Below are 1,153,433 nucleotides of genomic sequence, written 5' to 3' on the forward strand. Positions count from 1 at the left end.
TACTAAAACAAGACATTCCCCAGCACACACTTCTCCCCATGGGGAAAGGATGAAAGAACAAAGCACATGGCAGATATCAGTCATGTTGTTTAATGCTCTTCTGCAAGGTGCTCATGAAGAGCGCGGTATCAGAATAGATATAGAATAGAACTCAAGCAGGAAGCCATGTATGGTCCTCAAACTGGGGCTCCTCCCTTATGACCTCTCCTCATTTGACTGACCTCTCCCCAGCTTCTGGTCCTTCCCCGACCTTGCTAATGGACTCCCTCATCCTCAAGAGCCCGTCCTTGACCTGACCTGCCTTTCTGAGTTCCACCCCTTGTCATCTTTACCTCCAAGACCATTGTCTAGGGCTGTTGCCTCAAGGTCCTCTCCTTTGACTTGATCCTGGACCTTATCCTGTCTAGTTTCTGCCCTACTCACCCACTGAAGCTCTGTCACCGTGGTCTATAATGAAGTTTCCTAGTCAAGTTTCAAGGTCTTTGCTCCAACCGCACCATGCTTGGTCACTCTGTTGCTCTCATACTGTCAAACACTCCCTCCTCCTTGAAATGTCACTTTTCCTTGGCTTTTGGTACCGTCTTCTCTTGGTTGTCCTCCTTGTTCTGATGGTGCACTCAGCGTCGTCTTCTTACTCTTCCACTCTCTGTGGGTCCCCCAGTGCTCCAGCCTCATCCCTTCTCCTTAGGAGATCTCATTGGCTCGCACATCTTCAACTACCAGCTTTGTGCGATGACTCACAGAGCTATTCCATTCTGGCGCTCAGATACCATGGTGATAAGTGGGGTATAAGGATCCGGATAAAGCATCTCGCCTATGGAACCACATAACCTTGGTGCCTTTTCCGTTGCACTGCCCCTTCCCTGTTTTCTCCTGCAGTGCCATACGCTGCCTTGTTGCATCTTACCTTACAACTAGATCGTTAAGTTCCGAGGTGGGGAGTAGGTCTTCCTGTACGTCTGTACTGCACAGAGCTGGGTCACCAATCCCAACTGAGGCCTCTGAGTGCCACCAGTGTGCAGACTTCACTGACGTTCTCTGCGGGGGCGCAGAATTACTCGACAGGAGCACACGGAAGGCAACAATATCCGCCTCTTTCAGGAAGGAAGCTGCCTAGAACAACTCCCCAGCCCCTGCCAGACTCCACACCATGTGGGGTTGGAGAGAAGGGGTTTCCAGAAGCTTGAAGAAAGGCAGAGCATTGGTTCACCCCCGTCTTGCTGCTGCTTAGGAGCTTTCCCACCAATTTTACTACTCAGCCTCGCTCGCTCTTCCTCACCAGAGGCAGGAGGCTTCCAGTTTGTATCTTTCACTGCTCCACAAACTGATCAGCTTCCTTCTCCTTGTAACCTGGGGAGGTGGCGGGGGACATCATGGGCCAGATAAGCCCTCAGCTACCTGCCCACCATACTCCCCACGTGTGTAACCAAGAGCAGATTTGCCCTACCCACCTTAAAGGGAAAAGAATTCCCTCCAAGTCAGGATAATATTCAATAGCAGACTCCTTCAATTGCTTTACCTGATTTAAAGCCTAGACTGGGGAGCAAAGACATAAGATATCAACCGTCACTTTAAAAATTAGATCCTAACTGCCTCATAGCTCATGGAATGGTTTCCCCTCTTTACTTTGCAAATGCTTTGATAAATGGTTACTTGAAAGACCACAAGTTGTTTTCAAAAGTTGTTTACAATTAGAGGGATTGCATAAATGCTCATTTGTTAGCATGCTTCAGAAGCATGGCAGCCTGGTAATTCATCATTCCCAAACTGCAGCTAAGCAGCACACTGAGAGAATACCACGCTGTATCTGCCACCATGTTTCTAATAAATTCTCCACATGCTGCAATACTCACTCTGTACAGCCAGGGTTAACTTGGGTTTCCGTAGGCGGACACTTAGAAGTGTTCTCGAAGGGAGCAGTTTGTAAATATGTAAATGGCTCTGCAACTGCAACTTGTGTTTATTATTTATAATTCCAGGAGTGCCTAGAGGCCCCCGCCAAGATCAGGTCCCACCTTGCTAAGCACTGACAAACAGAGACACTGCCCCTGCCCTGCAGAGCTTGCAGTCTAAATAGACAAAACAGGCACAGGGGGAAACTGAGGCACAGAAAGGTGATGTGACTGACTTGGAAAAAGAATCCAGGTCTCCTGACTCCTAGCTCAGGGCCCTAGCCAGTAGACCATGGTGCCGCTTTATCTATTATAGGATGCATAGTAAGGCACTCACCCAATTACATATGTGCTACATTTTTAAAATTGTGCACAGAGTCATGCATGCATATGTTTATGCACACCTAATTTAAATGAGCAAGACATGATCTGCCCATTCAAGGTGCTTGGCCAGTTAGGCACATAAGTGGGTGCGTACGTACACAAACCCCTCATATTTGCACACATTGGATATGTGAGTTTGTAAGTAAGACTTCTGTGCACCAAACTAAAAACCTGTCTATGCTCTCACACAACGGAATACAGCCAGCATCTTCTCTAGAATTCAGTCTAGTTTGTTTCATTAAAGGAGAAACAGATTGTGTCTTTATTTACTTTTTTGGTAATTACTGATACTTTGACCCCAGTCACATTCAAGTAGTTTACAATAGGGAGAAAGGATGTGGTCCAAAAGTAATTACAGAGTGCACAAAAACGTCGTGTCCTTGTGGGGAGTGGGGAGAGAAGACGGTATAGGGTTATTTTTTTCATTTTTCCTATAAATGTAGACAAAACCAAACCAGGAAACTGGTTGCTGGGGGAGGGAGGAATCTGACTGTTCTACAAATCGTAGGTTGGGGGATGGCTGCCCTGTGATATCATGGCAATGCTGAGAATGCCCAGGCCTTTTCCATACTCTAAAGGAGATCATGCAGCATCACGTATCAGAGCTCAGACTGAATTCCAGCAAGACCACAATTATGCTGCCTAAGACAGAAAATGTGAGCAGTATACCAGCCTGTTAAGAGCTTCTGGTCTACGATAAGCATTGGCATCAGAATGCTAGTGTAATTCAGAAACTAGGCACTTGGGCACGGCTAATTCCCCCTGCTGAAAACTCCACAATCATCTATCAGCAAATAAGGACCATATAACTTCAAGCCTGTTCCTGTTCCAGCTGAAAAATCAAGAGGACATTACCTATGAACTCTGCCAGATGTTCCAGAGAGATTGCAGATTTCTTCATGGCATGGCGGTTGGGGGAAAGCTTGTTCAGCCAAAGAATCGAAACTTAGATACTTTTAAAGCACAGTACAGGTGAGAGTGAAAGAAAAAGCAAGCTCGAGTACACAAGTGAAGAGATTGTTGTTCCAGGCAATATGGTGTCAGGCGCTGCTCTGAATCCCCCAAATTAGCGGAGGATGGCTCTCCCGCAGAAGGAACATTTTATAAATCAGCAGAACCAGACAAGTGGAAGGTGAGTTTACAGTGACAGCATTTGGCTAAACACCTGATTAACTGCTACTGTAGTTTCTACTGCAGCACTGACAGGAAAATACTATCCTCATGTTAAATTGTGGCATGGAAGAGGTTGGGCTGAGAACTCAGTCTGGTTATTCAATAGCGGTTTGCTAGCCAGCTGTAAACACAGAGTATATATCTTTGCAGCTGCCCAGTTCTGAATGACTAAACATGTAACGAGGCCATAAATACTCTCATAAAAAGGTTTTGTTCTTTTTTTTTTGCTATAACAGTCTACAATTAGCAGCACTTGGTGAAGCCACCTTCTCCCGGAGCACAGCAATTCAAAAAATATCTAAACAGCTCAGCTTTAAAGCAGCAGCTAACATATTAGCTGGTGCCGCAAGCTACAGGCTTCTAAGAGCTGGGTACCCCCGTTACAATTCTTGTTAGCTATATTGCAGTAGCATCTGTGGGCCGCGATCAGGGATCAGGGCCCTATTATGCTGTAGGCTGTACAAACAAGGGAACAAAGTGACCATTACAATGAGAAGTGTTGACGCTTTTTTACAGGGTGACACAGAAGCACTCATTAATTAACCCCTTAATTCCTAAAATCCAGCTCCGTATAAGGCCTTTTTTTCTTTTTTGTAATGTGGGTAAAAGAATTCTGGAATGAAGGGGTAAATAAAACCAGTGTCTGTATTCAGAGACTACGCTCCCCCTGCCCCTCAATCCATTTTTGTGGAATTCTTTAAGAGGGCAGGGGAACCCACAGAAAATGTTTAAAACCGTAGGTGCTGCACTACTTCGGGTGCAGGGCTCCCTTCCCTACAGAGCCGTAAAGCACAAATGTGGGGAGGGGTAATTGGCTCAGGTGTCCTAGTGCCCCCCCACCCAAGCCTGAGAGATTGGAGCAAGTAGACCTCCCCTGACCATCCAGAACACTGAAAGACTCTGCACAGTTGTTTCCAGGTTTTCAAGTGTTGAAAGGAGTTCTGAAGAGGGCCTATATTTGCTCCTTTCTCTCTGATCCCCAGCCAGTGACAGTATTGACATGTTGGGGAGGGTTCCAAGCTTCGTCAATGCATGTCCTTCCCTTCCCCTACAGATATACACGGCCACTGTGCAGTGGCCAGGGGAAAGGTTAACCCCAGAGACCAGGCAGCCCACAAATGCTCTAGGAGGTTCTGTGGGACATCACATTTTTGGTTGGCTTAGCCTCCGAAATGCTAAAGGGCGGGGAGGCCTTTCCTAAGGAAGGGAATGTTCTCCTCTTGCTGCACTGGTAATTACACCTTTCACTCTTTAACCTTAATAAGAATCTACCAAAATCCCCAGACATCAAGGGAAGACCTCAGAGAAGCTTGAACTATTTTGGCTACGCCCAAGCATAGTTCAGTGCAAGAACAGAAGCGAGGCGTCCCCTCAAGTCATGCACTTGCAAAGTGTAGCATGTCTTTTCCTATTGCTCCTTCTATGCCCTACAAGATCTGTCCCCAAATTCAAACCCCAGATATGCAGGCGCTTAGTGTACTAGGCACGCAAATTACAATCACTGGCTGTCACGCCTGTAGATCAGATTCTGCAGGATGCAGTCACATACAGTTACGCCTGCAAGACCAGAATCAGGCTCCAGCATGTCTTTCTGTTGGCCTTCAATGCCCACATTGGGCCAGATCCTGAGCTGATGTAAATCAGCATCGTACCACTGAGGCAATGGAACTGCGCCAGTTGACAACAGCTGTGGATCCGGCCCATTGTGTTTAACATGACTAATGAGGCACCTTACCCTGTGCTGCAGCACCAGCTGGTGGCTAGCAAGGGCTGTTAACGGCACAGAATCCATCGGCACAGGACAGCTGAATTCATTCCCTTTTTGTTCCAACAGAAAACGCTTTGTAGTTAATCCGAGCCCGTGCCAATCTTCCTATTTACATTGATTTACCTAGTTACAGACGAAGAAAAGAAAATCACTCGTATTTAACACACTCACACAGTTTACATCACTGCCACTCTCCCGGGTGGAATCGGAGTGTGGGGACTTAATTATACTCTTAAATAAACTCCACTAAGTCAAGAAAAGACAGTTAAAAATAGAAAAACATTTAGTTCAATTTATTTAGCAGCATCTTTATTGCAACAAAAAGGATTTGTAATAAAACGCGGCAAAACTAATGTTTCCACTTTACATGATTAAAAGCCATGTAACTAGAAATGGAGGGAAACCCATAAACCTACTGGCGTGAGACATGCAATTTTGTTAATACAAGTCAACGCTTAAACAGCAGGCACTTCATGTTCTAAAATTAAACACCTGAACTTCTACTGTGCAGAACATCAAAGTAAAAACCACAAAAAGACCTGTCCTTTCATAAGGGCAGCCCAAAGCACCCCGGAGGATACAGTACTTGTATTGACAGGGGTCTGGTAACTCAAGTAAATAGGCAATTCAAGGCAGTGTCCTAATCTGTCTGATTTCCCCCCACCTTGTTATTGCCCTCTCAATATTCAGTGTAATGCTAGCAGCAAAACATATTGCTCTCCACAGGGAACACACAGATCAGCAAGAAACACAATCAATTATTTTACTTTGACAGGTTAAGTCTCAGGACCCTATTTTGTCAGTAAATGTCACAGCTGGATTCTTTGATAGATGCAACACAACACTCATACACAGCTCTAAAGAGTTAAACCTTCAACGTGTCAAGCCCATCCGGAAAGTCTTTGCTAACACTAATCCCAAATACCCCTATTAGCAGGGAATACGTTTTCCATTTTACTATAATTAAGGTACTTTATTTTCAAAGCTTCACATCCTGATCAGAATTAATTGTTTCATTAATTAATATTGGGTAGTAAACTGAGTTTATAAAAATGAAGTAATTCTAGGTAATGAGTAAGATATATATTAATACAAATGATATACTTGGAAATGTGGAAAAAAATGCAGATCACTTGCCCCAATCTAAAATGTTCCCTGCCTTCCCCCTATTCTTTATTAAAAGGAAGATTTCCTGGCTTAAGTAATGGAAAGCACTTCAAAACATTATACCATAGAATCTGTCCCCACTGAGGCAAACCAAACACAATTCCAAACAATGAAAACAGACAAAAGATATGTACACTGGCATACCTATTCAACACCACTAGTCCCTCAGTTTTCGAAACCCAGCCTTTAATAAATGCTCTATCATTTTTCAGCAAACGTTAAACGTGGAATTTTAGTGGTCACAGGATTGGGTGGTAAGATGCAAAGATACCTGCTACCGTAGAAAAGAGATTTACACTCAACACTTCAGGCCCAATCTTGCTATCATATACCACAAGGTGTAGTGGTTATTGCTGAGAGTAACCCCGCTGAACTCAAGAGATATGTCTAAACAGGGATAAAAAACAAAAACTGTGGGCTCATTTGGCTCAGGCTCACAGTTCTAAAAATCTCTGTAGACGTTTGGGCTCAGGCTGGAGATCAAACGCTAGGACGCTCGACATCTACACAGCAATTTTTCAGCCACGGAGCCCAAGCCCCATGAGCCCGAGTCAGCTGACCTGGGCCAGCCGGGCGGGTTTTTTTATCCCTGTGTAGACATCCTCAGCTAGGGATTTATTTTGTGGGGCAAGGTGGTGATCTCTCCTCCATGGAATATTCTGTTCTTGGACTTTCTACCTAGGGAGCTCACTAGCCCTGCTTAAAATTTAAAGTAGCATTACCACTTGGCCATTTTTAAAGTAAGTCCACAAACAAAAACAATTTAAAATAAATCCAAATGTAAAACATCATGGGCAATTCTTCTTGGGTGAAAGTGCCCTCTCCCTAATCCAGAGATTTCTGGACTTGGATTTAGGCAATTCCAAGGATCCAAAATGCTGCAGCAACACTACCATCATACACAGTACTCCGGACAGATACTGTAGCATAGGAAGACTGGCTTACAGCTGGCAACAGATGCAGAATTGCTGATCTTAGATGTGGCTTGTCCCACCAAGACCAATCAGGATATAATATCCTTATCTAGTGAGCAGCATCTCCAGTTTTCAGAGTTACTGATGGACTCACATTTGGTATTTCACAAGGCAGTGCTCATTCCCTATGGACTTGATTGTGCCCCTTTGAAATCAACAGGAGTTTGGTCATTAACTTCAATGGGAGCTGGATCAGACCCCCTATGGGATATGCCTTTCATTACTGTTACATGTGGCAAGCATCCTTCGTACAGAACTACGAAATACTGATAGTAAATCCTTCCAGCATTTTCATAAGGAAAGAAAACATGGAGTTTTAAAGTGCCTGATAGCTAGCTGTAAAGGAAATTATTTTTGTAGAAAAGAAAACCATAATTTATGTTGCAAAATAAATAGAGTACATACTTGCTACTTTAATAGTTTTCTGATATATAAGATATATTTAAAATAAAGAGAGAATGCATTATTAAAAAGTTACATGTAAGCAATTTTATCATGTTCAGTGCTAAACCAAAATCTAGACTTGATTACCAGAATCCCATTTAATTCCTTCTTTGCTGTAAGCACTGTTCCATAGAGGCCATTTTGTACAAAAGAATCAATTTTTACTTCAGAATCATATACATTTATATTCAAGAGATAATCTCTGGAGGAAGAACAAAAATACACTCCCAAACACCAGTTAATTTAACATTGAACAAAATATAAACAACCTTGGAAAACGTGATACCATCCGTGTGTTATTTTATACATATAGGTATCTATGGACAGATACAGGGTATGGCTACACAGCAACAAAAGAACCTGCGGTGCAAGTCTGAGTCCAAAGCCTGAATGTCCGCACTGCTATTTTTAGCCTGCAGTGCAAGCCTGAGTCAGTTCACCTGGGCTGTTAGACTTGCTGCCCTGTGTTTTCTTTTGCTGTGCAGACATACCCATAGATATATGTATATATACTACAGCATAAATACATAAAGAACCAGGTGGGATACCATAGTAACAAATTTATAGTTTTTATACTACCTGGCGCATTGTTGTTCTTCAAGCTTATCAATGTACCAGCTTGTCTGTAAATACTAACTACAGCACATGTCATAGGATGGCTGAAAATGACGGCTTTTTCTGAATGGAATTCACTTCAGTTACAATAATTAGCTATTGTTGGTACAGCGAAGACAGTGTAGATATTGGGTTCCTTACATTCCCCCAGTGCCCCAAAATAAAAACCCATAAACCTATTTCCATATGCTGATGGTGTAAATTACAGGACTTAAAATACCATCAGTTCAATTCAAAATAATTGAGAGAGATCTGGAAAAAAACGGTATATGCTTATAGGAAGTGTGTTTGCTTTGACTACCTTTAGCATAAGGCAGTGGACCTGATTCTGCTGACTCTTACACAGCTCTGATATCCAGGTGATCCCAGTGGAGTTATTCCCAGTTAATACCAGTGTCAGGGCCTATTGCTTTAAATGTTAGGGTTCTAGGGTCTGCTGATCATTCATTCACCTAAAAAAGTTATTAAAGCACACTGCGACAATATTTGGGTATCTCAAGTAAGAACACAAGCCACAGGGCATCCAATTTTCAAAAGACGAAAAGAGAATCTTGCTCTGCTTCTCTCTCCGGAGCATCAAAATAGAAGGGGAAAAAGTTCTTGGCTTTTTAAAAGAAAGCACCTAAAAATTATGGGAAGTTAACACAGAAACCACAGGCAGAGGTGTCTGGTTTAAAACTAATAATTTGACTATGGAGTTCTAGTTTAAACAACATTTTGAAATTTAAAAGTGTTTTCAAACACTTCACGTTTTTCAGCCACGTCCAAAACCTCACTAGCAAAGAAAATCGTGCTTTAATGTGATTTTATACTGCAGGGTGCTAGCTTCCAGCAGCATTACCTTACGCAACATGGACAAGGGTTTCTCTCGGCGGACAGCATATGACCAGGCTACACTGCAGTGCTAGAGATGACTCAAGGAGTGATGGCGTCTATCTATATATACGGGAGCAGGGTGACTAGGACAATATACTTTCTCAGCACTGATGTGAGAATAATGCTAGAATAATGACAACAAAAAAATTTAATAAAACACAATTTGCATTGCTTCAATGTAGTGTTGATAGGCCCCCATCTTACCAACTCCCCAGTGGACACTTGTACTTGGGTGTTGGAATTTTAAAATCTTAGTGGGGGAATATTTATACACCGACCTGCTGAGATAGGAAAGTATTCTGAAAACAGCCCCAAAATGCACATTGGGTGAAAGTCCATGAGAATAGGCTGTATTGTTAAAATATGAGAAATATATAAAGTTTCAGCTGTTTGGCTTAAAACTAGTTTGCTTCTCAGCATACCCAAAGCTAACTTTTCTGTCCATGTTACTGTAAAATACATTTTTCACCTCCCTGTGTGAAATCAGGTACAAGCTGTTTATCACACTACAAAAGAAAAAAGCAGAAGATTTGTACTACACAGAGATGAGCTCACTGAAAAAACTGGCCTGATCTTAGTTAAAACCAAATTATAAACTTCTTCAGGGGGCAGCTAAAAGTTTTTCTTTTTAAAAATAATTATCCCCAACATCTGGTTATATGTCTAATATGCAACTAATTCCTAATGAGCCGGACATCCCTTGCACAAAACATAAACTATTACACATTACATTTTAAAATGGTATCAAAGTTGTAACCATCCAGCCAGATTTTTGCCATGACGTGAGTGAATCATCCAATATTACCTTGTTGTAAGAAACTGAGAAACACACTGTAAAAAAAAAAAAATACACCAATTAGACTCGCACAGCTCAATGTTTTCAGATGGTGAAGATATGGTGTTGTGGAAATGTGTTACCGAATTTTCAGCTTCTTCCCCAAAGAATTTGCATGGTACTGCTGCGTGCCACAGACATTTGATTTTATTTCCATTTTAAAATTATTAGGCCATTGTACTGTAGTTTCCTTGTATGGCACCTAGTTTACTTAAAAAAAAAAAAAGTCTGCGTGTGGGTGTGTGCGCGCGTGCATATGTGGCAGGCACCAAAATGCAATATTCTGTTCTATTTTCTCTACAGATCCGTTTCCTCGTTTGGTTAAACAGCCAGTGTATCAGAGTTCCACAGAGGTCACAATTACATTGCCTTCAGTGCAGCAATGTGGGAGCCAAGATTCTCTTGCAGATAGTGCAGCAGATGGAGTTCATAATGCTCTCCAGACTCAGGGACCCTTATACTGTGTCTCTCCTGAGGGTAAATCTAAAATATAAAATAAAGAGTAGTGAACACACATGCACACACAACTGGCTAACAGCAGCACTGAAACCAGCTACCTGACACAGGTCAATGATAGGCAAGTAGCTGTGTGAGAGATTAGAGAAGAATGTTTGATATAGAGCAGGGGTTCTCAGCCCTTTCCACATCCTGACCTCCATGTTACAATAGAGGGGGAGGGGGAAGGAGAGAGAGATTCAGCACCCCTCTCCCAAGCAGCAGTAAAGAAAGGGAGGGTAGATGCAACCCAGGATCTAGAGAACCCCATTTGCAGGGAAAAACCATTAGTCTCTATAGTAAAATGCTGGATCAATATATGACTTGAACATTTTTTGTTGCAGTAAAAAACAACAAATACAATTGTCCCCATCTCTCTGATGGAAGGGCGATGGGGAGAGAGGAAAAAGCTAGAAGCAGGTCGGTGTTGGGTATGTGTTTGGACTGCCTCCCCCAAGAGCAGGGCAGCAGGCTGAAAGGTCGAGCAGCATGGTTAGGGAATGCCTATGTTTTCTTCTTGGCACAGGGACTGAAACCCCAAAATCCCAGCACTCAAAGGAGAAGCTTCCCTTTTACAATATTCTTATTTATCCTTAAAACAGAACTTGGTGGGAAGAAACCTACAACTACTTCCTTCCTTTTCCAAATCCAAAGCGAGTGTAAACACAAATGAGTCCAAATGGCTAAACCAAATGTTAACATATTTTCAGCTCAAAATTAGTGTCAGGATGGGCAGTGAAGTGGAAAAAACATTCAGTTTTTAGAGCAAGCTCTTAATCCCCCAGTCTTGTCGTTAGATGTTTATGATCCACAACAGATGAAATACACTCCATGTGTTCCAGTCTGGGTTTCCTCAGCCCTAGCATAAACTCAAGCAGAGCTGAATCATTTTATATCCAGGTTCTCACAGTTTAGAAACCACTTACCTGTAAATCATATGGTTTTCCAGCCCTCACTAAAAAACTCAGCAATATACTTGTGTGTGCAAAGTGAACATTCTCATCCAAGAAACCATGCAACAGCAACAAACGGTGTGGTCTGAGAAAGGCAAGAGAAAAACATTTAGAATGCTTCCTGGAATTTTTCAGTCATTCTGCAAACTGTGCGAGTCCCTTACAAAAATATTAACCATAAAAACACACTCCTTTTGGTTTAAGCAAAACAAATGGCCCAATCCTGCAGACTGCTCTCCAGCAGGAATTCCACAGGTTCCAATGCCAGGCTTTCCTTCCCTGGGAGTTTTTTGCATATACAAATCAGGACTGGGCCTTATATTTGCATATCTACTTTAACCTCCCCAGAAACACTTGATGAGAGAGGATGCTAAAATTGGTTTATATGTGCTCAAATCGCCACTGGACACCAATTCTTTAGTAAGATTTTTGCATTCTAAACACATACAAATGGATATGTTCTTACATCTAGGATAAAGCATTTTTATCAAATATAACTTTTTGCCTAGTTCAATGCAGCTCAGACTGAAGAGCTAATTACATAATTGAAGTTATGTCTGCCATTTCTTTATGCATAAGAGATATTCTTTAATTACAGCCAGTATAAAATGGATTACTTGGAAGGGCCGTAATTAGGCAAATGTTCATTCAAGTTTATTTAGTGGTGGTTTAATACTGGCATTTATGGTTTCAGCATTTAATTACCAAGAACTAGGAGATAAAAATGTGGGTGTAGGTTTGAAGGTCACTGGTCGGGGGCGGGGAGAGGGGGAACTTAACTTACTCTGAAGGAAACTTCTCCGCCTGCACGGCCACTGATCCTAGATAATATCCCTGCTCGTTGTGATCAGGGTGTCCCATGTAACGCTCTGTGTAGCCGGTGTCATAGAATACCCACAGTGTGACTGGGGCTCCGGCAACGGCAACCTGGAAGTTCCAACAAGATCAGCAGCATAAAACAGGGATACAGGCAGCACATCTTACTGACAACGTCCAACCGTGATCTCCCAAAGGAGACACTTAACTCCCACGGATATTCATTGTGAACTCCAAAAAGAAACCAATGCAATGATAAAGCCTGCTCTGAACTGCATTGACAATAAGGTAACCAATCAAAAATAAAAAGCAATGACAATTAGCCAACACAAAGCAACAAAGCACCTTTTCAAACTTAAGTGACCTGCAAATGGGCGGCAGGGGGTGGGGTGGGGTAGGGGCGGTGGGTGAATGTCTCTCATCCTCCCTCTCACACACACAGGGCCAGGGACTCCGCTTGTATAACTCGCCATGACCCTACAACCATTTACACCAGCTAAGGCTCTGGCACCAAAAGCCTCTCTTTGGGTATGTCTACACCGGAAACTTCGAAGTGCTGTCGCGGGAGCGCTCCCATGGCTGCACTTTGAAGTGCGAGTGTGGTCACGCGCGAGTGCTGGGAGAGAGCTCTCCCAGCGCTCCTGGTGCTCCACCTCCACGAGGGAATTAGCTCCCAGCCCTCGGAGACTGTCTACACTAGCGCTTTAAAGTGCTCTGACTTGCTGCGCTCAGGGGGGTGATTTTTCACACCTCTGAGCCAGCAAGTTAGAGCGCTATAAAATGTAAGTGTAGACATACCCTTTGGCTTGGTCTACACGTACAAGTTTTATCACCATAGCTATGTCGGTTGGGGGGACGGAGGGACTGATCTTCTACTGACATTTTCATTGGGTTTATACCAGCTCCCCAAACCAGCATAAGAGGTACCAGGATAAGCACTTTTATACCTATATAACTGCATCCGCATTAGCTATACTGGAATGACCATACCAGCAAAACCCTCCCAGAGTAGAAAAGGACTTGCATTAGAAATTTAAACCCTGTTCATCCTTGAAGGCCCTTTGGATGAACAAGGGACTATACTGAAGAAGTGAAACCCGAGCGAGAGGGGAAGCAGTTATTATTGAGACCAGTGAAAGGTCTGGTTTTTCTCTGCAATACCTCTGTCCACCAAATGCCTGACAGATACCTGGAAGAAAAAGCTCTCCAGGATTTGACAACCCCAGGCTCTTCAGTTAAGGGCTGAGATAGCTACCACGCCACATGTCAGGATGCTCCAGGGAAGACCTCCAACAAAACCAGGAAAGAGACTTGACATTGCAAATATTTTTTGAAGGTAAAATAAATACTTTAAAGGTCTTTCAGGCCTGCTTTACACATTGCAATGAAGCAAAAAGAGCCACAAAGAACAAAATGCATGCTGTTAGTTTGAGATGACAATCAATAATTATAATTGTATTTTGCACTTCTTTAGCACCTTTCGTCTAAGAACCCTCTAATGCCTTGACTAGACACAGAAGCATCACTTTAACAATACCAGTATAAAGTGTATAACATCCCTAGGGCTTGGCTACACTTACATTTTATAGCGCTCTAACTTGCTGGCTCTGGGGTGTGAAAAAATCACCCCCGAGTGCAGCAAGTCAGAGCACTTTAAAGCGCTAGTGTAGACAGGCTCCGAGGGCTGGGAGCTAATTCCCTCGTGGAGGTGGAGCACCAGGAGCGCTGGGAGAGCTCTCTCCCAGCGCTCGCGTGCGACCACACTCGCACTTCAAAGCGCAGCCGTGGGAGCGCTCCTGCGACAGCACTTTGAAGTTTCCAGTGTAGCCATGCCCCCAGTGTGGGTACAGTTATCCCAGTACAAAGGTACTTTACACTAGCATAGCTAATCCTGTATTGGAAGGGGAATAACTGGCTATACCAGTATAACTGAGTCCACACTAGGAGATGCATTGGTATAACTATATCTGTTTAAAAAAAAAAAATCAAATCACACTGCAACCAACAGTTATACAGAGACAAAATCTATAAACAAACAAAGCCTAACTGCTTTGCAAACGCTAACTGACAATCACAATATGCTGTTGTATAGGAACATACCATCCTCGTATTACAGACAGTAAAACAAAATGACTTATTCAAGGTCACACACAGTCATATCCGTTTACTGTAATATGTCCTGAAACTCAGATTAAAAATATATGGTACCTTGAATTTGAAAGCAATAATTTTATAACGTAGTGAATATTGTCTATATTCAAAAAAATATTTAAGTACAAAAGCTTGAATTCAAATATTTTCAGCCCCATACCAGGTAGAAATGTACTCTGGAAATGGAAATTTACTTTGTGGTAACTTTGTTATATCCTATGCCCCTCCACTGTTTGTATCTTGGGATGCAATAAAAACCAGACTATTTTGCACATGCATAGCACTCACTGTTTACAGTTCAAAAATCTTTGTATCTACAAACACACGTGGGACATGGAGATATACTTTGATTAAGAAACATCCTTCCTGTGCCACAGAAATAAGCCCACGATACATTAACGTACCCTGAAGAGGTCTGACCTCTGCATTAATGCCATCAGAGACAGGTATCCTCCATAGGACCAGCCATGAATGCCAACTCGGTCTAAATCAATGAAGTCATACTGGGATGCTAAATACTGCAGCCCTTCCACTTGGTCATCAATTTCTATTTGACCCTGTTGGATAAAGATTTTTTTTTTTGTTAGTTCTTGACAAAAGTAAGATTCTCAGAGTTTCCAAAAAACAATCACCTTTGAATATTATGATTAATGATTTCTACTGCAGTACTACCTAGGAGCCCCATCCCAGGATTGGGCCCCCACTGGGCAAGGTGCTGCACAAACACAGAACCAAAGGATTGCTCCTTCCCCAGAGGGCATGTAAGGACACATTCCCTCCACCCCGCTCAGCTTCCTCAGGGGAAATGTTCACAGGTGTGGTGTTCTGGTCTGTGGTGTTCTTGTTTGTGGAAAGGGGACTTCCTTAACCTCAGAGACAAATTCCTCTACAATATCTAGGGCCAGATTCTGGCTCTGTGCATCAAACTGGCACAACTGCCCCCCTCAAAACACATGCACATCATCCCTGCAGAGCAACACAAAGATGGCACTTCCTTCCCCTCCATAGCTGGCTGAGCAGGTTTCCTCTACAAACAGGACCCTAGGAATCGCCATGCCCCTAGTGCAGCGATCCATTGTCTGTCTGAAGGTATCCCACCTTTGCATGGTCAGCAGGAGCGCGTTCAGAAATTCCACAATGGAAAGTTAGGGACTAACTCGCTCATGTCAGAGGTTGGCTTACAGCCAGTTAGATCCCTTATATATTTTATATCCTCTCTCACGATCCGTTTTCCTGCCCAGTTGCATACCAGCTGGATGTGTCCACCCCCCTCACAAGCCCAGGGAGTGGAAGGCTCTACAGTTTTGTGTAAGAAGCACACGAACCACTGCCAGAGTACTACGGCAAGCTAGCACATTAGCCTTCTTCTGTAGGATGACACACCAAGACTCGCTCCCCCCGGCTCCCCATCTGAAAGCCAAGGAGCAGGCTGCATTGCTCAGAACCACATTGGGACACTGGCATACATCCCACCACTTACCATTTTGTATTTAAAGGCCCCTTCAAACTTAAGCCCTCGGTGGCAGGATCCCCTGTTGTCAATTACAACAACTACGTAACCCAGCGAGGCCAGCGTGTTCAAGCGAAAATACTTGATTCCTTTAAACCGATTGTTCACCAGCTGCACCTGGAAATATTAACAGAGCAACATCAGATAGACCACTGGAAATAAGTGAAAGGGGCTACAAGCTATAGAACTGACTGCTCATCTCTTAATGAGATTCAGGATTGTTTGGTAATGTCCCCAGTGTCTCAGCTCAAGTTACGCACACACTGAATTCACCCCCTCATTGTGGGTGCTGCGACAAAGCCAGGAGCCCTGTCTTCGCACCTCTCTTTATGCACGTGTGCAGTGATACCGAGTTCTCCTCTGTAGGGATAAGGGCCAACCGGTTCTCCTCCCTTAGCCTGCCCAACGTCTTCCCCTTGAGACTCACAGATCAGGTTCAGTGCTGCTCAGCAGCCTTCCGAAATTCTACTCATCCCCCTCATCCAAGGAGAGTTTTTCCCTGCTCCCAGGTATATGAAATATTGGGTTTTCCAGGGCCCAGGTAAATCGGTTTGTGCCTGGGATGGTAAATCCTCATGGTGATTTGCAAGGCTGCAGTCCCACATTAGATTTATCCCTCCGACCGTACTACCTTGAAGACGGTGTGCATTTCTCCCCCACCAGTAAAATGAAGTTACAGAAAATGCTTTAAGTCCGTTTCATAGTCACTCAGGGTCAACCCCGGCCCCCCAGTCCCAGCTCAGGAACAGCAAGTACAAGAAACAAAAATTAGCAGGTATTTCTACCAGCCTCTATTACACTGCGCTCACCTGCGGCCCTCCATATATGAAGAGCACTGTGGGGTATTTCTTCCCAGGTTGTAGGTGGTGAGGTTTGTACATCATGCCATACAGTGTAAAGCCTGAGGAACTCTCAAAGGAGAAGATTTCCGGGGGAACATAGTCGGGAAGAGGACCTGCAGGCAGGCAAGAAGAAATGGGCCCATTTTAACAAGGACCTGATGGACAGAGGGAGCTCACAACCCTGCCCACACTACAGATGATGCCAGCGTGAGGCAGGATTGTTGTCATGTGTCTTATGGCCAGAAGGGACCATTGTGATCATCTAGTCTGACCTCCTGTATAGCACTGGCCATAGGATTTCCCTGGATTAATTCTTTTTTGAACTATAGCACATCTTTTAGAGAAACATCTAATCTTGATTTAAAAACTGTTATGAAGACTTCACTACAACCCTTAAGTAAATCATTCCGGTGGTTAATTACCCTCAATGTTAAAGATCTGTCCCCTATTTTTAGTCTAAATTTGTCTAGTTTCAATTCCCTGCCATTTGATCATGCTACACCTTTGTCCGCTAGATTGAAGAGTCCACTATAAGAGTTTTGTTCGTCATGTACATACATGTTTCTGGCATAGTTCTAATGCAATTTCTTCCAGGTCCCCCATGTCCCAAGAACTGTGTTAAAAAGTCACTGAGAGGAAGCTGGCACTACAGGAAGGAGGGGAAGGGGTTTAATTTTGTCTACAGCACACTTAACACTGGAATGTCTGCAACACGTAGGTCCAGTGCAGGTCCAAACCCTCACAGAGTTCAGGGATGTTTGGATCTGTGGGTTTTCATTAGGCCCATTACTAGCTAGTAAGGTTCTCATTCACAGAAAATGTTCTGAGTCAGGGATCCTGTGCTAGATGCATTCTAGGAAGGTTTCAACCCCAGCAGGGCCGGGGTGAACTCTTCAACTCTTTTTGGATGTCTACACTGCACTCTCAGAATGTGCTCGCCACTTGAGCTGACTTACTTGAGCTAGGTCTAAACAAGCTAGCTCGGGTCCCAGAACGGAGAAGCTGCAGCTGGACAAGACTCCCTTAACTGAGCTGATAATCTTCAAGCAAGAAACAAACTTAGCATAATTTTTCTGCAGGGGAGAGTGGGGCACTATTGGAATCACCTGCTTCTAAAATACATTTAAGATGATTATGAAACAGAGAAAACTTCCTGTGTTACGCAAAAAAAAAAAAAAAAAGTATGCATTCAGTCCATGTTCTCTATGAACAATTAGTTTTAACTCAGATCCCTAGGTGTTGTTCTGCCCTAGCCAGTTTCTTACAGTTACCTTGGCTAAGGCACTGTGGGTGAGGAGCGTCGGAGGCATGATCTGTGCGTCTGAGTCGGAACTGAGACTCCCCCTCCTGCACGCAGGCAGCTGGTAGAGAAGGAGCAGCTCAATGAAAGAAATCATCTTCTGACCAAAGTACAGCACATCGAGCCAAATTCAGCTGTCACATCAGCGTACGCTAAGAATCACTCCATTAGTCTCTCAGCATGGGCTCCGGATGGACAGCAGCGAAACAGCAGATTTTAACTCATCGCCTAAACGCCACTTGGCCATGCAGGTTGTTAACCAGCCCAGAAACTAATTATGCACATCATTATCTGCAACAAGCTCCAAAATAAAGAGCAGACTTTGGTCATCCACAAGGTACAAAACTTGCGGGGACGCCCCCTTCAAATCTAAGAGTTTTCTGAGTACACGTCCTATTAGCCCTGTACCCTTCAAATGGTTTGGAACAGCACTTACAAAACAACAAGTGTTTTGTTGATAAGGCCCAGCAATATATTCAAACTTATAACAGACTTGAATACTACGGCCAGCTACCCCCTCCAGACGCCAGCACAAAACCAAAGGCCGATCCAGCAATCCTTGCTCGTCATACATTCCCACAGGAGTAAGAGCACCATGATTTAGCCCATGAAGAGGAACACAGAGTACTGATGCTACAATAAACATGTAGCTAGGAGTCTTGTGATTGGGAATCTTTGAGGCAGAACTGTAAAGGAGAGCCGAAGCGATTACCTGCCGAATCTAGAATCGTGGCCCAGAATTCCTTCTTTCTGTGAGCAACATCATCTTCAGAACCAGTCAGCCTGTACAGTGACACACAGTGCGGGTTCTTCTGGTTACTGAATTTACTGATGAACATGTCACAGTCCTACACAGAGATGACAATATTTTCTTGAACAACACAGTGAAGAAACACGAGCCCAAAGCTCCTTTACTTGTGCACTTAGAGCTCTCTGAAGAAGCTCGGATCAAATAAAAATTAGGAGTCCCAGCTCTTGTGAGAGGGGAAATAGCCTTAGAAGCTGCAGTTTTACTCAGTTACAGGCAGCATAGTAGCCACTAGGATGTTAATATTCCAAATTTTCTGCCAGACACTGAAAAATGCACCTGCAAAATTAGCGGTGGCATTAGTCTATGTCTGCAAGTTGGCACTGATTCTTGCCATTCACCAGGTTGCACACCCAGAGGTCTGGTTTCTGCAGTTGCTAATATATGCCCCCATCCCTTCACTCACGGGTTTTATAACAGATTTAAAAAAAGCTGAAGCCAACTTCCATATATCTGAACACAGCTAGCGCAAGGTGTGACAAAAACCACCAAGCACAGCCCTTCCCTAGAAGAGGGTCCCTCGGAATACAGATACCTGACTAATGGAGCAGGCGTGAGAGTAGCTACGGTCCGTCAGTCGCTTCACCTCCCCAGGATTCTTGTAGCTAACGACATACAGGTGATGCTCTAAAGGGGAATCCTTTGTGCCTTCAAAATACACCAGTTTTTTTGCTTCATCCACGTGGATCTGCCAAAAAAAACAAACAAACCCCAAACACAACCTCAGTCTGTACCAGTCAAATCACTGAGCTATCCCCACAATGATGCCCAGGACTCTCCGTCCCCATTTCCCAAGGTGATTACAGTCCATTTAGAGCCCAGCAATGGACAGAGCTAGTTCAAATTAGCCCTTCCAATACACACAACTTTCCATTTGTCAACACTAAATTTCATTTGCTACCTTGCTACCTGGTTTCCCAGGTCTGTCAGGTCCCTCTGACCTTCCTTATTTTCTCTGGTCTTGATTATCCTAAATAATTCTGTGTCACCTGTAAATTTCTCCAATTCACTGTTCACTCCCTTTCCCATATTATTAATAAATATATTTCACAAACAGAAGCCCCAGCATGAAACCATGGGGGCACCTGTCTTTAAACCTTTTGCCATGGTACAAATTGACCATTTTTTCCTACTTTTTGACTATGTAACAGGAAACAGTTTCTGATCCATAACAGTTCATCTCTCACCCTATGACTACTTTGCTTCCTTAATAATCTCTTGGAAGGGCCTTTATCAAAGACCTTTTGAAGGTCCAAACAACTGTCAACTGGTTCTCTCTGATCTACTCTTTTATTGACACTCAAAGAATTCTAGTAATTCAGAGAATTGTTTTCTTTTACAGAAGCCAAGCTGGTTAGACCACTGATCATACTAATCCAGGTGTCCTGTAACTATTTTTAGTAATTATTGCAACCAATTTCCCTGGTGCTCAAGTAAAGCTGATTGACCTATAAAACCATGATCACCCCATGTATCTTTTTCAAAAACAGGCAAGACAATTGATAACCCCCCCACATCCTAGAGTACAGCTGCTGATTTTAATGAGCGGTTGTATATTTTTTCTTAGTGGCCCAGCCACCAATTGCAGCAAAAACTGTCTCCAAACTGAAATAGTTGTGTTACCAAGATTGCTGTCCCTTACATAAACTACAAGTATTTCAGCTCTACTCAACTCATTTCAATGTACTCACGCTTATGGTTTATTTTTTTTAGATAACAGAGAAACATGGTCAGACCTGAGTAGCCACAGACATCGCTCACTCAAACTCTTTAACATTTAAAAAAAGAAGCAATTAGAAAGTAGGGGGTATTTTATCCTAGCAGGAGGAATTCCATGCAAAGTCTCAAAAGTGGACCTGGAGACACAAATATTGGGCCTCCATAAAAAGGAGAAAGAAGAGGCCAAAGCTGAAAAGAGAGCAGTGCTGCCCAGGTGTGTGTTAATCCCTTTGAAAAAAAGAGTCCTCAGATACAGGACAGCAGCTGGATGCTGGGGCTTCAGCCCTTCCATCCTACTTCTCATGGGATGCTTGGAAATGTTCCTTCCATCTACCTGCGATGCTACTTCTCTCCCCCCTCCACCTCCCTACAGGTCCATACTTCATTATGAGCCTCTTTACTAGACAGTGGCAAACTCCTGAGAAACAAAGAGCACAAAGCAAAAGAAATCATCAGCTAGAGATGCCTCTCTGTGCTGCTCATCTCCATTATCGAAACCAGAGACTCAGGGCTGGAATGGTGAGTTAAATAATGAGCTCAGAGGACAAGCTGCACCTTTGCTAACATTAAAAGCAAAGCAGCACTGGCTACTTTTGCTCACCAGCTGAGCCAATCAACCACCCCCACTTTTGTGCTTAAAGCTGCAGCTTGACTGGAGACCCAGTTCCTCTATTAATTCGCTAGGGTACTATTCTCCCCAGGCAGGCTGTCCGCATCCACAGCCTTCCATTGGGCTTTAGTGGCTAAAGAGTGCCTAGTCCTGAAAGGCGAACAGATGTGAAGCACAGCCCTCACGCTGGCTCTTTGTACAGGGGTGAGTTTAACCCAGAAATGAATAGAAGCTTGGGCAGGTTTCTCCGTGTTGCCCCAAACCTGACCTCAAGAGACACCCCATGTGTGAGAGAAGGTAACTCAGTTTCCAGGTCCCCTACAATCTCTTGCACCTCTGCTGCATCATATATGTTTGCAGTTATGTGGATTTCCATGTTAATTTTCTGATGTGAGAGGTCTGAGTACGGGCGTGAAATTAAGGAGTTTGCAAATAGCACTTTTTATTCAGCAAACAGAAAGGTCACAGCCTGGGCCTGGACAGCTGAAAGACCTCAAGCCATTCCAGGCAGCTTTTCCTTTTCTCAGCCTCTCAGCAATCCTGCTCTTCACAGAAAAGACAATACGGGCGCATCTCTCCTCTCACAAAGAGTGGGCTGCATGGCCAAGACACCAGAGCAGAGCTACATGAGGAGTGTCCAGCCTGCACCTTCTCCCCTGCCTCCAGAACCAAGTGTGTGACCTTCAACACATGAGAGGTCATTCCCCTAAGAAGGGAGTCCCCAGATTGTTCCCAGAGCTGTTTCCCGTTTAGTGAGATGCTCTGGCAGGCACAACACCAAGATCAAATTTACAGGTTTTAAGGCCAGAAGGGATCATCATGATCATATAGCCTTGCATAACACCAGATAAACTGAGGTGTCCTCCATACAGCTCTACCATTCTATCTAGATCCTCACCTTGCTGTTCCTTAGACATGACTGGTGCCCTCTGTAGTCAGAAGAGGGTAGCTGTATAGTCTGGCAAGATAACCAGGAGGCCCATGATGAACTCTAGGACCTAACTAATTTTGTTTGTTATCTAATCCAGAGTTTAACCCAGGCTATTTTACAGATACAGATCTTCATTCAAGAAAAGTAAAATAAAGGGACATACGTTGGAACCATGTCTACCAAGTACTTCCCATTCTCCACTGGTAATTGCTAATTCCTCTTTGATGGGACATTTGAAGTCACCTATAAACAAAACATGTACAATTAGAGATTTTATACTTTTCATCACAACAAAGCCTCTCAAATAGAACTTCACCTTTCAGGCTTTGCTTGCTTTAACCGAGTCACAAACTGGGCTTGGGAAAGAATCACTCCCCTGCCACTCTCGAGCGCAGCGTTACACAGCTGGCCCGAGTGTTCCAGGAAGAGATCACTAACATACTGGGGAAAATGTCAAGAATTCTCAATTCAACAGGTTCTCCCTATCTCGTTCTGCATCCTTCAGTGTTTCCTTTTCCCATCACACTTGCACAGAAAGGCAGGTTTCGAACTGAAATATGTGAAACCTGATCTATAGAATTGGTAAAGGTAAGGTGTTAAAAATGAGGGATTTTTCTGGAAAAAATAGCACCATGTTTATCAGGTTGGCTCACTTTCATTCAAAAGGAAGTTCTATTTTGTGTGAAGCTGCAAAGTTGAAGGATTTTGCAAAAATCAAATCGAAGAGTAAAACTCTGAAATGTCAAGATTTTCCAATTTCCCCAAGAACATTACACACAGCTTTATGTTAAATGGAATCTTGCCTTCCTCAGAAACATGAGCAATTTGCCACTTTCAGAGGTAGGAAGTCAGGCTAGACAGACCAACACCACTAGAACAGTTACTAGGTGTTTAACCACTATAGGAATAATGAGTTTTATTTCAAAAGGGGATTTTGCCTTCTGGAAAAATCAACTGCCTGACACTGGGATGCTATAACTAGTAAAATGAGATGCATATTTCTTTAGTATGCAGGGCTTAGCATGCTGTCCTCACATAGCAAATAGATCAATAGTATTGTAACTGCCTCCAGGCACAGGTTGCAATATAGGAGTTTAACTGAAAGAATAGTCAGTGTAGCAAGATGTGCAAGGGTTCTGTACATAACTGTACCATACACCTGCCTGGGCCAAAGTTTGACCTAACCATGCAATTAACTTTATTTTATTTGAACTGAGTGTTCCTGTGTTTCCATTTGCAGCAGCTGCCAGTATTCTTCTTCTGTTAATTTCTCTGCCATAAAAACTTAAGAACGGCCACACTGGGTCAGACCAATGGCCCATCTAGCCCAGGATCCTGTCTACTGACAGTAGCCAATGCCAGGTGCCTCAGAGGGAATGAGCAAAACAGACAATTATTGAGTGATCCATCTCCTGTCGTCCAGTCCCAGCTTCTGGCAGTCAGGGGCTCAGGAACACCCAAAGTATTTTGGCTAATAGCCATTTGTGGACCTATCCTCCATGAACTTATCTAATTCTTTTTTCAACCCAGTTACACATTAGGCCTTCACGACATCCCCTGGCAATGAGTACTACAGGTTGACTGGGCGTTGCGTGAAGAAATACTTCCTTTTGTTTATTTTATACCTGCAGCCTGTTAATTTCATTGTGTGACCACTGGTTCTTGTGTTATCGAATGGGATAAACAACACTTCCCTAATCACTTTCTCCATACCACTCATGATTTTATAGACCTCTATCATATCCCCTCTTAGTCTTCTCTTTTCCAAGCTGAACAGTCTGAGTCTTGTTAATCTCTCCTCACATGTTCCATACCCCTAATCGTTTGTTGCCCTTCACTGAACTTTTTCCAACTCTAATATAGCTTTTTTGAGATGGGGTGACCAGAACTGCACACCAGTATTCCAGGTGTGGGTGTACCATGGATTTATATAGGGACATTATGGTATTTTCTATCTTATTATCTATCCCTTTCCTAATAGTTCACAACATTCTGTTAGCATCTGTCCAAGCAGCAGCCTCCCCGATGCCTGCTATAACGGACACAGCACCATGAATAGTCTTTGTTAGAGCCAGCACGCTGGGTATAGCGGTGTGTTCTTTATTCCCTTCCCCACCCTAAAAACAGGCCAATTTTTGGCCCCAATCAGATATTCAATATTTCTAGGCATGAAACCCAAGGCACATCTTTCTACAGTGTGGTGTGTTCTTTACTTTAAATCTTTATATTGAAATCTGTGCCTAGAGGCAGAAAGGAGAGTGTTGTTATTTTTACACATTACATGCCAACAGTCCGTGCACAGCCCTGTGCACCAAAGAGCTTTACTACGTGGAGACCACAGATTTCACACACTTTATTTCTCCCTTTGGACATGACCCACATTACTACTAGACTGGTTAATCTGCAAGACCAGGACAGTATGTCAATAAACCAATCTTTTATCTTGACCAAAAAAGAAGCCAACAGAGCATATTTCTCAGTTCGGGCTGGGATGTGGGCACTTAATTTCCATTTGTGCTTCTGAAAAATCTCCCCCCTTGTTAATGAAAAAGAACCATGATTAAAACTGAAGCCCGTTACATACAGAATTATCTGTGCCATCCTTCCTCCTGCTACAAGCATACGTGCAAAGCTGAGCCAGTGAGTAGACCCAGTGATGTCAAGGAGACTAGTGCTATATAAAAGCTAGGGATTATGATGATGTAAATGCTCCAAAACTCTGCTGGATGGGGGCCAGTCTACACTAGGGAGGGAGGAAGAGATCTGTCCTGCCCTCTGGAAGTGGCTGCAGTTACTTCACCAATATTCAGTGACAACTGCCCAGTTAAAGAGAGAGAGTGGTATTGTTTACTTGGAGCAGGGAGACCTCCACATGATCGCTTGTATCTGCTCTCCTTCAAAACTGAGATGATTTTGTACAGGTGCCGGAACCCCGTTTGACATTCAGAGGCGAAAATAAACTCTATCTCGTCTTGGCGGGTTTGAGAGAAAACATGGAAGATATCATGGATCTGCAGAAACAAAGCAGTTTGTTCATGGCTATTGATAGGACTTGGACCACAATGGAGTCCCTGTGCAACTATTACTTCTCACTGATCCAGCACAGACAGGTGCAGAAGATGTATGTTATACCGTAGCACAGGGATTCACCCAACTTCATTCTATGGACCTATTATATAGGACAGCCCCAATTGGCAAACCTTACAGAGGTAAGAGGGTGAGGAACAGTGAATAATTTTAATAAATGAGGGAATTTTCAACGTGATTAATAGACACTGAGGGACATAACTGTTTTAGGTAAAAGATGGTTTTAGATAATTGTGATTAGGATAATCATGTGGGCTCTTTGGTTCCGTGCTTAGTTCTAGAAGATATACTGTGCTCCAGTAGCAACAGTCTGTTGAAATCTGCTGTCAGTGAAAGATCTAAGAGGAGCCTGAATCTAATATAATGCAAAGCGGAGAGACAGTGTAGTCTGATAGATTGGGTGATGGATGGGTTCTAGTCCAAACTTTGCCACTGTCCTGCCACATGACTTTGGACATCATTTGCCCTCTCTGCTTCCCTAACCTTTTCCTGGTTGGTCTATATTGCAAGCTCTTCAAGGCAGGGACTGTCTTACACTGTGTCTGTAAAGCACCTACCACAATGGAGACCTTTACCCTGATTGCATCCTTTAGGCACTACGGTAATGCAAATAATATCAATGCCATGAACTGTGTGACAAATAGTGCCCATAACCGCATACTGTTGGAAGAGTAAAAAATAAAATTCTTACATTTATCCAGATATCTGTTGTTTCTTCATAAATAGTAAGTGGTGTAACAGAGTCTGGCACAGCGTCTATTAGCTTCTGTCTTTCCATAGCATCATCTTCTACTGCGATAAATAATGCAGGGGAGATCAACACTATCTGTAGCCGTGTTTGGGAGCGATCCAGCAAGATGGACCAGGCACTATTGCAGAAAAAAATATGAATAATTATGAGTGCATTTCTTTTAAGTATTAGACAGCAGAATTTTATTTGACTCTTAATAACACCAAGCATTTTGGTGGCATCAAGAATGGTCAATTTCAGGTCCAGTTAGAAGATCCCTTTAACTTTGGCCAGGTAAAACAAATTTTCACTCTAGCATTTCAAAGAATCACGTCAGCTCTGAAGTAGGGGTAGAAAAACCAGTTTTGCCTGATTTCAGCCCCACTCAAACCCTGTGGTTTCAAAAGCTCAACTATCTCTAATGTTACCAGATTTGGATTCTGCAGAATGTGGAAAGAGGAGCAAAGAAAAGAAAAATCTAAAGGGAAGGAAGAAGCAGAAGTTTGTAAACTGAAATTTAAAAGCCACTTGTGAAGATATTTCTAGTCTTCTTGGATGCTTAAAAAAATTATTCTGAAGCTTAAATGGCTCGACAGTGTCCTCTCCAGTGGATCCAATCAGCCTGTTATCCACGTAGCCTTGTTAACATTTCTGTAGGAAGCCAAGCAAACACAGGAAGCGGGCTCCTGTATTTCTTCCATGAAAAAAAAATGTTAAAAGGAGAATGTCAGCTTTTGATCCAAGAGGTGGGATAAGTACAATTCTTGTGAGTTAGAAACACTGCACCACCTTGTCTTTAGGGTTAAAAGTTTCATGTAAATGTAATTAGCACTTACAGTGGGGTTTCTGACCAATGAGTTTGGTCAGCAACCATGGCCCAGTGGTTCAGGTACTACCCTAGGACTTGGGAGCCCTGGGTTCAATCGTCTCCACATCCACAGACTGCCTCTGTGACCCTGGGCAAGTCTCACAGTCTCTCTAGCACTCAATTCCCCATCTGTAAATGGGGGTATCATCACTGCCCTGCCTCCCAGAGGGATTGGGAGCTGTGTTCCCTCTAAGCCACACGACCACCCAAGAGTCAATCAAGTGCCGCGCACATCTAGCGACGTGTGCTTAAGTGCCCCTCCCCACCGCTGCTCTGCAGCCACATTGCTCCTGCCCTCTGCCTTGAAGCCCCTGGCCAGCTGCTCCCAGAACCCTCTGGCTTGCTGTGCCGTGCAGAGCAGAGGTGGGCTGCTGATGTCAGGGTGTTCCCCTCCTACCAACCAGGTACCCCACCTCCACAGAGCAGGGGTGGGAGGACAAGGCTCAGGAGCAGAATGGAGTTTCTAGCAGCTGCTGCGGTCTGAACGAGCCTTCTGGTGAGTGCTGCTGTGCTTAAAGAGATAGCGCATGGTCTCTCATAGACTTCCCCAGCAGCCAGCATACACACAGTCTCTGTCTCTCTCTCTCACAGACAGTCTCTTTCACACTCACTTCCCAACACATACTAGTGTTATTGCTGATACTTTTTGGTACTTCCTGCAAAGCACATATATTCTCTGTAATTTTATTCTTTCAAAGTGCTGTTATTTTAGTTTTTATACTGGTCTGTGCATTTCATAATTTTATTTCTCTCTTATGCTTAAATTTAATTCTTTAAGTAGTGAGTTCTCAGATGCCTAATCTGTCCTGGCTGGAGTTATCACACCTATGGTAACTTATTAAAAATACATATTATATCTAGGTTTTTTGCTTCTATTGGAGGCACACATCCACACGTGATCTCGATATTGGTGCATGTAACAAAATTCATTCTGCACATGGATGGAAAAAAACAAAACAAAACAGAGGGGACACTGATTGGGAGGATAAATACATTGAAAAGACTGTGAGATGCTCAGCTACTATGGTGACTGGATCAGATAAATACCAGAGACTGATTTGACTCTCTTTGATTTTGAAGAAGTGCCCCCATCCCCTTCACTCAAACCAGGGTGGAGCGATGCATAAACAAGAGCAGGCTTATGCCAGAAAGAAAGACAGAGCCCAAAACAGCCCATTTCTAACTGTATCACCCCAACCCCTGTAAGCAGAGACAGGTTTAACATACGCACTATTTTCCTTCTGGAGTCCACCCAGCTCTTGCAATATACTCTATTCCTTCAAACAGGATCTCGAATGGCTGCACTAGTTCTTTATCCATGACAGCTGCAATCTGTTGAAGACAACAGCAATTCAGTGACACTGGAATAACCTCACCACACACACACACACACCAGGTATCTGACACTAGAAAGGGCCTATCCTGTTTGAAACACTGATCCACAGATTAAAATTTGACAATTGCGCATCAAAGAAGTCTGTTTGCTTTGACATGAGATACTAATTAAATAAAAAGTCATAAATGTCAAATTAATGTAGGAGATAAATGAACCTTAAAACTTACTCTTCCTTCAGCATCAACTGTTATTTCTGACATTTTGAAAGTGACCTTTGGATTTGCTGTACCTATAAAACAGACAGGTGTTAGCAGTCACACACAAACGGTGCAACAGACAATGTGTTTGCCTCCAGGAGGACACACCCAGGTTTCCGATAATTCTGAAATTCAGTTCATATAGAAATGAAAAAAGCGAAGACGCTGATTACCCTAAATGTGCTGTCTGTGGAGGGCATGGAATTCAGGTCAAAGAAGAAGTAACAGACACATCTGAGATTTAGGGAGAGGAGGAGGCATCGAGTGAAACTGCATAACCTGCTAGAAGAGCAGCAGCTCTCCAGAACAGATATTGATCTCTTTAGACTTGCAGCACGATCTTCACACGCATTTGTAAGTTATCTCTCCACACGCCTACATGTCAGTTCTGCCTACCCACTTCCAAATATCTCAGTACGCCAGTGTCCAACAATATTTGTTTCCCACCCTCCTGCTGCAATACAGTGTCTATAAAAACCCAAGCCTGGCTGCTGGAGACACTTACTCTTGCCATTCCAGGGGCAGTGACAGGACCACTAGCAGTAATATTGGGTCAGGAGCACACACAGTCTGTGGCCCAGGCTCTAAGCAGAAAGACAGCACCAAATGCTCCTAACCCCCATGCCACATCACTAGTGTACTGCCAGCAGCTAAATACAAAACCCTCAGTAAACATGTGATCACTCTGCAGAGTTCAGACTGAGATGTTGCAAAGAGAAACAAGGCCACACTGTCAGATAAACATGACAGCAGCTCCAAAAGAGGGAAGACACAGTGTGTGGCCAACTCACGAGAGACCTAGGTTCAGCAGTGAACTTAGGACCAACACCACATTGTAGCCAGAAAGCTGGCACGGCCGCAAGTGAGTAGTCTGACCTCCATGGAGGCTGTTGCCCCAGCCATATTCAGTCCACAAGCACAGCACTCAATTAAAGGAGCCACACAGGCAGCACCATTCATAGAACCTTGTCTTTGGAGGCTAGGCTGGGCATTGCCATAAAACAAGAGGAATACAATGAGAGCATCCCAGGCGATGAGACAGGGGAAAGAGGAGAGAAGACAGCAATGGTCTCACCTGTTTTGGGATATCTAAAGGAATCCGTCCTCCTGGTCTCCAGCATGGGGGATGTGACATGAATAATTTCCACCTCTGACTCATCGTTTTCTTCATAAAGAATCCTAAGAATTTTGCCTCCAGTGACAGCTAAAAAGGAACAAATACATATATTATTACAGCTGTGCTGAATGTGAAATGTATCGCACACAGCAATACTGGGAGGAGTGGTAGATATGCTGGAGGGGAGGGATAGGATACAGAAGGACCTAGACAAATTGGAGGATTGGGCCAAAAGAAATCTGATGAGGTTCAATAAGGATAAGTGCAGGGTCCTGCACTTAGGATGGAAGAATCCAATGCACCGCTACAGACTAGGGACCGAATGGCTAGGCAGCAGTTCTGCGGAAAAGGACCTAGGGGTGACAGTGGACGAGAAGCTGGATATGAGTCAGCAGTGTGCCCTTGTTGCCAAGAAGGCCAATGGCATTTTGGGATGTATAAGTAGGGGCATAGCGAGCAGATCGAGGGACGTGATCGTTCCCCTCTATTCGACATTGGTGAGGCCTCATCTGGAGTACTGTGTCCAGTTTTGGGCCCCACACTACAAGAAGGATGTGGATAAATTGGAGAGAGTCCAGCGAAGGGCAACAAAAATGATTAGGGGTCTAGAACACATGACTTATGAGGAGAGGCTGAGGGAGCTGGGATTGTTTAGCCTGCAGAAGAGAAGAATGAGGGGGGATTTGATAGCTGCTTTCAACTACCTGAAAGGGGGTTCCAAAGAGGATGGCTCTAGACTGTTCTCAATGGTAGCAGATGACAGAACGAGGAGTAATGGTCTCAAGTTGCAGTGGGGGAGGTTTAGATTGGATATTAGGAAAAACTTTTTCACTAAGAAGGTGGTGAAACACTGGAATGCGTTACCTAGGGAGGTGGTAGAATCTCCTTCCTTAGAGGTTTTTAAGGTCAGGCTTGACAAAGCCCTGGCTGGGATGATTTAACTGGGAATTGGTCCTGCTTTGAGCAGGGGGTTGGACTAGATGACCTTCAGGGGTCCCTTCCAACCCTGATATTCTATGATTCTATGTTCCTTTGGGTACTAGTGGGGAAGTTATATCGTATACCACATGATCCAACTATCCAGTAAACTGTATTCGACCTTTCACTACACCAAACAATCATGAATCTCTTACAAATGCTGTTATCACATGGGTTAGTAAAAAGCTCTTCTTTCCAGGCTACATCTCCAGAGCATGAGCTGACCTCTCATGAAAAACAGAGAGAGATTAGCCCTTCTGCTATATATTGTACGTACTCCCCTCCCTTTGTTCTTTTCTCCAATATTACTATAGGGACACTTGCCTAAAAGCAAATCTTCAACCTTAAGAGCTCATTTCCTTCTCTCCCCCTCTGAAATCATGGTTTTGTCTGGGGCATCATGCATTAAGCAGCAAACTGTTGCGAAGTTACAAACAGAGGGTCATACCGCAAAGCGGGCTGAGAAGCAGGAAGTGAAATTAGGCAGAGGCGTTGAAGTCATTTCCACCCAATTTCTAGAGAAAGTCTGTGACACTGGCAGACCATGTGCCAGCCCAGGCCTGACTGAGCACTGACAAACGTATAGCCAGAAACCAGTCTTGCCTATCTGCGTGTTCGCATTATCAAAATAAATATTAGATGTTAAGTTGATAAGAATATGCTTAGTGTTTTATAAAATGCTTGTGGGATGCCGCATGTATTGTTCTCACCCAATTACACCCCATGTTATAAGGTAACAGCAAACATTTGCATTGTATATACACCTGCAAGGAGGTAACCCATCAAATAGAAAGAAGCCTCAAGTAATGTAAATGAAGGACTATAGCGGGAAGGTGCTAATTCCAGTGCATTTCAAAGCAAGTGGCCACTGTGTGTGATGATCGGAGATGAACAACTAAATACATTCCTCATCCTCCGATCATGAAAGAAAGAGCCCATGTGGGTCACAAAACTGTCAACTTGTTTTCTGTGAGAAGAAACTATGAATATGGACCCAAGAAAAAATCCATCATCTCCCGTTGGGATTCTATGAGAGCAGAATAACTGAATGAGAAGATGGCGATCTCCAGAGTTATTCTGGGCAGCCCCGAGAGATTTTTGGGAAACTGGCAAATTATGCCATCTCTGTTACCATTGGGAATTCACTGCAATTCACCTGTATATATATTTTACCTCCTTTAACCTTTCAATAACTCATTTATTTTTCCTAGCTAATAAATCTTTAGTTAGCTTACTATAGAATTAGCTACAAGCGTTGTCTTTGATGTGATATCTAGCATGCAAATCAACCTGGGTGAGTGACTGGTCTCTTGGGACTGGGTTTAACCAAAATATTTTCTGATTTTTGGTGTAAGTGACCATTTATCATATAGTTCAGCTTGCCTGCATGGCAAGCTAGACTGGAGTGTCTAAGGGGACTGTCTCTGACTCCATTGTAATACTATTATTGTACTTTGGGACATCACATTTGGTACTAGGCTGGTGAAATCTAATTATAGAACATACTACCAGTTTGGGGAGCCTGCCCTGAAGTAGGCACTCCTGGTCGTGAGCCACTCCAAAGTGACGTTTCATGCCTGTCAGACAGATTACATTTAGCACACTTACTTGGCTCAGCATTCGGACACCACCAGTAGCCAGTGTATCTATCAAATTCCTCCTGAAGCACAAAAGTAGCTACCCCAGCAGATCTGGGATCCTCTTCTAGGTTGGCCAATTCTGAACAGGCAACATGAGAAAGAGTTAGCCAAGATCCGAGCTCTTCTGCTGCCACAGCACCTAAAAACACTCTCAAGTTGTGTTTTCCCAACCGTTGGCCAAACTCACCCTCAGGATAAATTGACTGGAAGAGGAAAACAAGCCTTCCCGCTTTCTCAACTTCCAACCAGTTTCTCAACTTTGAATGAACTAGTACTAATGAAGAAAATATTCTCTTTGCACCTGCTAGCTTAACTAAAAGCTAAAGTAACTACGGCAAAACCTTTTCTGTTAAAAAACAGTACCAGCATTCATTCCATTGTAAAGACTGAAAATAATATAGATCCTTAATGCAGTGCATGACATTGTGACTTACTTATAAAGCTTGAGTTGACCTCAAAAGTTAAAGATGTTTTCCTCCTGCTTCCATATATCATCGAAAAAGCAGCACCGTTAAACTATTTAAAATTTGAGGAGGGCTTATTAATGCAGCATTATTTATTTATATGGATTTTAGGAAATTAAGGCCTCAACACAGGTTGTCAGTTTCATGTTTAATGGGTTTAAATTTAAAAAGAAGAATGTATTTAACTCTTAAACATAATTAATTTTTAATTGATTTTTATCCACCCTGGAAGTGGGTATTTCCCTGTTCCTTCATCCAAGTCACACACTGGTATATCTGTAAAATACAAGGAGGACTCGTGGCACCTTAGAGACTAACAAATTTATTTGAGCATAAGTTTTCATGAGCTACAGCTCACTTCATCGGATGCACGATGAAGTGAGCTGTAGCTCACGAAAACTTATGCTCAGATAAATTTGTTAGTCTCTAAGGTGCCACAAGTACTCATTTTCTTTTTGCGAATACAGACTAACATGGCTGCTACTCTGAAACCTGTAAAATACGGTTAGGGTGGAAGCAAAGGAAGAGAAATTATTATCTGAACATGAGGCAGAAGCCAGTGTGCAAGTCAGAAGCACTTTAGATCACTTCCAAGAGCTTTGCAGCACGTCTAGTCACTGGTGGGAATTCTCCTCCAGTTCTGCCCAGCTCATAGCGCCTCCATTCTGAAGGAAGCAGTCACGGGGAAAAGGGAAAACCTTGGGTTCAACGAGAAAAGCTTCTTTGATGCATTCAAAGAATGAGCCACCTTGCCAGACTTCATGAACATGGAAGTGAATTGCTCCACAACGCCAGCAGAAGAAACACAGAGAACATACAGATGGCCAAATTCAGCCCTGGAATAACAGGGCCAACTCCCATGAATTTCAATAGAAGCCATTAATGCCAGTGCCAAATTTAGTCTAGAGAATACACACACACAGCTGAAGAGATTAAAGATCTGGATTGTAAACTGAACATGCATTACCGTTATGGACAAAGGTTAGCCTCCTTTCTTCTCTGGTTAGTATATTAGAAATCCAGATGTCATTGCTATGGATAAATGCAATCCAGTTTGGATCAGCTGGGCACAGTTTTGGATCCATCCGTATGTTTGGACAACTGGTCTCCACTAAACTGGGCTTTAAGGGCTGTTGCTGTTTAAAAGAAGAAAAGATGAATTAGACAGCAATATAAAACACATCGACAACAGGAGCTAAACTGTTACTCTGTTCATCTCCAAAAAGATGGATGGTTTCCATTAAGTACAGATACAAGTGTTACTGGAAGGTACAGTAGCCAACTTCTACTTGCATTCAAATGCTGGGGCTTAGCGCGAGAAGAATCCAACCTTTTTTGACCAAGAAAAACATAAAATACCCACATGCTGCCGGTAGGGAAGCTTCTGCTGCCACTGTGCCTACTGCGTGGTTCCACAGATGCCACGCTAACGGCCTTAAGACAGACACCTTTCATCAGCACTAGCAGAAAGTCAGCTTGTTTACAAAGGCTCACTGCACTTTAAAAAATTGCATCCTGATGGATGACCTGGCTGAAGCACGTAATAGCCTCATTTGCTAAACCCACTGAGAATGCAGCAGCATCCATCAGATGATATGATTAGACTGACATCAAGCATTTGTTACATTAAAAAGAAATTACTCTGGCTTGGAAGTCGGAGTCCAGCTTCAGCACTTAGGCGGCAGTGACCCCAGCTGCTCTTTCACAAAGTTCTCTATTCAATTCTTCAGCCCAATCTAATGAGTAGAAACCTTGTAACAAGTAATTTCACGGAACGACTTTTACAGTCTCCAGATTTATGATTTAGTGTTACTATGCACATTCCTTTCTCCTCTTCGCCCATCTGCTCAACATTACTAGCCGTCGACTTCACGTGATTCCCCCCCACCCCCATCTCTAGAATGCATTTCAGTGACCCTCAGCATATTTGTACATCCGGAGCTGGCTGCTTGATCTACAAATCTCAACGCCTGGACTCTTCTGCAAACAAATTCCTGACACAGTACATTAACATAAGGATTAGCAATGTACTTGAACTCACAGTAAATCCGTGAGGGCCGCCGTCTTTTACGTGGTAAATTCCACTGCCAGCCTGAAACAGAAAGGTGCCGCTTTCTCTGTGATAATCATAAGAGGCAATTCCAACTGTCCCAATGCGCTTTCTCTCTCGCAGCAATTCTTCTTCGCGGGAGTACATCCCGTAGTCTAGGGAAGCCTGAATAGGGAGAGAGAGGAGAACTCATCTGGCTTGCTCTACTTTTTACTTGTTCTTCTCATGTACAGAAAGCATCTTCTCTGGCACCAAAGAGCCAAAGATGGCTGGCTGCTTGAGTCATATTCTAGCATCTCTGGCAAACAAAGAAACGTGTTAATCTAATGAGAATCCCACTGGCTGCAAGCAGCCTGCTCATTCTTGAGTCTCCGTCCTCGTACCAGTAACTTTGGGCCAGGTTCAGATCTCACATCATTGTAAAGCCGGTTGTAATTCCGCTACTAATTTAAATGGTGTTAGTCCCAATTTACACCGGGGAGAACAAGAGCAGAATAAGGCCCTGTCTGAGCAGAAGTCCTGCTGATATGAGGTAGAGGTAAGAGTCTGATCAATAGTGCCCCTTTGGGTGGAAAAGAGGGTAGGAGCAGATAGTGCCCCTTTGGCTTTTTAGCAGTCTGGGAAGTCTCCCCGCAACAGTCTTTGGGGATCTTATTTGAACCAGGGCAACAAACGTTTGTGATGTCCCTCGTAGACACAGCCATTTTCTTTGTAGGATCTGCGCTACCCTTTCCCAGTATCGGTGCATGGGCAGACATAGGCCAATTCTGTCTCAGGAGTTTTACATACACCCTTTTGAGCCAATGAACAGGAAAAGAGAGAAGAATGTTCCTTCCTGCTGGTTTCAGATCTGATTTCTCAAAGGAAGGATGGAAGCCAAAAGTGACCTCTGGCTGGCCTACACACAAGTTGCACTGGTTTGACTTAGGGCTTGTCTACATGAGAAAGTTGCACTTATATAACTTGAATTGTTCTAAACACAGTCAAACTGGTGCAGAAAGGCTGTCTGGACACTCTCAGTTCAGTATAAGAATAGCTCATTTTGTTTTTTTTTAAACCTGCTTCTAATCAATTTAAGCCGGGGTGGCCAACGTGAGCCTGAGAAGGAGCCACAATTTACCAATGTACATTGCCAAAGAGCTACAGTAACACGTCAGCAGCCCCCTCATCAGCTCCACTCCACCCCACTCCCGATCAGCTGTTTGGTGGTGTGCAGCAGGCTCTGGGGAGGGGAAGGAGCAAGGCTTGGCAGGCTCAGGGGAGGGGGCGGGAAAGGGTGGAGTGGGGGGCAGGGCCTGTGGCAGAGCCAGGGGTCGAGCAGGGAGCACCCTCCGCCCCCGGCAAACTGGAAAGTTGGCATCTGTAGCTCCAGCCCCGGAGTCGGTGCCTAGACAAGGAGCCGCATATTAACTTCTGAAGAGCCGCATGTGGCTCCGGAGCCCCAGGTTGGTGCCCCTGATTTAAGCAAAACCAAAATAAGCTGCTCTTACACCAAAATAAGAGCATCCATAGAGCTTGTTAACTTTCTTGTGGAGATTTAGTTAAATTGTTGCAAGCTTCAATGTGGACACACAAACTGGTTACACTGGTTTTGCTTGCCCTTACTTGCTGCAAGCTAAACCAGTATAAACCAGATTTCAATGAATTTAAAGCGTATCCATACAAGATTGCGCCAATTTAAATAAATCAGTTTAAAACTCACCCCCCTTTCGTTAAAATTAGGCAACTGTGTGCACAGACCAGGCGCTAGAATGAGCAAGCGTCTGGAAATGCCTAGGGAGCTCTAGGTTTACAAGGGAGATGCTGCCTTAGGAGAAAGAAGCAACCTGGGCCAGAATGGTGCTCAGAAAGCTGCACAGTTTGTCCATTTTTGCTTCCAGACCCAAAAACCTAGTGAGAGTCGATTTTTGTTTTCAGCAAATCACTAGTGAGTGCTTTACTGCTATACAGACAAGGTCCACACACCAGGCATGTCTGGCTGGCAGCTTGATGGTTACGAGGCAAACAGAACGTGTTGTAAAAGAATTAAAAATGTCAGCGGTGACTAGAGAGGAAAAGTAGTAACACAGAGTTTAACTAACTCGAGCCAAGATCCACAGTGATCAGCTGGGAGGGATGAGAGCACCACGAGCATTTTTAGTAGGACCTACAGCCTCATGAGGGGACAGACTGGTAACATCCAGGATGCTCACGTCATAGCTAATGCAACAGGGGCAAGTCCTGCCACCCTTCCACACCAGAGGACTGCTGCAGGTTTGCTGAGGGGAAGGACAAGGACACAGGGAGACCACATAAGGGGCACGTACCACCTGTGCACTACTGAGTGTAGCTCGGAACTCCAACATGAGGGCCAGAAGCAGCTGGGGGATTAAGTATATGGATCAATAACCCCCTCCACTGCATGGTATTCACTGTGGACTCCCATAGTCTTGCCATTGACACAGCAGCCATACAGTAGACTGGTAGAGGAGGATTTTGGGGAAGGCAAAAGCTGTAACACCTTTAAACCAACTGTATCAGAAGTCACCTGGACTCATTAGAAGTGAGGCTTCTACAATAAGTCCCTTGCTCTTCCTTCAGAAAAATTACTACAACAGATCTGCTGGAAGCTACATGCAGCAATTACAACCCCGGCAGGGGGAGCAGAAACCACCCAGAAAAGGATTTTTTTTTTTTTAAAATGATTTATGCATGTTGTAGCCTTTTGTAAAAGTTGACAAGATAAGATCTTTTTAAAATTTAACAGTAAAGCGCTTAGCTAAGCACGAGGGAAAGTAAAAACGTTTAAGACCTTAAGACATTCACTGCACAGCCTGTTGGTGGCTCACAACTGCAATAACTCCAGCTTGCCTGAGCAGCATGAATGCCTGCCATGAGGGAAAGAAGGTGTCATCATGTTCACGTACCTGAAAGAGATCCAAAAGGGGTTTCCAGGAAAGCATTAGGACTTCAGCTTTGTTTATGGTTTTGGGAATTTCCGAATAGAAAAGCGTGTTCTCCCTGTTCTCGCCAGACATGGCTATAAAGAAAAATAGTATTCATTCCCAGTTATTGAAATATGACAAATGCTCTCCCAGGAGTTGATAAAGACAAACCAAAAGACACAACAGCAGACTGAGCAATTGCCTTCCTAAGGGGGAACCACTGAACGTCTGCACATTGCAGCCTCATTCACAGCATGGGATGGTGGGGAAGGGGGACGCTGCAAGCAGAAAAGGAGGAGGTGCCTGTAGGTGAAATTTTGGAACAAGGCACCATACCAAGCACACAGGCATGCTGCCCCCTAGCACACTGACATTCCCTGGAAAGTCTATATCAGGACCTGTTACTGAGGGACAATTCAAAATCAAGCTCCAGAAGCAGGGCTTCTTAATTATTAAAAGCTCTTTGCCGGATTACAGAGTCACGCCCCTTGCCTGAAATGGTACGTCTACACTGCAGCTGGGACAGCAAGCCTAGGCATACCCAGGCTAGCTTTGCTTAAGCTTGCTCATTAAAAATTGGAGCGTCGCGGCGGTTGCACAGGTGGTGGCATGGGCTAACTGCCTGAGTGCATACCTAGGGTCTGGAGCAGGACTGGACTCCGGTGGCTAGCCGGTGACACTGTGGCTACACTGCTATTTTTAGCAAGTTAGCTTGGGCATGCCTATGTGTGGTGCAATCCCTGCTCCTGATTGCAACATAGCCATACCTCAAATGAGAGGGTTTCCAGCTACCTTTTGATGGGGTTTCTCCCTCACCCTCAAAAAGTACACTTGTTAGACAAAACAAATCCACACATTTTTAATCTTCAGCATGGGGGTTGGACTAGATGACCTCCTGAGGTCTCTTCCAACCCTAATATTCTATGTTTTATAACCTTTGGGGCCAACTCCTACTCAAGTTAATGGGAGTTTTGCCACTGACCTGATTAGCAGCAGGATTAGACCTAGTTACGAATCACTTTCAACATAACAGTCACTCTTCTGCCTAAACATTCTTTACCTCCTTTTGTTAAAAGGAGCCCATAAGATTTCTCCAAAATGAAAGAACAATTTCTCTTTATTTTTCATTGTTTACTTTGTCTCTAGTCAGTTTCGCCTTCCCCTGTTTCAGACAGACGCTTTCCCATTATTTGCGTGGGTTTTTCACGCAGCAACAACAGAGAAAGGTATACCTTTTAAATATATAAAAGATTGCGATAGTAAAACTACAAGGAGCAGCAGGGTAGGTGCAGTTCCTGATTTCCTGTTTGGATATGTAAAGTTAAGTAAAGACTTGGAAAACCGCTATCATGGTAATAGGGAGTAGGCACCCACACACACAATTTCTTTGCTTGATAAAGTTGCCATCCCTCTCCCTTCCCTTCTGCTTGTTAAGGACTGATAAGCGTTGCAGCTGCATAAGGAATGTGGGTGTCTAAAGAAAACACTTCTTTACTCAAAGGGTAATCTCCCCCTTCCTTCCTTTCCCAGCTACATAGATGAGCTTGGGGTCATGGCTCCTTCCTCCCCTCCCTGCGAACTGCTGAGTAAGGGAATTTTTGGCTACAACTACTGCAAAGAAATGCATCTTCAAGGTAAAAATGGCTGTATAATATGCTTAAACAGTAAACAGGGGCGGCAATAATCATATTCAGTATATAGCTATTAATATTCATTGTATGGGCGTTCATATTACTCAATAAGGGCTTTGGGGGTGTTGCAACAAATGTAGGTATTTATATACTAACTTAGATAAAAAAAAGTGTGCCGTAACTAATCCAGTGCTTGCTCGACAACTGGGTCGAGGGGAACAAGTACAGCAATAAAGAAGCCCATTTACTCAATCCGCCTCTGGGTCCTCCTGCTCAATCTCTAAAAATTACTTTAAAAGTACTGCTATAAATGGATGAAGTGTCAAATTAACCATGTCCATGAAACTGCCTCACCAGGGTGCTGTGAAGGCCAGTTAAAATGTTACTAACTCCCATTTTATGAGAGGGGAAACTGAGGGGGACAGATCATCAGTTTCAGGTTTTGGATCAGCTTGTGGGCAGACTGTGCCCCCATGTGGCACTCCATGGATTTCATTGAGGTTCCACACCTTCATTCTGAATTGCTAATCAGACTCTAAGGGTACATTTACACAGGGATAAGAGACACACAGCACAGCTGTGGGTGGCTCAAGACAGCTGACTTGGGCTCGCAGGGCTAAAAATTGCTGTTTGGACTTTTGGCATTGGGTTAGAGCCCAAATGTTTACACAGCAGGTTTTCATCCCTGGAGCCTGAGCACCATGAGCTTGAGTCAGCTGACCCAGGCCAGCCGCAGGGTTTTCTCCGCGTGTAGACTTTCCCAAGAAGCAAGCACTGAAGTCAGAATTCAGCTCTGGCTCTGTTTTCTGAACAGGGCTTCACCACTCCCTGTAGACTGGATTTTTCATGTTTACTACTGTGGCTTTTGGACAGAAACCACAAAACCTGCTAAGCCCCGCCCCCATCATCTGCAGTACCTTTCACACTACAAAAATTACATGGAAGTACTAAAATTGGCACAGCATTGACTTAGAACCCCAGATTTACCCAGTTTAAGTGAACCACAATTAGTAAAAATGAGTGAGAAGTGAGGAGAAGAGGCCAACAATTTTAATACATCCATTCACGAGAGAAGCCAAAGATAACTACAGGAAAAACAAAGCATTTCATTTGTGTAAATATATATGTCCCCATTTCTACATATCCTCCCAGCTATCTGCAGTGACCCTGGAAAACATGCTCCATCTGGAACAGCGGCATTGAGGTGTCTGAAAATTATGCTTACAATTTCTCTTTTTAGGAGGCTAACATGCAGATATGCTCTTTTCCCCCTCCATCAGGGTGCAAGCAAATAGGAAAAACAGATCAAATTCTACCAATGTTTGGGGGGGGAGAAATCAAACTTATTTTCAATAGACTCAAGTCCATAACAATGAGAGACATAAGCCCAAAAAGACCTCCACGGGCGGCCACTCCATCTCCCCAGCTAGTGCAGGGCTGTTCCCGAAAGAACACTTTCTAATTCTTTCTCCAGTTCTAAGAGTCCCAAGAGATGACGTTTCCACCACCCTCCCCTCTTTCCTTTGGAAGATTTTTTTTCACAAATGTTAAGGCCTGAAAGGACCAGGACGATCAGTTAGTCTGACCAGCAATTGTAGCATCAAGCCCATAACGAGCCCTTCTGGTTTTGCTGTCCAATACATCTTATTCACAGGAAGAACACGAAAACCACCACTGAGGTTGTCTGGGTTTGAATCAAGACATGGGTCACGCAAGCAACTTACCCAGATAGTAGACCCTATCTGAATGGAGTCCTTCAGGGTCATTTTTCTTCACAAACGTGAAATCATGAGGAGCCTTGGCCACCATGTAGCCATGGTATTTCCTAGTGTCTGTGAGCAGTTTTTTAAGCTGACTCCAGGAATATCTTTCTACATAGAAGGGTTCCAGTGTTGGCTGCTCCTCTGCCTCAGCATGCTCCTCGCTTTCAGACGTTCCAAAGATTTCAAGACCCAGCTGTTCAGTTTCCATGGCTGCTGCCATGTTGCATGTTTCTGGAAGAACGGGACAAAGGGGACACTTCAGACAGCTGCCTTTTAGCATGCTAGCAAATATACTCCAAAAAAGAAATAGCCCAGCAAAAACAATACAAGCAAACTGCTATTTCAATACAAGTTTTAAACAGAGATTTTTATTTTGGAAAATACCTTGTCATCATTCAGGCCCAAACCTTTAAGCATGAGATGTGGGGATGGCATTAAGAACTTTGCAGATCAATGTATATTTTATATAAAGTTTTCTACTTTTGTTAAATAGGTGCTTACTCTCATTTTACGAAGGAGGTACAAAAACAATTCCTTGGTTCTTCTTTGTTAAATCTTGCAGGATTACTTTTCTCTGTCATTATCCTGCATAGGTTACCTACCTTTATAGTATAAGCCTATATTACAACCAACAATGACTAAGGTTGTGCAGCAGTCAGGGGGAAAAGTTTCCAGATACTGTATATGGAGCCTTCCAACCGTGCACAGTTGACCAATGCAACCACATGACCTTATTAACATTGTCCTCCTCCTTGCAGTCACTTGATAAGTCTTCTTTCAAGTTAGATCGTAAGGGCAGAGATCAAGTCTACTCTTGTGTAGCGCAACCTGATGCTAACTGGGGCCTTTGTGCACTGCAATGCTGCTACTGCTAAATAACAATGATGCAAATATTACCATAACTGTTGACACTCAGGTTCAACATTCCCTCTACACAAGACAGTGCCGTGCCATTAAGTTCCAGTTGAGCAATGTGAACATCCAGCATGAAGCCCAAGTCTTGTTTTGTGTTTTTCTAGAGATCCATTTCAGAAATTAACAAATTGAGCTAATGTTCAGTTTGCCAGGATGGAGAGCCATCAGCATGGAAACTGAATTGCTTGTTCGCTCCTAGAGGAGGTCCCTTCAGTGCAGAGGAAAGGGGGAGGGGGGCACCATAGGAACGATGGTGTTGCCATTAAGCGTTACGTACCTCTTCTAGGGACAGAGAGGGCTCCAGCGTACAGGAGTGTCAGTCCAGCACTTTACACAGACACTGAAACAAAAATAAATAAAATACTTTCTTTTATAAAAAGAGTGCCATGTTGCTACAAATCCCAGTTATACCACAGAGCTACACAAGTCCAAGCTCCCATGCAACTATAATACACACACACACACACGTGTGTGCCTGACATACACAACAACATACAACAGGCGAGCTGAATAACAACTGGAGACCAGCCAAAGTTGCTGGGTGTGACCTGAACCCCAGCCCATTTTAATACAAACAGCTAAAATTCAGGGGCCTGGGGAGGGCGTGTTTGGAAAAAGTTCCAGTTTGGCCCCATCTTTGCAAAACAATCATATTATCGAGAGCTTATCATCCATAGATCTCAAAGCGCTTTACAAAGGAGGTTAGCATCATTATCCCCATTTTACAGATGGGGAAATTGAGGCACAGGGAGAGGAAACGACTTGCTGGGACTAAAACCCAAGTTTCCTAATTCTCAGTTTCCAGCCACTAGGCCTCTCCAAATAAATCTCTGCCCTATTTTTCCTTTGTCCAGGCCATTTACAAAGCATAAAACGGACAGCAGAAATAAAATGCCTCCTCCATCACAATCAAAGCACATTTGGAGAGTGTCCAAAATTTTACCCAGGTTAAAGCAATGCTTTGCTCATAACCTAAAAGAACTTAAGACATGCGTGGGCAAACTTTTGGCCCGAGGGCCACATCGGGGTTCTGAAACTGTATGGAGGGCTGGGTAGGGAAGGCTGTACCTCCCCAGACAGCCTGGCCCTTGCCCCCTATCTGCCCCCTCCCACTTTCCACCCCGACTGCCCCCCTCAGAACTCCCAACCCATCCACCCCCCCCCGTCCCCTGATTGCCCCCTCCCGCCCCTAACCGCTCCCCAGGGATGCCATCCCCTATCCAACTCCCCCTGCTCCCCGTCCCCTGACAGCCCCACCCCATCCAACCGCCCCCTGCTCCCTGTCCCCTGACTGCTGCCCGGAACCCCCTGCCCCTTATCCAACCCCCCCGCTCCCCGCCCCCTTACCATGCCTCTCAGAGCGGCAGGAGCTTGCAGCCACAGCAGGAGAGGCGGGCCGGAGCACTGGTGGCGCAGCGAGCTGAGGGGGGACAGCAGGGGAGGGGCCGGGGGCTAGCTTTCCTGACCGGGAGCTCAAGGGCCGGGTAGGACCATCCCACGGGCCGTAGTTTGCCTACCTCTGACTTCAGAGGTCAGACCTCACACTTGCATCAGAAGCCTCTTGTATATTTTGCAGAGTCCAGCAAAATTATTCCTGGTTATTTCTACCCACCTACCTGGGTAGGTTTCCAAAATTCTGGTTTTCAACATACACATAAAAAGCAGCAGCAGCTTTTAACAGGCAGATAAGCATGAAAAATGTCTACCCACATAAAAAGCTGAAGTCAACGGGATTTTACATAGGTGCAGGGGTCTGCCCACTCACAGCTGAATTTGAATTACAAATGTCATCAGCCCCTTTCACTCAGTTGACACTCGTGGACGCCCCTCCCCACCCTCTTCACTCCCCTCCCAAATATATTTAGGACATCAAAATAACACTCTCTTAAGCCCGCTTAATGGCATAACTGCAGCCTACACAGAGGATGGAGAGGTAGTGAGGGATTAGATGCCCACATCTGTGTCTCCGCATTAACCACCACAGAACAATATCTTATGAATAACATCCTTTGGAGTGGCTTAGCTGTGCAAGTGTCAGGCAGGTCAGGTTTTAGAGCTTGCTGAACACCCATACATCTGCCCACACAGTCAATTAGGAAGACATATTTTCTTGTTACAGCTACGACTTCTATGCCATTCAAACGAATTAGAAGTCAAGAAAGGATGCTGCAATAGGAGAGGAAGCTGGAGTATGACCAGCCAAAAACAAACAGCTTTCAGGCTGTAAGAGTCAGGGGTCTGAGGCATGGCTGGCCCTGAAAGCTGCCTGGCAAAGGGTGGCAAAAGGGATCACTTCCTCTTTTGGAAAGGGAGGCAGTGTTGCTTAGAAGACAGAGCACTGGGCTGGGAGGCAGAAGATATGGGTTCTATTCCTGACTTGATGCTGACCTGTTTGACTTGCCAAAGTCCACCTCTTTCCCCTCCTTGTGCCTCAGTTTCCCCACCTGTAAAATTTAATCAGACTGACCTCCTTTGTACAGCACTTTGAGACATATGGATGAGAAGGGCTGTATAAGAACTTGTTATTAATATTTCTTTGCTGATTCTTAATTAATGCCCTCTCCACCCTGATCTCTCAGTATATTAAGTGGAGGGTAGAGAAAGGCTATAGTAACTGCTTTGGGGGTTGTGAAGAATATGAGATACCTAAATGGAAGGCCTGAGATCCCCCCCCCCACCATACTTTAAATATCCCTAGTGTTAACCGGAGTGTGAGTGGGGTGAGGAAAGAAACCACTCAGGCCTGACTGGTCTCTCTGGAGGGTACTGACCCAGCTAGGAGGCTCTGTCCAAGCCCTGTTGCATTTTATTCTCATACTTTGAGCTGGGTATTCCCAACAGCCTTCCCCACCTGGCAGTGCTGTCTGCATAGCAGCTCCCTGTTCAAACATACCCTGCCAGAACGCCCCTACTGTCATGACCCATCTGGGGAAGGGTCCTGCATGTGAGTGGTAAGTCAGGGGAGAGAAGAAGTGGGTGCAGGCATGTGGGGCACAAAGAGAGAGAGAGAGAAGCGAAACATCCTCCGGGTGGGGCACAGGTGCGCATGGGCAGGGAGACCATTCCTGCAGATAAGTCACTTGGCACTATAAAGAGTATGAGAGTCCAGAAGATAAGGCCCTCACGGGAAGAGCCCTTTAGAGGGAAAGTGGGGAGGAGAAGTTATTACAAAAGACTTTACGTAGGCAGAGAGTGAGGGAGAGCATGGGGGCTAGTGTGGGACCAGCAGCGGGGAGCAGGTGGGCACGTGTGTGTGGGGGGGGTGTATGGAGCCCTGCAAGGTCGGGGGGGACAAAGTGTGGGGGTTGTGGGATCTGGCAGGTGGGAAGGCACAGCAGGGATGCGTGCACACATGTAGCAGGGGGAGGAAGCACAGGGGGAGTCCAGAGGTGGTGGCAAGGAAGCCCAGCCATGGGTGTGTAGCCCCGCTGGAGAAGGAACACAGGAGCTCTGTGTGCGTGTAGATTTGCAAGGTTGTATATGTGGGGAGCACAAGGATTGTGTGTAGCCCTGAGGGGGGATGGGACAGAGGGGGGTTGTGGGAGGGGGAGCATTCTCAAGGTAAAGAGACGCATGTGTTGTGGAAAAGGGGAGCGCTGTGTGTGTGTGTCGCCCTGCAGAGGGGGATATGGGGGGCAGTGCTGTGTGTATGTGTAGCCCTGCAGAGAGGGATCCGGGGGGGGGGGGGGGAGCGCTGTGTGCGTGTGTCGCCCTGCAGAGGGGGCTATGGGGGGGAGCGCTGTGTGTGTGTGTCGCCCTGCAGAGGGGGATATGGGGGGGCAGCGCTGTGTGTATGTGTAGCCCTGCAGAGAGGGATCCGGGGGGGGGGGGGGGAGCGCTGTGTGCGTGTGTCGCCCTGCAGAGGGGGCTATGGGGGGGCAGCACTGTATGTGTGTGTAGCCCTGCAGAGGGGGATACGGGGGGGGGGGAGCGCTGTGTCTGTGTGTGTCGCCCTGCAGAGGGGGATATGGGGGGAGAGCGCTGTGTGCGTGTGTAGCCCTGCAGAGGGGGATACGGGGGGGGGGGAGCGCTGTGTCTGTGTGTGTCGCCCTGCAGAGGGGGCTATGGGGGGGGGGAGCGCTGTGTGTGTGTGTGTCGCCCTGCAGAGGGGGATATGGGGGGGGAGCGCTGTGTGTGTGTGTCACCCTGCAGAGGGGGATATGGGGGGGGAGCGCTGTGTGTGTGTGTGTCACCCTGCAGAGGGGGATATGGGGGGGGAGCGCTGTGTGTGTGTGTCGCCCTGCAGGGGGGGATACGTGGGGGGGCAGTGCTGTGTGTGTGTGTCGCCCTGCAGGGGGGGATATGGGGGGCAGTGCTGTGTGTGTGTGTCACCCTGCAGAGGGGGATATGGGGGGAGCGCTGTGTGTGTGTGTGTGTCGCCCTGCAGGGGGGGTTATGGGGGGGGGCAGTGCTGTGTGCGTGTGTAGCCCTGCAGAGGGGGATATGGGGGGCAGTGCTGTGTGTGTGTGTCGCCCTGCAGAGGGGGATACGGGGGGGGGGCAGCGCTGTGTGTGTGTGTCACCCTGCAGAGGGGGATATGGGGGGGGCAGCGCTGTGTGTGTGTGTCGCCCTGCAGGGGGGGATACGGGGGGGGGCAGCGCTGTGTGTGTGTGTGTCGCCCTGCAGAGGGGGATACGGGGGGGGGGGGGGCAGCGCTGTGTGTGTGTGTCACCCTGCAGAGGGGGATATGGGGGGGCAGCGCTGTGTGTGTGTGTCGCCCTGCAGGGGGGGATATGGGGGGCAGTGCTGTGTGTGTGTGTCGCCCTGCAGGGGGGGATATGGGGGGGCAGCGCTGTGTGTGTGTGTCGCCCTGCAGGGGGGGATATGGGGGGGCAGCGCTGTGTGTGTGTGTCACCCTGCAGAGGGGGATATGGGGGGGCAGCGCTGTGTGTGTGTGTCGCCCTGCAGAGGGGGATACGGGGGGGGGCAGTGCTGTGTGTGTGTGTCGCCCTGCAGAGGGGGATATGGGGGCAGCGCTGTGTGTGTGTCACCCTGCAGAGGGGGATATGGGGGGCAGTGCTGTGTGTGTGTGTCGCCCTGCAGGGGGGGATATGGGGGGGCAGCGCTGTGTGTGTGTGTCGCCCTGCAGGGGGGGATATGGGGGGGCAACGCTGTGTGTGTGTGTCGCCCTGCAGAGGGGGATATGGGGGGGGAGCGCTGTGTGTGTGTGTCGCCCTGCAGAGGGGGATACGGGGGGGGGGGGCAGCGCTGTGTGTGTGTGTCGCCCTGCAGAGGGGGATACGGGGGGGGGCAGCGCTGTGTGTGTGTGTCGCCCTGCAGGGGGGGATACGGGGGGGGGCAGCGCTGTGTGTGTGTGTCGCCCTGCAGAGGGGGATACGGGGGGGGGGGGGGCAGCGCTGTGTGTGTGTGTCGCCCTGCAGAGGGGGATACGGGGGGGGGCAGCGCTGTGTGTGTGTGTCGCCCTGCAGGGGGGGATATGGGGGGGGGCAGTGCTGTGTGTGTGTGTCGCCCTGCAGAGGGGGATATGGGGGCAGCGCTGTGTGTGTGTGTCACCCTGCAGAGGGGGATACGTGGGGGGGCAGTGCTGTGTGTGTGTGTCGCCCTGCAGGGGGGGATACGTGGGGGGGCAGTGCTGTGTGTGTGTGTCGCCCTGCAGGGGGGGATATGGGGGGGCAGTGCTGTGTGTGTGTGTCGCCCTGCAGGGGGGGATACGGGGGGGGGAGCGCTGTGTGTGTGTGTCGCCCTGCAGGGGGGGATATGGGGGGGCAGCGCTGTGTGTGTGTGTCGCCCTGCAGGGGGGGATATGGGGGGGCAGCGCTGTGTGTGTGTGTGTAGCCCTGCAGAGGGGGATATGGGGGGCAGTGCTGTGTGTGTCACCCTGCAGAGAGGGATATGGGGGGGGCAGCGCTGTGTGTGTGTGTCGCCCTGCAGAGGGGGATATGGGGGGCAGTGCTGTGTGTGTGTGTCGCCCTGCAGGGGGGGTTATGGGGGGGGCAGCGCTGTGTGTGTCTGTGTAGCCCTGCAGGGGGGGATATGGGGGGGGCAGTGCTGTGTGTGTGTGTCGCCCTGCAGAGGGGGATATGGGGGGCAGTGCTGTGTGTGTGTGTCACCCTGCAGAGGGGGATACGTGGGGGGGCAGTGCTGTGTGTGTGTGTCACCCTGCAGAGGGGGATATGGGGGGGGAGCGCTGTGTGTGTGTGTGTGTCACCCTGCAGAGGGGGATATGGGGGGGGGAGCGCTGTGTGTGTGTGTGTGTGTCGCCCTGCAGGGGGGGATATGGGGGGGGAGCGCTGTGTGTGTGTGTCACCCTGCAGAGGGGGATATGGGGGGGGAGCGCTGTGTGTGTGTGTCACCCTGCAGAGGGGGAGATGGGGGGGAGCGCTGTGTGTGTGTGTCGCCCTGCAGAGGGGGATACGTGGGGGGGCAGTGCTGTGTGTGTGTGTCGCCCTGCAGAGGGGGATACGTGGGGGGGCAGCGCTGTGTGTGTGTGTCACCCTGCAGAGGGGGATACGTGGGGGGGCAGTGCTGTGTGTGTGTGTCGCCCTGCAGGGGGGGATACGTGGGGGGGCAGTGCTGTGTGTGTGTGTCGCCCTGCAGGGGGGGATACGGGGGGGGCAGCGCTGTGTGTGTGTGTCGCCCTGCAGGGGGGGATACGGGGGGGGGCAGCGCTGTGTGTGTGTGTCGCCCTGCAGGGGGGGATACGGGGGGGGCAGCGCTGTCTGTGTGTGTCGCCCTGCAGGGGGGGATACGTGGGGGGGCAGCGCTGTGTGTGTGTGTCACCCTGCAGAGGGGGATATGGGGGGCAGTGCTGTGTGTGTGTGTCGCCCTGCAGGGGGGGATACGGGGGGGGGCAGCGCTGTGTGTGTGTGTCGCCCTGCAGGGGGGGATACGGGGGGGGGCAGCGCTGTGTGTGTGTGTCGCCCTGCAGGGGGGGATACGGGGGGGGGCAGCGCTGTGTGTGTGTGTCGCCCTGCAGGGGGGGATACGGGGGGGGGGCAGCGCTGTGTGTGTGTGTCGCCCTGCAGGGGGGGATACGGGGGGGGCAGCGCTGTCTGTGTGTGTCGCCCTGCAGGGGGGGATACGTGGGGGGGCAGCGCTGTGTGTGTGTGTCACCCTGCAGAGGGGGATATGGGGGGCAGTGCTGTGTGTGTGTGTCGCCCTGCAGGGGGGGATACGGGGGGGGGCAGCGCTGTGTGTGTGTGTCGCCCTGCAGGGGGGGATACGGGGGGGGGCAGCGCTGTGTGTGTGTGTCGCCCTGCAGGGGGGGATACGGGGGGGGGCAGCGCTGTGTGTGTGTGTCGCCCTGCAGGGGGGGATACGTGGGGGGGCAGTGCTGTGTGTGTGTGTCGCCCTGCAGGGGGGGATACGTGGGGGGGCAGTGCTGTGTGTGTGTGTCGCCCTGCAGAGGGGGATACGTGGGGGGGCAGCGCTGTGTGTCTGTGTCGCCCTGCAGGGGGGGATACGGGGGGGGGCAGCGCTGTGTGTGTGTGTCGCCCTGCTGGGGGGGATACGGGGGGGGGCAGCGCTGTGTGTGTGTGTCACCCTGCAGAGGGGGATATGGGGGCAGTGCTGTGTGTGTGTGTCGCCCTGCAGAGGGGGATATGGGGGCAGTGCTGTGTGTGTGTGTCGCCCTGCAGAGGGGGATATGGGGGGGCAGTGCTGTGTGTGTGTGTCGCCCTGCAGAGGGGGATACGTGGGGGGGCAGTGCTGTGTGTGTGTGTCGCCCTGCAGGGGGGGATATGGGGGGCAGCGCTGTGTGTGTGTGTCACCCTGCAGAGGGGGATATGGGGGGGTAGCGCTGTGTGTGTGTGTCGCCCTGCAGAGGGGGATATGGGGGGGCAGCGCTGTGTGTGTGTGTCGCCCTGCAGAGGGGGATACGGGGGGGGGCAGTGCTGTGTGTGTGTGTCGCCCTGCAGAGGGGGATATGGGGGCAGCGCTGTGTGTGTGTCACCCTGCAGAGGGGGATATGGGGGGCAGTGCTGTGTGTGTGTGTCGCCCTGCAGGGGGGGATATGGGGGGGCAGCGCTGTGTGTGTGTGTCGCCCTGCAGAGGGGGATACGGGGGGGGGCAGCGCTGTGTGTGTGTGTCGCCCTGCAGGGGGGGATACGTGGGGGGGCAGTGCTGTGTGTGTGTGTCGCCCTGCAGGGGGGGATACGGGGGGGGGCAGCGCTGTGTGTGTGTGTCACCCTGCAGGGGGGGATACGGGGGGGGGCAGCGCTGTGTGTGTGTGTCGCCCTGCAGAGGGGGATACGGGGGGGGGCAGCGCTGTGTGTGTGTGTCGCCCTGCAGGGGGGGATACGTGGGGGGGCAGTGCTGTGTGTGTGTGTCGCCCTGCAGAGGGGGATATGGGGGCAGCGCTGTGTGTGTGTGTCACCCTGCAGAGGGGGATACGTGGGGGGGCAGTGCTGTGTGTGTGTGTCGCCCTGCAGGGGGGGATACGTGGGGGGGCAGTGCTGTGTGTGTGTGTCGCCCTGCAGGGGGGGATACGGGGGGGGCAGCGCTGTGTGTGTGTGTCGCCCTGCAGGGGGGGATACGGGGGGGGGCAGCGCTGTGTGTGTGTGTCGCCCTGCAGGGGGGGATACGGGGGGGGGCAGCGCTGTGTGTCTGTGTCGCCCTGCAGGGGGGGATACGGGGGGGGGCAGCGCTGTGTGTGTGTGTCGCCCTGCAGGGGGGAATACGGGGGGGGCAGCGCTGTGTGTGTGTGTCACCCTGCAGAGGGGGATATGGGGGCAGTGCTGTGTGTGTGTGTCGCCCTGCAGAGGGGGATATGGGGGGGCAGTGCTGTGTGTGTGTGTCGCCCTGCAGAGGGGGATACGTGGGGGGGCAGTGCTGTGTGTGTGTGTCGCCCTGCAGGGGGGGATATGGGTGGCAGCGCTGTGTGTGTGTGTCACCCTGCAGAGGGGGATATGGGGGGGTAGCGCTGTGTGTGTGTGTCACCCTGCAGGGGGGGATACGGGGGGGGGCAGCGCTGTGTGTGTGTGTCGCCCTGCAGAGGGGGATACGGGGGGGGGCAGCGCTGTGTGTGTGTGTCGCCCTGCAGGGGGGGATACGTGGGGGGGCAGTGCTGTGTGTGTGTGTCGCCCTGCAGAGGGGGATATGGGGGCAGCGCTGTGTGTGTGTGTCACCCTGCAGAGGGGGATACGTGGGGGGGCAGTGCTGTGTGTGTGTGTCGCCCTGCAGGGGGGGATACGTGGGGGGGCAGTGCTGTGTGTGTGTGTCGCCCTGCAGGGGGGGATACGGGGGGGGCAGCGCTGTGTGTGTGTGTCGCCCTGCAGGGGGGGATACGGGGGGGGGCAGCGCTGTGTGTGTGTGTCGCCCTGCAGGGGGGGATACGGGGGGGGGCAGCGCTGTGTGTCTGTGTCGCCCTGCAGGGGGGGATACGGGGGGGGGCAGCGCTGTGTGTGTGTGTCGCCCTGCAGGGGGGAATACGGGGGGGGCAGCGCTGTGTGTGTGTGTCACCCTGCAGAGGGGGATATGGGGGCAGTGCTGTGTGTGTGTGTCGCCCTGCAGAGGGGGATATGGGGGGGCAGTGCTGTGTGTGTGTGTCGCCCTGCAGAGGGGGATACGTGGGGGGGCAGTGCTGTGTGTGTGTGTCGCCCTGCAGGGGGGGATATGGGTGGCAGCGCTGTGTGTGTGTGTCACCCTGCAGAGGGGGATATGGGGGGGTAGCGCTGTGTGTGTGTGTCGCCCTGCAGAGGGGGATATGGGGGCAGCGCTGTGTGTGTGTGTCGCCCTGCAGGGGGGGATACGGGGGGGGGCAGCGCTGTGTGTGTGTGTCACCCTGCAGAGGGGGATATGGGGGGGGCAGTGCTGTGTGTGTGTGTCGCCCTGCAGAGGGGGATATGGGGGCAGTGCTGTGTGTGTGTGTCGCCCTGCAGAGGGGGATATGGGGGGGCAGTGCTGTGTGTGTGTGTCGCCCTGCAGAGGGGGATACGTGGGGGGGCAGTGCTGTGTGTGTGTGTCGCCCTGCAGGGGGGGATATGGGGGGCAGCGCTGTGTGTGTGTGTCACCCTGCAGAGGGGGATATGGGGGGGTAGCGCTGTGTGTGTGTGTCGCCCTGCAGAGGGGGATATGGGGGCAGCGCTGTGTGTGTGTGTCGCCCTGCAGAGGGGGATATGGGGGCAGCGCTGTGTGTGTGTGTCGCCCTGCAGAGGGGGATATGGGGGGGCAGTGCTGTGTGTGTGTGTCGCCCTGCAGGGGGGGATACGGGGGGGGCAGCGCTGTGTGTGTGTGTCGCCCTGCAGGGGGGGATACGGGGGGGGGCAGCGCTGTGTGTGTGTGTCGCCCTGCAGGGGGGGATACGGGGGGGGGCAGCGCTGTGTGTGTGTGTCGCCCTGCAGGGGGGAATACGGGGGGGGCAGCGCTGTGTGTGTGTGTCACCCTGCAGAGGGGGATATGGGGGCAGTGCTGTGTGTGTGTGTCGCCCTGCAGAGGGGGATATGGGGGGGCAGTGCTGTGTGTGTGTGTCGCCCTGCAGAGGGGGATACGTGGGGGGGCAGTGCTGTGTGTGTGTGTCGCCCTGCAGGGGGGGATATGGGTGGCAGCGCTGTGTGTGTGTGTCACCCTGCAGAGGGGGATATGGGGGGGTAGCGCTGTGTGTGTGTGTCGCCCTGCAGAGGGGGATATGGGGGCAGCGCTGTGTGTGTGTGTCGCCCTGCAGGGGGGGATACGGGGGGGGGCAGCGCTGTGTGTGTGTGTCACCCTGCAGAGGGGGATATGGGGGGGGCAGTGCTGTGTGTGTGTGTCGCCCTGCAGAGGGGGATATGGGGGCAGTGCTGTGTGTGTGTGTCGCCCTGCAGAGGGGGATATGGGGGGGCAGTGCTGTGTGTGTGTGTCGCCCTGCAGAGGGGGATACGTGGGGGGGCAGTGCTGTGTGTGTGTGTCGCCCTGCAGGGGGGGATATGGGGGGCAGCGCTGTGTGTGTGTGTCACCCTGCAGAGGGGGATATGGGGGGGTAGCGCTGTGTGTGTGTGTCGCCCTGCAGAGGGGGATATGGGGGCAGCGCTGTGTGTGTGTGTCGCCCTGCAGAGGGGGATATGGGGGCAGCGCTGTGTGTGTGTGTCGCCCTGCAGAGGGGGATATGGGGGGGCAGTGCTGTGTGTGTGTGTCGCCCTGCAGGGGGGGATACGGGGGGGGCAGCGCTGTGTGTGTGTGTCGCCCTGCAGGGGGGGATACGGGGGGGGGCAGCGCTGTGTGTGTGTGTCGCCCTGCAGGGGGGGATACGGGGGGGGGCAGCGCTGTGTGTCTGTGTCGCCCTGCAGGGGGGGATACGGGGGGGGGCAGCGCTGTGTGTGTGTGTCGCCCTGCAGGGGGGAATACGGGGGGGGCAGCGCTGTGTGTGTGTGTCACCCTGCAGAGGGGGATATGGGGGCAGTGCTGTGTGTGTGTGTCGCCCTGCAGAGGGGGATATGGGGGGGCAGTGCTGTGTGTGTGTGTCGCCCTGCAGAGGGGGATACGTGGGGGGGCAGTGCTGTGTGTGTGTGTCGCCCTGCAGGGGGGGATATGGGTGGCAGCGCTGTGTGTGTGTGTCACCCTGCAGAGGGGGATATGGGGGGGTAGCGCTGTGTGTGTGTGTCGCCCTGCAGAGGGGGATATGGGGGCAGCGCTGTGTGTGTGTGTCGCCCTGCAGGGGGGGATACGGGGGGGGGCAGCGCTGTGTGTGTGTGTCACCCTGCAGAGGGGGATATGGGGGGGGCAGTGCTGTGTGTGTGTGTCGCCCTGCAGAGGGGGATATGGGGGCAGTGCTGTGTGTGTGTGTCGCCCTGCAGAGGGGGATATGGGGGGGCAGTGCTGTGTGTGTGTGTCGCCCTGCAGAGGGGGATACGTGGGGGGGCAGTGCTGTGTGTGTGTGTCGCCCTGCAGGGGGGGATATGGGGGGCAGCGCTGTGTGTGTGTGTCACCCTGCAGAGGGGGATATGGGGGGGTAGCGCTGTGTGTGTGTGTCGCCCTGCAGAGGGGGATATGGGGGCAGCGCTGTGTGTGTGTGTCGCCCTGCAGAGGGGGATATGGGGGCAGCGCTGTGTGTGTGTGTCGCCCTGCAGAGGGGGATATGGGGGGGCAGTGCTGTGTGTGTGTGTGTCGCCCTGCAGGGGGGGATACGTGGGGGGGCAGTGCTGTGTGTGTGTGTCGCCCTGCAGAGGGGGATATGGGGGCAGCGCTGTGTGTGTGTGTCGCCCTGCAGAGGGGGATATGGGGGCAGCGCTGTGTGTGTGTGTCACCCTGCAGAGGGGGATACGTGGGGGGGTAGCGCTGTGTGTGTGTGTCGCCCTGCAGGGGGGGATATGGGGGGCAGCGCTGTGTGTGTGTGTCACCCTGCAGAGGGGGATATGGGGGGGTAGCGCTGTGTGTGTGTGTCGCCCTGCAGAGGGGGATATGGGGGCAGCGCTGTGTGTGTGTGTCGCCCTGCAGGGGGGGATATGGGGGGGCAGCGCTGTGTGTGTGTGTCGCCCTGCAGGGGGGGATATGGGGGGGGGCAGTGCTGTGTGTGTGTGTGTCGCCCTGCAGGGGGGGATACGTGGGGGGGCAGTGCTGTGTGTGTGTGTGTCGCCCTGCAGAGGGGGATATGGGGGCAGCGCTGTGTGTGTGTGTCGCCCTGCAGGGGGGGATACGGGGGGGGGGAGCGCTGTGTGTGTGTGTGTAGCCCTGCAGAGGGGGATATGGGGGGCAGTGCTGTGTTTGTCACCCTGCAGAGAGGGATATGGGGGGGGCAGCGCTGTGTGTGTGTGTCGCCCTGCAGAGGGGGATATGGGGGGCAGTGCTGTGTGTGTGTGTCGCCCTGCAGGGGGGGATACGGGGGGGGGGCAGCGCTGTGTGTCTGTGTCGCCCTGCAGGGGGGGATACGGGGGGGGGCAGCGCTGTGTGTGTGTGTCGCCCTGCTGGGGGGGATACGGGGGGGGGCAGCGCTGTGTGTGTGTGTCACCCTGCAGAGGGGGATATGGGGGCAGTGCTGTGTGTGTGTGTCGCCCTGCAGAGGGGGATATGGGGGCAGTGCTGTGTGTGTGTGTCGCCCTGCAGAGGGGGATATGGGGGGGCAGTGCTGTGTGTGTGTGTCGCCCTGCAGAGGGGGATACGTGGGGGGGCAGTGCTGTGTGTGTGTGTCGCCCTGCAGGGGGGGATATGGGGGGCAGCGCTGTGTGTGTGTGTCACCCTGCAGAGGGGGATATGGGGGGGTAGCGCTGTGTGTGTGTGTCGCCCTGCAGAGGGGGATATGGGGGGGCAGCGCTGTGTGTGTGTGTCGCCCTGCAGAGGGGGATACGGGGGGGGGCAGTGCTGTGTGTGTGTGTCGCCCTGCAGAGGGGGATATGGGGGCAGCGCTGTGTGTGTGTCACCCTGCAGAGGGGGATATGGGGGGCAGTGCTGTGTGTGTGTGTCGCCCTGCAGGGGGGGATATGGGGGGGCAGCGCTGTGTGTGTGTGTCGCCCTGCAGAGGGGGATACGGGGGGGGGCAGCGCTGTGTGTGTGTGTCGCCCTGCAGGGGGGGATACGTGGGGGGGCAGTGCTGTGTGTGTGTGTCGCCCTGCAGGGGGGGATACGGGGGGGGGCAGCGCTGTGTGTGTGTGTCACCCTGCAGGGGGGGATACGGGGGGGGGCAGCGCTGTGTGCGTGTGTCGCCCTGCAGGGGGGGATATGGGGGGCAGTGCTGTGTGCGTGTGTCGCCCTGCAGAGGGGGATATGGGGGGGGGAGCGCTGTGTGTGTGTGTCACCCTGCAGAGGGGGATACGGGGGGGGGCAGCGCTGTGTGTGTGTGTGTGTCGCCGTGCAGAGGGGGATATGGGGGGCAGTGCTGTGTGTGTGTGTCGCCCTGCAGGGGGGGATACGGGGGGGGGCAGCGCTGTGTGTGTGTGTCGCCCTGCAGAGGGGGATATGGGGGCAGCGCTGTGTGTGTGTCACCCTGCAGAGGGGGATATGGGGGGCAGTGCTGTGTGTGTGTGTCGCCCTGCAGGGGGGGATACGGGGGGGGGGCAGTGCTGTGTGTGTGTGTCGCCCTGCAGAGGGGGATATGGGGGGCAGCGCTGTGTGTGTGTGTCGCCCTGCAGAGGGGGATATGGGGGGGCAGCGCTGTGTGTGTGTGTCGCCCTGCAGGGGGGGATATGGGGGGGCAGTGCTGTGTGTGTGTGTCGCCCTGCAGGGGGGGATACGGGGGGGGGCAGCGCTGTGTGCGTGTGTCGCCCTGCAGGGGGGGATATGGGGGGCAGTGCTGTGTGCGTGTGTCGCCCTGCAGAGGGGGATATGGGGGGGGGAGCGCTGTGTGTGTGTGTCGCCCTGCAGAGGGGGATATGGGGGGGGGAGCGCTGTGTGCGTGTGTCGCCCTGCAGAGGGGGATATGGGGGGGGAGCGCTGTGTGTGTGTGTCGCCCTGCAGAGGGGGATATGGGGGGGCAGCGCTGTGTGTGTGTGTCGCCCTGCAGGGGGGGATATGGGGGGGGAGCGCTGTGTGTGTGTCGCCCTGCAGGGGGGGATATGGGGGGGCAGCGCTGTGTGTGTGTGTCGCCCTGCAGGGGGGGATATGGGGGGGCAGCGCTGTGTGCGTGTGTCGCCCTGCAGAGGGGGATATGGGGGGGGAGCGCTGTGTGTGTGTGTCGCCCTGCAGAGGGGGATATGGGGGGGCAGCGCTGTGTGTGTGTGTCGCCCTGCAGGGGGGGATATGGGGGGGCAGTGCTGTGTGTGTGTGTCGCCCTGCAGAGGGGGATATGGGGGGCAGCGCTGTGTGCGTGTGTCGCCCTGCAGAGGGGGATATGGTGGGGGAGCACTGTGTGTGTGTGTGTGTGTGTGTGTCGCCCTGCAGGGGGGGATATGGGGGGGGAGCGCTGTGTGTGTGTGTCGCCCTGCAGGGGGGGATATGGGGGGGCAGCGCTGTGTGTGTGTGTCGCCCTGCAGGGGGGGATATGGGGGGGCAGCGCTGTGTGTGTGTGTCGCCCTGCAGGGGGGGATATGGGGGGGCAGCGCTGTGTGTGTGTGTCGCCCTGCAGGGGGGGATATGGGGGGGCAGCGCTGTGTGTGTGTGTCGCCCTGCAGGGGGGGATATGGGGGGGCAGCGCTGTGTGCGTGTGTCGCCCTGCAGGGGGGGATATGGGGGGGCAGCGCTGTGTGCGTGTGTCGCCCTGCAGAGGGGGATACAGGGGGGGGCAGCGCTGTGTGTGTGTGTGTGTCGCCCTGCAGGGGGGGATATGGGGGGGCAGTGCTGTGTGTGTGTGTCGCCCTGCAGGGGGGGGTATGGGGGCAGCGCTGTGTGTGTGTGTCGCCCTGCAGGGGGGATATGGTGGGGGAGCACTGTGTGTGTGTGTGTGTGCGTGTGTCGCCCTGCAGGGGGGGATATGGGGGGCAGCGCTGTGTGTGTGTGTCACCCTGCAGGGGGGGATATGGGGGGGGAGCGCTGTGTGTGTGTGTCGCCCTGCAGGGGGGGATATGGGGGGCAGCGCTGTGTGTGTGTGTCACCCTGCAGGGGGGGATATGGGGGGCAGCGCTGTGTGTGTGTGTCACCCTGCAGAGGGGGATATGGGGGGTAGCGCTGTGTGTGTGTGTCGCCCTGCAGGGGGGGATATGGGGGGCAGCGCTGTGTGTGTGTGTCGCCCTGCAGGGGGGGATATGGGGGGCAGCGCTGTGTGTGTGTGTCACCCTGCAGAGGGGGATATGGGGGCAGCGCTGTGTGTGTGTGTGTGTCGCCCTGCAGGGGGGGATATGGGGGCAGCGCTTTGTGTGTGTGTCACCCTGCAGAGGGGGATATGGGGGCAGCGCTGTGTGTGTGTGTCACCCTGCAGGGGGGGATATGGGGGGGGAGCGCTGTGTGTGTGTGTCGCCCTGCAGGGGGGGATATGGGGGGGCAGCGCTGTGTGTGTGTGTCGCCCTGCAGGGGGGGATATGGGGGGGCAGCGCTGTGTGCGTGTGTCGCCCTGCAGAGGGGGATATGGGGGGGGAGCGCTGTGTGTGTGTGTCGCCCTGCAGAGGGGGATATGGGGGGGGCAGCGCTGTGTGTGTGTGTCGCCCTGCAGGGGGGGATATGGGGGGCAGTGCTGTGTGTGTGTGTCGCCCTGCAGAGGGGGATATGGGGGGCAGCGCTGTGTGCGTGTGTCGCCCTGCAGAGGGGGATATGGTGGGGGAGCACTGTGTGTGTGTGTGTGTGTGTGTGTCGCCCTGCAGGGGGGGATATGGGGGGGGAGCGCTGTGTGTGTGTGTCGCCCTGCAGGGGGGGATATGGGGGGGCAGCGCTGTGTGTGTGTGTCGCCCTGCAGGGGGGGATATGGGGGGGCAGCGCTGTGTGTGTGTGTCACCCTGCAGGGGGGGATATGGGGGGGCAGCGCTGTGTGCGTGTGTCGCCCTGCAGGGGGGGATATGGGGGGGCAGCGCTGTGTGCGTGTGTCGCCCTGCAGAGGGGGATACAGGGGGGGGGCAGCGCTGTGTGTGTGTGTGTGTCGCCCTGCAGGGGGGGATATGGGGGGGCAGTGCTGTGTGTGTGTGTCGCCCTGCAGGGGGGGGTATGGGGGCAGCGCTGTGTGTGTGTGTCGCCCTGCAGGGGGGGATATGGTGGGGGAGCACTGTGTGTGTGTGTCGCCCTGCAGGGGGGGATATGGGGGGGGAGCACTGTGTGTGTGTGTGTGTGCGTGTGTCGCCCTGCAGGGGGGGATATGGGGGGCAGCGCTGTGTGTGTGTGTCACCCTGCAGGGGGGGATATGGGGGGGGAGCGCTGTGTGTGTGTGTCGCCCTGCAGGGGGGGATATGGGGGCAGCGCTGTGTGTGTGTGTCGCCCTGCAGGGGGGGATATGGGGGGGGAGCACTGTGTGTGTGTGTGTGTGTGTGTGTCGCCCTGCAGGGGGGGATATGGGGGGAGCCCCGGACTCGCGGGGGTGGGGGGGGGAGTTGCAGTCCCCGAGGGGGGGGGTTACGGGGATAGCCCCGAGGCCTTGCGGGAGGGGCAGCTGCAGCGCCGCGGGGGGGAGGGGGGTCCCGGCCCTGTCGCCACGGTGACAGGCCCGTTACTCACAGCGCGGCGGCGGCGGCGGCGGCGGGCTGGCGGCTCCCGGCCGGCTGGCTCTGCCCGCGGGCCCGGCCGCCGCGGAGGGCCCGGATTAGGGCGGGCCGGGGCGGCGATCGCAGCCGGCGCTTCCGTTTCCTCGCGTCCCTTCGCTGCGGAGCCGCAGCCCGGCCCGCCGAGAGCCGCCCCAGCGCGGCCGAGCCGGGACACTGCCCCCGGCCGGGAGGGAGGAGGCGCTGCCGGCAGCGGGCCCGCCCCCCGGCGCCCGCGGCACCTCCCCAGCCCTGCCCGGCCGCCGCCCGCCGCGGGCGCAGGGCCCAGCCCCAGGAGCGGGCCCCGCGCGGGCCTCCCGCCGAGTGCGGGCTCCGGCCGCCGGGGCTGGGGCCACCCCGAGCCCGCCCCGGGCGCGAGCAGCCAGGGCTGTTCCCCTCCCCCTGGCAGGAGGGGGAGCGGGTAAGGGGAGCGGGGGGGGCCCCCTTGTAGGGATAATCCAGGTGGGCCGTTTCCAGCCGTTGACAGGAACGTCTGAGGAACGGGGAGGGGGGGAAAATAAACGGGGGGAAAGAGTTTTACCTTGTGTCATGACCCAGCCGCTCCCCGGCCCTAGTCAAGCCGAAGTTAGTTGTATCCAGTTTGCAAATGAATTCCAATTCAGCACTCGCTCCTCGGAGTCTGGTTTTGAAGTTTTTTTGGTGAAGAATTGCCACGTTTAGGTCTGTCATCGCGTGACCGGAGAGATTGAAGTGTTCTCCGGCTGGTTTATGAATGTTATCATTCTTGACGTCTGATTTGTGTCCATTGATTCTTTTACGTAGCGACTGTCCAGTTTGGCCAATGTGCATGGCAGAGGGGCATTGCTGGCCCACGATGGCATGTATCCCATGGGTGGATGTGCAGGTGAACGAGCCTCTGAAAGTGTGGCTGGTGTGATTCGGCCCTGTGATGGTGTCCCCTGAAACCTCTCCAGCGCATCATCAAGGATCTGCAACCTATCCTGAAGGACGACCCAACACTCTCACAGATCGTGGGAGACAGGCCAGTCCTTGCCTACAGACAGCCCCGCAACCTGCAGCGAATACTCACCAGCAACCACACACCACAGAACCACTAACCCAGGAACTTATCCTTGCAACAAAGCCCACTGCCAACTGTGTCCACATATCTATTCAGGGGACACCATCATAGGACCTAATAACATCAGCCACGCTATCAGAGGCTCATTCACCTGCACATCCACCAATGTGATATATGCCATCATGTGCCAGCCATGCCCCTCTGCCATGTACATTGGTCAAACTGGACAGTCTCTACGTAAAAGAATCAATGGACACAAATCAGACGTCAAGAATTATAACATTCAAAAACCAGTCGGAGAACACTTCAATCTCTCTGGTCACTCAATTACAGACCTAAAAGTTGCAATTCTTCACCAAAAAAACTTCAAGAACAAACTCCAAGGAGAGACTGCTGAATTGGAATTAATTTGCAAACTGGATACAATTAACTTAGGCTTGAATAGGGACTGGGAGTGGATGGGTCATGACACAAAGTAAAACTATTTCCCCATGTTTATTCCCCCCTCCCTGGCACTGTTCCTCAGACATTCTTGTCAACTGTTGGAAATGGCCCACCTTGATTATCACTACAAAAGGTTCCCCCCTCCCCTCTCCTGCTGGTAATAGCTCACCTTACCTGATCACTCTTGTTACAGTGTGTATGGTAACACCCATTGTTTCATGTTCTCTGTGGATATAAATCTCCCCACTGTATTTTCCACGGCATGCATCCGATGAAGTGAGCTGTAGCTCACGAAAGCTTATTCTCAAATAAATTGGTTAGTCTCTAAGGTGCCACAAGTACTCCTTTTCTTTTTGCGAATACAGACTAACACGGCTGCTACTCTGAAACTTGAGAAAGGGACAGATAATGAGACAAATATCATATTGCCGCTGTAATTCCATGGTACACCCACATCTTGAATACTGCATGCAGATGGGGTTGCCCCATTTCAAAAAAAGATACATTGGAATTGGAAAAGGGCAACAACGATTATGGGTATGATTAATCTCTCCTCATATGGAAGCCGTTCCAGGCTGCGACTTTTCAGCTTGGAAAAGAGACGACTTAACCTCTGAGGATAGGACAAGAAGCAATAGGCTTAAATTGCAGCAAGGGTGGTTCAGGTTGGACACTAGGAAAAACTTCCTGTCAGAGTGGTTAAGCACTGGAATAAATTGCCTAGGGAGGTTGTGGAATCTCTCCATCATGGGGAATTTTTTAAGAGCAGGTTGGACAAACACCTGTTAGGGATGATCTAGATAATACTTAGATTTGCCTTGAGTGCAGGGGACTGGACTAGGTGACCTCTCGAGGTCCCTTCCAGTTCTATGATTCTATGACTAAGGGGGGATATGATAGAGGTCTATAAAATCATGACTGGTGAGGAGAAAGTAAATAAGGAAGTGTTATTTACACCTTCTCATAACACAAGAACTAGGGGTAACCAAATGCAATTAATAGGCAGCAGGTTTAAAACAAAGAAAAGGAAGTATTTTTTCACACCACGTACCATCAACCTGTGGAGCTCATTGCCAGGGGATGTTGTGAAGGCCAAAACTATAACAGTGTTCAAAAAAAGAACTCGATAAGTTCATGGAGGATAGGTCCATCAATGGCTATTAGCCAGGATGGGCAGGGATGGTGTCCTGTCCCTAGCCTCTGTTTGCCCGAAGTTAGGAATGGGTGACAGGGGATGAATCACTTGATGATGTCCAGTTCTGTTCATTTCCTCTGAAGCACCTGGCATTGACCACTGTTGGAAGACAGGATATTGGGTTAGATGGACCTTTGGTCTGACCCAGTATGGCGGTTCTTATGGAGTCAATTCAAAAATATCTGGCGGTCTGGCTTTGGCCTGTAGCCCACCTACTGACTACCCCTGCCTTACGGTATCTTTGGGGACCAATGGGTTGCTATAGGATTGTGTAGTAGCCCCTGTAGGAAGGTTACTGCCACTACCACTCCAGCAACTACAAACAGGGGCATTAGTTAGGGAAGGGGCGTAGTACGCTGGAGCTTGTAAACAACTTGGGAACAGCACAGCCCCCGGGGTAGTTAGTCAAACTAGGTTTTCCAGAAACTTCACCAAAGGAAGAGCTTTTGGTATAAAAAGATGAGCTTGAGCTGACACAGGGTGTTCATTTTCATCCAGCCAACAGCAGGATTGTCCCACGGGGTTCCCCAGATCTTGCAGACGGTTGAAAAGTCTTTGGCTTAATAGGGCCCCATAAGACTGATAGGTGACCGCTGGTAAGCTTTTAGCAGGCATATAGGAACAATTATTGTCTTTAAAATAAATGTACTTTGCTGAGAAAGAGCTTGTAGGCAACCATAAAAAGAGCACGTCCAGATGCTGGTCTGTCAGCAGACTGGCTTGCTGGGGGATACTCAGTGTAAGACAGGGAGCTGAGCAGACTTCAACCCCCCATTCAGAAGGGAGTGAGGCAAAGGTCCTGGTTCAGAGACAGGTGACAGCTGGAGACCGGATGAGGCATTCCTGGAGCAGCCCACAGGGAGGAGACGGAGGTGCAGTTACCCTGAAACTGTGACACTCACCATCTACTTTGCTCCACAGCTTTCAGAATTTTGTGGGGCCTTTTCCCCACCCCCTCCTCCTAATTGATGGGGAATTTCACTGCTTAATCAACAATGGCTTTAAGAATCTGCTTAGTTTCCATCCCTCCCAGCTGTCCCATGCAAACCAACTATTTTTAGTCCTAATAAACTTGTACCTTAGGAGTTAAATGGTGCATATTTGGGAGCTGTAAAAAAAAAAAAAAAAGTCCATTCCTAATCATATGATTTGATGCCAAATAAGACTACAAATCTCAACCCATCCTGAACTGTGGAGCTGCTACCAATATCCTTCTATTTAATGAATTAATGAGATCAGATATGCTAAATTCCTAAGCCAAGGTCAAAAGAAAACATTACATGTGGTACACCTCAACTCAAGAGCCTTGGTCCCATCTGCTGTTGATTTTTGCACCCTTTGCATTGTCAGTAAACAACAGAAACGTAACATTTGACCTTACTACAATATAGCTATTTTTCTTTGAACAGGATTAAACAAAGAGAGAAAGAATTAAAGTAAACCCAAATTGTGCTATTATTCCATGACTTCCATGCACTCTCCCGTCTCGGAGCACTGGGAGAGGCTGATCATGTCACACATAAAGGATGTCAACACAATGTTGTATATGCTGGCAGTGTTTAGAGCAAGTCACACAGGGCACTTGCCTCACTGTGTTTAATTTTAAACTGAGGTGTGTTTGTGTGTTTCCTTTCATGCTGGTGTTTCTTTGAATAGCTGATGGGATTGTAAAGCAGACTGGGGAACCTAGAAGTCTAATCTAACTGTCACCAGCCACCAAATAGTTTGCTTTCAGGACATCCCAGAATTAAAATGTTCTGCAGTCCATTAGGTCCCTGTCTTGCACATGGATCTGTGCAGGTGCACCGCACATACCTGCAAGGATTCACATCATGTCAACTGGGCTCTATACAGGCACAGGTATACACCTGTGCGGATCTCACTGCAAGATTGGAGCCTTCATTTGTATGATGAATAGATCTGGAAATGGCCCAAGAGAAATTCAACTGACAGAGAAATTATTCTCATAAAAAAAAAAAAAAAAAAAAAAGTTAACTTCAGGGTTAAAAACACGTCTGTTTTCAGACACACGGAGATTGTCCGTTGGGTGGAAACCAGAATCACTATTCACCATGACAGCTCTGTAGAAATAGTAACAAATGTATGCATTGTGAGCCCAGTCCAAAGCCTCTTGAGCCTTTCCATTGACTTCAATGGGTACTTGTGACATACCAGGGTGCAACTGAGACCAGTGAGGGGCAGTATCACCCCTGCCCTACAACACCTTGCTGAAGTAGCTCCCACCTGGGCCACTCACAAACAGCCTTCCAGCATGCAAGCCCCATGTTGAGTGTCTGTGTGTAACAACAGCCTGACAACCACACTTGAGTTACACTCTGGCTCTCATCAGCCTTGGTTATACTGGAAGGTGAACCCAATACACTCCCAGTCCTGGATTCCCCCCCAGAAATGTATGCCTTGTATGCCCAGCCCTCCGCTGAACAGTCCAAATATATGACATCTGTTACTCCTTTAAGGGAATAATATACACCAGCTTACCACCCTAATGGAGTTACTCAGACACTTTAATTTAAAACACACCAGATTAGATAAAACAAGTTTATTAACGACAAAGGTTTTGAGTACAAGTAATGAGGCATAAAAGTCAGAAATGGTTACAATAAAGATAAAAATGCTTTCCAGCACCTACCTTAACAAAACTACATTAGATTCAAAGCAGCATCTCACCACATGCTTACAACAGCATTACTGACCGAACGTTCAGGTCAGGACCCCTCCCCCAGAGTCCAACAGCTGATTCTTTGGTCTTCTCAGGTGTGGAGAGTGATATGGGCAGGGGGAGTGTCAAGGTTCCTCCCCCACTCTGAACTCTAGGGTACAGATGTGGGGACCTGCATGAAAAACCTCCTAAGCTTATCTTTACCAGCTTAGGTCAAAACTTCCCCAAGGTACAAAATATTCCACCTTTTGTCCTTGGACTGGCCGCTACCACCACCAAACTAATACTGGTTACTGGGGAAGAGCTGTTTGGACGCGTCCTTCCCCCCAAAATACTTCCCAAAACCTTGCACCCCACTTCCTGGACAAGGTTTGGTAAAAAGCCTCACCAATTTGCCTAGGTGACTACAGACTCAGACCCTTGGATCTTAAGAACAATGAACAATCCTCCCAACACTTGCACCCCCCCTTTCCTGGGAAATGTTGGATAAAAAGCCTCACCAATTTGCATAGGTGACCACAGACCCAAACCCTTGGATCTGAGAACAATGAAAAAGCATTCAGTTTTTTACAAGAAGACTTTTAATAAAAATAGAAGTAAATAGAAATAAAGAAATCCCCCCTGTAAAATCAGGATGGTAGATATCTTACAGGGTAATTAGATTCAAAAACATAGAGAACCCCTCTAGGCAAAACCTTAAGTTACAAAAAAGATACACAGACAGAAATAGTTATTCTATTCAGCACAATTCTTTTCTCAGCCATTTAAAGAAATCATAATCTAACACATACCTAGCTAGATTACTTACTAAAAGTTCTAAGACTCCATTCCTGGTCTATCCCCGGTAAAGACCAGCATATAGACAGACACAGACCCTTTGTTTCTCTCCCTCCTCCCAGCTTTTGAAAGTATCTTGTCTCCTCATTGGTCATTTTGGTCAGGTGCCAGCGAGGTTACCTTTAGCTTCTTAACCCTTTACAGGTGAGAGGAGCTTTCCCCTGGCCAGGAGGGATTTCAAAGGGGTTTACCCTTCCCTTTATATTTATGACAGGGAGAGAGAGAGGGGTCTTGGGCTGTTTGCCCCTCCTTTTTATAGTTTCAGTCCCAGTCTGAAAAGCATTTCCAGCTGAGAAGCAAGAGACAGGGAGTCTGGTGAAGGAAGGAGACCTCATGCTGTTTCTTCACTAAGATGCAGATTTCTTAGTCTCTGGGATCAAGGAAATCTGAGGGTCCTTGTTGTCCTGACAATCTTTTCAATGATTTATCATTGGGAAGCAACTGTCAGCATTCAGGGATGCTAGCCTCAGCTGTCTTCAAGCCAGTGGACAGCCTGTGTCCCAGGGGGAAACACTGATCATCTCAGCTAACAGTGGGTGGCCTTCTCCAGCTAGGAAGGACAAAGATCCAACCCACAGCACTGTCTGAAACTCAGGAGGACATGGTGTTTGTGCCCTCAAGACACTGCTGAGCCTCAGAGGATTCAGACTCCTCAGTCAGGATCTGCATAATTTTATCCACAAAGTGGCACTAACGTACTTCACCGGGAGGAAAATTAACTCCACAGCTATGTGGCTGCCACCAGGTTTAACCAGGCTATCAACTCCCTGGAGTGGCTCCTCTAAGGGCTGCTGCAGGGAAGATGGAGAAGTCTCTCTCCACCTCCAGCATAGCGACAGCTTCAGAAAGGCCAAATGTGGCAACTCGGTCTCAAGTGACAGCACTCAAACTGCATTCCTCCCCCTTCATCCACCACTCTACATCCCTAGACAGAGGTGACCTATCCAGGTGAAACAAGGGGAGAGGTCAGGCAGGAACCATTGTACTGATGGGCAAGGACATAAATATCACAATGAAGAGAATGGCCTTTAACGGAGCAGCATGTTGGTCCAAGATGAGTAGGGAACTCTCTACCACCCTGTTCCAGGCACGGTCATGGAATCATAGAAATGGAAGGGACCTCGAGAGGTCATCTAGTTCAGTCCCCTGCACTCATGGCAGGACTAATTATCTAGACCATTCCTGACAGGTGTGCGTCTAACCTGCTCTTAAAAATCTCCAACGATGGAGATTCCACAACCTCCCTAGGCAATTTATTCCAGTGCTTAACCACCCCGACAGGAAGTTTTTCCTAATGTCCAACCTAAACCGCTCTTGCTGCGATTTAAGTCTATTGCTTCTTGTCCTATCCTCAGAGGTTAAGAAAAACAATTTTTCTTCCTCCTCCTTGTAACAACCTTTTACATACTTGAAAACTGTTATGTCCCCTCTCAGTCTTCTCTTTTCCAGACTAAAGAAACCCAATTTTTTCAGTCTTTTCCCACATAGGTCATGTTTTCTGGACCTTTAATCATTTTTATTGCTCTTCTCTGGACTCTTTCTAATTTGTCCACATTCTTCCTGAAATGTGGCGCCCAGAATTGGACACAATACTCCAGCTGAAACCTAATCAGAGCAGAGTAGAGCAGAAGAATTACTTCCTTGTCTTGCTTACAACACTCCTGCTAATACAAAAAAAGCAAACAACATTCTGGAATGTAACAGTGTTACACAGTTGACTGATATTTAACTTGTGGCTCACTATGACCCCCAGATCCCGCTCTGCAGTACTCCTACCTAGGCAGTCATTTCCCATTTTGTGTGTGTGCGCGCGCAACTGATTGTTCCTTCCTAAATGAAGTACTTTGCATTTGTCCTTATTGAATTTCCTCCTATTTACATCAGACCATTTCTCCAGTTTGTCCAGATCATTTTGAATTTTAATCCTAACCTCCAAAGCACTTGCAACCTCTCCCAGCTTGGTATCATCCGCAAACTTTATAAGTATACTCTGTGCCATTAGTCTAAATCGTTAATGAAGCTATTGAACAGACCCAGAACTGATCTCTGCGGGACCCCACTCCCTTTATGCCCTTCCAGCCTGACTGTGAACCACTGATAACTGCTCTCAGGGAATGGTTTTCCAACCAGTTATGCACTCACCTTATAGTAGCTCCATCTAGGTTGCATTTCCCTAGTTTGCTTCTGAGCAGGTCATGCAAGACAGTACCAAAAGCTTTACTGTCAAAAGCTGTCACCAAAGCCAGAAAGGGGAACCAAAAATCACGTGGTATAGTCCCATGGTGGCCACATAGTGCCGAGCGGGGCCAGAATGGCGCTCTGCACAGACACCCAGCACCACTGGCCTCAGCCACTTCAGAACCAGAGCAGCCAGAAACCTCATCAATCCAATTAGCCTCCTCCCGGGGCACCAGTGCCATCAATGCAACAGATGTGGTGCACCGCTTGTCCCTGCTTCACTAAACACCGGCGCAGTCCATAGCTCCCACGCATCGGTGCTGCAATCCCTAGCCTGGCTGCACCAAGCCCTACTGCACTGCCTAGCCCCGCTGCACCATGCACCGGTGCTACCCATGACCCCGCTGCACCATGCACCGGTGCTACCCAGGGCCCGGCTGCACCACGCACGGCCTAGCCTAGCTGCACCACGCACCGGTGCTACCCAGGGCCCCGCTGCACCACGCACCGGTGCTACCCAGGGCCCCGCTGCACCACGCACGGCCTAGCCTAGCTGCACCATGCACCGGTGCTACCCAGGGCCCCGCTGCACCACGCACGGCCTAGCCTAGCTGCACCATGCACCGGTGCTACCCAGGGCCCCGCTGCACCACGCACCGGTGCTACCCAGGGCCCCGCTGCACCACGCACGGCCTAGCCTAGCTGCACCATGCACCGGTGCTACCCAGGGCCCCGCTGCACCACGCACGGCCTAGCCTAGCTGCACCATGCACCGGTGCTACCCAGGGCCCCGCTGCACCACGCACGGCCTAGCCTAGCTGCACCATGCACCGGTGCTCCCCAGGGTCCAGCCGCAGCCTACACAGCCCAGGACGTACCAAGCCCCCGCCCGGGCCCAGCCCCACGGGGCACCCCACTGCCGGAGGCGGGCGGGAGGAGACAGCGGCAGGGCGCGTGCGCAGGGGCCCGGGCGCTCGCTCGCTCCGCCCCACGTCGGGGGCAACCAAACCCCCCCCCCCACCCGGCCTCGCCAGGCGCCGCGCGGAGCCCTCGGAGCCCGGCCTGCCCCGGCCGCCGCGATGCAGCGCCAGAGCCAGAGCCTGACCCCGCACGTGCACTGGGCGCAGCGGCACCGCGAGCTCTACCTACGGGTGGAGCTGAGCGACGTGCAGGTACCGCCCGGCCCCATATCCCGCGCGCCGGGCACGCAGCCCGGGGAGCCGCCCCCCGTCCCGGTCCCGTCCGTGCCCGGGGCGCGGCCGCTCCCGCGCTGTGCGGGGCCCCTGCTGCGTGCAGCGTGCGTACAGCCCAGGGCGGCCCCCCACAGCACCCCTGTCCCATGCACCGTGTACGGCCCAGGGAGACCCCCCCCCTGCTGTACAGCGCCCCCCTCCCGTGCACGGGGCATGCATTCCAGGGAGACCCCCCCACCCCCCTCTACAGCACCCCTGTCCCATGCGCCGTGTACGGCCCAGGGAGACCCCCCCCCTGCTGTACAGCGCCCCCCTCCCGTGCACGGGGCATGCATTCCAGGGAGACCCCCCCACCCCCCTCTACAGCACCCCTGTCCCATGCGCCGTGTACGGCCCAGGGAGACCCCCCCTGCTGTACAGCGCCCCCCTCCCGTGCACGGGGCATGCATTCCAGGGAGACCCCCCCACCCCCCTCTACAGCACCCCTGTCCCATGCACCGTGTAGGGCCCAGGGAGACACCCCCTCCCTGCTGTACAGCGCCCCCCTCCCGTGCACGGGGCATGCATTCCAGGGAGACCCCCCCCACCCCCCTCTACAGCACCCCTGTCCCATGCACCGTGTAGGGCCCAGGGAGACACCCCCTCCCTGCTGTACAGCGCCCCCCTCCCGTGCACGGGGCATGCATTCCAGGGAGACCCCCCCCACCCCCCTCTACAGCACCCCTGTCCCATGCACCGTGTACGGCCCAGGGAGACCCCCCCCCGCTGTACAGCGCCCCCCTCCCGTGCACGGGGCATGCATTCCAGGGAGACCCCCCCACCCCCCTCTACAGCACCCCTGTCCCATGCACCGTGTACGGCCCAGGGAGACCCCCCCTCCCTGCTGTACAGCGCCCCCCTCCCGTGCACGGGGCATGCATTCCAGGGAGACCCCCCCACCCCCCTCTACAGCACCCCTGTCCCATGCACCGTGTACGGCCCAGGGAGACCCCCCCTCCCTGCTGTACAGCGCCCCCCTCCCGTGCACGGGGCATGCATTCCAGGGAGACCCCCCCACCCCCCTCTACAGCACCCCTGTCCCATGCACCGTGTACGGCCCAGGGAGACCCCCCCCTCCCTGCTGTACAGCGCCCCCCTCCCGTGCACGGGGCATGCATTCCAGGGAGACCCCCCTCTACAGCACCCATGCACCGTGTACGGCCCAGGGAGACCCCCCCCCCCCGTACAGGCCCCCGCACCGTCCTCTGCATGGTGTATACAGCGCAGGGAGACTCCCTCCTAACTACCCTTCCCCCATCTCATGCCAGGTGCATTAGAAAAAGTCTGGAGAACCACAGGTGTAACTGGTAACCTGGGTACTTTGCTGCTTGAAGTGCCCCCAGACTCTTCTGGGTCAGTTTCTGAATCCCTCTCAGTTGCCAGGATCCTGGCCTTAAAACAGTTTGTTTGAAAGGGGTACACGCCTGCCGCCTAAAACATCCTCTCTTTCCTCAGAGCCCCGAGATCACCATTATGGACGACGTGCTTCATTTCAAAGGTAGGTGACTACATTTCTTTTAAAGTGAATAGCATCCCTGATCCCTCTGCACAGGGGTGGACTCCTAGCAACATGCAGCTGTGCAGCCTAGGATTGCCAAGGGATTGCTGGCCACAACTTCTCTACTTTCTTTTCTTGGTCGTAATGATTTTGGCCCTGATCCTGGACCCCTACACTCACCCGTGGGAGCTTGAACATCAGAGCCTGTAACACAATACAGCTGGAGCTGGTGGTTTTGGGTTTCAGGTAAATGTTCTAGGTCTAGCTGTAGTAGTTGATAGCAGCACCATATTTAATTAAAAAAACCCAAACAAACCATGTACCACATTTAAATGTCAGCTGATTATCCACGTCTCTTTCCCTAAACTTCACATTGAAAGCAGTACTACTGTCACAAAGACCTTGTGTGCAAATACGAGCAGGTTTTGGACCAGGAACTAAAATTAAATTTGAAAGGTAAATAGATTCCTTTGTAAAAGTTTTTGTTTTGTTTTGACTGAACAGTTCACCCTTAAGGGACCGAGTTCGCTGTTTTGCTTGTCAGGTTAGTGCAAGGAATATACTGTTGCTTTTTTGCATTAGGAATCTACTGTGTATCTTTCATACTGCATCCTTGAGCCTGTATACCACTCTTGTGGCCCAGAAGCATATGGTAAAGACATAATGTGTTGGCTTAGATTGTATCGTTTTATGTGGACAGGATTATTTTACAATGGCACCCTTTAAAATGGCATATTTTTTGCCGAGCCTGCTGGCTTTCAGAGGATTTTATGGGGAAGGACCTGGCTTTGTAGGAAACTGATGAATCCTGGGGCGTATTTGCACTCTGTCATCACTGATGTTTTAGGGATTTCACCATTGCATCTTAAATTGGGCAGCTGATCCTTTGCTGCGATAGATCCCGTTGGGAGGAACTTGCTCCTCCTGGAGTCTCATCCATTCCTGCCTCACATGAAGGTCCTTTTCCAGCACTATTCTCTGTTATAGTGGATGTCGACCCCCCTATAAGGCACCCAACGCATTTTTAAATGTCACTTCGTTAAAAGCGAATTAAATTCTAAAAAGCTGTGACGCTGTCTTTGCATGTCCATTATTACATAGTTTGATCATGCAGCACCGTGGGGTAGGGGAGGGCACTTTAAACGAACACTGAATAGTTAAAGTACATTTTGCACATGGTGTGCGGTGGTGGTGGGGAATCAGGATCTTTACACTGATTGTTGCTCCTTTTCTTTTAGCCCAGGGTCATGGTGCCAAGGGGGACAATGTATATGAATTTCAGCTTGCATTTCTAGAACCAGTCAAGCCCCAAGTATGTATTTTTTTCTTCTATGTTTTACAAAAGAAAAGTATTACTGTTAAGTGGTTAAAAAAAAAAAAAACTCCAAAGGGAAATGGCTATGCTTTAAATTTCCTGGGATGCGATTTAGGGTTGTTGCTTTGCTTCGTGATGCTATAACACAGAGGTGGGCAAACTACGGGCCACATCCAGGCCTGCGGGACCGCCCTGCCCGGCCCTTGAGCTCCCAGCTGGGGAGGCTAGCCCCCGGCCCCTCCCCCACTGTCCCCTCTCCCCCGCAGCCATGCCACCGCGTGGGCAGCATGGCTGGCTGTCCTGCCACTCTGAGCAGCATGGTAAAGGGACAGGGAGCAGGGGGGTTGGATGAGGGACAGGGGGTTCCGGGGGGCAGTTAGGGAACAGGAAGCAGGGGGTGGTTGGATGGGGTGGTCAGGGGATGGGGAGCAGGGGGGGTTGGATGAGGAGGTGGGGTCCCAGGAGGGGGCGGTCAGGGGATAATGAGCAGGGGGGGTTGGATGGGTTGGGGGTTCAGAGGCGGGCAGAAAGTGGGAAGGGGCAGATAGGGGGCAGGGAGCCAGGCTGTTTGGGGAAGCACAGCCTTTCCTACTCAGCCCTCCATAGAGTTTCGCAACCCCGATGTGGCTCTTGGGCCAAAAAGTTTGCCCAGCCCTGCTATAACAGATGATTTTACTAATGTTTAAAGTTCTAAGTGCAGTACGCATTCAATGCCCTGTCTTTGAGACTGATTCCGCAACCTTTCTCACACAGATCTCATACTGCTCTCATAAATATGGGTTTACATGAACATGGCTTTAAATTAATTACAGAAGCGAGTGGTGGGTAGCTTAAAAATTTACTGGAGCAGTAAAATAGCAGAGAATCTAGCAATTTTTCTGAATGAAAACATCCCATCCGCTGTTAAGTTAGCTTATGGGAAGTGCAGCCTCTCTGAAATAAAACAACACCACCTCTTATGTATTCTGTGACCTTGCTAAAAATCTTGACGTGTGCTCTCATTGCTTGTACGAATTACAAAGAATCCCAGCATGAACGTGTTGCAACGCTCTCACTGTGAAGCGCTGTCTTAGTTCCTGTCTTATAACTGGAGAGAGCCTACCTGGGAAGATTGACTCTTCCTGGCACTCCCAAGATCTGCCTGTCCTTTTAGTCACAGGGGGTCCTGCAAAACTGATCTTCACTCCCAGTGGGGAGCAGCTGCAGCAAGACTTGTCCTGTAATTGTCCTGGTTCTTTTTATTTGTCCACCAGGAATAGCGGCAGTAAATCTGGGAAATTCTGCCGAATCCTTCCTTCCTTGCGGTAGATAGACCTTCCCTTCCCATCTTGCCGAGCAAAGAAAGGAGAGGAGTCACTTCATTTGAAATGCAGAATTTAACTCCTCTCTGGAGGGGTAAATTGCTGAATTTCAAGGGAATTGCCAACCCATCAATATCGAAACAAAGCTTTGCAGTAAAAGCAGCAAAAGTTCTTTGCCTTAGACTCCATTATAATCAGAGTTCCAGGCCTTGTCTACCCAAAGATGTGCAAGAAAACAACAAGAGGTGAGAATTAAAATTGATCTAGTTAGTTATTGTGGTGCATGGGTGCTCTTAGTGCAGAATAAAAAACAAGTGTTCATATATTTAACTAAAGTCAGCTGGCTCCGTAGACTGTAGTCACTTCTATTCCGAAATAAGTGTCCACTCACAGAACTGCAGTGAAATAATGACATTGGCTATAGCAAATTGATTAAGTTAAGTTGGCACAGGCCTATGTGTGGACCAGCCATTAGTCTAACCCCAAATCACTCTGAGCACGTCCTGCTGTATTTGTGTACCTGCACATCCTCCATGCCAATGCAGAACAGCGTTGTTAAGAGACTTGACATGTGTTTTTAAATATCTGATAAAGACCAAACAATGGGCTGGCAGGCAGTTCGGATAATCTGAGGCCAGGACTGGAGAGCGAGCTATGGCTCCCAACAAGTGGCATCTTGAGTGTCATATTACTAGACAGCATGGAAAGCTAACAAGTGATGGCCATATTGTCGCAGATGAGCCCACAGAGGTGCTGGAGCCCCCTTGGCCAACACAGCTGTGCCAGCCAAAGTCCATAGCGTAGATTCAGTTACAGCTACAAAACTATGCTTTGATTGGTATAGTAGGAGCACTTTGCTCATATAATATACCTGTACCGGTGAAGCGCTCCCAGTCTGGACGCAGCTATTTCTGGCAAAGTTATGGTAGCGTAAAACCACCCCCCATGAGTGAAACAAGCCATGCCATAAAAGGCTAGTTTTGCACATATCATTGCATCTACACCAGGGACTTTTGCCTGCACCCCTGTGTTGGTCAGGGAACTCACCTCTTCACACCCTTGGCCTGCATAGCCATGCTGGCAACAGTCCCTAGCGTAGGCCTGGTCTCAGGCAAGCAGGTCCCAGGCCACTTGTGGTGCTATAGATCAAAACCAATCTCTTCATCAATCCCTTGGAAGCCATTAGGCACCCAGGGCAGGTCGCAGCACTAATAGAACATGTTAATTAAAAGGCTATTGGGTTTTGCACCAGCTTCGGTTTCTGGATGGATCAGAGATGCAGCCCCATGCAGAGTGCACTGACAAAGGACTGGAGAATGGTAGCAGGGGGTGAATGGCGTAGGGGAAACAGCTGCACTGCGCTGGTGCCACGTAGGGTGGAGAAAAGCTGTTGCTCTCCGGTCAGCTAGTAGGTGGGAATCGAGCCACCCCAAGATTGCAAACTTAAACAACAAAATGCAGAAACACCCTTGTTCAGAGGCGGACCTTACCTTGGCCATAGCTTCTAGTTGCCTTCTCCAGTCTTCTAACATCCGTCATATCAGACTGAGCTCAGCCCGTTGGCCCTCATTGGAGCTAGGTATGGAGTAAGGTGATCCTCTGTATTGGCTGGCTTGGAGGGGAGAGAGCAGGGTATTATCAGCATTTTGAAGGACTGAGCACCCTCAGCCAGGGGGAACAAATACCACCATCCTTTTAGATGACTTAGCAAGAGTAACAGAGTCCCCCAGGACAACCCCCTCGAAAGCTGTGGTGATCTGCACCACCTTGCAATCAGCGGTAACAGACCATCCCGCATTAGCTGATGGAGCCAATGGTACCGCCTTGGACAGATGGGACCTTCATCCCTTCCTTCCCCAATCACTTCATCAGTTTTTTCAATAAACTTAATCAAGGGTGGGGCCGGCATGTGGCTAGATTGTTGAATAGATTAAGAGCCCCATGTTGTGCAGCTCAGCTGTTTTACATCTTCCCTATAAATACCTGTAGGTCCAGTCAGTCTAGTTCTCCAACCACAGCATCAGCTTATTGACATGATACCCCACTGCCACAGGATTAAATCTGGGATGTTTGCTGGTGGCTTCATACGGGTGGCTCATATTTTCAGAGATGGCCGCTAGCCATCTTGCAAATAAACAAAAGTGTTTCACTGTCCATTAATTATCCATTGTCTCCACCACATCAAAGGAGAGCCACACAGCTCTGCTGCCAGTGGGAAGTAATCAGAGCTCCCTCCCCACACTGTGATGTATGTAAATATAATTAAAGTAGGTATAGGAGTGCATGGAGGGAGACCACACCCCACTCACTACAGTAGAATAGACCTGGAATGAAGGACCATTCACTGAAGATGCACCTGATCATGTGTCTCAGTGTGGTTGAGTTAGAAACAATTTAACTTGGCTGCTTGAAGAAATAAAGCTTTGAGTAAAACTCCAGCTTCTCCGTAAGACCCCCAAAACATGAAAACGTTAGTTCCAGAAATGAGATTTTTAACGTAGAAGTTGTAAGTTGTTGTTGCTTTATTTCAGCCCCATTTTTAACCCAAACTCCACACATGCACTCCTCAATATGTCAGGGCTTTGGAGCTGTGCTCCAGCTCCAGGCAAAAACCTGCAGCTCCACTGCTCCAGAGCTGCTTCGCGCTCCAAAGCCCTGCAATATGTACTGTCCCTCGCTACCATACAGTGGGTTATTTTAGTCTTGAGTGCATTTTAATCTCATATATTGAGAAGTTCAATTGGCAGAAGCCTGGGCCTTTAACAGTTGCAAAGTTCTGGACAAAGGGAATGTACCTAATAGCTGGAATAGGACACAAAGAATCACTTTTGTAAAGATATTTAGGCAATCAAGGATGCAGTAGTTGCCTTGTGTGGTTTTCAAAAATACTGAGGGTGAAAATTCCACAAGGCACCTATCTGGTCCTCTGTGTCAGGTTTCTGTACCACTAACTTGCTGTTTAAACTCAGGCAACTCACTGTTCTCTTTGAGCTTGAATTCACTAGCCTTTTGTACCTGATTCCTAATTAACTTGAGATGCTTACACATTTGAAAAGGCTAGTGTAATTCACCCACCACACATGTTGGATGCAGGTCGATCAGGTGTTTATAGCCTGGCTCAAGTGTGTGTGTGGGGAGGAGAGTGGTGACACTAGCCTTTATGAATGTGTAAGTACCGCAAGGGGCCAAAGTCTAGTGTAGTTGTACCCTAGGTCTGCTACCTCATTTGTAAAATGGAGAGATCTACTCCGGAAGGCTTTGCGTTTGTGAAATATTTAGCACCCTTTCTTACTCAAAGGATTGTAATCAAAGTGCTAAGTGTGGATTCAAACTGCACCAAAGATTTGACAGGTAGGTGGGGTAGTGTAGAAATCCAGATGTGTGATTTTGCCCCCTTTCTAATTAAAGGTGCAAATATTCGTTCTATGGCCACTGCAGGGGGCAGGTGTTATAGTTAGGAGATGGAGTTACTGTGCTGTATGAACTATCCCCAGTAGAAACACGGAGAAGTGACTTTCCCACCATTGGCCTGGTTCTTTGGCAGCTTCTGAGTGCCTGATCCATGACCTTCATGTGCAAACATGTGGTCACCAGTCTGGATTCTTCTCTGTCAAAGAAGCTGATAAAATAAGAAAAGAGCAAAAGAACTGAGAAACTTTCACTTTGACTTGCAGCTACACAAGCAGCCTCTCGGCACTTCCATATCTCTAGGTTATTTTAGGAACTTTTAAAATTGGGGCAGTTGCCCCTTGGGAAAGAGAGACCCCTTTCTTTCAGTTGTTACCACTGTACATTTTGCTAGTAAGAACTCACCGCAGCCAGTGCTAGCAGTATCTTTACGCTTGGCCTGAAATGTACTTATTAAGGAGGATTGGGTGGTCCAGGGGCTGACTAACAGGCCCCAGCACTTTTTGCATTTAGGTCACTGGTTCAACTCCAGCCTAAAATTGATAGTTAGCCTCTAATGCAGTGAGATTGCGATCGACTGGTCGACCGTGGAGTATCTGGCTGTGAATCCTCAGGCACTGAGATTGTCAGAGGCTCCATGATCGACCAGTCGATTGCGATCGGGTTGCCAACCCTCCTGCAGCCGAACTGGGAGGTTGACCACGAACAGTCGGGTGGCGCAGTGGGGCTGAAGCAGGCGCCCTGCCTGCCCTAGCCCCGTTCTGCTCCTGGGAGTGGCCGTCATGTCTGGCAGTGGCTCCGGGGGGAGGGGGCGGTTCCCGTTCCCAGCCAATGGGAGCTGCGGGGGCAGTGCCTACGGACAGGGCAGAATGTGGAGCCATTTGCCTCTCTTCTCCGCCCCCCCCCCCCCGGGGGAGCCACTGCCAGACGCGGCGGCTGCATCTGGGAGCGGTGTGGGGCGAGGGCAGGCAGGGAGCCTGCCTTAGCCCCACTGCCCGGCAGCTGTCTGAGGTAAGCAGTGCCTGGCCAGAGCCCACACACCAAATTCCTCCTGCACCCCAACCCCTTCCCCCAGCCCTGAGCGCCCCCCTCCCCGCACCCAAACTCCCTCCAGAGCCTGCACCCCACACCCTCTCCTGCACCCTGAGCCCCCCCCTACACCCCGTATGCTTCCTGCACCCCAACCCCCTCCCACAGCCTGCACCCTGAAGAGTATACTTGTGTTCATTTTAAACAAAATGTGATTTAGACGGTACGTAGGCAGAAAGAAGCCTTCTGTGGCTCACCACCCTAGGAACATTCTAGAAAAGGCCAAGGGGACAGGGGTGAGCTCAACGTGTGGAGTGGAGAAGTATAAGCATGTGATGAACAAATCCATATATGGAAAGGTTAAAAATGATTGGCCAGAGGTTTGTGTTACGTAACTGCCATGTACTATAAAATAGCAACGGGAGGGGCTCCTTGCTGGAGGGACTCTGGCTGATCTTTGTACCGGGGCTCTCCCTTTGTTTGATTATTATTGGGAACCACAAAATCCCAACAACCCTGCAGCCCAGCGCCCTGCCCCAGCCCACTCCCAGAGCCTGCACCCGAACCCGCGGCCTGAGCCACCTCCCGGACCCAGCACTCCTGACCCCCAGCCCTGAGCCCCCTCCTGCACCCAAACTCCCTCCCGGAACCCGCACCTTGAACCCCCTCCTGTACCCCTGCCCCAGGCTCAGTCCGGAGCCCCTCCCACACTCCAAATCCCTCTGCCCCCCCCCACAGCCCGCCCCCCCCCACAACTCAACCCCCTGTCCCAGTCTGATGAAAGTGAGTGAGAGTGGGGGAGAGCGAGCAATGGAGGGAGGGGGGATGGTGTGAGTGGGGCTGGGGCATGGGGCGGGGCAAGGGTTTTGGGGTTTGTGTGATTACTGTTATTTCTACATTTCCTTTGAGGTAGATAGATCTTGGGTTGCGCTTAAATTCAAAAAGTGATCTTGTGCTTAAAAAGCTTGGAGACCACTGCTCTAAGGGCTGCTTAGTGGCCTGTGTGAAATGAGCTGAGGGTCTTGTGAAACCAGTCCACTGACAGCTAGACCATCCCAAAAACTATCACCATTGCAGCTGGCACCCTTGATAGGCAGTTACCGCAGAGGCACCAGACGCTGAATGTGGCTGTAGGTACTGAACTGCCTTCTCCCCCTTCCGGTAGATCCATACTGCAGTTGGGGCATGACTGCAGCTCACGCAGACGTCCCCGAGCTAGCTTTAACCTCAGCCCAGAGCCGTGAAGCTGCAGCAGCCTGGGCTTCCGTGGGGGCTAGCCGCTCGAGCGATTACCCAGCGTTCCAGGTGGGCTTGTACAGCATGCGTTTCTGTGGCTTACTGCTACCCTACCCGAGCTAGCTAGAGTAAAAGTCGCTCAGGTTTGTCTGTGCAAGATGCACTTGCAGCCCCCCGACTGGCAGGTAGGCAAATCCTCAGACACAACCCTTCTGCTCTCCAGAGCTGTCAACGCAGAACCTTTCACCAGCCCTGATTGAATCAAAAACATTCTAGTCATGAGGACCCCAGTTCTAATGAGGCATGTTCCTGTGTCTACCCCCCATTGTGTGTTTCGCAGCTGGAGTACAAAGTGACTCAGAGGCAGCTGAACATCAGCGTGCAGAAAAAAGAAAGCAACTGGTGGAAAAGACTCACCAAACAGGAGAGGCGCCCAATGTTCCTAGCCCCTGATTTTGATCGCTGGCTAGATGAGTCGGATGCTGAAATGGAACTCAAAGCAAAGGTCAGTACTCCATGTGCTTTCGGAGCAGTTTAAATAAGCAGCTAAGAGTGCATGTCCTAAGAAATACCTAGATTCTTGCCATTGAGTTAACAGATTTATAGTTGGGAGTTTCTGACTAGTGTGCTGGTTGCAAGATCCAAATTAAACAATAATAAATGGATTCAGTATAAAAACCTGAAACTAAAAGGGGGAGGCCCTATTAGGTGAGGTGTTTGGTTTAAAATGAGCATTATCCATAAATTATTATACACAGAGGCCCCAGTCTGGATCGGGGTGCCATTGTGCTAGACCAGTGGTTCTCAAACTTTTGTACTAGTGACCCCTTTCACATAGCAAGCCTCTGAGTGCGACCCCCCCCTTATACATTAAAAGCACTTCTTAATATATTTAACACCATTATAAATGCTGGATGCAAAGCAGGGTTTGGGGTGCAGGCTGACAGCTCGCAACGCCCCATATAATAACCTTGTGATCCCCTGAGGGGTCCCGACCCCCAGTTTCAGAACCCCTGTGCTAGACACTATATAAAAATCCAGACTCCAGCGAGAAACTGCTGAATTGGAATTCATTTGCAAATTGGATACCATTAATTTAGGCTTAAATAGAGACTGGGAGTGGCTAAGTCATTATGCAAGGTAGCCTATTTCCCCTTGTTTTTTCCTCCCCCCCCTCCCCCCAGATGTTCTGGATTAACTTGGATTTAAACTTGGAGAGTGGTCAGTTTGGATGAGCTATTACAGGAGAGTGAGTTTGTGTGTGTATGGGGGTGGGGGGGGTGTGAGAAAACCTGGATTTGTGCTGGAAATGGCCCACCTTGATTATCATGCACATTGTAGGGATGAGCTATTACCAGCAGGATAGTGAGTTTGTGTGTGTGGTTTTTGGAGGGGGGTGAGGGGGTAAGAGAACCTGGATTTGTGCAGGAAATGGCCCAACTTGATTATCATGCACATTGTGTAAAGATTTGTCACTTTGGATGGGCTATCACCAGCAGGAGAGTGAATTTGTGGGGTGGAGGGTGAGAAAACCTGGATTTGTGCTGGAAATGGCCCAACCTGATGATCACTTTAGATAAGCTATTACCAGCAGGACAGTGGGGTGGGAGGAGGTATTGTTTCATATTCTCTGTGTGTATATAAAGTCTGCTGCAGTTTCCACGGTATGCATCCGATGAAGTGAGCTGTAGCTCACGAAAGCTCATGCTCAAATAAATTGGTTAGTCTCTAAGGTGCCACAAGTACTCCTTTTCTTTTATATAAACATATATGGATGGTCCTTGCCCTGAAGAGCTCGCAGTCTAAATAAGCTGAAATCCATGGGATATCTGATGTTGGCAGAGGGCTCAAGCTATCTTGCCTACCTGCAAACCAAGGTCTCCAGAAGTTGAGGTGCCTAGCCATGAGAGACAGCATGTCCTCTCTTCTCCTTAAACGAGACCGTCTCAAGCACATGCTCATCTTTTACTTATATTGCTTTTAGAGTTGGCCCCCAATCAGAATGCTCCCAAATGGATCTGGCTCTGAACTTGACAGGTTATATCCCCTAGATAGTGTTTGCTGTTTCCTTCAGTTAAAGACCAAGAGAGACTCCCTTTCTAAAACACTCCAGCCTTGCTTGTGTGAAAAGCAGAAGTCCCGAGGTTGTTTCTAAAATGAGGATTTCTAGGTAGAGTGTCCAGAAAGCAGCCTCCTGAGCCACCAGGCTGGCCCTGTCTTTACATTCAGCTACGTGGTAATTCAAATGCTCTCTACTGCATTCAGAATAGTTAGCAAAGAAATAATAATGCCTCTTGGAAAGGACACAAACATCCATACAAAAGTGTGAGTGGGGTCAGTTCTACAACACACTCTGCCCCATGGTCAGAAGGACAAGTCTGTTTCTTACATCCTAATGACCACGTAAGTTATACAGGATATTGAAAGGGCTGTTTTGATTTATACAGCAATCCAGAGTGACTTTACTTCTTCCCAGGAGTTAACAATTGGGGTGTGTGTTAAATGGTCTGAAGAGAGCCAGAGGATGACTTCACACTCTCATAAGAAAAGGAACAGTTTTGAGTGGTGGTAATGATCAAGAATTAACATGGAAAACGGCAGTTTTCACACCACAAAACGTATTCATTAGATGAAAATGTGTAACGGAGGTTACATAGCTGGCTAGACAACCATTAGCTATTGCAGTAACACTCTTTCCTGACAATGAAGAATTTGCACAGTTTTGCCTAGGTGAAAAATTTAACACATTAGACTCGTAAGTGGATATTAGCTGACTCTAAAACCCCACTAGCTTTGCAGCAGAACAGTTAACTAAATATTAGCTGCTAATTACTATATAGAAATACGACACTAAAACCATTTACAACTTTATCCCTAATTTTTAGGAAGAAGAAGAAAGGATTAACAAAATCAGAATTGAATCCAGAGTCCCTAAAGACTGTAAGTAACTGTATCTTTAAATTAGTAAGGTTGATTTGGTGGATAAGATAGTGGCAATGGCTTGCTTATGCACACACAGGCAAAATATTACCTCTGTAAGCATGCACTTAAGTACTTCCGATGTGGTCATGGTAGTGTTGATAGACTTGTTGTCTCTCTGTAAAACTAGTATACAGCACTTTATTATGTATATAACTACTTACAAGCTGAGTAAAACCGCACTACTGGTTCCTAGAGGATTTGATCATTTTTGTCATCAATCGTGCCAGCAGGTGATGTGAAAGCCCAGCCCAAGCTGAGATAGGTGCAGCAGTCCTGTTACTCCAGTGCTGCGTTTCCCTTGAGTCCACACGGCAAATCTTTGGTAGTCCTGTGTTATCCAGAATAGCGTGAAACCTTGTTTTCTTTTGTAACCCATCTTCAGATTTGAAAGGCTAACTCACTAACCCACCTCGCCGCTGAGAGCCAGTTGCAAAATATAGGAATGCTGTTGCATTTTGCTAACATGATTGTTTAACGTTGATTATAGCTTTCAGACAGCTGAAGAGAGGATATTTGTTCATGTATAATCTTGTGCAGTTTTTGGGGTTCTCCTGGATTTTTGTGAATATGACAGTTCGCCTGTTTATCTTAGGAAAAGGCAAGTAATAAGCACTATTTTATCCTATTTTATTTTATTCCTCCTTTCACCCTTTGCAGTAATTTCTAAACAATGACATCTAAATTAAGCCACATGAAACTGTAAATACTTCATTGAAATACACAACAAAACCCTCCCAAAAATTGTCATAACATTAAGGACAGGACCTGTAAATAATCGCAGAGCCTGTGATTTATGGGCATCAGTAATATTTGCTGTAATCTATACATGCTAAATTTTAATTTTAAAAAAGAAACTGTGTTGTGGGGTGGGGGGGAATGAAAAATCTCACTTGAGACTTTTATTGGACCGCCTTCTGTTGGTGCGAGACAAGCTCTGTGTGGCTTGAAAGCTTGTCTCTGTCATCAGCAGAAGGTGGTCCAGTAAAATATATGATCTCACCCACCTTGTCTCTCTCCTATCCTGGAACGGACATGGCTACAACGACACTGCCTCGCACTCGAGACAGACGTTTCTTCCATTTAGAGAGCCAGTATTAATAAAAATGGATTGGCTCAAATGTTGTTTTTCTAAAAGATCCAATTGTCCATTCTGTTAATCCAGAGCACAGCCCTCTTTCTTTTCCATATTGTTTACTGAAATAGCTCTAATTGTACTTGCATTGGGGGTTAGACTAGATGACCCTTGCGTCCCTTCTAACCCTATGATTCTGTGATTCTTTCAGCATAGGACTTTTACTTTGATCGGGTAACGTTTTTAAGATTTTTACTCTGACTGCACACTAGCCTGCATATAGGCTTCACGCACAAGGTTGAACACTAAATTTTTCCAACACAAATATAGTTCTAAAATATTTGAATGAGTTAGCATATGTTGGGGGCTGTGTAGTTAAGCTGGCTTCTCCTGGCAGGCAAATTCAGATGCCTTAAAGCGGTCTTTTGTTTGATAGATTCCTTCTACGATACATTTCACACCATTGCTGACATGATGTACTTCTGTCAGATGCTCGCATTTATAGAGATCCTGAATTCACTAGTAGGAATCGTCAGGTCACCATTTATACCTTCTTTTCTCCAGGTAATATTTTAAGATTCCTCGCACCCCAGGTTATTACAGTTTATATTGTGATAGTCTTAGCCATTACTGCTTTTAAAAAAAAAAGCAGGGGGCGGGGAAGGGGAGGAGGAAATGGCATCACTGTGGAGATACCCCAGGGATATATATTGCCCCGTAGGTAGGAATCCATGCTTCCTAGCCTGGGTTGGTAGGCTACCTTCTTGGGTTGTCTGATGAGACAAGGAGTTGGGGCAAAGACCAGAACAACGGGGGGAGGGGGGACCTCATGCACTTGGACCAGCTCAACTTCCCACAGCAGACACACTGTGCTGCAAAAGGCGTGGCCACCTTCTCTCTCTGCTCCTGGGTTGGCCCCTAATACAGCTGGTCAGTATGTACAAGGACTGCAGGCTTAGGAAGCACTTCCCCAGCTCCGCTCCAGAGACACATGCCCTGGTCTTCCAGCACCACTAATGTGCCCGGGCCCTGAGCTGCGTGTGCCATGGGCTCTTAAGGAGTCTGTGTATTTCTAGTGGTAGGGGCTCACTGTTGCCCTCTGACTGTGCCACAGTGGTATCTGTTGAGTATCCTCCTGTGTGTATGTTGGTGTTTTGTTAAACAGGTACTTGGAAGAAATTTTGTCTTGTTTATTGTCCTCGGAAACGTGGAGGAAATGCAAAGCAAAGCGGTGGTGTTCTTTGTATTTTACTGCTGGAGTATTACTGAGTTATTCAGGTTTGTAGGATTTTCCTTTGACGTGCATGGAACGCCAGGGTTCTACTGAAAAACAGCCTTTTGCTTTAAAATAATTTTGATTTTGCCATTAAGAAACACCCGGTGGCATTCGCATTATAGCCCCTGCTGATAAAGCATTCCTTGGGACTCAGATTTGTCACAGCATAAGTGTCTTGCTAGTTTCCTGTATCTGGCGGAGTCTGGGACTGATTCCAATGTGAGAAACGAGAGCGCATGTTGCTCCATGTCTGGGAAAACTTGCTGCTATGTTCCTCTACCCATTTCCTAACCCTTGGCAAGGAAATCTGATTTTCATGTCACTTTCCACAGGAAATTCAGGCCTTTAGCTAAAGAATGTGATGGATTCTGGGAATTTCTGGTGTTTGTCAGACAAACTACATTGTATTCTATTCATTTTTTTGGGATCTAAATTGAAATATTTGTTGAAGAAAGCAGGCAGTTAAACCTATCCAGGTTGCCAGGATAATAGGTCTAGTACAGTAAACTGCCAGAGGAAAAACATACCTGCCGCAGCTCCCTATGAAACAGTCCCTTTTCAATATTCTTAATCATTATTTACAATTAAGACAATAACTAAAGGGATTGATCGTGTTTATCATGAATATTTGACATTGATGACATCATACAGTGATTATGCACAATATTGTAACTTAAGTGGAAAGCTAAACTTCTAAGTAATGTCTGTCTTTCAAACTGAATTTTACTCTAGGTATCCATTCTACATGCTTTCCTGCATTGATATAGAATGGAAATTACTAACTTGGATCCGATACACCATCTGGATTCCTCTCTATCCTTTAGGCACCTTGGCAGAAGGTATGCTTCAAAAACACAGCCTTGTAGATCATGCTGCTCTGTATAGAGATGAGAGAGTAATTTATATTTTGGTTTGATGGTGGGATTGAAAAAACCTGAAAAAAGGTAGTTTATTTTGAACCAAAATTAATTTTTTTTTGACAAAACCAAAATAATTTCATTCTGATCAAACACAAAGTTTCAAAACAAAACTGCTAGTTTTGAAGCAACCTTTTGATGGTTAGTTTCAAAATAAAACGCTGAATAGGTTTGGTTTGACTTCTACGTCCCCCGTCCCCCTCCCATTTGTTATTTCACCCAAACCATTTGCTGAATTTGACCTGAATTTTAATAGTTTGGGTTGCCTCACAATTGCATTTTTGGCAAATTTGTTAGTCAACCGAAAATGTTCACCCAGCCTCTCTCGTTGAGCCTAATGCACTGTACTGTGCCTTGGTCACGTCTGAAGGGTAAAAGCTAAGGGTAACACCAGCCCCCATTCCCACTGTTTGCAGAACAAAAGGGGTCGCGATAATTGGCGGCCTTGCTGGGAGTGTCAGAGAGACCTACGGTTGGATTGGTGCAGAAACTGAACTTACCTCAGACCTGTAGAGGTGCAGACATGAGGCACGTCTGCACCAGGGAAGCTTGCACTATCATTGGCTTTGCTTTACTTCGCCCTTTGGATACGTAGAGGACTTCCGCCTCCAGCTCTGCCACTTCCTTCATCCATCCTACTATCACCCATAACACCTCAAGAAGAAATGTTCGGATTGCCAGGCTGGCAGTCTAGCGCTCCTGTCCGCCAAGAGGTGCATCGTGGAGTTACACTGGTGTGAGCCACAGCTCCTCCCAGCTGATACAAATGAACGCATTGCTAGAAGCTTAGGGAAAAGTTACATGGCCATAGCTGCTCAAAAACTAGTTACAAAGTGATAGGAGCGGCTGGAGCAAGAGTCGATGCTAGTGGTCTGCGCTTGAAATAATCCTTCTAGGCTAAGGGCGAAGAGAGGAGAATGGTCCCCGGTCAGGGTTTCTCCCTTCGCAAAAGAGAGAGTCTACTTAAAGTGAGGTAGGAAGCACGGATCTCCTAATAAACAGGAAGAGCAGGAGAACGAGACGTGAGGCATGGGCACAAGCAAATCACCCCACACACAGTTGAACAGGAAAACGGATGCACAATTTGTGTACTTTTTTTGGCCGGTTTGGGTTGTTGCTCTTCTTCGTAGTGACATTTGGGAGAAGCTGTTTTTCACTTTGTGCGTGTGTGAATACGCTGTATGGTCCCTATCCTCTCCTCCTGCAGCAGGGAAGGAGAGCTGTGTCTGTGTACTTTGTCACTCGGGGAGTCTGGCTCCTTCTCCCCTGGACTGGGAGGGCGTAATGGTCTCACACGGGCCTAAATCTTAAATTGCACAGAGGACCCATGAGCAATCTTGACTCCAAGACCCTGGATCTTGGGACACTCACAGGGTGCCACTCTTCCTGGAGCTCCTCCACCCACTGGCTCTGTGACTGTGCTACCAGTGGTTGCAGCACCAGGGGGTAAAAGCCATAGAGTGGAAGTAGTCTCCAGGCTGCAGCTCCTACTCCCACAGAGCCCGAAGTGTAATGTTCTCGTGAGAGGAGCATGGCCAGCTATAGAGGCAGGTGGGAAGCATGAAACATGGGCTGTGTCCCTTCCTGTGTTTTTAGGGCCAATTTGAAAACAATTGCTTTGGGGAGACAGCAAGGCTCGAATTCTCTTGCTACACATCGTCTTATGTGGAGATGAATGGTGTGTGTTTGTTTAACTTCTGTTTCACTGCAATAGAAATTTGTGCCAACTTAAGTTTCTAAAGAAACAGTGAGAAACAGCAGAGTGCACTGAACCTAGCTAGCAAGGCTAATATCTTGTTGCTGTGGGTGGATTCATAGTATTGCCCACCAATGCCAACAAACAGACAGACAGACAAACCTAGGAAAATATCATGACTTAGGTGCAGCTGTGTTTAAAAATACCACTTAAAACTAGTTTATGCTGAAGTCTTTCTAGATTACAAGAGTTTGTCAGAAAGTATCAAAATATTTTACCATTAAAAGAGAACAACTTTGAGAAGCTTCGTTTTTTGACCAGCTCTAGAGTTTACCTTGTCCTTTGTATTTTGCCTATAATCTTCTTGGCCTTCTGCTTTCAGCTGTGTGTCTGATTCAGGCCATTCCATTCTTCAGTGAAACAGGGAAGTTTAGCTTCACACTGCCATATCCGATGAGCATCACAATCAAATTTTCATTCTTTCTTCAAATCTACCTTATCATGTTATTTTTAGGTAAGTTTTTGTTGTTGTTTCATTGTATTTCTCTCCTGTTGAAATACCAAAAGTCATTTATGTACAAAAAAGGAGTAACAGATTGCAGCTTTAAATTAGCATATCTGATTGGTCATTGTTATACCAGTTTGAGCTTAACCTGTCTTCATAGTTGTAGTGAATAGCACAGGTTAACCCAGAAAGGAGACCTCAATAACAGATCACCTTGAAGCACATGCAGATACACCAGAGGCCAAAATATTACAATTATTATATCAGTATCATTGGGTAAAAGTGTGGACTTCTACAGGATTTTGCTGGATTCTTTGTGTACTTCAAAACTATACAGATGTCGACCAAAATACACTGATACTAGTGGAATATGAAGAAGCAGTTCCCTGAAGAGCTTCATAGGAGGGTTGTTTTTTTTTAAACAGTAGTTTAACTGATCAGCTACAATTGTTTGTTCTCTATCATTAGTGGACCAATGATAAAAGCGTACTGTCGGCAGGTTGAGCCTACATCTCTGGGGATCCAAAAGTCTCATTGAAGTCAGAGGAATACAGAATCCAGCCCATGATTTTTAAATGAAAATTTTGAACTCCAAACTTCATTCCATCTGATGAAAAAAGACTTAAATGACACCAACCCTGTTTCTGTGGTTTAGTCTGATGTGGGCTGCTTAGGTTTGTGACACTTTTTCTCGCAAGCTATCACAAGATTCTACAATTATTTCCCCCTCCCTCTATCTTCAATACCGCTACCCCTAAAGGGTGACAACCAGAACTCCTAAGAACCCCTACAATAACAAACAGTGTGGGTTGTTGCAGTCTCAACCCTACCCCAGCAAGGACTCATTTGTTGTTAGCTTTTATGTACATACGTGAGAAGAAAATCCAAAATCATTTTTAACTCAGTGCAGTCATTCGGCATAAGGAATCTGCAGATTTTCAGCTCTGCCTCAACCATTATTTCTCTTTTCAGGTTTGTTTATAAACTTGCGTCACCTCTACAAGCAAAGGAGGCAGCACCTTGGATCAAAAAAGAGAAAGATGAAGTAAAGCAGGGACTACAATGCTTCCCTGACTTAAATCAACGACAGGAGCCTCGGAGTCTTACAATTTTATCTATTATTATAATGGAAAGGATTTTCTACAGCTAAATGCTCATGTTAGATTTCATAGTGAGTCTTCAGATAGCATTCCCATACACTGTATTGAGTTCCTCTTCAGTCATACATGCATGGCACTTAATGTTGAACAATGGCAATAGTTAAACATGTTTCCTATCAATTACCATATTATAAAAGGTTTCAGAGTAGCAGCCGTGTTAGTCTGTATTCGCAAAAAGGAGGACTTGTAGCACCTTAGAGACGAACCAATTTATTTGAGCATAAGCTTTCGTGAGCTACAGCTCACACTGAATGCATCCAATGAAGTGAGCTGTAGCTTACAAAAGCTTATGGTCAAATAAATTTGTTAGTCTCTTAAGGTGCCACAAGTCCTCCTTTTCTTTTTGCGTATTATAAAAAGAAATCCTATTCTTCGCAGAAACATGAGCGGTTCTAACTGGGAATATAATAGTTATTCTTACTTGGATATTTGCTCTCTTTCAGATATTGAATGCAGATAGGGCTTGTGATGCTGGGGTATAATATTTCAGACCATCCACTCCATGCTATGTGAAACTGACTAGGAATGGCCTGAGGAACAGAGACCAAGAGCAGCATGGAAAATATATTTATTAATGGTCAGTGCTAGGTCTGCTTTTCTTCAGCAGGCTTTTGCTGATACATTTAAACCTGGGAGCAACTAGTGTCAGCATTGGACACCACCGGCTTGTTCTTAACGTATGTACAATAGGAAGGCTTAATCTCTCTCCCGCATGGAATAGAAACACGTAGTGGTGTCCCACAGCCTCTGTCTGGCTACGTATGTCCTAGCCAGTCATTAGAGGGAGCTACCCTCTCCTTCAAATTTCCCTCACCAGTTGACATAGCTGCTACTTCCCATGGCCTTGTGGTCACTAACTCTGCCCTTTCAGACGGTGAGAATTTAAATGTCTAAACTCAGACACTAGAAAACCAGGCTGTGTAGGGTTGAGCTTCCATTCCCTGCCATTCTTCCCCCCAGTAGCACACAAAAATTAGAATTACACCAGGAAATGCAGAGGTAAAGCAGGCCTCCCTTGAGGTGATCCCATAACGTTCCTTCTGCTACTATAGGGAGGCCAGCTCCTTGTCCTCTCTGTTTTGGGAATGGTGGTGTAAGTGCTTGGTTCAAACCCTGTTGAGAAGGCAGCAAGCACCTGTTTTCCTATTCCTTCCATATTCCCTGAATGCAGAGGACTGCAGCTAAGGAGTCTGCAAGCCAGGCTGGCAATTTGCTTTTGGGGTGCAGTGTTGGGGGCCTAATAAGTGAGGGACCGTTTTGGTATTGGGTGCCGGTGTCAGCAAATGGGAGGCAACTGATATGTTTCAGGTTTATGACTTAGGTGAATTTTAAACAATTAAAATTACTTTTACAACAAAGAAACCCCCATTGGTTAAAAAGGAGCCGTTCCGAATAAAGGGTACCATGATTAAAATGACCCCTGTGCTCCCAACCTGATCTGCCAGGTCTTAGCCCCCTCTGACCTTTTGCATCTTCTCTGAAATTAACTAAAGTGTGATTTAAATAAACTTTATTGTAACCTTGACTACAGAGCAGCTAGCTGCACTGTTGACCCAGCTGAGTCTAATAGTCTTTCCCCCAGCACCCACTGTAACCCTTGTGCAAGTTAATTCCAGAGCAATCACTAAACTTTAAGATCAATTTATTGCCATCCCGCTGATTGTATGGTTTTGTTTTACGAAAGCATAACACCAGGAAAACAACAACAAAAACACCCACTATACAGGAAAGTAGGTACTTTTCGTTCTCCATCCCTAACGCATCAAACATGTTGCGGTATTTTCAATGTGAAATATCTTTTCCCCCCAAAGATTGTTATTGTGAGGTTAACACTGGAACGTTTAGGTGGGGTTTTTGCAGAGAAGTGGTCCCAACCGCCACTGAAGGCATTCTGCAAAAAGGCACCATCCTAAGGAACTTTCACCACTATTGAAGGGCAGGTCTTCCAGCACAGCTCACTGCTGTAGCACTTAAGTGAAGTCATACCTAGGCCAACGGGTGACCATCTCCACAAGAGGTGGTAGCTGTGTTGACAGGAGATGCTCTCTCACAGACATAGCACTGTCTACACGCTAACCCCGGTCAGTATAACTGCATGTCGCTCAGGGGTGTGATTTCCCCCCCGAGTAACGTCGTAATACCAAGATAGGTCTGTAGTGTAGACCTGGCCTAAAAGTGTTAGAAGGAGCCTTTCTGCATGAAAGGCTAAAAAAGGGGCATGGCCAGCTTCCTCAGGGTAGTTACACCATAATTTGTATACCGCGTCACTTCTACGTCCACATCTATCGGACAGTGAATCAAGGGACTGAATAGCGTGGTGCCGACACAGAGTTTAACACCGCATTCATTCTTTTAATCCCTTTAAAGGGCATTTACACATTTATGAAATACATGGTGGTGAGGGTATGGGGCAGACACTGCATCCCGTATTTCGTGCGATTTTGCCGTGGATCTTCAACTACGGCATTTGGTTGCCCTTCCAAAGGCAGCTGAATGTGTATTTCCATTAATAAAGATTTACAAGCAAAGTCTTTCATTTTGCTATTTGTACAGCCTCTTATGCAAGCAAACAAGAGCAATTTGTTACCTGACCTTCATGATGGAAAGACATGATCAAGGTTTAAGCCTCCGTAATGCTGAACACGCATATCTGTTCTTTTGAAACTGGAATCAAAACCACTGAAAGCTTCCATAAAAAGTTACTCTTTATTGGTTAATATGATACCTTACAATTTTGTTTAAAAGTGAACTTTTCTCTTGCTAGAATGTAAGTTACTTTCTCAAATATGAATGTCTTGAGGCAAATGAGATACCTGAAACTTTAGTAACTTTACATTTTGAAAGGCAGGCCTTAAATCTTTAAAGTAAGGAATGCAATTAGTGATAGCACCCAAAAATTGCCAGTGATACATCTAACCACACGCAGTATGCATACACTCAGTCTTTGACTGAGCAGGTCAAGTGCATGCAATTGCATAGCTGACATTTTTGAAAGCCAGGCCCTAATAGATAACACCTGCCTCTCGCTGGAGAAAAGTTTTACACAGTGCTTTTGTGCACCAATCTAATTGTTATGGGTTATGTGTGAGGTTACTTGATGACTGGTTCTCGGGGGAGAAAAAAGGGGGGCCAGGGGGAACAGTTGTAAACCACTGGCTCCAGTCCATTGCATACGGCAGCATTTTCCTCATCTCTCCTCACACACCTTAATAATCATACTATATAACCTCCATTATTCTTGTAAGACTTTCATGAGGCATTTAAAAATACAATTTCCAGGTAAAACTCTGAATCCACTAAGAGCTATATGAATTAATCCCAGCTTTAGAAACTAGATTGTTTTAGAGCCCCTGTTTGCCTGAGAAAGTTCTTCAAACAATATTTGAGTCAGTCCTAGAAAACAAATGAAACAGGAAAATTTGGACCACTTGAGACTTAATGTTCTAAAAAGTGCATCTCATATTCTTTCAGTGCTGCTACTGGAGAAGTCTGTCTGCAATGGAGTGATGTTATGGTCATAGGCGGCATATTCAGAGGTCCCATTACTTGCTGCTTTGAGTTGCTGAGCAGCGTGTGTAAGCTGAAATGCTGCATCGGGATGAGCTGTATCAGGCAGCAGTGTACACTCCCTTTCCAGCATATCCGCCACTCCTTTTAAAAGGTCCAAAAACCCAAAAGCCAAGGCTGCCTTGCGTAAACGGTTGAGTTCCTGGAAGGGAGAAAAGCCCCATTTAAAGTTATCTTGATTCTTCTGAAAAGATATTTTATTCATTGCAAATTTGTTCACTCAGGAGAGAGATGGGGGGAAGGGGGCCTTCCAGCAAGCTTCCTAAGTGCTATCAGCATAAGAGTGAATTCTAGTGCTGGTTCGAGATTGGAGACAGCAGATATGGCACCTTAAGGTGTTAGCTTTCCCACAACACCCTCCTAGTGTGCCTCAGCAGCTCTCGCCCCCAGCTCCAGGGCCTCAGGTGGATAGCCCTCCAGCTTGCAGAAGGGTGCGCTTTGTTATCTGCTCTATTTCAGCCACGTTGTCCAGCAGAATTTATAGAACGTGATTTTCTTAGATTGTAAACTCTTAGGACAGGGACCACAGCTTTGCGTGTGTTTATAGTGCACATACCAGAACCCTGGTTGGGGTGTCTCTTGGGGTTTGTGTCACTGCTAGGCTTGAGGGAAGAATTATGGTCATAGTCTGGTTTTAGAGTGGTACAATGTAGCTAACTGTATCTGGCTTATTGGATTTCTTGCCCTCTGCATCATAGGTGGAACACACAGTGATAATTGACTTTGTTACCCACGTATAGGCTGCTCTCTATCTGTGCTCTTGTTTCCTTCTGTGATGCCCTTTGATCCCTCAGTATTAGTAATATCTGCTGCCAAAGCAGCCCTTGATTTCTGCCTGGGAGGCAGGATAAGATTGGGTCTCCTGCTGCTCTCCAGTTCATTCCAGAGTCCACCTGGCAAGGGGTGTTTGAAATGCACACCATTTCTGCCCTTCCCCATGGAGATGGGTACACCACCTCTGGGATACACGGGATCGCAAAGGGTCACTCACTCTCAGACCTAGGTCTCCCACAATTGAACCCTATATGCTGTCCTGTGAGAGGAGCTTAGATCAGGGGATTCCAGGCTATAGCTTTACCAATCTGTGCAATAGGTCAAGTACCTCCCTCCCTCACTAGGGCTGTTGAGAATTAACGTTTGCAAAGCAGTACAAGCTCTTTGGATAGAACACACAGAGAATTATTAACCTCATCAGTCAATACGCTCTATAGAGCGAACTGTATCGGTACAGTCACGTGTTACACGCAAACCCATAACATGTTACTCACTTTGTAGAATGTTTGAGTTTTTTCAGGGAGTTTTCTTGCATTTCTCAGGATCTTCTGTACATCTGTCTGGAGGGAAAAAAAATACCATAACTTTTGGGGGAGGCTGCAAGAAAGAAAGAATCCCCAATTATACTGATAAATAATCACTTGATCATTCCCCCAGGCTCAGTGATCAGTCACTGTTTATGCAGCTCATACAAGCTACCATACAAATGGTTTACACACTAAACCAGATGCCAGGCAAAGCTTTCATTCAACAAACTATGTGCCAATGTGTTTTAATTATGACACTTCAAACAGGAAGCTTTAATAGGAATTAAAGAAAAAAAATTACGCTAGATGGAAGTGACAAGTATAGAGACCCTTCTTCTACTGCCCAAGTGAGACGACCCTTTCAAAGCATTGATACTGAACTGTGCAAGAGTAGCAAGGCTAAGTACTGAGTTGCTACCTGGAGGCCGCTTGGTTTGATCCACACAGTGACATTCTGCGCATAACTGCGCTTGTTTTTGGGCTGTAAGGGGAAAGGGCTTTTATTGTCATCTTCACCATAAGGATTTTCTTTAGCATCTGAAAGAAAATAAAGCTTTTTAAGAATAAGACATGACAAGGGCATTAACACAGAAAACATCAAATGCACGAGAGACTTTAAAATCAGTTTGGTTACTACCTGAAATAGGCCCAAGCTGTGCCATTTTCCCTAGCCAAGGCAGGGGCTCAGGACCAGGTTCAAAGAGAGACATCATGAGGTTTGATTTCTTCTTACTATCAGCTTGGGAGTACAGCATTCCATGCCATTCAGGCCTAAAGAAATGAGCAGATTGCTAAGGTCAAAACCGCCCATTCCTCATCCCTAAAATTCACCTCCCACCCTCGCTACCTTGGGGCTATGGCTTTCATTATTTGCAAATTATTTACACCGTCAATGCAGAGTCACAACACTACTAAACATGCTTGTCAAGCCACCTGGGGCTCACGGCTTGGCGTGCAGTATTTCATAGATGACTGGTCCCAAAGCATCACCCCCAAAAGGGACTTTTCAAAGAGAAATGCTCCTCCATACCCAAACTGAACAATGGCCACCATGCCTTCCACTTTAAGGCTCCCATGCAGCAGTACACAGAAGTTGGGTATTTTGCCAGCAATTTGATTAGCTGAATTCTCATCCTCAGTGTCATCAGTGATCCCCGGACCCACCTCATCACCTTCTGTGCAAAAAAAAAAAAAACAAAAACAAAAACAAAAACGAGGGAGATTCACACTCACTAGCGCTGCTTTGTTTTCTGTCATGCTCAACACCTTACAACCTCTGCCCGGCAAGTCACCCAGCAACAGCCACCTCTTTGTCAACCCAAAGCAAACCACCCTACAGAGCAGTTCAACAGAGCAACCTTCCTTACACACAGCACAGGCTCCAGTTCCCCAAAGCTTCCCAGGCTGTTGGCACTTTGAAGAAGTGAGGTATTTCAATGCTGTCGTTTCTGGGCAACGTCAACCTCCTGTCTGACAAGCTTGATCCTTTGCATTAAGCCTCCAGCATAGCAGTGGCGCGAACAGCTTCCACGTGGGACGCCTGGGCACGTGGGTGGTGTGGCTAAAGAGGCACAGCCTGGCACGCTGTTCTAGTGCAGTGGTTTTCAAACTTTTTGTACTGGTGACCTCTTTCACACAGCGAGCCTCTGAGTGTGACCCTCCCCCCCTTAAAAACAGGCAGTTTAATTTAATTTGACAGGGGCGTGGGGCTCTCAGCCCCACAGAGCTGACAGCTTGCGACCCCCCTGAGGAGTCACAACCCCCAGTTTGAGAACCCCCACGTCTGGCCTGCTCTGGCCTCAGTCCAAGTGAAACCTCAACTTTGGGAAAACCAGACTAAAATACAAGGTTCCAACACAGTGCTGGTTGCAAGTGACCCCTTTTAAGGGAACCCTGAACCCCTCCCTTCATATGATTTTTTTTTGTCATGAGCAACTTACTGAGTTTTAGGAGCTGAAAAACAGCTGTTCTTTAGCCATCAGCATGAAGTTCCCACAGGGAGGAAAGGTTTGGCACAAAAGAGGGCGAATACATAGAGCCAAAACCCACTAACCGCATATTTGGTCCTTTCAAATTTTCCCAAGAGAAACCTCATATTTCCTCATTGCTCCACTTGAGGAGGCGTACCTAGGAACCACACTGAAAGGGCAACAGAAGCCCTTCTGAATGTAACCACAAGCACACAGCAAGTACAGACAAAGCAAAGCCTGAGATTTACGCAACCTTCCTCACTACTTACACCAGCCTCCAGGGCACAGATACAAATGTTAACACAGGTGAGCAGTAGCTAGTGTTCCTGAATAACAATGGATAAATCAAAGCACAAATACCAAGCTCTCAATTCCACCACCCACCCACACCCCCGCCACAAGGTGGGTGAGGTAATATCTTTTATTGGACACAAGCTTGTCTCTCTCACCAACAGAAGTTGGTTCAATAAAATATTACCTCACCTACCTTGTCTCTCTAATATCCTGGGACCGACACAGCTACAACAACACTGCATACAAGCTTTATTCTGAAGACCATTTAAAAAAACCCAATCCTTACAAGCAGATAAAAAGATGCATTAAATATTCAGCTTGATTCCTGGCCTAGAATTATTTTTATCTCTAAGTTCAAAAAGTTCTATTTATGATGTCACTAAAGAGACACTGTCCCTCTTATTAACAATGCTGTTTTATGTACAGATGCACTGTTAAGAATACTCTTTTTAGAAAAGGTAAAGAGCTTGTGTTTAAGTTTTTAATTTTAATGGGAACATCAAAAAAGTGTTCTCCAAATAGCATGACACTTGTCCTTTAAGAGAACTTTGGAATGTCTGGCTCTTATCTACCACCAGCAACCTTGAAAACCTTGTCAATTCCAAACAGTGCAATGTTCACTACTAGAAACAAAAATGGCTCACCTTTGTTGAGTGCAATGGGCAGTACCAAGTGTCTAGATAATACAGGAGGGCTAGAAATATCAGCTATATCTATAAAACCAACTATTTCTAGATCTGCAAAGAAACAAACAGTCACAAGTCAGCCCTGGAAACAGCTGAGGATTTATTCATGTTAAGTTTAACATCAAAATAGGAATACTCTTCCTTAGACTGTGAGCTTTTTGAAGCATAGATCATATATAACTACAGCACTTTGCACAACGGGGCCCCAATCTTGATCGGGGCCGCTAGGTGCCACTGTAATACAAATATTTACTATACAATAATGAGTAACTTTAAGATGAGCAGTTGAAAAGCAGCTACAAGAGACAGAACCTGGTGTGTCTAATGGAAGTTATCTATGAAATATGTTGTTATACATCATGCATTTTCTCATTGGTACCTAACACTTTACCCATAGCAGAGAAATAACGAGTCATCTTTAAGAACAAAGGGGCAAGCTATCTAACCTGATCCACGCCTTTGCACTGCTCAGGTGGCACAAATACCCCACCCCGGGATAGCCCCAGTGTGGAGAGTCCCTAGCAGATATAAAGCCAGGATAGCCGCCACCTACACCTCTATTGCCAGAGCTCCTGTGCAGAGGGCAAGGAAGGGGAGTGGCCAAAGCATGATGCTCTCTGATTATGCCCAGCTTGCACATGGTCCTTCAGAGACCATATCCACCTGTCACAAGTTAGAGGAGCCTCCGAGGCTATTCTAACTTGTGCTGAGGCCAGGAACTAGAGAACCTGACAGCCCTCTGGTCTGTTGCAAAGAATCTGTCCCAAAGGCTGATAACATTGATGTTTTCCATAGCTAAATAATATACTGCTTAATTAAACTCACAAAGACATTCAATGGTTGACTGAAGATGTTGAAAGGCGTATTTTAAAGGATGTAGAATGGAATCTCATTTATATCCAATTCCCCTATCTCAAAGGACAGGAGATCCACCAACATATATTAAATACAATTAAAAGTCCTCTTGTTTGGATAAGTTTCATGCCCCCAATGTCATTCAGTTGCACTATTTTCCAGTAGGAAGAAGAAAAGGAGTACTTGTGGCACCTTAGAGACTAACCAATTTATTAGAGCATAAGCTTTCGTGAGCTACAGCTCACTTCATCATGCATCTGCATATTGTTTAAGACATGTCACAGAGCAGGTTTGGGAAAGCAAGTTACCACACAGAGTTACCTACCAAGCACTCTACTGCCAAATTGTAAAGCATAAAATCAAAACAAAAGCACACAAGGTCAAGCGCGCTGCTGAGGATGAAAGTTTACTTTGGCATAATAAACAGGCCTGGATTAACCAATGTATACTCTGTGCACTTGCACAAGGCCCCCATCTCAGGGGCCCCTGCCCACTGGATTTAAGTGAGTGCATTGCAATCTGGCATGCGGGGGTCGCAATTCTGTCATGATGGGGGCGCAGTCGGGCAAATTTAAGTGAAGGTGGGGGGCCCTGCCATTTCCATAGTGCATAGCACTCCAACATTCTTTAAATCGGGCACTGATAACGAATAAACCTTCCTTTGGTAGGTCATATCTGCAAATATTGCAGAGCGTATTCTCTCCTTGAGGTGCATTCGCTCATTTACGCATTGTGTGCATGCACCAGTGACAGACTGGACCCCCTCTTCCCAGGTGAAAGTTTGGTCTTTGGGTGGAATGAGGAAGGTTGCACTCTGCACAATTGTTTTTTAAAGTGAATTTAGCAGTGGTGAGAGGGGCAAATTAACACTCTTGGAGAATGAAGACATAAGTAAGGGCAATGCAAGCTTCCTCCATGTTCCAATGTCTCAATATCAGCCTTTGGAGGGTAGTTCAGACTCTACAGGATTCAACCCTTGGTTTCTCTGCTGAGGCTGCCAACAAAGGTGCCAATTAGTTCCAACTGAGATGGAGCGGGGAGGGTTTGTGATGCAGGTAAGTCTAATAAGAACTGCCCTGACACCACCAGCTCATTTGCCACTGAGCACCCATGAGAGGATAATGACTTCTGCTCGCCTCCAACCTGGACTGATTTCAGATTAGTTTCCTAGAAGTGAAAGTCTCCATATCCTGAAGCAGCCAGCCTACTTCTAAGAGACACAGCCAGAACCCACAGCCCAGGGGTGCTATGGTGGCTTTAAGACACCTGTGGACCCTCCCAGTTTTGGGCTGTTCCATGGGCCAAAGCAGTCCTCACTTAGATAGGTCTGAGTGGTGCCTAGATTACATGAGGCTGTATATGGGCAACCAGACTCTCAGCAGGATTATGCACTGCTGCCCTAGTCCGAACCTGCCCCTCCTGCCCTCTACATCAGGCTTGCAAGGGAGTCCATGGAAGATAGCCCACAGCTGTCTTCCACACTTCCTGCAATGTGGGGATTCTCAGATGGCCACAGATGCGGTTTTAAAAACTCTTCTATGCCCCTCTGCCCATCTGCCAGGTATACAGGGGCCAAAATAGGGTGAGACTCTCACCCTCTGATGGCAGATGTAGCTGGCCATTGCTATGTTATTGGAGACTGTATTCCATTCTCTTCAGATCAGAGAGAAAGTGGAGGGAACAGGCACTATGCAGGGTAGGGAATGTCAACAGAAAAAGAAAAAGTTAACATGACAAGTTTAAAAAACAAACAAACGTTTGTTACCTGTATTAATTGCTTTAGGGATGGGATCTATTTCCTCATCTATAATGAAAGGTTCTGGTCTGGGAAATACTTGCACATCAGATGTTAAGTGACCACATTTGAGAACAGCATGGAACGGTGTATAAGCCAGGTCTATTAGTTTTCTAGAACATGATCATTTATTATTAGGGTAAAAGTAATACAAATCAGTTGAAAATAAGTTTTGCAAGCTTGATTAAGTGCATTATACTGAGCTCCCAAAATGGATTTTTTAAAAAACCTTGAGTTAACTCAGTAGTTCCAGCATTGTCAAATTACAAAATGCTACAATACGTTACAGACAAAGTGGGGGAGGTAATATCTTTTGTTAGGTATTAGGTATTACCTCCCCCATCTTATCTCTCTACTATCCTGGGACCAACATGGCTACAACAACACAGCATATGTGATACATTATGACATTTATGGCAAATTAATAGCAGCTCCTGAAAAGCCTATGACCTAATCAACCTTTCAAGTTGCCCAATCACTGACAAAAGAAAAATCAACAGAAGTTGCCCAATCACTGTAGGTACTGATGCTACTGTTTTTAATTAGAGAGTGAACAAAACAAATATCAGCCTTAACCAATGAAAGTCAAAGATCAATCAATAGTCATCAACATATTGGACTAAGAAAGAAAAAGAAACCTATGAATCAAAATAAAACAAATCAAATGCCTTGCTTTATGCGTCTTTGTTTTCTTTATAGATGTTAATTTCAGAGTCACGTTAGTTACAAAAATACTAACCCAAACATGGACTGTACATTCTTCAAGCAAAGGGGTCCATCGATGGTAAAAATCTGTCCCTCCCCATTATTCAAATCTACAAGTCTTTCCAGACAATCTAAAGAATCTGAGCTCTGGAGCTGCACACACACAAAAAAAGAAATTATACCCTTTTTTTAAAAAACAAAACAAAAACAGCATAAGAACAGAAGATGCAGTAGACTGTTTTTAAGGAAATATATGCACATGAGAGTAAAAGTCTGAGGCCTGATCTACACTAGAAAATTAGGTTGGTTTAACTACTTGGTCAGGGATGTGAAAAATCCACACGTAGGCAGTGTTAGGTCAACCTAGCTATTGCCTCTCAAGAGAGGTCGGTTACCTACGCTGACGGGAGAACCTCTCCCACTGGCACAGATAGTGTCTCCACTGAAGTCGTGTTTTAAGTGTAGACAAGCTCTACGTCAATAAGAAAAAGATCAGGACAACCTTATCTCGCTAATTTTTAAGGAAGCCAATGTTTCTTCCCCACAAGAGATTTACTCCTAATGTCACATTTATTATTAGCCCAGAAGGTTGTCCCCACATTGGGGTTCGTAATACATTGTTTTACCAAGTCAGACCTAGCTTCCAGCTCTTACATTAATAGATTCCAAAGCCAAAAAGGATCATCTAGTCTGACCTCCTGTATAACGCAGACTATAGGACTTCCCCAAAATAATTCCTAGAGCAGATCTTTTAGAGAAACAGCACATCTTGATTTAAAAAGTGCCCTTGATGGAAAATCCACCACAACCCTTGGTAAATTGTTCCAGTGGTTAATTACTCTATTAAAAATGTACACCTTATTTCCAGTCTGAATTTGTCTACCCTCAACTTCCAGCCATTGGATCGTGTTATACCTTTGTCTGCTAGAATTAAGAATCCATTATCAGATATTTGTTTTCCACCCTAGGTTCTTATAAACTGTGATCAAATCACCCCTTTACCTTTTCCTTGTTAAGCTAAATAAATTCACAGATTCTCAGTCTTCAAGAGCGCATGAGTGCCTTTGATAACATAATACTTTATATTTCTATAGTGCCTTTCCTCAGAGGATTACTTAGGCTATGTCTACACTACAGATGCTACAGCAGCATAGTTGTGCCGCTCTAGTGACACTGCATAGACACATGCTACATCAATGGAAGGGGTTTCCTGTCACTGGAGTTAATCCACCCCTCCGAAAGGCGGTAGCTAGGTTGATGGTAGAAGTCTTCCATTGACCTAGCAGTGATACACCGGGGCTTAGGTTAGTTTATCTACATCTCCAACGGCTGTGAACTTTGTACAATTAACTTGCATATATTGCAGGTGAATGTGACCCAATTATCACTAAAACCAAAACACATTACCACCAGATTATTAGAATAAATCTTGGGGAGAATATGTGATTCTGTAAAAACAATAATCACTCAGTGTAACAAAACCAGCAAGAATTTGTTAAAGGAGTCACCTCTTCTAGATTAGCCATGCACATGATGTATAACTTGGACGGGAAGGGGAAAGGCAGTGGAAATCGGTTGCTTTCATTTCGTTGGTTGCAAGTAGCTAAGGAGTGCCTCAGAGAGCCTCTGCCAATCCCTAAACAGCCATCAGTTACTAGAACAACCTAGTGCACACACAAACACACAAAAAAGGATACATTAGCATTTTCACCTAAACACATTTCTTCATCTGCCCCAATCCTGCAAACAATTACACCTGTGCTTAGCTTTACTTCTGTCAGTAGTCCCATTGGGACAACAGGGCTTAGTCCTGGAAATCCCTACTCACATGAGCAGTCCTGACTCGCAATGAATTAATTACATAAGGATTACTCCTGTAAGGTTTGCATGTAAATTGTATATTTAAGCAATTAACCATTACAAATACAATGCTCTACATAATAAACAGTCATCTATATTTTAAAATTTAATGAAGAAAATAATGGCTAGGATTTATTTTTATAAGCTATAATCACTGAAATGCTGCCATTTCTGGGATGGAACATGGCAGCGGTGTGGTGTTGCTGTGCACCAAGAAACAACAGTTTTGGCTAGCAAGTAAGGAATACCAACTCCAGCTGAAATTAAGCATTTATTCTTTCCATCCAGATTTAGAATCCAGGTTTGAACAGGTGAGAGAACGCACACTTTTTATTCCTCCCTCTTCCTCAACACACCTGTCACTTTCATAGCCTCATTAGTGCTTGTGTTTGCTCTGATGCTTGAAAATAACCTGCCTTACTGTAACAAGAGTTTGCGCATTTCCCATGGCCTTTCATCCCCCAGTAACCTGATGGGCTAGCACAATGGGCTATGGTGGCAATAAGAGATCACCCTACTGAAGATCTGATATATGCCTGATTTTTACATCTTTCTAACTGTTTGGTTCTGATCTCTGTTTTTTCAAGGGGTCTTTTATGGCCGTATTACAGGCAGTCCCAATCCACTGAGCTGCAAAATCAGTGAATGCAAATCGTAACCCAACCAACAATGAGGGCCAAATGTAGGCTTTTTCCCCAAGAAGGAGCACTGCATGGGAGGGGAAACCAGACCCAAAGCTGTAACAGCCCAGTGGAAGTTCTGAGTCCTTTTAGCTGAGCCCGGCAGATGCAGACACAGTGGCTCAGGGATCAAAGACAGAACACATTCAGCAGCAGTCCTTACTACTGCTTCAGAGTAGGGGACACTGCTGAGCCCAGCACCAGCAGGTGCTCTGTGTTTGGCCATGCCCCTTACCTGCTGACTGTGCTCCCTGGAGCTGGGGAATGCAGGCAGGAGCATAAACCAAGCCTTCCAGAAATGGTAGGGAACTGTTCGATTTTGTAACACGTAGGTACATCAGGAGGGAAAGGGGATCAGTGTTGAAAGGGGTCCTCAAACATTTTTTTCTCTACTACAACACTGCACCTGAGCCAGAGATGGCAGAAATTAGCCCAAATGTTGCTGCTGATTATTTTATGGAAGGCCTGAAGCATTTTGTTGCCAGAGTGGCCAACCAAATATATTCAACTGATAATCTGCAATTTATAGAATTCACCAAATACTGCAAGCTGGATTCTGAGAACAGTCAAAGGCGGCAGCCAATCATTACCTGGCAGGGAATCGCAGCACCCCATTCCTGTTGCACAACATTACAAACCCCAACCAGTGCAGATTCTAAGCATGTTTTGTCATAATCCTCCATGTTACTTAGGGCTTCCTGGAAAGAAAAATTACACATTATCCTGCCTGAGTGGACAACTGTTATCAGGGAGCACATGCAGCTTATTGAAAAACAGGAAGTAATTCATAAATACCTTCCCTTCCCACTGTACCTTTATTAGGGAAGTATTGTATTCCCAAGGATGATCTGCAAAGTTTTTAAAAAATTGGGTTTATGCCCTTTTGTAGGATGTAGAAAGCAGGCCTGAAAGAACTGAAGTTTGATATGTTTTTTTAAGTATTTTTCTGATTTCCTTTATATTAGAAATTAAAGCCTGAAAGGCCACATATTGACTGGGAAACAAGTGAAATTCTGACCTCACAAACTGCAAGTAAAAGCTGAGAAGGAAGGAATTTTGGTCCACAAAGGGTACAGACCTATTTTTAAAAAAATCCTTTGCAAGTCTACTAAGAACAGTACAGTCAAAACCTGGAACTATGTTACTCCCTCAAGTAAAACAAAATGTCTACTCTCATTGTTCTGATATTTCAACCCCCCAGAATACATGTGAAATAATAATCATTTACCTCTTTATAGCACCTTCCATCCAAATCTCTCTAAATGCTTTACAACCATTAAAGGTTCTTTTACTGACACTGAGTAGTACTTTATGCCACAAATAGACCCAGTGAAGTCAATGGGAACATAGTTGCTGCTTTAAAGGGTACTATTTGTTGGTATCACAATATGACCTTAAGTAATATAGCCTCACAACATGCCTGTGAAGTGGGTCAGTAATTTTATACCCAGTTTATAGATGTGGAAACTGAGCCACAGAGTGCTTGGCTAAGAGCCTACCATGCAGGAAGTCAGTGACAGGGGAAGTAACAGAATCCAAGCCTCTTACATCCATATCCAGTCTTTAACATCAAACTATCCTTCCTCCCTCAAAGGACAAGTTTATACGGGATCAGAAAAACACCACATAAAGTGTCTGATGCGCCAAAACACACACAGAAGTACAAGCTAGAGCAACTTGGTTAGACATTTGGCCTGGATAGAAGATTTCCACAAGGCCAAACAGCAGCAATGAGAATGTGGTAGAATTCATATGGTAAAATATGGAAAACAGCAAAGGGAATTTGTTCTCAGCAACGTATGTAACATCCCTCCACCCGGGGCTCCCTGCTTATGACCTTGTGACCCCCACTCCTGGCCCTGTTTGTCATTAGTTATCCCCTGTATTTACATGAGATCTGGGTCTGGTAGCTCCTCCCCTTAGGCTGGGGAAAGGGGCCTTCAGATGTTGGCAGAAGCAATCCCAGATTCCCAATAGGTGCCAGAAAAACCATATGTAACATAATCAAGTAACATGAAACTTGGAGACAGGTTTCAGAGTGGTAGCTGTGTTAGTCTGTATCAGCAAAAAAACCGAGGCGTACTTGTGGCACCTTAGAGACTAACACATTTATTTGGGCATAAGCTTTCTCATGTTCTCTGTGCATATATATATCTTCCTACTGTATTTTCCACTGCATGCATCCGATGAAGTGGGCTGTAGCCCACAAAAGCTTATGGCCAAATAAATTTGTTAGTCTCTAAGATGAAACTTGGATGCCTTGTCCAGTCTCTTTTAAAGCACTGAGAAGCTTCTGCAATTTTCAACTTATAACCAAATTCCACCCTCAGATAAATTGATGCAACTCCCATTAGGGTCAAAGACTTTCAACATCATATACCATTCAGCCCCAAGCTCCTTCTCAGATCTTATCTCCTTTCCATGTTCTCCCCACCTCCCTCCACTCTGCCAGTCATGCCAGGCCTGAAGCATCCTTCGTCACTTTTCCCACTCTCTTCTTGCTTCCATGTTACCCAGGCACAAAATGCCTTCTCTAAACCGGTTTACTTTATTCAAAACCCTTCCTGGAGCTCCCTTATGCTGTGTCACCTCTGAAGAGCACATCAAAATTCTCACAAAAAACAGGGAAGTCACAAAACCATCAGTGTATGGACTTGTCTCCTCAAGTATCCTGCTGATCTCATTACTGGAACCCTCATACCCAACTTTGCCTTCATTAGCCCTACCTTGTTGGGTGACATCTGAATTTACACTGTAAGCTCTTCAGGACAGGAAGTGTCTCTTGACTGGTTTTGGTAAACTACTCAGCACACTTTTGGATGTTCAGACGACATTACAGGCAACACTATCACTGACTTGTCTGATTATAAAACACAACTTTCCCCTACCTCAGTTTCCACATTTTAAAATAGGGATAACACCCACTTCATAGGGTTGTTGTGAGGCTTAATTAACAGTGCAAAAGTGATACGAGATCCTCGGATAGGAAGCCTAAGGTTTCACTGCAGTTATGAAACACACAGAATGTTTTGAAGAGTAGTGACTTGCTGATCACAGTAGTATGTTCTTTATAAGGTGTACCTGAAGCGTGTTGTAATCTCTTGTAAAGGGAACCATCAGTTCCCAAAGCGAAGAGAAGACCACCAAGGCTGTAAACTCAAGTTTGTAATTGGTGGCCATGTGCTCAAACAACATGGTCAATCCATGGACAGCCAGGTGTTTCCGTTGATACTCTTCAGAGCCTTCCACAGAAACAGGCCGGGTCATGGAGAGCGACACGTCCATCACCACCACAGTCGGCATGATGATCCTTTCTCTGCGTAACCAAGAGGAGGGATTCACTGCAAAAGGGGAAAAGCTCTACAGAGTGATTATCCCAAAGCATTGAAAAGAAACACATGCCCTGTCCAATCCTACTGAATGGCCCAAAACGAGGCCACATCACGCTGTACCACTGACAACACATTAAGACTTTTACATGCTTAAAGCTGTAAAGTGCCCCAAGACTGGGTTATGAGGGAATACAGGGGGTTAGCTGGGATAAGAGGGGTAGCTAGAGGTCAAGAACAAGGGCTTGCCTATATTTTAAAATTAATTTGGATTAAAGGTATGAATTTAAAGTGCATTGGCTATTTGTGAATAACTCCATGTGTGGACACACTTATTCTGGAACATGAGTGCCTTGCACCAGTTTATCTTGAATTCAAACTGGGCTATGTGGTCCAAGGGCTTTGTAAAAGCAGGCTGCTAAGTACTGTTGGATAGAGCTGAGAGAGGAGGAGAGGCAAAGCAGCAGCAGAAACACCACATAAGCACCCAAAGAAGGCAGCAAGGATACCCCAGAGAAATGCGGTTGTAGTGAGCTTTTGGGAAGAGCAATGGCTGGCAAGATGCTTGGAACTGTGAGCAAAGAAACCGTCTCCTGCTGTTTGAATCCTTCTGTGTTCAGGGAAACAGGACATTGTGTACATTCTTGTAAGTAAGCAGGATTGCATCAAAGACACACCTGACTACGTTAACTATTTCTCCTTCCAAAGGAAACAACCAGCTACCCCCCAAAATCAGCATGGGTCAAACAGGATTTAGCTAAACTGAACAAGATACTCCTGTTATAGAATAAGAGTGTCCACACAAGGAGTTATTCAGGAATAGTTATTCCAGACAAGATATTCCTGAATAACTCCATGCATAGACAAAGAGCAGGGGGTTGCATAGGGCTGAGGCTGAGAACAGGAATGGGATATTGGGTGGTGCTGGTGACGTAACGATTTGTGATGTCCTGGAGCTTTGTGTTTAAAGGGTCCCAGAACTGGGATAGCAAGAAAGGATCTGGACGTTTTGGAGGGAGATAAATGTGTGTGCGCAAGGAGGAAGGTGGTTAGCTAGAAAGGAAGATACAGCTTTGGGAAGGCAGGACAGGAACAGCAGGAAGGGCAGAATTTCAGGGTTCTGGGACTGAGGTGTGGGGTAGGATTCAAGGAGTCCCAGAGCTGGGATAGTAGGGATGGCTGAGGGAAAACAGGATTCAGGGGGATGGGGGAGCAGGGAGGGCTGAAAGGGACAGGTTTGGGCAGAGGTCCCAGAGTAGAGAAGTTCGGATTTGAGGGAACCCAGGGAGGGTAGATTTTGGCAGTAGCCCAGGACAAGCGGACAAGATTCAGGAATCCTGAAGCAGCAGGAGATCAGGGACTGAGACAGACAGATTCTGGAGGTGTCCCAGGTCTGGTGGGGTGGGGGAGGTTTCCCAGGAGCTGAGGGAACTGATAGACGCTGATGGGGCAAGTTTGGGAGAATTTCAGAGCTAGTGCGGGGCAGGATTTTGCGTCCCGGGGGAGCTGATAGGGGTTGGCGGCTGAAGGGGCAGGTTTGGGGGAATCTTGGAGCTGGTGGGAAGAGCAGTTTGGGGGCAGGGGAAGCCAAGGTTCAGGGTCTTGGGAGCTGGTGTGGAGGTTTGGGGGCAAGGGGCACAGGTTTGGAGGGGGTCTTGGAGTAGCCGGGGGAAACTGAAGGGCAGGTTCAGGAATCAGGACGCACTGGGGGGGGGAGGTTTTGGGGGTGCTGTGGCAAGTTTAGGGGTCTCAGGACTGGTGCGGGGCAGGGTCTAGGGTCCCAGGACTGGAGGGGGCAGCGGGTCCCAGGGGGAAGGGGTCGGGGCTGTGGGGCACCGAGGGGGCAGGGTCCGAAGTCCCCGGGCTGCAGAGGGCCGCGGGGGGCGAGGGGGCGCAGAGGGCAGGACCCGGGGCTGGGGGCGTTAGGGGGGCAGGGTCCGGGGCTGTGGGACGCGCAGAGGGCCGGGGCACTCGGGGGGCAGGCAGAGGCCCGGACTCAGGGTCCCGGGTCTGGGGGTCTCCGCCCCACCGCTGCAGTTCGCGGTTCCGCCGCCCGCTCCCCCCCCCCCCGGCCGAGCCCGGCCCGGCCCGGCCCGGCCCGCTCCGCTCACCCGGGCACGAGGCCGCCGCAGTCCCAGCCCCGCCGCCGCTTCCATCAGTCCGGCCCCAGAAACCTTCCCCCGCTGCGGAGGCCGGAACTCAGGGGCCGGGCCCAGAGCGGCCCGCTGCAGGGGCGACCCGGGCAGGGGGAGCTGGGAGGTGCTGTGTGGGGCAGCTCAGTGGGGAGGGGGGAGCTGGGGGGGCTGGGAGGTGCTGTGTGGGGCAGCTCAGTGGGGAGGGGGGGGCTGGGATGTGCTGTGTGGGGAGCTCAGTGGGGAGGGAGGTTGCTGGGGGGGGCTGGGAGGTGCTGTGTGGGGCAGCTCAGTGGGGAGGGGGGAGCTGGGGGGGCTGGGAGGTGCTGTGTGGGGCAGCTCAGTGGGGAGGGGGGAGCTGGGGGGGCTGGGAGGTGCTGTGTGGGGAGCTCAGTGGGGAGGGAGGTTGCTGGGGGGGGCTGGGAGGTGCTGTGTGGGGAGCTCAGTGGGGAGGGGGGAGCTGGGGGGGCTGGGAGGTGCTGTGTGGGGAGCTCAGTGGGGAGGGAGGTTGCTGGGGGGGGCTGGGAGGTGCTGTGTGGGGCAGCTCAGTGGGGAGGCGGGTTGCTGGGGGGGCTGGGAGGTGCTGTGGGGGGCAGCTCAGTGGGGAGGGGGGGGTTGCTGGGGGGGGAGCTGGGAGGTGCTGTGTGGGGAGCTCAGTGGGGAGAGGGGGGGTTGCTGGGGAGGAGCTGGGAGGTGCTGTGTGGGGCAGCTCAGTGGGGAGGGGGGGGTTGCTGGGGGGGGCTGGGAGGTGCTGTGGGGGGCAGCTCAGTGGGGAGGGGGGGGTTGCTGGGGGGGGAGCTGGGAGGTGCTGTGTGGGGAGCTCAGTGGGGAGAGGGGGGGTTGCTGGGGGGGGAGCTGGGAGGTGCTGTGGGGGGCAGCTCAGTGGGGAGAGGGAGGGTTGCTGGGAGGGAGCTGGGAGGTGGTGTGGGGGGCAGCTCAGTGGGGAGAGGGGGGGTTTCTGGGAGGTGGTGTGGGGGGCAGCTCAGTGGGGAGAGGGGGGTTGCTGGGGGGGAGCTGGGAGGTGCTGTGGGGGGCAGCTCAGTGGGGAGAGGGGGGGAGCTGTGGAGGGGAGCTCAGTGGGGAGAGGGGGGTTGCTGGGAGGTGCTGTGGGGGGAGCTCAGTCGGGAGAGGTGGGGAGAGCTGGGGAGAGGTGGAGGGTACTGTGGGGAGAAGTTCCATGTAAACATCTGCAAAACTTAACTGATTATCCTCCTTCAAATTCGTCCCTAAACGTCTCCTTTCTGTGATGCCTACAACAAGCTTGACAACACGTAGGCTGCTGGAGGTGCATTGTTTCAAATAGTCCTTTGAAGCTCATCACACTTTCCAGTTTTCACACTGGTTATGTCTCCCCCCAGAGATGTTACATACAATCCCACAATAATATACACACCTTTGCATTTCTAATACAATGAACTCCTAAGGTCTTTAAAATTTATTCAGTATGGTTTGGCCTTGGAAATTGCCAGAAATTGCCAAATCTGCCACACCTAGCTCCTAGGGTCTTGTGATTACGTGAAAACCCCACCTCTCTCCACTGAGCTCTCCTGCACAGCCCCTCCTAGCTCCCCCCCGCCAGCAACCCCACCTCTCCTCACTGAGCTCCCCACACAGCACCTCCCACCTCCTCCTCAGAAACCCCCCTCTCCCACTGAGCTCCCCTCCACAGCACCATCTCAGCTTTCAGTTGAAAAAGCAAGTTTCTAGCTTTCATGGTAGCAGAGAAAAGCATGAAAATGTGACCTGAATAGATCTTCATGGCTCAGAAATCAGAAGGCAAATAGAAAGCCCCCAAATGTATCTATAGGTTTTTAAAATCTCATGGTCTTTTGGAGCCTGACTTAAATTATGAACACATGAGGTTGGCCACATTACATACTTACATTATGGACTGTCTTCTACTCTGCTCCAGTTGAAGCCACGGGCAAAACTTGTCTTTTGACTTTAGTGGGGCCCGATATGTCTGCTTTTCTGTCTGGTATGGGTTGTCCTGGTGGTTGATGTAATGTGTGAATTCTTCATTATCCCTCCCCGTGCCAGTCCAGCAGAACTCTTGTCACACAGCAGAGGGAGCTAAACATACCTTCTGCTCTACAATTTAATATTGAACAACTTTGCACATCTTGGAAACATGCCCTGTTTTTTCAGAACGGCAGAGCACAAACAGAGCTCACTGAAATCAATAGGCTGTGTAGGCGCTCAGCACTTTTGCAGATCAGGCCAGGAGGTTACAGGGCGCGTGCATACATGTACAATGCATCATTTGCCAAGTCACATCATGATTTACACCCAGATAATGGAGGGTAGGATCAAACTCTTGTGGCTGGTGCATACAAAAGGCGCCTATACTGGACTGGACCTCAAAAAACCCAGTTCTAGTCTTGGCTTCACCCCCCCTGTGCCCCAGTTTACCCATCTATAAAATAGAGATATTGATACTGACTTCCTTTGTAAAATGCTTGGAGATTTACGGATGAAAAGCACTAGCTAAGAGCTGAGTATTATTATTACTGACCCACAAAGAGTCACAAATCATGGGGACTATATGCTATCTGATGGGTAAATGTAACCCACTGGTCAGTGTGTGTTATGTATCCCTCATTGTGCCAGACCCAGAAAGAGTGAGTCTGTTATAGCCCCATCATAAAACCAAGCTGGATAGCTCAAGCTATAACAATTTATGCGTTTAGTGCTGGAGATCCCAGTTCAGTTCTCAGTATCAGCCAAGATGGTGGTCATCGCATAAGCATCTCCTTTTCAGCAGCCACAGAAAACTGCATTGGGCAGTATCTCCTTCCCCAAGGCAGTCCGTGACTTTCCCCACCATCCTCTTCATATATTTCATGTTCTTGGCAATTAATATTACCTTAGCTTCCTGCTATTGTGCCATGGACAGGCAGTTGGAGAAATCTTCTAAAAGGAGCTGTGAACTAAAGAACTGGGCTCATGCATAGGCAATGAGAAGGAATGTGTTGGAAGATGACCCTACCTCTAAAAATTCATCTGGGAAGGCAGAAAGAAGTTCTCACTTCCCTAATAGCAGACTCTTACAACAGACCAGGAAAGGAAAGGGCTAGAAGCCAAACATATCCATATCTGCATCAAGAGGAGTCAATTCTCAGCTATCAGATGGTATTAACTTTTGATCACCACCAAGATGAGCAGCTTAAAAGCTGGAAGGACAGATCCGTTGACTCATTCCCAAGACCCTGGGCCAGTCAGTCCCCCACAGCTGTTTTAAGTTTTCTTCATTCCACACAACAACATGGAAATGTATAGTATGCCCATAATGCCACTTTGCAGGCCACATCACCACATAAACCCCAGTTAAAATGCCACCTGCCATATTTATGGCAACAGTTTAGAAATCCATATCTGACACTGAAGTAAGAAATCCCAACACTGGACTTAACAACCAGTAAAGACCAAGTGCCAGGAGAGATGATCATGGCAAAGCAATTCTTATTATTTCTAAAACAGCCAAAATTGTACCAAGTGCTACCTGGCCATGCAAGAAGACAGGTATCTGCCCTAAAGATCTTACAGTCTTTGGCCCAACTCATGCAAGCTGACCTGCTTTCATGGGGCCGCATTGGGGCTCCATGCACGTCCTGGGTTCTGTCCACACAGACAAGGGATGCAGAGAAGAGATTTAGCACAGAACAATGCCCCCCTTAAACAAACAGTTTAAGCCCCGCAAATCACCTTTTACTTATTTCTGTTGAGCAACACTGCTAACAGATTGCAATGCATTTAGCATTTCACCCTAATGGAGAACAATGAAATAGCTGACCAGAGTTTTCATGCTCCCTCAATCCTGGAGCCATTCTGTGCCAGTGACACCCCCACGTGAAATACATTACGCTGGCCACCCCACCCCACCCCACCCCAGGAATTGCCAGAGCAGAGGGGTGTTCCATTCATGCCTCCTTCGGTCTGTCCATGACCCCTGTACTGGAGGTGGGGCTGTAGGACCCACTACAGCAGGCAGAATTCTCAACTAGCCATTTCAGGGGCAAAGCAGATTTAATTTATAGCAAAGAAGGGGTGGAGGGTCTGGCCCATTTTCCTTTGCTAGTTATTGAACTTTAGCTTCTAGCAGTGTTTTGGCTGACAGAAATTCTGATTTGGGAAATAATTGCTAGCGATGTGCAATGCTTCATCAAAATGAAACTGTGCACAAAGCCATCTGCTAATGGCAAGTACCTCAGGGGGAGATCCACAACTGGCGTAAATTATCATAGCTTCCTTGAAGCCAATGGAACTATGACAGTTTATGGCAACCGAGGCTCTGTCCCCGAAGTCTGCCATTGGAAAGATCTATAGCATCTTACTGTCTGAGGGTTGTTGCTGTTGTTGTGTGTTTCATTGCAGAGATTATCTCCTGCTCTGAAACTGAGAACATCCCATAGTCTAACACAAAGATATTTGCTTCAGAGATAGTCCCGAACCTATAAAATACTATTTAATCTTCTTACAGGCTGCAGGTATTAAACTGGATTGTCTATTCCTCCAGCAATATGCCCTTCACACCTGACCCTGTCTCTTATTGGAATTCAGCTGGGAGAGACCTAACAAAAATGGGATAATTTTCTCTGCTTCTACCCATAACTCATCTCATTTCTGGGTGCTACATGTCAAAGAAACTTCCAGCACTAAATGCTAGCAATGAAACCCCAATTCCTCTTGAACATCATTTTTGAAGGTAAGCTATGGAGTTTCATATGATTGCCTGAAAGATCTCTATTAGATAAGACAGTCTAATCACAAGGTAAAGGAATAGGTTTGAAAATACTCTGTTTACAAAAGAATATTAAAATAGTCTTCAGTCAATGAGACTGGAAAAAACAAGGGATAGATGCTCAGAAGGTATTAAAGTCATTGAGCTATAACAATTTCCATCAGCTGATGATCTGCCCTTTACTTGCAAAAATTGTTTGGGTAGCTCATTTTGGAGAGGAAAAGTAAATTATGTTTAAATAAGGGGTTAGTTCAGGTATCTTTTTCTGTTCTCTGTTTTTCTTCTCTTTCTTTGATTTTGCTTTTTTTGTTGTGTTATGAAGAGTGACAATTTCCTTTACTTCTATACACTTTACTGAAGAATACAGCTGACTGTATCATTACATGCTTATAGTTAATATATGTACATGAACCTTTTAGACACTAGGAGTAGGATTTATAGGATCTCTCTTTCTCTCTGTAGGTACTTCTGTAGCCCCCATTACTGGAGTCTCTGAGCACCTCCCAAGTATTTAAAACAGAGATAGCAACATCTGTACCTGCCCCTTCCTTTCCCCTAGTTAGAAATCTAAATTGATTAGCTTATGGAGTTTTAAATATGTGAGTACATGTGCTTGAAGAATAACTTAGTGAATGGCTTAGAATTGTGTTCTATTTACATCCTCTCCTCATTTAATATAACAATCCTATTCTGAAAACTGTGTTCAAAATAATAGTTTACGATACAATACACCAACTCCAAACTGCAAGGTGAATGTTATTCACCCCCACATCAATGTTTCTGTACTGCCATAGCCCAGGTTCCTGTTGCTTTGGGATTTACACTTTGGCTCCCTCTGTAAGTATGTAAAATGTGCTAATTATGCCCAAACAGACAGTGTGATAACTAGTCCACTTTGCCAGTCCTAATTTGGACAGTAGGTTTGAAGAGGTGTAGCCATAGTAACAAATGAATGCTCAGCACCTTTGTTTTTACTATAGCCAGGCCTTGTCTTCTGCTCTTCTCAAACTGAAAGCAAACATAGAAATCACCTTTTGTTTGGTTTGTATCTCATGAGAGTGCAAACATTGGGAAGCTGTGGAGTGGTACTAGCTGGGAGATATTAGAGCAATTACCAGGTACATTTCCAGCAACGTGTCAAGCTTATGTAGGTAAGTAACTGGCCTGTATGAAGAGTGGATTTAACATGATGGGGTCGTCCTTAGTACTTAATCTTCTATAGTGATTTAGACTGTAAGTAAGCTCCTTGGGGCAGGGACCATGTTGACTTATACGTTTATAAAGCACTGAGCACAGTGCTACAAACTATCAGATGGACCCAAATCAAAACCCAGATCTGAAGAACCCTGAGCTTTGTGAGGTGAAGTGATGGGGGAGAGCAGAATCCAGATACAGAGATAAATGTTGTGGCTGGCTCATCTCCATAATGAGCCAAACCAAAATGCCAGATCTGTACAGCCCCAAACTTTGGGAAATGGGGGGGTTGAAATCTGGATCCAGATCTGAATTTGCCAGTTTAGGCCCATCTTGTATAATGCAAACATAATGCCAGTTAATAATGCGTTGAGTTGAGTTAGGTGACAGTAGATCCTTGCACTACATGTTTCACACCAGAACTTCTTCTTTTGTAGGATTCTACACTTTTTGTAGCATGTAGTTCCGGTCCTGTTGAGATCCCTACATCTAGGAGCAGCAAGAGACTCCTAATGATAGGTGTAAATGCAGTTTGGTGACCAGGAGAAGTCTCCATTGGCTCCAGGAACATTGATCAGATTTGTGAGCATTTGGGAAATGCATTTACCACTGAGGAGAAGGCTTCAGAGGAACTGGGTTCTTTTCCTACTGTCCATGGTATTGGCTTTTTCCATCTATCAGCTTCTCTGTGGCCCTAAAATTCGTTCAGCACCTTGGACAGCATCTCAGCCTGAGGACCAAGTGAAAGTGACCACCAGGGACCTTTCCAGCAACAAGGCCGCTGCAGTGGACAATGGGACAACAGTATCCAAGATAAGGCATTGTGTATATGTGGACCCTACACCAACTGTGCCCATCACATCATCAGTAAATGCAACCCCACCCCTAGGAAGTGTCAATCTGAGCCACCTGGATGAAGAGGGAAGTTACCCAACACCACCCTCCCATGGAGAATACCCTCAAGACCTTTTTAGCTTGGAGGAGCGCAGGAAAGGGTGGGTCATACTTCACATCTTTGGCATGATGTATGTGTTTGTGGCCTTGGCCATAGTGTGTGATGAATATTTTGTCCCCGCCTTGGATGTAATCACGGAGAAGTTGCAAATCTCCGATGATGTGGCAGGGGCCACCTTCATGGCAGCAGGCGGATCAGCACCAGAACTCTTCACCTCTCTCATAGGTGTCTTCATCTCACATAGCAACGTGGGCATTGGCACCATTGTAGGCTCAGCAGTGTTTAATATTCTTTTTGTCATTGGCACCTGTGCCCTTTTCTCGAGGGAGATACTCCACCTGACCTGGTGGCCCTTGTTTAGAGACGTCTCATTCTACATTCTAGACTTACTGATGCTCATCCTGTTTTTCTTAGACAGCTTCATTGTTTGGTGGGAAAGCATCCTTTTGTTGAGTGCCTACGCCCTCTATGTGCTCACCATGAAATGGAACGTTTACTTAGAACAATGGGTGAAGGAACTGGTGAACAAGACAAGAAGTACTGTGAAGGCGGCCACTTCTGAAGACACAAGGAAGGTTAGTGTCCTCGTTGTTTTGTTGCCTCGTTGGAAATATTTGTTCTCACTTAAAGCACAAAGAAAGGTTGAGTCTCCTTGGCAAAGGGTGCATGGGACCAATCTAATCAACCCCTTCAAAACTACAACTGTTGGTCAAGACAATTGCTTTACTTACTGATGATTGTTAAAAGGTGAGGGAACGTAATCTAAATATTAGGAAGTGAGGGGGAAATCAAGAAAAAGTCCATAATCCATTCAAAGGGGGCTCAACTGTAGAACAATTCATACTGTATCCATTAGGCGCACCTCTTTCAGAGAGATGTATGGTATTTTCCACTCAGCTGTCATTAGTGGGAACTAGATGATTCAGTCCCATTCACTGCTGGAGATATAGGGCCTACATTAGCAGTCGGGAACCACAGAAGACACACTGGCTTGAAATGAGCATCCTAGGAGCGAACAGGAGCATTTCTTTGGTTGTTTGAATCTGAACAATATAAAGACCACAATCCTTCCCTTTTGCCTGTCAGGCTAGATCAGGAGTGGGCAAACTTTTTGGCCCGAGGGCCACATCTGGATGGGGAAATTGTATGCAGGGCCATGAATATAGGGCTGGGGCAGGGGATTGGGGTGCAGGAGGGAGTGCGGAGTGTGGGAGGGAGCTCTGGGCAGGGGGTTGGGGTGCAGGAGGGGTGCGGGCTCTGGCCTGGTGCCGCTTACCTTGAGCAGCAGCATGCAGCAGGGCTAAGGCAGGCTCCCTGCCTGTCCTGGCCACATGCCACTCCCCGAAGTGGCCAGCATGTCCGGCAGTGGCTCCTCGGGGGCGGGGGCAGGGGCAGGCAGCTCCGCCGGGTGCACTGCCCTTGCCTGCAGGTACCACCCCCAAAGCTCCCATTGGCCGTGGTTCCCTGTTCCTGTCCAATGGGAGCTGCAGGGGGCGGTGCCGGCAGGTGAGGGCAGCGCACGGAGCTCTCTACCCCGCCCCCACCCAGGGGCCGAAGGGACGTGGTGCCGTCCACTTCTGGGAGTGGCGCAGGGCCAGAGCAGGCACAAAGCCTGTCTCAGCCCCAGCTATGCCGCGGGGCTGGCAATCCCACAGGCCGGATGGAAAGCCCTGATGGGCCGGATCTGGCCCATGGGCCATAGTTTGCCCTCCCCTGGGCTAGATGCTGAGCAGTCTAAGCTACTGACTCCTGTGGTATATGAAAACTATGTGTAATTGTGGTATCATCACACCTTTTTTGTGCAGAATGTGAAAAGGAGCAGAGACCAAAGAAAAGGAGGACTTGTGGCACCTTAGAGACGAACCAATTTATTTGAGCATCAGCTTTTGTGAGCTACAGCTCACTTCATCGGAAGCTTATGCTCAAATAAATTGGTTCGTCTCTAAGGTGCCACAAGTCCTCCTTTTCTTTTTGCAAATACAGACTAACACGGCCGCTACTCTGAGACCAAAGAATGATACTGAAAGGGATGAGTGGCGCTGAGAGCGCTCCACGTAAATCAGGAGACATAAGTGCAAATACTGCAGCACAACCTGATCTAATGGGAATCTGAGAAAGTTTTTCTACAGAGTTTTGCCATTTTCTTGAACTGTGGATCTCCAACCCCCTTTTGCTCCCCTAAAAGAAGCTGAAGAAAGGGAGCAAGAGTGGGCTGGAGATCCACAGTTCAAAGGTGGGGAAGTGTGGAGCCAAGGAGCTGCCAGCCCATGAATTATGCTCCCCTCTGAACATGGCAGATTTCCAATAGGAAACTCATGTGTAACATCAGCTGCGTGCATAATCAATACACACACCATGGTCAACAGCAAGAATCAAACCTGGGGTCTTCAGGACCCAAGACACAAGCCTCTGCCCTTTGAACTAAGGGAGAATTCTAGCTGTGAGACAACAGCAGACTGTATAGCTGCTGGAACCAGCCATGAGCAAGAAATGTGATCCCAGACTCCATGTGTGGAAAGCAACGCTGCACAGTGCAGGATTAACCCCCTCTGCACCTGCTCTCCCTCTCAGCAGATGGGTAAGGCATAGATGCTGGGGACAGAGGCAATGGTTACCCAGCTCCTCAGGAAGCACTGCAGAAGGGGAGGCTATCCTGGGTCTGGCACAAGATCCATACGACTGTGTTTTGTCTTGCTCACAGATCCTGGGGATCTATAGGGTTTCCAGGCCACTCCGCCTACCCCTCTATGTGGCTACGAGATCCTCCCCACTGAGGCAAGTGTGTGACTCCAGTTCTGTGAGCAAACCTCATAGGCAGAGATCTGTAGACACTTCCTTGCAAGGGCAGCGTCCGTGCAGGTTGATGAAGAACGAATGGCATTCCCACAATTTTATATTCTTGTTTCCATGCAGCAAGGCAATGGGTCAGTTGCAAGGGGTGGAGCAAAGCACTCAGATGACAGCAAGAGACCAGAGGTAGGTGGATATAATAGTCTGTGCAACACTATATGGATCTCGAGTTATTGCAACTGGAACCAGCTCTGAATTTAAATAGATACACCAGGCAGAAACCGTTATGTTGGTCAGCAAAGGAAAGGGCACAAACGCCTTTCAGAACGTGTCCTCTTCTCGGTGTAAGGAAATATGAATCAAATTCTGCCTTTGTGAACAGGAGCAGCCATGGCCATTGAGCAAATGGAAGCGGAGGCAGAAACTGGCTTGTCTCAGGATAGGCCAATGCTGTAATCTGATGCTACTCTCGGGGATACTGTGAACTTGATCAGAGGGGCAGGCTTAGTCAGAGTAACGTGGATGATTCTCAGTCTACTTCCCAGCAGACAAATGCCCACAACAGATAAACCACCATAACTGGACTAAGGCCCCAAGCCGGCCAACAGCTTAAGCATGTGCTCAACTTTAAGCATATGCTTTGCTGGATCAGGGCCTAACTTAGGACCCTCCTTGTTGGCAGTCTCTGCAGAGAGGCCATGGATAGGCTATGGAGACTGACCTCCTCTTTCTTCCCTGGAGCTGGCTGAAACACGGTAGTGAGGCAGGGATGGGAAACTTGCACTGCTGCTCCCTGTCCTGGCCCTGTTGATTGACTTGGAGACATCAGCCTCCCGGGCGTCAGCACTAAAAGACAGGAATAGTCTGACTGTGGGCAAATAGCCAGGTGGCCTGGGATTAACGGCCGTGTTGTACATTCACCCTGTTCTACAGCTCGTGCCACCCTTCCAGCGGGGAGGCAGCGCCGCGTCTCTACACAACAGCCACCTGCGCACCACGATCTGCCAGCTCATGATCCACACCCTGGACCCCCTGGCCGAAGGTGAGCTAACGCCCCACCTCCGTGTGATTCGACACTCAGTTCTGTGGCCGGGGTGCAGGCAAAGCTCATAGCGATAGACACAGGATCAGGTCCTAGGCTGGTGAAAATCAGCACAGCTCCGTCGAAATCAGTTCGGCTGTTCCAGTTTACAGCAGCTGAGAAGCTGATCCACAGCAGTGTGTGCATATAATTATTTCAGAATGGGAGTACTTTCCAAAGGTCAGTCCTCTCTCCAGTCAAGGGCCCTGTGCCTGGAGGAAATGGCACTCCATTTCTGATGTGCTGTGGGAGCTGTTATTACAGCAACAAAAACCACCCAGACTCATTAAACATACCTGGGAAGAGGCAAGCAAAGACAAATTCAGCAGATCTGGTTTTGCCGTGGCGCTGAACCGTTTCCCCAGCAGCTGAAGGATGACTGGCCACATAAAAACATGCACCTTTCCGAGCTGATGTTTAATGGCGCTGTGAATTTGTAGCCAGATGTTTTCTTTTCACCGGGCTACAAAATAAGCAATGTAGAGATTGCTGAGGGTAAATCTGACATCAGTGTGCTTTGGAAGGCAAAGCGCTCTGACCTTGGTAACACACAACTCTTAAAATTACAACCCTAACCTGAGGCCTTCGGTTCTTACTGAGGTCAACTTGCTTCCAACCGGCATACAATAGCTGGTGTTTCCCATATGATGCCAGCCGCTCCTCTTATGCTGAGGAAGTGGCACCATAGTTCCCCAGGATTCCCAGTGGCTGTAGGCATGCTTTCAAAATGCTAATTAAAGCACCAGCTAATTTTGCCTTTAATATATAATTGCAGCTATCTGGTAGGTATAACAAAGTACCATTTCTGATAGTGTTCCATGAAGTTCACACATCAAGTAAATTCTTATCTTAATACTAACACCCACTTTTGATCCAGGGTTAATTAAGTAAAGGGATGTACACAATGTAAATTGATGGCAATCAATAGGTTACAGATAAGTGAAGACAATAGCATTCACATTTCCCTTGACCCATATGAACACTCCAGTGAATTAGTACACTTAACATTCCTTTGATGCATCCGATGAAGTGAGCTGTAGCTCACGAAAGCTTATGCTCAAATAAATTGGTTCGTCTCTAAGGTGCCACAAGTCCTTCTGTTCTTATTCCTTTGATAGTCACACATAAGTTAATTGGCCTGTTGCTCTGACCTGAGCTGGTCTGTCAGAGTCACAGGCACTATAGAAAAAAAAAACGTATCTAAACAGATTAAACTAGCAATTGAAGAGAAACAGATCAACAGTGACTTCAGGGGGGTTTCCTCTTGTTACACCAAAGTTGCATTTGGCCCCATGGGCGTTACAGCCAGGCAGGAGGCGGAAGATTCAGAACAACACTGGAATCAGGGATACCCGTTCTTTTCAATAGGCTCAGTAGGCCGTGCTGACCTCCTGGCGTGGAGTGCTTGAAGCCAATTCCATAAGAGGAATATACAAGAAATTAACAAACAAACCAGGAGGGCGGGATATCAGACACTGATCTTCCCGTGGTGGTTAGGCTGCTGAAATGCACGTGCAGACACAAGTTACCTGCCATCTTGCATAGCTGATAACTTCTCCATGAGCGAGACAGCTCAGGTTCGTGGGTAATTTGCAAATGATAGTGCCACATGAGCTGCAGGGAAGAGGGAAGCTCTCTCCTGGAATGGAGAAAAGAAGCCATTCTGCAGAGGGTATGTTTATTGCTTCGCTGTAAGAAACCATAGCGTTAGCTATGGTGTGCCTCCCCGTGCCCCAACGCTGCCAGGATAAATGGGGGCAAGGCGGTGGCGGAGCGAGGCTGCTGAATAAGCCAGAGCACTGACAGAAACTTAACCTACAAATACCCTTTCTCCCCGCACCAACCTGCAGTTGACGCAGCCTCCTAGGCCAGCAACAGCCCCCGCCCTTGGAACGCAGGTCAGGAGAATTAATGTCCCACTTTCAAATCACTGAGGCTGATCTCATGCAAACTGGCCAGTGGCCAGTCAGGCCTGAAGCTAATCAGTTTATCTTGGTCGAGAGATGCCCAGCCTGCCCTCACACTCCACTCCTAGAGGGGTCCACAGACTTCGCTCAGGGAGCCAACAGGTTAGTCCCATATAGTGCTGGGGCATGGCTGCCCTGATCCACCCCTCTGCAATGCAAGTGCTTTATCTCCCACTCGCAGCTGGGAGAGCATCAGGGAGACAGGGTGGTCTAGTAGTTAGAGAGCGAGCCTGGGCATTCGCCACAGCACCCAGCTGTTTGCATCTGTGCACAGCAATGGGGGAGCTCTGCCTTGGAGCATTCCATACCCACTCTGCACATGGTTAAATGACACTACAAGGGGTAAGGCCGCAGGGAGTCTGGCTCTGAGCTCTGACTTATCCTTTCCCCCTCTGTACCAGGGGGATGAGAGCTAGAGCTGGTTGGAAAACTAAAAACACGGGGCTGCAATTTTACTCCCCCACCCCCATCCCATTTCTCACTGAAATATCATTTGGCTAAATATGCCCCCACCAACTCTGACATCCAGCTGCCTTTGTCAGGTGCTATGAGATCGTGGCCTGAGACACTAGTGTTGCCTGATTTATGGATTATGTGTTAATTATACTGATTACTTAAGAATCATAGAATATCAGGGTTGGAAGAGACCTCAGGAGGTCATCTAGTCCAACCCGCTGCTCAAAGCAGGGCCAATCCCCAACTAAATCATCCCAGTTAACACTCAGATAGGTTCTTGTCTCAAGATCAGGCCCAGTATTCTTAAAGTTACTGTTCAGCCTGGAACCCCAATGTGCACAGCTGTAACTCTCACATTTAGGAAACCCTTCTGTATCTGTGATCGTTTTATTAATACCGTGAGCAAAGTCACAAACACTGTAACCCTGCCACGTAACTAGAAATAATACAGGACAAGCATGCGAGCAGCCCTCTCCTCACACCATCCCCTGCAGAACAACCTGAAATGTTAATCAGTCACCTCCACACTCAAAACCTCTCACCTGAACTTAGTGGTGCTTTCAACCCAGGCTTGCTGGCCCATCCTGGGATCTAGGCTAGATCCCGGGTGCTGCTCTTGCTAGGGCTAGTAACCTCCCCACTTTGGCAAACCACTCACATGCTGATAGTCCTCCAATGTCTTCCCACAATGCCCCATGTGCCCAGGAGGACAGCCAGGTTCTCACAGGGAAAGAATTATAGAGCAGATCAGCTTGCTGCAAAGAGCCAGCACCACACATGGGGGAGCGCAGTACCAGTGAGCACACAGTAACTCGAGTAGGAGGCTTTGTGGGGTGGCTGCTCACAACTGGGTGGGAGTTAATTCCTTACTCCTGATGATAGGCCTGTCCCTCTTCTTATTCCCAGCAAAGTTTAAAGACAAGCTTGACGTCATGAGCGATTTGGCCACGGGCAAACTAGGCTCTCAAGTCAGACAAGGAGTGAAACCGGAAGGTGAGCTCAAGGCAAGCTGCGCCATTTGCCTGTAGCGTCCTTTTGCTTTGCACTGTACTTGCTCACCCCACCAGCACTGCAGATCTGGGACGGCCCACGAAATGTAGCCAGGCAACACAAATTCCTACTCCGCGAGCACTGATCACATGCAGCTGTCTGTGCAAAAGCAGCTGCAAACGCTCGGGATATATACTGGCACCAAGAGCTGGCAATCAAGTTAGTTCCTGCAGAGGCCTGGGAGTACGTTAGTTAAATAAGCATCCAACTGGAAATGACCAGGATGCGACGGGCTATTCAATCAGAAGGGAGGATTGCGCCATTACATTCAGCAGCTGGGTGCTGATGCGTCACTAAGACAACAGGGGGGCTGCAAAGGGGATTTGTTCTTTAAAACAAACATAAGAGCCTGAGCCTGGGAGCTGGGTCTGACTCCTCGCCTGGAATGTGGCAGGGTGACTGTGCGACTGTCTTCTGAATAGCTGCTGGCTTTATCTATTTCAGTAGCAATTCATAGGCTGCTTGAGCTAGCACTTGTAGAGGTGGTAGCTGTCCCGCGCTGCAACATGGATCTATGCTATTCGTGGGGCTGGAGCCATCTGAAAGTGGATGGGTAAAATTCGCACTGAAGTGCCCATCTTTGCAGGCATGGTGCTATACCACTGGAGTGCCCTGACCATGTAATAACATAGTTTGGACTTGCCTGTGTAGATGGGACCAAGCTGTGGTAAAGCCCTAGATAAAGATCTGGGGGTATATCCTCAGCTGGAGCAAATTTTCATAGTTCCACTGACTTCAGTAGAGCCACCACTATTTACCCCAGGTGAGGATCTGCCCCCTGGAGGATCTTTCTTGTATAGATGGGGCGAGGTGACATCCTAGCCAAGTTACCACACTGTGCTATACCCTCAGGCCAGACGTTTTCGAAGTCCCACTTCTGCGCATCTCGTTATGCAACCCCCAAATGGAACATGCCAAGGACAGCTTCTGAAAACCTGACCTCACATTTGTGCAAGGCTGTAAAAACAGGATCACTAAAATCATTATAAGGGAGTTAGGTTCAGCCTGTACAGCTCAGGCAAAACCATCCTACAATACTAGTCTAGGTATGATTCTGTTTGAACATGATCCCCTGACCCAGCAGATTTGGCTATATAGATGGGCCCAGAACATATTCGCTAAGCCACATTACAGCAGCATGTCAAGGTCCCATTCTCTCTGACTCAATGCCTGTCTTCCCACCACTGTGCAATATCCATGTTCCAGCACTGTTCTGAGCGGCTGTTTGTAGGTTTCTCTCGCTTTCAGTAACATGGGTTAATGACATTCCTGGAGGGACCAGCACAGAGGAGTTCTGGGGATTTTTTCCTTTGTTATCGGGTGTCAGCACTTTTCTCTTTGGACATGTGCCAGGTGATTAGGGATTAAAGCCTGGCAGCCAGAACAGTCGTTTCTGAGAAACCTTGAACAATGCCAGACCCTAGAGAATGCCCCTGTCATGGTGGAAAGAAGGAAGCAGAGCCCTGCATCCTGCCTGGTTGTTGAGGCTGGCTTTAATAGAATTCTCAAACTCTGCTCCGTGACACATGTCCGCTAGCAATCAGCCAATCAGCACTCCCTCCCCTCGCTATGCGTGCTTTTAGCCGCACGGGTATTACAGAAGTGATGCCCCAGCACAAAGAGGTGAGGCAAAGCTGCTATAAAAACCTTACATCCAAGGTTAGTGGGCCTGATCGTGACCTGCTTTTGCTGGCCACACTGTATAACTGGGGTGTATCTGTAGGATAATCAGAGGAAACAAACAGATTGACCTTCCAACCCTTCAGAAAGAGCTTGCTCTGCACTACTCCAGTTTATGGGGTTGGAAACGTAAATGTTTTGCACTCTCAAGCTCCCTGCTGATAAGGGGGGAGGTCATCTCTAACTGCTTGCATCGCTGGGCCCAGCTCTCTCTCTCATCCTTTCAAGCAGAGAACAAAGCAGAAGCAGAATTAGCAACCATTGTTCAAGCCACACCTGTCAGCGACTCCAACCTCAGCGCGGTGGAGGATGAACACAGTGTGGACAAACCCCATGGCGGGCAGGTACTGTGAACTGGAGCCACATGGAACAAGAGCTCAGCCCAGGCCAAAACCTCAGAGTCATGTCCGGTGAAAGAGGGCACAGCCCAGCTCAAGTAATTAGCCACTCTAAATAGAATCATAGAATCATAGAATATCAGGGTTGGAAGGGACCCCAGAAGGTCATCTAGTCCAACCCCCTGCTCGAAGCAGGACCAATTCCCAGTTAAATCATCCCAGCCAGGGCTCTGTCAAGCCTGACCTTAAAAACCTCTAAGGAAGGAGATTCTACCACCTCCCTAGGTAACGCATTCCAGTGTTTCACCACCCTCTTAGTGAAAAAGTTTTTCCTAATATCCAATCTAAACCTCCCCCACTGCAACTTGAGACCATTACTCCTCGTTCTGTCATCTGCTACCATTGAGAACAGTCTAGAGCCATCCTCTTTGGAACCCCCTTTCAGGTAGTTGAAAGCAGCTATCAAATCCCCCCTCATTCTTCTCTTCTGCAGGCTAAACAATCCCAGCTCCCTCAGCCTCTCCTCATAAGTCATGTGTTCCAGACCCCTAATCATTTTTGTTGCCCTTCGCTGGACTCTCTCCAATTTATCCACATCCTTCTTGTAGTGTGGGGCCCAAAACTGGACACAGTACTCCAGATGAGGCCTTACCAATGTCGAATAGAGGGGAACGATCACGTCCCTCGATCTGCTCGCTATGCCCCTACTTATACATCCCAAAATGCCATTGGCCTTCTTGGCAACAAGGGCACACTGCTGACTCATATCCAGCTTCTCATCCACTGTCACCCCTAGGTCCTTTTCCGCAGAACTGCTGCCTAGCCATTCGGTCCCTAGTCTGTAGCTGTGCATTGGGTTCTTCCGTCCTAAGTGCAGGACCCTGCACTTATCCTTATTGAACCTCATCAGATTTCTTTTGGCCCAATCCTCCAATTTGTCTAGGTCCTTCTGTATCCTATCCCTCCCCTCCAGCGTATCTACCACTCCTCCCAGTTTAGTATCATCCGCAAATTTGCTGAGAGTGCAATCCACACCATCCTCCAGATCATTTATGAAGATATTGAACAAAACCGGCCCCAGGACCGACCCTTGGGGCACTCCACTTGACACCGGCTGCCAACTAGACATGGAGCCATTGATCACTACCTGTTGAGCCCGACAATCTAGCCAACTTTCTACCCACCTTATAGTGCATTCATCCAGCCCATACTTCCTTAACTTGCTGACAAGAATACTGTGGGAGACCGTGTCAAAAGCTTTGCTAAAGTCAAGAAACAATACATCCACTGCTTTCCCTTCATCCACAGAACCAGTAATCTCATCATAAAAGGCAATTAGATTAGTCAGGCATGACCTTCCCTTGGTGAATCCATGCTGGCTGTTCCTGATCACTTTCCTCTCATGCAAGTGCTTCAGGATTGATTCTTTGAGGACCTGCTCCATGATTTTTCCAGGGACTGAGGTGAGGCTGACTGGCCTGTAGTTCCCAGGATCCTCCTTCTTCCCTTTTTTAAAGATTGGCACTACATTAGCCTTTTTCCAGTCATCCGGGACTTCCCCGGTTCGCCACGAGTTTTCAAAGATAATGGCCAATGGCTCTGCAATCACAGCCGCCAATTCCTTCAGCACTCTCGGATGCAACTCGTCCGGCCCCATGGACTTGTGCACGTCCAGCTTTTCTAAATAGTCCCTAACTACCTCTATCTCCACAGAGGGCTGGCCGTCTCTTCCCCATTTTGTGATGCCCAGCGCAGCAGTCTGGGAGCTGACCTTGTTAGTGAAAACAGAGGCAAAAAAAGCATTGAGTACATTAGCTTTTTCCACATCCTCTGTCACTAGGTTGCCTCCCTCATTCAGTAAGGGGCCCACACTTTCCTTGGGCTTTCTTCTTGTTGCCAACATACCTGAAGAAACCCTTCTTGTTACTCTTGACATCTCTGGCTAGCTGCAGCTCCAGGTGCGATTTGGCCCTCCTGATATCATTCCTACATGCCCGAGCAATATTTTTATACTCTTCCCTGGTCATATGTCCAACCTTCCACTTCTTGTAAGCTTCTTTTTTATGTTTAAGATCCGCTAGGATTTCACCATTAAGCCAAGCTGGTCGCCTGCCATATTTACTATTCTTTCGACACATCGGGATGGTTTGTCCCTGTAACCTCAACAGGGATTCCTTGAAATACAGCCAGCTCTCCTGGACTCCTTTCCCCTTCAAGTTAGTCCCCCAGGGGATCCTGGCCATCCGTTCCCTGAGGGAGTCGAAGTCTGCTTTTCTGAAGTCCAGGGTCCGTATCCTGCTGCTTACCTTTCTTCCCTGCGTCAGGATCCTGAACTCAACCAACTCATGGTCACTGCCTCCCAGATTCCCATCCACTTTTGCTTCCCCCACTAATTCTACCCGGTTTGTGAGCAGCAGGTCAAGAAAAGCGCCCCCCCCTAGTTGGCTCCTCTAGCACTTGCGCCAGGAAATTGTCCCCTACGCTTTCCAAAAACTTCCTGGATTGTCTATGCACCGCTGTATTGCTCTCCCAGCAGATATCAGGAAAATTAAAGTCACCCATGAGAATCAGGGCATGCGATCTAGTAGCTTCCGTGAGCTGCCGGAAGAAAGCCTCATCTACCAAATCCCCCTGGTCCGGTGGTCTATAGCAGACTCCCACCACTACATCACTCTTGTTGCACACACTTCTAAACTTAATCCAGAGACACTCAGGTTTTTCTGCAGTTTCGTACCGGAGCTCTGAGCAGTCATACTGCTCCCTTACATACAGTGCTACTCCCCCACCTTTTCTGCTCTGCCTGTCCTTCCTGAACAGTTTATAACCATCCATGACAGTACTCCAGTCATGTGAGTTATCCCACCAAGTCTCTGTTATTCCAATCACGTCATAGTTCCTTGACATCACCAGGACCTCCAGTTCTCCCTGCTTGTTTCCAAGGCTTTGTGCATTTGTATATAAGCACTTGAGATAACCTGTTGATCGCCCCTCATTCCCAGTATGAGGCAGGAGCCCTCCCCTCACAGACATTCCTGCCTGTGCTTCCTCCCGGTATCCCGCTTTCCCACTTACCTCAGGGCTTTGGTCTCCTTCCCCCGGTGAACCTAGTTTAAAGCCCTCCTCACTGCTGGCAAAGATGCTCTTCCCTCTCTTCGTAAGATGGAGCCCATCTCTGCCCAGCACTCCTCCTTCATGGAACACCATCCCATGGTCAAAGAATCCAAAGCCTTCTCTCCGACACCACCTGCGTAGCCATTCGTTGACTTCCACGATTCGACGGTCCCTACCTAGGCCTTTTCCTTCCACAGGGAGGATGGACGAGAACACCACTTGCGCCTCCAACTCCTTTATCCTTCTTCCTAGAGCCACATAGTCCGCAGTGATCCGCTCAAGGTCATTCTTGGCAGTATCATTGGTGCCCACGTGGAGAAGCAGGAAGGGGTAGTGATCCGAGGGCTTGATGAGTCTCAGCAGTCTCTCCGTCACATCGCGAATCTTAGCCCCTTCCTTGTAGTAACAAGCTAGCTTGAGTGGCAACAGAGAGAGCAAACACAAGTAACTAGTTAGATCCAGTCAGCTAAGACTGCAAAATGCTCCTTCTAGTCAAATCCAGGCTCAGAGGTCCTACAGCACCAGACTGTGGTTGCCTCACGTAGTGTACTGCTTTACTCCTCAAGCTGTCCCATTGATTTCAGTGAGACTGCTCAAGGAGTAAGTGACTCCGCAGTGGAAATGAGGCTATCACAACCTGTGTAAATTGGTTAGGGCAAAGACCGTGTCATCCTCCGTGGCAGTTCTTTTTGTTCTAATATGATTTGCCCTAACCCAGGGAAGGGACAGTGGCCCCTTTAAGGAGATGAGGATATTTTGTGGTGTTGATGACCTGGTGGTTTTAAAGCCAGGTAACATGTATTGTGTGTGTGTGTCCAGTGCCCAACACAACGGGGTCCCGATCCATGACCAGGGCCTCTGGGCACTACTGCAATACATACACTTAAGATATTCAGGAGTCTGACTGCAGCCTCTCTGGGCACCTGCACTGAGAGGGGGTCATTCACAACGTGGTCACGTAATAGTGACCTGGGGGACGGACTGTTCTGCAAATATGTACAAGCGGGATAATCAAAAACAAGATCTCTGCCCTGGGGGACAGGAACACACTGAGCCAGCCTCGGCTGTGTGTGTACGCGCACACGCACGTGTGGAGCCGTCAATGTAGATTTCTAGTTGTTTCAAAATGTGTGTGGGGGTGTGTGTGTGTTTTTGGTTTACAGCGCTCTCTGGATATAGAAGGCAGCAGCTCTGAGGAGGAGGAAGATTGTGATGATGAGAGTGAGGATGAAGATGAGGACGAAGAAAATGACGAGCCATTATCCCTCAAATGGCCAGAGACCAGGAGAAAACAAGCGATTTACCTTTTCCTCCTGCCCATTGTGTTCCCTCTCTGGCTCACAGTGCCCGATGTTAGGAACCCAGTAAGATTTTACTTTCTTTATGCCACTGCGATGGATAACTAAACTCTAGCTTTATTAGCAACAGAGCCACGGGGTTTCTGTTTTCCCCATGGATAGCTAGGGCCTCTATGTACCTACTTCCCACTGATGGTAGTGGGAGCTGGAGCCCCAGTTCTGGGACTGGGGTTGCTTTCAAAGGCAAGAAGTAACTGAAAGCAGGTATTCTTCTCTACCTTGCCCTGAATTTTACAAGGCAAAACCATCAGGCAATGGCTAATGCTGAGTAGCAGAGACTCCTCTAGGAAACCGCGGAGGCTGTGTCAGTCCCAGATTTGGTAGGACAGAAACCACCACTGCAGATGGTACTCTCAGCTAGCAGTGGCAGAAGAGAGGCTAACAACAGAACGAGCTCGGAGCCTGAGCTCCCCTCTGTCCTCGCCAGGGCATCGGTCCGTGTTGTGTGGGAGGCAGATCGGCAGGGAAGCGTGGGCTGCTTCGCACTGCCGCTGCGTTCATTATACCTGCTCAGAGCTAGAAAACGTCACTCCCCACGTCAGCACTTTTTTTTTTTTTAAGAAAGAAATAAACAAAAATTGTTTCTGTGCCTGTGTAGGACTGGCCATAGAGCTCGTTAACTGGTAGGAGACTGAATTACTCCATACTGCTGCTCTCTAGATCCATGGCATTTCATTGGCAGCAGGTAGTCATTGCACCTAGCGGCACTGGTTACATCAGATATTTCTCTACCACTGCGGTTCTCAGACTTCACTGCACCACGACCCCCTTCTGACAACAAAAATTACTACACCACCCCAGGAGCCCGCCCGAACCCCACCACCCCAGCTGCGGGGGGGGCCAAAGCCAAAACCCGTGCCCCGCCGCCCTTGGCAGGGTGCGGGCAAAGCTGAAGCCCAAGGGCTTCAACCCCAGGCAGGGAGCCTGTAACCTGAGCCCCACTGCCCAGGGCTGAAGCCCTTGGGCTTGGGCCTCAGGCAGTCGGGGTCGGGCTCGGGAACCGCTGCTCTACTACATGGCTGCAGGCCGTTAGCAATGAGGGTGAAGTCTGCCCACTGAACAGGCACATGACAGGATGCAAGAGCCTCTGCAAAAAATACTGGCAGTGGCATGAAACGCAATAAAATAGCGTGGAGTGGAAACTAAGCACGGTGAAGCTTGTTTTAAGCGACCACCTAAGGTATCAAGAAAAACTCGGCACTTAGAGGTGTGAAAAATCAAACAAAATGATACCAGAGACTATAGGGCCATGTTAAAATAAGACTATGAGGTGAAGTGATGGAGGGTGAATAGGGCTGTTGGAAAGGTCAGAACCCTAATTGTTTTCTTTTCAAACTTGCTTTGAACAGAGGTCTAGAAACTTCTTTGCCATCACATTTCTAGGAGCCATCGTCTGGATTGCAGCATTCTCCTACCTCATGGTGTGGTGGGCACATCAGGTAAGAGGTTATCTTTCTCCCTAAAAACAAAGAGTGGTTCAAAAAACAAGTCGAGGGGGGAAAATGCCCTACTGTGGCAGACACATTTGACCTGGTCTACACCCTACAAATTAAATAGACCAAGCTACATGGCTCAGGCCTGTGAAAAATTTTGCAGCCCGTATGATATAATTAGGTCAGCCTAAGAATTGTTCCACGGACCTAGCTTCCAGCTCTTGGAGAGGCGGAGGACAGTGACGGAAGAACTCTTTCCGTCGATGTAGGAACCGTCTATATTACAGGGGCAGCAGCACAGATGTTACCCTTTGTTTTCAATGACTTTACAGCTGCTGCCATCCAATTAACACGAGACATTTTGTTCTGGAAGAACCCAAGTGAGAATGTTCAATCCCGTCCTTTTTCATTTGACAAAGATTAATTTCCCCACCCCAGTTTCTAAGGGAATTTGTGCATCAGTGGAAGAAATGTTGTCAAGCTGACAATTATCTTAATAGTCTTTTTATCAATGCATGTTTCGATGGGGGGATATAAGTGTTTTATCCTTCTCTAATTAAATTTCTAATAATATAGGGTCTGATATAGCATGGTGCTCAGTGCCCTCAGGCCTCTGGCCTTAATATCAATTTGCTATTCAAGGGGAGGCGAAGGTACTCGGCCCCTTGCAGGATTGGGGCCTACAATTTGTATTTGGTGACATATTGTACGCCTATCTTATAGTTAATCAAACCACGAATCAGCAGAAATTGTGGACACCGAACCACAGTAGAGATCTCAGCAAATGGGATTGTGCATCCAACTAGGCAGACCACTCAGAGAAAGAACTGATCACGATTTGGGCCAGTTTTAAATTTGGAGAGTAAATAAGACTATGAGTAGAGTAAACTATGAGTAGACTATGAGGAGAGTAAAGCGAACGCCACACCGTCTGGAGACGGTCCAAGACAGACACGTGCTGTGCTGCAACGGAACACGCTCCCACTGGGGCTCGCCTCCGAGGCCCCACTTTGCAGTTAGAAGGGGATAAAGGAAATAGCTTTCCATTAAAGAGAGGGTTTCACATCAAAACAAGCTAGAGAATTAGGCTATCTTGAAAAGCAGAAATAGGCTGCAGCCTTTAAGGGGGTTTCAGATAAAATCACAACCCAAATACAGCACCAAGCCTTCAGGAATGAAAAGGGTTAATTCAATTCTTTGTTTTAAAACTAAGGACCATTGTTGCTGTTTATTAGGTTGGAGAAACCATTGGGATTTCGGAGGAAATTATGGGTTTAACAATCCTGGCAGCAGGGACTTCAATCCCTGACCTCATCACAAGCGTTATTGTTGCACGTAAAGGCCTGGGTGACATGGCTGTCTCCAGCTCTGTGGGCAGCAACATCTTTGATATCACTGTTGGGTAAGTACTAGCCACATGTTAAGAGTCACGTTTGTTTTGAAGTAGAAAATGCTGTATTTCTATTCCAGTCTAAATCTGACTCGTTACTTTCACGTTGGATAAAAACCAAATTAAAGAACAGCAGGACAGTTAGTTACACACATTCATTTGAACAGATTTCTTTAGTTAACTTGACCCAAAAAGAGAGACTTTATAACTAAAACCCAACGCCAGGTACTGCAGTGTGGGGATAACTCAAGGCTTTTTAAGTGGTGTAAGTTTTTAGTTTAAACGGCTGTATTGCCACTAAACATGAGTATGTGGTTTAAAATAAATAACAACAGCAGCTTCACCCAAGGATCTCAGCGTGCCTCAAAACATTTAATCTTTCAGCACCAAGGTGTTGGAGACAGTGACAGTGTCCCTACTTTAACTGAGAAGGTTTCCCCCTTCTTAACTGACATTTTAAAAAAAATTATTTCTGTTTTTTTTTATGGTTTAGGGTAATGGGACTTGCATTGATCCTGTTACAGTTTGATGGATTTTTATATGATAAGATCTAGAGATCTGCTGCACTCAGCTGACATTGCTAATTTTAAAATCAGACACACTGTGGTACTCACTGAGTAGCTGTTTTTCCAAAATTAAATAGCTCTGTCATTTAAAAAAAATGCAAAGGGGCTTTCACATTTAGTGTAGCTTACAGCATGACACAGCCCAGTGGTAGTTTTTGATTAATATGTTTTACTAGCTATGCTTTAGAGAGAAATCTGAAAACATGGTTAAAGAAGAGTTTGTTTTTCAATGATTCAGGCCAGATGCTAAGCACATAGTGCTGTCAAGTGCCTGTTTAACAATTAGGTACCTTTTGAAACATTAGAACACTGACCACGTGATGGGGCAATTCCTGATTGACCAGACTGTGGTGCACAGAACCCTTTCTGGTGGCCTGGATTGCTGCCAAGTTACCTGATCCTGCTTCCTCTTCCTGCTCTGGGGCTGCTTCTACAGGTCCCCAGGCTCTTCATCTTTGGAGTCTGCTCAGACTGGCTGGAACAGAGCTGCCATCCCTCTAGATTGCTGTGTTACAGATCTCTGATAGATAAAAGAAGAGGTGGTAAAGGAGTGGAAATTTCCTGACTCAGTAATTTTCTTTCTGCTAGCAGCATCTCACACAGTCCTGCTGCATGTGGGCAGTGTACTCCCCTCCTGTCTGCAGTTTCCGGAGGCAGTTCAAGGCCATAGAATAGCCTGTGCTAGCCACGCGCCCTTCTCGGGCCTGCCGCCAGGCTATTCATTCCCAAGCTGTGTGGAAACTGGGAGAGAATAATGAGTGAGTAATTCCAACGCCAAGCAAGTAAGACTGTACAGTAAGTCCTTGCTTATATGGTAGCTGTCCAAATAAAATGGTGACTCTTGGCTGCAGAGCCATCCAGCGTAGCAGAATTGTGGGAGATGCTGCTAGCAGAAAGGAAATTATCGGGGAAGAAAATTTCCATTCTGCAGCCCAGCCTCTCCCACAATTCTACTACTCATGGGAGTGGCTAGGAGCAGGGAGGGTTAAGAGAACAAACAGAAGGAAAAGGAAACCCCTCCCCGCTTCCCCCATTTTTCCCTTTTGGATTGCTCAGATGGCAAGGTTGTTACTGGACCACCACCTGTAGCACCCTCTTCCCTTGAGAGAGGGATTTCACTGTCAAAGTAAGGTTTCCATACAGAACCTCGTTTTCTTCACCCATTTGTTGAGTCTTTTAAGGTTGAAGATGGCACTGACATCCCCAGGGCGCTTCTGAACAAAGATGATGCTGGAGTAAAATGCTGAGAAGCGTTCTTCTGGAGGAACACCTTCTATCATTCCTATATCCAGGAGATGGGAGAACTCATTCTGGACCAGCTTGCACCTGGCAGGATTGCCAGTGATGGAAGAAGAGGGATGGGATGAAGCCTTTATTGCACAAGGGATACTCCTTCAAGCTCTCTCTCACACCCACTTGTCTGTGGTAGAGGCAACCCATTCATCTGGAAAGTGGGAAATCCTGTGTCCTGAGCTCAGGTTTGGGCAGAAGAACGTTCTCTTGTCGTCATAACGAGTCCTTAGAGGCTGCAGGAGCACCTTAAGGTTTTCTGCTCACTCCTTGGGTCCCTTGACATATCTGTTCTCTTTCCTCTGGAACCTCTATGAGGAAAATGGATGAAAGGAGCTGATAGTGGGTTTGTAGTTCCTTCCGCGAGCCTGTCCAATTATTTTCTAAAGAGGAGAAATCCTGTAAATTTAACACCGGACTTGGAGTATCTACTGTCCAGGGAGCAAAGCCATATGTGTCTCCTGGCCACTGAGCTGGATGACCTGGCTCTGGCAGAAAACCTTATAGCATCTAGCGGAGCATCGGCCATGAAAGCTGCTGCTAGGGAGATTTTTCTTAAATATAGATTTAAAGTCAGGTTGGTCTCTGACCTTAAGGGCTTTAAGGTCCTCCAGCCATGACACTGTGGCTCAAACAGAGCATGTGTCTAAGGGTGTCTCAAGAAGCATCAAAGCCCCTTCTAAGGCTTCCACCTTCCTATCCATTGGATCCTTGTGGAAGAAGTCCCCTTTGGATGGACTAACCCTATGCTCTGCTAGAGATGCTATGGCAGCATTGACCACAGGCATATCTGTGAGAGCATTCTTTGGCTCTTGCAGCTTGTAGAATCTGAGAACATGCCTCTCAATGCTTTTATCATTTTCAGCAGATTCCCACACCTCCCGGATTACCTCCTCAAAAGGCTGGGTGCAGGGAAATCCCTGCCTCAAGGGAGGATTTGTCAGTGAGGTATTTGCTCTGAGACTTGTGCTCAAGGGCCTGCTCAGGCTGGAGCTCAATTGTGGAGAGAACCTTTTTGCACCTGGTTACAAACTTCTCAGGGGGAAAAAACCTTTGTTGCATTTTGTCCAGGTCCTGCTCAGAAGTAGTCTGCTAGCTCTCCTTCGCAGCCGAGGAGGAGGTGTCTGAGTCAAAGGACAGATATCTTCTATGGCAGACCCTTTTGCAGCTAGCTTTGCACTGGGCTCTGAGCCCTCTAGAAATTTCTACCTCTGATTCCTCTCTTGTAGGCTCACACTCCCCCAGGCCAGGGGATGTGGATTCACTGCCAGAGTTTCCTGCCTCAAGCGGCGAGGAAGGGATGCTGATTGTAAGCCCTGCTTCTATCCCCAAGGCACTTTGGACCCATTCAGGATGTGGGGTGGGATGGGGTGGGGTGGGGCCAGGAGCCTTGTTGGTAAGTCTTATCCTTAAGGTCCTGAATTGCCCCAGGACTCCCCCTCCCCCAGGCTGGCTGAATGGAGTCCTTAGAAATGCTCCCTGTTCTGTTCTGTGTCTCCCGGTCACGCTTGTCTGTGGTGGAGTCGCAGCTTCCTGGGGGATACAGGTCCCAAGCTGCTTGTCGAACTCCAAGCTCTGCACCCTAGCAGTACTCGGGTGAGCCAGCTGACAATAGGCAGGGCATAATTTTTCCTCTGTAGAGCCCGTTAAAGCTGCCTCACGAGATGGAGCCCCTTGGGGGGTTAGCTGGGAGCCTGCGCGGCTGCTCTGCCATCCCTGAAAGCTGGCAGAGGGTCTTGAGCCACATGCTGCTAAATACCTGGTCCAAGAGGGAGAGAAAACAAAGCAGGCTGCTACCTGCTGCCCAAAAACAAAACCCCAAAAGGCAAAGAAAAGGTCGGGAACACAGAGGACCACCTCTGACGGCCCCTGGAGGCAGAAGAACTGGCAGCAGGCCAGAGAAGGGGGCACAGCTAGCCCAGGCTGTGCTACAGCTTTGAACGGCCTCCGGAAACTGCAGCCCGGAGAGGAATCGCCCACACGTAGCAGAAGCATGGGGGCTGCTAGGCTGCAGAAACAGGAGCCCAGCCAGCAGCAGGACAGGAAACGCCAGGTGCCAGTGGGCCCTGGAACTAGGTGTCTGGGCAACACATGCAAGGATAGAAGAGGACAAGTCAGCAGGAAAGCATATGTAGAGGAAGAGAAGCCTGAGACCAAGCACTAGAGCAGCAGTTCTCAAACTGTGGGTCACGACCCCATTGTAATGGGGTTGCCAGGATTGGCTTAGACTTGCTGGGGCCAGGGACCAAAACCCGAGGGCTTCAGCCCGGGCACTGGGACTCAGGTTACAGGCCCCCTGCCTGGGGCTGCAGACCTTGAGCTTCAGCTTTGCCCCCCCCCCCCCGCCCACAGGGGCTCAGGCTGGCTCAGGCTTCAGTCCCTCCTCCTCGGGTTGCACAGTAATTTTTATTGTCCAAAGGGGGTCATGGAGCAATGAGGTTTGAGAACCCCTGCACTAGAGAAGCACATGTTTGGGAGTAGGAGTCAGAGATGGACAGGAGAAATAGAGCAGAGATTAAATGAGTGGCAAGAGGAGACAGTGGGATCAGGCTTCATCCCCGCCCCCGCCCCCCCGGGCAGATCCCATGTATTGCATTTCAGTTTTATGTTAGCAGCCGATGTTGCTGCAGCAGGTCTGTGAAAGAGGTTATTAAGATGCAGCCCAATCTCTGGAAAAGTTTGAGCATATGCCTCCCTAGGCTCACCCAGTTTCAGTTTTTCAAGAGAGCAACAAAGATCTCTTGGCCTAATGCTCAGGATTTGGAGTCCGGAGATCCAAGTGTTGTCTCATCTATCTCAGGCTTCCTGGGGGAGTTTACTCAAGACACAAGCTCCACGCCTGTTTTCCCCCCATCTGTAAAACAGAGATAAGACTTATGTTACCTGACTTTGTGGTACAGAAAGGTTTAATTCATTAATATTATTGGTAGGGTGCTTTGAGATTCCTGGTTGAAAAGAATGAAAGCAGTGCAGAGTACTATCCCAAACTCAATTCCTAGGGTAGAAAGCAAGATAAGGCAGTTTTAGATAAAACAACATAGTGAGGATTGCACATTAAGTTTTTCTGCAGGGATCTTGATACCAATTGCTTTATAGCTATGTATAAAATTCAATTTTGCATGAACTTCTCTAAGCATTCCTTTAAACTGCTTTTCCCTTACTTACAGTTTGCCAGTTCCTTGGTTCCTTTATTCGGTCTTCAATGGACTCAGCTCAGTTGCTGTCAGTAGTAATGGTTTGTTTTGTGCAATCGTTCTCCTTTTTCTCATGCTCCTGTTTGTGATCACCTCAATTGCTCTATCTAAATGGAAAATGAACAAACTGTTGGGGCTCACCATGTTTGCTCTTTACTTCGTATTTTTGATTATCAGTGTGATGCTAGAAGATAGAATCTTAACCTGCCCAATATCTGTGTGAGGCTTGGGTGTAACTACTCTTTGGGCAGCACAAGTCGATGTGATCTCCATATACAGTATGTATAAGTGAACTTGAAAATGGGTTTAAGGTAGTTATGTTTTACTTACTTAAACCAATTGTAAACTTACTGAAAACTGTGAAAACTAAGCTTAGTGAAACTTAAATTCAAATAAAGATTTCTATTAATATATTTATTTGCATGAATATATATTTAGGCCCCAATCCTGCAAAGACCCACACAGGTGTTTAAAATGTTATGCACTGCAAGTAGTCCTATTGACGTAAGAAGATGAAAGACTGAGGCCCTGCCCACTTGTAGTTATTAAAGATCCCCGGCAATTTTTGCAGGAGTCAGAGTATTATTAGTCTTTGCAGAAACAGGGTCTAAATTATTAATGAAAGGGCCTGATCCTACACCCACTGAAGTCAATGGAGCTTTGTCAATGGGTGTGAGATTTAGCCCTGTGGAGAGAGCCAGTGCTGATCTTCTTACACCCCCCAAATAGGGCTTAAATAGGACGCAAGTGTTGAAAAGGCCTAGAGTTGGTCCCTCTAAACAGAGGGGAATTTCACCCTAAACTCTTTGGAGACAGAGCAATTAACTGATTTCTGTGCTCAGTCGGAGAAGCATTTACCGGTTACACAGCAATCCTGAAGGAGATCCACTCTTCTCCATTATAAATAGGCATCTAATCCTGCAATGTGATCCCACAACTCATGGTGAAATCCTACATAAACCAGTGGGACTCCATGTGAACCTAAGAGTCCATTGGTACAGTTTACTTTGCAGGATTCAGGGACTAGGAGAGCAAGCTGCATAGCAGTAAAAGGTAAGGAAAACAGGAAGTGAAACTGTTATCAAAAGAAGCAGCAGAAGTGATCTTATATTGCTTTTCACTCCCTGAAAGTGATTGTATTCAACTTCTGTTAGCACTAATGTGTTTTGCATAATTGTGTCACATGAGGAAATGCTAATTGTCATCCACCATTATCAATTAGCCTGTATGGTTCAAGGTTACCAATGCCTCAATTAAATGAGCAAAGTGATGAGAAAGTATAGATGCTTCTGTCATTCTTAAACCATTTAATAAAATTTAAATGAGCATAACCATCCTGAGAACTTTAGCTTTTTATTTACTTGTAAAACTTTGAACTTTTATTCTTTTGGATGAGACAAAAAGGTTTATCATTGTGAACAGTGACCTATATATTTTAAATGAATTACAAAACAAAATAAACATCCAACAAACTGATGTTCTTTTTGGTAAATAAAATTTAAATGTTACATATTTACAAATCTACAACCATTCATTTAAAAAGTGCTGTTTGCAGACTAACAAAGTACCATTTTAAAATCCAGGTGAGAATATTATAATATCTAGAAATACCCCCTCTCTGAAATTAAAATTTGTACCTTCCATTTGTTATACAAAGATTTTGCATGCAGAAATTGTTCCTTTCTTTCGTCGGGCTAGAAATTATTTCATTTGTCCGTGGAAATTTAATAAATCATTTTATCATAACTGTACCAAGAGCAAACCTAATGGCAATGGGCAGTATTTAACAGTCACTGAAAAAAACTTCCACTTCTAATAGCATCTCATTATTCCATCCCTAACAGTACTTTTCCCCTCTGCTGCTATGGTCGAACAAGAGAAAAGCATGGTATATATATTGCACTAAAATGTAAAACACTTATTTAAAGTTAATGGAAAGAAGCACTATATAGTACACACAATATTTTACAATTTTTAAAATTGAAAATATATTCCAGAAGTACTAGAAAACATATTCATCCTCGCAATACTGAAAACAATCAAAATGCTTTTTTAATAAGGGACAGTGAAGGCTGAAAATTATTTCAATATTGGATTGTATGATGCTTAAAAACTTTCCACCTTCAGGACCTGCATTCTGACCACCACATTATAACCATCTGAATGAGCAGAATTTCTCATTCATCTAAAAATGTATCATTTTGAGAAATATAAAATATCTGAGAAGTTATCTGGAAAAAGGGATAAATAATGAGGTGGCAAGGTTTGTAGATGATACAAAATTACTCAAGATAGTCAAGTCCAAAGCAGACTGAAGAGTTACAAAGGAATCACACAAAACTGGGTGACTGGGAACAAAATGGCAGATGAAATTCAATGTTGATAAATGCAAAGTAGTGCATTGGAAAACATAATTCCAACTATACATACAAAATGATGGGGTCTAAATTAGCTATTATCACTCAAGAAAGAGATCTTGGAGTCATCATGGATCATTTTCTAAAAACATCTATTCAATGTGAGAAGCAGCTGAAAAAACTAAATGTTAGGAACCATTAGGAAAGGGATAGAGAAGATAAAAATATCATAATGCCACTATATAAATCCATGATATGCCCACACTTTGAATATGGCGTGCAGTTCTGGTCATCCCAGCTCAAAAAGATATATTAGAAATGGAAAAGAAAAAACAGAAGGGAAACAAAAATGGTTAAGGGTAGGGAACAGCTTCCATAGGAGGAAAGATGAAAAACTCTGGGACTCTTCAGGTTGGGGAAAAAAGAGACGACTAAGGGGGATCTGACAGAGGGCTGTAAAATCATGAATGGGGTGGAGAAAATGAATAAGGAAGTGTTATTTACCCCTTCACATAAAACACAAGAACCCGGGGTCATCTAATGAAATTAATAGACAGCAGGTTGAAAACAAACAAAAGGAAGTACTTCTTCACACAACACATAGTCAACTTGTTGCCAGGGTACATTGTGATGGCCAAAAGTTAAAACTATAACTGGGCTAAAAAAAAGAATCGGATAAGTTCATGGAAGATGGCTAATAGGTCCATCAATGGCTAAGATGGTCAGGGAAGCAATCCCATGCACTGGATGTCCCCAAGTCTTTGACTGCCATAAACTGGGACTGAATGACAGGGGATGGATCACTTGATAATTTCCCTCTTCTATTTATTCCTTTTGAAGCATCTGGCATTGGCCACTGTTGGAAGACAACATACTTGGCTAGATGGACCATTGGTCTAACCCAGTATGGCCATTCTTATGTTATAATGTTTCTACAGCTGACTGACTTACAACAGGTTTTGCAAAAGGAGTATTTAAAAGTTAAGTGTATAATGATTTAATTTGATAAATAAAAACTACATGATATATTAATGTAAAGCAAGCACAACTAAACATCAGCAACCTTTTAGAAGTGCAGTCTTAAGAGGGCAAGGGCATGCTAAAATTGCTTGCCTGAAATAATGAGACACACACACATATTTTTATGGTACATTATGTGCTTTCAATACAATACTGAAGGGACTTTTCATACCTGCATAAGCTGGCAAACTTGTTTGGTCTTCTACAATTAAGGTGGTAGAAAGCAGTCCTAAGCAAGCTGGGCTAAAGGATTGGGCTATGTATTGAATATGTTGATATTCCGTACTAGCTCAAGTGCATAGTTGCAGTGCAATGCACTATCAAATGAGACTTGGTTTGGAGACCAGACTCAGATACTTGTGCCAGTACAGGCTAACCGCTCAATCTAAAACATGAAGCCTGCCTCATGGCTTTCCAAGTACCTCTGTAACACCAATGACCGCTCTGGAGAAACAGCTTCTTCTCCTTCATGGTTATTAGGTACTATAAAATGGTGATGATCAAGTAGTAGTAACTGGAGTTGGAAATAGGGTTTACAGAAAGTGGTATAACACTGCATTATACACAGCACAAATATGCAGGTAGTTATTTACATACATGGCAACTACTGAAGGTAACTTCTACTTGGTAAATACAATGTAGCTACAGCAGAGCATGCATACATGTTACTAGGTACTTACAATGAGTAAGTTCAAAAGTAATGATCATGTATTCTGCACGCTTGTTCTGAAGACTGAGCTGAACATGTTGGCAGTGTATTTATCATGTATTGTAACTGATGATTAATATGGTAGTGTTACAACATCAGTGAGGAATACTTTTCAGAAAATGTGGGCACTACAAAATAAAGCATCACACATTTTTAAAATAATTAAGCATGTGAAAACTGGTGGTAAATGTAATGTTGCTATCTCCCCCTAAAGAAAAAAATAGCTACATGATTAGCAGCATCTTAGAAAAGAGGTATTATTCAATGAAAGCTGATCCAAAAAGACCAAACGTGGGTCAAGATGTATTTCGCATGTAACATTAAGAGTAAACTGTAGCTCTTGACATTTTAAAACCTTCTGCTTAGGGCAGCATCCCCTTATTCTTTTGAAGGGGGATTGGTAGGTGCTTTGAAATTACCCTCTAAAGGTCTAATCATATTTCCATTCAATAATAAAATAAAATAATAATAATAATAATAATGAAGTCAAGAGAATTTTTCAATTTACTTCAGTGGAAACAGGATAGAGTCCTCACTGCCCCTCGTTAACTCTGACAAGATGGCAGATGTGAGTGTCTGGAGCGATGCAGAAAACTCCCACAAAAAGGTATATTTATCCTTTCCATCTAGGTAAATATCATGGTAGGCTTGCTCTTGGAAATGAGAAAGGTTGAGGGATATCTGCAGGCAGGCAAACCCAAACCTGTCTCCCAAAGATTGAAAGTGTCTTCTTCACCTCCAATGCTGCAGGGTGGTAGGAAAAAACTTGCACATAGAACCTTTGATATTTTATACATAAAACCCACTTTCTGGTGTGTAGCTGCTGTGAATGAGTGTGTAACATTTTCTGAAATTTCTAGAACTTCAAACCATGAGCCAGAAGTCATGACTCCAAGGTGGAGATATTTTCTTTACAGAGCCAAAGTTACTGTGTTGCCTGTGAAACATAAGATCAGCCAATCCAAATATACCTTCTGACATACAGCATATCCCAACAGATTCCATTCCCTATATATTTCATGTAGTATATTTGCCATATCCATTTTCTTATTTTAAAAAAAAAAGTGTAGCTTTGGACCAGGATGAACTAAGTGCCATGTTTAGGGCATTTACAAAGATACCTACACCTCCATATACAGGACTGTACACTATACATTTTATGTGGAACTATTTTTGTAAGCTATTTGCTATACATCTTGTAATCTATATCCATAGATATATTAAATTAGTGAATGCCAACAGCTAAAAAGCATTGGATCTCCCTAAAGTAAATTGTGGGATCCTTCAATGTATTACAGAATTTTGTGGGGGACTTCTACAGAAATTAAGATACTGTACAGAGTCACCAGAGTGTTAATAACCATACTTTTACACAAGTTTGCCATACTTTTCATCTAACTGCAGTGGTAGTATATAATTCTGTGTATGTGTGTAAGAGAAATACTGGCCCCAGAATGTTACCTAGGACAGTGATGAAATTATAGACCACTTCAAAAACAAATTATATTTTCAAAACCTAATTGGACCAGGTACTATAAATAGCAGAAAAAAATGAGCACTGTATTACTTATGCAATAAATTCATTTAAAATTCACTAGAGTAATTAAAAAGATTAAAAAAATATCAACTTACTATAAACAATTTAAAATATGTATAATACAACTTTGTACGCTCTTTGTAACATTTTGAATATTCTATGTAAACAGATTTGCAGAATTTACTTCACTCTTGCTAGTTTCAGTGCATCATTTTTGTCTGCCTCTCCCAAGTTTTCTTTAAAGGACTGTAAAATGTTGTCCCCCGTTAGAGAACTGATTTAGTTTAGAGTCCCCCTACTCCACAAAATGATTTGCCTGGAGAAGCAAGGAGAGGAAAGTAATATTTGCCCTCTTCTTTGCTCATTGTCCATTTTTGTAACTGTACATGGGCCCAATTTTTCCCAGTCTGACACAGTACATTTGTAAATATGTTTTCAAACACTGAAGACCAAGATGTTCTTTGTGACTTTACAGATGTATACAATTCATTAAAATAAATATATATATATTAAAGATATGGTTCTCCAAAAATCTTTCGGCATTCCATCACTCCAGTACTTGGTGGTCTATCACAGTTGTGAGTGCTCTTCACCTGATTAGCTGTGAGACGATCATAGGCCATTTTGTATTCTCTGTCAAAAGCATCTGCAGAAATAAAAAGAAAATCTACGTATTGTACCATACTTATATAGATGCTAAGATAGGGTTACCACCTTTCTAGTTGCTGGTAACCAGATCCCTTAGGCCCCGCCCCTGCTCCACCCCTTCCCCCAAGGCCTCGCCCTATCACTCGCTCCTCCCCGTCCCATCGCTCTTTCTTTTTCCTCCTCACCCCCTATCACTTGCTGCCTCCTCTCAAGGAGCCTGCCTGCAGGTAGGAAGCGGCACCAGCTGAGTAGGGGCTGGCAGGGGTTAATGACCCAGTGCTTCCCCATGCCCCGTGGTAACCAGACTTTTGGTTTGGGTACTATTTAGAGTTGCCAGGTCCCCTTTTTGACTGGACTTTCTGATAGAAAACCAGGCACCTGGCAACCCTAAATCACACCCAGCCATGGAAGCCAGAAACTGGACTGTCCAGATAAAACCTGGACAGGTGGCAACCCTATGCCAATAGTATAGTTGTGCCTATTTTCATGAAACAGCTGAAGAGTCCTTGTAACAGTACTTATTTTATTTATTTATTTATTTATTTTTTAAGAGACACATACTAGGAAAGCATATTATCAGCAATTTTCATGAACATTGCGCACATTCAAATATACCAAAAGAGATATTTTTTTCTTGAAAGCTGAAATAATGGTTTGTATAAACGATTAATCTACATATACCTAAATACAGTTTATAACTTACCTATATCAATGTTCTCTCTTCCTAGAGCAACAAGTGAAAGAAATAATATTTCTCTATAGAGGCTCCTAAAAATGAAAAAAAAAAAGTCATTACTTCTAATTCTGAAAGATGGTACCATTTGAAATCAATACTACAGACAATTCAAAATCAGGCCAAAACATAAGTAAACAGTACTTATTTTAACACATTGCTGAAAAAAATGCCACCTTGAAAATCATTATTTGTTGAGCCCCTATACTGTGTTTGGTGCTCCAACACGGAAAATGACAAGGTCCCTTTATCTAGGAGTTTATAGGCTAAGGGCCTGATCCAACTCCCAATGAAGTCAGTGGAGTCTGGATCAGGCCCTAACTGGAACATGCACATATAGGACAGACACAAAATATACTAGTGATAAAAGATATTAGAGAAGATAAAAAAAAATTTTGTTACAAACTTCTTTCTGAAAAGTGATTTTTTTGAGAGAATTAAAGATTTTCCATGGAAACATTTTGATTCTCTAGATATGTCGACATTTTTTTCTAAATAAAACAAAATCTCATTTCTTTTCCCCCCCTTCTCCTTTTCTCTCACTTTTTTACCTTTTCCCACTGGAAAAGTGAAGGAAAAAAGTTTAAAATGTGAAATTAAGTAACATTTTTCTCCCTTCTTGAGACTCCTACTCCTATATACTTTATGAGGACAAAAAATGGGAAGGAAGGAAGGAAATAAAAGAAAGTGAGGAAAAACCCAGCCCAAAAGGAAAATAAAAATTCTTGAATTTTGTCCAAACCCCGCCCCGCCCAAAAAAACCAACTGCCACTCCAAACAAAAACAAACTAACAAAAAAACCAAAACCCAACCAACCAACAACTTCCTGGAAAATTTGGAATGAAATAAAAAAAACCAAAGTATTTTTAAAATAAAGCTTTTGCATAATAATTTTTAAAAAACACTGACCAGATTTAGTAGGTACTCTTGGGAAAACATTGCTGAACACCTTGAAAGGTTGTAAACCTCTGAACACACTGTTCATACTGCGATACCATGCTCATTGCAAAAGCCTGCTTCAATTTGATACATGAGTATTCCTACCTCTGTCTTTTAATCTGTGGCCATTTGTTCAATCGCTCTAAGATTTGACTCATTGGTCCATAGACATCATTCATCTTAATACTTTTCACCATGCTTCTCAAGAGCTCCTGGTTAAAGGAGTCATCATCTTTTTGCAATAAATGGACCATTGGATACTTTTGGGCTGCCAAAGAACAGAAACACCATAAGAAGAAATATGCTTTTTGGACAGCAGTATGGTATGAGAAAACCAAAAACAATGGAAGGCTATAAAAATGTGGATACACGCAATACATTATCAAAAATAATAATAAAGAAAACAAGCGTCAAGTCAGAACAGCATCAGGGTAAAGAAAGAGAACAGGAATATATGAGACAAGCACAAATAAACAGCCATAAATGGGCCTACTGACCATTTGCAGGTCTTTTAGTAGCAATTAAATACTTAGTAAAAAAACAAAAATTCTAAAACAAGAAAAGAGGCTAAATGGATGGATTTATTGAAATGTTTTGTACAAACTACTGTATAAGTTTTGTGAATCACCAAGCACAATCCTACTATTCCTCACTCTCTCTCTCTCATAAAGAAAACACTGACAAGAAATGGTGGCCTACTTATACTGGAAAACAAAACTTGTTGAAGCAGTATGCTGGAAGCTAAAATCTACTTGTAAAACACCCCCCCCCCCAAATAAATATCACAAAAAAGTTAGCAATAGCAACAACAAACATAACACTCACTCTCAAACAAAAGAGTACGATTTTGACCTGCAAGACAAAAAGTGGTTTGATCAAAACATCAGTTGTGTATCTGTACAGGATAACTAAAATGAAAAAAGATCTCTTTTCAAAATATGTTCTTTAGTTGCTGAAAATCAAAGCTACTTTGGTTTTTAAATAGACAACTTACTCTGTGCATTCCACAGAATATATAGGGGCTGTCCTGGATCCTGATGCAACTTCATATTGTCCCACAGCATCTGAATGAGAACATATTTACTGTCCTCTGACATGCAGTTTCGTGGAATCTGAATTGGAAGATTAATACAGAAGCCTTTGAATACAGAGAGAGTGTATGACTGTTGTAACAGCTGACTTTCCCAGTTTAACTGATATACATCAGACCAGTAGGTCAGAGGATAACAGCTTTAACCTAAGCCACTGTAAACTGGGTTGTTCATAGCAAAACCACTATTTCCCATTATAGTCTGGATCCTGGTAATGATGAAAGCCCAGGGCTCTGCAACAAGGCCTAAAGGGTTTCTTCTCCTCCTCACCTTTCCACAAACAAACACCTACACCCCCCCATTCCATTCAGCTCCTTTTTTTCTGCCATGAAATAATAAAGGCAAAAATTTTAGTTGTGAAGTCCCTTGTAGTTAGAGTAGCACACTAAACTTCATTGAGGCTGCCACCAGCCGCGTACTACACCCAGCACAGGCAGCACTGGGTCTAAGTTCAAGAGTTAAGGAATGGAAATACACTGGGCCAATTAAAGTAAATGGAGCTATAACAATTTACACTAGCTGAGGATTGGGTCCAGTTAGTTGTAAGCACTAGCACAAGAGCTACTTCTACATACGGACTGTAGAATCAGATCAATCACTGAAAGACAAACATTCAAGTCCTCAGAATTCAATACTGCCCTATCTTTTTCCATACCTTTGAGTTTTTATTACAGTGCTCAGAAGAAAGTATTAGTCCTGGTAAGTTACTGGGCAAGTCCAGACGCCTGAAATACCACACCAGATTCCAAAACACGATAGGATGATGGTCTACAAAATCTGCCACTGTTATCACACGATCCCCTTCATTTTCAAGCAAGCTTTCAAGCTCTTTCCATACCACTAGAGGACTTAGGTAAGGAACAGTGATGGGGTCAGGACTACATAAACGCCATTCTAGTCCCAAAGACTCCTATTGTACGAAAAGCAAGAAAATAAATCATATGAAATGTAGCTCTCTTTATAAATAAAAAAAATAAAAAAATCTTGTGACTGTTAATTGTTCCCTTCCAGGAATACCAAAGTCTACACACTGAAATTAATTTTAGTTCAAATTAAAATCATGAGATCTATTACTGCTTGTGACTTGGGAAGGTGATTTCAGCTGACATTAATACTATTCTGCATGCTGAAGTCTACTGCATATTTAAAACACTGTTGCTTAAATTATAAACAAACCACTACACACCGTTGTGCCTTGCAAAGTGGTTGGGAGGCTACCAGTGGGCACAATATGGCTGAGCTTCCAGCTTCCCTTCTCATCCTCTTCCAGTGGACCATAAGTACTGACACTTCTTGCTACAGCGTGACTTGGACATTCTGACCCAGCAATATTTTGTCTTCTTCCTGAAGGGATTTGGATACTTCTGGCACAAGAGTTGTCCTGTTGTTTAGATTTGCTGAAAAACATATGGTTACAAACAAGACCAGCTTTCACATTTTTCTTTTAGTGTTCATACATACTGGGTGTTAAATAAGCAAAGATGTAAAACAAAAACCTAACTGGACCACTACTCATTGGCTCTCGACCCTCATTATGACTGAACCCCAGGCCCAAAGTAGCACCTCAAACGCCGCCCAGCCAACCACACTGTCCATGTCACAGGGAAAAGAGACACTCCTCGCAAAGAACAGAAACACCACAAGAAGAAATAGGCATGTTGTACAGCAGCATGCTATGAGAAAACCATGATGGACATGGGCCCCCTCAGGGACTACAGCCAATGTTGCAGCATTATGGATGTGACTTTCTCCTATAGGGAGGGATTGGAAAAAGTTAACACAGCAAACCTGCCAAATGTCCAACTCACACGGGGCAGTGAGGAACAGTAAGGAGGTCCTCATGTTAAACAGACTTTTCTTCTATCTTTTCACATTTTAATCACTTTGTAATGAAATTTATTTCCATTAGTTATGAACTTACACATGCCACCGAATTATTTCAGGTGAAGTATCAGTCAATAGAAAATGCACATTTACCATTTTGAATTAAAATCATCTTGAACAGGCATTACAGATGTAGCAAGACATGATGTGGGAGTAGAGATACAGGACTTTCCTGTCTGATTTGAAAAAGGTGATGGAAGCTGCATATTCTCTGTAGATGGACTGGACTTCAGAAAGTACCTATGAGGAAATGAAGTGTTAATGTGATGTAAGAAACTCTTAAAAAATTAAAATTTGAGCATATAAAACCTTGAGTGAGAAATCATATAACAAATTACCTCCCAGGTCGCCGCAGATCTCGGATTTCAATATTCAAAAAAGGCAGGAATAGGTTGCCACAGAAGGGACATGTGGTATTGAGATTTGAATCATCTGCAGTCCATCCTGCCATGATTTCTTCATCATGAACCAGACAGTCACAAGTTCGACATCGCGAACAGCTTGAGATGAGTACCTGTATATAGTACTTAAGTAAGAGGAGTTCTCTAGGGGCTTCAGAACTTCTTTGCTCTTTGTTACAAAGAAAATGCACAGACGAGAAAAGACTAAGGCCAAAATGTTCATGCTGAGGTGCCGAAAAGCTTAGTGCCTAAATCTATATCTAGGTACCTAAAAGTAACATAACTGCCGAACTTTAAGCACTCAAGATTGAACTTTTTGGCCTCAATACATCAATATTAAGCTTCAAGCCAAAGTACTTTAGTGTTCAGTCGATACTTCCATGGACCCATCAGTGTCATAGGGAGAAACAGAAGTGAATGATGGAATGAATGATATATCTCAGAGAAATTAATTACCTACAAGAATGAGTTTGTGAAGACTCAGATCTATTGTAATGTAAACAGATTAAGGCCTGAATTAATTTGCTCATGCAGTACACAAATACATTGTAGCTGAATTGGTTGGCTTCCCTTCTTACTGGTCTACCAGGATAGCTCAAACCTTACAAACACTGATGTGTCTAGAATAATAATGTGGGCTTTGTTATCAGTTTGCTCAAGGGACATTGTAAGTTGTTTAGACCTAAAATGTGGGATTTATTAACCAAACCAAAAACCCAAACACCCTAATAGTAGACAAATTATTTTAACTAAACAACAAAATAAATAACTGCTTGAATTTAAACACTCCTCTGTAAAGATGGCTAGTACATGAGAACTAAAACCTAACTGAATACAGAAAAGTAACTACAGGTAGTCTATTTTCATTGTCCAAATTAAATAAAATGCAAAAAAGTACATAAACAGCATTAGAGATAAAAATAAATCACATCTTAAATATTCTTTCAGTATCAATAAAGAGAAGTTACTTTTATCTCAAAGAACTCCAGTTACTAAAGGGACTGTTGAACACATGGATCCTACTGTAGGTGTGTGTGCCCCACCTGTGCAAACCTGGAACATTTTAGCCAGCAGTGTCTGTGGGGGCTGCACATGCTCTCTGCACATCCTTGTGCCCCGAAGTATAAATGGTGCAGCAGCCTTAATTACCACTCAGTTCCTTCACTAATAGAGAAATCCAAATAAAGGACCCGTATCAGTGAGGAAGGAGGGTGGGTGGCTTGTGAGACCTGCATAAACTAAAAGCCTCTCAAAGAACTCCAGTTACTGTAAGGGAAATAACCATCTTCTTTGAGCATTTGTCCACAAAGATTGCACGGTAAGTGACTGACTAACAGTTACCTCTCAGAGAGGTGGGTGACAGGAGTCCTATCTAAAGAACAACTTTAGGACAGCCCTGCCAAATAGATCTAGAAGCTGCCACAATGGAGCAGTGTCTGGTAAATATATGAACTAAATTCCAAGTAGTCATCCCACAGATCTGAGAAATAAGGTCTCCCCTAGACAAGCTACAGATGTCAACTGAGCCCAGTAGAGCATGCCCTAACTCAAGAGGGAGGAGGTGTGAATGAGTAGGAAATCTTAAGACACTGGGTGGCGGGTGGCAACAAACTACCCTGGGCAGCGAGAAGGAACTGAATGGTCCTTGGGGCTGCTTCGCCTTTCATACCCTCCCTATAGGAGGTGCGAGGGTGTGAAGGATGCGTGTGCAGCCCCAACAGGCACTGCTGGCTAAAAGGTTCTAGATTCACGTGCATGGGGCATACACACCCATAGCAGGTTCTGTGTGGACAAAGACCCAAGGAAGAAACTAAAATTAATCACACAGTTACCATTTATAAACAAAGTATATTTTTTAAATTGACAGAGTTGTTTAAGATGTGTTACTGTTGCTTTTAGATGCCCAAATCCCATGGCAACTAATTTCCTCCGGATCCTTTGAAAATCCCAGCCTTATTCTAAACTAAGGGATTGCAAGAATAATCAAGACATTTTTAGAGCAAGATTTCAACCTTTGTTATTGAAAGCATTTACCTATTTACTGATTTCTACTATACGGAGTCTTTAACTTGGAGTTTTAACTGAGTTTAAAGTGGCATTTCGTCTTTACTTGGAATATGTTCTTTTGTCTTTATTTGGAATATGTCTAAGAAATACATGAAGAAAAGTTGTTTCTTTTCTATCCAAATTAAGATGCTATAGCAAGACACATCATACTATACCTCCATAGCATAGTTCTGAAACATACTGGTGCTGCTTGTGCTGCAAGAAGACATCAACTCTGATTTGTCAGGCAAGGGGAACTTTGAAAGGGAACCTATTAATTGATGATAAGCAAATAAAAAAAAAGTATTTGTTACTACAGAATATAAATTTACAGTAGAATCTACATTTGTCTTTGACCAAGTGACTTTACACAGTAAAGTATATTTAGGGAGCTACAGCAGGTCAGTTATCATGCTGGAGATGCCTTGGAACAGAGTGAGTTGCTAAGACAGGGCCTGAGGCTGCTGCCAACACAGGGATAACAGTGAGCTGCCAAACATGGAAACCCAGTATATGTAGATTCTGTGAAAGGAACATGTTAATAGCTAGGAACAGGTTCTAGTGGTTCCTGCATGAATCAAAGCTAAGGAGGGATGAAAGATGCTGCTACGGAAGCAGCTAGACAGAACCACCATTGCAGATGGGAAAAGTGAAGTACAAGGTGGTTAAAATCTCTCTCACACCAAACAAACACCCTGATAATTCACTAAGGGAGAACTTGACGATTACTAATGACAACTTACGTGTGCGTACCTGCATGTGCACATACAGGAAAGTGGTAGAGTGGGAAGAGGTTTAAATTGTTTTGGTCTAACTCCAGTTTCTTTCAATTCTTACTAAGAAAGCCCAGCACGGTCGCCCCTAATAGAACGCAAATAACCCTACGAGTATGCCGTGCAGCTTTCACGTCCTGCAGCCTCAGTATGCCTGTCATCCATGCAAAGACTCTACTCAAACAGTTACGGTGCTGAACTCTTTACCTCTTAAACAAAAAATTAATTCCTGCTCTAAACCCATTTCCCTTCCATGCTCCAGTCCCCTCCTTGCCCCATATTCACACACCACCACTCCAGAAACACTCCCCACTCCAGCAGCAAAATGAAATTCTGTCCCCTAGGTCCATTCCTGTGAGACCAGCAGCAGGGCTCCGTGAAAGATATTTGAAGTTTTCCTACGGTCTGCTGTCCAGAAAGAGACAGACATTTCTCATCAGAAGGGGTTAAATGAATGGAATTTGTCTTTTGCAGGAAAAAAAATGGTGATACTAAATGACTTGTTCAACATCAGACAGTCTATGGCACAGCCCCAAAGAGAACCCAGCACTCCTGACTCCCAGTCCCATACTTTCCTCACTAAACCATGCTTCCTCTCACTCTGGTTGTAGTTAAAATGGGATTCTCTGTCATGACATTTATGTGGAAATATGTATGTTACACAAAAAAACCCATTTAATCTCCTCTAAAGATTAGAGACAATTCAGTAAAATACCTGTCTTGTTCTCTACATGGAAACACGTTACTTTTATTAAGGATTTTTATTATTACTATTAAGAACAAAAATAAAAAAGCCAGGAACAATAAAATGAGATACCAAAAAGCAAGCCTTGTAAAAGACATTTGCAGGTTATATAATCCTCTCTTAGCAGAAAAGAGCAGTTGTCTATTAGCCACTGAAGAAATTGGGGCCATACAAGATCAACTCCAGGAACAGTAAGGTGGAATATAAAGAGGTTCATGAGAATATCATCATCATCATCACCACCACTTGTACTCCCCAGTCATGGATCAGAACCCCATTGTACTAGGGGCTGTGTAAACACGGAACAAAAAGATGGTCCCTTTCCCAAGGAGCTAGTAATAAGAACACACATTGGTGGGGACATGCATGCAGTGTGGTAGTAGTTTGCATACATTTGCTTCCCCTCACAATAAAGGCTAATCTATCTACTGTGATCCCAAATTATGAACTAAAATTATGAAAAGAGGCCACAGCTTTCAACATTATAGTTTTGAGCAAGTAATTGCAAATTTAATGAAAATATAAAAAAACCTCTTACCACAGTGATAGAATTGCTTGGATGAGCCATCATGAGAAGCTGAACTTTCTAGGCTTGTCCTACTTAGACCAATTCCCTTCATTACTGAGGTGTCATTGTTCTCTTGAGGAGAAGAACTACCTTCAAAGTCATTGCAGACATCTTCATCAGTTAGAGAGGTAGATTCTGAATCCAGAACTCCAAGAGATGAAACACTTGCTCGGTCTGAATTTTGATCCTACAAAGAAACAGTGATATTGTCATTGTCTATGCTCAGAAAATTAAAGGCAAATGGAAACATTTCTGAAAGATAAAAATATTATTTTTATTTTATTATGAGAAGTTGGACGCCCAAGAATTTCTCCCTGATAGATAGTTCAGCTCAGATTTGTATTGAGAACCTGGAAATGACTAACACATAAGTCAGTCTTTATTCAGTATTTAGTAGAGCTCTATGGGCTCCTTTTTAAAAAATCCTTAGGTTAGATCCCCAACATCCACTGAGAGCCTGTCTACACTAGCATTTCCACTGTTTCTATGATTGATGCAAGTTGAACCAGTGGCAGCGTTGGTGGGAATTCAAACAAAACAATTCTAACACAGCCACAGCTTTAGATCAGCTAATTATTGAATATAAGATGACTTCCATTTTTCAAATTAACACTGGAACAATTTTTCTTCAAATTGTTTCTGTTCATTTTAAGACAGAAGTGTCTGTTAAACGGACATATACAAAAAGATATTTGCGACATAAAAATACTGCATCATTCAGACGATTTGAAAAAGCATTTTCCCAGATGCACACTATTTAAGATAGTTTATATAAAAAGTAAAGGGTCTAATAGCTGTAATACTGTTCATACATGAAATGTACATTTCGAAGTTAAGTTGCATTTATCTGAGAATTTCTCGCTTATGATGGGCAAGCTTTCATTTACTTCTCTAAAGTAAAGACCAAAGACACTTTTCCTAGTCTCAGTAACCACTATCCTGCTCCATAAAGACATATGTTAAATAAGAGCTGCACATATTCTAGTCCAGTACTGGAAAACACAGCACATCTAGTTCCCAAATATAATCAGTAAAAGATTTACACGACAAAGGAAAGATATCTGTTGGGAGCCATAACCACCAATTTTTTTTCTGTGCTTGTGCCAGCTGAGCCTAACTGAAAATGTTCAAGAATCCCCTATTTTTCTTCACATGACATTCCCCCACATATTCAAAGCAACCCCTTAAAGACACCATCCTTCTGGTAGCTGAACAAATCAGATGCCCTTCCAAATCCATCAAGATTGCTTCCTAATTGACAAGAGTTATCCAATCTGCTCCCTCTCCAGGGCACAACATACTATCTTTATTGCATTTCCAGACACTTCTGGTACAGGAAGTGAGAAACGAGTACAGCTAATACTAGATTTCCTTGAATACACACTGAATCTGTAGATCTGCTGTTGACTTTCTTGTCAAACTTTCTAGGACCTTCAATTGCTTTGAAACTATCACTGCATTTAATTGAATAATGGTCTGATCCAGTACAGTAAATCAGGTTCTAGCAAATCCCATTTCATCACTAATGGATGTTGTGCATATACTCTGCCCTGATGTATGTTAGCCAACTAAGCCTTTTCCACACACAAAGTTCACTGTTTCAGCCTCTACAGAATTATGTCCTTTCTTCATAGGAATGTATCTTTTGAAAAATCTCAAAGTAATTGTGAAAGTTTACCTTTGAGGATGCAGCATACATAGTAAACTTTGAATACCACTTGCTAGCCTTCTCAGCAACTCCTTTCCCAGCAGAAAACATGCTGCTTTTCAGAACATCAAATGTAGGTGTTAATAGCGTATCTAAGTTGAACGAAGGTGGAGACACTAGAGTTAATGCACCAGCCATGTCCTGCGACTGTTCCCTTGCTGGACTTTTTGGAGTGTACGATGGAGAGGACCAAAGCCTGTCCCTTGGCCTTTCTTCATTTTTTATGTGATAACTTTTGGATTTAGTAAGACTCACTGGCCTGGGGGAGTATGGGGGAAGGCTGGATCTTCTGCATGACTGGGTGACTGTTGGACTCTTTTTACTAACATTTTTGTCATCGTATGTTTTTTGCAAGTCAATGCTTGGTGCACGGCTTGTTAAAGGGCTACTCATGTTGTTCATGTACATCACTATTTCTTCAGCTAAGTCTCGCCTTGCAGATGGTGTTGAAACACTTTTGTCATCATCGTCTTCATCATCTTCTTTCTGTTGCTCTGTCTCAGCAACCAGCATTGAGAGGGGATCAAATCCAGTTTCCACATCTATTTTTTCAACTGGTTTTATTAGAAAGCTGCTAATACGCTGTAACTTCTTAGGCTTTTCATTAGCTGTGTCAGGTTCAGCATCCAAGTCTTCTAAATCAAAGATAACAGGAGACTCTGTTTTATCTGCAAAACTGCCATAGAAAGGTACCTCTTCATCACTAGATTCCTTCTCCATACTTTCTCTCTTAGACCCTAAAGATGACTTCCTGATGTCAAGACTATTTGGCCTGATGCTCTTCTGGAATACATTAGATAGTATTTTTGCATCAGCTCCTAATTTTTCAACAATGTCTTCAGGGCTTGCATTCTGGTTAATTCTATTTATCATGAGCCCCATCAGGGCATCTCCACTCAGATTACGGTTCCTGCTTCCCCATGCCATCTGTTTTAGGTCAGGTTCCACAGCACTTTTATGTCTCTTTCTTAAGGTTTTACTTTGAATAACTCCTGCTTCACTGGTATCCTCAAAAGTGGATGTGAACAGCAGCCCTGCTGGACTTTCTGAAAAAACAGAAATGAGTTACTTTACTTTTGTCAAACAACAAGAAATGAAAAAATGTCAAAATTAGCAAAAAAATTAGAATGTAAATCTGCTTCATCTTTCAAACTGGTAATGTATCAGCTTGTGGATACTAGGGCTGGGTTGGCTTGACTGCACAGAGAGAACAGGCACAGCCCTTAAAATGCACAGATGTCCAGAGATATTCAGGGAAATCCTGCATATCACTGGGTACACCCAATGTGATGGTCAGCTTCTTTGTGCCAATGCCTGGGCTTCCCCCATGTGGCAGTATGGCTCCTTCAGGTGTTGTGCAGCCATTGCCTCCCTTCTAACAACAATCCCTCCCCTCTAAGTTAGGGGATATTGGGGAAGAAGGGGAGGGAAGCAAAATCATGGAGTGGCTAATATGGTACTTATTAAAGAATTAAAGGAGGGTAATGTAATTAATGCAAAATCAACATGGGTTTATGGAAACTAGATCCTGTCAAACAAACTCATTATATTTTTGGATGAAGTTACCATTTTGGTTGATAAAGGAGTAGTGCTGATGTAATAGATTTAGACTTCTCTAAGGCTTTTGACTTGGTATAATACAACATTTTGATTAAAAAGCTAGAACAATATAAAATTGACAAGTACGCATTAAATGGATTAAAAACTGGCTAACTGGTAAGTCTCAAAATGTCACTGTAAACGGGGAATTGTCATTGAGCGGGTGTGTTGTCAGTGGGGCCCTACGCTAGTCAACATTTTTACCAATGACCTGGATGAAAACATAAAATCTTCACTGATAATTTTGCAGATGACAAAAAATTGGGGGAATGGTAAATAATGAAGACAGGTCACTGATTCAGAGTGATCTTGACTGCTTGGTAAACTGCGCAAGCAAACAATATGCTTTTTAATGCAGCTAAATGTAAACGTAGATACATCTGGGAACAAAGAATGTAGGCCGTACTTACTGGAAGGGGAACTCTATCCTGGCAAGTGGTGACTCTCAAAAAGATTTGGGGGGTCATGGTGGATAATCAGCTGAACATGAGCTCCCAAGGTGACCCTTTACCCAGAAGACCTAATGTGATTCAGGGGTGCATTAAGAGGGAAAGTAGAGAACTATTTTACTTCTATATTTGGCAAGGGTCTGAATGCTGCGGGAATACTGGGTCTAGTTCTGGTGCCCACAGTTCAAGAAGAATGTTGATAAATTGGAGAAGGCTCAGAGAAGAGCCATGAGAATGATTAAAGGATTAGAAAATATGTCTCATAGTGCGATTTACAGACCTCAATCTATTTAGCTTCACAAAGAGAAGGTTAAGGGCTTACAGTATCTACATGGGAAACAAATAGGCTCTTCAATCTGACAGAGAAAATGCATAACATGATCCAATGGCTCAAAGTTGAAACTTGGCTAATGCAGACTGGAAAAAAGGCATGAATTTTTAAGGGTGAGAGTAATTAACCATTGGAACGATTTACTAAGGATTGTGGTAGAGTCGCCATTATTCACAATTTTAAAATCAAGACTGGATGTTCTTCTAAAAGATCTGCTCTAGGAATTTCTGAGGGGAAGTTCTATGGCCTGTGTTTTACAGGAGGTCAGACCAGATGACTACAATGGTCCCCACTTTTGGCCTTGGAATCTATGAAGGGGAGAAAAGGGGAGCTCTCCCTCTGATTTTAGCAGGAGGAGGAAGGAAAGGAGTTATGTTCTCCAGAAGAACACACACAGCTTCCCTGGTACACTCTAACCCATGGATGTCAATACACCATAAAAGGGGTTGAAATCTGAACTGAATGAGAGATGCCCGTAAAATGATTTTTAGAAAAACAGCAGCATCTGTCAGAGAGCCTCTAAGTCACAGCATCCAAGAGTATTCTGAAAGCAGAAGCAAGAAATTTCAGACTCGTGAAATTAGGTTCCCATTTTACAGAAATGGTCATTCACTAAGAAGAGATTTGATAGCTGGGGTCAACAAATAGAACTGTTTCTGAGGGCAAAAAATCACAATATTTTTTACAGTCATTAACTAGAGCCAAAGAAAGACGTCTGAATGTTAGAGCAGATTCCTTAGTTTTGTCACTACCTTAAAATCCACAGATCTGAAAACATGACACATCACACTATTTCAACCACAGCTGACAGTGTTAGAATAATTAGATTTGACATTACCAAAGGGCATGTAAAAACAGTTGGAAGCTTCATTTAATTATACTGGTTAGACACCTCTACTCTGACCTGAAAGAATTTGATAGTTGCAGGAGGTCACATGTGAGAGACAGAAGAAAATGCCATTTGTACAGTTTTGGGTGTTTCGGAGCACATGCAAAAACACAAACAGAAAAGAAAAGAAAATTCTGGAAATCCAACCACAATATTCACAAAGTTGTCTCCTTGACACAAGCACTTACAGATGATACACCCAATCTAACTCCTACTGACATTACTGAAAAGAGTTTCATTTACTTCATCTGCCATTGGATAAGCCCCTATTTTTTTTTTATTATTATTTTTTAAAATACAAGTGGTGGAGGCTACAGAGTTGCTACCATGATTCAAGACAAGAATTCAGGTACAACCCCACCACTTTTACTTTGCAGACTAATGAAGAATACATTGTCATGACGGTAACATAGGTGATGTGCAGACGAAACAAAGACCCTCATGGTTCAAGCCCAATGCAGTATTATCAAGACCTTGGAAAGCAGTATACAATTATGTACAAGTCAGTTGCTATAATAGCAGCCAGAAACTTTGGTGGTTAAGGGGGGGAAAAAAAAGGAAACAAAAACTAAAACCAGTGCAAACAAACATAAAAAGTTGGCCCAGAGAAAAGAGAATTGTTTAAGCTCCAATACTTTTCCCCCCTTCACCATACTAAAAACTAAAACCTAGCAGAGACGCAGCTCCATGACAAATAATGCAAGTTATGCTCTCATTAAAAAAAAGAACAATTACCGTTAAATAAAGATGAAATATAACTATTAACTCACCAGTGCTGACTTCCCCAGCTGTCCTGTCAGCATTATCAATGGTACCACTGAGTCGTACTATGTTAGAAGTGGCTTTTGCTACTTGAATTGAAGTGCTACTTGAGTTTTGATAATTTAGCTTAGAAAGACAGTCACCACTCCCTTTTGCACTCTCTGTTTCAGACACTGTGTGCATAAAAGAATACATGCAAAATTTCATTAGGACTGAGGTAACTCTTAGAACAAGTTTCAAATTCCCATGATCTATAGGTTATCTATAGGCAATTTTTTTTTTACAGGATTAGTTATGTAACTGAATGACAGCATGTGGTGATACTGACCAATTATACCAAAAGTAAGCTGAGATGTCCCGTGGCAATATTAGCAAACAGTACTGTACCAAAGAATGGCTAACTGAATTGTTAAATGATACACTTCTAGAAGAGCTCACTGGAGAAAACACCATCCAAATATAATTTGTAATCTTCAAGATTCCAAAATGCAATGACATTATAATGCTACTAGGAGAAACTCTATGACTTGTGTTATGCAGGAGGTCAGACTAGATGATCAAAATGGTCCCTTCTGGCCTTAAGATCTATTAATATGAAACAAGACTTTCTAGTGACCAACTACAGTCTCTCTTTTTTTAAATATAATTTTATAAAATTTTCTAAATGAGAGTTGCTGTTGTTTTTTAAAAAGAACAAACATTTCAAACATCAGATCTCACAACAGCAATAAAATTTTAATGTCAGACTTATTGAACTCACAAGCACACATTTTAATGCAGCAGTATTACATGTTTCATCTCATCTGAAACCAGTTACATATATTAAGTAATGCTTAGTTTAAATTAACTCATATCTTTGTTTCAAGGAAAACAAATACAAAAGAGGTTCCAACCACATCCTCACTCAGCAAAAACTGGAAAACACCTATTAACTTGGGGCAGCTGATAATTCAGTGAACATTTCCACTAACAGCAGTAGTTCACAATATATTTATCTAAAATATATTTAGTTGTAAGAGCATTAGCGCCTGATTTTCAGAATTGGTGAACACCTACAACCCAAATTTAAGTCAAAGGGAGCTACAGAGGTTTAATCACCACTAAAAGGGCATGTCTACACCATAAATTAAGATGTAACTGTGGTGTAGGTAGGCATACCCACACTAACTTTAATCTAGCTAATAAGGGCGATAGTAGTGAAAATGCAGTGGCACTGGCTTCAGCAAAGGCTAGCCAGTCATGTACAAGCCCACCTGGGACCCAGGGTACTTACTCTGATTGCTAGACTGTATCAGTATTCTCATTTTTACTTATCAGGATAAACAAAATTATTCTGATATATTCATCAGCAAAAACTGAAATGTCTTGTTACTTAATTAGCTCTGAAAGTTGAGTTACCAATTCTTGGAAATTTTCCAAGTGCACACCATTTAAGTCTTGAGCAAAACTGCAAGTTTTTACTTTTATTAGTTTTTGGGTGAGGTAAAATAAAACTGATTTGTCCACAAGGGATTTTAAAATAACGTAAATTCAAAAGACTAGGAAATTAACCACTTGAAGAAGCTAAAAGATTTTGAAGTTTCTGTGCTAGTGCACATTTGCTCCACTGAACATTTCATCTCAGTTTGTTTGATAATAAAAAGGGTTGACAAAGAAACAACACTGTGTTAAACAACAATTGTCTCTCTTCCATACCCCTCCACACACACGCACACACAGTTAGAGAAACCAGGTTTTGTATGATGGAATAAATGGTGTTTGGAGAGGGTAAAATGGAATTAATCCATTCAATCCAAAGAGAGGCTTAGGAGCCAGAATACAGGCTGCTACCCTTTCATATCTTTGTGCCACTGGATCTGCCTCAATGCAGATCCAGCTACTTCCAATGTCCCTCAAGAGGTAACTAATGCCAGATCTACGCTAGAAAGTTAGGTCGACCCAGCTACATCACTCAGACAGGCCTATGAAAAATCCATACCCCTGAGAGATATAGTTAAGCCAACCTAACGCCTGGTGTAGAAACTGCTAGGTCGACAGAAGAATTCTTCCGTCAACCTAGTTACATCCTCTCAGGGCAGTGGACTAACTACAGCGATGAGAACCTCTCCCATCACTGTAGTGAGTGTCTACATTGAAGTACTATAAGCAGCGTAGCTGTACCATACAGCATTTCCACTCAACTCAAAGCATAACCAAATATGTAATGCTGCAGTACTTACAAGCACAGAATCTGTATTTGCTTTAGAACTGATTTTTCCAAAAAGACGTATCAGAATTAAATGCACAGAGCAGGCAACTGCACATCTAACCAGGAGCTCAAGTGCACATGCGAGCAACTGACCATTTTCAACAGGTGGCACTTACAAGTGTAAAACATTTTCCGCAAAGCTACTGGTGATATTATGTTTCTAAAACTAATGTAAGTGATGAACTTCAGGTGACCCATCTTAACTGTGCATTTTCAGAGCTGGCATTTCTGTTTTGTTTTTTCTGAAACTCAATCTTAACTCAGAATTTCCTGGATGTCTAATGCTTTGGCTTAAAAATACAACACTCTTAATTTTTTTCTTTTAGTAACTGATACCTTTCCTTTAACTTAATTTCAGCTTAAATGTTTCTTATTTAAAAAAATATAACAAGAGCTCTTGCTTTATTTGGACTGTCACTTCCCCAGATCCTGTGAATGATCAGCAGAAGAGAGTCCCTGACTTCACCTCTTGAGCGCTTTCTAGGAAATATAGGATGGCAATGAGGAAGCATCTTGTGATGCAGGGTTTCAGAAATCCCCTCCTTGGAATCCTTTCCGAGTCTGGAGGACATATACATATGAGGACGTATTACTTCTTTTTTGTATGTGGATAAGCAGGGGGTCTCTAGAGCTTGCAAACTGGATAGGTACTCCTGCAGAGATTATAAAGTATGCATGGACTCCTGCAAAGAATGCAAGTTCTGTTCTTTACAAGCCCTCTTGCAAGCTCTGCAAGAAATCCTGTGGACCTTATTTCTGGTTTGACATTTGCTGCTTAGGAATCATGTAGCCTTTACTTATGAGCTATCTAAACAGCACAGGGCACTGATGGAAGCATGTAGCGGACCAGTATGCATTGTCCAAACAAGTACAAGCGGACATGTGATGTACAGAACATACATTGCAAGTGCTATTAATAAAATAATAATTCACTATAAAATTAGTCAAAGGTACTCAGTAGGGACAACATATTAAACTAAGTCCAGAGCCTGTAGGCCTAGCCAAGTTATGACATTATTAAATAATTAGAAAACATGCAAGAAGTGAGATCACCTTGGTAACTTGGGCCCCCCATCTCTCTAAACCCTTTGTCCAATTTGCGTGAACACTGCCATGCAAGTTCTACCCTGGCATATAAAATGGTAGGCCAATTCCTTTAGGTTTGATGAAAGTATGCAGATGGAGAGGAACAGCAAAACTGTACTTACTACAGAAGGGACTAATAGGCTCCCCACAATGCATCCCCCTACTGGATATCAAAGCATCACCATTTATACACAATGAACTGGACATCAATATTTATAAGATACATACAAGAACTGGAATCACTCTCTCTCTTGTCCTCTTTTTGTTTGTTTATATCTTGAACAGACGTTTCCCCTTGCCTAAATTCTTCTTTAGATAACAAGTTACTGCCAAGATCTGAAAGTCCTCCTATTATAACAGGAGGATTGACAGGATAAAGAAAATTAACTCTATATTTCCATACAATGAAATACTGTGTAGAAGAACAAATGAAATATCCATAATAATATAATAATTTCTTTTACTAGGTAAATTCCACCTAAAAATATTGAACACTTTACCACATAAAAATTGCCATAGAATGTCAGGACAAGTATAGATTAATTTAATACAACACTGGTGCCACCAAATGTACATAAAAATTCAAATTATGTCAATGAAGTTCAAAATAAGCCAACCAAAAGCTAACCAAAACTTATCACAACATTCTATTTCAGTTCATTTCCTTAGAAGACTGGGTGTTAGGTTTTGTGCTCAACCAATCCAAATGTCACTCTCTTAAAAAGTTAAAGAGGTACTCCACTGTACAGTAAAAACAGTTACCTACCTTTCGTAACTGTTCTTTGAGATGTGTTGCTCATGTCCATTCCATTGTAGGTGTGTGCACGCCCACGTGAGCAGTTGTCAGAGACTTTTGCCTTAGCGGTATCCGTAGGGACGGCCGTGGCACCCCCTGGAGTGCTGTACTCATGTGTCGGTATATCAGGAGCCACCGTCCCTATACCCTCTCAGTTCCTTCTTGCCGACAACTCCAAGAGAGGGGTAGGAGGGTGGGTAATGAAATGGACATGAGCAACACATCTCTAAGATGTTATGAAAGGTAGGTAACCATTTTTTCTTCTTCAAGTGCTTGCTCATGTCGATTCCATTGTAGGTGACTCAAAAGCAGAACCCTCGGAGGTGGGCTTGGAGTTCACAGCTTTGCAGGCAACTGCACATCTAACCAGGAGCTCTGCAGACTGGAGCACTAGTCTGCCGAAGCCAGCGTCATCTCAAGCTTGCTAGGTCAGCGCATAACGTGAAGCGAACGTGTGGATGGACGACCAGGTCGTAGCCCGACAAATTTCCTGGATTGGTACTTGAGCAAGGAAGGCTGCCAAGGAAGCTTGCACCCTAGTTGAGTGAGCCAGCACGACCACTGGCAGCAGTACCTTTCCCAGCTCATAGCAGTAGCGGATGCAGGCCGTGGTCCAGAATGAGAGGCTCTGGGCTGACACCGTGCAAACTTTCATCCTGTCAGCAACAGCCACGAACAACTGCATTGACTTACAGAACAGCTTTGTTCTATCAATGTAGAAGGCCAGCACCCACCTAACGTCCAGGGTATGCAGCCTGGGCTTTCTGGCCCCCAGGGTGTTTAGAGGGTCCAGGCTGTGTAGGTAAGCGGGAAGAAGAGGGGCGATGCCGACTGAAGCTACTGTCCCTTCTTCTTCCAGAACCTTGGCAGGGCTGCCAAGGTCCTGGTGGCGGGGACAGCCGGAAGGGCTTCTGAGCAGACTGTGGCATATGTATGCCAACGAACGAAGGGTGGCCTTCGTATCCTTCACCACATACAGCGTGGCATCCATCTGCTTGGAGAAGAGACCAACCCCGTCAAAAGGGAGGTCTTGGATTGAAGTCTGCATCTCCTGTGAGAGGCCAGCCGTTTGCAGCCACGAGCTACGCCAATGCAACTACCCGAGCCACAGAGTTTGCCACATCCCAAGCCATTTGTAGGGTGCACCGGGCTGCTGCTGTGCCTTCTTCAACCAGGGTGCTGAATTCCTAGGCTAACCCTTGTGGGAGGGACTCCTGGAACTTGAGGAGGGTATCCCACAAATTAAAGTTGTAACTTTCCAGGAGAGCTTGGTGGTTTGCCACCCAGAATTGTAGGCTGGCGGTTGAATAAATCTTTCTCCCAAAGAGATCCAGCCTTTTGGCCTCTTTATTCTTAGGAGTCAAGGTGGTATGGAGTGGTTTGTCCTTTTCATTGGCCGCGGAGACGACCAATGAGCCCGAGGGCGGGTGGGTGTATAAATACTTGAACCCTTTAGCTAGCTCAGAGTCTAATATCCCACTCTTTCTGAGTTCACGGCTGAAAGTGCTTAAAAATACGGCACTTCTTCTTGACGTGCAATTCGCCCAAGCACTTGAGACAGTTGCTGTGGGGCTCACTAACAGGAATAGGCCTGCTACAGTCTGTGCAAGGTTTGAACCCGGGGGACTGGGGCAAAGTCCCACTAGTGACTATCAAGTAACTACAACTATCCTACTAGAAGAAACAATTAAAACCCTAAGGCTGAAGAGCTCTTAACAAGGCAAGAACAACTGCTAACCACTTGCAAAGAAAGGGAGAGAGGTGCTCTGACTAACCACCAGGGGTGGTAAGAAGGAACTGAGAGGGCGCAAGGATGGCAGTGCTTGATATACCGCGCCATGAGTGAGGCACTCCAGGGGGCGCCATGGCTGTCCCAATGGATACCGCTAAGGCTAAAGTCTCCGATGACTGTGCACGTGGGCGCGCGCACACCTACAATGGAATCGACATGAGCAAGCGCTGGAAGAAGAATTTTTTTAAAAAAGACGAAACATGTAAAAGTCTCCTGGTTTTGTTTTTAAATAGAAAATGCACTTTTAAAATAATGCAGAATCAACTGAGATTTTCTTTACATGAAAAGTCTTTAGTCAGCAATACCCAGTAAAATCACATGAAAGCCCATATAGTTGGCAATTCTTGACAGTCATCCTCAGGTCAGTGATGCCAAGTATAGCTCTGGCTGAATGAGTTAAAAAAACAACAAACAAGGGATAACATTTCAACACAGTTCTTCTACCCCCCCAGACAGCTTGTCTTTTACCAACAGTAGTTGGCCCAATAAAAGATATTGCCTCACCCACTGTGTCTCTCTTACTTATGGAAAGCAATGCCATATACTAAACATAATAAGACCCCATTAAAATCTAGTTTTTAAAAATAAATCTTTTAATTTCAATGTGTGCCTTCATCCATAATTCTTTCATTATAATAATCAGTCCCATAAATGTCAAGGTCATATGTCAAATGAAATGAATGTGACAGTTTCAGTAGCACAGAGACCCTGCAAATACTGGTCCGAGGTAGAGAGTGGGGCCGATGACATATTTAAAATGAGTAGTCTCATGGACCATCAGGGCTTAAATCAAATGCATCACTCCCCAGGGTTAGAAGCTCTGTGACAGACTTTTCAAAGCAATAGTCCTGGACCAGTGACTAATAAGAAAAAATTGATTCCTGGAAACATTATCCAAGTGCTATGGTTTTCTAACATAACATGTTTAGTTGCAGAGTTGTTGTCTTTTTTACTTTAGAGTTGTAGGCAGTAACTAATGATTCGTGAATTTTGAAGAGTTAAGGTAAAGAATTGTAAAATATAATTGCTTTAATGACTCTTCAACACTTAGTTAAAATAACACATTTTACATTTAATTTAATCCAAACACTCAGACTGGATGTAACAGTGTAATTCACCTCTAATACGTAATGTATAAAGTTAAAAGCAAAATAACAGTTAATAAGACACCATGTCAGATGAAATAAAGTACAAAGAAAGAATGCATTAGCATAACCTTATATATATCATATCTATCATGCACACATAAATCTATACCAGTTAGCAGCAGCGATACTTTGACTAAATGAATATTGAAGTGCATCTGTTCCACAATGCTTATGTCACTAAAACTATGCTTCCATGACTAACAGCATACAGATCTCTTTAAGAACACAGCATGGTAACATTTTACCAGTCATAAAGACATAAAAAAACAAAACCAATAGTCTGTCAATACATATTTGTTCAAGCTAATAATTTAGAAGTACATTATTGGATTGATTGGCTGTGGAGCCTCAGCCCAGCCTTGTGACTGTACAATTTTACACACTCCATCCTGCGTACATGCTTTTCAAACACAAAAGCATGCATACAATAGTTATGGGTTCTATGTGTACAAATTCTATTACTTGGTTTCTAAATTGTGCATACGCATCACTTAGCTATGCAACTGTTAGCATGTTAAAAGTATGCGTACAAACTGACATTGCCTGCCAAATATCTGACCTTAAGATCTGAAAAAAGTGAGTCACATAATAAAATATCTGCTGCATTGAGAAGTGTCCTAGTAACATGAATGAAGTAAAGATAGATGAGCATTTGGCATTTTAATTGTAAGACAGGAAACAAATTTTTTTATTTAAAAATATCTATGTTCATGTAATTTCTATCAAATAACTAATATAGAAGTAATTCAATTCTTTGACAGATTTTTTTAAAAAATACAACTTGCTTATCAATGTAAGCTAATATAAAAATGTATGAATACTCTACCGGAAAGAGCTGCTTGTGGTGTGTTGACAGATAGTTTTTTTAAAGCTTTTTTAAACTGCGCTATTCCTAACACAACATTTCTTATCTTCGTCCATAGGAAATAGCCACTTCTGTTACTTGAAGGCCAGGTGCTTTCCAAAACAGCCTATTCAATTAACAAAGTCAGATTAAATGATTGTAAGAAGTCCTTGCTTTCTATTACAGATTTTTAAGATTTTTAAAGGCAAGGATGTTCAAAAAGTAGTTCGCTGACTTAAAATCAAACTGGCAAGAAACATGCTACATTAATAAGTAAATCTTAGAATGTGAAAAAAAAACCCACAGCAATTTTTTAACTTATTTCTATAAAAAATATTCCTTGAGTAATTTTTGCTTGCTATTTAGTTATGTACAATGATAAGAATATATCAGCCTTCTTTCTGTCCTCCGCACAAAACACTTACCTTATTATAGTAACCATATGTAATGGCATTAGGGTCAACACCGGCTTTTTTCATTTCAAAAAGGACTCTCACTGCAAGCACAGGCTGGCCATATTGCCCACATAGCTGCATAAGCACCCGATAACATACCTGAAAACAGACATTTTTAGCGTTTCGTTTTATAACAGAATTTATACAAAATTCGAAACAAAAACCCCAGGATTCACTTTTTTACCTCATCAGGGGGATCTATCTTTTTGGTATGCATTTTTCGCAGCACATCATATGCAGTTCTCAGAGCCCTGACTTTTGAATGGCATACTTTCACATACGCTGGAAGGCAGATAAACCATAGGCCATAGCAGTGACGCAGCAAACACCTGGACCACATCTGAGGAATGGAGGAGTACCTCTTAGCTATCTTATGGGCTGACTTTATTTCCTGTAAAGAGGCATTTAGTTAGCATCTTTAATATACATATATACAATATATATAATACATAATATACGATTTTTTAGAAATGAATCAGTTGCTCATAAAAGACGCACTGAAATTTATGCCAGAAGCTAGATGACAGACAGGCAGGAGAAGCAGCACCACACGAGGGGCTCAGTTCTTACCGGAGATAAGCAGAGATGCTTCTTGTAGAATCAGCTCCTGTGGAATTAATAGCTGCACACAAAAAAGCTACTTACTTCTCAAAGACTTTATACTAAATTACTGAAGCCTTCTGCTTGCATAAACAAATAATTGACTCTCCCCCAGCCCTCTCTCTCTCTCTCACACACACACACTGAGAATAATTGAAAATGTGATTCAAGGTGGTTAGCTGTCCTTATATATATATATATATAATTTTATTGCATATTAGGTCTTGGAAATTACTCAGTTGTCAGCACAGGCCTCCAAGTCAACCCAGTTTTCAATAGTTTTTCTTTGTCCATTCAGACAAAAAAAATAAAAAGTTCATCATCTATACAATGATAGCTTCTCTTTCCCTCCCCCTCATTTCTACCTTCATCATTTGAGTAGTGTCATGGAAAAGTACTCATGATTCTAATCAAAAGCATCTGATTTATAATCAAATATTAACATACATTTGTGAGACTAATTCAGAATACTGACAGGTACCAAAAAGGAATTGTCCAATTCCAAATGGTGACAACATTCAAAGTAAAGAAAACAAAAACCAACCAAACAGAAGATCCTAAATCTTGTGCTTCTTTCCAAACAAGTTTCAAGCATCCATTATATTTTGTAGATGTTTGCACACTCAAAAGTTAGGTGGATGGGGTATGCCGGCAGCCATGTCATTTTGCTATGATCTTGTCAGATTTCATGAACTAAGCATAATTAGATCAGGTCTAAATTTGGAAGGAGGCCTCAAAAGACCATTTAGCTGCTTTACCTGGATCCTAGGAAACAGCATTATCAATTTGACATAAGATTTTTTTTTTTTGAATCAGTACTGAGTCAAACACCCACCATGGTCAAAGAGCACCATACCACAAATGGTGACTTCTTTCAAAGGAAATATAGACCCTAAGTTCTGTCCACTTGTGGTTATTATAAATCCTAGGATGCTTTCTTGCCAGATTACAACTCAGGTATTGTATTCTGCCTACTTACAACCCCCAGGCACTTCCACAGTTGTATACCGTATTCTTTACTTACTATCAAACTACTATGAAGTATTGCCATATACTATCAGGGTTGGAAGGGACCTCAGGAGGTCATCCAGTCCAACCTCCTGCTCAAAGCAGGACCAATCCCCAACTAAATCATCCCAGCCAGGGCTTTGTCAAGCCTGACTTTAAAAACTTCGAAAGAAGGAGATTCCACCAACTCCCTAGGTAATGCATTCCAGTGTTTCACCACCTACCTAGTGAAAAAGTTTTTCCTAATATCCAACCTAAACCTCCCCCACTGCAACTTGAGACCATTACTCCTCATTCTGTCAGCAGCTACCACTGAGAACAGCCTAGATCCATCCTCTTTGGAACCCCCTTTCAGGTAGTTGAAAGCAGCTATCAAATCCCCCCTCATTCTTCTATTCCGCAGACTAAACAATCCCAGTTCCCTCAGCCTCTCCTCACAAGCCATGTGTTCCAGTCCCCTAATCATTTTTGTTGCCCTCCGCTGGACGTTTTCCAATTTTTCCACATCCTTCTTGTAGCGTGGGGCCCAAAACTGGACACAGTACTCCAGATGAGGCCTCACCAATGTCGACTAGAGGGGAACGATCATGTACCTTGATCTGCTGGCAATGCCCCTACTTATACATCCTACTTATACAACAGCTGCTGTTCTCTACACCAGACAGTCTTATATTGTGATGTTTAATTACTAATACTCCCACAGTAAAGTGCTTTCAAGTACTCAGAGGGAAGATACTGTAAAAGTACAGAATCTTATTATCACAAAGTTTTTGTTGGTGGTGGTGGGTTTTTTTAAATTTTTCTTTTTTGGTGTCCTTTAGGTTTCAGTCACCAGGAACAAGAGGGAAGGAAACCCTGTTTTCATCCAGTTTCTCAGAAAATTCATGAAAGCCAGCCTGGAATAATTTTAAAACCTCTACATGCTAAATTAGGTGAAAGATCATAAATGGATTCCAAAGATGAAAGATTCCTAATACCACATGAGTTCTTATTAGCAGTGCTCTTGAATATTCCAGTTTGATTAATTCTCTCTTTCTTAATGATTCATGCAGATCAGGAAACATGGGGACAAACCAGTAATTCCTTTTATCTGACAAGACAACCAAGCTTTGTAGAAGAATACTATGAAGGCCAGTGAAAGCACAGATACTTTCAGCTTTTTTACACTCTGGATGCTACTACACTATGATCTAGCACTTACTGTGATTTTAAGACCAGACCATTGCAGAGGTTTGGTTCTTCAAGATGTCATAGCTTATAATATTGGTGAAAGTCCAGCAAACTGTTTTTTGTTACCAATAATTCAATTAGATCTCTGTGAAAAGAGACTATCCATCAACCAGCTACAAACTGAAAATTTTGAACACGTTATCTTCGGATCCTGTCTATATAGGTAGAAGAAAATGGACAGTATTATATAGCAAGGGTAAGAAGGAGGCTGTTCTGTCAAGGCATTTTTAGGACCAAAAAACAGGCAAAAGTCCTGGAAATAAAAAGTCAAGAGGCCTGGCACTGTTTTATACCTCAAGAAACCGCAAGTTGTAGCCGGAAGTGGGAAAAAAGCATGGATAAATATAGTAGCGTCAGAATTCTACATTTCCAAGGATAAACTATTTGTACTGCCAAATGTTAATGCTTTTAAAAGACATTTCATTACTACAAATACAGAATGTAAATATTCATCTGAAATATGATTCATCTGAAATTCTCAGCACTGTCCATTAGAGGGGAAAATAAGCTACTTAAAATACTTGTTTAAGTCAAAAAAAGAAAAGGAGGACTTGTGGCACCTTAGAGACTAACCAATTTATTAGAGCATAAGCTTTCGTGAGCTACAGCTCACTTCTTCAGATGCATATCGTGGAAACTGCAGCAGGCTTTATATATACCTTATATATATATATAAAGCCTGCTGCAGTTTCCACGATATGCATCTGAAGAAGTGAGCTGTAGCTCACGAAAGCTTATGCTCTAATAAATTGGTTAGTCTCTAAGGTGCCACAAGTCCTCCTTTTCTTTTTGCGAATACAGACTAACACGGCTGTTACTCTGAAACTTGTTTAAGTCAGGAGCACGACAGATCATAAAAATCAAGACATAGTGAACTGAATAGTGATCAAGCAAGCTCTGTAGCAGTAACGACTGCAAGTGCTCACTCATTAAGCAAAAGCTGATTACATGACCAAATACTCAAAAGAAATTTTCATTAATTAAATTAAGTACAATGTGTGCATGCCCATGTACATCCAATTTAGTGCTCATCAGTAATTTGTAAAGCAAGAAACATTAGGTGCTGTATCAATACTGTCAGACTGTAAAACCTACTAGAGAAAATCTGTTTTTAAAAACTTGTATTACGATTTGAAAAGGCCTGGACATTTCTTTTTCAGATGTTTGCGAACAAGCCCAGAGAAGCAATGTTGAGCCATCTATAGCAATAGGTGGGGAGGGAAGAAGAAATAAGGTACTTCAATAAAGCTGTGAAAATGGTCACTACCTACTATAAGGAACACAGCCCAGTCCGCCCAGGAATTTAAGGATATCACCAAATCCTTCCCCAAACAACGCCAAGAGAAACTCTACAACCTCATCTCCCACAAACTGACCGCACTCTTCCTGAGCTGGTCCTTGAGACTGCCACCCTCTCAGTGGAAATCCCTCCTGAAGGCCCACTTCTATCAGGCCTAGAAGAAATTAGCTGACATTCGTCTAGTTATCTCAGTTATTTATCTGATCACTGGACTGCACCTTTATGTGGAGGGAAGAGATTTACAGGTGGGAGAAAGGGGTGTGTAAAATCACTAGAATTGTAATAAGGGGAAGATAAGCAGGGCAGAGAGAAAAAGGGAGGGGAATTTAGTGAGTCTGAACATGCACATGTAATAAAAAAAAATGCGTACCTGTTACCACTCATCACTTTGCTTGTAATTCTTTCCCCCAACCTCCCATTTAAGTTTGTGTATTTGTAGACGGTACACTCTTTGGGAGAGGAACTGTATCTTCCTGTGTGTTTGGAACTCATTTACCCATCTGTAGGTGCTATAGCAATCTAAATAATGAATACTAATAGAATGGAGATTGCCCTAAAAGGAGAGTGTAAAAGTTTGCTTGGTCATCCGATTTGATGACACAGGTGGCACAAGACAGAAAGCAGAAAAAATGTCCACTTCTTAAATAACTATGGGAGAGGAAGGTGAGAAAGCTCCTTGCGCCCTTAAGTAGAAAAAAAGAGACTTGTTTAGAGATAACAACTCCAAGTCTAGCGGTCTCTACAGAAAATTATGAGCTACAACTGGTAATAAATAGTGGGGAAAAAAGGAAATATGGGATTCCTATACTAGTGCCATGTCTCCAGGATGGCTGAAATCCTCTTTACTTTTCAGTGTGGGACTCATCCTTTCAAGAATCGGGAGCATAGGGACACTCAGGGCTCTCAGTGGATATGGCTGGCCAATAGAATCCAAACTCACACTACAACAGAATATATGTCAGGGGTAGGCAACCTATGGCATGCGTGCCAAAGGTGGCACGCAAGCGGATTGTCAGTGGCACACACGCTGCCCGGGTCCTGGCCACCGGTCCGGGGGGCTCTGCATTTTAAATGAAGCTTCTTCATATTTTAAAAACCTTATTTACTTTACATACAACAATAGTTTAGTTATATATTATAGACTTATAGAAAGAGACCTTCTAAAAACGTTAAAATGTATTACTGGCACGCAAAACCTTAAATTAGAGTGAATAAATGAAGACTCGGCACACCACTTCTGAAAGATTGCCGACCTCAGATATATGTGCACAAACAGTTGAAGAAGAATCAATCTTGCCCAAGTTAAGTTTCTTGGTGACGAAAATTATTTTTAGTTGCATCTACAACCATGGTAACCAAGGGTATTGATGGCTAAGCGTGGAAGCAGAAGGCCCTTAAAAAATTTAAAACTTCTCTAGTAATTGAAATATTTCAAAGTACCTGTTTTGTTCTCCTGAACATTGGGGATGGGCTGTTGGGACTACTGGCTTTTGAAGACAATTTGTTATTTGGTGTAGTCAGGAACCCCTCAGGTGGGTCAAACAAATCTAGTTTCAGCACAGGAAATCCACTATAGCTATAAAAGAAAAGAATGCCATAATCTAACCTTTATAAGACAGTTTCAATCAGAAGTGAACATAAGGTCTAAGAATGTCAGTCATACTTTCCTCAGGTAAAAGGAACAAAGTTTTTTTTACTGAAAGTTCTGGATAACTTGCATAAACACACAAGCTCTCAACTTGTTGCATCCACTTACGTAACCAATTTTGAGTCTTAAGTAACAGTTTTTCTTTATTAGTATTCCAATAAATTAGCACAAGTCAAATGTATTAGTATTGACTGTACTTAGTAGAAGAAACTTATGTGCTGATTTAGTCTCTAATGAACAAAGCAGAACACAGAGATCCATAAAAATCAATATACGTACTACAAACCCATCTGAAAGATAAAATTAGATTACTAAAAGTCCATTTTAATTTAGCAATGTAACAAAGATCCCAATAGAAATAATCTAATTTGACATGTAATTACTAAATTAATAACCTCAGTTTTCACCCAAGGGCCTGATTCTGAGACATACAGTAGCCCCTGCAAAGAAATAAGCATCCTCAGCTTGTACTGAAATCAAAGGGAGCTGACAGACAGTGAGTATTTTACAAGAGGTTTTCTGTAAATTGCAGACTGTGACCCTGAATGTTCAATTTTAAAATTTAGATATCAATATTAACAGATTAAGATTAAAATACTGAATAAAGTAATTTGATGTCCACACAAATGAAAGTCATTAAAGCTTCAGTTCAGCTGGCACAGCAGGCTTTTCACATGTAAGCTTTTTTACAGAATGAAAAATTGTGGGACTGGAAAGTTGTATTCTATAGGTATCACAATACAGCTCTATAAATTAGCTGCAGAAAGGCAACAGGGCACTTTTTTGTTGTTGCTGGCAATTATTTTATGCTGCTCCCTTGAGTACCTGTACTGCAAAGGGTGCTCTTCGCCATTAGGTAGGTGAGGGATCTCAGGTGGTGTTATGAAAACTGTGTGTTCACTCTTGTAGGACTCATCCAACTCTATTAGCCGTGTTTCACCACTCTTGTCCATATCCATCTGCAGAAATTTAATTACAAGAAAAGTGTGTGTTAAAGTTATATTTGGTTACAGGAAATTAACATTAAGTCTACTGCACAGCACAGGCAAACACTATGCAATGTTGGCATCGAAGGATTGTATTTGGGAGCTAGGAACTCCTGGCAAGGTGATGATTAAGAGGCACAGTTGTTGGGGGGAGGTTAAATGAGGACTAGCTATGTAAAGTTGATGTGCCTTTTTGCTAAAGCCTTTTTCTAGTCTGAATTTATATGACAGCCCCCAAAACAGGGAAGGAATGCTGCTAAGAAAACACCTTTTGACACTTGGATGCTTTATTTGTAACTATTTTTAGCACTTCAAGACCGACCTGATGGTCAGCTTTGAGATATCTATCTCAGAACATTTATCTGTTTAGTGACAAATTTGTTTTTCATTCATATAATAAGCTCATAGCCATTTTGTTTCCTCGTGGATCCCTTTAACTGTCCAGAGGAGTTGTTTTTGTGAGGACCACCACCTTTCAGAGGTAAGCCACTCTAAACTTGTGTGCAAACAGAAGAAATTGCTTCAACTTAATTTTCCAATATGAATATTTACAACTATTCTTCTATTCCAACTTGATCGCTGACTGGACTAGTAACAGAAGCCTGATCCAAATGGTGTAATTTAGTGAGATCACACAGCTCTGCACAGCAATTTCAGTTCCTTACATAGTAATTAACTTTGGTAATTGATATAAACTAGCAAACCTTTCTGTCTGCTTAGTGTTCACATATTTAAAGAAATGCCAGATTTAAGGCATCTGACCTATCCAAAGTAACGGATGCTGCTCAAACTTTCTGCTCCCTGTTAGATAGGAAGAATTGGGCTCAGTTGTAACATTCAATTAGGCAAAACAAAAATTACTGTTTTCCTCAAGAACCAAAAGGAAGTAGAGGCTGCCTAGCAATATTACCAAAAGCTTCTCTTTCCATTCCTTGAGCCACAGAAACAAAGTGTGATTGTTTCACTGGAGAGAAGAGAAGAAGAACAAAAGAAGAGAATTTTTACCACATACCAACAGATCTTCTTAGCATTATAGTTTGAATCATTTGTGTGCATCAGCAGCAGTTGTGCTGGAAACTGTAGAATTTCAGATGGTTCTCAAAACAACCTACTCAATTACTATTTCTCACATGGGACACATTTTATTAGCCCACACCAACACTTAAATTCCATGAATGACCGTGTGGCTGTGAAACCAACTACTGTGATAAGAACGAGCAGGGGACTGGACTTGAAATTAAAGTCATGCCACATGCCTTCATCACGTATGTCAAGTATATGGCAGGCTCCCTTGGCTGTAAGACAATGTACAGTACTGGATTTTTACCCTCAGCCTTTTCTCCTTGAAAGACAGTTATTGAGCACATACCTAAACTTAGCCTCCGACTGTGTAAGCTTTCAGCTGCTTTTAATAAGCTTATTACACATAACAGATCTGTAGGAGGATATATTCTTTTCCTTTAAGCAAGCATTTCTCTATGAGCACAGCACAAGAAGGATGGTAAATCTACCCACTTCAGGGAGAGACGAAAGCTTCATGAAGTCACTATGGCCTGATTTTCAGATGCACTCAGTATCCCCAACTCCCAATAAGGTCAATGGGAGTTACAGATGCTCAGCAGCCCTTCTGAAATTCGTAGTTTGCAGTGAGGATCATAATGGCCAAGTGCGTCACGTTTATACAAAATACACCAAAGAATGTTGAAAGGAAAACTGGAAGAAATACATTGTGGATAAAAAGAAAAGGAGTACTTGTGGCACCTTAGAGACTAACCAATTTATTTGAGCATGAGCTTTCGTGAGCTACAGCTCACTTCATCAGATGTTTACCGTGGAAACTGCAGCAGACTTTATATACACACAGAAATCATGAAACAATACCTCCTCCCACCCCACTGTCCTGCTGGTAATAGCTTATCTAAAGTGATCAACAGGTGGGCCATTTCCAGCACAAATCCAGGTTTTCTCACCCTCCACCCCCCCACACAAATTCACTCTCCTGCTGGTGCTAGCCCATCCAAAGTGACAACTCTTTACATAATCAAGTCGGGCTATTTCCTGCATAGATTGCAGGAAATAGCCCGACTTGATTATGTAAAGAGTTGTCACTTTGGATGGGCTAGCACCAGCAGGAGAGTGAATTTGTGTGGGGGGGTGGAGGGTGAGAAAACCTGGATTTGTGCTGGAAATGGCCCACCTGTTGATCACTTTAGATAAGCTATTACCAGCAGGACAGTGGGGTGGGAGGAGGTATTGTTTCATGATTTCTGTGTGTATATAAAGTCTGCTGCAGTTTCCACGGTAAACATCTGATGAAGTGAGCTGTAGCTCACGAAAGCTCATGCTCAAATAAATTGGTTAGTCTCTAAGGTGCCACAAGTACTCCTTTTCTTTTTGCGAATACAGACTAACACGGCTGTTCCTCTGAAACCTGTCATTGTGGATAAAAGCACCAACAACTCATCTGAAATGAGTCTGACTGCACTTTGAGGGCATAACACCAGCAACCTATGCACATTGTGACACTTACTAAGTCTCTCAATCCTATCACTAGTGCCCTACCAAATTCAAGGTCCATTTTGGTCAATTTCATGTTCATAGAATTTTAAAAATTGTAAATTTCATGATTTCAGGTATTTAAATCTGAATTTCAGGGTCTTGTTAACTGTAGGGGTCCTGACCCAAAATGGGGCGGGAGGGGGGGTTGCAAGGTTATTATAGGTATGTCATAGTATTGGCACCCTTACTTCTGTGCTTCTGCCTTCAGAGCTAGGTCCTCAGCCAGCAGCTGCCATTCTCCAGCCACCCAGCTCTCAAGGCAGCAGCACAGAAGTAAGGGTGGCATGGTACAGTATCGCCACCTTTACTCTGTGTTGCTGGTGGGGTGCTGCCTTCAGAGCTGGGCGCCTGGCCCACAGCTGCCATTCTCTGGCCACCCAGCTCTGAAGGCAGCACAGAAGTAAGGGTGGCAATTCTGTGACCCTCCCCCTACAATAACCTTGCAACCCCCTGGAAACCCCATTTTGGGACATGACCCCCAGTTTGAGAAACACTGGTCTTCCCGATGAAATATGTACAATATAGGGTAAAATTACACAAGAGACCAGATTTCACGTGTTTTTCAGGGCTGTGAATTTGGTAGGGCTCTACCTATCACAGACACAGAAGGGAACTGCACTTTTACTGTGTTTGGATGGCAAGCTCTCTTGCAAGAAATGCCCACTGGTCAGATGAACCACACCTCTGCCACGCTCTCTTTTGTAAAAATTAATTATCCTGTTGGATCCAACATCACTTCTGGCTTTTTGTCCCTGCAACGTTTTTTTCTGCTGGTAATGTGATGCACCTCTCCAACATCAATGAACTGACATCAGGGGAAGTTTGCCTCCTTCCTAGGGCATCGAAAATGCTCAATTTTTGCAGCGGCTGTGTTCAACTCAGATACCATGGCACCTACTTCACATTCATCACAATGATCTAAAAATGTGCTCTTGCTCTCTTTTGGAAGAGTAAACGGCATGGTCTTCAAGTCCACTTTAAGCATCATAGTATCAGAAACTGCAAGGGCACATTATGTAATTCAGATTCAGAGTTATCTGTAGAAATTTCAGAATATTTGGACATGTTCTCTGATTGTTTCTGATATAACTTGCTACAGACACATCTTCTACATCATAGCCAGCAAATATAGAGTGAGCTGTACCTGGCTGAAACAAAGTGCAAATGTTTTTCTCCATTAACTCCCCTAAAAAAGGAATCTCAAGTGTAAATATGTATCTGCAGCTAATGGCACTATGCTTATATAGATTTTAAATAAATAAAAACTGCACTAAAATTCAGGAAGATTCACACTAATTATAATCGTTATATTTTAAAAGTACATTTAAAACCAAAAATTTAGTGCCGGTCAAAAGTGCCAAACTGAAGGGCCTACAGACTGAAGTCTTCTGTTTATGCACACAAGCATACCATGAGCAGCAGTAGTATAGGCTTCCCTAAGCTGCTGCATGCCTGACCTCGAGGGACCTCTCCAAGGGATGAGTAGGCAGTCTATCCTCTGCAAAGAAGCTAATGAGTCACTAGCAATGGAGACTGTACAGGTAATATGTCCCCTAGAAACTGGACTCAGACACTATTCTGATGAATTTACAATTTGGTATGGTCTTGGTCTTCCTATATATTGTGGTCAACACCATAATACCAATGAAACAACTACTGAGTCACTTCACATAGGATGTCAATTACTAGCCTGAGCTGGATTTCAACTGGAGATCACTGAAACAATTTGTCCATGCATCCTGTAAGTCAAAACACCTTCTACCATTCTAAATATACAAACACTAGGAAAATGATACCCTCTGAACCCGGGCTTTATTTGTACTAAACTGTCACTGACTACAATGCCTGTTTTTTAAAAGCTTAGCAAAAGGCATTTTTTCTATAGAAAAATACTTTGCTGAACTTGAGCTACGAAACCTACAGATTGACACTTGATTCCTGGAAGTTTAGCAACTGTAGATTCAGGTACAGAAAAAGCTGATTCCTCCAGCAACATAAAATTAAAATAACTTCATAGTTTCTCTCTTTACTGTGTAAGAGATACATACATAATATAGTTTTGAAAGGATCCTTGAAAAACACATTTAAAATTTGATAAACACAGCTTTTTTGGTACACAGAGATGCTCTTAATTATGCATTTTACTGCATGAGAGAAATTGAGAGGATTAGCTATTTAATCATCTGAACAGCAAACATATGTCTCTTTAAAAAGACGAAATAAATTAAACTTTACTTGATAATTTAAATATTTCTAAAGATTTAAAGAAACAAGTTTTTATTTTTGGTTGCAGCAATAAAGTATGTTAAACTCAGAAGTTTATATGGATTGAAGTATTTCTGAATTATTTCAGGAAAAATGAGATCTTGTGAAAAAATTTAGCAATGTCTAAGGCCTTACTTGAATTGCAAGCTAATAGTAAAAAATTGTAGCCGAGTTGTGGACAAGCCATGGAAAATTGCAGAAAAATAATAATGGACCTTATTATTTGTGGTAATAAAGTTCATTATTACTTTTCTGTGATTTTCTGCAGTTGGCTGCCTGGGGCTGAGAGTGGGGGCTTCTGCTGTTGGCTGCCTGGGACTCCCACTGTCAACCCTTCACACGGTGGGGCTCCCGCTGTCAAAACTACAGTGGAAGCCTAATATTGTGGAATTCATAATTTCCGCAATACCGCAAGTTAAGTAGCAATATCCTTTTATTATACAAAATAGATAATCAATAAAGAACTACTTCTGTGTAAGGGAAATTGAGGTGAACAAGAGACTACGCCTTGGCTTGAGATGCTCCCATGGTGGGGCTTTGGAACAGGGCCATCATACTGGCTCCAGTTGTACATACCATAAAATTGGTTATCTTAAAGATGAACAAGATGGTGGTAGGCAACCTCATCATTCAGTTGTGTTCAAAGACAACCACACAGACACCTCTGTACTGTTCCAGTCATGGACAGATGGCCAATATAAATATCTGGTTATCGGAGGGGAAGGAGGAGAATGACCCAGCTAACTGTTGATTTTCCTATAGTATAGTTCTTGCATTTTTAATTGTAGTAAGCCTTATATCATAAACCCAAAAACAATGTCAGGGGTACAGGGGCCAAGGAATACAGTGTGAAAGGACCTTACTATTGCTCTGATGTTGAAGAAATCCCTTTGTGAGGATCTATTCATCCTATTGAGAAAAATCTGGCTGGGGGAAATTACTCCATGGAGATCAGCAAATCCTAGGTGCGTAATACAGTCTTTATGTGCCTCAGTTTCCCTATCTTTAGGAGTAGCTGCCCACTTTTGTAAAGTTCATGGAGATTCTTAGACAAAAAGCACAATGCAAGGATTATTATAAAAGCATTGTATAAGACTTTTATTCTCACAACATTCTGGTGAGACAGTAAGTATTATCCCCATTTTAGAGACTGGAAACAGACATACTGTAGACAGGTTTCCCACAGAATGAAGTGGAGAAAGAACCAGGACAGGAATAAATGAGTTCCAGGCTCTCAGCCTTATACTCAAACACACTGCCATTTTCTTCTTTTCTAAAAGTAGAACCTCTTGCTTTGTCTTAAGACCTGCATAAACTATTTGCTGACTGTATAGTGGCAGCATCAACAGAAGAGTTACTCCTTCAGAGTATTGCTTGAACTCCCAGAACAAATAATAATTTTAGCTAAGACACTGATTTGTGCTCACACTGAAACCATTCAATAAAATAAAATGAAATGTAACAGAGTGAACTTGGCATTTGTATAATAAACTCATTTTGAATAAAAGCCCTATTTAACATTAAGAGACACAATTAGTCTGCACTGCAATTATATCTGAATGCTGCTCAGCAGTGTTAGCCACTAGAGTACATTCTTGTCTGTCTGCAATTTTCCTTTTTAAAAAAGTTTAACATGGGTCACATGCTTCACTAGGAAGCCAGTTCAAGATTTTTTCTGTTAAATTGTGAAGATATCTTGAATGTTTAATTAAATCAATTCATGGTCTACGAACATATACAATTATGCTTTCTTTTATTAATTTGTTTTTGGATAACTATGAAAACCGACCTAAGGCTGGAAAAGCAGATAAGGAGAATTGTGCAAAATTACAACACTTTATAAAATACCAATCAAATCTTTCTGCACAATAAGTCAGATCTGTTCTCAGATATTTTTTTTTTCCAAAGTACGGACTCTTCAGTCAGACTTTCCTTTACTTTGCCCCCTAACAAGTAACTATTCTAATAATCTTCAACATTAATTCCTGTGGAACAAACAGCAGGTGACCTACTTTACAGGAAATCCTAGACAACAGCACGCATTGCTTATACATCAATGTCCCAGAACAGAATGTTCCAGGTACCTAGCAAGACAACAAACAGATCTTATATTTCCAACAGTATTAATAGGAACTTTTTGTTACAGTAGAATACGGCCAAATAATATTAAAAATTGTGGGTTGCAATTTAATCCTTCCTAAACAGATACACACACTTCTAGCATAATGCAGAAAATAGGAGGTAGACTTTTCAGTCAAGATCAAGCCAATTTTGTGTACTCACTTTTGCACATGGAACTAACTTCATCAGTAAAAGTGCATACATAAGTGGTTTGCCTGTACCAAAGCCATAACATGGCAATTGAGTGCATGTGCATTATTTTGGGCACTATCAACCGTATGCACTAAAACAGAAATTGGGCTTAAAGTCTGGGTGGTACTTAGGCTAAACAAATTTACTTCTGCAAATGATGCACAAACAAACCTACTTTGACATGGGAAGCGCAGCATTCTGGCTGTAAAATGACCTGCCCCTATGAGCCGAATCCAGCAAAGCATTCAGACCTTGGCAAAAAGCGAACGTTAGGGCTTGTCTACATGGGGAACTCAGAAAAATCAATCTAATTAAAGGTGTGAATTTCAAGTGGATTGGTTAAACCACATTAAATATCTAGGTGGACACTCTTACTCAGACGTAAAGTGGCCTTAATTCCGTTTAGTTTAATTCACTTTGGAAATGAATTATGATTAAACTGAATTAAGGCTACTTTAATTCTGAATAAGAATGTTCACGTAGGGGCTTAATGCGGTTTAACTAATCCACTTTAAATTAATAATTTGAGTTGATTTGGATTATCTTTTTCCTGAGTGCTTCTGTGTAGACAAGTTCTTAGTTACTGCTGAAAGACACCACTCATAATCCTGGAGTACTCCCACATGCCCTTGACAGAATTATCTTTCCTCTTCTGTGTGTGTTACAGATATGGGAACTGCCTGGCAGTAAAGAAACGAGAGCAGCAGAGAGTATTCCATTAAATGCAGTATGAAGCCATGATGCTAAATTAATGTTACCCACAAAAATGTCATAAGAAAACTTGATAAAGATTTTTCAAAATATATAATAATGTATTGTGCTAGCTGAAGAATTCCATGCAAGATACCCAAGACATTTGATAGCAAGTCTGTTCGGAAATATCCACAGGTAAAAGTAGAATATTCATAAAAGAATTAGATTTAAAACAGCTACAAGAGGAAGGAGGCCTATGTTTTATGGGAAACATATATAATTGTTGTTGCCTAGGAGTGTAAAGAGTAACGATACATATAAATATTTGCTCATTATACATCAGAGGGTCTATACTAAAACAACTTTTTAAAATTAATAAATTAGAAAAGCTGCAAGTGCTGAGGTAGAATTGATTAAAAGAAATCAACCCAATGTTAGCAAAGATCAAGTGGATCTTATGTTTACTATATAGAAAGCATAAAAAGTAATTAATTGATACTATTCAGTTTCTTATGATGCTCATATTCAGTTCCAAACAATTACATAAAACATCACACATCCTATGAAAACTGAACTGCTATTTAAGGAATGTGGTATTGTCCTGGTGAACTGTAGGAAGAACTACAACTCAAATGATAAGGAATATCATATTTCCTAATATGGATCAAAATGTCTATGTACGTGGATGTACAAATCACAACCTGCATGCGTGCACTGTGCATTGCGGATGCATATTTGAATACTTGGGCTACCTAGCTATTCACTTTACCAGAATTTGCACTTCAACATCGGTAGAAAGTGACTCTAGAGTAACAGTTACACTAAGGCACCAGAAAACAGAAGTGAAACAGGAAAGAAAAAGCAGAAATAGAAATAATTTATAATGAAGCTATATCAAGCTTATTACAAGTATATAACAAACATATTACACTATCTACAGTACCTGTGGAAGTGAGCAACAGAAAAAGATAAATCAAGTACTACAAACGTACTAAAAACACACTTACTTTATTTACACAATCATCAAAAAATGCAAGGCTTGCATCCTTATCACTAACAAAGGAACATTCTTCAATGAAGCGAATAAACATTTGAGTTTTAGTCATTGATGTGTAGAATTTTTGATGCGACCGATCTCGACTTTTTAAGAACCCTTAAAACAAAGTATATGCATGTAAGAACACTTTGAAGCGAAGGAAACAGCACATATTTTGCTAACAAATAGGATAATAGTTACAGAAGTTATACAAAAAGTTATCTTTAAAAACTAGCAAATGTTATGAAACATCTCTATTATTGTGTTAACAAATACTATCAATTAGACACATTTTACCTTTTCAATACTGTTTTGCCAGTGGCATCATATCATTTTTGCCCACTACCATTAAATGGTATTTTGATTTTTTCCATTCAGCACAGTAACAAGAAAATGGTTTCTTCTTCTTCGTTATCACCCCAGTGAAAAATAGTTTTTGCATATTTTATTAGCTTATGATTAAAAATCAAGAATATGAACCTTTACCTTGTAGTTCAAAGAGGGAACTTGCATCTGTGGCGGTCTCAGAAGGTGCCTGTGTTATTGGCCTTAGGTACGACCTATAACCTTTTAATAATGAAGCCATGAAACAAAGAAATGCCTCCTGGATCTCCATATCTAACAAATGCAACTTCTTCCCCGAATTAAAATCATAGTCATTCATTGCTAATTCCATTAATGCATCTTCTCTTGGTCTTTGCTGCACTGTGAACAACAATAGTGTCAAAGCACTCTCCTAGATCAAAAAAATTCTCAGTGTTGACCAAAGCTATCATTTCCTTCTTATCTTATTTGGCGATAAGCAAACTCAATAAGATAAGCAGCCAATATTATAATTTTCTATATCTGGTTTAAATAGAATAGTGAAGTATGATAATTAATTCAGCATGACAGCACACAAATCACTAGTCTGTGGGTTTTACAAGAGGCAGAGAGACAAACACACTTACCTTTTCAGTACAGTTACTATGGCAACAAAGACAGAATTGGTATGGACACTGCTTGGTGACATGCTAATAAAAAGGGTAGTTTATGGAATCTGTTGAAATTTATACAATTAGTTGGCAAAATAAATGAGTTTTTAAGAATATGTTAATCACACATATGGAATGCATATATATTTTATAACGCCTTCTTTCCCAAAGTGCCAACAAGAGGCTTATTGACACTATATATACACACACAAAACCAATGAAATGCATATGGCAATCATCATCAGCACAGTACAGTGCACAATGAGGGCAGGGAGAAATGGGGGCACTTTGGTAAAGGAAACTAGCACAAATCCCTACTCTTATGAAAGGTGCCTTTAGGTCTTTAGTGTCCATACAAAGCCATTAGGACCCTGATTCCCAAGGCTTCTCTGCTTTTCTCTCCCCTACTCACACAGAGTGGTAACATGCTAATGGTGCCCACATAGAACAGAAATATGGTTTCATTATTGTGTTCCACTGTTCCAACACATTATGGTTGCAGCCATAGCCTCCATTAGAAACTATTAGAAACTAGAAACTATATGAATTTAGACTTTGGTGACAATTCAAGAGGGAATCCATTTTATTCTATATTATATAGACTGTGTACATATTTTAGAAATTGCTAAGAAAATCCTTTTCCAACTGTAAGGTTATATGTAGCCATTAGGAAACTATATGATCTTCATAATAGTTTAATCTTAAATAATACATACTGCCAGTTATACAGCATGCTGTTTTTAGTAAGTTCTGAACAATACAAGACATTATTAATTTCAGATATCCTCAATGGTCACGACTGTCAAAAATGGATGCATAAAATTAGGAACCTAATATTCTATTTAGGCCCCAAAGTAAGTGGCCTGATTTTCAGAAGTGCTGAGCTCCCACCCTAACTTTAGATGCCCATTTTTAAAGATTTTGGCTAAGGTATATTAACTTCTACAACATATTAAACATGCCCGCTTTGGACCGACACCATCCCCTTCCTATTCTAATCCATGCCTTAACCACTTGCTATCTCTGCCAGTGCAATTTAGTCTTGTATGACTTTCAGACACTTCTACTTTTTAAGGCCCTCATCCAAAGCCCATTAAAGTCAACTGAAAGACGCCCATTGACTTTAATGGGATTTGGATCTGGTTCTAATTGTCAGGAACTTCAAAATGCTGCTAAGATTTCCCTCTCACTTTATGGAACAGGGTCATATTACCTCCATCACATCAACTGGTTTCCTAACAGTCTACAAGTCCCATTAAAAATTGCCCTCCTGATTTTCAAAACTATGGATTTGGTCCATATTACTACTCTAACCTCATCTCCTGCTTGTGCAAGTCAGTCCTCTAAAAACGTTAGTTTTCAATGTACAAAACATAGCTATCACAGACCCCAGCAGCAAAGCTTTATGCAGTCCCACTCATGGCCTTTGGCACTGGCTGCATGGGAGGAGATTGAGGGAGGAGAGTGGCAGCAGTGTACACTGGATTTCAGCTATTCTAGTTTCACCGCCCCTACCAGCCTCACGACAGCAGCCCTGGCATAACCCTCCGACTGGAGCTGCCCCCAAGAATACAAAAAAAATGTAAATGTCACAGTAAAACTGTGCACAAGAATGGCACAATGAAGAATCAGGATAGTAAGCTGGTGTGCCCAAAACTACCTCAACTGTCAAATAAAGGCGTGAGGAAAATTGGGTGGTCTGTAATGCACCATCTGTCAAGAGTTTTATAGGCCTTGGCCTACTTTTTGCTCTTCTGTCCCCCCTCCTCATGACGCTTCACTTAAGAGATGTCCTTTCCCTAGTGCTTCATCTCTATTGATGTTCCCCCACCCTAAAAGGCAGTTACAGTAGAACCAAAAAGATACAAATACCAGAGTTATGGACTGACCCAGCAACCGGACACCATGTGAAACCAGAAATAACCGATCAGGCAGCAGCAGAGACCCAAAACACCCCCCCCCAAAAAAATTCTGTACTGTGCCTCTATTGCATCCTAAAGATAGGTACATCTGGGCTGCCTGTCCTCACCCCACCCCACCCCATCCCCATGCACAGGGCAGCCACTTACAGTAAGACACTGGAGCTGCTGGCCCAAGACAGCCGGAGCCAGCCAGCCAGCCAGAGTAGGAGCGGCACTGGGGTCTGCTGTACCACTTTTACCCCTTCCCCCCGCCAGGAAGGGGATGGGCTGTTTTTACCCCCCGCCCCCATCCTCCAGGAGGGGGACATGCTGTTTTCATGCTCTCTCACTACTCTCCCCCCCCCATAGTCTTGCAAACTCAAGCAGGCACTGAGTAGGAAGCTCAGCTGCTGCTGAAACCTGGCCTGCAATGTTAGCTGCTGGATCTGGAGCCCAAACCGTGCTTTGTTCAGAGTTACGACATTTCAGAGTTTTGGACAACGTCCATTCCTGAGGTGCCTAATTTGATTACAGTGATTATTTCTAATCTTTAATTTTATGCAAAACTTCTCCTTTTTGTAAAACATTTTGTGATATTTATCACGAAGGATGCCTTCAGTAAACTGTACTGTAACTAAAATCTACCAATCTGTTAACATTAGCTACAATGCACCACAATTAGTGAAAATCTTGTTTTATACTTCCCCCACTCACATTCTGCCAGTTGTTGATACAAGTTATTTAAAGTGTTCATCAGATTTTTGCAAGGTTTCTTTGGTAAGATCTTCCATGAAATAGTTTTCTTATCTCCAGTTCTAAAAAGGGAAGAAGAAAAGTATTACTATTCAGAGACCATCTTTTTGTTCTATGTTTGTATAGCAACTAGCTCAATAGGGTCCTGGTCCATAGTACCAATAAATAAAAATAATAAATGGAAAATATAGTTCTACACAGGGTCTTCTCCAGAAGGACGTAATCCTATATGTATAAAATAAAAATGGGTGTGCATTAGCAATTCACTATATGAAGAACGGTCTTGAGCAAGGGAGGGAAAAGTAGGGATTTAATTTACTGTATGGAGATGTGGTCATAGTCATCCAACGGGTTACCCAAACATTCTGATAATGATTCTGCAGCCAAACCCAAGAGTGATGGGAGAAATTATGCTTTAAAAGACAGAAATAGTAATGCATTTAGAGCACATGAAAACAGAGTATTAGTAACAATACCTAATGCCAACCATAGTGTGGGCAGAGATTAAATATATTTCCCCAAAAATTTTCACCGGTGCACCTCAATCTTCTTCTTATTTTACTCCTGGGTCACTGCAGTACAGACTGCCAATGATACATAGTAGGGCGTAAACATTTTACTTCAAACGATCTAGCTCAAGGACCGAGCCTAAAAACCATGGCAAAAAACCAGCTAACGAAAAAACCTCCATTGCCATGCCGCATTGGCAGCCACAACCTTTGCCGTTTAAAGAGGCAAAAAGGTTGCATACTATTTATTGTGCTCTGTATTTATCAACTTTCTATTTCATAAAGTTTAAACTTGGTTTTTCTGCACAGAACAGGAATGGTTTAAACCAGGGATCGGCAACCTTTGGCACATGGCCTGCCAGAGTAAGCCCCCTGGTTGGCCGGGCTAGTTTGTTTACCTAACGCATCAACAGGTTCGGCCGATCGCGGCTTCCACTGGCTGCGGTTTGCCGCTCCAGGCCAATTGGGGCTGCGAGAAGCAGCGCGGGCTGAAAGGTTGCCGATCCCTGGTTTAAATATTATGAAATATGGCAACTAAATATGGTATTTTCTAAACTGTGGTGACTTAGATTTGGAAGGTGGGAATGACTGGAATTATGCAATGACTGGAGTTACGCAATGACCTGGATAAATTAACACATGAGGTGAACTCCACTTTGCTGGAGAGCTGAGGTAAATGTGATCTCAGACAACATGTTGTTGAAGTAATATAAAAGTTACACAGTTTCACCATCAACAGAGGGCAGTGGCAAGTCTTTTAGACCATACTGAAGGCACAAAAATCACAAAAATCTCAACCATTTGTCCATCTGCTTTTTGCCAAACAGTTTATACATATGATATCCACAGACTTCACATGCTCAAAAAAAAAATGCATCTGAAACTAGTTATTGCCAGGAGAAGCATGAGGACAGCAATAATGAGAAGCAGAAAATAAGAACCTGAATCAACAAGCATGAAAGTAAAGAAAACTTAAAATATTAACATAAAAAGACAGCAGTGGGAAAGAAATGCTGCTTTCTATGGAACCCTTCCTTCCCCCAGAAAAAGAAAAAAGAAAAAAACCCCACAACGAAAACAGATCACCACAGTCCAGTCTCAACTGACTGCCAAAAATGCAGAGTAGAAGAGAGTTGTACAAAATCTCCGAGATCAGCATAGGTGCCTTAACACAATCTTTTTTCACAAAGATTTTTTTTTAATTGTGGCCATAAATTTGCACACAAAAATTAGACAGAATTAGACAGAGAACCATCCTATAATTATTAATGATAAACTAAAAACAAAGAAAGGTTAATGAACTCACTAGCTTCTTTAGTTAAAAATAATGAGAATGATACTGACAAGAAAAGCTATCAGTCAGAAAATATTAAAATAAACTTGAATTAGACTTTTGGTATAAAAAAAGATTATTCTTAGAATTTATGAGCTACAGATATATTTAACTGATCTTGAAGAATACTGCTTCCTTCTGATTTTTGGTGTCTTAATACTTTTAGATTATATAAAGTTTTATTAAGTGCACAATAGTTCCAAAGGTCATTTTAGAGTAACTTAGTATTAGTTTGTTTCAGCTCTGAATCATTTTATTCAAATTCTCTCCTTAGGACAATATTGCTCAAATAGAGTGTCTCATCTTTATGGGTTACCACAGAGCAGTGTACCAGGCTTAATTTTTTCAGTGCAAAAGTTCTCACTGGTGGACAATACGTGGACACTGAATTTATACACAAAAAGATACACGGACCTATTTGTTTCTGCAACATCCAAATTATCTCTCTAGCCTGTCTGCGCCCCATTTAGCCTGCAAATGTCTAAAACCAAACTCCAGACCAAAGAGTGTTCACCTCATGCCTTGTGTCCAGCCTATAATCATTATGCCTACATTATTTCAAAAATTGACTATTGTAGTTGATATCACCTCCCATAGTTAGAAATTCTCTGTGCAAGGCTTCATTCCCTCACCCCTTAAAAACAGCCCAGTCTATGTATTGTTTGACTATTCTTTTGTGGACCATGTAACCACGATGGAATGAACAGCAACATTCTCATTTGAAGAACACAGGAAGAATTAAATCAATATTATTTACCCAAGAACTGGAATGGTTGATCTGTATTCTTGCAGTTTTATCCACTTACCAAGTCTTTCCTTTGGGTAACCTGCTAAAAATACACTATGGGTATGTCTACATAGGAAAGAAAAAACAATGTCTGGCCCATGACAGCTGAGTTGGGCTCACAGGGCTTGGGATGCAGGGTTGTTTCACTGCTTGTAAACTTCTGAACTCGGGCTGGAGCCCAAGTTTTAGGACCCTCCCACCACACAGGGTCCTAGAGCCTGGGCTCCAGCCCAAAAGTCTACACAGCAATGAAACAGCCCCATGGTCCGAGCCTCTGTGAGCCGGAGTTTTTCTTTGCTGTGCAGATGTACCCTGTCTGCACTCATCCCCTTGGCTCCCAGTACTGTTCCCTAATGGTTTTAAAAGTGCACTGCTATCACTTAAATCTCTTCAGCAGCTGGCTTCTGATTATTTTTGAGATCTGCTAATAACAAATTCCAAAAGCTTTTAAAAAAACCTTAGAAATAACCAGTTCCTGAATAACTTCTGAATATATGTTAAAAAAATCCCACAACGCTACACACAATACTTAAAAATCATTAAGTGAGTTATGTTTATTTTTGGCATATCTTATGGAAACGGAAACCCTTGCGCCCTCCTCCTTGGCACTATAAATGGCTTCTACTTAGCTTTTATCAGACACACAGAAACTATAAAGATAAACAACCTTGTTCTACTGAGTGATAGTCTTATGGGTTGTGAGTAGTTACAATAGAATCTCTGATCTGTATTTGAGCTTTATTCTTCTGGTTTAGCTTTCTTTATTTTGCAGAGAATTTTCTACATTCAAAGCTTTTTCATATTAGAGACAATGCGGACTAGTCAACAGAACATGGGATTTCAAGGTAGGGACTTTTGAGTCCTAATGCCATCTCTTGCCCTGACTCACCATGTGATCTTGAGCAAGTCACTTAAACTCTCTCTCTCAGTGTGCCAGCTGAAAAACTGCACTAATATGCATTGACCTTACAGCAGGGCTGTGCAGATTAGTTTGGTAATATTTGTACTGAGCACTCAACTTGACAGCAATCTACCTGCTAAATATTAAGAGAAGAAACAAGTTGGGTGAGGTAATATCTTTTATTGGCCCAACTTCTGTTGGTGAGAGAGACAAGCTTTTGAGCAACTCAGAGCTCTTCTTCAGGTCTGGAAAAGGTACTCCAAGAGTCACAGCTAAATGGAAGGTGGAACAGATTGTTTAGCATAAGTAGTTAGCATATATTCTAAGGGACCATTCCAGCAAACTGGCCCATTAAGACCTTTGCAGTTATAGGAAAAAAGAAGGGGTTAGTGGGTTACAGATTGTTGTAATAAGCCATAAATCCAGTGTCTGTGTTCAGTCCAAAATTTTTAGGGTGGAGCAGAGTTTTGAATTTAATTACTTATGCTATATATAGACAGACAGATAGATGATGCCTGGTGATGATGGTAAAGGAGGACTCTGCCTCCTTTCTGCTGAATAGGACAGCAATATCAATGAGCTGTTGCTTCTGGCCAGAGAAGCAGATCCATCATAGAAGAAATAGTGTTAAGATGCTGCTACACAATTGAAACATAATTGGGTAAAAAACAAACTTCAAATGGAATCTCTCAGGTTTTTGCCATAGGAAATAAAACGAATATCACGAACATACAAGAACATCAGTAATAAATACTTACTGAGAAATGGTGTTGGTATCTAGGTCAATACAGCTAACATCTGGTGGGGGATCATACAGATCAAAGTATCTTGAATCAATTCCTACTATGAATGGACATGGTGCACTTAACACATCTGCCAGTGCCAAGGGGCAAAGAGGAATGTATGGGCATGGCCAGTGGAAAGGAAATATCATCTTAAAAAACAGAACAAAACACAATATTCAAATGACATTTATAGAAGGATACAATCTCGAACTGTTTTCCACATTATAAAAACATTTAACATGAAAAGTAACAGCATATGATTGAAACTGTAAACTCTAGTATTAAATAGCTGCTGTCAATTAAAAAGGCAATTTAATTTTTCTTAATTTTTAGTTTACTTAATCTGTAAAAACAGAAATCTTCTGCATACTAGCCGTTTCTCAGTAGAGACACTAACATTGGTCTGTGAGAGAAAAGACATATAAAAATATTGCTCGGGCATGTAGGAATGTTATCAGGAGGGCCAAATCGCACCTGGAGCTGCAGCTAGCCAGAGATGTCAAGAGTAACAAGAAGGGTTTCTTCAGGTATGTTGGCAACAAGAAGAAAGCCAAGGAATGTGTGGGCCCCTTACTGAATGAGGGAGGCAACCTAGTGACAGAGGATGTGGAAAAAGCTAATGTACTCAATGCTTTTTTTGCCTCTGTTTTCACCAACAAGGTCAGCTCCCAGACTGCTGCGCTGGGCATCACAAAATGGGGAAGAGATGGCCAGCCCTCTGTGGAGATAGAGGTAGTTAGGGACTATTTAGAAAAGCTGGACGTGCACAAGTCCATGGGGCCGGACGAGTTGCATCCGAGAGTGCTGAAGGAATTGGCGGCTGTGATTGCAGAGCCATTGGCCATTATCTTTGAAAACTCGTGGCGAACCGGGGAAGTCCCGGATGACTGGAAAAAGGCTAATGTAGTGCCAATCTTTAAAAAAGGGAAGAAGGAGGATCCTGGGAACTACAGGCCAGTCAGCCTCACCTCAGTCCCTGGAAAAATCATGGAGCAGGTCCTCAAAGAATCAATCCTGAAGCACTTGCATGAGAGGAAAGTGATCAGGAACAGCCAGCATGGATTCACCAAGGGAAGGTCATGCCTGACTAATCTAATCGCCTTCTATGATGAGATTACTGGTTCTGTGGATGAAGGGAAAGCAGTGGATGTATTGTTTCTTGACTTTAGCAAAGCTTTTGACACGGTCTCCCACAGTATTCTTGTCAGCAAGTTAAGGAAGTATGGGCTGGATGAATGCACTACAAGGTGGGTAGAAAGCTGGCTAGATTGTCGGGCTCAACGGGTAGTGATCAATGGCTCCATATCTAGTTGGCAGCCGGTATCAAGTGGAGTGCCCCAAGGGTCGGTCCTGGGGCCGGTTTTGTTCAATATCTTCATAAATGATCTGGAGGATGGTGTGGATTGCACTCTCAGCAAATTTGCGGATGATACTAAACTGGGAGGAGTGGTAGATACGCTGGAGGGGAGGGATAGGATACAGAAAGACCTAGACAAATTGGAGGATTGGGCCAAAAGAAATCTGATGAGGTTCAATAAGGATAAGTGCAGGGTCCTGCACTTAGGACGGAAGAACCCAATGCACAGCTACAGACTAGGGACCGAATGGCTAGGCAGCAGTTCTGCGGAAAAGGACCTAGGGGTGACAGTGGACGAGAAGCTGGATATGAGTCAGCAGTGTGCCCTTGTTGCCAAGAAGGCCAATGGCATTTTGGGATGTATAAGTAGGGGCATAGCGAGCAGATCGAGGGACGTGATCGTTCCCCTCTATTCGACATTGGTGAGGCCTCATCTGGAGTACTGTGTCCAGTTTTGGGCCCCACACTTCAAGAAGGATGTGGATAAATTGGAGAGAGTCCAGCGAAGGGCAACAAAAATGATTAGGGGCCTGGAACACATGAGTTATGAGGAGAGGCTGAGGGAGCTGGGATTGTTTAGCCTGCAGAAGAGAAGAATGAGGGGGGATTTGATAGCTGCTTTCAACTACCTGAAAGGGGGTTCCAAAGAGGATGGCTCTAGACTGTTCTCAATGGTAGCAGATGACAGAACGAGGAGTAATGGTCTCAAGTTGCAGTGGGGGAGGTTTAGATTGGATATTAGGAAAAACTTTTTCACTAAGAGGGTGGTGAAACACTGGAATGCGTTACCTAGGGAGGTGGTTGAATCTCCTTCCTTAGAGGTTTTTAAGGTCAAGCTTGACAAAGCCCTGGCTGGGATGATTTAACTGGGAATTGGTCCTGCTTTGAGCAGGGGGTTGGACTAGATGACCTTCTGGGGTCCCTTACAACCCTGATATTCTATGATTCTATGAAATAATATACATCTACAAGCCCTCTGAGGGCAAAACCAAAGAATATAGTTCTACCGGGGGCATTTAGGAAATTAAAGAGTTCCTGCATTTACTGCCTACATATGATAGTGACTGGCACAATATTGTAAATAAGCAAAAGTCAAAGATAGGCTTAAATTCTACCCTCAACTCATTTAACCTCACTTACTTCTGTGGTATCTCAGAGGGGAAATCTGGTCCCTATTTTCTAAATAACACTTAAACCCAGAAGTAGTACTATATATTTGTTTTACAGTTTATTTGAACAATATTCTTTTTCACTAAAAGATATGATTAGGAAGAGATAATGCTACTTACCGAGACTAATGCCTCTGTCACACTAGTAAGGACAGACGGTCGTAAGGAATGGATGAGAATTTTATGTTCTGTTACAGCAAATACAAGTAAAGTTACTGCATTCTCGGGCCCTAGGTTCTGAAGCAGCGTAGAAAACTTGCCACCACTGTTACAAAAAATAAAACATTGGTGAGTATCAAACAATTAGGCAGAAAAACATTATAATATACTGCACCAAAAATATGAACACATATGAATGAAGAATTCATAACTGAATTTAAGCTGGGGTGTTGTAAAACACATTGCAACCTTAGTTTTCCATTTGTTTCTATTTTTTGCATTCTTGTTAATAAGAAAAACTCAGCAATTTCATTTAGTTTCACTATGCAGTAAAAAACACCTACTTATCCTACAGTACTTGTGGTTGAGATGTTGTAGTCAGTGTGGATCTCACTGTAAGTGTACATACACTTCAAGCAGATGAGATGGGGGGAATCTTTTGAATACTCATGTCAGTCCAGGCCACACATGCATCTTGTGCTCCTACAGAACGGCATAGAAGGTGGGGCATCCACAACCCCCCTTCTCCGTTCCCTCATGATTCAAAGCTGTTGCTGCTGAGGACTCCACAAAGTGGGGATGAAGGACTGGGCAGAGGATTCGCACCCACTACATCATCTCGAAAAACCACAGTTGTTGGGCTAGTAACTGTCCTTTCTCCAAATGTGTCAGCGTGCATCCCAACCTAGGCGATTAGTAAGCAGTATCCTCATTGGCTGGTGGCAATGACGAGTTCCAGCTGAATCTAATAATGATTGAAGCACCACTATCCCAAACTTGGAATCTGTCCTACCCGCTAAGTCAAGGACATAATGTTTGACTAAGGTTAGTGGGTTACTCCGTGTTGCTGCCTTGCAGATCTCAGATACTGGCACAATCCTGAAGCAGGCTGATCCTGCGGCCTGTGCTCCGGCGGTATGCACCTAGACGTTTGGAGGAAGAGGTTTGCCAGCTGTCTGATAACAGGTGAAAATACACCATATGATCCACTTAGAGATTCTCTGTGACAAGATAACTTGACCTTTTACAAGGCTGGAAATGGTCACAAAGAGATGAGGAAACAGTCTGAAAGGCGTGGTCCTGTCAGTGTACGAGTAGAGCCTGGGGAAATGCAGTGTGTGTAGCTTCTGTTCCTTCTTGTAAGCAAACTTAACCCAGAAGAAGATAAGCAGATCAATCAATTGGTTCAGGTGGAATTTTGAAATCACTTTAGGGATGAATTTGGGATGGTGTCACAGCACCATCATGTCCCTGTGAAAGGAGGTACAGGGAGGACAGGTCATGAGGGTACAGAGTTCACTGACTCTTCTGGCTGAGGCAATAGCAACCAGAAAGACTACTTTCAGGATAAAATTGTATAAACGGAAAATTGACAGCAGTTCAAAAAGAGGCTCCATGAGCTGTAGGAAGATGAAGATGATGTTGAGATCCCCTGCAGGAGTCAGATGTCTAATTGGTGGGTAGGTACGCAGAAGGCCTTTAAGGGACTTGAATATCTTTGGGTGAGAGATGACCAAACACAACGGTGTCAGAGCGTGACCCATCAATATTATTGCAAGATAGAGAGCTAAATGTTAGGCAACATTCCTCAAGTGTAGCATGTAGTCAAGGGTCTTTGGTAACAGGGCCTCTGCTGGGTCTAGATTCTGCTGAGCTGTCCATGTGGAAAACTGTTTCTATAACTTTCTGTTTTATATGAGAATTTCTTGCACTTGTCAGTAGCTGTCTCTTTTGGCAGTGATTAACCGATGAAAGTCCAAGCAGCCAGGTGCAATGACTATGGGTCTGGCTGCAGTACCTGACATGATTCTGAGCTTTTGAGTCTGAGCAGGATGTGAAATGAATCGGGGGGGGGGGTGGCAGGGTGCAAGGCTGACCAAACATCTGCAGTAGGTGCAACAGCCAAAACTGCATTGGCCAGTAAGGAACACTGAGGATCAACATGGCCCTTGTCCCGTGTGGTCTTGGATACCAACCTGGGGGGTTAGATGATAGGAGGAAAGGCACATAACTGATGTGCCTATTTCTAGAATGTCCACTATTCACATAAGCAGACGTTGGAATGTCTTAAAATCATCTGGCTCTGGGGCTACTGCTTTGCCTGATGATAAGGTCTTTGGGAGGCAAGGCAAGATGGCATTGGTCCTCTGGTCCCATGTTGTGCAGTTCCTGGCATTCTTCCTAGCTCGGTACCAGTGATCTGACCATGGATGACACTGGGAGTGCAATCTCCTCTTCCTGGAATTGGACAGGCATCAGCTCCTGAAAACGCACAAAGGAGAATCCCAGTAAGCCCAATACAGCATGATGGCATGCCACCGGATTGGCTTGTCTGATGATGGCCAGTCTGGGTGCGGTTGTGGTGGCATCCTGTTAGGAGAACCATTTGGTCTTTCCATAATCTCAAGAGAGAGCCGGTTCCCTGCTTGCGGAAGGTAAGAATGTATATCCTGGTGACAGGGAGGAAGAATAGATTTCCTCTAAGAGTAGCATTGAGAAATATGGTGCTCTCAGTACTAGGATCCACAACAGTGCTGGTTGTTGCCTGGGTGCTGAGGTAATTTCTGACACTGGTCCAGATTCCTCAAAGGATGCATCAGCAGTACCATCAGCGACAATACTGCTAGGGTCAATGCTGATGGTTATCTCATCACCAGTGGAGTCGGTGCTGGGGTAAATTTTGTGGATTATCACTAGCCCTAGGTTCAGTGTGGGGTTTCACAAGGTTTTTCCAAGGAGGCTTTGTGTGGCCTTTCCCTATGGGAAGATACCAACCTCTGCCTACAGTCTCTGCCATGCTTTCTCTCGGTGGGAAGCTTCAGTTCCAGCAGTATTGGAATCAGTGCCAGTGGCACTGGCTTCAGTGTCAGGGTTTTTCCTGTGCTGGCTTTGAGAACTGCATATCTACCTAAGGCGGGGCGGCACTCATGGATAGAATATTCTCCAGTGCATGGTTGGATTTGTTACCTGACTCCTCAAGGTCCGAAGACACACTTATAGACTGCTCTAGCAAGCAGCACTTCAGTTGAGTGTTGCAAGACTTGAGAATCTTGGAAAAAAGTGTTGTCATACCAAGCGTCTGTCTGGTATTCTGAAACCTGTCTGGTATATGGCTCTCACCAAAGCAGAAGAGGCATCTGATATGTACATCTGTTAACAGGGTTAGTCCATCACAGAAAGGATAGGTCTTGAAGACTGAGGACTTAGAGTTCATCACGAGGTGGAAGTGGATGAACCACCCTACACAAGGGGGGGGAAGGAAGGTGGTCTAACTGCCAAGAATAAGTCCTGATGGGTCATGTTTGTTTGTTTAGTTTCCTAGAGCAAATAGATGAGAGTTCGGAAGATTTCTGAAGAGTTTAGCCAGAATGAACGACAAGTGGGTTGAATATTCACTAAGTTCTATCTCTGCCAGTGGCAGCAAGAGGTAACTGAGGGAGGGTCAAGGCTGCACTGCCTCTTATGCCCAGACATGGGCACATGATGCAGCACAGGGCAAACGTGGGCCCTGACACACAGGGCTATTCAAAAGGTTCTTATCTCATGCACATGAGGCATGTGCACACCTGCAGTGGGATTCACACTGACACATACTCAAAGGATGTAAAATTATTTCACTAAAAAGCTGAAACAATAAAAGCTGCTTTATACATAATATAGTCTTATTTAATTGAATACAAATCTAACCAATGTCTTCAGATTACAGAGTACTTTAAAATGTGTGACTAATACTTTGAATTAGTGCGTTGATATTTCCCAGACATTAAAGAAAACTTTAATACCCAGACACAATGACATTTATGAAACAGTTCTGTAATTCTCTAACAAATGCCAGAGGGTCTAGTGATTTTCCCTCAATATAATGGGAAATGCTCAGTTCCTCAGGTTTGTGCTGCAATCACATAGCGATTATGTGAATGCTATTCTACTAGAAAGAAAGTTATCACATTGCTAACTGAGCTTCATGGATTATACAACAATATACATCTTTATCTCCTCCAGTCAAAAATGAATTCCTCATGTGAATTAACATTCAATATTAACAGCATCTGTACTCTTCATACAGAAAGTATGGAGTATTTTTGTTTAAATGAATATTTAGAAAATATTATAGATGTTACATAAAATATATGAATTAGTAAATACATATAACTTTGTTGTGAAGCAGTTAGGGTTCACATACACACACACACACTCACTTGACATAAACTCACAAAAGCAAGGAAGTGAAAAAGTTAAGCTACCTAAGAGTACATACGCTCAAGTTCTCCATACACAAGCAAACACCTTTATCATTACTGCAGCTATAACACAAATCTCTCTTTGCATCCTGAACTCTACTTCATTTTGCTCCTTCTGTACACATTTTACCAGATTATTCCTCCCACACTAGTAGTTGGTGATATTTGATCAAAGCTGGAAGGGGGGGGCGGGGGGTGGAGGAGAGACCAAAATGCAGCTGCTGATGGAGAATATTTTATTTGTCAGCAACTGCGCACAAAACTTCCTTTCATTTTAGGAGAAAATCTGCCGGAAAAGTCATTATTGATGGAAAAGTATTGGATGTGTCTGACTCCCTATCAAACAGGCTTGTGTTTATATGGCTCCCTATCATTCAGGTTTGCGTACACAGCACAAACTTTCTGTTACAGCAACATGGAGAATAGTTAAATAATGATCCTAAATCCAACATTAAAAAAAACAACCACCACCAAAAACCCAAAAGCCCATAGACAATACTCAGAATCCAGCTCTCTACCAAGTTTTGTGTAGGCAAAATGTTTTTTAAGAGATTATTGGTCAAAAATGAAAAGCTAGGATTGCAATGGACACATCAGATAGGAAGATTTGAATTTTGGCCTTATTAAATATTATGAAGAGAAACCAAACAAGAACAACACAGAAAATTCAGTGTGCAAAAAAGTTACCTTCTGTGTTCTTTTCTCCACCTACTTTTTGACTAATTCAGGAACTTATGCCTGATATTAAGCCCATTTAAGAACTCTATCCTGACTATGGAGTCACTACCAAGGATTTCCATAATTTATATATATTACATATGATTTTCATAAGCTATATGGACTGTGAGGTTTCTGCAGTAGCAAGTGAGATTTTAAAAAAATAAGGCAAACTATTAAATACGAAGTACCAAAATACGTTTTTGTTATTGTTGCAAGAGTGACTTACAGTATTTCAGATAGTTATAAAATATAAAGACTTAAAATTAATACCTCTATAAGGAAAAAAAATCGTATCACTTCCAGATACATCAATTACAAAATATAGTAGACCGTTAAAATTACTTCATATTTCAAAGCTTTAAAGCTTCATGTCACTAATGGATCAAGGTACGTTTCACAATTAAAACAGAACTGTTGTGTTACTTGCCTCAGTGGTAGAGGTGATGACACTGGCTGACTAAGAATCAGGTTATCATGTGGCGATAGCTATAAAAAAAATTTCATATACACTTTTTATTTTGGACCTTAAAAATATTTAACAGAAATTGTACAACAGTCAATCAATTATAATGTGAACATTTTAAAAAAAAGTCTATATTAAACATTATGTAGCTCAGGCATATGTGAAATAATGAAGCAATAAAATGCAAAATCATCATTCATATATTTTACTTATAGATAAGTTATAGGTGACACTTTCTCTCCTCCTTCTGCACTTAAACAGAAAGATGATCCATCATATTACCTATCTTAAAAAAAGGATTAAAACTAACATTGCATAACAGCTCCATGACAGTTTATTAACCCTCCAATTAATTAATATTCTGGGATAAGTGAGGAGCCACAGCTCAGCTACAACAACATTTTTTTTTCCAAGTAACATCTTCTCTATAAGAAAAGAGAACCAGATCCTCAGCTAGTGTAAACCAGTTCAACTCCATTTATTTTACTGGAACTAAGGGCAGATTACACCAGCTGAAGATCTGGCCCAATAATGTATTAATACATTTATCCTCTTTTCAAAGACTTCAACGATGGCATCAAGAGAGACCATACATATACTCGAAATGAAGATAGGAAGATTATTTTCATTATTATATTACACTTCATATTTTGTATATAGGGTATCTTTCAGTAATCAAACTCAGGAACTACACTGCCAGAAAAGAACAATTTCTTACCTACAGTAACTGCAGATCTTCGAGATGATGTTGTCAGTGTGAATCCCACTGTAGGTGCATATGCAAACAAAATCAGAATTTGTTTTGCATTGGGGCCAGACACATGTTCTATGCCTCCTCATGTTCCCATGTAAGGGTATAAAGGGCAGAGTGGCTGCGACCTTGCCTCAGTTCCTTCACAAATCAAAGACTAACTGAGGACTCCTAAAGTGGAGAGAGGCAAGTCACAAAATCCACACTGACAACATATCAAAGAACCAGTTACTGTAGGGCAAGTAACTATTTTTCCTTTTTCGAGTATGTGTCAGTGTGGATCCCACTGTAGGTGACAAGCAAGCAATATCCCCTCTGGATGGTGGGAATGAGGAATATCAGCTGAATCAGTCAAACAACGATTGAAGTACTGCTCTCCCAAACTTGGCATCCCATGTCAAGGGCATGGTGTTTCACACAAGCCAGTGGGTTACTCCACATTGCAGCCCTGCAGATCTGAATGTTTTTGAGGCAGGCGGTAGATGCAGATTGTGTTGTGGTACTATGTATCTTGATATTCGAAGGGAGAAGCTTGCCACCCAGCTGGTAGCAGGTGGAAACGTAATGTGATATCTATTTGGAAATTCTCTGCAAAGAGAGGAGTTGGCTTTTAAATGGACCAGAAATGGCAACAAAGAGCAGAGAGACTAATGAAAAGGCTTGGTCCATTTAAGGTAATACATCAAAGATCTGGATACATCCAAGTTATGCAGTTTCTTCTCTCCCTGCATCAAGTGTGAGAAGAAGATTAGCAAGGAAGTCACCTGGTTCACGTGAAAATCCAAGACCTCTTTGGAGACAAAACTGGGGTGTGGTCTCAACACCACTGTCTCTATGGAAGGATGTATAAGACAGTCCTGCCATGAAAGTCTGGACCTCACTGACTGAGCTAAAGTGATGGCCACAAGACCACCTTGATAGTAAGGTAGTATACGAAACAATATGACAGTGGCCCAGATGGAGGCTCTGTGAGCTTCAGAAGGACAATATTAAGGTCTCATGAGAGAGCCAAGTCTCTGACTGGAAATTAAAATATGGAGGCAGCCCTTAAGGAATTTTGATAACCACTGGGTGCGAAAAGACTGAGTGAGAACGCACAAGTGCATACCATGTTGATATTGCTGTAAGGTGGGCCTTGAGAGAATTGAATGCCAGGCCTGCTTGTTTCAGGAGTAGCACAATCTTTGATATCAGTGTTTCCACTTGGATCCAGATCATTCTGAGCTGCTGTGATGGGGTGTACAAGCCCCACTCTGGTGCGGGATGGGTTAAGGAGCAGCTCTGGGCCCAGAAAGCCACACCCAACTGCCCCTGCACACAATGGAGGTTGAGCGCAAAGGGGAGCAGTTCAGCTTGGCGGACAGAGAAGGAGAGCAGTTGTGTGGTGTAGGCTCCTGCCGAGAAGCTGCTGGGGCCCCGCATGGCCGGGACCAGGCCCCACTGCCAAGCCATCACAGGCCCTTCAACCATGGCGGATAGCAATGACGAGCCCCAACTGAGAGAGGAAGACTGTCCAGATCACGACCAGAGAGGACACTTGGAGGGAACTCGGCAGTAAACCAATGGCACCAGCAGAGGAACCAAAGCCAGAGTAGGAAATAGCCCAGGGAGCAAGCATAGGGGTGCCCACCCCCTACGCCACACATTTTGAATTATTGTTTCACTGGGCCCTGGGTGGGAACTCAGTGGAGCAGGGAGGGTCCAGGTTCGCCTACCCCGGCCATTGACCCTCTGAATGAGACGGACACAGACTCGCACTGCTAGGCGGTACTGCTAGGCAGTATTGCAAAACACTCCCCCTCCCTCGATAGATGTCCAAACGGAAAATTTCTTCTACTTTAAGCATAAGTCTTCCTAGTGGAGGATTTTCTGCTTTGTATGAGGAGATCAGAATTTGATTCTGAGATATTATGTCTGGGCAGGCCAGGAGGTAAATGGGAGGTTGCGTGGACAGCTGCAGCAGGACCAACAGATAAAATTGCCTCAGCCAGCAAGGGACTATTATGATGACTGTAGCTTTGTCCCTCCTGAATCCTGGACAGTATCCTGGGGACAGGGAAATTTGTGGAAAAACAGGAGCCCTCAAGACCACTCATGAAGAAAAGGCCAGGGAGGGAACATAATATTTACCTTCGGCTCTTCTTGAGGTGGGAGAAAGGGACAAACGAGTCTGTCATATTGACTTAACAGGCTCCAAAATTGCCTTATTAATTGGTAAGACCACCTGCAATGGCCTGGTAGTAGACAAAATGTCAATGAGGCAATGGGAGGACTCCCTAACCACCTCCATCTGGATCCCCAAAACCTGAGGCAACCCTCTTCAATAGCTCTTGGTGTGTTCCATAATCAGCTGGAGGGGGTGAGATGCCTCCCAAGGAAACTGCCTTAACAGGGGAGGAAGACAATGAAGTCAGCAAAGTTTGAAGCTGTCCTTCCTCCATTAGCAGTTCAGCAGACTCTTCCTGAACCACTTCTTCCTGCTCAGTGCCAGGCCCAGTACCGGACTCACAAACAGATGGCACCTGGAGAGTACATTCCCCATGTCTCCCCTAGGGCACAAAGCAGGAATAACTTGTGTAGGACCTGGAAACTAAGGGGAATCCTCATAGCTTCCAAAAGGCCACTGGACAGGTGTTGGACCCAATGACTCCCTGGCCACATGCCCAATCTGATTCCAGCTGCAGGATCTCAAGGTAACCCTGGGTAGAAACACCTACAGGGGGAATAGTGCAGCTCCAAGGTTTGGAAACCTAGGTGCCAACCTGAGATGCCAACTTCAGAGTCAAGCTTTCCCTTTGAGGCTGCTGACGGGTGTGAAACATGAAGCACAGGAAGTTGTTGCAGTACCAACTACTGCACTGATGATACTAGTGCTGCTCAGTCACCGGTAGCAAGAGCAGAGTGTCCTGCACTGCCAGGGATACCAGTACTGATAAATTCAGCAGATTTCTTGCCGCCACAAATGCCTCAAGTATGGTTGGTCCCAAGACAGTCTTGGGTTGCTGTGGTACTGCAGATGAAGAAAGCTCCACTTCAGGCTCCAGAGTTTCTGCACTACCTGAGAAGACATATACTTGGATTTTGGGTGCACTGTACTCTTATCCATATGCTTAATGGATTTAGGTGTTGGCAATCTTCCTCTCTCAGAGTGTCTTAGGTACCAGAGAAAGAGAGTAGTGCCAGGCCTCAGGCTGCATAGGAGGCGCATTCCTAACAGAAGAAGTCAAAGTGAAAGCTATGCTCTGAAGGCGGTCTCAAGGCCACCCTCATGAGTTAAAGCTTCAGCCTGGCTTCTCTGTCTTTTTCAATCTTTGGCCTAAAGTCTTTGTAAATTTGGCAATGATCCTGTATATGAGTTTCCCCTCAAACACGTCAAGCAGTTGGAGCACAGGTCACTCAGAGGCGTCGGCCTAGAACAAAAGATGCAGGGCTTGAAGCCCAGTGACTGAGGCATCCCTCCATACCAAGAAGCAGAAATGTGAGAACCGGGGACTGAAAAAGAGAACTAATCTTACACTTACTAAGAAACTACAAAACTAGATAACTATTTACAAGAAATTTACGACAAGCACACCGAAAGCACTTGCTAAGGCAAGCCAAGGAATTATAATGACCATCACAGGTGGTAAGAAGGTCGGGGTTTGGAGGCAGCTGGGCCCTTTAAACTGGCATGTAACAGCCCAGCATACTCAAGCCACCCTTAGCGAGTGTGTGTGCACCCAGAGTGAAATGCACATGTGCAATCACTCAAAGAAGAGTTTCCGATCTCGCATGCATGAGGTACATGCCTACATCCACACTGACACATATTGAAATAAGAGCCTGTAATGCTAAACAGCTACTTAGTTAAAAGACTTAAAATACTCCTTCAGGTTTTAGATTTTCCCCCCACATTGTTAAAGAGATCTTAATTCTACCATACTTGTTAAACTAACCAATTCCAGGGAGCAAAACTTTCCCTAATAATACTTTTAGTTTATAATTGCTATGATTCAAGCATTCCCTCAGATCCACTCAGAAAAATATTTTAGATTTGAATGCATGTGATTTCACTACGGCACAGTGCTAATCACTGTGTTCTCTGTAATACCAACATACATCTGGAGTCACTCTATGAAAGTTCCTCATTAGACATCTTGTAAGAATTATCTGGCTATGGACATTAACAGTAATTTCTATTAAAGCTGATTTTGCTACTTGTGCTAAATTGGTACATGTATAACCTTTTGCCTATATCTATGGTGTTATGTAAATTCATTTAGATGTAATGTGTATGAATGGCTCACACCACACAGATTTCTTAAAAGTTTGTTCCAGGATATTTTCATAGATTTCGGCTAATTGGGAATATTGCTTCAAATGTCTTTCTAAATATGCTAAATTCTTCTATATGCATTTCTTTACAGATCTTATCTACAATATTTTATCAGGTGTGACTAATGGAAAAGAACAGGATTTAAATATACTGGATTTTTAATCAGACTTTAAATATTTATTGTAAAAATTGTCAAGTGTGGAATATACTACAGGATATTTGTTCTCCAACTCCTCTTCAGAAACATTATATCCAAATTAATAAACATGCCCTTAGACATCCTTAAGTCTCTTGGTTGAGATTTCTAAGAATGTTTAAAACACCATTTAAGGAAGTTGCCTCCATTTTTAGTAGACTTTATTCACTGAGAAATCTACCCTAAAGGCTGTGGATATCACTTCAAGTCTCAAGATTGCACCGATTCCTTTGCAATGTATTTTTCAAAAGAAGTCACTGAAGATCAAATACCATTTGAAACTTGGTCAGAACAACAAGACTTGGTTCAGTAATTTTGACTGTATGGCTATGAAATGAGTTTGTCTGTTCTTTGCTCTAAGTTTCTAACTTAACATGCCTCTATCCTGTTTGCCTCCTAAAATAATAAAATTTTCCTTTTCCAGTGGGACATAATCTAATGAGGAGGCTTAATAGCAGCTCCCTCACAAAAATCCTAAATTAGAGGTTTCCTTACCCCCACCAACTCTGCATATGATTTAACAGAGAATACATCTTTGATTGACCTCCAACCCTGATACCACTTTTAAGGCTGGACATAGTAAAGATTACCTTACGTGAGTGGACAGTAAGGCTCTGTCTGAGACTTCGGCAGCAGCTGGTGTGGATGACCCAGGAGCCGCCTGAGCAGCTCAGGCAGTTGCACCGGCCACTGCTGAGGCAGTCTCAAGCCCCCCTGGCCCCCAGCGGTGCTTACCTGGGGGAGCTTCCCGGAAGGGCAACAGGAACTCCCCTCCCTCAGCTTTTAGCTCCACATGCTGCCTCTGCTCCACTCACAGGCACCGCCCCTGCAGCTCTCACTGGCCGCGGTTCCCAGCCAATGGGAGCTGCAGAACCGGAGCTTGGGGCGAGGCGGAGGCAGAATGTGGAGCTAGGAGCTGGAGGTCACTGCTTCCCAGGAGCCAGGTAAGGAGTCTGCCATTAATTTTTGTTTACTGCCCGTGACCTGTCCATGACTTTTACTAAAAATACCTGTGACTAAAACATAGCCGTAGTCATAAGTTTCATAAATTGTGCCTCTTGAATGTGCATAATTCTTGTATACTTCAGTGGAAACCATACACATGCAGAGGACAGAATAAGGCCCTTTGAAAAAAGTAGTCGTGAAGAACATACTCCAGAGGTCTAGCCTACAGATCTCACTTTTGTTTAAGCTGAATAAAATAAAAAGACGAAAATATTTCACAAACAATGAGGGACTCACACAGCTGTCCTGGCTTTCTGCAATATATCCCTTAACTAGCACATAGCGTTTTTTTTTAAGTACAAAATCAAATATGCCTCATGAAATATAATGCCTAAGAAAATGTTTTAGTATAGTCGTAAATTAAACTGGAAACATGCAACATCAATTATTTCTAAGTGTGAAATATTTGTGAATTTGGCTGCAGATGTTTTCTTTTTTATACGAATATTTAAAGAAAACTGTACTATATTTTCACATATAAGCAGCCGTATAAAATGACTGATACTGGAGATAGTTAAGAAAGATTTTAAACTTACCTGAACTAAAATTCTTGGTCTCTGAGGGGATGGAAAAGGAACTTTGTGCATAAAATGCGAAATATGTCTGAAGAAAAAGAAAAGACTAACTTTAAACATACCGGTAATAGAAATCACAACTTGAGAACTGTTTGTGAAATGCTGTACATCACTTTGTGTGCTTTTTGCAAGCAACATGAAAAGTGGCCATATAAAAATGGCAGAATCTTGCTCAGTATATTTGCTTATTTTAATGACTAACATAAATTGTTGACATTTATTACTCTTGTTAGTACTACAGAGCCAACAGCCAACAGAGACTGAAGTAGATTCAATTTAGGTTCTTAGTATATGCTGATCATTGAGGTATTAGAACACCTTTATGCAAGAAAACTCTTGTATTAATACCTTCTTGTTAATCAACTCACCTGGTTATAAAACTCCAACCAAAGAACCACTCTCTTATACTTGTGCAAGACCACTGAAGGCAATGGGATTACACAAGCATCCCAGAGAGTGTAATTTGGCCTTCAGAACCTATATTGCTGATGTTGGTGTGCAAGATGACAGCAACCCAAGCCATCTTTCAAATTCCAGGGTTGAGTTTGCAAGCTGGCAGTTACAAAAATCTTTCCATTTGTAAAGTAAAAATATTTGATCCTGAAATCTTTCAGGTTGCCAACCTTCCAGAAATCTCCAGGAATTAAGATTAAACTTTAATTAAAGATGGCATGTGATGAAACCTCCAGGAATACGTCCAACCAAAACTGGCAACCCGAGAGACTAAAACTATGACACTGAAATCTAGCTAGTCTATTTACTTTGTTAACACCATTTGCAAATGATCCTTGCACAGTAACATTAGATAAAACCCTGAGGTTAATGAACTTCGGCTTATTTTCAAACTTTCAGACATAAACTGAACTTAAAAATCAGTAACAGAAAAAAGAAGTAGGACATTATGTCTCATTCACATTGTAGTGTCAAATGCATGACTATAAATCTATTAATTTTTTTAAACTGTAAACTGAAACTGTAAATTTTTTTAAACTTTGCAATCCTGGAAATTGTTCAAAATGGAAATAGAAAATTCTGAGGGAGCTTGTAAGAGTTTTATGTATTTCACAAATACTTGGAATTTTCAGATTCATTGATCTCTATATTGCACAAAAAACTAAAGCATATACTGTACTGAGATTTCCTCTTATTAGCAGCACTGGGAGAGCTTCATCAGTGTTATCATTCTCAGAGGCTAACACAAAGAAATGGATTTTAGCATAAAAAGGCTGCATTTAAACTGCCACAGGGCTTTCTCTCTGATCCAGCAAACAGACAGGACCTTCTGTTCAAGAGGGGCCCCGACCTTTGCAGAACAGTTGGAAATACTTTGGCTACTAGGGCCCCATAAAACTGATGGGTGACTCCTGTTAGGTTTAGTGTGTATTTAAATCTGTTTATTGTTATGTTTTCTTTGTAATGGTTTTACTTTAAGAATAAATGCATTTGCTTAGAAAGAGCTGTGTGGTAACTTGTAAGAGCTGGCAATACTGTTAATAGCTCTCTCAGAGAAAGAGAAGCTCAGATCCTGGCCTACAGGTAAACTGGCTTGCTGGGGATATCACAGTGCGGGCACAGAGCTGTGCATCCTTAAAAGCCCCAGTCAGGAAGGAGAGAGACATGGGTCTCCACCCAAGACAGAAACCCAAGTGGGTGCCCTCAAGGAACCATGGAGGAGGAATACAGGTGCAGTTACCCTAAACTGTGAGAAATATATAAAATTCTTAATGTAAATAAGATTATGTTGAAGTTTAATTGGAAAAAAGAAAGGTGCATATACAGGAACAGACTTTAAAGGTATCTAGCATTGCTCTGCTCAGCACTGCAACACCCAACTGACTGAGGGGCTCATAAGTTCTATTTTCAAAACTGACTTAAGCAGTTAGGAGCTGAAGAGACTTCTGAGTGCCTAAGTCACTTTTGAATATAGAACTTCAGAACCTAAGTCAGTTGGATGTTGCAATGCTGAGGGGAACAATGTCTAAATATCTTTAAAAAATCTGAGACACAAGGTGGACCCATTTCTCTAGGCAAGAGACAAGTTTTTGAAAGCTTGGTCCAATAAAAGATATTACCTCACCCACCTTGCTTCTCTAATACCCTAGAGCTAACATGGCTACAACTACAGTGCATTTAAAAATCTGGGCCACAGTCAGAACAAAGCAAGTATCGGCTTCGATATTTTCTGTTATGCTGTAAACTTCGCCTAGCCTAAAAGTGTCTCCTTCAGGTATGTCTACACTATAGAGCCCATGCTAGCCTATGATAGCTATGTCAACATAGCCATGCTAGCATAGCCCCTAGTGTGAACACCACCTCCCCGAAAGATATTACCTACATCAAAAGAAGCCCTCCTGCCATCGACATAGCTATGTCTACACTGGAGATTGTCAGAATAGTTATGTCAATCAGGGAAGGTTTTTTCACACCAATGACCAATGCAGCTACGGTAACATAATTTAAGTGTAGATCAAGGCTTAATCTTCATTCAGATTATAGATATTACTCTTTAGGTATAGGGAGTCATATCACACTTTAAACATAAAAGGATTATTCTCACTTGTGTTAGAATTGAGTTCAACACATTAATCACTCCAAAGGACCAAAGATATTAGAAAACTAACTCCTAAACATGCAGATGTGAATAGGCATTTTTATAATCTTTTTGACCAACTGTATCTGACAAAATCACAAAGGGTTTATAATCTTTGTTCTCCTAAACAAAATATTTAAAAATCCTGGAGCCATTTAGACAATCTTAAAAAGAAATGAATGGCTTAAGATGTACGTAGAGAGGAGATAAAATACATTTTAAAAACAAAAAAGAGGTTTTTAAAGAAAGGGTACATCAAAGAAATAAAAGTTTATCCATGGGAAAAAATGAGCATTTGATTCACCATAATAGCAGAATTGAACATTAAACACAAAATACTTTAATATATCAAAAAGCCATAACCAATTATCAAAGTAACATGGAAAATTCACAACAACTTGAATTATCAGCACGAATTCTTCTGTGAAACAACTTACTTCTCAATAGGCAGGACATGAGGACCAGAGATGGAATAACGATAAAGAAAGGTAAGAAACTTCTTGAAAGCATCAAAAAAAGGCCAGTGAGAGAGCAGACAAATGCATTTGTTAGTCTGAACTGTTTTGGAGTTATCTGACTTCCCATCTCCAGTAGTTGCTAACCCTAACTGAGATTTCTGTTTTTCTGTGAGATTCTCCTCGGGATATGGTTCATAGAATTGAATAGCAGCACCATATACCTGCAAACAATAATACATTTGATTACAGCTACGTACATCTGCCTAAATCTTTAAAGAAAGCCAACATATCCTAAAGTTGCAAGCAAATCAAGAGTATTCTATAGTGGCATAAACTGGACATATGTATCTTTTGAAATTTCTTTAAAAATATTCTTATGATCGCATATAAACCAGACCCTTTTAAATGAATTTAAAAAAAACAAATATAAAGCCATATGTGAAAAGGCAAGTTAAAACAACTGTTCTTAGGGTAGACAAGGAAATAATGATACAGAGTACAGCTGTCTCTGTAACTGCCATTTAAGCTACTTTTTGGGCTGCTCTATAAGCAACTCAAGGCAGTAGATACAACTCTTCAATAAAGCCCTCCTGAAATCCATTTATATTATGTGACACATACATGCATGGGAAGAACAGGGTTGTTCCCATACTTTTACAATGTGAAAATCCAGGCTGCATCCATGCAAATTTACTTTTCTCTCTTTTAGATTTCTGTTTTTAATGTAGTTGGAAAAGGGGGAGGAAGGGAATTTTATTTTAGGGGCTGATTCAGAACCCATTGAGGTCAACAGAAAGACCCACTGTTGTCTTTAACAGTCTTTCAGTCAAGCCCTTAAAGAACAGGATTCAAGTTTTTTAGTTATCTGTGTGAATGTCTTTTATTTTCACTCGTAACAAATGTCAAATTGTGTAACAATGTTTTACTGTTGTGATGTAGTTTTCTTGTGCTTATAATCGGTTACCTTTCTGAACATTAACTATTCAAGGTTACAAAATCAATCAATCACAAAATTTAACATTTGTTAATTTTTTTCAATACCTTTTCAGCCGAAGCTCCAGTTAGTACAAATGTAGAAAAAACCGGAAGGGGGTATTTACTACTAGATGGCCAACACTCAATAGTTGCACCCATGGGTAGACAGAAAAGAGGCACTGATTCTGGTAATGGGAATGACTCGTAGTCTTCTTCAGGATATCTGCATATTAAACCTAATAAAGCAATTATTAAAAAGGCAGTTACAGAACAAATCCTATGTTAGAAGTGTGCATGTATGACCTGATTTCACACAAACACATTAACTATATAACAGTATAAATTCACGTCAGGAGACCTAGAAGAAGTTTCAAAATGTCTGGACAACTGTATGATTGTCAGGTTAACAGCACAATTCCAAAGAACTAATATGAATCACATGGATAAGCACAATATTGGGAATTATTTGATTCTCTAGGTACTACACAGTAAACAATCTTATTAACTTTTCTTTTTTCATATCTACAGGCTTACGTACATTTTCATCTATGAATACTATACTATTTTTAATCACAGAGATCAATGAACAAATTAAATTTCAGATCCATGAAGAAAAAGAAAAGAAAACCTCTAAATGTGATGAATAAAAGTAATAAGCATTTGAATAAAAATTACTCTTCTAGTAAGATTCAACAATGTGTTTAAAAAAATATAGGGAAAAAACTTTAATGGTAATTATATATATATATAAAAAAAAAGACATTAAAAGCCAGAGAGCTCTTCAGAGGATACAAATGGGCATAGCTCCATTGACTTCAATAAAGTCATGCTGATCTACACTAGCTGATGATCTAAGTTTTTAAGATATATGAGACTAACCATTTTTATTTCTAGCTACAACTTCAAAATACATCAAGTTCTAGAGCAAAAGTTTTTCAACCTGGGGGTTCTGAACGAGTGTCAGGGAGTTGCAACTACCTGTCCTTTCCCTATTCCTAGACAGCTGGGAGCGTTTGGGAGTCACAGTATGGAAACACTTGAGAACTGGTGTTCTAGAGAAATATGAAACCCTATGATACAAGGCTATTCTTAGGAATATAATGCACTGTAAGTTATCATAGAATATTTTCCTTCAATCAAATTTAAACAGGAAAGCATTTGTGTTTTGTATATTTATTGCTAGAGCCACTAAAAAGTATGTATTTTTTTACATTAGTAAGTACATATTAGCCAGAGGCCTAACCTACACAAGTATATGTGGGGCATATTCTTACCACATCCTGGTAAAAACACAAGCTTTATATGATAAGGTATTGGTTTTTGCCACAGACTAGTAACACATGAATTACCATTTTAGATCAGACCCAAGGTCCATCTAATCCAATATTCCAGTTCTGACAGTGGCCAGAAGCAGATGAGTTTGAGGAAAGTGTAAGAACCGCACATTTAAGACCTAGTTCTGCATGGTAAAAAGCACTCCCATCTAATGCTGACTTCAGTGGGAATCAAGGATGTTTATTCCCACGCATTATCAGGCCCTCAGTGAATTAAATTTCCTCCCCAAAACAAGAAAAATAATAATGAAGATTCAAAACATGGTATAATTAAACAGATCGCAAGCCAGTTGACCTTGAGGGAACTAGGTAAGCCTCTTCTATTCCCTTCAACTTCTGCCACAGGCAGTGTGAATGTGAAAGAAACATTTCAGAATTGAGTTCATTTATTCTGATATGGTCAAAAAGTCTTGGAATATGCACTCAGGGTTACTGTAGGAGGGGTTCATGACAAAATGAAAAAATCAACTATATTTTATTAAATAAAATTACAAGACTATTACAAAACATCGGGTAAAATCTTGACCTCACTGAAGTCAATGGGAGTTTTGCCATTGATTTCCATGGGGCCAGGTTTTCAACCCAAAAGGTAATTATAGTACCTTTGCCATATTCTGCAAGAGAAATGGTAATTTGCAGTAAGATGATGAGAGCACTACGATGAATTAAAAAGAAAGACACACACAAAAAGACGACTAAATCTATATTTAATACAGATTTTTAAAAATGAAAGACATAATAGTACAAGACAGTAGTTTGGATGTTTTTGGGCTATTTTTATTAGAAAGCTCTTTGGGTCAGAGGCTTATTTTATTTTGTACAGTGCCAAAGACAATGCCTGTATTTAAATAAATAATTCTCAGACAAAACTACTGCAAGATGAAGGTATGGCTAAGTGTACATATCAGTAACTTAAGAGAGCAACAAAGCTATAGAATAATTACTCACCAGCTTTATATGATATGGTATTGGTTTTTGCCACAGACTTTTTATAACATAGGTATACTGCTGAGCCCCACTGTAGAAAAACACAAAAGTCAACACATTCTTATTGATTTACTTGACAAGGTGTAAAAAAAGAAATGAAATACAGAGAAAAGAAATAGTTTAGGAAAGGACTCCTCAAAACTCTTGTTATCTTTCATTGGTCATGTCCTAGGAACTCAGGAATTACCATATTAGATCAGACCCAAGGTCCATCTAATCCAGTATTCCATTTCTGACAGTGGCCAGCAGATGATTTAGAGGAAGGTGTAAGAACCACACAGGAGCATGTGAGATAATTTGCCCCCCATATTAGGTCTCCTCCTATCTCTTATAGGTAGAAATTGGCTTAAGATCCAAAGCATGAGGTTTAACACCACTTCCTAATTTTGTTTAGAATTAACTATAAAACTCTAGATATTCTTGTTACCCATATGCATGTCTAATCCCTTTTGCTAAACTCTTGTCTTCAATTATGCTACTTTACTCACACTTACAGTCATGCTGATTTCAATGAGAACTACTCACATGAGTCAGTATAATAGCATGATTTGACCCATAAAATAATAGATTTTTCTCTGCTAGCTTTTCCACTAATCACGCTGATGCATAGTCTTTTAATGGGCTTGCTCCACTTAACCTGTAATTTCACACTCTGTGAAACATTTTTAGTACAAGTGTCATAATATTTTACAATTTTCAAACACTCTCTCTCTTGTTGGTAGTGATTTTTTAAGTCACAATAATTATAACTTTTCACTTAAAAGAAAGTGTTTTTGTGTCCCAATTCCTAAATGGGCATGAAAAATAAGAAAAATGGGAAGGCCTTAGAAATACAAGAGCCAGGTCTGCTAATGAATGTATGCAGAACATAGAAAATTTTTCAGGGAGGAAGCATGCAAGTTAGCTCACTGGACATTTAAGTGTCAACAATCTAAAGTCGACAGAGTGACTTTGGTAGAACTAAAGGAGCAATTTTTAAATTTCTGTACTTTAATAAATTTCAGTTGATAAGGCAACATTGAGCATTAAAGGGACAATCAATTTAAAAAAAACAGAATTTATGTTTTTAAAAATCTGCTACTGTTAAAAGTAATACCAATAATTACTTTAGCACAGAGATCAGAAAAAATGTCTGATTTTTCAGGGTTTTTTTTTTTTTTTTTTTGCATATGGTAGCATTCAGTGTACAGAGTCAATATTTGTTGCTTCAGTGTGAGGTTTTTCCCCACAAACAACAGTGGAGAAGAGAAACTGAAAAAAAAACAAAAAGAAACAGGAAATCTAGTTGTAAAACCACAAAAATTGGCAATGGGCTTAGAGAAGCTACTTTTAATCTTGAAACTGACAAGATTTCAAGTTGACAGTGTCCCTTTAATACCAAGAATGCATATATTGTTGCATGTATTGTATATAATGGTGCATCTAATGCACCATTGTTACTTGACCCTACATGCTGATTATTCACAATACAAAGAAAGCCACATTATACTCAAATTTTAGCAGTCATCTTTCCTGTGGAATATTCATTGGTCCATGCTTAAGACTGTAATATTGTACCTGTAATATGGGCACTGGTACCCGGTATTTCCTCAATCAAGAAACTAAAACTCACCTCCTCTAACAGGAGTGGAAAGTCTGAAACCTTACACAGATGTGTAACCATCAGCTCTTTCAGAGTCAGTCAACTGCTTTTAAGTATTTCTTTGCTGTCATACCAACATATATCATGCAGGGCAACAGCAGGATCACAATGTGACACAAAGGTCACATTTAAAAATAAAAAGTCTTTCAGCACATGAAACCCCATCTTTATGTCTCTACCCAATCTGCATGCTCAAACATGGATTTTCATATATGCAAATTTGGAGGCATAATGTTACATTTCATTTTTGAAAATCTGATCACAGCATTCTACCTTCAGAGTAAAGAGTGGATACAGCATACAACAAAACCCAGTATGTTTGGCTCTTACACACCTGCTGGAGCTGTTTCTGCACTGTTAGCTACTATTTAAGGGCCTGAGCCTACTCCCATTGAAGTGAATGACAAAATGTCCACTGATGGGAGCAGGATCAAGCCCTGAACATCAACTTACATAAAGTCTGAGGGCTCGTCTACACGGCACAGTAAAGTGTGATAGAGGGTTGTGATTTGTAAAACGTACTAACACACTTCACTCTAATTGCCTCATGTAGACCCTGCTGGCACACTCTAAAAGCTACTTTGTTTCTGTTAATGTAGTCCTGTTTGAAATGGGACTACATGAACACAAACTAGGTATCTTTTGGAAGGCACCAGCAAGGTCTGCACAGGGCAGTTAGAGAGCAACACTATACTCTACAAATCGGATGCCTGGCGCTGCGTAGACAAGCCATTAGAAAGTTCTCACATGTGGAAAAAAAAGGAAAATTCTGGCCTGACCACAAGCCACAACATGAAACTGTAGAACAAGCGGCATAATGACATAGACTAATAAGGTTAACAGTCTGCTGACAGTTATTAATTTAAGCTTCAAATAGTTAAATCATCAACTATCATAACAGCAGTGTTACTCAGTTTCTGGATTAAAAGAGAGTCATTCTTTGAAGCAGCTGCCCCAAAAAGGATCAAACACTGCTCAGAGAAAACATACCTCTGCAACATTGAGCAATAAATGAGCTCATCTTTTATTAAAGAGACACTGTCAAAGTTGGTAGGCCCAGAATGACCTATTTTTCTTTTTTGCAAAGTCCATGAAATTGTTTTTTCTCTTTACTACTATCCAGAACATACACCACATACAAGATCCCCCCCAAATCAAAAGAAGTATAAATAATATATCAATAGCTATCTTTACACCATGCATATCACTGTGGTATCCGAGTGCCTTTACGGACAATAAACTAACAAGAAATAAGAAGAACTTAATAGTAACATATACCAAACTGTATTCAGTCTGTAAATTTAAAAAAAAAAAGTATGCAGCTGTTTAGTTGCGTAACAGACACTAATAGATAGAGAAGCAGGATGCTTTCATCCCTTTATAAGTGTTCCGCATTCGCCACTTGCATTATCCACAGACTCACAAACTTTGGCATTCTTTTATGCAAACACTGTCAATTTTTCACTCATCTCAGGAACAGAAGATTTACTGAACTCTAAAGCAAAAAAATTAAATTTTTGCCTTTTTAATTTTGCCAACCTGCAGTTTAAACACTAAAATAAACTATAACCATAATACCGGTGTGGTCACCAACATTATGCCAGACTTAAACATCAGTTAGTACCTACAGAGAACTTTTCATGTCTCACCTTCAAACAGAAAGGTGGCTGGCATCCATGACCAGAACCATGAATACATAATCTCCTTTTTTTAATTCAGCTAGTTACTTATTTTTTTCTTAAATATTGGTAAACTGGCAGAAATAAAGACTCAGTTCAGTTCTTGAGTTGATTAATGAATCCTGTCTTATTTAGGTAATTAAACAGAGCTTCTACCCAAATGGGGATCAAAACTGCTAATAAAAATTTTCCAACTTGGTTACTCCTAGCAGTAGTCTAACATGGAACAATGTGGAACAAGATTTTCTTCTGAGGATAGTGCTAGTGAAATTGCTAGAGAGGCCACCTCCACTATCTACCCATCCCTTAGTCTATAGCATAGTTTTGTAACATGGTTAAAACAGTTCTCAGAGTTAGAAATCCCATTCTACATTGAGGGTAACTATGTTAGAAATAAGAAAAGGGGTACTTGTGGCACCTTAGAGACTAACCAATTTATTTGAGCATAAGCTTTTGTGAGCTAGTGAGCTGTAGCTCACGAAAGCTTATGCTCAAATAAATTGGTTAGTCTCTAAGGTGCCACAAGTCCTCCTTTTCTTTTTGCTAATACAGACTAACACGGCTGTTACTCTGAAACCTGTCATTATGTTAGAAATCTCACTACATACCACCACGTCTGTAGAGTTGTACACGACTGTACTCTAAGGCCTGACCTAAAGCCTACAAAAATCGACATATATAATCCAGCATTTTTAGACATTCCCACATAGGGACAAAGGAAATGTTACCCCTTTTCAAAAACACCTTTTAATTACTTGCTAGAGGTAAATCAGTTCAATTATTCACCAGCGTTTCACAAGGATTCTTGGAATAAATCCTCCATAAACATTAGAGCATTGAATGTTAACTGAACAAATCCAGACATGTAATCTTACCATACTGTTATTAAGATTCTTGTCAACCTTGCAGAATGTATGTGGAGGGCTTTCTCCCTTACTCGGTATAATTATACATATATCTGTGACAGCCAAAGTGTTTTGGGTCATGTTTTCGGCGGCTCTTCGGTAAGTGATGTATACTCTTTGTGATGAGGCACTGCCACTAATGTTTGCAGGACGACCATATGGAGTAGCTTGAATGATTTCACAGCCCTGTTTTAATCTCTCTTTCCCATCATATAAAACCCTAGATTAAAAAAAAATAATCAAAGGGCAAAAGTAATTGTTTAAACACAGTGAAGATTGATCCAGAACTGTAATTTAAGACTATACATTTAAGAACAAATCCTGTCGTGCCTCTGATCAGAATATATTTTCACTGAAAAGAAAAGCTACTTCAGTTCACATTATATAAAAACATGTTCCAACAGGAAACTTCCATTCTGATGCTAGATTCCCATTTTCTTTGTGTATAATTACTTTAATGTGTATTCACATGCACTGTTTTCAATCACTAAAAGCCTCCTAAGCTGTAGCTAGAGCTCTCATACTACTGTATCTGTGCTCATAATTCAACAGATCAGTCTATTCATGACATATGGGAGGGAACCATCGCCCAGTAGCTTGCACATGGGTGTCAAGACTTCTTTGGTTCTATTTTCAACGCTATTACTGCTTTATTGTGTGATCCTGGGCACGTCACTTAGTTTGTGCCTCATTCATGTATAAAATGAAATATGATGTTTAACCTATCTAAAGAATGTGTTGTGAAGCTTAATTTTGTAAAATGCTATGAGTCCCCCCAAAAGCATAGAGGATTATTGCTGTCACTAACTAAGGGCTTGTTGACACGAGCGCCAGACTTTTACTGAACTGTAGCAGGGTCACACAGTGAGTTAGTACTGTACACAGCAAACTGGTGCACTGTAGATTCACACCTCAGCTTGCCGCACACTAACTCACCACACAGACAAGGCCTAGGATCCAACATTTACTAAGCATGATGTTTTTTTACAATATAGGCCAGATCTAAACCCCAACTGAAATCAACAGGACCCCCTCCTTTGAGGGCTTTGGATCAGGTCCTACATGTATAAATAATCAAGTTCTTAGTATTGTATGTATTTTTGTAAAGCTTGTACTGTTTGTTTGTTAATCATTAGTACTACTTAAAATTACTAGAATCAATAGCACTAATAAAAAAAATTACTCACCCCAGATCAGTAAGTGGAGGCTTGTCCCTTCCTCTCCTGTAGCAAAGGAATATCTGTGGACCCACAAGACTCCCATTATTGAGATCTCCTGATAGTCCTGAAGGAGTAACATCTATGCATTTATATCCCTGAGGCACTTCCTCCCCCAGAGATTTAATAATTACTGTGACATCAGTGATAGGTTCTTTTGGTTTAGCTATTTTATGGCAAGCATCATTGAAGTGGATTTCTTCTTCTAGTGGTTTTGAAATATCTGTCAATCCTGCTACAACAAAGTAGTCAGCAACACGAACGCCTTTGTCTTCCATCTTCCATAACAGAAAGTAAGATCTGGTAAGTAATAAATATAGATATGTTTTTGGAAATAGAAAATTCTCTAATATGTAAGAAAGGCACATTAAGCAATAAATACCAACACTATAACTATATAGTTTAAAAAAAATCAAGAAGTTTGCATCATAATATGAACTACAAGCCACAATATGGAGTATACTAAAAAGAGACACACACACCTAAAAATAACTGCTGTAACATTTTTCATTTCTAATTACCAGTCTGCAACACTTACGAATTCTCACATTTTGTCTGTATTGATTTTGGCACATACTATTTGACACAGATTTTTATCTCTCTAAGGAAAGGAGAGCTCATATGGCCTCTTTTTGTTACTTACATACTAGAGTATCAGCATCATCAGTGAAAGCAAGAATGTGCACAGTTTTGGGAATAGCTTATTAGTTAAATCCCAGAGCCAAATGTCAGTGCTCACATATTTAGCATATGCTCACATATTTCAATATATATCACACAAGTGGATTTATTTTTGTATAATCTACATCAGTTAATGTACTTTTTAAATATATATACACACGGGCAGGAAATGTCCTCCATATTCTAAACATAGGTAGGTTAAATTACGTTTTAAGTAATATCACCTTGTACCGTGAGCCCATCAGATCTTACAACGTAACCAGGATTAAGGCCAGACCCGCAAGGAATATTATGGTGTGCTAATAATTGGTACCAATTCAGTAAATGATACAGCTCCCTTGGGTCTATATTCACACAGAGTATCCAGAATACAACTAGGTTTACTGTGCAGCTGGAGAGGTGAGCCTTTGGATGACATGTAAAACCAAGAACCTGATTATCTAGCCCCTTCAACACTCAAATGGTCAGGATAGAAAAATTAAATCAAGATAACATGGAATTTTTCACAACAGTGGGGGATGCTAATCCTGCTGTTCTGGCAAGATCCCAGTTTGGGAAATTACAGTTTATCTACCTAAACTACCCCGTTATATCAATTGAATAAGGAAAACTTCACATCCAGTCCTAATTTGTTTTGCATAGTATTATTGTGCAGTGTTTAAATAGCTGTCATTTTCTACCCAAGGGTGGGTGAATTTTAGTGCAGGATGAAGTGATCCCTGCAAGATGGAAGGATAGCCTTGAAATTAAGTCAGGAGATGAGATATCTGGAGATTTAGATTCTATTCCCAGCTTTTTGCCATCGACTCCTATATGACCTTGGGCAAGTCATCTAACCTCTCTGTGTCTCAATCTGCAAAATAAAGATATTAATACGGTGTGATGGGTCATTATAGACTATTACCATAAACCTTTGGAAAACTGTCTAAAAATCATTTATCAAAGTCACACTAGAAACCACCCAATGCATGCTGAAACCTTGCTGAAGCCTGTTTCAAGAACTAGACTTCTGTCACTTTGTTCTGGGGCTGTGAGGGGAGGCATGTTCTGAAATTACTCAAGGTCCTCTTGTTTTTGAGCTATCTGTGTCAGGAATGGCACTGGAAGACTCTGTAAGGGACTGCTGTGAAGAACCTAGCAGAAGTCCATGGAACAGCACTGGTCTTCAGTTTATTTTTTGTCAGTTTTGTTTTGATTGCTTTGTGGTTGTCTTTTCTTTTGCTTTTCATTATTTTCTGCTCCAGGTTACGGGTATCAAGCCTACTGAACCTCAGGCCGTGGTGTTTATTGGGTCTTACTCACAAACCTTAGCTAGTCCTAAATTTGTTTCGCTTGGTCATCTAGCATTGGAAAGAGAGGAGAGAGAAGTGAGATGACTCTGTCCAAAGTTGAGACTGTACCTTTGATCCAGCTTTTCCAACCTGACTTCAGATAACTAGAGGAAAGAACCATAACAGCCTGAAGTTGAAAACCACCCCCACCATCCACCTGACCAGAAGAGAAATTCAAATTATTTTTTCCTTCTCCCATCATCTTTTCTGTGTTCAGGTGGAATAAATGACTTGACCTATTTATAAAGTTGCATGTAAACTGAGAATCTTGATTGTATGCAATGTTGTTGTAGCCATGTTGGAAGAGCTCTGCACAAGCTCAAAAGATACTACTTCACCCACTTTCTCTCTCTAATCTTTTGGTTGTAATTTTCATAATTTAAAATAAGCGTTGTGAAACAAAGCTGGCTGTAATTGCAATTTTTCCTGCATACTGAGTAAATGAAGTAGAAGAGTTTAAAGTCATGTATGGTTACTGAGAAACTAATGCCCACAACTGCAATAAAGAATCTTGAGATACGGCACTCATAGTAGAGTGCAATAGTTACATCTAACTAATCCTTAAAGTACCTAGACAGGTACTGACCTATATCAGAGAAGAAACATCTTTTTTTTTTTTAGTTCAACCTTCAGGACTAATTTGATAAAAATAAATCAGGTTTCCGGTATAAATAATAGAATCAGGAGAATAAGAGAGATGATATTGCTAACAAGCTATATATGAAAGTAATGACTCTATAAACTCAGTCAGAACCTGAGGCTGAAGTAATACATCTGAGGATTTACAAGTTCAACAATAATATAATATGTGCTGTATCTGACGCCCTCAATAAAACCAGCACAGGCTAGCTACAGTACTTAGAGAGATAAGGCGATTTAACACAGTGTCTCTAACCTAATTTAATGTCCAAACACTAATATTTTGCAGTTATGCAAATTCAAATAAAGTACTGTATATATTGTCACACAGCTACTAAATATATCATCCTCTATAAAACTTACCTATTGTATATTAAATGTTAACTGACATGAAAACTTTCTCCCTTTACCAAGCAGCAGCCACTCTGAACCAATGAATGAATGATCACATTTTTTAAGATACAGTGCACTGCACAAACATCTGTTTCTATCAGCTTAAAAACATACAGAAGAGCTTATGCAGTTGCCTAAAAATATCAAATCATTTTTGAGAGTGCACTGAGTAACGTATCAAGAGGAAAATGCATGCTTCATAATGGAGATCACCAAGTAATAGTGGTCAAAGACAGTCTACCAGGTAAATAATAGAAAGGATTTCTTGAAGAACCAAGAAGAGCAAGGGGCCCTGTGGGTGGAAAAAACAGTATGTGATCATGAATTAATGTAAGTAATGTGATCATGTAATTACTGCATACGCACAAAGGGGCCATATTTAAGGTTGCACAGGACTTAATTCTGGCATTTTCTACTTTCGAGTGCTTGACTTTGCAATCTTAATAGCCTTTTAACATAGGGGGTTTTTGTGTGAGTAATATTATACATAGTTTGTAATGCATTTTGAGATTTACAGTGCTAAATGATATGTATGCTATATAAGGCTATTAATAAGCTAATAAAATCTCATCACCATGTCCTAGTATATTGGTGTTGCTGGATAGACTAGAATGAAGCTACATCACACCTCACAGGCAACACATTAGACTTAGGTTACGTAGCAAAGAACATCTCCCTGAATTTATATTCCAGCATGCACAGAATTTGGGCAGGCTGCTTCCCCAGATGCAAGGCTCCTACACTGTGCAGGAGTGTGGCTATGCAGAAAGGAAAACTGTAGGATAGCTTGTGGCACCTTAGAGATTAACAAATTTATTTGAGCATAAGCTTTCGTGAGCTACAGCCGATGAAGTGAGCTGTAGCTCACGAAAGCTTATGCTCAAATAAATTTGTTAATCTCTAAGGTGCCACAAGTACTCCTTTTCTTTTTGCTAATACAGACTAACACGGCTGCTACTCTGAAACCTGTAGGATAGCTGTGTGAAGAAGGGAGAACAGGCAGTTGTCAAACAGGCAAAAGCACGAGAAGAGAAGGGGGAAGTGGCTGCCAATCAGGGCTTTGGAGCGGAGCCTGCGGAGCAGCTACGGAGCAGTGGAGCTGCAGGTTTTTGCCAGGAGCTGGAGCAGAGCCAGAGCACAGTTCCAAAGCCCTGGCTGCCATCCAGGCCACACACATTTACACATGCTCATTAAATAATACAAATGACTGTTTTTCTGCAATGTACATTATAAAGTATTTTTTAAAATTCAATAAAGAATACAAAAATAAATGTTTATTCTTTAAGATCAATCAACTTTTAAATGTAGTATAAAATTAGCATAGCTGCTGTGTTGAATAATCAGTTAAGCAGAAAAATAGAGGACACTTTCTACTATTACCATCAGTTTTATAAAAGAGGTCAATTTGTAGTTGAAAGTAATACGTAAGTTAGTGAAAGGTCTTTCATTTGGATATGCTGGGAAGTGTCACTCAAGCTATTATCAACGCAAAACAGAACTGAAGTAGCATTTCCCAAGGATTTTATGAAAATGTGGTGGTAACCATGGTCAGAGCACTGACATGAGGATCTGGGCCTGTCCTATAGAAAGGGGTTTTTTTTGTTTGTTTTTTTAAATGTACATTTAAGAAGCAGACATGTATTTATCAATGTTCTCCTACCTATGCTTGATTCTATATTTATATTGCCATTTGGCATGCCGGAGTTCTTGCCTAGAGCAGTTCTCTGAGCATTCTACTGCCATTGAAGTTCTCGGCTAGGGCATCTCCCTAGAGTGCTGTTGGTACCTGCAGGTGTCAAACCAACGAGGGAAGCTGGGCCATAGGAGGATGCTGTGACGATCACATTGTCATTGTCACTTGGGATGCAGGTTGTTCCAAGAGAATATTTTATTAATCATATTTCTTATGTTAGTGCCTAAAGGCCAACCAAGAATGAGTCCCCGTTCTGTTAGACACTGTACAGAGTAACAGAGACCCACGCCCTGAAGAGCTTACAATCTAACTAGATAAGAGAGACACAGGTTGGGGGGAAATGGCTATAACACACAAGCAGAGTAAACAATGTGTGATGGAAAATGGCATGTTAGTGCAACAATTTTGGGGGGGAAGGGAGGTTAGATAAGAGGAGAACAGCTAAATGGAAAGAAAAGTGAAGGGAGAGAGAAGGACAAGTCAGGAGAGAAGAGGATGAAGGGGGCAGGTGTGGAGGGAAGGTGAGGTGAAGAGACTCTGAGGGGAGAGGAGTGGAAGCGTTGGAGCAGACAGCCAATCAGCATAGGGCAGAGAAAGCCCAGTCAAAACTGCAGAAAGTTCTCTACGTCTAAGACCAAAAAGTGTTCTCTGCCTGCTTCTGCCCCTACTGACTGGAGTCTCTGCCTGGCTCCTCTCTACAGTTTTCCCCCACAAAGCCTCATTTTTGGGAGGGCACCACCTGGGTCCTAGTGTCTGAAAACTGGGAAGGTGTCTGCTGCAAAGTTCTGGATCCAGAGGGGTGGCCCTGGTACTGGCAGAGCTCCATTTTATCCCCTCTGCCCCTAATGCGACAGTACCTGCTTTGGCTTCTTCTGTCCATGTCAGCTGGAGTCTCTGGCTGCTTCCTCTCAACAGGTTTCCATGTCAAGGCTTATCTCCCCCTGCCACATACTATACACCAAGTAGTGTGTGAATTTATTGCCCCCATTCAGAACAAGTAGCATATTAGACTCACTGAGACTTCTGTAATTTATCTGCAACTTTTGGAAAAATAAGGCTGTGGGATGCCCCCTAAATTGGGTGGGATCCTCCCCTGCAAAAATGAGATCTTTGAGACTTGACTGCTACCACTGAACCCAGTGGCCAAATTGAAAACGGTGGATCTTTGTAAAGGTTAGGGATATTTTTCATTCATATTTTGTTTAAACAAAGTTGGGAAGGATGGTGACCCCCCACCAGACAACCATTTTTGGAGTGAGCAGAAAGGAACGCTAAAAATGTACTTCCAGAGACTGAATAAAATTAGCACAAAACTAGATTTGAACTGAAATTTAATGCTTGCTAAGGAGCTAGATTTCTGAGTTCTGCAAATTTTACGGCCTTGTGTCACCTTCAATAGCAATTTGTAGTGCTCATTTATAGTGGAAGTATTGAAATGTTGCTTTATCATATCAAACAACATACACACTATGATTGTTTCAGAGTAACAGCCGTGTTAGTCTGTATTCGCAAAAAGAAAAGGAGTACTTGTGGCACCTTAGAGACTAACCAATTTATTCAAATAAATTGGTTAGTCTCTAAGGTGCCACAAGTACTCCTTTTCTTTTTACTAAGATTGTTAAAACTACAGACAGATTCAAAAAGGCAGAGGCAAACAGCTTCCCATTTATACTACACATTTTCTATATAAATCTTTTCCATGTCAAGGCTTCTCTTAACCCTCCCCCACACACATACTGTATGCCTAGTATAGCCTGAATTTATTTCCCCAGGTCAGCACAAGTCTTGATGATTCTTATATGCTACTTCTGTAATTTAACTGCAACTTTTGGAAAATTAAAAAAATAAGTCTAAGTGATGTTACAGCTCCCCTTAAGATCTTAATTTTTCTTCATACAAAGCCTTGCAGCTACTAAATATATGATAAAACAAACAATAGGTCAAAAGTTAATTCAGTGGTTGATTATTCAAACAGATTCTTACACTTCCATAGATTTGCTGAGAAGGATTCAAATGCAGTTTTTGATGTGATGAGATTACATGAATTGTACACTTCAGTCCTCAAAAAGAGGAGAGAAAAGGGTAATACTCAGCTAATGTAGAGTAAATAGTCACTGTGCAAATATCATGGTACACACACAAACAGCTGAATCTGAACAACTGTAACAACATAGCTAACAGAGTAATGAACATTTCTATAGCAAATTTCATACCAAATTACTCCAAAGTGCTTCATAACTATGTACATACGATATCATTCTGCAAGTAGCTCCCAAGGAGGGGAGGAAACAAGGTACAGCACACCTCACTGCACAACACTTGTGGCTATGAGCACACTGAGACAAAGCTCTTATGACGAAAGCCATAGCGTCTTAACGGAACCTGTTACAGAGCTCTCTGGAGGTAACTATGGATTCCCACTCCATTCATGCAGACTCTACAGCTTGAAAATAGGCCTTAATTATAAAGATTTGGGATATTTTCCTTTTAAAAAATGTTTTAAAGTGAGAATAGAGCCCAATCAGAGGTTCAACACATATACCTAAGAGTATACCAATAGAGCTACTTTTTAAGGTAAGGAAAAACTAACAGTAACAGATGAGAGCAACAAAAGGTGATATTCCCCAGTGCTAAATACCCTGCTTTATTTTTTAAATGAATCTATTTTTGGATTAACACATAAAGACATTTTTTTTTATTTTATAGTTAAAAAGCAAACACTATTTCTCAAACAGAAAGCAGCAATATTATTACTGACCTGTTGGCAATTATGCAAAAGGAAGAGTCTTGAAAAGATGAAAACATTTTAAGACTCATTAAATTTATGTATCTTATTTTAGTGCTGAATACTGAAAACAGTCTACCATATGTACGGTGTGAAATGTTCTGAGGTTATAAACAGATGCTTAGAGGAGTATGACAGCATAACAGACATATTTTTTCAGCCTTAATGACCAGGAACTTAACTAACCTGAAAAAAGTAATTTAAAAAATCATGTATTTTCAGAAACTACCAGTAAAGAATGGCAAATGGCAAAACACTACTGCAATACCCAGCATACAGAAAAAGCTGACTCTTTAAAGACAAGTGAAATATCACTGGGATTACAATGTACTGCACACATACTAGTTTCACCATTACACTTCCAATAAAGTCAAGATATGGTTTTCTGTTTTTTAGAACTGTTTGCAGCTTCCATTCAAACAAAATGAAAAGAAAAATCATAAACAAAACAGTAAAACTAGTGGGTATCCACACAGCATGCTGGCTCTCAAACCAGTTAATTTCTTTCTTGAGAATGTATATAAAGAAAAATGTTCACCAATTAATCGATCTTCAGTAACAGACATATTTAATACTTGAAATGATTCCACTGAACTTGCAAGATCATCATTTAATCTTCCTGTCCTGATTCCCCTTCCTGCCTGCATTTTCCTTTGAGAATATTCAACAGCTTTTTATTAATTTAATTTTCCTTGGTAGGGTCCAAGTGGTATTTGTCTCTGCTAAATATGTCTGAAGTAGAAGAGGTTTTGCTTTATTTGCCTAGCTGTTGAGTGATGTTCTACCAAAGAACAGGGAATAAAAATCTCCATTGGCAAGTAGAAAACTTTCTCTAGAAAGCTTGGAAGATGACAACCTCAGTTTCTGCACAATTTATACTTTCATTTTGGAAAAAAAAACCCATACAAGCAATTTTAAGCCAAAGTTTTCAGGCATATTCACTAATACTGTGGTCTTAAAAGAAAAAAAACCCTTCAATTCGGATACCCAAAAATTGAGAAAAACACAAAAAAGTCAGTGGCTGCTTTTGGAAATTTGTCTGCAAGCTTCTAGTAGCTCTAGAGCCCTCCAAACAGGAACCAAATGCAATATTTTCTTCCTGAGCAGGTAAACAGAATACATCAGTGCCTTTACTGCTGCTCATAGCTTTGCCAGGCACTAGGAAAGTGAAATTAACAAGAACTCGTCAGTTTCACGGTGGCCATTCAGAACTATTTGTGGGCAGTAACATTGTCATGAATCATGTCACTAAGCACTGCAGCTTGGTGAAGCTATGAGGAACTGCAATTATTCAAAGCAAAGGACCCCATTTCTCCTGCAGCAAAAAAAAAAAAAAAGAGAGACACTGAGTGAGAGGTAAGAGTACTAGAGGCCCCATCCCGGTAATCCCTTATCAGCACCCACAAGATTCTGGAAAGAAAGAGTATCAGAGCCGCTCCTAACTTGTCTCTCACCCCTCCCCCCAAAAAGGTTACAGAAGTGAAGCTTCAAACTTATTAGCCAGTGTTATCCAGGGACCAGAACAGCAATGTGATAGAAATACCATCAACCTCTCCCGTCCGGCTACCTATTCGGTTTCCTACCAGTGCTCTCAAGGCCACACTGTGCGGTCTTCACTGCTATTTTCAGAGTAGCAGCCGTGTTAGTCTGTATCCGCAAAAAAAAAAAAGAAAAAAGGAGTACTTGTGGCACCTTAGAGACTAACAAATTTATTTGAGAGTAAGCTTTCGTGAGCTACAGCATGGAAAACTGCATGCATCCGATGAAGTGAGCTGTAGCTCACGAAAGCTTATGCTCAAATAAATTTGTTAGTCTCTAAGGTGCCCCAAGTCCTCCTTTGCTTTTCACTGCTATTGTTATCCATGCCTGGTGTATTCAAGCTTGCTTGAGTAGGCTAGCCCAGGCACAATTTCTGCTGTGTAGACATACCCATAATTTGATTTCACTTCTTTCACCGTCTTCTGATATCCCAAATGCTCTTTCATTCTATTCGGTGATTTTCTCCTTCCTCTGTAAAGTGTTTCTTTGCACTTATTTTAAAAAGAAAGTGCTTGTTTTGGGCTTGGGTTAATATTCTTTCGAGTGAGAGCAGAAAACTGTAGGAAGAAACTTGTGTATGTTTCAACTCAATCTTTCCATTAAGGAGTAAGGTTTGCCCTGCCTAAGGAATGAGTAAAGAATTCTGCCTCCAGACATGAAGTTTTCAGGACACTTGCAAAGAACAGCAACTACACAAAGCTTCCAGACCACTACTTCACCTGTGGGAAACAAGGCTCAGCGCACTGCCCCCAACATCCCCAAAGGAATTTTCATAAGTAACACTAACATGCAGCTAGCGTAAGCTAATGCCCACGTAGTTAGCATTATCTTTTACTTCATTTCACTCCACCTTGCCTGGCAGGGCACTGACCCCAGGGTATATCTACAAAAGCCTCCTTCGCAGGACTGAGGGAAGGACAAGCATGCAAAGCAGCCGCTCTAATATTCTGCACGGAGATGCACTTGATCCAGGTCACCTCTGCATCCAGTAGCAGAGGGCCAATAAGAGCTCAATTATGTGCATCAAGTCACCCACTCTGAGGCATGTGGGGTACTGAACAGTTAAAATGCAATTTAAACAGATGGATATTTAAAAGATAAACAAATGTGGCTTAATTATAAAACAGAGCATGGAGTACCACATGGGGCCAATGGTAATCAAGATGCATTTTAGAATGAATGTACGCACACTAAATGTAACTACAGGCAGTTTTGGTAACTGCAAATGACCAACTATATGCGTAACTGCTCATTTGTGCTGTTTCTGCAACTGCATGAGCAATCACAATAAACATGCAGGTTACAGCCAGATTCTCAGATCTCATTATGCCCCACGTCAATTAAAAATGGGAAGGGAGGTGATGTAAGTGTCCAATAAGATGAGAGAAACCATACTTTAGGGAATAATTAAGTAAAAGCTTTATCATCTGCAGACCTTAGGTGCAATGGCAGCAGCCTTAAGAAATGGGGGGTGTCAGAGTGCAAACAGCCTCCTGGAGCTTTGATATGTTGGATGGGTCAAACCCCTACCTTTCCCATTGAAGGCTCTGAAAATCAGCAGGGACAGCTTAAAATTAAAAACTTTAAGCAGCCCGCAGTGTACAGAAGCCAGGGTAATATGATCACTACAAATGAAACCAGAGAGATGTGCTGCTGTGTCCTATACATAAGAACGGCCATACCGGGTCAGACTAAAGGTCCAACTAGCCCAGTATTCGGTCTTCAGACAGTGGCCAATGCCAGGTGCTTCAGGGGGAAAGAACAGAACAGTTAATCATCAATCATCCCAGTTTCTGTCAAAACAGCGGCTAGGACACCATCCCTTCCCATCCTAGCTAACAGCCACTGATGGACCTATCCTCCATGAATTTACCTAGTTCTTTTTTGAACCCTGTTAAAGTCTTGGCCTTCACAACACCCTCTGGCAAGGAGTTCCACAGGTTGACTGTGCACTGTGTGAAGAAATACTTGCTTTTGTTTGTTTTAAACCTGCTACCTATTAATTTCATTTGGTGACTCCTAATTCTTGGGTTAAAAGAAGGAGTAAATAACACTTCCTTATTTACTTTCTCCACATCTGTCATGATTTTATACACCTATCATATTCCCCGCCTTAGTCATCTCTTTTCCAAGCTGAAAAGTTCCAGTCTTATTAATCTCTCCTCATATAAAAGCTGTTCCATACTCCTAATCATTTTTGTGGCCCTTTACTTAACCTTTTCCAATTCCTATATATCTTTTTTGAGATGGGGCGACCACACCTGCATGCAGTATTCAAGATGTGGGCATATCATGGATTTATATAGAGGCAATATGATATTTTCTCTTATTATCTATCCCTTTCTTAATGATACCCAACATTTTGTTCGCTTTTTTGACAGCTGCGGCACACTGAGTGGATGTTTTCAGAGAACTATCCACAATGACTCCACGATCTCTCTCTTTAGTAGTAACCACTAATTTAGACCCCATCATTTTATATGTATAGTTGGAATTATGTTTTCCAATGTGCATTACTTTGCATTTAACGACACTGCATTTCATCTGCCATTTTGTTGCCCAGTCACCCAGTTTTGCAAGATCCCTTTATAACTCTTTGCAGTCTGCTTTGGACTTAACTATCTTGAGTAGTTTGGTATCACCTGCAAATTTTGCCACCTCACTGTTCACCCCTTTTTCCAGATCATTTATAAATATGTTGAATAGTACTGGTCCCAGTACAGACCCTTGGGGGACACCACTATTTACCTTTCTCCATTCTGAGAACAGATCATTTATTCCTACCCTTTGTTTCCTATTTTTTAACAGTTACTGATCCATGAGAGGACCTTCCCTCTTTTTCCATGACAGCTAGTTGCAAATAGCCAAATATGTCTGCTGAAGGCCAGCTCTGAGGAAGTTATACATACAACTCTTCGCAGTCTGCTTTGAACTTAACTATCTTGAGTAGGTGGCTTTTACCTATCAGATAGGCTAACAATGAATTCACATTGCCATCCTTCACCACCCCAATGCCTTATTTTCACCCCTATGCACCAGATGGCTTGTCCCTGACTTCCTTATGTACCTAACACCCTTTCACTATGCACTGTCCACATTTGCTTTTTTCTTAAAATTTCCTACAGTTGGACTACATTGCTGCAGCTCCACAAGTGGTAGCAATAGGGAGAAGTACCAACACAGACAGAGCTCAGATGGCCACTGTTTGTTTTTAAACCACTATACTGTATAGGTCTCCTCTGAGCAGGTGTCCAGCCTACACTAAGCTCCCTCCTCCCTAATGCTGAACTGGAGGTGGAGCTGCAGGAAATTTTAAGAAATACGTTAGTATACAAAGAGCCAGTGAGTACACTGACAAGCCTGTGTGTCAAGTTGTGTGCAGCTCTGTAGGACATTTCTGCACCCCAGCAGAGTACATAACAGTCCAGGCTGTGGGAATGTGTGAAAGGTGGCCTGCATGCTTGAATGTCACATAAAATGAGTTCAGATCCAACCTCGACTTAATCCAAACCAAAGTTCAGAGGTAAAGCTGGTTAACATTTTTCAAATGAAACTTTGTTAAAAAAATTTAAAGAAGGGAAGAAAAGCACTGTACTTTTTGGTTTTCCTTTTAGTCCCTTTTTCAGGGGCAAAATGGACAAAAGAGAAAAGGAAAGTGTGAGGAAGAGGGGGGAACCCCATACCCCAAGTTTTCAAAACTAAGAACTCAATTTTTTTCAATGTTCTAATCCTGTAAAACAGATTTTGCGGGGGAGGGGGTGCAAAAAGACTGAAAATGTCTGCCATTTTCCACTCAGCTCTATCGGGAGGTGCATGTGAGGGTTGAAATACAAAGTCTGTTTTGGCCAATCTCTTATTTTCAGTTTAGCAGCTCAGTTACAGGCAAAAATTTGCATGTGTTTTTTATCTTCTGTATTTTTCAATGCACACTGCCCGGAACTTAAATTCACCCGACACCTTCGAGCCAGAAGCAGAAGTAAACATATACAACAAGGAAAATATACGCAATGTCCAGAGTCAAAGCTGTAGTGGAAAACGCACCCTCCAAACACTTAATGAATGTGAACACACTTCCTAAAATTTAACTAAGTACCCCTTCATCATTCTCCATCTTTGGCCAAGAATAGTGATCTTCTGAGTGTGTTCTTTAAAAGTGATCCAACGGTAGGAAATTGGTGAAAAATCAAAAGGAAACAGTCCTTCTGTAAGGGCTTCCTTCCCTGGCCTGAGTAAGAGCTCAGCATGCAGTCTGACTACAGGATTGCACACTAATTTAGCAGAACACTTTGTTTCTACATATAGGTTTGGTTAGCATGACTGTAGTAGGGATCTAATTACTTTTGCACTTGCAGTATTTGAAAAGTGGTTGTTGTTCCCCCCCAGCCTTAAGTTTATACAATTATACAGTAAAAGCTGCCTACTTATGTAAACTGACACAGCTCAGAATCTGATCCAGTCACACAACTGTGATTTCAGAATAATTCCATTGGAAGCAATGAGCTCATTCTGAACTTACAGAAGCATAACCAAGATCAGAATCTGACCCAACAGTCATCTTCTGCTTATTTGTATAAGTTTGTTTCAGCAAAAGGGGGTTTCCCTCTGACTTTTTTTTTTATTTACATACAAATTAATCTAATTTCATACCTTACACTTATTGCTGGGCTATTTCTAGCAGCGCTGTGACATGGGCAGTGTAGACATGCTTTATCACCAGGGGAGAGCGCTCCTTGGCAACAAAAAAAAACCCACCCATCCACTGAATGCATCCGATGAAGTGAGCTGTAGCTCACGAAAGCTTATGCTCAAATAAATTTGTTAGTCTCTAAGGTGCCACAAGTACTCCTTTTCTGTTTACAACAGCAAAGAATCAGAACAGAAAACTTGGAGGAAAAGTTGGATAAGGATAGACATAAACTTGCCCATTGTTACAGCTGTATCCTGTTCATTTTCCTCGCACACTCCATTCTCACCTCATTAGTACTAACTCCCTTTCCCCCTCTCCTTCGCCTACCCTTGGCTTCATGCTCTTTAGCTCCTCCCTTAACTCTCAACCCCATGCTGGAAAGGACACCTCCCTTCTTTCAAAAAGCAGCCTTCCTTTCATCTGAAAAAGAATCCCTTTTCTGAACCCTGCCATTGAGCTCCATCCTCCTAACCATTTCTGCACCCCATTGTATATGAATTATGTAGAGTATTACTTATGTCTGAGCAACGTGTATGCAGGCCCCGGACATTGTATTATGAGACACTTATCACTTCCATAAAATATAGCTTGTGGTGGGCTGGTATGGGAAATATTGAACCAAAAAACACCTTCTCTCCCCAAAAAGAGTAGAGAGGCAAATGTATTCTCTATGTAACAATTTGTGGTAAAATGTGTTTAAAATATTAGGGCCATTCTTCACCTCCAGGAAGAGAGCAAATTCTGGACCCAGATAGAAAAATGTTTTCACCAAGAGTCAGAAAAACAAATAATAGTTACAAGGAGTCTGGAAAGGTAAATCACCTACTAAATAATGGGACAGTGACTGGTATTATTTATTGCAAGTACATCTTGGGTTGGGGTAGAAAATGAGCTATTAAAGAGGGCAGAATCAGTTTTGGGAAGTAAGGTGTAAAACATCACATTTGAAATCATATTAGTTAGGGCAAGTACCTTGATATGTAGATGAGGGTGGGTTTCTTTTAAAGATTACCATTAGGCCTCACTCCACCCTATACCCAACCTTTTGCTTTTGTCACATGAATTATTATCAATCATGTTTATTACAATAGTGCCTCAGGACCAACCAGAAATGCCCCCCCCGACTGTATTAGTAATCTGCTTTGTTCTATTTATTACCCCTTTTACCACTTAAAATCTGCCTTTTATAGCTAATAAAATTTGTTTTGTTTATTATTAAACCCAGTTTCTGTAATTTCTAACGGGGCGGGTGGGGGGGGGGAGACAAGAAGTGTGCATAGCTCTCTCCACATTGAGGGAGAGGGTGAATTTCAGAATATATCTTTGGGTCTGTATTCCAAGGGAGGTGGACATCCGAGTGCTGGAGGAAGTCTCTTAAGCTGAGTTTTCCCAAAGCTGATCGCAGCTGGGTGTGGCCCTGCCTGAGTGTATTAGAGGAGGTTTTAAGAGCCTGGCTCAGCAAGACAGGTTAAAGGGGGCCCATGCTGGCAGAACAGGTAGACTCAGTGGTATCTCAGCACACCAGGTGGCTTCCCAAGGGGTCCAACCTGTCACATATATCTTACTCAAATCCCTCTTAAAATCTACTTCTTCCATCAGGCAGAAAACTGTGCATTAATATCACTATTGCTAATAGTAAGTGGCACCATAGGACAGAGAAAAGAAACTCATTTCAATCCACTATCCTGTATTGTCATCTTTATAGGTGTGGTGTTAATTTTAAGGGTGGGCACTTGTAGGGTACACGCATTTAAGTTAACAGGATTTGTCTGACCACACTATTTTAGAATTCTTTTTACAAAATTAGTTGTTACATTTCCTTAATATTGTTTTACTAAAAACATGCATCAGTAAACAACTACACATTGTCATTCCAAAAGTTTGTTAAAACTTGTTATAGAAATCCTAGGAAAAGCTATGTACTGTTAGAAACTCAGAGTTTATTCCATCCTGACATGAAACTACTGAAAGTATTATAGCTTCACTTAGGCACCTCTCGCACCCACAAAGCTGGACAATCTCCAGTGCAGCAATATATTTTGGGCTCAATTTGAGGGGTATGTAACAAGAGAAAAAGATCAGAGAAAGGCAATGCCCATTTACTTAAAGAGAAGCACCTACTTCAACTGAATGTCAAAAGGAGCACTCATGCTAATCCCTCCTGTTGAAAGGCTGTGGAGCATTTACATCCACCCAATAGGGAAATGAGCTGGAGTTGCAGAAACCAAAAAAACTCTTTCCATAATGAATGGATGAGGAATCCTAAAGATCACATCAGGGTCAACAGCAACCACACTTATGGCAAAAGGCAGCTATCATTAATAAAGTGAAAGTTGTTTTTTAAAGGCAAGCCCTAACAGCACTCCTGAAAAAGGACAGGTGGGATATATCTGAATTTAAGGGCAAGCCTACACTGCAAAATTAAGTCGACTTAAGTTACACCAACGTACAGCCACCACAGTAATTAAATTGCTTTTGCATGTCCAACTTTGCTTCTGGCGTTGGCAGTGCGCACCCTCACCAGGAGCACCTGAACAGATTTAACTGTCAGTATGGTTCATTGTGGAATGGCTTCTGAAAGGCAGCAAACACTTGATGTAAGCAACACAGTGTCTACACTCACACTGTGTCGACCTAATTACACTGACCTAAGCATTACATCTCTCTCAGCAGTGGTGTTATTAAGTCGGTGTAGTGGGAAGTTACGTTGGTTGGAACTACATTTTACTGTAGACGCTTAGAGACTTAGGTTGACATAATCTGCCTAATGTTGACCTAACTCTGTAGTGCAGACCAGGCCAAAATTCAGAGGTATTTGACACATTTACTAGACACCTGGGCCCAGATTTTCAGGAATGTTCAGCTCACATTTAATTATCTAAATGAACCAGCTGTTTTTGAGAGAGAATATAATTTAGGATTTTGTTTGTAAATGAATTAAGGAGCAAGCAAGTTGCAATCAGGTTCCCTGAAAGGTGTGTCCTTAAGATAGCGCAGACAAGGCTTTAGACTCTGGAGATCTTTGACAGGGTGGCACAGAGAAGTTTGCACTGCTGGTGCTGCAGCTGCTCTATGGATAACTAAAACTGTAGACTCCAATACTGTGATAAATTACAATCAATGCCTTAAGTGCACACTTTGAAAAGTGCTGAGAGAAGTAAAGCATATGAAAATATTGTGTTCTATTAAGAAATCTCAACGCATTTTTCAAACATTAATAAAACTTCACAACACCCCTGTAAAGCAGATATTATCCCCAATATTACATATAGGGAAAAAATGAAAGGAGCTGAAGTGCTGTTGTCTAAAGCCACCCAGAAAGACTATGGCAGAGTTGGGAGGGAAGGGGGGAAAATAATACCTATGGCTTAGTCCTTTGCTTTATACCAAAGCATCATCCTTTTCTATGCCAGCATAACCTAATCTTTCTTCAGAAATGTTACCTCTCCCTATTGGCTTATAAATCAGCATTGAGGTAAACAGACTGTGGTTTTAGTAGACTTTTTGACAGAAATTGTGACATTTTCCATGTTGAGATACCAAGTCTTCTCATCATAATCAGTTATTTTTAAAACTGGCAATCCTAATTATTTTAAGGAATAGAAAGTATTTTATTTGAGCACCACCACTTATTCAAAATCCTGGTTTCTTAGAAAAACCAAGTGGATCATAACAAGTCATGCAACTTTTAAAGACTGAAATAATTTGCAAAAATAGGGTATCTGGACAATTCTTCTGAAATTTTCCTTTCTTGAAGAAATTTATCAATTTTCCTACCCTCCCAAAATACATCAGAACAGATATCTAAAAATCCATGTTCACAGGGCAGTAGAAGTTATTCTACTTAAATGCCCTCCTATGTCAAACAGGAAGATATTAGGAAACTACTATTTTGCTACTGGGAGCTAATCCATTGTATCTGAACACATATTACATCATATTTTTCTTTTTTATTAGACCTGACTTAAGTTGTGCAATCTGTTTTAACCTCCAACTTTTCAAAAGCATGCTGCCACTGTGCTTATAAATATGTTCACAGCAGAGTGAATAAGTGGGCATCTAACAAAACAGAAGATTTTCTGTACGTATTAGTTTCACTAGTTAGCAGAAGTCCTTTCAGAATCTTTCTACTTTGTGAAGCATACCAATGTAACTTTCTCCGTGGATTACATTGGCTTCTGTAGCTACTGTTTTATGAAGTATTACAACTTGTTCTGACTTGCAAAAGAAGTTCCAATTCTCAACAAATATATGTAAAGGGAATGGAAGAGGAGAGATTTTCTACATTTTCAGTATAATATTTGTTATAACGTCAGATTTCAATTTTAGAAACCTATTAATCCAATTACAATTATTCAAATTAACCACATAACATTCAGACTAGAAAATGTGCATATAGATGAATCAGTCAGATAAACTATCTCACCCTGCAGCACAAATGCATGCTATGGTAAAGAAATTGTTTAATGTATTTAATTGTGGTAGCTCATGTCAAAATGGTGGTGGCCACAGTTTGCAGTGGAAAAGTGATGTAGGACGAAAGCATTTAGAACTTTCCCTGGTGTACCTTTAATATATTCACCACAGTAACAACAAGAATGAACTGGGGCCCCTATCCTCTCCAGAAAAAGAAAGAATGGTAGGCGAGACATGTGTGTTTGCTGCCTAGTAATTATTTTAGAACAGAAAAATTGTCCCCCAGTGCCCAATGCTATCACTAGGTCAGCTACACCAGTGGGAGCCCTAGTGTAGACAAGGCTCTGTCAATTGTGACAAGAATAAAAGTGTCAAAAGCTAAGTCTACTCAGATATAGAATTTATATCTATTACCTTCACACAGACAGAAATTGCCCCAGAGATGTTTATATAATCACAAATTGAAGAGCAAGTAGTCTGCAAGAATGTTGAAGTGTGGTTGATACTACAAAAGTAACCCAAGAACTCCAGCATATGAATCTTCTTAATATAGAAGTATTTACCAACAAATAATTGTTACTTTTGAATTAATACTGAACAAGAAAACCACAAATTGTTCTGGTCCTATAGTAAGCCAGAAAACCTTGTCCACACTAGTTTCCAGTAAGTGGATACTGTCGTAACCTGATTAGACTCCTTTAGATAAAATTTGCTCCAAAGGGAGTGGAAGCTCCTCAGCACCTTTGCAGAAGATTCCTCACATCAGTGGGCTCTTAAATTTCACACTACACTATTAAATTAATGATTAAAAGATGTGCATAGTAAAAACTCTAATAATCGGAAACCATGCAAAGGCTGTAGGTTGGATTATCCTATTTTGCCCTTCGTATCTCTTTGCAGACTATGTGATTCTTTGCATGAACTGGACACAAAAGCTTTAAGGCTCTGTTTCCTATAAATAAATAGGAAGTCAATGCCAGGAATCATAAACAGCCCAATGAAACCTGAATGTGTTTAGAGGGACTAAGCAAGGAAACAGTTCAGTTTTCACATTTATTTTACAATAAGACTATACTGAATGCATCCGATGAAGTGAGCTGTAGCTCACAAAAGCTTATGCTCAAATAAATTTGTTAGTCTCTAAGGTGCCACAAGTACTCCTTTTCTTTTTACTCCCTATTAGTTGACTGATTTTCAGCTGCATGACTCTGAACACATATAGGTTAAAAGATTGTTGCAAGGCTGGACTGCACATCCAATACACAAACCAAAGTTCACTCATGTACTTCCCAACCCCTTTCTTGGCTAGACTGATTCAAATAGTTTCCCTAAACCAGAGTACCTAATAGCAATGATTAAACACAGAAATATTTAATAGTTCAAAAAGTGAAAGATTGTACATTTTATTTTTGACAGAAAACTCTGGCTGAGCAACAGTTCAAGAAGAAATTGTAAAATGAAGTAAAAAGCTGTCCAAAACATTACTCTTCTAGTCAGTTTAATGTAAACATTAAACGTCAGAACTAACTGCCAAGTCTACATCTCCTAATTTCCTTTTTAAACAGACACATATTGGGGTGCTGAGACCCAGTGCATACTTTAAACAGAATTTGAGATTAGCCCTGGCTCAAAGCCATCAAAATAACTAACAATCCATTAAACATTTTTAGCATGTGGCCCACTGAGTCTATAGTAAATTCTGACTTACCACAGTACAAAAAATCTCAGGGCTCTAGAGACTTTTTTTTACTATGACATTGGATGTGTTGCACTAATCCAGCAAAACTGCTATGTAACCAAGGGGGAATCATTGGGGGGAGGGGGGAATATTATATATCTATGTTTGTAATCCCCATTAGCTATCTACTAAAGTGAATGGGAATTTACAGATGCAGTGAACAAAAATCTCAACCCATTTCTTCCTCTGCAGCTGCCCAACGCCAGGTCTGCTGGTCCTGCCCTGCGTTTGTAACATGGCAGGTCAGCAGAAGCTCAGACTCAACCTGCACACGCGACCTCCAGCAGCAGGGGATCACGGCCCCTGCGTCTGTCTACACAGCTGCGTTACACCAGGGCCATTTTAACGCCCGTTAGGGAAGTCACACGCCGGTCCCCATCAGACGGCGCTGCGGCCGCGCAGCCCGACACCCCCTCACCCCCCAGCTCCCCGGGGCGCAGCAGCCCGAGCCGCCCAGCCCACGTTTGCACCATCTGGCCGGGAATGGCCCGGAGACCAGGAATACCGAAGGAACGCCTTGCTGGGTGCACCAAATCGGCCGCAGCTAACGGAGCGGCACCACTTCCCTTCGGTCGGGCGCGGGATACACACAGACGCCTCCAAGCCACCCCCCCCCGTTCACGCCTGGGAACCCCCCGGACCGCAGCGGCGGCGGGATCTAGGGCACCCCCCGTCGATAGCCCTAACGCCAGGGAGGGGGCCGGACATACTCGCGTATCGCCGCCTGCCCTAGGGCTGCAGCCCAGTCATGCCGCCCAGGGTGGCCCCCTCCCCGTCGCCACGCCGGCTCCCTCGGGGGCTGCTGCCCGCCCCACCGACACGGCCCCCGCTGCCCCGGCCCTGGGATAGCGCCCCACGGTGGCGGAGACGACCCCCCCCCCCGACGGTGACAGCTCCGCACGTTACCCCCGCCGGCGCGGCGCGGCTCACCTCAGGCCGGCGCTGCGCTCCCTCCTCCTCCCCCCGCCCTGCGCGACGGAGAGAGCGAGCGCGTCGCGAGCCAGTCCCGGCGCCCTTAGCTCATCCTAACGGGAGCCCGAGCCGCCGTCTCGCCCGCCCGCCCGCGCGCGTGGGTGTCTCAGGCGGGATCCCCCTTCCCCTCAGCACCGCCTCCTGCCGCCGCCATCTTGCCTGGCTGGAGGGAGGGGGGCGGCCTCCTTGAGGGGAGCCAGACCGGAGCTCACGCGGGGCCCGCCGGCTGTCGCTGGAGGGCTGCCCTCGGCTCCCCTCCCCGCCGCACGGGGCGAGAGCCAGGTTCAAAGGAGGGAAGCAGCGCCCCAAACCTTCCCTCGCCCCGCGAGGAGTGGCCCCTTCCCCCCCCCCACTTCCAGGGCAAGCTGTGCCCCCTGCCGCTCCCCACGGCCTGGGGCCCCCCATCCACATAAGGACACATCTTCTAGCGCAGGGGTAGGCAGACCGCAGGGGCTCAGAGAACCAACTTAAGGATCAACAGTACCCAGAAGAGCTACAGTCCTGTGAATTCACACTAAATGAAACACTAGTACTATAGACTCAGATTTAAACACCATGACAGGGGAACTATTTAGTTTGTATATCCATGTATATTACACTTACAATAATACTTGGCCAGTCAACTGTATCAACTACAATTGGTTAGTAACACAATAAAACATCCTGAGTGCTAATAATTAAGTCAGGCTGTTTTAATATCATATTTTGCAAAGAACAGGAGACCATAAAGCCAAAGTTCTCAAACTAGGGGGTCATGAGGTTATTATGGGGGGGGGGTCACAAGCGGTCAGCCTCCATCCCTAACCCTGTTTTGCCTCCAGCATTTATAATGGTGTTAAATATATAAAAAAGTGTTTTTAATTTATAAGGAGGGGTCACACTCAGAGGCTTGCTATATGAAAGGGGTCACCAGTACAAAAGTTTGAGAATCACTGCCTTAAAGAGCTACTTGCAGCTCAGGTACCTCAAAGTCTGAGTATCAGTGGCCTAGCTGATGCAGTGAGAGCCCCTGCCCTGTTACCAGGCCACTTCAGAGAAGTTTGGGGCTCATCAGTTGTAAAGTCAAGTCTATAGCTATATATAGTTCTCTATATACTGCCCTGCTCCTTGAAGAGTCTACGCCCACTTTGTCTGTGCTCTGTGGAAAATACTGGCTAGTTTTTACACATTTCTGGGTTTAAGAGTGCATGGGGCAGGGACCAGGAGAAGGTGATAAGAATCAATCTTAAATTCGCCTGAGACTTACTTCACCTTTAAAAGCATCCCACCCTTTCCTCATCATTCCACTATCTGCATCATTAGATTAGTAGAACCTTCCTACAGCTGAACACATCAACAATAAAAGCAGAGGCTTCTGGTACCACAGACCAGATATTAATGGCTCAGGGACAAGTAACCTCCCCTCTGTCCCAGCTCACTTACAAGAGAGGTCAGGACAATTATACCCTGAAATTTCACCCCAGAAAGACACTTTATGTACAGATTTCAGAGTAGCAGCCGTGTTAGTCTGTATTCGCAAAAAGAAAAGGAGTACTTGTGGCACCTTAGAGACTAACAAATTTATTTGAGCATAAGCTTTCGTGAGCTAGAGCTCGCTTCGTCGGATGCATTCAGTGGATGCATCCGATGAAGTGAGCTGTAGCTCACGAAAGCTTATGCTCAAATAAATTTGTTAGTCTCTAAGGTGCCACAAGTACTCCCTTTCTTTTTATGTAGACAACTAGAATTCTACTAGTGCTGTAGAGTCAAATGGGTTTGAGGAAGCTTTCACATAGTAGTCATGAATGCTATAGTAAGACAAGATGCTTTTCCCATTGCCCTACCTCTATTTATAGTCCTTGAATATAGAAGGTAGAGAAAGTTTCTTCATAGAAGCATACCTCACTCAACTTCAACACAAATTTCCCAATTCCTGCCCACGGTATCAGGGACCCCAACAGAACTAGTAGTAGTTCTTCTGGTTAGTCCCCAATGGAATTGCAAATGCTTTCTCAACAAAATTGCAGCAAGGCCTGGGGCAGAAAAACAAAACAAAACAGTCTCTCCCGTGTGGGAACAGAGGTCTTCAGGATCAAGTGATTCGGATAGATAGCTACACAGCTGACTATACTACTGAAGTTTTACATATGTTCTCTCCAACACAAAGATCTAAGCCTCTGAACAACACAAATGTTGTATATGAGTCTTCATTGTCCAACCAGTTTCTTTCACCAAGCCCCTTCCAAGTCAACAGACTTGCAACTATACTTTAAGAAAAATACATGACAACATTTAAAATATGACTTATTGATCATTTCCCTGAATCCTATTTCTAAGGCCCCACATAGACAGCTGCTTCTTTCTTGTAAGAGATCTAATAAGATCGTCTCTAGCCCCAGAAGTGTTTATTGTGGCTTCTGAACTGTAGCACCTTTGAGACTAACAAATTTATTTGAGCATGAGCTTTCGTGAGCTACAGCTCACTTCATTGGATGGATACCGTGGAAAATACAGTGGGGAGATTTATATACATAGAGCATGAAACAATGGGTGTTACCATACACACTGTAATGAGAGTGATCACTTAAGGTGAGCTATTACCAGCAGGAGAGCGGGGGGAGCTGTAGCTCACAAAAGCTTATGCTCAAATAAATTTGTTAGTCGCTAAGGTGCCACAAGTCCTCCTTTTCTTTTTGTGAATACAGACTAACACGGCTGCTACTCTGAAACCTACTATATGGTGAAACCAATCCGCACCTAATCAGGTGTCAGCTTTCTTCAATACACATGAACAAGCAGCCAGAGAACCAGTCTTTGCAGTCTTAACAGCCCACATAGATTGTTATATCAAAAGTATAAAAGAATAGACACTGACATTGTTCAATTCTAAAGAGTGTAATAAATCCTTGTTTTGAGCAAGGAATACAAAACACCAGCTACCTGCACAGCCTCACCATAAAGACCTTTTAGGGCCTCTTCTAGACACAATGATCCAGGCCTATGGAGTCAATGGAAGTTAGGAGCCTACATACCTCTGAGGATCTGGGCCAATGGGACAAACTAAGACATCTATATCTAAAGCCCCTTGTAGTTTGCTGCAAACTGGATGAACGTTCTGCAGCAAGGTCCTCAGACTCTGTAGTGCTCTGGTGAAAATTCTTCAAAATTCTGTAGTGGATTAAGATATATTTTAATAATAGAAATGTTTATTTAATTAAATATGGACATGAATAACACAATGTATGCAGTTACCTATGTTACTTATTTTGATAATACATTGACTATTTTATGCTATCTGTACACGCTGAGTTTTCAATGTAGTGTCATCTTCAGGTTTCAGTTAACACCTGATTGGGATTAATGGAGCAGTTCACACCTCTCAGAGCTATTTTTTCAGGCTTTCTGCATTCATGCAGACCATCTCTGCATTGATTCACATCTGGATCACCTCTTTGAGGTTGTCTGCACAACCACTAGTAGAAATTTATATTTGTAATGAAAGCTGAGATTCTGAAGACAATTCTTTAGCAAGGGGAAGATTCTATGGGTAATTTTGTTGTCCCTAGTCTCTGTCTGCCAGAAGCTGGGAATGGGCAACAGAGGATGGATCACTTGATGATTATCTGCTCTGTTCATTCCCTCTGGGGCACATGGCATTGGCCACTGTCAGAAGACAAGATATTGGGCTAGATTGGTCTGACCCAGTATGTCCATTCTTATGTTCTTATACATCTTGGAGCCCCCGCTAAGTGGAGCAGGACCCCATTGTGCAAGGCAGCATACAAATACAGTGTACACTGATCACTCCACTCAGCTCCAACCTGCTCTCTGACTTTGACCCACCTGCCACACCCAAATAAATTGGTTAGTCTCTAAGGTGCCACTAGTACTCCTTTTCTTTTTGCGAATACAGACTAACACGGCTGCTACTCTGAAACTCACTTCTTAGTCAGTCAGTCAGGGTACCCTCAGATCTGCCCAAGCTCTTTGCTACAACAATTTAGTCTTTTACTCATATAGTCCTAGGTACTCAGAATATTCTCCCTCCCTCTGAGCCATCAAGTCATCTCTCCCACCTTAAAACTAGCCTTAAAAACTTTTCTGTTTGGCTTGTCATTGACTTTCTCTACAAAGCCTTGTGTAATGCCACATGTGAAGACAATGAGTATAATACTGTATTTGTAACAATGATAATCAGAACCAGTGAGCAGAGTTACTGTACTGGCAGAGACATATTTACTGTGTACATGGCTCTTGTAGGCTCATTACACAGAAGTGATTTGTTAGTCAGTTGTGCAAAGCCCTTCCCTTCAGCAGAACATTAGAGAACTCTAGGGAAAACTCCTGGAATTTCCTTTAGCCAGATCTTGCCCCCACATGAAATCTGATGCAAAGTTCATTGAGTCATTAGGTCCCTTACCACTTATTCCAGTGAGTTTTGGACTATGTTCTTACTGTGCATAGTAAGTAAATTGGGCAGTCAACAATCGCCACATACTGTAAGTGGGCTGGCAACATGAGTGCCTAAAGTGGTAATATTTAGTCCTGCCATGAATGCAGGGGACTTCACTAGATGACCTCTTGAGGTCTCTTCCAGTCCTACAATTGTATGATTCTGCAGCCTCTGCATTTCAGATTCTGAAATATTGGGTGGTGCCTCATCAGTCATATTTAGAGTTCTCAACAGGGTAGCCAGGGAATTTCTATGAGCCAGCAGCCACAGAACCATTTCTTGTCCATGCTACAAACCAAAATTTCTAACTTGTGGTTTTAAAGTCATTTTCAGAGCATGGACTTTATTTTAAGTGAATTTTACACATGGGTGAACTGCAGCGAGACAGAGGCTAAGTGGCAGATGGTCAGTGGAAGAGCCAAGAATACAACCGAGAATTCACGAGTGCCAGTATCCTGCTTTAAAAATCTTTATCCCAGTGTTGTGAGGCTTAACTACTTAATCTTTGTGATGGGTTTAAAAGGTGCTAAGAATGCACATTATTATTATTACTACTATTACTTCCTTATAGAAATTGTTTTTTTAACTCGCATGGCTACTTCAGTTTTTTTAACCAGGAACTTCGGGGCCTTATTCTGGTTACACTCACACCGGTTTTACTCCTGTGGAATTCAACTGGTTCTGGTATATATACTCCTGATATACATGGATGTGAAAGGAGAATCAGGTTCCAATATGTTGAAACAAACAAACAAACAAACAAAACCTGACAGAACTTCTTTTTAAAAGGTGTGATATATCCATAACCTTGGAAAAAATAACTATAAAGATAATGATAATGGATAATTATAAAACTTGTAACTGACAAAACAACATTCTGCATTTCAGATGATAAATTACCGTACTCTTGCCAGTAATCCACTTGCAATACAATAATGTATCTCCATCTTGAGGGTTATGCAATGAAATGAAGGTTTTGGCAAACTATATTCATACTGAAAGTTGGGCAGCAATTTCATGAAGAATTTTTAAAAAATAAGCCTGTTTGAAAATTTGGCATTGAACCCCTTTGACTTTCCCTGCTTGGAATGATTAAACTTTAGCAGGGGGTACAAAATAAAGTATTTAAACGTTATGATGTGGCAGTAGACTGGTGCAATCACCCTTCCCTTGGTTGCTCCCAATGCAGTCTTTCTGAAAGGCTTTTAAACTGCAGGGACACTCACTACCTATAAATGATAAAAGAGGCTATAGTATAGACTATTGTGCATGCAAAAAAAAAAAAAAAAAAAGATTTCGAACACTTCTCCAGATCTGGAAAGTGCTACGGCAGCTAAAAATGTGAAGAAATTAAGCAAACACAGGGTCTGATCCAAAAGCCACTGCAGTCAATGGAAAGTCTCCCACTGATTTCAATAGGCTTTGGATCATAGCCATGCGGTTAAGACCATTTATGACATGAACCAGTTGATTCACAAAAGCAAAAATTTCTGCCTTCAGTGACACTTCTCTTGCCCCTGATTGCTGTGCAATTTGCATAAAGGTAAAGGTGCAGAATATTGCCCCAGATGAGCAAGGGTGACACTCACCCTACTGCATAGGGATGTTGTGTGCTAAAATAATGAGAACCAGCAGCTGAACCAACACTCTGGTCATCCAATTAGTCCCACCCCCATGCATCCCAAGAGGGCCTGACTGAGGGAAGGAGTGGCTAATTACTAGATCAGCCTGAGCTAGGGGGACGTAAGGAGATAATTAGCCCATTAACTAGATGAGTAGAAAAGGAACACAGGAAGGATGAACACAGGAGAGTAGGGAGCGAATAGTTAGTTAGGAGAGATCTTTGAATGGAGGGATTTCTTCCCCTCTGGTACAAGGGGATGATAATTATATGTCACTGTAAATAGCCTTGTTGCATTGGACTGTAAAAGGGCGGTGGCTGATATAACACAAATAAGGTACACAGCAATCATAACAAAGTGGAGGTGTCGGAGCCATTTGTGCAGGAAGACAGGAGTGGAGGACTATGCCCTGTCACTAGAGAATACAAGGCCTGCTCCACCATTTAGTTTGTCAGGGTTTGGCCCTCCAGTCACTGAACTCCGTGGTTGTGTTTGCTTGAGTAAAATGAGCAGATGTGTCCCCTTGTGAAAAGATTGCCTCAGCAAGGCTTTCTGTGGCGTACTGATGCAGGACTTCAGCCAGTAAAGGAGGCCACAGACTCAGACATGCAGAAGGACTGGGAAACACAAACAACAAGAAAAATTTCTCTAAAGTGACCTAAATTTCTCTGTCTTTTCTATAAACACAAGTCTGATAAAAACTCACTCTTGTTTCATTGTACAGTGAGGGTTTATTTCCTCAGACCTTTAGAGCAAGAGTCAGGAAATTATTCTCCACTGTTAAAACTATTTGCAAGCTACTCCAGCTTTACAGCATTCTCCATGCAAATGTCAGGGGGTCCAAACATACTGGCAGGATGTCTACACTAACGGAGAGAAACAGGGGCCAGTTTTGCTATTGTGCTTGGCTTTGTGACTATGACTAGGACATTGGGCTAATGTGACACTGAGCAAACTGGATGCCATACATCTCCACTTCTTCTTGCTGTTGGCTTATTGTTGCTAAGCACCGGTGTGGCGCCTCCTGCTGGCTGCCCTGGGAATTAGCTTGCTTCCAGCTTAGAGCGCTCTCTGCTGGCCAGCGGCTCATCTGCCTCAGGCCCCCATGTCCCTCCCAGACCCCCGTGCTCCTTACCCTGGAGTTCTGCCCCAACACGACTCCCACTCTTTGGCTCTCTTGTCTCAGGGGAACCCCCAACCCTCTAAGCCCACCTCATCTCAATGGCTACTGCCAGTCATTCTATCCCCTGTTCACCAGGGCAGACTGCAGTGTAATGATCACTCATCATTGGCAAGGGGGGGGGGGGGGTTGGACCTGCTGCCTTTCCTTGCAGCCCAGTACCTCTCCAGGCCTTCCTGTCAGGCCACAGCCTGGGAGGTCACCAGGCCTAAGCTCCTCAGCTCAGCTCAGCTCAGCTCAGCTCGCCCCTGCCCCTGCTCTGTCTACAGTACCCTTTGCTCCTTCAGGCAGCTAGGTCCATCTCTCTCCAAAGCTAGAGAGAGACTGACCCAGCTCCTGGCTCACAGCCCTTTTATAGGGCCCAGCCGGGCCCTGATTGGCTTCCTCCCAGCCTTTTCTTATTGGCTCTCAGCCCCAGGTCTCTCCAAGGGCTGGCTTTTAATCCTTTCTGAGTTGGAGCGGGGTGACCACCCAGCTACACTTATAAATACCTTCACCTGGACCATACTAATGGCATACCCCCTTCAGTGTCAAGTGACAGGGGAAGACCTTCCACTAGAATAAAGCAGCCTGCATCCACACCATCTCTGCTGTGCTCCTGTCAACTCACACAAGAAAGGCCAAGTCAGTATTGAGGTGGAAAACCATTCAGGACTGTGTGCTCTGGGAAGGCATGTAGGTGATTAATCAGGTGGCATTCTTTCCTCTGAGTCAGTAGAGAACCTCCTTTCCAGAATGGTGCTAGGAGATATTGTGCTGGAGATACCATCCTTTAGAGGAGATATAAAACAAGGGTTATGAGCACCTTTGCTCACTAAAGATCTCATGCTTTTACTTCTTGGAAGAATGAGTCCTCACTCCAGAATCATGGCCAGATCCCAGTTCACGTAATTACAGTCTATATCTAAACTTTCCATGCAATTTCCATTGGTTAAGATAGTCATTTTCCATCCTAAACTTTTGTGCAGTGTTAGATTGAAATACTTTCCTCATGGATTGTATTTTCTAAATGGACAACCTATCTAATTCTCAATTACTGAGGGACAATCTCCACTCATTGTTATATTTTGCTTTCCACAACCAAATCTCTGTACAACTTTTCATGAGTGATATATCCGAGTATTCAGATTCTAATATCTAAACTGTATTGTTAAATCTATTCACCTAAATTTGGGTTATTGCTGATTATGTACTCTGTGTATCATATGACTTAAAAACTAACTTTATATTTGTGGATAATCCAAGCACTATACCCAGATGTACAGACATCTTTTCCCAACCTATGTCTTATATAATTTTTTTAACATTAGCTTTAATAAAATTTTTAAATAGCATCTGCATTCCAGAGAATACTCTATATCACAGTGGGTTAACTGAACTATATGTCACTTACCTACTTCTTAAAGATTTTATAAGGCTTAATTAATTAGTGTTTGTAGAACATGTTGAAATCCCCAGAAGAAAGCCGCTATAGAAATATCATTATTAATTTACAATCTCCTGTTTATGAATAATAGGCTAATATCTTGGCAGACATGGGGAAAAGCGAGATGTAAAACTAGTTTTAAGATTGCTCAGCTAAAAACATTCTGAGAACCAGGTTTCCATTTACTACTACCGCTATGTGGTATGTTATGATAGTAACCTCCTGTTGTTCTGCTTTGATCGATGAACTTAAAGAACATATTTTCTTTAATCCATAAAACAGTCTCCACCACATGTATGGCATGTTAAAATAATACAGGACTCAAAATCAACTAATTAAATCAACTCCAAGACATGCCACATCATGACCTGTCTCTAATTTATTAATTATTCAGAGTATAAAGCACCTCATTTCTGTATATCTGGGGGGGGGGCTATAACCTGACAATTATAAACTCAGGACACCTAAAAATCAGACTGAGAGCTGTTACCATACAACCAGAGATCTTTTGCTGCGTTTTGATGTGAGACCCAATAAGAAGCCTTTTATTTTCTTCCAAACAAGCTTGAACAGGACACCTCATTGGAAACACAAAGAGCACTCCATCCAAATTACATCACTGAGCATAACAATTATTTTGTATGGCGAGAAAACACTGGGTGCCTCTTCTGACTAATTGTCATGGATGATTTCCAAGAAAATGCCTCTTCAGAATAAAATGCAACCCACTTATCCAACCAAAATAACACCATAACTTCCCCGCCAGCTCATCCCCACAAAAACCCAACCAAAGTATCCTCAAAATCCAGTCCCTGCTAACTGTAGGAGGGCAGTGCTTAATTTGTGCCAGGGCTGAGCCCTGGCACCTCCAGCAGTTCATAGCTATAACACCGCTGGGCTTACTGCATCAGTTATGAATGTAAAAAAAAAATGGCACCTAATTGCTTGATCCCTGGCACCCCTTGCATTACAAATTAAGCACTGGGAGAAGGAGATGTGTACACTTTTTAATTTTGGGACGCACTCAGATACCACAGTTATGAACACCATATAATAGCACAGACAGACAGAGGTGTTATGGATTGATTAGTGAATGCTTGTACACTTCCTCAAACATGTAAAATTGGCTGATATAACCGCTGAGTATTATTATGCCCCCTGATTCAGGAAAGCACTTGGGCATGTGTGCAAGTGTTCTGAATCAGGATGCTTTTGTGAATCAGGACCACGTAGCATTCTGGGATACCTTGCACGTTGAAGGAGCTATATCAACTATACTTCTATCTGGTGAAGATTAATGGAAAAATGTGGCTTGTGTGTGAAACACATCCATCTGTTTGTGGCACAAAATTGCCCTGAAATCTGGCAAATTCCTTGAATCACAGTCTGACTTGCAGTACAAAAAAATATTAACTATAAATAATAATAGTGGGAGAAATGTTCTTGGCAAGTCAGCTTGTTTCATGCTGCTGATAGTTCCTGTTACTGATATGTATTTTTCTTACTGAGAAAACAATGGAAAACAGCTGCTAAAACACTAACAATGGGGCCAGGGAATAGCAGCTTTTCCAAAATTTGAAGCAGGCAGAGTAAAACCCATTTAAAATAGAATTAATTATTAAACCTACATCTTTTTTGGTAAAATGAAGCCCTCTCAGACCATCTAGTTTGTCTCTCAGTCAGTGCAAGACTATCCCCTATTGTACATTTACTAGTGGTTTGTCCAGTCTAAGTATTAATATCTAGTTTAAAATATCAGTTACGTACAGATATTCATTATCATTACCATTCATACTAACATTACCTTGCACTTATAGCATGCCTTGAATCCTCAAGACTCCCATGTGTGCAAAATGGATATTGTTATCTCCATTTTACAAATGGATAAGGCTGTGTGACAGGGTGTTAACAACTTTGCAAAAAGTCAAGAACTAAGTCAGTGAAAGAACAAACCCCAGAAGAACAGAACAGGAGCTAGGAGTCCACTGCTCTAACCATTAGACATTCTCCCAATCTAAATAAACTAGATTTCAGTGACTCCTACAGGACTGTTTTTGTGCAAAACAAGGTTCTACCATGCACGGTGCTGAGCACTCTGGTCTTGATCCGGTAAAACACTTGAGTCAATGAGACTACTCACAAGCTTAAAGTTAAGGAAGTGCTTAAGGGCTTTGCTGGTTTTGGGGCTAGAGTGCTTAGCACCTTGCAGGATTGAGCCCCATGTGAGTTAGCTGTACCATTCATTCACTAAAGCAAGCATCACTAACCACAGCAGAGGAAGAGGGCTACTTGCATGCATTATAGTGTAGCATGCGTCATTCCTTATAACCAGGGCTTTGGAGCAGAGAGCGGAGCAGCTCCGGAGCAGTGGAGCTGCGGGTTTTTGCCTGGAGCCAGAGCACAGCTCCAAAGCCCTGCTTATAACCAATAAAAATTAAAATGTACATGACTATCTAGTTATTAATAAATGTCCCTATTAAGCCAAATCTTGGAGCTCAGCAACTCTACTGTAATTAAACTCCTGAAAGTCTCTCTGTTTCATTTAGGCACAACTTGGACTCTAGTTTTTTTGTGACACATCTGGCCTTGTGCTGAGTACAAAGTTGAATCTCCCCTTCTCACACTATTGTGTGAAAGCTGGCCCAGTATTGCTGCTGCACTGAACATTCTCCAGACGAAGGGTGACATAACTATCAGCTCCCCTCTTTAATGTCTCCCAAATCTACTCTTTCCTCCTTGTGCCCAGTGCCTCTGTTGAACCCTTGACATTGTGCTAGTCACTTCCTTCCTTGATGTCCATAACCTTCTCACTGGCCACATCACCTCTCATCCAACCCAGTATGTCTATAAGGCATCTACTAAAGTCTTCCTCTCTCAATAATCTGATAGTGTCACTTGCCCCTTTAAACTCTTCCATATGCTCCCTTTTGTAGATTTCAGAGTTTAAGGCCAGATGGGACCATTAGATCATCTAGTCTGACATCCTATATATCACCGGCCATTCATTTTCTCCCAGACACCCCTATACTGAGCCCAAACACTTTAGTTAGACTAAATCATTTTAGTTCTCAGGAGACTAGGCTATTGTGTGCCTCAGACAGAGAACAGGAGAGACCAAGGTGCCACCAATGCCTAAAACCTCTGCAATGACCAGGAATTGATTAAGTGGGATATGCCCAGATGATCCCAGCAGGCGATCCATGCCCCATGCAGCAGAGGAAGGTGAAAAACCTCCAAGGTCCCTGCCAATCTGACCGGGGGAAAAAATCCTTCCCGATCACAAATCTGGACATCAGTTTGACTCTGAGCATGTGATCAAGACACAACAGCTGGACATCTAGAAAAATGATTCTCTCTACCATCTGCAAGCATTGCTCTATGTCATCTGGTTTCTCATCGCCAGCTGTGGCCAATCCCTACTACTTCAGGGAAAGGCAGAAAAAAACACTGAATTCAGCTGGACAATTGTGTATTAGGGGACAAAATCCTTCCTGACCCATGTAGGTGACCAGTTGAAGCCCTGAAACATGACATTTGATTATAGTTCCTGTGTTAATGCAGAGCTGCAAGTGGGATGGACATGTTGATGCAATGCAGGCACTCCTTTACTCCCCATGGACAGAGAACATTCACATCACATTCAAGCTCCGATTCCTCACCAGAATTTTGCCTCACCTACTGTACAGCTCTTCCTAAGCCTTCTGCTTTTCCCACCTTTTATGGTGCTTTCCATTATGTCTGAAACAGTCTCCTTGTCCACATACAGCAAGTGTCCTCACTTCCCTGCAAATCCTTCCTCTTCAAACAGTCCCCCATCTCTTCTCCTCTTCATCACTAATCTCCACAACCTCCCTCTTCTCAATGCTTGTCTCGTGTCTTGTCTTGTACAAGCTTATCTTGTCTCTTCAGGGCAATGAATGTGGGTTATCTATAGGTCTGAGCCAACATGCTCTTAGGCCCAGATCCTCAGACATTTAAGCACGTACTCCCAGGCTTCCTACCATGAACAGTCCCATTCGCTTCAAGGTAGTAAGCACTACTGGTATAAATTTGCAGGATTAGGTCCCATGTTTGTAAAGCGCCATGTAGCTTTAATAATTTCATCAATAGATGTCTACAGTGACAGTCAATGCAAGAACTCTTCTTCAAGGCTGCAGTCCAATGCCCCAGCTGCTAGGAAGGTTGCAAAAGTAAAACGAATTGTGCCCTTTCTCCTGATAACATCACGTGTAACACTATAAACACCTATGGAGCAACAGTTGCCTGAAATCTCTCATTTCCCATGGGCAGTGTATAATCATGTCTACCACACAGTCATGCCAGATATAAGATGTTATTTTTGGTCTCGAACATCAACCTCTGTCTACAGAGCCAGAGGAACCACTCCAAAACTATCTTTGAACTTAACTTTTAAAATCTCAAAGCAAAAAACCCAGCAGCAGAAAGTTTATGGCAGATACTTCCAAGAGGGAAAAGAAAAGTGTCTGTGAAGAGGTTGTCCTGATTATCAGCAACCTGATTATCAGCATGCTAGGAACATGCCTTGGTTTAAATAAATCGGTTTAAAATCAGTCTAGGTAAACTGACACAACATGCAAAATAGATGCACTTGGTTAATCTTTGCTTATATCAATATAAATTAAACTTGTATTTTATGAATACAAGCTAGCTAAATCAACATAAGCAAGGATTAAACCAGATTAAGTGCATCTACATTAGGGGCTAGTGCTGGTATAACTAAATTGATTTTTCAATTGATTTAGTTAAATGGATGCTCTTTTCTAGTATAGACGAGGCTGCAGAAGAACACATTGGGCTGGGATATATTGCTCTTTATTTCAGTGTGCGAGAAGCAATATATAAAGAATTAACACATTAAGACCAAACTAACACATTTGATGGCCATAAACATGCAGGCAAGCAGGCTGAAGTTGATAATGGGTTGCACAGCAGGAAATTTATGCAAGCAAATACTAGTTCACATCTTTTAACTACAGGCTTGCAATTAACACCATTTAAACAGACTAGCCATGCCATTTACCAATTTCAGAGTAACAGCCGTGTTAGTCTGTATTCGCAAAAAGAAAAGGAGTACTTGTGGCACCTTAGAGACTAACCAGTTTATTTGAGCATAAGCTTTCGTGAGCTACAAGTGAGCCGTAGCTCACAAAAGCTTATGCTCAAATAAACTGGTTAGTCTCTAAGGTGCCACAAGTACTCCTTTTCTTTTTGCATTTACCAATTGTTTAGTATCATGAAGTTGCATTACACTGACTCTGCTCTGGCAATTGTCCGAATGAAATGGGCTTGTTACTTACTTATCAAGTCTTCAGTTAAAAGGATTCCATTGTAGGTGCAGTAAGCAACAGTAAGTCTGTAATATTTAAACCCATCTTTACTGAATAAAGTAGTAACATAACGTTTGACTTATTTCCTGTACTGTCATTTGCTTGTCATTGATTTCAAATCCAGTGACTAATGAACTTCCTCAAAGTGTCCAGGGAGATTCTAGTAAGAACAATACTTTGGTTGATTATTCAAAACCAGATATACAGTAAATCACTCAATGTGTCAGTGTCGTATAGACTGTGTTGAATCTCCATAGTTATGCTCAACATAACAACTACAAAGGAGAAACATTTTTACAGTGGTTGATAAGCATACAGGAAGTAAGCAACATCTGCTACAATTTCAGGAAGTTTTGCCTTTAGCAACTGCTGAAACCCTTCAGATCCTGCATTCCTGATACCCCTTGCTTGGACTTTAATTCTAGCAGTTATTGAACAGCATATGTGCAAAACTGTAACTTAAAAATAATATGCAAAGTCTTTTCTAAACGGTCACTGCCATGTAAGTTGTTAGCTGTTTTTAATGTTGTATTTTTTCTCTCCATTGTCTATGATACCCATTTGAAGGTTGGGGAAGGGGAAAAAGGGGAGGTGTGGGGAGATTTTTTCTGCAGATTTTGTCATTTTCCATTTTGCAAACACTGATGTTTTCTAAATTCAGTGTTTTCCCTTGCTGCTGAAATTAACGTGCCTGTATTTTTTTCAGACCAATAATAAATGCTCTGTTTACAGAATAACAACTGTAACTCTGCTTAGAAAACCACATCCTTATGTGCTTTCCTGAATCAGGGCCTACCGAGACCTATCTACTTGCAACCTAATATCCCTGCTAAGGTAAACCCTTCCAGCTACAACTATGTAGCACTCACAGCTAAGGAAAAGGTAGTTAAATATGTACAAATGTCAATCAATTCATAGTGAGCAGGACAGAGCTAGACCCTCCCCTGCACAACACAGACACACCAGGAATGCATACATCATCTATTTTTCACGTACAGCTGGATTGAGCTTTTCAGTGCAAACACTGTTTCTCTCTAACAGATCAGGGAACAAATGTAGAACATACACATTTTAAAAATAAACATATGGGCCAAATTCTCTGATGGTGTTAATGGACAAAACTCTCTGGCAGTCAGTGGAGCAGCTAAACTAGTGGAAAATTTGATCCTATATTTTGTTTGCATGTGTAACTATTAATCAACAGCAACTGTCACATACTTATTACAGGACTGGGATTCATGTACTGTAAACACTTACTTTTTCATAGACTTCCTTTGAGATCGTAACTTTCCCAAGGAAATTGCAACAGTTATGTTGAAATTGTATTTATCCATATATGGTAGACACTTTGGACCTGACAGAAGTGAAATGGAAATGCATGTCAAAACTCAGAGAGCTAGATTCTGCTGCTACACCAGTGAGGTCAAAGGAGATTTGCACATGTATAAATGAGAGCAGAATTTGGCCATGAAAGTCCATAGCATTATATTTTGGAGTCTTGCGGAGTTCTTTGTGTGTTGTGTTCTTAACCTATCGGTGGATGCCATTTTGTTTGAAAATAAATTAAATAGAAAGATGTCTTCAAATATTTTCAGAAAACCAGGAACTTAGTTTGGAAAACAGACATAGCAATGCTACCTACTAACACTCAAACTGAATTCTATCAAGTGCCATTGCTAGTGAGATCATAAAGGCTGAGACACACTGATCAAAGCAAGAAACTTAATGCCTGCCACTCCATCCTTAAATACCAAGCACCCTCTTATGTCTAGAACCAGGAGTTTATGTGGGACAGGGACATTCTAAGGAAATACAACGTAGTAGATACTTTGGCAGTGTATATTGCCTGCTTTAGCTGTACCCACGCTGAACTATTACGTTTTAAATAATGTATATGGGAAAATGCACTAACTTTAAATGGCTTTAAACCCTGGAGACTGGTGAATAATAAATAAAAACATTTATTCTTTCATCAGTGACTCACATCTTGCTCATACTGGTCTGGTGTGGAGCATGCCGGACACGAAGCTGAACTATATTAAGTTGGAAGTGTTGTATTATTTGCCAAAGCATAACATTCTTTATTACTTCTTTGCTTTCACAGCAAATTGACTTTTTCAGATTTATTCGTAATAGAATAAACAAACATGTGTCTCAAGGGGCATGGCACCAGGAAGGCTGGTCTGGATTAATCTGAGTATTGTATCTAACCATCTTGGAAACAGGCCAAACTCTGAAATGAGCTTTCATTAGAATGGCCATCATGGAACAACAAACCCATCACTTGCTTTTCTCTGTTCTAATAATTTGGTGTCTGGGGAAACAAACTTGCACCTGCCTCAGGTGTGTGCTTTCACTGTTCAGACTCCCAAACATAGGCACATTCTGTTTGCCTGCTTCTCTTATGCTTTGTGGACATTAGAAACCAGCTACTGAGCTGCTGTAAAGTGGCGTAACTCCATGATCAAGCTATACCAATTTACAGCAGCTCAGGATCTAGTCCTAGATGCACACAAAACCTTCACCAAATCTTAGCAGTACCAGAGCCTACCATCCTCTATTTGGAATGCATTCACTGCTTCATCTTCTGATAATCCATCGCCTATTGCAGCCTAGGACTCTTCTGCATTCCTGGATCCTCTAGAGCTGGGACCATCTAAATAAACTAGGTGTGACCTTTCTTTCAGTCTGTCAAAACCATGGGGCCCGGTCCTGCATGGTGCTGAGCAGATACTAATGACCAGTCATGCAGGTAGATTAATAGTGCAGTTTAGGACAAATCAGAATTCTAGATCTAACAATGTTTTATGGAATACACGTTACACGAACATCTTGCACAGCTTGCTATGACACAGCTGATTAATGAGAAAACTCTTGTCCCACTGGGTTTGCCCAAGCACATGAAACCCATTTTTAGCATCCCAAAGGTGTTCACGCTGACAGACCTGACAGCACAGTCTGCCTGACTGTAACTCTCTAGAGTAGCAGGAAGGATGAAATGGGTCATGAAACCAGTCCCCTAGAGGGAGAATCTTGAGTAGAACGTCAACAGATCTTTTTCGTCTCCCTCACTTCAACTGTTTGTGTTTTTACCAATGAGGCATCCACAGTGTTCCAGTTTGCTTCTAAAGATTCAGGACCAGATGGCTCCCACACATAATGTACTGAATCATGGCAGGGCCTGAAGTATTTGTTATGTATGACAGCAAACATATGCGCTGGACTATTTTTGATTCCTGAATTCCTTTTCAGGGTGAGCTGTGCATCACGTATGGACAGCACCAGAACTACCATCTATGAATCAGAAACGTACAGTTGAAAGATCAGGCCTTCTTTTTCCCTCGCAATGTGTTGGGGAAACACTCATCAGGCACTAAACACAGAGGACAAGAAAGACACCCAATAATGAAACATACGGTGTGGGAGAGATGCAAGGCATTTCCTCGGTGGCAAAGTATCTGGGAGCAGAGAATGCTGATGGCCCAAGGATACAAGGCTATTGTCAGAATCCAGCCCCATTCCCCTTATAGATAATGCCATAAGCTGTTGTAGACACCCTCCCTGGTGCCTATTTGTACAGTTAATAGCTATGAGGATATTTCTGGCCATGAAGCTTCCTAAACATAGTAATGAGAAGGTACTAAACTCACCATCTGACAATGCACCTGTCTCCTGCATTTTCTGGAATATGGGCCTGATTCCCTACTCCCTTATCAGGAGTCACTCCGTTACATTCAAATGAGTTACACTGTATAAAACTGGTTTAAATGAGAGGTGAATCTGGCCCATAATGTAGTCTTAGTTCCAACAAAGTTTTCTTGGTGGAGGAATGCAACATTGTAGCGCTTCCGCAGAGTGTGATTTGTGCTTCAGTGAGAGAAATGCTAAAGAAGCAACTTTGCAATCATCCCTCATTGAGAGTTGCACATACTCACCTTGGGTAGATAGCAGAACCGTGAAAGAGACGGGAATGCTATTAAAATGCTCTCATACATCTACAAGTATGAATCCACTAAGGAAGTCTGGAATCCCAAGCTGGTACTCGAGGCAAATAAGAGGGGCTCATGGACAAGAGAAGCCACTGTTTGCTATTCTGCAGCCTGTCTCTCTTACCAGATATTTGACAGCCACACTGTACTGGAACTGACAGAACACTTTCTGAGTGGGTACAGTGACAGCCTTAGCAGATAGGCGTGACTACTGGCATGCCAGAGCCCCGGTCTGTGCATTGTGTTCAAGTGCGAGGGGCTGGAGTCTTGTCCAGGAATGTCAAAACTGCACTATTCAAAGAACTTCTGCAATTAAGAATGTGTCATCACTGCCTCCAGGTCAGCACAGGACTCACTTTAAAACGCCTATAAATAGCTTCCCAAGACAGAGTATGGCAAATGTTTGGCTCTGATGAATCTAAGTTTTGCATTCTCTAGGAAAGGAGGCAGATTCTTTAAAGAAACCTCCATCCTTGCTTAGGTCTTTGTGGAAAGCTCTTGTGGATATTCACCAGAATCATTCCCAAGCCGAATTTCTTGCTTGCAAGGTGCAGAAAGCAGATCTGTGTCTTTCTTCACCACTGAAAGTCCAGGTTTAATTTCTGCTAAAGAGAAAAATGAAGCCCAAACTTAGTGAAACCTCTCTGCATCTTAAAGCATTTGAAGAGGGTAGGACATCTAGTGGATTTATAAGGAATATCTTCAAGGAGGATTATTATCAGCACTTTGTCATTGTCCTGGCATAATAAACCATGAATATGTTTGTAGAGGAAGCATAGTAAAATTAGGATCTCAGCTTACTAAATTAATCTAGATACAGCTTCCCATTTACCTTAAGAGGCAGCTATTATTATTACTAGACTATATTCAAATACTATTACTTTTATTTCAGTGTCTTTAAAAAAAGGACTATGGGGAACTGGATGTTTCTAAGGACTGGAATCATGATAGAGAGCTCTTCACTAGATCAAAACCAATGTTGTCTGGCAGCAATGGACAGTGGTCCCAGCTGATGACTGTTCAATGATCTAAATGTGATGAGTTTGATAGTCTCAGTCCCGTTTTTGGCAGGGAGGCGCTTATGTGGCAAGGAATAGCACCATGCTGGGCACTAATTGCCAACCTTGTTGGCTGTCTCTGCAGCAAGAGCAGGGATGGAGTTTAAACTGCTTTCTCAATCCCCTAGAGCCAGTCCCTTCAGATCAAAATCAAGGTGTTTTGGTGGGCAGGATAGAGACACTTGTGCTGGTGCTGCCCTTGCTGCACTTGTCCTGTGGATTGTATTTATATCCAGATAATCTACCTAGATGTCAGTGAAGTGAAATGGGTGTAACTGAGAGCAGAATTTGGCCATATATAGAAAATAACAAGTGGTACGAAAAGGTGTGGAGCTGAAGCACAAACTTCTGAAATTACTTCTTGACCAATATGCAACCACGGAGCAGCCAGCACTGTCTTGCAAAACGTGTCTGTGGAGGCAATAGGCCAGGCAAGTGTGTTTGTGGAATCCAGAATGGAGACAGGGAATTGATGATTTCACATGATGACAGACTTACCTCATCAAGCACTGAGTCATATTGTCAGTTGCATTAAATTCCTGTTCCCCACAGAATGGAGAAAGCTTCTTTTCTTTCCCATTTACTTCAACACTGATCTACTTTAATACTGGTCCCAGAGAACTGCTTACTTTTTCTAGACCTGCTCCCTTCTCTTTCTCCAGCTACGTACAGATACACAGATACGAACAGAGTAGCAAAACTAGGGCTAGTTTTGAAAACGTGTCTAGGGTAATTTCAGATCTGGGTCCCATGTTATTCGAACTCCGCAGTGTAGGGAGAGGTAGGTTGATTTACAGGAAATGTCCTGGACAGGGCCCACCTCTTGTTATATGAGCTGTAGAACTAGAAAGTATAGAGTTTACAGGTGTAATTCAGTTAGCTAAGCTATCGACTGCTGTGCATTTCTATTACGTTCACCAGTGCCAGGGAGAGTGGAACTCCTTGTACACCATAGTCCCTTTAATCTGGTCAGGTCTGTTTGAAAAGAAGTTTGTTGTTTAAGCAGACAGATCTTATACTCAGGAGTTCTTTTTCTGAGTGACATCATATGAGACTGAAACTGGTGAGGCCTAAAATGACTCTTCTATAATTTAGAGGCTTGATTGGAAAGCTGAGTGAATTATCTCTGCATCATTGTAATGACTCATTGCTTGTCAGAAAATTGGAAAGTATTGATTGGATTTCCCCCCTAGGAAATATTTCTCCTCGGAATGAGTAGTGTAGGTTGTGTTGCTTTGCTTTTGTCCCTCTTGCCTGTTAACAGGGAAAGCCGGTTGTCCCTTTGGTTGGGAAAGTGGGAATTTGGGTCATCAGCCATTCAAGGACAATTTTGAATTATTGTCACTTGCTGATCCAAATCATTCTCTGAACTGCTCATTGTTTGATGGGATTTGCAACACATAGACTGGAAATCTAGGGCCAAGGTCAGGCATCTGCCAGAAAACCTGCAACCAGCAATGGTAGTGCTGGACAGTTGCCAATCTTCATTTTGTTTCCTTCAAATGCCTTATAGCGACCAATCTGCAGGGTGAAATCATAGCACCATTGAAGTAAATGGCAAAACTACCATTTAATTTAGTGGGACCAGGATTTCACCCTAGAAGTTAGGGGTAGATGCCTACGTGTTTTTGACCATATACCCTTAACCGATCAATGGTGCCTTGTCGATCTGTGCTCCTTGCAGCTCTCATTTACAAGTCACGGACATGCATGGCACGGCATAGCTGTAACACAGATACCTACATGCATACATTAATGGTGCTGTTGCAGCATATTTCTGGGCTTGTTTTGGTAGCTAGTCTATTAATTTCCAGAACATGGCCGTAAATGCACAGTTATGACTGTGACCTGGTCTCCTTTTCTCCTGCATATAAAACATTCAGGAGCTATGTGAATCTCATACTTTGTCTGTGCTCTAGCTTTTGGGAATGTGCTGTGTCACTCTGCTCACTACAGAAACGTGTGCAGCTAAATGAAGAATGGAGAAACTATGATGTGGTGATAGTTTGGTTTGTGTTTTTTTCATTTGATTGAATTTAGTGATCACGCAAATGAGAAACTAATGGCATTGACAGGATACAAGCAGCATAGAGACCAGTAATGCCAACGCACCTCATCCCTGAATTGCTAAATCCTCTGCTATTCCAGTGCTGAGCACGTATACATTAATAGTGTTAATACACTTCATTAATGACATGAAGTATCCCATATAATCCAAACTTGGCTGCCCTCACAGCTACGCCAACACTCCTCATTCTTGGTTTGCAGCATTTCCTGCTACCCCAATCCTGTCCCCAGACAGTTCTGTCAGTGCACCTTAGTCCTGATCTGCAGCACTCTCTGATATTTTAATTTTGCCTATTTACTCCAAGAAGAGAATGATTACAAATTATTTTAATTAGTTTAAATTGTCTTAGCTAAAGATAACTCCTACTACCACTTACGCATGTGGCAATCTGCTGTCACATTCACCTTAAAAGACGTGATTGGTAAAAGCCCTCGATTATAATTTACACTAGGTCATAACCTTACAGATATATAAAGAACATTATGGTCATTTCAGTTGGATACAGTATCGTTTCTTACTTCCTGTTCTAAACTCTTATGTTGTATTACCTAGCTCCACCCCAGAAATAACTGCAATTAGGTGCAGGATGAAATGACTCTTGTATATATGGAAAAAGTGTCATTACAAGTTTTTCTGAAATATCAACTGATAAATATAATCTATAAAAGCACACAAAAACAACTAGTTTTTTTGTGTTGCTGTTTGGTTTTTTTGTTTTTGTTTTTTTTACAGCTGTGGAACAAAAAGTCATTTGATTTGTGCTATTTTTTTCCCACAACACCATAAAAAAACTTTTGTCTTTTAAAGGGTGAAACTAAGCTTGCCAAATTTCAAGTTCACACCTTACGTACTTTTGCAACCCCCCAATGTCTATAGTATCCAAGGACTTCACACTCTGTAATGTGTTTATCCTCACAACACCCCTTTTAGGTAGGGCAGCACTATTATCCCCATTGCACAGATGAGGAACTAAGCCCTGGTCTATGCTACAGAGTTAGGTCGACGCAAGGCAGCTTAGTCAAGCTAACTCTGTAAGCATCTACACTAAAATGTAGCTACCACCAATGTAATTTGCCCACTACACTGAGGGCAAGTCTACACTACCGGGTTAAGTCGACCTAAGTTACGCAACTCCAGCTATGTGATTAATGTAGCTGGAGTCGACGTAGCTGAAGTTGACTTATTGCGGTGTCTACACTGCGCTGGGTTAACAGGAGAAACTCTCCCGTCGACTTACTTCATGCTTCTCGTTCCGGTGGAGTACCGGAGTTGATGGGAGAGTGATCTGCGTCAATATAGTGGGTCTTCATTAGACCCGCTAAATTGACCCCCGGTGGATCGATCGCCGCAGTGTCAATCCCCAATAAGTGTAGACATACTCTGACTTAATAACGCCACCTCCACGAGAGGTGTAGCACTTAGGTTGCTATAGTTAGGTCGATAGTGTCAGTGTAGGTTACTTACATTGACTGTTTGCTGCCTTACAGAAGCCATCCCACAATGCCCCACGCCGACTGTTAAATTGGTGCAAGTGTTCCTGGTGAGGACACTCACTGCCAAGACAAGGAGCATAGTGTGGACATGCCAAAGCGATTTAATTACTGCAGTGGCTGTACATCGAAGTAACTTCGATTGATATAATTTTGTAGTGTCAACATATCCTGAGAAATAGGCGCCAACTCAGTGGGTTCTCTGGGGCTCAAGCACTCACAGAAAAAAAATAGGGGATGCTCAGCACCCACTAGCCACAGTGATTCGGGCCCTGGGGCTGGCTGCTGATCAGCTGTTTAGCAGGCCGGAGGCGCTTGGGAGAGGGGAGGCAGAGAGCAGGGAGCGGCAGGCGGGGGGGGGGGGGGGGCAGAGCGGGGGTGGGAAGCGGCGGAGTGAGGGCAGAGTCTCAGGGGAGGGGGCAGAGTGGGGGTGGGAAGAGGTAGAGTGTGGGCAGGGCCTCAGGGCAGAGCAGGGATGGAGCACCCACCAGGAAAAATACAAGTCAGCTCTTGTGCCCTGAGACACAGAATGTAATCTATCCTGCAGTAGAAGACCTGAGGTTGGCACAGGACGGCTGATTCAGGCTCGCAGGGCTATAACATTGCAGTGCAGACATTTGGGCTCAGACTGGGCTCTATGACCCCAGGACAGGAGGCAGATGGGTCTTAGAGCCCAGGCATCTACAATGCAGTTTTCAGACTAGCAGCCTGAATCAGCTGACCTGATCTCTGAGCTATGGGTTTTTATCACAATGGGGACACATCAGGAGAAACTAAGTGACTTACCTAGGGTCACAGAGCCAGGCTGTGGTAGACGAAGAAATGAAACCCAGATCTCCCGAGTGCCAATCTAGCCCCCTAACCGCTAGACCATCCTTCTTCTTTAATAGCTGAACTGCTACGATGTAATTTGTTATTTTATTGTAAATCAATGTCTCTACTCAATCTTTTATTTTCAGTGCTATAGAAAGGTGCACACTGGTGTTAATTTAACAGCATAATGTATTTTTAAACAACAAAAATGAATATGTTAAAGGGTTTCTTCTTATCCCAATGAACAGTGCTTGACATTCATAACTCTCCTTAATGCTACTGGGCTACACGGAGTATGAGAATATTCCGCTTAATTATGTGGATGAGTAACGTATCAGTTCCACTGCTGAAAACAATCCTGTGGCAGAAGAAGAAATTTTAAAGTCTCCAGTTCAATTATATGGCCATGAATATCATTTTGACTTCTCACATCTTGATCTCAATCCTGTGCCATGGAAGTCAATGGCAAAGCTCTCATTGACTTCCATTGAAATGAATTCGACCCCTATAAAATACGCATGTCAGGGACTGTACCCAAGCATGATTGCTTTATGTTAGACTGCCTTTAAACAACACTCATTTTCCCAACAATATTTTTTTGCTCACCTGTGTCTTTTCTGATCCCTTGCTAAGAGGGACATTGCGGTACCGGATTTTTATTCTGGGCTTCATGCAGGACAAAGGGATTGCCATGTTTTTCCACGTTCAAGGCTGTTTCTCCTTTGGCCCAAGCTAATGCTTGAATATCTTTCTCTTCTGCTCCCTCCTCCTAAATGAGTCTTTCAAACCCTCCCTGAATTTATTGGGACAGTCTTCCTCTGCCAAGCAGAACTTTATGGCCTACTCCTTCCCCCAATAGTTAATTTCTTCAGGAGAAGGATACCTCCTAAAGATATAAAGATCTTTAAGACTAGAGACAGGATGATCCAAAACCTACCCACTCTTTGAACGGAAGTGATGTGAAGTGGAACACGCTGTTCTTTCATTATGCTCCTGAATAGATCTAGATTTCTCTCTTTCTACAGACGCAGCATGTTTCCAGAGATTTCCCCACCCGAGACTCGGTCCTACCCACTTCCCTCTCCAAGCCCCAGCACCACGAGCACCCTACATACTGGCCTGTTTCAGTCTGAAATGTTAGCTTACCTTCCCTGTCCTTGTTGATGTGACAGTTCTGCCAAGTCACTGACTTCTCACAGGAGACTCCCACATCTGGAGCCCATTTTCTTCAGTTGACTGTTGCACAGAGTGCCATGCTTGGTAATACCTAAAGTACAAAACCCACCATGTAAAACTCCTGTGCTATGTTGTTCACACCTTGTGGGTGATGAGTTACTTGTAGGCAAAGCATCCAGAGGGTGCTTTGGAGTCATAAGACCAAAGAAAGCTATGTGAAGGCTGCACATTGTTAATTCAAGTACTTCCCTGCTAATAGCTGTATTGAAGAGATTCGACTTAGCCGAGGCAAAGGGACTCAAGCCCCAACTCAGCTTTGATTTGCTTGTACCTTGGATGGCTTCAGCCCACATTGTGCTGTTGCTGAGGGGTGTGGGAGCCTGGCTGAGTCTCCCAGCTGAGCTAGCTCTAGGCTGCTCTTTGTAAAGAAACGGCTGCATGGCTTCACACGTTGTCGCCTTCTGAATATTAACCCACCCCTAATGAGACATTAATAATAATTAATAATGGCAATAGAAGAACTATATATCAACTACTGGGATGCAAACAATAACTCCCCCATGCACTTAGGCTGGGTAAGGTTCCAAAGTGATAAACAATTTATTTTTATTGAAAATAATGATTCTGTTACTAGAAACTCACGGGAAAGGCTGTGTGAGATGGAGAGGAAACCTTCCCTCTCTGTGCAGCTCGGGGGGAGGGCGAAAAGGAACAGGTTCCACCGAGATTTGAACTCGGATCGCTGGATTCAGAGTCCAGAGTGCTAACCATTACACCATGGAACCGCCTGGGCACTAAGGCGCCCCCGCGGCCTCTCATCCTTGCGGCGGGCGGGCGGGCGGGCTCCGACCAACCACCAGCGACCCGCGGCTAGGTGCCCCGACCCAGCTCCCCAGCCCGGCCTGCTGAGGCCTGCGGGGTGCTGCCTGTCCGGCGCCGCGGAGCCGAAAGGAGCAGCCCGGTGTGTGCCCCCGGCCCAGGGGCTCAGGGCAGGAGCGAGCGAAAGGGGGCGGAGCGAGCCAGTCCCGGCCCCTCGCTGGTGCGGTCCCAGGGGAGCGGGGGGCAGGCGGGCTCCCTATGGCCAGGGCTACGGGGGGGGGGGGGCACGTCTGTGGGGCACGGAGGGGAGTGGCGGGAGCCTCAGGGCCCCAGCCTATTGCAAGGCCCCGGGGCCGGGGTAGCGCTCGGAGAGACGGGCACTGAGGCGCGCAGCGATACGGCGCTGTAGGGGCCGGGTCGAAATCACGGCATGGGCGGGGGCGGGAGCGTCCGCCCGCAAAGCCCCGCCCCAGCGCGGGAGGTGGCGGCGGAGGCGGAGGCGGAGGCGGAGGCGGAGGGAGACCGGCCCCGCCCCGCCCCGCCCCGCCCGTGGGCAGAGTCAGCGTGGTGACCCCGGAAGGGCTGCCCCCCGGCCCTGCTCCCTGGGCGCGGCAGCCGTGCGGGTGACCCCGGAAGTAGTTCTCCGGTGGGGGGCGGGGCGGGGCGCCGGGAGCGGAAGTGCCGCAGCGGCCGTAAGGAGGGGCCCCGGGTTCGGCTGCTGACTCCTGCGGCGGCGGCGGCTCCGGCTCCTCTCTGGCTCCGCGCACCATGGGCACCCGCGACGACGAGTACGACTATCTCTTCAAAGGTAGGCGGGCCGGCCGCCAGCCCCGCCCCGGCCCCGCGGGGGGGGCTCTGCCCTCGGGGAGGGGTCACCTCTCCGGGGGGGAGGGGAGTGGAATCGCCTCCCAGGCCCTGCAACCCTCAGCGCCGTCCGCAGCAGGGACAGCTCGTCCCGGAGCCCCTGCCCCGCGATAGAGGGGCCCCTACGGAGCATCTCTTGGGGCACGTCCCCCATTCTGGGCCAGCCTCTCCTCCCCCAAGTGCGGGGGGGGGGAGGGGGGAGAGCAGAGGGAGGAGCAGCCCCCCCTCCCTTTCTGGGCCAGCCCTGTGAACGTGCAAGATGCTCCCTGGGATGCTCCAGTCCCTGGGCCAGGGCCCTGAATTGAAAGGCCCACGGGGAAATCGGACTCCTCTCCAATATCTTCTGACCTAGCCTTACCCGCGTCGTGGACTGGGACAAGGTGTCTCTTGGTGGGACTGGCTGGTGTGCCCCCGCCTCTGACGTTGGCTGAGAGGATGCCCTGAAGTGTATTCCGGAGGTTGCTTCACTATAAAAACTAGTTCGTAAGCCACTTCCGTCATCCTCCCAGGGCAACCTCCTTGTCTTTGATTTCTCTCTGGGGGGTTGAGTAAACCCCAAGATTGGTTTTCTTTTGTGGGACTGAGGAAATGGTTTGCAGAGATGCTTATTCTTGGTTTGATAGGGTAACCAGTAATTTAACATTTATATTTCAGTTTCTAATAATAATCAAACTATAAGATGGAGACCTGCCATTTAAAGCTGTCTGTTTTGGAGGGAGCCTTATTATTGCTCAAAGAAGGCCGAGTGATGATCACCAAAGAGAAAACTCCAGAAACCCTTTCAGATTTTCTGCCCTTGTAGAGTGTTGGTTTAAAATACGGAGGTGTGAGTATTGATATACTAGCCTTGGAGTGGTTGGCTGTAGCTTTCGACAAGCCTACTCTAAAATGACCAACTAAATCTTGGGGCAGTTTTAATGTGAAACAGCCATCGTGGGCTGTGATCTTTGTGCAGTGCTGCTGCTCTGCTCCTGAACTAAGAGAGCAGTCAATAATGTGCTGAATAAAATAACTAGTGGTTATGCAGAGGGAGAGTAGAAGTCACTTCCTATTACAGTTTACAAGTTAAACGCTATTCAGGTAGAACTGTGCTTTTTCAAGGGTTGACATCGGCTCATAAGCACAATTTTATGCAGTAGTAAATATTGCATTACTTGCCTCATACTGTGTTGGAGTTCTGCTCCAGGGATTACTGTAACCATTATCTCACTCCCACTGATCTCACTTCCTGTCTTGTCACTTCATAAAGCTCCCGGAAGATTAAGGCAGAAATTCCTTGTTTTCCAAGGCCTAAGCAGATTTTTCTCATTTTGGTTCAACTGAGTTTTGTTAAAGATGCATCAGAATGTACAAAATGGTCTATTTACCATTTATCTTTCTGCCGAATGAAACAGCAGTTGGAAATCTTCACAAGTAAGACATGCTGCAAAAGCACAGTGAAATGGTGACATTGAGTATTTACTAACTTTAAATCAAACACTTAAATTGCCTATTTTGAAAATATTTCAGATGTAACCACATGCTGTAATGCTATAGTGGAAATCTGCATGTACTGAACACTGGATTGAAAATATTAGTTTGTACCTTGTAATAGCAAAGGAGCTCTGAAATGTTCCTGTCATAGTACTTAAGGATGAACCTCAAAAGAGAGAATGTAAAGGTTTTCTCTCCCTATATTTAATTGTGCAATAACTTAAGTAAACTTTTCTGTATGTTCTTCCATTTGGAAAGCAGCTTTTTACCGTACTTTTCCCTAAATACAACCATATGTCAGGGTAAATGTATATTACAATTAAAACCAAGTCAGGGAATCTGGTTACAACAGCAATTGTTACCTGGCAAGTTACAATCCATTTCCCTTTTTGCACTGTAGAAAAGCCATCCTGGTGGTCATTAATTAAAGTACATCCAATGCTCTTGTCTTGGTTACACTACTGTTTACACTGAATTATTAAACCACCATCTTAAATCACAAACACTCCAAAAATTGTATAAATTGGAGATATTAAAGGATAAGTCTTTTGTATGGAAAAATGCAAAATTAGTTTAAATTTATATAAACTGATTACTTCTCTAATCCAAATGTTACACATTTATCTCCAGAAGAAGGAAATGCAAGAAAAAAAAAGTGAGCATAAGGGAGGTCTTATGGATGAGGAGATTGAACTCAATCTTCAGCCTACCTTAAAGTGGGTGATATCTTCTATTCCTGCTCTCTATCTCCTCCCACCCCCACCCAGTGGATTAAACACTCCTCCTCCCCTGTTTGTATAGGACCTACAATGTTTGTTCTGCAGAATCGGAGGCTGACACCTTATCACCAAATCTGTGTTGATAATGCTGGTGCTTAGGGTATGGGCCAACTTACACTACAGTGACAATTAGTCAGAGGAGCTGTTGCAATTTAGCTGTCTCCTGACTCTGTTGTTCAAGGCTTTAGCATGGTTCAGTGGGACTTACAAAAATTGGGTTGTCATTTCTGGCTGTCCCACTCCAGTGTGTTGCCCTTCAGGTTCCTATCTTTGGACTGCCTGAAAGACACCAATGGCCAGAGTACTCGGAGGCTGCACTGCAGAAAGCAGATTACTTAAGTTTTTTTTACTCTTATTTTGCGGGGGGCAGGGAGGGAATCATTGTAACAACCACTGCCCTCTTATGACCCTATTTAGGATTAGATCTGAATTTATCAATATAAAATGTATACCCATGTTGTAGAACCAGCCTGTTATCTAAGCAGCAGATCACTCCTTAGAGTAGACAGGAAAGGTAGACATAGTGTTGCCCACTGTGAATTTATGTATTGGATATGTTTCAGAGTAACAGCCGTGTTAGTCTGTATTCGCAAAAAGAAAAGGAGTACTTGTGGCACCTTAGAGACTAACCAATTTATTTGAGCATGAGCTTTCGTGAGCTACAGCTCATGCTCAAATAAATTGGTTAGTCTCTAAGGTGCCACAAGTACTCCTTGTATTGGATATGTTATAGGAATCTTAAGATGACTTTGCTGTACATTGTCAGTTACACCTTCTGGGAAACTCTTCCATGCTCATCCTGATCTTTCAGTTCTGTAAAAGAATCTTTTGTAGGTACTATTCCAACCAAAATGATGGTTCTATATTTATGGAAATAAAAGTTGTCCAACTGGCTGGATGTTTCGTTGAGCTATAGCTCAGTGAGCCAGCAAACTCACTTCCCCATTTCTGAATTTGGGCCTGACTGCACTGACAATCAGCTGACTATTAGATATGCTTGACAGGAGGAGTTGTTGCATCTTGCTTATTTTTCTCCAGCTTGATTACTAAATCAAAGAAGCTCTGCTAAAGCTGCACAAACCTGTTGGTCTGGGTTTCAGACCTTGCATTACTGTCTCATACTTGCTCTGTTTATGGAAAAACCGGTCACTTGAAAGCCACTGCTATTTGGAATGGTAGTAAACCCTATTTGGGCCTCTTTCTCCATTACAAGTGAAGGCATTTTCTTGTGATGTAGCAAGTCTCATTGCTGATGAATGTAGAGAACAAGATTTGTATTTATTCATTTGTATTATAGTAGTACCTAGAGGCTCCAGCTGAGTTGTGTATTACAAATACACAGAACAGACTGTCCCTTACCCCAAAATGCTTATGGTGTTAGTATAAGATGAGACAATAGGTGGATAATCTTGTGCCCTCCCCCTTTGTTTAACAGTGAGGGGATAACCATAATGTGTTATCACTGCTTAACAACTGCCTAGCCATTGTAGAGAGTTTTTGATCATCACAGCATAAGTGGGTTTTAAGGAGAGAGATGAAGCAGAGTGTAGTAACTTTGCAGACTCTTGTAGAGTTCCTCACATGTATAAGGGATATAAAGACATAATAAAATATAGGAAAGGTTTGTTATTAGCTACGGCTCTCTGTGGTGGGAACAAAAGCATAAATATTAAATCCAAGTGTTTTCAGAAGTAACCCTTCAATACCTGTAAATGTGTCCTAAACTTTATGATGATGCGCTTAGCTGTTGTATTCCACCCCATAGGTGGCTGTATTTCATTAATGGGTGAAATGACACTTTCAAAGGGCTTTTTGGATCCTTTTAGTAAGGGGCTATACAGAAATGAATCTTTATCAGTGATACATTAGACAATGCAAATTTGTAGTTATGGGTTCATCATTAATGTTTAAACTGGAGTCGGAGAATATAATTTCACTAGCTAGTTGAAACACTCTAGAAAATAGTTGCTTTTAAGCTTTAAGGCAAAGGTTAAACATGGGAACAAAAGCTGTACAGCTTTTGTCATTGGCTTTTCATCTTAATAGTTTGGTTTTCATGCAGCCTACAGTGCTGAATTTATATTCATGTTTTAGACTTGTACAGCACTCAATCTAGAGAATATAATACAAAAAATCAAACTACTAAAGGAATTTCATTTTGTTTACCAAAATTCTGGAAATGCCATGGCAGTAGCAATAGTAAAACTACTAACATTTAGCCAAATTGTTGGTGTTGTAAAGTGTTGTACAAGTGCTTAGTATCATGCTAACACTAATTGCATGAGCTAAACATAAATCGGATAAGGACTCCCTTTTAGGAGGATGGCCAACTATTAGAAATTGGAATCTCTTTGATTTTTTTGATTTTCTAGATCGTGGACATACAACCAAAGCTAGCATCACATGTTTAAAGGACCGTGTCAAGGGTTTTAAGCCTGGTTTGATTTCTTTAATTGCCACTCACAAGAAAGCAGTCTCCTAAACTGTAAATAGATTTAGGCTATCAACAGTTCAGTTGCTATTACAGTTGACTCTAGTATGATTTAACAAAAGTATAATATTTTCACCATTGCACAGTGGTTAACTATAAATATATCCAAAGATCTGTTCGCTTGGATGCTGTTTTCACAGAGATTTGGTCATGCTGAGGATGAAAACAGCCATATTTTTTACCTTCATTCACCAATAACAAGAAAATAACCTGGCAGGGGAGAGTGAACTCACAAATGAGAAATAATGTTTTGCAATCAGATAAGCTGATTAAAAAGGAAGTGTCCCAATTGAAAACTGGGAAAACACTTGCCAAGGCGCCTTTTAAAAATACTGTATTCAGTTTCAGTTTGCTAGCAAAGAGTAATGAGCTGTACTGTTCGGTAAGAAAGTGGCTCTTGGGAAGCTGGGTTATGGAAGCACTCTGGGCCTCATTCTGCTGCTGTGAGGGCTGTGTCTGATACAGATGCCTAGCCTTAATGCTCTATACAAGCCTGAGTCTTTGTCTTGTAGCCTTTTTTTTTTAAACCTTTTCTCCCGTCTGCTCTCTCTACCTTGATACTTCTCAGATCCCTATTGCCATATGCAGATATAGACTGCTCCAAAGTAGGGGACTTACTGTCTTACATCCTAGATCAGTGACTGCTAATGCCTATTGTGTGGCAAATTTAGGCCTTGAAACAAATGCCATAAAACCCATTGGAAACCCCAGAGTTGCATACATAATTACATTCCAGCCCTGATGGTTAGAGACCTTTGAATTACACTTTGGTCATCATAGTTTCTCTCTCTCACTTCAGTTTTAACCAGAATTTTAGTAGCTGTTCTAACTTTTGGAGCTAGAAACACACTGCACAATCTGAAAGCAGGGGATTAAGCTTCTGAATGATTTAAAATCTTAATTTTTAAGAATTCACGAGAATATTGGATGGTATCAAAATGCCAAAATTGAAGTGGGTATGTGGGGAGGGAAGAAGAGGCTAAGTGTTACCAAACTTAGTTTTCAATATCTGTGTGTTAGCTATGAACAGCTTCTTAATAGTTTTTAAAAGAAGAATAATCTTGCCTTGGCTTTGCCTCTGTCAGGCTTAGAGCTGAGTCTTATCTGCTGGTGTTGTGTGAAGTTCCCCTGCCATGTACAAGAGGAGCTACAATGGCCCAATTAAGTGGAGAAAATACAGAGGTGGGGGAAGAGAATCTGAGGGCTGGTCTACGCTGGCAACATTCAAGTGCTGCCGTGGCAGTGCTTTAATGCGGCTTGTATAGTCGTGGCAGAGAGCTCTCCCAGTGCTCTAAAAAACCCACCTCCATGAGGGGCGCAGCTACCCGGGCTGAAATTTGCTGCGCTCAGGGTGGTGTTTTTTCACACCCCTGAGCTTCAAGAAAGTTGCAGCGCTGTAAAGTGCCAGTGTGGACAAGCCCTTGATATTTTCTTCACTTCATTGGATCACTGTAGCTCCTTTTGAAATTGGCATGGTAAATGTTCTCTGTTAGCAACAGCGTGGGACTCAGGCTAGTTGAGAGAGAACCCTGGCAAGTTTTGTGGAATGACTGAAGTTTTTCATGTTTAATACTCAGGAAAAATAGCAAATATTGGTGATGGTGGGAGTAGGGATAGCTAAGCTAGCTGATATCCATGCTACAGAGTCATACTGCACAACCTGCTGGGGATAGGGAACTTGGGGAAAGCAGAAATTTACCTAAACAAGAAAACTCTTCAATCCCTAGCATAACAACTGGATACTAGGTATTGATGATTATACGAGATATAACTTGGTTAAAAGGGGTTTGAAGGGTTCCCCCTCCCAATAACTTCTACAAGTATGCAATTTCTGTGATTGTAAAGCTATTTAAAAATTTGGCCTAACCTTGCCAAAATAGATTAATAAATTCCAAGGCCAGAAGGGACCATTGTGATCATTTAGTCTGACCTCCTGTGTAACAAAGGCCATAGAACGTCCCCAAAATAATTCCTAGAGCAAATCCTCTAGGCAAAAAATAATCTAATCTGGATTTTAGAATGGTCAGTGATGGAAACTCCACCATGACCCTTAGTAAAGTGTTCCACTGGTTCATTACTTTTACCATTAAAAATTTACACCTTATTTCCAATCTGAATTTGTCTAGCTTCAACTTCCAGTCACTGGATCCTGTTATACCTTTCTCTGCTAGATTAAGTATGTGTTACCCATGTTGGTACTTAGACAAATCAAGTCACCTCCTTAACCTTGTTAAGATAAATATATTGAGCTCTGATTCTCAACATGCCTTAGTTTCTAATCTTTTAATCATTCTCATGGCTATTCTCTGACACCTCTCCAGTTTATAACATCCTTCTCAAATTGTGGGGACTGGAACTGGATGCAGTATTCCAGCAGCAGTCGCACCAGTGCCAAATGCAGAGGTGAAGACCTCTCTACAGGTACTTGAGATTCCCATGCTTATGCATCTAAAGATTGCATTAGTCCTGTTGGTTAGTGAGCTTTGCCAACAAAACGAAAACCCTATGGTAAATTGTCAGGTGACACGGATACACTTAATACTCCAGAGGGAATTCTGTGCAGCAAAAAAAAAAAAAATTCTGCACACATTTTAAAATTCTGCAAATTTTATTTGTCAAACAAATGAGGCTTCAGCATGGCAGTGGGGAGCACAGGCCACTGGCTGCACAGGGGTGGGAGATCAACCTGCATTCCCTCTCCCCCAGGGCATGGACTTGGCAGTGAGGTTGCACCTGACCCAGAGACAGCGCAATGACTGGACCTGCCTCAGAAACACCCCGGGGCCCTCCCCCTCCCTGTCAAGCACACTGGGTGTGGGCAGGCAGGCTCAGCCTGGCAGGATCTGGGTGTGGGAGGGCTTAGTGGGGGAAGGGGGAGAATCCAGGTGTGGGGTGAGGAGGTTCTGTGTGGGACAATCTGGGTGTGGGCAGCTCAGTGGGGATCTGGATGCACAGGGGCTTGTTGGGAGGTGCAGGTGGTTAGAGCTCAGCGAGGGTGAGGGGTCTGGGTGTTGGGGGAGTGTGGCTTGGTGGGGGTCTGGGTGCAGCTGGTTGGGGCTCAGTGGGGTGGGACTCTGGGTGCAGGGGGCTCGTTAGGGTGGTCCAGGTGCATAGAAATGGGGCTTGTCAGGGTGGGGGTTTGAGTGTGGGGGGCTCAATGGGGAGTGGTCTGGGTGCAGAGGTGGGGGTCTGAATGCAGTGGGGTGGGGCTTGCTGGAGGATCTGGGTGGACAGACCCCCCATATAGTGACCCCCCCCCTGCAGTTAAGGAGCAATGGGGCAAGAAGTGTGTGTGTGTGTGTGGGGGGGGCTAGCCCTGTGTAGCTCTCGGGAGAGCCAGGTGTGGGTGTATGTGCGGGTGGCTCCATGGGTGCATGGAGTGAGATTCGGCTGGGGGTCTGGATGCATTGGGGGGAGGGGTCTGACCTGGCACCGGTGAGGGCATCTCCAGCTTCCCCATAGTGATTTACCTCTCAGCTGGCTGCTCTGGGAACCTGCAACCACTCGCCCACGCTGCTGTGGAGGGGCATGTGACCACTCTTGTGGCTTCCCTTTGCTTCTTGCTCAGCAAGACATTTTTCTGCAGGGAAGCAAAGAAATCTGCAAATTCTGCACGTGCGCAGTGGAGCAGAAATCCCCCAGGAGTAAATTAAATAGACTTGTCCCTTGCACCTGGGTTGTCACAGTCCTGCATCTCCTATGTTAGCAAAATCAGCTATGGGAGGACAACTGAAATTTGACAATATTGAACTGTCATTCTTGAATAAAAGCCAGATTCTGTCTGTATCAAATGTGGATGTGTCAAGCCTAATAAACTATCAGCTATCTAAACAAATGGTTAACCGAGACTTTGTGCTGTGTACAACTTCTGCAGCATGGCTAGCTTCTTGCAGAGTCAGCTGGCAGAGGAAGCCAGAAAGAGGTTTTAATGAAGTACTCCCTCTAAGGCCATTCTTGATGCTAATGTGTGTGTTGCTTTTTGTGGCAAGGGGGGGGAGTTCAGAAGGTGCGTCACTAATGCAATGGCCTTTATAATAAAGGAAAATTCCTCTTAGTGTTTTTTTTTAATTAATTTTTTTAAATCGGGCACAGAAGACACTGTCCACTGTGTCTGAAACTGGGAAGGCTGCTGCATTAAGCTGCAGCAGTTCTCTGCAGACTTAGAACTCAGTCTGGGCTTGGTTTTTAATACTTGAGCTGTGTTTAATTACACCATTCCACTCTTCTTAGACCTTGGCCGAGTGTGACTATTTCAGAAGGCATCCTCAACATACCTGTGCTGGAATACTAAATGCTAAATCTGAGGTGCTATGAGCAAATATTGCAGACTTTTAAAAACAAATGTTGGCCAGCAAAATCATTTGCCATGCAGTTGTGGGCTCTCCTTTGCTGTTGCTGGTGTTGACTCACTCCCAGGGTATCTGCCTTCCTCTCTAGGCCCGCCCTTGTCCTGTTTATGTTCCCTGTTATCAGTGCAGTGTTTTATCACTGTCAGGGCATAAGATCATCCTACTGGGCCACTGTTGCTGTGAATTGAAGGAGTGGCATGGCTAGGGTTTGAATGTGTCCCCTCCACTCTGTTGTGAGCCCTTAGGTTATACCCAAGCCTACCTATATCCCTGTTATACCCAAGCCTATATCACCGTCTCCAGGAATTGGATTTTGGACCTTCTGTCAGTCTCCTTCTGCAAATGTAACCATAGCTGGTGTGAAGTTGTGCTGTAGCCCTAAGGGGCCGGGTTCCTGTGTCTGGATGAGCTGGATTTAATCAGCAGGCAAAATGGTGGTGGCTCTAATATCTTTCTGCTCTACTCATTCTGGAGCTGGGCAAAGGCCAAAACTACCCTGGTGTGATGGACGGCTCTAAATTACACTGGCTAAAGCAGCACCCTAAAGCAAATGCTGCCAGCAGAGGGTTGCTGAATGTGTTGGGCTGTGGCTTTGCTTGTATCCTACCAGACCCAAGAAGGTGACAAAGGTGACTGTTGGGTTTTTTGCATCCCAGAGATTCCCCTGATGTTAGGAGTCCCTGACTTTCCCCTTGGGGAAGCTTGTGGTCCCCTGCCAAAAGACACAAAGGAGATCTAGTTGAGGGCCAGGCTCTGACCCACAGGACTCTTGTTACAGAAACACAACTGATAAACTCCAGCTGACCTTACTCCAAGGATCACCTTGATGTGAAATTCAAGTTGTTGGCCCTTGTGAGGTGCTCAGATATGGCTCATTACCATAATAAGTAGCTAGGTAACTATGGAGTATTTTACTACTCTGGGAGATTAAGATTTGAATTAAATAATGGTAAAAAGAGCCTCTTCAAATGGTGGTGGTTTTGATATCTCCACTTGCTTGGAAGTGTGGAGGATATTTGAGCAGTTAAATTAAGACAGCTGGCTTGGCTTTGCTGCCTTCTTTTTCCCACATCTCACCATGAAAAGTAAATGTTTCTGTGAATAAAGCTAATTATAAAAATTGCTCAGTATACGTGCAGGTGGTGTGCAGTTCTGACGACTCTTGTCTTGTCTTCAGTTGTACTTATCGGAGACTCCGGTGTGGGCAAGAGTAACCTCCTTTCTCGCTTCACGCGCAATGAGTTTAACTTGGAAAGCAAAAGCACGATTGGAGTGGAATTCGCAACCAGGAGCATTCAAGTCGATGGCAAGACAATAAAGGCTCAGATATGGGACACAGCAGGACAGGAACGGTACCGAGCTATAACCTCAGCGTAAGTGATAAGCAGAGTGTGTATTTTTACGAGAACTAGTGTTTGGTTCCACTTTTCTCCTGAATCGGAGAGAACTCTGAATCCTTTGTGCCATAATGAATGCTGGAAAACATCTCCCTGTAAAGTGGTGAAGCCTGAGAATGGTAAAGGCATGGTATTGTGTGTGTGCAAACTCACTGAACTCTAATGTCCTTGACATCTGTGTGGTATGATTGGTTTCAGCAGATCGAGGGACGTGATCGTTCCCCTCTATTCGACATTGGTGAGGCCTCATCTGGAGTACTGTGTCCAGTTTTGGGCCCCACACTACAAGAAGGATGTGGATAAATTGGAGAGAGTCCAGCAAAGGGCAACAAAAATGATTAGGGGACTGGAACACATGAGTTATGAGGAGAGGCTGAGGGAGCTGGGATTGTTTAGCCTGCAGAAGAGAAGAATGAGGGGGGATTTGATAGCTGCTTTCAACTACCTGAAAGGGGGTTCCAAAGAGGATGGCTCTAGACTGTTCTCAATGGTAGCAGATGACAGAACGAGGAGTAATGGTCTCAAGTTGCAGTGGGGGAGGTTTAGATTGGATATTAGGAAAAACTTTTTCACTAAGAGGGTGGTGAAACACTGGAATGCGTTACCTCGGGAGGTGGTAGAATCTCCTTCCTTAGAGGTTTTTAAGGTCAGGCTTGACAAAGCCCTGGCTGGGATGATTTAACTGGGAATTGGTCCTGCTTTGAGTAGGGGGTTAGACTAGATGACCTTCTGGGGTCCCTTCCAACCCTGATATTCTATGATTCTATGATTAAAAATGGTCTTCAGTGTTTTATATTTGATTAATTTGGCCCCCTTCAGAAGCACAGTGTATGGGACTGTTTAGGGCCTGTTAGACCTCAAACAATTTTAATATTGGTGGGAGGAAATGGGACATTTGGGATCTTATAAAGTACATCAGATGTCCCTAATATATGGATGGAATTCTGGAGTAACAGTCTTAAACCAAACCAAACCCCAGGTTCTTTAGTCAGTTCCTGACCAAGTCATCATACTTGTCTGCTTCTCTGTCCAGCTGCAAGTGGCAATATTACTTGCCCACTGTGTAGGGCTGGATTAACTCTCCTGTGGTGCCGGGGCTACTAGATTTTTGTGGGGCACCTGGGGCTTTGGAGTAGGGGAGTGGGCTCAGGCAGGGGATTAGGGCGTGGGGTGCAGGCTCTGGTCAGGTGGCGCTTACCTTGGGTGGCTCCTGGTTGGTGGTGCAGCAGGGCTAAGGCAGAATCTCTGCCTCCCCTGGCTCAGTGCTCTTCTGCTCCCTGAGGTGGCTGGCGTGTCCAGCCCCTAGGCAGAGGGGCCAGGCTGCTCTGCAAGGTGCATGCTGCCTGTGCCTGCAGGCCGCCCCTGCAGCTCCCCTTGGCTGGGGTACCCAGCCAAGGGGAGCTGCAGAGCCAGTGCTGGGAGCAGGGGCAGTGTGCAGATTCCCTGAACGCCCCTCGCCTAGGGGCTGCAAGGGCACATCCATGAGCTGGCGCTTGCAACTCCAGGCCCAGGGGGCGCTGAGGCTCAGGGGACAGATTAAAAGAAGCAGTGGGCTGCATAGGGCCTGCGGGGCTCCCCCCCTCAGCTGCAGCCCCTAAAGCCCCTGCATTAATCCAGCCCTGCCACTGTGTAAAGAGCTTGGAGATGCAGCTAACTACAAACTATTTATAACCCCTTTTAAATTTTTTGCTCTGAGGTTTTATCATAAAAGCAGAAACCCTTATGCTTTAGTGGACACTACTAGTCCCCATGCAGCGGCCTTAGCTAATTGGAATAACTGTCTGGCTTAAAGCACAAGGTAAATGAGAACAAAATGAAACTGTCTGCTTATTTTAAGAATGGATTGTCAGACAGCACAGCAAGTCGGATTTGATTCACCTTCTGTTACGACACAGAGGAACACTTTGTTTGAATCATGTTGTTCGTTGCTGATTCAAGAATACATGTCTGCTCCCAGGTACTACCGTGGGGCTGTTGGGGCTTTGTTGGTTTATGACATTGCCAAGCACCTTACCTATGAAAACGTGGAGCGATGGTTGAAAGAATTGAGAGACCACGCTGACAGTAACATCGTCATTATGTTGGTGGGTAATAAGAGTGATTTGCGTCACCTTCGCGCAGTCCCTACAGATGAGGCCAGAGCTTTTGCAGGTTAGTGGATTAAATATAGTTTGTTGATGGTAAACCCTCTCTGGGGATTTGAGTTCTTTGCAGCCAAATACAGACAGGCTTTTAAAGAACAAAGGATTGAGTTGTTACTTGCCCTCTCAGCCCACTGTTAACACACCTCCCCGTAGACATCAGTGCTTTTCTTTCAGCAAGCGGCCTAATGGCACTAATATCGATGCTATTCCTTGGATCAGCCGGAGGCATTTGTGCAGTGACAATATCCATTTAAACCCAGATGCAGCATCTTATGTGTTCCTGAGTTCCAACACTCAGGGATGCTAAGACCCTAAGTCTCTTGTGTAGTAGCACTGCTGATCCCTCCAACCAGCCTTTATTTTGGCAGCAGCACGTGACCAGCTGGGGGAGGCTAGCCCCCAGCCCCACCCCTTCTGCCCAAGGCCCTGCCCCTTCCGCACCTTCCCCCTCGGAGTCTGGGGGGGGGGGGGCGGCCCACTGTGGCTGCTGGCCCCACCCCAGGCTAGCATCCCTAGCCCTGAAGCACCAGGAGGGCAGGTGGTCCTGCCCCAGCACCAGAAGGGTAGGTGCTGCTGAGCAGGAAGCAGGATGGGGGAGGGGCCGCACCTGGCTGTTTGGGGGACGCACAGCCTCCCCCAGCCTGATACCCAGTGCCCATGTTTCATTTGATTTACAACTGTAGACAGCAGTGAAGAAGGCAAATATAAAGACATGGACTGTTCAACTTGTTTTTGAACACACCCAGCAGGTACCAAACTCAACTGGTAAGGCCTTTTTAATCAAATGAGAGCTTTGTCTCTCAGACTCGTTGACTTTAAGGCCAGAAGGGACCATTGTAATCAGCTCAGTCCTGTGCAATTAAATTCTGGGGTCACCTGCCTGGGTCAGTCATTGCCATCTTCATAAACAACAAGTTTCAGGCCAAGTTTCTTTTGTAGTGGAACATGGCTTTGGGTTCCCTGCATTAATAATTTATGCAGGTGCTTGCACACAGCTGGTGGCCAAGTGAGGATGTTTGCCTGGAAGTAGAGGACACTCAAACTGCATTTTGGACTCAAAATCCCTGAGGATCATTCCCCTCTGACATAGTCTTATTCCATTAAGTCAGTTTCAAAGGGGCAGCTTTGAGATGCTTCCAGGCGGGTTTCCCCCTTTCATGTAACACTTAACATCCAAACATGAGGTTGAGAGAATGGAAGAAGCAACATGGAAGTCAATCTTAAAACAACTAAAACCGACTCCTTGTCCCTCCCCTCGCTCTGAGTGATCACTCATTGCCTGAGGAGACTCGCATCTTAGTGCTCTGGTGATGTTGAAGTGAGGTGCCATAATGTCTGGCGGGGGGGGGGGGAAGGGGTTGTTAAAGTTTGGGTACCAAGCTCTCCTTTACATGACACTGGAACAACACCCTAATCTTACCCCTTCAGAAGCAGCACTGCCTTGTTCAAGAAGTCACCTCATAGTGTTGCTGTGGCGGGGCAGAGAAATGGGACTAGATGAGGAGTAATCCTGGAAGCTCCCTCACTGTGTGGACGTGCTATAAAGCAGTGTGTGTCAACCTTTCCAGACTACTCTACCCCTTTCAAGAGTCTGATTTGTCATATACCCCCAACTTTCACCTCACTTCAACTTACAAAAATCAGACATAAAAAGACAAAAGTGTCATAATTCACAGTTACTGAAAAGTGCTGACTTTATTTTTTACCATATAATTATAATAGTCAATTGGAATATAAATATTGTACTTACATTTCAGTGTGTAGTATAGAGCAATAGGAACAAATCATTGTCTCTGAAATGTTAGTTTGTACTGACTTCGCTAGTGCTTTTTATGTAGCGTGTTGTAAAGCTAGGCAAATACCTCCATGAGTTGATGTGCCCCTTGGAAGACCTCTGAGTACCCTTAGCGGTGCACACACCCCTGCTTGAGAGCCACTGCTATAAAGTCTCACTAGCACATATTGCGGTGATAAGCCTCTGGGGTAGACTGGTGCCTAAAACATGCAGCATGTGAGTGTGTTGTTACTGGCACTGGGCATTTATGGCAGGTGGCCATCCTAGCCTCCCCTCATGGTATGGGGAGGCCTTGCAGGCATGGTTCCCTCAACTAACTCTCTTCTGGAGTTCAGAAATAAACCACCCTCATCCAGAGTCTTTAAACAATAATCCCCCTACTTTTAGGGTCTAATTTATTTAGTTTAATTGGCCTACCCCTAAAGAGAGCTTCCCTTTAGGTGCAGGGATCCCCCAGCCTCCTCCTTGGCACAGGAGCCCAAAGCCCAACAAGGAGGGCTGTGCTTATTAATTCAGGACAGCTGTGGCCTCTAACCAGCTCCTCCCCAGCTGGCCCTTCTTACCTGAGTGCTTTTCTCCCTGGGTTTGGAGAGCTTCCTGGGCAGTAACCTTCTTCTGGTGGTGTCTCCCTGCTTTCAGAGAAGAGGCAGAATATATACAGCCCTCTTTCCCAGAGCTGGTCCTGGTTGGTTGGAAGAGCAGAGCCTTGCCCCTCCCTCTTTACAAGGCTCCGGGCCCTGGACCCTTAAAGGAACAGTAGCACACATTTCCCCAAACACAAAGTATTCTCCCTGTGACCACTTCCTCTCTCCCCATAGCTGCCTCTGCCCTTTTCTTAATCCCTTGAGTACCTCAGAACCCCCCAAACCTCTCAGCAGGGTCATGCTACAGAACAAGGCTTGACTGACCCCCTAGACGCTATTGCCCTTAAGGGGACAGACTACCCCTGTTACAGCACTGTTCTCCTTACACCCTTTAGAAGAGAGAACATTTGTTTTCATAACTACACTTATATTGATACACAAGGTTTTCAACACGAACGCCAATAAATCTGGTCTTTGGCACAGGAGGGCTGCTTGATGGGAATCACTTGTGCGATGCCTGCACTGTAATTTACGATCTCTCTCTCTGCCCACACAGAAAAGAACGGCTTATCATTTATTGAGACATCTGCTTTAGACTCTACGAATGTGGAAGCTGCTTTCCAGACTATTCTGACAGGTGAGCCTCATAGTGCTTTGTGCGGTCTGTGTGTGCTGTTCAGGGGAGGAACTGCAGATTGCGTGCATCTTTGCCATTTGAACATGCAATTTTTCCTAGATTTAGAGACCGCAGGCCAGATTCTTTAGCCTGCTGATTACAGCACTAGCCTAGGACTTGGGAGACCCAGGTTTAATTTGCTGCTCTGTCACAGACATCCTGTGTGATCTTAGGCAAGTCACTTAACCCCTCTATGCCACAGCTCCCCATCTGTAAAAATTGGAGAGAGCAGCACTACCCTACCTCACCTGAGGGTTGTGAGGATAAAGATTGTGAGGCACTCGGATGTTATGGTGCTGGGGCCATGCAGGTACATTAGATGTTCTCCACTCTGCACAAGCAGTACATAGTGGCTGGAAACTGGCCACATCCATGTGAGGGTAATTCCCAGCAGGCATGGCACAGCACCAGCATGGCCAGCTTGACTCCCACTTCCTGCAGCATGCTGAGTTCTGACAGCTCTCCCTAGTTGATTGCCCCTTGCGGGCTATAGTCAGCCAGTGCAGATTAGAACAGCCCAGAGGGCCTCTAAACTGCTATAACCGACACAAGACCAGGTCTGGAGTAGAACCAACCACAGCATCAGGGAGCTGCAACCAGCCCCTCTGTGGTGCCCCTGTAACTATACTCAGCAATGAGTCTAGCCCATACACCTTTGCATCTGTCCTGTGCCTGCCCGGCTGACCTGTCCTGGTAGGAGTGCTGTCCTGCTTCTAAAATATACCTGTCTCTCTCTTGTTCAGCATCCACCCACCCTCCATCCTTGTGGTAGGAGGCACTAGGCTATGTTCAAATGTGGCGTTATCTGGAAAATGCCCATGTATAGGCCAGAGAATTTAATACTTTGTGTCTTTAAAATGCGCTGAAGAGGACCATACTGCCAGCAGCTATATTAGAATGTGAAAATATTAGAGGAGAGAATTTGCACACAATCATTCAATATTCATGAATTACCTTGGAGATCACTTTGAGGCAGGACAATTACTTATTGCAATTGATCTTGTCTGAGCTTACATCTGTTGTACATACAATGAAGCAGTCCTTGCTGATTACTAGGTAGTTTGCATGTTTTTTCAAGAACAGACAGGTATTGGTTAACAAACAAGGGAAGTACCCAAAGTGTCAGGATTTTTTAAAGAATGCTACACATTTGAGACAGATTCTCTTCTTCATGAATTTCCTGTTTAATAGAACTTAATTATTACTGCAATTGAAATTACATTTTTAATGTTTCTTGGAGGCTCTTGAAATGCTTTTTTAAACCCCAGATCCCTCAGCATCCCTGTACATAAGTGTACCCATTTTACAGACAGGTGAACAGAGGCCCAAGGAGGTTAATTGACTTGCCCAGGTCCATGTAGAGCTGGGGGCAGAGCTGGGAGTAGCATGCAGTCCTGATTCCCAGTTTCTCCTCTAACCACCATTTGTGGCTCTTTTTTTAAAAAAACAAAACAAAACAAAAAAAACTTCCAATCAGTCATTGGTGGTTGCTAAGAATACTAAAATTAAGGCTGAAAGAATAAATTCCATAAAACTGGAAAACACAAGGAACATTATCAGCCTGTATATCTATTGATGCTATCTCTGGATGTGGGGCAGGGGAGTGGTTGACATGTAATAGGTAGACAGCATTAGACAGGTGCTAGCAAGCTTGTTGTATTCCTGTCTTCTCCATCCACTTCCATTTCAGGCAGTCCGCAAGGTTCAGTCTGAGACATACCCATTTTGCACAAGTGTCTTGGTGGAGGGCAGTTAGAAAGACTGCTTCTCTCGAGTCCCAGCAACCAAATACCCTCACCATCTCCCAGAGTCATGTACGTTGATCACATGGTGAAATGTACATGAATGTCAGAATGTGCACAGTGTGTGTTTATGGATGTGTTCTACACTTCAAACTGAATAGCTTCTCTTCAGCTACACTGCCCGCCCCATCTTGACTGTTGGGAGAGGTAAGGACCCTTGGCACAGGTGTTAGTATTTAGCTTTAGTTCAGCTCTGGCAGTGTAAAGGAAACGGAAATCTGGAAATCCAGCAGATAGAATGTGCTGTATAGGTTGGTTTCTTCCAAAGCTGTCAAATTATGTATAACTCATCAGCAAATTGCCCCTAGTTTATTGCTGCACCATACTGTTCCATAATGGCATTTGCTGAGGCTGAAAGTTTGTTTGCACCAGGCTGCAGTCTGATCTACATACAGCTGGGCGACAGTCAGACTAATGCCATAGGGAAGCAATTTACCTCTTGGGGAATAGCTAGATGAATGAAGGCTGTTTTCAAAGCAGCCTGTACTACCTTGTCTTACATGCCCTTATCAGCATCTTTTATTCCAGAAGTTGTTTTTGATTATAATTAGTGGAAGTTCTATTTCCGTGCTTAATTTTCCTTTATGAGGTGCATTTTGTAATTGGAGAATAAGTGAATCAAATCCGGCCCTCACTGGCTTCGGGAAGGTTTGGTTGCTGCTCAACAAATGTAGATGTTCCCTGCGTGTTGGTGACAGTGTATTAGATAAAAAATTGTTGGGCATGCAGATGGTGTTCATGTTCGGGGGAGTTGGATCATGTTTAAGGAAACGCTTCTCCTGATTAGAGAGCATGTGGCTTGTTCTAGTTGAGCTCCTGGGTCAGGGAGATAAAATGAAGTAAATATATTAGCAGCAGGTTGCCTCCAGCCACACTTCAACTGGCATGTGAAGGATGAATGTTCTCCCAGTAAACTTCTTGAAAACACTTGTCATAGCTGGCTCTTTCTACCCAAAACCTACTAATGATTATGGGGGGTTACTTCAAGTGTGTGCAATTCAAATTGGTTGGTGCTACCCAACCCCTGCTTGTTCTGCACAGTTTACTCTTGGTAAAGGGTTATGGCCCTGACACCTGTACGAATAGGGTCGTCTGAGGGTGAAGCACTTCTTATTCTTCTTCTACAAAGCAAATCCGATCAGAGCCATAATAAACTGAAAACCTGACAGGCTAATAACCGATGTGACACACAGAAGGAGAGACTCTGAATGCTCCGTCACGTCCCCCAGTGTTAGCAGTGTTGGAACTGCGCTGCAAACTGGCTGCGACTGCTGTTTCCACATCTAGTCGCTTATGCAACCTTGCACAGAGCCGGTCTGACATGGTGTTTGAAAGCACTGGCAGCTAGCCTGCAGTAGGGCTCCCAACAGTGCTAACTGCACTCCAGCTGAGCTGGTGTGTGTTCTAGCTAGAGCCATTTCTCTGGAATGCGTAAGACCAGCGAGGCCAACTTCAGGGTTCTCCAGCACCCGATAAGAACAGTGCAATTCACTACACTTTTTTTATTAAAAGCAGCTTTAAATGTTCGTGGGTATGGGAAGGATGATTCCCCTGCTGTTATGGCAGCTTACACGTGCCCGTACTCCACCCCGATTGTAGGTGGAGGGGGGCAGAATGCCCTTCCTCAGTCTTGTTGCTCATGATGGGGTGTAGATGGAGTAGCAGCTCATACCTAGTGAGCGCCCAGCTTGGTGCAGGGTTCAGCTGCTCAGGAGGACAGGTTTTGGACTGTTACCAAATCAGGCAGTGTCTGTCCTTCTGCAGCCAAAGCAGATGATCCAAATGGCATTGTAAACAAGGCAACATTTAGACCTCGAGGGCCTGATTCCCATGGGCACTGCTGCACACTGCTCTGGCAATGCACGGGGGCCTTACAGTGAGTATTTGTTGTAACTACAGCCACTGTAAAATCTTCTGCATGGCCAGAGCAGTGTACAGGGGCCTGAGTGTAAGTGGGAATCTGGTCTCAAGTGTGTGCCATGCTGTCTCCTCCTTCCCCCTCACCAGCCTCTGTCTTGCTACTCTGCCCTTCCTTCTCACCTAGTGATTTGTAATGCTACTTCTGTGGGGGGGTTCCTGCCAATGACAAACAATCTGGGGATTTTCCTGTTAAAGAGCTTGGTGCTTCTAAGAATGAGGGCAACACAGCCGTGGCCTAAGCAGGCCCTGTGCAAGGTTCCTCCTAGAGCAATGTCACTTGCCCAGCCCTGTTGTGGTAAAAGGCCTCTTCTGAGCAGAGATTGCTGATTACAATGAGCACTTCATAGGGACTGGGATTTTGTTGCTGAATGGATTGTAAAGTATTAATCTCTCTACATATCTTCACTAGCGTGCAATCCTTAGGGACTTGCCAGTTGTATAGCATAGGCCTTCATATGGTGATGATCTTCGTGCAGTCCTCAGAGCCTCTGCTGCTGATGCCACAAGATAATACCGTGCGGAGGGCAGGCTGTAGCTATCACATGTCGGACCAGGGTAAATTTGAGCACCCAAAGGAGGAATCAACAGTGCATCAGTCTGTGAACTGCCATCCAATTCTTGGGTAGTGGTGGTGAGAGAGCTTGAAGCCTATAGGATACGGGGACATGAAAACAGAAGGCTCTCTTTTGTAAACTGCAAATCTTTGCTCGCAGCTGTGGAACAGGATGGGTGTGATGTCTAATGTTTCAGGGCTGTTGGTACTAATGCACTGGAGTGTGCGCTCAGGAATGCTTCTTCATGAAAGTACTGTTTTCAAGATTGGTGGCTGCAGAGGTTATCCACTGCTGAAGTGCTGCTGGTGAGTTATAACTATAAAGGCAACAGCATTCACTTGTTTTTAAATAGTAATAGGCCAGATTCTGCCCTTAGACATGCACAGGAAACTCTGACATCAGTAGGAGCAGTGCAATGGTAAAAGTTGGCCGGAAGATCTTGGTGCCTGAGGAGCTCTGATTCCACCCCACCCCACTCAGCAGTACTTCAGGGTGAAATGCCCTGTTGCATGATGAGCTGCATGTGCTATCTAAAGAAGAATTTGTGTTCCATGGGCAGTGATATGGTGTGTGTGGGTTTTTGGCTTGTAGAGCAGACTTTGTACAATGCATAAACTCAGTGTGGGCCTTTAGAATTGCTATCTCCGCAATCCTGGGGACTTAAGTGCTGGAGACCCGTTGGAGAAACGTGTATTTCATTGAAGTTCACCCCATCTCCAACCTGAATTTGCTCCTATGCACAAGAGACCATTAATGCTATTTCAGGCTGCTTTGGAAAGACATGACTGAAAACTTTAGTAATTCTGAAACCAGAAACCCTCTTCCTTTCGGTGTGGCAACTGTTGGGTTTGCTTATATCAGCAATTCACTTGTGTAGCCAACTGTGTCAAACTGAGATGATCCTAACAGGTTCTTCCTCTTGTATTTAATGAGATGTGGGATGTCAGTTCTGAATACCTAACTTGCTGCTCTTCTCTGAACGAATGTGCCACTGGCAGATATTGGTATTTTCTTTGTATTATCAACAAGCCGTGTGCACTGGGCACGTGTGATTTTGTCCGTTTGCCCTGCTAGTCAGCATTCAGATGGCTGTATGCACTTGTGCTGTCTGTCCTGCAGGAGAACTTCAGGTCTGACTTGCCTCTTCGGTCCTTTGGTGACTGCATTTGCTGGGGTTTAACTTTGTTCACAACTTGTTCAAAAAAGCCCTTTCCTTGCACCTTTATCCCAGCCCCACTTTCTGGAAGCTCTTTTTCCAGCACACTTCCTATTAGCTACAGAAGCGGACACAGAGCTCTGTGTATTCAGCCCTTAGCAGCAAATGTTAGACTTATCTGTGCACGTTTGCTCAATTTGCTTGTGTTGAAATGTCCGGCTGTTCACTTTTAAGTAGTTTGTTGCTCACATTCTTAACAAATGCTACTCTCTAGTGGAAGAAATATTTCTTGGTTTGGGGGTTAAATAAGGTGCCAGTCAGGCAATTGTTATCGTACCAATAACTAACTGAGACCCTCCAAAAGAACTCGGATCACAGCTTTCTGTGCAGCGAGGGATATTTGCTGAGCTATGCTTTTTCCTCATTCTGCCCCAGAAGAAAGAGTAAAGTGCAAATGTCTCATACTCCAGCTGTCTGAACTCATATGGAACTCTTACAGCAGCATGGAGTACTGTGTAGTGTGGGGCAGCAAATGGCTAAGTGGAGAAGTTCAATTATTCCCCCTCCTCACCCCCCACCAGAACAGTTCCCCTAGCTGTAGCAGAGTGTGAGACAGTACCAACTGGCATACTTCACTCTAGGGTAGCTTTGGACTAAGCTCAAAAAACTTTTCCGCTTACCTAAGAAAAGCTTGAAAGAGGTCTGTAGTTTTGAATGAGAATTTGCATGAGATTCTCTCATTTACTCCTCCATTTTGAGGCAAGTTTCCTTGCTAAAGCCAGCTGTCTGCCCATGGTTACACTCTACTTTCTTTCTTTCTCTTTGAGCATTTGAGATGCACTCATGATAGCTGCAAAAATGCTTAATGCCCATGGTCTGCTTTGCACTCATTACAGGCCATATTGAGGTGAGGTGAGGCGTCAAATCCAAGTGTGTGCTGCACCTTCGAGGCACTAGGAGTGGCACAAGAAGTTGAGCCGAGCTTTCCATTTCAAGCTTTATTTTTTCAGTCTGGAGTCCAAATTTTGCCATAGATTTAAAGTCAGATCTTTGCTGTTCAGACATGGAGTACTTTCTGTAACTCTCCCCAGGTTGAGTGTCATGGATCTAAACAGAAACAAGGCCTGTCCCATAGTCTAGACACCTCTACAGAATTTTTTTAAAATCTAAGAATGCGTCTCCACCAGCAAATACATCAGACATAAGATAGGCCTGAGGGTCTTTTGGAGCAGAGGAGCAACTGCCCCTCTGAGCCCTCTCCAAAAGGTGGGAACATAGCTGCCAACCAGCTCCATTCATCCATGTTAGCATCTACAGATGTATTCACAGCCTTACGCTCATCAGGAGCAAAAGCTGTCTACAGCTCTTAAAAACTAGCATGGGCGTTTTAGTCTCCCATACCCTAAATCTCTTGCTAGCAAGTTCTGGCTACAGAATAGCTCTCTTCAAGGGAAGGAACAATAAAAGCAAAGGTGTAGAGAACTAGAAATAGTCTTGTAAAAAGCAAATGATCTGCCTTGGTCACAAGATACTGGAAATGTGATGGTACAGATTAACTGATCGTGAAAATATCTGTATGATGTTACCCACACAGCTGTACTTCTCATTTTGTTATGAGGTATTGGCAAACTTTGCTGGTTTATATATAAAGTCCAGAAGATGCTAAACTTGAGTAACTTATTGGTGTTGCTGTGATTGAAAATATGTATATAGTAACTGGTTTCTGTTCTTGTTTTCCAGAGATCTATCGTATTGTTTCTCAAAAGCAAATGTCAGACAGACGTGAAAATGATATGTCTCCAAGCAACAATGTGGTTCCCATCCATGTCCCACCAACCACTGAAAACAAACCAAAGATGCAGTGCTGTCAGAATATATAATTGTTTCTTCTTTCCTAAAAGGCTGTGTATATTCCCCAGGTCCAAGATTTAAATATATTTGTAATTCTTGTGGTTAAGTCTTTGTGTTCAATTACTTCCTCTTATTATTCCTTCTGATCTTTTTCATGTCTTAACACTTTGATTTTAGTGTTAAAATCATTATTGCTTCCATATGGCTGCAGCATTTTCATAACTCTGACTCACCAGTCTTGGTTTAATAAATTGTTTGAAATTCTAATAGATTACTTTCCAACTTGATGACCACTAGTTGGGTTACTAGAATGTCATTTTGTAATCAAGCTCAGAAATGTTAATTCTAACCTTCCCAAAACATTACTGTCAATGTTAATGAACATCTCTGGGCTATTTAAACTAGATCATCTTTCCTAACTCCAGCTGTTATATCTAGCATCCAAAAATTGCTTATGAATCACCCATTGCTCTTAAATGCAATTTTACAGTAAAGCTAAATGTTTTGGTTACATCTTGAGGTGGTCAAGGTATGTGGATTTTTATTACTAAATATTAGGGCAAAAACGATTCTTGTTTTGCATCTAAGCTGGAGACTTCACTATGTGCAATGGTGCTCTTGAGTTCTAATTGTGCAAATGAGGTCATCATGGTAGGAGGCTGAAATGGGAGATACTAGTGGGAGCTCATTCAAGGTGCCTCTTGTGAAATAAGACAAAGCAACATGAGCTAAGTAACGGATTCACTTTTCTCTCTTAATATTGGGACTTGCATCACTTTGTGTTGCCCAGGAACTGGACTCCATGGTGCTGGCAGTATCAGAGGATGAGAAAGTTCTTCCTTTCCACAATGAGTAGAAACTTGAGGGATATTGTATCATGTATCCATAGTTTATTTATATTTGCAAATGCTTAATGCTGGGGTCACCAACTTCCATGATGTCTAAAGAATTTATAAAGGACCCCTGCAACAGTGGCTCCACTCCATTGGAAGCATTGGTTAGTATAATCTGGAATAGTTTCCTTATTGAAAGTGTGTGTGGCTAATAGACTGATTTCAGTACAAGTCAGTCAGCAGTTGACATAAACTGTTGAGGGATGATAAGGTTGTGAATTGTGCCTTCTGTCACTACACTTTCGAAAGTACTGCAGAATACTCTCTCATCTCCAAACTGTCCACTAAATGGCTTGAGTGATTGGCACTTAAACTCCTACAGTATTTAAAAAGCTATGAAAAACTGTTGGAGCAGGGTGGGTGGGAGGAGAGACATTCCTCAGACACTGATACAATCAACCTAGAACATCGGTGTGTGGGCATGCACAAATTGCTGCATTGATTAGCCAACCTTTCGGTCTTGCGGTGCTCATGATGTGTAAGGCACACGGAAGGCATTGCTGTAGTCAGTCTTTTTTTAATCCATTTCTCCTATTTGTGTATCTGTTCTGAAGATGCTATTGGATCTGTTTGTAAATTACTTTGTATTTTATGCACGTTCTGTAACTTTTTTTTTTAAAGATTGATTTAAAATAGTCATTCATGATAATAAAGAATTACAGGGGACAATTCCATATAGCGTCATGGGCACTTTTTTGGGAACTGGAGTTCATCTTGGCAAAACGAGGGGTCTTTCAGGGTACATGTTATGTATGCAATTACAGATGTGCATGGTCATGGAAGAATTTCCAAAGGTACAACTGAAGTACACCTAAAGCAACTGAAAACGGAAGGGACAATGCTGCTCAATTAGTCTCTCACCTGCACACGTTGAAGTGTTTTGAATCCAGGCCTGCAGTTGTCTGTTTTAGTGACACACACATTCACCATATACATTTGTTTGTGCCCTCAACTGCACTCTGTGCCTTGTCCAATGGTTCCATCATTTTCACTTGTAAACAGCTTCTGCAAGCTTTCTTTCAAATAATGGTCATGTAGCCAAGAAAACTAGCAGGAGTATTGGAGATCAAATGCAACGCCCTGCCAGCTCTTTCTTCAATTCTTTCAGTTCCTTCCAGCCAAAGTTAATCTTGGTGCACTAGAAGTGGGTAAGGTGTTACCTTCGCCAGTGTTAGGGACAGTGAGCGCTGTTCTAAGCAGCCTCATGCCTGGTCAGTACAGAGGGGAGACTTGTAAGGAAAACAGTGTGGAAGGCAGTACTCCTGGTGATCCAACAGGTGGCATTCATCCTTCTGAGTCACCACTGAGCTAGTGCCTGGTAGGGTTTCTGATAAGAAATTACAGGGAAGCCCCTGCCAATGGTTGTGACCACTAGAGTAGTCTCCTAGTATTTCGTACAAGACTTGGTAAAGGACATAGACAATGACCTTCTCACATGGCTGTAGCACGAACTGCAAACACTGGAAGCCTTTTCACTTTCCCCCTCAAACTTTTGTTGTTATGACTGTCCAGCTCAATAATTCACCTCCCAGGAAACAGATGGCCATGCTAAGGCTTAACATACCTTATGTAAAACATACCATTTCCTTGCTGATGCCAGGGAAAAAGTGAAACCCACCAAAGTGCAGAAATTCTCACTGAAGTCTCCCCACTTGGCCCCTTTTTAGCATGGAGGGTGACTCCAAAATTGCCTCCTGCGCTGTGCTGCATTATTGGTGCAAAAAAGGGTAGGATAACCGTAACAATCCAGGCACAGAATCTCACACAAGAATCCCTTGCAGGAAAAAAACAACCACCTAGGTTCTGTACATCTCATGGATTGCTGCAAGATGGAATGATAAATTCCATGAAATACTCAAGAAAAATACTAAATTATACATATTTCAAATATAACAAAGGCAACTGTGCTTGTTTGTATACTAGAGGCAAGTTCTTACCCATTGCAAGCTTTTGCAGGGTAGTGCCCATCTCTGCAATATGTTTTGTCCAAATATGTAGCACCATGTTAAGCTCTGATCGCACCCACCTGTAAGCAGGGTTGGTCTTGTTCATTATGCAGCTGGGTAAACCCCCAAGGAATAAAGAAGTCCCTTTAAGCGTTCATGAGCGTTCATGGTTCCTTCTGAGCTGGTGCTGAACAAATGACCCAGCAGGGTCCTTACTGCTCTTCCATTACAGATTAAGCTCTCAGCAGTGTACGTGACACTGAATCTTCTCACACGGGTGACCTTTCATTATAATATATAGCACTGGGGCACCTGCATAAGCTTGGGGGGGGGGGGCCTCTAAAGTTTTCATTAAATTATAAAATAGGGTTGATCTAGCAGAAGCCTTTACTTACACACTTTTTTTGAAAGCCCAAATCTTAGCAATTATAAACCCATATTGCAAGCACCAGTAGTTTCCATCTTGTATTTGTGGTAAAGGGTGCAGAATTATTGTCTATAGCATCTTATTACAATTACTTACATCTAGCTGTTTAAACCTGATGAATTTCCAGCGTTGAATAGCGTAGGGAGTGGGGTTTGGCAAATAAGAGGCGTATGTGTGGCTTTGGTTAACAAGATTTTTTTTTTGGACATTTGAATTGCAAGTATTGAAAGTCTCAGTTTAGCAGTTCACTATACTGCCATGGAGAGAGCTTAATTCTGTAGCTGCTTCTGCTGCACAATTTAGCTTGTAATTTACTGATTAGCATTAATACATATGATAGACTAGGCCCTGCCACTGCAGTGTACACCACATGGATGGACTACAGTGAACCAGCTGAAGTCTATGGAGCTCCCTGTGAGTACAGCTGTGTACAATAATTAAGGCTACATTTGTGTCACGGAATCCGGGATTTCCAGGGACCATGACATTTTCTGCTTCCGCCCCTGGGGCCGTGGGTCTGGAGCTGGCAGCCAGCAACGGGTGACAGCCTCCTCAGGGGTCCCTCAGGCTTCCAGCAACAGAGGACAGCCTGGCATGTGCAGGGGAGAGAGGAGGAGCCCCACAGGTCCCAGTCCCAGCCACCATGGTAGCAGGCAAAACCATGGAGCTGCAGCAGCAAAAGTCACAGACAGGTCACGGCTTCCGTGAGTTTTTGTTTATTGCCTGTCACCTGTCCATGACAAAATCTTAGCCTTGACAGTCATGTCTGTTGCAGGATCGCAGCCTCAGCTTACTGCAGGAAAAGCGTAAAGGGACCTGACAGTTGCACCTTGTTTGAAATAGCTCTTACAGCTCTATGTGAGCTGGGTCAGCCTTTGACAGCACCATTATGATGCTCCAGTCTGCTCACGCATGTTCAACTTATGGGCAAGTAAGAGTTGCCAGAGCAATTGATGAAAAGGTACTTACCTGGTACTTAGTTTGCTTTCAAGCTAGGGTGTGACTAGCCCCTGGCTTAGGAATTATTCTCTGATTTACTTCATTTTGGATTTGAGATTCACTCATTCTCAGAACTGTTGAAATCAACTTTTCTATCTTACTTGCCTGACATTGGCTTGAATGTTCTCGGAGTTGTTTGGGTAGGCAAATGTAGGCCCTTCGGTAACCAGTCCTGTGGTACAGAGAAAGTTCATGCCTCCAACATGTTCAGGCTGGAAATGAGTACGTTTGAGAAGGGCACATTGAGAGAAACTCCATTTATTTTGTACAAGGTATAGTACCTTAGCACAGTGAACAAATCTATTACAAATCTGTCTTGCTTTAAAAAAGTATTGCCATTTCAATGTCTATTTTCTAAAGTAATGCTAATGTACAAGAATGTATTTTTACCCCTTCTGTTAAACTCTGTGCACCTCCTTTCATTTGGTTTGGAAATCCAGCTTTGAAAAAGTCAAGCATATCGCTGCTCTCCGAAGTCCCATCTCATACTGTACAGAAACACAACACATACATTGTTTAGGCTTGCCGCTTACACTGCTTGTGCTAGATGTATGGTAAGTCTCTAACAAGAGCCTAACTGCCTTTTTATTGAGATTTCTGAGGTAAGTCTTTCTATATGCTAAGTAAAATATATCCCTACCTGGCCCTACAAAATAATGTCTAATTACATCTTGAATAAGGCTTTTCTGCAAAATTACTATTGCTGATCACTCATCTGCCCCCATGCACCCATGCAGCATTTATGTAAATATCTATGTATTCCTTGCAACATGAAGATCAGCTTCTTTTTAACCCTGTGGGGAAAGAGCTCTCTGGAGTTAGTTCAGCCGTCTGAACTGCAGAAGTTGCCAGCTGCATAACGGGTTTCAGAAAGTGTGCCCACCGATGCCCACGAAAGATTCCAGCTTTCCAAAGATTCCTGGCTGTGTTGCCAGGGCTTCTCCCCACCCCTTGACAAGAGTATTTAGTGCGTTACTGGATTGACAGTAGTGAAGCCCAAAGAAATACAGCACAGGCTCGGTCAGCATCAATGCAGGCTTCTTTGCACTGCCCTGGCACTAGGCCTCGATCCCAGCGCTGAGCAGGTCGTTCAGTCTCCTCAGCACGTTCAGCTCCTGGCGAGTGCCATCAAGGGTTCAGACTGCAATGGGCTTCTCCATATGACACTAAACTCCTGTCTACCAGGAACTATGCTGGCCCCCGGACCAGTTCATTTCACGTAGGTTTGTCATCCACTCACAGTGACTCCCAGCTGGAGCCAGATTCAAACCGGTGATCTAGAGGTGAAAAGGCTCTGAATTTTACTACGAGGCCCTTAGGCCGCTATTTCCTGCATTAGTATTTTTTACTAATCAATTCATGCTTTAACAAACTGATCACAGTTGCTTTTCTTTCTCTTATAGTTCCATCAGAACAGCAAAAATGCAACAGACTTTTTTATATTTAAGATGCAATCAATTTGCTACTCCCGCATTTGCCTAATGAAATTACATACTTAGCATCATACTACTTCATGCTCAAGAGCTACAAGAAACTGCTTAATAGCAAGTATTGTATTTTCTATGTCAAGAAGGACTACAAAAAATAATCCGGGAGGCTTATTCCAAAGCAAACCTTATTCCAAGGCAAACCTCATGGTAATTATTCCACAAACAGCTGTTTAAGAAGGAAATCTGGTCACAGCTCAGTTTAATGACATTTCAGGTAGACTCAGCGATGGATAAAGTTGTATGACATGGTAATGCCGATGAAATTAAAGGGTTTATTATAAATGGCATGCAATTAATTTAGCTATAATGCAATGGCTTGTAAAGATGGTCTAGAAACCCCATGATGGCTTAGAAAGCATTGGTTTGGGTGCAGAACAGAAACAGGGCTAGATTTTTGACACATTGGCAGTGGAACGGCTTCTCAGCTGCGGTGAATCTGCATAGCGCCATCGAAGTCACTGAAGCTATGTGCCAATTTAGAGCAGTTGACAGTCTGGGCCACTGTATCGAATAAAGTAGCAGCTGTATAAGGCCAAATAAAATACCACCAACAATCAAAGGCTTCCATAGGTTGTTAAAAATGTATCCCTAAGCATCTGACTGCCAGATGCTGGGCCTGGACGACAGGGGATGGATCACTCGATGATTGCCCTGTTCTGTTCATTCCCTCTGGGGCACCTGGCATTGGCCACTGTCGGAAGACAGGATACTGGGCTAGATGGACCACTGGTCTGGCCTGGCCCGGCCCAGCATGGCTATTGTTATATATGTTGGGCATGAGACACACTGTTCAGATGAGCTCTATGGTTAAAGATCACTGGAGACTTATGAAGATTTACATTGCTTAGAATGAGCATGAGGCATTGAGAATAACCACAGACGGTGTATACATAATAGTCCTCTACTAAAATCTCTTGGCAGCCACTAGAAACAGGAAATTACAAAACTAATTTACCACGAATAAAATTGACATGTACACAGAATGGATATGACGACAGCATGACCCAAGGATTACAAATTCAGTCTTTCCTGTTTTTTGTGTGTGTATCCTTTTCCACGATGCGTATGTAAAATATATTCCAGCATCTTTTTAGACATCTTGTTTCTAACAGTAAAGGTCTCTTTATGTGGATGGTAGAAATGTACATCTGTAGCTGTAAGTACTTACAATTGGGGGGCGGGTGGGTTGCTTTTAGTTTACAGTTAATAGAACACAGTCTGTAGAGTCTTTGACTGGACTTCCTTGAGTAATTGTTCCAGTCAGATGGAGATGATGGTTCTTTATTTTTCTGTGATCAGTATAAAAACATCTTTTTCAATATCATGCAGCAGTAGTTGGCCCGAACGAATGTTCTGTTAGGTTAGGTTCCTTGTATAATACTATTTCAAGTCACGGCAGCATATTGCAAAACCAAAAAGGATTGTCTTCGTTTCTTTCATTTAGTCAAAGAGAATGTTCGCAGCACATTGCGACAGCGAAGCGTATCCCTTTAAGACTGCTTGTCCCAAGATGCCCCATGGGTAGGGCTGTGTCTTACAGGGAGAAGGTCATAATGACTAGGAATGTGGCTGTTCCTAGGCAGGTCATATGGATTCTGGTTGTAATTAACACTACGACCACGGGCTTCTTGGACCACACTGACAGTGGGCTCTGAAGATACAATGAAAAATGGGTTACAATGGCTAGCAGGCTGCTAGTGCTGATAGTCAAGAGTTTTACATGCTCACGTTAACACATGCGTACAGGCAAATCCTTTCCCAACGCTTTCTGCTACTCCGGATTTAGTTCCAAGGGCACGGCAAAGAACACTTTCAAACGATCTGCCATTTCTTTTTTAATCTTGCAATTGGGATTTGAAACTCAAAACAGTTTAAAAACAAGCAAGCACACAGAAGGATTGTGTTCCTCTTTGATCCCAAACTTGGGACCCTAGATAGGAAAATCAGCACCGTCCCTGTCCCATAAAGCACAGCTGTCTCTTGATTCTGCCAAAACCCAATGACCTCTGCTCCTAATGTAAAACTCAAGAGAGAAAAATGCTAAAACTAATTTTGCTCCTGTTGAACTACTGAGCTTCCTTGGTTATCTAGGACACTTACCAACTTCATATATATTTTTATTAGTCTTTGATGAGGTTGGCATTTCTGAGTAGGGTGAATCCCTGTGAATGGGTGATTTCATTTCCACATAACTGCTCTCCGAGTGTTTACATGTCAAGATGGGTGGATCCTTAATGGTGGCGTATGGGTTTTCGCTGCTGTTCAGAGAGCAGGTGCTTGAACTACACACAGATTCTTTCATATACTCTGCAAAACAAGAACAGAGCAGATTTCTTAGAAAGGGCAGATAGACGGGAATGGCTGCAACCCAACCTCTGCAGAGCGGGGGAAGAACTTTAACCGTTGAGGCATCTAGTACAAAAATCCAACACTTATGCTTTGGGCACATCCAGAGCATGACCTCTGTAAATCATCCCTTTATCCAAACTCATCCACAATCCATCTCCTCAACATTTAGTAGGAAAACCGTACTTGGTACCAAGGCCATTCCTGTGAACGGGTCTAACTGCCCTTCATTACACTATTTGGCAACATCATTTAATTTCAGATGGCAACTTTCCCCAGCCCTCCATAACCCTCAAGGACCTAAGTGCTAACGTCATCCTTTCTTGATATGCACTGACCCAGGGAAGCATGCACAGGTTTGCTCTGAGCCAGCTTTGAAAGTAGTCATTTCTGTCGGTGCTTGGTATTCTAGACAAGCTACAGGGTTAGCATCCTGAGCTGCAGTCAACATCAAATGTCGTATGTTTGAAAATTAATTTTTCCAGCAGCCTAGAACTGCATCAATCAAAGTGGTTAGTGGTTCTCTGTCAGATGTAATTTCAGGGGCTATCCAGCACTGGAAGGATTAGATTTCTTCTTCATGTTCCCTTCTGATGATAAAAATTCTGTAGGGGAGACCCCTGCTCTCAGAGAAATTCTTCAGGCTCTGCAGTGGGATGAAGCCCATCTTATGTCTCTTGGGTTTTTTTGATGCTGTAAACACTGATCGTTCCCTTCCCCCAATAAGAAATAAATACATCAGACTGTAACACAGGCAAAATTATAGGAGGAGAGAAAGGTTGGCATGAGATAAGGAAGCCGCCAAGAACTACCCAGTCCTGAAACTGGCCTGAGAATTTCAGCCGTGTACAAACAGTAGTGCCAGTCGTGCTATTTAAAAAGAATAAAAAAAGAAAGAATAAAGAAGTCTTAACAGTGACTTTCAATAACGTGCCATTGCTGCTGTGTGCAGTCCGGCTGCTGTGCATTTTCAGTAATTTAGAACTAGAGCGATGCAATGAAAGGCGAGGCATTTTCTTGTGCTGGTTTACAGTACAAAGGCAGATCCTGGTATCTATGAAACACGCCCGGTGCAACGGTGGGACTTGCAAAATATCTGAATTCCCAGTTGCCCCCGCTGTCTAGTATGGGAGACAAAAAGAGAAATTCAGGTTAAGAAATAAACAGACAACAAAGACATCTCTTCCCCTTTAAAAATATTTCTCTGCTGCTATTTGTTTCCACTACTATGAGACACTTTGTCATTTGATGATGACCTGTTCTGTTTGTTTCCTCTGAAGCACCTGGCATTGGCCACTGTCAGAAGACAGGATACTGGGCTAGATGGACCTTTGGTCTGACCCAGTATCGTATGTTCCCTTTAATCTGTTGTGTAACCATCTCCATATAAACTTTGGGGATGCCGTGCCAGGAGTTCGTGCGTATGCAGAGTCGAGTACAGCCCCCACCTGTGGGATAATGCTGTTGGGATAATACATGAACCAAAAAGCATCCCCTGATCCTGTGAGGTGCTGAAAGCTCTTGACTCCTACTCAAGGGGATGAGGGCACCTGGTATCTTGTAGGATCAGCTCCTCAGCTGAGGTCAGCAGGGAGCAAACTCAATCTCCTCTCTTCACGGACACAGTCTTGGTACACATCCTTGTGGGAAAGTTTGCTCACTGATTCAGTGCCTGATCCTACCTGCTGGTTGGGACACCTACCATTGCTTTTGTGTGTGTGTCTCTGCAATGTTCCAGGGCCCTGCTACACCTCCCCATCCCTTCCTGACAGCGTGGTACCATCAGGACAAGGGCCCAGATCTTCAAAGGTATTTAGGCACCTAACTGAAATCAGTGCAAGTTCGGTTTCTAAATACCTTTGAGGATCTGAGGCAATGTGTCTTCCCCTCCACCCTGGCTGCCTGCTCCTCCCATACAGCTCTTTGGACCAGAGGGATGCCCTCCCTTTGGAAAAGGCAACTCAACATACAGAGTCCCTTCCACATGGGGGTCTGGAGGAAGGGGGGGGCATTCATGCTGTCTGTACTTTCCTATTTCTATTCTGATGCTTGGCTTCGAACTCCAGAAGGAGATCTTCGATTGACAACAGAATTCTGGAACCCTCTCTATGCAGCATCTGTTTGACAAATATTTTGTCCTTCCCATTTCAACGAAGGTCTGTGACAGAGCAAAAACCACACATCAAAAATTAACGGCATCCCTATGCCAGCTAAACTGTGAATCTCACACAGGAGGAGTTGAGCAGAAGCCTATTAACTCATGCTCATGACCAGGCGACCCACAGAGCATTTCCAAACTTTGCAAGCCCCCAGGGCCTGATCCTGCAAACCCTTGCTCTTACAACCATCCCACTGGCTGTCATTAATTACTCGTGTGACTAAGCATTAGCAGGATTGATCTGTGTAGCAAGAAAGCTAACAGCAGGGCAAAAACAATTCCAGAATCCTGCATCACAAAATGCACATTCCTTCTTTTGACAACCACAGCTGATTTTTCAGTTATTTGCAACCCTTCACAGTGTCCAAGTAAACCTGCAAGAGTGCATTTTGTATGAGCACTGGATTCTGAGCAACAATGGACCTTCACCGTAACATTTGGTTCTTAAACCTCTGGTGAGAAGTCAAGCGGGATGAGACCAGCAGGGGAGTTTGGGGAGAACGAGCAGGCTAGCAGACTAGCAAGGAGAGACTTGGGGAGCTTAGCTCCACAGACCAGATCCACAAGGCGCATACACAGGGGATGAGAACACTGCAGGAACCTGGTACCAGTGCAGTGCATACAACAATCAAATTAAAGCTCTCTGACCATTACAAAACTACAGGTTTGGAAGGATATAAAACAAATCGATTCTGCTCTGTTACATCAATGGAAGTGTGGAGTGACCTCACTCACTACAAAAGTTACTCCAGATTTACACTGGTGTGAATGGGAACAGAATTTGGCCCTCTGACTTTAAGAGTCTGGTTCAGCATCCAGTGAAAACAGCAGGAAGCTTTCCAATCCCTTCAATGTGCAATGGATCAGACCCCAAAAGATCAAAACCTCCCATGCACCAGCTACTTCGAGTTTTGTCCCTTTCACACTGCATTTGAGTTAATAAAGGTCTGTCGTGCATTCCTGCCTAAAAAGCTGAGGGATGATACACAAAGAATACAGGAATCATGCAAAGAAATGGAAAGCCCTAGAATGAAAGGACCTGTGCTATAGCGTTAGGCCCAATTCTGCAGCCCTTACCAGGGCAAAACTCTCACTGACTTCAGTGGGAATTTTGTCTGAGTGAGGATTGAGGGGCCTGATCCTGTAAGATGCTGAGTGCTCTTGGCTTCAGTTGGTTTCACCTCAATGGGGGAGTGCTCAGCACTTCAGAGGGACAGTCCCTGACTAGGATTGCAGTATCAGGAACATTGTTTTTATTCCATTCTAGCAAAAGGAAGCCCCAGCTAGCGGTCAGCAAAAGACATCCTCTAGTGGCTCGTAAATATTCATAGCAAAGACTGTTCATTTGACACATTACCCTTCACAAGGAATTGATGGACAGACCTTAATAAAAATGGGCTATAAATTCTATGGAAACAGAAACTGTTTAATCAAGTAAAGTGAGAATGTAGCAAACCTACTTCCCTCGCCCTATTCATGCTGATGAATGGGTGTACACAGGAGACGAAAGGCAGGAATCAATGGGGCTCTGTAGCCTTAAGGATCAACAAGATCATCATAAAGGTCAAAGCAAGATGAAAAGATAACCAGCAGATTTCAAACTGCCCAAGAGTCCACTGGCTGGAGCTGCCCGAAGCCCCAGAACAGACCTGATCTGCACAGGTTTGGGGATTAAACTCTTGAAAAGTAGGTTCTGGCAGAACAATTTCACCTACAACTTTTAAAAACATTTATTTCTGTTCTGCCTGGAGCAAGTAAACAGCCGAACTAATCTGTGCTGTTTCTTATTTGAAAATGTGCACATTGGCTCTAACCCAGACCAAATTCCCACCTTACAGTGAACACGATTCAATCTGGCTCAGATATTTGTATCTCCCAAATGAGGGTTTACAAAGAACTGCTGTGAGAACCATAACTAAAGTGCAAGCAGGGCCTCAGAGCTGTGTAAATCAGAAGTAACTAGTGAAATCAATGGATTTATGCCATAAAGTATTGGAGAAGTGTCACTCACACCATATAGATTAATTTGGACCATTCTGTGTCCAAATGCCTTTAGCAGTGGGCATGGAGAAGCAGTATCCCAAAGGGATGATTCCTGCTGACATTAATGGGAGTTATGTGCCTAACTAAACAAAGAGACTTGACCCTTCACTCTGAACAGGATGTAATTTATAGAGCACAGCATGTATTTGGAAACATGTTGCACTTGGGAGCCATCATCAGCTAGGTATAATATGCGCTAGAGCTCAATGAGTTTTAACTCTAAGAGGATTGGAAAAGTCTGTGTTATTTTGTTAAGATGATTTGGGAGGAAAAAAACGTCTGACATGAGGTGCTAAATTTGTTACAAGACCCATTTAAAAATTTTAACTCAAATCAATTTACCAATTTTCATATAATTTGCAGAAAATTCATTCTGTGCTCAAAGAATTCGTGTTGGGTTTTTTTTTTTGGGAGGGGGTGTTACTAAGAGCTGGTAAAAATAATTTCCTATCACACACACACAAAAAAAATCAAGATTTAAAAAATAAAATCACCCAGAATCAGAACAAACTGTCAAAATTTTCAACTTTTTTGTGTGAAATGAAATTCTGAAAAAAAAATGTTCATTTCAAATTAATCCGAATGTTTCTTTTTGATACATTTGGAATGTTTAATGTTTCATGATACATCAGAACGTTTCACGCCTTTTATTGAATTTTTATATTTATAAAATAAAGTAAATGTCAAAATTAAAATAATTTAGAAATGAAAAATCAAAACTTTTCATTCCAGAAGTGTTCAGGTTTTTCCCTAAATGAAATGCTGTCAAAACTGATATGATTTCATGAAAGATTTCAGTTTTGTTAAACCAATGGAAAACCGTTTTGACAAAAACATTCTGACCAACTCTAGGTATGCTGTATTTTTTATACAAAGTGGTTGAATCCTTGATTTAAGTGCAAAACTCAACCTTAACTACGGGATCATAACCAGCACTTCTATATTTTGCATTTATGTTCAATAAATATATTAAATAGGACACAAATAGAAATCAGAGGAATGTCTGCTCTTCATATTTTAATTCCCTGATGAATTAGGGTTGCTGATGAACAGAACTTCCATCCAAAGAGATCCAGTCTCTTTTGGTTCTTGTCATGTGGAGCAGACCTGGAGAAGTGTTGCCTGCACTGCACATTTACCGCATCCACGATTAGGGAGTTAGATGGAGGGTGCGTGAACAAGAAATCAGTGTCCTCAAGGGGGAATGTAATACTTTTTTATACATTAGTGGAATAGTAGCAGGTGTTTGCACATAATCTTAGCTGGATCCAGGAGCGCCTCATTGATGGGTAACGCCACCCGGGTGCACGTTGCTGACTGTATGATATCCAACAGCTTGTGTTGTGAATCCCTGACGTCTTCAAGTGGAAGTGAGGAGTGTCAGCTACCCTCTTTCTGAGGTCCTAATACTATTGAAAATCGTTGGCCCTGGAAGGTGGTGGAGGCATAACCACTTCATCTGCAGGATGAAATAGGTGTTTGAGGTGTGGCTTCTTATCTGCCCTGGCCTCTTGTTCCTCAAACATCTCCTGGAGAGGAGAGGACTGAACAATCGTAGTCTCCCTTTGAGATGGTATCGGTGGTCTGGAGAATTTTTGTCGGTAAGCAGCCCAAGTATGGGAGGGCCCATATGGGACTTGTGGTGGGATGAAGGGTTGGTTCCACAATTCTTGATGATGGTTGCAATCTTCCCTGTGACGGTCAAAGAACGGGTTCCTGACAGGATATGTTGGGGGACCCTGGACTGAAATAGAAGAGACTGATGAAGTTCCCTCCATTCTCTTCAACATGGTCCAGTGGAGGAGCCCCCATTGAAAAGGGTGGAGAGTCCTGCGGTACCAGGGAAATGGTAGCAGTCTGGAGACCGAGGTCTCAGTACCAAAAGGTGCTACGTACCCACGAGGAACAGGGATTCCAGCTCCTCCATTATGGCGGGTCCCTTGCACGTCTAAACTCTTGTGGTGCTGAGTGGGGAATCGGTACCAAGAGGGTAGCCAAGGATGCAGTAGCTGAAGATGACAGTACTGTCAATGGCGGGCATACCAATGCAGATGCCAGTCACGTCTGGTGCCACTGCTTGCTAGGTACTAAGGGTGCCAAACGGGTAGGTGCCAGTGGTGGTACTGGACTGGGACACTTATGCTTGCCTTCTTTGTCCCTGGTAGAGGGTACTGAAGCCATATTAGAGCCATCTCTCCCTTGAGCTCTGGGGCCTTCTGGCTCTACCAGGACCAGAGGAGGAGACTGCCGGCTCAGCGGTACTGGGCCGAGAGGTCAAGGCTTTGGAGGCTGTAGATTTCGCAGGGGGTCTGGGCTTTTGGGGAGCAGGCTCCTTCAAAGGAGAGTCCATGCTCCCGTTTTTGGGAGTCTTCTCAGAAGCTCCACTGGCCTGCCCTTCTGAGGGGAAGCCTGTGCCAAGGTGAAAGGGGAGCTGGATCTGTCCGATGACAGATGTACTGGCGGGGCGTGTCTCTCGTGTCTTGACTCAGACACTGGTCGAAGTGAGTGCTCCATCATGAACAGTCTGAGCGGAGTCTCCCTGTTCTTTCTTGCCCTAGACTTGTGGTCTAGGAGGAAATTCCACTTGTGGGAGACATGGGACCCCCCACAACAATGGACACCCTTAGAGCGGCCGACGCTCACGGGTACAGCCTCCCAGCAGAAGAGGCAGCATTTTACACCAGGAAGACAAGACTCCCCAAGAAGAGAGAGGGGAGGAAAAAAAAATCTGTCCTCTCACAACTGACACTTACTAACTATATAAGCGGCAAAGAGTCCTGTGGCACCTTATAGACTAACAGATGTATTGGAGCATAAGCTTTTGTGGGTGAAAACCCACTATGTCGGCCGCATGTCTGACTAGTTACTAACTATAATGCCTACTAACCACTGACTATACTAACTAATTTTAAACAACTATAAGAAGAATACAAAATAGCTGAGGTATGCTCCAGACAGGCATGCTAGGCGTGCATCTCAGGCCAATGTGGTAGAGGAGGAACTGAGGGCAATTCACCCGTGCACCTCTGTGTCATCTCAGTGTTTGGCACAAGGAGGCATAAGCGAGCTGAACAGGCACTGCCAGTGGAAAACTCTCCTATCAAGGGCTCGAAAGGTGCATGCGCACCTGAAGGGGAGCACCCATAGGCACACAACTCAAAGAAGAGTCTCTGCTTTCATCTAAAAAATATAGCAAGTTTCTAGCCCCTGCGGTCGCAAAGAAACGTTTGTAACGGTGACCCCTAAAGGCGCAAACACCAGCCGACGAATCGCAAGAACCAAACTCCGATTATTTCTTTAAGTCTCACAAATTTCTAAGCCAATCTCATTTTGGGGCCCAACTCATGATTTTTGAGCACTTGATGTTGGCAATACAGCTTTTGAGGCCTTCACTGCTCCGATGCATCTTCCACCCGTTTCCTCACTACGGGAAGCTGGCATCAGACCAGATACTGGGGACAGGATGACTCCAGGTCGGATAGCTCAGGGCACCTGGACTCTTTGAACCTGCATTACAGACAGAGTCACTGCCTTCCTAATGGAAGGACACAGGAAAGGGACTTCTCTCTCTCACCACAGGAAGCTGCATAGGGAGCTCTGAGACTCAAGCCCTGCACTGAAGGTTACATCATGTCTGCTCTAAGTAGCCAGCACAGAGGCAGCGGCCAGGGCTTTGAGTCCAAGTCCCTTTTGTGTTGGTGGAATTTGCAACTAGTAAATGAAACAGGTTGAATGTTTTGCTGCAGAGGTGCCACTGGAACCAAGCCTGGGTCTGTCCAGCCACAATCCAGCCACGCTTTTAACTGGCAAGGGCGGGCATATGAATCTCTGTGTGTGTGCAAAGCTGGCCTGTGCAAATCAGCTAAGTGTTTTGCCAGACTGAAATGTTCAAAGCCCAGAGTGGTTGATGGTGGCTTTCAAAAGCATGAATCACTCTTGTAAATGCTGAACATTGAAAGAAATTGGCGAGCAACAAGAAATGACTAAGAATAAAACCAGTCTGGCTACTGCTGAAAAATCAGAATGAATTCTTTGCTAGACCAGACGGAGCAACAATAAGAGCAGAGGTGTGGAAAGAACACCAATGGCTAGGGGAAAGGCAGAATTCATCCAATAATAAACAGCAGACTCCCTGGGCACTTGAACCTGAAGAAAGTGTCTGATGAGACAGGCCATGACAATTTCCATCCACCCACACCCAAAATACATACCCACGCAAAACACAGTTTAAGAGGATTGCAGACTTCACTGAGTTACTTATCATTAGAAGCCGTTTTAAAGCAGACTCAGAGCAAAACAAGAAGAAAGGGGATGAGATGGGAGAACGGGAATGCAGCCGTGTTCACAATACACCTAATTGTGCTAGCTTCCTCCTTTTTATGGTTGCTTCTGTCACCCGCTCTCTGCTGCCGAGCTGTACGTGACTCTCTGAACTCATCTGCCAAGAACGAAAAAATCATTTTAAAATGCAAAGCAGGTTTTCTCCAGAAACAATTGACATGGGCAGATGCAGAACTAAGCTAGGAGACAAGCGTGGTCTCGTGGCAAGGGACAGCCTTGGGAGTCCAGACACTTCTATTCCTAGCTCTACCACTGAGCTGTGAGTGACCTTGGGTAAGCCACTTCCTCTCTCTGCCCCTCTGTTTAAACTGTAAGCTCTTCAGGGCAAGGAGGATCTCTTACTTTGTCTCTGTACTGCTGCCAGCACGACGGGGCCCTGACTGAGACTGGGGCCTCTAGGTGCTGCTGTCACACAATCAATAACAAAAAGAATGCTACGTCCCTTACTTGGAAATAAAAGGCTTAATGGCCTGATTCTCCAAGCCCTACTCATGTTAGTCATCCCATTGCTGGGAGACTTGGGTGAGTAGGGTCTGCAGGATCAGGTGTCAGCATTTTGTATCAATGTTTCTTTACGTTTCCTCTCTGTGTATGTGCAGCAGTAGGACAGCCTGGCACAATTTGTCCACACTGAGTGATCTGGATTTCCACCGCCAACAGGGCTCAGGTGAACCCTTGCCAAAGCAACCGTGACTTACACACATGGTTAGGGGGATAAAGGCCAAAGCTTTTCTCTGTGTGACTCCAATTGCCCTGGAGCGGGAACTGTCTTCTCTGAGTGACTCAGCCTGCAGGCATGCTCCCTCTCTCAGGGGCAGAAGATGGGTTCGGAGAGTTATGTACAGATCAGTAGCCTGGATACTGTGAGTAGAACGTGTCCCTGCACAGAACTGAACTCACTGGATGTTTCATATATGGCCTTCTATGAAAAGAAAACACTTGCTGGATTAAGAGCGATAGCAGTGTACTGCCTACAGTCCAGGAGTTCTTTCTCTCTTCCCCTCCCGCTTTCTCACCCCTCCCCCCCAGGGGCCCAGCACGCCAGTAACCAGACCGCATTCTCAGTAGGCGGTCGTTTAAATGCCTGTTCGCTGCAGAAAGCCTGTTACTCTGAATACCTGATGCACAGATCACATTAACCCGATACAAATTACTGATAGTGTTCTGGGGAAACCCTCATGACCAGGTAGATGTCTGTGACCCAGCTCCCTATGTGCTGTACAGTGCTGAGGCTAACCTACAAAGAGTGACTGCCCGCAAACCATAAAACCGGACACTCCTGTGCAACCCCACCTGCCTTGCTGGTGTCAATGGGCAGAATTCCACTCACACCTACTGAGCTCAGCCCACTGAGTGCAGCTGTGGCCCAGGGTGCTGTTCTTTTGACATCCCATCACAGCCCCTTTTGAAAATCCCACCAGCTGCCTATCTGCATCTGCAGGCACCTAAGTTCCTTCGAAAATCCAGCCCTGTCTCATTGCTTATTGCAGTCAGCTGCAATATATAGTGATCAAACAACTGATGAAGACCTTTACTGCCAAGAGAAGTAACGGAATTCTTAGTGGACTGGACCACTTGCAGGTGTGAATTTTGAACAGCAACAAGCAAAGTGAACTAACCATGTAAAGAAAAAGGCTAAAATTCTAAATATGTAATGAAATATGTAACTTCCATAGCCCACTGTGGCTGTGCTTCTTTATCTTCACATATGTAGTCATATCTACGTAGCTCTCTCTATATATTATGGCTAGGCTTGGAAGGATTTGATTTTTATCGGTAAATGTTGATTTCACCATACACACAAATTTTCATCAATGATCATCAAAATCTGAAGCTCGGCAAATAAGATGAATGCCGCTTGAGAGCTTATTAGAGTTTGATTTAAGGATATTTACTTTGTATATTTTGACATGTGACACTGACACTTTGTGCCTTAAGGGTTCTAAATTTTTAACTTTTTGAATATCAGTGTCTACGGTCACTGTATTGCCTAATCCCCCATAATTGTGAAAAATGAAATCAACACCAGAAAAAAAGCTTAAAAATAAACATCAATATTATCCGTTGAAATTATAAAACAATAAAAATTTGAATTCTGCCAAGCTTAATTATAGAGACAGGATAGGTGAGGTAATAACTTTTATTGGGCCATCTTCTGCTGGTGAAAGGGACAAGCTTTTGACCTTACACACAACTCTTCTTCAGCCTAATTATGAGGTGTGTGGGTGTGAATTCAGACTGTGTGTTTATATCATTATTTTCACTTTGTAAAAATAAATGGTGATTTTAATCTACTTTTGTACTGATAGTTTCTTTGATGAAACTGTGAGTAATTAATTGTACAGTAGATTTTCTTTCATTGGAAGATAAAGGGGCTTTTACTGAACAGAAATATCAGTCACGTCACTGGAAGCACTACCAGTCAATGGAACAAGGAAAAACATGGAAAACTAACATTTTTTCTCTTAATATTTTGACAGTTCTTGTATAGTGAGTTTCCTTGAAGCTGTACTAAGTACTCTCATTTAAGGCAATGGGATAAACCAATCTTTTCCTACATATTATATTAGTTATTTTTATGAGCAAAAAATATTTTCATTTTCTAGGCCTGGCTGAGGGCTAGTAATATACCTCTAAGGGCTGGTCATTGCCATATACATGTTTCATACTCATGGGCCATCTTCCCTCAATTTAATTAAAAAGGGCCAGATCCTGCAACCCTTACTCACATAGGCAGTCCCATTTGGTTTCATGTAAGGACAACTTGCACAAGTAAGCTTGCCAAGTATCTTATTGAAGGAGACTGTCAAATATTTAGTTCCCCAAATCAACACACAGGGCCAAATTCTCAGATGGTGCAAACTGAGGTGGCTCCATTGAAGTCAACACCAGCTGAGATTTTGGCCTCATAAACCTGCATATTCTAGAGCAGGGGTCGGCAAACAGGGCGCGCAAGCCAATTTTTAATGGCACGCTGCTGTCCGCTGGACCCGGGCAGACAGCAGCATGCCACTAAAAATCCTGCCTGGCCTGGCCCGCTCTTTTCCGCCCCCCGCTCTCTCCTTGCGGGGCAGGCAAGCGTCCCCCTCCCTCTGCCTCTTCCCCCAGCGTGCAGGGTTCCTGCCCCTCCTTCTCTCCCTCCCTGCGGCCGATCAGCTGACGGCCCTTGCTACGGAGCGGGAGAGGTAAAAGCGGAGTTGCAGTGTGCTCTCCGCTCCGGGGACCTTGGGGAAGGGGGTGGAATCAGGGCATATCCCCTCCAGCCCCCTGCCCTGACCCCTGCACCTCCCCCTCACACCCCCAGCCCTCTGTCTTCACCCCTGCACCCCCCCCACAACCCCAGCCCTGACTACGGCACCCCCCCCCACATACCGAGCCCCCTGCCCTGACTCCTGCACCCTCCTTACACACCCCCCACATCCCCACTCCCACCCTGAGCACCAAACGGGAGCTCCTGCACACACACCCCTCCCACATTCCCACCTGCACTCCTCGCACCAAATGGGAGCTGCCCAGGTAAGCGCTCCACCCCCAAACCTCCTGCCCCAACCCTGAGCCCCCTCCCTCATTCTAGCTCCTGGCCAGACCCTGCACCCCAACCCTCAGCCTGCTCCTTCACCCCCAGCCCTGTTCTCAGCACGCTCCCATCCTCAGCTCAGTGCAGAGAGAGGAAGAGAATGGCTAGAACCAGGGAGAAGGTAGGTACCTACTCTATGTGGACAGGGCCGGGACTCCAGACCGGCAGCGGGCTGAGTGGAGCTGGCAGCCGGGACCCTGGCTGGCAGGAGCCAGCGGACGGAACCCCAGACTGGCAGTGGGCTGAGTGGCAGCGGGCTGAGCTGCTCAGCCCCCTGCCGGTCTGGGGTCCCGGCCACCAGCCCCGCTCAGCCCACTGCCGGTCTGGGGTTCTGGCTGCCTGCCCCTTGCCAGCCAGGGTCCCGGCCGCAGGCCCTGCTCAGCCCGCTGCTGGCCTAGATGAACGGAACCCCAGGCTGGCAGCGGGCTGAGCGGGCCGGCGGTGTAAGATCAGCATTTTAATTTAATTTTAAATGAAGCTTCTTAAACATTTTGAAAACCTTGTTTACTGACGACAATAGTTTAGTTATATAATATATAGACTTATCGCGAGAGACCTTCTAAAAACATTAAAATGTATTATTGGCATGCAAAACCTTAAATTAAAGTGAATAAATGAAGACTCGGCACACCACTTCTAAAAGGTTGCCGACCCCTGTTCTAGAGGGATACTGAGTCCCCCTTGTTTCACCTTCTGGACCAACCCTACAGTCCTCACTGACCCAAAGGTTCATGGAAGTCAATGGGTGTCTTGTCCGAGGAAGGGTTTGTGGGCTCAGGGCTCATTATGTGTGGGATTCTCACCTTCAAAACCTGAATAACCCAAGTCAATTAGAAATAAAGCAGCCCCTGGGTTTCTGACATATAAAGGAAGCTGGGCTCGGGTCTGAGCGGTGTTCAGGCAAGTCCTGTGTGCTCCACCGTTCCAAGTTGCATTCAGCTCAGTGTTCGTTTAATTATTTAATGCTGTAGTAACTGATTAAAATGCCTGTTGTATACATTCTCTTTGGGTAGCTCACACTGCTTTGATAGAAGGCAGTTTGTTTTTATAATAGTTTTGTGCACACTGAAAGGTCTCCTAAAGAGCTTTACCATGCAATACGTTAAGTGACCGTAGTGACTTAGCAGGCATACACAGCAGCCATTACACGTTCAGCAATTGTTCCTCAAAGCCTTGGTAGTTATGCAGGCTTAGGGTCTTCAACTGTGCTAGGGACCTTTAACTTCTACCTAGCTAGACACATCTTGGTTTACCAACTCATCCAAATGACAACAGCAGTGCAGCACCCCCTCAAGTATTACACTAGTTATTAAGCCTATGACCTTGTGAAGACTTGCATCCATAATTTAAGGGTCATACACCTCTGGCTCAAAGTCAAGAGGGCCACTCACTGAGCCATTAAGGTATATTTTGTACCTCATCATTCTGCTGCTTTCTTTTCACAGGCAACCATTTTTCAGGTGTTCAGGATTCCTATCTCACCTCTTCTACCACAACCCTCCTGCCAAACTCCTTGCCAGGGTTACTGCAGGCATTCGATACTATACCTTTGAAGCTTTTTTCCATTATGTATGTGTTCTGACGTCTATCCATCCCACAAGCACCTGCATAAAAATGATATATAATGGAAAACAAATGAATATTTATGTAAACTGGAGTGCTCTGACTAATGCGTAGCATATACTCTTTCCCCTCTGTGCATCAAGGACCCTCGGCACGGGCTTAGCTTTAAACAGGTGCTCGAGCCCCACTTTGACTTCAACGGGACTTAAGCACATGCTTGAAGTTAAGCTCATACTTAAGAGTTTCTCTGAATAGGAACGCTTTCCTGAATCAGCACATCACATTGGACCATCCTTCAGGAGAGCAGGGAGACACCCTGCTGATAAGCTCACTAGTGAAGCAATTAGTTTAGATGTATGCAAAACACAAAACCGAAACACCGCAAACAAACCAATATAACACTAGAAGTTTCAGATTATGGACCAGTTTAGATTGCAAGACAGTTAATTTTAGGGGACGTTTCATCTGTGGATTTGAAAGTTATCTATTCACTAGCTTTGGTTCAGAGATGTTGACTTCACTTTAAAATCTGCACATGATTTAATAAACAGACAAGACGATTATCCTGAAGTGGCTGCACAGATGGCTGAAAGTGTAGCAATTTACAGCGGGCTGCCAATTTCAAAGAAATTGACTTATAAAATTCCATAGGAACATGCCACTCAAGTTACTTGTTTGGGAGGGGATCCTATTTGATTTTACCAACTGGTGTTGCTTAAAATCACCCCAGGTAACAATCAGGCTTAAGAGAACACCAACAATAGCTCCTAAATTCTTCTTAACTCCATCGTCTGGCATTTCTTACAGTCTAGCAGAGCCAATGCAAACTCGGTTACAGAAATAGCACCATATCGCTATAACTTCTAAAATTCACAATCAAGGAACCAAGCTATGTTGTTAGAGAAGCCCTGTGAATAAGACGTTCAAGGATTCTCCTAACTATTCATCCTGAAGTGTCCTTGGTCTCTGCAGGGAACAAGAACGATCTTTCACCCACCCACCCCACAGCAGCAACCTGCAGTATCCACACGGCTCCTCCTTCATGCCAGAGGTGGTGGCTGCAGCCTTGTTTTTCACTGAATAAGTCACCATTGCCCTTAGGTTACCGACAGTCCAAAGTTAAAAGCCATTGGCCCTGATTCACAACTACTCCATCCCTGAGCAGAGCACAGGAAAGGGGGCTTGAGGGGCAGGGCAAAGGTGGCTCTGCACCACCATAGTGCTCCCTGTATTCTGGAGCTTTGCTTCCCAGAGCCCGCTATGAACCACCTTCCTGTCCCAGCCTGCCTCTTTCTCGCCCTCCATCCTCTGCCAGCATATCCTCCAGGAGCTGGGAGCAGCGGGACAGGGCTGCTCTGGCAGTTCTAGGCCAGTGGGGGAGCCCTCTTACATAGGGTATTCCCTGGGGGTTATTTTTGCCCTCTTGAAGGCCCTTTTATTTTGCCAGAGTTGCAGAAAGGGGCTCCAAGTGCAATGGAGAACTGGTTCTAGTGCAGCTGAAGTGGAAAGAACCTGTGTAAAAATGGCATCTTCTCACTCAGTGCAGTGTCTCCTTGTGTGTACCAGAGTCTCATCTGCTTGCATGAATGGAGATATAAGTGGGCACACTTTCCCTGGGGTTGGTGGTGTGCCAGGAGGCCTTTCACCTCTGAAGTGGAGTATGCAACTCCACAGCATTCCCAAATGTGGGGCATTACCTTAAGGGGACATTGAGCCCTTAATAGTGTCCAGACTAACTGTAGAAAGAGTCAACATTCAGAGCATCAGCCACGAGGAGCAGAACTACCTGGCCAGCACAGTTGCAGAAGTGGGGATGGAGAACAAATGGTGGGGAGTGTATTGTGCAGGGTTGGGCAAGGAGAAGGAGCCCGATTACAATGAAATAGTAATTGGGATGGAGATAAGAAGTTCGGCCTGTATGGAATAGAGATGGTGGCAGATACCTCACTTGAGGATTAGTGAGGTAGAGTGGGTTATCCCAGTATAAAGGGAGCAGCAGCAGTCTGAGCCTACAATGAGCAATGGGTGGGGACCATAGGAAGGGACACTGCTTATGTAATGCAGTAGTATCATGTGAAGAGTCCCCGACCTACAAAAGCAGTAACAGAGCAGAGAGGAACAACCTTGCTTGGTGGCTCAGAATCCTCAGAACATGACCGAGTCCCTGCCAATGGCTTGAAAATATTGATTAAAGCCACCATATTTAGAGAAAAAACAAGCATGGAAGAAAATTGGAGCGATGCTGTAGGGCGCTATCCCAGTAGATGTTAGGGATTAATGAGCAGATAATGATGTCTGTAGAGAGGAACGGCATGATTTAGTGACTTATCAGGTCAAGATTTACCCCAAGCAACAATAATCTCACTCCTGTTCACTGAAACATGAAGACAATCTACTGTGACAGGGTCAGGCCAGATGGCTACAGGAGAGTGATAGAAGGCGGATATATTAGCCCCAGGTTAAGCAGGTCCCTTTTCCCTGGGTAAGGTAACGGGCAGTTCCAGAACAATCAGGAACTTGCTGGAACCAATTAAGGCAGACAGGCTAATTAGGACACCTGGAGCCAATTAAGAAGCTGCCAGAATCAATTAAGGCAGGCTAATCAGGGCACCTGGTTTAAAAAGGACCTCACTTCAGTCAGTGAGGGGTGAGCAAGGAGTTGAGAGTGAGAGGATGTGCTGCTGGAGGTCTGAGGAGTACAAACGCTATCTGGCATCAGGAGGAAGGTCCTGTGGTGAGGAGACAGAAGGTGTTGGGAGGATGCCATGGGGAAGTAGCCCAGGGAGTTGTAGCTGTCACACAGGTGTTATATGAAACACTGTAGACAGCTGTGATCCACAGGGCCCTGGGCTGGAACCCGGAGTAGAGCGCGGCCTGGGTTCCCCCCATACCCCCAATTGGATACAGGAGGAGTTGACCTGGACTGTGGATCCCACCAGAGGGGAAGGTCCCTGGCCTGTCCCCCGACCCACTAGGTGGACCAGCAGAGACTGTGGGGATTGTTCTCCTTCCTTTTCCCCATGCTGGCCAGTGATGAGGTTAGCTGAGTGAACGGCAGGTTTGAGCCACTAGCAAAAGTGGCCAAACTAAGGGCTGCCGTGAATCTCTGAGGCAAACAAATCCGCCAATAAGCGCAGGACCCACCAATAAGGCAGAGGAGGAACTTTGTCACACTATGTACAGTATTGTTTTATCTATGCTGGGTGCCCTCATGAGATGTATACAGAAATCTCTTCATTACACCTATGAAGATCTAAACCAACGTCCTGATGAAGATTTCTGAATAAACTATTGGTGACTGTTGTCTAGATCCACTAACACACTCCTGCAATTTGGTAGTTCAGAAACTAAGAATATAGATGATTAGCTAAGACAGTAAGAATGGCTATACTGGGTCAGACCAATGGTCCACCTAGCCCAGTATCATGTCTTCCAACAGTGGCCAGTGCCAGAGGCTTCAGACGGAATGGGCAATTTATCGAGTGATCCATCCCTTGTCATCCACTCCCAGCTTCTGGCAATTAGAGGTTTAGGGACATCCAGAGCATGAAGTTGCAATGCTGACCATTTTAGCTAACAGCCACAGATGGAATTATCCTCCACGAGTTTATCTAATTCTTTTTTGAACCCTGGTATACTTTTGGCCTTCACAACATCCCATAGCCATGAGTTCCACAGGCTGACTGAGCATTGTGTGAAGTACTTCCTTATGTTTGTTTTAATCCTGCTGCCTATTAATTTAATCAGCTGACCCCTGGTTCTTGTGTTATGTGAAGGAGTAAATAACACGTCCTTATTTACTTTCTCTTTACCAGTCATGAATGTATAGACCTCCATCACCCCCTTAGCCATCTCTTTTCCAAGCTGAACAGTCCCAGTCCTTTTAATCTCTCCTTGTATGGAAGCTATTCCAGACGCTTAATACTTTTTGTTGCCCCTCTCTGTACTTTTCCAATTCTCATATACCTTTTTTGAGATGGGGAGACCAGAACTGCACACAGTATTCAAGATGTGGGCATACCATGGACTTACATAGCAGCATTATGATATTTTCTGTCTTATTAACTATCTCTTTCCTAACGATTCCCAACATCCTGTTCGCTTTTTTGACTGCTGCTGCACAATGAGCAGATGTTTTCAGAGAACTATCCACAGTAACTCCAAAATCTTTTTTGAGTGGTAACAGCTAATTTAGACCCCACCATTTTGTATGTATAGTTGGGATTATGTTTTCCAATGTTCATTACTTTGCATTTACCAACACTGAATTTCATCTGCCACTTTCTTGTCCAGGCACCCAGTTTTGTGAAATCCCTCGGTAACTCTTCATGAGGGCCAGATTCTGATCTCAATTCCATTGGTGTAACTTTAGTGTAACTTGTACAATTGACATTGGCAATACACATAACTCCTGAGTCACTCCAACTGAGAGCTGAATTTGGCCTTTAGTTTGTGAGCTGCTTGGAGCAGGGACCTCAGCTTTTATTTGTCTGCAAACCACCACGCACACTTATGGTAATATAGGAATAATGAGATCTGCCTTATCCAATTACTTTCCAGGTTACCAGGTAGGTCAATATTTTGCTGCATAACTTTGCAAATATCCTTTATATTTAAGATTTGTCTATTTCTCATTAAAAGTAGAGATGAGGCTGAGCCAAAGCTCATGATCCAGACGCCCTGATCGTCCCAAATGTTCCCATCCAAATCCAGCCTGGGCCCATCTCTAACAGTCACCTCACCTATTGGTTTTAACTGTTTTTTTGACCAAGCTTTTCTGAATGCACAGGACTCAGTCTTGCAACCTCTTAACCATGCAAACAGTCCCTACCCAGATGAATGGACCATACCTGCACAAGTCCCACTGAACTCCCTGGGGCTACTCATGTAAGGATGACTTGCTAGAATGAGGGTTTGCAGAATTGTGCCTGTAAAGCCCAGTTTGTAAACAGAAAGAACCTTCTGGAGAGTCTCCTTGCTTACCAAGTTTTCTGTGAGTGTGTATTTGCGTATCGTTGGACAGTTAAAATGGAAAGGCCAGGAATTAACAGGCTTGGTTAGCATAATGCAGCTGAGTGAAAGGAAAGAATACAGCATGCAGCATGGGCATGAGGAAGGCTGATGTCTGCCTAGTGAAACACTAACCCTCGGACTGCAGCAGTTTAAGTTAGGTCTCTGTTACCTAATGCAATGTCAGTCATTTCCTTATCCTCCAAAATCAAAAATGTGACCTTTCAAAGAACCTCCCAGTGTAATTTACATGACTTTTCCCCTCTTTTCTAATGCCTAATAAGCTAAACACAGAAACCAAACCAGGCCGGAGAAGAGGAACAGAGAGCACACGGAGCCCAGAACAGAACATATCACATGTTCACTAAATGTTGGGTAAAAGTGACAGAAAACTATGATGACTAATGTTTTAGACACATACTGGTATGTGCCCTGTGGTAAGGCAGCTGCCAAAGACAATATAATTGCTAGTTTTATTTTGAACAGCATACCAGACGGACCAAAATAATGATCAACTCACCTTCCACTGAGCCAGGGAGCACTGGTTGACTGATCCCCATGTATATGTATACATATACATATGTGTATTCCATATATGTATGTTCCATACACATAGTATATTTCAGAAATGTTTCTTTCGTTGGAGCGATCTGGACTCAAGATTTGAAAGAGATGAACGGAAAACTAACAGGAGTAACATCAACACAATTCAACCTAATTTCCAAAACCCTATGAGCAAGATCCCCCCACACCCACTTTCTCTCTGCTACACAGGGCCGTCCCTACCTATTTTGGTGCCCTATGCAGCCCCCCCGGCCTCCACGGGAGGGGAGTGGGGGGAGGAGGGGCTGGCCCCAGGCCTCCACGGGAGGGAGCTGGGGGAAGTGGAGTGACCTCACCCCAGCCTGCTCCGCTCCCCTGGCTCCCAGGCTTGGGGGGAGGGGGGAACTTTCTTGTCAGCAAGTTAAAGAAGTATGGGCTGGATGAATGCACTATAAGGTGGGTATAAAGTTGGCTAGATTGTCGGGCTCAACGGGTAGTGATCAATGGCTCCATGTCTAGTTGGCAGCCGGTATCAAGTGGAGTGCCCCAAGGGTCAGTCCTGGGGCCGGTTTTGTTCAATATCTTCATAAATGGTCTGGAGGATGGTGTGGATTGCAGTCTCAGCAAATTTGCGGATGATACTAAACTAGGAGGAGTGGTACATACGGTGGCAGGTAGGGATAGGATACAGAGGGACCCCACAAATTGGAGGATTGGGCCAAAAGAAATCTGATGAGGTTCAACAAGGATAAGTGCAGGGTCCTGCACTTAGGACGGAAGAATCCAATGCACCGTTACAGACTAGGGACCGAATGGCTAGGCAGCAGTTCTGCGGAAAAGGTCCTAGGGGTGACAGTGGACGAGAAGCTGGATATGAGTCAACAGTGTGCCCTTGTTGCCAAGAAGGCCAATGGCATTTTGGGATGTATAAGTAGGGGCATAGCCAGCAGATCGAGGGACGTGATCGTTCCCCTCTATTCGACATTGGTGAGGCCTCATCTGGAGTACTGTGTCCAGTTTTGGGCCCCACACTACAAAAAGGATGTGGAGAAATTGGAGAGAGTCCAGTGAAGGGCAACAAAAATGATTAGGGGTCTGGAACACATGACTTATGAGGAGAGGCTGAGGGAACTGGGATTGTTTAGTCTGCAGAAGAGAAGAATGAGGGGGGATTTGATAGCTGCTTTCAACTACCTGAGAGGTGGTTCCAAAGAGGATGGTTCTAGACTATTCTCAGTGGTAGAAGAGGATAGGACAAGGAGTAATGGTCTCATGTTGCAGTGGGGGAGGTTTAGGTTGGATATTAGGAAAAACTTTTTCACTAGGAGGGTGGTGAAACACTGGAATGCGTTACCTAGGGAGGTGGTAGAATCTCCTTCCTTAGAAGTTTTTAAGGTCAGGCTTGACCAAGCTCTGGCTGGGATGATTTAATTGGGGATTGGTCCTGCTTTGAGCAGGGGGTTGGACTAGATGACCTCCTGAGGTCCCTTCCAACCCTGATATTCTATGATTCTATGGAACCGCCCCCACAGCACTCACAGGCGGTGTGTCTGGGAGCCAGGGGAGTGGAGCAGGCTGGGGCCGGGTCACTCCACTTACCATGACAGTGAGTTCAGCGTCGGGCCTGGCTGCAATCTTCAGGGGAGTGGGGCTGGGACGGGGGCCTGGGAAAGAGCCGGAGCAGGGGCTGGAGCAGTACGGTGCCCCAAATTTCCTGGTGCCCTACATGGCTGCATGCTTTGTGTATGGGTAAGAACGGCCCTGCTGCTACATCAGGCTTTCATAACCCTTTTTTGATACTGGTGTTTACAACACTCCTCAAAATTCTCCTGCAGGGCCCCAGAGCTGCTGAGAGATGTGTGCTCTATTACTTTGTTAGCTGGAAAAGGAAGAAATGTGAAAATACATAATATTCCAGTTCTGGAGACCCTGAATTTAGGGAAAGTTTGGGTCTGGGTCCAAATCCACAGTATGCTACTGGCCTCTTCTATTACAGACCACACCAAAATCCTGGACTGAAGCATTCTCCCGAAGACCCTGACATTTGAGAAAATTTTGAACCACATTTGGATCTCAAACATTATGGCTCAGGCCTATCTCAAACAACTGAAGCATATCTGTATTTGTAATGGCTGCTTAGTTGTTGCAAACGTACCCCAAACCAGGTGCTCAGACACTGCATTTGGGGACATGGCAGACAGAATCAGCCATTCTTGTTTACAGCCTGTTCCAAGACTTGATTAAATTAGCAAAATGATGTGGTGGTTTTTTTTTAATGTATTGAGTGGTTTGAGACTTTGGACGTGTTTAGTATGTGCTCTGGAGGCTAAAATCTGTACACTTTACTGATATTTTTTTCTCCATGGTGCACACATAGTAGCCTGTTATTGTAGGGTGTCACCCACTCCAGAATAACATGACCCAGAATATTCTACAGCCAGACAAACAGGCAGTACATTCAGTAAATTCCTGGAATGGGAGGCAGGGAAGAGAAAAAACAAAGACAAGCCACTCCCTGAAGCTGACAGGACTAGGTTTCATGCAGGTAATGCAGGCAAGTAATAAACCCCAAATCAAAGTCTATGGCTCAAATACTGATCTCTCTGCAGCTCATCTATGACAATAAGTTGTGTACTGGGGTTTATCTGTCTGAAGTGTGCCTGTCACCATCAAGGTTCCTCCAATCCCTGTAAACAGATACGATTACCTCTGTGCACCAGCTCTGACCAACCAGTTTAGAATCCAGGAGGGAAATGAGCCAGTTATGATAAAGTCTGATGGAGATTTGACTGAGATCCAAGTAGCCCTTCCACATATTCCTAAACAACTGAACATGTGAATACTGTGGACTCAATTAAAAACCTGGTCCCTGCCAAAGCCTGCCATTCCTTCTCTAGTGAGTTCACTTTCCAGCAGGAATCAAAGGGATGAAAAATGACTACTCAGTAAAACAAGTAAAGAATATGCTGATGCAACTGGGTGAATCTGGTCCATTCTATGCTACTTAAAGCTCTTATTGCACTTTGATTCTGCTTCTTGGATCTACAAGTCTAAAAGGCATTAGCGTGCACTAAGGAAGTTGCAAGGATGCTGGGCCAAATTCCATACAACCCCATTGACAGCACTGCACATGGATGACTCACTTGTTCCTGAGCTGCTTTCCTTCTATTGGGTCCAAAACAGCTCCCATTAAACTCAACGGACAGACTCACATTGGGAGTTGGACTGAACCCTTAGTTATAAATGTAGAGAGTTTGTTAATGCAGTGGGTTGGTAATAGTCCGTGCCCATGTGCTCAACCATTCTTACACAGTTCCATTCCCATGTTCAGCCACCAATGGATAAGCTGTCACTAGTCCTTCCCACAGTGATCTCTCACCTCGATTTTCGTCATTACTGGACCATGATTAAAGGGCATGCATCTGAAAGATGGCACCATTCCTTTGCCCATTCCTCCCTGCCCCAATTACGATCAGTCCTTTAGATGGGAAACTTGAAACATGGCTCCCAGACAGCATTTCTCTCTCTCTTTTCCACTAAGAAAAAAAGGGAATGACCCATAACCAAGCACAGACAGATGTTGTAAACTGGCAATTGTGGGCAATCAAAAGGAAAGATGTTTCCCAAAGGTGTAAAAACACGTCCAGCCTGCTGGAACAATCTTAACTGTAGAAACCACAAATATCTAAGATTTACTGCATAGGTCCCCTTAGGATGATAGGGAGAAGGAGAAAAGGTTACCTAAGGTTCTGTTTTGTCATCTACACATGCAGTTACCTTTATTAGCTATGCGCCAGAATGGCGGGGGAATACTGCACAGGAAAAGCCTTCTAGCATGTCCAAAATGAACCCCCTAGGTCCTTCCAGAGATAAAGATATACACACACACACATACATATAAGTAGTTACTATGCCTGTGCAATAACCAGTTTCAAGGTCTCAGGTCCAAGCAAGAATGTAGAACTGGAAAATTCTTTCTGAATTCGTAGGGCTTAACATCTGCATATTTCGGAGTTAGTCTCCAAAGAGGGATTCTCAGATTTAATCTTATTTTCTGGAATTTGTGTTTATAATAGTTGCAATTTCTAAGCTGATTGTAGGAGCCTTGGGAGCTGATCCTTTGGTCTGGTAGGTCGGAAAAGCACCTCCCTCAGCACTATTGTCTCAGCAAGAGAAAACAAGTGAGATGGCTGACGAAGGAGCCAGAGAAGCAACGGAGGACGATAAGAGTTTCCCATCCGTGGTGGTTGATCTACCACTGAGAATCCATGGATTTGTCTTCCCCATTTCCACCTAACCTACACGCCTACTGTTTCTGGTGCTCTGCGGGGATACAATAAAGGAGCAACCCTCTGCCACCATCTTTTGCCCAGTGTATGGTTTTGGGATCAGGATCCAGCATTCAGCCCTATCGGGAGAAGTTCCATTGAAATGCTACTCCCTGGAAGGGCTGTGAAAAATATTTGCGACTCAGAATTCGAGGTTTTCACAGTTCAATGTGAATATGAGAAGATGGGCCGACTCTGAGAGGTTTATTGCTCAAAAGCAGCAGCATTTTCAAATGAGAATCTGCTCATTTTTCATGCAAAAGTGGCTGGGTTTTGGAGCAAAAACCTCAACATTTTGAAAATGGGGCTGGGGGATCATCAATTTCCATGCTGAAACTCAGAAAAAAATGCACATTTTTATGCGTCTATGTGAAACTGAACTTTTTCTGGAAAATTCTGATTAAAACAAGACATCTGGGCTACAAAGTGGAATGGAAAGAAACTGTATCTATTTTTCCTTGAGATCTAATCCGCTCATCATTATTGAATGTCACTCTTTTTGTATCCAAAGGCACCTAGAAATGCTTCTGCTAGAAAAAAAAACCACACAGGTGTGCAAACCAAGTCTGGTACACAGGAGGTGCAAGAGGCCACAAGCAAATGAAAATAGTGTTTGCAAGTAAAGGAGTGATAAAGTGGTAGAGGAAAAACTAAGATGAAGACAACGTTTGGGCAGAATTTATATGCCTTCCCCTCAATCTCCAAACACACATCAGGATAGCAGCAGCAGCTCTATGAATTATCATGCAGATGAGCACATCAATGGCTGGTGACGCAGAAAGCTTTGCACTGAAATCCTACAGATTTGTGATTTTCCTGAAGCAGGAATTGAAAATGACACTTGGTCTATGGGCATAGGCACTGCTATCCTCAGTGCCAATGACGCACTGTCTAACCAAGGAAATAACGACAAGCGTAAGGCTCACATTCATTCCTCTGCCTAGTGTGTTGTGAGATCTCACATAATTCTGCTTACCACTAGCCTTTCTGCACACTTTATTTTCAGCAAATGCGTTCTGCCATTGACGAGCTTCATTTCAGGTGCTCAGACAGGATAGCTTTTGAGCAATATACAAAACATGGCATTTTACCTTCTTGGAGGTACCAGCTGCTCAAACCGTGTCAGAACTCATGCTGGGGAATGGAAAGGAACACTGGGCCTGATTCACTGTTACAGTTGGGTTGCTTTGTACCACACTGGTGGTGCCAAGCAGATCTAAAACTGGCCAGTGGAGGATTAACTGGGATGTAGCAGCTCCTACCCCACCCCTCCTTTCCAGCTACAGGCTTCAAAGGGAATTTTGATGAGTAAGGCTTATAGGGTTCTCAACTTATTTACTAATTTATATCAGTTAAGCAGGAAAGAGGGTCAGAAATCTTAACCTGAATGAGTTTCACTGTTCTAAGTCAATTCCAAAAAGACATCCCATGCATGGAATAGATCAATGTGGTTCAACAGACCAAACCAGAAAGCCAGATCGTCCACTCAGGTTTCTGCAAGGTGTGGTTTGTGGTAAAGAAAACTACTGTCAAGTCTAAATCTTTCACCACTAGTAATTCTTTTAGCGAAATAAGGACAATGCCAATATTATTTTATTGTTAGTACCTTTATGGATGACTGAACTGGACTTGGAATTGCTCTAAATTCTACTTAAATCATTAAATTGTTTAAAATTACTGACCTAGTTCATTCAGATAGCTGTACGGTCTCCGGTCTGCAGTTTCTCTGTCGGGGACTTTGTTACTGAGCTGTTCAAAAAGCATGACAATGGGTTAACACTGAACCAAACAACCCTACCACTCAAGACCTTGACTCAACTATACCATAAACCAAAATGGTCGGTGACTATTACTTCTGCCTCATCAACTCAGTTCTTTATATATTTATAATTTGAAAGTTTTTAGCTACGATATGGGAAAAATCACAAAGGAAGGACACTTCACCAAGTAATGTACACAAACATGCTGGAAAAAAGCATGACTTCCTAGGGTAACCATTAATTATGAATCAAATGTTTGTGCAAATGGAGAGACACACTGGCAGCTTCAAAACAAATGATGAAGATGAATATAGCAAAAAAAACCCCTACATAAGCATGCAGGCATGAGCTGTTTGGAATAAGGGGGATTTAATTATGCATCGATATATTTAGTTAACAGATATAACAGGTACAAGATTTCTCACAATTCAAGGAAAATAACATCAAGAAGAACAAGGCATGAAGCCACAGGCAGATCTGCCAACACAATCAGAAGGGAGTCCAGGGCTTCCATCCATACACCACTGCTGGAAAGTTTTATCTTAGAGACTGGCATCTGGGTCATGCCATGTGCCAAGGCTGCACTAGCAGCTGGCTTCTGTGCTAGAGCAGATAGAGAAAGTTGAAAAGGAAAACAGCCCACGTTGCCAGCAACAGAAAACAGCAGCGTCCGGTGAAGGCTGCTATTGTATTAAGCACATTACCATATGCTCCTGAGTTTGCTGCCATTTCTAGAATGTATGTCAAGATAAGCCTAAACTGAGCCAGGCTGGCATTTAGTCACAAGCCTGGTCTAGGGGGCACTGCAGAGACACAGTGGCCCGGAAGCAGCACTGGAGAGATCGGTATCTATCTGAGGCATGACCTCCCTAGTACTGTTCTAGGGTGGGCACTTTGCATCAACCACTGAGCTGGTGCACAATGCTCCCCTTGTATGTTGACCTATGCAGATGGATTTTGGCTCCATTCCCACACTGGAAGGAGCAGAAGGAAAGAGTCCTTATGCACTCTGGTGGTCGTGCCGGGCTCACTCACATTCTGGGTCTCTATGCAGAGAGGTTAGCACTACTGAATTTATGGACCTTACATTTAGAGCCAAGGTGCCTATGGACAAACAGGAAGGACCTCTGATTTGCTGTAGTCACTACAGCTGGTTGGGAATTTTCCAATGAAACGTTTGGTCAGAAAATGACAATACACTGAAAACAAAATTATTTGTAGGAAAAGGGCCATTTTGAAGAAAAATGTTTTGAAATAGAGCCATTCCATTTCAACATTTTTAAATGAAAATTTTGGGGTGTTTCAAAATTTCAATTAATTTATACCAAAAAAAAAAAAAAAAAAAAAGCAAAGCTCAAAGTCAAAACAAAACATTTCAAACAACATGATTTGAAATTTCTCTTGGATTATTGTTTGCAAACATTTTCAAGATTTTGGTAGATCTGGGGCCAGGAAAATTTTCTGAAAGCTTGAAGACTCTCTTGGGAAGGAAAAAATGTTTCCTGCCCAGCTCTAACAGTTATCTAGTTACTGCGGACACCATGTTACAAAACACAACATTTATTTCCCATGCTCCGGTGTTTGACTTTAGCCCGGTGTTTCTGGCATTCCCGATAGTTAGAATGGAAACACTATGGTAAATTTCCAACTGCATGCAGTGAATCTGATATACAAGCGTCCACTTTTATTTCAAACTCAGAACAAAAGCTACCTCAGACTAAATTCTTCTATACGATATCTATTGGTGTGTACTGAACCATATGTAGTGTGCTTAAGGCTAACAGGTTACTCAAGAAATGCATATAAAGTGTCACTTTAATTGTACAATCTGAAATTCACTATTCCTAGTGTAGAACAAAACTTCCCATGGTGCTGGGTGAGTGCTCCTAGTGCCGTAGTGAGACTGGAACTGTGCAAAGCCCATTCATGCTGTGATTCTCATGTGTTCGTACCACCAGAATTTCACTTTGTTCTGGGTTTGAATGGATCTAAACCTCCGTGTGAATTCCACCTGAAACTGCCATGTTTCACCTGGCCCCAGCACAAAGATGTCCAAAGTCACAGTTCTAATGTGAAAGCATGAATTGGATTTGCCTGAAGGGCTCAGTGAACTTTCCTAAATCATGGCTGAGTTTGGAGTTAGTAACAACACATGGAATTGGACAAGATCCTTAGGGGCTTGTTATTAGCATTGCACGCAGCTCTGTATTGATGCTCTCTTCTAGGGAGTGCAAGGTGTGCATTTGTATTTTTACTGGTGAGACTTAGTTTCGTGCAATTAAATCTGTATGATTATGGTAGAGGCTGTGGGCACGGTAGGTTTAAAAAAGGCCAGGTACATGGGAATCACAAACCCTGGAGCCATTTAAACTTAGTGCAGCTCGTGGTAGAGGACAAACCCAATGCGCACTGCCCCAGTAGGAGCTCCAGGAAGCCAGGTGCCAACAGCAAGCACCATGCTCCCCAGAGCTCAGGGGAGGCATGGCCACTCTGCTACCTTTTGGAAATCTGCTGCCAGGCACTCCCTTCTGTGTCGGGCAGCTCAGCTAGCTGTTGTAGAGGTGGGGAGCATGGCAATTAGTTCATCCCATTTAAGTGCCTAGCCTTGTAGGGTCTTTGAACTTGGGTGGGTCCAAGTCCTGCAGCCAACACTCAGGGGCACAAGCTGGGGAGGCTCCTTATGCCATGTCCCTTTCCTCCTGCACCAGGGCAGGGTTGGACACTCTTGCTCTTAGGTTTTCCTGGAGTTTAGTTTAAGGGAAGACTTGTAATAACCATGGGCCAAATCATTCAGTTCTTACTCCCCCACACTCACTTCTAATTGTTTGGAGGAGTCCCATGTGTTTTACATATTGAGTACCCATGTGGATTGGTACACACACGGGGAACCCATAGAAGTGCAGGACTGGAAGGGACCTCAATAGGTCATCTAGTCCAGTCCCCTGCACTCAGTGAAGGGCTAAGTAATAACTAGACCATCCCTGACAGGTGTTTCTCTGACCTGTTCTTAAAACCTTCAGCAACAGAGATTCCACAACCTCCCTAGGCAATCTGTTAGAGTGCTAAACTACCCTGACAGTTAGGAATTTTTTCCTAATGTCCAACCTCAACGTCCCTTGCTGCAATTTAAGCCCATTGCTTCTTGTCCTATCCTCGGAGGTTAAGGAGAACAATTTTTCATCCTCCTCCTTGTAAAAACCTTTTATGTACATGAAAACTGTTAGCATGTCCCTCCTCAGTCTTTTCTTCTCCAGACTAAACAAACCCCATTTTTTAAAATCTTTCCTCATAGGTCTTGTTTTCTAGACCTTTAATCATTTTTGTGCTCTTCTCTGGACCTTCTCCAATTTATCCACATCTTTCCTGACAGGTGGTACCCAGAACTGGACATAATACTCCACTTGAGGCCTTATCAATATGGAGTAGATTGGAAGAATTATGTCTTGTATCTTGCTTACAACACTCCTGCTAATACATCCCAGAACGATGTTTACTTCTTTTGCAATAAGTTACACTGTTGTCTCATCTTTAGCTCATGATCCACTATAACCCCAGATTCCTTTCCACAGGGCTCCTTCCTAGGCAGTCATTTCCCATTTTGTATGCGTGCACTCAATGTATAAAATACAAGAGGCGATAGCTACATGTACCTATGTAAACCGACAGTACTGTGGTTCTCCAATTGCTTTCTGAAACAGTTTAGCTGTGCAAACCAGCCTTTGTTGGCTCAAGTATCCATTTGTGTACACAATACCCCACTTTATAACTCCAGATACGGGGATTCAGTGCAACATGTCTATTTCCATGACAGGTGTGATTACACCCATTAAACACACAGACAATTTGGACTAACGCTAGAACACTCAAGTTGAAGGAAAGGAATATCAAAATGGATTTTTTCCCTAATCTCTGTGAAAGATATGCTTTAGTTCTACCAAGACTATTAATCCAGGGTAGCCCTATGACCTGTGCAAGGCACAAGGTCAGACTAGATCATCACAATGATCTCTTCTGGCCCTAAAGCCTAACACTCTATTAATCCAACGTTAGATAGAACAGACAGAGCAACAGTAGCAATGTCTGTTGCTTTATTCTATTCCTTCAAATTTTCTGTCTTGCCTAGCCAGCAAAGCTAAAATCTGTTATCAGTCCATTAGTCATCTCCCCGCCAGCCTCTCAGCCTCTCTTCTCATTCCCTCATCCCCAAAAGATAGACAGAAGCAGAGACAAAGATGATAAACCTTCTGGTTGCATGTGACATTTCTAATCACAGTCATTCTGCCTGAGAACAGTGGCTGGTGATTGGACACGCTCGCACCTGGGCTGGCTCCTCTGTGTATCTGGACTGAACTAATAGACGAGATCGGAGTCATTCGGTTTTTATTCAGCATTTCCTTTTTCTCTCTTTAAACCAAGGAAAGCATTGACAGAGATGATCATATGCCATGTGCAGGGATGGCATAGTCATAAACGCAGACAAGTAGCAATCAGTCACTGAAAAGCAGGTAGCTTTGCAACTAGGCGTGGAAGGATTAGATTTGTATTGGTAAATGTCAGTTTCACTGTACACATGAACCGATAAAAAAATATTCCCCCAGATAATAATTGAAATGGAGCTAGGCAAAGTACGAAAAATGCTGCTCGAGGACTTATTAGAGTTTGATTTAAAGATATTTGCTTTGTTTATACAAATGAGTTATTCAGAGTAGCAGCCCTGTTAGTCTGTATTCACAAAAAGAAAAGGAGTACTTGTGGCACCTTAGAGACTAACCAATTTATTTGAACATAAGCTTTCGTGATCTACAGCTCACTTCATTGGAGCACCCATATTTTGACATGGGATGTTGACAAGTTGTGATTTTTCAGTGTTGTTGTAGCCATGTTGGTCCCAGGATATAAGAGAGATAAGATGAGTGAAATAGTATCTTTTATTAGACCAACTTCTGTTGGTGAGAGAGACGAGGTTTAGAGCTACACAGAGCTCTTCTTCAGGTCTGGGGGGGGGGGGGGGAAGGAAGGCAATGTGTTTCCAGGCACAAGCAAGAGATCCCCAGCTGCTTACCCTGGATTAGCCCTAAAGGGCATATACAGCTTGCTAATTATAGAAGCTTCTATTACCTTTTGAAACTTAAAATTGTAACTCATTTGTAAAAAGAAAAGGAGTACTTGTGGCACCTTAGAGACTAACCAATTTATTTGAGCATAAGCTTTCGTGAGCTACAGCTCACTTCATCGGATGCTCCAATGAAGTGAGCTGTAGATCACGAAAGCTTATGCTCAAATAAATTGGTTAGTCTCTAAGGTGCCACAAGTACTCCTTTTCTTTTTGTGAATACAGACTAACAGGGCTGCTACTCTGAATAACTCATTTGTATATCTATGTTTATCTGCTTTAACCTTGTAAACAACTCTCCTGTTTAAGGAATCTTTATATAGCTTATTATAGGGTTGGCTACAAGTGTTGTCTTTGGTGAGAGATCTAAGGTGCAATTGAACTGAGGCAAGTGACTGGTCCTTTGGGACTGGGAGTAACTGAATATTGATGTGGTTCTTGGTGTAAAGGACCATCTATCACAAAGGCAGGCTCAGCTGGGTGGCGAGATAGACTGGAGTGATTGACGTTTAGTGGCATTCACTGATAAAAATCTAATCCTTTCAAGATGATTTAAACTCAGCCCATTGAACAAAAACTGGACATGAAGAGCTTTGGACCAGAATTGATTTAAAAAAGAAAATAAAATAGTTGTGGGCCATTTCTGAGTTTTTACAATGCAGTAATTGTGTGAAGTCTGATTACAACTGTCTTTTTGTTCTACGTTAAGTTATTTTCTGCAAAGATGGAATATTCTTTTCATCTTCCGTGGAGAGCAACTGTTTTTGGAATTTTTTCCCTCTTATAGTAAATTTTCCCGATGAATAAAAATCCTAGCATATAAACTTATATAAGGCTGAAATCTAGTTCTTATCTGGGCAAAACTTCCATTGAGATCAATGAGAGTCTAGCCTGAGTATAAACATCACTAGGACTATCTGGCCAACCATTTGCAATCTGACACGGATGGAATTTTTGAAGAAGCTTAACGTTAGCTAAGTAGCTAACTCCCTTAGGCACTGATCCTGCACCACAGATGTCAATGGCAGTTTAGCCATTGATTTTAGCAGCAGCAGGATCAAGCCCTTAGGAGCCTTTCAGAGTCCCAGCCTAAGTCTCTGTATAAGTGTCCAAGGACCAAGTGAGCACAAGCCTCCTTGGTCCATATTTGCAACTTTCATTCCTTTCTTTGGTAAATTGAAGTCAAAACTACTTTAATGAGGTTTTTTTGCAAACAAGTTAATTTTAACTTGTGGGGTGTCCCAGCGACCTCTGTTTTGCAATTTCTAATTTCATGTGAAGCTTTTGGTGAAGTGTAGAAACTGCTTTAACAGCTGCAGAAAAATCAGGAGCCTATGGGATTGATGCTGCCGCGCTTAACAGCACTAGCTGTCCTTCTTCCCATGAATGGTTCCAGTGAACTCAATGGAGTCCTCCTTCCCATGAGTGGTTCCAGTGAACTCAATGGAGTCCTCCTTCCCATGAGTGGTTCCAGTGAACTCAATGGAGTCCTCCTTCCCATGAGTGGTTCCAGTGAACTCAATGGAGTCCTCCTTCCCATGAGTGGTTCCAGTGAACTCAATGGGAGGTTTGGGTCTTCAGCACATTTAAAGATCAGGGGAGGCAACTAAAAGGACCGACATGAAGAATGCAGATATGGAATTGAATGCCCAACTTTATTCATCCACGCTGGAAAGTTTTGACCCAGCAAATGTTATGGCCCAGTTGCAGGGAAGTCAATGGAGTTAATACCAGGGATAAATCTGATCCAAAAACAGCACAACCTGAATCATTATTCTGATTTGGTAAATACCAGCTATATGCTTGGTTCCATATAAGACCCAAAAATAAAGATAGTCCCTGACTGAAGGGCCTAACAACCCAAGAGACAGGTAGAGACAATACAAAGGGTGAAATTCTGACCACACTGAAGTCAACGGAAATATTGCTATTGATTTCAGTGGCAGCAGAATTTGACCCAAGTAACCCAAATAATTTGATTAGTAACCTCACTCTTATGGAAGGAAGATGCTAACTTAGTGTAACAGCGTGTCTGACGGTCACAACCTGTACAGAGGCGTAGAGCCCTTCTGTTGCCTCACCCTGGAGTCAGGAGCTAGGACGCTGCATATGGATGCAGAATTGTTCTGCTGACTCACACTGGCAACCAGACCAGGCTCTCTCTCTCTCTCACTGAACTCAAGCTTCTAGCTTCAGGGCTACTTTTACAATCTGCAAGGCCCAAGCAACTGTCAAGTCCCAAGCTGCAAAAGGGGAAATCAGGACATAAGATGCCTCCCCCTCTGCTGCTGGAGAAGGATGGGGGTCTGGCAATATTTCTTCTCTTTCTAGTTTCACTGTCAGAAAAGAAAAAACAGGCTTGTCACTCAGACTGAAGTCTGGCATGAAAGGTGAGACCCTCCCACAAGAGAGGAGTCACTAATGGCTCCTCATTTTGCTTCTGCTTAAAGCCATCCCCACCTACATTGTTTCCCGGTCAATCTGGCCAATATCCTGACCTCCCTTACATTCAGTGAAACTGACTCTCTGTTGTTGCAGGCTACACTGAGCAGGGGGGAACACAGAACAGGAACTGGGGGAGGAGAGAAAACAGGCAAGAGGGTGGAAGACGGAGAAAATGCAGGGGGGATGAGACAGGACGCAGGTAAAGGGATGGCGGGGGGAAATGGAAAGGTTAATAAAAGGAGGGGACAGCAGGGAGCAGGAGAGGGAGGGAAAAATAAGAGACTGCTAGTGGGAGGAAAGGAGAGATGGGGAGAGAGTGACATCACTAGAGAGAAAAAGAGTTCCCAATCTGGACCAAGGTTTGTCCTCTCCTCTTACCCCTCCACCCAGGTTGTCCCCCTGCCCTCTAATATGGGAATCTTAGAACAGCTCCAGCTCAGTGCCTCAAAGGCCTGCTGCCTCTTATCGAGTACACGGATGCTTATAAATCCAACTTTCTCTGGTCTAGGCACACTCAACACCCCACGGAATTCCTGTCATTTTCTTCTCGCACTTTTTTGTGCTCTGTCCCTGGGACCGTTGTGCCCCAGCCCGCACTGTAAATGGACATGTACTCCAAGTACAAAGTGTACACATTTCACTGCAGAGAGCGCGGATGGCATCAGGCAAACGGTTTAGGAAACGAAAATCATTAAGGTGGCCGTTAGGGGATTTATACGCTCTTTTGTCTTACTTGTCTAGAAAACTGTATAGAGAAGCAGCACATTAGAGGCCAGCCTATCTAATACAATGCTGTAGCACATTCTCATGAATAAGAAAGACTGTGGGGAACCTAGAAGAAAAGCTAGGCCATATATTTTCATAAGTACACTACGAAAAATATAAAATCCATTGTTTTTCCATTTAAAACACCGTGACAACCTTTTAATTGAATGATTGACAGAGGGCAGTAAAGGAAAGGGAATGGCTTCCAGTCTGGTCTAAAACGTTCTCTGGGTTTTATGCCCTTCCAGCAGCTCAATATTTTAAGAGGTGAGGTGACAAACTGACACTCTTGGCTGGGAAACCAAGCTAGGTGCTTGCTTTGACCTTTGCAGAATTCATTGCAATTATTTCAGAAGAATTAGCTGTGAAGGCTCACGCTGGTGGAGATGAACCTCAGTTTTCACAACTATTAGCATTTGCAGTTTCAATCTGGGGAGCAAAAGCGTAAAATGTGGAGGGGGGCATCTACATGCAAAAAATAACGCATTAACAACAAAAATCAATCAATCAATCTATTGAAAAGGCAATTCCATTATTTACATATCTGCTTTAACTTTTCTCAGCGACATCTGTGGAGCCAAATTTTCTACTATATTGGAATGAGATTTTCTTTTAGTATTCAGGAGGGAGGATGCATGGAAGCATTTTGCATATCCTTTACAGTAGTATTACTCTTTTTTTCTTAATATTGCCCTGGTGGCTTTCTGGTTAGAAGAGCTACATTTGGCTCAGAATGATGGAGACCATCACTTTTTGAGCAGACAACCCCAGTTAAATCAATTACAACTTTTCCCTAAAATAATCGCTTGCTTGGTGTGGCCCCACAGGAAGAGTTATTCTCACCACTGAACAGCGTCTAAATGTCATGCCAAGGTGTCACATTCTGAACCCTTTAATCACAATGAGTAGTACCGTAGACTGCGAGTAAGTCCAACTGAAGTCCATGGGAATGCGCTGAGTAAGATACTGCACAATGTAAGGGTATTATACTCAACCTGAAAGAACCCCTACTGAGCAGCAGTAAGTACTGCTGCTGGTCCCTTAGCACAATGTCCACCAAGGGGCTAGATAACTTCTTGCAACTTTCCTTGAAGTCTGGGTATTCTGCACAGGGATTGATCAGTTAAACAACTAACAGTGAAGTAATACGGATTATTGAATTTATGGCTTGTTCATTTATTTTTGATTTATTAAAAAGTGGAGATTTAAATTTAAATAAATGCCAGGACAGCAATTCGATGGTTTTTCCATGACGTAAACTCAGATTGCTAAAACGTTGAGCTCCATTGTCCCCTTGTTGCTGAGGCTCCAATTACCATGCACAGAGATCATGCAGATACACATATGGGACAGCAGACCTTTTTTGTGTAACTTAGGCTGAAGCATTAGGATGCTTCGTTATTAGAATGTTTAAAATCAGCAGTCAAAAGGCATTACTGTGGTATATTTCCTTGAAGTGATAAGAACATTGCTACAGTGGGGTGTGATAATATCTACCTTACTGGAGCTGTTTCCATCCAGATTATTGGTAAAGAAGCGTGAAGTCACACCACATGACAGAGTACGGTAGCTTGGATTGGAAAAACAATGTACACTGCTGCTACCTTGAGATACATCTGGGAAGAAAACAAGTCATCACAAAATACTTTGGAAGCCAAAAAGATACTTTGGAAGTCGCAAATGGGTAATACACTTTAGGGAAGATCAGGTCCCAGAAACTGATAAGCATACACTAGTAGATATATCATACATTTCCAGATCAGTTAAATTATCTTGTATTGACTTAAGGATGGTGTGGAGCTCTTTACTATTAACATACAAACGATTACAAATCAGCCACAAAAGCAAAATATTTAAGCAACATGTAGTTTTATCTTTTTGAAGATGATCAATTAAAAAAAAACTATTTTCTGGTAGACAAAGTGCATTATATTTTAAAGATGAAATGCAAAACTTGGAGAATGGCAAGTCTATCACACACTTTCTTCTATAGATTAAACCATCTAACAGTCAGTTTACAAAAATAGTATTTATGAAACATTTAATTACAACCTTTTATTACAATGAGTGTATAATATTAGAAAGAAAGGTCCTGTAAATGTCTGTACCAAAGGGTTAAACATATTTTCTATAGCTGTCTTTGATCAAAAGCTTAAAGGAAGGAGTTCTATACCACTGAAATGCAAACCTCAGTAATTGTATTGGTGAGTTAAAGGCACATTTCTGTATTTCTTTTGTTAATTAAGAACACACTTATTCATTGTACAAAATATTTTACCAAGAGTAGCATGGTATTGATATTGGCAATTCTCCTGTAAACACCAATCCAGATTTTTTTTTTCAGTTTAACAATAAATTGTTGAAATGTGTCTTTGAATAGCAAAGGAAAGGATGATAGGTTAGAAAGGTTAAAAAAGAAACAGCACAAGAGGCCAAGACCTGTAAAGAGCAAACAGATTAGTTTTATACAACACATGTGCGTATTCATGTGAACATGTACTTTGCTCTGCTGACATCTTGTGGAGATCTAGTTTGCAAAGTATTCAGTTGTTAAGTAAACGTTTTCATCTGTACTGTGCACAGAACAGAAGTGCTAGGGCAGAATATGGAGTAAAGAGGCCACACATGAACCTACACCTTTGACCAGGCAGACTTGTTGCTGGATCACCCAGAGCAATTTAGTGAAGAGTTGATGGCAGCAAATATACTTTGCCTGCAATACAGAGCTGAATTCTTACATTAACTGTGATACAAACTTTCAGTTTCAGGTATTTTTGTGACCCTACTGCCAACAAAGTACATCACACCAGAGTACTGTGATTCCAGGCCTGAAGGATTAAAGTTGGTGTACTGTATTCTGGTCACCTCTTACATAGTGTTTTGTTTGCAGGTTTCTGTATTTAACCTCCTTCAGCTAGGATTTGTGCATCTGTCTTTAACCATAGCATCCCAATAACTAAACTCTTTTCCCTAAGTACTCAGCTACGACAGTGCGAGGGGCTTGATAAGTATCTAAATATGTAGACAGACAGATCCAGAGTGAATATACAGTATGGACAATGCTGCGCATTGCAGGGGACAGGGAGACTAGCTGGCCTGCCAGGACCTTACCATCCTTAGGACTAGAATTCTGTGACATTTACCATCAAATTTAACAGACATGGCCACCACTGTGCAACTGCAAACGAGAACTGCAACTAGAACATAAACGTGGTAGCCGTTATGTGCTCATCAGAAATACAGGAGTTCACACACAGCCTTGAAACTGCTTTATTGAGAGACTGAATGTTCCCCAGGATATCTGGGTTCCCCCTCTCTTCTAAAACACAGAGGATCTTTAGCTTTCACCAAGACAGCCTCTACAAAAGATCAGACGGGGCAGTACCCCTGAGAGCATAACCTCCTGGCCTGGAAGTGAATACATCCAGCTGAGTCATATTGACATGTAACCTCACTGGGACAACAGGAAGACACAAGGATCTGCTCAAGCATGTCCCCTGGTGAAATCAGGCCAAAGAATTCCAAGTGAGGCAGTGGCAGCCAGGCACAGAATCTGGTAACAAAAGAGGGAATTTGGAAGCAATGAAATAATTAAAAAACAAACCACACACCAGTGTATTGTTTTCTTCCATTGCTTGGCCATGATCCTGTGACAGGATCTGCAGCAGCAGACTCCTACACCTATGCAGAGACTCACGGGAGCACATGGACTCGGGCTATTTAATTCGTTTGAGTTCGGGCTGGAGCCCTGGCTCTAGGACCCTGCGAGGTGGGAAGAGCCCAGAGCTCGGGCTCCAGCATGGGCCCAAACCTCTACGTTGCAATTAAACGAGCCCTTTGCCTGAGCCCAAGCCCCAGGAGCCCGAGTCAGCTTGCACAGGCCAGCCACAGGCTTTTTAACTGTAGTGTAGACAGACCCTCACACACAGTAAAAATAATATGTGACCCCCTGTTATAGCTCTAGTTCTGTGATATGTGGTTTAAAATACTCTGCTGGGAGTGAGCGTATAGTTCTCATCTTTGGGCGTATGTTCTTGCTTTCAAGCTTCGGGGAGAACTTCTGCTTTCAGATCTGTGTGATGCAGCTTAGATCCAATATTTTGCTCCCCCTGCCTGAGATGGCTCTCTCTCCCATCGTTAGCCAGGCAGATCTGAGACCAGAGAGTCTATTTTACTGCCACATTCTTTGTCCACTGATGCAAAATAGTCTAAGGGTTGCCCATGGGGCCCTCTGTTTTTATAACCTCTACTACACAGGAGCATGGATTTTTGGCCTCAATCATGTTTGAAAGTCAAAGCTCTAACACCATCTTTCAGAACTAATATAATGTGTGACATTGGACAGGAATTTCATTGTTTACTGTACATCTCTGGGAGCCAGCGAGCCAAAAGGGTGCAGACACAGACTCCGGTCACAGGAGCAGCCCTAGGCCAGAAAAGGAAACTAGTGAAATAATGGTCTTGGCATCACACTTTGTGCACAGCACAGAGGATAACCATGTTGTGGAGCTGACCCACTTAGGGCTTGATTATGCAGTCCTTATTCAGCCAAATTCCCACTAAAGTAATAGAATATCAGGGTTGGAAGGGACCTTAGGAGGTCATCTAGTCCAACCCCCTGCTCAAAGCAAGACCAATCCCCAAATAAATCATCCAGTCCCTGGGCACTGAAGCTTCATACTTCCTAGACAGTGGCAGCGTGGCTAGGGCTAGGTAAGAAGCTGCTCCATACAGGTGAGGAGGACGAGAGAGTCACTGTAGGTACCTGGGAGTGGGTGGAAATGCCCTTATCCTACTGGGCCCTCAATTCAGGTACAGAATTCCAGTGTCAGCCTGAGGTATCTGTGACATGAGTGGTGGCACTGGAGAACCTCAAGGTTCGCTGTTCCCTTCCCATCATACACACCCCAACCCTCCAACCAGCCTGCCAGCCTTCCCTATCTGTGCTCCTGTCTGATGCCCTAGGCCCCCTATTTTCTTCTCTTTGCTCCACCTCCTGGCTTTCTGGGCTATAGAAGGAGTAGGCAGCAGAGGCTGCTGAGCATCCCAAACAGGTGAGGGAAGGGGTCAACGTTCAGGGAGTTACAGACAGGCAGAAGATAGCTGGGGGAGGAGTTGAGGGGCCCAGTAGTAACTGGGCAGGGAGTTGCATGGAGTCCCCATGTGTTACTTCACATCAGGCCCTACGAAAATGAAGGCCAACTCTGCAGAACTATTCCTGACACCAACAGGAGATTTGCACAAAGAGAGCGGATAGAACAGGTCAGACACCATGGTAGATCTTCCTACCAGCACGGGGAGATGGGGGGTGGGTGCGGGGGAGCACTGTTCTTGTGACCCTAGCGAAAAGGATTGGCTGACCCTGCTCAGTTACAGGTTCCTGCGCAATAACAATTCTACTGTCAAAAAATCATATAAGGAAAAATTCAAACACACCCAAATCCAGACCCAAACCTAAAAACCCCCAGCTCTAGCTTCCCCCAGACAGGATGAGGTGGACTTGGAAGAACTAAAGTAATTATGATCCAGTGTCTCTCTAGGGAAGCCTAGACAATGACACCGAGCCCCAGTATCTGCTACTTGGAACAACAAAGAGCTGGCAGGTCAACCTGTAACTGGACCACCCTGGAAGAGGGCACGACTGTACCATGTAAAAGGATTTATTTTCTATCTTTGCAGCAGGTCCTGACGGTGTCCCAGATGCTGCAGCATGTGGAAGATGTAGAGCCCATATATTTGTGCAGCACCCTGGAAGTCACCCATCCCGATGACCCTTTCCCTCTGCATGTGTAGCTACTCAAGAGCTAGGCCACCAGGTACAAGTGACAAGGTTATAATGAGTCCTGGGATGGAAAGTTACAAGTCGGGGGGGATGGAGAATGTGGTCTAAAGAGATTCAGCAGCCTGAGAGAGCAAGGCCTCCTGGGCTAGTCCTGGGCTGCCACAATCTTAACGGCTCTGTCTGTGTGGCATGGCAGAGGAGTGGTCTGTTAGGTGTTCCTTGCAGGGGTGAGAGAGGCAGTGTCCACTCCCAGCACTAGCAGATCTTTTGACTTGATGAAGAACGTCCGACTGGGAGGCCATCAGGTTTAACTGAGTTCTCCGTTTGCAGCAAATCAAAGAGGAAAGGGAACCGGTGCAATTCTCACTCCCCTGTCTGGCTGGACCAGCTCTGCCCAGCAATTCAAAACTACAGCAATATTCCTCCATTTTCCAATGTGCCTCTTGCACATACTGGGTGCCATTCATTATAAAACCAAACATATATATTAAATTGATGAAGCCTTGTAAAGAAATTAAAACCGACCTGAAAGAAAATGACCAGCCGAGAGGATCAGAATGTTCCTCTCCACTTAGGCGAGGGTTGGCTGGCTTTGACTTCATTCCTATTGACCATCAGCACTTGTCTTATCGGGGGTTCACAGCTTGGCTCTTCCAATTCTGTTGAAGTGGCAAATTGCATGCCAAACTGTGCTGGTCTCTGGCCTGATGGTCAGGGGAGCCCTCTTTGGCAACTGTCCCACACTACATTTTACACAAATAGGCAGCTCAGTCAGAGAGATGTGTCCATTGTGACTAAAATCCAACAAGAGAGGTAGGGAGAGGGGATCTGAGGACTATTGCTGGAGGATTTTATCTTGTAGCTACCAGGTGAGGAGGGTTAGGTGGACCAGATAAGAGCTCAGACTGAGCAGATGAGAAGCCAAAGTCTGAGATGCTGCATATCATCCTGTCTCATCTTTGGGGGTTACACTAGATGACCCTTGTGGTCCCTTCTAACCCCATGATTCTAGGATAGCAAAGCATGCACATGCCATCAGAACCGAAGTCTTGATGCCTTTGTAGAACCCAGCAACTGAACACATCCAAGCTGTGAGTGAGTCTGACCAGCTCAGACTTTTTTGGACACAGACAGGCCTCCTTCCATGTCCTTCATAGTCAGTTCTGTCTACAAACTGGCAGCAATTCACACCCAAAAGAATTCCTTTCACCCAGGGCATGATTTCTCCATGTAGCCATGGTGGCTAGCGCAAGTCTAACACAGCTATGAGTAGCAGGACTCCGAGGGCAATGCAGGACTGGTGAAAATACATGTGCTACATCTATCTCCCCCAGTTCCTGAAGCCTCTGGTTCATCTCAAGAGCAGGAGCTCCAGCCACGCGGCCATTTAAGGGACAAACCACAGCTAGAGGGCTAATGCTTATAGGGAGCTCCCTACAGAGGGCAGGATACAATCTCCCAGCAGAGAATTCACCACGGAACATCCTACTCTATATTAGTGAAGGAAGAATCAAGAGGGGGAAAAGGTCACTAAAGACAAGGTAAATTTCTCCAAAACCTAGCCAAGCCATCAAGAAGAGCTTCCTCCAACTACGGGAGATAAAGAAAACAAATGAACAGGGCTGCCCTGCTACTATTAAAGCTGACTTTACACCATAACAAGAGCTCGTTTTTTCTCTCCCCCATCTTCATCAGCTGGTAAGAGGATGGCAGGCAGGGGCTGCGGAGAAGGTGGTGACACCAACTGGGAGGGGGCATATCTTCCCTCCCAAAACAGAAGATGCCACTGTCAGATAAAATCCCACAATTAACACAGTCATCCCATTCCTCACTTTCATAGAATCACAGAATCATAGAGTATCAGGGTTGGAAGGGACCTCAGGAGGTCATCTAGTCCAACCCCCTGCTCAAAGCAGGACCAATCCCCAATTAAATCATCCCAGCCAGGGCTTTGTCAAGCCTGACCTTAAAAACTTCTAAGGAAGGAGATTCTACCACCTCCCTAGGTAACGCATTCCAGTGTTTCACCACCCTCCTAGTGAAAAAGTTTTTCCTAATATCCAACCTAAACCTCCCCCACTGCAACTTGAGACCATTACTCCTTGTCCTGTCCTCTTCTACCACTGAGAATAGTCTAGAACCATCCTCTCTGGAACCACCTCTCAGGTAGTTGAAAGCAGCTATCAAATCCCCCCTCATTCTTCTCTTCTGCAGACTAAACAATCCCAGTTCCCTCAGCCTCTCCTCATAAGTCATGTGTTCCAGACCCCTAATCATTTTTGTTGCCCTTCGCTGGACTCTCTCCAATTTCTCCACATCATTCTTGTAGTGTGGGGCCCAAAACTGGACACAGTACTCCAGATGAGGCCTCACCAATGTCGAATAGAGGAGAACGATCACATCCCTCAATCTGCTGGCTATGCCCCTACTTATACAACCCAAAATGTCATTGGCTTTCTTGGCAACAAGGGCACACTGCTGACTCATATCCAGCTTCTCGTCCACTGTAACCCCTAGGTCCTTTTCCGCAGAACTGCTGCCTAGCCATTCGGTCACTAGTCTGTAACGGTGCATTGGGTTCTTCCGTCCTAAGTGCAGGACCCTGCACTTATCCTTGTTGAACCTCATCAGATTTCTTTTGGCCCAATCCTCCAATTTGTCTAGGTCCCTCTGTATCCTATCCCTACCCTCCAGCATATCTACCACTCCTCCCAGTTTAGTATCATCCGCAAATTTGCTGAGAGTGCAATCCACACCATCCTCCAGATAATTTATGAAGATATTGAACAAAACCGGCCCAAGGACCGACCCTTGGGGCACTCCACTTGATACCAGCTGCCAAATAAACATGGAGCCATTGATCACTACCCATTGAGCCCGACAATCTAGCCAACTTTCAACCCACCTTATAGTGCATTCATCCAGCCCATACTTCTTTAACTTGCTGACAAGAATACTGTGGGAGACCGTGTCAAAAGCTTTGCTAAAGACAAGAAACAATACATCCACTGCTTTCCCTTCATCCACAAAACCGGTAATCTCATCATAGAAGGCGATTAGATTAGTCAGGCATGACCTTCCCTTGGTGAATCCATGCTGACTGTTCCTGATCACTTTCCTCTCGTGTAAGTGCTTCAGGATTGATTCCTTGAGGACCTGCTCCATGATTTTTCCGGGGACTGAGGTGAGGCTGACTGGCCTGTAGTTCCCAGGATCCTCCTTCTTCCCTTTTTTAAAGATGGGCACTACATTAGCCTTTTTCCAGTCATCTGGGACTTCCCCCGTTCACCACGAGTTTTCAAAGATAATGGCCAATGGCTCTGCAATCACATCCGCCAATTCCTTTAGCACTCTCGGATGCAACGCGTCCGGCCCCATAGACTTGTGCACGTCCAGCTTTTCTAAATAGTCCCTAACCACCTCTTTCTCCACAGAGGGCTGGCCACCTACTCCCCATGCTGTGATGCCCAGCGCAGCAGTCTGGGAGCTGACCTTGTTCGTGAAGACAGAGGCAAAAAAAGCATTGAGTACATTAGCTTTTTCCACATCCTCTGTCACTAGGTTGCCTCCCTCATTCAGTAAGGGGCCCACACTTTCCTTGGCTTTCTTCTTGTTGCCAACATATCTGAAGAAACCCTTCTTGTTACTCTTAACATCTCTTGCTAGCTGCAACTCCAGGTGTGATTTGGCCTTCCTGATTTCATTCCTACATGCCCGACCAATAATATTATACTCTTCCCTGGTCAGTTGTCCTATCTTCCACTTCTTGTAAGCTTCTTTTTTATGTTTAAGATCTGCAAGGATTTCACCGTTAAGCCAAGCTGGTCGCCTGCCATATTTACTATTCTTTTGACTCATCAGGATGGTTTGTCCCTGTAACCTCAATAGGGATTCCTTGAAATACAGCCAGCTCTCCTGGACTCCTTTCCCCTTCATGTTAGTCCCCCAGGGGATCCTACCCATCAGTTCCCTGAGGGAGTCAAAGTCTGCTTTCCTGAAGTCCAGGGTCAGTATTCTGCTGCTTACCTTTCTTCCCTGTGTCAGGATCCTGAACTCAACCAACTCATGGTCACTGCCTCCCAGATTCCATCCACTTTTGCTTCCCCCTCTAATTCTTCCCGGTTTGTGAGCAGCAGGTCAAGAAAAGCTCCCCCCCAGTTGGTTCCTCTAGCACTTGCACCATGAAATTGTCCCCTACATTATCCAAAAACTTCCTGGATTGTCTATGCACCGTTGTAGTGCTCTCCCAGCAGATATCAGGAAGATTAAAGTCGCCCATGGCGTGCGATCTAGTAGCTTCTGCGAGTTGCCGGTAGAAAGCCTCATCCACCTCATCCCCCTGGTCCGGTGGTCTATAGCAGACTCCCACCACTACATCACTCTTGTTGCTCACACTTCTAAACTTAATCCAGAGACACTCAGGTTTTTCTGCAGTTTCGTACCGGAGCTCTGAGCAGTCATACTGCTCCCTTACATACAGTGCTACTCCCCCACCTTTTCTGCCCGGCCTGTTCTTCCTGAACAGTTTATAACCATCCATGACAGTGCTCCAGTCATGTGAGTTATCCCACCAAGTCTCTGTTATTCCAATCACGTCATAATTCCTTGCCTTCACCAGGACATCCACTTCTCCCTGCTTGTTTCCAAGGCTTTGTGCATTTGTATATAGGCACTTGAGATAACCTGCTGATCGCCCCTCCCTCTCAGTATGAGGTAGGAGCCCTCCCCTCCCAGACATTCCTGCCTGTGCTTCCTCCCGGTATCCCGCTTTCCCACTTACCTCAGGGCTTTGGTCTCCTTTAATAACCTGGATCCTGCAGCTCCTCGCAGGGGAAACTCCTATTGACTTCAGTGGGGAATGCAGTCCACGTAAGGGCTGCCGGACTGGGCCCTATATATTAAACACTGCACACATCATGCCATGGTACCAGGCAGTATACTGTAGTTATTTTTTCATATGCTAGCTAGTTGATATCAAGCTGTGTGTTGGGCATGCCCCCCAATCCCTTAGTGAGTGTAAAAGCTCACAGCATTTGGAGGAAGAGAATAGGTACAATTATTCCTGAAGCAAAGCACTGCACATTGTACACAACGAACTCATTTTTTCCAAGAGAGAGTAATGTGAATCCCCATTTGATTATCATAAAAAGACCCTTACCAGAAAGTGAGTAATCGGTATTAGTCATCCTCATGGCTGGAGTGTAAGATACACTTGGCATGTCATGCCCCTTCTCCTTCTGTTTCCGTCGATACCACACAAATAGTGCCAGCAAAACCATAATAATTAGAAGTAGAATAATAATTCCAGTGATTGCTCCCACTGAGTGCCTCTCTGATCCGAGAGCGGGGCTAATTTTAGTATAGGGATTTAATTCTTCCATCATAAGAGCCGCTGTTAAAAATAATTCATAACACACTGTAAATTGACTAGCACAAGTCATATTTCAAGGTTTATTTTTTAAGAAAGTACTTTTTTTTTTAAAGCACACAGAATTTCACCATACCTTGATCGCACCTGATTCCTTTGAAGCCTGGACTACAGTAACATGTACCAGTGACATGGTCACATGTAGCATTATTCATGCATTCGCATAGCTGTTTGCAACCATACCCAAATGATCCAGGTGGACACTCTGTAAATTCAAATACAAGGATTGGAGAGAACCTTATTACTTTCATCAAGAAAGGGGGAAATCCAAGCTTGACATCATTGGGGCCAGGATTTCACCCACAGCGTTCAGATTAATATTTTTTAATCCAGGAGGTTTTATTTATTTATTTCTTTTATATCTTTATTATATATATATATATATTATATATTATTATTTATTATATATATCTATATTTATATCTTTATTTATTGTTCACTTGTACAACGCTGCCTGTCTTATCCACCCATTGTCTCTTGTCTTATATTTAGGATTGTAAGCTCTTTGGGTAGGGTCTGTCTTTTTGTTCTGTGTTTGTACACTGCCCAGCACACTGGGGTCCTGGTGCATGACTAGGACTCCTAGGGGCTATGGTAACACAAACAAATAACAACAACAATAGCCTGGTGTGCTAGTCAGTGGGTTTTAATTCTCCTTCTGGAATAGTCTGATAGGACTTTAAGGAAAAGAAATCGATAGGGTTCTACAGAAATGAAAAAATCTCCCTAACAGTTGCATTAAATGCCCACAGAATTTAATAGAGAATGAGGTCCATTCTACAGAATTTCAGAAGATGTTTAAAAACTCTAGACAGAGGTTATCATTCGCCATTAAATTCTGTAGAACTTTTCCAGAAGAGTTGCAAATGTGATTTTTAATGTATATTTATAAGAACCCAATAGATTTTTTACTAAAACACCACATACATTCATAATTACCTCCACTAATACCAAAAGATAAACAGAATAGTGCAGATGGAATTACAAAATTGAGCATCTGAATGGTTTGCTTTGCTCTGCTTATATGATATTAGACTTCCTGTATTTCTATCATAGACAAAATGATTGAATGTCTAACTGGGAAATTTATTCATACAATTACCATGATGGCCTATTACAATAAATCTGTAGGCAGCTTATTATGCTTCTTCAGGCAACATTCAATAACAAATTGAAAGAAAGCCCGTAAACAAGTTCTGGCAACTCCTACTACTTTATAGAGAAGGCACATTATTGAATACATATACAATTGCTATGTTTCTCTATAATAAATGTTACTGGTTTTAAGATAGGACTTCCTATATTTTACTATGAACAAGTGGCACAGCATGGTGATACCTTTCCAGTGTCAACCTTAGATAAGTAACATCTTGTAGCCAAACGTTAATATTAAGTATTCAATATTTGCCAGTATCTGTATAATGATTCGTAACACATTTAATAAGTTATACAATTGTTTCTCTCTCTCTCATTAATGCATGCAAATTCCTAGATGAGAAAAATAAAATTGTTCTAATGAGTGCAGTTTGATATCAATTCAAAGGCTAGGTTTTCAGAATGAGGCACAAAAAGGGTATTTGGATTTGTATGCTTCAATTACTGTGTCCGATCTTAGCTGGTTTCCAAGAAAGTTTACCCTTTCATAAGGATATCAAGAATGTGGAGAGTGATTGTAAATACTAAAAATAAAAACGAGTTTGGGAAGCATCAGAAACCCTTAGGTTTCAGGGCATAAGGCAAGCTCCATCTAATGGGGGAGAAGGAAGCCTTCAGTGAAGGCAGGTTACCCCATAAATGCCTACTGCATCGTCCTCTGCAGCATCTGGTACTGGCCACCGTTGGTGGCAGGATGCTGGATTGAACAGACCACTAGTCTGTTCCGGTATGGAATTTCCTATGTGGTTATGTTCCTATTGCACGCACAGTTGCAATAAGTGTGCATACAAATGGACAACTAACATGCTAATGAGTGTCTTGTACACAATCTCTAACTGAGCATATTGAGTAAACCAGTTACACAGACACACATGTTCTTGCATGCATATACAAGCAAACATATTAATGCATCGCATCAATATATACACATATATCTAAAAGGCTGAATAAAAACACATAATTAGAAGCTCGCGGAAATAATTTTCTAGGATTTTATTTGCAATTCTGGCAGAAATGTTACAATATCACCTGAAGCAGAGCTCTGTGCAAGCTCAAAAGCGTGTCTCTCTCACCAACAGAAGCTGGTCCAATAAAAGATATTACCTCACTGTAGCGGGGCGGTCACGCCACTCCGCCCTGAAGGGGTTAAAACAGCCCTGGAAAAGGGCTGCCCCCAGGAACCAACAGGGTAGGCTAATTGGGAAGGCAGCCACAGCTGGGGCCACACCCCAATCAGGCCACAGCTGGCCCTATAAGAGGGCTGAGGGCCAGGAGCTGTGGGAGTCTCACTCCAGCCCTGGAGTGGGAAGGGTGAGCTGCCTGGGAGCAAGGTACCTGAAGTGGAGCAGTACTGGGGAGCTCCAGCCTGGTAAACCCCGAGGCTGCAGGCCTTGGTGAAGGCCTATGAAAAGGTACAGGGGCTGCAGAGAGGCAGCCCAGAGATAGGCAAAGGCAGCAGGTCCTAACCCCTTGCCAATGGTGAGTGGCCATTACACTGCAGTCTGCTCCAGCGAGTGGGGGTTAGATGATGACTGGCAGTAGCCACTGAGGTAAGGTGGGTTTAGAGGGTTGGGGGGTCCCCTGGGAGGGGAGACCCAGAGTAGGGGTACTGAAGAGGGCAGAACTGCGGGGTAAGGGGCACCAGGGTCTGGGAGGGACACGGGGCCAGCAGCAGGCGAGACATTGGCCTGCAGAGTACATGCCGAAGGCTGGAAGGAGCTAATTCCCAGGTGACCAGCAGGAGGCGCCACGCCAATGAGTCGCACCCATCTTGTCTCTATAATATCAGATAGGCATACACCAGTATGCAAGCAAAGAAATCAATTGGATTAATATCATGAGGAAGTTGAGCTGGATTTCACCCTCTCTTTGGAATTCAAATAAGTGTGTGGGAATTCTCTTTTGATTTACTACATTAGACAAGCTGGTAATTATTCAAGTACAACACATGCAGTATCCACTACCCTATTCTTTGTTGTTAGAAGAAGTTGTTTGGGCCTCGGTATTAAATAAGCCAGGAAGAAATTGACAGTAATTACAATTACAATCACAAATGCCAGCATCCTTGCAAAGTAATTTAATTCCATTGTTAAACACCACTCACTACTCTAGTTAAATGCACATCCTTCCAAAAATGCCATGCACTTACTTTAGCTACTGGTAAGAAGCTATTGTCCGTCCATTTGATCTATTTTTACCATAAAAGCTAAACGTTCCTCAAGTTCACACTGATGGCATAGCAGAAATAACAGCAGCAAAAACAGAATGTAAGGCTCCATGGCTCAGTTAGTTTCCATTCTGACTCGGACGAAGGAGCAAAAATCCCCAAAGTGGGCTACTTGGACCTTGGGTCCAGGCACATGGGAGTAAGGGAGGTTACTTCTCTGCTTGCCACCTCCCCAGGTAGGAAGGGGAAGGGAGTGGACAGAGTCGTGTTGCTCCTTCCCACCCAGACCTCAATTGCTGGCCAGCATAACTGAGCAGTCAAGTTCTTGCTAGCAAGAATATACACCAGGAATAAATTACTAATCCATGGAAGCAAGGAGGAAGCAGGGGAGAACTTGTTACTCAGAGGGCTGTCCTTGAGGCACGATGCCACCTGGGGCTGCTCACACACTACCCCTTGCCCAGGCTTGTGCCTAAAATTAATCTCTAGTCTCTAGCTGCTATAATACCATATTGGTTATGGAAGTCAGAGGGTGACTAAGATTCCTGCTGCCCAAGCAGGGGCTAGTGCATTGTAGCAGTGATATCCTCAGGCGTGGGGCAGTGATAGGGTGGTGCACAGTGAACCCCCCCTTAGTGGTAGTAAAGAATTCCCCAAAACTGCAGTGCTAGCAGCTCACTAGAGGGAGATTTTTCAAAGGCATAAAAGGGACCTAGGTGCCCAGCTCCCATGGACTTTCAGTGAGAGTCAGGGGCCTAACTGCCTGTGTGCCTTTGAAAATTTCTCCCACAGTGTCTAAATCAGAAAAGACTGGTTAAAATGCTTCGATGCAAGGGTGATGGCAGGTGTTATAGAGGGCGATGGGTGCTATAGAAATCCTGAAGGAAGGAAGGCAGAGATATAAATAGAAATGTCTCTCTTTGACAGGCCTCCTCCTGTTTCTTAAAACTCTTTTGTGTGAAACGGCTGCTTGGGCAGTGAGGCCCTCCTGATGGCTACAGCTGGGATAGCGTCGAATGGTTCAGAGCCAGCTTTGCCAATCAGGTTTTGTCTGGACATCCCATCGTTCCCTGGGATGCAAAGACGGTCACTTGTAAGGTTCATAAATGGGACATTTCTGTTTTAACTGCTCTTTGCTCCCCCATGGCTAAGAAGAGCCTGCGTTCTTTGCTTTCCATAGCATGAAATGTGTGGCATGCAAAGCACGCGGCAGTCCATGTAATTCTGAAAGACAAGGGTTATCTAGGAACGATGTACACATTCCAAAGGTCAATGAGCACATGACCACTGGGTCTGCAATACCTCACATTGGCATGTACAGCTTCCTGACTGCATGTCTAACAGGCTGATTTGCATGCAAAACTGTGGATGCAGCTGTTGCATGGGGTTTTGAAAATCTGTCACATTATTTTTATTAGTGCTAACAGGATTTCCGCAGGAAATGCTCTGTGTTCTGAGGTGAGATATACAACTTGTTGGGATAACATCGAAGGGATTCAAGGAGGCAAAAATCACTGAACACAAATTTGAGCGCATGCCTGTAGCTTCTTATTAGGAAGGACTGCTCCACCCCACCCCACTCCTTTTTCATCCAGCTGTCCGTTTTACAGTGAATTCACTGTACTGTTCCACCGTCCCACAAACAGGCTGAAATGCCCCAAAGGACCAGGTGCAGTATCAGTTTAATATCTGAAAGACCTGCCTCCAGAAACTGACACTAACCTGCACTGTCATGAGGACGTATTCCATGAATTCACAGGTCTCTTCCATCTCATGACTTACGAATATTTTAATTTTAAAAAGCATTATATTTGGAAACATCAGATTATTCCATATTTTGCTACTTAGCAAGCATTTTGTCAAGAAAAAGCATGATTTGTTACTGACTGTCCAGTGCCAAGTTAGAACCCCAAGACAGATAAAGCTCCAGGAAACCTGGCACTGTTAGAACCCAAAGGCAGAGATGCTCCATGAAGCCTGTCATTCTGTATTGATTTCTATTTGGGAGACAAACCTGTGTTCCATTCCTTTAAACCTGACAAACTATAGTAGAAAACAAAGAGAAGATTAGTGATCAGCCTGAATATTTCCCAGTTTTTCAAAGACATTCAGGGAATATGTTCATTACAGCAAACCTCTTTCAAGCTGAACTGAGAGCAGTACCAAGTCTATAATTTCCACCAAGATTCTAAAGGGAAAAACACTTCAGGAGAACACCTTGGAAAATGAAGAAATATTGCTGCTTACTTTGCTCACACTGTTTGCCTGTAAATCCAGTTCTGCATGTGCATTGCCCAGTGACGTGGTCACAATCTGCTCCATTCTGACACTGACAAACATTGGCACAATTTCTTCCATAAAAGGCCGCTGGGCAACCTGTCAAAAATAAGAACAAGGAAAGAATCAGAAATACACAAACTCAGTAGCATTAAAAGTACAAAGTGTTTTAGGGTCTACATATTTTTAATAATATTTTTTGTTACTCTAAATGCAGAGAGGAACCTCCAGTCAATGTTCTTGGACAGTGTTTCCCCACATCTTTCAGAATTGTCTCTTCAGTGATTCAAAAGAAAACCTGACCATCTATATAAACTGTACTTTTAAAAAATAAAAGAAGATGGTTACAGAAAGGAACTATCAGTTATTTGCAAATGAAGGGAGATTCTTGCATGCCCTCCAAAATTCCACCTTCTCTCTTACAGGAGCCTGCTCAAGGCTTGAAACCTGGCCTTGACAGGTCAAGAAGCCTCCTGTATTTTTGTCTGGACTAGGCCCTAGTTGTCAGGGCATTTAAAGGCCTGGACCTTACTTACAGCCCGTGCAAATATGAAAACAAGTCACAAAACTATGTGGCTAGTACCCTTTCATTATGGATCTTCAATACCGATGGGCCTTTCTTGTGTGTGATGAGATAAAAAGATTTGCAGATGCTAGCATGTGTATACACACACAGTGTTGTAATGCTCAGAACTGACACAAGGTGGCAGCATGTACTCCGGTAGATTCACCGCCAGGTGAACAGGGTCTCTAAAAGCCTTACGCTGAGTACAGTAGAGCCCAGTCCAGCCAGCAGTACATCTACATTCTCCATCGTAAGGGTTGCACATTGCTCCGTTGTGGCAGTTGCATGTGTGAACGCAATCTGGTCCCCAAAAACCCGCTGGACAAGCTACAGAGAGAGAGAGTGTACAATTAATAACTTGGACTAATAGGTGATTATTACTGATGGTTGTTAAGTGATCACAACATGCTTGGTGCTGCACAAAGATACAAAGACAGCCTCCTACACACTGCAAAGCTTACTTTCCAATACAGGGATTGCGTGACAACAGCAATTAGCTCCAAACCAAGGAAAACCTGAACATTTAGGCCCACATGATGCAACCTGATTCATGCTGGTAGACCCTTAAACCTGTGGAGCACCTCAGTGAAATCAGTGGGGCTATGTATCGGTACACTGGTCCGTCAGCCAGGTCAATTTGTAGGTTCAAGGTTTTTGATCCATACGTGCAGGGGCACTAGTCTAGAACTTTGGAGCCACTGGTTCAATCCCCTGACCTGCCAGAGGCTTCATGTGTGACCATTGGCAAGTCACTTAGTTTCTCCATGCCTCTGTTTCCTATCTGTGCAATGAGGATAACAGCACTCCCCTACCTCACAGGTGTGTTCTGAGGAGAAACACATTCAAGTTGTGAGGTGCCACAGTGGTCTGAATATCGCAGATGGATAGATGATCCAGACAGCGTATTGCTCTAACTATTCTATTCAATCTTATTGCCTCACTGGCTTTATCTGTCGAGTCAATTTAGACAGAGTTTAAAATACGAAAATAACTTAAATTTTCTCTCTCATATTCTGGCATCCTGCATAACACAACACAGCTATTCATGGTTTACATTTGATTTGCAACCAAGTACTAAAACTACTGACTTAGTCTGTACTGCAGAGCAGTACCAAACTGTTGTAAAAAAGTAAAGAACGCGAAGTGTAAATTCAAATCCATAACATCTGATTGTTTCTGCTGATGAGGATTTTTTTTTTAGATAAATTAAGGTCTTCAAGTATGCTAGTGCTTTTTCAAAACTTAGCATGTTAAGCCTCTTCCTGTAACTGCAGTAAGTCACATAGTTATTAGTACCAGATAAAAAGATCCAACCGGTTAATAACCCTTAAGCATAACACCTGTATTTCTGCTGCCTTTCCAAGAAAAAAAACAAGTCCCTTTCCATTGCTTCATACTGAAGACATGAATTTATAAGGCAAGAAATAGTTCACAGGCAAGCTGAACATTCATAGCAGTGGTGAACATTTCCATGCTGCCTGATATGGGAGTATTGTGGGCGCTCAGTTTGTGAGAGAGAAATACAACAGCTGTGTTAGGGTTTGTGGAGTTAGCCATGCTGCCACGTATGTTATACAAAAATCTGTGTGTGCTAGCCAGCCCATGAAATTCCACTGGCATCAGCTTGGAAGGTAAATAAAGACCTGCCTATGTTGGTGGCCAGGATATACAGGAAAGATGACTTAAACCACAGAAAAGATCACTGAATTCACAAGGCGCAAGTTAGGGGTGGATCTGGTGCAAGGTATTCACACCAGAACCTAGCAGAAGTGCCCATCTGGCTACATTGCCTTTGTGGGAGGAGACTTGCACGCTTCTCCAGCTGCTTTGGAACTGGCTTTGGGATCCAGGAGCCACAACCGTCTCCTTTGCAGCTCCCCCTCTCAGCTGCCCCAAAAAGAAAAGGAGTACTTGTGGCACCTTAAAGACTAACCAATTTATTTGAGCATAAGCTTTCGTGAGCTACAGCTCACTTCATCGGATGCATACTGTGGAAACTGCAGAAGACATTATATACACATAGACCATGAAACAATACCTCCTCCCACCCCACTCTCCTGCTGGTAGTAGCTTATCTAAAGTGATCACTCTCCTTACAATGTGTATGATAATCAAGGTGGGCCATTTCCAGCACAAATCCAGGTTTTCTCACCCCCGGCCCCCCTTTTTCCAAAAACCACACACACAAACTCACTCTCCTGCTGGTAATAGCTTATCCAAAGTGACCACTCTCATTACTATGTGTATGAAAATCAAGGTGGGCCATTTCCAGCACAAATCCAGGTTTTCTCACCCTGCCCCCCCCCCCCAAAACACACACACACAAACTCACTCTCCTGCTGGTAACAGCCCATCCAAAGCGACCACTCTCCCCACAATGTGCACGATAATCAAGGTGGACCATTTCCAGCACAAATCCAGGTCTTCTCACCCCGCCCCATAAACTCACTCTCCTGCTGGTAACAGGCCATCCAAAGCGACCACTCTCCCCACAATGTGCATGATAATCAAGGTGGGCCATTTCCAGCATAACTCCAAGTTTAACCAGAACGTCTGGGGGGGGCGGTAGGAAAAAACAAGGGGAAATAGGCTACCTTGCATAATGACTTAGCCACTCCCAGTCTCTATTTAAGCCTAAATTAATAGTATCCAATTTCCAAATGAATTCCAATTCAGCAGTTTCTCGCTGGAGTCTGGATTTGAAGTTTTTTTGTTGTAAGATAGCGACCTTCATGTCTGTAATTGCGTGACCAGAGAGATTGAAGTGTTCTCCAACTGGTTTATGAATGTTATAATTCTTGACATCTGATTTGTGTCCATTTATTCTTTTACGTAGAGACTGTCCAGTTTGACCAATGTACATGGCAGAGGGGCATTGCTGGCACATGATGGCATATATTACATTGGTGGATGTGCAGGTGAACAAGCCTCTGATAGTGTGGCTGATGTTATTAGGCCCTGTGATGGTGTCCCCTGAATAGATATGTGGGCACAGTTGGCAATGAGCTTTGTTGCAAGGATAGGTTCCCGGGTTAGTGGTTCTGTTGTGTGGTATGTGGTTGTTGGTGAGTATTTGCTTCAGGTTGGGGGGCTGTCTGTAGGCAAGGACCAGCCTGTCTCCCTATCTCCCAAGATTTGTGAGTGTGTTGGGTCATCCTTCAGGATAGGTTGTAGATCCTTAATAATGCGTTAGAGGGGTTTTAGTTGGGGGCTGAAGGTGACGGCTAGTGGCGTTCTGTTATTTTCTTTGTTAGGCCTGTCCTGTAGTAGGTGACTTCTGGGAACTCTTCTGGCTCTATCAATCTGTTTCTTCACTTCCGCAGGTGGGTATTGTAGTTGTAAGAATGCTTGATAGAGATCTTGTAGGTGTTTGTCTCTGTCTGAGGGGTTGGAGCAAATGCGGTTGTATCGCAGAGCTTGGCTGTAGACGATGGATCGTGTGGTGTGGTCAGGGTGAAAGCTGGAGGCATGTAGGTAGGAATAGCAGTCAGTAGGTTTCCGGTATGGGGTGGTGTTTCTGTGACCATTGTTTATTAGCACTGTAGTGTCCAGGAAGTGGATCTCTTGTATGGACTGGACCAGGCTGAGGTTGATGGTGGGACGGAAATTGTTGAAATCATGGTGGAATTCCTCAAGGGCTTCTTTTCCATGGGTCCAGATGATGAAGATGTCATCAATATAGCGCAAGTAGAGTAGGGGCATTAGGGGACGAGAGCTGAGGAAGCGTTGTTCTAAGTCAGCCATAAAAATGTTGGCATACTGTGGAGCCATGCGGGTACCCATAGCAGTGCCGCTGATTGAAGGTATACATTGTCCCCAAATGTAAAATAGTTATGGGTAAGGACAAAGTCACAAAGTTCAGCCACCAGGTTAGCCGTGACATTATCGGGGATAGCTATTTCCCCTTGTTTTTTCCTCCCCCCCCCCCCCCCAGACGTTCTGGTTAAACTTGGATTTAAGCTGGAAATGGCCCACCTTGATTATCGTGCACATTGTAACGGTCACTTTGGATAAGCAGGAGAGTGGGGTGGGAGGAGGTATTGTTTCATGGTCTCTGTGCATATAATGTCTTCTGCAGTTTCCACAGTATGCATCTGATGAAGTGAGCTGTAGCTCACGAAAGCTTATGCTCAAATAAATTGGTTCGTCTCTAAGGTGCCACAAGTACTCCTTTTCTTTTTGCGAATACAGACCAACACGGCTGTTACTCTGAAACCTGTCAGCTGCCCCAAGTAACTCTCGGTGTTTGAGCGGTCTGATCCCATTTCTTTGTGGAAGAGTTCACCCATTGACTTCAATGATTGCAGCAGACAGCCCTAGAACTACACCAACTAGAATGCCAAGTTCATATTGGTAACTTTCACATTTTCTAACCCCGAAGAAACCATCAGGCCCCACTCAGCAAGCAAAAAACCCATTTTTTTCCCAAGGTTAACAGACGCTAACAGTCATTTCCCGATTACATGGTTAAATATAATGAACAATCCATGGAGTTTACAACCTTTTTTATTTTTTGAGTGACAGCAATATTCTGCCTGTGGAAGACACACAATAAAAGCAAAATTACAGCCATCTGTTTTCATCCGATTCATACTTTATCACACAAAGTTTAATATATTTTATTCTGAATGCTGTCTAATATGCTAGTTGTATCCTGAATATGAAGTAACATTTCAGAATGATAGGATATTGCTTCCCACTGTGATCTGTCTTCAATTAAGGAACATGTTCAGGAAATGACACTTTGGGATCAGCAAATGTCAATTTTCTACCTGGGCAATTTTCAGCAAGAAGCCATGCATCCCTTCAAACGCACATTGCCTTTTACAATTAAATTACATTTAATAGGAATATAACATCTTCTGAATTTCTCAACTGTGTGGGCCTGGTACCTGAAAACATTTATTGGCTAATAATTTCTCATGTAATAGGTGAAAGAAAGTGATTAAAAATGGAATTCAACTAGAAATTACAAGGGAGCATGGATCTTTCTTTACTGAGAAGAGCTTGTGACCTTGCTATGCAATCATAGGAGCTAGTAACTGTCCATGTAAATTCCAAATGCAGATGCTAATTCAAGCCAAAGCTTACAGATTAATTAAAGGAAATAAGCTATAAAGAGAATAAAGCACTGGCTGCTAGAACACTTTAGGGATTTCCCTGGAAATATCATTTTTTGTCCTTAACTTTAGAGCACTTCAAACTCAAATAAACTTAAAATAAGAGATGTAAAAACCAAAATTTTGCTTACTCTGAGAGCAGTCTTTCCCAATCCACCCCGGAAAACACTGACAAGTTCCATCAATAGGATTGCATGTGCCGTTGTTGGTACATTGACAGACCTCAGCACAGTTCTTCCCATACCTTCCACCAGCACACACTGTAGAAACACAAGGCACAAGTGTTAGGAAATAATATGACTTAATGTCTAGCGATGACTGGTTAAAAGTAATAATGATATTCACCTGTCCTAGAAAGGGTGCAAGTCAAACAGGGACAACTCTTTGAGTAAACCAACCCTAAAAGGAAGAAGCTAACCAAGTCTATTTTGGCTGGCAAAATTCTGGATATAAAACATGTTCTTGTAACACAGGCACCTCAAAACCCGTATTTCTGATTGAAAAGGTGGTTACCAGTAACACCTAAGATTACAATAACAAAGAAATTAAAGAAAGGGAATGGGTAGACCAATCAGCTGCAGGCACCGCAATACCAGAAAGAGCAACAAATTGAAGGAATTCAGAGACATAATTGAGGGATCATAAGGACTGATTTAAGGACTTAGCCAAATGACGCCTACAGAGGGAAGAAAACTCCAAAGAAGTAATGGGACTGTTAAAGTGGCACAAGGGATTATAACCAGACATACATCTGTCAAGGACAATCTCAGTATACTTGGTCCTGCTTCAGCATGGGAGGACCTCTTGAAGTCCTTTCTAGCCCTACCTTTATTTGATTCTACAATGATTGGGATTAAATTAAGGAAGGGAATAATTTATGCTAAATACCAGAAAAAAAAGGTCCTAATGGTGGGATCTCCTAGCAAAATAGTCTCAAGAAGGCTAGACTTATTCACGTTGAGATCCAGGAATGTGGACTGAATATAGCTGGAAGCTACTCTGAGGAGCTAACTGCATCTGTCTGCTCTGCATACTACTGCAAGTTTTCTGTGAATAAATCTTTGGAACACTGAAGAATAACACTGTACATCTTTCGGCAGAGCACTGGACGTTACTGACACCCCAATTATCTGTGCTCTGCCTCCCTGGCCCAAGAATGAGAATCCCATTGATGTGATACATATTATGGGGAATTGAAAACATTTCTTTTTAACCTGGCACTGATGTCTTCAGTGGAAAGGTACACAACCTGTGCATCTGAAGTCATTAATGCATAGAGTGTAAGTCTCTCCTATTGGGATGCACAGCAGCCTACAAACCAGGAGGGAGTTTGCCTATAATATACAATCCCCCTTTACAAGATCACGAGCTGTACAACTAAGCACATACATGTGAAGAAATGTCAAATTATTTTCAGGATATAAGAGATGTGACAATAACACTGCATTAAATCCTGCAAATCTCAACACGACAGTAGTGGCTACGCAATAGCCAGTTTCACCTCGCTTGGGGGTCTGATCCCATGAGGTCATGAGGAGAGAGAGAAACAGAACTTGTGCTTCTAAATCCTTTAGGCACTTCTGAAACTCTCCCCTGAGCTTCCCAACTCTCAGCAAAGTCAATGGGAGTTGGGACCCTCAGCACCTTGCGGAATCAGGCCATAGGAGAATAACAGAAAGGCATGATAAGCCAAGAAAGCCTGAATATTTACACCATGTAAGCCTGGAGAAAGACATCTGCCACAAGGAAGCACAAGTGCTACTACTGAAAATTCAGGCTTATTTCAGTCAGCATCTATCTATCTAGCTATCTACAAGCACAGCCATCACTGTAAGCGAAGTTTTACCATTATGATAAAATCATAAAAAATAACCATGTTTATCAATGGATCACAACAAAAGTCTTAGCTATGCCTGTATGTGCTTTATTAAAAGAGGTATACTACAATTTAAAACAAAGCAAACTATTCCTATAGGTTCACCTAGCGCAGTTTACTCAAGAAGATGGGAAAAAAGCTATGTCTGATTCTTCTCTGCAGTGCAGGCAAAGAAATATAAAAATGAATAGATAGGTATGTCTTTAACCTCCTACAAAATTATAGAAAATCTTTAACATTAAAATTGATGGAAAGCTTTACTCAGTATTTGTCTTATTCTCCACAATGAATGAATTGTTGGGTTCTTATTAGCTGTGCTCCTTGACAAAAACAGATGTCTTTTCAAAACAAGATAAAACACACAGTCCATCTCTGTGAAGAATGTAACAAACAGAACTGGACTTCTATCCTTGTAAATAACAATGATGTCCAAAAAGGCCCTTCTCTGAATTATTCAACTATTTTACCATTTCAACTATTCTCGCTTTCTTATATGCATTCACTGCAGATGACCTCAATCGATTCTGAATGTGAATCAGTTGCAGATTGAAATCCTGAGCTGTGATTCATTTGCTCTTATACAGTATACCATCCTCTACCCTTACCACACAGAAACCTAAGAATGGTGAAGAGGACAATAGCGTATAGTCTAGCTACAGACTTATCTCCAAGAAGGATAAAGCTGACTTTCAAATTATGTACCAAACAGAATAGTCCTCTAAATGAAAAGAGATAAAACTACACGGAACAAAGAAGAAGAAAAAAGTTAGAAAAACCAGCAAGACACAGAAAGAACTGAAAGGCTCTGTCAACCTGTGTTCTGTCCCAATATTCCATTCCATGCTCTATTCCTAGTACTTCAATTCAATATTTTTATTGCATCTTTAAGATGGAAATAGATAGCACCACTTAAATGAGAGCTGAATTTTTTTAAATTAAATAAATTCTCAAAAAGCTGACTTAAAAATGTAGTTGATTTATTCTGCAATACGGAACACTAATGCCTGAGAATAGATTTGTGATACTAATTCTGACGCTGACACAGGCAACGGGCTAGCCATCACACAGGTGAAACTTCAGGTTACAGGAGACAGAGGCTAGCGATGGGGTTGTGAGAGCATCTGCTTGTCTTTCCTCCAGCTCAGACACTAGTATGATGTGCTAGAGGATGTTAACGGAGAAAGAGTAGAAGAACTATTTTGCAAACATGGTTGCTCTTCTTAGGCTTGGAAACCTGGTTATGACCTAATATGACAACTCTCCTTTCCCGTGCTTAGCACCAAACAAACATTTATTATTAGCTTCGAGATATTTTTAAACGCAGCTCTGAAATAAGGACTACTAATGCTTCTATATGCAAGTATTGTACAGATAGAGCAACCCTGATTGTGATGTTAATTAGTCATAAAAGCTCTGAAGTGGGACTAAGAGTCCCACTGAGATGTCAGGTGTGTTCTGGCAGCCGTAATGTATCATCAATCCAATTTGCTACATGATGATGAAAAACATTTATAAAAACAGCTGCTCAGTTGCTTGCTGTTTAGAATTCTAAGCAAAAATTGTGTCAATACATGGAATTTCTGATGTTACAGAGTATACTGTGGGTATATGCTACCATGGAAAAATGCTCTGATAACTGGAAAAGGGTCAATGCAGAGTGATAATATGTGATAAATATAATTCTTCTTTTTAGAAATATAAAGTTACATGATAACTCATTAGGACAAACTGCAACACAACTGGATTTTAATTGGGACATTAATATTTTAAAGTGATTCTGCTGGATAGGTCAACATTTCAAAGTAAATCCAGAAGTACTCAACAGCTCAGCAAAAATAAAATAGAGTTTTCTTAACCAGCTATCAGAGTAACAGCCGTGTTAGTCTGTATTCGCAAAAAGAAAAGGAGTACTTGTGGCACCTTAGAGACTAATCAATTTATTTGAGCATGAGCTTTCGTGAGCTACAGCTCACTTCATCGGATGCATACTGTGGAAACGGCAGAAGACATTATATACACGGAGACCATGAAACAATACCTCCTCCCACCCCACTCTCTTGCTGGTAATAGCTTATCTAAAGTGATCATCAAGTTGGGCCATTTCCAGCACAAATCCAGGGGGGTGGAGGGTGAGAAAACCTGGATTTGTGCTGGAAATGGCCCAACTTGATGATCACTTTAGATAAGCTATTACCAGCAGGAGAGTGGGGTGGGAGGAGGTATTGTTTCATGGTCTCCGTGTATATAATGTCTTCTGCCGTTTCCACAGTATGCATCCGATGAAGTGAGCTGTAGCTCACGAAAGCTCATGCTCAAATAAATTGGTTAGTCTCTAAGGTGCCACAAGTACTCCTTTTCTTAACCAGCTAATTAGCCCAGCTCTACACTTTGAAATTTGGCTAACTTTTCACAAAAAACAGACAAATTCACTGAAGTATGTTTATTCTAATAATCAGCTGGCACGCTGGTTAGCTGAATATAGAGCATAGGGAAAAGAAAACAGTTATATTTAATCTGTGTGTAATATTTTGCATAAGTACTGTCTGTAATTTGTAACTCACTGAAAGGTAATTAAAAAGTGTTAGTTCAATTTTTTACAAGGCCTGCAACTTAACCAGAGCAGTAGCCATTAAGAGTAATCTCTTTTAAATCTATATGTAGAAAATACTCATAGAAGCAGGCAATAAACCAAGTCCAGCACAACATGGCAGTGACTTTGCAGGTGGTGTAGGATACAACTAAGAAATTGAGGCCAACGTTTTCAAACATCGGTGCCTAAATTAGGCAGCTAAATAAGAGTGACTGGATTTGTAAAGGTGCTCAGAGGTCGACTTTAATGGGAGCTGGGGTCACTCTGCACTTCTGAAAAATCAAGCCACTTTTATTTAAGTGCCTCTGGAACAAATTTCCTGCCTCCCTTACTTATGTTCAGTAATACCTGATTTCAATGCCACCATTCACGGAGCCAGGTGCTGTTCACTGCCAAGAAGGGTCGTGTGAATTATCTGGCCCTATATTTAGATTTAAGTACCCAATTTTCAGTACGTTGGTCTTTATATTAACTGATGTGTGCCTCTTATGTTTAAAAAGTGTACTAGAAAGTGTCATCATATCTTTAGGATACACTAGGATTAACAGAAGGAAAATGATATGGTTGAACAGCAGACTTATTTACAGATCGTGTCACATTTTATATGCGCTTAAATGCTGAGCTGCAGAGCTGTTTTATTTATGCATGTCAGAGTACAACATATTTACAAAAAGATGACTAAGTACCCATTTGCATTTTGCCTGTGAAGTAAAACAGTTTCTTGTGATCTAAACTGCTGAGATTGAAAAACAAAGCAGATAACTTGAAAGCAGTCTGAAAGAGTTCTTGCTGCAGAGTCACTTGCATATAAATGTAGGAAAAAGTAGGCATGAGAGTATCTTGGGATCAGTACCTTGGTTGCAGAGTGAGCCAAAGAATCCAGGCAAACAATCACAACGTCCAGTGACATGGTGACAAGGCCCGCTGCTGTGCACACATGGGGGACATGCTTGACTGCAATGATGCCCATAAAAGCCAGGTGAACAAACTAAAGCAAGAACAAGATCAAGTAGTCACTGGAGTTCAGATGTCTTCTCACAGACTTTAAGATCAGAACCTTCTCCCTTAATCCGTTTTATAAGGGCTCTTGGCCTGTCCCATAATATAAGGCAAACAGCTTCATTTAATTTCTAAAAATATCAGATAAAATATATTAGAAATTGCTTTCAGTTACAGTAACTCCTCACTTAAAGTTGTCCTGGTTAACCCTGTTTCGTTGCTGATCAATTAGGGAACTTGCTTGTTTAAAGCTGTGCAATGCTCCCTTATAACGTCGTTTGGCAGCCGCCTGCTTTGTCCACGGCTTGCAGGAAGAGCAGCCCGTTGGAGCGAGCTGGTGGGGGCTTGGAACCAGGGTGGACTGGCAGCCCCTCATCAGCTCCTGCTCCCCTAAGTTCCCTGTGCAGCAGCCACCCAGCAGGCTATCAATTGCCGCAGTTCAGCTGTCCCTCCCCCCAGTGCCGTTCCTGCCCTCTGCCTCAGAGCTGGTCTCCAGAGCCTCCTGCTTGCTGTGTGGGGGGTGGGAGCGAAGAGGGGGGCTAGTGTCAGGGTGTCCCCCTCCCCCCTGCTCCTGCACCCTGCTTACCCCATCTCCGTAGAGCAGGGGGGAAACAACAGGGCTCAGGATAGCTCAGTGGTTTGAGCATTGGCCTGCTAAACCCATGGTTGTGAGTTCAATCCCTGAGGGGGCCATTGAGGGATCTGGGCCAAAAATTGGGCATTGGTCCTGAGCAGGGGGTGGACTAGATGACCTCCTGAGGTCCCTTCCAACCCTGATATTCTATGATTTCTATGATTTGTGTGTGGTGTTGGAGCAGAGGACGGAGGGAGCTTCCTGGCAGCAGCTGCATCTTAGCTTGCTGATTACCTTAAAAAGGCACTGTACTTAAGAGTGGGGTCAGCATACTTAAAGGAGCAATGACAGGTTTCAGAGTAACAGCCGTGTTAGTCTGTATTCACAAAAAGAAAAGAAGTACTTGTGGCACCTTAGAAACTAACCAATTTATTTGAGCATAAGCTTTCGTGAGCTACAGCTCACTTCATTGGATGCATACTGTGGAAAGTGTAGAAGATCTTTTATACACACAAAGCATGAAAAAATACCTCCCCCCACCCCACTCTCCTGCTGGCAATAGCTTATCTAAAGTGATCACTCTCCTTACAATGTGCATGACAATCAAGTTGAGCCATTTCCAGCACAAATCCAGGTCCTCTCAGTCCCCCCACAAACCCACTCTTGCGCTGGCAATAGCCCATCCAAAGTGACCACTCTCCCCACAATGTGCATGACAATCAAGGTGGGCCATCCCCAGCACAAATCCAGGGCCCAACAAGAACGTCTGGGGGGAGGAGGGGAGAAGAGTCAGGAAAAAACAAGGGGAAATCCCCTTGTCTCTTCCCAACCCCTCCCCACCTCCTCAGATGCTCCCGTCAAACCCTGGATCTGTGCTGGAAACGGCCCACCCTGATCACCACACGCACTGCAAGGAGAGTGGTCACTCCAGACAAGCCACCACCAGCAGGAGAGTGGGTCTGGGGTGGGGGCGAGAAAAGCTGGACCCGTGCTGGAAATGGCCCAACCCGATCACCACATACATTGTAAGGAGAAAGAAAAGGAGTACTTCTGGCACCTTAGAGACTAACTTAGTCTCTAAGGTGCCACAAGTACTCCTTTTCTTTCTCCTTACAATATGTATGGTGATCAGGTTGGGCCATTTCCAGCACGGGTCCAGGTTTTCTCGCCCCCACCCCAGACCCACTCTCCTGCTGGTGGTGGCTTGTCTGGAGTGACCACGCTCCTTGCAGTATGTGTGGTGATTGGGGTTGGCCATTTCCAGCACAAATCCAGGGTTTGACAGGAGCGTCTGAGGAGGGGGCAGGGGGGGCAGGAAAAAACAAGGGGAAATCCCCTTGTCTTTTCCTTTGTTTTTTCCTGCCCCCCCTGCCCCCTCCTCAGACATTCTTGTTGGGCCCTGGATTTGTGCTGGAAATGGCCCACCTTGATTGTCATGCACATTGTAGGGAGAGTGGTCACTTTGGATGGGCTATTGCCAGCAGGAGAGTGGGTTTGTGGGGGGACTGAGAGGACCTGGATTTGTGCTGGAAATGGCCCACCTTGATTATCATACACATTGTAAGGAGAGTGATTACTTTAGATAAGCTATTGCCAGCAGGAGAGTGGGGTAGGGGGAGGTATTTTTTCATGCTTTGTGTGTATAAAAGATCTTCTACACTTTCCACAGTATGCATCCGATGAAGTGAGCTGTAGCTCACGAAAGCTCATGCTCAAATAAATTGGTTAGTCTCTAAGGTGCCACAAGTCCTCCTTTTCTTTTTAAAGGAGCAATGCGCATCTCTCTCTCACACACAGGGTGTGTGTGTCTGTCTGCCATGCTGTCTCCCCTCCCTCCATTTGTGCTGCCTTGTAGAGTGTGAGGCTACATTAACAACGAGTTAACCCTTGAGGGCTCAGCCAATTGCTAGTTCATCATTTAGCAGCAAGGCATTCCCTGGGAAATATCCCACGCTCTGACTCCACCACCTCAGCCAAGCTTCACAATCATCATCGCTGTGTATCAGCATTAAATGGTTTGTTTAAAACTTATACTCTGTGTGTGCGTGTGTATATATATTATATATAAAGTCTTTTGTCTGGTGAAAAAAAATTCCCTGGCACCTAACCCCTCCTATTTACATTAATTCTTATGGGGAAATTGGATTCACTTAACATCATTTCGCTTAAAGTCGCATTTTTCAGGAACATAACTACAACGTTAAGTGAGGAGTTACTGTATTTACACCCAGCCACATTAAGTGCCTGATTAGTAAATAAATTAGATGCAGAACACATGCGCAACTGGGCATCTAATTTGTGCATTCAATTGCAGTAGCAGCACCCAACAAAGGCTAACTGTGAAAGTAAAAGGGCAATTATGGTAGCTACATGCAAGATCGCCCCATTTGCATGGGGGCAATCACAAGAGACACCTATATAAATTAGTCAAGACATTACGCGCTTAACTTTTTTAAAACTTAAGTCAAACACACTGTAGGATTTGCACACAAATGAATAAAAACACAATTAGGGCTAAGTGTCTCTTCTAAACCTGCATTGTTGTTCTTAAGCACATGGGTTATGGAAAACCCTGCAACAGGCAGACACACTCAGTTTAAATTGCAGTAAGAAAAACGTAAAATTACATCGTGTTTCCCCTTTTTTACTCATGAGATTCCCCATGGGCTCAGTTTTATAGCCAAATGATGACTTCTCTGCCAGCTCCATAAATTCATTGTGGGATCAAGGTCCTTATGTTACTACAGATTCTGCAGTTGAGGCCTAGCTGATAATTCCGTTGATGAGACGCTAGCCATAAAACAATCCAAATCACTCTCCCAGATGGTTCTGCAAGGCTAACAACTGTCCAATCTTTTTGTCAGTGAAGTTATTCTGAATACACACCAAAAGCAAACCAGCTGAGTAAGAAGGTACCACTTTTGCAAAATTGCCCTTTAAGCCTTGGATTCCATCCCTAACTCTGAATTTCCTGAAGGGGAATGGGGAGGATTCTGAGAACATGCTTAGGGAGGCCAAACCCTCCTGCAGCTGCAGAGCGGTATTCTTTAGGGGCTCCCTGCACTGCACGCCGGAGCCCAGGGAATTGTAGGGTCAGCGTGGGAGAGAGCTGGATCTTCTAGCCATTCCACCACAGAAGGGGGGTTTCAGAAGCTTGTGAGCTACTGCATGAACAGCCATGGACTTCCTCTGTGGCTTGGGGAAGAATTCCTCCTCCCACAAGTACCGAGTGGACCTTGTCAGGGCACAGCCCCATTACTGGAGCTGTGCTCTGGGGACAGGATTTGCCCCTTATGGCCTCCATGCCTTCAGCTGATAAAACTAAGCTGTTTTTCAGCTCAGGAAGGCCAGAAACTATTAACTTCCTTTGCTTTTGCACTCTTAGGGCTTCAAACTTGTAATACAATTTCCTGAAGCTTTGAGTGCCATGTGCCAGTCTTGGAGAGGAGTTTTACAGCTGCACAGATATGCCGAAGCACCCGGAAAGAGGGGATTTTAATGAAAATGCTTATAGGCCATTAACTCCAGCAGTGCCAGAGGTCATCACTGTAAGGGCTTTAAATAAAAACTGGCGGCTACAAATCATTTTTAGAGATGAGTGTGTGCTGGAGGCAAGTGTTGCCTGTAAAATCAGAGGGGGCATGTGATTTGGGGTTGGACAGTGGGCGTGAAGGGGTGCTGCAGTAAACAATTAATAAAGGTGAATGCATCTCTCTTTAGACAGCAAGAAAGTGGTGTGTGGCCTCCACATACATCTGAAGAGGTACTAAGTGTCAAATGTGGGGTAGAGGGGAAGAGAAGTGGCTTTCTAGATAAGGCAAATGAAAAGATTTTATCTCCTTGGCACATTTTGGTATGCAGCAGGAGACTGCAGCTATTCCAGGTTGGTATCTAGCCTACTGTGTTTCTTTTTCTAGAGTGCAGGATCTTGAAACTAACTTCGGCATTGAGACAATGTTGCCACATTATTTTGATAGCCAATGACGAGCCACTCTTCAGTATGCAACAGGCCCAATCTGACCCCCATTTATCATTGTGCTGAACGGACTGTGATCTCTACTTCCAGAGTCTGTTACATTTGCGCACTGGACCTCACGTGACACTCGGGCACAATAATAAAAATAAGCATAAAAGGCTCCTCCCTCTCTCCCATTTCTGTTTGTGCACAGCCTGTACTCTTTCACTGAATCCCAATATAGAGCATCCTACAGTTGCCCTGGCGCAACATTTAATTCCTTTCTGCCCCAAACCTTCCTGAGTTCTGCACCCACAGAGGTTGCTCCTTTCCAGCAATAAATGTCCCCTTCCTACTGGCTACGGAATGCCAGATAAAGCATTGTAAAGTGGTGACTGCTGCTCCCTTTCTCCCCCCTGCCCCCAATTGAGACTATGTCAATGAGGCTCTTGAGAAGGACAATGGGGGACTGGCTATTAGGGCTGTGCATTCAGGTTCTGCCTACATCTAAACAACTTATTAAACAAGAATATCTTGCGCTGTGGATTCCTTTTTTATTCTCTAGACCCATTTTGGAGCCAAAATAATGCAAAATCTGGAATTCTCTCAAGAGCTCCGCCCTCCAGGAACTGAATGACCATGTTACAATCATTCTTGTGGCCTGGGCAGTCCCTAATGGGCAAATGGATACATGAGGCAGGAGCACACTGGTACGAGAGCTCTTCCCCTCATTATCAGAGGCCTTTTCTGGGCCTCTCTTTCTTCCTCTTTAGCTTTGCTTCGCTCCGGAAGTGCCTCTCCCACCGCAGAAATGGTAAGCCTTACTTCTCTGGCACATGAGTCCTCTATATCCTGGCGCACACTCGCAAGTCCCATCCTCCGGCGAACAGGATCCCTCGTTCTCACAGTGACAAGAGATGGAGCAGTTTGGTCCCCAGCGGCCCTGTGCGCATACGTTATCACAATGGATGCCTACAGAATGCAAATGCACACATTAGCTTTCCGCACCGCTCGTTCCATTCGCTGACAAACCAGATGCTTGGGTAGGCTGTTAACTTATAGGGCATTAGAGCAAGCAAAGGAGCCTGGCTAGAAAATAGCTATTCTGCTACCTGCCTGATAGGTTGAAGGTTCAAAATGCACAACGGTGAATCCTGCAAGTTGCTGAAGGCCTCCAGCACAGGGCTCAACGCCACGCAGGCTTGAGCCTTATGGGTGTATCTACACTGCAGCCCCGGAGCAAGCCGCCCAGCCCAGGTCGACGGATTCATACTTGCGGAGCTTGAGCAAGAACACTAAAAATAGCAGCGTGGACGGGGCAGCCTGGGCTCTCTGGAGAGCCCGAGTCGCAACCCAAGACACAATGTCCATCCACATTCATATTTTTAGCATGTTAGGTCGAGGTCCATAAGGGCAAGTCTGTCTGTCCAGGCTGGAGCCTCCCTCCCAGCTGCAGTGTAGACATACCTTAATCATCTTCAGTGGGATCAAGGACTAACAATTTTTAAAGATCACCAAGTGTCTGAAATAATAGGTCTTGAAATAACGAGTCAGTTGAAATCTGGTCACAAAACCATTGCTGTGAAATGGAAAACTGAAAAAGAAAAACTAATCAGAACGTCATGAAAATACTTTAGTTCTAAAATTCCCCACTGTACTTAGATTCAGTTATATCCGGTAGATTTGTCGTTTTCTGTTCTAAACCGCTGTATAGTCTCTGTGTTATTGCACCATTGCCATATTTCACCCCAGAGCCTGTGTTTTCAGCAGAGGGTTTGTATGTTAATACGTTAATGTCCTCATCCTGCAGGCAACAATATGTGGGCAGGAGTCTGTCAGCACACAATTTGACATGTAAACAAGTGGAGACTCAGAATCGCAAGTTCAACCTCAAATTACTCCCAAGGAAAATGTTTGACATTTATTCTTATAACAATCCAAGCTTCAAAGGTGCAGAAAAACCCTGCCAGGGGACTTAAAAGCTGCATTTCTCTAGTATTGTTTTCACTGGTGACATTTAAATACAAGCTTGTGCTACGTCTCTGTAGACACCTGAATCAAACTAACTAAGGACTTGACCCTGCAAACCCTTACCCACACGAGGAGCCCTTACTCATGCAAGTAGGCCCACTGAGATCAACTTGGACCCATTACTGAGATCAACAGAACTACCTGCATGATTAAATGCTCCTCAGGTGAGTAAAAGTTTGCTAGATCGGGAGCTGAGACATAAAGAGCTGCCAGCAGCAGGAAGTGGTATTAGCTTTGGCACATTGTAGATATTGATATAAAAAATACCTATTGGCTTAAAAATTCTCCTAACAGCATTACCACACCAGGTGCTTTACAACTGCTGCACCAAGATTTGATGGTGTACATGTGGCCCAGCAACTTTTTCAACATGAAGAAGTTCTTTATCATTCATGCACATGTTCCCACTGCATAATGGGATAAATGCAGACAAAGATGCTGAAAGATCCAGCCTCAGCCAGAGGCTGGATTAGTGCACTACTGAGGATAAATACAATCCAAGTAATTTCCTACACCTCTGATATCTTCATCTGGATGCTACAGGTAATGTACTGTATTTCTGAAGTTGTAATCTGTACCGTCACCAAATGTTGAGGATTATTAAATCAGCTAAAAGTAATTATAAACACACTTACTGTGCAATTTCAAGTTCCTTTTATAAACCTCTGAAGTAAATACACTGAGAAATAGCACAGAACCAAAATTTCCTGTTTCTGAAGATTAATCACATGATTGAGGAACCTTCCTTGAAAATCTTAACTAAGGCCAGCAGGGGTGGAAAGTTAAAAGTTCAGTTTAAAAAGGGATTTCTAATAATACATACTCAGAGCTTTATTTAAAGAGCCACAACCAAGGCTGTACAACTTAAAAAAAACCCCACCAAAACAAATTAAGATTCAAGAAAACCCATAATAAAAACTCCCCCTCTTAACATTTCAGTACACAAACCCAAACAAAAAGGATTCAATAGAAAGACAAGGGACTAGAAGAACAGGGGAATTTATGTGAGCTAAGTAATACAAGGGAAAGCTGCCATCATAACAAACATATCTCTGAAATAAAAGAAATCTTTTGGCTTGTTTAGGTTAGAGAGAGAGAGAGAGACAAAGAGGAGTGAGTATATAATGTAGTATAAATAACTTGGATTTATGCAGGAAATAGCCCAGCTTAATTGTCATGCACATTGTGTAAAGAGTTATCACTTTGGATGGGCTATCACCAGCAGGAGAGTGAATTTGTGTGGGGGGGTGGAGGGTGAGAAAACCTGGATTTGTGCTGGAAATCACTTTAGATAAACTATTACCAGCAGGACAGTGGGGTGGGAATAGGTATTGTTTCATATTCTCTGTGTATATATAAAGCCTGCTGCAGTTTCCACGATATGCATCTGAAGAAGTGAGCTGTAGCTCACGAAAGCTTATGCTCTAATAAATTGGTTAGTCTCTAAGGTGCCACAAGTCCTCCTTTTCTTTTTGCGAATACAGACTAACACGGCTGTTACTCTGAAACCTGTCATTAATAAAATAAAGAATACATTTTATATTTCCACACACTATACATGCTTATTATTTATACTTTTAAATGCCCTCATTTGAACTCCCAGAATTAAACCCAAGACATACATTTTAGAAGGATGGTACCTTTTCCTCCAGACTGCAGTATTAAAAATACAATTCCCCTCCTGTGGAGGGGCTATTTATAAATGGAGACAATTAAGCAGCATTATTTCTGGTCTCTTTTCCCAGAGTTTGAGAAAGAATGACATTGACTCCTCTGCTTTAAAAGTAGATGAATTAGAATGCCGTAGATATTCTTTGCAGCAGAAAAGACTCTGCGTAAGTAATGAATGATGAGGGATGTCTTCTCCTTCCTAACTGAGGCAATGAGTCATTGCGAGGCTGATTGTTCTAACAAAATGCAGAAGGGGGGGAAAACACCCTTTGTAGAAGACAAATTTCACACATTACACCTCTTATTTATTAATATTCAAATTTGAATATTAATTGAAAAGATGCTGCAATACCTTTTAACAGAACCCCCTTTGTATTATTTCCAAATTAATTCCTCTGGAAGACTTCTCTTTTTTGAGGCTCAAAAATAACACCCACCTCGCATTGCAAGGAAAAACAAGTAGTTTAATTTGCACCTGGGCATGTGCATTGTATGGAATTTTGCTGAAGCAGCACCTTAGTTTACACTTCCCTAATTTGACAATAGATTTGGGTTGAGTATATCACACCCAGCTACTTTACAATCAGAGTTACTGGAGCTTGAAGCTTCCTTAATGTAAAACTTGAATCTTAGAAATTTGCAGATGAACCTCTTTGATAAGCAATTAGTGTTCAATATGTAATTCCCAGAAATATATAAAAAATGCTGAATTTCACACATTTCAGCATAATTTCAACCTGCATCCAAAGGTTCGTGATTTATGAACAAGTGCCGCATTTCACATGTGTTATGCACAAATTAGGAAGATAACTACCATAAGAATACATTCGCAAAGCTGCAGGAGGCAGTTCTGCTCATAAACCCCATTTCCTGAACGCTGGGAAATGGCTTCCTGCACCAGGTTCTTGTTGCAATTGCTGATGTGAGAGTGATTACTCTTCCCTGGTAGCACACCAAGACCTTCTCAAACAATGATTTGGGGATAGATACTGAGTGAAATTCATGGTCACTTACATAAAGCCAGAGTATGTGAGCAAAAGACTTAGGTGCTGGGGGCCAAGGCAAGATTCTTGATCTCAGCCCTTAAACCAGCTTGCAAATTGGAGTACTGGCCACGGTCCCCTCTATGCCATTGAGGTATGGGAGTATTTAGGGTCACTGGATCTGCATAGTCAATGATCCCAATGCCTGTTGCCATGGTTACAATGAGCCAGCTCAAATGCATTTGTGGTCTTGTATGGCTACTCTCCCAGTGGCTAGCCCCAAACACATACACCACATGGCCTAAGTGGTACAGAGAGCCTTGCATAATCGTTTACACTCAATAAACAAACCCTTCTCAACAGACATGGAGCCAAGCATGTGAAATGCTGATTTTTAGTTTCTATTATTTTAAAAGGGCATCCGGAAAGAATTTATTCTTAGCATAAAAGGCAAGCATGACCGCCCTCATATGAAGCAGCCCCAGGGTGGTTATGTGCTACGCAGTCTCCCCCCAGGGTTCCGTCAGGGCACCTTAATTCTAACTGGCAAAACACCTGCTGATTTGCATTTCATCGGTGCTTGGTCCATCGTGAGCCCAGGCATGGGTGAGATGGGGAACATACTCCTTAGGCAGCTATCATAAATATAAAGGGAAGGGTAATCACCTTTAAAATCCCTCCTGGCCAGGGGAAAAATCCTTTCACCTGTAAAGGGTTAAGAAGCTAAAGTTAACCTCGCTGGCACCTGACCAAAATGACCAATGAGGAGACAAGATACTTTCAAAAGCTGGGAGGAGGGAGAAAAACAAAGGGTCTGTGTCTGTCTGTGTGATGCTTTTGCCGGGGACAGAAAAGGAATGGAGTCTTAGAACTTAGTAAGTAATCTAGCTAGGTATGTGTTAGATTATGATTTCTTTAAATGGCTGAGAAAATAGCTGTGCTGAATAGAATGAATATTCCTGTCTGTGTGTCTTTTTTGTAACTTAGGGTTTTGCCTAGAGGGATTCTCTATGTTTTGAATCTAATTACCCTGTAAGGTATCTACCATCCTGATTTTACAGAGGTGATTCTTTTTACTTTTTCTTCTATTAAAATGTTTCTTTTCAAGAACTGAATACTTTTTTCATTGTTCTAAGATCCAAGGGTTTGGGTCTGTGGTCACCTATGCAAATTGGTGAGGATTTTTACCAAACCTTCCCCAGGAAGTGGGGTGTAAGGGTTGGGAGGATTTTGGGGGGAAAGACATTTCCAAATGATGCTTTCCTAATAAAAATAAACCCAGATAAAAATGTTTGGTGGTGGCAGTGGAAGTCCAAGGGCAAAGGTTAAAATAGTTTGTACCTTGGGGAAGTTTTAACCTAAGCTGGTAAAAGTAAGCTTAGGAGGTTTTCATGCAGGTCCCCACAACTGTACCCTAGAGTTCAGAGTGGGGAAGGAACCTTGACAGCAGCGCAATGAGTCTCACTCTGCAATTGTGAGAATTTGAACACAGGTCTCAAAAAGGGAACGGTTAATGCCTTTAACCATGGCACTAATTCAGCATTAACCCTCTGGTGCCAATGCTTCCTCTGGGAAAGGAACTTTCACTGAAAAGCTGGGACTCGTGCTCATGAAAAAGAAAAACCGGTTACTCACCATCTCGTAAGTGCTGTTCTTCAATATGTGTTGCTCATCATCCATTCCAACTAGGTGTGTGTGTGCTGCGTGCACGGTTGCCGGAAAGTTTTTCTCCTAGCAGCACCTTGCAGACCTGGCACCTCCTCAGTTCCTTCTTGCCGGCTACTCTGACAGAGAGGAGGTGGGTGGGTTTGGAAAGGAGAATGAGCAACACACCTAGACAATCAACAGTCACGAGAAGGTAAGTAACTGGTTTTTCTTCTTCGAGTACTTGCTCATATGGATTCTAAATAGGTGACTCCTTACCTAGGCAGTGGAGTTGGAATTATGAAATCGCTGACTGGAGCACCACTCTGCCGAATGCTGCGATCGTCTCTGGCCTGCTGTAATGAGAGGTGAATGTATGAACCAAAGGGCCATGTTGCCACCCTGCAGATTTCTTGAATTGGGACCTGGGCTAGGAACGCCACCGAGGAGGCCTGCACCCTTGTGCAATGCGCCGCAACTGCTGGTGTCAACTATGGGGTCCTCAGGCTCAACCACATCCTCCACGTTGCAGGTGATCCTGTGTAGCAGGTCCTGATGAGCCCGGCTATCAACAGGTGGGGTGGTCCAGAGGCAGAAGATCCTGTCACTGCTTCGCCAGGTGATGAAGACGACAAAGCCAGAGGCGGCTCCGTGCCCGCCTGGCCTTCCGGCTCCCTGTTGTCGTTCCGATCGGCCCCGTGGCTCTCGGTGTCGACTGCAGTCTCGATGCCCGGCACAGGTGCAGAAGCCGGATCCTGCAGAGCACTGCAAGCCGACATGGTCTCGGAACCCCAAGGTGTAGGACGGTCCCTGGCTGGCGGGGGCGCGCATCCCTCAGAGGCCCCCGATTGCGGGCCCCTGGAGAAAGAGCCCTGGGCCTGGTGGTAGGCCCATGGGTCCAAAAGGGCCATTTTGCGGGCAGCTGCCGCGGCACTATACTAGTGTGCTGCCTGTTCAAATGGTAGCGGCTGCACCTCGAATAGCAGGAGTCAGCCTCTGAGTCCGATGACCTGGACCTGGACCTAGGTGACTATGGGGCAGCCGAGCGGTACTGCGCTGGGGAGTGGTGCCGCTCATCTGGTACCGGGGACCCCCATCTCGAGGCCGGTGTGAGGGAGCAGTGTCGCAATGGCGGTGGCGGGGAGTAGTGCCGTGGGGACTGGTGCCATGGAGAGCGGCGCCTCGGGGATGGTGAGCGCCTCATCCTGGCGGGGTTGCCTCTGGACAGTGCCGTTCGCTGCAGTGCCAGAGGCCTGTCCCTGCCAGCTGGGGACTGAGAAGCCACCATGGCAATCAGATCCCTCACAGCCTCAAAAGTGTCTGGGGTAGAGGGAAGTTCCAACTCCTCCACCTGGCACTCTTGATCAGGAGAGTCGAATGGTCCTGGACTCAACCGTCCCCCTTGTGGGGCCGAAGTTGACAGTGCTGGCTTCTGTAAAATTGGCACCGGGTGCTCCTGGGTCTGACGCACTCCAGGCCTGGCATCCGGCCCGGTTACCCTGGGCCGCTTATGCGGCACCGGGGAGTGGAAGTGGTGCCGCATGGACCCGACTGTCTTCAGTGCTGGGGAGCGTCAATGCCAAGGGTCTCAGAGAAGCACAAGGGGGGATGTCTGGCACAGGTATATGGCCAAGGAAATGAAAACATGTCTGAGAAAACACCAAAAGGAGGTGTATGGAGAGCAATGGAGGCTCTCTCACCCTTTGGAGTGGTGCTGGTTAGTGAAGGTTAAAGAGGATTCTTATGCCCATTTAAAAAACAGTTCTGGGGGTCAGAATCTCAGCTGTGTATATCTGTATCTGAAATTCAGTGGAGGTACATTGATTACACCAGCCCTTTGTATTAGAGATTGGGAGTTGAGCCATGAAAATTCCACCCACCATCAGCAAAATTCCATGACTATCAGCAAAAGGAACAAGGACGGGGGAGAAAGAACAGCAGAGGGGAACTGGTGTTCATGGCATCAAAAGAAGGGTTAATTTACATAATGCTTCCTGTGCTGGCCAGGACATCATGCTCTCTGAGCCAATGGAAGTCTTAGCCTTTGAGTGCTGCTTGTATCTGGATCCTCCTGAAGGGTTCTGGTGGGTGGAATTTATCTAGAGCTGGACAGAAGCAGAATTCTCTCTCTCACTCCAGACTGCTCATGCTCAGTGGTTGTATCTTTCGCTCTTAAAGAAGCCTGCTGTTGTTTTTTTACCTTGCCTCCAGACGAACAAGGAGGAGAGAAAAAGCGGACAGAATAAATGAGAGCCAGTGTCCTGTTTTTGCCAATCTATCGACTTGACATTAGCTTCTGCAGCAGGATCCATGGACTGCACAGAGTAATTATTTTCCAGGGATGATAAATTATAGGAGGTAGGCTTTTTCCTATGTACTTTAACTATATATCTATTGATGTACAACTGTAATTATTTCTCTGAATGAGGTCTTCAACTTTTTTTCAATAATCACAATCCAAAGACAGATGCAACGTGAATTAGCAATGACAGGCGTGATTTCCATAGACATTTTGGATCCAACACAAACATTTCACTCTCTTCCACCTGTCTCTCAGTATGATATGATGTCATAATAATCTCTCATCCTTGGCATTTAAATAGCTTTGGAAAGAACTGCTTTTCTATGAACAAACAGGCATCAAATTTGTGCAGGAAATATGGCAGAGGCCTGAAGTTTGGTGTTTCACGCCTGACTTTCTGGGTTGCCAGCCGACCTTTATTTCCAGCAGTAAAATCTTAATGCTAGTTTGTTGACACACCTTGAAACCCCAGTAATACCCACTTTAAAAGACTGGTAGATGTCCTAATGACCACAGGCTGAAAGACTGCTTTAGACATGTATTTATCTGCTGACTTTGGGCCAGATAGCGCCTTGAGCTCCAGTGGGAAATGTGCCTTCACAAGACGCAGTCCCGCCCATCTTTACCATGTGGGGCAACCGGCTTGCTGCACCATGCTTAGGAAGCAGCTGTGTGCCCCAATAGCTGGCACCCAGTTTCACATCAGGGAGCTGTCTTGGGCACTCGGGCACCCAAAAACTCAGTCTAAGTCCTCACCCCATGAAGCCCACTGAACTGGAACTCTCCTACTGACTTCAGTGGACGTTGAAACAGGCCCTTAGGCCCAGATTTTTAAAGGTATCTAGGCATTGCTCCACTCAGTGTTGCAACACCCAACTGATTTAGAAGCCTACAGCCCACCCACTTTCAAGTTGCTTTTGGAAATGAGACTTAGGCTCCTAAGTCAGCTGGATGTTGCAAGGCTGAGCGGACCAACACCCACATACATTTAAAAATCTGGGCCTCAGTCTCTAGGTGCCAGTGTTTGCTGCTAAGTGTAGAACCAGGCACCTAAGCAACGGTGCTCAGGTTTGCTCAATAGCTTGGCGTGTGAAGTTCTGCAATGACTAAGTTATGCTTTTTGCCATGCTCTTGACTTCACTGGGACAGCAAAAGGAAGTCAGAGTGCAATTAGCCCAATGTGTTTAACTTACAAGTCGATGCCATCAAGATCAGAACAGGAAAGGGTTTCACCAAAATCCGAGAACGCTAATTTTCTGATAAATAACAATAAAAGCAAATGTCTCAGATAATCTAAAATAATCTCCTTATCCTTCCCTCTTCTCCTCCCATTGTTCATTTAATACTGCTATACTCTTGTCTTATCTATACATCTGTTTTGTATTACAGATTGGATCGGCATGCTTTGCTATGTATGGAATATGTTGCTGCCTCAGTCTGCATTAGGTAAAGGAAAATTCAATAAGAACACTAGACAGAACTGTGTCCGATTAGTGCAGTACCATCCATTCAGAAGGGATTATGGTAGCACATAAACAGGATGGTGTAAAGAATTCTTGATGCTTTCCTTTTTTTCCCACATCTCTCTGTTATTCCAGTTTCTAGACTTGCCTTGGGTGGCTGACTCAGATCTAATCAGAAACACCAGAGGAAAATTCAAAAGGACAAAATTGTTAGCTACTGGAACTCCGGAGAACCAGAAAATTCTGTTTGTGAAGAGCAGCAAATAGAAATAAATAAAACGGGATCTCCCTTAAAGTTAAAGGAAAACACTAGCAATTGACAACCACTCGTGAAGTCTGCAAAGTAGAAGCAATTTTTGTTTTTTACACAGTGAAACTATTCTGCCGAGGAAACAGCCGTCACATTCTTTGTGAGTCTTCAAAGAGCAATTCTAGCCAAGAAGCCATCCTAAGCACTAAGTTGTGGAACCGACACTCATGCTGCTGAGCATTTACTCAGGTGAGTAGCCCCACTGAAGTCAATGGGGCTACTCATGTGAGTTACAGCTCATCAGTCAGAGCGATAGCTCCATAGCCTGGCACTAAATGATGAAATACAAGGTTTGCCCCAGCAGCCAGTGAAAGATTAAATTGTCGTTTCTCTCATCAATGCATGGGGGATATAAACACCCATTACTGTAAGTGTTTTTCTGAATGTATTACATTTAGAGCCTACTGCACCTCTATGGAGTACCACTCCGACCACCATTTTTGTTTATCTATAGAACAGTTCAGACATAAAGCATGGAAACCAGGGAATTTGTACAATTAAAAACTTTTAAGGTTTTCTTGTTTAGGCAACAGCTTTAACCCACAGGAAATGGGACAATCCAGGACGCTTTCTGCCTTAAGGATTGGCCAGTTTCCAGGATTATGAGATACTCTCTGGGGATCACTACGGAGGAGGGAGAGATTATGGCCACCAGGGAGAAAGGATGATGAGGGGAGGGGGGTTCTGGGGGGAGTCAATTTCAGCCCATTCCTTTCAATACCCTTCCTTTCTACCTCACCCCATGCTCTTGACATGATTCCTGGCCAGGGAGCAGCAGGAATGAAATGGGGGCAGAACCAAGCTATCCATCAGCTGGCAAGGGAAGGGCTTTTTAAAGGTAGAAATTTAAACGGTTGTCCAGTCCTTTTATTGATTAATCCCTACAATAACTCATGACCTGGGAAGATCATTGGCAGGATCTCAGGCTACTAGTAGAGCTGGGGAAATGATTTATACTGAATAACGTTGAGTAAATTTCAATCTTCTCTTTTTTTGGCGGTAGAAAACAGATATTTTATGTTTTTCAAAGTTCTTCATCAAAAACGTACATGGAAATTTTCAGCCTGCTCGTTGTTTTTCAAATTGTTTCCATTCCTTCCAAAACACAGCACTCTGACGTTCAGTATTTAAGGCCCTATACAGTTCATAACTGATTTTCACTATTATTCACGCAGATCTACTTAGAGAATAACTTACCATACACGTATTCAAGCTTGTATTTAACATGCATCTGTGTTTGTTAAGTGAAAATAGCTGCACATATCTAGTGCCAAGTTCAACTTTTTGGCCAAACCCTCGGCTGCGTTAAAGTCAGCATAGTTCCAATGAAACCAATGGAGCTACATCTACTTACACCAGATCAGACTCTGACTACATATGAAACCAAAAGGAATTAAAATAGTTCTAAATTATGTTCATACTTTCCCTATTTACGGCCCTGATCCTTCACAGCTTACCTTTGAGCACAAGTGTAGTCTCATTACAGTCAATATACACCATCTTCTTGTACTTGGATCTTGCTCCCACTGAGGTATGAAAACTGGATTGTGCCCTAACTTTGGTTCAGATTTGGTTTAACACAAACACAACTAAGTCTGCTTTAGATGAGACTCTGGGTCCCCCCAGATATCGGTCAAGGAATGCCACTTCCATAATTAATAGCGGGACATCAATGAAATCTTTGATATAACTTCATAATTCATATTTTTGAAAATCTGCCTTGTACCAGCAAGAACCATACTTAAAGGGTCCAATCAAAGGGAGAATGTTTAAGCATAGAATGACATTAAAATCTTATCAACTCACTTGAAATTAAGTCAATGAAAAATTAAAGCTAATTTCTAATAGGCCTATGTTACATTTATAGACTGAAGGGCACTTGTGGAAACTCAGAGTAACCACATACCTTTTCAGATGGAAATGATTTTTACATTTGAAAGGCACAGGCCAGAGGAGAGAGAGAATAAAATAACTCCTGAAATTTCTAGTTTTCCCATCTGTTTAAATCTAATATAAGGATACAGAATAATCACAAAAATAAATGATTAATTTAAAAATCTGGGATAAGACTGCCAAGAATGATAAAGTTTAAAATATGGCTTGTAAAATCGTATTAGACATCTAGAAATTGTATGTTTAATAGGAATTTGCTGTTGCTTCATTCTAATATTTTATGCTTAGTATCACAAATAGAGAAAGTGTGAAAGTCTGATTAAAAGAAAAAGGCTTATTTGTATCACAACATAATGCACTTTGAAGTGCTGTGTATCAACCTACTATTTATTTATTTGGTATAAGCAATCCGTCACGCCAAACCACAGCGTTCTTATCAACGATGTTCAAGGCGTGAGGACTTCCAGGAAGTGGAGTTAGTTTGCAGTCCTCAACAATGTGCGTCATGGTTTGTGGTGCCCACACCAACACAGTAGCCTGTCTCGAATGCCACTGAAATTCCTCTGCAGCACAAATTCCATGTCCAGTATGAAACTGGTTCAGATGGCTCCATTGCCTTCGCGGTTAATCAAACCCGGGTTGATGTTGAGTGAGGTCCGAGACAAGATACTTATTTGTCACTTTCTCTGCGGATCATGAAGCTCACCGCGTGTGCTTTACTGTAAATCCTTCACCCGGTAAACTTATCCACAATGGGTGCTCTGAGGGCAGACAACTATGTCATAGATTAAACAAGTTTTTAATTAATAGTCAATGTGGACATATCACGCAGTTTTGTCACAAGCTTTGATACGCTTTCCTCTCTGTGAACACTGGGCAAAGGAATATTGCAGAGAACTAGCAACCATGGTAGAGGAGTAGATTTAAGTGTTCCTGAAATAATACGTATCAAACTACGTAAAAACCTATTGTAGTTCCTTTAAAATGCACTACTTCTAGATTTTCTCCTGGTTTTAAATGCATAGGGCCAGAGTCTACTGTCAGTTATGCAAGTGTAAACCTGGAGTATCTCCACTGATGACAATAAAATTATTCCAGTTTACACCAGGGTAACTGAGGGCAAAATCTGACCCTGATATTATAAACCAAATATTGCAACAAATGGGGGACGTATCATGTTAAAATAAACATTCATTTTTATGGCATTTTATATTTTTTTTAAATGGAAAGTCTCTCTCTTTCCTCCTTCCTTGCAAAGTGTATCATCTTCTCACAAAGAGCCCAAATAGAGAGAAGCTAAAAATACCTCCGAGCTCACTGTCAAAGTGGACACTGTTTCTTTAAAATTCAAAAAGGCCTTCCCTTGAGTAAAAGGCTTATCCGTTTTACTGAATTAATGTGCCCACAGGAGGGAAGAAACATGTTTCTGTGTTTGAGTGACAGTGCAGATGTCGCTTGCAGCCTGCAAATTCTCTCCAAGGCAAAGTCTCATTCCTCAAAGCTAACTTTAGCTGTGACCAACCTACGTTTCCTGACCCCATTAGCTCACTTATACAACCACATGAGGAAATCCCTACAATTTGAGACTTCCACACCCATTGTACCATATTTCTGGATGTAATAAGAGACAATTAGGCTTTATATGGCTAGCGATTTATGAAAGTGATTGAGATTATGGATGACAGTAAATGCATATTGTGACTTTGTATTTGTTAGGTCAGAGATGCAACTTAATCTTGTGAATCACGAACAAACTGAATTGTTTAAAAGCACCAGTGAAATAATGGGATACCTTTTTCTCAACAGCCCAATCATTTCCCGGACTGTGTTTGCAGTCCTGATTAATTAAAGGTAAACGATCATGGGCTCTTGTATTAAAAAAACCTGCTGATTCTTCCCAGTGGAGTTTATAATTAGCCACACTGTTGAGTATTTTCCATCTTATGTTTACAGTACAACTCCATTTATTCTACATGTTTTGGGGACATCAAAATCATTTGAATAATCAGAGGAGTTACTGGCTAAACTAAACTATTCGCATTGGGAGAGAGTCTAGATATTATTGGCATTCTATAAAAATCAGAGAGAGAGAAAATAAGACATAACCGGGATTCAGATTAGAGCATTTCAGATTCAAGGAATTCAGATAAACAGGACTATGCTGACCTTAACTTTTAAAGGATCTGAAAATTTTCCCACTATCTATACCTTGTTATTTAATCCCACTGCAATATCAAAAAGGATAGCAAACTCTACACCATCACAGTTAACTCGAAGGGTTAGGCAGAACATTCGGAGTCAGAGCAGAGAGGAATTAGACACGTTGTGTGTGTCACCACAGACCGATGGCTTTGTTTAGCTGTGTGTGTCAATGTGGTGTGCGATTGTGAAAGGTGCTAGAATGTCGATCTTGGAGATGCTGCACAGCTTTGGCAGTGGACGGTTCCACGCACAGTCCTGCCCATGTCCCTTTGTCCTGGCACCGAGTGTTTTTCCCATCCCAGGAGAAATTTTCAAGATTTGAAAATTTTTCCCATCCCAAATCAGGATGAAGAGTTGAACTCTCAGAAGTTTTCACAAACCTCACAAATATTTTCAGTTTAGGTCCATGAAAATGTTTTGATTTGATTTCAGCCCTTTTTTTCCTGTTAGTCTAAATTTACTAATATTTCAAAAGGACAAGTCATTTTGACTTAAAAACCCCAAACTTGCCAATTCAAAAATGTTGAAATGGAACCATTTCCATTTTTTTCCAAAATTTGTTTGAGTTTCTGGTTAATAAATCGGCACTCCTGTCCAGCTTTAGAGGTGCCATCTGCAGTGGTGACAGAATAGATCTGTGTCCATGACTAATTCAGCTCTTGGCCTTTCCACTGAGACTACCAACAAAGGGGCCAATTAATGATAACTGGATGCTGGCATCTGTGATGAGGTCATTGCCCATGCAGAACTGAGCTGCAAACACCAAGCTCATTGGGCCAGATTGGGCTCATCTCCTGCATGACGGAGGGGGTAGATGCAAGAAGCTTCCCCACTCTTGTGCCTCTGTGCAAGAGTTGGGTCCAACTGTAGCCCTTGAGCTTTTCTATGTGCAAGGCCTATTCCTGGCTCACGCCACTAGCCACAACAAAGGACGGGAGGGCCAAGCAGGCAGGGCTCAGAGAGGAGCTCCCGCAGCACCTCCCTTTTACAAGGGTGGCAAAGTAGCTGTACTTCCTGGGACCTGCTGCTGACATTATGTCTACTTCATTGACAAGGTCTACCAAAGCTCATCCTGGGCTGGGCCACCAAGGCAAATGAGACCATTATGTCCAATTTCTAGTTACAAAACCAAAGAGGATCCTGGTCTGAACTTATGTCTAGAGCACAGAGCCTGAGTGCCCCGGCTTTCACCAGGTGGTCTGGGACTCTTGATTCTCTTTGCCCTGTTTGCTTGCATGCTGCTGCAAACCAGCAAATATTCCAGCATGCATTTATCCTCTAGCGTTCACTATCTCACATGACAGTGTTTACTATCTCACAAAGAACTCAGTGTGCATGACGTCCCAAATTAACCCACTACAATTAACATTAAAGCACTCCATGTTTGAGGGCTTTCATTTTAACCTGAATGTGCAAGGAAAAACCACCTTCCCAATGACTACCATGTTGGCAGGTCTAAGGCCGATGCCCACAGTCAGCTGGAGATTAGAAAGAAAATATAAAGTGATGGGTGCTGAAATACACAATCGATCTTAGAACAAGAGAGACCTTTGCGAATCTTTAAAAAGCTCTGAGTTTGCTCATTTCAGGCTCAGTCTTGCTGAGTGCTGAACCCTCTGGCTCTCCTGTCTAGCAATGAACTCAAGCATGTGCTTTACTTTAATTTCAATGAGACTACTCAAGTGCTTAAAGTTAAGCAGGTGCTTAAATGCATTGTTGACTCAGGGCCCTGGGCACTCAATTCCCTGCGGGATTGAGACCTTATTTCTTAGAACATGTACCACTTCCTCATGTGGAACAAAATTCAGCAGCATGTGCACATGTCTGGGATCTGATTCTGGCCCAGGCTGAACACATCTCACTTGGCTTCTGCCATCTGAGAGCCCTTTGCCAACTTTTCTTGTTCTTTTAATCATAGATGCCCTCCTTCCAAGACATCTCCAAAGCTACTAGTAACATGATAGTTATGTGTATCAGGCCGAGTGGTCCTTTGGGGGTTAATTTTCAGTAATAAAGACATGGAGAAATTGTCCCAACTCTCATCTGTTTACTTGGGTCCAAGATCTACCTTTGAACATATGTGTGGGACTCCTATGGACGATAACGTACATCTCTCTGAAGGTAGGATCTGGGCCAGAGTGAGCACTTACAGCTTGTTGCTGACATAGTGAATTGCTTATTTATGCACACAGCTGGTCTATGCAACTTTGTGATTCCATTGCTGATACTTCTGACTCCTTCATCCCGCTGTCTGTTACAACCACTGATTGCATCTTGTCTTAATCTAGGCTGTATACTCTGCAGGATACAGACTGCCTCTTGCATCGTACACTGCCCAGGACAACTGAGTCTCAATAGGTGCCATCATAATACAACTGTGGGTTGGGGGACTACTAATAAGTACCCTTGTATACTCAGTCCCGATGAGGCTTTCCCGCCGGCCCTGAGTTTTCTTACCCAGTCTTTCCTGTGTGCTCCTATCATCTTATCTGTCTCTGAAGGTTTATATCAGTAACATCTTGAAAACCTACTTTAAAGAACATGGGCTGTATCTTCCCCTTGATCTTTGCACAGAGGACTGGCATCAATGGGAGTCCCAAATGTAGCACGAACATACAGAGTATGCTTTTTCAGATGAAGTTTTGTGGCCATTAGGATAAGAAAGTTACATGAATTTCTCTGCTCGGTATGAGTGGGTAATAAAAATCTTCAGACATTCCTGAACTTTCCTCATCTTTTACAGGCCATGTCTAATTAGTAGCAAACTCGGAAAGTACAAATTTTATACCAAATTATTTATCCCATTGTGTTTGTAAAGCACACATCACAGAGTAGTTCACAACAACTTCAGACCATAAGATTAATCTTCTCTGATGACATTCTCACCAATGTGAATATATAATTATCTAACTGACGAGTCTCTGAAATTACATACTTTCAAACTCAAATGAGTCAAATTTATCCTTTTATTTGGTGTTAAGCCAAATGGAAAAACACTGAAAGCAGAATTGACAAAATACATGTTGGCTCTGTCTATCAGCACTTTTCATGCACCTGTCACATAACCATCTAGATGTCAATTTCAACCGGGGCTGAAATTCTAACCTAATATTTTCTTCCCTAATTGGAACGTGATCCTGAAGTTACTGAAGTCAATGGTGTTCCATGCCTGGAGAATTTGCAGGGTGCAGTTAGGCCGTAGCAGGTAACAAGTGTGTATATTATCCAGTAGTGAAAGAAAAAAACCAGGGGGGTACTGCAGATACTATCCTTACTTTTAGCAAGAGCGGTTTGCGCCTGCGTGTGGGCTACATTTGCAAGTGTGCCTGTGTTTGTGAGAACAAGGGTAGAATGTTTATGGGAAATCTTCCTTTTGGCTATATCGGCCTGAGGTATAGAATAGCAGTTGAGGACAAGAAACACTTTTTTGTGGAATGCTACATGCAAAGAGGTGTTCAAAGAAAATATCCTAGAACCAGGGCCAACTCCAGCCTTTTGGCCACCCCAAGCGCCGCCGAATTGCCACCGAAGAGGAAGAGAGGGAATGAAGAACTTGCCGCCCAATTGCTGCCGAAGACCCAGATGTGCCGGTCCAACAACACAGAGAGTGCCGCCCCTTTCTATTGGCCACCCCAGGCACCTGCTTCCTTCCCTGGTGCCTGGAGCCGGCCCTGCCTAGAACATAGTAAACTCTTCTCCTTCCTACCTCCAAAATTATACTCAATTCTGGGATTAACTGTACTTTCATAAGATCATGTCATCTCTTTTGGAATGGTGGCCAAAAAAACTTGTCGGAAGGGGTACCCTCTAATTACTCATTGAAAAGTCAGCAATAACACACAATCAGCCTGATGCATGGATGTACTGATGGCAGAGAGGCACCAGGACAGCTGAATGCCTCTATGCCACTGAGACGTAGGTATCCTGAGCGAGGAATGCAAACCCCAGAGTGTGTTAGTGAGCTTATACAACAGATCTGCTTGGGGAAGGCCAGTTTCTAAAGTATGCACATCCAGTATGCTGTTTAAAAAGAAGCCCCGTTTTTAAAGAGTGTACTGCACTTTTTATTTTTACATTATAAAAGTTGTTTTCAAATTTTAAACCCTTCACGTGGCTTTGTCTGCTTTTCTCCTGAGGAACGTGAGCTGCTGTGCTGATCATTCCACTCAGCAGGAGGGATGCAGAGGCTTATGCCATTAATTAGGACTTGGGTTGCAGGATCCTGAATGTGCTGGCTGCTTTTAGCTCAAACCACCCATTGCCGCTCCTGTTCCAAATCTTACATTTCTTAGGAAAGCAGCTGAGTTCCCCAAGCAAGCTACCATTAATGCAACTGCATTGTTAATGCATCTCCCATTGCTACTGCCACCCTAGGGCAGCAGGGATAATGATGTGACTTTGCATTCAAAGCCACGAAGATAAACTTTCATTTTTTAAAAGTAAGTCTCATAGGTTTTCCAGCTGTTGCTGCCCTGCTTCAAACGGAGCAGAGGCTGACTTTGTGTAAGCTGTGGTTTATTTTCATTGCTGTCATCTAGAACCACATCGATATTAAAGGACCCAAATTCGACAATGGGCACAGAGACTCTTTAGCACTAGAATCTCAGTTTCCTTCAGATAGTGTTTTGGGATCTCCAAGGCTGGCCAGCATTCTCTGGGATCTTATGGAAAGCCTCTCTCTGCTCCTTCTATGCAATCAGGAGAATGGACTGCAGAGCCAGCATTAACTTGCTCTCCATACCTACTGTTCTTGGCACTGTGGTTAGTGGGTAAAGTATAAATACAGAGGAGACAGCTACTGGCCATATGATTCTCATAGGAGCTACGCTGCCATAGGAGAAGCAAAAATGTAATGCACCATGTGTTTGCTATCTGCTTTCCTGGAAAGGCAGGTCTCAGGATCCACAAGGCATTGCATAATGACAGGTTTCAGAGTAACAGCCGTGTTAGTCTGTATTCGCAAAAAGAAAAGGAGTACTTGTGGCACCTTAGAGACTAACTAATTTATCTGAACATAAGCTTTCGTGAGCTACAGCTTATGCTTAAATAAATTGGTTAGTCTCTAAGGTGCCACAAGTACTCCTTTTCTTTTTTCAGGATCCACAAGGCCACAAATGTCTCCCTACAGAGAGGACAATAGAAGAGAAAACTGCACGAGAAAAACTTTGCAGGTTTCTAAAACAGCTTCCTCGTGACCAAGAATTTTTTTTACAGAAGGGTAATATCTGGCTCAAGGATTTGAAGCCTTCGTCAATGAATATGAATACAAATTTAATCAAAGCCATTTATCCTATCCCCTCATCATGAGCATTTCTGATGGGCATAAATTCTTAGAATCTCTCTCCTGTATATTTTGTTTAAAATTATACAGCCAGTTGAGCTAACTAGGTGATATAAGAATCAGAACCGTGCATATTATGCAGAATAGCTTAGTAATTTTACCTGTCCACCCAGCAAGACAGCAACAATAACCAGTGACGGCATCGCACCCATCTGCATGGCTACAGTCACAGCGTTCACTGCAATTAAGACCATATGTTCCATCCTTCCAAAAACATAAATTTAAAAGCGCCTTAGTAATCAGATTTTGGTCCTTAAATGTGCACAATCATCTATCATGCCCATTTTAATGCTAAGTTGCATTTTTTTAAATTAACATGCGACAGTCTGGGTGAAAAAAACATGATGCCTACCACTTCTAAAAAAAACCCCCCAAACTCGGAACACAAAACAATGTTCAAGAGACAACGCAGACTATATGGTCAGAGCTCGGATAGCACGTAGTACAAAAGGTAACTAGTCTACGGGAGACGGATAGCTCAGTGGTTTGAGCATTAGCCTGCTAAACCCAGGGTTTTGAGTTCAATACTTGAGGGGGCCATTTAGGGATCTGGGCCAAAATTGGGGATTGGTCTTGCTTTGACCAGGGGGTTGGACTAGATGACCTCCTGAGGTCCCTTCCAACCCTGATATTCTATGATACTTGACTACTTAGAACTCTGATCTGTTATTTAAGATTACTTTTTTCATTCCTCCATTAGAGCCTATGACAAAAATGTTCTATCCATCTATCGTATATTCTAGGAGTGCCATACACATCATCTGGGAATATTATTGAAAACAGATGCAGGTGTACTCTACTAATACTTACAGGGCAGGCCTGATCACAGTACTCTCCTTGCCATCCAGGCGAACAAAGACAAAACCCATCCACTGGATTGCAGGCTGCCCCATTGGCACAGTAACATGTCTGGTTACAGTTTAGACCCCAAGTTCCACTTGGACATGGAATGGAGCAGTCAACACCCTGCCATCCTAAAGAGACATGCAAGAGAAACAAAGTTGGGTAGGGTTTCCTCAACTGTCATTGTTAGAAAAAGAAAAACGAACACAGAGCTACAGGCGTCCATTTGCAGCATTACGCCGTTCTCTACAGCCAGCAGGTTAACAAGCACAGCTTGTAACATGTGCACTTTCCACACGGACCAAATGGCCAAGTTTCTTTGTTGCACCTAGGATCTGTAAGGTGCAAGAGGGTGGAGGTGGCAGGGAGGAAGAGCACAGAAATTGCAGCCTTCTGATTCTGGCTGGCCCTGGCATATGTTAGAGCAGCCTGGGGCTAAGGTTTGCCTTCTGTTTCTGACTCCTAAGGGCCAGGAGAGTTGGGTGGGGGAAATATAGGAGACAGCTATGCTGGCTGCAGCAGCTGTGGAGATCTGGTGGCTCTCTGGCCCCAGCACTGCTAAGGGTCTGAGGCAGGGAGAGAATCTGGAACAACCAAGGCCTTTTGCACCCTGAAGAGTGGGTATACAACATAAGCGGAAGAACTGCTACATGACACTGCTGGTTCTTTACATTCTATTTTTGTGGGAATGCTTTTTAATATAAAGCAGCTCACACACACACACACAACACACACACACACGAGCCATTGAGGCTCAGATCTTTACTGCCAGCCACGCAACAGCATTCAATATGCTGCTACTATATGTAATGGAGATTAGCAGAAATACCATGGTTTATGCACTGTAGTGAAATGGAGTTATACAGTGATTGATTAATTCCCGCTTGAAATGCCAGCTTTTATTATTGTGTGCAGCGTTGTTGTAGCCATGTTGGTCCCAGGATATTAGAGACCAGGTGGGTGAGGTAATATCTTTTAGTGGACCAACCTCTGTTGGTGAGAGAGACAAGCTTTTAAGTTTACATAGAGCTCTTCTTCGAGTCTTTATTATTCTTTGCTTCCGTGCTGGTTTAGGGCTCAAGCATGCCATATGAGGCCATACAGGCACAGCTGCCTGTCAGGGGCAGTGAGAAGATGCACAGTCCAAAGAGGGCTTGGAGAAGGCCCTGTGGGCCAGGAAGGCAGAAAGCCTCCCAGAGCTCCTCTGAACACAGGCAGTGCATAGTCACTGCTATCCCCATGGAGGAGGTGCCACCGTCTGCAGAGAGGCGTGTGTATCTGCAGGATGGCCCAGAGGCAATGCTAGCCACACCAGGTCCTGTGTTTGGGGAAGCACTAGGACTGCAGTTGTGGAGGTCTCTGGATGGAGGGAGGTTCCAGTTACCTAGTTGGAGGTCTCTGGATGGAGGGAGGTTCCAGTTACCTAGATGGGAGCCAGCCTCACTCAATCAATATTAACAGGAAGCTAACTGGGTAACAGCACAGGGCTAGCCTGGCCCAGCCTTGGCTTGGCCACACAGCGGAATAAGGGGAGGGAGGAAGGCCGTCTTTACTCCTGGGCTCAGACTGTGGGAGAGCACGAGCTACTCACCCTGAGAGAAAGTGGCGGGGAAGGGGCAGAGTGTATGAGGAGCCCTAGCTCTGCTCCCTCCCATTTGCCAGCCAGAGTGGCAGTCCAGGTGCACGCTGGGGAGGAGTTGCGACTCTGAGTCGCAATTTGTTCTCTGGTCTGCTAGAGAGGCAGTGCAGCTCCGCACCACCGCTTCATCTGGGCCGACTGTCAAATGCAATCTGGCCCGGAGTGAACCCTGCCATTTCAGACTCTTTCAGAAACACCTGGAGATAGTTAATAATTTACAAATGGAACACACTGGAGCTGCTGACTGCGCAATTCGGCTTAGTTGCAAATCAATTGCAATTTACACCCTGTTGCATTGTTATACCTTAAAAGGGACAGTGACATTTACAGCACCCAGTGCAACCAGTAGCCAGCTCTTCCCTCTGAATTACATTTACCTTCTCTGCAAAGACACAAGCCGTCCACCGGGGAACATGCTCCATCATTTTTGCAGTTACACACTGACGAGCAGTTGGCTCCGTATGTTCCGGCCCCACAAGTAATGGAGCAGTCATCTCCCTGCAAACCAAAATAAAACCAGTGTCAGGCAGAAAAATATGGATTTCAGGAAATTCTCATCTGCACATAAAGGAGGCTTTCATTTTCAGCAAGGTACACAGCATACTAAGACTTGATAGCTTAGTCTTCAGTGCTTGAACGGTCACCGCTGAGTCTAGGATTATGATGCAATTAGTGGTTTGATTGACTTGGAGGAAAGGGACAAGTTTCTGGAAGCCGTTCAACAGGAGGTATGAAAGTTCCAAAACCAAACTGCCTAGAACAGATGTTAGAGCATTAACCAAAACACCGCTTACAAAACACACAGAGTCTGCCACAAAGGCTCCAAAGAAAGGATTTTTCAGTAACCGAAGCCTAACAGAGCTCATGTATATTCATCCACCACAGATTGTGGGTGTGAAAAATTAAGTAGTAAAAGTCCATTAGACCTTCACATTGATACACTAACCTAGCTGGCGTGTGCATTTGTTCAGGGCTGGACTGTGATGTTCGACAGAGCCCTGAACAAGAGGTGCTTGTAACCTGAATTGCTGGAGAAGCAGTTATGGATGCATTGTGACTCAGACACCTCTCTGGGTTACAGCCCAGCCCGTTTCTGCCTAGCTCTGGGGTAGGGACTCTAGCAATTTGGCCTGCTCCAGTAGCAAATTACAGTGTTCCCTGAGCTGTCTCCATTGTACTGGCTGGCAAGTAGGAGGATGGAACCAAGACTCTGTCCGTATCCTCTTCACCTGCTGTAGCAAAAGGAGTAAAATAGTGAGCAGTATCCCCTTAGTCCTGTATGCCCCCAAGATCTGAGAAGCGCGCAAAAATGCACAGGGAAAGCATACCCTCTCTGCTACACCCTTGTGCAGGAATGTTGTGTAAGTCACAATCGAGCTCTTACACTGAAGCTCTTCTTAGTGAATTCAATTAGAATATGTAGTTATATTTCACAGAAAGCCACCATTCACTGCTCTGACACCCACATCTTAAAGATCAAAGGTGCAGATTTTATGCGTGTGCGCCCAGGAGAAGAACTATCACTCCTTTGATGTGACTGTGCATTTATCAGCAGATACAAATGTACAAAATGTCCATTTGCTTAAGTTCTAAAAAAGTAACACCTCACTGCGGGAAACTACGTTTTACAGCACTAAGCAGCAAATAAGACATCAAAAGGACATAGGGTCAGATTTTATAGTACTACAAATCCACAGATGGTTAAGAGAATTTCCAGCTTTCTATTGTACAGTAAGAGACTTTAAGTAAGGGACTTTCAGCCTTTCTATTGTACAGAGAACTCTTGTTTTAAGTGGATGGTAGCTAAACCATACAAATATGCTCTGTCCAGAAGCAAATCTTGTAGTCTAATTTTTTAGCAAATGTAGTGTTTGTAAAAGGTGATGGCTTTCACCTCAGTTGAGAGAGAGACAAGACCCCCAAAAACGCTTGGCTGTAAAGAGGAGCCGGTCTGACAGCCAGAGTGTCTGAAGTGCTCTCTTCACCCCACTGCCATATGTGCCTCCAGACGGATGTGGGGGAACCGGGAGTTGATCTGGATGTTAGAGAGGCATTCAGTCTCTATGCCTGGTCAGTCCTTCGCCCTTCTGCTGAGAGTGACAATGAGGTGGCCAATTAGTGCCACTTATAGACCCGTTTGTTGTGATGTGGAAACTAGAATGAGATTTCCAACTCATTTCACACAGGACATGGAACAGCCAGTGGTCACTGCTAATTTTTGATTACTACACCCTGTGCTGGATTAGAACCGGTGATCTAGAAGTAAAAACGATTTCCTTGTCAAAGGAAAGAAAAGCAGAGCTATTTGTAAAGTCTAGCGTTCAGTCACCCTGCTGTGGCAATATAGGGTCTGGATCTAAAATGCTCCAGTAAGGAGGATGAAGGTGTGGCCTAGAGATGGAGTGTCTGGACCTTTGGTTCTGCTGCGAACTCGGTGACTATGGGTATGCAGATGTAACATGCCCCTGTGCTAGCTGTACAATGGATACCAAGGGGCAGATCCTCAGGTGGTGCAAATTCCCCGGACTTCTGCAGAGTTATCACTATCTGCCCCAGCTGTAGGTCTGGTTCCAATAATATGTCCCTACTTGAGTCACAGGGGTGAGGGGTGTAAATGTTTATAAAGCACTTGGAGCTCCTCAGAAGAAAGGTGTTCTACAAATGCCCAGTATTATCATGACAATTCAGCCTTTACTCTGAATGTCGTTGGGTTTTGGGGAGCATTATGGTACGTAATTTAACTATACTGTACTTTGTGGCTTAACCACAGTTGGCCACTTTGTCCCTTCACAGTTATATTTATTGGGTGAACAACCCTGAATTAAAAAAACAAAACAGAACACCTTGTCTCCCCCACCTAGCTGGCTTAATGAGATTTCTCTCCCTGGTTATAACTAGCCAGACCTCCAGAACACTCGCTGAGTGACAACTGCCACATACACTTAACTTCTTAATTATATAATAGGAAAATGCACTTGAACTGTAGCACTGGCATTAAGATATTATTAATTATAAATGCAGAACCAGTTATTAACATTTTGAACTTGATTGGGGAGGATGACCTGTGAATTAAATACATTAAGGTACTGTTAAAGATATGTAAATTCCATGCACCCCTTCCCACCTGCCTCACTGGATAATATTGCAGTACATTTCTATCCAGTTGTTAATGAGTTATATGTTCCATTAAACTGGTATCAAATGTTGTTTATTGGATCTTCCCTCTTGCAATATGGTACTTTATATTTCTATCCTATTTAGTAAAATTAATCAACAGCTGTGCACCTTATGTTGATTATTCTTTTTTTTCTGTGAAGTTCAGAAGGTTAATGAGTGTAGTGAAAAGCCTGAATCTGGTATGTGAGATGGGAAGGAATAGCTAATTCAATCAAATATATACCCCTGAAAACATTACAGCTATATTAAAAAAATCTAGCTGTAAATAACCTGATATTTAACATCTCTCTTCCAGAGTGATCCATATGGACATCATAAACTTTCAGAAGCGCTTAATTTGTTTGCTCCAGTCTTTCAAGTTGAAGTTGGACGATAAGGTGGATAGAAAGCTGGCTAGATCGTCGGGCTCAACGGGTAGCGATCAATGGCTCCATGTCTAGTTGGCAGCCGGTATCAAGTGGAGTGCCCCAAGGGTTGGTCCTGGGGCCGGTTTTGTTCAATATCTTCATTAATGATCTGGAGGATGGTGTGGACTGCAACCTCAGCAAGTTTGCAGATGACACTAAACCGGGAGGAGTGGTAGATATGCTGGAGGGTAGGGACAGGATACGAGGGACCTAGACAAATTAGAGGATTGGGCCAAAAGAAATCTGATGAGGTTCAACAAGGACAAGTGTAGAGTCCTGCACTTAGGACGGAAGAATCCCATGCACCGCTACGGACTAGGGACCGAATGGCTAGACAGAAGTTCTGCAGAAAAGGACTTAGGCGTTACAGTGGACGAGAAGCTGGATATGAGTCAACAATGTGCCATTGTTGCCAAGAAGGCTAATGGCATTTTGGGCTGTATAAGTAGGGGCATTGCCAGCAGATCGAGGGACGTGATCGTTCCCTTCTAGTTGACATTGGTGAGGCCTCATCTGGAGTACTGTGTCCAGTTTTGGGTCCCACACTACAAGGAGGACATGGAAAAATTGGAAAGCATCCAGCAGAGGGCAACAAAAATGATAAAGGGGCTGGAACACATGACTTATGAGGAGAGGCTGAGGGAACGGGGATCGTTTAGTCTGCAGAAGAGAAGAATGAGGGAGGATTTGATAGCTGCTTTCAACTACCTGAAAGGGGGTTCCAAAGAGGATGGATCTAGACTGTTCTCAGTGGTAGCAGGTGTCAGAACGAGGAGTAATGGTCTAAAGTTGCAGTGGGGGAGATTTAGGTTGGATATTAGGAAAAAAAATTTCACTAGGAGGGTGGTGAAGCACTGGAATGCGTTACCTAGTGAGTTGGTGGAATCTCCTTCCTTTGAGGTTTTTAAGGTCAGGCTTGACAAAGCCCTGGCTGGGATGATTTAGTTGGGGATTGGTCCTGCTTTGAGCAGGGGGTTGGAGTAGATGACCTCCTGAGGTCCCTTCCAACCCTGATATTCTATAATTCTAAGGCTCAATTCATCAAAATGTATGCCCTGTATCCATCTGAATGAAACTTTATGGCTTTAAGGGTCAAATCCAACTCTCACTTACATCAATGGAAAGACTCTGACTGGCTTTAGCAGGAATTGTATCAGCCCTAATTCAGGAAACTGTAGCATTAAAGTCCATCTCCCCTCATAAAGCACTGTCTGCCTGATTCATGTCCTCTCACTTCCTACAACATCTTCTTCAGGCCCAATCCTGTGAGATACTGAGCACCTCAGTATTCAACAGGAGCTGAAGCTACTCAGCACTTCTCAGTGTGCTCAGCAATTAATAAGAGCAGGCCCTTCATTTGCTCTAATCCTTAACATGATGGGAACGTCACAGTACACCAAGCATACGCACATGGAATGTCTGGCACTGGTGATGCCGAAGAGTTGACTTGTAATCAGAATGAATAGTTGATTAATAGTACCAATAATACAACCCTTCATCTTCAAAGCACTGTAAATATTAGCTAATTGTTTCTAAAACTAAATGATAGGCTTTTACAGCACTGGGCAGAGATTTGGGCATGCAATGCTCATTATTGTTAATTCTCCCCTAAGTATTGATAGGCTAGGTCCAAGGAACCAAATTCCATCAATAATACAAGCTGCCAGTTCACATCCATCAGCATCAAATATTAATAGACTCATGAGGGCCAGAACATCCATCTTCCCAGATAGCAGTCGATAACATGTCTTGTTTCTGTTCACAAGTAAGGTGGAGATTTCCGTTCCCAAAAACAGTTATTGTAAAATGGAAAGTAGAGCTTAAAAACACACGAAGGCTTTAAGTGCTATTGTGTGAACAAATTCTGGATCCTTAAAGAAATAAGCACTGTTCCTATTCATGATTGCCTTAACAGCATGTGTAAGCTTATTTGTTTCTGTTAAAGGCATGCTCTTGCTATACTTTAAACAATGGCTCTCACATTTTAAGGGCCTGTTACAAAGCTCATCGAAGTCCACAGAAAGGCTCTCACTGACTTTAATGCTCCTAAATGCCTAAAAAGCAGCCTTCCAGAAGAAAAAATATTGGAAATTGGTATCCAGTATTCTGATGCCAGCTGTGATTCTAAAAATGAGCAACTGTGGCAGGCACAAAGCTGTGGCCATAATTGGTGGCTTTTGTATTTTGAACGTTTAAGAGATGAGAAATTAAAACTTTGAAAAGTGGATAAAATCCAGAGGAAAAGTTTACACTGCGGGACCAAACCTGGATCCATTGAAGTCAATGGGAAAACAGAAAATCAATTTTCCACGGCTTCTGCAATGCAGAAGGCTAACAGAGTTGTTATTGAATGTGACCTTAAGTTCACATTATAAAAACCTAGACAACAGGTTTGTGTAAGTGTTCTTAAGGTCCACGCAGTGCCCTCATCTCCTAGCAGAGTAAATAGGAATTGAGGACATTTACTGTCCCACATATTTGGACCAATAATAAACTGTACTCACTATATGACTAATTTGATATTCTGAAAACTGAAAGATTTACAGAATTTTTTATTGCACCATTTGAGTTATATATGCAGCTCCTATCAACTGCAACAGGGGATATCCCATGCACAGGCCCTCAGAGTTTACAATGCATGCACAAAATAGATGGAATGGTTGCAGAAGGGCATGTACAGTGCATTAGGTATGTAGAGATAAACAGATCAGGAAGACAAAATATGGGAGCTGTTTGTGGCTGGTGTCTGTGTGTCCAGATAAGCTGATTGCTATGGATTTACTTTATCAAAGTACATATTTATATGTGCATATATACATAATAGGTCACACCAACGTGCTGGTATACAGGATCTGTGCACTGGTGCAGATCACAGATACAGCTCTGTAATATTTACTTATTTAATTGTGACATTTACAATCAACCCAAAGTGGTTCTCTCCAAACATTCCCCCAAGGTAAACATATGGTATCCAGCAAAGTGAACTGGCGGAACTGACTAATTTCCCTAATGACATTCCAATGGAAATTTTAACATGCTCTTCTTAGGCACATTAACAGAAATATGGAACTTTGAACTTTTTATCTGTTTTCTCCTCCACCCCAGACTCCAGCAATTTATTCATGACCTTACAATACAACATCTTTAGTTTTCCAGACATAATGATGTCCTCTGGCAGAATTCCTTTCCCCTCTGGGCGATACTAATTACTCCCTGCAGATGTTGTTATTGGTGCTAATGATAAAATGCAGAAAAGAGGTTAGTGCAACAACCATAAGGTTCTTGTTACTAGTATAATCTAGGGTTTAAATTTGCAGATAATCATTGTTCCTGAGAAAGGACACATTTTCCTTTACTCAGTTTGTTATGTCATTTGATGTAGCTGTGCCAAATATTTAAATGCACGTACATACTGCAGTAGCCACTGGGAAACCTTTTCTAGTGACAGTTTCACTTCATCATTTCACCCTTTCCTTCTCTGAGATGGGGAGGGGATGGGAGAGGGACGGTGATGCTTGTTTAAAGAGGGAATTTAGTGCTCCTGAAAGTTACAGGGCTTGACGGTCCTGAAGACTGAAGTCCTTTATTTAGTCATAAAGCAGTTTCAATACGGCATCAGTGAAGGCTTCCCCATTCTACTCCTCTGAGGGCATCGTATCTCTTCTGGAGACATCAATGCTAGAAGCAAGGGGTTAGTTCAGTTTCTCCACAACCAATCCTGCGGCTTTCCAGCAAGACTAACACAATAATACCAACCAGTGCCACATGTGGCGGGGATGCATTTGGATGTGGGTGTGATGTGTTGCTTTTTCTTCTAAAATCTGACTTTTTTTTATCCCTTGCTGTTTAAATTACATCCTCTTACACTGATTTACCAATGGATGTAACTGAAATTGTCATTTACTTCACCTCTGAATTTGTCCTAATATATTAATGTATACAGTAAATCTGCCTTCCTGGGAATAATTCTGAAATTTAGTTTATTGTAAAAGGGTTTTAGTGAAACAGAAACAAAAGAGAAAGCCTGACTTCCTGGAAAGGGTTAGTCAGCAAAATAAAACATACTTCGAGTCCTGTTAGAAGATATATTGTGAGATCTGAGATACAGGTACATAAATCCCAAAGATCAGAACAAGGAAGTACTGGCTACATTTCTAATGGTGCAACAACCAAAGCCCCTGCTGTGCATAAATAAAGCAGAGAGAATTGAGTGTGGAAACTGACAACAAAACTATACATAATTTGTTTTTTTTCAATGTACTCTGGATTACAGTTGTATCTAGTGAATTTTTGTGAATTGGAGCCCATATGTTTTTTCTATGGGCCTATTTCTGCCACTTTACTCATGGTGAGCAGTACTTTACTCCACAAGCAGTCCCACTAAGGAAAATGGGCCAGAATCTCAAATGTGGCCAAACTGTGCTCTGAGCTACCTTTCCACTCCCCCACTGGGGCCACTTGATTTCCCAGTGTCAATTAGAGCAGGCTAAGGGCTGCTCTAGGCTACACCAGCAGTTCCCTAGAGATGTGCCAGTTTCTGGGGATTGCCATAGCACGAGCTATTCCAGTCACACTCTGTCCAGTGCTTAGCACTAACACACCTCACGCATCAAAGGTGGGAAATGTTCTGGCTCAATGGAATTGCTCGTGGCGTGAAGTAATGCTCAGTGTGATTAAAGGGTGGCAGAATCTAGCCTTGTGTGATTTTTCCCCCCTTCACATAATCAGTTACAATAAATTTTCAATACAAATAATTTATTCTGCATATGGGCCTGATTCCAGTAGTAGTTTTATTCCTATGCTCCATATCACCTAGATGTGCATGTTAAAAAAAGACATACAGAATTTAACAAAGATAATGGGCTGGATCCGCAGCTGGTCTAAATCAGCATTGCTCCATTGACATTAATGAAGCTAACCTAATTTACACCAGCTGCCTCACAAGGAAGGGTGGAGAAAGTACCTCTCGCTGCTCCATGAGCTGCTTTCCTGCCAGGCTCTGGAAGCCCCAAGGAGAGCACAATAGAAGCTCACCTAGCTCTGACCGACCTAAGGGAGTGCCTAGTAAAGGATGGCTTCCCTTCCTCACATCACTGCCCAGGGCAGCCCAGGGGAAGGCACGTAGAGGGGAAAATGAGAACAAACAACCAGCTACGGCTCCCTGATTCTCTGACCCAGCCCTGCCCTGGTTAGCCCAATCTAACTTTAAGAAACCATACCACCTGCTGAGGATAACTAGAGCACACTCCACTCGGCCATCCCACTCTGCTCCCTGGACAAGGAGGAAGATGTAGATGTAGGAGCTGGCTATGCCGACTCTACATCTGTTGTGAACGCCTCCATGCGGGGAAAATCCCCAGCTGGGAATTAGGAGTAGTTTCTGCTCCCTTTGCACTGCCTAAGTGGCACAAAGGAAGGGGCCTGTGACAAGGATCTGCCTCCAAGTATTGATTGTGGCCTCTTGCCTTTTTGGAACTAGTACATTTGGCCCCCAACTGAGAAGGCTGCTCAGCTCTGCAGTAGGGAGGTCAGCATAAGCAGAGCGCTAAACATACCATCTAGCACTCGATAGCATCCTGTGGTTTTTGCAACACTCCCTGGAGGTCCAGAAGTCAATGACTGGAGTCCATCATTTGCAGATGTCGTCTTTTTTCCTCTGTTACAGATATACTAGAGAACTGGCAGTATTCCCCGTCTTTGTTAACCACTTCAGGACACCGCTGGTGGGAGAATTCAATGGGAAGCAAACTACATCTCAGAGAGCCATTGATGCGCCAGCCCAGAAGGGACTGTGAGGGATTACAGGGCTTGAACCTGGGCCCACGGATCTGCAGGCAGAGCTCAGACCATGGTTGCTACCCAGCAGCTCACCTGAATAACTGGAGAAGTTAGCCAACAAAGTGCTAGCTCACAAAGGGACCTGCCCACAAAGCTCCCGACTGGGGGTAACTTCCAGCACCACCAGCTGGCTGGGGAGCTCTATTTAAACCAGAAAGAGGCAAAGGAAGTTGTCTGAGAAACTAGAGGAATCCCTGATTGGTTGCTGCCATGGACTCTGCCTGCTTACCAGACTCCGATGCCCTGCCTTCCTGTCCACCTTGTCCTATCCCCATCCGTTCCTGGTTCCTGCCTCACTCCAGGTCCCAGTTCCTATGTCCCACCCTTGAGCTCTGACCTTTGGTGTGGCACCTGACTAGCCCATTAGACATGACTGTCCAGGCCCCATTCACTCCAGGTCATGTACTCCAGCCCCCTGTGCTAAGTCAGGACGAAGTAAACCCAGACCATCTCTGACACATGTTTGCCTACCCTGTTCTTAAAAAACTCCAGTGATGCCATAAAAGGCACCTTCTCGCCTACACAGCAAGAACTGAACAGCCCAGCAGGTGCTGGCTTTAGGCTGAGGTACGTCACCTTTTGTGCAGCCGGCATGTAACATGACTTTCACTTCAATCATCCCACACAAAGTACAGCAACCCTGTAGTCCAAAAAGTGACAATACACTGGGCCAAACCCTTTCCTGGGTGAGTCTACTCACTGCAATGGGCTTGCACCAGGGATGAATTTGGTCCATCATATTTTTCAGCTCTACATATTTATGGTTCTACCAGACTGAACTGGGCAATTTAATATGCATATATTGCATTGTCTGCTTAACATAATTGTGGTCACTGCTACTATCCTGATCTGTGCATGTTCATTAAAAAAAAAAAAAAAAAAAAAGACCCTGGTTTCAGCTCTTATTGAATTGTCAGAATACTGAAGACACACACTATAAAATCACGGCAATACCTGCACAGTTAAGAGTGTGCACATGTTAACACAAACATGTATATACACACAGACAGTAAATATGGCTTCAACTCTAAGCCACGTTTAGCTGAAGCAAAGACCCCATTGGCAGACAAACAAGATATGTGCAGTTTTCAAAGTATGCATGCATGACCACCCTGAAAAAACAGAGACTAGTATCTGGTAGAAGTCCTATTACATGCATGACATGCAAAATTATGCTGGGATTTTGGACTTACGTGCACTTTTCTAAAAAAGGATAAAATTGAGCCCTCAGAGACCACAGTTAAATAGAAAATGAAATGAAAAACTAATCAATGATTTACATTCTATTGTAGTGGTTTTTGCAACCCTTAAATTTTCAATCTGGAATCTGAACTAGAAAGAGAATCAACCAGCAACTATGCAAAGAACTGTCCACAGCTACGCAAATAGCACCAATGAAGATATTTAAGTTTAGAAGCTTAATAGTTGGAGACAAAAACAAACAATATATTTCCCTGCAAAATTCGTATCAAATAACTCAGTCTGCAGTTAGGTACTGAGCCCCTCTGGTACTGGATGAGACTTCAGAAATGGAAATAAAATTTGACATAGCCACATTGCCAATTAAAGGTGAAACAGAAGCAATATGTCAACTGGTAGCAGAGAGAAGCATTCTGAGTTCCTATAGGAAACTAGCTCCTTTGGACCCACCTACAAAATTCTGGAGTATTGAGGTAAATAGAACAGCAGCAGAGTTTACAGAAAAAAGTAAACAAAAGAAGAAAGAGGAGGAGAATTGGGACTTGACTACAGCTGTTATCAGATTATACATGCTGCATGTAACTGAACAAGTATTAAAACAAGTATTAAAACAAGTATTAAAACAAGTATTAAAAAGTCAACAGACAACAGACATGGCTCATTAACAGAGGAAGGCAGTTCTGTTCTCATGTAAATCTGGGGCAAGTCCATGGAAGCCAATAATTGATGCTAAAGTAAACCTGGAGTAATGGAGCAGAATTTGGCCTTCCCAGTTCAGATTCAAAGTCTCCTCCACTGGAGAGAGAAAAACAAAACAAAGGAAGTTCCTAAGGGAGATCTGAAAAAAACTGCAGGGATTTCAAAGCAAGAGTCGTAATTTCTGCAAACCATGCAGAACCACTGTGAACCGCATCCACTGACCTTGCTAAATATTCCAGCACAATAGTTTACCTCTTGAAAAGCACACAACAAATGCCTGTGGGTGTAAGGGGATCCTTTATTATGTCCCCTACAGCCAGAGGCTGATGTGAACATTGTCAGGTTTACGGACACACAGACTTCCAGACAGTGCAGCTGCCAGTGATCCGGCAAAAAGGCCTAATTGGTCAGCAGAAGCTCCAAGGGGAGAATGAGGACAAGTTTAACAGGCAGCAAGCACCTGGTCTGTTGGTATAAAAAGCAGCTGGGAAGCAGCTGAATCTGAAAGCCTGGAAATGGATAGGTGGTCTCCCAATAACGACCCTACTTCGGGATCAGGTTGCCGGATGTCTTACTGTTTTACATTCTGGGGCTGAGAAAAGAAAGCCTTCCTCTCTTGCAATTGGCCAGCTTCCTGCTAAACCATTTTTTCCAGTTCTAGAGGCTGCTGCTCTGGTAGTGCCATCCCACAGGGGACCAAGTTTTCAAAAAGGTGTCTACAATTTAACAAAAATAGAACACCGTTTGGGATGAATGTAATGCTTGTGAAAGGTGCCAGGATTGACAGGTCTAAGGGATGGAGTTCTCTATTTATTCACAGAAACACTACAGCCCTGGATTGGTATTATAAGATTGGTCACATGGCCCCATCATTGACCTTGACCTTGAGGGTGAAAGGGTGGTTCAGTCTGGCAGCAAGTTTGCCAATCAGTGCCAACAGAGATGGGATTAGTGATGTGGATACCTGCCTACTGGGAGCTGGACTGAGACCAAATTCATTTCATACAGGTCATTGAACAGCCAACAGAAGATAATATTCAATCTGTACTGATTTAGCCCAGATTTGCACCAGTAGCCAAAGGATGAAAGGCTTATCTCCTGGACCATCCAGTCCCCTATGCCCACAAAAATGGCAAGGGCAGCTGTTTTGGACATGCAGATTCAGATCTTTTGTGCAAACAGACAGGTTAGCAAATTCAGAGAAAATTTTGCAGGGGTATCAAGGTGGGACCCAATGAGGACCTTCTGTTGGCCTCTGAGCATTTAGTGGGGGGACTCTCAGGGACAACAAGTCATTCACCTGGCTGAGCCCATTTTTGCACTGGAAAGCCAAGCCTTCTTAAAACATTTGCCACATTAGGCATCCTTGCCAATAACCAAATGAGAGTGGCTACTCTACCTGGACATGAACAAAGACAGTTCCTGGAAATGGTTTCAGGATGTCTGCTTCTCAAAATCAACTTGTGACAGGACGGTGGCCCTCCAACTGCTGGTCCTGGATGGTGAATGGTAAAAACCAACGAGGTGGAGATGCTGGAACTTATTAGGGTAGAAGGGTGCTGTAAAATATGGATCATGCCATAGAGGGCTCTCTTGGACACCAGTGAATGGAGGCCTTCAGGCATGCAGTCCAACTGACAGAGAAACTTTCTGTAGGACTTGGAAGTATCAATGACTAAAAACACTTTCTTTCACCGCTGTCTCACCAGAAAACTCAATCTCCCACCTCCTGGATGAGGGTCAGGCTGGTGCAAGATGCAGTTGCCTGCCTCCTCCATGGTTTAGGTTGTCATGAGCTCAACAAATTTGTGCTCTAGTCCCTCCATCGGTTCCCAGTGCAGTTGTGCAACGAGTCTTGGGCATTGATCCTAATCTTCAAAGCAATTAACAGGTCTGGTTCCAGTTACATTACAGACTGCATCTCCATCTATGAACCACCAAGACAATAACAATTATCTGGGCAGTGAAGATCACTAAATCCAGAACCAAGTGTGTGGGAGCTGGGGATAAAGCATTCTCAGTGGAGTGGACCTGGCTGTGGAACGAACTTCCAGACACGGTCAGATTAATCCAGAGTGGACAATGTTAGCATCCTACCTCTCATTCAGGTCCATAACCTGGGCATCATCTTTGAGGCGGCCTTCTCTCTAGACCCACCCATCCACAATGTGTCTAAATCTTGTACTTCTTTCAGTACGCTATCTATCTAAAACTCTCATCCAGGTCTTCGCTACCATGCACCTCAACTAGTGCAACCTCCGTCTGGCCTTGACAAAAGCACCTTGGCTCCTCTAAAATCCATTCAAAACACTGCAGCCAAAAATCATCTGCCTGGCTCATTGCTTTGATCATGTCACTCCTTTGTTTGTATCCCTCCATTGGCTCCCCCTCTTCCACCACCACAAACTGGTCTTCAGTTTTATAGCCCTTCATGGTTTACCCCCGCCCCACATATGATCCCTGTCTCTTAACTTCCTGAGTCGCTGAGGTAGTGGAGATGGGTTCACATAGGCATTCCTTCGCTGTGGCAAGATACCAAGCCATGGCTGACAACAATGACCAGAAAAAGAGGCAAAATATAGGAAAGGTCACAAAATGCCCCATTTTGTGGCCTCACTCCACCTCAGACAGTTAATCCCCCTAGGGACAGTTATATGACTACAGGGGAAGAAAACAAAAGAAGGGGCAATAAATGGCATGTTGAAAAAACATCCAGGGAGGAGGAAGAGTCCAAAGGCTGATAGAATAAAGACAGGTTGCTTCCCTATCACGCTCCAGGTTCAGACTCTGGCCCACAAAGTCCTTTTTATTTTAGGGACCTTGATGCAGGGTGTTTTTTTGCTCTTGCAACTGATTATTGATTCAGCCACACCTTGCTAGCACCTGAGCAAAAAGCCACATGTGCAGCCTCTCTGTCGGCGGTTGCCACTACTACAAGCCATTCACCTTTATTCTGAAGCAATGGATTACAAACACACATGGGCAAGCAGAAAATACAACTTGTTTGTGCCGTTATGTAATCTGTGAAATAAGACTGGGCAAACTATTTTTGTTGCCTGTAATATTGCAGTTGATTCTACAATCGCTGTGCCACAAAACTTTCCCCCTCCCCCCCACCAGCCAGTAAAATGTATATTGGTGATTGGTAACAAAAACACCATGATAGAAGAGTTGAATTTATTTTATACTTATAAATGAAAAGAGCTGTTCACAAAGGGGGGTAACCGATATGCTCGGTAAATCAAGGATAAAAGGAGAGAGGCTCTATTGAAGATTTTTTCCCCTCTTTTTTAAAAAAAAATCTTTTGATGAGGTGCCCTGTTGCTCTGAGATGAGCTTCCACTGAAGTACTTTTAGAATTGCCTCAAAGAGAAACTGATCATTTAAATGAATTAAAGACCCCAAAACAGATCCACTATCTCAACCCCAGGATAATTTTCCATATCAAGAATTCTGTGAAGTTTATAAAATACCTTTACTACTGAATCAAGGGTTTATACGACCATGAAGAATCTCATTCATTTGCCAATATTGCTTCTGAAATGGTGAAGGATGGTACATTTGTAATAAAGATGAAAGCAAAAATGAGGAAGAATGTGAATCTTCTGATACATTTATATTTATCAATCATGAGTGTTTGAGAAAGCACTGGCCCTTTAAATTCCTCCTGATCTGCATGGGATTTCTACCCTGCTTGGTAAATTCAGCTGAAGAACACTAGGTTTCTGTAACATGCTGCCTTCCTTCAAGGAAGAGGAAATTTTAAAGGGCCAGGACTGGAGAGTGCGTACCAGATGTTGTTCTGTTATGAGGGAGAAAAAGAATGAGGACGATTTGGTGTAGGTTGAGATGGTTACATCACATAATGGAACGTGACAAGACATGACCAACATTCAGGACAGAAAGACAGTCACTTTCTGTACATGCATCTACACGGTCAAGGATGTTCTTATTTGACCCTCTCTACATGCATCATTGCTAATTTAAGTTACATTCTGGAACAATGCATCTCTTCCCCCCAATTCTTTCCAGGAGGTTACTATCTTCGCTATTGTGGTCCCAAGATTCTTTGCCCCCAGGCCAAAGTGATGGGTGAATAAGGGCTGCAGATGAACGAATGGCTTTTCTCTCTTTTGTGTATTCCCTTCAAGGATCCAGGGACAGATGTTGTGTGAGCCAGAGTCCAGAGGGAACAGTCAACAGACCACTCCAGTCTCCCTTTACAATGTGGAAAAAGGCAGTTGGTGATTTTATTCATTTTGGTGTGGGCTGTGCAGGCCTATTTGTTTCTTTTACAGGAGCTGAAGACTGGCCAGAGATTTTTGTTTGCGTTAACTGATGGATTGTTAGGTTTGTTCTGTATATTGTAGTAGATTTCTATTTAATTAGATTATACAGTGTCCACCCTGTTATTTATGGTGTGTTACAGAGGATAGATTCTACTCCAAACGTGTGCAGAAATGTATACGTAAACTCAAAGGCTGAATTTGTTTCTCAGTGGTGGACCAAGTATTGCATTCAGAAACTACCACTTAACACACAACATTAAGGACTCAGACACACTTGGACCCAAAGTCCTCAAAACTCGAAGTCCTTCTCCAGACAAAATCCCCGCTGAGCTCAATAGGAGTTACATACACATAAGGACTTAAAGATCAGGATAGAATCTAAAGACACCCCTTTATTAATATTTTTAAAATCCAGTTTTGATGGAGTAATAACAAAAGATTCAAATGACTATAGATGCATAATGCAAAGTCATAACTGGGCAAGCCTAAAGGACTCAGAGGCATATTCCAAAAGAAAAATCATCTCTTATAAAGAGATTATTTTTATAGTTTCCATCCCTTTCCTTACCATATAATACAGGGATGGGTCTGAATGGGGACTACCAATATAGTCAAGAAAAAAAGAAGTGTCAGAATGAATTCTTTCATTTTGGTGATGAAGAGCTAGCTTTGCTTGCCAGCATGCAGGGTTCAATAAAAATAGACAGGTCTTCAAAAAACTGCAGCATAGATAGATGAAGCCTTTAAAGTAATATAAGTTCTGTCACCTAGATATGAAATATAGACTTGAGCACCCACCAAAGTAAAAGCTGACCAAACACTCCATCTACAAGTGTTAAAGTTTGCTGAAAGTGTCTTGGCCTGAGAAATGTTCTAATGCGATATCTCCTTACAACACCAGATAGCAAAAAAGAATATGAAGGTAAATACGTTTTTCAAAGGAAAAACAAAACACCCACAAAGGAACAAAGCCATAAAGCCAAGTAAGATCTCAGTAGCTAGTTAACCATAGTTTCTCAGAGAGCTGCAATTAGTTGCAGAATGGAGAGTGTGAACTTTTCAGCCTGATTTCAGCAGCACATATAATGACTTGAGTAACTGGAAAGCTGATAGGTATGTGCTGAGGGTTGGTTTCAAGATTTCCTTGCCAGACAGAAGGTCAGGATTCCTGTGGTCTCCTGTCATATTTAATTCATATCCTCTGGCCTTCTTTGCCTCGTTTATTGAATTACAGGAATAAAATTGAGTGAACCAAAAACAAAAGAAGAAGGGTCAGGGTAAATCCTGACTTCACTTACACCCCATTAGCACCATCGCCTTGAGTGGGCTTGTAACAGGGTAAGTGAGGGCAGAATCTGGCCTTTAGACTTTTGGAAAACAGACAAAACGCTAAAAACTTGGGAAGGGAGGACACAGCGAGTCAGTGTAACCCCTGCTGCCACCTCCATTATTACTCTCAAGTCATTTATCACGAGGAACACAGAGTGACTTTCTGTGGCAGGGGTGAGTGGGTGGAACTGCTACCATTAGAGAAGTTTCCTCCGCTTTAATCCCCAGTTTACAGTGGCACCCTGTATGTGTTGATCAGATTCTTTCTGTGTCACAAGTGTGCATTCCCAAAATACAGGTCCGGTTGCGGGAGGGCTTTTCAAATCCCTGATTGGTGGTTAAGCAGCTCAGTAATCAGGGGCTGTCCTCATGCATGTTTATTAAAAACGCCACAAACTAACTTCCCAGTGGGCTTGCTTGTCATTACAGTGCGCCACTGTCATCTTCACAGCACAGCTACGCCCCTCAGATCCCCTGCACAGGAGAGGCTCAGCAGCTGCAGGACCTACTACAGCCCTGATGTTGCTGGAGCAGCTCTGCAGCCAGCGGGGAGAAGATTCTGTTCCCCTCAACTCCCATGGACCCCCCCATCACACAACCCACTTTCTGCCTGTACACTGGGTCCAAGGTCGGAACTGAAACGTATTAATAATCATTCGTCTCCCCTAGCCAATGCCCCATTACCTCAAAACAGACAAAAACACTTCCATTTGTATTATAAAGAGGCCACCCTCTGGGCCACCTCACCACATACACACGGAATCCTTCCGCCACCGTCTGGGCCACCTCACCACATACACACGGAATCCTTCCGCCACCGTCTGGGCCACCTCACCACATACACACCACAACCGTCTGCCTGCTTCTTCTTCAGCATCAATGGCAGCTCTTCCTCCAGCCTAGTTACAATGTCCCTTCCCTCATGCTGGTGAAACAATGCTGCTCTGATTGTTTCCATTTCCCAGGTGCTGATGGTCACACGCAGTTGAACTGTTACAGGGAAAGAAAAAGTGCCAGTGTGTGGACTGTCATCAGCTCAGACAAAGTTCCTAGCTGCTGAAATTTGCCATCTGCCCTATACATTAGCAGATATGTAAAGATATAGATGTAGGCATGTCCTCGGTGGCTACATGCAATGTTTGGAACCACAGGTCATCTGCATGGCTAGAACCTATAGACTTCAGCACTACAGCACAGACTACTACCTCTTGAGCTAACAGAATAACTCTGTCACCTTCAGAAGTAATTGGCTGTTATCTTCCATGCTAGCCATGAGATAGGGATGTGACACCTTACATGGGAGTTACATATTCATCTGAAGACTCTGTTGGCAGTGGGCTAGATTCTGTTCTCACTTCCACCAATGTAAATCTGAACTCTGTTACACTAGTGCAAATCCACTGTAAGCGAGGTAAGCAATTAACTCCAGTGAGTTATTCCTGGCAAGGTCAGGACTCAGTTAAACACAATTAGGAATATGGGAAAATTGCACAGATCAGTTAGGTTTTTCAGACATCCCTTTGGGCTGGTCTACACACAGTTTTTGTACCACTTCAACTATATTGTTAAAGTGGTCTAATCCCCTAGTGAGGACACAGTTTTACTTACTGTACATTTGCAGAAACAAGCTAGACCCATACAGGCCCCTTTAATACCAGCATTAGTCACTTTTTGGAGACATCTGTGTGGAAATCTGGCAGCAGATTTTCACCCAAAATGCCATCAAGGAAAATAAAGATATAAAATGATCTGAAACTGCATCCAAGACGTTTTAGCTGGCCAATATTTTGCTTTGGCATTTGAATTTTTAGAAGTGGCCCACCTAATAAAGATTTTCACAGCTATACTGTACGTTTTTATTTTAAAACTTAAAATCTGTTTAACTTCCAAAAATTTAGCAAACTACTCACACGCATTTCAACTTATTTCTACTTAAATACATTTAGCAAAGGTGACCAGATGCTTTGTGTTTTTAATGGCTTGTTCTACGTCCCAACAAAATTTCCCAGTTTTGGCTGCATTCGCAGATGACTCATTTTGAAACCCTGCCCAGCTGCCCTGACACAGACGAGGCATGGCACAGTTAAAAAAACAGACCATCTGTACAAGAGAAGTGGGTAGAGGGAGTTCTTTGCCAGGAAAAGGTCCTGCCATTTCTTGGTCACTACACTTTCTAGCTATCCAACAAACTGAAACGTTCTGGGTCCAACCTATTTGCCTTTCCAGCTATTGTACATTAAACAGTTTCCTATCTTACATGAAACCTTTTACCTTACCCTGCTATAGCAGCTTCTGTTTAGATCCAACACTTTTGTATAATGTCTGATTTTTATCTCACATTAATTCTTTGCAATTACATGTCACAGTTGCTGCCCTCTGGGCTACATCAACCAAGCTTCACATTAGGGGAAAAAAGCACGAAACAATTCATTTATGCCAACGCCGACTAATTAGTTCTGTCCAGCTCCATACCAGTAGCACTCTTATTGTCTGTGCTGCCATGTGCCAGACACCCACATTCAGAAACACTCCATTCATACCTAGGGCTGGTGGAGTCCAAGGGCAAAATTCTACTCTGACAGCTCCCCACTGCTCCAGGAAGAGATGTGTGTACATATCTGGAGCTGAATCTGGTCTCAAGCCTGTCACTGAGATGAGATGCTTTGTGACTTGAGAGGGTTCTGGCCCCACTGTATCTACAGCACGACCTGCAGGCTGCTCCATGGAGGAGCATTAATATGTGCTCCCCACCCAGGAGATGGAATGTGCCGCAAAGTGAGCTCAGCGGGGCAGAAGTGGTTCGAGGTGGGGAGAAAAGGTGTCCGAGATTCTGCCGAATCTTCCTTGCAGCCTATATTCTATAGCATCTGAAAGAACTACTGTAACTCGATTCATCTGGCATGCATATGAATGACAAATACACTTCAGAGGCAATAAATTAGCAATTTCAAGGCTTTACTTCCCCTCATGGACTAATTGCCAGAGATTATAGTACATTATGAGAAGGCAATGATACTAATGCCTAAATATGCTTCAGTGATTATAGAGCTATCCTCAATAACCATGCTGCTTAAATGTCTGTGCAAGAAGGATCTTCATTATGAAATTAAATATTATTTTGAAGCAAGGTTATAGGAATTTACTAGGCTTCATCTTTGCAGTAATGCAGTCTGGGAGCAATATATATTGCAATATATATTTTTACTAATAGGAAGAGTAAAGGGTCCCAAAATATTTGTATGTTGTAAATCTGAATGGTATTCCTGGCAAGAAAGAGGATCTTTATTTTACAGTTGCTATTAGCATGCTGTGGGCTTGATTCCTCCCTCTTTCTTATGCTGGTTTCACAGTGGTTGATTGACTCCTGATTTATTCCTATGTTAAGGAGTGGAGAATTAGGCTCCATGGACTATATTTTTTAAAATGCCCAAGCAAGTTAGTTGCCCAACAACCACTGACTCCCCATAGGAGTTAAGCACTTACCTACCTTAGGCACTTTTGAAAATCCTACCCCACACATCTAAAAATATATACTTCATTGAGACAACTGCTAAAAAGCATACTGGGAGTCCAATCCTCAGGCTCAACTCAGAACCTGCAGTAGGGGACAAAGGAGGCTTAAACCATCACTGCACTCCCCCCTTGCTGGGGACAGCAGCTGGGGATCATCAGAATAAAGGACCATGAGACTTAATTCCTCTTTTATTTTTTGCAGGCACCCCATGTTAAATACCCAGTTATTTTTGTCTCTCTCTCACCATAAATCCTGGAGCACAGGTGCATTTCCCTGTCACACTACCACAATCTGCACCGTTCTGGCAAAAGCAGGTCAGCTGGCAGCCTTCACCATAGTATCCAGGAGGACAGGTGTCGTTGCAATAGAGTCCAGCCGAGCCAGCTTTACAGGTACATTCTCCAGAGAGTGGATGGCAGCTAATGAAGAAAGACAGGCATTACGGAGAGGTACAGATGAATAAACAATCTTCGTTGTAAATAGCAACAAAACCTGAAAGTAGAAAATTCCAAGTCAAATATCTGCCAGAGTTAGATTATAAACTACAAAAAAGCTAAAATTTGCTCAGGGCAGCTATAAAAGGCAGGAAATGTCTGGCTGAAGGTGACACGACGCCAACCTGTCACAGGCATTCAGAAATCTGCAAAGAGCAGATGATTTCACACACCGTGGCATTCGCTCTTTTCCCCCCATTCAAATCAATGGGAGTTTTGGCACAGACATCAATGGGGGCCTTACATAAACTGCAGTATTTAGGCACAGTATGGTCAGTTTAGGATGGGCAGGGGCTCGGAACAATTTGAAGGTAACAATAAACTAAAGGAGGAGGAGATCACTGTGTAGTGATCAGAGAGAAAAAGAGCTCTGAACAGAATCCCTTCCAAGCCTCCTGGCACAGAGGTGAGTGACTACAGGACAGAAAATTTCAGAAAGAGCAGCGAAACCAGACAGAGGGAAAGTAGGTGGGGAAAACTTTTCTCTTGCAGAAAAGACAATGTCTGGAATCCTCAGCTACATCAAATGGGCTCAGCACAGCCACGGTCCTGAAGCTGTGCACAGGGCTGGAATCAACGGGAGTCCTGGGACAAATTCTCCGCTGTGCAGAGGCGCGAGCCAGGGCCTCTGTGAGCGTGACACAACAGAACTCTCTAGGGTACCTGAATGCTGAATAGTGAGTGTTTCCAATAGCCATGAAGGGCCATTTCTGGCAGCAGAAAGGGGCCAAAGTATAAATAAAAATCAAGCTGTAAGGGCCAGATTGTGCCTGGTCCTTGAGCAGATCCCAAGGTGGGTAGGGGACAAGCATCCTTCTTCCCTTTGTCCCTGCACCACCTCCCCTGCTACCATGGAGCAGCCAGTGGGCACCTCCTTGTACTTCCCCACCACTTCCTCCTCTCTGTGCAGAAACTGCTTCTCCTAGCTCCCCCTGGGGCACTCGCCATGCAAAGGGGGCATGACCATCACCTTGCCTTTCCTCTACACTGACCAGTGAAGCCAACTGGATGCAGAGGGTGTTACAGGCTCCAGGGGATGAGCTTCTTCTGGGTGCTGCACTATGGGGAGAAGTGGGAGCTTCTTCTCGGGGAAGCACTATGCTCCTTCCACCTCCGCACCATTAGACTATGGTGCCTTAATGGCACCTTCTGGCCCTAGGGTAGAGAGAAGAGGAATAACTTTGCGACAAGTGAGGATTTCCTCTCCTAGTCTCGAAGGTAAAATCTATAGAGAGAGAACATCCTAGGAATCTTCTTCCTGGTTCCTACCAATCTAGGCTCTATTTATGATTTATAGTTACTTGTTGGCATGGCTGGACTGAATGGGTTTCTTCGTAGCTATACCATTAATATCCTCTGTGTTCATTTTAAAGGTAACCTCATAAAGCCTGGCTTGTGAGCCTATTTTATGCTCTCATTGGTAGAAGAGATTAGTTACATATTGTTGTGACTAAGAATCACCACATTTTGCGACTGTCATATGTTTCATCATAAATAGTGTTTTACTGACTAATTAAAACAATTCATCAGCCTAATGAACCACCAGCCATGAAATTCTTCTGACAAAGCATCCCCCTGAAATGATGGTTGCTCACACAGCACCTCTTAACATTTAGATAAAAATAATAAAAGCTCATTTTTTCTCCCTGTGCATCTATTCATCATTATCTAATGGGAGCAGAAAGCCAAACATTAAAGGAATATTTCTGAAGAGGATTTTTTTTTCGTTTCTTTGGTTTTGTTTCTACTGCACGTATTGTAGGGTTTCACCAGTGCGGCATCTGTTGTCTAAATTAAATCTTTCAAAAATAATATATGATCACAGCAGTTTGAATCAGTCTATGACAATTCAATTGAAAATACTCTACCCCGTAAGCATTTCTGCTTGAAGGCTGGCTCTTTTATCAAATAGGACAGCTTTTTTGCATGGGATGCAGGCTATTTATTAAGGGCAAAATTAATCCTAACACTCACAACAAAGCTAGCATAAACTGGCATTGTGCAGGGAGCTGCAAAAGAGTTGGGGGGATGGAATCTGCCCCCAGGCCCACTAGCAGGGGTGTGGAAGCACTGTCTCCCTTCCACAGAGCCAATTCTATTTCCAGACTAGAAGAGGGCAACGATCTTGCACATGCAAGACAGAAGCTTGTGGCCTCTAGATTCATATAATTAGCCTTTTATACCAAAGTCCCAGCATACTAGTGAAATTAGACTGTTTTTTTTCTTCAGGCCCGGCACTCGTACTGCTTAGGATTCTTCGAAAGGTATGGTCTGTATGTTCCATTAAAGAGTGCTGTTACCAGAGAATTAGGAAAATTCTCTAAATAAATCTCTGAGCTTTATGGTATCTTTTTTATATTCTGTGGAAGTAGAAACAGTAGGTCAACATCCCATAGAGATACAGTGCACTGAAACATAACATTAATCTTTGATAGCCAGGTTGTATTGATGGACAGACTTACTCATGGACTTAGATTGGCTTCTATGCCAGATGTCAGAAAACCTGAGTTCTCTTCCTGATTCTGCCACCATTATTATAAGACCTTGGTCAAGTCACTTACCCTCTCCCTGCTTCTCAATTTTTCCACCTCTAAAATGGGATAATGATGCCCTTTGAGATTTATAATTGATAGCACCATACAAGTATTGAGATATTATTACGGAGACTCTGGTACTTGTAAAAAATACCACTGCATTCTAATGTCAGTAGAGTTACATAAAAATCTAAACGAAACCCCTTGTCATGAAAACAGAGAGAGATTTAGGAATCTCCTTTTCTGTTTCTTCTTCTTTGTATCAGCATTCTGTACAAATCCAGTCAATGTGTAAACTTAACTATATATAGAATTTAGTGAATTTAATTCACCACATACAGTAGGTCAAGGTGATACAGTTTTAGATTTTAGACACTGGAAGGTACAAGTTTTAAAGTAAGGCACAGGTAATTCCACTAACAATCAGATAGATGTGCATAATTCTTCCCTCCCCATTTTGAAAATGCCCCCTTCAAGCCCATCTGTTTACATTACGCTCTGGCAGGCTGATGGATAACATGTAAAAGAAGTTTCTCCCTGCCAGCCAATAAGCTGAAATTAAGAAACACAAACAATACAGACAATCCAATGGGCTGGTAAGGTAACACAAGACCTGCAGATGAATCAGAGAAGGCAATCTCACTAACATCTGCTTTTCAATCTCTTGCAGCAAGGGGACATTCATTTGCCCTCATGCTCTTACAACACTTTGCCACGTGTGCTTCTATGTTAAACCGCGTCTTATCAAATAGGATTACTTAAAATGTACCCCCATGTTAGGAAGGAGAGATGTGGAAGAGATAGAATGAATGCAAAGGGCCAACCGTGTCCCTGGCATCAGGCCCAAGTAGCCAGGCTGGGGGCACGGGAGAAATGGAAATGGGGAGTGGTCTCCCCTCAGACACAGCATAACAGTGGAGTTGCTCTGGGGCTGCTAGTGCAGACCGCAGTTTAGAACAGTCTCCTCTGCTCCTGCACTCCCATGTAAAAGCTGTACATTATCCCCACCCTGTTATTTTGCTATAGTTAACATCAGCTCGACTCCTATTAATTATTTGCTGCAATTTTCCATTGTTGGTGCCCTCCCCCTCTCAATTTCCCTTTAAGAAATATTTTTAGGGTACATCTACACTGCAATCATGGGGTGCGACTGCAGCTCATGTAGACAAACCCCAACCAGTGTTAATCTAGCAAGCAGAGCAGTGAAGGCACAGAAGCATTGGCTTCAGCATGGGTTAGCCACATGAGTAATGACTCAGGGTTCCAGGTGGGCTCGTACATGTGAGCTGAAGCACAAGGAGTCACAGTTCCCTTCTTGCTCTGTCTTTGCTGGTGAGGACAAACGTTTGCTGCTGGCCTGTGCTAGCAGTAAATTGCTAACCCTCATCGCTGGCTCAGCTGCACTGGCCAGCTAGTTGGGAAGATGAAACCAAGATTTCGCCCATCTCCTGGGCATAAGGGAATAAGCCCTTTGTACTTTTGCACACCTGCTCTCAACGTCCAGGTAGACACTAGGCAGGAGTGGGGGTTCTTACACCTTTACATTCCTCTGCCTCCTTGGGTATACAGTTCAAGTCACAATCAAGCCCTTTATACTTAGTGCTGGGATTGGCTGAAACCCTGTACGGAAGTTCTCAGAATGCCTTGGTGCAGGAATTATTGGGCCTTTGTTATGCAGGCGGCTAGACTAGATGATCATAAATGGTCCCCCCTCAGGCTTTATAATCTCTGATTCTGTGAAAAGCTGATCTTGTATTTCAAATCATGTTCTCCCCGCCTCCCCCGCAAAAAGCTACAGTTTAAGCTAGTTGTCCAAGGACTGAACTGAAAAGGACAAAACCACTGACAGAAAAAGAAGCCGGCCTCTCCCTCCATCCTATCCAGTGGTTAATAACATTATCCCAGATCGTTAAGGTCTCAAAACAAACTAGCCACCAGCTTTTAATGGCATTTTTGGAAAGCAGATGGCTGTCAGAAACTGAGTCATTTTGGAAGCCAGCAGCCCCAGGAGAAAGAAAATCTGGGTAAGGAATGCACTGCATGGGACCAAGTAGGAAGTCTGTACAAAGAGTTGTTCAAAATATGGAATGTCTTTGGAGAAGGTCATTTCCTATCAGCTCAGACACTCCTTGGCTCAGAAATTGACAGGATTCTGCAGAGTTCATTGAAAAGTGGAAGGCTGAAATACCACACATGAATGAAAGAACATTTACAGCTCTACAGCTTGCTGATATCTCTCTGTTCCACAACAGTGGTGATAAGATGCAGGGAAAAAACAGATTATTATCAATGGAGAGACTAGACTCATTTATTAAGGAGAGCGAGATATCATCTTGAGCAGAGGCTGCTGCAAGTGAAGCTGATGGGGCAAGGATGGAAGGAAAGGCATCGGAAGCACTGGCTGGGCAGCAACCAAGAGCAGATCAGCTATAGAAAGTAACTAACTATTACAGGGGATCAAAGCTAAGAGGGGCCTTGATCGACCAACATTTAGAGTCTCTCTAAAAACATGTGCCCTAGCCCTCCTTGACACACTGTTCATCCTAGCCTGTCACCACACAATGCAGGTTCTTCCAGCCAGCCCAACCAGCCACCCCAAAAGGATCTTCTTTCTACTCCCTCAGAGTGTGCTGCTCATCTTTCTTACACTCCTAGCTGAGTCCTTCATCTTCCTCCATAGGAGGTGGGTGAACTCCCCATTCAGCGAGGCTAGCCCCCTGCCCCGCCCCTTCTGCCTGAGCCGCCCCCACCCCTGCAGCCGCGCTGGCCCAACCCCTCGGCTGCTGGCCAGATGACCGGCCCAAGCACTGTCCCGAGCACTGTGCTGCCAGCCAGTCCGTCCACAGGCCCAAGCCGCCCCTGGACGCTGGCCTGAGCCCTTAGCTCCAGGCCGCGGGCTGGAACTGAGCCCCTGCCAGCTTCAAGGGAGAGGACAAGCGAGGGCAGGGGGTTGGGGTGCAGGCACGGCCTGGATTAGGGGAGGCTTAGCCTCCCGTGGACTACGATACCCGCTGCCCACATCTTCCTCGCAAGTGAGATAGCCCTGACCACTCCAGCCGGCAACTGAGCCAACAGCAATCAAGTGGACCTGCACCTCTGCCGGCTGTTCTGTCTCATGACTACACTCAGCCTTCCTCTGAATCAGGATCCAGCCTTAACCCGTGGTGTCTAACTCTCAGCTATACACGCCTAGCACTCTTATTCATGGCAGTAGCTTCCATTATGTTATATAAAATACCTGTGAGCCTGGTCTTAGCAGGTGCAGAGTCTCCTTAGGGGCAAACTACACAGTGCAAGCAACTATTTCACTGGGGAGCGCACCTGTAATTGCTGCTCTGCTCAGAGTGATGGAGGTTTTAAGTAACCCATAGCTGCTACAGTAAAAGTGCCAAATCTCAGTGTCGCAAAGTCTTAACATTCACAATTGAGCTATTCCACATGTGCTGCTTGCATGTATAATTAAGGAGTAAGTATTTGCGTCTTAGCAGACTGCAAGATAGGTCAGTCAGCAGCAGCAGTCAGGTCACTATCAGTCTGGTTTAAAATTGAAGAATGTCCCTATCAAGGGCATGTTTGCTTGAGCATCAATTATCCCTATCTCTTTATGAAACCTACAAAACCCTGGCCTGGCTGTGAACGTTTAACAGTAAGGGATGTGAAATCAGGATCAGAGCAGGAGGGAGAGTAAAAAAATCCCTTTCATTTAACAGTCCAAGCTCCTACATTATCCTGTTCTATTGTTGCCTGGTAGAAAAGTGTCAACATACAATGGCGTTAGTCTGGCAGATGAAGAGCCCTATTCTGAGCACTTCCTGCTAGGTGTTCAGTAATTTCCACTGAAATCAATTGGGAACGACAGGCACACAGCATCTCGCATGAATTTAGTGGTCCGAACCTCGCAGGACTGGGTCTTAAACGAAGCAAAAAGGAATAAAAAATTAAGATCTGACCTTTTCAGTGAGGTTTATTCCATTTCAAGTACCCTTCCCTGATAATTATTTTCTTGAATATTTTACATATACACGTACTAAACGAAGAGCAAAAATAGGCACATACGAGAAGGGGAGAGAAGTCTATTTTGACAATGTTGACTTCATTAGAATGCTGGAGAGTGACTGGGGGATATTGATTTACGTCTATTTATACATCTGCCTCAAGTGTTTTCAACAAGGTAATTTGCCATGAGACATAAGATGAAGCAAATTAGGTTTCATTTTGCAACTCTATTTGGAGTGCGTAGACTCAACAAGAAATTCCACGTCATAAACAGAGTCTGTGAGATGGAAGTTAGTAAAATCTCTCTGTTTTTTGAACTTCTGACTTTTTTTTAAAAATACAAAATATTTTTACTGAAAATTTAAAAATGAAGAGTTCAGTATCATGGTGTTATCCATCCAATCTTTGCAAAGCTTTTATCCTTCTGATGCTCTAGGTGATGAATAAAACATGTTGTTGGCATCCTTTCATCTGCGAGAGATGGTGGGAATTGCAGCCTATGATGTAGATGGTTTGCAATGTCTATAAAATGGGTAGGCATATCCATAAAGGGCCTCATATTACAGCCTTTACTTGTGCAAGTAATCCTCGCAAGTATATGAGTAAGGGTTATAGGACTGAGACATAAGTCAGAATGTTCAGGACTTCAGTGGGACTACTCATCTTCCTAAAGTTAGGCCAGGGCTTAAGTCTTGTGCTGAACTGGGACTTAAGATTTCCTGTAGTCACTCAAATCAAAGAAATAATTCACAGGAGTTGGATTGGGCCCTAAGGAAAACTGCTGGGAGAAAGGGATGGAGTCAAATACAGATTTTTCCTCAATGCTTTCTTACTTGTATCTATTAGTCCCACTCCTAGTCGAAAGTATGACGTACATACCTGAGAGTGTTGGTAATATTACAAGGACATTTCTTGTGGCATTTTAGGCCATAAAGCCCTTCTGGACACATTCTTTCTTGGCAACGAATCCCTTTAAACCCAGGGTCGCACATACATGCTCCGTTTACGTGGTAACACTTTGCACCATTTTGACAGTCACATTTTTGAGTGCACTGAAAGCCATATGTCCCAATAGGACACTCCTCTTGACACCTGCAAAGAAATATGTGAGATCTGATGAAATCCAAATGTTAAATAGAGGCTAGTCCATTTATGACTTTTCCAAGGGAATATTGTGGCTGATATATTACGCATAAAATCATACCTCATTTATTTAAGTAATGTACTGAACAAATGAAATCATTGAGGTGATGTGTTATCTTGAGCATGTAAATTGCTGCTAACCTAAAGTGTATTTAATCTCTGTCCAGTTAAATTTCACAGTATTTACACAAGTGTTAACAAAGTGACTGCGCTATCACTTCTTCAATAATTACATTCAGAAAGCATGAACAATTTGATACACAATTAGCTACTTTCTTGAAAGAAAGTCATCTATATTTGCTTTCTTCTCATTTTCAAAGCACTACACACTTCCTTAAATGTGTACCACACACTCGGAATGCTAATCAGGGCTGAAAAATAAGCATGATCAATTAAGCATAATGTGCTACAACAAAGAATGATTTTATTTTCCTTTTATGCTGCTTTTGCACCTGTTTTATATCAAAAGTGAATCTGGCCCCTTGTCTGGTTGCATATTGTGACAAAGTTCCTCACCTGCCTTGGTGGGTCCTGCGCTTATTGGTGGATTTGCTTGCGTCAGAGGTTCATGGCAGCCCTCAGTTTGGCCACTTTCGTGGCTCAAATCTGCCGTTCACTCAGTTAGCCTCTTCGCTGGCCAGCATGGAGAAAGGAAGAAGAACAATCCCCGCAGGCTCTGCTGATCCATCTAGTGGATCAGGGAACAGGCCAGAGACCTTCCCCTCTGGTGAAACCCACTGTCCAGTTCAACTCCTCCTGTATCAAGTAGGGAGTTGGGGGAATGGAGGGATGGGGGGAATCTCCGGGTTCCAGGCCAGGGCCCTGTGGAATGCAGCTGCCTACAGTGGCTCCTGTAACAGCTGCGTGACAGTTACAACTCCCTGGGCTACTTCCCCATGGCCTCCTCCCAACACCTTCTTTATTCTCACCACAGGACATTCCTCCTGATGTCTGATAATGCTTGTACTTCTCAGTCTTCCAATAGTACGCCTTCTCACTCTCAGTCTCTTGCACTTCTTGCTCCCAGCTCCTCGCACGCACCACAAACTGAAGTGAGCTCCTTTTTAAACCCAGGTGCCCTGATTAGCCTGCCTTAGTTGATTCTAGCAGCTTCTTGATTGGCTGCAGGTGTTCTAATCAGCCTGTCTGCCTTAATTGTTTCCAGAAAGTTCCTGATTGTTCTGGAACCTTCCCTGTTACCTTACCCAGGGAAAAGGGACCTACTTAACCTGGGGCTAATATATCTGCCTTCTATCACTCTCCTGTAGCCATCTGGCCTGATCCTGTCACAATACGTACTGTCTAGCTACAGTAGTTTGAACCTAAAAACCTATTTTCATTTATCATTACAGCGATGGTTACTAGCACAAAACCTCAGACAGACAGTTTTCACCCTCAGTGTAACTTCTTTTCCAGAATTACCAACATTTGTAATACCTGATACACACAAAAACAGAACCCCATAAACAGTATATACAGATTTGTTTATCTGAGCACCCTTTCCTGTTATACTTCAAATATTTCCCTACTGGATGATTTATGAAATGTTGGGCCAATACATTCTGAACAGTCTGTTTCACAGTGCTGTGCAAAGCAATCCAAGAGATCCCATTTCCTAGTTGAAAAGGCCAATAAAAGTCCTAGAAAATGGAACTCTTTCTATGCTTGGTGAAGCTTGATGGTTTCCAAATTTTACAAGGTATTAGTACCTCAGTTTACAAGATTCATCATGAAGCACAGCTATGCTTTATTCGTTTAAAAACCCAATTCCCTTATCTCAGGGATACCAGATATTAGAAATAGCCTATCAGTATTAATTTAACCCCAGGCATTGATTAAAATGTATACTGTAAATACAGTGAAGAGAGGTGAGTGTTAAATGTCTTTTTGCAGGTCACTTCACAGCTGGTATGTGAGAGTTAATATGTAAAAGATTAAGGTACAACGCAAGCCTAGCAAATTGAAATGAACACGCTCAATACATAAGAAGAGAAATCACGGTTGCAGTTTTACTAAAAACAAATAAAGTAAGTAAAAAAGCCCAGCTAGTGATTTAATTGCAGCCTGTTTCACCACGGCTGTTGTTGCATTGTTCAAGTTCAGACTTGGGAGCCAAAGTTAGAGGAACATGTGGAAAAAATGGCAGCGAATGAGCTCTAAGAGTCACCCTGAGCTAACTATTGGCTGCTAGCTTTGCTGTCCTCAGTGCAGTCCAACTGCGGAGTAATAGCCAACATGGAATCATGGGAATAGGACTGAAACACTTAAAACAAATGAAATGCAATGAATGCATTAAGATGTCTTATGTTTCCGTTGCCACATGCAGCTCTACTAGTGAGCAGGAGTCTACTGTACTCAACAAGATGAATGCACAGTCGATGGTGCACTATATCATCCTATATTTATAGAAGATGAAGCATTACATAGAAGGGAAAAAAGCATCTGGAAATGAAATATTGACGACTTAATCCATTTACATAATTAGCCATTTTCTACTAACAATTTAACCAACTTATTTATTTGGAGATCAAGCAGCTACTGCTAATGAATTTTATAAGAAGAATACTAATAACAATTCCTCTGGAACATAAGGATAATCACAGCAGGAATTAGCTTTCTACTGAAACATCCTTCCTTAGCAACATATCAATCTAATGTGTCCATAACACCATTAACAACCAGATACATTGCTCAATTAAATTACAAAATGAGCTGCTAAGCCCTAGTTGTGTTTCTTGTTTAATTTACATTGCTTTCTGCCTATCTGGGGAGACTCTCATTATAATTTCTACTGAACTTTAATATGTTCTACAATTATTTGGGCTGGGAGAATATGGCTGTCACCTGTAGAATTAATGGAAGCAATTTCACAAAATATTAAACATAAGACAGCCTGTTTAACAGAAGAAAATATTACAAGCACCTACATTATTTTCCAATATGAGTGCTCGGAATGGTTCTGAGGAAGAATGATGCCTCTGTTTTCTTTACAAGGATTACATTTTTGTACAACAAACAACGTTATCTGAAATACACTTAAAAACTGTGGAGATCACTGTTTTCATAGCTATGAAATATTTATACAAACAAAGCAAGAGAAGAGGTTTACTTATTCTTTCATAACAAATGTAGTATTTATCCTATTAAGATTCAATCTATCGGCTCAATGGCGAGACGGAAAACCCAGCTAAACTGCTAGATTCACTTTGTTGCTGTTGTCAGCCACAGAATTTTCATACTTTTATTTCCAGCATCCAGATGTGCTTTTGCTATTATTCCATTCAAATAATTTACAATACAGACATTTACATGGGCACTTAAGTCATTTTAGTTCAGCACAAAGCTATCTGGGACTATCAATAGTGCTTGTCAATTTGCTGTAGGTAAGTAGTGTGGTCCCACTTCCCAGAAAGCAGGGAGTGAACAAAAAGTGAAAATTACACTTCTACAGGCTTTTTTGTCTTTGTTAAGTCCACAAAATATTTATCTAACTATATGTCATTATGTATCTTACAGGACTCCAAACAGTATATTGCTATTTACAAACAATTAAAAAGAGACATCGGCAGATAATCAAAATCTAGTAAAAATGATTTTACAATATCTAATATTAACAGAAATATTCTCCTGATTTTAAAAGAATGTCAAAGAAAATACTGTTTTGTTTGGAAACAATATTCCCCTGCTGCGGCTGCAATGTATATTGTAGCATTATGATAATATATGAGACCTGGAAAGCAAAATGGACTATAGCCCGAAAATGAATCTGACTTGTTTGTCCTATTGTCCCAGCTGAGTGAAATCACAGCATTAATAGGTAAAATAATTTAGGTTTGTTAAATATTGAGCCTGCTCCTGCTGCCATTAAAGTCAATGGGAGATTTACCATTAACTAGCTGTAGTTAAGAAGAGGTAAAAAGTGTACCCATCTTAAGAACAAACGTTTACAGATGAAACAATGTCCTCCCTGAAGTCAATCGCAAAACTCTTCAATGACTTCAGTGGGGACAGGATTTTACCCACCGATAAGATAATTCTTTTGGGCTTCCCAAAAACTTTGCAGGGTTCATCTAAACTGAGGAGTCTTAAATAGGGGGTGGGAATCGCCAGGCTGCTCCCAGCCACTCTTGCTGCTAGAGAAGTTGAGTGTGAAAGTCTATGCATATTGGCTTTGAAAACAGATGAATCTCCTTTCCTCTTATTCTTCTCCTATTCTCTGCTTCCCTTTGGGATACTCTCACTTCCTGTGACCCCCCTTCTTCTGTCCTCCGTGTCTATTTTGCTCCTCACAGCCCCCAGTCCAGCAAATCATGTAAGCATCTGAGCAGTTCCATCAGGCCCTACTTACTTAGAAGCTTTGATTGGATTGGGGCCCATATTCACACCTTTCTATCCCCCTTGCTTGCCCATTTTCCATTGTTACACTTCCAGTTGGCCCCTATTATTTCCTCTCTCTCTTTCCTCTGAGATCCCACCTCCTTCCAGGGGCCACATCCTTCTTATTTACACACACACACACACACACACTTCAAAGACCTTCTATTTCCTTTTTCGCCCATGAGGCCTGCAACTTTTCTCCCACTCTCCATCCCATACTACACTGCTAGCCCTCTAAAGCTCAACCTGTGCACCCTCCTCTGTCCCTCCCCGCATTGCTAGGCTCCCCCCTTTCCGTTCCCTGGCTCTATGAGCTGCTGCCAAGAGCATGGGCAAACTCGATCCCTTCTTCCTTTGCCCGCTGCTTGCTGTCTCCTCTTCCAAATCCACAAGGGACTGTTTCTGCATGCGCTCTGTGCATGTTGGGGAGCAGTTCCCTTTATTTCTCACCCCTTCATGCCAGCTCCCTGGAGTGGAGCCGGCTCCTTTGCTGCACCATCCCCCCTTGTGGCTGGGGGCCGTACTGGGAACAGAGTGAAGGAACTGGCCCAGAGGTCGGCTGCTGGCTGGGAGCTCATGACTGCTCTAGCAATGTTGAGTCTCCTACAGACCCAGGGCTTGCAACTAGCAAACCAGGGGCCCTAGAGCCATTGGCTGCACAGGCCCCAAAACCAGTCCTTCGTAGCTGAGGCTAAGTATGCAAAGAGCTTCTGATTTCAGGCACAATCACCATGATAGACACTCAGCCCTGGCGATCACTTTTCATTGGAAAGCTATCTCCATAATTAAAAGAAAGTTAAAGCTAAGATTAGCCATGACATTTAAAGGCTCCCCCAAACTAAAGGGGCACTGGCTTTGTGCCATGGAGGTCCCAACCACCAGCTTTGTAAAGGGCGCTGCTGTAATAACTGGGGATTTTCCTTAAAGCTATGTTCCCTAGAATGACTTCTACTTCCATCTGCTTTACCTAGCTGCAGCTGCCATTTGACATATTTCCCAAAGCAAATACTGGCATCGGTGATATGAAGACACGTGATTTCAACAGAAGTCTCATGGTTGTGACACAGCAGAATGGCCTTCTAAATGTAAGTGTAGCATTTAGGGCTGGTTTGCTTGTGTCCTTTGAATAGCTGACAGTTACACAAATAAAGACGAAAGGAAGTAAGACACTCCAACAAACTCTAAACTTCCTTATGCACTAGGGCAGGGGCTCTCAACCTTTCCAGACTACTGTACCTCTTTCAGACATCTGATTTGTCTTGCATACCCCCAAGTTACACCTCACTTAAAAACTGCTTGCTTACAAAATCAGACACAAAAATACAAGTGTCACAGCTCATTATTACTGAAACATTGCTGATGTTCTCACTTTTACCATAGAACTATAAAATAAATCAACTGGAATATAAATGTTGTGCTAACATTTCAGTGTATAGTCTACAGAGCAGTATAAACAAGTCATTGTCTGTATGAAATTTTAGTTTGTGACAACTTTGCTAGTGCTTTTTATGTAGCCTGTTGTAAAACCCGGCAAATACTAGATGAGTTGATGTACCTCCTGGAAGACCTCTGCGTCCCCCACATGCCCCTGTTTGAGAACCACTACACTAGGGATAAAATTCAGTGGGCTATCACTTAAAATGGACTTAAGTGATGTACAGGCCCTCTGAATATACTTCAATGAAGTCGCTTAATCCAAGACAGCCTTGTAAAACAATATAATCCTTTCTGATCATATTAAGGCTGCTCCTCTAGTTTATAAATGTTGAGGATTTATCACTTTTTGCTGGTGTCAGAGACTGCAGCAACCCAGATTGGAAAGGAGGGACATATTAAACTGCTGCATTGCTTACTCTTGAGGATATTAATTTGTATAAATATGGTTCATTTACATATCTTGTAAACATGTAATGCTTTCTATTAAATTTGTCGCTGTAAATATCTAAATTTAATTTAATCCATTAAATTTTTAAAAGAGTACAGTAAAAAAAAGAAAACTAACAGTAAACAGTGAGCACTGCCACTGAAAATAATAACAAAGGCATATTTATAAAGCCTGAACCTCTGTAGGAAGAGGCACCTAATTGCAGCAATAGAAATGTAACACACTGTTCTCCAGAGAGCAAGATTGTTTAAGATTAATATTGAAGAGCAATGGGTTTTATTACCTGTCTCCCATATATCCAGCTGTACACAGGCATTTTCCTGTCACATGATCACAATGTCCTCCGTTATGGCATGAACAATCCTGGCTGCAGTTAATTCCAAAGGTTCCGGAAGGGCATGGCTCTGCACATACAAAACCCTAGGGAGGTGCAGAAAGAGCAGGGTTTCAGTGAAGAGTTGCAACATTCTGAGCTTTTATTTGTGGCTAGTATATTTTTTTGTCTGTCTTGCTACACCTGGCTTCAGCCTGTCTTGCCTTTCAACCCCTGGCGGCTCCATGATTCCTGTTTCACCCTACTCCCTTCCCCTGGCCCCTCACCTCCCCTTCAGCAAGGCACTGAGACAGAGGTGCCTCCTCCTCTAACCCGGGGCACTATGCTGGCTGCAAACCAGCAGGGGGCGTAGACAGCTGCCAGACAGGTGGCAAAGAGGCCGCCTGGCTGCCTAGGCCCATCACTACCGCAGGTGCCCGATGGCCACGAGAAGTAACTGCAACAAAACCCCTGCTCCGTCCCTGCTGCCATGTGGGTGATGACATAGGGGCCTGCTGACAAGACTGATGCCAACGTGTGAAGTAAGGCACATCTACCTGGCAGCTCTCTGCACGGACAAACCAAGATCCACAGAGATATAACTGGATTCCCCACTGATGTTCATCTGCCTGGCTATAGAGCCATGCCCCAACTTCCTTCTCTGCAGTCTCCAGCCTTGACCTCTGCAGGGGACGATCCCTCTGAATCAACCTGCATAAGCAATGGCTACTTAAGGTGCTGTCCATAAATGATGTACCACGTATTTTGGTGATTTTCAAGATCCACCCTCCTCCTGTAATACTGAGGCCTGGTCTACACTAGCAGGGGAATTGATCTAAGATACGGAACTTCAGCCTACGTGAATAACGTAGCCGAAGTCGACGTACTTAGATCGACTTACCGTGGTGAGTCGACTGCTGCCGCTGCCCCCCTCTCCATTGACTCTGTCTACACCTCTCGCCGAGCTGAAGTACGGGAGTCGACCGGAGCGCTTGGGGATCGATTTATCGTGTCTAGTCTAGATGCACTAAATCGATCCCTGCTGGATCGATTGCTGCCCGCCAATCCGGCGGGTAGTGAAGACATACCCAGAGACAAATGCACACAATTAAGGACCCACCTCACCCCCTAATGCATTCTGTAATTTATGGACAGCCCTCAGCCTGCCACTTCAGTGTATCTCTGCACACCTACTCCCAGCCTTTAGACTGGCTGAGCATTATCCAGCACAGACAGACGAGCATCATGTACAAACCCCATCGGCCTATAAACTAAAACATGTTCATTTAAAATATGCTCCTGCAGCCCCTTTTCACTTGGAAGTTTTAAACCTAATAACAACAGTCAGTTATTCCCATCACAACTCAACAAACAACTGGCTGTTCACACTGGGTGAAACTCACCATGGGGCATCAGGCCACCAGCAAGCTCATACGCCACCTACGGCCCATTTTGGCCCTCCACATCCCAGTGCCAATCCCGTCCCCTTGGCTCCATGTCCTGGTCCCCCATCCCTCTGCTCCTCCCAGCCCCTTCTTCTCCTCCCTCCTTCTCTATGCTGCCAGGGCAGTAGCAGCAGAAGAGCTGAAAGCCGAGGACAGAGAGCCTCCCTGCTCGCAGTTCCAGGGCCCAGTACCATGACAACCTCCCGGCAGCCAGGAGGAGCAATTGCTGTGAAAGTCCTGATCCGCCCATGTAGCCCTAGGATAGCACATACTCAGCGTAGATTGCGTCTTGGGACAATCTAGCTGCCAAATGCTAATAAGTCACTACTGAGCATGTGCCAACTGAGATTTTCAGAGGCTCACAACTTCGCCAAATTTGAGTGGGTTTCCCCAGGGATGGTTAAAGGCACATCTGTCACTCCAGGGTGATGTCCCTGCCAAAGTTCAACCCCCTGCTCCACAGCCTGGAAGCACCAGAGCTCCACAACTAAAAGGTTGTAAGACTTTAACATGGGCAAAACAACAGGTTTTCCCTTAACCTCAGCCTGAGGCAGACACCTAGCATGCAAAATTTCAGCCCAAACCATTCAAGTTGGACAGAGTTATAAGCAACTGAGGCAGGGTATTACAGTGGAAAGTGCTGGGAGACCTTAAGTATTGGAGTCACTGCCTGAATACACAACATTTGACAGAAAAGCTGAGGGGATTTCCCTTGAACTTTTGTTTTTTTGGGCGGGGGGGGGGTGTCTCTGTGAAGTCTCATATCCCCAACCAAGTGCCAGGGGCTCCTAGTTGTGAACAAAGCACATATTGAATAAATCTTACACAAAAACGAAAAATGGAGCATCACAAATGAGGATATTCCTGGTTTCAGCTCCTCTTCCGGGGCCCAATGTCAAAAGCTTAGGAAGTTCTGTAACAGCAACACACCTCCAATGGAAAGACTGCCCGCTCTCTCTAACCATAAACCAGATCCCTCAGGTCTTTCTCAACCTGGTGATAGGTGGTTCCCTGGCTAGAAAACAGACATTTTGGCCTCAATTCAAGACCAGTCAGATTCCGCTGTAACAAACATGTCTCTCCAGGCTTGAGTAATAAGCAATACTATATATTTGGAAATGCAGGCATCCAGGCATCTGGATAAATGCATTTTCACTTCATGTCTCAAAAAGAACAGGATTTTTATCAACAAACAATGACAAAGTAGTACTCTGAGATCTATCCCCAAGAGCCAAACAAATCTTTAGGCATAATTTTTTGCATTAATGTGTGCTAAGAGGATATAAAACGCCCCTTTGTGGAAGATCAAATGTCAGACCAAAGTTTCTTGTGGTTTACGCATCTTATCAGCAAAGTTTATTTTTTAAGACCCCAAACTCTTGGGCTTCTGCTTTTAATACAGTTTCCCAGCATTATCACAATTTTGCAGTAGAGAAAAATTCCCACCCCTTCGTTTATTTCATTTTACAAAAACCACAACAACAAAAAGAAACCTGCACATGGCTGAGATGGAGGCGAAAGCACCCACCAACCAACACCCACATCCACTGGAGTGAAAAATGCCCAATACATTTTAGCATTAGAAGCCACTCTTCTAGTGTAATACTTCATACAATAGGCTGCATGCTGTCCTGGTGAAAAAAACATGGGGAAATAAATACTCAACATAAAACTTTGAGTTATTGTAACTCACTGTATTTCTGTCGGATTCCCCCTTCACAGGAAAGGGTTTTACAAAGCAGCTTGAGGGGTAGAAGAAACAGCCTCTAAGGGAGGCAGATCCTAGGGGAAATCAGAGACTACCTCTCTAGGCCACTTTTACCCTTTCAATTTGGTGCCTAGTCCCCCAGCTACCACAGCTCCTAAGGAAGCAAAGCTGTCATTAATAACTCCCATGGTCTGCAGCCCAGGAGAGGACAGAAAGTGCAGTGGGGGAGTAGTGGCAGGTCCCAGGAACTATAAAATTGGAGTAAATTTACAGTCGTATAAATCCAAGGAGAATTCTCTCTCTCACACGTGCAGTGTAACTCCAGTACACACACACACACACACAGAGACAGTCTGAAGTATCCTCTGCAAGTAAACATCCAGTTGTCAGAGAAAGACTATCAATAGTATAAAAGAAAATGAACACAATTTAGCAGCCCCATCTCTCCTGCCCATTTATTGCCCACCTGTGTCTGGCTGCACAAACCACGGCACGTGCCAGGAGTTAAAACTCCAGCAAGAGAAAGGAATTAGTTGCTTTTTCTCTAGGCATTGGATTTTCAGCCTTTCATGAAAACCCTGGAGAGTCCCTTTAAATTTAAAATCCCAACATTTACAAGCTGAATTCTTCTTCTTATCATTTCAGTTTCTTCCCCCAGAATACTTGATCTCTCACTTCAATTTTTAGTTATGCTCAGTTCAAACACATCAATTGTTAACTCCAGGTTTTTCTCTGGAGACTAAGCAGCCAACAACAGTTGTCAGGAAAGTCCCTCTGGGCCACTGAGTATTGCAGAGAAAATTCTAAGCTTCAAGTTGCACAGCGCAAATGGGACAGAACGAATAGCTGCACCAGCTCAGCAGTATCATTGGTGTAGCGCTCTGCTTTAGGGCCCACTTTGCACCTTAAAAGACTTCTAAAACTTTCTGGTCTTCCTTTACATTCTTGTTTTTCTTTAGTGACATTTCCACTCCGCGAGAAAAGGTCTCCTGCCCAGACAGCAGAAAAGGAGGAGTCCAGTAAGACAATTTAGATTCTCAAAAACGCTGGTATGTGAAATACAAATATTAGAGGAGCACTAGTGGCAGGAAAAAAAAAATCTCTGGATGACATACTGATGCTCATTTCTTTTTACTAATCAACTATCGGGGAACTGCAGTGTGGCAGCACCGCCTGCCAGCCTGAGGAAAACAATGGGGTTGCCTGCTTCATCTGTTAGCTACGCACCCCTCAGGGAGGAACGGTCTTTTGCTCACCCACTGAATGCCAAATGAGGGTGACTTACCCTGTATGAACACTGCTGGGTTTTTTTGGACCAGCTTCGAGTCATCACTGTGTCACCACTCACTTTGGCAATGAGTGTCTTATGAGAGAGATCCACTTGGAGTTCTTAACATAGAGAAAGGCTTATGTTGAAAAGTCTGTGAAGGGATGGTTTGCTCATGCATCTCTATCCTCCTGTGATAGCTTACAACCTGCCACCAGAATCTTGAGGAAAATATCTTATCTGGCCCTAGCACCATGATCAAAGTGTCTTTGACAAGCTAATTCAACTCTCTTGCAAACCAAAGTTTATCTTCCAGGCAACGAGGCTTTTTTAAACCTCTTTGGGGCCAAATTCCTTGTGGCGTAAGCTGGTTCAATCCCACTGAAATCAGTGAAGGTGCACTGTTTTACACCGGCAATGATTTTGCACTCAGTCTGTTGGCAGATTCCTATTACTGGGAGAGGGGGTGAAAAAAATCTCTTGAATCAAATCCATCCCTGGTTTAATTCCGCTGACTTCAATAGAGTTACACCACAGAGACATTTAGATCACTATATTTCAGTGTTTGGATCCAAACACAAGTTCTGTTCCCCTGCAAGCTTGTGATTGCTGACAATGAGGACACCGTTAAGGACCGGGCTATTTGTCATAGCATAACGGTGCACCTAGAAAAACAAGGAAGCGGCACCTGGACATCATTCTGGGCAATGGAAGATGCTTATTTGTGTATCAGAGGAAGGAACTGAGCGCCCAACTCTACATTTATCATTCCATACACAGGATATGCGGTACAATTCTCCCTCTTCCGAGCGCGCACGTGGAGGTATTTTAAAGAGCTAGAGGAATACAAAGTCCTCTCTCACTCCCGCACTTCCCAGGTGGAATTAGGTCCTCATCAAATTGTAATGTGTGATGATCTTTATAGCGTACCAGGAATTCGAAAAATCACAGGCATTGTTTTCCATTCAATTCCGGCAGGACTGCCAAGAAACTAATTGCTAATACTGGCAAAGTGCCAGGTAACGAAGCGCAGTTGAACGGTGTGCAGGCCTGGGAGATCTGACAAATCCGTAGAGAGTTAATTATCACATTATTGATAAAGTTAAGGATTTTTAAAATGTTTGGTCTTGCTTTCTTGACACAAAATGAAAGCGGAGGGTAATTTGCTCTCTCGGGGCCAACTGTTTCACGCAGGCAAAACTCCTATTAAAATCAATGGGAATTATGCCTGAGTAAGGACGGTAGCACTGACCCTATCTCCGTGGCCCCGCGATGCTGTGCCTATTCTCTGTAGTGTTGCCTTTCAGAGCCACGGCTGTTCTCCCACCTTCTCCCTCTCCTGTTATGAAAACACCACAGCGTTCGGCATTTGCTCAGCATTCTCCGTAAGGGTTGCAGGTAGCTGCACTACCCCAAGAGAAGGCGCAAGGAGGAATTGTAACTCACAGAGGCTGCTCAGCACTTGAGTGGGGGGGAGCCAAGCTTCTGCCTGCTCCTTACCCCTCTCTGCCCATTCCAGACCCAGCTGCTCAGGAAGCCGCATAGAGCATGCTGCCACTGCTCTCCCCACGTTCAGCCATGACGTGGGGAGGATCCATAGGGGGGTGGAGGAACCTTATTCCTCCTCACTCCCCAGTACAGGTGCATTGAGGCTAGTCACAGTCTCTTATGTGTTCACTGCACCGCAGCAGTGCCTTGGGGCCCCACTGCGGTAAGTGCTGTACGTGAACATACGGAAAAGACGGGCCCCCCTGCAACATGTTTACAGTCAAAGCATAGGACAAGAGACAGCAGGTGGATACCAAGAGCAGACAGAGGGAGCCCAAGGTATCGATGGTGAGTAAGTAAATGATAATGTACTTTCAAAGTAAATATAAGCAAAGATCTACAGGTGTAGCGAGTCGTAACTTGTTACATACCATCCATCCAGGCGGACAAGAGCACTCGCCGGTGATATGGTGACAGACTCCCCCATTCTGGCATGGGCAGCGCAATTCACACTGAGCTCCATGACTGCCTGGAGGGCAGTGCTCTTCACAGCTTGGCGGGGGGCAAGTGGGGTGGGGTGGGGGGAACAAAACACAAGTGATCACTTTAAAAGCAAACATTAACAAGAAACGGTCAAATCCACACCACACAGCCTCATGGGAGCTCTTAGGCAAATCATCAGTGGCTCAGTGAGTTTCAATGGGCAATGTCAATAGAAAAAATTAATTAACCAAAATTTCCAACATTTAAGTTCCTACAAGATGCTGTGTTTGTGTTCTGAGGAGCCAGTCCTGCAAGCCTAGTTCACGTGTGTACTCTTTACTCGCGCATGAAGTCCCGCCAGCCTCAGCCGAACTGCTCCCGTGAGTAAAGACAACTCATGCACATCAGGTTGCAGGATCCAGCCTTTAAAGCTTAATTACGCGATGCAGCAATAAAACAAGCATCAAACAAAATAAAACAGGATTAAAATGCTGAAAAACAGTAAGTGTTTTGTTCTTCCAAAATTATTACAAAATGTCAAATGTAATTCCCCCCCGGTGCAGAGGGCAGGCACAGGGCCACCTGAGCCCTGAAATTGTCATCCAATGCCTCCTGAGGTCAATGCAAGGACTGGATGGCTTTCATGATACTGAAGTGACCCAAATAGGCCTGTGCTAGCTCTCTGCACCTGGGTGCTTTTCACCACATTTGGCTGCTGCTTTCTCAGATTACCAGTTTTAACAGATTAGGCTCCTCACAAGCAAAAAACAGACTATTCCTCCAAATAGAGATGCTCATGCAACATATTAGTAGCTGATCCTGCAAACACTTTACTGCTGTGAGTGGACGGGATTACTCAACAGTAAGTAGAACCTTTGGTAGTAAGTGCTTATAAGATTGAGTTCATAATATTGTAAGGAAATCAGGTACATAGTAAAATATTTAAAGGGACACAATTTATTGGTACAGGTTAATACAGTCTTTATTTTCTATCTAGGCATAAGCATTCTTTCCTTCATACTGGCCCACAGGCAATGCTAGATTACCCCAATAAATAAATAAATGAATAAATTTTTTCAAGAAGAGAGCAAGACAAGGTGGGTGAGGTAATATCGGTTATTGGACCAACTTCTGTTGGTGAGAGAAACAAGCTTTCGAGCCACAAGGAGCTCTTCTTCAGGTCTGCATCAGTGTCAATGGGACTGAAGAAGAACTCTTTGCAGCTCAAAAGCTTGTCTCCCTCACCAACAGAAGTTGATCCAATAACAGGTATTACCTCACCCACTTTGTCTCTAATATCCTGGGACTGACACAGCTACAAATACCCTGCATACAAAAAAAAGGTAGGGCATTTGCCATAGATTTTCAAAAAGCCGTAAGTAGGCCTCAGTGAACAAAACACCTCTCCCCCCAGAAAATTCTCCTGTTTCCTTTAAATAATTTTGAAAAGCATAATTACTTCTGAAACTACTGCAAGAACTCTAATGAGAACTGACATTACACTGTTGGCAATTTTAAACAAGAAGCTATTGCTCAGCTGCCCTAAAATTAATATGCAGATTTGGTGAATCTAACTCGTAAACTTTCAGTGTGGGATATGGAGATTTAGCTACATGATTCTTGTCACAGTTAACGGGAGTCACAGAGCTAGAAATTTGCCCCCTAGATACTAAGCCGATAGAGTTATCTTTAATTCTTCCTCAGTTATATTGGAAGTCAGAGAAAAGGAGTCCCATTTGCTACTGCATTGGATCGCTAAACATGTATATCTGATTGCTTGTAAGTACAGTACTATGGTTTGATTCTCATATTCATACCACAGCTACAGTAATTTTACTCACAGGTAAATCTCCTGAATTTTTAATCTCTCTTTAGACTAAAATTTGATTTCCATGTGTTGACAGCTGTAATTAGCAGTGATAAACAGTGCTCCTTTGTTCGGTCTCCCATAAATCCTGTTACCTGGTTTCTAGAGAGTAAAAAGTATAATGTATCGATTGTGTATATTTTATCAAACATGCACTGCACTAAGAGGGGTCCAAGCAAAGCTATTAAGTGATGCGCAGTAAAATATGCCTGTCATTGAACTTACAATACCCCTGCGTATCCGGGAGCACAATGACATTCTCCTGTTTTATGGTCACAGGTTGCTCCATTTTGGCACTGGCATTTAAACTGGCAGCCCTTTCCGTAAGTCCCAGGGTCACAGAGCTCTTCACAGCGCCATCCTTGGTACCCATCTGCACAGACACAGGCTCCGGTGATAGGGTTGCAGAGAGCCTCATTCTGGCATTGGCAGCGGTTGCTACAATGCGGCCCCCAGTGATCACTATCACAACCTGTAAGAGACATGTTCATTTACTGAGTTGATTAGGTGAGTGCATTCATAGAGTCTCATTCCATCCTTTGATGCTTAGTCTGGCAAGCATAGAAAAAAGGCATGGTTAACATCAGGCACTTACACAAAGGTCTTAACGCTTGTTTAACTAAGGCCCTGGTCCAGCAAGGTACTTTAGCACATGAGTACCACACGGGAGTAATCCTGGGCTTAAAATTAAAAGCACACTGTTAAGTGCTTTGCAGGATTAGAACCTAAATCTTTTAATAGCCTCTCTCCCAGTATGCCTGAGAAAGCTGGAAGGAGCAAACCCAGGGTGGAATTAGAGGTATAGGCTGAAATCCTGGCTGCACTGAAGTCAAGCTACACATGCTTCGTACTGCTGTTGCAAGACTTCAAAATGTAAATGTAAAGCCACTCGTCCTACAAACCACAAGGTCTACTCTACTCTTCAAATAGCTTCCATCAGAGGTGGAGTCTCTCCCACGAAAAATAGATAATTTTTTGTCCTTTTGTTTCTGGAAAGTTGCGTATTAGTGGCTTGGAATGAGGAACTTCAGCCAGGATGAAGAGGAAGATACATTATTCAACCAGCACTGCTGATCTTCAATTTTTTTTTAAAAAGAAAACCCTGTATTGAACAAAAGCATAAAAGGCCAAAATCAACCTGGGAGAAGGCACAACTCCACTGGCTTCAAAAAGAGGTAGAGCTACCTGTTCCAGGCACAAATTTATCTCATTGACTATACACCTACATGCTGCATGGAGAGACGTGCATGGCCTAGCGACCTGAGCACAGGACAGGGCGTGAGGAACTTTGGCCTAATTCTCGCTCTGCCTTGTGCAAGTCACTTTATTGCTCTGACTCAGTTCCCTTAGGTGTACAACAGGGACGATGCTTACCAAAGTTGCAGGTAGCAGTGTAAAATGGTCTGAGAATACAAATCTCTCTGTTCACATGTATTGAATTAGAATCACAGAACTGGAAGGGACGTCGAGAGATCATCTAGTGCAGTCCCCTGCATTCAAGGCAGGACTAAGTATTATCGAGAGAGAGAGTGCGAGAGAGCGAGTGTGTGAGAGTGAGAATCTCGTGAAGCATTAAGAAAAGTATTGTATGTAAGCTGGAGGGGCAGGGAAAGTGTCTATGTTTATACAGGTTTCAGAGGAACAGCCGTGTTAGTCTGTATTCGCAAAAAGAAAAGGAGTACTTGTGGCACCTTAGAGACTAACCAATTTATTTGAGCATGAGCTTTCGTGAGCTACAGCTCACTTCACCACAGGTTTGGCCGATCACGGCTCCCACTGGCCGCAGTTCGCTGCTCCAAGCCAATGGGGGCTGTGGGAAGCGGCGCAGGCCGAGGGATGTGCTGGCTGCCCTTCCTGCAGTCCCCGTTGGCCTGGAGCGGTGAACCGCGGCCAGTGGGAGCCACGATTGGCCGAACCTGCGGACGCGGCAGGTAAACAAACCGGCCCGGCTTGCCAGGGGCTTTCCCTGAACAAGCGGCGGCCCTAGTTTGAGAACCACTGACCTAGACCAAACCTGTTCTTAAAAACTTCCGAAGACGGGGATTCCCCAATCTCCCTTGGAAACCTATTCCAGTGTTAAATTTATAGTTAAGAGAGTTTTTTCTAACACTTAATCTAAATCTCCCTTGCTGTGTATTAAGCCTGTTACTTCTTGTCCTACCTTCAGTAGACACAGAGAACAACTGATCCTTTTTATAACAGCCCTTCACATATGTGAAGATTCTCAGGTCCCCGCTCAGTCTTCTTCTCTCAAGACTAAATATGCCCAGGTGTTTTTATTCACAAGGAAGATCAGGGTGCACCAGGAAGGAGCAGCAACTCCTCTGACTGGCTGTAACATTTAAATAAATTCGGATAGTAAAACCGGCCTGTAGTGGGTGGGAAACTGGCTGGCCATTGAATGGATTTTCCAAAGGCTTTTAAACACAATGCCTCAGTGCTCACACGTTACACCACTCGGTATGCCTAGCTCAAGGTAGCCAGCCAAAATGTTTTAACTTGCTATTAAATAAAACAGCTTGGCACACAACAGATATTGAGAATGTGAATTTCACTGGGAGGTATTTAAAAGAAGACCTACAAATAAGGATTTAAAAGGCAGCAGACTCCACATGGAAAACACTGAGGAGAAAAAAAAAAAGATGGGGCCAGATTTGTTTCTCATTCAGAGTGCCCCAGGGACCAGATCCAACTCCAGCTGAAGTTGATGGAGCCTCTTCTACTTTACAGAAACTACAGGCAGGTTTGAATCACAATTTCTGAAAAAGTACACGGTTAACCTATAGTTAGTAACTCTCTGTCCCTCTCTAGTGGCTAGAACATGTACTGACATTTATGAGTCCACTACTTACCTCTGAGTTTGCAAACCTAATCCTATATCTCAAGCAATAAAGGTTCATAAGTCTAGATCCAGAGGTCTCTGGTTCCATCCCTATGGTTACATTTAGCACTGTTCACCCCAGTGGTGATGCCTCTTGTCAGAAAAGAATAATTTTCATGTATAGATCAGGGGTGGCCAACCTGAGCCTGAGAAGGAGCCAGAATTTATCAATGTACATTGCCAAAGAGCCATAGTAATACATCAGCAGCACCCCATCAGCTCCCTCTCCCACCCTCCCCGTTCCCAGCACCGCCAGCCCAGCGGCAGCCTCGTCGAGCTGCGCCTCCCCCTCCCACCCTGCACCTCCTGATCAGCTGTTTCCTGGCATGCAGGAGGCTCTAGGGCAGAGGGGGAGGAGCGAGGACACGGCAGGCTCAGGGGAGGGGGCGAGAAGGGGTGGAAGGGGCAGAGCCAGAGGTTCAGCAGTGAGCATCCCCCGGCCCATTGGAAAGTTGGCGCCTGTAGCTCCAGCCCCAGAATCGGTGCCTCTACAAAGAGCCGCATATTAACCACTGAAGAGCCGCATGTGGCTCCGGAGCCAGAGGTTGGCCACCCCTGGTCTAGATAATGCCTAGGAGTCTTTCCACTAACTTCAGTGAGAGCTGGATGAAGGCCTATAACAGAGGTAAAGCAGGTGAACACAGTACCACTGTGCTGTTGAAAAATGAGTGTTAGAGGAGTATCAGCTTATTGTATTCAGAAGTGTCGTGGGGATTTTATACAAAGCATTTTGTATTTTCATTACCTCCATCTCCTCCAGGTTCAATGTCTGAGCAATTTAACATGAAAGTTGGATCTTTCTCGCTCAGAATTGTATCCATTCCTGTTGTTTACTCCTCACTTAAAGCCATAGACCGTTGTGACAAACTGTGTCGTTGCTAGATGGATCATTGTAAAATAAAAATAAAAATTGGGGTTTGTGGGCCAGATTCTGGTTCCAGGGACATCAATATAAAAGACTTACATTGGGTCACCCCGGATTTTCACCTCTATGTCTGAAAGCAGAATCTAGCCGTGGAACTTTATTTTATATTATATAATATTTATATTGCAATAGTTTCCAGGACCCCCATTGTGCTAAGCACTATACAGACAAATGCAAAGATACAGTCTTTCCCCCAAAGAGCTTATATACTAAAGCCTAGATCCTGCAAATATTTACGTCTGAGTAGTTCCACTGTGCTTACCATGACTACCCATGTGTGTAAAATTATTCATCTGTGTAAGTGGTTTCAGGATCAGGGTCTAGCAGTTCAAGTTGGAGAATAAAACACTAGAAGCAGATGAAACCTTAACCAAAAAATAACCTTTTCCCATGGAATTTAGTGTGTGAAATCCTAATTTATGTCCCAATAGTGGCTCCAGATTCGGATATCTGTGAAACCAGTGTAAATGGCCTCACCTCCCATTGCGTGGACTCAATCCCAGGTGAGGATGATGGAGTTCAGAGCACTCAGCATCGCACGGACTTAAGCCTCTGGGCTGTAAGATCGTTGGGGCAGAGAGCTGTCATTTTTAAATCTTTCTGTCAAACATCGTGTAGGCCTGGCACAGTTTAGCCCTGGTCCTGATGGAGCCTCTAGGCCAGTGGTTCTCAACCTGCAGGCTGCTTGTGGTCCAATCAACTCACAGCTGCAGCCCATGTGACATCTCAGGGCTTTAGAGGTAGTATATATATAGCATGAATGCAGCCCACATAACACACAGAATGCTGCCTACGTGGCTTATAATGGTAAACAGGTTGAGAACCACTGCTCTAGGCTCTACTGTAATAGACAAATAATAATAGCAACAACACGAGAGTAGGAGAATAATTGAAGCTTACACAGAAGCTATACTCTAAACGCTATTTAAAATGTCAAAATGATGTAGAGACTGGAACCGCAACATCAATAAGAGAGCCAACTGGGAGCGGTGATGTCAGGGAGGGGTATGCGTGTGTGTGTGTGTGAGAGAGTGTGTGTGTGAGTGTGAGTGAGAGAGAGAGAGATGTGAAATGTATAGCACTCTCCAGGGAAAGGCTGTATTAATGAGAGCAGCCATATTGCAGGTCATGTGCCAACATTCCTTGGCAAATGTATTCACTCACTTCCTCTCTCGCAGAGATACCACCATAGACTAATTGCCAACAATAAAAGGGTAAATAGCTACGTAAAGGACGAGGTGGGGTGCATAAGTGTAATCAGAGATGTCTGCACATTATAAATCTCCAGGTGAGCAAGTCATGCCTCTGCAAAACACACGGTTCTAATATAATATAAAATATCAGGCCTAGTGAAAGTGCATGCTAATTATATCGTGCACTGGGCTCTGAGAGCTACTCTGGCATGTATTATCATATCACCAAATTCTGTTCTTCCACTGTCAGTTTAGTTTCACAATACACACCCAACAGGGACATGTTTGAGAAACCCATTCACCCGGAACAACTGTATTCTCCTCCATGCATGATTACTGAGCCACTGTGTTCAGGATGAGTAGATCTACTGAGAATTTAGCATGGCAGCACAAGTTGGACAAAGATGAAGCAAACAGAGAGGTCTAAAAATTGAGCGGATAAATAAAATGAGTTCCAAGGAAACTATGCCACTCATCAAACGACTTATGCCAATGAGAGACCGTTATTAGTGCCCTTGTGGTGCATTTCCATCACACTCTAGATACACTATTCATATGAAAAAGACACCCTATATAGCACCAGCAGCACGACCCGCACTGTGAAGGGCTGTGATTATTTGAGCTCTATCATAATCTTATATGCATGGCGGGGTCTAGTTTTTTTTATATAGTCACCATATTCATATCCTATGTGCGGACAATCAACAGAATCTTATCGACATGCTATCAGAGATAAAGCAGAGAAAAGTAACGTAGGTATCCTTATCTCAGTGTAAGAAAAAAGGGCCAAATTCGGATGTCAGTTATGCTGATGTCAATCTGGAGTTACTCCATTACTTGCAAGGAATGTACTCCAGATTAACACCAGGGTAACCAAGAGCAGATTTTAGCCAATTACCACTATTCTGGAATACTTCTAAATTCAATTGGGAATGTTTAAATAAAACACTAGCCTTGTTAAGAGGATATATAACAAATCAAACAAAACGACCTGAATCTGAGATGAGAAGGTGCCCGTAAAGCAGGATTATCATGAGTTATTTAATGCATTTTTTTGAAACCACAAAGAGTTTCTGCCCTTAATATAACTGTACACCTGCAACATTACTGTAGTTAATAGGACTACATGGGTATAATTAGTGCTGAATTTAGTTCTATATTTGTCTTTAACTCTGTGTTAGGACATGATTGCACATCTCTATATGACACTGAGTCTGGAACATATGACCCAAAGCCACTAACAAACATGAAGAGACAGCAGTAAAACCTAAAATAGCCCATTTCAGGATACCAGAAGCAAAGAGTTAAAATAATCCACTAGCTTTGCAAATCCTGTACTGGGTCAAGAGTGAAAATATGTTCTGGTCACATTCTTGTACCTAGCTGACATTTACCCATGTTATAACCACACCATTCAGTTTGGCACAATTTAGCACAGTTGGCAAGAGATGCCCAGGACTGGAATAGAATGCAGGAAAGGGGAATCCTTGGGGTCACAAAGGCAGTTCACACTACCATGCACTTGGCTCCGGCCAGTTCTATTAATTCCTCATGTTAATGAACATTAAAAGTCACATCAACATCTGTTTTAAAGGAAAGAGCCAGCAGGATATAAATCTCTTTCTGATCTGCTTGAATCTAAACCCAGAAGACTGCTTATCCTAACAGCTTCCTACACTTGCCTTACAAATCACAGCTGTCCTCAAAATAATCACAACTTCAGAAGACCCTTTCAAAGAATTTTGCACAAAAGCTCAGGGGCAGAAACATCAAAACTATGCGATGGCAAAATAATGGAGAACCAGGTCTAAATGTCAGATTTCTAGAGAATACAGATGGATAAAGATGCACTATTGAAACAATGGTTTAATTGCTTATTCCCAACACTATCAAGATAGTGATGATAAACTGCATGTTGAGAGACATTGCTTAATCCCTACAGGACAGAAAGCTATTACAACCATTAAAGAAGTTAACACATTGAGTTTCTGTAGATAAACGATATATTGGGACATTGGGATATTAAAAGCTATATTTTAATACACTGTTACAAAGATTGTCTTTGATTATCAGAAGGGTATTGGTTGGTAAATGCAACAGTTGTTGACATAATTAACTTCTGTAAGGTGTTGGACTTGATACCTAAGAACATTTTGACTAAAAAAAACCTAGAAAATAAAATAATTTTACTATTTGCTATAAAATTAACATGGCACATATTATATGGATTCAAAGCTGGCCCACTGATTGGTCTAAAAATATAACTGTAAATGGGGAATCATCATCAAGCAGGTGGGTTTCTAGTGGGGTTCTGCAGCGATCAGTTCTTGGCCCTATGCTATTTATCATTTTTATGAATGACCTGGAAGAAAACAAAAAATCATCACTGAAAGTTTGGAGATGATGCATAAATTGGAGGAGTGGTAAATAATGAAGAGGATGGTCTAGATTGTTTAGTAAAGTGGGGGCCTCTTTTCTGGAAAACAGTGACCCGCAAAAAGATTTGGGGGTTGTGGTTGTTAATCAGCTGCACATGAGCTCCCAGACATGGTGGACAAAAGCGCGAATGCAATCCTGGGATGCATAAACAGGGTAATCTCAAGTAGGACCAGAGAGATTATTTATTTTACCTCTGTATTTGGCACTGGTGCAACCACTACTGGAAAACACAGTATGCATCTGATGAAGTGAGCTGTAGCTCACGAAAGCTTATGCTCAAATAAATTGGTTTGTCTCTAAGGTGCCACAAGTCCTCCTGTTCTTTTTGATAAATTACAGAGGGTTCAGAGAGCCATGAGAATGATTAAAGGATTAGAATACAAGCCTTAAAGCTGGAGACTAAAGGAGCTCAATCTATTTCTCTTAAACAAAGAGAAGGTTAAAGGGTGACTTGATTACAGTTTATAATTATCTACATGGGAAATAAATACTTGATAATGGGCTCTTCAGACTAGCAGAGAAAGGTATAACATAATTCAATGGCTGGGAGTTGAAGCTAGACAAATTCAGACTGGAAATAAGGCATAAATATTTAATGGTGAGGGCAAATAACCACTGGAACAATTTCCAAGGGGTCATGGTGATTTCTCCATTACTGGAAATTTTGAGATCAAAATTGGATGTTTTTCTAAGAGATGTGCTCTAGGAATTATTTTGGGGAAATTCTATGGGCCATGTTACACAGGAGGTCAGACTACGTGATCACAATAGTCCCTTCTGGCCTTGGAATCTATGGACCTACGAATTATAGGCAGAACTGGTACCACTGCCTATAGTTAAGAGTCTCCATCACTTTCCACTATAAGACCCTGATTTCATTTGTTTATAACACTGCCATAATTTAACACTTCAGCCTAAAATTTCCCATGCCAGGTGTCTGCCTCAGGATGAATTTTTTTGGATAATTTCAACTGAAATGATTCTGCTGTTTCAGAGGATGAAAGCCTGGGAAAATATACTATTTTGCTCATGTTAAAAAAGTCTTACAACTTTTGCTGAGGAGCTCTAGCACCTCTGTGCTTTGGAGAAAGGGCTTGAGATTTAGCAGGGAGTTGCCCGGATGTCACTGATATGCTTTAAGTAATCCCAGTGAAAATCCACCCAAATTTGACCCAGTTTTAAACCTTTAAAAATTGTAGTTTGCTTGTGCTCAGTATACATTTGTTATAGTTTGGCAACGGGTTCTCCTAAAATACTGCCTGAACTCTGCATGCTGTAGTCAAGGACTTCAGAGACTTAAAAGGACTTTCCTTGCAATTTTCCTTCCTCCTGGCAGCCCGGGGCAACTGTGTCTCTCATCCCACTATAGTGACTGGTCCACATAGAGGATGACAACTTTCTATTAGTTCATTCGCCCAAGTGGCAGAGGTCTCTGGAGCTAAAGATTCCAATCATGTTGATGACTCATGTGGATGTCAATTTGTTTCCCACATGATGGAATATCTGTTTCTTTCAGTTTTTAAAAAAGCTATGATATTACACCCAAAAAAACTATCATAAAAGAATTAAGGTTTCAAAGCCCAGCACTCAAATGTTAGGATGTGCCAGAATTAAAGTTGATAATGGGCTCTTCAGACTAGCAGAGAAAGTTATAACATAATTCAATTCAAACCCCTGTGCAACCTTAATTCAAACCCCTTTCGTGTATGCATGATGATGCAGTCTTTAATCACATGATCACAGACAATTTTTTCCACATTCTGGCATTTCCTAACTTTTGCATGTGTTAGGATATAGATATTCAGGCCTGCCTGTAAAGGCCTATACTCTAAGAATTTAGGTGTATTCTTACCACTTAGCTAGTTATAGATGTATAAAAGAAAGAATCAAAATCACTGTCTGCCAGTGTAAGGTCCTTCTCTTACTGTGACAGTCTGAGGTCCTGTTCTTAGGCTAAGGCTTTTGGCTAAGCAACAGAAGCAGCCATAAGCTGGGAAAGGTCACATCTTCACATTCCAAACTAGGCACATTGAAAGAAGGTGCTATTGGGCTGTTAGGAATACACTCCTGTCCTGACAATGCCTATCGCCTCCAGAGAAAGGGAAGTGCCCAGAAGATGTAAAAGGAAACTTAGTTTGATAGCATCCTGTCTGGCAAGAACTCACTTATCAATAGCTGGGATGTGAAATCCTCACTTCTGTAATGTTTTGTCATTATAGTTCCCACTTTGCTATGCTCATGCTCAAATAAATTGGTTAGTCGCTATGGTGCCACAAGTACTCCTTTTCACTTTGCTATTGTTTGTCTGTATAACCTCTGTCTGGTTCTGTGATTGTTCCTGTCTGCTGGATAATTAATTTTGCTTGGTGTAAATTAATTAAGGTGGTGGGATAGAATTGGTTACATAATCATGTTACAATATGTTAGGATTGGTTAGTTAAATTTCAGGAAAATGATTGGTTAAGGTATAACTAAGCAGAACTCAAGTTTTACTAGATAGTCTGCAGTCAATCAGGAAGTGAGTGTGTGGGTGGGTGGCTGGGGAATGGGGGTGGGGAAATTGGAATCATGTTTTGCTAAAGGGGGAAATGGGAACAGGGACACAGGTAAGCCTCTGTGGTGTCAGAGCTGGGAAGGGGGACACTAAGGAAGGAAACTGGAATCATGCTTGCTGGAAGTTCACCCCAATAAACATTGAATTGCTTGCATCTTTGGACTTCGGGTATTGTTGCTCTCTGTTCACGCGAGAAGGACCAGGGAAGGAAGTGGGTGAAGGAATAAGCCCCCTAACAGAGTGCTTGACTCTGCAACCTTCATGTTCTTTTTATGTTGGTTGTTGTGTGTAATACTATATATACACACCATGCTTTGAACTTGTTGGAGCCTTTATCTTTAGTTCCAAATTTTCAGCCCTGGTGTCCAATATTACACCCAAAGAAAATGTTCATCTTAGTCTTCACATCTGCAAGACTGGGTGAGGCACACACTTCCCACATGCAAACAGGCATTTCCGAGATCATATGCCTTAGCTGGGTGTGGGAACATAGGTGGACATAAAATCAGAGGTTGATTTGAAACCTGCTAGAACTTGAACTCAATGTAATTTCCCAATGCTGGAGATCTTCCTTCATCTGCGAGAAGGGAAAAGAATGGAAGGTAATTTCACTAGCATTAGTGATTTTTCCCTGAACAGATAGATTATTCCTCACAGGACAAAATTAATCTAAACTTCATTTTTTAAATGGATGCAAGGAAGTCCTTGAATCCTTCAGGGAAAGATTGTACTGATTAGTTCACTGTCTACATCTGACAGGAACTGTATGGGTAATACAGGTCATGATTTAATCTTGGATGATGATCTCACTAGTCATTGACTCTCCAAGATGTGGAGCCTAATTCAATTGCTGTACATTTGAGACCTCCCGGATTCCTTAGCTAGTGCTCCTTGTGGAAATATTTTCTTCTCAAAGTAATCCTAGTTTAAAGAACATCCCCACTGCGTTCTGTGAAAAGGCTAAAACATTTGTACGATTGTTCTCAGACATTTTACTCCTTGCTCAAATAAAAAGAAAATCATCCTAACTCCTACTTTAATTGGAAGAGGAAAGTTAGAGTGGTTTGCAAGTGCTATAATGATCTTGCTATATTTTGGAAGCAGGAAAACGGCGGTGGGAGGGGGCAAATGAGATCTACTCCTGGCAGAGACATCAAAGAAGGTTTTTAAGAATGTTCATCAGGGGCTATTTTGGGGGAGGATTCGAAAGACCTGAAAATTTGATTGTTTTTTTTCCCAGAGAAAGCCTGTCATTTCCTTTTTAGAAATTACTGCTGGGTTAAATGAGCCTTTAAGTCTTCTGGCATTCCAGACATTACCAGAAGTTCAAAATCATGAAAAGCTTCATAAGAGAGACAACACTCTACAAAACACTGGCTGCTTTTCTTTTCATTGTAAAGTGGGTTTAAAAAAATGCTACATTCTTTAAAATGTTTCTTTAGAGTCATATTAATGGGAGGTAGGATCCGTTCTTTAATTAGAATTTTACTGCACTGGAGGAAGAACACATGGGCACCAAGCGTCTCATAAAACCAAATGAATTTGCTGTCTTTCCTCTGCTCGGTTCTTGCTGGGACAAAACTCACAGCAGTCTCTCATTTTTTCACTGGGAGTTTTGCCAGAGCAAGGACTGCAGTATTAGGCTCTGTGGAGTGAGTAAATCCCGCCACTAATAAGGTGAATCCTTTTTTCACATTGGCAGTGGGCACCTGTACCTTACAGACATATTACCATTTGCTGTGTACGGCTGCATGAAATTTGCTCTAATGTCTCTGCAGGGAAGCATTACCAGTTTTCTCTTTTGGAAGACTCTAAAAGGGACAGAAAAAATTGGATGTGCCTAAAGCACTATGAATTGGAAACACTATGTTGAGAACCGAACTGAAGAGGGGCACAGAGGAAATGAATGAACAGATCAGCTTCCTTCTAGAAGGGCATAATTCAAAGCCCACTGATGTCAATAGAAAGTCTCCAATTGACTTCAACAGGCATTTTGGATCAGATACAAAGACAGTGTCTGCAGGCAGTAAGGTAACACGGATGTTTAGGCAATACAATAGCTATGGATTGGAGCACTGCCAACAGCATGCAAGAATAGGGCTACCAACCCATAGCCTTTATAACTTGCTTTCCCCTGACCTTCAGGCACGTAACTTCCAGCACCTGAGTCTACACAAGACTAAGAGAAAAATCCCTCCCTTTGTTTCTATCTTTCTTTCCTCTTTTTCTTAAGCAAACAGCTTAACAGGAAAGGCAACTGGGGTCAGACTGCTGAATTATGGTGAGTACAGCTGTTGCCACCCTATCCCTGGGAATGAAGAAGGCTCTCCGCTCAAGGGAGGTAGAGTGACATGGCAAAGACCAGCAGAGTCAGGAGTGTCACTGCCCCAACAGGAGCTACACAGGGCCAATGTAGAGATAGAGGAAGCCCTCTGGCACTGAGCAATGGTGACCTGTTTTTACAACATCTAAGCCCCATATACTGCAGAAAAGACAGTTAGAACACCAGTTACAGAAAAAGGTAACTGTCTTTTCTTCTTCGAGTGATTGCTGATGTCCGTTCAACTTAGGTATTTGTGCTCACCACATGCACTGGTGCCAGGAGTTTTTCCCTCAGCAGTATTTGTAGGGGACCAGCTCTGGAGCCCCCTGGAGTGGCGCACATATGCCGTGGCATATAGGGCGCTGCCATCCCCCACCAGCCTCAGGTGCTTCTTGCCAGAAACTCTGACGGGGGGAAGGAGGGCGGGTCATGGAATGGACATGAGCAACACATCTCAAAGAACACCAGTTACAGAAAAAGGAAACGGTCTTTTCCTCTTCAAGTGATTGCTCATGTCCGTTCAACTTAGGTCACTCCCAAGCAGTACCCTTCAGAGGTGAGTAGAAGTTCACAGACATGTAGATTGCAATACAGCTCTGCCAAACCCAGTGTCGTCCCTGGCCCGCTGAGTGATGGTGTAGTGGGCCGTGAATGTGTGCACCGAGGACCACATCGCAGCTCGACAGATGTCCTGGATCAGAACGTGTGCCAGGAAGGCCGCCAAGGATGCCTGCACTCTAGCTGAGTGGGCTCTGACGATCGGCGGCAGAGGAACTCCCACCAACTCATAGAAGATGCGAATAAAAGAGGTGATTTAGTTAGAAATCCTCTGTGTGGACACCGGGAGGTCCTTCTCCTATCAGCTGTAGAGATGAAAAGCTGAGTCGACTTATGGAAAGATTTTGTCCAATCTAGGTAGAAAGCCAGAGCCCTTCTTACGTCCAAGGCATGAAGGCGCCTCTCTTAGAATCATAGAATCATAGAAGGTTAGGGTTGGAAGGGACCTCAGGAGGTCATCTAGTCCAACCCCCTGCTCAAAGCAGGACCAATCCCCAGTTTTTGCCCCAGACCCCTAAATGGTCCCCTCAAGGATTGAACTCACAACCCTGGGTTTAGCAGGCCAATGCTCAAACCACTGAGCTATCCCTCCCCCCTCTTAACTAGTCTCAGGGGGTGTAGGGCAGAAGACTGGAAGGAAGATGTCCTAGCACATGTGGAAAGCAGACACCACCTTGAGAAGGAAGGCCAGGTGGGGCCGGAGCTGGACTTTGTCCTTACAGAAGACAGTGTACGGTGGTTCTGAGGTCAGGGCTCACAGCTCGGAGACTCGCCGATGTCACTGCCACCGGGAAAGCTACCTTCCACGATAGGTTAGACAGGGAGCACGAGGCCACAGGCTCAAAGGGTGGCCCATGAGCCTGGACAGAACCAAGTTGAGATCCCACTGAGGGGCCAGGGACCAGACTTGAGGAAAGAGTCTCTCGAGGCCTCTAAGGAACCTGACCGTCATGTCATGGGAGAACACAGTCTGCCCCTGGATTGGTGGATGAAAGGCCGAAATGGCCGCCAGATCCACCCTGATAGAGAATTGCACCAGGCATTGGTTCCTCAAATGAAGCAGGTCAACTGTACTGAAGAATGCCAAGGGGAGATGCGCCGTTCAGCCGCCCAGCAGGAAAACCTCGTCCACTTTGCCAGGTAGGTCTGCCTAGTCAAGGGCTTTCAACTCTCAAGAAGGACCTTCTGGACCCCTTCCGAGCAGGCCTATTCATCTGGGTTCAGCCATGCTACATCCACGCCATGAGGTGAAGGGACACGAGGTTGGGGTGCAAGAGTCAGCCGTGATCCTGTGACAGCAGATCCACTCAGTTCGCTAGGGGCCACAGAGGGATCGCTGACAAGCTCGATAGCATCCCAAACCAGTGCCAGCGAGGCCACGCTGGGGCTATCATGATAATCTCTGCCTTGTCCCTCTTGATTTTCACTAGGACCTTGCTGATGAGTGGAACTGGAGGGAACGCATCCGTCAGGCTTCCTGCCCATGGCAGGAGGAAGGCATCGGAGAGGGAGCCCTTGCCCAGACCCTGTCTGGAGCAAAACCTATGGCACCTTCTGTTCTGCCTGGTGGCAAACAAATCTGCTTGGAGAGTTCCCCACCTCTGGAAGATCATGCTGGCTACCTCCAGGCGGAGCACACTTGTGGTGAGAGGAGAAGTCCCTGCTTAGGTGATCTGCTAGCATGTTCCTGGCACCCAGAAGGTGACACGCTGCTAGATGGATTCCGTGGCCGATGCAGAATCACATAGATGGAGTGACTCTTGGCCGACAGCCGAGGATTGTGCTCCCCCTTGCCTGTTGATGTAGAACATCGAGGCTGTGTTGTCCGTGAGGACTCGGACCAATCTGCCCGAAAGGTGAGGTACGAAGACCACACATGCTCTGAGTACTGCCCTGAACTCTCTGACGTTTATGTGTAGCGTCATTTCCTCTGGAGACAACATACCTTGGGTCTGGAGGATGCTGAGGTGCGCCCCCCCAGCCGAGGTCTGAGGCATCCAAAACCAGCTCGACTGAGTGAGGAGTGCTGATGAAGGGAACTCCTTACAGGACTTTCTCAGGGGTGGTCCACCATCACAGGGAGGTAAGTAGAGTTGCGGGGATGCTAACAATGTTCTCCAGGTAGTCCAAGGACTGGGAGTAGATAGTCCCCAGCCATTGCTGCCAGGGTCGCATCCGGAGCCAGGCATGGCACACCATATATGTACATGCTGCCATGTCACCTAGTAGGAGCAGGGAAACCCTGGCTGTGGTCAGGGGAAATGCGGAGACCTCTGCGATGAGGTCTGTCAGTGCCCTGAATCTCTCCAGCGGCAGGAACGCCCTGGTGCAGGTCGAGTCAAGCACTGCTCCAATGAACTCTATCCTCTGTACCGGAACTAATGTGGATTTTTTATCGTTCACTAACAGGCTGAGGCGACAGCACATGGCTAGCAGAACCACGACGTCCCCTTGGACCCAGAGTTGCCCTTGACAAGCCAGTCATCGAGGTACGGGTAGGTCTGGACACCCCGACGTCTGAGGTAAGCCGCCACCACTGACATGCACTTGGTAAATACCCACGGTGCTGTTGCTGGGCCAGATGGAAGGACTGAGATCTGATAGTGGTCAGGACCTACCATGAACCAGAGGAAGCGTCTGTGTCTCTCGAAGATAGCGATGTGGAAGTACACATCATTCAGATCGAGGGTGGTGTACCAGTCTCCTGGATCCAGGGAGGGGATGATGGAGGCCAGGAAGACCATGCAGAACTTCAGTTTTTCTAAGTAGCGGATCAAGTCCCGCAGTATGGGCCGCAGACTGTCCTTGGCCTTGGGGATTAAAAAGTGTCGGGAATAGAACCCCTTGTTCGTGTACTCCACAGGAACTACCTCTATTACACCCAGCTGTAGTAGACTCCCGACCTCCTGTACGAGAAGATTCTCGTGAGAGGGGTCCATGAAGACGGACGGGGACAGGGGGTGGGAAGGGAGTGTAGAAAGTAACTGAAGAGTGTAACCCTGCACCACCGTATAGAGGACCCATTGGTCCGATGTTATAGACCCCCACGCAGGGAGCAAGGAAGAAAGGCAGTTGGCAAACAGACGGGAGGAAGGATCCAGGGAACAGTCTGGTAGGTTGCCCTTGGGCGTATCCTCAAAATGGGTGCTTGCCCGTCTGCTTACTGCTGGTCAAGCCTGCCTGGGATGTAGACGGTGGTTGGTGGCCAGGGCGCCTTTTGTAGCCCCTGGATCTTTTGTGGGGAGGTTCCTGGTGAGGGTGGCTCCCCTGACTCTGAGGCTGCTACGGCTTAAACCGCTTGTCCAACACTGCCTGGAGAGTTGCTCTGGCTGCAGTCGAGCCCTCATCCAGGATCGCCTGGAATTCCTTCCTAGAAGCTTCAGGAAGGGCAGTCTCGAACTTGGTCATGGCCTACCACATATTAAAATCATAGGGGCCTAGGAAGGTCTGATGGTTGGCCACCCACAACTGTAGACTGGAGGACGAATAAACTTTATGCCCAAACAAGTCTAGTCTCCTTGAGTCTTTATTCTTAGGGGTAGCCCCCGGTTGACTCTGTCTCTCCTGTGGTTGACTGCCTCTACCACTAGGGAATTAGAAGCAGTGTGGGTATAAAGGTACTTGTGGCCCTTGGATGGCACGAAGTCGTTGCGCTCCATCCTCTTGGGGATTGGAGGCAAGGAGGAGGGGGTTTGTCAAAGGGCATTTGTAATTTTCACGATCCCCTCACGTAGGGGCAAAGCTACTCTGGCCGGGGCCACGGGGCAGAGAACATTAAAGAGGGAGTCTGCAGCATACATGTGCCACTCCAGGGAGCGCCAGAGCCAGTCCCCTGCGGATATTGCAGAGGGAAAAACTTCTGGCACCGGTGCATGTGGCAAGCGCACACACCTAAGTTGAATGGACATGAGCAATCACTCGAAGAAAAACTAAAAACGCCAAAGAGGCATATATTGCAGAGTCTTCTTGTACTACAAGAAATGTAAGGCCAGATGCTCAGCTGTTCTGGTCTTGTTCCTGGCACCCTAGGATTGCAGAAGCAGAAGCAGATTCTCTTCCCCTCTCTGGGATACTAGGGCCACTTAACACAAGGGCCAGTGAGACCTTCCAGCAGCTGGGGATGGCAGTAACACAGAAGCACACCAACCATGCCAGCTGTTCCGCAGCCACACTCTCCAAACACTCATGGCGTTGAGCAGGGCAGTGGTGTGTGCCCTCTGTGGGCTGCCCTATGTGAAGGGTAACCCGAACTCACCAGTTTAGACACCTCCTTTGTAGTGCAAAGCATGCAGAATGGTGGCCAAAATATGGCCCGCAGCGTGCAACCTCCTGAAGCATGACTCAATGCATGCCCAGGCCCAGCATTTGTAACTCTCCCTATTGTTTATTTTTATTATTTTTTTTTTAACAGCACATAAACAGAGCATCCGACATGCAAGTCCAGAAGGTAACTCTGATGATGCTCTCTATGGCAGTCAGGCAGTGTAGCTATAGTTACCGGTACGGTATTAAGGGTAAAACCGAATACTCTTTCTCACAAAAACAAGTGTAGGAATCAGAGTAGCAGCCGTATTAGTCTGTATTCGCCAAAAGAAAAGGAGGACTTGTGGCACCTTAGAGACTAACAAAATTTATTTGAGCATAAGCTTTTGTAGGAAGTGTTTCTTCTCACTCTCTGGTGTCCCAGTCCAAAGGGCATCTTCATCCCTTCACTTCCACTGAACAGGACAGTATGGAAATTCATACAGTCAATTATTTAATTGGCATTTTAAAACATATGGACCATCTATGAAAAAACGGCGCCAAGATAAGACAGTGATGGGTATAGGAGAAATGCCACAGCTAGTAATAAAGATTCCCCAATAAGGAGACAAAGAATCGTATCCCTTACACATAGCGCAGCACAATGCGAACTCATTGTTCATTTTAAATGTGATCAATAAGCAATTCATTTTAGTGCCACGCTATTAAAAACCAGAGTAAACATTGTGGGTTCTGATATTTGGCTTTGTTTTTGACAGTGCAGCTGTAAAATTAACAGTGCTGCTTCTTCCCATTTGCCACAGAAACTACAATCCCTGTTATAGTAGTTGTGTGCAGCTCCCTAACTAAACGAGTTTAGTTTTAAGAGTGCTGTGCCCCCAGTGATCTGTTCTGGCTGGGATCTTAGATGCTCTAAAGTGAATTATGTTCCCTAAGAACTTCAGAAGAGAATTAGAGCAGCAGCATGCCTGATGGCCTTTGAAATATGGGTATCTTTCATATCTAAAGGAGTTCAAAGATTTATAAAAGTCTAGATGCAAATATCTACACATGGCTACTTGCTGTTCTCTTTTCTAAGAGGCATATTTAAATCTTCACGTCTTTAACATTACATAAAATCTTCAAGGTGCCTTAAATCACTGCTGTCTTTCTCTGACAAACTATTAACAATAATGTCCCTTTTAGACATACAAAAAGGAAGAACACTTTTTTTTTTTTTTTAAAGTCCTGGTCAATGCTCTACATATGCCAGTGAAGACTAGGAAGTTCAATCATCAAAAATAGTCTCTTCAAAACAGCTTCTGGTATTTATCATCAGAAAACAGTGGAGAAATACCAGTGAGCATGAAAGAGACCATCCTAGTAACAGGATGAAAAAGAAAAATACAAGTACAGGCAATTAATCTTCGCTAGGTGGGAATAAAGCCTATTTTTATTTGGAATATTATACCCCCTTTTTTACTGAATTCTAGGGCCTAGGTACCTAGGTGATGGGTGTTACAGTAATACAAAAGATAGATACACAGCAAGATAGAATGATACTGTAGATGATATCTAACTGCAAGGGGTGGAATTGCTTTACCCACATAAAGCCCAAGTAATTATGGCTTTATGTGGATGCTGCATGGCAGGTTTGAAGGGGCAAAATGCCCACCACCAACCCAACAACAGGGCATAGGAACCAATTCCCTTCACAGTTGCTATGCTATTCCGAAATAACTTGCAGCCTCTCCACACCATTTGCACAGATGGTCCTAAAGCCAGTGGATCTGAACCACCACAGATCTTGTGGCCTTTGTGCAGTCCATGCCAGTGCCTATCTATGCAGGATCAGCACATTCATTATCACCTTCTATGACATACAGCCTGCCCAGCTGTTCCCCTGGTGGCACCTACCACACACATTCCCACTGCTGGGTTTAAGTGGCATGGGGTGGAACAAGGCAGGAAATCATTTTCCTGTCCCACGGAAGTTTTTGGGATTTCTAATTTTTTTTCTTCTCCCGAATCAGGACACAGTCAAAATTTTCACAAACCGATCATCCAAAACCAAACTGGATCAGGTCAATTAAACATTAAACAATTAAACATTTCATTTTGATTAGTTTGAAACACTTCATTTTGATTTGACCATGACTACTTTTTTTTAAACCTCTTTTAATAGGATAAATTAACTAAAATTTAAACCAAATGTTGTTCTCATTTAGAAAATGGAACGTTGCAACAATTTCAGAACTCTCTTTTTTTTCCAAAGAGTTTCTGAATCGGGAAATCCATCAAAACTGCCGCTTTTGGGCAAACCGTTTCCATTTCACCAAATCAGCATTTTCCAGTGAAAAAACGTTTCGGCAGAAAATTCCTGACCATCGTTAGTGCGGAGTGACTGGTTCGGGCCCTGTGCACTTGAGTGAATTTCACCCACCGTGGACTACTGCTCTGAATAGCCTTATGTGGAAAAACAACAGTAATCAATAATTAGTTTACATCTTTCTCTTCAATATTTATGCATCACAGCATGGTAACTCAGCTTATGATTATGAGCCCAGGTCCACTGACTGTAATGAAGCTGGAAATATTTACAGCAACGGAAGTTCTGGCCTGTAGCATCTTGCTGCTTTGAGCGTGTGTGTCAAGGCTAGCAGTCTAAAGCAACTAGCCTACTGTAACAGTGATTGTCTGGTCATTTATCTATTTTTTTAAATGACAGCTGCCACTGGGAAAATGAAAAAGTGAAATAATAGAAGCATGCGACTTCCTGTTAGAACACCAGCAAGGGAAATACATGTGATTGCACTATGGAGGACAGATTATTTGTACACGAGGCTGGGAAGAAAAATGACCATGACCTGAGATCAGATCATTTTCCTGGCTGTTAGACAAGAAACATCTGGGGAAATAGTGAACCCTATCTGGTAAGTTTGTCAAGAACAAAGTGATACAGAATTTTTTCTGATGTGTGTACACAAATCAGATGAGACAGAAAACTCGCATCTTTTTTTTTTTTGGAAGACATTACTAAAAGTAACTCATAGTATTAAAATTTAAGTTTATCTTTAGCATGTTTTTGTTATGACGATCTTCCTTCCTGATCATTACAGGCTGAATTTCAGCCTATGACATTCAATTTTCGAGGGATTTGTGTGTTTTGTTTTTACAAGCAATTACTAATTGCTGGATTTTCAAAATAATTTATTGAGGGGTGCTGAAACAATTTTTATGGTGGAGGTGCTGAGAGCCATTAAACCAAACTGTAAACTCTGTATATAATGGAAACCACTTCAAGCCAGGGTGTGCTGCAGCTCTACCCCCGCACCCGTAGTTCCAGCACCTGTGGAACAAAACGCTACGTAGTTAATATTAATAGAAAATACTAACAATGATATTATGCAATAGTTTAGGGCTCCAATCCTACAATCGGATCAGTGCCCATGGACCCCTGTGCACATAGATTGCAGGATCAGGGCCTTTATTTTCAAAGTATCGTACAAACATGAACTAATTCTCATAGCACCTTTATAAGCCAAATATGACTGCTATGTTACAGATGGAAACCTGAGTCAGGCAGGTTGCAGTAAGTGACTTGTCTGAGGCCATGTGGAAAGTTTGTGGCAATGCTGACAGATTCAGATTGCAGAAATAAGACCTAATGCATTTTATAAATACTGCATAATACATTCCTTAATTATTTTTCTAATTCCAAGCTTTACTGAATTCAGAAAACATAAGGTTAGTTAATGATTAATCAATATGCTGAAAGGTGTTTCGTTTAAGCATACAGCGAGAGCATCTGCAGATGGAATTCTTTTCTGTATCTCATCAATATTACTGTGCAAATTTTTTTTAAATAACCAATCTAAAATTGAAGTAGCATATGCAATATCTTTATCTACATTATCTCATTTTATGACTATAGCAGTTTCATTAGATGAGCTGGCACTTCTAATTTGCTGAATAGTTTTTAAGTTATTTAATTATCAAATAATTGACTTGTTCAGTCCTTTTCAAACAGTAACAAAGAAGATATAGCTGGCTGGGAAGACATTACAGTCCCCAGTGACATATAATTTATACAAATCCAAAAAGGAAGCTGAAACATATGACTAATAAACATAGCAACACTCACTACCATCCCCTGATGCCTATTTGAGAAATGATACCAGCTCACAAAAAAATAACCAGTCACACATGTCAAAGAAAAGGAATTCAGAGTAGGTATAAACCAACACTGATCAAAAAATGGAGAAGAAATGTTCTGGACAGCAATACAGTTGTGTGGAAAATGGGGTTTCACAGAAACTGTAGATGAAAACAAAATCCTATTTTTCATCAGAAAATATTTTCATCTAAACTTTTCATACCAGCTCTCGTTAAGATATGACAAATGCCAGTAAGTGACACTTTCTTTACAGCAGATTTTGATTCTAACTAGTGATGGCTAAAAAAGCAATCACTTCTCCATTTTATCTACTTCCCCTCCCTCAAAACTTGTGGAATATGAATGAAATGGAACCTGGATCCACAAAAAGAAAGATAAGAAAATGAGCTCTCCCTGGTCACGAAGCACTCTTGTTCCAGATGTAGGTGTGAAGCTCGCAGCTAACATTTTCACAAATATTAAACCGCATCTCAACACAATGAAGCTTGCAGAAACTTTCAAGGCCAAGTTGGACAGGTACAGCGAACGCAATGCAGAAATTGAATAAAAAGATTTCAAATCAGGTGATTCTCATCCCCAGTTTCACAATGCCAAGTTTGAAAAGAATTACAGTTAGAACACTCAGTCCCAATTCTGTTTCTTTATACTTTCATCTATCAGCATTTTCATGCACATTACACACATCAGGTTTCTCAGAACCATGTTGCTTTCCTCTTTATTTAGTCTTCATTTCTTTTGGATCTAACAAAAAAAAAAATCAACAGCAATGATTCAGTATTTGCCACTATTTCCTTCAAGTTACATTGGGCCATTACATATTGTTTTGTAACTGGGTGCCAGGCTGGGAGAATTAGACTTTTGGCAAGCCAGAGAATTCAAAAGGCAGTAAAAACTTTGCATTTAGATATTGAAGGAGCTGATAGACTCATTTTTACTTTAAAGTCTTCTTTAATTAAGATCCAGGAAGTGTAAAAGGAATTAAGTTCACACTGTAGCAAAGAAGCTTTCCTCATTCCTTACAGAGACCTTATAACTAGCAAAGCTTAAACCCTGTATTGTTCTAGAAATCACAGGTACGCAGGCTCTTCTGTTCAGCATATCTGTCATTACTGGAGTGCTAAAAGGATTTTAATATTCTCAATTGTAAAGCCAGTGTAAGTCCTGACTGAAGCTTAAGTCCTGTCCAAATGTTGCTCATATATCTCTTTCTTCCCCTCACCCCCAGTAAATATGAAATAAGAAAGAATTGAAAGTAACTTCATGAGTCCAAGATTTATCCCTTCTTCTTTGATGGTGTGCAGAAAATTAGTTTTCAGTATTGGCATTAAAGTGATGGAAATAGTTGGATCTACATGCTTAAAGATGCAAGAGGGTAACTTCATAGACAGGTTCAAAAGATGGGAGCCCATTAATAGTTTAAAAAATAATTTGTTTTTACATTTTATATTTCCTCTCATAAGCAGATCTTGAGAAAACACAGTAAACGTAGCAATTCAATCAGCATCCTTTGAACTGTATTGTGGATCTCACACTATTCTAATTCTTTAACACTAATGGGTCAATCGATCATGGCAGGTCTTTTGCTATCTAATTGGTGTATCATCGAATACAGAAGCTGAATGGAGTTGAAAACAACTCAAAAACACTTTCTTAGTAACTGCATAACAAAATCTCTTTTAAACTCAATGCAAAAGTGGATCCATTACAGGTTTTATGCCTAATGTCTTGGAAAACCCTAATGAGTCCATAGTTCATGTTGTCTATAACTTGGAAGATCTAAATTATTTTAAGGCAGTTAGTTCTGTAGTTAGCTCTATCTGGATACCTGTCAATGTTCCAAGTTGTTATTATTAACACAAGCACTATCTTGTCTCCTCTGTTCACTGTAAGAGGATGCTAGTAGGAGACGTAGAGCTATCTTTAATAGCAAACTGGAAGAATTAAACTTGAAAAGGAAACATTTAAATAAGCAGTGTGTTATTTTACGTTTGCTTGAAATGCGGGACTATATAATCAACAAAATGAAAAAAAAAAGACAATATGCTTTTTAAAAAATCTAAGCTCCACAAGGATAACACACCACTTTGTTGCCAAGAAAAAACAGACACACTTTACGCCCAAGTTAACTAACAAATTCTATTCCCTGAACTTCTGGAAAAAAAGTTTGTAGATCACTAGCCTTTAGCATTTTCTAGTTCTGACCAGAGAGTTGATAGTGAGATTGACAGCAGTTTGCCATGAATTTGTCGTCTAACCATTGTTACTGATTATTACTTGAATTGCACTAGTGTCAATGGACCTTAGTTATAGACCAGGGATCCACTGTGATAGGCACAGTACACATACAAATAATAAAAGCAAGTCCCTGCCCCAAAGAGTTTACAATCAAACCAAGGGCCTGAATATAAAGCCCTTTGAAATTAATGGGAAGAGTCCTTCCATCTTAAATGGGCTTTTGATCAGACCCTTATGGCATATGAGACCACAGAAGTCTTGTTAATTGGGTCTAAGCACTTACTAAGTGAGGTTCTCAGTTTAAGCAAATTCCACCTGATAATACTCTTTTGAGACCATCATTGAAAATAAAGAGTTGGAGTGTTACACTGTCATCCAGTTTATCCACTGATTTTTTTCTGGTAAGATCTAGCTACTGACTATAAAATATTGCTGGGTCTAGACCCTTTAGCAAGAAAGATTTGAACCTGTTGGTCCAAGTCCCTGTTGTCTAAAGCTCAATTATAGTAACTTTTCCCAAGTGGGTGTTCTTTATTATGTCCCATTCAAAACACAGTTCAGGATGTTGCTGCCGGCATCTCTGCTCATGGGTTCCGATTGCTCGAACACATTCAGCATATTTTACACTATTTACATTTGCTCCCTGTAAACTTTGTTATCGATGCCAAAGTTTTGCAGCTTATTTTGCAGGCACTCAACAGTTGGGGTCCAATATATCTGAAGGATCCTCCTTGGTATCCATATGTCCTCAATTGTTAGTGAGGTCACAACTGATACCTTGCTCAGTCTGCCCGACATATAGCCATAAGTCTTTGGAATCAGGGCTTTTAACAACTATGCTTTTCCTGATTCCTGTGCAAACTGCTCCACCTGTCTCGGCATGTAAACTAAAGATATTTGTATCTGCTACTGCTTTTGACTGTTCCTGGAAATATATTTGGATAAAATGTGATTACTATTATTGCAAAATACCTTAGAAACCATGGATGAAGAGTACCACATAAATGCATCATAATCAAATGAAAAAAGTCCCATTCAATTACATCATATGACGACAGGCAACTAAATATTGACAAATTTTATAAGTGCTTGTATACAAATGTTAGACGTCTAAATACTAAGATGGGTGAACTTGAGTCCCTCGTATTAAATGAGGATAGTGATATAATAGGCATCACAGAAACTTGACGGAATGATAATCAATGAGACATGGTAATACCAGGGTACAAAATATATTGGAAGGACAGAATAGGTCATGCTGGTGGGCATGTGGCATTATATGTGAAAGAAAGCATAGAGTCAAATACAGTAAAAATCTTCAGTGAATCAAACTGTAGCAGAGAATCTCCAAGGATAGAAATTCCAGGCTTGACTAATAAGATGATAGCAATAGGAGTATACTACCAGCCTCCTGATTGGGATAGTGACGGTGACTGTAAAATGCTCAGGGAGATTAGAGAGGCTCCAAAACCAGAAACTGTCCCCATACTGACTTGGTACACGTCACCTCAGGACATGATGCGGAGATAGAATTTCTCGGCCCCATTAATGACTGCTTCTTGGAGCAGCCAGTTGTGGATCTCACAAAGGGAGAGGCAATTCTTGATTCAGTCCTAAATGCCACACAGGATCTGGTCCAAGAGGTGAGCATGGCTGAACCACTCCGTAATAGCAACCGTAATGTAATTAGATTTAACATCCTTGTAGGGGCAAAATACCTAACCCACCACAGTAGCATTTAACTTCAAAAAGGGGAACTGCTCAAAAACGAGGAGGCTAGTTAAACAGAAATTAAAAGGAACAGTTACACAAGTGAAATGCCTGCAAGCTGCATGGAAACTTAAAAAAACAACAACACCATAATAAAGGCTCAAACTATATGTATACCCCAAATTTAAAAAAAACAGTAAGAGGACCAAAAAAAATGCCCCCATGGCTAAACAACAGAGTATAAGAAGCAGTTAGTGATAAAAAGCCACCCTCTAAAAATTCGAAGTCAAATACTACCGAAGAAAATAGAAAGGAGCATAAACTCTGGCAAGTCAAGTGTAAAAGTATAATTAGGCAGGCCAAAAAAGAATTTGAAGAGCAACTAGCAAAAGACACACAAAACTATGGTATGTAACCTATCACTTAAATCACCCTCTGTATCAGATGACTGGTAACATCGATTTTTAAAAAGAGACTCCAGATTAGGGATCTGGAACAGTTACCATATGGAGAGAGATTACTAAAACCTGGACTGTTCAGGTTAGAAAAGAGATGACTATGGGGGGATATGATAGAGGTTTATAAAATCATGAACAGTGTGGAGAAAGTGAATAGGGAAGTGTTATTTACCCCTTCACATAACACAAGAACCAGGGGTCACCCAATGAAATTAATAGTCGGCCGGCTAAGACAAATGTAAGGAAGTACTTCTTCACACAATACACAGTCAATCTGTGGCACTCTTTGCCAGGGGATACTGTGAAAACCAAAAGTATAACTGGATTAAAAAAATAATTAGATAAGTTCATGGTGGATAGGTCCATTAATGGCTATTAGCCAAGATGGTCAGGGACGCAACCCCATGCGCTGGGTGTCCCTACACCTTTGACTGCCAGAAGCTGGGACTGGATGACATGGGATGGATCACTTCATCATTGCCTTGTTCTGTTCATTCCTTCAGAAGCATCTGGCACTGGCCGCTGTCGGAAGACAGGACACTGGGCTAGATGGACCATTGGTCTGAGTTAGCATGACCATTCTTTGGTATTTCTTAATCATCATCTTCTTGTTCTCTCTTACACCGTACAACCATAATTCTGTATTAGTAATAAATAGCAACTTAAAGCATTACTTTAAGTCTGAGTGTAGTATAATACCCAATAAACAAATCCATTAATTATAATTTAAAAAACAGTGAAGTTTTCCTGTCAGCATCACCCCACAAAACACTTCCTTATTTTATTCTCTAAACGCTATTAAGCCAAATTAACTTTAAGTTGATCATAAATAAATAGGTTTGGGGCTTGAATTCCTAAATATTTTAAGCTTGGCACAACTGAGCTGATTAGATTTTTGCAGGCTTTAGCTTTCCTACAGTGTGAAGGCTGTAAGAATAATTTTTTTTATCCAGAAGAACAATTCAGATCGTCAGCTACTTACTACTTGCTAAAATAAAAAGATCCATTCCTTGGAAAAATAAGGACATTAAAAACATAAAAACAAACATGCCAGGGTTTGTAAGAATAATGTCTGTTACAGTTCCCAGTGGACTAATGAAAGCTCATTTAGTAGCGCTTGAAACGTGCACTGTGCCATTAGGAAGTTCCATAGTATCTCAATATAGAAACCAAGTAGCAAAGCTTCTCTCAATGGAACAGTTGTAAACTTGATTCTTAAATCTTACTGTGGTACAAGTTTTCAATAAAGGCTCATGGCCATTCATCTTATATAAATGGCCCAGAAACTTTGCCATTCAAAATTCAATATCTATAACAAACAAAAAATAAATGACTCAATTTATCCCAAAGATAAGCAGAGACAAGGTTTGCTTCTGTGCACACAAATTCCACTGTTCTTGCTTAAGGATTATTTCCAACGTAACTGCCTCAGATTTCATAAAGCACATTTTCTACATATGCTAATGTTATGCTGCAGGTGACCAAGACTTCTATAGCAATTAAGTAATCAGACTAGATTGATATCATTAGGAAACTATTAATACCACTAAGGATTAGTAAATACACTTCGCATTATGCTCTGCCATCCACCTACCCAGTCACATGTGCTTCCCTGAACACTCAATCTCCCTGCCTTCAGGTCTCTCCTGAGTCTAGCTCTCCTTTTCAGGACAAGTTCTTCACTCAAGGTGCCAAATCCCTCCTGTGTCCCTCTTCAACAAAATTTCCCAGCGTTAGGGAGGGGTTGCAGAAATGTGTTCGAAGCATCTGGTGGTTGTGATAGAAAGTTCACTGCATGTACATGCAGTATCCAGCATTGTTCAGTGAACCAGTGAGGGCCCATATATGGCCAAATCCTTGTGTGGCAGAAAATGTCTACTTGCAGATCAAGATGAGACAAGGAGGTAGTATTTAGATCCAGATACATACCCAGACAAGGTACCACGCGAGGTTGGGGTTTGGTGTAATGGTTTGAGGTTGGACAGTGCCAAAATCTTACAATATTTTAGCGTCAAATGGTGGAATCTTGTGAGATTCCCTGTCTCTCTAAACCGGATCCAGGAATAGACTCCTTCTGGTTCTGGATCTGACCCTGAACCAATAACCGTTGGGGCAGGTTTCAACACAGGGGTTTAAATCTAAAAGCCACCCCCCCAAAGGTCGTGGTGAGCTCAGCTTTGAGTTTCAAGCTTACGTCTCTACTTACAGCCTTAGGCCTTGATCCTACTGTCCTTCTTCAGACAAAACTCACATTGATTTTTAAATCAATGGAAGTTTTGTCCCAATAAAGACTGCAGGATCAGATCCTTAACTGCTTGCATGTAAACTATCTTGCAATTTATGCCTTGGGGTTATCTGAGTTATAGGATAATCTTCAGGAAGAGGCTCCTAACAATTAGTTTAGGAAAAGAGCATATTACTTAAAACTAATATTTTACTAAGCATAACTATGGCAAAGTGGCCAAATTCTGCTCTCAGTAACATGCAGGACAGTGGGGTGGGAGGAGGTATTGTTTCATATTCTCTGTGTATATATAAAGTCTGCTGCAGTTTCCACGGTGTGCATCCGATGAAGTGAGCTGTAGCTCACGAAAGCTCATGCTCAAATAAATTGGTTAGTCTCTAAGGTGCCACAAGTACTCCTTTTCTTTATGGAGTAAATTCAGTGTCTCCATAGACCTGAAGGGAGTTACTCTAGATTATCATCATAACCAACAACACATTTTGAACCAGTTTCCAACTTCACCTATGGCAACAAAACTTGGTACAAACAGATGAACACTTTAGGATGGGAGTCATGTGATAACTCTAACTGGAAGTCATTGGATACAAGTATCTAACTGGTTTAGAACCCTCTGAAAATCATGGCATGCATGTACTTATTAAGAGATAAATGCATGAGATTCCTTATTTTCACATTTCGTGCAGGGGATCATACCGAAACATGAAGATTAGCATTTATCCGTTGTTGTCTGTAGCAGAGTGGTCACCCACTCTGGCCCTGAAGGAGTTAAAACAGCCCGGGGAAAGGGCTGTTCCGGGGGAGCCAAAGGTTAGGCTGATGGGGAAGGGAGCCACAGCTGGGGCCACGCCTCAGTCAGGCCCACAGCTGGCCCTATAAAAGGCTGTGAGCCAGGAGTTCAGGCAGTCTCTCTCTAGCTGTGGAGAGAGATGGGCCTGGCTGCTTGGGAGCTCACCAGGGTACCTAGAGTGAAGCAGGGCTGGGGAAAGGCCAGAGGAGCTGGGGAGCTGGGAAAACCCCCAGCCTGCAGGCCTGGCTGAAGGCCTAAAGCAGGTACTGGGGTTGCAGAGGGGCAGCCCAGGGTTAGGCAAAGGCAGCAGGTCCAAAGCCTCCTTGCCAATGATTAGTGGTACAGACTGCAGTCCGCACACTGGGGCTAGATGAGGACTGACAGTAGCCGTGAAGGCAAGGTGGGGATAGAGGGTGGGGATTCCCTGGGGCGAGGAGACCCAGAGACTGCGGGGCGGACTGCAGAGGGCAAAACCCCGAGTGAAGGGGCACCGGGGTCCGGGAGGAACATGGGGGCCTGAGGCAGGGGGACACTGGCCTGCAGAGGGTGCTCCGGAGGCTGGAGAGCTAATTCCTAGGACGACCAGCGGGAGGTGCTGCACCAGCGAGTCCCGCATTGCTACACTGACCCATTGTCAAATTCAGAATTTATTCAACCACAATTCAGGAATTAGATACTTAGCCTCAAAATACTCAAGAACACGTTGTCCCCCCTCCCCCCCAAAGAATTAACGTGGTGCACCAACAACAAAAGTTTCTTGGCCTCGTGTCATATATAAGCACCCTACCATGCTTCCCAATGGCTAGAATACCTTTTGAATGCAGGTCATTGCAAAATACCTGGTATTAACAGCAGACATAAAGTGCCCAAGAGCATACTGGCTGTGCATTGGCTCAATCCTTACCAGTGGCCATGCCAAAGTAGTCCTGAACTTCGTGTTGCACTACTCTATTGAGCCTGCTTCAAAGAGGATAAGGAGGAGAAAGAAAATGTAGGCGAGAGAAAAAAAATTAGATAGAAGAATGAAAAACAAAGAAGGCAAAGAGAAAGGAAGGAAAGAAAGTCAACAAATCTGAACCCTCCCCTCCCCTCCCCCCAAGAAATAGAAACAGGGACAAGGCTGGAAGAGAGGAAGGGAAAAAACAGATAAACAAAAAGCAGATAAACTACAGAGAGAAATAAAAACAAGAGAGAGGAGAGATAAAGAGAGTTGGGAGCGAAGGGGGGATTTTTATTCCTACTGCCCTTGCAAAGAAGTTTAGCAAGGTTTCCCCCTGTTAGTGTCCCTCATAATTTGGCCTAGGAGAATAATGTACGTCACCACCACGTAATACTAAGCTAGCAACAGTGGGTAGCCCACTAGGTCTACTATGCAACGAATCAGTCTGTTTACCCTTGTTAACCGAGAAAACGTAGAACAATGATAGCAGGGGTAAGCTACAGCCTGTACCCAGCCATAGATTCTCTAGCTATTTCCTTTTCCTCACTGATGCTCAGATGACATTTGCCTCTCACCCTTCGACACGCAGGGCATGATTAAATGTAATAAACAAATGATGGTTTCTCACACAGGCAACCCCTAATGTCTGCGGTGACAATTTCAGAGGCCTCCGCTATGTTTCACCGGGCAGACAGTTGTTAAAACACTATTCTTACTTTTAAAAACTGACAAATGAGTTCAGTCATATCCATGTTGTGACAGTTATTAGGGCTTCTGGATACAAGGTCAAAGAAATAAACCAAATTTCTTTTTTGCTTAATTTGTGTCAATTGATTTCCTATTTTTAATTAATAATTCTAATTATGATGCAGCAAATTTACCCAACAGACACCACTGGTTTAATCAGAGCTTATTGATTGGAAGAGTAGAATGATCCCAATGTTCCTGACAGAATTGATTTCCTGTTGAGAAAGTGTAAAAAAGACCCACAAGCGGGACTGACTCTGTCAGCTAACCAGCCTGATGATCCCTAAGCTATGAGCTATTTCTTCACCTTACAGATAAAAACACAGGCACCAGATACTGCTTCAGTACTTCAGGAATTGAATCTGGTGCTTTATGGTTCTGATACAACGTGGGGCATTTTCATAATAATAGCAAGCCGGGGAAAAGCAAAGCTAAAAGACATTCACAGAATCATAGAAGATTAGGGTCTGAAGAGACCACAGGAGGTCCTCTTGTCCACCCCCCCGTTCAAAGCAGGACCAACCCCAACTAAATCATCCCAGCCAGGGGTTTGTCAAAAACCCCTATGGATAGAGATTCCACGACCTCCCTAGGTAACTCATTCCAGTGCTTCACCACCCTTCTAGTGAAATAGTTTTTCTTAATATCCAACCTAGACCTTCCCCACCGCAACTTGAGACCATTGCTCCTTGTTCTGTCATCTGCCACCACTGAGAACAGCCTACCTCCATCCTCTTTGGAACCCCCCCTTCAGGTAGCTGAAAGCTGCTATCAACCCCCTCGCCCCCCACGCTTCTCTTCTGCAGACATTGTCCACTGAAGAAAAGGAAAAATGTGAGAGAGATCAGGAAAAGCTTCCTAATAGTGACCTCTGCAGCCTAGTCTGAATTAAGGCCCTGATTCACCAAAGAGCCCCTGTTCAGGACAGCATTTAAGCACATGCTTAAAGTTAAGCACACATTTAAGTTGCATTGAAGTAAGTGGGATTTAAGCACATGCTAAGTGCTTTTTCTAAATCAGGGTGTAGCATTCCCCCTCCCAACCCCCATTGGTACGACCGATGTAGCTCCCCTGTGACAGCAATGGCTGGAGCACTTCCATAAGCTGTATGCATAGTCTGCGATCAGATCAGAACTCTGGGCCCACCCCAGCGAGAAGGAGGACATGCCATGTAGACCACTGCCTGCATGCAGTGGGGAGGTGCAGAGGCACATTTCACCCAGGAGTGATGGGAAATGTGGGCCAGAACATCCTTGGCTACAGCCTTTAACAAGTGCTCCTCCTTCTTCCCCCAGCTCTAAAAGTCAATGAGGAGTGGCAGCTGACCATGTCCACGCCCTTCCCCATACAAGGGAACCAGCCCTTTGGTCATCACTTGCCTGGTGTTCGGGGGCAAAGGGCTGGGCCTGTGAAAAGTTATTGTGCACAGGAGCAAATGGAAAAGGCTCAATTTGTCCATTCCTTGCATAACACTGTGGGCTAGTTCCACTCTAGTGACAGGACACTTGCCCAATTGCTCCATATTCCACTTTTCACAATACTCTACATTACAGTCCAAGCAGCGTCAGCATAACACTTGTACGACCAAGCTCAAATCACGAATATTAAAGAAAATACAAGTATGCTTACGGTGGTTAATGCATACTAAACATCCTTTACTTCTGCTTACTCCATCCATAATGTGTCAGTAATAAACATGCGATTTGTTTTAGATCAGTTTTTAGCTAAAAGTACTTGGAACAGTAAACTGATAGATAATTACAGGAACAGTTATTTATTTCCTGCCAGACCTGTAGTGAGGCCTGCCTGCCTGCCTGCCGAGTTATGTCTTTTTAAGCATAAAAAGATACGCAGTGCACAGCATACGTTTTGAATAATGAGAAAGATTTCCTATGGCAGGGTATTTGAGAAGGGGGAAATAGAATGTGATTTGTTACAAACCATATCTATTTATGTAAAATGGGATTTTAATTGGAGCTACTTATCCCACTGATATAAACTAGGCAATGAAAAATGATTGATGCACTCTGCTAATTATTGTTATCCCACCTCACAAACCACAACAAAAAATTCTTTCATGTACATAATGGCTGTTTAAATTTTGATAAGATACTGAAATGTACTTTCAATTGCAACACATTAGTGCTACTTTTGGGGCAATTCCTATATTTAGAATTAAATACATATTTAATTGAAAAAAGCAGAATATACATGGAACGTTGTATGCTTTTATTCAAACAATAAATCAATCTATTTTGCAAATATACAAGGAAGAAAAAGAAAGTTAACCAGTTACTTTTGCTATAAGGGAGCACAGGCATGATATAGCATAAACTCATTGTCTCCCAGAGTATAAATGGTGGCAATAAGCATTGTGCCACAAACGCATAAGATGACTTTGTAGTCACGACTACTACTTCTTTATTTCTATCTAACAGCAAAGGTTAAGAGTGCAAAAACATTTTCTGTTCATTATTATAGAGAATGAATAGCAATATAAATTCATAATAATTGTTATACCTAAGGGGGAAGTAAAGCAGTTCTGCTCATTTACACAGAATGGAGGCTGGCCACTAAAGCCATTCGTCACTTCTTCCCCAGCTGCAGAATGACGCCCCACTAGGATGTAAAATTACGCTTGCTCTCTGTGTCTCGTCCACATTGGATTTTCCAGAAAACTGAACAGCCAATAAAGCTTGAAGACACCATTACAGATTATGAGATCTGAAGGATGAAGAGCAGCCAAAGACAATGACCCCATCACAGCCAAGTCTCTTAAACATGGAAAAGAATTCAGAAACTAGTCCAGCCATAGCATCTACTGACATAACATTTTTCACATAAGAAATGTCTTGGTCATGTACAGCAGTCTCAAAAAAGGGTGTCAAAAAGTTGCCTGTAACAGAAAAGTGCATCAAATAAAAGACCCAGAGCAATCAAGACTCTCTTGGGTTATAATCTCATATGTGCATTAATGGTATTCCAGTCAATAGACTGTCATACCCTAGCTAAGAGTTATATTGTAAACAATCTTTCCACAGTCATACTAAGTTTCATAGCAGATACCGTCCAAGGCCAGAGTGTGGAACCATTACTCTTTATTAGGGTGATTGATCATATCATAAATTCAGCAAAATCAAATTTTACCTTCGTGTTGCCTATAAAGTCAAAAACAGACACAAATCATGTGTATGGCTGATTCGAGCAATCCAATGAGATCAAATTACAAGAAAATCATTGACCGACTACGCATATGCACAGAAGGCACAATACAGCTGGCTTTGAAATTAATTGCAAAATTCTCATTGTCGTCAATTGGACCGTGGGGAGAGTATCCTGGGTTTAGGTTTGCAGAAGTCATTCATAGATTTTCTCAGTGGTGATTAGTGGGGGTTAGCACCTCTTGAGTTTGGCTGTGTGATGTGGACTGAAAACAAAAGGGAAAAGGAAATTTTGCCAAATCTCCCATGTTTCACCTGGTTGCACGTCAAAGTGTGAAGAGATTTTCTTTCATTTCTACCTGAAACCATACACCATTCCAGACTTGCTCCAAACCCAGTCTGGACCCAAACTAGGCCTGGGCACACCAGCATACAAGTAGGACGAAAGCAGTGCACAGAGGTCTGTGCTAGCTGATAAACCTCTCAGCAAACCTGGATCAACCATTGGGAATTGGAAGAAAACCTCAGACCAGCTCATCTGGTTTCAGGGGGGTTTTTTTGTTATCAATCACTTGCAGAGTGGAATAGTAAGAAGGAAGGGTGTTATAGACCAAAGGAACACATTGCATTGCAGGCTCCATAATGGAACATAACTGTGTTGCTTCTGAGTTCCTCTTCATTATAAACACAACATTAAAGAACCATTTATATCATCCTATAAATTTTTTTAAAAATCCCTACTAACAGTACGGATAGAACTCTGAAAATTATTCACCTTCCTAATTCTACACTAACCTCCTTAATTTTACTGCTTTTAGTCATCTGAATTGGAAAAATATGTCATTCCAAAAGCATAATATATCAACAAATTGTTAAATATGGATCAAGGGCATTTTTTCTCAAAAATCCCTGATTTGATCAATTCCAGATATGTCTTTCTTGTACTCCGCTAATCACCTGGATACAGATTTAGCAACAAACTCTAATTATAGGGATGTTAAGCAATGATTCTGAAAAGCGAGAGTTACACTGAGGAGAGCTTCATGAGAAGAAGCCAGTATGCTCAATCAATTAAATTATCATAAAAAAAAAGAATCCGATGAAGAAAGGGAATTCATAAGTGAGGCTGATCATTAGTACAATTGAACAGTCACCTCGGTGTAGTCTGTGGCCACGTTCCAGATGTAGATTGATGGATGGATTTTGTTCGGCTGAGCACAGCCCATTGTGAACTGCTGATAAATCTCAGAATGTTACAAGCGAAGAGGAAAGGCAACCGCTGTAGCATCCTCCTGGCTACCCAGAGTTGGGGTTCCTTGCTGTTCCAAGGAAAGGTACTTCTCCAATGCCTCCAGCAGTAGTTGTCCAATGTTGGTTGGGACACTATGTAGCTGCCCACAATAACTGGAAGTGGAGTGGGAGGTTAGTAAGCCTGGGAAGATTTGTGATGTGTTGTATGACCTAAAGATGTTTTACATCCCCAGAACTGGTGTCTTTCCAAATGACAGATTCATGTCAGCCACAGAGAAGAGGGATGGCCACTGGGCCAAAGGGGACTCCAAAGGTGAGGAGGAGAAATCCCCAGTAGCCTCTCTGGCAATGGTAGAATGGAAAGAGCCAACAATTTGATGCCCAACCTGGTGGGGTACTGCCTCCCACCCCACTGATTGTTTGGCAGGCTTCCTGCTTCTGATAGACTTCAAAATATTAGGGAAAACATTCTAACTATAAGAAGGGTTAAGTTCTGAAACAGGCTTCCAAGGGAGGTGGTGGAATCCCCGTCGTTTTTAAGAACAGGGTAGGCAAACACTTGCCAGGGATAGTTTGAGTGTACATGGTCCTGCCTCAGTGCAAGGGGCTGGACTACATGACCTCTCAAGGTCTCTTCCAGCCCTACACTTCAATGCGGCTATGTGGGTACCTGCATTAAGAGCCTGACCCAAAGCCCACTGAAATCAATGGGAGTCTTTTCACTGATTTTAATAGGCTTTGGATCAAGCCCTAAGAGCAGTACTGAGTCCTGTCAGACAGGCGCTGTGTCTACATCTCTGCTGACCTGGGCCACAAAAGAACTGCAGTCCTGATGGTGAAATGCTCTGTCTCCCATTACCAGTTTCTGCAGCCAGCAAGTTATAGATTAATAGAGTTGAAGGTCAGAAGTGACAGTCAGATCATCGAGTCTGGTCTCTTGTATGACACAAGCCATTACATTTCAGCCAGTTACTTCTGTACTCAGCCTAACAGCTTGTGTTTGGTTACAGCATATCCTCCAGGAAGGCATCCAGTCTTGATTTGAAGACTCAAGAGAAAGAGAATCCACCACTAACCTGTGGAGTAAGCTACCAAAGGAAAGCACCCTCACTGTTAAAAACACATGCCTGATTTTTAATTTGAATTTTTCTGGCTTCAACTTCCAGCCTTTGGTTCTTGTTATGCATTCCTCTCATAGATTAAAGAGCCCACTAGTTCCTGGTATTCACTCCCCATAAAGGTACCTGTACATTGTAATCAAGTCACCTCTCAATCTTCTTTCTGATAAACTAAAAGGATTGAGCTCTCTACGTTTCTCAGTGTAAGGCATTTTCTCCAGCACTCAATTTTTGCATCTCTTCTCTGCACCCTCTCTAAATTTTCAACATTTATTTGAAAACATGGACATCAGAGCTGGATGCAGTAGTCCAGCATCACTCATACCAGCACCATACACATAGATAAAATTACCTTTCAGCTCCTACCTACTACTCCTGTTTATACAGCCAAAGATTGCATTCATCCCTTTTGCCACAGCACCACACTGGCAGCTCACGCTGTCCACTATGATTCCAGATCCTTTTCAGAGTCGTGTTTTCCAGTGATGTGATTGGAATAACAGAGACTTGGTGGGATAACTCACATGACTGGAGTACTGTCATGGATGGATATAAGCTGTTCAGGAAGGGCAGAAAAGGTGGGGGAGTTGCACTGTATGTAAGGGAGCAGTATGACTACTCAGAGCTCAAGTATGAAACTGCAGAAAAACCTGAGAGTCTCTGGATTAAATTTAGAAGTGTGAGCAACAAGGGTGATGTCATGGTGGGAGTCTGCTATAGACCACCAGACCAGGGGGATGAGGTGGACGAGGCTTTCTTCCGGCAACTCGCAGCAGTTACTACATCGCAGGCCCTGGTTCTCATGGGAGACTTCAATCACCCTGATATCTGCTGGGAGAGCACTACAGCGGTGCACAGGCAATCCAGGAAGCTTTTGGAAAATATAGGGGATAATTTCCTGGTGCAAGTGCTGGAGGAACCAACTAGGGGCAGAGTTGTTCTTGACCTGTTGCTCACAAACCGGGAAGAATTAGTAGGGGAAGCAAAAGGGGATGGGAACCTGGGAGGCAGTGACCATGAAATGGTTGAGTTCAGGATCCTAACACAAGGAAGAAAGGAGAGCAGCAGAATACAGACCCTGGACTTCAGAAAAGCAGACTTTGACTCCCTCAGGGAACTGATGGGCAAGATCCCCTGGGAGAATAACATGAGGGGGAAAGGAGTCCAGGAGAGCTGGCTGTATTTTAAAGAATCCTTATTGAGGTTACAGGGACAAACCATCCCGATGTGTAGAAAGAATAGTAAATATGGCAGGCGATCAGCTTGGCTTAACAGTGAAATCCTTGCTGCTCTTAAATACAAAAAAGAAGCTTACAAGAAGTGGAAGATTGGACAAATGACCAGGGATGAGTATAAAAATATTGCTCGGGCTTGCAGGAATGAAATCAGGAAGGCCAAATCACACCTGGAGTTGCAGCTAGCAAGAGATGTTAAGAGTAACAAGAAGGGTTTCTTCAGGTATGTTAACAACAAGAAGAAAGTGAAGGAAAGTGTGGGCCCCTTACTGAATGAGGGAGGCAACCTCGTGACAGAGGATGTGGAAAAAGCTAATGTACTCAATGCTTTTTTTGCCTCTGTCTTCACGAACAAGATCAGCTCCCAGACTACTGCACTGGGCAGCACAGCATGGAGGAGATGACCAGCCCTCTGTAGAGAAAGAAGTGGTTCAGGAGTATTTAGAAAGGCTGGACGAGCACAAGTCCATGGGGCTGGATGCGTTGCATCCGAGAGTGCTAAAGGAGTTGGCGGATGTGATTGCAGAGCCATTGGTCATTATCTTTCAAAACTCATGGCGATCGGGGGAGGTCCCAGATGACTGGAAAAAGGCTAATTTAGTGCCCATCTTTAAAAAAGGGAAGGAGGAGGATCCTGGGAACTACAGGCCAGTCAGCCTCACCTCAGTCCCTGGAAAAATCATGGAGCAGGTCCTCAAGGAATCAATTCTGAAGCACTTACAGGAGAGAAAAGTGATCAGGAACAGTCAGCATGGATTCACCAAGGGCAAGTCATGCCTGACTAATCTAATTGCCTTCTATGACGAGATAACTGGCTCTGTGGATGAAGGGAAAGTGGTGGACGTGTTGTTCCTTGACTTTGGCAAAGCTTTTGATATGGTCTCCCACAGAATTCTTGCCAGCAAGTTAAAGTAGTATGGGCTGGATGAATGGACTATAAGGTGGATAGAAAGCTGGCTAGATTGTCAGGCTCAATGGGTAGTGATCAATGGCTCCATGTCTAGTTGGCAGCCGGTATCAAGTAGAGTGTCCCAGGGGTCGGTCCTAGGGCCGGTTTTGTTCAATATCTTCATAAATGATCTGGAGGATGGTGTGGATTGCACCCTCAGCAAGTTTGCAGATGACACTAAACTGGGAGGAGTGGTAGATACTCTGGAGGGTAGGGATAGGATACAGAGGGACCTAGACAAATTGGAGGATTGGGCCAAAAGAAATCTGGTGAGGTTCAACAAGGACAAGAGCAGAGTCCTGCACTTCGGATGGAAGAATCCAATGCACCGCTACAGACTAGGGACCAAATGGCTCGGCAGCAGTTCTGCAGAAAAGGACCTAGGGGTTACAGTGGACGAGAAGCTGGATATGAGTCAACAGTGTGCCCTTGTTGCCAAGAAGGCCAATGGCATTTTGGGATGTATAAGTAGGGGCATTGCCAGCAGATCGAGGGACGTGATCGTTCCCCTCTAGTCGACATTGGTTAGGCCTCATCATAGAATATCAGGGTTGGAAGGGACCCCAGAAGGTCATCTAGTCCAACCCCCTGCTCGAAGCAGGACCAATTCCCAGTTAAATCATCCCAGCCAGGGCTTTGTCAAGCCTGACCTTAAAAACTTCTAAGGAAGGAGATTCTACCACCTCCCTAGGTAATGCATTCCAGTGTTTCACCACCCTCTTAGTGAAAAAGTTTTTCCTAATATCCAATCTAAACCTCCCCCACTGCAACTTGAGACCTTTACTCCTCGTTCTGTCATCTGCTACCATTGAGAACAGTCTAGATTCATCCTCTTTGGAACCCCCTTTCAGGTAGTTGAAAGCAGCTATCAAATCCCCCCTCATTCTTCTCTTCTGCAGGCTAAACAATCCCAGCTCCCTCAGCCTCTCCTCATAAGTCATGTGTTCCAGACCCCTAATCATTTTTGTTGCCCTCCGCTGGACTCTTTCCAATTTTTCCACATCCTTCTTGTAGTGTGGGGCCCAAAACTGGACACAGTACTCCAGATGAGGCCTCACCAATATCGAATAGAGGGGGACGATCACGTCCCTCGATCTGCTGGCTATGCCCCTACTTATACATCCCAAAATGCCATTGGCCTTCTTGGCAACAAGGGCACACTGCTGACTCATATCCAGCTTCTCGTCCACTGTCACCCCTAGGTCCTTTTCCGCAGAACTGCTGCCTAGCCATTCGGTCCCTAGTCTGTAGCGGTGCATTGGATTCTTCCATCCTAAGTGCAGGACCCTGCACTTATCCTTATCCTGCACATCTGGAGTACTGTGTCCAGTTTTGGGCCCCACACTACAAGAAGGATGTGGAAAAATTGGAAAGAGTCCAGCGGAGGGCAACAAAAATGATTAGGGGACTGGAACACATGACTTATGAGGAGAGGCTGAGGGAACTGGGGATGTTTAGTCTACAGAAGAGAAGAATGAGGGGGGATTTGATAGCTGCTTTCAACTACCTGAAAGGGGGTTCCAAAGAGGATGGCTCTAGACTGTTCTCAGTGGTAGCAGATGATAGAACAAGGAGTAATGGTCTCAAGTTGCAGGGGGGGAGATTTAGGTTGGATATTAGGAAAAACTTTTTCACTTTTTTTTTTAAACTTTTTTTTAGGGTGGTGAAACACTGGAATGCATTACCTAGGGAGGTGGTGGAATCCCCTTCCCTAGAAGTTTTTAAGGTCAGGCTTGATAAAGCCCTGGCTGGGATGATTTAGTCGGGGATCGGTCCTGCTTTGAGCAGGGAGTTGGACTAGATGACCTCCTGAGGTCCCTTCCAACCCTGATATTTATGATTCTATGATTTCCAGGATACAGCCTCCCCATTCTGTAGGTATGGCCTGTATTTCTTGTAGATGTATTAAAACACATTTCGTTTCAATGGGCTCAGCTTATCAAGTGATCCAGATCACGCTGCATGACTGCCTTGTCATCATTCCTTATCACTTTGCCAATTTTTGTGTCATCTGCACATTTTATCAGCAGTGATTTTATATTTATTTCCAGGTTGCTGATGAAAATGTTGAACAGCAGTAGATCTAATACCAATCCCCGCAGAACCCCACTAGAAACACCTCAGTACAATGATGATTGCCCACTTTTTGAATTAGCATCTGTTAAATATATTAAGAACTGGCTTTATAAATATTGTGCAGTGCTATTTTTGTTTAATTAGAATGTTGTGCCATACTAAGTCAAACACCTTACCGAAGTAAGTATATTACATCTACGTGGTTACCTTCATCTACTAAACGTGTTATCTGCTCACACAATGAAATCAGGATTGTTTGACCAGACTTATTTTCCATATAATCATGTTGACTGGAATTAATTATTTGCCTATCCTTTATCATCTGAATCCCACATCAGCCCCCTAAACGATAATTTCTGGAAGAAAATTGCACATGCCCAGGACTGTGAAAAACACATGTAAGAACAAGTCTTTTAAAATGATTTGAGACTGGGAAAAGGGACGACTAAGGGGGCATATGATTGAGGTCTATAAAATCATGATGGGTGTGGAGAAAGTAAATAAGGACGTGTTATTTACTCTGCATAACAGAAGAACTAGGGGTCACCCAATGAAATTAATAGGCAGCAGGTTTAAAACATACAAAAGGAAGTATTTCTTCACACAATGCACAGTCAACCTGTGGAACTCCTTGCCAGAGGATGTTGTGCAGGCCAAGAGTATAACAGGGTTCAAAAAAGAACTAGATAAATTCATGGAGGATGTCTATTAGCCAAGATGGGCAAGCAGGTATCCCTAGCCTCTGTTTGCCAGAAGCTTGGAATGGGGGACGGATCACTTGATGATTACCTGTTCTGGTCATTCCCGCTAGGGCACCTGGCATTGGCCACTGTTGGAAGACAGGATATTGGGCTAGATGGACCTTTGGTCTGACCCAGTATGGCCATTCTTATGAGACACATGCCCAGGAGGAAGAGAAAGGCAGAGGAGACAGACTGCAGCCATGGGAGCACCCAGAGCAGAGACCTGGGTGCTGGGCGGAAGCATCAGGTAAGTATGTGCAGGTTGGGAGAGGAGTATTTGAGTCAGCCCACAAAGTCTCACTTTAGCAAGTCTGAAGCACAAATCAAACATTAATAGTGTATTGCTCACATGAGGCCTTAAGACAGGCAGGGATTGATTTCGACCTGCGCAATAGCAACAAGGCCTATGGCTTTGCAGAACAGAAGCTGTGAGGGCCATGGATGGCTCTTTCGCGTTTTGGATGGACAGATAATTAAAAATGTAGGTCTCACTGATGTGTTCCATTATGCATGGCCTTAGTATCCCAGCTCATTTTCATTCTAGGCTTGTTTCACAAAAGAAGATGTCTAATTTAAGATGTAAATTATTTAAATTCATTTTTAATGTTTACTATTCTTGAAATGGCAACTGAAAAGTAATAGAATGTGGAACACAATTGTGCTGTTATACAGGAAAAAATACATGAACAGTTTAATTTGTTTCTGGTTTTATTTAGTTTAGAATATTATGGCAGACATTCATATACAAACCTGTGGGCCAAAATTCAGCCCATGTGTTAGCAGATGCAAACCGCATGCTGAAATGTGAAGACTATAATTGCATATGCCTTGTTTTTCCAGAATCGTATAAAAATATCATGGGCAACGTCCTATGTATATTTTACATACAATACCATGAATGAGTCTTTAAAATAATACACATTCATACACAGAGCATATAGGTATATCACATAAACAAAGCCATTGGTATAGAAAGACAGACAGATTGAGCAGTGAGAATCTATTGCCTTAGAGGTCGGACTAGTCATTGACACTGAAGCCAGAGGCCTGATTTCCAGACTCTGGATAGGCATGCTCTTGCAAATGTAATGCTTTGACTCCGTAGGGACGGAACCCCGGACTTCTGGATCCATACGTGTGAACCTCTATTACCTCAGCTAAAAGACTCTGCTCACAGGCTCTACAGACTCATAAACGTGTATGTGGTATAGCCATTAGAGGACAATAGAGAGCCCCACTATGTGGGCATGAGTCTTTTACTTCCAGATTGATTTCATGGGAACATTTCCAGACAGATATCTCTTTGATTGTGTGTGTCAATTCATGGATTCCAAGACCAGAAGGGACCACTGTGATCATCTAGCCTGACCTCCTCTATACACAGGCCACAGAACTTCCCCAAAATAATTCCTAGAGGAAACCTTTTAGAAAAAAATCCAACCTTGATTTATAAATTGCCCTCGATGGAGAATCCAGCACAACCCTTGGGAAATTGTTCCAGTGGTTAGTTACTCTCATTGTTAAAAATGTATGCCTTATTTCCAGTCTGAATTTGTCTAGCTTGTGAGAGATCCAGAATTAATCCCAGGGTTTCTGGCTGTCATGCAACCCCTATGCACTTATCATGAATGTCTGACCCCACCGAGGGCAAAAACTAGTCCATAGCCTATAAATATATCACCTAACTTTTTATTATGTAAATTCCAACTACATCACAACTTTGTTTCTGAACATGTCCAGATTTCATAAGGGAAATGTCAGTATTCCAAAGATAGTTTCATTACACTACCAACAGTGTCATCGAGGGAGATTCTGCTCTCGATTAGCCAACCATAACTGAGAGCAGAATCTGGCCCTTGCCTGCCTTTTTTTGCTGTGTAATATTGCTGGCATTGATCCTAGATCAGAGCAAAAACAAGTGTCTGATTTTAATCAGTCAATGTTACTTGGCAATGCAAGAAGTCTTTATACATTTTATATATATATATATTTGTCCTGGCAATGAAAGAATATTGAAATTTATCTCCAGGAGATAAGAGAATACCTTTTCACTCACGTGTAGCTAATGAGGGAATCACTATTTTGTGCAAGCACAGTAAATACCAAACCCTTGGTCCGGTTATTATTGCAAATTCCATTTTTACAACTTCCCATTTTTAAAACTGTCTCTTAATTGATTTTGTAAATGTATTTGCCACTGGCATTTAAATGCTCCTGCAGTGTGAATACACATACATTCATGAAAAAAATAAACCAAGGTTACAATAGTAGCAGATACAGGTCCGTTGTAAATAATATTTTAACAGAGTTTAGTCAGAAGAAAGTCCCATGCTTTCGTAAGACCACTTTCATACGGAAACAAGATCAGATTAATTACTGGTGTAAGTGGGTGCAGTTCTGTTGTTGCCGCCATTCCATTTACACCAACGGTGCAGCAGATTTGGTCCTCAGAGTGTTAATTACACACATTGTTCCATTACCATTGAGCCTCCATAACTGTTACTGCGAGCCACCCGCGCATAAGGGGAAGCAGAGTAAAAAAACAGTAATCACCAGATTCACCAGTACACGTCAGCTGTTTTACACTGCCTTGGTGATGCCAAGCAGCTGTGAACCGGGCTTAGCTGGCTGGATTTCTTTGCCACAGCAGCGCAAAGTAGCTGGAGTGAGCCTGTAAACCTATCCCTAGTTTGGGATTGTTAGTCAGTCCTTGAAAATAATAATGCAATCTTCGTAATAATATCTTCCACTCATACAGCGCCTTTCATGCCAAAGGCTTCCAAAGCATTAGATAAACTAATACACAGACAACACAAAGATCTATTTAACCGCTGGGGTAAGGCACAGCAACTGTTGGGTGGAGAGAAACACTGCAGAACAGAATAGAGCAGCAAGCAAAATCTACTTTATGCAATGGAAACTGAATGAGGAGCTGGTTTCACTAGGTCTCTGAGTAAATTTTGGAGTACTGAGTAAAGAATTAGTAAAAACTGAGTGAGGACCCTAAGGTTTGTCCCACGTAATTACCCAAGTTGAAATTTGCCCAGGATATGCAGTTAACAGCCCTAGTCTAATGAAAAGCGTCATGGGATCTTTAATGACCTCAAGGGGTCGGGACATCAATTTTATCTCTCAGCAACACCATGCTGGGAAAGAATGCCAGGCACTAAATCACCAACACCATTTCATGCAGCACCTAGCTGGCTCTTTGGAGGCTTCTCAAACAACCCTGGCTGAGCTTGCTCAGCTTGTGATGTCTTACAGGATCGCAGCTCAAGATATGGAGGGAAAAATATGGACCATAAATCACATCCATCAATTGCCTCCAACACAGGAGTGTAAAAGAGTCAGCTTTGTTAAAAACAACAAAGGACCAAATCCTGAAAGGAGCTGAGCACCAGCTGAAGGTATACAACTCCCACTGGCTTGGAGCACATTTGCAGCTGCTCAGCATCTCTCAGGATTGGTCTCCAAAGGAACACGGTCAGACAGGGCACATGCAGAGAGAACCATTTGGACCAAAACACCCTAATTCCCCCTCACACACCCAACCACCCCCAAAATTAGACACTTGATATTTTGAAACCACTCACTGTTGTAGCTGCGGTTTCCACTAGGCTCTGCCGGCGCGATGCTGTGCTCAACCAGACCTCCAGAGGTGGCCCTTCCTGACAGTGAATGGGAAAAGAAAGGGGAGCAGGGGGGAGGGAAGAGTGGACATGGGAGAGCAAAAGATGGTAAAAGAAGGGAAAGGTGCATCTGTCACTGAACTCTATCACCTTCATTTTTCACATACACTGAGAATACTTGGGGCAGACCCAAAGCCCACTGATGTCCAGAGGAGAACTGCTATTGGCTTTGAACGGGCTTCATTTCAGGTCCTCCGAGAGTAAAGCAGGATAATAATAATAGCTAAGCAGCCTTTTTATACAAACAAAGGTAGTCTAAGGGCTCTGGCGAAACCAGCCCAAGATGGAGTTACTTTGTATTCCATGTCTGCTTTGTGGTTATACAGAAAAATGGTTTGAAAAAACCCAAAAAATTTTCCCTGTGGAAATTTCAATTAAAAATGATGGGGGGAAAAACATCAAAAATTGCCATGGAAAATTTCAACTTTTTGTTTGTTTGTTTGTACAATAAGATTTTTTTTAGTTCTTGATTTAAAAGTTTTTGATAAAAAGCCAAAAATTTTGGAAGCAAGCAGAAACTTTCCACAAATTTTTTCATGTAACTGAAAATCCACTTTTCCACTGAAAACCAGCTTTGGTGGTTTTTTTTTTTTAAACAGCCCTAGTAATGTTTCTCAGAAAATATCAGTATGGACCATGAAACGGGCCAGATTCTGCACTAACTTTATACTGTACAACCTGACTGAAGTCAGCAGTATGGCAAGATGAAAAGGCCAGCATGGGATTTCACCAAGATAGTGTTTGTTTACAATCCATACCAGCCTTTAATATCAATGTGGCGTCACGTTGACACTAATGAGACTGCACATCATATCAACGGTCATACGGAAAGAGACTGCAAACAACAGAAAAACAAAATGGAGCATTTAATTAACTCACAGGCTTAAAAATAATCACAGAGGCTAGAGGCTTTTTGTTTTGGAAAAATCCAGTCCTCTGTGTTGTAGAGCTTCTAAAAACGGCAGGAGTGACGAATTCAAGTGTGCGTCCCAGGTGCGATTCACTCCAGTGCAGAGCCAGCACAAAACCAAGATAGCACTTAACTTCTACTTAAGCCCAACACTGAGGGCTTAAGTGGCACCTAAGTGGTGTGCTATTGTTATCATAATTTAATATTTATATTGTGGTTATAATAATACCTAACTGTTCTTCAATAGATATCAACATGCTTTACCAAAAAGAGGTATCATTGTCCCCATTTGACAGATGAGGAAACAGAGGCACATAGTTGAAGTGAATTACCCAGCAAGCTAGTGGCAAAACCAGAAATAGAATCCAGGTCTCCCGAGTCCCAATCAAGGGCTCTAGCTACTAGGCTGCACTGCCAGTGGCTGCCAATTGTGCTAGATGCTGTACAAACATTAGTAACTGACAGCCCCTCCCACAAAGGGCTCGCAATCTAAAACAGGCCTGGTGCAGGCTCTCTGCACAGAGGGAAATTTCACTCAAGATGAATACGTTCATACCATTTCATTTCCTTTCACTCAAACCTGATTTAATAAAGGGGAGGTATACATTTTTGTATGGATGACAAATGCTCATTGTATTTTTCTCCTGGAGAACAATCCTTTCTTCGTTCTTTTCTTTCTGAAGCATTCACTATGCAACATCTTTCCTCCTTCACTAGAGTTGGAGGGTGAGGTACAGGAGGCAAAGGCCAGAGCTGCCATTGCATGTAGAACTGCCACCAAAGGCAGCTGGAAGACTCACAGTACTAAGCATCATGCATGATGAATCTAGGTCCGACCTACTGTCCTAGCCAAGTTTCAGAGTAGCAGCCGTGTTAGTCTGTATCAGCAAAAAGAATGAGGAGGACTTGTGGCACCTTAGAGACTAACCAATTCATTTGAGCATAAGCTTTCGTGAGCTACAGCTCACTTCATCAGATGCATGCAGTGGAAAATACAGTAGGAAGATATATATACACATGGAGAACATGAAAAAATGGATGTTGCCATACCCACTATACCCACTCTCGTTACAGTGGGTATGGCAACACCCATTTTTTCATGTTCTCTGTGTAGAAACAGATCTTCCTACTGTATTTTCCACTGCATGCATCCGATGAAGTGGGTTTTAGCCCATGAAAGCTTATGCTCAAATAAATTTGTGAGTCTAAGGTGCCACAAGTACTCCTTGTTCTTTTTGTCCTAGCCAAAGAACTTAACAGCTTCCTTGCTGACAATTTTATACATTCTAGTGCTCAGAAATTTAACAATCGGTGAAACATGGAAATGAGTCAGAATGATCAGCAGCAAACACCATTAGATAACAATGCACCCACAACTCATTAAATTACTTTGAGAATGTAGGGTGTGCCACAATCTAAAGGAATGTTTAAAGAGCTCATTACCAAACTGCTTGAAGAAGAAAAAAAAATCTAACTCTGGCTGCAATGGATACTATATTTTCATGTGTCTGCAAAAGCATGCAGTAAAACTGAGTAAGGGTGCATTTAAGAGTGATTCAAATACATATTCCGACTAGATCACATCTGGACAAATGCAGGTGCTCAAAGGGGACAGAAAGGGTACAACGATCCTGTCTTACGCCAACGTGTGGGAAATGGGCAGAGTCTCGGGCACTCCTCTCTGCCAGCATCCTCTCGAGTGCAGGCTACTTCTCAGAGGTGGTGAAGGGGCAGCTAAAACCACAGAGGTGGGCACATGCTTTCCTTCGAGGGATTTCTACTGCAGGGTTACAACCCTTCATCATCAAGACCCAACCCTTTTGGAGGAAATGTGATTGTATTGGGATCCTGCTTTCACAATGAACAGAGACGATCGTTGCTATGCTGATGATAATCGACCCACCTTGCTGCAGCAGCAGACTATTATAGTTGTCACCACTGTTTTTTTTTTTATCCTGTCTGTCGGATATTATTCAATGGGGGGCCTGCTACCCGGCTTTGGAATATTGTTCTTGCTCTGACACCATTATATCACTATTGCAGGTGTTGCTAGGAATATGGATTCTGTTCTTGAGACAGATATTCCTCCCGGCATGATATAACATCTGTAGCTGGAGCATCTTTCTGTCACCTAAGAAATTGTTGCAATACTTGTACGACAGGTACTATATAAATCTATATTTTATTGTAAATATCTCCATATAGATGTCTTTATCTAATACTGAGGCAGTAATCCATGTCCTGCTCTGTTATTATCCCGAGTCCCAGATATATGACTTGTACAGGATGCTGAGGACAAAGTTCTTAGTGATTTTAGCGGTCTTAAAATTGCCTTTTTAAAATGCAAAGGCCTTCCTCAGCTCAGGCTGGTTGTCTCCATGATATTCCCATGCCCTGTATTATGAATCTTGTCTGCAGGTAAAATAAAGCTGGCTTCCTGGTCTTCCCTAACTAGCAGTGATTAAACTTCGGGGTTAAAACTTTAGTTGTTATGTCCCTTGGATTTCAAGTTCCCTTCTTGCACTTGTTAGGAACACAGGCTGTTAAATCAAAGATCAAATTGGTTTAGTCCACTTCATTCCAGCCTACTTGAATTGAGGATTATGTTACAGGCCTGATTTTCTTAAACATATGTGCACCCAAAAACACTCCCTGCCTATTTTTTAATATGCCCAGATGGCTATTTATGCATCTAATTGTCCACGATTCCATAAACATGGTAAATGCACATACAAATTAGAAACACAACAGCATATACCTTTCTGTGCAATATTCAAAAGCAGGCTCTATATGTACTACAGTACTATGTATTGTCAAGCAGCTTGATGCACACAGCAAGAAAGCTTCTAATACTTAGCTAGCTGTTGGGTTTTTTCTTTTGCAAACTGCCTGCTCAGAGGTCAAACTAAGATGAAGGCCCTGGCTCACAAACAAATGAGATTCAGCCACAAGATGTGAGTCATTGCAACAGGAGCTAACACAGCTCCTGATCCTGCTGCCCTGGCACATGCAGAACTCCCAAGTGCTCCCTTTCTATTGTCCAAGCGGCCAGGAGACAAATGTTATGACACTGTTTAAAAATCATTCTTGGGCTTGCAGTTGACGTACAGTGAGTTACCATGAGAAACCTACAAGCGTTCAGACAGATCAAGTAACACAGGCAAGATGGTCATGAAAAGACAGGCTCTTTTCAGTCTAATAAAACAGAACAGAAGCGTAAGCTTTGGCTTCTGATGCCAAGACTGGCAAACATTTCAGAGTCTCACGTTTATTTACCATGTCAACTCAGCATGCCATTTCCAGAGTTCACAATGTACACACCAAACGTATGCATAAAATAGAGCTTCCTAAAATGATGTTTGCTAGAGGAAGATACAAACACAAATAAAGATCCAGTTAGTAAACATGTATCAATAGTGCACAGCTGCCTAAACTAGGAAAAAATACTGAGTAGGTTGCTTTCCACATAATATTTTGTCTCATATGAAGTAATACAACAACCCTTTGATGTTTGAATGGATACTGTACACATTAGGGTCACATGCAATCCTTACTCAGGCAAAAATCCCTCCTGAGTTCAATGGGGAGCGCTGCCTGTCAAATGATTACAGGGTTTCAGTGTGGGGGCAGATTTTGACCCTTGCCATATGACCATGCAGCGGTGTACAGGGCACAACGGACCCTCTAACACCCCTTGTGTTCACTACGTGGAATGCTCATCACAGGGGGAGGGGGAGAGCGAGAGCAGCCTCTATGGGGGATGCTTTTCCTGTCCCATTCAGGTGGGCAAGGAGTGAGCAAAACAAAGCCTTCGTCTTTCTAATGCATTGGCCAGCAAAGCAAAGCCGAAACAGCAGGGGAAGCAACCTGAGCCAAGTATGGGGCTGGTGCAGATTACTGTTCCCACCCTGTGGCAGATTAACTCCCTCCACCACGCGAGCCTCAGGGCAGCTCACCTACAAGCTGGCTTTTCTCAGGGCCGGTAGCAGCCACCATCCCGCCCTGTGTTAGTAAGTCATTTTTTATAACAGAATAAATCAGTTTCCATAATGTTCTGAAGCTGCTGCTCTGATTATTTAAACTCTCCATAAATAATATTAAAATATTTACTGTATTCAATAAGTCGACTGGCTTATACATTCTTTTTAAATTACTTCTCCACTTGTGTTCTCTCTTTGTAATGGCCATTGTAAACACTGATAAAAAATCACATTCCACAGTGGAAAGCATTACACATTGCTTCGACTGGAGATGTGACATTTTATCATTTTTACATTTGTATTGCAAATTTCATTCTGAAAAACAATTCTCCCCCCAACGCAAAGTATTAGGTAAAGATGTTCAACACAGTTACCAACAGGCAACGTTTATGCATCAGAGATTACCTCTTTCCAGAGTTTACAATAATGAGAGCCAGATTCTGCAAAATTCGAAGGCCCTAATTCAGTAAAAAGTACCTAAGCACTCACCTAACTTGAAGCATAGAGGTAGTCTCATTGACTTCAGTTGGGCTGCCCATGAGTTTAAGTACCTTGCTAATCTGGGGCCTGAATTCCTAAAACTCCACTGACAGCCACAAGAACTGAGGGTGCTCAGCACTTTGCAAATTCAGGATTTGATCCAGCAAGGGGCTGAATATACCAATTACAATCCATCAGAGCACTTAAGAATGTGCTTTCGTCCATGAGTAATCCCATCCAAACCCAGCACCTAGCATCACCAAGCCCTCAGGCTCTCAAGCTGAGGTTTGGAGAGCATCATGTAATGTATATTGCAGAAGAGGCTCAGAACAGACATTAGTAATAATAATAATTATTATTATTTGTATTACCATGGCACATAGGAGTTCTAGACATGGATCAGAACCCCACTGCGCTAGGCGCTGTACAAATCCAGAACAAAAAGGCAGTCTGTGCCCCAAAGAGCTTACAGTCTAAGTAAAAGACGAGACGCAACCCATGGATATAGACAAACCAATGGGAGTACAAGGAAACAATGTGACAATGTTGGTCAGCATGATAGCCAGTGGTCCCAGCACACCAGCAACCTAGACACTGGCAAGTTTTTTGGAGGCCCCATGGAAAAGTAGAGTTTTAAGGAGAGTTTTGAAGGAGGATAATGCATTATTTTGGTGAATATTTGCAGGGAGCTTCTCCCAAATGTCAGGGGCAGCATGGGAGAAAGCACAAAGGTGCTTGATTGAAAATTTAACAAGTGGGTGATGGAGGCTGACATCCTGGGCCGATCAAAGGAGGGAAACTGACATCTCAGTAGAGAATCAGAGATGATAGGTAGGGTGAGAACAGGCTGGGAATGGACCAATAATTTATGAGTGATGTGATATAGAAGGGAAGCCAGTGGAAGGATGTCAATGTCCAAGTGACAGTCTAGGAAAATGCTTCTGCAAAGATCATTCGGAGCAGATATGGACAAGACAAGGTTGTATTTGTCAAGGCTAGAGACAAGGAAGTTGCAGTAATCAAGATGCGAAGTGGTGAGTGTTTTACCTGCATATATGGCTAAGAAAGGCCATACATTAGACGTTATGCAGAAAGAATCAGCAAGATTTAGAGATAGCCACAAGGTGAGGAGAACCTAGAGAGAGGTCCAGGTCAAAGATGACACCCAGGTTACGAGGCTGAACAATAGGCAGGGTGGTGGTGTTGTTTACAGCAGTCAAGATAGGAGGTAGCAGAGAACACTTGGGGGGCGGGTATGAACTCTATTTCCCCAAGTTGAGCTTGAGTTGACAGCTTGACATTCACGAGATTTTAGAGACAGGACGAAATTTTAATATGGACAGAAGGAGACAAATCTGGAGTAGATCTGTGAGCGATCAGCATAGAGATGGTAGCTGAATTTGTGTTTGTGAATTAGATTACCAAGAGAGGCGGTCTAGAGGGAAAAGAGAAGGGGACAAGGAGAGAGTCCTGCAAAACCCACACACAAAGTTGGAGAGGAGATGAGGAAGATCCTCCAAAGGACACACTAGAGGAGTGACAAGATAGGTAGGCAGAGAACCAGGACAGGACAGAGCCAAGGGAAGACACAGTTCCAAGAAGAGCATTGTCAGCTTTGTTGAAGGCAGATGACAGGTCAAGGAGGATGAGGATGGAGTAAAGGTTCTGAGCTTTGGCGAGGAAGAGCTCACAAGAAGACCTCCGTAAGAACAGCTGCAGTGGAGTTCAAGGGACAGAAGCCAGAGTGGAGATGGGGTATGGTGGAGTTGAAGGAGAGGAACTCCAGACAGAGACTGTAGACAGAGCATTCAAAGAGACAGAGAGCACCATTCAAATTCATGTCTGGGGAAAAAAGACCAAGACATATTTTGAACTTAAAAGCTCTCTCAAGCAGAAAAGACAAGAAGGGGGAACACTGCTGACACGAGCAAATAAAGTAACTTGAAGGGCACCAGCTGCCTCCATTTTAGCAAAAAGCCTCTTTTGAAAGGACTATAGAGTAGAAATAAGGGTCAGTAAAAGGAAGTGACATGAAAGCCAATAAAGCTAAACCCTGACAAAATGAGAGAGAGTCGCTTATTTCACTCTACTGTATGCGTATATGATTAGAGTCTTTATTATACTTTAACAGCCGTCAGGCAGCCTGGAATTATCATTCATTATATACAGAAAGTGTATTTTATATTACACACAAACACACACACTCATACATGTGTGGCTGTATATAAATACATATCTGTAACATGCATATGGGCATACAATACACCCAAACACACAAATATAGTTTTTAATACCCTATCAATCCATTCACATCTATGTATGTGCACTCAGATATACTTACTGCTCATGGGCCCAATCTACAGCCCACTGAAGTCAATACAAATTTTTCCATTGATTTCAGTGAGTGTTAGATCATGTCCTTACATCCTAATTCAGGAAAAGACTGAAGCACATTCTGAACTCCACCTGGTAAGGATATGATTAAGTGCTTTTCTGAATCTGGAGCTAAATGACAACATATTAAGGCAACATCAGTAGTGTTTAAGTCAACAAGGGATTTAAGTGTGTGCTTCAAGTTATGCACACGTTTAGGTGTTTTGCTGAATGGATGCCAGAGGCTGTGTACTTCGGTATTCTAAATTTCATTCTAAAATCAAAACATCGGTATTGGAAACCAGTTAGATTTTCATTTACCAATTAAAAGGAGAAGCAGACATTTAAAGTACCCTTTGGACACATTCACTACAGAATAACCGAAAGGTGAAACTGACTGACAACTGTATTTGTTCATTTAAAGACCACAGTACCCATCGCCTTTGGCCCAATCCTGAAATCAGAACCTAAGTGTATCTTTGTGTCCATGCAAATCACTATTGCAGGCTGGGGGCCTTGGTTTTCTGACTTATGTGAGGAGCCCCATGGCAAGGCTAACAGAAGATGTTTGAAATTCTTCTTCATAAAGACCCATATGAATGTTTTTATTATCTCAAATGCTAAAACTCACCAAAACTATTAATTTTTATTTGCACTACATGTCATGGTTTTTTAAAATCACATTTCTAACAAGCAATAATAATGGAACATGCATTTATAAGAGAAAAAAATTGTTAAAATTCCTCAATTTGAGAGATCGACATGTGTCTAATTTTTCATATATCCTTGAACAGCCTAAAATGACAGACTGCCCATAATCTGTTATAAAATCTCAGTGCCAGAACATGACAATAGATAGCACCGTGGACTGTCTTGGTTATCTCAAAGGGAATAATTTAATGCTAACCAATAGCAAAAGGGTGACCCAGTTTGGAGAGGCCTGGAGAGAGGCATCTTGCTGGTGATTTTAGCCATGTGTGGCTGCATGCAGGCACAGTTAAAAGACAGATTAATAGGCAGTCAGGTGTGAGGAAAAAAGCCAAGGAATCCCACCGTGTAACACAAGGCATTCATCTGATTTTGTAAAGCACTTTATGAATTAACCTAGACTGTTCTTTTTTTCCCCAATAGTAAGTTTCCTAAGGTTCACACTGTATTTTGCAGGCCTGGTTTGTATTCTAAAACAGTACAGTTCATATAAACCTTAGTGTTGTTTTTATACTAGAGAGCGAGAGGGAGAAATGAAAAGCGACCACCAAATCAATAGGCTGCATTGCACAGCACACACTGGTATGGTAATAATGCAGTATTTCTCATATGCGCTGCCACTTGTTAATTTCTTTAACTTACACTTCATTGTCCTTTGTAATACATTTACAATCATAAAGAATGACAAATAAAGAGCCTGCTCCTGATACCTTTCCAGCGATCAGTCCTTACTCATGGGACCTGTACCATTAACTCTAATGGGGATATTTGTGTAAGGGCTGCAGGATTACATATAATAAACGTGAAGATAGAGAACTGCCTTAGGAAATGTTTTCACAGAGACTCTTATGGCATCACATGGAGCTAACACAAAGAAGCCCTCCCTGGTCCTCCAATCCTCACCATGTTCTCCCTTAGGCTATGTCTACACTAGACACATGACAGCAGTACTGCTGTAGGGTAGACACTTACAATAGCAATGTCGCTGAAGTAAATCCACCACTCCAAAAGGCAGTAGCTAGGTTGATGGAAGAACTCTTGAGCGATGTAGTTAAGCCGACCTAACTTTGTAATGTAGACCAGCCTGAAGTTACACTTGCATTCAGAAAACCTGTTTCCTGTTAACCATTTACCTTACCTAATAGCTCCACTGAATCAAATTTTACAGTTGCTCACACACTTGAGGGGTGTTTTGATTCTAACTTAGATACTGTAACCAATAAAGTTGCCCAGATTGATAATGGAGCAGAAACAGAGAACAGAACCTTGGTAATACAGAGAAAAGGTTTTTGGCTCTGGCAACAGAGGTGAAAGTACTAAATCATTAACAAGTTTCTTTATTGACTCAAAAAATAGCCACTGTAAAAAACTTCAATAAAGCATCCAATATTCACGTAAGGGTCACTGCACCTTTGGTAGCGCACAGTGGGTGAAAAGGGTCTCCTAATTCTGATTTACGACTCATAAATTGTTTGAAAGAGTTTGATCCTCCCCTCCACACGTCAAAACATTTTAATGAAAGAATAAAATGAAAGAACGAACCTTGCCACAAAATCTTGACTTATGAGAATAGTTCTTACAAGTGCCATTGGTTCCTTTCTAAAACATACAGGAATACATGAGACATCAAAAAGGAAAAAGACCAATAGCTTCACTGAACATAAATAGGTTTACATCCCGTATTGTATATAGTCACAGCAGCCATCATATACATATTGACAGGTTTCAGAGGAACAGCCGTGTTAGTCTGTATTCGCAAAAAGAAAAGGAGTACTTGTGGCACCTTAGAGACTAACCAATTTATTTGAGCATGAGCTTTCGTGAGCTACAGCTCACTTCATCAGATGTTTACCGTGGAAACTGCAGCAGACTTTATATACACACAGAAATCATGGGAGGAGGTATTGTTTCATGATTTCTGTGTGTATATAAAGTCTGCTGCAGTTTCCACGGTAAACATCTGATGAAGTGAGCTGTAGCTCACGAAAGCTCATGCTCAAATAAATTGGTTAGTCTCTAAGGTGCCACAAGTACTCCTTTTCTTTTTGCATATACATATTATGTTTCTGAAATCAGAATATAAATTAACCATATACGACATTTGCAGGTGGCACTAATATCTGCCCAGAACAACAATGTCATTGTTACCAAGGGCATACATGCATGTATCTAATCTATGTATTCATATGTGAAGAAGCAGAAGGAGACTATAACAAGGAAAAAAGTGGTGTTAAGCCATGTTTTAATTATGCGGTCAGCTCAAACTTGAGGCAATTAACTTTATACCACATGGAGCAGTTGTGGTTGTGAGACAGTTTCCATTCTAACCCTGATTTTAACTACCCTCTTCTAAACTTCTGCAAGAAAGTTCCTTGGAGGTGGAATTTTTATGTGCTTAGTCACAAGCCAGGGGATAATTTTGGGGGTACTTTCAGGATAATTTAGGCAACAGAAACCAATAAATGCTTACAGTTATGCACAGATTCATGAACTAAATATTTAAGCAGCATAAAAATTCATAAACTTGGGCAAATCCAAACAGTACCATAAATAAAATCACTATTTGCATAAATTCCAATGCTAAAACAGTTAAATGACTGTTTTGTCATCATTACAATGTGTCCAAGAGTTTGATCAGTCTAATAATCATTGCTGTAGTGATTCAAGTTTGCATTACAAGAATGATAACACTTCCCCTGGCATTATTAAGAAAAAACTGCATGTATACAACACTGGTAGTTACAGCATTTCCAAACTTAGGGTCAAATTATGCCCCTGGAGAATTTGAGCATATATTTAGAGTCTCATGTTTTATTGGAATTCAGAAGACATCGATGTACATTACATCATACTTCCTTGTGTAATCATCATGTATTGTACATGATAGATTCCTGCAACACCCTTCTTTCTGACCTTGATAAATGCAACCTTGCCCCACTCACATCCACACAGAATGCTGCTGCAAAGATCATTTTACTAGCCCATCGCTCTGACCAGCTCTCCTCTCTCTTTGCATCCTTCCAAGGGCTCACTCCCCCTTCTCTATCACATCATACATAAGCTATACTTCCAAGCTCCTTCATGGCCTCTCCCCACTCTACCTATCATCTCATTCACTACGAAGAAGTCCACTCCCTCCATCATCCGATGATGTGAGCCTCCATTCCACCTTGGTGCTGTCTCTGATATTGCCTCTCACTTGGGAGGAGCTTCCAGTAAACATCGGCAAAGCTATCTTATTATCCTTCTTCAAACGGTCCTTTTCTGTGATGCTTACAAAAAACTGGGCCAAGGTTAGCCTGCTGGTGTGCTGATACCAGAACCTGTCACGCTGACCAATATTGTCTCACTGTTTGCTTGTGCTCCTCCTGTCTGTCTGCATCCATCTGTTCTCTCGTCTTATAGATTGCAAGTTCTTTGGGGAAGGGATTGTCTTTTTGTTCTGTGTTTGTACAGTGCCTAGCACAATGGGGTCCTGGTCCATGTTGAGGGCTCCCTAGTTCCACATAATAAATAATGGTACATTACTCATTCAGCTTCACGGTGACCCTTTTTATTGCCCTCTAGAAATTCAGCATGCAGCTTTTTTCCCCTTCACAATTGTATTGTACTATACTGTACTAAGCCAGATTCTCAAAAGCCTTTTTCTCTGTCCATATCTTTTAAATGTGAAAATCCAAAGTTATCTTGGGACACACACTCTACGGTGGAGAGCTTTAAATAGGAATCATTTATCTTTGCAATGCATTGACCTTAGTGGGAAAAATTACTTTAAAAAAAAAAAGAATAACTTTAAATGTAGTATCAGAGTGGTAAGGCGTTTTAAAGTTGCCCACTGTTGCAGAAATTGTTGAATGATTTCTCACAGGACATTTACAGGTTTTCTACTATGTTTCAGTGGCAGTGATGGACATTTTGTACTTCTAAATGCAGGGGTCACATCACAGCTCAGCAGCTCCAAAGCACAGGCAGTCCATTACATTTCATCACTCTTCACTGGCAGGTAAGTGATATGACAGACACCTACCTAGATATCAATTTCAAGTGTATTGTGCTCAAGGTTTGCAAGATAAAAGCATCTGTAAACTGCAATTTTATGCAGAACTCACGATCACAGCCTATCATACAGCAACTCCCATCACTGTATAATAAAGATGAATGCAACCCAGTGTTGCTCAGAAAGACCGTTAACTAAATGAAGAAAGCGGTTCAGTGACTGTGGAATTTGTACAAGTGCCAAATGTAACTTCCCCTTCCAACTCAGAGATGCAAAATTTGGGCAGCTGCCCAGGGAAGAAGAGAAAAACCAAGGCTGCATGATTATTTCTCCGTGACTATAATAAGATCATGGTTATAAATTCCAAATCCAGTTTTGATTTCAAGTCTTTTACATGTGCTGTTCCACCTGGTTTAACCCATCTTTTCTTTATTATAGGGATTTCATTGCTGTTCATCCTGTATTAACCTTATTAGGATAATCCTGGATTTAGGGGACAGATCACATTTACTCCATATTTCAGCACAATCCCATACTAAGTGGATGGGAGGGTAATGCACATATTGAGAGGACAGGAATGCAAAACAAGAGGATACATTAGTTTTTCATGGTCCACAATGTGCCACCAGTTGAAAGCTCAAACAAATTGGAGGCATTTGCATTGGGCTCCTATGGATCTATGCATTTCTGGAGGAATCACTAACTCAATGAATTCCACCAATACACTGAGTTGCATCTACGTCTCTTCTCACTGTTCTCACCTCCACTTGCAGTTTTATCACAGTAAGACTTCCACAGGCACTCAGAAATTGCACTTGCAAATCCAAATGCCAGCTTTCATGAGACTAAGATGGACACTTCTCATTCAGAACACTTAGAGGATGTATTTAATATATCTCAAATAGAAACCTTCCCATATCCTGTGTGACCCAGAGGATAGAACATAGGAGTGATCCTCTCTACGCACAGGTACATTAGGCTACTATGAAAGGACAGAGGCCTGGCCACCAGTATATTCTCTCCTCATTCTGTAGTCACAAGGAAGAGCTTGCCATTCATAGTGGATTCCTAATATGGGCATTCAAATAGTCACCCTGAGGAAGCAGCAACAAGCTTTGGAAGACCTGAATTTGGGCCATCTAGATATTGTTACAATGAAAGCATTGGAAAGAACCTACATGTGGTGGCCATACAGGGATAGCCAAATTGAAACACTCACCAACATTCAACAAATACATAATACGCCAGATGAGGCACCAGCTACTCTTGAGAGAGGCTGAGGATACTATAGCAGCATATGGATTTCAAGGGACATTTCCAGGACCTGGCTGTGATGGACTCCTACCCGAAATGGCCAGAGGTATTCATCAGTACATACCAAACAAGTACTATGCATGTATGTCCAGATCTTCTGCTGATGTAAATTGTCCTAGCTCCACTGGAACTGATTTACACCAGCTGAAGAGCTGGCTCTTACAAGAACTGGTATCCAAAAGCAGACCACCAGTGATAATGGTCCACAATTTACTTCATCAGAGTTAAGGCATTTATAATGTCAAATGGAATCACAGACCCAACAACTGCCCCCACTATCTACACTGCAATGGCACAGCTGAGCTGTTTGTTCAAATGTTAAAGGGCAACTTACAGCCCATGAAGTCAGAAAAGGGCACTCAGAAAGAAACAGCTCATCGTCTTACTTATTAACGGAAACATTAGATACAGAACAGAACAGCCCTCCAGGCACCATCGGTTTTACTTGTTGGACTAAACTTTCTCGAGTGGATCTCCTAAAACTAGAATTTTGATGAATATTTTATAATAAGCAGGTAAAAGAAGCTGGCAAGAGTCAACTTCCCATCTTATGTAAATTGATCCAGACCAAAGAGTTTGGCAGCAGCCTTCCATGAAGGCGAAAATGGGAGCTAGGTACCACTCAGTCACAGATAAAAAGTGTTATACACAATAAGAGATCACTACTTATCTTGCCGACTAGTTTTGACTCATTGTTAACTTGTGCTCCCCCTGCCTGTCTGTATCCATCTGTTATCTCTTGTCTCATCTTTAGATTGTAAGTTCCTTGGTGTAGGGACCATCTTTCTGTTCGGTGTCTGTACAGCTCTTAGCACAGGGCGGTCCTGGTCCATAACTAATATGACAGCTATACAAAGAAAGAAGATGATGATCAAAGGTGACAAAATCTGGCACAGACAAAATCGCATGTGGCAAACTACTACCTAACTCTAATCAACTAGTTACAGCGACTTCTTTATTATTACCGACAACACCATTGACTGGGTTACAACAAAAAAATGACTCCTGCAGTCTCCTGCTTGTGAAGAAGTAGGTAAAACACTAACTCAAAAGCTAACTATGGATACTACAGTTCAGTAGGGCCAGGAAACTGCATCTGAAGAATCAAGAAAAGATCATCCAGGGACTCTTTCAAAACCATGTTTCTCAATTAGAGGTGGACATTTATTTACCTACCCTAAAGATTGTTAGTTAAATAATTTATACTGTACTTCTAGTGTCATTTATTCAGAGCATGTCTGTGAAGTAATGTTTTTAACGTATGACACAGCATTTATTGATGATACTTAGTCAACGGCACCATTTAGGGTTAAAGTTATGTTTGAGGCTTACGTGCTTTGCTGCGTTGGGCCTCAGTATACTACAATGCAGGCACAAAAATACACCCAGATTCTGGGATCCACAGATTCAAGCCGGCACCTGCGGCAGATAACCTCCCCATGCTACCTACTGGGTTCTGAAGATACCTCACTGTCTCCCTTACCAATCAACCTGGGCAGACCTTTCACACATCTCCCCTCTCCTCTGGCAGTTTGACCAAGATTGAAGCAACTCTTGGTGTTGAGATCAATTGCAAGCACACAGCCAGTGCACAACCCACCAGACTGCATGATCAGCATCATGCATTCCCCCCCCCCGCCCCTTGCCGGGTAATACCGCCTTTTCTCCCTGCATCAGCAGAGAACTGATGGATGAGACCGTATGCTGTTTTCTTCCTTATTGTGACTAGGAATACATTCCTAGCTGTCTGCATTTGTGCAGCTGCACTTTTCTGTAGAATAACGTGCCCTAGGGTTTTGGACATACATTTGAACCTCAGATTGTAATTTCACCCTCTTCCAGCACCAGCCTGTTGATTCACCAACCAGGTAGCCGCTGTCGTTTGCGTCAAGAACGGCTGCTAAACAATTGCTTGATCTCAGCTGCTCAAAGCATTGCCTATTCTGTTCCAAGACTGCTTTGAAATGGGCTTTTAACATTTGTGACTTCCATCCTAACATGCTTCTATTAGTTGATCAAAAGGTTTTCTTGACCCCCTTTGAAGATTCTGTAGCTGTGACTGCCTATTGTCTTCTAATTAGAGTCACAGCTGTCCCAAGCGGGCTCTGTTTTCCAAAGAGAGTTAAGTGTCTGAACAGAGAATAACTGAGTCATACAGTGGGTTATTGATAACTTTATAGAGAGCACCATGAAGTATTGTCACCCCCTGCGAGGTCACAAATGTGAGCTGATGAGATTGTGTTTGCTTTATTGTTTCATTGCTGCAAGCACCAACAAAGAATGTAATAGCTTTTTTAAAACCCTGTGTATGCGTTAACTGATAATGTGTTCTGGTTGGAATGACTGTTCACTGTAATGTCTTAATAACAGCTTAAGAGCTTCAAAAATGCATTATATTAATATACATCATGTTAGTCTCTTCACATATTTGATTTTTCTAAACACTTTCAAAATATTGCAAAAAATGATAAAACCCCTGCATACAGCATCCCAAGGGTTCAGTTCCAAACTATGCTAAACGCTTAGAAACCAATGCCCAGGAAGTCCCCTCCCAGTTTTAGGGACTGCATAGCTAAGTTATTAAAAAGAACAGCAACTTCAAATTTACCTCCATATTAGTGACTTTCAGCAATCACAAACACAAAAGAAAATGCCCATCATAATCACAGTAAAGAATTGCAGAGATGCGGTAGCCTCTGGCTTGTTGCTTACTTGTTTAATTTTTATAATTAAAATATTGAATTTAGGGTAAAATTTTCTGAAGTGCCTAAGTGATGTTGGGAGCCTAAGTCTCATTTTCAGACGTGACTTAGGCAAATAAGCCTAACTACCATTTATTTCCAATGACATGTAGGCTCCTGAGTCAAATTTTGAAAATTTTACCCCCAGATCTTTTGTTGTTGAGACCACTACATTTGGTCCAAGTCCTCTTTCCTCCTTTACAGCTTCCTAATACTCTTCTTCCTCTCCAGCTCTAACTTCATTTGGTCTACAAAACATTAATGTCAATGAGTTACTCCAGATTAATACTTGTGTAACTGAGATCGGAGTATGGACCAATGGGAATTGCCTGTGTGTGTGTCAAGAGTCAGGATTTGGTTAGTTAGTTTCCTCCTCTGCTCTTTTCTTCCCTCTCGTTTTCACTCTCTTCTCTCCTGTGGTCCTCCCCTGTATGCATTTTACAGTCACTTTACTGGACTTAGCATTTCATGAAGAAGCCATGTACCAAAGATTTCCCTTTGTATTACTGAGATGTTGTTCAATACCAGCCTGCTTTCCTTGCCAAACTGATCTCATCAGTATAGTAATCATAATTCTTGGTAGGGAATAAACTTTTTATATTATTTATTGTATATACATATGCACACATATACGTGTACATATCTAAACACATACATATATTCACACACAAGAGCACACAATATGAATGTGATAAATGAGTTTATCATAAAACTGTCCATCTCACCTGAGATCTGCTCACTAATCCATCTTCCTGGGGACTGATTCAATCTTCCAAATCCCTACCTGACAGCCACCATTTAAAAAAAAAGGTTAACCCACCACTAAAATATTTCTGCCTTCTCCCCAAACTGTGAAATTCCCTCTCCCCTCATCCCCACTTGTCCAAAACTACACCCAATTGCCTAGGGTCCAGCATAGGAAAGATTCGGCCTCGAACACTAACAGGTTTTCTATACACGCCATGAGCTAAATGAGAGTTTTGTACTGCTGGAAAGGGGGAAATTCTCAGCTTCTTAATGGCAAAGGCCCCACACTAACTCCTAGCCTGGGAAGTCCCAAGGAAACAGACTTTAAAGTCATGATATTCTGTACACAGAAATGCAAAAGAGCATTTAGAGGGTCTGATTTGCTTTTTGAGATTTTTATATAGGGACACCCATAGCATAACTATGGCACCAGAAATATGGTGCAGGGATATGAAAAATAGTCCCACAAAAGAGTACTAAAACTCTGCAAAGCATTTGCAAACCAGTTTTTTCTGTAATATATGCAGACTTTTTTTACACACACACACACACACACACACGACGACAGTGTGGCACACAGTGTAGGTTTTATTGGCATGAATCTGGGACAGCCCACATAATCTACTCATGGCTTTGTCACTGATGAGTTATGCAGTAACCCAAAACTCATGTCAATAAAAGCGTTCTGCCACTCCACCGGAAGAACTATTCTCTGTACCTCACCTTGAAGGCATGGAACAATGACCAGAGGGTCATTTTCCACCTTCACATCATGCACCAAATTCGCACTGATGTCAATGGGAGTTTACATAAAAATCAGTGTCAGGATATGTCCCCAAGTGATAACTTTTCTTTAACCATAGGTTACATATTTGGCAAGGAGCTCTCATTACTGTTGACAAGTTTTACAGTCTAATTAATTCCCTGAGCTCTCTATTAAAATTTGACCCATAGTCTAGCCTCAGTTTAGAAGTGGCCATTTTGCTGGGGAGTGTGTGGGGAGGAGCGGGGGAAATCAACCTATTTGATAACTGTCCCTTTCACTTGTCGCTAATAAGGGGCCAAATCCTGGCATTTGAGTCAATGGGAGTTGAAGAACAGTGTAAAGGTAGAAGGATCTGACTGTGCGCTTTCTATACAATACTTGTAAGCACATCTATCCACTATGTTGCAGAGACAGGCAGAATGTGGGGAGGGACATGAATATTCAAGGCAGGACGGTACAATATATTAACGTAACTGATTATTCCTTATTAAACTGTAAATAAGGCTTGATCGTTTAATTTTGTTTTCTAGCCAACTACAGCTCCTGAACGTTCTTTCTGGGCAACTGCTGCACGCTTGCTGAAGTAAATGACAGCTTTAGATGCACAGAGATTGAAGGACAGGACCCATAATTGTCAGGACGCAAAAGAAGAATCATAGCAAAGGCCCTGATTCAACAAGGCAATTATCCAAATGCTTAATTTTCAATGGGAGTCTAAGACCATCCCCATTCAGCAAAGGATTTAAGCTTTGTTGAATCGGGGCTTTAATATAGCGGGCAACATGAATGGTGAAAATAGCGTTTCTCTGAATAAACATGTAAGATTTTTAACCCATCTCAGTCAAGATTCAGTCAGAGCCATGCACAGCAAAGGAGAAGCCAGTTTTCAGAGGCCTGGGGGAAAATGTGGTACCATCCTACCCCAAACCATTCCCCACAATAACACAGGCTCACTTTTCACACAAACGGTACTATGAACATTCAAAATGTTAGCTTAATGTTCCAACTTAATATGAGCAGCTGGTTTTCAGATGGCGGTTCAATATTCTAAATAGCCTATGCATTGGTGTCATCAGGAGTAATACGTATGTTTTCAGAGATGAGTGAAAATGTAAGATTGGTGCCTCCTGGAGCGTATCCCCATTCTCTGCTCTGTTGTGTAACTGCTCCTCTTAGCTTAAACAGAAACAAATATCTAGAGCCAGGTTGGGCCACTCTCACTCACTCCTTGCTCTGTATGGTATCACTGGGACTACTTGGGAAACAAAGTTCAGCTACCAGAACGCGATTATGATCATCCCGCTGCCAACATTCCTTTCTGGAATATCCAGAAATGACAAGGACTAAGAGGAGGGGACGAGGGCCCAATTTGGACCAGCTACTATCCAAAGCCACTTCTACACCAGGGGTGAGGGTCCATTTAATGTACATCTTTGTAGGAGGGGGGAGTAGACTAGTTTATGTTCCATTTCTGGGGAGGGTCTCCATTATTGGAAATGATAGCTAGCTAGCTAGTTAGGCAGGAGTTGGAGCTATTTAGTAATTATCTGACGTTTTTAAAAACAATTATTTTTCAACATCTCTTTTTATTATCTAGTTAATGACAGCACTTACCGAAGCTAATTTAATGTGTAATAAAACTTCTTTACTGTCATCTCTCTTCTGACAGAGAGTGAGAGAGAGAAACCAGTGAAAAGGAGGACAGTTAAAAAGCAAGAAACATATGGCTGCCTATTCCTTATCAGCCTTCCATCTGTAAATGACACATCAAAAGGTATCTTACTCCCTGGCTGCTGTTTCTGTATGTAAGGTGCTGTATTCCAGCATGTCAGAGGTCACTTATCAAATTCCACTATTCATTTTTTTCTGATCACAAATCAATGATGAGGACAACAGAAGGTCAGGTCCTTTCTAAATATAGCGCTGATGTTTGCAGTTTGCTTATTCAAGGTCTGCCAAGCCTCTCTCAGGCAGGGACTCCTAAGCACTGCTTTCCAAATCAGCAGAAACTGGGTGCTTGCCAACTCCCCTCACATATGCAACTGAGAGAAGGTGGATTAAACTGTCTAAGCAAATTGACTTGCTCCAGCTTTCAGATTCTTGCTGGCTTCTGTCAGAGTTGCAATTGGTGTTAAGATGCGAGGGGGAGGGGAGACCACTGTGTCACAGCTGAAGGTGACAAAGCAGACTTGGCTTTTTAACCCTTTTCCAGTCAAGAGTGCTTTAACGGGGGTTTATTTCAATTCGAGTGGATCTGGCTGTATTAATCATCATAATTAGCTGTGATCATTGTGGCAGATAATTGAACAGAATTGATAGCTGTTCTCATAGTATGAACTCAAAAGCAATAGAATGATTGAAATGAAGGATTATAAAGCATTGAAAGGTAACTCCAACTCTGCATATGACATTCTCATGTGCTTTTTTAACATAAAAATGGCACGTGGGAACATCCTTTAAAGAAAGGGAAGAGGCTTCCACAGTGGGAAAGTTTCAGATATATCAAAACTGCAGCACAAATCTATTCTCTTTTCAGATGCTTTGCACGGCTGTTCCACCCAGGAGAGCTACATATGCCTCCGTTTGTGCTCAAACCAGTGGTTTTCAACCTGCGGTATGTCTAGGATTTCCAAAGGGATCCAGACCCCCATCTGAAATTTTTTAGGGGTCCACAAATGAAAAAAAGATTGAAAACTATTGGCTTCAACAATAGTTTGGTCCACTGACACCACTGAAGCTGCACAGACTAACACTGCGTGAGGCTCTATCTGGTCACACTGCTTCACTGCAAGATCAAGCAAAAGAAGTTGGACTGTGAAGGAGAGGCCTTTAATAAAATACAAATATTTTCATGGCAAGTAAAGGTGATCTGAACAGATCTGGCCAAGTATATTTTGTTCTCTCTTTTCACACATTCGTTCCAGCAGGATGGGCCAAATTCATCTGTCAGGAAAAACGGTGCACACCCAACGAGCCAGATCCTCAGCTGGTATAAACTGACAAAGCTCTGTGGCTCCTCTGTGGCTCCACAAATATTTGGTGCTGAGGATAACAGTTTATTTTATTGGCATTGCACAGGGGTAACCAGTAGCTGAACGTTTCCCCCACACACACGATCTTTAATTTTGATTTAAACTGAAGCACCCTCATGAATATATCTAGACATGAATCCCTTTAGGAGGGTTTTGTAAACTGAACAAGAGAGAAAAGAAAAACTACAGATCTGTTTGTCCAGGCCCTGGAATACAGGCCCATCACAATGATCATGGCTTTATGCATGCAGCACCCTGGCGGGGAAATGGAAATAGATGCCTATGTCACAGCAAAAGTCAAAGGAAAGGAATGGAACAGCCCTCTCAAAAAATCACTTTAGATTCAGATCCAATTGTTCTCCATTCTTTGTAATTGCGTTAACTTTTATCATCAGCGTTGCCCCCTGGGTAACTTAGTAAGCAAATCAATCTCCCGTGTTCCTAGGAGGACATCTGGTTAGGTTTTACTTCAGAAATCAATGTGATGTGATATTTCTAATGTGTGTTCTGGATATGAAAACATCTTCACTGATTGCTTTAGTAGTGTGGGTATATAAAACATCTATATTATCTTGTACCCATACAGATACATATATCTATGCTCACTCTACCATATATATGCTGGTGAGATCCAAGGATATATTCTAGGTAACTGGAGACTCCCAGCTTGGAAATGAACTTGCTTCTAGCCATGGAATTGCTAGATATTGGACCTTACAATGGTGATTTATTTTTTTTTTAGTATAGAAAAGTTATTACAGATCATTTTAAGAAGGTGTTCAAAGCTCTCTCTGAGTTCTATATAGTTGGCTTCATGCTAACGCAAGCATCTCACTTTAAAGACAGATACACATATAGGAATTCTAATAAATGTTTCATCCACCGAGGAACATTTGTAAAAGTTCCCCCCCCCCCGCCTTTTTTTTTCTTTTTGCTGTAAAGCATGTGTCACGTACAGAGTTATGTGATGGAGCAGTGTGGTATAAAGATGCGATCAACCCTCATCTGAGATTGTCACAGAAGCCATGACTGGCTTTGGTACTTGTGAACAATGATGTTGTCCCAACCCCATGCTGATACAACTTTTAGACCACATCAAGCCGTCAGGTATTCCCTATGTCCCTGATTCAACAAAACTTTAAAAGAACACACTTAGCTTTAAGTACACGCTTATGGGATTTAATAAGCATGTGCTTAAGTGCTTTCCTAAATAGGGATGAATGGCTGAATCAGGGCTTAAGTATAGACACACATACACTTTAAAAAATATAAAAACAGTAGGAGGTCCCTCTCCCTTTGCAATAAATAAAAAAATATAATAGGAAAAAAATCATACATACTGTACTATGGTTCGAAGATGGAGTATGATTTAGGGGTATGAGGAAGGACCTGGGACTTAGGACCGCTGGGAAAAATTGCTGACTGCCACTGATGTTCTGGGTGATGCTGGAGCAACTCAACCTTTCTGTGCCTCAGTCTACCTGTTTGGAGAACTGCTGCAAAGCTTAATTAATGTTTGTAACATGCTCTGAAATCCTCCGATGAAAAGGGATTTAGAAGTTCAAAGTATTATTATTACTCTTGTGTATGCCATCCAGCAGTTTTGACACAGATGCGGGATCACAAGTAGCGTTCAAGGTTTTGGTCTGGCTTGTTTGACAGCTCTGCACTTCACCTTGAACCATCTCAGCAAACAAACATCTGTTCTTTTCTGGACAGTGAAGCATTCTTTCTTGTTGTTAATGTGCCCATCACCATTATCTCTAGGTGCCATAAGCAGGAATGAAACGTATGTTCATTTTGCAAAAGGGGTCCAAACCCACCATCCCTTCGTCAATTTAGGCCCAAACCCAGTCCAAAGAGACACTTTAAGAGCAGATGGGGACAGCTGCACAAAGAAGCCCTCTGCGGCGCATAACACAGTGAACTTTACAGAACCTACAAAACCCATGAACAATGCTACATATTCTTGATCACCATCCATTTGTGCATTTTTTGTTAGCTACCTATTTACACACACACACACACACACACACTTTATATATTATATATAGACACACACACCAGGACATGGACTGGGTCAGTCATCTGCCCTTCTGTACAAGCTCCTTCCTGCCCGTTTAATTTTATTTATTCATTCCTCCATTTAACAAGACACTTGTTTACACACACTGTGAAGAAATTATTGTGCTTTTGTCCTGGAAGACTAGGATTACAGAACAGGAGTTCTCTTCTACAGTATATTTTCCTACCTCATGCAGCTGTTAGTGAGGATTCATTAGTTAATGTTTGTGAAGTACTTTGAAAATGAAAGAAAAGGAGGACTTGTGGCACCTTAGAGACTAACCAATTTATGCTAAGTAATCATTAATTATCGTTATGTAGTGTCAAGCAGGGGGTCAGCTAATAAACATGGAGATGCAGTATATATTTTCAAATCTTTAGGCAGATCCCTGCAGAATAAGCAGCGCCCTCCATTCAGTACAATTACCGAACTCATCCAAGCTTTATCAAAAATTGGGAAATTGTACATGATGTTTTTGCAACTGGATGATTAGTAGAGTGTCTCTTTGAAAGGCGCCCTCAGAAGCTGACCTTTTTCCTTCAGCAGAACTCAGCTGTTTCAGTCATTACAATATTTATGGTTCTAATGGTCACTTTTTAAATCCCAATTTTGCAAAACTTTAAAGATTTTTAGTCTATGCAACATCAAAGAGGTGATCTGGTGCCAGGCATCCACAGCTTGATAACAATTATAAGAGTAATGAGACAATTAAGTTTTGCCATAGCTGTTAAAATAAGAACCTAGTTTTGACATTTATAAAAGTGGCATTATGAAATGCTGAACTCAGGATTATCTCTTTATCATATGACTAACACAATTACAGATGTTCCATTGATGTATGCTGTGGCCCTCTTCTCAGTACAATAATTATCTTTTAATGAGCCCACATTAATGTAAATTGGATTCATCAGGAAATAAATTTCACAATGAATGTGAGGCGCTCTCCAGGTAACCTTTCATGAAAGCAATGCAAATACTAATTTTGATCGTTTGTGGCCTAGAGATTTCCTTTCAGACATGAGGCAAGTAAACAGTCCAGGTAGATCACACAATTACTTGATATCCACAGCATTTTTATGGTTTCACAGAATTAAGTTAAATTAGTTTGTGGCTTTTGTAAAGCTTCACCTTTGATTAAGCATGCATTAATGGCTCATTAATAATGCAAATTTGTCCTTGTTTCTCTCCCTTCTTTCCAACCAGCACAGCCTCATCTTCCTCAGAGATTTCTGCCAAAGTCCATGCTGGTGGATGGTTTTAGAACCAATGAAAGCTGTTCTATACAGTCTTTCCAGCTGCAGTGATATCATCAGCATGTGCTTACTGTGTTATTGCTGTTCCACTCTGGACCAGTTCTAACCGACTCCTTAACAGTCTCTACAAACCAAGCGCCTCTGAAAAGCAAGCCACTCACCTGCAGTCACACGCCCTCCAAAATTTCAAATAATTATAGTTATGGTACTCTGATTAATTATCCCACCTGCTCACAGCCACTTTGGAGACTTCAGCAACCCATGGTTAATAAAACTCCAATAAGTACATCCAAATTTGGATATATATTTAATATAGTTTTTTTGTATTTTCATATACATATTTTCAGTGGAACTATAACACTGTCAATATGAAACCTAGTCAACTGTAAAGCAGACGTTAAAACTTGTCTCAGTTAAAACTCAGTTAAAACTGTGTCCCCACAATTAATTTTTGTGGTTTTACAATCCCATTTTGTATTTTAAGTGATTTTCTCATTCCTGTTGCTATGTAAGACGCCCACACAACCAACAGGAGAAAGAATGAAACTGGCAATTCACAGAGTGCTGTCAAATGAACAAAATAAAACAAAAATGACAAAAGAAATATTTCTTTCCTCTAATTTCTCTCAGTTATAGCACTTTTGGTAAAAAAATGTAGGACAAGAGTGGGATTTTTAAATTGCTGGTGTCCCTTTAAAATATGCATGTACTGATCAACAAACGAAAAAAAGACAAGACAAGATCTAACATCCAGCGTTAATGTCACACACAGTAGTCATGCTGTTTTGCTAACAGAACACTGTGCTGATGACCAAGACACACCCTCTGGTTATATCCTTCAACAGAATGGGTTTCAGCTCAATGGTTATCTAATGGTGACCAACAACACTGATGTGCAGAAGTCACAGCAGAGAGGCAGGTGGCAGCAGAAGGCGACTGACAGTCAGCTGGTGAATGAGGGGCTGATGGGGCAGAGAGGTGTGATGAGTGGCCAGCAGGGCGGCGGCAGAGAGGTGCTGCAGAAGCAGCAAGCAGATGGCCAGCAGGAGCGGCCGGTGAGCGGCCAGCAGGGTGGCTGGCAAAGAGGAGCAGCGAGCGAGTGCCCAAGCAGCAGAGCGAGTAAGGTACCTCTTCACCCCACCTACGGGGGGAGATGAACTCTGCAGATGGACCTCTGGTCTGCACTGACAAAGGACAGCAATTGCGAGTGGGGTGGAGAGAAGGGTCGGGCACACGAAAGGGATTTTTGGGTTGCTAGACTTAAGAACATGAGGGAACACTGCCCAACCTACCAAGGGGTGGGTCTTTTACTCATGGCTTTGTTTATGAACCGTTTGCGGTGTTTTCCCAAATTAACGCTGAGTTGGTTCCCTCCTTTTAATAAAAGTTTCTTTTCTACACTCAGACTCTGGGTTTGCGAGTGGGGAAGTACTGCCTCTCAGAGGTGCCCAAGGGTGGTGTGTAAATTTCCCAGGTTACCGGGTGGGAGGACTCGAGCCAGACCTGTGTTGTATCAATGGAAAGGAATCCCTAGATACTGAACTGCCCCTGGTTACTGCTGGCTCCACCTGGCAGAAGGGTTACACAAGGAAACAATCCTGATCAGCATGATAAGCAGCGCTCCTAGCACACCAGCTACATAACTGTTGTTAAGCTTCTCGTAGGCAGCACCTCTGTGCAGAGGGCCAGCACAAAGTCTATGTAGCACATCAGCCCTGTTTGGAGGGCTGAAATGGGTCTTCACTCATTCTGGCGCTCTGCAGAGCGTGAATTTCATCCACGTTGGGTATGTTTAAAAATCTTACTCATTCAGTCCTAGCTACTACATCAGCTATTTTTCTCCAGTGTAAAACAGCTCATTAAAATTCAGCACAATATATATATATTAACATGCATGCAAATTATGTACACCTATATATGCACACGACAGAAGTCCCCTTAAAAAAAATTCACTTTCTTACTGCAGCATTTGTTTGCAGATTCTAAATGTCAATATTTTCCCCAGCGCAAAGAGGAAGGAGGTTGAAAGGTTAGTGGTTTTAGAAAGCTAATTGCCATCTGTAAATTACAGTTATGAACATACCATTCTTTTTCCAGCAGTGGAGCACAGGAACACTGCGATTTTAAGTGTTGCAGCACAATCCAGAATATACAGTGGTGTGCTTTGTACTAGTGCATGATAGTCATAGGAAATTAATTCATGTCAGTAAGAAGGTACCTCATTGGACTGAAAGGATGTTCTTTAACAGTATATTAATAATAAACCCTTTGAAATTAAAGTGGACAAAAGACCCTGTGTAGAACTTCTGTTGACTGATTGTTCATTGGTTTAATCACGGATTTAAATAATAACCAATGAGTGCTTGGCAGTAAACTACAAACTTTAAATTAAGCTTTTTTTTAAAAAAAAAAAAAAAGAAAAGGATTTCACCTTTAAGAAATAACATTCTATTTAAAGTAACAGTGATCACCAATTTGACTTTGCATGGAATACCTTGCCAGGCATTAAATCTGTATTTATGTTCAACAGTCAGAATTTTCTCTCTCCCCCATTTGTATTACAAACTTAATCGTCAGAGTTCTTCAAAAGGAAGACAAGATATGGCACAGAGCAATTTAAAAGTTATGGGTTAGATTCAACGGGTATTTGATGTGTCACTGCGGACAATGTAAACTCAGAGAAATGCACCAGTTTTTATCCGAACCAGGAATGCCATTCTCTTTGAAAAAACAGACTTTTATTGCAATGGTTTCTCACAACCAGCTAATCTGAAATTTAGTTTGGCTCTTTTCCACTTCTCAATATGCCACTTTTACTTTTTAAGCTGGACGTGTTCAGGGCCCGCTACTAAATAAGCAACTTTATTTACTAGCACCACCTCCCCACATCATGCTCTACCCTCCACCTTCTCCAGTGGTATTCCCTGCAACGCATCCCTGAAAAGCGGTTCTTTTTCAGCAGATAGTATGTCTACACAGCAAAAAACAACATTGCTGGCCCTTGCTAGCTGACTTGGGCTCGTCCCAAGCAAAGGGATCATTGCTAGAGGTGTAGCCTCTATGCCAAGTCAGTCTTTTTCCTCTGCTGAGATTACCAGCAACGGTGACAAGTGTGATTTGGAGTAACACAGCATGATGTTACAATTTCATGCTCAGTTTGCCATGCTTACAAGTAGGCGAGAGAGAGAAAAGAATAAAACCTTGAAGTGGCAAACAGAGTCAATCTGATATGGAAATCACTGAGAGAGGATAAATATGGAGTCCTACGATGTCATTTTTACAGTCAATTTTCTCCCTATAACTGAACTTTATACCAAAAGAAGGGAAATTACACAAATATTTCATCTGGACTGTAACAGAACTAAATTGGGTGCTCTAGAGAATTTATATAATGTAGACAGGCAAATATGAGAATTCCATCATCACTGAAATGGAGAACCCTCCTTAGTTCATGTACAGTAGTAAACAAACACAGCTTATGCAATTTTAAAATAAACATATTTATTATAGGAATATACCAGCTGCAAAGCCAATGTTCCAGCCAAACACGCTTTTTTCCCAAGGCAGTTACGAGATAATAATTCCTTGCACTTATATAGAATCTTCCATCTGAGGATCCCAGTGTGCTTTACAAGCATCCAGCCTCACAACATCCCTGAGATGAGTGTTGTTATCCCCATGGAACAGGTAGGGAGACTGAGGCACAGAGAGGTAAAATAGCTGCTCAAGGTCACACAGCAAGTCTGTGGTAGAGCCAGAAGCTCGGAAGCCTTTGTCAAATTGCTTGGCTCCCAATCACTACACACATTCCCTTCTCCCCAAAAAGGCATGTGTCTGCCATAACATTTATGTTTTGTCCATTATGGCATCAATAAGCATAAGGGAATCACCATAGCCTCGGCAAGCCCTCCCCTCAGTGCTTTTTTGGGATCAATATTAGAAGCAACGCTACAGGACAAATTTTATATCTTAATCCATTCCCCTTTCCACAGCTCAAGTGGAACAATGGGATGGGAAAGCTGCTGTACAAGCCCTGGTAGGAATACCCCCAGCATGAGGGAATCCCCAGAAGCTACAGATCTGGAGGAGCCAACTCCTATATCTACTCCCCACATCTCCTAATGCAGGGGATGAGTCTGGGACAGATTATGAATGGATGGTAGGCATAGTGGGCCTAATTGGCTTATAGTCATTCAGCAAAATCAATGGGACTTAAAGCTAGGAACTTACTTAAGCGCTTTGCTGAATCAAGGCCTGAATTCTGCCCACGCTTGGCAATTCCCCAAAGGAGCGTGGCCTTCCTTGGAGGTGGGTCACCCCTTGGGGCACTGTAGGCCACGCTAATGCAGAGGTTGAACGTGGCCCCAAGTACTTATTCTTCCAGCCCTTCACTCACCGAGTGACAAAACACAACTCCGTTCTTTTCCTTTCTGTGGACACAGCTTCACGGCGTGTTCGTCATTAGACAGTCAAAGAAGCGGGAAGTTCTATCACCTGCAGCTCCTTCAAGTACGAACAGCCAGGCCTAACGTGTGTGATTCACAAGGGCTACTTCATGCTCCTTCACATTCTTAAATGACATCTACAAGATCCCTCCCTGTAAGCAGATATTGGGGAAGCAGTGGATGCATGGTAAATAATACATTACACAACTGTACTTCAAAGGCCTGAACATCGCAAGGGCAGGATCTTCCCTAGATTTGCCAGAGTGGTTCAGTTTATTTAATGCTTTCCCTGAAACAGGGTTTTTTTGTTTTTTTTTTAAAACCACAGCGCTTCGATTCTATGTCATTACATTTTTAATTATATTGCATGGTGACCTGGCTGCTCCAGTAGGGGCAAAGGCCACACTAGAAAGAAAATGGGTAGAAATACAATTATTAATCAACATGGCTTACTGCATATGAGCACACTGCAGGGGGCAGAACCCAAAGGGTTTTAAAGAAAAGAAAGAAAAGAAAAAAAAGCAAGCATGACATTTTTGGGAATGCCACTTGGAGCTATGGTGAAGTCTGAGTAATGAGAGAAGGAGATAACACTCATGTGATATGGGTGGGCCAACTATCAAAATACCATAAAACCCAGTCTGAGGGGAAATGTCCAGAGGTTTTAACTGTGAATTTACATTTTGCACCAGGGCTCAAAGCACCATTTAGTTCGATTCAAACTCTACAAATCTTTTGCGGTAAAATTCACTTCACGGAAAGGCCCACACCAGAGCCAGACCATGTACGGAGGGGCAGAGCTACACAAGGTAACTGCCACACAAACGCATCCCAGAGGAGAGTCCCAGCTCCAAGCAGGTTGGCTGGAAGGAAACTGTTGGGGACTGGCAGGGCTGGATAGAGGGAAGGCTGCTGCTCAATCAGCAGGTAGATGGGGTCAGAGGGCAGGAACAATGTTTTCAAACAGGGGCCTGATTTTCAGAACGTACTGAACCCTTTGAAAATCAGGGCCCTTTGAAGTGTCAAGTTCAGCACCAAAAACCGAGGGACCCAAAATCACTAATCATTTGTGAAAATTCCAACCAGCACCTTGGAATTCCAACCAGCACCCCCATCCCCTGCCCAGAGCTGCTGAGCCACTGTGGGGCTCATATAGGCCAATAGCAAAATTACTGCCCCCCCCACACACACACACCCCACCGATGGCAAAAAGTAGGCCTGGAAGGAACTGTATCCCCCTGCCCCATGGCTATCACTGGGGAAGTACAACTTAAGTATTCCTCATGCTCAGGGTGCACTTACAGTAACAATCCAGCCCAGTTTATCTAGGCACACAGGTATCTAGTAACAGAAAAATCTAACTGATGAACCAGTAAACCAGGTTGTGGTATTCTGAGGTATTCCAATTTGAGTGCCACATCCTGCCCTGGATCCAGATACGGAATTTCTATTGCCTGCAAGCATGGCAGTGATTTTCTCAACATCAGTCCCAATGTCCCGTGTGCAGCTGACATTGGAATCCGGTGCCCGGACAGTGAATGCCACGTGAAAATGTTTCTGAGCATCCAACTGCAATTACAAATGAATAATAACTTTCACATTAATATTTAATGGACTTTACAAATCTTACCCCTATACGGTCATTCATATATTTAAAATGTATTAGGGTTTTTTAAAAAAAATTCCAGAATTTTAAAACAAGATAATCTGTTCGCAACTTTAATGCACAGTAAATTCTCCCCACTGCATCAACTGCATGGTGCTATGGAAATAAAATGAGAACAACCTACCAAACTTTAGATAGCAATTTATAATAGATTTATATGTACTATATGGACATGTTTGCCTTTTTTTATTTCCTCATAAGTGATGCCATTAATGCTGCCATAACTCTTATTTACTCGACTTCCAGGCTTCTGGCAATAGCACAAAAACAGATTTTCAGAATTTACATCATACATGCATCATAAGAAGCAACAAAAGAGCCTAGGTCCGATTTATTTGGGTCAGCGCTAACATTCATCATATTCACTTTCATGTTAACACTGTCTCCCCAAACAGAAAAATTAGGGATCTGATTTTCAAAGATGCTGAGCCCCTGCAGCACAGACTGAAATAGGAGTTGCAGAGGGAAATATCCACATAACATCAGCCTGGGTTTTGCTCATTGGCATTGGCCTGCAGTGCAGGAAAATTCCCATCGGAGTCCTATCATATTCCCAATGCATCCACATCCAAGACACTTTGAGGATTTTATTTCCCATTAAAAGTGCATTGCATGTGACTAAGGGCCATCCTTCAGCTCAGTCTACAGGGAACTCGGTTAACAGCAGCTGGAGAAACAGGGAAAGATCTTGAGCGGGTGTACATTGACCCAGAAGGTCCCTTCCAGTCCTGAGTCCAGTCCCCTGCTATCACAGGCACATCATGTAATTAAATTCTGTTCATACACTTATCAAACCCCAGCTTCACAGTAACTACATTGTTTGTCCCCACTCCTTCTACTGGGAAGCTGTTCCAAAGCCTCACTCCTCTGACCGTCAGAAACCTTCTTCTAATTTCCAGCCTAAATGTATCCATGGTCAGTTTACAGTGTAAATCAACAGAGCTTCACTGAAGTGACTGGAGCTGTGCCAGCTTACCCTGGCTGAGAATCTGGCCCACAAAGTTGAGGGGACAATATCTCAGATGCCCGTTTCACAAAGACTCCTAATTCTATTTTGCTGGGGGGGCCCTTAATACAGCGTAGTTATTCCCTTTCCTCACATGTCCATTGTTTAACGCTAAGATGTCCTTACATGTCCTCAGCTGGTAGGAGGAAAAAAACCACCCAGTGTCCTCAAGGTTGGTGACATACCCTAGGGTCCAATTCACCAATGGCATGTGCTGGCAGAGCTCCACTGAAGTCCAGATTTGGATTTGGTCCAAAATTTCTACGGACTTCAATAGGACCAGGATTTCACCCCATATGTTCTTCCTATAGCTACTTACAGTAGCATCTTCCCTGTCCCATTGTTGAAGGACAAAGCAGGAAATATCAATGACTCACCATCTCTGGATTCAGAGATGTTTGCTTTAAGAGGGCTTTTGCCCCCCACACACAATATGAAATACATGTTAATAAATCCAGAGAAAAATATTCAATAAAAGAATGGAAAGATTTGTAGTCAGAGTGGAGCTCAAATAAAGTTCATGGTTTTTAAGTAAGGCTGCTTTCAATTACCTTACCCTTTTTAAATTGTGAAAGATGTAATGTTAATCAAACATGTAATTTGCAAGTGTTTTTCTTCAGTAAATGTCATGTACAAGTAGATATTTAGGATGTAATGCACAAAGTAATTGAAGCTGGATAACTTTCACTACTGGTATTTATTTACATTACAGCAGACATGAGCAACCCTGACAAAGAAGAATATCTTGGGTAAAAGTCAATGTCAAAACTCCCAATGATTTCAAAAGGGCCCAGATTTCACCCTTTCATTTTACATGTTTTATCAATGGATCCCTATCTTTCTCTGTAAAACAGTGTTTAAAAAAAATAAAGCAACACCAACAGTACTGCACATCATTGCTCTTGGAATAAAAAGTGCAGCGTTTTTCCAATGAAAACAAAAATGTGCAATTAAAACCTTTGTGATGCGTCAGATACAGGGTGCTAGAGAACTGCACGCATGGTCCGATGGGCACAGCTCTGGACAGGGACTAAGGAGACGTGAGTTCTAGTCCTGGCTCCTGATGTGTGACTTTGGCATGTCTCTGCACTCAGCTGGGCTAGGTTTTCATGTGTTCAGCATCCACAACTGGGCCCAGATCTTCCAAAGCACTCAGCACCCAGCTGCTCCCATTGTGCCACTTATGGCTGGATATTTAAATGAGTTGCTTTTCTTAAACTCTGGCCGCTTATTCTGATGTCTAAAGTGGAGCTGAGCTCTTTTGCAAATCCAGCCCCAATTTTGGGTGCTGTGCTTTTGTTTGAAAACCTGGCTCTCGGTGTCTCTGTTTTACCCTTTTCCCCCTAAGCTCTTTGGGGAGGAGATTATTTCTTACGATGTATGTACAATGCCTATGACCATGGGGCCTCCAACCATGATTGGGGATCTCTAGGTCCTACTTTAATAAATTTGTATTATTTGTATTATTTGTATTATTAAAATTGCATTGTGGGACATCAAAAGCTGCACTGTACAGAGTTATGAAATTTCTACCTTCACTGTATTTGTTCTTTATAACAGTCACAAAATAATTGCTACATCAAGTATTTCCTGGTGGATATTTTAAATTAAAATACTGCTCGGCAACAATAAATATTAAGAGCATTTTGGGAAAAAAAAAACTGTCAAAGGATGAGGAAGTGGCTGCATCCTGCATAACACTCCGAGAGAGAACAGCCCTTATATTCATAGGAGAAGGTTCTACAATGGGACATCCTGCACTTTGACCTGCAGATGCTCAGACTGTCCATATAGGTCACTACTGTGGATGAACTAATAGTTAAAAAGCAACCATGAAATCTTAAATGGAGGCTTTCATTAAAAATCACAGATGTTCTTTCAGGAAGTTCTTTGCCAATGGCACATTTAAATTTACGCAACATCCTCTCAAAAGAGACTAAGGACTCTATTTCAGCTTTCCAAAGTTACATACACATGTTCCCACCACCACCACTGTCATAAATATAAAGGGAAGGGTAAACCCCTTTGAAATCCCTCCTGGCCAGGGGAAAGCTCCTCTCACCTGTAAAGGGTTAAGAAGCTAAAGGTAACCTCGCTGGCACCTAACCAAAATGACCAATGAGGAGACAAGATACTTTCAAAAGCTGGGAGGAGGGAGAGAAACAAAGGGTCTGTGTGTCTGTCTATAGTCTGTCTATATGCTGGTCTTTACCGGGGATAGACGAGGAATGGAGTCTTAGAACTTTTAGTAAGTAATCTAGCTAGGTATGTGTTAGATTATGATTTCTTTAAATGGCTGAGAAAAGAATTGTGCTGAATAGAATAACTATTTCTGTCGGTGTATCTTTTTTGTAACTTAAGGTTTTGCCTAGAGGGGTTCTCTATGTTTTTGAATCTAATTACCCTGTAAGATATCTACCATCCTGATTTTACAGGGGGGATTTCTTTATTTCTATTTACTTCTATTTTTATTAAAAGTCTTCTTGTAAGAAAACTGAATGCTTTTTCATTGTTCTCAGATCCAAGGGTTTGGGTCTGTGGTCACCTATGCAAATTGGTGAGGCTTTTTATCCAACATTTCCCAGGAAAGGGGGGGGTGCAAGTGTTGGGAGGATTGTTCATTGTTCTTAAGATCCAAGGGTCTGGGTCTGTAGTCACCTAGGCAAATTGGTGAGGCTTTTTACCAAACCTTGTCCAGGAAGTGGGGTGCAAGGTTTTGGGAAGTATTTTGGGGGGAAAGACGCGTCCAAACAGCTCTTCCCCAGTAACCAGTATTAGTTTGGTGGTGGTAGCGGCCAGTCCAAGGACAACGGGTGGAATATTTTGTACCTTGGGGAAGTTTTGACCTAAGCTGGTAAAGATAAGCTTAGGAGGTTTTTCATGCAGGTCCCCACATCTGTACCCTAGAGTTCAGAGTGGGGGAGGAACCTTGACAACCACCTTTGCCCCCTCCTGTATATCTTCTTAGCAAGAAGACACGTTCAGCGTGTTAGCTGCAGGGTATGCAGCAAATGAGCGCATCCAAACGGGACAACTGTGTGCCGAAACAGAGGGCAGAGATTTCCTTGACCCTCTGTTTCAGTGTCAAATTCCAAATATCCGGCACAAAGTTTCTTCTTCTACCATACGATGAATACAGTAGAATAGCTGAGCCTCAGGCCTGACTGTGTTCAGCAACTAGAAGGAAGCCTCAGATAAATACATTGTGGACAGAACCTGACTGGCTTCTCAGTACAGATCAGATTCCTCGTACTGATGTTACTGATCCCATCCCTTTGAATATACTGAAAACCAACTTTTTCTTTTAATTGGTTTATTGTTGGTGCCACAACATATTTCCAATCAATATTTCCAAGCAACAGGTCAAGGCACATGTAGCTGATCACACATGAAGAGGAGAAAAATCAATCTGAAGACTAAAAAGAAAGAACGACCGCCAGGGTAAAGGATCCTAACAGGTCCTGCTGTATTTACTCCATAGCAAAAGAATCGTTACACAGTTCCTTCCTCCAGCAATATACTTCTACTCATTTACACTTCCAAATCCACTGAAGAATCTTGGAGCAAGAGGTACCACTGTCATAAACAGGGCTCTGTGTATTTGGCAGTCTCACAGCTCCAGGATTGTGCTCCAGACTCCGTGTTTTTTAAAAGAGGTTTCTAGTCACCACAGTAGTGAAGAGACCCTTAAAAACATGAATTGAGTATAAATAGATGCAGCATTGCCTTCCTGAGTCTGCAGACAGCCTAAAACAATAGGTCTGAGCAGTGTCGACTGTTACAAACCCTCAAAAGCACAGGCCAGATTCATGGGACTATCTATACTACACTCAGGATAGGCCAAAGGGGTAACGGTAGCTCAAAGCTTACTTTGCAGTCCACTGAGCCCAAGGGCATAAATTAGAGCAGTCTTAATGCCCTCCCAATCTTCAAAGGTATTGCAATCCAGACCTGGATCCAGAAATGAATTTTGCAGCTTGAGCTCATCAGTAGTAAGTAGATTTAGAACCCCAAAGTGGAAGATGGCCAGTGGATTGGATACCACCAGGAATAATAATGTGTAAAACAGAAAGGTTTCGGTGGCATTTTTAGTGTAATCACTTTTTATGCACGATAGGCTTGAATATGAATTCTTTGCACTTGCACACCCCAGCTTCCTGCTAACGTCAACAGGAGTATTGAGTGCACAATAAAAGCAGAATCTGGATCAGTAATCCTATAATAGAATTTTGACATTCATGGACTTGGTTTATTTTTTGTCCATTTTAGGCATATTGCAGTACAACAAACGAGAATGCATAGTTGAGTTGTCATGCGAGATAATTGATTTTGACAGGACTACAGGTTAAGTTGCAAACCAGTGATGAATTATTTGGAAAGTCTTCTGCAGCAAATGTCCCAGAGGACAGCTTGTAATCGTTTGTAAGCTCAAATTACGTCCAGAGTTAAATATCATTAGATCTCAGGTAAAGCCACAGCTCAGCATGGGACTACTAATGTCTTACCTTAACCTTTCCTATTACATCAAGGACACAATTGTAGCAAAGGTTATGAAGATTATTCCTCAAGTTGCAAATTGCTTATAACTAGAGAATTAAATTGAAATACATTCCCAGACAGCCTGCAAAATGTGTGAGAGAAAAAAACCACTCAACGGATACCTTAAAAATCATAAAAGTCCTTATACCCTGCATTTTTTAAATTCTCTCTTGCATAAAGCTAAAAAATTAAATGGAATCAGATGAAGTGAGTTATTAAGCCCCATCATTGCATTTGAATTAATATAACTGAATTAAATCACCACTCAATATGGTCGTCTCAGTGCTTTATGACAACGGTTTATAAGGAATAGGTAGATAATTTAATATCATATTGCAAAGACTATATTTTGTGGCAGTTTGATTTCAGACAATGTTAAATATTAATTGCTATACAAAAGGGTGCATAAAAAATTATGCTGGAAACAAATAATTCAGCTCCCCGCCAGTTAATGCAATATTTGCATATTCACCTTCTTTCAAGGTACAGCTGAGTTAACTTTGGCTAGTTCTACAAAAATAATAATTTATAGTAAAGTGAGCACAGAACTGAAGTGAATATTTGAGTTACACTTTAAGGCTGAGATTTGGGCAGTTCCATTTGGAAACCTCAGCCTAAGGCTCCAATCTGTAAGGGATCCTTTGGTATGTGATGAAAGGTGCAATACAAATCAGTGGTAGGACATGACACACCCATGCGTGCGCACACACACAGTCCAGCGCTGAGCAAACTACCAGCCCAGGGGGAACTCCCAAAGGGACAGTGCTTTGAGTCTGCCTCCTGGAACTCCATAGCACACCAAGAACGCATATACCGCTCTGGTCCCGTAGCCCAATCCCCGGGCGCGCACGCTCCCACACACACACACACACACAGAGTTAGTGGGCTTGATCGGTACAAAGAGGGTGGGGGCGACCTGTGGAGTGGTTTATGCACTGGGGTGGCAAAAGACAAGCATTACTGTTATTATTGACTGCTCTTCTGTGGGCTACACAGGGAAGGGAAGCTCTTGGCACGCTCCACTTTGTGCACCCACCAGAGGTAGGGCACAATTTAGCTCCGTACATTCACTCTATGCACAGCAAACCCAGGACTTTACGTGTGCATACGCTGACCCTGTTGAGTTCCAAAGGAAACGGCTTCATAGGAAATAAGCTGGGGCAAACAAACAAACAGCTTTAAAATGTTCAGCATGTTACCCCCAAAAGAGCTCACTAATTACATTTTAATGATCATAAGTAATAAAAGACACCAAGTAAGTGCCTATTTGCCAGGAGACCTGGTGCAAAATATGGCAAAAACCAGAAACCTCATCATCTCCACCTGTTCTCAGAGTACGCCAGCATCCCAGATTGGTTTGGGTTCAATTTCTAAAGAAAAGGGGATTATGTTCATTCTAATTAGGCTTTTGGAGCCGGAACACCTGAATCGAAGAACAACGTGAAATTAGGCTCAGATGGTAGTGCTAATGTGTTTCAGCAACAGCCACTGATTCTGCAGATCTGAACTTGTGTCCGTTAGTAAAAATACAGTGAAACAATAAACACAGCAAGCTTTCTTGTGCTTTACAGACTGTCTGCTCTTTGTTCCTAAATTTTAAGGAGCATCTGGTAAATCATGATGGTTTTTGGTTGTTTTTCTTTTGTAATTTAAGTTGAAGTATATAAATAGATTACTTCAGTCTCCAGAGCTGTCAATCGTACATCCCTCGCAAGTACGAAATTCACTGACAACAAATTACACTAAGTAAGTGCTTCCCGTTGCCCAGCAATCAGAGAGGGAGACCACAACTGCCTGATTTTTCCCACTTAAACAGTGATCCAGCTCAGAATGCAGCCACGTTGAATAGATATTATTTGTGTTAATGGCTTGAAAAAGAGTTGCGTCATTTTGAAATTCATCTGGGACTCCTCCCAGGGTATAAAACAGTTTCCCTATCCCTGGGGCTTGCTCCTCAGGCAGCACCAAAGTAGTGTGTAAAGCACAAGGAGAGGATCAGTAGGGTTATAAAAACATTGCATTGATTGAGAGCCATTTACTCTATAAATTTCCCCACTGTATTTTCCATTGAATGCATCCGATGAAGTGAGCTGTAGCTCACGAAAGCTTGTGCTCAAATAAATTGGTTAGTCTCTCAGGTGCCACAAGTCCTCCTGTTCTTTTTGTGAATACAGACTAACACGGCTGCTACTCTGAAACCTGTCATTATGCAAGGCACTGCATTTAGCCGTATGGAGTGGAAATCTATCAACTGCATGAAAAAACTCATAGAGATACAGACAGACATCATCTTCCTTTCCAAATGCAAACAGATGGACATCATACCAAAAGGACTGAATGTAAAAAATCCATTACAATCTACATACCACACAGACTATGCTGACAGCTTGTGCCACACGTTCTCAAAGAAACTGCGGAACCACCTGATCAACATCCTCTACAGCAAACAGGGAAAGATTAAGAATGAGCTCTCAAAACTGGATACTCTCATAAAAAAACAACCTTCCACACAAACTTCCTCATGGCTGGACTTTACAAAAACTAGACAAGCCATTTACAACACACACTTTGCTTCTCTACAAAAGAAAAAGGACACTAAACTTTCTAAACTACTACATGCCACAAGGAGCCACAGCAATGGTGCCCTTAACCCACCCAGCAATATTGTTAATCTATCCAACTATACTCTTAGCCCAGCAGAAGAATCTGTCCTATCTCAGGGCCTCTCCTTCTGCCCCTCTACCCCCATGAACACGATACAGTTCTGTGATGACCTAGAATCCTATTTTTGACGTCTCCAACTCAAGGAATATTTCCAACACACCTCTGAACAACATACTAATCCACAGAGACCTTCCTACCAACTCTACAAAAAGAAGGATTCTGGGTGGACTCCTCCTGAAGGTCGAAACAACAGACTGGACTTCTACATAGAATGCTTCCGCTGACATGCACGGGCTGAAATTGTGGAAAAGCAGCATCACTTGCCCCATAACCTCAGCTGTACAGAACACAATGCCATCCACAGCCTCAGAAACAACTCTGACATCATAATCAACAAGGCTGACAAAGGAGGTGCTGTCATCATCATGAATAGGTCGGAATATGAACAAGAGGCTGCTCGGCAGCTCTCCAACACCACTTCCTACAAGCCATTACCCTCTGATCCCACTGAGGGTTAACAAAAGAAACTACACCATTTGCTCAAGAAACTCCCTGAAAAAGCACAAGAACAAATCCGCACAGACACACCCCTGGAACCCCGACCTGGGGTAGTCTATCTGCTACCTAAGATCCATAAACCTGGAAATCCTGGACGTCCCATCATCTCAGGCATTGGCTCCCTGACGGCAGGATTGTCTGGCTATGTAGACTCCCGCCTCAGGCCCTACGCTACCAGCACTCCCAGCTATCTTCGAGACACCACTGACTTCCTTAGGAAACCACAATCCATCGGTGATCTTCCTGAAAACACCATCCTGGCCACTATGGATGTAGAAGGCCTCTACACCAACATTCCACACAAAGATGGACTACAAGCCGTCAGGAACAGTATTCCCGATAATGTCACGGCAAACCTGGTGGCTGAACTTTGTGACTTTGTCCTCCCCCATAACTATTTCACATTTGGGGACAATGTATACCTTCAAATCAGTGGCACTGCTATGGGTACCCATATGGCCCCACAGTATGCCAACATTTTTATGGCTGATTTAGAACAACACTTCCTCAGCTCTTGTCCCCTAACGCCTCTACTCTACTTGCACTATATTGATGACATCTTCATCATCTGGACCCATGGAAAAGCCGCCCTTGAGGAATTCCACCATGATTTCAACAATTTCCATCCCACCATCAACCTCAGCCTGGACCAGTCCACACAAGAGATCCACTTCCTGGACACTATGGTGCTAATAAGCGATGGTTACATAAACACCACCCTATACCGGAAACCTACTGACTGCTATTCCTACCTACATGCCTCCAACTTTCACCCAGACCACAGCACACGATCCATTGTCTACAGCCAAGCTCTACGATACAACCGCATTTGCTCCAACCCCTCAGACAGAGACAAACACCTGCAAGATCTCTATCAAGCGTTCTTACAACTACAGTACCCACCTGCTGAAGTGAAGAAACAGATTGACAGAGCCAGAAGAGTATCCAGAAGTCACCTACTACAGGACAGGCCCAACAAAGAAAATAACAGAACGCCACTAGCCATCACCTTCAGCCCCCAACTAAAACCTCTCCAGCGCATCATTGAGAATCTACAACCTATCTGAAGGACCCGACCCATCACTCTCACAGATCTTGGGAGACAGGCCAGTCCTTGCTTACAGACAGCTCCCCAACCTGAAGCAAATACTCACCAGCAATCACATACCACACAACAGAACCACTAACCCAGGAACCTATCCTTGCAACAAAGCCCGGTGCCAACTGTGTCCACATATCTATTCAGGGGACACCATCATAGGGCCTAATCACATCAGCCACACTATCAGAGGCTCGTTCACCTGCACATCTACCAATGTGATATATACCATCATGTGCCAGCAATGCCCCTCTGCCATGCACATTGGTCAAACTGGACAGTCTCTAAGTAAAAGAATAAACGGACACAAATCAGACGTCAAGAATTATAACATTCACAAACCAGTTGGAGAACACTTCAATTTCTCTGGTCACTTGATTACAGACCTAAAAGTCGCAATATTACAACAAAAAGACTTCAAAAACAGACTCCAACAAGAGACTGCTGAATTGGAATTAATTTGCAAACTGGATACAATTAACTTAGGCTTGAATAGAGACTGGGAGTGGATGGGTCATTACACAAAGTAAAACTATTTCCCCATGTTTATTCCCCCCCACTGTTCCTCAGACGTTCTTGTCAACTGCTGGAAATGGCCCACCTTGATTATCACTACAAAAGGTTTTCCACCACCCCCCCCCCGCTCTCCTGCTGGTATTAGCTCATCTTAAGTGATCACTCTCCTTACAGTGTGTATGATAACAAGTCTCATGTGGTATTATAGGGAGCAGGGAGGAAAGCAAGGAACAAGAATGAATGAAAACAGAAAGTGAAAGATAAGAAGAGAATAAAGGGCTGATGAGACAGACACACACACCTAGCAAGTATGTCTGGGCACAGCACGAGGGAGTTGGAAGTTATCTATCCACTAATCTGTAGTAACAAAGTCTCCAGCTGAAAAAGTTTGGGAACCACCGATTTAAAAACATGCCCGGATTTACATCACAAGGACTTTTCCTAGGGAGTAACCAGGAAAAGGTGGGTTTCTCTATCTATTAAAAATCGCAGATTTTTCTTCTTTAAATTCTAGCCACAAAAATCAAAGTTTTAGAAACTTGACATTGTTTGCTTTGACTAAGATTTTTAATGAGGGATGGGACTGCACTCCAACTACTAAAACAAAGGGACTGACTGATGTTTAGCATGTCCAGAGGATCAGTGTGCTGAAAGACTAACGGACATAAAAAGGCGGACAAGGCAGGACAAATGAGAAAGCTTCATTAAGGTGCAGTTCTGTATTTCCCATTAATTGTCAGATATCCCTTTGCTAACAACAGGGGGTTTGTGTAAAGGACTTCAGCCACATAGACTTTGGTCTTTAAAAGGACTGATGGCACTATCAACTGCATGCTACATAAGTTGCCCCTTAAGGAGAACCCAAAACAATCTAGACTATGAAGCGGATACATTTCTGGAACCACATCACTCGTGTCAGTAGGCACAGATAGACAGCCCAGATACAGCCCCCAGGGTGGGACAACGTTGCGCTACCAAATTCATATTTATCTGTGGCCTGAACTTAACGTCCAGTGATGTACACGCGTTCAGCTCACAAGAAGAGAAACTGCTAAACTAGATGGATCTATGTTTCTGTCCCTGTTTGAAACCTCAGCTTATCTAGCGTAACACTAACAGTCTGTGCCCTTCTGCGGGAATTGTTTAAAAGCTTCATCTCATTTACTCGGAGCCTAAGAGTCTTGTAAGTTTGACTCACCTTAGTGATCTTTGTATTTTAAATCTTGTGAACACAGTGAATAGATAGATTTGTCATTTGCAATTCATTTCAGAGGAACTGCACTGTGCACTAGAAACTTGGTGATTAATTTAGCTAATTACAGCCAAACAAATAATCCTACATCTGAGGCCAGTCTGTTCACTGACTTGAAAAGCAATTACACACAGCCAGCATATAGGTAGGATCAAGTATATCTCGGGTTAGGGCCGAGATAAAAATCAAATGATTTCTTTCAACTATTTTTATAAGGCTTTTCCAAGCCTGTCTCCTCGGAAGCATCATAGGCCACGCTGACATTTAATTTCAGTTCTAGATTGCATCCATGAATACACATGGCTCTAGAGGAAAATACTCGGAGTGAGGTAAATAAAAGCTAATCAGACATACAGCCATTAATATATGATAACGACAAAGCTTTGGAAATGTAACCAATGCACTGTGTACTGTAAGAGTGAAATTCACCCCCGCACAGAGGAGTCACACAAGACCAGTGAATCACTAGACTTAAGTTTCAGCACCAGGATCTTCCAGCACTTATGCCCTACTTTGAGGGCTTAAATGAAACTTAAATGTGCATAAAGTCACACTGGCCCTTTACAGAGGGGCAAATTTCACCCTCAATGCATGGTGCATGGACTTGCACTATAAAAGGTAAATTTTTGGCAACAGAAATAGGTCCCCCCAATCAAAATATTTAAAAATATTTTCCTTCTTTCCAACGTGATCTTTCAATGGGAGCGTAGGGGATAAAGCTCAATATTCAAGCAAAGATAGTTATTAATACAGTTCCAATTTATTATGATAGTTTTAGGTTATTGCAAACTTGCCTTTCCTGAATTTTAGGAAATACAGTTACTCTTATATACACAATGCATGAAGAATGACAGCTCACATACTTATGTTTTTGATTGTTTGTTTTATTAAAGGATACATTAAGGCTAATTAAAGACACTGGTAGGCAATTTCTGCTCTCTCTCAATAAGGGACAGACACAATAGATGCCAAGAAGAATACCACCTCCTTGGCCATAACTCCTATTGAACCTATGACCAACAGGTTTGATTGCAAAAACTCCAGGATTCAGGTTTATACTTTATATTTTACTTAAATATTGTGATTTTTGCCTTCCACAGAGTATTTGGTAGAAGTCTTTAATTGCACATTGTGGGTGAAGTTACTGTACATTGTAATGTTGGGAACTGTTTGATTAGAAGGCAAACAACCATCAGGAGTGTCTTCTCAAAGGGCAGGACACCATTCCCTTGTTAAAGAACATGGACACATTTTTCTAGTACATGTCTTAGAGAAGTGATGTGTAGCACCTGGTTTATCGAGACCACAAAAGCTAAACCAAGAGGCTTTTATCACCTTCTCTCCCCCCCATTTCTTCAAGGAGAGAAACTTCACTTGTAAACACAGGTACAAAGTATTCTAGCAATATCTGTAGTGAGACTTTCATGCACACTTTAAAGTGTTCCTTCTTTTACCTTTAAGGAAAACATCTATAGTTGGGAAATGTTTTGGTTACTCCTAAACTCATGATTCCACATACAGGTGAAAACTTTTGTTTATTCCCTAAATGCTTAAGGTGGTATAAGCTTAATTTGCAATTTTCATTTGCACATTCTTTCTAAATGCAAGCATCTAATGCAACAACTTCCTGATATCGTTGTCATGTGAACAATGGGATGTTTTAGGTGCCAATATAGAATCAAATGATCTTGCTATAAGTGGTTATTAATATAAGAAGCCATGTCACTATACAAATATTTACACTAATAAGGGAATCAATTAGTTATCTTAAAGCAACTTCCTTTCCAAACTCAGAAAAGACAGGGAGAACCTCTCCAAGGACTGTTAAGAAGAAGGAGGAGACAATACCTTCTTTAATGACCATTTAAAAACTCTCTTTAAGAATCTTTCAAATTTTAAAAGACTATTTCAAAAGCTGAAAGACTTTTTCTTAGAAAATGGGATGTTTGAACTCATTTGAAACAGAGTTTCAACTGCTATTAATGGAAAGAAAGGATCACTCAGAAAACCAACTGAATAAAAAAGTTAAAACTGGAGACGTTTCCTCCACAAAGACCAAGCAATATAACCACAAAATTAAAGAAGCTACAACTCTTTTGCGTATGCATTGGCACATTGCATATTCACAAATTGAAGATGCTACCAAATCCATACCATGAAGGTGTTGGGCTGATGAAAAGGTCACAGAAGCTGATATTTGGATCCAGACAAGGTCCTGAAAGAGGAAAGTCTTCCACTTCAGTGAGACTTATGGAAAGAGAAGAGAATAAATCTCCCTGCATTGGAGGTACTAGCTCTCAGCATCCTCATCTCAACTCCACCTGTTCATCTCACTCAAACAAACAGCAACAGGACAGCTAAAAAGAAGCCATCACACAGCAACAAGAGCACACAACTGTAACATGATGACATCACCAAGACTTCAACATCATTGGTGACATGGAGTTGCAAAAGCACTGTCAATGGGATTAGATTTACATGTTCTTGAAATAATTTTAAGGGGATCTGGCCACTGTTTGTGTGTTATACACATAGGAACTACTGTTCCCCCCCCCCCCCCCCCAACCACAGCAAAACAAAAAATCAAATCAGAAAACAAAAACAGCATTTAGAATCAGGAGGACTTTGCTCATTAAGAACAAACAAGTCTGAGGAAGGTTAAATGTCAGGTTTAAAGATCTGAGAGTGGGTTTTGATATAATTTGCACCTATGTAAATCCAGAATAATTCCATTTGCTTACTCCAGATTTACACTACTATAACCCAGATCAGAGTCTGATCCAATATCCTCTCAAGGACAGTATGTTCTGCTTTTAAGATGAGGGAGCAGAAGATGCCAAAGATATTCATTTCTGTGAATAAAAAAATATTGATCTTGCAGACACAGACCAAAGTCAGAAGAAATACGAGTGTTAATGATTCCCTTTCCGTTACCCACAATGTCCTTTTCCCATACAAACACCGGATTGTCTTCACAAAGGGTTGATTCCATACAGTACATCCTTCATATAATGATGTCAAAGATGCCTTTGAGCATGAGAACAGCAAAAGGACACTGGATGTCAGAAAAGCAGAGTTCAACCAACTCAGAGAAATAGTCGGCAAAGTCCCATGGAAAGACCAATTAGGAAGAAAAAGGAGTTGAAGGTGGCTGGCAGATGGTATTTACATCCTAAAAGATGTAATACTAAAGGCTCAACATCAAGCTATTCCTATGCAGAGCAAAGATAAGAAAAGCCACAAAAGGCCAAAGTGGCTGCACAAAGATCTTTTTAACAATCTAAAAACCAAAAGGGATCCATGCTGGATATGGAAGGAGGCACATGCCACCAAGGATGTATACATGGGAATAGCATGAGTGTGTATGGACAAAAATCATGAAAGCCAAGGCAAAGAACAAGTTACAGCTGGCAAGAAATTTTAGAGGCAAGAAGAAGGGGTTCTAAAAATATGTCAGACAAAAAAAGAAAGACCAGAGACGGTGCAGCTCCGAAGCTCAATGGAGAAGGCGAGCTGGTAATGGAAGATGATGGGAAGGCAGAGCTGCTCAATGCCTACTTTGCTTCAGTCTTCTCAAAAAAATAATGTGTGACCAGATGACTAGCAAAGTTATCATAGACAAAAAGGGGAAGGGATGCAGATCAGGATAAGTAACAGAACATCTCACAGGTCTTCTGATTATTTTCCATTAATTAAAATCATAGAATATCAGGGTTGGAAGGGACCTCAGGAGCCTCAGTCTAACCCCCTGCTCAAAGCAGGACCAATCCCCAATTTTTGCCCCAGATCCCTAAATGGCCCCCTCAAGGATTGAACTTACAACCCTGGGTTTAGCAGGCCAATGCTCAAACCACTTCTCTTCAGCCACAAAAGGCAGGACAAGAGGCAATGGATTCAAATTACAGCAGAGCAGATTTAGAGTAAATCTCAGGAAAAATGTCCTAACTATAAGAACAGTAGGACAATGGAACAGACTTGCCTGGGAATGTGGCAGAAGCTCCTTTGCTGGAGGTTTTTAAAAGGAGACTGAATAGCCATCTGTCTTGGATGGTTTAGACTTAACAAATCCTGCCTCCTGGCAGGGGGTTAGACTAGATGACCCTTGCGATCCCTTCTAACCCTATGATTCTAAGCAAGTGAGAAACCCTTAGCTGTCATATTTCAGGTTAAATGTACCACCCAATACATTGCAGGAATGTTGTACCCTCAAGGAATAACTCATCACTCTGCATCTATGATGCAGAGTACAATATCCAGAGTAGTTCTCAAAGTCCATAACACCATTCCTTCTCTAAGTTAGAAAAGTTTGCTCTATGACATGTGAATTATTTCACCTTATTAGTAAGGAAACAACAACATCTAGCTCTCATTTGGACGCTTCATCCATCGAGCTCAATGCGCTATACAAAGGAGGTCAGTCTCATTACACCCATTGCACAAAGGGGGCAAAATGAAACACAGGGAGCTGGAGTAACTTACCCAAGGTCACAGGCACAGCTGGGGATAAAACCCAGGTCTCCTGAGTGCCAGACCAGTGCCTTACCCACTGGACCAAGACTCTGAGCTCCTAAGGGTAAAGAGGGAATATCAACTGGCATGCAGCCACGTGGCTTAATTTACTAATACCAAAAATCCATTCATGACACACAACCCCTTAAAAGCCTGTTTTCCTAGCATTGTACAAACTCACAGTAAGTGCATCTTATATAGGTTTTTGCTTAAATAGATCCACAGAGTCAAATTCTCACTTAGATGCAGGGGATCCCCATTGACTTTTAACACTGCTCTCTAGTCTACCATCTGTATATTGCATGTGTTACAATATCATCTGTAATTCATTTTGACCTGCTGGCCTGATCCAAAGTCCACTGGAAACAATGGCAAGACTCCAAATGACTTCAGCAATCTTTGGATCAGGTCCCCAGAGGAGACTAGGAGCCACTTATGAGTTGAGGACAAACAGCTCATTGTAATGCCCTACCTGAGCATTGACAGAATAACCCTTTTGGCTGCAAACGTTCTGCCGCAGAGAACCCTAAAACAAGATTGGCTCTCTCAGGTTCTCTGGATGTGCCAGCTAAACTGGTCTTTTGCCCCAAAGTGATTTTCAATATGTGACGCTGCAGCCACTTGCTGCTTCGTCTGATGCTCTAAACAAAGCCACTGAGTCAGGTTGCAAGATCCGTGCTCTGGGCTGGCTCGTACCCCCACCAGACCAGGAGTGGGAAGTGGAGCTCAGCCACATCTGACGTACTGCCCCCTCTCTGGAACTGGTCGAGCCCTCTAAGTTCCTGGAGGCTGGACTGGAAGAGGGGGGAGACTGGGTGGGCCAGGGAGAGGCGTGGGCAGGACAAGCAGGGATGCACATCATCCCCTCTCCGCCCCAGGTACCTTTCGGGGAAAGGGTAATACAACCCCAGACTGAATGCCCTTTACTGTATGGTCTCCCCTGCAGGTAACCACTCCAGCTCAGAAGGTGTGCCTGTTAGTACAGTTCCTCAGTTTTTCAAGCAAGCCCTTCCTCACCAAGGGCAAACCATGCAGGCAAACTCTGCAACCCTGGTGGTGAAGGGTGGGCTAGGGGGAGAATCAAAAGGACATTCTCACTCACTTTGAACGCAGGAGAATCTTGCGCTCAGTTTTACTTGGGGAAACTACATTAAACCCTTATTAAACTCTCCTCTAATCAATTTTTCATTATTTAAAAACACGGTGGCATGAGCAGGAACACTGCAGTAAACTCCAGCTCTTCTCCAGAGAGTTCTGTCAGAGGAATGAATGCTTGAGATGAGATCTAAGCCCCTCAACCTCTTATTATTAGTATTGGTGTCTGTCGCTTAGGCTTTAGCTAGCTCTGCTGAAACCTGAACTGTGCAGGATAATTTCACAAAATCAATATGCACCACATTAGACAAACATTTTTATTCTTCTGACTGGCCTGGGAGGGTCTAACTGATACAACATGAGCAGGCCTGGCATACCAGTCAGGAAAAGCCAATGAAGAATGATGAACTGGAGAGATACAGGTAAAGGACATGGAATATCCACTCCCCAACAATGAAGAATGAATGTTTCATCTCTTCTCTTCATAGGCAAAGCCCACCAAGGACTTTTTGATACAAGATGCCCTCAGTGACAAGACACATTTCCATTAGGGAGTAGTTGTGATCACCATTGGGCCCTAAATCCTTCTTTGAACAGCATACACCAAAGCTCCGCAGATTCTGCTTTTTTCCCTGTTGCCAGAGCTAACTACCATGCAGTAGCCATCTACTAGTTTCATGCCCTCTCTCTTTTCACACATCCCTTCTCCAGAGTCATTCCGAACGTTCACTAAACGTCATTCCCCATGCAGCAATCACGCTCTCTCTATTGCGCTCCATCAGTTACACAAGCAGAGGAACGCCAGGCCTGTTCCGATTATGCAGCCCTCCTCATTCTTCAGATTTCAGTGTACAGTACTTGCCATTGCAAAGATGATGACACCCAAATCTGTAACTCCCAGGATCTTTACCAGGTTCCCTGACAAACTCTCTTCACCACACTATCTTCAGGAAGATGGAGCATTTCTAGACTCTCACTTAATTCCAAACCTTTCTGATTTTTGCTGGGTTTAGCATAGGCCTGTTTAATAAATGAAAAGCTACAAATTCTCTGGACTGAGGCAAGTGACTTTGAAATGTAGGGAAGTGACTCAAAGTAGTGCTGATTAAAGACAGTATAGGAAAGAAATCTGTGATGATTGAAGGGCTAAAGGTAGAGACGTGCAAATGGTTTCACAAGCAAAAGAACACCAGTGAACTTCTCCCTTTGCAGAAATACTCCCTAAACGGCAAAATTTCTGGTATTTCACCCAACATTGATGCCAGTAACAAAATAAAAACTGACAACTGAAATCTGCATTTTCTTCCTGCAACATTCTTCTAGAAGAGAAAAAGCAGTTTTGGCAGTTGAATGCACTGTAACTTCCAGCATCCCACTTCAATACGTCATGTTTAAACATTAAACAATGTTTATTGAGGCTATAGTGCTGATGACTACTATAAAAAAGATCTTTACATCCTTTCATAAACACTTTAACAGAAACCTTTGTGGGCACTATGAGGAGATAAATGCCTCTTTAGCTAGAATACTCATCTCTGACTCCTTCTGCTGTCAAATTATTACTGCTACTTTACAATCATACGGACCTTTCTTGCTTAGCTAAATTGTTTGCATGATACAAAGACATTCTTTCAGCATGTCAGCTTCCTCAGTCTGAGATGGTCTTACACACTCTTACACACTTCCTCAGTTTGAGATAGTCCTACACATTCGTGAGGTTCGTCTTCTCTTTATCTGCCTTTTCTCCTGTTCTCTCTTTTCCCAACATCATTGCCCTGGCTCTACTAGTTTTCCCACTGTCCCTCTCTCATTCTGATGCAATTTGTAATTTACATTCAGCAGCGTCAGCCAGCAACCAACTACTCAGAGAAGTCTGTGAAACTCTTTTCCCCACATATGCAGTGCGCTGCTCATCTCAGTTTTTTTGAGCCTTGCGATTTACTGTCTCAATTCCAGCCATCTGTCCACTTCCCACTTCTCTTTCCACTGAGCTCCTTTTCCATCCCAAATGGTTTCTGTGTGTCAGTTCACCTGTTTGCTTGCTCTGATTTAGCAGTTTTCTTTTCCCAGACTTCCTCCCTGTCCTGTCTCATTTTAATTCTTGTTGCTTCTGATTTCATGTCACTGCACTTATTCCCCTGAGATCTTCTTGGGTTTGGCCCCTTGTTCTCCACCACAGTTGTAATCCGTAGCTTTACTACTTTAACCTCCTCTAGAAGCGTCAGGTATGCAGCTAGCACACCATCTGCTCATTTATTTTCCTTGGTCACACCACCTTTCCTCATCTTGGATGCTTTTCCCTGTAGATAACCCAAAGCCCTTCTACATTTCCTGCCAATGCTAGATTAGCAAGCAAAGCAAAATGCCCACCACTTATGGACATACAGAGTGGAGACTCAGTTCTTCCAAACCCTGGATTCACAATCAGATCGACATTTATAATTGTTCTCTGCGTTTTAACAAATTTCACTCACTATCATCAAGAGATGGTGGCAACCTGATTGCACACATAGTCACATCACCCAGAGATGTATGATGCCTCCTCCTATGGCTACCCTTCTGGTCATCCCTTTGCAAAGACTCTTGACAAGCATGAGGGCATAATTTGAAGGCTCTAAGCCCTATTTTCCAAAGAGCCTAAATGACACAGATTCCAGGCCAGAAGAGACCATTTTTTATCATCTTCCATAATGACAGCATATTAATTTAGGCCTCTCTTGGGGCTGATGAGATTTGTACAGATTATCAGGCATATTAGTAGATTCAAAACACGGTGCCAATGGGAATCACATACACAACCTAGGGCAACATTTGGCCAGCAATTGTAAAGCAATTTTTTTTTTCTTCTCAGAGCAAGCTCTATTTCCAATCTAAGCTCAAATTTAAATTTGGAAAGTGACTCTGGAAAATAATTTTTTTTAAATCACATTTGCTTAAAATGGTCTTAAGGTGATGTGGTGAGTGTTTTGCATTTAAAATTAAAAAGTATTGGAAACATATGCATTTTACAAAGTTTGCGTATCAAAACGTTGTTTCCATTAGCAGTCTGGAAATGCATTACATGCGTAGAGTGAGAACTCAAGTTTGGCTCCTTGGGAACAGACAGAATAACCAGGAATTATCGTTCTTTATGAGAGAAAATATTAGCACTCTCTGAATCAGATTTTCCTCCATGGCTGTTGGCTCATGAAAGCTCTGAAAGCAACCAGGCAACTCAGCCATGGATTCTGCTTGGTATTCATTAGGTTCCTTCTCCCTTAGAAACTGCTGTCTAAACAGATTTCAGCCTTCCAGGGCTTCCCAAACCTGCTCTCCCATAGGAGTAGAGTCACATACTCTACCCAGGCCATTGCTATTGTAGACAGACTTCTAGGAACAATGGCATGTATTTTTGTATAGAGATATGCAGACCAAGATATCAAAGAAGGCTTTACAATTGTGCTTAAATTATGGGCCTGACTGACCAGTGTACTGCTCCCATGTTAGGTTGGCGTAACTCTGCTGTTTTGAATACAGCTGGTCAAAACAAAACAAAAAAATTGCCTGAAAAATTTTCCCATCAGAAAATGTGGATCCATTGAAACTAACATTTTCCAAGGGAAAATATAGATTTCAAAGCGGTTTTTCAATTTTCTGATCGTGAGACTCAAAATGAAAAATTTCATTTCAAAATGTCAAATGATCTCAATTTGATCAGAAACGTCAACATTTGTCACTTCAACTTTTCGGATTTGAAACTTTTTGGAGTATTGCGTTCTGTGAAGTTTTAAATTATTTTTTACTTTTTGTTTCTTTGAATGTAAACTGGTTTCATAAGGTTGAAATTTCTCCTGGGACTAAAACTTCAGTTTTCCAAACAAGTTTAGTTTGTTTTGAATGGAGTTACACTGACATACGTTTGGAGTATCACAGTAATGAATTAGGCCTCAAATTGTTGCAAGTGGTGTGCATAAATACACACACACACTTACTTTATGGCAATGCAGATACAGCACAAATGAGACAGCCCATTGCTGCTTCCCATTTTTAAAAGGAATTATTTTCAAAAGTATTGCAGAGAGTCCAGGGCAACTACTTAGGGCTTTGAAAACCTATCACAAGGACAAGCAATGGAGAGGTTATTATAAAATGCCTTTGGAAACTCCAGAGAAGAGTCTGACCTGAATTTTACCTGTTGTTCAGTGAAATATTTATTACTAATTTTGTCTCTTGAAAATTTCTTGCATTTACGCACAAATCTCTCTTACATGGAAATAACTTCCATAGCAACATTTAGTAAAGGAATGGTTTATGTATTGTTGTATATCCATTATGCAAAGGAGCACACAGTGCTTGTAATTTTCTCATTTTAAACTGTCATGATCCATAATTTTAGTGTATTTTTCTGCAGACATAAAAATATGAGCTATGTATATATTTAAAGTTAGCAAATCAGCTTCCAGACTGCATACTAAATACCAACACATGGTATCAATGCTCAGTGCCATATTCTACCTCATTCTCCTTTCACGAAGAACTTCCGTTGATGGCAAACATGCGTTCTGCAGAAATGGAGAACTCTTACCAACCCACCGTGATCTATCTAAATCACTTTAGATAAGCTTAAAGAGTTGTCACTTTGGATGGGCTATCACCAGCAGGAGAGTGAATTTGTGTGGTGGGGTGGAGGGTGAGAAAACCTGGATTTGTGCTGGAAATCACTTTAGATAAGCTATTACCAGCAGGACAGTGGGGTGGGAATAGGTATTGTTTCATATTCTCTGTGTATATATAAAGCCTGCTGCAGTTTCCACGATATGCATCTGAGGAAGTGAGCTGTAGCTCACGAAAGCTTATGCTCTAATAAATTGGTTAGTCTCTAAGGTGCCACAAGTCCTCCTTTTCTTTTTGCGAATACAGACTAACACGGCTGTTACTCTGCAACCCACCGTGGTCTCTCAATTTTTGTTTGTGTTATTGATCTGATTAAGGGCCTGATTCAGGAAGGTGCTGATCACACTTAACTCCTATTGAAGTCTGTGGCTGTTCACCATTTCACTGTAAGTACCCAGCACCTTGTAGGAGCTTGTATTGGTTCCACCCAACATCAGTGTGGAGGGGCGGGGCCAGATTTCAGCATGCAGCAGTTCGCCGGTAAAAAGAGCACTGCCCTGACTTTACAGACAGACCTCGGCCCAGGCTAGGAGAGAAAGGAATGACACACAGACCCATGCTTCAGAGAGCAGCGAAAACATGGGAGGGGTCAAGAGTCTAGCTGCTATTTGTGGAAATACAGCATTGTGACCTCTTTGCACATGTATGCAAGAAATTACAGTTAGCCAGCCAGCCAGCCAGGAGGGGGGTGCTAAAGAGAGTGCTGTATACCTAAATCCTTACTTCCCACCCACACATCTTTCCTGGCATCGGGGACAGGTCTTTAGGACGCATTCTTTGAGTGTATTTTGATTGAGGTCACTGAATCTGTCCTCCTTTACCCCAGCATAAATCAGGAGTAACTCTGCTGAGGTCAACGGAATTACACTTTTTAAATAAAGAGCTAAAACCTTCATAGTGATTCAGCAGAAGCTGATCTCTAACCAAGTGCTCGAGCCAATATCAAGGTTACAAGAAACTATTTTAAACAATTTAGATTTACTAGAAAGTAGCAGAACAATCACTCTATTTACAGGCTCTGACCCTACGGTTTAGAAACTCAAGTACTCTTTGGATCCTATTAGCTTTTCTGTACTTTCAAGGAACCATCTGCTCAAAGCACCTAATGCCGGATGATGAATGACTAGGCCTCCAGCAGGTAAAATTCGCTGGAAAATAGCGAAGTGCCTCAAAAAAGAGGCAGTTAGCCCATTTGGTACTGAAGATCCAGATTCCATTTACTCTATATTCTGCAACAAGTGGAAGCTTTCAACCAACCAGAATACAAAGCATTTGATCTAGCTCCAAATCTTTCTAACACCTCAGAGGGCATATCTGAGGTTCAGGCCCTTTTCTAGAAGTCTCAGGCTAGAACTCCGAAGGACCATGCTGTTAAGATACACAACTGTGTATACAATAGACTTTCTCCATCCTCCCATAAACATTATATTTATAAACCCAAATATCTTTTCAAGTTAACACCACTCCTCTCTCATCCCACATCCCAGCAAATCCTGAGCTAAATCTCTGTTAAAAACCCCAACTCTATTTGTTAATTAATACAAATAATGGGTTGCCCATTGTCCCCCATCTGTTTTTCAAAATAATTTAAATGAGGGATGCAAAGAGCCAATGGGCTGATTTTCACAGGGACTCAGCACCTGCAGCTCCCACTGAAAAATCAGGCTGTGCATCTCTCAAGAAACGTGAGTGCACAACTACACTGGTGCACAAAGATTCAATAATTGTGCACATGTGTCAGGGGATGGGGCATTTGTAAATGTGCAGTGAGGCACCTGGATGGCCACTAAAGAGGTGAAGTGATCCAGTTTGCATACCATCATAGACACTGCACATACAACACGTAATCATGCATACATGTTTTCACATTAACCTCAGAACTCCTTTAAAAATTTGGCCCTTTATGTTATACTTGGGATGTGTTTGATTTTGTTTGCATTTATTGCTAATTAAATTTTGTTTGAGTGAGGAAGAAAAATATTAAATCTGGCCTGTTCTTTCTCCTCCCATTGGCCAAAATTCTGCTCTCATCTCTGCACAGAAATAGATGATGATAAAATATTTTGCATTTACAATCACCCCAAAGCTCTTTCAAAATTTAAAAGATTTATTATGTAAAGGGTGTTTTTACTATATAAACAGAATCACTTTGCTCCTCACTAAAATGCAGCCACCTCTGAATTGATGCCTAGCAGCTATTTCAGGGCATGATCTAAAGAAAGTCTTGAGCATATGCACAACTTTAAGCTCATGAGTAGCCCCATTAAGGTCATTGGGACTACTCCTACACTTAAAATTACACATATCATATGCTTAAATGGACTGCTGGATCAGGACCTAAAAGCACACAGCAACAGTACCTAACAGTTTCTGGCAGGAAGTGAAGTAGAATATAGGATCCAGCTAAACTGCAAAGTAGGAAAAGTGTAAATTATTAACCTGGAATTTGGTCATATTTTACTCCTGGGGGAATTCTGTGCCACTGCACACACGCAGAATTCATGTCCCCCGCAAATCCCCCCCACAGAAAATACATTATGCAGAGGAGGCGCTGAAGTTACACTTTTCGCTCACCAGGAGCTGCTGTGGCACCAGCAGAGAGGACAACCAACTCCTGGCCAGAGCAGCCAGCCGTGGAGAAGGAAGGGGCAGTGGCTGCTTTCTTCACAGTGCCCTGCCTGCAGAGCTAAGTGAGGAGACATGGGCTATGGAGGGGGTTGGACAGAGTGGGGTACACGGAGCTTCTGGGGGGTCACATAGACTGGAGTTCAGAAGAGCTAATGGGGGAGGTTAAACTGGGGTGGGGGCACAGGAGCTAGGGGGTGACAGCATTGAGCCAGGTGACTGGGATGGGGGTGCAGAGCCACATGTGGATGGGGTGGAGGGGTGTCTGAGTGGGGGTGCAGGGACACATGAGAGAGGGACCGTACAGGGACACATGGGGACAGGGGCAGATGTGCCTGAATGAATGGGAGTGGCTGAGGTCAGCCAGGGTCTGCATGGGGGAGGCTCCCCACACGACTCAAAAACAATCCCTCCCCCTGCCCCTCAAAAACTGTTCCATACTTCTCCCACTAGGGTGACCAGATGTCCCAATTTTATAGGGACAGTCCCGATATTTGGGGCTTTTTCTTATATAGACACCTATTACCCCACCCCCATCCCGACTTTTCACACTTGCTATCTGGTCACCTTATCTCTCACCCACACCCAATAACCCTCCAGCTTCACTTCTAGGCTCCTACCCAGCAATTTACTTCCCTCTCCCTCAGCTCCTCTGTTCCCCGACTTCCCCAAGCCCTTGCACTGCTTCTGAGGGGTGCAGGGAATACGTTTCTGTATTGTAGTTTAAATGAATTATTACTCAAAATTCTGTATTAATACGCCTAGTAAGGAATCTACTTGTCAAAAAACATTTCCTGAATCTTCTTTGTTGGCTGTACTGTTATAGACATACTGCTGACAGGTATTTTGAAATAAATTACCAAAATAATTGAAGCGGACATGATTATATTTGACAAATAAAATATGCAGAATTTTAAAATATTGTGCACAGAATTTTTAATTTTTTGGTGCAGTATTCCCCCAAGAGTAATATGTGCTATTTACCATGGAAAGTGCCATGAGATTTTTTTTATTTTATTTTATGAACAATCACCATACATTCTGTACACCCTCAAAGCATTTTTACAAACATGAACTAATTAATATTTTGCAATTTAGCCACAGCTCAGGGTCCCTGATTTACGTCTTACCCAAAAGAGAGCGGCTGAGATGTCCAAAGTCACCTGTGTGATTCAGACACCCAGTTCCCATTAGAAATAAAAGGGAATTGGGCATCTAAATTCCCTAGGTGAGTTTGACTTTCCCATCCAACACCTCCAGAAGCACAACTACCTCTACTGCAATTCTTCCATATTAACTCTGAAGGGGCAGTGGGATCTTGGGAGTCACCACAGCATTTCCTGATGCACCAAAATGTTCCTTGGAGGTCTCCCAGATTACTCTTGACCCATACTCTCCCGCTCAACACGTGCGAGAACTAACAATATCTGAGCACAAGGTGGCATGGCAGCAGGCCATGCTGACAGTACAAGCTGTTACCATAAAGCTGTTCCAGCAGGTGCCACTCTGATGGGATACAAATAGAAAAAGGATTTTAATAGACCAAGAGTCCACTGCCAGAAGAGTAATATTCACTTCAATGTGTAACTCATTACTAGCTCACCTCCTCAACCAAAGAAGTCAAACGTGGAAATAACTGGTTCCTTCCATAAAAGCAGTGACTCTTGCAACCTAAGATAAGGGCACTGAATTATTCCATTAATATATTACAATTTTGAAATCTTTATTAATTATACAACTGAAGGCCTGGTAAGCAACCTGCCTACCCACCCCCCAGCCCCGCCCCCAAACACGCACACTTCAGTTAAGTTAGAATAACATGACGCTTTAAAATTAACGAGTAGGTTCAGCTCACTGACCTGCTGGTTGTGCTCTCCCATGCAGGACGTTCGGAGTCAAGCTCCGGCCTCTCTGGATTGGCACAACCTGGGAGTGCTAGTCAGTCACTGGAGGAACTGCCTTGCATTGTTCAGCAGCAAAGGGCGGGGAGAGGCTTCGTCATTACGGTGCCCCATCTTAGCAACCTAGGCTGTGATTCAGCAAGGGACATGCGCACATGCCTAACTTTGAGCACTCAAGCAGTTCCATTACTGACTTTAATGGTACTATGCACATGTTTCAGCGCATTACTAGATCAGACCCTAACAAAGGGAGCTAGGATCCTAGGAAGTCCCCTCCAGAGCCCAACAAGAGGGGTCAGGTCCATCATCTGCACCTACTCTTCAAAAGCAAAGAGGGCAGTCTCAAAGGAAGGTTGCTGTTACTAGGAGAAAACTTCTTGCCACTTCCTTGATCACAGACGCCAATAGCTGATTTAAGGAACAGAGCTCAGAAGAAAGTCCTCTGGCAGCTGGAAGGATGTTAAAACTAGCATCATTTGGTGTGAAAAGGCAGAGCGTGCAGGGAATGTGAATTTTGCCTCTCTCCAAAGCACCTGGTACCAGGCTAGATGGACACATGGTCTATCTGTTTCTAACGTACGAGTCATATAAAGGTGCACAGCCAGTTCTGTCAGAAACATTCTTAAATGCTTTATCCGACTTTTTTTTTTTTTTAAACCACCAGCAGCTATTGTCTTCTAGTGGCTCTGGGGAAGGCTACATCAAAAGATGAGCTTTGCATCTTGCCCTGACCACAACAAGGATTGTGGCATTTCTTACGTGGCTCTGTTACAGAGGTTGCAAAGTGGAGACTATTCCCCAGCCCCTAACAGCGAGAAAAATCTGTTAGGCAGATTTTAATTCTTACCAGCAGGAAAAAGAATTCCTTGAGCGGCATGGAAGGAGAAATGATAGATCAGGCCAGTTTGATTCAGCCAAAGTTTAAAAACATACAGCAATATCCCTATGTGCTCCCCCCTGTCCACATTAAAAAGCAGCTTGTGTTTACATCTTCACTTCCCTGGACCCAGAGAGCCCTGAGTAGGCTGGGCCTATGCTGGCAGTGAGACAATGTAATACACACACAAAAAGTGGGCCCATGGGCCCATGTGCGTGGGCCCAACATCCAGCAGAGGAAAAACATAAACACAAGCTGTTAACCTTGGTGTGATTACACCAGTTTGGCAGTGGTTGGATGGACTGAGGTGTTTTAAAAAGTACTTTTAAGGAAAGAGCAGATTGTTGGGATTGAAAGAGACAAAAATCAATTCTGCTCCTTAATTACTACAGGAAGCTCCTTTGCCTATAAAGGTTGGCCAAGAAGGCTCTTCAGTGAGTTTTTTCTTAGCAAAGCTTCATTTGAGCATTAGCTTCTGTTCTGATCCACGTGCATGATGCAATCCTCACATTTCATTTTCAATTCAAGCCAAAATAAAACACAGTCAGAGTTGGACCTGGTTGCACTGAAGACCATGTTAAAACTGCAAACTCCACACATGTATAAATCAGTCCCAACGTCACTCAAGTCGGGACCAAGATTTGAGAGACTTTCAGTGGCCCAAAGATTGAGAAGGGGCAGGCAAAGAGCCTGGCAGGCTGGACAGAAATGTTAGACGGGCCAGATCTGGCCCGTATTTTGCCCACCCCTGGTTTAGACTCTCAGAGTCTTTTGTTAGGTAGGTGGCAAAAATGAACATGTTGAAGGGCACAGGAACTGGAAGTGGCTAGCATGTCATCAATAGATTCTATCAGGTGCTCCTCCCACAAGAGAGAGATTCTTCGGTCCAACAGGAGTAAGGAATGGCAATGTTATTGACTACCATGCAGCAAGCACAAATACGCATGTATCTTCTACGTGAGCTCACAACCAGGGCTCCTCCAAGAACTGTGTTTATTTGGGCCAACTTTAAATTTTCTTCAGATGAAAAGAAATTTCTAAATTCCTTTGTGGAAGTGTGTTAACCTTCAGAGGCAGATCCTCGACTGTTGTAAACTGAGTTCAATGGAGTTATGACAATTTTCATTAGCTGAGGATGCTCCCCTTAAAGTCCAGGTCATGTGAGTGACCCAGGTCACAACCACTTATTTCGCTAGACATCCCTACCTTTCCTTAAAAAGCTGAGGATGGAACTGCGCTGAACTTTTGACCCTTGAAATCTGCCTTGATTTGAGTTTGACCTGTACTCACAAATCAGAAGTGGTTCCCTACAGCTTTTATTGTCCACTCAGAAATTGTCCAAAGCTTTTTATGAACATATGAGCCCCCTACCCAAAATCAAGCCTGGAAAACGTCAGACTCATTTTAAAATACTCTGTTTTTCCTCCTCGGATTTTTACCACTGTTTTCATAGTTCGTCAAGCAACCCACCTTCAGATTTCGCAAACCAGCTACCATTCTCATTCATCACGAATCTCAGAACTGAAGCATTCCAGCTGCTCCAGGGCTATACCCTTAAAAGTGATCTTGCTGAGATGTTATACTTACTTGCCTGTTGTTATGACCTTGGCTATTTTCTGACACAGAGATAAAGATGAAATAGGTTCTCTCTCTAATGACAGTTTGTATAAAAAAATCCTGATGAAAACTAGACTACCTGTATATGTTGCTGACCAACCTGTCACAAGTCAGGACTGTTAGAATCTCTGTTTCTCAAATGAGGGGATACGAAGGATGCATTCCCCTCGCCCTGTGGTAGTAATATGCAAACACCCCCTAAATTAACTATTTGGATGACTACTATATTTGCTGCCCAAACTGATAAAGTAAAACATCTTGAAAACCTCATTTATTACCTGCTCCCTTTAAAGTTCAGTTCCCTAATCCTGGCACCCAAACTCTCAGGAAAGTCAGTTCTCAATTTCAACTGTGCGCCTCACGCCCATCCCCCGTTACGCTGTCAGCATCTTCACGCATGCACATGAATCCCAATGCTGGTGGTGGGAGGAAGTGGGTCTGGGCCGCAAGTTAATGTTTCCCAAAAGGAAAAAATACCCACCCCATGAATTCCTTTCAACAGTCTGGCCTATGAGTTATAGTATTTTAATAAAAGAAAAGTCTTACTTGTATAAGGGCCTGATCCAAAGCCTGTTCAATTCAACAGGAGTCTTGCCACTGACTTCAATGGGCTTTGGATCAGGTCCTCAAGGCCTGATTCATCACAACACTTAAGCATGTGCTTAACTTTAAGCCCATGAACAGTTCCATTGTCACTCACCTGCTTAAAGTTAAGGATGTGCTTAAGTACTTGGCTGGATCAGGGTCTAAATGCTCGCAAATCTGGAAGGCTGTTATTCAGAATGGTGAAGCCAGGTAAGCCCGCAATACCAAATCACTTTCCTATCAGAACTCCAAGCTGCTATGTCATGCTGTTTGAAGTTAATTGCTTTGAAATAATTGAACAGGTGATCAGGAAAGTTCACATAGAGCATTTGCTGTTTTCCTTTGCATCTGAAAAAAAACATTGCAGGTACCATGGCCAAAATGAGCAGGCTTTAGAAAGCAAGTTTAAGAGGGGGGGCAAGAGTGATTTTTTAAAATGATTTTTCTTTTAATGAATGAAAATTCTCTTTTAGCATCATCAAGACCTTGAAAAACATTTTATTCAACAGTTTCTTTAGTTAATACCTCATCACTTCCCTTTTTATTGTTATGGTAATCAAGCCGTAATATATTGCAGGTTTATAGCATGAAATCAAGGCTAGGCCTGCGGACATCAACAGATGTACAACAGCATGCAGTAAAACAGGTATAGAAGCATGCAGAGCTGAATATGGCACAGGATTTGGGGGAGGGAAGGTTGGAATTGTTTAGCAATTCATCCAAAGTTATTTTAACCCTGGCAACAGTTGAACTCTAACATGCAATATGATCAGTCATGGGGAAGTTGCAGAGAATCGTAAGTTGAAGGTTGTCCTACCAGACGAGCTATCAGCGTGAAAGTCTGAAGCTGTCAGTGTCAACTGACACTGCTAGCAGTAATGATCTCAATTTAATGTGAGAGTCTCACCTATGAGTAAAAAGATCATAGATTTGTGCTCAGTGTTAGCACCTCGAATCATAATCCTTCCTGGCAGAGTGAAATTCACCCACGTGTAGAGCCAACAGAAAGCCCATGCACCACCTAAGTCCCACTTCAGTCCAATGTTGTGGATTGCAACGGCACTTTAAATGGTGCCTTGTGCTGGTGCTCAGTGTAGGGGTGAATTTCACCCATATTGCAGCATTTCCTTTTGGGGAGGTGCTAGGATCCACGCCTAGGAGGTGTCACTTCTCCTGCAAGAGGTTGAGCGGCCTCAACGCCTACTGAAGTAAATGGGAGTGGAGTGTGCTCAGTGCCGAACAGGTTCTAACCCTAAATCTTGTCTTCAAATAAGACTGCCCAGGAAGCAGTTTACACATCCCAGAAAGTAGGCGGTGACTCAAGTAATCTGCTCTGCAATCCCTCTCCCACTAAAACAGTTAAGATATCCAGCGCTGAGGGCGTAATGGCCACTGTCTTTGCCCACAAAGATACCAGCAGAGCTACGCTCATTGTCCCATCCCAGAAACATTTTCAAGATGTTAAAAATGTTCCCATACAGCATCAGGACAAAACCAAGAGACCCCCACCTCCTTCAGTAGACAAGAATGTTTGTTGCACTACATATTGCAAATGGTATGAGAGACAATGGACACTACAGTCCAGTGACTACAGCAATTCTATTAATAAAATGAAAGCTTAAATTTTGAGACTAATCCTGGGATATCATTTATAAAAGTTAACAGGGCATATTTAATTTAAGAATTGGCTAACACTCCTCTCTTCACAGCTGAAAACTCATAAATGAAATATACTGGATCGCTGCCCAGTGCGGAAATAAAAGTTATGAATAATGTTTCTATCTCAATCATTGTCAGTGCTTTAATATTCCTAATTACCTTAAAAAGCTAAATATTCAATACAGGAAAAACCCTTTTTTCTTTTATCTTCGCTTGCAAGATTAGTACAATTTAATAAGAGGCACTGGGCAGTTTTAGGCCATGAGACCCATCTCCATGTTGACATCTCATCCTTTACTGTTTATAATTAGAGAGTAATAAAAGCTCCATTCTGTGTATGTACTTTATCACAAGGTTTTTTCCCCTTCCAGGTTTGTTATTTTGACATCTCTACATCCATGAGTGAAGTGCTTATCTATATATGGCACAAATACTGAATGACTGGGGGCAAAAGCATTATTTTTTAAAATAACCAAAGGGTAAAGTTCGTTCTTGAGATTCTGGGCGATATTTCATAATTGAAGGAGTTCTTTTTCCCAAGGACTTTAAAAAATGTTACTAGAAATAGCTATTCAATATTTCATGCTGCCTTTCTGATGCTTTTTCCCCTGGCCTACCTGGCAGAGAAGACGTAGAGGCCCTCCCATCCCCTAAACAGAGTGAATCCTTACGTCCTCATGAACCTCCTACTCTCTCTATCCCACAACTGCCTCTGCTCCTTCAGTTGGAGAGACACTGCCAGAGCTGAAGACAGAACACTCATGATGTCCATAGCCAGCCAAAGTTCCATTCCATTGGCTTCGGGCAACATGGCACAATCTCAGGAAATGTTTTTATGCCGGGGGATATTTAACTGCTTTGGCCCTTTGAGCCTGTCAATATCTCTGACCTGTCTCTCTCTACAGTTACCCTGTCTATTATCTTGATGCTTGGTAAGAATGTGTCTTTTTCCAACTTCCAGTCAATTTGGGAAAGTGGTGGGAGGAACCAAAACCTAAATGAAATGTCCATTCAGTCTGTGACATCTTTCTAGAACGATGCAGCTTTATGTACTTGCCTGCTTCACAAAGAGCCTTCATGTAAACTTATTTCCATTACACCAGTAATGGCTGGAGCCTATGTTGCACAACTCTCCAATGTTTACTCTGGAAATAACACTAGCAGTTTCATTCTAGCATGAACGAATCACACAGGCAGAAACCTATTTTTACTAAGAATAGCTCTGACATATGCAACTTCTCCAACTGAAAGACTCTTGAGCCCTAAAGTATAAATCAATCTTCTAATGAAAATATCTAAAATGAGCACAGCACCCACCAGCTACCATCATCCGTTCCTGCATTTCAGATAAAGGACAAAGCACGCAAGCTTAGAATCAGGGGGTGAAATCTTGGCTCCATTGAAGTCAATGGCAAAACTCCCATTGGCTTCCACAGGTCCCGGATTTCATCCAGAATCTATGTCCATCACAGGAAGTGTTTTGATGAAGACTTTGGCATGGCTAAAACGCAAGGTAAAGCAATTTCACTTCAGAGACAGTCTTGTCTGAGCATCTATCATTAATGTTTGACTAACAGGAAATACGAGTTTAAAAATGTTCTCCACTGCATTTAATAAAGCTTTATAAAGACAAGAACAAAGAAAATTAAAGTCATCACCTCTTTATTAGCCGGGCAGGAGTCATGCCCCAAATTAATTAACTGTTGCAAAATAACCAAACTGATGTTTCTCATTTTCTATTTAAAGTAATTGTGTCCTAAGCCACAGATTTCATTCAGACTTGTTTTTAAAAACAGTGTGTTTCTTTAATATATCCATATTTTTTACCGGGCCTCTACTCACCACTGGAGCAGTCAATGCCTCCCCAGCCTGGTTCACAATGACAGGTATCTGGAGATACACATCTTCCATGCACACACTCCTCTGTGCAGAGAGCTGTGAAGGAGAAACGCCACACAGTATTGTCAAATGTGTGAAATGGTTGGTAAGCACAACACTTAAATTGCATCATAAAGCTCAATATTTTCTTTAAAACAAAAACACTACTTGCAGATTTTAATTAATACTAGGTTATGAAAGTAACCATATAGGTCTCTCTTGATAGACATAAAAAAAGCTCATATCCCAATCTGACTTTTTGTAATGAAAAAAACCCTGACACTAGTAATTACTTCGTGTAGCAATTATTACTTCATAATAAATAAAACCTTTACCAAATTGACCTTAATGATTGTAATTAGAGAATGCCAGCTTCTAAAAACACAGACAAAAGTGTTACAGCTCATAAGGAAAAAAAAAAGAACTCTGTCTTAATATGTGTTGAGATCCACCACAGATTTGTCAAAATAGACTGAGAAAAAGAAATAATTTTACACATAGTGCTGCAGTTGTGCCCCTGTTTTTTCAAAGGCATCAGGCTTTCCATAACTAAAATGTCCATAGTTTAAAACAAGGCCATTATGAGGGCTGATTCTGAAAGTATCTTTTTGGGACGCTCGCTGTGATCACCAAACTCTTTTCACATTAGCCAGTGAACAGCCATCATGTGAACATAAAAATGGTCATGCTGGATCAGACCAATATCCTGTCTTCCGACAGTGGCCAAGGCCAGGTGCTTCAGGGGGAAAATCACTCTGTGATCACTACCTAGGATCCCCACAAATTAGGCCTGTGTTCAAACACTGACAGCAGGGCTCTCTTATTTGCCAGTTTGTTTGGAATACCAGCTAGGATCTCTACAGCCATTTTTCAGCACAAGTTGGTATTAAACCTTAGGTGGCCATTCCTCTGAAAATTCTGGGTTTGGCTCATCAGGGACACTGTTCAAATTTCACCCCTAAGAGTTTTTCCAGCTCCAACTGGTAAATGGTTTTCCTATAATTTTAACTATGGGTCAAAGCTGATAGACCTCAGCCACTCAAATCCTGCATTAACATCAATGGGAATTTTGCCTGACTGTAAGGACTGCAGGATTTCTCTCTATCAGATTGTTTCCTTTGTGGGTTGTGTGTGTGTCAAAACTGTAATTCATTCATATTTCATATCTTTTGTTTGGACAGCATTGCAGGAAGTATGAAATATTGATCACTAATACTCTAGGCTCTAATTGTCCTACTCTATTTTGCGCATTTATTTTATTTTCATAAAGGTTTCCAAAGACAGGTATGCATTCTTCTGGTCCATAAGCATGGGATCAAATCCATGCCAGGGCAAGAGAGAAATGGAGATTCATTCATACACAAATGTGAGCCACCACACAGTTTAGCAAAGACATTTCAGGACAGTTGGTAATCTACACTCAGGAGGAGATCGAGTATGGACCAGCAGTGGAGTTACAGGTCCATATTAAGAGCTGTATAGAGTACTTTGAACAGCATTTGCACATGCCATGCCTAGTTCTAGCCCAGAAGCTGATTCTGTTCTCACTGACACCAATGTTAGTCCTTTGACTTTGGGACACCCCCTCCTGATTTACACTGGTATACAGGAGAGAATCGAGACCAAAAGAGTCCAAGATCTTTCTGTTCCCTTTATTTATATTTTAAACATCAGGTCATCTTCTTTCTATAAAACTATGCAGCACTTCTTCTTTTTTTAACTAGGTAATTATTTTAGCTCCCGGCTAAAGCATACCTTGTGAGGCAGAAGGCTGACCAGGAGACATTTCTGTTCCCTCCCACATAAGGATTTCTGTCACCTAAGCAGTTTGTGAAACTGACTGGCATTTTCAGTGTGTTACCGGTCTATTATTTAAGCTTAAATGGCAACAGACATAGAAGCATATTGTAGCGTATCTTATGCCTCAAAGACATGTCTGCTAGGTAGAGAAAGTGATACATTACAGCCCTTAAATAGATGTCTACTGTTACACAGCACAAAAGAAGCTTGCTTCCTGCATAAGAGCTGCACAAAAAGTCTTATTTTCACCATACTGTGAAATGTGAGAGATACGTTTTTCACTATGACCAAAAAAAAAAAATCTGACATGAAAACACAATGGGCAAAATCTGCTTTTTCCATCGGTGAACACACCATCCCACTAGTTGGTAAAGTTATGCACATCTTAGCCTTTGTTGGAAGTCCAAGAGAAATGAAAACAAAAATTTCACTGAGACTCATGCCTAGAGCCCCCGGTGGTTACAAAATTTGTATCTGTTTCCAATCCGCATTCCGCCAACATGGTCCATGGATATCCGCATCTGATTCCATGGATATAAAGCAGATATCCGCAGGTTTGCAGGGCTCTACTCATATATATTCCCTACCCCCCAAACTAGTCCCTACCTTTCCCTTTTGGAGGCCACCAACTTTCTGAGTTGGTTTGACCTAATGGTGTCTTTTTACACAAGGGCCTGCCCAAGACAGAACAGAACTTGTTAAATGAATAGGGCAGAGCCCCAATTCTAACCTTACTGGAGTAAAGCCATTTAAAATCAGTGGAATTACTTCTGACTGGCTGTGTGTGTAAAAGGTACAGAAAGCCCCTGCCTTAAGTGGAAGTTTGACATAAGCCAATTTATTCTAGGTTGGGTATAATCAGGAATGCTGTTATTGTCTTTGATCTGAATCAGATCTATAGCATCTATATAAAAGATCAGAATAGGGCATTACTCCGAAATATTACCAAGTAAAAATTTCAAATTCTCCCATATAAAATGAGAAGTCTTGTCTTGCTATAATTTTTAGAGTTTAATTTAATTTTTCATTCTATTAACATTCCACATTATAAGATACAATGGGCCCCAGGGCATTCTTCATAATAAACTTTGTACAGTGGTTTGCAAACGATCCTACTAGTTAATGGAACTATAAAAATCACTTGCACAGAAAGGTCAAGAAAAATAATGATGAGTGCGTATGTTCTGACACCGTCCTGTTCGACACACAGCTAGAACACTCCGGAATGAAGAAAACGTGCACTAATGCAAGTAATATAATCCCTCCCAGCATAAAGGCTGACACTTCAACCCTTGGAATTCCAGTGATTTTATGTCTGCATTTTCCCCCGATCACCTTCTCTTGAACAATCCAGCACCTCATTGATCAGTTTATTATTAGCATTCTTGGCATGAGTATGAGATCAGTTTGTAGTTTGATTCAGCCTGGTAATAAAATGACCTACATCAAAGTCCTGCCAAAACGCCAACTTTGTATCAATGCGTTTAGCATGAGTTATTTCACCATATTCAAGGTCACACAGCAACTGCTCCTTATCATGGAATAAAGTCAACAAAGGGAGTTCTGAAACAATTCATTTGATGCTTATCACTTATTCACTCTATAATTACAAACACTGATTCACTCCACATATAAGGTCATTCCTCAGTGAAATAGACCTACAAATTAAATTCTTCCCAGACTTTACATTATTATTCAGCTTTCTCTGACTTTAGTCTTTATTTTTAATTGCTCTAGTAATGTTGGGCTCCAGATATTAAATAGTTGATTAGAAAAATTTAGTGTTTTGTCTGATAACCTGAAAGATCGTCCAGTTCTCCTGGCTGTGGAGCTTTGGAATAAGCACAGTGTACTTATCTTGCATGGCACCATGCTACAGGTGGTCGTCTCTGCTACTCAAAGCATGTCCTCACTGCAAAGTTAACGTGAGTGAGCAGCACCCAGGTCTGAGAACCTGGGTTAGCCTTGCCTGGGAGTGAGCAGCCACACTGCAAAGCCTTACCTGAATTATTATCTCCCCATTTGTACCCTGCTCTCCGTGTGTTGCTAGGACTTCCAGGGGCACATCCCCTGGTTTTTTGTGCTGCAGGAAGTTGAGTCGCTTTAGGATTCTTTGCCAGTAAATTGTGGGAGAACCTGTCTGTCCTGGGCACTAGAGGACTATCAGCACTTGAGTGATTTAGCCAGTGTCCTCACTGCAAAGTGGGCAAGTTACCAGCCCATGTGAAAGCAGCATTCAAGCTCAAGCCTACCCCATCAGCCACGCCAGCTAGCCCGGGTTTAATGAACCACCAAACTCAGGTGAGAGGGTTTTCTGTGGACCAGAGTGGGGGTTAGGAGAACACCTAAGTAAGAGCCCAAGCTAACTCTGCAGTGAAGACATATTAATGTCCAGTTTCAAGAGTGCTAAGAACAGTCATATTTAAGGGGGAGTCTTGAGACCCATGCAGTCAGGGTCTAGGACCCACAGACTCCATATGGATGGCCCTTGCTTCCAGGGATACATAGGAGTTGGGGAGGCAGGCCCTGTGACGCTGGCATGAGCTGGCACCGGGCCTGCCAACATCACCACATTTCAACTGGACACTGACAGACACATAGCTAGGATCTGTCTGGCTCATTCATGTGTTAGAATTGATAAAATAGGCATTCAAATGACGAGACTGCATTTAGTGTTTAAGCTCTATTAAATTCTTGTGAGTTGCTGTATTTATTCATCTTACTTGTAATATCGGTATTCCATATCCTGTTGTTATATTTGAGCGGTTGTACTGAGAGCCTCTGTGACCAATGAATCGCCATACAGGAGAGGAACATTACTTAGTGCGAAGAGCTGCTCTTCTACAGAAATTGTTAAGACCCTCCAGAAAGAGGAGACCCATCGATACCAATTGGGCTGTGGTTGAATCTTACAACTGGCAACTCCTTACATCTGGACCGACAAACGCCCAACAAAAGGACTAAATGGTTCCTATTGCTGTTCTGCTCTCTTCCCCATGAAGATGAGTCCAGGTGGACTCTTCCCATCAGCTAAGTTTGTAGCTCAGAGCACATGGCAGGAGAGGGATAAAAACCCCAACCAAAAGGAACTGAGGATCTCTATGCTGCCTGAACTTAGGAGGAGTTTCAAGACATAATTAAGAGATCCCCAGCTGGGGACAGCTCTAAAGGACAAGTAGAGCTTGCTGAATAGGGAACCCTATATTATTTTTTGAAACCTGACTATGACTTATTTGTGTGTTTATGTTCATTTGCTTTAGGCCTTGTAAATAACTCTCTAATTTCCTTTTCCTATGTAATAAACCTTCATATAGATTACTACAGGATTGGCTGCAAGCATTGTGCTGTAGGTCTCACACTAAAATTGACCTGGCGTAAGTGACCGGCCCTTTGGGACCAGGACTAACCTGAATATTGCTGTGATTCTTGGCATAAGGGGCCATTTAGCACAGAAATACGCTCTCCCCGGTGGCAAGACAGATGGGAGTACCCACCGGGACAGTCCGTGACTCCGTGTTAAGGCTGTCAAAGTGCCTGAGGATTTGCACTTGGTGAAGTTGGTTGGTGAAATCTAAATTTACAACTCACAGCCAATTTGGGGTTTGGGCCCTGGTTTTTAACCCTGATGTTTCAGAGTAGCAGCCGTGTTAGTCTGTATCCACAAAAAGAAAAGGACGACTTGTGGCACCTTAGAGACTAACCAATTTATTTGAGCATGAGCTTTCGTGAGCCACAGCTTCATCCGATGAAGTGAGCTGTAGCTCACGAAAGCTCATGCTCAAATAAATCGGTTAGTCTCTAAGGTGCCACAAGTTACCCTGAGGTTGGTATTCATACTCGTGTCAGTGTCAGGAGCATCACAGGCCCCACAACCTGCTCTGTGGAATAAGGAAGTAAATTTGCCCCTCAATGACATGAGACTCTGGGTGAAATCCTGGCCCTATCAAGTCAGTGGGAGTTTTGCCATTGGCGTCAATCGACCAGGATTTCACCCTCTGCAAGAAATCATCACAGAGCTTAAGCTCACTCCCTGGCTTTAACTTGGGAGAGGGCTATCTCAGACCATTGTGTTAAGAAGGCAAACTCGTACTACTTTCTTTGTATAACAGCCTATGAGTATTAGGCCCACAAAGACCCTGCCACTTTTAGGGCCCAATCTTTTCCCTCTGTCCTCAAGGCAAGTAAGGTTGGGCCTGCAAAGACTCTTTCAAAATGGCTTAAATATTAATAACTGTGCATCAGTAAAAGTCAGCAATTGGTTTTATAAAGTCCCTGCTGCTGCTGCTCCAGCTAAAAACAATCGTTTCCCCATACTATGTTCAGGTGAAAGCTGCATGGCTTCAATCAATTCTGCTAATCGATGGTATAGTACAATAATATTCTTGGGGATTATTCTCAGCATTTAACAGTTTCTGATAAATGATTTTCCACCCCCAACCGTGAGGTTTAAAACAACCATTAGTGCACTTGGCAAGGAATAACACTTGTTAAACTTGCTAATGAGGTTAAAACAGGTGGAATCAGCTGAGCACAGCACCTGACCTAGGAAAACTTTTTTCTTTCTTTTAAATTCACCAACAAGACACTCTTCCAGTCACTGATTTTCTTTTGGAAACTGATCCTTAGTATCTGTATTGTTAATGTGATTTTACCTATGAATGGTATTGGATGTGTAGCTGTTGTGAGGTAACGAATTGTATTTTCTGAGCAATATAGAAATATTTAACACTTCTCACTTGTGCTGTCTGCTGCAAATTATTGATTTTGAAGGATTTGATCCTGCTGGCCTCACTCCAGCAAAACTCTGACGTCAATAGGAGTATTGCCTGAATGAGGTCCAGAGGGGAAAGCAACTCTTCCTGCTCTGCTAAAAGCAGGAGAGCTGCCCACGCTCCTAGGATTGGGGGAAATGCAACTCTCCCTCCTCCTGAGCTGAAGTAAGATCTCACCAGGCTATGGAATCTGAATTAGGAAGAGCAAGAGGAGCTGCTACCTAGCTAAGGAGTTTCTGGGGCATCTTGCCAGGACATGGAGAAGCAGCAGCACCTGATGGAGGAAGGGAAGGTGTCCCCAACAAGCAGCATGATCTGCACCATGTATCTCCCTGATATAATCTGCACAGGTTGAACTTGATTCACTCACACAGGCACAGGCACGGCGAAACCACCCTCACACCCTGAGCAAGCAGGGGCTGCTGTGCCTGCAAGAACTGACTCCTGGGGGAGAGCAGGTGGTGTCCAGACTGGTGCCTTCCTTCAAGGGCTTAGTTGGGGAGGGCAGTTTTAAGTGAGGGCGGAGCCCTGCGAGCAGAGGTGGCCCAGGGGATGGCTTTGAGTGGGAGAGGAGTCCCAGCTGCCAAGAACACAGCTAGAAGTGGTAATATATCCAACACACACAACATCCCTCCTGTGGCTAAAAATGGGATGTCAGAGAGAAGTGAGCACTTCCATCACATACAGAGGTAGGAGCATACAAAGGCCTTCAGATGAAGCAGGAGCCGATTTCTAGACGGTCAGGTAAGTACTTCTATCGTGTACGGGCAGGGCCACACAGAACCCTGCAGCTAAAGGGAGATTCCATTCCTAGACAGCAGGGCCTCGCACTAGCCAGTTCAGCTCGGTTATTTTCCAACACCCTGCTCTGATTTATGATCAGCCCTGGTTTATTCCGATTACTGAAATAACGCTGAGACGTTCTACATTCCGACACTGGTCTTGTGCCTGTCTGATTTAAATTGTGATAAAGGAAGCATGTAAGACAATGCCAGAGTAAATGGGCTACTATCAAAAAGCAATTATAACATCAATTACAAGGGCCAATTTCTGCCCTTAGATGTGCAATTGGAGCCATGGTGACAGGGACATAGGCAGAACTTGGCCCTAAATGTTCAAATGCAGTCTCAAAGCTATGCAGCCTTGGGGAATCTAGAAATCACTTCAGAATTGCACTGCTTGCACATTTTGCTAAAAGTTACGAACCCAGGATATTAAGTGAATTCCCCTGTGGCACAAATTCAATCTATCATTCAACCTAGCCCCGGTGAAATGTATTTTTTGTATCCCAAAACACTGTCACATGTCCATAATTCCCTGATTGCTGGCTTGCCATGAATTATGGCCCTCTTCCCATGAAAATCATATTTTCTGTCCGTAAGTGACATCGCTGCACTGCCGATTGATTTTCATAGGCAGAATGTGTGTATTGTGTGTGAGAGCGAGAATGGGTACACAAAAATGTTATTACTACAACAAAAAAAAAGATCAAAAGTAGACAAATTGAGAACGCCTGACCACGCTATGCTTCTTGCATACTTTGCACGACAACACAAGACCTATAAAATAGAATTCCACAGATTTCCCTAGATGACTTTTAGTCCTGTAGTGCACCGAGGAAAGTATTGATTTTTCAAACGAGATCCTTGTTCGGTCATATTCCAACTTCCATCAAACAAACCTAACAAAATCCTTCCCTCTCACCGCCCCACCCCCCACCAAAAATAGGTGAATGTGGCCAAACTGCTAAAGTTACAGCTGTTACTGAAGCTGGGCAATTACACAACATGTGTCCTACAGGGCCAAAATCAGATTTCATTTCAGATGAGTCCACACACTGCAAATGGAGGTCATACCGATGAGATCAGGGACAGAGGGGCAATTTGTTTGAAGATCATGCTACAGTGTTTTCAGAGAGCTAGACTAACCTTAGTGGGGATGCAATATTTATATGAATACAATAGTCTCACCTTTAAAAGAAACTGTGGCAAAATACTAGCTACATTTCAAAGTTATTTAGGGAATTGAGCTGAAATAGAGATCCAGGACATATGTTACTGTACAACTACTGGGGATGATTCTGATCTCAGGCCATCAACATAATACTTCTGTGACTCCACTGATGACCCTTGGTTGCGCAAGTGCAATGAGGGCAGACTCAGGCCCATTGTCTTGCCTTTGTAATTAATTGTTAAGGGAAACCATTTACTATTGCAAGAGTCAGATTTGTGGTCTGATTCATGACCCATAATCCATGCACTCACTCCAAACCAGAAAAAAGCCTTTGGAGACAGAGACTTCTTTTCCCTCTACATATATTGTCAGAAGTTACTGAGATTCTGGTCAACCTGTGTTGGCCCCCTTGAAAGGGAGGTAAATCTTATGTAGTATTTACATAAAGGTAACTTTTATACATTGTTTTTAAAAGGAGTGTGGAAGTGGCTAGATTTAGGTTGCAAAAGACCCCCAAAAATCTGAAACCTGTGAATGTGGACAGACAGTTTCCGATCCTTCTTGCACCAGTGTTTTGCCAATAACTCTTCTAACTTCAGAGCAGTTCTTCCACTGGTTACTGTATGGAAACTGAGAGCAGACTTTTGCCTATTTATGTACAGTATTTGTACAAAGATGCTGCAGAAGATAGCTGGTCTGCTTTTAAAAAAAACTTGAGTCTTTTTTCAAGACTGCATACATGATGTGCATCTCCCTAGGTATTGGGGTAGTTTCTGATTCCTTACTGAGGCAGTAAAGACCTCAGGATTTTGCCAAGTCTATGAATTTGGATTGTGGGCATGAAACCATCTGTTTGTTCTGTTTGTCCAGTGCCGAGCATAATGGGGTTCTGATCTATGACCAGGGCTGCTAGGTGCTCCAGTAATACAAATAAATAATCGTAATATTCATCAGGGATGTTACATGGGATTTGTATTTTTAAAGCACAGTAAACTTTGGGCATAAATAGGTTGACAGTGTCTCTTTACCCACTGTATCCAAGAAAGTGAGGTTTAGAAAGTGAAAATATCAATGGTTGAAATACTGAGATTGAGAGAAATTTAACCTTCCAACCCCAATTTTATTTTTTTTTTCCCCAATGATATCACTAATGCTCCAAGTTTCAAGCAGAATCTCCCTGGAGGACTTTAAGAAATATTTATTAAGGGGATTGCATGTACCACAATATAACCAACCTGTAATATGGGGGCCTTGTCTGTTAGCTCCCCTTTTGTGGCAAGACAGGGGGTACACCAACCTGCTGCCATCCCCCTTTATAACACCACACCCCGTTTTGCATTTGTCAAGACCTTGTTGTGACCAGAGCCCTCCTGGCCAGAACCTCAGTAGTCTCCTTTCCCTTTAGGATAGTGGGGAGCCAGAAGCCGTGGCTCTAGTGGGGGCTAATCAGCCCTCGGTCTCCTGCCTTTAAGACCCTTTCCTCCAAAAGCCCCTGGCTGGAGTGGGTAGGGGATGGGTTTCCAGCCCTCTCCATTGGGTTCCAGCTCAGGACCCTCGTTTGGCGCAGCCAGAGCCAGCCTTTCGCAGTCCCTTGCTGCTCCCTAAGCTCCTGCCTACCTCTCCTGTTCTGTAGGCTCCCCCAGCCTCTGGAGTGTTGGATTTTCTGGAAGCTTCTCAGTCTGCTGCAAAAATCCCTTCTCAGTCTCTCTGGCCACCACCCTGCCCTCTTATCCTCACAGCTGCTGTGTGGGGCTGCCATTCAGCTCTGATTGAACAGACCATTGCTTCATTAACCCTTGGCTGCCAAACCCCCAGAGTGTGTATAGTCCCAAGACACAACCACATGTGCATTTAAAGTGAAATGCTACAGTCTTACAGAAAAAAGTCTGTAAGAGGAAAGCATTGGCAGTGTCTCTGTATGCAGTCCAGAGAGGAGTTTATACCAGGCCTGGCCCTGCAGCAAATATAGATTTCTCCATGGTGATCTAGCTCTAGGTGGATCTTGATTACAGATACAGTAAAACCACACGGGGGAGAGGAGAACCGGACATCTGTTTTGATGTCTTATGGGTTCTTTTACACAGCACTCAGTTCAGAATTGCTAACAGGCGCTTTTCAATAGAGCCCAGTGTGGATACAAAATGTGTATTCGCATCCAATCTACGATCCACAGGAGTGCTCCACGGGTATAAAGCAGCGATCGGCAGATTTGCAGGGCTTTAGATATAAAATCTGGGTCCGCCTCCATCCACAGGCCACAAAAATGGGCTATGGAGATATGTGGATTTTCAGAGCTCTGCTTTCCGAGCAATTAGCCCATTTCACCCTGTTCCCTGACTGAAAACAAGCAGGGAACCAGAAACGACTGAGCACCAATTTCATAAATGGCTCCCCCTAAAAACCTACAAATGACATGTGCCCTGAAGTCACTTCCTCTGGCCATTTCAACCCATCACACATTTTTAAGTTTACTTTTTGTTACTAAAGTTTCCTACTCCTTTGCTCCATTACCTTCCACAGGGCCAAAGTGATGAATGCTGAACGCACAGAACTTACAGCACTATATGAATACACTGAAAGCTAGCATGGCCACCAAGAGCACCATTGCAAGCAGCAGTGGGCCAGTTAGTTTCACTCTCCCCACCAGCACATATTGTTGTTTTGGGGGTTTGCTCTCATAGATGCTGAGCACCCACAATTCCCGGAGAAGTCAACAGGAGCTGCTGCAAGTACTCAGCACCTTTGAAAACATCAGGCTCATATTGCAAAAGTACAGGTTTCAGAGTAACAGCCGTGTTAGTCTGTATTGACAAAAAGAAAAGGAGGACTTGTGGCACCTTAGAGACTAACCAATTTATTAGAGCATAAGCTTTCGTGAGCTACAGCTCACTTCCTCAGATGCATATCGTGGAAACTGCAGCAGGCTTTATATATACACAGAGAATATGAAACAATACCTACTCCCACCCCACTGTCCTGCTGGTAATAGCTTATCTAAAGTGATCATCAGGTGGGCCATTTCCAGCACAAATCCAGGTTTTCTCACCCTCCACCCCCCCACACAAATTCACTCTCCTGCTGGTGATAGCCCATCCAAAGTGACAACTCTTTACACAATGTGCATGACAATCAAGTTGGGCTATTTCCTGCACAAATCCAGGTTCTCACATCCCCCCCACCCCCATACACACACAAACTCACTCTCCTGCTGGTAATAGCTCATCCAAACTGACCACTCTTCAAGTTAAAATCCAAGTTAAACCAGAACATCTGGGGGAGGGCGGGGTAGGAAAAAACAAGAGGAAACAGGCTACCTTGCATAATGACTTAGCCACTCCAAGTCTCTATTTAAGCCTAAATTAATAGTATCCAATTTGCAAATGAATTCCAATTCAGCAGTTTCTCGCTGGAGTCTGGATTTGAAGTTTTTTTGTTTTAAGATAGCGACCTTCATGTCTGTGATTGCGTGACCAGAGAGATTGAAGTGTTCTCCGACTGGTTTATGAATGTTATAATTCTTGACATCTGATTTGTGTCCATTTATTCTTTTATGTAGAGACTGTCCAGTTTGACCAATGTACATGGCAGAGGGGCATTGCTGGCACATGATGGCATATATCACATTGGTGGATGTGCAGGTGAACGAGCCTCTGATAGTGTGGTTGATGTTATTAGGCCCTGTGATGGTGTCCCCTGAATAGATATGTGGGCACAATTGGCAACGGGCTTTGTTGCAAGGATAAGTTCCTGGGTTAGTGGTTCCTGGGTTCCTGGGTTAGTGGTTAGGCTGTTGTGTGGTATGTGGTTGTTGGTGAGTATTTGCTTCAGGTTGCGGGGCTGTCTGTAGGCAAGGACTGGCCTGTCTCCCAAGATTTGTGAGAGTGTTGGGTCATCCTTTAGGATAGGTTGTAGATCCTTAATAATGCGTTGGAGGGGTTTTAGTTGGGGGCTGAAGGTGACGGCTAGTGGCGTTCTGTTATTTTCTTTGTTAGGCCTGTCCTGTAGTAGGTAACTTCTGGGAACTCTTCTGGCTCTATCAATCTGTTTCTTTACTTCTGCAGGTGGGTATTGTAGTTGTAAGAAAGCTTGACAGAGATCTTGTAGGTGTTTGTCTCTGTCTGAGGGGTTGGAGCAAATGCGGTTGTATCGCAGAGCTTGGCTGTAGACGATGGATCGTGTGGTGTGGTCAGGGTGAAAGCTGGAGGCATGCAGGTAGGAATAGCGGTCAGTAGGTTTCCGGTATAGGGTGGTGTTTATGTGACCATTGTTTATTAGCACTGTAGTGTCCAGGAAGTGGATCTCTTGTGTGGACTGGACCAGGCTGAGGTTGGTGGTGGGATGGAAATTGTTGAAATCATGGTGGAATTCCTCAAGGGCTTCTTTTCCATGACCCAACACTCTCACAAATCTTGGGAGACAGGCCAGTCCTTGCCTACAGACAGCCCCGCAACCTGAAGCAAATACTCACCAACAACCACATACCACACAACAGCCTAACCACTAACCCAGGAACCACTAACCCAGGAACTTATCCTTGCAACAAAGCCCGTTGCCAATTGTGCCCACATATCTATTCAGGGGACACCATCACAGGGCCTAATAACATCAACCACACTATCAGAGGCTCGTTCACCTGCACATCCACCAATGTGATATATGCCATCATGTGCCAGCAATGCCCCTCTGCCATGTACATTGGTCAAACTGGACAGTCTCTACATAAAAGAATAAATGGACACAAATCAGATGTCAAGAATTATAACATTCATAAACCAGTCGGAGAACACTTCAATCTCTCTGGTCACGCAATCACAGACATGAAGGTCGCTATCTTAAAACAAAAAAACTTCAAATCCAGACTCCAGCGAGAAACTGCTGAATTGGAATTCATTTGCAAATTGGATACTATTAATTTAGGCTTAAATAGAGACTTGGAGTGGCTAAGTCATTATGCAAGGTAGCCTGTTTCCTCTTGTTTTTTCCTACCCCGCCCTCCCCCAGATGTTCTGGTTTAACTTGGATTTTAACTTGAAGAGTGGTCAGTTTGGATGAGCTATTACCAGCAGGAGAGTGAGTTTGTGTGTGTATGGGGATGGGGGGGATGTGAGAAAACCTGGATTTGTGCAGGAAATAGCCCAACTTGATTGTCATGCACATTGTGTAAAGAGTTGTCACTTTGGATGGGCTATCACCAGCAGGAGAGTGAATTTGTGTGGGGGGGTGGAGGGTGAGAAAACCTGGATTTGTGCTGGAAATGGCCCACCTGATGATCACTTTAGATAAGCTATTACCAGCAGGACAGTGGGGTGGGAGTAGGTATTGTTTCATATTCTCTGTGTATATATAAAGCCTGCTGCAGTTTCCACGATATGCATCTGAGGAAGTGAGCTGTAGCTCACGAAAGCTTATGCTCTAATAAATTGGTTAGTCTCATATTCTCTGTGTATATATAAAGCCTGCTGCAGTTTCCACAATATGCATCTGAGAGAGTGAGCTGTAGCTCACGAAAGCTTATGCTCTAATAAATTGGTTAGTCTCTAAGGTGCCACAAGTACTCCTTTTCTTATTGCAAAAGTAGGTTTGGTTCTTTACAGTCCTGTATAAAGACAAGAGACGTGCTCCTGCTCCCAGTGAAGTTTCTGAGCCAGATTCTACCTCTGTCACTTATGCTGAGAGCTCACTAGTCACGGGGGAAGGGAGGCAGAATCCGATCCAAGGGCAAACTTTTGTTGGCTTCAGCAGTTAGTGAGATCAGATCCAAACTCCCTGCAGTCAACATTTCCTTTATCTATGCTCATCTTTAATTCTTGTTGCTGAGATTTTAAGTGAATTTAGTGCTCCTTGATTTCAATGGGAGTTCAGTGCCAAGACACTTTTGGAAATCCCACTAAGCATCTTTAGGCACCTAAATACTTCTGCAAATCTGTCCCTAAGTCACTTTTGAAAATGGGACTTCATCTCCTAAATCACAGACTTTTTTTTAAGACACAATTTCACCCTCCATGGTTACTTGCTAAGTTCCACACACATTTTGAAGGCCTGTTTAATAATTAAAATACAATCTATTTGCATTAAGCTGTATAGGAGCCTGGTGGTTTTCATAAGACATCATGCAGTATATTGCACAGCATAACTAATGTCACTGTATGGAACCATTTGGACTTAATACTTGAAGTGACAGGCTCATCTGGCGTCACTGCTTCCCAGCAAGCTTAATATCAGCAGGATCTGTGGTAAGGAATTCAGAGGAAGTGATAAGACAAAAGAATCATTCCTCACACGCAAGTTCCTAATGGTAATGTAAAGGGGAAACACTGTATATGATTTCTGTGTTCACCATTTAAGGTGGAAGTGGAGAGTGGCATATATAGGTTATTAAATTATCTTGGGAAATCTGAAAGATTGTTCCACACCAGCTTTCTGAATGGTTCTCTGTTGCCATTAGAATAACAGAGCTTACAAGTTTCAGAGTAGCAGCCGTGTTAGTCTGTATCCGCAAAAAGAACAGGAGGACTTGCGGCACCTTAGAGACTAACCAATTTATTTGAGCGTAAGCTTCTGTGAGCTACAGCTCACTTCATCGGATGTATACGAAGACTAAGTAAACACATGAAAGTTCACTGAGGGTCCTATTGATGACCCTGTTTTATCAGATATGGCACTGTCGTATGTCACTTTTCTTCTGTTTTATATGCTCGTCAAATGTCCTTGTAGTGATATTGATTCATTTTCAGTTAGAGTTTAAAAAGGTATAAGGCAGCCAAAAATGGGAAGAAAAAAAAATTGACCCAGGTTACCCGTAGCTCTTCTTCTGAATCAACAAGGGAATCTGTTTGAGATTTGTCCCCCTACTTCTGATAGCTCTAAACATCAGGGAAGCTATTGTATGACAAAGAACAAGGAACCAGTCAGGGAGGGTCACAGCTGGAGGAGACTACAATAGGAGAAAGTGAAAAAGATGCTAGCTCAGATTTTGTATGTGCACTAGGAGTGCTTTTTAAAGGTTAACTGGATTTACTTGCTATTTCTCTCTCTCCTCCCTGCCCCTCCTCCCCCACTCCCACCTCCCCGCTCTAAAACTACATCAGAGCAGAGGAAAATAATTCCATTAGAGAGGGACGGAAAGGAGTGGTTAAGAAAACAACTTTAATTTAAAACATGTATTTCATTTCACACGCCCTCTTGCTTTTCAACCTTATGGATTTCAAGATGTCTCCACGCTCCCAGACTATCCATCACAGTCACAATTCCTTTTTGGGGTGAAAACGTTTGCCATCTTCTGGAGTTTCACCGTGCCCACTAAGGGTAAGTGCCTCACACACAAGCATGCAAGGAGGCAGTGATGCAAGGGAGCTTGTCCACATAGGGACATCCAGAATCCTGCTGCTTGCACTCACCTCATGCAACTACTCGTGCAAGTAGGTGCTTATCAGCATGACTATGGGCCGAGCAACCTAGGCCTTGGACTGCAACATGTGGGCCACGGTAAGAACCATCAGCAGCACCACCCATGCCAAATGGATCACGGCCTTGCTCCGCACCGGATAGCACTACACGGATGCTGAAGGACGGACATGCTGCACCTCCCGCAGCAGAGTGTCAGCCCCACAAGCCACAAACACCACAGCAGCTCTGGCTGCCAGAGCCAACAATATAGCTTAAAACTTCTTTGCATTAAACTGTAATTCGAAGATTCATATACAACCATTATTCATGCAAGGGGAGCAAAAAATGGGAACTGACACAGACTGGACTAACTCAGTTACTTACTGAGGATTGACAAGCCCATAATAAACGTGAATTGATTGCATTGGTGGCAATTATCACTTACGATGATTTCTCAATAATCACATGGCATGCATTATAATCCAGTAATTGTCTTATTCAGTATAGATCCTTCACTAGAGCAAATCAGCATAACACCACTGAAGAGCAGTGAAGACAGAGGGAGAGGAAAGCGGGAGAAGACTCAAGAATGAGGTGGGGAGCAGAGAGATATTAAAGCAGAAGTGTAGCAGGGAGAAGGTTACATAAAGCCTCAAAAGCAATACACAGACTCCATTGACTTTGATGGAACTATGCCAATTTGCACCAGCCTGTCTTTGGGAACTCTCCATTTAAAGGGCTACCTAGAACTAAGCAACTAAACCGAAGAAATATATGCTTGGATATTTGACTTTGAAAGTGAATTCACATTTGACTGTATCTGTGACTCTTTCATGTTTGCTTCCCACAACCCCCCCCCCCCCCTGCACTGGAGCGCTGCTAACCCAAATACACGCGTGAGCATTGTTTAACCTTGATCCCGCCTGTTGTGTCCTTCGATTGTTGTATTTCCTGCCTACAGCCTGGAGTATGCAGAAAAGTGTTTCTCTTGTCATTCTACAGAAATAGCAAGTCATTCTACCTCCTTTTCCCAGATAACCAGGGTGCCTTAATTTTTTCTTTAAATGTTTATCAACTTTGAGACTTTCTATAGCCTCACACCACCCCTTCTGCTGTTACATTCTTCTCCTTCACTCCTCTCTCTTTTCATGTCCATGAAGTGTCCTCCTTCCACCCCATCTTCTCCATATCACCTTCCCTTGGTGGGACCTCATTATCCTCTCACTTACACTAGTGTAACTCCCTTGACCTCAAGGGAATTACTCTTAATTTACAATGGCATAAGGAGAAGAGAATCAAGCCTGACACATCTTTACCAATGAGGTCCGCACACTCTCCCTTACCTTAATAGTTGCCCCATACCTTGTCTGAATCACAGGGTATGCTGGCCCTTTAAGAGGGCTGGGGCTCACTCTTGCCTGCCTCCCAAGGTAGAGGGAATGAGCAAGCACAGGGATGGGAGCATGTGATCAAGAACCAGGCATGCTGGGAGACAGGAACATCAGCCTGAGCTCAATGAGAGACTGAAAGGGGCAAGGCAGCTGCCTGAGCCGCTCTACAGCGATTCTCCTTAGCACCCATACAGAGGGGCTGGGGGAGGGCCAGCCTGCAGAGAGCAGGACCCAGCTAGGAAGGATAGAGAATGGGGAGCTAGTCCCTTGGAGGAAAGACTCAGCAGGGACAGGAACTAAGAACACTGCTCCAAAGGCGTGTGTAGCTAGGAAGGCTGGTGGGGAGGGGGAGAGTTCTTGTGTATCCCTGTTACTCAGCCCAGGAGAATCTGTGTGAAGTTACACAGAAAGTGGGCATAAAAGGAGGAATTCCAAACAAACTGTGTTCTCTCTGAGCTGAGAACGTGTTTCCCATTGTCACTTCAATTCCATAGTTACTAAGGCCACAGGAACAATGGCCTTCCACACCGTGTGTGTGTGTGTGTACACACAGACACCCACAGAAACACACACCTATAAAATCAGAGAGAGAGAGCATATATGTTCTCTGCTATAAAGTGTTTATGTATGGTTATATCATTTCCATTTATTTATGAGGCATTATTGATGCACAGAATGCTGGGTGCCTGAATAACATATCACAAAGGCTCTTACAAAAACCACTAACACTGGCATAACACATTTCTACAAAGATGAAAAAAATATTGTTTGAAACCTGTTAAGACATAGCCCTGGTCTACACTAGGACTTTAGGTCGAATTTGGCAGCGTTAAATCGATGTAAACCTGCACCCGTCCACACGATGAAGCCCTTTTTTTCGACTTAAAGGGCTCTTAAAATCTATTTCCTTACTCCACCCCTGACAAGTGGATTAGCGCTTAAATCGGCCTTGCCGGGTCGAATTTGGGGTACTGTGGACACAATTCGATGGTATTGGCCTCCGGGAGCTATCCCAGAGTGCTCCACTGTGACCACTCTGGACAGCACTCTCAACTGAGATGCACTGGCCAGGTAGACAGGAAAAGAACCGCGAACTTTTGAATCTCATTTCCGGAGACTGCGGGAACTGTGGGATAGCTACCCACAGTGCAACACTCCAGAAGTCGACACTTGCCTTGGTACTGTGGAAGCACTCCGCCGAGATAATGCACTTAGAGCATTTTCTGTGGGGACACACACACTCGAATATATAAAAACGATTTCTAAAAAACCGACTTCTATAAATTCAACCTAATTTCGTAGTGTAGACATACCCTTAGAAAATATACTTTAAGTTACAGGACTGCTGGCCAAGAGAAATTTAAAATCACAGGCCAACATTTAAGATTTTAATGATCCACGGGCCGGGGGGGGAGGAAATCAACAAATCTGACATGATACAACCAACTGCTATGACTATTCAGGAAGTTCAAACTGCTGATTCAGAGTTTTCCTCAACTGTCCGACTTTTACACTGATCACAGACACCACTATTTTTCATTTCATCATAAGAACCCTTGACTGCTGTGTCAGTGCGTTGTTGCATCACATGCATCAAACTGCAAGTACTGGAATTCATCCAGATGGCAGGAAGCTTTAGAATTGTTACTTCTACTGCACAGATGTTTCACAATCAGGCCAGATGGCGCCAACAATATTTTCATATAATTTTTTTTTTAAATAAAATGACACCATATATGCAATATTGTAAACCCAGCATAATGCTAAGGTATGAATTGTCACACGAGTAGAATACAAAATTATATATGGCAATTTGTCGCTGATATTATTTAAAATATTAGTTATGGAATATACTATTTAAAAATCATGATAAAAACCCGTTTCCAAAACTCACTCATACATAATACCACCTTATCTTACTATTGTAATAACTGTCAGGAACCCAGATGTGGGTGGTCAGGCCTAGTAGCTGGAACTGGAATCAGATCTAGTGATCAGAGCAGGAGCAAGAAACTGAAGCCAGGGGTCACAGCCAGTAATCAGAGCCAAAGGGTCTGAGCCAAAGTCAGGAACCAAAGCCAGGACTCCAGTAGGGAAGCAGGGCTGGAACAGACTGGGCAGGAGCAGGGCTGGAAGAAGGCTGGGAACAAGGCAAGCACAGAAGAAATCGTAGCTGTGGGCATAAGCATTGAGCAACCAGAGATTAGTTGCGGCCGTTGGGCTTAAGAGACTTCTTGACTTCCTCTAGTGAATCAGGCAGGCCCTGCTGTGCTCATAGGCTGCCCCCAGACCTGGCAAGCGCAGCTCCCCGTCCTCTGTCTGATGGGAATGTCATTCTTCATTGCTCGAAAGAGAATTCAAAGGTTGCAACTTGAGCTGGCAACTGACAGAACCACAAACATCCTCATGTGCCTCAACGGACCGTGATGGAGCACCACTCTGGCTGACAGAGTAGAGATTCCACCAGTGAAATCCACAGTTTCTCTATCAAGACTGCTAGGAAGGGGGCCAATCAGTCGTAATACTGACAATAGTTTTGTAACACAAATAATTGCCCACGGGAGGCAAGCTAAGATCACCTAGCTTCATCCCAGAGAGCACCACCACGACACAACCAGGTTCAGACACGACTGACCTGGGTCAGGTTTGAACCAACAACCTCAAGCTAAAGAACTCCATTTGCCATTATCGAACCTCTGAGCCATCCAGTCACATTGCATAGGGATAGATATGAGAAAGTGAATGGAAACAGAATACTAGCCTTGAAAATTAAAAATAAAAAGCCATCTGGTAATTGAAATACTCCATAACCCAAAATATGAAGAAAAAGTGAATTTCCATTGTCCTGTCCCCTTTGACTTTTTTTCCTGCCAAGGATCAATATACAAGGGTTGGGGTGGTGGGGAGAATATGGTGCTTTCTGCCTTCCCCTACACTTTTGTAATGCCTGGATCTCTGCCCCTTGTGCTACCTAGGACAAATTTCTCCTGTGGATGCTTTATATAAATCTGATCTGCAAGAAAAGATTAAAAGGGACAGACTGAAGAAAGCACTGGTCTCCCAGACAAAAAGCAGTCCATTTAGTGAATTAGGGGCTCTTTCCACCTGCCGCACTTTTTAAAGGGAAATCCTCAATTACGCTCTGCTCAAAGGGCAAAACAACAAAAGACCCATGTAACGTTCTTTTTTAAAGCAGTAGGAAGCATTCAAAGCTGCTTTATTTACCACAGATGCTAATCTAGTTGGTACAATTTAAAAATCCTTCCTGAAGGGCATTTGAACCCTTGTTGTTTCAAAAAAAGATTCTGTAGTTTATGCACTTGCTTCGCCAAAAGCTTCCCTTAGCAAACAAAGTATACTAAATCATAGTTGCTCTAATCTACTACCCGGAGGATGCAGTTTGTCTTCAGAGGCAGCTCACTGGAAAGCTCTGTCACGTATAAATATATGTAGAGAGGGGGATATCATTTTGTACAACTCCCAGACTGGTAGGGACCATTTTTAAGACACCAAAGGGGGAAAAAAGTGTGCACTTTTCATGTCTGATTGTTTTGTTTTTTAATCTTGCCTAGTGAGGCAATAAAAGCAAATGCCACAAAGACAAACTCCTCCCTCAAAGTTAAATTCCCAAAGCTATATGGTAAGATGCTGAAGTAGGTTAATTCTCTAGCCTTTCACCTCTGGACGTGAGTCGCATCCATCTTAGGTCACCAATAAAATGAGATTGATGGGCTCAATGCACTTCCTAATAAACATTCCTCTATAATGGAAAAGCAGCACTCTGCTCAGTACAATTCAGCCCCAATGGCACTCTCTGTTGAAAAATTACCAGTATTTAACTAGCGAGGGGTCATATAAGTTGTAACCAAACGATTCAGCCAGAGTTTCGTGAGCAGGAACGTCACAAAGCAGCTGCCAATGTTAGTCCAACTCCTTAGCAACAAGGTCAATCCTTTGATTTATTGTATCCCAAATTCATCACTAACAAAATGATCCCAGCCACAGAGGCCAGCTTGCACTCCTGCTGAAGGCAATGGGAGTTTTCTTGGGGACTTCAAGGAACTAAAGATGAGAACCTAGCAGAGACAGGACACTGAATTAGCAATTAGTGTTACACTGCACTCTGAACTGTTCTATGCATTTTACAGACATGTAAAAAGACTGGTCCCTGTCCCAAAGAGATCTCACTCCAACTAGACAATGCAGAATTGGGTGGACTTACAATTCAAAAAAGAAAAGTATCTGACCCCCTCCCTATCTACCACTTTTCATAGTGCATCATCATCACTGACATGAGAAGGGTGAAAAAAGGCACCACCGAACGAAAGGCAGAGCCAAGCATCTCTGGATTACTTGAGTAGTTAAGACTAAGCAAGCTAGATTATATCAGTGCTAATTCACACTGGAAATACCAACACAACAGGTGAGAAAAAAGAATCTGACATTCCTCTTTAAAGGGACAACAAACAAGAGGGGAAAAGGATCAAATAACAAAAAAGCCTTCTCTCCTGCTTTTAATCCAAGAAAGAGCCAGAAATAGAGTTTAACTCAGCCTTCAGCAGCCTAAGCATGTCATTGTTAATTACAAAGCTATTTAACTTTTGCAAGAAATAAAGGCTGCTATTAATGAAAGAAGACCCAATTAGCCTTTAATCTACACACTGTTTTTTAATCAAACTTTCTTTTGATCATCATACACACTGTGGGATATAGTCTCCCCTCGCCACATGCCATCTACTCCCACTAATCCTAATGAAATAGATTTTAAAGGACTGGCTGAGTGAAGCAATGTGGAGATGCATCTCTTCTGCAGTGGCTGGAGCTTCATTTCCCCAGTGGGACCCGGGATCTGTGTCGTTTGGAGGGTGAATCCAGTCTCCAGACTATTCCCCCTCCTCTCATTAAGGCAGCATTGGAAGGGAATTCAATGAGATTAATTTCTCAGTGACCCCTGATCTCTTCTTGGGAATTCTGCCATTGGAGGGAGCAGGATACTTTAAGCCTCTAGGAGAGAGAGGGTCCAGTGACAGTAGCAGGGTAGTGATCACCATGTTTAAAAAAAACACACACACACACACAACAGAAAGTGGCAGGATGGTTAAAGACAACAAAGACGGGGTGGTGGATGAGACGGGGAAGAGATGGGAAGGACCTAAGTTGTCTTCAGTGTTGAAAAGGGTGTATTTTGCACTTCAGGGAAACCAATGCACATAAATGAGTGAGAGCTATCCCTTGGTAAAACATAGTGAAGACCGGGCACTTCAGTTTTAATGTGAGATAAACTCACTGAGATTAACCCCTGGAAGGTGTATAGAGCTGTATACCTCCTGGTAAAACTGATGTGCCTGGACTTCTGTGTTTTTACCTTGGGATAGCTCGGATAGATTCATGCACATTAGTTACTCTGAAATTTTAAAAAATACAGCTTTTTTAACAGTGAAAATAAAGACCACACAATCTGCTCCAGCTAAGTCACTCTCCTAGAACAAGAGGGGAATTCCCTTTGGTGGGTTCTGTGATGACTGCAGTTAAGGATCAGTGAAGAACCTGATCTTTAGAGTGGAAATAGCTCTTGAAAATGAATATGGACAAAACCAGTGTGGGACATGACACATTAGAAAGAGAAAGAACCAGGTAGACAAATGTTATACCAGAAAGATACACTGTGCTATCATGCCCTGATATTTTGGTTGGAAACTCAGAGTATTACTATTTTTTAAAGTAATGTGGCAAACATCTGGCACCTAACACTAATGCAAACTATCTGAGATTTAGGCATGTGCTTAAAGTTAAGTGTGTGCTGAAGTACTGTCCTGAACTGGAATGATTTCCTGAATCAGGGCCTCAGACTGTAAAGATCTGACCTTCAGAGATGCTGAGCACCCACAATTCTAACTGAAGTTGAAGGAGCGGTGGATGCTCAGTAGCTCTGAAATCAGCCCTCAATTTTATTGATTACTATTGTATTAGCATCTTTGATTTTTCTGCACCTTCTGGGTGAAGATATTTTTTAATTGTAATGTATGAATCCAAATGGTATACATACGTATGCAGAAGTCTCCACTTTCATAATATCCAGGGCAGCACTGAGATCTTCGCCGATACATTGTTCTTAGTCCTCTTCGATATGCTGTTTTATAACTTATTCTAAATTGCAAGACAGAAAGCCATTTGACAGTATTGGAAATCAATGCCTACGGTTGGAATTATATTTGTGTTAAATTATAGCAAGGAGAGCATTCAATAATTACTTTAAAATGCATGAAGGCTTTTGATATTAAAAAAACACCATTAAAAAATCAATATGTATTTTGAAACTTGCAATAGAACATGTATTATAAACACAGTATTCGCAACTATCAGTCTACATAGCCCTTCTTGGTACTACTATCTGAGAACATTGTCACAGAACTAAAGAGAGGTCAAGCAGCTTTTTCAAGAATAACCATTCTTCTGTGTTTCAGCAAGGTCAGCTATCAGCGATGGGATCAACACAATCTTCTATGGAAACTACCTTTTCAGTATGCCACACAAGGATCTATTGCGAGGCAAGCTGTATCTCTAGTTCGTTACAGTAGATGGGGAAATTAACCCCCAAAGTGTATTGTCTCCACTCGGTAATTATTCCCAGACTTCACTCCCTTGCAAGATGGCGTAACACTGCAATCAAGAAAGCACCGTAAGGCAGCTTTCCCGATCAGCAGCCGCTAATGCAAAAAAAAAAAAAAAAAGCCACAATAGGAGTTTTAGCTTTGTCCATGCAGCAGAGAGGACAATACTTTGGAAAATGTACTTTGGCTCTGCCTTTGATGTTCTTTCTATTCGACAAGTCAACCCCACCTAGTCTGCTATACTCCAGCCAAAACAATAGTCTTGGCATGAGCAGTTCAACTTCTGTGGCCAATTCTGGGCACCAGACCACAGAAACTAAAATGGAGTTCCAAACCTACAAGGTGTTGAGCGCCCTCAGTTGCCACTGAGTCAATGGGAATCGAGACCAATTAGTAGCTGCTGGCAGGAGGAGACCCCACAAGAGGATCAGTTGAGCTGGGTGTTTATTTAAATGACTTTCTACTGGGAGCCAAGCTGCCAATAGCTGATTTCACACCACCCAGGAGAATCTGATCGGATGGCAACACCTTTCACTCCATGCTAGAGATGGAGATGGGTCCCAAACTCCAAAGTTATGGGAACTTCAACTTCAGATTTGGCTGCAAACTTTGTAGCTTGGTCCCATTTCTAGTCATCACCAACCTGACCCACATTCAAAATAACAGTCTAAAAGAGAAAGAAAGACTCTGACACATTCCAAGCCATTTGGTTCCATCTTGCACAAGGCAATCGAACTACTTTATGTAGCTCAGTGGTTCTCAAACTTTTGTACTGGTGACCCCTTTCACATAGCAAGCCTTTGAGTGCGACCCCCCTTATAAATGAAGAACACTTTTTTATATATTTAACACCATTATAAATGCTGGAGGCAAAGCGGGGTTTGGGGTGAAGGCTGACAGCTCGCGACCCCCCATGTAATAACCTTGCAATCCCCTGAGGGCTCCCAGTCTGAGAACCCCTAATGTAGCTGGATCAAAGTTCAGGAGAGAGTCACTGTCCCTCTCCTGGTTTCCTAAATTGCCCTGAACTCTGGATTTCTCAGTGCAAAGTCTTCTGAAATACATATCATTAGTCAGGAGGATTTTGTTGCAGAAAAGCCTGTGTTTCCTTTGGTATCAGGAAGGTAACACAAAGGTGTGGATATACGGGGAGATGAAAAGGCAAAATAGATTAAAATATCTTGGTAACAGCACTTACCGATGTCTAGTGCACTTGAACCAGTTCAGTATATCAGTACATCTCGTATAATAGATCTGATCGAAAGGGTGAGCATAAGATTCCTGCACGGTCACGGCATAGCTAGGAACAGACAATGAAAAAGAGGGAAAGGCAGTTCTTTACAACGTGAAAGAAAAACTCTGCTTCCTTGACCTGCACCCACACCTAATTCCAGCCTGAGAAATAACTAAATCAACAGCCTTGGGAACTATGGGCCTGATCCAAAGCCCAAAGACATCGTCCTCCTTTTCCTCCCCACTTTCACCTAGAGGCAGAATCCCTCCTAGAGCTTCTGCTCCCAGCTCGGACCATTGCATATAAGGCACAACTTAGACATTTATGGAGTATTTCCAACTGATTTAAAAATCCACTTCTTTCGGAGTTAAGAATAAATGTTCCCCAAAAATGCATTACGTGTTTTAAAAGCTGGGAAGGGCAACAGGTACACACTTTACTTTTTCTAAAACAAAACTTATGTAGAGCAAAATGGTTTGGCTTAGAAGATCTAAAAAAATGCTCCATGTCTTTAAATCATAATCAGGGGTCTTCCTATTAGGACTGTTAATTTTTGCTTGCATACCAAAATGCTAATGTGAGCACATACTAACTTAATGCTGCTGAGTTTTACCAGCATGGTGGGATTCTTACATTTCATTTTATGATGAAGGAGCATCATTACTTCAACAAATACTGGGAGCACCAATCAAACTGGGGATAATTTATAAAGGGTCTCAAGGGTGTTTATTTTTAAACTGCACAAATTTAATCCTATGTAATTTGTAGCAGAAATAACCTGGGAACTAATTGCAGATCATAAAATTATGAGTTAAGTGCTGTCTGGGCATGGTAAGGTTTTGAGATTTGGACAGAATGTGATATCTTTTACAGACCTGAACAGATTGCAATGTGCAGAAATTGGGTAAACTGGTTAAAAATTACAAAGACCGAAGACATTGGTAAGATGTCAGCAGTCATCCCCCATCCCTACATATTACTTATTTTGTGCAACAGGTACTACTTTACTATTATTAATTATATTTATTTAGTTGAGGCTGGTATTTTCAAGAGTTTAAGTGACTTAGAAGCACAAATCCCATTGATGTGGGAGTGAGAGGTATGGCATCCTTGAAGAACCTTACTGAATTAAGTTTTAAGCATCTTTGGAGTCCATTGTATTAAATGCAAAGGTTATGTATTATTGTGGGCTGGGACTGCATGCAACTTCTCTAGCAGGGCAGATGGGATTTGAACCCTGGGAAATGCTATAAACTTGAAAGAACTACACTGAACAATGGGCCAGACAAAAATGGACTTTTGGGACCAACAGTGTCCAATGTTAGCCTGGGGAATCTCTAGGGGGAGGTGAATGCAAATTTCCCACCTCTAGTAATGCAAAAACCCAGACTTTTGAAGCTGCACCCTAAGGAGAGGGCCACTGTCACTCTTATAACCTGAAGATTAAAGGCCAAGATGTGTAAAGGAAAGACTAACCTATTCATGGGTAAAGAACCCTTGGTGGGGTGTGAAGGACTGACTCCGACCAGAGCCCTTGTTGGAGTTGGGGTGATCTCTGGTAAGCTTATCAGCATGTGTGTAGGTTCTTTTATTGTTTTCAGTACATTTTCTCTGAAAGGCTTTCACCTTAAGAATAAAGGTACTTGCTTATAAAGAGCCATGTGGTAATTTTTAATGGCTGGCAATTCCAGCTGTTCATAAGCCTTCGCAGAGAAAGCAAAGTGCAGACTCTTCAGGCAGTCTGACTTGCTGGGGACAACTCACTGTAAGCAGGGTACTTGGCAGCCTGGAAAAATCCCAGTCAGAAGTGTGTGTGGGGGGGAAAGACGTGGGTTTCTACCCAAGATAGGTGACAGCTGAGGAATTGGGAGCCTAGGGTTGGGTGTCCTTAAGGGAACAAGGAGGGGAAATACTGGGGCAGTTTGTTGAATTGTGACACAGTGCTCCTAGATCACTTAAATGCTTTCAAAAATTCTACCCATAGCCTCCTAGGTGCGCGTGTTGCCAGACAGTCAAACACAAAGCTGAGAATCGTGCACCCTAAGGACCGGATCCTGCACAGATCTTCCCTGCACCCTGGCTTTGCTCACTGCAGAACCTGGACCTATGAGCTAAATCCTGCAAGCCCTTAATTAAATCAGTGGTCTTGATCACGCAAGCAATCCCATTGTACTCAATGGGACTGCTTGCATGATTAAAGGCTTCAGAACTGCACTCTTAATAACCAACAATGTCAAAATATTTGCCTGGAGAGTTGACTCCCATTGAAGTCAGTTGATTGGGCGATTAATACATTGATCTACCGGTCGTATTTCCCTACTACCTGGGCAGCCCGGGCTTTCACAAGACAATCACTTTTGTTCTCTGTATAACAACTTGCTGGAGGTTTTTGTTGGTGGTGGGTTTTTTATTTACATTGCTCGTTATTAATGTAAAGCAATAACATTCACGAATCTTTATTATTATTTTATGATCTTATTGGTTACCCAGCCTTACACCAACTTAATCTTTTTCGGTTGATTTATTAACATCAAAGTAACACAGTCGTCTTGGTCAGTACAAACAATCAATTTCGCTATTTAATTTTTGTTTCTCCTTCACTGGGCCTCTAGGTTGCTGACTTTCTTCACACAAAATCAATATTTTATTCCTGTGCTCTGAATGCATCTCCCAAACCAGGACTGCAAAATACCATTTCTGCACATGAACATGCTTCTCTTTGCAGCTGCATTTGTCCTGTAAGCCACTTCACGCTCTAACAAAAACCTCCAAAAATCAAACCATAATGAACTTCAGAAATGCCACTGTGCGACATAGGCATATTTACTCTGGTTACAGGATCCATGCTTGCTGTAGTATGAGCTACGGAGAAATGTTAGGGCCCCATTCACTCCTACGTTGGAATAACACACGTAACTGGGATGGAAGCTCCCTGAGTTAAACCTAAAAGTGCAGCAACTTTAGTATCTGTGGTCTCTGCAAATGGACCCCTGCATCCATATGGAGCCCCACTGAAGGCAAAAGGGCTCCATGCAGACACAAGAGCCCACCTGCACAGACCCAGTTATGGGATGAGAGCCTATCACTATAACAAAGATGTGTTGTGAGCAAAACTATCCTAATTCACAATTGGGGTCTCTAGCGCACAGAGCTCTCTAGTCTAGAGGTCTGTGTTGCATATTCTGCCTTCGTCTCACATGCAGGACTTTCACTGATGTCGATGGGAATTCCGCAGGTGAAACTAAGAAGTTCAGAATGCACAATACAAACCTGCACATTGTACCAACAAAGGATCAATACTTAGTGCCAACGCTGGCAAGCACTGCGCTCAGCCACCTGCCTGGAAATCTGCACCCCGTAATTGAAGAGGGAGAGAGACTGAAACCCTGAATGCACGGAGAGAGCTCCTGTACACGAAGGAGCATTCCAGAGCAGGACAGAAGATAAGTAGTATGGTACTATGTTCCCTCATGCATAGCCCTGGCGCTGATTATTTTGGATGCTCTGAATCCAGACAGGTGCTCACTAATGTTGCCTCTGCAGCATAGATCAGTGTCTGTTCATGCAGGGTGGTGACAGAATTTGACTCCAGGTGATAATTCTGCCTTTACAGTGAACAAATCTGAACTGGCTATCTAACAAAGAAGACACTGCTTATACATTACCTTTCCCAGTGACTACAAACATTGGGATCATCTGGATTTAAGGACAGAGTCGTTTTCAGCAAGAAAGACAGGGTAAGCACTTTTAGAATCCACCACAACAGTATGCAGACCACCATCCTTGTTTCTAGAGGAAGAGAACAAAACAATGTTCATTAATAGATCTCTATGAAAGAACATCTGCTTAATATTTCCCAACGCTAGGCCTGAACTTCAGCACAAACTCATTTTGATCCCCTTCCTCACACTCACAATGAACTGTAAACAATATTTCTAAGTGACAGTTATTTATTATCATGGTGTGGACAGAAAGGTTTATGAGTAGAAATATTAATAAATAAAATACTGACATCATAATAAAGTCAGTAAGTGGCCTATGCCTCATATTTTGCTACAATCTAGACGAGTCAATATTCAGAACTGAGCAATCAGGGATGTATTTACTGGAGAGCTCTGGAAAAAAACAGATGAGACTCACCAAATAATTTCTTAAAGAAACTATATTAACATGCTTATAACTCGAACTAATTTATAGATTTACTGGAAAATTCTCAGAAAATTTATCCTCTAATCAGAGCCATTGCCGTAAATCTGTGCGGGATACATTTTATTATTCATATATGTTTGAAGAGGATTTAACTTCTGCTTTAAGTGAAAATCTCAACACAACCTTAATAGTGGGGCTGATACCTGCAAAAAGGCAATCAGCCCACCATTAAGGATGCAGTGAGGAGGCATGTCCTAAAGTTATGAATCTAAGCAGATTTCAGTAGGTTTGAGCTTAAATTTGAGGGTGAAGCTACCCAAGATACCAATACCCATGATTCTCCCTAAGAAGATTTTTGATACCAAAGATCATTAAGGCTGCTTTCACAAATAAAGTAAATAATTGAGCCATTAAAATAATCTATACTCCTATCAGCCCAGGGGTGAAACCCACTCCCATTAATTTTAATGGGATTTACATGTATCAGAGTAGACTAGATCTCAAAGACATATGCTTATTACATGACTGAGGGAAAATCAATTCACTTTTCAGCTTTTATTAAGAGGCGTCCATTTAGAGTGACAGAGGTCAGCTGATTGCACCATGTCCTGCTAATGATGAAATAAATGATAGCCATGTTGAACGTCTGCAGTAGAAATGCCAGAACTCATTTGGTTTGGATTCTTCGCCATCTAATCGATGTTATAAGGATATTTGTACTGATGAAGATTTCTACATAGATCAATATAAATTGAATACACTGTATCTGTCAGTGTTGTGGTCACGGAGGTTAACTGAAAATCACCTAGGGCCAAATTCCTCTTATCTTATTCATGAGAGCAGCTTTCAAAGAGACTACGAAAATGAGCAAGCGAAGTAGGATATGATTCCATAGGCTCCGCTGTAACCTCTTCATACTCCTTGCATCAACTGTCTCAACCCCAACTGGCCTGGGAAAAGGCTTTACAGACCTCTTCTTTACATCGAGGCTGCATACTTCGATCTACTAATCTAGACTTCTCAAAACGACTACCAATGGAAAGCTGGGATGGAAAACTTGGGGCTAATATGTCACACTGCATCCAACGATGCAGTCTCTTAAGGAAATAAAGTATTAAAACTCAGTGAACAATAAAATTCCAATTTCCATTTCAGGCATTTAACATAAATATGTCCTCCTCTAATACAGCGCTGTAATCAACATGGTTCCATAACTTAACCTCAGACACTTCCAGCAGGCTTCCCCTAGCAACAGAACAGATCTCCCTTCTGCTATCTACAAAACACATGGCTCTCATTACATTACCTCACTGCAGGGACTGGCATAAAGACCACATTAAGGGGTTGATCCTGCCCAGCACAGATGTTGCGTTGAGCATATAAGCACAAAGTAAAATGAACAAGAGAGGGATAAGCAGGGAAAGCTGATCCCATATTGGGGCCTGATCCAGAGCCCAGAGAACAAGATGGAAAGAATCCCATTGATTTCAGTGGGCTTGGGATCAGGCCCTTGCTGTGAGGCTCCAAAGCTATTCCTGTCTGGTCGCTCTAGTAAAGAGAGGAACGCATAGCAAAGTCAGCATGCTAACGAATGAAGAATGCACTTAAGCCTGTCTCTATTCAGGCTTGCCCATTTCCCACCCACACCTGCTCCAAAGCTTATTGAAATCCATGGAAAGACTCTCCTGTCCTGCACTCAAGAGATGAAGGGAGCTGGTCATGAGAAGATCTCAGTCTTACTTCCTCAGTGCAGAGTGTTTAACCAGAACTGCCCCCACACCCTGCCTGGGCATGGAGGAAAACACCATTGACCTCCCAGCTGCTCACCTGCAAGGGCTTGTACAATAAAGGCCTACCCATGCCGGTGTTTAAAAGTTTGCTGAGAGCAGCTTAACATTTCTTCCTAGAGAACAGTATGTCATCTGGAAACGTAATGTGCCTCAGAAATGCACAATGTAATATAAGGGTGGTTCTTTAACAAGAATATCTACAAAGATGCACCCAGTATATTGCACTGATTAGCTACTATTTGAATAATTTTCAAGAACAGAGGACCAGCTCTAGTGATCACTATTTTTATCAGTTGCAATTTACCCCATGTAGATTTGCTTTGGCTTTGATAAAAAGTAATGTTGTATAAAGAGTTTTAAAGGAAAGACAAGGTCTAAACAAAAGAAACAGTCAAAGGAAGTACAGAGCAAACCCACTGAAGTAAAGGCAATCTTCCAGGGGATTTTTTAAATTTTTTAATCAACACAATTTTTCCACAGTTTGCTAGATTCTCAGCAACACTAAGGTATGTGTTTCTCATTAAATTAATGAAGGACAGAAGAATAATCTTCACTCATCTATCCACAACAGCCGTGTTAAATCCAGTAACTCTCCTAATGCTCAGTTAGATTCCTAAAGTGATAAAATGCCAATGGTTTTTCTAACTCAAACACCTAAATTATCACTACTTGTAATGCAAAATAGCACTTGGAACAAGGAGGGATTTTAGAATGTATTGCAAGAAAGATTCAAAACACTTTTCTGAACTTTTAATACTGTTTTATTATTTGTTTATAAGTACACTGCTTTCTGCAAGGAATTTCCCCAATCTTTTAAATCAGATTATAGATCAGAAATATGCAACTCTCCAAATACAGCAGAATCCTCATTTATCCAGAGTGGCTCTTACCCTAACGTTTATGAAAATTTTACTTTCATCCCATTGGATAGAAAAGATCTCTCTAAGGCCAGATTTTTATTCTAATTCTTGTAATATAAACTCTCTAAAATTAGGATCACATATTAAAAACTATCACCCAAACAGAACTAAGACAACGACCTGCTATGCTATGCTTTTTAACTATATTTTCATTGTTCAGTATAATATACGCCACATCCTTGTGCTCCTTTAATGCCGTGGGTACACTGCTTAAGGAGGATGCGACACCCTTCTAAGGGAAAGGAGCACACTGACCACAATTTTATTAAAGACATAACTAATCGATATGAGTGTAGACAGTACTCACAGCAAAGGGCAAGTGCAGCCAGGCTCCTAACTGTTGGCAGCTCCTTGAGCTTAATGAGAAAGTGCAGGGACTTCTCATGGTTCGTAGATGGACCCAGACTACTAGTCTGCACAGCCCTGGCCATCTGACCCAGACCAGCATGTCTGACAATGTCCTACAGCTACAGCAGACACCAGGCCAAAACCTGGCAGCCCATAAAGTGGGTTTTTTGAGGTAATCCATCCCCCAACAGATTAAGGGCCAAACTGAAAGGTATTTAGGTGCCTAGTGGGATTTAGAAAAGCTCCTAAGTCCCACTGATTTCAGGTCCTTTTGTAAACCCCGCTCTGCACCTTTAAGGATCTAAATACCTTCGTATGTCTGGCCCTACCTTCCCCACCTGCAGAATGACCAAAGGCAGTAAGAACTGAGGGCAGGAACACAGCTATTAAGCCATAGGCTGTGTTGAGGCACTTGCATTGTAGGGAGCCCTTCATTGCTGGAGGGAAGAGGGAGCACTGATGCAGGAAGCAGTTCCTCCCTCTCCACTCTTCTGGTGGACGTGGAGGCAAGTGAGCCCTTGTGCTGCATCTCCCCTTGTGCTTTGGGAGTCCAAGGACTGGCCTGGTACCTGGCCTCAGTGCTGCATGCAAGCCTGAGCACAATCTGACCCTCAGAAACTAGTCCTCTTGTGAAGGCTAACTGCCCTCAGCCTGAGAGCAGACAAAGCTGTGATCTTTGTCATGCAGGGTGGTAGAAATGAAACCATCTCACCAGGCTGCCCATGCACTCTAGGAAACACAGTGGGTTATTGCCAGTCACCACTCATATCAGCATCCCAAATACATCAGATGCCAGACAGAGCCCTAAAGCCACAGCTAAAAACCTCAGTCTGGTCCAGCTCAAAGCAGGGAAAATGAGGAACAACAGGGAGAGAATTTCAACAAGGGAGGGAATTTCAAAGATTCCCATTTGTGCCTTTCCAAATCTCCCCACACAAGGCTCAGTCCTACAAGCCAGCCAATCAGTGGGTTCTTTGGTTGCACTCCTGGCCCACAATCAGATGGCCCACCATCAGGGACGGTTGTGACTGGCTGGCCAACATGGAGCCCCAGAGGCTTGCTCTGGGAGTTAAAGGTGCTCAAGGCTAGGCATGATCTGGCAAAATAGGGGTCCTTGCTGTCCAAAAGGTTCATGGTATAATTTTTCCCATGGTGTTGCTCTCTGTTAATCCCAATGGATTGAGTCATGTGTCTGTTACACATCAAGCCATTTTCACATACCAGGCTCTTTTTAGAATTAATTTAATGACCTAAGCTATAGTCCCGACACAGGACTATTCATCCTGCACCCTGAAACCCACTCCGCTGGTTTCATCATAGCAGAATGGTAATGCATTCTCACTGTTAAATCACTAATCTTAGCTACAGAAAACCTACTAAGTGGCAAGCCATTGATTTATTTGTCTGAGAGTTCGTTTTGCAAAATGCTTCGTTGGTGAAACGTGGTTGGTTTTGCAGAGACTGAAAGATGCAGATAATCATTTAAATTGAATGAAGTGTCACACGAACACAGATAAAAACAGATTGTTTCCCCCTAACCCTCAGTATATGTAACATGAGCGGAGACCACACAGCACCTAGCAGGATCAGGGCCTACAAGTAGAGAACCCCTGCTGTGTAGAGCACAGACGTAGCAGAAATGTTCCCTTTTCAAAGGTGCTGGGCATTGTAAAGCTCCAGACTCACCCCTGCAGCGCCTCCTGCTGGTCATTTGGGAATTAGCTCCTTCCAGCACAGTGCGCCCTCTGCAGGCTGGTGATCTGCACAACTCTGGCCCCCATGTCCCTCACAGACCCTGGTGCCCCTTTCTCTGGGGTTCTGCCCCCTGGCAGTACCCCCACACTCTGCCTCTGGATCTCCTCATCCTGGGGAACCCCCAACACATTATCCCCACCTTGCCTCAGTCTGGGCTACTGCCAATCATCACCAAGCCCCTGCTCCCTGGGGCAAACTGTAGTGTAAAGGCCACTCATCATAGGCAAGGGAGTTCGGACCTGTTGCCTTCCTCTGCCTCCCAGTACTTCTATGGGCCTTGCCAGCCTGGAGCAGCCGTGCTCAGCCTGCTCCTTCCCCAGCACTGCACCACCCTCAGTACTGTGTCAGGCAGGCAGCCAGGCCCTGCTCTCTCCCAGCCTGGAGAGAGACTCCTTGGGATTTTGGCTCACAGCCTTTTTATACAGGCCAGCTAGGGCCTGATCGGGGCGTGGCCCAGCTGCAGCTGCTTCCCCAATCAGCCATCCCCAGCCACAGCCCTCTCCAGGGCTGCTTTTACCCCTTCTATTTTAGGAGTGGGGTAGCCACCCGTTACAGGCCCATACGTCCCATTGATTTCAGTAACGGTTGGGGTTCTCCAGTACTTGTGAAAGTCAGGACACTTGTATTTTAAGGGAGAGGATTTTAAAAGCACCCAAAACTCAAAATGACCTTTCAATGGGCTTTGATGCTCCTAAATCTCCAGGTGCTTTTTAAACTCTCTCCCTTAGGTGCTTAAATGTAGAGTCAGGAAACTAACCTAAGCTATGTTTTTGACATAGACGTCCGCAGATTCCATCCAATGCAGTGAACAAAAAGATATTTCTTCCTCTAAAAACCCTATAGCAAAGCAGAAGCATCTGTGTTATACTGCCTTACCTCAGTTGTTGAAAATTCCTCCTGGATCCTGTGTCTACAGACTATCAGGGCTTTAAGGAACGCACGCTGCATTGGCAGAGCTGGGCTCTTCAAAAGTTTGTTGGGCACTGCAAACAGTCAAGAGGTACAAAAACAGGTCAATAAAGAGTGGTAGGGGGAGCAGAAGTGGCTTAAGGTTGAAATGGGAGAAACAAGCATACATAAGCAAAAATCAGAATAGGAAAATCAATATGCACTGGATTAAAGGTACTATGGTGTTTACTCATAAATGTATGTGAGCAGTTTTGAAAGACACAACAGAACTATCCATTTCAATTAAGGCAGATGAGGAATTAGACAGACACCATTGAGCTAAGTATGAAAAGTGACTGCGTGTTTGTTGATCATACCATTTTACTGTCAAAGAAGAATCAAGATTCCTACAGACAGAACCCAGTCCTTTCTCCCCATCTGAGGTTTCTGTGCTTGTTTAAGCAAGGGACCACTTGAACAGACACTTGGCTCCACACTAGACCTTGTTAAAAACAGGCTGTTACAAAAGCGAAGCTTGGCCATGGGTTTCAAAACCGACTAGCAAGTTTATGGTTACCAACTTGAGACACCATAAGATGGGGCTAATATTCAGACATTGCTGAGCACTCTGAAAATCAAGTCGCTTCAAGGTGTCTCTGGTTGACCGACCAAAATTTGGGGGACTCAAAATCACTAGCCATGTTTGAAAATCTTGGCCAAGACCCATAGAAATGTTTCCATGATTTGTTTTTAAACTCCCCTGAAAAGTAGTTTTTAAAAATAGGTAAACTTTTACTGGAAATGTCTGTCACCCAACATTAAAACACTGATTACCTGAAACCAACTCAATTGATTCTCATTGTCCAGGCTTTGATAAGTGCAAATGATAAAGCCATCAGTATAAACACTGGATTTGGGCATTGGATTTCTGAATTATTCCTGTATTTATTATCTAAGGTGTTAATAGGAATACACAGCAAGGAAATGTTTCTGCTAACAATCGAAGACGTTTCGCTTAAACCTCTGGAATTCATTGCCATACCAGTTTTGCTACTGAGGGCAAGTTATGATCAGCACATAACGGGTATGAAAGAGTTCAGCTCTCATTTGCACTGCAAAAATAATGCTTTCTGTCATAATCCATCTCCTCCCTTATTCCCTGCAGTCACAACCAGGCCCTAGCGTAGGTTAGAGCAGCCATGGGGCTCCCTTAACTTGTGCTTTCTGCCTATGACCTCAAGGGGGCAATCCAGCAGCTGGAAATAGCTGGGGTACAGGAATGTCCCCCACCTCTGCAAAAAGCCCTAATATGATTCGTTCACTGGGGGCGCCTGCGCAAAGTGACCTAGACCAGATCTGAATTAGCATAAAAGAGCCATAGAGTAACCATGAACGGGACCTTTTTTGCCTACAGGAGCAGAAGGGAGGGAGAGCCAACACACACCCCACACACCATTGTGCAGGGCTAGCTCGTTCCCAAGCCCTGCACAAAACTAGCAGTCTGCCCTTGTTTCCAGCACCAGAATTGCTCTCTCCTTATACACAAGTACAAAATCTGTCCTTCCAACCATAGAGATGTCCCAGCAACAACAGGAAACACATGTTTTCAGGATAAATCATTTTATCAACTACACAAAAAGTTACACACAAGAGCCATGAACCCCTGCTGTTTTATGGCAGGAACAAAAGCGAATGGCAGGAATGAAACACCAATTAAACAAGGATCAGGTGACATTTTAGATAATTGATAAAGAAAAAAAGAAAAAAAAAAGAGATTACTGGGTTTATCCATTTATTGAGAAATCCGGGGGGCCGGGGGGAGAGGGTGAAACCATGTAAAGTGCCAGGTCCTGATTCTCTTGCTCAATTTGAAGAGAATCTACTTCATCAGGACTCCTCCTGGATCTCAGTGCTGCTCAGCGCCATCACAAGGGTCAGAATCTGCTCTTTGAAGATCGAAGGAAGAAATTATATTTACCAAGGCCTATTTTTAAAGGGATTCTTTTAGACTGTAGAAAACCCTATAGGAGCCCGAACCATATGGGGGGTTGACTGTATTTAAAGGGTGCCCTGTTGTCATCCCTTAGCACTTTATCTGAGAGATATCAGCTGAGTTTTCCAAAACTGACATGGGGATCAGGATGCCCATTTCTAATGGGAATGGGAATTCGAATCCATTAAGCAGCTTTGAACTTCTCACCTGTAAAATATTTCAGTGTCAATTTAAACTGTTACCAGGAAGAGTACATGGGCCATACTGCAGACACATCTAAAGGCCAGATTTTTTTTTTAATATATAAAGTATTTAGGTCCCCAACTCCCATTAGTTTAAATAGGAATTAGGCACCTAAATTCCTTCAATGAATCTGGCTGTAAAAGCCTAGTTCAGCACTCAGTAGCCCTCTCATTTAGAAAGCTTCCATTGAAATCATTGGGAGCTTGGCTGGATAGAGGACTGTAGGATAAAGCCAATGCCATGGAATGAATAATAACTGAAGAAGTTTCATCAATCTATTGCAGATTATTTTTGGAAATGCATGGAGTTTCTCCAAAGTCCTCAAGAGAGAGCGAGGCCAGAGTGCCACACACAGACTATTATTCATCAGTTTTTTCAATGATCTAGCAGAAAGGAAAGCAAAAGAAATATATGTAACTGGTTTTGTTAAGGGCTACAAAAGCCATTCGGCGCAAGGAAGGTTGGGATAGTGGTTAGGGCATTAGTCTAGTACTAAGATGATCTGTGTTCAAATTTTGCGGATGATATAAAGCTGGGAGGTATTGTTAATTTAGAGAAGGACAGGGATACCCTACAGGAGGATCTGGATGACCTTGTAAACTGGAGTAATAGTAATAGGATGAAATTTAATAGTGAGAAGTGTAAGGTCATGCATTTAGGGATTAATAACAAGAATTTTAGTTATAAGCTAGGGACGCATCAATTAGAAGTAACGGAGGAGGAAAAGGACCTTGGAGTATTGGTTGATCATAGGATGACTATGAGCCGCCAATGTGATATGGCTGTGAAAAAAGCTAATGTGGTCTTGGGATGCATCAGGAGAGGTATTTCCAGTAGGGATAAGGAGGTTTTAGTACCGTTATACAAGGCACTGGTGAGACCTCACGTGGAATACTGTGTGCAGTTCTGGTCTCCCATGTTTAAGAAGGATGAATTCAAACTGGAACAGGTACAGAGAAGGGCTACTAGGATGATCCGAGGAATGGAAAACTTGTCTTATGAAAGGAGACTTAGGGAGCTTGGCTTGTTTAGCCTAACTAAAAGAAGGTTGAGGGGAGATATGATTGCTCTCTATAAATATATCAGAGGTATAAATACCGGAGAGGGAGAGGAATTATTTAAACTCAGTACCAATATGGACACAAGAACAAATGGATACAAACTGGCCACTAGGAAATTTAGATTAGAAATTAGACGAAGGTTTCTAACCATCAGAGGAGTGAAGTTTTGGAATAGCCTTCCAAGGGAAGCAGTGGGGGCAAAAGATCTATCTGGCTTTAAGATTAAACTCGATAAGTTTATGGAGGAGATGGTATGATGGGATAACATGGTTTTCGTAATTAAATATTCATGGTAAATAGGCCCAATGGCCTGTGATGGGTTATTAGATGGGGTAAGATCTGAGTTACCCAGGAAAGAATTTTCTGTAGTATCTGGCTGATGAATCTTGCCCATATGCTCAGGGCTTAGCTGATCTCCATATTTGGGGTCGGGAAGGAATTTTCCTCCAGGGCAGATTGGAAGGCCCTGGAGGTTTTTCGCCTTCCTCTGTAGCATGGGGCACGGGTCACTTGCTGGAGGATTCTCTGCTCCTTGAAGTCTTTAAACTACGATTTGAGGACTTCAATAGCACAGATATAGGTGTGAGGTTGTTTTTTTTTTGTAGGAGTGGTGGGTGAAGTTCTGTGGCCTGCATTGTGCAGGAGGTCAGACTAGATGATCATAATGGTTCCTTCTGACCTAAATATCTATGAATCTATAAATTTCTCCTCTACCCCAGACTTCCAGTGCGCCCTTGGGCAAGTCACTTCAGGGTTGTTGGGAAGATAAATACATTAAAGATTGTGGGGCACTAGGGTAACGAGGTATACGTAGATCAAGATCAATATGCTAGGAAATTGGGACATATCATTTGGGGTCAATACTTCTGATTTTACATCTTTAATGATCTAATTTTAAAAATACAAAAAAATCTTTTCCTTAAATAACTGAGTAATTACAATCAATGGACAGCCCAGCATAGCTATAATGAAAACATTACATCAACAGCACATAAAAATGTCAGCGAACCAGAGCCGAAGTGCAGACAATTGCTGGTTCCCTTTCAGAGAGAGATTAGGTTTTCAAAAATTGGCCTGTCATTTTATTTAGAAAAAAATTAAAATGTTATCCTGTAATTTTGCGCTTGAAATCAACAACTGGCACAAAATGAGCAGTCAGGCCTCTGAATGTTTGGACTTTTAAGTCATTATTCTGAAGTCAAGTCCATTGGGACTTTATGTTCATTCTCGACACAGAGCCCTGATGGTGGATTATCAGGGGAAAAATAACCCTCATGCACACGGCAATCACTTCAACAGCAATTTCAAAGCCAAAGGGACATTGGCAGGCAAAACCCAGACACCCAGAGGTATCTCTGAAGGGGAAGAAGTCTTGCGGGCTATGGAGCAACTGGCAAGCCCACCCACTGTCTGGTGAAGTCTTTCATGGTCCCAACGCACCCATGTTATGGGGGTGGCAATCCACTGGGTGGATGCTCTGGTCTCAGCCCTCTGCAGCCCATTCTCACCTGCCTATTGTGCACGGCCATGCAAGGAACTGTGGCAAGTGTATGGAACCCCGGCACTGTCCCTTCCTCTCCCCACTCTAATCCTGCACAGTGGAGCTATACAGACACTGCTGTTTGCAGCTACAGAGTCGGGGTGTGTAGCGGGAAGGAGTGACCCCATTGAGATAATGGCACCTGAGCACCCCTCACAACTTTATGTACATTCCCTCCTGTGATTTATATGCTATAAACTAGGACTCAAATAGAGTGAAAGGCAGGTAAGCTGATCCACTGCAGCACTATGTCCTCCAAAACACCGAAGGTTAGTGCTTCGACAGTATCTGGGACTAGAATCTTAATTACATTGTTTGACACAACTCCATGTGCTGACTGTTTTATTTTGTTGGCACCTACAACAGTCCATGAAATAGCCAACCACACCCAAAGTATTAAACTGTTCTTGTAATGAGTCTTTCTAGTGACATGTACAAACCATCAAAGCTTCGTTCTTTTAGTTTATATGGTTTCTCTCACTAGAACTACAACATTATTTGTCATAGGCGTAGGCAGCATGGGCTTGATTCAGCCTGACTCAGAGACCTGAAGGCCAGAAATGAGCATCGTGATAATTTAGTCCGACCTCAGTGTGGCCTCTGCTTTGGCAACCTGTGATCACTGCAGGTGCCAACAACAGTAGCTTAGGATGGGGGTTTTCAAAAGTAATCAGCAACAGCCTAACTCTGCTCCAACTGAAGCACTTTTGAAAAGCTCACCCTACATGATCAGTGACGTATAGCCTCAAGCCGGTCTTAGACCAAGTGTAGCAACAACAGCATCCTTCACACTAGAAAGCCACCCTATTGCCTCATTCCTGATACAGGGTGAAATTTAAAAGTTACATTAAAACACTTGCAACCCCTGCTTTATTGGCGACTTCAAACAACACAGACCTTGTATCCCATACATCCTACCACTGCCAGGCTGCAGTATGACTAGGGAAACCACACACTCAGCTCTCGTCTGTGCACAAATGTCTAATTGCTTTGACTATATAGTGGTATAGTTAAAGCTGAGTACCCCATTATGTGAATGCAATTATGCTGATATACAGTTGCTTTATCCTGGGATAGCTCTTCTTGTAGGGAAAGAGGAACATGTTATACTGGTATAAGGCACCTTTAAACAAGTATAACTGCGTCCACAGCAGCAGACCATACCAGTGTGATTATTTTGGTTAAAACAAAAAACAAAAACAAAAAAATCACAGCTCTAACAGAAATAATTATACCGGTGCAAAAATACATATGTAGATGTGGCCTGAACTACAAACCCATGTATGTTTCTGCTATGGACAAGATTAGTGACAAGTGACATTGAGACAACTGAATGAAAAATAAGTAACTTCAAATATGTGTAAGTGAACAAATACAGCAGCATTCTAACAGAGCACAAAAGTCAAGCAGAAGCCTCTTTTAGGAAGCGTAAAGTTTCCTCTGTATTTTCATTTGAATACATTGCTGCTATTTATCACCTCTTTTGTCTACATTTATCTTGGAGGAAAAATATAATGAACCAAACAACTAAAAAGCCCAAGTCCAATGAACAGTTGAGCAAGTGACAAATTAACTAAATTAGATTGATGGCTGCTGATCCATAGCAGCGCTATCGAATCCTAATGCTACATCTCATTTTTCACCCAAAGGCCCCTCTCTCTTCTATTCCTGAACAGTGCTGTGTCTCAGGAATGATCTGTGAACCTGGAGACATCAACAAGAGTCCAGATTCAGTTTTTCCAGTCTGGTTTCCAAGCTTGCTAACGCCTGTTAGTCTCCAAAGAAATTCCTGAGATTGTAATCCAAATAAAACAAAATTGCTGACAACTGAACTCAGATTTTCATGAAATGCTGCAGTCAGGTCAAAACTGTTACTTCACGTTCCTTCATACACACTAAGGAAACAATCTCTGTTTCTCCTGCTTCTACACCCTTAATAGAAACCTCACTGGTCTGACAGGGTACGTCTTCATCTGATCCCCTTCTCCGGATCACTGTGTTTCCCTAGCACTCTATCCTCTGTAGTATTCTCAGTGACAGCAGCATTCAGACGTCCTCTTCCAGCATGCAATTTTCCCCTGAGCCTCTAGAAACCTTAATGCAAAGTTTTCCAACTTCATATCCATTAAAGCATTGGCAGGGCAGCCGAGAGAGAAACTTCACTTTAAACAAAAAAAAAAAAAAAAAAAATCTGTGTCTGCCAAGTTCTTGCTAAATCTGAGAGGGTTGTTTAATCAATTTCTACATTTCCAGTGGCATGAAAATTAAAGTGTAATGATGGCACTTTAAAAAATTGCCCATTTTCCCTAACACACACGAGGCTACCCAGCTATCGCATCTATCCTTTGTACTTCCCTATACTCCCTATTGGGGATCCCTGGAATACTGTAGATATTGGAGTAAAGGGATTTGCCCCACAGCGTCAAAGTTGGAAGTCTGAAGTTAGGAGCTTAAATTCATATTTAGGCATCTTCAGGGGTTCTGAGCACTCTTAAATCCCTTTGTCTTCTATGCTCAGCACCTCTGAAAATCAAGCCACTTATTTAGGTGCCTAAATGTGGCTTCAGATGCCTAGTTTTAGGCACCTAACTTTGAGAACGGTGACCTTTGTTATTTAAGGCCTAGGTAATACAACTGGCAAGTTAAAGGCTATCCCCCTAAACGGGCCTAAATCTCAACTACTACAACCCTGAAAGCAAAATACACAGGCCAAATTCAGAGGCCCGGGACTCCTCTCCCATGGGTGGGGAAAACACACTGAATATCCTAGTCAGGCCCTTGTCACCAGATCATGCTTTCAGCCACGTGGGGATGGCAGCTCACTGATGAAGCACAGAGAAAGGGTTTCAAAACCCACTGAGGCTGGGTAAGAGACGTCTCAAATCCTGCAGCTAAATAGATGGGGCAGTTTGCTCCTCCGTCTGCCTCACAAGCCCAACCTGGCTTTGATAGCATGACTTATATACACGCCTCTTTGCACTGGCTCTCCCGGAGCCCCACACAGTGGCTGAGTAGGTCGACCCTTTCAGTGAAGGGGAGGCTGACTGTGGAGGAGATAGCGAAGGCTAAAGTAGCGTTAATTTTCAGAGCGGTCTGCAGTTGCTTTTGAGCCCTTCCTCAAGGGAACATGCTGCCCAGTTACTACCTCACCACTGACCCCCTTCCCCCCCCCCACCCCCCGTTAGTCACACCCTGAATGCCTACAGGACCCAATCATATATTCATACACAAGGGTTTCCCTGGGCTTGGAGGTAGCTGCCGGTCCTCCGCTTCCCTGTTGCGTGGGGCCTGTTTCTGCTCCTTTGCGCCGTGTGCTGGAGAAAGGAGGATCTGGCCAGACGCCCTAGCAGATCCAGGCAGTTGGTTGGCCTCATAGAGCATCCTCACCTTTCCAGGAACCATCATTTAAACTTTCAAAATTTGTTCCAAGGCTTTGAATTGTTATAATAATGAAGTGAGAGACAAAACGAGAACATGACCCCAACCCCTATTTAATTTCACACAACTGTGCTAAGCTCTTCACTCCACTGCCTCTCTGGCCCATTTTATCTATTGTTGATTTCAATTTTTTCCAGGAAATTGTTCATTAAGGGTAAAAGCACCTGGCTTACAGTAACAGGGCACCAGGCAAAAAAAATCTGTCATCAGGGATGGGGAAGAACATTCATTAATACATCAGACAGAGCAAACCCATAATGAACCAAGGGACTGCAATGAAATGTCTTAAATATAATGCAGAAGAAGAAGAAGAAGAAGAAGGGCCACATTTTCTACTGGTGTAAATGACACAGTTCTGGTGAAGTCAATGTGTCAGTTTACACCAGCAGAGAATTTGGACCTAGCAGTTCAGTCTTTGGATGCAGATGGCATGAGGGTCACATGAATTAATTGAAGGGCAAATGCAGATCTCGTTATCTGGCCTCTATAGATGGCTGTGATCCATCTCTCTCCCGGGCCTTGCCCTTTCAAATTTGCTGTCATACACTGTTATTGTTATTCCCAAAGTCGTTACACTGTAATAGAGATAAAAGTGGTGGGCTGGTCTCTGGCTTTGAAGGAAATTTTAGAGCCAACACATATTAAGGTTTCCTGCACAATTGAGAACAAGTACATTTCTCTCTCTCTCTGTGTATTTGTCCACCTGATCAAGAATGTCACAATAAAAGCTACTATCTTTTACTTCCCCCTCCATAGCCGGCTCTCCCCTCTTCCCACTTGCTTTCAAACACCTGGCACTCAGAGGGAAAACTCATCAATCGGATTTTCGCCCACCTTTTCTCAGGAACACAAATGTGTTCGGGCTGGAGAGTTCCATATACCCTTTCTGCCCCTTTGCACACTAGGTCAGAATCTGCCCTGTTTGAGGTTAACAGTGAATGTAGTATAAGAGGGCCCCTCGGCACATACCCTCCTACACAAGACCAGCTGGAATAGGAGTTCTCTTATCCCCAAACCAAAGTCACATGATCCAAAACCAAAGTCAGACAATCCAATACCTTTGGAATTTGACCGATCAGGAAACAGAAATGGTTCCCAGACATCCCCAGAAGTTACAAGAATATTGCATCGCAGCCCACTGGTTTAGCGAGGTACTTAAACACATGCCTAACTTCACGCTCCTTGGACTTAATGCCTATTTCCAGCCCTAGGGATGCAAGATGTTTTCTTCAGTTCAGGCAAACCATAGGCCTTGGTTTAAAAACATGCTTAAATTCTGCTGTACCTTCATGTAGGCCACAGTCTTGCAAACACTTGCAGAGTTTATGCATGAGTCCCTTTGAGCTCAGTGGGACTATTCATGTGTATAAGTGCATGCAGGACTGGGGCCATGGTTTAGCCAGCTTGTGTGGACTGGGCAAATCACAATAGAACAATCATGCTCCAGCCTTAGCTTTGTTCTAGTCTTGTCCTAACACTGCTTAACAGAAAACTCCACAGGATGGCGTGGTCCTGCACAGTCACCCAAACAGAAGGGTGTGAAAGTGCTTTTGTTTAGTTACAATGTGCTAGGCCACCAGCATGACACCTTTCTGCATCTCAGCAAGGGAATTCTTTGCCTCTTCTCCATTCTACTGCTATTCCACACAAACCCTTGGGCTTGGGTTGCCATTTCTGGACCTGGGCTGGTCTCAGGCTTCGCTCCCAGTATCTCTGGTATGGAGAGAGCAGGCAATTGTGTTTGAAAGGAATGGGAAATGCTCCTCTCGTTTACTGTGCTGTTCTCAGTGGGACTGCAGGTGCTTCCACACATTTGATTGCAAAGATGGCAAGTAGACAAGTGTAGGGAAGTCATAGAATCTCCTTCACTAGAGGTTTTCAAAAAGACACTGGACAGCCATCTGTCTTGGAGGGTTTAGACCAGTGGTGGGCAACCTGTGTGGCCCGTCAGGGTAATCCACTGGTGGGTCGCGAGACAGTTTGTTTACATTGACCGTCCACAGCTCCCAGTTGCTGCAGTTCGCCATTCCCAACCAATGGGAGCTGCAGGAAGCGGCAGCCAGCACGTCCCTGCGGCCCACGCCACTTCCCGCAGCTCCCATTGGCCGGGAACAGTGAACCGCTGCCACTGGGAGCTGTGGGTGGCCGTGCCTGCAGATGGTCAGGATAAACTGTCTCACGGCCCGCCAGCAGATTACCCTGATGGGCCGCAGGTCAGCCACCACTGGTTTAGACACAAGTCCTGCATCTTGGCAGGGGGATAGATTAGATGACCCTTGCAGTCCCTCCTAACCCTATGACCCTTACCGTAAGGCTGACCAAAATTCTGCATTAGCAAACTTTCTCCAGCTGGAACGGATTAGTTGGAATCTGCCTAGCTGCTCAGAGCAAAGAAGAGCCCTGTTACTTGCAAAAAGTGATTGAGGATATGTCCCAGGGAGGAAATCACAGCAGTCCAGATCTTAATAGCACGCTCTTACATGTTACTTTTTTGCTCTAAGAAATCTAAAGCCTATCTTTGCAGATCTAAAGAAGAAGGGACAGAGGTGAACCTCAGACAAAGGAATGTTTTTCAATAACATGCGTGCCCCTCTCCTGCACTGACTAGACACTGATCCACAACCTCAACCACTGTTCAGCGCTGGTGTAAGCTTGTGGCCCTGTTTTATTTAACACCTGGCCTGTGGAAATCCTCTATTTTCCATACAAGCTAGTGTTTCCTCCCCATGACCTCACGTGAATGAAGCTCCCCACAGCCCACTTCAAGTGGCATTGCCTTTTGTCAGCCCTGGTTTTATAATGTTCCATTCCCTTGTGCACACTCAGCCAGTTCCCACTTCCCTCCTGTTTTGGGAGAGCCATTTCTCTACCCTACTAAGCATCCTCCCTCCTCTATGTCCTGCTTCCCCACACAATGCTGGCCAGAGATACTGCTGAATAATCCCATTTAAAATCACCAGCAGATGTCTTTCAGTATTGTTCCTCCACAGAATTCACTTCAGATAATCATCTCCATCAGTGCACTCAACCTTAATTATGCCTGGGTCCAGGGGGACCTGGGTAGCCTCCAGGCTCTTAGTTACAACTTTTAGCCTCTCCTGGGCCTCCAGGTATGCCAGCTGTGTGGTAGGGCAAAGGGTCAAGACCTTCAATGTAGTTGATTACCCCTCTCCCATGACAGAAGCAACACTTCTTCCTGTGTGAAAACGTTTGCAGGTATGAGTTTAAGGTGATCTCACTCAAAGGCAAGATGGGGGGTTTCAGCTATGGGCCTGCCACTCATTCGAGCTTTATTATCCCTTGCTTTATCTGAATAACCAATTCACTCTTACCAGCCTTAGCCTCCTCTTTTGTCTCGCACCACATGCCGTATCAATTTCCATTCCTCAGACACAAAGAACCGTAACTACATCTTGCCTACTCCAAAACCTCAAGAGTGGATGTTTTGTCTAAAAGATCTGCTCTAGGAATCGTTTTGGGGAAGTTCTATGGCCCGTGTTATACAGGAGGACAGACTAGATGATCCGTGGTCCCTTCTGGCCTTGGAATCTGGGGGCAGCAGCATGCACTATGCCTGCACTTCATGAACCTCTTTCACAATAAAAAAAAAAAAGAGGCTAACAGTCCTCTTGCTAGATAGGGCACCATTAGTAAAACCTCTGGGCATTTCCAGCCAAGTAACCTTTTGTTCTCTCTCATTCCCACCCAATAACATTGAAGTAAAGATGGCTGTAACAAGGTAAGAGACCATACCAAACCCAAAATACACAGCTTGAACTTCCCTAGAAGGCTGGTCCATCCAGGTCTTCACATGACCTGCTGTCCCTTACTGGACATGTGAGTGAAAGCATGTAATGTTTGGCTAGACTTTTGACCTTATCCTTTCTAACTGAACAGTTCTCTAGCCTGCGCTGTCTGAGAGAACTTTTTCTTCCCCACGCTTTTCCTACGGTGCCTTTTGGATTCATATAGGATGGTCTTGCAGCTAAAGCACAAAAATGGGACAAGAGTTCAGAGTTCTATTCCCAGCTGAGCAGCAGACCTGATGTGTAAAGCAGAGCCTCAGTTTTCCATGTGCTTTTGTACATGTGCCCAAGTTCTCTCCCTGGGGAGAAGATGAGAGAAAGAATGAACCACATGTGACAGACATTAGTCACATCACTTCATGTACCACTGGAAAGTGCTCAGATACTTTGGTGATAAAAGTGATAAAACATGTATAGAATAGAATAGCACATATTTCGCACATGCAAGCTGGGGGCTGCGTATGCATATACCTTAACCTCTCACTGCCTCTGTTTTCCCATCTGTAAAATGGGGCAAATCCTTCTAAACCTCACAGAGGAGGTTATGAGGCCTCATTAATGTTTGTTAAGCACTGTGACAAGATGGCCGATGTTCATATGGTGGGCCCTGCACTTGCCTTGGGGGAGAGGGGACGCTAAGACACCACCCCCTGCCCCTAGACACCGAGGGCTCTGCTAGTGGCCCGGGAAGGTGACAGAGGAGGGGAGGGGTCTGGGTTTGCTCCTCACTCTGAGTCCTAGCCCCCCTCAATCCCTGCAGGTTTCTTACCCTCATCCCCCTTAGGTGGGGTTAACTTCGGTCCTTAGACGCTGGGGGGAGGAAGTCCCCTTGTCCTGCTAAGGCAGGGTCTCCCTTACTTCAGTTCTCACAACACAGCTCCAAGCTCCAGTCTTCACTCCTTCCTCTTCCTCCTCCTCCGACTGCCTGAAGAAGGGGGTTTTATTAGGTTCCTGACAGGACCCTAATTGACAATAGGTGCTCCAATTAACCTGTAGCAACTCTCCCTAGTCTACAGGGAACCACACCTTATATAGCCTAGGGCTTATATATTTCCCCTTTAACACTCTACCACTGCTCCCTAGCCCTCCTGTATCACAGCACTTTGAAGAGAAACAAATTCTATCTAAACACAAATTCATTGGCAGACCCGGAAATAGAACACTGGAGTTCCTGGGCCCCAGAGCAATGCTCAGTCCACTAGATCTCTACCTGACAGGAGGGCACAGTGGTACCATAACTCTGCATTTCCATGCTTTAATATTTGGGTTATTTTCAGTTTAACGCTAGCTTTTAAAATCCTGCCTTTAGAACTTTTTTTTTAAAAAGCCCACAAAATTCTATTAATGGGGTATTTTCCCCTCCTGTTACTGATACATATTTTCTGTACAAGCCGAACACCAGCTTCATGACATTATTTGGCTGGGAATTCAATAAATAATCTGCTATAAGAAGAGCTACAACCTTTATTACTTGATTTTTTTCCTCCCATGGGAAGCAGAGTTCAAAACAATCCCTTAACTAATGGCATTGTCACTGTGCTACTCTCAGTCCCTAGGGGTAGTTCTTCTCCTGGTTTTTAAATGGCTTTATAAAATGTGCCAATCAGACAAATGGACTCCTTTCTCCATCCCTCTAATATATCCTACAGTGCCTGAATACTGTGATGGCATTATAAAAATACGATAAATAAAGAGATACAGAGCTAGCAAGATCAGCTAGATAGAATGATAGATACAGAGCTAGCAAGAGAAAAGAGACAGAATGGTAGATACATAGATCAGTAGATACGTTGATAGACCGACCTTACTCCCAAATTTTGCCAGGAAAGAGAGCTGGATTTTGAGCTAACACAACGAAAGACTATTTTAGATCAATGACCCTTATTTTTGATGCATTTGGACTCTCCAGTATAATATAATAAGGGAGTGAAAACATTCCATCTTATGCTGAAACATCAGAGAGGTGTAAACGATCGTTTGGGAGGAGTGGGGCGGTCTTCGTTTGCATCTGTAACCCACCTCTCTAGGAACTGTCCTAACATTACCCTACAGGCTGTCTAAAGTTTCTGACTGACCCACAGACCCAACCTGTGCTCCACAAAACATCCACAAGAGAAGGCTGGGGAGCTGTGGTAACGTCCCGTGTCCCCCTCTTCCCCTTTCAAGGCCTGAGAAGCAGATAAGCAAACTTTTTTTCCAGTGTTTACACCCCACAGAGGGTTCCCCCGTTTAAAACGGGCCCCTAGAGCAGGGGTTCTCAAACTTCACTGCACCGCGACCCCTCTCCGATGACAGAAATTACTACATGACCTCAGGAGCGGGAACTGAAGTCTGAGCCTGCCCGAGCCCCACGGCCCCGCATGTGTGGAGCGGCAGGGGGGAGGGGAGGAATCCAAAGCCCGAACCCTGTCACCCCAGGTGGAGGGGGCAAAGCTGAAGCTCAAGGGCTTTGGGGTCCCGACCCACAGTTTGAGAACCACTGACCTAGAGGGAACTGAAATTCTGCTCATGTCAGGTGTGTGCACCCTGCAAGGGGGTAGCGCTGGCTTGTTAATGACTCCCCTTGAGGTGGCAACACAACATCATACCTTCGTTGCCATGTTAGTCGAGGTGACAGATCTAGCGGCTGCCAAAGGGAAAGGAATATGACCCTTCTACTGCACCATCTCCTTTTCCTCCTGTAGGCTCGAGTTCAAGAATCAATACAGGGACGTTCTTATGGTCAATACAGAGAGGAGGTCAGAATACATTGATCCCTTCTGGCTTTATAATCTATGAAAGCCTCTCTGTGAGTGCCCTCCATGGGGACTGGGATTAGCATTACCACCTTTGAAATAAAAAAAAATAAAAAATAAAAAAAAAAAGGCACACACGCACAGACGCACCCCTCCACACAAGGCAAGCCTGCTGCAACCCCAATCCCCAACCACAAGGCAACTCCGTAATCTCCCCTTCAACAGCCCTTTATAGTCTCACACACACACACACAAAATGCACTCGCATGTTGGTAGGCAGACAGCTGCTGTATTTTCAACAGTTTTGATCAGTTATCGCATAAGCTGCAGAAGTGGGAATACTGCAGAACCTTCAGCTGGACACAGAAACTTTTAATGTCCGATAACCCAGTGTATTGTGATAACACCACACACCTTCAGAGCCACATAAAAGAAAACCGGCAGATTACATTATTTTTCTGGCAACTGACAAATCCATATAAAAACCTGTCCAGGCTGGTCAAATACCAACCAGGCGGTAACCCTAACTGGAATCTGTGGGAATGGCCAGGTCAGTCTCAGCAACATAGTCTCTCCACAAACCTTGTGAGGATTAATCAGAGTCTGGTAAGGCCGACCCTACCAGTGATGCTCCTTAAGCTCCAAAACCCTCAGAAGGCGGGGAAGTCGAGCACAGTCTGACAGCGTGGCTCCTGAGCGTCTTGGTTGTGCCTACATATTATGGCAGCTCATATAAGCCCCCCAATCCTTCCCACCCTGTGTGCACAAGTAATCCCACTGACTTCAGCTGGGGCCTCTCTCATAATGCCAGTAGGGTTAGGCCCAAGTTCTGATACAAAACTCTCCCAATATTACAGACAGTAACATCAGCCACACAACTTAAGGCCTAACACTGGTCCCATCAATAGGACTTTGCCATTGACTTAAGCAGAACCAGGATTGAGAATGTACAAGAACACTTGCATTTCTTGGGGACTGTAAGGCTTAAGAGTAGTCCTTTCTGCTTATTGCAATTAGCACTCCTGGCATTTACTAAACATCCGACAGTATTGTTTCAGCAAATACCTTGCTGCAGACTTCAGAGTTATTTCTGCACCATATCCCTATCAGTTCCTCCCAGCATCTCAGAGTGAAATGGAGAAGTGGCACATAAATGACAGCTGAAAAACTAAAGATCAGGCTGTGGCCTGAATAATGCCGAGCATTTTACAGTTTAAACAAAATATCTGCAAGTAATATCTTACCTCCTTATTACGATGAATTGAGCGTAAACAGTAATGTCATGAAACTGCATAGATTAATTACACATATGCGCTGTATAAAACAGGGCTTTTCAAGTTCTTAAGCATAAGCCGTTAAGGAAAAGGAGTAACATTTTGTAATTATGTCACTGATCTAAATTCCTTGTCTCCCTCCTGTGAAAGCATTACGCTCCTTCACTTGAGCCACATTAATGATAATTCCTGCTACTTGACATAGCCTTTGTGCTAATCAAATTGTCACCAGCCGACCTGTGGTTTTGGCCCATTTTTACCTTTCCACAAGATTAAACTTTCAAACATTTGAAACTATCATTAGCTTTGACGAATGTACGAAAAACCTAATTTTTTTTTAAAAAAAGTGGTTGGGAGCTTTGGGAAAATCCTTTATTAGGATGGCCCACTAATTAAAATAAACTAATCACATCTTACTTCTACTTTTCAAATGCATCTGCCTACAGATATAAAATCTCTTTCAGAACGATTAAAATCAGAACTAAAAAATCCCAAAGCGCTTTCCTCTTTCATGCGGAGTCAGATGGAACACACTTTTTCAAATTTCAAAGTCCATTAAAACATCATCACCTTTGAAAACAGATGCACCATCAGCCCCAGAAGTGATTTATACAAGTGAGATGCTGGAAACTGCCAGGAACTATTCATGTTCAAAGTTTCCCCAGCAGGCTCAGCCAAGTCCAGTTTGCTTCACATATAAATTAGACTTTTCAGACCATAAAGATCAATAATGTAATTAGCAAATGATATGTTATTTCTCAAAATACTGTGACAACCTATGTTGTCTTTGATCAAGTGAAGCTGACTGACTGCTCATGACATTTATGTTAATTAAAGAAAACACGTGATAAAAAGTTCCTTGGAGAATTATCTAATTATGCTACATAAAAAATAAAAATAAGTAGTATCTGTAGTTTAAGATTTACTTCCATGACTATTGTTTAGGAAACTTTAGGAAGGAATTAGCATTCACATTTTTTTCTTCTCTACAGAAATAATTTGAGACATTTGAGTGTACATACCAGATGGCCCAGTTTAGTAATGAGGTATGTGCTACTTATAATACCTGAATTTGTAGGTGAGTTCTCTCCCAAATTGTGGAACAGTACCAATCACAAGGGACCATTTCACGAGTTTTATTTTTCTTTTGCCTCTGAGTAACTGACACCAATCTATTATGACCCAGGCTTTTGGCAATGCAATAGAGGACTGTACCAACAGAAACGAAGCCATGAGTTCAAAAGAGTAAGTAAGATCCTTAATCAGAGATAAGGACAGAGAGCAGACCATTTAATAATCTCCTGAAATACGACATTTTGGCTACAAATCACTGACAGCTTCCAAGAGCAGATATTAAGGGAAGTTTATATTAAAAAATGTATTTCCAAATGATTTCTAAACCAAAATATGTCCGTCAATTTTTATGAGCGTCAAAGTTGTGTGGTGAAAAGGAACTTTGATTTCACTACTATGACATGTTGAAGGATTTCTTAAGAACTTAAAGACACAAGATCACCTGATTTCACGTGACGACAGCATAAAGAATGGATAGAATGCCTCACAGTAACGCAGTAGGACAGCTGCCGGGGCGGGGAGGGGTGATATTTACAAAACTCACCTCACTTGGATCCTGATGGGATTCCCGCAAGCTATGGCCCTGAACCTGCAAACGCTTACGCATGTCCTTAGTAGTTTTATACACATGGGAAATAGTTCTGAAATTTCAAGTCTTATTACAGTGGTCACACTAGCTTCCACTTGGGACAGGCTGACATATTCTGGTAACTGAGGGGCACATTGAGTATGGGCAAACAGCAGCAAGCTCACAAGCATGCGGAGGCTTTCATTTTGACCAGTTTAGAATCTTTGGCAAAAGAAAGAAAAAGAAAAATCAACCTTGCTGCAACTCTAGCAATTTGGTTTACTTTGAAAGCTGAAGAATGAAAGCGCTGAGAGCAGGATGCTGGTTAAATAGGTGCCTCTTGTATTCGCCCCAGATGCGATGGAGCTGGCATGCTGTTCAATACAAAATGATTAATGATTGCTCGCAATCAGCCTTAGAAATCAATTGGCATTGAGTGACATAATGATTCTATGACATCATAAAGCCACACAGCTGATGCTCACTCTTTGACATTTCTCCCCACACTGCCATTTTGGGCGGTCTGAGGGTGTAAAAATGATGGGTTTTAGGATGTTAATGAATGAAGGAGTTTTCACATCGCGGAGGTTTTTATATTCCTCACAGCCAATTTTTATTTTTCTGGGTACCCATCTTCCCTTCCACCATCAGCCTTTATAACTCTTAGTCAAATTCAGCCACTTTAGTATTGTAGAGAAAAAGTCACGTGTTTGGGATAAGATTCTGTACGGGGATCATCACTCTGATGGCTGGAGGGGAACTTAAATATAAATGGGGAAAGGAAACAAAAAGCCTTATTTCTATATATTTCCTGCACTGAAAAATGATGTACCTACTGCAAGTGTTGAGAACCATCTAATTCTATTTCGCTCAGTTACAAGTGTACCAAGTTTGTGTGACTGGACCATTGTTTTTTCTCTCTCATAGTCATATTACTGGCATGTTTTTCCACAAGGTACCTATCGAAGGCAGACAGTGTTTTCCAGTAGTTCCCAAAAAGTCATTTTTGTACACATTTTAAGCCATCGTAGTGTGCTTGTACATTCCACAATGAATGACTGACACTAAAGTACAGTGTAAGATTTACTGGTCTCCTACAGCGGAAATTCTGAGAATCAGTCTCTCAAGTAGCAGCAGCTGCCACGTAAGAATTTTAGTTCCTTACAGCTCTCGCAGATTTTCCTTCCCCAGATAACAATGCCACAGCATATAAAAACAAATAAACTGATCCATTATTAAAAATCTCCAGGGCCACATACATACACAGTTCTCTAAAGCAGCCCTTTCTCCCAAGCTACAATTAAAGCTACTTCCAGATTGGAGGATCTGAGATACCAACACTTTTCCTAATTTCATTTGCTTTTCCTTCATCACCAAATCATGAATCTAGAAAATGAAGACAGAAATTTAAACTCAAAAGACAGCCTTTAGTGACTGTCCTTGCATGTCTACCTCCAAAATAAATTGCAGGTGCAAAAATGTAGGCACAAAACTCAAGTCTCATTTTACAAAGCCGGTCCCGTCTGTTGCATTACTATCCATAGCGTGCTTCAGCAAACACAAGAATTTGCAACACAGGTAACTCCTCCCATATCTGAGATACAATTGATGCCATGTTCATAAAACAAAGTTCTTTGCCCCTCTTCATTCAGTATTTTGTTTTAGCGCGCACACACACACACCCACACCACTGCAACAACATAGCACAGGTTGGCTTGTACCAGGCAGCATGACATCAGCTGATGTATTTGAAGTAAATGATAGTGTAAGTCTTACGAAAAGGAAGAGCAACATCGTAACTGTCAGAGCAATTTTCCACATCAGTAGTTTAACACCTGAACTATTGCTTATTTTTGTAACTGAACGATTTCCCAGTTTCTAGCCGTTCAACTCTGAAACATCAGTTCTGAGATGTGTCAAACAACATTTGCTTAAAAAGAGACAAACATACCTCTGAGATGGAGACTTAAGAAACAGTGCTTCTTTCAAAATACAAATGCTGAATGTCTCAAATTCCCGTTTACTTTTCTGTAACCAACTGGGCTGTAAATAATCCAGGCTTTACAAACACTAGAATATTAGGGTGCATCTGACTCTATCATAAAGATGGAGTTATTCATTTTAATTTTGTACAACCGTAATTCTCACCTTTGTAGATGAGGATAATCCATAAAGTCTGTTACCAGCTAGCTCAACTACATCTTAGAAAAGAGAGAGATAATGACATTCTTGCGCCATGTACTTTGGACACAAACAACTGGCCAAGCTTCTCCATTTGTCATGCTCCGCTAGTTACCGATCTGTACAGCTGCCATTTTAAGGGCTTCCTTACATTCACAAACTAATAAAATTCAGTTTCAAACTGGAAAAGACAGGAGGCCATTTAATATACTACATTTCCTGACTTTGAAGAGGGATCATTATTCCCAAGGTTACACAAGGAAAACAATAGAGCTGGTTGGGAATTTTTCAAAAAGGTTTTCCACTGGAAGGTGCCAATTCATCAAAACTGGAACTTTTTGCAGAAACGTATCAGGTTTGAGCAACCCTTAGTGAGAAAGGTCCAGGATGGAATTTCTGGTGCATGTGAGAGAGAGACTCTCTTGGGATGTTGGAGACTCATGTTCAAATCCCTGCTCTGAAAGATCAGGGACTTAAACATGGATCTCCTACATCCCAGCTTAGTGCCCTAACTACTAAGCTATGCGCTATTCTAGGAGCTCTCTCTCCATCTTGCCTGTTGAAGCTCCTCCACTTTCTATAAATTATTAAATATGTATTACGCTAGAGAGACTTACCTACATGCCTCCAGCTTTCATCCAGACCACACCACACGATCCATTGTCTACAGCCATGCTCTACGATACAACCGCATTTGCTCCAACCCCTCAGACAGAGGCAAACACCTACAAGATCTCTATCAAGCGTTCTTACAACTACAATATCCACCTGCTGAAGTGAAGAAACAGATTGAAAGAGCCAGAAGAGTACCCAGAAGTCACCTACTACAGGACAGGCCCAACAAAGAAAATAACAGAACGCCACTAGCCGTCACCTTCAGCCCCCAACTAAAACCTCTCCAACACATCATCAAGGATCTACAACCTAACCTGAAGGACGACCCATCACTCTCACAGATCTTGGGAGACAGGCCAGTCCTTGCCTACAGACAGCCCCCCAACCTGAAGCAAATACTCACCAGCAACCACACACCACACAACAGAACAACTAACCCAGGAACCTATCCTTGCAACAAAGCCCGTTGCCAACTGTGTCCACATATCTATTCAGGGGACACCATCATAGGGCCTAATCACATCAGCCACACTATCAGAGGCTCGTTCACCTGCACATCTACCAATGTGATATATGCCAGCAATGCCCCTCCGCCATGTAAAACTTTTGTAGTGATAATCAAGATAATCAAGATGGCCCATTTAGACAGTTCTCCTGCTGACAATAGCACATCTTAGCCTCTCACAGTTTGTATGGCAACTATTTGTTTGTATGGCACAGTTTGTATGGCAACTACGATATGTTCCATTCTATGCATCCGATGAAGTGGGCCCACGAAAGCTTATGCTCTAATAAATTTGTTAGTCTCTAAGGTGCCACAAGTACTCCTGTTCTTTCTAAGGATAATGCCTCCCAGGCACTAGGAAGAATAGTGGGGCAAGCAACATTTGCTTTACCTTTAAAAAGGTGCCCAGTGTTCTTGCTGCTAGTGCTCTTGCTAGGGCTTGAGCATAGAGTTGGGTGAAATTTTTCACACAAAACCTTTTCCCACCAAAATAAAGGAAAAATTTGGGGACCAAACCAATTCAAAAATTCAAGTTGGTTTTGGGAAATGGTTTTGGTAGTGGGGGAAAACCCCTCAGAAATGTCAGAATGATTCATTTCAGCATTTCCAAAATGAAATGTTTCAACTTCATTTCTAAAAGGTGTTTGTTTTGTAATTTCACTTGTGACAGGGTCGGGCCAGATGGCTATTGGAGAGTAAGAGAAGGCAGATATATTAGCCCCAGGCTCAGCAGGTCCCTTTTCCCTGGGTAAAGTAACAGAGAAGGTTCCAGAACAATCAGGAACCTTCTGGAGACAATTAAGACAGGCTGATTAGAACACCTGCAGCCAATCAAGAAGCTGCTCGAATCAATTAAGGCAGGCTAATCAGGGCACCTGGGTTTTAAAAAGGAGCTCACTGCAGTTTGTGGTGTGTGTGTGAGGAGCTGGAAGCAAGAGGCACTCGGAGCTGAGAGTGAAAACGCGGACTGTTGGAGGACTGAGGTGTACAAGCATTATCAGACACCAGGAAGAAGGTCCTGTGGTGAGGATAAAGAAGGTGTTGGGAGGAGGCCATGGGGAAGTAGCCCAGGGAGTTGTCGCTGTCGCACAGCTGTTCCAGGAGGCACTCTAGACAGCTGTATTCCACAGGGCCCTGGGCTGGAACCCGGAGTAGAGGGCGGGCCCGGGTTCCCCCCAAAATCCTCCCAACTCCTGGTCAGACACAGGAGGAGTCGACCTGGACCATGAATTCAGAAAAACAGCCAAGCTGAGGGCTGCCATGAAGCTCCGAGGCGAGCAAATCCGCCAATAAGTGCAAGACTCACCAAGGTAACGCAGGAACTTTGTCACAACATGCACACACATACATACCCATATACTGGAAACATAGAAAGATATAGAAAAAAAGTAGAATTTATGACTCAAAGGCAGTTGTGACGGGTTGGTTCCCCCCCTTCTGGGATTTCACTGAGCCTCCTCTGCTCTATAGGCCTGGGTTCCCTCTCCCTGCTTTGCTCAATTAGGCTCTCTGGCCTCTTGCAGCACGCGTGCGTACACATACACACACACAAGTAGGGCCACACCCCGCTGCAGACACAGACTGAGATCAGCTGTGTGTGAGAGGACTCCCCCAGCACTCACGTGCATACCCCTTGTAGGGCAATAAACCCAAAATAATACTGGTTTGAGCTGTATAGAAAACTCTGCACAGTGCAATCTCATAAAAATCCACTCTCTTCCTCAATGTGAAGAGAGATGTGCACACTTCTTGCCCCGCCGGCCCCCCACCCCCATTAGACATTGCATAAACTGGGTTTTATTATAAACAAGAAATAAGTTTATTAACTACCAAAGGTGGATTTTAAGTGAATATAAGAGATAGACAGAACAAAGCAGATTACTAAACAAATGAAACCAAACACGCAAACTAAGCAAGTTTCACTAAAGAAATTGATTACAAACAGTATGTCTCACCCTCGATATTGTGGCAGGCAGATTACAGAAAGTCTTGAAAGACTGCTGCACTGGTCTCCCTCTTGAGACCTCAGGTATTATTACTCACAAGCTAGATGCCCTTCCAGCTTGGGTTCAACCCTTCTCCCCCCAGTTCAGTTCTTGCTTCCAGGTCTTTTTCAGTGTCTCTTCAGGTGGGGAGGCAGAGGAGAACCCTGTTGATGTCACTCTCCTACCTTATATAGCTCTTGTGTAAGGTGGGAACCCCCTTTGTCTTCTAGTGGAAAACCGCTGTCATTCCAAAAGGAGAGTAGGGGTGTCCAGCACTAGGTGACTCAGACCCATCTCTGCAGGGCTGTGGCAGCCATTGCTCGTAGGCTGTCTCCAGCATCCACAGGAAGACTAAGCTCTTTTCCAGTCCATTGTCTCTGCCAATGGCCCATAAGCACTGTCTGGCTTTTCCATTGGGGTGACCCCCAAAGTAACATATTTGAAATACAAATACATAGTTAATATTCCTAACTTCAGCTACAGAAAGGATACAGGCATACAAATTGGATAATCACACTCAGTAAATCATAACCTTTCCAATGATATCTCTCACAAGCCATCTTGCATGAAGTACATCTCAGCTATGTCATATTCCTATCATAAGCATATTTTCATAAAGAATATGGAGTGCAACGTCACAATGGCCCCATCTGGAAGGTTTTGCCTTCAGGAGTCCAAACTAACCTAGAATGTTTGTTGTTAGTTTGACAGCAAGGTGCGGGGAACTAGCTGGCAAGTAAACGCCCCATTGGTTTTCAGACGGGGCTACAGTATTTTCAGAAAACATGAATATTATGGCTTAAAGCCTGGAAAACATCCCTTTAACAGCACTAGCCTGCTGTCTCTACTTTGCCCACAAACATCCGATACTGGCTGGAAATAATATGTGCTGTTTTTATATACACAATATTAACATCCCGGGACTGTTCTGCTTGCCACTGACTTGAACGGGAGCAAGGATAGGGCCCTTAATTAACACATTTTAAAAATCCATACATTAAGCTAATCATCTCACAGCAGCCCTACTTGAAGGGCCCCAGTGAATCGGCATAGTTTAAATTCCCCATAGCACTACCAAAAAGCAATCAACTTCCACCTTCCCTGAATGCAAGCTGCACACTGGCCCTCCTATCACAAACCACAGGCTACTGGCATTCTTGGGGCTGAACCCTGCTCACCTTACAGGAGTAGCCCATTGTCTTTGTGCGAGTGAAGCGAGCAGGATTCGGTCTTTTCTGTGCAAGAAATCCACCCGCTACCCCATGATCAGTTTTGCCAGCAAACCCCCCCTGAATTTATCCAAAGGCAGAACACCACAGTCCCAGCCATGGGGTTGTCACAGCTGCATAGAGCTCTTGGATGGTTTCAGGCATCTACATCTTCTGGCTTATTTGCTGTGACAAAATCCTCTGTGGTTGCCATGTCCCAGCCACCTTCTCAGTTCCCAAAGCTACACACAGTGGCTCAACACCCCTGCTGCTCTTTTCTTCCCTCTAGCAATATACTGCAAGACATCTCATTAGGGACCCAATCCTACTCCCACAGAAGTCAGTGGCAAAACTCCCTTTGACTTCCAGAGAAACAGGAACACTTAATGTGGCAGGAGAAGGCATTGTGTTTGCCTGGCTTCCCATTTCAGCTCATTATTTTGTTTCTGTTCCTTTGTGCTCCATGCTGCAAACCAAGACGTTTTATTTAGTAGGGGCCTTTGCCCAGCCTGCCTTGCACAGAAAGAACCGAATCCTGCTAAACATAGATATGGGCCCTGTCTGCAAAGTTCAGGTTCCTGACCAAAGCAAAAGCCAGGGAGCCAAAAAATCCTTCTCTGTTATGCTGCTAGAAATGAGGAGCAACTCCACTGAGGTCCTAGGAGATAGTCTGGATTTATACCAGAGTAAGTGAGAGAAAGACGTTCACATTGGAATTCTCATCATACCTCTCAAGAGAGACAGCTCTCAGGACACAGTGTACTGCACAAGATGATGTTACACTCCAAGTGCTCCTGGTCCACTGATACTAACAATGTCTCTACACTCTCTCTAGGAACGTTAAGACACGTCTGCTCCCATAATTTCTAGGCTACCAAAAAAAGGAAAAAAAAGATAGGCAAAATACTGCACAAGCTTTGCTGAAAGGGTTTGGGATCATGTCTCCTAAAAATAAATAATGCCAGGGCAGGAGAGACTTGGTGGCGTTTCCTCCTCGTTCAGCTACTCAGGGAAGAATGACAGCAAATTTCCTAAATATCTATGCATGCTTCCTGGTGTGAGTTACTAACTAATGACACAGATAGAGCATTTAATGCCACTGCCTCACTGCTCCCCGAGCATCTGTCCTGTCGATGCCTGACAGAGGAAGATAAATATATATATCATATACAGCAAAGTGAATAACAAGGAGTTTATATAGTTGTCTCTGACAAACATGACAAGCCATGGCTGGCAGCCTTAATCAGCTCCCAGCTGAGCCTGGAATAATCGGAGGAAACAGAGCTGTCCTTTCTGACGCATTTTTTAAAGGAAGGTTAAAGTCCTTTTTACTTTTTTTTTTTTTAATTTAAAATGGGAAGAAGAGGTGTAAAGTTCAAATACAATATGGGGAAAAGGAGGGATCCTGTTGCAAAAAGATGAGAAAACACTTAAAACCAATAATCACTTTTATTGCCCAAACTGACCATTAAAATAAGGGAATATGGGATGACAGGTGCACGCTAAAAATGCTCAAAATCTCATGCCACAAATCACTTTCTCCAGGGGTCCAAAATGTACTAAATACAACTCTCAAGACACTAAAATGACAACTGCTATATGAATTTATTTTAAATTCTAATTCTACGGATAGGTAACTCAATATCTCGAACTATGAATCTGACAGATGTTCTCTTTGTACTTGCTTTGTATATGAATGGTGCTATTTTTAAGTACCTGTATTTGTTTGAATAGTGCCAAGAAAAAAATATAAATAATGAAGAGTCACACAATCAGATATTTTAATATAAATTTTGTAATGTACTATCCTAGCAAGAGTCTACAAAGTTTCCAGGCACCCCAGTGTGTAGGCCAAAATTTTCACAGGTGACCCAGAGGTTTTTATGCTGACCGGGAGACACTTTAAAAGGGCTGGTTCTCAAAGTACTAAGCACCCCCCTCTGAAAAATCAGCCCCTCGAAAGTGTCTCCACCTATCGGGTGCCCAAAACTTGAGGGATTCAAAACCCATAGAAAATCTTGGCCCTAAAAATTTCAGAAGCCTTATGAATGCTACCAAAACCCCAACCACACACTGATTAGTTTTTAAAAGCCTGAAAATATTTTCTGATGAACAGCTTTGGAAGCATGAAAATATTCTTCTCACACATCCTGCTGATATCTCAAGCTCAGAGATGACTCCATATTGATAGTTGCTGTGCACTTCCAAAGAATGCAAGGATTCCTTCTAAATTACTAACAAACAATGGTAGGTTTTTGCAATAAACAAAAAGTAAACCCTTAAGGCTTTTCTGCGGCCTAATTTAAACATCACTTTCCCTCCACCAATTTTTAACAAGCGCTCCCCAAAGTATGTTTGCTGGACCCAAGCCACACAAGCAGTCCTAGCATGTGTAAAATTGGAAGAACGAAGCTAGAGACTTACACCGGGCTGGTGTCAATCCAGATTAAATCAGAACCCCTGTGGGAAAACCCCTACGCACTGAAGACGACTGTGTTCAACCCTAATTTTTTTTCTCTTGCTGTCCACCCCTGGTTCTGAGCCACCTGGGTTCAGTGGCAAATGTGGGACTCTGGCTAACTAGAGCAGTAGATTCTATAAGCCAAATTCCCCCATTCACACACTTTGGTTATATCCCATTGACTTCAATGGAGTACAATCTGGTTACATCTGTGGGAGTGGAGAACTGGGCCCTACACGTTTTGGGGACATGGCACTTATCCCCACTACCGCAGGAAGGTCTCCATTAGCAAGTTCGCGGAGTGCCACTGATGAGAGCCAGATGTCATGTCCTCCACACTTCTTGGAGCAGAGCGGTTTGGGAGGGCTGAGGGAATGGTGAAGAAATACATAGGAGAACTGGCTGTGCTCACACCTGGAACGAGCTGTGCAGTGTTCCTATTCTGAGGGGTGGGAGGTGACAGCAAACCTAACTAGAATAAAATCTTGGGATCAGGCATGGGTTTGGGTTTCCTAGGTGGTAGAAACAGCAGGAGTAAATTATATCCTTGAACTAGGGGTGATGCAGTCTGTGGGTTATCAAACAGAATTAGCAAACAGTGACTGGGAAAGGCCAGGAGGAGGTAGCTTTGCAGCTCCCATCACTAGTCTAGGGACCAGCTCAAGGAATTAAAGGACCGTATGAAGGGTGCACGAATGGAAACGAGATCTTTGTACTATTACAGAATTAATATATTGCCATTATAGATATAAGTCCTCATTTAGCTAAGTTACACTCATGAAAACATATAAACAACAAAACTTAATATCATTACGGGATATCAGTCAATACCATTCCCACTACCTTAAGCATAATAAAAATCAAGGAGTTGATTTTTCACTAATAAATCTTCTCCTTGAGCCTGAATAAGAGAATATATTTAAGATTTGGAATCTGATTACAAGAGTCTGATTCCTGTGATACAAGGCCAGGAGACTCAGAAGTTCTCCTTCAACGGATAAGCCAAAAACGTACTGCACAGTAACTATTTTTGCTGTATTAGAGCATTCGCTACATTGAAAAAGCTATAGGAACATAAGGACAAGGAACTACAGCACTGGAGGAGACCAGTGGTCCATTTAGACCAACCTTCTTTCTACTATACTAGCCAGAGGTCAGATCAGCTGCTTGGGAAGTAGATGCAAGAAAACTTGATGGCAATTATTAATTATTATTATTATTAATTATTTGTATTACCACAATGCTGCAAAACCCTATTCATGGACCATACCCCTATTATGCTAGGAGCTGTACAAACAGAACAAAAACAAAAAAGATGGTTCCTAAAAAACTACCCATAAGTAAAGTTTCTTCCTGACCACTATTAGCTAGAGGTTGGCTGATGCCCTCAAGTATGGCTATTTATATCCCATCCAAAACTCAAGGTTCTTTTTCAACCCCTACAATTAAAACATTGTATAGTCTTATTATGCATATAAACTTCCAATCCGTTTTTGAACCCTGCAAAGCTCTTGGCCTCACCAGTAATGGGTGGCAGTGAATTCCACAGACTGACTGTGCATTGTGTGACAAATATATTTCATCTTATCAATGTATTTACCATCTTTCATTTTCACTGGATGACCTTTGCTCTTGTGTTATGGGAATAAGGTGAATAGAAGTTCCTGACCTACATTCTCTAGACCACTCAATTAGTCTATCTTTATCGTGGCCTCTCTTATTTGTCTCCTCTCTGAAGCCAAACAATCCCAATGTTTTCAATATAGAATTTCCAGGACTCCATTCAGTCCTGTCCCCGTCATCTTCCTCCAAATCCCTCCATCTCCATACCGTAGCTAACACTGCAAGACTGCCTCTGAACACTCAAAACATTTGGGGGGGGGGGGGGAGACACATTTTTAAATAATTTTTTCCACAAGCAGAGGTGCTTGTGATTTTTAAATAGGCTTTTAAGAGGATCACACCTAGCCCTAAATTAAAGCATCACAGGATCGCCTGATCCATAGCTTAAGGGCACAGATAAACTGCCTGGGAATTTACTTCAATAGAACTATGCTGATTTACACCAGCTGAGAATTTGACCCCAGGTGACTGCTTTGAGAGATATGCACTGGGTGTGTGCGCCCAGCAATAACAGTTAGTCTGTTGTTTCTGCTCTCGCTTTACATCCGTTTTAGACCAGAATAACTCCACAGACGGACGCAGAGTTCACACTGCTGAGAGGGAGATCAGAATCAGGCCCTGGTTTAACTTTGAATGTCCTGGTTTGTGTATGCAAACCTTCCATCATAGCACAGCATTCACCTCGTGTTTGCCCAGTGTGTATATTATGCAATTACACTAGCGACAGGCTCAGGGGACAGAAGCACTGAAATATTTCCAGAGGATAAAATATGGTTCCCAAGAGGCATAATGCCTGAAGCAGAAGGTTAATTTTAGCCAACACATTCACTGTTTGGTTTATACTCTTTTGGATTGTTGTTCTAATATACTGAAGTCATCAAGGACATGGGGCCTCATCCTACCTCCCCTCTGCACCTGCAGAAGGCCCTAAATGCAGAATTTCAGCTCTAGGACACTCCTGTACATGGGAGGAAGAATAAAGAAACAAGGCATAGAGAGGTCATGCAAGGCAGGCCACCCCCACAGCAAAGAGCAGTGAGGGATGATGCACATGGATAATTGGTCCATGACTGTGGATCTGAGACTATGCAGTAGACAAAACACCCAAATCCCCAGCTGATGTAAAATGACTTCAACAGAGCTTTGATTTACACTAGTGGGGATCTGGCCTCCCTATGTATTTAGAGATTCATGCAATTGCCTAGGATTTGACCCATGGCGACTCCAGCACAAAGATTTCTCCACCAAAAACATAATGCACTGAAGTTGTTGGGCCTCAATCTGCTCTTGACACAGCAGCGCAGCAGAGTTCCTCCTGATCTCCACTGAGGTAGGTCTGAGGAGAACCAGGCTCCCTATGTGTCCATGGACTACAATGCACACAACCCACTCCCGTAGGTAAGCAATGTTTGGGATGCTTACTGGCTCCTCTTACTAGTAGGAGAGGGCAGGGCAGCTGTTGGGTAGGACTCTCTAGGAGGAGACACTAGTGGAACTGGTAGACAACCCTTGGGGGAGACAGGCAGACATGTTGGCCAGTCTTCCAACATTATCTATGGCAGATAAAGGCATCAATGTGAGTTATTCACATGTTTCCTTCAATGCATCCTACCTCTGCTTAGAGCTGATAACAGCCTACTCATGTCTGAAGGCTATAAACACCCAGGAGGGAGAGGAATTGCACAGGATGGCACAAGGAGTTATAACTAGGAAGAATAAGAAGAAATTAAGAACGGGAAAATTTAGACTGAATATCAGGGAGAACTTACTGACCATGAAATCTATCGGGTGGGGAGGTAGGGCAGCCTTCCAAAGAGAAAAGGTAGACACACAATCACTGGACAGAGCATTAGAAAATGTCATGTAGAGAAGAATCCTGCACGGGCCCAAGTGAATTGGACTGGATGATGTATTGTTATTTACTACTTGTATTACAACAGCATCCAGGTTGGGGTCCCGCTGTGCCAGATGCTGTACACATATATATTTTAGCAGAGGTTAACAGCTAGGCTATGTCTACATTTAAACACCACCGCAGCACTTCAGAAAGACACTACACTGCCCCCGGCGGGGTGGGGGGGGAGGGGAGGTGTGTGTCTCCTGTCACTGTTATAAATCCATCTCCCCGAGAAGCGGTAGCTAGGTTGATAAAAGAATTCTTCTCGCACTGTCTACACAGGGACATCGGTCAGCTTAACTACATCACTCAGGGGATTTTTCACCTCTGAGCGACGTAGCTGGTTTGATCGAATTTTCAAGCATTAACCAGCCCTTACTATTTTTCTATCATGTGACCAATTTTTATTCAGGTGAACTAGTCAAAAAACAAAAGCAGTGTATCCATGCCTTTCGCTCTTATTCTTGCTACATATAGTAAGCTTTAACATTTGCATCTTCATCCCCCTGCTTATGAAAAAGCTAATGTTCTGTAAGGAGAGCTATGTCTGACAGACGGATGGACAGAACACCCCAGCTCTTGATCTGGGCAAGTCACCAAACAAACCAAACAAAGGCACTGGATTTATGGCAAATGGGGTGTTCACATGCAAGAAGTCTTGTCAATGTCAAAACTTTGCCAGGTCTGGAGAATGTAATTCACAGGGATAGCCCAACCTTATAGTCTGTATGCATTAACCATCTTTCCACCCCCCCAGCCAGGGGATTGCTGGGGTTGGCTTGTCAATATAAGGAGTGGGGATCTTTACATTATGGCAGCCCGTCACTCTCCAGGATATTTTAAAAAAAAGAAAAATGCTATTACGGTGAAGAATGAAATATTGGTCCAGTCAACCTTGACAATGTCCTTATAACGTATTTCCACCTTTTCGTCATGTTGACTGACTGGCCTATAAATCTGCCAGTTAGAGCTGAATTTAGCTGCTTCTGGCCCTGCATATACAGCGGGGGAGGGGGAGTTGGGAAGAGAAGTAATGAAAAGACTAAAATAATTGTTTTTAAGAAAACCTCCAGATTTACACATTCTAGTCTGGACAGCTCCTGACAGAGTCACCAGTATCGCCAAATGCAGAAATCACCAAGGCAGCAATAGGTAAACAGTGACTGGAATGCTAATAGAAAGAGAAAGCTGATGGGTTCCCATGGGATGAGATTCACCCTTGTGAAAAGGGCCGATGCAACACAGATAGGAATGGCTTGGGATATAACTGGTGCATAGGCCCTTTGCTGGCCCTCTGCACCAGGTGAATTTCACCCATGTAGATTCCTCTTATTCCAGACATTTACTTGACTAATGCTTGGAATTGCATATAGTGCCATAAATTAATCATGCTTGAGGGGAAGATATTACACTCAGGGAAGGGCAGATTCTGACCTCAGTTATACCAGTACCAACCTGCAATACCTCTATTCACTTCAGTGGATTTATTCTGGGGTTCTCATGATCTATTATTTGCATTGTAGTAGTGCCTAGAGGCCCCACTGTGCTAGGCACCAGACACAGACACCCTCCCCCAATAGACAATTGCTGCCCCCAGACCAAGTAATACCAGTCTAATTGATTTCAAATGACTTACTCCAGGTTGATGCTGATATAACTAAGACCAGGAGCTTCCTGCTTTGTTGATATTAACAAGGTCACTGCATTCTCCTTGGATAATCACTGTCCGAGGCCCTGGAAGGCAATTTCTTGATTAAAAAAAAACAGGACAAGGCTGCACAAACTCAGATGCATCAGCAGGTTGCTATACCTTCCTTCAATCCCCATGAGCAAGTGAGGGCAACAGAGTGCCATAGAAACAAGAACACGGACATGCTGCACATGATATTATGAATGGGTAGCACTGAAAGCAAGGACATCTTCAGCTCTCAGGGAGAGAACTTTTTTTGTTGAAATATCATTCCTCACTGTTTGGAATGAAACCCATTATTACCAATTAACCTGCTGTGAACCCATATCACTGGCTGAATTGAACATAATTATTCATCCATAGTAATAGCTAAAGTAAATTCTGGCAATCTTGGCTAACATTGACTTCTCCTTTGGGAAAACTTTCAAAGATGGCATGTCCTTGGTATGTTTTTAAACCCTTCTTTTTGGTTAGGTCGCAACAGAAGATTTATCGTTATGAGCCATTTCTTAGTCTTCTGTAATGTTCTGATTTCTTTTTTTTTTTTTATGCAAATGTCTGTAACTAACTCTATCATCAATTGCAAAACTACAGCCATGCATTCAGAAACCTGATTTCCCTTAGATGAAGTGGTAGCACTGGTATTCCACTGCCTAAAAATCTATTTTTAAATTAGTTGTTACTTTTCATAGCTTTTTAACCATACAAGCTGATGAACCGAAGCCTTGAGAGCAAATGCAGGCATAAATCTTGGTTAGAATTTATTTCAGGTTGTCAAATGTAATTTACTAAGAGAACATCTGCCAAAAAAGGATCCAGAAGCAAACCTAAGTTGTCATTTTAAATTAAGTGCGGTTCCTTTTTGTTAATCTTTCTACATAAAAGGTTGTAAAGTAGTGCATGTAAAGTGGATGCAGCAGTCCTCTTTCCTAATAAAAAGGCAGAGGGAAGAAAAACAGAATGAAGACAGAATATTTCTTTAGTTGAGGGAACATGTGCTCAGGACAATTAAGTGCTCACTCGCTCGCTCTCTCTCTCTCTCATTGAAATCTGCTGCCTTCTGTTTATTCGTAAACCATGCACGATGCGTGAAACGAACGACTTGAGTGTTCTCCAGTTGAAGAGTAGCTCAATGGCCGTGTCAGCTTGGCCCTGGAATTTTGCACAGCAGAGGTGCTCAGTGTAATGTGTAATATTCATGACGGGCACATCACATCCTCTACACATTCAGCCCGGAAGCTTAATTTCATTAGGGACAGGTTGGATTCAGGATCTCCTTGAGGCGTTGTTTTAACTTCCACAGCCAAGCTGTGAGAAACTGTGACGGTCAGGCCTAGTGGTTGGAGCTAGAGCACACAGGCCTAGTGGTAGGAGCCCGAATCAGGCGTCCAAGGCGGAGTTAGAGCAGCAGTAGGACTAGGCTAGGAACAGGACCAGAGCAAGAGCAAGGCTGCAGCAGGCTAGGGAGTTAGAGTCATAGAATATCAGGGTTGGAAGGGACCTCAGGAGGTCATCTAGTCCAACCCCCTGCTCAAAGCAGGCCCAATCCCCAATTAAATCATCCAACCAATTTTTGCCCCATATCCCTAAATGGCCCCCTCAAGGATTGAACTCACAACCCTGGGTTTAGCAGGCCAATGCTCAAACCCCGGAGCTATCCCTCCTGCCCCCACTCTGGGAGTTCTGAGCCCCGGAGTGACATTGAGCAGACTCAGCTGCTGTTCCTCTGGTGAAGCTTATATACCTGACAAGACCAGTTCCTCGCTTGTGGATTGGCTGGAGCCTAGCACAGGACTGACTCATCACCTTATACAAGCAACTCCCTGAAATATTAGACTTTGTCTTCCCCCTCTTTGAATCCCTCCACTGGCTCTTCTTCCTCCCATTCCATCAAGCTTCTTGTCCTTGATGTTAGGCCCTGTGTAACTCTGCTCCTCCCTATTTAACTGCCCTTGTTCCTTTTCGCATGGTCCCCTCCATCTCCTCTGCTCCGCTAATTACGCCAGCCTCCCTGATGGCAACACGGTTTGTCTGCTTCCCCCAGGAGTGTCTTCATGCTTCTTTCCCGGCTGCCTCCTATGCATGGAACGGTCTGAGCCCATCTGCAAAGCCGCTGCCCTACCTGCCTCCAAATCCTTCATGCAGACCCACTTCTACCACGACACCCACAGGAAATTAAGGGTATGTCTACACTGCACTCTTAGCCCGTGTTCCTACACGTGTTTTTAGCCCAATCCCGACAGTCCACACACTCAGGCAGTACCTGTTTGCACTGTGGAACAGTGCTTGCTTGCACAGCTGGGGGGCTGGGTTAAAGCCCGAGCTGAGTTTTAGCTGGGGCTGGAACTGGCCCACTTTTCAGCAAGGTTGCAAAGTAAAATCCCTCGAGTCCACTGGCCTTCCCACAAATTCTTCAGCCATTCCCCACCCCAAGGCACAGACAAGTTCTCCCATGACCGATGGGGAAAGAATCTCAGAGCTTCTCAGCGCACAGGGCCACGGGACACGCCGCCAGACACACATGGTCAAGTGCAGAAACAAGGAAGACGCAGTAACGTGGGTGGGGCTTTGCAGCAGGGATGCGCGTACTCAGACTAGGCTAACCTGGGTGGCTCAGACCCAGGTGCCAATTACCAGGTTAAATGTGCAGTGTAGACCTACCCTTTATGGCTGACTGGGGGGTGAGGTAGTGGAGGTGCTTAAGAAGATGATTTTTTTTGTAGGGGGGTGTAAAATATATTAAAGAAAACAACTAAATATTTAAGTTACCACCAATATACTGTATATTCCGGATGTGGCTGTTCACCACCTGATTTGATTATTTCGATGTCATCTTTGTCTGGTCTTCTAGGACCATCCCTTCTTTTGGGTCTGTGCAGCAGGAAGCACGGAGCAAGCACGGAGCACTATTGAAAACAAGCCAATAATAATACATATGAGCTGAGATAGCCAAAAATAATGATCCAGCACAATGATCCAAGCCCTTTCTGGGTAACTCATGACCACTCTCTATTGATGGTTGATACACATTTCAAGGGAAATAACTACACTCTAAAATAGGTGACTAAAAATGAATTGGTTACTATAAAACTCGGTTTATAATACACCTCTTTGGTGGTGATGAGGATATTTGTGTGTTCATTATCCTGATAATTTAACACAACAATATACCACCCTGCAAGTGAGAAAATAAGGAACGAAGGCATGATGGATTCAGTCATGTTATATTATCCTTTAGTCTTGTAGTTTAAGGCTTATTAAAATTAGGTATTTCCAGGGAAAGTGAGCTGCCCTCCACCCCAGCTACTGAAAATATTTTCCTTTCAAGGACACATTTACAAAGCAGTAGAAAGGAGAGGTTATTTACCTTGTACGGTAACTGGAGTTCTTCAAGAAGCGTGTCCTATGGGTGTAATGCTCCATGTGAACATGCACCCCATGTATCTTTGACCCAAGATTTTTGGTGGCAGCGTCCATGCGGCCTGCACAAGCACTCTAGAGTTCCTCGTGCCCCACGCCGAAGATATACAGAGCTGCATAGGTGAACCATCCTCATTTCCTTCTCTGCTGTAAAGTACCGAGAGGCAAGATTTCAAAGCAGAGGGGAAGAAGAGCACCCATAGGGGCACCCATCTCAAAGAACTCCACTTACTGTACAAAGTAAGTTACCTCACTATCTTCTTTTTCAAGTACCGTCCCTATAAGTGGCTCACTTCAGGTGACTCTCAAGTGGTCTCCCTTGAAGGAGAACAGAGATTTAAAGCCAGATAAAAGACAGATGAAAAGACTGCCATGCCAACAAGAGCACCTGACCTGGAGGCATGTACAAGGGCATAATGTTTGGGGAAAGTGTGAACTGATGCGGGAATTTGCTAGGCCGCAATCTGGGCAACTGGTATGTTTTTAAACAGGACCATGGAGATAGACTGGGATCCTGCCGAGTGGGCTGAACTTTCGCAGACTTGTAACAAGTGAGAATATACCCAGATACCTACTTTGAAAGTCCCTGAATGGAAATCACAGATTCTCTGGATCAGTCCACTAACGAAACAACAGACTCTAAACAGTTTAGCTCTGTCCAGATAGAAGGACATTGCTCTTCTAATGTCCACTGGATGGAGTGCAGCTTCCTCCCTGATCAGGTCTCGCTTTGGGGGGCGGGGGGGAAATAGGAAGGTGGATAACCTGGTTAATGTGTGCAGTACAGGCTAGTGAGGGGCTATGTCACCCTGCCTGGCAACCTAGGAATACCTCACAATGCTTTGCTGCTGTAGCTCCCAACCTGGGCTTCTCACAAACAGCCAAAGGGCATGCAGGTCACACCCTGAGTGTCTGGGTGTAGCCACAGCCCTGGTCCAGCAACTCTGACCCCAGCAGCTTGTCAGCAAACACCAGCTACACTCTGGCTTCCAGCAGCCATGGTTACTGCTTGCAGGGTGACCTCAACACACGTGCTTTAAATGGAGTCGTGCTATATAACCCCATATCAGCGTGTCATGTTCCCCTCTGTGGCAGAGAGCAGAGGATGGGAGTCTGTTACAGCCCCATCTACAAAGCACTGCTCTTTAGCTCTGACCGCCGAGACCTCTGTTTCCAGCTCTGGAGGTCACTGGTGTTGGCCAGAACAAAGGCATATTTTTCTGCATACGGACTTGGAGCCTCTGTTTTTGGAAACCGGGCTTTAACGACCTCCCTTTGGTGGACACAATTTGCACCATTAACGGCTTCCCCCTCTCAGCTGGCGTGCGGACGCTTGCACCGTTAACAGTCTGCTGGCAGAGGCTAATGAGGAAGTCCGAGGCAAAGGTATTGTGGTTTTATTTAGATTTAAAACTCCCTCTCATGCCCTACGCACTTTGCATAGCTTAAACAGACAACATTCTACACCACCAATTAAGATCTTATCATATTAATTGAACTGCCATTATAACATTACCACAAGCCATCCAAGTAATCACACTAATAACTCCCGGCATCCCAGCTCACCAATCCATGAATCCACCTGCAGAAATGATGGCTTTTGCAGCATGTCTGGAAGGTTCACAAACGCGGCCTCTAGCTGACCAAACTGGGGGAGCAGGTTCCATGGTCAGAGGCCTTCCCTACATAAACAAGGGGCCTTCAGCTTTAATGATTGCACCCGCAGCAGTAGTCTATGGGGAAAGTGAAAACTCTCAGGTAACCAGGTCTCAAGCCACTTAGGGCTGTGGAGAAGAAGGGAAATATCTGTATCATTCTGTATGATTATTTTGTGCGTCTGAGTCTACATGTTCGGTATTATTCTGGCTGAGCGCATGAAGTTAAATCAAAGGCGGTTGGGGAGAGCAAGAGGAAAGGAAACAATAACAGAGATAGGTATCTCCAGGGAGAATCCTAAGGGTCCTTGAGAGAAAGAATGGATGAGCGAGTGAAATCCCTACCTGCTTGTAGCCAGAAGGGTGATAATCGCTGGACTTGAAAAAATAGGCTTATGAGCAAAAGAACACCAAGCTGTAAAAAAACCCTGGCCAAGACAAGAAAAGGGAGAGCAGGAAGCTGTCCTGGGGAGAGAGACAGACAGGTAGAGCAAGCAGCAGACATGTGGAACTAAGACATGCCTGAGATAGCTGGGGTCACCTAAGTTTTGAAAGGGGTGATGAGCTGCAGGCAAGCCCCAGCAGGTGTGGACCTGCTGTGGGTCTAACCCTTCCCCCTGTAGGTCTAACCCTTCCCCCGGTTGCTCTGTGGGTTTAGGTACATCTGTTTGGAAGGAGTTGTTCTGGATCACTTTCATCAGCCACTGGTCACTGGCACCCAAAGAGAATGTCTTGCAGGTACCAAATGCAGTTGGGCCTAACACAGTTGGAAACAAGGGCTCTACGGATTACAGGGCCCTGCCGCATGGTGGTTTGAGCACGATGCACAGCTCATTAAGCTGGCAGCCACATTCTGCGGTTTCCACATGGTCTCCCCGCTGTGGAGCACAATGCAGTAATCTAATCTCAGGGCGACAAAGCCACGGGACTATGTGACAAGCTCCGCAAGAGGGACAAGTCTCACTCTTACAGACAGGCGCGGGTTAAACAGCCCTAGCGCATTGCGTGGGTGCAAATTTTGCTGGCACAAATTGTGCACAAATTGTAAAGACGGAGGCCCGACTCCAGGCTTTTGTCAAAATCTGCCTCTAATTGCCTAACATACAGTAATACACAGCGACAGAACCAAGTCCCACACCACGCACTATACATATTGCACGTTAGAACAGTCACATAATAATACCACTTAGCACTTACACAATGATTTATACAGTATTTTCCAAGCACTGCGCACGCATTCATTAATCCTCACAACACACCAGGGAGGTGGGTAAGTAATTATCAGCACTTCACGAAGCAAATACCCAACTCAGTTTGTTTAAAGCTCCTAGAAGAAGAAGAGATGAGGAGGGCAGACACTGGACTTCTAGTAGTTCTCACGAGTATACATTATATTTTAATTAGAAAGATTTCCAACAGCTGACAGGGAGATGAACAAAATCTGCTATCAATAACAAAGAATGATTTTTCACCTTTTATAACTGTAGCGCAGAAGCGAAGAAATTTGAGCACTATAATGAAGTTTTGTTATAGTGAGAACAATAATGATGGGCCTTAAGGTCATTGCAAGGTGAGGGACTTCACTCTGAAGTGAGGGATAGATGGACACCTCAGGATGTCGTCACCCAGCACACCACTACCAGCTCATCTCTACACTTTCACTGCTGGTGGCCTTTACCAACAATCCCTTCCATTCAATATGTAGTTCACCTCCCATTTGTACTTCCTGCAGCAATGATTCTACCCTATTCAGCTTTTTATATTGTACTCATCAAATCAGAGTGCCTGGTCTCTACCTTCTTCAACCCTTAAGATATTCAAATAGAACAGTGTTGCCAACTATCGTCAGCCTCACTATATCTGATGCTTTGCTTAAAGCCCCAGCTCCTGGAGTCACGTGAATACATGAGAATCTTACCTTTCATTTTAAAAAGTTTTTAGACCTTGAGGTTTCAAAGAAAAATCTTGAAAACATGACCTCTAATGGTTACGGCACTAGAAGACTCAAACATGGGACTCTTAATTGTTTTAAGATCCCATGATTTTTAAGCCAGTTTTATGATTTTGGGCATCCTAGCGTTATTTTTAAATGCCTGTGTTTGGCAATACTGGATCAGACTGCAAACTTGGTTACACCAAGGTAAATGCAGACAGAATGCCAGTTTGGAAAGTCCACCAAGTGGAGCTGGAAAGTGGCTGCAATTCCCTTCCCCCCCACCCCACCATTGGAGACCTTATAAAAATTAGCACAGGTTAAAAAGTGAGGAGAGGAGAGCAAACCCTCCCTGACTATGCAGATTCAGCTCATCCCCTCAGCAGCCTCTGCCCGAAAGGCTCTTCTGGATCCAACGTAAAGTTGGGAGCACACATCAGCACGAGGGCTGGAAGAGGCTAGAAGCACAAGGGCAGCAGATCAGCCTTAGCCAAAGTTTTGTTTTACATTAAAGAGAAGCAGCTTTTAGAGGAAAATAGGTTAAACAAGCCAGTTCTAAAACTAGATCCCAAACAAACAAAGAGCTTTATTAGCCTTAATATTAAAGCACATGGAGGTGGGGTGCATGGTGGGAAAGGGAGAGACAACAGGTAGAACTCCTCAACACATTAGCTTACAGAAACCTAGGAATAAGCACTGACATCTTGGGAAAACAAAGCTTTTTATCAAAAACGTACTTGACCATCCACCAGTGCTGGAGAACGGTCTGGCTCCTAAGCACAAGAATAGACCTTCCTATACTGCTTGTGCAATGGGAAGATTGGGCCCAGGGTTAGTTATCTTGAGCTCCCTCTGCTGCCTGCCTATTTGCAGCTGTAGTCCATTTCAGCAGAACATTAATCCCAAGAGTAGCTACTGGGTTGGCTTGTTTGTTTTTTTCAAATTCAGTTATGGGAGTGGGTTTTTTTTTCTAAAGAGAGATATCTTAACACCAGAGCAGTGGTTATTAACCTGGGGTGCACGCACCCCCTGGGGGTGCGAGATGCCCTTTCTGGGGGTGCGAGACATGCCAGATTTTTTTAGAAGGTAAATCATCGAAAACACAACTTAAAACACAGGCACGTAAGTACAACTACTTTGTTTCATCAAACCTATGTTTATATGTATATAATTCTCTCTCCTTCATTTGATAGTTATGATATATCTAGGTTTAAAGAACTGACCTACTTCAACAATTTTTGATAAGGAGTGCAAGAACATATTTGGAGAACCAAAGGGGTGCAGGCTGCAGTAAAGGTTAAGAACCCCTGCGCTAGAGGATATTCCCCACGAAATAATACCAGGGTTAAATCAGGTGAAATGTCTGGTCTAAATTACTTGACAATGTCCATTCCTTTCACTTTGGTTTGACATAGTAATGTTCCAAAAGAAAAGGAAGATTTAAAAAAATCTAAAGCAGTAGCCTCAGAGGATCCTAAAAATTGTTTGCACTTATATTATGTTCGCACTCAATTTTCAGGGAAGACACATGGAACTGTGACAGCCTTAGTGTTTAGCAATTTTAAAAAATACAGCCCTCTGCAAATCTGCTGTCAAAATCCATATGCCAAGCTGCCTTTATTCAGTTTTACCCTCAGTCACACAGATAAAAGATAGGTTTCAGAGTAACAGCCGTGTTAGTCTGTATTCGCAAAAAGAAAAGGAGTACTTGTGGCACCTTAGAGACTAACCAATTTATTAGAGCATAAGCTTTCGTGAGCTACAGCTCACTTCATCAGATGCATATCGTGGAAACTGCAGCAGACTTTATATATACAGAGAGAATATGAACCAATACCTCCTCCCACCCCACTGTCCTGCTGGTAATAGCTTATCTAAAGTGATCATCAGGTGGGCCATTTCCAGCACAAATCCAGGTTTTGTCACCCTCCACCCCCCCACACAAATTCACTCTCCTGCTGGTGATAGCCCATCCAAAGTGACAACTCTTTACACAATGTGCATGACAATCAAGTTGGGCTATTTCCTGCACAAATCCAGGTTTTCTCACATCCCCCCCACCCCCATACACACACAAACTCACTCTCCTGCTGGTAATAGCTCATCCAAACTGACCACTCTTCAAGTTTAAATCCAAGTTAAACCAGAACATCTGGGGGGGGGTAGGAAAAAACAAGAGGAAACAGGCTACCCTGCATAATGACTTAGCCACTCCAAGTCTCTATTTAAGCCTAAATTAATAGTATCCAATTTGCAAATGAATTCCAATTCAGCAGTTTCTCGCTGGAGTCTGGATTTGAAGTTTTTTTGTTTTAAGATGGCGACCTTCATGTCTGTGATTGCGTGACCAGAGAGATTGAAGTGTTCTCCGACTGGTTTTTGAATGTTATCATTCTTGACATCTGATTTGTGTCCATTTATTCTTTTACGTAGAGACTGTCCAGTTTGACCAATGTACATGGCAGAGGGGCATTGCTGGCACATGATGGCATATATCACATTGGTGGATGTGCAGGTGAACGAGCCTCTGATAGTGTGGCTGATGTTATTAGGCCCTGTGATGGTGTCCCCTGAATAGATATGTGGGCACAATTGGCAACGGGCTTTGTTGCAAGGATAAGTTCCTGGGTTAGTGGTTCTGTTGTGTGGTATGTGGTTGTTGGTGAGTATTTGCTTCAGGTTGCGGGGCTGTCTGTAGGCAAGGACTGGCCTGTCTCCCAAGATTTATGAGAGTGTTGGGTCATCCTTTAGGATAGGTTGTAGATCCTTAATAATGCGTTGGAGGGGTTTTAGTTGGGGGCTGAAGGTGACGGCTAGTGGCGTTCTGTTATTTTCTTTGTTAGGCCTGTCCTGTAGTAGGTAACTTCTGGGAACTCTTCTGGCTCTATCAATCTGTTTCTTTACTTCTGCAGGTGGGTATTGTAGTTGTAAGAAAGCTTGACAGAGATCTTGTAGGTGTTTGTCTCTGTCTGAGGGGTTGGAGCAAATGCGGTTGTATCGCAGAGCTTGGCTGTAGACGATGGATCGTGTGGTGTGGTCAGGGTGAAAGCTGGAGGCATGCAGGTAGGAATAGCGGTCAGTAGGTTTCCGGTACAGGGTGGTGTTTATGTGATAAAAGACACTCCCTCTTTTTTTGCATTGCTAACCCACCAAAGTTACTGATTATAATGCAAAATGATCATGCCCCCGGGCAAGCCTTCAACAAGCATCCAATCTGTCTGACACCATGACTATACCCTTTTTAAATGTCAAGTGATAGGTAAACTAGCCATCACGTTGCTTTCCATTCCAGGTATTTCCACTTGTTCATTGGTTCTTGGCTATTATGCTATTCAAAAGATGCCATTACTGAAGTTCTCACTTGTGCAGTACCCAATCTCAGGTGCTAGTCAAATGCTATTTAATTTACCATCTCAAGTCTCAGCCATTGATTACAGGTCACACACTCTTGCTGAATAAGCTCCACTATTAATGACATGACACATAGGAGACTTCACCATTAACAGATAGAGAACAGATAGATCCATAAGGTCACAAGATAATAGTGACAAGCTCTGATGCAAGTTGCCAGAAATACCAAAGGTCAAGCTACTCAAACAGCCCCTCCCCCCACTTCGTTCTGTTTTAAATTGCTTCTCCCACCTACATCTCTACTCTTGTTTACTGTCACATCCTACTTTGTTTCCTCTGCTCCACTCAGGAGGCCAGCCTCAGGGCTCTCCATTTCCTTCTCCCACTCACCTCTTTATGCCTCTTTCCACCCATCAACCTCCCTGTCCCAGCATGCTAAAACCACATCCTCTCCTCATGCAAATCCCTCCTGAAAATACTTCTTCAGCAAGCTGGTCAAACATTAACCCCTCTCAATACAATCCAGAGAGCACCCAATTTAAATACATAATTTTAATCTAAGTTATTACTATCTTCTGTGTCTCTCAGTATCCTCAGTATCTCTTTTTGTCTGACCTTTCTCTGTCTTTTAGAGTCTGATTCTCACTGACACTCAGGCCCCTTTATATCACTTTGGCTAAGTGGCAAAGTGCTAAGGGGACTTATGGATTACATTCACTCCCACTTTAAGCCCTTCTTTGCTGCCAGAGCAGTGTAAAGGGGCCTGGGTGTCAATGAGATTCAGGCCTTGTATCTTTTTGTGTGTTTTGTACAGTGCCGAGCACAATCTTGACGCTGAAACTTATAATCAATTATAGTCATCTAGACCTAACTAAACACACTTCTCAAAACTGTTCCCATGGTTCTTTGTTTAGAAGTTACAAGAAGCTGGGCTAAAGACCAGACATTTCTAGTGCTTAACAAAATCGTTTCCTGTCTTCTTAATAAATCGATGATCAAACTATAACCAAGTCACGCTGACTACAGTGGGAATGTAGGCCTGAATATGCCCTTTAACGTACAGCAAAATCATATTTTAGTAACATTTTAAGTTAATTAAATGCAAACTTTTTTTTTACTTAACATGTGGACGTTGTAAATCCAGCAACGTTGAACAGAATACAACTATAATTCAACCCAGCGATTTTGATTGATGTCATAAACCTGGACAGCAAAGCTCAAGAGGTTTATGAGCAATGAGAGAACCTTGGGACTGAAAGAAAACCCCAAACCTCACAAGGTTATCCATAATTCTCTTGAAATTGTTAAATATTTTAACTATTTTATATATATGTGCACACAACAGTTAGAGGCAAAATGCTTGATGTTGTAGGAGAATGTTCACCAAAGTGAGAGGGAGGCAGGTAAATGTGTCAACCAGAAATTATAAGAAAATTAAACTCAGGCAGTCAGCAGTAGACAATTTACTATAGGTCGATCCTGTAATATACGTTATAGGCAACAGTTATTTTCCAGTGCAAGTTTGTATTTAATTTTGTGCAGATTCTCCGTTTACATTAGGCATTCAGCAATCACTCTTCCCCTGTTTAATATGCACAGTCATCCTTCTTCTCCTTTGTCACCTAGTCAATAATTCGTCTCTTCCTACCACAGGATCTTAAAATGTAAAGGCCATTTCTTGCCATGTGGTGTAGTGTAGGAATCTAGGAATGGGTAGGGATACACACACACACACACACACACACACACACACGTCCTCTGCTTAAGGAATCCTGCCAGCCAGAGGGCATGCTCTGGGATACACACTGAAAGGAAACAATGAATCCCCTGGCTAGCACTTGCTGTCATTAACAGCATGCTTGCTAGCTGGTCCGGGGACTAGACATGCCCTAGCTGATCATGAATATGGCTGCAGTGTATGGCTCCATGTGCCTGCCTAACCTCTCTGGAGAGAGATGACCGAGGACAATACCCAGCAATGAACAAGTTCTAGCTACAATCAGTAATTGGCTGTATACGGGGGTGGAGGGGCAGTGTTATTTATTTGTAACCACACAAACTCTTGTAAATAATGTGACCCCTTCAGATTCAATAATTCAAGCCCCAATTCAACAAGCTCACGTGCCTAACTTTAATCACAATGCTAGACCCATTGAAGCCAAGGGGACCACTATTCACATGCTTAAATTCAGGCATGTGCTCAGTACTTTGCTGAATCCAGGCTGAATGCAGAAACTCAGTTCAGTGATGAAAGCCTGTTGAAGTTTTAGTGAGACGCTGTGTTTACTGCTTTCACATCGGATATCTTGGGTTACTTTTTCTAAAATCGTGGTTACAGTGCCAGGGACAATAATGTGGGTCTTGAGTTCGTTCCCAGGATGCCATATACCGGGAAATGGGTTTGTAAGATTCCAGAATCAGTCCACCAGGAGGGAATTATCTGATTTACCAAATGCTGACAGACTTCCTCCATGTGAACTCAGAAGACATTAGTTGATGCTAAGGAGTCAATCAGCTCACAGTTGTAGATGCAATGAATGAGAAGTTTCAAAGCTTCACTTCAAGGCTGTGGGAGGCAATAAAAGATAGAGCATAGAGAAAACAATTCTAGGGTATGATGCTTTCCTAGCCAAGAACAGGCACTTTTTGGTCCTTTTTTTTTTTTCCATTCGTAACTCAGAAATGCTATAAATTAAAAAATAAAAAATTGGCAAAACCATCAGTCAGAGGAGACTAATTGCTTTTGCTATTTAAAAAAGAACCTAATTTTCAATGGCTAAAATGTTGTGGCTTAAATTAAAAGGAGCTATTGTACATGAACACTAATTAATTTCCTAAAGATTTTTATTACATCTCCATGACACAGGCAGGCTAATTATCTGGTAACGCTTTTTCCATGCATGCAGGAAAGATACTGTGCAGCATGTACTTTGATTGAACTCAAAGAATCTGGATAAAGTGACAATCTGCCTATTGTGCCAAACAGCCAGATGTTAGGGAGCACCAGAGCAAAGTCCTTCCACTGTAGGTGAAAACAAGAGAGAATTGTGCACACAACAGAGTTGGAGCTCGACATTCTTCCCGGCTCCCTCACACACACACAATGTCACTGCCCTATCTTCAGCCAAGAGGGCGAGACAGCATAAATACCGTTCCATTAGCAGGTCACCAGGAAGGCTGAAAGAACAGAGCCAGTGGACATGTGCTCTTGCCCTCTGCTTCCCTCCCAGAGCTTGGAAGTGTCACTTCTTTGATAGGTCTGAACTCCCCAACACTGGGGAAAGGAGGTTGCTCCTGAGACCAGGTCTTATATCCGGCAGCACAACTGGGCACTGGGGTAGCATTAAATGGCTGAAGCAAACATCCACAGATGGTGGAACAACAGGGAACATACAAATAACAGTCTGATACCGGGGAAGTGCCAAACAAATCTGACCTATAGCATGTAGAGTTCCAGGTTTTTATCCGGGTCTTCTTTTGCTTCAACCCAATGCTAGGCCTACTAGTAGGTAGAGACTATTGCCATGGAGACCCATGTAAGGTATAAACCCTAATGTGACTCTCTCACACCTCACGCTGCAGTGGAAAAACTATTCTGGGGCACGTGGGAGAGACGTGGGAGGGTCCACTTTGGTGTATTATGGGTAATAAGTGTATGCTACTCTCTGAGTTCATCCTAGTGACTGCAAACAAGCAGTGCAGACGTATCCAGAAGCAGAGTGAGATGGGGATGACAGTAGCCCAGAAGGAAGAAATAGGTGAAAGTCCAAAAATCTTCCATTGTATAAGTCACTGAAAAGGGTAAGTGAAAGACCCCAGGAGTCAGATACCACCGTGATGGGTGAACCAACAAAACCCTAGAGAGGCAAATAGATTGATACAAATCTCAAGGGTAGATCCTGGGAACCTTTTTTTTAATTTCACTCCATCCTCAACTCAGGCGAAATTCCCACTGAGCTCAAAGCTGGGCAGTAAGTACAGACGAAACACACTAGAAAAAGGCAAGAGTGGGCTGCGCTCCTAACAGGTACAGTAATAACTAAATGCTTATGATTATGTTTCAGTGGGGCATAGCTAGTGAATGCTGGAGTCCAGTCTGGTCTCAAAATGCATGTAATTTGCCTAGCATTAAAGGCAGTTCACTCATTTGCATCATATGTACATACTGAGTGACTCAACCTTGAAAGTGTAATCTATTTGCTTTGGAATAGAAACTGCATCTCTAATCAAGCTACCAGCATTTCCCTAAGCATTATCATATGCTGTTTTACTGAGTTTATGTGGGTAAAAATCAAATAATACAAAACCACTGTATGGCACATGGAATATAAGCTGGGGAAGGGAAAACTGGAAAGATGACAAACCTAATCTCCCCTTGATGCAAGTGAATAACTCCCATTAATGCTAAGGCAAAAAACTTTAAACAGAAAGGAGACTACACTCCAAAACTGGATAGCTACTGTACGCTTCGCAGAAGCGCAACCTTCTGTTAACTGCTTCAGCAGCATTTAACTTGTTCAATTAACTTGTCAAGGATCGACGTCAATGGGGGTTTCACAGGAGTAAGGGTTGAGTGAAATGCACAGAAAAATCCACACATGTTATAGGCCTACTTCTTACATCTGTTAGGGAAGCTTTGTTCTCTTCTCCCACCTTAAAACTACCTCAAAACCAGCAGATAAGCCAGTGAAGGATTCCCCCCACACAGGGGAATCTTCCAGTGGAGTAGACACATCATACACCAATCGCTACCAGGTAGAGAGAGTAGCCAGGATTCCCTTAAGGGGCATTGGCAGCTAGTGTTGTTTACAGAAGCCTTAAGGCTGCACTGATTTAATCCAGGGCCTAGGAGGCAGTGCAGCCCCACGATCAGAAGAGGCAGGTGCTTGTGCACACACACACACACACACACACACACACACACACTTCTTTATAACTCACTTAAACCTGTTCTGTTCATAATTACCTACACACAATACTTGAGAAGTCAGGGCTCAGTCCCGCAAGGTTCTGAGCACCTCTGGTGAGGTGCTGAGAGTCCACTGACTTCTTTGGGAGATGAAGAAGCTTAGCACTTCCCAGGATTGAGCACGAACATGTAACATGGAAAAGAGAAGGAAAAGTATGCTCTCTGAGCATAGTCTGTAGATTTCTTTTTTCTGTTTCCTAAAACTGTATGTGCTTGGAATGAATGCATGCCCTCTCTGGCAGAGAAAAGACTGCAGAGTGAAAATCTGAGAGCAGTAATCCATTGCAACACTTTAGGGGAAACTGCGAGCAATTTCCATCCTATTGATTCTCCCTGGGCATCAATGACACACTGAGTTTATTTGGAAAACTAAATTCTAGGACATGGTGCAGGAAGATACTCTAGTCAAAGTATGTGACTGAATGGCTGCAATTTAACAACGTATGTTGGGACACTTTGAAACATGATATGGTACGGTACATGTGTGCATGTATATGCGTGTACAAGTGCATGTGTGAGAGAAGAAGCGAGCTTTCCTTTCCAGGGGCACACACGTGATTAAAAAAACATTACAACTTATCAACTATGTTGCTGTATTAGAAATAAAATAAGTTGAGTTATGTGCTTCTGACAAGAGTCTAGAATCCCTCTGTATTACTCCTGGGAGAATCCTGTGCCACTGCCCTTCGCAGAATTCATGTCCCCCACAGATTTCTTTGCTTCCCCGAGATTTTCTGATGTAGAAGCAAAGGGAAGCCACAAGGGCTGTCACGTGCCGTTCCCCAGCAGTGTGGGTGCATTGTTTTGGGTGCCCGGAGCAGCCAGTAGGGAGGTAAATCAGTGGGGACGGGGCTGGGGATGCCCGCGCGAGTGGCTCCTACCCTGTGCCAAGCTAAGCTGCTAGTCCTGACTGGGCTGGGGAGGACAAGAATTCCCCTTTCCATGCAAGGAGCAGCCAGAGCTGGGTCAGACCCACCCACAGAAACCTCACTGGCTGCAGGAAGCTCCACATCATCACCCCCACTTCCTGCCCCCCATTGCTCCTCAATTGCTCCCCATTGCTCCTCAGGGAGCTGCTCCCCCATCTGCCCAACCCCTGTGTATCTGGACCCATCTGTGATGTTATCTGATTAAACTATGACCATATAGACTACTGTTGCAACCACTGTTATATATTTGCTGCAAATCTTGCACAAAGGTTGTCAAGTGAGGTGTCTATGAAGAGGTTATATTTTCTGGTTATGATTATGCTCTCTGTATGCATGTATCATTTTTATATTTGAAGTTATAAGCATTGGCTCTATACTTGGATTTCAAATATCTGTTCCTAAGGTAATGCCCACAAGGTAGCTAGCCAGCACATGTTGGAGGGACTATGATTCTATGATCCTATGATTCTATAACTATTCAAATTGAGTGACCCATCAAAAGAACATTTAACTGACAGTGGACCATGGGAGACGCCCCTCTACACTTAATGGAATTTCCTGCTGTGACTTGCCCATGTGACTCCAAACCCCATCTTGTTGCTGTAATTTTCCACAGTAAGAACAATGGGATGCCCTCCACATGGCAAAAGCTATAAAAGGCCCTGGAAACACCTCCATTTTGTCTTCAATCCTGCTTCTTACCTCTGGAGGAACTTTGCTACAAACTGAAGTTCTGAACAAAGGACTGAATGACCCATCCAAGCTGTGGATGTACTCGAGACTTGATTTAAGCCAGCAGTTTATTCCATCACTGCTACAAGCCTGAACCATGAACTTTGCCATTACTGTATGTAATTGATTCCTTTAACCAATTTTAACTCTCACCTTTCTTTCTTTTTATGAATAAACCTTTAGATTTTAGATACTAAAGGACTGGCATCAGTGTGATTTTTGTGTGAGATCTAAGTTATATATTGACCTTGGTGCGTGGCTGGTCCTTTGGGATCAGAAGAATCTATTATTTGATGAGACTGGTTGTAAAGAACCACTCATCTCTGAATCCAGTGGTTTTGGTGGTGATATAAGAACTGGAATGTCCAAGGAAACTGCTTTTATGACTTCTTGTTAGCCAGTGTGGTGAAACAGGAGTTTACTTTTGTAGCTGGGTTGGTATATCTTATGAAAGAATAGCCACCAGTTTTGGATTATGTTTGCCCTGTTTCTCAGCAGTTCACCCTGAATCTGGCATCCTCAGTTGTGACCCATGGAGGCATGGTTACAACACTTCATACCCAGATCACCCTGCCAAGCTTCACCCTCAGAACCCCCACACTGACCCTCCTGAACCCAAACCCACACCCTAACAAGCCTCACTCTCTGCATCTGGAGCCCCCCTGCACCCAGATCCCCACACCAAGCCCCACCTTCCTGCATCTGGACCCCACCCCTGCACTGAGACCACCCCCTGCACTCGAACCCCCACACCACTGACCCTCACCCCACCTGAACCTGCACCACCCAGATCCCTACCCTACTGAAGCTCACCAAGCCAGCACCCGGACCCCTCCTGCTAAGCACCGTCCCACCCACCAAGCCCCAACCACCTTCACCTGGACCCCCTGCAGAGTCCCATTGTGTCTGCACCCCTGTTCATCCAGATCCCCCACACACCAAGACCCCCAACCAAGCCGGCCACACCCAGATTGCCCCATATAGACCCCTATCAACCCACACCTGGATCTCCCTCCACACTTGGATACTGCTGGGCTGAACCTGCCTGCGTTCATCTAGTGTGCTTGGCATGAAGGGGCAGGGCCCCGGGGGGGTTCTGGGGCAGGCCTGGTCCTTGCACTGTCAGGGTTGGGTGCAGCTTTACCACCGAGTTCGTATCCTGGGCAAGGAGGTGGGGGCCGCAGGGTGATCTCCCACCTCTGTGGGTCAGTGGCCTGCGCTCACCACTCCCATGCTGGAGCCTCCACCTTTATTTATTGAAAAATAAAATTTGCAAAATTTTGCAGAATTTTGAAATAGCGTGCAGAATTTTTAAAATTTTGCACAGAATTCCCACAGGAGTAACTATACCTATTAAATGTAATATCCAATCATATGTTCCAACATTAAACTGAAAAATTCTCAAAAAACACAAAAATGTCTATTCTTTTTAAAATAATCTCATTATGTGTAAATGGATCTTCTACATTCATTTTGCTGAAGTGACAAGAAATTTTCACGCAAGTGATTTTGTATGAAGACAATTCTTACTTAATTCCTCTGCTCACTTAATAATGAGAGGGCATATAAATAAGACCGTTCTTTTTGATCAGCATTGGCAGACGTAAGTGGGTGTATCAGCAACATTTGACAAATGTGTCTGGGTTCCCCTGAGTAGAGAAATGTCATTAAGGCACAGGAGAAAATCATTATCTGATCCATAAATGATTACACAGTGATGGGATCCTGTCACTACCTTCACAAGAGTATGCAAAAATCTGGTTTTTAAACACATCCAGAGAAATCCATTCACATTGGGTTGCATATCACAAAATGCCCTTGAGAGTGGTGATTTGGAACCTGAACCTGCCCTCATTACACTGACAAACGTCCGCTTTGAAGAAACTGGAGTCTTTTAGTTGGTGCAAGGAATGCAAAACTGGTCTTTTAGTCCTGTAAAAAGTCCCAGCCCAGTGTTCCAAAAAATTCCATGGAGCCAAACATGGAGCTTTGGTTTATTAAATATTTACTGTACAGCTTTGTTCCAAGAGAGGCTCTGCTGTAGACCGTTACCTTGACATTCTTGCTTTTGCTTAGGAGTTCTTTTTAATTTTTTACAACAATTCACTCCTTTTGAAAACTGCTCACAATCTTGGCTTGTTTTATTCTCCAATATTCTGAGTGTTAAGATTGTTTCTGTTTTCATCACCACTTTTTTTTATTTTAAGATTTCACTTAGTTATAATTATAACTTACCTCCAGGGCCACATAATGCATAGCATCATCCCCCTCCGATTCAACACAAGACAACACTGACCCTAACTGGAATACTGTGTGGTCATAAAAACTTGGAGGTAGCCTCTCTTCTCCCTCCCACTTCAGAAATAGCCATTCCACTCTGTGTTCCTGTTATATCTGTCTTGTCCTTTGGAAGCCACACTTCTGACCATCCAGGAGCGTATGGTAGGGATGTTAATGAACACATACACCAACAACCTGATGTGTAGGAAACTCCATGAGTTCAAATTCCCAGTGGTCCTGCCTTTGTTTTTTCCCCAAGTAGGGGAGGGTTTGGGCCAAATTTTGTCTGAAAGATGCTGTGCAATCCAAGGCCCCAGTCTTGCAGAGAACTCTGCATGAATGCTAGGGTGCATCTACAGCGAGCAGCGTGCAGAATTAGGGCCTAATGCTGCATTGTCATAAAACTATATTGCATAATGAACTGCAATGAGGAATATCGTCCTTTAACAATAATGTTGTTTAATATTTCTAGCGTGCCATGAGCAAACAGGTTTCTCTCCAAAAACACACACAAAGAAAAGATTCCCTGTCCCAAAGAGCTTGCAGTGTAACTCAGAGAAGATATACTGCACAGGACGAGAGCAGAAAAGTAAACAGCAAACTGTGGATGCTTCCTGAAATAAGTGGGTTTTAAGAAGTAGGATGTGAACGAGTGGAAACACAGGGCTTGGCAGGACAAGTACTGGGAGATTGTTCCAAATAAAAGGAACAATCATTTGTAATAAAAGTTTCAAGATTAAACATTGATTTGGGACAGAGTTGAGGTCTCTTGTTAGAAGGAGATCTGGTTTAAGAAAAGAAATAGCAGGTTTTCTCATCTGATACCAGTGTTTCCTTGGCACAGAGCAGATTTGTACATTCGTTAAGCCACCTGTCCAAAGGTGGATTCAGCATTATTCAAATAAACTTACTATGGCCACACAAGGACCAGACTAATCTAACAAAGATCTACACAGGTGCAGAACGGCTCTTACTCCATCTGACCCTGGGTCCACCCTCCCACGAGGAAGTATTTCCACGATGCAGCTGAGTCGGAGAACACTGCTAGGTGTCCACTGAGCGTCAGAAGCTGCCTTGACAACCTCATTTATAGAATCATAGAATATCAGGGTTGGAACGGACCTCAGGAAGTCATCTAGTCCAACCCCCTGCTCAAAGCAGGACCAATCCCCAATTAAATCATCCCAGCCAGGGCTTTATCAAGCCTGACCTTAAAAACCTCAAAGGAAGGAGATTCCACCACCTCCCTAGGTAACGCATTCCAGTGCTTCACCACCCTCCTAGTGAAAAAGTTTTTCCTAATATCCAACCTAAATCTCCCCCACTGCAACTTGAGACAATTAGTCCTCATTCTGTCATCTGCTACCACTGAGAACAGTCTAGATTCATTCTCTTTGGAACCCCCTTTCAGGTAGTTGAAAGCAGCTATCAAATCCTCCCCCCCCAATTCTTCTCTTCCGCATACTAAACAATCCCCGTTCCCTCAGCCTCCCCTCACAAGTCATGTGTTCCAGTCCCCTAATCATTTTTGTTGCCCTCCGCTGGACTCTTTCCAATTTTTCCACATCCTTCTTGTAGTGTGGGGCCCAAAACTGGACACAGTACTCCATGTCGACTAAAGGGGAATGATCACGTCCCTCGATCTGCTGGCAACGCCCCTACTTATACAGCCCAAAATGCCATTGGCCTTCTTGGCAACAAAGGCACACTGTTGACTCATATCCAGCTGCTTGTCTACTGTAACCCCTAGGTCCTTTTCTGCAGAACTGCTGCCGAGCCATTCGGTCCCTAGTCCATAGCGGTGCATGGGATTCTTCCGTCCTAAGTGCAGGACTCTGCACTTGTCCCTGTGAAACCTCATCAGATTTCTTTTGGCCCAATCCTCCAATTTGTCTAGATCCCTCTGTATCCTATCCCTACCCTCCAGCGTATCTACCTCTCCTCCCAGTTTAGTGTCATCTGCAGACTTGCTGAGGGTGCAATCCACACCATCCTCCAGATCATTTATGAAGATATTGAACAAAACCGGCCCCAGGACCGACCCTTTGGGCACTCCACTTGATACCGGCTGCCAACTAGACATGGAGCCATTGATCACTACCCACTGAGCCCGACAATCTAGCCAGCTTTCTATCCACCTTATAGTCCATTCATCCAGCCCATAATTCTTTAAGTTGCTGGCAAGAATACTGTGGGAGATCGTGTCAAAAGCTTTGCTAAAGTCAAGGAACAACACGTCCACTGCTTTCCCCTCATCCACAGAGCCCGTTATCTTGTCATAGAAGGCAATTAGATTAGTCAGGCATGACTTGCCCTTGGTGAATCCATTCTGACTGTTCCTGATCACTTTCCTCTCCTCTAAGTGCTTCAGAATTGATTCCTTGAGGACCTGCTCCATGATTTTTCCAGGGACTGAGGTGAGGCTCACTGGCCTATAGTTCCCAGGATCCTCCTTTTTCCCTTTTTTAAAGATGGGCACTACATTAGCCTTTTTCCAGTCGTCCAGGACTTCCCCGGATCGCCATGAGTTTTCAAAGATAATGGCCAATGGCTCTGCAATCACATCCGCCAACTCCTTTAGCACTCTTGGATGCAGTGCATCCGGCCCCAGGGACTTGCGCTCGTCCAGCTTTTCTAAATAATCCCGAACCACTTCTTTCTCCACAGAGGGCTGGTCACCTCCTCCCCATGCTGTGCTGCCCAGTGTAGCAGTCTGGGAGCTGACCTTGTTTGTGAAGACAGAGGCAAAAAAAGCACTGAGTACATTAGCTTTTTCCACATCCTCTGTCACTAGGTTGCCTCCCTCGTTCAGTAAGGGGCCCACACTTTCCTTCACTTTCTTCTTGTTGCTAACATACCTGAAGAAACCCTTCTTGTTACTCTTAACATCTCTTGCTAGCTGCAACTCCAGGTGTGATTTGGCCTTCCTGATTTCACTCCTGCATGCCCAAGCAATATTTTTATACTCATCCCTGGTCATTTGTCCAATCTTCCACTTCTTGTAAGCTTCTTTTTTGTGTTTAAGATCAGCAAGGATTTCACTGTTAAGCCAAGCTAGTCGCCTGCCATATTTACTATTCTTTCTACACATCGGGATGGTTTGCCCCTGTTACCTCAACAAGGATTCTTTAAAATACAGCCAGCTCTCCTGGACTCCTTTCCCCCTCATGAATGCATCTGATGAAGTGAGCTGTAGCTCACAAAAGCTTGTGCTCAAATAAATTGGTTAGTCTCTAAGGTGCCACAAGTACTCCTTTTCTTTTTGCGAATACAAACTAACACGGCTGCTACTCTGAAACCTTTCCCCTTCATGTTATTCTCCCAGGGGATCCTCCCCATCAGTTCCCTGAGGTTGTCAAAGTCTGCTTTTCTGAAGTCCAGGGTCCGTATACTGCTGCTCTCCTTTCTTCTTTGTGTCAGGATCCTGAACTGGACCATCTCATGGTCACTGCCTCCCAGATTCCCATCCACTTTTGCTTCCCCTACTAATTATTCCCGGTTTGTGAGCAGCAGGCAAAGAAGAGATCTGCCCCTAGTTGGCTCCTCCAGCACTTGCACCAGGAAATTGTCCCCTACACTTTCCAAAAACTTTCTGGATTGCCTGTGCACCGCTGTATTGCTCCGCAGGCTCTCTTCTAAGCTAAGCCACAAACCAAATGCCAAATCCATGGCTGTTCTATTACAGAGTTCAAAAGGTCATTGCCCGAAGTAGACAATAGAGGCTTGTCCGGTTGGTTGCCTTGAATCTAGACTAAATTCTTGCAGCTGCAACATCACATAACACATGTTCTTAGTAATAACCCAGGGTCATCTCTAAAAACACACACCACTGCAACATCTCCAACGCTTAATGGTATTCAGCAAAAGGGAGGGCAGCACCCTTCCCTGTTGTAAGCTTTATGCTTCTCCACCCAGGTTTCTAAATGCCAGATCCTAAGAGCACTGCCACTGAAAATGACTCAAACACAGTCACTTTCAGGTAATGGTTCCCGCCCCCAAAGTATTTGAAAACATTTCATCTGACATGTAAGATGGGGCAAAATTACAATCACAGCTGTGCATAAATCACTGCCTGAAAGGCACATTTTTTTAACCTCCTTTAGTAAGACTGGGAGTGGGGGGAACGACTCAAAGTTTCACGAAAAGATCCAAACATAACCTAATAAATATATAAAAAGCAGTGTATGAAAAGCCTTTCCATTTCGTGAAATTTTCCACTAAAATGTCACAATCTAAAATAAATCCCTCCTCGATTTAATTTGCTCTCTCTCTCTCTCTCTCTCTCTCTCTCATCTAAGGTCTCTGTCAAGGAACCAGCATGCGTGAATGTATCTCACTGCATGGGTTCCATTGACGGTTTATTAGTGGAATTAGGTCGCGGCTTGTACACTATTCAGTAGTCCCGAGTATGTGCAGCACGTGTCTTTGTTCAGGAAATTTATCATTCTGAATGTGTTGTCCGCTTTCTTTTCTTTGCCTACACGGATGGCAGCAAAACGAGCTACCGGACCTTAAAAGCTAGTTTATTCACCATCCAGTATGTACGCTCTGCTGCAACTTGTTAGCCATTTCAATAAGAATCTAAATATCTACTTAATATAACATAACAATGGATTTGTAAATACAGTTTGATAAGAAGAAATATTTTCCATCTATCAGATTTAACTCTATTTTTCTTTTATCACAGTTTGCTCAATTTACTTTCCAAAATCTCCCTCAAAGGCACTTTCATACTGTTTAGACTGATTTTCCCTGGAAAAGATTGGGATGAGTCTAGCAGCATGCAGCTTGGCTAGCATAGGCCCTGTCGTACCCAGTTTAAGTCAAACAGTAGGAAGTCCTGTCGTACCTTTTTCTACTGTTTAAAAAACAACAACAACAAAACACTGGCCTTTCAGAGGTTTTCAGACTGTCTACAGATGCTCCCCGGGTTACGCAAGACCCGACTTGCGCAAATTCGGATTTATGGAAAACGTTCCATAAGCTAGAAATCGGAGTTTTTTTGCCTAACGTTCGGTTATATGTTTCCGACTTACGCAAAACTTGAGTTACGCAAGGCTTTCCGGAATGGAACGATTACGTAAATTGGGGAGCGTCTATACTTGCGTCAGCAGAATTTGCTGTTGACTATGACTTACAACCCATAACCTTCTCTTAGCAAATTTGGCCATCTGCCATTTCAGCAAACCGGTGGGTCGGTCACATGTGCGCATGTACACATACACACAGAGAAATAGGATTAATGGTTGAAAAAATCATTAATGTAAAAACACTCCTTATAAAAACTTAATTGAAGCATGACTTTTATTTATATGCTATCAGACAGAAAGCCCTTTCTTCAGCAATACTCAATGCAATCAAGGTTTTGGGGAGAAAAACACAAGTCATTAAGGCCTTGATCCAAAGCCCACTGAAGTCAAGGGGAGCCTGCCTATTGACTGCAGTGGGCTCTCGATCAAGCCTTTAAGATACAAAATGGAAAGCAATAGGCAAAATGCAACCCACCATCCCCACTAATGGAGACTGGGATTACCTCAAAATGGAGACTACCGAACTACTTAGAAGAAACTTAAGAGTAGGCTCTCTGGTGGTCTGTACTCAAATAGGAATCCCAGATTCCCAGGCTTGCAGAAACGAGTCATTTCTGGGGAAATATTGCCCTGTCTAATCTCCCACTCAAAGAAGGGAACTGAGGCAGGATGCAGTGTGTAGGTGCAGGAAATCTGCACCCCTGGCCACCGTGGAGCAGTGCTCTACAGCATTCTCTCTGCACAGCCAGATTTTGAAGCTGAATCAGCTATCTGCAATCACTGTCCCATTCCCAAACGGGATGGTGAGGTGCGTGTGCATGCAAACATGCGCCGCTCAGATGCCAAGGCTACTGCAGGCCTGAATCTGCAATAACCACCACAGCATGGGTTGGCCCCACTCTCCAATCTGGCCATGCAATGTTGTCATCCCACAGCAATTCGCCACCATGATGTTTCACTGGCTCCAGAAGCTTTTTGCAGTTCCATACCATCCTACAAGCCAACTTCACAAGCCAAAGGGTTACCCTATTGAAAATGGGCATGTCCCAGGAATACTACACAGTAGGGATTAGGGGTGCAGCAGAGGCAGATTTCTCATCTTACTGGGGAGAAAGCAGCTCATTTTCATGTTGCTCCTCTTTGGCTAGCGTACTGTAAGGATGTAGGCTGGGAGTTACTTACAGCCCTCATCGCCGAAGACTGGAAGCGATATGGGCATTACAAATTGGAGCGGAGGGAGGGAAGAAGGAGAGTCCCAGGAGAACATCTTCCCATCCCAAAGCAAATCACAGAGATCATCTCTATGTCACATGCAGAATATATTTTAAGGTATCGGTGTTTGATTTAAATAAAACAAAAACCTGCTTAAGATTCATTGTTCCGTCTGCTGAGTAGCAAACACCAACACCATAATTACATCAAAATCGATTGGTTTCAAAATGTCCACTTTAATTAATTTATTATAAATACTTATAGAACAGTTTCAGACAAGCTCTAATGCACCAAGGATTAAATGTCATTTACTTGGCATGCTTGGGAGGGAGGGGGAAAAAACCCACCCATTACTAAAACAAAACACTGATGACTTTAGTCAACGTAGCATACGTTTGTGAAGGAGAATTGGATTCCTCCTCTCAGACTCTGACGTAGCTATGGATTCAGCGTGTGCTCATCATTTTAAACATTTTCAGTCAATATTGATTTTTTTTTAAAAACGTACACATTTTGTAAGGGTATATTTTTCATGCTGAGACTAACAACTTAGCAGAGTTTTAGACCCCAATCTTGCAAAGCTTTGGCAGGATCAGAGCCTTATTTATTTACAAAGGGCAAGACTGGGGCTTTGCCACAAACTCAGTGAGAGACGAGGCATGTATAACAGATACAGCAATTTCCTCCAATATCCTGAACAAACTTCAATGAAATGAAGTTAAAGCTTATTAAATTAAGTTAAAGTATCTTTGGAATCCACTGCATTAAAAATGCAAATCTGATGTATTATTGTGGGTTTGCAGGGAACTTCTTCGGGATGGGGGAGGACACACCCAATATAAACCTGGGGAAGTGTTATGAGGTCAAAGGACTATTTGAAACAATGTGCCAGACAAACCAAGCAGGATTCCTAGGAAACACCTGCAGGAAGTGAATGCGAATGACCAGCTCCAGTTCTGTAAAGGCCGTTTTTGAAGCTTTGCCCTGAGGACGCGACCATTATCTGGCTGATCATCTGTTCATGGTCTCTGCATTTCAAAGACCTAGACTGGATAAAAGAGTGACTCTCAGATTCCTCAGAAACAACTCTGACATCATAATCAAAAAGGCTGACAAAGGAGGTGCTGTTGTCGTCATGAATAGGTCGGAATATGAACAAGAGGCTGCTCGGCAGCTCTCCAACACCACTTCCTACAAGCCATTACCCTCTGATCCCACTGAGAGTTACCAAAAGCAACTACAGCATTTGCTCAAGAAACTTCCTGAAAAAGCACAAGATCAAATCCGCACAGACACACCCCTGGAACCCCGACCTGGGATATTCTATCTACTACCCAAGATCCATAAACCTGGAAATCCTGGGCGCCCCATCATCTCAGGCATTGGCACCCTGACAGCAGGATTGTCTGGCTATGTAGACTCCCTCCTCAGGCCCTACGCTACCAGCACTCCCAGCTACCTTCGAGACACCACTGACTTCCTGAGGAAACTACAATCCATCGGTGATCTTCCTGATAACACCATCCTGGCCACTATGGATGTAGAAGCCCTCTACACCAACATTCCACACAAAGATGGACTACAAGCCGTCAAGAACACTATCCCTGATAATGTCACGGCTAACCTGGTGGCTGAACTTTGTGACTTTGTCCTTACCCATAACTACTTCACATTTGGGGACAATGTATACCTTCAGATCAGCGGCACTGCTATGGGTACCCGCATGGCCCCACAGTATGCCAACATTTTTATGGCTGATTTAGAACAACGCTTCCTCAGCTCTCGTCCCCTAAAGCCCCTACTCTACTTGCGCGATATTGATGACATCTTCATCATCTGGACCCATGGAAAAGAAGCCCTTGAGGAATTCCACCATGATTTCAACAATTTCCATCCCACCACCAACCTCAGCCTGGTCCAGTCCACACAAGAGATCCACTTCCTGGACACTACAGTGCTAATAAACAATGGTCACATAAACACCACCCTATACCGGAAACCTACTGACCGCTATTCCTACCTGCATGCCTCCAGCTTTCACCCTGACCACACCACACGATCCATCGTCTACAGCCAAGCTCTGCGTTACAACCGCATTTGCTCCAACCCCTCAGACAGAGACAAACACCTACAAGATCTCTGTCAAGCTTTCTTACAACTACAATACCCACCTGCAGAAGTAAAGAAACAGATTGATAGAGCCAGAAGAGTTCCCAGAAGTTACCTACTACAGGACAGGCCTAACAAAGAAAATAACAGAACGCCACTAGCCGTCACCTTCAGCCCCCAACTAAAACCCCTCCAACGCATTATTAAGGATCTACAACCTATCCTAAAGGATGACCCAACACTCTCACAAATCTTGGGAGACAGGCCAGTCCTTGCCTACAGACAGCCCTGCAACCTGAAGCAAATACTCACCAACAACCACATACCACACAACAGAACCACTAACCCAGGAACTTATCCTTGCAACAAAGCCCGTTGCCAACTGTGCCCACATATCTATTCAGGGGACACCATCACAGGGCCTAATAACATCAGCCACACTATCAGAGGCTCGTTCACCTGCACATCCACCAATGTGATATAGGCCATCATGTGCCAGCAATGCCCCTCTGCCATGTACATTGGTCAAACTGGACAGTCTCTACGTAAAAGAATAAATGGACACAAATCAGATGTCAAGAATTATAACATTCATAAACCAGTCGGAGAACACTTCAATCTCTCTGGTCACGCGATCACAGACATGAAGGTCGCTATCTTAAAACAAAAAAACTTCAAATCCAGACTCCATCGAGAAACTGCTGAATTGGAATTCATTTGCAAATTGGATACTATTAATTTAGGCTTAAATAGAGACTTGGAGTGGCTAAGTCATTATGCAAGGTAGCCTGTTTCCTCTTGTTTTTTCCTACCCCCCCCCCCCAGATGTTCTGGTTTAACTTGGATTTAAACTTGAAGAGTGGTCAGTTTGGATGAGCTATTACCAGCAGGAGAGTGAGTTTGTGTGTGTATGGGGGTGGGGGGGATGTGAGAACCTGGATTTGTGCAGGAAATAGCCCAGCTTGATTGTCATGCACATTGTGTAAAGAGTTGTCACTTTGGATGGGCTATCACCAGCAGGAGAGTGAATTTGTGGGGGGGGGGGGTGGAGGGTGAGAAAACCTGGATTTGTGCTGGAAATCACTTTAGATAAGCTATTACCAGCAGGACAGTGGGGTGGGAATAGGTATTGTTTCATATTCTCTGTGTATATATAAAGCCTGCTGCAGTTTCCACGATATGCATCTGAGGAAGTGAGCTGTAGCTCACGAAAGCTTATGCTCTAATAAATTGGTTAGTCTCTAAGGTGCCACAAGTCCTCCTTTTCTTTTTGCGAATACAGACTAACACGGCTGTTACTCTGAAACCTCTCAGATTCCTGGGAGTGCTTGTTCTGAGCTAACAGCTGTTCTGAACTGGTGACCACAGAAAACTAGCTGGGTGAGGTTTGAAGGACAGTTCACCTGCCAGAGCCCTGGTTGGATTTGGGGTGGTCTCCGGTGAGTTTATTAGCATGTGTGTAGGTTCTTTTTGTTTTAATGTTTACTCTGTAATGTTTTTATCTAAAGAGTAAATGTGCTTGCTTAGAAAGGGCTGCGTCGTAACTTAACTGTGGGCAGTTACACTCTGAGGAGAAGGCAAAGCTGGCCTTCTGAAGCAGTCTACTTTCTTGGGAACTCACAGTTTAGACAGGGAACTGTGCAGCCTGGAAAAACCCTGGGATGCAGGGAGTAATTTGCTGCTAATCCATGCCAGCAGATTATTCCCCCCTCAGGATTTGCTGGCTGGCATGCTTGGTGAAGGATTCACTCATTCCCTTTGCACCTACTCAGGGGACAAACATGTGCATTAAATACACGTATATTCCTGCTTGCCTGGACCAAAGTCTGGGTAGCCTTTGCAGAGCATACGGCAGAGTTTTACCCTAACACCCCTATGCAGACATATAGTCCAAGGGACAACTGAGCTGTAAAGCATCTCTTGCACAGATGCAGAAAACCCCTGTACTTCTCTCTCCATTTCTAGGCTAACACACACAGGCACAAATCTACAGCCAATCACTATCATAACCCACTGATTTTCAGTGGTTTGCTACTTTCCTATCCTTGCACCAAAACCTTTGAAATAGACATGAACTATCGCTGTGGCCCAGCAAGCAAAAAATGCTCAGAAGTAGATTTCAGAAGAAAGACCCCTGGAAAGCGATTTGTGTGTAGAACCCAAGGACTTCTATTCACAAGGATGTTTAAAAAACACAACAATTCCCATTGATGTATCAGGCTCCCTCATACCACAAAAGATCAACCTCTCCAAGCAATGCTCTCAATGCTGCCAGCCAGCCATTGGCTCAGATTGTTTTTCAACAGAGCCTGGAGCACAGCAGTCAAAAGTCTGTGAGAATGCAACCCCAGCACCCCTGCTGGCCAGGTAGAGAAGGTCACCAGGAGGAGAAAATGGATTTACTCACAGCAGCTGTAGAAAAGCAAGTAAATTTTTCCTTCTCCTCTTACCAGCCAAGAGGAGAAAGGAAGAGCGGAACCTGAATCCACACATCCAATAGTCAAGGGAAGTAAACCGAGTAACCAAGGCTGTACTCTTACAGAGCCACATCAGGAGAAGATCAGTACCTGATCCCCTCACAGACTTCCAGCAGAGATCCATCTTTGCTATCAGCAGAGGCTAACAAGTCTGATCCTTTGGCCAGTAGGTATCCGGTAAATTCTGCCAGGCCTGTCTCAGTCTCAGACTCTTTATTTCCAGCTTTGTATGGAACTCCCATGCATGACGGAGTTCAAGGAGGTTATTATAGCAGGTAAGGACTTGTGCTGTGCAAATAGTGAATTCTTTGATTCGCTGGCAATTCCAAGGGGTGGGGTGGGGGAATCAGTTCAATCTGACACTGAAATCTTTTGAAATTTTCAGCAAACGGAAAAAAAAAAAAGTCATTAAAATTTTGGTTTGGGTCTGTAACGGGGCAGCATCCACCTCTTGTGAGCACCCCCTTCTGGTTGGGTGTGTCTGCAGTCTTTCAGTTCTGGTGACCCCTGTCGATGGTTCTCAGGCAGTTTTCCAGTGATACAGCCCTCTGGCTGAGTCACACACACTGACTGTATGTGAATCAGAACAGATCCCCTCCAGGTACACAGTCCACCATGGGCTTCTATCAGTACCCCTCAGTTGGAATCTCTCTAGCCCGCCCTGGGCTCAGTCTTTAAATAGTCCCGGCCCTAGTATAGGGCCATATCCCCAGGGCTTCCTCCCTGGAGACACTACATTCCTGCGGCCCTCTCCAGGCTCAATCCTTATTCAGTCCCAGCAGCCAGCCAGGAGCTCCTTTCTTGTTCCCCCGGTCCCTGCCGACAACTGTCGTAGATTCAGTCCTGGCAGGCAGCCAGACACTCTGTCACTCCCATGGAACCTGCCAGCAGACTGAACTCATTGTGGCCCTGCAGGTCCTTTTATATGACTGTACTGGGCCATGATTGATTGCTCCCTGCAGCCCCTCTCATTGGCTGCTTCCCGACAACCACTCTAGGCTGCTTGCAGGACTTTTCTTCTGCTCCTTTCTGGGACGGGGTATGGCAGGACCCTGAGGCTTCCAGGCCTAGTCCGCCCTGTCACAGGGTCAAACAAATATTTCATTCCACCCAAAACTAAATGTTTTCTTTCAATTTCCAATTCTTTTCGTGTTTTTTAATAAGCTAAATGAAACTGTTGCTCTGAATCAAAAAAAAAAAAAGTTTCATTTCAGAAACTGTCAAAACAAAACGTTCCAATTTCCCCCTCTCCTCCCCAACCAAAACAACTAAGCAAAATCTACACCAATTTGCAAAACATTCTGGGTCAACCCAAATCTGCATTTTTCATCAAAAAAATTTTTGATTGAAAAATTTCACCCAGGTCTATTAATGACCATCCTTTTGAGGCATCTGGTATCTCGTCTTTTTCATATAGCCCTTGACTAAAGTTTATCACACAATTTGTCAGCTGACACCTCAGTGTTGTTTGGGTGTAGCTATCTGAAGTGAAAAAATAATTTAGTAGGTTAAGGGTTAAACATCTATAAAGTTGCACCAACAGCTGAGTTCAGATGCTTTTTCCAAGCTCACGCTGAAAAATTGCCTTGACTTGAAAAAAAAGTTTGTAAGAGTTTCAAGCAGAAGATCCTGGCTCAGGAGAATCTTCAGGGCTCTTGCTTCTCAGGCCAGCTGGAAGCAGGAGAACTCCCAGAAGCAAAGCTCACATTCTCCAATGGCATGAGAAATATCACACCTAGTGTCACACAAAGAGCAATTTTGTCTTGGAGGAATCTGCCTATCCTCAAAGTTACAGACCTGCTCTGTAGTTTTCCCTCCACTTGCAAACAGCTGTCACTGGCATGGGTGAGAGCTCTGCATACAGAATGACAGCAAGATCCAACCGTTTACTAACTCATGGGAAACAATACAAAGATTTGCCATTGTTACGATTCTGATTCCCTAGTCACCTGAGAGGATGTCAATACAAGCATGAGGAATTAAAGCAAAATTAAGCTAAGCAAAGAGAAGCCAGGGCAAGTCTATGGCAATCACTTTGCAACACATGAACAAAACATTGACATGAAATCGAAGGGATTTTATATCCCAGCCTAAAGGACAAAATAAAACTTTGTTAAACTGGAGTTAAGGTAAGGAGTAAATATTGGTAGCTTAAAGTTATAAAACCTTAGAAGAACATTAGTTATCCAACAATCACAATCAGAAAAGAGAAATCAGAAAATTCAGAGATTAGGTGAAATTTAGAAGAAACTCAACTATTTGGTGGCCGAGTCCAACACACCCAGATCCCAGGGTGATGGGCACTGCATCAGAACCCGAACAGAACAGTCTATTCTGATGTGCCTAATTTGCCAAGAGTCACTTTTTCCTCCCTTAATACAAGTCCCATGTGCTAGATCTAGCGAACACCTTTTGTAACAGAATACGCTCTCCGCAAGCAGCCCCCTCATGACCACAATGGCATAGCAGCTCTCTCATTGGGCTAATGCCTCCTACCAACTGTCACTCAGGCACTGCAGTGGGTCCACTTCCAGAGACTCATCCTCCAGCCAGTTCACCATCTTAAATTGACTCCTTCCAGGGTCACAACTGTGCAAACTACAAGTCCCAAAAAACCGTCCTGAACACAAACAGAAATCTGTCCCCCTCTGGGGCTCTGCCTCAGCCTGTAGCCCCCGCTTGTTGGGCTGGGCGACCTCTGTAATGGACTTTTATGTCCCTTCCTTGGGGCCCATGGGGGAACACAGCCTCTGACGTTCTCCTCGGTCTCTTCCCTGCTTAATCAACGTCTCTCCCTGCCCAGGGAGTTTCTCTCACGCTCTGACCTTTCTGCCTGGCTCTCTGCCATTACTGCAGCCATCTTCCGCTCTTGATGGGGAAATTGCCTGGTTCCCCTCAGGTGGAGCTCAGTCTGTAATCTGGCTGGCTGAACCCCAAGCTCTCCAGCCCATTTTTGAGACAAAACAGGGCAAAGAAAACATTAGAAGAGTTTTCAAAATATGGGTAACAGGAAATATTTTCAGAAGCACTTAGGCTCTTAAGTTCCTAAGTCACTTAAGTCTCTGGAAAATGGGACTGGAGTTCCTAATTCACTTAGGTGCTTTTGAAAATATTTCCTGTTACCTGTATTTCAAAAACTCAGATAGTGTTTTCTTTGCCCTATTTTAGGAGGCAGGAGCATAAGTCCCATCAATGAGATGTAATCTCCTAAGTGACTATGTCCCTTCTGAAAATGGGACTCAGGCTCCCAAGTTACTTAGGTGCTTCTGAAAATTTTACTCTATGACTTTTTCACAGCACCCCCTCCACCCCCTCAATGTCAAAACCAGTTTTGTCCAAAAAATGCTCAAAAATGGGCCAAGTGTTCTCTGCTGCTGCAGACCACACCCAGGAAACTTGAAGCAGAGGAGGAATTTTTCTGAGGATTTCAGTGTGTGGCCTCAGCTACTGGAAGGGGCTCTTCTCTTTCTGCCTCGTGGGAACTGCAGTTCTATAGTGATGTGTGCATTAGAGCAGAGGAGGATCAGTTCCATTCTTCCACACTGGGAACATCTGAGAAGGATGTTGACTTCCAAATAAAATCAATTATCCAAGCCATGTTCATAGGTGCTGGAACTAGGGGTGCTGTCACACCCCCTGGCTTGAAGTGGTTTCCACCATATACAGGGTTCACAGTTTAGTTCAATGGCTCTCAGCACCCCCACTACACAAATTGTTCCAGCACCCCGGTCATGTACATTTCCTGGGTGGTGTTTCAAGTGCTGTGCAAACCACATGGTAGGAGACAGTCCACAGGAGAGCCAAGACCTGAGCACAAATCTTCTGAGTCCCAGAGCAGTGCTTTATCCATAAGCCCACCCTCCTTTTCTATCTCCTTACATCTTAAATTCTTCATCACTGGTTACTGAAAATGCTCCTCTACCTGAACAGCAGTGCTGAAAAACCCAGGCAAATTCTTTAACAATGATAAAAAGAAGAGAAAGCAAATTTAACAAAAACTCAGGAAATGTGATCGTTTTATCAGACTCTTCCTCTACAAGACTCCACCTGGCAACCCCCTCTCAATTATGAAGGCTTAACTTCACAACCCACTGCAGGGGCAAGAGTATTTCTTTGATGGAAAGTCAGTTTAGGTTTCTCATCAAGTGAGCACAAGCTTTACTTCTTTTCTTGTTTATAAGCAGGAAAGCATGATGCCACGAAGAGCAAAAAGCCCTCTGTGGTATATAAAAACCCGCTGTGCGATTGAGTAAAAGCTTGGCCTGAGTTGCAGTCCATTAATAGCTATCTGTGCTAGAAAGACATTCATGTATTTTTGTTTGTTTTTGTTCACCAGTTCCCACTCTCCTAAAGACAGCCAAAGGCTAAATAGTGCAGCTTCTAATACACATTAAACAGCATGCAATTCAACTGGCGGCAGAACACTTTCAGCTAAGAAAGGGGTTATGTCATGCTAAAAGAAAGAGGTTTTCTTTGGAAGCGTGCATTCTTCTTCTTTCATGACATGATGAAAGGCAAGGGTTGAATTTTGTAGCTATGTACTACCATCATCAAATTTACCCACAGATCTACTATTTGCAGAGTGCCTAGTACATCGCTAATGCCATGTTCCCACTGAAAATAAAATGAGACGAATAAACAAGCACGAATTGTCCATGCAGTGTTGTTGTAGCCATGGCAGTCCCAGGGCGACAAGGTGGGTGAGGTAGTATCTTTTATTGGACCAACTTGTGATGGGGAGAGAGACAAGCTTTCAAGCTTACACAGAATTCTGCAGGTCTGGGAAAGGTACTCTGTCACAGCTAAACAAAGGTAAAACAAATTGTCTAGCATAAGTAGTTAACACATATTTCAAGGGACCACTCGGGGGGAAAGAAAAGAGTGAGAAGGCAGCTGGGGGGGTTAGTGGGTTACAGATTGTTGTAATAAGCCATAAATCCAGTGTGTCTATTCAGTCCATGATTTCTGGAGTCGAGAAAAAAAGTTATGAATTTAAGCTCCCAGACTCGTCATACGAAAGTGTCGTGAAGGTTTCCTATGAGGATGAGGACGGAGGTCTCACCAACAGAAGTTGATCCAATAAAACAGATTACCTCACCCACCTCGTCTCACAAATTGTCCATGAAATTCAGTATATATTATATGCACACATTTTCCCCTTTCGTTTCATGGCATATAGTGCCAGCTTCACTCACACGGAGTAGTACCTTACTCCCTGAGTAGACCTGTAAGTAAGCGGGTCAGAATCTGTTCCACAACCAGTTAGCAACCCAAGGGCCTGTTTTAGATCTCAGTTGCACTGGGGTAAATCCAGAGTACTCCACTGAATCCAGTTGCGCTATTCCAGAGATTTACCCTGGGATGAGTGAGATCACAGGTTAGCCTAGATTCTTTGATAGAGAGAATACAAGGAGTATTTTTGCAGTAATGGTGGCATGCAATATGCAATTTTGCATCAGTAGTTTTTAGTCAAGCTATTTGATTAGTGTTATGGTTAAAGAAGACTAAGCAAACTGCATACAGTGCAAACAAACAGAATCTAAATTGGCTTTGCAGTTGGAACAGTTATACTTCCCTGCCAACTCCCCGACCGTTAGTAATTCTAATGAGTCGAGTCAACAATCAACACTCTCTCTTTAATCACTACTAATAAACTTCATTGATCCTTAACACTGGGACTTCCACCCCAAAGCATTCCATAAACAGCACCTCGTTTCCTATTAAATAAGGTAGTGCAAAAGTGGGATAGAAGCAGCTTTGGGACAAGAGGTAAAAAAGTATGCTAAGGACCCTACCTACAATGAAGCGCTGGTATTAGCTCTCCTTCTCAACAAGGCAAGCTCCAATTAAAAAAGAAAGAGGAAGCAGACAGCGCATTTGACTTTTGCGGTTTGTTTTGTTTCTCAAGGCATACAGGAGAAAACAACAGAGGTAGCTATTGGTCACTCAATTGCTCGGTAATTTCCCAAATATACTGCTTTTGTATGAGGTCTGTCACTATAAATGTATATAATGAAATCCCAATATGCCCTATAATTACTATTACTGATCATTACACTTGCAATAGCATCTAAGGGCCCCAATGAGGGATCAAGGCCTTACTGCATTAGGCACTGTACATACAAGGAACACAGACAGTCCCTGCCCCAGACTGCTCACCATCCAGGATTTTGACAATTTGCAACAGGTAGATAAGCAGACACCTGGGAGTACAAAGGAATAATAAAAGACAAGAGTGTGTCAGTATGAGGTAGCATTTGTACAGGGCTCTCAGATGTCACAGTTAATGTAACGAGTGCCACGTGTTTGTTAACTGAAGGCATCGCAGCGAAGGCAAGCTCTAAGGAGGGATTTTAAAGCTGCTAAGATAGTAGATTTCTGAATGCTGAACAAGGAATTCGGCTCAAGAGGGATTTTGCACAGGTGTCTCATCTTTAAAACTGACAGTGCTTATGTAAGATTTACAACACCACTAGTGAGCAGGGAAGGGCCATTCTTTGGAGCCATTATAGCCAGGCAAGAAAGAACAAACAAAAGAGAAGGAATTAAAGTAACACAGTGCTGCTAAACCAGCATGTGCAGCAGGATCAATACGTAGTGTTGGAAAGGAGATGTTCTAAAGGCGCGTACAGCAGTAGCAGAGACTGTCATGGCACTTGGGTGTATTTCTTAATGAACCAGTAAAATATAAGCTGCGATAGGGCAAACTGAGGACTGTATGAAAAAAATACTAATAAATTATTTTTGTATTAAAATCACTGAAGTTAGCTATGTCAGAAGGCTTTGGCTCTAGGGAATCTGAGTGCTGCAGCTATCTTCTCAAAAAAATATCCTGAGCTTCTTGAGAGAATGGCTGCTCATAACAGATCGTTTAGCCTGGCTGTGACACTGACTTGCTGCATAAACTTGGGCAAATTACTTCACCTGCCTCAGTTTCCCCTACCTATAAAACAGGGCCCTTCTTTCGTAAGACACTGAGTTCTTGGATAAAAAGTGTGCCACAAGAGTTCAGTATTAGGTCCCCAGGTGCAGCATGAGCACCTTTTACTGCAGAGTAAATCACAATCAATGCCAAAAAGTTCGATACCTGGCAAACTTAAAACATCTGCCATGAGTTAGAAAAGGGCCAAATTACAAATGGTATGAAGGTGAAACTGGGGAGCATATAAAAAAGAGCTAGGTTTGATTGGAGAGCTGACTTTCTCCTGGACTTCAGTTTAAAACACAGATTCAAGCAAGACTGAACTCATGGCATGCATGAGTCACCAATTCTTTTCCAGTTGTTCCCACTAACGCTTTGCTTAGCTTTCTGAACAAGGAAGTGTTCATGGAGGATACAGTGCGTCCAAAGCAATTCAATGGCAACGTGGCAGTCAGAAAAGCCTACAGATGACTTATAAAGACAAATATACAAAGATTTTTCAATATCAAAGTGGCTCACTCGGGAAGTAAATGCCCAGTACTGTGTCCTTCTATTTCCTGCCTCATGTCTTTGGACAACATAATCAAACAAGGCTGCCTTTGTATTGTATGTTGTGCTCGATTGTACATTAATACACTCAGTGGTACTCAATCATCTGTTCTTGTCCACAAGCAGTACTGGGGATTTACAGCCATATAAAGGAAGTTAAAAATTAAGTATGAGCAAAGCTAACCAGAAGAAAGGCAAAGTCAGCTATGAACAACAGTCCCCATCAAAAGGGGGAAAACGCAGAACCCGCTCAACACTTCGTTCTTTCTCAAGTGTGGGAAAGGTATTGACAACCACTGTACATTATTTCTATTATACTCTGCTCATTACGATTACATCAGGGATGCAATAGAAAGCTTTTAGCCTGCTACCCCCCGGAGCACGAGCACTAACTGAACTTTGCATCAAATACTGAGCTGTCGTTTCTCAAGATCTCGCCAACATATCCCGTCCCCCTCTGTTGCCTGACCCTTTCTAAGGTTAATAATGTTTGGATTAATAGCCAGTTGATCTGACTGTGCTAAGATTCTTCCCCCAGAATTAAGCCACACCGAACTAACACTACAGAGTTCAATATCTTGTGGAGCATCTCGACGTGGATGACAGGAACACTCAGATGGAGGGCAATGTAAAACCTTCGACATCTTTATTAACATAACGGATAAAGCTAGAAAAGGCCCAAGCCACATAAGATAGAGATAATACAATATTGGGGTTATCATTCTATGCATAAGCTCGTAGAATTGCAGACTCACACCCTTTGTTGAAGACCCGGTGGTAAGAGACAAAAGGACCAGCCCTGTCTCTGGCATGCCACAGTTTCTGATGGGCCAAGTTCCTGAATGAGTTTAAGTGGCAAGTAGTAGAAAGGCAGACAGCAATGGAAGTAGTCTAGGAGAGATCAAGCCCCAGACCACATGGTGACTGCCCTGTTACAGGGCCTGAGCATCAACTGCTCATGCTCAGTCCTCCGTGCCTATATTTAACCTTTTCACCCACATAATACGGAGGTGTACTTATTCTATTGGTTAAGATAGTGATACGTGTAACTGCCATTTCAGCTCATTATCAGACCAGTCAGCCCTTGTTTAAATGGATTTGCGGTTATTACATCCATGTTCCTTGTGGTAGGCCCTTCTTGGACCATTCTAACTACCACCATTGAGTAAGCTCTCCTTAGTTCCCAAAATCTAAAGTAACTGGTAGGCCATTAATTTATGGCCAAGGTTATGGCCTACTTAACCACACATGTGCTAACGTATGCTTCAGCTAACGTCTTACAGGATACAGGCCTGGAGGTTTCTTGCATTACAGCTGAATATAACGAAAGCAGCTAAAATATAGCTAAGGCAAGGCAGTGAGTACAACAGGCGAGTTTGCCCTATGGGCTATACCTCCCTCAGACTAAACAGGTCACTGCTGTAGTAGAACAGATCACTGCTGAGTTTATACACCAGGCCCTGGATTATGGCTTGACTCTAATGGAGCTGTCCATGGTTTCTGCAGTTTTGTTATAGCTGTTTTGGTCCTAGGATTTTAGCGAGACAGGGTAGGCGAGGTGATAAGCTTGTCTCTCTCTACTGACAGTCAATGAAACAATCACGGAATGCTGCAGGAATTTGAGGGAGCTGAAACCACAAGTCAGTGTCCTTTTATACAATGGGACCTTTGATGAACACAGTTCTTAAAAGAAAGTGCTATCGGATGACGCATAAGCAAAACCACTGGTACATCAGATCCTGACTGTTACTCAGAACCAAGTTTGGGAGGCAGCCTGTAGAGTGCAAGGCATTTGGTCCTGTATCAGCAAGTGGACGGTGCCGCAGGAAACACATGTTCAGTTCAGGAATCCAGCAAAAATCTCTACAGAGGATAGAGTGAAGACGGACAACATTCCTACTCAACCAGACATTATGATGTATCTCAGAAGTGTAACCTCCTCACTACTGACAAGGACAAGGTGCAGAGCATTTCTCGAGAAACTGCCAGATGAGCAGGCAATTCAGTGGTTTAAATTATGGAAGAATTTGTAACTATTGAAATGTATAGTCACAGGTGTGACATTGCACTCTATATGATTTCATTAAAATATGCTAATGAGTGTGAATATAACATAACTGGGATATGCTTCATGCAAAAGGTCTCTTGTAAGGTATCATTACAAAGTTTGTAATCTACTGAATGCGTGCATCCTATTTGTATGAATGTCTCATTCTTGTAACTGAAACTAGAAATATAAAAATATAATTCTGAGGGCCTACTGTAATTATGCAAGGTGTGGGCATAATTAATGGCAGTTTGGAATCTTGATGGCTCTCATTAACCAGGACAATTGACTGTAGATGGCTCTGTTTACTTGTAAGTCTTCCTGTATATGTGTGTATTGGCAAGTGGGTAATGTGATCATGTCACCTGAACTGGAATCCATCTTTAACCTGGTGTTTTTCCATTGAGAAGGAGGGGTGGGAAGCCAGAGGGACAAAGGATTCCTGCCTTATGCAAAAGACATATAAGTGGGTGGAACAGAACAAAAAGAGGCAGCCATCATAAGAAATCCCCTAGCTACCACATGAGCTGGAACAAGGGCTGTACCAGGGGAAAGGATTGTGCCCAGACTAGGAAGGCATCCAGTCTGTGAAAGAAACTTATTGAAACATCTCTGAGGGTGAGATTTTATCTGTATTCAGTTTTATTACTGTATTAGGCTTAGATGTGCATGTTTTATTTTAGTTTTGCTTAATCCTACTTTCTGTATTTAATAAAATCACTTTTTACTTATTAATTAACCCAGAGTATATATTAATACCTGGGGGGGGGCAAACAGCTGTGCATCTCTCTCTATCAGTGTTATAAAGGGCGAACAATTTATGAGTTTACCCTGTATAAGCTTTATACAGGGTAAAATGGATTTATTTAGGGTTTGGACCCCATTGGGAGTTGGGCATCTGAGTGTTAAAGGCAGTGTTAAACACTTCTTAAATTGCTTTCAATCAAGCCTGCAGCTTTGGGGCACATGGATCAGACCCTGGGTCTGCGTTGGAGCAGACTGGTGTGTCTGGCTCAGCAAGACAGGGTGCTGGAGTCCTAAGCTGGCAGGGAAAGCAGGGACAGAAGTAATCTTGGCACATCAGTTGGCAGCCTCTACGGGGTTTCTGTGATCCAACCCGTCACAACAGGGCTATCAGGGAAGGTGAACTGCAATGGCAGATCTTTCCCCCCAACTCTCTGTATAAGAGAAGAGTACATTTCTGAACCTAACTGAGCAGGGCTGTCAGACATAAAGGACAGAATAATTGAATTCCGGTGAGCAATATATGGAAATCTGATTTGCCCTGTTTCCGCAAGCGTTCATGCATTGTGGTAATAAAATTAAGTCTTCGTAAGTCATTCCTCTCTGCATGCTTGGGACTCCCACATTTCTGACAGCTCAGCTAGCAAAGGTCCACCTGAAATTAGAATCTCTCTCTTAGGATCCAATTCAGGCAAGCTATAAGCACACGCTTAACTTTAAGCACATGCTCATGTTCCATTGAAGTCAATGTAACCTAAGCCCACAGTTAAAAATAAGCACGTGCTTGAGGGCTTGCCTGAGTCGGGACCTTCGGCGGGTATATGACTTTTGTGTGTCTCAATGGTCCAGATCAGACTCTAGCCTATCACGCGTCTGTTTCCATGGAAATGCAGAGACATTAACCCACACCATGCGTTTTGCAGTGTGTCAATGCCTCTGTGTTCTTCCTGGAAAAAGACAAACCTCCAGATCCACCTTTACCATGCATGGTGACGTGGAAGCACCAACCCCCTAGTTGCATCCATGGAGATTTCCAGCAGGTCTGAGCCAATTCATGGAAGGGGCCACTGGGGTGATGTGCAATTTGGAAACACAGTGCCACCAGGTGGTGCCTGGCTAGCCAGAAATTCTCCATACATCACAGTACAATGAAAAACCTCAATTCAGGAATGAAACTGCAAAATAATCACTACACATTTAGGTTCCCCCCCCCCCCGTGACTTATCTGAAGAATAGGGTCCTCGAGGGATGCTGTAAACTCTCATGGAGAAATCTGCAGAGCCCTATGCACTATCCTGTACTAGCCTAGGACAGCTTGAAGCCTGCCATGAAGTTACTGACCCCATCAAGTACAGTAGCATATTCTGGCCCAGATCCTCACCTGGTGTAAATCAGCATAGCTCTGTTGAAGTCAATGGGCCACAACTTCAGTGGGTGTAAAGTTTACCTAGCTCAACTGAAATCAAAGGGCCCCAGCTGATGTAAACTGACATAGCTCCACTGAAGACAACGCATCTATAGCAACTGACACCAGCTGGGGAGTTGGCCCTCGGAGTTTCTAAATAAACAAAGATTTCTTGGTCGCCACACGGAAGGAAGAAATAGGACAGGGGCTACAACTCAATGGAAACCAACGGCCGGTAGGATGAGCTGTGGCCGCTAGCTAGAAAGGTGGAGAGACAAAGTGGGAGCCTTTGCTCGATATACAGAATGTGGTATGTTTGCCCCGGGGGAGGGGTGGGGGAAGAGGCTTAGAAACAGCATAGTGCAATCTTTATTGTGCAGTGAACTGAATGAAGGTCTGATATTGAATGACATTCCATCAAGAAAATGAAAAGCTAAGGACTAACTTAACCATGCAAATCCTGTTCAGGTGACATAATAAGTTGCACACATCTTATACTGTTAGAGTGTTCTGGGGATCCATCTTCACGTGATGCAGAACAATACACAGTCCGACAGCTGTGTCATAGAAATGAAAGGCTAGATGGGACCTGGAGAGGTCATCTAGATCAGCCCCCTGGTGCTGATGCAGGACCAAGTAAACCTGGACAATCCCTAACAGGTGTTTGTCTGACCTGTTCTTAAAAACCTCCAGTGATGGGGATTCCACAGCCTCCCTTGGAAGCCTATTCCAGAGTTTAAATTACCCTTTGAGTTAGAAAGTTTTTCCTAATATCTGACCTAAATCTCCTTTGCTGCAGATTAAGCCAATTACTTCTTGTCTTACCTTCAGTGAAGATGGAGAACAATTGATCCACAGTCCTCTTTAGAACAGCCCTTCACATATTTGAAGGCTGTCCTCAGGTCCCCCCTCAGTTGTCTTTTCTCAAGATTAAATATGGCCAGTTTAACCTTTCCTCACAGGTCAGATTTTCTAAACCTTTTGTCATTTTTGTTGCTCTTCTCTGGACACTCTCCAATTTATCCACATCTTTCTTAAAGTGTGGCACACAGAACTCATTAGCCCCAAGTATAAGAATTGTCTCCCATGTCTTACATACAACACTACTGTTAATACACCCCGCAATGAGATTAGCCATTTTCACAACAGCATCACATTGTAGACTCATATTCAGTTAGTGATCCACTAATTCCCAGATCCCTTTCAGCAGAACTACTGCCTAACTAGTTATTCCCCATTTTATAGTTGTGCATTTGATTTGTCCTTCCCAAGTGCAGTACTTTGCACTTGTCTTTATTGAATGTAAGCCTTCCGGGACAGAGAAGGTCTCTCACTGTGTTTGTTTAATGCCATGTGTTTCATTCCATACGTATTTTTAGAAATGAACTTTTTCATATGTAACTGGAAAGTCTATTAGGTTCCTGTAGAGACAGGGTAACGTGCGACCTACAGGGGTAAAGTGTAACCTACAAGAGACCCCTTTAAAGAATCGTATCCAAGTATGAAATTGGCACAAAGGAAAGGAGCAGAGGTTGATAACTGAGTGTTAGTTACTTCAAAAAAGTAGTCACTTGCAGGCAGTATGGAGTGAAACCAAAATTTTCAGGATCATATCAGAATTTGAAGAGACCTCTGTATATACACTACAGAAATGCTCTTGTCCTGATCTGAAATAATTTAACAAAGTCTGCAACAGCAACCTTAGATTTGAAGCAATACCCCAATGCACCAGGGAAGTGCTCTTCAAAGATCATCACTCACCATTTATCAGAGAGAGAGAGAAAAAAAAAAACTTTTAAAAGGTGTCCCAGACACCTGGCACACTTTGACTCTTCCCGTCTTCAGAGGGATAATCACATAAAAGGGAGGAGGGTTTTTTTTGTTTTTTTTTAATCCTCGGTATTTGCAAATTACAAAAGGCTTTGAGATGTGCAGCCCAGCAGTGAGCCATCCAATTTACCATGGTCTGCGCAATTACTCTATTATTGATCAAGCTCTACCTAGAACTCAAGCTTTGAACATTGCATAAATCTTCTGATGTATTTTTTGTGCAGACAAAATGTTAGCTAAAAATTGTTACAACTTTGTTCTCCTAAAAGCTTCATGCTTGAGTCAGAAAATCAAATCCAGACTAGATAGATTGAAGGAGACTAATGGGGAATTTCACACAGGCCTCCCTTCTGGTGGAAAGAATTTCGTGCCAGCAAATAACTACACCTGCATCTTTATCACCTGCAATCTGCAGCCGAACATATGAATAGTTAGATATTTATCTGTTTGTGTCCACCAGCCAGCTGGTTGTGGGTGAATTTCACCAGTAATTCACTGTGGACACAATTAGTTGTGGTGCAAACTGTGCCTGGAACAACAGGAGCTAGGCTTGACATTCTGGCCCTTATCATCCCTTGCTTTCAGAAATTGATTTCAATAAGGCAGATGATCATGCCGTATTTAACCTAAAATAGATAGTAATTCTACAGCTCTGGAATAAAAAACAATGTTAAATAAGCTACAAAACAATCATCAGACTCTGTTAAAACCCCTAGGCTTTTGCAATGGAATATTTAACTGAAATAAAGAGCAATCACCAGAAGATTGATTGAATGCAATGACTCTCAAAGTTTCCGACTAATAGTCATACCATATTTGAGAAGGAAAACATTACTTGCTTCCTTAAAAGAAATGGAAATATACTCATGGTGTGCACATGTTCACCCTAGGAGGGCAATGACATTAGCAATGTTTCTGTTGGGCTAAATCACAGATGCTGCAGCAGGCTAAGACAATGCTTAGGAATAAAAATATGCTAGCTTCATGTTTCACCCGGTAAGCATTAGTTTATGCTGCTGCTGTCCAACACAGGAACGGTGATGGAGGATGGTGACAGAGGTGAATGAAGTCAGATAACTCACTTAAAACTTATCAGACTAAATTCATCCCTGCTGTAACTCTACTGAACCCAAGAGACTTGCACCACAGATGAATCTTGCCCAATGTTTACATATTTGACCAAAGGAAGCTCAAAACAAATGCATCAGTCAAAAGGAGCATAAACTTTACCAGCTAAATGTTAAAATGAAGTGCAAATACAATCACACAATTTGCTATATATTTATAAGGGTTTTTTTTTTAAGCAGTCAGAATAGACCTTTGACACTCAGCTGACAACTTGAAAGAGTAAACACCATGCCTTCTATCAGAAAGATGCTAGAAGCATTTTCAGTCTCGTGCCCAAGATGTCCATTAAGATAAACTCACTTCACTCCTATGCTAAATATTAATGCGAGGAAGTGGGATTATGGGACTGTTAAAGTGATCCAAAAACACTGATCTTCAGGACAATGATTTCACTAGATCTGATTGGCCAGCCCCATTATATAAAGTTTATGAGAAGTAATAAATCCTATGGAAGATTAAGGAATAAGAAAGCTATTTTACTCAGTACAGATACTGCTTAGTTTGGGGCGGGGTTTTCTCCCCTTATTGGGACAGTGGTTGGGATGGGGTAATGTTTTAACAGATTTTTAATACTGATTTACTTGAATACTTTAAAAAGATCACAGGAGACTTGTCTAAACCATAGCATGCCCTTGTCAGTAAAACAGAGACAAAATCCATCCTTGGTGTAAGCTGAGTTACATCAGGGTGCTTTTGGCCCATTCTGGGTCTGTTAAAAGTAGGTAAAACTGCAAAATGCACTCAGTAAGAATGAATACTAGTCTAATGCATGTTTTACTCAAATGTAATGTCATTTACAGTGAAAGAGGAATGTGTTATAGAACCAGCCACACATGTCTGAGGATATATTTTACACATTGGAAGTTAATAGCATTTAAAATAAGAATAATGCATAGAGTTCGTTTCTTCATGGGTATTTTAGAAAGACAAAATGATACAAAGGTTCAATTTAACATCCATTCAGAAAACTAAATATATGATCAAGAGAAAGATAAAAGAGCAACAGTTTAACGTGATACATTATGCCCATCAATTGACAAAAAATTGTTAGTTATAACATTTACAATCATATACAACAAGAGATCAAATAAAAACATAACTTCAGGAAGAAAAAGGCTGGAGAAATGTGTAAAATTCGAATAAAAGTCAGCATTAGCTAAGCTATAAAGTTTCCAAGCACTCCACTCCTAATGCCTGGGCATTTCAATGAAGTGACAAAGGTCTCTATTCATGAACAAATTATATCCCATGTAACCTTGAGTTTTATGCAAGTTAACCAGAAAAACTGCAAAACCACCTACTTCCATGTAATGTGTACAAAAGTAATGCACTGTATGTATGACTTGAAAACTTTGTATTTGTGGATAATCTAAGCACTATGTCCAGATGTACAGACACTCTTTTCTCAACCTGTGTACTATATAATTTTTTAACATCAGCTTTAATAAAATTATAATTGCCATTTCTCAGAACACAAAGTTTTTCCAGTATGCAGTCAAAGAAGCTAAAAACAGTGACTGATAAAGATACTGATGAAAATTAGCACCAATATTCACACCCTGCCACTCAAAATGTATGAAGATGAATATTTGTGTATAAAAATACTGATGAGTGGGGCTTCAACTGTAATGAGCTGTAATTAAACCCTATACTGATTTTTGTTAGTGTACAGTCAAAATGTATGCAAACTACTAAATATAATCACCCCCACAGTGACCCCAATATTATTAACTTTCTCTCTGCACTCTTTGAAGATTATGGCTGCCTGGCTGAAGTGTTTCCCCATAAACCAATAGCCACTAGCCAGATCGTCAGCCTTGGTAAATCAGATTTTCACCAATTGAAGATCTGGCCCAGAATGTATACAATTTGCTCACAATTAATGAGCAATATGAGGTAAAAAAAATTACTATTTAAAAATAATCCTAAAATATATTAGCCAATATGCCCCTCCTTGCCATGATGCCATTGCAGTTTTCGGGGGGGGGTATGTCCATCAGAAAGCACTCCATAACAATTAATAAAATTTTATGTTCTGGATTCTATTTCAGTCCAGATTAGTGTATCTAACTTTATTCTTTTTACACAAACTTAGAGTGGTTTGGTTCTTTCTAGTTTTATTGCAAGGTCCCCAGGGTGTCTTTGTAACTTTATTTAGATATGTTCTCATGTGTTGCTTTTTCTTTGATTTTGTTATATGCTTAGCAAAAGCCATGAATTTTTGGCAACCCCCACTACCTTTTTGCATATTAAAAACAGCCCCAAAGCTCCATAAGGAGTTGTTTTGAGCGCTGAATATTCCCGATGTGCTTACAGCAGCTCAACTTTAATTTGCCGATTTTATTTTTAACAGAACAGACTGTCACAATAATACAAACATTAATTCATTCTATTCGAGTACCATGGAGCGCATCTGAAAATTATATTGTCCTGAAGAATTACATTTCCTATACAGGCAAACAAAATGTAGAGTTAAGACATTTATAATGAATGTTTTTACCAGCAATGAAGTGAAGTGGTGTATTTCTAACCAAATAAGAAAAAAATAAATAAAACTCTAAGTTTGGAAAACAGAAATTTAAATATAAATGTATAATCTCCAGAGCTGTGTGGCATAGTGCTCTAATACAGAAAAAACTACTTTAAAGGGCTGCTAACATAACTTCACTCCCCCCAGTCTATACGCCCACATTCAGAGATACAAGAATAGTAGTCCTTTTGGCTACATGGAGAATGAAACAAGAAGGCCATTTTCCTGATGTTTCATCTCACACAGTTCTCCATGGAGGATTTCAAAATGAAGCAGTTCTTAATACTCTGATAGTACGAAGGTAATTCATTGCAAAGTGTCCCTGTAATTTACGTCCTAATTTTAAAAGCCCTGTGCAACAGGTAAACTGTGCAAAACGCATGTGCATCCTTTGTGAGATCAGAGCCCCACAGAAATAACCATCTGTGCGCTAAAATGTGAGGATTTCTGTGGTCAAGGAGTGCACCCCTATTTTGTTTGGCTCACGTATTTTGCAGTCTTTGAAAACGTTGCTTGTAGTATCCTTATAATGCCAGCACGTGTGTACATCTGCTGCAGACATATATCTTTTATAGTCAAGCTGAGACTTTGAGAACACCAAGAGGTATATTTTCTTCTTGATGTGCCAATACATTAAAAGGAATTATGCATATAAGCTCTGGCCGATTGTACTTCTTACCATGCACTGAATTTGATTATTCAGATAAAGTTAATAATGAAATGGAAGCAGCATCGGAAAATAAAATAAAATAAAATATAGCGCCAAAGAGAAACAAGATCGTCCCTCGTGAAACATTTTCACCTGAAACCTTACACCAAAGCAATCTGAACGGTCAACAAACTGCACCTGCAACTAGTTCATAAACAGAGCAAGTGCATTAATGGTCACTTTTGCTTTTTTCCCCCTACAGGGCTGGTTTAAAGGCATTACAATTGAAAGAAGCTGTACACACTCATTTTCTGCCTGCCATCAAGCCCCAGGAATCTGACATTCACACGTAACAAGCTAATTGGAAACACTCCCCGCAATCGCACCCCGTGTGACCTTTGGTGGGTGAACACTTTCAGTGCAAGAGCGGGGCCCGGACAGCCAGAGGAAGCAGCCAGTTATCCACACATAGATTGAGAAAGGAAGAGAGAAGGACAGCATGAAGAGATTGGTCTAAAAAAGGTAAGGGAGCAACGTGGGAAGGAGAGGAAGGTCTGTTCTAGGCCCACAATAGTCTTTTAAAAATTTAAAAATATCCTCAATCTATTAAGTACACATGTACTTAGCAGATCTTCTGGGACAGTGGTGGCCAAATTTATTACACAGGAGGGTGGGTCACATAAACCTAAGCACAACCTTGTGCGGGCCAAACAGATTCTACATATTTTAATAAGATTTAAAGTCACCTGTATTGATTTATATTTTAAGTTCAGCTTGTTTCATATGTATTTAGATAGAAACAACCTATGTACAGTATTGCCTATTTACACACTTGTTTACATCATTTTAGTTTACACATGATGACAAAAACACTAATGAATTCGTTGTTAGTATATTGTGTTGAAGCAGGTCATGGGCCTTATGAAATGCTCTGGTGGGCCATGTACAGCCCACGGGCCATAGGTTGGGCACCTGTGCTTTGAGAGATGGCAAACAGAAAGGTAGAGCACTACTCCCTGCCTGCAGCCATGTTATAGTACATTGCGAAGTAAGCTTCCCTCATCTCATTGGTGTGATCTCTCTGGGTAGGAGACCTCACAACATGAAACAGACTGCAAGAAGCGTTATAGGCAATATTCTTCCTTCCCAACCAGACCTTAATCCATCCAAGACAGGAGACACTGTGCTATCTTTGTAGGAGATGGACAACAGAAGTCCTGATCACTTGTAGTCACTGAAGTTCCACTTTCACTTTCTGCAAGTCACTGAAGCATCCTGGCCAACCATAGTGCATACATTTAACCTACTTAAATCTCCCGTGCAATTAACCGAAGCATTTTTCTTCACGTGCTATCCTAAACTACTGTGCATTGCTGTGTTCCACCAAAGAGGCAGGTGAAGTGATCCAGGTATGTCATCAGTGTATAATTTACAAAGCATGTTGAGATCCTTTGGGGATACAAATTGCTACCAAATAATTATTAACCACCAGTTTATTAACTCTGCTATAACACGCAGAAGGTCGAGAGTAAATATATCTCGTATGTCAAGTATATGTTTGACATATTCCTCACAGTACTTGGGAGCACAAGCAATCCACCAATAAATCAGCCCTTTTGGACTTTTTCCCATTAGCATGATGGTAATTAAGCAGAGGAAGGAGCCTTAGAAACACACAATTGCTGAAAGACAGGCAAACAAGTCAGAGCGCTCTGAAACATAGGACTCGCCGAAGTTCCTTCCACTGGATGAATTAGGGGAGGCGCTCAGCTCGCTCAGTGGAAAAAAGCCTACATTTCTGGAGTCAAAACCTTGATGATTACCAATGCCACAAGCATGCAGTGGACTGACGACCATGAAGTTTGTAGGTCATGCAGGTCGTCACTGGACTCCCTCTGAATATTGAAATACAGCATATTAGGTAAGAAAACTTTTTGCATGTACCAAGCTACAAACCATTCAAATTAGCAAATATTTTGCATTTAGAAGTGCAGTAGATGAGAAGAGGTTACCAAATTATTTCCTCGCCAGAATGAGAATGCATCAGTAATATATGATCATGGGTGAATTTCTGCTGCAAATCCAAAGCAAATATGCTGAAGTCAATGGTATGACTCTGGATTCTCAACAGTATAAATGAGAGTAGTATTTGGCTCCATGAGGACACACTGGTATCAGTTAAAATGTTTAATCAACATGTTAACACTGAATGCTGCCATCTCCTTTTCCACACACCCTGAGATTTCTCCCACATCCCCTCAATGGCTGAGGGATCTTAATGGAAGCCAGCTTAAGCTCAGTCCAGTAGAACTATAATGGTCAATGGAGGGATGCTCTCTGGTGAACTGGCGAAGCTCATGCAGACTCCTTCAACTGACGGTTTTTGCCCACCTCAGTTGTGAAAATAATTCAGTCTTGAAGTCTCATTAGGCTCCTCACTGCTCTCAGAAGCACAGATATTGCAGTGGCCAGAATTGGCTTCTTTTATTCCCAGCTGGTCAGAATGGGCTCACTATGGTAAGCCGCCCTCTTGCCACCTCCCAGCCTGACTGCTGCAAGGGGTTCTAGCTGAGGCTGCTCAGGGAAGGCTCCTCCAAAGCTTCAGCTGAGGTGGCAAATGGCTGCCGTGCATTGTCCACTGGCTGCCACATCACTTCTGGATGCAATTCAAAGTGCTGAGTGAGAGCTACAAGCCCTTAAATGATCCAAGCCACATTTATCGGAGATCCCACCCCCTGTGACCTACCAAGATAAGTGCACTTGGACTAGACACCTATAGGCTGAAATTTGGGGGAGTCAGTGGCATCCCTACGTCTGGAACTAAACCTCCTGGAAATATACCTGAGCACCTGCCTGCCCATGGTCAGGGTGAGAAGTCTTTTCATCCAGGATTTCCAACAACAAGCATAAGGTTTCCCTGATGCTGAATCTTCTGGATACTATCTACCTTGACAGGACTCTGAGTAGGCTGTTACAGAGGCTCCCCGTTCTTGTCATGGTGTTAGTCCTTTCCTACTGGAGGAAAGTGCCCCCAGACACCATGGTGATGTGTCATTAATAACAGCTGATATAAAAATAATGACTAACGATAACCATACATAACTAAATGGCTTTGGCCTTACTAAAATCAGTTTAATTATACCTAGCAAATAAAAACTCCTTCCCAGTTTATGGGTCACCCAATTTTGTAAGCACTAAGAGAACTTGGTCTAAAGAAGTTGGCAAATCTCCCCAAAAGTTCTACCCCGCTCTGTCCTCTGCCTCGTATAGCGTCTGGTACATAAACTGCTGCGTGTTTGGTTGATTTACATGCCCGAGATGAAGAAAAGTACCATGAGGCAGCCTAGGGCTCGTCTAACACATACAGCACAGCAGCTGTGCTGCTTTAGCGCTCAGTGGCGTCGCTCCCTACGCCAGCGGGAAAGCTTCTCCCCTCAGCGTAAGTACTCCACCTCCCCAAGAGGCCGTAGCTAGGTCGACAAGAGAAGCCCTCCCGTCGCACGGCACTGTCTACACCAGGGGTTCGGTTGATATAATTGCTCACTTAAGGGTGTGGATTTCCCAAGCAACGCAGTTATACCGACATCAGTCTGTAGCGTAGACCAAGCCCTACGCTCCTTTCCTCTCCGACAAGCCTAAGTGAGAGCAGCATTGGAGCTGGCTGGTCTGCAGCTCAGACAGAGAGGTTTCCTTCCCCTCCCTCATCCTCCAGAGTGAAAGAGGTACCAGGAGCAGATTGACAAGGAGGAGGAAATCTAATTCCTGCCTGCTAAGCAACTACTGAACCTTGCGGGCCATTAAGCAGAGGGGAAAAGAGGGGAAGTGGGAATTGTTTGTTTAAGACAGAAACTTAGAAAGCTCTGATCATTGAAATAACAGACGCATTGTTTAAAATCACCAGAGAACATCACACAATTAAAAGTCTAACCCTTTATCACAACCCCACAAGGATTTCACAGACTTCTTCAATCTCACAGACCACTCTGACCCTCTAGTCTGACCTCGTGAACAACACAGAATTCATCCAGCGAGTCCTGCACTGGGTTCAATAACTTTCTGTGACGCTGTTTCTGGGGTGCCCACATACAGCATCATGTAAAGGGTTCGGGTATTTACCTTTGGACCACGTAGCATAAAGCTATGGCCCGCAGCCTGCTCATAAGTACCGTAGCTCCATTATTATTTACTGGGGGTACTGTAGCACCCACAAGATGCAGTCCTTATTCCAAAGAGCTCACAGACTGAGGCCCCTACACAACACCCATTGGAGTCAATGGAAAGATTCCCATTGAGTTCAGCAGGTTTTGAGTCAGGCGCTAAGCAACGCTGAACGGATGAGAAACAGGGATAACATACAATATTATTTTCAAATAACTATCAGCTATCCCCACTGGCCATCTAACTAGCCATTACGGCATGGCCAGGCTCTAACATGAAGGTGTACACAATCACAGCCCCACTTTGCCATCTATCGGTACTTTTACTCTCTATTACCTTCCATTTGAACATCTGCTAACCAAACCACTACTGCAGGAGAGAGCTCATGACACACACTTCTCTTGCTTTCACCCACGCACCCTCACTAAAGCCAACGAGGTTGCACAGAGAAAAGTCTGCCCCCTTGCCCATTGCCCTCCCCTTTTCACATCTGGTCAAAACAGATCAGTGCAATCAGATGTAAATTGTCTGGTATCCATCAGGAATGTACTAAAAGTTCCTTTCGCATCTATGTGTTAGCTCCCGCCTAACTCTGAAAATGCAACCTAATTTGATAAGGATTATTCGATTGTGGGACAAATTCAACGTTGGCGTAGCATCATTGATTTCAATGAAATTACATTATGGATGCATGTTTTTCCAAAAAATTAGACATTTTTGTTGTTTGCAGCTGGTTTATTGTGGCTGACAATTGTTTATCTATGTATTCCTAAAAATATCTTTTGTCATTTACATTGATTTGGCTAAACCCTGGAAGCAAATACAATTTAACCATAACTGAAAGGAACAAACTCAAAGCTGACTGATAAGTTGCTGTTTTAAGACACTCAGTTCAATTAAGCTAAAAGCATTCTTTAATTGTTGCAACAGCGATTCCAAAAGAAAGTCTGCATTGAAATAAAATTAATGTGAAAATCTACCAAATGTTTTAATAAGGATTTTCAAATAGGTAGGTTTTCACTATTGCAAAACACTACTGAATATCAGACATAGTCAACATAAGGATTTAATTTAGAGTGTTTTCTTGGTGCATTTAAAAAAAAAAAAGATTAAACTGGACAACAAGCAAATTTCCTCAGTGTGGGAGACTTGTTCTAAAAAGAACCAATGCTTTTGAGATTAAACATTAGTGACTTCGGGGTTAAGCATCTAATCCATTTAAGCACTTTTGAAAATCCCATTCAGAGCCTATCTGCATCTTTAGGCACCTAAATATCTTTGAAAATCTGCCCCTTTGGCTACTAAATCAGGCAGGCACTTTTGCAAATTTTGCCTGATGGGCCTGATTCAAAACCCACTGAAGTCAGTGAGCTCTTCTTTGAACTGAATGTTCTTTGGATGAAGTCCAGTATATTGCTCTACATAATTTAGATAATAGAAGAACTGACTGATGTTGAAGTTTATTACACAGCCACTGGACAAAAATATACTCAGTGTAATTAAATAGCCACTTCTCATATTTTACTACATAGGAGAAACATCTTATAAATCAGACCTTTGTTCAAAAATAGGCAACTTAACAAGACCTAATAATTTTTAATCAATAGGAATACTCAGAATTAACTTTCTGTGTATAAATTAGCTTTTAAATAACAGATTCATCTCTCTGATGATCTAATTTAGATTTTGGTATCAAACTATGTTTCAAACTGCATAAAAATCCTTCTATGGTAAAATCTTATCCCTGATGTTTTCAAGCTGCTCTCTAATAACTATTCCTAATTGTGCTTATTAAAAAGTGGATTTATGAATCTCAATTAGCTTGCTTTCACTTGTCCTACAGCGATTTTCAGTACCAACAAAAACTGCTTCAAGAAAGAAAAAAATTTAGGTGGGTGACAGAATAATTACTGAAATATGAAAGAATATGCCTATTAATGCAGCTTACTTTTCAGTAATTCTGTTTCGAGGTCTCCAAAACAAAAACTGCAGGGTTATGATAATCATTCTTGGAACTATGTTCCTCCCACAACTTCGTAAGTACTCTTAAATTAGGATATTCAGCTTCTCCTGACTGCTCTACAGGCGAGCATTTACTTACCTTACACAATATGTTGTTGTTGTTACAGGGCTAAATTCTGCTCTGGGGTGTGTTGATGTTAATGGGTGCTCTATTCAAACTCAAACAAGGACAGAATCTGACACTTGGGCTGTGAATCATCAAAGCACTTAAACACATGCTTAAATTTAGCTTTTGATTTCAACAGGATTTCAGCATGTGCTTGAAGTTAAACATCTACATTTTGCTGAATCAGGGCCAGAGGTCTGAAATGAAAATAAAAATAGATCCATTAAGAACGACAAGACTTTTATTGACAGGTTTCAGAGTAACAGCCGTGTTAGTCTGTATTCGCAAAAAGAAAAGGAGTACTTGTGGCACCTTATAGACTAACCAATTATCATACACATTTTAAAGAGAGTGGTCACTTTGGATGGGCTATTACCAGCAGGAGAGTGAGTTTGTGGGGGGGGGGGGGGGGCGGAGGGTGAGAAAACCTGGATTTGTGCTGGAAATGGCCCAACTTGATGATCACTTTAGATAAGCTATTACCAGCAGGAGAGTGGGGTGGGAGGAGGTATTGTTTCATGGTCTCTGTGTATATATAATGTCTTCTGCAGTTTCCACAGTATGCATCCGATGAAGTGAGCTGTAGCTCACGAAAGCTCATGCTCAAATAAATTGGTTAGTCTCTAAGGTGCCACAAGTACTCCTTTTCTTTTTGCGAAGACTTTTATTCCCCCACAATCAGCAGCAAACCAATACATTCCTAAACAGATCTCCTTTTTCTAATTTGGAAGCAAACATGCACCATGACTACTGTGGCTTATACGGCTGTTGGTCCTGATTCTCTAGTGCAACTTTTGCACCTGCTGTAAATAATAGCACTACTAAACAAGAACTAAGACTTCCACAACAAATGTGTATTTAAGATCAAAGCCCATCTGCGTGGCGCACATAGACACATGCCAGAAAACTTTTTCTATTATCCTGTTCTTGATGTCTCTCGCGAGAGGCCCCTCTGCAGGACATCAATGACAGGACTCGCTAAGCACATTACAGGTTAGGATCCAGAGGCCGAGTGGCATGACTAAGGCTGAGATTATGTCATGGAGGTCGTAGAAGTCATGGAATCCGTGACTTACAGCAAGCTCCGTGACACTGGGGGCCCCACAGCTGACCAGCCTCTGCAGGCAGCAGGGGACGCTCCCCCAGCTCCCAGCTGCTGCCAGCAGAGGGACCCTGGAGCTGCTCAGCACTGGCAGGGGGCCCACCCACAGGCGGCAGGGGACACCCCCATGCAGGCGGTGGGGGGACCCCCTTCACAGCTTCCAGCCCTGCAGGACAACAAGGGGACCCCTCCTGGCCACTGGGCAATGGGGTCCCTGCAGCTCCCAGCTGCTGCAGGGGGGGGCAGGGTGCTGGACCCTGCTCCCTCCCCATTTTGTCAGGGGTGTTTTTAGTTAAAAAGTCAGGGACAGGTCACGGCTTCCATGATTTTTTTTGTTTATGGCCCAACACAACAGTTCTGGTAAATAGGATAAACAAAATGTAGAAGTGATATAAACCTTCATGCTTCAGAGCATAGGCTACTTATTCGCTGCCTGAGATTGGGAAGAAACCTTTGCTATGGGCATGTCTGCTCATTATATACCTCCCTCTGAAGCAGCGTACTGGACCAAATGGATCTTTTTGTCCGACTTGGTATGGCTGTTCCTGTGTTCCTCCAGCCGTTATTGAGGAGAATATGGACATGAAGCAGTGCTAATTTTACAACATTGTGAACATAACCCTGTAGTTGTGGTCAAGCAGTGGGAAAATTTGACCCTAAATGTGTATTATAAAGCAACTTGCAACAAAATCATTTCAACAAGAAACATTTGTAATTGCGGTGTGCATGTGAAGTCCAGCACAGTCCACAGAACAGTTAATGCATCTGCCTACTGCCATAAGATTTACTTAAAAGCTGCACTAAAAATCAAATTTCTCCCCAGAAGCATTATGATTGAAGATAGCGATTTGAAAACAACTGTGTTTTTATGGACTCCTGAAAAGACAATTCTCCAGCACTCAGAAGGATGAATCCACCCTTCTCTAAAATACAGATCCCAGTTTTGGTAATTAAAATGTTTCCTAAATTATTGTCCCTCAGCTGGAGGAAATTGATTAATTTTAATGCATGATTGTATTTTAGCAAACAACGACCTTTTTGTGTTGTTGCAGTAGTATTTCACTACTTTGCAGATGGAGTATTTAGATTTGTCTACTGTATTGGATAAGAAACTCCAGAGTAGCAGGTAGATAATTCAAGACAACGTCTCAATTTACAAATTCAATTTCTTGCTAGTTGGAAAACGATTACCTGGGCACATATCTTTGGGAGGTGGCATGACTAAGGAAAAATTGATGGCTTTTTCCAAGTTTTACATATTTAGAAACACAGATGCAATTTTTAGCAGGTGTGCTTCTTTTAAAACCAACAGGTCTTTTTGTAGGATAGAGGATTTTAATTTAATTGAAAATTTTACTGAACAACACTGATTCCACTTTACAAACTTGGGTGTCTCTTTCGACACAAATCCTCATTTAGGGCCTGATCCAAAGTCCAAAAAAAGAGGCTCTGACTGCTGCAGGTTTTGGATCAGTCTGTTTGACATCTATATCCTCATTTAAGTTGCTTACATCAGCACTTGCTATGACTAAACCAGATATTCAGATACTTAACTTCAGACACTCAAATTTGAAAAGGAGACCCATGTGGCCTCATTAAAAACAGATAGATAGATAGATCTATCTTCCATGGCTATCTCAGCAAGCAATATTTTACATAAAAATAATTCAATAATCCTCTGCTTGCTATTCCTCACATATTGTAATTGAAATCCAGGTAGAATCAATGCTCATGTGGATGACCTAACCTTTAATAGCTTACTGAAATAGCATTTCTGTTGCTCCCAACAATTTTTACACAGAACTCTGCTTGATTAGAAATGCTATCTGTGGGAAGAAAAGTCCACGATGTGTTTATCAAACAATCAAAGTTTGCTTACCCGTCCAGTTTTATTTTGAAGCAGACTCCATTTGGATTGGAATGCTGATATATATAATCAGGTCTGGAAGAAAACTATGGTCATCCCATGGCACAAAATATAGCAATAAATTGGAATAAAACTGGTTGGTTTTGGACTTACGAGCATCTGACAGGAAAGTCAGTTGCATAAAATCAAACGAGAACTGAAAAGAGCTAGATGGGTCTATAGCTAATATCAGACTAGATCGCCAAGGAACATAGAAGATACTAGTAAGTACTTTCCACAGGACCTTGGAGCACCATTTGCTGTCTCTCTAACAGAAGCTCTACCTTTTAAAAGAATATCAAGAATTCTGTGCAATAGTCTAGTGGCCTGACTGGTAGCACTTTGCATTATGGCAGACCTTGGTTTGAGATAAGATTTGAAATTTGACCCTATTAGCTGGCAGAGGCTGGGAACATTGCAACAGTGACATCCTTGGTTTAGTGAAGGTAAGAATGCTGCTGCAGGCTTGTATATCCAGCATGCATTAGTGATGAACACAGAACAGCACCACATTCTCTGCATAGGCTGCCAGGGTTTGAGAGACTGATGTATGAGTGAAAGAACGTGACACCGAGTTAAATAAATAGCTGTATGTTATGGAGGGGTGAGTGAAAGCTACCTGACCCCAATTCCAAGCAACCTCCTCTCTGAAGCTCCTGCGTGCTTAGTGTCAGCTGGAAAAGGGGAAGCTCTCGCTGTTGATCTTGCGGACAATGTACAGCAAGCCACCAAACCTAATCTATAAAGACACGTATTTGTGTAAACAAACAGTACTGCTTAGTTAGTTTTTGATGTGTATGACAGGGAACCTACAGCCAGGCCCTTTTTCCTTTCCTTTTTTTTTTTTTTTTCTGGTTTGTTTGTTTGTTCTTGCATCTAGATATTGAAGAAGAGAGATGTACCATTACAGGATAAAATAGAAGTGTCAGACTAACAGCTGTAAGTACCATAAAATACGTGCATTTCTATATGCCCTGCTTGTTCTTTAGGAGGATCAATTGTTCTAATTTGGTATCAGACATGCTTGCAAGAGAATATCCCCCGCTGTGGCTTAAGAGTTGAACTGAATTGACAGATTTTTTTTTTTGGGGGGGTTAAGAATGCACTCTTCGTGCACTGCAGTCCTGAACAGATGCTCCTGCTCTCATGCACAGGTAGCTTAGCTTGTCATTTAAAGGTATTGCCTACTAAATTTGACTGTTTTGCACCCACAGGCATTAGAGATTTCTCCTTTAGCGCAGGAATGAAATAGTTGACATAATTATTGCTTTTTTTGTTGTTGTTATTAGCAATGTAGTGAAGACGCTGCATGCAAAAGCAAACCAGACCGTACAGAACACCAATTTTAAAATATGGAAAATGATTTACCCATAGATAGAGTCACATGCTCACAGCTGAAGCGAACACAACATCAACAGCTCTGTAATGCTCCCTCTTAACAGTACAAGCAAAACAGCAGCAGTGACAGGAATGATTTTTAATTATGCTTATAAGTAAGTGTAGCGTTCCTGAAAGGTGCTGCACTGGCAGAAGTCCACCCTCCATCAAACAGGTCTGACACAAGCAACAGCAATGTACGTTTTCCCCACATTACCCTCCACAGCGTGACCTGAAAAAGCTCTCTCGGGGGGTGATCTGGTGCTTGGTCTCTGCAGGATAATGCCAACAAGACTCATAATGGACACTTTTGTAACATGAACTCCTGACAGCTACACAGTGGATTGAAACCATTCACTCATTTCACAAAGGCCACCCAACAGCCGTCAGATAACGCTTTTGGGTCCCTAGCAGCTTAAGTCACACTCTAGTCCATGGCCTCACGTTGAAAAGCTCTGTACCCCATTATCAAGATCACTATGGGTCAGATCCCACTCTTAATGAATTTGAACTCAATTAACTGAACAGGAGGTTTCCACCACAGTGAAGAGTTCTGAATTAAAATTATTCAATTAAGAAAAAGCGTATAAAGTAAAAATCCATTTCAATGAATTCATCCCAAGTGAGAAACACTCCTTGGAATAAGCGATACTTCCGCTGCATGAAAAAGAAATACCTTTTAATCCCCTGGCCTGGCCCTTTCTGGTGACAAAAAGGAAAGTTCCTGTATTTACTAGCGTATGAACCAGAGGCTTCCTCTATTAAAGGGGGCCTTTATACTAAGCTGTAAACCCACACTCTGGCCTCGGCCCTCAGATTATTCTGCGAGGGTCAGAAATAACCTGAAGAAGATGTAGGGCAGCAGGTCACGCAGCACCACACATATTAACATACACCCCACCCTTCCCTTGAGCATAGGCCTACCCGCAGAAATCTCCCGCACAGTTCTGGCTGCAGAACTCCTGCCAACTCCATGGGTTTTCAGGAAGCCTGGAGGAGAACACAACAGTTGCCTGTTGCAGAAGAAGAGCCAGAACACGCCTTCTCGTGTAGGGGAAAAGTAGACTACACTTAGGCCCATGTAATATAAAATGAACACAGGTCCTAAAACTGACGTCTGGAGACAAGCCACTGTTCTACTTGAAAATTTTCTCTTAGGCCATATCGACCCTTCGGCACTATAGCGGCACAGCTACAGCACGGTAAGTATCCTGCTGTAGCATCGTACGGTAAACGTTTCCTAGAGCGACAGACAGAAGAGATTTTCTATCGCTATAGGAATGCCACCTCCCCCAGCAACAATAGCGAGGTCAATGGAAGCTTTCTTCCAATAGCCTAGCTGCAGCTACACAGGAAGTTGGCTTAGCAAAGCTACGGCACTCAATGCTATGAATTTTTCAACCCCCTGAGCATCAGAATTATGTCAACCTAATTTTTAAGTATAGACCAGGCCTTAGAAGCTGGAGAGGATGAGAGAGGAAAAACTAACTGGCAAAGAGGGGGAGAATCACACAGCACCCAAGAAAAGAGGAGAAGGAGGCCTAGATTTTATATAAAACCTTAAAAGTCAATGCTGAAGGTTATCAGTGTAGCATCACCACATTAAATACTTCTGGAGGTTTTGTGAATCCAGCACAGAACTAGTTTCTTACCTTCCCATTTAACTCAGCAACTCCTTGGTGAATCGTTTATCTCTCATCAAATCGTATTTGTCCCCTTCTTTCCTCTGGTTTGTTTAATTGTGGTTCTATATCTTGCCGGTTTGTACACATATATTTGACCTTTCCTGTCATTGTCCACTCTGCCGCTCTCGCCCACCGTGCTGTTCTCCTCTGCCTCTTCTATTTAACACACTTTTCCCTTTAGTCGGTACCTCCCTTTTATTTTTCCGTTTTGCAGACCCATGTGTAATGAGTACTGCTCTCCTAGACTGCCATCAACCGCCTCCAACTCCCAGATGATCCTGTGCACCAGTCTGAGAAGCACATTTTGGTTATATTTTTATTACCCAAACTGGTACAATACATGGGAAAGAAAAGCCTTTGCCAAATTCCTGTAGACCTGAATGGACAAAAATTCCTGCTCATTGTTAGAATTGCCCAGAGTTTTCAATCAGTTTTTGTTAGTAGGGGTTTTGCTCACACCTTTATTATTTTATTGTTACTGGACTAGATTTTCAGCTGGGGTAAACAGGCATAGCTCCATTTACTCCAGCTGAGAATCTGACTCATTTTTATTATTTGTAGTGTAGAAGCACCCAGAGACCACACTGTATGTAGGGAAAATACAATCCCTGCCCCAAAAGGTTTACAATTTAATGGTAAGTAACCAAGAAACAGAACACAACCGTTACTGTAACTCTCATTCCATCTACAAAATATAAGAATTCTTTTGGTATTTCTAACCGTCTTTATTTACTATCAGGCAATGTTTTGTAAATGTAATTTACCATGGCTGTAAATTACTTGTGACTTATTCCCAGTAGTCCTCCCTACAGATATTGCATCTAATCAATCCTCAATTACTATGGAAATATATCCTACAGACTACTGATGTCTTTCCTTTCAAACCCTTAATACATAATTAATGATTGTTCTAATGGCACAGAAGACTCCACCAAAAGAACCTCTCACTATAATTTATACTTACACAGTTAAAGAAAATTGGTTTATTGGGGTACTTGTCATTCAAGATTTTTGCGATCTCCTGGGAAAGCAATGGATAGTATTTCCAGACAGTAAATGCTGATACTGTACTTTGGGCCTCAAAACAATACTTTACATAACAAACTATGAATGATCAAGAATTTTCACAATCCTAACATTACCTCGTGTATACTGAGCTGGATCCTGAAATCCTTACTCAGGGAAAACTCACATTACTACACGCCTTTACTTAAAACAGTAAAAACATCAATCTATGCAGCCAATATGTACTGAGTCTGCTAAGTGATGATCCATATTTTCACAATAAAAAGAAGGCACCTATAAAAATAGTTTGTACAGGGCCATCTCCCTTTAAATGGAGAGGTACAGCAGGAATTCACATTACATTACATTTAAACAAGAGCTGGGTGAATTAACCTGGTCTTTGCACTGATTTTTATACATTCTGCTCTTTGGCTTTTACAATAGTAAAATGCATCTCTCAAACCATTTTTATACTTGAAAGGCTCCAATTAGCATTCAGCGCTCACTCACCTTGTCTCTTATTTAAAAACATGGGAATTTAGATGCCTCACCCTTCTATACAGCAAAACAAAAACAACATGGTTGGACACTACTATGGTGCAATGGTCCTCCCTTGGAGTCTGGTTGGGAAGCGTGGCCTAGTGGTCACGGCCACAACCTTGGACTGCCAAGGGGGTTGTGGGGAGGGGAGCCAGGGCCCTCCCACTCCACCGGGCTTCAACCTAGGGCCCTTTGGGCTACCAGTAATCTAGCAACCAAGGCTCAAGGCTGTCACCCCTGGGCCTCTTCCTCTCCTCTCCTCCACTGGGGTCAGCTCAGTCCAAGGCCTTCGCCAAGTGGGGAAATCCGAACCAAAAGAAGTAAGAGGGAGTTACCGATGTCCAAGGTCACAGGACACTTCCCTCTCTGACGGTCTCTGGGGTGGGTCCTCCCTTCCCTCAAGGAGGGCTCCCTTTGGACAGCAGAGTCAGAGGTTTTAGGCTTCCCTCAGCTTCCCTCTCCTCTGCTGATGCTGTGGGCTGCAGGTCTGCTCGCCTCCAGCTCTGCCACCCAAAGGAGCGACTTTGCTACAGGTGTGGCAGGGCGGGGCTGTAAGGTGACCAGGTGTCCGGTTTTCGACCAGAACATCTGGTCGAAAAGGGACCCTGGTCAGCACCGCCGACTGGGCCGTTAAAAGTCCCGTCGGTGATGCTGTGGAGTTAAGTCCCTACCTGTCCTGGCTCTGCTCTACGCCCCGGAAGCAGCCAGCAGGCCCAGCTCCTAGGCGGGCGGCACAGGGCTCCGCACACTGCCCCCACCCCGAGCACTGGCTCTGCACCCCCCATTGGCTGGGAACCGCAGCCAATGGGAGCTGTGGGGGTGGTGCCTGTGAGTGAGAGCAGCGCAAGAAGCGGCTTGCCACACCTCCGGCTAGGATTCAGGAGCCGGACCTGCTGGCTGCTTCCAGAGCACAGCGCAGAGTCAGGACAGGCAGGAAGCCTGCCTTAGCCTCTGCTGTGCTGCTGACCAGGAGCCGCTGGAGGTAAGCCCGTGCCCCAACCCCGAGGCCCCCTCCCAACCTGAAGCCCCCTCCTGCACCCCAAACCCTTCATTCCCACCCCAGAGCCTGCACCCCCAGACAGAGCCCTCACCCCCCCATGCACCCCAACCCCCTGCCCTAGCCCAGAGCCCCCTCCCATACCTTGAACCCCTCTGTCCCACCCCCCTGCCTGGAGCCTCCTCCTGTACCCCAAACCCCTCATCCCCAACCCCACCCCAGAGCCCACACCCCAAGATGAAGCCCTCACCCCCTCCCATACCTCAAACCTCTGCCCCACCCCGGTGAAAGTGAGAGAGAGCAAACCACTGAGGGAGGGGGAATGTAGTGAGCGGGGGGCAGGGCCTTGGGAAGGGGTGGGGCAGGAGGCGTGGCCTTAGGGAAGGAGCAGAGCTAGTGTGTTCAGTTGTGTGCGATTAGAACGTTGGCAATCCTATGGGACCAGCTGAGCCCAAAATGATCCCTTAACCCCTTGTTGTTCAGTGTGGGTTTTGTACACCCCATCACATATGGTATGTGCATCCTACATAAATTATTCCAAAACATCTAACAAAAAAAAACCCCACCTCTACAAATCCCTTTTTTAAGGAAAAGTTGGCTTAAAACACTTTGTTCTCCAGAGTTGCAATGGATGACTGTTCACATGGTGCTCTACAGGAAGCAATGCATAACAAAATCTGTAAGAGGTAAATTTTGAGATATCTATAGAATGACTAATTGGCCCTGTTTACTTGATAAAATGTCTATCTGAAATATGCAGAAAAGGGGAATTAAAGGGAGCATGAGAGGAAAAACAGTACGTTAAACATTTTTACTGAGTTTGAAAAATGGTAAGCATTGTACCTTTAATGGTTTTGATTTGCTGTACCTGTTTCTACAAGCAGAATTAAATTTGGTTTCAAATTAATTGATAGGGCTTCTTTAAAGAGAGATTTACAGCTTTTACATTTAAATGAAGACAAACAAAAGTAATTTATGCTATAATAATGCCACATATAGTACCATTGTTTTAATTCTTTATTAGAAATTAAGATAGCTGTGGCAAGTGAATTCAACCCTTTAAAGACTGAAACATTGCCAAATTCTGTTTTGACAGCTCTTCCGCTTTTAAAAGCATTTATCATTTCACTTTACTTGGGAACTATAAATGACACTGCATGTCAAGGAGTGTTTTCCTCATCATACAGGTGGATAGATCATATGAAAGCCTCATGAAATCATTATTTATAATTTTTCATTTTTTGGAGAGGAAACTGATGTTTAGTTTTATCCATTTTCTCTACATGGGGTGGGGCGAGTGGTCCTAGTGATCGCTGGAGGAAATGTTGGATCTGCACTTCGGAGATATGGGAGGCTTCTGGAGGGCCGACTCCTGACCCCGGGTATGGGGGTATGGGTTGCCAAGCAAGCCCATCCCATAGCTACAGCTCCTGTCCCATGGGCCTGGGCCTGGTTCCCCACTCCAGGTCACAGCACTGTGACGCGTTCGGTCACAGAGACCCCTTTGGAACTGTCACCTGATGTGCTGAAATTACCTCTGAGCCCGTTTTCCCTGCCAGCTTGGGACTCCAGAATCCTGCCTTGTTGAGCCAGACACGCTAGCCTGCTGCAACACAGACCCAGGGTCTACACCACGCCCCCAAAGCTGCAGGCTTTAAGTGAAAACAGCTCAGCAGGTTACCTTCTCCAGCACCCAGACACCCAGCCCCCAATGGGATCCAAACCCCAAATAAATCTGTTTTACTCTGTATAAAGCTTATACAGGGTAAATTCATAAATTGTCCGCCCTCTATAACACTGATAGAGAGATATGCACAGCTGTTTGCTCCCCCAGGTATTAATCACTTACTCTGGGTTTAATAATAAACAGAAGTGATTTTATTACATATAAAAAGTAGGATTTAAGTGGTTTCAAGTAATAACAGACAGAACAAAGTACGTCACCAAGCAAAACAAAGCAAAAACACGCAAGTCTAACCCTAATAAATTAAGAAACTGATTACAGGTAATAGCTCACCCTCAGAAATGTTCCAATAATCTTTCACAGACTAGACTCCTTCCTAGTCTGGGCCCAATCCTTTCCCCTGGTACAGTCCTTGTTAGTTCCAGCAGACATCTTAGGTGGTAAGCCGGTGTATTCTCATGACTGCCTCCACTTTGTCCTGCTCTGCCCCCTTTTATAGCTTTGGCACAAGGCAGGAATCTTTTGTCTCTCTGGGTCCCCACTCCCCCCTTCAAAATGGAAAAGTACCAGATTTAAGATGGATTCCAGTATCATGTGACATGGTCACATGTCACTGTAAGACCTCATTCTTCATTACCCAGGGGCTGGCCCACAGTACACAGGAAGGCTTGCAGATAAATAAACCATTTACAACCAATTGTCCAAGTCAATGGGAGCCATCAAGAATCTAAACCACCATTAATGGCCCACACTTTGCATAATTACAATAGGACCTCAGAGTTATACTTCATATTCCTAGTTCCAGATACAAGAATGATACATTCATACAAATAGAATGAATATATTCAGTAGGCTATAACCTTTGTAATAAGAAAAGGAGGACTTGTGGCACCTTAGAGACTAACAAATTTATTAGAGCATAAGCTTTCGTGAGCTACAGCTCACTTCAGTGATACCTTACAAGAGACCTTTTGCATAAAGCATATTCCAGTTACATCATATTTACATTCATAAGCATATTTCCATAGAACATATGGAGTGCAACGTCACTCCCACCCCACAGCTACAACTCCTGTCCCACAGGTTTGGGCCTGGTTCCCTGCTCCGGGTCACAGCCCCATTCAGGTTTGGCCAGCCTCCCCTCCTCCAGGATGAGAGAGGGACAGCCAGGCCAAATCTGAGTAAGCAGCTATGTGACCCAGTGCACCAGGCCTGGAGCAGGGAGCAAGGCCCAGTCCATGGGACAGCCACCGCTATGTGGTGAAGTTTTTGTTTTATACCTTGTTTTTCATTTTATTTCATATTTGTGAAAAACACAGGGCTCTACACATGTGCCCTGAAGGCAGACTCAACCAAAATGGCTGGTGTTTAATTTTTTGTTTTTCCTTTTCTTAACGTGAATTTGAGGCCTGATCAGAGGAGTCTAAACTGCAGCCTGCGGTAATAGTCATCCATTGGTCGGGAGTGGCAGTACAAGCTCCCCGACACTGCCCTGCTCACGGCCTCAACCTGAACGTGAAGGTTCCCTCTGCAGAAATAGAGCACAATTCCATCTCTAATCCCACACAATCCTCAGCCTCTCCGCTGAGACTGCTAATGAAAGGCAGGATCCCAGTCTCCTTGCTGAGGGCCAAATTCTACATCCCATGCAATCCCATGACTTCACTCATGTGCAAATCAATGCAATATTTTGCCCTGAGTAAGTACTGCCAGACCATAACCCAGGTACTAACTGGTTTCTATGGTATGGGCAGCTGTCTGTTAGGGAGCGGGACATCTGACTTAGTTGGAATGAGCAGTGCAGTTCCTATCTCTTGACCAGTCCAGTCTCCTGACCCAAATGCTTGCGAGCTACTAAGCGACTTCACTGTATTTTCTCTTTTTCTACTCAAACTCCTTTTTGAAAGATTGTACATCAATCCAGATGGCGATATGAACATAGTGGTATAATAAAGGTACCATATGCCAGTTAACTGCTTACAAACTATGCTGCCCTAGCTTGGTAGATTTTAAAAACAAAATATAGAGTCTGATTCTCCGCTCACACTGATGTAAAACCAAGATAAGCAATTCCACATGCTCCTGATTTATGCTAGGGTTGACAACTTTCTGTTTGCAGAAAACCGAACACTCTTGCCCTGCCCCTTCCCTGAGCCAATGAGAGCTGCGGAGCCAGCACTCGGGGCGGGGACAGCGCATGGAGCCTCCCTGGCCGCCCCTGCACCTAGGAGCCGCAGGGACATGCCAGCCACTTCTAGGAGCCACACAGAGACACGGTAGGCAAGGAGCCTGCCTTAGCTCCGCTGCACCGCCAACTGGACTTTCAACAGCCAAAAACAGGACACCTGGCAACCCTAATTTACGCTGAGGAAAAGGGAGAATCTGTACCAAAGGCTCTCACCTCTACTATTCAGAAAGAGGTTCGCTCAAATGGGTGCTCCCAATCTTTTATTATTCTAACAGCTCATGCCAGCATCATCATTCCAGTGCCTGTGCCTACTTGTGCTAGCCCACCATGACAGCTAGCGCGGGTATGTCTCCTCAAGCTGGAATTTACATCTCCGGCTCTAAGCGTAGACATACCCTATGGTGCTGCTCAGATCCCAATATCACCAACCCAAGGCATGAAAACCCAGGCCCCCCAAAAATCCTAAATTTAGCTTAAAAATCATGAGGCTTTAAAAATAATAGAAGCTGGGTTCTTTCTTCTGTGCTTCAAAACCTGTTCTGGAAGGAGGATGTCTCTAGTAATGAATGTAGTTTAGCCTGTGTGCCCATTCAAGTTGCTAGCCTCTCTGCTGAGGCTGTTGCAAAGGACAAAACTCAGTACCAGTTCTGATGGCAAATAATTTAAAGATTATTAGACCTACCAGCTTTGAGCTTGTTTGCAATCGTGTGCAGGTACCACAGGCTCTCATCTCTGCCCGCTGAATTGCTGTAAGCAGGCAGAGTGTTGACATTTCTCACGGATTTCTCTCTTACAGAGAGAAGGATTCATGTACATTTCAATACTCTCCTTAGCACAGCGGTTCTCAAACTGTGGGTCGGGACCCTATTTTACCAGGGTTGCCAGGGCTGGTGTTAGACTTGCTGGGGCCAGTGGGCTGAAGCCTAAGCTCCACCACCCAGGGCCAAAGCCCATGCCCAAGCCCCACTGCCCGGGGCGATGGAGCTTAGGCTTTGCCCCTCCCTGGCCCGGTCCGGCTCGGGCTTTGGCCCCCTTGTCCCAGGGCAGTGGGGCTTGGGTGGGTTCAGGTTTCGGTCTCCCCTCCCAGGGTTGTATAGTAATTTTTGTTGTCAGAAGGGGGTCGTGGTGCAATGAAGTATGAGAACCCCTGACCTAGCAGGTACAGACCAGGTAGCCAGAGAACAGTAACTGCCTGGATTACATGATTCTATCATTTACAAACACTTATTTTTAATCATACAAATCCCACAGCACTCTGGATTTGGTTTTGGTCAATTTGGCTGAGAAACTGGGATTCTCTTTATGCTGCAGCGATCACTTTGGAAATACTGGGCCAGATCCTCAGCTGGTGTAAATCTGTGATGCTCCAGAGACCTGGCCGTACTCTCTAATTTCCAAGGTCAGTATCACATTTTTTAAAACAGTTGGAACAAGTGCACAACTCACACTGCAGCCACCGGGAGTCACAGGGGAGCACCACAGGGCAAGATCTGGCCTGCAATTTTTACAGCAGGTTCTGTTTGGGTTTTGTCTACTTTGCAAGTAGTCCCTTAACTCTTCTACAAACTTTTTCATCCCCCTCCTCTTAGCTTATAAAACCTGCTGAGTGAGTTTACCACATGTCAGTTTTCAAATTCCACTGTAAAGAGCAGAGCCAACTCTGACATCAGTACTGTCAGCCTCAGCAACCATGCTGAGTTTTTTTCATCCTTTTCATTAATACCCGACAGCCCTTCATGGTAACTCATTTATTCATGATGACACTTATAACTATTTCAGTTGTCTCAGGCTTTTCCTACTACTTGGTCCAAATCATTTCTTAGTTACACCCGAGATACAGACAATACGTATATGCACCTGAGACATAGGCAACAGAGATACTCACATAGGGTCTGATCTAAAGCCCACTGAGGTAAGTGGAAAGACTCCCAGGGACTTCAGGGTGCTTTGGATCACAGCTAGACTCTGACTGTCACGGCACGTGTGTGCTCACTAGAACACCTGTGCAGGAGACAGCAAGAATGAGGGTGCTTGTACAACCTGAAAACAAGGTGGAGAGGTACATCCAGAGATACACTACACCTGAAGGGTTTGACGGGGCAGTTTGGGGAGAGGCCACCACACCTTTACTGTGCACCTGACAGCCCTTAGAGGCCAACAGCAGTTGGGAGTACATGACCCGACCCTTAAAGAAAAGTGTGAATGGTAATACTACATGTGAATGTGCTCCACCTACAGGCTTTCTGCTGGGCTCCCCAACTTCTGCAGTTCTGGTATGCTCAGTAGATAAGAGCTTATAGCTTTTATATAAAGTAACTGTGAACTATATAAACACTCCATTTACATTCCTGCCCCAGGGACTTTGCAATGGTTCTGCAAACAACAGTAATTATATAGGAGCATTTAGTATGCAATAGTATGCAGCATTCCTCTTTCTAAACTGAAGCAGCATCATAAATATTATATTTAAATAGTAGCTCATACCACATGATTTTGAAAACAATAACCAGGCACATGCTTTGTAGTAGCATGGAATTAGAAATCATTTTACAGACATAGATAAAAGGCTTGAAAGAACTGTGATCTTAGTAAAGAGGTAGTTTGTACAAATTGCATTTAAAAGTGCATTCACATTTCCATTATAATCCCCTATTTGGGGGGATTTATAATTTTACTGTGTATATTTGCTTTAATATAAAATCTGGTATTTAACGTCTAAAGCATGATGGATTGTTCAAGCAAAGTCTGAACTGTTAATTTGGCCATTTTTATGTGAAAAAAATTACCCCACCTACATGCACAAAGGGGAAAAAGATCGTGCCTTCAGTTTTATAGCTGTGACTAAAAACACAAACTTCATTGATTTACTTTTAATTATAATGATAAGCACCCATTCAAATTGCTGAGTGTTTTAATTAAAACCATAGCCAAGACACAAAATACCTCACTATAGTACAACAAACTGCTTCAGCCACCCACTTGTAAACCGAAATTATGGAAGTTTATAAAGCAGTGATTTCTTTTTGGCACGGTGAGAAGAGGGGGCACAAATTTTTGTTTTGAAAAATGACTAATCTTTACATGGCCAAAAACGTTTCCAACAAAATATCCCTATGAATCTTTAATAAGCAGACTTACTGAAATGCTTCACAGCTGCCTTTGCAGAAAACCAAGTTCAACAAACATTTGATATTCAAGGATTCCCTGTAATTTGGTTGTTGACAAGCAGAAACTCATGTACTTCCACCAAGAGGGATCCCGCAAATATGTGAATAACTTTATGCACCTGGGTATAGAAACACTCACTAGCCTGATAAAAATCCCATTGAAGAAGTCACTCCCACCGACTTCAGTGGGATAGGGTCCCATGCATAGTTATTTATGTGCATAAGAATATTCAGGAGCAGAGCCTTAGATTGTAAATGACCACACACACTAATATCCCACAATGGGGTCTCCAACACACTTCCACTGAGATTGGTACAGTTGGTTCATTTCATTTTTATCTAACACTATCAAAAGCAAAAGCCATAGACTGTATTTGGCTCTGTTAAAGTGACATCAAAAGATCTAAGACTAACTAGGAGATAAGAAATTTAAGATTGGGGTTTATACCACTAATACACAGGGCTGAGTATTACGGGGGTCTCCCCAGGCTCACTGAATTTGGAACCTTGATGGGTTGCCATATTCTATGTAATAACCAGCAGGATGGGATTAAGATGTGAATTTAAGCTCCCCCCCCCCCTCTCCAATTAACTCTGAGCTTCGCCCGACTAGCGTAGGTTTAAATCAGACCCTTAATGTTATTTCATGGTCACTGGATTTGTTTAAATACAATGCGGTACTTCGAGGTGCCCAATGCCTGCAGCGGCACGCTAATGACACAGAACTTTGAGCATCTCGGATTTCCTTGCCCTGGGCATCCAGGCTGCCGGTGCTCCGACACTCCCCAGATTCCTCCCCGCCGGCTGGGAGCCATCTGACCCGGCAGCAGCCTGGAAGGGTCTCCAGCCGGAGGCAGGGCGCGTTTGGCCGCGCTGAGCGGCTGCGATCCGGCGAATCCTTCCCCCGCATCATCGCCGGGCCGGCAGAGGGGTCCCCCGCCCAGCGCGCGCTGCAAGTCCTCTCTGGCGCCCCCCGGGGTCCCCGTCCCCCATCCACCCAGCGCCTGGTTACACCGATGCGCTGCGGGGCCACAAGCCGCGCAGGGCAGCGCCGGGGTGGCAGCCGGACCTGCCTCCTGCAGCGGGAAGAAAGTTAGTCCCGAAGCAACACCCCCGTTAAAGCGCGGGGCGGGGGGGGCAGCGCGGCGACTGCGGGGCGAGCCCCCCCCCCCCCAGCCGGGCTCTCTCCCCGCGGCATCCCCCCTGCAGCACCCAGCGCGCACAGCGGCTGGGGTGACCCCAGGTCCCTGGACAGCGCCCGGGAGCGGGAGGCGGAGAAGGGGGGACCCCCTGCCCAATCCAGCGGAGAGCCCCCAGCCAGGCCGGCGCAGCGGTGCGAGGGGAGCCCCCTGCCCGGACGCGCCCCGGGCTGGGGCAGGGGGGGGGGATGCACAGCCGGGCGTCCCCCTCTCCACGCTCACACCTACCTCGGAGCCTTCCCCCCCCAGCCGCGGCGGCGGGGCTCGGAGCAGCAGCGGGGCTCGGTGCAACAGACACGGAGCAGCAGCCCGGGCTGCAGTGGGGGGAGCCGGAGCCGCTCGCTCGGAGCCGCTCCCGCGGGTGCTCCTGGGGGCTCCGGGCGCTTCTTTGCCTCTGTTGGGAAAGTTGCAGCGGCCACGCGACGCCCCTTCAACCCGCCTCCCGGCAGCACCCGGGGTGCGGGGAGGTGGGGGGGACGACGGGGACGGACTTGGAGCCCTTCAGTCCGCGGCGCAGCTCCAGTCACAGCCACGTCTCTGGGCCGTCGCTCCGGGATGCAACGAACCCCACCGCAGGCCGGGTGCGCAAAGGCAGGCGCGGCTGCTGCAGACGCGCGGGGCTGGGGCTCGGCTCCTTGGATTTGTGCATTTGCAGACGTCGCCAAAGCGGAGAAACTTTCCAGGTCCCTGGTGGGCGGGGTGGGGGGCGTGTCCGGGGGTTGGTTTGGCATGGGGGGGGGGGTTGCATTGCATTGCATTGGGTAATTTTTCTTTCATATGAAAATTCCACGCATGGCATCAAAGCATAGAGGTTCAAGCCTGCCCCCCACACCGAGCATAAGACTAGACCCAAACTCCTTGAAGATGTGTCTGCGTGAGGATGCAAGCTCCCTAACTGTAAAGGGACACTTGGCAGCCCAGCAGCACGTAGGAGACAGAAAGCAATATTGTTCCCTGTTCCCTGCTGCTGAAAGACCCAGGGCTCCAGACCTCGCCAGTGCTGCGGATTTGCTTACCAGGGCATCATGCAAACTTCTGGCCCTACTTCAGTGCGCCTGGATTTGCAGGTGGACATGCACGCCTTTCCTATGTGGCGCTTGCACCTTCGTTCCCACACAAACAACACGCAGCTTTCTCACTGCCTTGCTCAAATCAGCCCTGGATGGACAGCAGCTGCCTAAAGCGGCCACCAGGCAAGACTGAGGATGCCGGTAAGAAGACGGAAGCACTATGAAAAATTTGCCTCTGCCATAGAATCCCCTATTAATCTAGAGCAGCAGCCTTCTGCTTATTACATAGGTCTGCAGCATTAGGGTGCTTTTGGACTCTTCACTGCTATTGGGGGCGGGGGGAGAGAATCTCTCCCTGTGATTGTAATTTCTCCTCAAAAGGATGTATTAAAATAGTTACAAAGGTAATATAAAAAAATCCTTAAAAGAAAATGTTTATGATCTGTGATTTCAAATATATGCACAATCCACTACTAATTTAATTAGCTGTTGAACTAAGTGATTTCATGTTGTAAAGTGTTTTGAAGATGAAAAACACTATTCACGTGCTAAGTGTTAATATTTATCATTTGCTAATTGCTGTAACAACTTTGGGCCTGATCCTGCATTCCTTAGTCTCCTCTTATGGTAATATATAAGGAACACAAGAGCAGACCCCTCTGTATAACACAGCTACAATGCTCAGGGGCCTATTTTGTTTTCATAGCCTCATCATGGATGTCCAGCCCACACAATGCTTTATGTATGTATTATGGGCTCCCAGCATCCTTTGCCTTACATTGTGGATTTGTTGGCAACATGCCAATTGCACATTTCCAGGGGATGGCAGATCCCCAAAAAGGACATCGTTCACTAAGGCCCCATTCAGCCTTGATTTTCAATAAGAGACTCTCCATTTCAGCACTAATCTCCGAGCTTCCTAGAAAACTTCTTGATTGCTGACACTGCACTTACCACAATGATTTTTTTTTCTGAACCCAGTTCTATGACTTCACTAGATCCCCCCATCAGCCATTTGAGCCAAGACAAGGAGGAAAGATTATGGGACTGCTGGCTTCTTATCCACCTTTCTCCAAACCCAGCTCCTTACTCTCTCATTACCTCCAGAAAGCTATTTTCTCCCCCATCACCAGTAGTTAAGGCAACATGATCAGGAGCTGAAGAATTGTGCATCTAAGGTGAATTCTCCCTCCCTCCTCATTTTTAATTATTTTCACCAACTTCCTATTAATTAACATCAATAATAAATTAGCAACCATGTTTATGACATTATTTTCAATATTTAACACTGAATATGGATTAAATCTTAAAATAAATTTATTGAATAAATAGTGCAGTTAATTATTTTACTATTTGTATAAGAATATTAAAAACTCCAGTTGTTCTGTACTGAGGACACAGTTTGTGTCTCAGCACTAGTTTCACAACTGCCCAGCTGTGGAAAAATCGACTTTCCAGATCTCCAACAAGTACATACAGGTTATTCCACGAACGCTGTCTGAAACACGTGATGCTAGAACCCATTTATTGGGCATAATTTAGTCCAGACCCTTGCTACAGCAAACAGCTGTCTTAAGCCTCCTAAATTGTGTAGCCAACAAGGTGATACATTATTTTTACACGTCTTTCAACTAATTCAGAATTCCCAATTAAAAGTCAGGGGTACCATGTGAAATTGTGACAGTCCTTGGCATTCTTGGTACCAAAGATCAAAAAATTACACTGTGCCCAAATGCATGTTGTTGTTTTTTCCATGATCAAGATAAAAAGCCTGATCCTGCAGTTCTTGCGTAGGCAAAATCCCATTCAAATCAAAAATTTCATTTCCAAGTAATGCTGCCTCTGATGGACTATTCTGTTACTCTCTGAACGTAAGATGCTGCCCTTTCTGAGAAAACAGGGCTGGAGGAAAAAACATTTTAGTAGATTTCAGTGTATCTGGCTGTAGATTTGATTTTAAAAAAAACACCACTCATTTTGTGGATGGCTAGTGTTTTACTCAGACCCTTATATCAATCTCTACTTAAAGTACAATTCTACTTTACTCTAATTCTACTCTAGAAAGGGACTTATTGTAAAAAGAAAAAAGCATTGTGGGGCTCCACATTAAAATACAATCAATTACTCCATATTAAATGTGCTCAGTTTACAAGTAAAAAGATGGGGGTGGGGGTTTCCCCAGTGTTGGCTCAACATGTTCAGACTAGCATTATGTCCCTGCAAACTCAGCCTGGGATCTGAAAGTCAAGTTAATTAGTTCTGACTAATGAGCCAGGAACAACCTATCAAGGTTCTAAAGGGAAAATTCTGCTCAGTTACACCTGTGCAAGCCCCTTGTCCTGAAATTATGCCTCTAGTTAGACGTATGCCACCCTTCCATAAGTTTAACTGAGGGTAGATTCTGAAGACAATGGGGTTGCAATGATGATTCTGTAACTGCAAATGACTTTACAACATTGCTGATAAAGTGTGAGCCAGAAGAGAATCCAGTTCCCTCTCCGAGAGTTCTGCTGGGATGACAAGAGTTAAAAGTAGTACAGTTCTTTCACAAAAGCAAGAATGTCTGAATTTCAATTCACACAGAGCATGCTGACCACATGGAAGTCAATGGGAGTTTTGCCATTGATTTAAAGGATTTTACCCAGGACGCAGATCTGTTGAGTAAGGTGGCGCCATTCATACATTCTTTCTTTTCATAGTCAATCCATGCTTGTAAGTATTTTGGTGGCTTCTATTTGCCTGCTTCCATCTGTCTAATTCAGAATTGACTTCCTATCTACTTTTACATTTTCTGTATGCCATTTCTTTTCCGAAAGGGGAGAATCGGTCCTGTAGAGATCAACAAAATATTGGCTCATGTTATCGTTTGTAAAAGTATCAGCTTCACCTCATACAAAAGTATTGCCCATTTAATGTTAAAGCTCAAGAAATGAAACATGCATAATTTATTTCTGAAAATGCAAGTTGTTGTTGACAACAACAGTAGAAGAGAAAGCAAAGCTTCCAAGATGTAGCATGAATTTTTATCCCCCCCTCCCCTTTTTTTAATAGAACTGTTCAGTGTCTCCGTTTATGAATCACTTTGTTCCCTGCAATAAGATGCTGTCTGTGCAATCAGTGATGATAAATGGCATGTAATTGTAAACTTGATATTGGTTTTCAATATTGAATTTATCATTCTGTCCTCTTAACACATTAAATACTTTAAAGAATTTATATATTTGTTTGATCTATTGTGATTTTTTTTCAATATGTAAAATTTATTAGTTTTCTAGTTTTTGAGACTTACAAGTGGACATCATCATTAATAATGTTGAATAATAGTGCTGGCCTCCTTTACATCCAGCTCCCTTCTGCTAATACTAAACATCCAAATCAAGTAAAAATATATTAGATTTAGGTACAGTAGAAAATCCAGCTTCTTGGGACCCAATTCTGCATTCTGCTCTTGACTTCACTGGGAGATTTACCTGACTAAGGAGAGCAGGATTGTGCCCTTGATTACAACTCATTTTTAGGAATGACATTTCATTTGATTCCCTGTCATGACTGTTGACTAATACAACTAGAGATGGCTCCAAGATACAGAATTGAGCTCCCCCAAAGTCTTAAGGAGTCCAGATGTCATGTTCCTTATTTGAGCCTATATCCAGATACAACCTTCATTCACCTTTAAACACAGACCCACTTTTTAAGGTAGGAAGGATGTATGCTAAATTAATCTTTCACCCTCGTAGCTGAGGAAAAACAGAAAACATGGTGTAGGACCTGATCCAAAACCAATTGATGTCAATGGGAGTCTGTTAATTTCAATGGAGTTTGGATCAGGCCCATAATCTGACCACATAAGCTTCTATGGGCTTTAGAGAAAGACATTGAAAATTATTTGAGACGGGGCTAGTGATTATGGATTTCTTATAAGTCTAGTCCTGTACAAGCCCAAATTCTGCCATGAGTTGTATTCATGTAGCTCATTGATTTTAGTGGGTGCTATACACCTGCTTTGGAGGATACAATATTGTGCTTAATTTAATAAGGATAGGAGTAAAAGGAGATATCATAGTGTTAGAAGAAACAGTTTAGTCCTGACATAAGTGGAAGCAACACCATTACCTTCAATGGAATTATGACCACTTACATAAGAGCTAAATTTGGCCCAACATTTAGCTAAATGTTGGTATGTAAAAACAAATGGTGTAAAGAAAATTAACTGAACATGGTGATTGATCCTTCATCGTCATACAAGATGAAGGAGGGTGCTTAAAGGCAGCAAACGTCAAGTGTAATGTATAATTCACCTGTGGAACATCCTTTTGCAGGATGTTACTAAGATAATAGCTTAGTTGTGTAAAAAGATTAACTATGTCTATGAATAAGAACAGCTTGTGCAGTCACGCTAGCTAGGATAAAATTACAAAAGTTATCAGTCCTCATGCTTTCAAGCATAAGCTGAATGTCACCTGAGGTCAACACAAAATATTCTTCTCGGTGTATTCTGCACAAAATTTCCTAATGTCCCCAGGAGCATTTTGGCAAATGTGGAGTGGAATTTTGCCTTTGCTTGAAGCGTATGACATTGGTCAGTGTCAGAGAAGGATACTGAAATAGGTGGACAATCAGTCTTGGATACTTCAAGTTACTATTGACATTAATGAAAGTTATGCATGTGTACTGAGAGGAGAAGAGATCCCTTATAATGAAAGAAAAATATTGAAAGAAGCACATAGGATACATAATTAATAGCAACGGCAAATAGGTCAATAGCAACTTTTCTTTTTTTTAAAGTAAAAACTGCTGGATTGACGGCCTTGGAGACAAGATTTTCTTCTCTCTATCCCCAGCACTGCTACAATGAGGGAAGGGAGCGGCCCATTGCCACACCAAAGCACCACCACCCTGACCTGAAGGAACCACCTCTTGGAGTGAGGATGCACCCCTCTTGCCCGGTCTGCTGTCTGTAGAAGCTGCCCGTTGTGCTGGTGGACATCTGTACACTGGGAACTCCACTCGCCCATCAGACTCATTTCACATAGATCACCAAATAGCCATCAGAAGTGAACAGACAGTCTGGGCTAGATTTGTGACCACAGCCAAGAGGCTACAGGTTCTATGTAGCCTGTTACCTATTCTCTGAATCTGCCAGTCATCCAAATGGGCACTATTCAAACAACAAAAAAGCCCAGGGCTAAGCCTCTATGTTTCTTTAAATTCTGGGCTAGGTGCAGCCCTGGGTCACAGCAGCTAATGTTCGTATAATCAGAGGCAGTTCACTGTGGAGAAGGAGGTGGTATAAAGCAACCACAACTTCTCCTCTGCTGCCACCCGAGAGGCGAGAACAGACCCAAAAGTAGGCAGGACTGGCCACAGAGGGGACATAGATACACGGTGGTTGGAGATGCACTGATTCAGTGCAATCCCCCGTCTGCTCCTCACAGAGCTGAGTTACCAAAACTTAATGCTGCTCCTCCCAGGCAGAAATACAAGAGAAGACAGATGGCAGGACCACTGTCTGCTCTCCCTTAGGAGAATCCCCTCTGGACCAGGCAATAACCTACACTTCCTAGTACCAGCAAGACTAAAGCTAATAAAGTTAAAATAAGGATTAAAATTGATGGGGACTTGCAGAGCTCTCATGCTGAAACAAATCTACAAGACATCTCTGCGTGTACAATTTTTTTTTCTGGAAACGCTGTCCTAAATTCAATTTATAATTTGGCTGACTGTCCTCCCACGCTTGTCTCCTGATGGCCTTAATACTGCGGAAAGTATTTCCATCTGAGTGCAATGCATCTCTGCAGCAATTGGAATTCTTTGGAATTCACAGCACGTGCTGTGAAACACACATTGCCCTGTCTAGCTGTGTTTCTTTCAAAACAGTTGTGGTTGTATCAGTCTCATAGAAGTAATATAGTTGGACTTCTGTATGGCATTTGACTTGCTACTCCACAACATTTTGATGAAAAACTAGAATGATTTACAATTAACATGGCACACATTCAATGGATTAAAAACTGGCTAACTGATAGATCTCAAAATGTAACTGTTAATGGGGTAACATCATCAAGTGAAACTGTTTCCAGTGGGGTCCCGCAGTCCTACAGGTGCAATCGCTGCGGGAGTACTGTGTCCAGTTCTGGTGTCCACAATTAAAGAAGGGTGTTGATAAATTGGAGATGGTTTAGAAAAGAGCCAAAAGGATGATTAATGGATCAGAAAACCTCCCTTATAGTGATAAACTCGAGAACTCAAGCTGTTTATCTTAACAAAAAGAAGGTTAAGGGCTGACTTGATTAGTCTATTAGTACCTACCTGGGGAACACATATTTAATACCAAAGAAAAGTATAACATGATCCAAAGACTGGAAGTTGACACTAGACAAAAATCAGACCAGAAATAACGTGTAAATTTCTAATGGTGAGAGTAATTAACCATTGGTACAATTTACCAATGGTTGTGGTGGATTCTCTATCACTGATCATTTTTAAATCAAGATTGGATGTTTTATATATGCTCCAGGAATTATTTCAGGGAAGTTCTATGGCCTGTGCTATACAGGAGGTCACACTAGATGATCACAATGATCCTGTCTGGCCTTAGAATCTATGAATAGCCAGTGAGAGACATTTTACTACACAAAGAAAGCAGAAGGTGAAATAAGCTGTGGATTTTTCTTGATGACCATTCCCTACTTGGATCTTTGCAAGTATTCTTATGAATGGTTAGTATCCATTTGAATCCAGACCCACTTAAACATTTAATTGTATTCCTTTATCCCTCTATTCTTGTTATTCATATCATGGTAGCACCAACAGAGATTAGGCCCCCATTGTGCTTTACATGCACATATTACAAGAGTGTCTGCCACACACAGTTTACAATCTAGATAGATGGGACAAACAAGACCAAGAGGGGAAACAAAGGAGAAAAGTGGCTTGCCTAAAGTCACATAGCAGGTTAGGACAAAGCAAGGAATAAAATCCAGGTATCCTGACTCCCAGTTCAATACCTTCTCCACTAGAATGAGCTGCCTTTCAACATTACAAGAGACTTCAGTGGGTCCTTTGACATCAGTGACCCCTTGGGTGGATGGTACAGCATTCAATAGGTTGGGGAGTTTTATCTGGCCCTGTGCCTTTTATTATTGATTTTATTTATTTGTGGATTGTGTAGGGATGAACAGCCTATAATGTTTAGGGAGGTTTAGGTTGAACATTAGGAAAAACTTCCTAACTGTCAGGGTGGTTAAGTGCTGGAATAAATTGCCTAGGGAAGTTCTGGAATCTCCATCACTGGAGCTTTTTAAGAGCAGGTTGGACAAACACCTCTCGGGGATGGTCTAGATAATACTTAGTCCTGCCACGAGTGCAGGGGACTGGACTAGATGACCTCTTGAGGTCCTTTGTAGTTCTATGATTTTATGTTACAACATGCTTTCTAGGGTCTGATTCAGTTCCTGTTAAAATTAAAGGGAATCTTTCCATTGACTTTAATGGATGCTGGAAAGCCCCTTGGCCTCCTTCTGCCTCACTTTCCCATCTTAAAAATGGGATGACTACTACATCTTAAAGAGGTATTGTGAGTTTTGATTCATTAATTAATATTTGTAAAGCACTTTGAGGTCCATCCATGGTTGATGCCTTAGAAATGCAAATTTTTTATAAAGTAGAGATGGTCAGATTTAAAAAAATTGTAATATCAAGGAATTTTTAATTGAAATATTGATTTAAAAATAGGATTAAAATGTTGCAGGAAATTTCCACAAAACATTATTTTATATCAAACAAAAAACTAAATGAAAAATTTTGCAAAAATTTCTTTTAATTTTCAATCATCTTTACTAATCAGCATTCATTGATAAAGTTTAAAATTCAACATCAGTCAGAAACTTGTGTATTCCGAAAACTACAATATACTCTAAAGCATTTCTTTAGCAATTTTGCCACTTTACGAGGGAAAAAATACTTCTAAGATATTTTTGCTACCATATGACTAAGTAGCCAAATTAAAACTAGAAAATTAATAACTAGACACCATTTCAGTCCCATCAACTCTAATCAACATAAATCCATTCTCATTAAATCCAGCAAATCCTAAGGATACTGCACACTTAGTCCTTTATTATAGGGAGTAGAAGATAGAACAGACATTATACTGAAAAGTATAATACGCAAATCGCAGGAGACAAAAAAAAAGAGAAAATATTCACAGCTGTAGTATATTTTTAAAAATACTATTATGTCGAAAATAGTCTGTTTGACTGAAACGTATAATAGTTTTGTCCTTTAACCCTTAAAGCCAAATGAAGGGAGAGCAGGATGTGTAAATTCACAGACTTCAAAAGATTAGTTTGTCCTGGTCTACACTAGGACTTTAGGTCGAATTTAGCAGCGTTAAATCGATGTAAACCTGCACCTGTCCACACGATGAAGCCCTTTATTTCGACTTAAAGGGCTCTTAAAATTGATTTCCTTACTCCACCCCTGACAATGGATTAGCGCTTAAATCGGCCTTGCCGGCTCGAATTTGGGGTACTGTGGACACAATTCGACGGTATTGGCCTCCGGGAGCTATCCCAGAGTGCTCCATTGTGACCGCTCTGGACAGCACTCTCAACTCAGATACACTGGCCAGGTAGACAGGAAAAGAACCGCGAACTTTTGAATCTCATTTCCTGTTTGGCCAGCGTGGCAAGCTGTAGGTGACCATGCAGAGCTCATCAGCAGAGGTGACCATGATGGAGTCCCAGAATCGCAAAAGAGCTCCAGCGTGGACCGAACGGGAGGTACGGGATCTGATCGCTGTTTGGGGAGCGGAATCCGTGCTATCAGAACTCCGTTCCAGTTTTCGAAATGCCAAAACCTTTGTCAAAATCTCCCAGGGCATGAAGGACAGAGGCCATAACAGAGACCCGAAGCAGTGCCGCGTGAAACTTAAGGAGCTGAGGCAAGCCTACCAGAAAACCAGAGAGGCGAATGGCCGCTCCGTGTCAGAGCCCCAAACATGCTGCTTCTATGATGAGCTGCATGCCATTTTAGGGGGTTCAGCTACCACTACCCCAGCCGTGTTGTTTGACTCCTTCAATGGAGATGGAGGCAACATGGAAGCAGGTTTTGGGGACGAAGAAGATGATGATGATGATGATGAGGTTGTAGATAGCTCACAGCAAGCAAGCGGAGAAACTGGTTTTCCCAACAGCCAGGAACTGTTTCTCACCCTGGACCTGGAGCCAGTACCCCCTGAACCCACCCAAGGCTGCTTCCTGGACCCGGCAGGCAGAGAAGGGACCTCCGGTGAGTGTACCTTTTAAAATACTATACATGGTTTAAAAGCAAGCATGTGAAAGGATTACTTTGCCCTGGCATTCGCGGCTCTCCTGGATGTACTCCCAAAGCCTTTGCAAAAGGTTTCTGAGGAGGGCAGCCTTATTGCGTCCTCCATGGTAGGACACTTTACCACTCCAGACCAGTAACACGTACTCGGGAATCATTGTACAACAAAGCATTGCAGTGTATGTTTGCTGGCGTTCAAACAACATCCGTTCTTTATCTCTCTGTGTTATCCTCAGGAGAGTGAGATATAATTCATGGTCACCTGGTTGAAATAGAGTGCTTGTCTTCAGGGGACACTCAGAGGAGCCCGTTCCTGCTGGGCTGTTTGCCTGTGACTAAACAGAAATGTTCCCCGCTGTTAGCCATGGGGAGGGGGGAGGGTTGAGGGGGTAGCCATGCGGTGGGGGGAGGCAAAATGCAACCTTGTAACGAAAGCACATGTGCTATGTATGTAATGTTAACAGCAAGGTTTATCCTGAAAGAGTGTAGCCACTGTTTTATAAAATGTGTCTTTTTAATTACCGCTGTCCCTTTTTTTTTCTCCACCAGCTGCATGTGTTTCAATGATCACAGGATCTTCTCCTTCCCAGAGGCTTGTGAAGATTAGAAAGAAAAAATAACGCACTCGAGATGAAATGTTCTCCGAGCTCATGCTGTCCTCCCGCACTGACAGAGCACAGACGAATGCGTGGAGGCAAATAATGTCAGAGTGCAGGAAAGCACAAAATGACCAGGAGGAGAGGTGGCGGGCTGAAGAGAGTAAGTGGCGGGCTGAAGACAGGGCTGAAGCTCAAATGTGGCGGCAGTGTGATGAGAGGAGGCAGGATTCAATGCTGAGGCTGCTGGAGGACCAAACCAGTATGCTCCAGTGTATGTTTGAGCTGCAGCAAAGGCAGCTGGAGCACAGACTGCCACTACAGCCCCTGTGTAACCAACCGCCCTCCTCCCCAAGTTCCATAGCCTCCACACCCAGACGCCCAAGAACGCGGTGTGGGGGCCACCGGCCAACCAGCCATTCTGCCACAGAGGATTGCCCAAAAAACAGAAGGCTGGCATTCAATAAATTTTAAAGTTGTAAACTTTTAAAGTGCTGTGTGGCATTTTCCTTCCGTCCTCCACCACCCCTCCTGAACTACCTTGGTAGTCATCCCCCTATTTGTGTGATGAATGAATAAAGAATGCATGAATGTGAAGCAACAATGACTTTATTGCCCCTGCAAGCAGTGATCGAAGGGAGGAGGGGAGGGTGGTTAGCTTACAGGGAAGTAGAGTGAACCAAGGGGCGGGGGGTTTCATCAAGGAGAAACAAACAGAACTTTCACACTGTAGCCTGGCCAGTCATGAAACTGGTTTTCAAAGCTTCTCTGATGCGTACCGCGCCCTCCTGTGCTCTTCTAACCGCCCTAGTGTCTGGCTGCGCGTAACCAGCAGCCAGGTGATTTGCCTCAACCTCCCACCCCGCCATAAACGTCTCCCCCTTACTCTCACAGATATTGTGGAGCGCACAGCAAGCAGTAATAACAGTGGGAATATTGGTTTTGCTGAGGTCTAACCAAGTCAGTAAACTGCGCCAGCGCGCTTTTAAACGTCCAAATGCACATTCTACCACCATTCTGCACTTGCTCAGTCTGTAGTTGAACAGCTCCTGACTACTGTCCAGGCTGCCTGTGTACGGCTTCATGAGCCATGGCATTAAGGGGTAGGCTGGGTCCCCAAGGATACATATAGGCATTTCAACATCCCCAACAGTTATTTTCTGGTCTGGGAATAAAGTCCCTTCCTGCAGCTTTAGAAACAGACCAGAGTTCCTGAAGATGCGAGCGTCATGTACCTTTCCCGGCCATCCCACGTTGATGTTGGTGAAACGTCCCTTGTGATCCACCAGAGCTTGCAGCACTATTGAAAAGTACCCCTTGCGGTTTATGTACTCGGCGGCTTGGTGCTCCGGTGCCAAGATAGGGATATGGGTTCCGTCTATGGCCCCACCACAGTTAGGGAATCCCATTGCAGCAAAGCCATCCACTATGACCTGCACATTTCCCAGGGTCACTGCCCTTGATATCAGCAGATCTTTGATTGCGTGGGCTACTTGCATCACAGCAGCCCCAACAGTAGATTTGCCCACTCCAACTTGATTCCCAACTGACCGGTAGCTGTCTGGCGTTGCAAGCTTCCACAGAGCTATCGCCACTCGCTTCTCAACTGTGAGGGCTGCTCTCATCTAGGTATTCATGCGCTTCAGGGCAGGGGAAAGCAAGTCACAAAGTTCCACGAAAGTGCCCTTACGCATGCGAAAGTTTTGCAGCCACTGGGAATCATCCCAGACCTGCAACACTATGCGGTCCCACCAGTCTGTGCTTGTTTCCCGAGCCCAGAATCGGCGTTCCACAGCATGAACCTGCCCCATTAGCACCATGATGCATGCATTGGCAGGGCCCATGCTTTCAGAGAAATCTGTGTCCATGTTCTGATCACTCACGTGACCACGCTGATGTCGCCTCCTCGCCCGGTATTGCTTTGCCAGGTTCTGGTGCTGCATATACTGCTGGATAAGGCGTGTGGTGTTTAATGTGCTCCTAATTGCCAAAGTGAGCTGAGCGGCCTCCATGCTTGCCTTGGTATGGCGTCCGCACAGAAAAAAGGCGCAGAACGATTGTCTGCCGTTGCTCTGACGGAGGGAGGGGCGACTGATGACATGGCTTACAGGGTTGGCTTCAGGGAGCTAAAATCAACAAAGGGGGTGGCTTTACATCAAGGAGTATTTCAGGCAGGACTTCACGGAGGGTTCCAATAAGAAATGGTGCACCTAAGTTATTGTTCTTATTGGAACAAGGAGGTTAGTCTGGCCTCTGATTGATACATGGCTAGATTTACCTCGCTGCACCTTCCCTGTGAGTGACTGCAGTGTGACCTAGAGGAATGAGTCCCCTAGACGGGGGAGGAGGCAAATGAGTACAAAACAAATCTGGTCTATTTCTTGTTTTGATCCACTCCATCTATCTTTTACATCTTTGGCTGGCAGCAGACGGTGCAGAAGGACTGCATGCCATCCACATCTCATGGCTGCTCGGCAGAAGATGGTACAGTATGACTGCTAGCCATGCTCGTCTCTTGCCTGCCTGGCAGAAGATGGTACAATACGACTGCTAGCCATCCTCATCTCTTGCCTGCCTGGCAGAAGATGGTGCAATAGGACTGCTAGCAATCCGTATCGCCTGCCTGCTCACCATAAGACGGTTCAATAGGACTGACTTCAGGACTAAAGAGAATGACCTGGTCAAGTCACTCCAAATTTAGTCCCTGCGCCCATGTCTGCCCAGGCGCTCGTGGCCGATGTGGCCAGGAGCACCTCGGACACGACGATGACGGCTACCAGTCGTACTGCACCGTCTGCTGCCACAAGGCAAGGGGTTGCTGCTACTGTGTAGCAATGCCGTACCGCATCTGCCAGCACCCAGGAGACATACGGTGATGGTTACCTGAGCGGGCTCCATGCTTGCCGTGCTATGGCGTCTGCACAGGTAACTCAGGAAAAAAGGCGCGAAACAATTGTCTGCCCTTGCTTTTTCACAGAGGGAGGGAGGGAACGGGGGCCTGACAATATGTACCCAGAACCACCCGCGACAATGTTTTAGCCCCATCAGGCATTGGGATCTCAACCCAGAATTCCAATGGGCAGCGGAGACTGCGGGAACTGTGGGATAGCTACCCACAGTGCAACGCTCCAGAAGTCGACTCTAGCCTCGGTACTGTGGAAGCACTCCGCCTAGTTAATGCACTTAATGGACTTAGAGCATTTTCTGTGGGGACACACACACTCGAATATATAAAAACGATTTCTAAAAAACCGACTTCTATAAATTCGACCTTATTCCGTAGTGTAGACATACCCTAAGTCAGTCAGAATCAGCGGATCAGTAATGTATCACAAACCAATGCTATGGTCCTGTGTGGTCTGATCAGCGCAACGGCATGGTGAATAAGGGATTCTTACAGCAATTTTTTTTGTGGCCTCAGAGTGCGGCCACCAACTCTGGCTGGTGGCCACTCTGACAATTTTTCCTAAAATACTTAATTAACTTTAGGAAAAACAAAATTATGCACAGATGCCTGTCCAAATCATTGTAACTTATTTATGTAGGGTTTTGGGTTTTTTTTAACTCAATAATACAAACAATGTACAGTTGTCTCTATTCTATACTGGACCTAAACAGAATAGAAACAAAAATAAGGTGCTTTGCATGTTCCTGTCATTATTTCTTTTGCTTTTTTTTTAAAAAGACTTCCTAGCTAGTAAGTCTGCTGCTATGAAAAGTGATATTTGTATGTTTCTTAATATAATTTTTCACAGCAGCAGACTTGCTAGCTACTTGGAAGGCAGTGAAAAGTGATATTAACAAACATCCAAATATCACTTTTCACAGTAAATTTACAAAGCCCTGGCAAGCTGGGGGACAAATTAAGCCCTGGATGGGGAGGTGGGTAGCGAGGGAGCAAGGGCCAGGGTGATGGATGGTGGGCTGGAGGAGGCAGTGAGACCGGGGTGATGAGCTGGGGGCGGCACTAGGGGCCAGTGGGTCTGGGCCAAAGCCCTGTCGCGAGGGACCAGAGCCTGCCACCCATCACCCACCACCAGGGCTGAAGCCAGAAGTGCAAGCTCCACTGGCCCCAAGAAGGTGGGGAACTCACACCAGCTGCCTGCTCCTCCAGTATTTCTGGCTTCATGAGGGGACAGGGCCAAACCCCTGCTGCTGGCCCCATGGGGAGGGCCATCTAGGCCTTGACTCTGAAATCAGGAGTTTTCAAGCCCATGGAAGTTAAGAACATAAGAACGGTCATACTGGGTCAGACCAAAGGTCCATCTAGCCCCGTATCCTGTCTTCCAACAGTGGCCAGTGCCAGGTGCCCCAGAGGGAATGAACAGAACAGGTAATCATCAAGTGATCCATCCCCTGTTGCCCACTCCCAGTTTCTGGCAATCAGAGGCTAGGGAAACCATCCTCCATTAATTTATCTAGTTCTTTTTTGAACCCAGTTATAGTCTTGGCCTTCACAACATCCTCCAGCAAGGAGTTCCACAGGTTGACTGTGTGTTGTGTGAAAAAAATACTTTGTTTGTTTTAAACCTGCTGCCTATTAATTTCATTTGGTGATCCCTAGTTCTTGTGTTATGAGAAGGACTAAATAACACTTCCTTATTTACTTTCTCTATACCAGTCATGATTTTATAGACCTCTATCATATCCCCCTTAGTTGGCTCTTTTCCAAGATGAAGAGTCCCAGTCTTATTAATCTCTCCTCAGACAGCAGCCGTTCCATACCCCCTAATCATTTTTGTTGCCCTTTTCTGAACCTTTTTCCCATTCCAATATATCTTTTTTGAAATAGGGCAACCACATCTGCACGCAGTATTTAAGATGTGGGCATACCATGGATTTATATAGAGGCAACATGATATTTTCTGTCTTATTATCTGTCCCTTTCTTAATGATTCCCTACATTCTATTTGCTTTTTTGACTTCTGCTGCCCATTGAGTGGATGTTTTCAGAGAACTATCCACAATAACTCAACAATCTCTTTCTTGAGAGGTAACAACTAATTTAGACCCCATCATTTTATATATATATAGTTGGGATAATGTTTTCCAACGTGCACTACTTTGCATTTATCAACACTGAATTTCAGCTGCCTTTCAATAAGAGCCTCTCTCTTTACTTCAATGCTCCTTTGTACCTCTTAGGGTGATACAAGCAACTCTCCATTTTTATTTTTAATAGTCCACTCATTATAGTCACAACTGCCACTAGTCACTACCTATGCTGCATGTGACTAGAAGAATAGTTAGGAATGAAAGAAATTAGAGATGTCCTGGATGATAGAATTAGTGAGGTGGTCACAGGAAGGAGATATATTTTCCATATTGTCAATTAGTAAAATAACTTGGGATATTTAAGTAAACAAATGTTGTGCTGACTCCAGCATTCTGAAGGTCCATGGGGGAAGATGAATATCTAGTTAACTGTGACGTGTGTTCCAAAACAACATTAATTATGCCAGAAATATCTTCATAAGAGTTTGTGTGTATTTATCATCATTTAGCAAAAATACCATTTCCATTAGAAAGTCATATCTCCTATGAAACTGGAGATTTCACATGTTCTGGTGTGAAATACGACTTTTGAAACTATGGGAAAACATCAGACACAACTTTTACAGCATTTTAACCAATAGGACTGAATTATGCAAATGAATTAAAGTCTCTTCTAAGACAATTGTAACTTCTGATGTCACAATGCCCCTAGCCAAAATTAGCTGTTTTTAGATGCCTGGAAATTAGGCAGGACTCTTAAAATAAACCAAAAAATAATATCTTTCAAATGTGTATATTTGAGATGTGAAAAAGCTGTACACACATCTCCTTTGCTCCTCTGATTATTCGTTTCTGACACATCACCACCGTTCTTTTTGTTGTATTCACGTCACACACACACAAGATGAGTCTAAATCAAAGTATCAGTTTCAAATATCCCCAAAGTTTGGGAAAGTTTGGATCCAGAACCAAAGTTTGCAGTGTATTCGTTTATATTAAAAAGAAAGAGAGAGACCAATGCTGGCTAAGCTCTATTATCTGGCCTACAGCTTCATGAATGAAAAGAGTGAAGTGAGCTGTAGCTCACGAAAGCTTATGCTCAAATAAATTTGTTAGTCTCCAAGGTGCCACAAGTACTCCTTTTATAACAGAGAGATATTTGATCTTGGTTACACCCATGCCACCCATTTGACTCCACTGAGGTTGCACAGGAGTATCTGAGATCAACATTTTGCCCTTTGCCACCTGTGAATTATCAGGTATTCCTCCATCAGTAGAGATAAAGGTCATAACTAAGCTTAGCCATTGTGTTTGTGTGTGTGCATATCTATGGCAGTTACTACTGACTTCAGGGTTTACAGGGAGAATCCATCTGTGCTGATAGCAGCCTACCCCATGCTGGTCCTTGGAAACCACTATGCCTTTGTCTACTGCAGGAGTTTATCCATGACCAGCAGGGGTTAAACAAATTAGTTTGCTTGGCAGGTGGCAGTTGTTACCCTGCCAATTAACTCAACAGGGAGCAAATGACCCACTGACCTTCGCTGAGAAGTAGCCTCTCAAAGGCAAGCAAGACTGCAGCAAGGATTGCAGCCCAAGGAGGGGAAAGGGCTGGTTAGTCTGTTTTGGACTGATGTTTCCTTTTATATGTATATGTATGTACACAGACACACCCCTACCTGTTTTAGGAATGTAATGTAAAGCACCTAGTCCCTGTGGCTAGGCAGGGAAGTCCATGGAGTGTCTTATGTTTTTGGGAAGCTATTAGCATAACAGTCTCCAATCCCCACCCCGAAAATGCTACAGTTACGTTGCCATTTTTCTGTTGTGTATTTTCCCACAAACCCATTGTAGTACTGCGCTGACGTTGTGGCAATGACATAAGATTGCGGTACATACTTAATTCTAAACGGACAACCACATTTTGTAATACCTTGATATCTTTTTTTAAAGTTCAGGTTTTGTTTGATTTTTAAGGTAGTGGAAATCCAGAAAATGAAAGCAGCATTCACCACTGCAGGTGAAAATGCTGGAGCTCTTTGGACCGTGCTTGCTCAGAGAAAAACAAAACAAAACAAAACAAGAGTCAAATACATTCACCTTAATCACAGTTTGCTGTGCCATCCACAGTTGTTAATTTAATAGAATAGCTGTCCCTGCTGCAGGATTGAAGTGGAGCAGGTACTCCTCTACCCCAGCTTGTATACAGCCGGAGTTCTCAACCTTTTTCCTTTCTCAGGTGCGCCCCCGCCCCCCCCCAAACACGCTATAAAAACTCCATGGCCCACGTGTGGCACAACAAATGTTTTTCTGCATATAAAAGCCAGTGCCTGAGTTAGGGGGTAGCAAGCAGGGCAAGTGCCTGAGGCCCCTTGCCACAGAAGCCCCCATGAAGCTAAACTGCTCAGGCTTTGGCTTCAGCCTTGGGTGGTGGGGCTCAAGGCCTCGGGCTTCAGCCTCATGCTTTCTGACATGGGCCCCAGCAAGTCTAATGCTGGCCCTGCTTGGCGGACCCCCTGAAACCTGCTCGTGGCCCCCCGGGGGGCCCTGGACTCCTGGCTGGGAACCATTGGTATGGAGCACTCCCCAGTAGCAAGATCCAAACCAGCAGCAGCGGGAGTTGAGTCAACAATCCTGCAGCCTCAGTATAGGACCGAGAGGCGCTTTTAATAGAGCCCCTACGTGAGCACATTTGTCCTTGAAGCAAGCCAGCACCCCAGCTTCAATTTTCACCTAGAGACTCCACTGCAGGTCATATTATTGGGACAAATAACCGGGAAGAGAGGTAGATAGGAGAAGAATACATTGGGGGTCATAAAAGGAGATATATGTTTTAACATATAGAAAACAGTAATAGCTTTATAGAAAGGATCTTTCTTCTTTACATTCACATTGCCTAAAATCTGTACTGAATAATAAGAAACTGACTTGAAAAACATACAGACCAGAACAAAAAAAAACACCCTCCCCCTCTCACCCCAAAGTACAGAATGGAATTATGGAAGTCTGAAGCTGAATTGGATCAGTTAGGAGCTGAGTCACTCTTGAGTATGAATGTCATACTTTTAGTTAGAATTTTAAAAAAAGCTATGAAAATAGAAACTAGTTTTAAGCAAAATACATAAATATAAAGACTAGTGTCTTACAGAAAAAAAAAAGTCTGATCTTGGAGATATGGCAGGTTCTAGTCACCTTTCACTGGACATCTCCGTTTTGAAAAGGCCATGGCAAGAAGAAGTGTGTTAACTGAACCTGTCTTTAAGAGACAGTTCAGCTACTGTGGGTTAAACATGCTTTACCTGGTCAGCATGGGCTAGGTCATGTGAAAACCATTTTAGAAAACCATTTTTAAACCAAAGATCAATTTCTCCTCTTATCGCATTGTGGTGCAACAACAATGTTGAGGAGTTGGACCAGTGTAACTAAGAATAGAATCTAGGTCTAAATTTTTAGTCCAGAAAACATGCCAAGTGAGACAGGGCCCTTTGTGGTACTCCCATTATCTAAACAGCACAAGTAGCTAATCCAACCCAGACATATGCTGTTAATTTAACTGATTGTGGGTGGTTTATCAAAGTACATAAATGTAGATATTACTATACTTGTCTCATTCTCATTACCCTTGTCTAATGCCATCTTTATGTAATTTTCTCCCCCTATAAGTCATGTCTTGCCTAATCTGTGGCCTGATTCAACTTCCATTGACTTCAATAGGAGTTAGATGAAGTCCCAAGGCTGTAAGATGTTTGGGGCAAGGGCTATCATTTTATCTGTCAGTAAAAGTACCATACACACCACTGCCATATAAATTAATTTGCTCATTAAATAAATTAATGAAATAGCTATAAAGGAATATATGTCATAGTTTGTAACTATATAGATGTACTCAAATGCATTCTTAGTGTAACACCATTGAAGTCAACAAAGTAATACCATAGTGCACTTGGTTCCTTGTTACACATGTGAGTACAGCATTACTGTACAAGTATACAGACGAATTTGGTACTTTGGTCTACAAATTGTTACCTATAGAGTATTTGGCTAAGTGGTTAGTATTTTATCAAAAATTGCACAAACCCATCTTATCTCCCCCCCCCGCCCCCCACAACACACACCTTTTTTTTTTTTTTTTGGATTGCAGGCTGAAGTATATTATTTCCCACATTTGCTCTCAGGCTGAGCTATTGATAGCAGGAAATGAAGTCTGTGGTTTACAGCCAAGGGTGATGAACCAAAAGGATGAATACTTGGCTCTAGTCCTGTCTGAGACAGTCAGAGCGTGACCTCAGTCAAGGCATTTGACCTTCTTGTGCCTTAGTCAGATCAATGGTAAACTTGACGAAGAAGCAAGACCTTGCTGAAAAGCACATGTGTCTGAGCCTCAGATTGTATAAGTAAATACATTTTTAAAAATGCAAGCTGAATGACACAAGTCATGCCTTTTCAGAGTTTTCACCTCCTAGAAAACATGCAGCTGCTCACAAAACGTTAACTCTCAAGCACTGGTATAACAAAACATCAGGGCTGCACTGTTTAACACCAACACAAAGTTTATAGTCTGTATTCTAACACTTTTTCCTTCATTCAGAGACTGTAAAAAGCAAAGAGTAATATTGTGGGCACATACACTATGGCTGCTCTAATTTTTTTAATTTTTTTTTTAATATAAAAGCAAAAGTGCTACAACTTATTATTCTTTTCCAATGGACCTTAAATAAATTTTCTGTCTACATTTATATAACTCTATAAATTAAGGCATAAAGTCTTGACTGTCATCCTGAAACAGTCATCTTAGATGTAAGCAAGATGAGCACTTTGACCAAAGTCCAAACAAGTCAGTGGGCAGAGCTAGGAATAGAACCCATGAGAACATCCAGTCAGTCCCCTTCTCTGATCACTAGATCATAACAGCATGTCTGACTGACCATGCACATATTACATGTTATTACTGTGAAAATGTCTTACAATTTCAAATATGTATATTTAGAACGTTTTGTTCAATTAACTATTCTGATGAGGTGCTCTAATCTACTGCAATAAGGACATCCTCACAGTGAACAGATTAACTGGTATAACCAAGATAACATATGATGTTGTTTAGGTAGGTGGAAGACCTATAGTAATTCTCACTGTAGTTAAATAGCACCAAGAATGATTCTTGGAGCATTGCTCATTTAAGTAGACCTTACTTGCGCACTCCGCTTGAAATCAGCATGCATTAGAACTGCAGGCTTGCATCAGTAATATTAAGTTCCATTATAAGATTTGATTGCTTGAGCTGAGAAGAGAACTGCAGAGACTCAAATTCCGATCCTGTAAACACTTACCAGGTGACACAGGCTTTTTCATGTGAGTAGTCCCCTTGACTTCAAAGTCTGAGTCAGACTACTCACAGGAATTCTTGCAGGATCAAGTCCTCAGCCTTTGAAGGGGGAAAAACAGCATGACGTTTTCTCCTTTAGTTTCAATCCACATCTCTGAGCCTTCAAGGAAAACTCTTCCTATCTAATTTGTACAGCAAATGACAACTGAAAAGAGTTCAGTGGAGGTCGACTGCCACTCATTTAATTTCTCATGTTAGGAGGCTAAGAAGGAATTCATCAGTTTTACCCAGTAATTACAGCTTGAGATTTTGAAAGAGAGGGCAAATAAAGTCATCCTTGCAGTTCTATTTTCTATTTACTGCACTTTATAAATAAATATCCCTTGGAGGAAAAAGTTCTACAGTACTGACTCCAAACTTGGTCTAAATATGCTATAGGGACCGATCCCAATTTGGTGGGGATGGACTGGATGACCTAACAGGTCTTTTCCATCAGACTTCTATTATTCTGTGAACTTTATAAGCTATAATGGCATAACTACAGGGTTTGAGGCTCATGTAAGCATCATTTCAATGTAAAGTTCCAAGCTTGTACCCCTATTCAGATCAAACACATATTGAGAGTTTTGCCTGATGAAGAGCTACAAAATTGGGCCAAAATAACTAAATTATTTCCACAATGTCTACATTTGTTTTCTTTAGATCTTATGAAAAAGCAACTAAACTAAAATCATCTGTGAATGTTGCCTCTCCTTACTTCTAAATCAACTAAAGTTTAGTGTTTTTGGTAACAAAATAAACACTGACATTCCTTTTTAAATTAATATTTGATTTTAATATGCATAAAATATCAGTTAATACAATAATAAAACATTGGAATGAGCTCACTAAAGATATATAATATTAAGTGAAACAAAATATTGTACAACTTTGTGATTTAATGATGTAACACACACTTCAAAATTTTATCCAGAGATGAAAGGGGGTAGGGAATAATGTACATAACATACCAAAAATGATGAATTGTAGTAAATAAATTACTCTTATGCTTCCAATAATTTTTAAACATCTAATCATGTAGTCTCATTCTTTCCTGCCATGCTTGAAGAGATCTGAAACGTTGTTTTTTATTATTGTGTTATAAAGAAGGATTTAATTTCTAGTTTGTTAGTTTATTTTGGAGAAGAAATTGCTTTGGTTGTTACAAGCAACTGGAAGCAGTTTGATCACAGCAGCTGAAAGGCTGAATTTTAAACTGGGGAAACACAAGTTAGCATTACCATCCAAAATCAGTGAAATAGTGACTCCTAGTGGCGATAAAGGGAAAGTGCACCTTGAAAACTAATAAGGAGGTTCATGACAGAGGGGAAATCCTGCTGAGAAAATGAGAAGCATAGCAATGCATGATCACAAAATAATTTTCCTTTTTTCAAAAAGAAATAAGTCTGAAAATGCTTCTTTCTAAAGCTGTGCAAAATATTCAACTCAAATATACAATGGACCTAAAATCAACCTGGGTTTGAGTTCAATCTACATTTGCAAACCAGCACTGCCTTGTTAGAACTTTTTGTGTGCATGACTGTGAACTGTCCACAGAAGTTTTCCGCAAACTTTTTATTATCCTATCTGGGTATCTGTAAGCACTTTGATGCTATTCATCATGATCTATTTCAAGTTGGTGCCAGGGTATTTGAGAAAGGTCACGTAGTATTTCTCCTTTGGTCTCTGCTTGTCTGAGCTTCTTCCAATTTAACAGGAGGATCCTCTCACCGGAGGCCATTTTCAATTGGTTTTTCCATGAGAGAGGTTGAATTTCAGTGAATTCTCTGATTTAGTTGGAGAACTCAGGAAAAAAATGCATTTTCCTCCTAGCTTTTTTTGTATGTCTGACTCCAGACATACTAATATGTGGTAACTTTCTTTCATTTCCTGAGTTTGTCACACCCATCTGATTATTATTCTATAGTCTGACTCTCACATCATGTTGTATGTCATCATCAGAAACTTCCCTGCACCGAAATGAGAGCCAGAAACAATGAGAGCAATAAACGATGCGAAGCAACAAGGGATTCTTCCCAAACAGGCAATATTATCATGGGACTGTAGTTGAATGTGGGAGAGGTTGAGTAGGTGCAGGCACCATTTAGCTTCCTTAGTACTGACCACCTCCTCATCAGGCAGATCTCCCTTCAAACTCGGAGAGTTGCTGCCCAAAACGTGCTTGTGACATCTGCTACTGATTTGAGAGAGGGGTAATACAATAACAAATCACCTCATAAAAGAGCTGATATGGAGTCCATGAGTGAGGCAGATAGGAGGAGCATGGGCTACCAACATTGATGAACAGGGATGAAAGAACTGCAGTGCCCAGGAGACACTCAATTTACCATACGGCAACTACAAAAGGAGGATCCTTACAGATTTATTTTCCCATACAGCAACATGGCTGAGAAGGGGTCTTGACAGGGCCTGAGACATCCCCAAATCCAGGACCACATGCCATACTAGGGGTGGGTGACTTGAGAGACCTGAGTTTTTATCCTTAGAGTGCGGAGCTGATCAGAAAGCCAAAGATCAGAGGTGAGATGAGGGGACTCCCTGTGGAGCAGGGCTAAGCAAAGGGTTGCCTAGGACAACAGTGTAACACCCACTTCCTGTATTTGCTTCTCCATAGGGAGTTCAGGGTTTAGCAGCGGTCCTGAAACCCTCCAGGTGTAATCTTCATGAATGGGGATTTATACTGAATGTGGGCATTATCCACTTAAGTAGAAAGCTCCTTCCAGGAGAGACTACAGAATGAGATAAGAGCATGTTCTAAGTCAGTTGACCCCAGCTTGATTTGGAGTGAGTGGAATAATCCTGACCTAATACAATCACCTGACCTTCAACCATCAGGGTCTCTATGTAGATTATGTCTACTGTTGACAAAGTCTGGAGGCTTGAAGTCTTCTGTAACCCAGGATCAAGTGTCTCGATACCTCTCACAAGTAAGGGCGTGAAGTTCTGGTTGGGGAATGAAACAATAACCAATGGAGTCAGTGGATACTGACCCCTATTATACATTACCTTACATTACCCCCGAGGTCATGTGATTGAGCCAGGACATACAGTCAGTTTCTCTTACCAGCACTTCTCATGCTACTCTGTATGACAGGGCCCAACTCTTTTAAACACAGTTAATATTGTCAACCAGAGCATTACCTGGTGAGATATTGAGCAGTGTCTTTGGTAACACAGTGGTTCAAGGAGTTGGCTATTAATCCTGAGGCAATCCTAGAAATGGCTGCAGCTGGATCCCATGCTACAGCACTATGAAGAAGGTTTTTACTGAGCTAGTGCAGGCTGTGAGAGTGATTCTCCACCAGAGAAGACAGTGCCTCCAGATTCCTATATGAACTGCAAGGACCTGTTGAATAATGATAATTGCTCCAAAGTGGTTTTAAAGACTGGAAGAACAAACAGTAGATTGGTGCTAGGAGGAAGCCAGACCTTGCAGCCGATCACCCCAATGACTGAATTTCTCAAGAGAATGATGGACTCTCTAGATAAAGAAGAAAAGACTCCTGCTAATGAAGGCTGTGCTAAACTCACCAGACTTTCAGATACCACCTTCTGTTTGTGCTACATTCTCATAGTTGCTCTCGCAATGGTTCTGGAAAAAGTGCTAAAAAAGGTATGGCACCACATCATGTAGCTGCTCCCTACACTAATTAATGTTAGTTGTGTGAGTTTTTTTTAACATTATCTGTGTTCAAAGGAAAATCTATACACCCCTATAAACATATTACATTTTATGATTTGTGCTGGCAGGGATTAGGGGAGTGCAGCACACTCTGACCACACTGCCAGCACTAGAAAATTCACTATGCTGGGAATGCCAGGAGTGGATGGCATAAAACTAGTTATGTGCCACATGGGGAGTCCCCTTTGCAGGAATAATTCCCATCAGCTGCTTTTTCAGAGCAGCATAAATATGACTTAGTGTAAGGTAGGATTTGACTCCATTATATCAATAGAGACCTGGTTTTAAACAGATGCAACTGCATTAAATTAAATGGATGAGCACTTGTTTACACCTGGTTTTGATTTAAAGCCTATGTCTGTATTTAGTTCTGTCCCATTTCCATTTATTGATTTACCTAATAATGACCTTCAGAACACATTGGTACTTCTTTGGTCTCTCCAGTCATATAAGTTATATAGTGTAGGTAGGTGGGAAAAGGTATCCATTTAATTTGGTTTTTGTGCTTTTCAGCAATTTGTCTATAGAATGGAGCTCTGTCCCATGTGAAACTAGGTCAGTGCTGGAATTTTTCAATGACCTAAAGTGTTTCTTTGGCATGCAGGACGCAGAGTGACTACAATCAATATGTACCACACTGAATAGTTGATAAATTGGAATGTGTTCAGAGAAGAGCCATGAGAATGATTAGAGGATTAGAAAACATGCCTTACAGCAATAGACCCAAAGAGCTCAATCTACTTAGCTTAACAAAGAGAACGTTAAGGGGTGACTTGATCAGTCTTTTAGTGTCTACATGGGAAACAAATATGTAATAACAGGCTCTTCAATCTAGCAAATTGAAGTTAGACAATTTTAGACTAGAAATAAGGCGTACATTTTTGACAGTGAGGGTAATTAACCATAGGAACAATTTACTAAGGGTTGTGGTGGATTCTCCATTGCTGACTATTTTAAAATCAAGATTAGATGTTTTCTAAAAGATATGCTCTAGGCATTATTTGGGGGGAGCTCTATGGCCTGTATGGCACAGGAGGTCAGACTAGATGGCCTTGGAATCTATGAATTTCCACACTTCATTTCTCCATCTGCTTCTGTAAATAGAATTCTCAGGAGGACTGCACTTCCCAAAATAGGCAAGAGCAAGCACATTACTGAACTTTAAAACACAAGCACCTCTGACTCACCTGAAAGAACAGTTTCTCTAGCCCATAGTGGCATTGTCCAGCTAGAGTAATAGGAAAATTCTGTGGGGAGACAGAAACATTGTGCTATTTCCTTTTGATCTGTCCAATCTCATATTTGACAGCATGTTAGAGGAAAAGTTCAATGACAATTTGTTTGTCTGACTATTCTGGGTGAAGGCTGAAACTATGCTGTACTCTGCTTTTATTCTTTGTCTCAGCAGTTATGCAGAAATCTTATAAAGCTTTCTTTTGGAATTCTATAGCACCTGATCATACAAAGCAGCTAAGGATGCTCCTGCAATCCTGCATCTACAATTCTGTGGGTCTCTTTGCACCCATCAACCTCATCTTGTGAAAATTTCATGACATTTAGAAAATCAGTCCCAAGTTAAGTTAGAAGTGCTATCTCTGTTTGATCTCAATAGGCCAAATCCATCACTGGAGTGAGTATAGTTCCCATGGGCTTCAATGGTTCAATTCCAAGACTGAATTTGGCTCATGTTTTAATTTTTTCTCACTTGAAAAACAACAGCAGCAACAAGAAGTGAAGATTTCATTTGTCTCTGCTGACTGGGATGTCTGAAATAAATCTGTGACTGCCCAGCAACATCAACATTGCACTAACTTAGCCCAAAGGTCCTGTAGCTCATACTGTGAGGTGAAATTGTAGCAAATGATCTCAATCATTTTCATTTGATTAACCCTTAATTTTATTACAATAATTGAATGACACTAACTAGATGTCATGTCCGTGCTGACATAACTGAATACCATCTACTGTACCTCAAACAGAACTTCTCATCTTCCCTCCAAAACGCTCTCCTCTTCTTTCCTGCTCTATGACCACAGACAGCTCCACTCTTCCTTCCTGTTACACAGGGTCCCAACCTCAATGTCACATCATGGAGAATAAGTCCAACAATAGCTATTAGCCAAGACGGTCAGGGATGCAACCCCATACTCTAGATGTCCCTAAGCCTCTGACTGCCAGATGCTGGGACTGGATGACAGGGGATGGATTACTTCAGAATTACCCTGTTCTATTTCCACGATATGCATCTGATGAAGTGAGCTGTAGCTCACGAAAGCTTATGCTCAAATAAATTGGTTAGTCTCTAAGGTGCCACAAGTACTCCTTTTCTTCTTTCTATGATGCTTGGATTGCCTAAGGAACTGCAGCTATTTTCTGAGGAGGGCAAGCTTCATATGCTTCATAGACCTAGCCATATGACATTGATTTGAGGGTGGGGTGAGCCACATGTCTCTTCAGCTCTGCTCCCTGCACCCTCATTAAACCCCAGTTCAATCCTCCAGAATTACCAGACCTAAACATGCAGAATCATGAGTTGCCCTCCCCCAAAAACTCATGAGTTGGACTTAAAAATCATGAGTTTAGAAACCAGCCCCACAGAAGGGTATTTTATATTTGCCCTCTGGTGTCTGGGCTGAGAGGATGTGCTTGGGTCATGGTTTTCAAGTTTTGCTCTGCAACTCTGTGGACAGGAAACTGTCTCAGTTTTCATTTTAACAAAAGTTCCTCTCCTATTCACAGGAGTCCAGGAGCTGGGGCATAAAAATACCTCACCCCAACTATCACCTGGGTAACACTGACCCTTCCCTCCTCAGCACCAGCTCCATGCCCCCTCTGGCTCAATTTCCCTCAGAGCCATCCCTCCCCTCCCCCAGGCCATCCCTATCCCCTCAGCACCACCTCCCTCAGGGCCAGCCCTAACCTCTCCCCCCAGCACCATCCCTATCCCCTCAGAGCCAGCCCTATCCTCCCCGCAGCACCATCCCTGTCCCCTCAGCTCGACCTCCCTCAGCACCAGCCCTATCCTCCCCCCAGCACCATCCCCATGCCCCTCAGCCCCACCTCCCTCAGCACCAGCCCTATCCTCCCCCCATAGCACCATCCCCATGCCCCTCAGCCCCACCTCCCTCAGCACCAGCCCTATCCTCCCCCCTTGGCACAATCCCTATGTCCCTCCGCGCCACCTCCCTCAGCACCAGCCCTATCCTCCCCCCTTGGCACAATCCCTGTCCCCTCAGCCCCACCTCCCTCAGCACCAGCCCTATCCTCCCCCCAGCACCATCCCCATGCCCCTCAGCCCCACCTCCCTCAGCACCAGCCCTATCCTCCCCCCCAGCACCAGCCCTATGCCCCTCAGCCCCACCTCCCTCAGCACCAGCCCTATCCTCCCCCCTTGGCACAATCCCTATGTCCCTCCGCGCCACCTCCCTCAGCACCAGCCCTATCCTCCCCCCTTGGCACAATCCCTGTCCCCTCAGCCCCACCTCCCTCACAGCCAGCCCTATCCTCCCCCCCAGCACCAGCCCTATGCCCCTCAGCACCAGCCCTATGCCCCTCAGCACCAGCCCTATCCTCCCGCCATAGCACTCCCACTGTCCCCTCAGCCCCACCTCCCTCAGCGCCCGTTCCCCCTCCCTGCGAGGCAGGCTCCTCCCTGCCGGCGGAGGCCGGCGTTGGGCGCGGCGCCGCCTCCATTCCCCGGCGGGCGCGGACGCTGAGGGGCCTGCGCGAGCGTCCCGCGCCTCCCCGCGGCCCGATGCAGCGCACGGAGAAGGTGCTGCAGCTGCGGGGCCTGCAGGGCCGCTCGGTGCGCGTCGTGCGGGAGCACTACCTGCGCCCCGACGTGCCCTGCCGCAGCGCCCTGTGCCAGGCCGCCTGCCCCCGCGGTGAGGGGGGCCGGGGGCGCCTGGCGTGGGCGGGAGTGTCGGGGGGCGGGCGGCAGGGGCTAGCGGAGGGAGGGTAAGAGCACAGGGACCGTGGTGCTGGGGGGATAGGCGGCCGGGAGGGGTGGTGGAGGCAGGGGAGGAGGAGTAAGGGGCATGGGGGGGGCTGTGTGGGGGCACAAGGACTAGGGTGTTTGAGGGGTCTGGGAGGCGGAGGGGGGCGCCAGGGACTAGTGGCACCAGGAGTAGAGGGCATGAGAGGCTGGGGGCATAGGAGGGCAGCAGGCCTGGGGGAGAATGGTGGAGGGTGGCTTTCAGGGGCTAGGCTCCTGGAGGCTGCTGGCCCCAGGTTTAAGGATCCCCAGAAGGAGGGTACAGAGGGGGGTCACTGAGGAAGCTAGTGGGAACGGGTCGCAGGCACCAGGTGTAGAGGGTAAAAGAGGGATTGCAGCCGGTGTAGGGTGCAGAAGGGGAGCATGCTGGTCTCGTGCAGGGGTAGGCAACCTATGGCACACGAGCTGAGTTTCGGTGGCACTCACACTGCCCGGGTCCTGGCCACCGGTACGCGAAACCTTAAATTGGAGTGAATAAATGAAGACTTGGCACCCCACTTCTCAGAGGTTGCTGACCCCTGGTCTAGTGGTACTGTAGAACTTCAGAGCTATAGACACCTTGGGAATGGAGGTTTTTTTCGTAATTCTGAAATGTTCATAACTGAGAACAAAATGTTATGGTTGTTCTTTCAACAGTTTACAGTTAAACAGTGTTTTAATACAGCTTTGAAACTTTACTATGCAGAAGAAACTGTGCCTTTTAACCATCTTAATTTAAATGAAACGAGCACAGAAACGGTTTCCTTATGTTGGAAAAAATGTCTTAAACTTTCCCTTTGTTATGCTGCACTTGCTTCTGTGTGTGTGTGTCTTCTGCTGCCTGATTGCGTGGTTCCGAGTGAGGTATGTGCTTAACCGCTTATTCATAACTCTGGTGTTCGTAACTCTGAGGTTCTAATGTAGTGGATGGGGTGGCACCATGTGTAAAAGACACTGGAGTCGGGGGTGCAGATAAAGGCACCAGGGACTGGTGGCAAGGCCTGGGGGTATGTTGATACTAGGTGCTGACAAAGGAGATGGGATAGAGGTTAGAAGACAGTAGGTGTAGGGTTCAGGGGTCGCAGGCATGTAGAGGAGGGCTTGGAGGCACTAATAATGAATCTTAGTTTTCCCCAGCCAAAGCTTTGGGGGTGCTGTACCACAACAGATACAATAGTAGAAGGGGGAAAACTGAGTTCTCAGGTTATAATTATCATTGTTAATGAGACCAGTTGCATTGTATCAGTTCTTGGGGAACCTGAGAAAGTCAGTCGATTTGTCAGGATATACGCAATTTAAATATAGTCCACCGATGCTTGCTGTACATGCTGCAGTCCCATGTTAAAAATGGCATTAGGAACAAATGGATACACAGAGAAAAAAAATATAGCTGATCGTAAGAAAACATTATTTGCTCTCCCAACAACCCAGGAATGCTAAATGAAATTAAAACAATCGGTGTTGAGGAACATTTTCCAATGTATTTCTGCCATGAAGGATTTCTCAGGAAGTTTTTTAGAGAGTTAGGCCCAGCAGAATGTGTATGGTCTTCCTTTAGGGTAAACGATAGTGATATTTTAGATCTGAAACCTTTCCTGTTACAGAATTCTCTTCTTTCCAAGCATGTACATTTGTGCAATATTTTATATAGACATACAGGTAAAGAACTCTCTGGTAGTAAGTGGGTATTAACAAATCATGAAATCTGTGGAAGCAGTGGTATGGAAGTACCTCTCTCCCTCTTCTCCCCCCACATGCCCCTCCCCCCAAATAAATCATAGGAGTATTTGTTTCAGATACTTTTAACAAAAAATCTTTTCATGTAAAAAGTAGAGTAAATTGATCTGTTGTCTGCACTTTAAGTGATCTATTTTGTAATGAAATTAGATTTTTGCTCACTTTAATTTTGTAATTGAATTTTCACCAGATTGTTCCATCGATGCAGATCCCTTATGACCCCAATCACAGATAATGTAGTTTGAGAAGGTTGTATTATATGTGATTATATTTTATTTTATTCATTAGAAAAAATATTGTATAAGAGTTAAGGATTACTACGTTTTTCTTTTGCACTTCAGGGAAGTTCTGTGGCCTGTGTTATGCAGGAGGTCAGACTAGATAACACCCTAGTCCCTGTTGGCTTTATAATCTAAGAATCTGTGAACTAGGATTTCCTGGCATGGGGGCATTATTAATAAACCACAATTGAAAATGATGTTTAAACTTTTAAACTTTGAATTATATTTCAGATGGGAAATTGTTGTCAGATGATGTGACTCATTATGTTGTCCCTGACTGGAAGATTGTTCAAGATTACCTTGAGATTCTTGAGTTTCCAGAACTGAAGGGTATTATCTTCATGCAAACAGCATGTCAAGCTGTCCAGCATCAAAGGGGTCGCAGGTATCTATGCCATAATAATATACTACTTCTTTAGACTTGTAAAATTTGTTGGAATTGAAATGGCAAAATGTAGAAGCATTTAAGCATGGAAACCTGAGCTCACCAAGACACTGGTTATTTCTAATGTTTAAAAATCCCACAAGAAACTTTATAATGTAATTTGGGGGGTGGGGGGAGAGAAATTGTGACTAGTTGCATATACAGAAGTGTCATTTTCTTTTCCTCTTTGACAGGATAAGAGCAATAGTACAACTTGCATAGTATTCAGCAATCAGATGCCTTCTTAGTAGAAGCTAAAGTCAGTATGATTGCAGTTTTTGCATTTTACATGCTAAAAATGCATAATTGTAAAGCAATATAATTGTATACATTTTATAAAAGTGTTGTACATGGCTTACATTTGTGTTTTGTAGTGTGTATTTCTTTTGTGTTACTATAAAAATGTACATTAAATAGATCAAAGTGAAGATTTTTCTGGCTGATCTGTTTCTGAAATAGTTAAAAAATTACTTGACGCAGACATATTTTGTTGCTACTCTTATGCTCTTTCATCTTTAAAAGAAAATCTAAATGCTAAGTATTATATAATCAATTTCAATTTTTGGTCACTAAAATATATTTCTTGGACATGTAAAGGTTAATAGTGTACTGCAGAAACTATGCAAGTTAATCTGTGCTCTAAAGTCAGAGATACCCAAAAGTTAATCAAGATTGGTCTAGCTGAAGTTGGTCATAGGAATATTACCTGTGAATATTTCAAAGGTTAGATTTCAAGTATGCTTAATGGAAATATTTCTACTTCCTGAGCGGATGTAAGCAAAAAAATGTATGTAAAATACTTCTGGTTATCCCATCATTTGCCTTTTTAGCCCTGGAACATTTCCCTGGCTATGCTTAAGTTTTCTTGTGAGTGGTATGCCACAGCATTTGGGGCATATACTAGCAATATTTTATGGCATACTATTTGACCTTTTGTCTTGAAGTGTATGTCCTCTAAGAACATCTTAATCTTGTTCCATTTTTACATAAAAAGTGTTATGATCCCAATTTTACAAATGGGGAAACTGAGGCATAGAGAGGCTTAGGCTTATCTGATGTCACGTAGTGCTTTGGTGGTAGAGGCTGGGTAAAGCATTGGTGTCCTGATTCGCAACTCCCTTGCCTAACCTATAGCTTACTCTGTAAATACTGTATAGAAACAGCAAAGTATTTCTAAAAGTGTTTGGTGTATACATACTGTTTTAGTAACTGTTCATTTTGCTCTACAAAGGTCACATTCTTTTCCCATTAAAGTCAGTGGCAAGACTTCCATCAACTATACTGGGATCAGGATTCAGCTTTATCGTGTTAAAACTAATTGTTATAATTTTCCTTCATTTTTCCACTAAATCTTTAACTAGAGTTGAAACAGCATTATTAAAAAGGTGACACAGTGTACATTTGTCTTGCTCATATTCCAGACAGTACAACAAATTGCGAAATCTAGTGAAGGATGCCCGTCATGACTGTATTCTGTTTGCTAATGAATTCCAGCAGTATTGTTATCTGCCAAGAGAGAGGGGAGAATCAATGGAGAAATGGCAGACCAGGTATGTTTTAACTAATAATGGGGGTATTCAGTTTTGCACTGAACAAAAAAGGCATGACCGTATGGACCGTTCATGTCTAGAAATACTAGGGCATTGGATATGTAAGACCTAAAGCGGTCAGACTACCTGGCCACAAGGTAATATACAGCATTTGAAGTCCTAGGGTGTCCTTTTGTGATTAAGAATGCATTAAATTATTTTAAAATATATTTGCCTCTATTTTTATGTAATCATAAGTTTATAATAAGTAGATAAAAATAAACTGAACTGAGGTAAATTCAAAGGTGGGTTCTGAAGAGATCTGTAATTGTAGGAGGTAGAACACAGTTTTATTCGAATGTTCAGGCCGAGTAGTTGTAGGCCCTTTCTGAACAGCACCATAGTACTGTGTCTATAATGGAAATAACTTTTAATATTCTTATCACAATAGTCTTCTGGAACACATTAAGCCAAACTTCCAAAACTTTGATGCGTACTTTCATGAAGAAAATGTATGCAGCAACAGGCTTGACTTTCATGCTTGTATTTACATATTCAGCTTGCATTCTATTTGCATGGTCAAAGCAACATTTGCTCACACAGTTACTTGATTTGCACTTGCAATTGTAATATATATGCATTTTGAATTTTTTAGGGGGTAAGGGGGCCTGAGTCTTTTAAAAATAAATTGCTCCATTAATGTATGATACCTTACCTGAACCATAGACTCTCACTGACTTCAGTGAAAGATGGATTGGGAGGAACTTGCTTACTTCTGTCTGAGGTACTTGAGGATTTAGGGCGTGCAAAACTGTTGTGGCTAAGATATGGTGTTCTTAAGCACTGTGCCTAAAACTGGTCACAGTCAGAAGAGCAGCTCTGGCTAGACTTTTTACACCTGCTTTGGAAATGAAGTATACTCCCACCAATGCCTGCTGCCAGACGTTATTGTAGGTGCCAGAATGTTAGAGACATGGCTACATTCCAACTTGTTGTACAACCTCGCACTCAAAGGTGCACTATGTCTTTGTTGCAGCTGGGTCCCATGTGGATGTGTTTTAGGGAAGGAATGACGCTACCTGTTCTGTCTTTCTCTGATAGAGCACCCATAATTTTGACTAATATGTTGGCTATTTGCTAACCTGATTTCCAAATCTCTGAGTATGCATGTTAGAAATGTAATCACTGCTAAGTAGACCCTAGAAAATGTCTTAAACATAACAGATGTGATGTGATAGACATGTTAGTGTGAACTGTACTTTTCTAGGAGTATTTACAATGCAGCAGTATGGTATTATAATCACTGCTTGGGTCAGCTGCCGGTTGTTATGGTAACAGAAGATGAAGATGCTATCCAAGAATATGGAGGTGAAACGGAAGGAGTGTTTGTGATTTTATTCAAGGTAACGTGTTAAAAGAAGTAGAAGAAAGTTGCCTTTGTGCAAGATTAAAATAATGACAAATTAAGGACTATAACGTGTAATGTGTATGTTAAGCCGTCTCAAAGATTGCAAGAAAAAATACTACACTTCTAACTTTTAAGTTAGGAGGTATAAATGAAAGCAAGGATTTGGATACTAGGAATATATCAGAATAGATAGAGGTAGATAAAACAGAGGAGGTTTGGAAGAAAACAGCAGGTGCAGGCTGTTCCTTGCCCATGCTTAGATGCTTTGGGGGCCTTTTCATCTTTTTTGCAGTTTTCGTTACATTTTATGTTAGCAAATGATGTCTGCAGTGCAGGTACAGCGCAGGCAGCACAGCATAAGATTCATCTTCATTGTTCTGCTCATGAGCCTCAGCCTTGAGTAGTTGGGACTGTCTATAGTAATGGGAAGGTAGTTCAGTCAGTCTCCATGATCCATTCAGTTACTGGCCTCTGTTTTGAGACTGTCAGCGTGTACGTGTGTGGGGGGAGGAGGACAGTTGATGCCAATTGTTATGTGGACACTGTTTTATTGGTAACCAAACTGAAACTTCGCCAGTTCACTTATGTAAACCACGAAATATTTGCTAAGTGTACACCACTTCTGATTACTACCAACCTGGCTTGTATTCACTCTTGTGACTTGGTGATGAAAGGGGTGTTGTTAGGCTAACAATAACATTTAAACAAACTAACAAAAACCCCACTTCTTTTAAACAGCATCTTAGACTATAAAAAATGAAGTAACTTTAACTAAATCTAATTTACTTTAAATTAGGTCTGTCAATTAATCACAGTTAACTCACACGATTAACTCAAAAAAATTAATCGTGATTAATCACAGTTTTAATCGCACTGTTAAACAATAAAATACCAATTGAAACTTATTAAATAGTTTTGGATGTTTTTCTACATTTTGAAAGATATCAATTTCAATTACAACACAGAATACAAAGTGTACAGTGCTCACTTTATATTATTTTTTATTATAAATATTTGCATGTCTTCTGGAATGGTGGTTGAAGCATGAAAGGACATATGAATTTTCAGTGCATCTGGCATGTAAATATCTTGCGACACGGGCTACAGCAGTGCTATGTGAACACCTGTTCTCACTTTCTGGTGACATTGTAAACAAGAAGCAGGTAGTATTATCTCCTGCAAATTGTAACCAACCTTGTTTGTCTGAGCAACTGGCTGAAGTAGTTACTGAGTGGACTTGTAGGCTCTAAAGTTTTACATTGTTTTATTTTTGAATGCAGTTTTTTTGTACATAATTCTACATTTGTAAGTTCAACTTTCATGATCAAGAGATTGCATTACAGTACTTCTATTAGGTGAATTGAAAAATACTATTTCTTTTGTTTTTACAGTGCAAATATTTGTAATAAAAATAATTATAAAGTGAGCACTGTACACTTTGTAGTCTGTTGTAATTGAAATCAATATATCTGAAAATGTAGAAAACATCCAAAAATATTTAAATAAATGGTATTCTATTATTGTTTAACAGCATGATTAATTGTGATTTTTAAATTGCTTTATAGTCCTACTTTGAATTAGATCTTTCAAAAAGTTATTTAATTTTTATAGTTAAAATGTTATCTGAAACTAAGATAATGATACAAACCCCTTCTACAGTATTTCTGGTAGCAAAGTGATTTAGTGGGGTACTACACTGTTCTTCTCTAGAGATATGGATTAAAATGTGTGTTAGCTTACTGCTGGAATGCGTTTGTGGTATTTAGGATACTGACTACCAGCATCACAGAAGCATTGTAGAGTCTGCGTAGAATTCTGTTGTGAATAGAACAATAGCTCTCTATTTAAAATCTTTTGTGCTCTGTTTATAATGTGTATATACAGAATTACTTGGATAATTTTTGGCCTGACTTAAAAGCTGTCCATGAACTCTACGATTCTATACTTCAATCTCGGCGTGAACGAGAGTCTGAAAGCCAAGAAAACAATGGGAAGGAATACCCTGAACATCTTCCTATGGAAATATTGGAGGCTGGGATCAAATCTGGAAGATATATACAGGTAATCTATTATTTATAGAGCAGACAAAGAAAGATGAGGCCTGGGCCAAGGAATTTATAGTCTAACTCAGAAAACTGTGATATATGAAATAACATTAAATGCAGGAGGTTGGGAGAATGCATTGGTGAGGGAACATGTATTATAAGGCTTCAAAAAAAGCAGTGAGGTGAGGGGGTGGGCTAAAAAAAAATGGAAAACTGTTCCCAGACTAAAAGTGACATAAAAGAAAACATACAGGTAACAGTGAGAGAAGGGATTGGAAGGAGTGTAATGAGCAAAGAGGGAGTATGAGGTAGATAACAAGTAAACTTTGAGAATCTTTTTGTTCCTGTCCCCTTCTTCTCAAACAAAATGAAAAAGTTGATCAGATGAGTCCTGTGGATTCCATAATTTTTTCTTCAATTTCTTGCTGTCATGGAAAAGGATTTGATGGGAGCCTGTTGGTGCTAATCTTCAGCTGGCCTTTAAAGATCATTGTTTTAGCACATGATTCACACATCAGTTGGGAAAGTAGATACTGTGTTTAGAAGCAACACATCTGTTTTTTAAAAAATACAAATAAAATGTGAAGCTATAATACCTCTCACCTTTAGGTTGTCTGTTTGAATCCAGTTCAGGTCATTAGTAATCAGCATTCTGTACCAGCTTATGGCTGTTCATTGGCTTACGTTCAGCTGTTAGTGGATACGTGTCCATGTTATGAAAAATAAAAAAACACCAAAAGAGGCAGAAACCTGGTATCTTCATTGGCAACCTCAGCAGCAAGGCAAGAATAGAATACACAGACTTAATTTTTTGCCTCGTAGGTGGTAACTCTGAGTCAAGACAGGGCAGTGCCATGTGTGTTAGTTTTCACTGACTCTGCTTGTGGTCTGCCTAGTCTGTGGATAAAAATAGAGCTGTAGTAGTCTTCAGAGCTTACATCTGTGCTACATTAAATAAAAAATTTCTAGAAAGAATGCTTGGCTCTTTCAAGAATTCAGTATTTCAACTCTATTGTATGTAGTATGAGCCCCACAAGGAGAAACAGTCTTGTTCTAAATTTCCTATGTAAATGATTATGATGGATTTTTAAGAAGTGAGTACTTTTAATGTATATGAAGTTGGTCATTTTGAGGTGTGGAGATTTTTTTCCCCCCTGTAGTTGCATCTATTGGTTAGTGACTATTGCTTTATTTTAGGGTGTCCTGAATGTCAATAAGCACAGAGCACAAATGGAAGCTTTTGTTCGACTTCAAGGAGCCAGTGGTAAAGAAACAGGTGAAAATATTTCTGATAAAATGCTATATTTAAAGATTAGTTTGAGTGCGTTCCACGCCACCTTCTGGTGACTCCTTCTAGCTTACTCAGGAACAACGGTTCCAGGCTCTCTACAAGAAGCCATACAAACTCCTCAGTCAGTAGGACAGTTGGGAGAGAAAATACAAGAAATTGGGTTGCTCCGGTTTTCTTCATGTGCTGAGAAGGACTCTGAAAACTGCTCCACGTGTATCCCCTTTAAACAATAATCTGTATTTCAGCCTTCCCTTCTCCCACACTATACAGTTTAATGGATTATGGCTCTGTCTGTCCTGCATGGTTTGGAACAACCCTGACGCCCCATAGTTGGGCAAACACTTATGCATGTGTTTAGCTTTGGCTTCAGTGAGACTACTCACATGATTAAAGTTAAGCATGTGCACAAATTTTTGCAGAAAAAGGGCGTTGGTCATTGTGGGCTGATGACAATGTGATTGTTTTATCCAAGACTCCAAATACCAAACTTAGCTTTTTAAAAAACTAAGAGAAAGATTCCTCCTGGCAATGTAGCATTGGTACTTGCCCACAGTCTTTTTTGGGAGCAGTCCTATAAGAACTGCCAGATTACTGGAAACTATTGTTTCAACAAAAAATAGCCAGCGGAGGAGTGGTGTGAATTTTCAGGAATGTATAGTCTATTTTGTTATTATTTTAAACCTAGATCTCCAAAGTGATATACTTATTCATGGTACCAAAGCTCGGAACCGTGCAATCCATGGTGATGTAGTAGCTGTAGAGTTGTTACTCCGGCATGAATGGAAAGGAAGAACTGCTTCTCTTTGTGAGAATGATACTGAAGAAAAGGCACCAGGAGACACCTCCAGTGAACCTATGCCCACAGGTAAAGTAGACAACAGTGCAAAGTAGGTTGAAAGTATTTGCCTTCCTCAATTTATGGGACTGCCTTGTTCTTGTGGTTCCACAAACTGCCCCCTTTCCCAAATTTCCATGTTTAATCATGGAAAGAGATACCATACTAATAAACAAGATTGCAGTTTTGTGTGTAATATATATATACACAATGATTTGATTTTATATATATACATATATATACACACACACACACACACACACACACACACAAAAACATTGTTCAGGTTGCAAAGTCAAGCACTCTGAAGTTAGGAAATGGCAGAATTAAGGTGGTCTGTGCAGCCTTTAATCAGCCTCCTTGTACATATGCGTTATGATGCACGATCACATACTATTTTTTTCCACAGGACCCTCTTTCAGTGCACTGAATGGACAGTGCTCATTAAATAAACAGCTGTTCTATATTGTTTTCTCATTGTTCAATGTGTGGCTCTATGCCTTATTTACTGCATTCTATTCAAACAAACACCTGTTCTCACCTTCAGGTGACATTGTAAATAAGATGCAGGCAGCATTATCTCCCATAAATGTAAACAAGTTTGTCTTAGCGATTGGCTGAACAGGAAGTAGGACTGAGTGGACTTGTAGCCTCTAAAGTTTTACATTGTTTTGTTTTTGAATGCAGTTATGTAACAAAAAAACCCCCTTACATTTGTAAGTTACACTTTCACGATAAAGAGATTGCGCTACAGTATTTGTATGAGGTGAATTGAAAAATACTATTGCTTTTATTTATATTGTTTACAATGCAAATATTTGTAATAAAAATAATAACAAAGTGAACACTGTACACTTTCTATTCTGTGTTGTAATAGAAATCAATATATTTGAAAATGTAGAAAAACATCCACAAATATTTAATACATTTCAATTGGTTTTCGATTGTTTAACAGTGTGATTAATCGTGATTAATCTTTTTGAGTTAATCGCATGAGTTAACTGCAATTAATCAACAGCCCTAGTCAAAACTGTTCATTAATTTTGGGTGTCCAATTTGAGACGCTCAGAACCTGATTTTTCAGAGAATTTATTATATAAAATTTAATATGTTCAAAGTACAGCTCCCATTGACTGCAAACCAGGGTCTCCAGTCAGGTGCCCAGAAAATGAGGAACACACTATTAGTGACTATCTGTGAAAAACTTGGCTTAAGTGACTTCACTAGCACAATTTAGGCATTCTGTGGCAGAAACTTAGATAGAATCCAGTTCTCCAGGGCAGCGTTATTCCCTAGCCTTATTCTTGGAAGTGGTTGAACCATTTTGGGCTTAAATTTTCCAAAAATAATTAGCCTGAGGGAGGCAGCTGGCATGGAAAACTTCAGTAAAAATGGTTAGTTTAACAAATTTATAAGTAACTGAAAATAGATCGATCAATAGAAGATATTAATAATAAGGCAGTGCTGTTAGCCCCACCTATAATATTCCCACGGAGTTATAGTTGCTCAAATGCATTTATCAACAACACAATCGCTAAACATTAAGGTGATTGGCAGTTAAGATGAAATTGGTTTGAATGATAATATCTTGCATACTTTACTACCGAAACACACAGTCTCTCACTTCACAACATATTAACTCTCAAATCTGATAGAAACACTCATGGTGCACACTGCTCCCAATTCTGCATAATCACACTCAAACACAAAACACTGAGTGCAACCTCCTCCTTTCCCATGTTCAAAGTAACATTACCAGTAAAACTTTCAAAAACACCTAATGACAGGTTTCAGAGTAGCAGCTGTGTTAGTCTGTATTCGCAAAAAGAAAAGGAGGACTTGTGGCACCTTAGAGACTAACCAGTTTATTTGAGCATAAGCTTTCATGAGCTACAGCTCACTTCATCGGATGCATAAAGTGGAAAATACAGTGAGGAGATTTATATATACACACACACACCATGAAAAAATGGGTGTTTATCATACACATTGCAAGGAGAGTGATCACTTAAGATGAGCTATTACCAAAAGGTTTTCTCTCCCCCCACCCCACTCTCCTGCTGGTAATAGCTCATCTTAAGTGATCACTCCCCTTACAGTGTGTATGATAACACCCATTTTTTCATGGTCTGTGTGTATATAAATCTCCTCACTGTATTTTCCACTTTATGCATCCGATGAAATGAGCTACTGTAGCTCACGAAAGCTTATTCTCAAATAAATTGGTTAGTCTCTAAGGTGCCACAAGTCCTCCTTTTCTTTTTGCAAAAACACCTAAGTAATTTAAGTGCCCATCTCCCATTGAAAACCAAAGGATCTAGGCTCCCAAATCACTTTGGCACCTTTGAAAATTTTACCCTACCATCATACCAGTAAATTCATACCTACCAGTAAGAGATCTTAAGTTTGCTCAAGTCAGAGTTCAGGTTTTAGGAGATGTGTTCTTCTTTTCCTGTCATAAAATGAAAAATGATTTTGCTGTTGACTATTAAGCAGTTGCCACATTCCACTCCAGAGTTGGCTGCATTTCAATGATGAATTAAGGAGATTCCTGTGGATAGTTTACGGATAAATCGGTTTAAGTCTATAAAGTACACTGGTGTCCTTTGGGATGAATGGTGCTATATAAATTTAGCTCATTATAGCCTAGCTGTGTAAATGTCAGTTTATCATAAACTTGTATTTGAACAACATTCATATTGATTTTGATCAAAACACTAAGGTATAGCTCTCAAAACATATATTCACAATCTAAAGCTCATTAGTCACTTGCTTGCATATTAGATCTTGTTAGCAATCCTAGTATTGACTTGTGGGATACACAAGTTCATGCTGCAGAGTGATGAATCCACCAGACCTCCTACTTTAATATTTCTCCCTAACCCAGTGGTCCACAAACTGTGGGGCACACCCGCCCAGGTGGGGCACAGCAGGGCCCAGGCCAACCCCCATAGGGGGCAGGAAGGGAGCCCCCCCCCGCTCTGCTCCTCAGCCCAGCTCCGACCCCAGCCATAGCTCTGCCCTCATTCCCTTTCCACGCCTAGGTCAACTCCGCCTCTAGCCCCGGCTCCTCCTCCATCCCCAGTTCTTCCCCCAGCTCCATCACTGCTGAGGAAGCCTTGGCTGTGCAGTAATGGAGCAGGGGCACAGGTAGATTCCACTACTAGTAACAGAGGCTGGGCACAACAGGCAAAGTTTGGGCACCACCGGCCTAACCATTTGATGTCTAGCCAACGGTACTCCTCTTTCAAAGGTAGAGTTGTTGGAATCATTCAGAAGAATTGGCGAGATTATGTGGTCACTTTTCCATCCAAAGAAGAGAGTCAATCTCAGGGTAAAAATGCCCAGAAAATCCTTGTTACACCTTGGGATTACAGAATTCCTAAAATCAGGATCAGCACACAGCAGGCTGAGGCACTACAGGTAAATAATATGACTGCTATTTCTGCATTGTGTATGCCAATATGATAGTGCTGGTGTCATATATTTTAATATAATGATTTCAATGGCAGTGAAAGGTTTAAAATTATTAACTTAAGCCACTAACGGTAGTCCAAATTTTGGCCTCACAAGTGTGTATTCAACTAGTTGCTTCATTTCATGCTAATGGGAGCTTATCGGAATCCTGAATTTGGGCCATTAACTACTTATTCAAACAACACTTTCTTTTGGCATCTTCAATTAAGCAATGAAATCTGGACTGTTTCTTCATATTTTCAAATTCTTCCTTTTAGGATAATGCCATGGTAAAACCTGACGAGTATATACCTGAAATCCAATTTGAATTAAGTCTTTAATACATTTTAAAGAGACCCTTTTAAGATAAAATTCATGTTTATTTTTTAAAAGTTGTCTTTGTGATACTAAATTCACTTCACATTATTAAAAATGAATTATTTTAAAATCTAGTGTTCTTTACGGTATTATGCTGTTTATTTTGTGATTTCCTCTGAGCTTGACCATGGAAAATAATTAGTCAACTTCTTTTTGTTTCTAGTGCGTTTCTTTTTCTGGTTGTCATGTATTAACAACATGCTGCAATGTTTGGGTTGCAAATACTTTAGAGGGATGTTTAAATCTCAAGCTATCTATTTTCATGTAATCTTTAAACAAATTACTTGAAAATATTTTGTTAATACTGGGTTTCATGTAATCTTTTGGGGTATTGGGAGGAAGGGAGGGCGAAGTATAATCTATCTAGCATATGTCCTTTCAGACTGAATCCCAAATGCAGTATTATTTGGGCAATGCTTATAGATGTACAGACAAATAAAATAAATACTAACTCACTGCCCCCAAAATTGTATATGTAAAATAAATGTAAATAAATACATGGAAGATGAGGTAAGAGGCTGTATTTTTGGTATATGTAGTGTTTGATAGTTGCTATATCCACTTTTATTTAAATTTTCCTCCTCAATCTCAGTCAGTCCTCAGAAGCAGATGCAACATCTTATTTTCATGGCAGTCCAGCAGCAGCGAGGACATAATAAACACATGAAATGCCGTCATACAACTATTATTTATAGCATTAGCCACAAATGCACTACATGTGAATTAAAACACATGGGTCTCCTTCCTTCCGACTGCTTGTTATAGACTGTAATATATTTTGCGACGAGTAGCTTCAAGTAGCTAATATATATATTTTTAAATGATCAAGAAGTAAATTCTGGTAGTTTGGATAACAAATTCTCATTCCACCATGAAATTAAGAATTTATCAGCTATCTCTGACTTTTTTTTTTTTTTTATAGATTATGACTCACATATGCTAGTATAAAGATTGTGTGGGATAGTATGAATGACAGTACTGACTTTAAGTTAAAATCAACATGGCCTAGATTCTCTGCTGCAGCAGAGATCATCTGGAGGCAGCAGAGGTGCTGTCAGAAAGGAGCTATGACTTCTTGATTCTCTGCCCCATTGTACGTCAGATATGCGTGAATGTAGACCTATATGCATCTTGATTTTTAATTTAATGATGCAGATTCTGTTATTAAATGCTTAGCCGTGGTCTTTGATAAGGAAAATGTATAGTCTCCTTCAGTGTGTATTTTATTTATTTTTATGATTGCCAGTGTCTTTGGATTTCACTATTTGTGTCTCTGCTAGCACTTATGTTGATTGCTTTTCAGTAATGCATTGCTGCCCTAACATGAGTTATTGTCTTACCGCAGGACTGTCGAGTTATTGTGCGTATTGATTCTTGGGAGTCAACGTCTGTGTATCCAAATGGACATTTTGTACGAGTTTTAGGACGGATAGGAGATCTCGAAGGGGAAACTGCAGTTATTCTAGTGGAGAATGGCATTTCTGTTGCCCCTTTCTCAGAAGCCCAGGTTTGATTTTGTGATTAATTGAACTCTTTAGCATTGTGGTTCCCAAACTGTGGTCTCCCAAAGAGAGGAACCCATGGATGGTTTGAAGGGATTTAGCTGATCACCTGGCACCATCTCTCATCCCACCAATTTCCAGTTTCTGAAAATACAGGATTAAGACTACTTTTCCACCTAAGCAATTGCTATCTTTGCACCAAATCATATTATACAATTGCAAACCACAGGGAAAGTGGTTTGAGATAATCTCTCTGTTAAGATGTGCTTCACACTGTGAAAAGGTTTGAGAATTTCTGCTTCAATATAGTCGTTCTAGGTGGAGTTTTAAAATAGTTCTGTCTTTAATATTAGGTGTTCATAATAATGATCCTTTATAGCCCAGTCTTACTGTTGAAGTCAGTGTCACAATTCCCATTGATTCCAACAGAAGCAGGGACCTGCTGTCCAAGCAGAGTGTTTTGATTCTGTCATTGTATACTTTTATAAACTGAGTGCAATAAACAGATATGCAAAAGACAAGATACATTATTGATATTTGCAAGACCTGTAATATCACTCAGTTATTAGTCTCCAAAGGTCACTTGGAAGATTACCATATTAAAGTATGGGACATTATTACTTTCTGTAAGGCAAACATGAAGGAAAGACTTGGCGAATACAAAGAGGGAACATGTTTCAAATGTCTGTTTCCTGAACGAAAAATTTATAATCCAGTAATAGATACTGATATTTTGTGGCACTGTAAGAGAAAAAGGGAATTTTAAATCTAGTTTGTAAACTCTGTATATAGAAAATTCATAAAATTATGATTGCCAATACTCTTTGCGCAGACGTGTGAGATGCCTTCCAGTACCTCAGAGAATCCATGGAAGGTGAATCCAGAGGAGGAACTAAAACGCATTGACTTGAGGAATACGCATTTAGTATTTAGCATTGACCCCCAAGGCTGTGAAGATGTGGATGATGCATTGTCCATTCGGACACTAGCCAATGGGAACCTAGAGCTAGGTGTCCATATTGCAGATGTAACCCATTTTGTGGCAGTAAATTCTTACACTGACATTGAGGCCAGAGCAAGGTAAGTTTTATTTACTATGGAAAGTGTAAAGCATATTGGGGAAGGAAGAGGAGCTGGAAGTTTGAAGTGAGACAGTCTTAAACAATATAAAGAGATTACTGAGCGTTGGAAGCCTGTTGCTTTAAAATTGAAGTAGGTAGATAAAGTAGGTGTCATGTTCACAAGGCTCAGCGGCTGCAAAAATATTTAGTGAGCCACTAGTGGCCTGCTGCCTGCTCTGGAGACAGCAGGATTATGGGGCAAGGAATCCCTGTTGACCAGTCTTGTCCTTTTTTTAACCATAAAATGTCTCCTTCTCAGTGAGTCATGTCTTGAAGTTTAGTAAACTTAATTAATTTATGCCATTAAAAGTATTGTCCTGTATTATTTCAGTGCTGATATACTTGTTTATTTTGGGAGGGACTGTATCTTTACAGAAGACAGAACATCTGTTGCACAGAAAGCAGCCCTTACATGAATTCCAGCGTATACACATCATTGCTTAAAGCATAAGAGAGGCTCTTTTGTGCTATCACACAGCAGAGCCAACAAGTAAAATTTCTGATCCTTAGAATTGTCAGCTGGAAAACTTATGACTGTGAGGAGGATACTGACATACTGGATTTTGATTTGCCAGATGTGTCAGTCCTTTTCTAGTCGTGCCATTATTTTGAAATTAAAATATTCACACATTGTTTTTATTAAATATATTGCTTTATGCAATTGCAGACTTTTATAAACTTGATATCAAGTAGTGAAGATACATGATACAGTCTATGAATAATCTACTGTTTTTCCGACTGTTTAGGTCTTAACCCTGCATTCCTTGTGTACCCACAACTCCAGATTGAAGTTGCATGAGGAAAGCAGGATTGGGCCCATAATTTGTAAATGAATGTTTATTTAACTTGATTGGATTACTGCCTTTGTGTGCATTGTGTAAAACTAACCTTTTGAAATCATGCTGACATTTGTATCTTGTTATGCTGAAGCTATGCTTATGTTGCAAACTGCTTGAGAGATGTACATGAATGTGTCCCTGTGAAGAGTACAATAAATGTGTTTTATGTTCAGGGCAACAACCTGTTATTTAGCTGATCGTCGTTATGATATGCTGCCTTCCATCCTGAGTGCTGATTTATGCTCTCTTCTTAGCAGAGTTGAAAGGTATGATTTTTGTAATATTTATGACTAAAGAGGGATCTACTGATGCATGAAGGATTTACACAAATAACTTTCTTATTGCTACCAACAGCTACTTGAGTACATCCCTTGTTCAAACATCCAGTATTAACATGTTTGGGATCATGTATATAAATATCCCATGTGTAGTGAGATTAATTCTGTAAAACTAATAAGGAATTGTGACCAGGTGCCTGGAAGGGCCATGCTGAGAGTGCCATACTCAGGGCAGACTGCAAGAAATATGGCAGACAATCCCCAAAAACTAGTGGTTCATTCTATAATTAGATTCACCAAGCCAGTAACAAAGGAGCTTCTGCAGTACCACACTGGTTAACCAGAAGCCAAACAAAGTCCCCTTTAGGCATTCCAGAGCCAAGGGCCAAATATCACGCTGTCAGCCAATCCTTAGTAAACTAACTACAGATGTATTAATAAAAAAGAAGTGTTATAAATAGTTAAGGAATCATATACATACAAGTGATTGGAAAGTCCTAAAATTAGATTTGTAGCAGTGATGGAACAGACTGCTGGCTTGCAAAAGTCTCTCTGGTAATTTCCAAAAGGTTGGAAGGTCCTCAGTCTGCAATTCAAGATGCTCCTTTTAGTTGTAAATCCACAGTCCAGAGAATTAGAGCAGGAAAGAGGCAAAATAGAGGGGTCTCAGAGGTCTTTTATACACTTTGCCATGTGCATGGAAGTTTACTGTTCCAAGCAAAGCCCACAGCCCAGGTGCATGGAAAATTACTGGCCCAAGATGGAGTCAAGGGTCCTACGAGCATTTCACATGTCCTTACATGGTTTGCTGAATCGTAGGAGGTGGCCATTGGCTCCTCGTTGTCTGAGGCATCCTCAGGAAGAGCTATCTGGGCAGAATGAATTTTGTCTATGGCCCATTGTGAGTGTGGAGGGACCTCAAGGGCCATCAACACATAACTGTCTAGCCTTGATGTAAATCTGTCTGGAGGGTGTCACCCAGAAATACAACACAGGTTTAAGATTCAAGCACATAGTAAATATTCATTACTTCAGATACAAAGATGGTACTTGCATATAAACAGGATAATCATACTTTGCAAATCATAACTTTTCCATTGATACCTTACGTGGTACAAAGAAAAGGAGTACTTGTGGCACCTTAGAGACTAACAAGTACTCCTTTTCTTTTTGCGGATACAGACTAACATGGCTGCTACTCTGAAACCTTACATGGTGTACTTTGTGTAAGATTTATTGCAACTTGGTACCCATGGTGACTGTATTAGTGTAACCAGTCATTTTTATACAGCATCACGGGAATCACTTCTTTAAAAACTTGGGAAACATGTACTTTTAGTTATTTACTTTGGAGGTGTAAGTTAATGTGCATAATGTGTATGTGCATTTTTTTAAATCCCCAAGTTAGAAAATTACATGCATTTTAAAAAAATCACTATCTTACCTGTGAAAGAACTGATTTAGACCATGGTCCTACAAAGATTTATACATGTGCTGCCTTTTTATTTAGTGAGAATAGTTCTGTTTACCAGTCCAGTATGTACATAACTCTTTGTAAGATTAGAGCCTTAGTGTGCAATCACAATTAAAATTGAGGTGGGGCCTTTTTATTAAAATGTAATATATTCCCACAACATTTTTTGGCATGTAAGTGTCCCTTTGGTAATACTCCCTTAATGGCCATTCCTCTCCATTTTTAAAGAGATTTTTTGGGATGAATTTCATGCTAACAGCAATTCTACGGGTCAGAGTATAGTTGGTTTTTATACCCATTCAAACATTGGCACCTGAGTCTGTCCACAAAAGGGTATCAGTTGTGCTTGATGGTTCCTGATGCGGACACCTCTACAATGGGAATTGCCATCAGATGTTAATAACTTAGGCAACCAGAACTTAATTTAACTGGTGACCTAGAGATGAAAGGGTCTTCTCTTCTTTGAGTGATTGTCCACATGGACGCCACTCCTGGTGTGTAGGTGCCCCAAGTGTGCAATATAGGTGTCTGTTGGGGTCACACCTATGCCCGAGATGTCCTCAGCCCCCTTCCTCTCCCTAGGGCATCCCTCAGTTCCTTCTTACTGCCCAGGGTTGTGAGACAGAACCTGTGCAGCGTCTGCCTTCTGTTTGCACTGTTCTACAGTTAGTTGTGTTATAGCTCAGTTAGTTACTAGTTCATATAGTTATTTGCCTATTGACCAGAAAAAAAAAAAACAAAGTTTTTTTTTTTTTCAGTTGAGGCTAGACAGCCCTCCCACTCGTACAATAATGCTTGCAAAATGGCAGGAGCTAAATCTCTGGGTTTCCTGTGATGCTTCAGTACTGATTAACAATGAGCGCATAGGAGAAGGACCTATTTCTGAAAATGTTGTTCTCTTTAAACAAACTGAGAAAGCTACAGGAGCCAGCCTGAGGTTGTTCCTCCTTGAGACTTTGATGCAAGCCTCCTATGGACACTGTAAGGAAGGACATTGCTAACCACAGTCCCTCTCCATTAGTGGCCAGGTAAATCAAGATTCCACCCCAAGCTCTTGAGCTTGCCAAGAGTGGAATCCATGGAGGCAATAACGCAAAGAAGAGAGAAGGGTTACTTACCTTCTCCACGATATGCATCTGATGAAGTGAGCTGTAGCTCACGAAAGCTTATGCTCTAATAAATTGGTTAGTCTCTAAGGTGCCACAAGTACTCCTTTTCTTTTTACCTTAACAGTGACTGTGGTCCTTTGAGATGTGTTGTCCATGTGGATTCTATGACCTACTCTCCTTCCCTGCTAGGACAGAGTCCTTCTCTGGGATTTTGTATTGGCGAAGGAACTGAGGGATGGCTGAGCCCATTCCAGCTTTATGCCCTCAGATTGGGGGAGGGGGTGCAAGGACATATGGGGGGGGGGTAAGTGTGGCCTCAATGGACACTGCTGGCTAAAAGAATCCACTCATGCATGAATGAGGCACATTCATACCAAGAGTGGAATTCATGTGGACATCTCAAAGACCCACAGTAACAACTGTTCTTTCTAATTACCAATCACCTGAGCCAATGAGAAATATAAATATAAAACATAGACTTTTTATAGGTTAAAAATAACAAAGATCAAGATGCTCTTGGTACATTTCACTAAGATGCCTTCAAAGTAAATGAAAACATTACAGAACTACTGCACTTTAAAAACAAAAGTGGCGGTATTTCTTAGAAGTAGAATACTGCCATTGCCGATATAATTCATCTTCATGTATTGGCCACGTTGTCCCCAGGGTTGAAAGGCAAGTGCATGAGCGAGTGGCACTACCATGCCCGTTTGTTTCATGAAGTATAATGATAGAGCTGTTAGTACAAGAAACAAAATGGAATCTGTAGGTTTGTCACATGTTGACATCTTTCAAGTTCTGTTTTATGAAAACTGGAAGTGGTTGATTAACTGAGGTTTTTATTTTTAAGGTATGCTGTCAGTGTCATGTGGGAGCTAGATAAAAATTCCTATGAAATCCTGAGAGTCTGGTACAACAGAACCATCATTCAGTCTTCGTACAAACTGGTCTACGAGGTAGCTCAAGGATTATTAGATGGTGACCTAAGTGTTGTTGATGATATCCTAGAACTCAAAGAACTGGATGAGAGAACTAGACAACAGAAGCTGGAAGAATTGGTCTGGGCAATAGGAAAACTGACTGATATAGCTCGACATGTTCGGGCTAAACGTGACAGCTGTGGTGCTCTAGAGCTGGAAGGAGTAGAAATAAGAGTGCAGCTGGATGATAAAAAGAACATTCATGATCTCATCCCTAAACAGCCACTGGAGGTGCATGAGACTGTTGCTGAATGTATGATCCTTGCCAACCACTGGGTGGCAAAGATGATTTGGGAGAACTTTCCTCACCAGGCTTTGCTGCGCCAACACCCTCCACCACGACAAGAGTTTTTTTCTGAGCTCCGAGAATGCGCCAGTGCCAAAGGCTTTTCCATAGACACACGGTACCTTTTACTTCTCTTAATTTGTTTTAAGCACTCAGAGTGAAATTCCAGTGGTTAACCATAGACAGATATTTACAAACTATGATAAAAGTCACTGTAATTGACTTCTCATTTCAGCGTAGCCTTTCAGTGAAATTGGGTGTTGCCATTCTAACTGAGGGATGTTATCTGAAGCTCATTTGGCTGGGCCAGGAATAGATGTTACCTGAGTCATCTGGAACAGCCTTCCAAGGGGAATAGTGGGGGCAAAAAACCTACCTTGTTTTAAGACTGACCTTGATAAGTTTATGGAGGGGATGATTTGAGGAGATTGCCTACAATGGCATGTGGCCCATCTGCGACTGCTATTAGCAAATCGCTCCCGTGGCCGGAGATGAGACAGTAGAGGGGGGGAGGGTTCTGAGTTACTACTGAGAATTCTTTCCCAGCTGTCTGGTGGGTCTCGCCAGCATGGTCAGGATCTAACTGATTGCCAGTCTGACATAGGAAAAATTCCTTCCTGACCCCAAATATGGCAGAGACTCTGGAGGGTTTCTCCTTCTTCTGCAGCATGTGCCACGGGTCACATGCTGGTTTGAACTAGAAAAAATGGTGGATTCTCTGTAACTTGAAGTCTTCAAATCAAGATATGAAGACTGCATTAACTCAGTGAGAGGTTATGGGCTTATTAAAGGAGTGTGTGGGTGAGGTTCTGTGGCCTGCAATGTGTAATAGGTCAGATTAGAAACTAGATGATCATGATGGTCCCTTCTGGCCTGAGTGTAAATGTGTCCAAATATTCTGTCCAGTCAGTGTGGAAGGGCCAAATTGTGTTCACTCTGATTTTTAAGACAGTTCTAGCTTTGGTTGCTCCCTAATTCCTCTGGTAGCAACCTGAGGGATTGCCCTTGTTTGAGTAAAGGAGATTCAGTGGAATATAAATTAGTACTTAATGTAGGGAAAGGTTGTACCAGTGAAGGTCGTGATGTGGACTAGTGTGACTCCAAGGGAAGCCCCTTCCAGAGCTCTTGTGAGTACCTGTGTATTCACAACTACATCCTTTTGGTTGGGGTGCAGCTTACCCCACCTGCCATATGTGGCCCGCTCTGCAGACCACTGCTTGTAGAGTGGGTGAAACTAGCTCCTCCGTCCATTTTATGATACTGGGCAACCTCACAGAAATAAGGATAGAGTAGCCCCCATGCTCCAGTTCTGCCTGGCCCTCACATGGCATGCATCAGAGGAGCAGAAGAGGAAGAGTAACTAAATGAAATTTGGCATTTTCAAGTAAGAATACTTGTTCTAGGGCAGAGGTGCTGCTACAGTTTTTGGTATAGAAGTTTTAATGACTAATCTAATCTAATTATTAATTACTTGAATGTGTATTGCCTTGCTGTTCTTTAATCGCACGCTCTAATGTTCAGGGACGCGTAATGAAGAATTAATGGTTTGTTTTTGGTAGGTCTAATAAAGCACTGGCTGATTCTCTGAGTAAAGCAGATGATCCCTTAGATCCAACTGTGAATAAATTACTGCGGTCCATGGCTACTCAGGCAATGTCTAATGCACTGTACTTCTCGACTGGCTCATGCCCCGAAGAAGAGTTCCATCATTATGGTACCCTAGCCCTGGTCTGTGTGTGTCTGTCTGCGCATGGGCAGTTCCATGTATCTTTGTTAAATCGTTTGTGTTTTTTTTAATTACTTTCTTTTTTCGTCACTGTCTCCCTTTGTCTTAGGACTTGCCCTAGATAAATATACCCATTTTACTTCTCCAATTAGAAGATATGCTGATATTGTCGTCCACAGACTGCTAATGGCTGCCATTTTAAAAGACACTAAAGTAGATGTTACGGTTAATTTGTTCAGCAACAAAGATCTTGAGGAATTGTGTAGACACATCAACAACAGAAACAGGGTAAGATGGACAGCAGCTATGTCTTCAGATGAGTTTGAACAACACCTTGTGCAGTGGGCCCTGACCCTGAGCCTCTGGGTGCTACAGTAACACATAGTAAAGTTAGTCTTTTAATTAAATAATTATTAAACATAATTAAATACCAGTGTAAAGTGGAGACCGTAATCAAAGTAAAAAACTTGAAATTGTCATTACAGCTTATACTGAGGCAAAACAGGAAAATATATAACCAGGCATGCAAAGTTTGAGTCCTCTTGAGTGTGTGGTGAAGCATGAGAAAGGCAGGGTATTTCCTACACTTAAAGTATACAGGAACTTGCAACATGTGCTTATTCAATGAGGGATATTACAGAAAATTTAAATAGTAATTCCTTTTTTTTAAATGATTAACAAGAAACCCCAACCTTTTTAAAACCATGTTTCTCAAAGAAGGCTCTGGAGTTGTAAGGATTTGAAAAACACAAACCACACTTAGGGTTTCTCTGCTTCAGCCTGAGCCACAGCATTTTGACAACACAGTAACTACTGTATAGGGAAGCTGGCCCTGTTTTGCCTGTGCTGAAAGCAGCCTTGATGGCAGGAGATGCTAAAGTTTGGACTGAAAATACCAAAATGTCTTTTGATTTTGGAGGGCTGAGAGTCTTCAGTCTGTGTGTCCCTTGCCACAGCTGAGCAAAAATTGGTACCATTTGGGCTAAATTTTGTTCTCAAAGCCATGTGCACATTTGAGGAATAGACTGTTGCCTTTTGTTGACCTGGTTGCTTCCTTTCTCAGCTATTGTATTAGTGCTAAAAATGAATGATTGTTGTTTTAAGAAGGGTAACAGTACTTCAGTTTCTTTCATGGGGCATCTCTGAGTTCTTCCATTTCCTTCTCTAATGTTTTTCAGACCTGAAAACCCTTATTCCCAAAATTTTAGTGAGTTTTCACTGAAGTTCTGATGTTCAAAAATGTACAGCTTGATTCTGAGAATATGTAGCTATCTTCAACCTTGGGATAAAAATTTGGGGATTAACCTTCAAAATCTTTTGGTGTTCCTGCTAGAACTATATGCTTGACATTTTCTTTTTTTTTTTTTTTTTTAAAAAGTTTTTGCCAGTTCATAGCCTGATTTGCGTCAGGCAAATTCTGCTGATGTAAGTAAATTTTCCTGTATTGAGCTTTTAACAGAGCAGCTAACAAAGTTGTAAATCTGTAGGGACAGAGCGTGATAAGATCTTGAAGAGACAAACAAGTAATTTAGGTTTAAAGAGTAATGGGACTTGCATCACTTATGAAAAGGGAGGGTCAGAGAGAATAAATTATAGATTTTAGCTACACTTTTTGCTTTGGATTTCTTGCAGAGGGAGACTGTCCCTCTCTCTTGGACAGAAAGCCCCTTCTACCTCTGCAAAGATTGTGTCATCAGCGGGGCCTGCAGCAGAAGCTAGCTAAAAGTAGCCTAAGGGCTTGTTTGCACAGTGGGGTAATGTTCACTATGAGGGTGTGATTTCTAAAGTTCAGTAACATGTGCCTTAATTGGTCCCTGTGTAGACCCTGCTGGTGTGCACTAAATATTCCCTAACATGCTTTAACGTGTACAAAATAAATAAAAAAGAGCATGCTGGAGTCAGGGACTCCTGAGATGTTATTTTAACATCTTTCTAAAGTCTTTTTATGGGGCACTCTTTTGACAGGCTGCACAACATGCCCAGAAACAGTCTACTGAGCTTTTCCAGTGTATGTATTTCAAAGACAAAGTCCCTGAAACAGAAGAGCGCTGTACAGCAGATGGTGTTATTTACTCCATTCGAACAAATGGTGTACTTGTTTTTGTACCAAGGTAAGTTAGGGCTTGCTGGTGGTAGAGAAATAAGATTTAGCAGGGTGTATTAATGGAAACTTCTGGTTCTTGAGAAAGGCAGCAGTAGCTAACTATAGCGTAGTTGGTTGTTGGAAGATGGCTCAGTTTTAATGTTTTGGGTTTTTTTTAAATTTAGGCCTAATGGCTATCTGGCTCTTGACTCTAAAAAGCATAAAAGTTCCTAAAAGGAGGAAAAAAGAGGATGATATATACAGTATATCTATTTTGAATTCTTAATTTCTGACCTTAAACGACTGTCTGAACCCTCCTCCTTCTGTTGCCCGGCTTCCTTTTAATTGAAATTTGTGTCTCTAACAGCATAAATTGGAAGTTAGTGTTATTGGAAAATTTTAAAGTAGCCACTTTAAAATTTTCCAATAACAAAATTAATTTGGTCTACTTAAAACTAAGTAAGTGTTTTTATAGTAGAAAAAATGACAACTCTGTTCCCTGGAGGAAGTTTAAAACTGTGCATTCTCCAGCTGTCTCTACTTTGCACTGCATTAATTTCCCCCCATTATTTAACATAAGGGGTATTTAGATTTTCAGGAGGTCAGAGTTGATACCAGCTGTGCCCTATTTTTCTTATTTTAATAACATCCCATCTGTGTCTGAGGATATAAGGGTGGTGGTGGGGAGAGTGAGTAGATGTGACAACACTGTATGGGTTGGGAGCATTTGTGGCTCAGCTTTCTTGGCCAAACAGATGTGGTAGTAGTACCCAGAGGAATTGCTTCCATGATGGTAACGTACCGTCACTTACAGAAACCCGTATCTATAATTATGTTAGCATCATGTGCTGGGGAGTTATCCGCTAAGGACCTCTTACATGACACAATTTTAATCTTGAATTTCTGATCTTGGAAATGTGTTCAAAATAGTTTCTCACACTTCTAAATGTGTTAAGCATGTGATATAACAAACTATACTGAACGGAATGAGTTGGGAAAAGCAGCTGGATCGGTGTAGAGGTTAGAGAGCCCTACATTTCACAGTAAGGAGAGATTTCTCCAGTCCCCAAATACCAGTGAAGAGCAGCTTGTGCTGCTAAAGTAGCAGGGGCACCCTGCTTTCTATTGACAATGTAATTATGCTTCTGATTAGCTTCTTGAGAGGTGTCTGAGTTGGGTGGTGAGATGGACGTTAGCACTGGTTAAATGGAGGGCAGATATGCAGAATAAGTGTGTAATATCTTTATGGTTTTACTTTTTTGTTCTTCCCCTTCGCAACTGCCTGCTCTTCTTATTTAGATTGTAATTTTTTGACAGAGGGGCTCTCCTCATGACTGTGACACTGAGCACTGTCATTGCTTGATAAATATCTTCCCTCAAACTCAGTGTCAATGTACCTGAAACATTAGGGGCATTATGATCAAGATACAATGCATTCCTATTCATTATTTTTTTACATAGATTTAATCCTTCTTCGGTGTGGGGATGGTTTAAATTCACTAAAATGATTGATAGTTCTTTATAGTACCATAATATTATTTGTCAGATACATTTGTATCTTCACTTTGTGCGTCTCGTAGGTATGGCATTAAAGGTGCTGCTTATCTGAAAAACAAGGAGGGTTTGGTCATCTCCTGTCAGTCTGATGGCAGTTGTGTGTGGAAACCTGGTTCTCTTCAGCGTTTTCAGAACAGAATTACTTCCACTACAGTTGCTGGAGAATCTTTTACATTGAGTCTGTTTGACCATATAACAGTAAGTCTTAATAAATTTGCTAATGGAAGCACTAGAGCACAAATGAAGGGAAAAAATAACATTGTGTACTTTTGTTTCTAAGGTAAAAGTATCTGTGCAGAGTTCACGCTGCCATCCTGACACCATCAAGCTTGAAATAATTAGCAACATACCTTACAAGAATACAGCCACAGAGCTTTACCAGAAGAATTTCCACATAATGAAAACTGACTTAGTAAAAGAAGTAACCAGATCTGCAGAGGAAGCTCTACTTGCCCAAGAAAAAAACAGAGTTGAAGTAATTCAAGAAGAACATCAGGAGTATTGCCAAACAAAGGGAGTTAGCTTGTACCAACTGCTTGAGGAAATTAGGGACTTGGCTCTGCTAGATGTATCAGCTGGTAACTGAGCATGAAATAGTATTTAGCTGTGCTCCACTGAAGCAGGTTTGCACAATTTTAAATCGTTTTTAAAATGGATAGTGTAAGCTGATAAACCATTTTTAATGTTTTCTGCTTTTGCTAATTTGAACTGTACCTTAAGTAAAATTTAACACTGATTTTAGAGTGAAACAGCAGTAGTTGATTTAAGATGTTTTATACATGGTTAACTACTGTATTCTCACTGAAAGACTAAAGATTGTATTGGGGTAAACTACTTAAGATGCCTTTTTAAAAAAACAAATCTGATCTTGATCTAAAAAATAGGTGACTGGACATTGTTTTTTCTAAACTAGATTCTTGTAGGGAACCTATATATATCTGCATAAGCAATACAACACTGACGTAGCCAGACCACCACTAATCTTGCCCCTTTAGTTTTGATCCAATTAATTTAACTTTAAATACCTTTTTAATTCTACAGCTCTATTTACATTAAACCTGAATGAAGCAGTTCTGTTTCACCCTTTATATGCTTGCTACACAAAAGTGCACTTTAAAAAAACCTCAAAGCTGTCTACAATTACAATACAAATTAAATCATGCTTCCAGGCCTTATTCCAAGATTATCAACATAGTTGTGGGTGATTTTCACTGGCCTCTAACTCAGTTACTGTATAAACAAACAAAAATGGTTACTGGTACATGTGGTTTTAACTTGATTACTGGAACCTCTGTGGGTATTTATAACATACTAATGGAAGGGACACTTTAGGGGAGCCTCACTGCCACTATCAAAATTAATATGAAGCTAAATGTAACATTGTTTGATGGCTTTAATAAAGCATGAAAGGATTATCATCTGAAGAAAATTTCTTTGGGGAGGTTTTCAAAGTTAGAAAAGGAAGTTAAACACCCAATTCCTACAGAAAGTCCATTCAACTTTCCTGTATTGGTATACTACCACAATTAAAAAAACCCTTTTCTAAACTTAATTTTCAATGAAGTTTTGCAAGCTTTCTGTGCTTACTCCCTTCTCTAAAAGAAAAATTAAAATAAGGGAATAAATACATAGCACTTGTTGTAGGAGGCAAAAATCCTTTAAAAGGATAACCAGAATTCAGATGATTTGTTGATGAATGGCTAAGTCCACTATCAGATACCCCCCCCCTTGACCACAGAATGCTTTAACAATTGTAAATCTGAAGCTACTTAACTTCCTGTCATGTGATTGTCTCATGACTTAAGCAACACCAAATGAGTGTTTAGAGCAGATTTGATTGACAAATTTGTGTGGGCCCATCATATGAGTGTATGTAGAGAATATTTTTCAAATTTGGTTTCCAAAATTTAATAACTTTCAAGGTGCTGGATAAAATAACTTACTAAAATATAAGCATTTCATAACAAAGTACTGTTACAAAATGCTTCAGAACAGTTAAGACAGGGTGCATGTTGATACTGAGCAAAAAGTTCCTGACACTGAACCATCACTTATGTTCTATTAAAAAAAAACAACCAAAAACCCCACAATTAACGTGATGTAAAAAACTTTATACAAACTCAGGCTTTCAAGACCCAGGTAAGTTAAACTTGAGGAATGTGAATTGTATAAGTAAAAAAAGTCACTTCATAGTATAGATCCAAGAAATTAATGTCAATATTTTCACTGATACCTTTTTTTTGTCTCTGTGGAAAACGCAAGTTTTAAAAAAACAGTTGAAATAGAGAGTAGGTGTGTTAGTTTCCTTTCTTGAATTACGGTATTGGAGAAAACAGTTACTAGAGCTAATATCTGCTTTTTTACACAGAGAAATGGATTAATCTGGTCCAGCTACATTGATGTCATGACTAAGCTTTCCATAGAATGTCCAAGGTTTAAAGGGAAGGGGGGAAGAAGTCAGTGACACTTGAGCATATTAAGATATCTGGGTCTTTCTAAAACGTCATTGTATCCAGAGGAAAGGTTATTTGATTTCTTCTGCACCTTTAAGTTGTATATCTTTGTCTACAGCTTCCATATCAGTAGCTTGAATTTCTACTTCTGTCAGGTCAGCTGGATCCCGAGCCACAATTGTTTTTAATTCTTCATTTGGCTGGGTGGCAGACAGATCTGTTTAAAAAAGTAAAACATTATTGCCTATGATGTCAAAGTACTCCAGTTTCATTTATCATCTGCAATTTAATTGCTCAGGCTCATACCTCTGAGCCGCCACCCTCAAGAATTCAGGACAGTCGCTAATTTGAAATCTCTGACCAGCAAAGATAATTGCACAGGGTTTTGCTGGGAGATGGATAAAGATGCAGCAATCAACTTACTTTCTGCATTTTAGAAAAAAAGTGCTATCAGTTATCCCTAAAGTAGAAGTCTAGCTGCAACTTCTTGGTTGGGAATAATAGACACAGTCAAAATGAACATTTTGCCAAGGATATCTTTCTGTAATAATCCCAGATAAAACCCTAGCAGGAATACAGAGGATGACTATAGAATTTATGTAAAATAATAAAAGATCAAGAGTGAGTGCACATACTTTATGCAGACCACAAATATTCTGTTACTATCAAGTCAGCCAGATCAAAGCAGTACTGGATGGGGGTTGTTCTAACCCAGCCAAACACTAAGCCTTTACACTGCCAAAATTTTCTTGTTCAATAATCACACCTTCCAGAAATTTATACACATCCTTTAGCAAAGGCTACTCTATGGGTTTGGACTAGAACTAGAGAAGAAATTATTTTCCCTTGCTAATGACATCTGTTGCAAATGATCCAGATCGGGGTCGGCAACCTTTGAGAAGTGGTGTGCAGTCTTCATTTATTCACTCTAATTTAAGGTTTCAGGTGCCAGTAATACATTAATGTTTTTAGAAGGTCTCTTTCTATAAGTCTCTAATAGACAATAGTTTAGTTATATGTAAAGTAAATAAGGTTTTTAAAATGTTTAAGAAGCTTCATTTAAAATTAACTAAAATGCAGAGCCCCCCAGACTGGTGGCCAGGACCCGGGCAGCGTGAGTGCCACTGAAAGTCAGCTCGTATGCCGCCTTTGACACACGTGCCATAGGTTGCCTACTCTGATCCAGATCTTAACCCAAACTGCAAAAGTCATAGAATACAAACAGTTGACTAGCTATTAAGCAAAAAAAAAAAATTGAGATCAAAACTAACTGGCACACACTCCTATGGCAGGGGTTCTCAGCCTTTTCCTTACTGAGACACCCCCTCCCCCCCAACATGCTATAAAAACTCCACATCCCAGCTATGCCCCAACAACATTTTTCCTGTATATAAAAGCCATGGCTGGCTTAGGAGGTATCAAAGAGGGCAACTGCCCAGGGCCCCACACCACAGTGGGCGCCACAAAGCTACATTGCTCAGGCTTTGGCACGTGGTAGTGGGTCTCAGGCCCCAGGCTTCAGTCCCATTCAGCAGGGCTTTGGCTTTCTTCCCTGGGCCCCAGCAAATCTAATGCTAGTCATGCTTGGTGGACCCCCTGAAACCTGCTTGCGGCCCCAGACCTCTGGTTGAGAACCCCTGTCCTAGGGTACCAGTACTTTCAGGTTAGGCATTACGTTTTTCAACTGTCTATACAACAGCTTTTCTAGACCGCTAACTTTGACAAAAAAACAAACAAAAAAACCCCCAAAACTAATTTGCATCCCCCTTTGACAACTTTCCTAACAAAGAAAAAAAAAGAAGTGTCTATATGACATGCTGGGAATGGATCTATATAGACAAATCACCCCAGAGGAATGGAGTCTGATCTACAAAAAAGGACCAGCAACCTCAGTCTGTAGTAGGATAAGAAAATTTATTTGAGATACTATTTCAGTGGTACCCTCACACCCATCAGGTTAATAGATGGATACATTCTGGAGAAATTGTGGTGAAAGATTTTTATGCACAGATGATGGCCATATCTAGCCAGAGTACTGGGATGGAATTTGTAACCAAATATCACAAATAATTGGATATTTATTACCAATGTATCCTTTGGTAATCCTCCTGGGGCTTCCTAGTGGAAATGGTCACACAGCAGGAAATGAAGAATTATCTTATCTACTATTAGTAGGCTATTGCTAGCCTCCCACTTGGGGGGGGGGGGGGGAGGGCAAAATAGTGAACTGTAGAGAAATGTTTTTAAAATGTGGGAGATGGTTGTTTTAGGAAAATTACCAGCAAAACAGACAGAAGACAGATAGATATTTGGTTACCACTCAAAGTACAGTCCTCGGGGGAAAAAGCACACCTGTGCAATTTTTTTGAATATTAACATTTGATAGACATACCTGATTTGTTAAATGTGTAATGAGAGATTTTCACTCCACTAATAAAAATCACTAGAAATGACATGTCATGGGTAGTGAGTGTCAAGATACTCACTCTAACATGGTAACACCATGTTCTAGATCACTGGATCTCTATGTATTACTGTGTAATGTTTCTCTCAGCAAAAGCTCACTGTTGTAATGGTTGATATATAGTCTCCAATAATTACATAGCTAGAATCTGTAAACCTGTTAAAACTTCCTAAAGAAAAGAAGAAAACCTAGCTCTATAGAGGGTTTTTGAGCCTGCCACTTTCTAATAGGAAGTAAGAGGCAAGACTAGTGGATCAGTCTCTAATGTGTATCCATTACATCATAATTTAACCCCTCTTATATCACCACATTAGCCCATATACACATTATCTTTAGAACCATGAAGACTAGAAACTCCCCCCTCCAATATGAAAGCTTAATTGACAGGTAACTTTCTCTGGGGAGGGGTTTATCTGTGTGGTTTTCTGAATGGTTAATCTTAACTGCAATACAGTGAAAGCTCCCACTTTGCACAGGTAAAGGTTAAATCCTGAAAAATAGAGCATTTCAGAAAACACCATTCAGTTAGGTGTCTACTGCTCCATACAAGCACAACCCCCTAGAACAGGGATGGCCAACCTGAGACTGAGAAGGAGCCAGACTTTACCAATGTGCATTGCCAAAGAGCCACAGTAACACACCAGCAGCCCTCCTCCCCCATCAGCTCCCAGTGTTTCCCACCCGCCAGCAGCACCACCGACCAGCACCTAATCCTCCACCCCTGTGCCTCCCGCTGGCCGCGATCAGCTGTTTTGTGGTGTGCAGGGGGTGGGGAAAGAGGAAGAAGAGCAAGGGCGCAGCAGACTCAGGGCAAGGGGTGGGGGCCTTGGGGGAAGGAGTGGAGTGGCGCTGGGGCAGAGCCAGAGGTTGAGCAGTGAGCACCCTGTAGCACATTGGAAAGTTGGCACCTGTAGTTCCAGCCCCGGAGTTGGCGCCTATGCAAGGAGCCGCATATTAAACCACTGAAGAGCTGCATGTGGCTCTGGAGCCCCAGGTTGGCCACCCCTGCCCTAGAAAATCAGCAGCTTTTTAAAATATATTTTTAAAGCATGTCCTGTGCTCTTCTTTGGTTTGATGGTGTGGGCTTTGAGATTTCTAAGCTATGAACATTACTTATCAGCATTTAAACTGCAAAATTGTGTTACTATTTACCATTTTCTTGTGACTGACTGTTAAATTGCAACTTTGCCTGTCTTCTTTCCAAGGCTAGTTGCCGGTTTCTCTCAATTCTTCGCTGTTGCTCCTCTGTCAGGGCAGTACTTGAGTGAGAATCAAATTTTTCCTTCACATGTTCAGAAAAGGGGTCTAATTCTTCTTCAGGAGACATTTTGAGCCCATTATTTCCCCCTCCACTACCTGTATATAAAAAGGCATGAGTAAAAACCATCAGCACTTTTGAAGCCAAAGCTTTACTATTAGTGAAACCAAAAGTTTCAATGTAGGTCTAAGATTGTAAAACCACGTTAGAAAATAAATTTTAAAATTGTAAAGACTACATTGGTAGCTAGAGATAATTCACTGGTTTAAAATGAGGCTAGATAGTGGGTCTCTGATTTCTATAAAATCTGTGTTCTTTCCCCCTGGAATACTAACAGTGTTGACCAGCACCAAATAGTCCACATTAAAAAAAAAAAAAAAAATTAAAAGTTCTGAATGCACAGGGGTGTTTCTGGGTTGCTGGTTTTTCTGTTTTGTGTTTTTGGCTGCACCAGGGTCCATACATTGGGCTTGAAGGTTTGAGGTGAATAAGAGGTAGGACAAAGGGCTTGTCTTCACATACAGTCTTGCAGTGCTGCAGCTCTGCCGCTGTAGCCCTTTAGTGAACATGCTACTATGCCAACAGGAGAACTTCTCCTCTTGGCATAGTTAATCTACCTCCCCGAGTGTGGATTTTTATACCGATATAAGTCTGGCCAAATCAATGACACATTAAATCCTTGTTAAAAGGTTCAGATTCTCCACTGTGCCACATTTCCTCCTGGTGAAGAAAAATGGAGGGTTAGAGCTGACTGATTCTCTGATGCTGGGAATCAACAAGACATGTTCAAATACATTTGTTAATTTAGCTGTCTATCAAATGCAAAACCAGTCACTCTTTGGAACTCCTCATTATGTTGCTACAAATAGGGAATACTTATCAGCATGACTGCCATATTTTACAAGATGCAAAATGGAGGTAGAGAAATCGAGTGACTTGCGCAAGTGTACAGAGTATTAGAAATCAGGAGTTCCTGGTTTTAACTCCATTATAGACACATCCCTCTCCCAGCAGAGTAGAGGATTAGGGTGTCCTTTCACTTGAAAGGAATGCATCTCAGAAGTGCCCCAAGGCAATGAGATGGCAGAAAATGTTTTTGAATAGAATTTTCAAGCTGACTTCCGCCAAGCAACTGCTCAAATTTTTCAACTACTTCTGAAAATTCTCTATGAAACATCTCTCTTTGAAATCTGAGGACTGGTCTACACTAGGAAATTAGGTCAGTATATTTATGTCGCTCAGGGGTGTGAAAAATCCAGACCCCTGAGCAACGCAGTTAAACTGACCTAATACGCAATGTAGATAGCGTTAGGTCGACGGGAGAATTCTCCGAATACCACCGCTCAGGGAGGTGGATTACCAATGCCGTGGGGAGAACCCCTCCTGTTGGTATAGGTAGTAGTGCAGCTGTGCTGCTGCAGTGTTTTAAATGCAGACAAACCCTGAGGCATCTATCACGGCGGTATAACTGCTAGTGCCATCAGTCTTAATCTCTCTCTTTTTTTAAAAAAAAGACAGCAGAATCTTGATTTTATGAATGCCAATCTTACGAACAACCTGTAATAAAAACTATTTTTCCCTGACTGGGAGGGTGGGAGGGAAATAAGTCACATAAATGTGTTGTTGAACAACAAGTGAACATCCTGAGGTCCCTTCCAACCCTGATATTCTATGATTCTATTAGTCTGCAGAAGAGAAGAATGAGGGGGGATTTGATAGCTGCTTTCAACTACCTGAGAGGTGGTTCCAGAGAGGATGGTTCTAGACTATTCTCAGTGGTAGAAGAGGACAGGACAAGGAGTAATGGTCTCAAGTTGCAGTGGGGGAGGTTTAGGTTGGATATTAGGAAAAACTTTTTCACTAGGAGGGTGGTGAAACACTGGAATGCGTTACCTAGGGAGGTGGTAGAATCTCCTTCCTTAGAAGTTTTTAAGGTCAGGCTTGACAAAGCCCTGGCTGGGATGATTTAATTGGGGATTGGACTAGATGGCCTCCTGAGGTCCCTTCCAACCCTGATATTCTATGATTCTATCCCTGCACATTCTGACACCTTGAGTGCATTGACAACTGCCTGGCATTGGTTTGAAGGACAAGAAGAAACTGATGCAGTGCAGCAGACCTACTGTAATTTTGAGTTGTTCAATTTTATTAACTCCTCAATCAGTTTGTAAAATTGGTGTTCTACTATAACATGATTTTAAAAACTAGTGTATGGAGCCATCGCACAGAAAGTCTGATAACTAGACAGACTCTGTCGGCAGGAACCATGTGTTTTAATGTACGTGGCTGTTTAGGGTTGCATTAGATTACTAACAAATACAACCAACAGCAAATACAGCCACATTTATGTAGTTGCACTAATGTCTCACACTGGGTTTGAACTCATGTCTCCTGCATAACATATTTGATCACAAAGCTAGTTAGCTTTTTCTCAGAACTGTTTTTCGTGGCACAGAGTCACCCGAAAATATGGAGTGTCATTCACACATTGTCGTATTATCTTTTTTTTTCAGAAACACTGCAGTGAAAGCATGAGTATTACAAAACACTGTCTGTACATTAACATCTGCGTTCTCTAAAGGTTTTCTGCATTTAATGACAAAATGGTCTATGGACATACATTTTTGTGTCTATGCTATTCTGTAAGATACCTCATATTTACATATGATCAATTAAAATTGATAAAATAAGCCTCACTATTTTTTCTAGTATTAACTCTTGTGCTTACAGTTTATATTTCTTGACTTTACATGCCAACATTGTTCCATTGTCACACAGAGGAGAACCTACACAATATTAATAGATCCTTCCCAAAATGAAGTAGATAAACTGGGCTATGATAAGGATTGGCCCCAGTCACAGTATCTCCCTCTTCAGGCTGACTCACTGTGGGACAATAAGGAGGCCAGAAGACAAAAAAACACTCAACATGAAAAGGAACAAGGAAGTATAAAAAGAATTGACTGAGATGACTGCAACCCCCTATGGGCACAATTTATTTATTGTGTAGCTCCAAGACATCATCTAGACTGGAGATTTGGCCAGATTACAGTCATTGCTATAGAGGCAACAGCATCAGATCACTAATCTAATCAGATCCCCATGGTAACTAATACCTCATCTAGATAATTTAGAACTACTGTTCATAGCACAGCCTAAACAGATTTTATCCACAATGAAACAAGCAGACAAGGAAGGTGGTAATATGTTTCACTAGTTCTGCCACAGAATGATCATAGAGAAAAAGGGAAAGATTTCTTACTGCTTGCTCACCATAAGCAATGAGGACCCAAGGGAGAACTATGGTCTGTTACTTCTCTCTAGTATTACAATTTCTTTCACAACATTAACTGAATCCAACTCACTTTTCATGCAAGGAAAAAAATTTTCCACAGACTAGTAATAAGACTGCTTTCTGGTTCATCTGAAACACTATTTGATTATATAAAGAACTGTTGCATTAGCCACTTCAAAATTCCCTATTGCCATTAAAAAAAAAAAAGTATGATTTTGAGATAGTGGAAAGAATTAAAAGGAGTAGTACGTACACAGAGAGCTAAATACAGTAGTGGCAGCAGACACCAATAAGTATTTTTAACAAGAAAAGAATCGTCATATAGACTGACTACTCTGTTAAAATGGGAAACTTATACATACATAAATCACTTGATGTACTTAACGAACCTTTCAGAGTAACAGCTGTGTTAGTCTGTATTCGCAAAAAGAAAAGGAGTACTTGTGGCACCTTAGAGACTAACCAACCTACTTGAGCACAAGCTTTCGTGAGCCACAGCTCACCTCATCGGGTGAGCTCACGAAAGCTTGTGCTCAAGTAGGTTGGTTAGTCTCTAAGGTGCCACAAGTACTCCTTTTCTTTTAATGAACCTTCCATTTCCTATCAACCACAGACTAGTAAACTGCAAGAGCACTTCGATTCTGCACCTCTACAGGTGAAGTGGAACCCTAATGTTCATTTTATGTCAAAATAGAAAGCTTCTTGAAGCCTCTAACAAGTCAAACATTGTTGATGTCCTGCTTTTGGGTTAATGTATTATCCACTACCTATTTCCCTGCTGAGAATGGATAATAAGATGTTGAGAAACTTCTCCTTTACTGAAAGCTACTCATCTCTAGAGATATATATAGCCTGATCAGGCTGTAGAGGATAGACTTAAATGTGATCAAAAAAAATTTAGCATAATTCTATAAGTCTTCTACAGAGACATGTTATTAAAAGCGAGGACCAGATAATCCTAGGAGTTTCCCCCTCCCCCCATACAAGGATGCAGATGTATTGTTTTTCCATTGTACCTTATTTTTTCATTGACTGTGAAAGTTGAGAACAAGTTAATGTTTAAATAAACTACTGGAACAAGCTGCAGAAAAGCATACATGCCTTCATTACTTGTAAAATCTTCATGCAAAATTGGAAGATCAAGTCTAATTCGCTTTAAGCAGGTCTGAAATGAGAACAGATGCTGTTTATTATAGATCAATGTTTTCACCAAAACATCTTTGCACTATTTCTCAGTAAAACAAGAGAGAGTTACATAAAGCTTAATGTAAAACCTGAAACTTAATTGGTAAATTTATATACAACTGAGGATACAGGGTGTAATCACAGGGCTTCCTGCCACCACACCAGGCGCGCACACCTTTACTAACATTTCAATCACTGATGTCCTGCATAGTCCAGAAGGAAGAAAACCACATTGGGGTCTCTAAGGAAAAGAAAATCAGCTAAATGGTATGCTGCCTTCCATCTACTCACCGTTCTCGCACTTACATCAGAATGGAAGAGAAGCTGAACTTGGCAGTAAGCCTCCCTCTCCCTCCAAAAAATTTTAGTATAAATTTATGTGGGTTAATACCATATTAATTCCTACAGCACTTGATCTTCCACTGCCTTTCCCCAAACCCAGGATTCTGCAGAGTGCAACAATGGACTGGCAGTAAATAGCAGCATAATTACTGGTCCTGCCATACTGATGCAGCTTGAAGCAAGTACTGCGGGGCCTCTGGATTCCATTTCTTTTTTTGGCTCACCCTTAACCAATTCCACTATGCTATACCCGTGTCAAAACTTGTGAGATTTTGAATTACTTTGTTTCCCCTCCATATGCTCTTGTATTAGAAGAGATGGTTACGAGCCTGTGTATGTATTAGACCAGGTCAGATAAAATTTAACATCTGTGAGTCAATCAGTTTTAGCAATATAACCTGAATGTCTCCAACAGCCAGGCTAAGAGGAATTGGAGCACATTTTACTTTTAACCAATACAGAGGAAAATAGACAGATTGTGAACAATTGCCTCTTTTGCTAGGCTTTTGGCGACTAAAAGCTTTCCTACTCAGGCCTCCATTCACAGTTATCTACTGGTCTGCTATTTTTGCCTGTGAGGTATCATCTCTTTCTAGGTGATGGTAAAGTGTTTAACCTGCTGCTAACCTGCTTTCACCCTCTTTTCCCCTCTCAGGAAGATCTGTGCCTTTCTTCACAGTTCCTTACAATTCCTCTTTTTCCCTGCTTCTCTGTTTGGGCTGAAACTCTGTGCTGTTAGAAGTTTGTTTTTCGGGTTCCCCATCTTTCCTTAAGCAGTGCAGGAAACAGCACACCTACTAAACATTCTGCTGCAGATGTAAATGTAAAAATAAATTCCAGCACTCCAAAATAACTTACTTTGGTAATAAAGGATGCACCTACAAGTTACAGCATGTTCTCTGAAATACTGTTTTGAATGAAAGGTAATGTATAATGAACTCTTAAACAATTTATTCAACACTGATTGAGATTGTTAATTCAATTAAATAAAGATGTGCATTTAATTTAATTAATTATTTAGGAGAGCATTATAACTTGTCTTCCTTTTTTGCACAGTATTATTCTCCCAAACTCTGTCTCTTGTACAATATGGTATTTGTAACAAAATAAAAAAAGGACATGACAAGCACTCACTTGAACTTCCTTTTTATTTCCCAAAGACTCTACTCTCTCCATGAAATCATCAAACTGCAGTTTAGGGAACAGCCTATGAGCCCAGTGTTCCATGTGTCGTAAAAGTGTCTTCAAGTCCTCTGTCTGGAACATAAATAAATGACATGCCATTCCAACAGTTGGATAAGTCTGCAGATTATAGCGTGAGAAACATTTTCAAAGACACTGGTAGCTCTTGTTTTTTGCAAGGCTGAAAGTCTCCTGGAAACTGAACAGGTAAGTGTATCAGGTGATCTTACATTGTACTAGATAAATTAATGATTGCTATTATGGGCTATTACAAAAGAGTGTAGCCAATCTATAATAAGAATGGTGATCAGCATTCAGATACACACCTGCATAGACTTTAAAAGCACCTTTTCAAAAACCTATAAACTGAAAATTAATTGTTTTTGTAAACAAAAGCTCTTTAACAGAAGAGAAAAAAAACGAACAAGTGCTGAAAGATTCATTGTCACAATTGTGACAATCAGGGTCCAGAGACCCCAAGCAGAGAACAGAAGTTTTAAAACCCCCCAAAAGAGCAGATGAAGCAAATGACTGCGTACTGTATTATTGTACTATGCAAGTGTCTTATGAAAGCTTGCAGTGTTCTGAACTTGAAGATCATGAGATATGTAGACTCTGGTTCTGAATGTGGGTGGAAGGAAGAGGAAAGATGGAAAAGCGTTGTAAAAGCAGGTTTGCAATTGAGGTTTTCTTCCAGAAACTGAGGGGCAGTCATTTGGCAAGTGATGTCAGTGAAACTCTGGATTCTCCCTATGGCTAGGGCATACACTGGGAAACTGTTTAAAGGCAATAGGTATATGGAAGTGTAAAGCCTAAGGTTGCATCTTTTTTATTATACAAGTTACACATTAATGTTTAAAGAACGAGGAGTACTTGTGGCACCTTAGAGACTAACAAATTTATTTGAGCATAAGCTTTCGTGGGCTAAAACCCACTTCACTGCATGCATGCAGTGGGAAATACAGTAGAAAGATTACACACACACACACCATGAAAAAATGGGTGCTGTTATAGTGTATGGCAACACCCATTTTTTCCATGTTCTCTGTATGCATATATATATATACACAGTAGGAAGATATATATATAAAAATGGGTGTTGCCATACACACTATAACAGCACCCATTTTTTCAGTGTGTGTGTGTGTGTGTGTGTGTGTGTGTGTGTGTGTGTGTGTGTGATCTTCCTACTGTATTTTCCACTGCATGCATCCAATGAAGCGGGTTTTAGCCCACGAAAGTTTATGCTCAAATTTGTTAGTCTCTAAGGTGCCACAAGTACTCCTCATTCTTTTTGTTGATACAGACTAACACGGCTACCACTCTGAAACAGTACTGTTTACTCTCCCTTCCTATTTCATCTTTGAATCTGTGGCTTTTCTATTCAATAAACCTTTAGTTTATTTTTACTCCAAGTAAACAGCAGACACTGTGTTCCCCCAAAGTCAACTGATAACTGAGCGGCAAGATTCATGCCTTTAGGGGTGATGAACCAAAGGGGAACAATCAGAGGTATGGTAGTTAAGAACTCAGGGAGGATGGATTTGGGGAGACGTGGGGATAAAGGGTTATTGGTGTCACCCTGCAAGAAGTAACTAGGCTGGTGGAAACCAGGGTGAGACTTTGTGGGCAGGTGGCTCGTGTCAGGGACCTGAGCCATAGTAGCACAGCATTAAGGGACCCCAAGGTTATACGGCAGGTGATAACAGAACCCCTAACTGGGTGATCCCTAAAACATCACAAAAATAGTCTAACATTAACAGAATTACAAGAATTAAATATAGATATATTTTTAAAACCATCCCATTCTTGCAAACATTTCAGATCAGATCCTTAGTTTTGCCGAAGTCCTTTTCATGCTACCGCTGCTGTGATTCAAAGGGAATTTAAAATGACCTCAGATAGGTTTACACCAAATGCTTTTCCCACCACTTCAAGTGGAGAATCATGTGCAAGGGTGAGACCAGAGCACACAGGACTTCAGCTGATCCTCTAACAATGGAACATTCCAACTCAGTGTCATTTAGAATGGCCCCAAAAATGCTTAAGTACATGCAATGTTGTAACTGAGATTTTACAAAGTCAAGGAATTTGGTGGTTCCCATAGCAATCATAGCAGTCCACATATATTGTATGTTCTATTCTAGTCATGTTAATTTATTCTTTAAGGTTAAAAATTAAATTACAGCTGTTGTGGGAACAATAACTTTGAATTTCCTAGTACTTTTCTAACTTTTATATGTGTAAAACTTAATTAAACCACGTTATTAAGTCAAACTATTCAAAGACACTAACAATATCTGTTGAAAACAGAATAATCAGTCTTATTACCCTCCCAAAGTTTAAAAACAATCGTTCTGTGGGCACATCAAAAGTTCCAGCAGAATGGTTCTAGTTTGGAAAGTTAACTAGAAATGGTTTAAGGTCAGGATGCATTTTTCCGATCATATTTCTTCAGTTGGTGTAGGTTAATATGACTGAAAAATCCCCAACAAGATGCATTTGAAATAGCATTAGCTGGCCCTATTTTAGTTTAGGATGAAATTTTAATACATTTTTAGAAGGTAATGTTTGATTTAGTTCTGGAGCTGTACTTCACTCCTCCCAATTACAAAAAGTAAACCTTTCAACCAAACTATATTCCTAAGAAACAGGATAAAAATTGTTCAATATTTCTTACCTCATGTCCTTTACCCTTAAATTTTGCATTATCAAATACATGTCGCAAGGCTGGAAGTCCTCTCTCTGAAATTAACCTGTGAATATGAAAAATGTCCTGAGTTAATATGGTTTTCAATTTTTTTTTAAGTTATTCAACTAGAAATTCTAAAGCTTACTATTTGTGATTTTTTATTAGGGCTGTCGATTAATCACAGTTAACTCACGCAATTAACTCAAAAAAATTAATCGCACTGTTAAACAATAGAATACCAATTGAAATTTATTAAATATTTTGGATGTTTTTCTACATTTTCAAATATATTTATTTCAATTACAACACAGAATACAGAGTGTACAGTACTCACTTCATATTTTTATTACAAATATTTGCACTGTAAAAATGATAAAAGAAATAATATGTTTCAGTTCACTTCATACAAGTACTGTAGTGCAATCTCTATCATGAAAGTGCAACTTATAAATGTTGATTTTTTGTTACATAACTGCACTCAAAAAACAAAACAATGTAAAACTTCAGAGCCTACAAGTCCACTCAGTCCTACTTCTTGTTCAGCCAATTGCTAAGACAAACAAGTTTGTTTTCATTTATGGGAGATAATGCATGGCACTTTTGTAGCCGGCATTGCAAGGTATTTACATGAGATATGCTGAACATTTGTATTCCTCAATCAGGATCAGGGCCACATTGTACAGTGTCTAATACAAACGTAATAAAAAACGGTCCCAGCCCTAACAATTTACAGTCTATGTGGAACAGAGAGGATGACCAGTGCTAGTATACAGATAACCAAAAGGTTAATATTGAATGCTTCCAAGACACTCAAGTATGATATCCTAGAATAACATTTAGTATACCTAAATGACACATCTTCACAACATAGGGATTCAGCCCTGTTTACTTTCCCATTTAAAAAGAAACAGAAGGATGCAGAAGGAAATTATTTTCTACTCCTTAACAATGCTAACTACAACAAATATAATCTCGAGAGCAAGAATTTGTATAATATCTATAAAAATCAGATTTTACGGCACTTCACAAGACTGGATAACACCTGGGAAAGATCAACAATCTGAAGTCTTATTTTGAAGGATTTCCCAATTAAAAAAAAAAAAGTCAGAAGAAATATTCTTGAGACAGGCTGAAATCTGAAGTAATCTGAAGGACAGATAAAAGATATTATACAGAAAAAATGCACTCTCATATATGACACTTTACCAGTAAAACAGTTTTCGTGTCCCAAAGCGCTTACAATAAAAGTATGATGTAGGATAACAGCACTATAAAGGTAAGTGAAGAACAAAAGGATCAGGTACATTTGGCAACAATAAGCTAAATATATTCATCTCTTAATCTAAAACCTGGTAATGACCAAGTGGTTAATGTGGAAACATATAAACACCCTAAATCATTTCTGCCAGGCAGTCACACAAAGATTACTATTTTTTGAACACTGAAATCATCACCAGTACATAGGAACACTGTGCAATAAATACCTTTGAGCATCTAATTTAGGTATTGGCCTTTTAACTGCCTTCTGTATAGACACAGTAGAATCCTTCGTTTGGGATGGTTTATTTCCATCTTGCTCTGACAAATAGAACACAACATACTATAAATCTATAATGCAAGTGATACAAACTATCATTACTCAAATTAATGTTTTGCATGTTTATGTTCTACTAATATCTCACTGGCTCTACCAGTTGCCAGTTTTCCTCTGAATGTTTACAGAGCACATTCTGTACATGTCACTGTGAATAACTGATGCCTATATGTTCTCTCCTTTCCCCCCAAATGAACTTTATTAAAAAAGTGTTTAAAAAGAAAAAGGAATATTCCTGGTATCTTAAAAGAATGATCTTTTCTGGCAAATAATAAAACTATTTCCCATCTTAATGAAAAACTCTACTTTTAAAATGTGTTATTTTTATATTTTGTTATATTAATAATTTATGTTATGTTATATTTTGTTAATTAGTGTAAACAACAATACACTGTGTGTGCTTTAACACCAAAAATCAAGGCTATAAATTATAACTATGGTGTCAGGAGTCCTTAAGGATTTTTTTTGGGGGGAGGGGAGAGAGAAAGGGTGAGGAGGGGAAGAGAGGAGGAGTTAGCTGCAATAACAAAATAAAAGGTAACTAGACTAAGGCCTGATTGTGCAAAGATTTACACACGTTCTTAACTTTACACAATGCATAATCCTTTTGCCTTTAACAGTGCATAAAGTTAAGCATGTGTTAAGAGTAAGGCTTAAGTTAAGTGCTCTCAGAGTAAAGCTATGTGAAACTGGTATCTATTTAGGGAGGCAAAACTTTCTCAAGTGCCCTAAGCCAATGGTATTCAAACTTTTTTCATTTGCGGATCCATAACAAATTTCGAATGGAGGTGTGGACCCTTTTGGAAATCTTAGGCATAGTCTGTAGACCCTCACTGCCCTAAACAGATGGTGATTAATTCAAAACTGAATGAAAAAGTAGGGATGCTGACCAGAGCCACCTGAGTAATGGCCATGTCACCTAAACTTTAGAGAGTCATAGTAGAATAACCAACAAAGCAGTACTTTAACAGTATTCTTGTTTTGGAGTCAACATGAGATTTCTCAGAGGATTACAAAAACAAGCCAAATTAATTTATTCGTAATTCTCACCCCCCCACTTTTTTCTTTTTCAAAGTATCCAAAAAAAAAAAAAAAAGAGGCTCACACATAATTAATCCCCTCAGGTGAAAAATAAACTGGGAGATACTCTATCAGCAAATTTTTAAAAATCCTTAGGAGTTTGCTAAATGAGTGTAGTGCATTAGATAGAAGAGAAGAAAAGAACAGGGACATTGCAAAGAGAAGTCTCTCTGTGACAGTCCTGATATAACTACAGGCCTGGTAGCCATTGCCAGTTATGAAAGATAGATTTCTGGGAATCAAAAATAAAACAGCTGAACTCAGTGAAATATGGAAATAATATTACTGGATAACCCTGTAGGATATGACTAAGACCCTGATTGCGTAACGTGTTCTGAAAAGGCAGTTCCATGAACCAAAACTGACTTCAAACAGGACTCTGTGTGGTCACATGGTCCATCCTTACCGTTCTCATCACAAGACTAGGGTCTATGTTAATCAGATTTATTACAGTAATACCTAAGGGCCAACCAAGAATGGTGCCCCATTACTATAGGCACTGTACAATCTGTACATAAATTCTTATATTACATGCTTTATTCTCTGAAGTTCAGAAAATTCAACAGTTGGGAAATTCATTTCCACATATCAACATTAGTGTGCTTATCCAAACCAATCTATTCCTGATCAGTAAGCGTTTCACTTTATTCTAAAAGGGATGTAAATCAAGAATCAAGGAATTCATATGTAAAATCTAATATTTGAGAAATGGAAGTTTAACATTATTCATAGTCAAAGTGTACCATCTTTATATAAAACAACTGTCCAGTCAACTTATTTGGCTATCAGATATTCAAGTCTTCCAAATTTTTAAACTAAGAATAAACGAGCTACCATAGTGAGTCAGACCATGGTCCATCTTGCCCAGTATGGTGTCTTGGACAGTGGCCCATACCAGAGCCTCAGGGGGCAATTATGGAGTGATCCACCATCTTGGCTTCTCATGGTCAGAAGTTTAGGGTTGCCCCAAACATGCGGTTGCATCCCTGACCCTCTGGACTAATGGCCATTGATGGACTTATTCCTCATTAACTTATGCAGTCCTTGTTTTTAACCCAGTTATACTTTTGGGCACACAATATCCCACAGCAATGAGTTCCCCAGGTTATCTGTGTGTTGTGTGAAAAAGTATTTCCTCTTGTTTAATAGGCAGCAGGTTTAATACAATTTCTTAAAAGGTAAACAGAACTTCTCTATTCACTTCTTCAAAATCAAGAATGGAGTGATAGGCCTCCAACATAGTCCCATCCCTAGTCATCTCTATTAATCTGAACAGTCCATAAACATTTTTGTTGCCCTTCTCTGACCTTTTTCTAGTTCCACTGTATCCTTTTTGAGATTGGGCAACTAGAATTGGACAGTATTCAAGGTGCGGGTACACCACAGATTTATAGAGTCGCATTATGATATTTTATTTTCTATCCGTTTCCTAATAGTTTCTAACATATGGTTAGCTTTTTTGACCAATACTGTGCACGGAGCAGAAGTTTTCAGAGAAATATCAATGGTGACGCCGAGATCTCTTTTTTGGGTGCTAACAGCTAATTGGGAATCCACCGTTGTATATGTAAAGTTGGGATTATTTTTTCAGATGTGCTTTACTTTGCACTTATCAACATACAATTTTATCTGCCATTTTATTTGTTGCCCAGTCACCCAGTTTTGTGAGATGCCCCTGTAATGCCTTGCACTCTATTTGGACTTAACTATCCTGATTAATTTTGTATCATCTGCAAGCTTTGCCACTTCCCTGTTCACCCCCTTAAAATTAAAATATATCCTGAAGTACTTAATAATTGGATTTTTCTTAATCCATATAATTACAACCTGTTATGCTTAGCACCCTTATTCTTCAGAATGTTACAACTCCTGTTCCATTAAAAAAAAAAAAAAAGTAGTCACACTTTGCAATGTGTGAAAGTATTTTATTACTGGTAATCTGAAGCAAGTGGTGTTCACTGACTATTTGGTTTCTGTGTTGTAGTATTCATTCCTTTTCATTGATATTACAAGAATATAGATTTTTCAGAATAAAAAAGTATATTGAAACATCTATTTTGTTTTACAGATATTTTGATGGGGAGTGTGCAATACAGAAAATGTTTCGTTCCCCTGCAGGGTTTATCATGCACAATCAGGTCCAATTTTAATTTACAGAAGCAGAACAATTTTTCCAATCAATTTTAGATAACTAGAATTTTATAAACCAATTTAACAGAGTACGACACTAACACCACAGTCAATTTCACAGTATTTCAGTATCTATGCTGCAATAGAGATTCTTTAGTTCTAGAAGATATTCACCTTCATTAGCGAGGGCTCCTTCAACATCATCTCTCCCTGGGGAGGAAGGAGGTGGAAGAGGTGGAAAAGTTTCATCTTCTGTATCATCGTACTCAGGAAGATCAAACAAGTTGTTTGCTAGTGGATCTATCATCTTCAAAAATTAAGCTTTTTCCCCTAAAGAAGAGTGTCAGACATTCAAATAGGTGGGGTGTGGAGAACAGGATGTGAACTACTAAAAAGATACACATACTTTGTCTGACGATACCCGCATTTTATGGAAAATATGTTTGCCAGTTAACATGAGGGATTCAAAACACCAAGTAGTCCAGAAGATTAAAAGGATGGGATACTTACACAGATAATCACAGTGGTAGCCGTGTTAGTCTTCATCTGTAAAAGCGGCAGAGTCCTGTGGCACCTTATAGGCTAACAGATGCATTAGAGCATAAGCTTTCGTGGGTGAATACCCACTTCGTCGGATGCATGTAGTGGAAATTCCCAGAGGCAGGTATAAATATGCAAACAAGAATCAGGCTAGGGATAACGAGGTTAGTTCAATCAGGGAGGATGAGGCCCTCTTCTAGCAGCAGAGGTGTGAACACCAAGGGAGGAGAAACTGCTTGTAGCTGGCTAGCCATTCAGTCTTTGTTTAATCCTGAGCTGATCCTGTCAAATTTGCAAATGAACTGAAGCTCAGCAGTTTCTCTTTGAAGTCTGGTCCTGAAGTGTTTTTTTTGCTACAGGATGGCTACCTTTAAATCTGCTATTGTGTGTCCAGCGAGGTTGAAGTGTTCTCCTACAGGTTTTTGTATATTGCCATTCCTAATATCAGATGTGCGTCCATTTATCCTTTTACGTAGGGACTGTCCAGTTTGGCCGATGTACATAGCAGAGGGGCATTGCTGGCACATAATGGTGTATATTACATTGGTGGACGTGCAGGTGAATGAGCCGGTGATGGTGTGGCTGATCTGGTTAGGTCCTGTGATAGTGTGGCTGGTGTAGATATGTGGGCAGAATTGGCATCGAGGTTTGTTGCCTGGATTGGTTTCTGAGTTAAATTACTATGGTGCGGTGTGTAGTTGCTGGTGAGAATATGCTTGGCAGGTTGTCTGTGGGCGAGGACTGGCCTGCCCCCAAGGCCTGTGAAAGTGAGGGATTGCTGTCCAGGATGGGTTGTAGATCACTGATGATGCGTTGGAAAGGTTTTAGCTAAGGACTATATGTGATGGCCAGTGGAGTTCTGTTGGATTCTTCCTTGGGCTTGTCTTGCAGCAGGAGGCTTCTGGGTACACGTCTGGCTCTGCTGATCTGCTTCCTTACTTCCTCGTGTGGGTATCGTAGTTTTGAGAATGCTTGGTGAAGATCTTGTAGTTGTTGGTCTCTACAGACCATAGTAACTCAGGAACCAATCCATGCAATAAACCTCGATGCCAACTCTGCCCACATATCTACACCAGCGACACGATCACAGGACCTAACCAGATCAGCCACACAATCACCGGTTCATTCACCTGCACGTCCACCAATGTAATATACGCCATCATGGGCCAGCAATGCCCCTCTGCTATGTACATTGGCCAAACTGGACAGTCCCTATGTAAAAGGATAAATGGACACAAATCAGATATCAGGAATGGCAATAATCAAAAACCTGTAGGAGAACAAAAAGAAAAGGAGTACTTGTGGCACCTTAGAGACTAACCAATTTATCTGAGTATAAGCTTTCGTGAGCTACAGGTTGTCTGTGGGCGACACTTCAACCTCGCTGGACACACAACAGCGGATTTAAAGGTAGCCATCCTGCAGTAAAAAACCTTCAGGACCAGACTTCAAAGAGAAACTGCTGAGCTTCAGTTCATTTGCAAATTTGACACTATCAGCTCAGGATTAAACAAAGACTGTGAATGGCTAGCCAACTACAAAAGCAGTTTCTCCTCCCTTGGTGTTCACACCTCGACTGCCAGAAGAGGGCCTCATCCTCCCTGATTGAGCGAACCTCATTATCCCTAGCCTGATTCTTGCTTGCATATTTATACCTGCCTCTGGGAATTTCCACTACATGCATCCGACGAAGTGGGTATTCACCCACGAAAGCTTATGCTCCAATACATCTGCTAGCCTATAAGGTGCCACAGGACTCTGCCGCTTGCACAGATAAATTGACTGGACAGTTTCATTATGGGACATAAACAGGAGGGCTGGTCAAAAATTGTCCATCAAAACAGTCTTACAAAAATATTTGGTCATATTTTATGAGACATGTCTGCTTTCCATGGAAAACGTGTCAAAAAATGAAAACATTCTAGGGTATTTTTTATGAAAATAAAAATAATCAACATCTCCTGGAAAAAAAATAATCCAACCAGCTCTAACATAAATCTTTGTGCTTCAAAGCATAGTTTAACCCCAAATTAATGGGGCTAGAAATAAAACCTTCCCATGTCACCAAGCTATTCCATAATGACCGATTATGAGAGGGGTGGGTAACCTACAGCATGCGGGCTGGAAGCCCCAAACCTTGGCATCCCCCCAGCACAGCTGGAGCCGGGAGCACTCGCTCACCCCATTGCACGGGAAGCTGGTGTTGCCAGGCCGTTAAAACTCTGGTTGGCTCCACACAGCTCCCAGAAGTGGCCGGCATGTCCCTGCAGCCCCCTAGGAGCAGGAGTGACCAGGGAAGCTCCACACGTGCTGCCCACCACCAGTGCCAGCTCCACAGTTCCCACTGGCTGGGAACAGCAGAAAATGTTAGCTGTGGGGGTGGCACCTGTGGGCGTGGGCAGCATGCACCGTGCAGACCCTCCTGGCTGCGCCTCCGCCTAGGGGCCGGACATGTTGGCTGCTTCTGGGAGCAGTGCAGAGGTCAGGCAGGCAGGGAACCTGTCTTAGCCCTGCTGCTAACAAGGAGCCGCTGGAGGTAAGCACCACCTGGTCGGCGCCTGCACCCTGAACCCCCTGTCCCAGGTCAGAACCCCACCCCCACCCTAACTCCCTCCCAGAGCCCACATCCCAAACCTCCTCCCAACCCCCTACCCCAGCTGTGAGCCCGCTCCCGCATGCCAAACCTTGGCCGCAGCCCAGAGCCCCCTCCTGCACCTCAAACTCCTAGGCCACAGCCCCCTCCACTCCCGAGCTCACACCCCAACCACCGTCCCAGCCTAGAGCCCCCTTCCACACCCTGAACCCCTCATTTCTGCCCCCACCCCAGAGTTTAGGGGACACCCCCAGCCTCTACGCCCTCCCCCCCCAGGCTGTGTGTGTGGCCTGCCACTGATTTTTTCTGTGGGTCAGTGGTCCCGGATACAAAAAAGGTTCCCCAGCCCTGCATTGCGAGGATTTTAGTGCTTTCCCCTGAAGCAGCTGGTCCACTGCTAGAGACAGGTTCGACAGGCCGTCAGCTTGACCCACTCGGGCAGTTCCTAAGGTCCACAAAACTAGAGAGAGAAATAGTTGGCCTCCGATCTCCTGCAGTTACAGGAGTCCGATGGGTACCCGCAGCAGGAGGCGGAGCCAGCTCCAGGCACCGGTGGCTGTTGGACTGCCCGTGTGCCCCCTACACTGCTCCGCCGGGGGTCGGCGGGCTCCGGGCTGGGCCACAGCTCCGCCGGCTGCGTGAGGCCAGCGGGCGACACGGCCCTCCACAGTCGAGGTCCCGCTCCCCTCTGGCCCCCAACCAAGGCCTGGCCCGGAGCTCGCCTGGGTGCAAAGTACTCACGAGCCGGCCGGCTCCCGGACCGGTCAGGCCACTCACAGAGGCCGGGGGCAGATGGGTGCTTGCCCCACCCACTGGGGAAGACAGAGTCTGAGAGGACCGAGCCGCCATGGGAAGGAGGCTCCCCGAGGCAGCCCCTCTTTCATTCCGTCCGTCAGGGGAGCCGGCTGGGCAGTGGGGAGCGAGGGAACGGCGCTCTGTACCTCAGGGCCGGCCCCGGCCTCGCGCCAGCCCCTCCCCCACGTCCCGGCGGCTGGAAGGCAAATCCAGCGCGCCCGCCTCTGGGATCGACCGGGCATCCGCGCAGCCAGAGGAGGAGGAACGAGGAAAGACCGCGAGAACACGGCCGTGTTCGCGCCCTCTCCCCGTCCCGTCAAAGCTTGGCTCTCCTCCCACCCTCAATGATGAAATCTCGCGAGTGTTCAAAAAAAACCACCGCGCGCGACGCATTCTCGCAGATCCTTTGTGCTTCGGCCTCCCTTGGCGCCAAGAGTCCCAACGGCCTCGCTCGCTCGGGTTGAGGGACTCGGCGCGTGGTGAAGCACCCCGGCTTCTCCCTCAGCTCTGGTCTGCTCGGAGTCTCTAACTCCCTCCAGCAACAATTCTCCGCCTTTTTGAACGAGGCCTCGCCTTCGCATTGTGTTGTTCTTGGAGGCCCCTTATAGTCCTGAGTCAGTAATTTATTATTCATTGCTAATTGATCAATTAATCCAGGAATTAAGGCTGATGGAGCCAAACATACTGAAATAGCGTTGCGACCCGTCACATTAATCATTCATTATTAAATGGCTCCCCCCATACTGACCCTGCCAAGGGCGTCTCTCGTGCGGGCTCGCTGCCCTCCTGCAGCCCGGGGAATGGCCTATTTGCCTGGTCTTAGTTCCCTATAGTTCTGCAGTCTGAAACAAATGATCTTCTGCAATTATTTGTGTGATGTTTGATGTTACATTGGGGGGGAGGGGAGCTCATAACGCAGAAGTGAAGGATGGCTCCAATTTACAGTATTGCCAACCCCAAGTATTCGAAAAATTAAAAGTCAAGCCTGCCAAAAATTAGCTTTGTTCCATAATACATTGTGGGTTCTTTTTATTTTCCTTCTGGGTTTTGAGCCTTTTGGTCAGTCTTGGGTCATGTTTTCACACTTTTTCCATAAGTTGAGGGCTTGGAATCTGCCCCCCCACCCCCAAAAACAAATGATCATATAATGACTAGCTTTCAGGACTTGGGGCTTTAAGGAATGCATAAGTTATTGTGAGAGTTAACAACATTATCAAATATAATAAAATATAATTGAGCTACACCTAAAAAAAATAGGATTGAGATTTTATCATATTGTTTACTATGGGCTGCCTACGTTGCCCATATCACAAATAAAATCACTTTTTAGTAGGTCTCGGAAATGTAAATTGCAAGTGAAAAAATCATTTTCCAGTGTGTCTTTCATATTTCCATACAAATATAATTTATTTTATTCTTAGTATGACAAAACAACTATTGACACTTTTCAATGAAGCAAAATAACATTTTATCTTTCAGTTAAAAACTAATTTTACATCTGATACTGTAAAACTGTTTCATCACGAATTGCAGGAACATAATATATAGGCAAGAATGTATGCAAAATACTAAGCAGATTATTTGTTTAGTAGCTGTTTGAAACTATTAAAGGTCATACATGTTTGTCAGCATTCCTGTTTGCATTTATTTCTCTGCTTTCTAGATATCGTGTCAAAGCTCTTCAGTTTACTGCAGCTCACTAGTTTGAAAAGAAATCTAGCCAGAGAAATATTAATAGTAACATAGCAAGTGTTGCGCTTACCAATCAAAATACATAACCTGCTTTACATAAAAATATGTACATATATCGTAACTAATTCACATTTAATGTTGGTTTCAATAATGACGTGAAAGGAAGCATAATTACTGAAAATAAAAATTTCATAAACCATAGCAACACTGCTCTTTGTACTACAAATTAATAAATAACAATAAAATCACTATTTACACATTAACAGAAAATCTCCACAAAAGAAGGAATCAAATGAATAATTTATATGTGGTGGTGAAATGTGAATACATTGTTGATTCAAAAGTTTTACTGTGTGTGGATCTTTTTCTCGAGGTTTTCTTCAATTATTAATATATTTTTGTCTAAGAATTAATTGGTTTTGGATTACTTTGGCTCTGCTAATTAAGGGGTATATCTTTGATTATGCCAAAGGTGGAAAAATTGTATTTCCAACTGTTGCTGGCACCCAGTGCCAAGAGGCTAAACAACAGCTGAAGTTGGTTCGTTACACGGTGTGCTACACCCAATAATCACAATGGGGTGGAGAAGCAGAAAAGTTTATTTGAAGCTTCAAATAGGTACAGGGAGATTTGAATCTCAAATGCTGTACACAGAGCAGGAAGTTACACAGGCTTTTATACATCCTTTTTCCCAGCATACTTATCCAATAGCAAGCTGCCCCAAGTATCCATATAGCCAGCCAATCCAGTTCCCAGCTAGTTCCCTGGTTCTCTGTATCATTTATTAAACTATACATAAAGCTGCTTTATTCAGCATTGTTCTTCCATATCTGCCCTGTGTTGCCTTGCTTAGTTTCAGGCAGTCTGACTCTGCAACATATTGTTGCAGATTCTCAGCATAACTGCTGTGTGTGCCTCCAGGCGGGGGGGCCAAGGACACTTGGGCCTAGTATGCAGAGCTGCTGCGAGTGCCTCCAGGCTGGGGGCGGGGGGCAAGGACACCTGGGCCTAGTGCGAGGGGGCTTCATTGACACTCGTGGTCTTCCATCCCCTCGAGTTACCTAGTGGCCATGCCCCAGTGTCCCCAACACAACCATTTGCTTTTAAGTAGTGTGAAGATATCTCGATTTATTCAAAGCCTTGTCTACACTAGAAAACATTTATAACAATTTCTCGTAGTTCCTAATACTGATACAGCTGTATTGAGGTTAGCAACACTAGGATCCGTAACACAGACAGCTTCTTGGTACTGGCCGCTGTTTTCAGTAGCATATTAATAGTGTTCCCTGTTTTCAGTTTTTACCGATTTCTACCAATAAATTAACAGGTTTTTTATTAAAGGAGTTCAATTTTTACTGATTTACACCTGTTTATCAATCCACTCAGTATTTTTTTGGGGTACTTATTTTTGTTAAACACTAATGCTTTACATTCCTGCATCTCCGAAATTGAAGCAGTTTCACAGAAAAACAGAACACATATAGGGTGGTAGTTGGAAAAGTCAAACAATGTTAATATCGCGCTATGGTTAGCTCAGAAGGAGATGCTGCTCACCTATTTCTTTGCGTCCATTTAGTGCAGCGTTTAGTGCAGCGTTAATTGCAATTGTGCACATCTGTGACATTTACTCTCTGTTCTTACAGGAAGAATTAAATAGTCAGCAGTGTTGACATCTAGATTATCATCTATCTTCACACCGTAGAGATGAATAAGGTAGTTTGCAACAATCAGAGCAAAAACAATTTCTACAGTGCTTAGTTCATTGCTTTTGTTATAAACATGAAGTAGAAACTATCAAAAGATTAAAGCAAAGTCTCATACAGAATGTCTGTGTAACAAGTACGCTGCTTTGTTAGAGTAGAATCTTTATACAACTTTACATAAATCATTTTTAATTTACTTCATTAAATAGAAAGTGTATGGCAAGTGATATGGATTGTTTTTCCTGGGAAATGAATAACTAGCCACATGTTGATAAGTTAAAAAAAAAAAAAAATCAGGACTTGCGTGTATTAGTGAAAGGTCTTTTGCTTTTTAGTTGTAAATGAGTTATAGGTGCTACTTGCTGGCTCCAATATTGAACAGTTGTATTTTGTCTGAAAAAGTGGAGAAAATTAGCAGTGTAGTTTCTATTTCTGAAATTTTCCTTTCCAGTTTTGTTCTCCAGAGCAAACGTGACAAAAACAGCCAAGTTTAATGTATGGCATAAAAATGTAAAAAAATAGGAGGTTTACATTTAAATTATTTATAAGTTTGTTATTCCAAATTCTACTCTGCATTAATTTAACAACATAAATTATTATGCCTTCAAGTTCGTTTTTTCTGGTGAAGAATATTGATTTTGTCCATACTATTATTTTTTTCTGAAATTGATCCTTTCACCACTAAATAGACTATATACCAGTCAGTCCTACATAAAGCTGTGCAGGTGTCTGAGCAGTAATATTCACAGTTTTATGTATGCAGTCTAGTTTTAGAAATTGAGCTCTTATTCTATATAGGTAACTGTGCATGGGGTGGGTGGAGATGATACTGGCAATGCTAATGCTGCTTTTTGTGCATTACATAGTGGCTCTCAAATACTCAGGCCTTATCTTTACTAGAAAAAAAAAGGTGTTTTTTACCACATTAGTTAACTTGGTAAAATCCCAGTGTAGATGAAGCAGTTGTTTTCACAAATATTAGCAAGTGAAGTAAACCCAGATTCCTTGCTAGCATTTACTTGGACCTGCTCACGCATGTAAAACTATAAATTGCTATTTCCACACTGGGATTATACCAAGCGTTAGTTACCACATTAGTAACTTTGTTTACCTTGGTTATTAAAACAGGTAGCAGGGACACCTGCCAGCTCACTATTTTGGAGGCATAGTCCTTACTTTCATTAATGTCCATTTTCTGTACATGCCCTATTTATATATTTTTTAAAATATTGGCAAACACGCCCATTTCTACTTTGGCTTTTTTAAAGTGTTCTCATATACTTCTATCATAAACATTTTTTTCAAACAATCATTTTTCCTACATGTTAAAGGTTTATTTTTAAAAACAGACACGCATCTATTAAAAAGATACAAAAAAAGTATATAATTGTAGTTTATGTTTTAAGAAAAAAATGCATTTTAAAATCTGTTGGAGTTTTTTCAGAAAGGGTTAGCAGATTTGGGGCCAATTCTGCTCAGTTACACGGATTTAAATCGATTAATTTTAGTCTAACTGGTCTGAGAGTCACTCTGTGATGCCAGATTCTGCTTTCAACACATTGCTGTAAATCTGGAGCAACTCTTCTGAAGATAGATTAGTGTAATTCAGAGTGGAATCTAGTCTATTCTATATCCGATTTAAAGTTTCAGTGACTTTTAGCACTAGCCAGAACAGACTGGTTTTACTAAATATTTTTGCGGATAATTTGACTATTGATATCTTGGTAAATTAGAGACCAGTTCTTCAAACCTTTACTCCCCTGAGCATTTTTATGCTAGTAATTTCACAGAAATTTGGGATTATGTATCTGAGTGAAGATTTACAGGATTGCATCCTCATTTATTGCATTTTTTAATGTCATCAACAAGAGTTAATAAATTGTTCTTGTTCCTGTAATCAGATCTATGCAGAGTCCTATTGCCTTAAATGAGATTCTGTGCAAAAATAATGGTCAGCCTATGCAGATCAGATTGCAGAATCTGGGCCATTGTTTTTAATACCTTGATATCTATACGCCATAATATTATTTTATTTGTATAGTCAGTCAATTCAGAATATATTTATTTTCTCATTTTAACACAAAATGGCATATTATAGGCCTTAAAAGATAATGGATTAATAAAACACATTTTCCTATTGTTTTACAATAGTTCAGATTTGTGTTTGCAGTATAAGTATATATTTCACCACAGGAGGGAGCAGTCTCTTAATCAGATATTATCAGTTACTTGGGGCTGGGGAGAAGCTATATGTTTGATGATCAGACCTGTGAAAATGATAAAATAATTTTACCTTTTGTAGTTTAAAAAGGGTAGGTATCTAGGAGTGATATAATACATTATTTTGTTATATAAAAACAAACAGTATTGAAGGGAAAGAGTAATTCAAACACTAGGAGAAATTCTGCAGCTGACAGGAAAAAATATTTCCTCAATGCACAATTTTTTCTTTTAACTCACCTTAATAAGCCAGGTGATTCTAGAGAAGAAGACAGAAAAGAACTCCAGTGGAGAAAAAAAGCAGTAGACTTTTAAAATCCCATTGGCAAATTTGTGGGACCGTTATTAGTGCAGGCAGTCACGACAATTGCATATGCAATAGCAGTATTTTGTGTATGAAATCAACCAGTTAGATATCTAAGTGTTCTGAAATTATCATAATTGACATCAGTGGTTAATTGCACATGTAATTGGATGGGCACAGTTAAAAAGATCTGGATAATTTTAAAGTCATTTTTGGCGCTTGGTGAACAAATAAGAGTTTTTTTGTATTCATTGCATATTGAAGATGAATTAAAAGATTTAGACAAAATAAGCGTGTTAAAACAATATATTTTTATAAGCAAATTTAAAGTGGAATAAATGGCTGCTGTAAAGATAAGCTCTGGAGGATAAGAAAAATGGTTTGGAAAATAAAATGATGGCTCATGTATTATCAGAAGAAAAGGACACCCTGAAATGGAGGCGTTCCTAGCAACTAAGAGTTGTTTTCTGGTTATATGAAAAAATAGCTTTTCTTTTGTTATGAAACCTAACAGCCACAGTGAGAAATGGCTACGTCAATTTCTTGTGACAAATAAATCCACTTCTAGTCTAGAGAGAATTCTGTCAAGTGGGTTATCAATGGTAAGCATGTCCCATTCATGTTGATGAGTAGTACATCTAGATCAAGAAGGGCCTGCAAGTCAGGACACTTGTCTTGAATTCTATTCTTCGCTAGAGCAAGTTATTTCACCTTTTGTGCCTTTGTTTCACTATGTGTAAAAGAGGGACCTGCTTCACCCAGGCCTTGTCTTTACTAAGAAAGTAAGAAAAAAGTAAGTTTTTAACATGTTAGTTAACATGTAAAATCCTAGTGTAGCCAGGACAAGTTGTAATTTTAACATTTTAGTTGTATAGTGGGGGTGCTGAAGGCCATTGAACAAAACTGTAAACCCTGTATATGATGGAAACCACTTTAAACCAGGGGGTGCTACCACACGCCCAGCACCCCTGAATGGTGTCTACAGCCATGTTCACATTAAGTATCAATGGCAGGGGTGCCAATTGGGGGCAGGGGTGCCTAGGGAGGCAAAAGGGTCACTTTGCCCAAGGCCCCTCATTTGAGAGGGCCAAATCAAAGGGCATTGCCACCTGTCATGTGGGGTTGCAGCACCCACTCATTTTTGACTGGCGGCCCCTCTGTCAAGGGTCTGCTGGGCCAAACCTGAGTGGTGCTGTGACCTCACCTCCCAGGTCGCAACGATGTGTTAATAACAGCAATCTTTGTATCTGGTCTTCATGCCTATTTTAATATTTATAATGAGTTATTTTCTAATTGTATTCTTAAAGTTTAATTTTTATTTCAAGTATTTATGGGGAGAAATACTTAGCAACCATTAATACACAAATTCAGCTAATGTTTTAATTATAAATACAATAGTTTCAATATAAAGTATACAGAGTAATGATTTTATATCGGGAGTAAAATAAATTGTGCTTCATTGAACACTGATTTAATAGTGTAGGATGATATGCAGAGACAGTATTTATGGTAGACATTTCCTAATTTAATTGCTACTAATATCCTCATAATTCCATTTCACAGTACTTCTGAGAAATTATAAACAAAAGGTTACATGCCAATAGCAGATTAATTTACTGGATGTTGACAGTTCCTTCTGTAATCCTGTTTTAAATACAAAGCACAAATTAAATTGGTCTCATTTAGTTATGTTACAGTGACATTCTTCTGCTTAATTTATTAAGTATTAGCTTAATTGTCGTACCATTAACCTACAGAATGTTCTGGTGACATGGGACCCTAAGATTCACCCTTATGAATTATAAACCATTTGGAACAGCTTAAACATAAAACAAAACTGGCCAACAAATTATTAGAATGCAGCAGAGAGGAAAAAGAAGAGCTGGATTGTGTGGGTTTCCTGTTGTCTTTCTGGAAGCATTGACACTGCAAAGTAGATTGCTACAAGGAAAGTCTAAATGCTAAGATGCTTTTAAAAATACATATAACATTGCTCTTTCACAGAGTATAGCACATTCAATGAACTACTCTATCATGTCATCCAACGCTCATAACTCTGTAATAGTCACAACATTCATATTGTTTTGATCCATTTTCCTGACTTCCGATGGGAATCATGTCCTCCTCTGATCTCACCCTCTATGTCACTAGACATAGCCCATTCTCCTTTCGAGAGAAACACGTTTCTGTATATTTTGCTCATTACTCTTGTCTTGTAATCCCCTTTCAATTTATAGTTTTAACCAGTGGCACCCTTTAAGATTGGGGAGTGGGGGGGAGAACTTCAACCATGATTCCATTCCAGGGGATACTTTGGCACCTGAAAACTCTAGTTTTTTTGCAGGTAATAACTTAGAAATTAGCTAACAGGAACACTGTTCCTAATTCCTATTTGGTAAAATCCAGGCATTCACAAAGGAATCAGCATTTCTGTGTCACAGCCTATGAACCTAACCCAAAGCCCATTGTTGGCAAAGGAAAGACTCCAATAGACAAGTGAGACTAAATGGCACAATAAATGGCCACACTGGGGTACCGCCATTCACTACAAAATTAGGGAGTTAGGGAAAAATGGAAAGTTTTAAGTGAAATTGAAACAATATTTGTGGTGGTGGCAGCTCATACTTGGTTCTTCACATCAGGGAAAGATTACAAGTTTTCTATTCTTCAGCACTGCTCTTGCAGCCTGGCTGTGCTTTACTTTCTGCATTTATCTAAGATACATAGCCTTTTAAAAAAGGTTTTGGAACCTTTTGTTGTCTATGGTTTTAAAACGGAAAAGTTTTGTTTTTTTTAAATAAGTTATAGATACTGGAACTAGGGGTACTGGGGCTGCAGCACCCCCTGGTTTGAAGTGGTTTCCATCATATACAGGGCCAGCACAATGGCTACATGATATCTAGATTATTCTTGGCCATAATATTTTTGGAGATCTTTCTAATTCATCATGAAAGAAAATTTCAGGTTATGTGTTGTAACTTGATCTTTCTCCACTAACATAAATGAGCTGATGCTAAACTACAGGGGTTAAGATGAACATTTTAAAGTTTGTCAAGTGGGAAAGTAGCATTAGAGGGAAAGTATGTGCATTAATTAACAGATGAAGGGGGGGGATGAAATTAATGATGACTCAAAAGTAGATGAGGTATCAAATTTAAAAAAAAATCTCTTAAAAAGTCACTGTCTAATTAAAATGATGGATGTTAGCACCATGGATCTATACAAAATTTTGGCAGCCAAATCTTACAAATTGTTCAGATTGACTTGGGTTTATGTGCACTGAAGGGTTTATACAAATAGTTATGATAAATACAAAGGATTCAGTTGGAAGGATTTGAGAGAGTAAACATCATGTCAATGAAATTCATGAGTGGTACTCAAGTTTGTGAGACTGCCATCCTCAGAAATATTAAAGAAAAAGTAAACAGGAGCTAAGATTACTTACCAGCTGGAAGAGAAGGACATACAGCACAGCAGACACACAGCTATAAGATGGCTGTGTAAGGGCAGGACAGCAGTTGCTTGTATCTGCATAAAAAGATCCATTTTCAGAGCAGTAGCCGTGTTAGCCTGTATCAGCAAAAATAACTAAGAGTCCTTGTAGCCCCTTAGAGACTAACAAATTTATTTGGGCATAAGCTTTTGTGGGTTAGAACCCACTTCATCAGATGCATGGAGTGAAAATACAGGAGCAGGTATAAATACATGAAAGGATGGGGGTTGCTTTAGCAAGTGTGAGGTCAGTCTAACGAGATAAATCAATTAGCAACAGGATACCAAGGGAGAAAAAATAACTTTTGAAGTGGTAAGAGAGTGGCCCATTACAGACAGTTGACAAGAAGGTGTGAGTAACAGTAGGGAGAAAGGTCCTAGAAAAGTGCAATCCTGAAGAAATTTGGTAAGATCAAGGCATTCACAGAGGAATCAGCATTTGTGTGTAACAGGTTGTAGAGCCCTATCCGGCAACCTGACCTAAAGTTCATTGTAGCTAAAGGAAACACTCCCACAGACAAGTGGGACTAAATGGCCATACTGGGGTACTGCCCTTCCCCCAAAAATTGGAGAATTGGAAAAAATGGGAAAGCATTAAGGGTAATTTAAGCACTATTTGTGGTGTCAGAGTAGCAGCCGTGTTAGTCTGTATTCGCAAAAAGAAAAGGAGGACTTGTGGCACCTTAGAGACTAACCAATTTATTAGAGCATAAGCTTTCGTGAGCTACAGCTCACTTCCTCAGATGCATATCGTGGAAACTGCAGCAGGCTTTATATATACACAGAGAATATGAAACAATACCTATTCCCACCCCACTGTCCTGCTGGTAATAGCTTATCTAAAGTGATTTCCAGCACAAATCCAGGTTTTCTCACCCTCCACCCCCCCACACAAATTCACTCTCCTGCTGGTGATAGCCCATCTAAAGTGACAACTCTTTACACAATGTGCATGACAATCAAGCTGGGCTATTTCCTGCATAAATCCAGGTTCTCACATCCCCCCACCCCCATACACACACAAACTCACTCTCCTGCTGGTAATAGCTCATCCAAACTGACCACTCTTCAAGTTAAAATCCAAGTTAAACCAGAACATCTGGGGGGGGGGGGTAGGAAAAAACAAGAGGAAACAGGCTACCTTGCATAATGACTTAGCCACTCCAAGTCTCTATTTAAGCCTAAATTAATAGTATCCAATTTGCAAATGAATTCCAATTCAGCAGTTTCTCGCTGGAGTCTGGATTTGAAGTTTTTTTGTTTTAAGATAGCGACCTTCATGTCTGTGATCGCGTGACCAGAGAGATTGAAGTGTTCTCCGACTGGTTTATGAATGTTACAATTCTTGACATCTGATTTGTGTCCATTTATTCTTTTACGTAGAGACTGTCCAGTTTGACCAATGTACATGGCAGAGGGGCATTGCTGGCACATGATGGCATATATCATACCTCATATTGGTTTCTTGACAGCAGGGAAAGATCGCAGGTGGTCATTCTTCAGCACTGCTGTTGCAGCCTGAAATTTGGGCTGGCTGTGGGGATAATTATCCCCTGAATGTGTGTGGGGCAGCAGCCCCCTCCTCCCCTGCTTGAGTAGCCCTGTGTCTACTGATGTCACAAGGGGCTTGCTCCTGCCTTTGTAACATGTCCTCACCTGAAGGTAAGGGGCAGTTGAGTCTAGGCAGATCATGATGAAATTTGCAGCAGGCATCTTCTGACCTAAGCACAGAGGTTCCTTCTCCTGACCACTTCCTGAGCATGTTTGTTTCAATGAAAAGATGAATTTGAAAAAAGTGCTGCGGAAGCCCCCAGCCCTGCTATTGGCTCTGCCAGATACACCTCTGCATTCCTATTGGCTGAGCGAAGACTTGCCAGCCCAGGGAGGGGAGGGGGTCCTCATTGGAATCCTGGGAGGTAAGTGGGCCCCTCCCCCAGCCTTGCGGGGGGCAACCACTGGGGGAGGGGACTTGGGCGGGGGGGACAACTAATGAATAACAGGGTTAGGAGTGAAGGTCACACGTTCAAAACTAGGGATCCATCGAACAGAGAACGCTGGACAGGGGCTGGGGGACAAGAGTGAGACTTTTAAGCAGAGACTTGGCTCTGGCGGGGGGGGGGGGGCACTCAGCAAAGCTTCCCCTACTGGGTGGGGAGGGGGAAGAGGAGTAAGTGAGGCCAGCAACCTGACTGCTGTCTCCTTTGCGTTTTGCTTTTGCTGCTGTAGTTCTTGCCAGTCAGGAGGTGATTTCAACCCAGCTCCTGATTTCATGACAGCCAGGCGCCAAGCAGGAGTTGGCACTGGCTGAGCCTTTTGTTCTGCTGGATGAGTGTGCCTTGCTGCTCTCACTCCCGACTGGGGAGGAGTAAGCAACTTGCCTGCGCTGCCTCTTGTCCTGGCTGGGGCGGGGGCAGCCCCCACCCTCCTTAAACGGCGCCAGTGGTTAACAAGGGGGGGTGTGTGGGTGTGATCTGAAGAATAACCGAGTGATTCCAATCACTTAAGTTCTTGCAGACTAGGAGCTGTGTCCGAGAGGTTCCGCGCCCATGCGAAACGGGTGAGAAGCGGTGCTGCACTGGATGCAGTAGTGAGAATGAAGGGAGAGAAACCCTGAGCTCTGGGGAGTAGCCGTAGGAGGATGGGATCCGGAGTCGAGGGGCGCCCTCGATCCCCAGGCCAACATTTTCCTGCATCGTCCCGCCCTGGTTTTCAAAGGAAAAAGAGTACCTTGCTCTCCACAGCTACGCAGGCGCCAGGCTCACGCACCTTCCCCCATACACTTGAAGGAAAACTAAGGGCAAAGGGCAGGGGCTTCCATTGAGCTTCACTTCCCAGTGCCCATGTGCAGCTGCGCCACACTTGCGCACTGGGGGCGCCCGAGAAGTTTGCACATGCACAGTAGCGGAGGGGGACACATTTTGAGAGCGGGCAGTGTTTGCTACCACGGTGCGGCTCGGGGAACTCCTCACTGCTCAGTCGGGGAGTGGCCCCTGGCGCTGGTAGATCTGGAGCTGCTAGGAGAGTTCCTTAACTCTGCTTAGCTAGGGAGAGCCCGCTGGCTGGTGGGAGCGGGAGCTGCTGGAGGAGCCCGTCCCTGGGAGCTGGAGAGATAGCCCTGTAGCCCGGCTGGAGCGGGAACTGCCGGAGGAGCCCCTCACTCTGCCTAGCGGGAGGGAGCCCCCTGGAGCTGGCCGGAGCAGGAAGGGGGATTTTCGGAAGTTTAAGCTCCATTATTCCTATTTAAAATGCCTAAAAAGAAGCCCATGCCCATTCAGTTGAACCCGGCTCCAGATAGCTCCACCATCAATGGGACCAGCACTGCAGAGTGAGTACCGCCTCTCTGGGGTTTGGGTGTTACTAGAGGGAGGAGAGGGATGATGAAGTTAAAACACACTATTTGCTCTACTGCTGTGTCTATGGGGATTGCTCCTAAATCTCTGAGTCTGGGGATAACGAGAAACGTTATTCCTGCACACTCTTTAGGACTCCAGCAATGCAAAATGAGAGGATGTTATTTTGCAGGAACTCCTCAATCTCTGTTTTAAAAAAATGCACACAGGAAGTGTTAAAGGGTATTATCAACATGATTTTTTTTTTAAAACCCTACCATTAAAAAAAACACAGGTTCTGTTGGAGCAGCCTTTTATCATGGCCTAATTAAAAAAAATTGAGGTTTTTTGTTCCCTTGCTGATGTGTTCTTTCCGAAAAGACAGTGTATTTGGCGACACAAAATGTCAGAGATACATAAAGTAAACAATGTGGAAAAAATTGAGAATATATCTTCAGTTACAGTTTGTAATTCTAGTAGATACAAAATTTTCAGATGGAAATGTAAATGTGATTTCCAGTTAATAGTATCGTTTTAATGTCTATACTACAGAATAAGTACTTAGCAAATGTCAACTAAATTTTCCTTTTCTAATAGGAAAATTTTATATATGTAGAAAAAGTAAGTTGCACTGGAAATCAAAGCATCATTTCTCTACTTTTATTCTATAATAGACTGCAGTCCATTTTAGTAAATCTGTCTTTCAGTCACCTCCGCTGTCGCATTTGGTTAAAAATAATAATATTGTGGAAACTAGATACTACACCTGAGCTTTCCTGGGTATAATGAAAACATTGAAAAAAAAATTCAGGAGGGAAATAGCTATGCATGGTGGAAAGGGAGGTCTGACTAACTGATTTTGATTCTTCATTTAACAACAACAAAGATTGCAATCCTTAAACCGTTACACTTTAATTATGGGTTACCTGTGAATTTATGGGTAAGGAAACCTGCTTGCTTCAGAAGCCTGTATGTAAACTATCTGTAGTGTAAAAGAATGAAGTATTACAAAAAGTTTGTTAAAGACAACATGTTTGCACTCATCACTTCATTCTTAGCCTGAGGTTATGAGAGAGATAAATAGAGGTTTGAAATACCTACATTCCCTGGACTCACAGGTTGCTGTCCCAGAAAGATTATTTTGGCCCCTCTGCTTTCTTAGGCAGATAAAATGAAGTTTGTGGGTGGGTTTTTCAGAGGACACCTGAAATGGAGGTCCTGTTAGTCATGTGGGGCTGACACCTGCAATTGGTGACAGGTTTTCAGATGAGCTCAACTTTCATTGTTATCTATATAATACTCCAATTTTCAAAACTATGTAGCACCCAGGAGCTCCCATTGTTTTCCCAGATTTTAAGAAGCACTCAGTATGCATTGTGCTGATCTTTTAAAAAAAATCTAACCAACTACTTTGGTGCCTAAATGGGAACTGACTTCTTCTGAAAATCTGTTTTGGACAGCAGGTGTAGAGCTCTTCTGAGAATTCTGGCCTAGATGTCACATGGGGTTTGTTCTGGATTGCTTGGTAAAGATTAATATAATGATATTTTTATAATATTTCCTATTCAAGGACCTTCATGGTGGTTAAAAACATAATTTGATTTAACATTACACATCTGTGAGAGATGGATATCGTTATCCCCATTTTACAGAGGAGAAGCTGAGGCACAAGTAAATTTTTTTTTATTTTGATACCTAAAATTAAAAAGCATCTATCAATTGCATCTCTCCAATGTTCCAACTTTCAAGCAATGTTACTCCTTTTATTGGAAATTTCCATACAACATTGCATTCAAATTTGGAGTCCCTTCACTTCTCTTGTTGCAAGTTAATTACATCAAAAATAGAGTCATGAAACTAAGGTTATATAGAAAATGTTTTTTACACTGAAGATATGGATCTCACCGCATTTTCAGTTTCTTGTAGTAATAATTATGTGTTTTTCCCCCTCATTTTGGATCTTTGTTATATGTTGCATCTCATATTTAAACCTTGGGAGGTTTAAGAGGTATGGTAGGTGCTTTTGATGACACAATTAACATAAAGAGCAAATCCAGCAACCTGCCCATGCTTACCCAGAAAGAATTAACCAATCAGAAACACTCAATCTTCCCAACAAATGCTAACCCTCATTGTGATACTTCCTGTGTGACTTTTGATGCATGAAGTAGAGCTGGGAATGAATCCCAAATCTTACTCCATTTCTATGACTTATGAGACCATATTATACTTTCTTTTGCCTTCTACCCCTTCCTTTCCAAGTTCTGCCATGTCATGATTGGTTAATGCCTGCTTTCTACTGCAGCAGAGGTGCCTGAATTTCAGTAGTGTTGTATGCATATCACTTGGAAAGTTTTGGGGATTCTATGGGAAGAAAGGTGTTATGTATTTGTAAGGGTATTAGCCTTTTTGACAGTTCATTTGCTAGTTTTATGCAGTCCTGGCCTATTCAGTCTGGTCATTTTGAGCCCCAAGTTGTTACTCCTTTGTTGGCCTCGTACATATACTTGCCAATCCAGTGCAATTGTCCTGGTTGTTCCTGTATTCTTTCTCTCACCTGTTCTGTTGTATAGTGAAGTTTTTAAAATTTATCTTGCAAAGCCTGATTCTCATTTACACTAATGCTCCTTTATAATACCAGTGGTATAAAAGTGGCTTTAGTGTACTTTAAGAGTATGTACACTGAACATTTAGCCCCTGAATTCCTGGGGCTGTAGCCTACAACCAATGCTTCATTTCCCATTAATCATTCACCCAGTCTATTTCAGATTCATCTGGGGCTCCCCAGTGCACTTGTCAGCCTGTCAAATACTAGACTAACACAGCTACCACTCTGAAACCTATGAAAACTTGGTGCAGGATTGCAGGTCCTCTGTCAAACTGTTCACTTTTATTTTTAACACTACTCCGAAGAACAGTCTCATAGGAGGGAGGATTTTACCACTGTTGTACTCTTTGCATCCACTGCTACCTGAGGAAGTAGGTACACCACAGTGGAAGTTAGTGCAATACTGACCAGACTCAGATTAGTTTTATTCTAGTGCTGCTGCAATTGGAGAGCAGAGATTAGATAGAGAGGGCAACAAGCAAACAGAAAATAAGAAAACTAATCAGAGTGGAAATAATATTTCTTTCTCCTTCTAAATTATTTGTGATAATTCATTGACTTGATATCCAGAAGAAAGAAGGAAACAACATCAATTTTTCATTCCCCTAAAACTTCTGCATTCCCTTCCTCCATCTGAAACTTTGTAAGCATTCCAGGTCCATGTGAGGTTAAATGTGCTCATTCTTAAGGCCAGGCTGGATCGCGCATCCTAGACAGAACCTATTCAGTGAAGCAGAGACAGAGAGAGTAGTTTTAGAGATAATACTTCTTTTTATTCTAAAAAAGTTCCTTGTTTATTGTTAGAAAAAAGCAACTCCATGTGATTCCTAGGCTGTGTCTTCATTCCAAAAAACTAAGTGTGTTTTTTATATCGAGATAGGTATCTCGATGTAAAATTCTAGTGGAGCCAAGGCACAGGTAGTTTTTAACCTTGAAGTAGCTAGTCAAGGTAAACCCCAGGTGAAGGAGTGTAGGAATGACCTCTGCTAGCAAAATTGAGCTAAAAACTACAGTGCCTTCTCTCCACTAGGATTTTATATTGAAATGGGTATCTTGATGTAAAAATGCTTCATTTTTCTAGTGAAGACAAAGCCTTTTACACTGCCACATGACAGTCCTGTGATGGAAAATATGAAATGAAAGCACAGCATTGTCTAAGAACTCCTAGCTCCTGATGTCTCTCCTGAGCACTTCTGTCCTCTTAATTTTGCACTGCCTTAATGACTCATCTGAAACACAATAACAGAAGTCCCAGCACAACTAGCAGCAGCAGCACACAACGGGTAAATCTACACTTCGAGCTAGAGGTGTGATTGCCAGCTTGAGGAGACATACTTGCACTAGTGCTCATTGAGCTAGCGTACTAAAATAACATACTTGGGACAAAAAAAAAAGCAAGGTGTTTTTGTGGCACCTTAAAGACTAACAAATTTATTTTGGGCATAAGTTTTCATGGGCTAGAACCCACTTCATCAGATGTATGAAGTAAAAGATATAGGAGCAGGTATAAATACATGAAAGGACTTGGGACAGTGCAAGTGATAGAATGGGCTAGCAGCCCTGAGTACATGCGTAGTGTCTCTGATGGGTGCATGCTCAGAGCAACTAACCCATGCTATGGCTCACGCTGCCCTAGCTACATTTTATATTTAGCATGCTAGCTCAATGAGAGTTAGTGCAAGAATGTCTCCTGGAGCTGGGAATCACATCCCTAACCTCAAGTGTAGATATACCCTAAGGGCTGATTTACAAACAAGCTTGCACCAATTCAGCTAAACTGTTTTCCTAAGCCCAATCTAGTTATTTTAGTGCAAGTCTGTGTTTGAATATTTACTTTGGAATAAAAGTGGCTGAAGATGATTTAGTTAAAAATGGTTACACCAAGAGGCAGCACCTGTGCAGTGCATGGTGGCTCCAAGGAGATTGCTATAGTTGCACCTTCCAAGATAATCTTTTGCTTATGTTTACTAGGTGTTTTTTATTGGGGCTCATTGGAAACTAGCAAATAAAAGGATCAGTATAATGTTGGGTTATAATTTAAACTGATTAAGTCAAGTAAACTCCATAGTTCATGTCTAAATATTGTAATAGCCTCAGAAAATTGAGTAAACGTATGTCTGCAAGAATACCTATGCACAAAAGAGTCTGTAAAGGAGAATCAGGATAAACTTGTGGGGTCTCAACTACAAGTAAAGAGACTGGTTATGAACACATATGGTATTAATAGATCTTCTAAAACCGTGTACTGGATTGTTGTAATGTTGATAGTAAGCACTGTCCTCTTGTTTCCATTTGAGACAAGTAGGTTAACTTGTCTTTCCCCAGAATGACTTCAGTTCCCTTCTGAAAATAGCCATTTATCATAGAAACGTAGAGGTTATCCAGTCCATTCCCCCCATCTTGAAACAGGACCAAGTATCCAGGATGTCTGGTATTGCTGAAGTACTTGCATTTTTAATTTCAGAGGTAGCACTTGGGACCTCTCTAGATTACTGTGCTTGCTCATCAGACATACCACCAAAATGCCGACCTACTAATGGGGCAGTTCCAAAGTTTAATTTTTACCTTGATTAAGTAGATAATGGATACTTCCCTTTCTCTGACACTATAATCTGGACTTGCATGGGGTGTCTAAAACTGTGGGGTCTGTCCTGATGAAAAATAAAAACCATGTAAAGTTTCAATTACAAGTGTATTGACACATTTGGTATCTCTCTTGTGTACTGTATCATGCAAAAGTTTTAATTGCATAAGAATATATGCATTCTGGGTCAGACCAATGGTCCATCTAGCTCCGTATCCTATCTTCCAAGTGTGGACAATCCCAGGTGCTTCAGAGGGCATGAACAGAACAGGTAATCATAAAGTGATCCATCCTCTGTTGTCCACTCCCAGCTTCTGGCAAAGAGAGTCTAGGGACACCATCCCTGCCCACCCTGTCTCATAGCCATTGAAGGATCTATCCTCCATTAACTTATCTAGTTCTTTTTTTAACCAAGTTATAGTTTTGACCTTCACAACATCTAATGACAATGAGTTCCACAGGTTAGCTGTGCATTGTGTAAAGAAATACTTCCTTTTGTTTGTTTTAAACCTGCTGCCTATTAATTTAATTGGATGACCTCTGATTCTTGTTTTATGGGAAGGAGTACATAACATTTCCTTATTCACTTTCTCCACACCAGTCATGCTTTTATAGATTTCTATCATATCGCCCCTGAATCATCTCTTTTTTCAAGCTGAGATGTTCCAGTCTTTTTAACCTCTCTTCATACAGAAGCTGTTCCATACCCCTACTCATTTGTGTTGCCTTTTTCTGTATCTTTTCCAATTACGATATCTTTTTTTTGAAATGGGGGATCAGATATGAACGCAGTATTCAAGATGTACCATGGATTTGTGTAGAGGTATTATGATATGTTATTTCTTGTTATCTATCCCTTTTTTTCTTATCTATCCCTTTTCCTAATATTCTGTTAGCTTTTTTTAACTGCCACTGCATATTGGGCAGATGTTTTCAGAGAACTATCCTCAGTGACTCAAAGATCTCTTTCTTGAGTAGTAACAGCTAATTTAGACCCCATCATTTTGTATGTTTAGTTAGGATTGTGTTTTCCAGTGTTCATTACTTTGCATTTATCAACATGGAATTTCATTTGCCATTTTGTTGCCCAGTCACCCAGTTTTGTGAGATCCCTTTGTAACTTTTTGCAGTCTGTTTTGGACTTAAAGGTGATTTGAATTGAAATCTCAAGTTAGATTCTTGTTTGTTTAAGGAATTTCAGAATATTCAATGTACAGAAGAATATACTTTAGCGGCATCCAAAAGTATGCTGAGCTCCTCCAATTCAAATAAAAGAAATGATTTCTGTTCCAAGAAGATAATTCCAAGCCAATTTCAGACATGATACAACAAGGGGTAACAAGGCAGTAGGGTGAGATATAAAATAATGGAGCGGGGCACCATCAATAAGATTATGTTCTTACTGAACAAGGCTAGTGACAGTATGACGAAAATTTTTTTTTAATGCAATAAAAGGAAGAATTAATAAGTAGAAGATCTAATTAGCACACTTCTTGAGGCATTGTATAAGAAGTGGGTCTTGGGAGGGATTTAAAAGAGGAGAAGATAGTGGCTTTGCAGACAATCTCAGGAAAGGTGTTTCATCCATAGAGGGTGGCATGGAAAAAAGGCCACAGGTGATTGTAGGCTGCTCCCTACTATGGAGAGAGTGCCGTATAGTGAAGACCCGCTAAATCGATGGCAGAGCGCTCTCCAGTCAAGCCCAGTACTCTAGCTCTCCGAGAAGAGTAAGGGAAGTTGACCATAGAGCATCTCTCAACTCAGCGCATTGAAAATACTGGGGTAAATTGAGCTAAGCTACGTTATTCACGTAGCTTGAGTAGCGTAACTTAGGTCAGTTTACCCCCGTAGTGAAGACAAGCTCTGTGAAAGAAGTAGAGAAATAGGGTATATAGGATGGTAGTATCATTGACAATGCAGAGTTGGGCATAGGATGAGATAATCAAATATTGTTTCTTTTAGTCTTTGTATAATGGATCCAGTCCTTAGAAATATTCAATGCACAATTAAGAGTAATTTCTGAGAAAATTTTGAGTAAAGAAATATCTTCGCAGCATTGGACATATTTTAGCCTCTCCTTGCAGCCTGTTCATTCTGTCAAGTGGGATTAAAGAAGCCACTGAATAGCTGGCACTATCCTCTGCTTACTGTTGCCTGTATTTGATGGCCAGAGAAGAGTTCAGGAAATTATCTCATGCAGAATTGGCTTGGAATTCAATTCATAATACAATTTGCAAATGAACTATACAGTGACTCATTTCATATGTACCTCACAGGTTTCCCTTAGCCAAAACCTCTTGGGCCAAAATCTTCATCAAGAAAATTTTGTTCTATGCCTAGTGGGTATAGAAAGGCACCTTGACTCCAAGTAGCACTGCTGTTGTCTCTTCAAGTCTGTTTGATAACATTCTTGCATTTTTACTCTTCTCTTCCTCCTACCCCCCAATTATGATGATTTTTCTTTTGCCATTGCAAAAGGGACCTAAATGAAGAGTGTAACAGAGCTAGATAGGTTGGGCCAGATCCTGGCAGATCTAGTCCTCTGAGGATTTGTCCTATGTGCGGGAATCATTAAGAAGTGTAGGGCTACCAGAGTCTTTTTTACCACCATGTCTTTAGGCTTCCTGCAAGTGGATTTAGACAACATGGTTTAAAAAGCAAACAAACCAAACCCACTGCTTGTCTCAGTAATGCTCCCACTGTATAATTTTTTTTTTTTTTTTTAAAAGATAAGGTTAGAAATGGTCCATACACAGAATTCCCACTGATTTCAATGGGAGCTCTGAGCTTGGAATACTCTACTGGATTAAACTCTAAAGCCTCTGAAAAATGGAATTTTATAATAGCTATAATGGCTATTCAGCTATTTCAATCTTTTGTGTATACAATTATTGTAGATTTATAAAAGCTTCTCTTTTAAGAGCTTATGTTAAAAGCCGTCTCCTTTTTCATCCACTGTTGATAACAGGTTAACCAGTCTTCCAAATATGTGTGGTATGAGGGTGTACTTAGTACATTTGGCATTATGAGTTCAAGATAATTCCAAGATAACTATGAACCTTTTGTTATTAAATAGAGCCTTCAAATTCAAATTAAAACCCTACCCATTTCATATCCTCCAGTTCAAATCTGCATGTGGCTGATATTTTCCTTAATTGCATTAGACATTTTGTTTTAATAATACTAAAAAAGGATAATATAACATTAATTATCTAATATTAAAATAATGGATATTCAGAATCTGCAACACTGTCTTAATTTTCTCCACTGTGACAGGGTGTATCCATTTAAAAAAAAACCCAATAAGTAATTAATTATTTCAAACTAATACAAAAGTATGCACAAACGCTAAACTAATTAAACAAAACCTACATCATTCATTGCTTCTGACAAAATAAAGTCTCTGCATCTGGTAAGGATACAGAAGGATTTGCAGAAGCTTAAAACTGATGTTCCGGCTGATAGCAAGTCTTATTATACATTTCTGACTGTGTGACAGCAAAATATTGAAAAAGTGATTTTACTGTAATTCATAAGACAAATTTGGTTTTGTTTAGTAAGCATAAATTAAGCATCAGCAAACCTGTTTGTTTAGTGAAGTAAGCTATAATGAACTCGAGTGGGGAAAAAAAGCTTGTCAGATCACTTTTAAATTGTCTAGTTACACTCTCAACATTCGCAAAAAGAAAAGGAGTACTTGCGGCACCTTAGAGACTAACCAATTTATTTGAGCATAAGCTTTGCTCAAATAAGCATAAGCTTATGCTCAAATAAATTGGTTAGTCTCTAAGGTGCCGCAAGTACTCCTTTTCTTTTTGCGAATACAGACTAACACGGCTGTTACTCTAAATACTAAACGTTAAATAAATGCATATAATTGTTTCCTGTAATACCAAATTTGCAAACACTATTTGTAAGCTCAGAAACTTGTCTTTTTCCCCGACAGAAGTTGGTCCAATAAAAGATATTACCTCACTCACCTTGTCTCTCTGTTAGTCTGGAAAACAAGGCTACAACTATTTCTGAGATACTTTACTGCATTGTGATTAATTGCATTGTTCTTCTGGATATATACTGATGTACTGTATAAACATGATTAATTTCATAGTGCATTTCTTTCTAAAATCCTATTTCTCTTTACACACAAAATCTCTGGCTTTATTTTATTAAGCAAGGGAAGAGGTAAATTTCTGTTTTAAACAGTTAATGTATAGCAATAGAATTAGAAGTGAGAGTCCAGCATCACAACAGGGGTATTATAACAGAGCTCCTATAGTTCCATATTGCTACATCCTACTATATCAAAGACCTTTTAAAATATATAAATTACTTAAACTTTGTATTAATTTGTATAAAGATTTTTAAAAAACTAAACATTCTACGAGAAATTTAATTGATTCAGTATCATGAGAATAATGGCACAGGTTTCCCACAAGTTAAAATATTTTTCTGTTAAGCAGTAAAGTCACAAAAATGCTTTTTAGTTTTATTTATTTGTTTTAACAAAACTGAAGTCTTAAAAAATATTATCCTTACTGATCAAAGGAAAAATATTCTGAACTCCTTCCAGTCTTCCACAGATGCAACATACATGTGAGGTGCTGTACCATCTTGAGCTTGGAAATGGTTAAAATCTTAGCAATGTTAAACAGAGATTAAAAATGTACTTCCTTATTTTAATTGCTACACATCCTACAGTTCTATAATCCAGAGTGACTTTATGTTTTGCTTTTTGGAAATACCAAAACATATTTTTTAATATGCCATATATATTAAAAGGTCAGATTTGCTTTGATTTAGACTGCCAAAGGATAAATGGACAAGTGTTTACCATTTCCCATTTTAAAGAAAAAAGCTCAAAACCATTAACCAGGCAAAATTGATCATCTTTGCTCTCTTTCACGTGTCTACACACAAAATTACCACAGAAAAATTTGTAGGCCTGATTCTCTTCTGCTATGCACCTGGTATAGTCATTCACACCTATGCATAATAAGTCCATAATGTTTCCATTCCCATTTAGTAGCATTTAGAATTTTTGGGGCTCCAAGAACAATACTACCAAACTTGCTTGAACCCAGTTCTCTGCTGATGCATGCTTGCTGCATCTTTCATATATAATTTTAGCTTTGCTACTGCTGTTACTAGTAAACCTCCATTTGGAGGACATGGGAAATGGTGTATACTTGAGTTCCGCCCACCGCAGTTCAAGAAAGAGTCTTCCTGCCCATGCATGAGACAGGAAGCGCAGCTGGTCAGAAGCAAAACAGTGTAACTGACTGTATGTTAAGTTTATTTGTATACCCAAGATACACACACTGAAAAAAAGGTGTGAATTTCTATACATGGAAGAGAGAGAGGTGTTGCGTATAACAGAGTGGGTACCAAATTTTTGGATATGAATGTGATTTGTTTTTTTAAGTCACCCTTTACTGTTGCTAGAAGCAACCTTGGGGATTGCCTGGGATTTATAAGGTTTGCAGACTGTACTGCTGTCAGCCAAAAATTCCTCTCCTAGGAGGAGCAATAGTTGACAACTTCAGGTTCTAACTTGCAGAATTTTCATTTTGTTTCTCCCCCTCCCACAGGTTTTTCTTTGGAGGGAGCAGTCAGCTGTAAGTGTTTTCTAGATGCATATTGTTTTATCATTGGAATGTCATGACCAAATGATTTCTGTTGTGGTAAATGTTCAATAGTATTAGTTCAGACAAATATTGCTTCTGAGGAGACAGTACATTGGAAGGCACATGCCAACTGTACTGCCAGTTACTGCCCCACAGGGAATTAACAACTATTTTGGAGAAGGGAATAATTCACTGCTTAGTAACTCTTCTCAAACATCTGCTAAAGCGGAACTCATTGTTACCCGCAGCCATTCATACAGTCATGCCTGAACTAGAAGAGAGTGAATTGCAATAGAACTTCATCTACTGTCACGTTAATTTATGATCTTGTGCCTATATTTCATCAATTCTGAGACATTCCATCAGGAGAGAGTATGGTGTGATGTCAGTGATCAGATGATACATAGGAAACTAATGTGCAGGAAAGTAGATTATTTTAATTTACAGTCTCTGTGGGACTTGGTACAACAATTCTGTCCCCCAGATTCTCTATAGAGTAATACCTTTTCTTTTCTTTTTTTCTTCTTATGACCCTTATTTTTTTTTAAAGACCTTACCAGCAGCATTTTTGCCTGAATTTTTTAAAAATCTGTTTTGTGCTTCATTGGGGGGGGGTTTGTGGGAGGGGGTATTGTGAGTCAGCAGTTCTGATTCTCAAATGAAGACATTCAAGGATTGCTGGATTTGTCATATAAAGTCACAACAGAGCAGAGGTTCACTTGATTCAATGGCTGGGTCAGCCAGAGCAAGCTGCGTAGTTTATCATAATTATAGACAGATTTGTGAACTTTATATCAAAGGGTTGATTTAATCCCAACAAGCTTTTGGGGGGAATTTTTTTTTGTTTGTTAATTTTATTTTTCTCCTCCACTCCTGCTCCATTAGGCTGGCTCCAGGTTATGACAAAGTTCTTGGGGTGTGTTATGTGTGTGTGTTGCTTCCTTGTCTCCACATATCTAAGGAATGTGTATGAGATCGTGAGTCATGAACTTCTGACTTCTAATCCTGGCTCTGCAGCAGACTTTATAGCCTTAAGCAATTTATTTCATCCCATTGTGCCTGACATCCTCATCTCTGCTATGAAAATAATATTTACCTACCTTTTGGGGAGGAGTTCAAAATGTTTTACAAATCAATTAATCTTCACATGTAAAAGTGCTGTATCATCTAAATGTTATTTGTATGTATAATAACTCAATGGAAGGGCTGTTGTGTGTATGTATTGTAACTGTAAAGTTGACCACCCATCAACTGGTTACACCAGTGGTCCTCAACCTATTTACCATTATGGGCTGCATATGCAGCTCTCAGTGTTATGTGGGCCACATACACAGAATATATATATACTGTCTGTATTACCTGAGAATGTCACATGGGCTGCAGCTGTGGGCTAATTGAGCCACAAGTGGCCCATGGGCTGTGGATTGAGAACCACTGGATTATACAATTGTGTTTGCAGTAGCTGGGTGGCGCAGCTTTGTAGTGTATAAATATATCCACTCAGACTGGGTTGAAGCCATTAGGATACTTTACGTAAGGGATCTGAACATGGGTATCTGGAGAAGAAATGCTAATGCACTAAATGTAGTGATGTACGTATGAAGGCCCATTCTGCTTTGAAATAAAAATATAGTTCTGCATCACAGAAATGGATTATTGAATACAAAACTGTTTAGGCTCTTAACAAAGGGAAAGAGAGGTCAGCTGTTCAGTGAAGGTTATTTAGTTGCTAAAGGATTGGATTGTTACCAGAGTACAGAGGGCTTTACATGTTTGTTGGTAAGGATTAAACTAAATCTTTGGAAAATGGATAAAGTAGCTTGAAAAAAACTCTCGTTTGATTTTTTTTGGTATAGTGTTTGCTTTTATGTATATTGTTGGTAACTTGGAGGTGGGGAAAAAATCAATGATTTTTTTAAAATTAGAATTTACCTTGATTACAGCTAGGCATTATTATTATTTTATTAATGACTAACATCATGTGAAGTGAAATTTTGCTTGTTTTTCAAGACAATTGAATCAGATTTAAAGCACCCTCAAACTTTAGGGAAATTCAGACCCAGATCTGGATCTCCCTTCCATTATAAATTATTAAATGGTGGATTTTTCTGATCATGTCAACTGTAAGTTAATATTTACTGTTAGTACATCATGATGTATTGTATACCATGGAAACATAGGACTATTATTAGTCACTCTTCAAAGCTTTCTGGATATAGTACTTGCTATAAAAATTTTGAAAACCTGTAACTTCCTGGTATTCCATCCTAATGAAAAGTCCCATAGAACAGACTGGCAAACCATAACATGTATTTTTACTGCTGAGGGGCAGTCTGTGTATCCAAAAGAATTTCCGAAGAACCCTTTAAACCTATTCAAGGGACACAGGATAAATGTTTTAAAACGTATTCTTTAAGTGTTTTGTTAATCACTCTGTATTAGAACTGAAATAATTTTGAAAATCTAGCATTTGCTTTCTCTGAATGTTTGTTTGTCTCAGTCATTCAGATCATGTGACTGGCCTGCAGAAGTTCTAATTAGATATATCCACATGTGTTATGGATGGGGAAATTGTTTGTGACATGCAGTTTCTTTCAACAGATTTATATTAGATAGTTACTTGTCAGAAACTGGATCAGAATTCATTTAAGATTTTTATTTTTTTATTTTTTGTTATAAAACTAATTCCAAGTGTAACTGAGTAGGAATGAGTGCCACACTGAAGACATGTCTATATGGAAACACACAGGAAAGTTGAGGTGAATCAGCTGAAAATGTGAAGTCAGTGCACATAAATTTAAAAATTAGTTTAACCTTAGTTTGCTGTAACTTTGAACTAAGGACATAGATGCCTGTCTGAGAGCATCCACTTGGGAGTTTAATGCACTTTAATGTACGTACATAGATTTCACATCTTTGATTTGCCTTAACTTTCTTGAGTGTCTCTATGTAGACAACCCTTTACAGTAGTGTACATCTTTAACAATAAGATCATTAGTTTAATTCAGGAAGAGGCTGCAGCAGCAATAGTTTCCATATACTCTGCACCTTGGGATCAAATTATTTTTCTTCTTGATATAGTTTTCCAAAGGTGAGACATGGGTAACTCTCACCACTCAAACAAAATCTGTATGAAAGCTGAAGCAAACTTTTTTTTTTTTTTAAATGGAAAATGTGTAGCTAGCTTGTAGTAGTAACTTTATGGCTTAGTCTATGCTTAAAAGTGAGGTCAACATAGCAGTGTCAGTCAGGGGTGTGAAAAATACACACCTCTGAGTGCCACATCTATGCCAACCTGCTGCAGAGGAGCATGTGGATTGGATGGAGACTTCTCTTAGAGGAATGTCTATTGATAGAGATTCTCTAGGTTTTAGTGAGGAGGAGAGGATGGAAGAGGATAAAGTATGGGCCAGATCAGACGAGAAACATTCACATAAAAAAGAATCTGACGCATCAGAAAAATAAGCAGTGACAAGTTTTTAAAATGCTTGTACACAAATGCTAGAAGTCTAAATAATAAGATGGGTGAACTAGAGTCCCTCGTGTTAAAGGAGGATATTGATATAATAGGCGTCGCAGAAACCTGGTGGAGTGAGGACAATCAATGGGACACAATCATTCCGAGGTACAAAATATATCAGAAGGACAGAACAGGTCGGGCGGGGGGGGGGGAGGGGAGTGGCAATATGTGAAAGAAAATGTAGAATCAAATGAAGTAAAAATCTTAAATGAATCCACATGTTCCAAAGAATCTCTATGGATAGTAATTCCATGCTCTAATAAGAATATAACGGTCGATCTATTATCGACCACCTGACCAGGACAGTGATAGTGACGATGAAATGCTAAGGGAGATTAGAGAGGCTATCAAAATAAAGAACTCAATAATAGTGTGGTATTTCAATTATCCTCATATTAACTGGGTACATGTCACCTCAGGACAAAATGCAGAGACAAAATTTCTCGATACTTTAAATGACTGCTTCTTGGAGCAGCTGGTACAGGAACCCAGAAGGGGAGAGGCAACTCTCGATTTGGTCCTGAGTGGAGCGCAGGATCTGGTCCAAGAGGTAATTATAACAGGACTGCTTGGAAATAGTGACCATAATATAATAACATTTAACATTCCTGTGATGGGAAGAACACCTCAACAGCCCAACTACTGTGGCATTTAATTTCAGAAAGGGGAACTATGCAAAAATGAGGAGGTTAGTTAAACAGAAATTAGAAGGTACAGTGACTAGAGTGAAATCCCTGCAAGCTGCATGGACACTTTTCAAAGACATTATAATAGAGGCCCAACTTAAATGTGTACCCCAAATTAAAAAACACAGTAAAAGAACTAAAAAAGAGCCACTGTGGCTTAACAACCACGTAAAAGAAGCAGTGAGAGATAAAAAGGCATCTTTTAAAAAGTGGAAGTCAAATCCTAGTGAGGTAAATAGAAAGAAGCATAAACACTGCCAAATTAAGTGTAAAAATGTAATAAGAAAAGCCAAAAAGGAGTTTGAAGAACAGCTAACCAAAAACTCAAAAGGTAGTAACAAAATGTTTTTGTTAAGTACATCAGAAGCAGGAAGCCTGCTAAACAACCAGTGGGACCCCTGGATGATCAAGATACAAAAGGAGCACTTAAAGATGATAAAGTCATTGCGGAGAAACTAAATGAATTCTTTGCTTCAGTCTTCATGGCTGAGGATGTTAGGGAGATTCCCAAACCTGAGCCGTCTTTTGTAGGTGACAAATCTGAGGAATTGTCACAGATTCAAATGTCACTAGAGGAGGTTTTGGAATTACCGTAATTGATAAACTTAACAGTAACAAGTCACCGGGACCAGAGGGCATTCACCCAAGAGTTCTGAAAGAACTCAAATGTGAAATTTGCGGTACTATTAACTATGGTTTGTAACCTGTCCTTTAAATCGGCTTCTGTACCCAATGACTGGAAGATAGATAATGTAATGCCAATATTTAAAAAGGGCTCTGGAGGTGATCCCGGCAATTACATGCTGATAAGTCTAATGTCAGTACTGGGCAAATTAGCTGAAACAATAGTGAAGAATTAAAGTGTCAGACACATAGAAGAACATAAATTGTTGGGCAAAAGTCAGCATGGTTTCTGTAAAGAGAAATCATGTCTTACTAATCTATTAGAGTTCTTTGAAGGGGTCAACAAACATGTGGACAAGGGGGATCCAGTGGACATAATGTACTTACACTTCCAGAAAGCCTTTGACAAAGTCCCTCACCAAAGACTTTTACGTAAATTAAGTTGTCATGGGATAAGAGGGAAGATCCTTTCATGGATTGAGAACTGGTTAAAAGACAGGGAACAAAGGGTAGGAATAAATGGTAAATTTTCAGAATGGAGAGGGGTAACTAGTGGTGTTCCCCAAGGGTCAGTCCTAGGACCAATCCTATTCAACATATTCATAAACGATCTGGAGAAAGGGGTAAACACTGAGGTGGCAAAGTCTGCAGATGATACTAAACTGCTGAAGATAGTTAAGACCAAAGCAGACTGTGAAGAACTTCAAAAAGATCTCACAAAAGTGATTGGGCAACAAAATGGCAAATGAAATTTAATTTGGATAAATATAAAATAATGCACGTTGGAAAAAATAACCCCAACTATACATACAATATTATGGGGGGCTAATTTAGCTACAACTAATCAGGAAAGAGATCTTGGAGTCATTGTGGATAGTTCTCTGAAGACATCCACTTTTTTGACTGCCGCTGCACACTGTGTGAACAGGATGTGGAGAATATCTTATTGCCCTTATATAAATCCATGGTATGCCCACATCTGGAATACTGTAAACAGATGTGGTCTCCTCATCTCAAAAAAGATATACTGGCATTAGAAAAGGTTCAGAGAAAGGCAACTAAAATGATTAGGGGTTTGGAACGGGTCCCATATGAGGAGAGATTAAAGAGGCTAGGACTTTTCAGCTTGGAAAAGAGGAGACTAAGGGGGGATATGATAGAGGTATATAAAATCATGAGTAGTGTGGAGAAAGTGAATAAGGAAAAGTTTCATAGTAACAGCCGTGTTAGTCTGTATTCGCAAAAAGAAAAGGAGTACTTGTGGCACCTTAGAGACTAACCAATTTATTTGAGCATAAGCTTTCGTGAGCTACAGCTCACTTCATCGGACGAAGTGAGCTGTAGCTCACGAAAGCTTATGCTCAAATAAATTGGTTAGTCTCTAAGGAAAAGTTATTTACTTGTTCCCATAATATAAGAACTAGGGTCCACCAAATGAAATTAATGGGCAGCAGGTTTAAAACAAATAAAAGGAAGCACATCTTCACATAGCGCACAGTCAACCTGTGGAAATGCTTGCCTGAGGAGGTTGTGAAGGCTATGACTATACCAGGGTTTAAAAGAGAACTAGATAAATTCATGGAGGTTAAGTCCATTAATGGCTATTAGCCAGGATGGGTAAGGAATGGTGTCCCTAGCCTCCGTTTGTCAGAAGGTGGAGATGGATGGCAGGAGAGAGATCACTTGATCGTTACCTGTTAGGTTCACTCCCTATGGGGCATCTGGCATTGGCCACTGTCGGTAGACAGGATACTGGGCTGGATGGACCTTTGGTCTGGCCCCAATATAGCCATTCTTATGGTTTTATGTTAACCTAACCCTAGTGTGGATGCAGCTATGTCTGTGAGAGAATGCTTCCATCAATGTAGCTAATGTCTCTCAGGGAGGTGGTCGTACAATGACCAGAAAAACCCCTTTGTCAGAGTAGACTGCGTCTACAGTGATCTTGCTATGCCAATACAGTCTCCATAGTGTAGACATACCACGGGTGGGCAAACTTTTTGGCCCAAGGGCAACATCGGGGTTGTAAAACTATATGGAGGGCTAGGTAGGGAAGGCTGTGCCTCCCCAAACAGCCTGCCCCCTGTCCCCTATCCACCCCCTCCCACTTCCTGCCCTCTGACTGCCCCCCTCAGAATCCCCAACCCATCCAACCCCCCCCGTGCTTCTTCTCCCCTGACCGCTGCCCCGGGACCCCACCCCCTACCCAACCGCCCCTTCTCCCTGTCCCCTGACTGCCCCGACCCCTATCCACACCCCCACCCCCTGACAGGCCTCCTGGGAATCCCATGCCTATCCAACCCCCCCGCTCCCTGTCGCCTGTCTGCCCTCCAGGACTCCCCACTCCCTTACCCTGCTGGAGCCAGCCACATCGCTGTGCTGCCCGGCAGGAGCGGCGGGCCAGAGCGCTGGCGGCGTGGCGCGCTGAGGCTGCGGGGGTGGGGGGACAGCAGGGGAGGGGCTGGGGGCTAGCTTCCCTGGCCGGGGGCTCAGGGGCTGGGCAGGACAGTCCTGCCTCTGAGACATACCCTATATAACAAATCAAACCTTATCTGTTGTCTAAAACATTTGAAACAGTTGTGAATTATGTGTGAGCTGCGTACAACTGAATCATTTTAAGTAAAATTCCAGTCTTGGTTGAGTAAGACCACATCTTGATTATCATATACAATGATAAAATGATTTAGCTAATGCCTTTGGTGCTGAATACTTCATGATTAGCAGTATGTTCAGAACATTCCTCTTCTCTCTAGACATGTTTTAATGAAATTTCTAAATTTACCCTTTTTAAACCTCAGTAGATGAAAGAGGCTAACTGAAACCAGTATTTGCTTTACTGTTTAAGTAAAACTGTGGAGATATTTCAGAGAGTCTGGAAAACATGCCACCCTGAGCTCTTGTACGTAATGTAGTTGTAGCCGTGACAATCCCAGGATATTAGAGATATGAAGTAGGTGAGGTAATATCTTTTATCGGACCAACTTCTGTTGGTGAGAAAGACAAGCTTTCGAGCCACACAGAGTTCAAAGTAGGTCCTGAAGAAGAGCTCTGTGTGGCTTGAAAGCTTCTCTCTCTCTGTCTCTGACCAACAGAAGTTGGTCCCACAAAAGATATTATGTCACCCACTTTTTCCACTGACCAACATTTTTGCACTCTGTAGTCTGCTAGCTGAAAATCACAGGGCCTGTGATTACCCATAATTCCCATCTACTTCAGTTGGAGTGATGGATGCTGAGAACACCTGCAAATCAGGCAATTGGAGTTTTTGTGCCACTAAGCACTACACTGTCACACTCCAGCTCTTTCTTTACTGTAACTTGAAATCTAGGACAACTGTATTTTCAAGTCTGTTAGCCCAAGACCTATCCCCATCATTACCATCCCAATCTGTATCTCCTGTTCTTATATAGAGAATATATATATACAGAGATTAATAGGACAGTGGAAAAACAGGACCTCTGTAAGCACAAATAGATTGTTGGTGCTTACAGCTGCTACTGTAATTTCTGAGAGATGTTTACTTTCTATTGCAGTACTGTTTCTTCTAATCCATCATGTAGGTGTATGCTTCTGTCTATAAGCAAAACCTAAATTGTCTGTTTCAAGATTACTGTTGATTATGATGGGGGGAGAATGAATTTTCTTCAGTTATTTCTGAGTTCTTATTGAGTTTTCAGTATCTTTTGTTGTTGTTGGTTGTTTTAACCTCTGGTTGAAACCCTTTTTTATAGCAAACTTGAGTTTGGCGGTAAGGTCTCCCTGTGGAGGTCTTGTTAATTGGGCAGAAGCAGTTAATCACATTGTCAATTTTTGCACAATCATCAGTCCCCATGGCTTCCCTTCTTCCTATGATCTGCTCCAGTGTCTGTTTTGTTTCAGTTCAGTTCATACATGTTACTGAGACTGTCTCCTCGAAAAGCATATGTTTCAGGTTTTCTGTGACATCAGGAACGCTGTGGCAAAGGAGAAAGAACCAAGAGAAGGATTCTTGGTTTTTTCAGTCCAATCTATAAACTACTTTTGCAGATTTATTTTGTGCCGTTGGTTGCAGAGCCCTTACTCTGCAGGATTGTGCCAGAGCCCTTCAACTCATCTGGCCATCTCTTTTCCTTTGTCTGAAGTCCATATCTTCCAGCTTTTGAAGATTGAGGACATGGATTGTCAGTATGGAGAGAGAATATTATACAAAACAAAATGTGCTTGGCTATACTTTCTTTTTACATTCCTTCTATCATTGAAAGTCTGGTTTTTAAATAGAGCTGTTTCCATTTTGGTCCTCATTGATGTTTGTGTCCTGATGATACTAAACCTGAAAATGTGTCTTAATCCATCCCAGAAATGAGGTGATGGCTAATCTGCAGGCAATTCCTGACACTAACCTTTTTTATTTATGGGCTACTCAAGGGCATGCTGGAAATTGAGCAGTTTCTTTGATGACTGACTTCAGTGGCAGCCTTTATATTCTGGGCTGATCCTCAGTGGTTTAAATCAGTGTGGGTAGCTCCACCGATTTCAGTGGAGCATCTGTTACAAGTTATCTTTAAGAAGGCTTATGTTTCTACTTGGAAGAAGCAGGAGGAAAATAGACTGAATCTCTTCTTTCCTTGGCAATATATGAGGACTTCCTCAAGATCCTAACATACTTCTGGCTTCTTGTCTAATCTTAGACTCTCTGCATTGCTTCTTGGGTAGGTGGCAATGGGAGGATGTTGGAGGAAGATCTGGACCAGGCATTAAAGCAGAGGTGGGCAAATTACGGGTGGCCCGTGGGACCCTCCTGACCGGCCCCTGAGCTCCTGGCCCGGGAGGCTAGTCCTCGGCCCCTCCCTCACTGTCCCTCCTCCCCCACACCCTCACCTCGCCGCACTGCTGGCGCAATGCTTGGGGCGGCAAGCTCCTGAGGCAGCGCAGCTGCAGAGCCCGGCCTGACCTGGTGCTCCAGGCTGTGCAGTGGCATAGTTGGCTCCAGCCGGGCTCCAGCCACCCGTGCTCCAGGCAGCGTGGTAAGGGGGCAGGGAGTAGGGGGGTTGGATAGAGGGCAGGGGAGTTCTGGGGCGGGGGGGCATGGACAGGGGTTGGGGTGGTCAGAGGGCGGGGAACAGGGGGTTGAATGGGGTCAGGGGTCCGGGGGGGCAGTCAGGAAGGAGGTGGGTTTGAATGGGGTGGTGGGGGGGCAGTCAGGAATGAGAAGACAGGTTGGATGCGGTGGGGGGGGCACGGGTTCCAGGGGCAGTCAGAGAGAAGGGGTGGTTGGATGAGGCAGGGGTCCTGGGGGGGCAGTCAGGAATGAGAGGAAGGTTGGATGGGGTGGCGGGGGGTAGTCAGGGGTGGGGGTTTTGGGGGTGGTCAGGGGACAGGGAGCTGGGGGGGGTGGATGGGGAAGGGGTCCAGGGGGAGGCATCAGGAGGCAAGAAGCGGGTGGGGGGGGAATTTGGGGCAGGGGCCGGGGCTTGGCCACCCCTGGCTGTTGAGGGAGGCTCAGCCTCCCCGAACCAGCCCTCCATACAATTTCTGAAACCCGATGCGGCCCTCAGGCCAAAAAGTTTGCCCATTCCTGCATTAAAGGCTACTTCTGACTGGATACATTCTTCTCGCATTCTTCCTAGCTGCTGGGCAGGTGTTCAGTAATTTGGCATATGCTGAACTACTGTTTTGGAGGAAGCTGTTAGCATAATATGAATTTATTTTGTGGTAGAATTTCTAGAAATTGCCCCTCTAGTTCATCCTCATCAACCCTCAAGGCCTCAGAGAAATTCAGACTGAAGGAAAATGTAACCTCTTATATCATCTGGGGCACATCACATCATCATCTTTGCCTCAGTTTCTCCATAGGTAGATTGGAATAATGATACTTGCCTTCTGTTCTATAGTTCATTGAGTTCTATGGATCTGATGTGGTATAGTAGAGCTTATTATTTTTTATTCTTCAGAGGAGAGGATCCTAAAGAACAGAACATGATTTAGCCTTTACAGAATGTAGTGAGAATAGGAATTGTGCCCTTTAATTGGTTACTATCAATTACCATATCTTCACTGGATAGAGCTTGATGAGTTTTCTACTCTGTCCCCCCAAAAAGCATTCTTTTAAACTTTGTTATGCTCTTTGTATGAAAGAATGGATCAACCAGATGCATAGGAAGGAACAGGTTGTGTCCAGGCATGTGATAAGTTTGTAGTCCTGTCTGTGATTGCAACAGGAACACTGCGCAATAGTTTTTGCAAAGTGATAGAGCAGTTTTGTTTCAGTGGAACTACTCATGGAGTAAAATACTACTCTGTGTGAGTCAAGGTAGCAGAATCTGGACCTTCGACCCCTATTCAAGAAAGCAGTGAAGCACAATCTAGTTACATTCAATCAATACCTAACATTGAAGTCAGTGAGGTGGAAGCACAAACTGCAGGGCTTTGCTGAACTGGGGCTTATAGTTGCCGACACATATGAAGAATCCTATTTTGGATTTTTTTCTTTTATCTCTATTAAATAGATGGACAGATAAATTTAATGCATTGGTGCGAAATATTGGTTGTCCAGTCATTGTGAGCATTAATTTTGAAATCAAATCTATTGTAAAAACGGAAAATAGATGAAATTGACAGAATGTACAGAAATTACTGTTTTTGTGCCAAAGAACAGAGTCCTTTGCACATTTTGAATGAATTTACATATCTTGGATAAATCTTTGTGGACTGTGTTCTGGCTGTCACTTTGTCTTTCAAAATGTATAAGATGTCCTCATGATCTTAGTTCAGAATTTTTTTCAGTTCCCTGATTGCTGTGGTTCATGCAAATCATGTAGTGCACTGCCTACTTTCTTTTTAGAGTTGACAGGTGTGTAGGCGCGTAGAAAAGCTTTCCTGTCACTGTTCCAGAAAACAGCCTCCAGTAGATCTGAAGGATACTGTACCTTCTTCTGCAGTCACAGAATTGCACCTCTTTTTGAATAGATTGTAAAAATACACACAGCTAAAATGAATAAAAATCAGCAACTGAACAAGTATTTGAAGTATTCAGGCACAAAGATTTACAGATAACGTATTACCTCAAAAAGTATTTTAAGAGTATTAACGTTGTGGTATATTATTAATTATTCTGTCACGGATGTGAATCCGAAATGATCTTACCCTCTTTTAAAATGTAAATAGAAATCTATTTGGTTTGGTCTAATGGGTTTGGCATTATTGGTAGTGTGCTTTGAAAATGAGGAGTTCTTTTCTGCTTCTCTGGGGCTAGATTGTGATATTACCATCTAGCACAGAGTAAGCGGCAGCAGTCTCCTTTCCTGTCTCCCAGCTGCTCCAAGGAGGGAGTATGCTGCTTCAGGTTTCAAGGTTCACTGTCCAGATTGATGGGCCTTAAAAGTGACATAGCTTAAGTGGTAGCATCTGGATGACATTTTGCCCCTTCAGGAGTCCCTGGTGAGATTATGTACTGCACCTTTAGAAGGCCCAGCTCTGTCCTCAGGGACAAGTAGGGACTAAAGTGGATTTTAGCCAGCTGTTCACCCTCCAGATTCTGGACTGCTCAAGGGGCCCTTTGTCTAATTTAGTTGGCCCTTGGGGCCTGTCTAAATTATGGTAGCCTTTCTGGGCTTCCCTATGGGCAGCAGCACTGGCCAGATTCTCCACTGGTTCTGTGCTGTTGGCCCTGCCTCTGACACATTCCTTCTGATTCCAGCCATGCTCCTGGCATACCTCTGTGCTGTGACTGAGAGAGTGACAGCCCTGGCCAGAACTGGGGCTTTTACCGGGTATAAAGGGGCCGGCGTAAGATTATGAACCTCTCCCCATGTATGGCAATATTATTGATTGATTGATGGGAAGCTGATCTCTGCTACTACTCACACAAAATCTGAAAAAGTAGCCCCAAATACATACATACCTTGCAAGAAAATCCTGCCTTTTTCAATTGGTCCGCATACTTATACCTAAATTTAACTTAGACGTATGCACAGCACATTTGTTCTGGTTTGACTTTATTGCAGTGAATTGCTTCGAAATACAAAAGCAGAATTGTGAAATTACTGCAGTAACAGAAATGTTCCTTGTTTAAGAGGCTGGGAATTATGTCTACAGTGTTGTATCTGAGGCCACGTCTACACTACCCACCGGATCTGCGGGTAGTGATCGATCTATCGGGGATCGATTTATCGTGTCTAGTGTAGATGCGATAAATCGATCCCTGATTGCTCTGCTGTCGACTCCGGAACTCCACCAGGGTGAGGGGCGAGAGGCGGAAGCGGAGTCGACGGGGGAGCGGTGGCCATCGATCCTGCGCCGCGAGGATGCGAAATAAGTGATTCTAAGTCGATCTAAGATGTGTCGACTTCAGCTACGCTATTCTCATAGCTGAAGTTGCGTATCTTAGATTGAACCCCTCCCTGTGTATACTAGGCCTGAGGGCAGGAGGGAAGAGGTAATGCAACATACCCCAAGAGAGTTATGACTAGGCAGGATGGGAACGGAGCCAGCCCCCAACCCTGTAAACCTAATACCTTGATACTGGTGTTGCATTTTCTTTAAAAAGACATAAGTTCTGCTGCTCAGTTGTTGTTTTTTCCCCACCTTTATTGCCCTAGAAGGCATTCTGTAGGCATAGTCCCTCCAGCCTGACTGTTCAGGCATGGCACTTTATAGAATTACAGGGTGCCTTTAACAAATGGAGTGACATTACTACTGCTCTGTTTAGATGATCATGGCTACAAAATCTGGACTCGTTCACTACTGCAGAGTGTCTAATATCTGTGCTTGTGCTGGAAAGTCATAGAAATGAATTAAATGGTAGCACCTGTTTTAAAATAATACTTGGAATACTGAAACATTGGATGGCTTGATTATTTCTTGTTTTGATGGAACTCTGGCAAAGGCATAGCTTTTTGACAATGAAAAACTGACTCCAAGACCGCATACAGCAATGGTGATGAATTTTAATAGGTAGTTTTGTCTTTTAATAAGAGTTTTTTATATAAAGATACAGTATCTACCAGACTTTTTCACAGTCAATTACTACCTCTTCCCGCTGATCAAGCTGCCTTAATGTTTCTCACAGTGCACTGGTCTTAAAGACACTGGTATATGAATTCCCCATAATCTTCCTCTTCGTTTGTTTTGTAAAATTTCATATGCAAGGCCCTGGGACGACAGATCTAAAGAAACTTGGGGATCTGTAGGACTTTCTCCATTCCTCTTGCACCATGTTCCTCACTCTACAACTTAGCTGTTATGGGGAATTTCACCTGGTAAGGATCAAAAGAATCGAGATTTTCCTCTGCTCTTCCAAACTTCTAAGTTCCCTGGGTTAATTCAAATTCTCAGCCTTTGAGAACTTAACTACCAATGTGGTGTTGCTAGAGATTTTTTTTAAGTCGTGCAGATCACCCTTTCCCTGACTAACTGAAATCTTATACTGTATTTCTTATCTGTGGCAATTGATAAGGATATTCCATATGAGCAATATGGCAGCTGTAAGATTTGCAAAGAGAAAATGCTGGATTAGTTGGAATTTTTCTCTTCCTCAAAAAGGATATTGAAAAGTCGTCTGGCATCCTGTCTGTATATGAGTCTGGTTTCTTGGTCCTTCCAGTTGTGTATTCCTACCACTGAGAGAGAATCTCTTGTTTCCTCTGACTGGCCTTCAAGAGGGTGCACGAGCCCCTTAAAGGGAAGCTTTGTAGCAGGCCTTTTGTTAGCAAGTGTAACAGTCCCCCTCAAGACTACTTGCAAATAAAGATGTGGATTTTGGACCCCCTCCCCCAATAGTCAGCGGCATACAGACCAGATTTTTCTAAAGCTGTTATTCCCCATTGAGGCCAGATTTTCAGAAGACCTCAGTCCCCATTTAGGCACCAAAGTCGGTGGCCAGAGCTGAACATGTTGAGTGCTGAACGCTCTGTTATTTAGGCATATGCTTTTCAAAAGTGCTTAAGTGACTTAGGAGCACAAGTCCATTGAATTTCAATGAGACTTGTCCTTCTAAACAACTTGAGTGCTTTAAAAAATCCTGCCCTAGGTGCCTAAATAGGATCTGAGGTCTTTTGAAAGACAGGCCCCAGTTATGGTGGCTGAGCACTTGTACATCCGTCTTTGAGCTCTTTTGAAAATCTGGCCCTTTGTGTTAGACCCAGGACAGTGTGTCTTCTGCATAGAAATCATGTTAGACAAAAATGATTCTTTGGTTTAATACACCTTAATGGACCATATGTTCTTGATCATCACAGGCCCTATTTAATGCAAATAAATAAATTAAGTAGCTGAAAAGGACACTATGAAGGAGTTCAGTTTTAATGGGAGTGTACTGAAGCTCTGGGAAGTTGCTCCAGGTGTCCATAGGGAGACATTTTAAAGGATGCAAAATTTGGATGGGTGACCCAAAGAATATCGCTCTCCTCACCCTCCTGTAATTTTGTAGCTTTCCCATAAAGCATATAGAGCTGTACTTCCAAAGTGTTTTTATCTGTCTTTGTATCTCTTTATTACACAATATGTTCAACATTGGTTAGGAATGTGCATGGAATATTTGTTGTTTAGTTCTGCTTCAGTGACCAGGTGGGTGAGGTAATATCTTTTATTGGACCAACTTCTGTTGGTGAGAGAGACAAGCTTTCAAGCTATACAGAGTGCTTTTTCAGGTCTGGGAAAGGCACTCCGAGTGCCACAGATAAATACAAGATCAAACAGCTAGTTTAGCATAAATAGTATCAGAGGGGTAGCCGTGTTAGTCTGGATCTGTAAAAGTGGCAAAGAGTCCTGTGACACCTTTATAGACTAACAGACGTATTGGAGCATAAGCTTTCGTGGGTGATCCGATGAAGTGGAGCATAAGCTTTTGTGGGTGAATACCCACTTCGTTGGTATTCGTCGGAAGTGGGTATTCACCCACGAAACCTTATGCGCCAATACTTCTGTTAGTCTATAAGGTGCCACAGGACTCTTTGCCGCTTTAGCATAAATTAGTTAGCACATATGCTAAGGGACCATTCAAGGTGAAGTGGCCCATGACGAATGGACACTCTGGTCTCTTACTGGCGAGCTGTGAGTGTAGCACATGGCCATTTGACTAAACTATAACCTGCTGAAGACTTTAGCTGACATGGTACACTCTCTGACATAGTAAATGGACATGAGGTGAGTGGGCCTGTCAGCATGTGTTCTTTGAAAACATGAGCTGCTTATTCTCATCTGTCAGCAAACTTCCGGTGCAGGATATAGAATTTGCTTGCATCAATGCTCAAGAGTTTACTGTAACATAATAAAGGGTACTTAACTCCTGTTAATCATTGCCTGCTCTTATTTTTATCATGTAATTATCTCAGTAAGAAAAGAAACGGAGGACAGCTGCATTCCCTGAAATATATATTTTACTTGACCTGATGCTAAGTTATTTTTCACTGGGCATATTTGAGAAAATTCTAGTTTGCTAGTTGGCTTTTAGTCTTATGCTTGGGAAGTTAGATGAGGAAAAAGTATGCCTCTTTCTTTACAGCTCAACTTTACAATAGTGTCTGTCTGCTGGACTCCTTTAGCTATTGGGCTTTTCTACATGGGAAAATGTCTTGTTACAGCTATCTTGAAATAGCTATTCCATTATAGTGATACTGGTGTAAATCCCTGTGTGGAACTTGATTCTGGTATAATTACTCTGCTTCCAAATTATTCTGTTTAATTTCTGAATAAAATCACTTTGATCCCAGAATAAAGTGTCCACACAGGGACTTAAAATGGTCTTACTATAGTGCAGAAAAATGATTATAGTATAGTTATGCCAGAAATTTTCCCATGTAGACTAGTTCATATGTAAAGTAGCCTTGCAAAATTACACTTGTCCAGGGTGAGTAGATTGTGCATTTTTCTTTTCCTTCGTTCTTTTTTATTAATTGAGTAAAATATTATATTTCTGCTCATCCTCTTGGTAAGGGTGGATGAGCTGATCTTGTGCGTCCGCTAGCAAATCACTATTAAATTCAGCATTATTGCAATGAGAATAGGCTTCAGTACTGGAGAAATAGACCTCAGGAATTCTCATACTCTGTATACAACTTGCTTAATAAAGGGATAATGCTTAGAAAGAACTAAGTTAACCTTAATTGTGTCTTGTCTAACTCAACCATTCAGACTTCTAACTGATCTAAGAGTAGGGTGGCGTACAAATAATGATTGTGATCATATTCAGGGAAAGGGCTGTTAACAATGCCTAGGTGTGGTTTTGTTTTTTTTAACCCTTTCATGTTCAGATGGTTGGATTAAGTTTTCTCACAAATGGGCTCTTAATTGAACCTGCTTACCCCTTCTTGATGCTAATTCCATGTCTGCTGTGGAAGCTCAAAGAGGGATAACTTCTAATTTTGGGTGCTCTCTTTGGCTCTGAAGGAGCAGTTTAGCGGAAGTGAAGTGAGGGAAGTCATGTGCCTGATAATTTTACCGTCCACTCAGACTTATTGCTATATTAAGATAATTTGTCGCTGCTGTTTAGAGTGGTCTGTGTCTGGCTGAGAACTCAGAATGCATCTTCCCTTCAGCCATGGTTTCGAAAGTGAATAGTATTTATAAAGTGATGCTTATAAATGGTTTTGCTGGATATCATCCTTCACTTCTTTAAAATCATCCCTAGAGAAAGTGTTCCTGCTGCATTCTCTGAAAGGCTGTGAGCCAGCTCCTGAAATCCTTACTCTCACAGTACTGAGTTCATTGGGAATGTTGCCTGGGTAAGAGCTTCATGATTTGGCTGAGCAATAATTTGAAGGCTTGTCCCTAGATATTTGCTGCAGCTGCAATTTATTATTGTTGTTGGATTCAGGAATCGCTGTATCTGCATGGGTTCTTGTTCAGATGTACTATTTCTTAGATATGAAATACTTTTAAGATCTGGAGTTAAATTATGGTTTGTTTTCTTCATGTAGAAGTTGAATGTATTGGCTGCTGTCCCAAATTTAGCTGTCCTTTGAATTGCTATATTCGGCTCTTTATTTTTCTACCAATATTAAATCAAGCTTTCTGGTTGGCATGTTATTGACCAGAATAAGTGGTGAACTTGAAACCTTTTTGACTGATTATTATTGAAGCAGTTTATTTTGTCCCTGAAGTGGCTATTTTATGTATGTATTTTCTGTTTGTGCATGATTTGAATGGCTTAATTGCTTTATTCTATTGGCTATGCTTTATTTGCTCCTGTTCTCTGCCTGTGGTACACAAAAATTTAGTCTCTGGAGGATTGTAATACTTTGGTGTAATACTGGTTGTTGGGGTGATGTGAGTATTAGGTGGTCTTGGTGGCCTGTGACATACAGGAGGTCAGACGAGATGATCTGATGGTCCCTTGTGGCCTTAAACTCTCTGACTTTCTTTGTATCACAATGCAAGTGAGAGGTTTTTGAATGGATTGTCAGATCTTTAATCACATGTGAAGATCAGTGTTTAAAACATTCAGACAAACTTTGCAGGAAGTTGCATATCACCTATTAAAAATCTGAATCCAAAAATAGTTTGTGTGGAGGTGGTATAATATTCATCAAACCATTAACTAGTACTGCGGAGTCATTGAACCCACTAGGTGGATCAAGGAGTTCCACCAGACATGAATTTGGTCCAGTGCCTCAAAGAGGAGGGGGATAGACATTATCTAGCTACTTTTGTATTATTTTGTCTGTACTGAAACTATTTACATACACCAAGGACCTAGTTGTGTGACTCTTGTGAGAGCACGTAAGACGTGATCCAGCAAGATGATGCATGTAAGTGTAAGGATTCAGGGTCTTACTCCAGTAGTCTTTGATTTCAGTGGTACTGCTTCTCTCACCCCTGCAACATTGTTTAGGCCTGGTCTACATGTAAAAGTTAGATTGATCTGGCTATGTCATTCAGAGCTGAAAACTTCACGCCCTGACTCCCGTAGTTAGATTGACCTAACCCCCAGTGTAGATATGGATAGGTTGACAGTAGAGTTCTTTCAGTGACCTAGGTACCACCTCTCAAAGAGGTGGATTAACTATATTGATGCAGAAACCCCTTCTGTTGATGTTGGAAGTGTCTATACAATGGTGCTGCAGTGCCATATCTGTGCCGCTGTAACGGCTGTAGTGTAGACATCTCCTTAGTGAGATCAGATAGCTTAATCAAATTATGCTCTCTTTGCTGCATAGGACAAATTTAGAGGCGCTGCAGAAGAAGCTGGAAGAGTTAGAATTGGATGAGCAGCAACGTAAACGTCTTGAAGCTTTCCTTACTCAGAAGCAAAAAGTTGGGGAACTGAAGGATGACGACTTCGAGAAAATCAGTGAACTGGGAGCAGGAAACGGCGGTGTGGTCTTCAAAGTATCTCACAAACCTTCTGGCCTCATTATGGCAAGAAAGGTGAGAACCTCCGTGGCAACAGGAGCTTTAATGATGCCTTTTCAAAGCTTAGTGCCCATCACAAAGTGACATTGACATACAGAATATTACTAAAGACCACTTCCAGGAGAAGTGGAGATGCCTTCTCAAAATAGCAAAGGTCAAATACTTCTTTAGCCTCCACTTCCCCTATCTGTGGAGATGGTATTATGTTCCATGTTGTCGCGATGAAAGGCCAATAATCCCCTCCCTTTTTTGTTAGCAGCTTCTCATATTTTGTAAAGTAAGAGGTATTTTATTTACTGCCAAAATTTTTCTCTCTCTGACGCAAAATCTAAATACACGATAGAACCTCACTAATGACTAGGATATCCACAACTAATTACTAAATGTTTTGGATTAGCATAGCGGCATATCCTGTCCCCTACGCCAGGCTTGTGTACAGAGGCTTCATACGTTTTACACTGTTGGGGTTGGAGGAGCGGGAAATTCTTCTCCTCATACTTCTCCCTCCACAGGCTGCCGAAGAGGAGTAGACCTACTCTGTGTCTGCTACTGCACCGTCAGGGCTCCTTTATTGTGGAGCAGGGGAAATGGCCGATGGAACCACTGTCTCAGCCCCCCTGTCTCCTTCATTGGAATTCAGGAAGAGCCCCTTGTCTGTGTGGTAGGAATACACTGCCACAGGAAGAGCTCTTTCTGGCGAAATAAAAAATGTAACTGTATGCATTTGGCAAGTGTCATGTAATTATTTAATATTGCATAGCATGCTAGTAAATCATGATTATTAATCATGTTTATTAGAGTAGCAACTAAGGGCCAACCAAGAATAGGGTCCCATTGTCCTAGGTGCTGCAAAAACCTAGAGCAGCAGACTGCCCTGGCCCTGAGTAGCTTGCACTCTCAATAGACAATGCAGACAGGGGAAAGGGATAAACACACAAGTAGCATGAACAATGTGATGGTGATAACATCATGTTATTGCCACAGTTTATTTATTGTTTGAGATGGTTTTAGTTAAGAGGGGATCAGCTAAATGGAAAGTGGAAGGGAGAATAGGGTGGGGGTGGGTGGGTGTGGAATGAAGCTGACTGAAGAGACTGTCCTGGTGGGTGGGAAGAGAGGGAGAAAACAGCCAATCAGCACAGGGCAGAGGCTATTGGAGAACTTTCTGCAGTTCTCACTAGAATATCCAGGGGTCCTGAGGTCCCTCCTTTGGCTACTTCTGGTTCTACTGGCCAGAGTCTCTGGCTGCCTGTTCTCTGCAGTTTCCCCCCCAAGGTCATATGGTGGTGTGGGTTGGGGAGTGGAGGTGAGGCATCACTTGGACCCTAGTGCCCCCAGTATGGAAGAGGGGTCTCCCCTCTACAGTTCTGGGTCCAGGTGGTTGTTGGGGGCAGGGACAGTGATGGTTCAGCTCCATTTCATCTCCCCCCCCCCCCCCAACGCTAGTGCAGCAGTCTGGCAGTTTCTGTAAGAAGAGTAGATTGAAAACTTTCCATCAAAACTCTTTTTCATCTGAAAATTTGGATTTCAGGTACGTGAATTTTTTCATGAGAAGTGTCTGCGTTTTGTGGAGGTTTTCTTTACTTTCACTGAAAACAAAAAAAACCTTTAATTTTGAAATGCTGCTCTGGTATCTCATGAGAACTGTAGTTCAGATGCCTTTTTTCCACGTTCTCTATGTGCTGGGTTCCCTGACCAGACTACATCTCTCATGAAGCACTGTGGTCAGGAACATCTATTATGCCCTGCTTTGGCTCAGCAAGAGGGGAGGTCATCATAAATCACAGGAGATGTAATCCAGCTATGGAGCCCCTGGCCCAGAAGGGAATGGGGCATGAGGCACCCACATTATAACCCTTGTGAGGCACCATGGCAGAATTTCAAAATCCGAGTTTTCAGCTGAAAGTTTTTAGTTCAAATTTTTGGCTCAAAAGTCCACCATTTCCACAGAAAATTTTCAAGAAAGTGACATTATTTTCATTTGCATCAAAATTTTCCATGGGGAAAAAAAACAATTTCCAATCGGTTCTCTTCAGTAATATACATCGTTACAATGTTCTACTATCAAAGCTGTGGGAATCAAGGCGAGTTGGCCCTTTTTCAGGGTGAGACTTCTGAAGCTTGCAGATCAGTGAGAGTCTCTTGCACGGAACTGATTTACTTGATTTTTTTTTCACTCATTTTATAAAACGTTTAGAGGGAATTTCAGCCTAGTTTGTGTCATTTGACACTTAATTGATTTAATAGCCTATAGGTGATATCTTGGCTTAATTGCTTTTTTTTAATGTCCCCAGTACCATTTGTTTTCCATCAAGTATTCTCAGAATCTGCACTCTTTATGAGATAAATAAAAACCCTTTATTTTGCATTAGGCAAAACATAGTCTAGCTAAAAAGTGTAATTTTATAGCTTCTCTTTAGATATATATTCATACTGATGAATTTTTTTTAAATGCCCAAGGTGTGACTGAATTCATTCTTCACTGAATGTATTTGGGACATTGCTTTGCAAACATCTGGACAGATGTCTTTCTGCAGCTGCTTGAAAGCTATTAGACCTTGTGACATATTTTACTATATAACTTCATTCGTGGATTTTTCTCAGTATACATAGTCTCAATAACTGAAATAGATCCATTAACCGTAAATAGATGGAAGAGGAAAAAAATGCATTGGAACAAAATGTTCCCACTGAACAACTTCTTGAAAAGATGAAAAATCCCACTCCTGGTAATATAAGTACTATACATCAGGTATTCTTTTATGCTATAATTAATGTCTCTCAAGAACTGTGATTGTCATAGAGCAAAGAGTAACATGTTGCATTTTAACATTATAGTAGATTATCTTTTACTTATCATAATTAGAATTTTAATTTTTATCAAAAGAGCAATTTTCTTACTGCCACTGCAGGTTGGGAAGATTATCTTGCATTTTTGTTTTAATATAGTTGTTTTCTTTTGTGTTTTGCTTGTCTTTAAATTGAGGAAGAAAATGTCTTTACACAGTACTCTCATCTGCAATGTTGGGGCTTACTTGTATAGTTCTAGAATGTCAGAAATGTCCTCCACTTGAAAAATAAATAAATAAAAATCCACACCTTTGGTTCACTCACTGTATAATAAGACTTTTTTTATATCTCAGTTGAGGTCTATTTGAGGTTGTGTTATTTATATTAAATTTGTTTTAGTTGAAATAGACCGACTGTTCCCTAGTGGCCACACACATGCACAGAAAAGTTGCATATTGCAAATTGCATCCTTTGTCAGTTTCACCAGAAAAGCAAGCTATTAACTAGGCATGGAGACTGAGCTATCCCCTGTCTTCAGAGCCTTCTATTCATGTCAAGTTGGTACGGTTCATATGGGGAACTTTCATTGCTCTATGTGTACTGTATCTATTCTGAGGATAATTAGAACTTCACTCTCCATTGCTGTAAATCCAGCATCTTTTCATGAGCACTGGAATTTACATACTGTTGTTTTTATAAAGGGTACAAATATGGAACTCCTCTCCCTCCGCCCCGTAACAGGTATGCCTACAGTGCTTAGTATTATTATTTCAGTGGGTTAAAATAAATATTGTAGCATCCAAGTCATGTATTATTTTTTTTTAATCCTCACTGAGGGAACAATAACAATTTGATTTATTTTACAGTTAATTCACTTAGAGATCAAACCAGCTATTCGAAACCAGATCATTCGTGAGCTACAAGTTCTACATGAATGTAACTCTCCATACATAGTGGGCTTTTATGGAGCTTTTTACAGTGATGGGGAGATCAGCATTTGCATGGAACACATGGTAAGTACATGTGTATCTGTGTGTGTTAATCTAAATTTTGGTATCAGACTCCTGTGAATATAAAATCCAATAGATACCATATTCTGAATATATTCATAGAACTTCTGTTAACATGGGAGCCCTTTCTGCATGTATGAGGAGTGGAATATTGGAGTTCAGCTCTACCGTGAAAATCTGAGGACTTTGGATTTAGCATGGTTACAAGATGGTTATGTTTTTACGCCCTTTCCAGAGACTGATCCTGTCATATCTGTCATAGTCCTACAAAAGTCCCTATTTTCTTCTCCTTTATCCCTAGTCTTTGAGAATCCACATTATAGCGACCATTCTTACAGCCAGTCCACATGCTGTTTAATTAATCAGAGGCGTTACTGTTGAGGAGTGTGAGGGGAAAAATAATCTCATTTTGCAGCAACTACCAGCATCGGTGCAGCTCCACCAAAAGTAGCCATCATTGTGACCACCGGTGTAAAAAGGGGTCAGCTGTTTTTTACCACTTGAAAACGAGTTCTGAGCTGGGTTTTTTGACACAATGTTAAAAATACCTGGACTGTAATGCCAGTGGTGGCTTATCATTGGTGCAGCTTCTGTAAATATAGGTATTTAATTTTTCTAGTGTAGATACATTCCCTCTGTTCTCTCTGAAATGATATCTGCCCTGCCCATCCTTTGTGAAATCTTAGAGGAAGTATAGGGGAAACTAGCAAGACCAGAAGCACCGTAAACAACGGTTGTTTCATACCAACGTTATTTTTTTGACTTTTTTTCATTTTGATAGAAAAGTACACATTATTCTAGCCATCTGCCAACATTTCTCTAAGCCATATGGAGCCCAATGTTTAGAGCAATTTTTCTGTGATTAAAGGTCAATCAAATCCCTCCCTTGCTCATCAGGCAGAGGAGGCTTTGAACAATTTCTGTTCAAAGAACCACATTTTCTTTCAAATAAACTGGTATTTATAGAAAGAAGGTTTATTTTATTTTCTGGGGATATTATATGTGGTTATATTAATTTTGCCTTGACCTTCTTTAAAGGAAATCTTTAGGGAAAATGTATGGTTGCCTAGATGCATGTGATCACAATCTAATTTATTTTACTATGTGCAAACAGAATATGGTGCTATCCAATAATATATATATTTGATGCTTTAAAGAGGCCTATTCCCCAAAGTTGAAACCAATCTTGAGGAAAACTGAATGCGTGGAAATGCTTAAACATAAAAACAGGAATGATGATTGGTAATTGTAGTAAAAATGCTTTGATAGATGCCCAAAAAACACAATTCTGCAATCATGAAAGATTATTTCTATTAGTTAAAAGCCATCTTGGTTAAGAGGAGAGGTGAAATAAGTGCATGCTGTGTGTGAGTGTGTATTACACATACAAATGGAGAAGCTGATAGCAATGAATACAAATACAGCAGTTAGGAAATGCAGACAATTGATAAGGGAAGCTAAACTTATCAGTCAGTAGGAGTAAGAACAATAAGAAGGAATAATTTTTACAGAAACAAAGAAAATCCTATCAATGCAGATTAAGGGGGATTTAAATTATTGTCCAGCTGAAAATATCAGAAGTGAATCTTAACTTCAGCTAGCAACAAGTGCTTGACAAGCAAAATATTCGGGGTTTGCTCTTAAAAGCTGCTGAGCTCCTAGACTTTCATAGCAATTGAAGGTTTCAGAGTAAAAGCTGTGTTAGTCTGTATTCGCAAAAAGAAAAACAGTACTTGTGGCACCGTAGAGACTAACAAAATTAGTCTCTAAGGTGCCACAAGTACTCCTTTTCTTATAGCAATTGAAGGTATCAGCACCTTGCAGGACTGGGGCCTGATTCAAAGGTCTATTGATTGCCTTGGAGAGTGAATCCTTCTCTGTGATGAATCAGTTTCTGAGAAAAAAGGACTACATGTTTTTTCTACATATTATGTAATGTATGTATTTTACATATATATATTTTTGCACTTTTTTCTATTGGTGCTTTTATTTCTTTTGGCTGAATTCACATCTGATTACATGAATGTGAGTACGACATTTAACATAGGCTCATATGCACTTTTTAAAATATTTCCCCTGGGAACGTTGGGGTGCACTCCTCTGAATTATAAAAGCTTGCATTGTAGCTTGCATACTATATTGTTCTCTTTAGGGGTATGAAAAGTGACAGAGTACTTTCCACTGCTGTGTTTTGTAAAAGGCAGCAGAAAAATATTATCCCATGCCTGCGGATATGATTTCAAGAACTCTGGAATATTGCAAATCATCAGCCATGTAACTGGATCTTGCTTCTGTTTTAAAGAAATAAAATTTAGAAGTTCTGTTTTTGTTATGTAGTCTCTGTTCTAGAAAATCTGCACAAGGCTACTGTGAATTAGATCATAATCGGTTGCTAAAAATAAGTATCATTTATACAGCTTTTCTTCTCTGAAGCTCTTAGCAACAGAGTTACTTGAATTTGAAAGGGTGTAAGTGCATGTGTTAGTAACTTATTTAACTCCGGTAAAATTAGTGGAGTAGTTACTCAACATGAAATCTGAAAAACAATTTTTTTAAATTTTTTTTCTGTTGGTGAGTCATAGCCTGTCCCCTGTGTCTGCATTTGGTGGTGTGCGTGACACATTGGCATCCTCCGTTACCATAAATACTGCCTAGAGTTCGTACGGGACTGGCTATCAGTGGGGTTCCAGGGAATATGCTATCGACAACCTCAATGTTATTTGTTGCAAAAGAGGGAGGTCGATATTCCCAGATTTCTGAGTGCAGTGGAGCTGATAAATAGTTAAATAATTCCCTACCTAGTGCTCAAAGTTCTTCAGTAACTCCTGTTAACCTTTGAGGTTGGTCTTCAGGTGTCTTTCATAATTGCTATACTGTCTACTCCGAGTGTTAGGGAAATAGAATTACAGAATCAAAACATATACAGACAATGTATGAAAAAACTGTATATGGTTGATGCCTTCCCTATGTTCCTTGTTGTCTTGGATTATAAGCTTTCGAGGGTGTCCATCTCTGTGCACTGTACATAGCACAATGGGGTCCTGATCCTGCTTAGAGCCACTGTGTGCTACTGGACAATCTTCCTGTCTATTGTGTATATTACATCGAACTAGAGTACTGTATTTCCCATCCAGATAAAATGATTCTGAGGTCTGGTCTTGCCTTTATCCCAAAGATCAGCTCAGACCATCACAGATCACAAGATATAAACCTTCCATCCTGTCTAAATCCTGAGCATCTAAAAGAGAGACAGTGGCACCCCATGGACATGCAAAGAACAGTTAAAATGGATCTAAATACAACTGTAGGCTGCGGAAATCTTACTGCACTCCTAGTGCTTTGTCACTGCTGGTCATGGGCAAGGCCTCCTTAGTAAGGAGAATCAGCCTGTGCATCGTGGAATTATACAAGGCCAGAAGACCATTAAATGACGCAAGGGGCCACCTCAGTGGTTGACAGGTCTCAGGTTGTTTGATCAGATTAGTATAAAACTGATTAACCTTTTCTAATGACCAGCTGCACTTTTTTCCCTGATACTCACCACTACAATATAAAGCAAAAAGGATAGTTTATTTCATCATGAGCAATGGGAAACAGCACATTGTCTGCCTTCAAAATTACAAGATTTTTTTCCTCCCAGACTGTAGGCTTTAAAATGTTTTGGATAAATATGATTAATGTTTTAATGTTCAAACACTTATTATTAGGATGGTGGGTCCTTGGATCAAGTACTGAAAAAAGCTGGAAGAATTCCAGAGCAGATTTTGGGCAAAGTTAGCATTGCTGTAAGTATATTTGTAATTTACTCTGGGAAGCAGGGACCAGATGTCTCCATATTATATTAGGATAGTGTCAGATCCAGAAGGCAAAAGCAGCTGGTTTGTGGGATTGAGGAAAATTTAAGTGGGACAGGCAAATATTACTGGGCTTTAAAGTGGTGGTTTTTTTTTTTTTTTTAAATACATGTCACCACTTTGTAACTAAGGGCATTTGGATGGATCACACACATTCCATTGCGTATGTTTGCTTTGATTTCCCGCTAAGGGATGTCAGCTGCTGTTACTACCACTGTGTGGGAAAAGAACCAGCAAAATAATTCAAATGGTCTGAAAAGACCGCCTATTAAAATGTTTGGAATGTTACCCTTTAAGTATCTGTACTGCAGTAGGTTGTGTCCATGACATTTCTGGTGGTTGTTTGGTTAACATTATTCTCTTTTATGGCAAATTGGAGTATAAATTTGAACATGACTGCCTTTATTTTCTCTTTCAATTCTTGCCATGGTGTATTGTGCTTTTGATTGTAGATGACATTTTGAAATTCTTGCTTGGACGAAACTCATGTTTTCATTTTTACTGGTTTTACAGCTTTGAAATGTTGAATTTTCTTTTCTCTAGGTAATAAAAGGTCTCACATATTTGAGAGAGAAACATAAGATAATGCATAGAGGTAAGACCATGCATTACATCCCTGGCTTCTCTTTTCCTTGTATATTGAACATCAGTAGAAATCAAGAGATTTTTTTTTCTGTTTGTTTTTCATGCTTTTATGTCTCATCTTGAATTTTTTTTCACCTGACATATTGTTTCTCCAAATCTCTTTCAACCATTAACCCTGTAGCTGGTGGGTGCTCTCACAACCTCAGTACGTTGCAGGTGTGATGAACATTCTTTGAAATGTTAGCATGCAGCTTCCATCGCATCCCGTATGCAGTGGTGATGGTGTAGCTGTGTCGGTCCCAGGATATTAGAGAGACAAAGTGGATGAGGTAATATCTTGTATTGGGCCAACTTCTGTTGGTGAAAGAGATGAGCTTTCAAGCTTACCATCAGATAAGCCCAAGCCAATCAATATGAGACATGTAGGAATTGGTGTTTGTGTGATTACATATTTGATATACTCTCTTGCTTTATGAAGAAAATTGTTAAATACATTATGAAACAATATTTATGACATTATAGTTCTCTAATTGTAATGGGTTTTCTTCTGGTAGCAACAGGTCTATTAGCCATCTTAGCTAAAAGCTTTGAAGAGTTTCAAAGAAATACAACACGCTGCTTTTAATTTCTGTTAATTTCCATTATCACCATTAAGACTGTGGTTCCTCTTTAAATTAAAAGTCACAGGCTTTTAGTAGATGTCTCAGGCATTCATGTGCTATTTATAGAAGTCTACCAATCAGAAGCGCAGCCCTTTATATTTATTACCTAGTTTAACGGTTGTTAACAACATGGGTAATTGTTAAATCACACAAAAAAGAGGCAGGAGTTCAGTTCTAAATCTGCCCAGGTCTTTGAATGGACTTTACCGTAGGGTAAACACCCATAATGTTTCCTGCATCTTTTACCTTAGCCTTTTAAATCCAGCTGTTTTTTAATCGGCTGCATGTCCTACTAAATCAGAAATGGCACTTGTGAAATAAAACATTCTGTATTTTCTTATGTCACTGTAAATTACGCACCAGAGATGGATTGCTCTACATTTTTGTTGCCTCAGCTCATTGCAGTGATTACACAATATAGCTGTTAGTACTGACCATTCAGCTAGTCTCTTGCATCATTTAGGACTCCACAGACTTTTGGTTATAAAAATATTCCATTCATCAGACTAGTCACCTGATATGTGGTTGTTAGCAAAACCAGGAAAGGATTAATAGGAACGCACGTAGATGTGACAGATTGAAGAACCACTTTAAACATGATGCAGCAGACTGTATTTATTACATGTTCTCTTTTGGGTTTTACTAACAGCTGAATATAGGCTTCTGCCAAAGGGGTGATAGGGACTTCATGTGGATTTCTGATGGTAGCTGCAAAGGAATGTGGTTTCTAGTTTAGCGCTTAACAAGGTTTCTTGGAAAAGAGACCCACTGTTTTAGGGCAGACAAAAAATGTGACACTTGTACACTCTCAACACCTAGTTCAGCAATGGCATAACTCCTTTGACATCAATGGAGTTGCAGCCTCTTATGACAGTGCTAACTTTGATCCTTCAATATTAAACATTGTAATGATGGGTGTGGGGAAGAAGGAGAATAAAATGAACTATATAGTAGTGTGGCTTTTTTTTTTCTGTTTTGTTTGGTGGTAATGGTGGTTTTTCAGGAGGGGTTGTTTGAGGGGGTTTTGTTTTTGAGATTTTCTTGTTTTTATTTGTTTGCAACATTTAGACTTGCATGTTTTTGTCATTGGTATATTTTTGAGGTTATAAAAGGGAAAATCAAACCACCTCTGTTGGAGATACCGTCACATCTTGTAAAAAGACATCGTTTGGCCTAGTTAGTAGTAGAATGGGAGACCTCCAAAAAACACCTTTGTAGTGTTGGTAATTCAGTAGGTGGCATTCTTCGGTTTGAGTCTGTGCTGAACAGTGCCAGCTGGCCTCTGTTCTGATGGAGATACCAAAAGCACCAAAATGACTTAAAAGCCAAGTCCTATTTTCATCAATGACTTAGAAGCCAAAGTCTCATTGAAAGTCAATGGGATTTAGGCTCCAAAGTCTTGTAAGCATTTTTGAAAATTTTACCCTAGATCCTTTGTAGAAATCCTAGAAATGTAGGCCTGGAAAGGACCTTGAGAGGTCATCAAATCCAGCCTCCTGCACTGAGGCAGGACCAAGTAAACCTTGACCATCCCTGACATGTGTTTGTCTAACCTGTTCTTAAAAATCTCCAATAATGGGGATTCCACAACCTCCCTTGAAGCTTATTCCAGAATTTAATTACCCTGATAGAAAGTTTTTCCTAATATCTAAACTAAATCTCCCTTGCTGCAGATTAAGCCCATTACTTCTTGTCCTACCTTCAGGGGAGATGGAAATCAGATGATCACTGTCTTCTTTATAACGGTTCTTTATATATTTGAAGGCTATCAGGTCCCCTTTCAGTCTTCGTTTCTCAAGACTAAACATGGCCAGTTTTTTTTAATGTTTCCTCATAGGTCAGATTTTCTAAGCCTTTTACCACTTTAGTTGCTCTGCTCTGGACTCTCTCCAGTTTGTCTATATCTTTCCTAAAGTGTGGTGCCCAGAATTGGACACAGTACTCCAGGCCGCACCGGTAACAAATAGAGCGGGTCACCTCCCTGAGTCTTACATACCACGCTTCTGTTAATACACCCTAGAACGATATTAGCATCACAACTGCATCATAGTATTGACTCATGTTTAATTTGTGATCCACTATAATCCACAGATGCTTTTCAGCAGTGCCACCCCCTAGCTAGTTATTCCCCATTTTGTAGTTGTGCATGTCATTTTTCCTCCCTAAGTGAAGTACTTTGCATTTATCTTTATTGAATTTAATCTTGTTGAATTCAGACCAATTCTCCAATTTGTCAAGGTCATTTTGAATTCTAATCCTGTCCTCCAAAATATTTGCAGCCTCTCGCAACTTGGTGTCATCTGCAAATTTTATAAATATGCTTTCCACTGCATTATCCAAGTAGTTAATGGAAAATATTGAATAGTACCGGACCCAGGACTAACCCCTGCAGGACTCCACAAGATTCACCCTTCCAATTTGACAGTGAACCATTGATAACTATTATTTGAGCATGGTCATTTAGGTAGTTGTGCACCCACCTTATAGTAATTTAATCTAGACCACATTTCCCTAGTTTGATTATGAAAATGTTATGTGAGACTGTGTCAAAAGCCTTACTACGATCAAGATATGTCCTGTTTATTGCTTCGCTCCTCTCCACTAGACTAGTAACCCTTTCAAAGAAGGAAATCAGGTTGGTTTGGCATGATTTATTCTTGACAAAGTTATGCTGGCTATTCCTCATAACCCTATTCTCCTTTAGGTGATTAAAAATTGGTTATTTAATAATTGGTTTCAGTATCTTTCCAGGTATCAAATAAGATGTAAATCCAAAATATGGATGTGGTTGTTAAAGATCCTATGGCACATTTTGCAAGGGTAAGACTGACTATTAAGGGCAGGTCTACACTTCAGTTTTACCATCAGATAGGGGTGTGATTATTTTTTTTTATGACGTAGCTAGGTTGGTAAAAGCCCTTCTGACAGTATAGCTTATTTCACTCACCAAACCAATATAAATGGTAGTGGCAAGAGCACTTTGCTAGTATAACTACAGCTACACTTGGAAGGCTTTGCCAGTGTAGTTATAAAAGCAAAACTTCTAAGCGTAGGCAAGGCTTTAGCCTGGTGTCCTACTCCTGTTTCAGTTTGGGCAGCTACATGCTGCTTATCTCAGCTTCTCTTTTTGTTCTTCGGTTGATTGTTCTAAGCTATGGTACAGCTACTGCATTTAGCCCCTTGATTGTGGTATGGGGGGGAATGAAATGATCCTTGTTCTTAGCTTGTATAACAGTTTAAGGACTTGATCCAACAGGAATGTACAAAAGTACTTGGAAATTAGTATACTGATCTGCATCAGAAGATGCTGCACAGGGTGCACTGCTGACACCAACCCAAATGCCTCCCATCTTGTTGCTGTTATGATTCACGAGGGGCTTAGTCCTGAATTGGAGTCGGAATAATGAAATGGCTGCTGGATGCCTCACTAGTTGCCATTGGATTGTGTTTAGGGATATGTTTGGCCATGCCCTTCCCCTGCCCTTAGATATGTTCACTTTCTCCCCTATGAAATGCTTCTCACATCGCTGCTTATTACAGGCTCTGCCGAGCAGGGCTGTTCATTCTGTGGAAACTCTACTGCACTGCAGCAAGTATGTGCTGAGCACAGAGCTGCTCAGCACTATGCAACGACTGCTCTGTCAGCCATAGTATTGGGCCCCAACTCTAAAAAGGGGTTTGGGGTCTGTGCCTGGTTGCCTGGGGCAAGTGATGATGGTGGTCCCTTTATTTGTTGTAGTCATGGGCCAGATCCGGATCTTTTCATTTGTTGTTGGTGGGCTCAGATCCAAACCCACCTTACCATTCCAAAACCGGAAGGGGCCTATTTTCTGGTAATTGTTCAGCTGCATCGAGAATCTCTCAAAAACAGGCATTCTCATAGGATTTAGGCCCAAGGGGGTGGAGATCTGGTGAGAATAGTGTTGTTTTATGATACCTAACTGAACCTGAGCTCCAGGAAAATCTGGATCTGAGCACCGAGCACCAACCACCACCTCCTTTCTAGTTTAGTTTGACACTAGATTCTTACTTAAAGATGGTCAGCAGTGTAAAAATGCATCTCTCTTTTCTGAGTTAAATTCTGCCACAGATTGTGTTGAGATACTTCACCTGGGACACCACAAAGCCTGGGTTTCTGTTGGACAGTTAATGGTGATACTGTATTCTGTACCCAGCCTTTTGTACTCAACACACTGAAAACTCACATGGTGGGAAGTGCTTCTTGTTACTTATAAACTCTGAAACTTAGTTTTAGAATTAATTTTAGCTAATATTAGCACTTCTGGACCTCCTGCTGCCAGTCATTATCTTGGGATGCTGGTGTTAGTGGAGTAGTGGAAATCAATATGAGAGATGGCAAACCACTGTTAAAGTGCAGTGAAAAACATTTTAAATAATTTGAATAAGAAGTCTGCTGTTTGAATTTGTTGGTACATATCAAGGAGCTACAGATGTCCTTTTGTTTTTAAATCCCTAATAAAGCTGGATGGAATCTCACTTGCTGTCTCTGGTACTGAGCCTCCATTCTATCACCATCACAAATGGGTGTCACTTTTCACTCCTCTGGTGGCTGCCATATAACACACTCAATAGCAGAAGTTTTTAATTAAAACTTGATTTTAAAAAGTACTGTTTCACAGTTCGGACATGGTGAGAATTGCATCTCTCTATGGGAGCCCTGTGAATGCTGTAAGTAGAATGAGGGATTAATCCAAAACCATTGTAGTTAAAGGGAGTATTTTCTTTGACATCAGGCCTGCAATGGAGCTTTCTTTGTCAAGCTGACTGTTAAAGATTTATGATCTTTCGAATGTATATCTTAAAGTGAATGCCAGCATGTTTCATTGTCTTGATTGGTGACCCATTGAACAGCTTTGACTGATTTTTGGGAGTGCATTGAGGACTCTGACTTTCTGGCTTAGCAGGTGCTAGAGATGAAGCATCAATCTTTCAGTTGATGTGAAGGGGCTGATTGTGTCATTTATGAAGTGATCCCTGCTTTCTGATGTTTGGCTCCTCACTGGCAAGGCTTGGATTGAACTAGTACACAGGGCTAAGGCGTAGTGGCACGTCTTTCACGCTCCTTCCTTGTTCTCTGGAATCTAAGAATCTGTTAATTAAAAAGAGTTTTTGTCTAGCCATTGTTGCTGGGATACACTTGGGTCACGTTTTTGAGACTAACTGATGCTGTGACAGCTGCCTGTTTGCACAACCTGAAATAATTCTGAGGTGTGAAGCCCTGCCCGTTCATTTAGATGGGTGCTAACTCAGATGCCCACTGATAATACTTTAAATGTCAACATTCCTTACAATTTCATTGCTTATCAAAGCATGTATGGAAGAAAAGGGAAAATCTTATTGTGAAGATCTGCCCAAATCTACTGTGAGTGACAGCCCATTTGGCCCCAGGAGTGAGTGGCTTTGGTAGATACAGCCAGTCCTACCCATATACACACCCAATAAAGGAGTAACCTAGCAGAGCCCAATTGGGCATCTTCACCTTCCTCCCAAGAGGGAGTGAAGCTCACAAATGCCAGTGGAACATCTGAGGCTTGTCAAGGGGAAGCCAAACTCAAGGAGCCCAGCAAAGGCAGAGGCCCTTTGTGTATTCAGATCCTACCAAGGGCGAGCCAAGTGCTAGGAGCCCAGAGAACATGCATGATTAGAGCTTACATAATCTGCCATGATGGGTGTCTCCGATGGGCAGAGTTTAGCACTCTCTTTAGTTTCCAGACTTATCCACTTTCCAATCACGGAGAACAGGGAGCAATCCCATAATGAACAGCTGGTAAAAGTCCTCTAGCTTCATTCAGATATATGGTAGACCCTGTAAAAGGCATCGTCCAAAACTTGACCTGATGATACTGTTTGTGCTAAGGGTCTTGCACCACTTAGTCAGGTTCTGACAATTTTTAGCTGAACTTTAGGGCCAGCTGTTCCTTATGGTGGGTTGGCCTGTGCTTTAAGTTTACAATTTGTAAATCAGATAAATTCTGGTGCGGTAGCTTTGACTCTGTTTAAGTGCAGTCATCCCTTGCAGTCGTGGATGCATCAGAGGCTGCTCTTTCAAAGTGCATGGTCCAACAGAAGTTCCTCCTTTACATTCCTTCAGTTTATCTGTTATCCACTTACATGTGCTCCATACAGCCAATGAGCTATATATCTGCAAACAGTGCATTTTGTATTCAGCTTTGTTGTACTGTGCGTTAACAGGGTCAGGAATATATTCAGTTTACACACACTACATATTCTCAGTAGAGAAACTCTTTTAGAGTTGTGGGGTGCTAGGCAAAGCAGAGTGATTAAAATAATATTAAGATGAATCCTTTGTACTTTAAGGTGATACCACGAGCTACAAGATCAAAAGGAGGAGAAGCAGTCAGTATATTTCCTTATCTTGACACATGTTCATATCTGAGTTCCACACAAGTTCCAACTTGCGGACTCTCACTTTCTATAATGGCTCAGTGTAACTCCCTGGTGAGTGTGATACAGGTTCCTCTCTGTGCCCGATTGGCAGAGGAAATGTCTTTGTGATAGCCACAGCTAGAGAGCATTGGCTCTTTAGCTCCAGCAGCAGCTCAGGAGGACCCAGTTCAGTCCTCAGTGTATTGGCCATGTGACTTCAACGGACCACAGAGGGATACTGTATAAATAGGCTGACTTCATGCCCCACCTCTACCCCTTTATCCTGCTATCTAAGGCACTTGGCTGATTTTTAAAGTTAAAGTAGCTTTTTTACTCCCATTGCAGATCACCTTTCCTGAGACTTCCTTGATCGCTGTCTTGAATAAAGAACTCCTAGTTGCATATGGACCTGGAGCTGGGGTACTAAATAAAGGAGAACCCAAGCAAACTAAAGTGCTTGGGAAAACTTAGGCCATGTCTACACTAGGAGTGCTTTGCTTATCTAGCTATACTGTTTATATTATACCACCAAAGTGCTCCTAGTGTGGATGTACCTTGTTACCAACAAAAAAGCAATTTTGCTGGTATAGCTTATTCCAATTCCCCCAAGCAAAATAAGCTATACTGGTAAAAGCACAGTTTTGCTAATATATCTTCATCTACACTGGGGGCTTTTGTTGGTACCGCTCTGTCATACCCCTTCACAACTCTGACCGACATAGCTATGCCAGCAGAAGTCTGTAGTGCAGACTAGGCCTACAATCCTACCACACATAGCAAACAGTATCACCTATTTAAAGTAGGTGGTCTATATTGTACCAAGTTATGTTCCCTTAATGGTGAGATATAAAATGTGAACTCATACCGTGGAATGAAAGTCCCCAAATGGTCCCATTTCAGATTGAAACATATGGATTATCTCTCCAGCAAATAACCCTGGTAACTATGCTGATATTGTAAGATTACAGCAATCAAGTGACTTTCTACAAAAACATGGCTTCACAGATAAATCTCTGCTGTTTTGGGCCAGAACTTTGTAAGAATAGTTTTTTAGTTGTTGTGGTTTGTCACCCATTCATAGTTGGTCCAGAAAATAGACCCCTTCAGGTTTGGATCCGAACCAAGAGAAAAAACATAAGAGGAAAGTTTGGATGTAAAGATTTTAATCAAATTCCTTTGCTCCTTCACACGCACTCTCCCTTCTCTGAAAGGGAGATGCTCAAATAAATTGGTTAGTCTCTAAGGTGCCACAAGTACTCCTTTTCTTTTTGCGAATACAGACTAACACGGCTGTTACTCTGATCCCTTCTCTGAAACCCATAGATGTTCAGATTCAAGTTTTTGTTCTGGCTCAGCTCTACTAATAACATTTATTAATACAGAATGTGTTTTATAAATCAAATATTCTTGTCACAGTTTTTGCAGCTTTGTATTTAATTCTGCTTGGGCAAGACAGTTTAGTCAGTTTCACATTTGGGTTGTCATGAACTTCACATAGTGCTGGTTGTTTTAAACCTTCCCTGCAGTGCTGGAAAACAAAACAACTCCCCTTCCCTCCCCTGAGCTGCAGGCACGTGCTTTCTCTTTCTTTGATCTATTTAAACAAAACATTCAGGATAATATCTATTCTCAGGTAGAGTGAAATACAGAATCAACATTATGGGCCTAAGCTATGTGCCTGTGTCCTTTAATTTTTCTGGACTGTTTCTTGGATCACATTGCATCGTCAATATCTTTTGGAGATTGGGTGGAATTAGGGTATATCTGCTTAATAGGAATCAATAAGTACTTGGAAACTGTAGGCCATATAGCACAGGCATTTGCATTAATGTAATTGACTGCAGCTACTGTTGGTCAGCTGTAACTGACTTTGCAGCATTGCTGGGCAATAAAACAAAGGAACATTATGGTAACACTAAAAAAAAATAGACACTTACATTTTTCACAAAAAGAGTATTTTATCATAAGATGTTAACAGTAGAGTGCTCCTGAGGTCCAGAGCTAGTATATTTGGTCCACAACACATCACACAGTAACTAGCACAACGGGGCCCTGACTTCTAGGCATTACTTTAACACAGATAAATAATAATAATAGTGCTGACCTGGAGAAAGAGAATGAAGGGGAAAGGCAAACTTGTTGGTGACACAAAATTAGTTAATTAGTCAAAAGCAGGGCGAATGATAAAGACTTGCAGAGAGACCAAGTGAAACTAGGTAACTAAACAACATGACTTTCAGCGCTAAAACTTTAGTTGTTCAGGGGTGTGAAAAAACACCCCTCTGAGCAACCAAAGTTTTAGCGCCGAAAAGCACCAGTATAGACAGCGCTTTATCGTCGGGAGCTGTTCGGGGTGGAGTTTTTTTATCGCTGTGAGAACTCTACCCCGGCGGTAAAGCGTGTCTACGCTGCCGCGCCATAATATGGGCAGTGTAGACATACCTTAGAGACACAGGTGGCTCCTGAACTAGCTGTGACCTTTCAGGAAAACTATTCAGGCATCATGATGGACAGTGAAGAAGTCATTAGGGTGCATTAAGAGGAGAATGGAAAATGTTATCCCTTTATATAGATTAACTCATTTGGAATGCTGTGTTTTGTTTTGGTCCTCCTCTCTGAAAGGAGAACTGGAAAAACTTTGGAAGGAAAGAATTAAATCAAGTGGACATAAGGCAAGGATAACTGGAGAAGAGGAAAGGAGGAGGCAGGTAATGTGAAGAGCTTACCAGGCTAAAAAGATTAGGACTCTTTTTTGCAAGGATTAAGCAGAGGTGTGATAAAGGTACATATACTCTTCCATACTACCAGAATAAAAAGGCTCCAAATGATAAGGAAACAAATTTCCATACTGTGACTAACCCATGAAACTCCTTGTTGCAGAGTATTAAGATAAATGGCATGATAATTGTATTGGTTTGGGTGGGTTTTTTTGTTTTTGTCTTTTGTTTTTTTTCAAGAAACCATCACTACATGAATAAAAATAGCAAATAGCACCTGCAGATGAGCCAGGATAAAATTCCAATTGGTATCAACTATACTTTCATATAGGGTTTTTATTCTTTTACATTCTTGTGTGTGTGTAGAGGATGAGGTTATAAGGAGGTTACTTCACGTCCCCATAAACCCTGAAGACCCCCACTGGAAATAAGATGCAAATTTTTAGCAGTGAGGGTAATTAACTGTTAGAACAATATACTAATGGTTATGGTGGATTATTCAACACTGAAAATGTGTAAATCAAGATTGGATATATTTTTAAAAGATATGCTCTGGCTCAGACTTGAGTGAATTCAGGGAAGTTCTATGGCCTGCGTTCTAGAGGAAGTCAGACTCGATGACCACAGTGGTTCTTTATGGCCTTCCTTATGAATTGCTCTATTTAGCACCCTCCTCTCTTCAATGTTGTATATCCATCTTTCTGTCTTGAGAGGACTGGCTGGGAATGCTCAGCGCCATTCCTCAGTTGTCTGGAGGGATTGATGTTAAGTGACATGCGACATGCCCTTTCACCTTCTCCAAGGGTTCAGTACATGGCTCCTGCAGCACACTCTGGCCAGCTCTCCTGTGTGATAGTACAGAGCCTGGGACTGATCTCCAGGGGGTTGTCCTTTCCCTCAGTGTCGCAGCCAAATCTTTCCATTGTGAAGGGTGTTTTGACATGCTCGTTCGATTTGGGCAATACGAATTGCGTTGGGAAAATACTGGGTGCAGGGAAGCTGCTCAAGAGTAATCTGTTTACAGAGGTGGGGGGTGGGCAGTGGAGTTCCAAACATCATGTTCTCGTTCGAATCAGAAGCTTTAAGCAGACAATGAATATGCTCAAAGAATGGCAGGCTTTATTGCAAAGTCCAGAGTTTGCTGGGCTATTGTAAGAGCTTCAATATGTGATTATCAGAGTTGTCAGTAGAAAAACACATGCAAGGCACAGTTTAAGCCTTCAGAGACAAGCTGTATTCCAGGTAGTCCCCAGCACCAGAAGTACTGTTAGAAGTTCACTGACAATGGAATGCTGACATTTTAATTGTTTCTTTTGCCGTGAAAAGATGAAGATGGAATGTTTGTGCTGCTCAGCGAGAGCTGTCAAATGAGATGACGATAGGTTTTTAAAAATTTCTTCTGTGTCTGCATTACATACCAAACCGGTGGGTACGTGCATAAATATAACTAATATAAATATGGCATTCAGCATTTTTCCAGGAGCTGCTGTGGCTTCAAAGTGTCTTATGAACATTCCCACCCTCACCTGTCCCAAAACCAAAACATGGCTAACAAGCCTTGTCTGAAAATCCTTGGGTATCCAGGAGTTTTTATAACCTCTCACTGCTGGCTCCAAAGTGCTGAGCCGTGGCTGCTGCTTTCTTATGACTAGGGTTATCCTGTTTCAGGTTCCCAAAAAGAGGACACTGCTGGATGGGGGGAGCAGAGGGGGAGCTGGAGGGAGGGTACAGTTGGGGGGGTGTTGGAGGGGTGTGTGTGTGTGTACTGGATAGGGGTACCTCAGGGGTGCTGGAAGGGGTACCTGCGGCCTCACCCTTGAGGTGGGGGGGCAGTGTTGCTCCCTGTCACGGTGGCAGTGGCTGGCGCAGACTTGGGATGCAGCAACAGCCATCAGTCAGCACCTCCCTGTGGGGCTCTCTTCTCTCCCCAGCGCTGGGAGCCGGGGTCTGGGTGGGCCGGATCCAGCTGCTGTGGCTGCAGGGGAGGGACCAATCAGGGCGCAGAGACTGCTCTTTCTCAGCTGCAACATCTGTTCCTCAAAAATCACAGACACTGCCTCTTATTCGAAAAATCCACCTGGATAGAGGGCAGAGGATCAAAAAAAGGGGCGATGTCGGGGGGGGAACCCGGACATATGGTAACCCTGCTAATGAGTGGAATTTCAAGCTTAAAGATTTACTGCAGAGAGAGACCATGGGCTGGATCCCTCCTACAGTCAGTAGGCAGTGACCTAGCTAAGGGGGAGGGAACAAAACCTGGGGCCGGTTTTGTTCAATATCTTCATAAATGATCTGGAGGATGGTGTGGATTGCACTCTCAGCAAATTTGCGGATGATACTAAACTGGGAGGAGTGGTAGATACGCTGGAGGGCAGGGATAGGATACAGAGGGACCTAGACAAATTGGAGGATTGGGCCAAAAGAAATCTGATGAGGTTCAATAAGGATAAGTGCAGGGTCCTGCACTTAGGACGGAAGAACCCAATGTACAGCTACAGACTAGGGACTGAATGGCTAGGCAGCAGTTCTGCGGAAAAGGACCTAGGGGTGACAGTGGACGAGAAGCTGGATATGAGTCAGCAGTGTGCCCTTGTTGCCAAGAAAGCCAATGGCATTTTGGGATGTATAAGTAGGGGCATAGCGAGCAGATCGAGGGACGTGATCGTCCCCCTCTATTCGACATTGGTGAGGCCTCATCTGGAGTACTGTGTCCAGTTTTGGGCCCCACACTACAAGAAGGATGTGGATAAATTGGAGAGAGTCCAGCGAAGGGCAACAAAAATGATTAGGGGTCTGGAACACATGACTTATGAGGAGAGGCTGAGGGAACTGGGATTGTTTAGTCTGCAGAAGAGGAGAATGAGGGGGGATTTGATAGCTGCTTTCAACTACCTGAGAGGTGGTTCCAGACTATTCTCAGTGGTAGAAGAGGACAGGACAAGGAGTAATGGTCTCAAGTTGCAGTGGGGGAGGTTTAGGTTGGATAGTAGGAAAAACTTTTTCACTAGGAGGGTGGTGAAACACTGGAATGTGTTACCGAGGGAGGTGGTAGAATCTCCTTCCTTAGAAGTTTTTAAGGTCAGGCTTGACAAAGCTCTGGCTGGGATGATTTAATTGGGGATTGGTCCTGCTTTGAGCAGGGGGTTGGACTAGATGACCTCCTGAGGTCCCTTCCAACCCTGATATTCTATGATTCTATGAAATCTCCTTGAGGCTCCTGTTGTGTAGAATCGCCTCGGTTGTTCTGTTGCAGAGGTGGGGTTTCCCCCCACCTAGAATTTGCTGCTAGGCTGGCCCTGAGCCCACGATGGTCTCTAAGGATCTCTGCCTGCATTGAGGCCCCCTGCACATGCTGCCTGGCAGCAGGCTCCAGGGGAGTCGTACTACCAAGGACTCCCCCAGGAGCTCTTCCTGCCTGTAAAGGGGAAATCGATGTTGCAGAAAAGGCTCCATGGTAAAGCAGTAGGTGTATTATCTTTCCTAGGAGATCTCCGTGGGGGTAGGTAGGGGATATATCCCTGTAGATATCTTCTTGGGGCCCTATGTAGCAGGGAGGGAGACTGTACTGTGAAGGCATCTGAGTTCCTCTTCTCTGCAGGAGGGGAGAGCGTCATGTGTGCAGCATCCCCTCCATCTTGAGATCTTGGGGCCATGCTGTGTGTGGCCCTATATTAGGTCAGGGTGTGGATTTGCTGTGACTTAAAGCTAGCGCTGAGTTCTGTGTAGTTACTCTGGATTGATGCTACTGTAGCTCAGCTCAAGGAGCTCTGGAAGGCATTGAAAAAGCACTTCAGTGTGCCTGGGCATCTTCAAGTGACCCGCTCTAGAGCGGTGGTGCTCGGAACCAGAACCAACAACAAGAATTTCAAAAAGCAAATAACACTTACACTCCACTTCTGTTTCCTGGTCCGTATGTCTCTCTTCAAATCAAGTGTAACGTTTTACACAGAGCCCTCCCTATTTTGGAGTGCTGTGTTATCAGCTTTCCAAGATTACCCTGCTACGAACATGAACTGCAGACTGACTCCTTTGGGGATGTGTGGCAAGCTGCCTGGAGAATGTTTTATATAAATTCTGAACTAAAATATAAAAGAAAATGTGCTTGGGGTGGGAGCTGCTAAGGTTCAGCAGCAGTGGATAAAACAGAAAAGATTCTGCTTCAAGCGTGCTGTGCATACAGTGTTTGCCCAGCTTGTGGTGAAGCAGCCAACTTCCTGAAAGCTATTTTAGGCTGTGTCTAATCTATCCATTGTAGGTATTTCCAAGGCCTCATCACCTGCTATCTAAGTACTGTCTGCTTGCTAACAGCACAGAGTGTTTTGTATTCAGTAAAAATGCAATGTGTAGAAAAGAATTTGTCAGCACAGATCTTTCCCCACCTACCTCTTGAATAGTGCTTTGATTTGAGTGATGAGAATATAATAACTAAGGAGGAATTGAAGTCTGTGTGCTCTGGGGTCACAGATGCACAAACAGGAATTTTGAAAGTTCAATTCCTCCCTCAGTCCAAACCAATTTATAATGACCTTTTTGTTTGTTTGTTTTTTTTAAACTCATTGGTGGCATTCTTTGCAAATGTGGCTTCCTGTTTTATAAACCCTGTAATTCATTGGTAATGACTCTCGGTAAGTAGTCAGTTATATTGAGAAACTTCTTATACCTACAACAAAAAGATTAAAAGAAATGCTCCCAGCGCTTTAGCATGCATAAGCAGGTGGTTAGTAGTTGCCTAGCTACTAAAGACCTGCATTAGGCTTCCATTTAGGGAAGTAGTGCTGAATGTATAATCTCAGCCAGTTTTTCTTCCTTCTCGGGTAAACTTGATCTCAAACTAAACAAACATTTAATTTAATGCAGTGTTTCAGTATCAGGATTGTTTTCAGTTTAAAATAGCCCATTTACTCTGAGTTTATTTGCTAAAGATAGGAAATTGCTGTGTTTTTACACACACTCAAATATTTTTATAAGCTTTTGGGATGATAGGACACATGGTTGCATTTCATTTAATGACCCAGTAAACTGAAATGTATAGATTATTAATGATTTTTTTATTGAATATTCCTAGGCACCAAAAAAAAAAAAGCCATCAAAATGGAGTTAAGTTTGAAAGTACATATTAGCATGTCTGAGACCCGAATGTGAAAGTCCTTACAAGAATGTTGTAGACACTACAAAACGTACATTGGAAAAACAGGAAATTCTGAATGAGATTTAAACATAAACCTTTTGTACCTTCCAGGGAGAGGAAGGGAATCAGGTTGGAAGTTAAAAGGAGAACAAAGGGAGGCACAATGTTACTCCCACCTTTCATGTTACTTTCATTGTCAGATATTCCCATGTTATATATCTATCTATCTATCTCATCCATTCATTTTTTCCCCAGATGTTAAACCATCTAACATTTTGGTAAACTCTAGAGGTGAAATCAAGCTTTGTGATTTTGGTGTCAGTGGACAACTGATAGATTCAATGGCAAACTCGTTCGTGGGGACACGGTCCTACATGTCAGTAAGTATAGCTCTTTTAACTTTGAGTTTACTATGCATTGTGTTATAGTTTTCGGTGATCAGACAAGAAACCACTGCTGCCATCATTACAGTAATTTACAATTATTACTCACTGCCTCACTGAAGTATTCAAGTGTCGCATCAAAGTTCAAAAGTGGATTTGTTGCAGTGCATGACTGATGACTTGGAGTCTTCTAACATTGTAAAAGAGATGCTGATGCAACTGCATTGCAAAAGCCAATGAGCTAATGCTTTTGGGTTTTGTGTACATGCATTTCCAAAAAAGTGTGCAGAGCTTGTTCTCCTTACACAAGTCTTTGTCCCTATCCCAGCCCCCAAAATTTCTCACTGTTGCTACAATTGCGAGCCTAGGCAAGATGCTGTCTACACAAGCGCTTCTACCATTGCTATCACAGGGTGAGTTAAACCAGTTATAGCAACAGAGGGAAACTTTAGGGGGAAAAGGTTAATGTAGACCAGGCTTAGTGGCTAGTGTGAGACTACTTTAGTGGGTGTTCTCTTTTGAAAACTAGTATTCAGGAATAAAGTGCTATTTAAAGAAGCACTGTGTATCATGTGGCAACCAGCACGAACATGAATTGTGGTTCCCTTTCTCTCTAATGTATGACGGTACTTTTCAATTTAATGCAGATTCTATTAACTCATAAAGCTAGGGCTTTCAGAATTTCTTCTAAAAAAAGAAAGGAGTACTTGTGGCACCTTAGAGACGAACAAAGAACAAATTGATTTGAGCATAAGCTTTCGTGCATCCGATGAAGTGAGCTGTAGCTCACGAAAGCTTATGCTCAAATCAATTTGTTCGTCTCTCAGGTGCCACAAGTACTCTTTTTTTTTTTTTTTTCTTTTTTTTTGCGGATACAGACTAACACGGCTGCTACTCTGAAACCTGAGAGTTTCTTCTGTAGCTATGAAATTGAGCCTGGACCTAAAAACAAAGGGGGGGAAAAGGTATACTGCTCATTCTACTCAGAATGGATCCTACTTTTCAGGACACTATCTTCTCCATTTGTCATCTGAGGTGGGTGTCAGATTAGGAGTGAACCAGCAATTTACGTTGCAAACTTGAGCTTTGTGGGTTCTGTTAAACAGCAAAACATTGTCACAGCTCCTCGTTTTTTGCCCCTGACTCTGGTGTTCTTGTTTTTATTTTTCTTCTGATCAGGAACAAAGTGTTGCATAGCTTCAGTTTCCAGTGACACGTCACTTCCACAGGTTGAAGGTCTAGGTCGGTCCCATGGCATTGTATTTCAAAGATCAAATCATGGTGGTGAATCTGTTTGTTCTCTGCAGTAGTGTTTGAAGTTCATTCTTTTGCAGGCAATTACTGATATTGCTCAGTGTCTCTCTTAGCGCTGTTTTTCAAACTACGGCGAAAACGCTTTGCTGGACCATGATAATTTTGCAGGCAACATCTGATTTTGATGTCTCAATACAGTGAGATTAGCTTGGAGCTATTTTCTGTCTCCTGTCCACTATACACTGTTCTGATGCACTTACTGCCATATAGGTCATTTTCATGCTGCCTTCTACTTCTCATTCATTCACTTTTGTTTTTCATCTAATACTCTTGCAAACTGTAGAATTTATCCCCTTTTGGAGTGGCTTCCTTGCTGCCCAAAATCTGGTAGTTATTCTAAAAGGGCTTTGGCTCCAACTCAGGTGGGACATTGGAGAAGGTCTAAGTATGAACTTGCAGAAATAGTATGTGATTGATAAAACACCAATTACACTTGTTATAGTGGTTCACAGTTGTCATTGGTTGAAGGGTTTAATGGCTATAGACCACTCTGACATCCTATAGGAATATCAGACTGTAAAACTCAGTTTTCAAGGTATGAATGCCTAAATGTGTTCATTAGAGTCTTTGATCTTCGGGAGAACTTGAGGCTCAATAAAGGGGGGCGGGGGGAAGGGCAAAATGAAGTTTTGTATTGAGCCTTCTCAAAGAAAAACATATATGGGAACCATGTGGACTATTTTATATGCTAGAACTACAAGAGGGAGTGTGTTTTCAGTCTTTACCACTGTTTTTGTTGTTGTTGTGTTTTTGGCCACACAATACTAATAAAGCAAGTGCAGTAACTGACTGTATATTTCAGTCTGTGTTTTTCACTTTATACACTGTTTTCATGGACATCTTGAGAACCTTTTCAAGTGATTTTTTTGTTGGAATGGCTGGACTAGTTAGAGTGTGACTGTACCTGAAATACATGTTTCATTTCCCCAATGTGCGATTCAATTTAAAAAAACAAAACCATATTTGTAGCTTATGATGTGCCATCTGTTAGAGATGCTCCTACCTACATACTTCCCACTTGCTGAAAGGATAGGTTGGCATGAGTGTGTACACCATGTATACTGCATTTTTAATCTTTACATGAGATTTTTTTTCTCTTTGTCCTTTCTGTGTTCTAATCTTTTCTAAGCAGAACACAATCCCAATAACGTTACATTTCCACATTTGAATGGTTTTGTATGTGCCCATCCCACATGGAAACTATTTGAAATATTTTCTTACTTTGTTTTTATACTTGTCAATAAAGCACTCCAGGAAACTTACACACACTACTTTTACAAGCTGAACATATGTTTGAATAGCACGGACTCTCACTTTTGAAAAACCTTTTAAATAATTTAAATGTTTTCTTCAGAAGTAAAATAAGTATTTTGAAAAAGAAACATCTGAAATTGGCGTTTATTGTTGCGTAATAAGTACATTCTCCACATTGATAAGTATTTCCTTTTATTTAAAAGTACTTAGTTGAGTCATTGAAATTGTTCTTTTTGTTAAGAACAAATATTTTTAAAAGGTATTTTAATACTCATGAGCAAATGCTAACTGTTTGCCTATTCAAGGAACTACAGGAGCTGTGGTAAACATTTCACCTCTCCTGAATCATGCTATACAGCCTGCAGTTGGCATATTATTCCTTTGAAATACAGTGAATAGATACACACCAATGTGTTGGAGCCCCAGTTTCATTGCATCACAGGAAAGTTGGCCTTTTACAGGGTTTGGGATCCAGCTTCTGTTCTGTGCCTAGTTTCTGCCCAGAGCAGAGGCATTCTGGGACTATAATTCTCATGGTATGGGAACCGTGAGCTGTGCAACAGTGCAATGGAAACCCAAGTGGAATTTAAGGCTTTCGCAAAATGCACTACTGCACAGTCTACAGTTTCCATGTGCCCTCGAGAGCAAAGGCAGGAGAGGTAATATCTTTTATTGGACCAATTTCTGTTGGTGATAGAGACAAGCTTTTTGAGCTTACACAGAGCTCTTCGTCAGGCCTGGAGAGCTGTCCGTTTCAGAACGTCTGTCTTCTGGACAGAAATCTGACGTAGGTAGAGGCTGGACCTTGAACCTCGTTAAAAGACAGGCTTGCCTTGTGACATTTAGAAAATCTTTAAAGTCTTTCTTTCTTTTTCTTTCTTTCTTTCTTTTTCTTTCTTTCTTTCTTTTTCTTTTTTTCTTTTTTCTTTCTTTCTTTTTTCTTTCTTTCTCTTTCTTTCTCTCTCTCTCTTTCTTTCTTGTCCCAAAATAACTTTTATTTTCTTATTTTTCAGTTTACATGTGAGTTTCAGTAATGAATTCTGTTGCAATACTAAGATACTAGCTCAAACACTAGTATTTTCTGTTGCAAAAAGTAGTAAATTACCATTAACAAAATGTTTTAAACACTTCATTAAAGGTACATTTGTATAAATTTAACTGATTTGGGTATCTGACTTGTGCTACTGACGGTTAATGATTCAATATTTATTTTAAAATTGTGATTAAATTGTAATGATGGTCTTTAATTGTTAAAGATCAAAGTACCTGAGGTTTAAGGAACTGATGGGAGTTCAGATTCCATACACTTTAAAAAAGTCAATTATGGAGTCCCTGACTGCCATAACGATTTTTTAAAAAGTCATATTCATATGCTCAAGTGTTTGTTTATTTTATCCATCACTCTTTCCAGGTTATTGCAGTGTGTGATTTTCTTACCTCTTACAGTGTTTTGCCTTTTTTCTTTTTTTGTAGCCGGAAAGACTCCAAGGTACTCATTATTCAGTGCAGTCAGACATCTGGAGTATGGGATTGTCACTGGTAGAAATGGCCATTGGCAGATACCCAATTCCCCCTCCTGATTCCAAGGAGCTGGAGCTGATGTTTGGCTGCCCTGTAGAGGGAGACTCTCCAGTTTCTGAGACTTCACCCAGGCAAAGAACACCTGGCCGACCAATGAGCTGTAAGTGCCTGATGCAGTGTAGCATGTGAAAGTTGGATGGGTTTGATGGGAGGAATACATAGCCCAAAGGTGCGGTGGGACGGGGAATAAGAGGGAAAGCCAGATTCACACTGTTCCCTTCCAGCTTCATGGAGCTCCCAGCAAAAAGCTATTAGAACTTTGCTGCCTTTGTCAAGCAGACCTGTGCTTGTACCCTTCCCCAATGGGTCAATGTGTTTGAAAGAGCAAAACTGTAGTATTGTCAGACTGAATGTATTTCTACCTTATTTTACAAATAGTCTGGTTTATTTTTTAATATATTTCATCCATTTGTAGCCTATGGACCAGACAGCAGGCCTCCAATGGCAATCTTTGAACTTCTGGACTACATCGTCAATGAGGTAAACAGCTGTTTACATCTATCAGAACTCCCTTTTAAACTGTTAATTCAAGATTTTGGGGTCCATATTGAAGGTGGTTTTGTTTTTTTTAGTGTATATTGTAAAACAAGCCTCTTAGCTCTCTTTAAAAACACAGTGGACCAAACTCATCCCTGGTGCAAATGCACTGGCTTGAATGAAGTTACTAGAGCTCCACCTGATCACAATCTGCAAAAATGGTCTGCGGATATCCACAGATATAAAGCTGATACCCATGGATTTGCAGGGCTCTCGAAGTTACACATGGGATACGTTTGGCGTAATCTATTGCAACCGAAGATCAGCCTTTAAATAGGTCTGTGGCTTTCCAATGACACGTGGTTAGAGAGGGTGGCAGAGAGTAATATCAAGTGCCTGCTTAACTATCCCTGTCTTTGTTTTACTGGTATAGTTGTTGTATCTCTAAATAGAGTTTAGTTACAATCTAATATTGTGTCAGTTTTGAAGTGTGGTTTTGTGTTTTAGGACAAAAATGCCTGTTAAAACTTGTTACCAAGATTTTCACTGAATTCCCCAACTACAGCTAAATTCACATAATTCCAGTGCTTGTCTTTATTGCATCTTCTTCTATGTGCTGGCAAGGGCTGACCTGCCATAAAGAACAAGAGAAATCCCAGTACCAAGGGATCAACAAACTACTAACTACTAAAGTCAAATAAATTAAATATGATTACCGATGATTCATGTATAGGCATTGCTAGGACACTCATAATTACCGGTCAGCATTGATGTTTGGTTCTCCTTGAGTACTAGATTTTACCTGGGTTACTGTTACGCTACTGCAGGGGTTCTCAAACTGGGGTTCAGGACCCCTCAGGGCGTCACGAGGTTATTACATGGGGGGGTCACGAGCTGTCAGCCTCCACCCCAAACCCTGCTTTGCCTCCAGCATTTATAGTGGTGGTACAAATTAAAAACACTTTTATATATTTAAGGGGGGTCGGACTCAGAGGCTTGCTCTGTGAAAGGGGTCACCAGTACAAAAGTTTGAGAACCACTGTGCTACTGCATCTGTTTCTAAAAGACAGAACTCCTCTCATGCTCTTATTTCAGAGAGCTTTACAATACCTCTCCTTGGGTCAGTCGAGCAGATTTAACAGTGGGTATCGTTGCGGAATCTTACACTTTGGACTGAAAATGAAGATGTTAAAACATAAAGGCTGATATTTCGCTTAAGCTCTTATTCCTAGCTGCACTGAATCTTCAGACACTGGGACAGAGAGAGGCATTATTATGGATACAAATGAAAATGTGTGTGTGTGTGTACACACTTGCATTTTCATCATCCTCACGTTTAAAATGGCTTCTGTCTTTTATAAGCATTTACTGATGATTCATGTGTGTAATCCATGAGCAATAAATATATATAAATATAAAAGTTTCAAAATCTGACTTGCTGCCAAGTCCATGTCCCTTGCAAACACTTCTCATTCTATAGTAAATGTGATTGCACATGCATTTCCATGGAAACACTAAGTATATGTTTTCATTCTTGAAATACAGCTGGTTTTGGCTTTCTTAATACATTAAGGCCCTGACTGTGCAAACACTTACACACATGAGTAACTGTGTGCATAAGAGTAGGCCCATTGAGTTCAATAGGGCTACTCATGTGCATTAAATTACTCACTAGTTTAAGTGTGTAGATTTAACTCTAATCCAGTAGTTAACAACATGGAGGAAAAGGCAGTGTCTACTCACCTTTACATAAAATAACTCTTGTCTTACCAAAATGCTTCGATTTTAACTAATGATTTTTAATTCAGAACCTGACGACACATTCTCTGTGGCAGGATATTTAAATTAGGCTACAAATATTATGCAAATAAAGATATGTAAATGGCCTCTCCCCCCACCACCACTAGATGATGGCAATGTATACAAATCGAATTATACAGTACATACTTGCTGTAAGGCTGTTTGAAGCCCTCATTGTTGGCAGCTATACATAGAAAAATTTAATGTGAACTGGGCATGGTGCTTAGCAGCATCTGGGTCCATCATCGGCAGCTAAAATTTCCAGAGAAGGGAACTGCGGTGAGGAGCATATAGCTAACATGCAACATTACAGTGTTAATTTGTAACTTTTTAAAAACAGACTCTTCCTTCTGTTTAGTAATGCAGATGGGAGTGCTTTCTTCTTTTAATAAAGATGCTCAATAAGTTAAGATTGGACTGTGGCATTGAATCACTGCCTATCATTAGGGACAGCTGGGAGTAAGCCCTACCCTAGCAAGAGACTCAGGAAGCCTCTGGTTAAATGTGTCACATGGACTCATCCTAGGCAGGGTTAGAAAACACAGAACTTAAAATGGCAGCATCTTATCTATCTGAGCGCTCCTCCTTTGGCTGCCATCAGCGGAGCTGTACCAGCTGTGGCAACAGTAGGAAGTGTGAGGGAAGAATCCTAGTGTAAGCGGGTGCAACTTGCAGTTTGTATAATACACAATATGGTAACGTTTTCCCTTAGGCTAGCTGTCACCTGAGCACCTATAGTTCAGCTATTGCTAATGCCATTCCAAAAACTGGCCAGTGTTGATTGTGAAGTGTAGTAGGATAGGTTTCCTCTCTGAAATCACATGTCAGTGTATCTAATCTCCACTGGTCTGAAAGCAAGAGTCATCTTGTCCTTGTTCCAACGCCTCAGCCCTGAAGGATAGCATGGATAGTGTTGCTGTTACACCACTGGGCCCAACAAGCTATATACAGACTTATAACACAAAAATAATCAACCCCTTGAGATGTGAGAGCATCACTCATTCCTTTTGCTTTAATCTACCATTGATTTCATTTCCAGCCTCCTCCAAAATTGCCCAGTGGCGTTTTCAGCCCTGAATTTCAAGATTTTGTGAACAAATGGTGAGTGTTTTATGAGGTGGTTAAGCTTCAAGGGGACCATATTTGGAACATTAGTTTTGCTTTTAGTCAGAAAATGTATTTGCTTCAAAAGGATCCCAAAGCAAAGAGATTAGTAGTTTCTCCAGATGTGAACGTTGCTACTTTGTGGAGCTGTGAACAAATGTTTTCACATAGTCAGGACTCAGTGGTCTTTATGTAATGTTACCTGCAAAAGGGAATACAGTACAAACTTGGGGCCTGATCCTGTAAATTCTTACTGCTGGGTGTAGTGCTTACAGCCATAAGTAATTCTATTGAAGGTGTGCAGGTTAGGAAGCACTTATACCCAGTAGGTACGGTTGCAGAATCAGGTACTGAATCATCCACACTTTTAGTACTTGGTCCTGTCTCCCCACAGTGATGATTTACACTAGAACTTTCCCCAGTTATCCAAAATTTGTGGCCACTTCAATAATCAAACTTGTAGTGAACAGGGTGTTTTCTATGTGGATTCAATTCCTATGGAAATTTTATGCCTGAAAAATTGTTTAATTTTTACCTTATATTTAACAAACCCGGAATCTTATTTCTTGGTTCCTGGGGCTGAGGCGTCTTGACTAACCGGAGCTGCAGCATTTTCAGCTCCCAAGGGGAGTAGGGGACATTGACAAAACACACAGTGCCAGCCAGCAGCCCCTTCCAGCTGGGAGGCTCAAAAGGAGTTGCTCTTGCTCCTCCTCAGTCAGAAGGATGATGTTTGGGGAAGGGATTTTCAGGCCTGGAAACATCCATATTTTGCACACTGAAAATTCAGTTTAACACACAAATCATAGGAATCCTTGCCAGCTGGGTTCCTGTCATGTATTCCTGCCCCCCACAAGAAACACATAAAGCACAACGCCTGGGATAATTTCATATATGAAGTTACAGCCTTGAGATAATTTTACTACCCATTTATGAATACCTAAAAAAAGGTAATTGCTTAGACCCTTAAATGTATAATCAGTGGGAATTGCACCACTATAATGCTTAGGGGTGCGGTAAGAAAAACTTATCTAGGACACTGAAAAGTTGATCAGTACAACCTGCTGGTAAAGCCTGTCTTTTACAAGAGAAAATTACTCAATACCTTTGACATTTTTTATTACCATGTTATGTTTTTTTTTTTTCAGCTTAATAAAAAATCCAGCAGAGAGAGCAGATTTGAAGCAACTCATGGTGAGTGAAAGCTCTTTGCTCAGTTATTAAGAGATTCTGGTCCTTATTAGATAACCCAGTACTGTAGCTCTATGCAGTTTGGTCCTTTAGAAGAGCCCAGGTAGAATTCTCAGCTCACCTGAGCAAAGAAGGAGGCAAAGACTGGTGTAAGCCATCTTTTCACTTGTTGCGACCCTGTGACCAGCACCCTGTGACCAGCACTTGTTGCGACCCTGTGACTGGCTCCTAGCACAAGTTAGTTTGAACAGTCTCTTAGAGAAAATTCTGCCAGCCTGGGATTGGTGGATTGCATCAGGTTCCAGCTCTATTCCTTCCTGCCCCAAGAACAGCCCCCCTGGGCCAGGAAGAGTTGACATAAAAGGTGGCCATTCCAGGATTCTCCCACATGGCAAGAATCCTCAGCTACCCTATAAAGGCAGCTTTAAGGTCACTGCACTATTCTAGTGGTTCACTGTGACCTTAGCAGGACTGAGGATCCAGCTAGTTGTTTTAGGTCCTTAATTTGCGTAATGATAGGTTCTGTCTTTTTTTTTTTTTTTTTTTTAAAACCACTATCTTAATAGAAACATCTTTCTGATATTTGTTAATTACAATGAGGACAGATTATTCACCTCTTAAACTTCCCTTTCACTATTTAAATGAGCTGCAGACAGAACAGTCTCTGTGCTTTAATTTAGTAATTAAATTTATAAAATATATTGCAAAAAGAAAAGGAGTACTTGTGGCACCTTAGAGACTAACAAATGTATTTGAGCATAAGCTTTTGTGAGCTGCAGCTCACTTCATCGGATGCATGCAGTGAAAAATACAGTGGGGAGAATTATACACATAGAGAACATGAATCAATGGGTGTTACCATACACACTGTAAGGAGAAAGAAAAGGAGTACTTGTGGCACCTTAGAGACTAACCAATTTATTTGAGCATAAGCTTTCCTGAGCTACAGCTCACGAAGCTCATGCTCAGATAAATTGGTTAGTCTCTAAGGTGCCACAAGTACTCCTTTTCCTTTTGCGAATAGACTAACAGGGCTGTTACTCTGAAACTGTAAGGAGAGTGATCACTTAAGGGGAGGTATTACCAGCAAGGGGGGGGGGGGGGGGAAACCTTTTGTAGTGATAATCAAGTGGGCCATTTCCAATCTTGTCAACTGCTGGAAATGGCCCACCTTCATTATCACTACAAAAGGTCGTCGTGTCCCCCCCCCCCCCCCCATAGCTCACCTTAAGTGATCACTCTGGTTACAGTGTGTATGGTAACACCCATTGTTTCATGTTCTCTATGTATATAAATCTCCCCACTGTATTTTCCACTGAATGCATCCGATGAAGTGAGCTGTAGCTCACAAAAGCTTATGCTCAAATAAATTGGGTAGTCTCTAAGGTGCCACAAGTCCTCCTGTTCTTTTTGCGAATACAGACTAACACGGCCGCTACTCTGAAACCTAAAATATATTGGTTATCTTCAGAGGAAGAGACAGTAAGTCCATGTTCCTTTATTGTGGCTTATCATCTGTTTGGAACATCTTGGACTGTTTTGGGGGAACATACAGCTTCCCTTTTCTACGATCAGTATTTTTAGAAGAGCTAACATCAAAGGATATAGGGAATTTGCAGCACTCGGTCCCTAGTCCTGCAAGTCACTCTGCATGGGCAGATTCCATTCACTTCATGCAAAGTAACTTGCAAGATCAGGGCCTCAGTCTGCAGCAGAAAGGGAAGATGAATTGAGACTTCCTCTCTCCCAACCCTCAATGTAAATCATGGATCTGAAGAGGTAACCAAATAATTTCCATCACTTAATGTAGTGGAAATGTAGCAATGTATGAAGGCATAATACTGAGTGCATTGTATGACTTTACCTATCTTGGATAATTGTGACTCTAACTTACTGCACACTAAGGTGATTGTCTTTGTAATCAGACACCATATTTATGGTGCATGACAGTCGGGAGTTCCTCGAGAATGTTTTGCAACACATATTGCTTCATTATACTAGCATATAAAGCCTGAAAAATGAAATTAACTAATCAGATCATGTTGAGTGCAATACAAAATAAAAAGAAACAACATGAATGGTGAAAGTAAATTAGACTTTTTTAAAGTTTTATTTCCATGTTAATAATTAATGTTTAATTGTTTTAATCTGTGTCCCATTATCTTGTTGTTTAGCTCATTCTCTTTCTTTCCTTCCGTCTCTTTATTATAGATTCATGTTTTCATTAAGAGATCTGAAGCTGAGGAAGTGGATTTTGCAGGATGGCTTTGTTCGACTACAGGCCTCAACCAGCCTAGTACACCCACGCATGCTGCTGGAATCTGAATATTGAGAGCAAATCTTGTACTGTACATCTGTTAAAACAATGCTATTTTGGTCTCATTTCTCAAGCTTGTATTTGTTCAAATATGTATTTCACCTCTTAAGGAAGGAAGTCTGTTCTAGCATGTGCCAAATCCTGATTGTTTTAAATTTTTGTCCTAAATTAATTGGTGTTGTATTGGATTACTTTAACTGACCAAAATGTGTGAGATGTTGAAATTATAGTGCTTGCTGATTAAGTGAATTTGGATATTTTTTGTAATGGAAATCTCACTGGGGGTACTTAGTCCCAGATTGTTTGAGCTCTATCAGGATTCCTTGTAAGTTGGTGGTACTTCAGTCATGCTTATCTAGTCTCACACAAGGTTGTTAGAGATCCTCCTAAACAATATTTGTCAAGCATGCTTGTGCTGTTATCAAACTGTGCATCTCAAAGTTAGTCATAATGCTTTTGTGCAGAGAACTCTTCCCAGTTAAACGGGCAAGAGTCCTCTATTGCCATGAAACACAGGGCATCATAACTACTTTTAGACTGTTTATATTTCTATATTTATTTTTAAATGTATTGTCATACTTGGGATTGTTTAGTAGTATGTGTCTCCTTTAATTGGTATTTTTTTTAAATGTCCTATAGACTCAAGAGCTAAAAGTGCATCAGACTTGCTTCCTTTTAACCCAACTAAAGAAGACTTATGACAACTGTGTGTATAGTGTCTAAAATGTATGAAAATCCTTTTAATTACTTTTCTTTCAGATGGCTACCAGTTTAATCTTATACTAATAAATATATTATCAAGTAACTTCTTTAGAGGATGGGTATTTTTAAATTCTTCAATATAAGTTGGGAGTAATTGGAATTTAACTGACAGCTCTTTGCTGCAGAGCATGTGCACAAATAAAATGAAATAGCTGTTTAAATATGTTCAGGAAATAAGCACCTGTTTGATACTATTGTGTTACATAAACCCCATTCCGATTACCATAAGCCCACATAGGCCTTTTCACTGTCTCCTGTTGAAGTGAACTGGAATCAAATCCTCATCTTTCAACATACATAATTCACTCACCTGAGTCCGCTTGAAAAAGGAGTTTGGTACTAGCTTCTCTCTAACAGCATCACGTACCGTATTTCTGAACAGAGCACTCTTTTCTTACACAGTAGGTAGAGGCTTAGGCCTTCAGTTTACATGTTATTTCTAGAGCTGTGCTGAAACCTTTGCCTGTGTTTTGGTGCCAATGTGCACCGTAGGTGGTGGTGTTTACTCCTTCTCATAACAAGAATGAAGGGTCACTAAATGATATTAATAGGCAGCAGGTTTAAAACAAACAGAAGTATTTCTTCACACAACACCCAGTCAACCCATGGCACTCTGCCTGTTGTGAAGGTGAGACTATAACAGGGTTCAAAAAAGTAGATAAATTCATGGAGGACAGTTGATTATTAGCAGGAATGGGTAGGGATGGTGTCCTTAGCCTCCGTTTGCCAGAAACTCAGAATGGATCACTTGATGATTACCTGTTCCATTATTCCCTCAGAAGCATCTGGCATTGGCCACTGTCAGAAGACGGGATACTGGGCTAGACAGACCATTGGTCTGACCCAGTATAGCCATTCTTATAATCACATGTACCTCTTGCTGCAATTTGCACCTGCTGTGTAAAATCAGATGCTGGTTCAATTGTACTGTCCAGTATGGTTTATTAACAGTGTCCCCTCATTCTGCTCACACCTGTGGGAAATGAGGGACTTTGTTTCTGCCCTTCTTTAGCTGGTGTGGTCAGATGCTATTTTGCAAGTGTTGTCCAATAGTCTGTATGTACCTTGACCCTGTATTGAAAATACTTAACTGACCACTTCTGAATTATGTAGCACAAACCCTGCATATATGAGACTGGCATGAGAAAAAATACTATCCCATGTAAACAAGCAGACTCTAACTGAACAAATAATGGATATTTGGGGGCACCATTTCCCATTGTCAACTGCGTTTCTTGTAAGGAAGCCAGTTTTGACTGCTTAAAGCAATCCCTACCCTATTACGTTTTGTGAGGGTTGTTGCATGTTTAATATTTGCTCAACTGTTATAAAAATGTCCTTTTTCCAGAGGAAACTGTGGCCCTTTGTATTAGGCTCTGGTGCTATTCAGTGAGAGCATTCCACCAAAAGACAGCAAAAACAAAACAAAAACCTCAACAAAAACCAAGTGGTTGGGAAATCTTATGAGAACAGACATTTTGAGATTTCTAGAACTTTCTGATTCCAGCTGGGCCAAAAATACTCAAGACAGCCGTTGTTGTAATCACACGTTCTGTCTCTGCAGCAACCTGAAAGTGCAGAGGCAGGTGAATTTAAAGATCACCCACACTTACAAACCTTTCTCAAATGTTTGTTAAGAGGAATGGGAAAAGATCTGGATCAATATGGATTGCCTGTTTGGCCATCTGGACTCTGTTATAATCAAGGAATGATAGGGATAGAATAGGTATAAGATCAACAACAACTTTCCCTGGAAGCAATTAAGAGCTACATACATCCTCTTTAAAATTAATTTGACCTTTAAAAACACACTGAAAAGTAGAAAACCTTTTGCGGTATACAAGACATACTATTCTTAGGCTTGAAGGATTAGACTTTTTTCATCAGTAAGTGTCAAACAATTTCACCCTACACACATGAAAAAATTTCCATTGATGGAAATTTACAGACAGTCAAAGTAAGAAAAATGCTGCTTGAGAACTTAGTTTGATTTAAGGATATTTAATTTGTATATTTTGACATGTGATGTTCACAATTTGTTTTAATAGTTATAAAGCTTTAACTTTTTGAATCTCAATGTCTGTTGTCATTCAATAATTGTCTAACCCCGGCCTTATAATTTCCTTCAACTGAAAATTTAAATAGATAAAAATAGGAAAAATTCTTAAACATCTGTTGAAATTTTAAAAATTGAATCCTGCCAAGCCTACCTAGGCTTATGGTAAAAGCACCGACAGCTTTTGACTGAGCTCTTATAGACATAGGCTGAGGTTTGGAAGAGTATCAATCCCATGGGCTTTTAAAAGTGAAGAACCAAACTAAAACTGGATCCCATTCCTGATATTACTCGGTCAGATAATTGTAGCTATGAACACCAAATACATCCAGTACTGTCCAACTAGGGCCCAGTCAACACTGGTTGAATCAGTTAAACTCATTTTAGATTTGAATACTGTTCTATCCCATTCTATCCCAGGCAAGTTTGATGTGCTCACAGTAGCTGCACTGCTGTATTTTGTAATAGCTGGAGTTTCCTGCAGACTGATTGCTTCATGTCCACGTAGATTGTGGCCCAGCTGGGAGGTGACTAATGCATATAATATTGAGGGCAGATAATCCACCACCAGAAGAAGATGGAGACCTTTAAACAGCTGAGCATGGCAGCAAGCAACTCATTCTAAGTAAGATCTTAGCATCAGCAAGGAATCCAGGAGCACGCCTAAAATTGCAAACTGACTTGACCAACTGTGGATATAGATCCATAACCAAAGGAGACTGGACAGTGGCTGTAAACTCAGTGCTTTTCTCGGACATCAACATCATGTGTCTTGCCTGGATTCAGCTTCAACCAGCTTTTGTTCAGCCAATCACTAACTTGCTGAAAGTGGCACTGTACATTGCAGAGAGAAGGTAGAGCTATGTTCATCTGCAAAACTGTTGCAATATTGTTGGCAATACAGTCCACATACACATTGAGCAGAAGTGTACAAAGCATTGATCCTTGGATGATACTCAAAGTAAGGCATCTGGTGGCAAAGGAGCAGCTTTCCCATCACTAGGGCTTTGAGCCAATGCTTTCAGAAAGGACAAACCATTCTACCACCCAGGACTCCTACCATCTACCTCAGTTTCTCATGCTCAGCTGGATCAAATGCTGCAGAAGGAGGATGGCAGTCGGCCTCCATCCATCAACAGCAGATCAGCCATCGGTACTGCTAATGCTGTATCCATCCACTCACCTGGCTCAAACCCAAACTGTTTGGTCCCACACTACAAACTATGTTTAAATGGAGTTTAAAAGCTGTTGAGGCCAAGGTCTTGTCTCCAGTAGAAAACTATACCATATGTACAGTAGTAGTGGCCCAGAACTCACAGAACACGTAAATCCTATTTTGCCAACACTTACCACACATCCAGCAACATGTTAACCACTTCAAGTGCATTTGGCTCCAGTCGAACAGTGGCAGGAGGCCTAATTGTAGCATGCAAGCTAATCTGCTAGTGTTTGTCTACATTAGCACTACAACTTTAAAAGCAAGCATAGGCTAAGAACGAGTGTTATTTAGACTTCATCACGGCAAGGTTACATGGTATAAAGCATGCCTTTAAAATGGTAGCAAATGTGTGTAGACACTCAGTCAACAATAACATGCCCAAATTTTCCAGAGTAGATGAGGCCTAAGGCTAACTGTTACAGAACGTGTTTTTGCCTTGAGTTTAGGCAAGAGAAAGGAGGGCAACAAGCTGTTGTTGTCTCAAGATATAAGGGGACAGTAGGATGAAGTGCCAGCAAATATACTCACAGCTACAAAAGGGAATGACACAGGTCATGTCCCACAACCCTTACAAACTACGTGTGCAAGAGTATACACACACACAAAAAAATCTGTTTATTTTGACATCCTAACCTAAACTTGGGACAATTCCGGCCCAGAAACATTCTGCCTAGCCTCCCGCAGCTCTGAGTTTGGGGAAAAGCCTGCAAATCATTCTCCTATACAAGACTGAAACTTCAATTACAACAGTATCCAGCCCACTCAGAGCCAGGCTGGTCTTCAGCAACAGAAGATGATGTTATACATTCTAAAACTTAGTTTCCATAACTAAAAACCAAAGCTAAGCTTTAACCAAGAGCCAATAGTCTTTCCTCAAATATTTTCCTACAATCAGGGGCAGGAGCTGTCTAGGAGTTGGCTCATGTTTTATAACCACACCTAGGACACTGAACATATTGCAAACTTCCCCCTCCCCCTTTGTTAAATAAGTAAAATGACACTTATTTGGTTTTCTACTAAGTTTTTGTGCAGGGCTATAATATTGCTATGGGAGACATCAACAAGAGCTTTAAAGCTTAATCCTAATCAACACTGGAATGCTTTACACACATTTTATAAATCAGATTTTTAAAATCTAGTGTATAAACATTTTCTTAGCATGAGAGGTTGACAAGGGTGTCTCAGTTAAGATATTACTTTTATTTTCTATTTTTAGCAGCATAACACAAGTTTGGTTTTCTATGTGTTCTAACATCTATTTAAGGAATGATACAAGAATCAGCTGCAGTGATTTAGTATCTGCAAGTCATCAGGAGAGGAAATGCTTTGTCTGCTGATAAGTGTAACACTAACTTAGTATAATATTACATGAATTCTGGAAGGGCCATCATTTTTCATTACCTAGATCACCACAATTTCCTAATCTCCACTTTTGTGGAATTACAGTTGGAATAGTTATTGCTTTTAGTGCACTAAATTAGTTTAGTTAACTACATTAACTTTTCCCACCTATAAACAAACAAGTAGTAAACTACATTTTAGGCTTTAAATGTAAAAGGGATCATGCTACATATTTGTGCAACAACTTTTCATTCTTTTAACATCCAAAACAAGATTCTGACAAGCTTGTCATCTGTGCCACCAGTCTAACCTCACTGGAACCCTCCAAAAGTAATTTTCATTCATTTGTATAGTTCATATCTGTGTACAGCACCAAGTAGAATCTGATGGGAAGTTCTGCTTGAACAAAGGGGAATTTCCTGAGTCAAGGATAAATAACACCAGCCGTCTCCCATTTTTTCCCCCCTTCAGGAGTCAGATTCATCCTCCTCCTCCTCTTCATGGTCTTGAATACTTAGCTGTAATTCAGTTTGATTGATAGCAGCCTCATTGTCCATCTGCCCAAGGGTCTGGTATAACAACAAGTTCAAGTTATCAATCAATCAAGAGGAATAGTAAAACTGAGCACTTCTAAGGCATCTTCCCTCTGAAGATCTCACAGTGCTAATAAAAAATGAAATAAGCTTCAGCACCTTTCAGAACCTCAACAACCTTTTTAGAGAGAGACCTTTCCGTACTGGAGTCACTGAATAATAAAGCCCACTGAGAGGGTAAGCAGCAACTTCTCCACAGCATAGTTTTAACTAGCTCTGGCCCGATCATATATTTAGCAGAGAGTTACTATTTGACAACGCACCAAATTTCCATCCCCAGTAGTATCCTGGCTAAACTAAGTTACAGCAAAAGCTTTATACTTCCTTGCTTACAGCATGCTAAGCTTTACTGACTGTGAACTAAAACTGTGTAAATGTAAGGCAAGTGTTTCCCAATCCAACTCCCAGAAACAACTTGGTGTTATTAGGAGGAAAAGAGGGAGAAGTAATTTATTTGGACTCTTAGCTGGTGAGTAGCGTAACAATATAAGAACCCTATGTAAAATGTTTACCAGAAACTTCCTCATATAGAGTGACTCAAACAAAAACAGATAATATTTTGTTGCTTTTCTATTCTTTGATAATTATGCTTCTGTGTAGTATTACATGAGAAATGAGTGAGCCTTCTTCCTTTAAAAGGCACGAGTGTTCCTTACTTTTTGAGCCTCCTCTGTGATACTTGGTGGAGAGACCATTACATTCTTCTCTCTGGAGCTAATCATAGATTGAAGGGCCAGCTCTTCCACCTAGAAATAAGATATTGGAATAAATCTTTCCAGCAGTTATTTCTTTGTATCGGTTAGCAAGATACACTCAAATTCTATTTATTGTTTTTGAAGAGTGACAAAATAGCCATTTGAAGGTAAATTCCAATACATTTAACTCATAGTACCTACTGTTAAGAGCTCTTGTGATGATCTTGATGCGAACTATATATCCTGAACAAACATGAAGCTACACACCAGGTTCTGTATCATTTGTCTTGTGGAACAGCCCACAGCGCAGGAACTATTACTAGTTAATAATACCTTTAAAATTACAAATTCTACTTTTAACACAGTATGAAGAAAACAGGAAGCAAGTCTGAATATAAGCTATTCACCAAAGACACTGCTACATACTGGGTGGCACTCTTATACCGCTTACTGGTATTTGACAAGTCTAATCTATTTCTGATACATACAAAAAAGCACGTCAAACTGAGCAGAGCTTTGTTGCTCTGCTCACATGCTTTTCTGAAGTTAATTTTACAATACCAAATGTTTTTAAATATGTTGAGTCTAAAGGTGATAAAATGACGGACATCACTTCTGAAAACTGTGATGCTGAAAACTCTGCACATGCCAGCATGCTTCTAAAAGACATTATATCCCCTGCCGGAAATGATATATGATCAGTGCATTCCATGGGTGAATTGTCTATTAATAATTCTGTCACCTTTCTCATACCGCAGTCTTGGCATCTCACAGACAGTCACACTCTGCCTTGCAAAACTTTACGGCATTCAAACAATTGCTGCAGGAAATAGCTATGAAAAGGCTGTATAGGTCATGGCAAGCTATCTCCTGAGTGCTGTAATGAAAGGAGCCTTCACTCAAACAATTTTGTCAAAGAACAAGTGCACTTAGTTAAATAATTTATGTTTTAGTATTTTGCACATATACAACATTTTCAATCAAGGATCTCAAACTGTTTTAAAAACAACTGAATTAAGCCTTACAAAACCTCTGGAACAAAGACATTATCTCTACTTTAAACATGAGTAAACTGAAGCTATAAAGCAACAAAATGATTTGTCAAAGTTTACAGAATGAATCTTGGAAAAGAATACTGGAGTCTTGACTCCCACGCTCTTGCTCTAATCACCAATCACGCCTCCCAATTTTTAAAGTATTTTAGTTATTAAATACATAAGTAAAATTTAGCTAACTACATCATAATGTCACTTCTTCTTTCAAACAGTATACTATATGAAAAAAAATAAAGAAAAGGAAAATAAGGGAATACACAAACAAATGGAAAATAATACGTTTCTGCTTAGTCTAAAATTTCTCTGTTCGACATACAAGCAGAGATTGTACATGGGGGGGGGGGGGATTAAGGTGTGATTATAGTTGGAAATAGGGATGTAAATACTTTTAATAAAATTAACCGTTTAAACACTTTAAAAATATTTCGTTTGAACGGCTACCCAGTGGAGTGGCTGGGCCCGCTCTGGCCGGTGTGGGGCCAGCCAGCCTGAGGTTAACGCTTAAGGCGGTTCACTGTGTTTACCGGTTAACGTTTTACAGCCCTAGCTAGAAGAGGGGCCATACAGGACCAGCGCCCTTGTAACGACTCCCAGGGAAGGGGCAGACTTCGAGCCTCCTTCCCTGCAACGGAGCCGGGGGCTGGGGAAGGAACAAGGGCAGGGCTCCAGTGGCGGGGTCAGCGGGATCCAGGGCTTGGGAGGGGCAGGGCCTAGAGGAGACAAGCCGGGCGGAAGGGGGGGGGGGGGCGGACCCCGCTCGAAGGCACCAGAGCAGGGCCACAACGCGCAGCCCCGGCAACATGGGGGCGGAGGGGAGACGCCGACGGGGAGGGTCCCCGGGGAAGGGGAGGCAGCACCGCGGCTCGGGACCGGCCCCCCCTGACCTTGAGCCGGTTGAGCTGATCGTGCAGCGCCGCCTTCACCCGGAGCAGCGTCTCCTCCTCCTTCCGCAGCTCCTGCAAGCGGCTCAGCATCCTCCCCGCGGCCCGCCCGCCTCAAGCCCCCTGGCGGCGGCGCGTGCCTCGCCCCACCCCCGGCACCTCAGGCGCCCCGCCAACCGCGGGCGGCCGGGCGGCGCAGGCCGATGACGCGCCTCCTAAGCGCCGCGCGCCGTGCGAGCGGCTGCGTAAAGGCGCCACCGTGTGTGGGGGGAAGTGCTTTGGCGGCGTCCGGCCCCCTTGGAAAGGCGGGACCGGCCGCCATGGGGTCCCTCGCGCCGCCAATCGAGGTCCCGTCGCCGGCTCCGGGGGGCCCACCCCAGGCTGAGCCGGGGGCACGGGATGTGGGAGAGCCCGGCCCGCCTGAGGCGGCCCCTCGTGCACGCGCCGTCGTGGCTTCCTGCGGGAAACTGGGAACTGCCACGTGCAGCTGCCAGTGTGTCTCGCGCGTCCCCTCAGGGCCCGCCTCGCGGCCAGGAGGCTGCTCCAGAGCCTGGGCAGAGCGGGAGGCCCCAGGGTCGGTCGCTGGCGAGGAGGCCAGAATGGCAGCTGTCACCCAGCCAGGGTAGGGCCGGGCTCACCCAGCAGCGAGCGCACCGCTACAGGCCCTTCCCCTAGTCACCGTCCTCTATTCGAGGATTTTAACCTGAGGGAGGTTCAGGGCCCCCGGGTGTTCAGAATGAGAGGTGTTCGCTACGGGTTGGGACAGGTTGCCACACGAAGCGGTTAGGATGGAAAGCGAAGTTCGTGGTGTGGCTGACAAAATCCGGGGAGCAGGATTTCACTGGTTCGGGCACACAAAGGATGAGACTCTGAGGAGAACGAAGCAAGTAATGGATGGATTGACTCAAAGACTGTAAGCAGGTGCCTCAAACAGATAAAGACGGTTGCTGCTTGGATGATGACCCCAACCCCAAATGATGGGGTAAGGGGAAAGAGGAAGATTTTACATCAAGTGTATTGACCTTAACTGGCCAGTGCAGGTTTCACATGGAGAATAGGCCCACTATAACCTAAGTCTATTTTAAAACATAGGGTCTGATCAACATGCTTTCAATCAGGACCCTGCTTACTAGTTGGAAGCAGGTGGAAAATTTCACTTAAACTGCCCACAATCATAGGTCTACTATTAATGAGTAAATGATTGTCTATTCTTGTAAAGTCCAAATTAACAATCCACTGAAAGTTCACCATTTAAAAGTCCCTCATGACTGTAAAGAATAGATGTTGATAAAAAGGGATAGAGCTAACCCTAACCTAAGAGGCTGTGGCTAAGGAGGCTTTTTTAGCTTTTGTTTCTCTCCTTTAAGGCTTGAAAATGTCTTAGTGTTAATCAAAACACAATGTTATAGTATTGTAGAAGCTTGAGGCAGGGATATTAAGATATTTACAAACAATATCTTGCTTTGGAAAGTGAGGGATTTGTTTATAATTACAAGTCTGTAGTATAGCCGGAAGTCAAATTTCTCTCTTCTACCATCCACTCCTATGCCTTGTCCTCAAAACCATTCTGTCCTTCATTTTCCATGGGGGAATAAAGGGTTGACTACTTAACACTTGAATATGCAATGATTTTCTCAAGGCACTTGTCAACCCCAAAAACACATTATTTGAAAACCTTATAATTCTAAAAGAGTAAAACATGGCATAGGACCCATAAATTAATTTGGTCCTGCTACAAGGCAAAACTTCTCCTTACTCCTCCATAGACCACCACAGTTCCAAATGCACTAGTACTCTTCAGTCATTGGGTAGTTTTCATCTTTCATGTGTAGTAATATAAATAGCATAACAACAAAAGTGTAACTATAGTACCGGCTCCAAATACATCCATATTGTACTCCATCTGTGTGTACACAGTGGTTTTTCACTCCTTCCTGAAATAAGTTAATGATTTTGTGTGCTAAAAACTTGCTCTGTAAGATGCAATCCAGACTCATGCAACTCAGAATAGTCCTCTAATATTTGGGATGGATGGAGGTTTGTCACTGATACTTTACTACACTTCATCTGGCAGCTGGTAACAGCTAAACAAAAAAAAGGCATGAAGCAAACAGAAGAGCTAAGAGGCACACTGGTTTCAGTCACTTTGTCTCCATGCCCTATTATGTAGTAAGGATGGTTTAGGAAGGGTATACTTAAATCCTTGGGCCAGTCTACTCTTGCACCACCCTCTACAAAGATGATGTAAGAAAATGGGAAAACAAGGAAAATCTACAGTAAAGGAATGAGTATAAATAGCAAATCAAATATTTTATAGGAAGTTATACTATATATATAGTATAAAGAAAAGGAGTACTTGTGGCACCTTAGAGACTAACCAATTTATTTGAGCATGAGCTTTCGTGAGCTACAGCTCACTTCATTGGATGCATACCGTGGAAACTGCAGCAGACTTTATATACACACAGAGAATATGAAACAATACCTCCTCCCACCCCACTGTCCTGCTGGTAATAGCTTATCTAAAGTGATCATCAAGTTGGGCCATTTCCAGCACAAATCCAGGTTTTCTCACCCTCCACCCCCCCACACAAATTCACTCTCCCGCGCAAACATATCTAAAAAGCTAGAGGGAATTTGAAATATTTAAAACCTGATAGTAATTCAACCCAACTTCATATAAAAACATCTTTCAATCTCAACTCTAGCTACTAATGTAACCTATTACATTAGGTTTATAAACCTAATGAGAATGTATAAAAATCCATTTAGAGTATTTTAGTCTGATATGTTTCAGAGTAGCAGCCATGTTAGTCTGTATCCGCAAAAAGAAAAGGAGTACTTGTGGCACCTTAGAGACTAACAAATTTATTTGAGCATAAGCTTTCGTGAGCTACAGCTCACTTCATCGGATGAAGCTGTAGTTCATGAAAGCTTATGCTCAAATAAATTTGTTAGTCTCTAAGGTGCCACAAGTACTCCTTTTCTTTTAGTCTGATATAGAGCTCTTGTAATTACTGTTGTACCCACAGTGTGAACAGGTGCAAGTTAAGGGTGCTTTTCAGTAGCTTATGTGTATGGTAAATAAGGTAGTAGCCTTGGACCTAAATGTCAAATCCTTTGCACCAAATTGTGTAGCATAGAGGATGATTAATATAATATGAATGTCATGTCATCCTTAAACATTATGTAGTCACTACCCATAACCAATCACTATAGCATTCCTACACAAGGGAGATAGGAAATAAGCAGTCTACTGTAAGGTGATGCTCAGTACTAATGTGCTATCATATTCTACTTGAAGGCTAGTTGCATATATCTGGTCTATGAGCATAGGTTATCGCTGTTACTCTCCTCCTCTGTTCTTCCCTTGGTGCATTTTATATTACACCATAGAATCTTTAGGACAGGGATTTTTGTGTTTTTTTATGTTTATGTAACTCTAGAGTAAATGGGGTCCTAATTCTCATTAGGCTGTTGGATACTAAAATTGTTTTAGCAATTTTAGAAACTACAAATAAAATACTCTTGGAACATTTGCCTTTATTAGTTTGGCAAGAGAAGTGGGTTGACTAAACAGGCAAACAGATTTCTACTTCTCAACTGCCACCTTGTGGTTGTTACATGTATTGAGTTCTTTGATAGCTAGCAGGGTTCCCTTACTGAGTACCCTCACTATTTTTGATCCAGAAACTATTGGCATCTTATCTGTGATTTCAGATGCAGTTCATTATGGATCTCCTCAACTAGCAGGATCATGTACAGTTACTAAGGAATAAGTTAGGTAGGCAGGCCTTTAAGTATAAGCTCTTGAAATCCCCACTTTTCAAATGTTGGGGTAATGGATTAAAAATTCTGTTTATGTCCCCAGGTGGTTCTGCAGCTTTGAGCATTCCAACAGCTTAACTGAACTCAATGTTAGTCTTTGTGATCCCATGCTAGGTTGGTAAGTTAGAGTCTTAGTAGCACATAGTGAAGTTTCACATGCTTCAGCCTACCGTAGCTAAGATTTACATCTGTTTAACCAGTTTCCATTAAAAACTCTGATTTTAAAGTTTTTACATCTGTAATGTATAGTCCCTGCAGAAAGACCTTTGAGAATTTAAGAGGTTATACTGAGAAGCTATTTTTGAATTTGATGTTACATTTGCCTGAAGAGTACAGGATCCTATTTCTAGGTTTAGTTATAAAAAGGCTGCTAATTCAATACAACAAACTGCATTTTATAGATTCAGCAAGAGAAAGCATCAAGCTCATTCCATCTATAGAGGTATAGTACTCCTCCTAGCCTTTGTTGAAGACAAACTTCAACATAGTGGTGCTTACCTATGTTACCTCCACTATGAGGTTATTCTGTCACCGTTGTCTTTCCAAATAAAGTCCAAATTCTACTTCTTCAGTCTCAGAGTAAGCCAGCTCATTAGGTCTTCTTTTTATCCACTCCTGGTTTCCCTCATGCTTTTCCCGTCTAGAATTGCACCCTGTCTCCAGCATCTTCTCTTCAAATCCCTCCAACCACACACCCATGTGTCACTTTACTTTCACGGTTGACCACCCGTCCTTTAGTCTATTCTTCCAGTCTTAAACTTCATTAAATACACAATGTAGAATTTGTCATCTAATTCAAGTCTTCATTTCAATTCTCCTCCCTCCCTTCTCTACACCTTTTTGTAGGATATTACAACTGCGAGGGGGGACAGTGTGTGACTAGTGCACCATGGCAAATTTGACACTATGCAAGTGCTTAAGATAGTTTTCATGACTTAAAAGTACTTGCATAGTGTCAAACTTGCCATGGCACCCTAGTGACAAAGATCCAAGTCAACAAGACAATGTTGGTCAGATTGTTTAATATTAAAACAGGCTTTAGGCAGGGAAGCATCAGTTCTTACTAACGCTCTGGATGTTACACACAACTAAGGCTAGTCAAATTTACTATAAACTGAAATAAATATCTTCAATCTTCTATTGTTTGGCAAGTAGTGAGAGTCTCCATACTTTAGAAGCTGGATGGGTCACAAGGAACAGTCAGTGTTGGCATGGGCACCGTACTATAGATTTTTAATGTTTAAAATAGAATACATGGGTCATAGTTCAATATTAAAGGGCAATTTAACTTAACTTTGAGGTGAAACTTCCTTAGAATAAACCTGCTTATCATCTAGGTATTGTCTACACTAAGGGCTTTCCCTTTCCAAAGTTTCCCACTGGATCTAACACCAACTCCAGTAGTAATTCTGGGAGCCCTAGCCAGTGATCCCACAGTAACCCAGGTATCAAGTTCCCTTTTAATAAAGTTTAGCTACATTTAAGACTTTTTTTTCTTCTTCCAAAACACACCTTTCACTTGCAACCCCCCCCCCCCCCATTATGCTTTCTGATAGTTTAGTGTCCACTGTTGTTTAGTCTAATTGCTCATCTATGGTTTAGTTTACTTTCACTGCACCCTCCCTCCCTCCAAAGCATTTGCAGCAGTGGTCACAAACAACAAAAAGACACTCCACCAAGTCAATAGAATATTTATTTGTTGTAAATCCACAGTACAGACTTTAGAACTTAAGTGGATAAGCCTGATGAGTGCATTATGCTGCAGCCTTTGACTTCTTTTCTTGTTTGTTTTTGTGCTGTAGAGGGGGAGGGAAAAAAAAGATTAGTCTTCAGAAACATGCACAGAATATATAATAAATAACGCTTAGATTAGGCATCTAACTTGAGTCTCACATTTTGAGCGTGGCGCAGGATAGTATTGCGTCGCATTGTTTTGGCATATGGATTCAGTTTTATCATGACTCTCAAGTTCTTCAGAGGATTCTTCTTGAGAACTCTACGGTGAATCTTTTTACTGTAAAAAGAATTCTCAATTAGTGTACTTCATGGAGATACAAAACAGTTACTTAAGAGTTGGAATACATTTTACTAAACTCTTTTCTTCCAGAAAAGTGGACCTATCCTTAATTGTCAAAAGACCATGTCACTGCAGTGTCTGAAGGACACTGATAATATCTGTGGTCTTAAATCCAGACACCGTGTATATTTAGTTCGGTAAGGTAAAGTTAAAAGTCAGAAAAACAAGGAAAAAGTGAAGGATTATACTACACGATGTATGGCACTCAGCTGGGAAGGGACTGTCCACATTAATATATTTCATTTAGCTTGGAAAAAATGAAATGGAAGCCTAGCCAGTTTCACTTTCTGGTTTTCATACATTAACACAATATTGTATTTTCCTGGTTGTAAAAACACTGGACAAGGTGTAAATTCCTACCGAATAGTTGAAAAATATGGAAGTGTTTCTAAATATTCAATTTATAGCCAGCTACTTGACCATGTACCCTGAATTAATCTACATAAAGCCAAGTTCTTCACATAAATAGATTTTTAAACCAAGAAACGAAAAGGATAAGAACATTCTGGTTTGCCATGTTGAGTGTCCTACACCCCCTCATCCCAAAAAGTTGAATAAGTGTTCAAATAAATCCTTGTACTTTGTAATCAGATAAAAATAATTACTTTGGTGCACGCAGGGCCTTCTGGATCTCCTGGCTTTTTAAGATTCTTCCAAGGTCTGTATTGGTCATCTTATGCATTGGTAGGCTACACAAAACACAAACATTTAGAATCAAAATTAGGTGGGGATATTTAATCTGTACTCAATTTTATGAAGAGCCAGCTATTTAGGAAACCTTACATCCTCAGTTAAGACTAATCTTACCACTAAACTAAAAGTTACAGAACTTTTGTGTTGACTAATACCATATCACTTGTCAGAATTGTCTTACCAAAATTTTTAGCCAAGTCAGTTTCTAGGTATACATACTTATAGTCACTCTTTAGGGTAGCAGGTTTGCGCCAGGTACCATACAATTCATCCAACTTGCGGAAGGCACTTTCAGTCCAAATGCAGAAACGCCCAACATGGCCACCTGGAGCAAGTCTCAAAAGATTCAGCTTGTTTACATTGAGAAGAGTAATTCCTAAAATGAGACAAGATCACAGTATTTGTATTTCATTTGATACAATAGCAAAATCAGAACAGTTCAGTCCACAAAAAGCAAGTATGGGTTTACTAGTTTTAAAGGCTTTATACTACAAAGATATACAGGCATCAAGATTACAAAACAATGTATGAAATTTAATTTTACAAATGATATTTGAAAGGACAAAAAAATTGAGATTGTATCCGTATCAGCAAGTTATCTTTCTGCTCCATAGGAATATTTTATCAAATAAATGAAACATTTTATCTAATCATGCCAACAATGCCCTTAAATGTACTAAACACATTCTTTCAAGGTACAGTATCCGGCACTTCACCAACCAGAAAGCTCTATTAACCAGCATTTCTGGTATCGCCCAATACAAGTCTTCAATCTAGTAACCGGGACTAGTCCACTGCCCAGGAGGTTATGCAACTGCACATTGTGCACTCTACTTTTATGCAAAAGAGGCAGAAGACAAGCAAGCTGATATCAGGGATTTATTCAAAAAAGCAGCTTCCAGGGTGTGTCATAGGGTCATTACAGATTCAGCCCAATCTCCTACACCTTCTAAATCTACAATGATAATTGTAGATAATTGATAATGACGACCCTGAGGTACTGCAAGAGCCTGAAGTGCCTTCTGAATCAAAGATTAAATTTTATTCAGTATAGTTTTAGTGTTAAGTGTATTTTTAGTGATCTGGGTGTATGCCAAGTGCTGCCCATAGCGATACATATTGTCATAAGATAACCTGCATGCCAGATAAAGCTTTTACAGATACGTATACATATACACACGCTCACTGAATTCAAAATAGTAGTCAGAACTTCCACAAAATCATGCGTTTCAGAAACACGGACCAATGAAGTGGAATCTCATCATTCTAGGTACTCTCATCCAAACAGAAGATCAGAGCCTCCCGATAATAAACATACTGCCATTTGTTCAGTAATTCAAAGTTACCTGGGATATTTCTAAAAGCCTTGATGATGCCATTGTCCTCATTATAGATAATGCAGGGTCCCCTGCGCTGGATGCGACGGCGATTCCTCATTTTACCCTTCCCAGCACGCATACGCTGAGAGGCATAAACCTATGCAGAAAGAGAACATCTAGAAATCCACACAGTACAATTCCCACTATTAAGAGGTAGCAAAATCAAGTAGTCAGATTTTCACCATCATCACTGTTCATCTGAAACACGGACCAGTGAAAAGTTCATCATTCTGGAGATAAATTAGGCTATTAAAATGCTTTTCTATGCAACACTGAAATGAAGAGTCTTAGAAGGAAGCGGGCAGTGATGTGAAGCAGCATAGTGAAAGAGAAATTTGCATTGTTCGGCTATAATTTGGTTTGAACCTACTAAAGTTTGTCAAGCATTTAATTCTTAGCAAAGTGAAGTCAAGATATGAGTAGAGCATATAAAAGCAAACATCAAAATTTATATTATTTACTAACTGAATTATAGCAAATGAAGACTCTTTAGAGCCAACATATTAATTTACTAAGCTGCAGTCTGGCATGAGCAATGTTTTAATGGGAATTTAAAGGTTTACTTGTACTGACAGTAATCAACTCACCTTTTTAATGTCATTCCATGCTTTAAGCTTTTTCAGAAGCAGAACAGCTTCCTTGGTTTTCTTGTAACCCTCAACTTTGTCCTCAACTACCAGAGGAAGTTCTGGGACCTCCTCAATGCGGTGGCCTGATAAACATTTTATGAGAATTTGATTATAAATTATCTATTCTTTTTTGCCCACACAAATCCCTATGTAATAATGAGCATGTATAGCAAAAGCAGTAATGCAAACTTCATCACAGGACCCCACTGGTGTCCCCTCAAATCACATCTATAGGGACTACTTCTAGGGCTGAGGTTAGTTCAACCGGTCTTGGGCCTCTAATAAGAGTAAATCATAGTGGCGATCTGGAATGTGACTCAAAACTGGTATTTCTGCAACTGGCTATCATAAACTACCAGGGCAAGATTCACATCAACGACAGGCTGTTTCCATTCTGTTTTGTATAACCTCAATGTACTGTTTTTTCAGCTTTACTCAACATATATGCTCCTTTTATTTGAAACACTTCACATGAAGTGGATACCATTAAACAAGTTGTACTGTAATACTGTACAACACTCAACTTCTTTGGAGTGAACTAAATTACCCCATGACCCAAAAAAAAGGGTTTCTCACTTTATCATACAGCCTATCTTATCCATTAGTTTATACCAATGGCAATAAATAAATTGTTGGCACGTTGTGCAGCAGTAAACAGCAAGCATTCTGGAATTTTCAACATACCCACCTTTAGACATGACCAGTGCTGGGAGAGCGGAAGCTGCCAAAGCAGAACAGATGGCATACCGTTTTTGAGTTGTATTTACTCTGCGGTGCCAACGTCGCCAAGTCTTGGTTGGGGCAAACATACGGCCTCCGCGACACATCTATGCATCCACAGTTAAGAATAAAACTTTTCAAGTGTTTTTACAGAACAAGACATTTTAAAGCCTTGCTCAGCATTAGCTATTCGTCAACCATCTGTACCAGCTCACTGACAGCAGGCAACTGTCACTGAGTACAGAGTAAGACTCAAATTACAACATCATGGCAAGCTAAACAAACAGCAATGTGTATCTCAAAAATTAAAGTATCTTTCCTCATGGTAACAACGAGGAGTCCAGTGGCACCTTGAAGACTTAACAGATTCCTCACGGTTATCAGTTAATTGTTTTATACATTAAAATACATTTGAATCCACACAAGTGGATCTGTAGCCTTCATATTACTACAGACTTTTGAACTTTTTATGATGCAGTGCAATCTACAGTACATGTAGAAAGAGGAAGACCCTTCACATTTAGATAATCCTGGTAATTAAATCAGAAGATTTCTGCTTCCCCACTCAAAGAGTTCAATTTTACACCGACTCAATAGTCACAACCAAAATCAGAAGGATACATTTCCAAAAGCACCTTGGCCAGAGCGATGAGTTCCACCACCTCGCACTCGGGGAATACGAGCAACAGCTCTTCCAGTACCCCAAGATTCAGCACTGGTCTGATGTCCTGAAACAATAACATTTTTAAATCATCAATAAGAGTCCAGAGAAAGTGAAACAGTATTTTTTCTAAGTCACAGGAATAAAGACCTCAAGATAATCAGAACTTCCACTGATATCATATAGTTCAGAAACACGGACCAATGAAGTGGAATCTCATCATTTATTTCTATGCAGTGAATGAATTAAGACAGATTTCGAAGCTTGAACATCAATTTGCACAGAGACAACAACTGACACTATACTATTAAACTATCAAAATGTGAATGTAAATTACAAAATTCACTGAACTTTAAGATGGATATACCAAACATACATATTTTCACACCAAGTAGGTTTATGCCTGTTTAGTACTTGGATGGGAAACTCTGAAGGAAAACTTGTAGCATCAGCCCTCCCTGTATCAGGCCATGATCAAGAATGTTGTCTCTTAAATAGAATGTAAAACTGAGATGATGACCTAACCACCAATGGCAATCTGGTATTCTATGGCAGTGGTTCTCAACCAGGGGTACGTGTACCCATAGGGGATACATCAATTCATCTAGATCAAGGTTTCTCAACCTGGGAGTCCTGAGCCCAGGGGAAGGAGGGGGTGGTGGCATGGGATGGATTTAAGGAGGGCTGGAAGTGCAGGGCTGGTGTTAGACGGTGGCAAGCAGGGCAGCTGCCTGGAGTCCTATGCCACAGAGAGCCCCACAAAGCTAAGTTACATGCCTCAGCCCTGGGCGGTGGGGCTTGGGCTTCAGACTCCTGAAAGGGGTACAGAAGTCTGGAAAGCTTGAGAACCACTGTTTTATGGCACTTCTCATAACAGGGTTGTTAACTGATTTTGCCTAGCAAAAATTCCTCTGGTGGTTCTAACTGGCTAAGATACTTTCTGCAGTGTTTGTTTCTGGTTCCACACCAGAGGTAGCTGCAGCTCTAAGTCCTTCTGGTTGTACGGTACTATGTAAATTAAGTCCTGATAGTTTTAGAGCTAAACTTAAAATTCAAATAATGTAAGTGGCATGTATACAGTAAGTTGACAAGTATTATATATTAATGTAATAAAACAACAATCCTGATCTAAATGAACCTAATCAAATTCTGTAGACAAATCATACCTGCAAGTTCACTGACAGCATAGGGTTGTCTATTGTTCTTGCGCAAATTGGTATGAACAAAGTTCACGACATCAGGGCGAATAGGAGCCTTAAATACAGCAGGCATGGTGACATTTTTGCCTGATACCTCCCCCTTTTCGGAGTACACAGATATTAATGGACGAGTACAAGCCTGAAAAAGACAAGAGTTTTCTTCAGCACCGATACGTTAAGTGGTTCAGATTCAAAAACGTGTTAAAAATATTGCTCAGGGTCAAATGTCTTCAGTTCAACAGCGCCAGCATGATGACAGCAGGCAACTGTCACTGAACACTGGATAAGACGCAAATTATATCATCATAGCAATCACTGTTTCCTTTTATATTTATACCAAACGCCTTCATAACACTCTACGAGTAGTCACAGACACACTTGGGAGATCAACACATTTCAGCTTCAGCAACGATGTAAATCTCGCTATCTGTTTTACAAATACGATATCCATACTGAATTTTATTTACAGATACCTAATACAATGTATTAGTAATCTTTTCATTAAAACAAGTTCATTTATGAAATCTGTGCATTTTGGAGCTTTTTTGGTGCTGTAACTAGGAACTTAAAAGTTATTTCACTTACAAAATTATCTTGGAAACCTGAAAAACCAACCAGGCCCAGTACTGCTTTCCCTCCAGTGTCTAATAAGGACCTCAAATATATATGACCAATATTTTGGAAACAAACTCCCGGCCTCAACAAAATGGTGTGGATCGGCCATTAACGTTGTGAGTGAGGAAATATTTTTCATTCCAACCAACTTCTGTTGTGAAAAAAAGAACAAGGTTTCAAGCTACAGAGAGCTCTCCTTCGAGTCACTAACACTGTTTGGCAATACTAAAGGCTTCTCCTTCCCTCCTAAAGGGAAGGAGAGACCTTTAGTATTGCCACACAGTGTTAGTTTTGCTCATATGAGCATTTAGCTAACAACTATGATACATACTATATACTGCAAAAATTCCTAATAATGAAAGTGTCAATTACACTAATTTCCAACACTGACTACATCATGACAGCAATTACGACCTCTTCATCAGCTAGATCTGTGGGCTAGGCTGGCAGCAGACATGGAACTACAGGCTGCTCAAGCCAGGTTCTTGCCTCATGCTACAACGTGGAAACTTGTAACATGATTTCACCCCAAGCGTTTTTCAAACCCTGTATTTTTTCTGGGTGGAAGGGAAGAAGTGGGACGGGGAGAGAGAACAGGGCCCGCATAGTCTATTGTTAACAGTCCTATATCCAACCCTTCCATGCTTTAAGAAAGGAACAGGCAAGAAGCGGATTAAGCCGAAGCCAGGCTGGACCTGTCCACATCTGTAGCCCCCCCTCTTCCCCCACTACAAAGAGACTCTCAGGCGGGGCCCAGAGCTGAGCTACGGGGTCTCAGCCATGGCCCGTTCCGCAGGAGCCAAGCCCGTCTCCATTCCCCCATCGCACACCGGCCTGCTCCCCCAGATTACGTCTTCCCTCCCGCCCAGGCCTACTACGCTCCCCCACGCCGGCTCCACGCGGCAGGCCGACCGCTGACGACTCCCAAGATGGCGGCCGTCCGCCCCGCGGTCGGTGCCCTCCACCCGCAGGCGGCCCAGCTCTGCCCACCGATTCCTGTTCCCCGCTCCTTGGCTTACTACTCGCCCCATTCCCCGGCACCCCCCTGTCGACCTGCCACCCGACAGCCCAGGCCCACAGGCCGCGCCTCACCATGCTGGCAGAGGAGCCTCCGGCTCTCCCACCTCACTCCGCCACGGCCCCAACCGGAAAAGGAAGGACCGCTTACTGCCGTCTCCTTATAAGTAACCCTCCACCGCACCCTTCCCTAACCCATCCCTCCCACACTTGCCAGGGACCGGCACGAAAGCAAGTCTTCTAATGTCCCATCCACCGTCCGATTGAGGTTGTGGAGATATTCTCATACCACAGCCTCCCAGGCTTCCCATCCCTCCCGAGCCTGGGGACTATTTTTTGGCGGATGGATTCCGAGGCGGGGCTGACAAAAATTATAATATGAAGGGAAGGGCTTTTTAAAAATAAAATAATGATGATAAACGCGACAAAAATAACGTACAACGAATTGCTAGAGCTCAACAAATTAAAATAGTGTTTTCTGAGCCCGGGCTGTGCTGGGTGTAGTCCCGGCTGCAGGGGCCGTGACCTCGGAGGGGCGGGAAGGCGCGGAGTTCGCTTCGCTTTCCCGGACTGGGAGGCCGGCAGGGCGGGCAATGGGCTCCCACCGGCACCAGGCGGCCCTGCGGCTGTACGACTGCCTGCTGCAGTGAGTGTCCCCGGCGGCTGGCCCAGTCCAGGCCTCCCCGAAGGGGTCCGGCAGCTGCCCGGCTCCGGGCCGCTCACTGAGGGGCCGGGAGACGGTCGCGGGGGGGCGGCGGCGGGAAAAGGAGACGGGCTCGTGAGGAAAAGGCCATCGGGCCTTCCGTTGGGGGCGGCGGGGGGCGGTCGGTGACAGGCCCATGGGGCTCCCGGCTGATGCGCGGGGTGGCTGCCTGCGGGGCCGCGAGCGGCACGCAGCGGACACCCCCGGGGCTGGCCCCACCGGAGCCCTTGCAGCCCCGATCCAGGGGGCGGCAGCTTTGAGCGTTAGCTGCAGCTGGCCCTGCCTGGGCTGGGGCCTCTTATTGCCACTGCTTGGGTGGAGCTGGTCATCGGCCTCGGAGCAATTGCCTTCGCAGACGGTTACATATGATAAATGGGGAGGGGTGCGGGGCTCTCGGGCTGTGCTTTGGCCCCTGCCCTGAGTCATTTCCAGAGCAGGGGAGGTAGGCTGGTTCCGCCAGAGGCTGAGGATTTTGCGATCCAGAGTCCATCATAGAATCATAGAATATCAGGGTTGGAAGGGACCTCAGGAGGTCATCTAGTCCAACCCCCTGCTCAAAGCAGGACCAATCCCCAATTAAATCATCCCAGCCAGGGCTTTGTCAAGCCTGACCTTAAAAACTTCTAAGGAAGGAGATTCCACCACCTCCCTAGGTAACACATTCCAGTGCTTCACCACCCTCCTAGTGAAAAAATCTTTCCTAATATCCAACCTAAACCTCCCGCACTGCAACTTGAGACCATTACTCCTTGTTCTGTCACCTGCTACCACTGAGAACAGTCTAGATCCATCCTCTTTGGAACCCCCTTTCAGGTAGTTGAAAGCAGCTATCAAATCCCCCCTCATTCTTCTCTTCCGTAGACTAAACATCCCCAGTTCCCTCAGCCTCTCCTCATAAGTCATGTGTTGCAGTCCCCTAATCATTTTTGTTGCCCTCCGCTGGACTCTTTCCAATTTTTCCACATCCTTCTTGTAGTGTGGGGCCCAAAACTGGACACAGTACTCCAGATGAGGCCTCACCGATGTCGAATAGAGGGGAACGATCACGTCCCTCAATCTGCTGGGAATCCCCTCCTTCCGGACTGTAAGTGCTTCAGAGCAGGATTTGCCTCTGTTTCTGTGTCTTAGGCCTGCTCTACACTTAAAAATCAGACTGACCTCACTAGGTCGCTGAGGGGGTATGAAACATTTCATGCCTTCAGTGCCATATTTAAAATTTTTATGACAGCTAATGTTAAAATTGTATAATATACAGGTTGAGAAAAGAGTGTTTGTACATCTGGGTATAGTGTTTAGATTATCCACAAATTCAAGGTTTGTTTTTAAAGTCATAAGATACGTATAGTGCATAATCAGCAATAACCCAAATTTAGGTGAATGAATTTAAGAATACAGTTTAGATATTTGGCATCCAAGTATTCGGGTACGTTACTCATGAAAAAAGTTATACAGAGAATTGGTGGTGGAAAGCAAAATATATCAATGAGTGAAGATTGTCCCTCAGTAATTGAGAATTTAGGATAGGTTGTCCATTTAGAAAAAAACAGTCCATCAGGAAAGTATTTCAGTTACTTTCCTGATAGCTCAGTGTTTTGAGCATTGGCCTCCTAAACCCAGGGTTGCGAGTTCAATCCTTGAGGGGTCCATTTAGGGATCTGGGGCAAAAATTGGGGATAGGTCCTGCTTTGAGCAGGGGGTTGGACTAGATGACCTCCTGAGGTCCCTTCCAACCCTGATATTCTATGATTCTATGACTGCACTTCTCATCGGCACTCCAGCTTATCCCTCTTGGTATTGCTGAGGTCCAGTGATGTGTTCTATGTAGATGTCCCTGACCACCTGATGGCGTCCGACGCCATGAGTTGTTGCATCAGCTGAGCATAGTGTTGACCAACTTCACATTCTCTCAGCATTCCCTCATTACTGGGGTCCCATGTGCCCAGGGCTCCGACGATCAGTGCGTGAGTTTGAACCTTGTAGCCCCTAGTTCTCAGGGTGTCTATTACATTGACCTAACATCCAGTATAGATGTGGCTTGGCTGACGAAAGGAGTCTTCCATGGACCTTGCTACTGCTTCTTGGAGAGGTGGATTAACTATATCGATGAAAAAGCTCTTTCCGTTGAAGTAGGAAGTGTCTACACTATGGCAGTACAGTGGCTCTGCTGTAGCAGCTGTAGGGTTATCAACCCTCCTGGTTTGGCCAGGAGTCTCCCAGAACCAGTCTCGATCTCCCGGAGGCTACTAAAGCCAATCCAGGAGATTTTAGGCCACTAAAAGTCTGGCGATGCGGTGGGACTAAAGTAGGCTCCCTACTTGCCTTGGCTCCGTGCTGTCCCTGGAAGTGGCAACATGGCCCGCAGCAGCTCCTAAGAGGAGGCATGGCAAGAGGGGGGTGTCTCTGCACACTGCCCCCACCCGGAGCGCCAACTCCTCAGCTCCCATTGGCCAGGAACAGGGAACCGCAGCCAATGGGAGCTGCAGGGGCAGGGCCATCTGAGGTAAGTGCTGCCCGGCCAGAGCCTGCACCCCTGCCCCAGTCCCCTCCTGTACCAGAACTCCCTCCCAGAGCCTGCACCTCAATCTCTTTCCCTAGCCCTGAGCCCTCTCCTGTACCCAAACTCCCTCCCAGAGTCTGCACCCTGAACCCCCTGCCACACCCCAACACCCTGCCCCAGCCCTGAGCCCTCTCCCACACCCAAATTCCCTCCCAGAACCTGAACCCCCTGCCCCAGACCTGACCCCCCTCCGGCACCCAAACTCCTTCCCAGAGCCTGCACCTGAACCCCCTCCTGCACCCCTGTCCCAGGCCCCTTCTGCACCCAAACACCCTCCCAGATCCTGCACCCCCTCCTGCACCCCAATCCCCTGCCCCAGCCCTGAGCCCCCTCCCACACCCAAACTCCTTCCCAGAGCCTGCATCTGAGTCCCCACCTGCACCCCAACTCTCTGCCCCAGGCTCAGCCCAGAGCCTCCTCCCATGCTCCGAGCTCTTTGGCCCCAGGCCAGAGCCCACACCCCAGCCTGCACCCCTGCCCCAGCCCAGTGAAAGTGAGTGAGGGTGGGGGAGAATGAGCGAGGGATGGGGGCTGGAGTGAATGGGAGGGCCTCAGAGAAGGGGCAGGGGTGTGGCCTTGGGGCAGGGGGCGGGGCAAGGGTGTTTGGGTTTGTGTGATTAGACAGTTGGCAGCCCTAAGCAGCTGTAGTGTACACATGACGTTCTACATTGCTTAACAGGCTGTCAGCTCTAGCCACATAATTGTAATAGGAGATTAATACAGTTATTAAGAAGTTGGTATCATCTATACTGGGCAAAGTATTATGGCTGATTGATTAATTTAGTAAAATGAGAGAGTAATGGCAGGTGAAGCTAGCTGCAAAAAAGTGAGTGGCTCCTGGGTAGAAGAAACTGCAGTCAGTCTTGGTCTTGCCTTGGTTTGGTGCAAACTTGGGTTTCGATTCTAGAAAGGGATCCGTGTGATCCCTACATGGAGTTCCACATAGGCACACTGGTCTGTTCATGTCTTTCCCTTTGAGGACTGGGGCCTTAATATAATGTCAGAAATAACACCTTAAATTCTAGTGTATTCAAAGTGTTATACCTGAAACTTGTTACTGCTTTCTAGGAAAAAAAGGAGTTTTTCTTGATGGCATTGCAGAGAATATTGAGCGAGAACTGGGAAAAGGAAGAGAAGTGAAACTAAGGCCTTGTCAACACTAGAAAGTTATACTGCTTTATATACAATACTATATGCTCCCCCCGCCGGCCTCCACAATGTGGATGCAGTAAAAAGGTGTTTTATATTTGTTTTGTTATTCCCATAAACTATACCTGTATAAAGCACCTTTATACACTGGTATAAAGGTATAATTTAACTGTGTTCATGCTAGAGATTGCACTAATATAACTGGATTGGTTTAAAAAAAAATTCACAAGCCTAACTGAAATAGTAATACTGGTTCCAAAAACTGTGTGTAGACCAGGCTTAATGCATTTTTAAAAAGAGTAGTTTACTTTAAGAAATGCCAGAAAATTGAGTCTTAAAACATATCTAAAACTTAAAACACTGGAAAAATACCGAGGCTTTGTTTAGATTAGAGTTTTTGGTGCTGTTGTAACCTGAGTTAACTGCTAACATACATATGTAGCCTAGGCGAACCATGACCTGGAATAAACATTTGTGTCTTGGATGAAACATTTTTGGAGTGTCTATGTCAGTATGTACATTCATCTTGGTTAACTCAAGTTATATGGCAGTCATTTAACTTGAGTTATAACAGGCCTGATAATTCATGTCTAGATGAGGGTTGATAGGTTGTGTGAAGCTCTCCATTATATTTTAGGGTCTCTGTCCTGTCCAGCTCTGACAGTATGTAAGTTCTCCAAAGGAAATCTATATGCTGTAAGAAGTGGTATTGGTGTTGCTTTCAGTGCTCTGATAGCGCAGTAATAGATATGGCAAAAAAGCCTGAATTGAATGGTTGCTATTTTTCTCCTCTATAATTACTGAACTTTTGCTGCAGTGTTTTAGATGAGGTGTGAAAACAAATAGCTTGATCAGTTTTGGTCATTAAAAGATCTCGTGGTTGCTTGTCAGAGTTACGGGTATTAACCAGTAAGAGTAATAATATACTGAAATTGGAATATTCCTATTGTTCTTCACTTCCACTTCTCAAACTAAATTTTTGCTGCTGCCTTTCAGTGGTAGATTAGTGATCCATATTCATGCTGCCTGTAAACTGCATTTGGATGCCTCATGGTGAAAGGAGTTAACAGTACATTGTCAGCAAAAAATTACTCTCCATCTGAATACTTTTTACCCATTGTTGTTTCCAGTAACACCTAAGATTAATATAACTGAAAGAGACTGAAAAATAAGACTTTCTCTACATTTGGAATTTGTTTACTCTGCTCACATGGCACAATTTTGTGTTAAAATCACTGACTATGCTGGAGAAATAGTAAAGTAAGTTTTCCCTTCTATTTGTGAGTGTCTCTCACGGCAACAGGGGAGAGAAACACATTTTTAAAAAAACAAGAATTGGGAAGATACAGACCTGATCTTGCAAACTGAGGTGGGTCAATGCAGAGCTTCATTAAATTCAGTGGGGTCTGCTCCCATGGAGGAACTTGCAGGGATCAGGGCCTATGATTGTAGAACCACAGAGACTGTTAAGGAGACTCCGGCAGCTGTTGAACTTGAAACTTTTTATTTTTCTAAAGTTTTTAAATTGACTAGATTTGAAATAGATAATTCATGTAGTGTAAATGTAGTTTTATTTGGAGTCCGTAGTGTGCCGTAGAGTAAACTAAGCTCTGAGGCTCATTTGCTTTCTAGTTTTTAGAGACAAATGTATCATTTGGGGAGGGGGGGAAAGAAAAAATAAACTAAGTGAATATTTTGTTTTATTTCAGAGTATATAATGAAGGAAACAAAGGTATCCCCAAAGACCCGTTTCCCTTTGAGGTAAATACATTTTTAAAAAAAAATAAGCTTAGAAGTGGTTTGAAAAATTTCTAAAGATATGTCAGAGACCATTATTTATTTTTAAATTTATAACAAATGGGTGTGTAGAAGAGAAGCATCTAATCTTGGGATCTAGGCAAATTTGGCATAATTTTAAAAATGAGTAACATTTAAAAACAGCTTTCTCAAAGGTAGGAAATAAATAGCTGAATAGAAATGACAAATCAAACAGTACCCTTAGTGCACTCCTTTTCTTTTCATATTCAAAAGCCTGAGTAAAGAGCTATGCTTTGCTGCATGCCTTGAAAGCAACAGATTTGGGCTATTTGGGATCAGCTCAGGGACTGAATTCCAAACTTTAGAACCACTCATGGAGAAACTGTCATGAGAAACTCCTCCTCTGTTTTATATCAAGGGGATTACATCTTGAGTACCTCCACTGACTGCAGCTGCAACAGCATGGCATGCGAAGATGGCAATCTCTTAGGTCTTAAGCTATTCGGGGTTTAATAGGTCAATTAAACCATACATTTCCCCTGGAAACCAATAGGCAGCCAGTACAGATTCAGGAGCTGCGATTCATGATATGATGTTATTAAGTGGCTTGCAACATTCTGCATCATCTTAAATTTCTCAGTTGATAAGGTTTAGCTCCATGTAGAGTACATTGCAGCTGTCTTATCTTGAAGTGAGAAAGGCATGGATTATTAATGAATGGTTGAAATTATAGTAGAAAATAGTTTGTTATGTAATTAGTTGTTTTTGAAATATTTATAAAAAAAATGACTTCTAAACACAACGTGTAAATGCAATACATTAAAAAAATGTTCTTTTCTTTTGGCAGGCTGATATCCAAGTATGTTTGGTTGATGCGGGTTGCGGAAGTCCCTTAGAATGTTTTTGGAATGGAAACAGTATGATATTCATTATGCAGAAAGTGGTAAGTGGGTTTTTTTTGTTTTTGTTTTAAAACTAGAGCTTTATGTTTACATCCCTGGAAACGTCCAAATATATTCCAATTTTCAGATTTACATGTGCATTTCTTTTAAAGGGATATGTTGAATTCACTGACCAAATGGAAGAATCACAAATAGATGATGCCACTTATATTTCAGAGTTTGCACCACAGAAGGATTCTGGACCAGTTGCTCTGTCTGTTACAAGAGCAAAGTAAGTTTCCATAGTTTTATCTTTTTGTTTAAAAGCAGTTTTATACCTTATTCAACACAAAAGTAAATTCTGTGCAGCAATGTAACTAGCATACTAGCTGTTGCGTATAGCTAAACTAAACAGGCAGCAGGGGATGGATCACTTCAAGATTACCTGTTCTGCTCCTTCCCTCTGAAACACCTGGCGCTGGCCACTGTCAGAAGACATGATACTGGGCTAGATGGGCCTTTGGTCTGACCTAGTATGGCTGTTTTTATGTTCTAGCTAATCATAGGAATTTGCAAAGCTGTATATTAATGGGGAGATGACTGTATTTCATCATGGAAAGGGAGCTCATACCTACTAGAAATATTAATAACTGAAGGAGTAATAAACCTGATATAGCAAAGGCACTTGTGAGCAGTCCCATTAACTTAAATTGGATTGCTCATGTGTGTAAGTGTGCAGGACTGAGACGTAAATGACTTTACTGTTAATACACTAGATTTTGAAGTAGAGTTAACAGAAAGGGGTTAGCTAACATCATGTTAAATTTTGTTAATGATTGTTCTTTTATTTCCAGGCAACTGATTTCACTCTATACAATGGCACAAAATCCAAACATGACCCATCTGAAGATAAGCAAACCAGTTGTGCTTCCTCCCCTGTGGGTAAGATGTGACAGCTCTGACCCTGAGCATACCTGTTGGCTAGGAGCTGAGCCTCTCAAAAATGGGAAAAAAATCACAGGGATCAGTTTTCATACGGTTACATGTAATGGTAAGTTCCTCTTGGCTATAACGTTACACAGTCAGCCATTCCCCAAAGTTGAAAGAGGGGAGGACAAGAAATAAATGAGAGTTAATACAGTAACAACCAATATTCCCATGATGGGTGTCCACTTGTGCTCTATAATCTAAATTTTCATTTTAAAATAATTGTCTCTAGCCCAAGTGGTATCAAAAATAACCTTCAAAGTGTGAACGGAATGCAATCAATGCAGTGGTATTGTGTCAGACTGTCTGCAGAGCTGTACCAACAACTTTTAGGGAAGTGAGAATTTCTCCCATTCATTTCACTTATATATAGTAACTGAACCCTACAGAACATTTAAAAATGCCATTAATTTGCACTGCTAATTGTATAAAAGCAATAGAGGGATGATAGTATTTTGAAGAATAGCTTTACGGTGAATGGCACCTTACTCTGGTGTCACAAGTGAGCAGAATTTGCATTGTGAGAATACCGCCACTTATTTTTTCCATTTTGATCACTTAATATTTACATCTGAGTGCTAAATTCAATTTGTGGTTAGCATTTTCTGAAAGTCTCTCTTCCTTTCCCAGGTCCTACAGCTGATATAACCTGTTTTGCAAGTCTAGAAGACCTCAAAAAGGCACACAAAATCAGACATCGCTCATCTATTGTAGGTTTTTCATGCTTTCCCATGCTTTGAATATTGTAAATTTAATTATTTTAGTTGTAAGATTTTTGTATATTTGTTAATTTGTGGGACTTTTTGGTTAGCTTTATGGGTGGTGTTTATATCTTGATTTGTGTGTGGATCTGTAGCACTGTGAGCTCCTGCTAATCTGGGAAGCAAGGGACCACACGTGGTACCTAACTTCTGGATGTGCGACATTGCAGTTTGTTTGTCTGACACTAGCCAAGTTTTATTTTTAAAGTTCTCTTATAAATGTTTGATTGATGGAACACCTGCCCAGTACTATGTTGATTTGGCATTTTAGGGCTCTTTTGCAGGCTTCAGGAAGTATCACATAACATTCTTTTGAAAATAATCCTTAGAATGGTAGATCTGTTTTAAATGTCTATTTAAAATATATTCATTCTAGGTGGCAACCAAAGGCTTTGCTCAATATGAGCTTGTTCGATCCACTACATTGGAGGATACAGGGATTGAATCAGAGAGTAATATATATATTGATATTACATGGAGTATTGTGGATAAGATTTTACAGACACCTCCACTCACTGCAGCAGCAACATTGGTAGGAGAAAGCCTTTGTCACTGTTTATACCAAGTATTGTAGATCACAGAAAATATGCTAATTTTTGCTAATTACATTATTGTTGCAGTAGCAATATAGTATGTTGATAACATTCATAATAAATAGTTCATGAGTTTTGTTAATAAGGTTTTAGCAAATTTGTATTCCAAACTCAAAATCTGATGTGTATTTTTGGAATTTTCAGAACATTAGACTGGAATCTGGGGACCCCAGGAGTCCTGTGTTCCAGTTACATAGAGAACTGCAGTTTCTGATTGTAAGTATAAATGTGAAATTTCCAATTTATATCAGTTTGGTTGTCAACAATCTGCAAGGAATGGTATTTTTTACGTTTTTTGTGTTCACAGAGTCATAGAAGATTAGGGTTGGAAGGGACCTCAGGAGGTCATCTAGTCAAAAACCCTGCTCAAAGCAGGACCAACCCCAACTAAATCATCCCAGCCAGGGCTTTGTCAAGCTGGGTCTTAAAAACCTCTAAGGATGGAGATTCCACCACCTCCCTAGGTACCCATTCCAGTGCTTCACCACCCTCCTAGTGAAATAGTTTTTTCTAATATCCAATCTAGACCTCCCCCATTGCAACTTGAGACCATTGCTCCTTGTTCTGTCATCTGCCACCACTGAGAACAGCCGAGCTCCATCCTCTTTGGAACCCCCCTTTAGGTAGTTGAAGGCTGCTGTCAAACCCCCCCTCACTTTTCTCTTCTGCAGACTAAATAAGTCCAGTTCCCTCAGCCTCTCCATGTAAACCATGTGCCCCAGCCACCTAATCATTTTCGTTGCCCTCCGCTGGACTCTCTCCAATGTGTCCACATCCTTTCTGTAGTGGGGAGCACAAAACTGGACGCAATACTCCAGATGTGGCCTCACCAGTGTGGAACAGAGGGAAATAATCACTTCCCTCGATCTGCTGGCAGTGCTCCTACTAATGCAGCCCAATATGCCATTAGCCTTCTTGGCAACAAGAGCGCACTGTTGACTCATATCCAGCTTCTTGTCCACTGTAATTCCCAGGTCCTTTTCTGCAGAACTGTCGCTTAGCCAGTTGGCCCCCAGCCTGTAGCAGTGCATGGGATTCTTCCATCCTAAGTGCAGGACTTTGCACTTGTCCTTGTTGAAACTCATCAGATTTTTTTTGGCCCAATCCTCCAATTTGTCTAGATCACTTTGGACCCTATCCCTACCCTCCAGTGTATCTACCTCTCCCCCCAGCTTAGTGTCAGTCACTAACTTGCTGAGGGTGCAATCCATCCCATCATCCAGATCATTAATAAAGATGTTGAACAAAACTGGCCCCAAGACCGACCCCTGGGGCACTCTGCTTGATACTGGCTGCCAACTAAACATAGAGCCATTGGTCACTACCCATTGAGCCCAATGATCTAGCCAGCTTTCCATCCACCTTATAGTCCATTCATCCAATCATACTTCTTTAACTTGCTGACAAGAATACTGTGGGAGACTGTATCAAAAGCTTTGCTAAAGTGAAGGTATATCATGTCCACCGCTTTCCCCATATCCTCCGAGCCAGTTATCTCATCATAGAAGGCAATCAGGTTGATCAGGCATGACTTGCCCTTAGCGAATCCATGTTCCTGATCACCTTCCTCTCCTCCAAGTGCTTCAAAATGGATTCCTTGAGGACCTGCTCCATGATTTTTCCAGGGCCTGAGGTGAGGCTGACCAGTCTGTAGTTCCGTGGATTCTCTTCCTTCCCTTTTTTTAAAGATGGGCACTATATTTGCCTTTTTCCAATTGTCCGGGACCTCCCCCGATCGCCATGAGTTTTCAGAGATAATGGCCAATGGTTCTGCAATCATATCAGGCAACTCCCTCAGCACCCTCAGATCCATTGCATCTGGCCCCATGGACTTGTGCATGTCCAGCTTCTCTAAATAGTCCTTAACCTGTTCTTTCACCACTTGGGGCTGCTTACCTCCTCCCCATACTATGCTGCCCAGTGCAGCAGTCTGGGAGCTGACCTTGTCTGTGAAGACCAAGGCAAAAAAAGCATTGAGTACTTCAGCTTTTTCCACATTTTCTGTCACTAGGTTGCCTCCCCCATTCAGTAAGGGTCCCACACTTTCCCTGATCATCTTCTTGTTGCTAACATACCTGTAGAAACCCTTCTTGTTACCCTTCACATCCCTTGCTAGCTGCAACTCCAACTGTGCTTTGGCCTTCCTGATTACACCCCTACATGCTTGAGCAATATTTTTATACTCCTCCCTAGTCATCTGTCCAAGTTTCCACTTCCTGCAAACTTCCTTTTTGTGTTTAATCTCACCGAAGATTTGTCTGTTAAGTCAAGCTGGTCGCCTGCCATATTGTCTATTCTTTCTGCATATCGGAATGGTTTGTTCCTGCGCTCTCAATAAGGCTTCTTTAAAATACAGCCAGCTCTCCTGGACTCCTTTCCCCCACAATTAGTCTCCCAGGGGATCCTGCCCATCAGTTTCCTGCTTTTCTGAAGTCCAGGGTCTGTATTCTGCTGCTATCCTTTCTTCCTTTTGTCAGGATCCTGAACATGACCATCTCCTGGTCACTGCTCCCCAGGTTGCCACCCACTTCTTCTATTCCTACCAATTCTTCCCTATTTGTGAGCAACAGGTCAAGAGGAGCATGGCTCCTGGTTAGTTCCTCCAGCCCTTGCACCAGGAAGTTGTCCCCAATACTCTCCAAAAACTGCCTGGATTGTCTGTGCACTGCTGAATTGCTCTCCCAGCAGATGTCAGGGTGGTTGATGTCCCTCATGAGAACCGGGGCCTGCGATCTGGAAACTTCTGTTAGTTGTCCGAAGAAAGCCTTGTCTACCTCCTCCTCCTGGTCTGGTGGTCTATAGCAGATGCCCACCACGACATCACTCTTGTTGCTCTCACCTCTAAACTTAACCCAGAGGCTCTCAACAGGCTTTTCTCCAGTTTCATGCTGGAGCTCTGAGCAATCATACTGCTTTCTTACATATAATGGAAGTCCTCCACCTTTTCTCCACCGCCTGTCCTTTATACCTTTAAACAGTATATCTTTGTCCTTTATACAGTTTATACCCATCCATGACAGTGCTCCAGTCATGTGATTTACCCCACCAAGTCTCTATTATTCCAGTCACATCATAGTTCCTTGACTGTGCCAGGACTTCCAATTCTTCCTGCTTGTTTCCCAGGCTTCTTGCGTTTGTGTACAGGCACCTAAGATAACTAGCTGATTGCCCTGCTGTCTCAGTGCGAATCAGGAGGGCTCCCCTGTTGCACCCTCTTTCCCACTTACCTCGGTGCTTAGGTCTCCATCCCTTGGCAAACCTAGTTTAAAGCCCTCCTCACTAGGTTAGCAAGCCTGCCTGCGAAGATGCTCTTCCCTCTCTTCGTTAGGTGGATCCCATCTCTTCCAAGCAATCCTTCCTGGAACAACGTTCCAGGGTCAAAGAATCCAAAGATCTATCTCTGACACCACCTGCGCAACCGAGCATTTACCTCCACAATTGGATGGTGTTCTTATTTAGAATCTCCGTAGCTGTTTAAAAGGTTCTTTGAAATTACATGAATATATTTAATGCAAAATAATTTTTAATGCAGTGTTAAGGTTGAGAAATAAAGAACACACAAATCAGAACATTCCAAACATGTCTAACACAGCATTAGCTTGGCAGTATTGCATACCATATACATTTCTTGGTGGAATTTTCATATGGTGGGTAATTTTTCTTTGCAAGTTTAATACACTTTTATATTCTCTGTTATGTGCAGAACCTCAAACAAAATAAGTGTCTCTGGATTTTTTTGTGCTCTTAGGTTCTGGCTGAAGGCTTGAAGACTGGTGTGACTGAATGGCCTGAGCCTTTGGTAGCTGAATCAGCGGTTGAGCTTGTCCAGGAACTTCTGAATGGTATTTTTGTTTAATAATTTGAGATGCTATGATTGGGTGAAATTGTGTGGAGAAGGGCAAATCCTGTAATCAAAATTTATGTTAAGAAAAAAATTGCAAGGGACTTAAAATTTCACAAGAATGAAATGAAAATGCCACATAAGATTATGATAGTATTGGAACTGCAAATGGTAATTTATAAAGGTACTGTAGTCCACCAGAAGTGTTCAAGAAACAGTTTACTTTGTATACCTCTAACTCTCCTGGTGAAATCATGAGAGTCCTGTGCAATGGGTAAACCTTAGTGTTTTTCCCATGTTGTGGAAAATCGGAAGAAAAAATGAAATGAGACAAATAAAAATCTCTTGTACAACAGTTTACAGACTGAGACAGGAAAGACACATGTAAACATAGTGGCCAAGATTTCAGTGACTAGTGATTTCAGTACACCAATCTTTGTGTGCCCAACTTGTGTTATCCAAAATTATCCTGAATTTCAGAAAGTGCCAAATGCCCACTCTTTGAAAGTACATCCTTTTTAAGGTGCCTCAAACGGAGGCTTCCAAAAATCACTAGTAACTTTTAAAAATTCTGGCCACTAAGCGCAAAATTCATGTCAGAGAGGCTACAGACATGCAAGTTTAAGATTATAGAAAATGGATATAGAAGAAGAGAAACGGAGAACTTTAGAATGAAACTGAAAATATCCACAAATTTGCATATAGACTAACAGAGAAGCAAAAAAATGTAAGGAAGAAAACCAGAGATGTTGATGAACAATAAAACCATCGTTTCAGCATTAGTGAAGAGAGGATAGGTGTTAACAAGCTATCACTAGGCAACTATTGTAAAAGTTATTGTAAAATATTGTATATTTATTGAATATTGTAAAAGTAAGTGTGAAAAACTGACAAAACAATTTACTTTAAAAATACACAAGAAGGGACCATCCCAGACTAAACTGTCCTTAATTGATGGGCATATAGAAATAATATAACAAATCCTTCCATTATGCAGCTGAATGTATTAGATGCAGGAGAGTGGTGATTTCTTTTCAACGCATGTGTGCACACCTCCAAACCCTTCTCTTCCACCTCCCCGCCCTTGAGGATGGCAAGGAACCCATGACAGCATTATGAACTCTTTTTTAGTGGGTGAGGATTTTTTTTCATAAGTCTGATTAGATCATCCACCTGAGGTCCCTTCCAACTCAAATATTCTATTTTCTAATATAGAATAGAAGAAACAGTGTATAGAAAGACTCACAAAGAAAGATAATACCTGTCAGTATTTGTTAGTAGGACCAAAATTGTAACATATCTGAGACTCATACTGTTGTTCAGCTGTACATGATTATAGTGGTGCAATTCCTTTCCCTCCCCCTTCTAGATTTAAAGAATAAACTGGATGGATTTAATACATCGGTACATAAAAATGATGCAGAGGTATGTGTATTTTCAGTCATCCTCTTGTTTCTTTCACTGTCTCTGCAGTACTTTGAAAATTTCCCCTGTTGTCCTGACTCAGCAGGAACTGTAGGAGATCTATTGTTTCAAAGTACATGTAGCCGTTGGGCACTTAACTGAACGCGAAATGCCATTTGTGCCTTTTCAAAATCTCTCTCAATATTTTATAATTTAGCATTTTCCCCGGAGTTTTACTTAGCTTTTAGTACTTGATTGTTATGTTCAAAGAGAAGTAGCTGTGATCTTCTCCAGCAGGCAACACCAATCCTGATGGATAAGAGTGGATTAACTCCACAAAGGTCTGCTTCCTTCTCTCTCTTCCTCTTTACCTATGGGTTGGAGATTTCTCTCTCTGATTTCTTCCAAACACGATCACTTTTCATCATCTTAATCTTCCCCTCTCATCTCCTAAAGTGATCAGTCTCATGCTGCTATTTGACCTTCTTGCATGAAGCGCTTTGATCTCTGTGCCAGTTTCATTCTGCCGCTGGTTTGACTCTCCAGTGGTCCATGGCCTACTGGAGGGTCTGGAAACTGGCAAATTTATCTTTCTAGCTGTTTACGTAACACACACCACTATGGTAATTTCCTGCCTTAAATAACTTCATACAATTTTGTAGGGATTTTAATATTTTTAGTAGTTATTTAGTAATTATGTTAGTATTTTTATTTATTTGTCTTCCTCCCTCCTCACAAATAGTTGAGTTTTTTTTCTTTTTATGGGATGGTTAAGTCAAATAAATTTTCCATTTTGATTGCAAGTCTGTGATTTAATGTACAGCAACAAAATCATAAACTTTAGTCCTGCATCAAAGATCATGGGGAAAACCATACGCTCAGAATAATTTTTTTTTTTTTTGTATTTGGTGCATTGCAAGTCATATATTAAAAAAAAAAAAACCAAAATCACCTGTGAAACCTGTGCAGTAGTAGTTATATCTTTTACTGGTGCTTCTCTAATTCCATCACTGCAGCTGTTTATGACAGTACTTCCTGTCTATACTAGTATAGCCAGTTGTAAGTCACAGTGGAGTCAGCGTCCATTTTTACTCATTCTAGGCAAGAATTCTGGTCAAGCTCTGCCTTGCAATGGCCAGAAACCCTTCTTCCCAACATGAATGTCTTTTTGAGGGCACATAACCTTTAGGAATTAGCTGTTTCCCAAGAGGTTAGGACTGTGGCTCCTCACTGGTTTGTTAAGACTTGGTAAAAGCATGTTTCTTAATTGGTATGAAATACGTTTATTTATCGAACTACTGATTGGGCAGGAGCAGAAATATTAATCTTGAGAATAGACTTGGCCATTGGAGAGGATTTGATTTATGTGCATCTTTAGAACAGCGGTGTGCAAACTGGAGCATATAAGATTCTCTGGGGTTTGTGTGAAGAAACTGGGATCCTGTGAGTCCTGCAGAACCCACTATCATAACAGTGGGAACAGGATAAAAATAGAATGGGTATTATGGGGCAAGACAGGAGCGGGATTAAAAATATAGTCCTCTTGCACTGCAAACAACATGAATGCCCTGCCTAGCAGCCACCCAGCTCTTAAGGCAGCACTGTTGCCAGTAGTAGTGCAGAAGTAAAGGTGGCAATAGAGGGTGGGATGCAATAAATTCTGTGAATGATAAGGGGGGGCACGATTGGACAAGTTTGCACACCACTGCTTTAGAATGTTATGACAAATGTTTGACTTCATTTTGAAGGAGCATTTTCAAGTAAAACTCTCTCTTTCAGAAAGTCCAGTGTGACTCTGCTGCAGTGGACAGTTCAATAAAATCACTTTTTAATGAGCGAGGAGACCTGGATTTTGCTGAACAATTGTGGTGCAAAATGAGAAAGAGTAAGTGTTTTTTCTCACTGCCTTTATAACTTTTACACATTTCCTATACCACTTTTTTATACATATTTTAAGAAATTGGTATAAGTTTCTCCAAGTTTTAAGAACTGATTAACTCTTCAGGATGGTTATGCCATAAACAGGCTTAAGGATCATTGTCATTCATTTAATCATAAGATAGTATGCTCTATTTACGATATTATAGGAAAGTATGGTGACTTGTGGTATGTGCACATTTTCTCTTTGCCAAGTTGATTGTTGGTTCTGTTTAGCAATAAATAGTGCATACTTACTTTGTTAGTGACAGCCATTTATCTATAAAATAGACTTTACTGGGGCTCACGGAATATATTTAAAGTAGGTAGTTCCTCAGAAAATGTTATAGATGTCAACCTTTGCAAATAATATATGCAGTCTTGAGGGCCTATTAATTAAATCAATTACTGTTTTTTTTATTAACAAGTGACAGTTTTGTCACATAAATGCCTTTTTTACTTGTAGGGCTGACTTGGAAGTCATGATCATTCTTTTCTGATGTGAATATTGCCACATTAATGAATGCCTTTGTAACATCAAAAGCAGATGACTAAAATGTACTCTATACAAATGTATAATATACCCTACTCAGGTATATCAGTACTTGATGGTTTCTGCTGATGCAGAATGCAGACACTCCTCTCTTAAGTGAGGCAAGCAGTTAAGAGCATATATTAGTTTCTGTGGAGCATGAAGCATTGTTATCTGTTTACTTCAGTTTGTAACAAACACCTTGAACTGCAGTCTATAAAGCCTGACACGGTCTAGGACTTAGTTAACTGAGAAATCAGCTCTCTCTCCTCATGTCCTGTTAACAGTATTTATAAACTGTTGAGTTGCTTTCACTGTTGGTTCTGGAGCTGTACTCTAGGGCAGGCATTATCAGTAAAGGGCCATTCTCTGGAACCTGCTCTCACAGACCTCTTGTCAAATTTCATGGTGTAGTGCAAGACCTCTTGGTTCAGTCACACATTTAAACTTATCTTTGGGCCATTCTGTGCAGTACATTTATGGGATTATGTTCTTGGAGTTTTTTAAAGTCCTACATTTTGTGCATTGGTCAACTCTTTTATCATCTATGTGATAAAGGAAGATAGATGTTTTTGTAGCCATTATAAATTAAATATTGGAATAACTCTTCTCTCAAGGTGTCACTTCCTATCAAGACTTGGTAGAGTGTTTCACACTGATTATAAAATCCCTAGAACATGGTGAGATACAGCCTTGGGTATGTATGTGTATCCTGAATATGTTTTCATGATAAAAATATCAGCTTTGGATGTGTAAATAAAGTAGGATACATTTCTTTTAAATGTTTGTAAATTACTCCTCATTTTGACATATTTTAAATTCAGTTTTTAAATAGTTCACTATTAGCTTGTCTCTTTTTTTTTTTTTATAATGTCTTGCTTTTAAATTATACTGTGTATTTCATCTATATATTACAAGAAAAATCTTATTTTTTTTAGATTCATCAAGGGAGTAGCAGTTTACTAAGCAAGTTGATTCAACAATCTTATCATGGAGCTATGGAGGCTATTTCCCTCAGCGGTGTCACTCCAATTCAAATGCTTCTGGAGATTGGTCTGGACAAAATGAAGAAAGATTATGTCAGTTGTTTTATAGGTAAACCTGTTATTTAAAGGCATGACTGGAAATTCACAAGAAAAGGTTATTTGACCCAAACAATCCATCACCTCTGTTTTTGACTTCTTTTTAACTTCACCTCTCTGTCACCTTAGCCTTTTTCCTTATTGCCCATAAAATCTTTACTTACGACTTAGTGTGTTCCTCTGCTTACTTTTAATTTGAAAATTATCTCAAAATAACTATGGCTTATAACTAAGGCTGTAACAGATTTCTAAACTAATCTTTTTATGTAGGATTTCATAAATGTCAAAATGATAGAAACCTATCAGTCTGAAAAAATCTGAAGGGAGAAATTTGAATAATATCCTATTTATTTAACCAGAGCCTGTTTTTAGGTGTGATAATGCTTTAGGTGGGGAAAAAATGTGTGTCCGTCCTTACTGTCTCTCTTTCCCCCTTCTTGTAATCAAAAGGGGTTGAGGAGAACACAGCCAAGAATACTGACAGTATCATTTATTTTACAAAATTAATAAATTGCATTCTTGAGCCAAACCTTGAAATAGAAGCTAGCACGTAGGGATATTAAAAAAAATAAAATAAATAAAAAAAAATTACTTCAATGGTGTTGTGGCTTTATCTTCAGTCTCACAGTTGCATTGTTTCTTTTGCTTCCATTCTTCTGTTGTCTCCATTTTTGTTGTTTTTTGTTTTGTTCATTTTTGTCATTGTCACTTTTTTCTTACTCTTTGTTGGAATTATTATTTATCAGGCTATTACCACAAGACTAATTTAACCATACGTTCCTTTTATTAAATCCAAAGGTCAAATGGCATTTATACAATTGTTCTAAACATGCTTAGAAAGTCTAAATAATAAGCAGTTTACTACCTCCAAATAGTAACAAAACATTTATAAGCATTTGATCAGGATACTTAAACAGGCCAAGCTCAGGGATATCTTAGATCCATAGTGGTCGACTCCATCATGGTCTGGCAGGTATTACCAATAAAGTCTTTAAGAGTTTATTTTTTTATATCCCTTTAACAAACTATTGATGTCATTGCCAATTATTGGACCTTCGGTAAGGCCATATGAAGGATTTTCTTATATAGTCAATTATTACTGCACCTGATACCCAGTTGATTGTGTTTTATTACTATTACTTCAGCCCAAACCTTAAATAAGATAACACTGGTATTTTGAAGGGTCACTACAAGTTTAACACAAGAACTTTTCTTTCTGATGTTCTCATTCTTTTTGGTCACATGCTTTGGGCCTATTGCTCATGCTAATATCCCAGCTCAATTTAAAACCATAGTTCACCCAATCTAATGTGGGCCTATATGCCTACGCTACTTTTTTTCAAGGCTTCACTCTTCACCTTTTCTTCATTCCCTGAGTCTTCCTACCACACTGCCAACCTGTATGCACTCTCATTTGCTCACCTGTTTCTGCTGCTTCAAACCTTACGCTGTTTAGGAGGGAGAAGCATTGAGAACTTTAGGGCTGGTGACCTAGCTGATGCTAGCACCTGCTATGCCTACGTCTGCTGCCCCTTTGCATTTCCATGAAGGGAACATGCCATGTTGGTGGCTGGCAACCACTGTCTCCAACACCAGCCACTTCATGTTTCTCTTTGTACTTACAGCAGTGAGTACAAAGAAGTCCTCAGGTGTGGTGATTGCACTCTTCTCTTAGTGTGGCTTCCTGTGGCCACCTGTTTTGCTTATGCCTGAAGCTGCCACAGTGTGTAGCATGTTTTTTGAGTAACAGCCGTGTTAGTCTGTCTTTGCAAAAAGAAAAGGAGTACTTGTGGCACCTTAGAGACTAACCAATTTATTTGAGCATGGGCTTTCGTGAGCTATAGCTCACTTCATCGGATGCATACCGTGGAATGCATCCGATGAAGTGAGCTGTAGCTCATGAAAGCTCATGCTCAAATACATTGGTTAGTCTCTAAGGTGCCACAAGTACTCCTTTTTCTTTTAGCATGTTTTTGTTTCTTTAAAAAAAAATCTTTATTTGTTTTGCAGGCCAAGAACTTGCAACATTAACCTATCTGGTGAGATATTTTAATTCTTATTTTGAAAGCAATATAGAGTTTTGACATATACTTGTTTAGATTTAATTTTCTCTCCAAATTCATAAAGCCTATTTGCAGGATTACAACATATATTCTGAGTTCTCAGCCTTGAAAATTGAGTGTTTTAAAGACTTTTTTTTAACTCTGGCAAGAGGGTAAAGGAAGGAGAAATTAGGTCAAAGCTGAGGTACCACCTTCTATGTCCTTATCTACAGAGCTACTTCCACTTGAAAATATGATAGAACCATGGCCAGGATTTTGTCGGGAGCTGTGAAATCCTGTCCATTAATTTGGATCTGCTCCTGAGAATAGAGTGCTTATAGCTGTTGAAACAAAATTTTAACTTCAGTAGTAGAGAAAATTTACATTCAGCCATGAAGGATTGCGGTTAGAAATCTGGTTTTGTAGCTCTTGCATTTCAGTGCCCCTGAAGGTTTTGCTTGTTTGTCACTCTTTTCAAAAGTTAATAACACTCTGAATTGGTGTTTCATACGTATTTGAAGTGAACACTGTCAACCCTGACAGTCCTAAAATTCTACTATTAAAACACTTTTTCTTCCAAATCATATTCTTAATCATGAAAAGTCTGTTACCTCCTTAAAACTAGGATTGCTGTATGGATAAAATATCAACGTGTGGGATTAATAGTTTAGGTGGTTGGTAACAGCAGCTTAGTCCCCTGGGTAGGGCACCATATTGTAGATTAGGAAATCTAGATTCTCTTCCAGACTCTGCCATTGACTTGCTGTGTGACCTTATGCACAAGAAGTCACATAACCTTTGTGTGTTTTTCCCCATCTCTAAGTGGAGACCATACTTCCCCATTTTTGTAAAAAAGCTTTCAGATCTAGGAATGAAAATTGCACTATGAATGCAAGGTGGTAGTATTTTTGTTAGTATGACATCTCCACATTTCATTTCCAGCTCTCTGGCTCAAACCCAGACCAAAGCCCTGATTCAAACCTACTGAAGTCATTGGTAGTCTTTCCACATCTGTGGTGATCCAAAGTAACCACCATGTTACAGCTGTTTGACCCATGTGAAAAGAATTGGTAGTCTAGACCCATATTGCACAAGCCATCCCAATTAGCATTTTTATTGGTATTTTCAGCAGAGAGCCAAAAATTGCATGGCCATGGAGGTTAAACTACTTTCTCACCCAAGAGGTGGACTTTCCAGGTCAAGGTTGGGGTGTATTTGCAGATTAAAAGGGAACTTGAACTTTTGCCAGTTATTTTGTACATGTCCCATGTATAATCCAGTGTCTTTTTCACCATCACTAAACTTTTTTTTTTTTTTTAAAGTAGGGAAGAGAGTGACATTCTAACTTCACTGGCATTTGACTCAACGTCAACAGACTGCGTGTTCTAGGGTTACTTCATGGTTGTAGGGTTGCATGGAGTGTTGCTTCTCTTGGCTGCAAGAAAGCATGGTGTTTCGGTTACAAGAAATATGCTTAATGAAGCATTCTGAGAACAGGATTTTTATAAATCAATACCCTATTTTCTCATAAAAAAGGGGCAGACAAATGTAGCAGAAAGAGTTGACCTTCAGAATGTGTACAAATTGAGTACTCATCTGATTAGCATATTTAACCCACCCAACACCAATAGTTACCTTTTAAGAGCTTTGTTTATGTCTTGTTTTCAAGTGTATATTTTCTTCTCTAGGACTACTTCATTTCCACATCAGTAGAGCTACAGGAGCAGGTTCATCGCATTCAAAAACTTCATCATATGCTGGAAATATTGGTCAGCTGCACAGTCTTTCTTCACTTTAAACATGAGAACCTCTTCCCTTTGATGCAGTAATTATTTAATTTTTACTTTCCATCATTTAAATGTCAATAATAAATGGATTAGTTAAATAACTAGATATAGTCAAAAGGCAAACTTTTTATAAACTGTATTTTATTGATAATGATTGTGAGGAATGGGGACTGTAATGGGAGCATTTGGATCTTCCTGTTCAATTTTTCTGCCCTGGTTTAATACCCTTGTACTTTTCCCCATCATCTTGTGAAGGGATTCAGGGAACTCACTAGAATCCTAATTTTCATTTTCTTCTCTTCTTCCTTTTCCTTTCTGAGCTCTCAGATCCCAGCCATTCCTCCATTCTGAAATATGTAAAACGGGTATTCAGAAGAACATACCTTCAAAATAACATTAAAAACAAAAATTTAGTGGGTTTTTTTTTAACCTTAGCTTTTTTGTTGCTGCAGATTCTTTCTTGCATGTCTTGTTTTATCAGCCCTTTCAAGTCATGCTTTGAAACCTTGCAATTTTTTGAGGCTTTCATCCATTTAGCTCTCAACTAATGCAAAATCCCAACATATTTCATATGTATTTTCAATGCTACAAAGTTTCTGTGACTGGATAGTGTGAAAAATTAGCCTTCCATTCTAAAAAATACCCTGGTTTTAGAGGGAACATTTGTGAGGAATAAATATTGTGCAATTGCAATTTGTCAAGTATAGTAACTCTTATGAAGTCACTGTTGTGATATGATCATTTTCTGTTGACCTGGGAAGCAAGAGCCAAAATCAAGTTTTGGAATCAAGGTTTTCTGCAAGTGCATAGTAACTGATCTATTGTCATGAAAGCATGAAAATGTAGTTAGTTTTGCATGTATATTTATCTGGGGTTGAGTAGTTGCATAAACACTCGTCCAAGAAGTAATAAGTAACAGTATTTGACTGCTTTTATCACAGGTCCTGCATAAAATATTACAAAGAAAATCCTCTGAATGAGAAGCATGTGTTTCAGCTACCAATCAGACCAGCTGTTGTCAATAAGTTCTATCAAAAGTAAGCCAAACCTCAGCTTTCATAATAGGGAAATTCCTATCTTGATTGAGTACATAATTATTAAGGTTTTTTTGTGCCATTTGATTGTTCCCTCAGTGATCACGCACAAATATGGAGGGTGGAAATAAATAGTGTACCTGGTCAGAAGGAGGTTAAAACAGTATATCAGCTTAGCACTAGTCCTCCTGTTGAACATATGACTTCGAACAACCCAGGTAAGGAACCATTTCTGGTATAAAATATTAAAATGATACTGTAAGCTTGAATTTTTTTTAAATTAACTAGTGATGTATTGTTTTGTTTGACCCAGTGTCTCATACAGCACTTTTTAAACAGTGTGGCTTAAATATTTTTTATTTCCTTTTTATGCATAAGAATCTCTTCAGCAAGGGAGAAATTGACTATATGTAGAAAAAGTGAAACTGGCTAAATGTAAAAAGTGTTGCTGCATACACAAAGTAAACAAATGAGGTGGGGAAAAAACCTTTCTGTTATAGTATTATTAGGTATTAGTTGTAACTATATGAGGTACAAAATTTTCAGTGTGAGATGATTTTCCCTCCCCAGCCTGACAGTTACTTTTAAAACGGACTATAACATAGTTCTAAGTATAACTGTCTTTGAACTTTGGCATCCTGCTTCTGAGCCCAATAGAGAGGGTAAACGTATTGTCAACGTGAAGAGTAGGTGTCCAGATTCACCATGTTGGCTGGAGCAACGTTTTAAAAAACTCTTGAAAAACTAGGGAAGAATTCCAAGTATAGGACCAGTGTAGAGTTGATTTGCCTTTCTTTTGACAGTGACAAAAGAGATTAACATTTTAGTAGATCTTGGACATTTTCTTATCTTTCAAAATAATTTTGAGAGCCTATTAATTTCAGTGGAAGGTGGTGTTTATAACAGATTCTTGAAGCCATCATGTCAAACTTTCTTATGAGCTGTCATTTGTAAGAATACCATGTTAATACTTAGTTCTTTTGTACTGCAGGAGTACTTTGTGATACAACAGTTAATGGAAACACCGAAGAAAGTATGTATTTTATTACCATGGCTAACTGCAGTCAGGTGCATTTTACATAAAAGAATGCTGGTGTACAGATAGATGCTTAGAAGGTACAGTAAATCGAAAATAGTCAACATATTTGCTTCCCGAAGTATATCTAAATATATTTTGTGGTTGGAAGATTGATACCCTATATTTGTTAGTTATTTGTTGTGTTGAAGTTTAGAATCTACGTAGACCCATAATTGAACAGTATGTGTATAGTTTGTTGAAATACTTTGTAACATGCAGTTATTTTAAAAAATTAGTATAAGAGGTAATTGCTTTTAAAACTAATTTTGATAGTTTATAAATTATGAATATGCTACTTTTTTACATTGTTTTAATTTTATTTTTATTGCTTATTGTACAAAGTAGCTGACCAAGAGCAAACAGCATTATAAAATATTTGCTGGTGTCACATGATGTTACATCAGTAAAACCTATTTGGAGAGATGCTCTTCCAGTGCCATTTAAATTTTGTAAAAGAACTTCAGTTTTCTCTAGCCCTATATTTATATTTTGGAGTTGTTCTTCTCATCTAGCCCAAATTCAACATTCCTTTAAATGCAAATAATTGATTTTAATCACTTGTTTTCATTTGTACTTTTGAGTTACTTTTATAAAGAACATTCATATAACTATTAAAACGTTGATTTGATTTACAGTTAAATATAGCCTTTACATTAGATTTGGTACTACTTTTTGCTAGGAGGATGCACATTTATCTAATTGTATAGCATAACGTACATTTGTTCAGTAACTTGAGGCTAAAGCTTTTCTGCACAACAGAAACTGTAAGTACTGACATCTGGAAAAAAGTAACTGCCAGCATTCATTCCGTTGTCAAAACTGAAAATGATATAGATCATACCATATTATTAAGTTTGACCCCAAAATGTAGTTAAAGATGTTTTCTCCCTGATTTTATATACCAAAAAACAGCCTTTATAGTTTGAAAAGGGCTCACTGAATCAGTGTATGAGATTTTTATTTATTCAGATTTATTTAAATTATTTTAATAGATTATTTAAATTTGAATTTATGACAACCTATGCTAAAGCCTAAACTGAATATAAATGAATCTGTCTTTAAAAATAAAAACATATTAAAATTTAAATTAAAGTTAAATTTTGAAATACAGTTTAAATGTGTGTGTTTTTTTAAGTAATTGATTTTTATTCATTCTTCTTGAATAGAAGCTAAGAAATCTATCCGTTTTGTGCACAGTTAACCTGACATCCACAAATGAGTTTGTGTTTTGGAATTTTGGTAAAAGTTGAACATAAAGTCTTGCTTTGAAGGAATCATTTCAGGCCAAGCAATGGCAGGTTGCTAGCCATACTCGGGAACTAGTTCAGTTCTGTATAAGCAGGTGCATCTTGAGTAAGCTGTACTCGCTTACAGCAGGACTGAATTTGGTACAGTATCTTAACTCACATGTCCAAGTCCTTGGATCACATTTTTTTGTCTGTAACATTCTGTAATAAAGAAAGTATTATGAGTAGGGCCCTACCAAATTCACAGTGAAAAATGTGTAATGGATCATGAAATCTGGTCTCCCCTGTGAAATCTGTTTGTCGTGTTGTTGCCACCCTTACATCTGTGCTGCTGCTGGTGGCGACACTGCCTTCAGAGCTGGGGTCCCAGCCAGCAGCTGCCACTCTCCAGCTGTCCAGCTCTGAAGGCAGCAGTTCAGAAGAAATGGTGGCAATATCATGAACCCCTACAATAGCCTTGCAAACCTCCCTATCCTCCCCAAGCCCTTTCTAGGTTGGGACCCCCATGGTTGCAGCACGTGGAATTTCAGATTTAAATATTGGAAACTGTGAAATTTACAATTTTTATAATCCTATGACCATGAAATTGACCAAAATGGACCATGAATTTGGTAGGGACCTAATGATGAGGTAGGTCTAGTGGCCTAAGCATAGGACTGGACATCAGGATTCTTTGCTTCTGGTTCTGACTCTGACCGTAAGGCTGTGAACAAGTCAGTTAGCCTATCACATTTATTCCACCCATGTGCAAAATTTGGGTTAATAATACCTAATTATTATTGTATGGGGATGAATAGTTAATGTTTATGCAATGGCATTAAGATTTTGAAGTATGATATGCTCTAAGTATTCTATGTTCATATTTCGAAATTAGCACTTCCATGGTAATTTAAAAATACAGTGATGAACAGGTTGCCAGCAACAGAACTTGCCAACAATCTGCCTATCCTTCAAATATATATTGGCAAGCTTTGAAACAATTTAATCTCAGCCAACTGTTGTCCTAATGAAGAAAATGCAAACTTGGCAAAACATAAAGGAAGATAAAACCTGCAGTTGAATTTTGATAGCTATTAATATTGAGACATGAATTGCCTTTGTAAAATTTCTAAATTATGTCTTATGGCTGAAATTGAATAAAATGTAGAAGCAACAATATGTACACAAAAGTAAAGCTGAATTTTTTTTTTTTTTAACATTACAGTGTTACGTAAAGGCGGCATCTGTGGAAACCTTTAAAACAGTGTAAGAATAAGAATGACATTTTATTGCTTATGCAAAATGAAGATGTTATGTAAACTTGTAGTTTTAGTTGCGCTTCCGAAGGAGGAACATTAATAGAATAGCACTGATAAGTATGCAGAGTGTGAACACCGTTGGCACAACAATCTCAGTCACCATTTCCATGTGAGTAGTCAAGGGATCTGAAATTTGAGAAAAGAAACAATAATAGATAAGATCTGTTCTAATGGGATAATTTTAGTTATTTCTTCATTCTATTTTTAAGCAGAGATGAACAGCTTTGAATCTTTTTGAACATAATTTGTTTAAAGCTAAAATAATTTTTTTTACATATTGGCATCTGCATTAAACTGGCGTCATTAGAAACAACAGAAAGAAAGAAATTGTAAAAGCTAGAATAAACATTAACATGTTTTATATATTTTGAAAATCTGCAGCAAGTTTGTTAGGTTCTCTTCATCTATATCTTTTGTGGTAAATTCTGAAACATGTCAGTGCTCAGAGGGTTACAAAAAATTGTGCTTACCATGAATTAGTCTCAGTATATTAGCAGCAGTATTCCGCTGTTCCTCTAATTTTCAAGGAAAAGGGGAAAAAAGAAAATAGTCAAAGAAAAATCCTTGGAAAGCACTCTAACCCTTTGAGGACTGCATTTTATCTCTGTGGAATTAAAATTAAATTGCTTCTTAAACTTTTATTTGGTGATTGTAGTACAAATTATTTTGATGCACATATATATATGTTTTAATATGATAGTAGCCCTCAAAGAGTTGAATGAGAAACACACTTAAACTATACTGCCATGTTAACTCATAGGGATGGACCTGTCATATCTTAATCCTACAGTATGGGCCACACACATGTACAATATTCATCCCATCTTCCTTAATGGTTTCAGGTGTCCACTCCAACAGAGTGTTTCCCCCAGTTCAGGAACTGATGACCCCTTCACAAGCCCCAGCATGGGAGATGGAGCAGGAGGCAGAAGGGAGGTGTTGGAGGCAGGCCACAGCACTGTGGATATTCCAGGAAGTGCTGTGGTTTGTAGGGCAGTCTGGAGAAGCTGCCTTAATTTAGATTCTGAGAGCCTGTCTAATTTATGCCAGGAACTTCTCCATTCCCCAGAGCAACAAACCACAAAGGTGGTTTAAAGTCGCCTTAGCTCTCCCTCCCACTGGGTTGCAAATTCTCATCCCTAGTTTTTAGGCTCATCATTCAGAGGCTACACATTTGCCTTTTTTTTTTTTTTTTTTTTTCTTCCTGTTGCATGATTGCCCTGGATTTGGTTTTTGTTTTTGTTTTTGCTTTAATGTTTGAAAAAAGCATTGAGAAATACTAATATCTGCAGAAGTAAGTTTTTAACAGCTGTGGCTCCTCAGTGTTTTTACTATAATTCTTAAGAAAAGACAATTCAGAAATATTAATAAACTGTAATACAATCCTGTTAGCTGCACTATTTTGAACTACTAGTAGTAAATTAAGAGGTACTGTTTGATTCTGAAGTTTGTCATAATTTTTAAAAAGATTTGGCTTTCTATTTTCAAGGAGAAAATATTTCAAAACCCAGTTTTTATGTACTATCAGTCACAGAAATGTTTTCCCTTTAAACCCATATCATATATATTTACTGGATGAGTAAAACAGAATAAATGTACGGTAGTTACCTGCAGCAAGGAGTTGGTTTGTGATAGAACAAGTCTCTATGGCCTTTTGGTGCCAACTTTTCACCTAATAAATTCAATATTATTTATTATTTGATGTGATACTAATGGTTTCACTAAACTATGAATATATTCAGTCTTCTTAGCGCCATTTTCTATGCCTCTGAACTTTAGTCATTTACAACTCTTTCCAGTACTCTCTTATTCTCACACTACATGTCGATTGTATGACTTTTTATGTTACTTTGTACATGTTATGATGAATACTATTGTAATAAGTTTTCATGTTGTTAATTGTTTGGTACAATACAAAATAAACTGGAAAACCCACTCAATATTTTCCATATTATTTTCCAGGGTTTTTCTTGTTTTAGATATCATGCACATGCAATGTCTCTAAACACAGTAAATTAATAATGTGGGGATTGTGATTGCAAAGTTTTATTTAAGTAGTTAATTTACTTATGTGTTCAAAAACATTGAAAGTGTTATAAAAGAACAATAAGAGTAAGATTAGATTTCATCATTCTCTTCCCTCCCTCATCCCCCTCCCACAATTTGACACAATCCTAAATTAGATGAGTAGGTATACTATAGTAGTCTAAGGTCAAATCCCACATACTTTACTCATGCGAGTTATTTTTTATCAAACTCAAAGCAGAATTTGGTCCTAAATTAGGAATAAGCAGGTTTCATAATTGAACTCACCTCTCTTGGATTTGGGAATCCATTTGCACTGATGATCATCTTGTAATAGTGAACAGATGCCTTTGGGTATCGGGGTTTATTCCCCTTTTTAAAGTCAACATGGTATAATCCAAATCTTTCAGAATAACCTTTATTCCATTCAAATTTATCCAGCAGAGACCAGACAGTGTAACCCTTTACATTAACGCCATCGTTTATGGCTGAAAATAGATTTCAGATTTGTTAACAACCAGATGAAGTTTGTGTCTTCACTAGAAACATAGTGCTAAGCAAGCCCTATTTTATACCAAAAATGAAGGAAAAATTTGGGTTAAAATTTTCAAAAGCATGTAAGTCACTTAGGTGCCTGACTCTTATTGAAAGTCAATGAGACTTAGGCTCCTAAGTCACTTAGGCACCTTTGAAACTGTTATCCTTAGTCTAGATGCACTGGAAGATTTCATAGGAGTAATTACAGTATATTATTAGGTGCAGTTTTTATTTTGTAAATATGGAAATTGATAAATTATTCCAATGTCGAAATTCTGACCTATACTGGGTTCAAAGAGTTAGAATATCAAAATGCTTAAAACCAAATTTTGGAACACATTTTATTGTGACTTTGTCCATTTTTTAAAGTTCACCTTTTAGCATCTCATTAATATACCCTTTCAGATATTCAATTCTCCATTCATCACACAACTGAGTACACTGCAGCTTTTCTGATACTCCATTCTCTGTTACGTAAATGAGAGGATTCCCATACTGTGTCTACAAAGAAAAACATTCATTGGAATAATGAAATGATGTTATGCTTCATACAACTACAATTAATTTTTTAACAAAACTAAATTTCTAGAAAACTGGTTTCAATCTATTTACTAGATTTTTTTTTTTATTTTATTTTTAATTTTTTTTAACTATAGTTACGTTTAAAAGAAAAGCATAGTTAAAAATTTAAATTTTTTCTTTGGGTTAGCTGAAGTTTATTATAAACTATTTCTATGAATATAGTGCAAAGAGGCCCCAACTGAGATTGAGGCCCCATTGTGCTAGGTATGTGGCAATAAACAAGACTTCAATATGCAAATAAGAATACTGGTGGATGTGTTGGATATTTATTCCTGACACTGAGATACAGATTCATACCCTGTATTAAACAAGATTGTTAGTTAAACTTCTTTTAAAGAAGACTTAGTTTAAAATTTACCTTAATGAAGTTCAGTAACCTTCTAAATCCCCAGGGCACAGAATATAGCCATTTAGATCCTGGATCTGGCCACTTTGGATCAACCAGTTCTGCCAAATCACGATCAGTGTGGTAACTGGGCCCTTTGAGGGCAGAATAATTTTTCTGTATGATGTAACGAGTGGTAAAATGACTTAATCCCAGGAAATCAGATGTACCCTTGATGTAGCTTTTCTCTTGCACTGAGAAGGTTGGTAATCTTGATGTGCCAAGGCCTTGTTGAACACTCTTTTTATCTATTAAATCAAAATTTTTCAAAAAAAGATGGTAAATGCATCTTCTGCACATGATTGAATCTTTCTGCTTTTCTTTACACCACAAAAGCAAAACTAAACTATCCTAAATTTTAAATGCTAATATTGTGTAGCTTTGAACGAGCACTTTCTCTCTGAACACAACCATCTTCCTCTTTCTACCTTTAAAGAAAGGATAGTAAAGGATAAACTTTACTTGATGTGGCTAAAACAGAAGAAATGTGGTCTAGATTGGGATTTTCAGAGGTGCAACAGGAATTTAGGTGTCCAACTCCCATAGTCTCCTTTGAAAATCCCAATCTTAAAGCACATCACTGGGAGTCAGGTGTTTGCCCCTAACTTGCCATTTGTCCTTGGGCTCATAACTTAACTTCTTTCTTCTGTTTCTCCATCGGTAAAAATGTGGATAATTATACTTTTTAGAGGAGCATGCTACTGTTTGTTTTTAATAAAGACAAATATTTTTGTCTTTATCTGGAATCTTTCAGAAAAAATATTTTTATTAACAATCCTCCTCCAAAACCCTATCCTTAATTTTGACTAAAATACACATTGATCAGATTATGTCACTTTCCCATCATAAAATGTTGTAACTATATTATTTATTCAAGGTGTAAATAGCATGACTTACCTACATAATTCTTCATAACTTCAGGATAGTCTCCACTGTAAATAGGATTTGCAAACCATCCCAAGTAAAATTGTACGTATCTTTCGGCAGCTTCAATATCCTTCTGGCTAGTTAGATCAACAGGTTCACCCCAGGCACTAGTTAAAGAAATTCCAACCATACCTTAAAATAGAAAGTGACAGTTCTGCAGTTATGGATAATCTTTTAAGTCTTACTGCAGAGGCATAATTACACAATGAATGCTTATTACCTTGTTGCTTGCTACGCCATGTCTTATTATAAGAATGCCAGACCTTTGCATGAGTCTGTAATTAAAAGAACATATGTATATGCTAACGTATCGTGCAATAATCCGTACAGGAAGAGTCAATGAATCTGTGACAGATATGGCAATATCCTCTACAAATCTTATTGAATTAAGTTAAACCTTTTTAATTTAAATTTCAGTACCTTCGGAGTTCATTATTTTAAAAATGCAAATATGTATGTATTATTGTGGGATTGTATGTAATGTCTCTAGGGAGGAGACATGGCTAATGTGAACCCTGGGAAGTTGTTACGAGTTTCAAATGTCTCTTAGAAACAATGTGCTGCAAAACAAAGCTCATTGGGATTCCTAGGAAATACTTGGGAGGAGGGAAAGGCAACTTTTCACTTATTGACCCAACCTTCTGAAGCTGGGCCATGAGCAGAAACCCATTGTCTACTGATCACTGTTATGTGAGGACAAGATCAGAGGCCCAGACTGGATAAAAGAGTGATTCTGAGATTCCTGGAGGTGGTTGTTCTGAACCAAGGCAGTTATGAACAGGAAAAAAAAAACCCTTAGTGGGGTTTGAAGGACCGTTCACTGGCCAGAGCTCCTCTTGAAGTTCGGGTGATCTTTGGCAACCTTATTAGCTTGTGTGTAGGTTTTTATTTTTTAAACATTTTTTTCTCTAATGCTTTTACCTTAAGGATAAATGTACTTGCTTAGAAAGAGCTGTCTGGTAACTTATACTGGTAGACAATTCTGCTATTTATAGCCTCTGAGGATTTGGAGAAGGTAAAGCACTGCTGAGGTAGTGTATTCTGCTGGGGAATTCACAGTGTAGGTAGGGAACCTGTGCAGCCTGGTTACACCCCAGTCAGGAGGGAGAGAGATGCATGTCTCCACCCAAGAATGGTGAGAACAAGGGAGCCAGGAGCCTGAGAGTGGATAGATGATGGAAGGTACAGTTGCCCTGAACTGTGACAGAAGCATGGAAGGTAAACTTGTCGCACAAATGCATGTCTGGAAATTGTTACCGTAGGTTTTTCAAAAAAAAAATTCTGTTTCTCATGGAAGCTGTTCTTTTACATAAGATGTCAACCCGATCTATGGGAAAGTCCTTTGCAGCTCCCAAGATGGCCTCGTGAAGGTGACATGAACATTTAATGGAGGGTTCTGTGTTCCTGCAGATCTGTTCTACTGTGTGTCTGTATTTAAATGAGAAACTTTTTCTTTAAATGAAGTTTGTTCACTTTGGGTGAAATCCTGGCCTTGTTGAAGTTAATCTCAAAACTCCCATTGAGATTAGTGAGGCAGAATTTCACCCTTTTGTTTATAGAAGCTACCTTAAAATTCTCTCTTCGTATCTATTTGGCAGTATGTTCAATGAGACACTTAAAAAAACTGTCCTCTGAATTGTTGCAGCTGCGTGCTATGTCATGCACCCAATACTACTTAAATATGCACTATCTCAGCACCAGTAGTTTATAATTCCGTTTAAATTAACTCTTGAATGCTTTTCGGTATGCTGTTCAGAAATTGAATCTTTGCTACAAAACCTTATTTTCCTGGGGAAGAAAAATTAAGACCCACTTATCTCAGTCATAAAATGAGATAGCAATACAAGAAAGAACATATTTCTAGTTTTACTTTAATTATATGATGTGCTGCTTTGTATGCCCCTATTCCACTGAGCTTCAGTCCTGGTGCATGCTCTCCTGTCTCATAGCCCTCTTCAGCAACTGCCTACAAGTACATGAGAAAAAAATTGTAACTATAAGGTCACTCCCAAAATTTGGGAACCAAATCTATGTAGCTCAAAAGACCTGTAGGAAGCCATCAGTAACTTACCCAAGGGTTATTAAAAGTAATCCAGTATTTTACACGATCACCGAACTTCTCGAAACACAGATTCGCATAATCATTAAAATAACTTATCATGCTTATATTCTGCCACCCACCATACTTTTCTTGGAGCACCTGTATATGTAATAATTACAAGAATTAACAGATATGTAACTTAAAATTCAATATGCCATTATTTTTTGATAAAGGTTATATTGTATGTAACTCAGTATACATAGTAGCTAGGCTATGATGTGCACTTAAGGTGATTTAGTGAACTGAATAAGCAGTTTGAATGAGGCAGAATTCAGTGACTCACAGTGGGAATGCAACAGTGCTTAAGTATATAAAATGATAGCTCAGAGAAATTAGTGATAACTTGAAAGCATGCTGGAGTATTTAAAATGTTTTCTTAAAATGATCCAGAGTGTGTTTATTTTTACAAACAAGTTAGCTACCAAAACCCTACATTAGACAACATAATAAATTTAAATATTCTCAGACCTGTGGAAGATCCCAGTGGAAGAGGGTCACAATGGGGATAATCTTGTTCTCCAAAAGACTATTAATTGTATCATTATAGAACTTTATCCCCTTTTCATTCACCTGTTCTTCTGGGGAAAGAAATGTTGAAGAAAATGAATTGTTTTTACATCATTTAGATATTAATCATTGGAAAATGTTTTCTAAAATGATATAAGCTACATATATATAGATAGATATAGATATATTACATTGGTGTATGTGTAGGCACCTGTATGCAATGGAAAGGGCTGACATTGTAAGGATCCTGATAGAGAAAAAGATATATATTTCCCAGTATATGTGACAAATATATCATGTCATTGTTTATGGTATTCTCGAATGTAGCAAAGTTGTTTTGCTTATATGTGCTTTTAGGTTTATAGTTAAATGGTTATGCTTACTTTTAATACCAGTGGGCATGATACGAGGCCATGAAATAGAAAGCAGGTAATGATTAACTTTCAACTCCTTCAGTAACTGAATATCATCCTGCAAAAAGAAAATCCAATTAAAATATTACTCACTAATCCCAATAGACTTAATTCTTCAGATTATTAATCTACAAATTAAAGCAATTTTAATGGAAGACTTTGAGTTGAGGAAATGTGAAAGAAGAGAGGATTGCACAAAAACAATGTGCTTTGCCAGTTATTTTCTGTTTTCTGTGAAAAAATGACTATTTGCAGAAGCTGGTGGGGCATGAGTTTATTCAAGTACAAAGAAGTCCTAAGCCTGTGTATTTTACCTCAGTTGATTGCCATGGAAATTGTGAATGTAATGTTAAATTCCGAATTCATTGACTTTACTGTGGAATCAAGCATGGAAAGAAAATGTGTTGTGAAGGAACAAGTTTTCTTACAAAATGTGCCTAGCATCATCTTAAAATATTTTTAACTGACCCTCCCTTTAAAACTAAATAAATAAAATAGGGAAAGTTGTGGATAAGAGCAACCAAGCTTGGTTCACATACCTCTGCCCAGGTCAGAAACTACCTCCATGAGATCTAGCTGCGGGCTAAGGTGGAGATGTCTGGGAGTGTTACTTTCTATGTTTGTGTAATTGCTAAGAAGGAGTCAATGTTCAGCCCTGGACCTCTACCCATGTTCCCTCCTTTTCCACACATAACTTACTGCTCCTACATTTTTTCAAGTCCAAATAGCTATTTGCACATGCAGTGCGATTGTTGGGTATCCAACTGCTTGATTTCCATATGCACCTATATTTATGGATACAGCCTGGTGTATGTCTGCAAAATTAGACTGAAGAATTTGGCCCCAAACATATTAACTCTTTGCTAGAACAAATTCATGCTAGAACAAATTCGTGCTGAAACTCTTGAATATAAGGATTTTATACAGGGTCATCTGCAAATAAATCACCCACGCTGCTAGTCTCCCAGTTTTGTGTACAAGGTGCTGTTAATTTGGAATTTATCTACATTTTATAGCATTGTCATATTCTGAAACCCTCACATTTGATATTCGGATCTCCTAGATAGAAATTTTCAGTCTCCTCCCTGTAATACCAGTAAACTCTTCTCTTCAAATCTGACATTTTATTTACATGATTCAAGAACTGTTGGGAAACTTGCATATAGTGTTCTATTTCCAACGGTAGAAAAATACCATAATGGTTCAACATACCTGTAATAAAGGACAGAACCTGTTTCCCTGCCTGCTGGTATAGGACTATAATATAAAGATTCAAATACAAGATTGTACAGACTGACTGAATTTTGTTTCCAGGTTAGACTCTAGTACATCCTGACCACAAACAATCAAACTACTACTTTCCAAAACCCTGTTCAGTAGATTTTTAACTCGAGTTATTTTCTAGCATAGTGTAAATAGTACAATAGTGTAGTTTTAGGGAGTGGGTTTAGATGTACTATTTCTACTTAGCAAGAGAGTGGAAGCATGGGTCAATGGTTAGGGCATGAGCCTGGCGCTCCAGAGACCTGTGTTCAGTTCCTGGCTCTGGCACAGACTTTCTAGGCCCCTAAAACCTGTGATGATTTTGAAAATCCCATTTGGTGCCTAAATACCTTTAAAATTTGGCCCTTGTGCTCTCTCTGTGCACTACCCTAACTAACAAGGTGAAAACACATTAAAGATTGTGAGAGGCTCAGAGACTGTGGTAACTGGGACTATATAATTGCCTAAGATATAGAGATAAACCAGTTCCTTCTCCTTTATGACACAGGAGTTAATCCAGACCTAGTTTGGAAATATCCCAAGAGTATGTGCAGTTGTGAGGAAAGAGGTCTATCTAGATGTTTACATTGTTCTCATCCCTGGCATCTGAGGAATAGACTGAGATGGGATTGGCCAGCTAATTTACATGAGTTCCTCTCCCAGTAAGCAGCTTCAAGACTCCCAGAGGTAGAGCTATCTCCTTTTGTTTTTCTCTTTTTGCTGGCAGTGTCTAGAAGGCCCCAATATAATTTCATTTTAAACTGTGCAGAGACTTGTACTCTTCCCAGTCCTCTAGATGTTAAGGATGTTCCTTGCTGTGACAACTGGTTCCTGACTCTGGTGTTTGTAGGTAAGTGAAGGCTGAGCTGTATTTCAGATGTATGTTGCTGACAGTTTTAAGTAATAGGCATATTCTGTTGCTGCTTTAGGTCTAGACTGTGTGCCCCCTTCCCTCACCTTGAGATCCACACTTGGATCTTCATCTCTCACACAGAACAGGGCTAAGCTACTTCTGCAGTACTGTTCCCATGATCTAAAGAGAAGGAGGATCTGAATTCAGGGAAGGCAGGTGGGGGACACATCAAGCATTATCTGTCAGAGCAGAAATGATGCTGTCTGGAGAGACCATCCTCAAGGGTCCTGGAGGCAGCCAGAGCCATGGCACTGTGCTGCCTGTGAGCTTGGAAAGGACCAGTGAGGCCACAGATCCACAAGTTTTTGTGGCAGTCTTTTCTGGTTGTAAGGGAAGGGAGACCAGTGCCTGTACCCCTGTAACCTGTACCCCTGCAGTAACGGGGAATTCTAGGAGCAGAAGATATCTTCCCCTTGAGTGGGATTTACTATAGAAGGGCAAGCATAACCTGACCCATAGACCACAAACAGCATTTTAACAGCTCGTCAGTTCATCTTAAATTCCAGTGAAAAAAGGCTTTAGTTTGTACTTAAACATTCCTCTGCAGTTTCTGAGCTGGGGTTTTGCAGTTTTGTTCTGGCATATGAAAACCATATTGTGAAACTGACGAGAGACCATTTTCATTTCCCAAGTATCAGAGTAACAGCCCTGTTAGTCTGTATTCACAAAAAGAAAAGGAGTACTTGTGGCACCTTAGAGACTAACCAATTTATTTGACCATAAGCTTTCGTGAGCTACAGCTCACTTCATCGGAAAGCTTATGCTCAAATAAATTGGTTAGTCTCTAAGGTGCCACAAGTACTCCTTTTCTATTTCCCAAGTAGTTTATGAAAGCAGACTCAAAGAGTTTGGCTTGTTTAGCCTAACCAAAAGAAGGCTGGGGGGAGATATGATTGCTCTCTATAAATACATCAGAGGGATAAATACAAGGGAGGGGTGTTATTTAAGTTAAGTGCCAATGTGGACCCAAGAACAAATGGCTGTAAACTGGCCATCAACAAGTTTAGGCTCAAACTTAGGCAAAGGTTTCTAACCATCAGAGGAGTCAAGTTCTGGAACAGCCTTTCAAGGGAAGCAGTGGGGGGCAAAAAACCTAACCAGCTTCAAGACAGCTTAATAAATGTATGGAGGGGATGGTATGATGAGATTGCCTACAATGGCATTTGGCCCATTGGCAACTGCCAGTAGCAGAAATCCTCAAATGCTGGAGATGGGACACTAGATGGAGAAGGCTCTGAGTTATTACAGAGAATTTTTCCCTAGCTGTTTGCCTGGTGGGTCTTGCCCACATGTTCAGCTTCTAACTGATTGCCATATTTGGGGTTGGGAAGGAATTTTCCCCCAAGTCAGATTGGCAGAGACCCTAAGGGTTTTTCACCTTCCTCTGCAGCATGGGGCACGGGTCACTTGCAGGTTTAAACTAGTGTAAAAATGGTGAACTCTCTGTAACTTGAAGTCTTTAAACCATGATTTGAGGACTTCAATAACTCAGCCAGAGGTTAGGGGTTTATTTCAGGAGTGGGTGAGGTTCTGTGGCCTGGAATGTGCTGGAGGTCAGACTAGATGATCATGATGGTCCCTTCTGACCTTAAAGTCTATCACTCTATGAAATGACATGGGGAAAAAAAGTCAGCAAACAACAGAAATAATTAAGTGTGTCAATTTTTAATCTCATTTCTTGTAACAAATATTTAATTGTTTTCTTTAGAAACAGTGGACCTGATCCTGCAAACCTTTATTGAATGAGGAAAATCGAGGTCTCAAAATCTCTCCTGAATTTTCCCATTGTGAGTCAATAAGGTTTTATTTATGATTTTACCTTACATCTGAACCCTCCACTTCTAGACTTTTCAAGTTTAGTCAGCCCCACTAAGTAATGGAGTAATAACAGTTTCACTAGAATTCCAATTCCTGCAATGCTGGCTCAGTATAGAACAACCATTTGGAATCTGTCTTCCTGTGTATATTTCTTTTCACTGGGACAATTAATTCTAAAAAACTATCCTTTGTACCTTGAAGACTGGACACTTACGGCTGAAGCAAACAACAGTTCCTAGCTTAACAGCTTGGTGTAGGAATCTAGTTGCAGACTTCAAGAGCAGCAGATTAAAGTATCTGTCATATTTGCAGTTAATTCAATTGTGACTAACAACTGTTCAGTATTTTTTCTATATTATGGATATTCCCTGTTTTAATCATACCTTAACTTTGTAGTAGCCTTCACATGATGAATCTGCTGTTTCATTCATAAACACTTTCCCTTTCTTGTGAGTAAAAGCATCCCAGATACTCAGTCCTTTCCCATTCTTGTCCCAGGCTCCTTCAGTCTGGTAGGCAGAACTCCCAACACCCCATAAAAATCCTAAAGGTAACAAGTAAATACATTGATGACAATCTGGAGACTAAAACTAAGAACTGGCTTTAAGGACTAAATGTTCATATGTGTAAGTAACTGGGATGCCCTCAGAATGTTGCATCTGAGTGTGCAAAGTAGGTGGCTTTGTGCCTAATTAAACACTTTACACACACACAAACAAATATGTGTGGTTTTGCACATGCAAACTGGTATCCCTGTAAATTTTTTAGGTTCATCTCTCTGCCCTGAATGGCTCTGTATTATGCATATAATTTCTCTTCAAAAGGAGAATCTTTTACCAACTTTCTTGTACTAAACAGGAATGGGTCTAGAATATTATAAAATTACAGACAGATATAGATTAAAAGTACCAGTTGGAAAAGTGCCATAATAGAAGGAGCCAGGGTTATTCTTTGTCCATTGGAAATCCTCAGCTGTATTCAGACACAGCACCAACACAAGCACATACCACACTTTCAAAACACATGTCTTCATCACTATTAGTGTCTGCACTGCAAAATGTCCACTTCAGAGCCCCACCTGATAAAACAGAAGAATCATTGATGAATGTTGCATCTCATTCACACAGAAGCATATTGTCGTTGCTCACAGGGAACCCTGATTCAGACTCTGCAGGTTCAGGGTGCTTTTAAGGCTGTTACAGTGCAGGTGGAAGATTAACCTTCTGTCAGGGTTCTGAGGGTGAGAAAAGGGCTGAGTGCAAAATCCCTGCCATCAGAGTTACTCCCGGGGGGTGGGGGGGAATGTCTCTTTGTTGAAAACTCTTTTGGTTTGGATTTCAAATTTCCCCTGCCATGTCTGTAACCCATATCCTGCACATTGTGCTTGTGCATGATAGCCGGAAGGTGAAACTCATTAGACTGACGTTGTCCACACTGAATAAAATATGTAACAAGCTTCATAAGATTTTTAGATTTTCAATTGTTGCAGTTGTAATAATCTCAGCTCTTACCTTGACAGCGTCCCTTTTAAACATATTCCAGCATTGATTTAAAAGAGTAGTATTTATATCCTGAAGTTATTTCTAACTGGTGTGATTCTTGACTGCAGAATTAGGGTTTCCCATAGGGGGTGCTCAGTTGTGCCCATTACAATTAAGGTTGCAAAACAGTTTGTTACAACTTCATCTTGTCACAGACTTAACTTTTTCTAAAAGGTGACCTCTTACATGCCTGATTCTCAACTGATGGTGAATTTTTTGGGAGACTTTGAGGAAAATCCCTTGAGGTGTTTGAGTTTGAGGAGCACAAATATACATTCAATTTAAAAAAATCGAATCACGCTTTTTTAGCTATAGTTTAAAAAAAAATCTGAGTATTTGAAAGGTGAAACCTGGCATGAAGATAGCTCTCAGAGGGGTAGTGCTTCTGTTTTCTTAAAATATTATGGTGCACATTTAAAGTGTCACTGCATATTCAGAGGCAGCTAGGTAGGTGCATACTTTTCAGAACTTGACATAAACATTCACAACCTTAACTACTGAAACAATTTTTTCCAAATATATTCTGCAGAACTTGGTGAGACCTAAATATCAAGCAGACTTAAAGAAAATGGGGTAATTTTAAAGTTATGAATGTTTAACATCTGCAAGCCCTGGGAACCCACTCAGCTCAAAGAGATAAACATGGCACAGGGATAGACATGGAGGTTTAGCCAAGTAACTGGAACTGCCACTGGATCAAAGATATGATGCTGTGCCCCCATCCCTTGCTGGCCTTCTGCGCATGCCTACAAGGAGCCAGCTTGGAGACTTCTTCTGCAGCATGTGGGGAATGCAAGAGGTCTTCTGCATGGCACCTTTGTGGATTCCTTTTACATAGCCTCCAGTGCAGGGTATAGGTGCTATAATTAGATGATATAGGTTGGGTCCTCTCCCCAAGGGGAAATGGCATTTGAAATGCTCTTTGGTCCTTTCATATTTGAGAGATTTCCATACTGGGAGCAACTGGGTACACTGATCACTCAGCTAAGCAATAAGAGTTTACTTTTGACTAACTTTCTACAGTGTTTCAGCAGCATCTCCTCCTGCCTGCAAATCTAGCACCTGATCCAAAGCTCAAAAGAAGTCTTTCTATTGACTCCACTGGACTTTGGTTCAAGCCTCTAGTGACCCCAGCGTACTGGACCACAAACTCCTATTTAGCACTTATGGCTATTTACAGGTAGGCTCTTGGTAAATATAAAAGGAATGAGTCTGGCTAGAATAAAAAGGTAAAGAAAACTTTCTTCGGTGCACATAATAAAGTATGACTTCAGAGAACATTTTTCCTGCTTAACAGAGGAACTGCACAACTGGTTTGGGAAAATGTATCGGGTACTACATTAAAAGATTGTAAACAATGCCTAAAAGAATCTTCAGCCCTGCATTTGTAATGTCAGAATTATACATTGTAAAGAAAGCTCTGAACAGCACTGGCTTTGACCATTAGGAAATACTTCTGTTTTGGAGCAGCTTGTGGAGCAAAGCAGGAGACTCACATTTGGGGGTTAATCTTGCTCAAGGGATGGAGAAGGCCAAACACTTTGTGAAGGTAATATAGTCTAGTGATGAGGAGGCTGCAAGGGGCACAGGTCCACCAGCAAATCCACAACGGGGCTTTTAAGGCCACCTCTGAGAAGGTCACTTACTCCATCCTGTCAGTCAGAGGGCATATTGACATCTAGTGTATGTGTGTATTTATGGGATTCACCAAGCTCTCTATTTATAAATATACACATACATTCAATAGCAGTTATAACATACCCGTTTGTGAATATGCATGTATTAATTCTATTCAGTGACAGTAAAATACTGCTCTTGAGCCCAATGTTTCTTGCATCACCTCCTTGGATTTTTGTTAGAGCTGACTGAGTATTGTGAGGAAGCAGCAGGGAGAATAGTGGAGCATGTGTGATGTCAGGATGGTTGTTGCATTGGTGTTGGGGTAATAGTTTGTGCTATTGTAAGGAAGCTGGCCTTTTTGGTGTCTGGCTAGATGTTACAATGGTTTGGATTGTATATAATGTCGTCATATATTTGTAATTAGCTGATTCTTATTTTGGGCTAATAATTCACCTGGAGCTAGGGACAGGCACTAAATCAAAATCAATACCTTTTTCTTTTCATGAGGCGACCACATCAAAGACAGCTACAACGGTTCAAAAACGCCATAAGGTTATATTTGAAACATATTTGGAAAAAATTGTTTCAATAGTTTTTAAGGTTGTGAATGTTTATGTCAAGTTCTGAAAAGTATGCACCTACCTAGCTGCCCATGAGTGTGCAGTGACACTTTAAATATTATAAAATAAACGCACTACTCAATATAATCTACGAGAAATACATTTTTAGACAAGCATTTGTGATTTTACAACATCCTTCCTGTACTGAATCAAGTATCTTTTATAAAGAATTAAGTGTCTGTTAGAGCTACTTTTTGTTCTTTTTTTTTAATATAAGCTTTTGCAAATACAACAATGCAAGCAGCTAGTTTATCAATGCCAAACTATAAGTACAGGTTTCAGAGTAACAGCCGTGTTAGTCTGTATTCGCAAAAAGAAAAGGAGGACTTGTGGCACCTTAGAGACTAACCAATTTATTAGAGCATAAGCTTTCGTGAGCTACAGCTCACTTCATCAGATGCATATCATGGAAACTGCAGCAGACTTTATATATACACAGAGAATATGAAACAATACCTCCTCCCACCCCACTGTCCTGCTGGTAATAGCTTATCTAAAGTGATCATCAGGTGGGTCATTTCCAGCACAAATCCAGGTTTTCTCACCCTCCACCCCCCCACACAAATTCACTCTCCTGCTGGTGATAGCCCATCCAAAGTAACAACTCTTTACACAATGTGCATGACAATCAAGTTGGGCTATTTCCTGCACAAATCCAGGTTTTCCCACATCCCCCCCACCCCCATACACACACAAACTCAGTCTCCTGCTGGTAATAGCTCATCCAAACTGACCACTCTTCAAGTTTAAATCCAAGTTAAACCAGAACATCTGGCGTGGGGGGGGGGGGTAGGAAAAAACAAGAGGAAACCATTTAGGTTAGACAATACAACTGTTTTAATTTCTAAAACACTCATCCATTTCTTGTACTGTAGGCTTGCAAATATGATCTCCTACTTGTGTAGCATGCACAAGCTGTGACACTCTACCTAGGTAAACGTCTGCATTGCATGACTTTTCTGCTGTTTCTGACTTACCTGTACCTCTTCCTTTCCCATATGTTCTGACTGGGAGAGTCCTCCAAACTGCCAGAAATTTACCAGAGCATTTAGAATAAATTTACCTTCACAGAATAATCACACAGAATTCATCCGATTGTCACAAAACACTAGGAGAAACATCTAGTTGAAAACAGCGTTCTGTTGATTTAAAGCCACAACAAAACGGAACAATCCTTCTCTATTCAAAATCAATGATGCAGAAAAAGATTTAGCTTAACCAGACAAATCTTTTTGCAAAGGAGATTTTACTTTGTAAGCAAAGTTAATTTTTTTTGAATGATCACCACCTAACTGTATGTGCCCCTGAGTTGGGGAGGTCTATACAAACATCTTTATACTTAACTATATTTGGTATCTGACTGTAGGATTGTCTTGTGGCCATCGTTTCCTTTTATACTGAATCATTTTGTTCAAGAATTTCAGAGGGAAGTCTTAAGAGAGTATATACTTTACTTTTTTCCCTTGCTACTGGATAGACCTGGGTTCTATTCCAGGCTCTGTCACTGATCTGCTGGGTAATGTTGAGCAAGTCACTTCACCTCTCTGTGACTCAGTTTTCCCATCTGTAAAATGGGGTTAATGGTACTGATCTCTTTTGTAAAGCTTTTTGAGATCTACTGATGAAAAGTGCTATATAAGAGCTAGGAATTATTATTGTTATTATTTCATTAGAAGTCTTCCTCTCTTATTTGATAATATGCTCAGAAGAGGATGCCTTCTGCTGTCTTTGGAACCCCCTGAAACTAAAGGGAACTGGATGTAGAATTAGGTTGCTATGAAGATCTCAGTGTCAACTCTCAGGGTCCGAATACTGGCTGCTCCATCCATGTGTACAGTAGAAGAGTGGATCCTGCTTACAACTTCTGAGTCCTTCTCACAGCTCCACCAAATTCTTCAAAGTAAAAGACCTTCGCACAAAAAACATGTTTGCTTCTGCAATGTCAGCTCGGTAGCTCAGATATCTCTGATATCATGGGCCCGCTTTTTGAGAAGAAGTAATTCAATCATATGAGATCCTGTCCCCTGAACAAAGTAGCAGGAATAATAGATAGTATTTTCCAAATAATATGATAGTTAACCTTTTCTTTATTGTGGAAAACAGCTATCTCCTTCCCAGAATAATTGCATCTCTTCTTTTCCATTTGATTGGGTGCTCTTGTAATTATACCTGTGGGAATCTAGCATACATTAATAAACCAAGGCTTTATGTCTCATATTCAGCACCTTTGTCATATTATAAAATTATAAAATTCAGGTTAGGGCCTTTTCCTGTGAAGATATCCCTTAGATATGTGAGTTAACCATGTTGGTGCTTTACCAATTAATATTAAAACAGATTCTGCAGAAGGGTATTTTCCAGTTATGCATTTGCAGTATCTTTGGCTCTGTTTACAAAGTTCTGTAGAAACTGCCATACTTTAATTGATGAGAATGTGAAAGAAGACACCTTGATGGAAACTGTACATAGAAGCGATACTGATAAGTCACAAGATAAATAAAGGATATAACCACCAGGAATATAATCCCTCTACCTTTAAAGTACAGAAAGACAATCTATGGTAATTATAGTTTTAGCAGTACACCATCAACTCACTCCTTCATAAGAACGTCTATACTGGGTCAGACCAAAGGTCCATCTAGCCAAGTATCCTGTCTTCCGACTGTGGCCAATGCCAGGTACCCCAGAGCGGATGAACAGAACAGATAACCATAAAGTGATCCATCCCCTGTAACCCATTCCCAGCTTCTGGCAAATAGGGGTTAGGGACTCCATCCTGGCTAATAGCCGTTGATGAACCTATCCTCCATGAACTTATCTAGTTCTTTTTTGAACCATACAATCATACAAATCTAGAGAATCAGACAATTAAGGATTATATGAATCCCACGACCAGCATTGCTATAAACTACTACTAATCAAAATGTAACATTTATTCCAGGAATCCAGCTTCAGTTCCCCACTGTGATTTGGAAGATTGATGCAGGTCCTTCTGCCTCTTCATTCCACTCTTCATAGGATATGTCACCTTTCCCTTTCATGTGTTATGCCAATATTATAATCACAACATTAGCAACTTCATAGCAGTTGATCCACAATGACAATCTCCATCTTGCTTTCAGTCTCCAAAGTGCACACTCCACCACCATTCTGCACCTGCTGAGTTCCAAGATTGGGCTCCCATTGTGCCAGGGGCCATACATACACAGAGAGAAAGACGGCCCTTGCCCCAGCAATTTAACAATCTAAAGAGACAAGACAGAAAAAGGGTCAGAGGGCAGAGGCTGCTCAAGACAGTCTCCTGCCCTAGGCAAAACTTCAGTGTGGCATCCCCCTCCTACCTTCTAGAATAGAGGTTCTCTCCTGGACGGGCATGTCCCCCTGGGGGAGCACGTCAGACTTTCAGGAAGGGATGAGGTGAGCTTTCTGATAGTTCGGTGGTTGTGGAGGGGGTTGGGGCAAGCCCCAGGTTGCAGGACCACTCTGGTTTGATAGTGGGGGGCATCTGGACTATACTTTCATGAGAAGTGTTGCAATCTAGCGCTCCACAGCACTGCTCGGTTTTGGCTTGGCTGACCCCTGCTGCCCTAGGTGGAGTCTGCCACCCTAGGCAGCTGTCTAGTTTGCCAATAGCTAAAGTGCCCCCTGGGGAAGGGAAACAGACTTGCCCAAAGTCTCACAGTAGGTCATTGGCAGAACTGGGACTACAGCTAATTTCTCCTGACCCCTAGTTCAATGCCTAAACTACAGCTGAACTGATGTCTCTCAGGGTTTGTATAGTCTGTAAAATGGTTTTGTTAGGTGTGGGCAAAAGAAGATTTGCAGGGCTACCCAGAATCACAATGGGGATGCAGATACAATGAATCTTAACGCTGTCCTCTGGGAATAGAGGATTCCCCGCTCTCCACTCCTGCAAAGTCTAGAGTTTTTGAAAATGTCATTGTGCACTTTGCCTGGCCACCTTATGTATGTGCCCAGCGTCCTGCCACAGAGACTCTAAAGATACATCTACACTGCAGGCGGGGTGTAATTTCTGTCCCAGGTAGACGTACCTTAAGGCTGCATTGCCACTGAGTAGTTCCCCTTTCTTTGGCGTTGGAAATCCCAACTGTTTAAATCCCACAATGAGCTCTGGCATGTTGGCTGTCTTCATCACACGCAACACACCGCTTTTACTATGCACACCTCCATGACAACAGCACCCGCTGTGGACTTCCTGACCACAAGCTGGTGCCAAAGTGACTACTACCTCTCTGTAGTAGCCAATATCAACAGGGCAAACACTGCTTTCCTTTCCATAGGGAGCAGTGATCTCACTCTGGTGGCCTGGCAGTGCAGCATTAGGAGAAGCTCACCTCGTGTGTACAATTAAGTCTCCTTTTTCATGCAAGAGCTATGCAGCCCCTGAAGCTCATCCCAGGATTTGTAAACAAATTGGTCCTGCGGCCTTGGTTCTCACCCAAAAGCAGCAGTCTACCTCAGTGAACATCATACTCCAGGACAGCATGGGACAACTTCTCAGGAGGTGAGCAAAAGCTGTGAGCTTGTGGTCTTTGTCTCCAGCTGTCCGCAGGCCCAACTCACCACAGCTTCCTCAGATCCCTCTTGGCTCTTCTCAAAATAAATCTTGCTGAGTAAGGACAAAGAGGGGAGCAATTGTCTGCTCTGCCTCTTGAGAAAAGGTCTAGAAAATGTTACCAGCACCCAGGGACAAATGGGACCTTCCTCCCATTCTCCCACAGTTCCATAGGGCTCCATGAAGGATCAAAGAAGGCCTTTTTAAGCTACTCCAAAAACCACTGCATCAGGGAGCTGTGGTGGTAGGGATAGGTATGCGGGGTAATGCAGCTGCAACCATTGGTGCTCTGTGACTTCTGTTTATTACAGGTTTCAGAGTAACAGCCGTGTTAGTCTGTATTCGCAAAAAGAAAAGGAGTACTTGTGGCACCTTAGAGACTAACCAATTTATTTGAGCATGAGCTTTCGTGAGCTACAGCTCACTTCATCAGATGCATACCGTGACTATCTGTCTGATTATTACCTTGTGTTCCTCCATCTGGCTGAATCCTGTTGTATTCTACCTAGATTGTGAGTGCAATGGAGCAGGGGTGGTCTTTTCAGTATATGGTATATGGTGTTTAGCACAATAATACCTGGCTCTTATATAGCACTTTTTTATTATCAGTAGATCTTGTAGCACTTTAGAAAGGGAGATCAACGTTATTATCCCTTTGTTAGAGGCAGGGAAACTGAGGCACAGAGAGGGGAAGTGACTTGCCCAAGGTCACCCAGCAGCAGAGCCAGGTATAATAGCCAGGTGTGCTAAATCCCAGTCCAGTGCTCTATCCACTAGGACACACTGCCTCTTCAATGGGACCCTGATCTTCACTGGGGCTTCAAGGTGCTACTCGGATGCAAATAATAATATTTTGTGATAAAGTATAGAGTCAGGGTAAAACTGCAACCAAAATATCATGGCTATCACTGGTTCAATTTCCAGTGGTTCAGTTCTCTGGAGTATAAATTGTAGCACATGACATAACCCCCAATGCCATTATCAGTGGATATTTTGTATGATGGCCCGACTCAAAGGTCATTGAAGTCAAGGTTAAATGCTAACTTTTTTACTATGGACTTCAGGGGAGTTGTATGTAGCGACCTGAGAGCCAACATTTGGCCCATGGATTCTGGTGTAAAGATCATTTTCCAGTCCCAGCGCTTTGTCCGTGTCACCGCTCTCTTTGAATCTCTTCACAGGCTCCCTTTTCTCTCGTGTATGTAGCTACTTGTCTTCACTTCCAAGGCCGTTCGCTATCTATCCCTACTCTCCCTGTCATCTCTCATTTAGTACTGAAAGGTTGACTCCCACCTCCAATTGACTCATGTCAGCCTCCATTGCCCACCTGTTAAATTTTCAGACAAGCCCCTTCATGATTTTTCCCATGCTGCTCCTCATGCCTGGGACAAGTTTCCTGTAAACACCCACAAAACTAACTCATTATCCTCCTTCAAAACCCTCCTTCAAACTTTCCTTGCCATGAGGCTTTCAGAAACATTGGTATCAGGCTGCTTGTGTGCTGAGACACAGCCTACAATGCTGACCATAGTTTCTAATTGTTTCCTTGTACAGTACTCCCCTGTCCGTCTGTCTGTATCCATTCATCTCTTGTCTTGTACTTAGACTGAAATGTAAGCTCTTTTGGGGCAGGGGCTGCCTTTTTTTTCTTCTGTGTTTGTACAGTGCCTAGCACAATGGAATCCTAGTCCATGACTGGGAGTATGATAATACAAAGAAATAGTAATAACACTTAGTGGTGTGTGATAAATGCAGAGTGGGACCATCTGCTGGCTTAAAGTTCATATTGCAGCTGCAGAAACTCAAAGGGTTTCATTGCCAGAGCGTCTTTCAACATGACTTGTAGTGCCTCCCAATAAAGCAGGGGTTCAAATGATGTGAATAAGACATGTATTCAGAATATATTTTTTTAAAAGATACATTTTTATTTGGATTTTATAAGCAGAACTGCAGGAAGTAAAAAATGGTTGTCTAATGTTTACAGTCCGAAACTGGTGGGGGGGAAAAAACATCCATTCTTAACTCAAAAAGAAAAGGAGTACTTGTGGCACCTTAGAGACTAACCAATTTATTTGAGCATGAGCTTTCGTGAGCTACAGCTCACTTCATCTCACGAAAGCTCATGCTCAAATAAATTGGTTAGTCTCTAAGGTGCCACAAGTACTCCTTTTCTTTTTGCGAATACAGACTAACACGGCTGTTACTCTGAAACCATTCTTAACTCAGAATTTGTGAATAATCCCAATTGAGTTTGTTGGGATTGCTTGTGTGAGAGAAATTATGCACATGTTTAAGTGGTTGCAGGATTGGGACAACTCTGAAAGAGATGTCAAATGACAAGGAAACACTGCTTGTTGGGGCTGAAAACTCATGCTTTTGGACAGTAGTTGCTGTTCACAGGGTATTTCAGGGTCTGTTTTTTCCCTTGGTATCCTGCAGAACTTGATCTTTAAATAATTAGAAATTAAGTTTTGTTTTTTAAAGAATTAGTAATTCTTTGGCAGGGGTGAGGGACTGGGGGTGGGGGAATCAGAAACTCTTCCCATATTGCAAACTGATCTCCACAGGCAGATGTGCAGATTTGCTTTAGCCTAATGCTTCATGAAATGTTAGTATTTGTGTAGAGTTATACCCTGGAGCAAAGGGCCCTTGCAAAAGCAGCAGGGCTGCAAAGAGGGGAACCTTGGGCAGTGTACTACCTGTGCAGAAAGGGTTCTGGGCCTGCAGATGTTAGCACAGCGGGGTGTTCCCTGCACCACTTGCTACAGTTGGCACAGAGGGGCTGTGGTGGCTGCTATTCCATACTGGAATTGTATGTGGGGAGTGACTCATGCCCATGGAGCATGTCATGAGCTAGACAATGGTAGTTTTTTAACTTTGCAGCCACAAAACCTGTACGTCAAGTCTCTTTATTGCTCTGTTTTGTATTTCTGAAACTGTGATGGCTGCCTCTGAGGGCTAATTTAATAGGAGAAAATTAATGTACAAATTTGTCACCTGGTTGATGAAATAAACTTGGAATAAACCATAATATTGTATGGTTATACGCTGCCAGTCATCCTGGAGGTGCTCAAAGGGCACTGAAACTTTGTACCTACAGCATACAGTGCCACTGAAATGCAGCCATCTCTGGGTTGGAAGGCAGTGACCAGGACCATACCACTCACTGCATGTTGCAAAACAGGGGAGAGATGATGACTCCTGATCAATCCCTTATTATTTTATAATTATTTATACTATGCCATGTATATGGTGGTTTATTAGCAGATAAAGGCAAATTCCTTGGCCTTAGGCACTTACAAATCCAAAGGTCAGGCACCAGGAAAATTCAGTGTTGACAGCAGTTATTAATACCAGTTATGCTTTTGACACACTTCATGTCCACCCAAAGACACGAGTGGTGAAGTGGTGTACAAGAGTCACCAGTGCTTTCGCAGTTGCACTTGATTGTAGGAAGTTCCACTCGTTGGATTCAGGTCTGTGAGCAGCTGAGAGACTATAAGGCTGTTCTCAACTCTGTCTGGCTCCCCCAACTCTCTAATCATCCCCTAACATAGGTAGATCATAAGTAAAACATCCCTGTAACATAGGTAGAATTGGTTGAATCCCTGGCAGCGTGGCACTCTAAAGGTTTTACTAGTATTCATGTGGGGTGACCTGCATAAGCCACTGTTGAATAATTTATTATTTATATTACAGTTTGACCTAAAGGCCCCAACCAAGATCAGGGTCTCATTGTGCTAGTAAGAAACAGTAAGAAACAGTCCCTGCCCCTAGCAGCTTGCAGTCTAAGTAGACAAGTCAATAGGACTGCCAGGTGTCTGGTTTTTGACTGGAACATCCAGTTGAAAAGGGAACCTGGGTGCGACCGGTCAGCATAGCTGACTGGATGCTAAAAGTCTGGTTGGCTGCAGTAACTGGCCTCTGCCACTCGGGGGAGGAAGAGCAGCAGCTGTGGCTGGAGTCATGTGAAGCAGCTGCTGTGCTCAGCTGCTGCCACCTGACAGAGAGCAATGACTGGCTTCCAGACCGGGCTCCAAGAGGTAGGTGCCACCACTGGGTGTGTGTGTGTCTTGTCCACCCCCCCCCCTTCTGCCCCGCCATGCCCTGATTGCCCTGGCCCTCGCTATGGGGACTGACCCCTCCCTCCACCTTGCTACGGGACCAACGCCTATGTTGCCTTGGCTCTGGCTATGGGGACTGACCTCACCCCACTCCGACCCCTTGCTCTGGGGACCAACCCCTGCCGTGCCCTGATTGCCCTGACCCCTTGCTCCAGGGCCCAGCCCCTGATGTGCCCTAATTGCTATGGGCCTGGCTCTTGCTACAGGGACCAAGTCCGACCCCTACCAGCTCCGGCTCCTTGCGCTGGGGGCAGGTTCCCGTCGTGCCCCGATTGCTCCGGCCCTGGTCCTCACTACCAGAATCGACCCCTCTACTTCACTGTGCCCTGACTGGGCAGGTGGGCAGGCTCCACATCAGCTCCTCCCAGCCTGGCTCTGCAGGCAGCAGGTGAGTCCCGCGAGCAGGGGAGTGAGTGATGGAGGGTGGGGGGAGAGGAGTGAGCAGGGGATGGGGACTCAGGGGAAGAGGCGGGGCACAGGTGTTCAGTTTTCAGCAATTAGAAAGTTGGCAACCCTACAAGACAGATGAAAGGTGGGAGAGACTGATCACCACCCTCATCCCATTCTTTATAGATGGGAAACTGAGGCCAAGAGAAATTAAATGACTTTACAAAGACCACGCAAAGAGTCTGTAGCCAAGCCAGACACCGGGTCTTCCAGCTCTCTGTCCAGTACCTTAAATGCAAAACTAGTCTTCCTCTTCGTGGACTAGATCTTGCATCACTGAAGTCATTGGGAGCACTGTCACTGACTTTGATGAGTGCAGGATCAAGCCCTAGATGTGTATAGTAATTAGAGTTGAGTGAATGTTTGATTTTTTGGTTTGGGGCTAAATCAAAATAGCCAAAAAAAAAAAAAAAATCCAATTTGGTTCAAAGCAAAACTGATTTTTGGGGGGCTTTCTCACTGAAATGAAAAGAATGAAAAAAAAATTCAGGTTGAACTAAATAAATAGTTTGTTCAGCATGAAACAAAACAAAAAAAATGGTTTTTCATTTTGGGTAATTTTTGGGTGTTTTTCAACCCTGTAAAAAAAAATTAGCAAAATTTCTAACCAGAACATTGTTTGGATGCAGAAAGTCATAATGCTTTGTTTCAAATTGGATGAAATAAACCGTTATATCTTTCTAGCCTTTTGTCCATTTTTTCAGCTCAAATTATTTACCAAATTCTACCTGAACTGGTAAATTGTTCTGGTGTGTCGAAAAATGTTTTGGCAAATTTACTATTTCATCAGAAAAAAAATTGCTCAGCTCTAACAGAAATGTGGCCATACCAAACCACTTTTATCTCTGACTGTCTGAAACATCATCTACTTTCATCTCTGTATGTTGTTCTATATCTGGATCTCTGCTGGCCTGTTTTTATCTCAAGATATTTTTTCTTGGTTTCACAGTGTAAAAAGCAATTTTTAAAATAAAACTGTTAGGGGTTAAACCACCTCAACTTAAGTAATGATGGGCCATTTACGTTACCGCTAGCGATTTGTCATTTTTTCCCCTTACTGTGTTTGATCTTGAAAAGTTTTATTAGCAACAATTTTGAAAAATGTACCAAAAATAAATCAAGGCTATGTAATAATTTTAAAAGTATTTTATTTTATTGGTGAGTTAAAAGTATGTTAAAAATATTTACCCAGTGGAGTCCATCCAAAAATGTCCTGTGATGGCTGTAAAGTAATATATTGGAAAGTAAATTATCAGATTGAGTTATTGCAGAATGCTGTGAAGTCAGGGGAAAGTCATGATTGTCTCCCATTCTAGGTTTGTCCATGAGATACTTGTCTAGCACTCAGGCAGGGCATTTGGGCTACAGAGACATTTACAAATTGAGGTGCTGGACTATAGCTGTTCCAACGTGCCTCTCTTGTGCACACGCGTGTGAACACACGCTGCTGTCTGAGGCCACCAGCTCTCTGTTCACTCATGCACTGTAACACTTTTTTTACATTCCCTTTTGTTTCAAAAAGAAAAGGAGTACTTGTGGCATCTTAAAGACTAACCAATTTATTTGAGCATAAGCTTTCATGAGCTACAGCTCACTTCATCGGATGCATACTGTGGAAGATACAGAAGACTTTTTTATACACACAAACCATGAAAAAATGGGTGATTATCACTACAAAAGGTTTTCTCTCCCCCCACCCCACTCTCCTGCTGGTAATAGCTTATGTAAAGTGATCACTCTCCTTACAATGTGTATGATAATCAAGGTGGGCCATTTCCAGCACAAATCCAGGTTTTCTCCCCACCTCACCCCAGCAGTGCCGCTGATTTGAAGGTCAGACACCACTGACTTCCTGAGGAAACAACAATCCATTGGTGATTTTCCTGATAACACCATCCTGGCCACTATGGATGTAGAAGCCCTCTACACCAACATTCCACACAAAGATGGACTACAAGCCATCAAGAACGCTATCCCCGATAATGTCACGGCTAACCTGGTGGCTGAACTTTGTGACTTTGTCCTTACCCATAACTATTTATTTTACATTTGGGGACAATGTTTACCTTCAGATCAGCGGCACTGCTATGGGTACCCGCATGGCCCCACAGTATGCCAACATTTTTATGGCTGATTTAGAACAACGCTTCCTCAGCTCTCGTCCCCTAACGCCTCTACTCTACTTGCGCTATATTGATGACATCTTCATCATCTGGACCCATGGAAAAGAAGCCCTTGAGGAATTCCACCATGATTTCAACAATTTCCATCCCACCATCAACCTCAGCCTGGTCCAGTCCACACAAGAGACCCACTTCCTGGACACTACGGTGCTAATAAGTGATGGTCACATAAACACCACCCCATACCGGAAACCTACTGACCGCTATGCCTACCTACATGCCTCCAGCTTTCACCCTGACCACACCACACGATCCATCGTCTACAGCCAAGCTCTGCGATACAACCACATTTGCTCCAACCCCTCAGACAGAGACAAACACCTACAAGATCTCTATCAAGCGTTTTTACAACTACAATACACACCTGCGGAAGTGAAGAAACAGATTGATAGAGCCAGAAGAGTTCCCAGAAGTCACCTACTACAGGACAGGCCTAACAAAGAAAATAACAGAACACCACTAGCCATCACCTTCAGCCCCCAACTAAAACCCCTCCAACGCATTATCAAGGATCTACAACCTATCCTGAAGGATGACCCAACACACTCACAAATCTTGGGAGACAGGCCGGTCCTTGCCTACAGACAGCCCCCCAACCTGAAGCGAATACTCACCAGCAACCACATACCACACAACAGAACCACTAACCCAGGAACCTATCCTTACAACAAATCCCGTTGCCAACTGTGCCCACATATCTATTCAGGGGACACCATCACAGGGCCTAATCACATCAGCCATGCTATCACAGGCTCGTTCACCTGCACATCCACCAATGTGATATATGCCATCATGTGCCAGCAATGCCCCTCTGCCATGTACATTGGCCAAACTGGACAGTCTCTACGTAAAAGAATAAATGGACACAAATCAGATGTCAAGAATTATAACATTTATAAACCAGTTGGAGAACACTTCAATCTCTCTGGTCACGCGATTACAGACATGAAAGTTGCGATATTACAACAGAAAAACTTCAAATCCAGACTCCAGCGAGAGACTGCTGAATTGGAATTCTTTTGCAAATTGGATACAATTAACTTAGGTTACCTTGCATAATGACTTAGCCACTCCCAGCCTCTATTCAAGCCTATTTCCCCTTGTTTTTTCCTACCCCACCCCCCTTCCTCAGACGTTCTTGTTAAACCCTGGATTTGTGCTGGAAATGGCCCACCTTGATTATCATACACATTGTAAGGAGAAAAGGAGTACTTGTGGCACCTTAGAGACTAACCAATTTATTTGAGCATGAGCTTTCGTGGGCTACAGCTCACTGCATCGGATACTGTGGAAACTGTGCATACTGTGGAAACTGCAGAAGACATTATATACACAGAGACCATGAAACAATACCTCCTCCCACCCCACGCTCCTGCTGGTAATAGCTTATCTAAAGTGATCATCAAGTTGGGCCATTTCCAGCACAAATCCAGGTTTTCTTACCCTCCGCCCTCTCCACCCCCCCACAAACTCACTCTCCTGCTGGTAATAGCCCATTAGCTGGTAATAGCTATTATCAGCAGGAGAGTGAGTTTGTGTGTGTGTGGCGGGGGGGGGGGGGGGCGGAGGGTGAGAAAACCTGGATTTGTGTTGGAAATGGCCCAACTTGATGATCACTTTAGATAAGCTATTACCAGCAGGAGAGTGGGGTGGGAGGAGGTATTGTTTCATGGTCTCTGTGTGTATAATGTCTTCTGCAGTTTCCACAGTATGCATCCGGTGAAGTGAGCTGTAGCTCACGAAAGCTCATGCTCAAATAAATTGGTTAGTCTCTAAGGTGCCACAAGTACTCCTTTTCTTTCTGCGAATACAGACTAACACGGCTGTTACTCTGAAACCTTTTGTTTCAAAACACTTTGTCTCCAGCTGGGCACCCAAAAATTAGTGCATTTTTTTAATTTAAATTTTTTAAAAATTGTGGCCATAATAACCTGCCCAGGTGAGTGACTGCATAGAACCCAGTATGCCTAATTCCCAGGCTCTTGTTCTAACCACTAGACCACACTCCCTTACTAGAGTCAGGAACAAAACCCAGCATTCCTGATTCTTAGTCCCTTGCACTAATGACTGAGTTATATTCCCTCTTTGACCTTGGTTAGGCCCCTTTTATCTCTGTGATTTCTTTATGATTATACAGCGCACAAAATGGCATGTAACTGTTCCAAATGTGTGGTCTCAGCTTCTGCAACAGCCCTGACGTATTTGAGATGTTTCTAAAAACCCCACTTATAATTGCTCCTTTGAACAAGAGCGAGAATCTGAGAGCACGACTGTAATTGGATCTGGAATAACATTTTTGTGTGTCACAAAATTACCATGTTTGTATCCTACTATCTCTTTTAGGAGGCTTTTTACCTAACACTGAGCTGTGCCAGTGGTTTAGATTTGCTTGTAAGAAAAAGAACTCTGGAAGCAATTTAAATGATGATGTCTTGCTTCCCAGTAAATCATGTTGCTTTGACTTGAAGCACTTGGAGGAGCATAGGTGTTAATTTAGAAAAGATGTTTTGAACCATTACTTGTGGCCAAGTGCATTCTGATGAAGGAAATGGGTATTTTATAAATGTGGGGGTTGCATTTTATTGCCTTAAAAAAAATCTTTGCAAGAGAGCGCTGAAGGCTCATTCCTGTCTAAAGAACCTATAGGCCACGTTGTTCTGCTGATGCATGTCAGATTTACACACATGGTAGTGATCGCTGTAGATCAAGAGCTAACCATTTTTTTGGAACTCTTGTAGCTAAATGGTGATTTTTTTCATGGTGGGTGATATGTCTTTAAGTAATGACCTGTGATGGCAACAAATACACATTCATTTGAATTGGTTAGAGTTGTCTGAGATAAATGAAGTTTGTTACCTCTGGTGTTTGAACTGTGAGATGAGAGAAAGATCAGTAGTGACACAAGGCTCAGTTCATATTCACCTCGCAAATTTCTAAACTATAATGAAAGCTAATGGCATAATAATATCTTATGTCATCTGTAGCATTAAATGTCTTTATTCTATCTCCAGCCTATTTTTTTAAGCTGGACTGCTTATGAAGGACCAACTTATTTAGAAGTTTGCCATCTTTTTGCAGAAGTAGATTGTAATGACTGGGGAGGATATGGGCAAATCTGCAAAGTCTGTTTCAGCTTCACTTTAAACTTCATTTTAGTTAAACTGAACATTGAAGGGCACATTTTCAAATAGGCTCTACATTGTGTCTGTAAAAAAACCCATGCTTTTATGTATACAGAGAGGTGCACAAATTCCTTCTTCTGCTACCCACACTGGGCTTCCAGAGGATTGCACCTAATAATGATACTTTGCACTGGTTCATTGACATTTCAAAGCTTCCTAACAGATTTTTGATTTTAGGAAGTGATTCTGAAAATCTGTCCTATAAAATATAGTAGGTGATGGGTACTATCGATATTAAGGAGTGCAATTAAGAAGGCATACTAAACATTTGCCCTTAAAAATCTAATTTGACTTTTTTCCTGCTGATGGTTTTACACTAGCCATTGCTCTGATTTTGATATAAATGTTGAGAAACTGCTGAATTCACCAGTCTGAATTTGCTTTTTTTGAAGTCCAATCCCATACTCTACCATCATCTGTTTGTGATCATACAAAAGATACTTATGAATCTTGGGAATGAGAGAAAATGAAGTGATTTGATCAACTACAAAATACTAAGAATAACTTTAGCTGTTTTCCCATCACTGATTATGAGTGTGAAAAGAAAGACACAGCTAGAAATGTTTTTGGGGCACCCGAAAGGTGCTGGAACAAGGGGTGCTGGGGGTGCTACCACACCCCCTGCTTTTAAGTGGGTTCCCTGATATACAGGGTTTATAGTTTGGTTCAATGGCTCTCAGCACCTCCACTATAAAAATTGTTCCAGCACCCCTGCCTATATTGTCCCCAATAACAACAACAATAATAATAATTAATAATAAAGTACTAATTTCTGTTAATCTATGAGCATTGTATAGAAACTAATCTAAATGCAAATCTGGCAATGATTTATAACTTATGCAGTAGCTCTGGCTTTGATGCAATTGACTCAAATCATCCATATAAAATTCAGATTCTTTCCTTCATAGATACTCAATGTAGCTAATCAAAAACGCAGATTTGGTGCTTAGTATTTGTGGCTGTTCAGTCTAAAAATCAGTTTTATACTACATCACCCTACAAATTTTAGCTTCTGAGTCATGTTATCCTCTTTCATAATGTAACATTAGTATATTTCATAATTAGATGTTGTGCAAGCCATCTGATATCTGGACAGCAATCATAGGCAGCACGGGGAAGATGTCATATCCTGATAGTTAATGATATTGGGCTCAATCTTGCTCCCATTGCAGTTACTAGGAATCTTTTCTTCAGTGGGAACTTTGAACCCTTTAAACTGTTCTGTTTTATTCCATTATGAGATAGCATTGTGTAGTGATGAAAGAAGCAGCCTGGGAATCACGATTCTAATCCTTTCTGCAGCCCAGTGTCTCCCGCAAGTCTTGATGTGTGGGCTGCTCGTGGAAGCAGATTAGGTTTTTGATGCTGCCTTTCTGGCCACGCCTCCCTTTGCTCCAGCTTGGGGCCAGATTCTCTGCCTCTGTGCTAGCATAGGGAAAGTGGTTTCAGTGCTCCTGCCTTTTCATCTGCCTCAGGCTTTTTTTAAATTACTCTGAATCTTGGGGCAGTGGTGAGCAGCATTCTCTCTCCCTAGCCTCCCCTGCCCTGGGCCAATTTTTAGTCAGTTTTTGGAACCCACCTGGAGCCTTACCTTCAGTGCCTCCCTGCTGGCTCCTCTGCACCTTTTAGGTATGGCAGAACAGCCTAAAAAGCTCAAATAAATAAATAAAAAATCCAAACTGAGCTCCCTCTATGAGATAGCCTTCCTGGGCTCAGCAGACTGTGAGTTGTGCCCAGCCTGCACCCAGCCTTCCTTTCCTAACTCTGTTCAGTACCAGGGCTATGAGTTGGACAGGCACATGGGATTCCCTCCCAGCAGAGCATCCACAACTCCGACATAGGAAAACGGATCAGGTGTCTCTGGACAGAGTAGGGAGAGGCTCCAAGGACCAGGAGGACCCCAAGGGATCCCTGGAGAACAGAGAGGCAGATTTGCAGGGTCACAAATTCCCCTTAAAATGGATCCTAAGTGCCCTGGAAATAGGGTTACCAGATAGCAACTGTGAAAAAATGGGACAGGGATTGGGGATAATAGGCGCCTCTATAAGAAAAAGTCCCCAAAAATGGGACTGTCCCTTTAAAAATGGGACAGATGGTCACCCTACCTGGAAAGAGAAGCAGCCCCCCCTTTCCAAGTCAGCCAGGAGGACTCTGGAAGCATGTCCCTTCCCCACTCCCTGGGGGAATGGGACCCAGCAGATGAGGGCTCAAACAGATCTCCTGAGAGGACTTCAGGCCTTTAGGAAGGCTAGTGGCAAAAGGCCTCAACACTGCTGCTCCAGAGCTGGTACACTCTAAGTGAGCAAAAAAAGGAAAGAAAAAGCATAAAAGATCAAGGCAATATGAATCATCTCATTCCTTCTCCTCCTCATGCCTCCCTCTTCCACAGAGGATGGTGAATTGTTGGACCCTGACTCTGATCAGGACCAGGGAAAGACGCCGCAAAGGTTTTTTCCTCTGAGGAATTTGAGGCCGTGTGCAACAAGGTTGTATCCACTATTCAGATTCAGCTTGAACAAACCCCAAATCTTCAGAGCAAATTTCTCCCCTCAGAATTCTCCCCTGAGGCTGCAATTCCCTTACACTCCTCCTTGGAGGAGGTAATCAGGGATGAATGGGATACACCAGAGAAGGGCAAGCACATTAGAAAAAATGCCCTTAGGTTATATAAGGTCCAGGAACCAAAGGACCTGATTACTGAGATTGTTCTAGCATTCCTGGCAAGAGATAGTGTTATCCCCTCAGAAGGAGAGTTCAGTCCTACAGACCCTATGGATAGAAAAATGGAGACCACTCTCAAAAAAGACTTTGAGGCCTCCTCAGCCTCCCTTGGGATGCCCCGAGCAGTTTCTTGCTTTGTGAGAGCATCTCTCTCCTGGCTGGAAGATCTCAGAGCCCTCCAGAGTAGATATCGCCCTGACTTCAGCTGTATTTTAAAGAATGTTTCCTGGCAATAGTATTTGTTGCTGACACCTTAATAGATGCGATGAGATTCTTAGCCAAAGTCATGGCCCCCAGCTCAGTGATCAGGCGTCCTCTATGGCGATATTCCTGGAAGGTGCATAGCCATTCGAAGGAGGTGCTGTGCTCCGCCAAATTCATAGGAGCCTTGCTTTTTGGCAGCTGGACAAGGTAGAGGCGAACAATGCTGCAAAATCTAAACAGACCCTCCCAATGCCACATCATGCCTTTAAGAGACAGTACAGACCTGGCTTCAAATAAAGGCACTCCTTTCAGTCTTCATCCTTTCAGAAATGCCAGTGAAGGGACAGCAGGTTCTCCAAAGGAAAGCTATGGAATTGTGGCTTGGGAGGAAAGTCCAGAGGGAGCCCTGCCATTCTCAAAGCCTCTGTATGACAAAGATTGCATAGGTCTCCACTGAGAGCTGAAGCTAGGGAGCAGGATTTCCCATTTCCTAGAGGAATGGGTTGCATTGACTGTGAACCAGTGGGTCAAGGATACTCCCTTGAGTTATGGGCTCTGCTCTATTCATTTTCCATTCAGTCCTCAGTCTTGAATGACCCCCAAAGCGCAATGTAATCCCAAATGAGATTTCTCACCTCCTGGATATAGGAGTAATAGAGAGTTGAGCATTCCTGCAGAAGAAAGATTCTCAGGGTTCTACTCCATCTTCTTTTTAACTCAGAATTGTACAAGGGGAATCTGAACCACTGTAGATCTCAAAAGGCTCAACAAGTAGATGAAGAACACAAAGTTCCAGATGGACACCCTAACCTCTGCAGTGACATTCCTGTTCAAGGAGGATTTTGTGACTTAAGTGGACATGGCAGATGCATACCTCCATGTGTCCTGATCAGATCCTGCCATCGCAGATATCTTCCTGCCTATGGCAGGCAACATTATTAATACTGGACGCTCCCGTTCAGCTTGTTTTTGTCCCGTGGTCTTTACAAAGATGGTGGTGGTAATCATAGCCAGACTCAGGTCAGAGGGGATCCACCTGTACCCCTTCCTGGATGGCATATGAATCAGAGCTTCACCCTCAGCACGGCACACAGAAATACATTCCTGATGTTGAATCTCCTGCCAGCACATGGCTTTACTATCAATGTCAAGAAAAGCGCCTTGATTCCGTCCACCCAAATAACTTGCTTGGGAGTGGACATAGACACCTCAATAGCAAGGATCTACTCATCTCTAGAGAGGTTCCAGAAGATTCAGGACCTCCTGGCATTGTTTTGGAACTTCAAGAGGCCCACTGTAGCACTGAGCATTCAGAGGCTAGGCCTTCTAGTATCATGCATAGGAATCTCTCCTTGGGCACAATCACACATCAAGCGCTTTCCAGGATTCATCTTAAAGGTATGGTACCACTCCCCAGAATGCATGAAAGATCAAGTGAGAGTTCCAGTGCAGGTGACCAACTCCTTAAAATGGCAGCCAGCCCAAGGCAATATCTGTAGAGGCCCCCAGACCTATGAGGACAGATGCCCTATCACACAGATGGCCCCAGGGCCTCCTCTATGGCATTTCACACCATTGACGTGCATGTCAATGTTTTATGATTTTAGCCCACTGCTGTTGTGATCAGCGCCTAGAGAACTGCCCTTTTATGGCTTGAAGATTTAAAATGTCTTGATTTTCTCTCTCCCTCTAAGATCAAAAATGAAGGAACAAGGCAAACAACATAGGTGTGGATAAGAAAATTATGATAAAACAGATCAGAGCTGAGATTAATAAATCTCAGAAAAGCATGAAAAGAGGTAATTACAGGCTCTTTAAGATTACTGTCTTAAGTTCCTTCAATTGCTGGCACTAGGATGATTACACTGTATATCTTGTTCCATGCACTGGTGAGTTGAATATCCATGTGTTAGTTCATATCTTTTTATCTTTTTTTAAATCTACCTTTGTGGAATTTCTTTTCAGTATTATTTCTCAAGGAGCGCTGCTGTCACTAGTCTTCATTTCTGATTTCTCAGAGACATCAGACACAAGAATGACTAGTACAAACTGCTGGTAAGTTCTGTTTTCCTACCCTGTCTTTGAACATATCTGGAAAATTCCAACAGCGTTGTGCTGTGTGATCCAGAATCCCCCTTCTGCAGTTCGAACCAAATATAACTTTTATGTTCACTCAAACCACGTATGACAAATGTTACATCACCATTGCTTCCAAAGACTTCAGGCATAGAGGCAACATGACACTGACTTCTGCTTCCCTGTCTGTTACAAGTGTATATTCCTGTGGCTTGATTGAGGGCATCAACTGCTGGATTTGTATACATTATTCTCAGTTAGGCTGAGGAACTTTGTACTTTGCCAATATTTGAATGTGAAGTTTAAATAATTTAATTTCAATGGGAGTTAAGTGCCCAAATACCTTTGAGGATCTTGCCCTGACCCTTTGTTTCCCCATCTTTAAAATGGAGATAATATTATAGTCCTCAGTACATCACAAAGGCACTGTGCAGCTTAACTGCGAAGTGCTTTGAGATCCTCACATGGATGGGGCTAAGTATTGAGTATTCCATACAGTATATTGTTTGGGGCAGGGACCATCTTTTTGTTCTGTGCTCGTACAATGCACAGCACAGTGGGGTCCTGGTCCGTGACTGGGGTCCCTAGCTGCTACTGCAGTACAAATACATAATAATAATAATTAATAACTAATAAATATGCATGGTATTGTGCAGTAGAAGGAGGTGCCAAAATGGGCAATGTTTTCAACCCCAAAGGGTTTACAATCTATAGGCACAAAAAGATCAGGAGCAGTATAAAAGTCCGTGAAGTTGAACAGGCCCTACTGGACAACTCAGTTTCCAGCATTAATATCGCACGACTTGGGCCACTGAGGATTCGGAGCACTGTGAAGATAATTTGCTCTCACTCTTGGGTCCAAGTGTTCATCAAACATTGCTCATTCCCTCCTCTTAGTGGGAACTGACTTTTTCAAAATGCTGCTTGCTGTTGTGGATGGAGTGTGTATGAGAGGTAAACAAAGCTGTAATGTGGAAGTGAGGATGAATTGATCATACCGGGGAAAAACATATCATGGTATGAAATGATGGGTGAGGGAGGCTAAACTTTATAAACGCTGCAAGGAGCAGCCGTGATTTCTGAGTGTCTGCCTTAGGCATATGAGGCCTGATCCAAACTCTGTTAGAATTTATAGGCTTTGGATCTGGCTCATAACATGTTCTCTTTAGGGAGTGTGCAGGAGGAAGAGTTTGTGATTTGGACAATATGGTCTAATACACTCAGGACAAATAAGAGGCCTTTTCTAGACTAGGGGAAGTAGCACTGGTATAACTTAAGGAGTGAATTTAAACTGATATAGTTAAACCAGTGCAAAAGGCTATGTGGACACTTTTATTTTTGTTAAGAGCAGCTTATGTCCAAATCAACTTAAACTAAATCAAAATAAATTACTCTTAATCTAAGTAATTGATTTTAAAAGACAGTTCAAGTTATCCTGCTGCGACTTTCTCATGTAGTCACATTTTAAGAAAAAGTTGGGCTTTTTTTTTTTTTTTTTAAAGGTTGCTAAGTGGTGCTTAAAATTGTGTTACTTAATTTGGTTTTTTTTAACACATCATTTGCCTGGTGTAAACAAAGCCAAAAAGAATGTGAGCTGTATTTGTTGATGAAATACTCCAATGTGAAATAAGCCCAACTAAATTTATTTGGAAAAAAACTACATTCTTTACGACTAGATCTGTCAGTTATGCCAAAAGCACAAATTCCAGAATATATTTGTAATAATAATAATGCTAAAGACCGCAAATATGCCAAATTTCCAGACCTGTGGATATAAACTGTATGCAGTGTGCATTTTTCTTTCAGCGCTCATCTGTTCACTGAAGACGTGATCAGTGAGAAATAGCTTGAGACAGGAGATGTGGACAAGAAGGACTGAACGGGGGTGCCAATATACTAAGTCATGTTAGGTTTTCCAGAAGTGTTTGCGACCCCCCCCCCATTTTTTTAAGTATCTTATTTTTGTTTTGTTTTGTTTTTGCCCTTTGTTTTTAGTAGCTGGGGGAGCACTAGGATACTACAGTGATGTGTGTCACAGGAACCCCCACAAGGAAATCAATAATTCTGTATTCAGTTCAACACTTAAATTGTATACAATAATTGAGGTATAAGGCCAGACATTGAATGATGAGGCTCAAAAGAAATATTGAAAAGCTACCCATTCATTAAGCTCTGTCCATCTTGTGCACAGGGAACCTTAATTCCGGCATGTCCCACCTTTTGAGTGTGTGGCTTTTTAACCTTAACAAAAGCTTTTTGTTTGGTTTTGTTTTTTAACATAGCTAAGGTGCATCTAAAAGTATTTTAAAATATACTCTTGCTAACATAGTTCATCCATTTAGGCTCAAAGGCTGCTCTTTAAACTGAGGCAGAAATGATAATTCCACCTTAAAAGGACCATTTTACTCGTTGTGGGGAAAAAGCTCATAGCTGCCATCTTCCCTCATCTCTGATCATAAAACTCCAGCTGTCAGTCAAAGATCAAGAAATCTTATAAAATGGACAGGCGTCCCAAGGAAAACTGAATCTCCTCCAAAGCAACTGTATCTGAGCAATGACATCACTCCACAAATGTCTTAATCTTGGCTAGTTCAACCACACTTCCTTTATAGCTAAGAGTAGAGCCAGTACATATGCACTTTTGTTGTCGCTCCCTCATAGCGAATATGTCTGCTAAAAAGACCCACTGAAAGTTGGTAGTTCTAAAAATTAACTGACTTTAACGGTTGTCCGTCATTGAAGGACTTACTGGGAGGATCCTTGCTGTGTAGTTTTGTCCTTCAGCCAATCCTTGCTGCAGTGTAGCTAACAATAATACAAAGCAGGCCTATGAAGTGACAAACTCTCCCATTCTCAAGTAGCTTGATATTAGTAGATCTTCCCCTGCACAGTACTAACATTTAATTTTTACTGCATTAAGCTCACTAAAAATCACAGTGCGTAAAGTTAACCATGTGTAGGGTTGGGGCCTTAGATGGTACTTCTTATCTTTGAAGTATTTTACAGGCAGTTAATGAAAGCAGCATGATCCAGTTATCCACTGGGAATCAGGACTCTGGGTTCTATATTCCTGCCTTTGCCACTGACCTGCTGTATAAAGTTGTGCAAGTATTTTCATCTCTCTGTCTCAGTTTCCCCATCTGTGACATGGGGTAATGATACTGACCAACTTTTGTTAAGTGTTTTAAGGCATGAAAGATGACATGTAAGAGCCAAGTATTATTTATTAGTAATCTATATTCATTTTTATACCATGCTCATCACCACAGTTCTGAGTGCCTATTCTGTGAGCATATTAATTCTCATAACACTGCTTGGACAAAGTTTAGTACAGTTTATGTATTGGGTTAAACCCCCTTCAATTGCTGCCCTTTATTCAGGTTAAATGTAAGAAACTACAGTGGTCTCCAAAACAAAGCCAAGGCCTCTGACGAATTCTAAGGACTGTGCAGAGCGGTGTTTGCTGAATATTCTTTTTTGGTGTGTGTTGGGGGGATAGACACAGCACAAGGGGAGAGACACACTTGGACAGAAAGAGAGAGAAGTAGAAAGAAAGCCATGCAGACTAGAAGTGTGGCGTGTGACCTATAGAGAGATTCTGAGTCAAAGTGCTGGTGCTGTGGGCAAGGGAGTCCTGATTTTTTTTGTTTTTGTTTCCTTCTGTGTTTGGAGAAACAGGACTTCATATATTCCTTGTAACTGAACAAGACTGAATCAAAAGTACCTGTCTCCATTCTCAATATCTCTTCTCAACTAGAATAACTAGCAGGACCCCAAACTTTGACTAGCCACTTGAGTCAAAAGGGGTAGCAGTACTATTATCCCCATTTTACTGATGGGGAAACTGAGACACAGTGAGGAGTTATGGCTTGTCTAGGGAGATAGTGCAGCAGAACTGAGATTAAAACTCAAGCTCCAAATACGCTAAACTACTACACCCCACTCCTGAATAATGTCTCTTGAAGGGTAGAAGTAACCCTCCTCCCATCTCTCCCTATCGGAGTAATATTTTGAACCTGACTTCTAGCTTCCTGAAGTGGTTTTCATCTTGTCCTCCTAGAAGAACTTCAAATTTTTTGAATTATCATGTTCAGCTCCATATAATTTCAAATGTATAACAACCCCCCTTGTATTTACACAGTGCAGCAAAACATACCTCTAAGGAGAAAACATTGCTTCACTGTGACTATTGGTCTTTAATGACTATTAGAAGCCTTATAGCTTGTGCCTTGGATTTTAGAGCTCTGATTTCAAGCTTAATGTGGTCAGGAAATATAAAAATACATTTATTTATGTCATCTACTAAAAATCCCAACCTATTTTACAGCTCGTCTAACCCAATCTGTGTTTATACTGGAGATGAATGATCGGTCTGTAGCTGTCTGTGTTTCCAGCCAGACTGAATGGAATGATTCTGCAGCAGAACTATAAATTTTTTTTAATTTACCACATGTGGCAGCTATTTCCTTCCTCCCAGAGCCCACTGCATAGTTCTCAAGGGCATTACAGCTGTTTGACTCCTAACAAGCTGTGTGAGCGGAGTGATATGATTTATTAAACTTTGCTTGGTCATCAAAATGCTGGAAAATACTTCACTCTGACAAATAGCTGTTTACAGTTGCGGAGCTGGACTTGCCTCACTTTTCAGACTCCTTAAAAGCCGTACATCAGCAACCGCTCCCTGGCTGACGTTTGTGCACACTTCATGTGTGTTTAACCTTTTGGACATATGCTTTGTCAATAATTTCTCCATGTATATTTATGGCACCAAGCATACAATCTAGGATGGGGCCCAAATCCGTTCCCACTGAAGTCGGTGGCACAGCATCAGATCTGGGATGTTTTCCAGTAGTTAAAAGCATTTTAAAGTCTGATTTTCAGATGTGCTAGGGGGCCTATGGACCTTTGAAAACCAAGCTGAGTCTCTCCCAAACCATGCGACTGAATGTATTCAGGATGCAACATTCTTCTCTACTAAACAATACAAAACACATTGAAATAGCTCCGTTAAATCTGAGCCGATTAACAGGGATCTTGTGTCATGACTTCTGCTCTGAGAGTTTGACTATTTAACAGCCCCTCTACCAGCTGTCTCTTTGTACAGTAGTACTGGGCATACTCATTCCTGTTTTACTCTACATCATCATGTATTTCTTTAGCCAAACTCCACTGGGAGACTTTCCGGTTGTATCAATGGGTATTGGCCTGCAGTCAATAGGAAACTTTTGAAGGAGAAGAAAGCTTTGAGATCTTAATGCAATATGCTCCTTGTTTCAGGAGCTAGCCCATTTATTGTCCATGCATCTCACTTTGTTTTACCCCATGCCTGATGGACCTATAGTTTCTGTGTCATTTTGTCTTATTCTTGTGTGAAGTCAAAATTAAGGAAAAAGTTTGACAGTGCTGGAGACCAAAGTCTCTGCTGAGCCACATAACTGATGAACCCTGGACAACTGTGGTACAAGTTTCCCCTTCACTACTTTGCCAATGCATCTCAGTCCTGACCTAGAAATGAGAAAGAGAGGTCCTCAAACTCCATGCTCTCTATTCTCCTCAGTCTCTGTGCTTGGCCACTCTTCTGAGTCTTCCAATGAAATTGCCAATTGGTGTCAACTCTGGTGGTTGTTTCAATGATGGAGATACTTGTCCATGTTGAATTGGACTGAGACTTAATCTGAACTGCATTTAAACTGGCAACACAGAGATGAAAATCTCCATATATCATTACTAATCCACTGAGTCATCTAGGCCTCTGATATAACAGTCTGGCAGTGTTTGTCTGAAAACCCACCCCGTTAGCAGTTGATTACTGTTGACTCACTGTTGCAGATGGCCCCTTATTTGGCTATAAGGGAGCTAGGAGTGGCTTTATAGAGAGAGGGCCTAGGGTATGAGCTGAGCAGTTTTGAGGAAAAAGCTGGGAAAAAGCTGAGTTTTCTATTGCTTTATTTTTGTGATCCTCTTGCAAATGAAACAAAACGTCAGGATAGGGAGTAAGTTTTGAGCTGCTACAACTTGTATGGATTGTGTATGGAGCAGGTTGGGGAAGCCACCGGTTCCCACTCAAAGAATTATGCTCATAGATATATTTATACAATATGTGCCTATTTATATCTTCCTGTTAAGACTAATTCATGCAGTGATCTGAGATCATTGACCTCCTTGTGTGCTGGAATACAGACCTTATGCTGGCAATCATTTGCCTGAGAAAGTTGTGTTAAAAGTACCATGAATAGAAGAAAATTTGTCCTCAAGATGTAGGAAAGATTAAAAAAAACCGAAGGTCTTTTCTGGACCAGTTTTTGTGCTGGACCAGGTATAATGATACAGAATCTTGTATAGTCTCTCCTTTACACTGTGACTTCGACTAATTTAATGGCTATGGATATATAGCAAATGTCTACTACAGGGGGTAGGCAACCTATGGCATGCGTGCCAAAGGCGGCACGCGAGCTGATTTTCAGTGGCACTCACACTGCCCGGGTCCTGGCCACTGGTCGGGGGGGGGGGCAGGGGCTCTGCATTTTAATTTAATTTTAAATGAAGCTTGTTAAACATTTTAAAAACCTTATTTACTTTACATACAACAATAGTTTAGTTATGTATTATAGACTTACAGAAAAAGACTTTCTAAAAACGTTAAAATGTACTGGCACGTGAAACCTTAAATTAGAGTGAATAAATGAAGACTCTGCACACCACTTCTGAAAGGTCGCCGACCCCTAGTCTACTACATGCTCTCCATCATGCCATTCCATTGGTTGGCCATTCAGTCCTGAGTGGGGTTAAAATGTACCTTTAATTATTTCTTCTTTCCTCTCCTCCCATAAAAAGGCTGCTTTCCCCTGCTACAGTTAATTCAGTCTGAGGCTTTGGAGGAATATTCACCTGGGCAGTATCCAGTCATGCAACTGTTTGGTTTTACTGGGTGCATTGCAGTGTCAGACTGAATTTGAATGGGGTTAATGACAAATATATTTTTGAAATGTCCCAATTTAATATCACCTGGGATTCTTTTTCTTTTATTGAAAAACAACAAACACCTTTCAGCTAGAGATGATTGAATTGGTTCCATTGAAAATCCTCCAGTGACCAGCACTTTTGCCTGCAGCTCAAACCAAACCAAACAGGCTTGAGGATTGAAGAAGTTGAAATAACGTTTTAATAAAGAATTTCCCTTTTCACCTGTCCCACAGTTCCTGGTTCCAGCCGGCACTAGAAGTAGATTTGTCAAAAGGACCTTCTTAATTAATTCCAAGCCCCAGTTTGCAATCTCAGGTGGTAGCTGACCTATGTGACGTGAGTTTGATGGTCTATATCCCAGTGGATGAATGTCCACTTTACAAAAAACAACCCTACAAGTGGCATGAATTCATAGATTTTCATACCAGAAGGAACCAGTGGTCATCTAGTCTGAACTCCTGCAAAATGCAGGTCATTGAGTCTCAGCCAGTGAGTTCTGCACTAAGGGAACTGTTCTTTCTTACTGAATAAGTGAACATTATTAAGCCCAATCACTTGTGGTTGAACTGGAGAATGTTTCAGAAAGACATTCAGTCTGGGTTTTGTTGATCTTGTTGGAAGTCTCTCTGGAGATGGGGAGATGGGACCTGAAGACCAAACCATTGTCTCACCATGAGAGTTGGTCCTTCTAGGTCAGAGTTGAGGCTTCTTGATAGTGGAGTGGGTGGAAGGGGAAGCTTGCACTTTTGCTCTTTGTGCTATACCTGCAATGTGGATTGAGGATTTGATCCAAAAGCCATTGATGTCGATGGGCATCTTTCCATTAATGTAAATGGGCTTTGGATTAGACCCAAATAGTAGACTTCAGTCTGCAGGGCTGCACCTTTCACCAGTACTGAATGAAACACCTTACATGGGAAAGACCATATATTTTTATTTTCATGGGCACAAAGAACTCTTGTGTTCTTTTCCTTAATAGATGCTTTGCAGGATGACACTTCTCTGTTTAACTGAAGTGATGTACTTGAGTAAACCAGATCAGATGGGCTCCAGCCCCCTCACTTATCCTCCAGTCTTTTACTTGTGCTTTATTTTTGTTTTTCCTTCACTGGGTCTGTTTTGGGATGAAATAATATACACAGATCTCTCCACTGAGCTTTGTAATACCAAACAAAATAGGTTAGATTCCTCAAATCCCACAGACTGCTGGGTTTTTTTGTTTAATTTTTTGGAACGGATACAGTTTTGTAAATCCGAGAGACACTGTCATTACCAAGACCTCCTCTGCAAGGAGCGAGCCCTTTTGGCACAAATACACACAACCTTTTTGTTACTGCTAATTTCATATCCTGTGTAGGTGAACAATGAATACTAATGTAGTGCAAATAATTTCTTTTTCAGAGTAAAGGCTCCCTGATTAAAAACATAACATCCAAGAATTTAGGGCCTGGTCCAGCTCCCACAGCTCAATTCCAGTTTTGCCATTGACTTCAGTGATTGCAGGATCAGTCTCATATTTCCAAAATAGACTGTCACAAACAGCTGGAGTTATTTCAGAAGTCTAGAGTTGACTGTAAAATCAGCAGTGGAGGCTTGTGCATGATGCTGCACTAAAAGGCTTGGCCAAAAATCACAGAGTGGGGAAAGAGGATGAAGAAACATCTTTAAATAGGACAATCCCGAGATGAAGGATTTAGAAGTGTGTCAGAATAATGTGGTATGAGGCCAGTGGAAAGCATGAAGGGGCCTCTTTTGTTAATATAAGCAGAGCGGGCTATTGTAAAGCTTGGAAGCTGGTGGTCCAAAGTGTTGTGGCGCTTCCACAACTTCTTAGATTTTACTTGCTCTGTGATGTGATCCAGGCCATTCCTGTCATCTCTTTAACTCCCTGGTAAATGATTTGTTTGGATAATTAAAGGCTGCATCTCAAATGACCAAACTCCCTATTTTCTCTCCCACAGAGAGAGAAAGTTGTAGGTGTCTCTCCCCTGGTTGCCATCTTTGCATTGATCTTCCCTTGTGTGTGGATTTTCTTTAGGGATCATGGCAGATTCAGGATGGACTGGAAATCTTGACTTACCCACCAAGAAGGGACAGCATGAGCAGTATAAGCTTCCCCACTGCTTCCTAGTCAATGTGCCTCAGCCCTGACCCGGAGGAACCACGGCTGGAGGTGAGCGAATCATTCATTTTCAAGGCTGTTTGGGCCGGACTGTGGAACGACCTCACTCTGAGCAAGCTGGTGCATAGGAATGATGCAAGCCGTTTTAATACTGTCAAGTATTTGGCAACTCCAAGTGAGGAGCATTAGCAAAATGATGTGGAGATCCTCTGGAATGCTTTCTGGTACATACTCAGTGCTATTAGCAGCCACTCCTAGTCTTTGCTAAATGTTGTTCTCTGTGACTTGTGAATATTGCTAACCAATATGTGTATCCTCTGCGGTAAGGGCTATATCGTGGCCATCAAAGCCAGTTCCATGTTGGAGGCCTGCAGACGAGCCGACAGAAAGAACAGCGGCAAGCAGAATGTGAGGCACAGATGGGGATGGTAACTACTGCACTTTTTACGAGCACAGTGTGTGCTTCCCCAACAGTACGCTTCGTGGACGGCCAGTGAGGAAGGTAGTGGGGCTGTGGATGTGACTCTGCCCTCCGGGGGGGCTCTGGTAACTCTGATTGTACTAACACTACTCAAGTTGCAGGATTCTGCTGCACATTGAGTAGTTGTGCAAGGGGAAAAGGGCTTTCTGCACCTCTTCTCCCCTCTGCCTGTCTACACAAAGGGATCCAGGAGCAGATTCTAGGGAGATGTTTGTTCATTTGTGATCAATATTATTTACATGCAAAACAAAACCACAAAAATAATAAGCAGACTAGTGGGAGCTCAGAGTGAGAATGTAAATCAAAGGCTGCTCTGATATCATAGGCTCATAGAAGATTAGGGTTGGAAGAGACCCCAGGAAGTCATCTAGTTCAACCCCCTGCTCAAAGCAGGACCAATCGCAACTAAATCATCCCAGCCAGGGCTTTGTCAAGCCGGGCCTTAAAAACCTCTAAGGATGGAGATCCCACCACCTCCCTAGGTATCATGCCCAAGTTTATTTGTTTACACTGAATGTTACTGTAAGACCCATTGTAATTCTTTGGAAGGAAGTTTTACTTTTGCAAACATCAAACAGTACTGAAATTATTATCTGTGACTTGAGCACAGACAGATCAGAGAGGCAGCAAGGTCCAGCAGGCAGTGCATTGTGCTGGCAGTGAGGGTAGGGATTGTTCCTCATTCTGCATTTGTATAGTACCCCGCACAATAGGATCACATCTCAGTTGGGGTCTGTAGGCACTTCCCTAATAAATAATAATAATAATTTCTGGTCATTTAGTTGCTAAGCCATGTTTACTGAACTGCTTCTTGTGATTATCTTGTGAATATCCCTAGCTAAATGGCAGTATTACAGCCTTCCTGTTGTAAAGAATACATAAAAGTCTTGTTTAGGAAATGAAAATCCAGCTGTGCATTGGACAACTATTGCGCTATTAAAGTGCTGTTGTATCCTCTATAGCAATCACATGACACCGCTATGACAGACATGGCAATTTCCTGCAATATCCTGAGCAAACCTTATTGAATTAAGTTAAGCTTTATTGAACTAAATTACAGTATCTTAGGAGTTCATTTTACCAAAAATGCAAATGTTTGTGTAGTATTGTGGGATTGTATGTAACATCTAGGGGAGAGATGTGACTAATGAAAACCCTGGGAAATGGTATGATCTTCGAAGGACTCTTTTAAACGATGTATCTCTCCCTCCTCTGGTAATGCAAAAACCCAGCATTTTGAAGTTTCTCCTTGAGGAGGGGACTTTTGTCTGTTCATCTGTTATATCAGGACAAGATCAGAGGCCCAAATTGTATAAAGGAGTGACTTAGATTCGGGGGTGTTTGTTCTGTGTCAAAGCAGTTATAAACCACGGAAAAACTTTGGGGTAGGGTTTGAAGGACTATTCACTTGCCAGAGCTGCTGTTGCAGTTGGCGTGATCTCTGGTGAGCTTATTAGCATGCTTGTAGGTCCTGTTTAAAAAAAAATCTTTTCTCGCAATTGCTTAGGCAGTCTACTTGGCTGGAGAACTCAGTGTAGGCAGGGAACTGTGCAGCCTAGAAAAACCCTGGTCAGGAGCAATGTTCCCTCTAATTTTTTACATCCATGTGCGGAATGAATTTTGTTATGTGCACCAATATGGAGTGATGTGTGGCGGGAGTGGGGCTGAGGAGTTTGGAGTGTGGGAGGGGCCTCAGGGCTGGGGCAGAGGGTTAGGGTGCGGGGGGGAGGGCTCTGGCTGGAGGTGCGGGCTTTGGGGTGGGGCCGGGGATGAGGGGTTTGGGGTACAGGCTGCCTGTTAAAGATGCGCCTCTCCCCAGCTGTGTGGCCCTTGATAGCCTGCTGCGTGATCGCACAGCTTAGAGGGAACTTAGGTCAGGAGGGAGAGAGACATAAGTCTCTGCCCAAGACACATGATAGCTAGGAGCTGAAACCCTGAGGTTGGTTGCCCTTTGTGAACCACAGGGGGAATACATCTGCAATTGCCCTGAATTGTGACAGCCACTATGCAATATATATCCAACAACCTTAACAAGTTGTATTTAAAAAAAGAGTCCATTGATAAAATGACAACAACAGATCAGCCTTCCTAATGATTCCCTGCAACTGCAAGAAACTGGTCATGTGGGTAAACACTGACAGCTGATATTTGATCAGTGTTACGGGGAAGGTGACATCTCACTGCCAATACCATACTGGCAACAAGATAACTAAACTGAGCATGTTCTCAATATCTTTCCAAATTTGTGTCTCAGCTCGATGGATGGGCAGAGGAAGTAGTTTGACAGCAAGAATAACTTCAAGTATCAGGGGGTAGCCGTGTTATCCACAGTCTGTATCCACAAAGTCCGTATCCACAAAAACAACAAGGAGACTGGTGGCACTTTAAAGACTAACAGATTTATTTGGGCATAAGCTTTTGTGGGTAAAAAAAACCCACTTCTTCAGATGCATGGAGTGAAAATTACAGATGTAGGCATTATTATACTGACACATGAAGAGAAGGGAGTTACATCACAAGTGGAGAACCAGTGTTGACAGGGTCAGTTCGATCAGGGTGGATGGTGTCCACTCCCAATAATTGATGAGGAGGTGTCAATTCCAGGAGAGACAAAGCTGCTTTTGTAGTGAGCCAGCCACTCCCAGTCTCTATTCAAGCCGAAATTAATGACGTTAAATTTGCAAATGAATTTTAGTTCTGCAGTTTCTCTTTGAAGTCTGAAGTATGTTTCTGAAGTTTTTTTGTTCAAGTATGGCTACTTTTAAATCTGTTATTGAATGTCCAAGGAGATTGAAGTGTTCTCCTACTGGCTTTTGTATGTTACCATTCCTGATGTCTGATTTGTGTCCATTTATTCTTTTACGTCGAGACTGTATGGTTTGGCCAATGTACATGGCAGAGGGGCATTGCTGGCACATAATGGCATATATCACATTGGTAGATGTGCAGGTGAATGAGTCCCTGATGGTGTGGCTCATGTGGTTGGATCCTCTGATGGTGTCGCTAGAGTAGATATGGGGACAGAGTAGGCGACGCGGTTTGTTACAGTGATTGGTTCCTGGGTTAGTGTTTCTGTGGTGTGGTATGTAGTTGCTGGTGAGTATTTGTTTCAGGTTGGGGGGCTGTCTGTAAGCCAGAACTGGCCTGCCTCCCAAGGTCTGTGAGAGTGAGGGATCATTTTCTAGGATAGGTTGTAGATCGTTGATGATGTGCTGGAGAGGTTTTAGCTGGGGGCTTTATGTGATGGCCAGTGGTGTTCTGTTGTTTTCCTTGTTGGGCCTGTCCTGTAGTAGGTGACTTCTGGGTACCCGTCTTGCTCTGCCAATCTGTTTCCTCACTTCCCCAGGTGGTACTGTAGTTTTAAGAATGCTTGATAAAGATCTTGCACGTGTTTGTCTCTGTCTGAGGGCTTGGAGCAAATTCGGTTGTATTTTAGGGCTTGGCCGTAGACAATGGATCATGTGATGTGTCCTGGATGGAAGCTGGAGGCAAGTATAGCGTTCAGTAGTTTCCGGTATAAGGTGGTGTTTATGTGACCATCACTTATTTGCACTGTAGTGTCCAGGAAGTGGATTTCTTGTGTGGACTGGTCCAGGCTGAGGTTGATGGTGGGGTGGAAATTGTTGAAATCCAGGTGGAATTCTTCAAGGGCCTCCTTCCCGTGGGTCCATATGATGAAGATGTCATCAATGTAGCACAAGTAGAGGAGGGGTGCAAGGGGACGAGAGCTGAGGAAGTGTTGTTCTAAGTCAGCCGTAAAAATGTTGGCATACTGTGGGGCCATGTGGGTACCCATAGCAGTGCTGCTGACTTGAAGGTATAAGTTGTCCCCAAATCTGAAATGGTTGTGGGTGAGGACAAAGTTGCAATGCTCAGCCACCAGGTGTGCCATGTCCTCATCAGGGATACTGTTCCTGACAGCTTGTAGTCCATCCTCATGTGGAATATTGGTATAAAGAGCTTCTATGTCCATGGTGGCCAGGATGGTGTTTTCAGGAAGATCACCAAGGCATTGTAGTTTCCTCAGGAAGTCGGTGGTGTCTCGAAGATAGCTAGGAGTGCTGGTAGCGTAGGGCCTGAGGAGAGAGTCCAAATAGCCAGATAATTCTGCTGTAAGAGTGCTGATGCCTGAGATGATGGGGTGTCCAAGGTTTCCAGGTTTATGGATCTTGGGTATCAGATAGAATACCCTTGGTCGGGGCTCTGGGGGTGTGTCCGTGTAGATTTGTTCCTGTGCTATAGCAGGGAGTTTCTTGAGCAGATGGTGTAGCTTCTTTTGGTACTCCTCAGTGGGATCAGAGGATAGTGGCCTGTAGAATGTGGTGTTGGAGAGTTGCCTGGCAGCCTTCTGTTCATAATCCGACCTGTTCATTATGACTACAGCACCTCCTTTGTCAGCCCCTTTGATTATAATGTCAGAGCTGTTTCTGAGGCTGTGGATGGCATTGCATTCTGTATGGCTGAGGTTATGGTTCAAGTGATGCTGTTTGTTCACAATTTCAGCCTGTGCATGTCTGCAGAAGCACTCTATGTAGAAGTCCAGTGTGTCATTTCAACTGTCAGGAGGAGTCTGAGTGTTGTCTGAATGTTTATAAAAGCTCCTTCATGAATTCTGCCCATGGGAGACTGTGTGGTCATGAATACACTAATCCCTATTGACATCAGATTTCTTAACTTCACCATTTGTATTATTATCAGTTATTTATATTATGGTAGCAGTACTATAGCCCTGATAAAGAGCAATGCCATTGTGCTAGGGGCTGTACAAAGCTAGACCATTGCTTCCTTGCTGATGCATAACCGTGCCTTCCTTTTCTGTGATTTCTTCTTAGAATTCATGGTCTGACTTAATCAAATGACTGAAGTCCATGATTTCAAGGAAAGATGCACAAAGACATTTTGTCATTTCGTAAGCTGCTTCTGATCAATAGATATAGCACATGGAAATTTTAGTTGTTTACGTTATAGTGCACCAACAAATCTGTATGGTTATTTCTTCCCAGCTGTTCTATCAAAGCTTTTATATTTATTTCTTTAGTGTTAATGAAGTCAAGGACTGAATAGGAGCTATTTTGTCTTCAGGTATTAGGATCCATCGAATTCAGCACTGAATAAATCATTATTAATATGCCTTCTTCTAAGAGCAGGATCATTTAGTCAGTCTGTTCCATTGAAGAGAGGCCTATTTACAGGTGTCCTCTATTAGGACAGGCATTGAAATCTTGGCCAATGGCCTTTTGTCAAGATGATAGTCTGAACATCCTAATGAATGTCCTAATGAATGACACCTGGAAGGAAAATAAAGCTCTCTTTAATAAGAGAGAGACAGTCTTGAAGACCTTTTCTGAAGAAGAGTGTTCTTGCATGAGCATTCATCTAGGGTTGGTTATAATATAGGCCACTGCTCAAAGCAGGAGTCAGTCAAAGAACAGATGGCAATTAACTGTCACTAAAGCTAAGATTAAACCCAAGGCTCCACAAATGTCAGCCAGTTGTATTTGAGTGTGTGTGGGTGAAGGGGGGGCTGCCTCTTTGGGTTGCTGTTAAGCAAGTGTTGCCATGAATTTTTCAATGAGGAAACACTTTTGGGGTTCCCAATCCTGCATTCTTTAGCCATGCAAAGTCTGACGTACTAAATTCAATGGCACTCCTTGCTAAAGACTACTGGCCAGGTTTTCAATGGTATTTAGGGGCTTGAAGATGCAGCTAGGTACCTAGAATGATTTGCAAAAGTGCTCAGGAGAGTTAGGTGCCTATCTCCCATTGATTTTGATGGAAATTAGATACCTGACCTTCTTGGGGGATTTGAGAATCCCACCAGAAGCCTATCTGCATCTTCAGGCATGTAAATACCTTTGACCATCTGGCTGCATGAGGTCAGTCTAATGTCCATTGAAGTCAATAGAAAGGACTCTGAATCACACCCCGTTTGCATGAATGAGTAAGGATTTCAAGGCTGGGGCCTCAAGGACTGCGAGAAGCAATGTTCGTATAAACTGAGGAGCGGAAAATAATGCTAAATATCATTCATCTTTGAAAAACAGGCTTCAGAGGTGCAGAATTATTTAATTGTTTTTGCCAGTCATGCCTGGTTCCAAATTAACACTGCTTCAGATAACAAGTGTCACACAGGTCAATGCATCAGACATTTTAGCTTTGTTAACGCAAAGCACTTTTGGATTTACACTGGTTTCCTGGGTTTTTTCTTTTCAAAAGCATGAAATTCTGGAAAGATTATGGCAAGAATGCTCTTGTGACTCCTAATAATTCTTATTAATAATTACTATCTTACTCTTATTAAGCATATTTTATTGAGGCGGTTTAAACTAGGGTACTAATTCTGCAAATATTTACCCAGTCCCATTCTGATTGATAGGACCATTAATGTCTGTAAAGTTATTCAAATGCATGAGTGTTTGCAGGTGTAGGGGTTAGATGTATAAAACAATTGCTTCATCTGCTACTGGAATGCAGCCAGCTCTGGGGTGGAATTGTCAGTTCTTTACCCGCACACAGCATGTCTACCCAACAATTTAGGATGAGAAGTGAAGACTACCATGTACAATTGAAGTCATATTTATACTCAGCTTCCCATTCCATGCCCCAACAATACAGAATGCATAAATGACAGCCTGAATTATGGATATTCCTAAAGACAAAAATACCAATAATTCACATCCACCAAGCGACTTCGTTTAGGAAGGCACCTATAACAAGTGATGCCAAGCCCTAAGGCTGCTTTAGAAATTGAAGGTCTTACATATTATGCTCTGAATGGAATGTTTCTGGATGATACATTTTTTTAAAAGTTCTTTGACTTGGATAAGGATTCCCATGTAGCTTAGCTGAAAGGTAACCGAGCCCTCTCGGGTTACGTTGTCTTGTTTGGCCACAGTAATGTTGTCTGAACTGCACTGGGTTGGGAAAGAGGCCATACAGGAAAATAGAACAGGCTCCTTTTGTAACTAATAACTTCCCTAATTGGTAATTAAACTGCCTGCTACTTATAAATGTCAATAAAGGTCAAAATATTTAGAAGCAGAATCGTTTTAGTAGCTTCCCATTCCTCATTGTGTAAGCTGCTCTTTCAGACCACACACATACAGATTCAGATATGGTTAGGGTTCAGAGCCCTATCTTCCCATCAAATTCTTATATCAGCTGGCCCATAAGGGGATACAGCTTTAGTCAATAGGAGGAAGGATGTGAACCAAACCTACTGGGTGAGCATTCCGAACATTTTGCAATAGCACCACAGGCACTGAGGCTGAATTAGGGAAGGGGTGAGCCAGATAGCACATTCATCTATTTTTTAATTCAAAGAAACAGTCTCACGTCTGATCCATGTGCAAAATGACATGAGGAGACTGGGAGAAAAACTGCCTGGTAACAGATTAAATACAAACTGAACTTTAATATGTGAATTTATTGGGCTAAATTCTGCTCTGGTGAAAATCTGGAGTATCTCCACTGGACAAGGAAGGATATGGGGCAGTCTCTGAGTTTGTTCACAGTCTCCAGGTAAAATTAATTTGTATGAATGATTCACAGCACAAGAGCCACTTTGCTTTAACTTTAATTCCCTGTTATTTGTGGGTCAGATTCTGTCCATTGAAATTACTGGGGTTGCAAGGTGGTAAGTGAGGGCAGAATTGGGCTTAAAAAACACAAAGGAAGGGCTTTGTTCGAGCTTTGTTCTTGTGTTGATATTTTACTATTATTTACCTAGTCACAAGTCACTGTTTGAAAGTATATCTAAATCTCCACTCTTTTGGGTTACAGTACCTGGACATTTATAAAATTAAACACCAGAGAGTGTGCTTTTTGTATTTCACTTTTTAAATACAATTTCTTATTAATGTTCTTTCAAATACAAAAATTCAAGCAATTTTTATGATTTCATCTCACTCACGATCCAGTTACCTAATAGAGTTTTCACTGGGAGACAACTACTTGAATTTTTAGGTGAAGAACAAATAGAACAAATACTCCTAATAATTTTTTGGGGGACAAAACCTTTAATGTTTTCTTCATAGCACATACAAAAGCAAAAAAAAAAAAAAAGTGTAAGCCCCACCTCTTGTGCTTTGTTTTCCTGGTCACCTTTAAGAGAAAGGTTTGCCTGATGAAGAGAGTCCTTGATATCAGTTGCAGTATGTATAGAAAACTTCAGCCACCCTGGAATTAGAGCTACCTTTGGCGAGTCAAATACAACGGTGTCAACAGCACTTAGAGACTTTACAAAGGAGTTTAGTTCAGAAAATGAAGTGAAATCAGTATTGCAAGCCCCAAGTATTCAGAAATCATGAGTCAAGCCCCCCCAAATCATGATTTTTTAAAAAAATTGGGTTCCTCTTATTTGCCTTCTGATTTTTGAAACTGTAAGCTCTTCTCTGCAAACACGAGGGCTAGAAACTTGGCTTGTTGTTGGTTTTGTTTTTTTAAAGAAAGCTGAGATTCTCATAAAATAACATGACTCCGGAAGCTGGGGTTTTAAGAAAGACACCAAATATTGTGAGACTCACAAGAGTTGGCAACACTAAAAAGTGCAGGACCCAATGGCAACTGCTGAGGGAATTTTTAGTATTTGAAGTGAGATCATAGGGTATGTCTATACTGCACACTAAACTTGGGTCTGTGGGACTCAGGCTTGTGGACTCAATGTTTCCAAGCATGCAGTTGACTGGCTACCCTGCATTGCAAACCTGGGTTTACAATTGCTGGACCTGGGTCTCCTGGTTGTGCTCAGGCCTCCAAAATACACCATGTGGGTCTGTGGCTTGAGCTGCATCCATGGTGCAAAATGACAGGGTTTGGCCCTGAGTCTCAGTGGGACTCAGGTTCAGATCCAGCCCTCTAGCAGGATCCTAGGATCTGGGTCCTGAGTGCTTGCTGACCTGCATCAGACTGATTTGTGTGTGGATGGAGACAGTGCTTGGGCTCAAAGCTGCATCAGAGCCTGGGTTTAGTGGGCAGTGTAGACGTACCTGTTGTCACCTAAAATGAAATTTGGACAGGACACCATGGTTAAGACTCTTGCAAAAGCGCCACAAAGTTTTCAGTAACCATGAGTTGTCCAGAGGGCCTCATTCTTTTCATCATATCCAAAAAATATCCTCTGTAGCAGCATAGTGCCCCCGAGCACCATGCTAGGGCATTAATACTGTATTGTACTGATCCACAGGGGAAATCCTAGAACTCAATCCCCAGCAGAGTTTCCTGTGGCACCTGCCTTTCCTTGGAGGCATACTGGCTCTCTTAGCCCAGTGCACTCTGTGGCAAGTCATCTGTACAGAGTTAAATGGTCAGCATGATCATTTGGTCCCACTGCTGCAGAATGAGAAAATGAGCAGGCAGGCAGCTCTCCTGAAGACTGGGAAGTCTGGAGGAAGTGAGGAGGGCCTGCTCCCCAAGGTGAATAGGGCAGAGCAAGAAGGTCCCGTCTGCCACCCCAGGAACTTGACAGAAGGGAAGGGGTAAAAGGGCACTGAGCTGCCCTGTCACCTGGATGGCAGTGCCAGATAACTGTGGAGCCCAGGCTTTTTGGGGGTGGTAAAAGGAGCCTGGAGTCTTCTCCCACTTTCCCTCTGACAAAGAACAGGCATCTGTGAGGGTTCTTCCATCTTGTCCCCTTTGTCAAGGGAGGAGCACACTGTGCTGCTGGGCCAGGTAGAGAGGAAGGGCCCAGTTAGCTAGCCAAGTGGAGCTAGGAGTGGAAGATGACTTCGACTCCCTCAGGGAACGGATGGCCAGGATCCCCTGGGGGACTAACTTGAAGGGGAAAGGAGTCCAGGAGAGCTGGCTGTATTTCAAGGAATCCCTGTTGAGGTTACAGGGACAAACCATCCCGATGAGTCGAAAGAATAGTAAATATGGCAGACGACCAGCTTGGCTTAATGGTGAAATCCTAGCGGATCTTAAACATAAAAAAGAAGCTTACAAGAAGTGGAAGGTTGGACATATGACCAGGGAAGAGTATAAAAATATTGCTCGGGCATGTAGGAATGATATCAGGAGGGCCAAATCGCACCTGGAGCTGCAGCTAGCCAGAGATGTCAAGAGTAACAAGAAGGGTTTCTTCAGGTATGTTGGCAACAAGAAGAAAGCCAAGGAATGTGTGGGCCCCTTACTGAATGAGGGAGGCAACCTAGTGACAGAGGATGTGGAAAAAGCTAATGTACTCAATGCTTTTTTTGCCTCTGTTTTCACTAACAAGGTCAGCTCCCAGACTGCTGCGCTGGGCATCACAAAATGGGGAAGAGATGGCCAGCCCTCTGTGGAGAAAGAGGTGGTTAGGGACTATTTAGAAAAGCTGGACGTGCACAAGTCCATGGGGCCGGACGAGTTGCATCCGAGAGTGCTGAAGGAATTGGCGGCTGTGATTGCAGAGCCATTGGCCATTATCTTTGAAAACTCGTGGCGAATGGGGGAAGTCCCGGATGACTGGAAAAAGGCTAATGTAGTGCCAATCTTTAAAAAAGGGAAGAAGGAGGATCCTGGGAACTACAGGCCAGTCAGCCTCACCTCAGTCCCTGGAAAAATCATGGAGCAGGTCCTCAAAGAATCAATCCTGAAGCACTTGCATGAGAGGAAAGTGATCAGGAACAGCCAGCATGGATTCACCAAGGGAAGGTCATGCCTGTCTAATCTAATCGCCTTTTATGATGAGATTACTGGTTCTGTGGATGAAGGGAAAGCAGTGGATGTATTGTTTCTTGACTTTAGCAGAGCTTTTGACACGGTCTCCCACAGTATTCTTGTCAGCAAGTTAAGGAAGTATGGGCTGGATGAATGCACTATAAGGTGGGTAGAAAGCTGGCTAGATTGTCGGGCTCAACGGGTAGTGATCAATGGCTCCATGTCTAGTTGGCAGCCGGTATCAAGTGGAGTGCCCCAAGGGTCGGTCCTGGGGCCGGTTTTGTTCAATATCTTCATAAATGATCTGGAGGATGGTGTGGATTGCACTCTCAGCAAATTTGCGGATGATACTAAACTGGGAGGAGTGGTAGATACGCTGGAGGGGAGGGATAGGATACAGAAGGACCTAGACAAATTGGAGGATTGGGCCAAAAGAAATCTGATGAGGTTCAATAAGGGTAAGTGCAGGGTCCTCCACTTAGGACGGAAGAACCCAATGCACAGCTACAGACTAGGGACCGAATGGCTAGGCAGCAGTTCTGCGGAAAAGGACCTAGGGGTGACAGTGGACGAGAAGCTGGATATGAGTCAGCAGTGTGCCCTTGTTGCCAAGAAGGTCAATGGCATTTTGGGATGTATAAGTAGGGGCATAGCGAGCAGATCGAGGGACGTGATCGTTCCCCTCTATTCGACATTGGTGAGGCCTCATCTGGAGTACTGTGTCCAGTTTTGGGCCCCACACTTTAAGAAGGATGTGGATAAATTGGAGAGAGTCCAGCGAAGGGCAACAAAAATGATTAGGGGACTGGAACACATGAGTTATGAGGAGAGGCTGAGGGAGCTGGGATTGTTTAGCCTGCAGAAGAGAAGAATGAGGGGGGATTTGATAGCTGCTTTCAACTACCTGAAAGGGGGTTCCAAAGAGGATCGCTCTAGACTGTTCTCAATGGTAGCAGATGACAGAACGAGGAGTAATGGTCTCAAGTTGCAGTGGGGGAGGTTTAGATTGGATATTAGGAAAAACTTTTTCACTAGGAGGGTGGTGAAACACTGTAATACGTTACCTAGGGAGGTGGTAGAATCTCCTTCCTTAGAGGTTTTTAAGGTCAGGCTTGACAAAGCCCTGGCTGGGATGATTTAACTGGGAATTGGTCCTGCTTCGAGCAGGGGGTTGGACTAGATGACCTTCTGGGGTCCCTTCCAACCCTGATATTCTATGATTCTATGAATGCACCTCTATTGCTGAGTTGCCTAAAATGAAATCTGAGGGTGTTAGAAGGGCACAGAATACATGTCCCTGCCTCCCATCTCCTGTAGGATAGCACTAGGCTAGGTGGTGGGAGGACTGACCTGAATATCTGGCCTCTGAAAAGTTCCTGAAATAAGCAACATCCTGCTGGCGGATTGCACCCACATTCATTCAATTGGCCCATCCCAGCCAGGCACCATTGCATGATGTGTGTTAGTTGTTAACTAATAAAACATGTTGTTGGCTTTAAATATAGACATATTTATGCCATAAAAGTATCAAAAATGGAATGCACAAGGGTCAGTCATCCAATAGCTGAACGTTGCTTGCTTGCTTGCTCTCTGTTTCTGCCAGAGATTTGATGAAGTGTCTGTGAACAATGATATTGCTAAATCCAAGTGCAAGCATTCAAAAATTGTGAGGCTCCCCCACAAAATCATGACTGTAGCTTAAAATAATTAGATTAAAAAACAAAATAAAATATCCCAAACAAACAACAACCAAATGTTTGATTCTTTTTATTGTCTTCTGATTTCTGAGCCTTCGGGCTGCATTTACTTTGTGTTTTCAAATTTTTCTGTGCAACAATGAAGGCTAGAAACTTACTATTTTAAACTTGAAAACTTAAATTCTCATGCAATCCCTCAATTCCAGCAGCTGGGGCTTTAAAAAGAACACAGCAAATATTGCAAGATTTGCAATAAAATCACAACAGTTGGTAACCCTAGAACAGTAACAGAACATTTGACAAGCAGTTCAGTTTTTTCCATGCACACTGGAAGTCCATGTATCCAAGATACCGTGTTCCCTGCATCAAGCATAAACTAAATTATGTTCCAAGACCCCTGTAGTCTGTAGCACTCCGATACTGCAGATTGAAGATTCTGTAACTGCCTGGACCCATTTAAAATTTTAATATTTTATCAAATAAAATATTTAAATGAATAAAGCAGACAACCTTTGTAGCGCCTACTATGTATATAATTACATATTAAATTTAGTTTGTTCAGGCTACCCTCTCTAAATGTTTAAATCTCTGTGCATTGCAGAATTTGGCATTGGAAAATCAATAATTGTACTAGAGGAATTCTCAGGGGGAAGATGAAAGTTATGGCAGTTGTAGATGGGAAATGCTTGAATTATGGAAAAAGAGGAGGGGCCGTGAAGGTCAAGTGGCGTGTTCTAATTTAAACAGTAATGAGAAGAGGGCCATAAGACAGAAGTGCGGTATCCCCTAAAAGTAGAAAGGGGGCCTAGTCCCTCTAAGCCTCCCCGCCCCATAATTTGAGCATTGGCAGAGGGACTTTGGGGCTTTGGGCAAGGTGTGGGAGGAAGTCTGGATTTGTGGGTTAAACACAATGGTTGGATGTTAAAATAATTAGACCGAAATAGCTAACAATGTTGACAATTAAACTTGCATCATTAGATTTCAACTACACTGAGATGAATGAGGCACTTCACACCTCTCAGAGCTATTGTTGTTTCAGGCTGTCTGCAGACTCAGGCAGGCATCTCTGCGATGGTTTGGACTTGGTTCACTTTTGGAAGGTGATCTTTGCCAACATGAGATCTGGAACTTCGATAAACTTGGATTTAGGAGCACATTTTTGTGGCAAAGGATGGGCTCCAACTCAAAATTCCTGGCCATGAAATCAATGAGTTTGCAGGACCCTGCTTATTCCTCGTAAGGGAATCTTACTGCACAGCTTCAACGTGTTTACTACCTGTTGGTGTTTTACATTGGAGTTGCTTAAACACTCAGCCTTTGGAGATAGTGTAAGGGCCTGTCTACGCATGAAAATTATTCCAGATTAAGTCGGGTGTGAATTTAAAGCAGAATAGCTATTTCTGAATAACTGCATGTGTAGACAACCCCTACATTGAATGTAATGTAACAGCTGTGCTAAACTGAGGTTTCAATTCTCAGAGGATTGTGTGAGCTGGTTTTCAATTTCAGTTCATGTTTCTTCATGGCCCTTGAATTTCACTTTAATTTCTGGGTTCATAGTGAACCTGAATCTTAAAGCAAACTGGATTGGTGTGTGTATATCTTGTTGATACACAAGTATTATTAAAAAATATATATAAAAAATTATTTTAAACTCCATTTTATCTCATGGTTGTAGTAACACCATCAAGGTTCTCACCTTTGGCTTAATCGTCATTTGAAACTCTCAACAATAAAAATTCAGCGGTACGTCAGTTACAGAAAGCTTTTTGCCAGTAATTGTTTGTGTGCACCTTCCTGTCCCAACTCATTTCATTCCAACCAACTGAATTACAGTATGTAAATACTTGGAGGAGGAGTAAAGGAGAGGGATGACCTGTGGCTAATATCATGGTCCCAAGGGTGCTGGAACAATTGGTTTCGTGGGGGTGCTGAGAGCCATTGAACCAAACTGTAAACCCTGAATATAATGGAAATGGAGTGACGTAAGAGGGAGGAGGAAGAGCAGAAAAAGGGAAAGGCAGGAAAAATGAAGAGGGGACGGAGGAAAAGGAGGGGAAGGGAAGCTATATTTGAAGATCCAATTCCACCACTGAGCAGTAAGAGTGTTAGGAGAGTGGTATATAAAAAGCAGTATCTATCTATAGTGTGCATGTGTGTTTATATAAAAAGATTACCATCTAGTGACGGATGATAATAGCGACTGTTGTATTGTTCATAAGTCTGTAGATTCAATAAAGTTATTGTTATGCCCTGCAAATGGCTTCCTGTGTCCACCTCTTAGCAGTAAGAGGGCAGCGGCAGATTTGAAATGGAGGACAAAGGAAAGAAGAGCAAAGGGAGAGAGAGAGGGAAAGAGATGAAAGGGATAAGGGAGGAAATGCAGTGCCACCTCCATATACCCATGGATGCTGGCTAGCATTGCCCATCTGTCTGTCTGTCTGTCATTCAGGGTAGAAAAGTTTAGATGAACAACAGCAAAGCGGCAGAAATGCTTGGGTCCACCTGGCTGGCAGACTGAAATCCTGCAGATAGCACCAGCATGAGTTCCCCTCTGTCTTCATTTGAACTACTTCTTGTGTCTTGCTGTAAGTTATTATGGAGCTAAGGCTGTAGCTGGCCTGTGGAAATACTTGTGATCATTCCTTAGGAATTCTTTCCACAATTCCTTTCTCTTCTATTTCACACAAACTGTAAATCACTGCTGTCAATTATATAACACTCAGCATCAGCAGTGCAGTTTGGCTCTTACATAACATCAAGCAGTGACAGCAAGAGTCAACCAGCAAATGGTGCTGCACATTTTCCTTTACAGTTTCCCAGCACGGCGTGAATGATTTAGATGCCTAGCTCCTAAAGTACTCCATTGGGTTTCCTTTAATATTGCATTATATTACTCATAATGCATAGTCAATTCCATTGGCTCCATTTACTTTAGCAATGATAAATGTCAGAAACTGTATGAGAAGTTTATAAATTTTAAGTGCTTTTCAGGCAACTGTTGCTCTGAGAAATCTTCGTACTGTTCATTACTGACAAAGTGTAAAGGTCATGAAAAATAGCTCCCAGCAACTCTGCTAATAGGTTTCAAAATGCATGAATCCTTTATGACTATGAAGGATTTTAGTGTCAGGATTTCCCTCTCTGTGCTAAACAATTCCGCACAGTTAATATTTAAAAAGGTTACAAGAATTTAGCCAAAAAAACTTGCAACTCAGCTTTTCTCAAGGTAACATTCTCATGATGAAGTGTCAGGTTCCTAAAAATGCTTTCTGTTCAAAATCAGAAATTGGCAGCACTGTACTGTTGGTCTTGAATGTCCTGGCTTTGATGATGTCCATACCTAATGTAACTATTTACACTGTTGGAGAGAAACCACACTTTGGTCAGGCTGGTGTTAATACAAGTCTGCATAGCCCTCGGAATTTGTGTTCATAAGATTGCATTATAGAAGAAGTTGGAGGCTATGCATTGTGGTCCTGCCAGCCCATTCTTTACAGGGGGAATGGGATGGCCAACCATGTGTTGCTGGCCCTCTGGCTGTTTGCTGGCCACAGATTAGCCTCATATTAGGATGTAAATGGGTCTGTTGGCCTGCTGTCTCACTGCTGAAAACATTATGCAGCAGCTAATAGAGCTGGGAGGAAAAAAAATATCAGAAAGCAAGATGCCAGTAGAAGAGAGTTTTGCAGCAGGATATCGGTCTTTTACTTTTGCATAAATGGTGAAGTAAAGTCCAGGCAATTAGCAAAAAAAAACAAGCATTGAGGGGAATTAGAGACATTTAATTTTACAGCCTGGAGACATTGATCCTATGACAATGGAACATATTCTGTCCTGAGATGTCCATTATTATTTGATTACAGTATTAATAGAGACCCCATTCAACAGCAGAGCCCCATTGTGGTAAGCACTGTACAACAACAGAGGGAGATATGGCCCCACTGCCTTGAAGAGCTTGCTGAAAAAGGTGTGCTCAGACATAAGTGCCACTGAATTCAAAGGAAGCTGCACAGCTGCATTCAAAGATAGAATCTGAGCAATAGCATTTGTCCTTTGAAAGTAACTTTATTGCTATCTAACCAACTTACTGGTGCAGATTTATTGTTTTATCTAATACACTGGAGAGACAGGGGAATAATGACAAGTGCATTATCTCATGGTTGAGCTGTTACATTTGGCTGGCGGAAGCCTCTATGCCTATGTCTTTACTCCAGAGTTAACTCTAGTTAGCTACACTCAAGTTACTCCTCTCGAGATAGCTGAACTCGAGTGAGAGCAGCCACACCAAAAGAGCACTGGAACCTCCCAAAGGGATTAGGATACCGCAACAGTGACAGTTTTAGCCCCTGAGAGTTGGGCCAGCTTTAGCTGTCGCCTACACCCCCTCTGGGGTCAGCTAACTACCATGTTCAAATTAAAGGCTTCCATGTGTGGATGGAAATCAAGTTAATGGCAACACTCGAGTTATAACTTCAGTTAACTATGAAGCAAAGATAAATCCTGATCTTCTTAGCCCCATAATCAGTCAGTAGGACTGAGCTACTCAGATGAGTAAGGAAGCAGGATCTTGTCTGAGGTCTACTCCCTAAGCCGATCAGTGACCACCTTATAAATTAAAGTACAGGTTTGCTTTAAACTATGCTTGAACTTGATTCACAAACTGTCTGCAACTTTAATATTTGTAATTTTATCTTTTATCTGTGAATGATTGCCAGCCACAGATTCAGTCTGGTATGTAATTGTAATATAGCAGTAGAACCATGTGGCTAGCAGCATCGACTGCTTTCAAGCTCTGTGATAAACTCTTCCCCCACATGATGGCAGCATGGGAACAGCTCTCTCATTCCTGTTTCTTTGACCAGCACCAGCTCTTCCAGATTTATGGGATAAGCAACCACATGCAGAAGAGCAGAGCTACATTTGAAAAAAAAGTTTTCAACTATATGGAAATACAAAACACTGCTGTGCAAGTCAGTCTTTAGCTTTGTGTTCTTTCCCTGTATGCTGTTATTGCAGTAGTTCAGTGTTATTTTACATTAGACTTTGACATTCTACTTTCCTGTTTTTTGTGGTTTCTTGTTTCCCTTCCCCCTCTAACAACTTTTAAGGAGATGAAGGATAGGAGTGGAGGTCAAAGTGGTAAAAAACAACACAATGAAGGGGCATATATCAGTGAGCAAAGGCTAATTTACGAAGGGCAGATTGTAAGCAGGTACAGTTCCATACAAAGTCTGTGTGTGTCTCAGTGTCCATAATAAATATGCAATGAGAAGTCAGACCTGGTTTGTCACAGCTTTAGAATCTGTAGCTATTGAAGCATCTGAGCAGTAGGCAATGTGGAAGATCTTTGAAAGAATACAGTAAAAGTAATCAGCCACCGCCGGATATGATGCATTGTTTGCTAATCTCAGATCCATTTGGTGTCATAGGGCAGCTGCATAATGATATCAAACCAAGCTTTCTGTCCCTTGCATATCCTACTTAAAAGATGTGCATTGTCGGATTTGGCCTCTTTCATAAGTGAGAATCTTCTGGCTGTCATTTGTCCATAGACCTCCCACTATGTGATAGATGAATGAAAATCTTTTTACGTTTTTTTGCCAGGCTTAGCGAAATGATGATGGTGTATTTAGTGCCTTTGATCTGTCTGGAATGAATATTTTTATTGAAAGAGGCAGATGAGTCATCTTATATTTGACATATACCTGTCTTGGAATGCCTCTCTGTTTGCCTTTTCAAGCTCATCCTCTTTTCTATTTTTTGCATGTGGCTATAAATATTGTTCTCTGTGAGAAGCATGGCTCCATAAAGGTCTGGTGTTTTTTTTAAATGAAAGAGCTCTATTCCAAATAGGAAAAACACACTTAGCTAAGGTTTGTGCAGGGCCTATTTAGTGGTAGAAGGTACTGTGTTTGCCCTGCCTTGCTTTTCAATACAATATCCTGCAGTGTGAAATGAATGGCAGTATTTAGAGGTGTCTGGACTTGATGACTGACGTTTGGAGAAGTTACAAGGCTTTTCCTTTTCCACCTGAACTCTCCAACCTGGCATTTCCACAGCAATGAAATACTTCTGGGGCTGAGATCATCTGATTATTATTTCCCCTTATTTTAATATTACAAATATATTCTTAAACTGCTTGAGTTTTGGATTCTTCAGCAAAGTTCAATGGCATGACAGGGTTATTGGACTTTCTCCCCTAGGATTATTTAGCTGTGATTACTAAACGAAAACTCCAAATGTGCAACAACAACAACAACAAAAGGTCTCAATAAAATTGTTGTTTCTTTGCTACTCTGCCAGCATATTATATAGTCAGTTCTGCAAAATTTAAATTTGTGTTTAAAACAGTTAAAAGCCAGGAATCCAGAAATTTGATTTGCTTCACTATCCAATATTTCCCTCTCCTCCCTTCTTTGGAAAAATTGATCACATTCTGTACTAATCTAGCATTGTTGCTGGTCATAAATTTGTATTGTTCCTGGTGCTTGGACAGCCAATATTTGGTTCATTTTTGCAGAAATATTTTCATGTAATTCTTTTACTATAGAAAAACAAAACATGATCAGGCGTCTCACTCTGTCTCGCACACACAGTACTAGACATGCAAGTGCACATACATTTCTTATGGGACTGGTAGGGAAAGGATAGAGAAATTAGGAGTCGTAAAAGGGTTTCCTAACCTACCTAAAACTTTAATCTTTTTTAAGAAACTGTAATCCTCTCTACGGCCTGATCCAAAGGCCACTAAAGTCAATGGGAGTCTTTCCGTTGACATCTATGGTTTTTGGACCAAGCTACTGGTTTTACTTGTTTGGCTTACAAGCAACAAAAAAGTAAGAAAGTCTTGGGAGATAGATCTCTTCCAGTCTGTCTTTTTGTAATACGTATTTCTTCATCACTTGTTTTAGAATATTACATAGTGTGCGGTTCTGCATTAGGAGATATTTTGTCTGTTGGATTTTTCTGCACATGATTACACAGTAGCCATCCGTTCCTAACATCTGTGTTTATTAAAACCTTTCCAATAAATCTGTGCAGAAAGGAACTGTCTGCAGTTCCTCAGAGTACTGGGGCTGGGAGAGGAGCTGCGGCCCAGGGCCAAGAGTGGCTCCATTCCTGGCAATGGCCCCAGCCTCGGGTCCTGACTGCAGCCCTGCCACAGCTCTGTTCCTGGCCCCAGCCATGGCCCCAGTCCTGGTCCCAGGCTCCACTCCTGGCACCAGCCCTGCTCCCGGCCACAGACCCACCCCCCAGCTGCGGCCCCAGCCTCAGCCCCTGGCTCCTGGCCCAGATGCAGCTGTGGCCCCAGCCTCCACCCCCGGCTCCACTCCCAGCCATGGCCCTGGCCCTGACTGTGGCCCTACTCCCAGCCCCAGCAGACAGAGGTAAGGGGGAGCGAGAGATAAAAAGTTTGGGGACTGCTGCTCTAAGGGTAGTTAAGCTCTGGAATAGGTTTCCAAGGGATGTTGTGGAATCCCCATCGCTGGAGGTTTTTAAGAATAGGTTGGACAAACGCCTGTCAGGGATGGTCTCGATGTACTTGGTCTTGCTGCAGCTCAGGGCAGTAGACTAGGTGACTTCTTGAGGTCCCTTCCAGCCCTATGTTTCTATGATTCCTTTATTCTACGTAGACCTGGCCTTAGAGTGTAGGATTGCTAAGGTGGCTTTAAAACCCCTTTCACCTTGCCTTCTGCTATTATGCTGAGTGCATCTTGGCCAGACGAGAGGATTTTGCCCTTGATGCTGAGATAATGTGAATGCTTTCGGTACAGAAATTTACGCTGCATGACCAGTTGCTCTGTGGCTTTGGATTCTGGAATAGGTGAGCCTACAGTTCAGCTCAATCAGATGGATCAGTGTAAAGTCACAAGCCATTCCCCTCCCTCCAAGGGTTGAAAACGCAGCCTCTGCAGCATTTCCAGCTTCTGCTGGCCAAGTGAGGGAAAGGGAGACAAAATCCAAGCTCAGCCTTCAGCATGCCCATGTGCTGAACATACCATGCCACCACTTGTCTGGTCCTGCCCAGCTTTTAAAAATGCCTGTAGGTTTTGCATTCAGAAATTACATATACAGCAGTGGTCACCCTAATGTGTGATTAGGCTATGGGTAATTACCACAAACCACTACACAGACAACACTCTCAGCACTGCTGTTCACAGTGTTCCCGTGGATCTTGTTTATTATTTATTTCCATTTACAATCCAGCATTACAGTGACAATGGCTATATTCATTTTCTGTTATCCAATGGTGTACAATCTTGTCTATGGAAAAACATGGGAGCATTAGCTTTAATTCAGGCAATCAGAGTTCTGAGTAGTTAAGCAGATTTCCAGTGGAGATAGAGGGACATGAACTTCTTTTAGATAACATGACTTTGAGTGGAAGGATGGTCTTGCGGCTAAGTAGCCGGAATGAACTCAGGGGACCAGGATTCAGTGCTTGACATCTGCACAGACACTTGGGCAAGTGATTTATTCTCTCTGTCTTGTTTCCCATCTGTAAATAAATAGATAAATAAAGATTCAAAACCAAAAACCCTACCCCAAACAGAGTTTTGACCCCAAGAAGCGGTAAGTGCCAAACTCCATGATCTCCACAAGGGACTTTGCTATCAGTATTTATTTTGTGTGGAAGGTGCTCAGATACTATGGTGGTGGGTGGCAGCGTAAAACCCTAAGATAGATAAATCCAATGGGCAAAATACTACCGGTACTTCCTTGCTCCCTTTATCAGTCTATCTCTTTAGACTGCAAGCTCTTTGGGGTAGGACTGTCTTGTATGTATATCTGTAGCACAGCACAAAGGGGCTCTGGACTCTACTGAAATACACACTTGAATATTTTGGGGGGGGAACTGTGGTTTGATTAATCAAAGTTAAACTGTAGCAACTTTCTTGATTTAGGCTGCTGCTCCACTTGTCCCAACTTATTTCCAGTCCCATTCGGAGACAGATTTCATGGAAATGTGAGCAATCTGTGGCTTTGTATTTCTTTCAAACTGTGTGAAAATTACACATGAGAGGTTTGAATATCAACCCACTCACATCCAGGCCACTAAAGCGTCTAATGGCATCAAATGGGGGATATGCTATTGGGTGCTCTCTCATTTGAGTGTGCTTGGGTATTTGACATAGATAACCCATTTGGGGTCTGATCCAGAGCCTAGTGAAATCATTGGAAAGAATCTTGTTAATTTCAGTGGGCTTTGGATCAGGCTCTATAATATCTGAAGGGACTGTTTTTTTGTTCTGTGTGTGTTTAGCACCTAGTACAGTGCAGTCCTGGGCCATGAGTGGTGTGCCAAGGCACTCAATAATATAAATAATAAATTAATTAGTGTTATCGATCTGGCTTCCTCGACCTCCATTGCTGTGATTTTTAGAATGTTGTTTTCCCTTTCTTCTCATGTGTGTTTTACATACAAGTCCCGGTATTTTGGTTTAGCCCACAAACAACATGAGTCTGTTTTGAATGCTTTTATTTTTCCTGCCTAGCACAAACCAGACTTTTCCCCAACAGTCAATTATCTAGAAGGGATTGCGTATGTAAAACCACACCAGAAAGTTAGAACGTTATTTTAACTTCTTAAAAAAGGTTGTATTCAAGTGTGTGTGTGTGTGTCTTTGGGGTGCATTGATACCACTGCTGAGTAGTAGCAGATTTCAGGGGCGTGCAGGTTGTTTCCCCATTGCAGGAGAAATCAGTGACATGGAATCTGGATATTTTCATAGTATCACGTTATTTACAGTATAGACACCAGTTCTGGAACAGCGGTGGTCACAAACAGCATACAGGCAGTCCTCTCTTCCAGGGTCCTCAGACACCAACACCTTGTTCCTTGGAAGAAACTATGCCCCAAGAACTGACTGTAGTTAGAGAGATTAAGGCAGAGACTCAGGCAAACTCTCCTGCTACTTGCCACAGCTCCTCCAAAAGAAACAAGCATCACAAAGCTTACAACAACACTCGTGTTTCTTCAAAGCCTGAATTATGCTCACACACTGAGAAAAATAACTTTGAATATTATGTGTAGCAGCACGTCCTGGTGGCTCATGCCATAACACTAATTATTAATTATTATCTGTATTGCAGTAGTGCCTATGGGCCCTGCTCTGCCAGGGGCTTTGAAAAGACAACAAAAAGGGTCCCCACCCCAAAATGCTGACAAGACCAGACACAACAGGTGGATACAGCAGACGGGTGAGGAGCACAAGGGAGCAACTTTCAAAATTACAAGTAAAAATAGGTTTTCACTTTTCAACCAGCTCTAGGGATGACAACTGAGGATTTAGATTTCAGTTTCATGTTGGCAGGATAGTTGTTAATCTCCCCCAACAACACGGACAGCATGTTTTAAACCAATACTGTCAAATAAAGGGTTAAAATGTTTTGTTTGCTTCCTTTTTCAGCTGTCCATGGGTTTGCTGCAGGTCCCATATCAGCCGTGCTTGGGTAACAGGCTCTTCTAGTAAATGCTGAGTTGTTGCTGCTGGCAGCTGCTGAGAAACAATCCTGTCATGAATCATGCTTGCAAACACAGTTCCATGATGTGACCAATTCTCAGCCCCCACCATTAACAGCCAGTTCCTTCCTCTCACCAAAGGCAAAAACTCAAATGGCTGAAAGAAATGCATGTTTTGGGGAGCAGTGAGAGCAGATGTACAGTATCAGTTCATATGTCCGTGCACCCTTCACAGACACAATGCAATACTATGGGACAAACTCAGCCCTGGCTTAAATAGACACAACTGTCAAGAGTGTGTTCCCCCAGTGTTGAGTTTGGGCCTTTGCATTCAGACGAAATGAGGGATTAGGCAATGTGAGATGGGAGAAAAAAGATTAATTATAAACCATATGAGGGCATAGTTGTAATCACAGCAGGCTGCTGCAGGTTCAAACTGGTCCACCTAGGTAACAGTCCCCATTTGTGTGTGTGTGTGTGTGTGTGTGTGTACATATGCATGAACATGAGAGACAGAGAGATAGCTGTATAATGCCACAGCCACAATTCAAACCAGAACGTTTATAGCCTCTGGACAACAGTCCTGCCTACTCTTCTGCTTAGCTAGTAGAACCAAAGCTCAGCTTTATTCATCTGGAATTTGTGTGGTGGAAATCAATGTGGTTTAGAAGACTGGGTATGAGAATGAGAGCCAGGAACTCATGAGCAGAGCTGGGATAGATTAATTTATTTAGCAATTTTTCTTCTCTGCATGAATTATCTGTTAACAGAATTTTGATTCCTACTGATTTGTTCATTATTTGTAACTTTACAGCGATCACTTCCTGGGAAAAGACAGCAGCCTAAGGGCTGTTCTCAAGCTATTTGTTTCTACTGTTTCTTTCACTGTTTTTTGAGGTATCTGAGTGTCACATGAGTCACATCATGATGATTCTTCTTCCTGATTGGCTGACTGAAACTGTATAAGCGGGAAGAATCAAATCAGGGATTTTGGCACGCAAACACTCCCATGTTGAACCTTCACATGCCAAACCAAAGTATTCAGAAATCATGACTCAGGCCCTAAATACCATGCGATTGGCACAAAAGTCATGTGATTCTAAAAAATAATAAATGTTGAGTACTTTTCATTTGCCTTCCTATTTTTGAGCCTTTAGGGTTCATTGTTTCAAGTGTCCTTCCACAACCATGAAAGCTAGAAACTTACTGAAAAAAATGGTAACTTAGATTTGTAACATAATCACTTGACTCCAAGATCTGGGACTTTAAGAAAACCATCAAATATCTGAAGATTTGCAATACTTGGCAACACTGTGACACACATTCACTTGAGTATTTGGGAAACTTCTGCTCACCTCAGTCATTCTTGAGAACAAAATTATATATGGAAATTTGCAGACAGATAAAAAGGACGGTGAATGCTGTGGAAGTAAATGTTCATTTTCATTTGAATGCATGTTTCTGACTACTCTTTTGCACCTTTGCTTCTGAGTTTTAACCCCAGGTCTGCCACCGACTTGTGTGGCTTTGGAGAAATCAGCTTTTCTGTGTCTTACAAAATGGGGGTAAGAACACTTACAGGAGGTTTATGAGGATTTATTAGTGAATATCTTTATAGTTCTTTGAAGATTTAAAGGGCAAAATATTATTATTGGTGTATGTAGGCAGGTATGTCTCTCGTCTGTGTGCTGCATCTTTACATGGGAGGAGTCTTGTTGCTTCTCTGCTGGGTGGGCCTGGGATGAAGGCAGTTCAAGATGTCTGGGGTTGTGGAGTGAGTCATACACACTGTGCTCTCACGGCAATTTTACATTTGCATTTTTTCTTGTTTTGGTGTTTTCCTCAACCAAAAAGGAAAAAAGTCATTAAGGGTGAAAGTCTGCATCCCTCTTTGTGGTTGGATAGCATAATGTCTTCAGCAGATGCTGTGATTCATGACCTGAGACACCTAACAGATCAAAATGAAAAAGGAATTCAGCATGTTTTCTTTCCAAAAGCATTTTGTAATTGTGCAAAATGAAAGTGACTGTCAGATTTTACAGCATGTTTACATGATCATGTGAAATTGAACTATTTCTACAGTTGAAAATGTCAGTGGTGATAAAGCAGGAATGTAGAAACACATCCACCTGCTACTGTGCCAGCCTGATCAGAATTGAATTCCAAAATACATAATTTGTATAATTTCCCCAAAGTATCCCTTAGGTTGATTTACCTCCCAGAGCTCCTAAAATGTTAGGAAGGATAGTGTGGGAATCATCTTTTGCATTACTGCACTCTAATAATCCTAGTGACATTCTGGAGTTGACTAACTTTATAAAAAATAAATGCAGAACAGACCTGCAGGCTATCTGGCATACAAATTCAATTTTCCAGCTAGTGGGCAAAATTGGGCTGGAAAAATAATGAGATCAACTTTCTTGTGAGATTATCAGACATGCTGTCAAGCGGGTATGTCGTGAACAACCCTTCTTGCAGAATATTTCTATTCTGGACAGTAAATTTGGCTTTGATTTGGTTTTTTGATAGATTCTCAGTTTATCTGAACCAGCTTGCCCATCCGTGACGAGAACTAGACAATTGAGGCCTGCGCATGAAATTGCTGCACGACCTGCAGAACTCCCACGGACTAGGGTGGAAGCTCTGTTGGCAGCAGTGACTGCAGAATGTCTACACTTAGCTCCGGAGCGATCGATCCAGCCAGGAGGGGGGAGACACCTTTTGCAGTGATAATCAAGGTGGGCCATTTCCAGCAGTTGACCCATGGAAAAGAAGCCCTTGAGGAATTCTACCATAATTTCAACAATTTCCATCCCACCATCAACCTCAGCCTGGACAAGTCCACACAAGAGATCCACTTCCTGGACACTACGGTGCTAATACGTGATGGTCACATAAACACCACCCTGTACTCGAAACCTGCTGACCGCTTTGCCTACCTACATGCCTCCAGCTTTCACCCAGACCACACCACACGATCCATCGTCTACAGCCAAGCTCTGCGATACAACCGCATTTGCTCCAACCCCTCAGACAGAGACAAACACCTACAAGATCTCTGTCAAGCATTCTTACAACTACAATACCCACCTGCTGAAGTGAAGAAACAGATTGATAGAGCCAGAAGAGTTCCCAGAAGTCACCTACTACAGGACAGGCCCAACAAAGAAAATAACAGAACACCACTAGCCATCACCTTCAGCCCCCAACTAAAACCTCTCCAACGCATCATCAAGGATCTACAACCTAACCTGAAGGACGACCCATCACTCTCACAGATCGTGGGAGACAGGCCAGTCCTTGCTTACAGACAGCCCCCCAACCTGAAGCAAATACTCACCAGCAACCACATACCACACCACAGAACCACTAACCCAGGAACCTATCCTTGCAACAAAGCCCGTTGCCAACTGTGTCCACATATCTACTCAGGGGACACCATCATAGGGCCTAATCACATCAGCCACACTATCAGAGGCTCGTTTACCTGCACAATGTGATATATGCCATCATGTGCCAGCAATGCCCCTCTGCCATGTACATTGGTCAAACTGGACAGTCTCTACGTAAAAGAATAAATGGACACAAATCAGACATCAAGAATTATAACATTCAAAAACCAGTTGGAGAACACTTCAATCTCTTTGGTCACTCGATTACAGACCTAAAAGTGACAGGTTTCAGAGTAACAGCCGTGTTAGTCTGTATTCGCAAAAAGAAAAGGAGTACTTGTGGCACCTTAGAGACTAACCAATTTATTTGAGCATAAGCTTTCGTGAGCTACAGCTCTCTTCATCGGATGAATACATGCATCGCATGCATCCGATGAAGTGAGCTGTAGCTCAGGAAAGCTTATGCTCAAATAAATTGGTTAGTCTCTAAGGTGCCACAAGTACTCCTTTTCTTTTAGACCTAAAAGTGGCAATTCTTCAACAAAAAAACTTCAAAAACAGACTCCAATGAGAGACTGCTGAATTGGAATTAATTTGCAAACTGGATACAATTAACTTAGGCTTGAATAGAGACTGGGAGTGGATGGGTCATTACATAAAGTAAAACTATTTCCCCATGTTTATTTCCCCCACCACCACCCCCCACTGTTCCTCAGACGTTCCTGTCAACTGCTGGAAATGGCCCACCTTGATTATCACTACAAAAGGTGTCTCTCCCTCCCCCGCCACTCTCCTGCTGGTAATAGCTCATCTTACGTGATCGCTCTCCTTACAGTGTGTATGGTAACACCCATTGTTTCATGTTCTCTCTGTATATAAATCTCCCCACTGTATTTTCCACTGCAGTGATGCAGTGAGCTGTAGCTCACGAAAGCTTATGCTCAAATAAATTTGTTAGTCTCTAAGGTGTCACAAGTACTCCTTTTCTTTTTGCGAATACAGACTAACACGGCTGCTACTCTGAAACCTTTTGTCTTAGTGTTTTCCAAGGATTTTTGGAATTGCTTTAAAAAAAGAAATTGACATTGACAAAAACAGCCGTATAAAGAGAGTTCAGTCTCCTGAGAGCTGGAATACTTTGGTCTCATTATTGGCTTGGTGTGGGTGTGGTTGGGTGACATTTAGTGGCCAGTGATATACAAGAGGTCATGCTATATAATCTGGTGGGCCTTAGACTTTATGACTCCATGAGAGCTTATGGAGAAGAGCCCAACAATGACAGAAAGTGTGTGGTCTTGAAACATATCCACAGCATAAGGGTTCTATCTGACATAATAAAAATAACGTGTCTAGCAGCTCTATCATATTTCCTCTACAGCTTTTACCTGAGAGCTGAATTTTATCATCTGGTTGAAGCAAAAAAACCCTCTGTATGTGGGAGGGGTGTTGCAAAATGCACAGATGTGCCTGAAAAGTCAGCTGTTGCTTTGGGACCTACCCAGGTTTACCATACACAAGGATTTATCACATGCTCACATCTGGAGTTTATACAGGGCCCTGACAAATAAATTAACAGTAGCTATCACTTAGCTGTGGTCCAGGGGCAGAAAGTAAACAGTTGTGGTGTACGAAGCTGGAGGTGCTTTACGAGAATTTAGGACTCAGCATCATGTAAATACACTCTGAATGTTACAGGAGATTTCCAGGCAGTGCATATTATAAAGTCAGAGTAAATGGATTTGCATGATTCCTTTGCAGTCTTATAAAGGCAGAGCTTACTGGAGCACATGCAGTCTTATAAAGGCAGAGCTTACTAGAGCACATACAGATTGTGGACACTGAAGACCATCACAACTATACCACCTCATGATTCTAGAATCTTGAAACAGGTAAGTTACCTTTCTGGGCAGTCTTCCATTGATTAAATAGTTCACAACCATTGTCACAGCTCCCCCATTTTGGCCCAGATCCTCAAAGGTATTCAGGCTCCCAACTTCCATTGATTTCAGTGGGCCTTTGTGATTAAAGATGGGTGAGTTGGTTTGAATCAAGTAAGAACTGCTTCTCACCATTATCCAAAACTTAAACCAATTTAAAAAACAACAATTTTTTGGTTAACTTTGTTTTTCTCCCTTTCATTTTCCTCTCCTTTCCACATATTTATTTTTGGCCAGAAGCAGAAGAAATGAAACCCCAAGACAGATGCCTCCCTAAGCTGTCTGAAACCAGAGAACACAAGAAATCTTGGGAGAGGACTTGTTCTCATGAGATTTGCAGTTTGCTTCCTGTGTGAGATTGGACAATTACATGTGTAACTTCAAATAGGAGACTTTTGATTGTTGGAAAATATTTTAAATAAAAATGGCAGTAGATTCTGACAGGTATCGGAGAATGCAGAAGCAGTATTGCCAACTCCAAGCACCCAAAAATAATGAACCACCCTCCCCACCCCCCTGTGATATTAGTTTAAAAATCATGAGATACTTTTAAAAGTTGAGGTTCTTTTTATTTGTTTTCTGGCTTTTGAATCTTTAGGGTGAAGTTGGGTCACATTTTCAAGCTTTTGTCTGAAACTATGAGACCTAGAAATCTACTTTTTTAAAAGATTGAAACCTGAGAGTCTCATGAAATCACAGGTGACTCCAGGTGCTGGGATTTTGAGGAAAATATCAACTATCATGAGGCTTATCATAAAATCACGAGAGCAGGCAATGCTGCAAAACTTGTCTGTCCCTTAACTTCTCAGCCCATCCAATGTACATGGGGATGCGCACCCAACCCCCAGCCTTTGCAAGTCCTGTCCTTGAGACAGGTGCAGAGGCACTAGCTGGGCCTAGTAAATAAAGGGTTAACTCCAGCTCATTTTCCTCCTCCCTTTGCACAGGTGCTGAGGGACTGGCTGGTTAAGAAGGAGAGAAGGAAGGTGTGGGGGCTCCAAAGCCGGGGCCATACAGTGTTGTAAGTACTTGTGCTCTCGGGCTGATGTTGGGAGGGTGCTTTTGCACAACCACAGGCCACTTGGGAATTTTACCTCACTGCCTGCACTTCCCCCTTGAGCTGCTGGTGGTGTGCACCTGCTGCAGGACTAGGAGGCACCTGTGTGCTGTGAGAGGGGCGAGCCCTGGGCCTACTCGCTGAGCTGACCCAACCAGCTCAGCCGCTGTCACCTCCTCTCGCCACAGTGCAGGATGGGAGAGTTAATGGAGGTAGAAGGCCAGGACAGGTCACATCCTCTGCAGGCTGGGGTGAAGGGCAGGGGCGTGGAGTCAGGGAGCAAGGACAGTGGACAATCAGGGAGGGCTCTGGAGAGTGGGGCAAAGAGGAGGCATGAGGCGAGTTGGTACTTAGGGAGTGGGGCCTGTATTTTTTGTGTAGGCATCTTGGATTTATATGGGAATATTCCCCCTGTAATTGTTGAACCCATGCCGAGCCAGGGCCAAGACAGGGCGTGGAGAGTTCAAACGCCAGGAGCCTGACCAAAAATGTGATTTATTTTTGAAAATCGTGTGTGTGTGGCAGGGGGGTTCTGATTTTTTTTCAGCCCTTAGGTTGGTGACACAGGCTGTGGGACTGGGTGAGCTCCAGCTGCTGAGCTGTCTGTACCTACTCTGTTACCTACCTTTGCTGCCCTACTATATTCACTAGCCCTTGAGGAAAGGACCTGGCTGTCTGCAGCTGTCTGATTGTTTTTATGCTGGGTCACTTCACTAGCCAACAGTTGTAATTTATAAATGATTGTATGTCAGCTGGTGAAGGGGGAGTATGGACCCTGTTCTCCAGTTGTCCGTGGAGGGGTTAATCCCTTCACTCTCAGTCAAGGAAGACTCTCAAGGGCTTCTCCTGAGCAGCACATTAGATGATGGGAGTTGGGTGTGTCTGGCCATGCAAGACAGCGTGCAAAGAGCTCTAGGAAAGATTTAGAAGGAAACGGGGAATTTTTTCCCCCATCTGGGGAACTTGGCTGCTGTGAGCGGCCTTTGCTTTGCACATGGCTTGTGCCTTGACTCTGGCTCAGGAAGTCCAATTGTAGCTGACTGTCCTTTAAAGTGGTAGTATGTTCTTTATGGTTGCATTAGTAAAGCACGCCACAAAGTTGTTTTCCACACACCGGGGAAGTGCATTCTTTCCTGCTCTTAGTGGCCTGTCAGTCGAGAGACCTGATTCTCTACTTATGATTCTTTGACAACAATCTGTAACCCACGTACCCCCTCTTTCTGTTCTATGACTTCAGAGGTGTCAATAGGCTGCTCTACCTTGCATGGTCCCTTAGAATCTGTGTTAGCTACTTATGCTGAACAACGTGTTCCACGTTGCATTTAGCTGTCATTCTTGGAGTACCTTTCCCAGACCTGAAGAAGAGCTCTGTGTGGCTTGAAAGATTATGTTGATCACCAACAAAAGTTGGTCCAATAAAAGATATTACCTCATCCACCTGGTCATATAGTAACATTTTATTTTGCACTAGTGTAAATGATAACTGTGCAAAGTGCAGACAAGCAGAGAATACAGTAAGCCCTTATACTTGTCATGTACTGCTGACATGTATGTGTAGAAGGAAGTAGTGCTTTAAGTTTAGAAAATGTGGAATAAGTCTACTTTTGTATTTTATCTGATTTTTTGTGTGCAAATTGCACCATGAACCTGCTCAAGATACTAGTGTGAATAGATGCTTCATTGGATCTCTTTGCAGTTCCTTTGTCAACAGGCATCACATATGTTTAACTCGCCCCATACTTGAAAAAGAATGTTAGTTTAAATAAAATGGATTAATAGTTGTAAAGAGAAAATAAATGGTTAATTAATCATGCAGCGTGACCCTCTTCATATTTTGAGGGTTGGCTAAACACCCAATCCATAGGGCGTCTGAACTTTGGTTTAGCTCAGCGGTTCTCAAACTTTAGAGACCGGAAGACCCCAATTTTGATTTAAAATTTTTTGAGGACCCCAAAGTCCCCCTGCTCAGCCCTTGCCCTGCCCTGCCCTGCCCCTTCTCCAAGGCCCCACCCCCCTCCCTCCATTGCTCGCTCTCCTCCACCTTCACTCACTTTCACCCAGGGGTGAGGGATGTGGGCTCTGGGCTGAGAGTTTGGGTGTAGGAGGGGGTGAGGGCTGTGGCTCTGGGTTGGGGGAAGGTTGGTTGGTGTGCAGGAGGGGTGAGGGGGGCAGCGCTTACCTCAGGTGGCTCCCGAAAGTGACAGGCACATCCCTCTGGCAGCGGCTCCTAGGCGGAGGGGGGGCTAGGGTGTCTCTGGGTGCTGTCCCTGCTCGCAGGCACCACCTCCACAGTTCTCATTGGCCGCAGTTCCTGGCCAACGGGAGCTTCGGAGATGGTGCTCGGGCCTGGAGCAGCGCACGGAGACCCCCTCCAGGGCTGCAGGGACGTGCTGGCCGCTTCTGGGAGTGGCGCAGACCCAGGGTCCCCACTCCTGCCGCCATCTGTTCCCTGGCGTGAAGGAGGTGCTGGGACCGAGGGAGAGGAGTTGATCAGCGGGGTCCACGGACCCCCTGGAGTACCCTCGGAGACCCGCAGGGGTCTATGGACCCCAGTTTGAGAAGTGCTGGTTTAGCCTATGGGTTAAACTTTTCACTGATGTAGCTCCGAGATAACTAGAGTTGCACTGGCGATGAGTCTGGCCCCGTAAGAAGAGGGTTTCTCATGTGGTGGAACTTAGGATCCTGAGCCAAGAAGCACAGAGGTGGCAGAATACCTTGGAGGAAGTTTTTGGCTTGGTTCAAGAGATGAATGCAGGTTCATGTCAGTTCTTACTTTGTCCAAACCAATTTGCTTATCTATAGGAACAAATCTCATCAAAATAAGGTTCAGTTACTCTCTATTGTTGTTTTCTGTGGAATACTGGATTTACTGCACAGAAAGTAGCAAAATGTTCCCAGCTTATTCCCAGTATTTGTCTCTGTATTCTGTTTCTAATGGACATACACTCTGTGGATGACTTAAGCTTTATTTGAAAAACATTTCCATGCTTCAAGGGTCCGCTCCGCCCATATGCACGCAATTAATTTATTATGAATGTCACCATCCGTTGTTTCCCAACATAATCTTTGGAAAGGTTAATCATAAAATGAAAGAATGTGCCCTGGCTTCTGACACACTGCCTGACAAATATTTTCAACAGACCACCACTAAAGAAACACAGGTGTGGTCTTGCTCTTAATGGATAATGTTGTATCTTTGGAGAAACAAAGATAGATTGAGAGCTTAACCCATTGGCTTCTTGTCTTCTTTTTTTTCTTATTATTATTAAATTTCTATTTGTTCGGTCATTGCTCACCCAGAATTCCCTGGAGGTGATCATATTTCAGAAGGCTGAAATACTCTGTGCTTGGTTTTGAAAAATGCATGAAATACGTTATCCTCTTTCATGATGCAATAGGCTTTATCCCAGGGAATTCAAGATGATGATCAGAGTTGTATTGGAAGCGCCATATTTATGTAATAAGCTTTAAACTGTCTTGGACCTTGAAATAAATGGCTTAAGGAATTAAAAAATCTCAGTGAAATGAGCTGTGAATTTCTGGACCTGATCCTGCAGCCTTTATTCAGACAAATCTGCGGTTGCAGTGTTTTTGTTTGAACTTAAGTCAGGAAAAAGGCAACTTCAAAATTACTTTTCTATTTTTGCTTCAGAGCCAAATGGCCCACATGTATCTGCCTCTAGTATTTGGTGACTTATTTTTAAAGCATTTACCCTTTTTTTCTTGGCGTTTCCTCCTTCAGTCTTGGATCTTGCAATTAATAGATGTTTTGCTTCTTGAGAAAGTAATGTATGGGGAAATGGAACACTGTACTGATATCTGGGAAGCTTGTAAGGCCTGATTCTGGCTTTGGACATGGCTTCTACTGAGTTTTGTAGTATTGCTGAGCACTGTTAAAAGTTTGCTTCACCCTAGAGGAGACTGCCTTTCAGGGGTTGGAATGATTCCTGTGTATAGAACCTGTTGGCATCGTAAGTTCATACAGCCCTGTTAATAAGTTTTTTTGCACAGTTATGTTGTATTAGAAAGATGAAAGCTCACTTGATTCTCGGTAGTGAGCACTACTAAATGCTCTCAGCTCCCTTTGTTGTCAGTGCAAGTTGAGAGCACTTAGCTTTTTGAAGGTTGAGCCCATAGGCTACACCTTGGAGGACAAATATGAAGGACAAGGGAATACTTTTCAGAGTAGCAGCCATGTTAGTCTGTATCTGCAAAAAGAACAGGAGTACTTGAGCTCAAATTTATTGGAGCATAAGCTTTCGTGGGCTAAAAGCCACTTCATCGGATTCATAGAATGGAACATATGCATAGAATGGAACATATAGTAAGAAGATATATACATACAAATAAGTTGGAAGTTGCCATACAAACTGTGAGAGGCTAATTAGTTAAGATGAGCTATTATCAGCAGGAGAAAAAAACTTTTGTAGTGATAATCAAGATGGCCCATTTAGACAGTTGACAAGAAGGTGTGAGGATACTTAATTTAGGGAAATAGATTCAACATGTGTAATGACCCAGCTACTCCCAGTCGGTATTCAAACCCAAGTTAATGGTTTTGAGAGACTGGGTCATTACACATATGGAATCTATTTCTCTAAATTAAGTGTCCTCACACCTTCTTGTCAACTGTCTAAATGGACCATCTTGATTATCACTACAGAAGTTTTGTTCTCCTGCTGATAATAAGAAAAGGAGGACTTGTGGCACCTTAGAGACTAACCAATTTATTAGAGCATAAGCTTTCGTGAGCTACAGCTCACTTCATCGGATGCATCTTCTTACTATATGTTCCATTCTATGCATGCTGTAGCCCACGAAAGCTTATGCTCTAATAAATTTGTTAGTTTCTAAGGTGCCACAAGTCCTCCTGTTCTTTTCACTAGATAGTAGTTAATCTGAATGAAAAAAGAGGTTTATTTAACATGTGACTGGTGCTCCCTGGCCTGTTCTTGAGTTTTCATCTGGGAAATCTCAAATCCCAGTATTGGAGGGTTAATTACTTTTAGCTTCATGTAGCAAAATAGCTAGTTTATTAATGCTAAAACGTTCTATATTCCAGAGTGAAGTCAGAAACAGATGTCACTCTAGTCTAAACAATATGCTCATAGATTCAATATTGGTTGTATTAATTACTAAAAATCTGATCTTGATCATATGTCTTCACGCTGCCAAGGACACTGTTTGCCTCATAAATAGGAGGTTCTTGTTTAGCAGGCTACAGTTGGATGTAATATGTGCGCTTATAAAATTACTAAAAAAAAAGGAGGACTTGTGGCACCTTAGAGACTACGGCTGTTACTCTGAAACCTATAAAATTACTGGTACCCTCAGAACTCTGGTTCTGTAAGGCCCACCAATGTACAAGCTCGGAATCTGATGAAAGTAGCTTTGAAATGTGTGTTTATGGCATTGCTGTCATGCCAGAGCTAGCTGTTCATCTGAAGGGCTCTTTAAAATACAATGTATGTGGGTCTGGATTCTTGGCAAGTACTGTACAATAACCGTGAGCAAGACACTTTGCTTGCACAGCTAGCACCGGTAGTTAATTTCCATTTGGTTCCATATGCATGCTCTCACTCTCTTCAGCACTGCAAGTGTAAATTGAAAGTTACATGTTTAGTAAATTGTGTTTTTGTTTCTTTAATCAACATTAATTTCATTGAACACAATGCAATGTGGTGGGCAACATACATTTTTCATGGTTAAAAGTGTTTGACTAAGAAAGAGAGAGAAACTGATAATTGTAATCGTATGTTAATTTGAAAATGATACTTCTATTTAAAATGAAATAAGCAAGCTGGATATCTGTTAATCTTACAGTAATGTCTTACTGATCAAGAAATGAAATATTGGGGAACACGGTAGCTATTTGAATTATGCTGTAAATAAATCTTTAGGATTAAAGTTTCATTTGTGGTAGATTGTGCCTGCAGATTTTGCTAGTGCCTCTGAACTGTGCATGCAAACTTTGTACTTACACAAAACAGACAACTACATGTGCAAATGATTTAAACATCCCCTTGCTCTCTGTGCACAGAAGAAGAGTTTAGACTTTAATATTGAATGAGCTTCCTTTTGGGACTTTTTTGTTGCATTAATAAGGAGGCCTGCTGAAAATCTGGCCTTCAGTATTTTGTCTTTATTGCAGAATCTGGAGTATGTGGTATATAGTGTATCGAAGTAACATACATCTTACACAGACAAAAGTGTAGAATAAAGGTTTTATTGGTATGTTTGGGACAGCTCTGTTACTTGTAGTGACAAAACTTGAAGGTGGTATGCAGGTCACACCAAGCAGGCACTGATAATCTGTTAATCGTGATTTATGCAAAATATATTAGAAATTTTTAGGAGTTTTAAAACACTATATTGGGGCTATTTAAAATATGTTCATTTGGTTAGAAGAGATGGGCTAGTTACCATTAGTCCAACTTTATAGGGCTCAGAGGGAGATTAAAAAACTCTAAACTTTTTTTAGCTTGAATCCAGTATCTTCTACTTCCTGGGTTAGAAGTTGGTGCTGTATTTCTTATTGGAAAGCTGGATATCACCCCTTCACATGAAATCAAGTTCCCGTCTCTAACCCTAAAGAACTGAGAGATATTGGCCCTTAAACTTGTCCCTAAACTAGGACTGAATATCAACCTTCTTGGGGTTCAAGCCAGCATACTTTTGGGGAAATTCCACATTTGGGTGGAAAGAAGGAAACTTCTCTCTAGCAGGAAAGTTCCCTTCCCCTCACCCCCACTCCCACCCCACCCCCCAGTGGAAGCTCTTTGAAACAATTCAGGGATCAGAATGTTAGAATACATCCCAGCTGGATGGATTAATGGGCAGAGTGCGGGTGAGGTGATCAAAGGCCACTACACAGTATCACTACCATCTGTGTGTGCAATATGTTATGTCTATGTCATCGAAATAGCCACTACTGCTGCAGTTAATCAGCAAGTCTAGATACCTTTTAAATAGACTGATTCTGATGTTTGTGCCAAAAAACATGGCCCCAAAGTATGGATGTTCTTTTGCTTACTCTGTTGAAGCCCATGCTCAGTGCAACTGCCAGATGACCTGTTTTGCATCTGGATCAGCAACACAAACAGCTGTACATACTGAATTTGGAACACTGCCTCTTCACATTACAAATGGTAGCAAAGCCATGAAAGTATTTGCCTACTGGTATAGAGGCAATCTGAGTAGCCCTGGTGTTGGATCATATTAAAGAAGTTCTGTATTAAAATCACAAATGAGTTTGATTCCCCAGAGTTTAAATTCCAGGGTATTACTAATTAAGAGGTCTCTTGGTTTTTGGTACTGTTTCTCTCCCTCTATGTGTGAAACTTGCAAGCTGCTAATTGTGTTAGTACATTCTAAGACAGAGTCTATTCTCAAAGAAATTCACAGAGAGAGAGACTCAAAGCAATACTCTAACAACAGAAACAGCACCCAGAGACTCCCCGCCCTTTCCTTGTATTAACAATTGTGATTAAAATAGAGATAGAGGATGTATGTGGATGGATGCTTGGTGTGGATAATAACTGAATGATCAGGGAGGTGCCAGCCTAAGAATCCAGTGTCCATCGGCTGAAGAAGGCGTCAAGTGGAAATAACCAGAGGAGGGCAGACTGGAATCCACCCAACAGCCTCAAGAATGGGAGAACCAAAGAACAAGATAACATCTTGGAGCCATCAGGAATGTGCTATCTGCTGATTGATTCAGCAACAGCATGATGAAGCAATTCCCATAGACTGGCATAGGAAGAAATTCCTATAAAAATAGACTCTAAAAAGTGAGAACTTTGGGGTCTGATTCTGCAAACCAACTTTCAGGAGCATCAGATGAGCATCTGACAAGGCCCTGCTCCCTCCTCATGTCCAGGCCACCTGGCCAGTGGCTTGGCATGTTGGGGGGGAGGGATAGCTCAGTGGTTTGAGCATTGGCCTGCTAAACCCAGGGTTGTGAGTTCAATCCTTGAGGGGGCCATTTAGGGATCTGGGGCAAAAATTGGGGGATTGGTCCTGCTATGAGCAGGGGGTTGGACTAGATGACCTCCTGAGGTCCCTTCCAACCCTGATAATCTATGATTCTATAAACTCTAAGGCTGGTAACGATGATAACAACCTTGCAGAGCCTGTGTGTGTGTGTGTGTGTGTGTTTGTATGAATGAATGTGTGAATAAATATGAGATTGAATGGAATGTTATAACTATAACTAACTGCTTACTATGATTCTTTCTGTATTCACAATAAATGTGGTATTTTGCCTTTTTCCCTTTAATAAGATCCTGCTGGTTTTTATTTTATTGGTACAACACTGGGTAATCCTATTCCACAGTGGTGTGACACTGCCCTCTGTCACACCCACCCCTTAACCATATTAGAGCCTGCCTAAAGGAGTAAGTTCTGATCTCTGTAGTTACAATTAGTGTAGGATACCCACTCTTGGGACTCAGTTCACTTGTGTGGAACAGGAGAATTTCCCCAGCCTCTCAAGGTAACTTGGCCCCTGGGGGCAGCAGTAGTGGCTACCAATGAGAGAGAACCTCCTTCCCGCAACCTTTCTGGTCATTACACCCCATGTAATGGTGCCAGCTGCTGCCCCTGGAATCTTCGGTCGGAGCCATGAAGTAGTGTAGTCAGTGTCCTCAGTTGAACCAACTGAAAACTTGAGGGGAGCCCATTCATGCTGATAGCCCTGGTTATTTCTGTGATGGGCTAGCTGAACTCTGAGAATAGGATTGACACCACTGACCAGCCTTCAAGTGATGAATTTCTGCTACTGAACTGAATCAGGGAGACCTAGGATCAAAAAGCTTCACATCCCATTGGCTGGTTTAGGAGACAGATAATCTCTAGTGACACCATTTTTTAAATAAACTGAAGGGAAAAATCCTATATGTCATGTAATCTGTAAACCTGAAAGTGGGATTTGGAAATGGTTCCAGCATTGGCTTGGCAGTCTGTGGGCTAGCTTCACACCCTTCCGAAGACTAGAAGTTCCTTTTTTTTCAGTTGTAATTAAGAAACGCAGGTTTGAAGCAAGATGGCATACCACATGTCAGTAAAACACATTTATACAGATTGAATTATTAAATTTCTTAAATTGTAGCCCTAGCCAAAATGCGAGATCTTGATCAGTGCCTTGACTAAAGGCTTTAGTTAGATAAAATGCAAAGGTATTTCCATCTGCACTCTTGTCTTTTAGCCTTAACAAAGGCTGTATGGGTTAGTGAAACTCATCATCTGTCTCCCTGTGGCATACAGTACACCTTACACTATTATTTCATATGCCCTCTACTTGTTTGTTGCAGATGCTCACAGCTGGAAACTCCTTGAATAACAATTCTGGTATCTGAAAACCACAAAGAGTTGTCTGAGTTGGATATGTCACCAATATCACAGATTTCTGGATCTGCCGTTCTCCGCTTCTGAGCTACTTTGTTTTTTACTGATAGCTGGAGTCGGCATTGATTTGGGTCCGTATCTGCTGTAGGCTACAATACCAATTAATCAACAGTCTTGGTTTTCCTTCATCGCTGTAACCCGCTTGAGCCCCTCTGCTAAAAGAAAATTCTGTCAACTCTCTATGTAAACTGAGCCACCACCGCTGTGAATAGCACTGGAATTTTATTTATTAAGTAAAGGCTCTTGAATTTCTAGCCTTTGCTTTGGAATGGCAGCAGTGAAATACTACCTCCCAGTGCTTGTCTCCGGGGAATGGAAGCTTGTAGTAAGCAGGCAGTGGAGGGTCAGGGGTCAATCTCATGAGCTAGGCGGCCCAACCACAGCTGCATATTGAAGGCACACTTTGAAAAGTAAGGAGTATCTTCATGGGGCTTAGCACAAAGTCCTCCACGCCAATGAAGAAACATATGCTGAAGGAATTATATGAAATACACAATCCCAGTTGCTTTCCTCTTGTCATCACTACAGGATACCTTGATCCTTATTCCCCAGTTGTATTTTTGTCTCCAGTCCTGTTTCTTTGGCTGGGAATTAGTGCGAGGTAATGATTTTTATGAACAATGAAAAACACAGGTATGTATTTCCCCTGGGAATTAAAAACAAATAAATAAATGTGGCGGTCAAGACCCTACTGAAGACTATTCATGTGAGTAAGGCAATCAAGATTTGACTTGCTATGTTGAAATCTGTCCATTTTTTAAAAAAGGCAATCCTACATTAAGACATGGTGAAACTGCTAGTGTAATTTTTTTTTAAATTATTATTATTACACTACAAATTGCAATTTGCAGGCAGGTATCTTGAAAGCTTAATGTCTATGGAACTCTCTGTGATTTGAGAGAGTCTAACACTATGTTTATGATTAGAGCACAGGTTTGTATTTTTTTCTCTGTTTTTGCAGTCCATGGGATCAATTCTACTGTTATGAAAGTGGTAATTATTAAAAATGTATTTTACATTTCTCTAAAAATTGGGAATTCTGGGGTGGTGGGGAGGAACAAACCAATTAATGAACCAAACTAAAAATCATCCAGTAACTTTATTCTTTTCTCTGTTAAAGCTTGGGCATAGACAACTAGTAATTTGGGGGGCATTAGCTCCCCCAAAATTTAGGGATTGCATTAAAAAGTAAAAAAAACCACTGAGTTTGGAACAGAAGCTCATTTATCTCACTTTATTAAAAGTGGGAAAATTTAGTCATGGTACAAAACTATTCTTTAAAGTCCTATTCAACAGCTATTATATTGTTGTTCTTTAACTCTGGCTTCCCCAAATAAAAGTTGTCTATGCCTCTGTAGAGTACGTGTGATGCTTACTGGTATTACTCCAGAAAGTAATTAGTTGTACAATACACACGCTGCCAGAGATTGTGAAGAGTAGTCTATGTTATACAAATCAAAGGTTAAAAGTTAAATACTCTTTAACTAATTTTACTTCCTGTATCTGACTTGGTAAGAACACACAAATATGGTACAAAAGCTACTGATGGAGGCAAGATAGAAAATAAGATGCAACGCTGATCTTTTCTAGCACAATAATTTTCATGTCCCGTGTTAGCACATCTGAAGTAAAATGATCGCCTCGCCTGATGGACCACTTTTCAGGTTTTTATTTTTATTCTGAATTTGGTAGAACACACACTTCCAAGCCGGGTTCTGTTTTAATTTAAAATTGACTAAAAATATCCAAATGAGTGATCATAAGGTTAATGAATCATAGAATCATAGAATATCAGGGTTGGAAGGGACCCCAGAAGGTCATCTAGTCCAACCCCCTGCTCGAAGCAGGACCAATTCCCAGTTAAATCATCCCAGCCAGGGCTTTGTCAAGCCTGACATTAAAAACCTCTAAGGAAGGAGATTCTACCACCTCCCTAGGTAACGCATTCCAGTGTTTCACCACCCTCTTAGTGAAAAAGTTTTTCCTAATATCCAATCTAAACCTCCCCCACTGCAACTTGAGACCATTACTCCTCGTTCTGTCATCTGCTACCATTGAGAACAGTCTAGAGACATCCTCTTTGGAACCCCCTTTCAGGTAGTTGAAAGCAGCTATCAAATCCCCCCTCATTCTTCTCTTCTGCAGGCTAAACAATCCCAGCTCCCTCAGCCTCTCCTCATAACTCATGTGTTCCAGTCCCCTAATCATTTTTGTTGCCCTTCGCTGGACTCTCTCCAATTTATCCACATCCTTCTTGAAGTGTGGGGCCCAAAACTGGACACAGTACTCCAGATGAGGCCTCACCAATGTCGAATAGAGGGGAATGATCACGTCCCTCGATCTGCTCGCTATGCCCCTACTTATACAAGACATACAAGACAATGGAGACATTGTGTCTTATAGTAAGGGTCACATTCTTAAAAAGAGGAATGAGTTTCACTTGTATAAAGCAAAAACAATGGAGGAGTCCTTGTGGCCCCTTAGAGACTAACAAATTTATTTCGGCATAAGCTTTCGCGGGCTAAAACCCACTTCATCAGATGCATGGAGTGGAAAATACAGTAGAGGCGTATAAATACACAGCGTATGAAAAGACGGGAGGGCGTATGAAAAGACAAGGACTCCTTGTTGTTTTTGCTGATACAGACTAACATGGCTAGCACTCTGAAACCTGTCACTTGTATAAAGGTATGTCTATATTTGTGCACACAGTTACTGCTAGTGCATGTTCAAATCAGGTGTTGTGTGAAAGAGGCTATTTAGTTGTCTACCTAGCCATTTGCATATGCAAACATTTGATTTGTGCAAATGTAATGGTAAATGCAGGTACAATATTGCATTCACATTCTCTCCATGTTAAACCTCTGACTTTCCTCTCTCACTTATCATGCTAGAAAGGGTGCTGTACATTCTTCTGACACCTGCATTCTTCATAAATGTCTTTATAAAAATGGGTCAGGCCCTTTCAAGACATTTTTTCTATAGGACTTACTCTGGCATATTAGGCTGTGATACCATATGAAAGAATTTACCTACTGTAGCTTTGAAGAATATAGATTTCTCCCAAGAAGCACAACTTCCTCCGGTAAAGGTTTATTGTCTGTTTTGCGCAGTACAGTAGAAACTGGTAAACCCTCTGAGGATGAGACCTAGCAAGACCGTAATACCCAAGGCTGCAATTTTCTCTGTGTCTCTGGGAGAATTTTCAATCTGAGTTAGCACTTTATTTTGGGTTTTGTCTCTGACGTAAATAGAGTGGCTTTGTAATAATTTGTGAATACTGTATGATATTGACCTTGTTATTGGGAAGTTTATTGCATGAATATGTTGGTTTAGCTTAATAGGAGACTTTCAGAAAAGCAAGCAGGAAGGAAACAATGGCTCCTGATAAGCCACTCATATTAAATAATTGAGCGTAATTATGGGACATTGACTCTGAGAAGTCTGGCTTGATCTCTTGCTGAGTCTAAAGAAGTGATTTGGACAAGCAGGGCCAAGGTCTGGGAAATGAAAAGAATGAAGGAAGCCCGGCTGCATTATAAGGGACTAATTCATCAGAGGGTGGTGGTTGGTGGGGAGCTGTTCGGGGAAACTAGACTGACCCATGCACCTGCTAGGGGATCTGAAGAAGCCAGACCTATCTAGGCTGCCATCAGGCGGTGGTAAAGCTTTGAGGAAGAGACAAGCATGTAGGCTGTTTTCTCTAAATGCTTTGTTCCTACAGCTAAAACTAAACAATACTTTGGTTGAAGAAAGCTATATGCTCACCCTGTTCGCCACTGGTCACAGACTCAGGAAGAGAAGAACTGCGGATGCAGCACTTTTCTGGACCAGGGTGGTAAGCATGGTTGATACAGGGCCTGGTCTAGGAGTGGGAAAATTGCATGATTTCCACCCCAAGAGAAGTAAGGGCATAAGGACTGACACTTAAAGGGGTGCACTCAGAGAGACCAGGAAGGAGCAGAGATGCAGCTAGCCCTGCAACCACGACAGGCTTCTTGGAACAGCCAACCGATGTGGCAGGAATAGCAATTGATTTTCCTAACCAGAAAGTATACATTGTTGCTATCAGAGTCTCAGCCTGCTCTTCTAGCCACGTGTTAACCCAAGGGGTTACTGTGATATAGTGTCTGTTGATGCCTGATGTTGAGGATATTTCATTTCAGTGTTAAAAAGATGGAAAGTCTTTAAACCTTACCTTCAATTGGCTAATGTAAAGGGGCCAAATTCAGACAAAGTTCCAAATCTTCCACCTCTGACTCAAGGTCCCGCATCTCCATTTTTATTGTTGCTATTGTTAATGGAGGGCATTGGGAAACAGCAATATCTGACTTCGACTTACTCTTCCAAGTCGATCCCTTACATAGGCCCAGATTCATCAAAGTAGTTCCTAATGTTGATAAATTGTATAGTCAATTGCTTGCCCACACTTTGGTTCATTATTTTGTTATGAAATATACACAAGACCAAATAACCAATGTCAGATTTATTAATATGGTACAGGAGAAAAGGTTCTATACGATGCCAGTCTCCAAAGATCATTTCCATGCAGCGATATTACATTCACTTTACGCAGAAGGTGTGCTCCCCAAATATTACACATTTCAGCTGGCATTATTTATAGGATTTTACAAGTTACACGTTTCCTTACACATCACTAAAATCCAATCAATGTTTGTGACAGTTCCCTAACTTGTTGTTCTATTCCTTCCTTATCTTTGTTTTGGATGCAAACATTCCAGGTACTGGTATGTGAAGGTGCTTCCCTAACTTGTACTAAGACATAGAACAAATGTATTTTGATTTTGACAAATTTCCTATCTGCTTGTGCCAAATGCAAGGTATCAATACATAGCATACGTGAGCAGGACTGTGGTATGGTCCAGTTTAGGTTATTTCACCGTTACAATATTTGTGTCTAATGTTGTTGGTGCTCAATGCATACTAATATATGTGTGTGTGTATATATATATATGGTGTGGATAATACATATTATTAATATAATATATATTTATATGCTAGCTAACATATATTAGTCAACACTAACTTTAGGCATTGACTTCAATCAGACAGCAGGAGGATACAGTGAGGTGAACCATAGAAAAGCCTGTAAATAAGAATGAAAAAATATAACTATACCTACTCAATAAGAGTTTAGTAGCACTGAAAGCAAAGGGAAACAACTAGTGACTCTTCAGATATCTCTTTACTTATTAATTTGTAGCATAGCTTTTGCCGCAGCAATTAGTCTTATGACCGTATTTTTAAAGCATAATGTTGAACTATTCCATTATTTTTAGCAGTGTTTGTTTGCATTGTTGTTTCTGGTGTAGCAAATAATTTTTAATACTTTAAAATACACAGGTAAAATGACACCCATAATCCAGCAGGTAATCTTTCCCACAGTTCTTAGAACAGTAGGTGTTGGATCAAAGCTTATGCATATCTTTGTGAACAGTGCTCTGACTGGTCTTCAGAAGAGCTCGTTTACAGCTCTGAACTAATGCTGCAAACCATTTTGTAGAGAGCATTGTCATTTGTTCTACTAGAGTCATTACCACCTTTACTGCACTGCAATAGCACTGCACATTTGTTATAGGAAAGACTTTCAAGATGGTTGGAAGATAACTGTTGTTTATGCCAACCTCCTGCCAGCTAGTAGGAGTCGTAGGCAAACCTTTCTTGCTTGGCACCTGACATAGCAAAGAAAAAGAGATGTAAGGGAGTTACATTGTTTGTAAACCACACAGACAGCCTGCCAGATACTGAAGTGACATCCCAGAAAGGGAACCTGATTGATAAATTTATCAGTTGGGATCCACAGGCATGTGGCTCTCTGGGGACTTCAGTAGCAGGTCAGAGAATTCAAACTTGATAGTTTGTTGAAGGAACATAAAATGATGTTTCATCATTTACTAATGATTCCATAGGCCCTAGTCTGCTCCCTCGAGCCCAGTTTGAGCAACTGGGGTGGATATGGGAACTCCAGGAGGGCCAAGTGAGGGAGGAATATTTCTCCTCTTTTTCCACCCCATTCCCAGAGTTCATGCAGAGTTCCTGGAGCAACTCTAACCTTCCTGCCCTGAAGCCTGCTGCAGCACTAGAATTCCTCCTCCTCCTATGGGAACTGTATCTGAGCAGTGGGGAGGGCTGAAAGAGCCATATATTGTTTCCCTAAATCCTACCCAGTGGGGCTGCACTGCTTCCATTGACATGGAGCCCTTCTGCCTGCCTGGAGGCAGGGACACGATTTACCTCCTAGCAATGATCCCAAAACCATAACACACATCTACAAATTAGAATCAAGGATTTATGAACCTTGGAATACTTCAGCCATGCTTCTAAACTGCCAAGTGTAACTATTCCTGGGCTGTAACCCAAAGTATAGCTTAGTGAAATTCCACCACTTCTAATGGAGATTTTTCTAAAACAATATGAAACATTCTGCCATCCAGACAAAATTATATTCTGCACCTGGAATTGTTGACACTTCCTGCACTGCTCAGATACATAATATTCTGTGAAACGTTCCAACAGATGCCATCACATCCTAAATATCTGTTAGTGTAGGTGGTTATATTTCTAGCAATAACAAAAGGTTAGTTTCTGGAGGACAAACCCCAGGACACGCTATGTGGGACACTGTCCTATCTGTTTCCTTAAATACTGCTGAAGGAATAGTTCTTCAAGTAGTGTTGCTGAACTAAGTCCTCCACTTCAGGGTGTGCATGCAACCTGCGTTTTAGGGGGGGAGGGATAGCTCAGTGGTTTGACCATTGGCCTGCTAAACCCAGGGTTGTGAGTTCAATCCTTGAGGGGGCCATTTAGGGATCTGGGGCAAAAATTGGGGATTGGTCCTGCTTCAAGCAGGGGGTTGGACTAGATGACCTCCTAAGGTCCCTTCCAATCCTAACCTTCTATGAATCTATAAGATTGGAGATTTATGGTAGCAGTGCCCGTTTGGCCTGCACGTGCGCCCTACACATCCTTGTGCCCATACCAATGCTATATAGGGCAGTGTGGGCAAACTGCCCTTCATTTCTTCTGAATAGTCTCTGGCTAGAGACAGAGTTTAGTGTGGGTCAGTTTCTCTTTAGCGTTAGAATAGTACATAATGTTAGTTCTTTAGTAGTTTATAAGATACTTAGTGCTTTATAGTTGTTGGAACTGTTGTTCCTGTTTCCTTCTCTCCCCCCCACCCCCCCAAAAAAACAACCCCACATTGTTTTCCCCCTGCTGAGGGGTCTAATTTTTTTTCTTAGATCTGGGATGCCAGGCTCCCCGGGCTTTGAAAGGTACCTCTCCTGTTGAGAAGCCATTCCTGTCAGCACCAGGCATTCTCAGTGTGTACATTGGGAGACTCTCATATCCCCAGCAAGTGCAATATTTGCATTTCTTCTAAGGGAAGATCCCATAAAAATAGGGAAATTAAGTATAGACTATTAATGATGGGTCACGCTTTAAGAGCGGCTTTGGACCTGCGTAGAGAGAACCACCCTGCACCCCTTCTGTTAGCGCCCAATCTGCGTAAAGATCTCGGTCACTGCAGTCTGCCAAGGTGAAAGCAACGTCAATACCCTGGTCTCTGACATTCTCCACGAGTGAGGTACCTATAATCTCTCCATTGATACCAAGAGCTTCCCACTCAAAGACTAAGGATGGGGATAAGAAAGCAGAAGGGAGAGTTCCTCCTCAAAGAAGATTTGGTCACCAGAGACCTCAGGCCCCAAGAGGAGTGCTAGTGAGGCTCTAAGCACTTTAAGATTTCATCTCAGTCCCATGCCTCAGCGGTAAAGGGTGTGGTACCAAAGACCACTGCTACTAACATCAGGGCCCATGACCGGAAGAGAGCAGCCACATTGGAATCCATGATTCCCTTTGCACCAGCACCAGCGCCTCGGGCAGTAGCGTCAGGAGCAACTTTAGAGTCTGTACCAAGCTCTATTGTGCTCTCAGTACCGCAGAAGTTCTGATACCCTAAAGACTTCATGGTACCGATGAGCCCAAGTCTCCCTTCCTTGGGACTTCCACACGTGTCTTGGTACTGAGATCTGCTGGGTCACTGACCGCACTTCTTGTTGTGAGACGCACCACTTCCCTGACTTCTGCTATTCAGAAAGAAGGGTTGTCACGTCCTGTAGAATATGCAGAGGAGCATTCCGACTCAGACTGATAGAGTTTTCAGTCAAAGTCTCTTCATTTTATTCCAGAAGACATTATTCCCCGCTGCAGATGCAAGGAATGCAAGAAACAAGACTTCTGCCTGTAAATACTTGGGACGACCAACAATGGTTACCTCCCCCCATGCCTTATGATACTATTTATTGAGACGCTGGGGCAATGGTACCACTAGCAGTTTCGAGGGGCCCCAATTAAATCCTATAAGGAACATAGAAGACCTTGTTCCTCAGTACCATTCATCCTTCCCCTCCACTCTAAGTCTGCAGAGGAGACATGGAGGCACAAGAAGCTAGGGTAAACAAGGAGGTCACTCCCTTTACAAATATGTCACCACTGCCATCATTAGCTGATAACTTTCAGCATTTCCAGGACCTGATGAAGTGAGTCATGGACTCTCTTCATACCCTAAAGGACTCTAAGGCTACACTTTGATATTTGGGGATATGCACGCCTGCAAATAAAAAAAAAATGATCAGGTCTCAATTGGTGCAAAGATCCCATCCTGCTCAGTTTTCTGCCTTCCGTAGGCCATCTGAACCGCTGCCTAAGAAGTCAAGATTTTCTAAAAAGAAGCCAGTGACTACCTCAACTGCTTCATCCCAACCATCAACATCTTCCAAATGCCAGTTTTGATGGTTTGGTTGAGAGTCTAAACCACTTGATAATCAGGATTACTTGGGTGCACTACACCACCCCATTTACTCAATTTGGACACCGCCTGTCTCTATTCCAACAGGCATGGGAGGCTATAACATTGGACAGATGGGTATTGGAGGCCATTACAATCCAGTTTTTCCTCCCTTCCACCCCGCTTCCCCATACTACTTCCTCACAATCAATTGCTGAGACAGGCGATCACATCACTCCTAAATCTTGGGGCCATAGAACCAATTCCATTTCAACACAGAAGATCAGGATTTTATTCAAGGTATTTTCTGATACATAAGTAAAATGAGTTGGGAGTTGGAGGCCAATACTAGATCACAGACAACTGAACAAGCATGTCAGACATCTAAAATTCAGGGGTGTCTCTAGCAGCTGTAATTCCTTCCCTGGAGTCTGGGGACTGGTTTGCAACTCTTGACCTCAGAGATGCCTATTTTTCATGTAGCAATTCATCCCTCTCACAAAAGATCTCTTAGTTTCACTTTTGATGACAATCACTACTAGGACCTTGGTAGGACCTTGTACTTTCTTCCACCCCAAGGGTTTTTCTCAAAAATCACCTTTGTCGTCTAGGAATAACAGTCGTTCCATATCTCAGTAACTGGTTCCTCAAGAGCTTGTCTTATCTGGAGGTACTGTTGTCAGTTCGAACAACAACTTCGCTATTCCACTGTTCTTGAGAAATTGGCTTTGGCTTCTACACAGTGAATACTTTTTATAGGAGTGTTTCTGGATTCAGTGATGGGCAGGGCTTATTTCCCGCCTGACAGGTTCATTGCTGTAAAGAACCTTATCCAAAGAATGCAACTCAGTCCTCAATTTCCAGCAAGGACATGTCTGCAACTTCTGAGAAATATGGCTGCTTGCGTTTTTTGTAACACAAAATGCCTGGTTACATCTTTGTCTCCAGGGATGGCGCCAGACAGCTTATGTACCCAACAACCACACTCTGAACAAACAGTGCCCATGATAACATCAGTTGCTTCCCTTTGGGGATGCATATTTAGGTCCTCGCACAGCCCAAGGCACATGGTCACAACAAGAACAATGTTTTTACATCAATCTGCTGGAGTTAAGGGTGCTCAGAAATGCTTGCTTCCACTTTCTTCCCTAATCAAAAACAAGTCAAGATCATGACAGACAATATAGCTTATGTGTATTATATCACTCGTCAGGGAGGAGCACATTCCCCCTTGCTATGCACTGAAGTGATAAAGCTCTAAAACTGGTCCATAGCCAACCAGATAGTCATTTTGGCTTCTTACCTCCCAGGTAGGCAAAACACCATGGCAGACTACATCAGCAGACCTTTTTCCCTAAATAATGAATAGGAGTTATATTCTCAAGTCCAATAAAACATTCCTAGTGTGGGGATTTCCAGATGTTGACCTTTTCATTACTAGAGCCAGCACGGAGAGCAGAAAATTCTATTTCCAGGGGAGAATTCAGTCCCCAATCTCTAGGAGACGCCTTTCTCGTTACATGGGCAAGGGGTCTTTTTTAGATGTATCCACCAACTCCCATTGCTTTTAAAGGTTCTCAACAAAATCTAGCAGAACCAAGCCAGGGACATTTTGATTGCACCAACTTGGCCAAGACACTTTTGGTTTCCTTACCTGTCGCCTTCCATGGTGGCTCCTGATCAATTCTCAACTGTTGTCTCTGAAGGCACGTCAAACACTTCACCCCAATCTGAAAGTTCTGCAACTCCAAGCATGGCTCTTCAGTGAGTCTCAGGACTAGAGCATCCTGTTCATTGGGAGCACAACATGTGCTGTTAAATAGCAGAAAGGAATCGTCAATACACGCTTACCTCCAGAAACACAGAAGATAACATCTTTGGTGTAATCTCCATCATTGTTCACCTCTCGCGTTGTCTCTTTCCACAATCTTGGATTGCCTCTTGGAATTGAAAACATCAGGTCTCTCTATGAGTTCCATCAGGGTTCGCTTAGCATCAGTAACCACTTTTCACTTGCCAGTAGAAGGTTTTTCAATTTTTATGCATCCAATCACAATGAGGTTGCTGAAAGGTCTTACAAATCTGTTCCCACAGATTAGGTATCCGACTCTGCTGTTGGAATCTCAACCTTGTTCTTAACTGCCTCATGAAACAGCCTTTTGAGCCACTAGCTATGTGTTCTGACTTACATTAGTCTCTGAAGATGGCCTTTTTGATTGCCATCACTTCTGTGCAAAGTGTTAGGGAGATGGGGGCTCTAGAGGTGGGCCCTCCATTTACTGTTGTAATGCTGAGCCAGTGCAGGTCAAATAATCAGCAAGCTGGGTGACCTAGAAACAACCCTTAAGGGTTATCAAGAGCATATAGAAATGGTAAACAGGGTCAATCCTTCTACATAGTTATCAAAGCCATAAAGACTTGAATCTTTAACTTGTTTACCTGTATTGTTTAGAGAATCAAGAGTAGATGCTGTGTAGTTGTCTGTGTTAAACTTCTAACAAGATATAGGTAAACAGTGTGATCTAATTGGCTTGTAGATGCTAAAATACTGTTCCTGTCTTATAATGCTTCATTACTATATTCTGTTGACTCAAAGATGTAAGATACTATAGGAATTAATAATATTATTTACATGGTCTTCAGCTTAATTATCTATGCTTCAATGAAATGCCTTGATAGTTTGAATGGCTAATTGCTTTATGTGAATGAATGCAGCTAATTACCTGTGTATGCATAGGAAACAGAAGATTAGCTTCAAAGCAACAACATACACTGCCTACTCTTCCTCTGAGGAAGGTCCTGCTGTGACAATTGCTATCAAGAGGCTTATCAGCGTGCTAGAAGACTATACAGAAATAGTCCCAGGCCTGATCCTTTTAATCTCAGATCTGCTTAAACTTTGACAGGGAAGGTCTAAGCCACAAAACTGCGGTCTCCAGGTTTACTCTGGAATTCTTATGGAAGAATTTTGAACCAACTCGACATCTGGATTGCCTATTGAATTATACCCTTTTTTACTGATTCTAGGAAGACTTTTACAAATCAGCAGCCTCCCCCGCTCTGCTCTGAAACTGACCTAAGGACTTCTCACATATCTACATGTGTACTGATCTCTTAACTATTACAACTCTCTTCCTTCTTTTTATATTAAACCCTTTAGTTTTAGTTACAAAAGGATTGGTATCAGCATGATTATTGGGTAAGATCTGAAGCTCATGTTGACCTGAGGATCAGTTTCTAGTCCTTTGGGACTGGTAGACATAACATAAGGTGAATCTGATTTTCAATAACTACTCACTGTAATAGACTTGGCTGTCTAGATGGGATCCAGGGCTGGAGTGCCTAAAGGGGACTGTATTTTGGCTTCTTAGTAACCAGTCTGGTATTACAAAAGTTGTTTGGTTACTGACTTGCTGAATCTGCATATTAGAATAAATCAGTTTGAAGGATTGTCTGCCCTGTTCATTGCAGTTTGCCCAGAGTAAACATTCTCAGTGCATCCTCCAGGCACCCAGTCACAACTGTGTCCTCCAAGGAGAAGGGATCATTACAACTCCATCCAAAACTTTTAACCTGGCTGCAATGGAGCCTGAATAGGGCCCTTTGGTACTTAAGAATGAAAATACATAGTTTGCATGGGAGAATGAAACGGAGACACTCTGAGCTAGTTCCTGCCCACAGTTATACCTGTGAGGTTTCATGGATTTCTGCAGGGTGTATAACTGTGTGGATAACACTGCGGCATCTGGCCCTTTGTATCTCTCACTGTTGTACAATGAAGATGCCTTTTAATTAGGGCTTTTCTGAGGGTAATTTGACAAAGCTGAGTGCTGCTCGCCTTGAAGCTCAGGTTCCAAATGTGTTTGTTTAACTCTTCCTCTGTCATCGGGAACCACTTTAACTTCAGGTGAAGAGACAGGTCCATAACTCAGAAATATCCCCTGGCCCTATTTGTTAAAGCAAGACAAGAAGGGCAGTTTAAAATATGTAGGAACTAAAGGAAACAGGGTACATTAAACTCTAATAACCCTTTATTCTTTATAAAGGCTGGAGAGCAAGGCTTTATGACCATAGATTACTGGGCATTGGTTGATATATTGGCCCTGCCTTCCAGTCAAAGTCTTGAGGTTAAACAGAGCTACACATCCAAAAGCAAACTCTGCACCGAAGTGTTTCAGGGGTCACAGAAGTCATTTAGGATTACATAAACTACCCTGGTAGAACTGTACAGTAGTCTTAACAGGCACTGGGCCATACAGTCTACCGTGTTCTCTAGGTCTGACAAATATATAGAGTATTTGTATTAAATCTTTGTGCGAGCAGTACATGATCTGAAAATATTTCTATAGCATCTTCCAGCTGAGGCATTTAAGGCACTTGATCAACACCAATTAATTTAGCATTCAAATGGCTTCGGGCCTTAAGGAAATGTAATCCTCAGTAAGCAACTGGGGGAAACTGAGGCACAGACCTGTCACATGGTTTACCCATGATGTCACAGAAATCAGAGGCAGGCTATGCTGCAAGGTTTGCAAGGATTTAAAGCAACTGATAATTTGTTCTCACCTGCCTGCCTGACTCTGCAGGGCATTTGGCATCTTGGAGCAACAGCGCAGCCATGCGCGCTGAGACCCAAAGTGCTCGTTTGGCTCATAGACTGACTCCAACTGGAACAATCTGGTACAAGGTGATTTAGCCAAAGGAAAACCATGATGAGGGATGTTAAGATGAAATAACTTGCCCTTGTTGTTCTTCTAAAAATCCTAACAATGTAGGAAATTGGCAGCGATCAGATCTGTGTGTCAATATATTTCTCCCCAGTAGGCTGTATTTTTTTTAATAATCTTATGACACCCACCCGAGAGGTTGCTCTGCTCTGTGTCGCATTGAAAAGTTTTGGGGTGTTCTAAATACAAGCGTCTGATGTTACCAATTGTATCCAGAACACAGCCATAGTTCTTTATTAGGTTAAGTAATGAGTTTGTGTGGCTGAGAATCTTGATGTCACTTGGCTCTCTTGCTCTCTTTTTTGCTTTACACTTTTATTATTACTGAAAATAGAGGCAGAGGCTTATACACTGTATACAGTTGAATACACTGAACTCTATGAGTAGTTTCCCTACAGTCTGAACATACTCATTTTAATTTCCTGGCTGTGCTATCTTTGAATACTATATTGTTACCTACTGTATTTACTGTACAGAAGTGGAATCTGAAATTGGGCCACTGCAGCCTCAGGCTGCTCTGGTGTGGCCCAGGGAGACTAAGGTTTCTGCATACAGGACTACAACCTTATCTGAGTGGAACTTGCTATGACCTGTATTCTCTGGGGGCTGCAGGCCCATTAAGGGAGGCTAGAATGTGCTCCAGTCAGTCTCCAAGGGCAGATCCTCAGATGGTGTAAATTACCATAGCTCCATTGTCCATATGATCATAATGGTCCCTTCTGACCTTAATATCTATGAGTCTCCAGCTGAGTTGTGACAATTTGCCTCAGTGGAGGATTTTTTCCAGAGTCGGTGCAATCTTCGGGCTACTGTTCTTGAGCAGTATCTGGGGCCCTTCGCTGGGCACTTGTCAGATCTGAAGCTGGGGATGGATGTGAAAGTTAAACTCAAGTTTTCTCAGAAGTGATCAGCCTCAGACTAAAATAAAGGACACTTTAAAAAATAAAACTATAGTAATTACAGTATTTTATATTATCATTTTTAGTGTTAGGAAAAATCCTAAAGAACATATAGTAATATTAAAAAATGAAGGCGCATGAAAAATCATGCTGATATTGTAACACATCTACTACCATTTGTGCCTATGGTGACCTGGATATTTCAGGTGAGAGCAGGGCTAGAACTTGGATCCTTCTGTTTTGAAAGCATAGCTGTCTGCTACTTGAGTTAAACAAAAATCTCCCTTAGCTGTTAGCAGTATAAGGCCTATCATACGGGTTTCCATATCTTATTCCATCCTTACATGGCAGTGGATTACTCACCTGCCAGTTCATTACACTATATTAAATGCCTAGCTCTTGCATAGCACTCTTCAACCATCGCTCTCAATACACTTTATGTAGGAGGTCAGTATCCTTCTCTCCTTTTCACAGATGGGGAATAGGTAAGCTTGAGAGAGGTAAAGTGACCTGTAAGGACACTTGCAAGCCAGTGGCAGTGCTGGGAATAGAACACAGTTCTTCTGAGTCCCAGATCAGTAGTCATCTGCTAAGCCACGTAATCTCTCAAAAATAGACATATACAAGACAGAGGGCTGCAGATAAATGTCTGTGTCTCCAGGTATCTAACTTGCCTGTCACTTGGATATCTGAGAACACACGAACAGGCCAAAATGCTGCCAAATCCAAACACTAGCATTTTTTCACCTACTTTACACAGGGTCTGCATGATTGTGCAACGGAGTAGAGATTCTGGCCCCTTATGAGGATGTTGGAGAGAACATATACAAAGAAAAGACCCATGCTCTCAAACTCTGAGGAAAATGCTGCGTTGATGTACTAATGTATTTTAAGAATTGAGAAAGTGTTGCTGAAAAAAGAGATGAATTCCTACATTCCCATTATAAGTAATCCCGGATGGGCATCCTACAATAAGAAGAACTCTCAGCTGCCCACTTGCCTGGCTGTTTTCCGTTGGTGGAACTTGAGGTGGCTATTGTTTCACCATAGCTATGGCTGATGATAAATAAATAACCCAGTTTTTGCTGTGGGATGCTGAAGTCAAGTCTCTGCATGCACAATTACATGTGCATTTCCATGGTCAGTGGGCCAAGTCTCGAGACAGAGGACATAGTTCTTCCAATTTGAAAATATATGATGCTTTTAGGCTATAAGAGAAACTGCAAGGATGTGCAGTCAACTGGCCAAATTCAAACCTCATAAGCAGGTGCAGCTCCATTTACTTCAACAGATGTTACGATTTTGCCACTTCTCAGTTTGGCCCAGTATCTCTTATTCCAATGAATTATCACCAAAAACCTGACATGCAGTATTAGCTACAATTTTACCTCTCTCATAGCTGGGCCCAAAAATGTGTCTAATCCCTTTGTTTCATTGGTGGTGTATCCAAAATCTGAATGAACATCAACACTTCAGGTATAAACATCGTTTCCATGATGTTGTAGCGTGCAAGCTTGTTTTATTTAATAAACCATGGCAGCTATGACATCTCCTTTGATCTCCTTTTTGCAGTGAGAAACTAGTTGCTCTCCCACTCTCCTGCACAGATGAACATTCATTCTGAGATCTCGGTCTGTACACAAGGGTGACAAATTAACAGACTTTCCTTCTGTCCATGACAGAAGGCATTTTGAAACGCCTCTTCTTCTCTGCATAAGCATAGGCTGATTTGTGAGGCAAGGCATCCCCACTGCTTCATATATGAAGATGTAGAAGAGTCAATTGCTCATATCATGTGATTAACATTAGATATTGGCTGAAGGAAGGATCAGGATATTACTGAAATGCCATTGAGGGGGGAGTGTGGAATGAGAAGCCTTTCTTTAGTCCGTATACTAAGCATGAGAGTTCTGAACTGGTGAGGACTCTGCCTTATGGGTGCCTCATTTCCTCTCTTCATTGCTGTCATAATTTGCTAATTCAAAGATACAGTAAGGGAGAGGGATTTAGTTTCAAGAAGAGTTGATTGCTGTCAGGCTGCTTTCAAAGGTATGAAATGGCCTTTTGTTTTACAAACCCACATGGTTCATTTTAATTTGCCTTCTCTTTTGTTGGTTTAGAACAGTCAGTCTCCAGAGCATCTCGCTCTGGAGTTTAAAATCAATGGGAGACTGGGATGCATATGCCTTTATTTTTGTCATGGCAACCCCTAATGACCCTAATCGCACCTGGAGCTGCAGCTAGCGAGAGATGTTAAGAGTAACAAGAAGGGTTTCTTCAGGTATGTTGGCAACAAGAAGAAAGCCAAGGAAAGTGTGGGCCCCTTAATGAATGAGGGAGGCAACCTAGTGACAGAGGATGTGGAAAAAGCTAATGTACTCAATGCTTTTTTTTGTCTCTGTTTTCACGAACAAGGTCAGCTCCCAGACTGCTGCGCTGGGCATCACAACATGGGGAATAGATGGCCAGCCCTCTGTGGAGAAAGAGGTGGTTAAGGACTATTTAGAAAAGCTGGACGTGCACAAGTCCATGGGGCCAGACGAGTTGCATCCGAGAGTGCTAAAGGAACCGGCGGCTGTGATTGCAGAGCCATTGGCGATTATCTTTGAAAACTCGTGGCGAACGGGGGAAGTCCCGGATGACTGGAAAAAGGCTAATGTAGTGCCAATCTTTAAAAAAGGGAAGAAGGAGGATCCTGGGAACTACAGGCCAGTCAGCCTCACCTCAGTCCCGGGAAAAATCATGGAGCAGGTCCTCAAAGAATCAATCCTGAAGCACTTACACGAGAGGAAAGTGATCAGGAACAGCCAGCATGGATTCACCAAGGGAAGGTCATGCCTGACTAATCTAATCGCCTTCTATGATTAGATTACTGGTTCTGTGGATGAAGGGAAAGTGGTGGATGTATTGTATCTTGACTTTAGCAAAGCTTTTAACACTGTCTCCCACAGTATTCTTGTCAGCAAGTTAAAGAAGTACGGGCTGGATGAATGCACTATAAGGTGGGTAGAAAGTTGGCTAGATTGTCGGGCTCAACAGGTAGTGATCAATGGCTCCATGTCTAGTTGGCAGCCGGTGTCAAGTGGAGTGCCCCAGGGGTCGGTCCTGGGGCCGGTTTTTTTCAATATCTTCATAAATGATCTGGAAGATGGTGTGGATTGCACTCTCAGCAAATTTGTGGATGATACTAAACTGGGAGGAGTGGTAGATACGCTGGAGGGTAGGGATAGGATACAGAGGGACCTAGACAAATTGGAGGATTGGGCCAAAAGAAATCTGATGAGGTTCAATAAGGATAAGTGCAGGGTCCTGCACTTAGGACGGAAGAACCCAATGCACAGCTACAGACTAGGGACCGAATGGCTAGGCAGCAGTTCTGCGGAAAAGGACCTAGGGGTGACAGTGGACGAGAAGCTGGATATGTGTCAGCAGTGTGCCCTTGTTGCCAAGAAGGCCAATGGCATTTTGGGATGTATAAGTAGGGGCATAGCGAGCAGATCGAGGGACGTGATCGTCCCCCTCTATTCGACATTGGTGAGGCCTCATCTGGAGTACTGTGTCCAGTTTTGGGCCCCACACTACAGGAAGGATGTGGATAAATTGGAGAGAGAGTCCAGCGAAGGGCAACAAAAATGATTAGGGGTCTGGAACACATGACTTATGAGGAGAGGCTGAGGGAACTGGGATTGTTTAGTCTGCGGAAGAGAAGAATGAGGGGGGATTTGATAGCTGCTTTCAACTACCTGAGAGGTGGTTCCAGAGAGGATGGTTCTAGACTATTCTCAGTGGTGGAAGAGGACAGGACAAGGAGTAATGGTCTCAAGTTGCAGTCTGGGAGGTTTAGGTTGGATATTAGGAAAAACTTTTTCACTAGGAGGGTGGTGAAACACTGGAATGCGTTGCCTAGGGAGGTGGTGGAATCTCCTTCCTTAGAAGTTTTTAAGTTTGACAAAGCCCTGGCTGGGATGATTTAATTGGGGATGGGTCCTGCTTTTGAGCAGGAGGTTGGACTAGATGACCTCCTGAGGTCCCTTCCTACCGTGATATTCTATGATTCTATGATTCTAATTAGGGATTGGACCCCCCATTGTGCTAGACGCTGTACCCCAATAGCAAATAGATAGTCCCTGCCCCACAGAGCGGACAGTCCAAGGCCCTGATTTGGGAAAAGCATCCCCGTTCGGGATAGGAACTTAAGCTCATACTTTACACTGAAGCCAATGGGACTTAAGCATGTTCATGTACTTAAGCATATGCTTACATTCATCTCTATTTAGGACAGTGTTTAAGTGCTTTCTTGAATCAGGGCCTCAATAACATCCCACAGTCTGAATTTACGATCTGAGTATATTATAGTTATGCATTAATTAGAATGCTAACTTTTTATTATTCGTTCAAGAACAAACCAGCTACATCTAAGCTCTTGTTGAAAGACAAATGAATGCTAAAACATAGCATAAAGCTATAAATCAGTGATACTCAGATTGAGGCTCAGGAGTTGCAAGTGGCTATTTAATGTGTCTCCTGTGGCTCTTTGCAGCACTTGATATTAAAACACTGTGTGACTTAATTATTAACCAATCTGTTGTTAACCAATGGTAGTTGATAAAATAGTAATACTTGGTCATTTTGCTGTGCGAATAATATAAACTAAATATGTCCCCTGTCATACTGTTTAAATATGAATATATATAGTACTATAGTAAATGAAACAATGAATTCACGCTGCTGTGGCTCTTTGGGTAATGTTGATCACTAATTTGGCTGGGTACGCTTGGATCCTGATCTGAATATTAGGCCCATCTCTTTCTTGTGGCCTCCCCCCCCCCAACACACCAACCACAAAGTTCTGATCTCTTCCAAAGATGGGGTGTGGGCGAGAGAGAGAGAATGAGTGAGTATGTACATTGTGCCCTCAAATTTTCTAGGTATCAAACATCTATTGTGAGTCCTGTGTCTGGGATGTTTTTTTAAGGTGAAGTTAAAAAAATGTGCTAAACAAATGGAGCCAGATTTTCATAAAGTGTGGCCCAATGTCAGAGTGCATAGTCTTGCTTTTGCATGCCTAATGACTGCAATTGTGTTTGCAAATTGGATTTTGAGCATTCAGCTGTGGTAAATCCTTTTTTTGCATGCCTACTTAGCCTGCAGATCTCAAATTTGGCCTTGAAAGTGTGAAGGTTAGTCTCTGTATTTTTAAATAGTTATTTTAAAGTTATACAGACTTAATTAGTTACACACACACACACACACACTTATTAAGAGTGTATTTGATTGAAAACTTGTCCATACATGCTGAAAAATTCAAAAGCACCTACATGACTTAGAAGCTTTTGAAAAGTTTATCCCGAATCTTTTACTCATGATTAAAATGTCTGGCAGTGTTTTACTGGCAGTCACTATTTGTGTATACCTGCTTGCATTACATAATCTCAGATGTAGGAAACTGTAGCTATATGAGAGTTTTCTATCCAAACAGTTTCCTGCAATGTGTGTACATTACGCTGGCTGAATTTAGCCATATAAAATCATGACTGGAAGGGTCATTGTTTAAAAATGTTTTCAGAACTTTGATAGCCCGTTTATCAACTGATTCACATGTTTAACTAGTTAATAGGTTTTTCTTTTCAGCACATGGGAATTTCTTTGTTTATGTTAACTGAGTGGCAGTTTCTGCAGTGGGAAGAACTGTAGTTGACTGCAAATCTATTAAAATATGTGGAGTTTGCTTTTGTGATGCAGTTATATAGACCAGTGCAGCAAACCCTTATTCACAGGAATAGTCTTCATTCATATGAGTAGTCCCATTGATCTGAATGGGACCCCTGAACTGGGCTTGTAGTGATATGGATGCGGTTTAAGACTGCAATGGTGACTGGTTAATGTATGGCTTGATTTTTTTTTAAAGGTATTTAGGTACCTAAAGATGCAAATAGGCACCTAATGGGATTTTCAATGGGAGTTTGACATCTAGGCTCTTTTGAAAACTCCACTAGATACCTATTTGCATTTTTAAGCACCTAAATTCCTTTGAAAACCTGGCCCTGTAGGTGCTTGTCTACACTGGCAATTTACAGCGCTGCAACTTTCTCGCTCAGGGGTGTGACCCCCCACCACCCCCACACACAAGTTTCAGCCCTGTCAAGTTTCAGCCCTGTCAAGCACCAGCGTGGACAGTGCACCAGCGCTGGGAGCTGCACCCCTCGTGGAGGTGGATATTTTAGGGTATGTCTACACTACGGAATAAGGTCGAATTTATAGAAGTCATTTTTTTAGAAATCGGTTTTATATATTCGAGTGTGTGTGTCCTCACGGAAAATGCTCTAAGTGCATTAAGTGCATTAACTCGGCGGAGCGCTTCCACAGTACTGAGGCTAGAGTCGACTTCCGGAGCGTTGCACTGTGGGTAGCTATCCCACAGTTCCCGCAGTCTCCGCTGCCCATTGGAATTCTGGGTTGAGATCCCAATGCCTGATGGGGCTAAAACATTGTCGCGGGTGGTTCTGGGTACATATTGTCAGGCCCCCGTTCCCTCCCTCCCTCTGTGAAAAAGCAAGGGCAGACAATTGTTTCGCGCCTTTTTTCCTGAGTTACCTGTGCAGACGCCATAGCACGGCAAGCATGGAGCCCGCTCAGGTAACCATCACCGTATGTCTCCTGGGTGCTGGCAGACGCGGTACGGCATTGCTACACAGTAGCAGCAACCCCTTGCCTTGTGGCAGCAGACGGTGCAGTACGACTGGTAGCCGTCATCGTCGTGTCCGAGGTGCTCCTGGCCACATCGGCCACGAGCGCCTGGGCAGACATGGGCGCAGGGACTAAATTTGGAGTGACTTGACCAGGTCATTCTCTTTAGTCCTGAAGTCAGTCCTATTGAACCGTCTTATGGTGAGCAGGCAGGCGATACGGATTGCTAGCAGTCGTACTGTACCATCTTCTGCTGGGCAGGCAAGAGATGAGGATGGCTAGCAGTCGTATTGTACCATCTTCTGCCGGGCAGGCAAGAGATGAGGATGGCTAGCAGTCGTACTGTACCATCTTCTGCCGAGCAGCCATGAGATGTGGATGGCATGCAGTCCTTCTGCACCGTTTGCTGCCAGCCAAAGATGTAAAAGATAGATGGAGTGGATCAAAACAAGAAATAGATCAGATTTGTTTTGTACTCGTTTGCTTCCCCCCCTCCCCTGTCTAGGGGACTCATTCCTCTAGGTCACACTGCAGTCACTCACAGGGAAGATGCAGCGAGGTAAATCTAGCCATGTATCAATCAGAGGCCAGACTAACCTCCTTGTTCCAATAAGAACAATAACTTAGGTGCACCATTTCTTATTGGAACCCTCCGTGAAGTCCTGCCTGAAATACTCCTTGATGTAAAGCCACCCCCTTTGTTGATTTTAGCTCCCTGTAAGCCACCCCTGTAAGCCATGTCATCAGTTGCCCCTCCCTCCATCAGAGCAATGGCAGACAATCGTTCCGCGCCTTTTTTCTGTGTGGACACCATACCAAGGCAAGCATGGAGGCCGCTCAGTTCACTCTGGCAGTTAGGAGCACATTCAACACCACACGCATTATCCAGCAGTATATGCAGCACCAGAACCTGGCAAAGCGATACCGGGCGAGGAGACGACGTCAGCGCGGTCACGTGAGTGATCAGGACATGGACACAGATTTCTCTGAAAGCATGGGCCCTGCCAATGCATGCATCCTGGTGCTAATGGGGCAGGTTCATGCTGTGGAACGCCGATTCTGGGCTCGGGAAACAAGCACAGACTGGTGGGACCGCATAGTGTTGCAGGTCTGGGACGATTCCCAGTGGCTGCAAAACTTTCGCATGCGTAAGGGCACTTTCATGGAACTTTGTGACTTGCTTTCCCCTGCCCTGAAGCGCATGAATACCAAGATGAGAGAATCCCTCACAGTTGAGAAGCGAGTGGCGATAGCCCTGTGGAAGCTTGCAACACCAGACAGCTACCGGTCAGTTGGGAATCAATTTGGAGTGGGCAAATCTACTGTTGGGGCTGCTGTGATGCAAGTAGCCCACGCAATCAAAGATCTGCTGATATCAAGGGTAGTGACCCTGGGAAATGTGCAGGTCATAGTGGATGGCTTTGCTGCAATGGGATTCCCTAACTGTGGTGGGGCCATAGACGGAACCCATATCCCCATCTTGGCACTGGAGCACCAAGCCGCCGAGTACATAAACTGCAAGGGGTACTTTTCAATAGTGCTGCAAGCTCTGGTGGATCACAAGGGACGTTTCACCAACATCAACGTGGGATGGCCGGGAAAGGTGCATGACGCTCGCATCTTCAGGAAGTCTGGTCTGTTTCAAAAGCTGCAGGAAGGGACTTTCTTCCCAGACCAGAAAATAACTGTTGGGGATGTTGAAATGCCTACATGTATCCTTGGGGACCCAGCCTACCCCTTAATGCCATGGCTCATGAAGCCGTACACAGGCAGCCTGGACAGTAGTCAGGAGCTGTTCAACTACAGGCTGAGCAAGTGCAGAATGGTGGTAGAATGTGCATTTGGATGTTTAAAGGCGCGCTGGCGCAGTTTACTGACTCGCTTAGACCTCAGCGAAACCAATATTCCCACTGTTATTACTGCTTGCTGTGTGCTCCACAATATCTGTGAGAGTAATGGGGAGACGTTTATGGCGGGGTGGGAGGTTGAGGCAAATCGCCTGGCTGCTGGTTACGCGCAGCCAGACACCAGGGCGGTTAGAAGAGCATAGGAGGGCGCGGTACGCATCAGAGAAGCTTTGAAAACCAGTTTAATGACTGGACAGGCTACGGTGTGAAAGTTCTGTTTGTTTCTCCTTGATGAAACCCCCCACCCCTTGGTTCACTCTACTTCCCTGTAAGCTAACCACCCTCCCCTCCTCCCTTCGATCACTGCTTGCAGAGGCAATAAAGTCATTGTTGCTTCACATTCATGCATTCTTTATTCATTCATCACACAAATAGGGGGATGACTACCAAGGTAGCCCAGGAGGGGTGGTGGAGGAGGGAAGGAAAATGCCACACAGCACTTTAAAAGTTTACAACTTTAAAATTTATTGAATGCCAGCCTTCTGTTTTTTGGGCAATCCTCTGTGGCGCAGTGGCTGGCTGGCCGGTGGCCTCCCCACCGCATTCTTGGGCGTCTGGGTGTGGAGGCTATGAAACTTGGGGAGGAGGGCGGTTGGTTACACAGGGGCTGTAGTGGCAGTCTGTGCTCCAGCTGCCTTTGCTGCAGCTCAGCCATACACTGGAGCATACTGGTTTGGTCCTCCAGCAGCCTCAGCATTGAATCCTGCCTCCTCTCATCACAATCCCACCACATTTGAGCTTCAGCCCTGTTTTCAGCCCGCCACTTACTCTCTTCAGCACGCCACTTTCCTCCCGGTCATTTTGTGCTTTCCTGCACTCTGACATTATTTGCCTCCACACATTTGTCTATGCTCTGTCAGTGCGGGAGGACAGCATGAGCTCGGAGAACTTTTCATCTCGAGTGCATTTTTTTTTCTTTCTAATCTTCACTAGCCTCTGGGAAGGAGAAGATCCTGTGATCATTGAAACACATGCAGCTGGTGGAGAAAAATAAAGGGACAGCGGTATTTAAAAAGACACATTTTATAAAACAGTGGCTACACTCTTTCAGGGTATACCTTGCTGTTAACATTACATACATAGCACATGTGCCTTCGTTACAAGGTCTCATTTTGCCTCCCCCTACCACGTGGCTACCCCCTCAACCCTCCCACCTCCCTGTGGCTAACAGCGGGGAACATTTCTGTTTAGCCACAGGCAAACAGCCCAGCAGGAACGGGCTCCTCTGAGTGTCCCCTGAAGAAAAGCACTCTATTTCAACCAGGTGACCATGAATTATATCTCACTCTTCTGAGGATAACGCAGAGAGATAAAGAACGGATGTTGTTTGAACGCCAGCAAACATACACTGCAATGCTTTGTTGTACAATGATTCCCGAGTACGTGTTACTGGCCTGGAGTGGTAAAGTGTCCTACCATGAAGGACGCAATAAGGCTGCCCTCCCCAGAAACCTTTTGCAAAGGCTTTGGGAGTACATCCAGGAGAGCCGCGAATGCCAGGGCAAAGTAATCCTTTCACATGCTTGCTTTTAAACCATAAAGAAAAGGAGGACTTGTGGCACCTTAGAGACTAACCAATTTATTAGAGCATAAGCTTTCGTGAGCTACAGCTCACTTCCTCAGATGCATCTGAGGAAGTGAGCTGTAGCTCACGAAAGCTTATGCTCGCATCTGAGGAAGTGAGCTGTAGCTCACGAAAGCTTATGCTCTAATAAATTGGTTAGTCTCTAAGGTGCCACAAGTCCTCCTTTTCTTTTTGCGAATACAGACTAACACGGCTGTTACTCTGAAACCTGTCATTTTTAAACCATAGTATTTTAAAAGGTACACTCACCGGAGGTCCCTTCTCCGCCTGCCGGGTCCAGGAAGCAGCCTTGGGTGGGTTCAGGGGGTACTGGCTCCAGTTCCAGGGTGAGAAACAGTTCCTGGCTGTCGGGAAAACCGGTTTCTCCGCTTGCTTGCTGTGAGCTATGTACAACCTCATCATCATCATCATCTTCTTCGTCCCCAAAACCTGCTTCCGTGTTGCCTCCATCTCCATTGAAGGAGTCAAACAACACGGCTGGGGTAGTGGTGGCTGAACCCCCTAAAATGGCATGCAGCTCATCATAGAAGCAGCATGTTTGGGGCTCTGACCCGGAGCGGCCGTTAGCCTCTCTGGTTTTCTGGTAGGCTTGCCTCAGCTCCTTCAGTTTCATGCGGCACTGCTTCGGGTCCCTATTATGGCCTCTTTCCTTCATGCCCTGGGAGATTTTGACAAAGGTTTTGGCATTTCGAAAACTGGAACGGAGTTCTGATAGCACGGATTCCGCTCCCCAAACAGCGATCAGATCCCGTACCTCCCGTTCGGTCCATGCGGTAGCTCTTTTGCGATTCTGGGACTCCATCATGGTCACCTCTGCTGATGAGCTCTGCATGGTCACCTGCAGCTTGCCACGCTGGTCAAACAGGAAATGAGATTCAAAAGTTCGCGGTTCTTTTCCTGTCTACCTGGCCAGTGCATCTGAGTTGAGAGTGCTGTCCAGAGCGGTCACAATGGAGCACTCTGGGATAGCTCCCGGAGGCCAATACCATTGAATTGTGTCCACAGTACCCCAAATTCGAGCCGGCAACGTCGATTTAAGCGCTAATCCACTTGTCAGGGGTGGAGTAAGGAAATCGATTTTAAGAGCCCTTTAGGTCGAAATAAAGGGCTTCATTGTGTGGACGGGTGCAGGTTTACATCGATTTAACGCTGCTAAATTCGACCTAAAGTCCTAGTGTAGACCAGGGCCTAGAGCTCTCTCCCAGTGCTGCACTATGACCACACAAGCCACGTTAAAGCACTGCCAGTGTAGACTGAAATTAAAGAAATTACGGAATTACATTATCTGTGATTAACTATGAACATATACTGAGTAAATAACACTAACCAGCTAGAGCAAAACTCTTCTAGGTTAATATATATTAATATTAACCAATGAACAAAGTATCATCCTTTCATCCATCCAGCCATCCAATACCTTCTGTTTACTTCTGTTATGGGAAAATTCTGTAGAATTTAACAGAGTATGACAACAGCTCTATAGCCTTTGTAACTAATTTAACAGAGTTATATTCCTGCTATAAAAGTTGATAAGATGGTTCAGAAAACCTATAAAAAGGATCTCATTCTCTATTAATTTCTGTAGATTTTGATAGTAATTTCCTTAGACTCCTATACATTTCTGTAGAACCCTTTAACGTTCCATCACTTTGGTGCTGTTGCCCAAAGAAAACAAACTTTTGCTGGGGTTATCTATAGAGTTAGTCAGAAACTTTCTGATGCAACTTTCTTCTGTCAGAAAATGTCAATTTGTCAAAAGGGAAACATTTCATGGAAATGTATCAATATCAATGAAACTTTGTTTTGGGAAAAAACCCGAATGGAATATTTTGATTTTCCATTTTAGAATGGCTTTTCATTTCAGTTTTTTTAAAGGTTATATTAGGTAATACATGTACCAAAGTTGAAATTGGAACCAAACATAGCATCTAACGTAGTGAATGCCAGTGAAAATGAGGCAGGATCAGAGGCTAAAATAGGGAAAGAACGAGTTAAAACTTACTTAAACAAGTTAGATGTCTTCAAGTCACCAGGGCCTGATGAAATGCATCCAAGAATACTCAAGGAGCTGATGGAGGAGATATCTGAGTCATTAGCCATTATTTTTGAAAAATCATGGAAGACAGGAGAGATTCCAGAAGACGGGAAAAGGGCAAATATTGTGCCCATCTATAAAAAGGGAAATAAGGACAACCCAGGGAATTACAGAGCAGTCATCTTAAATTCTGTATCCAAAAAGATAATGGAGCAAATAATTAAGCAATCAATTTGCAAACGTCTACAAGATAAGGTAATAAGTAACAGTCAGCATGGATTTGTCAAGAACAAATCTTGTCAGACGACCCTGATAGCTTTCTTTGACAGTCATAGGCGCCGACTCCGCGGCTGGAGCACCCATGGGGGAAAAAATGGTGGCTGCTGAGCACCCACTGGCAGCCCTCTGACCAGAACCTCCCCCTCCCCCCAGCGCCTCCTGCCTGCCGGCGGGCCCCATCAGTCAGCGCCTCCTGCTCCCGCCCAGTGCCTACCGCCTGCCGCAGATCAGCTGTTTCATGGCATCAGGAGGCGCTGGGGGGGTGAGGGTGGAGGAGCGAGGGCGCAGCATGCTTGGGGGAGGGAGTGGAACTGGGCAGGGGAAGAGGTGGGGTGGGGTGGGGCCTTAGGGGAAGGGGTGGAATAGGCCGGGGCCTGGATGGAGCCAGGGGGAATGCCCCCAGCAGATTAGAAACTTGGCGCCTATGGACAGTGTAGCACTGTTGCCCAAAAAAAAAAAAAAAAAAAAGCAAACATCATTCTGGGATGTATTAGCAGGAGTGTTGTAAGCAGGACACGAGAAGTAATTCTTCCACTCTACTCCGTGCTGATTAGGCCTCAACTGCAGCATTGTGTCCAATTCTGGATGCCACATTTCAGGAAAGATGTGGACAAATTGGAGAAAGTCCAGAGAAGAGCAACAAAAATAATTAAAGGTCTAGAAAACATGACCTATGAGGGAAGATCAAAAACATTGGGTTTGTTTAGTCTGGAAAAGAGAAAACTGAAAGGAGACATAACAGTTTTCAAGTATACAAAAGGTTGTTACAAGGAGGAGGGAGAAAAATTGTTCTTAACCTCTGAGGACAGGACAAGAAGCAATGGGCTTAAGTTGCCTCAAGGGCAGTTGAGGTTGGACATTAGGAAAAACTTCCTAACTGTCAAGGTGATTAAGCACTGGAATAAATTACCTAGGGAGGTTGTGGAATCTCCATCATTGGAGATTTTTAAGAGCAGGTTAGATAAACACCTGTCGGGGATGGTCTAGCTCACAAAAGCTTATGCTCAAATAAATGTATTAGTCTCTAAGGTGCCACAAGTACTCCTTTTCTTTTTTTTTCACTTTTTCTTGACCATCTGGACATTTGTGATGGCTTTCACACCTTATCTTTTCCTGATGCATTCATTCCTCATTCACACAAACAGAAACCTTCAAAGGTATACAGACAGCAGTATTTTATATTCAGCAGAATACATTGTAAATCAAGCCTTGCTAAATCTTATAACTAAAACAATTCACACTGGGGCTTCAGGCCCTCAACATTTCTCTAATCTATTTATCATAGACACAATACAAAATCCTGTCTCTTACTAACTAAACTTTGTTGCAGGTCCTAATTGTAATGCATATTGGAAACAGGATCCCAGTCTCAGACGGTCATTCCTTTGTTATTCCAAAAGGGTGGCTAGCAGAATGAAATCAAAGTTTACATCAGTTCTTATAGTACAATTATAAAATCCTGCTGCTACAAGGACTGTCTATTTGGCTATAGGTGTGTGGTGCTCAATTGTCTCTATCTACTTCGTAAGGGATACAGCGGGATAGGAGAGAAAATAATTATTAAAATTTACAATATTATTAGTACTTACATTCTCAGATCAGTGGGTTCGGACGGAATCCCAAATGACAAACTCTTTATTCAACTTCTCGATGGTAACTGCTGGTAGGGCGGGGTCTTTATATGCGAAGTAGTGGGGTAAGCGCACGCTTGCACGCCTCATGCAAAACATGCTGTAGCGCTATGGCATAATTATCAATATTCTAATATATGCTTCTGAAAACATAATATTATTTAATAGTGTCAACTTTTATCGACTGATAATTATTCTTGGTGGAATTCCGGTGTGATTTTTAAATTATACTATTCTTTCTTTCTTTCTTTCCTGGAAACTCGCCGTGGACCGGCAGCCAGTGGCTCGCAGACTTTCACCGGTCCACGGACCACCACTTTGAGTAGCACGGGTCTAGATAATAGTTAATCCTGCCATGAGTTCAGGGGACTGGACTAGATGACCTCTTAAGGTCCCTTCTAGGCCTATGATTCTATGTTTCTTATTTTATTGGAATGAAATGTTTCAGTTGACCTGAAAAAACACTTTTAAAAAAAACTGTTTGATAGGAAACGTCCAAAACAATAAAGCCCCAAAAATTAGAACAGAAAAAAATTCAAATTTATGGAATTTCCTGCAAAATAGAAAATACAGTTCCCATCAAGGTCTAGTTTTCTGTGATCATAAGGAATTGTATTTCAGCTTCTTTAACACATATTGTCACATTCTCAATAAAACCATCAACCCCAATCTAGAACGTATTCTGTCTGGAAAAGTAAAAAGACCACAGGAAGAATGACTGGAGAAAACTCCAGCAGACCTAAATCATCCCCTATGCAGGCTTTTCCCACACAGGAGACATGGAGTTTCCAGAGTCAGGGCTGGATTAATGCAGGGGCTTTAGGGACTGCAGCCCAGGGCCTCTGGCTAAGGGGGGCCCCGCAAAAATAAATTCATAATTATATGCAATTCAGTGGTCACCAACCTGTTGATCATGATCGACTGGTCGATCCTGGAGCCTCTGCCAATCAATCGCAATCTCCGGGCTGCTAAGTCCAGCGGCACAGCAGGGTTCAGGCAGGCTGCCTGCGTGCCGTGGCCCCACGCCGCTCCCAGAAGCAGCTGGCTACTGGCAGGTCTCTGCAGTGTCTGGATGGGGAGGGAGGCTCCGCGCACTGCCCCCATCCCCAGCACCATTCCCGCAGCTCCTGTTGGCTGGGTCCTGGCCCACGGGAGCTGCAAGAGTAGTGCTTGTGGGCACAGGCAGTGCATGGAGACGCACTGTCCCTCTCCCCTGACTGGCGCGCAGAGACGTGCCAGCAGCCAGCCGCTTTCAGGAGCAGCGTGGGGCTATGGCAGGTAGGAAGCCTGCCTGAGCCCTACTGTGCCACTGGCCAGGAGCTACCTGTGGTAAATGCCTCCCAGTTGGAGCCTCCACCTCATACCCCCTCCTGCCCCAGGTCAGAATCCCCTCCTGCACCAAACTCCCTCCCAGAAAGAAACTAATACAACAGCTGTTCTAAGTAAGAAGTAGGCTATTTTGAATTAACTATATTTTACGTGTTTTAAGACTGAAATGTAACCACAGAATGGCGTTATGTTAATTAAAAGGCAAGTTTAGTATAGCGTTAATAGCCTCGATGCCATAATAATTTTGTTTGAAATTAGGAAAAAGACTTGTATACAAGGGCCCGACAAAATTGAATAGCCCCAGGCCCACAGGAGAGTTAATCCGGCCCCATCCAGAATCTGTACCTGCAAAGTTTTCTTGAAATGAAGGAAGGGGCGGAGGATGTCTCTAACTCTTAGCAACTGGAAGCTCATACGTTCTTAGGAAATCTAGGGCAGCTAGATCCATCAGCATTGCGGGCCAGCTTTCAACCTGTATGTTGCTCACGTGGCAGCAAAGCTGCTGCAAAATTCAGTCTTGTCAACTCTCATGATTTTATGAAAAGTCTCATGACATTTGGTGTGTTTGGTTTTTTTAAATAAATTTCAGCTCCTGGAGTTAAGTGACGATATGAGACTCTAAGCTCTTGTTTAAAACAAAACAAATGAAAAGTAAGTGTCTAGCCTTTATGGTTATAAAGAAAAAACTATAGCGGTGGAGTGCAGAATTTTCCCCAGTGTCAATAAAATGCAAGTTCACATTTTCCTGTAAGTCAAAATGTAATAAAGTCAATCTGCTTTCCTGCTAGTATACAAACTTTAGCACCATGCAGCGTCCTTCGCCAATAATCACAAGGACTTCACTTGCTTTCTACATGCACTGACATTTGTCACCAAAAATGCAAAGTAACAAAGTTACAAAAAATATTAGATATAAAAAAGGGGCAAAAGGACAACCTGGGGAATTACAGGCCAGTCAGCTTAACTTCAGTACCGGAAAGATAGTGGAGCAAATAATAAGCAATCATTTAGCAAACACCTAGAAGATAGGGGGGCCTCAAGCAGGTTAAGGAGGGCTTCCAAGCAGGACCAGCATTAGACTAAATTTATCTGGCTCACTGTTCTGGATGATGATCAGAGCTCCCTATCTACATACTTCTGAGTCAACATACGGTAAAGCTTGGATCAGCAAAATATTTGATCAGGACAGTTTTTGTGATTGGCACCTCATTTGCATGTGTAAAACAAGCTGCTATCCATTTTTTATCAATACAATCTTGCTTCTGACTAGATTTTTGTGTTCTTGTTGCACAACAGGAATGTGCTTGGAAGAAGTCCTGATAAATTGTAAGTCAGAGCTCAAACATTGACACATCAGAAATGAAAATTTCAGAAGCACGTGTTTTTTGGCATCTCCCCAAATGGAGTTAGACACCAGCCTACTGGGAGAAAGTCAACACAATTTGAAGGGCTTGCAGAAAACCCACCATGGCACTGAAGCCTGTTCTGTGGGGACCATCCCCACCACCTCTTCCATGGACTGTGGAGACAGAGAGAGAAACTAACCAGGAGATGGAGACACGTGTGCCTTGGTGAGTGGACTCTGGTGTAGGGCAGACCAGGTACTGGCTTCAGAAGGGACAGTGGGTTGCAAAATGCATATGACAGGTTTCAGAGTAACAGCCGTCTTAGTCTGTATTCGCAAAAAGAAAAGGAGTACTTGTGGCACCTTAGAGACTAACCAATTTATTTGAGCATGAGCTTTCGTGAGCTACAGCTCACTTCATCGGATGCTGTAGCTCACGAAAGCTTATGCTCAAATAAATTGGTTCGTCTCTAAGGTGCCACAAGTACTCCTTTTCTTTTTGAAAATGCATATGGCGCTCTGGCTGGGTATGTATAGGTTGTGCCTGGATCTATTTAGCTTCATGGTTTCCCTAAACTTGAAGCTATAGAGTCCTAGAATTTAAGGCTGAATGGCAACGCCAGATCGTCTAGTGAGTCTGATCTCCTGCATATCACAGGCCACTTGACCCCAAGTCACCCCTGTACTGAGCCCAATAACCTGGACTGGACTAAAGTATTACACAACGCCTCCTGAGGACTGTGCCATAGGCAGAGCATAGTAGGGACTGAGGTGCTTCAATATCCAGGGACCCTGCATTGGAAGGGAACTGGTTGGATGAGATTGACCTAGATGATCCTAGCAATGTGACCTGAGCCCCATGCCGCTGAGGAAGGCAACCCCACTCCTCCTCCAAAGGTCCCGGCCAATCTGTTCTTCCTGAGACAAAAAGCCAGCACTGACTTTTCTCAAATTAATCTACGCTCCTTTATTTTTTATTTGCTGCCTTGGTGTTTTGTGGCATATTGGCCTTTTCTTCCTGACTGCCTGGTTTCAGTGTCTCCTTGTGTGGGGAATTGTGCTTGGCTGGCTGAGGAGAGTTGTAATCTGTTAACTTGTGTTACACAGCTAGCACCATCAGCCTCTATAGAGCCTGACAAGGTAGGCCCTGCCCTGAAGATTTTACAGTTAATTTAGACAAGTAACACAAGGCAGACAAGCTGCATCGCTTGGGGTGGGAATGGAGGAAGAGGGCTACCAGAGGAAAGGGGAGAAGAGAATGCTGCTTTTGGGGGAAGGTTACATGCCAGGAAACAGATTATTTATTTTGTTTAAAGGGGTTTTTGTAAATATTATGTTTTAAACATAAGTCCACAGTAACCTTTATTTTATAGCTTGTTACTAGCCGACAGCTAATTTGCATCATTCTGTATTTTGCCTTTCTGAAGCTGATATGTCTTTAAGACCTGGTTAGTCTCTTTTTCTCTCATTTTCTCCTCCTGAGATAGCCCTATATAGAGGTCAAATCTATCCAGTATTTCCTTTAATTCATGCCCTACATTCTGAGGATTTTAGTTTTCACCTGGCTTTGTGCAATGGAACAATGATCATAATTATATACAGTATTCAGAAAGTGATTTTATTATTATTGCTCACAATGCTTAACTTTCTTCCAGCTACACCTTAGCAGTTCTCAATATATATGGTATAGAGATCCTAAGATTTTTTTTTTTTTTTGCTTCTTAAACACTGCTCTGAAACATTGAACAGATGAATATAGTACATTATGTAGCTTGAACTCCTTGGTTCTTTCTGGTCAATATTCTGTTCTCTTCTTATGCTATAAAATCGTAACTGCTGGGAAGACAGAGTAGATAAGGTCATTTCATCCATTACTGCTGTTTTTTGAAATATAAACTAATTCATTAGGCACAATGCACCCATGGACAGGAGCTAATTATTAAGATAGCAGCAAAGCATGCAGTTCAGAAACAATTTTGTGTTGCCATTTTGTTTAAACCACTGTAAATGTATTTCAGCCACAGCTAAATGTGCGCTTGAGCTTTTGAAGACAGTGAATTATGATCTAAATATCACCAGGCTAATCTAAATATTATAATATTTTCTTCTGTCTTTGACTCTTAGAGCTGTAGACAGTTATCTCATGTGTGTATGGCTGAGTACAAATGTATAACTATATACACAGAAACACACATTTAAATATAGCTCAGGGAAATTGTGCTTCTGTTATGCTCGATAAGGCTTGCAGTTACTGCTTCTCTTTTTTCAGATGCATAAAGAAAAACTTACGTTGATAATTAGATAAAAAACATAATAAGATCCATGTCTATAAGGCCAGCACAGCCCCGTACTACTTTTATTTGTGTGAATTTCCTGTACAAATGTTAAAGATTTTGGTGACTTAAATTGGTTGTTAGGCTGCACACAGAGAACATTTGGGTTAATGACCGTTAGGCCCAAAGCCGTCTGCTCAGTCTTGCAGGCTCTGAATGGAACAGACAAGTATGCTGGAGTTGTCAGGACTGTGGCCGACACCAGAGGCCACCTGCACTGCATGATTATTAGAACATTTCATGTCAAAGTGTTTGTGGCGTTGGAGCAAACAGGCCCAATTAACAGCCCTGAAAGCCCCTCTCCAGCCAGCCATCACTAACACTCCAGATAAAATTTGACATCGTTTTTTCCCCTCACAAAACTCTAATTAATTTAAATGGTTTTTACTAAAGGACCGTGGCATTGCTGAAAAGGCAGAGGACCTTGCTTGGGTAATCAGCTTAAATATTAGTTCATTTCCTGCCCTTGTTGCTCCAAACTTCCCATTGGGAGATATACATACTTTAAAAAAATCTTTATCTCCAATTTCCTCCAGCTTTTCTAATGCGTCTTGTACAAGATTCCTTTTCAAAGAGCAGGATGGAACAGCTTGTAAACTTGGTGTAGACAGGAACTTTTAAAATTAGAGTTGGTTTCCTTATTTGTGGGGGTGGGTTTCACATGAAAACAGTACATCTTCTCTGACAGCAAGAGGCTATTCTTGATGGCGATAATTAAGGAGAAATCCATAGTTACCTTTATTTTTAAAACTCTCAAACATCCTCAGTAAAATATGTACTTTGCTTCCTGTAATGGCAGCTGTATGTTCTCTGGGCAAAAAATTTAACAACTTGTTAATATACGTACATAATGATTTACATGTTAAATAGATCAGCAGAAATCTAAAGTTAAACCAACTACATAGATGTAAGATAAACTTTGAGTTATTGGTCTAAGCTCACACGCAACCAGTTATCCCAGATAGATGCAGCATTTGTGAACTCTGTATTTCTGTAAATGATCAGCTTTTGCCTAATCCAGAGTTCTCCACAAAGGCTTTGTTTACACTGGACTTTCGTTGGTAAAACTTTTGTCATTCAGGGGTGTGAAAAAAACACACCTCCAAACGACAAAAGTTCTGCTGACAAATAGCACCAGTGTGAACAGCACTTTGTTGGCTGGAGAGGTCTCCTGCTGACAAAGCTGCTGCCGCTTGTTGCGGGTGGAGTTTTTTTTTCGGCAGGAGAGCTCTCTCCTGCTGACAAAGAGTGGCTGCGCTGCGTGCCTCTTAGCGGCACCACTGTAGCGGCACAGCTAAAAGGTGTGTCCCTAAGAGGTGCATAGTGTAGACCTAGCTATTGAGTAGTCATTACTCAAGCAGAACTACCATTGAGCTGAATGGGACTTTCGTAGGCCCTGATCCTGTAAAGATTTATGTGTGTGCTTAACTTTAAGCATGTAAGTGATCCCCTTAAGTTTAACAGAACCATTCAAGTGCTTGAAGTTAAGTCTTTGCAGGATCGGGGCCAGGTAAGGACTTCATGATTAGGCCACTCTTCATTAAGGATCTTTTGTCCTAAGTAGTTGCTTACTCAAGTTGATGCGGAAACTTTGTAGTCTTTATGGACTCCTGTATCGGCTAGAGTAGGCAGGTGGTGGGGAAAGATCCAGCCTGCTCCAGATCTCTAATTTAACAACTGGCATTTCATTAGCTCAACACCCTTTACTGTCCCTTTTTACAGAAACTACATGCCTAGAAGCCAGGCTACCTTCCAGTCAAAGATCACATGTCGTGTTTGACCCAGCATTCTTTATAAAGCAGATTTCAAGTAACCTGCATAGATGGCAACAGTCAGCAGAGATGGAGGTGGGGCTGAGAAGAAGCAACATAGCAGAGGTGCGTGTCTGTCCCAGAGTCTTGTTCATATCTGGTGTGCTGCCCTTCAAAACTCCCTCTTAGTTATTTCAAGAATCTGACTAAAATCATCTGGGGCTTTATCAGGAGTTGTAAACAGCCTTGCATTGCACTCAGGAAAGCCTGGTTCCCCAATGCTGGGATAATTCGGAACATAAATCTGTTACCTTCCAGAGCTATCAGGAAATGTCTCCCCCTTCTGGCAGTGCGCATGTTCCAAGGATTTACATGCCTAAATCTGGAGTTTGTAAAAGTGCGTGTGCCCGTATCTGAACTTGTGTCACACAACCTGGGCTTCTACCTTTTTACTTCTCTACGCAAAATAAAAACAGAATCTCTAAAGGAAGAACATAAATACTGTGCTGCTACTGTGATATTAGATGCAGAAATGGCTTCTGGGCTCTGTAAAGCCTCTGTTCACCCCATGAACATAATGTTGACCGTGCCCATATTAGAAAACCAGACTGTCATTTGGGACCTGATGTCAGTGGGACTTGCATTGGGCTTCAAAGCCAGAATTGTCATAAGTGCTCAGCACCCAAAACTGGAGAGCTCCCCTTTCACTTAGGCACCGAAATAAGTGCCAGATTTTCAAAACGTGACGCTTGGCCAGACCTGCCAACATGGGAGCTGCTGGATGATGAGCACTTTTGAAAATCTGGCCCTTATTTAGCTGCCTAAATGGGAGTTGAGGTCTTCTGAAAACCTGGCAGTTAAGTGGCTAAGGGGTAAAATCTCCTCTTCACTAGGAAAAGGCCACTCTCCGACCCTGTTGCTCCAGAAGCACATATTTGCTTCCCAGTCTGCAACATTCTGTAGCCTCTCTTTTTGTCCCATGACTGCAGAGGTGTTAATGGGCTACCCCACCCGAAATGATCCCTTAGAATATGTGCTAACTAATTATGCTAAACAATCTGTTCCCCCTTGCACTTAGCTGTGATGCTCAGAGTACCTTTCCCAGACCTGAAGAAGAGCTCTGTGTGGCTTGAAAAGCTTGTCTCTCTCACCAACAGAAGTTGGTCCCATAAAAGATATTACCTCACCCACCTTGTCTCTCTGAATCCACATGGCTACAACTACACTGCATATTGCTCTAATCCAGCCAGTTAATGAGGTCATCTAGCACTAAATTACTAACACGAAATAAACACACTAATCTAGGTGCCACTGATTTTTGTATTGCAAAATTAAAAAATTTTAAAATGTCGCTTTGGTAGTTGCTGAGATTTCTACTTAATGTTTCTGGCTTGAATGCTACTCTTTCTCCAGTGCCTCTTGCTCCTCCAACATTGCTTAATGATGAGTCACAAAAACCTATAAAAATCTGAGGGGTGGTGGGAGAAAGTTTTGAGAATCACACATCATTGGCCTACATACTCTGAAAACAGCTTTTCGATATCACTTCTGCATCATAGACAAAGAAAAAGCAGATTGATTTAAATCGAGCCTTTGTAGCTCATTTTCTGTTGCCATCTTTTGTTTTGCTCTAGTTGCCATGGCAATGATAAGATCAGTTTTGATAAAATAAAATATTACAAATTATATTGTCAGATTACCTCTTTACAGGAGGCCAGCATTGCGGACCACAGCGTTACTGAAATGAAAAGCGTGCACGCTACAGGAATTTCTGCTCTCTGGAAAAATGTTATTGTTGGATTCCTTCAGGAAGGCATGCATATAAAACTCCAATTCCCTGGTGAGTGTCTAGTGACTGAGACCTGCACGATTCTCATCTTAATTTTTGATTGTGGTAGATGGAAATAAATTTACACTAAGCTGTAGCTGACATTTCAGCTATAAGGGCTTTCATACTCTTCTATTGAACAAGTAGGTAACTGTATGAGCAACACTGCTATGCTTTGCATAGGGAACTGTAAACATTACTTAAATGAACTGTCCTCTGTAGAATGGAATGAGAACAGGCCCTATGCCACTATCCCCTAATGGAGACTCCTTTAGTTCAAGAGGTAGGGAAGGAAGTGTGCTTTTGGAGCAAGGACTGACTTTTATTGTCACTTTCAAGATTAAGTTCTCAGTGTCCTTGGTGTGCAACATATGGTGACACACATGAAGTCCTAGGCTGGGATGGGTTTGTCTTATTAACGCCACTATAACTCCCGCTATTGGTAACCTGCAAAACTATGCCTTGTTGGAGGAATCTGTGTGGTCTGTACCAGGCAGACAAGTTTGCTTCTACTGTGATTACTACAGGGCTGTTAATAATGTATCAGTAAATTGATAACTTCCCTACTATTGGTTAGCTTGGAACATAAATATGCTTGTGTACAGGGAGAGTCTGTGTGAATCAGCAAATGGTTTGATCAGTTTGTTTTTCTTCTAGCTGGGAATATTTCTCTTGCTATGTCTAATCTAGTTGCCAGTTGCAGGAAAGATACAAATCCAAACCAAACACTGTAAAGAATTTGACTAGAGCAGAATCTTAGTTTCCATTTCAGTGCATCCCTATCTCTTCGTTTGTTAAATTCAAGTGCTCCCATTTGTCAGTGTCGTGACTGCCAGGAACACTCTCCAGCCATCTGCTTTTTTGGTAATCCTTTGATTTTTTTTTCTTGTCCATTTTTTGTCCAAAATTAGAACTGGCTTGAGGCAAATAACTGAAATAAAACAGAAAGCTGAATTGATTCTCAAGAAAGAATATTAATGTTCTATTTAAACTTTTGCTAAACACTTGGGACTGCATAATATAGAATGGATTTGAGCAGTAGAACTTGAGTGGGGTTGGTACCATTACAAAAAGGAAAGTCACAATTGATGGTCCAATCCAGCAGCTGGGATCCTGAAGACACACACATTCTCACTGTAGTACTGTTCGCAAAAAGAAAAGGAGTACTTGTGGCACCTTAGAGACTAACCAATTTATTTGAGCATAAGCTTTTGTGAGCTACAGCTCACTTCATCAGATGCATACTGTGGAAACTGTTGGTACTGTTGGTGCCCGAGAAAGTGTCATACAGTAGCTTGGTTGAATTTCTTTTATAACAACCTATGATTTCTTTGCTATGGTTAGGAAATGGTTGCAGGAGCAGTAAAAAGCACAAGAGAGAAGTTTGACTTCAAAGTGAAGTATAGCAAGGTGGAAATATTGCACCATGCTTCTTCAACCTTTTGGTGGTACCATAAGGACTTGTTTGTTCAAGCAGGGTGGGTGTTGTGTTGATGGTTATGGTTCATTTTGGAAGAAGGAGATGAGGCAATCTATGGTAAACTGGTGACTTGAGTAGGAAATTTGTTATGGACTTAGCAGACATTAATAACAAATTCACATTAAAGCTGGGCATAAATATGCTAATGATGTTTGGAAATTAAGCTAAAGTTCACAGGACAGGAGCAAAAATTAACTTTTAGGCAACTTGGCTTTATTCAGTAGTTTGTGAAGATGGAGGTCTATTCCAGTGACATCTAGGAGAAGCTGGCTACTCTTGGAAGTTTTGTAGAGAATACTGCATACAGTACATAACCTTACAGGTGAAAGGTTAGCCCACCCCTCTTCGCTGTGGCAGCTAGATGTTCCTGACAACTCCTGGAAGCCGGTAAGCCTCAAAGGTCTAGGTCCTGCAACTGGATCAATGGGCTGGGCCTAACTGATTTCTCTGGGACTACACATGGGCATAAATGTCCTTGCCCACAGGGATCCAGCTCCGAACACTGGGGCCATGTCGTATAAACTTACTGCCAAGTAGTAACCATACAGTGTCATGGGTGGAGGAGACAACATGTGATGGCTGCTACAGCAAAGTAGCATCAAGTGGTAAGGAAGGAAGGTAGCAAGTTTCGGGCACTTAACAAAGAGCTCTTTCTGTTAAAAGAAGGGCAAAGATTACAGGAAATGGTGATGGCACATCCTAGGATGAGATGTGTCGGATGCGACAGAGTAGATTGATAGGAAGCACTTTTGAACTCTGGCATAAAGTGTCACCTGCGTTTTGAGATGGTAACCATACTAAATAATGATGAATGTTGTATAGTCCATGTAACTAATATTTAGTTGGACGGGTGGTGAGAGAAAGACTATTTCTTTTTTTCTTAAGAAAAATGCATCAAACTTATCTTGATCTGAATCCAACAGCTTCATGAGAGAGCCAAGAGCAGCAGGTTAATGTTGAAATCTTACAACTCTGTCTTATTCAAAGAGGTTGGGGTATTTTTCCAGAAAGAAGATAGTAGCCACTTCTCTTCCTGGAGAGACAAGGGGGAGATTCTCTTCAAAGGCACAAAGGAAATACTAGTTGGACATCTAATTCCCATCGGTGCCTTTGGAAGCTTCTCCAAATTCTATGAGAGGGTATTTTTTCATCATTTAATAATTTTCACTGAAAATCAAGTTAAAAATCTCTGCTGTAATTTTGGAGGGCACCATAACATTGTCAGAATAACGGGGCTGCCTCGAACCAGACACAGCTGGTAGATCTATGCCCCTTGACTTGCAGCCCGTAAACTGAGAGCTACTCTCAGATGTCCATGTCAGGGTAATGGTAGGTCCTCTATTCTATACATGCACATGCTCAGCACTTTCACTCTTAAATACTACTAAAGTAGCAGGAGGGTAAAAGTGCAATAATTATTTGAGCAGGGGTGAGGGGAAGAAATTAGGTAATATTTTAACCAGACTGCTGAAAAGCATTCAAAAATGCTGAAAGATTCTGAGCCCAACCGTTCTCTCACTGAAGTCAGTGGAGATTTTGCCATTGACTTCCTGGCAGCGGGATTGGGCCCCTTATGACATATTATATTTTTTGTATGTGGTGCTATAAATTACTTTCCCACCACTCCAAAGACATTGACAAATCTTTTCAAAGTACATTGTGAAAACCATTGTACTGTACATGCCTCTTAAACTGCTTATCCATATGGAGGATAGTTTAATATAACGTATGGCTTTCTTTTCTCTTTCCCTTCATTTTTCTTTGCTTTTGCCAAATGTTGGCAAACTCAAAATCCCTCCTTTCTATTTTTCAGGTAAAATTATGGCAAGTGCACTCAGTAATATATTATATGGAACTGACTTACTGGAAAGATGAGTTTAACTTCCTGTCTCTTTACCAGAAGACTGTTTTTTTTAAAATGCATTTGTAATTTCCTTTAAGCTACTTTTAAAAAATAAAGTTGTTAGGTTTTGACTTGTCATTTCATGGTAGGAATGTTCCTTTCAGCTCTCTATTCACCTCTTAATAATCAAGAGAATATATTGATTCTTCAGGGTCTGGACGTAGCAGCAAACTGCTTGCTAAACAATCTAACTCCACCTGAACACTTCCATGCTTCCTTTCCTACTCTAACTACACAAACATTCAGTCAATTATTTCTTTGCCCCGTATGGTGTTTTGGCATTTAGTTAAGGGCTTTCATTCATTGATTTAGTCAGCTGGTGATTGTGCTCTTCAAGGAGGTTATTTTATTCTAACGAGACACTATTTTCTTTTGGAAGGAGAGTAATAACAATGTCATGCTCCATCAAATGTGCCTGAAGATGTCACTGGAAAATGAAAAATTCTTGTGTGTTCTAAGTTGTTTGTGGGAGATGAAGTTTTCCAGTTTGGCTGATGTGCTGAGAGCTGATTTACACATACACACTTGCACAGAAACAACTAAACTGGCTTTTATTCACATCTGTAGTTATTTTGGTGCAAGACACCACTCATTTTGGATGTTGTTATTTTGGATTAAGGGTGTCCTCTTTTGATTTAGTTTAACACCCTTAATCCGAAATAAGAATGACCACATACAGCCATGCACCAAAATAACAAAAGACGTGAATTAAAACCTGATTTAGTTGTTTTGGTGCAAGTTTGTGTGTGTGTGTAGCCACCATGTTCCACCGTGACCCCACATATATTGTTCTACGTGTTCTCAAGTGATGACACAGCCTCCTCGTACACTGGAAAGACTTGTGGGTGGGATTTTTGAAGTAGGTGGGAGTTTTACTAGGACATCAGTGGGAACAGAGTTAGGAACTGCGCACTTTTGAAAACACCACCCATGATGTCATTCTGGCCTCATAGTAAGGTTGACTGGCTCTTCCATTGTGACCTTATGTGGGGTAGTTATGGTCTGGAAAATATGTAACAACCTGAAAATAAAATGTGGAGGGGTGAATATGTAGAATTTTATACACACACACACACACACACACACGCAACCAATTCTGAACTGCTTACTCCCATTCATAAGCAGTTACTCAATTCCGTTCATTCCAATAGGATTACTTGGTTGAGTAGATGCTCAGCAGTGGGAGTAAATAGTTTGCAGTCTGGCCCATAGTGTATATAGCATTCAATCTATACATTGTTTATGACACACCTTTGACTGGAAACTTGCAAAATACTGACTAAGCTTCTAAAGAAAAACATAATTTACTATTACAAGCAATTGTACCAAAGAAATTCTGGTTTCTAGTAGTTTCCATTCTTTCTGATGAGATTTAAGAAATTTGGTCTGGGTCACTGTCATAAATATAAAGGGAAGGGTAACAACCCTCCTGTATACAGTACTATAAAATTCCTCCTGGTCAGAGGCACAAAATCCTTTTACCTGTAAAGGATTAAGAAGCGCAGGTAACCTGGCTGGCACCTGACCAGAAGGACCAGTAATGGGACAAGATGCTTTCAAATCTGGGGCGGGAGGTTTTGGTCTGTCTGTTGTGTGCTTGCCGGACACAGATCAAGGAAGCAAGCAGTTCAAATCCATTAGAATTAGTAAGTACTATCAAGGGATTGGTTAGCTTATTTAGCTTATTTTTTAGCTTAGCTTTATTTAGCGTTAGCTTATTTTTGTTTTGGCTTGTGATTTTCTCTGTGCTGAGAGGAAGGTGTATTCCTGGTTTTTCTTTTTGTAACTTTAAAGTTTGGCCCAGAGGGAAATCCTCTGTGTTTTTGAATCTGACTGCCCTGTAAGATTATCTTCAATTCTAATTTTACAGAGGTGCTTCTTTTACCTTTTTGCTTTCTAATAAAGTTCTGTTTCTTTTAGAATCTGATTGGGGTTTCTTTTTTGTGTCCTAAAAAAAGCCAAGGTTGGTCTGTGCTCATCTTGTTTTCTCTCAAGCCTCCCCAGGAAAGGGGGCGCGGGGTCTTAGGGGGATGTAAACGGGGAGTAGGAAATCCAAGTGGTCCTTTCCCTGAGTTTCTCTAAATCACTTGGTGGTGGCAGCATTACCTAATCCAAGGTACAAGAGAGAATTTGTGCCTTGCGGAGTTTTTAACCTAAGCTGGTAGAAATAAGCATAGGGGGTCTTTCATGCGGGTCCCAACGTCTGTACCCTAGAGTTCAGAGTGGGGAGGGAACCCTGATAGTCACCGATGGTCATTAAATATCTGTAAGGTGCTAATCCTATTTTGGGAGCCTAATTGTAATGTTGCAGCTTGAAAGTGCAGGTGGAATATGGGTAGATAGTCAAGATATTCTTCATTTCCTTTCTTAAACCACTTCATAGTGTTGCTATGTGGTGTTAAACAGCTGCTGTGTTTCAGCTCAGAGAAAGCTGCAGTAATAATTTGTAATATAATATAATTATAATATTATAATAGTAATATTAGTTTGTAAAAAGCACAAAAAACTACTCAGCACCAGAATGTTTTCATTGTATATGTTTGTCCAGGGTTAGCTATGCAAGGAATGATTTCAATACCTGCATGAATTTTCACTAATATCTTGGTTTGGACATAATCTCCTGGGACAGAGAATAGGCCTGTCATGAAAGGCGCTGCAGCATATGACAGTGTCATGAAAGAGATGATCTCTAGGAATTATGTAGTGGAATGTAAAGATCCTTGAAAGTAAAACATGAATTTACTTTTAATGCTTTCTCCCCATTAAGTGTAAGATTTTAAAGAAGGAAGCCCACAGTTTTCCAGTCAATTTTATTCCAGATGGTGATAACCTTCTCACGACCTGTCTCAGGCATTTTGCTTTCACCTGTTAAAATAAGGGCATCTAGTTTAAAAAAAAGTCTACCAAATTCATGTTGTTTTACAGGCATAAGTCTACCACTTCAAATGTATGAACTTGTCAGTGAATTTCTGACACCAAGTTATGTTATTTAATGAGTGCTATTAGGTAGTTCTGTCACTTAATAGGATTGAGGGTTGGAAATGCCATGTAATATCACTTCACCAGAAAAAAATCAACGAACGGTTCTCAGTAAAAAACCTCCAATTTCTTTTGATGTTAGTAAGATCTGCTGTCACTTTGGAATGGAACCCGACAGGGCTGTTTTCACAGGCCTACAGCTGCCATTTTAGGAGTGGAGGCAAGTTATTCTTGGCAGTTTTACCTCAGGGCACCTAAAAAAACCACCCCAAAACAAAATACAAAAATCCCTCCCTATGTCTGAACAAGAGTGAAGAAACGTAGGCTATTAAACAATCAATTTTAAGCAGCTGGAGGATGATAGGATTATAAGGAATAGCCAGCATGGATTTGTTAAGAACAAATCATGCCAAACCAGCCTAATTTCCTTCTTTGCCAGGGCTATGGCCTAGTGGATTGGGGGGAAGCAGTAGATGTGATATATTTTGATGTTAGTAAGGCTTCTGACACAGTCCCACATCATGTTCTCATGAGGAAAAGTAGGAGATGTGGTCTAGGTGAAATGACTATAAGGTGAGTGCACAACTGGTTGAATGACCATACTCAAAGAGTAGTTGTCAGTGGATTGCTGTCAAACTGGGAGGGTGTATCTAGTGAAGTCCTGGCAGGAGCCAGCCCAGGTCTGGTACTAATCAGCGGATGGCACCAAGCTGGGAGGGTTTGGAAGCACTTTGGAGGACAGGATTCAAATTTAAAAGGACCGTGACAAATTGGAGAACTGCTCAGAAATCAACAAGATGAAATTCAGTAAAGACAAGTGCAAAGTTCTTCAGTTAGGAAGGAAAAATCGAGGGCACAGCTACAAAATGGGGTATAACTGGCTAGGTGGTGGTACTAGTGAAAACGATCTGGGGGTTATAATGGATTGCAAATTGAATATAAGTCCATGTGATGCAGTAGTGAAAAAGGATATCCTCATTCTGGGGTGTATTAACAGGTGTGTTCATATGTAAAACATGGGAGGTAATTGTCCTGCTCTACTTGGCACTGGTGAGGCTTCAGGTGGAGGACTGTGTCCAATTCTGGGTGCCACACTTTGGGAAAGACATGGATAAAGTGGAGAGAGTCCAAAACAATAAAGTGTTTAGAAAACCTGACCTATGAGGAAAGATTTAAAAAAACTGGACGTGATTAGTCTTGAGAAAGAAGTCTGAGGGGGGACCTGATATTTATGGACATGGAGAATAAGTAATGGACTCAATCTGCAGCAAGGGCGATTTAGGATACCTATTGGGAAAAACATTCTAAGTTTAAGGGTAGGTAAATTCTGGAATAAGCTTCCAAGGGAGGTTGTGGAATCCCCATCATTGAAGATTTCTAAGAACAGGTTGGACAAACACCTGTCAGGGATGGTCTAGGTTTGCTTGTTCCTGTCTCAGCTGAGGGGGCTGGACTTGATGATCTCTTGAAGTCCCTTCCAGCCCTACATTTCTATGATTCTGTGATAACTGGGACAAAGGGCCGCTCTCAGGCTTGTAGTCATAAAACTGCATTTAATTTTAGGAAATAACATCTGAACCTGTAAAAAATGCTAACTGGCCATTACTATTGTGGTTTATATTAGGATTGTACCTAGAGGCCCCAGCTAAATGGAGGGTCCCATTGTGCAAATAGTAAGAGACAGTCCTTGCCCTAAAGAGTTTACAGTCTAAATAGATGAGAGGTGGGTGGGGAAACAGAAGCCCTGAGAGGTGAAGTGAATTGCCCAAGGTAGCACAGTAGGCCAGTGGCAAAGCTGGGACTAGACTCCAGGACTCCAGACTCCTAGTCTGATGCACTGTCTGCTGGTCCATGCTGCCTCTTTAACAGAGCTCTTCAAAAATCCCATTGTTAATCACAAGCATGTTGAGGGCTGAGAACTTTCTAGGAGATGCTGAATGAGTTCACCTCCCATAGAAGCCAGTAGAGATGTTTGTTTACTCTAGGCTATTTTTCCAAAAAATTCCCACTCTTATCTCCAACAGTTGTAGCTACCATAAAAATACTCGGGCAGGCAAGGCTTCCTGGGCCCCTGGCATGTTCAGCACCACTTGTCTTACCATGCTTTGAGAAGGTGTAGATAACAGGGTGGTAAAAATGCCACTGGGTTCCTGTTTACACTAGTCCTACCATCAGTGGAGCCCAGCTGTGGTAGCCAGTGGTGGAAATGGTGGGGGAGGTGGAGAGGAGAAAAGGCTAGTGAAGAAAAGGCCATAGAGGTGAGCGCGGCATATGTTAGTGGAGGTTCTGTTTTCGATACTAGCACGCAGGACTGTGCATTTGGTCAGTTCGGAAATCCATACAGTGCTTTGGGGTCAAAGGCATTTTTTTATCCCTTAGGACTAAACAATGTTCTCTACATTGCAGAACTTGCCACCAGTAGGAGTGTAGCATGTCAAAGTCATCTTTCCACATGGGCCTGAGAGGAGCAATTCTGTATTTACTGTTCCTCAGATAGGGAGCTCCATTCGCCACACACCAAATGGTGTGAGGGCTGAGTGTGTTTGGAAGAAGCAGTCCCTGCCTTTCCTCTGGGAAACCCCTTCTAGTAACACTTCACATTTGCATAGCTCCTCTCCCAGTCATGGTGGCATGGTACTGGAGTTGTTTTCCCTTCGGAGCAGGCTGACATGCCAACTTTAATGGAAGTTACATGACTAAAAACATAGGTACCACTTAAATGTTGGAGAGTTTAAAACTTGATACCCATTGGATTTTGCATCTTCCCTACTAAACTGAACATAAGAATGGACATACTGAATTAGATCAAAGGTCCATCTAGCCCAGTATCCTGTCTTCCGACAGTGTCCTATGCCAGGTGCCCCAGAGGGAATGAACAGAACAGGTAATCATCAAGTGATCCATCCCCTATCACTCACTCCCAGTTTCTGGCAAAGAGAAGCTAGGGACACCATCCCTGCCCATCCTGGCTAATAGCCATTGATGGACCTATCCTCCATGAATTTATCTAGTTCTTTTTTGAACCCTGTAATAGTCTTGGCCTTCACAACATCCTCTGGCAAGGAGTTCCATAGGTTGAATGCGTTGTGTGAAAAAATACTTCGTTTGTTTTAAATCTTATTAATTGCATTTGGCGACCCCTACTTCTTGAGTTATGAGGAGTAAAATAACAATTTCTTATTTAGTTTCTCCACACCAGTCATGATTCTATAGACCTTTATCATTTCCCCCCTTAGTCATCTCTTTTCCAAGCTGAAAAGTCCCCGTTTTATTACTCTCTCCTTATATGGAAGCCTTTCCATACCCCTAATAATTTTTGTTGCCCTTTTCTTAACCTTTTCCAATTCCGATATATCTTTTTGAGATGGGGCAACCACATCTGCACGCAGTATTCAAGATGTGGGAATATCATGGATTTATACAGAGGCAATATGATATTTTCTGTCTAATTATCTATCCCTTTCTTAATGATGCCCAACATTCTGTTTGCTTTTTTGACTGCCGCTGCACATTGAGTGTTTTCAGATAACTATTTACAATGACTCCAAGATCTCTTTCTTGACTGGTAACAGCTAATTTAGATCCCATCATTTTATATGTATAGTTGGGATTATGTTTTCCACTGTGCATTACTTTGAATTATCAACATTGAATTTCATCTGCCATTTTGTTGCCCAGTCACCCAGTTTTGTGAGATCCTTTTGTAGCTCTTCACATCTGCTTGGGACTTATCTATCTTGAGTAGTTTTGTATCATCTGAAAATTTTGCCATCTCACTGTTTACCCCTTCTTCCAGATCATTTATGAATATGTTAAATAGGACTGGTCCCAGTACAGAACCCTGGGGGACACCACTATTTACCTCTCTCCATTCTGAAAACTGACCATTTATTCCTATTGTTTGTTTCCTTTCTTTTAAGCAGTTACCAATCCATGAGAGGAGTGCCATGTGATTACTTCGGGTAAGTCAGGGGTCGATAACCTTCTGCACGTGGCCCATCAGGGTAATCTGCTGGTGAGCCGCAAGAAATTTTGTTTACATTGACAGTCCTCAGGCACACCCCCCTGCAGCTCCCAGTGGCCACAGTTCACTGTTCTGGGCCAATGGGAGCTGCGGGAAGTGGTGCGGGTCGCAGGGATGTGCTGGCCGCTGCTTCCTGCAGCTCCCATTGGCTGGGAACAGCGAAGTGCGGCCACTGGGAGCTGTGGGGGGGCCGTCCCTGCAGACCGTCAATGTAAACAAAATGTCTCGCGGGCCGCCAGCGGATTACCCTGATGGGCCATGTGCCAAAGGTTACCGACCCCTGGGGTAAGTGTTGCTGGTATTTGTAGCATTATGAATGGAAGCACAGTTTTCAGATCTTTCCACTGTTGCATTCATTCTAGAATGTTGCCGATTTGACAAGGAACCAGTCCAGCTTTTGGCATTTTCCTGCCTGTTGCTGTTGGCCTGGCTGATCTCAAGAAACTGAAGTGTTTGGCTGCAAAGACTCCTTCTCAGGGCATGGAGGTCCTCCAGGACTCTGCCCTGCCCAGACTGAGATCATGAGGCAGCCAATCTAGCAGTTTGGTTTTCAAAATGCCTTGCCGTCATAGACCATGGAGTCCAGAATGTGCATGAAGGCAACTCTTTACTCACCCCCTGATCTTAGGAGTAGTTTTCTTAATGGCTGCAGGCTACCTATTGCTTTCTTGTTTTCAGCAAGAAAAAAAGGTGTGTCCCTTTCTGTGAAGACAAGGCAGCTTGTACTTTTCACATGAGTTAGCAGGTTAAGTTAAAGACTAGGATTTTACCCCAAGTTAGCTACCTCAAGTTAAGATGAACCTTCTCTCCCGCCACCAGTGAAGACATGGCCCCAGGGGTGAGTCTCCTACAGAGTGCTGTGTGAAAGATAAAGCTTCCCTTTTCCAACAGAACCCCTAGAGGGTTGGTGAGGAGTAATAATGCTGCCTGCCTTCTCCAAATTGTGACTGGTCCTTGGGTGCATCTGCCTGTGTTGTGTCAGGGAGGCGCAATTTACACTGCCCAGCTCTTTGAGTGTGGCGGTGGTGAATGAACCCCAAAATAATCATTTTGAGATAGGGCCTGTTTCAACTTCCCATGCTAAACTGTTCTACAGTGTTCCTGTGCACTATTAAATAGCTGATGCTTCCCCTCCACACCCCCACCTGTGGTGATGGGTGAAGTGAAAGGCACTGGATAAATGATTAAGATGATTAACAGGAAAAACATATACGAAAGTCAAAACATCTGTTTATTTTTTAGAAATAATTCTTTATTAAATAGCTATGGTGAAATAGCTTCATGCATCATGTGTGTGTTTCTGTTCGGTATCTTGTGTCTGAAGAAAGTGTAAATTGCAGGGATGCAAGACTCCCAATGACTTCAGTAAGGTCAGGATGTCACCACAGACAGGTCTTGTTGAACCCTTCTCAAAACAAAATTAGAAAGGCCAATTACATTGTATAGGGAAATAGGGAATGTAGTGTGCATGAAGATTCAGTTTTCATAAAGGGATGCAAAAGCCTGGTAGTACGCTTGCTTCTAAACGAAGAGATACTCTCGGGGTTAAGCTACATGGATCTCTTCCTTTCCTGTAACACATCAATTCTTTCACTCTTTGAATCAGTGCTGATAGAAGGATGGGGAGACGTTAAATGCCATACGTAACACTGTGCAGTAACAGTGACAAGAGGCTGCTCAGAGTAAATTAGACTGTGCAGAATGCTTGTTTCTGCACTTGTGACAACTGTTTTCTGGAGCCCGAGGCAGATTTTGGTAATAAACCTGGACCTGAGGACTGAGATTCTTCCCTGGACTGAGCTATTAAAATTTTATTTTTTACACTTTAGTTTTACAGAGCTTCAAATGAAAGCATTGGCTACTGAAATCCTGATCTGGCTGCTGATTAGAATGTGTCAGATTCAAGTGTTTTAAAGCAGGATCTCTGCCATTAGAGGAGAGTATGTTGTGTGGACTGTCCACTTGCAGCTACTACCACTTTACACTGAAAGGTATTGTAGACAAAGACACTCAAGACACATAAGGCTCTCCCTGGATTCAAGGAGACACATGTATTTTAAAAAGGAAAGAGGGCTTTAGAAGGTTTGAATCTTTCAGCCGAAGGAGGGTTAGTATTATGGGAAGAATGGGGCTATGAATTACTAGAGAATTATTGGACTTTGACATTGGGAGCCAAGCTAATGGTGCCTCAGGTCAGCTAAACTGGAGTCCTGCAGAGAGGGGTCATTTTCTGTGGAGTTAAACCAAGCATGAATTTGACTCTTTTTGTCTAACTTTATAATGCAGCTTAAATCCCTGCATTTTAAAAAAGATCCAGACTTTCAGAAATGCCCTTGCAAAAAAATGTGTGGGCATGTCTAATAGATTCTGCAACTCTGCATGAAAGTGATATAGCTGCATGTGCTGGTTGGTGTGTGTTGTCTATGCATTTCCTGCAGGTATGCACACAACTGTGGCAACTATGCACAAAAATTAAGCGTACTCATGTGCACATATTCTTACATATTTGGAATCCTGAAATCTTGGAACTCTATTTTCCTTTGTTGTTAAGATGCTTAAGTGAACATTAAGTTGCAGAAACAGACACTGGATAACGCTTTGCAGTTGTTTCTCATATAAACTGTACCAGCTGAGTTGAAAAAATTACTTCGCAGCCTTTCCTAAGAATGTTTATTCAAGAGTTGTTTATATCTGAGTTTCTGCTTCCTTATCCAGCAGATACTGTATCAGTGGCCACTTATATTCTGACACTTAGTTGGTTCTTATAAGGGAGCAAATGTTTAGTTTACCTAGTACAACATAAACTGTGCAACTTAAGACTTCACCCTGATGGGGCTATGGTGTATGTTTGATTATAGCAACCGTTAACATTATTTCCGTCATAATATGAGTAAATAAAAATTCACTACATAACTTAAGTGAAATGCCAACATTTTATACTGTGTGCTGTAAACACTAGATTTATGCACATACAGTATGTGCATAAGACTTTGTACACACACTGCACTAACTATCTTTTAAGAAACAAAGTGGGTTAGGGGTAATATCTTTTATTGGATCAACTTCCATTGGTCAAAGAGACAAGCTTTTGAATTACACAGAGCTCTTGAAGTCTGAGAGTGATTTATATACCTTCTACAAGCAGCAGGGGGCACCCTTTATCAATGAGTAATAGAGTAGCATAACTTTAAGGTGTGTCTATTCACAAAGAAATGTTGTGTGTGTCTCTGAACACAACAAGGACTCTATTCCCGATTTACTAAGAAATGTTATTTTAATCTCACTATGATTAAAATAAATTTGGGGGATACTCTGACTTGGATATCACAGACAAGATAAACAGGATGTCTTTTTTTAAAAAAAAATGGATTAAACTGAAATTCTACATCCAAACACCCCGCAAACTTGTTCTTGTTTTGTTTTTTGGAACGCAGAGTTGAATTTTCTGGGTTAAAGCCATCTCTAAAAGCTGATCTCTGTAGTTTCATGAAGTCAAAATTGGTGTCTTAACACAAAATACTTTTAAAACAAGGAATAAAATGTTTAGAAATAGGAGGAAAAAGGCAAGTTTTTATATCAATACTTAAATTTGTATTTAAGTATAAATGCCTTGTAGTGGAGCAGGAGTGTTCAGATGCTGTGTTGAGAATGAGTCTGGCAATCAGCAAGGATGCTGATGCATAAGATGGACATGGAATGAGTACTTTGTTCAGCTAGATAAATTCAGAAATGGTGCTTAAATCCCTTTAGCAGATCTTCCTTAAATATAGTGAGACTAGAATAAATACAAATAACCACAAACTAGATCTATTCTGTTGTGCATTAACAAGGAATTCACAAAAATACTTGATGGTTGGTGGGGTAAGGGGTAGTCAAAATTTCCCACAAAGATTCAGTAAGAGGCCATGATAGGAGGTGAATCACAGGAAGCTCAAAAGCCAGTTCTTTCCCAGCAGGAATTTACTCCCTGAGTGGGTAGCTTTTACAAGACGAATGTCTGAGGAATATCTGTGCCACCATTCCCAGGCCCAAGTGCTATATGTGAGAGCCTCTGTCTCCCTCGGTGAATTAGCATTTTTTCCATGGGCATCTGGCTATGAGAGACAGGTTTCTTCACAGCCTGCTGTATCTGCATGGGAACGGCCTTCAGGGGGAATGCTGAGACACCACAGACCTCATATAGAACAGCTTTGGTGTGGGAACTAGGATCAACCGCTCTTTAAGGTTTTGGACAGCTTCCCAGGACTCTGGTGTTTAGGTTCCTGGGATGTCCTTGCACAAGGCTTGAATATATTTGGTAGTTAGTATATCAAGGATCAAAGTGTTCATATAAGTTGTGTTTCCTAGGAAAGCAGGAAAATTGCAGCGTGGGTCTCTGAGGTGGATAGACTCATTTTTTAACCAAATGGAGTGATGCTTCCCCTACTTGTATTCTTCGTTTAATGGGAAGAATTTCCTTACCCTAAGACTGTTCTTAAAGAAATTCTGTATAGTACAAATTGTGTTTCAAAGGAAATTACTTTGAAGCTGCTTCCCCTCCAGAGCAGCTGATTAAGCATATTCATGGATATTATTCATGGGAAAAATGTATTGTATTTCAGATGATCTGTAAAATAGAGATCCTGGTTATTAAAAAGCCAATGGCGCTTCTAGGTACTTAGATACCATATCAATAATTGGTGGTGAAAGAACCTGAAAAGAACAGAGCTTTTTGCGAGAGTTGTTAACCCTGAATTCCTGGCTCAATTCCATTCTGCCTGCATGACATTTTCCTTTGTAGTTTCAATTGGATAAGATATTAATCTCCTTTTCCTGTCCCAAAGTGATGTTCAGTGTTGCTGTGTGCTCTTAAACAGCTGCCACGTTCCACTCCAGCAATGGTTGCAGTTCAGTAGTGGTGAACTGAGTCCTAAGGATAGACGGTGATTTTTAAAGCCACCGAGGGAATTTGAACACCAAAATTCCCATAAAAATGAATGAGAATTGGGTGTTTAAATCTCTTCAGCAGTTTTGAAAACCTCAGTCATGGTATACTGTGCCAGCTAACCTAACAGCTTTACAGCTAACCTAATGTGCCACCGACAATTCTTGTATTGTTCTTCTCAATTATATTATTTCTATTTTAGCATATTTAGACCAGAGTAACTACAGCCTGTTGTCTGCAGTTCCTGGATCTATTCCTGCAGTCCAGAGCCCTGCCTTCCAAGATGGAGGATGGCCTTTCATCTCTATAGCCAGATACCCCATCCTTACACAACAATGACATAAGCTCTACATCTCCCTTTGGCCCAGTGTGAGGGAGCATGGCTGAAGGATAAGGGAGGTGGCTGGTGCATCTGTAATCTCTAGTGAACACTGGCTACTGGAATGGCACTTCAGGGCATAGGCAGTCAGGATAAAGTACAGCAGCCCTAAAGCTTGCTGCTTTTGGCAGAACTTGTTATAAATTCTCGACTCTCCAAGATTTAAAAGGCTCATAGCAAATAACTTTGAAGCTAACCATTCAAATGTCCCCAAAATATTCAAAGGCTGCAGTTGTGGCAGAGAACAATTAAATCAGCCAGAACTGGTGTTTGCAAACCAGGCTGTTTTTGAGGGCTACTATTCAAAATAAAATCAGGAAACACTTTACAAATGTGAAATCGCTCTAATTATTAAATGCTTGTGCCTTTTGAGTGGTTTCTGAAATCTCCTTCTGATTCCCGCAGATAGTTTCTCCTAAGTAGAAGTCCACACGAGCAATTGTTTTGAGAAAGTCAGGGGAGTTGCCAAAATAAGTTTTATGGTGAAAAGTTAGTTACAGTTTATACAATATATTTTATATCTCTGTAGTTAAAACTGTAACTAACTTTTCATCATCATAGTTCTCAAAAACAGCTTGATTTATAAACACCAGATCTGGCTGATTTAATTGTTCTCTGCAACAACAATGGCCTTTGAATATTTTGGAGACTTTTGAATGGTTAGCTTTGAAGTTATTTGCTATGAGGCTTTTGAGTCTTGACTTAGGAGCTGCCACAAACTGTGTTTGTCTTGTAAACTCCTCTGTAGGCTCTATTTGGATGACAGGGAATATATAAATGTAAGATTATCCTTTTACTCCAAGTAAAAGCTTACAGCGTGTCTGATGCACTTTTAAAGACTACCTAACCTTACAAGTGACAAAGCTATTTCATAAATGGCTATTGTTCTCCAGAAGTACCGTGGAATCCTTTGAGATACAATACGTGCATACACCACATTTAGTTATCCACATAAATTTCATTATTTGTGTTTGCCCAGTTTAGTGCAAGCTCATTACGTGCTAGTAAAGTCATCTGTTGACACGAAAAGACACCAGGGAAATATAAATTTTTACAATAAACTCTTGTATGTATACGAGCCATTTCATGGTGGTAAAACAAAATAAAATACCTGGGAGCACTAGCACATGGGTTGTGAAGGAACTTGCAAACCCGTTCATGGCTTCTTGTACAGTACATCCAGCACAAGGGACCATATAACCAAATAACAGGGAACTTAGTACGTTTAAAAAGTCCATATGCCACAATAATAGGATAAATGGCTCCATGGCTTTGAAAAGGTTTCTAAACTTAAACAAGCTCTTTGACACACACAGAATCAGTACCTCCAAAAAACTGTGAATTTGTTTACCTTTGGAACAATACACTGTACTCCTCTGAACTCAAGGCTCTGAATCATTGAGGGAGCTTTCCTAATTTTTATGAATGGCAGCAAACCATTCAACTGAATTAAAGTCTTGTATTCAGTCAAGGGCCCTGATCTTGTATCTGCAAAACCTTTAAAAATGAAATAATAAGAACAAGCCTTCAGTTGGAAAACAGCAGCCTTTACCAGAGCTGGTCACAACTAAGCTGGCTTAATTCTAAACCACATAAAGGTTCTTCATGATTAATTGCAGACTTTGTATTACAGAAACACTATTCCACCCCCCACCCCTTATATTCTCTCATCACCAGAGTGTCCATATGCCTCCCGATGTGCAAGAAGAGAGACTGGGATTTTCAAAGATGCCTATCTCCCACTGGATTTCATTGGCCTTTGGGTGCCTAACTCCATTAGGCTTTGTTTGAAATTCCAAGACAGAAATAACAATCTCTCTCTAGCATTGCCAACACTGACATTTCAGCCCCTGTTTTAGAGGCACCTGAGTAGTAATAGCAGCTCACATGTAAAACCCTAGTGTTCATAGTGTTGTACAGGTCATAAATGTCCACACTAGGGGTTTGTGCTGGTGCAGCTACAGCAGGGTGTTGAAATCCCAGGGAAGACAAGCTGTCTCTTCCCTCCTAGGGGCTGGGAGAAATATCTTGATTAGTTGACGGACTGTTTATTTGTTAAAAGAAAAGGAGGACTTGGGGCACCTTAGAGACTAACCAGTTTATTTGAGCACAAGCTTTCGTGAGCTACAGCTCACTTCATCGGATGCATTCAGTGGACAATACAGTGGGGAGATTTATATACACAGAGAACATGAAACAATGGGTGTTACCGTACATACTGTAATGAGAGTGATGACTTAAGGTGAGCTATTACCAGCGGGGTGGGAGGGGGGTAACCTTTTGTAGTGATGATCAAGGTGGGCCATTTCCAGCAGTTGACAAGAACGTCTGAGGAACATACTTGCGCTACATTGATGACATCTTCATCATCTGGACCCATGGAAAAGAAGCCATTGAGGAATTCCACCATGGTTTCAACAATTTCCATCCCACCATCAACCTCAGCCTGGACCAGTCCACACAAGAGATCCACTTCCTGGGCACTATGGTGCTAATAAGCGATGGTCACAGAAACACCACCTTATACCGGAAACCTACTGACTGCTATTCCTACCTACATGCCTCCAGCTTTCACCCTGACCACACCACACGATCCATTGTCTACAGCCAAGCTCTGCGATACAACCGCATTTGCTCCAACCCCTCAGACAAACACCTACAAGATCTCTATCAAGTGTTCTTACAACTACAATACCCACCTGCTGAAGTGGGGAAACAGATTGACAGAGCCAGAAGAGTACCCAGAAGTCACCTACTACAGGACAGGCCCAACAAAGAAAATAACAGAACGCCACTAGCCATCACCTTCCGCCCCCAACTAAAACCTCTCCAACGCATCATCAAGGATCTACAACCTATCCTGAAGGACGACCCATCACTCTCACAGATCTTGGGAGACAGGCCAGTCCTTGCTTACAGACAGCCCCCCAATCTGAAGCAAATACTCACCAGCAACCACATACCACACCACAGAACCACTAACCCAGGAACCTATCCTTGCAACAAAGCCCGTTGCCAACTGTGTCCACATATCTACTCAGGGGACACCATCACAGGGCCTAATCACATCAGCCACACTATCAGAGGCTAATTCACCTGCACATCTACCAATGTGATATATGCCATCATGTGCCAGCAATGCCCCTCTGCCATGCACATTGGTCAAACTGGACAGTCTCTACGTAAAAGAATAAATGGACACAAATCAGACGTCAAGAATTATAACATTCAAAAACCAGTTGAAGAACACTTCAGTCTCTCTGGTCACTCGATTACAGACCTAAAAGTGGCAATTTTTCAACAAAAACACTTCAAAAACAGACTCCAAGGACAGACTGCTGAATTGGAATTAATTTGCAAACTGGATACAATTAACTTAGGCTTGAATAGAGACTGGGAGTGGGTGGGTCATTACACAAAGTAAAACTATTTCCCCTTGTTTATTCCCCCCCACTCCCCACTGTTCCTCAGACGTTCTTGTCAACTGCTGGAAATGGCCCACCTTGATTATCACTACAAAAGGTCCGTCCCCACCCCCGCTCTCCTGCTGGTAATAGCTCACCTTAAGTGATCACTCTCGTTACAGTGTGTATGGTAACACCCATTGTTTCATGTTCTCTATGTATATAAATCTCCCCACTGTATTTTCCACTGAATGCATCCGATGCAGTGAGCTGTAGCTCACGAAAGCTTGTGCTCAAATAAATTTTAGTCTCTAAGGTGCCACAAGTACTCCTTTTCTTTTTGCGAATATAGACTAACACGGCTGCTACTCTGAAACTTGTTTCTTTGTTCACTAGTTTATGTGCATGGGCATGTGAAGAAATGAGCAAGCTCAGCTGAAGCGATGCATTTTGAATGTCATTCAGAGTATGGTCAGGTCATTCTTCTTTCTGCCAACAGTGAGGTTCATAGTCCAAAGTTCTGTCTGCCACAGTCATGAGCTTACCCCCTGTTTGTCAACAGGTTCATGGCTGAGGAGGAGTGGTGTTGTCATGGAAGTTGTAGTCACAGAGAGAATGACGATCTCTTAATTTCCCAGGGCTAATTCCATGAAGGACTTGGAATATTACCCAGTGCAGAGAGCAGTGCACTGGGGTGATGTGGTCATGGTGACTGCTGCATTATGTGCCACTTAAAGGTTTTTCAGGGTAGCTTCATTCTTAGATGTAATAGCCCTAAAGCTTGGGTCTGGCCAAGCTGCACTCAGCATGGGACCGCCCCCATGGGAGGCAATGGTGGCTTTATGCCACCTTTGCATTTGACCCGTGGTGTAAGTTAGAGCAGCCTCAGGGTATGCATAGCACTCCGGAATGGCTCAGTTGCACTGACTGCTCTGACTTATGCCAGCATCTGTGTTAATGTGATTCCTGTGATGTTTACTTTGTTTTGCCGTGTCTAGTGATCTTAAGACAGTGAGTCTGATGCAATCACATCCATGACCTGGAAACTCGAGAAAAGAAGGCCTAACATGGAAGTGGCCCAACTGTGACAGTGCGGAGCTCTTGAGCTGGATCTCTGTGTGCTCCAGATTCCGTAGGCTGGGCTCTTTCTGTGGGAGTATTCATTTACTGTCCAATGATGATGAGTACACTTCCCTTTCCTTGGCCAGCTGCATCAAGTGTTCATCAATTCATAATCAACCCGCCCCCCCACCCAGGCTGGCCTTAAAAGCAGCCCTACTACCGCTTGACAGTTGCTTGGAGATGGTCTTGGCTCAAGTTATAGAGACGTGTGTTTTCTGGAGCCTTAGATCATGAGTTCTTCTCAGGAGGCCACATACATCCAATTAGCCAGTGAGCTTTGTGTGTGTGTGTATAATATATGTGACTATGGTTCATTACAATGTAAGGGAATCCCATTAACATTAATGGGAGTTCACTAAATACACTGTGGGGGACTAGACCCCCTTGAAGTTAAGATGTATTAACTGTGTGGATCACTGCAGCAAGCTGTGAATGAGTCTTGAAATGAACCTCCCCCATCTTGCATGCTCAGATAATTTTTTTCACACATGGCTCCATTATGTCGCTCGCATGTGAGCTGCATGTAGTCTGGAGATGCAGCATTCAGCTCTGATGCAGCCAGAGAAGCCTCCAAACCCAGAAGTCCTCCAAACAACTAGGATAATTAAAAAACAAAAACCAACAACCCCAAAATCACACACAACAAAAACAAAAATATATAGGAATTTGTTTCTGTTGCCTGAGCCTCTGGGTAATAACTTTCCAAACTGCCCCCCCCTCACCTCCATCTCTTCCACCACTATCCCCAGGATCCTTTTTAAAATAACAAACTTTGTGAGGTTATTTAAATGAAGTTGTAAATTTGATATTTCAAAAAATGAATGCAATAAATAATAGTCAGCAGCAACTTTAAATAGCTGCTGGCCCTGGTGGAAAGCCAGTGGGAAGAAATGGCTTTGAAGGCAAGAAGAAGCCATATCAAAGACTCTGCCTTTATGCTGTGTTTTCAGGGCCATTTGGTTACAGGAAAGATACTCAGACTACCTCTGGGTGGAATGTGACATTGATGTCCCATATTCAGAAGAGAACATTTTCCCCCGAAACTGACTCTGGCTCTAGTCCACAGCAAGTCTGAGCTGAGAGGAGGAGAGACATACGTGGGTATAGTGCATGCCGTATTCTGGAACCTAGCACAAACCTTGCCTGCCACTGGCTACATTTACGGAGAAGAAAGGCACTACATGCCAAAATTATATACATTCCATTGGTTTCCTATAGACTAAACCTCATATTCACTAGGTATGATTACTTCATCCTCACCTCTGCACCTGGGGAGTGCACAGGCCAGCAAGCTGAGCCAAAAAGGGGTTTCTTGGTTCCTAAAACGGCTTATGCTTATTCAGTGAAATAGTATGCTAGGTGCATAAGTTCAGTTGGGTGGGGGCATGCTTGGCGGCTCTCAGTTCTGTGCTTGCTTATTAGGCAGCTAGCCTCTTAATCCTTTGATTGAGGCGGACGGAGGGTGGATGTAGTCAGTGAAAGGGAATTATGCGCCCAACATGTTAGTGAGTGAAATGGCAAATCGCAACACTCTTTACGTGCACTGTCATTTCTTAAGGGTGAATGGAAGCATCAGAAACTTCCTGTTAAATTACTGTGGTTACAGTATATGTTGCCTTCATTCTTTAGCAGGTGCCTGGGATTGCTGTCGATGTCTCACTGGGACAGCACCGTATGTCCCACTCTGGTGAGGGTTTTTGTTACACTTATGTGGAGATTAGTGTCCATGTAAGGACAAGGTAAATGAAGCCGCCTTCGGTGAAGATCTGCCGAGGTCATCAGGGAATAGAGCCTTTCCTGTTGCTGGTTTCAGAGTAGCAGCCATGTTAGTCTGTATCCGCGAAAAGGAAAGGAATACTTGTGGCACCTAGTCTCTAAGGTGCCACCAGTACGCCTTGTCTTTTTCCTGTTACTATAAGTGACAAACTAGAGCTTTCCAACTGAACCACAGATTTTCACCATTTTTTTTATTATTTCAGAATATTTTGGTGTTTCGGTGAAAAACCACGATTTGAGAAGATCTCAATTTCTTGGGTTCCCCACCTTTTGCTCCCATTTCCCTTTTTTTCACAATGGGGGAATAAAAGGTAGAGAGAGAGATGGAGGGAGGAAAAATTCCCCAAAACGAAAGCTGAAATTCATCTTTTAGTTTGCCAAAGAACAGAAAAAAAATCCATGAAAATTTGTGAATTAAATAGAAAAAAAAATCATTTACATTTTTTTCCTGAAAAATTATTCTTTAGGCAATTTACCTTTAGTTAATAAATATATATTTTCAATGTCCTCAGCTGTCCTAAGGGATCAAAGACAAAGCAACGATTATCCTTTTTGTTGTCTCTTTCAATGAGCCAGTTAAAATCTTTTAACTCCTGCCTGTTCCTGCTCTGCAAGCTCTATAAAAACTTAGGTCAAGCTCAGAGAATTAATTGCTTTTCCTACAGGTGGTGATGTCTGGGATATCTCTATGAAAAATAAGGAATCTCCAACATGCTGGTACCCAGTGATCCATGAATAAGAAGGATGAACATTGTGTATTTTGTAAAACCTCACCTTCAGCTACCTACCACCCACGTTCCTGAAGATGGGTGATGGGAGAGACTGTGCCACTCCTTTCATCATACCAGACTTGATATACTCTAGATTTTTTCCTTCTACCCTGTGCCTTTCTGCAGACTGCCCATTCACCTATTTGCCAAGCCATCCCTCTCTCTCCTCTCTTAAAGCCTTCCTGTGAAGTAACTGCCATGTAACCTGTGAGAAGTGAATATATATACATCTAGTATGAATATAATAGTTTAGTGGACCCATCAAGGTATGCTTAAGCCTTAATAAGTGATCTTATTACTGTGATCCTTGTCCGACCTCTTTTGTGAATTTTGTGAAGAACCCTTACCTGTTCTCTTTGTTGTGTCATGTCTGCACTGGATTGGAAGTTCTTCAAGGCAAGGCTGTCTTTGTTTTCTGGGAAGAACACAGGACACCTTTGGGTGCTCAAGGGATAATAACTATTAATAATTAGGCTGCAATATCCTTGTGGAGATAAGGGCCTTTATGCTTAAAAATCTTGCTTTTGGTATACCCGGGTCGTCTTCATTGGATTAGATGGATTTTTTTCTCATCTTTAATTTGCCTAAAAATGTCTGGCAGCCAATATACCTTAAAACTTTGTCTGAAGCAAATTCCTCTTTATGTTGTGACATATTTGCGTATTTCTGCCTTGTACAAGAAGGGATTAGACTGCATCGGCCAGTGGGTTTAGCTTGTAAACAAATGCTTTGAAGAGCAATAATGTCATAAATCCTGGCCCAAGGAAAGTTAGTTGTGTGTGTGTGTCCAGAATTAAAGTAATTATCTTTCTGGTAAACTGCATGAAGATAAAAGTGTCATGGTTAGCAACATATCTCTAGCCACCTGCCAAACACTTAATCTGTTTTATGTCGTGACTTGAAAAAAATGACATTCCCAGTTCACATTACCGGTTGCGATCATAGATGGCTTCTATAAAAGCCGGGGGGACTTCCAACTGGATTGTGGTTATGATCTCTCTCCAGCTCACCTTTCTCTTCCAACTCAACCTCATGCCAAACAATAACTATTAACAATTTTAAACTTTAATATAGTTTAAAAATATAAACAGCACAGAACCGTGTGCAGTCAAATAAATTGACCATCCTTGGCTTCCCTTGCCGACCTCTGCAGTTGTGATTAGATGTTGTTCTCTTAATTTTTATATTTTGAGTTTTTCAGCGTGGGAACATGTCTTTTTCCTGCGCTGCAAATCTCTAAATAGACATAACAATTGACTCTATTATTCTGACTTCTGTAGAGAAGCCGTATAACTCTCAAATCAACCCAACGATTCTCGCTCTTCTGGCACAGTGGAAGTAAGAGATTTTGAGGTAGCTTCTGAATCCAGGTTTTTTGATCTTGAAAGTATGTTTAACTTTAGCTGATACATCCAGCTATGCAAAGTGCTGTTTTTGGGTGGTTAGAACAGCAGGCTGGAAGTCAAAGCTTCTGACTTCTATTCCTGATTGTATCACTAATTCTCTGTACCACCCAGGCAAGTTACTAACTCTTTTAGTATTTGCCTGGAAAATGGGGATTATTTTTAGCCTAGGGACATCCTTAGATTTAGTTAAATGGTGTTTTCAAAGCACTTTTCTGTCCTCAGAGAGGAGATACTGAAAAGCAGAGTATTACTGTGTATCACAGATGGTATACATAAACATGTGTAAATTGGGAAAATTTCCTGAGTGCATAATACTGGGCAAAACTCCTTCCACGCGCGTTCAAAGTATGATAATATTTCCCTTACTATACCGAGTTGGCTCACCTCTTGATTGCTGTTGTTTAGTCAGAAACCTGAAAGTATAAATGATACCACACCTGTCTGAGCCTAATGGCAAAAATCCTGTGGCTAATAATAATTATTGATGATGATAAAGACATACTAGTTTTATATCCATTATTAGAAGCTGATAATGTGCATTTTATGAGCTGCATCACCATGATAAATATCTGAGGGAAGGGCATCCAAGCTCAGAATGAAAGATAATGCAGTCATGCAGGAATGCAGTCATCTGAAGACGTACCAATGATAGATGAGGAAAAAATGCTTCATTCTTCCATAACTAGGTCTTTCTAATGCTTCTCTATGATCAACATACCACATGTCAGAAACGGAGTTGACATGGACCAAGACTTGGCAGTTTTTAAAGCCAAGGGATCAGCCATTTAGTGCCGTGAAGAGCTGGCAAGGTGCTCATGCGAGCAAAGCAGCCCATGTTTAGGTGATAATTCATGGCCACCTGTAAGATCTAAATAGAAACCATTCATAGTCTCATTTGGGAGGCTAGAAATGACCAGACAATATGAGTTCAGCCAAACCAGCCCTTCATAGAACTTTGCAAAAGACAAATGATTCTGCTGCTGCTATTAATAATAGCTTGGGCTCTTTGGGGGGTAGGGAAGAAAGTGTTCACATTTAGGTTTTATTTTCTAATTTACTTGCATGCTTGTGGAGGTCAGGGACATTTTACTAATAAAATCTGAAAGTGAGGTTTTACTGCTGGAGGCAGTTTCTAATTAATTAAAACATAATGGGCCAAATTCATCTCTGGTGGAAGCCCGAGGAAGCTAGTGCACTGTCATTAGAGATGCATACGTTTGTGTCTGTGCACGACTAATAGAGACTGTAAAGTCTTGGATTGGATCTGTGCTTTCTGAAGTCATCACAGCCTGAAATATTTTCAAAGGGGGGCCCAGCAAAAAAATCTGAGAACCTCTAGTATATGCTGTTGATTTCTACTCATGCTTAGTGTACATAGACAGCTACCCGTTGGCTGTTATTTGTGGTTGTTCTTTTTTAATGGCAAATCAAATATAAATGCTATTACAATTTATAATAAAAAGCAAGTTCCTGGGGCAGGAACGATTATACACATATACAGTACCTAGCACTATAGGGCCCTGATCCAAGATTTTGGCCTGCTAGGTGCTACAGCAACTCAAATAATTAATCATAGTAGATGTTTTAACCAGTAGGGAAAATGTACCTGTCTCAAAATTACTGCTGTTTTATTAATTTCTCTTCTGTGGAGCAACTGGTTGGATTAATTTTTCAGAATAGAATTCCTTTTATAAACCAGCTAATCAAGTCCACCTGGAGATATGAAAAGCTCACACGCTGTACAGCTGACATCCTGAAAATCCCACTATTCAATTTTTTTAAAAATCTGAAGGAAGAAAGAGTTGGGTGAAATCTTTGAGTTAAGATTAGGAATGGACCCTGTATTTATTTAAACTGGCAGAGATTGCAGCCACAGGAGATGTCACAAGGTAAGAATCTGAAGACCACATTTGTACAATCACAGAGTGGAAATATAGCCTACTGTGTGTGTTGGGATGAAAGAGCCTGTTTAAAATATGAATAGGGTGAAAATGTGCACATCAAAGAAATTTAAAGCATTACTTTTCCGGGGGAAGGGCAATGGCTTTTGGGGAGTTTTGTGAGTCCATCCCCTGCTGATAACCATTAACAAGACACTTCCCCCTGCAAAGGATAAAACATCTGCTTTTAATATAAGCGAATACTTACTCTAACCAAAGATGTACCCTCAAAAGTATTATTTCTGGAATAAGATAGAGGTAAAGACTGAATGGAGTAGTCCTGGCAACTATAACACAAACTGGGTGACATCCTTAAATCAGGCAGTAGAAATACTTTGATCTTTGGATGAAAAGTGCTATATAGAATGTGTGTATATTTATTACTGGCTCCATCAGTGGGTATGAACCAAGATGCACAGGGACACAGGCCATGCTCTGGATGTCCCTAAACCTCTGACTGCCAGAAGCTGGGACTGGACAGCAGGGGATGGATCACTCAGTAATTGTCCTGTTCGGTTCATTCTGCCTGAAGCATCTAGCACTTGCCTCTGTCAGAAGACAGGATATTGGGCTTAGATGAACCATTGGGCTGACCCAGTATGGCCGTTCTTACGTTCTTAGTAGTAATTCTCTGTGTTGAGTTACGGTTTTGGAAACGATTAACCCTTGCATTATTGATCTAGTTATTTAAGCCTTTGAGTGCATAGGCATGTTACGTCAAGTGCAGTACATGTGCCCCGTTAACTGCTAGAAAAATGTTCTAGCTACTCTTCTGCATGCTGCTGTTCTAGACCTGCTGTCTTACCACCCATATAGTCCTGTCTGTTGGCTGTTGTGTACTCTAGAGACAAACAAAACCCTCTTTTGTTATGATTTTTTTTTAAGGTGATGAAGTTTAGTGGCTAAAGCAGATAATCATCTGAAGCAAACCTATGGTAAATGCTAAAACACACAGCAGAGCTGAATCTATGTTTAATGAGCAATTAATACTGAAGTCTGATGTCATATGAATGTTGTCAGAGTAGAGAAGAATGCACACATGTGCATGTGGTTGGCTACATTATTGAATTATGACTTTGCTCTTGTTTGAATTAAGACACCAAAGTGTGGGTTGTTTAAAAAGAAAAACCTCATGATTTTGTTTTCCTTTACGTTGCTATAACACTCCGTATCTCGGTAATAAATATACAGTAAATGTAGTGTCAGCACAGGAAGCTTGTGCTCTACAAGATTTACTGTTTCATTCCCATCATATCTTTAAACCTCCCAAGATTGGAAGGGTAGCAATTCCTGGATTGCGATTGGACCAGTATACCTAATCTCCTTTCCACTAGCAGAGTGAAGGGAGTGATTTATTTAATTTTTTTTATTGCCACCTCCTCCGTTTGTAAGTCACATTCCAAAATAAAAAGCCCAAAGGGCTCTGTTCTGGGGAATCTTGGAGGTAGAGGGATAGTGTCTCTCTTCAATAGCAGCAGATTGGATGCTAATTATCCCCCCTCACTTCTCCCTGAAGTAATAACTCACATAAATCTTCTTCACTCAGATCAAAAATGACTATCCACATGACTTACAAACAGTAAAAAAAAAAACGTGCTGGTCATTGTCAGAGGTGGCTTAAGATTTATTGGGGCCCTGGGCACAAAGAACATTAGGGCGCCACACCCCAACCACAGGGCCCTGCCCCCTCCCTTCTTTCCATGGCCCTGCCTCCTGGCCTGGCTGGAAGTCAGGCCATGGCAAGAGCTGCCCAGGGAGCCTGGGGTGCTGTGGAGCCCCTGGACCCTCCACCTGTGCTGGATGGCGTGCCCTGGGAGGCAGGGACACGGGCCAGGGGCTACTCTCAGGCACCCCGGCTCCTTGCCTAGGGAGGGTGGAGGGTCCGGGGCTCCCCACAGCTGCCCAGGCTCCCTGGGCGGCTCTTACTACAGTCTAGGGTGACCATACGTCCTGTTTTGGCCAGGACAGTCTCCTTTTAAAGCTCTGCCCCTGGACATCCCCACTTTTTTTTTGGCAAAACTGGTCATTTGTCCATCATCAATTGGTAAGAGAGAATGGGACAAAGGCCCAGTTTTGCCAAAAAGGGACTCAGGGTGGGGGCAGCTCCATGCAGGGGGAGGGAAAGGCCCCTAGAAGGGAAGGTCTGTTTAGAAATACCAGGAGCAAAGGAGCAGTGTGCATATGTATTAAAAAGAGCAGGGAAATTTTGGCTGTCTAAAAGGCCCATTCAAATAGGGAAGGAATGAATCTGAGTGAGGGTGAGAGGGGAGCAAAGCCTAGTTAGCTTATATATAATGTACTTGGCTGGCTGGAAAAGTCTTTTTAAAAAAAAAAATAGCTACGGGGGAAAACCTGCTATTTATTGAAGACAACAAAGGAGCCATGTCCAGTTGCTGCACTACTTACTGCCTTTGTTGTTTTAAATGAGTTAGACCCGCCTATCTTACTGCAACTGGTTTAATAAAGAAAAACAGGTAATGATTTAAAATACTTCAATTATTCCCGTTTATCTTAGATACGAGATGTAAATTTTCCTTTATAAGTGGTTTGAGAAGCTGATGTAGTCAGAGTGTCTGAGCACAGCCTGTGGAGCCAGAAAAATGAGTTCTCTTCCTTGCTAGGTGATTGTTTGTTTGTTGCATAACTTTGCATTGTCTGAGTTTCCACATCATAAAATGATTTTTACTTACTTACCTCCCAGCAGGGAGTGAGGATTAATTATTTAGCTTTTATAAAGCAGCTTAAAGTTTAAAAACACTAAATATAAGCTACATATTTATTGGGAAAATACTAGATTGTAAGATGCTCAGGGCAGGAGCCTTGTCTCTTTACATGTCAAAGAATCAAACACTAATATCAAATAGGCAGAATAGATATAACCTTAAAGAAAATAAATGGTTCAATGCACTAAAAATGTGGTTATCTTAAAGTTGTCATCTTGTCAATAAATTGTTTGGTTTTGAATTAATAACCCGGCTGATACGTGTGACAATAGTTTTGGAGCCTGTAGTTTCAGGTAAGCGAGTGTGGACAGCTGCAGCTGTCTGTACACATAATACAGCATTATGCCAGAGAACTCTAAGTGCCAAATATTGTAATAGCTGAGACATGAGGTCTGTTATTAAAACATTATTATCTATTGGTAAGTGTTGGAAGCTGGCAGTCAGGACCCTTGAGTTCTTTAACTAGCAGTGATACTTGCTTCACTTTGTGCTTCACTGGAGGCAATTCACTTAACCTCTGTGTGTTTCACTACACCCATGTGTAAAATGGGGAGAAGCAGAAAAGCTGGGCGGGGTGCTCTCTATGGGAGGGAGGAGCGGAGCTGGGGGGAAGGAGAGGAGCTGGGGGGGGCAGCTCCATGCGGGAGGGAAGGAGAGGAGCTGGGGGGGCAGCTCTGTGCAGGAGGGAAGGAGGAAAGAGAGGAGTTCGCGGGGGGCGGCAGCTCTATGTGGCAGGGAAGGAGTTGGTTTTGGTGGGGGGCAGCTCCGCGCAGGAGAGAGGTGAGAATATGCTCACCCTACAGCTCGTCCTGCATCTGGCCTGGGTGGGGCCTCAGGTGGGCAGGAGGAGCAGGGCTGCAGGGCCCTGGGGGGAGGGAGAGGAGGAGCAGGGGCTGAGGCCAGAGTTCTGTCCAGCGGGGCCCCCCAATTGGCTGGTGCCTTTGGGCACGAACCCGCCACTGGTCATTGACCTTTGTGGCAACAGGGGATCCTTCATTCCCACGTCAGCTCTAACTTGAAGTGCACTGCATAAAAGTACATGTAAAACTCTTAAGGAGAAGTATCCAGAATAGATGGGCAGGATCAGTTCCGTTTATTATTTGGGATCAGCATGGCCCTCATCTCTAATTACTGAAGGAATAGGGTTAGTGAGTTAAAATACACAGTGATCATGACCTAAATCATTTCCACTCTGCATACTAGCCTGAAATTAAAAAGGGGTTTTCATTAGCACAGCACAGATTTAGTGTTGTGGGACACAGAGGTCACTCTTCAGAGGAAATGTGATCAATGGGCCATTAAATTTTGAAAGGGAGGAAGGCATTGTCTATTCTCAGTGTTATTGACAATAAATACTGGGGAGTAGCTCACTGCAGATTCATGATGATAATGCCAAAATCATTCAAGTAAACACACTGTGTGTGTGAACAGTGCATTGGCATTGGTAATGCTCCCTCCTTGGTTTCACAGGAAGTCTTTCATAGCAGCCTTGGAAGATGAGAAATTTGCTGGGAAATCTAATCTAGCATATAGATTGAATGATAATTATTTGTATTGTAGTTTTTCCCAGTTGAAAATAAAACTTTAAAATTAAAAACACTTGAACTTTGGCAGCTTCCCACCAAGCAAGATCATCTTAACCTTCTGAAATCCTTCAGGATGTGCACCATGTGCATTCCATGAAAAGATACTAACTGAGGCCTCAATAGCTATGTGCTGTATAGTAAGTCATTGAGAGCCATACCAGCACAAATCAAAAAAGGCTCTGAGAAAGTATGGTTGTGGAGTGCCAAGGGATTTGACACATAGTAAGGTTTAAATTGTAGGGCAGAAAAAACTATTTATATGTTCTAATGAGCTCACACATTCCTCTGGTGACAGTGTTTTTCACGTATACTTTGGGATATAATTTAAACACACATGTCATTAAGTGTATAATATTCCTTAAGGATGGAGTGCTCAAAACTGCCTGGGGAATTTAGACAACCAGTTCCCATTAGAAATTAGGGAATATGGATGCCCAGTTCCCACTACGGGGCTTTGAAAATCTTGCCTGAAGCTTTTACAACAAAAGCCCCCTTCAAATTTTTTAAAATATTAAATGGGGAAAAGTTTTAGTTGTAGATACCCAGTATGTGCCTATAAATATAAATCCTCAGCTGTTTCATCCACAAACCCCACTTCTGAGCCCACAATGCAGGTACAGATATGTTTCTATGATGCTTTAATTGTTTTGAATGGGCAGTATGTTTGTGTATTTTGCATTGTACAGCTGTAAGCAGGGTCTGAATGAATGCTTCCCTGACAGCTAGCTGGGAGGGGGAATGACTTGGGTGTGTTTATGTAAATACAGTTTGCTCCTGCTCTGCTTACATATTCAGCAGATAAAGTGGTGTCAAAGTGATCAACTTTGGCTGGTATTGGATACAGATCACCTTAGTACTGAACGCAGGGGAAGTGGAATATGGTTACCAATGTTGTAATTATTGTAGGAATATAGGAAAGCAGAACTATGTTTAACTGAGGGCCACCCTTCAGTTGAAAGAACCTCATTAAGCCAGGGACTGAAATGTCAGAGCCCTGTGAAAGTAAGAGGGGTGGGGACTGGACACTCTCATCCAGGGTCTTCTCTAGACTGGTTTAACCTGATCCTCCCCACTGTTCATAAAACAGAGCTAAAGAGGCTTCATTAGGAGCCTCTTTGTTATGTTGAAATCAGTTGTGGTAGGACTATGTTTCTGCTCTGCTTGCTAGGAGCTAAAAATCACTGAGAGGTGAAATCACTTGAGATGGGGCAGTGTTTCTGCCCAGCCTGCAAAAAGCTGAAAATCACTAAGAGACTGATGTGCAGAGGTCACAGCAGAGAGGCAGGTGACAGCAGAAGGTGACTGACAGTCAGCTGGTGAATAAGGGGCTGGTGCAGCGGGGAGGCATGATGAGTGGCCAGCAGAGTGGCTGGTGGAGAGGGGTAGCTAGAGTGGTGAGCAGGCAGCTAGCAGGGTGGATGGCAGAGAGGGGCAGTGGGCGAGTGCCTGAGCCCCGAAGTGAGTAAGTGAGGGGGAGGTGAAGTTTGCAGATTCTTCTCTGGGTCTGCACTGACCAAGGACAGCAACTGTGAGTGGGGTTCAGAGAAGGGTTAGGCACGTGAAAGGGACTTTTGGATCGCTGGACTTAAGAACCTGAGGGGAAAAGGACACTGCCCAACTTACTTGGGCATGGGTCTTTTACTCATGGTTTATGTTTATGAACCCTGTTTGCGGTGTTTTCCCAAATTAATGCTGAGTTACTTCCCTCCTTTTATTAAAAGTTTCTTTTCTACATTCAGTGTCTGTGCTTGCGAGTGGGGAAATGTTGCCTTTCAGAGGTGCCCAGGGGTGGGGTGTAATTTTCCCAGGTTATTGGATGGAGTCTTGAGCCAGTCCTGTGTTGTATCAATTGAAAGGAAGCCCTAGATATTGAACCCGGCCCTGGTTGCTGCTGGCTTCACCTGGCAGAAGGGTCACACAAGGCATAGATAATTCCTGCCCCAAAACATTGACAGTTTAAAAGACAGGCATAGAATGCCAGAGGAGGGATAACTGAACTTCTGTCACACACAAAAACTACATTAAAAGAACATTGTTAAGGTTGCAAAGTCAAGCACTCAAAAGTTGGGAAATGCCAGAATGAAGGTAGCCTGTTCAACCTGAATTTTGGCCCCCTTTTGTGTACGTATTATAATACAATCTTTAATTACACGATCACATACTGTTTTTTCCATAGGACTCCTGCCTCACTCTGTGCACAGAGCAGACAGAGCTCATTTAATGAGCAGCTATTGATATTTTATTTTCCCTTTGTTCAGTGTATGTACCCATGTCTTATTTACTGCACGCTATTCAAACCCTCCTCTGAAAACAATTATTATTTTCTTCAGGGCAGTGCTATAGTACTCCTAACTATGGTATGTTAACGCTTGACATGTATTCATTTATTTTCCCCACATCTCTGTGACAAGAGGTGGTATTATCTCCATTCTACAGGTAAGGAACTGAGACATAGCGGGATTAAGATTAAAAGTATTTGTTAATTTTGGATGCCCAATTTGAGAAAACTAGGACGTGTTTTTTCAGAGTACCTAGCATTACATAGTCCTTAATATGTTCAAAGCACAGATCATCATGGCAGTTGCATCCAATGAAGTGAGCTGTAGCTCACGAAAGTTCATGCTCAAATAAATTGGTTAGTCTCTAAGGTGCCACAAGTCCTCCTTTTCTTTTTAAACTGAAAAAACAGATTCCATCATGTGGCATCATACTGACACCCACATGGGTCATCATTAAGGATGGAACCTTTAGATCCACAGACCTCTGCCACTTGAGATAATGGAGTAACTGATGAGTAACTGATAGCAGTAATAGGTTGTCATCCTCTTTGTGGTCCTGTACTAGATGGGATGGAGACATTTTGCCAGTGGGTTTAACAGATATTTGCTGACAACAGAGGAATAATGAGACTCAGGAATCTTGGGTTCTCCAGGTTCTGGGGGAGAGTGTGATCTATTGTTCACTGACCTTTATGCCTCTTCTTTCCAACCCTCATTGCTCTGCTCTGTCCCCTACAACCTGTCCAGTCATTTATCTTCCCCACTCCTGACTCCTTGTCCCAGTCCCGGTCTCCTCATCTACTGAGTTCCATTCTGTATTCCTCAGGCTTCTTATCCCAGCTCCAGTCTCCTTGCCCAGCCAGTTCTTAGTTCACAAGATCAACAAAAGGTCTGGCACAGAGTAACCCACCTGCCAAATCTCAAGTCCCTGCTCAAAAACATGGGGAAGCTAACGCCTCTAAAAACAAAGTTACCAGAATTTTTTAACATGGGCAAAGCAAAGTATTTTCCCATAGCCCGGTTCTAGAAATGGCTGAACCCTTTTGACTGAAATTTTCCAAAATAGTTCAGACTGTGGAAAACACCCAGCATGGAAAATTTCAGTTAAAGTTTCAGTTAAAAGCTCCTGAAAACAGGCTTATAATGGAAAGCCTCAGTCACCCTTAATAATAGGTGGTACTACCAGCCCTGTCCATAGTTATTCTGAGTTCATAGTAACAATGCATCAGCACCAAGATAGACACAAGTGTTTAGCTGTGTGTTTTTGGAGGCATGGGGTGCATTTCTGAAAAGTTGGCCTAATAGGTATATGAAAAGATTGAGTGGAGCTAAATTGAACTATTGACCTCTGTTTTCTGAGAGTTCTTGTACTCTATAGTTTTGGCCCAAAATAATGGGTGAAGACCAGAATGCACCAGAAAGGGTCTACTTTAACATTCCTTAGACTTCAAGGAAATAAGAATCTCACTCCACAGGATCTCCAGCTAGCTTCTACTCTGCAGAAACAGCAGCATGTGCGTAAGCCAGAGAGTTCTTGCTAAATCTGTCCCTAATAGATTTTCTGCGGCCCATGGCCTGACTATTGGAATTATGTAAACTCCTGGGCCTTTCCTGTGTTCTATCATTCCCTAAGATCTGATTCTGGTTACTATGTAAGCAACACTGGACGCATAAAGCATTTTTTAAAAAAGCCCTAGCTTGATCAATTTATGATTATTTCTACTGGTTATTTAACTCTCAAAGAATGCAAAACTGCTACTCCGTTAAATTACATTAAAGTCTGGTTTTCTTCAGGAATGGTTTTGCCTGGCAGACTTTCCTCACTTAGGTAGGCCCCATGGGAGTGATGTACTCATTACATGTGGATCCAGGAGAAGCAGCCATTCACTCTCCCTGAACATTGCTTAAATTAAAAAAACAAAAATAAACAAAAAACCCTCTCAAGGGGGTGAGATTTTCTGACAAAACTTCATCCAAATGTGGAAATCATGTGCTATGTATGGGTGAATTTACCCATGAAACAGTAGGCCAGCAGAAGGTCCTCCACCCCTCTTATGGCCCATGTGGAGGCTTCGGTGGGAGACCACAGCTGCATACTTCCTACGTATTGTGGAAAGGCTTGTGACAGGTTTGGCAGTTTCCTGCAATATCCTGGACAAACCTTATTGAATTAAGTCTAAGCATCTAGGGAGCTCACAAAAATGCAAATATTTAAGTGTTATTGTGGGCCCATATGTAACTTCTCTAGGAGACGTGATTAGTTTAAACCTTGGGAAGTGTGATGAGCATCCAAGAACTCTTTGAAACAATGTGATAGACAGACAAATCTAAGTGGGATTCCTAAGAAATACTTGGGAGGAGGGGAAGGCAAGTTCTCACTTCTGCTGATCACCTAGTATGTAAGGACCAGACCAGAGGCCCAGGCTGGATAAAAGAATGTCTCACAGATACATAAGGGTGCTTGTGCAGAGCTAACAGCTGTTATGAACTGGTGACCACCGAAAAACCCCTTGGTGGGGTTTGAAGGACTGTTCACCTGCCAGAACCCTTTTTGGAGCTGGGTTGATCTCTGGAAAGCTGATCAGCACATGTATAGGTTCTTTTATTGTTTTAATATGTTTTCTTTGTAATGCCTTTACCTTCAGAATAATTGTGCTTGCTTAGAAAGGGCTGTATGGTGACTTAACTGTGGGAAGTTATATTCTGAGGAAAAGGCAAAGCAGGCCTGCATAGGCAGTCTGGCTTGCTGGGGAATTCACAGTACAGTTAGGGAACTATGCTGCCTGGAAATACCCTGGTCAGGAGGGAGAGAGACAAGTGTTTCTGCCCAAGAGAGGAGACTCTGAGGAGCCAGAAACCTGGGTGCTCTTGGTGGACCATAGAGGGGAAATACATGTGCAGTTGCCCTGAAGTGTGACAAGGGTATCTACTGTCTCTTCACAGGCCGGCCTAGAATGCCACAATAGGGATGTACCAGAGGTTTTACGTGGACATATATGCAGATCTAGTGACCCCAGGAGTCTGCACACTGGCATAAAGAGTCTGTGGCTGTTGTTCTAGCCCACAGGCTGGAATAGCAGCTGCTTGGTTAGAGAAGTGGGCTGTGCAGCAGCTTTGTACCTAGCCATGGATTCATCCCCCCAGATACTCCCCACTCCACTTGCATAGGGCTCAAATACTCTTGACTTTTTGCAGGTACAGAGGATTTCAGTCACAAAGAACATGGCTTTCTGTGCTTACTCACTTATAAAGACAGTAAATGGTTTTAGCTAGGCTTGATTTATCAAAACCAATACATAAAATCCTGAATTATACTGACTCAAAAATTTAACAACTCAGGAGAAAAGTCTGGAATGCCTTTTGGAGTTAGCTTCTGCTTTGGTCCATTAAAATGATTTTACCTTGTCTGGCAGTGGCTGTGTTACTCCAGGTCCAGTTGTATGAGTTGATGAGTGCGCTGGGATTCAATCCCACGTTTCTCAGACATCGGATAAACAGAAGGTAGTGTGGAAGGGGCGGCCTGCAATGTTAAGTCCTGTGTGAAGAATTTCATAGGGCTGGACTAAGACCATAGCCTCCTTTGACATATTAATAACATGAGTCTTTATTATGCAGCCAACCATTCACTTCTCATACCACACTGGCCATGCTCCATCACACAGTATGTACATTATATACTCATTTTCCAAAAAAGAAAGCAAACCTGAATACTCAGCCTCGAAGCAGGAGGGGAAGAGAATGTAGACTGTAATCAGGGCTAGTGATTTGTACAGTATCAATGCTTTCAGTCTCTGCAGGGATGCAAGCTCCCAATACCCGTAGCATACTTTTCATTATGTTTCACTCCTCCTTTCTTTGCATTATTAAAAAACCCAGATTTTTTTTCATCTCCCAAATTTGTGCCATATTTACAAGTGGATTGGAAATGTAGGAGTGTGTAATGCAATCCAGAGGATTTCCATACATACTTAGCTCCTTATTCTTCAAGTTTTGGCCCTTTATTAAGTTCTTACTCAGGCAAATTCTGAGGCTAATGGGAGGCAAAAATTAAAGTCAATGGAGTTTTTCCTGAGTATCGGTCGAGTTTTCAAAAATTTGATTCAGAATTTGCAAGTGTAAATCTTGCTGGGCCATACAGCATATAACTGCAGTATAGCATGAGCGTGTGTTCAGGCTTAGCAGCTGCTTCTCCTAAGAATCATAGAATATCAGGGTTGGAAGGGACCTCAGGAGGCATCTAGTCCAACCCCCTGGTCAAAGCAGGACCAATCCCCAATTAAATCAACCCAGCCAGGGCTTTGTCAAGCCGGGCCTTAAAAACCTCTAAGGAAGGAGATTCCACCACCTCCCTAGGGAACCCATTCCAGTGCTTCACCACCCTCCTAGTGAAAAAGTTTTTCCTAATATCCAACCTAAACCTCCCCCACTGCATTACTCCTTGTTCTGTCATGTGGTACCACTGAGAACAGTCTAGATCCATCCTCTTTGGAACCCCCTTTCAGGTAGTTGAAAGTAGCTATCAAATCCCCCCTCATTCTTCTCTTCTGCAGACTAAATAATCCCAGTTCTCTCAGCCTCTCCTCATAAGTCATGTGTTCCAGCCTCCTAATCATTTTTGTTGCCCTCCACTGGACTGTTTCCAATTTTTCCACATCCTTCCTGTAGTGTGGGGCTCAAAACTGGACACAGTTCTCCAGATGAGGCCTCACCAATGCCGAATAGAGGGGAATGATCACGTCCCTTGATCTGCTAGCAATGCTCCTACTTACACAGCCCAAAATGCCGGGCTGCATAAGTCAGTGAGGTCTGACTTATAATATCCTGTGAGGTCAGAATAAATCACAGGAACATTGACTATATCAATCAGGCCCACAGAATTACCTTGGTAAATTGATTGCATCATTCAGTGAGTGCTGAATACTTACGTTTACAATTGCATTTGAGTTCCACCTACAAAATGTGGATCTGGATCCATCTTTCAAATGCTCCAGAATTCCAGGGTGGTTCATAGCTAGGCCACTTACACTGAGATCCAGATCCAGATTCAGATTTTTGAACCTTGCCCATCTTGACAAAATTCCAAGGCTTTTGTTCTAGAGTTTTGGTTCGGACTCAGTTCTAACAATAATGGAGATTCCCAGCATGAATGGTAGGAGTAGTGGTGAGAACTCTGAGGGAGCAAAAGTGCTGAAGGTCATGAGACCATCTGATATGGCTCTGAGAATAGGAAGCAAAGTAGACTGTAAAGTGAGAGAGAAAACTTTCAGTCCAAAGCTGAAGAGTGTGGGCAGTTTAAACTTGGGGACCTGAGCACATTTCTAGTTTATTCTGGGAAGCAAAAATTCTCAGTGGTTTGAAGGCACAAATTCTGGGAAAGGACAGTACCAATAGGCACTATCTTGGACGTTATATTGCTTCTGGTATAAAAATAAACCTCATGGGGTTCATTGGTAGAACTGCATAAGGAGGGAACTTGCATAGCGCCTGACTGAATACTGCCTGGATCTAGCTGGGACTTCCCATTCTGGAGCAACAAATTCACACACAGAGATTGAAATTAAGAAAAAAATTGTCCCAGCCCATTAAAATCCAGGGTGCTGCAAAATTTTCTTTCTATGGAATGTAAATTCCTCCTTGCAGTGTTGATATGCCTGGAGCTTTGTACAAAGAGTTAAGTTATTGTATATTTTAGTTTTTTAATTGACTCCATATCTGCTGGCAGAAGAATAGACATTGATCTGTTTTTTTCCTTGCTTTATTTAGGAAAATACAGCACACAGTGTTTACTCTGCCTCCATACAGCATTACTTTGTAGGGTGAAAGGGAGGGCAAGACCACAGTGAAGAATTCCCTCATTGTCAATTTTAAAGGCTTCATAATAAATGTTACTTTTTTTGGACTGGAATCTGAAATGTTTTCTTGACAGAGTTTTGCTTAACTTTTTGTACTCAGATGGGATTTTATAAACTCTTTTAACTTTGTCCCTGTTGATCATTTATACATTTCCTCCTGGGCACCAATTACTTGACTGGGTACCTGGGGGACATTGAATCTGATTTCTATTAAAGCTGAGTTTTAAAGATTAAAGTGGTGTGTGATTGTTAACTGAAATATACCGTTTATGTGAATAGGCATAATTCTGCCTATTGGCGTCAATGCAAAACTCCCATTTTAGTGGGAGCAGGATCAGACCCCATCCCCTTATTTCTGCAGCCCCTATTGTCAGCAAGTTAAAGAAGTATGGGCTGGATGAATGCACTATAAGGTGGGTAGAAAGTTGGCTAGATTGTCGGTCTCAATGGGTAGTGATCAATGGCTCCATGTCTAGTTGGCAGCCGGTGTCAAGTGGAGTGCCCAAGGGGTCGGTCCTGGGGCCGGTTTTGTTCAATATCTTCATAAATGATCTGGAGGGTGGTGTGGATTGCACTCTCAGCAAATTTTCAGATGATACTAAACTAGGAGGAGTGGTAGATACGCTGGAGGGCAGGGATAGGATACAGAGGGACCTAGACAAATTGGAGGATTGGGCCAAAAGAAATCTGATGAGGTTCAATAAGGATAAGTGCAGGGTCCTGCACTTAGGACGGAAGAACCCAATGCACCGCTACAGACTAGGGACCGAATGGCTAGGCAGCAGTTCTGCGGAAAAGGACCTAGGGGTGACAGTGGACGAGAAGCTGGATATGAGTCAGCAGTGTGTCCATGTTGCCAAGAAGGCCAATGGCATTTTGGGATGTATAAGTAGGGGCATAGCGAGCAGATCGAGGGACATGATTGTTGCCCTCTATTCGACATTGGTGAGGCCTCATCTGGAGTACTGTGTCCAGTTTTGGGCCCCCACTACAAGAAGAATGTGGATAAATTGGAGAGAGTCCAGCGAAGGGCAACAAAAATGATTTGGGGTCTGGAACACATGACTTATGAGGAGAGGCTGAGGGAGCTGGGATTGTTTAGTCTGCAGAAGAGAAGAATGAGGGGGGATTTGATAGCTGCTTTCAACTACCTGAGAGGTGGTTCCAGAGAGGATGGTTCTAGACTATTCTCAGTGGTAGAAGAGGACAGGACAAGGAGTAATGGTCTCAAGTTGCAGTGGGGGAGGTTTAGGTTGGATATTAGGAAAAACTTTTTCACCAGGAGGGTGGTGAAACACAGGAATGCGTTACCTAGGGAGGTGGTAGAATCTCCTTCCTTAAAAGTTTTTAAGGTCAGGCTTGACAAAGTCCTGGCTGGGATGATTTAATTGGGGATTGGTCCTGCTTCGAGCAGGGGGTTGGATTAGATGACCTCCTGAGGTCCCTTCCAACCCTGATATTCTATGATTCTATGAATCAGAACTCTCATTGAATTAAGTAGGGGTTTTGACTGAGGAAAGGACTGCAGGATCGGGCCCAATCCAATCACGTGTGCGATAAGAACCAAGAGAGAAGGATAACTGGAACTGACGTTTGTCATGTATACAAGTGTAAATATCCACTGAAGTCAACACAGTTACACTGGGGTCAGGTCAGAATCAGGCTCATAAACTCTATAGTGCTTATTTCCTGATGAATAACTGTGTTGGGTCACCTTATTTTAAAGCTGGGCTCCTCCATGACTCCTAGTGAAAGTGTACTGAACTCTAATTGCTCAATAACCTGATGGGTTTTTTTGCAATAGGTATGGCCTGCTAGCATGGAGGTGATGTACTGATGCGTGACTTTCCATGTTCACTTAGGATGATGGTGCCTCTTGTAGTTTATCAATCTCTCCAGGGCCACAGCTTGCCACCAGAATGTCTAAATAGCAGCAGTCCTTTTCTGGGTTATTCTTGGTTTCCTCTGACAACCATCCAGACTCTGTTTGTTGTGACAATTTTTTTCTTTCAGTGTTTCTGTAGTTTAAGGTCTCTGTGTTTATTGCAGGCGGGAAAATGTCTGGGAAAATGTCTCCTGCCTGTGTATTGTGCTTGAACAGGCTTCAGCAGTTGCATGCTTAAAATGCAGTTTTTGGCCTTTCTTGTTGTATGTTGTGTGCGTTTAGTAGTTACTCACCGACGGAGATTCCACTGTATGTAATGCTTTGAGCACCACCAGCCCTTTTGAAGGCTGAAAGCTATAACAAAAGTGGAAGGTTTTGCTCTTAATGAATGATTAGACGTTGAAATACTGATTGTCTTTTAGGTAAAGTCAATACTGAGGTTATAGGCCTTCTTGAAATGACCAAAAATGATAATACATGTTTCCTTCACTTCTCTTTAAATTCTAACACTTCCTTTGAAAAAGAAATCGTGTTACCCTTAATCGCATGCAAGCCACCCACAGTGCTTAACGAGACAACTGCGGAACTGCTGGGGTCATTGTTTATGTGTACAGCAGGAGAACTCACTGCTGCAGTACTTGTTTTCCTTGTTTTGCTGAGCACTGCCTTGGAGATCTGCATTGTCATCTCAGTGCCACAAACAGCACTGTGCAGAATATCAGTGGGTGTCCTGTACATTCGTCAAGGTAGAATTTTTAGTCTGGATGTTCAGCTGTAACTTAAAACTACTTCGCATTTGACCTAAAAGAGTCAAATCAGCAGCGATGCACACTATTTATGACTCAAATCTGTGGCATGCCCCAAACCTGCCTTGATTGGAGCTCATCCTAGTTGTGTGTTTCTGTTAATGAAAATATAGTCAAAGCTAGAGGAGACCTTCTTTGCTCTGTGAGGATATGTATGAAGATTCTGAGGCTTTGGTTCCCTGGTACATTTTGAGTTTGAACTTTGTGCGTTACAGGCAACATATTGTTTTCCAGAAAGACTATTATGTCCATTTCCAGTGTACCCTTTGCTAATCCCGGTAGATTAGCATGAAGCTATTGAGCATCAAACTCCAACCTCGCTTATGACTTCACAATTAAATTTGATCATGGGAAAGCGTTTTTTGTTTGTTTGTTTGTTTGTTTGTTTTTAAAGCCCAGAGTTGGACGGCTAACGTAGAAAGTCTAAAGAGCCACTTTTGTGCTGGTGAGTAGCTTTGTGTGTGTGTGAAGATTGAGAGAAAGAAGAAGGAATTTTTTTCTGTTTATGCTTCCCCCACTCATCAGATATGGGTTTACTCTATGCTTTTCTTCCCCCTGTTAATTCTGGGTTTGTTTCTTAGTGGAGGTGAGTTTGCCCTTCTCTGGCACAGAAAAACGATTGCCACACAGTGCCCTAGAGTAAAAACGCATCTAATGGGAGCGAGGGGATGAAAAGCAAAATCAGGTAAAATTCCATGTTATTGATATCAGTCTTGGCCCTCTAAGTATCTTGCATAGGGTTTTCAGAGTCCATATTCCAAGCATCATGCCCTGAGGCCTGCTGTTAGCCTAAGACTATGCCCCTGGACGTAAAGGTGGCCCATGCACCCCATGGTTGTGCTCTTTCAATTTGTTTGTAAAGGGCTAGACTTTGACAGGCTCTTGTACAGGTGTGAGCTGGTGGAGAGCTTGAGTGTGTGAGGAGCCTTCCCATGTCAGTTGCAGCCTCTTACGTGGGGGAGAGTAGGGGAGACTCCCTCAGCCCACCTTTAGAGATTAACAGCTCCCCAAAGATGGAAGGTGGAACAGAGGGAAGCGAGGGCCAGGCCTTAATTCCCCCTACCCCCACCCCACTCCACTGGCCCGTGAACAGAGCAGCTGCACAAGGACGGTGCAGACTCCACAGTTCCCCATGCATGTGGATCTGCTCGGGGGTGGAGGAGGGCGGAAGGGGAAGCAGTTGTGTCTTCATGAGGAACAATCCCATGGCTCTGCTCTGTGCCGGTGGGTAAATGCCAGTGGGGCCAAAAGCGTTTAAATTGGGAGGAAAATTTTCACGCTATTGCTGGGTCCATTAGTGAGAGCTTTAACTAGAGAATTACCTCTCCTGCTGAAGAGCACTATACAAATAAACATTGCAAACACCACCCCTCCTCCTGCTTTGAATGTGTTTTCAGCAGGCTTTGAATTAACCAACTGTCCAATTATATGAAGACACGGTTTTCAGGAGCCATCCAAAATATTAGTGGTGGCTCAGCTGATTCAATGAGTGTGGGAGGGGAAGAGTGGTGCTTCTGCGTCTTAAAGAAGCGGCACATAGTGTAACCCATCCCTCTGCAGCTGAACAGAATATGCAGCCAACTTGACAAAGAGGATGTGCAAGTGGCAGGGATGGTCCTGTGGTTAAAGCAAAGGTGTGGGAGTGGGGAGACTTGGTTTCTAGACCTGGCTGTACCTCAGACACTCTATGAGACATAGGAAAGCTAGTTAGGGGCACAACTAGGGCTGGGTTCTGGTAGCTTCTCAGTGGATACTGCCATTCGGTGTAGTCTCTGCAGGCCCTTACGTTGTGGTCCTGCTGAGGAGAGGCGGTTGGGGGTTGTCTTGACCAGTGTTCTGCCATTGTCACACAATTGTCTTCACCAAGGGACTCGTCAGCCAGGTCAGTTTGTGCTATTTGTGCTGGTATGTCCTTTGGTAAACTTGGTTATGTTTTGCAATGGCGGTGTTGAGGCATCTCCAGCGTTTTTTAACAGTCTCCTTTATCTTGTACAGGACAAATGAAAGATGTGTCATCCCTGGACTGCCTTTCTGAATACTGTCCCGGGTTGGGCATTTACGATAGGAAATGAAATTGATACTTGCCCTCTGAAATGTTTATCCAGTTGATATATTGCTTTTTTGTTACCTCCTCTCCTGTCCGTTTACAAGATATCCCATCAGGACGTGGGTTACAGGTTTCCCACAAAGCTTTGTTACATGCTAGATATTTGAAAGAACAAATACACTTTTTTTTTTTTAATAGTCGGGGGTATCTCCTGTAATTCTTGGCCTGGGAAATAAGCTGACGGGAATCTTTTCGATGCAGATGGCAGTGGTTCAGTTACAAGTATTAGTGTTGTTTTTTGCCAAATAACCAAACTAACATTGAGTAGTTTGGCTCAGTGCTAAAAAATTCACTTTTTGGAAGCTAATTAGGAATTTTTTTTTTAAAGCTCTGGCACTAGTTGCAAGGGCCTCAAAATTGGAAGAAATGAATTTGGATGCTCTTCAAAGAACACTTTGCTGTGGTTCTGCCATTTTTAACTTTTTACCTTGCTGTTCTTTCTCCGTGCCTCTTCCCTCAGGAACTTAAGGTAAATGAATGATATTTTTTTTTTCTCTCTCTCTCTTTTTAAATCTACCTTGGCTAGACTCCTCCAAAGTTGAAATATTTACCAAAAGGGAAGTCACAAGGGGATGGAGGGAAAAAGGAGAAGTTAGAAGCAAAACATCGACACTCAGCAGTCCAAGGTGGTGACTTGGTCGGGGATGGAGGTTGAATAGTTTGTAGGACATATTGAGATTTAGGATTGGCTTTCCCATGTCAGTGGGAAAAAGGTGAATTCCCTGCACTTGACATACTTTGCAAGGGGAACTTTCATCTTGCTGTTGTTTGTGCTCTGCTAGTGTCTTAGGGACCCCATTCTTGGTTGGGGCCCTGTCGTGCTAGGTGCGGTACATGGTAAGAGACAGTGCTTACCCCAAGAGCATACAGTCTAAATAGACAAAGGTGGGAAGACAAACAGAGAGAAGTGAAGTGCCTTGCCCAAAGTCATACAATAGGTCAGTGGCTGGTCTAGGAATGGAACCCAGCTCTTCTGGCTCCCTGTCCCCTGCCCTATCTGCTAGACCACACTGCCTTTGCAAGGCCACTACACCAAATAGGAACACAGTGTTAAGGGCATGCAGTGACCTCATACCCAAGCATAACCAGACATTCTTGATGGATGGTGTTTATAGTAAGAATTGGGTTTTAGAGCAGTGCTGAGCTGTTGTTTCCCATTGCCTGGAGTGGCTGAGTCTGTGGATCAAATGTCTAGCCTGGCTTCCAATTTTATAGGTCCATCTTTGCAGTTCAACAGATTGAATTTAACAGGAGGTGACTCAGGCCTGCCCAGGTGCCACCTCCAGGAACACTAGTGAATTGGTTCTGTGTTTACTCATACTGATAGGCATTCAGTTCTGAGAATGTATCCAAAATTCTGGCTGCCCTCCTGCAACTTTATTGGAACTTGTCCCAAGCTTTGGGGTCTAGAAATGGGCAGGAAATCTCTGTGGGACTAATTTTCATTTGAGATTCTCTTGTACCATTTCCTGATTCTGGGTGGGTTCGATGCCCCAACAGAACCAGCTTCTCCAGCCAAAAATAAACACAGATTTAACTAGACATTTTCAGAGCTTAAACTGGTTTGGCTTAAGCCTGGAGCGAAAGTTTGAGACATTTTTTTCCCTTTAGGACTAATTCATTAGCTATTAAGATTGTTCTGTGGGGAGAAGTTATGAGGGAAAGAAGCTCTGTGAGGTTTTGCCCTAGTGCGGGGAAGTGTGTGTACCCCAGTGGAATGGGAATGGGATCACTAGTCCTTATAAACCAGAGGTCTCTGGGATCCACTGTAGTCCTTGAGGCCGCCATTTTGCTTCTAGGCTCCTCTGCCCTCCACTCAGGAGTTCTCTGCCTGATACTGCTCTTGGGACCCTGTCTAAATGGAGATTTCACAGCCTGGAGACAGAAGAGTTAATCTAGATTCCATTCATTAACTTCTCAGGAGACTTCCTGCAGAAGTGGGGGAAGGATGCACATTGCCTGGTAGGACCAAGCCAAAGGTTTACATTCTCCAAAAGCAGTTGCAGTTTTTGTTATCAGGATAACAGGTTGGGTTGCTTATTTAGAGGCAGCCGGCATAGTGGACTGAGCCCTGTGCTGGGATAAGTCCTAATCCCAGCTCTTTCACTGACTCATGGAGTAGCCTGTGTTGAATAAATTAGGCCCACCTTTTTCTTTCTCATCTGGATGGGAGAGTCACTTTCTAACCCCCCAGATCTGACTCCCACCACACCATGAGTTTGGTTCTGGGCAGGGCTGTTTTGTACATCACTGTGGACAACACTGTGCCAGATCAGTTGTGGCAGGACTCTGCAGCCCAAGGTGCAGGAAATTGCATCTCTGATGTTAAGTTTGATATTCAGGAGGTCCAGCAAAGCGGTTGAAAATTTTTGTTAAGACTGTGTGAGTCTTTAGTGCTGCGTAAGGAGGGGTTAATAAGAGAGTACATGACATTACCCTGTGTCAATAGAAAGACTTAGGTCGCCATCTGGGAGACAGGGCTGGTACTTGATATGTAGGCTGAGAGACAGGGCTGTGCATGGGACTAAAGATTCTATCTTCCTGTTGCTACCTGTATCTGGGATACTGGTCCTCAGCACAGCAGGACCTCTGTTCAGCTGCTCCTTCCCTCCTGAGCAAGAGCAGGGAGTAGATGCACCATGGCTTCATTCCTGTTTGTACCAACCAGGGGGCTAGGTGGATTGAATGGTGGGCTATGCTGCATATGATAATGGGCTAACACATACTTCTCACGCGAGTAGTGAGAAAATGAGCTCTGAAGGAATCATGCCTCAGAGAGGTGTCTTTGGAGCACAGCTCCTTCTGGGGCCATGCAGTTCATAGAATCATAGAATATCAGGGTTGAAAGAGACCTCAGGAGGTCATCTCGTCCAACCCCCGGTCAAAGCAGGATCAACCCCAACTAAATCATCCCAGCCAGGGCTTTCTCAAGCCGAGTCTTAAAAACCTCCAAGGATGGAGATTCCACCACCTCCCTAGGGAACCCATTCCAGTGCTTCACCACCCTCCTCGTGAAATAGTGTTTCCTAATATCCAACCTAGACCTCCCCCACTGCAACTTGAGACCATTGCTCCTTGTTCTGTCATCTGCCACCACTGAGAACAGCCGAGCTCCATCCCCTTTGGTACCCCCTTTCAGGTGGTTGAAGGCTGCTATCAAATCCCCCCTCACTCTTCTCTTCTGCAGACTAAATAACCCCAGTTTCCTCAGCCTCTCCTCATAAGTCATGTGCCTCAGCCCCCTAATAATTTTTGTTGCCCTCCTCTGGACTCTCTCCAATTTGTTCACATCCCTTCTGTGGGGGTGGGGACCAAAACTGGATGCAATAGTCCAGATGTGGCCTTACCAGTGCTGAATAGAAGGGAATAATCACTTCTCTCCATCTTCTGGCAATGCTCCTACTAATACAGCCCAATGTGCCGTTGGCCTTCCTGGCAACAAGGGCACACTGCTAACTCATATAACCAGCTTCTCATCCACTGTAATCCCCAGGTCCTTTTCTACAGAACTGTTGCTTAAGCAGTCGGTCCCCAGCCTGTAGCGGTGCATGGGATTCTTCCTTCCTAAGTGCAGGACTCTGCACTTGTCCTTGTTGAACCTTCTCAGATTTCTTTTGGCCCAATCCTCCAATTTGTCTAGATCACTCTGGACCCTATCCCTACCCTCCAGCATAAATACCTCTCCACCCAGTTTACTGTCATCTGTGAACTTGCTGAGGGTGCAATTAATCCCATCATCCAGATCATTAATAAAGATCTTGAACAAAACCGGCCCCAGGACCGACCCCGGGGGCACTCAGCTTGATACCGGCTGCCAACTAGACATCGAGCTGTTGATCACTACCTGTTGAGCCCAACAATCTAGCCAGCTTTCTATCCACTTTTCTATCCAGCTTTTCTATCTATCTATTCATGCACCACCCCTTGCTCAGGGCTGTGCCAAAGGCATGATCTAGCCTTTAATTATTATTTTTTAAATGGCCAACAAATGCCGTCTGGCCTGCTGTACATCCATTTGTTCTGAAAATGATTCCAGTGTTTTTTATTAAGCTGAGTGATGCTGATCCACTTAAAACAAAACCCCAAACCCTTCTCTGGAAGAGTTAATAACTTTATATATATAAATAAAGCAAATTTCCTCCCCAACCGTTTGTGCGGTTTTTACAAATCATTAAGGGAGTTTCCTCATTCTGTGATGTCAGGAGTCACCCAGATCAAAGCATTTACTGATATTACAATTAAGCACTCCACAACATTAAACTCACTTTCCACACTGTAATTTTTATAATGGGTCGGAAAGGAGCTTCAAGGTTTGATTGCATTCCAACTCTGGCGCCAGATCCTGATTTCTCATTAGCTCCTACACCGAGGTTTGTGCAACACTGAAGTTAATAAGGAGTCTGAATTAATATTAGGCTGGCAGGCAGCCAGTTGAATAGTGTGTTGTGGAGTACATGCTTATAGGATGACTGTGCAATGATATGTTATGTTCAGGAGAAAGTATCAGCTTTCAAGATAAGAACCTGACAGTCCTTTCTGCCTCCCCCCAAAAACTTTCTGAAGCAAACCAAGGCTGTGAATACCAAACAATATTGCACCCTGCTTTATGATTTTACATAAGTATATAAAATAGAGAGATTGCACTTAATTAAGGGAAAAGGAAGCTTATCTGAAGATAAATATTTCAGTAAAGTAGCAGAGGAAAAGAGTAGTAAACATCTTCTCTTACTGAGTGATATAATTCAATATTGATTATCATTGGAGTGTCTTCCATTGGCTTCCTTGCAGGTATCTAGAGGGAATACTAAGTGCTCACCAAATGGAAGGGTCATTGCATTGCCTTAGATAGTACTATAAGTGAGAACAATCGTAGGAGTCTGCACATGCGTGCGTGTCTGTGTGTGTATAAGGTGGGTTGGGGGGATGTGTGGAAATGTGCACTCCCACTGAAGTTAATGGAAGTACATTAATGCATTGGGCCAGATTCTGATTTCATTTATACTGATGTAAATCCAAGAGGACCTAGCAGTATTGCAGATTTACATGTGTGTAGCTAAGATCAGAATCTGTGCTCAGGGAGAAGAGACTAGGTCCCTGGAGAGTTGGTAATCTGAAGTGGGTCTGAAATGTTAGCCTGCATGAGTTTCTCTGCGTAGCGTGATAGCTAGGGCAGGGCGGGTGTTTCTTGAAAGCCAGTCAAGCAAATGTCAGAAAAGCCGATCCAAAGAGTGTTTTCAGGCAAATATTTGGAGATACATAGAGCTACATTTCTGCCTCGAGCCACAGAAACAGTGCACTGCCAGCTGTGAAGCATGATGATTTGAGTCGTGCAGTGTAATTGGGAACAGATGACATTTATTACCCGAATTTCTGAAGGGAGGCAGATATTTGGGGAGAGCGAGAATGGACATTTGACCAACTCTGAAGCCAATGATGCACTGATGTGTTTTGTACCTTCCTTCGAAAACTTGCACTAAAAGCAGCAGAACTCGCCAAAACGAAATGCAATGCATTCCATTGACTTGGGACAATGTGTAGGGCATATTTCCATAAGCATGAACCACATCGTCATACAATATATGCGTTTTAAGTGGCGGCCGCAGACTTTGCACTGAAAAGCATCCAAAAAAGTGATGTCAGCTGTGCGTGTCTAACGTGTTTGTCCTGGAAGATCGTTCTCCAGTGGGGGTGGTTACCCATGGCCCCAAGGCAAATTAAAGCTGCTGCCAGGCAGGTGCTGAGACATCTGTGACTCCAGCCAAAGTCAGTGAAGATTGTGGGTCCTTGGCACTTCTGCAAATCAGCTTCCAGATGTCTTAGCTTGGGACGCCAATGACGAACGACACCTTTGTAACTTTGGGCCTAGCTATGATTCAGTGGCAGAGCCAGGATTAGGGGAAAAATACATCCTGGGTCCCTGGCCTGTGCTCAGTCCATTACACCCTGTAGCCTTTGCACTGCAAGGTTGTTTATTTCTTACCTTCATGGGAGATAGTGTGATGCTGCACCACTAGGGGGAGCTCCATGAGGGACTGTCTCCAGAGCACAGCACCTCCCTGGCACACAGGAGGAGTGTATATGCCATGCTACCCCTTTGCATGGTGTAATCTGCTCCCCTTCCCTCCCAGAATGGCCAGCCTGCTCCCCGGGCTGTGGGAGAGGGGTGAAGCCATGACCCCACCCCCTTGTGCCCTCTCCTGGGTGGTGTGCACCCCCACAGACACTGAGACGGAGCATTTCCTGCTGTGCTCCTTCAAGTACAGATTGCAGTTGTAGCCTGTCTCTGAATGAGGGTTTGGGAGTGGGAAAGGCCCCCAAGGCAGGAGTTCAAATTTCAATTTCCCCTCCGGAATCCAGGTGTCTATTTGAGAGGCCAGATTTGGCTGCTCTGCGTCTCACCAGTGGCATTATCCGTGTCTAATGCTCTCTTAATTCCCCCAGGGAGGTTCATGCCACGGTGATTCTCTGGTGACAGAAAAGGGAGCTAGGGGTTCTTACATAACTCACCCCAGGATTGCTGACTTAGCAGGAAAAAAGGGGGATGTGACTAGAGAACAGGTATACGACATGTGCCATGCCCCTCCTCAAGTGCTTGTTCACTCCCCTGGGATCATCTGCAGCTGATTTAAGTCAGAGCAGCCCCAGGCTACAAGGGACCAGAGAGACAACAGGAACAGGACAGAGCAGAGCGGTGCTTTAAGCTACCTCTGCGCTCTCTCCTGGCAGTTCTTTGCAGGGCAGCAGTATGCCCAGCATTGCCTGCTCATATGGAGGATCAAGGTGACCTTTGGAGGACTGCTGCTCTGTGTCCCCCATTGTGCTAAATTCCAAGCTTATCTGTTTCTCCTCTCCCTGCTGTTGTCAGAGAATGGGGTGGTGTGCCTCGACAGCTAGCACAGGAGGCTGGAGCGATGCTGTCTCAGGCTGTTACAGGTCCTATCAGTAATCATACTACAGTGACATGCTTGGTATTGCATGCTAGATCTTTCAAACACAAAAATCTGGGTTTGACACAAATCCACTGGAAACTGTAGTGTAGCCTTCTGTCGTTTTTTTCCCTCTGCACATTTCTGCAAGAAGTCGGATGAAGCTCCTTCTGTTTTAGGCAAAATATTTCGCAATTTTCCTAAAAACTTGCCAATTGGAAAATTATTACCCACATATCATGGGAAATGCCTGATTTCTCCCAGGGCTGCAATGTTAAACCATCACCAATAAACGACTATTTTGGCTGGAAGTTTGGAGGCTGGAAGTTTGGAGGCAGGAACACTGAAATCTTCTGGTATGGCACATTACGTGAACTACTGATTGTAGGATGCCAAAAACGTCACCCCATTTTAAACTAGCTCCATTTTAAAATCAGTCAATGAACCACCATTTGAATTGGAATGTGTTTATTCCAGCAAATAAGAGTGTCAGTCCCTGCATTGGGTTTACATATCATGATTGCTATTTTTATAAAAGTTTTTCAGTTTCGAGTTAACAATTGAGTTATTTAATCATCTCATAAAAGAGTTTAGTTAAATTCTACAGGCCAACTGACTGTGTTACGGATATTTAGCCACTATGCGTTAATGTTGTCTTGACTAAAAAGTGTCCTGCCTTGCTTATGCTGATTGCTACAGAGGAAGGATGGTCTTGTAGCTTAGACATTGGATGGGACATGGGAGGGCTGAGTTCAATTCCTGCATTGCCTGTGTGATTGTCGGTAAATCATCTAATCTCTCTGTGCCTCAATTCTCCATTGGTAAAACTGGAACAATAGTATTTCCTTTCTTCCATCCTTTGTCTGAGTTTTAGATTGCAAGCTCTAGGTCATGGATTGTATCTTGCGGTATGTTTGTATAGCGCCCACCAGAATGGGCCACTGAGGTAGATGCTATAATAATATAAAATCAAATTCATAATAATTTAGTGTTTCACTTCTATTTTTCAGACCAATCAATGGTCCTAGTTTCCTACTTTAAATTGAGGAAGATCCAAAAGAAATATATACATGATGGTGACATTGCCTGTTTCTGTGTGACAGCCCAGTTCTCTAGCAAACAGTGGAGCCAAGAATATGAAACAAGACCCTACGAAGTGGCATTGCAACTAAATCTATTTGACCTCCCTTCTGTCAAGGCAGCTCACACTAGTGAAGGCAATTGGGAGTCATAAAATGTATAACTTACATACTTGGTGATTTAAAATGGCAAATTTCCCAAAGCTGAAAACAATTATGAGGAAAATTGATTCAGGAAAAATTTAAACAAAAAATGTAAGAATTGGGAGTTGTTTAAGAAAACTTTCCTGATGCCCAAAAAGCCACAATGAAAGAAGGTTAAAAAATCTTCCTGGTTAGGAAGGGAAGTGAAAGCAGCAATAAAATAATTGCATCTGTACATAAAACAAATGGAGAAAGACGAAACTTGAAAACAATGATGAGCAAAATTAGCAGTTATGAAATACAGTCAGTTGATAAGGGAAGCTAAGGATATCAGTGAAAAAAATCTATTACCAGTAGAGGTAAGGGCAATAAGTAGGATTTAAAATATATATATAACAATATTCTAGAAAATATATCTCTGTTACTAGGTAGGGATGATATGGTTGTCAATAATGATACAGAAAAGGCTGAAGTGTTCAAGAAAAAATTTCTGTTGTGCATTTGGAAAGAAGCGGATGACTCACTCACAGCTTATGGTGATAATAAAATATTTTCTATTCCAACAGTAATTTAGGATGTTGTTAAACACCATCTGCTAAAGGTAAATACTTTAAAAACTGCTTGACCAGACAACTTGCACCCAAAAATTCTGAGCATTGATGTCAATATTTAGTTAAGTTGGGAATAGTGGGGAAATTCCAGAAGACAGGAAAAAAGCTAATGTGCCAATATTTAAAAATGGTAAATAGGATGACCTAGGTAATTATAGGCCAGTTGTCGTGACATTGATCCTGGAGAAAATCATGGACAGGCTGATACAGGATGCAGTCAGTAAAAAATTAAAGGATAGCAACATAATTAATGCTTATCAACATGGTTTCGTGGAAAATAGTTCTTGTCAAAGAAACTTGATGTTGCTTTTAATTAGATTATAAATTTGCTTGATAAAGGTAACTGCTGACATAATATAATTCGACTTCTGCAAGGCATTTGACAATACTGCACAACATTCTGATTAAAAATTTAGTACCATACAAAATCAATGTAGCACATGGTAAATGAATTGAAAACTGGCTCATTCATAGATCTCAAAAGTAATTGTAAATGGGGAATCATCAGCCAGTAGGAGGTTTCTAGGGTCCCACAAGTATTGGATCATGGCTCAGGGCTATTCAATATCTTTATCAATGATCTGGAGGAAAATATAAAATCATTGTGGGTAAAGTTTGCAGATGACACAAAAATCAGTGGAGTAGTGAATAATGATGGGGGCAAGCCAGTTCCACTGAGCAATCTGGATCGCATGGTAAGGTGGGCTCACTTGAACAATATATTTTAATACAGCTGAAAGCAGGTCACACTAACAGATGGGGAGCTGTGCTTTGGTAAGCAATGACTCAGAAGAGGACTTAGATCATGGTTAGGATGGAGTGGAATATGATTCTGTTTGCAAAAAATGTTGAGGTTTCAAAATTCATTTTTATTCTGATGCGGAACAAACAAAAGTGTTGCCGAAATTTTTTTCATCAGTTTGAGTCATGTTGGATCGCAACTGAACTTGAGATCCCAGTGTAATGAGGTGGTCATGAAAGCAAGGGCAACGCTTGGATGTATGAGCAAAGGAATATTGAGTAAAAGTAGGGAGATGATATTTCCACTGCATATGGCATTCTTCTTAGTGTATGTGCAACGTGCCTCAGGTAGCACATGACCAGGATTCATCACCGAATTTGGTCCACTGGTTGGATCATTCTCTTCCCTGGGCTGGGCCAGGTACTGATGGGAAGTGTGACATGAATGCTGATCCATGCCCCATATGGCATTAATGAGACTGGAATACTGGTTCTATTTCTGGTGTTCACATTTTGGAAAGGTTGTTGACCAGCTGAAAGAGGTTCACAACAGAACTACAAGAATGATTCAAGGTCTACAAAACCTGCCTCTCAGTGAGAGGCTAGGGAAGCTTAGTGTATTTAGTATATCCAAGAGAAGGTAAAGAGGAGACTCAACCATGGTCTAGGAACCTGCATGGGGAAGAGATTTCTAATAGTAGAGAGCTCTTTAATTTAGCAGATAAAGGCAGAACAAGGTACAGTTGCTAGAAGCTGAAGCTACACAAATGCAGACTAGAAATAGGGCACTTTTTTGTGTTTTTTGAGCAGTGAGGGCAGTTAACCAATGGAACAAGGATATGATGGATTCTCTGTCACTTGAAAACTTTAAATCAAGATCGGTGTCTTTCTAAACTGTACACTATTGCTCAAGTAGAAGTTTATGGGCTTGATGGAGGAACCACTCAGTGAAATTCTATGGCTTTTGTATCCAGGAAGTCGGAGTAGATGATCATAATGATCCCTTCTGACTGTGTATCAGTGTGGCATCCCATGTACTTTGACAATAGATGTTGTAACTATTTGTAGATACCCTCTGCTATGCAACAAAGGACTCCCCTGGGAAATTTCTTTGAGAGCTTCATTCCCCAACTTGGCCCCTGCAGTTAACCTAGTGAGAGTCTGGCCTTCTCTAAGGCCAAGTTTTCTTCTGCAATATTGACTGTACACTAGTGGATAAAAGAAATGTTCTGCCCTAGCCTTACCCAACGTATTGTTTTAGTTGCATAAAATACTGCCACTTCTATGATTTTATTTATTTATGTATTTTTAAAAAGTTGTTTTATTAATTGACATTTTTTAATGTTATAAGTGGAACGGTCAACAACGTCTGTGTATAGGGCCCAATTCTGCCACCCTTTCTCATGCTGAGCAGCACCCTACTCCACCATAGTACTAATGGAACCATTGAGAGTATGAGATTGAGAGTTTGCTCAATTACAGATTACATAGCTATGTTGTCCCAGAAGCAATTCTAGGAAGGAACTGTGACTTGGAGACATGTCTCTGAGTGACTGTTCTTCTGGAGAAGATGATCAGGAAATGAGTCAGGGAAAGAGTGGGGCAGGGGGAGTAATGCTGTATCAGCCTATTACAGGAGGTAGCATGCTTCCTCGCCATGACCCCGCCTTCTCCCTGCCTCTTCCCCTCCCACTTGCTGACGGCAGGGAAATAGCAGCCACACCAAGCATGCTCACACCCACTCCCTGAACTCCTAACCCTGGTAGGTTTTGGATTGCTGCACAGGGTGTACGTGTGGGTGGGTGTGAAAGGAAGCTTCAGCCCCCTGTAGGGCCCTGTATGAAGGAGTCACAATCTAGCTGATCGTAAGGGGCTATTGAAAGTGAGTCAGGGTGGCAGAATGGATTCCTATAATGTTTCAGCATCAGCATGGCAGTTCTTAGCCATGCTCCTTCCAGTCCTTCGGGGCTGCAACTGCAGTGAAGCTGTCCATGTTGTTCCTTGTTAACTTTGCCATGTTTACTAGCTTCAAATCTAGCTGCTCTTTGCTGCTGGGGGAGGGCGGGGGCTTGTGGTACCAGAGCGGGTAGGGTCCCTTGTAAGTCTGTGGTGAAACACCTGCTTACTCTTTTCTTTGTGCTCGGTGCATCTCTTCAGGCAGTCGTGCAGTGCTGACCTGTCTGGCACTGCACGGCTGGGGCTGTCTTTTTTACTCATCCCCTAAGCAGCCTTTCCTGTAATATTCTGGTGATTCTGATGTAAGTACAAGGATTACCCTGCAAGAGCTCCTGGAAGTGAAGCGTGACATGGAATAGCAATTTTTAAAGCTAAAAATACATCTAGGCACTTAGATTTTAATGGTCACTTGTTCCCCGTCCAAATCCAGTCCCCAAAATACCAGAGAATGGGGAAGTGTCATTCGCAAGCTAGAGTGAGCTCCAGGCAGGTTGGCATGGCATTTAATGAATTTATCGACACTTGAAAAGTCAACAGTAAAAATGCCAGTAACAGATCTAACGTAATTGGGCAGGGAACGCTGCCCACTTAAAAACATCAGCTAAACTCCAGTTATTACCAAAGCAAACCCAACTCTTGCCTGGAAAACTAATTAAATAACATCATCATCTCAGTCGCAAGGAAATAATTCAGTTCAAGAGAGCAGTACCTGAGGGCGCATGTGGGTGCTAGGATGTATTAGCCCTGGTATTTATTTTATTGCATCTGCTGGGATGGCATGTGTAAAGCATTTCTCAACATTTAGCCCTCTTATTTCTTTCTCTTCAAGTCTGTGACTCTCAATTTCCTTGACTGTGAAGGGCTCAAGGACAGACACCGGGGTTGGTCCTGCACTTAAATTCAGAGGAGCAAATTTCTGCTTCCCTTAGGATCATACTTACTAGAGGTGGGAAAGACATCAATATTGGATCATGGAAAGTATCCCCTCTAAAGATCTAGTCCCCTAATAGGATGTATTGGATATAAAATAGGGTTTTATAGGGTTAGAGAAATACAGTTAGGGTTAGAGAAATAGAATAGTGTTCGAGAAAAGACAAATTATGCATGTGGTCTGGTTGGACCTTTTGGGAAATACAATGCAACAGGATGATTTGACCTTGCAAAACGTTTCAAAAGGACTGAAGTCTTAGCTTCCCATAAACTTCTTTCTGTTAGATGCACTGAAATGCAGTCAGAGTGACACACTTGGTTTTTTATTGCTCTGGTAAATCATTTTTTAGGGGAAGTCTTCATACAAAATCCTTCAATGCCTCCCTCTGCAGATATTGATCGCAAAATCCCATGTTGCTCCTGCCTGCAAACTACAAACCTATATGTATGCTATATGCCTCACCGTTATAAAGGAACAGACATGTTAGAGCATCTTTGAGTAATTTCACAGTTCTCGGTCTGGTTGTTTTTTCTTGTAAAAATTGAAAGCAGAAGGCAGGGCAGATGTTAAAACAGCAAATTGCGGTCTGATCTGCACTGCTGAGTACAAGGCAGTGTCTGTAGCATACCCCAGTGATAGCTGATGTTATAAGATGCATGGAGATTTATGTATCCAAATTTGGGATTGACCCACGGTGTGTGTGCATGTGTTCACACTTCCCATGCTGCTCGGATCGGGTGAAAGGCATCCCATGCAGAGGGCCAGCCCAAGAGCTAGGCACAAGTTAAGCCCTTGTGTTGGCACACAGGCCTTGTGAGGGGTGAATGTTGGCCTTTTGGCACTTTAGTTCCCACTGTAGAACTCAAAAGGATGCCAACTGGTAAGCTAGCGTTCCCCTTGAGGTCTTTTTTTTACCTCCCTGAAAGCAAATTTGAACCAAGCCTCCAGTGGTGGAAATCAAACTCCTTCATTACGATTCCTAGAGCTGCTGCAATCCCTGAATGCTGACTGTGGTCCCCGAGGGGCTGCCTGCCATTTGAGAACTGGCAGAATGGCATGCAATGACTTTCTAGCCATGCCGCCTCCTCATCCCATCCCTTCTGCTCTCCCTATTCTGTGGCCAAGAAGAAAGGGGTGTGTCTGAAGATCTAGGCATGCCAAATTATTCCATCTGAGAGTTTATATAGGTCATATGACCAGATTCTGGCCTTTTTGCACTGCTGCAGTGGTGCAAAGAGACTGGTTCAGGGGAGAGAATCTGACACTTTTGACACTTCTTCATGCAATTATTTTATGTCTGCATCACTGCACATTTCATTTATTTTCATGTTAATCAGTTGTGTGCATGGATAACAGAATTTGCACAAGCAAAAGCTCAGGGCTTCATTTGTGCACACACATTTTGCTTGTGCAATCTTTATCTTTTATTACACGTGCAAGTACAACATTAAGAGAATGTTATTAAGGTTGCAAAGTCAAACACTCAAAAGTTGGAAGCACACAGAAGTGGAAAGATGTGTAGTGAATGAGGTGAGTTTTTTGCAAGAAGAGAAAAGATGGTCTCATGATTAAAGCAATTGAATGCCGCCAAAGTGAACTAGATTCCGTCCCTCCTTTCGCCACACAGTTCTCCTATGTGATGTTGGGCAAGTCACTTAAACCAGACTTTTCACAGGTGGTCACTCATTGGGTAGGTCTCATTTTCTGGGTGCCTGATGTGTGAGACCCTAGGGTCTGATTTACAGAAATCCTGAGTGCTCACAGCTGCAACTGAAGTCTATATAATGCTAAATGTTCAGAAAAATCAGGTCCTAAGTGTTTCCCTTCAGGCTACTTTTGTCCTCAATCTCTCTGTGCCTTAGTTCCTAATCTGTAAAATGTGGGTAATACCACCCCCTGACCTTATAGGGGTGCTGTGAAAATAAATTCATTCATGTATGTGAGGCAGTCAGATGCTAGAGGGAGGCGCACCATAGAAAGCCTGTGAAGAAATTCTTCATTCTGTCTTCAGAGCACACAACTACTGGCTCCCAGTCGCCTCCCCTTCCTTTCCCTCTGTGGCTATGAGTCCATCTCTTTGCCCATACAGCTGCAGTTCCTCCCTGGACCCCAGTGCCAGGCTTCACCCATCCCTTCCCATCTCAGTTTTCTTCTTCCCCCTCCAGTCCCAGGTTCTTTGTCCCATCTACTCCCTCCCACCACACACACACAGTTCTAACTTTTGTCCCCTCTGCATTTGAATCGGGCAGCTTCCTCTCTTCCACGCTACCTGGGCCCAGTATGGGAGACCTTGAGAGCTCCTTGCCTCAGTTTGGGTGCCAGGACTGACTCAGCAGAGCCTAGAGCTGCAATTGCAGGGAAAGTCCTGCGTCAGCTCCAGGCTGGAGCATGCCCCATGTGGACGGAATCTTGGGGGAATTTAGCCTCGAAAACCTAAGACGTCTCTGCTGAGCCTGTGCAATTTTTCAAAGGTTTATAACTTGGCCAAATTTGGGTGAATTTGCACAGGAATGGCCAAAGGCACATCACTGACACAAAGGCCACACCTTGCCAGATTTCAGTTCCCTTTTCTAAGCATTAGGGGAACTAGAGCTTTTCAAAGAAAAGGTCACCAGAATGTTTTAACTTGGGCGAAACAATGTCTTTTTCCCTATCTTCATTCTCAGAAATGGCTGAACCATTTTGGCTGAAATTTTACACTTACTCACACACATTCTTCAGCTGGAGGCGGACATGTGACATGGAAGAGTTCAGCCCAAACAGTTAAAATTTGACAAAGCTATAAGCCATTGAAAACAGAGTCTTACGGGGGTCAGGCATTCTAAATAATAGGTAATATTACCAGCCCCACCTATAATGTGGGTAGACTGATAATTCCCACAAATATACTCATACCAAAATACAAGCAAGGTTGAGGCCACTTTGAAAATTCGTCCTATAAATAGGGCTCCTGTGATTTACTGTTTTTCTGGTTAAACTGTGCAATGATCTATTTTAAAAGTTACTGAAAGTAAAATGAATTTTTATGTGAAAAAAAACATGTTTCATATCTTTCTGTAACCCACTAATCCATGTGAAAACCACAATGGGAATAAACTTTTCTCCCATAAAACTTATGCCATTTTAATTTCCAGTTAAAACTTACAGGATGGAGGACAGGGAAAGGCACTCAGATATATATGTGGCTGTAAAAAGTAAAGAGATTAACTCTCAGACTCTGCGGCAGCCTGACACAACGATGTCCCAGTGCTAATAAATCAGTTTATTCCTGTTTGTTGTGAACCTCTTCAGTCCACATTGGTAAAAGGTGTAGAGGTATTTGTCTCCCATGAAAACATTCTCCCACACCCTTTGTAATTAAAAGTAATCTTAAATTTCATCTAGATCCATGAGAAAGAGCTTTCATACAGCAATTTGAGTTGGACTCCAGGACAATGGAATGCAAGTTGAAAGCTTAATGAATTTACTCCATAAATCTTTTTCTCTGTTTTTCTTGTCATTATATCAGTACATTACATGTATTTTCCTCACATTGAGAGCTGGAGATTTATTTATTTATTTTTTAAAGAGAACCCTCAGTGAGTGTTGTTCTGTGAAACTGAATCAGCCGAAGTTTACTTCAATAGTGTAGCATGACTGCTGCTTTTGGGAGTTGAGTTGAACTCCATTCTTTAGGTGAAATGAGACGGGGAAAGCTCCCCTTGGTTAAGTGATTTCATTAGTGTTACTTTAGTTTATTGGCACTGCAGGCTGCTAGCACAACAGCGCCTCAGTTATACTTTCAGCAGTATTATTTATGTGGTAGGACTTGCTGAAGGACAGCTTCAGGTCTGGCTCTTCCACCCGCTATAAAAAACAAAAACAGGAGACCCTCTAAGAAAAAAGTTGCTATCTTTAATTATTGTTTTGTGCGTTGTGATGGCACCTGTGGGCCCCAACCGAGATCGGGACTGCATTGCGCGAGGCACTGTAATATCATAAATTAAGAGCCCGGGGAATACTATCTACACCAAGACACAGCGATCTTTGGTTTCTCCACAAGGAGCTTTGGTTTCTGCCCCAAGGAGCTTGGAGTCCAAATAAACAAGGTGAACAAAGGAAGGTTTTTTACTCTCTCTTTGCAGATGGGGAATTGAGGTCCAGAGAGATGAAGAGACTTGCCCAAGGTTACACAGCGAGTCTGGCAGAGCTAGCAATTGAAGCCAGATCTCCTGAGTCCCAGTCCAGTGCTTTAACCACAAGCCCATCCTTCCACTATTTTTTATCGTTTTGAAATCCGTGAATGTTTGGAGAGAAAACAGAACAAAAACAATGTCACTAATAGAGTCACAGGAGTCACCTGGAGAGGAACTCATTTCAAAATGAGGATCATGTTGTTTTCCTGGTTCTGACCTCGGAGCATTCAGCATCCCCTTCCACACCGTGTGCTTCCCGCAGCAAGTCTGTCCAGGCAGGGCTCCTGGGGAAGCCAGAAGGCCCTGCACCCCAACTCTGCAGTCAGACGTGACTCTCAGCCAGATGATAAAACGGAAGGCTTATTAGTCGACAGGAACACAGCGTAGAACAGAACTTGTAAGCACAGAAATCAATGACTTTCAGCCAAGACCATCTTGGGGGGAAGGGAGCCCAGAGCCAGGGCTCTGGTCCTCCCCCTGCACCCCAAGCTAGCTGAGACTGACTCGCTTCTAGCCTTCTGGCCCCTGCCCTGCCCGTTGCTCCTCTTCCGGCCTTTGTCTTGTGTTCCGGGCCAAGAGTCACCTGGTCGCATCCCCCTCCTGAGTCTCAGGTTACAAAGGGGCGGCCATAGCATCTGTCCAGACAGCTGGAGCAACTCCCGCAAAAATCACATACCCTTATTCCCACCATCTAGACATTGGTGCAGTACTCAGGGAAACTGAGGCACACACAGCATTCTTGCAAAACAATAAAACTCACATACAGCATAACAAGGGAAAATTCCCACTTCGTCACACTAGGGTGACTATATTTCCCTATGCTGAACACGGGACACCTGGTAAAATTACTTGTGTTCAAGTGAGTTCAACGGCAATCAATCAGAACTATGCAATACAAACATTCAAATTAACATCAAGTTGACTGAGCCCCTGTTAAAAGAAATACTGCATAGTTGGATTCTTTTTATTTACCTTCTTATCTTTAAGGCTTTAGGGTTCACACCGGGAGAGGTGACAGACACATACTCCCATACACCTCTCTCACACGGAGGGGGCAGGGGGTGACCAACTGACCCAACCCTCCCTGTCCAACGCTCTCCAGGCCTGGCTAAGCCCCCAGGATGGACCCACGTCTCCTGGTACCTGGCGCTGCATCTTTCTGAGGCAACGCGTCGGGGGGCACGCAGGGTCACATGCGCCCCTCCCCAGATTTCTGCCAGGGTTTGCACCAGAATGTGGCCGGCAGCAGCCTTTCGGCACTGTGTGGGAGGGAAAGGACAGCAGCTGCTGCCAGCCGCAGGGGAGGAGGGAAGGGAAAGGGATGACCTGGCCCGTGTCTTTGCAGAGCTCATCTCTTCCCTCCCCTCCCCACTCCCTCGTGGCTGGAAGCAGTTTGTCCCTTCCTGCCTGCACAGTGTTGAAAAGGCAGCTAACGCTTCCAGGCTGCTGCTGGCCACTGACAGCCCAGCGGCCTCCTGTCCCACAGCTACAGCGCAGGCAGGAAGGGGTTAAGCCCTAAGGATGCATTGTGCACCAGGGCCCAGGGAACCTGACAGCAGGGGCTTCAGTGAACCCAGCCTGAGAGGTGGCTCAGCAGGGGAGGGTGCCTAGGGGACGGAGCAGCCCCACGCTCCCTGGGGGCAGGACCCAGGGCGCGGGGGGCTGGTGAAGAGGGTGCTAAGCCCCTGATTGGGGGGGGCTGCTGTGGAGGCTGCAGGGTCGGGGCATGAACAGGCTGGAAATCGCTCCCCTCCACTCCAGCTGAGGGGCAGAGAGGCTGCCCCCTGCCAGCGCTGTGCGGGGCTTTGGCCCAAGCAGAGCTCGGCTCCTCCTGGCCAGCGCCTCAGGCTGGAGGGTCTTGGGCTTTCCTGGGGTGCCAGCCCAGCCAGGGGGGCAGTGGGGGAAAGAAGGAGCCTGCTGGCCAGGCTGTGGGTGAGCTGAGCACAGCAACCAGGGGCTGGTTCTCCACACAGCGTTGGGAGTGGGATGCGCCCTACCTAGGGCGATATGGAGGAGCTAGGGGACTGGAGAAGGGCAAAGCAGGGAAAGGACAGCGAGAGGGGGAGCACGTAAAGGGCAGATGGGTGGGTAGCAGGGGTGACACATAGCCGACTGCGGCCTGGGGCCTGCCCACACTCACCGGTTAGCACAGATCACCGCATGCAGCCAGAACGGCCAGAAACGGGATGGGGCCTTGCTGGCCGAGAGTTGGCACGCAGTGGGGGCTGCACTGAGCCACCAGCAGGGGGAGTGGCCGGCCCCGCATGCTGCAGCTTGGACCCACCACCAGCCTTGCACACCCACCCCATCGTTGTCCACTGGTGGACTGGCGAGCAGGAATCCGGCCAGCAGTAGTACTCGCCAGTACTGATGTGGGGAAGACAGAAAATACGGGACAATTTGCCTGTTTTTAAGAAAAAGTCGGGACACCTGCAGGAGGGCTTAAATACAGGACTGTCCCTTTAAAACCAGGATGTCTGTTCACCCTAAGCATGCCTGGTGCTTCCCCGGTGTGTAAAATCATCATTATTAAACTGGATAAAGACACAATAAAAATGGTCAGACGCCAGCGTGGGGAAGGGGAAGGGAGGGATGAGGACAAAGGGAAGATACCCATGTGGTTTGACAATTACTGTTATAAAGAGTGAGCTCACTGCTTTGACCCACACAACAATTTTCTGAAATTGGACAAATTTATAAGGATTATGGGAAAGTTTATTTTAAGCTACCTACTGCACTTTGTAATATAGATGTATAAGGAGGTCATCCTTTAACCTTTCTGCAAAACATAGTTCATCAGTGTCAAGAAAAATAAGCAGTGGGGACTTTATATAAATGGTAAAAGGTTGTTCAAAGAAAGAGAAAAATTGGGGTGGGTGTTTGGCAGGTGTCTCTAATGTGGTTTCATAATTCCATGAGATGGAAGTGCTGCCTTACCCCACTAAATATGACCCTGTCTCTCCTTTCTATCCCTGCCAGCTCGACAGGAAAGAGCTCGAAAGTGCAGATCATCTCCGTGGGAGAATAAGAAAGCTAACGAAGAACAATTCTGAGGGCCAGATTCCCTGTTGCTCTGGAACTTGCCGTCATTTGCTGCAGTGCAAAGCAAATGTAAAACCCTGCCATTCTGATCTGATGGCAATTTTTTTGCCCTTTTGCACCAGGGTAGATAGCTGCACAAAGCCAACAGAGAATCTGGCCCTTAATCACTTCAAAAGCTACTTTTTTCCGAAGATCAAAATCTGAAATTCTATCAGGTAATACAGGAAATGTGAGTACGTGTCGGTGCCGTGGCTCAAACTTGTGGAAGTGCCATTCAAGTCATTTCTCATTTTGATAGTTGGCAAAAAGCTTAACTGTAGGCCCTGTATTTTTTTTTAAAAATAAATTATCATAAATGTTCGAGAAGAATTCTCAGAACACATCACTATAAAGGGTGATTGTGCGTTTCAGCAAAAGACTCCCTGTTGCACATTGGCCTTTTGTGTGGCTGCCCTGGCTCCTTGAGCAGAGCTTTCTCTGAAGGAGACACAGCGTGGCGCTGACATCACTTTTTTTCCTCATTCATCTTTCACTAAGGAAGACTAAGGTCTATCACCTGTCAACGCCGTCTTTATTATTCTGGAGCAGCGTAGCCAAAAGCCCCACACTGCATTGTTTCTGTGCACAGGAGTATTGCTGTATGGCCTCTGTAGCCAGAGGATGAGGAAACGTCCACTGGTTTCTTCTAACCACCTTTTTCCCTGTTTTATTTAAATGTATCCATCTTTTTGAGATGAGACACAGTGAAGTGCCACCTATGTTATAAGTCTGCTGCTATCTTTAAATACAAACCTCATGTGTTCTTCTTTCTGACAGATGTCTGTTAGGGTGAAATTCACTGCTGTGCTGAGGGCCAGCACAAGCCTATGCATGACTTTAAATCCTCAAACTCGGACTTAAGAGAATAAAATTACATCAGTGCATTTTTTCCTGAAGCTTAGACTATGGAAAAGTCCCCTCAGGAAGTGTTGGAAACCCCACAATTGTGTTAAGTAAAACTGGACTGGACAAAGTACTAGGAAAACTACTGTATGGAACAGACCTGTCCTGGCAGAAGGGCTTTTTATATGAACTAAAAGTTGTTGTTGTTTCGGTGTCTGCGATTCAGTTAGCAGCATCCTCTGCCTCGGTCGATGTTCTTGTCTTATGAGAATCCTACCTGTTGCCACTGCCAAGAACTGAAGTGGCGCTCCTGTGGCCTGAAGACAGTGACTCTGCCAGGTACATGATTCTCCCGAGCCCTAGAAAAATAGCAGCTGAGCTGACAAACTAAGTGGATTTTGGCTGAAATGCAGTTTAGCCACAGACAATGGTTCCTGAGGTAACTGCTTGCCCAGTCAAAGAGGTATGGCACAAGCACTCTATGATATTCTAACATCATTTTACCAGGTCAACACAGTCTTGCCCTGTCTATCATAGAGTATTTTGTGAGGCCACTTCTCATGGTCTGTCGGTACAAACAAGCTGACTTTTCACCTGTTTTCAGCCAGAAAAGGGGGCAAGTGACATTAAATTGCTTGTAAAGTTGGCTAATCCTTTCTGGGATTACAGTGCAGTCCATTCAGCGAGATGGCTAGTAGTTCGCCGTTTGGGGATTGCCTCCAAATAGTTTTAGGAGCACTCAATTTGAATCCAATATTTAGGTTTCTTTGTGGAACAAGCAAATCTAGATAATTAATTTAGACGCCAAATGGAAAATAAGAGATATAAAGGTCTCTTCATTTCTGACAGGTGTGTTGTGCATTCTGGGCTCTGAGCCAAGAATCGTTTTCATCAAATGTTAATAAAGACTGCAAAGTCATACAAATTATTAAATTTGTGTCCATTTTGGGAGGGATTTGGGACATAAGCTTCTCAGCCCCATCACTGTGTGAATTTTGACATTGTTCTTCTCTAAACTGAAGAAAATTATAAAGACTGAACAGATGAAAAGAGAACTGGGAAGGTAAGAAGCAAGGATATGCGCCTAGTCTCCCACCCTCTACTCCTCTCGTTATCCAAGAATTAAACACTTAAAAATAGAAAACTCTCTTTCTTCCTCCTTCAGGGACCTTTCTGATGAGAACAAATCAGTCAGTAAATAAAGGAAAGCAGGAAGGCATTCGAACACACAAAATATTATACAATCACTCACCTGCATAGTTAAGAAATTATTGGGGCCACATTTTTTCATACCTTTCTGCGTGCACCTCATTTGTACATAGTTCCCGTGAATGCATGAGCAGCCATTTTGATTATAGGCAACAGTGGCCAGGTAACTGCCTGTGTGATCACATGCAAAGCCACCCCCAGGGGTGATGGAAATCAGAAGTATTCTAAATCTTCCTATGCAGCAGTAGCATTTCAATACAGCTCTTTCACCCTATGATTATGGGACATGTTTGTAGTAAGGTGGCGCTCATCATGATATGACACTATTGGGTGCTCAGTTTACAGGCCTAATGGATCTGATGGGATTGTCCATATTCTGTATTTGACTGCAGAAACGTGCTAAAGGATGTAAATCCCTGTTTAAATGCCTAGGTACCAATTTGAGTTTGGGTGTCCTGCTAAAGGCCAAGATTTGAAAACCATGTGTCCTGGATGCTTGTGCTCCATGATAGGAGCTGGGCCACAGTCTTGTATTCAGAAAGCTCTTGAATTATTTAGATATTATGCAGTTGGTTTGGTGACAGAAAATTTATCTGTATAAAATAACAAAAGCTAAAACATATGTCAGTCCGAACACAAGACAGCTTTGTCCCTGGCTCCTTCCAAATGAGTATATTTCTTAAGAATTTCACTGCTTTACTGTATGTCCGGTGAGTGAAGCAGAAACTTTGCAACTGAAACCATTATTCCTCAAGAATGCGTCTTGCCCCGGGCCACACCGTTATCAGTGTACGTGCCTGATACTTACTTTTCAGTGCCAGTAAATAAATCTCCCCGTTGCTTGACCCTTCGCCCTCCTGCCTCCCCCAAGTTTAAGATAAAAATGCTGTTCTGGATACAATCAACCAATTAGGCTAAAGTCTTCCTTTGCAGGGTCTGAATCTGAATCCAGTGGTCTCCAAGTCTCTTAATGCAGTTAAAGCTCAGATTTCAAAGATGCATGCCTAGGAGCTTTTGGATTTGATTTAAAGATAAGTCACACCAGTTATGTTGATCAAGGGAGCGTCTTTATGGGCATTTTCTTCAAATAAAACCAGTTCCAAATTTATAGATTTCCTCTAAAGGCATGTGTTACTGCAAGCTAGTCCTGATAGCCTCCAGCTTTTCTTTTATTCTTTTTACAGAGGGTATTGGGCTGTCCTTTTCTCAGAATGTCAGAAGTCCCTAACAACTTCAGACCATTTGAAAAATGTTGATGGTCCCTTATTTGAAGGGGGCTTTGTGTGATTCGTGAAGCCCCAGTGACCGTCTTTTTGGGGGCTTGAATTTATAAGATCCTTTCCACTTCCAGCAAAGTAGCGAAAATATACCCAAAAGAAAGGTGTTTGCCGACTTTTAAGGATTTCCCAGCCAGACACTGTGCTGTGAGGCAATTTGATGGGTGCCCGACTGCCTCAGAAACAGGAACAAAACCAAACCTAGACCTGTAATTTTTAGAGCTGGTTGAAAATTTTCTAACAGGATGGTTTCTGACAGAAAATATTGATATGACAAAATTGAAACGTTTTGCAGGAATGTATCAGTTGTGCCGTACTTTTTGGCAGGACATTATTGGAACATTTTGTTTCTTATACAGCCCATGTTTTGTTTTGACTTTTATGTTCTATTATATGATATAGTATGTAATATATAGAGGTTGAAATGAAATATCTTTGAAATATTTTATTTCATGAAAAATTCTGAGAGTTTGACTTTGTCCCAATTTGGGACAAAAATTCAATTTTTTGACCAGCTTGAATAATTTTAAAGATAGACTTTCCTACGGGAATTGAATTCTTCCCATTCAGTGGGAATTGTATTTCAGTTGTCAGTTCTTTGGGGGTAGAGACCTTGTTTTTGTACTTGCCAGTAAAGCACCTGACATGGTTATGAGACTATAAAAGATACAGCCATTTACACACTAATTGAGAGAGTGGAAATAATTAATTTTACCAACAGAAGTAGGTTTCAGAGTAGCAGCCGTGTTAGTCTGTATTCGCAAAAAGAAAAGGAGGACTTGTGGCACCTTAGAGACTAACCGATTAGTCTCTAAGGTGCCACAAGTCCTCCTTTTCTTTCAACAGAAGTAGGTATCCAACAAGAGGAATTGTTAATCATCACATTGTTATGGTGGAGTGTTGATTCTATTGACCTCTGTATGGGGTCACTTTGCTTGCTCTCTTTTTTCACTTTATATTTATTTTGTCACTTGTTTCCCTTTTTTCTCAGCTCAGTTTATTTTATATTGTAGTTGTGTATTACTCTGTATTTGTAGCATAAGTCTCTACAAAAGGGTATCTTTTTCACTCTGAAGCTCGTGTTATTTTACATATTTCCCACTGCATATGTCTAGCTGTTACAAATTGAATATGCTGTTTTTGTACTTTGTACACTGAATACAATAATTAGTCCTTATGCCACCACCACCACCCCACACACCAAACCTCCTGTGTTTTGCGGGCATATTTTCTAACCTCCCTCTTAGCCTGGTCACGTGTGTGTGTGTGTTTAATAGCTTGTGCCCTATTAGTGCAGGTGTGACAAGTGCTCTGTGCATGGAAATCATCTACATGGTTTGCATATAAAGACACAAATGTTCTGTGTGCAAAAAAAGGGGACACCAGTGCTTCTGTAGACACAGTCCACTGTATATGAAACTATGGCTGTGCCAAAATTGGGGCAAGACTGAGGCTGCCTTAAAATTTGGTGCTTAACGCTATGATTTACTATCAGACTTATGGGCTTTTTTATTAAGGGGTAACCAAAGGAACCCCAGGAAACCCTTTGTACCAAGACATATATTAACTATCTCACATATTTCAGATATCTGACCCCTCTGCTAATGGTCAGTTGTAAAAGGAAATAATTTGTTGTCATGTAATAAAGGCCTAAAGGTGGGGGCGGGAACGTGGAGATGCATGTGCGTATAGTTGTTCATTTAAAATATCATTTCTTTTCTACTCATTTGATACCTTAAACATATCAGGACTGATATTCCCTACTTCTGATGCCAATATGAATTGCAAATTTCCTATGCCCTTATTGAGGGACCATGCTGTTGAATCTTTAGCAAAGACATCCTTACTCCTCTGTGTTTCTCAGGCATTTGAGTTGCATTCGTGTAATCCATATCAAATTAGGAAACATCCTGGATAAAAGTCACTTCCTAGCCCAGTTATTTAGCTTTTGTTTGCAGGGAATCTCTGATGTGGTCATCCTGATAGTTCTCTACGGAATATATAGACTGTTTTAGGGTAAAGAGTTCAAAACAAAACAAAGCCCAAAACTATCAGTAGAAAAGAAAAATTAAAAACAAACCAAACAAAAAATGTCAGGGCCTCTTCATTTTGTTATCCATCATAAAGTATCAAAATTGGTACCATCTGCCCCTCCTCCCCCTTTTTTTTGCAGGATATCTTTAAACTGTTTCTTTACTGTCCTGTGCAATAGACACCAATTTAATGTAAATTGCACCTAATTCTGCTCTCAGTTTCTCTCATGCAACCCCATAGGGTCAATTAGGGGTGAGAGCTCAGTATTTGGCTTAACTCTGCTCTCTCTGAAGTCATGGGAGCAGAGTTAGGCCAACACTAGTAAGTGTTTTTGAGATCCGTGCCCTAAATCAATGGGTTTAGCTGGCTATTGCGGACAGAAGGATCTAGCCAAGTGCTCTGTACATCTAAAAGAGGTGTGATGCCTTAAAAACAGAGCACTGAGGGAAGGGAAGCAGATTGGTGCAGAAAATATGGATGTATGGGTGGGGGGGAGTAGTAAGAGAGAAGGGTGCATAGATATATTAAAACTGTCTAGGGAGAACAAGTAACCTGAGTTCCGGCCATTTATATGGTTTTATATGGCTATTAATTGCTGTAGTCATTAAAATTAGTCCAGCACATGGTATCTATACTGACTACCTCTATAAGGAAATAGATTCCCTGCTACATAGTGGAAAGGTTTGGACTCCTAGTGGCGTTTGTAAAAGAATAACAGGTGTCTAGCCAGCAGAAACATTTTTTTTCAGTATTGAATCCTTTCTTTCTTTTTTCTTTTCAGTCTGTGCCCTATTGCTGTTCCTTCTGAAAGTGTTATGTGTGCATGCATGCAAATGCAGCCTGAGATTTGCCTGATTTGTTCCTTTGCACGTTGGGCTGCTGGAGTGGGGGTGGAGCAGAAGCGATCTCCTGTTGCTTTTATTGCAGAAGGTTCATGTGAATTCCAGCTGCGGCCATGGGATAAGTCCTCCTTTGCCTAAAGTGGGTTGTTTGTATTTCCTCCTCGCTCTGCTCTCCACCCTGGCCAGCGAGGTATCAGATTAGATGATTACTGAAAGCCTTCACTGCACTTTCGCCCTTCTCAGGTTGACTCTGCGAACAGAGAAGAAGATATAAGAAGATGCATATTTTACAGGTGACACAATCTATGATGCCATTGGTGCTTCAGGGAGTAACGATTGGGAGCAATCAGCTGTGTAATTGAGCCCCGATGTTGACGGAATGTAGCTCTCTTTTGCACATGCATGTCTTGTTGGTAAACCCAGATTTAGGCCTCAATCCAACTAATGGAAAGTCTTCTGCTGACTTCAGTGGGCGTTCAAATTAGGCCCTTACCCAACAGGGTTGTCCAGTCTCCAAAGTTAGGCCCTGTTTTGGGAAAGCACTTTACACATGTGCTTAAGTGTGTACCTGAATCAGGGGCCTTACTCTCTTGGGAGCTGGATTTTCCCACCAGAAACCAGCGCCAGTCTGACAAGAACGCTTCCCTGGCTTTATTTGGAAGCAGCAAATTTGGAGAGTTCCACAGTGAGAAGTTTCATCTCCTCGCTCTGGTGCCACGTTCCCAAACACAAATGGCTTGTCTGGAAAGCAGTGCTCTGAACGCCTTTGCAGAGTTTGTGACCAATTGTAACCTCTAGGATGTCACAGAAACCTAGCACCCAGGAAATGTGAATGAGGGGGTCGTTTCCGCAGACGAGCCTCATCAATAGGGGTGGGAGCCTTCTTTCTATGCATATGGGGACAGGAGTATAAAACTCTTTGGTGTTCTCATAAGTCTTGGGGACAGTGTAAATAAAAAGGCAATTCTGGAGGGTGAGAACCTGCTTTTATACTATCCCTGAAGCACTGGCCAGTGCCATGCCTGTAACTGCAGTGCCCCATCCCTGCTGTGCCGCACGGTGCCATGCCTATAACTGGAGTGCCCCGTCCCTGTCATGCTGGGCGGTGCCACGCCTGCGACTGGAGTGCCCCGTCCCTGCCGAGCGGTGCCATTCCCTTTTTATTATGTTTATGAGTCGACTTTTCTCAGTTTTGAGAAACTTCTAATTTTTTTCTAGCCTTTTCCTTCCCAAGGCTGTCTGACAACCACGCAAATTAAGGGAATTTTAAGAGATAAAGCAGGGGCTGTTAGGAACCTGCAGCTATTGGAAGCTCCCCAGTTTTCCCTGCAGGAGGGTAAATGACAGTTTCCGCTTTGGAAAGCTGCCTTTCCTTTTCACCAAATCCAGGGAGGTGCGGGGGCCAGTGAAGGAAAAGAGGGAAACCCTAGAAAAATTTCCACTTCTTGCAAACAAGCAAAAATAAGCTATTTTAAAAATATAAAATGCCCTCTATCTCCTGCAGCGAAGATGGCTTTAGGACGTGCTAGCATTGCCACGGCTTCTCAGAGCTTATAACCTGTTTACAAACCTTCGCACCGGTGTGCAACTTGGCCTCCCTGCCCTGAGACATCGAATACATTGTTACAGAAACATCTGACAAAAATAACCTTTTATCTTGGACTTGTTAAAGTGCCGAGGCTGCAAACGGAAATATCCGATGCTGCGATTGCCCAGCAGCCCCTTGCCCGGTTCTCCTGTGCCCTTTGCTAACGTGACGGCTTCTAGGACAGACGTGGACAGTGTGGATCAGTGCCTTGGAGTACACTCGAAAAGAAAAGGAGGACTTGCGGCACCTTAGAGACTAACAAATTTATTTGAGCATAAGCTTTCGTGAGCTACAGCTCACTTCATCGGATGCATGATGAAAGTTCATGCTCAAATAAATTTGTTAGTCTCTAAGGTGCCACAAGTCCTCCTTTTCTTTTTGCGAATACAGACTAACACGGCTGCTACTCTGAAACTTGGAGTACGCTGCTTCCTTAAGAGTTGTAGGGCCCGGGAATGCAGGCTATTGGAGGTGAAGCAGAGAACGCTGTTCTGCAGGGGATGCGGCAGGCAGGGGCAGATCATGGGTGCACTGGACAACAGAAACACACTAGGGAATCCCAGGGAGAGGCGGTGGGGATGCATTGTGGGGCTGCAGAGGCTATTCCAGCCATTGAGCTGATGAAGTCTCTGTGTCATGACACTGCATCCACTCTGTGGCTTGGGTATGGGAGAGGAGTTCCTTCCCTTGGTCTTTCCCATGCATGTGCTCAGCTGAATCATAGAATCATAGAATATCAGAGTTGGAAGGGACCTCAGGAGGTCATCTAGTCCAACCCCCTGCTCAAAGCAGGACCAATCCCCAATTTTTGCCCTGATCCCTAAATGGCCCCCTCAAGGATTGAACTCACAACCCTGGGTTTAGCAGGCCAATGCTCAAACCACTGAGCTATCCCTCCCTCAACTATGTGAGCAGGGCACTGGAGTGAGGTGATGGCGTTAAATGCTCTGTAATAAAAACGCCACAAGGAAGAGTTGGGTGGAAGGGTTTGCCTTTAGTTCGGCTTCATGCTGAGGACCCAGTCCTGCTTGCCTTGTGCACTCAAAGCACCCATGGGAACCTGCGTGGGCAAGCAATGCCCCCGGGACCTCTCTGCAAAGGCATGGCAGATGTAAGCCAGACAGCTAAGGCATGACTGTGCCCTTGTCTTGTCTACATGGGGATATTTACCAGCATAATGATACTGGTTGTAATTATCCTGCTAGAGTTATCCCAGGCTAGCTCGCTGTGGGGCAACCCTGATCCAGAATAAGAGTTCCTTTCTTGGGCTTGGTTTATGCCATTTTCAAAGCTTTTCATAAGCCAAACCAGGAAAAGGCACTCTTTTAGTCTGGAATAAGAGTGGCCACATGGGAAGTTGTCCTGGTATCACTCTAGTGGTATAATTATGCTGGTAAATTTCCCTGTGTTAGCTAAGCCCTTGACTAGCCCAGCAGTAAGGCCCACTGTACATTCCTCCCTCCTTCCCTTTGCTCAGCGTATCTGGGTCCTGTGCCCATGTCTGGTGTAAAGTGAAACCCCCGTGCTCAGGATACTATTGTGAGCAAGAGGTCAGGGAGAGAGGTGGAGAGTGTTTGGGCTCCAGCCCACAGCCTCCCACTGGCCAGATTAGCTGACTAGGTGTGAGTAGGGAGTATACTGCACCCTGTCAAGGATCACAGTCATTTATTTCCCCTTGTATTGCTCACCCCTCCCCCACCGAGAGTCTGGCAGGGTAGGAATGGTGAATCAAAGTTACATACGGTCCCAACCTTTGGCCTCAGTGTAAAGGCTCAATTGGACCCTTCATGGTTTAGAAAGTGCAGTGCTGGTCGAAGAGCCTGCCCCCACACGCTGTGCACAAGGCAAACTCCCAGGGACTGCAGCCATGATGTAAGGAAACCAGTGGGAGTTGTGCCTGAATCAGGAGGACAGGGTTGAAACCTAAGGACTGCTCAAGCCCAGGACAAAACTCTCCCTGGCTTCAGTGGGAGCAGGATCGGGCCCCCGCACATTCACCCAACCCTCCGTTCCCTTGGCCTGGGTGTTGGCATTGGGCTTCTAGACTGCAGTTACCCCTGGCCCAGTGCTCTATTAATAATTCCACTGATCTGTTAAAAGTGCTGTTGCAATATGAGCATGAGGAAGAAGGGTGTGGAAGTACCATTGGAAAGAGCAAAGGAAGTTAAAATTGCCAGAAAAAACAAACAATTTTTTTTAAAGTAACTTTAATGAACTGACTTAAACTTAAAGCTGGGAAAGTCAGGGCTGTGACTGGGTCCCCTCCCCCTTACTGTTCCGTGTTGTGGCTTCAGGAGGTAGTGAGAAATCTCCAAAGAGGGGCTTTTCAGTTTACCAGATGATAAATGGAGTGATCTTATCTAGTGTGCAGCGTGCACTGAACTGCGGGGGGAGAAGAGCCTTGAGTTTCAACATGAGTGTATTTCCTTAGTTTTGTGGGTTTAAGCCAGATCTTGAATGTTAATTTAAAATAGATCCTGGTGTTTTAATAGCTCTCCATTTGTGGTATAGTTATCTGAGGAATACAAATCTGTTTGTTCAGGCAGATGCGGAGTTGAAAAATGGAGGCTGTCCTGAAGAGAATGATAAAGACAAAGATAAAAGTCCAATGGTCCTTTTCGGTTAGAACAGGGGTACTTAGCTCTGGTCTCGTGGCCAGATTCCAGCTCACATAATTACATTTTACCTATGTATGTTTTTTCCTGTTGTTTCAGATTAATATTATTCTTTGCTTCCACCTCCTAAAATAAACCAATATGTCATGAAATTGGCACAAAGGGCCTGAAGTGGTAGATAAAGTGATCTCTTTTCAGAGTAGCAGCCGTGTTAGTCTGTTTTCGCAAAAAGAAAAGGAGGACTTGTGGCACCTTAGAGACTAACAAATTTATTTGAGCATAGCTGTAGCTCATGAAAGTTTGTGCTCAAATAAATTTGTTAGTCTCTAAGGTGCCACAAGTCCTCCTTTTCTTAAAGTGATCTCTGTATCTTTTGGGAAATATTAATGTAACGAACTGGAGTGTGTGTCTACCCCTGCCCTCACTGGATCCGCTCTGAATCAGATCAGAACCAGGTCTATGCTTCTATTTGAAGCTGGTGCTTTGAAAAACATTGTAGTTCTGGAGTGTATGGGCCTGACCCTGCAAGGTGCAGTGCAACCATAACTCCCATTGAAGTGCATGGGACATAAGATAGTGCAGTTGCTCACAGGATCAGGCCTTGTCTGTGGAATGTGAGAATGGTCGAGGAGGCTGTATTTGAATCTGGATTAGGTTCAGGCTTTGAGTTCAAGGTTCAACACTAAACCAGGTCTAAGGTTCAAATTCAATAGCAAGTTGTGATGAAGTGGCTGAAAAGAATTCAGCTATGCACAAATCTGGTTGGTACTAGGTACCTGAAAATACAATTAAAATCACTGACAACAGGAATGAAATCTCTCAAGCAAAGACCGTCTGTCTAAGGGCTTGTGTACATGGGGAGCTTCACTGCAATGGCTATTGCAGAATAGCTCCCCGTACAGATACCTTCTTATTCCGGAATAAGACACACAGAGTTATTCTGGACTAGCTGTAGCACTTCACATACACACCCTACCCTAATCCAGAATATCCCCCCGTGCGGACAAGCCCTAAGTATTTGTTCATTCTTTGTATTTTCACGTTTCCTTTCGTATGAATGATGTTGCTGCATTTCAGCCATTGCTAGCAATAGAATGACTGAAGTGGCAGAATCCCAGTGGTATTTTTACAAATGTTATTACCATTTACTAAGTCTTCAGAAAGACCGTTTTAGCCCTCCGTCACTGAAATCTCTTCCCTTAATAATTTAGACTGTCTGAATAAGTTAAAACCCATGACATATCAATGACTCAGAATGACTGTTTCTGAATTGATTTGTCTATCTCGCGCAAAATCTTAATGTAACATTATTGCTAAACCAGTGGAATGTTCCCCTAATGAACAAGCTTCCATGAGAGGCAGTGAGAGCAATCTGAACAATAGCATTGATATTCTGACTTTAACTGTGAGTTACAAATATGGCAAACCAGCACTGGCAATATTGATAGCAGAGCCCCACTGATCTTGCTATCTTGTGATGCCACCCACATCTGTGCTCTTAGGATGAGCAAACCCCAAAGGGTTGTGGGGTTCCATTTTGATACACATCTAGAAGTCACTCTAGAAAGAAGCCTAAAAATCGCTGGAGAACAGGCTCTTTCTTGTGACTTTTCTGGTTCTCCCCGGGCAGTGTAGCCCAAACCAGGAAATGGGGAAATGCAGCCTTAATCAAAAGCTTTGGACTAAGCATTGTCATAACTCAAAAATTGGTTTTAGTTCTGGTGGGTCATTTGTATGTGCTGCACTGTGCTTATTTGCTATACAAGGTCAGGCCAGCTCAGTACTTTGTTAGGAGACTTCCCCCGGTCAACAACTATGTGCCACAGGAAATGGTTTGGGTAATTTCAGTAGCTGGCATTCCTTTCCATGGACTAGATTCTCCTACCCTTGCCCATGCTGCATAGTCCCATCGATTTCATTAGGACTTATCACGGAGCCGTGTACTATTCAGTGTAAAGAAGAATGGCAGAATCTTGTCTTGAGTTTCACAGAACCAGTGGTCTGGCATGGTACTAGGTGGCTACTGTAATGCTGGAGATGCTTGCAGTCAGTCTAGGTTCTACATCCACTATGTCCTGGCCAAGTTTCAACACAAGAGGTTGCATTTTGTCTCCTTAGATTTCCTCTGCAGTTTCGAGTGGCTGTGGTATACTTCCTCACTTCCTGTTCTAAAATGCTACGTAATGTTGCTGTGCAGGCTTAAACAACTGCTTCTTTCCATCTCAAGATTTTGCTGCATTTCAATGGCATGGGAAGTGAACCTTCACCTACTGTGCTTCACAGGGGCCTTGGGAAGGCTCAGAAATGTTTGTAATTGTAATGCACTTTGAGATCCTCAGATGAAAGGCACTGCAATATTAGTACGTACTGTTATTCTTCAAAGCAGTTCACCTACCAAGCTGTGCAGGAATAGTCTTCATATTAAATTCCCCAAATAACCTCCTGTATAAATATTGGGACAGTAAGTTGGATGTCAAAGGCTTTGAGTAGCAAGATCGATTTTTAGTTCTCCCTATGTTGACTCTAGGGACACACGGCTCTTTAATGATAGGAGAGCATATGGAATTTTAAAGGGCCCAAAGGCTTTCTGAAAGGTATTTATAGAGGCTGAACTCTTTGAGCATGAATGTTTGTTTCCAAAGAGCTGGCTGTGTTGCTAGTAAAGGTTTATGTGCAGAATTTAGAAGGGACACCTAGACTAACATTTTCCCTCTAAGAAAAATCCCAAGGAATGTTTACAGACTCACTAATGTGCTCTGTCTCTCAGCTTCAGTGAACCCCTCTGGACTAAAACCAAGAGGAACTCAGTACCTGGATTTACGGTACATCAGAGTGTGGTAGAAAAACCTTTACTGCTGCCTGGGTAACTGCCTGCTGTACAAGCTCCTTAGTTAAGTCTGGAGATGGAGCCCAACGGCAGATTCAGACAAATCCAAGTCTCCTGAAATGGGGCAGCAGGGGAGGGCAGGTAGACAGCCATTTTAAGTGTTTTGTGTCCTACTGATCCTGCAGAATGAACGTCTAGTCTCTACTCCTGGAGACATATGTCTATTTCACTATACTAAAACTTCAGTCTCTTCCTACATCGCATGAACTGTATTAATAACAAGCACTTCCATACTGCCTTTCATCTATAGCTCTCCAAGTACTTTACAAAAAAGAGCTAGCACTATTATCCCCACTTTTCAGATGGAGAAATCAAGGTGCAGAATAGTTAAGTGACTTGTCCAAGGTCACTCAGCGAATTGATGGCAAAGCTGGGAAGAGAACACAAGTGACTCCTCACTCAGTACCCTCTGCATTGTCATCTTACAATGTCATTGCTCCCCTAAGTGTGACAGAGAAAAAGGGAAAAGTGTCCAACAGTTACCTCCAGGCTCAGATGTGAAATCTGAAATGGTGATGCAGAGGTGGTAAATATCCACTCTGTCCTCGGCTAGGACTGTGCTTGGAAGTGCTTCAGTATTTCCCGATTGGTTCTGCTTTCCCTTTTTTATTCCAAAGGTATTTTAAACGGAGTACTATGCACCTGATCCTGGTCAGCCCCATCCGATTACAAACATCGGCCTCACCAATTGCCTGTTGGGTAAATGCATCATTTGGTACACCAAATGCAAGTTCAAATGCTTATGATGTTAATAACCGAACGGTTTGGATAAGTGAATGGAAGGTTTCAATTTGCATGTACCAATTTGACTAAATGAGCTATCTCCTGCAAATGACCATTATAAGCTTTGATTAATTGTTCCTACAGTAAGTGTCGATCTCAGAACCGTTTATTTTTAGTTCAAGAAAGAAAACTTTTTTGTAAAATTTACATTGCCCCCCCCCCTTTTTTCCCCCTCCAATTTTCCATGTCACATAGACCAGGGCATGGATAATACAATATAAGTTTGTGCCCTGCCTCTAGGTATCTTCTTTTAGTGGTCCCATAGCGATACATATTGGCAGACTACACTGTATTAATTACCAGGTTTCAGAGTAACAGCCGTGTTAGTCTGTATTCGCAAAAAGAAAAGGAGTACTTGTGGCACCTTAGAGACTAACCAATTTATTTGAACATGAACTTTCGTGAGCATCCGATGAAGTGAGCTGTAGCTCACGAAAGCTCATGCTCAAATAAATTGGTTAGTCTCTAAGGTGCCACAAGTACTCCTTTTCTTTCTAATACAAAAAGAAGGATTCTAGGTGGACTCCTCCTGAAGATCGAGACAGCAGACTGGACTTCTACATAGAGTGCTTTCGCCGATGTGCACGGGCTGAAATTGTGGAAAAGCAGCATCACTTGCCCCATAACCTCAGCCGTGCAGAACACAATGCCATCCACAGCCTCAGAAACAACTCTGACATCATAATCAAAAAGGCTGACAAAGGAGGTGCTGTTGTCATCATGAATAGGTCGGAATATGAACAAGAGGCTGCTTGGCAGCTCTCCAACACCACTTTCTACAAGCCATTACCCTCTGATCCCACTGAGAGTTACCAAAAGGAACTACAGCATTTGCTCAAGAAACTCCCTGAAAAAGCACAAGATCAAATCCGCACAGACACATCACTAGAATCCCGAGCAGGTGTATTCTGTCTGCTACCCAAGATCCATAAACCTGGAAATCCTGGGCGCCCCATCATCTCAGGCATTGGCACCCTGACAGCAGGATTGTCTGGCTATGTAGACTCCCTCCTCAGGCCCTACGCTACCAGCACTCCCAGCTACCTTCGAGACACCACTGACTTCCTGAGGAAACTACAATCCATCGGTGATCTTCCTGATAACACCATCCTGGCCAATATGGATGTAGAAGCCCTCTACACCAACATTCCACACAAAGATGGACTACAAGCCGTCAAGAACACTATCCCCGATACTGTCACGGTTAACCTGGTGGCTGAACTTTGTGACTTTATCCTTACCCATAACTATGTTACATTTGGGGACAATGTATACCTTCAAATCAGCGGCACTGCTATGGGTACCCGCATGGCCCCACAGTATGCCAACATTTTTATGGCTGATTTAGAACAATGCTTCCTCAGCTCTTGTCCCCTAACGCCCCTACTCTACTTGCGCTATATTGATGACATCTTCATCACCTGGACCAATGGAAAAGAAGCACTTGAGGAATTCCACCATGATTTCAACAATTTCCATCCCACCATCAACCTCAGCCTGGTCCAGTCCACACAAGAGATCCACTTCCTGGACACTACAGTGCTAATAAACAATGGTCACATAAACACCACCCTATACCGGAAACCTACTGACCGCTATTCCTACCTACATGCCTCCAGCTGGAAATGGCCCACCTTAACTATCATACACATTGTAAGAGAGTGATCACTTTAGATAAGCTATTACCAGCAGGAGAGGGGGGTGGGGGGAGAGAAAACCTTTTGTAGTGGTAAACACCCATTTTTCATGCTTTGTGTGTATAAAAAGATCTTCTGTACTTTCCACAGTATGCATCCGATGAAGTGAGCTGTAGCTCACGAAAGCTTATGCTCAAATAAATTGGTTAGTCTCTAAGATGCCACAAGTCCTCCTTTTATTAATTACCACTTCATCCATTTATTTTATCTTGTTTGCTGAGAAGATAAATAGTACAAATGGTGACTGCTTGTAAAATATGGGGTGGGATTCATCCCGGGACAATGGAACAGGCAGGTCTGTTTTCTCCCCCCAAGTTTTAATAAACTAAAGGTATTCACACTTGTTAACATAAGGAATACTCTGACTGCGAATGAACAATCCATTCCCAGCACTTATTGGAAATGCACAGGAGGAGATTCTTCCATGCACAGGTGGCGTCAATCCTGAGAACAGCTGAGCCATCTGGTCCCCGCCAGCAAAGCACGTATGCGCATGCTCAACTTCAAGCCCTTGGGTGGTCCTGTTGAAATCAAGGGGACTGTGCAGACAGTTGAGCATGTACTCAACTGCTTTACTGGATAAGGGCCTGAGTGCTCAGCAATACAGGGGACCAAGCCAATGGTGTCTAGCTGCCCCATACGCCTTTGAAAATCTCCCTCATACGTCAGAACTACTGGACAGTGCTGAATTCCACATATAGGATGAAATCCTGCCTCTATTGAAGTCAATGGCAAAAGTCAATGACTTCCAAGGGGCCAGGGTTTCACCCATAAAAAGATAACCTGGGACAAATGAAGCGCAGATGTAAGTAGACACAGCTGTGTTTACATCAGTGCTCATGCTCAGGCTATATTTGGCTCATTCTTTAACTAGCATTACTTACCTATTTCTGAAATGTACTGATGCTTGAAACATGAAAAAAAGTCACCCTGCGGTTGTCTTTGCTGAACCTTTCTCTCAATGAGTTCCGAAGCTGGCTAGAAAAGGGAACAAACAAACAACCCCCAAACTGAAAATGTCAATATTGTTTCTGATTCATAGGGTTTGTGATCACATAAGAAGATAAGAACAGACACACTGGGTCAAACCAGTGCTCCATCTAGCCCAGTATCCTGTTTTCTGGCAGTGGCCAATGTGAGATGCTTTAAAAGGAATGAACAGAAAAGGCAATCATCAAGTGATCCATCCCAGTTGTCCAGTCCCAGCTTCTGACAGTCAGAGGCCTAGGGACACCCAAAGCATGGGCTCGCATCCATCTTAGCTAATAGCCTGTGGTACAGCATGGCCAGAGGGCAGCAGCAGCAGAGTGTTAGAAGGGAGCCTTCTTCCCTGTAGAGGGAAGAAAGTTTGCTATAGATTAATTAAAGCACCTGAAGCCAGTTAGAGCACCTGAAGCCAGTGACCTGATAAACCCCCCCTGCTTCAATCAGACAAAGGAGGAAGGAGTTGAAGCAGAGTGGATTGGTGTTGGAGCAGAGAGCAGTTTGGAGGAAAGCAGAGGAGAGTTTGGAGAAGTGCTGCGGTGGGCTAAGAAGACCAAGACCCTAAGTAAAGGGACACCTGGTTTGTGCAGAGGGAGGGCAGGAAGCCCCCCAAGCTGAAGGGCAGGAGAGGGAAGTAGTCCAGGGGAAGAAACCGCTAGTTCAAGCACTTTACTGCTATTCCTAGGGCCCCTGGGCTGGGACCCGGAGTCGAGGACGGACCCGGGTCCCTCCCTCTCCACTCCCCTCCTCTAGGACACTAGTGGGGCAGTTAATACCCCAGTTCAGGGGCGAGAAACGGTGCCCTGAACCCTCCCCAAGAAGAGAAAGCGCAAGACCTATCAAAGTAGTGCCAGGAATTTGCCACAAGCCATTGATGGATCTATCCTACATGAACTTATCTAATTCTTTTTTGAACTGTGTTATAGTTTTGGTCTTCATAACATCCCCTTGCAAAGATTTTCACAGGTTGACTGTGTGCTGTGTGAAGAAGTACTTTCTTTTGTTTGTTATAAACCTGCTGTCTATTAATTTCATTGGGTGACTCCTGGTTCTTGTGTTATGTGAAGGGATAAATAACACTTCCTTATTCACTCTCTCCACACCATTCATAATTTTATAGACCGCTATCATATCCCCCCTTAGTCATCCCTTTTGCAAGCTGAATAGTCCCAGTCTTTTAAATCTCTCCTCATATGGAAGCTGTTCCATCCCCCTAATCATTTTTGTTGCCTGTCTCTGTACCTTTTCCATTTCTAATATATCTTTCTTGAGATGGGTCGACCAGAACTGCACGCAGTATTCCAGGTGTGGACTTACCATAGATTTATTTGGTGGCATTATGATATTTTCTGTCTTATTTTTTATCCTTTTCCTAATGGTTCCTAACATTCTATTCAGTTTTTTAATTACTGCTGCACATTGAGCACACGTTTACAGAAAACTATTCACGATGACTCCACAATCTCTTTCTTGAGTGGTAACAACTAATTTAGACCCCAACATTTCATATGTATAGTTGGGATTATGTTTTCCAATGGGCATTACTTTGCATTTCTCAACATTGAATTTCATCTGCCATTTTGTTGCCCAGTCACCCAGTTTTGTGAGACCCCTTTGTAACTCTTCTCAGTCAGCTTTGGACTTAACTGTCTTGAGTAAGTGATGATGGACCATTCTTTGTGTTCTTCAAAAATGTTCATGACATTTGTAATAGAAAGTTTATTAAAGTTTTATTAAACTGTTATTGAGATAGTTACAGAAATATTTCATTTACAAGCCACCTCGTATCACCAGTTTTCATACACAAAATATTTGGATAACATTTACTGTTTTAAAAAATTGTGTTAAAAAAAGGGAAAATTAAAAACTAAGAAAATTATGAACACTTGTGTGAAATTTTTCATTCTTGATGAAAGACCAATTTTTGATGAAGAAAACTTTTGATTCCAAAATCTTCAACCCACTCTAATAAGGGAGGGTAATTTTCCTCCTCCTCTGAAGTCATTTGACAAAAATTCCTGCATCTGCTGAAAAATATTTTATTTTCCCCTATCCAGACAGCAAGGATGGAGTTTACAGAAAAAGAACATCTAGATTCAATTTCTGATGTCAGTTTAATTAGATGTGAGTTATGAATCATGCAGTAATGAGAAAACTCTGAATCCCATTATTACAGTTGACCAAGTGTGTTGCTCAATTTGATTAACAATGCCAGTGACATTTTAAAAAAAAATTCTCCATTTCAAAATACCACAGTCTGAGATTTCTTTGAAATATCTGTTGCAACAGGCATTTGATGAAGAGCCACACAGATTAGCATGTAATGCATGTGATCAAGAAGTTTATGCTAATAGAAAATTTAGTCCATCAGGGTCTAGGGCATTTCTTGGTTGAGAACTGAGAGTCTGAGAGAAGGGTACAGAAAGTAAATATTTCATCTCTTTCATTTTTCATCCAGGCATGCTTGGAATCCTTCCTCATCAATAGAGGTTTTGCTGGATGCTGGCAGTGTCCCGCGGGCAATGCACAAGATTAATACTACTCCCTATCTAATTACAGGTTTACTGACGGATATTACTAAGGCCGCAGCAATGCAAGTTCCTTACATGGCACCCCCCACCCCAGCCCTGTCTGAAGCTTACCAAAAAAGAAAAAAAGGTAAGATTAGTAAGGCATGAAGGCATGACTCGAATTTCATTTCTGCAGTAACAGAGTAGCTAATATTTTTCTCCTAAAGTAGGGCAAACGTAAAGGTAACTTTTTTCTTTTTCTTTTTTTTTTTTTAATGAACCATCTGGGCTTATGCTAGCACTAGATGCTTTGTGGTCTGGAGTATGAGGTAATGTTAATGAGTAACAAAGAGGGTTTTCTTCAGCTGTGTGTGTTCACTGGTGAATATCTTTCATCAGATAATGTCTAGTCAGGAATGCTTGTAGGCAGGATTCTACCAATTGCTGTGCAGGCAAAACAAAGTTGGCCTGTTTTGCTCTAGGGACAGGTAATGGATTCAGAATTAAATTAAAAAACACAGATCAAAAATAAAGGTGGGACAATAGGGTCACTTAAATGTGGAATCAGGTTCAAAGTTGTACTCCCAGTGTGAACCAGGGATAAAGTGTTGTGGCTGTTCTCTGTGATACTCTCAGACTTGATACTCCCTGAATCCACACAGTAGTGCTCTGAGCACCCCAGAAAGTGCCTTTCCCCCCCGTCCCATCCCAGAGAGTGACAGCATGGGAGGATGGGTGAGTGAGCCCATGTAGGACCTAGGGAAAACTACCAGGAGTAGAAAGGGGCCTTTTACTGGGGAAGGGGGCCAAAGAGGGAACGTGAAGGTGAGAGGAGACAGAGAGGGAGGAAAATAATCAGCATAGAGAGACAGAAACCAGAGCAGACAGTGGCACCTGGCACTGGCCACTGTCAGAAGACAGGAGACTGGGCTAGATGGACCATTGGTCTGACCCAGTATAGCCGTTCTTACGTTCTTATGACCTGTAATGTTTATGACATGAGTACGGACACAGTGTATAGCAAGACCATAGGCCTCCTGCTGCTCTCAGTGGAGGGGAGGGTTGATGTTGACATCTCATTTCTGGGCTGAGGGTTCAGAACAGGTGGGTGGGTGGGTGGGAGGGAGACTTTACCTGATAAGTAATATCTGAATGTGCGTTTACCCTCAAACCTGGTGTGGATTTCTGGAAGAGCTTGCCGGCCTGCTGCTCCCTCTAGCGCACGCCTTCTCACCCACTCAGGCACTGCATCTCCAGAGCACTTTTCCGTTCTTCCGTGGATGCACCAGAGAACTTCGCCATTTCCAGCTCTGTTCTGTCGACTCAGGTGGTCTGTAGGTTTCAGAGCAACTGTAGAGAAACATCTGAATTGACCCCCAGACTTGGAGTTTCAGTCATCACTAATGCAAAGCAGCCTATTCACCAGAGAGCCACTCCAAAATGAATTAAAGCTTAACACACATCCCTCCCTAGAACCTCCTTTCGGCTGATCATGTATATCTTCATCATGAAAGGAATCACTGAGGTTTATAGGGATAACGGCATCCCCACCCTTAACTATGGTGACCACTACGCGGAAATGTGTGGTGAGCTAGTGAATTGAGCCGGGCAAGGTTTTTCTGACAAATAATTTATTGATCAAAAAATATTCAGCAGTTTCAGGTTTGCTGAAATAGTTTGTGAATTTGGGTCAAATTGGGCGACTAGTTTGTGCTAAAAATAAAATGGGGAAAGGTATTTCCATAAAAAGTCTAAATGTTTTGACTTTTCATTTAGACACAAGGTTTTATTTAGAAATTTTGCTAGATTTAACTAAAAAACCAAGCAAGCCCTCTCCCCCTAAAAAATAAAAGCCACCCCAACCCCCGCAGTTCTTTTTCTGTTTTTAATTTCAAAGAGAAGAAATGAATTTTTTGGATCAGCCACCAAACTGAAAAAATCTATTATTTGTCCAACTGTACTAGGGAGTACATCTATCTGTACATCTTATTATCCCTTTTATTTCAAAGCATGGTGTAGATCTCCATATACAGGTATTTTTAATATGGTTGATGTTGTGTTGCTGAGTATTTTCCCTCTAGGTGTTTGGAGGTCGGAAATTCAAATATTTTTATCCACCTCTCAAGATTAGGTGTGTGGTTTTCCTTCAAGGAAATCAGATTTTTCTGACAGCATGATATGAAACAGTGACTCAAGACTCTTTCCCACATTAAAGGAGAAGCACTTGTGACCTGAAGAGACTTCTACTTGTTATGGAAATACTTTATTTCAGATTCCAGGATCATTTCCATGGAGCAGCATCATGGATTTTGTTTTCATTTCACATGATCTCTTGCATAATTGAGTTGGGATAAGACAATTGGTGGAGTTTGCTGTTGCCTATTACAAGGAGACAACTAGAAGCCTTGACTGAGATGAGGAACTCCATTCTGCTTGAGCTGTACTAAGAGACTGAGGCTGGATATTAGAGCGATTTCCCTGGCCTGAAGAGCTTACACGCTAAATAACAAGAAAGACAAAGGGTGGGAGAAAAGAAAAGTGCTGTTATCCCCACTGGGGAACTGAGGCACAGAAAGATTAAAGGGTAGGTTTTCCAAAGTTTTCTAGCAGTCACCATTGTGACGCTTATGGCCACAGATTTTAAAGAGTTGAGCTTGTCCAGCCGTTCACCCAGGAACGTCTGTGGCACGGCCAGGAACTGAACCTTGGTTTCCTGAATGCCAATCAAGTGCCTTAACCACAAAGACTGTCTCCCCCCAACCCACCCCAACCTCTCTTTTTAAGACCAATAGTATTTACAGGCTCCTAAAATGGATCATTGCATCCTGGGAAATGTAGCAGTAGAATGGTACGGGCTATTTGGCCTGTGAGAATGCAATTAGGCTACCCCTGCTCTGGTGCTCCACAACCTGACTCTAAAGAAATCTGAACACCAAGCGACCCTTTGGTGCACTGAACTTCTTACTTACTCCCCCCTCCCCTTTGTATGTGTTATCTTCTAATAATACCTCCTCTATGAATTCATAGCCTACAGCACAGACATTAGATAAATAAAGCCAGAATGGGTCCAGCGCCAAACTGGATTGCATAAATATACTGAAATCTTGAGTAGTTAGGCTTTACTTGCTGAGACAATTTAAGAAGTGCTTGTAACTGGTGCAAAGTTTCCTGACAAGTGGAGGAGCATGAAACTGGAAATCAAGAGGAGGAAAGGGGGCGGGGGTGATTGATGATACTGCACCACTCAAGGGTGTATTTGTTTGACTAGCTGTCAGTCTTTTTGACAGTTGAGCAGTACATTTCTTTCTACCAATTTAATGGCTACATATTGAAATGGATGCAAAGTGACATTGAATTTTCAACTTCAAAAAAGGGGGATGGAAAACAATCCATACTCCCTGAGGCAGGAAAACAGCAATTTTTTATAGTACAATTATGCCGCTGCTTTGAGAACAGCATTAGCTCTTTGGCTGAAGAACAGATGCAGGATTCACAGCAGGGGCGGTGGGTGTGTGGAAGGTTATGTGGGAGAAAGGGTTAAACTAACTGAGACCGGGGCTTACTGCTAACTGAGGGAGGGACAAGGCAAAGCCAAAAGCAGGCAGGTTCAGATCTGGTTCTCATTTGATTGGTCCACAAAGTTTGGGGTTGGTGGGGAAGGGGGAATTCAGCTGGAGGGTTCTAGGGACTACTTGTGCTTCCCAGGACCTCCTGTCTCTCATTTCCCACCTCCCATTGGGGAAGAAGAACTATTCTGAATGGATCGATTCATTTTTATAAGCTTGTACGCGTGCGAAATAGAAAAGAGACAGGACCAGGTTTTCTTGTGCTTTTCCTGAGCAGGCACTGTATATTTTTTTCAGCTTTATCTTCTGTGATAGTTAAAGTTACTTTGTTATAACGACATTAATACACCACCCAAGCTGGGATGATCTTTTTGTGTCTGACATCACAAAAGTCCTGTTGCTCCAATGATGTGTCACATAGAAACATGCTGCCATTGCAGGCCATATACTAGTGGGCTAATTGCTATGGGCAAGAGCCTCTTTTGGTGTAAATCGGCATAGCCATTGTGGAGCTATGCTGATCTACACCAGATGAGGATCTGGCCCAGTGTGTTTTTCATATTCTGAAATGTAAGAATGTGTTTTAAAAGAAAACAAACTAAACTTACTGCCTTTCGTTGAAACCATTAGCCTGACAGGGAAAGCTTACTTATGTTGGCACTATGCTTGGGTAATTAGGTGTGTGCCTTGTGTTTTGCACTGAGGTTTACTTCAGCGAACTAGAATTTTACCAGGTTCACTTGGCTTGAGACATTTTTTTTTTGAATGTTTTCAGTCCATGTAAGATTGAGCACAGTTGTTTTGAAATATTTGAATTGCACTGATTATAAATGTCTGAACCCATAGGCGCCGACTTCGTGGGTGCTCCAGGGCACAAGCACCCACCAAAAAATATATTAGGGGGTGCTCAGCACCCCCATGGCCCATGGAATCTCTTTGGGCCCCGGTGTCCAGACCACGGCCCCGCCCCCAGCTCCACCAATGCTTTGTCCCAAGACCCTGCCCCTGCTCGGCTTCTTCCCCACGAGGCGCCTCCCGCCGCTCGCATGGAGGAGAGGGGGCAGAGAGGAGCACCCGCCAGCAATAATAAAAGTTAGCACTTTTGTCTGAATCTGAGAGAATACTGACGAACTGGCACCTTTCTAAAGAACTTTACACCGTCTTATTTCACTCTCCAACAACATGTAACAAAGCTTACTATTGCCAAGTGGAGCAGGGTGCTGTCAAGTGTTTTGAAACGCCAGTAAGTTCAGAAACGTGGTTTGGAAGCTGTCAGCTGAGCTTTGCTGGTAGAGCTTAAACAGGCTGAGCATATCTGCGTTCTCATTTTTTATTTGTCTGTGTGTGATGTGCGCGGTCACCTTGATTTTAGTCGGTGGCCTTTAACTTCCATGATGTCACTTCTAAATGTCATTCTTCAGATTGACAAGGTGAGTGAGGTAATATCTGTCACTGGACTAACTTCTCTCAGTGAAAGAGCCACGCTTTCAAGCTACACACAGCTCTTCTTCAGCTCTCCAGTTTCACTGCTGAAAGTAAATGTCATGTCCTGAGCACTTGTGGGCGTTAAAGACCGCACAACACTTTTTCCAATCATGGGGGTGTTAAACTTGGCCACATTCCAAACAAAGTAATTGCATTCTGATTCTCTAAAATTCTCCGGCTGGGTCAATTGGATGCATGGTATTTTTTCACTTCCTTTTCTAAGGTGGTGTGCGATTATGAGTGACTTGCCCAAGGTCACACAGGAAGTTTGTGGTGGAGCCTGGATGTCCTTTTCCCCACTCTGGTGTCGCCTGGCAGGAGGCAGCTGGATGTGGAAGTGGAAGGGCTGTTATGCTTACCAGCTTGGAGCTGGGGAAGGATCTAGTGGATAAGGGCACTGGAATAGGAGACATGAGACTTGCATTCAGTTCCTGACTCAGCCACAGACTTCCTGTGGGGTCTTGGGCTGGTCATTTAGTCTTCCCTGTGCCTGTTCCCCATGGCAACATGAGGACAGCACCTCACTCCCTGATAGGGCATTCTGACAGTAAAATTCCTTAGTGACTGTGAGGTGCTCAGATACTACGTGATAGGGGCCCTATAATTATCTAGATAGGGGTCTGGAAGGAGCAGTGACCGCATGTTTTTAAAAGTGTTTCAAGAGTGGCTGTCCAGCAGACCCCCTTTCCCCATGCTCACCAGGAGCTGTTGTGTCTCATACCGCCCTAACACGTCCTGCCAGTACCGCAGGAGCTCCTGGAATGCTTCCACACTCATCATGCCAGAGCTTGCAGCACCATGGTTCAGCTGGTGGTTGGTGAAGAGCCTTGCTGTCTTTGGGGAATGAAGGGAGCTATGGGTAAGAACTCTGGTCAAGATTTGCAGAAACAGCTAGTCATTTTGTGGGGCTGACCCAAGACACTTCAGAGTGGCCTGATTGCATCCACCCTCTCTACATCAGGTCCCTTTTCTGGGGTTTCCAGTGAGGCACCCAAAGTCTTTGGTGGCTTCTGAAAAATCTTCGCTGTTATCTTTCACACATCATTTTATCTTAGAAAACAAATAAAACATCTCATTCACAAAAACCCGAACCATTTCTGGCATTCAGAGAGTCCCGCACACATATGAGGCTAGTTATGATGACTTGGCAACAGTGCCGTAACCAGATGATCCGAGCACTCTTTGGACCTGCTTCAGCATTGTGTTACTCTAGTTTCAAGGGGGCGTAACGCTATTGGCATAACACCGGAGTAACGCAATGGTGTTGCAGGCCCCTGGCTCGTCTCTCCTGGCTTCTTGAAAATCTTGCTTGTTTCCTCCCAGATGCCAAGCTCACGATGAGGATTAGACATGGAATTAACTTTAAGCAGTTTATTAAAGCTAGTAAAGCTCATGCAGGCCCCTTGGTCAGGCAGTGTGCTTTGCCACGTCAGTCTTTGCCTCCAGTTTAACACCGATTGTTTTTGTAGACCCAAAATCAGACTTGATTAGACCCGACACATTTAAGCTTCCCAATGGCCAGGGTGGTTGAATCTGACACCTAATGAAAGACGCTGTGTTTCTGTTTTTGCTAACGGAAAGGAAAACAGAACAGCTACAGATCATCTGTCTGAAGGAGACTGTAATTACCACTCCCAGAAATTATTTCTTATTTAATGAAACCTCTATTTAGGCTGAACAAAGGAATTTTAGAGAAGAGAGCACAGAAGGGTGGGACAGAGAACACAGACTAGAACACAGTTGCAATTACAGGGAATAAAATTCTCTTGACATTATGACGCAGTTTGTGGGAGATCTTATTAGAAACCTTGCCAGGCCAGAGCAACGTGTTCTTCTATACACATACAGTGTGTCTATTTATACCCACCACGGACCAATATCTATAGTTCTCCAAAATGCACAGTGTAAATGCAGCTCATTCTTGAATGCAAGCTTTTAAAAAGCAATCTGCTTTATTTTCTGCAGTGAGGTGCCAAAAAAACTCTTCCAGCAGCGGGTGCCAAGTCTGGTAACGCCCTCTCCCAAATCTGAAGGGAAAATATCTGTGAGCCAGATTGTGGTAGGGGCTGGGCAAGAGGATCCTCTTCTTTGGAGGTGCAATCCTGATCCTTGGACTCCTTGAACACGAGGAACTAGGGGCTCTAGCATGGCTGTCAGTACAAAGGGGGTGAAGAGGGGTAGGCTGGGAGCAGAAACATAGTCTTGCTCTGGCGGGTGTAGCAGGAGCCATGTGGCACTGGGAAGACTGGCACAATAGCTTAAGGTGCTCCCGCTGGGGCAATGCAGGGTTCTATCGTCCGCGACCACAGTTTGGTGCTTAAATCTGCAGCTTTTGCTCTGTTTTAACTCTACCAGTGGAAGTTATGGTTGAGTTACCAGTATGATCTTTAACCTACAGGCATATTAACATACCAAGAAAATGCTCTGTTCTTATTATCCAAGCACAGGACAGGCCACATCCTGTTTGACATTGATGGGCTTGAGTGCAGGGTATGGCTGTAGATTTAGCAATGGGCTGGATAGGTTTGCAAGGATGTGAGGATCTCCCAACTATTGAGCTCATTGGGATTTCATCTCCCATGTTCCTACCTCACTCTCCTGGGTGCCACCCTACATTTCCTATCTGCCCCTGCAACTGGTGCCTGCGAGAGTGACATGACTGTGTATTACTCTCTTCAGCCAGCACAGCATCAGCTGTGATGTATCAGCCCAGCTCTGTAGTCTCTGCAGGCAAGCAGGTGTTTCGGGGTTTCCACAGCAATAGGGATTCTGCAGGCAGCTGATCCTAAACCTTCAACATTCAGCCAGTGTTTATCTCATTTACACAGTCTGGTTATTTTACAGCAATGCCCCAGATCAGAAGGCTGGTATGTTTAGTCATTTATGTAATGTTTTTCTACTGATTTGACTGTCAAAAAACTAGGCAAATATTGAGATTTTCCTTCCAGGGACAGACTTTGTGGATTTTAAGCATTTTTCTTCTTCCTTTTTATTTTAATTCCTCTTTTGGAAAACCGTGCTGCTGGGATATCATTTTATTGCCTGCGTTCAATGAATACTATGTACTGTAGCATACAGTAAAGTCAGGCCATGTAGGAAACAACAGTAGATTTAACCTCTAGCACTGCTATAAAAGCAGCCTTAGTAAAACTGGGGGTAAATAATACAGCTGTGGAAATGACCTTTCTCCAGTTTATGGTGCTGAAATCCCCCCACCCCCCTTAATTAAAAAAACCCTTAGTCTTTGGTGTTAAGTTTCATAGACAAGTTCAGGTATGAAACAGGGGATCATTCTAAATGTTATGAAAGGGACTTACAATTCAAAGTAACCCATGGGAAGAAGAATATGTAATCTTAAGTCTTCTTACTGTAGAAGAGGAATTAGAAAAGATCAGGGAAAGCTGCATAAGCAAACCCTGCGCCCAGTCAAACCAAAAGCAAAGCAGCAGAGAGACCAAGATTTGGTGACCTAGAACCAGACTCAACCAGTTTTCAGCGTGTAATGGTCAGTTTCACCCATGCCGGGCTGCAAACCCCGGGAGAGTTTCCACTGTGCCCTCTGCCATTGTCCGTGCAGGGAGAAAGGCAGCTTTACTTTGATTCTTGGGCACTCGCTGCTGCAGGGGTCCCCGGCTCACCAGCCAGGCCTCTTCACCAGGCTCTGTGAAGATGGCCCTGGAACCGCAAGGGCTGGGCTAGTCGCAGAAGCATCTATGGCCCAATGTATCAAAGATGCCCTCCCCCCTTTCCATTACTGCTGGTGGAGTCTCACTCCAGTTCCCGGCCCCTCCTGCCATGGCTCCTTTGATGGTCCTTTAGGAGTAGACACTCAGGTTCTTAAATATCTCTGAAACTCCCATTAAAAGACAACCGTCCAACGCTGAGTGGGCAACAGTAGTGCCTTGGGACGAATCCATTACGGCATATGGACACTGGCTTTTCATCAGGCCCCTCATAATCACATTAGCACCTGCCCTTGTGGTGCACACCTGCGGCTCGTGGGCCTTGTGCAGGTGGCCATAACGACAGTATAAGGAGAACCTCCAGCGGGTCTCAAGCAAGTCAGTATTCCCATATGCTTCCAATTAGAGCCGGAAGTAGGAGCCCTAGACCCCGAAGTGCAGTAGGTGGAGGCATGTCACGGAATGAACGCTGTGCATTTCCCCGCTCTTACAGAACACTATAGCTCTGTGCAGATCCACGGCTGGCGGGCACGATTGATACACCACATTCCTCCCTGCTGTCCTGCAGAGGAGCATCTTAAAAGGGAGTGGGAGGGACACTGCTCCATGTCCTGCCTCCGTAACACCCTTTGAACGCTGCCTGCACACCACCTGTCTGTCTTTATTTGCCTCTGCTCTGCAGTTATGGTTAGTACATTTAGGGGCCCAATCCTGCTTCTGCTGAAGCCAATAGCACAACTCCCATGGACTTCAAGAGAGCAGGATCAGGCCCTCGAAGAACATGCGAGATAGGAATTATATCGTTCTCGTGACATTTGATATAAAAGAGATGTCAGGAAACCCACCAATCGGAACAGGGATGCGAGGCCAGCTTTGAACCCATGGGGTTCCCACTACCAGCCTGCTTCCCACCTCTGTGGTCAAGCACATGCACCAAATGCCATCTTCCTTGCTCTCTGCCGTCCCAACATAACTCCAGCCTTAGAAGGGAGAGAGGGGCACAGATACAGCAGAGCCATCTTACCACCGTTACTGACTCTGTGTCGGATCCCATTCGTGATCTGATGGCTCCAGGCCCGGTTTTGTATTGGTATAACTCAGTTAATGGTGTGATTTATTTTTAACTGACACAGTTATACTTGTATATCCCTTAGCGTGGATGCTATAAAGGTGCCTTATACTGATATATTATGATCCCCTTCCTGTTTTTGCTATGTAAGTGCTTTTATACCAGGATAAGTGCATCACCCTAGATGGGTTGTACCACTGTAACTACTGTTAGAGTTCAGTGGGTAGAACTTTTCTGTCTAGGGAAGGCCTAAGATGCTTTTGACACGGTTACCCTCAATCCCTACTCTGAGTGGACCCAGCCCAAGTCTCACTGAACTTACAGGAGATGGGCCTGAATAAGGATGGAGTAAAAGCTAAGGGCCTGATTCTGCCTGGCACTTAGCCGGGCGCACCACAGCAGGGGACGGAAGAAGGAGTCTTCCCTGTGTAAGGCCTGGGCAGAACTCCAATTGCTACTCCCCTAGGGGTACAGGACAACCTGGTGTGCTGGGGAGGAGGTGGAGCCCTGGCTCCCGCCCCGCCAGTGGAGCTGGCTGACCACAGGTGGTTGGTATGTGCTGCGGTGCCGCAGTGTGAATCTGCTTGTCAGAGGCAGAATGCCTCCTAGTGTTGCCTCAAGAGTTATGCAGTCCACTCCCACGTTTATTCCAGGCTACCTGCCATTTGCATCGTCCTGGCCTTGGTCTTTACTGGAACAGTGTCCCATTGAAATCCATGAATTTGCTTGAATAAAGGCTGAGTAAAAACTAAATAAGGACCTCAGGATTTGGCCCATTATTATTCTTAGCCTCTCGTGTTGCAGAACAATGCATTTTGGAGTATTGTTATCAATATTAGTAGGCAGATTGTAAGAAAGAAGAGACAGTGCTCTAAGCTTCTGGCAGTATCAAGGGTCAACAGTGTATTGCCTCTCAGGCATCAAAACAGCCAGCCTTCTGGAGTAACAGATACCTATGCTCAGGAGACTGCCAAAAAGTAATAGTTTAAAAGACGGAAGTGCAAAGCATAGCTGCCACTGCCTCAATGCCAATTTGAGAAGCATTCTAATGCTCTGCATTGTTACAACTATTACATTCTGGCAGTCACCCTGCCATAATTAAGTAGTTTATTCTATCATGTTTTGATAAATTCCAACCTTCACCAGTTGGCTTAGCCTCTGAAGGCTTGATCTGTGACCTGTCTAATGTCTGTGGTATTCAGGGATTTGTTTCTGCTGTTCATTAATTCTTTCAAATTGACTATATGATGATGGGGGAAAAAAAAGATAGAAAAATAAATATGAATGTTGTCTCAGATGACAGCTATACAGTTCTCTCTCATTCCCGATTCACAGTCAGCCAGGCTTGTCTAGTCTTGTGAATTACTCACTTAAGGCAATGACAGATAACTGAATATCACAGTTTTTCTCCAAAGAGTTGCTGCAACATAACCATTAGTGTTGTAAATCAGGCATCCGGGAGCATGGAACTGCACAAAAAAGGCATAATGTGATCAGAGCAGGATTAGTCTTACTTTTTTTTTTTTTTAACTGTCATTTTGACAATAGTGTTAGCCAAAGCACATTCAAATAACATGCTGGAATGATTAAAGAATTAAGCCCTTGCTCTAACTTATATTTTGACTGAAAAGCCGGTATCATCTATAGTTGATTTCCAATTAGAAACAGTTTCTAGTAACATGTCTCACTGGAAAAGTGTTAAAATCCAAAGGTAAAGTGATATCCTGTTGTTTACAGACTACTGGCTTTAAACAGGAAATGGGCCCTGGGAAATACTCCTAGAGATTTCCAAAGGGAATCCTTACTCGGCTGTAATTAGCTTAATCAGCCACTGGGTATCACTCTTGTTCCATATAAATCCAGCACAACAGATATTTTTGTGGAGCTGGACAACTTGACTATTAAAGGGACATTGACAAATATAGTTTAGATCTAAAATCTGACCTGGCTTACAGTATATACATTTCATAATTGGATGGGGAATTGTCTTCCATTTCTAATTACCTACCATCTTAAAACTTCCCCTGTAAGATTGCTGATTTTGGCACTCTAAAGTGTGCTTTGTGTGGAGATGAACTTTGTTCCATACGGGAAGGTTCTGCAATGATAGATACACTACAGTTTATCTCCAAAGAGAATTCAGGTGAAAATGGGGCTTGCTGTTATTCTACCTGGCAGGATCCCTTAATACCACACATTAAGACTGCGTTCGAGTAATGCAGTGGTGCAAGTAGAAATAATTTGCCTCATGGGAGGGACACAAGGGGGGGCACGTGACCTCCCCATCGGACCCTCCATCTGACTCCTCTCCACCCTGCCCCCAGCCTGGGGTCCGCACGCTCTCCCCATCCCCTCTGACACCCCCCTTGTATATATAAACATCAACATGCTTAACTTCTCACTTTCCCTCCAAATATATAATATTCAGTCTGTTTATATGGAATATGGGAATTGGGTGAGGAGCGATTTCAGCATATGTATGACTTATTAAAAGACAAATTTTAAGTAGAACTGTATCCTAAACTGCTTTATGGTATTGTACCCAAACATTGCATTTCAATGGGAGATTCAACTTCCTTTATAGGAACAGACTCTTGAAACTCTTACCAGTCCACAAAAGTGGTCCGTAGTCCCATTGTCTTCCATGGGACTGATCAAATGATTAAGGGTTTACAGTGTTAGGTTTCAAGTTTGTAAATTGTTCTGGATGAAGCTGACAAGGCCTGAGCTGTCAGATCAAAAGGAGCGTCATTTGACTAAAGGTGGGCAGACGTGTGATCGTTGCTAAGATGAGGAACATCTTTTCAGCAAAGTTCTTGGCAGATTCCTGAGGCAGCTGGTTTAAGGCTTTCAGTGTCCGGCATTATAATCTTCACTTACAGTTCTCTCACCCACAAAGCTGGAAAATGAGGCATTTGTTTTCTTTGTCTTGCTGCTCCAGTTCCAACTAACAAAATGCATGTTAGACTAGTTTGTCTGCAAAGAAGAATTTTAGGAACACTGGGGACAACACCTGATTCCATTCAGGCTGCAGAACTGGGCTGACATCAAAATTCAAACATCCTCTGGTCAGTGCAACCAGAGACATTTCTCTAATGGTTTGGACTTGATGTGATGCAATATGGATGTCATGGATAACTCAGACCAATGGGGAGAAATAGAATCAAAAACACTGTTTAAACACCTTCGGTCCCCCCAACCCATCCCCTCTTGAGGACTCCTGACCAATGTAACAGCACAATGCATATGCTAACAAACTTAAACAAAGCCTTTGTTTAAGTTTGTTAGCATATGTATTGTGCTGTTAAAGCCATTTAAAGAATGAATGTCTGCCCTAGCTGTGTTTTGCTCCTTTAAGGAGTAGACTGCAGCCCCTTCCCCCAGAGGGGTGGAGGAGGGCTAGCCCCAAGTCTTTCGGGTACCCCGTACCCGCTAAAAATCTCTTGTCTGTACTGCTTACTGGAGGGTACCACCCTACTTGCACCCCTGGATTACTGTTAAGGGCTCTTTTACTGCTTAGGATGCCTCTACTGAGCTGGGAACGAGAGGAGAAGGTGGTGCGCAAATAGCAACGGTAGCTGGAGTCATCGTGCCAAAGCAGTGCAGGAGAATAGGTGCTGGTGGGGAAGTGGGAGGGGAAAATACTTATTGGAAACAGTTCTACAGATGTGGTGAAATTAGTACTGTCGATTAATTGCAGTTAACTCATGCGATAACAAAAAAATTAATCGTGATTAATCGCAGTTTTAATTGCACTGTTAAACAATCGAATACCCATTGAAATGTATTAAATATTATTGGATTTTTTCCATATTTTCAAATATATTTATTTCAATTACAATACAGAATACAAAATGTACACTGCTCACTTTATATTATTATTTTTAATTACAAATATTTGCACTGTAAAAATGTCTCCTCATGCTTCGGCCACCATTCCAGAGGACATGCTTCCATGCTGATGATGCTCGTTAAAAAAATAATACGTTCATTAACTTTGTGACTGAACTCCTTGGGGGAGAATTGAATGTCTCCTGTTTTACCCGCATTCTGCCATATATTTCATGTTATAGCAGTCTCAGATGATGACTCAGCATGTTGTTCGTTTTAAGGACACTTTCAATGCAGATTTCACAAAACACAAAGAAGGTTCCAATATCAGATTTCTACAGACAGCTACAGCACTCGACCCAAAGTTTAAGAATCTGAAGTGCCTTCCAAAATCTGAGAGGGACGAGGTGTTTCGGAAGTGGTGTTTCATACTTTCAGAAGTCTTAAAAGAGCAACACTCCGATGCAGAAACTACAGAACCCGAACCACCAAAAAAGAAAATCAACCTGCTGGTGGCATCCGACTCAGATGATAAAAATGAACATGCGTCGGTCCACACTGCTTTGGATTGTTATCGAGCAGAACCCGTCATCAGCATGGACACATGTCTTCTGGAATGGTGATTGAAGCATGAAGGGACATATGAATCTTTAGCGCATCTGGCATGTAAATATCTTGCAACGCCAGCTACAACGGTGCCATGTGAACACCTGTTCTCACTTTCAGGTGACATTGTGAACAAGAAGCAGGCAGCATTATCTCCTGCAAATTTAAACAAACTTGTTTGTCTGAGCGATTGGCTGAACAAGAAATAGGACTGAGTGGACTTGTAGGCGCTAAAATTTTACATTGTTTTATTTTTGAATGCCATTATTTTTTCTACATAATTCTACATTTGTAAGTTCAACTTACATGATAAAGAGATTGCACTACGGTACTTGTATTAGGTCAATTGAAAAATACTATTTCTTTTGTTTTTACAGTGCGAATATTTGTAATAGAAAATAAATATATAGGGAGCACTGTACACTCTGTATTCTGTGTTGTAATTGAAATCAATGTATTTGAAAATGTAGAAAACATCCAAAAATATCTAAATAAATGGTATTCTGTTATTAACAGTGTGATTAATTGCACGATTAATAGCGATTCATTTTTTTAATCGCTTGACAGCCCTAGGTGAAATGTGTGTGTTTCACTTTGTTGCCTCCTGGCAGTAGCTGCTGCAGGGAGATGAGGACATGGCTACGCCCACACTTACCTAGATAAGTTTCCTTGCAGTGATGTACAGCACTGGTTTGTCCCCTTTGCTTGCCTGCCTGCCCAGTCCGTCCAAAGCATTTGTATGGTTCTAAGGCAAGCAGCCAAATTAAGGGTGGCTCCTCTCTGCTGCATTAGGGTCAGAGCAGGCTCCTGGTGCCCCACATTTGGGCCTTGTTGGGGTTTCACTGGACTGAAGCCTAACATAGGTAGCAAGTGAATGTGGTTTTGAAGAGTCGCAAGCCTGGATGTTATGTGATTAGGCACAATGGCCATTCTCTGGGCAGGAGAAGTCCAAAATAGGGTGGAGTGAGGTGCACTGGCAGAGTGCTGTGTGGAGGGATATTCATGGGGTGTCTGCCCTACATTTTGAGCAGAGACAGTAGAAATCAGATGCTTGGGCAAAATCTGCACAGAATTTTCTCTCAATCTGCTGGATTTCACTGGGGATTTGATTCAAAACCAGGGGGGTATGCTGCATGAATTTCCATTTAGGTTTGGCTCCGGGTAACAGTGACTGCCCTTTCTGGTTCAGGGGCCCCCCTGGCTAACATGTGAATTTAGCCTGTAGCTATGTTTAAAAACAAAACTCCTCCTGTACTGGGGTAATAAAAGGCCAAAAGGAAGATAACCAGTGCACCAGACTGGACTGGTCAGTTCACGCCCTGCTCTGCCTTCCTGGAGTCTTGGAGCAAAATAACAGACACAAAATCCAAAGCAAACAGTTTCCTCCTTGGTCAGTGTCAAAGTGCCCAAACTCTCTCTTTCTCCAGTGTTCCTCGGACAGACCAAGCTGCTTTCCAGGGATCTCTGCAATGGGATCTCTACCAGCTGCTGCTGCTCCCTCAGTGAAGAGACCCACAAATCATTCTTGATCCGACATACCCATTCTCTGCTTTTTCCTGGTCTCTTCCACCATCCCTCTGAGCCTTTGACTGGAGATATCCAACAGCAAGGTCTGTTCCTTTCCTCTCTCTTATGAAGTCAAGCAACTTATCTATCTCCCCGTTCCCTTTTCCAGCATTCCTTGCTGTAGTTTACACTTCCCAGGTTATTTCTGGGCAGTACAACCTGCAGAGTACTTTGCTGCTTAAAAGAAAGTTGTGTTGAGCTGTAAGACTGCATTAATGTGCCCAGAACACCCTATTGCATTCTGTCCCTATTGCTCTGCTTTAACATGTATAGATACAGTATACTTATAAGACACAAAGGGAGATATTGAAAAATATGAACAGGGTTGTTAAATTATGAACTGATGATGCACTGAATGTCATAGAAACGCCACAGGATCTGGTAAAATTCACTGCAGGAGTCCAGCAGATGTGACTATTATAAAGTAGAGTGAGTAGTTATTCCTCTTCATTGCAGACATAGATTAGAACACAGGAAATTCAAATACCCAGAAGTAAATAAAATTAACCTAATTGCTGGAAGTATGCACAGTTTTGATTCCTATGCAATTAAAGACAGAAAGGGCTTAGTGTTTATTATTCTGGAATAAATGTAATCCAGTTTTACTGAAACCTGTCTAGGAAATGTCTTGTATGCTCACCATACAATTTTCAAGTTTTAACTTGCTTTAATTCTTTTTTTCAGTATAATTGGCAAAGAATACAGAACCTTGACATCTCCCCTTCTTTTTTTTTTTTGCCATGCATTATGACAACAGCATAATGCTTTAAATGAATATTACAAAGAAAAAAAAACAAGTCTAAGTGGCCACCTCTGGCTTCTTGTCTACGAAATGTTTCACAGGCCTCTTCCCAAGACGTCTAACCCTGATCACGAGCAGGTGAAATTTGGTAACCGTAACCATGCCTGAAATAATGAATTATGAATTTTGAATGGCAAACACTTCAGTTATAAAGGCGGTTCAATCCTCTCAATGCCCTCCTAATTCTTCATGATGGATGAGCCACCAGTTGGTTCTCAGGTGACAGCAATATGGCAGCCTTAAAGGAACACACAGTTGGAGGACTCATTGTGCCCATTTTGTCATTTTAAACTTACAAGATTTCTTTTTTGGAAAATGATACCATTTTATTGCAACCCTTTCCCCCACACACACCCCGAAGCCCTTCTGTAATGTCTATAGGTGTCGTGACCTTCAGTCTGGGGAACTCTGCTTTAAACCACACAAGGTAAGAGCACTGAATGTCCAAAAATTGGCTCCTTTGTTTCAGTTGTTAATTTCTCCCTATGCAGAGGCATCTCCACCATTGAAAAGAAAGATACACCACTCTGCAGTGATTGTGATACACTGATGCCCCCAGCTCTAGTAGAAATAGGAAGATCCTATGGCTACTGTAGGTACTTGGGGCAATGCATTTTGTTTATTTTTAATGCCAGCACTGTGCTTGTAGAACCAGGAAACATTTTTGCTTTTAGGTGATATCTTTATTTCATGGCGTTGATTAATTACCAAGTGATACAGGCTCCTCACAAGGCACAGGCACCAATCAGCAAAGCGCTGCTTCAGCCTGCGTGCATCAGTCCCTCCCTGACGCAGCAGGTGCCTAAAGTTAAGCATATGAGTAAAGGCTTTATTGCCATCTCATTAAGCTCAGTGGGACTTAAGCCAGTGCTTTGCTGTGCGGGAATGGTTTCTGGAGTCAGGACCAGAGTGCCACATCCCCTGGCCGTGGAGAGCATCTTAGCTGTTGCTTAGCAACGTGGTGCTCTGACCCCAAGGTTCCAGGAAGCAAAATAAATATTTTTTTATGGCATAAAAGGTAGGGGGAGACACTGAAAAGAAGAAGGGGGAACTGCCAGTCCGTCTCAGTTATGCTAAATGTGTGTGATTTTAAAACAAAGAATACTCAACATAACATTTCTAGTAATCGCAAAAAGAACAGGAGGACTTGTGGCACCTTAGAGACTAATGAATTTATTAGAGTGTAAGCTTTCGTGGGCTACAGCCCACTTCATCGGATGCATAGAATGGAACATATAGTAAGATATATACATATACGTACAGATAAGTTGGAAGTTGCCATACAAACTGTGAGAGGCTAATTAGTTAAGATAAGCTATTATCAGCAGGAGAAAAAAACTTTTGTAGTGATAATTCTCCTGCTATAATAGCTCATCTTAACTAATTAGCCTCTCACACTTTGTAAGGCAACTTCCAACTTATCTGTACGTATATGTATATATCTTACTATATGTTCCATTCTATGCATCCGATGAAGTGGGCTGTAGCCCACGAAAGGTTATGCTCTAATAAATTGGTTAGTCTCTAAGGTGCCACAAGTCCTCCTGTTCTTTTTGCAGATACAGACTAACACGGCTGCTACTCTGAAATATTTCTAGTAACCATTGTTTTGCCCAGGTGTGATTTTAATTTTCACCAGTACTATGGCATTCAAATTAGCCATTTTTCACTCGATGATATGCCATTTCTCCCTTAATTCTTATCCTTTCTCCATCAGTTTTGCTTTTCTTTGACCAAATCTCTTATTTTTCTTTTCTTCTGCTAAACAGGAATGACCCTAATCATTTCAGGGTGCATGCCACCTACTATCAGTGGCTGTTTTGAAGGATCGCTCAGCAGGGCTTTAAAATGTCTGAATTTCCTTGAAATGAATTGTTTGCATTCCAGCACAAACCTCAGGAGGCAAAAGTCTGCCGTGAGAGTGTGGGGAGAAGCTCTATTATAACAAACGTAAAAATAACCAGGTTTAATGTGCTTGAAAATCTAAAGTCTGGTCTACATTATAAATCGTTCACCAGCTAACTGAATTGCTTTAAAATTGATCTAGTTAAACTGATACAAACCCTAACGTAAATGCCCTTAAATCAGTTTTGCTGTATTAGAAAAAATGGTTAGTTCAAGCTTTTGAATAAGGTTGCAGTTTGTAGCCACATTTCAGATTTATTCTCCCACCCCTGTTCCTTTCATGTCTTACGCGTCAAAACCTGGTCCCATTGAAGTCAACCTCCCCTTGATTTCAATGGGACCAATATTTGGCCTACAATCATTTTAGCACCTTGCTTCATGCTAGTTCATTGCCTTCTTCTCACAAACGCGCAGAAGGGGGACCCATGTTCAAATCTGCACATTCTGCCTTCAGTTTTTGCACCACTCCTACCGTCATTGGGGATTTGATGCAGGGTAGAGTATGCACTGCAGCAGATAACAGATCTGGACTGCCGATCCAAGACCAGAATGTTACCATTCAAATGTTACATACAAAAATGGTGCTTATGTGACCCACTGGTGAGGTCGCACAGGTTCCCCTCTGTGTTGATCCACAGAGGACATTGGATCTTTTACAGATGCATATTAGCAGACTTGGTTCTTTAGCTCAAGCTGTAACAGCTCACATTTTTTGCTCTGGAGGTCCCTGGTTCAATCCCCAGTGTGTTGACCATCACCTTTGGCTTAGGGAAGTAGCAGCGTTTGAACTACTGCTGTACTGTAGGACCACGTGGCATGCCGAAGCTCAAAGAATTCCTTCTCATGGTGAAGAGAGGCTCAGTGTTGAGCGCACTTGATTTTTCTGTGCAGGAGAAAGAGTGACGATGCCAATTCTGAACTCAGCCATGGACTTTGTCAAGGTTAATGTGCCTCATGAGATTGCTGAACAAAACTGTCTGTCAAACCAAGCAGATCTGGGGGGGAAGGGTGAAGTATATAAAAGTACATTATGTTCTGTTGACCATTAATTGTATAAATAAAACTCCACTAAGAATGTTTTTGTAGGCCACTCTGTTTTCTTATAAAATACAGGGATTCCTGGAGCTGTGTAGAAATTCCATGGTAAACACAAAATTTGCCAAATTCTATCCATGCTCCTGGAACATGGAAAGGTTGAAATAATTCTCCTTGGGACAATAGTGACATGTGAATGGGGTATGCTTCAAGTCTTTCCATGGATGAGAGGAAAAAAGAGTGAGAAAGTCCAAGAAACGGAGTCCTAATATGGCCCATTTTCAGTGTATCTTCACAAGAAAAAGGCCACATGAATTCACAACAGCTTAGCTTTCCCTTCTATTTCAAAAACACAGCACTTTGGGGCTGGAAGGTAAGGATTAGATTTGAAGGCAATGCGTTTGGCTTGGAATTCTTTCTGAGAGGAGAAGGGGACGTACAGTCATTCCTGCATATACAGCATAGTGATTTTAATGCTTTGTTCAGGTTAATGGTCTTCAGTACCATCTGATGCCAGCACTTTCTAGGAGACATCAGTGTATTTTCTGGAAGACTTTTAAGGCACGTCTGAGCAATTCTGACATGCAATGCCTGCCCGTCTCTGACTGATGAAAGGTTTTCACATTCCATTCCATATACTTTTAAATACCAGAGGAAATGTCCCAACGACTCAAATTATAGGTGTTACTGGGGACTAAAGTGCGGTATTATTGTGGAACACCTGGAGTTGGCAGCAGGCATGCTACATGCTGGAAGGAGAAGGAACTGTATGCGCTCAGCTGTCTTTTGGGAGGCTGCAGTTCATACCCCAACAGCCAGAGGTCTTTTCAAAGCTCCATCCCCACCCTTGTCTTTGTGCAGCTGAAATGTTAATGTGGATACAGATATGGAGGGTCAGTGTATGTTCAAAGACATGAACCCATGCAGGTTGTCCTTGCCAGGATTCCACCCTGTCAATATTCTCTTTCAGTCTCATCCTTTTCCTTTCCTACTAATGGGAAATTCTCTTTGAATCTCAGAAATTTGAGATTCTCACTTGATGGGAGAACTAATAGGAAGGCGGTGCTTGGGTATCCCACCAGTTCATATGCATAGTGGGTCCAGCTGTGCACTGTGCAAAGACACAATGGGAAACAGTCCCTGCTCTGATGAATATAGTGCCTGGACAAGGCAAACAAAGGGTGGTAGGTAAAGCAGAGTCTGCAGTGGTGAAGTGATTTTCCCAAGGATGCATGGCAGGCTGGTTGCAGAGCTGGGAGTAGGATGCAGATCTCTTGATTCTCAGGATCCCACTGTCTCCTATCTGGGGTGGATTGTAGTTTTTCTTAGAGATGCTTCCAAACTGGAACCCCAAATCCAATCACCCTGGATGTAAAGTTTGAAATCTGGACATGAAACTTGACATGATTTCCATGGTCAGGGCTTGTGTCTGCAATGGGCTAAAGTACAACTGAATATGGGGGAAATTGTTCATTTGACTAGAGAGACCTGACTGTCGAAAGTAGGCATCCTCTTTGCAGCATTGCTTCACTACAGAGGCCAGGCAGTGGGTTAGTTCTACCACCCACCCAACAGCTTTCTGCCTGATCTCTCACAACACCAATTGTTATCTAATGAATTATTTGGGAGGAGGGATAGCTCAGTGGTTTGAGCATTAGCCTGCTAAACCCATGGTTGTGAGTTCAATCCTTAAGGGGGCCATTTAGGGATCTGGAGCAAAAATTGGGGATTGGTCCTGCTTTGAGCAAGGGGGTTGGACTAGATGACCTCCTGAGGTCCCTTCCAACCCTGATATTCTATGATCATGAGGAACATTGTTTCCTTTTTTGACCTTCTTCTTTCAGCTGTTAAGCTGTTGAGGTGGTCGTCTTCCCCAGCAGTTGGATCACCAGGCTAATGCCTGGGGAAAAAAAAGACAGACACACATGTAGGAGCAACGGAAGCTCCCTAAAAATGGGGGGGCCACCGCCATCCAAACCATACCTCTGCCGCCCATACCATCCCTTCCTCCTGAGCCCTTGCCCTTGTGCCTCTCCTTCCCTCCTGAGGTCCTGTGCCCGCCCTGCCCCTTCCAACAACACTCCATTCCCATGCCTTCCCTTCCACCCAGCCCTCACCGTCGTGCTGCCCCGAGGCCCCGCCCCCTCATTCGCTCCCCTCCTCCCCGTCCCCCTGCTGCTCGCCCTTATGGCAGTAAAAAGTGGGAGGGCATTGCCCTCCCTCTTGAAAAAGTGATTGGGCCATGGCCTGCTGGCCCCCGCAGTTCTGGCCCTTCTGCACACACACATAGATGTTGTGTAAAGTGGTACCAATCAAAAGTTGGTTGTAGATGGTAAGGGGTCTGACTTTGGCCTTGCCTTTGGTAGGAAAACAATGTGGGTTTATTAACATTTGTTAGCCAGCATGTGATGACTAACAAATGGTAAACTCCTAGTGCAGACGTGGCAGTTGTAGGCTTTGTTGTCTTTGCCAAAAAAGGTGCGTTGTCACAGCGAGATAATTAATGCCTGTTAGGTATCCCACTGTAAGATCCGAGTGGTGACACGGTCTCTGTAGTTTTTACCATGATGTAGCTAAGTAAGGAGAGAGTACAGTGTTGACCTCACCTAGCTACATCACAGAAAAACTACCTCTGCCTTCTCTCCACTGCATTCGTTATCTCAGTGTAAAAAAATCACCTTTTTGGCAGTGAAAATAGAGCCATAGTTTTAAACGTCAACCTGCTAGCATGTTAAAACATCAACTGCCTTGTCCAGACTAGTATCTTACCACATGTAAGTTAGCACGTGGTTAAAAAAAACATGTTTGTTCCTAGTGTGTGTGCACGCCTGGTGTAAAGCACCCATGAGGGGTTGGAGGAGAGGGTTGTAGCAGGAGAAACATCAAGTTTTGGTTGAAAGTGTAATATAGGACAAGTGGGGCTACTTTCATTTCCAACTTCTTATGCCTTCCTCCTGAAATGTGAAGTGTAAATTACACCAACTTAGGCCTTGTCTCATGAGAAGATGGTAGTTGATGCAAACTCCTCGTGTGGACACTCTCTGAGTGAAATCCTGGCCCCATTGAAGTGAATAGCAAAACTCCCACTGACTTCAATGAGATGTGATTTCTCTACTTTGAGTTGAATGCTTCATGTTGATCGGGCTTTAGATTGTTTCTAAATTGATGTAGTTAAATCGGACCAGTTTCCATTTGTGGACATGGATTTAGATTCCCCATGAACAGCTTACACCATCTTACATTTCCCTTCTGAATGTGGCCCAAGAATAGAGGTTTGGGGGGGATGTTGACCAACAATGCTCAGGTACTCACCAGGTTACAATGGCTTCTTCGTGCCTCGTAAATATCAAAGCCTTTCTGTTCATTTCTCTTGGCCTAGAAGTTATTCTCCTGGTCTCTGACAAAGATTCTGAAGACTGGCTGACACCGAGAAGCTAGGAGCAGCATGTGAGCTGTTTTGTGGTTAAACTTGCTTTAGTTCCTGACTAAAAGGACCTTTGCTATACTTGGGCTTTGTTTTCTAAATGTTATCTTTACTAACCGCTGCATCAAGGTGGTTAAGTTGCAATATTAAGAAGCAACTCTCTAAACACTGCTGGGAGTCTGTGCCTTTCTAAAAGCAACCATTGAAAATTTGCACTTTTTAGGTTATGACAAAGTCCCTGGAGGCTTCCCTGTGTGTGTTTATTTTTTTTAACAAATGTTCTTATCTTGATGGCAATTGCGGTTCCTCTCTGGCTTGAGTGTTGTGGATTAGAATCATTTAGTTAATGACAATAAAAAGCACATTTGTTTAATTGGAACGGACTATTCAGAGTAATATGCTTTGTGCATCAGTATGCTAAATAAAGGGATCCATTGTATTACTCTCATTGTTTAGAGAGAGGCACCCTTTTATTATGTGTCGAGGTCATAGCTGTCAAGCTGGCCCCTGAATTTGCATGCCCAAGTTCATAGGCACAGCTAACTGTCCTGCAGTGGGCACTCCCTTGTTTTGCACTAGCAAAGCTGAGCTTGCCCTTGCATGTTAGGTATCTGTATTGTTCACACAGAGTTGGCATAATGTATCCATGTCAATTTTTCTGAGTGTAAAAGTGGGTGCCCAAAAAAGGAGTCCCAGGCTAAAAATGTGGGCTAGGAGGTCAATTATTATAATTGCAAACGAAAAATGCTGCTAGAGGAAGTGACCTAAACCAGAAAACCCATGGAAATTTAGTCAAGGCTCCTTCTCTAAACTTAACCCAGCCTGTGTGTTATGGAGCGTGAGAGTTAGAGGGAGGCAAACCTGGCGACATTTGAGTCTCAGGTTTTGCGGTTGACCATAAGGTTGACCTCCTGACCTCCTCTTCCCAGCCATGGTTGGTGGCAGGTTCCTGATGACTAGCTCCCCATGCAGTAAAATTGTATGAGCTGATGTCTGCAATGCCGTGTTGCAACTCAGAGATCAGCAAGGTGTTAACCCTTTACCTGCCCAAGCTTATTCTAAACTCCAGTTGACTTAGGGGCCAAGTCCTGCTACTGCTGAAGCCAATGTGAGGTTTCCTGCTGACTTCAATGGGATTAAGACGAGGCCCCTAACTGGCAGATTTGTTGCTCAGCACCTTGACAGCATTTCCTGTGCATCTCAACTCTTCCTGTTGACTTGTGTCACATCCTTAAAGCCAGACTTTTTAGAAATATCTGAGAACCATCTTAAAGAGAAATTGTTCTGTCCAGGTGACATATCGCTTCGTGCATTAGAAAAGGCTGCATGCTAAAATGGGTTACAGGCTACAGCAGGGTTGGGATGCTATAAAGCACTGCTGGAATAAACATTTCTTTGGATCTGATCTGAATTCAGACTTCCAGCTTAACGTGAAAAGCGAGGCCATGGGGAAACACATCCGGGTGACAGTTTAGACTGTTCACTTAAGCTGGTGCAATAGGAAATCTGTTCAAGACTCGAGAGGGTTTAATAGCATAGGTGATTATTTACAGCTGTTTTTCTCAGTGCTTCATAGAATGCACCTTATCACATGAGTTAAGGTACATGTACACAATGTAATAAAAACACTGCCTCTTTCTTAGACGCTTAGAGAACAAAGGACAGTCTACACTAAGCCGCAGTCTCTTCCCATCATCTTGCCACCCTCTCAAACAAACACTTGAAACTAAACAGCACAGCCAGCATTGCATGGGCATATTTCTTCACATATAATTTAAGTAATACTGCCCTTGACTATAATGCAAACTCCCAAAATATAGTGTACTCATTTTTTTCCTTGTCACCATAATGCTACATTCTTGCTCTCCTGTGTATATCACACACCTCAAAATAACATATACAACATTAGCTCTCCAGAAGCCCAAAGAGAAGGATCATTCTATTTCTGGTGATGGGAGCTCTAAGCATTCAAGCATATTCCATTTACCCTGCTCAGCTGTGTGGCAAAAGAGCCTTAGTTGAAGTCCACGGGGGTGGGGGTGGGAGTAATTATTATTTGTTTTACAATAGAGCTTAGGAACTTCAACCGAGATTGTGCTGTGCACTACGCTAACCCACAGTGAGAGACTTTCCCTGTCCTAGAGCGCTTACAGTTTAAATAGACAAGACAGACAATGAGTGGGATGGGAAAGAGAGGCCCAGAGGGGGAAGTGACTTGCTCAAGGTCACATTGCAGGTCAGTGGCAGAGGATATGTCTACACTGAAGCTGGAACCCGGGATCAAGCCTAACCCCTCTTGTGTCTATCCTGCAATTGCACTAACCCAGGAGCCTGCAGGGCTGGAGGGTCCAAGCTCGAGTTAAGCTGGGACCCAGGGTCCGAGCCCTATTGCTTTGCAATGTAGACGCAGCCCTGCTTGGCTCAGGTCCTGGGAGTCAGCTGGAAATACCTCACAATTCCATGGGGCAACCTCCTTAGTCCTCTCTATCCCAACAATCTGCAATCCACTCTATTGACAATGGAAGCCACCTGTTTGCTAACAGCAGCAGCTCAGGTCCGCGTTGACCCATTCTCTTCCGCTCACTGATCTGCAAGCCCACTGTCGCAGAGCCGCCTGGATTTGCCATGGAGAGAAAATTGATCAAGACTTTTGCAAAGTGAATTGATTCCTGGTAATATGCAGATAGCCAGTAAAGCTTTTCCACAGTGCACCATGGTCCTAGGGCTGCAGCAGCCACATTTTTGGGGGGAAGGGGGAACTAGGGACTCCAGGATATGGTTACTTTGACCCAGGTCTGCGCATTGCAGTGTGGACACCAGAACCCTAGGTTTGAGCATGAGTTAGAAGGGTCTTCGTATAGGGTTAAAATATAATATAGACACTCAAGGCCAGGGTTTGCTAATGTGGGTCAGCTGACTGAAGTCCCATTAACCCTGGGGTTACACGGCAGTGTAGACATACCTCAAGTCCCCTGACTGTCAATGTAGTGCCCTAGCCACTAAGCAATGCTGCCTCCCAAAAGACAATAGGTCCTATAACTTCCATCTAGAATACCCTCATGCATACGTGTAAGTGCACCATGGCCAATCTCTGAGACTGTCATAACATCCGGAAATGGTCGCGAGGTACGCATGTGATCTGTGTATCGTATATAACCTCCCTCCTTCTATTTCTTTATGGCCTGATTTTTGGGGCACAGAAGCTAGACTCAAAAACCCAGGTCACCCCAAACTTCAGTGTGGTTTGTGAGTCTAGAAACTGTTGTACTTATACATAGCATTGCTCACGTGAGCTGCTCGAAGCACTTTTCACAAACAAGTATAGCATCAGAACATCCCTGTCAGGTAGGCCGGGATTATTAAATCCATTTTTCAGATGGATAAATTGAGGCACAGTAGTTTTACACAACTTGCCCAAGCAAGTCAGCAGGAGGGCTGGGAAGAGAACCCACGAATCTCCTTCCTGCTGTAACCATTAGATGCCCCCACCCTTTGTTACTAACATGTTATTAAAGAAGCACTAGGGGAAAATGAGAGGAGGTGGGAGGGGTAAAGATGTTCCTTTCTTAACTGTGTGTCTAAACATTTCCCAGGTATTATCTTTCCAGATATCTGATGACTCTTTAATTTCTCCTTTTGTTCTCAGTCGTATTTTTTCACAAGTAGCAATAGCTTAGGGCGACTGGAAAGAAACCAGAATTACAATGAATAAATTCATTTTCACAATTCGTTTTTATGCATACACTTTATGACAATTAGGTTCAAAGAAAGTATCTCCTTACCCCATCTGAACTGTTTAGCTTACTTTATTAACAACGTTCTCTTTTACACTGCAGTCCATTGAGGTTCATTAATCAACAATTGCCATGAAGTGAAAAATTCTCAAACTTCCAAAAATCTTTTTCTTGGATCCAGCTAGTACTAACAATGAAGTTTTACTTGGCTAAATGTCTAATGCTTTGATGTTTCTGGGTGAGAAACTAAAAGCCACAAAGGTGTTATAAACTGAGCAGTGATCACAGCTTTAGACAGCCTGGTATGTGCATTTAAACCAATATGTATTTATATTACGTATCAAGAATTTTATATTAGCTTTGCATTAGAGAGAACTCATGGAATGTCAGAGAATTTTTCCTTCCCATCAGCTTAAGCTGATCTCATTTTTTTTTTAAAAAGGAACACACCAGACTCCCCTCAATCTTGCAAAAATGGCACCAAAACTGGTCACCAAAAACTGGTAATTTTATTTGAAGAAGTTTCTGGGCAATTCTACGAGTCATCTGATAATGTAATAATCCACCCCCTGTTAGTTTTGGCAATTGCTGTTGTTTCAGTATGAACCTCTGTGGTTTGGAGACATTTCGGGTACCTCTGAATGCACCAGGGTATTGAAGCATATTGGCTGTTAGGCTTTATGAGCTTATCTTAAAGGGCCTGCTCCAATGGCAACTGAACTCAGCAGGAACTGCCCTTGACTTCAGTGGGCATTGGACCGGGCTCAGAGCTAGTGAGATGAGGGGTTCTTTCATGTTGCCACTTGGTACACAGCACTCTTTACGAATCAATAGAAAGAGAGTTTTGAGAGAATGTACAAGTCTACATAACTGGCTCCAGGTTCCCTCTCTATATGAAGGCTTGATCCAATGCCCACTGAAGTTGATAGAGAGACTCCCATTGACTCCAAAGGGGCACTGGGCTGGTTATAGAAATAAACAGTAGGTAAACCTCGCTCACTCTGATCTGCTAAATATTTTCTGAACTAAGATGAGGTGTCTAAACTCTATTTCAGAAGGCCAGATCCATGCTCCTGAGGTCTGGATGAGGCAGGGCATTTCGCAGAGCCAAGGGTAGCCATCTGTCTTAGATGGTTTAGACACAACGAATCCTGCATTTTGGCAGGAGGTTAGACTAGATGACCCCTGTGGTCCATTTTAACCTCATTGTACTATGATTCTAAGACTGCATGAGTAGGAACAGTATCTGTTCAACACCCACAAACCCAGCCTCCAAAAGTCCTGCTCCCTCCAACCTATGAGAATAAGAGGGGTAACTAAGACACCAGGCTTTGGCTTGATTCTTGCAACAGGAAGTTATTGCTCGTATCATCTTTCCATTGCACCGTTATATCTTAATTTACCACAAAGAGAGCACAAATGTAAGCTGCGCTTCTATGTATTGTATATGTGAGATGCACATATTACTGCTGATAATAGGTACAGCGGTACTTTTTCTGTCAGCGGTTTGAAGGGGATAAAACCGTCACAGAGTGTCATTCTCCTGATCTTTGTTTCTGGTTTTCGCATGTGTCTATTTTTGTTGCTTAGATTCCAAATTACTATATTTTGCTTACAGTTAAAGGCTGCATTTTGCACACATTGCACATTCTATGAAACCTCGGAAAAATTTGGCAGTGCGAATACTTTAGCCAGTGGAGCTGGAAAGATTTTCAAGTCTCACAAAGGGAAAGTCCCTGCCATGTTTCTGAATACAAATAAGTAGTTTTGATCAAATACCAAATGTGCAGATTTTTCCAAGCGCGCGCACACAAAATGAAATTTTCCCAGGCCATCAGAGAAAAGGGAGGCTTCAGAACTGGGCCCACAGTTTGTATCTTATATCAGTGCAAATCCAGTCTAAAGCCACTGAAGTCACATGGGTGTAAAATGGGTCTGAAACCAGAAATGGGGCCTCTGGCTCCTCCATGGATTCATAACAGTGGGTGTGATGTGCATAGGACATGAGCCTGGGGGTCAGGAGCCCTGGGTTCTATAGCCAGTTCTGTTGCTGACTCACTGAGTAAACTCAGGTGAGTCAATTAGGGCCTGATTCAATTCTCATGGAAATCAACAGGAGTCTTTCTTAACCCGTTGTTGCATCTGGGTAAAAGCAGATAATGAGCTGTAGCTACCAGTGCAGAGTAGTTTGCGCTCCATAAATGAAGAGCTGTGTGTAAGTGCTACACGTTCATTATTCTATGCCTCTGGATTGTTATGTCCTGGGATAGGGACCATCTCTGGAAAAACAAATCAAATTCATTAGGTTGGCATACAATATCACCTACTCAGTTGAAGACTTACCAGTGAGCTCTAAATGGAACGCAGGGTTATTTTATTGATCAATTAATGTCTATAATTAATTTAATAACATTTAAAATCTTATAAATGATGTATTGGGGCATAAATGTTGATTCTTCTCGAGAGCTCCAGCACGGTCCTTGTTTTTATACAGTTTTAATTCAAATGGATTTTTTCCACCTCCTATGTATTTTGCTTTGCTTTTCCTGAAGAGAGCAAACAGTTCCCCCGCAGGAAAGTGCTATGATTTCCACTGTTAATAATTTGGGGCTTGAAAATGTGGGAAGTTCTGTTTGTTACCAAAAAAACCAAAACAAACAAACAAAAAAAAACCAGATGCCCTGTCCGGCTTTGTAAACAAAAGTGGACAAAAATAAATACGCCTACTAAACAGAGTCAAAAGATGAAGGGAAGTGGATGCCAACTGAAGAGGCAGATGTCAAGAGCATTTCCTATTTGGTTTAGCAACTGCAGACTTTTGTCTCCACTCTACATGCATTTCCTCCAGTGATTCATCATAAACTTGAATTTATAAATAAACTCCACCTTGGTCTAGCACATCTATTGCAGGCTGCTTAGTTTGAAAAAAGAAAGTGCCCTTTTTTTGAATGATGTCTGTGAGATGCACGGAAAGAGGTTTTTATAGAACTGTTTACTCAGTGTTTCTTTTATTTACACTGAGGGACTTGAGGAATAGACAGAGCCCATGTTTTTTTTTTCATTTAATCTGAGTAAGGATTCATTAGAGGGCTGATTCAAGCCAGCCCAGTGAGGCAGTGTCCAGACTCCACATGCCCGGGGACTTAGCCTCTCATTGGTTGAAAAGAGGACAGTCTGGTAGTTGTAAACACTTAGTTTCTTGGGGAAAGGACTAATTTGCAAGACCTTGCTGTTAGTAACAGCCACATGTCCCTTCTCCACAGACTGGGGATTCAACAGAGAGTGGGGGAAACTAAGCAAAGCCAAGTGTATGTATTTCTAAGCATTTGTACATTAATTGAAAACAATTGATACTATCCTTGTATAAGCTCCTCCTTTCTCAGAAGGTTCTCCAGTTTCTAATCAGCTTAAAACCCTCCTCCCTACACCATTGTCCCATCTACACATTCAGATCCTGAAATTCTGCTGGTCTTTCTGGCCCTGCGTGGGGAATGGAAGCATTTCAAAGAATGCTACCATGCGGGTCCTAGATTTTAATATCTTACCTAGCAGCCTAAATTTGGCCTCCAGGACATCTTTCATACCTTTCCCTATGTCATTGGTACTTGCATATACCATGTCCACCAGCTTGTCCCCAGCACTGCACATAAGTCTATCTAGATGTCTCATAAGATCTGCAACCCTCGCATCTGGCAGGCTATTTACCAGTCAGTTCTGCTGGTCATCATAAACTCAGCTATATTTCTAATAATCTATATTTCTAATAATCAAATCCCGCATTACTATTTCCTTGCTCTTCCTTGTAACTGGTTTTTCCTTCCCAGGAGGGATATCCTCAGTGCAAGAGGACACCATGACATCAACTGGAAGGAGGGTCCCAACTATGGGATTGTTTCCCTCCTCTCCAGCTTGAGGTTCTCCTTCCCTGAGACTTTCATCCTCCTTAACAGCACAGAGGGTGTTAGGCTGGGGATGGGACTGCTCCACTGTGTCCCTGGATGTCTCCTCTATGTAGCTCGCCATCTCCCATAACCTCCTCCAGTTCTCTCTCTCTCTCAACTTTTCCTCCCTTCCCCCATACTTCTTTTTATACAGAAATGACAGAGTAAGGTGTGAGGATGTGATACTTTTTGTAAAGGGAAGCATAGCGTCAAAGTAAAAATCTTAAATGAATCCAACTGTACCACAAAATCCCTATGGATAAAAATTCCATGTTCGAACAATAAGAGTATAACAATAGAGTATACAACTGACCACTTGACCAGGATGTTGACAGTGACTATGAAATGCTCAGGCAGTTTAGAGAGGCAATATAGGCAGACAACACAGTAATAATGGGGGATTTCAGCTATCCTCATACTGACTGGATGTATGTCACCTCAGGATGGGATGCACCTTAAATGACTGCTTCTTGGAACAGCTTGTCCTGCAACTCACAAGGGAAGAGGCAATAGTCACATTATGATCAGTAATAGCGACCATAATGTAATTAAGTGTAACATCCTCTGTGGGGGAAAATACCAGAGAAACCCACCACAGTAGCGTTTCACTTCAAAAAGGAGAACTACACAAAAATGAGGAGGCTAGTTAAACAGAAATTAAAAGGAACAGTCACAAGGATGAAATGCCTTCACACTTCATGGGGACCCTTTAAAAACACAATAACAGAGCTCAAATTAAAAGTATGCCCCAAATAAACAAAACTAGTAAGAGGACCAAAAAAATGTCATCCTGGCTAAACAGAAGAGTCAAAGAGGCAGTTAGAGGCAAAAAGACATCCTTTAAAACCTGGAAGTCAAATCCTACTGAAGAAAATAGGAGCATAAACTCTGACAAGTTGAGTGTAAAAGTACAATTAGGCAGGCCAAAAAAGAATTTGAAGAGCAACTAGCTAAGGATACAAACACGTTTTTTTTAAGTACCTCAGAGCCAGGAATCCTGCCAAACAGTTTGTGGAGCCACTGGACAACTGAAGTGCTAAAGGAGTACTCAGGGAAGACAAGGCCATTGCAGAGAAGCTAAATGAATTCTTTGCATCAGTCTTCACTACAGAGGATGTGGGGAAGTTTCCCACCCCTGAGTCGTTCTGTTTTGGTGACATTTGAGTAAGTGCCCCAGACAGATGTGTGCAGAGAAGATTTTGGAACAAATTACTAAATTAAACAGTAATAAGTTACCAGGACCAGGTGGCATTCACCCAAGAGTTCTGAAGGAACTCAAATGTGAAATTGCAGAACTACTAAGTGTTCTTAAGTATTAGAATTTTTTGAGGGAGTGAACAAGCATATGGACAAGAATGACGCAGTTGATATAGCGTAGTTGGACATGCAGAAAACCTTTGAGAAGGTCTCTCACCAAAGGCTCTTAAGCAAACTAATCAGTTTTGGGATAAGAGGGAAGGTTCTCTCATAGATCAGTAACTGGTTAAAAGATAGAAAACAAAAAGTAGAAATAAATGGTCAGTTTTCAGAATAGAGGGTGGTAAATAGCAGGGTCTACAAGCATCTGTACTGGGACCTGTGCTATTCAACATATTCATAAATGATCTGGAAAAGGGGTAAACAGTGAGGTAGAAAATTTGCAGATGATACAAAATTACTCAGGATTGTTTAGTCCAAATCTGACTGCAAAGAGTTAAAAAGAGACCTCACAAATCTATGACTGATCAACAACGTGGCAGATGAAATTCAGTGTTGAAAAGTGCAAAGTAATGCACATTAGAAAAAATAACCCCTGCTATACATACAAAATGATGAGGTCTAAATTAGCTGTTACTACTCAGGAAAGAGGTCTTGGAGTCATCATGGATAGTTCTCTGACAACATCTGCTCAATGTGCAGCCTCAGTCAAAAAAGTTAACACAATGTAAGGAGCCATGAGGAAAGGGATAGATAATAAGACAGAATAATATCATAATGCCACTATATAAATCCATAGTACCCCCACACCTTAATACTGTGTGCAGTTCTATTCATCCCGTCTCAAAAAAGATATATTAGAATTGCAAAAGGTGCAGAGAAAAGTAACAAAAATGATGAGGGGTATGGAACAGCTTTCATATGAGAAGAGATTAAAACTACCGGGACTGTTCAGTGTAGAAAAGAGATGACTACGGGGGAGGATGGGAGACAACAGAGGTCTGTAACATCATGACTGGTGTGGAGAAGGTGAATAGGGAACTGTTATTTACCCCTTCATATAACACAAGAACCTGATGAAATTAATAGTCAGCAAGTTTAAAACAGACATGAGGAAGTGCTACTTCACACAATGCACAGTCAACCTGTGGAACTCATGGCCAGCGGATGTTGTGAAGGCCAAAAGTATAACTGAGTTGAAAAAAAATTTTTTTTATAGTTCCTGGAGGATGGGTCCATCAATGGCTATTAGGCAAGATGGTCAGGGTGCAACCCAGTGCTCCTGGTGTCACTAAACCTCCAATAGCCAGAAGCTGGGGCTGGATGACAGAGGATGGCTCACTCGAAATTGCCCTGATCTGTTCATTCCCTCTGAAGCATCTGTCACTGGCCATTGTCATAAGAGAGGATACTGAGCTAGATGGACCATTGGTCAGACCCATTATGGCCATTCTTATTTTCTTACAGTTTCATGTGAAAAGTTACGTAACAGTTTCAGATAAAGAGCCCAATCCAAATCAGCCCGTAGTAAAGCCATGCTTATGAGCTAAACAATGTCCAAGTCTTCCTTGACCCCAGTCTTGCCAGGCTTCTCAACCTGAGGAGCTATCAAAGGTAGCTCAGAAGAGTTAGGTAGAAACCATGCTCAGATACATGCTAGAATCCATGGGAAAGACAATCCCATAACATTTACACGCTACTTGAATTGTAATTTGAGTTTGATTTTTAGCAATGCCATTCCCTTACTCTCGGTGCTGCGCGCCAGATGACTGCATGCCAAAATGCAGCACATCTCAGATCTATCTGTACTCAGCCTTTAGGAAATGCAGTGATTTGCTGAGATTCATCCGTGGTACCAGTGACAACAGTTCAGCAGATTGGCTTTTAAAATATCTTTCCACTGAGGAAAAAAGGTTGTAAGGAATTAACATATTAATTCAAAATGATAGTTAGCCAATAACAAACATCCTTATCACTTATTATGGCCTCATTCTGCGCAGTGCTTAAGGCCTTCAACTCTAATTGACTTCAGAGGGTGCAGCAGCTCTGAGAACAAAACAGCTGTTTTCTTTTAAGAGCAGTAGAATTCTTAGAAACATAAAGGTGCAGCGTACCAAAGGCAACGCACAACACATGACTCAGTCTCCTCTCTAACATGCATAGCCTAACACATTTTTGGCCCCTTCTCAGAAAAAACATGGCCATGCTTGCAGCTCCAAGAGGAGCCTTGAAAGATATTAATAAAATCATTAGAACAAGTTCAAAGAGTCTCCTTAATTAGCTGCTTGGATGAAACTGAGGTTCATTAATCTCCAGTAGATCAACCTGATGATAATGCCATGGAAACTGGCTAGAATGTTAATGAATTTTGCACAGTTGCAGGGAGCACAAATACCCTAACGCTCTCATGCACTGATAAAGCTGTTATCAGTTTCTGCACTGCAGCATATTTAAGGAAGATCTTTATGGTTGCGGCTGTTAGTCTACATACTGACGTTTGACTCATTCACAGTTATTCTTGGGAAACGATAGAAGGTGGATCCAGAAATTTAGGACCATAACTGTCTTCATACCCTATTTTTAAAGGTTACTACAACCGATCATGGAAGTGCCTGTTGGTAAAATATATGGATTTGCCTGTGCCTTGCGTACACATATTCATTTACATGTCACACCTGTTTTGCAGGGCTGGGCCTCTAATGTCCCTCTTTCCATACATATGCATTGTGTACACTAAGGGTATTTCTACATTGCAATGTAAGCCCAGAGTTAGTAGAACTCAAGTTAACAGATCCTGGGCTTGTTAACCTAGGGCTTGAGTGCCCACAAGTCATTGGTAACCCCAGGTTAGGAATTGTTGAACCTTGGGTCCCAACCTGGGGCTCCACCATCTACACTGCATTATACAGGCCCAAGTCCCACCACCCATATCCCAGACTTCCTAGCACCCTCCCAAAATGTGGCCACTCTAGCCCTTTGTTCGTGGTCCAGTGTGGGAAAACTTGACTGTCTGTGAAGCTTGACTGTCCAGAGAAGAAAGAAAGTTGGCCCATGGGAACTGAGATACTTCTGGCATGGGTGATGCAGCAGGAGCCGGTACTCATGCAACCATTAGTGATATCAGCCACATGAACAGTTCTTTCTGCTGAGCTCTATCCTCCTCCTTTAGCCTCTGTTCCTGTTCTAGGGACTGTGAAGTGAATGCCAGCTGCTGTCCTCAAGCTGTGCAGCAATTATTTCAGGAATAACTTTTATGCCCGCCACACTCCTGATTGCCTCAGAAACCTCCCCCACCACTCTACTCACAGTCGACTTTTCAACACCAAACTGGCTAGCAATGGACCTGTAGTAGTCTGGGTATCCAGCTTCCAGATGGTTATAGCAACCCGCTTCTGGGCCAGGACGGCCACCCGCACATATGTGTCTTTACGTTGGAGGGTCGGGACAAGTTGCTCACAGAGTTCCAGAAATTTAGCTTTCTTCATGCAAAAGTTCTGCACCCGCTGCTTGTCATCCCAGGTCTGCGTGGTGGTCCCACCGGCCTGTGCTTGTGGTCCTGCTCCAGAAACTTACTGGCCCCAGAGGCAGCTTCTGTCCCTTCCATGACTGCTGCAGCCTCTGTGACAGTCTGTTCCTCAGCGCAGACGTGAAACAGCTCCGGAGTATGGCCCCAGGATGCACTGCTGCTGCTTCTGCTTCAAAGCCTCTTCTGGGACCGGTTTCAACCATAGAGTCACTTCGGCACCTGCTGCTGGCTCCCATCAGTCCCCAGGCTGGCTTCTGGGGCCAGCAGGATGCCATCCCAGCTGACCACGTCATCATGTACCACCATTGACCCCAGGCTCAGTGCAGTGCCCAGCACCCAGTCAAACACCTCATAAAGCAGGCCTGATGTTGGCAAGTTGCCTGAGGTGCAGTTCTGGTCCCTGGTTTTCCTGTTCTCAGCCTAGAGCCGCTTAATCCACTCACTCTCTGCACTGGTCAGCACTCCGGTAAATTTTCAGCACCGCATCTATTTCCCTGGGGCGACTGGAGACTCTTGGGTGCAGTGTGGTTGTCGCAGTGTCCCGAAGAAGAGCTCTGTGTGGCTCGAGAGCTTGGCTCTCTCACCAACAGCAGTTGGTCCAATCAAAGATATTACCTCAGCCCCCTCGTCGCTCTGGAGATTTTTGGGATACAGAGGAGAAAGGATTGAGGCATACTTTTGGCGGGACCAGAGTCGGGGTTCGCGGGCTGCGTGGACATGGCAAAACAACAGCGCTTGGACCCCGGGTCCCGGTTTGACGGGGGCGTGACCCCTCCAGGCCCGCAGGGTGCTGGGGCCCTAGGGGTGAGAGACTTGTGTGAGAAGGAAGGTGGGTTTGGGCTCAGTGAGTCTGAGCCTGGGCTTACGTTGCACTGTAGACATGCCCAGCGTGTTTTTCTCCCTCTCCCCATATCCCAGTGTTCGTAAGCTTAACGCTTGAGTCACAACACATCTTTGAAGTGAGCGCTCAGGGGCAGCTCAGAAACCAAAGCTTAACAGCGCTCCCGTTGTGCTGCAACCCTTTCTGTTCGGTTTCAGAGTAGCAGCCGTGTTAGTCTGTATTCGCAAAAAGAAAAGGAGTACTTGTGGCACCTTAGAGACTAACCAATTTATTTATCTGTTCGGCAGCTCCTCCCCCAGGCCTGCCTCTTAACTCCCTCCCTCCAGTCAGGACACCACTTCTCTACTGTGCACGGCCAGCACCAGCGTAGCACCTTCTCCAGGCAGGTTGGCAGAGCAGCAGCTGCTAAATAACTGGCACCTGCCTGGCTGCTCACCAGGGTTACTGTGTCTGCCTAGCTTCCTTCTCTTCCGCTGCTCCCCCACCTATTTGTGCCTCTGCCTCTCCAAAATGGCTTCCGCGTATGTCTTTGGTCTGGGCCTGTTAGTTAATATGGCCCTGCTTATTAGTTTAGGGGTAGCCAAACCACTCCAGCTGGGGTTGGATTGCACAAATCCACAAATCTTCGCAAAGCTCAGCTCTGGTTTTGGGTGGGAACATAAAATAAGAGGACGAAGCAAGGGAGCAGGAATCAGGAGACCTGGGCTCTTTCCCCAGTCTGGCTGCTGGTGTATGACACTGAATCATTTGGTCTTAACATTTTCATACCTGAGTTCCTACTGCAACATGCCTAAATAAGTGACCTGATCTTCAGAGGCACTGAGCAGTCTTCTGCTTTAGTATTCAGTGTGTTGTATGGCTTAATTAACACGTGTACGTAGAGGACATTGCGATCCTCAGATGAAAGGAATTCTGTAAGTGCACAGTATTCTTAGGGTGAGTCCTGAAGTCCGCTCTTCCTTCACATTCAGGCAAAACTGCCGTTGACTTCCATGGCAGTATTTTGCCTCAGCAAAAAACCAAGGACTGGAGGACTTAGACCCTCGTTATTTTGCTCCTCGCTAATAATGAATGTTCTGTAATTAAGTGTCTCTTGCCTGCTCCCATTGCACAGGAATGCTGGGTTGGCTAATGCCACATTTATAAGGTAGCATGGTGTGATGCATCATAAAGACACTTCTGAAGAATTTTTGTTTTTAGAAAGTGCCACTGCTCATGGAAAGAATTAGGTCAGGTGTTTACAAGTCAAAGCTTTGGGGATAATTAGTTGGAAGGCAGCAACCTTAGAAAAGAAGGTTGTTTTCAGGCTCTCCCAAGAAGCATGTAGTAATGGGAATGTTTGTAGTTACATCTCATCCACAAGTTTCCACCTACTTACTACAGTAGCTGTTATATTCATTTTGTTCTGGGGAGGGGGAAAAGAGGGGCTCAGAAAGCTCTCCAAAATGAATAAGCCCATGATGTCAGGGTTTTATGTAAAGAACCTTCAAAGTTCTCTTAAGGGGGCTTCTTGTAAATACAGGACTCAATTTGCTACTAGTGTTTAGCTGGTGTGATTTCTGGCCAGTGTTGTCACCTTTGGGGCAAGGGGTGGAAATGTCAAAAAAGGCCATTTGTTACCCAGTGGTCGAGCATGTGTAGGAAGGGACGGGGGGCTAGCTATTCGTGCACTTCAAGTGGTGCAGCCTCCTTCCATGTACAATGGTGCTTTCCATGGAAAGTCTGGCTATATTAACTTTGGCAATGACTGAGGGAATATTTCTGGAAGCTTTAAAATCCTCTGTGGAGTGTGTTTTATTTTTCTTTGTATATGGCGTCTTTACTTTATATTTATCAAATAAAAGAGGCTTCTGTCTCGTTGTAATAGTCGAACCCCCCAACCGCACACTGCCCTTCAGCCCCACGCTTGAACTGCTCAACACAGAAAACCGATAGATAGCAAGTATCATAGTAGAACCCGAATCTGCAAAATGCTGAGCTTCAAGGGGGAAGGAAGAAGACTGGGCACATAATTCTGTCCCTGACATAATATATAGGTTAAAATTAAGTCATCTCCTATCCCAAAACTTTATTTTAAAACGACGAGACTATAACTCCTTCTACTGAAACAAAATAACACATTAGGGGCCTTGCTTCTCGTTTAGATTAAAGGCTCTATATAGTACTGTGGCACCAAAAAGAGGCCTTATATTTTAAATGAGAATTAGACCCTATAGCTAGGGTTGCCAACTTTCTAACTACACTAAACCGAACACCTTAGCCCCGCCCTTCCTGCAGCCCCGCCCCCTGTCTCACCCCTTCCCTGCGGCCCCGCACCCGCTCACTACATTCCCCCTCCCTTAGTGGCTCACTCTCCCCCACCCTCACTCACTTTCACTGGGCTGGGGCACGGGGTTGGGGTCTGAGAGGGGGTGCGGGCTCTAACTGGGGGTGCGGGCTCTGGGGAAATGAGGGGTTCAGGAGGGGGCTCCGGGCTGGGGCAGGGAGTTGGGGTGTGGGTGAGGGCTCCGGCTGGGGTGCGGGATCTGGTGTGGGGCTGGGGATGAGGGGCTTGGGGTGCGGGAAGGGACTCCAGGCTGAGGGGTGGGGCTGAGGGATTTGGAATGTGGGAGGGGGCTGCAGGTTAAGGCAGAGGTTTGGGGTGTGGGAGGAGGTACGGGCTCTGGGCTGGGATGCGGGCTCTGGGTTGGGGCCGGAGATGAGTTGTTTGGGGGGGGCTCAGGGCTGGGGCAGGGAGTTGGGGTGTGCTCAAGGTTGGGGTGTGAGCGGCTTCTGGTCAGTGGCGCAGTGGGGCTAAGGCAGGCTCCGTGCAGGCTCCATGCGCTGCTCTCGGTCAATGGGAGTGTGGAGCCGGTGCTTGGGGCGGGGCAGTGCGTGGAGCCCCATGGTCCCCCTGCCTAGGAGCCAGACCTGCTGCCTGGTGCATTGCGCAGTGCCAGGACAGGTAGGGACTAGCTTGCCTTAGCCGTGCAGCACCACCGACTGGACTTTTAACGGCGTTCTGGTCAAAAGCTGGACACTTGGCAACCCTACCTATAGCTGCTTTTTTAAAAGTGTCCTTCCTCTAGGGAAATGGACCTGCTAAACTTCTTGGAGTGTGAAGTGCATGGACTAGATTTGAAAAGGTCGCAAATCAATGATGGGCCGCACTTATTTGTCTTGGAAGTCCAATGCTCTACACCAGTCTTTGTTTGATAAAGGCCTTCTCTGTCCTTTCCCAGAGCTCTCAGCTGAAGATGGGGATCAGTTGTAGCCACCAATCAAAACAGTGAAGGATCCATTGTGGGCCTGGCAGAATTATGTGACACTGGAGACCTGCTGGGCTAAGTTCATGTCATCAGGTCAGGGACCATCTTGCTGCACAGCGGAAAGAGGTTTCATCTTCAGTGTTAGATCTACAGCACAGGGGCCAGGGGCTGATTCTTAGTTATGGGCCACATTTAATACGAGGCGCAACACCAGAGAGCAGTGGGAAGATGAAGTTATATTAATTAGGCTGCTCTGAGAGAGGCTTGATAAAGTTTTGTTTTATTAATTTTAAATAACCAATCAACCAATGTTATTGGTGTTCCTCCTCCTACGCAGTCCTGTAGGTGAAGCCAGAATGGTGGTATTAGCAGTAGTCAACAAAGTTTGGGGAGCATAATCATCAGTACTGGGCTGGGACAATGCTCAGAATGGGACAGGTATGCAGCCAGGCAAGCACCAGTCATATAAAATACTCAGAGGGATTTAGTGACCATGTAGGGTCTGACCCTGCTCGGGCTGAACTCAATAGGAGTTTGGTCGTTTAATAGAAGCTGGAACAGGTAAAAAAAGTGGGAGTTTCTCCCTATTTTGAACAGTAACATATATAGGAATCTGCACCTCTTGAGGCAGCCAATGATAATAATAATTAAAGGACTTCTAGGCTGTAGAATCATAGAATCATAGAATATCAGAGTTGGAAGGGACCTCTGGAGGTCATCTAGTCCAATCCCCTGCCCAGAGCAGGACCAATGCCCAACTAAATCATCCCAGCCAGGGCTTTGTCAAGCCTGACCTTAAAAACTTCTAAGGAAGGGGATTCCACCACCTCCCTAGGTAATGCATTCCAGTGTTTCACCACCCTCCTAGTGAAAAAGTTTTTCCTAATATCCAACCTAAATCTCCCCCACTGCAACTTGAGACCATTACTCCTTGTTCTGTCATCTGCTATCACTGAGAATAGTCTAGATCCATCCTTTTTGGATCCACCTTTCAGGTAGTTAAAAGCAGCTATCAAATCCCCCCTCATTCTTCTCTTCTGTAGACTAAACTATCCCAGTTCCCTCAGCCTCTCCTCTTAAGTCATGTGTTCCAGACCCCTAATCATTTTTGTTGCCCTCCGCTGGACTCTTTCCAATTTTTCCACATCCTTCTTGTAGTGTGGGGTCCAAAACTGGACACAGTAGTCCAGATGAGGCCTCACCAATGTCGAATAGAGGGGAACGATCACGTCCCTTGATCTGCTGGTAGTTATTATACACAGCAGTTGACCTAGCTATACCCATGCAGGCCTTTGCCAACGTTAACTTATTGATCTTTTCCCCATACCTTAATGAGAAGAAAGTATTATTATCCACATTTTACAGCTGAGAAAAGTGAGGCAAAGAAATCCAGGGATTACATGAGTCATTGTCAAAGCCAGGTTTGGAACAAAGAAGTTCCTGGCTTCCAGTTCTGCGTTGGAACCACCAGCTCCACACACAGAGGCACCAGCTTCCAATTTTCTCTCGGGGTGCTCAACCCCTGCCCAGCCCCAAGCCCCACCCCCACTCTACCTCTTCCCCCAAGGCCCCACCCCACCTTTTCCCCCCCACCCCTGCTTCTTCCCCTTGTCTTTCTACCTCCTCCTCCAAGTGGGCCCTGTCCTCCCTCCTAGCGCCTCCTGCCCGCCGCGGAACAGCTGATCTGTGGTGGGCGGGAGGCACTGGGAGGGAGAGGAAGGAGTTGATCAGCGGGGCTGTCGCCAGGCAGGAGGCACTGGCGGGAGGAGGGGAGCTTGGCTGCTGGTGGGTGCTAAGCACCTGCTAATTTTTTTCCATGGGTGCTCCAGCCCTGGAGCATCCACAGAGTTGGCATGTTTTTTTTCAAAATCCTGGGAACTGAGCAAAACACACACCCAGTTTGACACATAGGCAACATAACACCTGGCTCCTGAAGAAGCCCTATGAACTTACAGTAACTCTGTGATCTCCATTTATTGTGTGGACAGCATCAATAGGTCTGCGACAGGATCACCCATGTACATTAGTGGCCTGGCACTGTTACTGAAGTCAAAAGAATATACCAAATGAATTACTCCAGTGCGCTAGTCCGCAGTTATACAAGACTAGTTTGCACTGTGGTCAGTTTAAAATGACTAAAGAGATCACTCCATAAAAACTTGTCACAATGACAGAAATCTCTCCTGTGCTTATATGGTGCCTTGCGCACCAAATTTCAGCCAAAATGTGTGAGAGCAAGCTAAATCCCTTGAGAACTGGGATCTTGAATAAAAACAAGCACAGGCAGCCTCTTAACTATGGCAGCACTACTATTAAATGCCCCCTTTCAGAAAATGTTTAGCTAAGGGTTTAGTTTGGAGCAAACATAGTTAAAGTACAACCATAGGGCCTGCTTAGGAGAGCCAGATATTGATTAAGATTATGTCTTGGGTCCATTTAGTGATTGTTCAAATGCTGGTGGGTTTGGGCAAGCAACAGGATTGGAAGAACAATGGCTCAGATCCTCAGCTAGCATAAATTTCCATTGGACTCATCTGGCTAAATATTATGGGGGTATTTAATAACAGAGTGTATATTCTCTGTCTTCATCCTTACATGTTTTTTATAGGATATATAGACCTCTATGCTTTCCAGATGTTACTCTCATTTAGTCTCATAATCTCATCTTCTTCAAACTTTCTGTACCTCGACTAATCTTTTTAAAATTATTTCCATATTTGATCTGACTTTCTTTTCTCCCCTCTTAATAGTGGTTTTTTGGTTTGTTTGTTTTATTTTTAAACTAACTTGGGGCCTAATCCTACAGAATCCCTGGGCGTGACAATCCCACAGTAGTCACTAGGAATTCTGCCCTCAGAGGGTTTTCAGGATCAGGCCCCGTATTTTTCAGCCGTAGGCCAACCGATTCTAGGCACTTTGCAGGCTCTAGACATTTTTGGCAGCGCAACAAGTGTTCCTACACTCAAGCTGGTGGCCTTTCTCTGTTTGTCTGCAAGGCAATAACTTTTTAGTGCTGCAGTCTGATGAATTTCAAAATTTTAGGGAATGTTCTACATCAATGGAACCCTATTGATTTTGGTGGAAATTGGAGAGAAAAAGAAAAGGGGGGATGAGGGGTGGGAGATGCACAGAGCCCCTGGCATCTCCTTCAACCACCTCTGTCATTATCTATAGATCAGACAACTGTTTGACAGCGGCTATGAATGCTTTCTAGCACAAAAACGTCCCCCATCTCAGCTCTGCCCACCCTCCCAATAGAGATTAACATGCTGACTTACCTCCCAGACAGAAAGAAAATAAATAGTAATGATGGGGAGAAGGAAGAATGGTGAGGCACACAGAGCATCTGGTGTAAGGGAGGAGGTGGGGTTGTGGTTGCAGGGAAGGCCATGGGAGAGTGGTACATAGGGAGTTTGGGGGAATGGAGGATGTAAGGAGCCCCTAATTTGTGGTTTAGAGAAACTATAAAATATGCCCACGGTGAGGGGTTAGAGCCAAGCAAGCAGAATTGCATTGACATCAATAGCCAACCCCAGCAATTTCATTTTGAGTTTTATGCTAATTGGTGTTTTTCTTATTAAATCTGCATCTACGGAAGTCATGCTATTGTGTGAGGATCTCAGCTTTCATTGCAAAAAAACCTGGTAATTTCTAGTACTGCCAACCCCATCCCTCAAAAATTATGAGATTGTCTTTTTTAAAATAATATAAGTTGGGTTCTTTTTATTGCCTGCTGGCTTGTGAGCCCTGAGGGGGCACTTGCTTCCCATATTCAAACTTTTCTCTGCAACCATGATGGCTAGAAACTTTCTTTCTTTGCTAAAGGAAAATTGAGATTCTCATGCAGTCTCATGATTCCAGCAGCTGGGGCGTAAGCAAAAACCCTAACAATACTGAGACTTGTGGTAAAATTGTGAGCATTGGCAACACTGTAAAAACCTTCATTATTTCAAAGAAAAGCTTGAAAATGTAACTTGATTGTAACCTGAAGGTTCAAAATCCAGAGGACAAATAAAACGATCCCACCATTTTTAAAAAAAAAATCTCGTGATTTGAAAGCACATCTCATGGTTTTTTGAGGCCTGACTCAATGTTTGAGCAGCTGGGGCTGGGCTACTGGATTAGTTTAAATGGCATTTTGGATCAGAAGCTGTAAAGGCAAACTCGACAGCATGAAAATACATAAGAGGAAACCTCAACTCAGCCCCCATGGGACAGATCCTCATACCCGCTTCTCTTCTGCCAGAGTGATGTGAAGGGGCCAGAAGCCAGATGTAACTGTCCTCCGGTCCTGGAGAGTGCCCCAGTGTCAGGGGAACTTGGAGGCTGAGAGCCAGCAGAACTGCTCCTTAACCATGCCCCTCTTAGGGGAGCACGATCAGAGCACAGCTGCACTCTGGTCCTCAGCTGGTGGGCTGACCCCTTGGGGCTATAGGTACCTGGTGTAGCTTAGGGCAGCCATAATGGAGAGAGACATCCTGAGTTAATATTAGCAGAAAAGACACTTGCAAACTGGGAGGATGATCACAGGAGGAATTTACGGGTGTAGCTGACAGAGATGAAGAGCTAAATCCATCGGTAATGTGTCAAGTGGCCTGAAGGTGTCTAAGCTGCTATAATGAACACCATCTTCCACCCATCAGTGATTGAAATGTTGTGCAAATCCCCTTCCATATCACCTTTGACTGTGGCCCAAAAAGTTTTGGGGGTTCATTGGACTGAGACACACACACAGAGCAGGTACTAACAACACCCAACTGGTGGTTAAATGATTATTTACTGAGGGACTTGGGCACATTAGAGCAGAACTTGACAAGACATCATGGCAGACTTTGCTCAGTGAGACAGTAAGGCTTCCCACCACCCCAAGGTTCTGTGGCCTGGTTTGGGACTGTAAACAGTGGCACCAACTGTGGTTCTTGCTGAAACAGTAAACCCACAGAGGGACGCTTATTTTCTAAAAATTGATGGATCAATGAAAGGACTCTCTCAGATTCCCCCCCTCCCCCCGCTTATTGACTTCCTCGTAACTGTACGATCAGAAGAGCGAGATGGCTCGTGCCACTCCCTTTTTTCACCCTGCTTTGTTCCTCTCAAGTGGAATGGTTTAAATGGGATCAGAGGCTTTTATTAAAAGATCCTCAGTGTGATTCAGGTAGAATTTAAAGGAAAGGTCGGCGGAAAGTATTCAGACTGAGGTACAGTGGCTGAGGGGAGAGACGGTCACGGGGCCATGTGACAGAGAAGGGATATTATGCTTGTCTAACCAAAATGGAGAGTGTGATACCTGGGCACACCCAATGGCCAGTGTCAGTCTGCTAAGTTGGCCAGTGCAGGCAAGACCTGCCCTGGGCTGTTAAGGACACAGACTGCAGCAGAACTAGGGTGATTCTTTAGTGCTTGGGGGCCAGGGCTGCAGGGACACTGCTTTGGAGGACGGGTCCTCTGTATGCCATGGAGAACAGCTCTGCAGGGGCTCCCTGTACTTCTAGACAGGGGGAGCTCTGGGGGAGTGACAGAGCCAGTAGATCAGTGACTATCTGGATCCCTGATCAAGGAAGGGATGCGTCTGTAGAAGGCTGCAGCATAGTGCAGGGTTCCTTCTCCACTGGTCCCTAGGAATCTCACCCATACACAGCTCAGTTTCTTTGGCTGGCCACTGGGAAGATTTGGTCCTGTGTTTGAATTTAAAATCTAATAGAATGTGTCACTAAATAACCCACCCATATGGTGTATAGTGATATTCAGAGATAACTGTGCTGGTTTGTCCCATAGCAGAACAATCTCATGTTTTAATTGAACTATTAATTTTAGACCACTGAAGATGCATTATTCATTCACCAAGAATCCCAGTTAGTGACTTGCAACAGGAAGCTCCTATGCAATGAACTACAATCGACAGGGCACTGTGGTGACTAATGCACACAATGGAAACAAACATATAAGTCACTATAGATTGGGAGGTCCTACATTTTGTGGTTTGTACAGAGCCAAGCACATTGTTGGCACTTAACAAGTAAATAGACCCATCCATGTAAGTACGACGGGCTGGTTTCCGACCTGCAGTTGCATGTTCTTTTACCATCAATGTGGAGTTGCATGTGCTCACATCAGCTGTGAATTTGTGTCTCTAGATCACAAAGGATTACAAGTTCATCCCGTTTCTTATAAGGGAATCACAGAGAGAAGCTATAGTAAGAACTCCTGCCTCAAAATTATATTTAAAAGCCAGTCTGATATGGAAGAATGAGCACAGGGTTGAGAGGTCTTGAGTTCTAATCCATGCTCTGTCACTGGTTTATTGGGTGATCTTGAACAAGTCACTTTACTTTTTATGTCTGTTCCCCTATCAAATGGGGATATTGATAAAGTTACTTGCCTGTCCAGGGCTTTGATCATGTAAAATGCTAAGTGATATGCTAGTACTTGGATAATTGGCAATCTATATCTTAGTCTTTGTTTAGGTAACATTCCCTTTTAGCGATTTAATTCAGGTAAAGAGTTGTCTTCAGATATTATGGTGATGGGGCCACACGAGTACATAGATAGAAAAATAAAGGGCTAAGTTCTCCACTCAGGTATACTGGCATAAATCTGAAGTAACTCCACCAAAGTCAATGGTGCAAATGGGATCAGAGTTTGGCCCCAAATTACTAAATGCTGCTTTTGTGTAGATTTCTGGTCTTAGGCCCTTCTGGCAGCCAAGTGGTGACAGTCTGATAGAAGTGAAAGATCAGCTCTGGAGTCTGGTTTGTAGGTTCATGGATCACCCTCTCAATGCAACATTCCTCCATATTATCACACTGCAGCAATTAGTTCAGTTGCTGGACAGAGGCCAGCAAATGAAGCCAGCATTTTATATGGTGCTGCATGCGGGAACAGCAGGGCTGTGCAATTCTTTATACCTGTCCGGTGTCCATGTTTGCTCAATCCATGAGCAGAGAAGACTAATTAAAGCAGAACTGCAAAATCCAAGCTTCCAAAAATCAAGAGTCTGGTCCCACAGAATCAGGAGACTGGCTTAAACATTGTGAGATACTAAATAATAATACACGTTAGATTCTTAATATTTGCCTGCTGCTGGTGATGGTGATCTAATTTGCTTTGTCCCCCCATCCACAGGCAAATACATGGGCAGCGTGACAGAAGTAGCCAGCACATTGCTCCTCCATGTGGTACTGTGATAGCGACTGGCATGTCTCCTAACACGGTAGTGGAGATGGGCTTGAGCCAGAGTTTGGACCTAGCTTGAAAAATTCACCAAAAGATGGGGGGGTTGACTGGAGGAATGAGGCCCATCCTTATTTCACTCTTGTTTGAAGAGGAGGAAGATGACCTTGTCGGTAAAGCAGGGGACTGGGAATCAGAACACCCATGCTATCTTGGCTCTGCTACACATTTCCTGCAGGGTCCTGGGCAAGTCCCATATCTGTTCTTTGTCTCACAATTCCCTGTGCTTAAGATGGGGATGGTAACAATGCTCCCGTACACCACTAGACATTTCAGGACATAGCAAATGGCCATACAGCAGATTGGGACCTTCAAACGGAAAGGCCTATAGAAGTGGAGAAGAAAGGAATGGGGGGCATAGGTGGGAAAGGGGGAGTGAGGGAACACACAGAGCTCCTGCAATAGGGGAGAGATGGGGGAACAATGGTGTGGGGAGGGGGAAATGGGGAGACACACAGAGCACCTAGCACTGGGGTTGGAGGGGGGAAAATGGGGTGAGGGGAGGGCACTATTGTTATTATCTAGACTGGTTTGCTCATCCCCAAGTAAATGTCTTCTGCTAGTGAGGTGCAGAATTAGTAAAGATAAGTTACTATTAGATAAGCAGGCCTATTCCTAATGGGGATCCCAAGTATTTTTGCTTTTTATGGGCTGTACACTGTACAGAGAAAATCACGGATGTGATGGGAATCCATAAAACCATATGAAATCAACAAAGGCAGCGCAGTCCTGTGGCTGAACTAGGGCTCAGGAGACCTGTGCTCTGTTCCCTACTCAGCCATTCACCTGCTATGTGACCTTGGACAAGTCAATTCATCTCTCTGTGCCTGTGTTTCCCTTGCCTGTTTTAGACTGCATGCTCCTTAGGGCAGGGACTCTCTGACTATGTGTCGAGCACAGCAGGACCCTTATCTCAGCAGGCACTGTTCAGCATTACTGGGAGAACGATAAGGGTCCCTCCCTTCTGCAATTTGTCTTTTAAAGGCAGGGCTTAAATTCAGCCAGAGCTGTCTGGAATGGAGCTCTGGTAAAGATTAGACCCCTATAAGGCTGAAGCCCTGAGACCCCCCCACTTCCCCTGCTAAAGCCCCAAGCCCTGACAGTCCCGTGGGGCTGAAGACCTGATACTACCGCTCCCCCCTGCGGGGCTGAAGCCCTGAGTCTGGGCGTGCCCCATGGGGCTGAAACCCTGAGCTCTGGCACCTCCCATGGAGAATGGGGGGGAATACGGGGGCCTCCGGCTATAAGAATTTAAGCCCCGTTTAAAGGACTAATACAGCAGGCAGAGTTGTGACCATTGTCTTATTAAAAATAGTCAAAGAAAACATTGAGGTAAAAGTTATTAAGTAAAATACTGAAGGCGGGTGTGTGTGTTTGTGTGTGTGTGTGTGAATAGCCTAGTACTAAGTGACTTTCTTTTGCTGCAGCCCATTGTTAAACTTAGGCCTACTGTCCCTTTCCCATGCCAATGAGAGATTTGCCTGGTGCCGGCCAGTTCTTTGTCCCACGGTTCAATTAATACAGCTTCCCTCAGATAAACAGGCACATGTTTAACTATGTCTGTTGATAGGTCGCAGCAAGGCCTGATAGCATGGATGGTCGGATATTGTCAGGGTGAAGGAGTCAGACATCCTGGCAACAAGCTTTTTCCTTTCAAAGCTCACATGTTTAGAAAAGAAAAGGGCTGAGGGAAAGCGTGACTGAACTCTATCGGTAGCATCAAACAGGAGTCAGAGAAAAGTCCGCAGGACTGTTCTGACCCCGACTGTACCCGGAGTCATGCCTTCTACAGCAAGGAACCACTGCAGGCTCCGGATTTGAATTGGTATTGCCAACCCCATGTGTTTAAAAATCATGAGTCAACCCCCCTCCTCCCAAAAACCAGGAGATTGGAGTCAAAATCCCAAGTTTGTTTTCTTTTAAAAAAAAATACAGTCAGGATTTTTTTTTATTTGCCTTCTGCTTTTTAAGTCTTTATCATGCACTTGGGCCACACTTTCAAACTTCTCCCTGCAACCTTGCGGGTTGGACAGTTTTTTTTCATGGATTCCAAAGTCAGAAGGGACCACTGTGAACTTCCCCCAAATAACTCCCATTTGAACTGCAGCAGATCTTGTGGTAAAATATCCCATCTGGATGTAAAAATTGTTAGTGGTGGAGAATCTACCACAACCCTCTGTAAATCGTTCCAGTGATTAGTTACCATCACTGTCAAAACTGTACGCTGTTCTTCCAGTCTGAGTCTAGCTTCAACTTCCAGTTCGCTCGGCTAGATTGGAGAGCCCCTTGATCAAATATTGGTTCCCCCCATGTCGAGATTTATAGACTGATCAAGTCACCTCTTCATCTTCTCTTTGTGAAACTAAATAGATTGGGCTAACTGAGTCTATCACTACCTCACCCAGCTTGTCTGCCTATCACTGTAAGGCATTCATTTAGTAATGGAAGCAAATGCCTCCAGGAGCTGGGGCTATAAGACAAACATCAGCTATGTGAGATGGGTGATAAAATCACGAGAGTTGGCAAGCACTTCACCATACGCAGCCATCTGGGCACCAGCTCTGTTTCTGAAACCTCCGGTCAGTCCCTACGCAGGGGACTGGATTTTTCTGTTTTTATTAGACTCAAAAGAATTGTGTTTAAGACACAGGCCTTCTGCTCCCATTTCCCACTGAACACAGTGACGCTGCTAGGAGACTGGCTGTCGCTCCTTGTTTCCCAGGCCAGTTCAGTGCTTCCTTTGGAGCAGCCTCCAGACCCCCTGTCATGCCACACATGCTGGGCGTCTCCAATTGGGGACAGTCGCTTGACTTGGGGGGCTGCAAAATGGGGAAAGAATCTGTCCCATGTTTTCCAACTGTTTTAAAGCAAGTGTACTCTCACGGTGAATACCCAGGAGGATGAATGGGGATTGCTAGGCACCCCAGTAATGGAAGTGGAGGGCAGGTAACTAGAGAGTCGCACGCTTTGGAGCTTCCCTAAGCTGAGCTTCTTGCACGCATCTAGGGTTCTTCACATCACTCTGTTGTCCCCTGCCCTCTCCCTGTGAGCCACCATCCCATCCCCTCTATTTCAGGGACTCCTGCAACCCCTCTCCCCTGCACACATGTGCCCTTCATGCCAGGGGCTCTGTGTGTTCCCCATGTCTCCTCCCCCATACCATTATCATCCCTCGTTCCCCATGCCAGGAGCACTACGTGCTCCCCATTCCTCCCTGTCCTCCACCCCCCGCCACATCCCTCATCTCCACACAGCAGAGGCTTTGTGTGTACCCCCATTTCCCTCTATGTCAGGGGATCTGTGTGCCCCCATTCTCTCCCCCATGCCAGGAGCTCTGGGTAGTGCCCCCCATTCCTTCCTGCCCTCCCCCGTTAGTATTTCTTTTTGTCTATGAGATCGGTCATTCAGGGTGTCAGCGTGTTAAACTCTCTTGGGAGGGTGGGCAGAGCTGAGATGGGGTTACTCTTATGGGGCAAGGCATTAACAGTTGCCATCACCCTGTTCTTTAAGCTATGGACAATCATAAACCTAGCTGGGTCTGCGAACCAGGTGCTAAGAGCTTTGCATGACCTCCATTTCCCCTTCTGGTTTTCTAATTTTCACCAGAATCCACAGGGCTCAGCCCAGTGATGCCTGGAATATTTCCTCAGGTTTGGAATCGACTGGCCTTGGAGCTCAAAAGTTATCATCTTACTTCCCAACAGAGAAGTGCCACCAAGTTCAGTGTGAGGGCCTCGCTTCTCTCAGTCTGTCTACACAGCAACTAGACACCCACAGCTGGCCATGCCAGGCGACTCGGGCTCGTGGGGCTTGGGCTGCAGGGCTGTTTCATTGCTGTGTAGATGTACTGTACAGGCTCGGGCTGCAGCCTGTGCTCTAGGACCCTGCAAGCAAGGTAGAAGGGGCCTAGAGCTCGGGCTCCAGCCCAAGCCCGGAAGTCTACACAGCAATGAAACAGCCCTGCAGCCCAAGCCCTGCGGGACTGAGTCAGCTGGCATGGACCAGCCGTGGGTTTTTCTTTACTGTGTAGACGTACCCTCAGCCAGTTCCACAGATGACACAGCCAGCTGATTCCTGGACTGGTGTTGGATACAATTCTCTGCTGCTCCATCTCTTCCCTAACAGTTACTGTAGATGTTGGTTCTCAGAGAAAAGGATAAATATTTAGAACAAAGCAGCATGAGGAAACCAAACAATTGACTACGTGCAAGTGATTTCAGTAGCTCACTTGATTGTGCAAATGGATTTTGATGGTGATGTACTATGGCAAACAGCACCCCATGCTGCCCTGTTACACTTTGTTTTCTCCTTTCTAACTCTGTTACTATGGTTTTGAATGGCTGAAGTGCAGGCAGGCAGAGTAACGGCACTGCCTTAGGTTGTCAGTGACCGTTGTCAGCAGAACTTGAGGATAGCCCCCAGACAGAGCTGCTGTTGCAGAAAGCAGCAAAGAGGTATTTGACAATACTGATGTCCTGAGACACTATAGAAATTAGTTGATAATGTAAATGATTCCTATCCCTTACGCCTGCCCCTGTGAAAGGGCATCAATACATAAAAGGCTGTACCTTTATTTTGGTTCTGTTAGTTCTGAAGATGTATGAGCAATAAAATACCAAAGAAGGATGATCCTGTGGTTAAGACACTCAACTGGGACTCAAGTCATCTGAGTTTAATTTCTGGTTCTGCCATAGACTCCTTGGCTAACCATGGGCAAGTCACTCCTGCCTGGTCTACACCTAAAACTTAGGTCAACCTATCTACATCACTAAGGGTATGTCTACACTACGAAATTAGGTCGAATTTGTAGAAGTCGTTTTTTTAGAAATCGGTTTTATATATTCGAGTGTGTGTGTCCCCACAGAAAATGCTCTAAGTGCATTAAGTGCATTAACTTGGCGGAGTGCTTCCACAGTACCGAGGCAAGCGTTGACTTCCGGAGCGTTGCACTGTGGGTAGCTATCCCACAATTCCCGCAGTCTCCGCTGCCCATTGGAATTCTGGGTTGAGATCCCAATGCCTGATGGGGCTAAAACATTGTCGCGGGTGGTTCTGGGTACATATCGTCAGGCCCCCGTTCCCTCCCTCCCTCCGTGAAAGCAAGGGCAGACAATCATTTTGCGCCTTTTTTCCTGGGTTACCCGTGCAGATGCCATACCACGGCAAGCATGGAGCCCGCTCAGCTCACCGTCACCATATGTCTCCTGGGTGCTGGCAGACGTGGTACTGCATTGCTACACAGCAGCAGCAACCCATTGCCTTGTGGCAGCAGACGGTACAGAAGGACTGGTAGCCGTCATCGTCATGTCCGAGGTGCTCCTGGTCGTCTCTGTGAGGTCGATCAGGAGCGCCTGGGCAGACATGGGCGCAGGGACTAAATTTGGAGTGACTTGACCAGGTCATTCTCTTTAGTCCTGCAGTCAGTCCTATTGAACCATCTTATGGTGAGCAGGCAGGCGATATGGATTGCTAGCAGTCCTCTTGTACCATCTTCTGCCGGGCAGGCAAGAGATGAGGATGGCTAGCAGTCCTATTGTACCATCTTCTGCCGAGCAGCCATGAGATGTGGATGGCTTGCAGTCCTTCTGCACTTTCTGCTGCCAGCCAAAGATGTAAAAGGTAGATGGAGTGTATCAAAACAAGAAATAGACCAGATTTGTTTTGTACTCATTTGCAACCCCCGCGCCTCCTCCCTCCCCGTCTAGGGGACTCATTCCTCTAGGTCACACTGCAGTCACTCACAGAGAAGGTGCAGCGAGGTAAATCTAGCCATGTATCAATCAGAGGCCAGACCAACCTGCCTGTTCCAATAAGCACAATAACTTAGGTGAACCATTTCTTATTGGAACCCTCCGTGAAGTCCTGCCTGAAATACTCCTTGATGTAAAGCCACCCCCTTTGTTGATTCCCTGTAAGCCAACCCTGTAAGCCATGTCGTCAGTTGCCCCTCCCTCCATCAGAGCAATGGCAGACAATTGTTCCGCGCCTTTTTTCTGTGCAGACGCTATACCAAGGCAAGCATGGAGGCCGCTCAGCTCACTTTGGCAATTAGGAGCACATTAAACACCACACGCATTATCCAGCAGTATATGCAGCACCAGAACCTGGCAAAGCAATACCGGGTGAGGAGGCGACTTCAGCGCGGTCACGTGAGTGATCAGGACATGGACACAGATTTCTCTGAAAGCATGGGCCCTGCCAGTGCATGCATCATGGTGCTAATGGGGCAGGTTCATGCGGTGGAATGCCGATTCTGGGCTTGGGAAACAAGCTCAGACTGGTGGGACCGCATAGTGTTGCAGGTCTGGGATGATTCTCAGTGGCTGCGAAACTTTCGCATGCGTAAGGGCACTTTTATGGAACTTTGTGACTTGCTTTCCCCTGCCCTGAAGTGCATGAATACCAAGATGAGAGCAGCCCTCACAGTTGAGAAGCGAGTGGCGATAGCCCTGTGGAAGCTTGCAATGCCAGACAGCTACCGGTCAGTTGGGAATCAATTTGGAGTGGGCAAATCTACTGTTGGGGCTGCTGTGATGCAAGTAGCCCACGCAATCAAAGATCTGCTGATATCAAGGGCAGTGACCCTGGGAAATGTGCAGGTCATAGTGGATGGCTTTGCTGCAATGGGATTCCCTAACTGTGGTGGGGCCATAGACGGAACCCATATCCCTATCTTGGCACCGGAGCACCAAGCCGCCGAGTACATAAACCGCAAGGGGTACTTTTCAATAGTGCTGCAAGCTCTGATGGATCACAAGGGACGTTTCACCAACATCAACGTGAGATGGCCAGGAAAGGTACATGACGCTTGCATCTTCAGGAACTCTGGTCTGTTTCAAAAGCTGCAGGAAGGGACTTTATTCCCAGACCAGAAAATAACTGTTGGGGATGTTGAAATGCCTATAGTTATCCTTGGGGACCCAGCCTACCCCTTAATGCCATGGCTCATGAAGCCGTACACAGGCAGCCTGGACAGTAGTCAGGAGCTGTTCAACTACAGGCTGAGCAAGTGCAGAATGGTGGTAGAATGTGCATATGGATGTTTAAAGGCACGCTGGCGCAGTTTACTGACTCGCTTAGACCTCAGCGAAACCAATATTCCTGCTGTTATTACTGCTTGCTGTGCGCTCCACAATATCTGTGAGAGTAAGGGGGAGACATTTATGGCGGGGTGGGAGGTTGAGGCAAATCGCCTGGCTGCTGGTTACGCGCAGCCAGACACCAGAGTGGTTAGAAGAGCACCGGAGGGCGCGGTGCGCATCAGAGAAGCTTTGAAAACCAGTTTCATGACTGGACAGGCTACGGTGTGAAAGTTCTGTTTGTTTCTCCTTGATGAAACCCCCCGCCCCTTGGTTCACTCTACTTCCCTGTAAGCTAACCACCCTCCCCTCCTCCCTTCGATCACCGCTTGCAGAGGCAATAAAGTCATTGTTGCTTCACATTCATGCATTCTTTATTCATTCATCACACAAATAGGGGGATGACTACCGGGTAGCCCAGGAGGGGTGGTGGAGGAGGGAAGGAAAATGCCACACAGCATTTTAAAAGTTTACAACTTTAAAATTTATTGAATGCCAGCCTTCTGTTTTTTGGGTAATCCTCTGTGGTGGAGTGGCTGGTTGGCCGGAGGCCCCCCCACCGCGTTCTTGGGCATCTGGGTGAGGAGGCTATGGAACTTGGGGAGGAGGGTGGTTGGTTACATAGGGGCTGTAGTGGCAGTCTGTGCTCCAACTGCCTTTGCTGCAGCTCAACCATACACTGGAGCATACTGGTTTGGTCCTCCAGCAGCCTCAGCTTTGAATCCTGCCTCCTCTCATCACGCTGCTGCCACATTTGAGCTTCAGCCCTGTCTTCAGCCCACCACTTACTCTCTTCCCACCACTTACTCTCTTCAGCCCGCCACCTCTCCTCCCATTCATTTTGTGCTTTCCTGCACTCTGACATTATTTGCCTCCACGCATTCATCTGTGCTCTGTCAGTGTGGGAAGACAGCATGAGCTCAGAGAACATTTCATCACGAGTGCGTTGTTTTTTCTTTCTAATCTTCACTAGCCTCTGGGAAGGAGAAGATCCTGTGATCATTGAAACACATGCAGCTGGTGGAGAAAAAAAAAGGGACAGCGGTATTTAAAAAGACACATTTTATAAATGGCTACACTCTTTCAGGGTAAACCTTGCTGTTAACATTACATACATAGCACATGTGCTTTCGTTACAAGGTCGCATTTTGCCTCCTCCATCGCGTAGCTACCCCCTCAACCCTCCCCCCTCCCCGTGGCTAATATCGGGGAACGGGCACCTCTGAGTGTCCCCTGAAGAAAAGCACCCTATTTCAACCAGGTGACCATGAATGATATCTCACTCTCCTGAGGATAACACAGAGAGATAAAGAACGGATGTTGTTTGAACACCAGCAAACATACACTGCAATGTTTTGTTGTATAATGATTCCCGAGTACGTGCTACTGGCCTGGGGTGGTAAAGTGTCCTACCATGGAGGACGCAATAAGGCTGCCCTCCCCAGAAACCTTTTGCAGAGGCTTTGGGAGTGCATCCAGGAGAGCCGCGAATGCCAGGGCAAATTAATCCTTTCACATGCTTGCTTTTAAACCATGTATAGTATTTTAAAAGGTACACTCACCTGAGGTCCCTTCTCTGCCTGCCGGGTCCAGGAGGCAGCCTTGCGTGGGTTCCAGGGGTACTGGCTCCAGGTCCAGGGTGAGAAACAGTTCCTGGCTGTCGGGAAAACCAGTTTCTCCGCTTGCTTGCTGTGAGCTATCTACAACCTCATCATCATCATCATCTTCTTCGTCCCAAAAACCTGCTTCCGTGTTGCCTCCATCTCCATTGAAGGAATCAAACAACACGGCTGGGGTAGTGGTGGCTGAACCCCCTAAAATGGCATGCAGCTCATCATAGAAGCGGCATGTTTGGGGCTCTGACCCGGAGTGGCAGTTCGCCTCTCTGGTTTTCTGGTAGGCTTGCCTCAGCTCCTTAAGTTTCACGTGGCACTGCTTCGGGTCCCTGTTATGGCCTCTGTCCTTCATGCCCTGGGAGATTTTGACAAAGGTTTTGGCATTTCGAAAACTGGAACAGAGTTCTGATAGCACAGATTCCTCTCTCCAAACAGCGATCAGATCCCGTACCTCCCATTCAGTCCATGCTGGAGCTCTTTTGCAATTCTGGGACTCCATCATGGTCACCTCTGCTGATGAGCTCTGCATGGTCACCTCTGTTGATGAACTCTGCATGGTCACCTGCAGCTTGCCATCCTGGCCAAACAGGAAATGAGATTCAAAAGTTTGCGGTTCTTTTCCTGTCTACCTGGCCAGTGCATCTGAGTTGAGAGTGCTGTCCAGAGCAGTCACAATGGAGTACTCTGGGATAGCTCCCGGAGGCCAATACCATCGAATTGTGTCCACAGTACCCCAAATTCGACCAGACAAGGCAGATTTAAGTGCTAATCCACTTGTCAGGGGTGGAGTAAGGAAATCGATTTTAAGAGCCCTTTAAGTCGAAAAAAAGGGCTTCATCGTGTGGACGGGTGCAGGTTTACATCGATTTAACGCTGCTAAATTCGACCTAAAGTCCTAGTATAGACCAGGGCTAAGGACTGTGAAAAATGTTGAGCTCTGGGAAACAGAGTTAAGTGGACCCCCACTGTAGACATAGTGAGGTTGATGGAAGAATTCTTCTGTTGACCTAGCTACCACCTCTTGAGGGGGTGGACGGAAAGCTCCCTTCCATCGCTGTAGCAAGTGTCCACGCGACTGCCCAGCTGCAGCTATGCTGCTGAAGCACTTGAAGTGTAGACATACCCTTAGTCTCTCTGTGTCTCAATTCCCCACCTGTGTGATGGAAATAATGATGCTTCCTTTTTTCCTGCTCTTTTTCTGCTTGTCTATGTAGCACCTCCATGATGGCAACTCTTCGGAGCAAGGCCTGCCTCTTACTTTGGGTATGTGCCAGCACAAAGGAACCTTGATTTCCTTTGAGGCCTCTAGGTGCTAAGATAATACAAATAATAATGAGTAGCAGTTATTAGATTACCAGCACGACAGGAAAAATAATACAGCAGATCTCAGTTAACGGGAAGAGCCTTGCTCCAAACCTAAACCTTGGCAGAAATACAGAAAATTCCCCTTAAATGGTACAGAGTTATTAAAAGTATAAACTTCCAGTGTCTCAAACAGGAAAATACAAGAGAACCAAACCTGAGAAAAGGAGAGACCTGTTTAATGATTATGTTTTGCGTGTCGAGCTGTCTAGCAGGAATACTATAAAACAGATCACCTGATGGCACCGGGAGTTTATCCTTTGATAGATTTCCTTCTTTTCTTGTAATAAACCCATAATATAGCTGGCTCCTGAAAGAACCTATCATGCCAGCAGGCAATTCTGTTCTTTGTTATTTCAAAATCTTTACTTAATAATCAGATTAAACAAGCTCACACCTACAGTTTGCAGATGATGTGGTCAGCAGAAGAAGTTATGAAATTGAGGCCCTCCTGAACCAAAGCACAAAATCACACCTGCACTTGACTACAGAGAAAACAATAGGTATGTCTTACTCTGCAGTTGAACAGCTGTGGTTGGCCTGTGTCAGCTGACTTGGGGTTGTGGGGCTGTAAAGTTGTGATGTAGACATTCAGATTCGGGCTGGAGCCCCAGCTCTGGGGCCCCATGGGGAGGGAGGGTATTGGAGCCTGAGCTACAGTCCGAGCCTGAACATCAACACCACAATTTTACAGCCCTGCAGACCGAGCCCTGTGAGCCTGAGTCAGCTGACACTGGCCAACATCGAGGGTTTAACTGCCATGTAGACATACCTATAGGTGAGATGTAACAGATCTGCCACCAAACAGCAGGGTGACAGTGGTGGAGCGGTCACAGAAAGCATTTAGCCCCATCTTATGAACATGGCTATGGATGGCACAGAAGAAATGAAGGGAAGATTCAGGGAAGAACGGAAGACTTTTGAGGCCAAAAGCTGGGTATTGCAGCCCTGTCTCTACTCGCCTTTTTCTTAACATTTCATAGCATTGCTACCACGGGGTCTACTCTGCTATGGATCGAACAACACAGTAGCGAAGACACTAGTCGTCAGTCTTCACTGATTAGCTGAATATCAAAGGGACAATGAGAAACATTGGCATTGCTTATCTGATATGGGGTAGGGCTGTTGCTGGTGGTAAGTTTATAACGATCCACTCTAAGGATTTATCACTTCCCACCAGCATCAGTCATCTGCTGTCAGCCTGACATCTGACCCTAACTTCCTGACTAAAGGAAGTCATACATGGTAATCAGCAGCTGTATCTCATTGTATCTACCCTAATGAGCCTGAGACCAAGGAGATAAGACTCCCCCTCTAGCACCAAAAGGCAAAGTCAGGCCTTGAACTGGCAAAACAATTTGAGAAGTGCACTGCTGCAAGTCAGGAGTGCTGAAGATGCCATAAACCTGGGTATCTGTGTATAACCCATAGAGTACCTAAATGTAAAGCAATTAATGGACCTAACCCTGAAGTCCTAGGTCAGGTTTTGCTCATGATGTGCATAAGCTGTGCAATGAGAATTCTGACTAAGCCAAGGACTTTGTAAAGTCCTTGGGATTCAGCCTGTGGCGATACAAAACTGGGATGACACTGGTTTCACTCCCCACAAACACCAGCAATTCCCAGGGGGAAGTTAAGTTTTCATCAATGATATTAAGTTAAACTTTGAAGTTTGGAATAGTGATGGTGACTTGATTCCATCCAGGAGCCAGACAGTTTGGAGGTCAAAGGCACATTTCAGCAGCAAGAAACCGTGGGAGGAAAGGGTGGGAAGTCACTCCCTTTTTCCTCAGTAAGAAGACATCCTTGCAGGGCTGAGGGGGTACAGGAGGAGGAGTAGGGATGTGTTGTCACTCCCCCATTGCAGCAGCCAGCTACAGTGTTGCTTTTGCCACCAGTTTGGTGTGAGTCTAAAAGGGGGCTTTGCAGCTAGAATCAGACAAATAGCAAAATGCTGAATTGCCAATGAAAGCGTTGTAGTCAGTTTGGGTTGTGGGATCACACTATTCATCGCTCGCAAGGAGGAGCTCTGTGCATTTGTGAAACAGTTTCCAAATCTCCTAGTTTCACTGGCTTGAGCACGGACATTGGTACTAAAAGGGTGGGATTCACTCTTTAAAAAATTCAGGTAGTCCGGGAATAGAAAAACCGCCATTGACGTAGGTGGCCAATCATGCAACAGAAGTCACGAATAACTGATTACTAGTCAAAGCCAACAGTTTAGGAGCAGCCCACAGCTAGGAAGCTATTCATACAGGTGACCTGGTGAGCATTTCTGTATAATGAGTGTGATTGTACAAATCATCGTCTGTTTGCCAATGATTCATTAATCAAATAAACGGGGTAAATTAGTACAACTTCCTGAAGAGCTCACCCTACTCTCCTGGCTGCTTGGATTGCCATTGGAGGGAGCAATAAGGCCATGATTCAGCAAGTTCCTTAAGTAAATTATGTGAGTAATCCCAGCTGAACAGGGACCCAGATGTGCAATGGGAGATCTTGAATTGCCCCCCTCTTGAAAGCAACCAAATTGGTGCCAGCTGCCAGCTCTTGTCTGAGGATGCTTTGCTCAAAGGGAGATTTTAATCACTGGAAAGGGAAACCTACAAAATGAATCACATCCCTTTATAACCGTATTTTCTCTTGTGTTTCTATTTGGGGTGGAGCTGGGCACACTACAAAGCCTCAGTCTAATTTAATTCAGAAGAAAGTGGCTTTGAGGAGGGAGAAAGAAAACGGGTAAAACGTACAGAAATATTTGTCCTTTCGTGAATGAATATCCATCCCGATGGGAAATATCTGCTGACAGAAAACAGAGGCTTTTCTAGACGCTGATCACTTGGCTTTTATCTGGGTTCACGAACCATTCCAAATATTCCATTGTGACGTGACTGGAGGTTTATGGAGGATGCCAGCTTCCATAGTCTGCTGCCCTTCCTAGAGGCTTCTGACGAACATCTTGGAGAGATAGCGAGCTGCGGGCAGGAAGGAGCCTCTTTAGAGTCTTAGCTCTCTTATCTCCACAGCAGGGTTGTTTTGACAGCGGGATAGCTAGAGAAAGGAGGAGCCCTGTTTGGGGATAAAGTCAAGATTGCACATAGAAGAAGAAAAACAACCAAAACCAAGAGCCTAAACCAGCAGCACGTGCTATAACCCTAACTCTGAGTCGTCACATAGCCTCTACTATTGCTGCTTGTCCAGGGAAGCTTTGCCAGTCTAAATACTATTAGAGATAACAAAAAAGGTCACTCCCAGGCTGAGCTAGCAACTTAGCACAGCCAGGGCCCAAACACCTGTTCCAGCTACAGACTGGTTTTTGGTTCACAATGTTGCTTGATGATGATGACACCAGTATGATGGAGATAGTGTTTTCTCAGTAGGAGCCCTACTGCCTTATGGATGGCTCATGGGAAATTGTTGGCTCTCTTGTGTTAGCCAATCTGCAAAAAATGAGTTATATAGCCTTTATCCCCACCCCGGACTGATTTTCAGTACAATTCAACTAGCGTAGAGGTTTTAGTACATACCACTGGATCACTTCCCTACCTAATCTGCCAAGTACAGTACATCCGATCTATCCAACTCACTTTAGAAGCTGCATACAATCAAATTCAGTGGAGAGAGCTTGTCTTTAGGAAGGAAGTGGCTTTATGTTCTCCATTAGCTAGGTAGCAGTAGCCCAGTCCTGCAACAATAATTCAGACATCTAGTCCTTATGCACGCCATCCCAGAGCACTCATTGAACACTTGAGTGAGCCAAGACCGTGCACATGAGAGAGCTGCAGACCCTGATGATTTGACTAATATGCCTGACCCAGCCCTGGGGAAGTATAATTTTATTTAGCTAAACTGTGCCTTCCCAGAGAAGCTCCTTTTCCTCTGATCTCTTTGTCAGTTCTAGCACCACCAACACCCATTTCACTTTGTCCCTTACAAACAGCTTTCTATGGAGAATGGGAAACAGTGGGCATGTCATCTGAACAGCTGAGTTCTACCCACAACATCCAGCAGTAGGCTGGGTATTGATTTTAATATTTAAACGTTTTTATAAAAGAAAACCAAGGTTGTGGTAGCTTTTTTCTGGACAATATTTTTCAAAACACAAACTGTCTTACCAACCAACTAAACAACCCAGGAAATAATCTCCACCACGGCACCCCCATGCACCAGCCATAAGTCTAGAAACATAGGCAATCCCAGACTGGATCTGAGCCATGGACCATCCCTTCCAGTATCCTGTCTCCAGCAGTGCCTGGCAAGAGATGATTAAGCGGAAGGTGCAAGAAACTATTTAAAAGGAAAAATTCTGCAGCTCCCCCCACCCCCCAGCCCCACTCTGTTTGATCACATTTTCCCACGTACTCGGACTCTGCTCCCATCTCGGTGATTTCAGGAAAACACTTAAAATTAGGGCAGATCAATATTGACTGTAAAAATTCATTATCTTGTAGGGGGGAAATCCCTTGGAGTTAATGCATGTACTGCAGGGAAAGTCCAGAGACCGCACTGGCATTCACTCCCAAACCAAATCCCAGTCTGCTCAGGTACCTTTGAAGCTCCTTTGCCCCTTATATAGGTTGGGTCAATGAGAAGCATTGCTGACTAGTGTTTTGGAAGGGCAAACCTCAGACCTGAACTGGAGCAGTGTAAATTAACACACTCTAAAGGCCTGAGCCAAAGCCTATTGAAGTAAAGGGAAAGACTCCCATTGATTCCAACAGGCCTTTGATCAGTCCCTAAACATGAGCTGTGGCTGAATCTGCTGCTCCTACTGCTGCTTGTCATAGAGTTTCACAAAGAACACCCCCCCCCCACACACACGTACAATTACAGAAAAAACCTCTCATGTGTGGCTTCTTTGGCTCCAATTGGCCTAGTGCCACCTCCAAACTCAACATACGAGTTTGCTGAAGGAACTCTTCGAAATATTTCATGTTATGCATTTTTAATAGGCACGACACTCAGACCCCAAAAGGTGCCATTTGTTTCAGAGAGTTCCTATCCCCTGCGTTGGTAATGCCTGGCATAACGTTCTTCTGATTGCTGCGTAAAGTGGGGAGGCCTGATTCAAAGCCTGTTGTTCAAGGCAACAGACGCTTCAGTGGGCTGTGAATCCAGCTCTTGGTGCATGACTTTCAGCACAGGCCATACGCAGTGGAAAGGGAGTCATGCAAAAAATAGTGTTTATCTTTTAAAAAGAAGAGAGCCTTTGGCATTTGAGCTCAGCTGATGTGCCTATAAATAATAAATACTTATTTAAAGGAACCTTTGCATTAGTGGTTACTATGGCAATGAATCATTTGGTCTCGGCTGGTGCCAGATTGAACTTTATTGACTAACACTCATCCAGACAATATTCAGACATGGTGCAGTTAGTTAAAAGACTTAGCAGATGTTCTAAAGTAAATACTAGTCAAAGCTGTGCTCTCAAGCAAAATGCCATTTTTAATATCTATGCTGACTACGTAAAGCCTACTGGATTTCTCTCTCTTTCTCTTTTTCACTCTCTGTATTATTATTATTTTTTAGTGGCTGTTAATTAACTGTGCCAAGCCTGCGTAATTAATTTCACTTGGATCCACCCTAATGCGTAGAGAGAATTGTAAGTGAATCCATTTTCCCAATATTTCCAAAAGTAGAATAACTTCATATAAAACCTGTAAACACTGGCTATAATGGCTTCCTAGTTGCTGGCTGTTTCACAGTCTATGAAAATATGCTGTGGAAATAAACCATTTGTGCACTGGGCTGAATTAAAACCAAATGCTTGAACTTCTAATTAAAATTCTTCTTCAAGTTGGGGAAAAAGGAAAAGCTTAATTACCATCAAAATGCTCTCCCCCTCCTTCCACTCCACTCCCCATAATTCAGTTGTGTCCAACAGTTTCTGTACATCTTGCATTACTGCTCAAGCAATTCCTTAAAGCCAGGTTAGCTTTCCAGAATACCTGCCCATGTGGTCCTCATTGGCTGTGCTTTCAAAGTTTACTGCAAACACATGGATTGCTGCCTACACATTCCAGATGCTAAGTGAGGTTTAGGAAAAAAAGAGAGAGAAAGGAAGGAAAAAGGGGGAAAATAAATAGCGCTAGAGAGAAACCATTCCTGGCATGGGAAAAGATGCTAACCTACCAGATCTTTGAACAACACGCCTGCTAGACTTTGCCTGTTTTGTTATCTCACGACTATCTTGCACAGTGTATAATAGAGGCCTTTTTTTGAACTTTAACATTTGGACTTCTTAACAGATTGTTCTTTAGTGTGGTTTGGGAAGGACAAAAGAAGACTGTTGATTTGGCATGACTTACACAGTGGGTATTTTTGGCATAAATGTTGGAGTTTGATGCATTTTGTTGGTTTGGCAAAATATACCTCAAAATCACAGAAATATGCTTCCAATTGCAGAATGTATGCTACAGTATCGTGGGACATTGCAGTAAGGAACCTTTTGGTACTTATATTAACTGAATCAAAAAATTAACCTCTTCCTGTTGAATGTTTACAGCTGGAAGCCAGTCAAAGACTCTCAGGCTGGAGCTAGCAATGCCTAATATGTTCCTGCCTCAACAGCAAAGATACGTGCAATGTGCAAGTGAGTGAGAACCAGAAAGTGAAAATGACTGTTGTAAGTGCCCAGGTACAGAGAAAACTAGACACACAGGATTAATGGTTAAAATAAATCTGATTTAAAAAAAAATCTTTCAAGTTTAATAAGTTTAGATAGTCCTGGTAATACAGGTAAATTAATTTGTTTTATAACAATATCTAGTACCAGACTCTGTCACACTTACTCACACTGAGTAGTACCTTACTACATAAGTAGCAATCACTGGGATTGCATATGTACAAAGATGCTACTCGGTGTTAGCAACAGCAGTAGAATCAAGCCCATAATTTTTAATCTGCATCCCTTTTGGCCCTATCTCAATGTATCTGGTAAACATTTTTCCATAAAGGAGTCATTGACCCTAATTACTAGTGTATGTAATGTATTGTCTTAAGAGACTCATGTGAGCGGCTCTCCCAGCAGTTCTGTCTTGTTCCATGGCGGCGCTGTCAGAATGACCATTGGAGTCAAATTACAGGACTTCATAACTGCGCCAAATGGTTCTAAGACTCGTTTAACCCTTTGCTCTTTGATGCTTTCCTTTTGGAATTTGGACTCGGAACAGCATCCCTAGGCCTATTGGGTCTAAGTGCACTTTTTATGCAGGGAGTGGAAGAAAGACTTTTCTGTATATTTTTATATTTTTCCTGAAGGGCTTTTTATTAAGCTATGCAGAAGGCACTAACTAGAAGTACAAGAATAACTAGCTAATTTAGTGCACCCTAGACAATCCTGTAGGAGATTACAAGGTTCACTTGACGAAACAGGCACCAAACATGTCAACATTTGGGAATGTTACAGAGAGACTATTATGGCTTTCCATTTCAAGCTCTTCAAAATGCCAGCGCTGGGGAACTGCCTCGCTCTGCAGTTTTCAAAAAGTAATTGGAAAAACAATGAGGGCTAAACCCACACTGGTTGTATATTTGCACCACTTCAGCAAATCATATCAGCTCTCACTTCATAAAACACGGAAAGGAATAAGTGCTTTCCTCCTTCAAGAACAGTTATACAATTCCTGTGGTGAAATCTGTTCTGCTGCCCTGGTTGCTGAGATAATATGATCATGTCTTGAGCCTGGGGGGAGAGAGTCCTTTTTTTACTGCATATAATGGCTTTTCCTGTTTCTTGCTCATGATAGTTATGGCTCTGTTCCCCTCCTCCATTGCTCAGTCTTTGTCCAAGACACCAGATAGAGGCTGGATTTTCAAAGGAGTCCAAATGATTTAAGAGCATAAGTCCCATTGAAAGTCAACAGGACTTGTGCTCCTAAGTCATTTAGGCTTTTTTGAAAATCTCATCCCAAATTAGCAGTGCCGTCTGAAATGGCACAGGGGTGGTAATATGCCTTGTTAGTGAGTTTCCTTCCTTTGATTTAAATGAAGAGCAAGGGCCCCTATGAAGTGGGTAAAAAATGCCAGTTTTACCTGTGATTATCACATGTGATAAGGAGATCTGGTCAGAAAGTCTGTTTCTAATAAATCATCTGTTACCAGCTTGCCAGTGACAGTGTGTGACTGTGGGCAGGTCCCATCACCCTTCTAGGCCTCATTTTTCCCATCTACAAAATGGAGCTGACAATGCCAGTGGTGTCGTTGTTAACAAAAAAGTGGGTAACCTAACCTAAACTCTGTATTCCCTAATTGAGAAGTCAGTAAACACCATTCACCTGTGACTATGCTACTGCATGATGCTTACCTGACTGGGAAAGATCTTTGAGATCTAGATGTTAAAAGTGCTGTATAAGGGGTGAGTGCGATTGTTTGTTATTCATAATCATTTAACACTTTTGAAAATCTTTTATGACCTGATCCTCCCCCTGTCCCCTATTTTCCTATTGGTTATTAGTAAATTTGCCAAAATTGATGGGAAAGAACAATTCTCAGCCAACATGTCATTCATGAGCTGGTAGGGTGGGCTGGTGGGGAAGGCAGCAAGATGTCATGGGGATTATCTCTGCCCCTTAACTTCAGTGGATGAACAAACATAAAATCATGTTTGAAAAAACATCCAGTGGGCTCAACCGTGTTCCACTCCCAGTAACCCTCTTCTTGGCCCTAAATCACCTGGAGCTGGTGCAGAACGTGGCAGCTTCCCTTGCGAGTGGTGTGTCTCACCAGGAGCCTGACTCCAGTGCTCTGGGATCTCTGCTGGGTAACTACTGGTTTCTAGGTGGAGTTTAAAGTCTTGGTTTTGACCTATAAAGCTCCTAATGGCTAGGGACCTTCCTATTGGAGAGACCCTTTTCTTTCCTTGCCATACAGCTGCAGTTGCTATCAATGGGGGCACTCAGAGCTCCCTCTGTGTAGAAGAGCGGGAACCACAGCTTGTCTCTGTTTCTCACAGTGGTGCAGATTTCCCACGGAGCTCTGAAGAGGAGGAAGATGCTCGTTTCCCACTCTTTGAAGAGAGACCCTTAACTACAGTGGATGAACAAACATATAAAATCATGTTTGGGAAAACTTCCAGAGGTCTCAACTATGTTCCCAGTTACTCTCTCCTTGGCCCAGCCACTTGGCGTTTTTGAAAGCAACCCTTTGGATCCGAATCCTGATGGGAAGATAAGATCTTTGCACTGTTTGATTTATCATGTTGGGGATAAACAGCCGGGACATCCTCTCTTCATCTCCTGAGACTGTTTTACTCTTTGAAAAATGAAAAGGAGTACTTGTGGCATCTTAGAGACTAACCAATTTATTTGAGCATGAGCTTTCGTGAGCTACAGCTCACTTCATCGGATGCATACCGTGGAAACTGCAGCAGACATTATATACACACAGAGATCATGAAACAATACCTCCTCCCACCCCACTGTCCTGCTGCAGTGGGGTGGGAGGAGGTATTGTTTTATGATCTCTGTGTGTATATAATGTCTGCTGCAGTTTCCACGGTATGCATCCGATGAAGTGAGCTGTAGCTCACGAAAGCTCATGCTCAAATAAATTGGTTAGTTTCTAAGATGCCACAAGTACTCCTTTTTTTTTTTACGAATACAGACTAACACAGCTGTTACTCTGAAACCTGTCATCTTTGAAAAATGCAGGTAGGAGCAGTTACAAGAATTGGGATAAACCCCAAATTCCCCATATGGATGCTGGCTCTGTGCACAGCCTGTCTGGTGGCTACACATAAGGACGGTGAAACTGAGTGTCACTAATTCTTATCTTTTCCAAGAGATTTGCTGAGGTTTCCAGAAGATTTTAATTAACACATCAATAATAAGTCAATCTTTAATGATTAGTGCAGTCTGTGTTTGTGAAGTCTCTAAGCTACTGTCAAACCTCTGAAAGATCATGAGTTCCACTGATATGCCAGTACACAGAAAGCCTGGGAGTTTGATACTTCTACAGTGGAGGAGTCTACCATATGCAGTGTGGTGGGGGAACCTAATGGGGAGGAATAGACCAGACATGCCAACCTGTGAAAAAAAACCACAGAAATTGGGCTTGTTTTTTGCTTAATTGGCTTGTGAGTTGCTTGTTGGTTAGTTTTTGGCTTGTTGCTTGTTTGGCTTATTTCTTTTTTTTTATTGGCTCCCAGCAAGCACGGGGGAGGCGGGAGGGGGCGGGCAAGCAGGGACAAGAGGGGGAGAGAGTCAGGAGTGCACAGCAGGCCCACCACAGTCCGAGACTGCACGCTGAGAGGATCTAGTCACATAGAGTGTTGGAGTTCTTAGGGATTGGTTTGTTTTGGCCTTGTTTTGAAATGGGATTAGCTTGATTTTTGGCTTATTGTGACAGTCGGGGTGCTTATTTACTGCGTGAAAGTTGGCAATTGTGGAATAGACGCGTATGAAACACTTACATATTTTTGGGTGCTTGGTTCACAGAAATATGTTTGCAACAGCTGCCACATTCCCTCTGCAAAGGCAGGTCAAGTTTTCTGAGAGATTAGGCTGAGCATTGACTTCCTGTCCCATTGGAAGAGTGAGCCACTGGCAGAGCACTAATATCAGCATGGCCTGGGAGCCAGCCATTCTGCCGGTGCTGGGCAGAAAAAAAGGCACTGTGGACCCAAGAGACAAGGATACTGCAGTTATATGGATAGAGATCTACAAGGCCTTGGCAGTTTTCTTCCATGGAACTTTGACTTTTGTGTGGTTGGGAAGTCCTGGCCACCATTGCCTTTTCTGCATTGCTGCTTGCCCAACTTGCACATTGGTGGGGGGATTGCAATGTGACTGCTGGCTCTTTGCACCCCTGGAGGTTCTCCCCTCCCATGTTCTTTTCACAAGGCTCTGTTTGAGTTGACGCTGACTTCTCCAGGTTCTTGAGGGAATCAGAATTATCCAGCTGTAGCAGGAGGAGGAAAAGAGAGAAAAAAAATTGTCCATGACCACAGACACTAATTACAATGAGCCACCCCTGCAGCAAGCTCAGTGCCTTAGCCAGAGCGTACTGCTCCTTTTTTCCATTTGTAGCCATAAGTCTCTACAACCAGGGAGCCTGCTTACAGAGTTGGTGCTGAAACATCAGAGGCATGGGTGAAACCATCCGCTGCAAGTTGTCTGGTTTCTGTTGTCTCTAAAACAGCTCCTGGGGTTGTCATAGTATATTCAGCGCAAGAGTAGGAAGAGTGGACAAAGGGCCTTCCCTGTTGATCAGTAGTGATGCTGGCTTCACAACTAGTTTCCTTAGGCGGGCAGTGCAGAGGAATATTGCAGGGCATGCTCAGGGGAAGGCGAAATCAGAGCATTAGTTCGTGAGTATGTTTTGCTATCGACAAAGTGAAGAGCAAAGGCCATGTTCAGAGGAGATGTGTGCGGTGTATAATGGGGTTCTCAACCTTTTTCTTTCTGAACCCCCCCCAAACATAAAAACTCCATGGCCCACCTGTGCCACAGCTGTTCTCTGCATATAAAAGCCAGGGCCGGCATGAGGGGTGGCAAGCAGGGCAATTGCCTGGGGCCCCAGGCCACAGGGTCCCCCATGAAACTAAGTTGCTCAGGCTTCTGCTTCATCCCTGGGTGGCAGGGCTCAGGGCCCCGGGCTTCAGCCCTGTATGCCAGGGCTTAGGCTTTCTGCCCAGGGCCCCAGTGAGTCTAACACTGGTCCTGCTTGGTGGACCCCCTGAAACCTGCTCGTGGCCCCCCAGGGGGCCCCACACCCTGGTTGAGAACCACTGGTGTATAAGATACACATTCGTGAGTGTTAAGGTTTGCCTACACTGGGGATTTGCCTTGATTGCAACTCTCAGTGGCCAGTTACCAGTGTAGCTGTGCCAATACAAACTCTTTGAGAAAAGCCTCTATTTGCACGCTTCGTCTGTCTTCACTAGGGGTGGCAACAATGCAGCTACACCTGTGACGGGCCATCGATGGCTGTCAGCGGGTCAAAACCCGAATGTAGACAGGGCCTAAGCTGATGTGTCTTACACACCAAAAGGTGGGCAGAGCGCAGTGAAATAGCAACAGGTGTAAAACTAACTTCCCAATTGTCTTTAACTTGCTGCCTCTTGCAACTTCTTCTGAACCCTATGTAACTTACCTTCAGACTCCCTTAGTCAGGTGCTTTTCACCCAATGCTCCCATTGACTTCAAAAGGAGAAGATCTGTAGATCTGAGAATAGCTGCATTGGAATACTTTACAGAGAGAGAGGGTGAGCTCTTCTCTGGCAGTTTCAGTACAATGCAGTTTCGTATTCATACCTGGCTCTTCCCAGGAGCTAGTCAGACCTAGCTCTCTCCTTTTCACCAGTAGACCTCCAGGAGGTCAATATCATTATCACCATTTTACAGAAAGGGAAACATCGAAGATTTGTGCTTCTGGTTTTTCCATCTATTTGTTGTTTTGTTAGAAAAACCCCTTTAACTTTAAAGCCGTCCCTGCTCGCAAAATCTGCTTTCTTTGTAGCAAAGGATTCTGAGGCAATGACAAAATTACAGTGCTGGTTGGAGACCTGTAATTGTAGCAGCATAGTGGTTAAGGCAGTCAAAGGAATGTTTTGCCAATTTGCCTCTGTTATTTTTTGTTTGTTTGTGTGTTCAGCAGAGCACTCTGTTATCTGCAGCCAGTCCTGACGCCAGGCTTTTCCTGTTTAAAATGTCTACTTCTGATTTTCCCTTTGGTTTTTTTTTTCCCTTTTGCTTTTCCAATTGTTCCAGTTTTATTCTTCCAACATTGATAGCCAAAGGCCATCTAGTGAAGCTTTTGTAGGACATAAATGCTTAGTGGATCTTTCCCTGCTAATGTATGTTTGTTCCCTGAGCAGTTCCTGTTTCTGATTTCTCCACTGGGATAGCAGTTAAACATTCTTCTGCCTCATTGACTTAATTCCTACTATCAAGCCCCATTTGTAAGGAAAACTCACAAAACAAATATCTGGGGGAATGACTGGTGACAGATTTATGCCACAAGTGACCTCATTCTCTATCCAGTAAAACTGATGGGAGGACCACAAGTTCCCTGCCTTGTGCTTGAAAAATGACTAATGTAAAGCAGGAAACTTGTCACATAGCAGGACACTCTGATCTGCCAGGTCCTGATGACTGAGGTGTCATAGTTGCACAGATTCCAAGACCAGAAGGGACCACTGTGATCATCTAGTCTGACCTCCTGTATAGCCCAGGCCAGAGAACTGCCCCAGAATAATTCCTATTATTTATTTGAAAACATCCAATCTTTATTTAAAAGTTGTCAGTGATGGAGCGTCCATCATGACTCTTGGTACCAGTGGTTAGTTACCCTCACTGTTAAAAATGTGCACCTTATTTCCAGTCTGACTTTGTCTTCCTTCAGCTTCCAGCCACTGGATCACATTATACCTTTCTCTAATACAGTGGTTCTTAACCTGGGGTGCACACACCCCGTGGGGGTGCGAGATGCCCTTTCTGGGGGTGCGAGACATGCCAGATTTTTTTAGAAGGTAAATCATAGAAAACACAAATTAAGCACAAGAGCCCATTATCAAATATTTGTTCCCCATTTAGGTACTTATAGACTGTAATCAACTCAACCCTTAAATCTTTTCTTTGTTAAGCTAAATCGATTGAGCTCCTTGAGTCTATCACTATAAAGCAGGTTTTCTCATCCTTTACTCATTCTTGTGGCTCTTCTCTGAACCCTCTCCAATTTATCAACATGCTCCTTGTATTGTGGACACCAGAACGGGTCCCAGGACTCCAACAGTAGTCCAGTGCCAAATACAGAGGCAAAATAACCTCTCTACTCCTCCTTGGGATTCCCCTGATTATGCACTCAAGAATTACATTAGCCCTTTTAGTCATAGTGTCACATGGGGAGCTCATGTTCAAGAGCTTATCCACTCCCCACCCTCAAATCTTTTTCAAAGTCACTATTTCCCAGGGTAGAGTATCCCATTGTGTGAGCATGGCCTACATACATTGTTCCTAGCTGTCTAAATTTACAATTCGCCGTATTAAAACACGTATTGTTTGTTTGAGCCCGGTTTACCAAGCAATCCAGATTGCTCTGGATCAGTGACCCGTCCTCTTCATTATTTACCACCCTCCAATTTTTGTGTCATATTCAAACTTTATCAGACGAGCATTCGTTAGGCACTGGGTGGAGATGACCAAACCCATATTCAGTGGTGACCTGGATATCAACTTGAACTGTCAGCATCAATGGGAATAGTCTCCCTGCTGTGGGCTTAAGTCAAAGGTTTGCCATCATCTGAGCAGTGAAAAGGGAAGTGTTTGTCTTCCAAGTCACTGATAAAAATGTAAAATAATGTAGGGCCAAGAACAGATCCCTGTGGGACCTCACTAAAAACAGAACTCCTCAATAATGATTTCGTGATTATACTTTACATTCAGTTAGCTAGTTTGTAATCCATTTAATGTGTGCCATGTTAATTTTAATCATTCTAGTTTTTTCATCAGTATGTCATGTGGTACTAAGTCAATTGCCTTATAGAAGTCTAAGTATATTACATCAGCACTATTACCTTGATCAATCAAACTTGTAATCTCATCAAAAATGATATCAAGTTAGTGTGTGACAGGATCTGTGTTCCATAAACCCGTGTTGATTGGCATTATTACCCTCCTTTAATTCTTCATTAATCTATTGCTTTATTAACTGTTCCTTTATCTTGCCCAGGATTGATTTCAGACTTACAGGCCTATAATTATTCAGGACATCCCATTTATCGTTTTTAAATATTGGCAAAACATTAGCTTTTTTCCATCTTCTGGACCTTCCCCAGTGTTTCAAGACTTATTGAATATCAACATTAATTGTCCAATGAATTCCTCAGCCAGCTCTTTTAAAACTCTTAGATGTAAGTTATCCAGACCTGCTGATTTAAAAATGAATAACTTTATTTTAACATCCTCCTGAGATACTAGTGGAATAGAAAGTGTGTTATCCTATGACAGGTTTCAGAGTAGCAGTCGTGTTAGTCTGTATTCACAAAAAGAAAAGGAGGACTTGTGGCACCTTAGAGACTAACCAATTTATTTGAGCATAAGCTTTCATGAGCTACAGCTCACTTCGTCAGATGCATTCAATGGAAAATACAGTGGGGAGATTTATATACACACAGAACATGAAAAAATGGGTGTTTATCATGCACACTGTAAGAAGAGTGATCACTTAAGATGAGCTATTACCAGCAGGAGAGCGGGGGGGGGGAGTGGGGAGGAAACCTTTTGTAGTGATAATCAAGCTCAAATAAATTGGTTAGTCTCTAAGGTGCCACTAGTACTCCTTTTCTTTTTGTTATCATATGATATGACTACATCATCTGTTTTCCTCCCAAATACAAAACAGAAATTTTTATTGAATGTTTCTGCTTTTTCTGCATGATTATGATAATATTACCATTTTCATCTAGTAATGGACCAATACCATTGTTAGGATTCCTTTTGTTCCTAATATACTTAAAAAACTCCTTCTTATTTTCCTTAACTCTGCTGTGTCCCTTTCTCTCTGTGTCCCTTTGCTTCCTTTATCAATTTTCTACAATTGCTAGCTTCTGGCTTGATTGCATGGCTTTTGGGGCATCTAGTAAAGTGTTCTTAAGGAATTACCAATTATGTTTCAAATTTTTTTGCTTAAATTCTTCCTTACAGCTGAGTTGGCTTATAATTGTTTTGATATTCATCAGTGTTTCTGTCAAACAAGCTTGGTGCAGGACTTCTGAAATAACTATTTTTTTTCGGTTCTGTCGTATAGTTATTTTTGTGGCTTGGAACAATGAAGAATGGGATATAAACTATGGACCTTTGAGGGCCCCAACCCATTCATATTATTCTTAGATGGTACCTCAAGTCTGTCTTGTGTTTTATTCACACCTATCAAGGGACAAGATATAAATGGCTTGGTTTGAGTTGTTTGCTAGGAAATTAAAATGGAATTTCAGACATACAGTGCTTCAGAGGAATCAAGAGGGTCTGCTCCTGATATAGGATCACTCTGAATTAGGAGATAACTTATTTTTAGTACTGGATGTTGACAAAACATAATACTAAACTCTGCATAGCTCAACAGACCAAGGCTGAGAGCAGAATAATACAGTTACAGATCAATAATTAACAACTGAGGTAGAAATTTCACTCTGAGTCATTTAAGAACTTAAGAATGACCATACTGGGTCAGCCCAAAGGTCCATCTAGCCCGGTACCCTGTCTTCCGACAGTGGCTAATGCCAGGTGCTTCAGAGGAAATGAACGGAACAAGTGATTCATCCCCTGTTGCTCATTCTCAGCTTCTGGCAAACAGAGGCTAGGGACTCTTCAGAGCAGGGAACTGCAACCTTTGGACCGCGGCCCATCAGGGTAAGCCCCTGGCAGGCTGGGCCAGTTTGTTTTCCTGCACCGTCCGCAGGTTCGGCCGATCGCAGCTCCCACTGGCCGTGGTTCGCCGTCCCCAGCCAATGGGGGCTGCGGGAAGGGTGGCCAGCACATCCCTCGGCCCACGCTGCTTCCCGCAGCCCCCATTAGCTTGGGACGGTGAACCACGGCTAGTGGGAGCTGCGATCGGCCGAACCTGTGGACGCAGCAGGTAAACAAACTGGCCTGGCCCGCCAGGGGCTTTCCCTGGCGGGCCGCATGCCAAAGGTTGTCGATCCCTGCTTCAGAGCATGGGTTTGTATCCTTGACTTGTTACTTGCAAGTCATACCATACCAGTGTAAAGAGAGAGCTTGTGTTGAGCCTTTTGGAATGCGCTCTCAGATGTAGAGGCAGACATTTATAATGATCTGTTTGCGGAGCGATCTTCAGTCCAGTGCAGAAATGAGTTTGTGCATTCAGTACCGTCGAGGGCTAGTGTTCTTGCAGTTTCTTGTACTGAAGAGCATCCCTGGAAACTCTTACAATGGATAAGAACAGAGGAAATCTTACAACACAGAAAGCTTTGGGGAGCCACCAGATAATTAGAAGATAGCCTAGGAAGCATCTATAGGGAGATGGACACAATAGGTCTTTTCTCAGTTGGTGTCAATCGCAAAGCCCCATTGCAGTTAGATGGAGCTATGCCAATACATGCCCACTGAGAACCTGGTCCTTTGCCAGTATGTTCTGTGATTGCTTTGGCATAATAATACCTACTGCCATGGAGGCAAAGGGCTTGGAGCAGCTTTAGAACTTATGCTTCGTGCCACAGTGAAGTTAGTATGTGGCATTTGTGATATACCAGTTCTTTGGGAAAGGAGGAAGATTTATCCCCATCCTACCATAATACAGCCCTCTACTTATCACCTTCATAGGGCAGCATGAATTACATCTTCAGTAGAAAATCTGTGCTCCAACCTCGCAGTCAGATTCCAAGTGCAATGAATGAAATTCACAGGTGTACTGCATGTTTTTTAGGATGGCAGTTAGAAATAACTGGAGAAGATGTAGTCATAATGTGAATGAAAATCTTCTGCCCTCCTGATATGCTGATTCAACATTCTACTATATGTTTCATGTCTGGGGATACAGGGCATGGAAGAACCAATATCTGGGATCTGTACCATGGCCTACATTCCATGTGGATGTGCTTAAAACTGTAGTAAAGCTATTGTGACTGCTTTAGGGTAGGTTTTCATTGGTAGCCAGCATTAGAAGAGCTTTAAGAATGGTCTCGTTTACCAAAAACATGTAGTACTGTATCTTATGTATTAGCATTTTGAGAAAAGGGACTGGGTAGTTTCAGTGTTTTCTTAGTGGGTAAACATAAATTATCCTCTCTACCTTGAATATTGAATAATCTATTAATGGCACACCTTGCATTTCCTTTATTTCCTGTTACCCAGTTATGTATAACACAAGAAGATATGTTGGAAAAGAGAGAGAGATTTATTCAATATAATTATTATTGAATTTGGAAGGTGCTCAATATCTAGACTGTTTATTGAGTATATGTGTCTATGGTGATTGGAGAGTCTGACGAAACAAATGGCTTTCAGGAAGCAGCAGTCTCTGACCTTTGAGAAATATTTGATAGGGTGACCATTTAAAATCTGCATTTTAGAATAAACTGTGTAATGATAGTGATACAGTGGCATCTTTGCGGGATTGTGTGAAAGAATCTTAAAAACATAATTCTGCAAAAGGGACAGGAACCAAGCAGCACTCTGTTCCATGGGACATCTCTTGAATATTGTTTTATTTAGAACAGCAGGAGTCTTAGTTCATCAGGACAAGTTATCATGGGCAAGAATTCCTGTGCTGTAAAAATATCA

The 1,153,433-nt window shown here is 43.1% G+C and overlaps 14 protein-coding genes, 1 long non-coding RNA gene and 6 other non-coding genes across 79 annotated transcripts; 6 read left to right on the forward strand and 15 right to left on the reverse strand.

Annotated features, from left to right (window-relative positions):
• Positions 1-5,495: 5,495 nt before the first annotated feature.
• Positions 5,496-67,834, reverse strand: DPP8 (dipeptidyl peptidase 8). 4 transcript variants are annotated; one of them, XR_013636454.1, is made up of 24 exons: positions 67,325-67,834; positions 61,522-61,764; positions 42,301-42,363; positions 41,070-41,339; positions 37,697-37,809; positions 34,782-34,955; positions 33,708-33,876; positions 32,245-32,355; positions 29,617-29,745; positions 28,512-28,573; positions 28,180-28,280; positions 26,042-26,219; positions 25,115-25,274; positions 22,427-22,506; positions 19,539-19,691; positions 18,908-19,043; positions 18,167-18,256; positions 16,863-17,008; positions 16,024-16,170; positions 14,948-15,100; positions 12,361-12,503; positions 11,550-11,661; positions 10,212-10,611; positions 5,496-10,124 (listed from the first exon to the last, which is right to left on the reverse strand). XR_013636454.1 is itself a non-coding variant. In XM_073304357.2 (23 exons), the coding sequence occupies exons 4-23, from the start codon at positions 41,326-41,328 to the stop codon at positions 10,489-10,491; spliced, it is 2,739 nt and encodes a 912-aa protein (XP_073160458.1). In that variant the 5' UTR covers positions 41,329-41,339; positions 42,301-42,363; positions 61,522-61,764; positions 67,325-67,834; the 3' UTR covers positions 5,496-10,488. The 4 variants fall into 4 exon arrangements, 3 of the variants coding, with proteins under 3 accessions (XP_073160458.1, XP_078710806.1, XP_073160457.1); XM_073304357.2 differs by having other exon boundaries at positions 5,496-10,611; XM_078854680.1 differs by lacking the exon at positions 18,167-18,256 and having other exon boundaries at positions 5,496-10,611; positions 67,325-67,830.
• A 523-nt stretch (positions 67,835-68,357) lies between these two features.
• On the forward strand, positions 68,358-90,515 carry HACD3 (3-hydroxyacyl-CoA dehydratase 3). 7 transcript variants are annotated; one of them, XR_012154101.2, is made up of 12 exons: positions 68,358-68,532; positions 70,048-70,090; positions 71,329-71,402; positions 78,720-78,884; positions 81,265-81,319; positions 81,849-81,959; positions 82,870-82,997; positions 83,599-83,711; positions 84,442-84,548; positions 86,705-86,836; positions 87,296-87,501; positions 87,800-87,884. XR_012154101.2 is itself a non-coding variant. In XM_073304366.2 (11 exons), exons 1-11 carry the CDS (start codon positions 68,440-68,442, stop codon positions 87,874-87,876), a joined length of 1,098 nt encoding a protein of 365 aa, XP_073160467.1. In that variant the 5' UTR covers positions 68,358-68,439; the 3' UTR covers positions 87,877-90,515. The 7 variants fall into 7 exon arrangements, 6 of the variants coding, with proteins under 6 accessions (XP_073160467.1, XP_073160470.1, XP_073160472.1 ...); XM_073304366.2 differs by lacking the exon at positions 87,296-87,501 and having other exon boundaries at positions 87,800-90,515; XM_073304367.2 differs by lacking the exons at positions 68,358-68,532; positions 70,048-70,090; positions 87,296-87,501 and adding exons at positions 70,137-70,336; positions 78,309-78,448 and having other exon boundaries at positions 87,800-90,515.
• On the reverse strand, positions 89,613-109,132 carry INTS14 (integrator complex subunit 14). 4 transcript variants are annotated; one of them, XM_073304363.2, is made up of 12 exons: positions 109,045-109,132; positions 104,782-105,041; positions 102,291-102,398; positions 100,669-100,824; positions 99,195-99,313; positions 98,426-98,568; positions 95,764-95,856; positions 93,886-94,030; positions 93,493-93,626; positions 93,274-93,392; positions 92,823-92,888; positions 89,613-91,696 (listed from the first exon to the last, which is right to left on the reverse strand). In XM_073304363.2, exons 2-12 carry the CDS (start codon positions 105,001-105,003, stop codon positions 91,445-91,447), a joined length of 1,557 nt encoding a protein of 518 aa, XP_073160464.1. In that variant the 5' UTR covers positions 105,004-105,041; positions 109,045-109,132; the 3' UTR covers positions 89,613-91,444. The 4 variants fall into 4 exon arrangements, with proteins under 4 accessions (XP_073160464.1, XP_073160465.1, XP_073160463.1 ...); XM_073304364.1 differs by lacking the exon at positions 109,045-109,132 and adding an exon at positions 107,141-107,238 and having other exon boundaries at positions 93,886-94,027; XM_073304362.1 differs by lacking the exon at positions 109,045-109,132 and adding an exon at positions 107,141-107,238.
• Positions 109,133-111,411: 2,279 nt separating this feature from the next.
• On the forward strand, positions 111,412-137,083 carry SLC24A1 (solute carrier family 24 member 1). 2 transcript variants are annotated; one of them, XM_073304359.2, is made up of 10 exons: positions 111,412-111,866; positions 113,534-114,626; positions 116,965-117,027; positions 117,775-117,883; positions 121,252-121,338; positions 123,304-123,419; positions 127,688-127,888; positions 129,232-129,321; positions 130,551-130,717; positions 135,729-137,083. In XM_073304359.2, the coding sequence occupies exons 2-10, from the start codon at positions 113,622-113,624 to the stop codon at positions 135,976-135,978; spliced, it is 2,088 nt and encodes a 695-aa protein (XP_073160460.1). In that variant the 5' UTR covers positions 111,412-111,866; positions 113,534-113,621; the 3' UTR covers positions 135,979-137,083. The 2 variants fall into 2 exon arrangements, with proteins under 2 accessions (XP_073160460.1, XP_073160462.1); XM_073304361.2 differs by lacking the exon at positions 111,412-111,866 and having other exon boundaries at positions 113,279-114,626.
• A 150-nt stretch (positions 137,084-137,233) lies between these two features.
• On the reverse strand, positions 137,234-251,863 carry DENND4A (DENN domain containing 4A). 10 transcript variants are annotated; one of them, XM_073304349.2, is made up of 33 exons: positions 236,465-236,681; positions 222,353-222,429; positions 215,603-215,932; positions 214,386-214,635; positions 210,151-210,220; positions 207,935-208,104; positions 206,873-207,114; positions 203,807-203,873; positions 196,968-197,026; positions 191,541-191,685; positions 188,868-189,043; positions 184,541-184,641; positions 181,438-181,656; positions 180,923-181,068; positions 171,925-172,058; positions 170,892-171,027; positions 165,498-165,704; positions 165,284-165,412; positions 164,841-164,985; positions 160,507-160,626; positions 156,953-157,117; positions 152,885-153,960; positions 151,177-151,393; positions 149,297-149,391; positions 147,012-147,187; positions 146,767-146,913; positions 145,976-146,186; positions 145,445-145,699; positions 144,693-144,810; positions 144,524-144,550; positions 143,804-143,966; positions 142,730-142,794; positions 137,234-142,024 (listed from the first exon to the last, which is right to left on the reverse strand). In XM_073304349.2, the coding sequence occupies exons 2-33, from the start codon at positions 222,358-222,360 to the stop codon at positions 141,888-141,890; spliced, it is 5,706 nt and encodes a 1,901-aa protein (XP_073160450.1). In that variant the 5' UTR covers positions 222,361-222,429; positions 236,465-236,681; the 3' UTR covers positions 137,234-141,887. The 10 variants fall into 10 exon arrangements, with proteins under 10 accessions (XP_073160450.1, XP_073160452.1, XP_073160448.1 ...); XM_073304351.2 differs by lacking the exon at positions 222,353-222,429 and adding an exon at positions 224,738-224,801; XM_073304347.2 differs by lacking the exon at positions 222,353-222,429 and adding an exon at positions 225,084-225,250.
• A 9,958-nt stretch (positions 251,864-261,821) lies between these two features.
• On the reverse strand, positions 261,822-261,893 carry TRNAQ-CUG (transfer RNA glutamine (anticodon CUG)). The gene has a single exon. It is a non-coding gene; the product is annotated as a tRNA-Gln (tRNA).
• A 664-nt stretch (positions 261,894-262,557) lies between these two features.
• RAB11A (RAB11A, member RAS oncogene family) lies at positions 262,558-287,329 on the forward strand. Its single transcript, XM_073304373.1, has 5 exons — positions 262,558-262,735; positions 273,061-273,256; positions 275,238-275,431; positions 278,360-278,440; positions 285,652-287,329. Exons 1-5 carry the CDS (start codon positions 262,696-262,698, stop codon positions 285,789-285,791), a joined length of 651 nt encoding a protein of 216 aa, XP_073160474.1. The 5' UTR covers positions 262,558-262,695; the 3' UTR covers positions 285,792-287,329.
• Positions 287,330-290,285: 2,956 nt separating this feature from the next.
• On the reverse strand, positions 290,286-672,493 carry MEGF11 (multiple EGF like domains 11). 15 transcript variants are annotated; one of them, XM_073304374.2, is made up of 27 exons: positions 672,078-672,493; positions 568,904-569,010; positions 562,731-562,854; positions 559,030-559,131; positions 557,267-557,367; positions 533,883-533,975; positions 470,313-470,387; positions 425,998-426,244; positions 423,854-423,974; positions 417,485-417,621; positions 410,676-410,888; positions 403,017-403,191; positions 382,697-382,817; positions 380,648-380,811; positions 379,939-380,041; positions 360,823-360,969; positions 355,323-355,457; positions 350,135-350,263; positions 345,082-345,210; positions 344,289-344,417; positions 338,796-338,924; positions 338,450-338,683; positions 329,007-329,125; positions 319,109-319,175; positions 307,530-307,586; positions 293,618-293,824; positions 290,286-293,168 (listed from the first exon to the last, which is right to left on the reverse strand). In XM_073304374.2, the coding sequence occupies exons 3-27, from the start codon at positions 562,844-562,846 to the stop codon at positions 293,008-293,010; spliced, it is 3,411 nt and encodes a 1,136-aa protein (XP_073160475.1). In that variant the 5' UTR covers positions 562,847-562,854; positions 568,904-569,010; positions 672,078-672,493; the 3' UTR covers positions 290,286-293,007. The 15 variants fall into 15 exon arrangements, 13 of the variants coding, with proteins under 13 accessions (XP_073160475.1, XP_073160476.1, XP_073160477.1 ...); XM_073304375.2 differs by lacking the exon at positions 672,078-672,493 and adding an exon at positions 600,759-600,816; XR_012154103.1 differs by lacking the exon at positions 290,286-293,168 and adding an exon at positions 294,798-294,984 and having other exon boundaries at positions 293,739-293,824.
• Positions 672,494-700,542: 28,049 nt separating this feature from the next.
• Positions 700,543-737,041, forward strand: DIS3L (DIS3 like exosome 3'-5' exoribonuclease). Of its 5 annotated transcripts, none has more exons than XM_073304389.2 (17): positions 700,543-700,729; positions 703,068-703,221; positions 704,682-704,810; positions 706,057-706,192; positions 708,082-708,258; positions 709,440-709,518; positions 710,219-710,398; positions 713,622-713,791; positions 715,548-715,709; positions 716,537-716,784; positions 717,838-717,930; positions 721,376-721,909; positions 723,351-723,505; positions 723,627-723,805; positions 725,483-725,628; positions 727,181-727,355; positions 727,438-737,041. In XM_073304389.2, the coding sequence occupies exons 1-17, from the start codon at positions 700,600-700,602 to the stop codon at positions 727,741-727,743; spliced, it is 3,153 nt and encodes a 1,050-aa protein (XP_073160490.1). In that variant the 5' UTR covers positions 700,543-700,599; the 3' UTR covers positions 727,744-737,041. The 5 variants fall into 5 exon arrangements, with proteins under 5 accessions (XP_073160490.1, XP_073160493.1, XP_073160492.1 ...); XM_073304391.2 differs by lacking the exon at positions 700,543-700,729 and adding an exon at positions 700,782-700,802; XM_073304390.2 differs by lacking the exon at positions 700,543-700,729 and adding an exon at positions 701,420-701,682.
• TIPIN (TIMELESS interacting protein) lies at positions 729,222-751,067 on the reverse strand. Of its 4 annotated transcripts, none has more exons than XM_073304400.2 (8): positions 750,907-751,067; positions 747,007-747,162; positions 743,513-743,606; positions 742,017-742,092; positions 739,289-739,411; positions 737,729-737,792; positions 733,227-733,430; positions 729,222-729,827 (listed from the first exon to the last, which is right to left on the reverse strand). In XM_073304400.2, the coding sequence occupies exons 2-8, from the start codon at positions 747,137-747,139 to the stop codon at positions 729,682-729,684; spliced, it is 840 nt and encodes a 279-aa protein (XP_073160501.1). In that variant the 5' UTR covers positions 747,140-747,162; positions 750,907-751,067; the 3' UTR covers positions 729,222-729,681. The 4 variants fall into 4 exon arrangements, with proteins under 4 accessions (XP_073160501.1, XP_073160502.1, XP_073160499.1 ...); XM_073304401.2 differs by lacking the exon at positions 750,907-751,067 and adding an exon at positions 750,743-750,900; XM_073304398.2 differs by lacking the exon at positions 750,907-751,067 and adding an exon at positions 750,707-750,900.
• LOC140895218 (small Cajal body-specific RNA 14) lies at positions 735,539-735,674 on the reverse strand. The gene has a single exon (XR_012154153.1).
• A 7,059-nt stretch (positions 751,068-758,126) lies between the features above and the next one.
• On the reverse strand, positions 758,127-764,476 carry LOC140895111 (uncharacterized). Of its 3 annotated transcripts, none has more exons than XR_012154106.2 (3): positions 764,427-764,476; positions 760,125-760,207; positions 758,127-758,323 (listed from the first exon to the last, which is right to left on the reverse strand). It is a non-coding gene; the product is annotated as an uncharacterized LOC140895111 (long non-coding RNA). The 3 variants fall into 3 exon arrangements; XR_012154104.1 differs by lacking the exon at positions 764,427-764,476 and adding an exon at positions 762,899-763,037; XR_012154105.1 differs by lacking the exon at positions 764,427-764,476 and adding an exon at positions 761,828-762,027.
• Positions 763,048-828,854, forward strand: MAP2K1 (mitogen-activated protein kinase kinase 1). Of its 5 annotated transcripts, XM_073304394.1 has the most exons (12): positions 763,048-763,496; positions 774,281-774,307; positions 793,279-793,489; positions 797,131-797,277; positions 800,982-801,059; positions 801,672-801,723; positions 816,884-817,008; positions 821,053-821,260; positions 821,576-821,640; positions 824,477-824,538; positions 825,690-825,735; positions 827,944-828,854. In XM_073304394.1, exons 1-12 carry the CDS (start codon positions 763,417-763,419, stop codon positions 828,055-828,057), a joined length of 1,215 nt encoding a protein of 404 aa, XP_073160495.1. In that variant the 5' UTR covers positions 763,048-763,416; the 3' UTR covers positions 828,058-828,854. The 5 variants fall into 5 exon arrangements, with proteins under 5 accessions (XP_073160495.1, XP_073160496.1, XP_078710807.1 ...); XM_073304395.2 differs by lacking the exon at positions 774,281-774,307 and having other exon boundaries at positions 763,050-763,496; XM_073304397.1 differs by lacking the exons at positions 763,048-763,496; positions 774,281-774,307 and adding an exon at positions 796,079-796,226 and having other exon boundaries at positions 793,424-793,489.
• Positions 828,855-833,265: 4,411 nt separating this feature from the next.
• On the reverse strand, positions 833,266-836,852 carry SNAPC5 (small nuclear RNA activating complex polypeptide 5). Its single transcript, XM_073304403.2, has 3 exons — positions 836,655-836,852; positions 834,677-834,766; positions 833,266-833,996 (listed from the first exon to the last, which is right to left on the reverse strand). The coding sequence occupies exons 1-3, from the start codon at positions 836,742-836,744 to the stop codon at positions 833,895-833,897; spliced, it is 282 nt and encodes a 93-aa protein (XP_073160504.1). The 5' UTR covers positions 836,745-836,852; the 3' UTR covers positions 833,266-833,894.
• Positions 836,853-842,154: 5,302 nt separating this feature from the next.
• RPL4 (ribosomal protein L4) lies at positions 842,155-849,624 on the reverse strand. The gene is made up of 10 exons (XM_073304404.1): positions 849,545-849,624; positions 847,805-847,976; positions 846,599-846,705; positions 845,946-846,084; positions 845,216-845,340; positions 844,596-844,725; positions 843,469-843,625; positions 843,162-843,245; positions 842,373-842,493; positions 842,155-842,275 (listed from the first exon to the last, which is right to left on the reverse strand). The coding sequence occupies exons 1-10, from the start codon at positions 849,545-849,547 to the stop codon at positions 842,234-842,236; spliced, it is 1,080 nt and encodes a 359-aa protein (XP_073160505.1). The 5' UTR covers positions 849,548-849,624; the 3' UTR covers positions 842,155-842,233.
• LOC140895212 (small nucleolar RNA SNORD18) lies at positions 844,449-844,519 on the reverse strand. Its single transcript, XR_012154147.1, has one exon. It is a non-coding gene; the product is annotated as a small nucleolar RNA SNORD18 (small nucleolar RNA).
• Positions 846,151-846,250, reverse strand: LOC140895213 (small nucleolar RNA SNORD16). Its single transcript, XR_012154148.1, has one exon. It is a non-coding gene; the product is annotated as a small nucleolar RNA SNORD16 (small nucleolar RNA).
• LOC140895211 (small nucleolar RNA SNORD18) lies at positions 846,795-846,866 on the reverse strand. The gene has a single exon (XR_012154146.1). It is a non-coding gene; the product is annotated as a small nucleolar RNA SNORD18 (small nucleolar RNA).
• LOC140895214 (small nucleolar RNA SNORD16) lies at positions 848,049-848,148 on the reverse strand. The gene has a single exon (XR_012154149.1). It is a non-coding gene; the product is annotated as a small nucleolar RNA SNORD16 (small nucleolar RNA).
• A 393-nt stretch (positions 849,625-850,017) lies between the features above and the next one.
• Positions 850,018-878,050, forward strand: ZWILCH (zwilch kinetochore protein). Of its 8 annotated transcripts, XR_012154107.2 has the most exons (20): positions 851,092-851,256; positions 855,588-855,639; positions 856,484-856,579; positions 856,691-856,809; positions 857,372-857,568; positions 858,135-858,214; positions 858,642-858,797; positions 859,003-859,074; positions 862,607-862,700; positions 864,069-864,124; positions 865,883-865,988; positions 867,170-867,249; positions 867,491-867,647; positions 869,645-869,673; positions 871,365-871,501; positions 872,405-872,500; positions 872,597-872,715; positions 873,489-873,613; positions 876,027-876,229; positions 876,963-878,050. XR_012154107.2 is itself a non-coding variant. In XM_073304406.2 (19 exons), the coding sequence occupies exons 1-18, from the start codon at positions 850,063-850,065 to the stop codon at positions 873,578-873,580; spliced, it is 1,791 nt and encodes a 596-aa protein (XP_073160507.2). In that variant the 5' UTR covers positions 850,018-850,062; the 3' UTR covers positions 873,581-873,613; positions 876,027-878,050. The 8 variants fall into 8 exon arrangements, 7 of the variants coding, with proteins under 7 accessions (XP_073160507.2, XP_073160511.2, XP_073160509.2 ...); XM_073304406.2 differs by lacking the exon at positions 851,092-851,256 and adding an exon at positions 850,018-850,115 and having other exon boundaries at positions 876,027-878,050; XM_073304405.2 differs by having other exon boundaries at positions 876,027-878,050.
• LCTL (lactase like) lies at positions 876,131-882,737 on the reverse strand. 3 transcript variants are annotated; one of them, XM_073304414.1, is made up of 9 exons: positions 882,648-882,737; positions 882,447-882,542; positions 880,797-880,851; positions 880,547-880,708; positions 879,623-879,897; positions 879,057-879,183; positions 878,434-878,633; positions 877,729-877,792; positions 876,131-876,246 (listed from the first exon to the last, which is right to left on the reverse strand). In XM_073304414.1, the coding sequence occupies exons 1-9, from the start codon at positions 882,735-882,737 to the stop codon at positions 876,131-876,133; spliced, it is 1,185 nt and encodes a 394-aa protein (XP_073160515.1). The 3 variants fall into 3 exon arrangements, with proteins under 3 accessions (XP_073160515.1, XP_073160516.1, XP_073160517.1); XM_073304415.1 differs by lacking the exons at positions 877,729-877,792; positions 878,434-878,633; XM_073304416.1 differs by lacking the exons at positions 877,729-877,792; positions 878,434-878,633; positions 882,447-882,542.
• Positions 882,738-1,153,433: the final 270,696 nt, after the last annotated feature.

The sequence above is a fragment of the Lepidochelys kempii genome, chromosome 10 (assembly GCF_965140285.1).
Source record: "Lepidochelys kempii isolate rLepKem1 chromosome 10, rLepKem1.hap1, whole genome shotgun sequence".
In the NCBI taxonomy this organism is placed as follows: domain Eukaryota; kingdom Metazoa; phylum Chordata; order Testudines; family Cheloniidae; genus Lepidochelys; species Lepidochelys kempii.

What these genes read in the sequence shown, in the direction of transcription:
- DPP8 (XM_073304357.2), bottom strand. Translation starts at nt 41,328, where the DNA reads ATGGCAGCAGCCATGGAAACTGAACAGCTGGGTCTTGAAATCTTTGGA. An exon ending in TGGACTCCAGAAGGAAAATA is followed by an intron (nt 26,220 to 28,179) that starts GTGCGTATGTTA and finishes TTTCTGCAATAG; the next exon opens with TGCCTGGTCCATCTTGCTGG. An exon ending in CAACAGATATCTGGATAAAT is followed by an intron (nt 25,275 to 26,041) that starts GTAAGAATTTTA and finishes TTGTTTCTGCAG; the next exon opens with ATCCATGATATCTTCCATGT.
- HACD3 (XM_073304366.2), top strand. Translation starts at nt 68,440, where the DNA reads ATGCAGCGCCAGAGCCAGAGCCTGACCCCGCACGTGCACTGGGCGCAG. An exon ending in CCTGTTTATCTTAGGAAAAG is followed by an intron (nt 81,960 to 82,869) that starts GCAAGTAATAAG and finishes TTTGTTTGATAG; the next exon opens with ATTCCTTCTACGATACATTT. An exon ending in TTATACCTTCTTTTCTCCAG is followed by an intron (nt 82,998 to 83,598) that starts GTAATATTTTAA and finishes TTTGTTAAACAG; the next exon opens with GTACTTGGAAGAAATTTTGT.
- INTS14 (XM_073304363.2), bottom strand. Translation starts at nt 105,003, where the DNA reads ATGCCGACTGTGGTGGTGATGGACGTGTCGCTCTCCATGACCCGGCCT. An exon ending in GTGCTGCGATTCCCTGCCAG is followed by an intron (nt 100,825 to 102,290) that starts GTAATGATTGGC and finishes TGTGTGCACTAG; the next exon opens with GTTGTTCTAGTAACTGATGG. An exon ending in AAACTCAAACATTCTACAAA is followed by an intron (nt 91,697 to 92,822) that starts GTGAGTAACATG and finishes TCTCCCTTCCAG; the next exon opens with GAACTCAACCGTTTACGCAA.
- SLC24A1 (XM_073304359.2), top strand. Translation starts at nt 113,622, where the DNA reads ATGCAGTTTGGTGACCAGGAGAAGTCTCCATTGGCTCCAGGAACATTG. An exon ending in ACAAGGAGTGAAACCGGAAG is followed by an intron (nt 121,339 to 123,303) that starts GTGAGCTCAAGG and finishes CATCCTTTCAAG; the next exon opens with CAGAGAACAAAGCAGAAGCA. An exon ending in TGGTGTGGTGGGCACATCAG is followed by an intron (nt 129,322 to 130,550) that starts GTAAGAGGTTAT and finishes GCTGTTTATTAG; the next exon opens with GTTGGAGAAACCATTGGGAT.
- DENND4A (XM_073304344.1), bottom strand. Translation starts at nt 251,848, where the DNA reads ATGGATAAATACAATTTCAACATAACTGTTGCAATTTCCTTGGGAAAG. An exon ending in CCTCCACTTACTGATCTGGG is followed by an intron (nt 214,636 to 215,602) that starts GTGAGTAATTTT and finishes TTTTTAATCTAG; the next exon opens with GGTTTTATATGATGGGAAAG. An exon ending in GATCTGCGGCGACCTGGGAG is followed by an intron (nt 146,914 to 147,011) that starts GTAATTTGTTAT and finishes ATTTCCTCATAG; the next exon opens with GTACTTTCTGAAGTCCAGTC.
- RAB11A (XM_073304373.1), top strand. Translation starts at nt 262,696, where the DNA reads ATGGGCACCCGCGACGACGAGTACGACTATCTCTTCAAAG. An exon ending in GTACGACTATCTCTTCAAAG is followed by an intron (nt 262,736 to 273,060) that starts GTAGGCGGGCCG and finishes TCTTGTCTTCAG; the next exon opens with TTGTACTTATCGGAGACTCC. An exon ending in TGAGGCCAGAGCTTTTGCAG is followed by an intron (nt 275,432 to 278,359) that starts GTTAGTGGATTA and finishes CTGCCCACACAG; the next exon opens with AAAAGAACGGCTTATCATTT.
- MEGF11 (XM_073304374.2), bottom strand. Translation starts at nt 562,846, where the DNA reads ATGGTGGTCTGCATACTGTTGTGGTGGATTCTAAAAGTGCTTACCCTG. An exon ending in TTCAAGTGCACTAGACATCG is followed by an intron (nt 557,368 to 559,029) that starts GTAAGTGCTGTT and finishes CTTGCAATTTAG; the next exon opens with AATAAGTTATAAAACAGCAT. An exon ending in AGGAATCAGGTGCGATCAAG is followed by an intron (nt 338,684 to 338,795) that starts GTATGGTGAAAT and finishes TATTTTTAACAG; the next exon opens with CGGCTCTTATGATGGAAGAA.
- DIS3L (XM_073304389.2), top strand. Translation starts at nt 700,600, where the DNA reads ATGCAGCGCACGGAGAAGGTGCTGCAGCTGCGGGGCCTGCAGGGCCGC. An exon ending in AGCAGGCTGAGGCACTACAG is followed by an intron (nt 713,792 to 715,547) that starts GTAAATAATATG and finishes GTCTTACCGCAG; the next exon opens with GACTGTCGAGTTATTGTGCG. An exon ending in CTTCTTAGCAGAGTTGAAAG is followed by an intron (nt 717,931 to 721,375) that starts GTATGATTTTTG and finishes TTTATTTTTAAG; the next exon opens with GTATGCTGTCAGTGTCATGT.
- TIPIN (XM_073304400.2), bottom strand. Translation starts at nt 747,139, where the DNA reads ATGATAGATCCACTAGCAAACAACTTGTTTGATCTTCCTGAGTACGAT. An exon ending in GAAATAAAAAGGAAGTTCAA is followed by an intron (nt 737,793 to 739,288) that starts GTGAGTGCTTGT and finishes TTCTCATTTCAG; the next exon opens with ACCTGCTTAAAGCGAATTAG. An exon ending in AGATTTTACAAGTAATGAAG is followed by an intron (nt 733,431 to 737,728) that starts GCATGTATGCTT and finishes TTTTATATACAG; the next exon opens with GTAGTGGAGGGGGAAATAAT.
- MAP2K1 (XM_073304394.1), top strand. Translation starts at nt 763,417, where the DNA reads ATGCCTAAAAAGAAGCCCATGCCCATTCAGTTGAACCCGGCTCCAGAT. An exon ending in GGACACGGTCCTACATGTCA is followed by an intron (nt 817,009 to 821,052) that starts GTAAGTATAGCT and finishes CTTTTTTTGTAG; the next exon opens with CCGGAAAGACTCCAAGGTAC. An exon ending in ACCTGGCCGACCAATGAGCT is followed by an intron (nt 821,261 to 821,575) that starts GTAAGTGCCTGA and finishes ATCCATTTGTAG; the next exon opens with CCTATGGACCAGACAGCAGG.
- SNAPC5 (XM_073304403.2), bottom strand. Translation starts at nt 836,744, where the DNA reads ATGCTGAGCCGCTTGCAGGAGCTGCGGAAGGAGGAGGAGACGCTGCTC. An exon ending in ATCAGCTCAACCGGCTCAAG is followed by an intron (nt 834,767 to 836,654) that starts GTCAGGGGGGGC and finishes TCTTATTTCTAG; the next exon opens with GTGGAAGAGCTGGCCCTTCA. An exon ending in TCACAGAGGAGGCTCAAAAA is followed by an intron (nt 833,997 to 834,676) that starts GTAAGGAACACT and finishes TTGTTATACCAG; the next exon opens with ACCCTTGGGCAGATGGACAA.
- RPL4 (XM_073304404.1), bottom strand. An exon ending in TGCTGTCAGTGAACTTGCAG is followed by an intron (nt 846,706 to 847,804) that starts GTATGATTTGTC and finishes TTATTGTTTCAG; the next exon opens with GACATCAGACCAGTGCTGAA. An exon ending in ACCCTAAAGAGTGACTATAA is followed by an intron (nt 843,246 to 843,468) that starts GTATGTATACCT and finishes TGTTTTGTGTAG; the next exon opens with CCTACCAATGCATAAGATGA.
- ZWILCH (XM_073304405.2), top strand. Translation starts at nt 851,195, where the DNA reads ATGTCGAATAGAGGGGAACGATCACGTCCCTCAATCTGCTGGGAATCC. An exon ending in TCACTGCAGCAGCAACATTG is followed by an intron (nt 858,798 to 859,002) that starts GTAGGAGAAAGC and finishes TGGAATTTTCAG; the next exon opens with AACATTAGACTGGAATCTGG. An exon ending in AACCTCTTCCCTTTGATGCA is followed by an intron (nt 871,502 to 872,404) that starts GTAATTATTTAA and finishes CTTTTATCACAG; the next exon opens with GTCCTGCATAAAATATTACA.
- LCTL (XM_073304414.1), bottom strand. Translation starts at nt 882,737, where the DNA reads ATGATAAGTTATTTTAATGATTATGCGAATCTGTGTTTCGAGAAGTTC. An exon ending in TTACTTTTAATAACCCTTGG is followed by an intron (nt 882,543 to 882,647) that starts GTAAGTTACTGA and finishes ATGTACTTGTAG; the next exon opens with GCAGTTGCTGAAGAGGGCTA. An exon ending in TATTAATGAGATGCTAAAAG is followed by an intron (nt 878,634 to 879,056) that starts GTGAACTTTAAA and finishes ATCTATTTTCAG; the next exon opens with CCATAAACGATGGCGTTAAT.